Source organism: Ochlerotatus camptorhynchus, unplaced genomic scaffold (assembly GCF_037179485.1).
Source record: "Ochlerotatus camptorhynchus isolate MF236.1 unplaced genomic scaffold, CSIRO-AGI_Acam_v1.1 ptg000024l, whole genome shotgun sequence".
Lineage (NCBI taxonomy): Eukaryota > Metazoa > Arthropoda > Insecta > Diptera > Culicidae > Ochlerotatus > Ochlerotatus camptorhynchus.
This window is the reverse complement of record NW_027040516.1, coordinates 476,842-1,630,274: the sequence shown is the minus strand read 5'-3', so window position 1 is coordinate 1,630,274 and position 1,153,433 is coordinate 476,842. Positions and strand designations below refer to the sequence as shown.

Below are 1,153,433 nucleotides of genomic sequence, written 5' to 3'. Positions count from 1 at the left end.
AACAAAGAACAATGAATTATCGGCTCCGTAAAGCTAACGCGATTGAGCCTTACAAATAAACGAACTCGAAAAAAAAAATTAATGATTCAAGTCACTGATGTCTTATGATAATGCTCAATCAACTGTTCAGCAGGCAATATTGGTGGTTATGGCGCGTAGAATAGAGGACAAAAATCATGGCTACTATGTCACACTGCAGAATACAGTGTTGCCCACAATGCAGTTGCTTAAACTTGCCATAGGATTATCAATCTCTTAAACAATTAATAACTATTTAATTTGACGTTTGGCTGAAAAACAATTTTCTGCAAAGTTGTAGCTAATAAAAATTCGCATTAGAATAGCAACAGAACATGTTAACAGTACAATACGGAAAAAAGGCTAGAAGACAAAGAACAAAAAGTTTGGTTTTACCATAGTAATTTCCATATAAACTTCGAATGGTTTGTGCCAAGTCAGTTTCTTATCAAATGAGTTTAAACTTTTGGAGGCTAATCAGGGCCCGATTTTAAAGCGTGTGGAGCGAATATTTCAAATTTTGCATCAGTCTAATGTATATATGTATGTAAGTAAGTTTGTATGAGTGTGACTCACTCACTTTTCGCAGAGATGGCTGGACCAATTTGAGTGGAACAAGTTTCATAAGATGTTTTTAGATCCCCATAGATCGCTATTGAATTTTTCCCGATCGGAATTATGTTTCCACAGATATGAACAAATATGTGAATTCCAGATTTTACTGGGAAATTTTAAAAAAGATGGATTTTTAAAAACTCATAATGCGACACCTCAAATTACATTAGAATTTTACTATAAGATAAATTGTGGACATATTCAGACCCAATGATCACAATGGCCTCTTTCAGATGTACCGAGTACTCCCGGGAAATTGACAGATTCTGACATGCGCCGAAATGCATCGTGCTATATCTCAAATCACATTACTGCAGCATTCATGAAGTAGCAATTTCAGGTGAAATTGAGCACTGATTTCCGAGATTTGTGTAATTGAAAATTTGAAGTGGAAGTGCATGTATAGTAGACTGATGCAAAAATTGACTTTTTCGCTCCACAGTGCTTAAATGGTTTCAAATCGGGTCCTGATTAGCCTCCCAAAGTTACAACTCATTTGGTAAGAAACAGACTTCGCACAAGCTATTTGAAGTTTACATGTAAACTACTATGGGAAATCTCAACTTTTTGTTCATTGCCTTCTAGTCTTTTTCCATATTAAGCTGCGAAACAGTTTGTTAACCATTCTTATAGAAAATTTTCTCAGCTACAACTTTGCTGAAGATTGTTTCTATGTAAAACGAGACAGGAAAAAGTTATTAATTATTTAAGAGATTGGTAAACTTATGACATGATCAAGCAGCTGCTCTGTAGGCAACACTGTATTTTACAGTGTGACATAGAAGCCATGATTTTTGTGTCCTATTCAACGTCCCAGAAACACCAATGTTGCCTGCTGAGCAGTTGATTGAGCATGATCATAAGACATCAGCGCATTGAACCATTGATAACTTTCGATCCTTGCATTTAATCAAAAAGTGGTCTTGAGCAAAGTTGTAGCTGGAAAAATTTCCTACAAGAACAGTTGAAAGTTTTCGAAGCAAACCGATATGGTGAATTATTAGATAGACATGAACAAAAATCTTGGTTTTACCATAGCAATTCCCATACAAACTTCAAATAGTTTGTGCCATCTCAGTTACTCACCAAATGGTTTCAAATTTTGAGAGGTTAGTCAGGATCTGATTTGGAATCGTTTAAGTATTGTGGAGTGAAAATTTCAAATTTTGCATCACTCTAATGTATAGCCTACGTATCGGTCATTTGTGGACCCTGTAACCGTTCGTGAAATTTCGCTGAGGTTTTGATTTAACTCAGTGGCTTAAGCGCCACTCTCTATTAAGAGAGACCACTGGTCGTGTTAAAGCTTTGCCCGACAAATGAGACTTTTCTCTCAGAGGACCTCTTGAACGGTCGTTGGTTACTAACGGCAATGAAAAAAAAAACTATTAACTTTCTGGAAATGCCAAGTCCTTCAGTAATACAGGAATGGAGCGCATGGACCAAATAAATAAACCAAGGTATTACTCTGACTCACCCCCGAAACGAAACGGAAAGAGAACGAAGGAATGCTGACTCAACTGAGCGGAAACGAAAGAAAACAGAACGTAACGTAGTAAGTGTGTTTTATTCAGGGAGTAGCATTGAAAACGTTCGAAAAACTAATCTTCAACTTTTTCTTTAAACTATATTCTAGCATTCATTCGCATTGGATTTCTGAGAGGGGTTTACGGGAAAGAGCAAATCATGGCCATGAATTAAACATGCTCTCACATACCTGCGCAGGTTTTACTTGACGAAACGATGAATCGATGACTGCTGACCGATGAGGGCTCGATGACTCGATGATGGCGGTGTAGCGATGGCGGCGTAAACGTGATGGTGCCGCTCACGTGCTGCAGTATGGCGCGCAGCAACGGAAGGTGACTCGTACGCGGTATGGCCGAATTAGAGTTGCGGAGGGAGTGGCGGCTGGACGGAAGACTTCCGATTTGGCAATCGAGAGCTGAGCTACGACGAGAAGTCGTGCTGTCCCGGGAGATTCGCTCCGCAAAGAGAAGAGGCCAACTTACCTTCGGACGGCTTCGCGTACTTTGTTTCCGCTATGACCATCCGTGATGAAATGAACCCCCTCTCCCGTTGGATTGAATCCGGACCGCGGCACGCTTTTGGCGACGCACTCACACGGTCCGAGCTCTCGGAAATAATGGTCCACGGGGTTGCAGTGGAAGGGACCTCGTCAACGGATGATTGGCGACCGTCGGAAGATATTTCGCTTCGAAGATTAGCGAACTTCACCAACCTCCGTTTAGCTACCTTCGAAAAGGCGGGCCTTAGCAGGGCGCACGAGTCACGGGAAATGTCCGTCTCCCACGAACGATGATGGCGATGCCACAGATGGAACCCGATCCGGCGTTGACGATAGCCGAACGGAACGTATATCCAGCCCGTACAAAAAAAGCGCAACGCGCTGGAAATCCAACGCGAACTCACATTACTCATACAATTCTAAATTTTAACAAAATTCAATAAAATTACCTTTTTTGTACAATATCACAAATAAACGCACTGAACAGACTACGCGGAACTTAATACGGACTTATGTCCACTGTACAAAAAGAAAGAAAACGTTTAAAAAACCACTGGTTGATAAAAACTCACTCACTACTATTTAGTACCTTTAGAGAAACTTATCGCACAAAATCAATTTGATTTAATATAACTCGAGAACGTAAAGTAATTCGCGCACTTCTGTTATCCAGCCGATTCGAAAGCGAAATGGATGAGTCAGAATAATTTTGCGAGCAGGAAAATTCCTAACGACCTTTTCCTATTCAGATAGGTCATCTTTTAAAAACTCTCTCTTTATTCGAGAGTTGCGCCAAACCTTTCGAATGGCGACGGACTTCATGGCGCCTCCAGAAAGCATGTACAATATAATACAGCTCACTATAAGTTGAGCTTTTATGGCGAAGTTGTAGCCTAGACACAGTAAATATGGCAAAGTTGTTAAATCGACACAGTAATGGTCTGATTTTATTTACACGGTTGAAATATTTCATTTCTTAGCAAACTTGACATAAAAAGGATTTAATTGTTAATTAAATTAGATTTCAACGAAAAACTATTTACAAATAAACGTAAAACGTTACAACCCTAATAAATTTTGTATAATTATTTTGCTTAACAAAGTGTTCTGGGTATCATCCAAACCATTTGTGAAATAGTTCTATAATTTGGGTTCTCGTTCAGTTATGGTATTTTTTTATTAGGGGACTCAACAAGAAATCACCTTAAACCGTTCTTCCAAGAACGCTATTGAATTCTATCCAGATCGCACAGTGGGATTCGGAGAAATTGCCAAAAAAGTGAAATAATTCAGTAAAATTCATTCACTTTTCTCAACGTTGGCAGAACCGATTTGAGTAAAACCAATTCCATTTTGTTTAAACTGTTCTCCCATATGACACTATTGAAATTTATCCTGATCACACATTGGGCTCCGCACATTTGAGTTTTGCAGTGACAGTGACTATAGACAGTCAAGTTATAGACCGGCCAACGTGAGTTGATGTATCCAAACAAACCGTCAAATCGTATGGAAAATGTTCGTTTTAGATGCAACATGGCAGCACATTGACTGGTTTATAACAATGACAGCTCGTTCGTGTGGTGGATTTGAAAACGCGCGAATTTATAATGCGTGTTGCAAAATTCATCGCACATGTAGTTTGATTAAAGATGTAAAACAGTGTAGCGAAATAAATTTTAAAATTTTCCCTTGATTTCAAAAGTCTGAAAATACCTGTGAAAAACTAAAAAGTCTGTAAATGTCTGTAACGAAAAAAATGTCTGTTAAAAAAATAAATGTCTGTAAATTCACAGACATGTCTGCAAATCTGGCATCTCTGCTCTAGAATATACTTTTTACCTAACACGTCTCGTTTTTTAGGTACCGCTTTCCTTATGAGGCTACACTGTCCTACAGCCGTGTATGAGATCAGCGAGCTTGCAACACAGAGGTTCTTAACGATATCGCCTAAGTATTAGGAATATCATCGACATGAGGGGTTGAAACATCGTTTTCAAATTTTCTAAGCAAATGTTTATTAAGTTTTTTTTACAAATGTTCCTTGAACAACAATAATGTCACATTACTTACTTACTTACTTAAGGGTCCTGTGCACCACCAGCGGTGCAAAGGGCCAACGTGAAAGACTTCCATCCTGCAGATTTCGTTTCCGCCCCGTCGAAGTGGGTGGCCGACCCACCTCCACTTTCGCTCTCGAATTTCTGTTGCTATCGGCTTCTGATGACATCGACGATGGAGCTCGGCATTCGAGATCCAGTTGTGAGCCACCAGGCACAAATTATATACCGCAGGCATCGGTTGATGAAGACCTGCAGCTTTTGAGTGTTGTCCGCTGATACACACCACGTCTCGCTGGCGTATAACAACACAGATTTCACGTTCGAGTTGAAAATTCGGACTTTGGTGCGTTGACTTATCTGGTTGGATCTCCATACGTTTCGTAAACTCGCAAAGGCAGCCCTAGCCTTCTTGATTCGTGCATCTATGTCGGTCTTGGTCCCACCATCCGACGCTATTTGTCTGCCAAGATATTGGAAACTTTCGACCTTCTCCACTGCTTGCCCCGCTACAGTAAAGTTGGAAGGGTTGCCCGTGTTGATATCCAACGATTTGGTCTTGTTGACGTTGATGGTGAGACCCGCCGCAGAGGAGCGTTCGGCTAGGTCATTGAGCTTACTCTGCACATCAGAGCGCCGTTGTGCTAGTAGAGCAACATCATCAGCCAAATCAAAGTCGTTGAGATGCTCCATGGTTCTGTACACGGTCAATTGCACCTACCATGATCTCGTCGATTACGATGAGAAACAGTAGCGGTGATAGTATACATCCTTGTCTCACACCAGCGACTACCCGGATAGGGTCGGACAAGGCTCCGTTATGCAGAACTCTGCACGTGAAAGCCTCATACTGCGCTTCGATGAGGTTGACGATTTTATCCGGGACTCCCTAGCGTCTCAGGGCGCCCCACAGATTGTCGTGATTGAGACGGTCGAAAGCTTTTTCCTAGTCAATGAATACCAAATAAAGGGACTCTTGGAATTCATTGACCTGCTCCAGGATGATGCGGAGCGTGACAATATGGTCCACACAAGATCTTCCGGCACGGAATCCTGCCTGCTGCCGTCGGAGAGTCGCGTCGATCTTCTCCTGTATCCGATTCAGGATAACTTTGCACAGAACTTTGAGAACAATACACAGTAACATAACGCCTCGCCAATTGTCGCACACAGTCAGATCCCCCTTCTTTGGGACCTTCACTAAGATGCCCTGCATCCAGTCGGCCGGAAAAGTCGCGGTGTCCCAGATATTACAGAATAGTTGATGCAACATTTGTGCGGATAGCATGGGGTCAGCTTTGAGCATCTCTGCCATCTATGCGATCGACCCCTGGAGCCTTGTTGGATTTCATGCTTCGGATAGCTGCTTAAATCTCCTGAAGTGGAATTGACGCGAGTGATGCGCCGCACCCTAGGCGGATCATGTCGAGATGTTGATGGCTGGTTGGCCGTCGAAACTTGAAGAAGTTGTTCGAAGTGCTCAAACCAGCGTTTCAGCTGGTCAGTGGGGTCGGTAAGCAATTGTCCAGTCGTGTCCTTCACTGGCATCCTCGAGTTCATTCTTGCTCCACTCAGGCGTCGTGAGATATCGTAGAGGAGGCGTATATCGCCAATGTTTGCGGCTTTCTCCCCTTCGTCGGCCAGGGAGTTCACCCACGCTCGCTTGTCCCGTCTGCAAGAGCGCTTGACTTCCTTCTCTAGAGCCGAGTACCGTTGACGGGCTTCGTTCTGGGCTCCTCTTGTTCTCGTCCGCTCTATCGCGGCTTTTGCTTCTCTACGCTCCTCAATCTTCCGCCAGGTTTCATCTGTGATCCACTCTTTCCTCTGGGTGCGCAGCTCACCCAAGTTGTGTCACGTTCCTAGGCCGTAAATGGCCACCATTGCACAGTGGTCCAGAATGCAGATTTAGGTGGAATGATATGTTTGAAGTCTAAATTGAAACTTTAGACTAAGTATTTTCTGCAAAGTTGTTCCTTATAGTTGGCCCTCATTTTTATGACAATGAATTCTAGGGTGGTTCTTTTTACCATTGAAATTAAAAATCTAGCTTTTTTTTGTTTGAAGAAATTAAGGTATACATTTTGGACAAAGTTATAGCTAAGCTAATTTGAAGCAACTTTGTACAATAGAACTTTTTTGTATCTCTTAAATTGACCGATTTAGAGCTGTTTTCTTGAATTGAGTTAGGGTGTCTCTCAAAACAGTAGTTTTGCTCTAGTTTTCTTATGTCAAATTTCTCAGCAAAGATGTCAATAACTTTCTGATCTTTTAAAGTCGCAAATTTTTGCTCCACAGAGCTTGTCGATATCTTTCGCCGATCAAGAGTTATTGACGTTTTTCTACTGTAAATATGTCCTTTTCAAATGTTAAAATCTCTGGTTACGGCAAAAAAAAGTGTTGTTACGGCATTTGAAAGAGCGTATCTTATTCTCAATAATATTAAAAAATTAGAGGTAGGTTATTTTTAAAATTCGAATAAAATCGACGGTTTGCGAATCCGTGCTGTAGCGGTTCGATATTGGAACAAAATTTCTAGATTTAACAATACCAGTCGCACAAATTGACACATCAGTTTTCCTCCATCTTTGGATGTTATATCCAAAATGGATTTTTGAGCTTGTCCTCAACTGTGGTGAAAACTTTTTTTTCCTTTGGTTTGTTTTTTCCGTCGATCTTGTTTTCCGTGCTGAGCACCAATGCTACCGACGTGCCAGGAAGGCAGCTCCCACACCTGGACCCTACCTATCGACCCATCAACTCATGAACCGGGGACCAACGGTTTTACTTCCCATCCGAAGGAAGGCGTGATCAGAGATGTTATGCCTCAGAACATCCCGGCGGCGGATTGAACCCAGGCCTTTTGGGGTGAGAGGTAATCACGCTTACCACTACACCACCGGTGTCGTTGTGGTGAAAACTTAACGAAAAGCAAAATGGACAATACTGAAGGTTTTCGCGTGAAGGTGACCCACAAATGAAAAAAAAAAAAACAATTGCAAATCATCCTATTCCATCGCGCTGCTGGACTGGCACCTTAAAATTTGATCTCATTGCACTATTTATTACCATTACGGTATTCCGTTGCATATCGCTGACATAATGCAACTGTTCCTTTCTTCCGCATTCACATTCAATGCATTGATATCTTTATGAACCAGATGTGTATCAAATATCATAATTCACACATATGGAATGCTATGCAGAGCGCTACAAATTAATATATGTATATCATTGATAATAATAGACACCCTCGCCTCCACCTTGCTGCTTTAGTTCAATTTTCAACTTGTGATAGTGCATACAAATGATGGTAATTATGGGTGGGCGCCACACCACCATCGCCATTGCATCGCATTGGCATCGGGTTCACATTTCGTGCATTCATTTGACTCTGCGGCCTCTGGGGTCTGTTAGCAGCAGCAGCAGCATTCATCATTAATGAGCCGCCCGGTTGGGGTGTTGTTACACGACGGGCAGCAGAAAGCAAGTACCTCACCTTTGCAAATCATGTAACGTTTAGCGGAGGGCCCATAATTAGCCGCCTTTTTGCGCTTATCAATTACGCCCGACCAGGCGCGATGATAGTGGCAATCATACGGTGTGTATGGATGGGCACGAGCCAGGGCTCCTCGCGCATTGATTGATTGCACTGTTACTCTACTGGGTCTCACCTGTAACAATACCAAGGAGCTGTAGGCTGTACCACACCGTGTACCGGAATGCGCTGATTGATTCCCGCTGTCAAATTGCATACAGCTACCGTTTGCATCATTTTTCGAAAGTGAATTCTATTTTGTTTGGCTGGAGAGTAACAAACACCTGCGAAACAGATTTCAATTAGGTAGCATAATTACAAAATTATTGGTAAATATGCTGGGAATGTTTTTGTTTGGGTTTGTTGGAGCTTTGTGTCAGTCGATAATATAAATGATGATTAGTGTGGATATACGTTCTACTCCATTTTTTTGGTTCTCAAGATTGAAGAAGAGGGAATTTCTCCTGGAGTTTCAGGAGGATCTTATTTAGTAATTCCTGAAGATTTAATTCTGAAACTTCGATAAATCCAAATCTCTAGTGGATTCTAGTGTGATCATGTTATACTCCAGTGAATTAGTATAGTTTGTAGGGAACATCCATCTGGTTGCAGTCAACTGACTGTGCTTTTGTGGTAAAATTTGAGTTACCTTTCCTCTATTTTTTTTCATTTGGCGTCACTAAAACAAGATCAAAAAAGCGCTTACGTGATTAAAATCGATCATTTATTTACGATTACCAAAAGTATAAAGAGTGACTTACCTTAATAATTCATAATACTTCATAATCGTCAACTAGGTGATTTTTTTCTCTGTTCGGGATATAACACCACTGCGACCAGTAATTTGATCTAAATATTGTAGTATATCCCGTGTCCTTAGTTTAGTGCATGTCGCATAACTCCATCACCATTGAAACATGATGAAGTATTCGTTTTTTTACAGTTGCCACTCTTGCATTTATCGCAAGGATCCGACTCTAATTGAAAGGTCCCGCTATTTATACCCTTCGGAGTGTTGAAACACCCTCCAAAGGCGGTGCGCCCTTTGTCAGTCAAAATTGGATTCCTTAGCGACAAAATTAAGGAATGACACCGATAATGACCATGCATCAGAACCCTAGTCTTAACCCCTTCAAACTATGGAACAACGAATAGAAGATTAAGAATCACATAGATGAAGACTAAGTAACTCATTTTTTCCTTGTTTCAAGATCATACTCGGTCCAGGCAACCCGAGGACTTATCACTATCAACAAGGCATAAAAAGTAACAAGGACTAAGATGTGTTCCTTTGATTACTGAAAAATACTGTTCCCTTAATTTGAAGTAGTCAGGACTAGGAATCGGTGGTAGATCTTACATCCCGTAACGTACCACGGATCTTAGATGCTCAACCTGATGTTCGAACCTGACGATTGTTTTTTTTTCGTGGAGTTTTTTTGACGTAGGATTACGTCTGTGATTTCTATATGGGAGTACACTTAGTGAAAACCGAAAATGGAGCATGTAACAAAATTATGAAAGATTTTGAACGTTAATATCTCAGCTGCCCCTTGAGCAATTTCAATAATTTTATCACCAATCGATCAGAAATATTTATACGCATCTGTTAATTTTAAGACTTAATCATTTTTCAAAATTTCACTGTTGAAAATTCCACAAATGTGCATCTGTTGCTATGATAATTAAAATTACCAACTATTGCCTGTGAAAAGCGATTTCTCTAAGACAGATTTCAAAGATGAGTTCCATCTGGTCTCACCATACGGTATTTATTCAATAACCGCGTGGTGAGTGGTAGTGTTCTTCAGTATACAACAAAAGGCTCCCCACAAGCAGCTAGCTATCAAGGCTGGCCTCAACCGCTGATCGGATTCAGTTCCAATCACCGTGTGTGGTGGTGTCCGATCGTCCGCATCAGCAGCAGCAGCAGTGCTTTCGGCACATGGCGTTTGTTGTTCTCCAATACACAACGAAAGGCTGCCTGCCACATGAGCATCCATAGAAGGAGGAAGAAGCCACACCGCTATGGATCGGAATCAGCAGCTCTTCGTGAGTCGCTGTGGGCCATCCATGTCAAGCACGTCATACTAAAGAGTATAAAAAGAGAGAACCCCGCTCAAATCCCTATTCCCACACAAAACACAAGCTGTAGTTAACAAATAATATTTATTATATAAGACCACGTAGTCCTACGTCACCATTGCGTACAACCCCATAGGGTTGTCCCTAGTAGTTTTTTTTTTATATCTATAATCGGTTGCTGATGTGACCATAACCAGACCCAGGATACAACTTCTAGTTCCTCATTCTAGGTCCCTATTATTTGCCACTGAGAAGCTGTTCCGAAGCCAAGTAGAACCACCACGAGGCATCTCATCATTCGTCCCATCATTAGTTCCATCATTCGTCCCATCATTAGTTCCATCATTCGTTGAGTCGCAGCGTTGAACCTGACTATTGGCCACGAAAATGCTTGCCAATGCATATCAAAAATCGACTACATACATCCGAACATTTGTTTATTTGAAGAAATTCCGCGCAACTACCATAAACCGGACTAGTTCATGTTGATCTTTCTCAAGCTTCGTCTACAATTTGGACTTCTACATCAACATATGTCAGGCAGCCTTCAGGTTCAATTGGCTAAACTTGGTGAGTTCGTTCCACTTTGTAAACTTTTATCTTTTCAAACCAGTAACGTTGGGAGATCACCTTTTTGTGGTGCGTTACTGGTATAAGATCCATCACCGAACCTTAGTCGTGACAACTTCAAACTTGAGAATCACGATTTTCCAGTAATCAAAGGGTCACATTTTAGTTCTTGTTACTTATTATGACTTTATAATAGTGACAAGACTCGGGTAGTGACCAAATCAAAAATATTGTTTATGTTCATAGATTTCACATAATCCTTTTCCCTTTGTCCTTCTCTTTTGCCCAACCGTCAGAAGAAAATGGAGCATCGTTTAATCTTTCTAGCTTTGATGCTTCCAACGACTAACCAATCATATAATTATCAAAATCGGAACGTACGTACTTCAACTTAAACAGGCCCACTGTTTTCTGAATCATCTTGTCCCTTAAATGCTGCACAGTAGACCTGGCCGTTTTGATTTGCGCCGTGTGACGCATCTTCGATGTGAAACATATATCAAATAGACAAGAAAAAAGATGTATGTATATATATCATTTTCCAGAAAGCTTTCAAGAACTGGCTGTGTTGGAGTTAGATTAGATTAGATTAGATTTCTCAGAAGTTTTCATAAATTCTCTGGAGGTCTCTATTAGGGCGCTTAATTTTGAAAAAAAAGTGATTAATTTCTGATATACCACTCTACAATTCGTATCACTGCCCCAAAATATGCATGGGTTAAAAATGGTACATATTAATGGAGATTTAGAGGTCGCCCATATGATTTGAAGTTTTTATGGAAATTACTATGGAAGAAATTAGAAAATCACTCACATCGCTCTAACTTTGCTTAGTAAGTTGCAAGGGTTTCTTCAGTCGAGTATTGGTCCAAGGCACTGAAAAAGTCTGCCCATTGGAAACGGAATACGCGTATCTGTCAAGGATAAGAAAAAATCTGTCCAAGTTTTTCGTTCAGAGAGCCAAGGACCGGGATGGACTGCATACGTACAAAGTGCAGAAGGCTCCAAATCGTGACGAACGGCAAAATACGGTGGGAAAGTAACGGGCCCAGAAACTGTACACCCAGATGCTGACGTAGCCTCATTATCTTATCATGGAAGATGAGACTTACGTCAAGGTGGACTTCCGGCAGCTTCCGAGGCTGCTGTTCTTCACCGCCCAGCATTAGTTTGATGTTCCGTAGGAAGTGAAGAAGCAGAATCTTTCAAAGTTGGCCAAGAAATACATGATTTGACAAGTGATCTACTCATGTGGCAAACGGAGTGCGCCGTTCGTGACTACCGGGACTGTTAATGGGGAGAATTATCTCAAGGAGTGTCTACAGAAGCGTCTGCTTCCTCTGTTGAAGCAACACGAGTGCCCTACGATCTTTTGGCCGGATCTAGCTTCATGCCCCTATTCCAATGCTGTCCTGGAGTGGTACGAAGCCAACGGGGTCACTTTCGTACCCAAAGACATGAACCCCCCAACGCACCGGAACTAAGGCCCATCGAAAAATACTGAGCTATTATGAAGCAGGCACTACGGAAGCATCCCAAGGAGGTCAAATCTGAGGAAGACATGAAGAAAAAGTGGGTTTCCGTACAGAATAAGCTGCAGCCAGATGTTTTACAGAACCTAATGAGTGGAGTTTTATTTATTTATTTATATGACTGAAAATCAACAGGGGTTATTTGCCCCAATGATGTAACTTAAACTAAACATGAAAAGTACTAAAACAAAACATCATTAAGTACATAGATAGTCATCTCGTAAAAAAAAAGAACATTACTAAACAAACTAAACTGATCTAGAAAAAAACGAACTAAACCTCCGGCGAAGCAGCTGGCGAGTCAGGTCAAAATCAAACAGTGCGGAGACCCTATTGAAGAGTCTCTGTAAGCCACCGATTGCACCGAACATGCTATAACTAGTTCGCTGTATGGGCAGGCGCAGCATTGAATTATTCCGTAGGGCTCGGGGTTGAACATTGATGTCAAATTGCTCAAGGAGGACAGGGCAATCGGTGCGTCCTTGCAAAATATCCGCAATTAGCAATGCCCTTGCTCTCTTCGGACCGACAGGTGCTCCAGATGGATCAGTTGCAAACGACTTTCGTAGCTAGGCAATCGGAAGGGATCCGTCCACGGCAGTTTACGTAGCGCATATCTCAGGAACCGTCGCTGAACAGACTCAACTCTTTCGACACCGTTGTTGTAGTGAGGAGTCCAGACAACCGAGCAGTATTCTAATATGGAGCGAGACAAGGAGCAGTACAACGATTTAAGGCAGTAGATATCCGTGAAGTTTTTGGCAATCCTGATGATAAACCCTAGAATTCTGGAAGCTTTGTCGACGGCGTGCGAGATGTGCTGCTTGAAAGAGAGTTTTGTATCCAGAATCACGTTCAGGTCCTTAATTTGGCTGACGCACTCAATTTCAGTGCCTAACAAAACATACTTGAACATAATAGTCTGTTTCTTGCGCGAAAAAGAGATAACCGAGCATTTGGACGGGTTAACCTCCATACGATTCAGAATACACCAATCAGCAAAAGCATTCAGCTGATGTTGAAAGAAGCAACAGTCTTCAATTGAGTGAATTCGGAGGTAGAGTTTAAGGTCATCTGCGTAAGATAATCGTGGTCCCTCAATTACCAGATTCACGTCGTTGAAATAAATCAGGAAAATCAGCGGTCCTGAGGTATGCTGGATGTGGCAGCGAACGTACGGGACTGGTAATCACCAATGACAACAGTAAGATAGCGATCGGTGAGGTACGACTAAAACCATTGCAAAAGGCAGCTGTGGATACCAAGCCTGTCCAGTTAAGCGATTGATATGCGGTGATTCAATTTATCGAAGGCAGCAGATAAGTCAATATAAATGACATCCGTCTGAGCACGATCCGACATACTGTTAGAGATGTAGGAAGTAAGGCACAGCAAGTTAGTGGCAGTGGAGCGACCAGCCATGAAACCATGCTGGTCGATACTAATATACGGCTTACAGTGAGCGAGTAACGGTTCCATAACAACGAGTTCGAACAATTTAGCAACAGCGCTAAGCGAAGTAATGCCACGGTAGTTGCCAACGTCCTGTTTGTTGCCTTTTTTATGTACTTTAAATATGTGCGCTAGCTTCCAACAGGATGGAAAAACTCCGACGTCCACAGACCGTTGAAAAACGTGCAGCAGTGGAGACAACAAACTGTCCAAGTGCGTTTTGAGGAACGCCGATGGAATTCCGTCAGGACCCGGATTGTACGACGACTTGAGTTTCGAGGAAGCCCTGAGAAACATCTCGGGATTGATGTCAATTCTGCTCATGGTTTGGCCAGAGAGTGGTACGTAACTGGCATCCAGTCGGGCATGGTCGTCACTCAGTCTCTCGTCCGTGAAGACACTAGCAATTTTTTCAGAGAACAGCTGACAGATATCGTGCGAAGATGAGGCCACGTTACCATTATGTGTCGTAGACGACGGCAGACTAGCTTCATGGCGTTGTTCGTTGACAAACTTCCAAAACTGCTTGGGACGTGACTTAAGCTTTCTCTGCAATCCACGTCGATACTGAAGAAAGCACCGTTTCGCAACTCGTTTGTATGCGTGATTGATCCTGACATAGTCACATTGAAGGGATAATGTGCGGTGCTTGGTGAACTTCCTAAGAGCGACTCTCTTTCTGGATTTCAGTCGACGAAATTCGCTCGTATGCCATGGTGGATGGGTCGTATGATGATGAATCTTTTTCGGAACGTGTCTGTCAATGATATATGCCAAGACATTGGAAATAGTTTGAGCGGCGGACTCAATGTCAACGGTGTCCTACCATGGTCAGCGTTGCGAAAATCGTAGGAAACGGTGGCAGGTGAAACATTAAAATCATGCGTGAGACGATCCAGTCTCACCAGAGGAGTGGGCGCCTCGCATAAGTGGGCGCTTACAAAACAAAGATCCAAACTGCGGTTGTTCTGGTTAATAACATGGTTGGTTTGAGAAAGAGTGGCTGAGCTGTAATTGTCCAGAAGGAGCGAAGCGTAGGAATGGATGACAGAGTGATCCATGTCAGGATAGAGGAAGCCGTTGCGAGTTTTTTTTTTCCATGAAATCCCCGGGAGATTGAAGTCACCAAACACAATAACTTCATTGGTTGCTTTGGCGGTATCCAGAACAGAGAAAACCGATTGGCAATGGGTTTCGATGAGGTCACGCACCCGTATACGGTCGGGAGGAAAGTAAACCGCACAAAGAAACAAGGTACAGTTTAATCGACGTCCACACCTGCTCTAAGCATGCCCAAGCATTAAAAAGTTAAGTTAAGCAAAAAATGCGAGGAAACAAGGCTGCCATTTTTTTTTTTTTCGTTGCCATTTAAATGATCTTTATTTCTTGTGATTGTGTGGTTTACATGTATGAATTTTTTAAGTGACACAGATGCGTCTTTTCAACTTTAGTACATTTGAGATTTTAATTATTATTTACAGTTCCTAGTCCTATCAGGTCTATTTTAAAGTATGACCACCTTGGTGGGATTGGTTTGATTTGAATTGGAAAAGGAGACTACTTATAACTACTATTTACAACTACAACTAACCTACAACTACTATGTACACCTAACCTACTATATACAAATTGCTTATCAAAGCATGTTCTGATAAATTACATTTTTGTGCAAATTTAGTCTTAATTTCGTTAATTTTGGAATCTATTTTGGCAATGCCTGCCTCTTCATGTAAATTTGTTATTCTAGTGTCGAAAGGACGATCAAGAACCATCCTCATCACTCTATTCTGAGCGACCTGAATTTTGTTCCTGTGAGTCTGTGCACATGATTCCCACACCGGAGCTGCGTAGAGGATCGCAGGTGCTATGATTTGTTTGTAGACGGCCAGTTTGTTCACCCTTGAGAGGCGGGATCTGCGGCAAATCAGCGGATACAGACTCCTAACCAAGGCGGAACACTTGACTACGGTTTTCTCCACATGCGAGCAAAATAGGAGCTTTTCGTCAAACAACATCCCAAGATAGGTTACTTCGGCAGACCACTCAACCCTTGTGCCATCCATGATTACAGTACAAGAGGGAGCCGGTTTTAGTTTGGGTGATTGCCGATGGAGAAACATGATTGTTTGTGTGTTGGAAGCATTGATTTTGATTTTCCACGTGGTGGCATAATCAGCAAAGGCGTTAAGGCATCGTTGAAGTTTGTTCGTTATTTCGCGAGGCATCCTTCCTTTGACGGCTATTGCGGTATCATCTGCGAACAGGAAAAACACGCAACCGTCTCCAAGGGGAGGAATGTCGGAAGTGTAAATGCTGTAAAGCAAGGGGCCCAGCAGACTGCCTTGCGGGACTCCTGCTGGGATGGAAAATGTGTCTGAAAGACAACCATTCAACGATACCTTAAACGACCTTTGCTGGAGGTAGCTACGGGTGATTTTAACAAGATGCAAAGGAAAGTTGAAGTTACAAAGCTTGTATACAAGCCCATTGTGCCAGACATTATCAAACGCTTTCTCAACGTCTAATAATGCCATGGCGGTAGACTTGGATACAGCCTTGTTACTTCGGATGTTATTCATCACCCGTACTAGCTCATGATTTGTGGAGTGCCCCTTCCTGAACCTGAACTGTTCCGGTAGGAGAATGTTGTGTTCCTCGACAAGCTTGAGCAAACGATTGAGAATAAGTTTCTCGAACAATTTGCTCAGCGCTGAAAGGAGGCTGATTGGTCTGTAGCTTGAAGCTAGCGTTGGGTCCTTCCCGGGTTTGCGGATAGGTATGATTTTCGCTGTTTTCCAGATACTTGGAAAGTAGTGCAGTTCCAAGCATCTGTTGAAGACAGCAGCCAGCAGAGAGTGAACCTTCATGCTGAGATTTTTCAATACTAGGTTGAATATTCCGTCAAACCCGGGGGCCTTCATGTTTTTGGTGCATTTCAGCGTTGAGCAAATCTGTTCAACTGTGATTCTATCCTCCGGAGGGATGGCACAAGGGGAGGAATCAAGGTTGAGTACGCATTGCTCTACCTGAACTTCGAGCGGACTTTGGATGTTGAAGCCAAGCAAGTGCGATTTGGCAATATGCTCACCAATCGCATTTGCTTTCTCCTGAGGGGTGATTATGAGCCGATCGTCGTCATTTTCATCTTTGAGTGGAGGAATGGGTTTGGGGTGCGTCTTTAGGACCTTAGCTACCTTCCAGAATGGTCTGGAGCGGTCGTCCAGATTCTGGACAAGCCACCCGAAACTTTCGTTCTGGAGTGAGACCATTCTGGAAGCAATCTCCTTGTTCAGATCGGCCATTTCACGTCTCCTCGCTAGATCTCCGGTTCTCTGGAACTGGCGTCTACGCACATTTCTCAAGCGAATCAGTAATTGGGTGTGGGAATCAATGGCAATAAACTTACCCCTCACAGGAACTCGTCGGACGCACGCCTCGTCAGCCACGGTTATGGCTTGGTGGAGTCCCTCCAACGCTCGGTCGATGTCCTCCACGGTGTCAAGCGACGGGTTGTCGATGATGTGCCTGTCTACCACGCGTCCAAACTGGGCCCAGTTTACGCGATGGTAGTCCTTGCGCAGGCTTGAAGCAGGAGCCACGTTGCAACCCAGTTCAGCCACCACCGGTTGGTGGTCGGAGCTGAGTTCGTTCAATGCTACCGGCTTGGACAAGCCGATATTTGTCAGGAACAGGTCTAGCGTCGATGGGTTGCCAGCCGGTGAGATAAATGTTGGCTCATCCGAAAACCAAACGGAGTACAGCCCATGCTGTGAGTGGTCGAACAGCAGACGACCGTTTTGGTTCTGCTGGTAGTTCCGCCAGGCCTCATGGCGAGCATTCAGATCTCCTCCAACTACGAAGCGGGAACCGGTACGGGTGATAGTGGACAGGTCTTTTTTGAATTTAGCCGCTAGTCCACTGCTGGCGGAACACTGTCGAGGACAGTAGATGGCGATGAACTGGACGTATCCAGTCGACGACTCCACCTCCACACCAAGGGCCTCGATGATAGAGGTGCGGATATGAGACAGAGTGTGGTATTTTATTCCTTTCTTGACGACGACCGCAACACCACCCCCCCCCCCCCTGGAGCTGGTGCGATCAAGCCGAATAATGTTGTGGTCAGGCAACCAGAAGCTGTCGCCGGACTTTAGATGGGTCTCTGATAGGAGGCCCACGTCGATACTATGCTTGAGGAGGAAGTCAGCAAGCTCGAACTTTTTGGCTCGTACAGAGCAAGCGTTCGACGTGACTATAGTTAACGGTTTAGACGCCATACCGAATGATAAACTTACCGAGCACTTGGATCTGTTCGGGTTTGTTGCGGCACTGACGAAGAGCGCTGGTCATGTCGACGAAAATCTTCATCAGCTCATCCGCAGAGAAGAGATCGGGATTGGCGTTTTGTGCTTCTGGTTGTCTCCAGAATCCAGGGGGGGGGATGGAGAGCTTTGTCCAGCTGAGGCACCAGACGTTTCTTGACGGGGGCCGGATTGCACCCGTGGATTTGCTTGACCGTGTTGCGTACCACGAAGAGGTGGGAAGTCCTCCACCCTGAATGCCGGAGTGTTTTCCTTCTTCCGTCCTGGTTGGCTTCTTGTGGACGCTTGCTTTCGGATCCGCTTGAAATCCTCGCGTTTGGGACACTGTTTGTCGGACCCTTGATGAGCTCCACCACAGTTGGCGCATTTGCATGTTTCCGACTCGTCGACAACACACTCGGAGGAAACATGATTTTGGGCGCATTTGCCACAGCGCGGATTGATGTAGCAGTTTCGGGTGCCATGCCCGAAATTCAGGCAACGCTGACACTGGGTGACGTCGTGACGGCCGCCACGGTATGGCTCCCATTGAACAATGATGAAGTTGATGGAGCGGATGGCCTTCAACGCATTGGGCGTCACCGTTCCCTTCTGGAAATGAACCAGGAAAAGGCAATCCGGGTACGTTTTCACGTTTTCGTCTCTCCTCGTCATCCGGAAGACTGCGATTGGGGCTAGCTTGTAACGGTCCTTAAGTTCTTCTTCGATCGACTTGGGGTTGAAGTTCGGTAAGCCCCTGATGACTACCTTGAAGGGCTTCTCACCGGGGATGTCATGTGTGAAGTATTCCGCCCTGGAATCCTTCAGGTACTTCACGGTTGCTTCGTACTCCGCTTTGGTACGCAGCATCACCTTGGTGCCGATCCTGCTCAGCTTGAATTCAGCTGCAACGCCCAGCGATGTGAGCTCGCTAATGAGCGTGTTGAGTGGCACTTTCATCACCACCAGTGGAGGAAGCTTGACTTTTGCCGTACTCGGGACGGCAGAATTTTCATGCTCGACGGTACCGCCGAATTCACCGATGTCGCTGACGTTCGTCATGGTGTCACGGCCACTCGCACCATCGGACTGGCCCTGATTCTTCTTCCTTTTCTTCGTCCGCTTCACTTCCGCTGGTAGGGCATTCCCAACATCGGTGGGAAGAGTAGCGTACCTATTTGTGATAGGTACGCACGAGCTACCTTCACCACTATTCTCCACTTTCTCACGGAGCTTGCTCCGGGAGCGCTGCCTTCCCATCACACGATGCAACCGGCACTACGACACGAACAAACGCGCAACTCGAACAACTCGACTGAGCGAGCCAAAACCGGACTAAACTGCTTGACTACTACACTATTCGAGCCTCAGTTGGAACCATAAATGTACATCAACTGGACTGAATGAGTGAAGTGCAAACGATAATGAGGTCTGAGTACCATGGGTCGAGGAAACAAGGCACTCCCAGGGGAATTAAGAAGGGTTTTTGAAGAAGTCAGAAGAAACATCTGGGCGAACGAATGAGTTTTCCGGTGGAAGTCAGATGAAACTTCTGAGGAAAATAGGTAAACAAAATCCAGGGATGTCAGAAGGCGCTTTCCGAGGGCGGAAGATTCTTATCGGAAGGTTGGAAGAAATTGCCAAATAAAATTGAACGAAACTTCCTAGGAAAGTTGGAACCAACTTTCTTGCGAGGTTAGAAGAAGTTCCGATCGAACTCGAAAGAAATTTCCGGGGAAATCAACTGGAGGAAATTTCCGTGGCAAGGCGACAGAAATTTGAAGAGGAAGCTGGAAGAAACTTCCAGGTAAACTCGGAAGGAACTTCCGGGTGAACTCCTTAAAAAAATATCTCATGGACGTCGGAAGACACTTCCAAAGAAAGTCAAAAGGCAGTCCCCCGGAAGGCATAAGGATACTTCCGTGTGAAATAGGATGCAATTTCCCTTTTCCGAGAAAGCCAGTGGGACTTGGGTTAGTTGGAAGATGGAATAATTGTATTGTGATTGGAATGTAGGAAATCCCCAGAATATGTCGAAAGACGCTGTTGTGCAAAGTCTGATCGAGCTCCAATTTAAATGAGTAACTTTCAAATGAATAACTAAGTAAAAAATAAACATGTTTCCCGATTTCCGGGAATGCTTTAAAAATGGCCGGAAAATGTATACGTTGTAGGCCCCCGGACACATCGTATATTCATTGTATGTTAGGTAAAACACTACTTGGAAGAGACTTTCAGGAAAACCTGATAGGATTTTTTCGAAGTCAAAAAAACAACGCAAAGGCAGCTACAGGGACAGGGAAGCAAGATTAAACTTTCAGAAGAATGCAGAAGAGTCTTTTGTTAGAAGTCAGATGTAATTTCCGAGTGAATTAAGGAGGAATTCGTTCAAATCTTCCTGGAGAAAACAAATTATTAAAATTTATTTAAAACGTTTTATGTTTCATTAGAATATCACCTCGGGCAAATGTGATAATTATAATAAATAACTATCAAAAATTATATCAGGTCGCTTGATAAAAATCTTTTCGAACCCTGGCAAGAGCCATCCGCTGTTTCTCGATTCCCAGGTAGCCAGAAATGGCTGAGAAATGGAAAAACTAGTTTTAGTGCTAAGTAGTCAATGGCTACCCATGACCGCCCACAACCACAGCACTGGATTCTACCGAAGAGTTCCAGTCACGTTCAAAATTCTTAGAACATTAGTCATCGCACAACCACCATCATCACGGAGGCTGATTTGGCACATTCCTTCCGTCGGACTCCCTTCACCGAATCTTGGCGCCAGTAAATCAGCAAACCAAAAATGCAAGGCCTTTCGGTTTGGTTTAATGTAAATGATGCAAAAAGAGCCCAGTAACGAGTGCCCCGATATAGAAAATGCGGCTTGTGGCGTGATAGCATACGCTTCGACCTGATGCCTGATGGTGGTATGGTAAACCACATTTATATGGATATTAGCTGCCACAACGACGACGACGACGACGGCACGAGACAGCGAATGCAACATTATGTTCACGACTTTTGACAAGAGTGACAGCAACGGCAGCAGTCGGGGCACCACCAGAGGCCTTTTCTGTGGCTCCAACCAGCAGCGAGAGCATAAACACGCGCCCGCGCGCGACATTAAACACATTCCTCCGGAGGCACACGCCTTCCAGATTCGATTGGCTGTTTGCTAGCCTATAGCTTGATCACCTATAAGTGCGATGCGGGATTTTTGCGCTGAATTGGATAATCACACGTACAAACGCAGAAACTACGTACAGTGTATTGCTAAATTGAGCGTACACCTGAATGGACCAGCAAAATTTCAAAAAATCTGATTAATTGTATTTCAAGAAAAGGTGATTTTCCTAACATAGCTCTCACTTTTTACACGCTCAACCAAATACTATACCGATAACCGATAAATGTTTGATTGGCCAGCAGCCACAAATAAAGCAATACTATGCGAATTCCCACTGGGGACGTATTAAAACCAAAGAAGAAGTTGTACGCTCAATTTTGCGATACACTGTACCTACGACCAAATCAGTTGAGAACATTGCATCTGGGGGCACTCAAATCAAGCATAACATTATCGAGGCGACTGACGTTATTTCTATTTCTTCCTAATTTACCAACCACGAGGCATAATTTTAGTTGCATAGCTCATTTTTAATGCCAATGCTCGGCTACAGGGGTGAGTAACGAGACTCGCAAAATTGGAAAATCGAAAGTGTTTCGCCAGGTTGGGTGTACCCTGGGTAATGTGAGGCACACATCACAAGGTGATTAGTCGAATCAGGAGCAATGAGATGGTGATTTTTGTTTATTAAAATTCTTACGATTGTTAATTGAATTTTTTGTCATTAGAAAGGCAAGAGCTAAGTGGTGGTAGAGAAAATTGCTTGATTCATAAAATTATGTGTTGAAGCTGATAAACCGTGTGAAAGTAAACCATACCAATCTCACAAGAATTCGTATATATTTTACTGGGTTTACCCTTCAGAGTGACTTTGTATTTCACCCATTGATGGAAAAGTACGCAAATACTCACTATCAGCGAATCCAAACACATAAAGCAACCAACGATACAGACAATACGGTTGCTACGACTACCATGACAAACTCGCTCTGTAACATAGCTCGATCCGAGTGGTAGAAGGATAATGATATATTGCTTGCCTGCTTTGTTGCAATATACACGGATGAGGACATAGCTTGATATGAATCGAGAAAAGACATAACAAAAAAATTTCCATTAACACACGTGTATCATGTTCGGCTTTACTTCGTGAAGCAGCTTGCCAACAATTTGCTCGTTTTCTTCTACCGCCCCGAGTGAGTTGTGTCGCACGGGCTGCTTGTCATGAAAAAGAAGGAAGAAGATTATATCATTATTGCTTTGCACTTCTGACATAGCGTTATTATTCGGTTCGTTGATCGCTTGTCATTTTGTCATTTGATTTGCGAACTTTCCCAACGCTGATTTCACTTAGAACGATTATCTTGGAATGCTACTTCAAGTTATTGTGGAATTTACCTCAGAATTATCCTGAAAACATTGTCTTGCTCTGTAATAATTCTAATTAAATTTCCTGAATTCAGAATTTCAGGAAAACTTGAAGTGAAATCTGAGGGTGCCTTTCAAGGTAGTTCTGTTGAAATCCAAATCTCAGGTGAAACTTAAGGAGAATTTCAAGTTGATTCTGAGTAGAACCCTCAGAAAGTGTTAAGTATGATTCAAATATTTGCGATGAACTAGCCCTTTGATAAACATCACTTTAATAAAGTTGAAATCGAAAAGGAGGATTCCAATGAAATTTACGACATAATTCTGAGGAGGATTCCAAGGTACCGTAAAACGGGGTAACATTGATAGTTTTTTGAAGTATATTCTAAATATTTTTTACAGCAATAAATGTTTTTCAATTTTTTTTAAACAAGTACTGAGGATCCAATTTTTTTTAAACAAGTACTGAGGATGCGTTAGTTATATGTTTAACTGAAAGTTAAGTATTTGAATTTTATATTTTAGTTTTGTCATCAAACGTCAGTATTTTGATTTGGGGATACTTTGATAATGTTCAATTAATGTAGAAAAAATGCGTGAAACTCAAACAATTTAGTGCTTGAAATGTGAAATTTTGAACGAGTATATAATCAGAAAACATCATTAGCAATAAGAATACAACATTGAATTTGTGATAGCTAGGGGAATTTACGTATTCTCGTCAATCTAAGCAGTGTCCGCACTTCTATTAGCATTTTCTCAGCGTCACGCACATATATGACGTGTTTGTTGGTTTACATTCATCTGCTGCTTGCTTCTCTATCCATTCCAATCGACAGAATTCTTCAAAACTGTTTGAAAGCGTTTTTACAACGCTCCAAACTTCTCAAGTGAGTGTGACTATTGTCGGCAGCCTCTTTTTCTTCGGCAACCTTCCCATTAGAACTGCGTGTTAACAAGCTGTTCTATTATCGGCAACTTGAAATCAACCCCATTTTAGAGTACGTATGTTTCATTTGAATACAAATCTGGCATAACAGGACTGCTCAGACGTACAAATACAATCAGATTGAAGCTGAAAGACTAAAGAATCGTTTGGGTGCATTCAGGGACGTGAGTTTATGGGAAAACATAGTGAAATTAACGTTTAAATTTTGGTTGCCGAAAACAGTCAATGGGTGCCGAAGCCGACATTTACCCTATATCGGAAATACATTGGTTTGAGTGTTTTTTTCAAACAGGCGAAAAACAAAAAAAAATGTTTTTAAATATGTTTGTAAAATAGGGGAATTTACGTATTCTCGTCAATCTAAGCAGCTTCCGCATTTCTATTAGCATTTTCTCAGTGTCACGCACACATATGACGTGTCTGTTTGTTTACATTCATCTGCTGCTAGCTATTCTATCCATTCCAATCAACAAAACTGTCCAAAACGGTTTGAAAACGTTTTTAAGGCGCTACAAACTTCTCAGGTGAGTGTGACTATTGTCGGCAGCCTCTTTTACTTCGGCAACCTTTCCGTTTAAACTGCGTGTAAGCCAGCTGTTCTATTATCGGCAACTCGAAATCAGCCGTATTTTAATGTGCTTATGTTTCTTTTGCAGAAACACCTGGCATAACAGGTTTGCTCAGTCGTAAAAATGTATAAGGATTGAAGCTGAAAAACTAAGGAATCGTTTAAATACATTCAGCGAAGTGTTTTAGTGAGAAAATACATCGAAATTTACGTTTAAATTGTGGTTGCCGAAAACAGTCGATGGCTGCCGAAGCCATCATTTACCCTATGTAACGCATACTATATAAAAACTACATAGGGGAAATGACGGCTTCGGCATGACAGACTATTTTCGGCAACCCAAATTAAAACACTATTTTCACTGGATTTTCTTACGAAAACACTTCGCTGAATGCATGCAAACGATTATTTATGCTTTCAGCTTCAATTTGACTATATTTTTACCACTGAGAAAAAGCAATCTAGCAAGGTTTTCTCGAAATGCAACATACGCACTACAAATTGTAGCTGATTTCGAGTTGCCGATAATAGAACAGCAGATTTACATGCAGTTCAAATGGAACGGTTGCCGAAGAAAAACTGGTTGCCGACAATACTCGCTCTCACTAGAGAAGATTGGAGCTTTGTAAAAACGTTTCAAAACAGTTTTTGACAATCCTTTCGACTGAAATTGTTAGAGCAGCTGGCAGCAAAAGATTGTAAACAAACCAATACTGCATATGTGTGCGTTCCGTAGAGAAAAAGGCTATAGAAAGAAGGTCGCTGCTTAGGTTGCCGAGAATACGTAAATTCCCCTACGATATCAACGGAAATACCCTTAGCTACAATATGGGCCCAATGTTTCTAATTCTGCAAAATCGTAGAGAGTAAATTTAATCATTATATTATACTATCACAGTTATCCACATTTTCAAAGATACCCCTTTTTACGGTAATTCCAAAGATACTTTCAAGAGAGTTCTGAGGAAATCTCCAAGGTACTTATGAGTAAGGAATTCTGACACGGATTCAATGAAAAATCTGCGGTTGATATCAAATGAATGCTAAGGAGGATTCCAAAAGAAATTCAAAGCAATTTTCAACGGAGTTTAGAGGTAAATTTCAAAGGAATACTTAGGAGAGTTTCAAGGTTATTCCCGTTATCATCTTAGAGAACTCAAAGAAGAGTTCTCTCGGAAATCTGGAGAGTGTTTCCAAATATTTACGAGACATCTGAGGAATTTTGAAGGAATTCCAAAGATAATTCCATAAACGTTTTAGCAGAATAATTAGTGAACACTGAAGAGAGTTTATTTCAGGAAAATTCTTTGGGGAGTTTGTAGGTAATACAACGATCCTAATTAGGAACCTTAGGAGCACTTATTGCAAATAAATCAAAAAGCCTTCTATAGAAATATTTTTTTTTGTCTCAGGCTTCATTACATGAGCAGTTTATAAGCTATGAATTTTCGAAAAATACCGAACACAACATTTTGAAAAATGCGAGAGTCAAAATGGCCGAATGAGCAGTTTAAGGCAAAAAATAGAAAAACCTGATCTTTTCCGATTTGAAAGATATTATGCGTAATTGTTTGTTATAGGCTATCTTTCACATTTTTTGCTATAATTTTGCTATAATTTTGCCATTTTTGCCCCTGAAAAGATTGAATTGTGTTGCACTAGTAGTGTCTTTCTGGAAAAAAAAATATTCAGAAATGTACGGGAAGTGGCTCTAATGTTGGCCTATGGATCTAATATTGGGCCCATCGCTAAAAATCTGCTATTTATCAATTTTATCTAGATGAACGCGTCATTGGGGTTGTACTAATGGATATTTTTGGTCGCTATTGAAAATTTAGTGGATTGCTGAATATATGTATGGGCCCAAATTAGGGACATTTAGGCCGACAATACATTCATTTCCCCTATTTATTTGGTTTAAAAATTTTTTAAAACCCAAGTAATTCAAATTGTTCTTGAACGATTTTTGAAATACTGAAATGTTTAAAACCATGAACACATGAAAACCGACAAAAATCGTAGAACCAGAGCTTTTGGTAACATAGGGGAAATGGATGTAATGTCGGCCTAAATGATCTTAATTTGGGCCCATACACAAATTAAGCAATCTACTAATTTTTCAATAGCGACTACCGTCTTAATGACACGTTCATCTAGATAAAATTGATAAATAGCAGATTTTAACGATGGGCCCAATCTTAGACCCATTGGTCAATATTGGAGCCATTTCCCCTACTTGAACTTTTCGTTAGTACGCTTTTTTGTTTATTTTTTCACTAAAAACATTTAATATCACTCGAACTTTCTTGTCTGCGGTTTAATGACAAAAGACAACGTTCAATAAAATGATAAAAAATCCTTAAGTTCTTATTATTTGATCTTAGTATATTTTTAAGTATCAATGATTCTAAATATTTCAAAAAAATTGCATTTCTCATGAGCTTTTTATTGAAAAAAATCGGGCTAGGACATTTTTAGATATTAAGGTTTGATTTTTTTTTACTTGATTTGACTAAACATATTTTGTTTACATATTTTCCCAGAAAAAAACATAATTTTTCTGTACAACTTTGTCTCAGACGTCATCTTGATCAGAAGGGCCGTTTCTGCACTAAATATTTTTTTAAAGTTTCAAATACTTTATTTTGAAAATTTTACAAGATTCAAAATTGACGAAATATTGCAGAATGGGAATCTTTGCCCATTACAAACAATTATGCAAAGTTTCATGCAAATCGAAGAAGGTCGAGTTTTTCTGGTTTGTCATTTGACGTGGAACGTGGAACTATTTAGAGCAGCTCCCCACCAAATGACGTATCTGACTACCTCGACTTTTCTAATGTAGACGGCAGTTTTGCTAAAATTTGGCCATTTTGGAGCTTAAACTCGGCCATTTTGAAGCTGTTACCGAAATTTTGAAATAAAAAATGTGAATGCTTTCCCACAACAACAATTATGCAAAGTTTCATGCAAATCGGGGAATGTCGAGTCAAAAATTCATTTTTGGCCTGGACTATTCGAACTTTTGTCCATTCTACCATTTGTTCCTTAAAATTACATGCGACGTTTTGTCCATTCGTCACGATGTCTCTGAAAGAAAACCTTATTATAAAAAAATAGTATTGTAGAAACACCCACCAACCGAAAGCTTAGGCTCACCCCTTTCATATGAGGCTAGTATCGAAATGTTCAAACAATTAAAAAAAAAATCGTAATTTACTATGAAGTTCATTAAAACCCAACAAATTTGTGGCAAAATAACCCCCGATAAAACATTTTGAAACTAGCAGAGAAGCATCTAAGATTTCATTTGGTAGGTGTTTCAACCATTCTGATTTTTTATATTAACCACGATGTCATTCTTTGCTCCCTTTAAAATATAAATTTTCGACCTTTTGTCCATTCGGCTTTTTGTCCATTTAAAGCTTTAGACCATTTGATTTTCGAATTTTTGTCTTTCAACCTTTTGTCCATTCGACCTTTTTTCTTTTTAATTTTGTTCGACCTTTTGTCCATTCGACGTTTTGTCCAATTTCACCATGTGTCAATTCTAGCTTTTTACCTCCTAACTTTCATTGGACCTTTTATCCATTCGATCTTTTGTCTATTCCACCTGTTGCATTTCGAATTGTTGTCCTTCGAGATATTGTGCTTCGTCATTTTGCCTATTCCACCTGCTGTACTTCGCCCGTTTGCCCTTCGTCTTATGGAAACCCTTTTTAATACAATTTGTTTTATAATTTTCCTTGTTTCGGGTTCTCATCTGGTGATCTACTTATAGCGGTAAGCTCCATCGAGGATAATACGCCAATCTCGAATTATCTTCGATTTTAATCACGGATATAACTTTAATACTCCGAGTTTAGAATATTTGTGACTATGGCATGACCAGACACTCCCGGGTAACTAACTCAGTAGCATGAGACCCCTGAACTGTGTCGCAGGGCCGGCATGTTACTGGGTATTCGGAGGAGCTACGCGGACAAAGTATGAAACCAGGAACATTCACATTTTCTAAAACATTTATTGCCCTATTCTGTGGCGTGTGGGTGTGGGTGGGTTTTCACATATAGGGTTACGGTATGTAATGTGGGTCTAGTCCTTTCATTCGGCCTATCACGCAAATAAATAATTAATTAAGGAATATTACACAAAAAATAAGGAAAATATTGATCACTGATGATTGATAAATGTGTACCACACACAAATCAATTTATATCACAACATTTCAATACATTTTCAGCTCTCGTAAGTAATAAAACTGGTTGAGAATATCACTCTGTTCGGAGTTTTTAGCCGCCATGACTTCTAAGGTTAAGATGGGAAGGTTGCACTGACGATCATCAAATGGCCTGATTATGGCATTTATTGAATGGAATTACCTGATAATACACACTAGACGTAAAACTCACAGTTACTGTTTGAATATTTTATGTTTATTTTAATTGTTTAACAACGTTTTCACAAGTAAATCATGGACCCAACTTTAGGGACACATTTCTTTTCTATGTTCCTAACTTTGGCCCATGAAATTCATTTGACAGCATATAGCAATAAGAGTAACGTCAACAATGTGGTTTGCATTTGGATGATAAGGAACGAACAGGAAGGGAGATTTTTTCTGCCAAATCTGTATAATGAACATCACAATGTTTTGATTTAGATATTCTGCGGTCGAAAGACGATAAGCGAAATTTTTAATTTTTAATTTTTAACTTGAGTGATTTAATGTAGTTTTCGTAAAATTTTCTCTAAGAAATGTTTTGAGGAATGAAGAGTATTAAGTTAACAGTGATAGTGATAAAAAAAAATACATAAGAAAACGTTACCAAGAGCGTTTTTTTTGAGAATCAAACAGGATAGGACGAAGTTGCATCCATAAATAGACCCAATTTGGGGACAATAGACCGATATTACATACATTTCCCTGGTGAGTTTTTGTCTTAAAAAAAGTAAGTTTTTCAACTTTTTGCGGTTCCTGATAGCAAACGACATGATAAGCATACATCTAAGCATACCATTTAGCAGTAGAATATCGTTTGCAGGTAAATTAATTGATGAGTTATGATTAAAAACGTAATCTATGGCTGCATATTAGACCGAGGTTAGGGACGTATACCCTACCTATGTGGCGTGTATGCGAGAGTTTATGAACGGTACGGTACTCACTGTTGCAGCAGATTCTCCTTCGGCGTCGCGACGCTGGCGTTGGCCCACACGGCTGCTCCTGCACTACCGTGTGGCCGGAAACTTGCGGCGCGGGCTGCAGACAGTGTTGTTGCCGCTTTAGGAGAATGGCGGATCTGGTGGCGTTCATCAGCCGTCTTCAGTCGTTGACGGCATCGGCTGACCGTGGCATGGCCACCTTGGTCGAGCCGAGACGGGACCCTCCTTGGTAATTAAGGCCACTGGCCTGAGGGAATCGTCCCTAACGGACGATCGAGGATCATTTACTATTAGGCTCGGAAGCCATCTTGACTTCCGAGCCGAGCCGTGTAAGACCGTTTTATTTACGGTACGAGGTCCTATTGTAGGGTAATATTTCCGTCAGGTTGGCTGATAACAATAATTTAAGCCTATTTACCTGAACGGAGGCAGTCCAACATTCCAGAAATCCCACAAGGGGGGGGGGGGTACACTAATTGGCACCGCACTTAAAAATACTGGTCTTTTGCACACGGACGAAAGTTTGTTTGTTGTTAATCTTCCACTGAAAGATGGCCTCTCCAATATATCCAATAATAATCATTCTCCCTCTTTTCGCACAACCATTTTTGTATAATAGTTTTTCCCTTCAGTAACGTTCTTGTTCTTTGCAGCGGCACAAACCCTCTCGCTCTTGTGTGTGTCTACTGTTTTAGGTTTAACAAAACGTGAATTTTCCCAACCACCAATAGCTCATACAGAAGAAAATCCACGGATTGTAACCAACTGGTTACATATTAGAGAAAATCTCGGATTTTCAAAAGAACTCAAAAAAGCTGCTCTCACTGCTCTCTCACACACACACACATATGCACGAGCATCGAATGTAATTTGTCTGTTTATGTTTGAGGAATTCGATTCGCTGATCGCTACACAGCTGTTCCGAACGCAGCTACCAGATTGTTTGTTACGGATTACTCCCAATCGGGACGTTCTTCCGCGGGTTGCATAATTTTTCATCATCTTCATTATCTTCCTGGACAAGATCAGCTGCCGCAAATAAATTCAGAAAAGTTACACGCATCTTATTTGGGAGCAGCAAGTGATTGGAAGTATCGACAAGATATGAAATTCCACAACAGACTTTTCCACAATATCATATTTCATGTATGTCTGCTTAGAAACTTGTTGCATATTTGGGATGGATATTACTTCTGTTTATGCTGCTCTTCTGGATGAACTTCTCGTCGAAAGTACTGTGAATTTACATAAGAAGTTCTCGGAATTTGTCGTCAGTAGTTCTCTGAACTTCTCGTCGGAAATTTCACACCGGAAGTTTTCTGAACTCCTCCTTGGAAACTTTAAACTTCTCCTCGGAGGATCTTTGAACTTATCGCCGGAAGTTCTATGATTTTCTCCTCTGAAGTTATCTGAACCTCTCCTTGGCAGTTTTCTGAATTTATCATCGGAAGTCCTCTGTACTTATTGTTGGATGTTTTGTGAACTTCTCCTTGGAAGTTCTCTGAACGTACTATCATAGACAAACAGACGTAACTCTTTGAAAAAGTTTTTCTTGAAAACATAGTATCTCAAAACATAGGACCTCAGTAGCGACATCTTTCAGGCTTCTCGCGGAAAACAAGCTTGCTCGCTAACTCGCAAACAATATTGCATACAAGTTCTATAGAATGTATAGAAACGTCAAAGTGATCCGCTGACAGCGCTGCGGCGAGTAGTTCGCGGAACTAATAATATTCAAATCAACCGTTAAATGCGTGAACGAAGATACACAATGAAGAGTTACGTCTGTTTGTCTGTGGTACTATGAACATCTTGTCAGAAATACTAAGAGTTTCTTGTTGGAAATTCTCTGAATTCCGCGTCAGAAAATCTTAGAATTTTTCATCGGAAGTTAACTGGACTTCTTGTCGGAAGATTTCTGAGCTTCTCGTCGGAAGATTTCTAAGCATCTCGTCGGAAGATCTCCAAACTTATTGTCGGAATTTCTCAGAACCTCTTGTCAGCGATTCTTTGAACTTTTCAACGGTAGTCATCTGAATTTTTCGTTGAAACTTCAGGGAATTTTAATGAAGTTCTGTGAAATTTTCTATAAAAAGTTCTGTTTATTTCTTATCGAGAGAGTTCAGTGAACCTCCCGTTGGAACTTCAGGGAATATAAATGAAGTTCTGTGAACTTATGGGAACATCTCTTTCGAAGATCTCTGAACTTGTCGTCGAAAGTACTCTGAACCTCTCGTCGAAAGTTTTCTAAACTTTTCTGTGAACTTCTTTTCGGAAATTCTTTGAACTTCTTGGAACTTCTTGCCTGAAGTTCTCTGAACCTCTTTTTGGAGGTTCTCTAAATTTCTAGACGAAAGTTCACTGTACTTTCTAACTTCAGATGATGTTCTAGGGCAGTGTGATGAAGTTCTGTAAATTTTTCGTCGGAAATTCTGGGATCTTTTCGTCGGAAGTTCTGTGAATTTTTCGTCGGAAATTCTTGTCATCGGAAGATCTTTAAACGTCTCTCGACAGAAATACTCTGAATTTCTCGTGTGAACTTCAGGGAATTCTAGTGAAGTTCTGTGACATTTTCGTCAAAAGTTCTGTTTACTTCTTATCGAGAGTTCAGTGAACCTCCCATTGGAACTTCAAGGATTTTATCTTGAATATATCTTTAGACGATCTCTGAACTTGTCGTCGAAAGTACTCTGAACCACTTGTCTAAAGTTCTCTAAACTTTTTTGTGAAATTCTTTTCGGAAACCCTTTGAAATTCTTGTCGGAAGTTCTCAGAACATCTTGTCCGAAGTTCTCTAAATTTCTCCATGGAAATTGACTGTACTTTCTTACTTCAGATGATGTTCTATGCATTCTTAGGTTGTGTAATTAAGATCTGTGAACTTTTCGTCAAATGTTCTCTGAACTTCGCGTCGGAAGTTTGGTGAACTTTTCGTTGAAAGATCTTTTAACGTCTCGACGGAAATACTCTGAATTTCTCGTCGGAACTTCAGGGAACTTGAATGAAGTTCTATCACTAACAATCCGAACTTCCAACTTAAACTTCTTACAGAACTTCCTCCGACGAAAATTTTAGAGAACTTCCGACGAAAGGTTCAGAGAACTTCTCAGATCTTCCGACGAGCAGTTCAGAGTACTTCTGATGAGAAGTTCAGAGATCTTCCAACGAGAAGATCAGAGAATTTTCAACGAAAAGCTCAGAGAACTTTCGACAAGAGGTTCAGAGAACTTCCACCAATAATTTCACAGTACCTTGAATTTCCTGCGAAAAGTTTAGAGAACTTCAGACGAGAGGTTCAGAGAACTTATGATTAACAAAATTTCAGAATCAACCCTGAAGTTTCACCGAATTTTTTTTAATTCAGGAAAATTCTGTGAAACTTCAGGGTAGATTCAGAAATTTTGTTAATCATAAGTTCACTGAACCTCTCGGCTGAAGTTCTCTAAACTATTTGCATGAAATTCAAGGAAGTTCTGTGAAATTATTGGTGGAAGTTCTCTGAACCTCTCGTCGAAAGTTCTCTGAGCTTTTCGTTGAAAATTCTCTGATCTTCTCGTTGGAAGATCTCTGAACTTCTCATCAGACGTACTCTGAACTGCTCGTCGGTAGATCTCAGAAGTTCTCTGAACCTTTCATCGGAAGTTCTCTAAACTTTTCGTCGGAGCAAGTTTTGTGAACTTCTTGTTGGAAGTTCGGATTGTTAGTGATTGGCTTAGAGATGAGGACTTGTTAGTGACTTAAGGGTGAGTGTTTTGGACTGTTTGGCAAATCGCTGGGACTCGTTTGAGAGTACGTAAGAGAGGCATCTCCTAACAAATGTAAGTCTGTTCGAATAATGAGACGGAGGTGTTCTATAAATGACGGTAAATGAAGGGACTCTGATGGTCCGGGAGAGCTTGGATATCCTGGGATAATTGCTCCATCTAGGTCATTTATAGAACATCTCCCTCTTATTAATTAAACAGTCCTGTATTGACGAGACCCAGCTATGTGCTGAACAGTCCAAACTGCTTACCCTCAAAAGTCCATGGAGATCACGCTATGTTGTCGATGAGAAGCGTGATCATTGATCATCAACCCGCAGTACAGCATCTCCAAAATAATCTTCTTTCACGACGTTACAATATCCAGATGCCTCAGAAATTTATTGTTGCATACTTCACCCAGCAACCTAAAAAACACATCGGCATGATCAAAGTTAATCATGCTTGCCGGACCGTCACCAATCACTCCATAGTTTTATGTCTCCTGGTCCTGGATAGCATAATCGTTCTGAAATCTTCATTCCTTTATTTAACGTCGGTCTCTGTTCCGCAATCTAGTGCCAATCACCGAAGGACATCGATTGCCATCCATTGACGGCAATCGAATGTGCAGGAAGGCAGCGTAGGATATCGCACCCATTCAACACACATGGGCCGGGACCAACGGCTTTACTTCCCTTCCGAAGGAAAACGTGACCAGAGATTTTTATGCCTCAGAAAAATCCCACCGACCTCGGCTGGGATTGAACCCAGACCCATTGGGGTGTGAGAAAGCAGTCACGCTTACCACTACACCACCGGCGCCGGCAATCGTTCTGGAATGTATTGGGTGTTTTTTCAATTGAACTGGCTTCGTTGAACAAGATAGAAGTAGGTATTCGAAGACGGCTTCCAACGTCGATAGCAGATCCTACACTGAAGCAAATAGACTTAGGAATTTCATAAGGCTCGATTTATGAACGACACATATGAATTTCATAAGCACGACTTATCAAAGATTTTGTCTAACATCAGGTAAGTGTTCTACGCCATTATTCATTCCATTTTACCAAGCGTTGACAGACGAGTGGTCTGGACACAGGACCCGTAATCTCAACGTCCATGGTTCGCTTCCAGATTGCTCGGTTTTATTTTTTTTGTCGACATTATTTTTCATAAGGCCTTTGAAATGCATACCGATTTCTTGTCGCTTAAATTCATAATTGGTTCTTATGGAATTCTTACGTTTCTTGCCTCAGTGTAAAAGAATAATAGGCAGAATATTTAGACCAACAATTGAAATAGGCGGAACAACCAAACGTAAGAAATGGCTCTCACTCACACTTCTCGAGAATCAAAACACACCCATTTAATCTAACACAAGCATCGGAAAGAGCAAACTTCCTTAATCGAATGGCATTGTTAGTTTGCGTAGGTGTGTTTTGATTCTCTGGAAATTAGCGTTACGTTTGGTTGTTCCGCCTATTTGAATTGTTGGTCTAGTACTCTTCTTCCGCATGCATGACTGAATACACTTACATCTACTATGCGAGAGATAATGACTGCGTGCTTTCTAAGTTGTATCATAGAGGTAACTCTTAAACCAGAACGAGGACCAGAAGGTCCCGAAGAAACGTGCTCAACTTTTTAGCTTAGTTCTGGTACTGTCTTCGATCTCAAGCTAATCGATGCTTAGTGCCTCTGATAACGCAAAGTGAAATGATTTAGTCAATCTTGACCTTAAGTCTAGGATCTATATGTTCTGCATCTACATCTACCAAAACAGAGCAGCTACTCGTACACTTCCATCTCTTGTCTTACCACATCGTATCAGGTCGTGATCCTTACCCGACGACTTGAGATGATGAAATCTCGTTGACGAAAAAAAAAGTCCTGATGGAGCCATAGAGTTAGGGAAGATATCGAGTTACGAAGGTTAATTTTGAAAATTTGTATGGGAATGGTTGTCAAAGTAATCATGAGAGTTTTCATTGAATTAGCGAGCGTTGACTGTATTACGTCCCATGTCACCTATTGGTGGTTTCTGTTAGTTAAAATTAACATTCTTAATCGAACAAAAAATGCTTCATTTCAATAATCCAGATTTCGCATGTTTCACTGAACCCACCGCCCGAGGTCCCACGTTGAACATCCTACGCGGTAAATATGACCAAAAACCGCACTACATTACTCAATGCTACCAGCGCCCATCCAAACAAACAAGCAGGCAATCCTCAGCAGCAAAACCTCTTCGAAGGAAGAGGAAGAAATCGTTCAAATTCTGCCGATTCATTTGCCAATTAAATGTTCGCGTGGTCTCGTGGTGGATTTTGGTGTAATATATATGAAATTTCCGTTCGTGCAAAGCATAGGTACAATTTTAAACGGTCCCAATTTATCAACGATTACAACAATAGCTAACAGCAAAAAGGTGGTATTTGGCAAGGTTGTTCGATAGCTCGGTCGGATTAGTCGGAAAGCTGGGCTGATTGGAATAATTGAATCTAATTGTACCGTGGTTGCCATCGCCACGTCCGTGGCCTTTGTGATTTGGCTTGCAAAGCGAGCGATATGGCTGAGGCCGGCAATCCTCGAAGGGTTTTGAAATATCTGCTTGGGAATAGGGGGAAACAACTTGGGGCTCCTATCGGTCATAGTGATCATAAACGCTGTCTTCTGTAGCAACATCTAGATCGGGTGCCGATAAATGTGTGGTTTAGCAAACTGATGGAAGCAAGTTGTTGATACGGCACGAGTTCGAGAGAACGTTCGTGTGTTAGAAAATAGTTTGGCATGTGGGTAGGTTGCTTCAAATAGTGTAAGAAAACGTTCATTACCTGCCGGCTACTAAGCTAATAAAGGTGGTTTAACAAAATTCAACGAGGCACGAAATATACATCCATCGAATGGTCTGTAAATGGGCGGTAGGTGAGACCTATTGTATTGGCTCATAAAAAGACTACCAGCTAATAGATGTTCAATGGTATAGTTGCTTGGGAAAAATTAAGAGGCGTTTCTTGATTGGGATTGTAGATTTTTTCCCGCTACAATTTTACTAAATTTTTCAAATTTAAAGTGTTTTATCAATTGCACTCCATTTATTGCTTAATGTTCGATTGTGCTACAAATTATTCCTGAAGGCGATCAATCAGGCTACAATACAATAGATTTGGCTACACATCGATTGTACTGCACGCAAATGTCAAGCACAGTCAAAAATCAATTTACTCTTGATTCAAGGTGGATATGTCCAGTCAGACAGCTAAAACAATCAGGACAATTTTGGCTCCCATCCACCTTTAGCACGCGTAGTCAACAAACCTGACTATCCCTAGCGACTCATTCATCGAATACCATAAAAATGTGCACCAGCGTGATTTATGAATTGTTCCAGCCAGCAATCAATCGTTGCATATCATAGGTAAACACGGACCCACTGTCAATTCGTCAATACGTCTTGGTGGCACATTCCGTCTGGTTTCGAGACAAGCGAAACCTTCCGCTTGAAATTAATTCTCTTCAAACCGAAAAAAAAACAGAAAATCAATCCAAACGGCTCTCTAACCACCCAAAAACGGGCATGAAAAACGACAGCTCAATGATGCTGTTGAAACCAATTTCGAGCTGTTAATTTCGAGTCGCCTTCTGTTGACTCAGAGCCCTCGCCCCTCTCTCGACCATGCGCGAGTGCTCGTGCGCCCGTAGCTCATTGCGATCATTATTAATATTAGTCCAAGAGGCGCGCACGCTTGCACTCGTGTCGGCAACTCGGCGGAAACCTTCGATTTTGTTCATTATTATTTAGAATAGAGACAACAACAAAAAATATGGAGCTGGCTGACCACCGCCTTTCACGCGGTGGGTGACACTGACCAACAAACCAAAAAACGCGAAATCACTTCATTAGGACACATTACCTACAGTATTTAATTTCAATCGGCTGTGGTTGGTGTGGAGTTGGTTCTGAAAGGCCCTTCCGAAAGCATGAACTGAAATTTTCCGCTCATTAAAGAATACCGTTCACCTCGCTGCCAAGTTGAAATTAGGGAAACATTCTTGAAATAGCAAACAATGATCAACCGGAACATTCGCGGGTACCCTACAATGCGAGACCGCCCTTGGGTGTTGGCAAGTGGTAATGGTGGGTTTATCAAATGCTTTAATGTTTGATCGTATTAGCCAAACGAACGCTTGCGGTGCAATACTGCAACAATTTTAATGAAGTCACGCATGCTTGAAAAAAATGTGGTTGTACTTTCACCGTGTCAACTGAAACCTTACACTTGAACTAAACTTAGTGTATTTTAATGGGTGATCCATTTCTGGGCTCTTCAATCGAACGATTAGCATTTGTTTTACCAAAAAGGTATACACAACAAGAGCAGTAAATTTTCGTTTATTTCTGCTGATTATGATTGTACAATGATTTAAAAATTCAATTGATTATCCTACCTGGCTCATCATCTTTGTTTAATTGGATATTCTAATTTAATATTTGCGCGGAGGAGTGTTTAGGATCATCCTAAGGACCTTGTTCTGGATCCATTGGAGTTTAAGGTGATGGCATTTGGCGCAACTTTCCCAGATTGGCATACCATACTCGATTTCGGAAAGCATGATTTGCTTGTAGACTGCAAGCCTATTTTCCAGGGACAGGGTGGACTACCTGTTGATAAGTGGATAAAGACTGGAACGCGCAAAAAATGGTCGACAAAAAAATCGTTTCTTTCAGTCAAAATTCATATCACAAAAATCTTCTTATATTTCTTTTGGTAGTTCAATTCATATATTTAAAGGAATAAAAATGTTCGTTTATTCTTTTGGTTTGCCAAATACGAACTGCCGTGCGTTCCGCTTAACCCCTTCCATTAAATTTTGCACAGTGGTCTCATCAAACTTATTCGCCGCCGAACACCAGTTAGATTTAAACTGCTGCTCGTTTTCCATAGATTTATTAGTTTTTTTAGATTCCTTTTGATCAAGGCCCAATACCGTTCGATAGGGCGGAGTTCTGGGCTGTTGGGAGGGTTCTGGTCTATCGGTACCACAACCACGTTGTTGCCTTTTTCCCATAGTGGCCAAGTCCGGCCAGAACAGCACAGGTCTATTATGTTGCTTTAGGAATTGTAGCAGCAGCGTTGCCAGATATACCGATTCCGAACTAGATACCGATGTACAGATAAGGTTTCTCAGAATACCGATTTAAGAGGTTTTATACCGATTTATACCGATTTTTTTTTTGAATAATTAAAATGATTATTGCCTGCCCACGCTCAGAATTTTTGGAGAAAATTGTTTTGAGAGACTTGTATCTTTTTGAATATCTCAAATTTTTCTCAAATTCTAAAAAAAAATCATCCTCAAGAATGTCCTATGGATACTTTGTTGATTAATGCTTCAATTTTATCATCGTTTTTGGCAATCCATGAATCGATAAACAGTCGATGGCTATTTGTGGTAATTCTGGGGGAATCGGGAAATACCTTTTAAGCATTATTTAAGTTCCTGGATTTGCTTTTACCTTACATCGTTAATTATTTTACGATTCCTCTCGGAAACTTATTTCGACTTCCCTTGGAAGCTTCTTCATACTTCGCTCGAATGATTCTTCCATCTTCTCTCACCAGTTTTTTCAACTCTTCCGGAACTTCCGCGATGATTCCGGATTTCGATTGCGGATCCACACTAGCTGCAGGAACTTTTAAGAAGTTCTGAAACTTCAGAAAAGTCTAGACTTTCCAGTAAGTTTCGATAAATTAAAGAATGTTTCAATAAGCTCGAAGAACATCAGGACAGATTATTAAATTTCAAGGAAATCGTTGAAATTTTAAAGGAGTTCCGAGAAACTCAGGCTATTTCCGAAAACTTCAGCAATGTTCCGAGGGGTTCATGCAAATTTAAGAAACTTAAGGAAAGTTACATGAACATTAGCACATTGTTAAAACATTTTATGGGAAGTTCCGTGCTTATTAATGGCAATGTCGATAACTTTTAAAAATTAGAAAAATCGGGAAAATCAGAGAACTTCAATGCTGATGTTACAATAAATTCAAGAAAATTGCGAGAGCACATAAGAAATTTTTTAATCTTCAAGAAAGTCTAGAGACCTTCAAAGTTGACTGGAGATATTCCGGTAATCTCTTTAGAATTAGGAAAGTTCCAAGTATTTCAAAGATGATCAGAGTACGCCAAAACAACCCTATTAACTTAAGGAAAATTACAAGAACTTTTAAGAAAATCCGAGGAAATATGGAATATTCCTAAGTAAATTTCAGGAATGTTCCAAAAACTTCAGGGGCATTGCGGGGTCTCCAGAGATGTTTTATGACCATTTGAAAAAAAATTATGGATCATTAGAACATCCCCCAAGAACTCTTTTTTTCCGGAATTATCTCCTTGTTTCTTTCGACTGTTCCGTTAGCGCTCTGACTTCCTCCAGATTTTTTTTCCAATCTACCTTAGGATGTTTCTGCTAGCGTCTCCAGGAAGTTTCTTCCGTCTTCCCCAGGAAGTTCAATTAAACTTCTCGCAGAAATTTCTTTCGTCTAGTTCTGGAATTTTGTCCAGTTGTTTTTCTTGTTACTTCTATTGGAAGGTTTTTCCGAGCTTCTTCTGCCTTCCCCTGGAAATGACTTCTGCTTGATGTTATTTCCGATTTCCGAAACTTTTCTGCCTTTCTTTGAATGTGAAGTCCAATTTAAGCCTAAAATTTTCTTTAAATTTTCGCCAGAAGTTTCTCAATTTATGTATTGGAAGTTCCACATATGTTTTTCTGACTTTTCTCAGAACTTTCCTCTAATTTCCTCACGGTGAGCTTCTTTCTTCTTTTGCTTATGTTGTTTTCAGCTTCCTCCCGAAGCTCATTCAAACAGTTCCGGAGTTTTCTTCCGGAATTTTCCGATTATAGTCCAAAAGTTCCTTTTTCTGATGCGATATAAAACTCCTGTTTCGGAAGCTGCTTGAAATCCACCTTCACATAAGTTTCGTCGTCCATGACGACACAGTCGAACTTTGTGAGCAGATTCGTATACAGCTTTCGGGACCACTGCTTTGTCGACGTGTTTTGTTTGTAATCTTGGTTCGCCACCTTCACCTTCTTAAACGTCGACAACCCGGCTCGTTTCTTGGCCCGCTGCACAGTAGTATGGGAGACATTCAGCTTGCCAGCGACGTCCCGGATGGAGAGGTTAGGATTTCGCTTATATTTCATCGCCACCTTCTTCGTCGTCACTGCCACGTCCGGATTACAATTGCCGCCGCTTCCAGGCTTCCTGCTCCCCGAACACTTTTAAAACGTTTGTCATGGTCGATTTGGATACTTCCAGCAATTTTGCCAACTTGGCGTGGGAGAACGTCGGATGCTCTTGCTGCGCGGGCAAAATTTTGACACATTACTCCTCTTGCTTGGTCGTCATTTTGAAAACTGGAGAGCAAACGGTGAAAACTAATCATAGCAAGCATTGTATATACACTCATCTTCCAAATACAGCATTTCAGGTTTTTGTAGTTGTATGCATTTTTAACAGAACAATGATCTTATCAAGATGTTGCACTTGGTTTTCGTTTTGTCAACGTGCTCCCTGAAAAGCAGCCCACTGTCAAGAGTCAGTCCGAGGTAGGCTACCTCTTTGGACCATTCCACCACTGTGCCAGTTAGGCAGATATTGTTATTTTCCGACGGCCAAGTCTGGGGGATTTTGAGTGTTGAAAAATTATGGCCTGGGTCTTCGCCACATTGATACAGATCTTCCAGCTGTTGAAATACTCAGACAGGACATCCAAGCCTCTCTGGAGTTGGTAGTCAGAGCTCTGATGACCCTACCCTCGTAGACGACGGATGTGTTGTCTGCGAACCGAGACACCCATCCACCATCAAAAATAATCGGAATAATGGAGGTGAATAGATTGAACAGGATGGGCCCAAGGAGACCTAGAACGTCCTGATCGATAGATAATTTTGTATGACCTTCACGAGGAAGATCGGAAGACCGAATCGATGCAACTTGTACACCAGGCCATCATGCCAGACATTGTCAAATGCTTTTTCAACTTTTAACAATGCCATAGTAGATGTTTTTGGTCAGTTGGTGGACGGTCGATCAACCTTTTGCTCCTCGAGTAAGCTGTTGTTTTCTTCGGCAGATGTTAGAAGCTGGCTGTAAACTGCTCTTTCGGACAGCTTGGATAACCCTGAGAGAAGGCTGATGGGTTGGTAACATGAAGGAGAGGAAGGATCTTTCCCAGGTTTCCGGATGGGTATGACTTTAGCTGACTTCCATCCCGAGGGGAAGTAGCCAAGCCGGAGGAAAAAAATCTGTGCCAGATGGCGGAAGAATCTGGCACTCAAATGTTTGAGCTCCAGATTGAGGATGTTGTCGAAACCTGGGGCCTTCATATTTTTGGATGATTTGATATAGGCTAACAGTTCGTCAGCTGTGATCTTGGATTCCTCACGAAAGATGTTGGGAATCTGGTGGAGGTTGGCTGAGGTCTGTCCGAGATTGAGTGAGCTGAAGAAGTATAGGGTGGCCTATCACTGCAGCCTTCTCTTCAGGGGTTATCATTGGTGGAATGGACCTAGGCTTGTTTTTAAGAATTTTGATAAATTTCCAGAACGGCTTAGCAGAATCTGGGAGAGAGCTGATCTTACTAGCAAAGTCGTTATTTCTGAGATCCACCATCCTGGCTTGGATAATTTTGGTAAGGTGATTGTAATTGGTCTTATGGACAGGCAGATCAGAGCGTTGGTACTGCCTTCGAATCCCAGCGTTACGGAGTCTTATAAGGTCTTTGGTAGATCTGTCAAGGTTCAGAGTATTGCTCACCTGTCTGGATACTGGGACGTATTGTTCCCTGGCCAAGGATATTCCCCCCTCGATAGATTGCAGACACCGGTAAACGTATTCGGACGTCTCCGGCTGGACATCGTAGTCGATGGTTGTGTCCACGCAGTGTTGAAATTGATACCAGTCGACACGATGGTAGTTGCGCCGTGAAGCTTCGAATCGGTTCACCGAGGAACCAACTTCGGCCACCACCGGATAGTGGTCCGAGCTGAGTCCTGGTAGGTGATAGGTTGAGCGATGTTATTGCCCATGTTGCTAATGAAGATATCGATAGTAGCGTAAATTTCGGACCGAATCAACTGGGTGGGAGTGTCTGAACTCAAGATATTGTACTGCGCTTCCTGCAGGTCGTTGTTCATGACAGTGCCGTTTTGATTGCGCTGACTGTTGCCGCAAGGCGTTTAGGTCGCAGGCGATGATGGAGTTTTACCGTCATCGCACCACCGTGTGAACTTGACAATATCTCGTCGCAGGACTGCTGCCGACCCGTCCATGATGTTGACTTGTTTGGGGCAGTAAGCCACAACAATGGTGATGGGGCCGACAAGAGTAGAAATTCCCACCCCTATGGCATCGATAACCTTCAGCTGAAAGCTAGGCAGCAACCGACTGTTGATGTTCCTCCTTGGAGCGATGGCAACTCCTCCTCCCCCGAAGCTGGATCGATCCAGCCTCACAAGCTGAAAATTGGGAAGGAAGACGTTAATCTCGGGCTTCAGGTGCGTTTCGGTGATGATGGCGATATCGATGTTTCGTTCGTTGAGGAATTCAACGAGCTCGATGCTCTTGTTCCTGAGCGAGCAAGCGTTCCAATTGGTAATTTTGATTGCTTCACGGTCCATACTTATTGATAAGGGATACTGCAGCATGGAGCTGTTCTGTTCGGGTCCAGCAGGTGGGCTGAATCATGATTACTTCTGTCACGAGTGTAACAAGTTCCACCGATGTAAGCAGAGTGTCTGCATTCTTGATTGCTAGTGCAGGGAGAGCACCTAATGCTGCTACGATAGCCCCGGAGGTGGAGAGGTGCTCCGGTATGCAGCGAATGAGTTGAGTTTATCGAAGTGTTATGTACCCCCAGCAAAACGGTTATTGAGTGGAAGCACCGGAATTTGGCGCTGTTGCAGGATGGGTTATTTGCAGGCACTCTTCTGCGGACAGTTTGATTCTTTGTAGAGGCTTTATTGCACTTGCTTCGGGCATTTCTTGCTGGTCACTAGATGTGCTGCATTACAATTGGCACATTTGGGGTCTGCTTCCTCCAATAATTCGCAGGCATCATGTGCGTGTTGATTGCCACAATTGTTGCAACGGAAAGACATGTGGCAGTTTCTCGTTCTCATGCCCAAACAGCACGGTGGACTGGCTTGTATTGTTCCCAAATCACCACGATGTGGAAAAGGGCCCGAAGCCTCTGGAGGTCCTTCAAGCATGTTGCATTCCTTTCCAGGTGGACCAGATACAGCTGTTCACGGTACTTACGTGAAGCGTTATGACGATTCATTTTGAAGATTTGGATCGGCTTGAATCCATCATTTCATCCGACAGTGTGACTATTTACATGTCGGAAAGGCCGCGCAGGACCACTTTGACCAAGCGGGTCACCTCAATATCGTGGGACAAATACTCCACGTTTTTTTGTTTCAGCAAAGGCTTGACGGCCTTGTAGTGGTTCATCGCTGGAATCATCAGCTTGATGCCTTCAGTACACATGCGCATGGTGCACTTGAGACCTTTACCAATGTAAAAGTTGATTTTTTTTCCTCAAGCCTTCCGGGTTGGTTGGTTGGTTAGTTGCCTTTATTAAGGAGATTTTCAGCCAGACGCTGGTTCATCTTCAGAAGCCTTCCGGGAACTTTCTCCTTCTTTTCCACTTTCTCCTTCTTTTCCACTTTCAGTTCTTCGCCGTTTTCCAGGATGGCGTATCGATTGTTGGCAAATTGTGCCATTTGTGTGCTGACTGTGTCCGATCGGGATCATTTCCCGGCCGGAATAGCAGTCGCGTTATCACGCGGCGGTTTCCCCATGCTGGGGTCGGGCGATGCTTCACCAAACACCGCGAAAAAGGAGCACGAACAGTATGGAAACGAACGTAGCGAACAACTCGAGAGAGCGAGTAGAAACCGAACTGTACTGCTTGACGGTCAAGCAGAGACGGTCAAGAAGAGCAGAAATCAATGCAATGCAAATAATTCAGTTTTCCCGCCAGAATCTAGAAATAGAGGATGACACAACGATGGAATTTTCACATACACTCAAAAAATTTCACACGTCATCATCATGTGTCTCACACTTAATTTTGCGCTTATTGTGAAACACATCCATTTCATGTGTGAATCTTATGCTATGAACCATGCCTGAACACTATGGATTTGAATTGTGACATACTTGGATTCTATGTGCCTCATATGGTGATATCAATTGCTTTGCACATCATAGTTCAATATTCTACAATATTCTACTTTATCAACTTCTACTTTACCAACTCTAAAAATGAATCGAAAAATATATAAACAAAACTTCCAGAGGCCAGAGCTTTCACATATCTTTTTAATGGGTCTGATTTGGGATTCGATCATGGACTGTTGGGGGGTGTGCTGCTGCCGGAGTCTTCGTTCGATCTCACTGTGCCACGGTTGTTCTCATATATGAGGCGGGTTGATAGGATAAAGTCACAACTCTTGTTTTCGATGTTTACCTTTCTGAGCAAGAAATTCGCATTGTATTGAAATGCAAAGCACTTTAAATCCATCTGTTATGAACAGTAGTGTGATTCAATGTGCAATACACTTTAATAGATAGTGAAAGATTTTCAACATTTCAAAGTTTGAAACACTTTAAATTAACGTGTATAACACATTTAACCAAGGTGAAATACACTTAAAGTTAATGTGATTGTGCATTTAAAAAAAATCAAGTGTTTAAACACTTCGATCAAACGTGTGGAATTTTTTGAGTGTACAGTTTTATCCTATAGATAGGGTTAACTATCCCATTTCCGGCCTATTAAGCACAACCCGCACTTAGTCTTTCTTAATCTAGCGCAGTTTAGCACCAAACAGAATGTTATTATTACTGGGGGGTTCCAAATTTATTTACCTTCCCGGTACGTACGAAGATTTGATAAAGAGAAACCAATCGTTGAGATATTGTCAAAAGCCTAACACTGCTTCTTGACGCCATACTCGGCCTACGGATTCTAAACTCGACCTAACGCATTGAAACGCCAATGAATTCACTTCGGCCTATCGGATGAAGATAAAAATGGATTCGGTCAGAGCGCTTCTTTTGTTTTGGGAATAATGGGTGCAAACCTTCATATCACGCGTTCTCATTGACTTCGTTCTGTAGCTTATTAGCTAAAGTATCGTACCAAATGCATAATTGACTTGTTAACTCTTAAATCATGGATTTATATGAAGTTTTCTGCTCGATAGGCCCAAAATGGGCGATTAGGCCGAAGTAGTTCTCTACCCTACCATGTAGATAATGTTTTTGATTTTTATACGTCAGAATGTTCATTTAGTTATTTACTTCTACGGAATGATCCATGAAACGTTAAATAGTTTTCTTTTAACTTCATACAGACATTTTTTGACTTCCTCGGAAGATTCTTCCAATTTGCCATGATAGAGTTATCTGACTTCCCCTTTAAAATCCTTCTGATTTTCCATGAACGTGTCTTACTACTTTTCGGGAAGTTTCTTGCCACTTCTTCCGGGAGATTCTTCCAGTGTTCCCCTGAAATTTTATCCAGAAAGTTTATTTCGATTTTCGCTGGAAGATTCTACTGAGCAGTTCCACGACAAATGACGAATCGATCAGAATCGACCTTCACAAATGTTAAATTTTGCAATATTGAAAACCTTGGTCACTAAAAAATTTACAAAACTCGTACACACTTAGACAAATACATGTTAATTTGGGGTGCTCTGAGACTGGCATATACGAGCAACATAATTTTGATGTACAAATTCAGTCATAACAGACGCGAAATTCAGCTCTATCAAACGTACTTTTCGTCGAGTATTGAAGTTTTCAGTCTCGAAGCACTTAATTTCACATGATATGTGTGTTCACGTCTCATTCTTCAAGTCGACGAAGGATTTCATCAAGTATAAAATAAGTTATTTCATAGTGTGTATAGGTCAACAACTTTTGGGTCTAATTGGTCTCTGGTAGCCTTTCACTTGATCCAATTCTTATTCCAATCGGTTCGTTATCGAGAAATTTTTTCATCGGGCTGTCGTCAGTGTCGTCTGATATTCGAATACCGTGCCCAGCCCACCGTAGTCGCCCGATTTTTGCGGTGATGACGATGGGTGGTTCTACCAGCAGCTGGAACCATTCACCATTCATTCGCCGTTATCGATCTGAATTCCTCCGTAGATGGTACCCAACTCGTTTCGTTCGAAAACACCAGGCGCGTTGGTCCTCCTCGACCATAGTAGTCCAGGTCCCGTAGGCTTAGAGGTCTAATGGCCTAATCTGCGTTTCGTTAACCTTTGAACACTCGCGCTGTTGTACTTTGGACAACACTTGTGGATTTTCCGTTACCATTTTATTGCAAAATCTCCTATCGATGTCAAACCTCAAGAAACTTGTTTTGAACAAAATAGCATAATTTTTGGTGAAAACTAACGATTTAAAATTGGTTCACTACTTGACTAGCCTCTTGGTGCCAAGCAAATCGATTAACGTACCCCATTCTAGTCGAAATTCTAGTACTACACTATGTTTGTTTTGATTCGCTATAAAAGTTTGACAGATATAATGAGGGGTTCGTTCAGAATTTTTTCACCACGCGGTTCTACAAATAACTGTCACCGATTTCAAAAATATGCAATTCTCAATGGGTAAAATGGGTATACGTTCAAGTATTTTTGTTTTACAGTGTGTACAAATATCAACTTGTATTGTGCATATCATACATCTGTATAAATCCGTGTGTTATCTTTTAGAAACTGAAATCTCTTCGAAAGAATGAAACATTTATTTTTCGCATCATTATAGATGTAAAAAGGAACCATGCGTGTAAAATCCGTTCAATATCAGAGCTTAGACGTATCGACAGGACTCCAAAAGTGCTGGAACTAAAACTTGCGTGCCAGCTGCGGTTCATTTTTGTGATAAATGTGCTGGTAGCTAAAGGTAAAAGGAGAGATTTTTGAATTGAAGTATACTAAGTTGAAGGTTATACAGTGTATCGCAAAATTGAGCGTACACCCTAGTGGAACATTTTTTTAAACATTCTGAATAGATGTATATATATATTTTTTAAATCTTGACTAGTTGTAATTTATTGTTTTAGTTCGTTTTAGTTTCAGACTTATTTGGAATAAACTGTATGAAGTTAGATTTATTTTAGTAAAACACACGATTTGCAACTTTTTACCAAGTGGACGAATTTTAGAAGAATTAGTGGAATATGAATGATCTTTATTATGACTAAAAATGAGAAAATAAGTCCAACCCTGTACCAATAATTGATTAATTTTCGATGGTTCAGCAGCTAGAAATTCAGAAACGTATCTATTTAAATTGTGCTTTTAAAGCTGTTTTTTCTAAAATTTAAGCTAGCTGGTATAGCTGGAATAAACTGATATAAAAAAATTCATGCAACCGTTCAATCGCTATGACCATTTTAAAAAGTGACAGTTATTCTGAATCACCCTGTAATGTGCATGTGAAATTCCTGGTTTTGCTATATCTTGGGCTCCTGGCCATATAGAAGGTTTCTGTCTTGGGAAAAAGATTTCAATGGGTCAAGTTCTTTTCATTGATGGACATAAGTTCAGATTTTTTTCACTACGTGGCGCTAGTTTGCAAATATATTTCTTGAATATGCTATATCTTGGGATCCAGGTCATATAGATGGTTACAATCTTCGGCAAATTTGTTCAGTAGTTCAAGGACTATTGACTGATGGATAGAAGCTCATAATTTTCTTACTACCCAGTGCTAGTGTGCAACTGTATTTCCGAATATGCTATATCTTGGGCTCCTTGTGATATAGAAGAATTCTTTCTTCAAATTTGATCAATAGGTTAAGGAGTTTTGTGTTCAGTAGGTCAGATTTTTCTAACCACGCGGTGCTAATGTGCAATTGAATTTCTTGAATATGCTATATATTGGGATTCCGTCCACATTGAAGGTTTCTGTCTTCGGAAAAGTTGTTCAGTGGCTCATGGACTTTTGGTTGGTGGACAGTAGTTTATAATTTTCTCACTACGCGGTGCTAGTGTGCTAATTAATTGGAAAATTTGTTCAGTAGGTCAAAGACCTTTGAGAGGAGCCCAAGTAACATTGTAAGTTTTATTTAGGTTTTAAAGCACTCTATAAGTCTAAATCATGGTCTACAGTACCCTTATAAAACCCAAATTGTTACTTGGGAGGACAGAAGTTCTGAATTTTCTTACTACATGGCGCTAGTGTGCAAGTAATTTTCCTGAAGATGCTATATCTTGGGATCCTTGTCATATAGAAGGTCTACGGCATATGTGATTAGTAGGCTTTCTGTTTTTTGACAGAAGTTCAAAATTTTCTCTCTACGTTCCATGATCAGCTATTTCTAGGGAATTAATCATTTTGTCAAGCTTCTTCATTCATGTTCCATCAGATGTCACTGCTGTTGTTTGCGGTGACACCTATCGGAAACTAGACACAATCTGTTTTCCTATAATTGTTCACAGAGGACACTGCAGTGCAAAACATGTCTGGTACCTCTATATATGCATTTATATTAACATCCGAAGTCCATCCCTTTTTACACATCCTGCACACAAAATAGCTCACCCCTCACAGAATTTCCCGCCGGTTTTAATGTATGGGGCGGGGCATAAAGTATCTTTTGCGCAGAATATGTAAAAAAGGAGGGACTTCAAATGTTACAGTAAATGCATATATAGAGGTACCAGACATGTTTTGTAGTGACAGGTACTCTATTTTGTAATCTGTGAAAGGGAAATCACAAATCGAGTGTCAACAAAATACATGGCATGTCGAGAAATTGAGATCGTGAGGACAAATTTTCTATCTCAAATTTGAATTTTTTGGCTCTCTGGGGACTGATAGTAAAGCAGCAAAAACTGTATGAGGAAAAATCATTTTTATTTAATTGTAGCCTGTTTAACAATATTTTTTGGGAAAAAGCTGAACGACAACGTCCCTGATTAATTTCTTTAGGTTGTGGTTCACTTTTTTTGACCTGAATATGCACCGAAAGCGAATTATTCCCACTTTTCTCGATTTCTATATGGGGATTTTTATCACTTCCTACTAGCGGAACAGCGCCATCTCTGTGGAAAATGATCGAACAAAATGATTAATTTGGAAGGTTCTTGGCCTACTGATCAAAATTTGCCTACGACATAAACCTGGATTCCAAGATAAAACATATCCAGAAAAAATTCACATGCACACTTGCACACAATGTGCAAATTCTTAGCTAATTTTCACCAATCAAAAGGCCATGACCTACCTAACAATTTTGCCGAAGACTGTAACTTTCTACATGACCAGGCACCCAAGATATAGCATATTCAGCGCCAAATGCATCAAGTTCATTATTCATGGAACTGTGGCACTTTAAAGTTGAACAACATTTTGCTAGTTCCGATTATTTTGCCCAACCCCTTTATATCAAGCTTGGACCTGTATCAAATCAAGTATTTTGCTTTCATGATAAAAATTCACATTGAACTAACATTAGCTGATAATTGCAAACACATTTGATATGGAAACATGACACAGACCCAACAATTTTTCGTGGTCTATGGACACCTTATATATATTTAAACATCACTTTGCACTTTTGCAGCCCCCCAACTAACCATTTAGGAAGCACGGAATTGATTGTGATGAATGCGTGTTGATAGCATATGTTTAAAAATGGCATAACCACAAGTGGAATGTATATCAAATTAAAATTCCTCGAAAGTGTATTAACCGAGGAGGTGTTTATAGCGTTCGACGTTGGCCTGAGGTACTGCTGCCAATTCTTAATGGACCCGCTACATTGTTTCCCGAGTATCGCACGTGTGAAGTCCAGGGCAGTACAAACGGCCGTCACCCATCTGCTGTCCTAATCCAATCAGTTTCAGCTCCCAGCGTGTGGTGCTCTAAAATGCAACTTTTCCTGCTTGTGGTATCAAATTGACACATTGTTGCATCTTGCTGGTAGGTTGGTAGGTGGCTATTAAAACAACGGTGCAGCAACGGCACCCGAAACAGATTGATGTCAATTGACCGGTCGAATAGCCGGACTACTAAACCCAGAGCGCCTCGTTCGTGGCTTGGACCAACCAACCAACCAACCAACCAAAGACCGGAGTTTGTTATTTGATCTGATTGATGCATGAAATATGCATTGCTGTTTGTGAGCTGTTATTGTTGATGTTGATGTGGTTAGAGCAGTTTGGTGCTGTTTGTATATTTATGTTCGCAGCCAGCAGTCAGCTGTTGCAATTCGAAATGAGAGTTGTAAATTGAAATTAAAATTGGCAAATAGACGACGACGGCTGCTAGCTGCACTACACCACCGTTGTTGTTGTTGTTGTTGTTTTGGGCCACTGAATGTTCGATTGACTAGGGCCTGACGGCGGCACACAGCGTTGATGATGAAGGCGGAAGGCAAACTCTCATGCGGGGGCTAATCGGTGTGTCAGTAGAAACAGAAATTTACAGGTTGTTACCATTTAAGGTAGAACGAGAAATTTGACGAATGGAGTATAAATTAGACGTAAATGAATGGAATGTGGAAAACGGTGGATTCCGTAACAGGTTAAATAATGCATGATAGAAACAGTTGGATATGTTATAAATTCCTGAGATAGAAGTCTATGTTTGGTGAATTAAGAGCTGCAAGTGTATTTCCTAAATATGCTATATCTTGGTATCCAGGTCATATAGAAGAGTTCTGTATGCGGAATTTTTTTCGGTTTGATCACAATTTTCTCACTACGTGGCGCTAGTGTGCAAGTAAATTATCTGAATGTGCTATATCTTGGGATCTAGGCCATATAGAAGGTTTCTGTCTTGGACAAATTTGATCAACATGTTTTGTCATTACAACTATGATGATAATATGGGCCTTCACGACGAATTTGGATTCACAAATTTAGTCCAAACATCGCACACTATCTCGTTGAATCTGTAGAACGTCAAGATCTGAACACCAGGACACTTTGGAGAATGAAACATATTTTGTTAATACAACTTCTTATCTCACTTGATGTGATGAGGTCTCACGGTGCAGTGTGGATTCATATAATAAATCTGAAAATCAAAAAATACTTTCACATAGTTGAAGATGCTAAGTTTCAAATAACAGTCTTAAAGTGGCCATTTTATACGATAGATGCGGAGATGAAAGTATATAGTTGATAGTTCCGTTAGAGTACGGCAGTGTGAAAATTGTATATAGAGAGAAGAAAGCAAGCAAGGGCAACTTTGAGGAAGATACGAATCGGGTTGTTCATCTATCTTTACCAAACTCCCCATTTGTACGGAACTATCAACTCTATACTTTCATCTCCTCATCTATCGTATAAAATTATCACTTTAAGTCTGTTATTTGAAATTTTGCATCTTCAACTATGTAAAGTCGTTAACTTCACGCAGAAGTAATACAAACGAAATAGTTAAAGTATACAATGCTTTGTTAAGTCTGTAGATCATCAGGATTCAAACATAACTTGGAAACCTTAACATGTTTTGTCATTACAAATCCATCATGATATTATGAGGTTCCTCGAAGCTTTTTGGGTTTACAATTTTAGTCGAGACATCGTACAACATCTTGTTGAATCTTAAGAACTTCAATACCTGATCTCCTGGACAATTTGGAGAATGGAATATATCTAATTAGAACAACTTTTACGGAGCTGCATGGATTCATATATTTAATCTGGACATCTTGCAATACTTTGTTGAGCCTTTAGAGAGCCAATCCTCAGGGTAACTTGGAGACTACATATCCGTCATGATATTATGAGGTTCCACGTAGCTTTTCAGGTTTACAAATTTAGCCGAGTCAGCGGCGCCTGTGGTGTAGTGGTAAGCGTGATTACCTCTAACCCCAGCAGGCCTGGATTCAATCCCAGTCGGCGCCGCCGGGATGTTCTGAGGCATAACATCTCTGATCACGCCTTCCTTCGGAATGGAAGTAAAGCCGTTGGTCCCCGGTTCATGAGTTGATGGGTCGATAGGTAGGGTCCAGGTGTGGGAGCTGCCTTTCTGGCGTCGGTAGCATTGGTGCTCAGCACGCAAAAAAAATCCACGGGAAACAAATCAAGGAAAAAAAATTAGCCGAGAAATCGTACAATACCTCATCGAATCTGTAGAACGTCAAGATCTGAACTCCAGGTTAATTTGTAGAATGAAACATATCTCGTTAGAACAACTTTTATCACACTTGATGTTATGGGGTCCTGCGGAGCTGCTTGGATTCGCATAATAAATATGGATATCATGTTAAGCCTGTAGTTGGTGCCATCAATACCAAATCCTCAGGATACCTTAGAGAACCCAACATGTTTTGTCATTACAACTATCATGATAATATGGAGCTCAACGATGAATTTGGGTTCACAAATTTAGTCGAGATATCGTACAGTTGATATTATGAGGCTTCACGAAGTTTTTTTTGGTTCATAGGTTTAGTCGCAACGGCCTACAATACCTTGTAGAATCGGTAAAAAGGCAAGATCTGAACTCCAGGACAATTTGGCCAATGCATCATATTTTGCTAATACAACTTCTTATATCACTTGATGTGACAAGGTCACACGGAGCAGCATTGATTCACATAATAAATATGGGCATCATGCATGACTTTGTTAAGCATGTAGAACATAAGGATCCAACTCTCAGGATAACTAGTACGGACCAACTTGTTTTGTTTTTACAACTACAATTCCTACATGATATTGTTTGGCTCCACGTAGCTTTTCGAGTTCACAAACTTAGCTGAGACATCGTACAATACCTCGTTGAATCTGTAGAACATCAAGATCTGAATTCCAGAACTTTGGAGACTGGATCATATCTTGTTAGAACAAATTTTTATTGCACTTGGTGTGATGAGGTTCTGAGGATCAGCTGGATTCGTATAATAAATTTGGACATCATGTTGAGCCTGCAGAATGTCAATACCAAATCCTCAGGATACCTTGGAGAACCCAACGTGTGTTGTCATTACAACTATGATGATAATATCGCACATCGACATCGCACAATATCTCGTTGAATCTGTTGAACGTCAAGATCTGAACTTCAGGACAATTTGGAGAATGGATTATATTTTGGTAATACAGCTCTCACTTGATGTGATGAGGTCCCATGGAGCAACATGGATTCGCATAATACATCTGGACACCATACAATACTTTGTTAGGAATGCAGGACATCAGGATCCAATCCTCAGGATAACTTGGAGACAGTAACATGTTTTGTTTTTACAACTACATATCCTTCATGATATTATGAGGCTCCACGTAGCTTTTTGGGTTTTCAGATTATCCCGAAACATCGTACAATACCTCGTTGAATCTGTAGAACGTAATGATCTGAACTCCAGGTTAATTTGGAGAATGGAACATATCTTGTTAGAGCAACTTTTTATCACACTTGATATGATGAGATCCCACGGAGCAAGACATACAAGACATTGTTGAACCTGTAGAACATCAATACTAAATCCTCAGGATAACTTGGAGACCCCAACATGTTTTGTCATCCCTACTGTCATGATAATATGGGGCTCAACGATGTATTTGGGATCACAAATAAATATCTCGTTGAATCTGTAGAAAGTCTAGATCTGAATTTTAGGACAATTTGAAGAATGGAACATGTTTTGGTAATACAACTTCTTATATCACTTGATGTGATGAGGTCACACTGAGCAGCATGGATTCGCATAATAAATCTGGACACCATACAAGACTTTGTTAGCAATGTAGGACATCAGGATCCAATCTTCCAGATAACTTGAAGACTGCAACATGTTTTGTTTTTACAACTACATATTACACGTGATATTATGAGACTCCAAGTAGCTTCTTGGGTTAAAAAATTTAGCCGAGACATCGTACAATACCTCGTTGAATCTGTAGTACGTCAAGATCTGAACTCCAGGTTAATTTGAAGCATGGAACATATCTTGTTAGCTCAACTTTTTATCACCCTTGATGATGGGGTCCTGTGGAGCTGCTTGAATTCGTATAATAAATTTGCACATCATATAAGACTTTGTTGACCCTGTAGAACATCAATACTAAATCCTCAGGATATCTTGGAGACACCAACATGTTTTATCATTACAACTACATATCCGTCATTATATAATGAGGTTTCACGAAGCTATTTGGGCTTACCAATTTAGCCGAGACATCGTACAATACCTCGTTGAATGTTTAGAACTTCAAGACCTGATCTCCAGGACATTTTGAAGAATGGTACATACTTTGTTAACACCGTTATATACATACCTGATGCTATGGGGCTCTACGATGCGGGTTAGGTTATACAAATCTGTTGGTACATCATACAAGACACCGTTGAGCCTGTAGAACTTGAAGAGCTAAACTTCAGGACGATTTGTAGGACCAGCGATATTTTGTCAACATAACTTTGTATCCTATAGTATGCTATTGGGCCTAAACAAGCTCTTCAGGATCAGAAAATCAATCGGGACATTGTATGTTACTTTGGGACATCGTATTATACTTTGTTGAACCTGCAGAACTTCAAGATCGAATCTTCAAGATGATCTGGATAGCTTGTACTATCATGTTTGTCCTGTATACATGTGTATATATGTAGGTATGTGTCTTGTATTGAGATACGTCTTTATAATCATACTGTTACAGCATATAGGTTCGTTATTGGAAGAAAGCTCTTCAAATTTACGCATATTTATTATTTCATGAGGTTTAGGTCAAGATCATCAAAGTGTTCAGGGAAATCCCATTTTGTATTTTTTTTTAAATACTTGTTGAACAATAGTGCTCAACAAACTACATGACAGTGGTTTTTGAAAGCTTATTCCGCGTAAGGGTCATATTTGACCCCTTGGTATCAAAACGGTTAAAAAATCTGGAAATTCCATAGAAATTCAGGAAACTTTGTTTAACTTTAGGGAACTTTGTAGAAAATCTACGACATTTTGAAAAGTTCAAGGAGCTTTGCAGGAATTGTGATGACTTTGTAGAAGTCAATCGAATAACGCAGCAATTCCAGGAACTTCGTAAAACTTCGTAGAAGCGCTGGGATTTTTTAAGTTCAAAGAGTATGATTTCAGTAAAAATTCTAGAAGCTCAATGAATTCCGTAGAAGGTCAGGAAATTTCGCAGAAGCTCGGGGAGAATAGTAGAAGTTCAGCTTACTTTTTGTTGCTTTATTTTTGTTTGGAATTAAAAATTAGTTTCGCCCAGATGCTTTGTAAAATTCGTAGAAAAGGACGAAGGTCGTTCCTGATGTTTGGAGCAAGTCATGGATATTCTAAGATGTTGGTCGAAATGATAGAAATTTAAAAGATATCATTATGGAACTTGGAAGAAGTTGAGAAATTTTCAAGAAGTTATGATTAAGGATCTTTGTAGATGTTCAAGGATCATTATTTCATCAACATTTCAAAAGGTCGAAATTGCTATTGTAAGCAATGGCTTTAGCCGTCTATTTCTCGCGAATGTAAGCTCACACATGCAAAGTAACGACATCATCAGGTAGGTGAACGTTAGCGGCACCGGTGGTGTAGTGGTAAGCGTGATTGCCTCTCACCCCAGCAGGCCTGGGTTCAATCCCAGTCGGCGCCGCCGGGATGTTCTGAGGCATAACATCTCTGATCACGCCTTCCTTCGGAAGGGAAGTAAAGCCTTTGGTTCCCGGTTCATGAGTTGATGGGTCGATAGGTAGGGTCCAGGTGTGGGAGCTGCCTTCCTGGCGTCGGTAGCATTGGTGCTCAGCACGGAAAACAAGATCGACGGAAAACAAACCCAAGGAAAAAAAAAAGTTGGATGAACGTTGCCTCTACCAAGTGGCATCGTTAGTTTGAAGGAACGAGCTTTTAATTAAGAAAATTCGGCGGTTGAAGGCGTTGTTTACAAAAGACGTTTCGTCCAAATGAAATTAATTTAGAGCTGATTTTCAGCCCCTTCTTGCATGGCTTTTATTGCTTTTATTTATCTAGTTCTTTATTTTTGTAAGACTCAATCGCGTTAGCTTTGCGGAGCCGATAATTCGTTGTTCTTTGTAACAAAGTTTACTTGATTCTATGTCTAGTAGGAGTTGGGCCAAATACAAGCGGCTTGCCCGAGGTTAGAGGGGTACATTGTCGAAGGATAGGAAAAGGGGAGGAGCTTTGGGTAGGGTTTTGTTGTCTCATCAGAGCGATGTCACCAGTATGAACGGTAGTGTGGTTCTAGATTCATCTGTAGTTCGACCGGCTATGGTGACCAGTGGACGACGATGAGACTCAGTCCCCCAGACAAACGAAAACTAATAAAGAGATACAAAAGACAAACGAATTAAATTCTCATACTAGACATTTGCAGAAACACATTAATCGTTTTATTTTGTTCTGGACTGGACCTTTCGTCAGTTTAGTCGTGTTTTTTTTTATCGAAATAGAACAGTCCTGCAGTAATAAACCTATAGAACGTTTTTTTGGAAACGAACAAAGAATACTGTTTGATTCTCTGTCTATATAATGAAAGCTTAATCCTACCGCCTCTCTAAATCTCCACCTTCCATTGACCGTTGTTTCAACCTTGTTGGCACAGCCTAGATTTTCTCCCTACTGAGCCTTTTCCCATTCACCCAGCACAGTTTTGAAGTTCACATTACGTGATTACGAAGTTCTGCACAACAGCAACGGCCGGTGGATAAATGTCGACCCGGCTATCGTTTGCGGCAGCAGTCCCGATTCTACCACCTTCGGACAAAGGTAAAAGGGTACTTGTGCACTGACATGACGGGGGTACGTACACCTACCTTCCAATATTAAGCGAGCTTCGAAATCAGGTTCTCTATTCTCTGGGCAACCTTTACGATCGCGAACCGCGCCCAGCTAAATGCCTTTCGACAGCCCAAAGGAGCCAAACGCTGGATATTTGCTCCACATTGATAGTTGTTTATTGTTCTCCTCCGTTTCTGTGGCTCGTATTAAAAATTCAAACAACCAACGTAGCGACCTAGGTAAACAACCCAATCACCACAAGCCGACGGGGAAGGAACGAACATGCAGTGATACAGTTTTCGCTTTTTAATGTCATTTCGTCACTTGGCTTAAGGGCCTTCGAGGTTTAGCATTTTTCTCCTTATTTCGACGGGGTAGGGTAGCTCTAAACAAACGGTAACGGGCGGCCGGTTCAATCTTTAAGGTAAAGGTTTCGGCAGCTCATAAAAATGACCGCCATTAGTTGCCATGCCACCCGCCGCCGCCTGCTCACTTGGGTCTTGGCAGTGTGTCACTTAAACGGTGGCTCAGGGCTTAGCAATAATGCAATGAAACAAATGGGCTGGAAATTTATTTGTGGATTTGTTGCGCTTTGGGCCGATGACAAATGGTGACAAATAGTTGCGCCTTGTGTTTATATTTGTCAAAGCAGATAATGAGAAATTAAGGTTAACGGATGACGTTGAAGGCTTCGTTGAAGGCATGGTTTGAAAGGGGTGGCAGGCTGGCCAAAATTTTTACTTTGCTTAACGTAAGGGGGATGCTCCGGATAAATTCAAATTTGTCTTTGCAGATAAATTCGCTCGCAAATTGATGATTTGGCAAGGCATCTGCAGTTTCGGAAAGAAAATAAAGGTTTTTATCGCTGGAGCGACTATGAATGGACCTGATCTGACTTAGCCAGCTGCGAGGGGGGCGACTCTATCTAAAATGCAGAAATTTTTTTGCTTGGCTGTTGTGAGATGCACTCGCGCTTAATAGATAGAAACACGATTGATTATGATTTTGAAGATTTCCTGCAAAAAGGTGGAGATCGATGCGAGTAGATGGGTTTAGATGCAAGAGATGAAAAAAGATTTTTCGTAGATTGATTCGCTAGTGTGAGATTTAGATGTGTCGCACCCCTCAGCCAGCTGCCATAACAGCCGCGATGTCATAGAATGGTATAAGCAGAATAATGTCGATTTTAATTAGAAAAGTATGAATTCTTCAAATTGTCCAGATTTTCGTACCATTGAAAAATTTTGGGCAATTATCAATTTTTTTGCCACATTTATTTAAATTGAAGAAATGTGGCAAAAAATCAAAACACCATCTGATTTGAAGAAGTGGTGGAAAAGGAAGGTAGATGAGGTTGACAGTACTACTGTGCAAATAATGATGATAGGTATTCCACGAAAAGTTCGAAAATTCATCCGAAAATCTGACGAATAATTTTTGTTGTATTCTTCCCTTAAAGTTAAATAAAAATCCTACAAAATGATACCTTTAGCGTTTTTGTTATTTATTTCCCCTTGGAGAAATGACCTATTTTGTGCGGCCAAATTCTAAATGAAACAGACTTTAAAATGAGGTGTTCGTGGATTTTCCTATGTTTCGAGAGGTGCATCGATTAGCTTGGGACCGAAGAGAGTACCAGAACTGAGCCCGAAGAGAGTACCAGAACTGAGCCAAAAAGTTGAGCACGTTTCTTCGGGATCTTCTAGTCTTAGAGTTACCTCTATGCTATGGCTTATATCATGTAATATAGGCTGTCTTGCAATGAGCACTCATACATAGTATTTCCAGTGAAAACTAGATGTATAAGTGCTCATTGCAAGACAGCCTATATTACATGATATAAGCCATAGTCTGTACGGGGTAGTGGACCAGGATTGAAATCTAGCACTAAATAAATAATTACGCTCAGGCATTGCATTCAATTGAGTTGACGTTTTCAGCTTAGCTAGAGCTACAATTTGTAGAATGAAAATAGTCAATATTCTGGCCGCAAATAGGGTGCAGCAATACATTTTTTTTTGTATTTCGCTAGCTAGAGGTTTGCTGTCTTTGGTAAAGTTGTAGAATGTAACATTTTATGAAAGGTTGCCCAATACATAAAAGTTATACATTGTATTCTTCGCTGATTGATATTGATGAATTCAATCTTTTCAAAGCAATACTATTATTTTTAGAGGTAGATACGGTTTGTAAAATCGTGATGTCCTCCGTCGATAATTGGTGGTCCTCTGTGATGATGTGTTCTGCAACCTTTGATTTGAAATCATATGTTAGGCCTTTTTTCTCTTGCTTTTTGGCCTTATTAGCTTCCGCTATATCAAGCATAACTTTTCAAAAGGACGTATGTAACATTGGATAGGAAATTAGAAACATTGGATAGCAATGTCTATATGAGATTATTAAATGCTATTTATTAGTTAATGCTATTTCTTTAAATCTGTTTGTGCTATTAGTTGGATAAAGGGATTGCGTTTAAGAGAATTGTGAAAAATTTCGAGTTTTGCAAACACGGACAATACTTTTGATAAAACAAAATCATACACCTTTTACTTGTGTACTACTCACATACACCCTGATTGATTCGTCGGTATCACACCTTGATTGTTACATACACCCTGCATGATTCGTCTATTTGACAGAAGGGTTTTCACATACGTCAAATCAGATACACCGGTTTTTGTTTTGCAGTGAAGATACGTCGGCAGCTAGAAAAGCATTGAGGAATTGTCTTGGTTGATTTATTTACATAACTACCCAGAGTTGTAAAATAATCGATGTTAAAAGCGGAGATGAGAGGGTCACCTGTCTGTTGTCAGATGTTATACGTTTTGTGTTTTTCGTATTAAGAAAGCGCTGGTCAGATTGGTATGTGAAGTTCAATATTGAAGTCAAGATTAAAGTGCAATTTTATTAGAATACTTTTGAAATAATAAACATGTTGCTCCCGAAAATACAAAAACAAACATACAAACTTGACGCATTTGCTGATTGATAGTGGTTGCTTTGTTTTTTCCACATACGACGCTTCACTGTGAGCGTATCTGCAGTTTTTGTGTTATCATCAAATTTTAACAGTTAAGTCATGTTGACAATAATAGGGTGTATCAACACCATTTTAAAAACAATGAAAAAAGTCACATAGGGCGTTCATAAAATATATTTTCCATAATGTATTAGAATTTCAAACCTTGTTTTTCATTAACTCGTAGGAAAAGCATGTATTTTATATTCGGTTAGATGCAAAATATCGATTTGTTTATTTTTGCGACTTACGTCCTTTTGAAAAGTTATGCTTGATATGTCCTTTAAATCTAGTTGCTAAAGTTCTCTTGGTTTGTCCTACGTATACTTTGTTACAATGATTACAGCTTATTTTATATACACCTGGTTTACCTAAAACATTAACTGGGTCTTTAGTGGATCCTAACAATGATTTCAACTAATATTGCCTACTGGTGAAAACTAAATCTAATCCGAATTGTTTTAACTGTGGTCTTAGTTTACAAGTAATAAAGGGCGAACACGAAATTATTGCGACACATTCAACAGGGCATAACTTTTTTACCATTGGGTAAAAATCAACCAAATTTTGCACACTTTCTCATTGATGTGTATTGTGTACATGCTGTCAAACTCGAAGTCGTGTTTTTCGATTCAACGAAAATGGAGGTGAACCAACGCGAGTTGAGAGAACCAATTCTTTCCAAACACCTGGAATTTCCTGACCTGTCGCACCGGCAGTTGGGAAAAATGTTGAACATTCACCATTCAACCGTCTCCAGAGTGTTGAAGCGGTTCCAGGAGCGGTTGACGTTGGACCACGGCAAAGGAGCTGAAAGAAAACCGGGACCGGAGAACAAAAAGACGGAGGGAAAGGTGAAGCGGATGATTAAAGCGAATCCCAACGTCTCAAGCCGTGATTTGGCTAAAAAGATCGGCATGTCGCAGAGCTACGTCCAGAATGCAAAGAAGAGAGCTGGACTACATACATACAAGGTACAGAACTTCCCAAACCGCGATGAGCGGCAACAATCGACGGCTAAAGCTCGGGCACGGAAGCTCTACGAGAAGATGCTGACAAAATATGGCTGCAAAATAAGCCGATTTTAAGCAAATTCCGGGGTTGGAGTTTTTCACCGGCAAGAGCAAGTTCGATGTGGACGACAAATTTAAGAAGAAGAAAATGTCGAAGTTCGCCTCCAAATATCTCATTTGGCAGGCCATCTGCTCTTGCGGACTGAGGAGTGAGCCTTTCGGGACAAAGGGCACAGTAAATGGCGAGATCTACAAATCTGAGTGCCTCGAGAAGCACCTTTTGCCGTTCTTGCAGCAGCACGACGAAGCTCCGCTATTTTGGTCAGATTTGGCATCATGCCACTATTCTAAAAGTGTCCTGGAGTGGTATGTCGGTTTTTTGTTCCAAAGGACATGAATCCGCCAAACTGTCCGGAGCTGCGCCCGGTGGAGCAGTACTGGGCAATAATGAAGCGGGAACTTCGGAAGAGCAAGAAGACAGTCAAAGACGAGAAAGACATGTTAAGAAAATGGAAAAAACTGAGAAACTGGTACCGGATGACACTGTAAAGACTTTGATGGAGGGCATTAAGCGAAAATGCGTTCAATTTTACACTCAAGGCTCCATCGATTAACTTTTCTTTTGATTTTTGAAGTAAATATATGTATAAAACTACCCTAAAATTTTGGTTTGATTCTAAACATTATATGAAAATTGGCATGACATTTTCGGTGTAGCAATAATTTCGTGTTCGCCCTTTATTGTAGGATTTGCTAGTATTTTTTACTAAAACCGATGGCCACGAATTCCAATCTGGCGGTGGATATCGAGTTTTGACCTCTACACGTCGTTCTGAAAATACCTATATTGTTGGGTATTTGACAGTATCTATAAAAACAAAGACTCCCATCTTGGATTCTAAAATGGCATCCAACATCGATTTTCGGCCTCTACACGTAACCCCTGTTCAGAAAATACTCATCGTGCACAGTAACATAACAAATGAGGTAGGCTTTGAGACATAGCATATTCAGGAAGTTCTGAGCTAATATGAACACCATCCAAAAAGACTTGGTCAACTGAACAGCTTTGTTCAAGACGGCAACTTTCTATATGACCATGATCACGAGATATTCTATTTTAGCAGATTCGTAGAAAAATTTCGAACTGATTGGTTTATCTAGAATTACAATCCATCCGCTATTGACAGAGTTATAAGTGGTCAAAACTTGACCACTTTTTGCAACGCAGTCGATTTTGTATATTTGAAATTGCACCCCCAATATGTAGCCGAAAGACGTAATCCTACGTCAAAAAATCAGCCCTTTTCAAATGGTGGTCAAGATTTTATTTGTTGTATGCAAGTATGCAATGTTTCTTAATTAAAATATATCTCTTTACATCCACAAAAATTGCATGGAAGTCTGAGAGGGTGCTGCCAACCATTTGTCAAGTTGGCGTGAAGTTCGTCTGTATTTGAATGGAGTGTTCGTCTGTGCACATAATTAATTTTTGGATCTCGGCTTTGCAGTTCTATAATACTCAAATCAGAATGAAATTCTTGTGGTTCGTCGCTACGTTTCGACTCTGCTTAGGGCTGTCTTCAGGGGAAGCTGGGGGAAGTATGTATTGTTATAATCTTCGTTAGGTTTACATATTTTCTGTACTTACAATTTAGTAATTCCACAGCAAAAAATTAATTTTGATATCTCATCAAAGAGGATGCACACTTCAATATAAAATATGGTGTAATATTACTTAACAAAAAGGACAAAATGAACATGAACTGAAATTTCGATGCTTTAACTAGATTTGTTTAATTTTGTGGCCTTAAAAATTACATGAGATTTCGACATGATTGAAGTGCCTGCTCTTGGATGTAACACTAAAATTTATTTTTTGCTGTGTCGTTCTTTGTGGAACTATAACAATTTCGTTCCAATTTGAGGATTATAAGACTGCAAAGCCGAAACCCAAAACTAAAAATAATATGTTATATTCTAATCATGAGCTTTCTAGACCTACCAAAACAACCTTTGTACTTGAATGTGTTTATGATTTCTAAACACCATCGAACAATCTGGAAATCAATCCCGTATTAGCTCACGGCTATCGAGCTGCTTAGCCATAAATTGAGCACAGTTCCGTAGTAGTATGAAAGTTCAAGTACCTTTTGAATAACCAGATACCCTTGATTTAAAACCGAGGTCTTTAGTGAAATCACTATCGGAAGCGCTCTACGTTCTGCAAATAGTTCAAAGATAAGAACGAACTTGTCAGTGAATCTCGTCGGTATGATGGATTTAGTTAATCTACACTGATGGATTGATAAGAGATAATGGCTTTTTTTCAAATTCGAACAAAACTCGTGAATTGATCTCAGTTTGCTTCAAACCGTGACTGCAAATCGATCCCACCAGAAACATGCGGATTCCAGTCATTCTACTCTGTGTAGTTGCAAACCTCTATCTAACCGGAGCATTTGTCCTACCCGACGACCGCAGTCTGCACGTTGAAGATGTGGATGGCAAGCTGAGTACCATCGAACTGGCTACGAAATATGGCTATCGAATCGAAACGCACGAAGTGCAAACCGAAGATGGTTACCTATTGGAACTGCACCGCATAACCAGAAGTGGATCCACGATGTACGACCGGAAGCTTCCACCGGTGCTGCTGATGCACGGTGTGTTCGCATCGTCTGCAGATTGGGTGCTGCTCGGACCGGGAAATGCCCTGGCTTATCTGCTCAGCGACATGGGGTACGACGTGTGGCTTGGGAACGCTAGAGGAAATCGTTACTCCCGGAAGCATATCAGCTATACACCTGATATGAACCAGTTTTGGGATTTCTCATGGCATGAAATCGGAATCTATGACCTTCCGGCTATCGTGGACTATGCCCTGAATGTGACCGTGAAGGAGAAGCTGCACTACATCGGTCATTCCCAGGGGACGACGGTGTTCTTCGTTATGTGCTCGGAGCGACCGGAGTTTAATGAAAAGTTCGTGTTGGCCCAGGAATTAGCACCGGTGGCCTATATGGAACATATGAACAGCCCGTTGTTGAAGGTTGTGGTAAAGCACTTGGGTGTAATTTCTGTAAGTAAAATATGTGAGTGTTTTTGAAGACCCAGAAGATATGATCTATGTGAATGATTTTCAGACAATCGTAGACCTTTTCGGTTTGGGAGAATTCAAACCTATTCCGGCAGTGATTCTCGAAGTTGCTGAGCACCTATGTCCTGAATCACAAAGTAATAACCTCTGTGTGAACTTGCTTTTCCAGTTGACCGGTGCTAATCCGGATCAAGTTGAACCGGTAAGATTATGATAAATTTGATGTTTCGATCGCGATATCGATAATTATCTTTGCCAGAAAATGATTCCCATCCTACTGGGTCACATACCGGCGGGATCAGCCACCAAGCAGCTCATTCACTTCGGGCAAGAAGTGCAATCGGCACAGTTCCGTCAGTTTGACTACGGGAAGCTGAAGAACATCTTCGTGTACAATCAAACGGAACCACCGGCGTACAACCTTACCTATGTGACTGCACCGGTCATTCTACACTACGGTGCAAATGATTACCTCACCCATCAGAAGGATGTGCAGCGATTGGCTAAACAGTTGCCCAATCTGATCGAGAATCATCTGATAGAGATGAAACTGTTCAATCATTTAGATTTCTTAATAGCAAAAGATGCGAAGCAATTGTTGTATGAAACAATTATCGGCAATATCGAGAATTATAACAATGAGCTGTAATGTTATGAATCGGTTCAATGTTACTTGTGTGGTTAGTAAATGCGTTTCCTCATCCCACTTATTTTTTATGGGGTCGGTACAGATAAACAGAAAAGACCCTAATCAAACTCGCAGTACGTACAGTGCTTTCTATCAATCACAACCATACATTGCAGTCGCTTTTCATCAAACATCAAGCCACGCGAAGTGCTACTTGGACTCTGACCACACACTGCATACACTTTGTTACCATTTCTCCGCGTAACAGGAAGTCTGCCGAGATGAAAATGAGCGTTTTGGTATGGCCTTTTCCCGCCTGCGCACCCGACTTGATGCATTATAGAGGAGTGCAACCGGCTTTTGGCACACGGCAGTAGCATACACAAACCGCCGCGAAGCACGAGAAGAAAAATTATGCTGATATTAAAGCGACTAATTGCCATGCTCGGAAGGGCTGGGCCCCCACGTTTGCGGGTCGGTTTCGTTGGTTTGTACAAGTGAAAGAACTAAATTATATGCCAAGATCGTTCGGGTGAGATCAACGGGTATGTGTTCTCCGCCGATCGATAGCAATCTATTCAAACTTTGTTGCCCACTTGCTAATGGCAAGGAATGGAGGCATTTTTTTCCCCCTAATGATACCGACCTGGAATGGGGCTTCAAATTTCACATATAGGGCATATTATTAAATAATAGCACGAAGCGACGATTTCGCGGAAATTAGATCAATGTGTGGTCGACATTTCGAGGAGAAGTCTTAGCTTCTGCAACAAACTAAGCCCTCTGTTGGATGACCTCAATTGCTAAATGGATGGGAAGCTTTTACCGTTTCGCCCGGCGGAAAACGCAAAGTGAGGGACAGTAACAAAATGGTTCACACCTTCTCTCAATCGCGTCCAGCTCGTTGTGTGGCTGGAGAAGGTGACTGGTGCGGGTACTTGACAGATGTAATTCAGTAAGGGTCTGTTACAACAGCAAACTCAATGAGCGGGCGCACAGCTGACCTGCTTGACGAAACACAAAAGATTTAAGTAGGTACCACAGCGGCGAGGCACTCTTCTATTGACACCAACGTCGATGGAAATTAGCAAACTGGAGCCATCTGAGCCACCCGAGCGACCTGACGGTGGCCGTGTAATCGAGAACCCATTGAGTGCTGTTGAAAACTGAAAGTGAGCTACATAGATGTGCAATGTGAATGTGAAGGCTTGCTGGGGTGGGAATATAATGAAGTTAGTCAAGTGGGTGCACTATCCGTTTGCTTTTGCTGATTTACTAACATTAGAACAATGCAGTAGAAAGGTGCACTTGAAAGCTGTTTTGGTCAATGCGCCCATATATGTGGACATCATCGGTTCCAAGGCTCAGAGAAAATGTTGATTTAAATAGAATTGCATTTTGTCGTAAATCCAGTCAGGTTTTCGAAAATATCAACACACTTTTGGTCCACAAAATGATTAAAGAGTTATTTTGGATGGCTTTTCTTTGGTTCAATTTTTCAGTGATAATTGTCAGAAAATCAAGAATGCAAACTGTGTGCCGCTACTGTTACACAGCACGCCTGTCCCCTTGCCGAGAAGCGAGCTTGTTAACAGCATCGACTGTTAACTCTTCGATCATTATACATACATCAGTTTTGTATTGTTTTGGTTGGTTGGTTGGTTGTCTTTATTAAGGAGATTTTCAGTCAGACGCTGATTTATCTCCGATATGTATTGTTTTAGATGGATTGGGATTCCCATGGGATTTTTTTTTCAAAAATAAATCATTTTATGCAATATCTCGAACTGTCAAAACAAAAGCTCGCAGTGACAAAAGGTCAATTGGGCAAAAAGTCTAATGGACAAAAGGTTGATTTGAACTTAGAGGGACAAAACGTTGAATTGAACTTAGAGGGACAAATGACCGAAGGGACAAAGGCCTTCCATTAATTTTGTTAAAGAAATGTTTTTCAGTCCGCATCGTGCTCTCTTGCCGTGCGGATCTATTTGCTTTTTGTTGAAGGAAGTGTTACTACTACCTAAAGCTACAACAAATTTAAACAGCACTTTTCAGTGCTCAACCTGTAAAAAATTTCTACCTTGTTCAACTCTTATTCCTCTTCGATCCTTGTTTGGACCCTACCCGAGGTAATCCTTCTTGGATATCGATTTGGAAAATTCCTCTTCGATCCTTCAGATTCTTATAGTAATCTGCTTGGAAGTCGATTTGGATAAAAATATACTGCCGCCATGGCGCCTAAACGCAAAAGAAAGGGGCAAACTCTTGACCCCCCTTCTGATGAAATTAATTTGAGTAATCAATTTGATTTGCTCACGGATGATGAGAATGATCCATCATCCAAGAAAAATTCTAGTAAACTCTTAATGCCAAGAAGGAAAAGATTCCCTCTATTGTGATAACCACTTCCGATTTCCATGCTCTTCGCATGGAACTTATGAATTTCGTGAAACTTAAGTTTTCACTACAAATTGGACGTCGGGGTGAATGCCGTGTATTGGCTGAAACCTTGGACGGATTTAAATGTCTTCTCAAGTATCTTACTGAGAAGAAGCACAAATGTTTTACTTACGACAGCAAAACTGAACGTGTGTTCAAGGTTGTCATGAAAGGACTGCCCAGTGGTGAATCCCTGGATCAGATCAAAGATGAACTGGCAAAATTACTTGGAGTTGGAAAATGAAATCCCGTCCTGGCGATTCGCGCAACGGGATTTCTAATGATTTTTATTTAGTTCACTTCAAGTCTCGTGAACTAAACAACCTTAAGGCCTTAGAAAAAGCTAGCCTTATGCTCCATGTCCGAGTGAAGTGGAAACACTTCAGGAAGACTGGAGGAAATTTCCAAAACCTCACTCAGTGCCGTAAGTGCCAGGGATGGGGTCACGGAACTAAAAATTGATACATGCCAGCTAAATGCATGAATTGTGGTGATTCCTCTCACGCAAAGGACGACTGTCCTGTGAAGGAAGATCCTAAGAAATTTAAATGTTCAAATTGTGGTGAAAACAACAAATCCAATTTTTGGGAATGTAAGACTCGCAAAGCGATCCTACAATCTCGTTCTAACCGTCAGGTAGGAAACGCTCCACGTTTCCGACCAGGTACAAATTCCTCTGCTGTTAACAACGGTCAGCTAGGAACAAATTCTACATTCGTACCCGTAGTCACAAATATCACCCCTGCTTCAAATTTCTCATCTGTACCTACTCCCTTAGCTGCTAAAAATGTTCAGCAAGTTAATGGAGCTACCTATGCTGCTATTGCAGCTGGTAGAAATCAAAATGCTAACCAACGTAATTCTAACGGAAATTATGACAATTTTGACTTAGGAAGCATTACTGCCCCTAAAATGGAATTTTTACAGAAATCATTAATTGACATGATTTCTGATATGCTTGAATCTAACTCCATGTTTGATGCTATTCAAACTGGAATAAAATTTGCAAATAATATTGTCATGTCATGACTTGAAAATTCAGTAATGGATTTTAAAGCATTAAATATTTAAATTGGAATGCTCGATCTCTTAAAGATAATGAAGACGAGCTATTTCTCTTTTTGAGAGTTCATAACGTGCATATTGCCGTTATAACTGAAACGTTCCTTAAACCTGACCGTAAGATTAAGAAGGACGCAAATTATTTCATTTATAGAAATGATCGTCTTGATAAACCCTGTGGTGGCGTTGCCATCATTGTTCATAGACGAATAAAACATAAAATTCTTTCTCCATTTGAAACCAAAGTTTTTGAAACTTTGGGAGTTTCTGTTGAAGCAAAATTTGGACAACTTACGTTTATAGCTGCCTACTTGCCATTCCAATGCGTAGGCCAACAAAAGAATTTCCGCAAGGGTGACCTTCAGAAACTTACCCGTCATAGATCTAAATTCTTCATTATTGGTGATTTTAATGCAAAACACCGCTCATGGAATAATGCTCAAAGCAATTCCAATGGTAATATTTTGTTTGATGATTGTTCTGCAGGTTATTACACTATTCAATATCCAAACAGCCCAACATGCTTTTCTTCTGCAAGAAATCCCTCCACTATTGATTTGGTCTTAACTGATTCATGTCAACTTTGTAGCCAATTGGTTACCCATGCTGACTTCGGTTCTGATCACCTTCCATTAACTTTTGAAATATCCCAAGAAATAATTTCTAATCCCAACAGCTCTACTTTCAATTACCACAGAGCTGATTGGGACCAATATCGTACATTTATGGAATATAACTTCGATCCAAACATTCCTTTGCAAACCAAAGATGAAATTAATTATGCTCTTGAATCTCTGACTACGTCTATAGTTGAAGCAAGAGCTGCCTCGGTACCAAAATGCGAGGTTAAATTCGATTCAATTATAATAGACGACGATCTTCAGCTCTTGATCCGTCTTAAAAATGTCCGTAGGAGACAATATCAAAGAACACGCGACCCTGTCATGAAAGTTAACTGGCGGGATTTGCAAAAGCAAATTAAAAAGCGATTCTCTGCCCTGAGGAACAAAACTTTTGAAAATAATGTTTCTAAATTAGACCCAAGTTCCAAACCCTTTTGGAAACTCACAAAAATTTTGAAAAAAACTTCAAAAGCCAATTCCAGCGCTTAAAGAAGGTGGTAAAATTTTGATCACAAATTTGGAAAAAGCTCAGAAACTTGCTAAGCAATTCGAGAGTTCCCATAATTTCAGTTTGGGTCTTACTAGTCCTATTGAGAATCAGGTTGCTCGGCATTTTCTGAATATTTTCTCTCGGGAAAATATTTTTGATGATTCCTGGGGGACTGATTTGGACGAAGCAAGATCTATAACTAAAAAGTTTCAAAATATGAAAGCTCCAGGTGATGATGGAATTTTCTATATCCTCATCAAAAAACTCCCAGAGAGTCTGTCTTGGTAAAATTATTTAACAGATGTTTCCATTTGGCATACTTTCCTGATAAATGGAAAAATGCAAAAGTTGTTCCAATTTTGAAGCCGGATAAAAATCCAGTTGACGCTTCCGTCCAATAAGTTTGCTTTCTTCAATAAGTAAACTTTTTAAAATATAATTTTAAATAGAATGATGCTTCACATTAATACGAACTCAATTTTTACAGATGAGCAGTTTGGATTTCGCCATGGGCATTCAACTACTCATCAACTCTTAAGAGTTACCAATTTAATTCGTTCAAACAAATCGGAAGGCCACTCAACTGGAGTTGCTCTTCTAGACATAGAAAAAGTATTCGACAGTGTTAGGCATGAAGGTTTGATTGCTGAATTGAAAAAGTTTAATTTTCCAGTTTATGTTCTGAAATTAGTTAAAATTTATTTAACTGACAGAACTCTGCAGGTAAATTATAAAAATTCCAAATCTGAACGACTACCTGTTAGAGCAGGAGTTCTTCAGGGTAGCATTCTTGGGCCTATATTGTATAACATTTTCACTTCGGACCTCCCTGATTTGCCTCAGGGTTGCCACAAATCTTTCTTCGCTGATGACACAGGCATTTCCGCTAAAGGAAGAATTCTTCGTGTTATTTGCAGCAGACTGCAGAAAAGTTTAGATATTTTCTCTTCTTATTTACAAAAATGGAAGATTTCTCCCAACGCTTCCAAAAATCAACTGTAACAAATATATAATATGTTTGTATCCTCTTATAAACAGGAAATCCAAACTTTGCCTGACGAATAAACTTCTAATATTTAAACAAGTTTTTAGACCAGCCATGTTTTACGCTGTGCCAATATGGTCTTGTTGTTGCACTACCAGGAAAAAAGCACTTCAAAGGATTCAGAACAAAGTTCTGAAAATGATTTTGAAGTTGCCTCCCTGGTGCAGTACTACCGAAGTACATAGAATTTCGAATGTTGAGGCTTTAGAACAAATGTCCAACAAAATAATTAATAATTTCAGGCAAAAATCGTTGCAATCCTCAATTGCAACGATTAATTCCCTTTATACTTAGATAAGATTTAGTTTTAGTTTTTTGTTATACTGACATGAAGGTTTAAAAAAAAAACTTTTTTAAATACTGACTTGCCAAGATAGGAACAATGTAAAAACACTTTGCTATATACTTATGTATGATTTGTCATCGAAATCTTTTCAAAAATGGTTTCACTATGTCCTAAAGGACAGATTTATTCACTTTTTCTGTACATCAAATGTTTCATCACTTTTTCAATCTAACAAAAGATTTCATCACTGTTTCATTCTAGCAAAAAGGTTTCACAAACATACTAACGTTATCTCACTATGTCTTGCCACTGGCTCTAACTAAACTCAACTGACTACCAGTGTTGGAAAAGTTCGCGATATTTCACGAAGTTCACCAAGGGAAAAGTTCGCGAGTCATAGTGAGTTTTCACGAACTTTTTCATCACTGCTTACTACTCCTAATTGAATAATATTTCCTTCAACCTGTCGATGGCTTGCGATCTGCTGCGTCAGGAGTCCAAGTCCAATCCAGGTTGTCATCGTCAGCGATGTTCCGTCCGGCGTGTGTCGTGCTGAGTCAGGAGAACCGCATCCGTTCTGCTGTTGCTCAACGAGTGTCGGGTTGCAGCTGGTTGTCGTTGGAATTCGGTAGATAATGCTGGGGTTGCATCTATGCCATGATCGGCTGATCATAGGTAGAGCATGCGTGTGTCCATATCTTTATATCATAACAATTAAGGCTGGTAAGTTACTGTAGTAACTGGAGCACCTAGGTTAAAATGAAATGTAATTTATTTTAAATTTGGAACAAATAAAGAGTTAAAAAAAAGAAAAAAAGAAATGTTTTATTATATTATGGAATAATTAGATAGGGGAAATGGCTCTAATGTTGGCCTATGGATCTAAGATTGAGCTCATCGCTAAAAATCTGCTATTTATTATTTTATCTAGATAAACGCGTCATTGGGACGGTACTAATGGATATTTTTGGTCACTATTGAAAATTTAGTCGATTGCTGAATTTATGTATGGGCCCAAATTATTGGCATTTAGGCCGACATTACATCCATTTCCCCTATTATGATATTATTTTATTTGAGTAAGCAACAAGAAAAGATTGTAAAGTTTTTGTTTGACACATAAAACCTGCCAATTTGGTTAAGAGTCAAAATAAGGGATTTTGTCGCGAAGAGGCGATCAGAAAAGCGCTCATTGTGACTCTTTCAAAGCAAAATTTTCAGGTTTTATGTGTCAAACACAAACTTTACAATCTATTTTTTAACTTACACATACCAAATATCATCATAATATCTTATCATTCCATAATTTCATTAGACATTTTTTAGCCAAAATGAATGGAAGGCACCCTGGCCGAAGGGACAAATGGCCGAAGGGACAAATGGCCGAAGGGACAAAAGGTCGAATTGAACTTAGGGGGACTAACGGTCGATTGAATAAGAGGTTGATTTTAACATAGAGGACAAAAGGTCGAATGGACAAATGGTTTACATGGAAAAAAATTAGAAGTGGACATAAGTTCGAAAAACCAACATAAAAGTTTACAAAATATAGTTTAGAAAATTTTCGAGTTAAGTATGAAAATACAGAAGTGCTACGCAAATAATTCCAAAGAACTGTTCATGATTCAAACAATTAATCTATTCTAGAGATACGTAGTTAGTTATCTCTTAAATTGTAGTGACACGCACAGTAAAATTACAGTAATATTACATATTATGGGTCATAAACTTGATCCATTTCTGAAATTCTGATTTTACAATTGAAATTTGGCCTTCAAAAACCAAAATTCAGGTTTGAAATTTTCTCCATTTCTTTGGGCATGTGTTATTGTGCATGTCACATAATATACAAGTTCATGCATTGATTGGCATTGAAATCTTTCAATTAGTAACTTGTGGAAGTGTTTCAAAGAACACTACAAGTTGAGAGCACGCAAAACGCCAAACAGAAAATTAAGTGTCCTCAGTTTTTTAAAAGGAAAGTCGGACGTGATCTCTGATTTTATTTATCAAAACAGATTTTAGCCCAGAATGAATGAGATATAAAAAAATGCAGCATGAATCATGTTTATCGAACATCGAACAGCCATTTAAAAAAGCAAGTTTAGAAAAGTTGGGCAGGCCTGCTACAGAGCATTCACTATCAGATATCAGGCGGTCAAAAATCAAAAAATTGACTTTCACTAATCCTTATTTCGTTATTTTTGGTCGATAGTAAACATTTTAACTAAGAGAATCTGAAAGTTTCAAGCTTCTAGCAGTTTTAGTTTCTGAGATATCGGATGTCGAAGTCAAAAAAGAGTAAGAAAAGTACAAATTTTGCCGCAAAAATACACTACCACTCAAATAAAATTTCATCCACTATTTATCATATAACTACCACATAATTATACATCCTTGGAAAGGTAATTTAATAAGCTATCCAAAAATAAAAAACCAAAAAAATTAAAAATTAAAATAGAAAAAAAATAATTGAAAATTAATGAAAATTTAACTTTATTGATCACAAACTTTCGAGTCTCGCACATTCCCAGGCTAATTCTCAGCTCTGGATGAAGTTTCGCGTGTACCCTAACAATTACTGAAGAGTTTGCCTGCCCCAACCTGCCCCATTGGAAATATAAGCGATTTGAAAATTTTCGGTTATTATGGGAGATTTCAAATTGTACAAGAGCCGGCTTGGAAACAAACTTTTTCCACAATTATTTTGCAACTTTTGGAGTTATATTCGGTTGGTATAGTCGAAATATATTGTTAAAGAACATTTTCTAATATTTCATGACCAACTTTTAAAAAGGGCTTAAGCTTTTGTACAAAAAGAAGTCATCATTATCATAAAGTTCACTGTTGGATGAACGTAAAACTACATTCGTTTGTGCTTTATTCTAAAGTAAGTACCTGGGTTATGACGATTATAGAAGCATATGCGTAAGTATGTACCTACGCATATGCGCGGATGAGTTTAATTTATACCTTAGTCTGTACTTAACCTACTGTAGTGTCAATTTGAAGCCATAGTGTATTTTGTGTAGCTTTTATTTAAACTACTACAGTGTAATTCAAATTTACGATTGAGACCAAGTGTGAGCATGGATAATAGAACCATTATTAATCTATTAGACGCAAAATTAAGCCATAGTGACAATGTTCACAGAGCCATTGAATTCATTTGTGAAAATTATAACATCTCGCTGGAAAAACGTAAACGTCTCGATGAAAAGATCCATAAAATCGTTACTAAATACATCAACAAATGGCATGAAGCTATCGCACAAAAGAGCGATTTGAGTCGTATTTTCGGAATTGGCTTGATGCAGAATTTGGCATCGAGGAATTCATCGAACAGGAGCAATGTGTTGCCTCAACCTCGGCCTCGGGAACAAAACGTGGACGACCTTCAAAACCTTTCTTGGATTTGAGTGAAAGAGGAAAACGCCGCGTCATCTATAAAGAAGCAGTTGATCCAAAATTCGATACCATCGAGAAAGCTTTGTTATTTGCAAGACGGACCGCTTACAATCGAAAGGATTTTAATTTAGTTAAAGTTATTGGGCATATTTAAAAAAAAAACCAAAAAAGCTCTAAAACCATGCTGGCTCAACTAACTGATCAACGAGGAATGATGTCACCAGAAGAGGCTTTTAGTGTACTTATCGAGGCTGGATTAAGTAGATTTCAATACGAAGTAATACATAGTGAATAACCTTCAAGATTTCCACCTTACTATTTATGTGATCGGAGCAGTGAAAAAAATATGCGCCCCTCCTAGTGAATTCATCGAAGAAAGTGCATTGAAAATAAGAGTGAAACTCCAGGCACTGATGGAAAATACAGTGAAACGAATCGTCCAAATAATTGATGCAGAGCTCAACGAGTATATGGATACGAACGATCTAGTTTCTACGGAACTGGTTCTTCTATTTTGCTGGGGTATGGACGGATCAACTGGATATTCGCAATATCATCAAGTGCTACCAGAAGGATGTCAGGACGATTCAGATGTATTTTCGTCCACTTTAACACCAATTCAGTTGTTCGTGTACAATGATCGAAAGGAAATTATGTGGTTTAATCCCATGCCTCAAAGTATTCGATTTTGTAGGCCATTCATCCTTGAATTCATTAAAGAGAGTAAAGAAGTTATTCTGGCTACAAAACAGGATGTAGAAAAAGAAATGAGTGAACTAACGCCAGTGAAAATTGAACTCTCAAACGACAAGTTTATACTTGTTGATTTTGATTTTGTCCTCCGTATGAAAGACGGAAAAGTCTTAACTTATATCACTGGAAATTCGTCGATGCAGAATTGTCCAATATGTGGGGCAACACCAAATGTAATGAATGATGCAGAGAAATTCGAGGAAGGATTTATATCAAACGAAGAAGCCTTGCATTACGGCATATCTCCACTTCATGCTTGGATAAGATTTTTAGAATGCCTTTTGCATATTGCATACAGAATGAATATCAAAAAATGGAAGGTAACGAAACCGTTCAAAGAACTATATGAACAAAGAAAAAAACATGTGACGACACAGCTTTACGAAAAATTTGGAGTAAGAGTAGATCAACCACGATCGGGTGGAGCAGGTACCAGTACTGCAGGAAACGTTTGTCGAAGAGCATTTGGAAATCCCAAGCTTTTAAGCTCCGTGCTGAACATTGATAATGAGTTAATTTTCAGATTCCGGAATATATTAATTGCTATTAACTGCTAAGAGCCAATAAACCCGGAAAAATTTGATGCATATTGCAAGGAAACATATAGGCTCTATCTTAAATTGTATGATTGGTACAAAACTCCTGCAACCGTGCATAAAGTTTTCGCTCATGCCGGAGAAATAATCATACATTCACCAGCACCACTTGGTTCATTAGCGGAAGAGGCAGCAGAAAGTCAACATAAACAATTGAAAAAGTATCGAACCCATCATGCAAGAAAACGATCAAGAGTAGAAAATTTACATGATGTCTTTATTCGTGCCATTAATGAATCGGACCCACTGATCAATTCCATTTTGATGGCAAAAAGACGACAGAAAAAAAGTATCCATGGATTATCCCGACATCGTGAAAAGTTTCATGATATTTGAAAATTCTGTAAGTGATTCAGCAGTCGATACTAATAACTTCAATGCCTTGGAGGAACTTATGAAAGCAGTCGATGAAATTGAAGAAGAATTTGTTCATGATGATATTGTAACAGAGTAATAAAATGAAATTCGTTGAAACATATTTGATTTTGATTATTGTATCATGGCTTTTTGTATTTTTTTTACAGAAGATTTGTTGAAAAAAATAAACATATTAAAAAAAAGGGTTTTTTTTTTTATTTTTTACGGTGTTCCCCCCAATAAAACCATGGTAGGTTGTCTTTGTTCAATAGATTTTATTCTCAGAAAACAAGCTTGAAACTGTAACCGTTATAAAATCGTAAAAATTAAATTTTAATTATTCAAAAGTTAGGCCCTTTTCAAAAGTTGGTCGTGAAAATGTTGAAAAGTGATAACGCACACCTTATATTGATGAAACAAAGCAAGAATAATAGCAGAAATTGTGAAAAAATGCTAGAAATATTTTTGACCGCCTGGTTGTATGAAATACCCCATAGTGCATTGCCAGGCTAAATAGCAAATGAAAAAAATGATTTCAGACTTAACCTTCTCCGATTTGCATGAAATTTTGCATAATTGTTTGTTATGTTCAATAATTCAGCCATTTTGAATCTCTCATAAAACTTCCAAATGGCGTATTCTAAAGTTTTCAACAAATCATAACTCAAACGCGTCACTTTCAATCGAAATGACTGTTCACATATATTAAAATTTAAGTAACATAACGTAACATAAGTACAGATGCAAAGAATGCAAATTTGAAAGTTGGTCCAAGGCAGTGTCGGTATGAAATTTTCGTAACGGTGCTTCTATTGGTAATTCAATCACCAATCGTAGCCATTTCAATGCCGTTAAACGATTTCCATTTCCTGAGCGGCAACCAAAATATGGCCCATTCACTTCCAACGCAACTTGAATGGCAATTGGCAATTTTCAAGTGTCACACGAACCGCCCCCAAGAGTAAAGCCCACTACCACTCGCCACCAGCAGCAAGGTGGTCCCTTCAGAAAAGGTGACGCATTTAAATGCATCTCTCTTGGTCGTCGCCGTCGCCGTCGTCGTCGTCGTCGCCCTCGACGGTCGGTGTCGCCCTGGTGCTCCGATTTACTCAAGTACCAATCGCGAAAGGTTAAATTTAATAACACACATTTTGAAGTGGCGATATAGGTAGTTGGATTACCGCTGCGCGGTGTTCTGTTTCTGCATTATTTTCTACACCAATCTCCGCTCAAGTACAGAGTTGCATTCCACCGACCGCCAATAGGTTCAGATTCCGCATGACCAAATGACAGCGGCAGTCAAAGCATTAAGAAACGAGCTCGTGCGCACCCCCAGAGATCGTTCAGTTCAATGGCTGATCGTTCCAGGAGGGAGGCTTAATAACAATACCATACCGAGATGTAGGACTTTTCGGGCACGATATACTTTGAATTATGTATGCATAAATATCGCACAGTTCGTGAACGAAATTAAATGGACATTGGCTCAGTTTCACACTATCAGCGATTGTCTTGATTAAACACTCAGGCAAGGGATCGAAACCGTCAGATGGTTTGAGTTCTTCAAACTCGATCGACCTCCTAGGCCAGGTCCTTTCGAATCGTGAGTATCAATTTCGCTCGATCATTCAAGCTGTACATGCACAAAGCGTAACGAAAAAGGTTCGAATCTGAAACCGGCTTCACCCCGCCAGATAGCATAATGTGACAAAACATGGTGACACAGTAGTGTGAATTTGAACCGTACCAATATGGTCTAAGATTAGGTGAACGTGTGTTTATCATAGATTTCGGACAGTAGAAGTTGGCGAATGCGGGCGCGTGACATATACTGTTTAGGACTCTCCCCGAAATCGTATATCAGTGTTGCTTCTAATACAGCAGTCTTGGACATAACCGCTAACGGCATAACAAAGACTAATCTTGTCAGCGGAATCAAATTATGTATTTAAAAAGGGTGCGCGTGATCGATTTGATTGAACTGAGAGTCACTTTTGTTTTCCTTCTTTCTTGGAGCCTTTGAAAAACATATAAAAATGTATTTCTATCGTCACGTAAAATTTCATTCACGAAACTTAGAGCTTATCTTGGCGGAAAGAAGTTTGTATTCGAAATAGCCGATTCATGCGATATATCACATGAAGTATTGGGTAAATTTACTGCAAATCTAGGACTTATAACGTGTACAATGAAATTGGTAGAAATTGACATAAATGATTGCAACGCAACGGTGTAGTCGAAATTGGAGCAAAATGTGCTAAGTAACCTTTTTTGAAAAGGTTTAGGTGATACGATCCAGCGTTTACAAATCATAGACACTTGCACTTCGAGCTTTCTAGGGACTTAATCTCGGACATTATTGCGATTGCAGTGTCACAGCAAACATGGGGAAGCAGTTTTCCGGTAGCAGATAATTGTTGTGACCATGTTACAGTCGCTATAAATCGATGGAGACGAATGGTAATCTAGTCGCATAGGATTATTGAGTGAAAACCCAAAATTTGATAACTTCATAAAAATATAACTCACTGGTTTTTTTATTATGTTGTGTAAAAAAGCAAATTTTTAAGGAAAAATATAAAAACTTTTTGCGCCTTCTGCCTACAAATAATGAAAATCTTAAAAAATAAATACAATCAATTTTTTTCAATACAAAGTTTAAATTTTTAATATGTTTCCTAAACATTATTTTTAATTACCTTTTATTTGACATTTTGGTCTTTGAAATGGTTCAAAAGTTATGAATAAATAAAATGTGATTTTGAATAAAACAAAAACAAATTTTTTTGGACTACCCTAATGGTCACCCTAAAGGCAGAATAAAAAAAAATATGGGTCCTCAAAAATACGGGTAAAAATATATATATCCTCACACTACGAAAAATTAATGTCAATTTCCATGCCCTGAACTGACACATGCAAGCATCCCAAATGACATATGAATCAGTTGAATGAACCGAGAAAATTAATTGAATCAAGCGTACTCTTCGTTGAGTTGTGCATGTTTCGGTTTGGGAACACTTAATTTTACATGATATGTTTGTTTACGCTCCATAATTTACGTCAAAGATGAATTACGTCTCGTGTAAAAATCGTTATTTCTAAGTGTGCTTCTTTGTAATATGGGTAAAACATATTAAAATAGGGTGGAGGACTACTTCGGCATAAGCGCGCATTTGCGTCATATCAAGCTTGATACGATAGATTTGCTCAAAAGCTTCAAAACAAAGTCTATAAAAACGCATAATATCAATAATTACATCCAATCTTCTCAAAAACAAAAGAAGCGCTCCTAGTGAACGGATTTTTTTCAGCCTTCTTTCATATGCCGAAGTGATTCTAATGACGTTATAATGTGTTTGGATGGGATTGAAACGGAAATTTAGAAGTCATATTTGATAGACCCAATCCATTTTTTAATGCGTTGCGTTGCGCTACGTTGGAGTTATTCTTAGATTGCATACTGGCAACTTTAACGTCCTTATTCTGATAGCTTAAGGAAAACTATATGGGAGTGAATAGTTCTTCAATCAAAGTTCAGAACAGGAAAAGCATGACAATTACCATTGGCAGCCACGCCCATCTTCTCCGTTACGGGGAAATAAAAAAATTGTTGATGTAACATCTACTTAAAGGGAGGCCAGCGACTCACCGACGCCCCCATAGATGCTGCAAAGTTGGATAATTTGGTAGGAGATGGGTCAGGATTAGCTTAAGTAGGCGAGTCGAGCTCCTAAATTTAAATTCCAATCCTGTGTAAAATAAAATTAAACAAACAAAAAGGATCTATCTAGTTTTATCAAGCATCTCAAAACCACAACACTCCACGGCAAAATATGATTAAGTTTGCACTTGGTATGTAATGAACAACAGAGATACGCGATAATTCATATAGTATATGAATTAATAACGGCTGATGGTTAATTTTAAATATACTAACGGTATAGCCTAAGGTGACTACGACGACGATAACAGCGAACTTGTAACTTACCATTTGTCTAGGATATGACACCTTTGTCTGGCACCTCCACTTGAGCTTCATGTCTGCTATCTGTCACTGTAGTGCACTGTTTGCAAAAATATCGAATAGCAATTACCTTTGTTGTAACCTACTTCCTTCAACAAAAACAATTTTTCTTGCATTAAAATGGTCACCTGGGATGAGGTTCGCGTTTAGTGCTTTCCCCAGGAACCGTTCACGGCCACTAACTACCGCATGTCTAGTCTTGGGCGTATCCAGCGAGAAATCCTTCTGCTTGCTAAGATACCAGAACAATTCGACAGTCAGTCAATTTTCTCTTTTGTTAATAACTCGCTAGAATTAACGTTTCTCGGTGCGTTGGCTGTTTTGTTTTGATAGCCAATACAACCTGTTACAACCCTGCATTGAACAAATTCATTAAAATTGTTTCGCTTAGCTGTAGCAATGCAAAGAGAAAATCGATGAAGAGAATCGATCTTCGCGTATACGCCCTTATGCATGCTCACTCTCGAATTGTGATACATTATTTTAATGAGACTAAACATTGCATACATGTTATCCAATTTTCATCATATTGAACTTCTCATCTTTGGATACATATGGACAACAAATTTACTAAATTCTTCCGCTGTCTCGAAATTCAAGACCAACGATTGAAATGGCTTTAACTCCATTTTGTAAACAAACCTTGTAAGGCCATCTTCTCGCGAACCGAAACCTTCATTCGCAAACCTAAACCACAATCGGGTATAGGAGAATTTCCCCTACCTGTTCATTATGTTGATTTGCCTTTGCGGACTTCGGTTCCCGAGAAAATGGCCTTACAAGGTTTGTTTACAAAATCGAGCTAAGGCCATTTCAATTGTTGGTCTTGAATTATTCCCTCTTGGGTGCTTATCTAGTAAATTGAAACAATACCTGACTGCAATTAATTCAACATAACGTTCTAGATCTCGTAGAGTTCAAAATCAAACCACGCCATTTTAGCAGTTCACACTTTAATTTTGACGTTTCAGACGTTTCAAATAACATGGTGGCATATAACGCGCTCATATTTCCGATGGAGGCTATTTTCCTGTGTGCTTTGTTCATTGCATGCAGCTTGGTTGTTCGATGAAGCTAATTAAACTTGATGTCTGGAATTGAGGTCAAGAAAACCGTTCGTTTTGACTTCCAAAATGGAAGTGCAGGACCGTCAATGGGTAAAATTTCCAATTTCTTCAAGGTGCTGGATGCGAATGCTGCTGAGATGGAAGCAAGCTATCGGATATCGGAGGAGAAAGCCTTATTCGTCAAGTTTAATCGTTTCAGTTATTTTTTCTAAGGCATATTTTAAGAAACTTTTAACTTAATAACAGTACAAAAACAGATGAATGATTTGGTATGCTCTAGAACATCCAAATTATTCTGTAGTTAAGGCCTTCATATTTAAAAGATCAACAGAGGCTCGAAGGAGATGTTCTGCAAAGAGATGTTTTCGAAATTTCTCGAAAAGCCCAAACACATTGTATGAAACCAAGGCACAATAAGATCATGAAACCATCCTGAAGATTTGATCTTGAAATTCTTCATGCTTAATAAAGTTTTTCTCGATGTCCCGACAATATGTACGACTCCAGAGAGTTGTGTAAGGACTTATACATCAGGGGAGATTTAATTATTTATCTATTTAATTTCTGCATCAACAGGCCCCAATGCAATGATGGTTAGTTAACACTACTAACTGTCATGTACATAATAAAACATATAGGGGAAATGGCTGTAATGTTGGCCTATGGATCTAATATTGGGCCCATCGCTAAAAATATGCTATTTATCAATTTTATCTAGATGAACGCGTCATTGGGACGGTACTTATGGATATTGTTGGTCGCTATTAAAAATTTAATCGATTGCTGAATTTATGTATGGGTCCAAATTAGGGGAATTCAGGCTGACATTACATCCATTTCCGCTAGTAAAATCTAAAAACTACTCGTTACGATTTGTTCTCCAAGAAAATAGAGCGGTAAATTTTCGTCGCAGTAACTCACGTTACATGTGAAAGTCAAACACGGATGCAACTCAGTTGAATAATCTTTGAAGACCGATGATAGCGCTATGCAAGCCGTAGTTAGTTCTAATAAGTGGCAATCAAAGCATCTGGTTGTTCGTCAAGGACGAAGGCTGCATGTTGATGTTTATTTGTTCCAATAAAGCTGGGCAATTGACTCTATTCTGCAGAACATCAGTGACGAACATAGCTCTAAGGGCCCATGCATTAATTATGTCAATACCCCCCTCCCCCATATGGTGACGTCTTTCCTTTACCTAATGCATTGCTTGTCACAAAATCTTAGACCCCCCTCACTGCCTAGAGCGTGACATAATATATGCATCAACCCTTAGAGTGCCGCAACGCGTGTTAAGAGGTTATAGGAGTATTAATGAACAACGTTTCTCATAGGGAATCTGCGTTGAACTGACTCGATTCGCTCAACTCCATTATGATAAAAAGGGTTCCAAACAGCTGCACCCTATTCTAATGTAGATCATACTAGGGAACAGTATAACGATTTATGACAGTACACGTCAGTGAAATCTTTAGCTATCCTAAAAACAAACCCCAAAGATCTGTAGGCTTTGTCTACCGTAAATGAAATGTGCTGTTTGAACGTCAGTTGTGAGTCCAAGATAATACCTAGGTCCTTCACGTGACTTACTCGTTGAATTGAAATACCCAGGAGTGTATAATTGAACTATTAGGGCTCTTTTTTTGCGAGAGAAGGTGATTATCGAGCACTTGTTAGGGTTTACTGTCATGCGGTTCATGTCACACCAGTCACTGAATCTTTTTTTTTTTTTTTTCCTTTGGTTTGTTTTTTCCGTCGATCTTGTTTTCCGTGCTGAGCACCAATGCTACCGACGTGCCAGGAAGGCAGCTCCCACACCTGGACCCTACCTATCGACCCATCAACTCATGAACCGGGGACCAACGGCTTTACTTCCCATCCGAAGGAAGGCGTGATCAGAGATGTTATGCCTCAGAACATCCCGGCGGCGCCAACTGGGATTGAACCCAGGCCTGCTGGGGTGAGAGGTTATCACGCTTACCACTACACCACCGGCGCCGTTCAGTCACTGAATCTATCAATCTGATTTTGTAGAAACATAGCGTCAGCATGCGTTTCAATCTTGAGAAAAATCTTAGGATCATCAGCGAATATTTGTAGTAATAATATATCTAAGGTTCCCCAAATCATCCTGGAGTTCAGACTTAAAGAGATATTGTGCGATATTATGGATAAATTTTGATATTCAAAGAACCCCGTTGTAGGATATATAGTTGCAATGACAAAATGATGGTTCATTTTTATTGGTATTCTGTTCATCAACAGAGATTTATCATATCCAGAATTATCATGAAATTATCTTTAAGGTAAAAAGGGACGTCATTAATTTTCAAAAATTCAAACCAGAATTATGTTCATGAAAATGTGTTTATTGCATTCTACTTGCCTGCTTGAACACAGAAAACACATTCTCATTGACAGAATTTTGCTTTAAACGAAAAAACTGCTTTTAAATTTCCAAAAATTAATGGTATCCCCATTCCCCTTAAAGTAACAAGAAAATTTCTTAGCTACTCTCCTCATAATTACCTTGGAATTTTATTTGGAATTCCCTTGAATTTCTCCTAATAATAACCTTGGAAAACTTCTAAAATTCCATTTCAACTACATCTTTCAAAAATTTAAAACTAAAATCACTCCTCCGAAATTCTTTGGAATTTCTTTTTGAATTTTCCTGAAACATTCCTGAGAATTAAATTTAATTTGCGCTAAATTTTTTTTTGGAACCATCATAAGAATTCCCTCGAAAAACAGTAACGATGGTAGATCACCTTTTCGTGGGGCGTTACTGGTAGATCTACCTTCGAACCCTAGGCCTGACAGCATCAAACTAGGGGAACAGGAGTTTCAGTAATCAAAGGAACACATTTAGTCGTTGCTAACTTTTATGCTTTGTTGATAGTGATAAGACTTGGAGAAAATTGCACAATGCATGTTGAATTGTGTACTTTGTTTAAATCAAATTTAAAATAAAAATGAGGATTTCTTACAAATAGGGATACTTTTAAACACACAAAAAAAAAAATATATATACAACAACGAAATTTCAACGATTTTTACTGTTCAATAACGAGTTCATAGGAATTTACTGTTGAGCCGATGTACGGGAAAACGATAATTTCGATTTTAACGATACAATGCTCAAACAATGAAAATTAATAGGATGAGAGCAAATTTGTTCGTTTGTGGTTGTGTATGTTTTTTCCTGTCTTTTTATTTTCGAAATTTTACAAAATTTGTTTAAGGTTGTGTTGGTGCTGCCATGGTGATTGTATTTGATGAGCTTGTTAAAGTTAAAGATAACTCATTTGTCACTCCCAGGCATGGAAAATTTGCATTCATTTCGTGCATTCATTTACATTCATTTGCCCCTAACTTTTTTCATCAACAGAATTCCGCAATATGATGTATGAAATTTTTGTAGGTTTTGTTATTAGCTACAAGTTTTGTTAACATTTCAAGTCCGTATCTCTTATGCATGACGAACCAGAGCGAACAGAAGCCACTACTGTTTTTCAGTGCATGTATTTTACATTCACTGGAAAACAGTAACAAGTTCTGCCCGCTCTAATTCGTGATGCATAAGAGAAACAGATTTGAGTTATGAACAAAAGTTGTAGCTAATAATAAATCCTACTAAAGTTCTATACATCATTTTGCGAAATGCTGTTGATCAAAAAAGTTAGAAGCAAATGAATGTAAATGATTTTCCATGACTGGTCACTCCTGCCGGGATGACCTCGATCGCGCGTGGTCTATTTTGCAGTTTTGGTTGGAACACAGATAGCACACACGGCATTCATTTTTTCTTCATGTCATGAAAATTTTAACTATTGAAATCAAATCTAAATATGCGTAGCAATATTACCTGTTTTACTTTGAGCGTGTAGTGCTTGCTTGACGTTGTTCAGTGTGCAGTGAGAAAATGTACTTTGCTGTTTTGTATTTTATCATGCCACCGAGGATTTTGGCAAAACCTTGGTTAATGGTATCTTTCAATATGGATTTAAGTGTATATTCAGGTATATTCAATGGTGTCCCATTGAATAAGATAGCTAGAAACCACAATTTGTCAGAAATTACTTTTCGAAAGATTTCAATACCGCATTCTGTTTGGAGGCGAACCAGCCTAAGGCTGAAAGCTTCCCTAATAAAGATAAATAATAATAATACCGCATTCTGTATTCTTGTTCATTTGTAAGAAAAGCATCGTCAAACTGCTTGGCTCCCAATGGCAGTTGCTGATAGCTTGTGTCTGTTTCCTTTTGACGTTTATATGTTTCGAGTCTGGGTCTCCCTCCCAGGTTGGAACATAAGAGGGGTCATGCTGTCAGTAAGGTGTGAACCCAGAAAATTGTTGAGTCTTGTGCGCAAGAAGACATTACGATTTATCGCAGGCTTCTATTGTAGAAAATCGTAACTGATAGATCTTGGGCGGAACGGACCAATCTTACCGCACCGCAAATCGATCATAGTTTTACCGGTGATCATCGTTCATGTTGTCCGATTTCGGTGGGTTGTTAACAAAAGTTTGTTATTGTTTTAGTTCGAAATTTTCCAATTTTTTTTTAGGGTTGTGTTGGTGCTGCCATGGTGATTGTATTTGGTGAGTTCGTTCCAGTTAAAAACAATTCTTTTGTTTCCTGGCGGGATGACCTCGATCGCGCGTTATCTGTTTTGAAGTTTTAGAAAGAACATAAGAAAAGCGATACTGTCGATAAGGTATGCATCGGAGAGCTAGAACATAGTTAAGTTTTGTGGGAAAAATACATTAAGATTTATCCCAGGCCACTAGTAGAAAATTGTAACTGTTAGATCTTGGGCGGAACGCCTTGGAATGTTTAGGAAAAAAGAGTGCACGCTTGATCCAGTTTAGGATACTAGACTACTTTCGAGAACGTAATTTTATTTTACTATCTTGTTTAATAAGGGCCTTAACAATCGTTACGTCAGTCATCGCTTGTTATGATTTAAGAGGCACTTAACTGTGGCACTTAATGAAGGCCAAAGTGCTTTTTCGTAGCTTTTAGTTTTCGGATTAGAATGATCGTCCGTTGCAGTGGCTTGCTTACTGAGCAGAAAAACGCGGTCTTAGGTCCTTTCATGTTGAGGAGACTTATGGTCAAATCTTGTTTATCGTGTATTTTGCGAAATTTATCGTCACCGGTGCCGGGCTTGAATGGGTACAACAAATCGAGTAAAGGTATGATGTGATATGAGGGGATCGGTGTTCTTTGAGAAATCATGTTTGATTACTGAGCAGATCATCATGAGTCAAATCTCAGGCCCATCGACATTCATGATTCGTCAATCGCTTTATTTTTTAATAAGAAATATTTTTAAAAAGGAGCTTGTCTGCCTAGTGGCAAACGTTTTTGTTTACGGACCAGAAGATCGTGGGTTCAGACCCAAGCTTCTTCGCGTTATATGATCGTTTGGACACGATAAGCTGCGTTTACTAAAACGAATCATCAAAGCGAATGTCACGTCAACACATTCCTACCCATTCCTCTCTTGACCTGCGCTCGGGTGCGGCTGGCGCTGGTATTGCCTAGTTTGAGATCATCCGTTTTGCACATTGAGGACGATTGCTAGTCCAAAGCATCATATATTGGTTCTCTGTGTAATTACAGCTGATCTGGCAATAACAGAGTAGCAACCGTGGACGGTCAATAATGCTCATGCTCATGCTCATCGTTGTAATTCCCTTTAAGTTCTATTCTGAATTTTCTTCAGCAGTATATTCAGAAAAGTTCAAGTATCTCTCATGGTGCATTCAATTAGCTGAATGAAAATTTTTATAATATTCTGCTATTTTTGTTACAAATTTAAATAAATATATGCTCACTTTTGTGCTTGGACAAACTAAACCATACACTCCTAAGGTTTTATTTTTTAGCCATCGAATAAAAACAAAATCTGAAGATTTGGGATCACGGCGTAATATTTGACAGTTCTTGTTCCGGGAAGTGTGTGCATCGCACCGTTGTGTTTTGTTTGCGTCATTTAAAAAGTGAAAAATGTCGGGAAAGCAGATTTCGCTCGATGTTAGAAATTTGGTGATTCGCGATCGTGAAAAGGGAATTTATTTTTGGAAAATTGCCGAAAAGTTCTCGATCTCAGTTGGAGCTGTTCAGCACATATGGAAAAAGTACGAAACACGAGGAATTGTGAGGAATTTATCCGGACAAGGACGTCATCGTGCGACAAGTAATCGTGATGACATCAGAATTGTTCGAATGGCTAAGCAGAATCCGAAGTATTCGTCTAGGCATATTGTGAAATCGATGGATCTCAATGTAAGTCGACGTACTGTTCGCCGGCGACTTAATGAGAGCGGTTTGAAAAGCTGTTTGGCATCGAAACGTCCTTTTATCAACAAGCGGAACCAACGAAAGAGATGGAATTTGCTATAAAGTACGCCGGAATGACTGTGGACTTCTGGAAACGAGTTCTGTGGACGGATGAGAGCAAATTTTAGTTAGGCGATCAAGGGTTTGGCGAGGTTCCGGTGACGCTCTTAAGGAACCATACATTCAAAATACGGTTAAACACGGAGGCGGAAATATCATGGTATGGGGAGCATTTGCGTGGTCTGGTGTTGGAAGCTTGGCTCATCTAAAGGGAATAATGACTGCAGATGTGTACATTGACTTGTTAGGTGAAAATCAAGTCGCTACTGAAAACTGGCCTGGAATCAATTGCATTTTCCAACAAGATAATTACCCAAAGCACACAGCGAAGAAAACAACGGCATTTTTCAAATCAAATCGGATCAAAACGCTGGAATGGCCTCCCCAATCTCCCGATCTCAACCCAATTGAGAATTTGTGGCCTTACTTGGACAACAAAGTGAATAAAGCATCGGTTTCCAACAAAAACGTTTATTTTGAAGCACTTGAAGCAGCGTGGGAAAATATCGATTCAGGATATCTACAAAACCTCGTCGAAAGTATGCCAAGACGGTTGGAAGCAGTGTTGAAAGCAAAGGGTGGTCATACCAAATACTGAGAGTGTTAAAATGTAAGTTGAAAGTTGAATTAACGAATCAGGCGTATGATTTATTTTGTCCAATTCGAAATTCTCCTTTACAACTTATAAATGATGATTGAGAAAGTCATACAATATATTGAATATTCTATGCCTGCACAGTTTTAGCGAAAAACATACAGAAGTATTGCAGAACAAACCATTATTGTATGTTTGAATCTACCTGATATATCGAGCTCCAAAGAAACATTATATGGGTGTATGATTTATTTTGTCCAGTACTGTATCTGCAGGATGCATTAGAAATTATCCCCAGAATTTTCTTTGAATTCTCCCCAGTAATATTTTGGAACTGTCTTAAGAATTTAATATCCTTGAGGTTCTTCTCGAAATATGTTTGAATTTTTTTTCTCAGAACACCTGGGAGCTGAAATTCCCCTAAAGTTTTAGAAGAATTTCCTCTGTATTCTCCGGAAGTTCTTCCCAGAATGAGCTTGAAATTATCCTCAGAGCTCTCGTGAAAGTTTCCCCAACATTTATTTGAAATTTCATTCAAAATTTGATTCTCTCGGTATTTTTTTCGATATTATTTTTGAACTGTGTGCAGGATTCACAAGAAATTATTCGCAGAATTTTCATGAAATCATCCCAAATTTTTTTTTCTTTTGGAACTGTCCTCAGAATTCAATACCCTTGAGGTTCTTCTCGGAAGTAAAGTTTAAGTTGCCTGTTCATTCACAAAAACGTTGTAGTTTTTCTACCAGAAATGTTCAATAAAGCATGCCCATCCATTCACCAGAACTATGCAAATTTTCCACCGTTAATGTGCAATAAAAATTGCTTCTTCAATCTTTTGATTGGTGCCGATTTCCTTTTTCCATTTTCCATTTTCCACAAGACATTTTCAATATAGCTTGCTTCTCCTATCATCAGAATGTTGCAGGTTTTCCACCAAATAAAGCTTGCCCCTATTTTCAGATTTTTCATCATAAATTTTCAGCAAAACAACTTCCTTCCGATCATCAGAATGGAGCAAATTTTACACCAGAAATTTTTATTAAAGTTTGTTTCTCTATTCAGCAGAAGGATGCAAATTTAAGACCGCAAAAAGCTTGCCTATTCATACACCAGAACGGTGCAGATTTTCCACCAGAAATTTTCAATATAGCTTAATTTTAAATAAAGATTGTTCCTTGATTAACCATACCAGTGCAAGTTTTCCATCAGAAATATTCTGTTCATTTCATTTATTAGAGCGATGAAAATTTTGCACCTGAAATTTTCAATAAAGTATGCTCCTCCATTCACCAGAACGGTGCACCATAAATTGTCAGTGAAGTTTGTTTCACCATGCACCTTTGTGGTGCAATTTTCAGGCTTTGCCTCTTGATGCACCACAGTGTTGCGAATTTTCAGGTAAGTGAGCACCTCCAAATTTTAAGCGAAATTCAATTTTTCCACCAGAGTTATTCATTTTGATTAGTCCCTCTATGCACAACCTTAATGATATTTTTACGCCAGAAATATTCAATAAAAAGTTTTATCTTCGATTTACCACCACGAAGGTTAATTTTTTCAACCTTAAATTTACCCTCTTCTTTTAACCCTCCATAAACCACATTGAAAAAAAAAAAAATTACACCAGCATTTTTTTGTATGCACCACAGGCAAATATTGCCTTATACAGGCAAACATTAGCTACATAAGGCAATGTTTGCCTGTATAAGCTGATCTACTGCTAAAATTGTTTGTTGGGCACTTGACCAAAACATTTCATTGCAGTTTGTCCCTTCATGCCCCTTTATGGTGCAGGTACCATCTCAAAGGAATTAACGCAATAAAATGAAATTATGAAATGAAGTTAATTTACCTTCAAATCAAGTTATCAAGAAATCAAGTTATTTAATATCATAATTTTGTGAGTGTGGAAATAATAATCTTATTTATAAAAGGGGGGAAATTGCCCCACCTTGCCCCACCCTGTGCACGCGAGTGCTTGAAAGTATGTCCATGTTTAAGGTCTCCTAAATTTATTCAAGTGTAAATTCTGCTTCTCGTTAAAGAGTTCATATATTTTCCCAACATGATGATAATTGCTTTAAATCGTATATTTTTCGAATTTTTTCAAGCCACAAAACAAAATCACAAATATGGGATCTTCAAGATTTGCCCAGTTTCATTTTTTCTTTAAATTGACTCATGCTCGAAATTTTGCAATCGTTGCTATACCTGAGAAATTGATATTATTTCCATGTTCATGATTTTGAAAACTCGTCTAATAACAAGTATTTTGATTTCGGCGTTGCTGATTTTAAATCAGGAAAATTGAGGAGTCTACGAATCTTGAAAAATATTGACTCAGACTTCTACGCCCACTTAATTTTGATTAGAACAATTGAAAAGGCAGTTTTCGAAGTTGGTTACTCATGGAGGCTTGGTTGGTCTGAAGCATATGCTTTATAACTCAATGCACAGAAATCAACATGATTTGAGGTCTCTGGCAAAGTTGTTCTCCATATTTTGCCAAACAACTATTAAATATTTTTTATCCGTTTCCCAAACATTTTCTCTAACTAACTAAAGAATTCTCCTGAAAATCCGGATCAAATTCTGTAATTGTCAACCCTTCAATATATCTTGTCCACCTGAACAACATTGCCGAAGAAAGCAACCAAGATATGAAGAAAAATCAAACAATTATAAATGAAATTGCGCACTAGTCAATCATCGACTGCCAACCAACATTGTATGAGTCAACGGTTCTAACCTTGAGTGACCGTTACCAATCGATCACCATCCATCACCGTACGGGCAAATTCCAACTTTCAATCGACATTGTTTTCAGTACCCTGCTATTTTCTTCCCTGCAACAACGGGCAGCCAAGGTCCGAAGGGTCACCCCGCATATCTTGAACGTACGTATTCATCGATCTAGATCTTGGCCGGAGAGTATGGTATAACGCATTCCCGTTAGCACTATGAACCCCGCGCAACATGTCATGTCACGTATGAGTCAGCTCAGTCAAATCAACCCACCGAATGGTAATTATACGGTACTATTATGCACGGACCCCGCATGAATGCCTGTAAGTATAGCACTTCGCAGTAAGAATATTGATGTCCACATCATCGTTCGTTACCGAAAAACCAAGTGGCGTGTGCTCCAATTTTTTTTCACGCCCGCTTCATCGGACGACCAACGGACCAGACCGCACCCTCACACAAGATCTGATCTCATTTTTTGGCACTACCGCGCCCGTAGGAGGTCAGAGGCGCATAGACTACACCGGTAGGTAGAGGGAACGTGCTCGGTGCGACCATCAAATAATGATCTCTTGTGATCTAGACGAACGAGGCGGTGGCGCTAAATCAAGGCCATTCCAATCGACTATTTGTTTCAACCGACAACGGCATAGACAAAAAAAAAATAATGCCACAGTTCAATTGACTCCGCTGAAGAACACGCCTCAAAGTTGTGGAGACCTTGCACACCGGGCGGAGAGAACCTATCAAATAATACCGTTTCCATAGGCAATATAGCACGAAAGCAAGGAACATGATCTAATTTTGGATGCCATTCTTCGGCACTTCAACGGCTTGAGGCTTTGACAAGAGGTGAATGGATTGACAATGTCATGCATCGTATATGGAAATTTCCTAAGGCGTGAACTGATTGTCCAACAAATTAGGAAATGACGGAAGTTTGGTGGGTATCGCGGAGTTCATGAAAAATTTGATGGATTATGATTCATTTAGAACCACTCCACTCTGCCTTGAGATTGAGATTGGTGAAGTGACAAACTTATTGACTCACCGTTGTTGTAATTGAACGAGGAAATCCAAATCATAAAGAAGCCACAACATGCCCTTTTTCCCCACGGCAGCAGCGTAAAACAATCTTTTCGTCAAAGCCCACAAGGCGTGTAATTACGATTGTAGTTCCTCATCTCCGGCTATTGTTAGGATATTGTCTTGCCACTATGGTTGTTGTTGAGTTGTGGCTATTGAAGGTGCTAATCCAAAACCATCACGTCCTTTTCACAGTGACCGGTATGTGATTTGTTATGCTACGCTTTATTATACTGCAGTGATGGCGACCTCCACCCGCATGCGAAAACCGACGAGATTTACGAGCTGCGTTGTAGAGCAATTTATCTTTCACTTTCGCCTAGCCACGTTGGAAACCGGATAAGCTGCTCTGCTGGACGGAACATTTTAATAAAGACATACGATTAGCTTACAAAATAGGGCCGACCTTGCCGTGTTTGACGGTTTTAGGTTTCCCAATGCGTTTCAGAGCATTTTCCACAAGGAAAGTCACTCTGGCAATCGAAGTTGTGATTGGTGCACTGAAATCAGCTCCAAATCGCCTCAGCTGTGATTCTGAGCAGAGGTCGAATGGAAAATTTCGCGCCACGCTGGTTATTGAGTCGTTCGCGTTTTTCCTTTCCCTTAGAATTGCAATTATTAGCACGCCCCAGCAACAACAGCAGCAGCAGCAGCAGCAGCAGCAGTGGTGTCATGTTCTACTAGCCGTCCGTCTGTCGGTGCTGAGGGGAAACCGAAAGTCAGTTTCGCGGCGCATAATAAAATTGTTCTAAATTCGTGACATAAAGTTTCAGTGTTTTGAAAAGCGCTGCTGCCGCCCCTTTAACTACTGATTGGAAAACATGCCGAGACTGCGAGGTTGGTGCCGTTTTATTACTCATTTTAGCACGAATTTTGCGATCAGCTCTCGCGCTATGATGGGTGGTACAGCTTAGTCGATTATTAGCGGGGCGAATCGTCGGTTTTGAACTACATAGGTTTATTTTTTTTCTCGCGTGTCTGCCATCGAATTGGGTTTCATTTAGCCACAGCGCCTGACATCTCAGCATGACGTTTGGAAATTGGATTACAAAACTAAAGGTGGCCAAAGGTCGAAAATGGCCCTCGTTGATCTAGTTAGAGAAAAGCGATAGCCAATATCGAGTTATAGAACCATAATTAAGCCCGGTTTATACTATTCAATCAGGCGATCAACTCATTTGAATTGTGAATTGAACAACCAGAAAACTGGTCGATGGCCAAGATTTTCTGATCGCTTTCAAGTACAAGTCAATTGACCACCGACCACCAGATCAGAGGTGAATTGCATCACCTCAATTAGACCATGTGTTTTGGCATTTAAAGCAGACCGTTAGTGATTAATCATAAAATTAATCATGATTAACAATTCATTAATAAAATTGATGATTAATTATAATCACTAATCATGATTTTTGAAAGATTAATCATTAATAATTATTATTAATTTTAATTACGGTTAGCGACTTTGCAGTCAATATCAATTGCTTATAAGAAAGTTAGAAGATACTGAGAGGTAAGCACATATCATCGATGACCACGTTGGTCATGATGAGAGGAGTAACACAATAGTTGGGTAAAGAAGAATTGCATTATAACACACCATCGACTGGAAATGCTTCCGGCAACGTGGGGCTTTAGGTAGTGATGAAACGTCGCTAGAACTATTCCACAGCCGCAGACAGTAATGAACAAAGGCGGGCGCACATTTTTGGCCTGTAGATTTGAGGACATAGGGGAAATGCATGTAATGTCGGCCTAAAAGCCCCTAATTTGGGCCCATACATAAATTCAGCAATCGATTAAACTTTCAATAGCGACCAAAAATATCCATTAGTACCGTCCCAATGACACGTTCATCTAGATAAAATTGATAAATAGCAGATTTTTAGCGATGGGCCCAATCTTAGATCCATAGGCCAACATCGCCAAAATCCGCGTACATCGTACGGTTTAGGCAAAAGGACCCTTCGCTCATTTTCAACTTCTATCCAATTTTCATCCTGATGTACTCTAACGGAGCTATCTACCATCCCTCTTCTAAAGACCATTCTCTGGCTGGCTGTTTTTGACTGGACTGTTTTTTGAAGGACTGCGAGGAAAACGGAAAGAAAGTTACATAACAACAAACTGTGGTCACTATAATACGGTTTGAAATACACAACACAGCAGAAGGACGCAGCCGTTCTCAGAAGACCAATTAAAACTTCTGAACAAGGGATTAGGATATGCGATCTCCTCAAAACCTGACGTGGAAGAGACCATGGAGACTACAATCACTCACACACTTCCTATTCAATTTCACAAGACTATCAGGAATATCATTTCAGAGACAATATTTACAAAACGAAAAGACATTCACTTAGTAAAACCGAAAAAGAGGAAATTCGAATTCTCAAAGAATTAAAAACAAAGCCGGTATTTTATACAAAAGCGGACAACGGTAATGCAGCAGCTATTTTGGACAAAGAGGACTATGACAATCGGATGATGCCCTCCCATCCATTGGCGTTGACGGCACCGTCGAAAAATTTGCTCTTCCAGCTAAAATAGACAGTTTCTTATGGGAATTTTCGGTGGAGTGACAGGATAGTACAAAGTCCGCCATGTTACACGCACAGTCTGACGTTTGCTTATGGATTGTCTCATAGGATAAGAGTCGCCGTCAACGCCAATGGTTGAACATGTGGATAAAACGTTGAAAGACCTTGACCATCAAGCTGTGCAGTCCGATTTTCTTTTCGCTCGCCCTCTCGAGTCGTTCGGAGTTTTCGCTTTGGTTAGCAACTTGTCGTCAGTTCTCGCCTTTCTTGTGGTAGTCTTCAAATCGGCGGTAGTGGAGCAACAATTGAATGCCTCCACTCACCCGTTGAAAAAACAAAAGGTGATGGGTCGTCAATGTTTGGATGCAGCCGCATCTGTTCAAGATGCCCCGAAAAGGCCTCGCAAGAAAGCTGGTGCCAGCAACCACACGAAAAGATGCTTCAGAGTAATCCGTTCTCGGCACTTCCCCAAGAAGTAGATATAGATCCAGTTGAGAAACGAGAAAAAGTGCCCCCACTGTTCACCTTTTTGTTTTTGTTCGAAGGAACTCGCGTTTCTCAGGAATGAGCTGTTCGTCCAGTTTTGTGAAATCGCTGGTAGAAAGTCATGCCAAAACTGCTTGACAAAGTGGTCAGTCCGATAGGAACATTAAAATTGAGAATGAATGTCTGAACCGTGCATTAAAATCTTAGGGACCGTGGCGGGCAAGTAAAACAAATGGTATAGGGTTACTAACAACTGAGCTGTTTCGACACCTAAAATCTCTACAGAGCATTTCCAGCCCAAAACGCAAACCGGTTGGTCATGAGTGTTTCCGATTTGAATGAAACATTTCTCACGTGTTCGCTGCTACTAATGGTTGCATTTTTCATTTAAATATAATTTTTTCCTTCAGAGTAACTTTTGAAAAGGGCGTATAAAAAAATGGATTATTTTTTTTTCAAAACATCATAACTTGAAAACTATTGATCTGATCAAAATGGCATATGAGAAGAAGTTTTAGGTAGTTAAATTATCTTTGCGGAAAAAAATACACTGAAAGAAAAACTTAGTAAATTAGTATTTAAAAAAAGTAAAACGGTGATTATCTCAAAACACCCCCCCTTTGATCTTTATAATTTTTTTTTTTCAAGAAAACTGAATAAATGCCCTAATATTTAGTAAAGAGTGTATGCTGGTAACTTTCTTATATTTTTTTTAATAATTTTTGAAATTTTTGTTGGTTTTTACAAGTTGGTGAAATTGCATATTTTTTAGTAAAATAGTAATTTATTTGGATTCTACGCATAATTTTCAAAAACATTACATATAGAAACTTTTTTCCTAAGTCCAGCCGTTCTCAAGTTAATGCAATTTAAAAAAAAATTATAATAATTTTCTACATTTTGGGCCATTTTCAAATGTTAGTCGTGATGTCCAGCAACGAGATGTTTTTCCATGAATATATATTAAAAAACAGACAATTCATTCTCAAATATGGTAGCTGTCAGACTTACCCGTTTCTATTTAGACGCAGCGGAAAAGAAACACGTTTATAAGTAAATACTCTCAAATATACCCAAATAATCAACAAACCCAGTCATGTGCCTTTTTTCTGTCCTCTATTAGTTGTATACCTTTATAGAATTGTGTATGTCATAACAGAGGCTCAAAACATAAACAGGTAAACAAATATGTTATTAAACCTGTAATTGAGATAAATTCTCTAGGTACTTCTCTGACGTATACCATATTGTGCCTTAAGAGCTCATCCCGCGATATCATAACTACATAAAAAGGCACCCCGTGGAGGCTTCTTACACTCACACTTAAAAAAGTTTGCTATAATCAATTGTACCTAATGAAGATAGGTATAATGTCAACATTGTAATTATTCTGCTACATATATATATATATTGGGACGATCTTCACCTGTTCCATTCAGTTCATCTCTCTTAGCGTTTCAAGTTAAAAAGCAAGTAGTTTTTTACGATGGATAACAATTTCAAGTGTTGTAAACCTCTACCTAAATCAATTTCAAAGCATGACACAGTAACAGTAGTTCAGTTGTTTATCTCAAAATTATTAGAATTTTTAAAGTTGCAAATAACAGTCCAAAAGTGTATTTGTATTTTCACAATACAAAAACATAAAAAAATTGCTAGCCTCTGTGGATTTAAAGATAAGCATAATGTAGAAATTGAATGGCATTTTTTTGCAACTTCACACGGCAAAGGTCATTGTGATGCGATTGGCGGTACCCTTAAGAGAATGGCAACCAGAGCAAGTTTAGCTAAGCAACACGAGCACCCTATAACGAACCCTGAACAACTGTACGACTGGGCAAATAGTCGTAAAGAAGATCTTCAAACAAAAATGTCATTTTGTTATGTTTCTACGGAAGAATACAAAAAGGCTGACACGGAATTTGATCCAATTTTTAAGAAAGTGAAACCAATTCCTGGAACTCGAAAATATCATTGCTATATTCCAGTTTCAAACAACCAAATTGCAGTAAAAATATTCTCTAATTCAAACGATACACCCAAATTATTCAATGTACACTGGAGTCGCTTTTTACGCGGTTTTTTTGTACACGGTTTTTTTTTACGCGGTTTTTTTTTACGCGGATTTCGGAATTTACGCGGTTTTTTTTACGCGGATTCCGGAATTTACGCGGTTTTTTTTTACGCGGATTTTGGTTTTTTTTACGCGGATTTCAGAATTGACGCGGTATATCGCTTTTTACGCGGTTTTTTCTTACACGGTCTTTTTTTACGCGGTTTTTTTTACGCGAACTTCGGAATTTACGCGGTTTTTTTTACGCGGATTCCGGAATTTACGCGGTTTTTTTACGCGGTTTTTTTTACGCGGGACGTATCACCCGCGTAAAAAGCGACTCCAGTGTATTCAAATAATATGAGTTGTAAAATAAAATAATAAATATATACTGTTTTTTATCTCAACAAATCTTTCATTTGACCACATCAACGTGCTTCTCTTCCGCTGCCTCTAGATAGAAACGAGTAAGTCTGACAGCTACCATATCTGAGAATGAATTGTTTGTTTTTTAATATACAATCATGAAATAAAATCTCGTTGCTGGACATCTCGACGAACATTTGAAAATGGCCTAAAATGTTGAAAATTGTTATAATTATATTTTTTTAATTTGCATTAACTTGAGAACGGCTGGACTTAGGAAAAAAGTTTTTATATGCAAAGTTATCGAAAATTATGCGTAAAATCCAAATAAATTGTTATTTTTCAAAAAAATATGCATTTTCATCAACTTGTAAAAATCAACAAAAATTTAAAAAATTATAGATTTCTTTTGAAGGAAGTTACCAGCATACACTTTTCACAAAACTTAAGGGTATTCCATCAATTTTCTTGAAAAAAAAAATTATAAAGATCGAAGGGGGGGTGTTTTGAGATAATCATCGTTTTATGTTTTTTAAATACTAATTTACGAAGTTTTTTCTTTCAGTGTATTTTTTCCGCAAAGATAATTTAACTACCTAAAACTTCTTCTCATATGCCGTTTTGATCAGAGCAATAGTTTTCAAGTTATGATTTTTTGAAAAAAAAAATAATCAATTTTTTTATACGCCCTTTTCAAAAGTTACTCTGGAGGAAAAAATCATATTTAAATGAAAAATGCAACCATTAGTAGCAGCGAACACGTGAGCAATGTTTCATTCAAATCAGAAGGGGTCGAGACAAAATTGACATTTTTTTTAACGATTTGAGCTAGAAATGCTCTACAGGAACTGCTGCATTCTCAAAGAAACGTCGCGCAGTATTCCCATCGTTCGCTCTATTGCCGCGTGACATGTCAACAAGAAGTCCCAATTCTAGTTTGAAGCGTTGTTGGATAAGCTGCTTTCGGACTTTAACTTTTTCGGCATCAGGTCCAGTGCATCTCCATTTTTGGACTTTCATTTTGTAGCCCAGGTGTAGAAATTATTCGAAAAATCTGTAACAATTTGTCAAATTTTGAATGGATTGAACAACGTTATTTTACATTTTTCTTACCAGATGTTTGCATGGAGAACTGATAATCCAAACTGAAATACTTCTTCATCGATTGGTCGCAAAAGAACATTTTGAATATTATTCATTTGAGTGGGTGTAGTCTTGCAGATTTTACATAGCTGTGCTTATTTTGTGGTCGTAACAGCATTAACAACTTTGCCATCAATCATGGTTATATGTAGCCTATATTCGACTCGGATCCGATGACCATTGATTTCGAATTCCGTTGGCCGAAGATTTTGGATCGTATTATCCACATGCTCTTTTTCTCTGAGGGTAACTTCAGTCGTCTCACTAACCAACTGAATTCGCACGGGTCGGCAGTATCTTGCTGAGGATGGTATAGAGTTATACACCACCGTTTTAATTTCACGCTTTTCTAACCAAAATATATATTGACAACTGGAGTAAACTAAGCACACAAAGTGCTTGTCTTAGAAAATGTTTTGTTTAAATTAATCATTTTTTGTTAATGCATACATACAGAAAATTTTCTTGTTGTTCAAGGATGAGTTTGATAATATCTGTTTCTATAATCCGCAATTTACCGTTCATAAATGAGGAGACAGGGTTAGTTTTTATATAGAAAAAGGCCAAACACGTGAACATTCAACGTGACCCTATTCACTCACTTATGAATTGGCGCTAACCAAACCTTCACTACTTTGTAGTACAGAGTCTAAGCTTTAAAAAGAGCACTTGGTGCTGTGTCCCGGTTTGCTACCTTCTCCCCTATATGCAGCTGAAATTAAGGAAAAATAAATGTAAAAAGTACTATAAAGTTATAAGTTGAAAGGGATGATTTTAACCACATACTGTCTTTAGCAAAAACATGTATTTGTATGTTGTTTCTATAATTTTAGAACATTCTTTACTTAAAAAAAACAGTTATAAAAAAGTTAAACTCAAAAAACTGAATTTAAGGGGGTTTCCATCAAAAACGCTTCATATCTTATCATATCTACAAGTATTCGTCATACAAATTTGATGTTTGGAACAAAGTTTCATATTTTTGTAAGTACTACAACTTTGCTGAAAAAATACCCTTCTATCTCTTTTGCAAAAAAAGTAATTTTTTTTTATTTTTTCATAGTATACCATGACAAATATTGGTAATTGTCATAATATGCGCAATGTTTTTGTGAACAATTCTTCTCAATACAGTTTTTGGATTAAGTCAACGGTTTTACCACAAAACAGTTAAGTTCACCAAATTGGCATCTCCAACCACTGTGCAACGCTGTTGGCACATTTCTTCTGATGAACCGGTTTGAGTTCTACACTCACGACGTCTCTGGAAGCAAACCACTGAAAATGGTGATCCCTGGTCTTCCAAATCTCCCTGTTGCGGAGATTCAAGCGGAAGTGGAGCACCTTCATCTGAAACCAATCAACATTTTTTTCATTGCGAGACGTGATGAAGCCAGTGCATTCCGGGACCAGTTGTACCTGGAGCACTTCGATAAGGACTCCACCAGTGTCGCGCGCTGTTCAAAATCGTGATTCAGTGACAAAAAACACTAATTGTGGGCTCGTTGTGGCGAATGTGCTGGGGCTCACAATGTCCTAAGCGAGCGGCCTTCATCCAGATCCGACAACAGGCTTCCACGAGGAATCAACCTGGTCTCCACCGCAATAATCGTGCTCCTATTGTCAACATGGACACGTTTCCAGTACTTCAGGCTCGTCGTATGGTCCCAAACCTAGCACTGCTTCCACTAAACTAGCGCCCCCCCCCCCCGTTGCGAATCCACCATCAGATCAAGCCGATCCCAGCCACCGTTCAGTTTAGCATCGCCTCACTGCCGCTGCGGCCCAGCCGAGCCATGGCTCTATTGCCCGGGATTATCGTACGCCCGTGCTGTGTCAGGTGAGTCAGAAGATAATTCTCCTCTCACAAGCGATGAACTAGTGATCCTCGTGACTGAGGTGATCATAATCTTGCGCACCATCAAGACACTACCTGAGCAGTTTCGTGCAGTTATGTCCCTCATGCAAAAGTATGGACCGTGAAGCCATCAAAATATTCAACTGGAACGCTTGCTCGCTCAAGAGCAAAATCATTGAGTTCGTTGATTTTCTCAATGGACATAGCATTGACATCACCGTCATCACCGAAACACACCTGAAGCCGTAGATAAATGCTCACCTCCCCGATTTTCGGCTCGTAATGCTAGACCAACCCAGCTCCTGCGGAGGAGGAGTGGCTATCGCATTAAGGAGAAATATTGGCTGTCGACTGCTACCGAGTTTCCAGCTGAAGATGATCGAAGCGGTGGGTGCGGAAGTCTCCACTCCTGTCGGCCCTTGTACCATCATTGCGGCTTTCTGTCCCAAAAAAGTCACCATCAGGGACGGGTCGGTAGCAGACCTGTGGAGAGACATCATGAGACTAACTCGACGGTGTGAGAAGTACATCATCTCTGGCAACCTAAGAGCCAAACACCAGGCTTGGGGCAACAGTCGACGCAACCAAAACGGCACAATCCTGAACGACGACCTGCAAGAGGCTCACTACACCATAATAGCGCCGAACTCTCCCACCCATTTGAGCCGGTCTGGCGTTCACTACACCATCGACATCTTCTTCAGTAACATGGGAGACAACATCTCGCAACCTGTGACCCACCAGGAGCGGAATTCGGGCCACTATCCGGTGATGGCCGATGTGAGCTCATCCGTCAACCGATTCCTAGCTTCCCGACGCATCTACCATTGCGTCAGCTGGGATCAGTTTCAACACTGGGGGGCGACCCCGGCGCACTATCAGATATAAGGCGGTCAAAAATCAAAAAATCGACTTTCACTAATCCTTATTTCATTATTTTTGATCGATAGTAAACATTTCAACTAAGAGAATCTGAAAGTTTCAAGTTTCTAGCAGTTTTAGTTTCTGAGATATCGGATGTCAAAGTAAAAAAAGAGTAAGAAAAGTACAAATTTTGCCGCAAAAATACACTACCACTCAAATAAAATTTCATCCACTATTTATCATATAACTACCACATCATTATACATCGTTGGAAAGGTAATTTAATAAGCTTTTCGAAAATAAAATCTATTTGGAAATTTGATGGAGACAAAAAAATTTAAAAATAAAAATAGAAAAAAAAAATAATTGAAAATTTATGAAAATTTAACTTAATTGATCACAAACTTTCGAGTCTCGCACATTCCCAGGCTAATTCTCAGCTCTGGATGAAGTTTTGAGTGTACTCTAACAAGTACTGAAAAATTTGCCTGCCTCAACCTGCCCCATTGGAAATATAAGCGATTTGAAAATTTTCGGTTATTATGGGAGATTTCAAATTGTACAAGAGCCGGCTTGGAAACAAACTTTTTCAACAATTATTTTGCAACTTTTGGAGTTATATTCGGTTGGTATAGTCGAAATATATTGTTAAAGAACATTTTCTAATATTTCATGACCAACTTTTAAAAAGGGCTTAAGCTTTTGTACAAAAAGAAGTCATCATTATCATAAAGTTCACTGTTGGATGAACGTAAAACTACATTCGTTTATGCTTCATTCTAAAGTAAGTACCTGGGTTATGACGATTATAGAAGCATATGCGTAAGTATGTACCTATGCATATGCGCGGATGAGTTTAATTTATACCTAAGTCTGTACTTAACCTACTGTAGTGTCAATTTGAAGCCATAGTGTATTTTGTGTAGCTTTTATTTAAACTACTACAGTGTAATTCAAATTTACGGTTGAGACCAAGTGTGAGCATGCACAGATAAAAAATCTGAACTTTAATTGTGATGTAAACATTCATTCACGCAGACTTGTATTTCATTTCACGCAACCGAGCAACTTGCAAACAATGTTGTTTACAAAGATGGGGTTTTGTGTACAATATTTGCTACATTGCATGAAATGTGTCAGATTTTTACATGATATATAATGTAAACGTATATGATATGTGACGCTCCATTTATGTGCATCATATTGAACAGAAATTTACACTACTTTTTCGAACTGTGTGGATAATAGAACCATTATTAATCTATTAGACGCAAAATTAAGCCATAGTGACAATGTTCACAGAGCCATTGAATTCATTTGTGAAAATTATAACATCTCGGTGGAAAAACGTAAACGTCTCGATGAAAAGATCCATAAAATTGTTACTAAATACATCAACAAATGGCATGAAGCTAATCGCACGAAAGAGCGATTTGAGTCGTATTTTCTAAATTGGCTTGATGGAGAATTTGGCATCGAGGAATTCATCGAACAGGAGCCATGTGAATGCCAGCGAAAATTGAACTCTCAAACGACAAGTTTATACTTGTTGATTTTGATTTTGTCCTCAGTATGATAGACGGAAAAGTCTTAACTTATATCACTGGAAATTCGTCGATGCAGAATTGTCCAATATGTGGGGCAACACCAAATGTAATGAATGATGCAGAGAAATTCGAGGAAGGATTTATATCAAACGAAGAAGCCTTGCATTACGGCATATCTCCACTTCATGCTTGGATAAAATTTTTCGAATGCCTTTTGCATATTGCATACAGAATGGATATCAAAAAATGGAAGGTAACGAAACCGTTCAAAGAACTATATGAACAAAGAAAAAAAAAAACATGTGACGACACAGCTTTACGAAAAATTATATAAATATTTTATTATATTTATATATTTTTATTATATTTTTTCAAATATTATAAAAATAAAAAAACATATAGGAAGAGGCAGCAGAAAGTCAACATAAACAATTGAAAAAATATCGAACCCATCATGCAAGAAAACGATCAAGAGTAGAAAATTTACATGATGTCTTTATTCGTGCCATTAATGAATCGGACCCACTGATCAGTTCCATTTGGATGGCAAAAAGACGACAGAAAAAAGTATCCATGGATTATCCCGACATCGTGAAAAGTTTCATGATATTTGAAAATTCTGTAAGTGATTCAGTAGTCGATACTAATAACTTCAATGCCTTGGAGGAACTTATGAAAGCAGTCGATGAAATTGAAGAAGAATTTGTTCATGATGATATTGTAACAGAGGAACAAAAAGAAATTCGTTGAAACATATTTGATTTTGATTATTGTATCATGGCTTTTTTGTATTTTTTTTACAGAAGATTTGTTGAAAAAAATAAACATATTTCCAAAAAAAATGTTTATTTTTTATTTTTTACGGTGTTCCCCCAATAAAACCATGAAAGGTTGTCTTTGTTCAATAGATTTTATTCTCTGAAAACAAGCGTGAAACTGTAACCGTTATAAAATCGTAAAAATTAAATTTTAAATAATCAAAAGTTATGCCCTTTTCAAAAGTTGGTCGTGAAAATGTTGAAAAGTGATAACACACACCTTATATTGATGAAACAAAGCAAGAATAATAGCAGAAATTATGAAAAAATTATAGAAATATTTTCGACCGCCTGGTTGTATGAAAATGCCCCATAGTGCGGCGTAGTGGTTAATATCCAAACCTCTCACGCCAAAGTCACGAGTTCAAATCTCACCCCCGGACAAGTCTCGAATGACCCAAGAGTGTTAAAGTGACTAAAAAAAAAAAAAGTTTCAACACTGTGTCGACTCCACTGTCGAATACGGAATCCTTCCGGAAACGCCCGATAACGTTGACCGGTGTTTGCGTTCCATCGAGGAGGTGATATCCCGGGCCAGGGAAAATCACATGCCAGTATCCAGAAAGGGAGCAATACTCTGAACCTTAATAGAATTACCAAAAATCTCATCAGACTCTGTAACTCCGTTCGAAGGGTTGGAGGCGAACCAGCCTCAGGTTGAAACCCTCCTAAATAAAGATAAATCAATCAATCAATCCGTTCGAAGGCAATACCAGCGTTTTGGCTTGCCTGTCTTTAAGACCCACTGCAATCGCCTAACACAAACCATCCAAGCCAGGATGGTGGACCTCAGAAATCAGAACTTTGCTAACAGGATCCGCTCTCTCCAAGATACGACAAAACCCTTTTGGAAACTAACCAAAATCCTTAAAAATAAGCCAAGACCCATTCCACCACTGACCCCATTGGATACTGGTTTATCTGATAACTCCTGAAGAGAAGGCTGCCGCTACGCTTCGTCAGCTCCCATAATCTCGGTCAAAACATAGTCAGCCCTCGCGAAGCTGAGGTTGCTGTAAACGTAACCAACCTCCATCAGATTCCTAATATTTTCCCCGAGGAATCCGAGATTACGACTGACGAACTGTTGGCCTTTATCAAATCATCTAAAAACATGAAGGTCCCAGGTTTCGACAACATCCTGAATCTGGAACTCAAACACTTGAATTCCAGATTCTAGAACCATCTCGCACTGATTTTTAATATGCGCCTCCGACATAGCTACTTCCCCTCGTGTTGGAAGTCAGCTAAAGTCATACCCACCCGGAAACCTGGAAAGGATCCGTCCTCTTCTTTAAGTTATCGACCAATCAGCCTTCTCTCAGGGTTATCAAAACTCTTCGAAAGAGCAGTGTACCACCGGCTCCTAACATCTGCCGATGAACACAACTTGTTACTCGAGGAACAGTTTGGTTTTCGGAAAGGTCGTTCGACCGTCCACCAGCTGACTCGAGTAACAAACATTCTCAGCCGGAACAAGTCAGTCTATCAGACAGGACGTTCCGAGTCTCTCTGAATGGCATCACATCGGATGCTTTCAACATCGGTGCCGGGGTTCCACAAGGAAGCATCCTTGGCCCCATCCTATTCAACCTGTTCACCTCCGATATGCCGGCTCTCCCTGATGGTGGATCGTTGTCTCTGTTCGCAGATGACACATCCATCGTCTACAAGGGTAGGGTCATCGGAGCTCTGACTGCCAAACTTCAGAGAGGCCTGGACGTCCTGTCTGGATATTTCAACAGCTGGAAGATCCGTATCAACGCGGCAAACACCCAGGTCATTATCTTTCCACACTCTAAATCTCCTAGACTTGTTCCGTCGGAGAATAACAAGATCTGCCTGAATGGAACAGTGGTGGAATGGTCAAAAGAGGTAGTCTACCTTGGCTTAATACTAGACAGCAAGCTGATTTTCAGGGAGCACGTTGACAAAACCAAAACCAAGTGTAATATCTTGATAAGATCACTGTATCCACTCATCAACAGGAGGTCTACTCTATCCATGAAAAATTAGCTTGCTGTCTACAAACAAATCATCCTTCCTGCGCCAAATGCCATCACATTTAACTCCAAAGGATCCAGAACAAGATCCTTAGGATAGTCCTAAACGGTCCCCCACGGACTAGGAATTCTGAGATCCACCTCCTGACTGGAATTTAGACATTAGAAGAACGGAGAGTATTCATCCTGGAAAGGTTCAGAAACACCTGTCTGAGATCAAATCATCAGAACATACGTGATCTAGCATGTTAGGTTAAGTTATACTCGTAGTTAGGTAGGTTATCACTTTTTTTCAATTCAAATAAAACACCCCCCCAAAGGGGTATTCTATAAACTAGTTGAAAACGCAAATATTAAATTAGAATAGCAAATTAAACAAAGATGAAGAGTCACGTAGGCTAATCAATTAAAATGATAAATCAATGTACTACCATAATCAACAGAAATAAACATAATTTTACTACTAAATCAAGGTGATCATTCTCAAAACTGGCCTGATAGGACTAGGAACTGTTACTAATAATAATTGAAATTCAAATGAATTAAAGTTGAAAAGACGCATCTGTACCACACAAATACAAGAGATAAAGATCATTTAAAGTTAAAAAAAGAAAAAGAGCATAATTAATATAATTTTTTGTTTGCGAATAAACAATCTTGGAGGACCACCCAAGGCGAACCAGCCAATGGCTGAAAGCCTTGTAAATAAAAGGAAAAACAAAATTGGATCGAAGTTATATCCCATAAATGTTCGATATTGTTCCCAATCAGCTTTACGGTAATTGAAATAGAGCTGTGCAGATTTGATATTATTTATTTAAAACTAAGGCTTTAGGTTGTAATAACCGTCGCTAGAACTATTCCAAATCCGCAGACAGTATATGAGTAAGTCAAACGCGCACTCTTTTGCCTGTGGATTTGAGGACATACCTCGTATCCTCTGATGCATCATTGTATGAGTATTGTCGTTTTAATGGCCCTTCGCTCAATTTCAACTTATCGATGAACATCTGTTTCGTATGTTGTGTGCTCAGTTTAAACATTAGTATTCTAGTATAATTCTTTGCTCCACGGATAACCAACACAGCAATTCTCTCGATGTCATTCTGACACATTTTAATATCAGTCTCACAGCTTTATTTTTAAATAAGCCAACTATTTATGGCTTTACGTATAGTGTAACCCTACGAGTACGAATGTAAAATTTGTTTCACGGTGACAGTTGTTAAAAGTAGAAAATTAGTACCAAAACTAATGCATTTAGCTGACATATAGCAATTGTTTGTTCCGTGACCCCATCGCTAGCACTTACGGCACTGGGTGAGGTTTTGGAAATTTTCTCCAGTCTTCCTGAAGTGTTCCCACTTCACATGGACATGGAGCATAAAACTAGCTTTTTCTAGACTTGAAGTGAATTAAATAAAAATCATTAGAAATCCCGTAGTGCGAATCGCCAGGACGGGATTTCATTTTCATTTTAATTACTTGGACTTTTACAACTCCAAGTAATTTTGACAGTTCATATTTGATCTGATCACGTTCAGTTTTGGTATCGTAAGTAAAAAATTGATGCTGCTTCTCAGTAAGATACTTGAGAATCCGTTTGAATCCGTTCAAGGTTTCAGCCAAAAGACGGCATTCACCCCGACAGCCAGTTTGAAGTGAAAACACGAATTTAACGAAGTTCAAAAGTTCCGTGTAAATATCATGGAAATCGGAAGTGGTTACAACAATAGGAGGACTTTTTTCTTCTTGGCATTAAGCCGGGAAAATGAATTAGAATATTTCCTGGATGATGGATAAATCTCATCATCTGTGAGATGGGGGATCAAGAGATTGTCGTTTTATTTTGCTGTTAGTTGATATGGCGGCAGATCAAAATTTCTCCAGCTCGACTTCCAATTACTATATTTAAGAATCCGAAGGATCGAAGAAGAATTTTCCAAATCGACGTCGAAGCAGGATTACCTCGGCTAGGATCCAAATAAGGATCGAAGAGGAATAAGAGTAAAACAAGGTAGAAAATTCGCAGGTAATATTTAGCAATGAGCAAATAGCAATTAGATCTGCACGGCAAGAGAGCACGATGTGGCCTTGATAGTTAATTAGTTAGTTAGTTTTCTTTATTTAAGAGGCTTGCAGCCTGTGGCTGGTTCGCTTCTGATACGGGGGGCAAGACAGTGCATCTGAGTAGCTAAGTAGAAAAGAAGCATTTTTCCTGGGTTTAATCTTTCAAAAACATTTTTTTTCTTCTGATGCCGATTGCATTGGTGTGGTAGATGTTTTGGTAACTTCAAAGGGACCAGTGGTATTGTCCAGCTTGAGATCTGTTCACCAACTCAGTGCTCCATTGGTGCACCGCCTTCAACATATTTCTGTTATGTTTTGAATTATATTGCCTTATTGCTGATATTATGATTTTTTTTTTGTAAAATGCGTTTATTTTCCAGGCTCATTTCCTGTAGCTTTGCGGAGACGATATTCAGTGTTTGGATTACAAACTTACTTAAAATCAACGTTAGTAAAGCGGGGCCGATTACTCGCGGCTATCTCGAGGTTAGGGGTAACAAATTGTAACAATTGGATGGCAGGGTAGGGATTGTGAACACAAGGTTGGGAGAACAATGTGCTCTTCATCTCGAACTAAGTGATATACTGATGAAAAAGATGAACATGTGGGTACACCGATGAGCAACTAACAACTTGAGAGAATGCAAGATAAAACTAACTACTAAATCCTCAGATCGATCCGTTTCAAAAACACATAAATCAAATTTAAATATTCGAGATCTCGGCTCGCCAAGATGTCTCTAACGGGCCGCAAAGGTTGTTTTCCTCTGGCCCTGAAGGATGCGGATAACTCGGATCTAGCAACACAATGTAGGGTGCATGACCAAAGCACGTGGTCAATCTCGTGATAACCACTACCATAAGCGCATAAATTGCTGCCTGTGAACCCGATTCGGAAGAAATCCGAGTCTAACGAGTAGTGATTGGACATAAGCTTTGACATGACACGTAGAAAGTTACGGGTCATGTCCAATCCTTTGAACCACGGCTTGTTCGATACCTGTGGGAGAATAGAATGTAACTATCTTCCCAGATCACCCTCATTACATTTTTGTTGCCAGTTGGTGAGAACTCATGGAAGATCACCTTCCGTAGCGCCCACCTTAGCTAGTGAGTCCGCTTTCTCATTACCCGGATGGGACCCGAACTAAGGTGATAGTATAGGAGCGGTTAGATAAAGCACTTGGTCGTATTTCAGGCAGGAAATACGAGGAGTGCTTCATCGGCCTCATTGAACGAATAACCTCCAATGAGCTAAGGACTGTCCGTAAAAATTAAATGTTGTGTCCTGAACCTTCTCACCTTCGATATGTAGTGGATAAAATTCGATCAGAGCTCCAACACTGAGAAACGCAGCGGCAGGAACGGTAGCACCATCCTCCAACCAGCCTCGAATTTTACTGCCAGGGATCTTCATGCAGCGAGTGAATCAGGAGGATATTAATCCGTTTTTGCATCACAATAAAACTCTTCGTTTGATGGAAACACTTAGTCAAAACACTACATTTATTGCCTTATCAAATTAAACTACACGATTATACAAAAAGAACACGAATCTTCTGCGGTTACCGCAAACGTATGAAATGACCGGTGGTCTGTCCGATGACCTGTTCGTAACTAAAAACTTTCCCTTTCTATCCAGAGCAGCGCAATAGATCCAGAGAAGCTGATCTATTGCGAGAGAGGTGACGTCACGGATATTGCCGGTCGATGGTCTGGCAAGCTACCGAACACTCTCACCAACCCTGAAATTGTTGCAATTTCTGAAAGAAAAGAAAGAAATTTCCTCTACGAAGGGAAAGGATGGGATCAGGATTGGGGGGTGTTCGTCGGTTGAGCATCATGATTGATTGGCTGATGAGTGCCTTCTGTGTTGTCCAGGCAAGGAAGCAGACAGATCTTTTCTACTGGTCGCTTGAGGAACCCATCCTTCGTTTTTAACGTTACAACTCTTACGACTCCGTCTTCACCCGGATGGGTCTCCGTAATTCGCCCCATTTTCCACCGTATTGGGGGTAGGTTCTTGTCGCAAACTACCACCAACCTGCCAACCTCGATTGATTTCGCAGGACCTAAGCGTTTAGTGCGTCCTTGGAGTTGGCACAAATACTCCTTGCGCCATCTGTTCCAAAATCCTTGGAACTTCTGCTGCAGTTGTTGATAGTGGTTAAGTCGGTTTGTAGGAACATTCAACCAATCAGGTTCAGGTAGATCGTGGAGTGATGAACCTATCAAGAAATGACCTGGTGTCAATGGCTCTAGGTCATTCGGGTCATCGGAGATGGTCGTAATCGGTCGGGAATTAAGGCAAGCTTCGACTTGCACGAGCAGAGTAAGAAAATCTTCTGGCGAAATCGGTTCTTCTCAAACGACTCTAAGCAGATGATGTTTGGCTGATCTAACGGCCGCCTCCCACAGACCGCCGAAATGAGGAGCATTCGGGGGATTGAAGTGCCATTGGATGTCTTCGTTTGTGCAGTATTTGGTTACCGCTTCCTGGTGCTTACTGTATCGCAACATCGTGAACAGTTCCTGGAGTCGATTTCGTGCTCCGACGAAGTTTGTCCCGTTATCGCTATAAATATCGGTACATCTGCCTCTCCGTCCCACGAAACGGCGAAGTGCTTGTAGAATCGATCGGTGGATAAATCCAAGACGAGCTCCAGATGGACTGCTTTAGATGCCATGCAGATGAATACGGAAACGTAGGCCTTAACGGCGACACGACGTGGACCGGGACGAACAAAGACAGGTCCGAAGTAGTCCACACCAGTTTTAGCGAACGGTCGAGACACAGTGACTCTGGACGATGGCAGCTCACCCATGAACTGCTGTGTTGGCGGCGGATTTTCTCTGAAGCATTTCAAACAACGATGGACAACATGTCGAGCTACATTCCTTCCTCCTAATGGCCAAAACTTCAATCTGATAGTGCTTAATAGAAGCTGCGGTCCTGCATGTAACAGGAGGTGATGATAATGCTCCATGGTCCATGCTCAAATGGTCAGAGGGTAGTGAGGCAATTTGCTCTACTGCGTAAAGTATAGCTGGTAGTTCTGCAACATATACGGAGCATGGTTTGTGCAGTTTATAGGAGGCGCTATGAAATTCGTTGAACACTCCAAATCCAGTGGAAGCGTTTAAAGTTGACCTATATGTGAAAAAAAAAACTCCTATTGTTACTGACATGGTGGTACTTGTTTGCAAAAAATAAGGGAACAACTATCGACCGATGGTGATCTGGTATTCCATGGATTTATATTATGAATTTGATCTAATAATGCTTTTTATAATTAATCACGTTTTTGTTTGTCTTGTCCCCCCGTCTCGATGAGTCTCATCGTCGCCCACTGGTCACCCACCATAGCCGGTCGAACTCCGGACGAAGCTAGAACAGCACTACCGTTCATACTGGCGACAACGCTCTGATGAGACAACGAAACCCTACCCCAAGCTCCTCCCCTGATCCTATCCTTCGAAAATGTACCCTTCTAACCTCGAGTAAGCCGCGAGTAATCGGCCCAACTCCTACTAGACATAGAATTAAGTGAATTTTGTTACACACAGTGAACAATGAATTATCGGCTCCGTAAAGCTAACGCGATTGAGCCTTCCAAATAAACGAACTAGATAAAAAAAAAATAATTAATCACTATGGAGAAATATTTCTTAACTTCCATCTTTAAAATTGCAACTGTTAAAATTGCAAACAAGCGTATTTCCATTTAATTCCACTACCTATCCTTAATTGATCCATGGGTTTCACCAACAATGCATAGCCTTTTCCAATTTCTTGTAGTAAGAATAGTGAAAATCTGAAATTATCACATCTCTATATTTATGTAATACCTGTCAATTTCGCTTCCTGAGAGCCCGAAACATTCGAGGGTGTTCATTTAATAGCAGAAAACCCACCCTAAATCGATTTACCATCAACATCATCAGCAACACCCATGCATCTCGCAGAGCATGCAAACCAAATAAAAAATTCGCTACAGCTGCTCAATCAAAATTCAAGTTCGCCACACCAAATTAATTTTAACTGCAACATCACGCTTTCCGTTACACAATAAATTACACCACCGCTAATTTACCACCAACCACGTCCTTAGGAATGTTTTCTTCTCATCATCCCAACCCTCCGCATTCCATCGGTATTGACTCCTACGGCTGGAGCTGGAAAGATTCACCTCGAGCTGAATGAAAAAAAAAAAAATCAGCACGTTTCTCCTTCGCTTCTACCCGGCTTACAACGACACACACCGACTAAACGAATGGACAAATTGCCGTTGATGAGGTGTCCAATAAAAACACAATAAAAGAAGAAGTCAATTAATCACCAATTGGTTCGATTCTCAATGGCGTGTGGCTCTCGGTCGGTACCTTTATTTAGCCACCATGGATGACTTTGGGCAAGTGTCGGCTATTTCTGGGTCATCTAAAAATGTTCAACGAAAAGGGAAGCCCCGGAATGAGAAGCACCTTGGCAATTCCAACTCAATTTCACACCCGGTGACTTCGGCAATAAAATCAGCCACCCAGTTAGTCGGTCCGGCGATGAATGGTGGAATGTAAAAGATTAGCATTTGCATGAAACGTCCAGTCAATTGGATCAAAACGGTAAGTCAATGGGTGTGCAAATTGGTGCTCGCGTGCGACCTCCAGAGGAGGCTTATTAATTTTCTAATGTGGCACAGTTAAAAGCCCTCACATGTCCGACCACGATTAAGTCTGTCAATAAGAACGCCGTGTTCAGAGGCCCTCGAAAACTGAACACCACTTCAGAGGCGTCGCCGCGTGCTCGCTTGCAAATAATAACAACAATGCAATGGTAACAAACCAATCAGTGAATTACAAACCGCACCAGCCGGGGTGATTCGATTTCGATCGTCCAATTCGCATAATTATCTCATGACCGATGCTTGCCAAGCGAAGAGTGCTATTTTATTATTGACTGTGTGGCCCGTGGGCGGCGGAGGACACGTTGAGTCAGAGTCTCATACCTTCTTAAGAATCGAGTGCTCGATGTGTGAGGGCTTGGCACCACGGGGGCACTGACTGAGTTCAGTTCATGTGCTTGAGGAATGTGGGTATGTATAAATCCCATGCGGACGCTTGCGAGGAAAACAGAATCAGACGTGTTGCACGGAAAAACGAGCAATTTATTTCTTATTGCACTTATTAATAATAATAATGGTAACGATATTAGGACCATTGTTGTGGCATATGGGTGGACCGGCTTGGGTCGTTTCGAGTCCCATGGATTTCCCTTTCGTGAGAGCAGGGATGTAGTTCATGGAGGTCAGCAAGCAGTCCAATGGGAATCCGGTTAGGTATTTGGGTGAGTTCATTTGTTTGAATTTCGTTTGTGATTTTCCAGAATTATCACATGCACATTAGGGTGTCCCATAAATTTTTGTTTTTCGAAAGGTTAACAAGAATGATACAAGGGAAATGACTTTAATGTTTGCCTATGGATGTGAAATTGGGCCCATCGCTAAAAATCTGCTATTTATCAATTTTCCTAACAAGCTATAAGAAACAATAGCTACATCGATGAACATTATCTAAAAAATATATGGTTTGTGTCCAAAGCACGACCGCATTGTTCGCTGCTCCATCCAAATAGGGTAGCGCACTACTTCGGCCTAATCGCCCATTTTGGACCTATCGAGCAGAAATTATCAAATAAACCCTATTTTTCTGAGTTAACAAGTCAATGGTACAATTGGTACAATACTTTAGTTCAATAGCTAACGAACGAAGTCAATGAGAACGCGTGAAATGAATGTTACCCATTTTTCTCAAAAACAAAAGAAGCACTCCAACCGAATCAATTTTAATCTTCATCCAATAGGCCGAAGTGAATTCAACGGCGTTTGAATGGCGTTTCAATGCATTAGGCCTAATTTATAATCCGTAGGCCGAGTTGGGGTCAAGAAGGAGTGTTATATTTTTAACAATATCTCAACGATTTGTTTCTGCTTAGCAAATCTTACAGTACGTACGGAAAGGTAAATACAGTCAGGAATCCTTATTGCCGGGGTAACGGGGGCGTGAATAAGGAACCACGAATAAGGATACCCACAGCTGATGGGATTTTCACTAATGAGGGCTGTGGTGGATTCTCTCATTTGTTACAATATATAGAGCTATACTGTCTTGGACAAAGTTGTTGTACTGAGATAGACCAACAAACCTGTGTCATTGGATTTAGGTTTTATTGCGAACTACGCCGCTAGGGACGCTTCACTTTTATGTTACTTATGACAAGTGCTATAATATATGGATCTTACGTCCAACATACAATATTTCGTGATCCTGGCCATAAAGAAAGTTGCTGTTTTGAGAAAAGTTGATCAGGTGACCAATCCTTTCGGATGGTGGTCATATTATTTAAGAACTCTCTCACTACGCGGCGCTAGTGTGCATATGAAGTTCCTTAATATGTTATTTCTGGAAAGCTTGTCCATATAAGATGTTGCTGTGCAATGAGGACACGAAACGGAATAGGGATGACGTGTAGAGAGGCTGTAAATCGATTTCGGTCGCCATTTTTATATCCAAGATGGCAGCCATCGGTTCAAGAAAAACTGTCAAATACCTTACAATATGGGTATTTTCGGAAAGGGGATGACGTGTAGAGACCAAAAATCGATGCCAGATGGCATTTTAGAATCCAAGATGTCGACCACCAGTTCAAAAAAAAAAAAAAAAAAAACTGTCAAATACACACTAAAAAAATCTGAATTTTACTGGTGATGTAAACATCCATGCATGCAAACATTCATGCATGTAAACTTCCTTTTCACGTAAACTAGCAGCTTGCAAGAAATGTTGCAAACAAAGGTGGAAGGTTGCATACAACATATGGAATATTGCATGACATGTCTCATAAATTTACATGATTTATAATGTAAATTTGTATGATTTATGACGCTCCATTTATGTGCATCATAGTAACGGAAATTTACACTACTTTTTTTTAGCTGTGTACTCTACAATATGGGTATTTCTGGGATGACGTTTAGAGGCTGTAAATCGATGCTAGACGCCATTTTGTAATCCAAGATGGCAACAATCGGTTCGAGAAAAACTGTCAAATACTCTAAAATATGGGTATTTTCGGAAAGGGAATCACGTGTAGGGGGCCTCCCTTAGCTCAGTCGGTAAAGGAGCAGCTACAAAGCAAGACCATACTGGAGGTGGCTGGGTTCAATTCCCGATCCGGTCTAGGAATTTTTCGGGTTGGAAAATTTCTCGACTTCCCTGGGCATAGAAGTATGATTGGACTTGCCACACAATTATACCAATGCAAAAATGGTACAGGCATCGAAAGCTCTCAATTAATAACTGTGGAAGTGCATCTAGAACACTAAGTTTCGAGCACGCAATAAGCTAATATGCGATATGCAATAAGCTTGAAATGCGGAGAAGAAGAAGAAGTGTAGGGGACGACGGAGAAGTTTTGCGCAGCCAAGAACATTAGCCTCAAGGCTTTGCTGCTCCTTGATAACGCTCCGTTGCATCCGCCCGCCATAAGCAATTCCACCATAATGCTTCTATACATGCCACCAAAGATCACGTATTTGATTCAACCCCTTGATCAAGGCATCATCAAAAATTTCAAGCTGAAGTATGTCAAGAGAAGCTACACTTTTATTCTGGAAACAGCCGAGAATGAAGGCTTTTCGCTAGCGGATACACGAAAGTAGCTCAGCATCAAGAATTGTTTCGACTGCTTGGATGTGGTTTTAAAGGACATAAAACAAAGCACGTTGGTAAACTGCTTGAAGAAAATTCTTCCGTCGTATTTCGCGAATTCACAATGCAATGAAGACGACAACGAGAATTTGCAGATCATGTCCGAAATTCAACAAATTCACGAAAACTTTGGTGCGTCGGGAATAAGAAACACGGTGAAATCAACCAAATCATAAGAGATGTACCGGCTACAGCAGATGAAATTGTTAGGGAACTGGACCCATCTACAATGAATATGGATTATATTTTCATCCCACCACGGCAGAAATCGAACAGAGGGCAAAAATGCAAGATTTACTAAAGGATGTCGAAACGTTCTGATCTTACTCAATGATACGTTATACAGATACACATTATACAAATTATACGCAATATCCTTGGTAAACATTATTCAGAAAAAAAAAAATAATGCGAGGCAAGATTTTGAGCTCCAAAATACCCTAAAACATTAATTACATCAAATTCATCTTCCTAATAGATTATCCCCAAACCTACCCCGTAAACGGTCCACGTTAACTGTGCTGAACTGATACGAGGCTGTCCATAACCACTAAATGCCCCTTCGAAAGCCAATTGACATCGATTTTGGGCCTATACACGTCATCTCCATTAATAGTTTACGTTAAAGCAAAGGCCACCATCTCCAATTTCAAAATGGCGGGTGGCATCGATATCTGATTTCTACACGTCGTTCCCTATTCAAAAATACCCGTATTGTGGAATTTGACAGTTTTTATTCAACCGATGCCCGTCAGCTTTGATTCCAAAATTACGTCTGGCATCGATTTCCGGCCTCTACACGCCGTTCCCTTTCCGAAAATACCCATATTGTAGGGTATTTGACAGTTTTTCTTGTATCGATGATCGCCATCTTGGATTTTAAAATGGCGTCCGAAATCGATTTACAGCCTCTCTACACGTCATCCCTATTCCGTTTCGTGTCCTCGCATTGCACAGCAACATCTTATATGGACAAGCTTTCCAGAAATCACATATTAAGGAAGTTCATGTGCACACTAGCGCCGCGTAGTGAGAGAGTTCTGAACTAATATGGCCACTATTCGAAAGGACTTGCGGATAGCCCGGCAATAAGGATCCGGCAATAAGGGATACCGGCAATAAGGAATCCGGCAATAAGGATTCCTGACTGTAAATTTAAAAGTCATCTGCAGTGAAAATATTTCATTTTGTGAAAAAATCCACTCGAAAAATAGAGGCAAAGGGCGGGTTGTGCTTAGTAGGCCTAAAATTAGATCTAAGCCCTATATTATCAATTAATAACATAATAAATAAAATGGAAATTGAAGACAGACTCATAATTCCAGTTGGAACGTAAAAATAAAATTTGAAATTAGTTGTATTCATCTGAACAACTTTTCCAAAGACAGCAACATTTGAAATTTGATTCACGACAATTTCAGTTGCAGCATCTGCAAATGCTTCACAACCTCTCCATGAAATTCTGCAAATTTTGATGTGCTGAAAGACTTGATTCTATGGAAATTATAAATTGGTCCCTTTCCGGGGTTCCAGAACTTTTTCCAAAACAACAGATGGCCAATGTTGCCCCGGATATGTCGACAGGGCCGATGAATTATTCATACAATTCTGAAAAATCCAAGGTGCCACACGGCCACATTTACGGTGTCTCCGGAGCATATGGAATGTTGCTATCTTCAGAAATGTTTTCAGGTGATCAAGATGAGGACCAAGGTTTTCTGGATGTTGTATAGATTAGTTCTGAATTCTCTCACATGTGGCGCTAGTGTTCTTATGACCTTCCTGCATATGCTTTTATATCTTATCATCCTGTCTGTCTAAGAAGATGCTATCTTCGAGAGAATTGATGGCCCTCAGAATGCTCGACAATTTAGTTCCGGACTAGCTCACTATACAGCGCGTGTGTGCATACTAATGTACAGCTATTCCTCCATATTTGTGCATAATGCGGACCTCATATAAGGAAACCGCATATATGGAGCCACGAATCATATAGGGTTTGGCTTAATTGGTTCCTACATGGAATACAGAACAGAAGGTTTCAGTTTTGGGCAAAGTTGTTCAGTGAATTAATGCTTAGGGTTGGTGGACAGTAGTTCTGAACTAGTTCACTATGTAGCGGGTGTGTGCACTTAAACTTCTTGTGTAAGCTGTATCTCGAGATCCTTGCCACATAGAAAGTTTCTGTATTCAACAAAGTTGATCAGATGACCACGTCCCTGCGGACGGTGTTCATTTTATTGCAGCACTTTCTCACAAGGTGGCACTAGCGTGCACATTAACTTACTACTGTAAAAGCTGTATCTCGGGATCCTTGCCATATAGAAGGTAATTGTCTTCAGGAAAGTTGTTCAGGTGAACATTTTCTTTCGGATGAAGGTCATATTAGTTCAACTTTCTCACTACGTGGTACTAGTGAACACATGAGCTTCCTGTGAAAACTTTAAAGGCTGTAAAAGTGTAAAATATCCTTCAAAATGGATATTGTTGGAACGAGGACGACGGTTAAAGGCCGGAAATAGATGATTGCTGATATTTTGTAAATCAAGATGGCAATTTACAGTTTATTTTGATTTGTTATGTGGTTTACAATTGCTAATACAGGGCAAGAGGTTAGCCAAAAAAGCTCTTCAACTTTGGTGAACTTTTTGATTTTGTCTTGTACATCCCGAGTAGCACACTTTCAGCACAATAAGTTACAGCACCTTGTTTATGACTGAAATAAGTCGTATATAAGTTTCTACAATTGATTTGTGACAAGCGTGCTACTAGGGATGTTGTGTTTTACTGTGTAATATTTTTCAATTTTCTTCTTGTGAAGTATGTTGTTTGGATGTTTTAATTTGTTATTCTACCTACTTAGCCTAACGTGCCAGATTCCTGACGATCTGTTGATCGGGTCGCCTTCATCAATCTCTGAACCTTGCGATGGAGTCAGCTCTCCGTAACTCCAGTGTCTGAAGACCACCAAGGCGGTGGACCTCAGAATTTCTAGTCCACGGAGGACTGTTTAGGACGATCATAAGGATCTTGTTCTGGATCCTTTGGAGTTTAAGGTGATGGCATTTGGCGCAACTCTCCCAGATTGGCATCCCGTATTCTACTACGGGAAGCATGATTTGTTTGTAGACAGCAAGCTTATTTTCAGGGTAGGTAGACCTCCTGTTGATGAGTGGATACAGTGATCTTATCTAGATATTACACTTGGTGTTGGTTTCATCAACGTGCTCCCTGAAAATCAGCTTGCTGTCTAGTATTAAGCCGAGGTAGACTACCTCTTTTGACCATTCCACCACTGTGCCGTTCAGGCAGATCTTATTATTCACCGACGGAACAAGTCTGGGAGATTTAGAGTGTGGAAATATGATGACTGTGTTGATACGGATCTTCCAGCTGTTGAAATCAGTGTTGGAAAAGTTCGCGATATTTCTCGAAGTTCTCCAAGGGAAAAGTTTGCGAGTCATAGTGATTTTTTGCGAATTTTTCCATCACTGGTTGAAATATGCAGACAGGACGTCCAGGTCTCTCTAAAGTTTGGCAGTCAGAGCTCCGATGACCCTACCCTTGTAGACGATGGATGTGTCATCTGCGAACAGAGACAACAATCCACAATCAGGGAGAGCCGGCATATCGGAGGTGAACAGGTTGGATAGAATGGGGCCAAGGATGTTTCCTTGTGGAACCCCGGCACCGATGTTGAAAGCATCCGATGTGATGGTATTCAGAGAGACTCAGAACGTCCTGTCCGATAGATAGTTGTTTATTATCTTCACTAGGAAGATTGGAAGACTATACTGCTGCAATTTGAACACCAGGCCATCATGTCAGACATTGTCGAACGCTTTTTCAACGTCCAACAACGCCATGGCAGATGTTTTCGAAACAGACTTGTTCCGTTTGAGAATGTTTGTCACTCGAGTCAGCTGGTGGACGGTCGAACGACCTTTCCGAAAACCAAACTGTTCCTCGAGTAAGATGTTGTTTTATTCGGCAGATGTTAGGAGCCGGTGATAGACTGCTCTTTCGAACAATTTTGATAACCCTGAGAGAAGGCTGATTGGTCGATAACTTGAACGAGAGGACGGATCCTTCCCAGGTTTCCAGATGGGTATGACTTTAGCTGACTTCCAACACGAGGGGAAGTAGTCAAATCAGTGCCAGATGGTTGTAGAATTTGGAACTCAAGTGTTTGAGTTCCAGATTCAGGATGTTGTCGAAACCTGGGGCCTTCATGTTTCTAGATGATTTGATAAAGGCCAACAGTTCGTCAGCCGTAATCTCGGATTACTCTGGAAAAATGTTAGGAATCTGATGAAGATTGGTAGCATTTTCAGCAACCTCAGATTCATGAGGGCTGACGATGTTTTGTCCAAGATTATGGGAGCTGACGAAGTGTTGACCTATCGCGGCAGCCTTTTCTTCAGGAGTTATCAGATGAACCACTGGGTCGCCAGGACGATCCAGTGAGGTCCGTGGTGGGATGGATCTTGGTTTATTTTTAAGGATTTTCGTTAGTTTCCAGAAGGGCTTTGCACAATCTGGGAGAGAGCGGATCTTGTCAGCAAAATCTTGATTTCTGAGGTCTACCATCCTGGCTTGGATGGTTTTTGTAAGACGATTGCAATGGGTCTTCAAGACACGTATACCAGAACGCTGGTATTGCCTTCGGAGTCTGATGAGATCTTTGGTAATTCTATCAAGGTTCAGAGTATTACTCACCTGTCTGGATACTGGCACGTGGTGTTCCCTGGCCCGGGATATCGCCTCCTCGATGGAACGCAGACACCGGTCAACGTCTTCGGGCGTCTCCGGAAGGACACCGTAGTCGACAGTGGAGTCGACACAATGTTGGAACTGCTCCCAGCTGACACGATGGTAGTTGAGTCGGGAAGCTTGGATTCGGTTGACTGATGAGCCTACTTAGGCCACCACCGGATAGTGATCCAAACTCCCATGTTGCTGATGAAGATGTCTATCGTGGAGTGAACGCCAGACCGGCTCAACCGTGTGGGACAGTCCGGCGCTAATATGGTGTAGCGAGCCTCTTGCAGGTCGTCGTTCAGGACGGTGCCGTTTTGGTTGCGTCGACTGTTGCCCCAAGCCTGATGTTTGGCGTTCAGGTCGCCAGCGATGATGTACTTTTCGCACCGTCGAGTTAGTTTGATGATGTCCCTCCGCAAGTCTGCTGCCGACCCGTCCCTGATGGTGACTTGCTTGGGGCAGTAGGTCGCAATGATGGTGATAGGGCCGACAGGAGTGGAGACTTCTACCCCTAATGTTTCGATGATCTTCAGCTGGAAGCTCGGCAGAAGTCGACAGCAGATGTTTCTCCTTACAGCAATGGCCACTCCTCCTCCCCCGGAGCTGGTTCGATCAAGTTTTAGAAGCCAGAAGTCAGGATGGTAGACGTTTGCCTCCGGTTTCAGGTGGGTTTTTGGTGATAACGGAAATGTCGATGTTTTGTTTGTTGAGGAAGTCAACGAACTCGATGATCTTGCTCTTGAGCGAGCAAGCGTTCCAGTTGGCGATCTTGATGGTTTCACGGTCCATAATTGTCGATGAAACGTGATGCAGCAAGAATCTGCTCGGTTCTGGTTCTGCAGGAGCGCTTGATGATGATTGCTTCTGCCATCATGGTAATGGGTAGCTCTTCGTAGTCGAAATCGTTGCCGCATAGGACTGACGGCTCGGATTAGCCGGATGGTTTGGCACCTCAGCAGTTGGCGGGACCGATGTAGCAGCAGCAGCAGCTGCCAAACTGTTGTTGAGCGGTAGTGGCGGAAGAATCGGAATCGGACGCCGTTGGCTAATGGCGGGGAAATTCTGCTCTTTGCATGCCGGTACCTTTTTGTGACCCGGCTGGTTCTGCATGGAGGCCCTATTACGGATTTCCATGAATTCCGTACGCTTCGGACAAGACTTGCTGGTAGCTCGATGTGCTGTACCATAGTTGGCACATTGTGGATCGGCGTTCTCCATCCTCTCGCATTCTTCGGGTGCGTGTTGCTTGCCATATTCGTTGCAGTGATGAGCCATGGGGCAATTTTTGGTCCCATGCCCAAACATGAGGCAGTTTGAGCATTGGGTGACGTTACGGGGGCGAGGTTGGTAGCGTTCCCACTTAACCACGATGTGGAAAAGCGCCCGAATACACTGCAGGTCCTTCAAACACGTTGTGTTTCGCTCGAGGTGGACCAAATACAGTTGGTCACGGTGCTTACGAGAGGCGTCGTGCCGATTCATTTTGAAGACTTGCGTCGGCTCTAGGCCGTTCTTCTTCAGCTCTTCCGACAGTGCGGCGATTTCCGTGTCGGGCAGACCACGCAATACCACCTTGAGTGGCTTGTCCTCCTCGACGTCGTGAGAGAAATACTCCCATTTTTTTTAGCTCTGCGACGGACTTGTAGTAGTTTCTTGCTGGTATCATCAGCATGATGCCTTCACCGCACATGCGCATGGTGTACTTCAAAGCCTTGCATGATGAAGAATTCGATATTCTCTCGAAGTCCGGGTGGGAATCTCTTGACGAAGAAGGGTGGTAGTTTCTCCTTTTTCTTCATTTCCGGTTCATCACCATTTTCCATTTAACGTCGGTCTCTGTTCCGCAATATAGTGCCAATCACCGACAGACATCGATTGCCACCCATTGATGGCAATTGAATGTGCAGGAAGGCAGCTTCTACACCTGTGTAGGATATCGCACCCATGGGCCGGGACCAACGGCTTTACTTCCCTTCCGAAGGAAGACGTGACCTGAGATTTTTATGCCTCAGAAAAATCCCACCGACCTCGGCTGGGATTGAACCCACACCCATCGGGGTCTTAGAAAGCAGTCACATTTACCACTACACCGCCGGCGCCGGCTCAAGAAGGCTCTTAAAATGTTTGTTTTAATATTGTCGGTATCTGTTCCGCCACGTAAGTGCCAATCACCAACGCCAAAGAGCCGACTTCACCAAGACCCTCCATATCAACCTGATGGGCTGAAACCAACGGTTAGAAATTTTACGCCACAAAAATCCCAACGAACTCGGCTGGGATTGAACTGGGTGAGAAATCAGTCACGCTTACCACTCAAAACCCAACGCCATCGATGTCTAGAAAGTTTATAATCACATAAATTTCAAGGACATTTTTATCCTTAAAGTATTCATTCAAATTACTTGATTACAGTTCTATGTTCTGTATGTTCCAATATTGAACGAGGAAGCATTGCCGGAAGGTCAAGGCTACATTCAATATATATTGAGAATCCTTGTTTGACCTTACAATCGATTTTATGAGCGTTTCTCAAAGCTACCAATCAATGCGAGAATCAAAATTTCAACAGGAATTCTACTAATCAAAATTAAACCACCGCAATAGCGATACATTCATCACATTTATTAGCTCCTTAGCACACAGTTCTCTCAATCATATTTTCAACGCTTTGATTAATCCACTGCACGTCATTAAAATCTCAAACAAAAACTTTTTATTGACAGTACACATGTTAAACCGATTAACCGCCACCAGATGCCGGAGCTGCACGCAGGCCAAATTAGTCCATTCGCATGTAAACCACAACCAGCAGGAGTCGTCAGCGTCTACACCGCCCTCCAGTCGATTAGTCGAATCATGTTAGAGCAATTAAGAACCGACCTAGGAGCTCTACCGGCCACGGTCCAAAAAGGCCAAATTCCATCTAAAAGCCATCAACAGTGCAGGGCGCATAAACAACTCCGCGCCACCGCCCGTTTACGATATCTGCACAAATCGGGCGCAATTCTGTTCAACTAAATGTCAAATCATGACTCAGCCAGTGGTAACTCGCATGAGTTTATTCTTGTGAACATTTTTCACAAGCTCAACACCCAACTTCATCTGGTCCAGCCCAACCTTCCTTCAACCCTTCTCCCTAGGCTTGAGATAGTTTGAATTGGTCGTCGGGCAAACTGTCCAAGCAGCAGCAGCAGCAGCGGTAATAAATAATTCTCCAGCACGGCTCTCAAGGTTGAGTCCACCGACAGTGGCAAAGTGCATGCCAGTTTCGAGAGTCACCTTCCGCGTGGAGCACTCCCATAAGAGGCAAAGAGAGTCAGATAGACCCACCCCTCTTGGTTTTGTGTGAGGTTGAAGAGTTCCAAAACTCCCAGAACAATTGTCGATCGGAGGAAAGGAGTGTTCCCATAGTGATCTGGGAATCAATCAGTCCGGAGGACCAACCGACGACCGACCGAATGTGGTAATTAAAATGTTAAATCAACGGAAATCGCAAAAAACTACGCTTCGTTTCGCATAGGTATTTGGCGTGCTCCTTGTAACATCGAATGGGTTTTTGCAGCTTTAATTGACTCGTTATGGGCTTGGGCCAGGGCGATCATAAAATGGACAATCTATGATTTATGACCTAAGGTGATGTTTGCCTGGTCCATGCGTCCATGGGATTGAATCTGCAGGATGTGGCTAGAATAAGGCAGAATGATCAGAATGGCTTAATTGGCGAAACAGAAGTAAAGCTTTTTAGTTGTGGGACAAAAGTTGACGACAGTTTTGATTTAGTCCGAAGGAAGCTCGAGACAAGTTGCATAATAATGAGGTTTTCCGGGTGATGTTCTGATGAGTTGCGAATTGTTAATTCGCTCCACCAGATCATCAAGTTTGCGCTGACAGTGATGAATTGTTATCAACGATGATGAATGTCTTGTTTGAAAAAGAATAACATGCTTTAGTTTCTTCAGTCAGAACAGAAGACTACCATTGTGGAGAACTTTACGGATTGGCCTTGACCTGAGCCACGGAACAAAGGGGTCGTATCTCCTAGTTATGATTTTCTCTCAGTTTATGCAGTTGATTAGGCTGAAATATGTTTTATTTTTTAGTTGTGTAGAATCAGGGAATGTGGAATAAAATAGGAATTTCAAAAAATCTGTTTTTTGGCTATGAATAAAGCAACGTTATTTAAGATTGACAAAAGAAAAATAGGTGTGCAAGTAAGATAGAGATAGAGTTTAATACATTATTTTCCATTTCAGATCGGAAATCAATAATTTCTTCCGTTTCGTATCGTTTTGACAAAAAAAAACCCTAATTAAGGGAGGAGTACACTTTGATTTTTCAAAAAAAATGCATTTTTTTTTGGTTTAAAATGTTCTTTGGGATGTATACTTTAATTTAAAAAAGACTCCAAGTCCGCCAGAATATTCCTTACCGCTTTACGAAGCGATTTCCTAAAACATGTACCGGTGCGCTGAGAGAGCAATTTTATCTTTAAACGCGTTTATCTCGAAACGGGGTTTTTCAAACTGGCGTGGGAAATAACTCTAACAGTTATCATCAAATTTGAATATCGACTAAGTTTTCTTGTTCAGAATTAAATTCTGCTTAGAAATACGTATCCACATTTTCGATTTTGTCAAAAATGGATTTTTAATCCACGATTTTGTAAGCATTTTTAGGGTGAAAAAATGGACTTTTTTTTTCCTAAGGCCACAACTTTTGAAAAAATTAATTTAAAAAAAAATCGGAATGCGTATTTCTAACCCAAATTTCATTACTAATCAGGATTTTTGTTCGATTTATGTTCCAGGATCACATGGAAAGGAGTATTTTCCCACGCCGTTTTCCGACTTCCGCGCGAGGACGCCCACGCGACCTGGTGCACCGGCCACGGGGAGACGCCACTCGATTAAAAATTACAAATTGTAGTTCACCGCTGAGTTCCTGCACTCAAGCTTGCAAATGCTCATTACAGCTAAAATGGTATTTTTCGGATTTATGAAGCTATGAGATATTTCAATGATAATTCAAGATAGGTAAAGTGTGTGTATGGCACATAAAACCTGTCAATTTAGCTTTCAGAGGGTCACAATAGCGATTAGCTGTAACGATGAGCAACGCGATGAGCGAGCAATCAGCAATCATAAAATCGCTACTTGTGACCTTCTGAAAGCAAAATTGACAAACTTTATAAGTCATACGCAAACTTATGCTTATCACAAATAAAAATTATAATTTTATTTAATATTTGTATCTCGAGACTGAAACAACGAAAACTGCTGTAACAACTTTCATAGCAAAGCTTAATGTGTTATCTACCAACCAAGTGACCAAAGGTTGACTATTCAAAGTGATTTTATTGAAGTTTGACTTAGTTGCATGCTCGAAGATATTTAAAAAGTGGAGGATTTTAAAGTATTTGTTCTACGAATTTTCTACCCATATGATATAAAAATGGATATTGGATTTTGGTCCGCCATATTGGATTCAAAATTGTCGGCGGATGTCATTTTTCCACTTTTTCTCATCGAGCACATTCTGTAGATACCCATTTTGCATGAGTTTAGATGCGTATTCGCTGCTTAGAGGCCGCCATATTGGATTTTTATCCGCCATCTTGAATCCCAAAATGACGGTGAATTTTGATTTTCTGCTTCTACTCATCAAGACGATTCCGCATATTCACTGTTCGGAGGCCGTTATATTGGATTTTGGTCCACCATATTCTACTTGAAAATGGCGGCAGATGTTACCTTCTTACTTTGACTGTAATGCCAAGGTATTGATTTTCAGTTTGTTGATTTTGTTACCTTTAAAATCAGCTGAGGTTAAAATCAGCCTTGATTTTCTGCTTTGTGATTTTGCTACTCTCAAGATCAGCTAAGATAAAATCAGCCTTGATTTTCAGTTTGTGATAATTCTGATCTCAGGATCAGCATTGATTTTCAGCCGTCCTTGAATTTGGATTTTTTTGGATTTTCATTCGTTTTTAAATGGACACCTGTTACATGGCATATGGTTATCGCGCCATTACTCGCTTTCTGAAAAGAGAAAAATTGAGGAAACAGACTTAAAAGAGAAAGGAAAAGGAAGAAGGAACCCCATCCTATACATATACTTTGTATGAAATCTGAGAAAAAGCAAGTCTCCCAACAATCTACAGGAAACATTCACGTAAACTCACAATGATTCGCGAGTTTCATGAAATTTCGCTAAATTTTCCAACGTTGAACATCGGACTATCGAAGCTAGAGACGCACAACGATCTCAGCTCCAACCACCAACATATTACTGTAGACATCGAATCTCTAAAACCAGAAACAAAAGCACACTAGATATTCCTCAACAAATTAGAGCACGAAAGCGGCTTTCCGAAATGATTTCCAAGACAAAGTTGTAGAAAACTGATTAAAGGTACCGAAACAGGTGAATAAATAAACAGGAAAGAACTCACCAAACGAATGATGGTTTGCTCGTAAAGCAAAAACTTGAAAGGCTATTGCATCTGCGTCTCCTAATTCTAGCTCAACATTCCATCGGATCTCCAAAGAAACTCCTGCACAATCCACCTCCAATCAGGATCAGCCTGCCAATAGCCTAATAACAGTTCTGCCGAAAAGGATGCTGATAAAACAAATCACTTTGGAATGCATTTCACCCGATCACTTGCACTTGCTTTGCACTGCAGTTCTTATCCTGATCTGGAGTGGCACATTTTGTCGACCTGAACCACAACTTCAAGGCTGATCATTTTCCTCTGGGAAAATTAAGGGGTCTTTTAAAAAGTTCTGAGAAGTTCAGGGAACTTTAGAGAACTTTAGAGAACTTTATCGATTCATAGATTCATAGATCTTTACGGAAGTTCCAATAACATCGGAAACCTCAGAAAAGTCTATTGCGATAAGTTTAATTTATATCCTAACGATCATATAACGCGAAGGAGCTTGGGATTGAACCCACGGTCTTCTGCTCAGTAAGCAAAAACGTTTGCCACTAGGTAGACGAGCTCATCGAGTTGCTGTTTTTACCATGTAGTTATGTTAACAAATAAAACGATTAACGAATCTTGAATGTGGATGGGCTTGAGATTAGAATCATGATGTTCTGCTCAGTAAGCAAAAACTGTTGCTCTTAGGCCACCGAGCCCCTCATATTCAAACCCGGCACCGACGACAACGAAAAGTTTTACAAAATAAACAATAAACAAGCGATCTTACCATAAATTTTTAGTATGAATGGGCCTGGGACCGCATTTTTGTGCTTAGTAGGCAAGCCACTGCAACCGACGATCTTTCAAATCTGAAAACTAAAAGCTACGAAAGAGTACTTAGGCCTTCATTAAGTTCCACTTTCACTCGACGTTCAATGTTTCGATTTGCTCTTTACGCATTGTTCATGCAATTATAACAAGCTTTGACCGAGGTGACGATTGCTTAAGTCCTGGTTAAACAAGCTATTCAAATGAAATTACGTTCTTGAATATCACTTGGTATTGTAATGAACAACAGAAATACGTGATAATTCATATAGTTTCAGCGGCTGATGGTTAATTTTAAATATACTAACGGTACTGCCTACGGCGACTACGACTGCGATTACGGCAGCGACTATGATGGCGAATACGACGGCGCCTTTGACAGTGCCTACGACGACGACAAAAGCAAATTTATAACTTACCATTTGTCTAGGATATAACACCTTTGCAAAGCACCTCCACTTGAGCTTCATGTTTGCTATCTGTCACTGTTTGCAAAAATATCTAATAGCAATTACCTTTGTTGTAATTCTTCCTTCAACGAAAACAAAATTTCTTGCATTATCATGGTCACCTGGGAGGAGGTTCGCGTCTGGTGTGTTCTTCAGGAACCGGTCACGGCCACTAGCTACCGCCCGTCCAGTCTTGGGCGTATCCAGTGAGGCATCGTTCAGCTTGCTTTAAATCTCCGACACTGGTGAGAGACCAGCAGACGAGCACTTTTGCAAGCCGTAAACTCGCTGATTCAATTACGTAAGGTCGGCCACCAAATCACCACCAAAACTCGCGACGGACACATTATCAGCAATTTCCCCGGCTAATTTACCAACCAGACCGTGTTCAAACTCGCACACGGTGACCAGATTTTCGATAGAACTACACGCCGAAAGCGTGACATCCTAACACGGTGAACCAGCCTCCCGGGAGGCAATGAAAATCACAAGCACACTGCCGCTGGTTACAAAAAACACACCCGTGCAAAGAAACGGATCCAATAAACGTCACTCTCGCGAAAGCAAATCCGTTGTCTTCGAACGGCAAAAAAAAGGGAACTCGGTGAGCAATTTTGTAACACGGAATTTCCACAGAAAATCAACCGGAAATGCACGAATTTCACCACACCTAACTGCGAAACACGTTCAGAAGCACTTTTGGTATCAATTTCTGTCGAAAACACTTAATTTTTTGCAAAAATAGTTGCGATCGAACCAACATCAGCACCGACCGTGCCGAGCTCTTTCACGCACCTTTCAGCGCGTAAATAAACTGAAATTAAAAATTATCACTCGCGATGCCACAAATTTCTGGTCCAGGAGAAAAAAAATCAAACAACGCAGATAGCGACATCCAGGGCTGGCAAATGTCATTTTCAACGAAAGATCTCACGCGATATTTACAGAGATACTTCTGTTACTATCATTGGATGAGAAAACGATGATAGAGATTTTCTTCAAAATCTCATCGAATTTTTTGTCATGACAGAACGTGGCAGTGTTGTGATCATCGTAATTACTAGCTCATTTAATGCTATTAAAGTTCCTTGTACCAAGGAAAGCTTATAAATATATTCACTCTACCCATTAAATACGGTTGTTTGCTTAAATTCATCTAAATCAGTTCGAAATGTTGATGTCAAAATCGCATAAGAATTATTCTCATGAGTGCTTGAGCATTGAAAAATTACAAGAAAGCTAATGATAGGTAGTCTCGTCTCGTGATAGTGAGAGGACCTGTTTTCTCATCGTCACATGACGGCGGTGATATTTACCAGCTCTGGCGACATCTCATCTGATGCTTGCAAACATGATGAATCACGTTTTCTTTCTCGATTCTAATTCTTCCCGGAGAGTGAGAAAACCACCAAGCACACACGTTTAACCGTCCGGGAGGCAGAGTGCCAGTGCGAATCGGGCAAATGAAGGCGAAAACTATGAAAGCGAACGCACGTACAAAACAGAGAGCAAACTTAAAACACAAACCGTATCCAAAGGGGTTTAAAACTGCACTCCCGATCCGTAGAACAAACATTGTTCAGCACAAAAAACTCTATCTTTTAAATTTATGTTTTTTTTTTTGAAAATACTTCAATTATTTCGATTATGTTTAGAAATTTTTGATGATGAATGTATCGAAGTTGTCTTGCCCCTTGCATGAAACATAGTTACGTTTAGATCCACCAAAAAACTCAAAAGCCAATATCTGACCAATTTTATTTTTAATTATGGCGAGCTGATTGCAGACAAGCTTTAGCCGTACACTAGTTTAATTAGACGGAACTAGATTGTGTGTACTTTCCTATATAAAAATAAGTGGGGCTAGTTAAAAAGGGCGCATGAACTTGAGGTGAGCGAACACATGTAAAATCAGTGAGTGATCATGGCAGCACTGGCTTCAAACAGACCAGCCCCATCAGTTCATAGAGCCATTGTACGACTAGTTTTGGATGTAAAGAAGTTTACTCAAAATAATTCTATGAATTTGTGTTACTTGAGAGAGCTGTCCTGACAACGTCCTTGCAAACTGGTGACATTTTATATGCATTACAATGTAGCACCAACTAATTCGGTTTAAATCGAAGAAGTTCGAGCAGGAGGGAATTAGATTAATGGGAAAACAATGAATCCTTTCGGGGTGAAAATTCTTAATAATAAAAAAAAACATGAAGCCATTCATGACCGTGTGCTAGATAGAGAAAGGCAATTAATCGTCAAAAAGCTCTAAATTCGATGAAGAAAATCGATCAATGTATGTAAAGCTCTGTCCAGTTAGAATCCGGAATCACTTATTGTGTTGCAGCGGCACGGAAAGTGACCGCTGCAAGAATTATTTTACAGCACCCACTTTCTGTGGTATAAATTTCACGGTGTTTCGTGCAGTGAGTCAAAAATTATTCCAGATGGAAGCCGAGAGGAGAGAAAAAATTCTGCACACCCACGATGATAATCCAACGTGGTCCGCAATAAAAATCGCAAAAACGTTGAAAATCGCCAAATCAACCATGTATGATGTGCTCAAACGTTTCAGGGAGCGAAAGAGCGTGGATCGAGTGCCTCAAGGTAAGCGTCGTAGTGGAACATATGACCGCAAGCTGAACCAGAAGGTGTTGAGAACCCTCAGAGCAAACCCTGGACTATCAGATAATGAAATCGCACAAAAATACGCTGCTGCTCGCAGTACCGTTCGAAGAATTCGTTTGCGAGCAGGATATCGTTCTTATTAAGCCAGCAAGCAACCAAACAGAAGTTGAAGCAAAGTTTCGTCACCAAAACTCGAGCTCGGAAATTTTACCAGCTGGTTTTGACGAAATACCAAGGATGCCTGCTCATCGACGATGAAACCTACATCAAAATGGATTTCGGACAGCTTCTGGGCTAAAAATTCTACATGGCGACGGCACGAGGAGATGTTCCTGCGAAGTTTAAGTTTGCTTTTATGGACAAATTTGCCAAAAAACTGATGATTTGGCAAGGGATATGCAGCTGTGGAGCAAAGACCAAAGTGTTCGTGACGAATTAGACGATGGACTCGAAGCTGTACAAGGAAGAATGCCTCAAAAACCGCGTACTACCTTTCATTAAAGCCCATAAAGGTCCCGTGAAGTTTTGGCCAGATTTGGCGAGTTGCCACTACAGCCGGGAAGTCATCCAGTGGTACCGCGATAACAACGTAGATTTCATCGATAAAAACATTAATTCACCCAACTGCCCGCTGTTCCGGCCCAGCGAGAGATTTTGGGCAATAATGAAGCGGAAGCTTAAGAAAAGTGGAAAAACGGCTCGGGACGCGATTCAGATGACCAACATGTGGAACAAATGTGCTAAGGAAGTTGACTCCGGAGGTGTGCAGCGTTTGATGGGAGGAATCAATAAGAAAGTGCGAATTTTCATTAGAAACGAAGAGAAATTATTTGTGTTGATATTTTTTCCTAAAAGTACAGTGAACTACCTTTGTTTTGCTGTATTAACCTTATTTGTACGTCAAACGCAAACCTGTTATTCCAGAGCAAAACCTGTGTTGATTCTCAGTGATAATTCACGTCCTATGCCAAGGACAGGCTGGTGGGCTACCGGGTCTTATATTATTACAAGCTCAACAAGTATCCCGAATCATTCCAAGCATACCGACCACTTACATTTTCTTATTCCGAAAAATTATAAGGCGCGGCTCAAAAGCCAACCGTTAATGTCAAGGTACCCAATCCCTGTTAAAACCTCAATAATTTGCTCCCCTCAAAGCATTGGGTGGTAGGTTTCCAACAATACCACCGCAGCTCGCCATAATCAACAATGATCTAGAACCAACAATCCGTCGATCCGATTGATATGTATCTCACGCCCCGTTCACCCGGTTCAGCAGTATTTATTTCGCACAGTTTTCCCTTTCACATTCCCAAGTTGTTGGACCTCGCTTGGACTCACTTGACCGCTTTAGTCACACATCACGCCACACACCAGTTGCTCCATATAGCATACGGCACTGGTTATTATTTTTTATAAATATTTATTGGTGCACACGAACCAGATTCTACCGAAAGAATCTGTGTAGAGCTTATTTTTTTTTTATAACTCAATTGTTCCCACAGATAAACCACAGTGCAAGCCACTTGCAGTGGACTTTCGCTTTCGTCTCGCCTGACAACAACGGCGACGGACGGTCCCCTAACATATGCGAGGAGTAGGTAGTGTGGAAGTTCTACAATGCGGAGACCCACGCCCGAGCACGATTCCTTCGGTAATCGCAAGCCGCAGAATAGGTCCAACAAATTGCCGCGAATGGCGCGCGAGAACCGTTTACCATTCAAGACCCGATCGAGCAGCAGCACCGGCAACTGGCAGGAAAGGAAAACACACTATGTTACAAAATTGGATCAGAGGCAGCTTGATCGGGCGACGACGACGCGGCGGACGGTTGTTGGAAAGAATTGCAAATTATTAATGTCTTATATAAGTGGCAGTTGATTTGATTTTCATTCACATTCGTTCGTTTTGTGGCAAATCACAATAAGTCAACGATGGGGTCCGGTCACACAGTGCACAATTACCGGACCGCAGAGAGTGTTGGACTGTTGTTCCCTCTTCTTGGGCTGAGACTTGACGCTTATCCCGCGCACACTCACTGCAGGTTAAACGGTTGATCGTGCCACGCGGGTTCTATATAAACAAGGCTCACGATCAGTACCAGAAATACAAGTCCTAGTCCATTGCTGAGGTGAACTGAGGTGCTATAGGGGATTTCTTTAACTCGATTGCAGAGCACGATTTAGCCTAAGTGACGGATTGAATGGTTTTAATGTGGGCTGAGCAGGGTTGAACGTATAGGAAATATAAATGATTCACTACCTGTTGAGCTACTTACTGACTGCAAAACATTTTCAGTGAAATGATAATTCCTGCGATTTTATTTTATCTTTAAATTATGAGTGATTTGCTAGAAAATGCATGAAAATGCTGATACTAACTGAGTTGTAGATCATGGGTTCAATACCAGGTGCCTTCGCATAGCAAACATGATACGATCACATCGCTATCTATATAATTGATTCCTGCTCAACCATCTACTTTTACTGTGATGGAAATGAAGGAGCGTGAATCACATATGACAAAATTGCAGCAATCAATAAGACAATTGTTGGACGTGTTAAAGCAACCGCGCCGCTACTGTAATCAGGCAGCAGCTCAATTTCCACTATTGCGCATGGCAATACGCGTGACAGATATTCACCGCGATGACAGGTTTGATACTCAGGTATTGGTGAGTAGAATAGAGGAATGATTAGGAAGAAGAGATGATTAAGAATAGGATTGATAGGAGAATGGGTAAACAAATAATCTAGACAAAAAATGAAAGGGTTGTGTCCTAGACACGAGCGCAGTATGACGTAGAAATACGCAAATTGATGGATGTCATGCCATTTTTCACTGTTATGCTTTGTCTTAAATTTTCAAGTATTTCAATGTTTCGGTTATGGTTCAATGTTGGTTCAAGCATTTTTCCAAGAATGTAATAAATTATGAAAATTTAAATGTGCGTTAGTGTACTTGTCAACTAGCACATGCTGATAGACGCTAATGTCCTGCTTACATTATGCTGGCTGCTTTTTTATACTAGCGCTAGCAGATCCACATAGACGTGAACACCACATTAAGGGGAAGTTCACTGCTCCGAAAAAAATAATTACGTTTTGATTTTTCTAAAAATTTTGAAAAACGGTAGGGGAAAAGTTGGCTTTGGCAATACCTTAACCTATTATCGTCAGGGGGGTAAACAACGTCCTTGAGAACTCAATTTCGGCATGTGGATACATTGTGTTTCAGAACAACTATTGGCCAAATTTGAGTGCTCTAGGACTTTGTTTACCCCTCTGACGATAATAGGTTAAGGTATTGCCGAAGCCAACATTTCCCCTTTCGAAAATCTAAAAAAATCTCATTTTTTCAAATTAAAAAAAAAATTCACGTGCAAAAACATTTTTTATAAGTCATTATGACAGAAATTTGGACTCAACAGACCACAAAACATCGACTTTTTGGTTTTTCTGAGAGTCCTTTTTTATTTTTACATGTAATTTTTGACAAAAATGTAAGGAAGATACTGATTTTCTTGGATTTTTGATTATTTTTCCCAATATTTTTAGAAAAATAAAAACGTGCAGGAAATATTTTTTTTTATTTTCGGGCCGGTAAGCTTCCCCTTAACCGACGACTTGCTCCTGCTTGCTGCAGAACCCAGTGCCACGCCGTTCGAAGTGGTAGTGAGCAAAGGCACCACGTTAGCGTTGTTTTATATTTTTTTTTCAGGATCAAGCAGCACGATGTGCAATCAAGTGGTACTCGATTATGACGATTGAGTTTGGGAAAAATGTTTATTTCACGAAAACAGCGATAAAATTATCATTTGTTCTTTCTTCAAAAGTGTTTAGATGAAAAATTGGAAAAATATTTATTTCAGCAGATACGTAAAGTAATATTCTATCGATTGGCGTATGTGGATTTTCATTTCAACTATAAACTACAAAGTTGCAAGCGTTCAAAACCTAACACTATTTCACCACACATGTTTTTTGATTTGTACCCCAGTATAGTCGACAAAGACGTATTTCTACGTCAAACGTAGAAGGCAATAGAAAGAACGCAGTTTAAAAGACTTGCTAAAAGTAATTGCTAAATTTACATCCGAAATATTACCCTCAATATCTAAATTCCCTAGTGATTATTTCTTAAGGTGATACTCTAAGGAAGGCTTAGCGTGAAACTTTAAAGGCACAAATGTCAGCTTCCACAAAACAAACAAATTTGAAATTGCTACTCCTTGCTTGATGTGCTACTAAATCAAGTGAAATTTACTTAATCTAATAAGTTTTTGGACAGAAAAACATATGATTAATGGATTACATATTGAATTAGTAGGCAAAGAAGAAGCATAGACATACCGTCAGGCAAACGAAACACGTAGTACGGGACTAAACGTAAGTTCATGCCTGAAAACATGTTCAAAACAGCATATCACACAGAAACGAATGTAGGAGTTCTTGGTTTAACTGCTAGATAAAGGGTGTCCCACATCAAATTGCATCACGGAAAAAACGCTGTAGAAAATTGAATAGTTGACCGATCCTTTTCAAACATTCAGACAATAAACTATTACCCATAAGTAAGCTTTTGGCATATTTATTTCATTCAACTTCAAAACCATAACCGTACGTTCGCACCTTACGCTTAACTCCACGCATTAGGTTCTGTACAACATCTGGCTGCAGCTTCTTCTGTACGGAAACCCACTTTTTCTTCATGTCTTCCTCAGATGCTTCCGTAGTGTCTGCTTCATAATAGCCCAGTATTTTTCGATGGGCCTTAGTTACTCGAAGCTAGATCCGGCCATAAGATCGTAGGGCCCTCGTGTTGCTTCAACAGAGGAAACAGACGCTTCTGTAGACACTCCTTGAGGGAGATCTCCCCGTTTACAGTCCCGGTAGTCACGAACGGTGCACTCCGTTTGCCAAATCAGCAAATTGCTTTCCAAATCATGTATTTCTTGGCAAACTTTGAAAGTTTCTGCTTCCTCACTTCCTCCGGAACATCAAACTTGTGCTGGGCGGTGAAGAACAGTAGCCCCGAAAGCTGCCGGAAGTCCACCTTGACGTAAGTATCATCATCCATGATGAGATAATGAGGCTTCGTCTGCATCTGGGTGTACAGTTTCCGGGCCCGTGACTTTCCCACCGTATTTTGCCGTTCGTCACGATTTGGAGCCTTTTGCACTTTGAACGTATGCTGTTCCTCCCGGTCCTTGACTCTCTGAACGAAAGGCTTGGACAGACTCAACTTTTTGGCCACATCCCTGACCGAAGCATTGGGATTCCGTTTAAACGCTTTCACGACATGCTTGTGATCCTGATCACTAATAGAACATCCATTCTGACCGCATTTCTCATTTCGTTCGATGCTCAGAATTTCGTAGTAACGTTTAATCACACGACTCACCGTTGACTGCACGATTCCGAGTTGTTTTCCGAAGTCCCGATGAGAGAGTTGAGGGTTTTCCAGGTGCTTGCACGCAACGTTGCTTTTTGGGTGACGTCATTTTTTCCAACTTTCGAAAAACTGACAGCGATAAAAAATACAGTGTAAACAATAGCATGAGCATGATTGACCGCCCACGGTTGCTACTCTGTTATTGCCAGATCAGCTGTAATTACACAGAGAACTAATAGACGATGCTTGGGACTAGCAATCATCCTCAACGTGTAAAAACTGGTGATCTCAAACTATGCAATACGAGCGCCGGCCGCACCCGAACGCAGGTCAAGAATGGAATGGCTAGGAATGTGTTGACGTGACTCTCGCTTTGATATAAGCCGAGGAGTCCTCTGCACTTCCACGAGGAGTCACTGGGGTGTTGGGTAAGAGGGTAGGGTTTGCAGCAGGGTTCGTTTTGGTAAACGATAAGCTGAATTGATGTCCGAACGATAGGGAGGGGTTAATGTATAAATAAATAAAAAGGAATGATTTCAGCCAAATAACCAAGTGGAGCTGCACCAACAGCAACCGGCCTCCTCGTAGACTTTTTCGACCCATCGCAGGTATCTCCTTAAAACTCAGAAGTCAAAATTCCGGATCCATCTCGTCGACATATAATTAATAAAAAATAACAACCTCGAATTTACCCGCTCAATTTCTTTAAACTCAAGCTATATATGAATATATAATTGCATGGTATGATTGAACTCAACTTTACCTATTTACTGAATTCACAATTTCAGCAAATAATCAATTTGCTAAATAATCGAGGTTATATGAGCATAAAAGATTTATAAAAACAAGTGTCGATGAATAATTCTTAACATAGCAAAGGCAAAACCATTTTAAAACATTGACCTGATGTATGATGATATTCAATTTATTCTCTGGGTAATTCAAATTCTGAAAACTACAGATCATATTATATTATAATAAAGTAAGAGATAAATAACAATGATATGATATTTGATACACCTTCTGGTCCTTCAGGATCTGCAGGACAACTATTTTCTAAAAATGAAAATTATAGTCATAATGATATGATGAGATTTTAAATATGCGAAATAAAAGTATTTGACTAGTCATGCAATATATAGAAGAATATAAAATAAAAAAGTATTACAAAATACAAATAAGCTCGATTTTAGTTAACCTCAATACCTTCAACTGATTGCAACTTCTGATATTTTATTGAAACAAACACTTTATTATGCACCATGGAATTTCTTACCGCAATATGGAATGCTTTTAAACATATTGGTAAACTTTAATAAAGAATCAATAGTCAACAAAATCGAGGTTATTTGAACAGCTCACAGTTTTCATGCAGTTGTTATCATGCATTACAATGTTTTTGTATTTTGCTTAACGAAGGCTAAAAATAGTGAATCATTTTAATATTAATCTTAAAATGTTTCATCATCGAAAAGCTGAAAATAAACATAAAAATTTCAGTCCGCATCGTGCTCTCTTGCCGTGCGGATCTATTTGCTTTTTGCTGAAGGAAGTGTTATTACTACCTAAAGCTACAACAAATTTAAGCAGCACTTAGCTCAAGCTGTAAAAATTTTCTACCTTGTTCAACTCTTATTCCTCTTCGATCCTTGTTTGAAACCTTCCCGAGGTAATCCTTCCTTCAGATTCTTATAGTAATCTGCTTGGAAGTCGATTTGGATAAAAATTTACTGCCTCCGGTGCCTAAACGCAAAAGAAAAGGGCAAGCTCTTGATCCCCCTTCTGATGAAATTAATTTGAGAGTAATCAATTTGATTTGCTCACGGATGATGAGAATGATCCATCATCCAAGAAAAAATCTAGTAAACTTTCCCGGTTTAATGCCAAGAAGAAAAAGATTCCCCCTATTGTGATAAACACTTCCGATTTCCATCTCTTCGCATGGAACATTTGAATTTCGTGAAAGTTAAGTTTTCACTACAAATTGGACGTCGGGGTGAATGCCATGTATTGGTTGAAACCTTGGACGTATTTAAATGTCTTCTCAAGTATCTTACTGAGAAGAAGCACAAATTTTTTACTTACGACACCAAAACTGAACGTGTGTTCAAGGTTGTCATGAAAGGACTGCCCAGTGGTGAATCCCTGGATCAGATCAAAGATGAACTGGCAAAATTACTTGGAGTTGTGCCACTCCAAGTAATCAAAATGAAAATGAAATCCCGTCCTTGCGATTCGCGCAACGGTATTTCTAATGATTTTATTTAGTTCACTTCAAGTCTAGTGAACTAAATAACCTTAAGGCCTTAGAAAAAGCTAGCCTTATGCTCCATGTCCGAGCGAAGTGGGAACACTTCAGGAAAACTGGAGGAAATTTCTAAAACCTCACTCAGTGCCGTAAGTGTCAGGGATGGGGTCACAGAACTAAAAATTGCTACATGCCAGCTAAATGTATGAATTGTGGTGATTCCTCTCACGCAAAGGACGACTGTCCTGTGAAGGAAGATCCTAAGAAATTTAAATGTTCAAATTGTGGTGAAAACCACAAATCCAATTTTTGGGAATGTCAGACTCGCAAAGCGATCCTACAATCTCGTTCCAAGTGACAGGTAGGAAACGCTCCACGTTTCCGGCCAGGTACAAATTCCTCTGCTGTTAACAACGATCAGCGAGGGAAAAAATTCTACATTCGTACCCGTAGGTACAAATATCACCCCTGCTTCAAATTTTTCATCTGTACCTACTCTCCTCGCTGCTAACAATGTTCAGCAAGTTAATGGAGCTACCTATGCTGCTATTGCAGCGGGTAGAAATCAAAATACTAACCAACGTTATTCTAACGGAAATTTTGACAATTTTGACTTTGGAAGCATTACTGCCCCGAAAATGGAATTTTTACAGAATTCATTAATTGACATGATTTCTGATATGCTTAAATCTAACTCCATGTTTGATGCTATTCAAACTGGAGTAAAATTTGCAAATAATATTGTCATGACTTTAAAATCCAGTAATGGATTTTAAAGCATTAAATATTGTAAATTGGAATGCTCGATCTCTTAAAGATAATGAAGACGAGCTATTTAACTTTTTGCGAGGGTGACCTCCAGAAACTTACCCGTCATAGGTCTAAATTTTTTATTATTGGTGATTTTAATGCAAAACACCGCTCATGGAATAATGCTCAAAGCAATTCAAATGGTAATATTCTGTTTGATGATTGTTCTGCAGGTTATTACACTATTCAATATCCAAACAGCCCAACATGCTTTTCTTCTGCAAGAAATCCCTCCACTATTGATTTGGTTTAACTGATTCATGTCAACTTTGTAGCCAATTGGTTACCCATGCTAACTTCCGTTCTGATCACCTTCCAGTAACTTTTGAAATATCCCAAGAAATAATTTCTAATCCCAACAGCTCTACTTTCAATTCCATAGAGCTGATTGGGAGCAATATCGAACATTTATGGAATATAACTTCGATCCAAACATTCCTTTGCAAACCAAAGAAGAAATTAATTATGCTCTTGAATCTCTGACTACTTCTATAGTTGAAGCAAGAGCTGCCTCAGTACCAAAATGCGAGGTTAAATTCGATTCAATTATAATAGACGACGATCTTCAGCTCTTGATCCGTCTTAAAATGTCCGTAGGAGACAATATCGAAGAACACGCGATCCTGCCATGAAAGTTATCTGGCGGGATTTGCAAATACAAATTAAAAAACGATTATCTTCCCTGAGGAACAAAACTTGTGAAAATAATGTTTCGAAATTAGACCCGAGTTCCAAACCCTTTTGGAAACTCACAAAATTTTGAAAAAACCTCAAAAGCCTATTCCAGCGCTTAAAGAAGGTGGCAAAATTTTGATCACAAATTTGGGAAAAGCTCTGAAACTTGCTAAGCAATTTGAAAGTTCCCATAATTTCAGTTTGGGTCTTACTAGTCCTATTGAGAATCAGGTTGCTCGGGATTGTCTGAATATTTTTTCTCGGGAAAATATTTTTGATGATTCCTGGGGGACTGGTTTGGACGAAGTAAGATCTATAACTAAAAAGTTTCATAATATGAAAGCTCCAGGTGATGATGGAATTTTCTATATCCTCATCAAAAAACTCCCAGAGAGTACCTTGTCTTTCTTGGTAAAATTATTTAACAGATGTTTCCATTTGGCATACTTTCCTGATAAATGGAAAAATGCAAAAGTTGTTCCAATTTTGAAGCCGGATAAAAATCCAGCTGAAGCTTCTAGCTACCGCCCAATAAGTTTGCTTTCTTCAATAAGTAAACTTTTTGAAAAGATAATTTTGAATAGAATGATGCTTCACATCAATACGAACTCAATTTTTGCAGATGAGCAGTTTGGATTTCGCCATGGGCATTCAACTACTCATCAACTCTTAAGAGTTACCAATTTAATTCGTTCAAACAAATCGGAAGGCCACTCAACTGGAGTTGCTCTTCTAGACATAGAAAAAGCATTCGACAGTGTTTGGCATGAAGGTTTGATTGCTAAATTGAAAAAAAGTTTAATTTTCCACTTTATACTATAAAATTAGTTCAAAATTATTTAACTGACAGAACTCTGCAGGTAAATTATCAAAATTCCAAATCTAATCGACTACCTGTTAGAGCAGGAGTTCCTCAGGGTAGCATTCTTGGGCCTATATTGTATAACATTTTCACTTCGGACCTCCCTGATTTGCCTCAGGGTTGCCACAAATCTTTGTTCGCTGATGACACAGGCATTTCCGCTAAAGGAAGAAGTCTTCGTGTTATTTGCAGCAGACTGCAGAAAAGTTTAGATATTTTCTCTTCTTATTTACAAAAATGGAAGATTTCTCCCAACGCTTCCAAAACTCAACTTATAATATTTCCACATAAGCCTAGAGCTTCGTTTTTGAAACCTAGTAGTAGTCACATAGCCACTATGAACGGAGTTCCAATTTCCCAATTTCCCAAAAATTAACTTTTAAAGATCACATTGAGGGCATTCAAGCCAAATGTAACAAATATATTAAATGTTTGTATCCTCTTATAAACAGGAAATCCAAACTTTGCCTGACGAATAAACTTCTAATATCTAAACAAGTTTTTAGACCGGTCATGCTTTACGCTGTGCCAATATGGTCTAGTTTATTTGTTTCTTTTATTTATTTATTTATTTATTATTCCCTATCATCGGCCTTTTGTTGTCTAAATGAAGATTGATGGGGAAAAGCCTATTTGGCAAATATTTGCGCAAATAGGCGTAAAAACCTTATATCTTTTCAAAATACAAGGAACAATATAAAAAGGACAAAAAAACACATCAATTATAAAAATAAATAAATAAATAATAATAATACTATGGTCTTCATCATAAAAAAAAATAACCTCGTCCTATGGCATGGAGTTGTTCTTGGATCAGTCGAGGCCGTCATCGCAGAGTTGATCGGGAACAAAAAAGGAAACATGTAGCAAAATTCATCAGATGTACATTAATGGACAGCTACTCGCCGTCTATCAACAATTTGCTGATTGAAAGCAGTTGCATGTGTCGAACCGTATCGTCACCTATCCAGCAGACTACGTTGAATCCGTTGACGAAATGTTTCCACTGTGCAGTTGAAATAAAAAAAAACATAGAATTCATTGAAACGGGCAGACATGAACCGTATTGGATCATGTAATCCGTAATTAGCTGCACGGGGTCCGAGATGCAGGAAACTTCTCGATCGTAGAACTCGTTCAGGTGCATAGATTTCGAATTCAGCCAAAATCCCGGGAGAGTCGATTTCGCTTATCAGCACTTTTGCTGCAAAAACTGACTGGTTAATCTTCCGCCTACGTTCAAGAGTTTCAATACCCAGTAGTTGGCAACGATCTTCGTAGGGTGGAAGGTTCGTAGGATCGTACCAAGGAAGGTGGCGAAGAGCGTAACGAACGAATTTCCTCTGAACAGACTCGATCCTCGCTATCCAAACTGTTTCATACGGACACCATACTACTACACCAAATTCCAAGATCGATCGCACTAGAGAAAAATATAGGGCTGTCCGGCAGGTAGGATCCCGAAACTCATCAGAGATCTTAAAGATGAATCCGAGTTGCCTGTTAGCTTTGGCTATGATATCCGTGTAATGTAGCTTAAATATCAAAGTAGAATCAAGTGTAATTCCTAGATCACGAACGTTGTCCACACGCTGCAGAGGTTGGTTATCGATCGTATAATTGAATGCAATAGGTTTTAGCTTGCGATGGAAAGTGATGATATTGCATTTTTGAACACTCAACGTGAGAAAATTCCTAGAGCACCACTCTTCGAAACTATCGATCAGGTGCTGCTACCACAGGCAGTCAGTGAAGCATCGCACAACCACGTACATCTTGACATCGTCTGCGAGAATAGCAGCGATCCCAAATTGCTGCCTTGAGGAACGCCTGAGTTGTTTGAAAAATATTCCGATTGTTGAGCCCCGATGTTCACACAAAGCTCTCGATTAGTAACCAACGAGTGAGTCCATGAGAAACACCAAGCTTCTCGAGTTTGGCAATTAGAATGGCATGATCAACCCGGTCGAAAGTAGCCTTGAGATCCGTGTATACGACGTCCACCTGTGCCTCTGCCTCCATATTCCGTAGGCATAGGGAAATGAAAGGAGCGAGGTTTGTTGAGACCGAACGTTTGGGGTGGAAACCATGTTGGTCAGGAGAAATGTAGTTTTTACAGCTGGCAAATAAAGCGTCGTTGATGATTATCGGGAATACTTTCGAGCAGGCACAAAGTGAAGTAATTCCTCAGTAATTCTCCACATTTTGTTTGTCTCCTTTCTTGAAAATCGGGAACATGAACGAAGATTTCCAACGAGAGGGAAATACACCTTGTTGTAACGAAATATTGAACAGTTTTGAAAGCGGAGAAGAAAGCTCTGTTGAGCATCTTTTGAGTATGGACGATGGAATGCCGTCAGGCCCAACAGCGTTCGAGAATTTCAGCTTCTGGATGGCAGAGTCAACGATGTCCAATGTGACCGTGAAAATATCAAAGCTGAACGCGTCACTGGGAGTATCTCTAATCCCTTCAGCAACTTGGCTTAACGATGCCGCTGAATCGTTGAAAACACTCTTGAAATGCTCAGCCAGGAGGTTACATTTCTCTAAAGAAGTGTTGGCTCTTTTATCGCTTTAATGAACCTCAACCAGTAGCCCATCCTCTTTCCTTTTTGTCTTCACAAACGTCCAGAATAGCTTAGGATTACGCCGGAGATTGATCTGCATACGTCTTGAGTACTTCCTGTATAGAAAACGGTTGTACATTCGGTAGCAATTACTTGCTAACGAAAATAATCGCTTGGTGAATGGATTACGGGACTGGCTGTATTTTCGAAGAGCCTTCGATCTCACACGCTTCAAGTGTTGTAATAGAGCATTGGACCATGCAGGTTTTGGAGCAGGTCTCCTCAGAGGTACACAATCCATTATTAATCGGCTAACAACTTTGTCGAAGTAGTTAACGGCTTCATCAATGGACGAACACAAGTCAAGCGACTGCCAATCTACCTGGGCCAGTGAGTGATTCAATGCGACGTAGTCAGTTCTACGAAAGTCCAGGCTTTGTACATCAACGATGTTTTCATAAAGAACAAGAACTGATCGATTGATGAATGCTTCCAACGCTGGATGATCGGCGTCTAGATGTATCAGAGGCTTGGATGCCTCAGCGACACTGCACTCTAGTGCGGCGGCTTCGTTCACCAACACAAGATCAAGCAGCCGAGAGTTTCAGTTTGGTACAGAATTAATTTGCATTAAACCATGCAGGCTAAAACCATCCAAAAGAGCACAGCAGGAAGCAGACATGTACGACCGAAGAATGTCAATGGTTGGATGATCATTCGCGGAAATATTCCAAACAAGCCCAGACTGGTTATAGTCGCCAAATAGCAGAGCTAGATCGTTGTGATGTAATCGGGACAATACAGCACCAATGGAACTGATATGGTTCTCAACGCAGCTCAAATTAGATTTACGGTCAGGAGAAAGGTACATAACGCCGATGCTTATCATGTTGTGTGACTTTGTAATCTTCATCCATAACTGCTCAAGAGCAGTACTAACCGGAGCAGGACCGAGGCAACAGTTCAGTCGTTTGGAAATCGCAATCAAAACGCCACCACCGCGTGATTTGGCCCTGTTCATCCGGTTACGGTCATTACGAAAAACTAAGAACCTTCTGCCAAATAATTGTGCTGAGTGAATTCGATCATATAGCCAGGTCTCGGTAAGAACTATTGCATCGTAGTTGGACTCAACAGCAGTCAAGAGTAAGTCGTCAATTTTAGTTCGCAAGCCACGAACATTTTGATAATACACCACAAGTCCATCGGATAACATAGGTTGGCAATCGGAAAGGCAAGGTTCAGCCGGTGGTGAAGAAGACGTTGCGCTGAAACATGGAGGCTGATCAGGCGAGGAATTGGTTTCAATAAACGCATACTTGCCTGAAATCGAAGGTTCGAAGACACCTTCACCGTTCTCAACCACAGGGCCAGAACGACTACGATGGCAGGAATCAGTACACACGACTGCGTTGAGAGGCTCAGGGGCTTCCACGGGGCGGTAGGCAATGCGTTCTGGGCTGACAGTTTCTAGCATTATCCATGTGTTCATTTTTAGTCAACATGGCCCCGCTGTTGTGTCACTTTTTGTCGAGTGAGTGAACTCAAATCCATCCGTGCACTCGTCTATTGTAGATAACCAGTCATTAGATCTTTGTGTTGGGAACATTCAATTGTACACTCAAAAAATTTCACACGTCATCATCATGTGCCTCACAATTAATTTTGCACTTATTGTGAAACACATCCATTTCATGTGTGAATCGTATGCTTTGAACCATGCCTCAAAACTATTGGTTCGAATTGTGACGCACTTGGATTCTATGTGCCTCACATGATGATATCAATAGCTTTGCACATCATAGTTCAATGTTCTACAATATTCTACTTTATCGACTTCTACTTTACCGACTCAAAAATTTAAATCGACAAACATATAAACAAATGGGCCTCATAGCCTAGTCAGTAAAGGCACGGTATTACCGTGGCGGGTTCGATTCCCGGTCCGGTCGAGGGAATCTTTCGGGTTGGAAATTTTCTCGACTTCCCTGGGCATAGAGTATCATTGTGCTTGCCACACAATATACAAATTCATGCATTGGTAATTGGCATCGAAAGCTCTCAATTAATACCAGAGGAAGTGCATTTAGAACACTAAGTTGAGAGCACGCAATAAGCTAATATGCACTAAGCAATAAGCTTGAAATGCGAATAAGAAGAAGAAAGAATATAAACAAAGCTGGACTGTTGGGGTGTGCTGCTGCAGTTGTCTTCGTTCGATCTCACTGGCCCATGGTTGTTCTCATTGTTCTTATTTATGATTAGTATGAATCATAACTCATGTTTTCAATGTTTACCTTGCAGAACAAGCATTTCACATCGCATTGAAATGCAAAACACTTCAAATCCATCTGTTTTGAACGGTAGTGCGATTCAATGTGCAATACACTGTATTGATAGAGAAAGATTATCAACAATTCAAAGTTTGAAACACAAGAAATCAACGTGTAGAACACATTGAACCATGGTGAAATACACTTAAAATAAATGTGATTGTGCATATGAAATATCAAGTGTTCAAACACTTCGATCAGACGCGTGTAGTTTTTTGAGTGTACGCAATTGAGAAACAAAGAGAGGGTTGAAACCTTGGGTGTTACAGGTATCGATAAGCACTCGATTTCATTTGTCCTTCTTGCAAAATTCTTGCGAATGGAAAGATGCAAGGTCAGCTCATAACACAATGATTTATGTCAGTTCTACGAATTAATTTCAAGAAGAAGAAGTTCCATCACAGCTATTTAATGAAAAAAAAAATAAATATTGTGGATTAATTTGTTATCTAAGTTTATCATAGAGAAAAAAAATTACCCACTCAAATTTAAAGAAATAAACAAGTATTTGCTTGGTGTTTCTCCAGCTCTGGTCATAATTACAAAAAGCAATACGTATCACTTTCAAAACTGAATTGTAAACAGTTATGGCAGCTTCTTAATATTACATTTTTAAAGGGTGTCCACGATGAAATTGCCACACACAAAATTGATTCGCAAAATTCGAGTTTTCATCCGATTGCCATCAAATTTTCAGGGATTGAGAAATAACTATTAAACTTCATTTTACCATTTTACTCGTATTTTATTTACAGTCCATACGCAAATGCCCGCACCTTGGCCTTAACCCCGGCCATAAGATTCTGCACAACCTGTGAATCAACCGTTTTTTGCATGTAAACCCATACTTTCTTCAGTTCCTCGACTGTCTTCACTACCTTAGGTCGTTTAAGAAGGTGCTGCTTCATAATCGCCCAGTACTTCTCGATGGGGCGGAGCTCCGGAGTGTTGGGAGGGTTGAACATTTTCGGCACGAAATTGACCTTATTGTCCGCATACCACTTCAGCACGTCCTTGGAGTAGTGGCATGAGGCCAAATCCGGCCAGAAGATTGTTGGGACGTTGTGGGCCTTCAGGAGAGGAAGCAGCCGCTTCTGGAGGCACTCTTTTATGTACACCTGTCCGTTCATCGTGTCCTGGGTCACGAAAGGTGCACTCCGCTTCCCGCACGTGCAGATGGCTTGCCAAACCAGGAATTTCTTCGCAAACTTGGACATCTTCTGAGTGCGGACATGCTCCGGAACGCTGAACTTATACTTGGCCGTGAAAAACAGGTTGCCGGGGATCTGTTTGAAGTCGGCCTTCACATATGTTTCGTCGTCCATGATGCAGAATTCAACTTTCGTCAGCATGTTGAGGTACAACTTCCTGGCACGGGTTTTGGCGGACTTGTTCTGCTTCTTGTCGCGATTAGGGGCCTTTTGTACCTTGAACGTTCGAAGTCCAGCCTTAGTTTTGGCCTTCTGGACAAAACTTCGGCTTAGGTGCAGCTTCTTAGCCACATCCCTAACGGAGGCGTTCGGATTTCGGTTGAAGGCCCCAACTACGCGGTTGTGATTTTTGGTGTTGTACGGAATACTTTTTCCTTCACTACTGGGCTTCCGATCGGTGGTCAACCGTTCCTCGAACCGCTTAATCACTCGCGACACCGTGGAATTCGCGATTCCCAACGTTTTAGCGATGGAACGATGCGAGAGATCCTTGTTCTCGTGATGAATGCGCAATATTTTATCACGCACGAGCTGTTCTTTCGACTCCATTTCCGCGAGTTTTGATCACAGGACATTAATACTTGCAGGATGTAAATAATGCACTATGAACTAAATCCACCCAAATTTTCATTTAATTCTACCCAACGGTTAAAAAGTTAGAGCAATTTCATAGTGTGGCAATTTCATCGTGGACACCCTTTATGTGGCAGGCAAAACATGTTTACCTTTTATGCAAACTTTAATTTATGTTACGCTGTATGAAGCAAGATGATGCACCTGTTAAAGCTAGCTTTATAATTATAAATAAGAACGTAAATGATTAAGGCAAAACAAAGACATGAGTTCAAGAGAGCTAAGAATACATTGAATCATAAACCTAGTTAGAATTATTTTAATAGAATTGACAACCCCTTGATCTCCTTCCTCATTTTACAGCTAGTATAATCGATGTCCTACTATACCACTTGAAATCACTGAAATGGGATCGATATTTGATGATCGAGTTCCATATATGATATGTGACATTGTCCAGCCTGTAAGAGAATTCCTCACCTTTCGGGGATTGGCACGGCGCTGTAAAATAAATTAAGGTCAACCAATTTACCAATTGCAACAATTTGCGATTACATTCGTCGGCCTACTAAATCACTTACAGCATTGTTATAATGACACTCAATCATGCTATGGTACAAACATTTTGACTTGAACAAATAAATTCCGGCCAATCGACCAAATTCTCATCAGAAATCAGAAAAAAAAACAAACAAAGTAGAAATGACGAAAAAAAGCTTGATTAACTAATAATCGCTCCGCAAAACGACAACCATTTTCAACATGCTCATTGAAAGCTACTGGCCCAGCACAAACCACCCGCTTCGCGATCGTAAAATCTTACACAACAGTTCAATTTCCACGACATGATTGTAACCGTAATTGAATATCAAGTTGACACAATTACGTACCAACAATTCACACAGACTGTCGACGGTGGCGGTGGGTGGTTGCTGGCAGACCGAATAACGAAAGTAACTGGTCCAGTCCTGCTGGGGAACTTTTTTTTTCATCCCCCCAGAAATTCTTCCACAAGGTCACCATCATTATTGGCCGCACAATGTCTAACCGGTCTAACCTAATTTGCTCGATGAAAGAATTACGCAAATTTCCCGTACCCAACCCGTGGCGCAATGCCTAATCATCGTCAAACAGCGCTAGTAGAGTAAATGTATTAAACGACGGCGTTTGATCCAATTTCCATTTGACCCAGCGGGCAAGCGTTTATCGAAATTGCTGACCAACTTTCGAGAGTAAAAGTAACAGGACGCAAATTTGCGTGGTCCAGTCCAGTGGAATGTAAAACGAGATTTTGCCGTGAATTGTATGGCAGGTCCAGGCCGGAGCTGCCGGGGCAGGGTGTGGTTTTATCAGTAGAGCTGCTCACCCGGTGAGTGTTACGCAAATTCGGCGTAGGAATATGGTCAGCCGGTCAATTGGGAGGCGTTCGGCCGTGCGTGACGTGACGCTGGCATATAGGCGATAATGATTGATTGCCAGGGATGGGATGATTGATTTGCTGAATTTGGTAAATTAGGGTCGTTTGGTTATTAATATGCTTAGGGTCTGTGACAGTGACCTCTCAGTCAATGCAAGCAAACATATGATTTTGCGTTTCATTAGATGCATGTTTTTTTCCCCCTTTGAGCTTTGTTTGTTATGTTAAATGTCAACAACTCAAGGACAAATCCGTCCTATGTTCCAAAGAACAATCGCAAGGTTGCATGTAACTTGAAGTAGATCATAACAAGAATGTAAATTCTTTGGCAGTGGAAGAATCAAATCGAATTTTGAATTGTATAAATTGCTATTTTAGGTTTTATTAGGCATTGTCATGATATTGTATAAATACCTTTTAAACTTAAGCATAATAGTACAATTAAATGGAAAATTAAAACTATATTACAGATTTTCATGGAAAGTATGCAGAATTTGTAATGTTTCTCGACATGCACCGATTCCATTTTTTTATGTGGTTGCTGGACAGTTTTTAAAACAATTTTGTTATTGCAATGATAGCTTATTTTTCGTCCCCAAATGCAATTTCGTCAAGTTTTATTCAAAACATAGTTTTGGAAAAAAAAAGTTTCTTGTACGCTACACTCTATTGCAAGAATTGGCACTACATTTTTTATATGAAACATGCGTATACTATCGTTATCATTGAGCCTTAAAAAAACATGTCTTGTAAAATTAAGTGTTCCAAAACCGAAACAAACGCAACTCGACGCAAACCCGATCAGGAGAAAATAACAAATGTATACCTAATTCTGACCTGATTCTAAAATTTGGTGTTGATCAGTATGAGGTAAAATACCAAAAAATACGCGAAAAATACTTTGTAAATATCGAAAATTGATATTTGAATACCAAAAGAATACCTGTGTGATATTGTTTTGGTATTTCATTATCATTATTTGGTATTGGAATGGTATCGAGGGAACATTTTTATTTTTGTATTTTACCTATTATGTCAGGCTCAACCATACCAATTTAAGGTATCGAGATATTTGTTCATGCTCGGGAAGTGCGTTTGATGGAATTGGCTTCCTTGTTCCTTTCAACTGATTCTAATCACCGACATGAATGACCATACAAGTTACAATGTAATTTCTGATCAAAGCTCAAAGCTGAAATCTGCCATCGTGTTCGCGGGAAATGTTCACCCTAGCCACGAAAAAGCGTACAACATGTATGAGTTGGTTCGTGTCTAATCTATTCTGGACAAATTATTTTTATCTAGATAAAAAAAAATTCTATGGTTTTGACGGATAGGATCGCTGCATGCTGGAATCGGCCGTTATGGATTCTCGATCAAGAGTTAAGTTTAAGTTTCATGTCGGTTGGTCGGTGTTCTAATGTCATATGGGCCACTTGCATGTGCCGGTCTCAAGGCACCGAAAAATACATGACTTTTTCGTAGTGCATACATACGTATCGAACCTTCAGCCTAGGCTCTCAAAGAAAAACAACAGGGATGCCAGATTTGAAGATGGGTAATTTTGAATGTATTTGAAATTATGTGAAGACATTTTTTCCGGCGTTATTGTGAATTCAGACCGATAGCTCAATTTGATCTTGCTATTAAGTGGAGCCACATACAAGACAAGCTGTTCGGAGGGATGAAGGCTATCTTACATACATAGATACATAATTTAGCAACACAATTATAAAAATAAACTGCTAAATTATTGAAGAATGAACATTGCAATTGTACGAGTTACCTATACACATATTGCAATTATCCATATAACGTTCAACAATGAGTCAGAAACTAACAAAATTGATACTTAGAAAATCAAGTTTTCGCAATTAAAATATAAGGCAGTTTTGATCTGCGTAGCAACTCAGATTTACTGTCCTGTCCTTGTTTTTTTTTAGTCAAAGAAGGGGAGCGACGGGCAAGCATGATGAAGCTCTAAATGAAGTTTCCAAAAGAAGGTTCTAAAAGAGGCTTCCAAAAAAGCTTCCAAAAGAAGCTTCCAAAAGAAGCTCCCAAAGGAAGCTTCTAAATGAAGCTTCCAAAGGAAGCTTCTAAATGAAGCTTCCAAAGGAAGCTTTCAAATGAAGCATCTAAACAAAAAGTAATCAAATAAGCTTCCATAGAAAAAAAAAATGCTTCCATAAGAAGCTTCAACAAGAAGCTTAAATAAGCAGCTTCAAATAGAAGTTACCTAAAGAAGCTCCCTAAAGAAGCCAAAAGAAGCTTCCAAAAGGAACATATATGTAAAGCTTTCAAACGAAAGAAAAAAAAAGAAACTTCCATAGAAAATAATGACACTTTGATAAGGAGTTCCAAAACAAGCTTTAAAAAGAAGCTTCCAAATTATGCTTCCATAAAAGCTACCAAAAGACAAGAAAAGATAGCAGCTTTTATATAAAAACCAGCGTCCATAGGAAGCATCCTAAAGAAGCTTTCTAAAGAAGCTTCCAAAAGAGGATTCAAATAGAAGTTACCAAATGAAGCTTTCTAAGGAAGCTAACAAAATAAGCATTTTAAAGAAGCTTCCAAGAGAAGCTTTCAAAATAAACTTCCAAAACAAGCTTCCAAATCATGCATCCAACACAAGCTTCTAAAGGAAGCTTCCAAAGAAGCATTCAAACGAAGCTTCCAATAGAAGTTTCCAAATGAAGCTTCCAAAATAAGCTTTCATAAGAAGCTTCCAAAAGAAGCTCCCAAAAGAAGCTTTCATAAGAAGCTTCCAAATAATAATAAAAAATTAAAGTTTCCATAGAAAATAATGAAGCTTCTACAAGCATCTTCCAAAAAAAGCTTACACTATAAGTTTTTAAAAGAAACTTCCACAAAAAGCTTACAAATCAAGCTTTCATAAGAAGCTTCCAAAAGAAAAGAAAAGGAAGAAGCTCCCATAAAAAAGAAAGAAAGATCCATAAGAAATCCAAAAGAAGCTTCCAAACGAAGCTTTAAAAATATGCTTCCTAAAGAGGCTTCCCAAAGAAGCTCTAAAAAAAGATTCCAAAAGAAGCTTCAAAAGAAGCTTCCAAAAGAAGCTTCCAAAAGAAGCTTCCAAAAGTAGCTTCCAAAAGATGTTTAAAAAAAAAAAAAAACTTTCAATAGAAGCTTTGAAAAGAAGCTTCGAAAAGAAGTTTCCAAACCTCGATTTCCAAAGATGCTACCTAATGAAGATTAAAAAAGAAGCTTCTAAAACAAGCTTTCAAAAGTAGCTCCAAGACAAGCTTTCAAAAGAAGCTTCCAAAAGATGCTTCCTAAAGAAGCTTTCTAAATAAACTTCCAAGAGAAGCTTTCAAAAGAAGCATTCAAAAGGACCTTCCGAAAAATGCTTCCAAAAGAAGCTACAAAAAGAAGCTTCCTAAAGCAGCTACCAAAAGATGATACTAAAAGAAGTTTCCGAAGAAGGAGCCACTAGAAGCTTCTAAAAGAAGCTTCCAAATCAAATATCTAAAACAAGAATCCAAACGAAGCTTACAAAAGAAGCTTCCCCAAAATGCTTCCAATATGCTTTTAAACGAAGCTTCTTAAAGAAGCTTCCACAACAAGCTTCCACATGAAGATTCCAAAAAAAAAGCTTCCATTAGAAGCTTTCATAAGAAGCTTACAAAAGATGCTTCCTAAAGAAGCTTTCAAAATAACCTTCCAAAAGAAGCTTCCAAAAGAAGCATTCAAAAGGACCTTCCGAAAATAGCTTCCTATCAAAAGAAGCTTCCAAAAACAGCTACCAAAAGATGCTTCTAAAATAAGCTTCCAGGAGAAGGAGCCACTAGAAGCTTCTAAAAGAAGCTTCCAAATCAAATATCCAAAACAAGCATCCAAACGAAGCTTCCAAAAGAAGCTTCCCCAAAAAGCTTCCAAACATGCTTTCAAACAAAGCTTCTTAAAGAATCTTCCACAATAAGCTTCCACAAGAAGTTTGCAAAAGAAGCTTCCATAAGAAGCTTTCATAAGAAGCTTTCAAAAGATGCTTCCTAAAGAAGCTTTCAAAATAACCTTCCAAAAGAAGCTTTCAAAGAAGCATTCAAAAGGACCTTCCAAAAATAGCTTCCTAAAGAAGCTACCAAAAGAAGCTTCTAAAAGCAGCTATTAAAAGATGCTTCTTAAAGAAGCTTCCAGGAGAAGAAGCTACTAGAAGCTTCTAAAAGAAGCTTCCAAATCAAATATCTAAAACAAGCATCCAAACGAAGCTTCCAAAAGAGGCTTCCCCAAAAAGCTTTCAAACATGCTTTCAAACGAAGCTTCTTAAAGAAGCTTCCACAATAAGCCTCCACAAGAAGCTTCCAACAGAAGCTTCTCACAGAAGCTCTCACAAGAAGCTTTCATTAGAAGCTTTCATAAGAAGTTTCCAAAAGAAGCTTCCTAAAGAAGCTTTCAAAATAACCTTCCAAAAGAAGCTTTCAAAAGAAGCATTCAAAAGGACCTTCCAAAAATAGCGTCCTACCAAAAGAAGCTTCCAAAAGCAGCTACCAAAAGATGCTTCTAAAATAAGCTTCCAGGAGAAGGAGCCACTAGAAGCTTCTAAAAGAAGCTTCCAAATCAAATCTGTTTTTTTTTTTTTTTTTTTATAGTCACTTTAACGCTCTTGGGTCATTCGTGACTTGTACGGGGGTGAGATTTGAACTCGTGACTTTGGCGTGAGAGGTATGGATGCTAACCTCTACGCCGGGGTCGCCCCCAATCAAATATCTAAAACAAGCATCCAAACGAAGCTTCCAAAAGAAGCTTCCAAAAGAAGCTTCCCCAAAAAACTTCCAAACATGCTTTTAAACGAAGCTTCTTAAGTTTCCACAAGAAGCTTCCAAAAGAAGCTTCCATTAGAAAATTTCATAAGAAGCTTCCAAAAGATGCTTCCAAAAGAAGCTTTTAAAATAGCTTTCCAAAAGAAGCTTTCAAAAAAAGCATTCAAAAGGACCTTCCAAAAATAGCTTCCTAAAGAAGGTAACAAAAGAAGCTTCCAAAAGCAGTTTCCAAAAGATGCTTTTAAAAGAAGCTTCCAAATCAAATATCTAAAACAAGCATCCAAACGAAGCTTCCAAACATGCTTTCAAACGAAGCTTCTTAAAGAAGCTTCCACAAGAAGCTTCCAAAAGAAGCTTCCAAAAGAAGCTTCCACAAGAAGCTTCCATAAGAAGCTTCCAAAAGATGCTTCCTAAAGAAGCTTTCAAAATAACCTTCCAAAAGAAGCTTTCAAAAGAAGCATTCAAAAGGACCTTCCGAAAATAGCTTCCTACCAAAAGAAGCTTCCAAAAGCAGCTACCAAAAGATGCTTCTAAAATAAGCTTCCAGGAGAAGGAGCCACTAGGGTCCAAGGGTCCAAGTTAGGGTCCAAGTGTGGGAGCTTCCTCTCTGGCGTCTGTAGAATTTTTACGGAAAACAAGATTGACGAAAGAAAAATCATGGAAAAAAAAGCCTCCAAAAGAAGCTTTTAAAAGAAGCTTCCAAAAGAAGGTTCGAAAAGAAGTTTTCAAAAGAAGCATTCAAAAGTTCTTTGACTATATGTTTTTAGTATTACTTCTACGTGAAGTCAACGATTTACATAGTTGAAGATGCTAATTTCAAATAACAGACTGTAGTGGTAATTTTTATACGATAGATGGAGTAGATGAAAGCATAGAGTTGATAGTTCCGTTAGAGTACGGCAGTGTGAAGATTGTATATAGATATTAGACAAGCGAGCTAGGACAACTTTTAAGGAAGGTACAAATCGGTTTTTCATCTCTCTTTACCAAACTCCCCCTATGGAGAGGGATGGTGAGGGGTGTCCCCCCCAGGAGCACATATCGTGGTAGGGGTAAACAATAGTTGCAATTTCCAAACCTACGACTGGATGCTTTCCTTCAAATAACAACTGAAGTGCGGTAAAAAATCGGTAGAACTGTTTCAAACACACAGTTGGTACATGAGCGGGTCGGTTTTCATCTCTTTTTGCCAGTGGTGGCGGGGGGGGGGGGACACCCCTCACCATCCCTCTCCAAAGGGGGAGTTTGGTAAAGAGAGATGAAAAAACCGATTTGTACCTTCCTTAAAAGTTGTCCTAGTTCGCTATTCTAATATCTATATACAATCTTCACACTGCCGTACTCTAACGGAACTATCAACTCTATGCTTTCATCTACTCCATCTATCGTATAAAAATTACCACTACAGTCTGTTATTTGAAATTAGCATCTTCAACTATTCAAAAGTTGCTTTCAAAAGAAGCTTTCAAAAGAAACTTCCAAAAGAAGCTACCAAAAGAAGCTTAATAAAGAAGTTTTAAAATGAACCTCCCAAATGAAGCTACCAAAAGAATCTTCGAAAATAAACTAAGCAGCATTTATTGCTTCTTATAAAAGTTTGTCTGTCGCTTCGCTCATCTGGCGACTACAAAAATACGGGTTCTTGGAGCGGGGACCAATGGCTTTACTTCCCTCAGTGATCAGAAAAAAATATATATCTCAAAAAATCCCGACGGTGCTGACTGGGTTTGAACCCAGGCCCTTTGGAGCATGCTTGGCATGCACAGTTGTACACACCAACTGCTCATTTGTTAATAAATTTTAACTCAGTTGTTGAAATTTAGTTTCCTTTAAAGTAATTGATAGATTAGGATCATAGTTTACTGTAGACATGCAAAGAGCGGATAAATCTTATCATTTGAATCAACACCAATGATTTTTTACACTTAAAGTCCGAGATGTGCAGTGAGCATTTCTCACTTCATTATTGCAACGCAAAATCAAATTCCGTTTTATTACTAAAATTAAAATCTCCTTTTTACATATATATAAAAAAAAACTTACACTATTACATTCTATCGACTGCTTCAAACAGAGCTATGTTTCGTCAACTCTGTGCAAAGTTATTTTTTTTCCTCTGTTCGGGACCTAACACCACTGCGACCAGTAATTTGATCTATTGTAGTATATCCCGTGTCCTTAGTTTAGTGCATGTCGTATTACTCCATCACTATTGAGAAATGATGAAGTATTCGGTTTTGATACAGTTGTCATTCTCGCATTTATCGCAAGGATCCGACTCTAATTGAAAGGTCCCGCTATTTATACCCTTCGGAGTGTTGAAACACCCTCCAAAGACGCGCCCCTTTGTCTGTCAAAATTGGATTTCTTAGCAAAAAAATTAAGGAATGACACCGATAATGACCATGCATCAAAACCCTAGTTTTAACCACTTCAAACTAGAGAACAACGAATAGAAGATTAGGAATCACATAGATGAAGGCTAACTAACTCATTTTTTCCTTGTTTCAAGATCATCCTCGGTGGACAAAGCCGAGTCTTGTCACTATCAACAAGACATAAAAAATAACAAGGACTAAGATGTGTTCCTTGGATTACTGAAAAATTCTGTTCCCCTAGTTTGAAGTAGTCAGGAATAGGAATCGGTGGTAGATCTTACATCCCGTAACGTACCACGAAAAGGTGATCTACTCACGGTACGGGGCTGCAAAGTTATCAGCAAATGAGTAGTTCCTGAGCAAAACTGTGTATGCCAAGCATGCTTTGGAGTGAAAGGTAGTCATGCTTACCACTACACCACCGGCGCCACTCATTTGGGTTTTTTGTAAGGAGCTTTTTACCAATTTTGGATAATAGTTTTATCAATTCTTGTGGATAGTTGTAGGTGGATTAGTTGTAGGTGGATAGTTCCGTTGGAGTACGGCAGTATGAACATTGAATAGAAGTTGAAAATGAGCGAAGGGTCAATAATGCGAAAGTACAAAGTCAAACGCACACCTTTTCGCCTAACCCGTACGATGTACGCGGAGATTTGAAGTATGTCTTCAAATCTACAGGCAAAAAGATGTGCGTTCGCCTTTGCTCATTACTGACTGCGGCTGTGGAATAGTTCTAGTGACGTTTCATCACTACCTAAAGCCGCACGTTGTAAGAGAATTTCCAGTCGATGGTGTGTTTTAATGCAGTTCTTCTTTACCCAACTATTGTGTTGCTCCTCTCGTCATGACCAACGTGATCATCTCAGAGAGAAAGCAGTAGGGTGGTTGTTGCGTGCTGTACCATCATCAGCATTGTTGACGGCTACTCCCGCCTTGAGTTGTTACATTCAAAGTGTTGTTATGTTACTTCATACGCGATGTTTGCTATTTTCAGAGTTGGTTGGAAATGCTAACATGCAGCTTTAGTGTGATAATTTATTAGCTAGAGAATGATCTTTAGAAGAGGGTAGATGGATAGTTCCGTTAGAGTACGGCAGTATGAAAATTGAATAGAAGTTGAAAATGAGCGAAGGGCCATTAATGCGACAGTACAAAGTCAAACGCACACCTTTTTGCCTAGCCCGTACTCTAACGGAACTATTCACCTACCCTCTTCTAAAGATCATTCTCTAGCTAATAAATTATCCATCTAATCCATCATGCTTCATGTTAGCATTTCCAACCACCTCTGAAACAAAAGATGTTTTTATTAATTTAAGCAAAATAAATGATCCTATCCAATTTTTGATTTTTTACTGTTTTAAAACCATGGATCTTTGAATAACTAAAGCATTTTTTTCTGAGAATAGATGTATTGAAAATATGTATTAGCAAAAAGTTCAGACATTTGACCAATTTTTTTAGCTTTACGATTTTTGTCAATTTTCAAGTTTTCATAGTTTTAAACTTTCAAACATAATTTTTCGCTACAACTTTTCCTCAGACGTCATTTCTATCAGAAGTGCTATTTCCGTGCACTTTCCGTAAAAGTTTTTTAAAAATCTTAAAGGTGCCATTTTTGAAATTTTACAAAATTTAAAATAGCCGAATTTTAGTGAAAATTTGAACTTTTGCCCATAAAAAGCATTTATGCAAAGTTTCATGTAAATCGGAGATGGTCGAGTTTTTTCGATTGGTCATTTGATGTGGAACTGCTTAATTCTGAGTTTATCGATGATTTTCCGTGTAGTTGTACAAAGTTTCCTGAGCTTGTACGTAATTCGCTGCACTATTCCAAGTCCTTTATACTTCAGAGCAGTTCTAGCAGTTATATTAAAAGTTCCATGCCAAATGACTAATCGGAAAAAAAAAACTCCAATTTCTTTGATTTGCATGAAACATTGCATAATTGTGTGTTATGGGCAATCATTCACAGTTTTGCAAATTCGGCCAATTTGGATCGTGTATTTTTTTCAAAGTGAAGTCTTTGCCATTTTTCAATAAATTGTAGCATGCAAACGCTGCTTCTTATCGAAATGACGTTTGAGACAAAGCTAAAGGGAAAATTATATTTTTCTGGAAAAAGACACACAGAATATTCTTCATTTATTTTGAGTGAAAATGAAAAAAATGTTTAAAACTCAATTATCTCAAAAAGTATACCTTCAATTTTATTTTTATCGTTTTATAAAAGCTCATGAAAAATGCAAACCTTTGGAATATTTAATACTATGGGCTCTTGAAAATTGACAAAAATCGTGGAATAAAATCTTTAAGTAACAATTATAAACCTACACCAGAAACAATATTTGAGACCAAAACCCAAAAACTTTAACCAAAGTGTTTCCGGAAATTGAACAGAGATTCGAGTTTCTAACGCCTTTGGATACGGTTGTGTTTTAAGTTTTCGGTTGCATTTGCCGGATTAGCGCAGGCGCTCTGCCTCCCGGACGGTTATACGTGTGTGATTAGTAGTTTTCTCGCTTTCCGGGAAATTTTAGAATCGAGAAAGAAAACGTGATTCATCATGTTTGCAAGCATCAGAAGAGATGTCGCAATCTGCATTGTTTGATTTTTTCTCCCGGACCAGAAATTAGTGGCATCGCGAGTGATAATTTGTAATTTCAGTTCATATGCGCGCTGCATGGTGAATGACACAGTAGGCTGCGCTTGAAAGCTGACCTGTTTTTCTTTGGCTGTGTATTTTTCGACAGCGAATTAAATATTTTTTTGTTTTAAATTTGTTAATTTGTGTGCTGAAATTTAGTTTCAAGTGTTCATAAAGTTATCATTTCTGGATTAACAATAGAAACCGTTCCAAAGCCCTTTACTTACAAAGCGAAGGCCACCCATGGAAACCAACACCATCATCGGATAGGGGAAACTTCCACCTACACGATGATGGTATTGGTTTGTTTGGGCAGCCTTCGATTTGTGAAGAATTGGCTTTGGAACGGTTTGTTTACAAATGCTGATGGGCCCTTTTCTATTGTTGATCCAGATTTAGTGATGTATCGTGTTTTGCCTGTGATTGCCTTGAGTGACTCGGTTGACCTTGAATCTAACCTCCAGAATCTACGACGCAGCTTCAATTCTATTGTTCGGTGTAGGTTCTCATTGCCTCCCGAGAGCCCGATTCTTCGAGTTCGGATGGCACACTTTCGGCGTGTAGTTCTATTGAGAGATTCGTCACCTTGGGCGATTTTGAACCCGGTCCGGTTGGTGAATTAGCCCGGGAACGTGTTGATAATGTGTCCGTCGCGAGTTTTGGTTCAGCCGTGAATCAGCAAGTTTTCCACTTGCAAAGGTGCTCGGCTGCTGGTGCACAAAAAGATGCACAAGGGAAACACGTACTTCCACCCATTCACGCACCAAATGCAAAGAGCTGATCAATAAATTAATAAACAAACAGAAGCTTAGTTAGTAACTTGATTGAAACCATTATTATAAAATGTGGGTTTATTTATTAATAATGGCAGTTAATCTGACCTGGTGATTTGAATAAATTTAGTTTTGAAACAATAAAAATAACATTTCAATGCACCAAAAACGACAATTACTTTAAATAATGCTTGATTCAAGCAAACTATTTTTATAAATCAATAAAAGTCGATGTTCAATTCAATAAAGTTAGTATTATTATAGCAACTCAATTTTGTTGTTGAATTCATCTATCAATTTTATTGATATATATTCTATTCAAAATTTTGTTTAACATGAAACATATTTTTTTTTTGATAGCATTATGTTATTTTTCTGCGTGATATTTGTTCCTTAAATCCCACTGTTCAACATAGGGTCTGGTTAACCACTCTGACGAAATGTGAACGACAGCAAACAACGACAGCATTTGTTTCCTCTAAATCATTGAAGCTTAATTTTCGATGTTGGTGGAAGGAATTAACATCACGTAAAATTCATTTGAACATACAAGACGTTGGAAGCTCTGCACTCTGTGCAATAACACGTCGCTATCATTGTATTCAGAGGCCTTATCGGCTATCGAAATTCCCATGATCAAAAAGTCAGCAACTCCAACGCTCCAAAGAAAATCTCCAAATGGATCATAATTGCCCATCGCCTATTCCGCCTTCTTCAGTGGACAAATTGATTTTCACCTCTCTGATGTCGAGAGCCTTCACCAAGCTGCTCAATGAAGAAGAAACAAATGCGTGTACGCAAAACCCCACTACAAGTTCCAATGATGAATGAAAAAACTGAACTGATCTGAGCTGCAAATGGGCGAATAAATGAATGAAATAACTTCCGACGAATGGATGCGTGCAGCCGCAATTGCAGCATCCGCTAGTCATCGTCGTCGTTGTTATGTCGAGCATTTTTCATGCGAAATTTTTACCATCACCAATAATGGCGCCAAGCGTTCCGCGAACGGTTCGGCAGGAAGGAAGGAAGATCTATCTGTCTGTTTGTCTGATTGGTGATGACTCTTGACTGAGAGCGGGAAATGCCACCATTAGCGTGCTTTCAAATGTGAGTTGGTGTTTGCAAAATTGAAAATGAGGCAATTTTCGATTGATTTTTTTTTTGGAAAAGGTTCGAGCCTATCTTGGAATAATTTCCGAAAGGTCATGGTTGAGGGTATTGCTGATCGGTTGATCAGATATCAATCATCCTGTCCGATTAGACTCGAAATTTGTTAATTAGAGAACGCACAGGTGCACGCGTCCTTAGCAACTGCTCCGCACAAGCCGGATTTACCGAGCGATCGGACAGTTCAAGTACGACCGAACGATTAATCCCGTTTTTGACGGCAAAACTGTTGAGTTCAGATCACACACGCCCCTTTGGACACAGCAGATAATAAATAATACCGACAATCGAAAGTGACTTTGCACCCTGCTCACATGCTTGTTCCGAGCTCCTTGGTCTGCGAGAGCGTTATCGATTTTGAAGAAAAGCCACTTGAAAAGGCTGGCAGTGAATGCAACTGCTGTAACAACCTCGCAAACATTTACTCTCGGTTCAAAGTCGGTTGGCTTAGCTGAAAGGTATCAGTAGCACTCACTCTCAAAGGCACAAGCTCCACGCCGGCCCATAATTCATATTTCATAAAAGCTATTGAGCTTGTAACCCATCGACGGAGCAGTGGTCACGCTGATAACCACGAATGTGTCCCGGAGGGGTTTTCAGTTTTCAGTATGGGCATGTTTTGACCGGCCGGCGAGCCAAATGATTATAATATCCAATAAACCGAGGTGTTGCCGATCTGTCTCTTTCGGGGCGAAGAAAAAGGGAATAGCAGAAAAAGGAAAGGAGTTTGTATGCGCGACTTCTATATGTTGAATAAGTATGAAACTAGGAAACAGGTAACTGGAACAGAGTGTCTTTTGATTTAGTGCTCAGAAGGGGGCTACGCCCATATATACGTTTGTCAATGGTGGCACACTGGGTAGAAATGATGGAAAAATGAAAAATTTCTTTCCATGATATGTAATTTGCTATAATTTATAAAACTGTTTTAGTAGTAGTAACATTAATTTTATTATTTTTAATAAAGATCTCATATTTCAATTGATTTAGCCTGAGGAGCCTGCATCTTTGGATTTGGGTTTTATATTTTGTCTTTCTCGCCACATCACTTTTGAAAAACAACGGTCGGTCGATTGTCATATACAGTCACTCCAGTATTATGGGTCACCCACAGTTATGGGCCACTTCCATTTTATTAAAACGTAACTAGAACTGACTGACCCACTTTTCTCCAGACATGAGCAAAAGTTTTACGCCTATTGTGAAAGTGCATAATTCAACCTACAAAATGCATGGTACGCCAGGGAGACTGCTACCACACTTGGACCCAACCTATCGACCCATCAACTCATAGACCTGGGACCAATGGCTTTACTTCCCTTGGTGTGATCAGATATTTTATGCCTCAGAAAATCCCGATGGCACCGACTGGGATTGAACCCAGCCCCTTTGTAGTGAGAGGCAGTCACCCTTAATCTTGATGAGAAAAACATGATTGGAATGATAGACGATAGTGATTGTTTTTACTCAAAATCTGTCATAATACCTACCAATTTTCCACAAGCATGACAATAAAGGGTGTCATATTTTAATAACTAAACATTAAGAAATGTTTCCATTTAAATTTCTTATTAATGTATATGTATATATGTATAATGTATAATATGTATAATGTATATACATTTTCTTCGACCGCAAGGTGCTCACCTTTAATACAGCCATCAGAAAGTTGGTCCCTAAAAACACAAGCCGGAGCCGCATAATCATTTAGCGTTGCACGTTGGACGGGTTGACCTTGAACTTGTTCGCTGCAGCGTGGACATCGTAGCTTATTTTCTATTCATTCACTTACATCAGCTAAACATAGAAAAAAGGACGGGCTTAGAATAATAATCCATGCTTAAGTAAGCGAAACGTATAAAATTAGACTGTAGTCATCGGCTGGCTGCCGATTCTTTGCTCGACTGTCGAGCTGTTCAGTCCGTATTTTCGCTCGAGTTCTCGATTCGATTTTGTTTCGTTTTGTGCTGTCGCGTTGCGCCGTGGAAATGTCGCCACCTTCTCGCGTTCTGGCAAGTTTAATTGAACTTGCAAACACGAAACAAATGGTGCGTAAACGTGCCAATGAGCCAGCAGCAGGCCCTTCAAAGAAGGTGCTAATCAAGCCCAGCGCGTCGCAGGATGACGCCGGAAAACGAGTACCAGTATGCAGTACTCCCGGAAGAAAATGGCGATGGTGACGCCGTTGCCATTGCAAGACGAGAGCAGATTCCCCCGCTTTTCACGCCGGTGAAGGATGTTGCCAAGCTGGGTGCCGAACTGGCAAAACACAAGCTGCTGCCTCGCTTCAAGCTTTGCAGCATCGGTACCAAAATCATGTGTTCCAGCCTGGAGGAGTACAAACAAATAGGAAGTTTCCTGAAGAACAACAACGTGGACTTCTTCACGGCAGCCCTAGTTTTGCTCAATAAAACAGATGAAATTATCCTTAATAAGTAAAAAAAATCTCCTTAAAATAGATCGGGTTGCTCCTTAAATGATTGATCAAAATATGTTAAAAATCTTAAAATGTTCAGTAAATATTTAAAGTACGCTCCCTAAAAAAGAGAAAACTGTACATTAAGCATTTGAAAATGCTCCTTAGTATACACCGCTTTGCACCATTTTGAAGTGTAATTGTACCATATATCATCGGAAAAGCTGCTGTAGAAAGGTTAATAAGTACCATGAAATCAGCTGAAATGTACAGTAAAAATGCACAAATGCACACAATGATTTACTGAACATTTCAGCTGATTTCATGGTACATATTTACCTTTTTACAGCAGCTTTTCCGATGATATATGGTACAATTCCACTTCAAAATGGTGCAAAGCGGTGCATACTAAGGAGCATTTTCAAATGCTTAATGTACAGTTTTCTCTATTTTAGGGAGCGTACTTTAAATATTTACTGAGCCTTTTAAGATTTTTAACGTATTTTGATCAATCATTTAAGGAGCAATCCGATCTATTTTAAGGAAATTTTTTTTACTTATTAAGGAACATCGTCATTGTTTAATGATTCATTTACCTTTTTACCCTTCTTCACGCATGATCTGCCATCGAGCAAGCCACTGAAGGTGGTTTTGCGTGGATTACCGTCGTTCGAGGCTGCTGCGGTGAAATCCTAGCTGGAGCGGCTTGGGCTCAAGCCTGAGGCAGTGTACCCGAACCGGCGTCCAACCAAAACACCAGCTTCCGTGATCAGTTGTTCCTGGTGCATTTCACGAAGGGATCTACCAGTCTTGCGGCTCTGAGATCCAAAATTCGGGACCTGTTTCAGGTCATCATCAGATAGGAGCATTACAAACCCCAACATCGTGATGTTACGCAGTGTATGAACTGCCTCTCATATGGCCATGGCATCAAAAACTGCCACATGAAGACAAACTGCGGCAAGTGTGCTGGAACTCACTCAACTGCGTCCTGTGAGCAAGTCGATGACATCGAGCCAACGTGTTTCAACTGCGGTGGAAACCACCAAGCCTCCAATCGCGGATGTCCCAAGCGAGTGGAGTTCATTAATATCCGTCGGAAGGCCACAATCAACAACCAGCTCGGTCGCCTTCGTAATCATCGTTCGCCTCCTGTACTAACAGAAGTCCAGTACCCAGCTCTCCAGCCCCGTTGACATGTTCCGAACCTAGCCCCGCTTCCGCTCAACAACCAACAAGCCAATCCCGCGAGTATCCAAATGGTTCCCAACAGTCGGACAGTACAGCATCGTCTCGCTGTTGCTGCGGCCCAGCCAATTCCAGGTTCATCCACCGCCCCTGGTTTATCATACGCTGGTGCTGTCTCAGGTGAATCTGTCGACGATTCTCCGTTCACCTCGGAGGAACTTGTGACGCTCGTGGCCGAGGTCATCATCATCATGCGTACCTGCAAGACTCGATCTCAAAACCTTCATGCTGCCTTGTCACTCGTCACCAAGTATGGACCGTGAAGCTATAAAAATTGCAAATTGGAACGCTTGCTCACTGACGAACAAGCATAGAGAGCTACTCGATTTCCTCAACACCAAGGAGGTCGACATTGATATCATCACCGAGACGCATTTGAAGCTCGAAATGAACGTATTCCTTCCCGACTTTCGGTTCGTCAGACCTGATCGCACCTGCTCTGGAGGTGGAGGAGTGGCCATCGCTGCAAGACGGAACATCAGTAGACGGCTGCTACCAAACTTCCAGCTGAAAACAATTGAAGCCATCGGAGTGGAGGTGAGCACATCACTTGGCCCAATCACCATCATCGCGGCCTACTGCCCAAAGCAAGCCAACATCAGGGACGGGTCGTCAGTGGCCCTCCGGAAAGACTTCATCAAACTCACCCGGAAGAGCGGGAACTTTAACATCACTGGCGATCTGAACGCAAAACACCAAGCTTGGGGCAACGGTCGGAGCAATAGAAACGGCATCATCCTCAATCAAGACCTGCAAGAGGGCCACTATACCATCTTGGCGCTGGACTCTCCCACCCGGTTGAGTCGGTCTGGGGTCCATGCGACCATCGACATCTTCGTAAGCAACATGGGACACAACATCTCGCAACCTGTGGCATTCCAGGAGCTGAGCTCGGACCACTACCCTGTGGTGGCCGAAGTTGGATCCTCGGTAAACCGATTCGAAGCTTCCCGGCGCAACTACCATCGAGTCACAACTGGGCGCAATATGAACACTACGTCGACACAACCATCGACTACGATGTCCAACCGGGGACGTCCAAAGATGTTGACCGGTGTCTACAAACCATCGAGGAGGCGATTGCTCGGGCCAGGGAACAAGACGTGCCAGTATCCAGACAGGTGAGTAACACTCGGAACCTTGACAGCCCTACCAAAGATCTCATTAGACTCCATAACACCATTCGTAGGCAGTACCAGCGTACTGGCCTACCTTACTTGAAGACCAATTGTAATCGATTAACAAAGATCATTCAGGCCAGGATGGTGGATCTCAGAAATAACGATTTTGCTAGTAAGATCCGCTCTCTCCCAGATTGTGCTAAGCCCTTTTGGAAACTTACAAAAATTCTTAAAAACAACCCTAGGCCCATTCCACCACTGACCCCACTGGATCGTCCCGGCGACCCAGTGGTTCATCTGATAACTCCTGAAGAGAAGGCTGCCGCGATAGGTCAACACTTCGTGAGCTCCCATCATCTCGGACAAAACATCGTCAGCCCTCATGAATCTGAGATTGCTGAAAGGCAACCAATCTTCTTCAGATTCCTAACATTTTTCCAGAGGAATCCGAGATTACGGCTGACGAACTGTTGGCCTATATCAAATCATCTAAAAACATGAAGGCCCCAGGTTTTGACAACATCCTGAATCTGGAACTCAAACACTTGAGTTCCAGATTCTACAACAATCAGTGCCTCAGACTTGGCTACTTCCGTGTTGGAAGTCAGCTAAAGTCATACCCATCCAGAAACCTGGGAAGGATCCGTCCTCTCCTTCAAGTTATCGACCAATCAGCCTTCTCTCAGGGTTATCAAAACTGTTCGAAAGAGCAGTGTACCACCGGCTCCTAACATCTGCTGATGAAAACAACTTGTTACTCGAGGAACAGTTTGGTTTTCGGAAAGGTCGTTCGACTGTCCACCAGCTGACTCGAGTGACAAACATTCTCAGACGGAACAAGTCTGTTTCGAAAACATCTGCCATGGCGTTGTTGGACGTTGAAAAGGCGTTCGACAATGTCTGGCATGATGGCCTGGTGTTCAAATTGCAGCAGTACGGTCTTCCAATCTTCCAAGTGAAGATAAAAAACAACTATCTATCGGATAGGACGTTCCGAGTCTCTCTGAATACCCTCACATCGGATGCTTTCAACATCGGTGCCGCGGTTCCACAAGGAAGCATCCTTGGCCCCATTCTATTCAACCTGTTCATCTCCGATATGCCGGCTCTCCCTGATGGTGGATCGTTGTCTCTGTTCGCAGATGACACATCCATCGTCTACAAGGGTAGGGTGATCGGAGCTCTGACTGCCAAACTTCAGAGAGGCCTGGACGTCCTGTCTGTATATATCAACAGCTGGAAGATCCGTATCAACGCGGCAAAGACCCAGGTCATCATCTTTCCACACTCAAAATCTCCCAGACTTGTTCCGTCTGAAAATAATAAGATCTGCTTAAACACCTCAGTTGTCCAAAGAGGTCGTGTACCTCGGAATAACACTAGACAGCAAGCTTCTTTTCAGGGAGCACGTTGACAAAACCAAAACCAAGTGCAACATCTTGATAAGATCGTTGTATCCACTCATCAACAGGAGGTCTACCCTGTCCGTGAAAAATTAGCTTGCTGTCTACAAACAAATCATCCTTTCCGTAATAGAATACGGGATGCCAATCTGGGAGAGTTGCGCCAAATGACATCACCTCTAACTCCAAAGGATCCAGAACAAGATCGTTAGGATGATCCTTAACAGTTCCCCGTGGACTAGAAATTCTTAGGTCCACCGCCTGGCTGGTCTTCAGACACTGGAGTTACGGAGAGCTGACTCCATTGCAAGGTTCAGAGATTTCTGTAGGCGATCCGATCAACAGATCGTCAGGGATCTGGCACGTTAGGTTAAGTTGGGTTAAGTAGGTAGAATAACAAATTAATACATTCAAAAAACATACTTCACAAGAAGAAAATTGAAAAATATTACACAGTAAAACACAACATGTACAACACAAAATCAAAAAGTCCACCAAAGATGAAGAACCCTTTTGGCTAACCTCTTGCCCTGTATTAGCAATTGTAAAACACATAACAAATCAAAATAAAGATGAATTTTACTACTACTTGGCTGGCTGCCGAGTAATAAACAGGGGTGTTCGTTGCGTTGCACACTGAAAACAAAACTAACTCAGAGAGTGAATAACCTTTTCTCAGTTGTGAGTCACTTTTACTCATTCGTATGAACATTTTTCTTAAGGGGGTAGTCCACTCTGGCGGCATGAAAAATAGGTCATTTTCACGAATTTTTTTGAGTGTAAATAACGATCAACTAAAAAAAAAAGGAATGCATGGTTTTGTTAATTGAAATGTCCTCTTTAATTGAGATTTTTTTGGCGCGATTGGATGTCTCCTGTAGCCGCCGCACCAGGTTCCCCAGGAGACCTCCCGTCTGAGTCGTCGCGGGGCGGAACGTCTGGCGGTCACACCACTGGAGCTGGAACAACGCGCTTGGAGTGTCTGGACACGAGTCCACTAATCGGCCTATAACTTTGGAACGATGTCACTTGCGGACGTGCGGTCAAATCTATGTCAAAGTAGACATTCCAACGTATTTTTTAGGCCAAAAAAAAAAGATTTTTTGAAATGTCCAGAGCATAGGTTATTCAACGCATGAGTAACCTACGATTTAAAATAATTCTCGATACGAACTAGTAAAAGAGACTCATTCTCTGAGTAATATTCGTTTTCAATGTATTTAGCTTGCCATTTCGGGTAGAAATTGGATATGGGATAGTCAATCTCAGTGTTCAATTTGCATCAAATTCCTCGTTTTAACTTGGCAGCACGGCCAAAAAGCAGGTTTCTGTATTCAGTCAAATTATTCGGAAGGGTCGATGGGTCGATAGGTAGGGTCCAGATGTGGGAGCTGCCTCCCTGGCGTCGGTAGCATTGGTACTTTGTACGGAAAGCAAGATCGACGGAAAATAAATAAAAATAAATCAATAAAAAACTAACATTCCTTCTCATCCCCAGCAAGGACGTGGCCAGAACAGTTCTCTTCATTATTAGAGATAGTGATACTTCCATCTAAGAGGCCGAGATCAATCCCAAAAGGACTTGTACCACCTACAAATTTATGCAACTTGCTCAAATTTTTACTAGCTTTTGGGCTATGAGGCTGCTTCTGAAAGCCCAAAGTGGCGTAGCAGTTCAAGAAATGCTGAACATAGTCAATATTTATTTTCGCAATTAATGTTGGATTTGTTGGGCAACATAAAAGTCTTGGAACAAGTTCAGTCGACCGTCAGGCTGGGACTGTGTTCTGACGTAGAGCGGGGGAATGTTTTATTACAATGGCATTCTCGAGACAGTCGTTAACATGGTTTACAATATGTTTAAATGCTGGAGGAAGGTCAAGCTTCCGTGTGAACCAGTTCAAAACCCAACCCTTTGCCCACAAATCCTTGCATTGCTCTCTTTCGACACGGTGTGCAAGCCCTGAATTGAAAATCACCTTATAATATTTAAACATGTGTTAAAAAGAGCACCTTCCCAAACAAATCCGATTCCTTTCACCGTTGTCGTCGACAGCTAACAGCAGAAACAGCAGCAGCAGCAGCAGCAACAGCAATATCGTTCGTTACTGTTTAGTTACTATGGCAGGCAGTAGTGGCAGCTTTTTAATTGCGATTTTTTAACGTCAAGAAAGGAGACAAAAAATCAAGAAACGAGACCAGATTTTTCCACTGGGTTTCTGGTTATATTGATCCAAAGGCTTTTCCTTTAACTTCCCTAGACCTGACTCAAAAATGTCCCCAGCAACAAACAACGTGCTGAGACGATTGAGGTGTATGAAGTAATGGCTTTTCGAGTAAGTCAGCGCAATCGGGTGGCATATAGGTACACTGACTAACTGACTGTAGGCATAGGATAATGAAATATGGTCTCGCTTCGAAGGGGGACTACTTTCGATTGCCAGGGCTGTTTCATATCGGTGTCGCTGTCACACAGGCTGCGGACTCCCTACTCCTTCTCCTTCTCCACACATTCTCGACAATCCTTCGTTGATCGGACCATTAGGATTGAGAGCTGCGGGCAATTGTGTGCTGCGATACGGAAGTTTCGGGTCTGGTTGTTTGATTTTGTGCGAAACGATTTCCTAATGGTTCCAAAGCTACGCTGAGAACTTAACGGAGAATGCGGATTTGGTCGGTTGAGATTGTGTGGGACAGATAGTTGAGTTGTGGTCCCGGTAGGTTTTGAATAAATTAATATTCAATTCGAGGGATATCAACTTGAGTGGCGTGAATGTAATTGGACTGAGATTGATGGGCGCTAGTTGGACTGTGGAGAGTTTGAGTTTTTGCATTGCTCAGTCGAAGACTGGATAGTGGTTCGTAAGATTCAACTCCGAAGACCAAATGCCTTATGTGTTCAGTCTAGAGTCTTATAGGGGCCTCAAGGGTTCAAGGACAGTGTTATGGGTTACAGTATTCCAGAATAGGTCTTACGTATGTAATGTATAATAGTTTAATTTAATAATGGATCTTGAAAATTAGAGCTGAACCTCTTAATGAAGGACACGCAAATGGGACACGCATATTTACTCACCAAAATTGAACCGATTATCAGATTTTCTTGGAATTTTCAGGAATGAAAATCGACTAATGAGTTATAATTTACAAAATTTGTTTCTTTCAATTTTGTCTCTCATTCATTACCGTATGCGTGATAATGTTTGCACCATCGTACAAATAAGGTTCCCGTTTCACCTGTGCATACAATGCCTTGGTTTTCTTTGCACGCACGTAACCTATAGCTCATACCGTAGTAGGCTGTGTTTCCTTACTTAAATGATCTATATTTCTTGAATTTGTGTGGTTTACATGTATAACTTATCAAGTGACACAGATGCGTCTTTTCAACTTTAGTTCCTGTGAAATTTCAATTATTATTAATTACAGTTCCTAGTCCTATCAGGCCTGTTTTAGAGAATGACCACCTTGGTGGGATTGGTTTGTTTGAAAATTTGAAAAAGGAGACTACTTATAACTACTATTTACAACTACAACTAACCTACAACTACTATGTACACCTAACCAACTATATACAAATTGCTTATCAAAGCATGTTCTGATAAATTACATTTTTGTGCAAAATTAGTCTTAATTTCGTTAATTCTGGAATCTATTTTGGCAATGCCTGCCTCTTCGTGTAAATTTGTTATTCTAGTGTCAAAAGGACGATCAAGTACCATCCTCAGCACTCTATTCTGAGCGACCTGGATTTTGTTCCTGTGAGTCTGTGCACATGATTCCCACACCGGAGCTGCGTAGAGGATCTGGCGTCTACGAACATTTCTCAATCGAATCAATAATTGGGTGTGGGAATCAATAGCAACAAACTTACCCCTCACAGGAACTTGTCGAACGCATGTCTCGTCAGCCTCGGATATGGCCTGTTGGAGTCCTTCCAACGCCCGGTCGATGTCATCTACGGTGTCGAGCAGTGGATTTTCATCGATGTTGCTGTCTACCATTCGACCGTACTGCACCCAGTTGACATGGTGGTAGTCTTTACGCAGGCAGCCTCTAGCAGGAACCACGTTGACACCGACTTCAGTCACCACCGGTTGGTGGTCGGAGCTGAGATCGTTGTGCGCCTCCGGCTTGGATAGTCCGATGTTTGACAGGAAAAAGTCTAACGTGGAGGGATTTCCCGCCGGAGAGATGAAAGTTGGTTCGTCCGGAAATTGCACTGTGTACAGTCCATGTTGTGCGTGGTCGAACAATAGACATCCGTTTCGGTTCCTCTGGTAGTTCCTCCAAGCTTCATGGCGGGCGTTCAGGTCGCCCCCAACGATGAATCGGGAGCTAGTACGGGTGATGGCGGTCAGGTCCTTCTTAAATTGGATTCCTAATCCGTTGCTTGCGGTACACTGGCGTGGGCAGTAAACAGCGATGAACCGGACGTTTCCAGTTGGTGATTCCACCTCCACACTAATGGCCTCGATGATAGAAGTGCGGATGTGGGGCAGAGTGCAAAACTTGATTCCCTTTCTGACGATGACCGCTACACCACCCCCCCTGGAGCTGGTGCGATCAAGCCGGATAATGTTGTGGTCAGGCAACCAGAAGCTGTCACCGAACTTTAGGTGGGTTTCGGTTAGAAGACCCACGTCGATGCTATGCTTGCGGAGGAAGTCGGCAAGCTCAATCTGTTTAGCTCTTACAGAGCAAGCGTTCCAGGTAGCGATGGTTAGCGGTTTAGACACCATATTGGATGATGAACTTACCGAGCACTTGGATCTGTTCGGGCTTATTGCGGCACTTACGTAGAGCACCGGTCATGTTGATAAAAATCTCCATCAGTTCGTCTGCTGAGAACAGATCGGGATTGTTTGTTTGAGCTGTTGGTTGCCTCCAGAATCCAGGGGGGGATGGAGAGCTTTGTCCAGCAGAAGATCCAGACGTTTCTTGAGGGGGCGTGGATCGCACCCTGGGATTCGCTTGTCCACGAAGAGGTGGAAAGTCCTCTGTCCTGAAAGCCGGGGCCTTATCCTTCCTTCGTGCTGGTTGATTGTTGGTGGACGCTTGATTTCGGATGCGCTTGAAATCCTCGCGTTTAGGGCAAGATCCGCAATGAGCACATTAAGATAGGCATTTTTCACTACCAATGGAGGTAGCTTCACTTTTGCCGAGCTCATTTCGGCAGTATTCACGGTTTCGGCAGCGTCACCGAAATCTCCAACATCGCTGTTGTTCGTCGCAGTGACATCGGACTGGCCTCGATTCTTCTTCCTCTTCTTACTGCGTTTTTCCTACACAGCTGGATATTCCCATCCATGGGGAGAACAGCAAACCTGTTCGAGGTAGGCACACCGGAGCTTCCTTCTCCGGGGTTCTGGACCTTCGCCGGGCTTCGCGACCGATGCTTCCCCATTACGGGGCACACACACACACGCACGACAAACCGCGAAAGAGAGAGCGTGAACACTATCGCAATGAACTTTTCAAACAACTCGAGAGAGCGAGCTAACACCGAACTGAACTGCTTGACGATCAAGCAGTGAATGTAGGCTGTGTTTAAAAGAAAATGATTTACTTATAGCGAATTCGTTTATTATCGGGGTTGGAACCAGTTCCAACCCAGTGCGAAACCGAACTTTTTGTCAGTGCGAACCTCAACCTGAGCTGGGTTTTAAAAACAAACGATCGAACTGACGTTTGTCAGAAAACAAGCAGGCCCAATCTTGATACCCGATCCAGGTTGGAACTGAATAATAAACGAATTCGCTATTAGTTTGACAGTTGCACCATGACGAAGTGGCAGCGTATTCGTGATTTGTCCCACGCGCAAATGTCGCAAAAAGACATTTCAATCGCCGTGGAAGAGTCCCAGTGGACCGTCAAAAGGGTTTTAGACCGAGAAAAGAAAGGACAACTATCCGCGAAGGTCGTCCGAGGAAGGGCTCGGGTTACGTGCGTTCAATAAGGAAAATGGCAAAGGAACACGGGATCAGTGACTTTACGGTACGGAAGATCGTAAAGGAAGATTGTGGGGCGAAGTCGAGGGCACTGAAAAAAAAAAAACTCACATGATTACCAACCGCATCCAGGACCTACAAGTCGAACGATGCAAGAAAATCTTGAACTTTTTTAAGCGAAAAAATCCGGTAATCCTGTTCACCGACGAGAGCATGTTTACCGTCGATCCCATATCAAATTCCAGAACTGACCGGTATATTAGTTCTCTTCCGGTAAAAGACGTGGCCGACGAGCACAAGAACGTATATCTGACCAAGCATCCTGTTAGCGTTATGGTGTTTGGATTGGTGGCTTCCGATGGCAAAAAAATGGACCCGGTGTTCATTCCAGAAGGCGACAAGGTCAACAAGGAGGTCTACATCGGGATTTTAAATAAGTATGTTCTTCCGTGAACAGTACGGTCCGAGATGGGGCTCCGTTCCACACCTCGAACAGCACTCAGAAACATCTTCCGTTCTGGACGTAGGATATGTGGCCGCCATCCAGCCCCGATCTTAATCCACTGGATTACTCAATATGGCGCGTCATGAAGGCCAAGGTCTGTTCTAAACGCCAGCCGAGTACAGCAAGCCTCAGACAAACATTTACCCGTACCTGGAGAGAAATGGATCCAGACTACTTTATTAGAACCTGCCGTGCATTCCGGAAGCGTGTGGAGGCCGTAATTGCAGCAAGTGGAAACTCGATCAAAGATTAACATAGTTTAAGACTCTGAGAAACATCCCCCCTTTGAATAAATAAAAAAAAAACTCGAAAACGAAATTTTTGAGAATTTTACGGTATGTCCACTTCCTTTTAACTCCACCCATCAAATTTTGTACAACCGATTTTCCAAGTGTTTATGTTGATTTTACCCAAATTTTCTTCAACTTCAGCTCTGTTTTAATAGTTTTAGGATGTTTGCGAAGTTACGTCTTCATAATTGTCCAGAATTTTTCAATTGGGTGAATTTCCGGTGAATTTGGTGGGATCATATCTTTTGGCATAAAATTTACTCCGTTAGCTCGGTACCACTCCAACACGTTTCAAACGTAGCGGCAGGAGGCGAGATCAGGCCAAAACATAATTGATCCTTTGTGCTTGTTTATGAATGGCAAGATACGCTTCTTAAGGCACGCTTCCGTGTAAATTGCACCGGTGATTGTTCCGGAAGTGATGAAGAAATTCCTGCCATACCAAGTGTTAGATTTTGGCTTCTTTTAAGAAGGTTACTGGTGCTGCCAAGGCCGGAGTATCATTCCCGAGCAGATCACTGATGCTGAAAGTTAGGCAGAGTGACTCCCGAAGGTTTTGGAACTCCGGGCAGTTGCACAGGATGTGTTCGACGGTGTAGGGTACCCAACAGATGATGCAGCTTCTGTGGAAAGGCAGGCCACCACAGTTATAGTAGAGTTTGGTGTGTCCAGTTCGCTCCATGGTTCAGTTGACCCTTTGACTTTGCGGATGAAGGCAGTTCTGTTGCGGAACCACTCGGCCTCCCATGCCGCTCGAATGGTCGGTGAGTCTGGGACCCGATGTCCTGGCTCTGGCAAGGTGATCAGCAGACTCGTTACCTGGCACTCCGCAGTGTCTGGGAATCCATGTGTACACGGTGTTCGGTGGGGCGTACTTGATAATCGCCTGGATCCATGGGTGTTTTGGTGCTTCCGAGGTGATCGCTTGAGATAAGTATCGGTTAAGATAAGTATCGGTTTGTTGGTTGGCGTCGTAGTGGCACAGCTGATAGCTTCAGCCTCGGCCGAGAAAACCGAGCACTGTGGAGGAAGACTGCTGCTTTCAGCAATACCGTCTCCGAAAATCCCGATACCTACTCCGCCTATCGATCGGGAGCCGTCGGTGTACCGGTGTAAGTGGTCGGCATAGTTGTACCCAAGTAATTCAGCGACCGATCTGCGCAAAATCACGGATGCATCCCCTGCTTTGAAGCGGTTCTTGATCCGATTGTCCAATTGGATTCGTGAAAAGTGCCAACTTTTCTCTCCATGGCAATGGGCTTTGGCCCCTTGGGGGATGTCGATGTCGGCGGCCGTGCGGAGGACTCTGTTCCCAGTGGCAATATTTGCGTTTAGGCAGCACCGGAAAGGAAGAAGACCCGCTTCGATACATGCGGCATCTGCTGGAGTGTATGGCAGAAGACCAGATATGATGCGGATGTAGCTGTTGTAGATCGGTGCTAGGGTTCTAACCAGCTTCTCGGAAACGATACAAGTAATTTCCGTCCCGTAAAGCAACCTTCTGTCGATGATGGCTCGTGCCACCCGGAACCGAACATCGTGGTTGTTGGATCGGTGAGGCCGAGAGATCGTTTTAACGAGGTTGAGTCTACTGCGGAAGTCCTTTTTGACCTGTTGGAAATGCTAGTCGAAGGAGAGCGTTCGGTCGAGCAGTACGCCGAGGACGCGAACTGTTTTCCTGTTTGGAATGGCTTGGTCGTGGATTGTAATTGGGGTGCTATTGACTCGGTGATGAGACGGACATACGTGGCATCAGATGCTCTTCCTGGCGGACAGCTGGAAACCCATCGAGTCGGTCCATTTGACGACGGCAGAGACTGCCGCTTGCGCTTGCCGTAGGGTTCGGATCTGTGTAGGACCCGTGGCCACAATCAGCACATCGTCAGCGTAAACAAATATGTAAATTCGCCCAGGCAGCCTGGCGTTTACGTCCGGTTGAAGGCCTTGGAGATGTGCAAAGAGATGATTTCAACGTGGTAGGAACACCACGGAACGGTCGTAAGCTTCCTTGAGGACGTTCCCGCAGAGTGGCAAAGTGCGTGGACGTACCGAAACCTTGTCGAAAGTCAGTCGGTGGTCGAGCAAGCTGTTGGTCTCAAGGAACATCTTGAGTTGACGGTTCACCATCCGTTAGAATACCTTGGCCATGCAGGATGTGAGAGCGATCGGCCGGAACTTACATGTGCCCCTGTCTTTTTTATTTGCCTTCGGGATGGGCACGACAAGACTCTCCTTCCACAGCGTCGGGTAGGTATCCGAGACCCAGAGTTGGTTGAGCATCTCAAGCATGCAGCACTTGGCCTCAAGGGGCAGTTTTTTTAATAGTGGATACCTGAAATCGTCAGGTCCCGCAGATTTGCCGTTGCTAAGGCTTAGTGCGTGCTGGAGTTCCTCCCAGGAAAAAGGCTCGTTGATATCGAGGTTGTCCGTGTCAGGCGGGATGCTGAATTCAGCGACTGATGTACGGGTAGGCTTTGCCAACGTGGAGCTTCTTCCGATGTGTTTTAGCGCAACCCTTCCATACCGGAGACCCATACTCCAGCAAAGGTGCAACAATCTGCCTGTAGACAGCCAGCTTGTTGACGGTGGATGCTTTCGAGTGACGGTTGATGATCAGATACAGACGTTTCAGCATTATGGTGCCTTTTTTGACTCGGTCTTCCTCGAGCGACCGGAAGAGGAGCTTACTGTCGAGAATCAGGCCAAGGTAGTGTACCTCGAGTGACCACTCAGTTTCCGCACCGTTCAGAACCTTTATTTTTGATGACGGTTTGAGCTGGTCGGTGTTGCTATGCGGAAACACAATGGTTTGCGTTTTGGCCGCGTTCACACTTATCTTCCAGTCGGTGAGACGTGCCACACGTTATCGAATGCCTTTTCGATGTCCAGTTTCGCCATGACCGTTGTCTTCAAGAACGATTTCGCCTGATTGATGAGGTTTGAGACCCGCTTGAGTTGTTCCACGAGTGACGTCGTCGGAATCCAAATTGCTCGTCCAGTAGGATGCCGTTCGCCTCGGTGTGCTCGAGGAGTCTGGTGTAAATGAGTTTTTCAAACAACTTGCTAAGCGAGGAAAGCAAACTGATCGGACGGTAGCTTGACGGGTTGGTAGGATCCTTTCCTGGCTTCGGTATCGGTACCCCCTTGGACCGTTTCCAGGCAGCTGGGAAGTATCCGAGCTCCCGGCAGCGATTGAAGACGTTCACCAGAAGGGTATGCGCTTTCGGTCCCAAATTCTTCAGGATAATGTTGAAGAGTCCGTCGAAACCCGGTGCCTTCATGTTCCTCGTCAACTTGATGGTATTCACCAGGAAACTCACTAAGCTAGGCATCAGGCTGACAATATCTCGACCCAGATTATGCGAAGCCATAAAATGTTGAGAAATGGAGTTCGCCTTGACGACGGCTGTTATTATCAACTCTACGAGGCGGCATGGGCTTTGGTTTGTTTAAGGCACTTTTGTTAACCGCCAGAAGGGCCTAGAGTAATTTGGTAAACCCGGTAAACCCGGTCTTTTGCAAACTGCCTGTTCCTAAGTTTTTCCACCCTAATGGCAATAATTTTGCTTATTTTTTTATATATAAGTTTCCTTCTTTGAAACTGCCTCCTAACATAATCCCTAAAAGATATTATTTTTATTTTTTTTTACTTCACGTTTACGTTCCAAATTCAAAATAAATTGCATTTCATTTTAACCTAGGTGCTCCAGTTACTGTAGTAACGTACCAGCCTTAATTGTTATGATATATATCTAAGTGTTTTTACATTGTTCATGTCTTGGCAATTCAGTATTTTAAACAGGTTTTTTAACCTGCATGTCAGTATAACAATTGATATCTTAAAACTAAAAACTAAAACTAAATCTTATCTAAGTATAAAGGGAATTAATCGTTGCAATTGAGGATTGCAACGATTTTTGCCTGAAATTATTAATTATTTTGTTGGACATTTGTTCTAAAGTCTCAACATTCGAAATTCGATGTACCTCGGTAGTACTGATCCCTAAGAGATATTATACGCTTGGTCTCTTCATTAAGGTAAGGTCACCGGGGTTGTCGGGATAAACCGTTGTTCTGCTTCGCCTATGTCATCGGAGAGCGCTTGCATTGCAGCACGCCGTCGATCCTCCTCAAACCGCTGGAGTTGAGGCCAATTCGCTCGATGATCGTTTCGCCTACGATGCCGGTAGGTGGTCGGATGACAGCTCGGTAATCGCACGGGGTTCAGAGAAACAGTCCGCCATGTTGGTGAGAACGATGTTGAGGGTGGATCCGACACCGGCTGGTGAGTAGAAAGTAGGCGAGTCCAGATGGAGGACTACGTAGTGTCCCGCCTGCAGGTCCGTGGCCAGCACTGCTCCGTTCTAGTTACTTCTTGCATTGCCCACAGCGAGTGGCGTGCATTGAGATCACCGGTGAGGATAAACTTACCCTTTCGACGAGTCAACTTCTGGATGTCATTCTTGAGACGATCGATTGTTGCATTGTGCAGGACAGTAGATGACAGTGAGTGTGATGGGACCATCCGGCGATGCCACCTCGACTCCAATGGCTTCCACGAACGATGGACGAAAGTCAGGCAGCATCCTGTACTCCAGTTCTCTCCTGATGGCAATTGCAACACCACCGCCCCTCTGTGCTCGAGCTCGGTCCAGTCTAGCAATTGTGTGATTTGACAGGCTTAAGTTGACCTCCGGCTTGAGATACGTCTCGGTTAGAAACGCGACATCGATGTTATGTTGACGTAAGCAATGTACAATTTCCGGCTGTTTTCTCGCCACTGAATGGGCGTTCCAATTAAGGGCGTTGATGGTGAACGTGAAAGTTCGTCATGAAGTGCATCATTTGAACCATCATTTGTTACATTTCACTGACAAGCGTTGTCAGATGACTGATTACCTGTGTCAGACCACCAGTTGGAGGGACCAACGGTACAGCGTCAGGCTGGGTTCCCCAGAATCCTGGAGGAGTGTTGCTTGGTTCGGCTTGCGTCGAATTCCTATTACTGCCTTCTGGGCAGCTGAAGGGGAGGAAGGTTTGGTGCGCGTCCTTCGGTTGGAGGAAGCGGTGGAGAATCATTTTCCAGATCGATTCCGGGTAGTTGCTTCTTTTTCTGCTGTCTCGGCTGGCTTGCTTTCTTCCGCAGTGCGATGAATTCGGCGCGCTTGGGACACGATCGACTAGTCATCTTCAATTGTAACGATTAATTCCCTTTATACTTAGATAAGATTTAGTGTTAGTTTTTAGTTTTAAGATGTCAATTGTTATACTGACATGTAACCTGTTTAAAATACTGAATTGCCAAGGCAGAAACAATGTAAAAACACTTAGATATATATATCATAACAATTAAGGCTGGTAAGTTACTGTAGTAACTGGGACACCTAGGTTAAAATGAAATGTAATTTATTTTGAGGTTCTTGATTGTAATACAAACAATATAAATGGGTAGGTAGATATTTCAGCTATTACGCGTACGAACGGTATGCGACGAAAAGAACAAACTGATTTTTTTTAGAGAAGAGCGCTAGACCGGTAATCAGTTTTTCGATGATACTTCAATAATTTTCGCAGCTTTTCTATTGGATTTTCTTAGTTGCTGAAAACTTTCATGAGAAATTTGTTTCAAATAGTATTTTTTATGAATTGTTGACAAAATTTCATGTAATTTTTGAAGGTTGACTTTGACTGTGCAATGCTTGGTTGAAAAGTTATGATTCGTTTTAAATTGATGGTGTCCGAAAAAATCTGTAAATTTTAACTAAGGTTTTCCGGAAAAATTGGCAACTCTGATTTTTTTGAAATTTATATATCTATGAACTCTACCTATGGACGAAGTTTCATAGAAATCAAAGACTCTTCGGCCCAATTTGCCCGATAATTAAAAAATCTCCACTGTTTATTTAAATTTTATTTTACCGTACTCTACTATTTTATATTCAAAGACTTGCAGTCGAAGGGTCGTTGGATTTTATGCACAAATAATGAATGTTCAATTGCTCTATTAACCGAAATTCATCTGTCAGTTTTCATCTTCAAAACATCCCACCCACCATGCAATTCCCACCAAGCAACTCGCGTCACCCTAATATATATGGAAAATGGTCTATTATCAAAGCAACATAGCAGATTGAGAACACACCTCACATGCACGCAACTACACACGTGGATCACCTTTTCGTAACGCATAGTTTTTTTTTCGAACCAATTTGAAAGCATTACAACCATCGTTCGCCGTGCAAAAACAAGAAAAATAACCTTAATTGATTTTACAATCGAATTCGCCTTGCACTGGCTACGACAGCCACCAGAAATCGACGGATTTCGGGAGTCAAGCGAAAGCGTTACAGCATATCCGAAAACACTCCAACGACGACGATGACGACGACGATGGCTGCGAAGATTGATCCAATGGCAGATAATTGTTTCTCTTCGTTTGGGTAAGTATCTTTTTCGGAGGCAGTTCGCTCGCAGCTGGAATTGGGCGATCGTTTTGGGTAATTTTCGGGGCGTTTGTTGATTATGCTGATATTGTTTCGTTTCGATGCTTTTGTTATTGTTTTCCGATTGGGCGCTTACGTTGCTGGTCCCGGCCACGCGGAAAGTGGCATAATATTTATTTGGAAAATATATCCATCTTTTATCGAAAAAAAAATTAGTGGTCGCAATCAACTCCAAGCGATCGATGGCTAGATAGTTTACGAAATTTTAATTTTGCTGGGCAAAAATCGGTGGAATAGTAAATTGAGACACTTTTTGTAAGACATTCGAGAGTTGTGCTCTTGATCTTTGTAAAACAAACTTATCTCAATTCTCCCGCAGCGATACAACAACGTAAGCAGGCAGACATGCACACGGCTTAATGACCGCATTTTTGATACAGTTTTGCTCTCGCTTATTACTTCCTCGTATTGTATTAGTCGTGCAAACTGACTTGCACCGTTGAATGCCGACAGTAATTGGAGGCTGTAGCCACCAGATAGGGGGGAGTTTGCTGGTTATTCATAATCACGTCGAAAATAGTTGCTTTTTAACATTTTGATAGCATTTCACTTTCGTTGCTTCCTGCTTCTTATGTTCAAAATTAATTCCAAAGCGTTTCGTGTGGTCCAGGAGGAAGGCGTGTGTAAAGACTGGGAGATGCTGTTTCAAGTGGTAAGGGTTTCGTGTTGCCATCAAGCATAATCTTGATTGAATTGTCTGATAAAATCGCGTGTGGGTGGCTTGGAGGCACCATGGAGTGCGGTCTGGGAAGCATGTACAATGTGGATTGAGACTACTTTGTATAAGAGGAAGTGGATTGCATTTGTCTCGTTTGGGAACTTTTCAGTTCAGGTTGACGTCCAAACTTAAAATCAGTTATCCGTCACAAGATTGGATGAAACTTACCTTAACATTTCAATGATAGTACTGTGAAAACCCTTCTTAACTCAATAATGTTTACTCGTTTCTTTTAATACCGTAAAAACTCGAAATCCAGTCACTTAGTCCAAAAATCCGAACACTGTTAAAAGCTGCAAATAATTTTCAGCCTACATTTAAATTTTGTTGCAGGGTAGACGTAAATGACCGGACGTAAATGACCGGAATAATAAATTTTATAGTTTTAGGTGCATTACGGAATTTTTGATATGATACTACTTTTATTGCACTGCGTGGATTATTTTTACTATGGGAAATGGATGTAATGTCGGCCTAAATGCCCGTAATTTGGGCCCATACATAAATTCAGCAATCGAGTAAATATTCAAAAGCGGCCAAAAATATTGATTGGTACCGTCCCAATGACGCGTTCATCTAGATAAAATTGATAAATAGCAGATTTTTAGCGATGGGCCCAATCTTAGATACATAGGTCAACATTAGAGCCATTTCTCCTATGATAGAAATCTAATCATATTTGACTATACTGTGGTCCCTTGAGTTAATGTTTAGAACATACTTATTCCCTAACACGTCACATTTTAGAGATACCGGCCTTGAACCATGATTAGAAGCAAGTCCCTAAGCTGACGATGAGGAACATTGAAGGAAATTTTCTGTTGTTAGTTTGAACAATCAATTTTGCTGCTTAGGATATCTAAAACGAACAATCGCTGCATCTGAAGGCGTCTTGTTGACAGTAACTCAAGGTTGTGGAATAGGAGAGATGAATTTGAAGGTTCCTCAGAAAGTGACGAAGAGAGAAGCGCACAAATTAACCTTGCACACGTTCGTCATATATTTCATAATATCTTCGAGCAAATGTAATTATATTCAAAAAACTAACCATGAAAATAACAGTCCCTTTTGTGCTGAACAATGTTTGTTCTACGAAGATGTTCGATTTTGAAGCTATTTGTAAGCGCTGAAAATAATCAAAATGAGATTCTTCCTACTTGAATATTTTGAAGTGACATTTTTTAAAGCGACTTTAAAGGACTTTAGGAAGATTTTTTATCATTTGAAGGACTTTGAAAACATTCTTGGCCAATCTGACATCTTTAAAAAAAAATCAGACCTTAAATGGTTGGACTGTTGAAGAGCTTCAGAACAATATATGACCAATCTGAGGTCTTGAAAAAATATCCACAAGATTTTACGGAGATCTTTGATCAACCGAAAATCTTTGGAATAATTACTGGTCTACCTGATCTTTAAAAAATATCTGAGAGACGGGACTTGAATTGTTGGACAATATAAGATCTTCTGAATAATATTTGACCAGCTTGAAGTCTTGAATAAATATTTAAAAGGTTCTTAAAGAATACGTATATGAGTTGCATAAACTCCAGATCGCGTCTAGCCAAAATATCCCGAATTAGGTTTTCTACCTCTAGCCCGAAGGGAATCGTACAACTCGAATCTGACTCCACGCTGCTCAGCACATGACCAAATAATGTGATCTGCATCCTGGTAACCCTATCCATATTCACAGAGATTACTGTCCCCCAGCCCAACACGGAACAAGTGCGCTTTAGCGAATAGTGATTGGACATGAGGCGAGACATCACACACACTAATGAAGTCCCGACCCACCTCCAGCCCTTTAAACCAAAGGACACTTGGACACCTTAGGGATGATCGCATACAGCCATCGTCCCAAACTCCCTTCACTCCATTTATGTTGCCAGCTGGCAAATGAAGAAAAACTCGTCGTACTGATTAACTTGATATCTTTAAAAACATTTCTGAGAGACATGACTTGAATTCAGACAGTTGAAGATCTTCAGAACAATATCTGATCATCCTGAAGTCTTGCAAACATATACAATGGACTTTATGGAGACATTTGAATCTGGAGAGACTATCTGAGATCAAGACTTGAATTGTTGGTCATTTGAAGATCTTCAGAATAATACCTAATCAACCTGCAATCTTGAAAAAAAAAAACCAAAGAACTTTATGGAGATATTCGATCAACTGAAGGTCTTTGGAATATTTCTGTGTGACTTACCTTATGAAGAGCTGGTCTGAAAGTGAGTGGAGAGTTGCCCGTGTGTGTTTATGAAGCGTTGCTATAGAGACCTCTGTCTACCAGGCTGCACACACGGCTTGCTGACTCGTTAAGCGTCAAGTTAAGACCTGCTTACACTAGCGCTAATATATGCCACACATGTCCCTCTTTCCTCACAATAAAAAAAAGAATTTTACTCGGTTTTCCTTTTCAGCCGTGAGTGCACCATTGCTCTGACATCATCTTCATCATCATCATGAAGATCAATGGGAGTATGGAGGTATGGAGCTTAGGAATCTCTCGTTCGAAAATTGAAATGGATGATTTTTCAATTAATCTCATAGTTGCTCGGAAAAAATTGACCCGATTGCATCCTAGAACTCCTGGGGTGCAATGTGGGATGGTTGCCGTATAACAATATGTTGATAGACTGTGTACTGTGACTGGCGAGCTGAAGCCGTTGTGTCACGAGTGATTGGTGATGAAAGGTTGGAGCAGCTAGAGTGTGTTTCGTGGTTGATGGGGATTTACGCCGCTGTGAGAAACGAAAGGCGAGAGTGCTGTTTTTAACACCTGTTGAAGATATAGTGGCAGCATATCTATGGGATCTCTTAGAAATCTTCATGATCAACTTTGATGTCATGGATTTCTTTACAACATATCGGGTGAGATCATTCCTTTATTTTTTCTTAACTTTCATTCCATTATTATATGAAACATTAAATGTTGTGAACTGGACGGTCAACCAGGGTACCCGATTGACGTGAAATGGATGGGGAGAGTGGAAATGACAACTCTATGTCTTTAACATTTCGTGAAAAGAGGGTGGGCTCTTCTCTCCACTCATTGAGACATCCTCCTGTTGGATGGCCTGTTTTTTACCGGTTGTATGACTGTGTTGTTGAAAGGAGATTCCCATTTATTCCTTGGATGCAAGAGGGTGATGTTGCACACGGATTCACCCAAACCGTTTTTGGGCCCTTCATACAATGGCAGGTTGAATAAAATTAGAAGCTTCGGTTTTCCTCAGCTGCTAGATGGACGAAGACAGTGCAAAGCGGCTGCTTTTCAACTTCGCCAGCTGACCAGCTTCACGGGGGATCTTCTGCGAGGATCTTCCGGTGTGGAGAACATTACGTTGGCCAGATGGTCGTTCACCAGCATTTCGTCGTTGGATAGCGAATGGACCTTTTGGACACCCTTGGTGGGGGAGGTTGCCTTCCGTTTTTTCGGAGTGCTACCTTTCATGACGTCGATTTCCTATGTCAAACGGTCCTGTTGGTGCATTCGTACTGATATGCATTAGATAAAGGGTGATACGGTCAAAATTTGGTCAAGGGAAAACGCGTGTAAATCGGTGAATCGTTTATTTAAAAAATCAAATTAAATTTCTTTTTCAAGTTCAATTAGTATAAAATTCAGGAAAAATATTCAGTTAGGCTTCCGCTTTTCCAAATCCGAATTGCCGGGCCTTACGCTTGACCCCTGCCATCAGATTTTGTACAGCCACCTTGTCCACCTTCTTCGCCGCAGAAAGCCAGTTTGCCTTGAGCTGCTGCTCGCCCTTAGCAGTTTTTTTGGTCTTCTTTAGGTTCCGCTTGACAATAGCCCAGTATTTCTCAATTGGGCGGAGCTCTGGCGTGTTGGGAGGGTTCTTGTCCTTGGGAACCACCTGCACGTTGTTGGCGGCGTACCACTCCATGGCCTTTTTACCGTAATGGCAAGATGCCAAATCCGGCCAAAACAGTACGGAACAACCGTGTTTCTTCAGGAAAGGCAGCAGACGTTTATTCAAACACTCTTTCACGTAAATTTCTTGGTTGACAGTCCCGAAAGCTATGAAAATGCTGCTTTTCAAGCCACAGGTACAGATGGCTTGCCAAACCAGATATTTCTTTGCGAACTTTGACAGTTTCATGTGCTTGAAAACATCTGCTACCTTTCCCCTTCGTTTTGCCGTATAAAACTCCTGTCCCGGAAGCTGCTTGTAGTCGGCTTTGACGTAGGTTTCGTCGTCCATTTCCACGCAGTCAAACTTCGTCAGCATCGTCGTGTACAGCCTCCGAGATCGCGTTTTGGCCGTCGTATTTTGTTTATCATCGCAATTTGGAGTCACTACCTTCTTGTAAGTCGATAGTCCGGCTCGTTTTTTGGCTCGATTCACGGTTGTAGACGATACACCCAGCTTATTTGCGGCATCTCGGAGAGAGAGGTTAGGGTTTCGCTTGAAACTACCGGCAACTCTCTTTGTCGTCTCAGCGGCTTCCGGTTTTCGATTTCCCCCCGATCCAGACTTCCTGGCTGTCGACAAACGTTCCCCAAACACTTTAATTACATTTGTAACGGTTGATTTGGCAACTTTTAGCGATTTTGCTAACTTTGCGTGCGAGTAGCTCGGATTTTCGCGATGCGCGAGCAAAATTTTGATACGCTGCTCTTCTTGCTTGGACGGCATTTTGACAACTGAAGAGTGAATTCCAAAATCAAAATAGGAGCAACATTCTACACACACACACCTTCAAAATGAGGGGTGTTCAGGTTTTTTAAATGCAAAATTGAAAGAAATACGTCAAGTTGATATTGACCAAATTTTGACCGTATCACCCTTTAGTGCTGGTGAAATGTATAGTATGCCTTTTTTAATAGGGATCGTGGCGTCATTTTCAAGCAATTGAGGCCAATTGATTTTTTTTGCAACAGCGTCGCTTTGAAACCATTAAGGCTTTTTTATGGCGTCGTTTTGAAACGATTGAGGCAGATTTAGCAGTTTAATTATTTTATTTTTTGCGGTGCGTGAGGGCTACGGTTATTCTAAACCGATCGATATTAGCGTGGCTTCTTTAAGATTGGAAACCAAATGAGCTTATGGAAAATTCCGTATGGCTTAGTTAAATATGGCAGGATCGCCAATGTGCGACTTACCTTGTGAAAAACTGGTCCGAAAGTGAGTGGAGAGTTGCTCGTGTGTGTTTATGAAGCGTTGCCATAGAGATTGCTAAATTATGATTGTGTCACTGATTTGTTTTCATCAGGAAAATTTTCCGCCATGAAATTTTTTTCCCGATGAAAACAATTTGCGTTTACGTATACGTGACGTAGTGAGCGTAAGATATACGTCAGCAAAGACCTCTATTTATCAGGCTGCACACACGGCTTGCTGACTCTTTAAGCGTCAAGTTAAGACCTGCTTACACTAGCGCTAATATACACTCAAAGATAAAATAAATCAAAAAAGCTTAAAAAGTATGCAGTTTCCTGCTTCACCTTATTAAGTCCGAGCCATGATTACTTCGGCAGTGGTCATGCATGATTAAATTTGAAATAATCTTTCCAGTATTAAATTTTATTCTTTTTCAATACTAATATATAATCAAAAAAGATTAAAATTCAATAAAAAATTATTAAAATAGAATCAAAAATGATTAAAATTTATTCAAAAAGAGATAATCTACAATCTAAGCAACCATGATTATACTGGGATTAATATCAGATGCTTATTTTTTAGAAAAAGGGGATTAATTTTTAATTATTCGATATGATTAAACTGAATTTAATGTCAAATTGATTCAATTTCAAGCAAAATGGGAATAGTTCAATTTATCAGTGTATGCCACACCATTTCCTGTTCAACCTAACATATTGAGAGAATACCCAAGAGTCAAGATTTAAATGAAATACCTGATCAACCTGAAACCTTGAAACAATATTCAAAGAACTTAATGGCGATATTTGATCAACTGACGGCCTTTGAAATATTTCCTGATCAACCTGATATCTTGAGAGACAAATTTTGAAGCAAATTTTTAATAGCGACTATGAAGGATTTTATGGAGATTTTCGATCAACTGATGGTCTTTGGAAAAATTCACGGGTAACCTGATTCCTTACAAAAAATATTTGAGAGACGGGACATGAATTTTTGGACAGATGAAGATCTTCAGAAACATATCTGCCCAAACTTAAGTCATGAAAAAATATCCAATGGACTTTATGCAGACCTTTGATTAACTAAAGGTCTTTGAAATAATTCCTTGTCATTCAGACATCTCGAAAGAATATCTTAGAGACATGACTTGAATTGTTGGTCGGTTGAAGATCTTCAGAATAATACCTGATCAACCTGGAATCTTGAAAAAAAAATTAAAGTTCTTTCTGTAGATCTTTGATCAACTGAAGGTCTTTTGAATTATTGTGGTAGTGGTCGATTTAATATCTTGATAGAATATCTGAGAAACTTGACTTGAATTGTTCACTAGTTGAAGATCTTCAGAATATGGTCTGAATCCACATTAATCCAAACGCCTTCAAATCACTGTAACTTTTAAAATATTGCACGTAGGAGTGAAAAATTTCGCTGAGGTATAGCTGGGAGTCAATGATGAAAAAGACTATGATTGGTGTTTACATTCCATGTTTAGTGTTCATTATGGCGTGGCGAAGAATGAAAAACACGTGTGCGAGCGGATTTTGTACGGACGTTATGCAAATCCTGACTTGTCAATACGGGAACTACCTAATACGGGGATTTACCTAAATCCACTGTTCACGGTGTGCTCAAATCATTTTCGGAACGTTTGACGTTTGGTCAAGAGGAAACCGAGAAGTGATAAAAAAAAACATTTGACGTGCTGATCCTATCATGGTGGTGAAGAGGTTATTGAAGGAAACCCCGAATCTCTCTGTCACCTGGTTTTATCCAAAAATCAAAACAGTATTTGGGACTTAAGTCGTATAAAGTAAAAAAAGTTCCAAATCGCAGCGACAAACATAATTTGACAGCAAAATCACGGGCTTGACGTTTGTACTGCTAATATTTGACGAAAATTTCATGCGTTGTTATGGACGATGAAACTTATCTAGATAGAGCTGGAATTGTAACAATGGTTTCTCTCGATCATTTCTCGAAAGGCATAACTCTCCCTGGCAAATCGACATATCCATCGAGTAGGGGAAGACTCCCCCTATCCGATGGATATGTTGGTTTGTGTTAATCTAGCTCGGTAAAATCTCCTACTGCCGATTACCTCGGCATTTACTTTTGTTGATATATCTGCTATCTGATATCTGTTTGTTAGCTGATATCTCAGCAAAATGATATTTCTTAGCTGAGTCTCGGCTATTGTTTTACTGAACCTCAGCAAAATAAATTGCAGAACTACTCGGCTGTTGGAATCTCGGTGAAAAAATTTAAGTGTGTAGGCGTGCCTTGAGTTCCTAGAAATCAACGATAAAAGTCATTGTTTACAGAAGTTGTTACGCCCTGATTCCAGCTCTATCTAACTATATCCTTGAGAATTTCTAGTAGCTTCCAGGGCCGGCTTTCTATTCTGCTATGGCCAAAAAAGCTACAGCTGGGTATTTCAGGATGAAAAGGCATTGAAATTCCCCAAAAAACACCTATTTGGCAAGCAAGTCACTACAGGCACAACCAACAGGGATATTTACCAGAAAGAGTGCCTGCAGAAGTGATTGCTACCCTTCGTCAAAGGCCACAAAGAAAACCCCTTTTGTTCTGGCCCGATTTGGCATCATGCAATTATGCTAAAACTGTGATGGAGTGGTACGAAGCAAATCAAGTGAATATTGTACTAAACACTGAAAATCCGCCGAATTGTTCAGAGCTACGTCCAATCGAGAGATATTGGGCTCTGATGAAGCGGAAGCTTTCTGGAGAGAAACAAGGAATCTAAGATATCAAACACTTCCAACAAATTTGGACAAAGACGGCCACCACGGTATTTGAGGAGTCGATATAAACACTGATGGATGGAGTTAAGCGCGAAGTTTGAAATTTAAGGCAAATACCGAATAACTATGTTTAGACTTCGTGAATTTTTCCCATGAATCTGAATTAATCAACTACAATTGAAATATAATGCGAAATTTGTGTTTTACTTATTTTTTTATGTGTCCAGATTGTTGTGGATACAGACCTTAATACCTGATCAATTTCAAGTCTTGAAACATACCCAAAGGACGTTATTCTTAACGATCCTGCGCACCTCCAGAGGTGCAAAGGGCCTTTGTGAAAGATTTCCATCCTGGGCGATTACTAGCTTTGGCCTTGACCTGTGCCCAAAATCAACCTTCGGTCAACGTTCTTAATTTCACTGTTTAGGCTCCGCCGCCACGAGCCTCTGGATCTGCCTCTGCTTTGATGTCCTGCTGGATTCCAGTCCAGTGCTTGCTTGCAGATTTCGTTTCCGCTCCGTCGTAGTGTGTGGCCGACCCACCTCCACTTCCGTTCACGAATTTCTGTCTCTATCGGCTTCTGATGGCACAAACGATGAAGCTCGGAATTTGAGATCCGATTGTGGGGACACCAGGCACGAATTATGTACCGCATACATCGGTTGATAAACACCTGCAGCTTCTGAGTGTTCTACGCTGATACACACCATGTTTCACTGGCGTATAACAGCACAGACTTGACGTTCGAGTTAAATATTCGGATTATGGTGCATCGACTGATCTGATTTGCTCTCCATACATTTCGCAAACTGGCAAAAGCAGCCCTCGCCTTCTTAATCCGTGCACCTATGTCGCTCTTGGTGCCGCCGTCCGACGCTATCTGGCTGCCAAGATATTGGAAGCTTTCGACTTTCTCCACTGCCTGCCCAGCTACCGTGAAATTGGAACGGTTTTCCGTGTTGACATCCAACGATTTGACCTGCTTCAGAGGAGCGTTTCACAAGGTCGTCGAGCTTACTCTGCATGTTAGAGCGCCGTTGTGCTAATAACGCAACATCATCAGCTAAATAGAAGTCGTTGAGATGCTCCATAGTAATAGGCTGCCACAGCAACCCACGGTTCGGTACACGGTCAACGGCTCCAACCATGATCTCGTCGATTACGATGAGGAACAGTAGCGGTGATTATATACATTCTTGCCTCACACCCACGATTACCCGAATCGGGTCAGACAAAGCTTCGTTGTGCAACACTCTGCATGAGAAAGCCTCGTACTGCGCTTCGATGAGGTTGAAGATCTTATCAGGGACTCCCTTGCGTCTCAGAATGCCCCTCAAGTTTTCGTGGTTTAGTCGGTCGAAAGCTTTTTCGTAGTCAATGAATACCAAGTACAGGGACTCTTGGAACTCATTGACCTGCTCCAAGATGATGCGGAGCGTGACAATATGGTCCACACAGGATCTTCCAGCACGGAATCTTGCCTGTTGTCGTTGGATAGTCGCGTCAATCTTCTCCTGTATCCGATTGAGGATAACTTTACACAGAACTTTGAGAACAATACAAAGTAACATGATGCCTCGCCAGTTGTCGCATACAGTTGGATCCCCCTTCTTGGGGACTTTTACCAAGACGCCCTGCATCCAGTCGGCCGGAAAAGTTGTGGTGTCCCAGATATTGACGAATAGTTGATGCAACATTTGTGAGGATAGCATGGGGTTAGCTTTGAGCATCTCTGCTGATATGCGATCGACCCCCGGGGCTTTGTTGGACTTCATAATTCGGATGGCTGCTTCTATCTCCTGTAATGATGAAGCTTCAGTGTTGACGATCATGGCATCATTGGCAGATCATGCCGAGATGTTGATGGTTGGTTGACCGTTGAAACTTCAAGAAGTTGTTCAAAGTGCTCAAACCAACGTTTCAACTGGTCAGTGGCGTCGGTGAGCATCTGTCCAGTCGCGTCTTTCACATGCATCCTTGAGTTCATCCTTGCCCCACTCAGGCGTCGAGAAACATTATAGAGGAGGTGGACATCGCCAGTTGCTGCGGCTTTCTCCCTTCATCAGCCAGAGAGTCCACCTACGCTCGCTTGTCCAGCATACAGGAACGCTCGGGTCCTTGCTCGCTCTATCGCGGCTATTGCTTCTCTCCGCTCCTCGATCTTCTTCCAGGTTTCATCGGTGATCCACTCCTTTCTCTGAGTGCACAGCTCACCCAGATTGTTCTTGCTTGTTTCAATAAAGGCATTCTTGATGCTCGTTCACTGTTCTTCTACGCTGCCACCTTACGAAATATTAGCTGCGTGAGCCTCGAGCTCTTCGACGAACGATCTCTTCACTGCTGGGTCTTCCAGTCGGCGTGTGTTGAATCGACGCCCGAGTCTCTCCTCCCGCCGTTGAACCCGCGCAATGCGTAGGCGGATTTCACCGACCTGGAGATGATGGTCAGACGCGATGTCAACGCTGCGTTTATTCCGAACATCAAGAAGGCTCCGTCTCCATTTTCGGCTGATGCAGATGTGGTCGATTTCGTTCTCTGTATATCCATCACGGGAGACCCATGTGACTTTATGCACTGGGCGATGGGGGAAGAGCGAACCCCCGATCACCATGTCGTTTTTGTCACAAAACTCTGCAAGCAGCTCGCCGTTCTCGCTCATATCTCCGAGACCACGGCGTCCCAAAATGCACTCATAGTCCGAGTTGTCTGCGCCGATCTTCGCATTGAAGTCGCCTGTGTAGATACTGATATCACCTCTCGGAGTCTTATCCACGACAGGATTCAGTTGACTGTAAAAGTTCTCTTTGTCCTGCAATTCGGCAGCATCGGTTGGTGCATAACATTGGATTATGGAAAGGTTTCGGACCCGTGTTCTGAATCTAGCAACGATTATTCTCTCATTGATAGGTTCCCACTTGATGAGCGCAGCCTGTGCTTCGGCGCTAAGCAGAAAGCCAACTCCACGATGCCGCGGAGCGTTTTCACCTCGCATACCAGAATATAAAAGTACCTGTCCCGAAGGCAGCTTGTGTTCTTCAAAGTTCGGCCAGCGGACTTCACTAAGTCCAAGGATTTCTAGCTTCATACGGTGGGCCTCACTGGCGAGTTGTGCCAGTTTACCCTGTTGGGCTAGCGTCAGTACATTCCATGTTCCAATTCTTGTCCGTTGTTTAGCGCTAATAGGTTAGGTATAGGTTTCTGTAACAAATTAATGGTTTCGGAGACAATATGTGGTTGGCCTAAGGTCTCCTATCCGCCGTGATGGGACTGCCGGCTTGGGTATAGCTTTCGGGGAGAAGCATTTCATATTCAGCCGCTGGATGCCAGTCAGACGCTGTTTGAGCCGCCCCTAACATGGAGAACAGACGCTCGGGTTTTGTAAGCCACATTCTCCGAAAAGGATGCAGCTCCCCCTTCACTGTCAGCATACGACCAAAGTTCCCACCGGGATTGGCTACCCGATCTTCCCTAAGGTTACTCGTAAACCAGCCGGCGCCGCGGGGAGGTAGGGATAGGAGTTACTGGGAAAGAGGCTAAGGGCCACTTTCACTTGCGTGACGGGTCTATTTTATAACCTTCAAGTACGCGAAGTACCGGTGGTACGCATTGTCCCAGTCATTTGCCAGCCCAAAGGTATTCCAATAAGCTCATCAACAGATTCGAAAAGCGGCAACAAGTGGACGCTATTTATGTTGATTTCTCGAAAGCCTTCGACAAAGTGCCCCACAAAGTCACCATTTTAAAAATGAATCTCCTTGGTCTACCATCTTGGATCATAAATTGGCTGCAATCGTATCTATCGTCCCGTAAAGGTTTCGTTAAGGTTCATGTTGCTAAATCCGTTGAGTTTGCAATTCCATCGGGTGTGCCACAAGGAAGTCATTTAGGTCCTCTGATCTTTGTGTTATTCGTAAATGACCTTACCTATATTTTGTGCTCTGCAAGCTGATGATGTGCTCTGCAAGCTGACATTGAGTGGCTGTCAGTATGGTGCCAGGAAAATGGAATGAATACGAACGTTGATAAATGTAAAGTCATTGCATTTACGCGTACTCGGTCTCCAATTGTGAACGACTGCATGCTGCTGCTCTCACCCTTAGAAAGAGTTAATTTGACCAAGGATTTAGGAGTCATTCTTGACAGCAAGTTGCGGTTTCACGAACACATATCGTTAACATTTGCTAAAGCGTATGTGGTGCTTGGGTTCATACGCCGCAATACAGCTCACTTCGACGACCTTTATACTTTGAAGTCGTTGCATTGCTCATTAGTCCGAAGTGTCCTAAAATATACTGTACAGGTTTGGACTCCATATCATAATTTTCATCTCCAAAGAATCGAACGAGTTCAAAAACGCTTCGTCAGGTACGCTTTACGGGGTCTACTTTGGAATGATCCCTTCAACCTACCACCTTACGATCAACGGTGTGAACTTATTGGAATGCAAACTTTAGAGAGTAGACGGTTGATACTATAGAGGTTGTACATCTTCGACATTTTAAGCGTCAACATCAGCTGTAGCAGTTTACTTCAGAATGTGTGCTTACATGCACCTGCCCACCAGCTACGAAATCAGCAAACCCTGTGGATTCCTAGTCACCGAATCAATTAAGGCCAAGATAATCCATTAGACACATGCTGAAGAGCCTTCAATGAAGTCTGCCATGAATTTGATTTTAACATTAGTAAATTGGTCTATAAGAATATGATTAAGTCATTTAATGTAGTGTGTACGACCAGGTGGTCGAGATGGAAATTATAAATAATTTTATTTACTATTTCTAAAACATGAACTTTTTCAACTTGATACCAGCAGTCTAACATTACAATTATTACAAAAAAACAACCTTTAAAAATAAAAAAATAAAACACACACACAAAATACAAACGATACACAAGCTAATCAAACTTACAATCTAAGGTTAATAATCTTAAAGAAAACATATATGAGTTTCATGAACTTCAGATCGCGTCTAGCCAAAACATCCCGATCTAGAAAATTAGGTTGTCTACCTCAAGCCCGAAGGAAATCGTAAAGCTCACGTTTGAAAATATCTGCGGTTCCCAAATTGATCATTTTGCATACAAGCAACCGATTGGATTTTCTTCACTGTAATTTATCAACATTTGGAGATGTGTGCCACGAACCTGCACCCATTGCCAAATTGGATTCGCTTTGCATTGAACCGGCACCTTGATCCACACAACAATTGCTCGAATTAGGATAACAAGGGAAATTCGTGAATCAACCTGATCACGATCAAGCTCTTCAAAACGACCTGTTGTCCACTTCCCACTTGTCGTCGGTGGCATCCAGCTCCAAACTGGGCTTGCACTTAACAAGCATCGACAACGAGTCCAAAATGTCATCTTCATCACAACACACAGCCTCCACGGAGTTTGAAAGAATACCTGGATCAAAGCGATTCGATTTGCTTCGCTTCGGCTTGCAATTGTTGTCCAATCCGGGTGTCCGTCGTCGGCGTTCCATCAATGGTGGGCTGACTGCTCCCTATTTAGTAGAAACTTGACCGTCAAAGTGGCTAAACAATTCGATTGATCTTGACCAGGTTGATCATCCAACCGCAAGCGTGTGCCCCCCGGCTTTGCACTCAAATTGACAATCAATGTATGCCTTTTGTCCAGTGTTGTGCGGGGCTGTGAGATGGAGCCGAGGACGAAATTGCGGAAAACTCACGTCTCGCATTAAAATGCGCCTTTATTGAATCGGTGCGTGCGATGGAAAACGAGAACCGCATAAGGCCGGAACCACCACCGTCTCGGTTCGATTTGATTTTCGCATCCGGTGTTGTATGGGCATAAGCATATTAGTTGGCGGCTGGGGTGCAGATTCTAAATGCCCAATTCAAGCACTAATGTTTAACGGATGCGATCAATGCTGCTTGCGGGTGTCGTGGGGGCGCAAATGTAAATGAATAAACCAAGTTTTTCTCTTCCGTTCGACGGAGGTATTCAGCGCTTGGTTGTAACCTTAACCTTAACTTAACTGGTTTTTATAAATCGAATATTGGCGCGTTGTATGTCTTTTAGATATGTATTTTTGTCCAGTTCTTAGTCTCATTATATCAAGGCTCACCTGTCACGTGTTCGACACAAAAAATGCCCATCCCCTCCACCACAACCGTCGCCGTGTGATCCATAGTCAAGTCGAGTTACCAGGCTTCAAGAAGATCAACCTCGTTACTCCAGAGCGAAAAGTGGACAGCAGAAAAACTCAGCGAGCAAAAACAAAACGTTAAGACCTATTTGCGGAATAAGGAAAAGTTTAAGGTCAGCACGATGATGCTCTTCCAGTTTCAAAACCGTTGTCGATGAGCTTGTTTTACTTTTTTAATGTCGTTTTGTTTTCCCGCAGTTGGCAATCTCTCCGTATTTCCCCGCTGCCGCCGGATCGTGCGACGGGGCTTTGACGTAGCACAAGTGTATAAATGTCGGTTACTTGAGTAGTCACGTGAAGAAGCAGGCAACCAAAAGGGCAATGGAGGCAAGGTCTTTCGGATTGATAAGATTTATCCCTGGCGTCGAGATGCTCCTCTTCGCGGTTCGCTTGGATTGCAAGCAGTGATTTACTTTCACGGTGCGGTGCTACCGAACAACATTCATTGGCAAAGCTATTGAAAAGTCTAAGGTCAAGTTCGGATTGTAACAGTTGAGAGTTTCTTCCATACTCGCTCACATTAACCAGATGTGTAGCGCACACGACCGCAAGCGTGAGATTTGTTTGCTTAGTACTAATTGCGGAAACATCGTCATAAGAAACAGTCTGATCCTAGCTGCCAGGCTGAATGCTTACGATTTGACTGATTTATGTGTGGGTTGGCTGAGTGAATTGGCGCTTGAGACTAGTGTATGCCAAATTGTAATGAAAACAAATTTTACGCCCCATTCACCGAGCTCATTGTTTACTAAACTGTTGCTCCGGAAGAATTCTGCGAGCCGTGGAGTGCAGTTTGATATATTGAAGTAGTTGCCTTGTTGGTTTTTATTTGGAGATGGGAGCTCTTAATTCGGTGCATAATAGAGTCATTTGACGATTTGGCATTTGGATGTGACCTTAAGTTGGCGTCTCAATTTGATTTTCAAATTTACTGACATGGTGGTAATAAACAGACAACAATGCTAAGGATTCATTGAATAATTTACGAAAAGATAATAATAAAAGAATCATTTAGATGCAATTTCAGATCAGAATTATACATAATGCGGTTTCTTATTCTTCTGACAAGATGGGAATGCGGTATGCTTTAAAGCACTTCCACAGTTTTTATTTTGAGCTATGAACGCCTTTTCACTTTATGCGATTAATTTTGTAATTGAATAGATTCTCAACTGGTCCCGGAAGCAAACCCGCAGTCTTCGGGATGCTATTTTTTATAATTATAATCCTTTGCATCCGGGTATTTATGGCTATCAGCAGTGACTTCAGATTTCAATTTCACGAATCGTGAGCCATACTGTTAGAAGCTTGATTTGTGGCATGTGATTTAAATATCTGTGTCGTGCTTTGCACAAAATACCAATTTACAGAAGAATCAGTTATTTGTGAAACCTCCAGATGAAATTAATCATAATCCGCTACGCGAGAAATGCATCCGAGGAAAAGTTAAGGTCACTGGCGTAGACAGGGTGGGGCAAGGTGGGGTGATTGCCCCACCTTTTATAAATAAGATTTTTATTTCCACATTTACAAATTTATGATATAGAAAAACTTGATTTCTTGATAACTTGATTTGAAGGTTAGGTTAGGTTATCTTTATTAGCGAGACTTTCAGCCAGAGGCTGGTTCATCTCTTCTTGATTGGAAGGTAAAATAACTTCATTTCATAATATAAGGGCTCTGAAAACCTTTTATTGCGTCAATTCCTTTGAGATGGTGCCTGAAAATTGAACCTTCAAAGGTGCATGAAGGTGTAAATTTCAATGAAATGTTATGGTCAAAAAATTGCACCACAATGGTGCATACAAAAAAATTCTGGATTTTTTTTTTCAAGGTTGTTTGTTCATGGAGGGTTAAAAGAAGAGGGTAAATTTAAGAGTGAAAAATCCACCTTCGTGGTGGTAAATCGAAGAAAAAGCTTTTTTTGAATATTTCTGGTGAAAAAATATCATCAAGGTGGTGCATGGAGGAAATAATCAAAATGAATAACTCTGGTGGAAAAATTGAATTACGCCAAAAATTTGAGGTGGTCATTTAACTGAAAATTTTTGGGGAAATTTCGCAACACTGTGGTGAATGTAGAAGCAAGGTTTATTCATTTTTCTGGTGCATAATTTGCATCGTTCTGATGAATGCAAGCTTCATTGAAAATTTATGGTGGAAAATTTGCACCATTCTGCATGAAGAGGCAAAGCCTGAAAATTTCACCAAAAAGGTTCATGGTGAAACAAACTTCACTGACAATTTTTGGTGCACCGTTCTGATGCATGGAGGAACATGCTTTTTTGAAAAAATTTCGTTCAAAATTTGCATCGCTCTGATAAATAAAATGAACAGTGGATGGTGGGAAACTTGCACTGGTCTGGTAAATGAAGGCACAAGCTTTACTTAAAAATAAGCTATATTGAAAATTTCTGGTAGAAAATCTGCACCGTTTTGGTGAATGGGAAAGCTTTTCTTAATATTTTTGGTATTAAATTTGCATCCTCCTGCTGAATAGAGCAACAAATTTTAATAATAATTTCGGGTGTAAAAATTTGCACCATTCTGATGATTGGAGGGAAGCTGCTTTACTGAAAATTTATGATGAAAAATCTGAAAATACTGGCCTCTATTTAATATTTATTTGGTGAAAAACCTGCAACATTCTGATGATAAGAGAAGCAATGTATATTGAAAATGTCTTGTGGAAAATGGAAAAATGGATTGGAGAAGCAATTTTTATTTTAATGTTCAATGGTGGAAAATTTGCATCGTTCTGATCAATTGAAATTTTCTGGTGTCAAATTACCTGTGGCAAGTTTGTATTGAAAATTTCTGGTGTTAGATTTGCAACAATCTGCTGCATGGAGGGGCAAGCTGAATTCAAAATTCCTGATGTAAAAATTGCACAGTTCTGGTGAATGGAGAAGCAAGCTTTATTGCTTGTTTTTCTGGTAGAAAAACTACAACGTTTGGTGAATGGACGGACAACTTAAACTAGACATCCTAGAAGAGCCTCAAGGGCATTAAGTTCTGGGGACAGTTCCAAAAGAAAAGATTTATGGGGCTAATTTCATAAAATTCTACGAATTATTTATAGTGAATCCTGCAGATAGTTCCAAGATAATTTCGAAAAGAATACCGACTGAATCAAATTTTGAATGAAATTCCAAAGGGATGTTCAGGAAAATTTCAAGGGAATTCCGAGGATAATTTCAAGTTTATTATGGGAAGAATTTATGGAGAATACATAGGAAATTCTTCTGAAACTTTAGGGGAATTTCAGTTTCAAGGTGTTCAAAAAAAAAAGTTCAAAAATAGTCCGAGAAGAACCTGAAGGATATTGAATTTTTAGGACAGCTCCAAAATATTTCTAGGGGGAATTCAAAGAAAATTCTGCGGATAATTTCTAGTGCATCTTGCAGATAGTTTCAAAATAATTTCAAAAAGAATACCGAGAAAATGAAATTTTGAGTGAAATTCCTAAGGGATTAAAACCAAAATTTCAAGCGAATTCCGAGGATAATTTCTAGCTCATTCCGGAAAAAAATTCTGCAACTCTAAAGGAATTTCAGTTCCAAGGTGTTCTGAGAAAAAATCATGAAGAGTTTTAATACCCCGTACAGACTATGGCTTATATCATGTAATATAGACTGTCTTGCAGTGATGGAAAAGTTCATCAAAGTTCCCTATGACTCACGAACTTTTCCCTTGGTGAACTTCGTGAAATATCGCGAACTTTTCCAACACTGCTGTCTTGCAATGAGCACTCATACATAGGATTTCCAGTGAAAACTAGCTGTATGAGTGTTCATTGTAAGACAGCCTATATTACATTACACACTACGAAAAAGTCATGTAAATTTCAGTGCCCTGAGACCGACACATTTAAGCGGCCCTTTTTACATAAGAATCAGTTGAAAAGGACGAGAAAATAAATTCAATCAAACGCACTTTTCGTCGAGTTGCATATGTTTCAGTTTCAGGACACTTAATTTTACATGACATGTTTGCTTACGTGCCATGATTTACGTCAAAGCTGAATTACGTCTCGTGTAAAAATAGTAATTTCTAAGTGTGTATATAAGCCATAGTCTGTATAGGGTATAAGGGCTTACAAAACCTTGAAATAGTCAAAAATAAACTGAACGGTGCCTTGAAAATATACAAAAACGTACTGCACAAAATTTCAGAAAGGAAACTGAATGAAAGATTATACCAGTACCTTGAAGAATATATTTTCTTTGGTTTATAAAGGGTGTCCACGATGAAATTGCCACACACAAAATTGATTCGCAAAATTCGAGTTTTCATCCGATTGCCATCAAATTTTCAGGGATTGAGAAATAACTATTAAACTTCATTTTACCATTTTACTCGTATTTTATTTACAGTCCATACGCAAATGCCCGCACCTTGGCCTTAACCCCGGCCATAAGATTCTGCACAACCTGTGAATCAACCGTTTTTTGCATGTAAACCCATACTTTCTTCAGTTCCTCGACTGTCTTCACTACCTTAGGTCGTTTAAGAAGGTGCTGCTTCATAATCGCCCAGTACTTCTCGATGGGGCGGAGCTCCGGAGTGTTGGGAGGGTTGAACATTTTCGGCACGAAATTGACCTTATTGTCCGCATACCACTTCAGCACGTCCTTGGAGTAGTGGCATGAGGCCAAATCCGGCCAGAAGATTGTTGGGACGTTGTGGGCCTTCAGGAGAGGAAGCAGCCGCTTCTGGAGGCACTCTTTTATGTACACCTGTCCGTTCATCGTGTCCTGGGTCACGAAAGGTGCACTCCGCTTCCCGCACGTGCAGATGGCTTGCCAAACCAGGAATTTCTTCGCAAATTTGGACATCTTCTGAGTGCGGACATGCTCCGGAACGCTGAACTTATCCTTGGCCGTGAAAAACAGGTTGCCGGGGATCTGTTTGAAGCCGGCCTTCACATATGTTTCGTCGTCCATGATGCAGCATTCAGCTTTCGTCAGCATGTTGAGGTACAACTTCCTGGCACGGGTTTTGGCGGACTTGTTCTGCTTCTCGTCGCGAATAGGGGCCTTTTGTACCTTGAACGTTCGAAGCCCAGCCTTAGTTTTGGCCTTCTGGACAAAACTTCGGCTTAGGTGCAGCTTCTTAGCTACATCCCTAACGGAGGCGTTCGGATTTCGGTTGAAGGCCCCAACTACGCGGTTGTGGTTTTTGGTGTTGTACGGAATACTTTTTCCTTCACTTCTGGGCTTCCGATCGGTGGTCAACCGTTCCTCGAACCGCTTAATCACTCGCGACACCGTGGAATTCGCGATTCCCAACGTTTTAGCGATGGAACGATGCGAGAGATCCTTGTTCTCGTGATGAATGCGCAAGATTTTATCACGCACGAGCTGTTCTTTCGACTCCATTTCCGCGAGTTTTGATCACAGGACTTTAAAACTTGCAGGATGTAAATAATGCACTATGAACTAAATCCACCCAAATTTTCATTAAATTATACCCAACGGTTAAAAAGTTAGAGCAATTTCATAGTGTGGCAATTTCATCGTGGACGCCCTTTATGTTTAACCTGTAAAGAAAAGCATGTCACAAAACATTATTACAACGATTCCTACAGGGTTCAGAAATTGTAAAAAAGCGACCGAGTTGCTGGGCACAAAATCGCAGTGATACCCATGTTGGTAGAATGGAAGCGTGGAAGAATTTCAAAACTAGGAAGGGTATCGACGAAGAACTGGACCACCAAAAAACAGCTATGATTTCTGCTAGTGAGGCAAAGCGGCTACAAAATCGTTATATAACGGAACGTGCGCATAATTTGCTAAGGTGGCCGACCACTTCGTGAACATTCGGAAGGAGCGGAAAGTGTGCCACCCAGTTGATGGCTAACTACGATCCTGTGCTGGAAAAACACTTCGCGGAAGGTGCCAAAAATTGCCAGTACACAAATAACCGTATTCAAAATTATATGAAATGTTGCGGAACATTGCGAAAACCTTGTGAGGAAAACTAGTGGCAATCATTGCAGATGAGACGAGCGATTGTGGCCACCACGAGCAGTTGGCGATTGTCATCAGATATATTGATAATGATCGACCGATGGAAACATTCGTGGGTGTGAGACGGGTGTTGAAAACAGACGCGACGACAATCTTCAATACCATTGCTGAGGTCCTGACAGCGATGCAGATTTCTTGGGAGCAGTTGATGGCAGTATGTTTTGACAGTGCCAGCACAATGGCTGACAGTACTGCTGGAGTACACGCCAACTGCAACGACAAAAACAGCAATATGCTTTTATGAAGAGCATTGAGTATGTTGGTTTATTTCATTTTAATTCCGTTATAAAGGGTGATACGGTCAAAATTTGGTCGTAAATCGGTGTAAATCGGTGAAATCGTTTATTTAAAAAATCAAATTAAATTTCTTTTTCAAGTTCAATTAGTATTAAATTCAGGAAAAATATTCAGTTAGGCTTCCGCTTTTCCAAATCCAAATTGCCGGGCCTTACGCTTGACCCCTGCCATCCGATTTTGTACAGCCACCTTGTCCACCTTCTTCGCCGCAGAAAGCCAGTTTGCCTTGAACTGCTGCTCGCCCTTAGCAGTTTTTTTGGTCTTCTTTAGGTTCCGCTTGACAATAGCCCAGTATTTCTCAATTGGGCGGAGCTCTGGCGTGTTGGGAGGGTTCTTGTCCTTGGGAACCACCTGCACGTTGTTGGCGGCGTACCACTCCATGGCCTTTTTACCGTAATGGCAAGATGCCAAATCCGGCCAAAACAGTACGGAACAACCGTGTTTCTTCAGGAAAGGCAGCAGACGTTTATTCAAACACTCTTTCACGTAAATTTCTTGGTTGACAGTCCCGGAAGCTATGAAAATGCTGCTTTTCAAGCCACAGGTACAGATGGCTTGCCAAACCAGATATTTCTTTGCGAACTTTGACAGTTTCATGTGCTTGAAAACATCTGCTACCTTTCCCCTTCCTTTTGCCGTATAAAACTCCTGTCCCGGAAGCTGCTTGTAGTTGGCTTTGACGTAGGTTTCGTCGTCCATTACCACGCAGTCAAACTTCGTCAGCATCGTCGTGTACAGCCTCCGGGATCGCGCTTTGGCCGTCGTATTTTGTTTATCATCGCGATTTGGAGTCACTACCTTCTTGTAAGTCGATAGTCCGGCTCGTTTTTTGGCTCGATGCACGGTTGTAGACGATACACCCAGCTTATTTGCGGCATCTCGGAGAGAGAGGTTAGAGTTTCGCTTGAAACTACCGGCAACTCTCTTTGTCGTCTCAGCGGCTTCCGGTTTTCGATTTCCCCCCGATCCAGACTTCCTGGCTGTCGACAAACGTTCCCCAAACACTTTAATTACATTTGTAACGGTTGATTTGGCAACTTTTAGCGATTTTGCCAACTTTGCGTGCGAGTAGCTCGGATTTTCGCGATGCGCGAGCAAAATTTTGATACGCTGCTCTTCTTGCTTGGACGGCATTTTGACAACTGAAGAGTGAATTCCAAAATCAAAATAGGAGCAACATTCTACACACACACACACCTTCAAAATGAGGGGTGTTCAGGTTTTTTAAATGCAAAATTGAAAGAAATACGTCAAGTTGATATTGACCAAATTTTGACCGTATCACCCTTTAATTGCTTAAAATAAATAAAATTAGCTAAATTTAACAGTAGGGAAACTGTGGTGGGTGGACAGCATCATCCACCACGCACTGTGGAGTACTCCCCGTCCCCAGATCAAATGAACCATAGAAAAAAAAATGCCCCTCCTTAACAAGATTCCTGTGCACGCTAGTGGTTATGATTGTTTTTCTGAAAGCGGGCATTTCACTCCAAGGGTGCGTTTTGTCCGATCTTCCCCTACTGGGTAACATACGGAATTGCATGAGTACACCAAGCACCAATGCATCAACAACACGAGAACAACACATTTTGAAAAACTTATCCAATCCATTTTAATTATCGCTCTCGGGATATGAAACTAATAAAATGCGGATCACCGGTCCACAATAACACAGCCGAAAAACTCCACTTTTTTAGAACAAAACGTTAAATGCCATATCCTTAAACAGTCCACCGTGGACTCGAAATTTTGAGGTCAACCGCTTGGCTGAAATTCAGACACCAGAAGACCGGAGAATGTTCATCCTGTAAAAGTTCAGAGACACCTCTCTGAGGTCAGATCAGCAGATCATTAGGGATCTAACAAGTTATGCTTAGTTATTTGTTCATAGGTAGGTTATCGATTGTTATTAATTCAAGCAAAACATAGGCCATGGTGGAAGAATGTAACCGAAAGATTTATATAAATAATTAATCAATAATTCAAATCCAGACATAATGAGTCTTTCAGGCTAAATCAACTGAAATACGCGCTGTAGTTGAGGGTAGGCATACAGGTAGGCATCGACTAGACAAGAAAAAAAAAGATTGATAGCGCCAATTAATTTTGGAACGTCGCACACGGTGAAAAACGTGATCGCGTTGACTTACTCGAAAACCTTTTATTTTAGGTAGGTACCTATATAGTGCATTTGGAGAAATTTCTAGAAGTTTGCAAAGCCCTATCTTTTGACGATATCCGTTGTTTGATTAATCCCCTTTAATGTGAACATTAAGCTTTTTTTTTAAATGGGTTGGTGTCTTGGGCAAAGTTGTAGTAAATTACATTAATAACAACTCTTCTAATGGCACCAATCCTCCATTCACACAATAAAGCCATGGGGCATTTTTTTGGGACAATTTAGGGATAGTTCTGAAGAAATAGTAGCAGTCGAGTATTAGTACAAGACACTGAAGAAGTCTGCACATTGTAGACGAAAGACGCGTATCTGTCAAGGATAAGCCAATAAAGTAGTGGAATTAATTGGAAATTACGAATCCTTCTCTTTTTCTTTATAATTAAAAAAAAACATTCCTAAACTGAAGAAAAAAATAAATAAAATTTTTTATTTAATTTTCTCAAATGCATTTTTTAATCTGAAAAAATTGTAAAAAACAGACTTTTATTATTCAACAATATTTTTGTAATTGACGATTTTCACACCAACTCGAGTATGTTGTTGGCAGCACCCTCACAAATTTTAATGAAACTTTGTGGGTATAAATATTTTGCCTACTTAGACAGCCATTTGAAAAGGGCAAAACGTTTTTGCCATTTTTTTCTACAAAAAAAAATTAAATTTATAAATGATAAGATCTACAAACATTTTTCCCAAAAATTAATTTGGAAAATTATAAAAGATTTCAGAAAAAAAAAAATCCAAAATATTATTCCAACACTGAAAAAAAAAATATTCTTTATTGATTTTCCTAAAATACTCCAGTTTTTAAAATATGGTTTATTTTTTAACAGGAAGACTCGCTCGTTCATACATCTCAGGATGGGAACTTTTACAGGAAAATAATCAGCATATATCATGTTTAACTGGCATAACCCCAAGGCTGCGTGACATAACAGCGTGTCGATGCATGTGGACATGGTTGGTTCTCGGCAATGCGATGACCAATCGTTATGATTCAGCCACCGAATGGACTTGTGGTTGGCCAATCGAAACGGAAAAAAAACCGTGAAAAGTGGCACTGCTGTAGTTCAGATTCACTGAGAATAAGGTCTTAATTGCATGAAAATTCAGGAAATATGCCAACAATATATTAATTATGCTACCAAATGTCCAGAAAACGGTCCTTTGGATATCCGGAATCATCGAGAAAATGGTCAATTCCTAAAAGTAGACCTAGAGATCCACGATTTTTAAAATAATGTGAAGAACCCTTAATTGCAGATAATCATGACAATAGAGGAAATATGCCATAACCATATCGATTCTGCTACCGAATGGCTAGAAATAGGTCCGGAAGTACAGGGAAAATGATCAACTCCTGAAAATAGACCTAGCGAACCATAGTTGAGAAGATACATCTCCGTGCCTTATCGATTCGGTCTCCCGTGGCCATAAAACGTCCTTCTGGATATCCGGATTCACCAAGAAAATGGTCTATTCCTAAAAGTAGTCCTAGAGATTTGCAAAAAACTTTGAAAGGTCGTGAGGTCCATCAGAAGCAACCCAGGTATGTCCGATCGTGATTTAAGTAAAAAGTATGATGCCGCCCGCAGTACAGTACAGCGAAGGCTTACAGGCATACCAGTAGGCAACCAGATCGACCAATCAAGTAGAATACCGTAGATAGAACCAGTGCTCGAAAACTGTATGACAACCTGCTGACCAAGTCCGGTGGGTTCATACTTATGGATGATGAAACCTATGTAAAGGCCTACTTCGGACAGCTTCCAGGACCAACATTTTACAAGGCGCAGGCTCGGGAAGGTGTCCCTGGCAGATTACAATTAGTTTTTACGGATAAATTTGCACGCAAATATATGATCTGGCAGAAAATGTGCAGCTGTGGCCAGAAGACGAAGGTTTTCGTCATTGAGAAAATTTCGAACTCGGAGGTTTACAAAGCCGAATGAAAGCGAATTCTGTTCTTCATCCAGTCACATGATGGTCGTTTTACATTTTGGCCGGATCTTGCGAGTTGTCACTACAGCTAGGAAGCACAAAAAAACCCTCAATCCATCCAATTGTCTCCAGTTCAGGCCCATTGAAAACTATTGGGCAATTATGAAAAGGTAACTGAAGATAAATGGCACTTACTTACTTGATGGGCTACGAATTGCCTTTTTAATTATGTGCCGAATGCAGTAGTCTTCTCCATTGGACTCGGTCCTGCGCCAATCGCTTCCAGTCAGCACGAACGTTTAGCGACCTGATGTCCTCCTCAACTGCAAAAAGCCAACGTGTGCGAGATCTACCCCGGAGTCGACGACCTATACCGAGTTCTCTGCTGAATATAATCTTTGCTTGTCGTTCTCCCGGCATCCACACTACATGCCCAGCCCACCGTAGTCTGCCGTATTTTATAAGTTTCACCATATCCGTACCATTTGCATTAAATATCCATTGCTGAAACGAACTTCGTTTTGACGAACTTCGTTCGTTTTGAACACTCTTCCGAAAAAATCGTTCTAGCTACGAATGCACTGAAAACTCAACATAGTTATGTGAAAGAAAATTGTAAACCTAGAACAAGGAATCATGTGTTTGGAATTAGTTTGATTTCAAATGCTTGGAGTTCTAAGACATTTTAGATTTTGTTTTTGAAGAAGTGACGTGTTTTAATTTTGTTCCCGTGTTTAACAAATTGTGAAGTTTCTTGCGTACATGTGTTTTTGCGTTTTGGAATATTTGAATTTAAGAGTGGAACAGTTAGAGCTGATCGGAACGGGGATCGTGAGCCAACGTCTGGAGGTTCATCGGCAATGCTGCAATGACGGTGTGTTTATTCCGATGCCCTTCTTCCCGAGGACAGAGCAAGGGGAAACTGATTTTGTTATTATCAGGATCAAGGAGATGGAGTTCCATTTGCGAGAATCACGAAAAGGCGGGCTAATTACAGATCATTCGGGTGAGATCCTTCCTTTTTATTTCATTTGTTTGAATTCTATTAGTTTTCATAAAAACTTTAACAAATTATGTCCCAGAATTGAAAAGCTCGGCTAGCTTGGTGGCTGTCACTTTTGCTTACTGAGTAGAAGATCATGAGTTTACTCCGAAGCTCCTCTGAAATAAAACAATTCCTAAGGTCGCATCGCCTGCATACGCGAATCTTGACCCAACTCTGTAGCATATATGGAGGCGTCGGTGAGTCGCTGGCCTCTCGTTAAGTAGATGGTATACCAACAATATGCTTGCTTTTCCCGTAACGGAGAAGATGGGGATGGCTGACAATGGCTATTTTCATGCTTTTCTGTTCTGAATGGAAAGCAATTCACTCCCAAATAGTTTTCCTTAAGAAATAAGAATAAGAACGTTTAAGAAGATACATGACAGTTGCCAGTATGGAATCTACGAATTACTCCGTTGCAAACGCAACGCAACGATTTTTTTTAGAATGATTCTGAGGCTTAAACTCATTCGAGTTTCTGGATACAAAAAATACTAATAGGGCTACGGGATGTGAAGGAAGGCATTCCGCGCAACTACCATAAACCGGACTAGTTCATGTTGATCTTCGTCAAGCTTCGTCTACAATTTGGACTTCTACATCAACACATGTCAGTGAGTTCGCTCCATTTTGTATATTTATATCTTTTCAAACCAGTAACGTTGGGAGATCACCTTTTTGTGGTGCGTTACTGGTATAGGATCTTCCACTGAACCCTAGTACCCTAGTAGTGACAACTTCAAACTAGAGAATCAGGATTTTACAGTAATCAAAGGATCACATTTTAGTCCTTGTTACTTTTTATGACTTGATAATAGTGACAAGACTCGGGTAGTGACCACCGCGCCGTTATGCATTTCTATATTGTATATTTCAAATCAAAAATAATGTTTATGTTCATAGATTCCACATAATCCTTTTCCCAAATTGTCCTTCTCCTTTTCCTTTCCCTCTTCTCTTTTCAGAAAGCGAGTAATGGCGCTTTAGCCATAAGTCATAAAAGGCTAGGACAAGAGTTAGTGCTCATGCCCCAACCGTCAGAAGAAAATGGAGCATCACTTAACCTTTCTAGGTTTGATGCTTCCAACGACCAACCAATCACATAATTACCAAAATCGGAACGTACGGTACGAGATGTCCACGTTCCATCCATTTATTGGATTCTGAAGCATCGTGTTTAAATCTTCGATTTAAACAGGCCCGATGTTTTCTGAATCATCTTGACCCTTAAATGCTGCACAGTAGGCCTGGCCGTTTTGATATGTGTGACGCATCTTCGATGTGAAACATATAACAAATAGACAAGAAAAATGATTTAGGTATATATATATGTATCATTTTCCAGGATGCTTTCAAGAACTGGCTGTGTTGGTGTTAGATTAGATTAGATTAGATTAAAAATGCCTGGAGTTCTGAGAAATTTTAATTTGTTTTACTAACGCCAAACTTCACTCTACACATCTTTGTGGAACATGGTTTGTCAATATTTTCACTACACAAATAGTGGCGGTAGATCAGACAACATGCCTTATTAATTAGATGGAAATTGCAACAGAATTCAAAAGGTTTCATAATGATCATGTGTATCGACTTTATCTTGTGTGTTTTGCTGCACAATTAATATACACACTTAAAAATAACTAATTTTGTACGTGACGGAATCCATCTTTGACATAAAAGATGAGACGTAAGCAAACATCTAATGAAAAATTAAGTGCTCCGAGACTGGAAAGGTCGAAAGTACGTTTGATTGAGCTGAATTTCACGTCTATTATGACTCAATTTTATGTCAAAATTGACGTTCGTATATGTCAGTCTCAGAGCACCTAAATTTACATCAATTTTTCTAAGTGTGTATTCTATGAATCAAAAGTGTCGAAAATTTCATGTCAGTTGAAGATTTTGAAGTATTATGAAACATGAAGATATGACACTCATTATACTTTTGGTAATGGTTAAATGTACGAAAATCAAAGATCTAAAGTTTATTGACGCCACCATTTTGATCAAATTAGCGCCATTTTGATATTGTATACACTCCAGATCATAAGTTTAAGGACACCCCCAAAAAACATGACAAATTTGTTATGTTCATATCTTTGTCATGTTACGTCCAATTTTCGTTCTATTTAGATCATTTGAAAGGTTTTGAATGGAACTTTCCTCGTAGGCAAATTGTTCAATATAATTTTTAAGTTTTGTGTGCTAAAAGTTCACCCAAAGTTACAATATTTTTCAAAATTTACTCTGAAGAATCGTGACTGATTTTCTCAGAATTGGGTTGGCCAAATTTTGAAATAAAAGTAGTAGTAGAGCACTTATGCTATACCATTCATACCATTCAAATAACCTTTGGAGATCGAAAATTGGACGTAAAATGAGAGATAATTGAACAAAACATATTTGCATGGTTTTTTGGGGGTGTCCTTAAACTTATGATCGGTAGTGTATGTGGCGCCAAATGAAAAAAAAAAAAATGCGACTACTAAGCTCACAATTTACGGCAACAACATTGTTTAAAAAATTACACGTCAATCAATGACAAAAAAGAAGTTATTTTACTGCTAAGAACAAAGCGTTTGTGAAAACATATTGTGCTTCTCGAGAAAATATGTCGGTTCCCTTTTTCACGAATCTGACATTCACTTGTGCGCAAATGTTAACTTTAGTGTCATAGAGAGTAGGTCCGGCAATGTAACGACAACGACAAGTGTAAAGTCACACTTGTTGTTACATAAATCAATGGAAGAATAGAAGAGATGACTGATTTGCATTGCCGGACCTGTTTTATATGACATTGGGGTCAGCGTTTTCAACGGAAAAACGTAAATATTTATTTTTGTTTTCGTTAAATGTGAAGAAAAGCGTAAAAGAAGTGTGTTTGGTTGGTTTTTTTGAAGTGTTCTGTTCTGTTTTTCTGCTGTTTTGCTGATCAGGTATTTAAATTAACTTTTCATATTACGATTTAAAGCATGATAACATCACGTATGAAAATATTCAGCTCCCTACGATGGACGACGTGTAACCGTTAGGATCACCGAAGCTTGTTGGCCATCGATTATGATATGGATGAACTTGAGAACCACGATATCGCCGATGAGGAGGAGGAATTTCTCGATGTTTCCGAGGATGAGGTAAAGGAAGATAAAAAAAAAAACTGTTCCGTTTCACCGTTCAAATTTTGACAAGGAACTTCAAAGGGCACAAGAAAGGTCCATCGGTGGGCAGAATAAACTTTAACTGTGACTCAGTGCAATAAGTTATGGAGCTTCTATGGAACTCTCGCGAAGACCACATAAGCAGGGAAGTGATCTTTGATGCAGCTGCTGGGGTTGGTGATGACCAGTATTTGGCACGTTGGGCCGAGACAACTGCTCCAACTATCGAAGAAATCGACAAATTCGTCACATTTCAGGACAAAATTTCAAAGAGGACACATAAGCCGTCACAGTTTATCAAAAAGCCGGAAAAGATACAAAAGTTTTTGGACAAGGAGGTAAACGCGTTTGTTTATGGTTTCTCTGAGTCAGTTACTTCGGCAAATGAGTACGACACCCTCAGGAATCAACCCTTGAAGCCAGAGGAAAGGGACGGAGCTGGCGTTGCTTCAAATCAAGCAGTGTCTGTGCTGGTTGCAGAGCTGAAAAACTTGCACAAGGGATCCTATGTCTCTCAAGGCGTGAACTGGGCAGTGTGGGCTTCGTTCCTTTTTACCAAGGATGCACTGGAACGGGATGGATTGAAACTTCAAGGCCCTCCTCATCACTTGATCCATCTTTTCAAAACGGTACCTTCTGCAAGTCAGACATTAGGATCGCTCAAAACGTGAATACTGGATTTAAAGAGGAATTGGATAGGTTGTGGAAGGAGTTGGACCAGGTTTGCGTTCTTGTTAATGCAATGAAACTTCGCTTAACTGCACTGCGCACGATGCAAGCTACCAATGATTCCATTCTATTCGCTGTCTCTGGAAGCATGGAAACAAGCGAGGATGTCTTCGAAGAGGAACTGGCCAATCAAGTAACTGATTGCTTGGACGTGGACCACCTATAGGAAGCCTTCGTTCTTTTAACTGTAACCGTAACTGCAAATTTTCTTTTAACGAGTGAGTATATGTGCTGGATCAATTAAAACGGTATTAACTCTTGTTTTATAAGTTTGTTTTACATTTTATTCGGACGATCAAGCCCCTTGGACTGGTTCCTTTGATTCAAACAAAATATACAATCAAAATGACCGAAGGAATTCAATGTCGCGGAAATTGTGGTTAAGTTTTGACGACTGTTTTTTACGTAATTTCTCTGCAATTTCCTTTTGCAATAACCGAAAATAAACTCTATAGGGTTAAAGAATGGTGTGTACGGGAGGAGGAATACGACGTAAATGCCAAGTGATCGTAGATATTCGATTATGTGACGGTCGCAATGGATTCGTGAACCGCCTAGTATCCACACCGAGTTAACTCCTGGATTCCGAAAAACCAAGCCACTGTTTGCAAATTTTCTACAGCAATCAAAGAAACGCGCTCTCGTGAACGTTCCGTCAGTTTGGAACGTTATCCCAGTTTGCCCAAGAAAATACAGTAATTATACTCGTGCTTTGTGGTTAAATTCCCCCCGGAAGATCAATTTTTCTCCTACTTTGGCATATCCGCAATTCCTCAGCATACCCCGATTATCAATTGAAACTTCATCCAAAAATACCAAGTTTTGGAGGTTCCAATTGAATGAACACAATTCATTCACAAAAAAAAAGCATATTTAGGGTTCTTTCACTTGAATCGCTCTCCGTTCAATAACTTTCCATGTATAACTCTTGGCATGCAGAATTCTGGAAATGCTGGATATACTTATTGGGCACTGAAAAGTGTTCTCAAACTTGTTTTTCGCTTCGTCCAGTGTTGGTTCGTTTCGGAATAGCATGATGATCCAGTGGCGTTTCTCGTCATTAAACTGCAGGTAGACTTTTGTTCTCTCGTTTCGAGTCATTGGGCCGCAGTCCTGATACTGCCGGATCCAGTTGCCAATGGTAACTGGAGTCTTCCCATAAATTTTCGCTAGTTGAGGTTTGGATAAACCCAGAAAAAATAATCCGTACAGGGCGTGATATTTTGTGTTGGCAGAAGCATGCTGCTTAATCACTGCTTGCTGAATCTGGTCCATCTAAAAGCAGTGTATGTTTAACTCACTTTGATTATTTAGTAAAACAAAATGCAACTTACCGCTAATCAAACAAAAAAAAATGAAAAATTTGAGGAGGATTTATTTTTGCTGCTTCCAACCAGTACGATCAGCTGATGAATATTTTGACGTTGGTTTTCTTTTCTTATTGGCTGCGCACAACTGCCATGTAATCCGATGAAAGAAAATTTTTAGAAAATATTCGCAATAATTTAATTGCAGGCTCCACTCCAACGATGTTTTTGCGTTTCAATAGTCAAATGATTATGAACTTTCAAATCTTTCAAATGAAATCAGGAAATCGAAAGAAATCAACCACCAGTCCCGCAAGGGCCCACGATACGTTCGCTCCATATGCTTGTTCCCTGTGCTCTCGCTCTCGCGTCGCGAGCTCCGATCCCGCTGTGTTACATTTCAATTTAATTGCGTCAAACCAACGAACGGCAGGCACGACCCCACCAATACACTCCAACAACGCTCAAAGCGCGCGCGCGCGCTCGAAAGTGAAACAACCGGTGCAAGGTCTTTCCATACCAACGGCTCAACCTGGAACCTGGTCGGATCTCCCACCACCCACTTAGCTGAGTTCCGAAGCGAATGACGAAATAAATTCACCACCTTGTGGTTGGCTATTCCGCTTTGGGTTCGCAATTTGCTCAGCTGACTGACGCATGGGGAGCTTTTCTTAAGACGGGTGGTGAATTTCTGTTTCTTGAGCACGTGAGCTTTTTGAGCAAGACAAAGAGAGAGATAGAGAGAGAGAACTTGAGCGGAGTGAGAGCCTTCGGCCTGCTGGGGGAGGATTTGCGTCGGGTGGTGGAAAAGGCTCTTGCATTTTTCACTGCTGCCGGAGCATTCCTTTTCCTTTCAGATTTACTCACGCTACCTTCAACTCTGCACGTAAGCTTTCGGTTTCTTCGGCTGAAGTCAGCTGTCCGGCGGAGCTTGCAGTGCAAAGAAGTGAGCGAGCGGCGTGAGCGAGAGATTTTTGACGTCGTGTTTCCGATCGACTTTCGGTGGAGTCTAGCAGCCACTCTAGCCACCCAGCCACAACCAGCACCTCGGCAAATTACTTGCAATAATGAAATTAGTTTAAGAGAAGTGCTCGCATGAGAAGCACTTGGAGCGGGTTTTGTGTTTCCCCCTTTTCCAAAAGGCCGTTTCGAATTGCAATTTTTCTGCGCAAAGTTGGGAGTTTGAGTCCAAGTTTAAAGTTTATTCGAATCTGTCGACCACGATCCCAGCGGCTGAGTGTTCCGTTGAAATTTCGTCTAAAGTTCTGAAAAATTTCGTTCTTGAAAAATAAATAAGTAAAAGTTTAGTCTGTCGGCTATTTCCACAAATTTGAAAGGAAAGGGAAAATTTTCGAAATCCGCGTCGAGTCCCGAATTGAGAATTCAAGTGATGTGACAAGTTCCTGTGAGTTCAAAACGAGGATATTTCACCATACAGTAGATCCTGCTAAGCCAGACCCTTCAACTATGCTGCGCTGAGTGTGGAAAACACGATAGTTTGGGAAAGTTTGCCAAGTGCACCATTAGAGCGCGAGAGAAAATCGTCGAAAAATACTTCCCTCCGGTCCAGTGGAGTTGGGATTTGCGCCAAGAAAATCCGAGCAGCAGGAAGTTTTTCCTCCGGCAAATTGGCAAGCGAAGCGCGTCGAAAAATTTGAATAATCTGGATCAAAGCCCCCGTTCAAAGCAAACAGCGAGTGAATTGTGGGTGGTGGGTGCGTGCCAGAAGTGCGCCTCGGAGAGTGTGATATATATCGAATCGAAAATATTGATGGCTCGAGTGTGATGGCGGCAGGTGAAGAAGTGTTGTGAGGAAGAGCCCAATTAAACCGAGCAAAAGGAAAAGAAATTGTTGCACGCAGTGATTTTCTGGTTAACCCCGTCACAACAGTTGGCCCACGCCATTCGTCGAATAGTAGTAGGAAGTTTTCGTTGCATCCGACCGTGATAAGATTGATTAGTGCGTAGAGTTAAAGTACGTACACACATACACACATACACACACATAGAGTGCGGATCGGAAGAAAGTGGAACACACAGTGCGTGCAGCGGTGTGATTTGCAGTTGGCGTGTTGGGGAGAGTGACTGTCCACGGTGTACCCCCAGACAGAGCAGTCACAGGACATCCGGCCCTCCTCTCCATTTCCTGCCCAGATGTTGAAGATGGAGTCCAGAGTTGGAGTATTTTGGCTTTCGTGCCTGATCCTGCTGTTTAATCAAGGTAGGCTCCAGCTTCCAAGTTGGGTTGGAGGGGTTCGTCTCTTGCGGTTCGAAGTCTTTTGAAGGGGAATTGTTTTTCGGGGGGCGAGGATAATGGCTGTTAATATCTTGCAGGAATATTAGGTGCTCAAGAAATTTTGGCTTAATTTTTTTTTTTTTTTTCATAAATTGACGCATATTATTTTTTAGTAAATATGAATTAAATTTCGAACAAATATTTATATTTATGTGGCATTAAAATTTTTGAAATATTTTCCAAATACATTAGTATCAATTCTGTGAATATTATTTTTTATAGATTGCACAAATATTTCCTTCAAAATTTGTGTGAAAATTCAAAATTTGAATAAATTTTGAAAAAATTCACGATGAAGTAATGAAATTTAGATGTTAGTGGAATGCTTCAATAAAACAGCAAAAACCTTTTATTTAATTCCACTTAATTAGTTTTATTAATGTGTGGTTATCAACAATGTGACTCCTACTAAATCATTACTTCTTTTTGATGACTACCAAGCCTGTGAGGATTTTCCTTATAAGAAAGATGTATAGATTTTTCTCCTTTACTTAAATCTTTGGCTATTATTAGTAAGGTAGGGTTCGATTCTACACGTTGTTGTTTTATTTATATACCTGTGATCATGCCATTTTTACCTAGGGGATGAGTACTTAAGGGTGTTAGATTTTTGATAAGTCTTTAGTGGGAATGACACTGATGAGGACTGCACATTGTAGTCGACATACGTCATGGATCTGTCATGGATACCAACATTAATTAGGTGGAATTTAATGGAAGATAGCCTTTTTTGCTGTTAAAAAAAACTCGCAACATGCGGTGGTGTAATGTTTAATGAAGTAAATAGCTTTTAATTCATCAGCTTCACAGCGGGTATTGTTTGTTTTCTTATTATTTTTTTAGATATCATGTGACATATTTCGGTATCTTTTTAAGTACGATTTCGAACGAAATCTAAAGAATTATATAGTTAAATAACATTCTTAAAAAAAATAAATGTTTTGTTTAAATAAACGTACACACTTAGTTTTTTCTACCGAGCTCGGCTGTGCAAATCTCGGTAAAATAAGTTTCACTGAGATCTCAACAAAAGTGACATTTGATAGCTGAGTCCCGGATAGTGCTTAGCTGAATCTCAGTAAACAAATGAAATATTTGCTGAGATCTCAGTAAAACTTTTTTTGTCGAGATTTGCACAGCCGAGCTCGGTAGAAAAAACTTAGTGTGTAGCTTAAATAACGCGTAGTGTAAGCACTTTTATGGACATTCTATTTAAAAAAAAAGAAGAAATGTAAATATTGAATCAGTAATCAACCATCAACGCATAAAACCACTTCATGAAATTTTTCAACGATCTTTTTTGGAGCGGATCGAGTATTTCTGTTATTGAAAAGGCTGAACCTGCTGTATTTCGTCACCAGCGTCTAATTATTCGTAGTGTGAAATATTCAACATTAGTTACTCCTAATATTATATTGAAAGTTTAAAGTGAATCCAAATTTCGCAACAACTTTTTCCAAATAGCTTTTCGGATCTGAATTTTTAACGTCCCTGGTTCTCATTCAAACTCATGTAGGTTCCTTTCTGTTGCAAGTCTGGATGAATTTCTACACTGTTGTTGCAATGCATTTAACAAACACAGAAAACCAGTTGGTGAACCTTTTGAACCGTTTTAAATCCTTTGATTTTAGTGCAATCTATGCATCACGACCCATTCGGTGAGTCGTGGGATATTTTTAGATGATTTTATGTTGGATGATTTTCCACTTTGTATTTTTATGGATTATCAATCTGTATTTTAAATCATGTTGTGGTGACCCACATTTATTCAAAATAAGAACATTTTCGTTTGAAGTTTTGTGTTACAGTCAACTCTATTTTCAAGATTCCATTGACTTAAGAAGGTATCAAGCTACTCGACATTAGAAAAAAAAGCATAACTCTTAAATTCCTTAAAAAACCCTTGATTTTCATATGACATTGCAGAAACATATTTGACGTTCCATTCAAGTGGAATATTTTTTCAGATTTATTTTTTCTTTAAAAAGTACTTATGATTTTAATCTTCTTACTAGATTACAAATAAGCTCAACAATCAGTGTAACTGCTACGACTTTATGTAACAAAACAAACATATAAAATCAACTTTGGGAAATCAAAATACCTGCACAAATTATTCTACACACACCGAGTGAAGGAGGTTTCAATTTAAGAAGAGAGCATTGTTTGCAAAATTAAAGAGGCGTTGAACTTCATCGAGTTAGGAAAAAAATAGAGTTATAAATTAACAAATTGACTGCAGTATATTGGCTACTAATTTTTTTTTTTCAATTTAAAATGATGCTGAAATTTGAAATATATTTTCATCCAAATTGGTAGAAACAAACAACAACATGTCATGGTAAATTTAGAGTTGGTTACTCACTGGTTCTTTGTATGTGTGCCCCCACCCACCTAAAATCCATGTGTACTCTTTAAGAAGAGCCCATAGTTGTGTGTAATTTGAGAATGTACACTAATTTTAGTTCCCTCTTATTAAAACTAGGGTACGGGTAAGACTTGTCTGCAATGAGCTTGCCATAAAACTCAAAAATACTATTTTGGAATTGGATTTTCAGTGTAAGGGTTGATTAAAACTCTACGATGTTTTATATCAGACGTTTCTGTCTTTGGATTTGACCTTCTTCAGGGGACATAAAGTTGTACCATCTTTCGTTCAACGCAAAAAGCTTTACGCAACCCCTGGATCGAAACGTTATCTAGGATAAAACTATAGCCATATTTTTTTTTTCTTGAAGACTGGAAAACCAAAAAAAAAAAATCCTCAAGATCTTTAAACCGCAATTTCAACCGCACAAGTAACGACGATATGTCTTCCGCACGCAATCATCTCTTCGCAGAAACCCAAAGCGTTTCTGGTCGTTTGTAAACTCTAAAAAAAACGAAGTCGGTTTGCCATTGTCAGTTCATCTCGGTGAGCAAACCGCTTAATCTGCCGCCTTTTTGCTCAACATTTCATGAGTTCGTTCAATGAATCTTCGGCCTCACCAAATCAAGTCTCGATTGCTATAAGCGATTCTCCAACAGATGCATTTGAGCTCCGTCCGTTTCACATCAGTGAACATACCGTCAATCTAGATCTTCAAAGGTTGAAACTCTCGTTTGCTGCCGGGCCAGACGGCATTCCTGCGTCCGTTCTGAAGCTAAGTTCGGAGTCGTTGCTCACTCCCTTGGCGAAGTTATTTAATCTGTCACTATAGGAGAGTAAATTTTCTGAGGCGTGGAAGTTTTCGTATCTGTTCCCCGTCCGCAAGAAAGGTGATAAAAGGAATGTACACAATTACAGAGGAATCACATCACTATGGTGCTGCTCCAAAGTATTCGAGATTATCATCAATGAGGCGCTCTGCAGCTCTTGTAAAAATTACATCTCCACGGCTCGGCATGGATTCTTCTGACCGTATTGGGAGTATTGGTTACAACCAATTTGACCGAATTCGTGTAGCTCTGCATTCGGATAATGGACTCTGGCGAACAAATCGACGCGGTTTACACTGATCTCAAGGCTGCATTTGACCGAGTAGACCTTAACATTCTTTTGAGCCAGCTTGAGAAAGTCGGAGTGTCTGGATCCTTCATCTCGTGGATCATATCTTACCTTACGAACCGTTCGGTTTGCGTTAAGATTGGAGCTTCTCGTTCTGAAGTGTTCACGAACGTTTCCGGCGTTCCCCAGGGAAGTAATCTGGGACCCCTTCTGTTTTCCCTTTTCGTCAACGAGCTTTCGTGTCTACTGCCACCTGGATGCCGGCTATTCTACGCAGACGATGTCAAAATGTATGCGATTATCAATTGCATCGCTGATTGTGAGGAGTTGCAGCTGATTGTGGATCGTATGCAGAGTTGGTGCTCCCGTAATTTCTTGACGCTCAGCATCAACAAGTGCAGAACTTGGTAATATTTGATTATTCCATTTCCGGGCAACCATTAGAGAGGCTAACAGGCAGCTTGGTTTTATGTTCAAAATATCTGAAGACTTTCGCGATCCGCTTTGCCTGCGGGCGCTGTATTGTTCGTTAGTACGTTCAATCTTAGAGTATAGTGCTGTCGTCTGGTGCCCATACCAAACATGCTGGATAGCCAGATTTGAGAGTGTACAGAGAAAGTTTGTTCGCTACGCACTTCGTCATCTGCTTTGGCGTGACACGGCTAACTTGCCGTCTTACGTGGATCGCTTTCGTCTGCTTGGAAATGATACTTTGGAACAAAGAAGACGGAACGCTCAAGCTGTGTTTGCTGCTAAAATCATTACCAGCGAGATTGATTCCCCCGAATTACTCCGGCAGCTTTTCTTTTACGCACCTGAGAGAGTGATTAGACAGCGTAATTTTGTACATCTCGCAGATCGTAATCGGCAATATGGGTTGAATGAACTTATCCGACTTTAATGTGCCGTTAACCGTTTCTATTAGAAGACTGTCCTGAATTAGAATGTGTCCTGTTTTTGTTTTAATTATACTTTTTTAATTAATTAAGACAACCATATGTCAGATGAATCATTGGAACAATAAATAAATAAATAAATAAATAAATAAACTTCCCCCAAAAGTCTGAAGTTTATGGTGCTTCTCTAATTGGAACAGCCCTAAAGATCATTGAACTTTAATAAAGCTATCTAGATTTCCCTGAATTTTTCAGTTTCCACAACATTCGTGAAGCTTATTGAACTGCCATGAAGTTCTTCGATCTATCCTAAAGTTCCTGCCTTTTTCATTCAAATGTTTTGAAACTTCTTTGAAAGTTATGGGACTTTTTTTAATCTTCACTGAACTTCTCTGGACTTACCTGAAATTTTTCGTTCATCCAATCCTAATTGAAATTGAGGACCCTAAATTTTCGGAACGTTCCTGAAATTCTCAGAATTTCCCATAATTCCTCGGAACTCCTGCAAAGTTCTTGGAATTAGTCAATGGAACTGCTTTGAAGTTCCCTACACTTCCCTCAACTACTCGGAACATCCCGGAAAATAATGAAGGTGCATAAGAATCTCAAAACTGCTCTGAAGTTCTCTGAACTTCCCCGGAAAACTCAGAGTTTTGCTGAAGCTTTCGGAATTTCCCTGATGTTCTCAAACCATCTGTGGATTTCCTGAATTTTCTTGCAGTTAGTTGAACTGATATGAGATTCATTGATCATCTCTGATTTTTCCGAAGCCACCCTGAAGTTCTCGAAATTCTCCTTAAGTTGTTTGTAATACCCTGAGATTGCCTGAATTTCTGTAAAACTCAATAAAAAATCCTCAGGAATTTTGTGTGTAGAATTACAAGCAATGGAGGGAATTCCAATGGAAATGAATTCAATTTAAAATTCTGATTATGATTTCAAAGCGTTTCTTACTGAGAAGAACTTCTTTAACAAAATTGAATTCGGCGAATAGTTCCAACGTTTTGAGGAATATTTCAAAGGAATTCGAATAAATATTCCAAAGATATGTTGGTGATATTTTTAGAGAATTAGGAAAAGTGAATTCTTGGAAAAATTTCAGCAAATTTATAGAATTTCTTAAATAATTGAGAACTTAGGAAGAATATCCAGTTTTGAGAAGTATTTAAAGGGAATTCGGTGCTATTTTAAAAGAATTAGTGAATTTTTCAGAAAAGATGCTTTTCTTAAACATCGCAATGACTGCGAAAATTATCAAAATTATTACTGGATCTTTAGAATATGATCTAAGCAAAGCTAAACATATGAACGATGGTGTTTAAAAAAGCTTCTAATTGTTCAACTCTTATGAATAGCGGACGTCATTTATGTGTAGCAACAGTGATTTTCACTGATTCTCTGAAAAGGTTTGACTAACGTCACATCCCAAGTAACAATTTTGGTTTTATGAGGGTTACCTTGGTTCTTGATTTAGACTTATAGAATGCTATTCTTCTTCTTCTTTTCCGCATATCAAGCTTATTACTTATCGCATATTAGCTTATTGCGTGCTCTCAACTTAGTGTTCTAAATGCACTTCCACCGTTATTAATTGAGAACTTTCGATGCCAATACCAATACATGAATGTGTATATTGTGTGGCAAACACAATGATACTCAATGCCCAGTAGACTGAGGAAATCTCAACTTTTTGTTCATTGCCTTCTAGTCTTTTCCCATTTTAAGCTGCGAAACAGTTTGATAGCCTTTCTTATAGAAAATTTTCTTAGCTACAACTTTGCCCAAGATCATTTCTATGTAAAATGAGACAGAAAAAAGTTATTAATTATTTAAGAGATTGGTAAACTTATGACATGATCAAGCAGCTGCTCTGTAGGCAACACTGTATTTTGCAGTGTGACATAGTAGCCATGATTTTTGTGTCCTATTCAACGCCCTAGAAACACCAATGTTGCCTGCTGAGCAGTTGATTGAGCATGATCATAAGACGTCATTGATAACTTTCGATCCTTGCATTTAATCAAAAAGTGGTCTTGAGCAAAGTTGTAGCTGGGAAAATTTCCTACAAGTACAGTTGAAAGTTTTTGAAGCAGACCGATATGGTGAATTATTAGATAGACATGAACAAAAATCTTGGTTTTACCATAGTAATTCCCATACAAACTTCAAATGGTTTGTGCCATCTCAGTTTCTCACCAAATGGGTTCAAATTTTGAAAGGTTAGTCAGGATCCGATTTGGAATCGTTTAAGTATTGTGGAGCGAAAATTTCAAATTTTGCATCACTCTAATGCCCAGGGAAGTCGAGAAAATTTCCAACCCGAAAGATTCCCTCGACCAGAATAGAATGCCATATAACCTCTATAAAGCTTGCAATGTTTCTTGGGATTGTCACTTTGCCTCAAAATCAAACGTTGTGCATGTGTTTTTGGGTGTCATTAAGGATGCAGAACTCGAATATGTTGAAAATCTAAAATTGAACATGGTGGAGTGAACGTCACTTTTTTATCGGTCGGACGTTAAGTTTCCACAGTTTTTCTGGAATTCTTGATATTTTAACAATGCACTGAAATTTTCGAAACTTTTTTTAAAATTTATTATATTTCTCTGATGTTTATGGAACTGCCCTGCCCCTGTTATCTGTTCTTTCCTGAAATTCTAGAAACCTCTCTAATTTTTTTTGCAGTTCTCATGAAGCCTGTTCTACTGCCATGAGTTTAATTAAACTGTCCTAAAAATGTTTATGAATCTGTGAAATTCACCGGACTTATGCGAAAAACTCAACATTTTTCGTAACATCTCTGAAATTGTATGAAATTCTAGGAATTTCCCAGAAAATTTGGGAATTTCTCAAAATTTCTTGGTGTCCCAGAATTTTTGGAGCTTACGAAACTTTTTTGAAATGAACTCACATTTTTCTGATGTTCATGAAACATTCAAGACATTTTTGGATATTTCCTAAAGTTCCATGGACTTCTATGAAGCTCTTGCAGATTTTCTCAAGATCTCTGAACTTCTGTGACACTTTTTCTCAAATGTGAAATTTTTCTTTAATTTCTTTCCTTCCTTGGAATTTTTGAAATTTTCTGACAGTTTTTTTTTGTAATCAAAACGAAATGCTGAATATAGATATTAGATTTTCAACGAAGTTCTCTCATCAATCATCATGCTTCACTCGCCTTCTGGTCCGTGGCCTGTGCACTTGAAACTTGATCTTCACAAGACCCCCTACTGTCTCACAAAATAATATAAAAATCAACGATTTTCACAGAAGTTCTCGAGATTTTTCTGACGTTCATGGAACTGAACTTGAATTATCGACACTGAGTCATAACATTTACAATAGTCTAGACTTTTCTGATGTTATCAAACTGTTCTAAAGATTTCTAAACTTCCATGAGGTTCTCTAGACTGCCCAGAATTTCTCAACTATTTTATAAGTACCAGCAATTTTACCAAAGTTAATTTAATTGTCTTTAATTTTTCATAAATTCTTGTACATTGCATAAACGCTCACGGAACTTTGCCTTAAATCGATAATTTTCTCTGAACTTCTCTGGACATCCCTGAAGATTTCGATGCTTCTCCGAGGTTCCCTAAATATTCATAATTTCATGACGCTTATGAAGTTTTTCGGAGCCTCATAGCCTACACAGTTCGAAAAAGTGTAAACTCTATTACTGTATGTGCATCAATGGAACGTCATACGTGTCCACATTATAGATCGCGAAAATTTATGAGACATGTCATAAGATATTCCATAAATTCTATGCAACCGTCCATATGTTTAAGCAAAATTTCTTGCAAGTTGCTGGTTTATGAAAAGGAAGTTTACATGCATGAATGTTTGCATGCATCAATGTTAACATCACCAGTAAAATTCAGAATTTTTATGTGTGTAGTCAGTAAAGACACGTTATTTATTACTAAGCTGGAGACGGAGGGTTTGATTCCCAATCCGGTCGAAGGAATCTTTCGGGTTGTAAATTTTCTCGACTTCCCTATACAAAAAGTATCGCTACCACACAATACACAAATTCATGCATCAATATTGGCATCGTGAGGTCTCAATTAATAACTGTTGAAGCGCACTTAGAATACTAAGTTGAGAACACGAAATCAGCTAATATGCGATAAGAAATAAGCTTGAAATGCGAAAAGAAGAAGTTAATGAAGTCAAATTTCCACAGATTAATGGGATTTCCCTGAAGCTGAAGTTCTCGATGTGCTCAAGACTTTGCTGATCATCATCAAACCATGTAAAAGTATCTAAATTTATTTTAAGATCGCTGGAATTTCTTGAAAAAATCGCAATTTTTAAAATTAATGGATCTACCTAGAAGTTCTTTAATCAACTTAGTAAAATTTTCGTAAATTTTGGGAAGTTCTGGAAATTTTCGTGATCATAGGAATTCTAAAATACTCTCATATTTTCCTGATGTTTTTTTTTCCTTTGGTTTGTTTTTTCCGTCGATCTTGTTTTCCGTGCTGAGCACCAATGCTACCAACGCCAGGGAGGCAGCTCCCACACCTGGACCCTACCTATCGACCCATCAACTCATGAACCAGGGAAACAACAGCTTTACTTCCCTTCCGAAAGAAGGCGTGATCAGAGATGTTATATGCCTCAGAACATCCCGGCGGCGCCGACTGGGATTGAACCCAGGCCTACTGGGGTGAGAGGTGATAACGCTTACCACTACACCACCGGCGCCACTATTTTTTCCTGATGTTAATAAAACTTCCCTTACATTCGAGAAATTTTCACAGCAGTTTGCTGAGGATTCCAGCATTTCCCTGAATTTATCGAAACTTCTGTAAGCTTTACGCAATTTCCTGGATATTATTTGAACTGCTCTTTGGTTCTTTGGTCTGGTCTGATCTGATCGCTCAAAAACTTCTGGAAAGGTCCATAAATTTGGAGGAATTTATAGATCCTTAAGAATAAATTCTGAGAGCATCTATACAGATCCGTGAATTTAAAGATGAAGATGGTGATTAGAAAACTTCACGACAGTTACAATGTAACAAGACAATTTCAGTAGCTTCCCAAAGGACTTCAGGAAACATCAGAATAATTCACATAAGTTTAAAGAATTTAGAGGAAAGTTCAGCGAAGCTACTTGAATGTCCGGAAAATTGTGGACACTTGTGAAAACTTCAGTACAATTTTAAGAATGTTAAACGAAGTTACGAGTTCCATGGGGATCAGAACTTAAAGAAAATTTTGAAAAACTTTATTTCCATTATCGTTCCATGAACATCTGAAAAACTGCGGGAAATTTCAAGAAGCTTTGAGAAATTTATGAAAAGTCCGAGAATGTGAAGCAAGTTTCCAAAACTCCAGGGTTCTTGAACATCCAAGACAACATGGAAGATTAAAGATCTGTTATAGCTGTTTCGATAGCTTTCATTGGATTTCAGGAAAATTTCACGATCTTCAGTGATGATCAATGAGCTACAGCGCAGTTCCATTAACTTAATGAAAATGTCAAGAACTTGACTGAGGATGTAAAAACTTCAGTTGAGTTTAAAGATTTTAAGGGAAGTTACATAACTTCGGATAGTTCTTAGAACTCAGTGCAGGTCCATGATAAGGAACATTGCAGGAAATTTCGAGTAATTTAGGGTCGGTTCATCAAATTCAGAAAAATAGCAGATCCATCAAGAAGTTCCTAAATTTAAAAATAGTCTTGAGAACATTAGGAAATATTAGAGAACTTAAGAACAAAGTCTGAAACTTCACAGAGGTTCCAAGAAAATCACGAAACTCCTGAAAACGTGGGGAAGTTTAGAGATCTTGCAGAAATCTTTATGTCAGGGCAACTGTTCTAGGAACTTCAGAGATATCCAGAGGTCCGAAGAACATTAGCAAATTATGTATGCCTAAATATCTTCAGGCATTTCAGGGGGAGGGGGCCTCCCTTAGCTCAGTCCGCTAAGACGCAGCTACAAAACAAGACCATGCTGGAGGTGGCTGGGTTCGATTCCCGGTTCGGTCAAAGAATTTTTCGGATCGGAAAAATTCTCGACATTCCTGGGCATAGAGTATGATTTTACTTGCCACACAATTCTAGATAGAGCAAGAATTAGGGCGTAACAGCTTTTTTAAACAATGACTTCTCTCGAAGATTTATAGGAATTCAATGCACGCTTATGCAATCCAATACAACCATCGGGTAGAAGAAGTCTTTCTCTACCCGATGGTGATGATGATTTGCGTGGGTGAGCCTTGATTTTGTATAAATCATCGAGAGAAGTCATTGTTTACAAAATCTGATACGCTCTAATTCCAGCTCTATCTAGAATTAAACTAATACAAAAAAGGTACTGGCACCGAAAGCTCTCATTTAATAACTGTGGAAGAACATCTAGAACACTAAGTTGAGGGCACGCAATAAGCTAATATGCGAAAAAGAAGAATGCATTTCAGGGACGTCCAGGGACCTGCAGAAAGTTTTAGAAAACTAAAGAAGTAGCGGCACCGGTGGTGTAGTGGTAAGCGAGATTGCCTCTGACCCCAAAGGGCCTGCGTTCAATCCCAGTCGGTGCCGCCGGGATTTTATGAGGCATAAAATCTCTAATCACGCCTTCCTGCGGAAGGGAAGTAACGGTCCCTGGTCCATGAGTTGATGGGTCGATAGGTAGGGCCCTGGCGTCGGCCGAATTGGTACATTACAGATGTCGAGAGTTTTTTCTGGGATGATTAAAGATTTTCAAGACAGTTCCATTAAATAATTTCAGGACACTACCAATAATATCTGGAGAAATGTACGAACTACAGGGTAGCTACGAGAACATCAGGGAGGATCCTCAGGACAGACCATTTAACATCAAGGGAATTGCAGGAACTTTACAGATGTTCAAAGAAACTCAGGGAATAGTTAGAATCTGGTGAGAAGTCCACAGAACTTCCGATAGGTTTGAAGATTTTTAAGCAGTTTTATTATACACAGGGATGTTCCGAGTATTTTGAGGTAGATCTGAGAACTTCGTAGCAGATCCATTAGTTAACTTATAAAACATTCCATAATGAATTTTAGAAATACTCCAACACAATCGAAAAATTTGCAAGGTCATCAGGAATATTCCATGAATATCAGGAAATATTATGAAACGTAAGAGAAGTTCTGACAACTTTTTAGAAATTCAGGGAAGCTTAGGTAAATTTAGAGATTTCACAGGAAGTTCCGATGATTTCAAGGAAGTATCGAAAACTTCTGGAAAGTTGCGAGAAAATTAAGGTTCAGAGCTCTTTAGGGCAGTTCCAAGTACTTCAAGTCTTAGTTTTCGGGGAAGCTTAAGACTTGAAGAATTAGTCAATTTGTTTCGGCTTTTAAGTCTTCAAGAAAAATGATTGATTACAGTAGTATCATTGTAAACGTTTGGATCCAGGGGTTGGAATCTTCATCTGGGTTAGTTTTAGTGTAAGATCATAAAGGTTTCCCCTGATGTCCCCTGATTTCAGGTTTATATCCCCTGAAGGTGGCCAAGTCCAAAAACCTAAACGTCGGAAATTGGATCATACAGAATACATTGTTGATCCATCGTTAAACTGAATAGCAAATATACGAAACATTAATTATTTTCAAGTTTCATGGAAAGCTGAGAGTAGACATGATTGCCCGTACCCTTGTTTTAATTAGGGGCAACTTAATTGTACGTACATTCCAAAATTACAATTATAGGCGCTCCTTAAAAGGGGCGCACGTATGAAAAATCAGTGAGTAACCGGAGATGAACCAGCGTTTGGCTGAAAATCTACTTAATAAGGAAAAGCGAGTAACCAGCTCTTAATTTACCATGTTTGCACTGCTTGTTTCTAATCATATTACCTAATTTCAGAGGTTCCTGCAAGTTCAAACTATTCTTGTTTCAATACCCCCCGTGCAGCGTAAGACCTGTTGAAAAGTTTATCAAGCCTTGCTAAATTAATGGCCAAAATTTTCTCCGTAAACATTCCATTTTGCTCTCAGTAAAATATTTCACATTCATCAAAGCTTAAATTGAATTTGCGATCGGTCTTGTAGTTGTAAGGTTTACGTTCACGTGATGAAAGCAAATTTCCTAAATTATTCGACAAACTCCATTGTCTATTCCTGCACCACAATTTCCAAACTTTCGAACTCTTATTCGAATGAACTTAATTTCATCTGAAAGGCTCAACCAACTCGAAGCCATCCAATTCATCCAATTCGGAATCACTGTTCCATAACGTAACGCAAAACACACGAGTACCAAATTATACACCAGAGGCAAAAACCCCAAAACGCCTTGACTATCAAATCCTGCCCGGCTGCCTGGCTGGTGTTCGGTGAACGGTTAAAAATTCGTACCCGAAAAAAAAAACATTCATTGACTCATTGATTAGCTGTTCACGCAAGTGTGACAGACATGAAACCATTCGTCGTCACCGCACACATAGTCAGCCGTTCATCATCATTCGCAGTCAGGCGGCGGATCGCAGATATTTATGCTTATTAGATGTTTTGGACGCTTTTAGTTGCGATTATCGACGACGGTTTCGTTTTCGTAACACTGTTTTTCCACCCCTTTTCCTTTCGTTTGCGATTACGCTTTTTTTTTGCGGTGCTCTGGATCTACACTACTGGTAGACGATGCACCTACAGCTATGTTAAAGTAGCTGTTCGGGGAAACCGATGGCCAATGCAAATTGGTAGGCCATCGGGTAGCTTTTGGGTCATCAACAGCAGCAACCGGATTGTGCGACTTGCGTGCTCATGTTACAATAGTCTACAATGTCCATCGATGTGTGCTGGGTACGGTCGCATGAGTAGAATTGAATAAAATGGTGACACTGTAGTGAAGTGCGGCATTTTCGAATCAGGTTTCGAAGTAGGATCCGGTAATTGATGGCTACTCCCTGTTTTCTACACATGCACGGCGGCGCTAGCTTGTTTTGAATTCGTTTCTGGCTAAGCTGGAGCTGAGGTGAATGAATCATATCATCCAATCGATGATCTCAAGCTGCGTATTTGAGGATGACTTGTGTTTCAGTGACAAATAATGTTACTGCATTTCAACTGATTTCAAATTTCACTAGTCAAGCTTTTTGCTACGAAAACGTATTTCAATCTTCCAACAATTCCCATCTACAATCGATCAAGAACGATCCAACCGTCAATTCTACACCCATTATAAATCAGTCAATCGTCTAATGCACGTCTGAGATCGTATTCAAATCCCGCAGGGCTTCTACGATGGCCATCATCCCTTCCTCTCTTTCACCATTCACAGTGTCTAACAATGTCAGCACGGCATAAAGACACAAAACGATCATAGCGAGGGTCACCTCACCGCACCTCAACGGCAGCCTCTAGCTCTCGCCTAGCATCAATAGAAGGCGGAATAGATGAATTTCCAAACAGACCTCCGAGCGTGCGAGGGAGGACTTTAACCAATAATAAAAAAAAAACTTACCAGACAATCGCACACAAAACCACCACCATCACCAGCATCACTGGTAACTGTAGGAGTCGTTTCAATATCATTCGAACGAAGACAACAATTCATTCGCTAATATATTACCACATTGTTCTATTGAAAAGCGTGCTGGGCGAGAGGTTTTCCTGCGTTTGTTGCTTGTTTTTCTGCCACTCGCTGAAAAGTTCGACCTCGGCTCCCACAAGAAAATCGAAACGAAATTTGCACCAATTTACTACGCCTCTCTAAGCCAGCGTCATCTTCCCCGTCACTTTTACACTCTGAGAGCACCACTGTGCCACTCAGTTTACGAGTTTATAGTCTCAAAATCCAATTGACGAATTATTCCCATCATCACGTAAATGAACCCGGTAGCGAAATTAAATAACAAATAATTGCTGGGAGGCCGTTCAAACCTCTCACTCGGATTATTAATTTTTGTTTCATAAGTTTTCAAAATGCGATCATCCGAAAAACGCAAACCACCACTTCTCGGTTCAACAGTCGTAATAAATCTGTCCACTCAGGCATGACTTTAGAACAAAATTGGAGCCCCGTTCTTTTTGCCGGCCTAGCTTTTGCTGTCGTCACCGGTGGAATGGAGCAAATTGGCTGCCGCTACAAATACGTGATTCTCCGGTACATCCTTGAAGTCTCTCCGATTCACTTTTTGCACTTCCACCTGTCTTCGGTTTTGATCCGACTTGATTGAACGGACGAATGAACAAACGAACGGTGCTTCTGCGAAATTATCCGGTTCAACCTTCGTCGTGCAAATTAGATTCAACCTCACCGTCGAACTCGCAACCGTAAGCAGTTAGTGTCACGGTCTGTCCTGTACTTGACAGTCAGGTTTCAGCTCCAATCGATCAGGTGCATTTGCATGTTGGTACATTTTGATGGCAAATTAGCGTCGTGTTACGTGCAATGCAGATTTGATGCCTTCGTGATATTTTCGAATCCGATTGGCAATGCGATATGGGAGGCATTCTTCGATCAAATGATGAACACTTGGAAGAAGTGTTAGTTTTTTTTACTAAAATGAGCTAAGACGATTGTATTGCTATGATCAACATTCCTCGTGTTTATTCACGAAATTCACATCACTTGCGTAGGAAAACAATTTGGCAAGGCATTTCTGAATAGCATACACCTTTCGGTCGTATAAAACAGGTCCAAATCTCTCCAAATCCGTCCGTAAACTTTTTTGTTCTGGCTTTGTTTATGGCAAAATAATGGTGGCATTAATGGTGAGTTCCATCCGACCTGTGCCTTGGCTCAGGACACTGCAGTAGAGATTGGCAAAACGGATCGCTTAGGTTAACGGCCCATAAAACCGGTTCATTCATATAAGGAGGAGCTTTTGATCGTTTCTTCGTATCGGTCCCAGACATAGATCTATTTGGAATTTTTGGAAGATTCTCTTTAACGCTTATCAAATCCATAAACATTACATTTTAATCATTGACTGAATTAATGAAAGAGGCCTGACAATGTTAAACTATATGCCCTTTTTCTTCACTCGATTTCAAATGAAATAGCATGTTCTACGTCTTACTCATTGAATTGCATAAGAACTTAGAACAGTATTAGAATGAAAGAAACGGCTAATTCACAACTCCAGAACTTCTCTCAAGAGTCAAGAATAGTGTCTGTTTTTATCATTTACCATCACACGCAAAGACTAGTGTTTCGACCCTGTGTATAGATGAATTGCGTTCGTTTTGAAAATCTTCGTTGTCACGTACACTCAAACAATTCCACACGTCATCAACATGTGTCTCACACTTCATTTTGCACTTATTGTGAAACACATCCATTTCATGTGTGAATATTATGCTTTGAACCATGCATCAACGCTATTGGTTCGAATTGTGACACGCTTGTAGTTTATGTGTCTCGCATGGTGATATCAATAGCTTTGCACATCACAGTTCAATGTTCAACAATATTCTACTTTATCGACTTCTACTTTACCGACTCCAAAATTGAATCAATGAATATATAAACAAAGCTTCCGGAAAGAGGACAGAGCATACACATGCCTTTTTTAATTAGTCTGATTTGGAAATTGATCCTGCACTGTTGGGACATTGAAATGCAAAACACTTCAAATCCATCTGTTTTGAACAGTAGTGTGAGTGATGAAATACACTTAAAATAAATGTGATTGTGCATATGAAAAATCAAGTGTTTAAACAATGAAGAAATGGGTTTATTATCCATCGGCGAATACGCGTTTGTTGAAATCAACGCAAGCTGAACAATGCATTAGGTCCTAAGTAACATTGACAGATTCTCTTCGTCGAAATTCTCTTTTCATCCTCACGGCCATGATAAGACATTCCCAGTATGCAGATAATAGCTTCTAATACGACAACCACGACAAGAAACGGTTCTGTACCCAAGTCAAACGAGAGAAAGAAAAAGTCGACGAAGAGAATCTGTCAATGCTACTTAGGACCTAATACATTGTTCAGCTTGAACGCATGAGTTTCAATACCAAAATATTCAAAAAAAGAAGCGATCTTCAAAAGCAAAAAAAAAATCAAATTTATTTTGGCAAAATGATTATTTTGAATATTATTGACCCCAGCGCCTAAATCCTCGATATTATCATGATGAATCTGGGCGTCTTAGATATGACAATAAGACAGGTGATATTGAGCATCCATCCATCAATGAACAAAAACAATTGTAGATTATGTAACTCAACAGGAAGGGTGCTAGGTGTCTTGAACAAAAGTCTTCAACGAGATCGAAACAATATCGTCACATGGCTGCACTACTTCTTTTCAAGTTGTAGAGTGGGAAAAAGAGTGGGTTCCTAATTATAAAATCTTAAATGAGGGATACAGGGAGAATGCTTGCTCTTAATACAGTAACTTAAAACAATTTCAAAATTATGGAAATTTCGGAAGCTCAAGAATATTCCTTTTTTGGTTTTAAATAATCCAAGTAGTGAAAATGGATGTAATGTCGGCCTAAATACCCCTAATTTGAGCCCATACATAAATTCAGCAATGGACTAAATTTTCGATAGCGACCAAAAATATCCAAAATATCCATTAGTACTGTCCCAATTCATCGAGATAAAATAGATAAATAGCAGATTTTTAGCGATGGGCCCAATCTTAGATCCATAGGCCAATATTAGAGCCATTTACCCTATATACTTCAAATCTGCTCGTACCAGTGATGATAACAATCATTCCTTCTACACTCAACTGAGCTTAAAATGAAGACAACCTTAACAGTTAGACCAACTACCTGCATGAATTTGAATTTTGACATAAACACATTCTTTTGATCAAGGCAACCTCTGAGTATCAGAGTTATCATTTGTTTTTGTTCATTCGTGGGTGGATAGTTATTATCGCCTGTGTTGTTGTCAAAATCAATATTCGTCTTCACCTTGCTGGGGACGATTTTGAGGATCAAATGCAAAATAATTATTTTCATATTACACAAATATAACGCTGTAGAACGTGTTGTGTTGGTTTTTATACACAGTTCGATGGAAAATTATTGCTTCATACTAAGTTGATATGTGGTTTTAGGCTCTGGAATCGAAAATGTTCAAAATAATCGTATTGCCCAAAATGAATTTGATTATTTTGCTTTTGATTATCGCTTCTGATTTTGGCAATTTTGGGTTGGATAATCAAGCAGTGGTGAATATCAACAAACGCGTATTCATTGATGTTGCATGAAATTATTTGTTCGTTTCGCTCGTACTTCACAGCGAAGATATTCAAAACCAACGCAATTCATCTAAATATACTGGGTTGAAGCGCTACTCCGTTGCGTGTGATGGTAAATGATTAAAATAGACACTGGAGTTAATAATAATGTGCCATTAACACGAATTTCGTAAGGAGAAGGAATGCACTTTGAAACTGTCTTAGATACCTATTTTGAAATTGAATTAATTGAGATCCGATACAATTTTTTGAAATTCTGGTCCAAGAATAATCTTCAAGGCTGTGTGATTGAATGATAATTTCAAAATAATGATTCGTCAGATTCTAAAACACGAAAGCTTTATAGGGCTTTATTTTTTTTTTCAAAATCCAGGACCATATAAAAATAATAATGCAAGCTTGGAGAAATTTTCAAAATTCTTGAATGGTGGCTGACATCGGAGCCCTTTAATTTTTTGCTAGATTCCAGATTGGAAAACAAATTTCAAAACAATGGATCTTGGAAAACTTTCAAGGTTATTTGGCTTAAATAACATATTCATGATTCTAGCATTTGATCTTATTACTTCTAGAATGTCTAAACATAATTCCAAAGGGAGTTTGAGGAGTATTCTAAGAGAGTTCAGGCTGAAATTCCATTTTAGTTTTGAAGAGAACTTCATGCGAAATACGAGGACCTCCTAATTTCTGGTAAATGGTCAGGATATTTTCAAGGGAGTGCTGAGATGAATTGCGATATTATTCTGGAGAATTAAAAAAAGAAGAGATTTAACTTAATGCTTAGGAGAATTCAGCAGAAAATGCAAAAGATTATTTGAGCATAATTACTAAGCAAATGTGTGAATAATTCCATAGGATTTTGAAAGCATTTCAAGAAATTCAAACAGCTTCAACGGGTATTTAAGGAGAAAGGAATATTTGCCTCCCTGAGCTGGGATTAACCATCTTTCTTCTTCTTCCTCACATTTCAAGCTTATTGTTTATCGCTTATTGCGTTATCAACTTCACCTTACCTTACCAATTAGGCTATGCTGTCCAAAGAAGCCGTCTCCACTCTACTCGATCCGTGGCCACACGTCACCAACCTCGTAGTCTGCGAAGGTTTCGCAGGTCGCCTTCTACTTGGTCGATCCACCTTGCCCGCTGCACGCCTCTTCTTCTTGTTCCTGTTGGGTCGCTTTAGAGAACCATTTTCACTGGGTCGTCGACTGGTATTCTTATGACGTATGCAGTCCACCGTAGTCGACCAATTTTTACAGTGTGGACGATGGATAATCATCCCATCAGCTGGTGCAATTCGTGGTTCATTCGCTTCCTCCACGTTCCGTCATCCATCTGCACTCCACCGTAGATGGTACGCAACACCTTCCTTTCGAAAACACCAAGGGTGCGTTAGTTCGCCACGAGCCTAGTCCAGGTCTTGTGACCGTAGAGGACCATCGGTCTAATCAGCGTCTTGTAGATAGTCAAATTCATGCGGCGGTGAATTTTATTTGACCGGAGCGTCCTCCGGAGTCCAAAGTAGGCACGATTCCTTGCCATAATGCGTCGTTGAATTTCTCTGCTGGTATCATTTTCGGCGGTCACCAGTGAGCCCAAATACACGAACTCGTCAACCACCTCGATTTCGTCACCGTCAATCTGAACTCGGGGTGGGAGGCTAACATTGTCTTCCCTAGAACCTCTTCCTCCCATGTATTTCGTCTTCGATACGTTGATGGCAAGTTCAATCCGCCTAGCTTCAGCCTTCAGTCTGATGAACGTTTCCGCCATCGTCTCAAAGTTTCGTGCCATGATGTCAATGTCATCGGCGAAGCCAAGAAGCTGGATGGACTTCCTGAAGATCGTGCCACTCGTGTCTATCCCAGCTCTTCTGATCACACCTTCTAACGCGATGTTGAATAGCAGGCACGAAAGTCCATCACCTTGCCGTAACCCCCTTCGAGATTCAAAGGGACTCGAGAGTGTCCCCGATACTCGAACAACGCACATCACTCGATCCATCGTCGCCTTGACCAATCGCGTCAGTTTATCGCGAAATTCGTACTTGTGCATAATCTGCCATAGCTGATCTCGATCGATTGTGTCGTATGCGGATTTGAAATCGATGAACAAATGATGTGTGGGCACGTTGTATTCGTGGCATTTCTGCAGAACCTGCTGAATCGCGAAAATTTGGTCAGTGGTAGCGTGGTCACCCGTAAATCCCGCCTGGTATTACCCCACGAACTCTCTCGCAAATGGTTACTGGCGGCGGCATAGAATTTGGGAGAGTACCTTGTAGGCGGCGCTCAGCAGTGTGATCGCGCGGTAGTTGCAGCAATCCAACTTGTCGCTCTTTTTGTAGATTGGGTATACGACACCTTAAATCCAGTCCTCAGTTAATATCTCTTCCTCCCAAATCTTGGCAATTACCCAGTGAAGCGCTCTAGCCAGTGCTTCGCCACTGTATTTTAATAGCTCACTTGGTAGTTGATCTACACCAGTTGCTTTGTTGTTTTTCAGCCGACCGATCTTCTCCTAAACTTCTTGAAGATCAGGGGCCGGTAGCCTGTCGTTTTCTGCGCTCTGTTGCTGTGTCACCTTTGTATTCTGCTGCAACACCGTTGAGGTGCTCGTCATAGACACTGCTGTCACCTCTCAAACACCTCACGCTCGTTCGTGAAAAGGTAACCGTCCAAGTTCTTGCACATATCGGCTACGTGCCGCACCTTGCGTGAACTAACTTAGCTTCTCGTAGAACTTCCGTGTGTCGTTTACGCGGTACAGATTTTCCCTCGCACCGCGGTCTCGGTCTTCCTGCTGACGCTTCTTTCTTCGGAAAACCGAGTTTTGTCTGTTCCGCGCTTGTCTGTATCGCTCCACATTCAATCTCGTGCGGTGTTGTAGCATTCTCGCCCGTGCTGCATTCTTCTCCTCTACTAGCAGATTGCATTCGCCGTCAAACCAGTCATTTCTTCGGTCCGGGATTGCAGTACCTAGTGCCGCTGCAGCAGTAATACCTATGGCGGAACGAATGCCCGTCCAACCATCTTCAAGAGTAGCTGCACCAAGCTGCTCTTCCGTGGGTCGCGGCGTTCAACTTCAACAATGTTGGGTAGCGGCGTTCAACTTCCACGGGTGTTAAGCTGGGTTTAGACAGGGCAAGTCAATTGATCAAGTCAGTTGAATTAAACTGAGTTGAACGCGAATTGAACGTATAAACCATGCCATTCAAGTAATTTGATCAACTCACTTGAATTGAAAAAGTTGAACCAGGCTCAACTTTTCAAGCTAATTGAATTCAACTGAGTTGATCATTTGACTTGCCTAGTCTAAACCCAGCTTAATGCACAGTCGAGAGTAGTGCAACTAGGTAGTGGACCGAATCTATGATCGCACTGCGGTAGGTGCGGACGTTGATAATGTCGGAGAAGAATTTCCCGTCGATTAGAACGTGATCGATTTGGTTTTCTGTGTGTTGGTCAGGTGATCGCCAGGTGGCTTTGAGGATATCCTTGCGGGGGAAAAAGGTTCTTCGAACTACCATTCCTCGAGAGGCTGCAATGTTCACGCATCGTTGGCCGTTGTCGTTCGATACGGCATGCAGGCTGTTGGGCCCGATTGCCGGTCTATACATTACCTCCCGTCCTACCTGAGCGTTCATGTCGCCGATGACGATTTAGACGTCCCGTTGCGAACAGCCGTCGTACACCTGCTCGTCGTCGGGTCTCCCTTCGTGTGGGCAGTGCACGTTGATGATGCTGTAGTTGAAGAAACGGCCCTTAATCCTCAGCTTGCACATCCTTGCGTTGATCGGCTGCCACGAAATCACGCGTTGGCGCATCTTACCCAGCACTACAAAGCCGGTTCCAAATTCGTTGGTGGTGCCACAGCTCTGGTAGAAAGTAGCCGCTCGATGCCTGCTTTTCCATACCTTTTGTCCCACCCAGCAAAGTTCCTGCAGTGCAACGACTTCGAAGATCGTTCGTCATAGATTAACCTATCACAGACCGGAAAGCCGAGCGATTTGCAGTTCCGTGTTCCGAGTATCTAATCGCAGTCCTTATTTCGTCGCGTAGGTCTGTGCCGATTGTTCCGATCCGTATTTCTTTCTTAGGTATTTGCAACTTTATATTACATTGACTGTATGTTTAGTATTACTTCTGCGTGAAGTCAACGATTTACATAGTTGAAGATGCTAATTTCAAATAACAGCTATACGATAGATGAGAAGATGAAAGTATAGAATTTATAGTTCCGTTAGAGTACGGCAGTGTGAAAATTGCATATAGAGAGTAGAAAGCGAGCAAGGACAACTTTAGGAAGGTACAAATCGATTTGATCATCTCTCTTTACCAAACTCCCCCGTTGGAAAGGGATGGTGAGGAGTTTGGTAAAGAGACGGGGAGCTTGGTAAAGATAGATGATCAAACCGATTTGTACTTTCCTCAAGTTGTCCTTGTTCGCTTTCTACTCTCTATATACAATAATCACACTGCCGTACTCTAACGGAACTGTCAATTCTATACTTTCATCCAGGGTTGCTTCTACTCACTTGCTATAAAGGGATGTTGTACGGAATTGTGTAGTCACTGGATGTTGTAGTGATGGTCAGTAGATGTAAGTTGCAGGAAGAGATTGTAAAGTGTGTGTTTGATACATAGAATCTTTCAATATTGCTTTCAGAGCGCCACAATCGGCGATTTTACGATTGGTGAGCGCTCACTCTGAGTGAACGCTCATGAATCGTAAAATCGCTGATTGTGGCACTTTGAAAGTGAAGTTGACAAGTTTTGTGAGTCAGACACATATTTTACACCTTCTTCTTGTTACTTGCAAGTACAACAAATCATTATAACATTTGATGATTTCATAATCCCGAAAAGCAGTTTTTTATAGCAAGTGAGTGGAAGTAACCCTGCTTTCATCTTCTCATCTATCGTATAAAAACTACCACTTTAGTCTGTTATTTGAAATTATCATCTTCAACCAACTTTATATTAATTTCAGGGTGGCTTGTTGGGCTCAACCTAGTGTTCTAGATGCATTTCCACTGTTATGTATTGAGAGCTTTCGATGCTCAGGGAAGTCGAGAAATTTTTCAACCCGAATAATTCCTAGACCGGATCGGGAATCGATCACAGCTACCTCAGCATGATCTTGCTTTGTAGTGGTGCCTTTGCCGACTGAGCTAAGGGAGGCAACGCGATGGTCCGTCTAGTTTAGGAGTTTTTCGGTTGTACAAATTTCTCGAACTTCCTGAACATAGAATATACTTACCGTTAATGCAAAAATGGTACTGGCTTAGAAAGCTCTCAATTAATAACTGTTGAAGTGCTCAAAAAATACTCAGTTTAGGACAGGCGCAAAGTCTAAGTAGGGACGTGAAGAGATTTGCAGATGTATTTTGAAGAGAATTCTAAGGGAGTTCTTATTAAAATGTCAGGATAATTACGAGGATAGGTGCATGGAAATTCAGAGGATAATTACACGGCAGTTCAGAGCATAATACGACAATAACTCTAAGGTGTTTTCCAAAAAGAAATAATGAATCCCAGGGAGTATTATAATGCAATTCCTATGGGAAATTCATGGAAAGTCAATGTGGAATTCCATGAGAATTGTGAAGTATATTTTAAGTAAATTCTGACAAGAATTCAAAATTAATTTAAGGAATAATTCCATTAAAGCTTTGGAGAGGAATATCAAGAAAATGCTGAGGAGAAATTCAACATAAAAATTTAAGTGAAATTACTCTTATTGCGTGTTTTCCACATAACGACTATGTGGCTACTACTAGGTTTCAAAAAGGAAGCTCTAGGCTTATGTTAAAATATTATAAGTTGACCTTTGGAAGCGTTGGAAGAAATCTTCCATTTTTGTAAATAAGAAAAGAAAATATCTGCTGCAAATAACACGAAGACTTCTTCCTTTAGCGGAAATGCCTGTGTCATCGGCTAACAAAGATATGTGGCAACCCTGAGGCAATACAATATAGGCCCAAGAATGCTCGTTAAAACCGGAGTCGAAGTCCAAGTCGGTACTTTTTGTAGACTCCGACTGCTCATGTTCAAAAGAGCGCCAGACTCCCACTTTAGGCTCATTAGGTTGAATTTGGAAAAAAAATATAACTTTTAACTTTGTGAAAAATTATTGTTGGTCTTAGCCACAGACTATCAGTCAGTCAAACAGATTGGTATAGGAAAATAATGATCATTTTAAAATATAGAAAATATAATGGGATTACTTATTTTGTTTACGGTTGCCAGTGATGGACTAGTTTACGAAAACTTACTAAGACACGCGTAATTTTCACTTGGTGTAGCTGCTTGGCAATCACGAAAATAATAAGGCTTGAAAGAACTGCTCATGGTAAAAAGAAGGATTAATTCTCTCAAATGTTACTCCCATTTTGATTTGTAACCAAAATGTCAAAACTGATTCTTCGATTTGCAAAATTTCTTCAGTTCCGAAAAAAAAAACCTGAAGAACAAGTAGCTTTTTAAGGAAGCAAACCTAATTACCAACTTCTAAATGCGAATCATTTCACGGTTCAAATAACGCGTGAATTTAAAGTTCCAAAAACAACGTATTTTAGAAAGGGAACCACACATCACGTCACCACCGCCGGCCTGTTGTTATCGTCGTGAAACGATCACAAATCGATCGAGTAATATTAATGACGATCAATTTCGAAAATTTTATTATTACCGCTGGGCTTTTCGATCATAATACTTTCCCTTTCGTCCGATCGCTGTCCGTTGCCCATTGCCCGCAGACGATACATTTAGGTTTAGGGCCCGTCGTACGCCGACCGTCTGGCCTCGCGATGGGTTGGTGATTTTTATTTATAAGGTGCGCACAGGTTGTTGTTTTGTTTGAAATTTAAATGCGCATGCGGGGAGCTTCTTCGGCACCTTCACGGATTGGAAGCGATTTTCGAATGCGTTACGTATTGAGCATTGAGCCACTGAACGGTACTTATGGATTTCGATGAATTCAATCAACGCATTAATTGGTTATGGATCGTTTTTTTTAATCGATTTTGAACGATTTCATAATGCTTTGAATTGTGCGGAAGTTTTATTTTTCGAGCGGAATTGGCACTCGCTGCAATGGGAATGACGTTTTCGTTGTTCCAAATTGCATAACCCGTAATCGCCTACAACAACTCCTGGCCTACATTTCCAGACAAACCTCAAAACTGATCCAGTTTGCTATTACAGCACCCGTCCCGAGATAACACCGGTCCGACCAACCCTTGCCTCGTGGCTAAGCCGTAACTTGATCAAAAACCTACGACCACATTCAGGTCCCTCAAATCATCAACCGCCACACTGCTCCGTCAAAACATGCTTTTAATCGTGTCACTTTTTACCCGTTTCGTTCATATGGATATGCTACATTTAATTTTTTTTTCGCATTCACTTCACGCCACAACCTTGGCGAGCACTAAAAAAACGGTACACATACACACACTCACGAGTAAAGTAAAAGTTGAAATTCCAACAAAAACCACATGACGTCGTCGACCTGCAGCAGCCAGTCCAGCCTAGCCGGAAGATCGATCATTCGATCCGCAATAATACTCGGGGCTCGATTTCATTTCACTTTCGGGCGTTGCTGTCGGTTTTTTGAGCCATTCTTGATTTTCTTCTTTCGGAGTTGTTTTGTTTTTGGTTCAAGGTCTCCGTCTCCTTCGCAAGACCATAAGAGAGTTCAATCGAACCCATGCGGTAGCTGGGGCACTTTCGAAGAACCTCTAGATTCTCTTCAACACATCGACCGCAAGACCTCGGCTGCATCCGCCGGGTCACTGGTTATTATTTTATGCTGCATTACAGATAGTAATTAAACAGCACGAACGGTGTTCGGGGGCAAACCAAAAAAAAAAAAAGTGCACGCTGTAAAACATTTAGGAAAGTCCTTGGCGAAATGCGATTCGATTCCGGTTTTTCAATTCACGCACCGCGTTTCGCAGCAGTTCCGTGCGGAAAGGCTTAATTGTTGTAGGTGGCACACGAACACGCCATCGACACGGGTACAGGCCGGGCACAATCGGATTAGTGCGTTGCTACGTGTTACATTTTTGTGGTGGCCGTTCTCGGTTGTACATAGATCACGCCTTTCAAGAGAGGTAAACGACAATGGAATATCAATAGACTCAAATGATGTTGGGATCGATGAAAGTGAATTTCGTGGCAGAAAGTGAAATTTTATAGATGCTTAACGTGGGAAATGACGCTGGTTAGTGATGCTGAAAGATACTGGTATGCAAGCTAAAAACCTGAATTTATCCACCTATGGGGAGATCTTTCTAAATCAAATTTTGAGTCACTTCCCAGGTGGTATTCGGAACATGTGTTATTTCTTTTTCCTCTTAGTCGGGTTTTTATTTGGTTTTTGGACGTAGTGACTTCAATTTCTTCGCAATTTATGTTATGCCGGCGCATCATTTGATTGATGGGACAATTTTTTGCGTAATTTGTTCTGCATGTGTTTCATAGAATAATTGTCGAGTTCTAGTTGGTCTAAAGGGCACCTAAAATTTAGTTGAGAGAATATTGCTGCAGATTCTGTGCGGTGTATTTAGTAGTACAATTTACGTTAATTTTCTGTTTTTTATGTTTTAACATTTATTTTTCCATTTCAATTGGTTAGCATTTGGCTCTTCAACTTTGTTCTAGTTAATTGGTTGTTCTAATGTGATGATTGCGTTTAGCGGTAATTTACAGGATTCCCTTTTAAGGGCTTGTTTTCATTTGAATTTATAAATTTAATAACCTAACTACTTGAACTAATGAAGTAATGAAATTGGGTTGTTAGCGGAATGCTTAAAAAAAATATCTTCCATTTAATTCCACTTAATTAATTTTGGTATCCATGACAGATACGTACCTTTTTGTACTACCTTTTTTGCTGTTTTATTTAAGCATTCCGCTAACAACCCAATTTCATTACTTCATTAAATCTTTGGTTTTTATTAAAGGGTGATACGGTCAAAATTTGGTCAATATCAACTTGACGTATTTCTTTCAATTTTGCATTTAAAAAACCTGAACACCCCTCATTTTGAAGGTGTGTGTGTGTAGAATGTTGCTCCTATTTTGATTTTGGAATTCACTCTTCAGTTGTCAAAATGCCGTCCAAGCAAGAAGAGCAGCGTATCAAAATTTTGCTCGCGCATCGCGAAAATCCGAGCTACTCGCACGCAAAGTTGGCAAAATCGCTAAAAGTTGCCAAATCAACCGTTACAAATGTAATTAAAGTGTTTGGGGAACGTTTGTCGACAGCCAGGAAGTCTGGATCGGGGGGAAATCGAAAACCGGAAGCCGCTGAGACGACAAAGAGAGTTGCTGGTAGTTTCAAGCGAAACCCCAACCTCTCTCTCCGAGATGCCGCAAATAAGCTGGGTGTATCGTCTACAACCATGCATCGAGCCAAAAAACGAGCCGGACTATCGACTTACAAGAAGGTAGTGACTCCAAATCGCGATGATAAACAAAATACGACGGCCAAAGCGCGATCCCGGAGGCTGTACACGACGATGTTGACGAAGTTTGACTGCGTGGTAATGGACGACGAAACCTACGTCAAAGCCGACTACAAGCAGCTTCCGGGACAGGAGTTTTATACGGCAAAAGGAAGGGGAAAGGTAGCAGATGTTTTCAAGCACATGAAACTGTCAAAGTTCGCAAAGAAATATCTGGTTTGGCAAGCCATCTGTACCTGTGGCTTGAAAAGCAGCATTTTCATAGCTTCCGGGACTGTCAAGCAAGAAATTTACGTGAAAGTGTGTTTGAATAAACGTCTGCTGCCTTTCCTGAAGAAACACGGTTGTTCCGTACTGTTTTGGCAAGATTTGGCATCTTGCCATTACGGTAAAAAGGCCATGGAGTGGTACGCCGCCAACAACGTGCAGGTGGTTCCTAAGGACAAGAACCCTCCCAACACGCCAGAGCTCCGCCCAATTGAGAAATACTGGGCTATTGTCAAGCGGAACCTAAAGAAGACCAAAAAAACTGCTAAGGGCGAGCAGCAGTTCAAGGCAAACTGGCTTTCTGCGGCGAAGAAGGTGGACAAGGTGGCTGTACAAAATCTGATGGCAGGGGTCAAGCGTTAGGCCCGGAAATTTGGATTTGGAAAAGCGGAAGCCTAACTGAATATTTTTCCTGAATTTTATACTAATTGAACTTGAAAAAGAAATTTAATTTGATTTTTTAAATAAACGATTTCACCGATTTACACGCGTTTTCCCTTGACCAAATTTTGACCGTATCACCCTTTAGTTAGGTAGGTTCCGATTCAACACATTGTAGTTTAATTTTTTTACCTTTGATCTTGACTTTTGTTTACCTAGGAGATGAGCACTTAAGAGGGTTAGATTTTGATAAGTTCTTTAGTGATACTGATGAAGACTGCACATTATAGTCGAAATACGTATCTGTCATGGATACCAAAATTAATTAAGTGAAATTAAATGGAAGATAACCTTTTTTGCTGTTTTACTTGAACTAGGTTGCCAAATCACGAATGATCAGGTGGTTTCATCGCAGACAGGCGACTTTGAATCTTTCCAGCGTGAACGTCTTTCGCTCCTCGAGTGTTTGAAGACCAGCCGGGTGGTGAATCTCAGAATTACGAGTAATTTTCACCATTTAAAAAAACACTTCAACAAAAAAAAATATGAGCTCTTACACATAATATGCACCTACCTTGCCCACTGCGCGCCTCTTCTTCTTGTTCCTGTTGAGCCGCTTTCGAGAACCATTTTCACTGGGTCATCGTGCGGCATTCGCCTCCTCCACGTTCACTCATCCATCTGCACTCTGGTCCGCAACAGCCTCCGTCCGAAAACACCAAGGGCACGTAGGACCTCTACGACCATAGTCCACTGCTCGTGGCCGTAGAGGACTACCGATCTAATCAGTGTCTTGTAGATAGTCAACTTCGAGCGGTGGCGAATTTTATTCGACCGGAGCGTCCTCCGGAGTCCAAAGTAGGCACGATTTCCTGCCATAATGCGTCTTTGAATTTCTCTGCTGGTATCATTCTCGGCGGTCACCAGTGAGCCCAAATACACGAACTCATCGACCACCTCGATTTCGTCACCGTCAATCTGAACTCGAGGTGAGAGGCTAACACTGTCTTCCCTAGAACCTCTTCCTTTCATGTATTTTGTCTTTGATGCGTTGATGGCAAGTCCAATCTGCCTAGCTTCAGCCTTCAGCCTGATGAACGTTTCCGCCACCGTCTCAAAGTTTCGTGCCATGATGTCAATGTCATCGGCGAAGCCAAGAAGCTGGATGGACTTCCTGAAGATCGTGCCACTCGTGTCTATCCCAGCTCTTCTGATCACACCTTTTAACGCGATGTTGAATAGCAGACACGAAAGTCCATCACCCTGCCGTAACCCCCATCGAGATTCAAAGGGACTCGAGGGTGTCCCCGTTACTCGAACAACGCGGATCCTACCAAATCCCACCGGTACCCTTAGATTTTTTCGCAAATTTTCTCACACACACCGATGATATGTGCTTAGTATCTTCTATCTTTCGTATAAGTAATAGTTTAATCCGAATACCCAAGTTACCATATTGTGTCTCAGTGACATTGTCTCACTCTGAACCCACATTCAAAGCTACTTTGTGACTATTTGGTTAATTGGATACTCATATGAAATGTTGTGCAAGTAGCACAAGTTCAACAACGCCCAACTTTGGACAGCTCAATGTTTATCCCATCCATTCTTTGAATCACCTAACATCAACTTGATTATCCGCTAGGAAACACCATAGAATATTTAGAAATAAATCTCAAAAACACAGTTTTAACTGATAGTACTGTATAAACCTCCGCGCTCTGCTTCTGTTAACCCAAAACCCTATAACTGATTCAAGGATAATAATATAGAGAGTATAACATAAAATGTCCACCTGCATTGTATCGTCCATTCAGAAATCATTAGACCCTAACCCACTTACTTGGCCAGACTTCAGCATCAACCGGTGGGCAGTGCACTGTACACTTCAAGTTCCCTTTGTTTCAAATTCATCTCAAATTTTATACTTTACCCATTGAGTGTTGATTATTATTAAATAATCATTACATCAGGATTACATTTATACAATAAAATCAAATTTTGGCCAATGCCCACCGAAAATAAATAAAACTACTTTATGACTTAAAGTGCAATGAATGAGCGTTAGTTTCGGGATCATTTTAGTGTTAGCGTTATGTTAGTTTTGATCCGTAATCAGCCATGCCTGCCCCTCCAGCATTATTTGCAGGCAGTGGTTGTTATATCATGCGACACTATATTTACTACTATTTTTCAATTGAGGTAAACTATTTATCTTATAATTACAAAAGCAAAATAAAAATTACAATTATATGCAAATGCAAAATAAAATTTGACAATACATCGTCAATCCCCTTATTCTTGTGCAGGACCTGATGATGTGAATCTGATTTTGATCAGTTAGCGGGCCCATATGGTACATTCTCTCACTATGAACCTGTCATTTTTAGCCTATCAGACCTATTTAATAAATGGAAACCATAACATGGGCTACGCTCCACAGTGGGGAATGACTGGCCATTAGACAAAATTGAAAAATTTGCATTTCCTCCTCCATTCTATTTTTTCTATCATTCTATACTATTGACCCGTTCAAATCCAAAATATGAACGCAATACAAGAAAATTTGAATTATTTATGCCTTTTTGAAGTTGGTCACCTTGAACTTTTTTCGCATTTTTTCGAAAAAACGGCATTATTACTCAATCAACTGGAGGTTTAACGGTAGCTTGGATTATGGTGACGTCTGAGAGAAAGTTGTTTTAAAAACAATGCATAACAAATTTGTTTCATTAAATTTTGTAGAAAATTATTAAAGTAGGCCTAAATCTTTATTTGATTAAAAAATAGGGATTTTTCCATATAAATGAAGCTTCAAAGTTATGAAGCCAGGGTTTGCCATGGTTGACACCAGTTGTAAAAGGTAGTTTAAAATGTAAGGTTTCTAATGAGCATAACTTTATCTTGCGCAGACTTGCGCAGGATGCTGATAGTGCGAAATGAAAAAAAAAAAAAAAGTGTTTGTACTCAGGTGGCATTCTACTATTTTAAATTAGAATCACGATCAGCACATTGGTTGATTGCGCATTTTTAGTGCATAAAAACAGCAAATTTTGCTTTATCTATACATCATTCATGAACCATTTTCTGTTATTACGGCTCATACACTAATTACGTAATGGTTTATGCAAGCACAGAGAGTTCTAAGATTTTCTTACGTGCCATATTTTTTTTTTGGGGTTTGTTACAAAAAATTTAAGGACGGGGTTTGAAAATCATAGAAAATGTGTAACGCATTTTGTGTACGACTCTTAGGCTAAATTTATCTCCTCCTAAGAAGTTGAACACAGCATCGAAAAATAGAAATTATTCAATTTGGACCAGCACTAATCTGCAAAGGCCCGTTTTCAATCTGCATTATTCTTTGTGTCTTTCAACAAGCAGTGATAAGGCAGAGAGTCTTTTGTAAAAGGAATGATAAAAAGTGCTCGACACTCTTTATCATACCACTTCATCTCTCTCCCAAACGTAGTAGCGCAGCAGTAAAAAGATACCGTAAAACGGGGTGTCTTTGATAATGTGGGTAACTTTGATGGAATAATATTATGATTAAATTTACTCGCTGCACTTTTTCTGAATTGAAAACATTGGTTCCATATTGTACCTTAGGGTATTACCTTTGATATTGTAAGAGTTTTTATAAAGTATGTGTTACATATTTTCCAAACATATTAAAAAACAATTTTCTTGCTTTTCGCCTGTTTGAAAAAGCACTCAAACCATCACTTATGAAATGTTTTTTTTTCCAATAAGGCCATCACAAATTCAATGTTGTCTTCTTATTGCTTATAATTTTTCTGATTATATACTCATTCAAAGTTTCATACTTCTTGAACTAACTTGTTTGACATTCACGTATGTTTTTTTATATTCATCGAGCATTATCAAAGTAACCCCAAATCAAAATATCGATGTTCGGTCAAAAGACTAAAAAAATAGTGCAAATACAATAATTTTCGTTAAACATATTACTAACGAATGGACTCAAGGAACCTCAGTACTTGTTTAAAAAAAGTAAAATTTGAAAACCATTCATTGCAGTAAAAATATTTAGAAAATACTTAAAAAAAACTATCAATGTTACCCCGTTTACGGTATCAGTTTATCCATATATTTCACAAATACTTTTATCGGTTTGAAGTTATTATTATTATACGTTATCATCGAAATTAATTATGGAATCCAAATCAGCGATGGATACATATAATGTAAATACAAGTAAGTTGCATTTGGAGAACAAATTAATTGCGATGAATCCTGAATAACCACTGTCTATACGAGAGCGATCGCCCGTACCGTAACAATAAGTTTTTTTTTTTAGTATGGTGAATTTCTTTGCGTTTTATGTCGTGAAATAGTGATCTAACATTTCGTTTTATTTCATATATTTTCAATACCGTTATAAAAATCATTTTGTTTTCATTTAATCTAAAGGAAACGGACTAAAAAGAAAACAGATTTACGAAACGATGAAACATCAAAAATCGCTAGAAAAGATGAAAGCAGCCGCGGAAAAATGCTTTCCTTCGAATGCGAAAAAAGAGTTTGAGATTTTTTGGAAAGCATTCAACAGGACATTTCTACAATCCCAACGGAAGCGCGACCACTTTGAGAAGGACCATTCAGATTGGTTAGAGAAATATTTGAAGAATGCAGTGATCGATCGAAGCGGCGCCGTACTGAGGAAATTAGAGCAAAATATTCGTCAAATCAGCAAATAGACTCAGCTAAATTCAAAATTTACTGTATTGATACCGCAAAGCGCTACGTAGAGTTGTACGCGTGGTTTTACATGCCGTCGTCGATGCACAGAATTTTGATTCATGGGCATAGCATTGTTCAGGCGGTGATATTGCCGATTGGAAGAATGACGGAGGAGGCTCATGAAAAATGTAACAAAGTCATTAAAAACACTAGAGAGCATTTCACTCGGAAGGATAAGCGTGAAAACACAAATCGAGATATTATTAATCGCCTTCTTATCACCACCGATACAATGGTTAATTCTTATTATGAGAAGGAAAAACATAATTTTAAAAGTCTACCAGAGGAAGTTAAATTTCTGATGAAGACAAAAACTGACTTAAGCGAAATGGTACCAGAAGATGATGATGATGATGATGATGACGATGATGATGAAGAAGAAGAAGAAGAAGAAGGAGGAGAAGAAGAAGAAGAAGAAGAATATGATGATGCTGATGATGAGGAAGAAGTTTAAGTAGAAGGAAAATACAAATTTGACCAATTGTGATTTTTAATTTGTGCTGTTTTTTATAATAACTTTATTGTTAAGGATATTTTAAGCAAATAATAAAGAAATATGTTTTATAAGCATTGTTTAAAAATAAAAATCTTAATTGTATGACTTGTTTCATGACCATCATTCACAGTTACAACGTATAAAAAATTTAACAAAAAAAACATACAAAATCGTTTATAACGTAAAAAATACCAGTTATAATGCAAAACTTATTACATATTTGGATTCAGCGCCCCAAAATTACCCATGAATCATGATTTTTTTTTCATAATTTGGAGAATTTTTTGCTTGGCCAGACTTTGTATGGAGTCGCCCCACTGTGCGCTCCCCCTAAACGGGCCCTCCGCATTCTATCTCATCCTCACTTGGCCAGGCTTCAGAATCGTCCAGTGAGCAAGGCACTTTACATTCCAACTTCCCTTTCTTTCAAATTCACCCCAAATTTGATATTTTACCCCTTTGAGTGTTCATTAATCACAATGAATCACTGTGACAGAGCACGTACTTGAGGTTACTTGAGTATTACATAATCTAGGTCCTATTTGGGATTATATCTGAAAAATACAAATCTGTACAACGCCCACCTTCAATTTACCATTGTATGAAGTTCCAAAACGGAGGGTGAACCCGTTAGCAGAGACACTTACCCGTGATTCATGGGAGCAAGAAAAATCTCCTTCCAATGATAAAAATGTTCCAACCCGATAAAGAACAAGCCATCATACGATAGGATGTCCCGATGAGAGGGGATAAGAGCTCACCTTCAATTCAGGGAATTGGCAATTCCACTCTCCCCATCGAAATCGCTTCAACCATCCATACCCAATGAATTTATATGTTTTTTTTTTATGAAAATATGTAGAATATAAGAACATAATACTATCCATGATTTTCTGCTCAGTAAGCAAAAAAGATTCAACAAATGTAATTGAGCATCTCAGAATCACAACACTCCACGACAAAATATGATTGATTTTCCCTTTGGCATGTAATGAACAAGAGAGATACGTGATAATTCATATATTTTCTGCTGCTGATAGTTAATTTAAAACAATATACGAATGGAACTGCCAACGGGGATTGCGAGAACGACAACAGCGAACTTGGAACTTACCATTTGTCCAGGATATAACACCTTTGCCCGGCACCTCCACTGGATCTTCATGTCCACCATCTGTCACTGTCTGCAGAAATATTTGATAGCAATTACCTGTGTTGTGATACTTCCTTCAACGAAAACAAATTTTCTTGCATTTTCATGGTCATCTGGCATTATCATGGTCAGTCGCTGGTCCACCGAGCACTCCGAATTAGTGGTCCGTACATCATTGAATCGATGAAGAGATCAGTATGAGATGGTGTGCAAAGTGCGAAAAGAGAATGAAAGAAATACGAAAGGGATTAGTTTCAAGAAGTGACAGTTTCATCGGATTCCCCAACTAGCCATACTTAAGCAAATACATACAATCTATATTGGGACTATATGGTTACTTGAGTACTCATATGGCCGTCAGAATGGTTCAACGTCTGCGAAGTAAAGTATTTCTGAAGGTAATGCGTTATATTTCTCAATGTTTTGATTTTATCCCATCGTTACCTCAATATTATAACCTGAGTACTGCGAACTAACTCAAAATGCTTGTCATCTGGGAGCCGAGTCGAACTGTCAAACGGGAGCCAAACATTCAAAAGAGCTCAGAAGTCATGTGGGTAGTTACTGTTTGAACCACAAGTAAAGGTATTGCCACCTACTGGAATCAAATTAAGAATTATAATAATGAAACTGTCGAAACATCAACCTTAGTAGGCGGATAATGTACATCATTGAACGTGATCCTCGAATAAGTGTTTTTATTTGATATTAATAATAATGCAAAAAACTGGGTTACGAGCTGCTGCAACAAGAATTTAAATAAACTTTAAAAGAGTCATGTGAGCTTTGTGGGCAGGTGCACTCCCAACACCATGTATACGTTATTTGTGGAGCAGAGAAGAAGGAGCCAAGAGTTCCTTTGACAGCATGTATATATGATTTCGTGAGCTGTTTCAGCAAAACAATTTAAAGCTTCGAAAGATTTTCAAGATGTTTTCTTGCTCACTTGAAAAATTAAACCGACAGAGTTCGCAATACCCACATAACACAGACACACCGACACAACGCATTGAACATTTCTCATTGTTGCGTTTGCAACCACTCGACGAGCCCCTTGAAGAAATGTGTGATATTGTTGTGCGTTTGTAATAACTACCGCCATCTGTCGTATACGCTGTGATTGGCAATACCCTCAACAAATGGCTGTAGTGTGTAAACGTCAAACGCAAGGGAATTGATTATGCACGCCACAAGTGGCAGTACTAGTTTGACAGATAAAATGAGGGGTTCATGGATTTTCCTATGTTTCGAGGGGTGCATCGATTAGCTTGAGACCGAAGATAGTACCAGAGCTGAGCCAAAAATTTGAGCACGTTTCTTTGGGACCTTCTGCTCTTAAAGTTACCTCTATGGTACTACGATATAAGGACATTTAAATTCACCATTAAAAGCGATTTCGATAAACATTTTGAGAGTGTTATGTCTGCTTGCCTGTGATTATATCTTCACTATCGCAACTTCGGGTAATGCTTCCTTATTTCTCAGGCACTTTTGATCTAACTGACATCACTCTCTCATACTAGAAATGTGCCATGACCAAATTGGCACAACGACGCCCTATACGCTCTTTGACCAAATCTTATGTAGACCCAAGGGCCAAAAACTGGAGCACTAGTGCCATAGCTGGCACACTTACCCTGTGAGACTTATTTTCCTATTCAAAACTAATATATTATATTTCTCTCTTTTCATTTCAGGTAAATATCATCTGTGAACATTCATTCAAAACATTCATTAAATATGTTGATAGGGTAGAGCACTACTTTGTCGTAATCGTCCATTCCCGTTCTATCCAGCCGAATTCATCAATAATGTCGTTTATTTCGATGTGTTAACGCGTAAGCTACAAAACAAAGTCTATACGAGCGCGTTGTTTGAATATTTACACCTATTTTTCTTAAAACAATAGAAGGACTCCTAGCAAGTCAATTTTTTGTTGCCATCATTCGATGTTTTTGGTGGTATCATTCTTCATCAAGGTTGTAGATTTTTTTTAAATTATTTGTCGTTAAACCATTACCAATTGCCGTTGAACTGAGTAATCGCACACTGTACTTATGTGCGGTGTACATTGCTCCTGACCGTGTTCGTGACAACGAACTTATCGAAACCCATTGTCGGGCCGTTTTCGCCGTAATGGAAACTGCAACTCCAGTTGATGAGATAATTGTTCTGGGTGACTTCAATCTAGCTGGTGTTTCGTGGAAACCATCTCACAGTGGCTTTCTCTATCCTGACCCTGTACGCTCTGTATTTCATACAGGATCAGTTAGCCTTCTCGATAGCTATAGTGCAGCAACGCTATCTCAAATCAATGACGTAGTTAACGAGTACAATCGAAGCTTAGATCTCTGTTTCGTTAGCGCTCAGGACACTGCTCCAGTTATCTCCACGGCACCTTCTCCACTAGTAAAGTAAATTCCTCATCATCCTCCTTTGATTGTCACTGTCCAACATAGTCACGTTCGGGATTTTGAAGACATTTCCACAAACGTATCATACGATGTTCGGAAAGCTGATCATTAGAGTGATGCAAAATTTGAAATTTGTGCTCCACAATACTTAAACGATTCCAAATCGGATCCTGACTAACCTCTCAAAATTTGAACCCATTTGGTAAGAAACTGAGATGGCACAAACCATTTGAAGTTTGTATGGGAATTACTATGGTAAAACAAAGATTTTTGTTCATGTCTATCTTATAATTCACCATATCGGTCTGCTTCAAAAACTTTCAACTGTACTTGTAGGAAATTTTCCCAGCTACAACTTTGCTGAAGACCACTTTTCGATTAAATGCAAAAGATTGAAAGTTATCAATGGTTCAATGGACTGATGTCTTATGATCATGCTCAATAAACTGCTCAGCAGGCAACATTGGTGTTTCTGGGGCGTTGAATAGGACACAAATATCATAGCTACTATGTCATACTGCAAAATACAGTGTTGCCTACAGATCAGCTGCTTGATCATGTCATAAGTTTATCAATCTCTTAAATAATTAATAACTTTTTGCTGTCTCGTTTTACATAGAAACAATCTTCAGCAAAGTTGTAGCTGAGAAAATTTTCTATAAAAATGGTTATCAAACTGTTTCGCAGCTCAATATGGAAAAAGACTAGAAGGCAATGAACAAAAAGTTGAGATTTCCCATAGTAATTTACATGTAAACTTCAAATGGCTTGTGCGAAGTCTGTTTCTAACCAAATGAGTTGTAACTTTGGGAGGCTAATCAGGACCCGATTTGAAACCATTTAAGCACTGTGGAGCGAAAAAGTCAAATTTTGCATCAGTCTACTGATCATAGTAGTATCATCGACGTGCTGTCAAGCATAGACTGGGAAAGCGTCCTGGATCCTGATAACGTTGAAACCGCTGCGCAAACTTTTTCACATGTCTTGACGTATGTCATTGACAGACACGTTCCAAAGAGAGTTCACCGAAAAGAATCACACCTTCCTTGGCAGACGAGCCAATTGCGAAAGTTGAAATCGACCAAGCGAGCGGTACTAAGGAAATTCACCAAGTCGCTGAAACATCATTACGTTAGGCTCAATCATGAGTTCAAGCGAGTTAGCCATCGATGCTATTCGCGATATCAACGTGGGATTCAGAGTAAACTCAAGTCTGACCCGAAGTCCTTCTGGAATTACGTTAACGAGCAGCGCAAAGAGTCTGGCCTACCATCGTCAATGATGTTCAACGGAGAAGTTGCTTCCACCTCTCAGGAGATCTGTCGCTTGTTTTCAGCGTATTCTTTGATGAGATATTAACCGACGACCACGTTACCCTAGCAGCTAGTAATGTACCACTCTCCGGTCAAGCGTTGGGTGCAATTGACATCGACGTCGAGATGATTTCCACTGCCGCACAACAACTTAAGTCGTCCTTCAACCCAGGAACCGATGGTGTCCCATTCAGTATTTCTGAAGCAGCATATCGCCAGCTTGCTGACACCGTTGCAGCATCTATTCCGCATGTCCATCTCGAGTGGTATATTTCCATCTTGTTGGAAATTTGCACATGTGTTTCCTGTTCACAAAAAGGGAAACAAACTGGACGTGGATAATTACCGTGGAATCACATCGTTGAGCTCAGTTTCGAAGTTATTCGAGTTAGTCATTATGGAGCCCCTACTCTCTCATTGTAAGCAGTATCTAAGTAGTGATCAATACGGCTTCGTTTCCGGTCGTTCTACTACCACTAATCTACTTTGTCTGACATCGTATGTCACGGAAAGCATGACAGAACGGGCTCAAACGTAATTTACACCGACTTGTCGGCTGCATTCGATAAACTGATAGTTAGATAGACTCGTGGTAAATGGCAACCTCCTGCGATGGTTTCGCTCTTATCTCAGTGATCGCCAGCTGATGGTAACCGTTGGTGAATGTCAGTCTGCTACTTACCCAGTCACGTCAGGGATACCTCGAAGAAGTCACCTAGGTCCGTTGATTTTCCTGTGGTACTTTAACGACGTGAATCTGGTCCTCAAAGGCCCTCATCTATCGTATGCAGCTCGAAGGGTTTGCTAACTGGTGCAACTTGAACCGAATTGAAATCAACCCCACGAAGTGTTCAGTTATCACCTTCTGTCGCAAGAAAAACCGATCATGTTCAACTATGTACTTCAGGAAACAACTATCAGCCGTGTCAACCACGTAAAAGACCTGGGAGTTATTCTGGATTCCCAGTTAACGTATAAGCAACACATCTCGTTCATTGTCGACAAGGCGTCAAGATCTTTGGGATTCATTTTCAGGATTGCAAAGAATTTTTCCGATATATATTGTCTCAAATCGCTATACTGTTCCCTGGTGTGGTCCACCCTGGAATATTGCAGTATGGAACCCAAGCTATAACAATGGTGCTGAAAGAGTTGAGTCCGTTCAGGGTCGATTTCTTCGATTTGATCTGAGGAAGCTGCCTTGGAGAAACCCTTTTCGTCTACCCAGTTATGAAAGTCGATGTCAGCTGATTGATCTGGAGCTTCTACGTACTCGGAGAGGCACTTCGCGGGCCCTGCTCATCGCGGATAGCTTACAGGGTAGAATTGATTGTTCTACAATCCTGGAGCAGATCAACGTGAACGTTCAACATCGTCTCAGCATCGCACTAACTATAGCATGAACGGTGCTATAGACGGCCTTCATCGTTTGTTCAATCGAGTTTCTTCAGTGTTCGATTTCAACCTGATACGAGAGATGCTACGCCAGTGCTTTTACCGTATTTTTTTTCTGACGCTGTAAACCGTTGAATGACCATGTATTTTATTGCATTGTGTATTTTAGTAAGCTGGACTATGTATTTTAATGTTATTCACTTAAACATCATTGGGGCTACACTCAGCCTGTTGATGTAAACTAATAACCTAATAAATAACCAAGTTCCAGCAGATTTACTGAAGGCGTAATTTGCCTAGCCATCATTTGATCATGCTCGAGCAGTTTTCATTAACCCTTTTGTGCGTAAGGAATTGTTTGCGCGAGGATAAATCAAATCGAGATTCTGTTGCTAGGTGGCACTAGTGAGCAAGGAAATAATCTGTAGGTACTGCTGTATCTCAAGCGTCTGATTACTTAGAAGGGTGATGTCTTCAGCACAGTTGTTGAGGAGTTCAAGGACTGCTGGGAGGTGAACAGATCAATTCTAAATTATTCTAGTAGACGGCGCTAGTGACCAAGCAAGTCAATGGTATGTGGGCGAATGGAATCTTCTTATTTCTGTGCCAGTTTTGCCGTAGGACTTTGTCTGTGATTTCTATATGCTGGTACACTTTGTGAAAACGAAACGAAATTATGAAAGATTTTGAACGTTCATAACTCAGCTGCCCCTAGACCAATTTGAATAACTTTATCACCAACCGATCAAAAATATTCCCACGCATTGATAAGATTGCTTTTGACTTTTTATTTTCAACAAGAAACTCACGAAAAGCTGGTAAATGTCAAGCATTGTCCAAAAGCGTCTAAATAGCTAACAAATCCACCAATTACGTACAAGCATATACTGCTTCCCCAACACAGTCATCAAATAAACTTTTCTAGACGAAACATATCGATGTAGCATTGCTGCTTCCCCAACACTGTCATCAGAGAATCGTTAGTGAACCAAACAAGTTCAAGTAGCATTCGCCTCCGATATTCGGGCGTGTGCAAATGGCGAAAAATGTTGCACCCTCATCGCCATATTCACAAACCACACGTCCCAACGACCACACAAAATTCTCTCCAGAGTTGTAATCTTGTAACCAAACTTGGAAGCATGTGCACTCTACGAAGCACCCGTGTCCAGCAGCAGCCAGGCCCAGACTCTTCCAAGTGCCCATTTGTCGTGACACCTTCACAACCAACAATCATAATTTAATCATCAAGTAACCATAGGAAAACATTAAATCTCAATTACATTTTGGAAAATCTCTGATGTATTTTTCATTTTCACTCATCTACTCACATAACCAACAAAGCAACTACCTCTGTGTGGAAGTAGAACCATCTCTACGATCAGCAAAGGGCATAAGCAAAACTGTAGCAACCAAGCTTCTAATCCTGAAGCAACCAGGCCGAGACTCTTCTGAGTGCCCATTTCTCGTAGCAAAGTTGAGGTATGCTTCGCTGCGCTTTTCCAACCACCGGGTTAACCCGTGTCCAGCAGTAGCCGGGTCGAGACTCTTCCAAGTGCACATTGGTCCTTGAGGTATCCTTCACTGAGTCCTTCCAACCCGTCGCAGCCACCTAGACAACCCCTGTCCAGCAGCAGCAGCGCCGAGACTCTTCCGAGTGCCCAATCCTTGAACCGAAGAATATGGGATTGTCCGGTCCGATTTGCTGATCCAGCTGCCTACACGTTATCATCATCTTCCAAAGGCTTTAAGCCTGTACTACCATCGGCCCTTTTCGGGGCCACCAAGATTTTCCAAAAGAGTTAAATTTCTGAACGTGTCCCAACTAAAATTCATATCAAAATGTTCTTTTCAGGGCAATCATAGTCATACTAAAGAGTATGAACAGAAAGAATCCCGCTCAAATCCTACACGAAACACAAGCTCCTGCTGCAGTTAACAAATAACATTTATTATATAAGACCACGTAGTCCTACGTTACCATTGCGTACAACCTCATCAAGACATCAAACCAAAACCAAAATTTGAACTATTTTTATCCTCCAAAAGGTAGTCCTTAGTTATCCAAGAAACTTCACTGAAGACGTCAACTTAATTGGATGAAATCCCAGAGCGTTATTATTTTTTGACGTAGGACTACGTCTGTGATTTCTATATGGCGGTACACTTTGTGAAAACCAAGAATGGAACATGTAACAAAATCTAACTGAATCAATTTCAATGATTTTATCACCAATCGATCAGAAATATTTCTACGCATCTGTTAAATTTAGGACTTTATCATCTCTCAAAATGTCACTATTGAAAATTGCACGAATGTGCAACTGTTGCTATGATAGTTAAAATCATCACCGATTGCCTGCGAAAAGCGATTTTCCTAACACAGATTTCAAAGATGAATTCCATCCGGTCTCACCAAACGGTGTTTATTCAATCACCGAGTGGTGAGTGGTGGTGTTCTCCAGTACACAACGAAAGGCTGCTTGCAAGCAGCAAGCTGCAGCCCACATGAGCATCCATAGAAGGAGGAAGAAGCCGCACCGCTATTGATCGGAATCAGTAGCTCTTCGTGAGTCGGTGTGGGATATCTATGTCAAGCGCGTCATACTAGAGAGTATAAACAGAGAGAACCCCGCTCAAATTCCTACTCCTACACAAAACATAAGCTCCTGCTTAGTTAACAAATAAGATTTATTTTATAAGACCACGTAGTCCTATGTCATCATTACGTACAACCCCATAGGGCTGGCCCTTGTAGTTTTCTTTCCTGCTAGATTTAAATCCTGGAAAACTATGCAATGAATCTTGAAACTCGAATAAACCCACTAACGAGAACATAACTCTTGAAATGCAATTATTGGAAAATAACAACACATGCTTCAACTGAATCAACTTATCCATTCCCGATGCTTTTGCCAAAGTTTCCATCACCCAAAGATCATCCAGATAGTTCATCTCAAAATTGATCAAATTCCATCAAAAAACCGAATTGCATAACGTTAAATACCCTTAAACACGAAAGCCACATCGAAGCGCAAAAGCCCACCCTCTATGGGGGGAAACCACCAATTTCCAATCATTTCAATCGATTTTCCGATCCCTTCCCCATTCAGTTAAACTAGTTGTTGTTGTTGTTGCATCCGAGCCATGTTTACATAAGCAACATGACTAGCACCAATTTTCCGTCGATTCCATCGTCAAAATCCCGACATTGCACTGGCCGTACAGTGACCCCTAAAAACATTAAACAGCCGTTTTTTTTTCGAATCTTTGCTACGCAAACAACAGCAAAACAAAAAATGCATTTTGTAAATCCACCTTCCCGTATATAACAATAAATAGCAGCCCATCATCATCGCATTGGTAAGACCTTAAACCACCAGCGTTTGCTCACTGCCCAGAGTCAAACCTCCGACGAAGCTCGGACCGCCGCTCAGAGAAAAGCACTAAAAAGCAAAACGAACAAAACATGCACACCAACGGTAAAACGAATCTCTCAAACCTTCATTTCCTCATACTGTACCTTAGCGATCCTCACCAGCTCGGCAGTTTCGTTTTGCTGAACAGTTAACAACAACTCAGTGAAACCGAATGAAAGTGAACCTGAAAATCAAGTTCAATTATGAACAATATGTTAAAAATCGAAACTCCAACTGCAAACTTGTTTTCCGACCGAAGACGACTCCGGGGTGGAAAGTTTCACACCTGGCTCCCAAGGTATTTACCAAAACGAGCGTTCAAGTTGTGCGTCGTAAAATTGTCCCATCCCCGGAAGTTCCCATGTCGGCCGTTTTAGTCTATTATCCGAAATTGGTGCCAATTTTCCACTGTAAAGTGTCGCAACTTTCTCGCGTCAACAACATTGGCAAATGCAAACACCGTGACTTGTTGGACTTCAAACCGTGCCGTGCCGAAATGTTCACATGTCGCGGCGATGATCAGCTTTCGTAAGGGGGAGGGGGGGGGCAAACCCGGACGGGAGTTCTTCCTGGCGAACAATGGATGATGAGACATAGCGACGCAGTGTCGGGTTGATCAATAATGGGGAGTAAATTGGAAAATGAGCCGGAACGGGTTTTCGTCGCTGGGTTCCTTATTTCGATATATTGATCAAGAGAAATTTGGTCGTAAAAGAGAATTATCTCCAATCTGTCGACTGGATTGAGATGATAAACGCTCGCGCACAGGATGAAATTGATGGCAGGCGACTTTGAATGCTGGGTAGAGGATTTCTCTTTGATGAGTAAGTTTTGAAACCTAAGCGACCATGCCGAAAGTTTAGATTATATGATAAATATGAATATGGAACACTTGGACAATGTGTTGTAAGTTTACATTATCATACTGAACGTTACAATTTAAGCGTTCAATCATGGCCACATCAACTAACTGATTTTGGAAAGCATGTCCTAACATTTGATATCTCACATATGTACGATGGACTGAATCCGACCATGCTCAGATGGTCAATTAGGGTGCGTCAAGTCACAACCCCCTGTTCCCCAATGCTCTTCGGATGTGTATTGAGGTCCCCATCAACGGTTTCAAAGGGTTATGAACAAATTTGGTAATGATCTGGATTTGCGGGAGAATTTTAAATTTTGTAGGGGAAAAGTTGGCTTCGGCAATACCTTAACCCATTATCGGCACCTCCCGTAAACTACGTCCTTGAGAGCTCAATTTTGGCATTTGGATACATTGTGTTTCAGAGCAACTATTGGCCAAATTTGAGTGCTCTAGGACGTTGTTTACCCCCCTGAATATAATAGGTTAAGGTATTGCCGAAGCCAACTTTTTCCCTATGTGAAATGCACCGAACCTTTTCCTTTTATTGCCAAGAATTCAATTATTGCTCAAATTTCACCAAATCTCGAACGTAGATTGAGAATACTATGCAGAACAACATTGTCGGAGACTGCAAACTTCTGAGAAAAAAAGCTATTAATTTATTAATTTAGACATAGGGTAGTGAACCACTTCGGCCTAATCGCCCATTTTGGGCCTATCGAGCAGAAAACTTCAAATAAATCCATGATTTCAGAGTTAAAAAGTCAATTAAGCGTTTGGTACGATATTTTAGTTAATAAGCTACCGAATGATGTCAATGAGAACGCGTGATATCAATGTTTGCACCCATTATTCAAAAAACAAAAAAAGCGCTCCCACCGAATCATGTTTTATTGGCCGAAGTGAATTCATTGACGTTGCAATGGCGTTTCAATGCGTTAGGCCGAGTTTAGAATCCGTAGGCCGAGTTTGGCGTCAAAAGCAGTGGTAGACTTTTGACTATATCTCAACGATTGGTTTCTCTTTATCAAATTTTACGGTACGTACGGAAAGGTAAATAAACTTGAAAGCTATTAGTAAAAATAACATTCCGTTTGATGCTAAACTGCCCTAGATTAAGAAAGACTAAGTGCGGGTTGTGCTTAATAGGCCGGAAATGGGGTAGTTAACCTTATGTTGATCCGCTCATACCTACACTGACCATAAAAGCATATCAGTCCCATCTGAAAAATCAGCAACCGAGAAAAATGCTGTTGAAAATTGATTTTGTCTTATGGATAAGACAATCTAATTTTGGTATTTTCACAATATTTTCTGAAAAAAATGTAACTTTTAGTGCAGACTGTAAAATGCCGGTAGTTTATAATGAATTCTAATGTATAACTCAGTTCTGACAAATATATATATATGGGACTGTTATGGTTTTTCTAGCAGTATATGACGCATTTCGTGCCAAATCGTATTCGGCGCTGGCAGCACCCTCTCAGATTTCAATGAAACTTTCTGGACGTGTCAAGGGGTGGTCACTCTACACACTTGCTTTGCGCCAATTTTTTTTTTCTCAGTGTATCTCAGTGTGCCGCAGCTGGCACCGCAGTGCCGAAAAGTAATTGAACTGACTTTTGTTTGCTTGTGAAAAATGAACTGTTTGGCAACCCGGTATTTTGACAACTCTTGATTTTGTTTTGTTTTTCAAAACCTGAGAACTCAATTGACGACGACGATTTTCGGCGCCCGGAGTCGGAAAGCGACAGCGTTCTAGAAAATTGTAGACGCTTTGTGATAGTCACGACTGTCGGATATTTAACGGCGCCGGTGGTGTAGTGGTAAGCGTGATTACCTCTCACCACAGCAGGCCTGGGTTCAATCCCAGTCGGCGCCGCCGGGATGTTCTGAGGCATAACATCTCTGATAACGCCTTCCTTCGGATGGGAAGTAAAGCCCCGGTTCATGAGTTGATGGGTTGATAGGTAGGGTCCAGGTGTGGGAGCTGCCTTCCTGGCACGTCGGTAGCATTGGTGCTCAGCACAGAAAACAAGATCGACGGAAAAAACAAACCAAAGGAAAAAAAAAGGACTGTCGGATCTTCGGAATTGAAAGGCGCTAAGCGCAAAGCTATTCCAAGCGACGAACAGACCAAGAAACCCAACGAAAGATCAAAGCTATGAAGCAGCTGTATACAAAGAGGAAATCAATCGGTTGAAGGAAACGGAATATTTCTACCACTCGGATCTGTTCCGGTTGCAGGTGTAAGAGATGCTAAGCGAGGTGAAGGTGAAATTCAAGGTGTTAAATTATATTAAGCGTTGTTTTGGGCGATGTCCGGAAGTTTTTTAGGACGGTAAAAGATGCGAACAATGAACGATCTCTGGATTATAAAGAGGTTGATTTTCCGCTGGCATTTCCCAACGGCTCGCATGTTCTCGGCAAGGAACGCTTCAAATTCGTTCAGCAACGGATCATGTACTATATTTGATCCAGTCATTTGAGAAAATCTTATGGCAAGCCACTGAAAGTAGATTTACTGCTGGAGATTCCGCACAAGTGTTTCCGGAAGCCAATTCAACTTAATTACCTTAACTCACATGAAGAGGGCACATTTCCTGTGCCATCTGGTGGGCGGAAGCATTGGACAAACAGTCCAAGTATTCTTTGACCAGTGGGATGCGCTTCATTCCGCTAAAAGGGGAAATTCGATGAAAAATTTGCCAATCGCGTTCAGTTTGTGGTGCACGCTGCTGCAATTTATTTGTAACATAATTAATTTAACAGTGTTAATTTTTAATATAACCAGATTTTGCACAGCAAAAAAATAATTTTGATATCACGTCAAAGTGAATGCACTACAATCATGTCGAAAATATGGTGTAATATTACTTGCTAAAAAGGACAAAATTATCATTAATACAATGCATGAACTGACATTACGCTGCTTTTACTGCATTTGTTTATTTATGTGGTCATAAAAATTACATGAAATTTTCGACATGATTGTAGCAACAATCAATACGAAACTAACGATTTTAAATTGGCTCACCACTTTAGTAGCCTATTGGTCCCAAGCAAACGATTAACGTACCCTATTCTAGTTGAAATTCTATTACTACACTATGTTTGTTTTGATTCGCTATGAAAGTTTGACAGATAACATCAGGGGTGTGTGGATTCATGCAGAACATGCAGGGGTGAGTGAAATAGCTTGGGACTGCTTGGGACCGTTGTTCTGGTACTGAGTGAGCCAAAAATAATAATGATTTTCTTCGGGACCCAGTGGTCTTAGAGTTACCTCTATGATTGTAGTGCATCCACTTTGATGTGATAAAGGGTGTCCACGATGAAATTGCCACACACAAAATTGATTCGCAAAATTCGAGTTTTCATCCGATTGCCATCAAATTTTCAGGGATTGAGAAATAACTATTAAACTTCATTTTACCATTTTACTCGTATTTTATTTACAGTCCATACGCAAATGCCCGCACCTTGGCCTTAACCCCGGCCATAAGATTCTGCACAACCTGTGAATCAACCGTTTTTGGTTTACATGCCATACTTTCTTCAGTTCCTCGACTGTCTTCACTACCTTAGGTCGTTTAAGAAGGTGCTGCTTCATAATCGCCCAGTACTTCTCGATGGGGCGGAGCTCCGGAGTGTTGGGAGGGTTGAACATTTTCGGCACGAAATTGACCTTATTGTCCGCATACCACTTCAGCACGTCCTTGGAGTAGTGGCATGAGGCCAAATCCGGCCAGAATATTGTTGGGACGTTGTGGGCCTTCAGGAGAGGAAGCAGCCGCTTCTGGAGGCACTCTTTTATGTACACCTGTCCGTTCATCGTGTCCTGGGTCACGAAAGGTGCACTCTGCTTCCCGCACGTGCAGATGGCTTGCCAAACCAGGAATTTCTTCGCAAATTTCGACATCTTCTGAGTGCGGACATGCTCCGGAACGCTGAACTTATCCTTGGCCGTGAAAAACAAGTTGCTGGGGATCTGTTTGAAGTCGGCCTTCACATATGTTTCGTCGTCCATGATGCAGCATTCAACTTTCGTCAGCATGTTGAGGTACAACTTCCTTCCGGGTTTTGGCGGACTTGTTCTGCTTCTCGTCGCGATTAGGGGCCTTTTGTACCTTGAACGTTCGAAGCCCAGTTTTAGTTTTGGCCTTCTGGACAAAACTTCGGCTTAGGTGCAGCTTCTTAGCCACATCCCTAACGGAGGCGTTCGGATTTCGGTTGAAGGCCCCAACTACGCGGTTGTGATTTTTGGTGGTGTACGGAATACTTTTTCCTTCACTTCTGGGCTTCCGATCGGTGGTCAACCGTTCCTCGAACCGCTTAATCACTCGCGACACCGTCGAATTCGCAATTCCCAACGTTTTAGCGATGGAACGATGCGAGAGATCCTTGTTCTCGTGATGAATGCGCAAGATTTTATCACGCACGAGCTGTTCTTTCGACTCCATTTCCGCGAGTTTTGATCACAGGACTTTAAAACTTGCAGGATGGAAATAATGCACTATGAACTAAATCCACCCAAATTTTCATTAAATTCTACCCAACGGTTAAAAAGTTAGAGCAATTTCATAGTGTGGCAATTTCATCGTGGACACCCTTTATCAAAATTATTTTTTTGCTGTGTGGTAGATTATGGTAGCATAATGAAAACGACCATTTTAACCATGTGTATCTATTATCACTCGTCGGCATCTTCCACTTCTTCGTCGAACTCTCCTTCCATCGAGATCAGTAGCGTACCCATGCCTGTGAAGGGAAGGTATTTTTGCTACTGAATTACGCCAACGTTACAAAAGATTTAAAATTTACCTGAGCCAGTTCCACCAACGATTTTAAATTAGCTCACTACTTGACTAGCCTATTGGTCCCAAGCAAATCGATTAACGTACTCCATTCTAGCCGAAATTCTAGTACTACACTATGTTTGTTTTAATTCGCTATGAAACTTTGACAAATAAAATGAGGGGTTCGTGGGTTTTCCTATGAATCGATTAACTTGGGACCGAAAATAGTACAAGAGCTGAGCCGAAAATTTGAGCACGTTTCTTTGGGACCTTCTGGTCATAACGGTTATTGTACCTTGACGGTCATCCTCACATAACCGTCACATCTCAGAAATGACGGTCAACTAGTATATCCCTTGGAAACACCTCTACCTCAGTAGACCGTCTTCATAAAAGCTATCCTTGACAGTTAGATTAAACGACAAAGAGAGCGTAGCAAAATCATTCACTCACTGATCATCTCTGTTGGGCATTTATAAGTGGGAAGTGAACATAATGCTCCCTCATTTTCCTGTTCTTGTTAAAAGTTGTTGTGTTCCGATCATACGAAACATTTTGAAGAAAACGTTGGATTTTCATTTTCCTTGTAACAAATAAATATTTGGGTGCTATTCCGTTACATGTCGATAAATATCCGTTTATCTTCAAAAATTCAATTTCTTAACATGTTAATTAAAGCCACTTCCCCTTTTTTTATGATCCATCGGCAGTATCAATTCTCTTTTACGTACGCGTCATTGTTTACGATGCTTAATAAATCTCAAAACTGGCACAACTCAAAATTGACAAGCTCACGAGAATTTTACTGACAAAACAAATATATTTTCAACGTTATTGCGTTTCATGCGAAAAGTGAAGCGAAAAATCTTAAATTTTTGAATTGCTCCGAAAAATTGCAAGCACCATCATGGAACCAACAGGTGGAACTTCGACAAATCAGTGCGAAACCGAACTTTTTGTAAGTGTAAACATCAACCTGCGCTGGGTTTTTAAAGAAAACGATCAAACTGACGTTTGTCCAAAAACAAGCAGATCCAATCTTGATACCCGATCCAGGTTGGAACTGAATAATAAACGAATTTGCTATTGATTTTAGCAAAGATATATTGAAATACATTGCGTTTCCTTACGGACTTCAAAGTAACGATTTGAAGTTTTCTTTGTTGATGGATACCAATGGTTGCTTTGATTGCTAACCACAATTCCAATATTTAGAGGGGAATTCCTATTTACGCAAGGATTTTTTATTGGTTTTGCTTTTTACGGATCCCTTGATACTTGGGCTTATGTAATGTGTATCTGATATGCGGTTAGCATCGTTATTCTTGGAGCTCAAGTGTCACGGTATCCGAAAAAAAATGAATAGCTGCAAAATCTCTATCCATGAATAAGCATTCGTGACTGCAGGTAGTACGTGTTTATGCAGATATGAATTCTCATAATAATAATTACTGGTTATGATACGATTGTAAAACGCAGGATAACACTTTTTCCTTGATACATCACAGCTATCGTCTCATCCGTGATTTTGGAGGGGAATGACCGTCATAACCATATTTAGGCTCGAAATGAGATGACGGTCAATTTATAGGTCTGTTTATTTTTCCTCTGTGATATGATGGTAACGCATGGCAGATGTTAATGATGTTGCGAAAGAGTGAGAAAGGCAAAACAACGATATCTCACGGTTGTTGTGTCATACTGGTAAGAAGTTTTACACAGAGAGTGTTCTCAGTTGCTTTGATTGTTAACCGTAGGAATATCTTTTGTCAATCTAAGGGCTGTCAGTACCGTGATGCAACTCAGCACTGGTTACCTCTATGGTTCCACCACCGAGCGAATGCGTAAGCTGAAAACCCTGCAGGCAATCGCAACCCTTGGATTCCGTACGGACAACATTCAGCACAGAATCCACCAGTTCGGCACCCTTTGTGTAGTGTGGTTTGACCCAGTTGTTACCCGCACCGGACTGTCCCAAAACGAAGTTATTCGGTCGGAACAGCTGTCCAAATGGTCCCGCTCGAACCGAATCCATAGTTCCCGGCTCAAGGTTGATCAGAACCGCTCTGAGAGGGTGCTGCCAGCTCCGATACGATTTGGTGCGAAATGCGTCTTATGACCGTGGTCTTGGTCTAAATTTGGTGATTGACAAGAACCAGTAAAATTTCACATAGATTCAAACGAATGGGGCCTGGGATGAGCTAACCATTCTCTTTGTATACGTTTCGAAGGTTCATTATGTTATATGATCAATAACGGCGCCGGCCACGCCCGGTCATAGTTAGTTAGTTTGACATCCGTAGCTACTAGAGACCAAATACACCTCTGCATCTCTACGGTTGCCACAGGAGGGATATTTTGTTAATAGGGCTCATTGGACCAGGATTCACCATGATAAGTGATGCAATCGTAGTTTCGATAAAATGTATTGATTTCTGAAATTGACGCGAATAAGACTTGCGAATGGCTGGAAGGCAAATTAGTCGTCCTATCAATTCAGTAATTTAAAGGGGCATGGAATATAACTCACGGGCTTCTGCTCAGTAAGCAAAAACGGTTGGACCAGACAACCGAGCCCCTTGTATAACATAACATCACATAACCAACAATGATTGTTGATGTCTGGCGGTTTAAAGCTATTCAATGGAAATGATATCCCGTATCAAGCTAATGTTATATTTTAACGAGAAAACATTATTTTTGCTGTTTCAACCGAGTTCTATCTCACTAAGGATTGTCTACGTACTGGTGACGACGGTCGCAAAATTAGCATGAGCATATGTGCATTAAAAACCATCTAATGACCAGACCTAGCGAAATTCACACAAAGAACCATGTAAATTAGATCTGGATTCACATTGGAATGTGATGCAATCTTCCAAAGCATGGTTTAAGCAAACGACGTGACCCTATCAACTCAGTCATGTAAAGGGGCTTGGGTTTTAATCCACGGTCTTCTGCTTAGTAAGCAAAAATGGCCACTCTACACAGAAAAAAATTCTGAATTTTAACTATCGCGTAAAATCTCCCTTCGTTTAATTTTGAGCTATACTTGGCATAAACAGCGGAATCGTTTACAAGCTTGCATACAATATTGCTAATTTATGCGATACTGCGCTTAAACTTACACGAAATATCGCGTAAATATAAGCCAAATCTAGGGTTAATTTTATGTGCGCAATATCTCGCAGAAATTTACATGAATTTTTCAAACGGTGTGAGGCTACCGTGCTCCTGACAACAATAAGCTACGACCGACGATCTTTCAAGTCCGGATGACAGGAGTTATACAAATGAAATTACGTCCCCAAAAACAGTTAACAATGTTATTCCGTTTCCCATACATCTTCCCGTACAAAATAAAAAATTCTCCCGCAAATCGAGATTATAATTTGTAAAACTTTTGCACAGTGTTTAGCAACTTCAATGCGCATCGAAAGAGCAGTGGGGATCAGGGGGTTGTAAAGTTGAACCACCCTAGCGTTCATATTGAAAATAGGATACAGATAACGATTTAAGCAGGGAAGAAACCCTATTCCAAACAGCCCCCACTTGTTTGGCACCCAAGTTCCATTGCCGCTTGAAATCCTTCAGGTCAATTGCAGTTCCACCCTTTTTATTCAGATTCACAATTCACAGTATTCCTCAATTGGAATTAGTTCCAGAGTATTGGCCGGATTGTGACGCCATTTTCGCTGTACCACTGTTTGGTGGAATTTGAGTAGTGGCAGCCAAGTTTGGCCAGAATAGGCAATCCAACTCCTGCTGCTCCAGAAAAGGCAGTAGTCTTTTCCGTAGGCACTCCTTCTGCTGAATTAGCTGGTTCATGCTTCCCGAAGTAACGAAAGTTTCGGTTTTCAGCCCACAACTGCAGATTGCTTGCCAGACAAGGAACTTTTTGAGGAATTTCGACTTCTTTTTGAGTTTACATTCTTCCGGGGCACTCTTCCGGTCAACCGAGGTATACAATTTCTGCCCAAGAATTTGATCGAAAACTGCGGGAGTGGATAGACCGGGTATTTTAGTTTCGTGCGTGTAGGATTGAATCGCGACGTTCTTGCTCCGGTGAAGCCATGATGTAAACAAATGAACTTATCCTGACAACTCTGACAACTAATGCCTACTGTGATTTAATACACTGTTAGCTTGATTTAGTTAAATTTAGAAAGATTTTACCAAAAAAAGGCCTTAATGGCAGCGATTCAAATGTGTTGGGATTTTTTCGTGTTCAACCTTTAAGTACTCGAGGTTTTACTGAAGTTAATTGAATTGTTTTAAATTTTCCTTAACTTTCTTGAAGTTTTGCAAACTTCATAAACGCTCACAGAACTTTGCTTAAGATCACTTATTTTCCCAGAACTTCTTTGGACATCCCTGAAGTTTTCTATGTTTCTCTGAGGTTCCCCAAATAATTATAATTCCCTGACGCTAAGGAAGTTTTCGGATCATTCATACAATTCAAAAAATATTCCATAATCTCACGGAAAATTTTCTGCAAATTTCCTTAATTTTGTGAGATTTCTCTGAAGATATCTGGGCGTTCACGATGTACTCGAGACTTCACGAAATATCATGAAACTATCAAAAAGTTACTAAATTTCATAGAAGATCTATGGAATTCCTACAATATATCGCATTGTTTTGAACTATCGGAACTGTGCCTTGAAGTTTTCTAATCGACTTTGATAAATGTTCACCAGTATTTCAACTTCTTTAAATTCCCATGATAAACATATCAAATTCTTAAAATACTCTCACAATTTCCGGATTTTGATTTAACTTCCCTTACGTTCTAGAAATCCTCTCAGAACTTTGCTGAAGATTCCGAACTTTCCTGAATTTTTAGAAACTTCTGTTTTCAGAAATTTCAATGAAATTATTTGAACTGCCCTGCAGATCAGAGATGCTCCCCTGACGCTCACAATTCTACAATATCTTGGTGCTGTTCGGAAATTAAAATCTCCTGGGCTTCTATGATGGTTTTAAAATATTTATGAAGTTTTGATAATTTCTCTGAAGTTTTCATAAGTTGTCTGGAGGTATCTTTACTTCCATTATATTCCTTGCACATCTTAAGGGTTCTTGTATTTTGTTTTGGAAGAACATGGAGCTGTCCTGAATTTATCTAATCTCACGATTATATATTCTTAAACTCCTCCAAAAGTCTGGAATTTCTTGCGGATACGGGAACTATCCTTAGGATATCTGAAACCCACCAAAGATATCTAGATCTAGTTTTTCTGAGGTACTTGGAACTACTTAAAATTTTCCACAGTTTTATCAAATTCTCTCCACACCTCTGAATTTTTTTTTTGACTTGCTTAAATTTCTCTGAATATTCCTGAAATTCCAAGGTTTTCTTAAAAGTTCCTACAGTTTTTTTAAGCTAATGGGATTCAGTTCTGATGAATGTGGGCGTCTTAGTGGAATACCTGTATTAAGAGACAGAGAGAGAAGGATTAGTAATTTTCATTTCATTTCACTGTACTTTATCTTTGATAAATACGTGTATTTCGTCTACAATGTGCAGACTGTTTTCAGTGGCTTGTACTATTACTCGACTCCGAGTCTGTCAAGGATAAGCAAATAAGGTAGTAGAATTAAATGGAAATTACTAATCCTTCTCTAACTGGTACATCCAAAGTGCTGGAACTTTGGATCAGCAGCTGAACTGGAAGGTGTTGAGGTCGATCAAGAGAAACCCAGGACTCTGGTGCCTCCAAGCACCGGAAAAAAACGATGAAGCATAATCTAGTCGCCAGAACACGTGCCCAGAAGTTGTACGACCGGGTTCTGACGAAGTACCGAGAATGCTTTCTCCTGGACGACGAAATCTATGTCAAGATCTATTTCAGGCATGTTCTCGGACAAAAGTTTTTCATAGCCACAGCACAGGGTGATGTCTCCAGCAAATTAAAGTTTGCTTTCGCCGATAAATTCGCCCGATGGTCTGTTGCAGCTGTGGACTCAAAACCAAGCTAATCATCACCAACAAAACGGGGTGCAGGATCAATTTTCTTTTCTCGTCTATCATCTAGTACAATTTTTCGAAACATCGACCACTGACACACGTGTACTTTCAAAACAAATCGCTGTCAAAATTCGCATTCCAAATTCGACCACTAGTGGTGCTGCTATAGAATAAATAAAGTGTCTAGATTATTAGTGGACCAGACTTTATAATGATTTTGTGTACTTGTAAGATGCAAGAAAAGGTTGTGAAGTGCGTGTTTGACACATAAAACCTGCTCATTTCACTTTCAGAGAGCCTCAACGATTTTACGATTCGTCAGCGTTCACTCAGAGTGAGCGCTTACGAATCAGAAAAACGTTCATTATGACTCTCTCTCTCTGGTATCGAAATTGACAGTCGATTTATGTGTCACTCACATACTTCACAACCTCTTCTTATAGCTTATAAGAACGAAAATATAATTTTAACATCGAAATGACTTCATAATTCAGAAAACATTTTTTACAGCGATGCGCGTGGATCAACCAAATGCGTTCCATCTGCATCGCTCTTGCCCCCTCTTCACCGCGAGAATATTCACAGTTCGTTTCCTATGCGAAAGGAAAAGGAAAGGAAAGTTTTCCCTCACTATCAAGCAACAGTTACCAAGCATCAGATCCACCCTGCGAAGGAAAACAAAGTCCAAAAATCACTGACTCAAATCGTCTCAACATGTGTTATTACCATTTTCGAACATTTGCGCAGTGTTTTTCCTTCATTATCGATGCATCCATTTCTCCATAAACAACAATCTCAATGGCAGCAACTGGCTGGCGGATAAGTTGTTTGTACTCCGGATGATGACGCTGGGGCTGGTGGGTGGGGGTCTTAGCATCTTCTTTCTCTGCTGTGGGCCACGCGCCAGGCCGGAGGGACCTTCCGACGAATGATTTTCCCGTTTCTCTTTGCCTTGCAGCTATGGTTTGTGTTGATGAGCTGCTAGTTTGTTGATTTCTGTTTTTACGTTCCGGGGACCGACCAACCGAGCGAACCGGTATCGCGCATCTTCCAAGCCGTCTCTTCGAGTTTTTTTTTCTTCTCGTTTCGTTACGGCTTATTTTGCTTACCTACACTCTTTCCCTTTATCTTTGGCGCGCTCGCGCGGGCACACTTTCTTGTGGTGCGAGAATCTCATGATGGGAGCCAATCGGGCGGTGGCGGGTGCAGTGTGGAAAATAAACACACAAATAAACAACAACCAATAGTAACAGCAACAACAACAACAACAACAACGACAACCGGTGAAAGAAAGACGCAGCGGAATGGAGGCTCGTCTTCCATATAGACGAAACGATATCGTCGTCGTCGTCGAAAGTTGTTGGGCAAGTTTTAGCTGCTGGGAGGGAACCCCGTCGAAACCTGACTCGAAAGGCGAGCCGAGTGGTTTCGAAGATGTTTATCCCCCGTAAACGTGAGCTCACAGGAATACCTGACCCGTAGAAAAGTGGTGAGTCAGCGTGCCTTTGGCTGAGTTTCGTGACATTGACCTTGGTGGGTGGCGATAGTGAAAAGAAAAAATTGCCGGTGCTTGATGTGGCAATATTTCGTTGGATTTAGGTGAAAAACTTGATTTTGCATAGCTATGTTACACGCTAAGTGCGAAATCTTGAATGATTCACATTTTCTAGCATCATTGCTTCTTGGAGCTTCAAGGTATAATATGAAATCATTTCTAGAACATATCAATGTGGGCCAGAAGCTGAAGTTAGACGAAAAGACCAATAACTCTTAAAAGAAGCATTTTTGGGGTTTGGTGCCTTCGAGTTAATTTCTCATTATTGCAAAACCATCTATTGGCATAAACAGATAGTCCGAAATTCATCCACATGGATGGCACCAAAACCTATCTTTTTAATATGACATCGTGGAGACTTGATGGATTACGCAAAATTGCTTCTCTTAAAAAAGTGAAGTTTTCTGTCCAAAGCACGACCGCATTGTTGACGTAGGACTGCCACATTATTTTTGCTGCTCCATATATTAATTAAAAAATAAATGGGTTAGAAATCTAACTCAAACGGCGCCGGTGGTGTAGTGGTAAGCGTGATTACCTCTCACCCCAGCAGGCGTGGGTTCAATCCCAGTCGGCGCCGCCGGGATTTTCTGAGGCATAACATCTCTGATCACGCCTTCCTTCGGAAGGGAAGTAAAGCCGTTGGTCCCCGGTTCATGAGTTGATGGGTCGATAGGTAGGGTCCAGGTTTGGGAGCTGCCTTCCTGGCACGTCGGTAGCATTGGTGCTCAGCACGGAAAACAAGATCGACGGAAAAAAACAAACCAAAGGAAAAAAAAAAGAAATCTAACTCTATTTTTTTTTTGAAATTTGGTAGTTATTGAATAAATCCTAAGATTAAGATTCAATCTTGAAATTAGAAGATCAGTTAATTTATTATTCATAATAAGGTTTCAAACATGTTTACCCAACTTTCGGAACCTGTTGTTCTGCTGATCGGATCGCCTACAGCAATCCCTGAACCTTTTGATGGTAACAGTTCACCGTAGCTCCAGCGTCTGAAGACCAGCCAGGCGATGGACCTCAGAGTTTCGAGTGTGCGGAGGACAGTTGAGGATCATCCTCAGGATTTTGTTTTGGACCCTTTGTAGTTTGGTGTGATGGCATTCCACGCTACTCTCCCAGATTGGGACCCCATATTCTATCACGGGAAGATTTATTTGCTTATCGACAGCAAGCTTGTTTTTCAGGGACAGAGTGTTGCATTTGGTTTTCGTTTTGTCCGAGGTTCCCTGAAAAGCAGCTTGCTGTCGAGTGTAAGGTCGAGTAAGACTATCTCTTTGGTCCATTCCGCCACTGTGCCATTCAAGTTGATGTTATTATTCTCTGACGGAACAAATCGGTGAGACTTGGAATGAGGAAAGATGCTTTACCACGTTTATACGGATCTTCCAGTTCTTGAAATAATCAGACAAGACATCGAGTCCTCTTTGAAATTTGGTACCCTTATAGATGATGGATATGTGAATAGGTTGAACAAGATGAGTCCAAGGATGCTTCCTTGTGGAACACCCGCACCGAGCACAAGGGGAAGTAGCCAAGTCTAAGACACTGGTTAGGAACACTAGATTTAAAGATATGACAGAAATTTAAAATTATGTAAAGGATTTTTTTTCATGCATACATTTTGTCGACTCTTCATGTTTTGTGAAATTGTTTGAAGACATGCTGAATCTGAAGAAGACTTCCCATTGTATTTTTTTTAAATGAATTTGCAAATGAGGATTTTTGATTTATAAATTAAGAATTACACTTCATATTTTAAGCTCCTTCCGGAAAATGCCTAGTATGAATACTATGGAATATATGAATATGGACTTCACTGAAATCTTTGATTAGCTGGAGATCTTTTGAATACTTCTTGACCAACGTGCCATTTTTGGAAGAATATCTTCACAATAATGCTTACATTACGTTTCGTCGCCCGTCACAATGCTGTACAAGAAGTTTTTGTCTTTTCTTGCCTTCTTAATGATGTCTTTCGAATGTTGAATTCTCAGCAATTTTTGGTCATCGTTCAACTTGTGCGGAACAAATCGCGCTTACACCTTTCGGAGGCCCTAATGTTCAGTCAAAATACGATAAATTGTTGATTTGGCGATACTTAATTCCATTTCCATAAATCTAACTGGTGATATTTGATGAAATCACGCACAGTTTTGATGACTTCGTAGGTAATTACGAATTTCAGCTGGCCAACATGTTCGTCATCGTTTAAGTCTTCATGACCATTCATGAAGCGCGTATACCACTCGTGGACTCTGATACGGAATAAACAATCATCACCATAAACTTGTTTCACCATTGGAAACGTTTCGGTAAAGTTTAAAACAAAATTTAATATTGGCTCTTTGTTCGATCGACTTTATTGTACCGACACTGTAAACAGACTGTAATTTGAGGCGCAATAACTTGAATAACTCTATTCAACCGACTGTCATGCAATTTTGACAGGATGTCAATGTCTTTCCAACGTCTATCCTCGCCATTAGATGGCGCAACCAGGAGCTGATATATTTAAAATATCCTGTTTACTTTGGGACACACCTTGTATATATCATAGAACGTGATATTCCAAGACAAAAATAAAGGAGTAAAAGCAAAGAAGAATACTAAGATGAAACAATCACACCAAAATCCGAGCCAAAATCAGGGTTGTCCCATTTTTTTGATTACTCGATCAAAAATTAATCGATTATTTTTTGATCGCTATACTTTAATTTTTCCACCAATGAGAGTGCAGAACATGTTTGAAATGGTGGATGATGATCATCTGGAAAAGTTTATAACCGATTACACATATTTTACTTTTCGGTTCGTTTATCGATTAATGGATTATTCAAATGAAAATTGGACATCACTAGATGAATGTGAAACGGCATTTCAAATATAAGGCCCATGGTAAATGAAATAAACACGAGTGCTGACGGGTTGGTCAAAGTGTACCAGATTTAAAAATCCTGGTATGCACGGGATCCAGGGATTTATGAATTTATATACCCAAGATTCGGGAATCCCGGCAAATATCAAAATCCCGGGATATTCCATCCCAAGACTTCTCAGAGTGGAAGCTCTAACCTCCATACTTCAAAACTCTATAACTAGGGGGCTCCTATCAGGTGCTCCCACCTGTTTTTCCCAAAGAGACGAAAGTGCCACTGAAAGTCTCTGTATAATAAATTTAAACTAACTGCGCTCCTTTGCCTAACTCACGCTTTGAAGACTGAAGAGATTTGAGGTATTTTCTAAAATCCACAGGCAAAAGAGTGCGCGTTTGACTTACTCATATAGGGTTAACTACCCCATTTCCGGCCTATTAAGCACAACCCGCACTTAGTATTTCTTAATCTAGCGCATTTTAGCACCAAACGGAATGTTATTATTACTAATGGCTTCTAAATTTATTTACCTTTCCGTACGTACCGTAAGATTTTATAAAGAGAAACCAATCGTTGAGATATTCTCAAAAGTCTAACACTGCTTCTTAACGCCAAACTCGGCCTACGGATTCTAAACTCGGCCTAACGCATTGAAACGCCATTGAAACGCCAATGAATTCACTTCGGCCTATCTGATGAAGATAAAAATTGATTCGGTCGGAGCGGTTCTTTTGTTTTTGAGAATAATGGTTGCAAACCTTCATATCACGCGTTCTCATTGACTTCGTTCGGTAGCTTATTAACTAAACTATCGTACCAAACGCATAATTGACTTGTTAACTCTGAAATCATGAATTTTTTTAATTTTTCTGCTAGATAGACCCAAAATTGGCGGTTAGGCCGAAGCAGTTCTCTACCCTACGTTCTGCGGCTGTGGAATAACTCTTGCAATGTTTCTCACTATCCATTTGCCTGTGAATTTGAGGAAATACCTTTAATCCCTTTACCCAACAAGTGTGAGTTAGGTAAAGGATTGTCGCATTACTGGTCTTTCGCTCATTTTCAACTTGGGTTTAATTCTCACACTGCTGTACTCTAGCGGAAATATCAATCTATTCTTTTTAGAACTTTCTCTAGCTAATAAATTATCGCACTAAAGCTTCATGTTTATATTATAACAGCATTTCCTTCTAACTCTGGCTATAATAATGTTAAAAGGTAGATCCAAAACACATAATTATATACCCCACTTGAAGCACAACCCTCAACATTACCAATTGTTCATGCATGGTTTCCTGTCCAAAATTATCACACTTCATACCCAGAAATAACAAACCCTCAAACGACCACTTGCCGCATCTATGATCATAAACAACCCGAAAACCAAAAAGCCCCCCAAGATGCCACCTCATTCAACACCTCCTCTGCCCATTGCTGCCGGAGCTAGTCATAAATTTACGAGCTTCTTGAATCTCAAGTAGCGGTTCGGTCCATCTCGGTAGCGATCGTAGGTGCCTCACGATTTTACCACCGGAAGTCGTCTGTTCCATGCGTCCGCCGCCGTCGTCGTCGTCGTCGTCGTCGTTGCCTTCGTCGCGAAGGTTGCAACCAAAGGGAAAACCATTGCTAATGCAGTTCGGGGTCCATTCAGGCATGAAAAACCTCAGCTCTCTGTCAGGCAATGGAGCGGTAGCTCTTGTTTTACGTAACATTGCTGCAGCAGGTAACATGTTCTACGACGGGGGCAGCCTATTGTCGAAGGGAGCCACGAACTGCAACCAACGCCGTTGAAGCTTGGCTTGGTGGCGGCTGTTTCCCAACCGACTGCCGTTACTAAATGAAGTGGTAATAGGCCTCCTCCGCCGCCGTCGTTCTTCGCGTCGGGTGCAGAAGGGGTACACGCGTCACAATCTGGTGCAGTTTCATGCAGCGTGGAGGTTGCAAAATCTGCACGAAGAGTCGGTGTATTTTTTTTTTTTCTATTTCAACTCCCGCCCCTAACATGGGAGGATTGTATGTAAACACACACTCGTGTCGAGTTCGGCAATAGAAGAACGCGTTGTTGTTGTTGTTGTCGTGGCCGCCAAAGCCACCACCACGCGTTGGCTGTGCGGTGAATCGCCAGTAAACAAAGGAACGAAAGTGTGGTAAATGTATAACAAGAGATTTAAGTTCTCAGGGAACGAAATGAAACGGTTTGCCGCTGCTGACGGCGACGACGACGATGACAAAGTCATTCGTCTATGTGCACTGCCCCTGCATATGAGTGGGAGTGGGTGGTGTGTGACGGTTGGCAGGCGGTGCGGTTCATAAGAGATCTCACTGTGGGAAAAGCTGCAAACAGGTATCAACAAAGTTGTGTGAAATTAGTAGTTAACAACAATCTTGAAACTGGATGGATCTTATTTGATGGAAACCTGGTGTTTATATGTTTGAAAAGGGGGGATAGTTTTACAGATTAGAAAACTAATGTTTACGGCAGACGGTGACGGTGATTCAATAAATTACAATATCATTTTATGTAAAATCATTTTGATGAGGCTAAAATTGTAATATCATTTATTTTAAATTGAATACAATATCATGAAGATTGACGTCCAAGATAGTTCTGATACGTTTTTGACAATATGGAAATGAGATCCATGATTTACCTAGACATTTATTTAGGAATCAGAGATGCCCGGTTATGTTTTAAAACATATCTAGGAAACACTTCTACGTATCTGTGCAAAGTAATATGTACCTAATGGACCCATGTTACCAAAAGGTCTTCGGCTTCTTATACTTTTTCTTTTTATTCTTCCAAGCTTTGAAGATCTTGCACCAGTTTATGCCTTCTCTCAACTTTTTTTTTCCTTTATTCGGGACCTATCAGTACTGCGACCAGTAAATTGATCTATTGTAGTATATCATGTGTCCTTAGTTTAGTGCATGTCGTATTACTCCATCACTATTGAGAAATGACGAAGTAATCGATTTTTTTTTACAGTTGCCACTCTTGCATTTATAGCAAGGATCCGACTCTAATTGAAAGGTTCCGCTATTTATACCCTTCGGAGTGTTGAAACACCCTCCAAAGGCGCGCCCTTTTGTCAGTCAAAATTGGATTCCTTAACAACAAAATTAAGGAATGACACCGATAGTGACATGCATCAGAATCCTAGTCTTAACCACTTCAAACTAGAATACAACTAATAGAAGATTAGGAATCATATCGATAAAGACAACTAACTCATTTTTTTTACTTGTTTCAAGATCATCCTCGGTAGACAAAGCCGAGTCTTTTTACTATCAACAAGGCATAAAAAGTAACAAGGACTAAGATGTGTTCCTTGGATTACTGAAAAATCCTGTTCCCCTAGTTTGAAGTAGTCAGGACTAGGAATCGGTGGTAGATCTTACATCCCGTAACGTACCACGAAAAGGTGATCTACCTACGTTACGGGGCATTGCTCTCTCAACTTATTATTCCGAGGAGCACTTTCACAGTTATTGATTAAGAGCTTGAAATGCCAACCAATAGGGGAAATGGCTCTAATGTTGGCCTACGAATCTAAGATTGGGCCGATTGCTAAAAATCTGTTATTTATCAATTTTATCTAGATGAACGTGACGGTACTAATGGATATTTTTGGTTGCTATTGAAAATCTAGTCGATTACGGAATCTATGTATGGGCCCAAATTAGGAGCCTTTAAGCCAACATTACATCCATTTCCCCTACATTAGTTTATATATTGTGAGTCAAACACAATTCAAGACCAACATGTGGAAAGGGCATACTAGCTTTTTGTAAACAAACCTTCTTATGCCCTTTTCCCACCACACATATAACACCAACCCAAACCATCAACATCACCGGGTAGGCTTCTCGATGATGTTGTTGGTTTCCGTGGGCGACCCTTGGTTAGCGAGAAAGGGGCCTACAAAGGTGTTTACGCCAACTTAGGAAAGTCCCACTATCAGGATAATGAATCGAGCAGTTTTAAAGTGCTAAAGAACAACCGAGCTATCCTTTATGTTGTAAATTAAATAAGAGCCATTTTCAAGATGCTCGAACCCGAATCAGCTCCCGTTTCAATATGTAAAGTCTATGAAGACTATAATAGAGCATACAAATAAGCAATGGCGTTGCGTAACCTCACTTTTTACCTGTGCACCAACTTTCAAAACCAGATTTAATGCCATATTTATACTCAAATCGGTTGAAAAGTACATTTAATCTTCTAGTTTACTCAATATCTATCCATTGCAAGCAATATTTTGATAATTATTAACGTTTTGAGAGTTGGTACACAGGTAGATTGAGGTTAAGGAAACGCCGCTGCAAATAAGCTTTTAATCTCTAGGCCATTATGTCTTAAGTTATCCGTGCTGTAATCATCCTAATTATAAGTAAGCGTACCTGAAAACCGACCAAAGCTAAGTGCTCTGCACCTCGTGTTGCATCGAATAAAACCTTGTTCAATAGTTTAACTAAGGGGGCTTCAATAAAAATGAGACTTTCATATAGTCATATAGTCACAAAAATTTTCAATGAATTCAGTATTTTTTTTTTATTAAAACATAATATTTATTCTTCAAAAAATCGTCAATGAATATGGTTAAGTTCGACGCAACTAAGTCGTGATGCTCTCAAAAGAGCGCTGGACGGCACTGAAATCATTCTCATTTTTTATTGAACACGTCCGTGTTTTCTGTTACTGTACCCGAGCAACAAAACACTGGAAGAGTCCGCTTTGTTTGTATCCGTGTTGTATCGTCCTCACCTGACCAGCTTCACGGCACCGGTTCAACAAACGTTTGAATGTGCGTTTTTTTCGTGTCGTGGACATTTACCACTGCGACCAGTGTTTTGATCTGATGTGAATATGCGTTAACAAAAGGTTTGTTTACAAAGAGCATATATGCCCTTTTCACATGTGGTTCTTGAATAATACTCTATGCTCAGCTTAGGTTACCAAGGCAGGTTAGGTACTGTATTGAATTTTCTGCATTAAGCTGATCATTTACTTTTCGATCGAGATCCAATTCACGCTAGTTATTTCCTTACTTATACAAACTATTATTAATGATTTAGTGATAATATCGATTATTGTTTCATTCAAGCGTTCATACAAAATACTCTTAGTTTCAACTTCCCCAATGAAGCCCCTGCGTTCGTCATGTACTTGAGTTAAAATTGATCTTCAAGGGAAATCATATCAATTGTCAGTGACAATGTAGTCTGTGACGAAACACGAAATCACGCAGATTTTGACGAAGTGTAACATTTTGTGATTTTTTGTAAATAGTTTTGTTTAAATTATATTAAATAAAGAATTTGTTTAACTTTTACATTTTTTTTTGGAAATGAAATATTTCAACCGTGCATATAAGATCAGATTATTCCTGAGTCGAGGTTACAACTTTGCTATAAAAGCTCGAGCATACAGTGAACCGCTGTAAATTTACATACTTTCTGGAGGCGCCATGAAATGGGTCGCCATTCAAATGGTTTGGCACAATTTTTAAATTAAAGAAAGTGGATTTTTAAAGATGACCTATTTTAAAAGGGAAAGGTCATAAATAAATTTCTTGCTCACAGAATTAATCTGACTCGTGCATTTCGTTTACGAATCGGCTGGAGAACAGAAGTGCGCGAGTGTTCTTACGTTTTCAAGTTTGAGATAAGTTAGTTTAATACGTTAAAGTTTTCCTAGATGCTAGAGGTGGACATAAGTCCGTAAAAATACCAGTTCAGTTTTATTAAAATAGTGAATTAGTACAAAAAAGCACTAGGCACTTTTTTTGTACGGCCTGGATCAACGTTTTCTCCGTTCGGCAATCGTCAACAAGATCTCCTAGTATCACTCACAGCAATAATTAAACATCAGGTTTCCATTTTCTGCTTTGTCGTCGAATAATTTCATGAAACTTAATACTATTAGGCTTAGTTGAAAAGATCATGGCCTTTGAGATGCAGTCGAAACTGTTGCAGTCAACGCCGATTGGCACCAATTTATTCGTCCTCTTACATTCGGCATCGAGATACCATTAGCTTAATGTCTTTCTCCCGTACACATTGAAATTAGTAACAACGGAAAATTTGGTTCCCAGACTCATTCTCCGTTTGATCTAAGCGATCTGCTACACATGAAGAATCGTAGTGCGTATTGCTTTCACTTGACAGTTCAAGCGCAGAGTGATGAATAGCAGTAGCAGATGAGTTTGAGCTCCGAGTGGTCGACGAGAGTGTGACATGCAGTGTTGGAAAAATATCAAAAAATCAAATCTCACCAAAGCCCAAGATCACGCTTGATTTTCGTAATCAAGAATCAACAAGCACACAATGCGGTTGATATTGCAAGCTGTAGTGTCGCAGTTAGGAATATCAAGCTAACAAAACTCACAAGCTGTAAATCTTTTCAACCTGTGGTAAGATTGAGTTTCTTGATTTTTGCTTTACACCCGAACGCAACCGAAACGTCCATAACGGCTAGCAGCAGTCGCTTCGTGTCTGCCATCGGTGAAGATAAAAAAAAGATAGCATTTCTTTCTAAAAAAAACGAGGTACAACGGAATCGTTTTTGCGTCGATTCAACTCTCAGCTTCAATCGAGGCTTCAAATTAACACGTTGTGAATAGTCTCGCAATATCAAAGGAGCTTGTAAAATAAATATTAAGCATTATATTTTGCTCCAATATCACGCGTGATATTGAGAACGTATGAGAATGCGAAAATATTAATTTGCTAATGATCATGCCATCACTGGTGACATGTCGATTTTAGTTTTCAGTTGAAAATTTTACAATTTCCAAAATGGCAAAGTTTTAGCAAAAATGTGCACCATTTTCAAAGAAATTATTTGTTTGTGTGTCACACATATGGTTGGCAACATATTCAGGTATATCGGTAAAAAGTGATCAACTTTCCCCATGTTTTACGGTATTTGATATTTTTAAATAAATCGTAGTACTGAAACGTCAAATCAAATCGAAATGACGTCTCAGCAAAGTTGTGGGTTTTTTGGAAAAATAAACACGTAAAATTTTGTACAGAAATTTTGAGAAAAAAAAAATTCGAAAAAAGAGATTAATTCTAACGTTATTTTTTTTTAACAAAATGAAAGACTGATGAAGATTGCACATTGTAGTTGAAATACGTATATGTCGTGGATACCAAAATTAATTAAGTTGAATTAAATGGAAGATAACCTTTTTTGCTGTTTTATTTAAAGCATTTCACTATAAGAACCCAATTTCATTGCTTCTTTACCTAAGTTGTTGTTCTTTGATTTTTAATCAAAAATATTGAAAATATTATCCCCCCCCCCCTCGACTGGTGCGAGCATTGAGTGACAAAAACTTGTGATTTGTTCCGGGCTAATTGGATATTATTCTATTTATTAAAATAAATCATAATTGATAACAGATAAGGAAACCAGCGCCAGACGGATGCAAACCTGTGAATCATGTGCATATACATCCTCCATTTCTTCGCAAAATAGAAAAGATTCGGATTCGTCATTTTTTTTTTTTCGAATTGCTTCACCTCCTCCTTCAGCATAACTCGGAAGCAAACCTTACAAACAATCCTGAAAATAATCAGCCTGAAACACAGGTAGTGCCAAATATATGTAACCAAAATGTCCAAAACCCGTTCTAGCTGGTGTCAGACGTTCCACCCTTCTGACTTATATCCAGGACTATACGATCCAGGACAACGAATGCAGGTGGTGTCCGCAAGGCACTTTTGATGGTTACTTCTTCGATCTTCGCGAGGACATAGCAGCAACTCGGAAATGACGATGTCCAAAGAAGGTTTGGAGCTGTAATCATACAGAATGAACGTGAAGTCAAACGGAGTATACCCAATAGCTGTAAAACTTACGTACGCATCACGGAACACTACTTCAAGCACTACTTACAAATTTCTGTGAGATACAACAACAAACAACTGCACTAGCAACTGGTCGCAATGATGAAAATAAAGCAAGATTTAAAATATTTAAAAATATTAAAGGTGATTCCCTGTAGCGTTCTATTTCATGTTACACTTCGCAATTTTACATATATAAATAATACGGTTTCTGTGAATGTACGTAGCTGAAACTACTACTTATTGTTTGCTGTGGAGAAGCAAGAAATGTCTGAAATTTGCAGATGTATAAACCTCGTAGATCTTGAGTTGTTTGCTCTTGAAATTACGAGGTGTGATGGAAAATTGCATTCTACTAGGAAACACCTTAAGGTGTTTTGCTGTAAGATCCTTATTGTAGTTATCACTTTGAAACTTCAAGTTCACAAATATCAGCTTCCAGGACACGTACCATAATGAAACTGTTACTGCACGTTCGTTGCACTGCAGCTTACATAAAGTCCCAATTTAAGGTGAATTGAGGCACTAATTTATGATATTTGTGTAATTGAAAATTCGAAGTGGCAGTGCATGTTTAGCCTTCGTGGTGGACATTTGTGGACTTTACAAGGTATCACCTTAAGATCACCTATGAGAGATTGGAAAATATGTAATGTCTCTAAGACATAAAGTTTAAGGTGAGATACCCCTGGACCTAAGTGGTAAAGTGGCTATAATATATAAAAAAATACCCACGCTTTTTGACACAGAACTAATCAATTTACAGCTCGTTCCATACTAAAGAACTACCAACTGAAGTCACTTCTACTCAGTTGCATGGAAATTTAAAAAAAAAACTGCAGTTACACAGCGCTGAGTAACTGCAGTTGTTATAAATTTATCATACAACTGAGTAGAAGTAACTGCCTCTATATTTCTCGCTCTTAGAGTTATGCTCATTGACCGTGTAGATGTCGATTTTTGCCAATGATACAATCGCTTATTTTCAAAATTATTCGAGCGGCTTAAAATTGATGCATGATTGTTGTACTTCGGCTCCTTTCAATGAAATTGAACTTCAATCAAAAAAATGCATCACAGAGACCCCTGTTTTGGAACAGAAATTTCCTCCAAATCCATCCAACCGGCCGCTTTGTTCACCTTACTTACTTGCAAGCTCGTCAACCGCATTGCAGGTCACACTCAAAAACCACGCGAACCATGGATTACGTCGTCTACTGAGGCTGCTGTTTCTGAATACAGCAGCAGCAGCAGCCGCAGCAGATGCTGTTACCGTTTTCTTGCATCCAACGTGTTGCACCCGCTTTTGCTCAATTTCGTTTAATAGATCTACCGGGGTCTGGCATCCACCAACCAACGAATGTGTGACGCAACCGCACAACTTTGCTCTGCATTTTCCTCCCGTGCAACTGTGAGCACTGGCTGGCGTTGAACAACGGCAAAGACAACAAAAACAAAGAAACAGTGATTTTCCTCGTCCCCAAACCAAGTGTCACCGTGGTCGTTGCCGGACAGCGGTGCTCTCCTTTAAGGTGCCTCTTACATGAAACCATGCCGTTGCAAGTACTTGATGGGGAACCAGTGCGAAGGCATCGGACGAGTTGTAACTAGCTTTTAAAAACTTGTCGTTTGTCGTTCGCTGACCAGCGACGACAACGACGATGACGCCGACCAACGTGCACATAAGCCTCACACTTAGAGAAACAGCAACCGATCAACGTTCGAGAAATGCTACCACCATACGACATACCGGACTGATCTTTGTTTTTCGTTTTTTTCCCCTCTATTTCAGGTACGGTACCAACTACCAATACTTGACGGTTGATCGAGCGGCTTGCATTACTTTAGGACTGACCCGGTCAGCGACCGGTTTGTTAAGGGAAGAGTGTCACGTGTGGTGTCTGCCACCAACCAGCAGCACCGGTCTGACCCACTGAACCGAACTGCTGAACTGTTTCGATCGGGTTCGTCTCTTTCTCCGGTGTGCGGCGTTTAGATCTTTCCGAGTGCGGTTGTGGAATTCGAAACACGGTAGTATTCGAGCTTGTCGATGATGGTGCTTGCGGGAGGATGGGGAAAACGATAACACAGAAGTCTGTAGCAATTGCTGTTAAATGGTTGCATTTTAGGAACAAGCTAAACAACAAACGTGAGTTGTGAAAATTGGTTGCCGCTTGGCACACAGAGCTCAGGCTGGTCAAAGGGCAGGTTGGTTTGTGCTGCGTCAGGCTGAAAAAAAGTAGTAGCAATAGCAGTAGTCGCAGTAGTTGAAGTAGCAGCTGGTCGTTGAAGAGCATGGTGTTTGGGCTATTGTTGAGAAATGGATTATATCTAGGTGGCCCCTGACCTATTACTAATGTGTATTGCGTCCATTAGATGTCTATAATGCTATTTTAATTTTAAATTTGGACAGAAGATTTGTAATTGATTGATGATAATTGTCATTCGGTGTATTTCATGCAGTATTTACTTAGCTTCTAACGTCAGTGGGTACAAAGTCTGTATTTCAAATTATAATTAGTCAAGCTTTATTTGAAATCCCCACTTGGTCTTGCCAGTTCCAGGGATGGCATCTGGTTCTACGTATCGATGGACATGTACACAGCTGCATTTTTTTAATTCCTCTTTCATTTTGGGCTAAAATTCCTTTTCGGAGATGAACCAGCCTGTGGCTGAAAATCTCCTGAATAGAGATAATAATAATAATAATAATAATAATAATAATAATAATAAAATTCCTAATAATGAATACAATTAGGCTAGAATAATATAATTGCTGAGAAATACACATTTAGAACAAATAATGTAAATTAGGTGCTCTGAGACTGACATATACGAGTGTCAATTTTGTTATAAAATTGAGTCATAATAGACGTGAAATTCAGCTCAATCAAACGTAATTTTGAACTTTTCATTCTCTCAGCACTTAATTTTACATGACATGTTGGTTTACGTTTCATCCTATATGTCAAAAATAGATTCCGTCACGTGTAAAATAATGTATTTCTGGGCAGCGCTGACCTAAATCATCAAAATAACATCCCGTTTTTCATAAATGATTTTTAAATTTCTTGAAACCTCAAAGTTCTTCGAATCATCCTATATATGGCCATGATGCTCTGTGGTCTACCTAATAAATTAAAAACTCCTTAGTCTTCCAGCTAGCCAAACATTGCCCAGTGGTTTTCTAACCATCCTTATATCTCGAAGAAATTCTTCTAAATGTTGCTGGTGCTCCCTTTCCTTGGATTCTTTTCGGAGGTGTGTGTATGTGTGTGTGTATTCCCTCTAACCCCCACTGGCCTGCAGTGTTATTATGGAAAAACTCTCTCTACAATGTCACATATATGGTCATTGTAGACAGCTTTAGTCCGGGAGTTAGGAGGTGATAGCTCTATTGCAGATCCAACAACCCATTTCAGAATGTCTGGAGAGTCATGCCCATTCCGAGGTTACTTTCACTAACAATAAGCCCCGCATGTATGTATTACCTCTATCAATTGGATATTAGTATTACACACACACTTCCAGTTCCAAAATATTCTTTTGAATCCTGGCACGTATTTAGTTTGTTTTTTTTTTTAATTGTAAAAAATATTTGGACTGGTCTTACCATGTTAATTTAATCCTGCAAATCCATGGGTTCCGTAGTTTTGTTTTACTCTACGCTTTGCATCTCATTTCGTGATTCACCTTTGTCGTAAGTACTTCGTAAGTAAGCTATCCCCAGGAACCTTTCACGGTCACCAGCTACCACCCGTCCAGTCTTGGGCGTATCCAGGGAAGCATTTTTCATATTGCTCACAATCTCCGACACCGACAGCGGAAAACTTGCTTATTCACGGCAAAGTGTGCCACCAAATCATCACCAAAACTCGCGATGGACACATTATCAGCACGTTCCCAGGCTAATTCACCAACCGGACCGGGTTCAAACACGCCCACGGTGATTAATCTCTCTATAGAACAGAACTACACGTTGAAAATGTGGCATCCCAACACGGAAAACCGGGCTCCTGGAGGCAATTTTCGACACCGAACAACGAAACTGAAGCTGCGTCGTAGATTTTGGAGATTAGATTCAAGGTCAACCGAGTCACTCAAGGCAAACACAGACAAAGCACTAAATGATAACTTTATGAACACATGAAACTAAATTTCAGCACACAAATTAACAAATTTAAAGCAAAAAATATTTAATTCGCTGACGAAAAATACACAGCAAAAGAAAAACACGTCAGGTTTCAAGCGCGGCCTCCTGCGATTCTCCCTTGGAATCTTTTCGGAGGTAACCCGAAAATCATAATTCATCTTACTGGTAACGGATGTGGAATTTCATTTAAATTTATACAGACTACGCTTCACGGCACTCAATTTAGTTCTCAAAATAATATCAGCAGATGGAAAAATTCTAACTCACAGCAAAAATGAATACCTTTCAGTGTCTGCACCCAAACTGGTATGAGCCAGTTTATGTGCTTTCTATTGAAAGGTTGTTACTTTCGGCAACAACTGCAATGCCTTCAAAACAGCCAAAAGGACTTGCTGCAGCCAAATACTACTATTGCCAATCATGAACGAAGTCAGAGCATGCCAAAAGAAAATTGTAAATCACTTTAAATGCCACACACCACCATGGGTCGCACAAAGCTCTCCGTACATCAAAAGCAAAACAAAGCTTGCTCCAGAAACATCACTCTCCCAGTCTTCATCCATTCACCTTCGTCCTGCTTACCCGGATCCGCACCTACATCCACCGTGCTTTTAATTGCCCCTGCAATGGAAATCAAAAGTTGTTTTTCTGCTGCTTGCGTGTTTTCCACCTATTTTCGCCGCTGAAACCGGTCATTATCCGAATTAGGTCAGACACTTACCTTGCCCACTTGCCGAGTTGAAGTCGGCTTTCGGAGTCGGAGAGTGCTCCTTGGGCCGAGTTCGCGAGAGGAGATGCAACTTTTTGTTTCGCTTTCAAATAGCTTCACTTTTCGACGGGGAATGTAACGGATTCTGGGGATGGTTTTTCCCCCGTAGACAGCTGTTTCCCAGAGAGCGTGGAGAGGTGAAGTGATGCTCGTTGGCGATGGAAATTAACTCATGAACTGTTGATGGAGTTAACTTTTATTTTCTTCTTCTTTCAAGACGATGAAAATAAGGTTTTGCGATAGCGAGAAAAAAAAGACCGTTCCGTTTTATGGGATCAATGTTAATTAATCGTCAGATGGCGAAAGGAGATTGATCGATTGATCGATCGTTTCACCAAATTGGCACCACATTTGGATATCTCAAAAGATGGCAAAGTATATTAAGTATTATTTTATGGCTCCACATTGACGGTCGGTTGGACTCCCAATTAAATGATTGGATTTCTTTGTGCACCATCCGATGAGCGGTCAATGGGGATGAACATCATTAGCGAAAGAGCAGAGGAAATGGTTTCTCTTTGAGGTCCCCAAAAAGGGTGATGCAGAAATTTGTCCGTTGGTTCAGGGAAGGTCAGAAATGGTATCAAAATGATTGGCTTTACATAGTTAAATTTTGCGTTGATATCGATATCCAAAATGTTGGATAGCCGGCTTACCTCCTTCGATGTGTGGTGAGAGTGGAGCATCCGTGCCGACTCCAACACTGCTTGGGGACTCTGTTGTTGTTGGTATTTTTTTTTTGTGAAACGGGGTGCGGAATTCCAGGGAGTATTCTTCTTCTCCAGAGAGACAAAAAGGACACTCGTGCATTGGCCAAACACTAGTCTACATAAACTACATTTATTCACAATTACTACACAATTTACTTTTCACAAACAAACTTAATGCTATTTTTCGTCCCCGATGGGAGCATCAACCTTTTCCAACGGCTACAGAAACCAACTTATCTCCCGTCTCCCGATCTGGTGGACATATGGTTGCCGATCCTAGATGATGACGGTCGCCGCAATCCCTTACCTCGTATAGCATCTAATCTGGCGCTCTACCGACCGAGCGTAGGTAATGGTGATGCTGTAAAATAGCCGTGGTTTGTTTCCTCGTTCTCGGTATTGTTTCCATCAGCCATGCAGCAGAGTAGATAACGATCCAGGGTTGTAGTTTCTGGTTGGTTCAGTCCCAAACATCCTCACCCACCAAGAAATTCGGAAAAATTTCTGAAAAGAAAATTAGAAATCCTCTTCGACGGGATGGGGGCTTGGAAAAGGTATAGGATCTGGTGTTACGGCAACATTGCATCGGATTGATTTTCATCCTGGCTGTTTAGAAGTGGCAGAATGAAAATTTTCTCCAGCGACGACTCTTCCCATTTTCCAACGCATAGGCGAAAGGTTATCATCCTTAATGACGACGAGCTTGCCTATCTCCACATGAACTGCGGGTTTCCATCGCATGGTCCTAGCTTGCAGTTGACCCAGGTATTCGCGGCGCCACCTGATCCAAAAGTGCTGCAATGTTTGTTGCATCAACTGGTAATGGTTCAGTCAATTCGGTGCGATTAACGTGAATTCAGGATCGAGTAGGGTCTGCAGTGAAGAACCGACCATAAAATGTGCTGGTGTCAAAGATTCCAAATCGTTTGGATCATCCGACATAGATGTCAACGGACGGGAATTCAGACAAGCCTCAACCTGTGTAAGTAGTGTGGAGAAATCCTTCGATGACGCTGGGGTTTCTCCCAGAGATGGTTCTTAGATGACCGGACTGCTGCCTCCGAGAGTCCTCCGAAATGTGGTGCGCTAGGTGGGTTAAAATGCCACTGAATTCCGGCCTCAGCCACACACTTAGAAATAACTACTTTTACACGAGACGTAATCCGTATTGGACGTAGATCATGGAACGTAAACAAGTACTTCATGTAAAATTAAGTGTTCTCAAACCGAAACATAAGTAAATCGACAAAAAGAACGTTTGGTTGAATTGATTTTCTCGTTTCTTTCAACTGATTCTTATGTCAAAAGGACCGCTTACATGTGTCGGTCTCAGGGAACCGAAATTTACACGACTTTTTCGTAGTGTGCAGTTCACTAGTGACTCGGTCAAGATGGGTACGATCGCACAGCAAACTGTATAGTTCTGCTAGCTTGTTCCGTGCACCGACGAAGTTCGTACCGTTGTCGGAATAGATGTCCGAACACCTTCCTCTCCGTGAAACGAACCGTAGCAAGGCTTGCAAAAAACGATCCGTCGAAAGATCGGAGACCAGTTCCAGGTGTACTGCTTTGGTACAGAGGCAAATGAACACCGATACGTAAGCCTTCACTGCAGCTCGTCTGGGGGCTGATCGGATGTAGACAGGGCCTAAGTAATCTACTCCTGTTTTCGTGGACGGACGTGAAACAGTGACGAGAGATGACGGCAATTCACCCATGAATTGCTGCATTGTGGACGGTTTCGTTCGGAAGCATTTCACGCAACGGTGAACTATCTCCCTTGCTACGCACTGCTCCCAGTAGCAGTTGTGGACCAGCATGTAGTAATCGCTCGTGAAAGCAACGGAGAATCAACCGGATTAACTGGTGCCGTGCTGGTAGAACTGAAGGATGCTTGGTGCTCTCCAGTTCCTCGGAATTCTTCAGTCGACCTCCTACTCTGATTAGTTCATCCTTGCAGACGAACGGGTGAAACCACCTCAACGGGGACTTCCTCGATACAAACTCGATAAAGTCTTCCATTCCTCTGAGAAGACCACTCGTTGCACGTTCTGGAGCACTGCGTTTTCAATAGCTTTGAGTTCTGCAGCGTTGTGATTCATTTGCGGGACGACTTGCTGTTGGTATTCGTAGGAGTTTCATGAGTCGAAGCCAGTATGCTGTTCGTCGAACCAAGTCAGAATACGATCCGAATTTGCTGAGATACACTTCGTTGAATTCTACTACGGGTGATACAGTACTCTCTCATACTTTCTCTCCTGCTTCTGGAATTTCTTCGACAGCACCAAGCCATGCTTCTGGAGCTTCCTTCAGCCAATTCGGACCTTCCAACCAAAGTTCATTGTCGGCGATATCTTCGGGTGACACTCCACGCGATATTAAGTCCGCTGGGTTGTCTGTACCAGGCACGTGTCTCCATTGCCATCCCTCCGTTAGCGTTTGAATTTTTGCCACCCTGATGGCAACGAACGTAGTCCATGTTGCTGGTGTAGATTCGATCCAACGCAGCACACATGTTGAATCTGCCCAGAAGAAAGTCTGAACCGCGCACCACAGAGCTCTAATCGTGGGATAGACTGGCCACCTTGGATCGGGATGATAAGAGTCGAACCTTGATTGTTCCGCTGGAATCCTGACTTCTTATGTAGACGCAACCACCATACGCCTTATTTGAAGCTTCTGAAAAGCAGTGTATTTCCACTAGGACTGCCTTGGGAACGATGAAACAGCGATCGACTCGAATTTCATTCAACAATGGGAGTTTTTCGTGAAACTTTCGTCAATTCTCACCCACCATCAAAGGTACTGTTCCCAGTCCAACTGATTGCCGTTCTCGTCTTGCAACGTCCAAAGCTGCAACGTCCAAAGCGTTGCGATTAGTGGCAGTATTCGACGTTTCGTCAACGGGACACCAGGAGGAACTGTGAACTGGAATCGAAGGGTATTGGTAATAGGCATCCGCGCGTGATGATTGATGACTAGTGAATCAAATCTAAGGTACACATTTGATCGATTGTGGTTCAATAATTGGCAATAATGTTCTTTTACCTATGCTTTTAAATGATGTATGTTTGGTATAAAATTTAATGACACATTCAACCAGGATGTATCCACGTTTTTGCCTGATTGTTTGACAGTTTTTGTACTGTAAGTGGAAACTAAAGAAAGGGTCAAAATATTGGATTGATTCTAGTAGGACTACTAGAATCAATCCAACCTTCTGACCCTTTGGCCTTTTGACCGTCGATCTTTTTTTTTACGACCAGATAGGGAAACCGCGGAAAAACTGACTCCAGGGTATTAAAAACACTATGCATCATGTTTTTTAATTGGTCTCGATCATACTTAATAGATTCAGTAATAAGATTGGTTGATTGTTTTAGGCTTTCAAGATAAAACAAAACAAAAAACTGTTTTCTGACCCCTTTACTTAATGGAATTACGCCACTATATCATCTTACGGTACCTAATGGATGTGCAAGAAACTTCTGACAAGGTCGTGAAATTTTTGACAGGTTCAAACGACTTGAGGAGTTTTGGTAGCTTTTTGATATGCTGTGAATGCTTAAAAGCAACCTTCTTCAATCTCGAGCGATTTCATCAAGATTCACTTTAACAATAAACAGTGTTCAGGGTAAATAGCGGCAGTGACTCAAGTCTGCTTTAGTTAGAATCTGGCAGCACAGATTATTTTATAGCAGCACCCCTAGTGGTCGGATCTAGACTTTGTAGGCAGCAGTTTGTTTGGAAAGTGCTCCTCTTGCAATGCAGGATGTTGTCATGATTCGTAAACTTTTCAAAAAGTTGGGCCTAATGGAAGCCAAGAGAAGAAATTTGATCAAAAACCCGACGTCTTTCGCTTCACAAATACCAAAAATTTGCAAAACCAAAAAAAAAAGTGAAAAATTGCCATGGCACGAGGAAATGTGCCCAGCAAATTTAAGTTCGTTTTTCCGGCAAATTCAACCCCCCCGCTCTAGCTTCACACTTGTCGCAAAACGCAATCAAGTTGCCGCAACTTTTCGAGACGAAAATCTGTTACTTGGGCCGGAAGCTGATGATTTGGTAGGGTACACTGAACCAAAACATCCGCAATAGATCGAATGATTATTGCATTGCTCGAGCCACGTAACAATATGCATTCGAATTTCGGATGATTTTCTTATGGTTGAATTCGTCGTCAGATGATGAACATCTAGATGATTGTCATCCAAATACAGGATGATTTTCGTTTTAAAATTGGCTATTAAACATACGGCACTCAGAGGACAAACATTTAAGAATAGTGTGACATGCAAGAGCTTTTAACTAGATTTTTTAATTTGATTATCTAAATTTCCATATAGATTAGCCATAATCAGCCGTTCCAATTATGGATACGAAAATTCTTCGATAGTAGTGGAAACTTCACGCTTTACATTTGTTTGTAACAGCTCTGATAACGATGACTATGCTTCCACCTCGTTCGTCAGCTCAGATCAGCAAATGATGTTCGATAGGATTATTTACATCATCGTTTTGAATGATTTGCGTCATGGGGCTGAACCAAAACCAAATGCATTTCCATTTAGTATGACAATCATTCTGCAGAGAACGTTACCCATTTCAACTGAAGGCCCTATCCCTTCTCATAACAATTTTTATCCTGTTCTCGACAGAAAATCATCTGATTTCCAAACTCTCGTCATCCGGTTGCAACTATCATTCGAAAAAGCGATTTCGATGCTTCGTTTTGAATAGTCTGAGATTTCATTCGATCAGAGGATGGTGTTTGTGTACAGTGTAGCTAAAGCTATGGCCGTAACCAACCTAGATTTTAGTCACAAACAAGATTGTGGACTCGAATGAACAAGTATGAGTACCTGGAAAAAATGCATTCGACTGTGTATTACACTAAGGACCTGGTTAGCTATGGCCGGATTTGGCAAGCACCACATAAAAAAATAGTGTCATTTTGTCAAGCTTCTGCATTCATTTTCCATCATATGTCACTGCAGTTGTTTACGATGACATCTGTCGGAAACAACTACATAATTTATTTCCGTTAATTAATCATTTTGTTCGACCATTTTCCACAGAGATGGCGCTGTTCCGCTGGTAGGAATTGTTAAAAATCCCCATATAGAAATTGAGAGAAGTGGGAATAATTCACTTTCGGTGCATATTCAGGTGAAAAAAAAGTAAACGACAACCTAAAGAAATTAATCAGGGAGTTTGTAGTTCAGTTTTTTTCCCAGAAATTATTGTTAAACAAGCTACAATTAATTAAAAATGATTTTTTCCCATACAGTTTTACCTGCTTTACTACCAGTTCTCAGAGAGCCAAAAAAATCAAATTTGAGAAATAGAGAATTTGCTCTCACGACCCCAATCTCACATCATGCCATGTATTTTTTTGACACTCGATTTGTGATTTCCCTTTCACAGATTACAAAATAGAGTACTTGTCACTACAAAACATGTCTGGTACCTCTATACATATGCATTTACTTTAACATTTGAAATCCCTCCTTTTTAAATATTCTGCCCCGCCCCATACATAAAAATCAGTGGGAAATTCTGTGAGGGGTGAGCTATTTTGTGTGCAGAATGTGTAAAAAAGGAGGGACTTCGAAGAATAATCTAAATGCATATCTAGAGGTACCAGACATGGTTTGCACTGCAGTGTCCTCTGTGAACAATTAAAGGAAAACAGATTGTGTGTAGTTTCCGATAGATGTCACCGCAAACAACAGCAGTGACATCTGATGGAACATGAATGCAGAAGCTTGATAAAATGGTTAATTGTTCACAGAAGACAGTGCTGTGCAAAACATGTCTTATACCTCAATATATGTATTTAGATTAACACAGGATGCCAAATCCAGCCAAAACAGCACGGAACAATCGTGTTGCTTCAGGAAAGGCAGGAGACAATTTTCCAGACACTCGTTCACGTTAATATTCTGGTTGATGGTCCCAATTGCAATGAAAACGTCACTTTTCAAGCCACAGGTACAGATAGCCTGCCAAATCAGATATTTCTTAGCGAACTTCGACAGTTTCATATGCTTGAAAATGTCTACCTGCTCTCCCCTTCTCGTTGCCGTAAAATTCCTGCCCGGGAAGCTGTTTGAAATCTGCCTTGACGGTAGGTTTCGTCGTCCATTACCACGCAATCGAACTTCGTCAGCATCGTCGTGTACAGCTTCCGGGATCGTGTTTTGGCCGCCTTGATTTGTTTATCGTCGTTATTTGGAGTCACTACCTTCTTCAAAGTCGACAGTCCGGCTCATTTTTTAAGCTAGATGCACGGTTGTAGACGACACTCCCAGCTTGTTTGCGACATCTCGGACGGAAGGGTTGGAGTTCCGCTTGAAAACACTGGCCACTCTTTTTGTCGTCACTCCGGCTTCCGGTTTTCGATTTCCCTCCGATCCAGGCTTTGACAAACGTTCTCCAAACACATTTATTACGTTGGTGGCAATTGATTTCGCCACTTTTAACGATTTCGCTAACACGGGGTGCAAGTAGTTGCAAAGTTTTGATGCGTTGCGCCTCTTGCTTGGACGCCATTTTAATAACTGCAAAGAGCAAATGTCAAAACCAAAATAGAGGCATCGTTCTAAGCGTTGCCAGATATACCGATTCATCGGATTTCCGAACTAGATACCGATACACAGATAAGATTCCTCCGAATACCGACTTTTGAAATTGCATACCGATTTATACCGATTTTTTTAAATGATCAAAATCATTATTGCCTACCCGCGCTCGAGTTTCGGAGAAAATTACTGTGAGAGACTTGTAACCTTTTGAATAACTCAAATTATTGAGCCCTCAAAATCTTTTAAAAAAAATCATCTTTGAAAATGTCATAAGGTTCTTCCGTCTTTCCCACCACTTTTTTCAACTTCCCCTAAACTTCAGGGATGTTTCCAGATTGTTATTGCGTATTCACACTAGCTGCAGGAACTTTTAAGAAAATCTGAAACTTCAGATCTGTCTAGACTTTCGAGTAAGTTCAGAAAAATTAAAGATAGTTTAATTAATTTCTGTTCCAATTCCAAAGCTCGAAAATTTCAGGAAAGTTCAGTGAACTCCAGTGAACTTACGAAAACATCAGAAATATTTTGGAAACTTCACAAGTTCAAAGAACTTCAAGAAAATTTAATGGTTTTCAGAACAGTTCCATTTGTTCCGGAGAATTGAGAGAACTTTAAGGAAGCTCCGTGAACATCAGGACAGATCAATTAATTTCAAGGAAATGCTGATATTTTAAAGGAATTCCGACAAACTCAGTCAATGTTCCACAAATTTAGAAAACGTAAGGGAAGTTACGTGAACATAAGAACATTGTGAAAAAAAATTATGAGAAATCTCGTGCTTTTTAATGGCAGTGCCAAGAATAACAATTTTAATAACCGGGAAGATCAGAGATCTTCAATGCTAATGATACAACAAATTCAAGAAAATAGTGAGAGAACTTAAAAAATTTCGTAATCTTCAAGAAAGTCCAGATACCTTCAAAGATGGTTATAGATGTTCAGGTAGCCTCATTATAATCGGGGAAGTTCCAAGTACTTGGAGGATGATCAGAGATCTCTGAAACAGCCCCATTAACTTCAAGAAAATTACAAGAACTTTTAAGAAATTCCGTGGAATTATGGAATATTCCTAAGTGCATTTCAGGCATTGCGGGGTCTTCAGGGATGTTTTATGAATATCAGGAAAACTTGCTGGATCATTAAAACATCCTCCAGAAATCTATTTCTTTCGGAATTATGTCCTTGTTTCTTTCGACTGTTCCAAATTTCTCCAGAAGTTTCTTGCAATCTACCTTAGGAAGTGTCTGCCAGCGTCTCCAGGACGTTTCTTCCGTCTTCTTCTGGAAGTGTGTCCATAAGCCATAGGTTTTAGACTTTTACTGGAAGGTTTTCCGAACTGCTTCTGGCTTCCTTTTGATGTGACATCTGATTTTTTTCCGATAGTTTCTTTGAATATTCACTAGAAGTTTCTCAATTCTTGTCTTGGTAGTTAACGGATGTTTCTCTGACTTTTCTTAGAACTTTCCTCAAATTTCTTCCAGAAGAGCTTCTTTCTTCTTTCTCTGGATGTTCTTTCATAAGCTAATTCAAGCATTCGCCGAAGTTTTCCTTCGAAATTTTCCGATCATAGTTATAAAACTAAGAATTTCTGATTTCAAAAACAGCTAAAATATAAAACAAATTAAAATAATAAATATCGATATATACCGATTTTTAAAAACCTTATTGGTATAACTTTAAAACAATCTGGCAACGCTGATCGTTCTGCACGCATACACCTACATAATTAGGGGTATTCATGTTTTTCAAATGCTCGATTAAAAGAAATGCGTCAAGTTTATTTCGACCAAATTTTGATCGTAGCACCTTTTAATGCAAAAAGTCAATACCATGTATCAGCAATACAATACAATAAGTCACTTTGACCATTTTCCATTCATCAGTGTCCCGTATAACATCAGAATTTGGAAATGTCAAGGCTCCTGAAATAGTGCTTTTAATCCGGGACGGGACTCGACAATCCAGCTTAATGTTTTTTATGGATGCCCTTCGAAAATTAGTGCACAGTGTTTGACGGATTTGACCAATAATGCCAGAATTAATTTGGATTTGATTCGGAACTTTTACCACCGACAAACCGACATGAATGACCATAGCAAAAACAATAACATTTCTGACCAATCTGGATCCGGGTTCGCGGGAAATATTTAGCTAAGCCATGAATCCGCATGCAAAAGTTATGAATTGGTTCGGGTCTGATCTATTCTGGACAAATTATTTCTATCTAGATCAAACAATCCTATAGTTCGGATCACTGCACATTTAAATTGACCGTTTACGATTTTCGGACATAATTCAGAATCAAGTGTTATGTCGGTTTGACGGTGCTTATACCGCAGTTAAGCACATTGTACATCCTGTTTGCTTAACACAATAAAAACAACCATAAACAAACAACAATATTCATCGCTTAAAACACGCCATTGACGTCAAAATTGATTCCGGCATCACTGCCAGTCAGATTGATGTGATCCTTCTGTCCTTTTTATTTCACGATTGCTACTGTCAAATCGACCAATCAGCAACTGGCTCGGATTTGACAGCAAATTGGCTCTAAAACGCTGCCCGTTTGTCAAGTCCCGCCCAGCGTTTAATTGCCTTAATTGTCCCGCATCGTAAATAACGCTAAGGTTGGCATTTGGAGTCATAAAATGTCTCCATTTTTCAATTTAATATTTCAAATCGAGAAAATGTTCAAAAATTTATGAATCCTTCTTAAAATCGGTATGCTTCTTTTTGTCCAGTACAGCGCTCCTAGTGGTCGGTTCTGGAATCTTTTGACAGCAATATGTTTCTCTTGAAATCCTGGGCAAACATTTTGAAAAAAGTAGGGGAAATGCAGGCCCATATATAAATTCAGCAATCAACTAAATTTTCAATAGCAACCAAAAATATCCATTAGTAACGTCCCAATAACGCGTTCATCTAGATAAAATTGATGAATAACAGACTTTTAGCGATGGGCCCAAATTAGGGACATGTAGGCCGACATTACCTACATTTCCCCTATATGTTTTCTTGAATTGACATGCGGTTGAAGAAAAAATAAGCAAATGAATTCTGCACACAAGATATGAAAACCCGACCCGAGGATCGCAAAGGAGTTGAAAATGACCAAAACCACCGTCTGTGCAGTGCTGAAACGATTCAAGGAACGTTTGACTGTTTTTCGGAAGTTGCAATCAAGACGTCGAAGCGGTACAATGGACCGGAAACTGCGTTAGATAGTCATGAAGACTTTCAAAGCGATTCCAGGACTTTCGGACGTTGATGTGACCAACAATTTCGGGTGCTGTTCGCAGTACAGTTCGGAGTAAAGGGTGATACGGTCAAAATTTGGTCAATATCAACTTGACGTATTTCTTTCAATTTTGCATTTAAAAAATCTGAACACCCCTCATTTTGAAGGTGTGTGTGTGTAGAGTGTTGCTCTTATTTTGATTTTGGAATTCACTCTTCAGTTGTCAAAATGCCGTCCAAGCAAGAAGAGCAGCGTATCAAAATTTTGCTCGCGCATCGCGAAAATCCGAGCTACTCGCACGCAAAGTTGGCAAAATCGCTAAAAGTTGCCAAATCAACCGTTACAAATGTAATTAAAGTGTTTGGGCAACGTTTGTCGACAGCCAGGAAGTCTGGATCGGGGGGAAATCGAAAACCGGAAGCCGCTGAGATGACAAAGAGAGTTGCCGGTAGTTTCAAGCGAAACCCTAACCTCTCTCTCCGAGATGCCGCAAATAAGCTGGGTGTATCGTCTACAACCGTGCATCGAGCCAAAAAACGAGCCGGACTATCGACTTACAAGAAGGTAGTGACTCCAAATCGCGATGATAAACAAAATACGACGGCCAAAGCGCGATCCCGGAGGCTGTACACGACGATGCTGACGAAGTTTGACTGCGTGGTAATGGACGACGAAACCTACGTCAAAGCCGACTACAAGCAGCTTCCGGGACAGGAGTTTTATACGGCAAAAGGAAGGGGAAAGGTAGCAGATGTTTTCAAGCACATGAAACTGTCAAAGTTCGCAAAGAAATATCTGGTTTGGCAAGCCATCTGTACCTGTGGCTTGAAAAGCAGCATTTTCATAGCTTCCGGGACTGTCAACCAAGAAATTTACGTGAAAGAGTGTTTGAATAAACGTCTGCTGCCTTTCCTGAAGAAACACGGTTGTTCCGTACTGTTTTGGCCGGATTTGGCATCTTGCCATTACGGTAAAAAGGCCATGGAGTGGTACGCCGCCAACAACGTGCAGGTGGTTCCCAAGGACAAGAACCCTCTCAACACGCCAGAGCTCCGCCCAATTGAGAAATACTGGGCTATTGTCAAGCGGAACCTAAAGAAGACCAAAAAAACTGCTAAGGGCGAGCAGCAGTTCAAGGCAAACTGGCTTTCTGCGGCGAAGAAGGTGGACAAGGTGGCTCTACAAAATCTGATGGCAGGGGTCAAGCGTAAGGCCCGGCAATTCGGATTTGGAAAAGCGGAAGCCTAACTGAATATTTTTCCTGAATTTTATACTAATTGAACTTGAAAAAGAAATTTAATTTGATTTTTTAAATAAACGATTTCACCGATTTACACGCGTTTTCCCTTAACCAAATTTTGACCGTATCACCCTTTATACGCATTCGGGGAGGTTTCTTCAAGTATCGGGCTATTAATCAACCGAACTGGACCGTAAAGCAAAACATTACGGCCAAAACGCGGGCCCGAAAGTTGCCTGATCAGGTGCTGACCGAATTCAACGGATGCATCCTTATGGAGGATGAAACGTATATCAAATCGGATTTCAAACAGCTTGCGGGACAGAAGTTTTATGTTGCCAGGGGTTGCTGAGATATTCCCAAGAAATATAAATTTGTTCTTGCGGACAAGTTTGCCGGTAAGCGGATTACCTGGCAGAGAACCCAGAAAATCGTATATTGCCGTTTATTGGGTCCCACCGGGGCCCCGTCAATTTTGGCCAGATTTGGTGAGTTGCCACTACAGTAAGAATGCGCATCAGTCAGTACTCTTGCGGTAATGGAATCGACGAGTAGACAAAAGGGATGAACCCCCCAAACTGCCTGGATCTCCGCCCAATCGAAATGTATTGGGGTATCATCAAAGCTTAACTGAAGAAGAGTGGAAAAATGGCTAAGGATGCTATTCCAATGGTCAGAGACTGTAAAAAGGCAGCCGGTGAGGTTGACCAGCAGCTTGTGCAGAAGTTTATGGAACGTATCAATCTCAGAGTTCAAATTTTCATTCTAGAGGAACATGTATCGCAAAACCCATATTGCATCTTTACACTAAATACAATAAATTTTCTTCTAATAACGTTTAATTCTAAACCAAACATTCTGAGGTACATACATCCGATTGAAAGCGTACCGATTTTAAATTGGTAAGGCTGTATTTGGCCAAATGGCATTTGACCGGACACCGAATTCCATGCAGTGTTGTAATGCTCTAAAATGCTTGGTGTTGCTTGGTTTCTTGCACCTTTAAAATAATTTAATTTTTAACAAATCTATCGCAAAGTCAGTGAAATGTAACCAAGCGGGTAAGATTGACCCAGCGACTATGCAAGAATCGCACCTCCATGTCGTATTCCATTTTCTAAGCCGTTTCAATACCGGCTCATGACCAATCCCTATTCCAAACAGGTTTGATGACTTGCATTCCATTGTGCAAATCTATGTACTTTAAATGTACCGTACCTACGTTGAAAAGTGAAACAGAATTCCACTACGATCACCGCTGCACGTCCAATGAGTGCTTGCTCTCAAACTCAAACAAGCTCACATTGAAAGCGCAAAACGGAATCAGACCGCCGCATGTGGAGTTACCTTGGAGCACCCTCCGAGAAGGATCATCGGTCGATCGATCGAACAGATACATCTTTGAAGATGCTAGCGACGATGTCGGCCGGTTTTCCCTCTCATTTTCCTTCGCACCCGCCAACCGGTATTTACCTAGTTGTTGGTAGAAACGGATTCCATTATAAATGGGAGGTAAAAAGTCACTCAACTGAGCTGCGGTGCTGAGCCATGGCCTATCGATTTCACGATGTTTGAGTTACAGCCTCCGCTCCGCCCCGCACAGGTCGCCGACGGTCGGTGAAAGGAGCCAAAGTTGGATTGATTAGATTGGCTTTTTTGCGCGCTCGCGCACACACTTGCGACCACCACCATCATCGCTGTAAGTCATCATGGCATGGCATAGGAGTGCAAGGTGTCAATCGATCAAATTTCACCTGCTCCTTGGAATGGAACAGTTGCAAGTGCAAAGCCCAATGAAAGACCAAATGGATGCTGCACGGTTTGATGGCCATTTGTTACCGGAGAATCAATGATGCAGTCGCAGTTGTTTTACAACAATTGCAGGTCCGGATTTGGTTTCAATGCGAAAGTGAGAAGCTGGGGGGTGGGTGGTGATCGGACACACGACCGGTGCAAGGTTGCGAAAATTCAAGTTGGGTTCAAGTTATTCACGTTGTTGGTGCCTCTGATGGGGCAATCGAGTTGTCGTTGCATTAGTAGTGGTGCTAGTAGCTGTCAGAAAGAGGGACAACGAACTTTGGTATATCGAGATGCATTAAACGAGACAGGTTCAGTGGACCGTTTGATGGATTGCAGCGAGCAGTTTTTCCACTCATGCTTTTGAGGAGATCATGGGTCTGCAGGATCCGATAAAGTAACATAAAGATCACTGTGCATTAATGGTGTCGGATTCAATTTCTTGAGTGGTGGGAAATATTTTCTTGTCGACGCTCTTGATTGGTTGGCTTCACAAAATTCAATGAAATAAATCATTTCAAAAAATGCCGAATCAGCAGACATAAGACAATCATTGCAATTGGGTCAACCAAAGAAATTTATCAAAAAGAAAAGAAGCACAACAGCAGTATTTCGCCTGCCATTATGATGTCACTCGTTACAGCAAGATCCATAACCGAAAACCATTCGACGGCTTGTCGTTTTCGAAAAAATTTCACACATTTCCCCATTTTGCTTTTTCCGTAACAAACTTCCACCTGATGTATAATCAGCAAATGATCAAACACGAACGCGGACACTGTTACGCGTACATGATTGCGATTTGCCGCACCCGCCGCATGTCGGCAAAGCCACGACGAATTGAATCATCAATCTCACCCAATTAGATAAAAAGCACTTTCCCAGCGGCACGCGCTCTCATATCATCGTGAGCTTCTTCAGGCGCCGCATTACGTATGCATATGGCCAATTTTCGTTCATATTTATTGCTTACACGAATCCAACCGAAAAACTGCACCCACCGCCGCCCGAACAACCAGTTAGCATTTAAATCTGCATTACATATTCTTCTATCAGTGCAATCAAAACGGTTACGCAGGCCCATGCACCTCATCCCAACCAGCCAGGGGGTGGAAAAACGTATCTACGTGCACTCTTACTCGATCACTAGAGATCTTACTCATGCTTGATGTGACGACAACGACCGGCGACCGTGTCTAGTAGCTGATCATTCGATCATTTTCCCACTACCACCATCATCTGTGGTCGTAGTGCGATAATAGATGAAAACTCAAGTCAATTTTGAAATTGTTGCTCGCATCGCATAACATGCAACTACTACATACGTTGCCCGGTGGTGGATGCTGCGACTAAAATTCAAATACACCTGCTAGCTGCACCCGGGAGCTCATCTCGCGCGAGTTATTACTTGGAAGCTATCGCATCATCATCAATTACGATCATCGGTAGTAGTGCTTCCAAGTTGTTTGTATATGGATTAGAAATTGAAGAGCCGGTTTTCTCGATGGCGAAAAGTGTATGCGGGCTAGAGAGAGACGGATTACGAGCTGCGGTAAACGAACTGTGGAAAATTAACTGCGCTGGGCGTATCTGCTTTGGATGGTGATTTCGCTCTCGGTACCAGGATCTATCAGCTCGATGTGGGGAAAACTTGAAGATGATACAGATGTGTTATCGAGCAGCTGCTACCGTTGAATTGGTATGGCATCATTGCCAAACAGGTTTCAAAGAATGTGTTCCAAAAACTGGTCATTTAGAATTAAATATGTTTGCAAGCCAGAGGGCTTCAGTTAGCTTAGTAAAGGCATGGTATTACCAAGCCCAAGATGGCAAGTTCTATTTCTTGGGCAGAAAATCATTGTGCTTGCCACACAATAGACAGATTAATAAATTCTCAACTAAAGGCTGACTGACAGTAAATTGGTACGCCAATTGCACGCCGCTAGCACGCCTCTAGTCTTGGAAATCGGAAATCTTTGACAACGGTTTGTTTACACTTCTATAGAAAACAAATCCGAAAGACTTCTAGATTAGAACGTAATTGCTTTTGTAAACAAACACGTCTTCTTCTTCCTCCTCGCATTTCAAGCTTATTGCGTATGGCATATTAGCTTATTGCGTGCTCTCAACTTAGTGTTCTAGATGCACTTCCACAGTTATTAATTGAAAGCTTTCGATGCCTGTACCATTTTTGCATTAGTATAATTGTCTGGCAAGTACAATCGTACTCTTTGCCCAGGGAAGTCGAGAAATTTTCCAACTCGAAAAATTCCTAGACCGGACCGGGAATCGAACCCAGCCACCTCCAGCATGGTCTTGTTTTGTAGCTGTGCCTTTACCGACTGAGCTAAGGGAGGTCCCAAGGTAAACAAACACGTCAATCACCGATTGCTTGCGAATTAAATCTCAATATCGTCCAAATTTCAAAGTTCTCCGGAAATGGTGCAAGTTTGATCAAAGTAGTCGATCGCATTCATAAATAAATGGAACTTGAAACAAGAAAAAATATTGAGCACAACACCTGGAAAATCTGGAGAAGAAGATGCCGAAAACAACAGTTTGTCGAGTGCTCAAAAACTACAAGGAAACCATTAGTGTGGAAAGGAATCAGCGGACCTACGAAAAAAAGGAACCATCCGCATAAAAAATACCATTTAAAGAACAGTTCAAACTTTACTTCCACCCTACTAGCTATGTTAACCGTATGTTAAATATTTATGTTATAGTTTATTAAATGTAATGAACATTTATATAACATTATTTTCTACTGTTATAATTTATGGTATGTCCCAGATGCATTATGTTACAGTTAATGAACTTTATTGAACTATTACAAAACATTACGTGTAAACGTTATAAACAACCTGTACGTCGTCTACTTATTGCGTATATGGTTGCTTTATGTTTTGACAATTGGCAAAGACAAAAGAAAAACGTTTCTGTCCGAGCTTTCGCCTTGAACACGGTGGCCATTATTTCAACATTTCGAGCAGCAAAGAATAATATTCGGGGTTAATATATATTTTAAAAAAAATGTCTGTAGATTTGAAGACATACTTCGAATCTCCGCGTACATCGTACGGGTTAGGCAAAAGGTGTGCGTTTGACTTTGTACAGTCGCATTAATGGCCCATCGCTTTCAACTTCTATTCAATTTTCATACTACCGTACTGTAACGAAACTATCTACCTACCCTCTTCTTAAGACCATTCTCTAGCTAATAAATTATCACACTAAAGCTTCATGCATTTCCAACCAACTCCATAAATTTGTGTTTTCAATTAAGGAATAAGCATTCCGGGAGCAGTTTAGCAAGTCAGGTTATGTAAGCATTGATGTAGATCCGACATCAATCCAAAGATCAGATCAGGATCATCGCAAGATTCTTCAGCACCTCAATTAAGACTTCAGTTATTCGTATTGTTTCAGGATGAACCTAAGGAAGAGCAGATGTCAGGACTCCGGCTCGGTGGAACCTACGACAGTAGAACTGAAAACGTCACCGGGTCACATTGACTCTTATGGCTTGAATCAACTAAAAGTGATCGGAAAAAGTTCATTCTGTCGATCAAAATCAACCAGAAATTATGACAGTTGAAATTGTATAAATCGATTCATTACCAAGACTTTCCAACCTGTCTCAACCAGATTTTGTTTTAATCGCATTAAATATACGAATAAACCCATATGTACTACATTTCACCTAAGGTACAATAGTATTAGAACCTTAATAAGTATGGTAATAACAAACAGTTAATAGTATATCATGAAGTTAATAGCAATGGTTGGTTCTATGCAATAATACCTTAATAGAACGTTAATGGAAATAGGTTTCGCAAATTCAACTTGAACCTTTTTTGTTGTGGTCAGGCAATAGTCGCGTTAGCGTTAGCGTTGTTATGATATACTTCGTAGATTGGATACTAGCGACACTCACGTTTCTTCTGAAATTCTCAGTTAGACTACCTTCATCATGCATCAGGTCTTCGAAAACCTTTATCAATATGGTCAAAATTTTAGCCATCTGTGGTTCGATTAAGGTCGACCAAACCTTGCCCATTATGGGTTTCAGTGGAAGATAAACCTTTTTTACGTGTTGTCATCGTGTGGTTGTGATTTATGTGGGCAGGGATCGTCAGCTGTGCAGCAAGGTTTTGAGGTGCGTTAAATCCAACCCCGGTCTTTCGATCCAAGATGTGGCCCGAAGGTACAATGCCAACTTTCAAATGGTGCGGAACATCCTTGCCAGGGAAGGATACAAGTCGTACAAAGCCAACAAACATCCGAACCGGCACATGAAGCAGAATTCCGTGACAAGGTTCTTGTACGAACGTGTTTTGACGAAACATTTTACATCACAGCTGGACGTGGGGATGTGCCGGGAAGATTCAAGTTCGTGTTTGCCGACAAGTTCGCGAAGAAGGCCATGATTTGGCAAGTGATTTGTAGTTATGGCCTGAAAACGGAACCATTCGTCACATCCTCGACGATGACATCCCAAGTTTACATCGAAGTATGCCTGAAAAAGCGTGTATTACCGTTCATCCGCAAGCATAGGGGAAAAGTCATCTTTTGGCCCGATTTGGCCAGCTGCCACTACTCCAAGGTGGTTCTGGAGTGGTATGCTGCCAACAAGATCGATTTTGTCCCCAAGCTAATGAATCCACCGAATTGCCCGGAATTTCGACCAATCGAAAAATACTGGGCAATTTCAAAGCAGCGACTGACTTCGACGAAGCGGCGGAGCAGTCAAGGACATCCAGCAAATGCGGACAAAATGTAAGAAATGCGCTGATTCCGCGTCCGTTTCCACTGTGCGGGCGCTTATGGGTTCCATCGAGGTTCGAGATTTCGTTCGAACTGGAGAAATGTAACCGTCTGATGCAGTAACTTTGAAGTTTTAATAAAAGTACTGTAAAGCGACCATTAAGGGGAAGATTACCACCCCGAAAATAAAAAAAATATTTTCGGCACGTTTTTATTTCTCTAAAAACTTTGGACAAAATTATCAAAAATCCAAGAAAATCAGTTTCTTCCTTAGATTCTTGAGAATATTTACAAGAAAACATGGTTTCTCTATCTTATTGGACTCTCAGCTAAACCAAAAAGTTGATGTTTTGTGGTTTTTTGAATCCAACTTTATGCCATGATAAAATTCAAAAAAAAATCTATAAAAAATATGAAAAAATGTGATATTTTTTGATTTTTGATATCTTTTCCCAATAATTTTAGAAAAATGGAAACACAATTTTTTTTCGGTGCAGTATGCTTCCCGTTAATGGACTTTTTAAGCTTATTGAATCACAAATTATAGGTATTTTTGTGCATACCAATCTACTTTTAGTCAGCCTCTTAGTTGAGAACCGGCAAAACTCTCGCAAAAGAATCGTAAAGAAGCCTAGATGAAGAATATTTGCAAGCTTCATTTCATTGTAGAGTGATATTACAGGATAGCACTAGCTTGATAACTGAATTTTCCTAGGTCGGAATAGATTAATAATTTTACTTTTGTCAACCCTTGAACCTTATTATCATGACATCCACTTCATACTTCTCATCCAATTTTAAAATATGTTTATAACTTGATAGATTTCAAAATGTTGCACTCCAACAACTGGATGATTGGATCATCCTAAATATTTCAATTACTTTTAAAAGCTCAGGGTTTAAACAATATTCTGTGGAGCTGGAGCCTCTTCCTGTCCATACGTAGACAATCATCCAAAAATATTTATTTTTAAGTTTTAAAAACCGTAAACGCTACCTTTCGTCTCAGCCCCCCCCCCCACTCCCCCTACTTAACATATGCACATAATTCTGGCAATCAGCAGTGTTGAAGAATCAAAATTTACTAAATACCACCGATCAAAAGCATTCGGCCTGTTTGCAAATTTAATTGAAATATGGGAGGTAACATGTTATACTTTGCAGCCTAAGCACGGAGTACTTTAGCATGAGTATGAGCATGAGCATGAGCATGAGCATGAGCATGAGCATGAGCATGACCGCCCGTGGATGCAGCTCCGTTATTGCCAGATCAGCTGTAATTACTCAGAGAACCAGAGAACTCAGTAAGCAAAATTGGTTACCACTAGGCCACCGAGCTCCTTATATCACAAAACAATTACGATCAAGCTTTCGTGCAACTTTTTGTTACCAGGTTTCGGTCTTGGAGGCAACCTCACCGATGACGACAAAAACTGCTCTTGAAAAATATTTGTTATGGATTTTGATTTTAAGAAATGGGAGGAAAGGCACCGGTGGAGACTTACGATTTTAAATTGGCTCACTACTTGACTAGCCTATTGGTCCCAAGCAAACGTTTAACGTACCCCATTCTAGTCGAAATTCTACTACTACACAATGTTTGTTTTGATTCGCTATGAAAGTTTGACAGATAAAATGAGGGGTTAGTGGATTTTGCTATGTTTCGAGGGGTGAATCGATTAGCTTGGGACCGAAGAGAGTACACTGAACCAAAACATCCGCAATGCTTCGAATGATTATTGCATTGCTCGCGCCCTTTAACAATATGCATTCGATTTTCGAATGATTTTCTTATGGTTGAATTCGTCGTCAGATGATGAACATCCACATGACTGTAATCCAAATACAGGATGATTTTCGTTTGAAAATTAGCTATAAACCATGCGGCACTCAGAGGACAAACATTTAAGAACAGTGTGACATGCAAGTGCTTTTAATTAGATTTATAATTTGATTATGTACAATTCCATACTGAATAGCCATAATAAGCCATTCCATCATGGATACAAAAAAATTCCGTGGTTGAGAAAGAAAACCTCCTCCACGACGAATTAGCCAAACATTGGTTTTAATCCTTTACCTTTGTTCGTAACAGCTCTGATAGCGATGCATATGCTTCCACCTCGTTTGTCAGCTCAGATCAGCAAATGACGTTCGATAGAATTATTTACATCATCGTTTTGAATGATTTGCGTTATGGGGCTGAACCAATACCATATGCATTTCCATTTAGTATGACAGTCATTCTGCAGAGAGCATTACATATTTCAACTGAAGGCCCTATCCCTTCTCATAACAAGTTTCATCCAGTATTCGAGAGGAAATTCATCTGATTTCAAAACAACCGCCATCCGGTTGCAGCTATCATTCGAAAAAGCGATTTCGGTCTTTTGTTTTGAATGGTCTGAGGTTTCATTCGATCAGAGGATGATGTTTGTGTACAGTGTACCAGAGCTGAGCCAAAAAGTTGAGCACGTTTCTTTGGGACCTTCTGGTCTTAGAGTTCCCTCTATGGCTGTACTAATAACAGCATGAAGCTCTTGTGCGATAATTAGCTTGAGAAAGTTCTGAAAATGATAGACTGATAGTTCCGCTAGAGTACGGCAGTGTTAAAATTGAAAAGAAATTGAAATTGAGTTAAGGGCCATTAATACGACAATACTAATGAAATGCGCATTCCTTTATCTAACTAACGCTTTGATGGACGAGGGGAATTGGTGGGGAAAATTTTCCTCAAATCAACAGGAAAAACCCGAATTTATCCACCTATGGTGTGATCAGACCCTTCTTACTTATTCAAGTTTATTTATTTTATTGTCATTATCAGTGACCAAGCCCCCCACCCCCGTGTCATCCAGTGACGCTACGCCACTGCCTGGGGGTACCCGGAATATATCCGGGTGTAGCCTATTTGGTGAGGCTACCAATCACCTTATCATCGTATTTTAATGTGATTTAATGGGTTTTAATTCAATTTATATTCAAGCAAAGAGTGCGCTTTTAACTTGCTTACATCTTACCGAAATGACGCCTGAGACAAAGTTGTAGGAAACTGGATTACCTTTCAGAAAAAAATGCATGCTGAAAAAAAATCATAAATGTCCGTTTTAGAAGAATTGAAAACATATGTTTATGCAAACTTTTCTGAAAACCACAATGGACACTTCAAAATAAAGGGTGATACGGTCAAAATTTGGTCAAGGGAAAACGCGTGTAAATCGGTGAAATCGTTTATTTAAAAAATCAAATTAAATTTCTTTTTCAAGTTCAATTAGTATAAAATTCAGGAAAAATATTCAGTTAGGCTTCCGCTTTTCCAAATCCGAATTGCCGGGCCTTACGCTTGACCCCTGCCATCAGATTTTGTACAGCCACCTTGTCCACCTTCTTCGCCGCAGAAAGCCAGTTTGCCTTGAACTGCTGCTCGCCCTTAGCAGTTTTTTTGGTCTTCTTTAGGTTCCGCTTGACAATAGCCCAGTATTTCTCAATTGGGCGGAGCTCTGGCGTGTTGGGAGGGTTCTTGTCCTTGGGAACCACCTGCACGTTGTTGGCGGCGTACCACTCCATGGCCTTTTTACCGTAATGGCAAGATGCCAAATCCGGCCAAAACAGTACGGAACAACCGTGTTTCTTCAGGAAAGGCAGCAGACGTTTATTCAAACACTCTTTCACGTAAATTTCTTGGTTGACAGTCCCGGAAGCTATGAAAATGCTGCTTTTCAAGCCACAGGTACAGATGGCTTGCCAAACCAGATATTTCTTTGCGAACTTTGACAGTTTCATGTGCTTGAAAACATCTGCTACCTTTCCCCTTCCTTTTGCCGTATAAAACTCCTGTCCCGGAAGCTGCTTGTAGTCGGCTTTGACGTAGGTTTCGTCGTCCATTACCACGCAGTCAAACTTCGTCAGCATCGTCGTGTACAGCCTCCGGGATCGCGCTTTGGCCGTCGTATTTTGTTTATCATCGCGATTTGGAGTCACTACCTTCTTGTAAGTCGATAGTCCGGCTCGTTTTTTGGCTCGATGCACGGTTGTAGACGATACACCCAGCTTATTTGCGGCATCTCGGAGAGAGAGGTTAGGGTTTCGCTTGAAACTACCGGCAACTCTCTTTGTCATCTCAGCGGCTTCCGGTTTTCGATTTCCCCCCGATCCAGACTTCCTGGCTGTCGACAAACGTTCCCCAAACACTTTAATTACATTTGTAACGGTTGATTTGGCAACTTTTAGCGACTTTGCCAACTTTGCGTGCGAGTAGCTCGGATTTTCGCGATGCGCGAGCAAAATTTTGATACGCTGCTCTTCTTGCTTGGACGGCATTTTGACAACTGAAGAGTGAATTCCAAAATCAAAATAGGAGCAACATTCTACACACACACACCTTCAAAATGAGGGGTGCTCAGGTTTTTTATATGCAAAATTGAAAGAAATACGTCAAGTTGATATTGACCAAATTTTGACCGTATCACCCTTTAAACCAAAATCGTACATTATCGACTATTAGTACAAACTATGAACCTGTATTATGAATATTTTTTTAGTTCAGAAAATCGTTACCTATGCACAAATAACATAAATAATGCTAGAATGACATTCAAAGAACATTTGCGAACGTATTCTGAGGAGAACTCCAACCGAATTCATAGGAGAATTCTGAAGAAAATGTACTTTAACTATTTGTTTGTATTACTTCGATTTAGATAGTTGCATATGCTTATTTTAAATAACAGACTTAGAAAGGTAATTTTTATACGATAGATGAGGAGATGAAAGTATAGAGTTGATACTTCCATTAGAGTAGGGCAGTGTGAAAATTGTATACAGAGAGTAGAAAGCGAGCAAGGACAATTTGAGGAAGGTACAAATCGGGTTGATCATCTCTTTCTACCAAACTCTCCCGTTGGAAAGAGGTGGTGAGGGGTATACCCCTCCCACCACCACTGGCTGTGTTTATTAAGCCACACTGAAGGATGAGAAAATTTATGTAAAAAGTTTATGCGAAAATGATTAAAAAGTCCTGAATTTATCCACAGTGCAGTGGTTGCAAATTTCATTTTCGTGCGCTCAATAGCTAGTTCCATAACAAGACATTTAAAGGTATTAAGTGCTAGGAGAAGTGTTTTTTGCATGCTAATGCGCTTCTTTTGAAGTTTTCATACCGATCATTAATACTCTTGCACCATACTCATACAAGACACCCAGTTCATATCTTGTTTACTTTTGAAGATATTTGACGTTTGTTGTGGACAGTATTTAGCGCATGCTCGCTGATTTCATATCCGCCTGTATGTATACGTGGGTTGCTCAATTATATATATTAAAATGAATTTATGTCTGTCTGTCTGACCCTTATAGACTCGGAAACGACTGAACCGATCGGCATGAAAATTTGTATACAGGTTTTTATGATGGTTCGAGACCCCTCCCCCCTCTGTTAGGGGGCTCCCATACAAATGAAACAGAAAAATATAGCATGCTTTTTTAATCAGCGCATAAACTCAACCCAAGTAACAATTCAGTAACCATTTGGCATCCACTCTGATTTATGATGGTTTTATAACGGCAATGAACAATGCATTGAGTTTAAATGCAGCATTTGAAAGTGTAAAACATTCCTGCTTTGTAATTCAGATTTTTGTGGTTTTAAAAACCTTTTAAAGTCTGACAAGAAATTCAAAAACTGTCTTGTTTTAAAAATAAATTTAAAACAGTGTTCAATCCCTCCTTAAAACTGTTCTGTAATTCAAGCTTAAACATCATTAGCAATTGATTATTAATATCTTGATAAAATACTTTATAAACGTGTTCTATCATTATAAAAGCAACCATAAAACTATTAGGTTTTTCATTAGAGCAAAAAGCATTTATTGTTGCTTTTTAGGGTTTTTAAAGTGCATCATAAACTCCCCACTTACTCTGTTTACAAATTGGGCTTAAAAGATGGTTCCTCATAGTTAATAAAAGCCAAATTTATGACATGGAAATCTCGAAGGATTCGTCTAGGATGTAAAATTCAAGTCGATTGCAGATAAGTTTACTTCTTTAGAAGAACCAGCACACCATCAACGACTGACCATCTGCCGGAGAAGATTAAAGTGAGCGTGGCCCTCGAATTCATAAAACATTGTCAAAAGTTGAAAAACATACCAGCCTTCTCCAGATCTTACGAATAGATGGCAACCGACAGCAAACTACTGAAACTGTTAGTTAGCGGAGATTAGCTGGTTTCCGATCCATAGCAGCGATTTTATTCGGCGAAAGAATCAACTCATCGAATATTTCTTTCAAGCGTACATCCCTGCATCGTTGGATGGTGCACTTCTGTAACCATCCGGAAGAAGGGGATCTGCGAAATGTTGTGAAACAGTATCGCAAACTATCCGAGTAACAGTTCCCAATCCATCGGGAGAAAACCACCTGGAAGAATCCTGGATCTCGAAACAAAGATCAAAGATCTCGAAAGATAAACAAACTTTGACGTTTAACTTTTTGCAGGCTACTTTGCCTCCATAAATGCTGCCATAAATCTAAACGGGTTAGGATCAAGTAAAATGGCTGTTGATAAATGCAATTCAGCCTGCAATCTTTCTTTATAAGAGCCATTTTAAAACCTTATGAATTTGTTCAGGATCTTGAAGGCAAAACAACTTTTTCACAAATGACCCATTCTACAATTAGTTTGCTTGTTTTTTACAATCTTCTATTTCCAATCTATATTTCCTTGGATATAACTATATTTTGGTAAATTTAGCAATGAGCAAACATTTAAATGCGAAAATCATAAAAAATAATCTCGGCCTAGCTCGATCTGAGGAAAAATTTTGTTTTTCAACTTAAAATAATTACTCAAATCGACATTTTACGAGGACGGACTTATTTCTCGATGTTGTCACGTACATTTCACATAACATTTAATAAGGCACTTAAAAATAGGCCACTGAATGCCTAGAGATCAACCAGCCGATGGCAGAAAGTCTCTTTAATAAAGAAAGATAAGATAAGATAGGCCACTCAATGGGAACTATTGTAACAAATTTGGATATTCAACAAGATTGCTTTCCTAGTGGATTTAGCAAGCGGCTAGGGGAAATGGCTCGGAAAGGGTTTCTATTGTTGCTAAATAGCTTTTGTTGTAGCTTTCAAATGGTTCTTAATGCGTTCGTCATACAACTTTTTGCAGTAAATCAATCTTGAAGAGCTTCGAGAATTCACCCTTCAGAACCTTCTCCAGGGTGGGCCAACTAGACATATTCTAGTCTTAATGAGGTTTTGGTGGATGCATTAATGACAAAATAGCCTTGATCAGGGTTTTATGAATGTTGTTTTATAGTTGCTTTGTAGTATTTTATAAAACTTAAAATGTTACTTGGGCAAGCTAATATTGAATCCCGAGCAAGGCCGGGCACACTCAGCTAGTATTATATAATTCTCATACTAGCCTAACAAGTCTCCCGTGCATTCAGATTGCATCCAAATCCGTTTAAATTTGGCAACATTTGGCATGGAAAATCATTTACTTTAATTTCGTGCATTCATTTACTCATTTACATTCAATTGCCTCTAACCTTCTTCATTGAAAGAATTCTGCCACCGTTCCGTGTAAATAGCATGGATATCGGAAGTGGTTTTCACAATTACCTTTTCCTTTTTGGCATTCAGCCGGGAATGTTCAATGAAATTTTGCATGGATGATGGATCATTCTCATCATCCGTGAGCATATCAAATTGATTGCTCAAATAAATTTCATCAACAGGGGGATCAAGAGATTGCCCTTTTCTTTTGCGTTTAGGCGCCATGGTGGCATCCGGAGCTGCTTGGATGACAATAATGTGGCTCAAAATGCACGAAATTAGGCCTTCTGTTACCAGGTGACTCTTTGTAATTGACGATAAAACTAATGTTGTTTTGACAATGGTTTTTTTGAGGATCAAGTCCATCACTGACAATGTGAAAAACAGTTTTTTTTTGTCAATTTCGCGTGAAAGTCCGTCAATGACAACGACAAATTTCCACCCTGCCCTCAACAACAATAACACAAATTTAAAGAATTTGACAAGTTTTTACTGATAACCACCACACACAGCTTCTGTTTCAGAAACTCTATCGCTCCAGAGTTTTGTGCCGATGAACGTCTGTAAAATATGAAATTCAAAGCATTTTGGAGATTTACTTAGAAGGGACATGACATGACAGACTAGGGACAGTAGGGCATGACAGACTATTTTTGGCAACCCAAATGGAAACGCTAATTTCACTCGATTCTCTTACGAAAACACTTCGCTGAATGTATTCAAACGATTCTTTAGGCTTTCAGCTTCAATTGGATTATATTTTTACAAGCAATCCAGCAGGGTTTTCTTTAAATAAAACACACGCACTACAAAATGCTGCTGATTTTGAGTTATATGTATGTGTGTAAGGTAGCCACCATCCCTTCAAAGATCTTGTCTTATATGCAGCTCCACTTAATAGCAAGATCAATTTGAGCTACCGATCTGAATTCACAATATCGCTGTATGAAGGGCAAAAAACGGAGGGGCGGACCCGCAAGCAGAGACACTTACACGAAATCCACGGGAATTTAAGAATCTCCTTCCAACGATACGATCCAACAAATCGAATAACACAATTCGCAATACTTATTAAGCTTCATACAGGATGGTTTGTAAAGAAGGGCGCGTCAATCTCACTGAAACTGTTGAAGTAGAATTCATGCCACCACAATCGAGTCGGTAGGATAAAGAAAATGATAGTGTTTATTCCCTCGTAGACTCCGGTTGTCATACCACTCCATCGTCCAGTCTCAGATCAAATGATACCCTGATGCTCCCTCCCAACCCAGTTTTTATATATATAATGAAAATATATGTAGTGGAGAAATGAAATATATAAAAATATTAAATATTAAATAATGAATATAAATTTATATAGATAAAAAATGCTGTTGATTTCGAGTTGCCAATGAAAGCACAGCTGTTTAACACGCAGCTCAAATAGAAAGGTTGCCGAATAAAAAGATGTTGCCCACAATAGTCGCTCTCACTTGAGAAGATTGGAGCTTTGTAAAAGCGTTTCAAAACAGTTTTTTGACAATTCTTCCGATGGAAATTGTTAGAGCAGCTTGCAGTAACAGATTGCCAACAAACCAATACTGAATATGTGTGCGTTTCTTAGAGAAAAAGGCAATAGAAAGATGGTCGCTGCTTAGGTTGCCGAGAATACATAAGTTCCCCTATCATATTTTCAACACGTAAAAGTTTCTTATCCAAATTTAAATCCGATGAAGATGCGCTATCTACAACAGTTTTATCCACCATCGTCAATGTACACTGGAGTCGCTTTTTACGCGGTTTTTTTTTACACGGTTTTTTTTACGCGGTTTTTTTTTACGCGGATTTCGGAATTTACGCGGTTTTTTTTAACGCGGATTCCGGAATTTACGCGGTTTTTTTTTACGCGGATTTTGGTTTTTTTTACGCGGATTTCAGAATTTACGCGGTATATCGCTTTTTACGCGTTTTTTTCTTACACGGTCTTTTTTTACTCGGTTTTTTTTTACGCGGATTTCGGAATTTACGCGGTTTTTTTTTACGCGGATTCCGGAATTTACGCGGTTTTTTTTTACGCGGGACGTATCACCCGCGTAAAAAGCGACTCCAGTGTAATAACAATGCAATTACCAATCCACCGAACCAATTTACATACAGAGAGAAGAAACAGCGGTGATTGCGAACGGCACAAAATCGTGCAACTTTTCCTTTCAGTTGACCAATCTTCGGCAGCTTGCGGGCGCGCGTAAAATTGATTTCTGCACCCAATTTCCATCGAATTGTTATGATGAGCGCGTGAAAAATTAAGTCAGTTTCATTCACGCTGCTGATGCTCCTGCTTTTGCTTGCCGGTGGTCATGCAAGAACGAAAGTGAAAACCTTTCCAAGTGCTGGGGGGACTTAATTACGACTAGATCCGCATATGGGGATTTAATTGATCGTAAATCTTTCTATCCAGCTCTCGGTTGCCAGTTGCCACAAGACCAGCAGCAGCAGTGCAGCCACTTAATGTGCATCCATTAACCGAAAGGGGAACTAAAATGTTACGTTTATTACTCAACTTCGAACTGCTGCTGCTGCTGCTGTTGCTCAGTGCAGCACCATTACCTCGATCAGCAGCGTCAATGACGGCGATGAAAGGAAAGGCGAAAGGCTAATCGCATTACCGGACAATTAAAAGAAAGCGATGATTGATAATTGTTTCAACATGGTGCAATTTTGTTTTTTTTGCAAGAAGTTTCATAGTCATGAAAGTTTATTTGGAGATTGCACTGGTTCGATAGCTGTGGGGTTATGGGCTCGTTTGGGGTACATTGTTTTTTTTTTTTTTCTTCTGGCAATCCTCACTAAAGATTTGTTTTAATTCGTTTCTCTTTCTTTGCAGGTACGTTCACCGTGGGGTGTCTTTTAATTGTTTCCATAAATGTGGAACCATTGTGTGGTGAGTTGATTTAATTTGAATATAATTAATTGAAAAGCAAGTTTTGCTAAATTAATACAATTAATTCTTTTAAAATTTCTTTTTTGATTACATTGAGTTTCGGTCTTAAAATTGAATCAGCGCTCATTCCAATCCAAATTTTCATCCTTGCTTGTGAATTGAGATGATCTGAATAACCCTGACAGTCCAGAAGCTAATTGTTAAATAATTGTTGAAAACGTTATTTCCAACCTACTTGGTGATTAAAGACAGGCTATATTTCCCAATAGACTAGCAACTGATGACTTCCTTCGAACCTTCCACTTGTTCCGCCCAAGTTTCTCAGTTATCCTTGGCAGTTTCCACGTTTCTTCCATTTCCCACAACCAAGAACGGTCGTGCCACGAGTGCTGCTCCATTTACAACTGCAACTTGACATTAACCTCGAACACGGATAGAATTCCACTTCGCACTTCAACGGCATTAGTGCCATGGAGAGCCAAGATTTTCCCACCAAAGCAAAGCAGCTCTACACTTATCTAAGACTGAAAACCTTCTGTGCAGTCGACAATTATCTCTTTCTCTATGCTCTCTGCCTATGGACATATCCGTGTGGTCAAGCAGCAGCAGCAGCAGCAACAACAAAGCAAATCTCGAGCACCACCATCAATATCAAATCCAAGCGCACGACTCGAGCAATCCGGAGCAAGCAGCACGGCTAGCAGTGACAACGGTGCTGCTTGTCACCGCGCTGATGAAGGTCAAACCCCCAAGCCCGTCCGGTCCATTATTCGTCCGTCGATGACGCCTGTAGAGCTGTGAATTGTACACTTCTAAGCAGCCACCAGAGACAAAGATTGTCGAACATTGTCTTCGGAGATCTGGGTCAGCCACTGCCACTGCCACTGATTATGATTAAAGGCAGGCAGTCAGTCAGTCAGTCTGCCCAGCAATGCAAGATAAATATAAATTGTAATTATAACTATTACGATTCAGTCGGTTGGTGAAGTGCGACATTCCACCGTCAAATAAATTGCGGTTTGGGTAATGTTGGTTAAATAGTTGATCGCCGAGTGACAGATCGACAAGGTTGAGAAGTTGCGGCCGGTTGATGAATTTGATTATGGTAACGAGCAATTTGAAAAGGGGTGGAGCATTTGAGCGATTGCAAGACCCAGCAGTTGACAACTCGATTACCCATTTCGACATCAACGCACTAGAGGGTGCTATAAGGTCTATTTGAATTTCTTTTGTCTTGGGTGAATAAATCTCCCGTCGATTGGTAGCAACGCCGAGAGGGTGAGGTCATTTTAAAAGAACCTCTCTCAATTGGACTTCTTGACCGATGCGTTGAAGTTGCAATCCGCTGTCAGTTTATAGATTTCGGTTTAGCACGCGTCGCGGCCATAAATTGGATAAAGCACGATCGGAGTACTGACGGTGTGTGATCGAGAGCTGCGGAGGAACGTGCCTTACGGACTGCAGTGTCTGCGCTAATTGAATTGGACCGTTTGATTGATGTCGATTCGAGGTTGGGTTGTATATTTGTTCTGCATTGATTGAAATCACGCCTCCTAACAATGGCAGTCCTTGGAGGATTTCCAGATTAATTCATCAGCATCTCGACATTCCGAGCTGTGTTACGGTGTGTCCAGCAGTTGAGTGGAGGCTTGTATCTTAATAAGATTTAAAGTCAATTAATGACGCAATGTGGGGAATTTTCCGGAATTTTTTGTGAGCTTAGATCGATTCAATGCCAGATTCCGGGTGTATGTTTTCAGTCACAGCCACATCGGTTTTAGACGGGAGCCCAAAAACAAAGCAATTTAAGCTGCAGATCAGCTTATACGGGGAAAAAAATGCCTTGTGCATCTAAAACAGACTGTTGGTTCTGGTGGAACTGAAGTTCTTATCCTCAACGTTTTAGACTTGTTTTTTTAGTCCTTCTGGCAACATTAGAGTTACCATATGGTATCATACAGGAGGACACTCTTTTTTCAATAATTTTTCTACATCCTCATTTTGCCCGAAAATGTCCTCCTTTTTAAACCTTGCTCTTTCTTCAGTAATCAATTCATAAAATTGTTTTCAAAGAGCGTTGTTTACACAGCTTATTTGTTTAATTATGTCGCAACCTCATCTTATCTAGCAAATGCCATTCGATGGTGGGACTACGAGTATACTACAGCTGTCAACCCTCTACATTTCGGCTGCGGCTTTCATTTGGTAAATTTTAATGTTATAATGTTCGAAAATCTTCCTGTTGTTGATCGTGTGATTTTCGAAAAGGTGTTGATTCCTGGTCTGCCAGAAATAAGTCTGGTACAATAGCAGGTTTATTTGAAAATTTTCTTTCTGTCAAATTGAAGTTAAAATTCACCAAATAGAACACAGCCACACATATTGAATCTAACATGTGTTCGATTTTGACGTTTTGGTTCGATGGGATTTTAGGTATTTCAAGCATAACTATTAAAATCGACATATCTGATTTTGTAAGCAATCACTTCAATCGACGATTTGTGACAACTGCAAGCTTACTCACAGAAATTAATAACACCAGCTAGTAGGGAAAAGATTCCCCATCGTGACGATGGTGTTTGTTTGCGTGGGTGAGTTAGCAGTTAAGACAAATCGTCGATTGAAAAGATTGTTTACAAAAGTAAGTATGTAGATTTGAATAGTTACGCTTGATTTTTTTTTAGTCCACTGCCTTACTGAGAGCAAAGAGGCACGCTAAGCGTGAAATCGAATGTAAGAAATCATATCCCTCATAGGAATTCTTTTGTGTAGAACGCTAAGCGCGCCTCTTCACTCCAACTATGGCAGCAGCCCTAAAGTCCTATGCTGAATCAATGCACAGTGGTCCAGAATGCAGATTTAGGTGGAATGATATGTTTTGAGCCTGAAATTGAAACTTTAGACTAAAAGTCTCTTCTACAAAGTTGTTCCTTATAGTTAGGCCCTCATTTTTGTGACAATGAATTCTAGGGTGGTTCTTATTATCATTAAAATCAAAAATCTAACTTTTTTGTTTGAATAAATTAAGGTATACATTCTTCTTGGCCGATTTAGAGCTGTTTTCTTGAATTGAGTTAGGGTGGCGCTAAAAAAAAAGTTATTTTGCTCTAGTTTTCTTATTTAGCACTAATATTTTCATTTAAAATTTATCATGAAAGTCATCCTCTAAAAACTTTTAAAACTCTTTAAGACGAATGTTTTGAAAGGAAATTTGTTGTCTGTATCGCTTCAAATAAAAAAAGATATACCCAAATATAGTAAAAAAAATGAATAAATTCGAACTGATTTCATACGAGTTTAAAAAATAACATACCTCAATTTTTTTTCATATTAATCAGAATAACATACGCCCTTTCAAATGATGTATAAAAACTTTTTTTTTGTTCGCCCCAACCAGAGATATTACCATTTGAAAAATGCATATTTTTAGTACAAAAACGTCAATAACTCTTGATCGGCGAAAGGTATTGACAAGTTTTCTGCAGCAAAAATTTGCACTTCTAAAGATCTAAAAGTCATTTGAAGACACCTTTGCTGAGAAATTTGAAATAAGAAAACTAGAGCAAAATAACTGTTTTTTGTTTAGCGCCACCCTAACTCAATTCAAGAAAATAGCTCTAAATCGGCCAATTTGAGAGATACAAAAAAGTTGTACTGAACAAAGTTGCTTAAAATTAGCTCAGCTATAACTTTGCCGAAAAATGTATACCTTAATTTATTCAAACAAAAAAGGTTAGATTTTTGATTTTAATAACAATAGGAAACACCCTAGAATTCATTGTCATAAAAATGAGGGCCTAACTATAAGGAACAACTTTGTAGAAGAGACTTTTAGTCTAAAGTTTCAATTTCAGGCTCAAAACATATCATTTCACCTAAATCTGCATTCTGGACCACTGTGCAATGGTAAAATTAACAGGTTGCTTAAATGTTCCGTGTTGGTTTCAATCAGCGATGACATGTATCCTGATTTTGTACATGATAAAATTTGTTATGGTAATGCTGTAAATCTGTAGTTTTCATGCAAATCAGCTGGACTAGATCATTTCCAAGTATCAAACATGAATTATGAAGGCTAGTTTGATGCTTTTTCAGAAGTATAACGAGATGAAATGAATTGGTAACGACTACAAGTTATGAACAATCTCAACCCAAGTAACATTGCAAGTTTTATGGAGGTTTTAAAGCATGCTACAAGTCTAAATCATGGTCAACAGAACCCTTATAAAACCGAAATTGTTGCTTGGGAATTGAACCTTTATAAATCACGAATTTTGTGATAAAAACTCATTGTCCCCATTTAATGTTAAGAAAAGGAATCATTGTTCTCCTTAATATCCAAACCTCAAATGAAATGTCCTCCTTTTTTAAGTTATTGATATGGTAACCCTAGGCAACATTATAATCGCGCATGTCACATTGTGATTTTAACATAATTAATTAAAGACGATGGGTTTGGTCAGGGCTGTGGAGTCGGCTTTAAATAGATTGACTCCGACTCTGGCTCCAACTCTGACTCTGACTCCAATTCAAACAAATTACAGCAAAAATTAACTTCGATGAATTGTGATTGATTAAGTGGGAGAAATGGATGTAATGTCGGCCTAAATGCCCCTAATTTGGGCCCATACATAAATTCATCAATCGACTAAATGTTCGATAGCGACCAAAAATATTCATTTGTACCGTCTCAATGACGCGTTCATCTAGATACAATTAATAAATAGCAGATGATGGGCCCACTATTAGATCCATAGGCCAACATAAGAGCCATTTCTCCTACTTAAGAAAATATTTGTTTAGTACATTTAAGGAAAAAGTATTCCGTCGGGGAAATTGTTTAATTTTTTTGGAGAATTTTCAGTTATTTCTTTCAATCAAAATTGATCGAAATTAAAAAAATAAATTGGCCACAATTTCGATTGAAATTAATCACAATATATGATGAAATTAACCATATCCATTGGAAGATCTGTATGATGATAATAATGATGATGATAATGACTACGACCTATTGCAGCAAGGCGCTTGCTCATAGCAATGCATAATTCTTACCTCCTGACTTGGTCGAGATTTGTTTTCTGGTCGTACTCATCATACTCCTGTGTGAAGGGCCAAAAACGGTGGGCGGACTCGTTAGCAGAAACATGTACAAGAAATACACTTGAGTGATTGAGAATCTCATTCCAGAAGTAAGTTCATACATCCAGAACCCAAATAAAGCCACCGTGTAGAAGAATATCCCGATAGGCGGGGAGAAGAGCCACCCCTTAATCCACGAAATGTTTACAACAGGGAGTTGGCAATCCCTCTCTCATCCAAATAGAGTAAATCGGGTGCCATGATGGTCCCTCTTCCCGATCAAAAAGGCATAACAAAATTATAACAACTGGAGTTATTTATTTAAAAAAAATGATGCAGAACGTGTTATAAACATTGGCTGGATAGTTGTTAAAATAACAAACATCATAACAAAAATTTGTCTAGTGGTAACACAATAATAACAGATGATATGATTATATCAAAATTATTACAAAATTAGATATAACTTATCGCATTCAAAAATAAACATCTATAACAACCGTTTTTTTTTTTAAATTAGATATAAAATTCGCCATATTTCTGACAATGGTTATGCCATTTCTTTTTCACATTTTTAGAATATATGTAAAATAATTAATTGCAAATAAAGTTTATTATTTTCGGAATTCATCAACTGTAGGTAGTTTTAATTAATTAGGAGTCATTTTCCTGGCTTCTTTTTCCATAATATGCCAGAATTCGCTTCATAATGTGTGGTGCTTCATCAGCCAAATGTTTTGCAGCAGCTGGTTTGTCTCCCCGATAAATACGGAATTCCAACAACCGATATGAGATAAAAACTGGTTGTTTTAGTAATTCTGAATGAATGAATGAATGAAAAATTAATGTTACCTCGCACATATTTCACTTTTTCCGGCTCAAGTGGAACGCGTTTAACTGTATTATGTTGCAGTTGAGCCCGATGCTTGGCTGCCGTCGTTCGTGGTCTTCCACATGGAATGTTAGAGAATCTTCCATCAAATCATGAGATTCTTCCTTCTTCTTCGTCTTCTTCTTCTTCTTCTTCTTCTTCTTCTTCTTCTTCTTCTTCGCATTTCAAGTTTATTGCATATCGCATATAAGCTTATAGCGTGCTCTCAACTTAGTGTCCTAGATGCACTTCAACAGTTATTAATTGAGAGCTTTCGATGGCTGTACCATTTTTGCATTGGTATAATTGTGTGGCAAGTCCAATCATACTTCTATGCCCAGGGAAGTCGAGAAATTTTCCAACCCAAAAAATTTCTAGACCGAACCAGGAATTGAACCCAGCCAGCATGGTCTTGCTTTGTAGCTGCGCCTTTACCGACTGAGCTAAGGGAGGCCCCTGAGATTCTTATGGTGATGGAATTGGTGGAGCATTTGGTGGAGCACGATGAACGATGTTCCGGATCGATATTTATTATCTTATTTATTCAAAGTAGACAAGACTGAGAACATCTTATCTTTTTCCAGGAGCCTACGAGTTACGATCAATCGTCAAAAATTCATGACAACATTCGTGTCAAAGACATAATGTTTTTTTTTTGCACTGAATTTTTACTTAAGGCACAAGCACAGACAAACAGACATAACTCATTGAATATTTCTCGCTGTAAAACATCGTCGCTAAAACATTACCGCCATCTGTTGAGTACACTGTGGTGGGCACTACGCTGAACAGATGGTGGTAGTGTGTAAACGTCAAACGCAAGGGAAATGACTATGCGCGCCACTGGTGGCGGTACTACCAACTACGATACTTTTAAATTGTCCGTTAAATGCTTGTTCGATAAACAATTTGCTAGTGTTATGTCTGTTTGTCTGTGGCACAAGCTTACCCAAGGAGGTTTGGAAGACTTTATGAAAATGTTGAATGTTTTCACCATAGGTAAAACATTTCCCGAAAGCTTTACCACTTTTGCAAATGCTTTCCCAGCTCCGAAAGGGTTTATTTTTGTGTGAATTGGGTTGTTTAAGGGTATTGAGGTAAATGCATATTCGTAATCTGCATTAAAAATGGAACTCAAACCCAAAAATTCATCAATTTTGGTACACTGGAACTATTTTAAATAAGTACGATTACATTTGCAAAAATCACCTTATTAGCGCCCCTCGGTGTCACTTTGTATGGGAGCGAGCTGTCAGTTTGTTAGTTTAGTGTCAAACAGTGAAGTTATTATTTTGCTTTAAATCTTGATTTAAAAATCGAGATGAAAGTGTGTGGGTTCGAAAAAAATATCGCTGTGCTCCGAAAACGAAGCTCTTTCAGATGATGTATAAAAAACGATACATTTTTCAAAATTAAAGAATCCAATTGTCAGTACAGGTATTTCGTCCTCTTGTTCAATAATGACAGCACACTAACAACCTATTTTATTTTAAGATATGAAGCTGCTCCACAACCTGAACCTCTATGTCCTGTGGAAAACTGTGGATCAATTAAAACGGACTTTTTTGTTACTTTTTCCATAGAGCAGTAGATCAGATAATCTCTTTTGAAATACTCCAAAGAGACAGCTGAATACGAGACACCGGTTATTACTGAAGAAATTCGCGATATAAGCCGATCATGATTTAAACAATCTTTGACATTCATTCGAAAATCTTATCATTTCTTACTATTTATACGCAGATGCCACTTATGATCGTCACTTAGAAACAGAAAATAGTGGATAAACTTTTATTTTTGAATCATTAATACATATTGTATGCATTGATAGTAATTATAACTGACTTTGTTATAATTCTGATATGATGAGAAACTTCGCACCGACCACTTTTCACTTATGTATCAAAATATAACCCGCGTTGATATAAATATCAACCATTGATATAATTGTGTTATAATTTTGTTGTGCCCTTCTGATCGGGTTGGTCCCCGAAAATTGGAAAATTTGGTTGAACAAGAAGCACTCAGCTGTAGTTTTGGAAGTATTTATTAAAATTGCAAAATTATTTTAAATTCAAAAACTTCCCAAACTGCGCATCTGAATCTTGTTTTTATTTTTATTTGGAAACTGTTTAGTCGATGGGCATCCTAAAAAAATTCGTCGAAACAGTTTTAAAAAATTAAAAAAAAAGTAAAAGAACTATTTTAAATAATGCTTACTGCTGAGTACTTTTTGTATTAAATCAATGCTGAAACAACCTTACCTTACCAACCACTCACCTATGTTGTCATTGACATTTTTCTTTGGACGGATAACTACTTCGTTTATGTAAGTAAATTATCTTTGTATGCTGACAATAGACAGTGCCTATCTCCGGGTATTTTCGCAACGAGCATCACTCCATTGTCGTATCTCATGTGCTCCATTTTGCTATTCTCCTTTTACCTTTAATTTGTTGACTGTATGGTACCGGAAAAGATCTATACATTATTAGCAATGTTGTGACTTAACCACAACAGGATGGCCGTTCAGAATGGTTAAACACATATTTCAATATGATATCCTACCTAAATTCTGGAAGCATTTACTTGCGTCATTTCTTCAAGTGATCTTCGCAAGCGCCACATTTCATTCAGGCTCTTTGGAACTGCAAGTGGTGAAACATGAAACGCGACCAACCTGGCAGAACGCGCCCTCAGTGAACCAAAGGGCAGGGTTGAATTATCGGACTGTATGAAGGATCAAAAACGGTGCACGGTCAATGAGAACGACCTGGATTTGAGCTTAGTTTACTCATAAATCGCATAAAGTGCAGGAACTCAGCGATGCGTAAATTTGCCTAATGTTTTTCCAGGTTTGTCCAGGAAAAATATCACGACTATGAGAAAAGTAAAGATTCGATGTTCGATAAATTTCCGGCATATTTTTGAGGTTTTATTTATTTACTCATCGCTGAGTTCCTGCACTTTTTTGCGATTATCAGTAAACTGAATTCAAATTTGGGTTGTTCTCTCTAATAAGGAAAAAATCCCCAAAGGATTGGTGGCCATCATTATGAAGTAAAGTTCTTTAGTGAGAATGACACTGATGAAGACTGCACATTGTAGTCAAAATACGTATCTGTTATGGGTATTAAAATTAATTGAGAAGAATTAAATGGAAGATAACCTTTTTTGCTGTTTTCTTGGAGAAATAGGGTTTACTTTAAACAAAAATCATAACTTGAAATGGGTTGACTTGATCAAAAATGTTCACTGAGCGAAAAATCAATTAAAACTCATGTTTGAAAGTTAAATAAAGGGTGTATTCGATAAAAATGGCACACCGAAAATCTTCTGTAACTTTTGAACCGTATGTGTAAAAACCTGAAAATTTGAGTAAATCTTATTCAAAGTGTGTTGTTTACATTTGTTAAGTTTCATAAATATTCATACAGTAATTCCAGTCAAGTCGTCAAAACAAGAAATCGTCTGTGCACTTACAATCTCGAGAAAATCCAGATGCGTCCCATCAAAGGATCGCTAAAAAGCTTGGAATTGCAAATACAACTCCGTCTCGCGTGATAAGAACCTTCAAAGAGCGTCTGTCAGAAGAAACGAAGGAAGTGATCGTAAAAGTGGGCCAAATGGACAGTAGAATGGCCAGGAAAGTGGTGCAACAGTTCAAGAACCGTCCAAACATGTCGAATTGGAATATCGCTAAAAAGTCCAAGGTATCGTGATGGATGACGAAATTTACGTCAAGGCCGACTTTCGTCAACTTCCTGGGCAAGAATATTTCATTGCCAAGTCTAAGTTCGATGGTCCGGAGGATGCTCGAAAGAATAAATTTCAGAAATTTGCACAGAAGTTCCTGATCTGACAGGCGATAAGCGAATGTGGTGATAGGGAGTGCTTACCCTTCATTACTTCCGGAACAATCAACGGTGCGATTAACACGGAAGAGTGCCTTAAGAAGCAAATCTTGCCATTCATAAGGAAGCACAAAGGATCAACTCTGTTTTGGCCTGATCTAGCACCATGCTCGAAACGTGTTGGAGTGGTACCGGGCAAACGGAGTCAATTTTGTGCCAAAAGATATGAACCTACCAAATTCCCCGAAACTTCGTCCAATTGAAAAACTTTGGGTAATTATGAAGACAGAACTTCGCAAACATTCCAAAACTATTAGAACAGAGCTGGAGTTGAATTTTTTTTTTGGGTAAAAATAACAAAAACACTGGGAAAATCAATTGTACTTAATTTGATGGGTAGAGTCAAAAGGAAGGTGTGGGCATTCAGGATGGGAGACGAAATTGAATTAAACAAATTTTGTAAATCATAACTCATTCGTTGTTTTTCATTCTCTGAAAATTTCAAGAAAATCAGATATTCGATTTAATTTTGGTGAGTAAATATGTGTGTGTCATTTTTATCGAATACACCCTTTAATTAATTTTCACAAAATATGCCACCTTCCATTTCTTTTAATTTTGTGTGAAGAATGCTAAAGGTATACCCTCATATATGGTGCAGTGTTGGATGATAAAATCCTTGAAAGTATTTTTTTTTTAACCTTTAACATTCAAAATTAGCATTTATAAGAAAAATATGGAGTAGCACTACTTCGTCGTGTTTCTTATCGCCCAATATTATACCTGAATTTTTATTTTGTCGTTGATTTTTTTTTCAAAAATGACTGTTTTTAAAAATGGCTTTTTTCAGCCGCATGGTAGTCTAGTGGTAAAGGAGTATTGACGACTTCGAAAAAATATAACTCAAAAACGAATATGTTGTGTAAAATGAAACGGACTTTCGGTCCAAGTTATAAATAATTCCAGCTTAAAACTCATAAAATCCGCTCAAACGTCAATTGATAGCATGCGTAGGCGTGTTTTGTTAGTTTTCCATTAACTGACACAAAAACAACACTGATATCGATGAGCAACTCCAACATATATAGCAATGAATATTTGAACATGAGCATTGACGGCCATACATTTCAGTAGTTGCTACTCTGTGATTGACCAGATTTAGCGAAATTTGCATAAAGAACCATTTGAATGGGGCTTGGGATTTGCAATCAATTCTCAGTGTGCAAACTCCGGTGAATCCTTATTTTTTGAGATCAATAACGGCGCCGGCCACGTCCTTACGGTCGTCGGGGAGGGAAAGAATTGTTATTTCGACACATTCGAGAATACTTCTATATCTCCACGCGTGACAACATGGACATTTTTGTTATTGGGAAGGGCGAATTAAATCTGGATTTACATTGGAAAGTGATGCGATCTTTTAATACTTGGTAAGAAAATGACGCGACCCTATCAACTAAGCAATGTAAAGGGGCATGGGTTCTAACCCACCATCCCCTGCTCAGCTATTAAAATGAAATGACATCCCCGAAAGCAGTTAACAATGTCTTCCGAACCGGATCAAGCGTACGTCACTGTTGTATGAACATAGAGGAAATGTATTTAATATCGGCCTAAGTGTCCCTAATTTGGGCCCATACATAAATTCAGCAATCGACTGAATTTTCAAAAATATCCATTAGTACCGTCCCAATGACGCGTTCATCTAGATACAATTGATAAATAGCAAATTTTTAGCGATGAGCCCAATCTTAGATCCATAGGCCAATATTAGAGCCATATCCCCTACTTTTCCGAATCGTTCCGTTGAGTTCTATTGATACAAAATTCGAGATGATGTCGACAAAATGCGCTAGAAATTTTCTCTACGTGTATCCCGTTAATCGCTACCAATAATCCAAGGCAACATACATGATCATCCTCTCGCACGGCCAGATCGAGTGGATCGATAGAAAATAGATCAATCTCTTTCTCGCACAGCAATACCGGAGAACAAATGCCCGTAGTGGACAATAGTATAACTATTGTGATATTGGAAGAACCAGCGTGTGGACGGCCCAGGAAGTTCTCGTCGTCGATGAAGGAAGTTGGTGGCTCAGCGTGGTTGGCTCTGGCTTGGCGGGTCCATCAGCCCACTATCGCCGTGGAGCGGATCAATTGAGGGACCAGAACTGCGAATAAAAGGCCCTCTGACGAGGTAAGGCCACGTTAGTTGGTCAGTTATCCAGCTTTGAGTTGGTAGGGGCGTGTTACCTGATGAAGGCCTTATGTTACTTTATAGCTCTACTGGTTCTCGCCCTCCCGCTACAAGTTACTCCGTGTTGATATCGAAGCCACGTTCTTTTGTCGTCCTATGGCGGTAATGGCCTCGTTCGTGCAGTCTAAGTACATGCAAAACAAAAGTTGTGGAATAAATCACATTGATTCCCGAATTGTTTCTACTCGTAGTACCACGCACCTCATTACAATTAATTTTCACCACGAGCACTTTCTGGGCCGTCCACACGCTGGCTCTTCCAATATCACAATAGTTATACCATTGTCCACTGCGGGCATTTGTTCTCCGGTATTGCTGTGCGAGAAAGAGATCGATCTATTTTCTATCAATCCACTCGATCTGGCCGTGCGAGAGGATGATCATGTATGTTGCCTTGGATTATTGGTAGCGATTAACGGGATACACGTAGAGAAAATTTCTGGCTTATTTTGTCGACATCATCTCGAATTTTGTAACACTATTATGCACGATTTTTTACAATGGGAGCCTGGGATAGATCAACTCCGTAATTGGCTTGGGTTCTAACCCATGATTTTCTGCTCAATAAGTAAAAACAGTTGTTCTACAGCCATGCCCTTTACATTACCGCAATCTACGACGACAAAAAGCTATTCAAATGAAGTGACGTCCCCGGAAACAGGTAACAAAATTTTTCAAACTGGATCACGCATAAACCCTTTCCGATATTTCAAAATCAACATTAGCATCTAATTGCATCAAACGGCGCCGGTGGTGTAGTGGTAAGCGTGATTACCTCTCACCCCAGAAGGCCTGGGTTCAATCCCAGTCGGCGCCGCCGGGATGTTCTGAGGCATAACATCTCTGATCACGCCTTCCTTCGGATGGGAAGTAAAGCCGTTAGTCCCCGGTTCATGAGTTGATGGGTCGATAGGTAGGGTCCAGGTGTGGGAGCTGCCTTCCTGGCACGTCGGTAGCATTGGTGCTCAGCACGGAAAACAAGATCGACGGAAAAAACAAACCAAAGGAAATCTAATTGCATCAACCGAACTACACACAACGCGCAAAAATCAAGATCAGTGATAAGAAATTTATAAGCATGTCTCCCAACTGGAACAAACTCACCAAACCCAGCCATAATCAATGTCCGATGGGCTCTGCACTCACTTGATCATGACTAACGTAATCATCTCAACAATGAATATTTGAACGTGATAACTCATCGGTGATCAGAACTAAATAAATTGAGTTGTGTGGAGCTAAATCGATAATTTGAGCCACCCTAATGGATATATTTGAAGAAATCTGCCATTTATCACACCTTGCTTCATATCAGATTTAAATTGGTTCAAAATTACCTTAAACTTAGGTATTGACGCAAGACCACCCACGGGAGTAGTGCTCAAAATCCTGCTGCAGTAGACTTTGATTAGATCAGTTTCGGTGCCATTCGTACAAAGTCAACGGACTTTTAACCTTCCCATAAATACCGCAAAGAATTAGCAAAGCAATTCCCCCATGGTCGATCAATCAAATTCCATTTCGCAGCTCGTAAGGAAACAAGTCGACTTCCTTGTTACCACTACCAACTGACCGATCCTAAATGAATCAAACTTATTCCACCGAGATACTGACAAAGCGATTTATTTAAAAAAAACTAATCAAAATCCTGTTCCGGCCAGTTCTCCGGCTTTTTAAATATCACTTGGAGCAGCATATCGCAAAACACTCCGCCCCTTGGCCGTCCGTCCTTGCCGTTTTTGACGTCCTCCGATACGCTAATTCGTGCTAAATGGCACAATGTACAAAAATCTAGACCACATTGAGCAGCACATTTCAACCTCAAGTCTCTCCTTCGGAGCAGGAAATTCAGACAGGTCTCGGGTAATAATTATAACTACATGCCATTTTTCCTTTCCAAGGAGGTACCCCAAGCTACTAGTGTTCAATAACGATACGAAAAAAAAAATAAAATAAAATGTAATCTTAGGCTCACTGCTAAACCTGACTGCCGCTGTCCAGATTAGAACGGCTTGGGGCGGCGGTCGGGTTTGGGCGCGCATGGATCGTGCGCGTGAATTTTTCCATTTGCTTCAAAGGTTAGACCTCGCCGCGATTGATATTATAAAACAAGGTACGCGGGTTGGTATAAATAAGTATAACAATCAGTTCTCCACGTTTGAGTAGTGTAAAGTGAAGGTGGTTCGATCTCGAGAGATTGTGTGGATATTCGAAGGATCACGAGTGAGCGGCGCAGGTTGGGCTGGGGGTCGAGCGGCACCACACCCAATTCTTTGTCCGCGGCCGGAGTAGCACAGCACCCAGCTTCATGGATGGAGGTAAATGAGGCAGACTCTTGTTGTGCTCCGGTTGTAAATATGCATATATCAATTCTGTTGAATCAAGTTTTATGTCCCAGCACGGCCGGCGGTTGCGCTCTAGGTAAAGTGTGCTGCTCGAGTTTTGCTATATTTGCTGCACTGACTCTGACTGACTGAGGAGACACGGCTCATTGAGGCAGTGGGTAGCAATCGAGATTGGGGTGGTGTCGGAGGTCGGAGCAGAGCGTGAGGAAAAACTTGATCAGTCCGTGGCGGGGTTCGGTACTTTGAACAAGCTACATGGCTTAAAAAGGTTCCAGTTTACCTTGCCATTAAGCGAGAACAGTTGACTACCACGTGCTCCGGTCTCGATATTACAGTTTTTTTTATCGCTGTAGCAGTTGTTTGTAATCGTTGAATCATAAGTGAAGGGCATTTTTTTCAATTAAAATGGTGTCATGATGCAGCATTTGGTAATCGACCTTATGCGTGGGCCTAGCCAACCGGTGCCGTTATGCGCTGCTTCCAGACTCAGTTCAACATAATTGTTATGCAAACATAGCCAGCCATAAATCGATTAAAGTCAATCATATCTACATAACATCCAACCGATCATCCAATTAATCTACCATCAAATCTCCATATTTGACTCTGCCCACATTTTAAAACAACACCGAAAACCAATAAAAAATCACTCACCATAATTTGTCACCCATCAGCTTTCGTCGACCCGTTCCTCACGGCAGCTTGGCAGTCTCATCATCAACCGGCGAAAACACCGGAAGCATGCGCGGCGACCCTTCTTAATCGCGACGACACTCACCTCATCATCTCTCCCCCCTTTTTGACCACGGCTTTGTTTATCGAATAAAGTCATTAAATTTTTATCACCAACCATCTTTGGCATCTGATGGCTTCGGACCACACCAATAGTGTTCCGTTTCGTTCGACATCTTCTGTTTGCTGTGGCGGCAATTATGCTGGACTCTGTTTTGCATTAATGAACCACGAGGATGATCAATGATAATAGCTTCTTGAAATGATTTGCCATGTGGCGCTTCGGTCGACTCTCAGGTCGAAGGCGTGCGCCACCGTTTCCGAGGAATTTGGATGTCGAGAAGGGGTTGAGTGCTAATCGGTGTACGATGGCTAAGGCGCGCGCCTAACGATGGTTCTTCCTCATCTCTTGTTTGACAAGGGGCTACCGAGAGAAGAGGCTTCCCCCTATAGGCTGTAACAAGGGGGCGAAGCTTGAAAATTGATTGATGATGGTTTGACTGTTGGTGATAGTCGTGACTAAGTGGCGGCTGATGGTTGCTTGTTTTGAGGAGATTAGAGATGGAGGTTGAAATGTCAATCTCATTAGTATACATTCTTGGCTGCCATTGAAAATTGTGAGAAGTGGGGGCAAGTTGAATGTTTGATATGCCGCTGAAAAACTGCTGGTTGGTAATATTGACTACAGTTGATCCTGATGTAATCTTGTTTGAGAATATAATCCTCTACAGCTGAATGGTTCGGAGCCACTCGAATGGTTTTCAGAACAAAAATCACAGGACAAACACCAAGTCTTACTTCCCTTAAACAGATTCGTTCGAAAGATTAAGTATTAGGATCAACACTCAAAATTCTAACCTTGAATTCAATTGTTAAGTGTATTTAGCCTAGGGGAAATTTATTCATACTTTTGAAATGTGCGATTAATTCAATACAATAAATCACTAATGACTGTAAACAGCATCAACAAAGAAAACATAAACATCAAAATAAATGTGTCTGAGGAAAAAACAGCAAAAGCATATTTGACTGTTTGATTTGATAATCATCAATTTCTTACTTTTTTTATCTAGTTCGTTTATTTGTAAGGCTCAATCGCGTTAGCTTTACAGAGCCGATAGTTCATTGTTCTTTGTTTGTAACAAAATTCACATAATTCTATGTCTAGTAGGAGTTGGGCCGAATACTCGCGGCTTACTCGAGGTTAGAGGGGTACATTGTCGAAGGATAGGAAAAGGGGAGGAGCTTGGGGTAGGGTTTCGTTGCCTCATCAGAGCGATGTCGCCTGTATGAACGGTAGTGTGGTTCTAGATTCGTCTGGAGTTCGACCAGCTATGGTGACCAGTGGGCGACGATGAGACTCATCGAGACGGGGGACAAGACAAACAAAAACTAATAAAGAGATACAAAAGACAAACGAATTAAATTCTTATACTAGACATTTGCAGAAACACATAAATCGACTGCATATAGCAGAGATCAATTTCTTAGTTGACAAGCATTTTAAAGCTTATTCCGAATCTTACAACAAATTGACAGCAATTGTAACCGAATAATAAGAAAGTCACGAACGAGTTTTCATATTTGTCGGCCCAAATGCCCCTTATTTGGGACCATACATAAATTCAGCAATCACCTAAATTTTCAATAGCGACCAGACATATCCATTAGTACCATCCTAAGACGCGTTTGTCTTGATAAAATTGATAAATAGCAGATTTTTAGCGAAGAGCCCAATCTTAGATCCATAGGCCAACATTAGAAGCTTTTCTCCTATGCAAAATCAGTCCAAAATCAACCTTGAATGTGCTTAAAGGTCTGATTACACTGAAAGAGCTATCGAGTCACATGAGCTCATTCGTAATGAATTCTGCGAAGAAATAAAGAGACATTTTGAAAACAATTTAAAGAGTGTTCTGAGAATAAATTCATAGAAGTTCTGAAGGAGAATTTCAAGGAATTGAAATTGGAGAACTTGAAGCAAATACCAATAGGAATCTCAATTTTATTTCTAGTGCAGTGGTTTATGTTCTAACCTAACCGAGGTTTCTAGCCTCACCCATTTGTTTCCCTTTTCATCATTTCACGTTTTGTCCCTTCGATCTTTTGTCCATTCGACCTTTTGTTCATTCGACCTTTTGTCCATTCGATTTTTTTTCCATTCTACCTTTCTTACCTTATACCTATTTTCATTGGAAGTTTTGTCCATTCGATGTTTTTATTTTGCCTTTATTTTGTCCCTCTTTGAAAAATTCGACCTTTTGTTCCCCTTTTGGACATTCAACCTTTCGTCCATTTAACTTTTTTTCCTTTCAATTTTTTGTCCATTTGACTTTTAGTTCCCCTTTTCGTCATTCGACCTTTTGTACATTCAACTTTTTGTACCCCTCGACCTGTTGTACATTCGACCTTTTTTCTCCTTTCTAATAATTCGACCTTTTGTCCCTCTTTGAATAATTTGACCTTTTGTACCATATACCCTTTGTCATGTGACGTTTTGTCCATTTGACGTTTTCATTTAGTCCCTCTTTGAATCGTTCAACATTTTGGAGACTAAATATGGCAGAAGGTCGACGGGACAATTGATCAAAATAATATATTGTTGAAACGACAAAAGGTCGAAAAGGACAAAAGCTCCGAAGGAAAAAGGGTCAAATTCCAAAAAAAAATTTATTTTTTATTTTTTTAAAGAGTAAGTTCATTTTTATAGCAGAGTTAATTGTAATGATATTTTTTCATCAAACCACACTGCCCTTAAAAGCAAAACAGTCCCATTGGATTTTTGTCAGAAATAAATTATCCATTGGAATTATCACTTAAAGTTACATGCTTGGTTCAGAAAATATCGCAAAAATACTAAAAATAGGTTTTCCCATCCATAAGAACTTATGGAAAAATAATGTTTTTGTCAGCTTGCTGTTTTTCCAGATGCAATTATTTTAAATACTGTGATTGAAATTTGCACTTTAGCCTTTGAGATTTAAAAATGTATGCTCCGAACTTTAACAAACTTGTGAGTTCTAGAATTTGCGAAAAATATGAGAAATCAAAACTAGGTTTTTCCTTGATCAGATGAGACATTTCGAGAAACTAAGATGAGATATTAGAATTTCACATTTTTCAGACATTTTCCTTCTATTATACGTGAGCTGTACTGCAATCACAGTATTTAAAATAATTTGCTTAATAGAAGCGAAAATAACCAATAAATGATGTTTATCCTTTCCATTGAACTTGAGCTGATCGTGTTGATAGTTTGGTATAGTATAATAGTACAGATATGAAAAACAATTCATGTTTTAAAAAAACAAAATTTAATCATTCATTGGATGACGAGCAGCATACTAAACAAAAATTAGAAAATAGTAGGGGAAATGTTGGCTTCGGCAATACCTTTACCTATTATCGTCAGGGGGTAAAAAAATCCTAGATCACTCAAATTGATGCTCAATGTATCCACATTCCAAAATTGAGCTCTCAGGACATTGTACACCCCCTGACTATAATAGAATAAGCCAAAGAGCCGAAGTCGGCATTTACCCTGTCAAATTATATTTTAGTATTGAGAATTTGTTTGACAATCAGTTTCAGAATATTTACATCAGCTTTTGTCGTTTCGACTTTTTGTTCTTTTTAACCATTTGTACTTTTTGACCTTTTGTTGCTTTCAACCTTTTGTCCCTTTCAACCTTTTGTCCCTTTCAACCTTTTAACCCATTCGACCATTTACCTTTCGATCATTCGTCTTTCAACCTTTTGTCTTTTCGACCATCTTTCTTTCAACCTTTTGTACCTAAAGCAACGTTTTGTCCCTCTTTGAATAATTTGACCCTAAACCAGCTTTTTGTCCTTCCATAATTTGACCTTTTGCTCCTTCGCTTCATTCGATCTTTTGCCCTCCTTTTCATCATTCGACCTTTTGTTCATTTGACTCTTATAATTCGACCATTTGCCCCATTCTCAACAATCGTCTTTTGTCATATAATCACCCTAGAATATTGAGGAATATCGAAGTCCAGAATGTTGAAAAAAAAAGGTGTAGTCCGGAAATCCTTTTGAATGTTCCAGATTAATTTGTAAAGGTATTTCAGCCTATTTAATAAAAAATTGTTATAGAATTCATCCTTAAAATTATTAAAAATGCCAGAGCATGTTTTACATTTGATCAAGTGTGGGATCTCAAATCACACATCATAGCCTCAAATATCACAAATTTGTCTATTTTGCAAAATATTGCAAAGTTATATGCATTTAGAAATATTCTCGAGTTACAAAGACTGTTCACTTTATAAAACGGATACACACTTAAGGTCACAACTTTTTTATTTGTCTACTTAGCTCGATGCTTTCGTGGACAAGTGTGAAGGTCTATTGATAAGCAATATAACAAAATGTATGAACAATTCATTTGAAGTAGCACGAATTTTTTTCCAATATTTCCGTTAATTTGCGTCAAGCCAAATTCCAATGGGAAAAATCAACAAAATACAACATCAGAAACGGTCGAAAATCACTGCTGATCTTCAGATCAGCAAAATCACAAACAGAAAATCACGGCTGATTTTAATCTTAGCTGATAATGAGATAACGAAATCACCATACGGAAATCAATACCTTGGTATTACAGTCAAAGTAAGAAACCGAGAGCCACCGCCATTTTGAAATCTAAGATGGCGGTCCGAAATCCAATATTGTGAATATGCATCTAAACCCATGCAAAATAGTTATCTATGGATTGGGCTCGAGGAGTAGAAGTGAAAAATCGACATCCACCGCCATTTTGGAAACCAATATGGTGGACCAAAACCCAATATGGCAGCCTCCGGACAGCGTATATGCATCTACACTCATGCAATATGGGCATCTATGGAATGGGCTCAAGGAGTAGAAGAGGAAAATCGACATCCGCCGCCATTTTTGAATCCAATATGGTGGACCAAAATACAATATGGCGGCCTCCGGACAGCGTGTATGCATCTAAACCCATGCACTATGGGTATCTATTAGACCTGTTCATTTTAACAGAAATGTTTAGAATGCACTGGGTCAACCGTGATTACTGTTCGTCATGTTAATTTGAACTTCTGTGCAAATTTTTAGCAAAATCGGCGATGATTTAGAGGTGCTTGAAGCAATGTTCGTTATTTTATAAATTACTGTTATGGCTCGAGTGACACATGCCTTTGATAAAAAAACGTCTACTGAGGATTCATATTTCTAAAAAAATCATCTATCAATGAAACAGTCATCGGTCGTCACTGAAAAGCAATGCAACTATGTTCTGTCAATCTAATTGAAACTTTTATTGGTTCTGTTGTCTTGTGAATTATACGCCTCTTTTCTGATTTTTATCTCTCAATCTATGGAATCTACACGAAAACTATGTTTGAACAACATTTTAAGAACAGTATGAGAAACATTATGCCGTAGGCTACACATTTTTATGTCATATGGGTGGAAAGTTCGTGGAACAAATAATTTAAAATTATTCACTTTTTAAGATATCTTCGAGCATGAAACTAAGTCAAACTTCAATAAAATCACTTTGAATATTCAACCTTTGGTGACAAAGTTGGTGGCTATGAAAGCTGTTGCAGCAGTTTTCGTTGTTTTAGTCTCGAGATACAAATATGATAAACCGTAAATTACCTTAATGAAATATCATTAACTTAAAGCACCTCTAAATCATCACCGATTTTGCTGAAAATTTGCACAGAAGTTCAAATTAACATGACGAACAGTATTTACGGTTGACCCGGTGCTTCCCAAACATTTCTGCTAAAATTAACAGGTTTAGTATCTATGGAATGGTTTCGATGAGTATATTCAAAAATCACAGCTGATAATTGTCGAAAATCATGAGTGATTTTCATGGTGATGATGGCTTGTGATATTGGTGCCTGTTATTGTAGGTGATATTGTTCTTGAAAAATAGCTGATTTTGATTTTCTTATCTTAATTGTAGCCAACACTGGCCAAGCCGAATAATTTTTATATTATTTCTTATTCGCAATATGATACAAACCAACTAAAAAATATTAAAATTTTGTAGAACAAAGTACACATACGATTTTCAACATTTTTTTATTTATAACAGTTAAGTTATTTTTTAATTTAGTTAAGTTAGCAGTTTTCATTCAATTTGAGTTGAGCGTGCAAATTGGTAACACTTAAGACAAAGTTCGATATGACTCGTTTTTTGACTCACAACATTTTTTTCTACTTTAGTGTTCTGGCAAGTTGAGGCTTAAGCCTAAAGACGAAACATAGAATATGTTCATTAAATAGTTATGGGTTTGACAATCAATAATTTAAGCATTCCATAATGTTGATGGGATCAAAATACTTGCATAGCCACGGGATTTTTTCGGTGTCAGTTTTATAAAGTAAACAGCCTTTAGAGCAACAATCCCAAATAAAATCACCATGGCAGTATCCATGAAGCTCATTTTTATTATGGTTATATAACTTGATATCGAGTTAGTGGACATCGAATTGTGGAGAGTTGACTGTATTACAAAATTTTGACCCATTGATATAAGTATGGAAATGTTCGCCAATAATTAATAAATTACAAAGTGCTCAAATAATGAGAATGGATAAAAATCCCTTTTTTTTTTTTTTAGCTCTTCATTTGTTCCAAATTCAAAATAAATTACATTTCATTTTTAACCTAGGTGCTCCAGTTACTACAGTAACTTACCAGCCTTAATTGTTATGATATATATCTAAGTGTTTTTACATTGCTCCTGTCTTGGCAATTCAGTATTTTAAACAGGTTTTTTAAACCTGCATGTCAGTATAACAATTGATAGCTTAAAACTAAATAACTAAAACTAAATCTTATCTAAGTATAAAGGGAATTAATCGTTGCAATTGAGGATTGTAACGATTTTTGCCGGAAATTATTAATTATTTTGTTGGACATTTGTGCTAAAGTCTCAACATTCGTAATTCTATGTACTTCGGTAGTACTGTACCAGGGAGGCAACTTCAAAATCATCTTCAGAATTTTGTTCTGAATCCTTTGAAGTGCTTTTTTTCCTGGTAGTGCAACAACTAGACCATATTGGCACAGCGTAAAGCATGGCCGGTCTAAAAACTTGTTTAAATATTAGAAGTTTATTCGTCAGGCAAAGTTTGGATTTCCTGTTTATAAGAGGATACAAACATTTTATATATTTGTTACATTTAGCTTGAATACCCTCAATGTGATCTTTAAAAGTTAATTTTTGGTCAAGTATCAATCCAAGATATTTCACTTGGTTTGACCAGGAAATTGGAACTCCGTTCATAGTGACTATGTGACTACTACTAGGTTTCAAAAAGGAAGCTCTGGGCTTATGTGGAAATATTATAAGTTGAGTATTGGAAGCGTTGGGAGAAATCTTTCATTTTTGTAAATAAGAAGAGAAAATATCTAAACTTTTCTGAAGTCTGCTGCAAATAACACGAAGACTTCTTCCTTTAGCGGAAATGCCTGTGTCATCAGCGAACAAAGATTTGTGGCAACCCTGAGGCAAATCAGGGAGGTCCGAGGTGAAAATGTTATACAATATAGGCCCAAGAATGCTACCCTGAGGAACTCCTGCTCTAACAGGTAGTCGATTAGATTTGGAATTTTGATAATTTACCTGCAGAGTTCTGTCAGTTAAATAATTTTGAACTAATTTCATAATGTAAAGTGGAAAATTAAACTTTTTCAATTTAGCAATCAAACCTTCATGCCAAACACTGTCGAATGCTTTTTCTATGTCTAGAAGAGCAACTCCAGTTGAGTGGCCTTCAGATTTGTTTGAACGAATTAAATTGGTAACTCTCAAGAGTTGATGAGTAGTTGAATGCCCATGGCGAAATCCAAACTGCTCATCTGCAAAAATTGAGTTCGTATTGATGTGAAGCATCATTCTATTCAAAATTATTTTTTCAAAAAGTTTACTTATTGAAGAAAGCAAACTTATTGGACGGTAGCTAGAAGCTTCAGCTGGATTTTTATCCGGCTTCAAAATTGGAACAACTTTTGCATTTTTCCATTTATCAGGAAAGTATGCCAAATGGAAACATCTGTTAAATAATTTTACCAGGAAAGACAAGGTACTCTCTGGGAGTTTTTTGATGAGGATATAGAAAATTCCATCATCACCTGGAGCTTTCATATTTTGAAATTTTTTAGTTATAGACCTTACTTCGTCCAAATCAGTCCCCCAGGAATCATCAAAAATATTTTCCCGAGAGAAAATATTCCGAAAATCCCGAGCAACCTGATTCTCAATAGGACTAGTAAGACCCAAACTGAAATTATGGGAACTCTCGAATTGCTTAGCAAGTTTCTGAGCTTTTTCCAAATTTGTGATCAAAATTTTACCACCTTCTTTAAGCGCTGGAATTGGCTTTTGAGGTTTTTTCAAAATTTTTGTGAGTTTCCAAAAGGGTTTGGAACTCGGGTTTAATTTAGAAACATTATTTTCAAAAGTTTTGTTCCTCAGGGCAGAGAATCGCTTTTTAATTTGTTTTTGCAAATCCCGCCAGATAACTTTCATGGCAGGATCGCGTGTTCTTTGAAATTGTCTCCTACGGACATTTTTAAGACGGATCAAGAGCTGAAGATCATCGTCTATTATAATTGAATCGAATTTAACCTCGCATTTTGGTACTGAGGCAGCTCTTGCTTCAACTATAGAAGTAGTCAGAGATTCAAGAGCATAATTAATTTCATCTTTGGTTTGCAAAGGAATGTTTGGATCGAAGTTATATTCCATAAATGTTCGATATTGCTCCCAAGCCCTATGGTAATTGAAAGTAGAGCTGTTGGGATTAGAAATTATTTCTTGGGATATTTCAAAAGTTACTGGAAGGTGATCAGAACCGAAGTCAGCATGGGTAACCAATTGGCTACAAAGATGACATGAATCAGTTAAGACCAAATCAATAGTTGAGGGATTTCTTGCAGAAGAAAAGAAGAAGAAGAAGAAGAAGAAGAAGAAGAAGAAGGATAAAAATCCCTATTTTCCCGGAATGAAGTTCCTTGACTTCTTCGAAATTTCAATTTTTTTCGTTAAAAAAAATCCATGGAATATGACAACTTTACAATAAATAAAGAAAGTTGATTTTGATTTTTGATTTCATGAGACAGAAGGGGGTCCTATCAAGGCCAAATCTCAAGTTTCAAGGCCACATCCCAGAACGTGAGTGGTTCATGGTGATCACGTCAAACTATAATGTCTTAAATAAACAACATGCTCCAAACAACCCCTAAAACGGCTCTCCGTACTAAATCGTGAGTCCCCCCTTTTCCCATAGCATTGCAAGCAAAATAATAACCCAATGCAGGTCAATTTAATATGCCTAAATGAATTAGTGGCAATGATAATGACAGTATAATATACTAATTAAATAAAATGAATATCTACCTCTTAATAATGATCGAGATTGGTGAAAAGTGAAGGAATTTGTTAGTTGATTTTACCATCACAGAGTTTGACAATAGCGCGATGGTATATTATTATGATACTAATTAGACAAATTTAAAAAAAAAACATCATCCTCGTCGTTAGAGAAACCTCTGGAACTTGAATCACTGAGGCTAGGCATTAACATTTACTTGACTTTTAACTCCTAGAGTTATTTCGGCAAGGGTGTCTCTGTGAGGGCACTGGTTAACTTGAATCACTGAGAGTATCTTCCGAGTCTTCGTATTCTGATTCCACCATTTCAGTGAACAATCTTGTCGTGGCTATTTTAAGCTCGCTTCAGTTATTAGCCACCTCTTGCCAATAATCTGGCGATCAACCGCTTCCTTCTACATCGTGCCTTGCGCTGGTTTTAAATGTGAAGCATGGTCTTCCAATTTTCTTCTTCTCCGGGATCCCATACTTAAGGGTTTTCCTGATAATCTTTTATGATGGTTTTGTTTTTATGAAATAAAATGATGTTCAATCCCACTATCATGGCTATATGTTGATCCAGCTTTCATCGTTTTGATCTAAAGAAAAGAAAATCGCCACTCGATCAAGCCAAATTCAAAGGTAGTACCTGCCGCATGCCGCATTCCAAAAGTTTTGAACCAAATGATTTCAGTAAATAAATTTTGCAGCCATTAGACTCAATTATTAAGAAACATAATTCATAGTTAAAATCATAATTCTTAATGACACAATTATTTAACTATGGCAAGTAGTTAAATTCCAACAAACTTTTGGTCCATTACATCACAACTGGCATCACTAGTGTGCATCTTTCAAAATGTAAAGATACAGACAAACCCTGGGACCTGCTTGCAGTTAAGCAATCCTCAAGGTTATGCCAATGCCCAGGGACTATACCATAAATAAAGAAAGTTGTGCCCAAAAATAAAACATTATGCACCCATACATAGACGGATTTGTACTCATAAATAAAGAAATTGGTATCCATAATCCAATAATCCACTTGTCAGTCAAAATTGGATTCCTTAGCATCAAAATTAAGGAATGACACCGATAATGACCATGCATCAGAACCCTAGTCCTTAACCACTTCAAACTAGAGAACAACGAATAGAAGATTAGGAATCACATAGATGAAGACTGACTAACTCATTTTTTTTCCTTCAAGATCATCCTCGGTAGAAAAAAGCCATAAACAGTCACTATCAACAAGGCGTAAAAAGTAACAAGGACTATGATGTGTTCGTTTAATAACTGAAAAATCTTGTTCCCCTAATTTGAAGTAGTCAAGACTAGAAATCGGTGATCGAGATCTTACATCCCGTAACGTACCACAAAAAGGTGATCTACCCACGTTACGGGACATCTAGGACCGTTAGTTTATAATTACTTCTGGAGCACCTCCTGGATGGTGGCTACTGTCCTCAGATTTATGTTTTGTTTGCATTATAATATTCACCTCAGTTGAACATGCATGATGTTACGTACTACGCGCTTTAGTAGTTTCGAATATATCATTCCTAGTCATAATCCAGAATTTATGGAACCAGATACTGGAGGCATTGGAACAGATGCCAATGTGTCTACATGACAATGAAATTATCTAAAATAATCTTTCATGGCCATATCCTATGATTTGATATGCAGTATGATTCATTTGCCTCAAATAAGACTATGGACTAAAGAACTGTGTTCAGGATCACAGGAACCGATATCAATGTGACCATGTGTCACAGGATTCATCTCAAACTGTTTTCATTAGGCATATCTACTTTTTTGTCGTGATTGGAACCACCACATGATATGGTTCTCATGAATTTGATTATACCTTACCGTATCGGAATTTCGGAATCCCTGAACCGATACCAATGTGACCATATGCCAAAGGAATCACCACAAATAATCTTTATTGACCTTATCTTATCATGCTAACATGATTCGATATGCAACATGATTATTATACCGCGAATAAATAATAAAACCGATATAAAACCGAGTTCCACGGATTTCCCGGAACCGATGCCAATGTGCCCATCTGTCATCAGATAAACTACAACGTGATTTCATTGATCAAAGCTTGTCATTTTGGCATAATATGATATCATAACCTCATTGTAATTATATTCCAACAAACCGTTCGCCGGAATTCACTGATTCGCGTACCGGAACCGATGCCAAACTGGCCAAAATCATCTCAAATCATCTTCATTCACTTGATTCTACATATTTGACATGATTTGACATGTCACAAGATACTTTTGCCTGTGATATGTATATTTCCATAGAACCGATTTCCGTGACTCCCAGAACCGATAATATCGTAGCATACGTTATGGAAATATTTAAATTCAGTCTTACTAATCATTTGCTGCATCTGACAACCGATTCGCGTGAAAATTTAAAACATTTGGTCAAACTGGTTAAAAAAGTACAAAAAAAAAAAAAGAACACAGGCATATTTACATCTCTCAAGAACGAGGAGGGTTCTAAGAGGGTGGTATCTACGGTAAAAGTTAGTTCAACTATGCCCCTTGAATAAAAATCCAAGTTTATGAAAATTTGATGAGGCATTGCTGAGAACAAGTTTGTTGAAAAAAACGACGAACGGTCCTGGTACTTCAAAGTTAACTTAGTGATTTTTTTTGGCTTAATCGCATTCGGTTTTATATTTAATTTAAACACAGATAGCATACATCCAAGTCAAACTCTTAAAATGTGTAAGAGATTTAGCTGCTATTTTGAATAGACATTTGAAACTAGCAATCTCGTGGAGGCACAAGTGTCGGTGCCCATCGTCGTCGACCACCGGCAAGCGTCATCGTGACATAAATGTCAAAATTTTTGTGACCAAAACATTGTTTGTTTAAAACCGATCGCCCGAACTACAGGAGAATTTCTTCTCACGTGAAGTCCAAGCGCTTGCAACGAAAACGTTATGTTTCAACCACTTCCCCCCGGAGGCATTTCAAATTCCTGCAAGAACGGATGCAGGGTAATCAGTGTTCAAATCTTACCACATTTTTCTGAATTTAAATGAGGGTTAGTTGCGGAGATCAATCTGTATTCTAATAGGCTTCTACCTACTTGTGTTCCCTATGAAAACAGCGGCAAGCAAAACAACAACTCTTTGGAAACACATCTTGATGCCAAGCACAATTCGGATAGTGCTCTTTCGAACGAAATGGAATTCATCGAAAATGACACGGATTTCTGGGAATGGACTAATTATGCTCACACGAGTTTTTTATTCGAAAATAATGGTTCCGCAGAGACTCTATTGATTTACGTTGTTTTGTCTTGTTTGCTTTGATCTTATTTGACAGTTCGTTTGAATACACGGTCAATAAGATCAACGCAAATTTTAGTTCAGTTTACTCATTAATCGCAAAAACTGATAACTCGAGTCGCACCATTCCGTATGGCGGCGCTAACGTATTTTAATTTGAATTCTTACAAATAATTTTTCGAAAAATTTGTTTAAGCTTGGATGACTGTTCTCTGGGATTAAAATAAAAATCGCACAACCTGACGAATTTCCAAATACTTATGCAGTTTGACAGAAATGTCAATCGCAGTAAAATAACTCATTTGACCCAGTGATCCCTTCGGCCTAATCACATTCGACATAATGGCGTTCAGCATGTCAACAGCTGGCCTATCTCCATCTTAAAAAAATAAATAAATTAGTTTTGTTCCTCTGGGGACGCAATAAAGCCAAAGAAGTAAAAGATAAGATAACATTATTTATGAATATAATCATTGACCAATTGACCTAAATTCATACAATTAACCAATTAACCAACTGTACCATCATTACCTTAAGCGCAGAAGACACCCTGGGAAAATGATCCATTTTCCACAGCTACCTCTTCAACGACGACGGTGCCGACGGAGACGACCAACGACCACTTAGCACCATCAGACACGGATGATCTAATGCAACAGACTTGGGAAAATCCCACAATCCACCCCCTACCCGAGCGAAGAAGCGACATTTCGCCAAATGTCCCCTGCTAAATGCAACCCGATTATCGTATTTGTCACCGACCGATCCGATCCTCACCGGCACCGTGTCATGCCTGTTGATCGCACTTTTTTTCCAAGCAAGTGTTTTTGCTCCGCTTCACGCGCAGTGCAAGTCCATTGTTGTACCTTGAACTTTATGTAAGACTAAGACCCCTGCCGTCGAACCATACCCCGCAAGCAAGATACTTAAAGGTTAGTGCTACTGTTGCAGAGTTGCTGCTACCAGCGACGCTCAAGAGTCAAGTGTTGCAAAATGTGATTCGATTTAGATAGACAAAAACAAAACGCAGTGAAACAACAACAATGTTATTAAATCGACCCGGACCAGCAGCAACCGTTTGAACCTTGCTGAAGAGCGTATCGACAACAATCACGACCTGCAAGCGCGCGAAATTGCCAAATATATCGACGATTTATGAGACGAGAGAACTTGAAAATTGAAACTTCACGAAGGTGCTCTTTGGAGCGATCCCCGACTCGCGCAGGCATTTACTCTGAACCATCCTTAGCTGAACAGCCTGGAGGAGATAACTATGCAAAAAACAACAACCACTTAACCGGATTGGATGGGTTGTTTATAAATCGAATCGAACGACGACGGCGGATGGCAAATCGTGACAATTTGCTGGGAGAGTGCACATGGCGCGCTCGTGCGCCACTGAACGCAAACCGTGGAGTCATGTAGGCATCTATCTGTTCGAGATGATCTCCGAGAAATCAGGTGAACTGAAGAAGCTCGCCGGCTGAGAGCGGTGAAATAAAATTGCAATAAAAATCAAGCGCATGGTTGAACTATTGAGCAAGTCGACGATCGAGATTTTGATGTACAGCCACTTGACTATGATAATGTAACAGATCATTTTATTGCCATTGTTTAACGATAATGGGTCAAGTTTCAATGAGGTTTCAATTGAACGATAATTTACGTCGCTGTTAAGACAATATCAATTGCCGCAAATTTATTGATTTTCAAATTACTTACATACCTACTTAAGCGAAGGAGTGGTCTTCAGGCAAAGAATCCGCACACCTGGTGCAAAGATGGAGATAAATCTCAGGTAGTTTCGATCGCAAGCGTTTCGCTTCTCATCTTCACGCCTCGATCGATCACGATCGAACTTTACCGATGAAGTAATAAATAGCAATCCTGAACCGTTACTTCCCTCGCACATCCCCCCGGGTAGTGCCGTTTCTAATTACAGCTTTAATTTATTGTTATTCACTGGGGAAAATTATAATATTTATTGAAATTGAACGCGATCCCATCAGTGTGCATGAACGTGAACCCCGAGGATCTTTAGAACTCGAGCACGGCAAGTTAACAGTCGCAAATTGAAGCATGATGTCGTGCTCTAGTGAGTTGGTCGAAGGTAGGTTAGTTGGTAGCAGTAGTGTGTGGTGAAAATGGCGCAAACGTTTGATTCAATCGGACTGACGACCTTCGGAGGTTAGGAAGTTTGAAATTCGAAGATCACGCTTCTGTGGCTGTTTGTTTCCAGAAGTGGGACAGCAGATGGCGCCATTATTGGGATTCATCAATAGCTTCGTTAACCTGGGAAAATTTTCTTGGACTTAGTATAAGGACAATGTTTATGGTTTAAGAAAAGATGGTTTGGATTGTAACCAGTAGCGGTAGAATACGTGTTCGTAGTGCGATGCTGAGAAGTGCAAAGTAATGGACTCAAAGATGCGACCCCTATGGATTGTTTATCAGAATTCAGTCATAAATGGGGACGATATTAACATGATTTTCAAGAACGGTGACGATTTTCGGTAGGATATGCTCACATTGCAGATGCTGCGAATCATGGATCGAATCTGGAAAAGTCATGGATACGATTTTCAAATGAATCCGTACAGCTGTATCAGTACCGATCGCCGGTTGGGGATCATTGAGGTAGTGCTTATTGCCGAAACTATAGCTAACATGCAGAAGGCGAAGGGAATGTTCTCCATTCAAGAAGAGTCCCCTGTTAACGTGGCTCAAAGAGCACAACACAACGGACGCAATGCTGGCAAAAGTAATACAGGAATCCACGCTATATTATACAGGCTATTGTGTCGCAACGTACGTCTTAAGAGTAGCCGATCGGCATTCCGATAACATTATGGTGAAAAAGACTGGTCAGCTGTTCCATATCGATTTCGGCCACATCCTCGGCCATTTCAAGGAAAAGTTCGGTTTCCGTCGAGAACGGGTACCGTTCGTGCTGACACATGATTTCGTTTATGTGATCAATAAGGGTCGAACGGACCGAGAAGCTCACGAGTTTCGACAGTTTCAGTATCTTTGCGAAGAGGTGTTTTTAATTATAAGAAAGCACGGTTGTCTAATCGTATCACTGTTTGCCATAATAATCTCGACTGGTCTACCCGAGCTGTCTTCGGAGACGGATGCGCGCGAACATTTCAAGTCAAAGTTCAGTGAAGCCTTGACCAACTCGTGGAAAACGTCGCTCAACTGGGCTTCGCACAACTTCTCCAAGAACAACAAACAGTGACAGTTGCGTTACAATCTCACCATGTAAGCCCATCAAGGGACGAAACAGTGATTTCATCGACCGTTTCCCGTTACTGCTGGAAAGAAATTGGTAGAATATTGCTTTCAAAATCGTGGATAACAATTAATGATTGCAAGTCGAATTGTGGAACGGCGATGTACCGCCAGTGCAAAACACTTTACGTAGTCAATATATTGCGCATTTCGTGATTCATTTCTCTTTAGTATCTTCATCTAAATTGCGAATTTTCATAGCGCTAGTAAACAAATTGCGTGTACACATGTAGATGTCCTTTTGTGGCGTTGTACAGTTTTAAGAGTTATTTTTAGTTAATACAAGAAATCAAAGTGCATGATAGTTCAGTGATAATGAATAATATAGGCATAAATAGTCACGTTTTTAGTATACAGTTGAAACAAATTGTGTAATTTGCGTCTTCAGTAGAAAATTAGTTAGATTAGTTAAAAACAGGGAGCATGAATGGAGAGATTTTGTGAACTTTGTAATAAATTTGCGCAAAACAATTTGCTGGCCTCATTGGACCGGCCGATCCCATCGCACTAGCCTAGAGATATACCCCAAATAAACTGCAGATAGTTGCAAACGACTGATAGATCAAAACGTTTTATTAAAATTAACCTAAATGTAAATTATGGAAAACAAAACATTAATTATTTAAACTAAACTGTAACGAAGCAGCTTTTCAAGGCGTTCTAGTTTACTAATTTAAAATGTGGTTTAAAAGATTGTATAGAATAAGTTAATCAATTTTATGGCATAGCTTAACCGTAATCCTAACATCTAGTACGATTAGAAAAGGCGGAGTCGTCTTACAAACTTTAATGGATAAGCAACAGTAAAATTATTAACTGAAAATATAAACCACAGAACTCGAGTCCTGAAAACTTTTATCTTGGGGATCAGGATTTTTTCAGTAATCAAAGGAACACATTTTAGTCCTTAATATTTTTTTTTTTTTTTATAAAAAGAGACTTGGGTATGAAATGTTTGATTTCATATTTCAAATCAAAAATATTGTTTATGTTCATAGCTTCATAGAATAAACATAATCCTTTTCTCTTTGTTCTTCTCCTTTTCCTTTGCCCCTTCTTTTTCCAGAAAGTGATTAATGGCGCTATAGCCATAAGCCATAAAAGGCTAGGACAAGAGTTGGTGCTCATGTTCCAACCGTCAGAGGAAAATAAAGCATCACTTAACCTTGCCTAGCCTAGTTGCTTGCAATGCCAAACCAATCATATAGTTACCAAAAGCGGAACGTATGGTACGAGATGTCCACGTTTCATCCATTTATTAGGTCTGAAGCATCATGTTTTAATCACATTAAACAGGCATGATGTTTTCTGAATCATCTTGCCCCTTAAATGCTACACAGTGTGTCTGGTCGTTTTGGTATGTGTGATGCCTTTCGATGTGAAACATATATCAAATCAGTGTTGGGAAAATATCAAAAAATCAAATCTCACGACATCCCAAGATCAAGCATGATTTTCGTAGACAAAAAGCAACAAGCAAACAACTGCGGTTGATATTGCAAGCTGTGATGTCGCAGCTCGGAATATCAAGCTAACAAAACTGCACCAGCTGCAAATCTTACCAATCTGTGGTGAGATTGAGTTTCATGATTTTTGCTTTACATCCGAACGCAACCGAAGCTTCCATAACGGCTAGCAGCAGTCGCTTTGTGTCTACCATCGGTGAAGATAAAAAAAGAGATAGCATTATTATACCTTCTCTTTCTAAGAAAACGAGGTGCAATGGAATCATTTTTCCGTCGATTCAACTCTCAGCTTCAATCTAGGCTTCAACTTTAAACGTTGTGAATAGTCTCGCAATATCAAAGGAGCTTGTAAAATCATTATCAAGCCTTATATTTTGCTCGCGTGATATTGAGAGCGTATGAGAGCGTAAAAAAATCAATTTGCTAATGATCATGCCATCACTGTATCAAATAGACAAGACAAATAATGGAGGTTGTCACCATTGCCATAAAGACGAAAGCCATAATGTATGGTAGCCAGAACAGAAGTTAGCCATAATTTTGATGTATTGGATTCTTTTAATCCAATTGCAATGCAGTACTCGTTATATGTATTTTGTCAACAAGCCCAAAAAGTAGTGTTGCCAAAACCGAACGGTTTTATTTTGAAATGTATTTTATGATTCCGATGATTTTTAAACACCGAGAAGTAGAGAGGAATGATCTCCATGACTAAGACTTTCATAATGTTAATTTTAATAAAAATTATGATAGCATGGAGCGAAAATACATAATCTTCAAAATTCGTTAAATCGAACCCCGTCCAAAAATGGAACGGCTTTATGGTTTTGTTGCGAAACTTGAACCATGCCAAAGTTAAACGGGTACTCACAAATAATTTCCCTCCTTAGAAAAAATGCAATGGAAATGCTCAAATCATTTCTTGCTTTCAGTTGATTCCCTCTTTCTACTATAAGTTGTTCTTTAATGGATAAGTGTTTTTTTTAAATGCTATCATAAAATACTCATCAACTATGTTACTCTTGAAGTTGATTCCTTCTTTGCATTCTGAGCTATTCTTTGACTGATAAAAGCTTTTGAAAATTGCTTCCGAAAATTTTCAAAAGTAACATCTTTCTTGGAGTTGATTCTTTCTTTTTAGCATGACGTGTTATTTCAAATTTTTCTTTTTAGGAAAATTCAATTGAAATATTCACAAATTATTTTTTTCTCTTGAAGTTGACTCGTTCTTTACATCAAGAGTTGTTATTTGATAGAAAAAAAAAGTAGAAGGTTCTGTGCCGAGGGGCACGAACGGAAGCTTGACGTAAGACTGCTAGTGGACGGAATGAATGTGAAGAGCATTTAGTTCTTTTAATTGATTGATCATCTTTTATCTTAACTCTTTCCGTTTTTGAATTGTAGAAGTACCAAATTTGTAGTAATTTTTTTTCAAAGAGAAAGTTGATGAAGATCAAAATCACTTGCATTCCTGCTGCTTCCAAGTTTGGTTACAAGATTACAACTCTCGAGAGCATTTTTTGTGGTCGTTGGGGGTGTGTGGTTCTGAATATGGACAAACAGGCACAGATAAATTCTATTCCAGCTCTTTACTGTAATAAGCTTGTTGGCCCTGAAAAGGCCCGTTTTGTTGCCAAACTTGGTGATGATTTAACCTCCGATACCGTTCAGAGTGCGTCTGTCGCTTCAAAGCGTAGACGACATCCATGGCCGCTTACGCTTGGCGTGTTCAGAGTAGGTGACAGTATCACGGATCACATTTTCCAGGAACACCTTCAGCACACCTCGTAGTTCAGACCGGAGATACGTTTGACACCGCCACGGCGAACCAGACGACGGATGGCGGTTATCACGAAGAACCTTGCGATGACGCTTGGCGCCTTCTTTACCAAGACCGTTTCCTCCTTTGCCACGACCTGTCATTGTTGCTTGTGAGGTACACTTATAAAATTCCACACATTTACGAATTTCCATGTGAAATTCCACATGATTTTCATGTGACCACACATTAACATAATCCACCCAGAAGCACACATGAAATTTATGAGTCAAATGAATAGTATGTGTGGTTACACATGGCTTTTATGTGTACACATTTTAAGTATGTGTCCGATACATTGATATCGTTTGTTGATCACATTGCAAAAGATCATATGTGGAAAACATAAAAACAATCTTTGGAATTTTATCAGTGTAGAAGAGTGAACTACCTAGCCCGAAACCACCTTCCTACTGCTGCTATTGCTGCTTCTGCTGCCTGCTCACCACGCCGTCCGAAGCGTTCAGTTGAGGCTAGACTGCAGCGCAATCAATGATGATGTGCAACCAAGTGGTACTCGGGCTTGGGAAAAACGTTTATTTCATGAAAATAGTGATTAAATTATCACTTTTTATTTGAATATTGGGCAATACTTGACATTACCACTTTTTCAATAGTTTCTTGTTGAAAGCATTGCTATTGATGCGTAGAAATGTTGCTGATCGATTGGTGATAAAATTATTGAAATTGGTCTAGGGAGAGCTGAGTTATTAATTTCAAAATCTTTCATAATTTTGTTACATTTTCCATTTTCGGTTTTCACAAAATGTACCCATATAGAAATCACAGACGAAGTCCTACGTCAAAATAGTTTGAAAACTCCAATTGAAAATTCTCAAAAGTAACAGCTCTCTTGGCGTTGACCGCTTCTTTATAGCATAAGCTGTTCTTTGATTATTTTATGATACATTCAATTGAAATATTCACGTACATCTGTCAGCAAAGATGTATTTGAAAAATGTAAGATAATTTTATTATAAGAATTATAGCAAATATCCAACGATAGCCACATTATGGCTAACGCAAACATACGAAAATAACAGCATGGCCAACGTTCATTCTGGCACTCGTCCTAATGGCAAACGTCCGTATGGTTAACGTATTTATGGTTAATGGGGTGTCATCATATCAATCATTTTCCAGGATGCTTTCAAGAGCTGGCTGTGTTGGTGTTACATTATATTAGATTAGGAAATGATTATTTGGATTGTTACAAAATGTATAGCATACACTACAAAAAAAAAGTCAGGTAAATTTCGGTTCCCTGAGACCGAAACATGTAAGCAATCCTTTTGACATAAGAATCAGTTGAAAGAAACGAGAAAATCAATTCAATCAAACGTTCTCTTTGTCGACTTGCTTACGGTGTTTGTGAACACTTAATTTTACATGAAATGTTTGTTTACGTTGTATGATTTACGTCCAATATGGATTACGTCTCGTGTAAAAGTAGTTATTTCTAAGTGCGCAAGTGTATAAATTCCTTCAAATCATAATTCTCAAAATATGTCTAAACTTTGCTTATATTTTCCATTTTCAGGTAATTTTCCATAAACTGATCAAAAGCGTTCACAAAGAAGACAACATTGAACACCGGATTGAACTTTAGGTTGGGTAAGCATGTTGAGAATTATGCCAGCTTATAGAACCAAATATGGATAGATTGCAAATAATTTATTACGTAAATTGATACGATGAATGGGAAGAGAACTACAAGAATTATTTTATCGGAGAAACCTCCTTCAAAACCATGACTTAATTTTTACTTGGGTGTAGCTCTGGTAGTTCCAGATATGTTCATGTTAGTTCTAGACCAACAATTGAAATAGGCGGAACAACCAAACGTAAACAATGGCTTTAAACGCAATCGCAAACGCACATCGAAGCAATCTAACACCACCATCTGATAGAGCAAACTTTCCTTTTCGTGAGAGTGGTTTGATTCTCGAGGAATTTGCGTTTAAAGCCATTGTTTACGTTTGGTTGTTCCGCCTATTTCAATTGTTGGTCTAGAGTTATTTTTCAGTTTATTGGTCAGTGTTCACGCCGACGTGCCCATAGTTCAGAAAACATTCTCGTTCTTACTCTCCAATTCGGCTATATGCAGCACACAGCTGATCGACGTCCATATGATGAGAAACAATAGTTTCATCGTCTGGGACATTTCCACGCTTCTCACAAGCAGATCACAGCGATCGTGTAGGCACATACAGGGTAGAACGTACTGAGCTTTCTATAGCCTGAAAATATATGTACACGGCAAATGAGGACAACCCAAATTTGAGTTTAGTTCACTCATAATCGCCAAAAGTGCAGGAACTTAGCGATGAGTAAAATTTGTCTCATGGTTTCCTGTGGAAAACCTAAAACATCTGCCGGAAAATGAGGAAATTGACGAAAATTTTAATCAGTCTCGGAGTGGTACCAGTAGACTAAATGAATCCAATCTTTATTTTTCTCAAACTCGGGCATTTTTCCCTGGACAATCCTGGAAAAACCTGGAAAAACATGAGGCAAATTTACTCATCGCTGAGTTCCTGCACTTTTGGCGATTATGAGAAAACTTAACTCAAATTTGGGTCGTTCTCATTCGCCGTGTGCCTCTTACATGCCTACCCCACTTCCTCCACAACAGCAGCAGCAATAGAACAGTTCGAGAGTTGACCGCCAAACCAAACGGTTCATCGTCTGCACAGACGAACTCTGTGTAGACCGTGCGTGCTCGCTCGCGTCGTTGGCCCCCCATAGATCGGGAATGGGTGTAGTTATTTGTAACTATTTTGTAATGTAAAATTAGTTGTGTGTTTTAGTATTGATGATTAAGTGCACCAGTTTTGGCATAGTTTTAAAACAAATTTAATCAGCTCATTATGAAATGACATAACATGAGACAATTTAGGAAGATTTAGAGGTCACACAAATATGAATTCCAAAATGGTAGGCTCGTTTTGCAGCAGCTTGAAGATGTAATAGGTTTTATTATAAGCATTAAGATTGGTTTAGACTTTATATTAGTTTAATAAAACCTATTTCAGCTTCAAGCTGTCCAAAACGAGACTGCTCTGAGGAAGTTGCTTTCATTAATCCGAACATTCTTGAAGAACAACATCGGATATAACCTCAAAATGTCAGAGGAATCAACACCACCGTTGAGTGAAGAATACAACAGCGATCGAAACTGTACGCTTTGTGAAGGCTATGACCACGTAGATGATATGGTCCAGTGTAATGTCTGCGATTTCTGGACCCATTATAGTTGTGCTGGTAAAACAGCAGCTGTAAAGGAGGTTCCGTAGACGTGCTCGTCATTAATCCGAACATGGCTATATTTTTAAGTGCGCAAACTTGATTTCATATGGATCACTTTCTTTAGTTTAAGGTTCACTACTGAATGTGTTATGGATCAATTGCAATATGTTTATGGGTAATTCATACAATTTCAATGCTCATTCTTTAGAAATTTAGCGGTACATTTTTACAATTGCGTCGCTAAATTTATAATAAAATATTGATAATATTGATATTTTTTATGGATCATCCATACTTTTTCATGGATTTTCTCCGATGTTTTATTGATCATTTGGATGTTTTTTATGAAACGTTTACCAATATTTTATGGATCATTTAAAGGTTTTTATATTCAAAAGTATGTTTGCCACGTTGTTTTCAAAATGGCGCGAACATCGATTCTCGGCCTCTACGCGTCGTCCCCGGTCCGAAAACACCCATATTGCACGGGAAAAAAAGAGTTCCCATATTCGTGAACCACAGCCGTGAACCATAGTTCACGGTGTATATTTGAGAAAATTTTGTTCTGGATAGCTGGCCGTGATTTTTAGTTCACGGTCCGTTCCCGTTTTCGGGAACGGTTTTTTTTCCGAGTGTAGGGTATTTGAAACTTTTTTTAACCCCGATATTTGATTCCAAAATAGCGTCGGTCATTGATTAAAGACATGTACACGTCGTCCGAAAATACCAGTATTGCAGGGTATTTGGCAGTTTTTCTGAAGCCGCAAGCAACCATCTTTGATTTAGAGATGACATCTGACCAGGGCTGGCAAATGTCATATTCAATGAAAGATCTCACGCGATATTTACAGAGATACTTCTGTCACTATCATGAGAAAACGATGACAGAGATTTTCTTCAAAATCTCATCGTTTTTCTTATCATGATAGAACGTGACAGTGCTGTAATCATCGTGATTACTAGCTCATGTATTGCTATTAAAGTTACTTGTACCAAGGAAATCTTAAAATTATATTCACTCTACCGATTACATATGGTTACTTGCTTAAATTCATCTAAATCAGTTAGACATTTTGATGTCAAAACTGCATAAGAATTACTCTCATGAGTGCTTGATCATTGGAAAATGACAAGAAAACTAATGATCGGTCGTTTCGTCTCGTGATAGTGAGAGGACCTGTTTTCTCATTATCACATGACGGCCGTGATATTTACCAACTCTGCATCTGACATCGATGTCTGGTGCCTAGGCATCACCCGACTCCGAAAATACCCATATTGATAGGTATTTGACAGTTTTTCCCACTTTTTCTGACACCGGAATCCACCATTTTGGTTTTCAAGATGGCGTCGGATATCAATTTCCGGTTTCTAGACGGCATTTAGATTCCGAAAATATTCATATTGCAGGGTATTTGACAGTACTTCCCAGCTTTCTGAAACCGGGAGACGCCATCTTGGACTTCAAGATTGCGTCGAACATCGACTTTCGGTATCTAGACGTCACCCCGATTCCGAAAATACCCATATTGTTGAGTAGAGTACCCGTTTGGTTTTGGCACCGTGAAAATAATGTATTTTCTGCACCTTGTGATTACAATTTTTAATAACGTCTATGTCATAATGATGACTCACCAAAATTTACGAAATCATAAGTTAAAAAAAAAAACCGTTTGATTTTGGCACGCAACCCTAAATGTTGAGGCTTGTTGCCCAAACCGAATGAGCACTGTTTTTGAAACTTTTTCTGAGCCCTATGGCCGCCACTTTGGATTTCAAAATATCGTCGGCCTTCGGTTTTTGGCGTCTACAGGTCGTGCCCGGGGCTCTGTCGGAAAAAGCGCAGCTACAAATCAAGACCATGCTGGAGGTAGCTGGATTCGATTCCCGGCCAGGGCGAGGAATTTTTCGGGGTGGTAAATTTCACGACTTCACTGAACGTTGAGTATGATTATGCTTGCCACACAATTATACGAATGCAAAAATGGTACAGGCATCGAAAGCTCCCAATTAATAAATGTGGAAGTGTATTTAGAACACTTTGTTGAGAGCACGAAATAGGCTAATATGCGGTAAACAATAAGCTAGAAGTGTGAGGAAGAAGAAGAAGGCGTTGTGCCCGTTCCAAAATTACCAATATTGTCGGGTATTTGACCGTTTTTCTGAAACCGAAAATCGCCAAATTGCATTTAAAGATGGCGTCGGACATTGATTTCCGGTCTCTAAACGTTACAGCGATTCCGAAAATACCCATATTGAAGGGTATTAGACCATTTTTTGAATCAGAGGGCATCTTGGATTTCAATTAAGCGTCGTAATTTTAATTTCCATTTGATATCAAACAGCAATTTATTACTGAAATGCGGATTCCACCCCTATCGCCAGCTAGTTCTGTACAAATACTGTCCGGAGACTATCCAGATTGAAAATTGCTGGATATTATCCCAATCATTTTTTTTTTCTATCTAAATAATTATAAAACGGATACTATCCAGATAACTTTAACTTGGATAGAATCCGTTTTAAAATAGGAATAGGGACAATATTCAATAATAAGTTGGAAAATGACAATGAATAAGCATAATTGTGATGCCTGTTGATGATTTAATTTTTCAATTGAATTGAAATCAATTATTCAAGATTTTAAGTTACCTTTCAAGGCTTTCATGCTCTTACTAGAACTTTTATCTCTTATCAACTAAGTGTTATTTAGTGCACTTCCACAGTTATTTAATGAGAGCTTGCTTTGCCTATGCCAATGCCAATGCCAATGCATGAATTTGTTTATTATGGAATGATACTCTATAGTCCTAGGGAAGTCAATAACATTTCCAACCCGAAAGATATTCTAGATCGAACTGGGAACTGAACCCAGCTGCCTCTATCTTAGCTGACTAGGCTTTCTGAAGCCCGACCGGAAGCATTATATAAGATGGATCTAAATTATTCAAACATCAGCTCCACCAAAACCAGTAATGGCATAATCATTAGCAAATTACTTAGCTCTCAATATCACGATATTGATTTTACAAGCTGCTTTAATATTGCGAGACTATTCACTACGTTATCGCCGCAAAAATGATGCCATTGCTCCTCGTCTTCTTAGAAAGAGAAGGTATAATAATGCTGTCTCTTTTTTATATTCATCGATGGCAGACACGAAGCGACTGTTTCCAGTCGTTATGGATGTTTCGGTTGCGTTCGGGTGTAAAACAAAAATCATGAAACTCAATCTCAGTACAGTTTAGTAAGATCTGCAGCTGGTTAGTTTTGTTAGCTCGATATAGTAGAATCCAAGTGAACTAGTGGTGGGAAATAGTACTAGTCGATGGTGATAAATTTATGACAGCCGGTTCAAATTCCAGAGTTTGAATGATAAATTATTGAAAAAAAAAGTTCAAAATAGTAAGATACGATCATTATTTTGGATGATAAATGCAGAAAATTTGTCGAATTATGTAATGTTATGTTAATTTCCATTGCAATGTAATTGAAAGATAATGAAAATGCGTTTTTTATGCATCGATATTATTTAGGTTATGTTTTGTATGATTGCATTATATTCCCATCCCGAAAACGACGCCCAAGCAGTCTGCTAGATATAATGGATTATGTTGGGGACGCCGTGCTAGCGGATTTAGACACCCAGCATATTGTGTGCCTGGTCCCAAGGGGTAAGCACATTGTACCGAAATTAGATTCGGCACAGCTTGGGCACATCCATCGGCACATGTTCGGCAAACCTTCGTACTCATTGGATTATTGTAAATAAAATTGGAGCACTGCTGTACAACTGTCATTGATGTTGTTTACATTGTATGCTGTTTGACTGTATATTCAGGAACATCCTCTAATTGGATATACCAGAAGAACTCAGACCAGTTGAACTACTGATCTAAATACGAAATATAGGTTCTAGAGTAAGCTCAAGAGGATAGGCAGTTAATCAGACACCTTTTTTCCTCTATTCGGGACCTAACACCACTGCGACCAGTAGTTTGCTCTTTTGTAGTATATCCCGTGTCAGACCCCATTAGTACCTTTAATTCAAATAATGCTGCAACTCACACAAAACAACATAATTTCACACACCCGCTACTTCCCACGGCATCCTCAATCCGATTTATCATTGCGATTTCAAACTAAAACATTCAAGGTGTCAGAAATACCGGGTTGCCGGGATGATTATTTTACAAACAAACGCAGCTTTCTCTATGGCCGGCACAATCGGCATACCTGCGGCACACTGATTAAAAAGATGACCCAAGATTGGAGTGCGGAGTGACCTACCCCTTGGCTACACCAGTATATCAGCAGCAGAGCAAAAATTGAGGGGAATGGCTTTATGCCCATCCCGAGGAGCGGCCACATGAAATTAATCTCAAATTACCCCACGACAACAAACTTTGGGACTGATACTCTAAAAAATCTGCTCAACAAAATGATGGGAGCATATTTGCTCTGCCCCTGTTCCGTAAACAGTGGCAACCTTTCTCCATTACGCTAAATTGTTGCTTCCCGAGTTCAAAACGCGAAAAAGTGGAAATTTGTCCTCGTTGCAACCCGGGATAATGCAACGATCCTGCAACGTTTACGTAGTTTAATAATCAACTTTTTCCTGATTGCAAGCAAATATGTTATTGAAGCCACTTACCATTTTGAAGAAGACCACTTTTCCTATAATGTGATAAGTTTTTTGAATCAGGAAGGATTCATATTAAAAACTGGTCGATGAGGAGAAGTTTTTTAATCAAAAGCTGCTACTCTGAACTTAGGAAGCTGATTAGCAGCTTATTCAACTTAAAAAGGATAATTCTGCTTAAAAGCTAATTGAGCTTATATTCTGATTTAATGTGTTTTCATCTAACCGAACAATGTAAGATGCTATTCCATATTTGCATGAAAAGTATGTAAAATTTGCAATTTTCGACCGCATGAAAAGATTCTACTATATGGTCGCTAGATGTTTTGCTTTATTCTTTATGTCAGCTTAATTTTCAAACAAATTTTGTTTTCCGAATGCGTCGCGTCTAGAAAATCATATCATGAATGTTTTATGCGGCAATATGCATTCTGACAAAACATGCATGTTCGCTGCAGTCTATTATAAGAACTGCCATTTCATTTGTTGTATGGAACACATGCAGTTGTAATAATATGTTATTACATCATTACATCCAACCTTACATTGTAAGATTAATGTAAGATAAATTTGTATTGCGTGTAGGAATTTGAACAGAATAGAACCGTAACTATTCTATTGTTAGATTCATTAGTTCTTGTAAGTGAAATTAGATAATAGCCATGACGTGAAAGCGAAAAAGAGATTCGATTTTGACGACTCAAATTTTGTTCATTTTTGAATTAGGAATTTAAATCCAGATGAGTGAAAATCAAGTCAGTTTTACTTAGCCAATTTACTATTTTTTGATAATAACCTAGAAAAGTTGTAGTGTCTGCAGGAAGGAATATAATAATTCTGCATGGTTTTACTCTGAACCAAACAAACACGAGAAATCGAAATAAAGTTCCAATTTGTTGCATCATTGTTTGCCAAGCACCGAAAAGTCTATTTTTGTTGAAATTTGGTCATTCTAGCTCAGACTCGATCCCATTTGGATATGATGGATAAATGTTCACTCCAAAACAAACGAACAAACCGAAAAACCATCTGCAGGTTCTCAACAACCACTCACTGGCAAGTCCATTTCTGTCACCTGTCAATTCCCAAAGCCGCCAAAAGTATCCATCGATTGACCCCCATCTATCAGACCAGCAACCTCCTCTCATTCATCAGCCAGAGCTGAATGACTTTTCCTTCATTAACGAAAACCGCCCGCTGCTGGCCACTCGATTCACCACCAAATTTGGCATGTAAATTGCCCATTATTATCTCTGTTAAAACCATAACATTCGGCAGCACCAACGGCTTTTTGCCTGGAGTACCGCGCTTCTCAATTACCATACTGAGCAGAGCCGTCAGTCTCGTCTTCAGACTTGCCTTCAATCAGGGTTCACAAGGTGGCATCCGTCAATAAACCCCCCGCGCCGTCCAACCAACACCGTCGTGGATCAAGTGCACAACCGACCGTCGTCGCCGTCGAAACCGGTAAAAGAAAAAGCGTGAAAGGGAACAGCATCTTCAAGGTCGGCGGCAGCAGTCGTCTGGGCACGGTCTGCACACGGCGGCGGGTCTCTCATAAATCTTCTTCAGAGCAGTCACCGGGCGTGTTCAAATTACTTTCCTTGATACTCATCATCAAGCCAGTGGTGCCGGTGGCAGTGCTACCGATACATCATCATCTCACTTGACGAAATTGTGAACAGCTCTCTTCAATCAATTCGACAAGTGGCCGTGGCCCATCGGCGGCCACTCAGGTGTCAGAGTGTGGTTGGTCATAGGGAGTTCTTCCTAATTGCACGCCGTCAGTCGAAGTTGTTTGCGGTAGTGCAGCGTTGATTACTTTCAAGTACTGTTGCAATTTGATTTAATTATGGGTCAAATTGAAGGCAAGGTCGATTCCAGCTGAAGGATGCAATTAGATTGCTTTCGACATATCTCATTAAATCTTCATAATGTTCCTCAAACTGTGAGGAACTCATTAACCGACCGGATATACTCACGAAGCCATTAACAGTTGGACTGGTTTTCATAAAACGTTCTGCTGCAAAATTTCACAATTCTAATAACCAATCTGCAAATCGGCATAATTTCCTCCTTCACCCTCGAGAGCCACGTTCCAAACGCCTAAAAGGTAAATGATCCCTTAATAACTGTTTTTTTTTTTTTTTTTTTTCCTTTGATTTGTTTTCCGTCGATCTTGTTTTCCGTGCTGAGCACCAATGCTACCGACGCCAGAGAAGCAGCTCCCACACCTGGACCCTACCTATCGACCCATCAACTCATGAACCGGGGACCAACGGCTTTACTTCCCTTCCGAAGGAAGGCGTGATCAGAGATGTTATGCCTCAGAACATCCCGGCGGCGCCGACTGGGATTGAACCCAGGCCTGCTGGGGTGAGAGGTAATCACGCTTACCACTACACCACCGGCGCCGCTGTTAATAACTGTTCGCGTTGCAGCGTTTTCCAAACAGCTACACTATCATTTGTTGGTAATATTTCAATTAAAAAAGTGAGAAAATCACCTCTCGAACGTTTGCAGTCGCAAATACGACCGATCCATACGGTGCTCTCCCTCTCAGCAATGTTTTGCTATAATTAATGTAATTGAAGCCGTGTGTACGTTTGCCACGACTGTCTGTCTATAGGTGGGTTCTCATCAAGGTGTGAACCTTTGAAGCGTTGCGGTAACTCTCGCTCGTAGAAACTGACTCGTTATTGACTGTGAGAATTTTTTCACACCATTCGGAGCAGATGGTCACCGAACTCACCTCGCCTCGTTCGCACTGCTAGCTTTTTCTCCAAGATGTCTGATTGACTCGTTTCTCGGTCTGTTTGAAATTCGAACTCAAACCACTTTGGCTTACATTGTAGTTGCAGCTAATTTCCAAGGGTCCTGCCGTAAGTGACTGCACGGCGGTGACAAATGAAATTGGATACCTAAATGGGCCCCGGTAATAACCGAGAATATATGAACTGTGTCACCGGGAAAGGGAGAGGAATGTGTAACCACATCAAAGGAATGCGTTTTCCGAGTGAGCATTAGGTGAGGTGGCAAGTCTTCTGTGGCAATCATAAACCGTTGGATACATATTAACTTAATGATGCATGTATTTGGCCCGGAGCTGAATGTAACCGAATCGGGAGATCCTAGGGCTTCAGCGCGGGCCGAATAAATTTCAACCACAGCTGTGCTAAGGAATTGGCATCATAATAACAGGCCTACCGAATTTGTTTGAAAGTCCAGTGCATGTAGATCAGGAAATTTGGCCCGCAGGACCTCAAAAAAAAATCCTGGGAATTTGATAAACAATGACAGGAATTCGAGAATTGGTCATTGGAATTTTAAAAACATGTCTGAAACTTTGACGAGTCTGAAATCTAATGGCTTAAATAGTCTTCAAAGTTCAAAACACATCGGTGACTTAAAAGAGCTTGCATCATCCAACAAATCTGAGTGATCACGGAGGTGTGCATGAATATTCTGAATAGGGAAGAATGGTACATACCGCACCCTCGGGGTATAACGCATCTTTTAATTGAATGTTGTGTTTTTCTTGGCACGTTCAATCCAATTCTAGGCTTTATTATCCAGCATTTCGAGAACAGATGCTATGCTATACGTGCTGCTTGATAAACCATCAAAAAAGCTACGAAAAACCTATGAAAAACATAAATGAAAGTCAGCTGGTGCACTCTGCCCAGGGGGTGCGTTTTGTACCATTGTTAGTAGGTTCTTTCAACGATCACAAAGGAATAAGGACGTGAGTCAAGTGGTCTTTCCGTAACTATTTATAGGATTATGTATCGCTCAGAATTGTTAGAAATTTAATGTTATGTTTTGTTCAGAAACGTACCACCGAGCTTCAATCTTAATCCATTACATTATTCAACATTGCACATGACCTCAGACGAAGTTGAACCGGACAATAAGTAGTAAGCTGATCAATATTTATTTTAGCTTAAAACGACTCTGCAAATCAACCGTTGATGCTCTTCAAGTGAAGATTAATTTAAGCTGTTTATTAATTTAATTTAAACTTACCCATAAGCCTTTTAGATTCAGTGTTCTCAAGGCCATCATGTCATCGATGCTTTGAAACAGTGGTTTCCATCTGTTTTTGTAAATACAGTGTATCGCAAAATTGAGCGTCTGGAATGTGATTACGTTTATTTCTGTTAATTTTGATTTTACATTGACTCAACATATCAATTGATAAGCCTATTAGACTCTTCACCCGTGTTTAATTTGTTATTCTAATTTTCGAATTCACGTTTTTCATTTAGTTTTTCACGAGGGGTGCGACACATCTAAATCTAGATTTTAAATGGTCGAAAAATCTCACACCTAGCGAATCAATCTACGAAAAATCTTTTTTCATCTTTCGCATCTAAACCCATCTACTCGCATCTATACCCATCTACTCGCATCGCTCTACACCTCATTGCAGGAAATTTTCAAAATCACAATCAATCGTGTTTCTATCTATTAAACGCGAGTGCATCTCACAGCAGCAAAGCAATAAATTTCCTGCATCTTAGATAGAGTCGCCCCCATCGAGTTTACAGAATAAAGGGTGTTCCACATCAAATTGCATCACGGAAAAATCGCTGTAGAAAATTATCACACCTTATGCTTAACTCCACTCATTAAATTCTGTACAACATCTGGCTTCTTCTGTACGGAAACCCACTTTTTTCATGTCTTCCTTGACCTCCTTGGGATGCTTTCATAGTGCCTGCTTCATAATAGCCTAGTATTTTTCGATGGGCCTTAGTTCCGGTGCGTTGGAGGTTCATGTACTTGGGTACGAAAGTGACCCCGTTGGCATTTGAATAGTGGCAATAAGCTAGATCCAGCCAGAAGATCGTAGGGCCCTCGTGTTGCTTCAACCGAGAAAGTAGACGCTCTGTAGACACTCCTTGAGGTAGATCTCCCCGTTTACAGTCCCGGTAGTCACGAACGGCACACTCCGTTTGCCACATGAGCAGATCGCTTGCCAAATCATGTATTTCTGGGCAAACTTTGAAAGTTTCTGCTTCCTTACTTCCTCCGGAACATCAAACTTGTGCTGGGTGGTGAAGAACAACAGACTTCTGGCAGTCCGCCTTGACGTAAGTCTCATCATCCATGATGAGACAATGAGGCTTCGTCAGCATCTGGGTGTTTCCGGAATTCCGCTTAAACACTTTCACGACACGCTTTTGATCCTGATCACTAATAGAACATCCATTCTGACCGCATTTCTCCTTCGGTTTGATGCTCAGAGTTTCGTAGTAACGTTTAATCACACGACTCACCGTTGACTGCACGATTCCGAGTGGTTTTCTGATGTCCCGATGAGAGAGTTGAGGATTTTCCAGGTGCTTGCACAAAATCAATTTACGACGTTGCTTTTCGGGTGACACCATTTTTTCCAACTTTCGAAAAACTGACAGCGATAAAAATACAGTGTAAACAATACACTCTAAACTACTTTTACCGAAATTTTCAAGAGAAAATACCCAATGGGCAATTTTAAACAGCGTTTTTTCCGTGATGCAATTTGATGTGGGACACCCTTTACCCCTTGGAGTTCATTTAAGTTGAATTGAAAGAAAATTTGATAACCTACCAAACTACGAATAATTTAACCTAATTAGCAAGATCGCGATTCGATTTCAGGCAGGCGTCTCTGAACATTTCGAGGCTGAGCGTACTCCGCTTCTCTAGTGTCTGAATACCAGCCATGCTGTGGATCTCAGAATTTGGAGTCCGTGGGGGACTGTTGAGGATTATCTTAAAGATCTTGCTCTGGATCCTTTGGAGTTTGAGGTGATGTCACTAAGCATAGATTGGCGATCAGTACTGAACGACGGGGAGAATGATTTGCTTGTGGACGGCAAGCTAGTTTTTAAGGGAAAGGGTCGACTTTCTGTTTATAAGTGGATAGAGCGACCCAATCAAGATGTTGCATCTGGTGGATGTTTTGTCAACATGAGAACGGAATAGCAACTTTTTGGGGGAATTTCGGGTTACACTTATGCAGGAATTGTACGCCTCAACTGGTGGCTTATTTATAACTCGCCATATGTACAATATATACAATAGTATCCCAGAGGTTTCACAATAGAGTGGTGCTGGTGATTGTGTTTTGAGATTCGATCGAGTGATCACTTATAGTATGAGGGTTCCGAGATCAGGTGTTTATAAATCGAGAGAGTTGGTTACCTGGGTGGTGATGATGACTCCCCCCTTAATTGTTCCACTACCGGCTAAGAATTCTTACGTGGCGGCCGGATCGGGTTCGGTATGGCGGGGATCCGTCATCTTGGGTCTACATCGGTGGTGGTTCGTCGGTTTCGATGAATGGTTGTTTTAGTGGTGGTTTAACGGCACCGATGCGCACAAATACGTGGCTGCAGATGTTTAATTCTTTTTGGACGAATGTGGTTGGCTTGGAATGGTTGCGTGTGTTAATTTCGGTAAAGAATTCTCCGGGTGGTCGTAGTGATGTTCCGTAGGTTGCTTCTGCGACTGATGCTTGCAGGTCTTCCTTGAGGGCGGTTCTCGTTCGGAGGAGTACGATAGGCAACGCTTATGTCCACTTTGGATTCTGGTGGCACATGATCGCAGCTTTAAGTTGTCGGTCGGTCCTTTCAATTTGTCCGTTGGCTTGGGGGTGATACGGTGTCGTCTTCAGATGTGCGATACCCAAGATTCTTGTCAGTTCTCGGAAAAATTCGCAACGGTGGCTGCTGTCATGTTTGGGATCGGGATCACTTCAGGCCAACGCGTAAACTTGTCGATCATTGTCAGACAATACGCGTTTCCGTCGAATGGTGGTAATGGTCCGATCAAGTTCATGTGGATGTGTGCGAACCTTTCATCGGGTGTAGCGATCTGAATAATTGGCGCTTTATTGTGTCGATGGACTTTCGATTTCTGGCAGGCGATGCAACGAGTGACGAAGTTCTTGCAATCACGCCGCACTGAGACGTAACGGTTCGTAACGAGACGAGTGGTCGCACGAACACCAGGATGAGATACGCATGTGTACCCTCTGAATAATTTGCCTCCGAAAATACTTCGGAACAAATGGTCTAATCGCAGAAGTAGGGATGTCGCAAAACATCTACGTCTTTGATAACGGAGATTGGATTGCCTTCAGTGCCAACGTAGTATTGGTGGGTTGATGGGTGAGGAAATAGTTGAGCTCGGGATCATCTCCCAGCTGCTTTGCCATGAGCTCGAAGTCGATGGTTTCGTCTGTGGTAGAGATAGCTTCGATACGACTCAGCATGTCGGCGACTTTGCTAAAGCTAAAGCTAAGACACCGTTGTTGTGTTGGACTGGCTCATTCTGGACGCTGTCGGAACGCTGTGGTGAGAGGATTGTGGTCCGTATGGATGCAAAACTCACGAGCAGTAAGGGTGTCCTCGAAATACTTCACCGCATCGTGCATCGCATGCATGTCGTATGATAGCCTCACCATGGGCTGTCGTTTATAGCTCAATCTCAAGGCTGTCGTAGGAAAAAGAAAACGACAGCCGTTGGAATACTGTCATGAGGCGGTACTTTTGGTATGCCTGGTTCCGAATCAAGATGCGCTTCTTGCAGATCATTGTATAGGATGGGGCCATTTTGATTGCACTGACTGTTTCCCCAAGCTTGATATTTGGCGTCCAGGTCGCCAGCGATGATGAAATTTTCCCGCCGTTGTGTTAGCTTGACAATATCTCTTCTTACGTCTGCTGCCGACCCGTTCCGGATGTTGACTTGTTTGGGGCAGTAAGTCGCAACGATGGTGATGAAGCCGAAAAGAGTAGAAAGTTCCACCCCTACGAATTTCTTGAAACTCAGACTATCCCCAGGAGTCCTGCTGACTTTCCCTGAAAGTGAATTCAGTCTTCTTTAGGCATTTTCTCCAAACTTTCGCTGAAAAATTATTTCGATTAGCTTCAAAACCACTTTCACTTTTCATGGCTGTTTACCTCCCGATAGATTCTGACAGCCTCTTCGGGAAGTTGCCTCCAACTTCAACCGGAAGTTTCTTCCGATTTCTCTGGAAGGTCTTTCCAACCTCTCAAAAAGTTTCCATCGGCCTTCACTGAAAATTTCTTTTGATTTATTGCTTATTCTACATAGGACTGCAATACCTCAAACATCCCAGAACTGTGTACAATTGAATGATATTGGACAGCCATGAAGAAAATCCTGTGAAAAAATAGGAAAGGCAAATGGGCACTGTGTAAATTCTTATGGGTGGAATAAAACGTTAAGTTCGAGAATATGATGTCAACTTATACTTTGTTTTGATGAATTATTCATGGTTCAAAAATAAATTGAAAATTATTTTTACTGTGAGTTTTTCTTTGGCTAGATTTTGCTTTGCACACATATTATATCAAAAATTATCTAAATTTCGTTGATTCACTTTATTGAGTGTACTTTGCTGCATCGTCACAGTAATTTGAAACTAACTATTGCATTTGCACCACTATGAAACTGTTATTTAGTTGAACAACAATGCAGAAAACGGTAATCTTCCATTTCAATTTCATAACATAAGTAAAAGATGCATTTCCCATCACACAAGTCCCACTTGCAGTTAAATCTTAACACCTATATTGAATACAATTAAAATCAAGACAATATGGTTAAGGGATAGCCTTTCAAGTCATTTCTCTCTATTAATTCACGGAAATGCAATGAGAAGGCCTTTATGCATGATAACCTTTTTCATCAAGTGATGCGATAATTATATTTTGACAGCCATTTCATAACTCTTGAATCCGAAAGCTCTAAAACAATTCTGCATGGAGATTTAAGTAGTAAATAATGCAATTAGGATTATACATTTACCTGTTTCAAGTGCTGTTATCAAACCTTAATAATTTTTCCATTAAAAATGCATAAACGATTTCAACTTGATTTATTCGTGCCTTAATTCGGATTTCTCCACTCAAAACACACAAATAAGTAGTCGGCTTTCGGCTCACAGCTCATACCGCACAGGTGATTGTTTCTCAATTACCCGTTGTGTGCGTGTGTCAAGCTGTTTGTATTATTATAGCAATCCCGAATCATTTCACTACAGCCAACGCAACGGCGGCCGGTGGTCTTCGAGCCCAGCAAAAGAGCTTTCACTTCATTCATCATTTATAAGAAAACAATTTCCGACGGTGGCGCCCTTGAAACGACAATCGCCATAAAAAAAAATTGAGCAATTTTCCCACGCCTCTTGGACACCCGTTTCCCACCCGGCCACTCCGTATCACTTGCAGACCCCATAAAATTATAAATAAGCAGAAACAATTTAAACAATCAAAACTGCGGCATAGGTATCGTCTAACGCTCATACAGCACCCGATGTCGGCATGCAATTTTTACTTTCCGACTTTTTAGAGACCCCCGTCAGACCGAAATGCGTCGTCGCGGGTAATTACGATAACCGAGCGGCCGTTTGCTGCTTCATCAAAGCCGCAGCTCTAACAATGGGCGACCAAACAGATTTTCGGCTACCGGCAATAGAGGTCATCTCTCCAGAGACCACAATCTGCGCAAAATTCGTCGAGTTTGTTGATTTTCACAGCACGATAGCACCGAAATGAGCCGGCAAATAATGGACGATTAGTAAAGACGCGTCGCGTCGTTGCTTGGTCAAATCGAATGTCTGTCTTGGTACGCCAAGTGGGAAGGAGCGAGGGGAAAGGGAGGTTGTTAGCCGATGCTAATCGGTGAAGATCCGCTGCCGCCGCGGTTCAGGTAGTTCAGCTAGGTACGTGCCACTTTGTATCTTTGGCAGCTGCTGTCGATGGAGTGCTCTCGAGATGCTCGGTTGATTGTACATTCATTGACTACCTCCCCTGGAGAGGAGACGATCATTGACTGCCGCATAGAGGTGGAAGTTGTTGTGCAGTGGAAGAGGATGACGATGATGATGATGGTACGCTTCTAATTAAGCTTGAGATTTTTTAATTAAATTGTATGTGTAATTATGTACCTGTCAGCCGAATTGGCTGGAGTGCATAGGGTAAAGTTGAGAGGATTTTGAGTGGTTGAGTTGATGTTGGTTAATTGTGAAGATTGGATAAATGGAAGCTTCAAATAGTTTGTTTAATCATTTGGACGTGATTGGAGAAGTATTGTCAAATCGTTCGATGCTGACGGTTTCACAATTGAATTCATTTTGTCGGAGGTGATGTCCTTTTCGAAGAAATTTACCCCGTTGTCTCAATACCACTTCTCCGCTATAGTGGTAGCTTGCCATACCAGGCCAAAAATTTACAGGTTCATTGTGACTCTTGATTTATACGTTTGTCCAGGCACTCCTGCTTGTACACTTTGGTATCCATAGTCTTGTCTGTCGTGAGAACCTGGGTTTTTTTGTTCATTGCTGCAAATACCTTGCCAGATCATAAGCTTTTTTGTAAATTTATCGACATTAACGAAGATGCTAGGGACGTCACCTCGACCAGTGGCCTTATAGAACATTCAAGTCAGTTTTGCTCCAGGCGTCGGTAGCATTGGCACTCAGTACGGAAAACAAGATCGATGGACAAAAAAAATCATCTCCTAAATCATTAGTCCAGTAACATTAATTGTAATACTTAGATAATTATGAGTTGCAGTCCAGAGAACAATATGGATAAACTCAGGGTTGAAGTTCCTGTGGCGAATAGCGTTGGTAACGTTATTTTCGAATTATTTTTAGGTATATTTAATGCTAATTTACTCCATTTTAGAAAAAGACATTCTCACAGCTTGAAATTTATACATTGCGTTTGTGTAGCCTATCAGATGCCGGATCAAGAATAAAATAATCTTTTCAGCTACTTGAGATATTATTATTTGAAAACAACATGTTTTTGGGTTCAAACTACCCATAACTTTTGATGTTTAGTTATTCCCAAATGATTTTGTGCAGCAACAATGTGCACCATAGCTTTCCCTACAACTCTTCTAATCAAAGTTTATTTGAAACATTTGAAACAGAAAAGCATTTTCTAAGGGCAACATAATTTAAAGCAATTAGTTAAATAAAAAGCTGGTATCTTAAGGTGACAAAATAAAATTAATTCAAGTGTAAGTATGCGTAAGCTAATTCAAAGATACTCTGTAAAAGTTTCTGATATATCTTGATATTTTTAAAGATAATTAGATAAATTGAACTATTTCAGAAATCATCCACCTTTACCATTACTAAAGGAAATATTTTTTTTATCCATTTCATTCTCAATTTTCACAAGTTGTTTCACAAGTGCTTGAGGATATTTTGTAAAAGTTTCAGCCTATTTGATGAAGGTATTCTTACATATCATGGTATTTTCAAAGATAATTAGATAAATTGAAGAATGTCTTCAACTATTTTAGAAATAACCCACATTTGATATTGTTAAATAACATATTGATTAAATTAAATTCATCCACGATTTTCAAAAATATTTGAAGATATTCTGTGAAAATTTCATCATTTTTTAAAACGTTATTCTGATAAATCTTGATAATTCCCTGAAATTCAGTAGACAATCCCTGAACTTCAGCAGAACTTCTCTGAACTTTGGTAAAACTTCCCTGAACTTCGGTAAAACTTCCCTGGACTTCGGCAGGGCTGAACTATGACAGGACTTCCCTAAACTTCAGCAAGACTTTCCCGAAGTTCAGCAGGCCTTTTCTGAACATTGGCAGGACTTCCCTGAAGTTCAACAAAACTTCCCTGAGCTAGCAGAACTTCCCTCAACTTCAGCAGGACTTCCTTGATTTCCAAGAATGAAAATGGTAGGACTTTGCAGAACTTCGGCAGAACTTCCCTGAACTTTGGCAAGACTTTCCCGAAGTTCAACAGGCCTTTCCTGAACATTGGTAGGACTTCCCTGAAGTTCAACAATACTTCTCTGAACTTCAGCAGGACTTCCTAAATTTCCAAGAAGGGAAATGGCAGCACTTTCCAGAACTTCGGTAGAACTTCCCTGAACTTCGGCAGGACGTACCTGAACTTCGGCAGGACTTCACTGAGCTTCAGAAGGACTTCCTTGAACTTTGGCAGGACGCCCTGAACTTCAGCAAGACTTTCCTGAAGTTCAGCAGGCCTTTTATGAACATTAGAAGGACTTCCCTGAAGTTCAACAAAACTTCCCTGAGCTAGCAGAACTTCCCTGAACTTCAGCAGGACTTTTTTGATTTCCAAGAATGGAAATGGCAGGACTTTGCAGAACTTCGGCAGAACTTCCCTGAACTTTGGCAGGCCGAACTTCAGCAAAACTTCCCAGGACTTAGGCAGTTCTTCCCTGAGCTATATCAGGACTTCCCTGAACTTCGGCAAGACTTTCCCGAAGTTCAGCAGGCCTTTCCTGAACATTGGTAGGACTTCCCTGAAGTTCAACAATACTTCTCTGAACTTCAACAGGACTTCCCTGAACTTCAGCAGGACTTCCTAGATTTCCAAGAAGGGAAATGGCAGGCCGTACCTGAACTTCGGCAGGACTTCGCTGAGCTTCAGAAGGACTTCCTTGAACTTTGGCAGGACGCCCTGAACTTCGACAGGTCTTCCCTGAACTTCGGCAGGATTTCCCTGAGCTGTAGTAGGACTTTTCTGTCCTTTGGCAGGCCTTCCCTGAACTTGGAATATTAGAATTGAAGTAGTAATTTTGGTAGTAGGATTATTGTAATTATTCAACAATATTTGATTTACGAATATGGTCAAAATGTTAATACTTCCCATTTTGCAAATTTGCAATGCTTGTTGGTATTGGTACATTTTAAATTTGGGTGTGGTTCGAAAGGGTGTGGAGTCAATATCAACGGAAAAGCAGTAACTTTCACCTTAAGCAAACAGCGGCGCCGGTGGTGTAGTGGTAAGCGTGATTACCTCTCACCCCAGCAGGCCTGGGTTCAATCCCAGTCGGCGCCGCCGGGATGTTCTGAGGCATAACATCTCTGATCACGCCTTCCTTCGGATGGGAAGTAAAGCCGTTGGTCCCCGGTTCATGAGTTGATGGGTCGATAGGTAGGGTCCAGGTGTGGGAGCTGCCTCTCTGGCGTCGGTAGCATTGGTGCTCAGCACGGAAAACAAGATCGACGGAAAACAAATCAAAGGAAAAAAAAAAAAAAAACCTTAAGCAAAGTTGTTTAAATTTTTTTTCTACAACTTTGCTTAAGAATGTAGCTACTTGTAACTTAAAACATAAAAGTTAGCTTTTTTATTTATGTCCACCCAACAATTCTGTTTTATGCGGGTTCTATAGAGCATGATTAAGGCTTTAATAATGCATGCAATGTTACATGGGAAGTCATATTTTTTTTAATAAAAAGACGTCCCAATCAATTATAAACAACTTCTGAGATGGAACTTACCCCTTAAAATGAATAAAGCGGATTAGATATTTGTTTCCTACAAAATGCCGTTTTGGACCACGGTCCATTTTTTCAAAGCTTCTTGGTAACTCTTTTCATTGCAGTACTTTATAACACGTTGTTGTTTCTGGGATTCATCCTTGATCGTTTTGTCCTCACTGTATTCTTTAGGCTCTAGGGACGCCACATCTTCAATTAATCATTTTGTTCGACCATTTTTCACAAAGATGGCGCTGTTCCGCTGGTAGGAAGTGATAAAAATCCCCACATAGAAATTGAGAGAAGTGGGAATAATTCGCTTTCGGTGTATATTCAGGTGAAAAAAAGTGAACGACAACCTAAAGAAATTTATTAGGGACTTTGTCGTTCAGTTTTTCCCGGAAATAATAGTTTTTTATTTTTATAATCAAGCTACAATTAATTAAAAATGATTTTTCCCCATACAATTTAACCGGCTTTACTAACAGCCCCCAGAGAGCCAACAAATTCAAATTTGAGAGAGAAATTCTCTCTCACGAGCTCAATCTCTCAACATGCCATGTATTTTGTTGGCACTCGATTTGTGATTTCCCTTTCACAGATTACAAAATAGAGTACCTGACACTACAAAACATGTCTGGTACCTCTATATATGCATTTGCTTTAACATTTGAAGTCCCTTCTTTTTACCATATTCTGCGCAAAAGATACTTTATGCCCCGCCCCATACATAAAATTCAGCGGGAAACTCTGTGAGGGGTGAGCTATTTTGTGTGCAGAATGTGTAAAAAAGGAGGGACTTCGAATAATAATCTAAATGCATATATAGAGGTACCAGACATGTTTTGCACTGCAGTGTCCTCTGTGAACAATGATAGGAAAACAGATTGTGTGTAGTTTCCGATAGGTGTCACCGCAAACAACAGCAGTGACATCTGACGGAACATGAATGCAGAAGTTTGACAAAATGATTAATTTCCATCATGTCTTCTTCAAGCACCTCAACCACTTCTTCTGCCCCATTGTTGTTGCTATCCAAGGGTACATCTCCTGTCACCACACCTGCGTATGTGGTACTGCTCTGTTCTTCGTCCTGTTGTTGTTGAGTATCATCCTGTTTTTGCTTTTCGTCTTGCTGTCAGTTTTCAGAGGTCCATATCCTATCCCCGTACACCGATGTGCATGTAGAGACTCAGATCCGCAGGGAGTTTCTCCCGGACGACACGCTTGACTTTTCCATTCTTTTCCAGCACCATCTGATAAAAATATCTGAACTTGCGATCAAGCTGAAGGAAAGCCTGTGCAGTGCATGAAAAAGAGTTTGAGCAAGCTTTGCCAGAATGGAAAGTTAACGCTGGATCATATAATATGCCCTTTATAAACCAATGTGTTGCTATGGCTCGTTTCGCTGTTGTTATTTTTTTTTCGATACTGCTCCCAATCTCTTTCGACTGGTGTTTGTGTTCGTGACCCAGTCAGCCAATGAAGTAGCTTGGTTGTTTTCTGCTGAATTTTTTTCTGATAATGTGTTCATTGATGATGCCTCCACTGCTGATGCTGGTGTATGGTTCCTGAATTAAAATTCTCCATTTTGTTGGTTTTTAAATTTAGTGAATACTCTCGCCATGCTAGAAGCACCAACGAGCTGCAGTCGCTCGTTACTTGATTTCAGTTGGGAACATAACGTATTAATATGCTCCGAACTGCCACATTCTGGCTAGGAGTGATGTGGAGTTTTCAGCATCATGTTTAACCTCAATACACAATCCTCCGTATGACCTTATGGATCTCCTGATCGTCAAGCTCTAGTGGAAGGTTGAACAGACGAATATATCGAGTGATAGTATTTGTCACACTGCTTGAAGAGAGAGGGAAGGAGTGTAACATTATGTGAAAAGGAATGCTTAAGGAGTAGGAAAAACGTGTTGAAGGGGTTCATTTCTCATCAACTTCGCGTGACCCCTCGACAGCAAATTGCCATTTTTCCCTTCCCAATAAAACAAGATTCCTTATAAGATGCCTTTGAATCGCCTCACATGAATCTCAGCCTTTGTGAATTAGTTCTGAGTTTCATATCCATCGTTACTCAAACCACTTCGCATATAAAGCCTACCGATCGCTTTTAAGAACAAACAAAGTAACTACTTTTTTGCCCTCTATACATGTCTTTACCAGGCAAAAGTGGAATATGAACTGCTTTTATTGATCTAAATTTAAAGTTGCCTCAGATTGTAACAGTTCGAATAAACCCAAGACAAAATTGTTATCTGCATTATCCAACAATGTAGGCTATTCTTGAGTGCCATTCAACTTAACTTTTATGGGAGAACATCAAGTTCATGATCAGTGCGAAATTTTTGAGCGGGGATGATATATTGCTATAACCTGGGTCATTTTGACGTAGAACTACGTCTGTGATTTCTATATGGGAGTACACTTTGTGAAAACCCAAAATGGAACATGTAACGACTTTATGAAAGATTTTGAACGCTAATAACTCAGCTGCTCCTGGACCAATTTCAATAATTTTATCACCAATCGATCAGAAATATTCCTACGCATCGATAGAAATGCCTGTTGACTGTTGATTTTCAACAAGAAACTATTGAAAAAGTGGTAAATGTCAAGTATTGTCCAGAAGCGTCGAAATATCTAACAAATCCACCAATTACGTACATCCATATGATGCTTCGCCAACACAGTCATCAGAAAATCGTTTCTAGACGAAACATGTCGATGTAGCATTGTAGTAATTCTGCTGTTCGACATTTTCGAAGAACCACCAAAAACATGAAATTACACTATTTTCTAGGGATGTCTAAAAATCCAATTATTCGAGTAACGATTAATCGTTATGATTTTTCCAGCTATTCGATTAAATATTTATCAAATTTTCAATTATTCGAGCGCGTAACCGACATCCCTTCTTACTTCTATTCGTTTGATATAGCGCAGAAGAGAAAATAGATAAAAGTACAAATTTATCTGAACAGAAGAGCCATGACGGGCAAAAGAATCACCGAAAAAAGTGTTAACCGTCTTTTTGCTAAACGCTAAGATTTAACAATTTGTTGAGAGAAGGAATTTAACGAGAAAAACTAAAAAGGGGATTAGCTATAACTGGGTGAGCACTGATATTCTGCGGCCTTCGAAACTGTCGCAGACACCAGTTCAACCCCTGTCCAGCAGCAGACGGGCCGAGACTCTTGCGAGTGCCCAATCATTGAACCGAAGAATATGGGATTGTCCGGTCCGATTTGCTGATCCCGCTGTCTACACGTCATCTTTATTTTCCAAAGGCTTTAAGCCTGTACTACAATCGGCCTGTACTTTCAGGGCCACCAAGATTTTCCAAAGGAGTTAAATTTCTGAACATGTCCCAACTAAAATTCGTATCAAAAGGTTCTTTTCAGTGCAATCATAGTCATACTAAAGAGTATAAACAGAGAGAACCTCGCTCAAATTCCTATTCCTACACAAAACACAAACTCCTGCTGTAGTTAACAAATAACATTTCTTAAATAAGACCTATAAGTCCTACGTCACCATTGCGTACAACCCGATAGGGCTGTCCCTTGTAGTTTTTTTTATATTGATCAGCTTGCACTTCGCTCCCGTGCTGTTCAATATTCAACACTGCCGTCATCGGTAGATCACGATCCGGGAGTTCAAGTTGCAAATCGCATACTCACATGTATTGTATGTTACCTCCCGCAGGTGAGAGGAGAACCTTCACTGGCTTTCCTTCCGCATAAACGAAAATTAATTCGTCCCTGTTGTTCCGTGAAGCAAATGGCATAGAATCCTCCGACGTGAACAAAATGAAAGCCACTTTCTTCTCCGATATTCGATATGTTGCTTCCATCTCAGAAGCATTCACATCATGTGTCTTGACGAAATTAGCAACTCGGTCCAGGTGGGCCTTGCATCTTCATTTCCCCGGGAAGATTGGTAGGATAAATGGCTCTAATATTGTCCTATAAATATGTGGCCCATCGTGTGAAATCTCCTGTTCTTCAATGTGTTGTACACACGCAGAAATACCTAATCTTACACGTGACGGAATCCATTTTTGACATAAATGATGACACGCAAACAAACATGTCATGTAAAATTAAGTGCTCCAAGACTGAAAACTTCAAAAGTACGTTTGATTCACAGAGAAAAAAAATACCCTAAATTTAAGTTCTTTTTACTTAATTTTGGGTAATTTTGAGTTTTGCATCCCACTCTCACTTTTTGTTGTTGTCAAAAACGGAACGAGAGATTCGACTTTCTCACGACTATCGTTCAATAAGCTACTAAATAGTGAGTTTAAGGGATATTCTCAAATTTGAGTCAATTGAACATAATTTTGGGTAGAAAATACTCACGAGTAAGTAATTATTTTTGCCGTAGTCAAATGTAAACTACTTTAAGCGGTTTACTGAAAATTAGCTTATTGATCGGAACATGGGAGATGAGTGAAAAGAACTTGAAAGTAATTTTTCGTTTTCATGTTGAACTGAATTTCACGTCTACTATGACTAAGTTTTATATAAAAATTGACGCTCGTATATGTCAGTCTCAGAGCACCTAAATTCACATCAATTTTTCGAAGGGGCTGTTCATAAACTACGTAGACAGTTTTAGGGGGGGGTGGCAATTATACACGACCCATACAAATAAAAAAACCTCGTATGAACAATTGTATACGCAGGGGGAGGGGAGGGAGGGGTCAAGAATGCCAAAAGACTGTCTACGTAGTTAATGGACAGCCCCTAAGCGTGAAAAAATGCGACATTTGAACAATACAAATTGATTTTTTTTTATCTAGTTCATTTGAATGTAAAGCTCAATCGCGTTAGGTTTACGGAGCCGATAGTTCATTGTTCTTTGTTTGTAACAAAATTCACTTAATTCTATGTCTATTTAGTAGGACTTGGGGCGAATACTTGCGACTTACCCGAGGTAAGAGGGGACATTGTCGAAGAATAGAACAAGGGGAGGAGCTTGGGGGCAGGGTTTCGTTGTCTCATCAGAGTGATGTCGCCAGTATGAACGGTAGTGTGGTTCTAGATTCGTCTGGAGTTCAAACGGCTATGGTTACCAGTGGGCGACGATGAGACTCATCAAGACAAACAAAAACTTATTAAGAGATACAAAAGTCAAACGAACTAAATGCTTATACCAGACATTTACAGAAACACATAAATTGAAATACAAATTGATATTTTGGGTTGCTTTTGAAACATTGGTAAAGAATTGCTTTCCTTTGTAATTTATGTATGGGGACAATATTAGGGAAATTAAAACCGGCATTAGGGACGGACATTGACCCCATCCTGTATTTTTTTTATGAAGATTTGGTTTTGCAAAAGTTTATGTTGAATCCTCCTAGCAGTTTCATTCAACGCTTTCTGGAAATATCGTCCCACTTCCCGAGCAATTTTGCTTTCGATTTCTGAAGCACGAATCAACCGAGCACTTCTTTTGCCCCCCTTCCCTTCCAAACTAGGAGGTTTGGCTAAAGAAGTACTCACATGATTCGTACTGTCATTCAAATGACCCTTGCTCAATTTCAACTTCTATTAAATTGTCATACTGCCGTATCTAATGGGACTATCAATTCTACCCTCTGCATAACTTCTTCTAGCTAATAACTATCGCACTAAGTCTCACGTCGATATTAGAAAAACATTTCCATTCAACAATGAAATTCCATCCACAGTTGGATAAAGCTTGTTCGAAATGATTGTACAGACATATCAAATAGATAATATACTTTTTTCACATTCACGTCAAACTTTCCAGCGAATCACATTAACTGACTATGATTCACTTAAACAATCAAATTAGTTTCCGAATTGCTTAATAGTCGTTTTTAAAAAGTCTCACCATCAACTGCACATTTCCCACAACATTCATCAATTCTTCGCCATAGAGTTGGCATTATCATCATCATCATAATCATCACCATAATCACGTCCACTCACTTCACTTCTCATCCTAGAAATCGCATCTTCGAGAAGACGCATCTAATTTTGTAATTATTTGCTCGGCCAGTCATAATATGGCCCCACAGACAGTCAGTCAGGCAGGCAGCCAGGCAGCCAGGTGGCTCACGGAGTCAATTAAAACAAAACAATAACTTTTTCGAAGCTTACCACCCCGGGACGGACGGGTTGTCTCATCTGTTCGAGACACGAAATTGGAAATAATTATCTGTCATCATTCGTCACGTGATTCCTCCGCATCGCATCATCGGGGGGATCTTAAGAGGAAAATTGCAACCATCACCGACGTCGTTCGCTTTCCTCGTTGACCATTTTCGGATGCTGCGATTTAGCTAAAAATATAAATTTGGAAATGCGTTCACATAAAAATAATCACGTTTCCCAGTGCTGGCAGATCCAGATTCGGTTACGACAAGGCCATCCCCCAATAAAGGCAGCATCGGTGATTATTCTCATGAGCCTCTGCTGAATCCCCCATCGGTAATTATGCTGTCATCTTCAATCTGCATTTGCGGACCCCAATCGAAGCAGGAGGTCACACTGGGACCTTGGCAGATCGCGTACACAATGGAAAAGGTCTGACATTCCTTTAATGCTTCAATTCACTGTCGCGACCTTGCCAGGAATACACAACAAATGATGGAGATGTACCTACCGCCAGGGCAGTCAGTGGAAATGCGGAGTGGTCTTGATCCAATTGCGACGCTCTCTTCGTGTGGGGTAGGCTTTTCAGTTTCAAGACATCCGACAAAAATGCCAAACTTGATACTTTTTAGTGGAAACGATATGATGCTTATCGGGAGGCAAAACCTCGACCCAGGAAAGTCAAGTTTACTTGCGCAGTTCGCTCTCGGTTTAAGCTGGAGACGACACTGTTGAAAAATTGGCTGAACCCACTTCAATGCATATTTGAATAGCTACCGACAGCGAAGGTGCCAGTGCGGACAGGTGCTGTCCGGTGCGTTTTTAAGTGAGCCCCATCACACTGTCTTTCGGAGGACAACAAATCGGTGGTCGTGTCAAATCAGCGACGTCGACCAAGATCTTAATGGTGGGTTACAAAGTGCCAACATATGTAAAATGCAATCCGCGTGGACAATTAAATGTGACATTTAAGCGTGGAGGATGGAACTCCACGACGCAATCAACGACGGTATGGGAAGGAAGCTACCTGAATGCCGCGTGTTGAAAACATATTTGTTGCCTAAATGAGCTTGAATCGGTTTGTGTACATTTTAATGATGGATATTTTTTCTCTCTCTCTCGTTTCAGGTGAGCGTTGATTTATGATGGAGATGAGTCGATTTACGGTCGCTTGCCAATTGAAACGAATTGAGACGGATTGCGATGAGAAGATGGCTTTGCGATGGGATGGTAACACAGTAGTACAATGTTATTTAGGATTGAGCTAGGTTTATAGCCGAAGCTAGCAATTTGATTAGTATAAACGCATTTTTGCAGAATCAAATGGAGATTGGCGCTGAATTGTCTGTGAATTGATTTACGATAAAATTAGTGCTTCATCCTTGACAATATCAGAGCAATGAGATTTTTAAATATTTCGAAACACGGTTGCTTCGTCGAACGTACAATTCGTAGTTGCTACTACGAGATTGTCCAGATTTAGCTAGATTTCCGCATAGAACCAAATGAAGGAAGCTTTGGGATTGATAACCGCCTCTGAGTGTGCAAAGTCCAGTGAATAAGTATTTTGAAGATCACTTGCAGCCACCACGGATGGGAAGGGCAGTTAGTACCAAGGTTGCAAAGACTCATTTCAGCTAAAATAATATTTTTCGGAATAATAAAACCAAAAGATGGTATGATGGCATGTTTTACTTGTAACTTACAAGAAGAGGTTACAAAGTATGCGTTGGAAACATAAAACCTGTAAATTTTGCTTTCTATGAGTCACAATCAGCGATTTGCTGATCGCTGAGTGAGTGAGTGAGTGAGTGAGTGAGTTTGTGAAAAATCGCTGATTGTGACTCTCATGAAGTGAAATAAACAGGTTTAATATGTCAAACACATTCTTTGCAACCTCTTCTTGTATCTTACCAATTCAAAATTTGATCATGGCATCTAATTATTTCATAATTTAGAAAAACATTGTTTTAGCTGAAATGAGTCTTTGCAACCTTGGTTAGTACATGATATCCCCATATCATGGCATAAGCACCAATGTTAGTGTAGCTTCAGTTACAAACAGGGTTACTTTCACTCACTTGCTATAAAAAAATGTTTTTCCTAATTAGATGTTATAATGATAATAAGAACTTGTATGTTAGAAGAAGAGGTCCTGAAGTATGTGTTTGACACATGAAACCTGTCAATATTGCTTTCAGTGCGTCACAATCATTGATTTAACGATTCGTGAGCGCTCACTCTGAGTGAACGCTCGCGAATCATAAGATCGCTGATTGTGATACTCTGAACGCGAAATTGACAGGTTTTATGAGTCAAACACACCATCTTCTTGTTACTTACAAGTACAACATATCATTACATCATCTAATGATTTCATCATTCCTGAAAACACTGTTTTATAGCCAGTGAGTGGAAGCAACCCTGGCTACATCACATGGTATATGATGTGATCTTTTGTTTGCATTGCGCAAAATGGCAAAAATGGTCGCCACTAGGGCACCAAGCCTTTTATTGTGTAAACAAAACAATAACAATCGAACGATGAAGGACATGCCTTTCATGTGAAATAAATCGTCAACAAGACAACAACAAGAAAATAGCCATTCCGAATGAATGACCTCCCTGGAGGGATCTAATCATGATTTCAAACTAACGCATTTCCCATTATAGTGTGAATAACACTTATTTTACACACATGTGCATGCAAAATAAGCCGCCAATGGGCCACCAAGCCTATTATATCACACAAACGATGACGATCAGCTATATACACAGAAAATATTATCATGTTTCGTAAATTATGTTTTCCAAAATCTCAACAGCAGAACGTATGGAAAAATATTGACTGAATAAAATACAAAACACGTTCATGATGAGATGAATGCCGCGGCTTGTTTAACAATAATTTCCGGCAAATAAGTGAACGATAAAGTCCTTTATAATGATTTCTTTACGCTGTTTTTAATTTTGTTTTGACCTGAACTTGCATCGAAAGCGAATTATTCCCACTTATCTCAATTTCTGTACGGAGATTTTTGTTACTTCCTACTAGCGGAACAGTGCCATCTCTGTGGAAAATGGCCTGACGATATGATTCATTGACAATTCGCCTTGTCGGCCACTCTGTAACTCTTAACTCCTATGGTAAAATCCCAGTCTGTGCGTGAAACATTCATTCACTTAGCACTTCACAGAGCACTTCAGTGAAGTAGAAGAGTCGGTGCCTAATTAATTGAATAAAACCTATAAACTTAAAACTTTTCAAACATTTCAAATGGTGGCAGGTTGTGTGAAAAGAGCCGAATAAATAAACGGAATGGAATAGTTACCAACAGTAAGAGCAAAACCGTTAAGGCAGGCTACCGTCAATCTGACTGAAACTAATGATTATTAGAACCTGTAATTTGTAAGTGCCATCATATTTTTCATGATATTATTATAATTGTTTTTAAAAATCTATAATGCTCTTAAATCGGTAATTTACCATAATCTTTCATCTAGATTGATGGTAAACTTAAAGTTACATTTCTATCATTTGTTTGACAGCAGTTTGTATGTTTTCACTACCTTGAATTTTATTTTAATCAGCAGGAAATTATTTAACAACTGTTTGTGTGTAGAACCAAATCATAACCAAAATTTCCACAGCACAAAGCCTTGGATAAGTGGGATTAAATATAATTATTGAATTGGTGCTGTTGGCCCATTTCATAAAATTCTTTGTTGTTTTTAAATCACGCTATCACGTCACGAAGTATTTTACTTATAGGCATTTTTTTTTTCAAAATGCAATTTTTGACATCTTTTATTTTTTTTTAAGGTTTGTGTAATCTCGTTAAATCAGGTTAAATGAGTCATTCCTAAGGCAACAGGATTTTTTTTGATCTTGAATGTGGTTCAGCTTTCAAAGTCTTCAAAATTTGATTTGAAAGAGTTCTCAGATTGAAAGATTGTTCTCAAACATTTCCTATAGAATCATTTCCTTTTACAGAGTTCTTTTCAGAACTCTTCTAAAAATATTTGCGATTCTTTCTGGGAGTCCCTTGAACATTTATTTTAAACAGTCCAGAAATTCTTTGCAGAGCATTTAAAAAAAATATTGATATTCATCCAAAGATTCTCATCAAATTTAAAACTTTTTGAAAAAATACACTGAAGCATCCTTGCAACATCTTCATAGTTTCTCAATTAAAATGTAGGATAAATGTCGTCTGTCGAATGTTTTCGGTAACCAAATTTTCAACGGTAATTTCACTGTCACTTCGCTAAATGTATTCAAACGATTATTTAATCTTTCAGCTTCAATCAGATCAAAGTTTTACAACTGAGCAATCCTGTTATGCCAGATTTTTCTTGAAATGAAATATTGGCACTACAAAATGCGGCTGATTTAGAGTTGCCGATAATAGAACAGCTGGTAAACACGCAGTTCAAATGTAAAGGTTGTCGAAGAATAATGGGCTGCCAACAATAGTCACACACTCCTGAATAGTTTGGAGCGTTGTTAAAATGCTTTCAAGCAGTTTTGAACAATTCTGTCGATTGGAATGGATAGAGAGCTAGCAGCAGCTAAACTTATACAAACAAACACGTCATACAGAATTGCCGAGAGTACGTGAATTCCCCTAAGTCAGTTCAGAACTGTCTTAAAATATTACTCAAAATAATCATAGAGTTTTACTCGAAATTCCTCTGAAAATTCATTTGGAACTCCTCTTAAATAATCTGGAAATTCTTTTCGAGTACTCTTGAAACTATCCTAGGAATTTCATTAAAACTCTTCGCATAATTCCTTTGGAATTGTACTATCACAATTAGTTTCCTTTGATATTTTTCACGGATCCGCGTATCCTCTTCGCGATCGCCACGCATTTTTCCAGATCTACTCTAAAAAAACCCTCTTAAATCACATAACTGACTTGGAACTTTAGTCAACACTCGCTTAGAGTTCATCTCTAGAATTCATTCGAAAATCTGCTGAAAGTTGCTTTGGGATTGTTTTTTTTTGTAATAGTTCTTCAGCGACTGTATCCCTAAAATCTAGTTTAGTCCAAAGGTCTTGACATTTATTAAAGGTCCAAAATCTTGAGGAAAAGACGAAGTACATTTTTTCAGATTTATCATCGAAATTCATGGGTTTTTCCCGGTGACTTCGAATTTCCGGCCGCTCAACAGCAATGTATTGATACATTTCAAACCAATTGAAAATGAATAAATTTTTTGAAGTCTGTAGTTTAAATGGTGCCAATAGATTTTACATTCGGCAATAAATGCAAGTTTTCCATTATACACGGAGGCACCGTGTTCGGAGTGTTAAGTATTATCACCGAGCTCCAACTTGATCCACTGTCGGGCAGGGACTGATATTGGATGCGATTTGGCAGAAGTATTTTAGTACGGCAAAGAGCTCTTCTCACCACACCGTGCGATGTCCGGGCAGGATGGTATTTGTGGTGGTATGAAAGAGTAAACTAGCTATAGTTGCCTCTGTCATACCAACGCAAATCCCACCCGGCCCGGACACTGCACGATGTAGTGTGCAGATCTCTTTCCTGCTGCTCCTCCTCCTCCTACTCTGACGGTATCAGCTAGCTCCATCCAGCTCGACTATCTGGCAGCACCGGATGGTGGAAGCAATGTGGTAGACCCTTTTGTGGACAAACATTTCGGCTGCTCTTCCTGCGGAAACGCAAATTTGCGCATGAGCTGAAAAGTGATGTCCATGCGAGAGAATATAGATTCATCACAGCTCTTCTGATTAGTTCACGAAATATTCCTATTTCGTTCGTTGAATTTCTTAATTGATGAACTGTTTTCACTACTTGTACCATACACCAAGAAATTGCTGGATAAATTCACCGTTGAATGACATATGGCATGACATCTTTCATATACATGGTTTTGAGAAATATGCGTTTGAAAACTTCCCCCATTTTCATTACATGTCTCATTTTTGATTTCGTAATGTGACACCCAGTAAAGTAAAGAATGACGTAGTCCTACATCAAAATCCCATAAGATACTGTCAATCTTTGCGTGAAGAGAAGTCGGCTCACTGGCGCCATGGTGTAGTGAAGAGATAAGACAAAGCCCGCTAGATTTCATGCACAGATTGACAGATGCTTATGCGATTTAAACATTTGAGTAAAGCGTTACAGAAACGCCGTCAACTGATGTTGCTTACTAGGCAACATACATACAAACATCTGCTTTTCTTTCAAAAGAGCCAATGTCACAAACGGAAACATTAATTTGTTTACCGTGGATTTCTCGAGATGGAAAATTCGCCGAAGTAAGTCACTACGATGTTTGTACATAGGGGAAGTTTCCCTACCCGATACAATTGCTGGATTACATGGATTGACTTTGAATTGCCCGAAATTTACGCAATCATCCATTGTTTACGTTTATGACATTTGTCCATTCAATTTCGTTAGCATGAAAATTTAATTTTGACATCCGCAATAGGGTAGAGAACTACTTCGGCCTAATCGCCCATTTTGGGCCTATCGAGCAGAAAACTTTAAATAAATCTATGATTTCAGAGTTAACAAGTCAATTATGCGTTTGGTTGCTTACATTTCCATATTGAATAGCCATGAACAGTCATTTTATCATGGATACAAAAATAGTTTGTTGGTAGAGGAAACTTCCGCCACCACGAAATAGAAAATTTTCGGTTTCCACCTCGTTTGTCTGATCAGATTAGCAAATGACGTTCGATAGAATTATTTACATCATCGTTTTGAATGATTTGCGTTATGGGGGCGAACCAATGCCATATGCATTTCAACTTAAGATGACAATCATTCTGCAGAGAGCATTACGCCTTCCAACTGAAGGCCCTATCCCTTCACATAACAATGTTCAAATTGTATTCGAGAGGAAAATTATCTGATTTCAAAGAAGTGAATTCGATGTTTCGACATGAATGATCTGAGATTTCATTCGAACAGAGGACGCTGTTTTGGTACAGTGTATGCTAGTACCGAACCACCGTCCTCTGTTCGAACAAAACCCGAAGAGATGTTTTCAGAGCCTTAACCGTCACCAAGGAAGAATCGACTGCGAAGCAATTCTGCAACAAGTGAACATTAATGTTCAACGCAAAAGTCTTCCACTTTTCGAACTAATTATAGCTTAGGTAGCGCTATTTACGGCTTGCAGTGAGTGTTCAACCGAGTAGCGTCGATATTCGATTTCCACTTGACACGAAATATGCTTCGCCGAAGATTCTCTGCCTTTTTGCTGACCGAAGGCGCTTGACGCCCAACAGCTAAGTGTAAAATTTAAGCCTTATACATTTTTAGTAACTTAACAATGCTTTCTTTTTTATTTTCGCTTGTAACTGTAGTATATGTAGGCTGTATAATCTGTACTTTTTTTACAACACATCATTGGGACTATTTCTAGTCTGTTGATGCAAAGATAACAAATAAACAAATAAACCTCAGACCATTCAATTCGAAAAATCGGAATCGCCTTTTCGCATGATAGCTGCAACCGGATGACGGTTGTTTTGAAATCCGATGATTTTCTTCTCGAAAATAGGATGAACATTGTTATGAGAATGGATAGAACCTTCTGTTGGAATGCGTAATATTCTCTGCAGAATGATAATCATCTTAAATTGAAATGCTTTTGGTATTGGTTCAGCCCCTTAACGCAAACCATTCAAAACGATGATGTAAACAATACTATCGAACGTCATTTGCTGCTTTGAGCAGACAAACGAGGTGGAAGCATAGCCATCGCTATCAGAAGTGGTCCGAATATTGGTAAAGCGTGGAAACCGTAGATTTTCTATTTAGTGGTGGAGGAAGTTTCCTCCACCAACTATTAATTTTTGTATCCATGATGAATGGCTGTTCATGACTATTGAATATGGAAACGAAAAAAATCGAATAAATAATCTAATGTAATACATTTGCAAGTCATCCTTTCCTTGAATAATTGTCAACCATAAGGAAATCAATTGAAATTCGACAGCATATTGTTAAAGGGTTCGAGCAATACAGTAATCAGTCGAAGTATTGCGGATGGTTTTGTTCTGTGCAGTCGTCGTCTCTCAACCGTTTCGCACTACTCCAAACACTTTTTCCGACTCCTGGACATTTTAAGAACACAATCTGCATTTTGTATTTGTATTTGGACGATTGACACAAAGTACATGTTTCGCATATTACAAATTAAGCTGGTTTCATCAAAATAACCTAAGTCTACTTCGAATCACTTCTGGCGTCTTGTAGTCTGTTGAATTCGTTCATAAATATGCTTGTAGTTTCTTGACCTCAATGGAGGATCGAACACCCTTCAACGACGAAGAGAAACCGGGCTGGTATTGAAGCTAAGCCCAAGCTGGTAGAGGAACATACTCCTTTTCCGTCCGCTCAGTATGCTGTAGAAGAATATTATGTCGGTGATCTTGTGTCTCGTACCGCATCTCTTGAGGTCCACCAGACAGCAGAAAAACCTCAATAACTCTTGATCATCGAAAGATATCGACAAGCTCTGTGCAGCAAAAATGTGCGCCTTTAAAAGATCTTAAAGTTATATGCAGACATCTTTGCTGATAAATATGAAATAAGAAAACCAGAGCAAAATAATTGTTTTTTTTAGAGATACCCTAACTCAATTCGAGAAAATAGTTCTAAATCGGTCAATACAAAAAAGTTCTTTTTACAAAGTTGCTTGAAGTTAGCTCATCTATAACTTCGCCAAAGAATGTATCAATTGATCCCTTTAAACAAAAAGTTATATTGTTGATTTAGATGATAATAAGAACCACCCTAGAATTCATTGTCATTAAAATGAGGGCAACTTTGTAGAATACACTTTTAGCCTAAAGTTTCACTTTCAGGCTCAAAACGTATCCTTCCACCTTAATCTGCACTTGTGCACTGTGCTACGGCCGGATTGTTTTTGTTTCGCTTATAAATTCGCACTTTCTTGAAACTCACTATCGAGCATTTCCATGGCAAATAGCAAAAAAATCAATTTCAGGCTCGACCTTACCCGATTTGCATGAAACTTTGCGTAATTTTTTTGTCATTTGAGTTAAAACTCGCCCATTTTGAATCTCGCAAACATCTTAAAAAAGGCCTAATCCATATACTTTAACAAATCACAATTTGAAAAGCCATTTTCAATCATAATGACGTCAGAGACAAAGTTCATAGAAAAAATAATTGCTTCTTAGGAAAAATATACACGGCACTAAATATTAATTAATTTTTTATATAAAATTTAATGACAAAATAGTTTAAAACTTAAATTTAAAAAATACCCTCCGTAATATTGTTTGAATATTTTTCATTAATCAGCTCATACAAAGTGCTATCTTCTGTGAAAATATCAAGTTGGACTGGGCAGGATTGTGAATTCACAGGAATGTACTGATTGGGATCAAATCCATGAACAATGTGCCTGCTATAATTGGCCTGTCCATTTAACTTACGCAACACCCGCATTGAATTGAGACTTCAATTCACCTTCGACACCGGTAATTCACCAACTCCCCAAGTAGTATCCTTACGTTCTCCGCCTTCGGTTGACCCAGATCGAATCAAGTGACGTGCGAAACAATACCCAAGACCGAGACCTGAATCTCCCGCTCAACCGGGTGGGAGGTCTCTTTTGACAAGCAAGGAAGATTGACCTTTGGAGGCGAAGAAAAATGGCCGAAATCAGTCCCTTTTGTAGCTCTCTTTATGGGCTCGATGATTGAGCCAATTATCAAGACGCGATGAGTTCGATCGGACCGGACGACGACGACGACGACGTCTTTCGAAAGAAATGCTCCCCCACAGAGTGTACAGGGTGATTCAGAATAACTGTCACCGATTTAACAAATATGCAATTCTCAATGGGTAAAATGGGTATATGTTCAAGTATTTTTGTTTTAAGTGTGTACAAATATCGGCTTGTATTGATAGTAGGATTTGAAATTTAATTCGTTTGTGATTTCAAGTAGCCATTGACGTCAAAATGGAGCATGACATAAATCTGTAAAAAAAATCGTGTGTTATCTTTTAGAAACTGAAATCTTTTCGAAAGAATGTAACATTTATTTTTGCATCATTATAGATGTACATAGGAACCATGCCTGGAAAATCCGTTCAATATCAGAGCTTAAACGCATCACCAGGACTCAAAAAGTGCTGGAACTAAAGCGTGCGTGCCAGCTGTGGTTAATTTTCATGACAAATGTAGCTGATAATTAAGGAAAAGGGAGAGAGATTTGAAATAAACTATGCTTAGTTGAAGGTTATATATGTAGAATATTTGGAATATAATGATATCAGAAATTCACGCAAGCGTTCAATCGTTATGACCATTTTTAAAAGGGACAGTTATTCCGAATCACCCTGTACGTGTGTCATGCAAGGGCAGCTTACTGATCGTTTATGTTTGTATAATCCTGTCCGATCAGATGATGGAGAGGTGTGTTGAATGCAGTTCGGATGAATTGTTATGCGCTGAGCAATTGCCGGATCAATAAGGATCATATTTTGTGCAATCAATTTATATGGCTGTTGCGATCATTAGCTTTGGTATCGATTTCATCGAAATACAATTTAATGTTCAAGTCGCAACAAACTAGCTTTGGTTCGGTTGGCAATCAACTCTAAATGACACCAAGTGGCAGCGTCTCATCATACCAATCAATGCTGACATTAATGGGTATGCTTTATCATCTCACATGACACATGACACGACCTCCGCTCTCGTCCAACGACGACACCAGCTCGTGTCTCCGTTTTCAGAAGCGAACACAGCTTCTGACTAATCAAACCGATCGTTGTCCTGATGATTAATGATCCGCGATCGCCGCTCGGACTGGAAGGAGGAATTCGGTCGCGTGGATTGTGCTCGGTCATTATTCGCTGCTTCGGGAGCAAGAACCAGAACCACCGATCACTCAAATATGGAAACGCCCGCTTTATTTCCACAAGTCATGGCCATTCCAACCTAGTTAATTAAAGCTTATGACCGGATCGATCCGCAAGGAACTGACTGCTAACTATCTATATTTATTAATGCACGTAAATGTATTTCCTCGATTTGGAATATGATCACAGTTTGCGGTTGACTACAGTGTTTTACGACACCGCAAGAAACTATCACGCGATCGACGGTGGTCGGTGCTCGCAGGGGGACGACCTTCACGCCATGTTAAAACTAGGTTTAAAGGACGATCACTTTTACTTCCTCCATACGGCGACTCGCGGCAACTTTGGAACCGTGTGAGACTTGCCCACGAATGAATGCCTAGAAGCACTGGAAGCGATATTCCCAGTAGTAGTAGCCAGCCGTACCTACAGCGGCGTAAGGGTAACTGACTCAGTGAAGGGTGTGGACGTTCACCTGAACCTGATGGGGATCAAAAGCGAAACAAAATAAAACAAACAGTCGTAATAAATTTGTAGCCATTCCCATGTTTGGTCACCGAGTGGAAAACTCGGTTCTTGGACGATCAGATTGTGGGTGACCTTACCAATTAGTGGTTAATTACCTGGCGTGAAGGAATGCTTTTTTGTTGCGTGCGAGGAGAAGCTGTTGACGGAGTTGGTATATCGATAAGGCTGAGAATTGTCTTTTGTGACCGAATGTCAGCTGAATTGCACTCCGATGTTCGGTTCACATCGGTTGGCTGAAGTCCTTTTATGGAGCAGTAAGTTGGTAGGTTAGCCAAATAAGGGGCAGCAGTACAGGTCAACAGCGTTAAAAAAAAAGATAGTGCGTGAACGATTTCACAAAATGGGGTGTGACATTGCTGAACAATATGAGCATGGATTCAAAGGTGCAACTATATGTCATTCTGCGGTAGGCTAAGTCTATCAGTCGGAGTCACTGCTATGACGCTTAGATATGTCTGATATTCTAAATTACTACTAGACCATTAGAAGATGGAATTGGCATCCCAGAATATCAGAAGTCGCCTAACATAAATCCATTGACAGAATCTTACAGAAGCACTGTAGATTTTCTCAATTTATTTTATAAGGATGACATTGATCGCATGGTTTATAATTTTAATGCGTGAGCAATTCTCGCTGAAGGTAACCACTTATGTGTCGAAATTCTAGTTTAAATACTGAACTATCAACGCTGCATGTTAAACTCATGAATTGATAATGGGAATGCTATGAAAAACCACGTGGGCCTGTCCTACCCTGCTACAAGTGACATGTAACTGAATTGGAAGACCGCTTTTCCCAGACACAGGGCCGACTGGTGATCGCTGGCAGAAATTTCAAGACTGCAGTGGATCTTTCAACTTACAGGGCTGGTAGCAGGTCCCTTTTTAGTGACTAGCGTGCCTAGGAATCTTGTTAAGGAGGGGCAATTTTTTATGGTGCATTTAATCTGGGTATGGGGAGTACTCCAAAGTGCGTGGGAGATGGTGCTGTCCACCCACCACTGTTTCCTTACTGTTTAATTTAGCTAATTTTATTTATTTTTTGCTCCTGTGGTGGTTCATCTTCTTCAATGCAAACTGCTTTCAGACAGCCTTGGAAATTGGCAATTTAATCGACGATGATGAACCGTCCCAAAATACCTTCAGTCGGGGTATCAGAAAATGATGTCGAACATTCAACTTGTGATGATATAAAGGGCAAACCCGAATTTATTGCAACAGCTGTAACTTTTTAACCACGGTAACAAATGACTTGAAATTTTCAGAGAAGATTAGACGAATTTTTAGCAAGACAACAATAGACCAAGGTTCAATGGCAAACTAATACCCATTTTTCAATTAAAGTATCCAAAAGCTGTCTTTAAACTACAGTTGCGAAAAACTCCATCCTCAGAATTCCTTGAGGTTCTTTTCGAAATTTTTAGAACTCTATGAGCTCTTTTGAAATTCTTCTCAGAAGTCCTCTGGAATTCATTTCAGAACTCTTCTTGACTTTTACTCAGAACACCTTGGAACTGAAATTCTCTTAGAAGAATTTCCTCAAAAAAATTATTCTAGTATGAGCAAGAATTTATCGGTACTCGAAATTTTCCTCCAAATCCCTTTGGAATTTCACTCAAAATTTAATTTTCTCGGTATTCTTTTCGGAATGATCTTGGAACTATCTGCAGGATTCACTAGAAATCACACGCAAAATTTTTTTGGCATGCTCCCCAGAAATCCTTTGGAACTCTTTTCTTCTCAGAAGTCCAGTGGAATTATATTTAGAACTCTTCATGATTTTTTCTCAGTACACATTGGAACTGAATGAGTCACCAATCATGTTCGGAATTTTCTTGAAATTAATATTAAAATCCATTAAGAATTTCACTCAAATTAGATTTTCTTGGTATTCTTTTCGAAATGGTCTTGGAACTATTTGCAAGTTGCATTAAAAATTATCTGCAGAATTTTCTTTGAATTCTCCCCAGAAATATTTTGGAACTGTCATAAGAATTCAATATACTTGAGGTTCTTCTCGGAATATTTTAGAATTTTTTTTCTCAGGACACCTTGGAACTGAAACTATCCTAATGTTTCAGCAGAAATTACTCTGCATTCTCCAGAAATTCTTCCCAGAATGAGCTTGAAATTATCCTCGGAACTCCCTTGAAATTTTTCTCAACATCCCTTTGGAATTTCATTCAGAATTTGATTATCTCGGAAAATCTTGGAACTATCTATACTAGAAATTATTCGCAGAGTTTTCATGGAATCATCCCTAGAAATCTTTTCTTTTAGAACTGTCCTCAGAATTCAATGTCCTTGAGGTTCTTCTCGGAAATCAAGTTCAAGTTGTCCGCCCATTCAACAAAACGTTGTAGTTTTTCTACCATAAATGTTCAATAAAGCTTGCCCCTCAATTCACCAGAACTGTGCAATTTTTACATCAGGAATTTTAAATGCAGCTAGCCTTTCCATGCTGCAGATTGTTGCAACACTTACACCAGAAATTTGTCTGTCTGTCTGTCTGTCTGTCTGTCTGTCTGTCTGTCTGTCTGTCTGTCTGTCTGTCTGTCTGTCTGTCTGTCTGTCTGTCTGTCTGTCTGTCTGTCTGTCTGTCTGTCTGTCTGTCTGTCTGTCTGTCTGTCTGTCTGTCTGTCTGTCTGTCTGTCTGTCTGTCTGTCTGTCTGTCTGTCTGTCTGTCTGTCTGTCTGTCTGTCTGTCTGTCTGTCTGTCTGTCTGTCTGTCTGTCTGTCTGTCTGTCTGTCTGTCTGTCTGTCTGTCTGTCTGTCTGTCTGTCTGTCTGTCTGTCTGTCTGTCTGTCTGTCTGTCTGTCTGTCTGTCTGTCTGTCTGTCTGTCTGTCTGTCTGTCTGTCTGTCTGTCTGTCTGTCTGTCTGTCTGTCTGTCTGTCTGTCTGTCTGTCTGTCTGTCTGTCTGTCTGTCTGTCTGTCTGTCTGTCTGTCTGTCTGTCTGTCTGTCTGTCTGTCTGTCTGTCTGTCTGTCTGTCTGTCTGTCTGTCTGTCTGTCTGTCTGTCTGTCTGTCTGTCTGTCTGTCTGTCTGTCTGTCTGTCTGTCTGTCTGTCTGTCTGTCTGTCTGTCTGTCTGTCTGTCTGTCTGTCTGTCTGTCTGTCTGTCTGTCTGTCTGTCTGTCTGTCTGTCTGTCTGTCTGTCTGTCTGTCTGTCTGTCTGTCTGTCTGACCCTCATAGACTCGGAAACTACTGAACCGATTGGCGTGAAAATTTGTATACAGGGGTTTTTGGGGCCGTGGAAGGTTCTTTTGATGGTTCGAGACTCCTCCCCCTTCTGTAAGGGGGGGGCTCCCATACAAATGAAACAGAAATTTCTTCATAACTCGAGAACTAATCAAGCAAATGGAACCAAATTAGGCATGTGGGGGCGAGTGTGGGGGTATAAGGAGATAATCATAGGGGGTAGCCCCTTAGATAATAGGGGGGGGGGCTACGAACAATATAGCATGCTTTTTTTTTAAATCGGCGCATAAACTCAAGCTAATATTGAATCCCGAGCAAGACCGGGCACACTCAGCTAGTGTTCAATAAAAATTGCTTCTCCAATCTTCTGATTGGTGCAGATTTCCTTTTTCTATTTTCCACCAGGCATTTTCAATATAGTTTGCTTCTCCTATCATCAGAATGTTGTAGGTTTTCCACCAAATAAAGCTTGCCCCTATTTTTAGATTTTTCATCATAAATTTTCAGTAAAGCAGCTTCCCTCCAATCATCAGAATGGTGCAAATTTTACACCAGAAATTATTATTAAAGTTTGTTTCTCTATTCAGCAGAAGGATGCAAATTTAAGACCAAAAATTTTCCAAAAAAGCTTGTCCATCCGTTCACCAGAACGGTGCAGATTTTCCACCAGAATTTTTCAATATAGCTTAATTTTAAATAAAGCTTGTGCCTTCATTTACCAAACCAGTGCAAGTTTTCCACCAGAAATTTTCCGTTCATTTCATTTATCAGAGGCATGCAAATTAAGCACCAGAAATTTTCAATAAAGCATGCCCCTCCATTCACCAGAACGGTGCACCAAAAATTGTCAGTGAAGTTTGTTTCACCATGCACCTTTACTCGCTGATTTTCAATGAATATTTTTAACATTCATTGAAAATCAGCGTGGCTTCTTTACTTCGTGATCTTGGAAGTTTACCAAATCTTAGATATTTCAAAAAACGGTCTAGAAAAATTCACATGCGCTAAACATTTTTTCAAAGACTATAGTTTTGAAAAATCTTTGAAGCTTTGTAGCTTCAATATTCGTCCAAAAATTTCCAAGACTAGATTTTAGAAAAAAAAAATATATGCTCAAGATCATATAATGTTATTTACGTTTCAGAAGTATTTAAATTGTTCAAGGACTGTGAGCTTACATTCCATATATTCAAAATATGGGCCGTTTCTTAACTTGTTTGTTTAAAAGATTTCGAATGCTTAAGTCCCAGCGTTGATCCATAATCTCTAAAACTTATCCCGGAATCTTTCTTTTTTTTCGATTTCCAGCTGTTAAGTCCACACGGCAAATAAATCTGGCTCATATGTGAGTCCTGTTCACTGAAATTCGCATTTGAGTAAATTTTTATTCAAATATGAGCAAATATCATTCATATTTGAATAACATTTATTCATATATGAGTGACATTTTCGCATCTTGGAGTAAAAATTTACTCATTCTTCTGACCTACGTTTTTGTGAATTAAGGTGAACTTGACTCAAATATGAGTCAGATTAATTTACCGTGTGCATTCACGATCTTTCTATCTTGGAAAATTTTCTTCGTTCCAGAATAATGAGATTTCTTCTTGGACCGCTATCTAGAAAAATTGTGTTGGTCCTTGAGCTATAAAAATTTGAGGTGTTTCAAAAGTTTCTATATCCGAGATCTTTAAAATTGATTGTCTAAAAATTGTCAACATTTGTCTTGTTATTATTATTTGATTACCTAATAAGGCATAAGGATGATGCAAACAATATTTTCATTTTATATCCGACATTACTCAAATAGGTCGAGGAGGGGCAAATATTAAATAACAAAAAAGAAATAAATTAAGGTATAAGCAAATCGAGGAGGGGCAAATATTAAATAATAAAAAAGAAATAAATTTACGTATAAAGCAAATCATTGACTGCTTAATTCATAAATTAATAATAAAAAAATATGTGTTATGTACTTTAAGGATAAAGCGTAGAGTGGAAAACGATTTTAAAAAGAGCTAAATTTCAAATTTTGTGTAACATAAAACAAGAATCAAATTTGCATTAGTCATTATCATGGTGACGAGCAAATCCGAATGTGTTATTTCCCGGGTTTTCACCGGAATTTTATTGATTTTCCCGGTTGTTTTGAGCCAGGAAAATTTTTACTTTCTAAATTATAACCCTTTTAGCCGAGTGATCTCTTCGGCTCAATCGCATCCGCTTGTTTGCTGAATTTGAATGTATTTTTCTCAAATACCTTTATTTTATGAAAAAAAAAATCGTTTGTTCTTATCAAAAAATCATTAAGATTTTTCGATGTTTTCACTTTATTGAAAAAAGTTCGAGAGAATTAATCTCAATTTCATTTAGAATCATTTCCTACCACAGAGTTTCGCTAAAATTAATTTGAGATTCTCTCCGAAAGACCCTTGAAAATGTCCATACAACATTTCAGAACACTAAAAAAATCGAAGAATTTATCATAAGACTAAACAAATTGCCTTTGCGGAATTTTTCTCAACTACCCGTCAGCAAGTCCTCACCTACTGGCAACAAAAATGCAATGAGAGTGATCTGGGAAGATGGTTACATTATCATCCGAGTTATCCGCATCCCTCAGGGCAGGGTTGGAAATATCATGGCTAGACGAGATCTATTTAAATTTAATTTATGTGTTTTTAAAACGGATCGATCCAAGCATTTAGTAGTTAGTGTCATCTTGTGTTCTCCCAAGTTGTTAGCTGCCCATCGGTGTACCCCCATGTTTGTTTTTTCATCAGTTGGTCGCTTAGTTCGAGATCAAGAGCACATTGCTCTCCAAACCTTGTGTTCTCAATCCCTACCCTGTCATCCATTTGTTACAATTTGTTACCCCTAACCTCGAGAAAGCCGCGAGTAATCGGCCCCGCTTTACTAGCGTTAGTTTTAAGTAATTTTGTAGCCCAAACGATAAATATCGGCTCCGCAAAGCTACGTCAAATGAGCCTGGAAAAATAAACGCATTATAAATAAAATCATAAGATTCGTTTTGAAAAAACTTACTGAAACTTCCTTACATACTCCTTGCATTCTATTTTGCATTAGTCTGAATATTCCTTATAATTTTCATGCAATTGTCCTTAGAATTGTCATACAATTCTGCTCATAATTATCTTGGAACTCTCCACTAAATTCTTTTCGAGATGCTCTTGGAATTAAACTCGCAAATTTCATAAAACACATCTCAGAATTCCTTTGGAATTGTTCCCTCAAAATTCGATTCCCTTGGTATTTATCATGAAACTCTCTTTAGAGTTCACTTGATATTATCTTAAATTTTCTATGAATTTCCTTCGAATTGTCATCACAATTCTTCTAAGAACTTATTTTGAATACTCATTTGAAATGGACCTGGAACCCGCTTCACAATCGTCATGAATTTTCCAAATGAACTACCTAAAGATTCTACTCTGAACGTCTGAAGTCCGACGACTGGGAGTTCTAGTGAAATCTCTCTTAGAGTTCTTAAAAAAAGATCGATTGATATTTTTTCTCTAAAAAAAATATTGTTGTTATCTGCAGAATTCATCCTAAAATCTTTTCAAAATTCTCATAATATTTAGTTCTCTAAAGTGACTATATCCTGAAAACATTTTCCAGTCCAGGGGTCTTGCAATTGTTTATCTTATCATAATCTTATTTTTCCCGGTTTGCCATCGAAATTCATGGGCTTTTCACGATTTTTTCCCGGTTTTCCTGAATTCCTGGTTCACTGTAAAATAAATGTTTATTAATTTTTCGAGAAAAATTTAGGGGATCGTTAACCCCTATTTTTTTTTTTAACTTTAAAGGATCATGAAAAATGCTCAGAATGAGTTGTGATTTCGAGTTTATAAAATTTCTTGAAGTAGGTCGCAGTCACCGAAATATTGTAACCATTTTTTTCGAACAATAAATGTCACTATTAGTCACTTTTTATTGCTTAAAGTCACTATTTTCTCACTGTTTTCGTTATTTTAGTCACTAGAGTCACTACTATTATAATACATATCCATTACCAGCCCTGAACTTACGTGAGCTGGTGCATCCCGGGTTGCATGCGATTGAGGAAGCTGCTTGCGGGGGTTAAAACGGTATTATTGGTATCATGATCTACAGTATAACTCGACATTTTTGAGACCATATTCTTCAATCTACCGGAACAACACACCCTGGTTCCAGAGCTTAAGGTTTCAGAGCCGGATCAAGACCAATTTTGAAGGACACAAATGACAATTTGTTGGCGCCATTCTCCATTGGCGCTAGCTTTATTATAAAAGGTTTGTTTCCAGTCCCAACGGTTGCTGCAAATTAGTACCAAAGCTCATATTAGAAGCATTAAAATTTATACTCCGAACATTTTAACGATCAGCTCTAATACCCATTCAAATTGAGATTATTAATTTATTGGGGAAGGTAACCCAAGTAACCAAAAGGTTCGCATTCAACGATAAAACTCACTTCCAAGTTTTATAAAGTTCAAACAAAGTTCCGACAGAACCTTCAAGTGCCATTAAGTCCGAATAAAGTTCTAACAGAACTTTCAAGTTCCATAAAGTTCCGACAGAACTTTCAAGTACTGTAGAGTGCAAATAAAGTTACGACAACTTTCTTCCCAAGCAATCTAAAGTGCCGTATTCAACTATAACACCCCTCTTTCAAGTTCCATAAAGTTCCGATGCGTACTCCACTTGAAGTTCAAAAAGAGTTTCAAAAAGCATCCCTCCCAAGTAACAATTCTGCAATCATTTGGCATCCACTCTGATTTATGATGGTTTTATAATGGCAATGAATAATCCATTTAGTTTAAATACGTTCCTGCTTAGTAGCTTAGCTTTTCGCTGTTTTAAAAACCTTTTACAGTCTGGCAGGAAGTCAAAAACTGTCTTGTTTTAAAATGAAATTAAAAGTAGTTCTCAATCCCACCATAAAACTGTTCTAAAAATCAATCATAAACTTCATTAGCAATATTTTATTAATGGCTTGGTAAACCACTCTATAAACCTGTTCTATCATTATAAAAGCAATCATAAAACCATTCGGTTTTAAATGAGAGTAAAATGCATATATTGTTGCTTTTTAGGCTTTTAAAAGCGTATTATAAAATCTCCTCCGTTTACAAATTGAACTTTAAGGATGGATCCTCATAGTGAATAAAAACTAAATTTCTTGATAGAGTTGGAATTAGGGCGTAACAGCTTTTGTAAACAATGACTTCTATCGATGATTTCTAGGAATTCAAGGCACGCCCACGCAGACCAACATTACCATCGCATAAGGAAAGCCTTTCTCTACCCGATGAAGATGTTGGTTTGCGTGGGCGAGCCTTGAATTTCAAGAAATCATCAAGAGAAGCCATTGTTTACAAAAGCTGTAATTCCAGCTCTATCTAGATTTATGACAAGGATATCTCGAAGGATAAACGAAGTTGGAGGAAAAATTCAAGCGATGCTGACGACCGAAGGGAAGTCGATTTCAGTAAAATTTAGTTTTTAAGAAGAACCAGCACGTCCGGTGGAACGGGTACCATCAACGACTGAGCATCTGGTGGAGAAGAGTGAAGTGAACGTGGTCCTCAAATTCATAAAACATTGTCAAAACAGTCTGAAAACAGACCAGCCTTTTCCAGACCTTGCGAATAGATGAAGATCGGAATAACTTGCATCAGTACCGACAGCAAACCACTGAAACTGTCAGTTAGCGGACACTTGTTGGTTTCCGATCCATAGCTGCGATTTTATTCGGTGGAAGGGTCATCACTTGGAAAAAAAATCATTCAACCGTACATTCCTGCATCGTTTGATGGTGCACTGCCAGAACCATCCGGAAGAAAGGGATCTTTTTGGGAATGATCGAGGCTACAGCTGTGCGAAATGCAAAATGTTGTGAACACTTTCTGAGTAACTGCTTCCAAGTCATCGCACTATGGGAAAAAAATGGGTCCAAAATAACCCAAAATTCAATATCTCAACAGCACGCTGAATTCCGGCCATGAAAAACAACTTTTCCGAAGAGAAATAGTCCGGGAACCAATTGCACGTGGTCTCATAGACCGGAGAGCCTTGTAGGTATGTGTTTTGGACCATTTTACCCCATTTTCCCCTACTTTGTGGAGGAAATGTTTTTTCACAGCTCTATTTTTCGTAAAACATAAGCACTTTATGCATGGTTTTAGAATAATATGTCTTTAAACAACAGTTCATGAGATATTAGGGGAATACGGGGTACACTTTATAGGGGACTAAGGGGTAAAAGTGAACCCTCGCTAAATTTATTTTAATTCATAAAAATGTTGAACGTTGAAATTGTTTGAATTACCCCAAAGGTTGCCTGAAATAATAAGATTTTTTCTGAAAAATACTTTAATTAACTTTCATTAGGTATTTTAAGTTCCGTCATCGGCCAAATAGTTCAAAAGTTATAAATTTTTGAAAAAAATCGAAAAACATTTTTTTTTGTCCGCCCTAATATATAAATAGTCACTCTAATGACAAAATAAAAAATACCGGTCTAATAAATTGCGATGAGGAACAAAACTACCAATTTTTACAAAATTCTGAGAACCACTATATCGTTTTGCTGTATACAGACAAAAAAGTGATAACTCTTTTAAAACAGATAGCAGTACATTAAAACTTATTTAACCCCAATTAACCTTAAAATTTCGAAAAAAAAATCTTATTATTGCAGGCAACCTTTGGGGTCATTCAAACAATCGCATCGTTCCACATTTTTATGAATTAAAATAAATTTAGCGAGCGTTCACCTTTACCCCTTACTCCCCTATAAAGTGTACCCCGTATTTCCATAATATGTCATGAACTGTTGTTTAAAGACATATTATTCTAAAACCATGCATAAAGTGCTTATTTTTTACGAAAAATACAGCTGTGAAAAAACATTTCCTCCAAAAAGTAGGGGAAAATGGGGTAAAATGGTCCAAAACACATACCTACAAGGCTCTCCGGTTCTATGAGACCACGTGCAATTGATTCCCGGGACGATTTCTCTTCGGAAAAGTCGTTTTTCATGGCCGGAATTCAGCGTGCTGTTGAGATATTGAATTTTGAACCCATTTTTGCCCATAGTGCATCGGAAGAGAATCGCCTGGAAGAACGCTGAATCGCAGAGCGCAACTATCGAAAGATAAACAAACTTTGACGTTTAATATTTTGTAGGCAACATTGCTGCCATAAATGCTGTCATAAACCTGAACGGGTTAAGATCAAGCAAAATGGCTTTTGATAAATACAATTCAGCCTACAAGTTTTCTTCATAAAAGCCATTTCAAAACCTTATGAATTTGTTAAGGATGTATTGAAAGCAAAATAACTTTTGCACAAATGGCCCATGAAAATCAACTTTTATGCCTCCGCCATATTACAATTATTTTATTTGGTTTTTTACAATCTTCGATTTTCAATCTTTATTTCCTTGGATTTAACTTTATTTAAGTTCATTTAGTAATGAGAAAATATTTAGAATGCAAAAATCATGAGAAATAAAAATCTCGGTTTAGCTTAATGATCTATCTGAAGAATATATTTATATTTTTTTATTAATGTTAAATAATTAGTAAAATCGATGTTTTCCGTGCGCGGACTCAAGTTTTTCGATGTTTTCACTTTTATATGGCACCTAAAACTATTTTTTTTATAAAATCGGATGGTAGTTATGAATCCTTTATTATCTTGATTGTTGTTTTTTCTAGTGAACTCAGCAAGCAGCTAGGGTAAGTGGCTCGGATAATGGTTTTAATTGTTGCCAAATAGCTTTTATTGTAGCTTAAATGCGGTTTTGAAATGCGTTAATCCTACAACCATTTTGCAGTAAATCAATCCTGCTGAGCTTCGAAAATATACCCTGCAGAACCTTTTCCAGAGTGGGCCAACTCGACAGATTCTAGCATCAATGAGGCTTCCATGGATGCATCAATGGCATAGCAGTCTTCACAACGTTTTTTGAATGTTGTTTTATAGTAGCTTTGTAGTATTTCATAACACTTAACATGTTACTTGGGCTTCTTATGAACTTCAGGCAAGACTGAAAACATGGCCACAAAAAGTTCCGAACAAGTTCGCAGCGGAACTTCTCCGCAACTAGAAAATTTCAAAAAAGGTCAGTCATAGCACGCATGAAGCAATCCCCAGAAGTCTTTATTAGTAACAAAATTTAATGTACCTAAATATGAAATGATCAGTGGCTCAAATAAATCATTATTCTTATATTTATGCAGTGCATCAATATTCTATCCAAACATAAAAAAATAATTAAAGAGCAATTTCCTGGACTCGAACCCGTGTATCCGGCATGCGATCAACGAACGCTAACCACTGCGCCACAAGTGAGTTGGAATACCAGGCAGGCAAACGGGTTGTGTTTTGTATTCAAGTCAGTCAGCTGGCACTTAGAACTCCAACAGCTCACTTAAATATATCTCAGATAACGTAGCGGTTCGTGCTGGGGCTGTCACGCAAAAGGACTGGGTTTAATTCTTCAAACAGCTTCGATACTAATACAAATGCTGATAAATCAATACACGGTCATACCTGCTTTTAGAAAAAAAACATTCATAAAAGTGCGAACAATACAAAATTGGTGTACTTAGAGGACAAAAACCTGTTTTAACTAAAAGTTCCGTTCAAGTTCCGCCAGAAGCTGCTTAGAATGCTCTTCAATTATGGCATCGGAACTTTCAAGTTCTTTTAACGACTTAAAAATGAGGCTGCTTAGAATACTATAGACCACCTTCAACCAAGCTGCTTAAGCCACAAATAGCCTTTTTTTTAGAACTTTTGGTTAAATGAGAACCCAGCAGTGCCTGAGAAATTTGCATGCTTTGTGCTGCTGTGACATTGATCATGAAGCCTTTAATTTTGAAATGTTATAATTACAATGCATTAGGTTCGTTGCATCCGGTCCTTAACTTGACGAAGGTCTCCTCCAAAGCTGCCATAAATTTCCTCAACATACAGTCTCCACTATTCAATGAAAACTGTCCGCAACTCAGCACATAAAGTTCATACTTCCTCCGACTGCAGCGAATTGTGGGAGGAAGACATTAGTGAATCATAATGGAACATTGAATTAATTTTATAATTTATTATACTCCTACGATGCTTTGCCGCGATATGTTATGCTAAGATGCTGCCGGTTAATTTGTCTCCGAGTCCAACGAAATTGCATGCCAACCAACCTATCTCTCTGAATGTTACGAATACTTCATCTAACATCCCAAAACGTGAATTTGTAACCCAAGCCCAGCCATCGCCATCAATCATCGCGTAAATCTACCGATTTTTTTTTTGTTTTTCGATTACAATTGCAACACATCACCCCATCGTCGTCGGCCAAAATCCAGGGCTGCCGAGCCAATTACTCATTCACTTCGCTCATTTAATCCGTTCAAAATCTTGCATAAGACCTCCTCTCTCTCTATCTCTCTCTCTCGAAGCCACCCGCCACCAAAGCGAAAACCATCGAAAGCCAGGGGGGAAAGCTCGACTTCGATTGTCTCAAATTGAACATTATCGGCTAGCAGCCACCACACCGGCAGCACTTTCTTTCATGACACAATTTAACCCATCGCTAATGCTTTCATTAAAATCACCGAACATGTCGATTTTGGTTGCTCCGGCTAAAAGCACGTGCCCTCGAGTCAGTCATTCATTCATGCAGTTCGTTCACAGAGAACCAGTGATTGTCGTGCGGGGGAGGATGCCGTGTGTTACATCGAAAATTGATAGATTCATTGAGCAAAGTGTGACTCGATGGATGGGGGAAGCGGAGCGGTGGTGGTTCCGTTTGACAACCTCCCATGTGCCGTTACAGTAGTTGTTGCAAAAAATTTGAAAAACGTGGGTTGCGTCATCTCCGATGACGACGACGACGACGACGACGACTACGGTGGTTATCTAATTAAGCCTCATAATCGACGGTTGTTGCTGCCCCGTTTGCTGGATGAATGGTTTTTAATACCACCGTTTAAAGTAGATTTTTCAGAGCAACGATAGAACCTTTACGTCACTGATGATGGCTGTCGCCCTGAGGTTGAATCGTGTCAATTTTTTTCTCTTATAAAAGTGGGCGGTGGTGCATGCAGTTTTCTACGAAGAAAGAACTTACTGGACTGAAAACCAGGAGAACAGGGGGTTGCCATCAACCATTAGCTAATTGAATTTGGATGCAATTTTGCTGGTGGCCGCCTCGCGTTGGGCATAATTTGCGATAGACAAGCGGTGCATAATGGTGCACACTCAAGATTGACCCGATTGATGCCCCAAATATGGGGGAGGTTCTTGGGTGGATGATTGATTCACTGTGTTGGATCGGTGCTGTGGGATGAGTGAGGGACCTAAACGGTATAGAATGGGGGACTTTTATGCGTCGATTGTGAATGTTGCAATGTAATTTGTATGCACTTCTCGCTGTATGCAAACAATCGGAACCTGATGCAGCTTGAGTTGTTTGATATGGTATCCACCCATATTACTATTATCGTTAAGGTTCGAAACGATTTTTGATCTGCATAGAAAAGGAGTGATACATTTATTTTGTCACGCTCTAAACGGAGAGGGAAATTGAATTAATATAAGATTATGTGTCAAGCGATGCATTGGTAGTGTGTAGCTTTTTTAAGTGATAGACTCTCACAAAAATATAAATAGTAAATAAACACGTCATTCAAAAATCGTTGAATGCAGCAGGCAGCAACAGTGATGTTTTTTCTACTCAATCCTACTTTAATCAAAATAACAATAGACAATTTAGGATATTTTCATGATCGGTATAATATGATTCAATTTCTTTTTTTTATTAGTAAGCACAACATCTAATACCGACTTTTCTTCTCTATTTTCAGGTAATTGGACAGTCCGAGACAAATCTCCGTGCTGAACCAATGTTGTGATCCATCATCGTTGGCTATCCATAATACGGCTGCAATGAGCTGATTTATTTGATAATCGGGAATTGTTGACAGTTAACCGTAGAAGTGACCGATCTTTCTCTTTGAATTCAATTATTTGTATGCTTGCATTCTGCGTTGTAATTATCTAATCACACACACACAAACATTCACAGTTTATTATCGCTGACGGTTGTACTGAGAAAAATCAACAAGGATCATCTGATCGAACTTTTTTACGAATTATTGCACGCACACGACACAGCGCCATTTGAACGAACGAACGCAAGCAGGGTGGATACAAATTATATGGTGATCTTGAAATTTCGAGGTGATAGTAAGATCAATCAGAAATAAGGTTTCCACAGCAATTCACCTTACCTTCCACATTCAAAATTGTGGGCTAGATAGAGAAAGCCTTTTTAACGCAGTTTTTTTTTTTCGTGGTCCCTGTATTTGGTCCCATTAATCCACGCACCCCTATGCCCCGTGTGTGCTTTTTAAGCTTATGTTGCCCCCTTGGTAGAGTTGACGTTGTGCGTTTTTTGACGTAGACTACGTCTTACGGGAAGGTACTGGGGGTAATTCGAAAATTTAAAATTGCGACCGCCACGAAAAGATGTAAGGCTTTGATCGCTTCTAGCTTTGTCATTTATAGATGAAAGTAAAATCCAAATACACCAATCGATAGGAAACAACTCTCATAATCTAATTACAATCAATGCTTTTCCATATCTAAAAATAAACTGTTAGGAAATGCACAAATAAAAACTGATAATTTTATCACTGTTTTCATGAAATAAACGTTCTCCCCAAACCAAAACGTCATAATTGAGTACCATTTGATTGTGAATCGTTTTGCTTGAACCTGAAAAACTATATAAGAGCTCTGCTGTCGTTCCTCCGTTAATGGTTATTGGTTGCTAGACCGTCTAGCAGTATAGTTTCTTCTAATTAATTTTATTGTTACGTTCACGTCGTGCAAGTGCCGTCATCGACAGGTGCATTGGCAAGTCTAATTGCACTTGCCACTAAACAAAGCAAGGTACGCAAGCGTTCTACGACTCCTGCATCGGATGGCGCTAGTAAGAAGGCCCAAACGGACGCCAGTGCTGCTCCGGATGACGCAGCAAATCGGCTGCTATAGAGCAACCAATTCTCGGTGCTCGGAGCTGAAAAAGGAGCAGATTCCCCCGCTGTTTACCCCGATGAAGGACGTCGCCAAACTTAGGGATGAGCTGGTAAAACTCAAATTGTTCCCGCGATTCAAGATCTGTAGCGTAGGAACTAAGATCATGTGCTCCAGCCTACAGCAGTATAAGTCGGTCGGTGATCTACTGAAGAACAGTACGGTGGTGTTTTACACGCACGATTTGCCTTCGGTGAAACCATTGAGGACTGCCGTCGTACGAAGCGGCTGCCGTAAAAGTTGAACTGGTGCCCAATACTAACTATCGTGACCAACTGTTTCTGGTCTACTTCACAAAGGGCTCCACCACCATTGCTGCGCTGTTTCAGGTCATTATCTACTAGGAATCCTACAAACCACAACACCGTGATGTGACCCAATGCACAAGTTGCCTCTCCTTCGGCCATGGTACGAAGAACTGTCATAAGAACAGCGACAAGTGTGCTATGGCGCACTCGACGACGACCTGTGCTCAAGCTGATAACACCGATCCGAAGTGCGTGAATTGCGGCGGTACTCACCGTGCCACTACTCGGGACTGCCCCAAGCGAACGGAATACATCAACATCAGGAAGAAGGTGGTCACTAGCAACCTGCCAGGCTGGCATTGAAACAAATGTACACTACCAGCCATCACGGATGAACAATACCCGGCAATTCAGCCTCGTCGCCTGGTCCCAAACCTTCCACCGCTACCCATCAACAATCAACGAGCTGCACCCTTAGCTCAGCATCGCCTCACTTCTGCAGCGGCCCTGCCAAAACAAGTTTCTGCCTCGGCGCCTGGACTATCGTATGCCCGTGTTGCCTCAGGCGATTCAGTTGACCTGTCATCCAACGCACCTGCAAGACTCTATCTAAACAGCTTCATGCTTCCCTATCTACCGTCACCAAGTATGGACTGTGAAGCTATAAAAATAGCAAATGGGAACGCTTGCTCGCTGACGAACAAGCATAGAGAGCTATTCGATTACCTCAACACCAAGGAGATCGACATTGCCGATCATCACCGAGGCGCACTTGAAGTCCGAACTGAACGTATTCCTTTCCGACTTCCGGCTCGTCAGACATGACCGCACCTGGTTCGGGGTGAGAAAGTGGCCATCGCTGCAAGACGGAACATCAGTTGTCGGTTGCTACCAAACTTCCAACTGAAAACAATCGAAACCATCGGAGTGCAGGCGAACACATCACTTGGCCCAATTACCATCATCGCGGCCTACTGCCCTAAGCAAACCAACAACAGGGACGGGTCGTCAGTGGCCCTCCGGAAAGATATAAAAAAAATCTCACTTCATCATCGCTGGCGACCTGAACGCGAAATACCAAGCTTGGGGCAACGGTCGGAGCAATCGAAATGGCACCATCCTGAATGAAGACCTGCAAGAGGGCCACTATACCCATCTTGACCCCTGACACTCCCCACCGATGGAGTCGGTCCGGGGTCCATCGACATCTTCGTCGGCAACATGTGGCCTTCCAGGAGCTGAGCTCGGACCACTACCCGGTGGTGGCCGTTTGGGTTTTATTAGGGTACTGTAGACCATGATTTAGATTTGTAGAGTTCTTTAAAACCTCAATTAAACTTTCAATGTTACTTGGGCTGAATATCAAATAATTTGAGTACCACGGGTTCGAATCCAGGAATTTACCTTTTAATATTTTTTTTTATGTTTGGATAGAATGTTGATGCACTGCATAAATATAAGAATTATGATTTATTCGGGCCACTGATCATTTCATATTTACGAACATGAAATTTTGTTACTAATAAAGACTTGTGCGAATTGCTTCATGTGGCTTGAAAGTTCTGTCGGAACTTTATTTGAACTTTACGGAACTTGGAAGTGATTTTAATCGTTGAATGCGGAGCTTTTGGTTACTTGGGTCAGCAAAATAATTTTGAGTTTCTAAAGGCACAACAACTTCTTATTCAAACTTATGCTGGGCCTTTAAAGGGTCAACAACTTTGAATCAAAATGATGTTGATCTCGTACAGTATGCAAAAAAAGTTTATCCACCCCCCTACCAATTTACATTTTTTGTTTGTTTTTCTGATGAAAATCAGTTTAATTTTATGAGTGTTCTTCCATGATTTATCAATTTATGTTTATTTATCACATTGCCATTGAAAATACGGCGTTTATATCTTTTCTTGAGATTTCATAAAATGTGGTCCTGGGCCACTTCAATCTTTTTTTTTTAAATATATTGAGGACAACCATGGCTTCTTAAGAGCTACTCTGCCCTTAAGACTTTTCTTATGAATACGATTTCGTACGGATTGTGATGTCAGTTGAATGGAAAACTCGTTTTCAATATGTTTCGCAATTTTCGGAGCTGATATTCCTCGGTTCAGCACCTCCTTCTTCACGATACCTCTGTCAATTCGGCCAGTTGTCTTTGAAGGACGCCCCGATCGCTTAGCTGGTGAGATAGAACCACGCTTTTTGTACATCTGCACAATTCTAGCGACCGTATCTTTGTGAAGCTGGACAATATCGGCAATATCACGGTAGCTTTTGCCAGTTTTGTGATGTTCAATAATCAAATTTCGGATACTGATCGTAATTTGATCTTTTTTGGGCATTTTGAAACAAATAACTTCCAATTTTGAACACAAAACTGAAATTTTAAGCACGAAAACTTCAAGAGTACTAAATGGCAGATAGACACAATGTTTACATTCGAAAAAGTTGCAGAATACACACTAAAACTCTGTAAAACACACTTAAATCATAGTATCCGTTTGGGGGTGGATAAACTTTTTTTGCGTAATTTTTTACAATTTTTCATAATTTATCACATGAAATCTCAAGAAAGATATAAACGCCGTATTTTCAATGGCAATGTGATAAATAAACATAAATTGATAAATCATGGAAGAACACTCATAAAATTAAACTGATTTTCATCAGAAAAACAAACAAAAAATGTAAATTGGTAGGGGGGTGGATAAACTTTTTTTGCATACTGTAAAGGTTAAACAGCTGCCTAATCAAAATGGTTTTGAGCTTCTAAAAGCTCATCAGCTTCTAGATCAAAATGGTTTAAAGCCCTTAAGTTGCAACAGCATTTTAATCCAAATGATTTTGAACTTCTTAAGCCACAACAGTTTGTTAATCAAGCTGAGCTTATAAAGACGCAACCGCTTCTATTTCAAAATTATAGTGAACTTCTAAGGGTGCAACAGTTTGAACAGCTTCCTAATCAATAATTTTGAGCTTCTAAAGGCGCAACAGGTTTGTAATAAAAATAATTTAGAGTTCGTAAAGGCGCAATAGAAATATCATTCCGTTCAAAGTAATAAGCTCTGAAATGGTGGTTACCTAAGGTTACGCATTCACGTAATCATATATTTTCAGAAATTATCCTGAGCTTCTAACGGCGCAACAAGTTCTTAATCAAAATGATTATGAGCTCCTAAAGACACAATAGCTTCATTATCAAAATTATGTTGAACTTTTGAAGGCATCAGCTCCTAATTCAAAATTATTTAAAACTTCTAAAGGCACAACAGCTTTGTAAATCAAATGGTTTTGAGCTTCTAAAAGTGAACCAACTTCTGATTCAAAATGATGTTGGGCTTCCAAAAGCGCATCAGCTTCGTTATCAAAATGATGTTGAGCTTTTAAAGGCGTAACCGTTCTTAATCAAAATAATTTTATGCTCTTGAAGGTTCAACAGGTTCTTAATCAAAATAATTTTAAGCTGCTAAAAAACGCAATAGCTTTGTATGTAAAATGATTTGTGCTTATAAGGCAGCAACAGCATCGTAATATAATTGATTTTGAGTTTCTAAAGGCGCAAATGGTTCTTATTCAAAATGAATATGAGCTCCTAAAGGCAAAATAGCTTCATAATCAAAATTATGTTGAGCTTCTGAAGGCACAACAGCTTCTCAATAAAAAATAGTTTGAGCCTTTAAAGGCACAACAGCTTCTTAATCAAAATGATATTGAACTTCTGAAGTCGCATCAGCTTCTAATATGAAACTTTTTTGAACTTCTAAAGGCGCAACAGCTTCGTAAACAAAATGATTTTGAGCTTCTAAAAGGGCATCAACTTCAAATTCAAAATGATTTTTTTTTCCTTGATTTGTTTTCCGTCGATCTTGTTTTCCGTCCTGAGCACCGATGCTATCGACGCCAGGGAGACAGCTACCATACCTAGACCCTACCTATCGACCCATCAATTCATGAACCGGAGACCAATGGGGCTTTACTTCCTCTCCGAAGGAAGGCGTGATCAGAGATGTGATGCCTCAGAACATCCCGGCGGCGCCGACTAGGATTGAACCCAGGCCTGCTGGGGTGAGAGGTAATCACGCTTACCACTACACAACCGGCACCGCTGAATTCAAAATGATGCTGGGCTTCTAAAAGCGCAACAGCTTCGTAATCAAAATGATGTTGAGCTTTTAAAGTCGTAACTGCTTCACAATCAAAATAATTTTGAGCTTCTGAAGGCGCAACAGCTTCTTATTCAAAATAACTTTAAGCTTCTAAAGATACAATAGCTTTGTAATAAAATGATTTTGAGCTTATAAGGCAGCTACAGCTTCTTAAACTAATTGATTTTGAGCTTCTAAAGGCGCAACAGCTTCGTAATAAAAATGATTTTGAGTTTTTAAAGGCACAAAAGGTTTTTATTCAAAATCATTATGAGTTCGTAATTGCAAAATAGCTTCATAATCAAGATTATGTTGAGGCACAACTGCTTCTCATTAAAAAATAGTTTGAGCCTTTAAAGGCGCAACAGCTGCTTCATCAAAATGGTATTGAACTTCTAAAGTCGTATCAGGTTCTAATTTGAAACTTTTTTGAACTTCTAAAGGCGCAACAGCTTTGTAATCAAAATGATTTTGAGTTTCTAAAGGCGCAAAAGGTTCTTATTCAAAATGATTATGAGCTCCTAAAGACAAAATAACTCCATAATCAAAATTATGTTGAGCTTCTGAAGGCGCAACAGCTTGTCGATAAAATTTAATTTTAGCCTTTAAAGGTGCAACAGCTTCTTAATCAAAATGATATGAAACTTCTAAAGTCGCATCGGCTTCCAATTTAAAGCTATTTTGAACTTCTAAAGGCACAACAGCTTTATAAACAACATGGTTTTGAGCTTCTAAAAGTGCATCAACTTCAAATTAAAAAGCAGTTGAGCTTGCTTAAGCGCAACAGCTTTGTAATCAAAATGATGTTGAGCTTTTAAAAGGGAAATCGCTTCTTAATCAAAATAAGTTTGAGCTTCTGAAGGCACAGCAGCGTCTTAATCAAATGATTTTGAACTTTTAAAAGGCGCAACAGTTTCTTATCACAAATAATTTTAAGCTGCTAAAGACACAAAAGCTTCGTAATTAAAATGATCTTGAACTTCGAAGGCCGCTACAGCTACTTTATCAAATTGATTTTCAGCTTCTAAAGGTGCAACAGCTTCTTATTAAAAACGGCTTTAAGAGTGTACAGGTGCAAAAACTTCGTTAAAAAAATATATTGAGCCACTAAAGGTGCAACAGTGTCTTGATCATCTGAGCTCCTAGAGGTGCAACATGATCATATTCTAAATTATTTTGCAATGCTAAAGACGCTACATTGCATAGCATAGCATAAACCTGGTTGCACAATGTCGTAGGTGGTACGAGCTCCCAACTGTTGTTAAGAAGAAGACCCACCTTCTTCCGTTACTGTTAGATAGTAATTTGTGATTAATTACTTCCTCTTAGATAAAGGATGTGTCTTCCTTAATGCCATGCTCATTACTTCTCTACACTGGTGGGGAAAGGGGAGGAATGTAAGTCCAACACTTACTTAAGAGAGATGCAGAGAACTCTACGACCCCTAATGAATGTCACGAGAAAGGTTGATTTTTGTTAGTAGGGAGGGTAAAGGCCCAAGCGCAATGACAGCGGAAGCGGAACGGCAGCGGCAGCGGAAAAGCCCGATCTGAGTAAGCGTACTTGTCGGATTGAAAACTAGTTAGAAGCAAATCGACATAGGTTAGGCTTCTTGATGTCATTTGTGACAACTGTCAAACTTTCCGTTTCCGTTCCGCTTCCGTCCACATTGCGTTTGGGCCTTAAGCCATAGGATACGCCCAGCCGGCGTTGCTTGCAATCGTTATATCAAGCATTTAATAAATACAAGCTGTAAGTAGTTTATCTGTCCGTTGTTGCTGCCCATTGCCTAAACATATTATTCAAAACAGTCTTCAGATTTTGGAATTAAGAAACGTTATCAGCTCGATCCTGTTGCTCCTTTGCGGCTGAAAATGTTTGTTGATCCTGAACATATGCACAATTCAGTTTGATCGATAGGAGGTTTTCATGTGTAAAAGGTTATTAATAGTATGTGGAATTGTAGATTAGAATGAAGATTCGCCCTTGGCCTAACTCCCACTGTCTGGCAGTGGCATTATGGATACAATCTGCCTGCCATCATTTCTTATGAATGCAAGAAGCTTGAACCCAGGAATTAGAAGGTGACAGCCCTACCGCAGCAACAATAGCCCATTTCAAGAACGCAAGCATTCCGAAGCTATTTTCACACATAATAAGCCCCGCTCCAATGCATTATCGATGCAAATATACACCATTGATAATGTACTGTAACTTTCAATCAAGCAGTAGTGCAACACATGATTGACGCGTATTTAGTAAGTTTTGAAATGATGGTCTTGAATTCGATGGATATTTCCTATTGAGTACAGAGGAACGAAAAGATAAATAAACTTAGCTGAGCATAACTACGCGTAGGTTAGAACAGTCGGCACCACATGCAACGGATAAGAATTTGAAAATTTCCACTTAATGCACTTTTCAACATCACTTCTGTACTTTCAAATTAACACTTTTTAAAAATGAAATTGTAAATTTTTATATCATTTTCACTAGAACGAAAACGACGCAGCAAAACAAAAACACGTCATTTTCGCAGCGCGGCCTACTTCGATCTCCTTTGCAATTCTAAAGACGCTTCAGCTTCGTAATTAAAATTATGTTAAGCTTCTTAAGGCACAACACGTTCTTAAACTCCGAACACGATGTTTCCGGTAAAATGTGTAACGGCAAACTTGCAATTTTTGAAAAATCATAGCTCAGCCATTTATTAACGAATTTCAAATCTATTGACGCCACTTGAAACATTTGCTATCAATAGGTTTAAATTCAATTTATAAATTGCTGAGTAATGATTTTTCAAACATTGCCAATTTGCCATTACACATTTTACTGGAGGCATCGTCTTCGGGGTGTTAATCAAAATTATGTTGAGCTTCTAACGGCGCAACAGCTTCAAATTCAAAATGATTTTGAGCTCCTAAAGGCGCAACAGCTTCGTAATCAAAATGATTTTAAACCAGTGTGGTCAGTTCGACGAGTATATCTGAAGATCTTCGGATTTGTTAATTCACTACAGATCTACGGATCGCCTATAACATTTTATGGATGTTCCGAATTTTTTCATGATTTGATTTTCCAGTTTCTAAAAATTTTGGCTCATCACTTCAAAACTTTTTAACTTTTGTTTTGGTTTTGGAAAATGGTCATTAAATTTAGCAATAATTTAAATTAACAACACTGTTTTGAGCTGTTGTAGCTTCCATTGTAAGCATAAGTAAAAAACTTGAATTTAGAACGCAATTGATGGAAACTTATTATGAAAATAAATATTTTTCGTTGATGGACCGACAAATTCCTAAAACCTACCTATTTAAATAGCAAACCATTAACAGTTATCAACAAGCCATCTTTCACCATTCGCTCTCCACGCATAGTCATCATATTGCGTCGTACAATAAATCCCGCAGCCCATTCGAACAACAACCATAATGACAGGTGCGTGCAAGCTACTAGTGTTCCTGCTAATTCCACTCATTTTCGGAGCCGATCAAAATTGGACCAGATTTTTGGTAATTATTTCCTTTCCTACGAACACAACATCACTCAGTGTTTAATTTACAGCGCAGATCCATCGAAAAGCATGGCTATCCGGCAGAACTGCACTCGGTGATCACTGAAGACGGCTACACCCTAACCTTGTCTCGCATTCCATCTCCTCGGAAAACGCCCATCCTGCTGCTGCATCAGGTGTATGGCTGTTCCATAGAATTCACCATGTTGGGACCTGGGAAAGCCCTCGCACTCTTAGCGCACGACGATGGCTACGACGTGTGGATGGGCAATGTCCGGGGTAACATGTTCTCAAGAGGTCACTTATCGTTGGATCCGAACCGAAATGCCTATTGGGACTACAGCTATCATGAAATTGGTGCTTACGATCTCCCGGCAATGGTGGATTACATACTGTTCCTCACCGGAAAGCAGAAGTTGCACTACGTCGGGCACTCGCAGGGTGCGGCTGTATTCCTGGTGATGGCATCGATGCAACCAAAGTATAATGCGAAAGTGATCAGTGCCCATCTTTCTGCACCACCAGCGTTCCTATCCAAGGCGACATCACCGGCAGGAAGGGTGAGCGGAGAGCTCCTGTCTTCACTGCAGTTGATGGAGAGTTTGGGAATTCGCAGCGTCGGTGATAGGTTCAACAGTGAGCCGATGATGTACTTGAAGCAAGCCATCGATGTCAACGTTGTTAGCGAAGAGTGGATCATGGAAACGGTTTACTTTCTAACCGGCGAGGATCGTGATGGCTTCAACATGTCGATCATGTCGGATCTTACGGCGGCTTTTCCGGCCGGAGGATCGATTCGACAGTTTATGCACTTTATGCAGTGTTACCGGTCCGGAAGGTTTGCTCAGTTTGATCACGGGAAGGCTGGGAACACTAAGCGGTACGGTCATTCGACGCCGCCGGCTTACGCACTGGATCTGGTGACGGCACCGGTGGCCATTTACTACGGAAGCAATGACCGGTTTGTGTCGGCGGAAGATGTGAAACTGCTGGCGAAAAAGCTACCCAATGTTGTGCTGCGGTATTTGCACCCGAATCCAAAGTGGAACCATATTGATTTTCTGTACAGTGTTGAGGCGCCCCAGGTCTATCGGCACATTTTGAACTTGATTCGCTCGTTTGAGCGTAGATAAATACAGGGAACAGGTTAAAGGTATTTGTTTTGGAATTAAAATCTTCGAAATGGCCAAAATTTTAAATTAGGATTGTACTAGAATTAACCCTAGTGCTTTGTTTTGCAAATATGTTGCATGAATTAAACAAAAAACACGCCGATATTTCAATTGTTTGATCGTAGCAGATTGTTATAAATTAAAGCCAAATCCATGACGTATGTATTCACCGTTAATCGATCGGTAGATTTTCTTTAAAAATGATGCCATCATCGCCTAACGGATCGACCTAGGTGCTGAAATTTTCATTCGACACCTGACGATCATCATCATCATCATAATCCAACAACACACTGCTAATTGAGGCCAGCTCACATATTAACACCAAATGGCAACGCCGCCATCAATAAGCGGATCACTATCCAATTAAACTAATCCTCCAATGGACCTAAGAAACGCTGTATTCACACAAAAAAAAAACCGATACCTAACCTCTAGCCTCAATTAACACCTCCAAACGGTGCAATTTTCCTGCATCTATTTTCCTTCCTCAAGAACCATTTCGCACGCAGGCAGCTCCACAAAATTAGCTCCGTCTTCTCCTCCTCCCCAAGAGCGCTCTCTGTCTTTGCTAAACCGAGCGAAGAAAATCGGAACAATTATCCATGCCACATTTGGCGGTCACCGTCGAGTGATGAGAGCAACTTGGAGATCACTTTTTTCCCCCCGCGCTGCTCTACAATGCGTCCTCAGACTGGGGCGGGGTAGCCTTGTAGTCACCAACGGAGCCAAGATCAACCCCTCTCACACAATGCCCACTGGCCGCAGTTAGACCCAGTTTCTGCTGATGGCCATTGTGACTCCGGGTCGGGTGGAGTCTGCACATTGCCGCCGGCTGGTTGAAGATCAAGTGGCATCAAGATCTCCATCCGACAACCATGGCAGCGAGAGAGGTGTCGGTTTTCTAGTTCACTGTTGAGGTCTTTCCCGCGGAGTGCTCTCAGTTTCACTTCAAACAAACGGATGGCAAGAAAAAGTCATTGAACATAACTTTGTTGCTAGCGGTACATTTTTGTTCTGAGAGGGAAAATGTCAAATCGCGCATACGCGCAACGAGCGAACGGTGGTTGCGGTTTTATGCCCTTTTCGGGGGCGGCCCAACCCACCTCCAACTAAGAAGCTCCGATCCCACAAATCATCTGTACAGTGGTTTCCATTTTTGAAGGGTAGTTATAACGAAGAAGCACTCGCAGGTGCTCCCATTCTATGCTTAGAGCTGCAGGGTGACTCAACCTTGACATTTCGCTGTTGGAAATGACGACGTCGTCGCCGGAATAGGGTTTGTCTCTTGCACAAGCTATGTAAGAGTAAGAATGAGTTGTTCCATCGATGCAGTGCACATGAGATTTGCATTGACGGTAATAAATAGTAGGCATCTCGTTATATTAGGGACTTCCCAGTCTGCGGATGAGCTTGTTGGAAGAAAGACAGAAGACCCTCTTTTCATGGCACTAAAAGAAGTTAGAACAACAGGTGACTCCGCCAACGACAAAGCGCAGAATTCAAAGAATGCTCATTCAGAATTTTATATTTTACGATATTTTTGCTGCGAATGCGCTTTGGCAAATATGGCTCTAATGTTGGCCTATGGATCCAAGATGGGGCCCATCGTTAAAAACCTGCTATTTATCAATTTTATCTAGATGAACGCTTCATTGGGACGGTACTAATGGATATTTTTGGTCGCTATTGACAATTTAGTATAAAAAGTAAAGCATGGCCCACTTAGTAATGGAAAAAAATCATTTGGATCTGTTTCGGATTTGAATTAACGGATTTGAACACGGTTTTCACTCAAGTGCATACTATTCCTTATATTCTAAGAAAAAAAAATACGAAACTAATTATTCGTCGCGGTTTCGAAGGACTTCTCGAACTTTTCCTTCAATACGACCCATCATGCAGCGCACAACGGTCTCGTCCACTGTTTTGGTAATTTCACTCATCAATTTTTCATCTGAGCTGTCGTTTTGATGACTGTACCTTTTAACTTCAGTTTCCTCTTCATAACTGGACTCCGTTGTCATTGTACCATTGTTAGTACTTCCCGGCTGTAGTGACAACTCGCAAGCTTCGGCCAAAATGTCACCAGACCATCATGTGACTGGATTAAGGGCAAAGTTCGCTTCTGGAGACATTCTCTTTTGTAAACCTCCGAGTTCATCATTTTCTCAGTGACGAAAACCTTTGTCTTCTAGCCGCAGCTGCCAATTCCGTGCCAAATCATATATTTACGTGCGAATTTATCCGTAAAAACAAATATTAATCTGCCAGGGGCACCGCCTCGAGCCTTCGCTTTTTAAATGTTGGCCCTGGAAGCTGTCCGAAGTCGGCCTTTACATTGGTTTCATCATCCATAAGTATGCACCCACCGGACTTGGTTCGCAGGTTGTCATACTGCTTTCAAGCACGGGATCTACTTACGGTATTCGATTTGGATGCTTACTGGCACGGTATGCCTGTAAGCCTTCGCGGTAACGAATTCACTGCACTGTACTACGGGCGTCATCATACTTTTGACTAAAATCACGATCGGACATACCTGGGTTGCTTCTGATGGAACTCACAACCTTTCTATGGAGCTGACGGTTGGCAGTTCCACTCCAGCTTTTACTTTGAGGTTTCCGATTTGTCGTCAAGATTTCCTTGCACGTTTTAAGAAAGCACCATATGGTGTTCTAGGAAAATTCAACACTTTAGTCAGCATGGACGCGGACCACGTTGGATTTTCCAAGTAACTGTGCATGATTTTTTTTTCTACGCTGAATGGTGACTGTCTCCAAAAGAAGAGCGTTTTATGAACTGAAAAAAATACACGTTTATTGTTATTGTTGCTGTCAACAAATAAACGTCAACAGCTTTCGAATACGTCCACTAGGAGCACTGTAATAAGCAAAAGAGTTTGTTCCATTACTAAGTGGGTCAGGATCATGGTTTTTGGCAATAAATTAAATTTTAATTCATTGAGGAGATTTGTCCTGGAGTTTTACTGTTTTGACGTAGACTACGTCCGACGGGAAGGTACTGGGGGTAAATCGAAAATCTAAAATTGCGACCGTCACGAAAAGGTGTAAGGTTTTGAACGCTTATAGCTTTGTAATTTATAGATGAAATTAAAATCCTAATACATCAATCGATAGGAAATAGCTCTCACAATTTGCAGCAATAAATGCTTTCACAATTTTGTCAAAAAAATCGTTGAAAAATTTATAAATTAAAAGTGATAACTTTATCACTGTTTCAGTGAAATAAACGTTCTCCCCAAAACCAAGTCGTTATAATCAAGTGCCATTGCGCATCATCCTGCTGGAACTTGTAAAACTATATATGAGCTCTGCTGTCGTTCAGAGGCAGGAGCAAATCAGGAATAGGTGAAATTTTTCCCTCTGCCACTGCTGAACATTGCGGCAGTCAGGCTAGAGCGGTGCTGTTGTTAATCCGTTCATCTTCGCATCGGACGGACGGTGTGGTAAAATAGCAGCACACAGTTCGAAAAGTAGTGTAAACAGTGCACACAAATGGAGCATCATATATCATTTAAGTTTACATTATATAGCTTGAGCTTGAGCTTGATTGACCGCCCACGGTTGCTACTCTGTTACTGCCAGATCAGCTGTAATTACACAGAGAACCAATAGACGATGCTTGGGACTAGCAATCATCCTCAATGTGTAAAAACTGGTGATCTTAAATTAGGCAATACCAGCGCCGGCCGCGCCCGAACACAGGTCAAGAAAGGAATGGGAAGGATTGTGTTGACATGACACTCGCTTTGATGGAAGCCGAGAACACCTCTGCACTTCCACGAGGAATCACTGGGATGTTGGATAAGAGGGTTGGGTTTGCAGCAGGGTTCGTTTTGGTAAACGATAAGCTGAATTGATGTCCTAACGATCATATAACGCGAAGGAGCTTGGGACTAAACCCACGGTCTTCTGCTCAGTAAGCAAAAACGTTTGCCACTAGGCAGACGAGCACCTTTTTAATCACCGAGTTGCTGTTATTACCATGTAGTCATATTAACAAATAAAACGATTGCCGAATCTTGAATGTGGATGGGCCTGAGATTAGACTCATGATATTCTGCTCAGTAAGCAAAAACGGTTGCTCTAAGGCCACCGAGCCCCTCATATCACATAATACCGTTGCTCAAATTTGTGTATCGATTCAAACCCGGAACCAACGACAACAACGAGTTTCGCAAAATACACGATACACAAGCGATTTTACTATAAATCTCTTTGATATGTAAGGACCTGGGACCGCGTTTTTCTGCTCAGTAAGCAGGCCACTGTAACCGACGATCTTTAAAATCCGAAAACTAAAAACTACGAAAAAGTACTTAGGCCTTCATTAAGTTCCACTTTCACGCGACGTTCAATGACAGGGTCCTATCCAGGATTACATCTGAAAAATCCAAATCTGGCCAACGCCCACCCTAAACCTAAACCTGTTCTAATCCACCTGAAATGACTAACGAATGGAAGACTTTGACTACCCAGCCATGCAATAGACTCATTCCGTGCCTTATGGCAACTTGATGATTCTATTGCGCTCATCTTTTGGCACCACCCAGGGAAGACTTGGTCCTGTACCCAATGCTTAACTTATCTCCATTCCACTCAGCTACTCGCAATTTCTTGTGATATAGTGGACGGAATATTATTATATGAGACAATTCAATGCAGACGTCTTTCCAAATTTGGCAGATCGACAGGTAATCGGTGAGTTACCACGATAGTTGCTATTCAACAACTCGACAACGTCCCATCGTCAACGCCTGCTATGAGAATTTCCCATTGCAGACGCCAACGAAATGACGTCATCGAGCTATCGATCAACTACCCTGGTTATCGCCTGGTACCTTATAGCACGATGCTAGGAGGCGAACCGGAAGAATCGATGAGCTACCTCTCCCCCTATATCATTTAAGTTTACATTATATATCATGTAAAGTTCTAGCACAATTCATGCAATGTAGCAAATATTGTATACAAAAGCCCATCTTTGTAAACAACATTGTTTACAAGTTGCTCGGTTGTGTGAAATTAAATTTAAGTTTACGTGAATGAATGTTTACATCACAATTAAAATTCAGAATTTTTATCTGTGCAGTCAGCGTGTTCACCTTGATAACAACCAATGATGGGGTGGAAAGGATGAGGAATTTGTGGAGATCGAACAATTGGTCCTTTTCAGGACCACACATATTTTACAGAAGGAGTTATTGAGACTGTTTTCGGTCCCGTTCAAATAAATGTTAATTGTTATTGTTGTAAAACAACCCCCCTCATCCTCCTATAACGACAACCTAAAAAGAATTGACGTTAATTTTTTCACCCACCCAAAGGGGCCAAAAATTCAAGTTGAGTGAAAATTTGCTGTATGCTGTACCTTTGACAGCTACAAAATAGTGCAAAACATGGCTGATACCTCTTTATAAGCAATTATATTAACATCTGAAGTCCATCACATATTCTGCACAAAAGATACTTTCTGTCAAGCTCCATTCATAAAAATCGGCAAAAAATCCTGTCAGGGGCGGGGCTTAGAAAGTAGTTTTTTTTTTGCAGAATATGTAAAAAAAGGACTTTGGATGTTATTTACAAATTACAGATGCATTACTGTAAGAACTGTCAAAATCCTATGAATTTTTTCGCTAGTGTTCGAGAGATTCTGCTTGGCGAACTGAATTTTGATGATTTTGGGCCGTCCCTGTGTTGAAGTAGGATCCAGAGGGACTGTAAACATTCATTTACATCGTTAAGTAGAGCTTTACATTGTTGTTTGTTACAAAATTATTACTCCAAGTGGATTAGTGAGTTTCTGGGTGGTGTTTACAAAAATTAAACCTCTGAAAATGAGTTGTGTAAATGCAAGAATGGCAAAAAGTTAAAGATATATTTCTGAATACTTGTAGTTTGAGTTCCTCATCATGTGCGAATTTTTGATTGCTTGAAGTAGCAAATTCTGATTAAATATTGAACATGGACCAAACTTTCTAATTTTCGATTATGCTGATGGAAAGAAAGTGAGGGAGCAATCCCAAGTAACCAGCAAGTCTACTTAGTAACAATCCGACTAATAATGCGCCAAAGTCCTGTATCAGTCGTATGTTAGCTTTATATTACAAAATAAATCCAAATTAGCGGACTTATTGGTTACATTGGGATGTGCAGAGGTATCCCACTGCGATCAAGCGTTCGGTTAAAGGTGTTATCCATAACAAATGTTCAACGGAGATGGGATGGGCATTGAAGTGGGCATGGGGAATATATTTTATAACAGAGGATTAAAGACAAGTGTTTCATATGCGGAAATATTCCTAACGAAAAGTCCAGAAACAGTCAGAAAAATAACTAAAAAGGGTGAGGAAATTGACATATCAATAGAAGGAAATGGAATAAATTGAGGAAATAAATCAATTCTTCTGTATTTTAAATCAATATCAAGAAAAATGCCCGAGTATACAGGAAACCAGCATGCATCATAGATCAACTTTGCATACTTCACGGCGTAAAGCGAGCAATTGATCATTTTGTCAAGCTTCTGCATTCATGTTCCATCAGATGTCACAGCTGTTGTTTGCGGTGACATCTATCGGAAACTAGACACAATCTGTTTTCCTATAATTGTTCACAGAAGACACTGCAGTGCAAAACATGTCTGGTACCTCTAGATATGCATTTAGATTATTCTTCGAAGTCCCTCCTTTTTTACACATTCTGCACACAAAATAGCTCACTCCTCACAGAATTTCCCACCGAATAATATGTATGGGGCGGGGCATAAAGTATCTTTTGCGCAGAATATGTAAAAAAGGAGGGACTTCAAATGTTAAAGCAAATGCATATATAGAGGTACCATACATGTTTTGTAGTTTCAGTTACTCTATTTTGTAATCAGTGAAAGGGAAATCACAAATCGAGTGTCAACAAAATACATGGCATTTTAAGAAATTGAGGTCGTGAGAGAGAATTTCTCTCTCAAATTTGAATTTTTTTGGCTCTCTGGGGACTGATTCATTTCTTTAGGTTGTCGTTCACTTTTTTTATCTGAATATGCACCGAAGTATTCCCACTTCTCTCAATTTTTATATGGGGATTTTTATCACTTCCTACCAGCGGAACAGCGCCATCTCTGTGGATAATGGTCGTACAAAATGATTAATTGTGCTAAATAAACTTGCAAATTAAAACACACAACCATTATTTTTTTAATGCGTTTATTTTTCCAGGCTCATTTGCCGTAGCTTTGCGGAGCCGATATTCTTTCTAAATTATCTGATTGATTTTTTTTTTCTTAAGAGAGGGGTTTTTCAAAGAGATTTTAATATTCTTTTTTTCAAATATTTGCTGAATGGGAATACTGAGACAAATATAATTAGAGTGATGAATCCAGAGTAATCAGTAGAAGACATTTGCATACTTAAACGTGACCTGGTGAATATTGGTTACATTTTCAGCAACCTCAGCTTCATGAGGGAGCTGACGAAATGTTGACCTATCGTGGCAGCCTTCTCTTTTCAGGTGAACCACTGAACCGTCGGGACAATTCAGTTGAACCAGCGGTTGAACAGGCCTCGGTTTAGTTTTGAGGACTTAGTTAGTTTCCAAAAAGATTTTGCACAATCTGGGAGGGAACAGATGTTATTGACAAAATTCTCATTTCTGAGTTATACCATTTGGGCTTTGATAAGTTTGGTTAGACGGTTGGAATGGATCTTCAAGGAAGGCAGTCCAGTTCTCTGGTACTGCTTACGCATGGCGTTACAGAGTCTGATTAGGCTTTTAGTATTCTGATCAAGGTTCAGAGAATAATTCACCCGCCTGGAAGCTGACACGTTTTGTTCACGGGCTCGAGATACCACCTCCTCGACGGCGCACAGAGATCTATCGATGTCATCTGTCGTCTCCAGTAGGGCGCCAAAATTGATGGTTTCGTCGACGACTTGTTGGCACCGATCCCAAATTACCCGATGGTAATTCCAACGGGAAACATGAAATCGATTAACGGAGGAGCCCACCGCGGCCCCCACCAGAAATTGGTCCGAGCTTAACTCTTGGTGGGCGACCGGCTGGGAGATGTTCTCCATGTTGCTGACGAAGATGTCGATGATGGAGTGCACGCTGAACCGGCTCAACCGGGTGGGAGCGTTCGGCACCAGGATGGTGCACTGGGTCTCTTGCAGGTCGTCGTTTAGGATGATGCCGTTCTGATTCCGCCTTTGGTTGCCCCAAGCTTGATGCTTGGCGTTCAGGTCACCAGCGATGATGAACTTTCCACGGCGTCGTGTTATCTTGATAATATCCCTGGCGTTGGCTTGTTTCGGGCAATAAGCTGCAATGATGGGGACGGGGCCGACGGGTGTGGATACTTCCACTCAAAATGCTTCAATCATTTTCAGCTGAAAACTGGGTAGCAGCCGGCAGCAGATGTTTTTCCTGGTAGCGAAGTCGATGCTATGTTCGTTGAGGAAGTCACCGAACTCGATAATTTTGCTCTTGAGTGAGCAAGCGTTCCAGTTTGCGATTTTGATGAGCTCACGGTCCATAACTGAGCATTAAGGTAGTCACAGCTTGGAGCTGGTCGGATTTGTTCTTGATGGTGTTGGCAATGTCGAGCATCTCGAGGAAGATTATCATTAGTTCCGCTGCGGTGAACCAAGAACCATCGTTGATTTCGGGCTGCGGTAGGAAGGGTCCATCTTGACGCCAGTTTAGCCCATGAGGCTGTGGAGCAGCAGTCGTCTGTTAACCTGAATTTGCAGGGGCTCCGGTAGTTTGACCTTGAGCAGCAGTAGCAGCGGTATGAGCAGCAGCCAATCGTTGATTGAGTGACGGCGGTGGCAGCACTGGAATCGGTCGTCGTGGAACCGGTGGAAAGTTCTGATCATTCATTTCTGACACCTTCTTGTGGCCGGGCTGGTTTCTTGTCGATGCTTTCTTCCGGATATCGATGTACTCGGCGCGCTTCGGGCAGGTCTTGATCGTAGCTTTAAGAGCAGCATCGCAGTTGGCGCAAATGGGATCGGTTTTATCGAGTCTGTCGCAGGCGTAGGTTTTGTGTTGTTTGCCACACTTGATGCAGCGGCTGATATGGCAATTCTTCGTTCCATGCCCGAACAGCAGGTAGTTTGAGCATTGGGTGACTCCACGACTGACCACCGCTGCCACTTCACCACTATGTTAAACAGGACGTGGATGCCCTGGAGTCCAACAAAGTTGTTGAGTTCTTCTCAAGGTGAACCAAGTATAGCTGGTCGCGGTACTTGACGACCTTGTTGTGGCGGGCCATCTTGCGAATTTGGGCCGGCTTCAGTCCATTAGCCACCAGCTCTTCGAAGAATCCTCGCATAATCCTCGCAGGACCACCTTGAACGGCTTAACAGCCTAGATGTCATGGGAGAAGTACTCCACCTGTGCTTGGTGCAGTATGGTCTGTTCCGCCTTGTAATATTTCAACGCCGGAGCCATCAGTTTGTATCCTTCCGTGCACAGCTGGAGATAGTGCACCGGATACCCTGCGGGATATAGAGGTTTATTTTTCCCGCAGTCCGAGAGGGAAGCCCTTTACGTAGGAGGACGGCATTCTGTCCTTCTTCGGCGGTCCTGTTGTTTCCGTCACCGGCTCTGCACCGTCCTTCAGAACGGAGAACCGATTTTTGTCCAGCAGCTTCTTCACAGCTGTCGCACTGTCACTGTTGTCTTAAGGCCTAGACCGTTTCCCGGGATTGCCGGCACTCGCGCCACCACGCCGTTTTTTTACCAATGGCTGGGTCAGCGAGTGCGTCTCTATTCAACGCGAGGAAAAACGGAACAACGCAATCGAACGAACAAAGAGAGCGAGAGAAAAAAGGTCGACTGTACTGCTCAAGTTGAGGCAACGGGACACATTCTGCTCTTGGTAAAGTATAGCATGCTGCAATGTTTCCCCGCACATAGCAATTTTATCTAAAGAAATTATTTTCAATAACCGCAAAGTGAAGTATAAACTCTTCTCAGCAATACATTTCTGTGGGACAACAAGATTTTTTTTTCGATGCGCATGGTTGCCAGCATTCTTGTTGGAGTTTGGAAGTTATTCTTTCCTTCACTAAAACGGTATGATAGTAGTACCGAACATATGAGATGTTAAATTTAACGCGATGCACCTACATTATTTAAGTAAAAATATAACTAGCTTCGCATAACAATAATTGTAGTTACAGTTTTATAGTAATTGGTCCCACTTCGTGATATTTGTTACAAACTGTAAATTGTATTATGCTGTCATTTATATCATGCGTATTGTAATATACATAGTACAATTGACTGCGCAATTTAAATTATGTTTGTTGTGTTGTTCATCCCAGATATGCCATGACAAATTCAATGCGACAGATATACCATGGCAATTTGACTGATGTGCCACTGTGCGTAGTTGGCACAACCATGAAAACTGTAACTTTCAGTCAAATGCATTACCGTTGAATTACTAACAATAAATTCTGCCATTACTAATGGTTGACGTTATTTTTACTGTTTATGACAATGAACATAGATTTCTTGTCAGACCTACTGGCTATTTATTTTCAGTGTTTGCACCGTCTACTTGGATAATTCTATAATAGTTAAGTGCATATAGGTTTATACCATTTCAAATTTCCACTTGATTTATATAGGTTTTTTTTTAATTTGAGAGGGGGATCAGGAAAAATAGACCATTTCCTGAAGTCTGACCAAGAAGGGACCATCACCATTCGATCCTCTGGACATTTTTACATAAGTACAGTGCAAGTGCGTGTCATATTAATGAAGCCATGTGTTTGATTATGCATGAGAGGAGTATAGGGAGAAATGGGGTTTTACAGGGGTCGCCACATGGCAAACTTTGCACCATTTGATTCTTTGGATAATTGTACAATAGTTAAGTGCATAAAGTTTAATATTTTGTCCGTCAAATTCTGCTTTCCGTGTATTTGATCTTGTTTTTATAGGCCAAGGGTACATCGGGTAAAATTGGCCACTTATTGACGTCTGATCAAAATAAAACTAGCTCCATTCAACTCCTTAGCTCTTTTTACAATGTCTAAGTTCACATTGGCTCCATTTAAGCGCAGCAAATTCAGTCTCTGGATTATAATAATGATGATGATTTTTCTTCCAACATTAGGGGTAAATCGGGCAAAACGGATCATTTCTCAAAGTTAACCTTAAACGGGACGATCACCAATTGTATCCCTCATTTATTTTTCACATAAGATAGGCTATTTCGCAGGGCACTTACCGTGCGCCGTCTAATTAAGTGGGATTTAGCCCCCACTGTGCACTGGTTTAAATTATCATTTTTGAAGTCTCAATTACGCGATCCCAACAGAAGCTTTTGACTGACTTACTTTAAATTTGTATTCGGAATAAGCATGCAAAAAACCATTACGATTAAAAAGATCCCACTGAAACTCCCATTCATCAAGAACCTCTCCAATCGGCCTAGTTCACCCCAACGTCAAAGAATGAAAAGTCATACGTGGGCAGACACACACCGGTAATAGATTTGCATTACAAATGGATTTCTCTTTATTACTACTAATAACCGTCGTCGTCATCATCAATGTCGTCGGAGGTGTGTTTTCCACCCACCGGGACCCGGTTGACATAGCGACCTTCCTCGTTAGCACCTTAGCGATGCTCGAAGTAGTGAATCAAATCCAGCACCCGACGGTACACCCGGTGGGCGTAAATGCTGTAGATAAAGTCAATGTGATTCCACTTGGCATTCGGATGCAAATGCTTCAGCACCACATTCGGAAGACTATCAGCCAAGCGATTTGCATCTTTCAGCGTCAAAAACAGATCGTTTGCACCGAAGTACAGTGCTACGGGAGCTGTTATCCGGTCCAGAGCGTAGGAAGGGGGGGTGGACGATCCATAACGCTTCAGATTTTCAGCTCTCCCGTAATCGTATTGCGCAAATCGTCCCGAATGAAATGCTTGGATGAAATGGGTAAACTGTCTGATGGATCCTCCCGCTGGAAAGGATTCCGTGATGGATGCCATGTAGGAAATGTTGAAGCTTTCTCTGTCTTCACCCATGAAGTAGAAAAAAATCGATATTACGATATCTTCGGGAACTATGTTGGAGCTGATAGCTTGTCGGAGGTATTCAATCACAAGGTTGTCGACACGTCCACCGACATCGTAGATGCCAAAAGCTTCCATCAACAGCACTGAAGTCGTAACCTGTTCGCTGAATCCTCGAATGGGTATAGCCGTATTGGATACGAAGGCAACCGGTGCCGAAAGATGAACGCTGGTCACTTTGAGATTGTATACCGGAAGCATCGAAGCCATCACCAGGAACACCACCGAACCTTGCGAATGGCCAACGTAATGAAGCTTCTGTTTTCCGGTTACAAACAGAATGTGGTCGATCATGGCCGGCAGATCGTAGATCCCGATTTCGTGATAGCTGTACTTCCAGTAGGTGCTTTGCTTTGTGTCGAGGGTCATGTGGGCTCGTGAGAACATGTTCCCCCGGACATTACCCATCCATACGTCATATCCACTGTCGTGCGCAAGAAAGGCTAGGGATTTCTCCGGACCTAGCACGGTGTAATCTACGGAACAGCCGAACAGCTGATGCACCATGAGGATGGGTGTTTTCCGGGGCGATGGAATGCGAGACATGGTCAGAATGTATCCATCTTTGGTGACCACCGTGTGCAGTTCCACCGGGTAGCCATGGCTTTCGATCGAATTTCGCTGAAAATTGTGATTCAGTGAGGAGCTTCTGAACAAGAAAGATTGAAAATTTACCAGATATTTAGTCCAATTTTGACCTGCCACTGGAGCAATTAAAACCAACAAGGTTAGTACTCTGCTTGCAAGTCTCATTACTGCTAACGACGGAATGATTGGCAGCTGGCATGCGACTTCCAAAACGAGAACACCAATCCGGTTCAGTGCATTCATAATTGCACCCGAAATCCGAACGCTCTGTTTCTCAATTCCCTCATTTATTGCTCTTATCTTTGATCACAAATCAGTTGCAATTGCAATTTGAACTTCATTCGACGGTAAACTTCCACTCGACTCCCAACAGTTGTCGACCTTCGCTGATGTAAGCAACTCGCAACAAGTAATCACCTCGCCCCATCGGTAGCGCTTCCGGAATCCTGGCTTCATAGTTGTCAATTGTGTACTTCCCCTTCGGAAAGGGACAATCGCCGGCTTCTGGGAGATTGGAAGCTTTCCTTATGGCTGGCATTATCATCGTGTCCATGTTGACGAAATCGCAGAAAACCTGTTGTTGCCCCATCCTTTTGCGATAATCTCCCGTCAGAGGGCTCTTGATCAGCAGGGTCCAGCTGAAGAGTACATCGGAACCGATGTTCCGAAACAGCTCCCACGATCCGGAGACGACCAACAGATTGCGGGATTTCTTCCTTATCCTCATCGTACCCATGTCAACGAATGTCGGATCACCGGAAGGATCTATATCGAAGGACTGGAGCGTGATGTCCTTGGCCTGTGAGTTGGGACAGGGTTAAAGTGTGAATTCGGTTTAAGTTGGACATTACCATTGAGAGGGGAACAGCCAGAAATAGGAAGAACAATTCAAACATCAACATGTTGACCTCGTTGTTTACAGTGAACTGGAAACACCGCTTTAAGACTACTGCGTGTGTTCTTTTTGTGGACATCAGTTTGCGTGTAATTTGCATAATCAAGTGGTCAATCGAATGAAGCTAAGTTAATTAAAGAGGGTAATTATATTTCTATTGATACATGCAGGGGTTACTGGGAAAACGGAGGCAATAACTGTTTACGAGAGCAGGAAATTCATCCCATTTAACCCTGGTAGCCCCTACCGGAAGAATTATCAATTACTGTCGTTAGTGCACGTTTCATTTGATATAACGATAGGGGAACACATAACACGAAAAAAAATTGGCTTATGATGGTTATGCTTGAATCTGTATCTAACATTGTTTGCTAGGTAGATATCCTAGTCACTTGAGTTACGGTTTAACTAAGCTGAAGGCGGTGAATTCACTTCATCCTTCGGGTTGGAATTTTTCTCGACTTCTGCTGAACCGTTCCATTGCAAAATCCGATCCTATTCGTTGCACAAATTAAGACTTAACTTGATAAAATTTGTACAAAAACAAATTTGACGCATGCTCCGGATCTTTCGGCGGCCATATGATGACCACTTAGATCCAATTACCAGCTAATATATTAAAATTCACCATTAAATGTAGCAATTTAATATAGTTTACGATAAAAATCATAGTCTACTTTGATGAAAATTACGAAGCAACATATTTTGCGGATGTTCCGGATGTTCCGGTGGACCATCTGGTGACTATTCGGAGTCAATCACCAGCTGACACCACTTTTCTGAGGCATAAACATCTCTGGTAACGAATTTAGAATCAAGAAACAGTATTAGATTTTAAACAAGATCTCAACAATTGTGACTGTTTATCAAATCCAACGGTACGTATGAAAAGGTGAATAAATTTAGAAGTAATCTTTGACAGAAATATGCCATTTTTTATTCAAACCCGTTCAAAAAAGAGGGGTAAAGTGAGGGTTGTGTTTAGTAGGACGGAAATTAGATCAAAAACCCTCTGGGATTTGATCTAATAGAGACCAACATGGAATATCTCGCGGACGTTCTCACTACACGGCGCTAATGTGCATTAGAGTGATGCAAAATTTGAAATTTTCGCTCCACAATACTTAAACGATTCCAAATCGGATCCTGACTAGCCTCTCAAAATTTGAACCCATTTGGTGAGAAACTGAGATGGCACAAACCATTTGAAGTTTGTATGGGAATTACTATGGTAAAACCAATATTTTTGTTCATGTCTATCTAATTATTCATCTTCAAAAACTTTCAACTGTACTTATAGGAAATTTTCCCAGCTACAACTTTGCCCAAGACTACTTTTTGATTAAATGCAAGGATCGAAAGTTATCAATGGTTTAATGCGCTGAAGCCTTATGATATGCTCAATCAACTGCTCAGCAGGCAACATTGGTGTTTCTCGGGCGTTGATAGGACACAAAAATCATGGCTACTATGTCACACTGCAAAATACAGTGTTGCCTACAGAGCAGCTGCTTGATCATGTCATAAGTTTACCAATCTCTTAAATAATTAATAATTTTCTCCTGTCTCGTTTTACATAGAAACGATCTTCAGCAAAGTTGTAGCTGAGAATTTTTTTTATAAGAATGGCTATCAAACTGTTTCGTAGCTCAATATGGAAAAAAGACTAGAAGGCAATGAACAGAAAGTTGAGATTTCCCATAGTAATTTACATGTAAACTTCAAATGGCACAAGTGCGAAATCTGTTTCTAACCAAATGAGTTGTAACTTTGGGAGGCTAATGAGGACCCAATTTGAAACCATTTAAGCACTGTGGAGCGAAAAAGTCAAATTTTGCATCAGTCTAGTGTGCATGTATTAGTGATTTCCTTGTTTATGCCATATCTTGAAACCCTTGCCATCTAGGAAGTTGCTGTCTTAGGAAAAGTTGTTTAATAGATGTTTAGTGGACATAAGTTCAGAATTTTCTCACTACGCGGCGCTAGTGTGCTTGAATTTGTGATTCCCTAGTTTACGTTATAATTTGAAATCCTTGCCATCTAGAATGTTGCTGTCTTGGGTGAAGTTGTTCAATGGATCAATACCTAATGGTTGGTGGACAGAAGTTTGGAAGTTTTTGACGGGCTACACAACCGTGTGGCACCGTTGTCAATTTGAACCACACAAATTCTTTGAATGCAACATTTATATTTTATTTCATTTATCCCAGTAATCCTATCACTATCACTCTGCTACGAATCTAAAACTAAATAAAGAACATTCCATAGTTGTCACCAGTAATGGAAAAAATCAAGAAAATCCAAAATCAGGCGCGGTCGAAAATCACTGCTGATCTTGAGATCAGCAAAAGCACAAACAGAAAATCACGGTGGATTTTATCTTAGCTGATCTTGTGAGTAGCAAAATTACACAGCAAAAAATCAAGGCTGATTTTAACCTTAACTGATTTTGCGGTCACAGAAACCAAACGGAAAATCAATAGATTTGAATAACAGTCAAAGTAAAAATACTACATCCACCGCCATTTTCGAATTCAAGATGGCGAAGCAAAATCCAATATGGCCGCCCCGGACAGGGAATATTCATCTAAACCCATGCAATATGGGTATCTACGGAATGGGCTCGATGAGTGGAAGTGGAAAATTGACATCCGCCGCCATTTTGGAATCCAAGATGGAGGACCAAAATCCAATATGGCGGCCTCTGGATAGGGAATATGCATCTAAACCCAGGCAATATGGGTATCTACGGAATGCGCGGTGAAGGTTGCTGCGTCGTCGAGTGCGCCGACGAGCATGGGCATCGTCGTGAAATGGACATCAGCTTTGCGTTCTACGCCCCCACCCTCTCGATGAACCTGCTTTCCGTCCCGGCTCTCGTTCAAAACTCAAAAGCAAGCTACAGTTGTCTTCGACGCGACCAGCTGCCGGATTTTTCGTAGAGACGCCACCATCGCCGTGACGCGTTTGAAGCAGGGGCTATACCAAATAAAGCAACCGGAAGACGTCGTAATGGTGACAAGCGGCCACCATAACAAGGACTGCCAGCATGTTTGGCATCGCCGGTTTGGCTACCGGGATCCGCAAGCAATCGACCTCCGCCGGTGCAGCATCGAAGAAAAGTATGAATGCTGCTTGCAGGTTAAGACGCCACGCACCCCTTTTCCAAGTGAATCTCATTCCAGATCGAAAGCACCTAGGGACCTGGTGCACACGGACGTCTTCGGCTCGGTTGAGATGCCATCGGTCGGCGGTTACAGGTACTTTATGACCATGATCGACGACCACAGCCAATTTTGCGTCCTCTACCTATTGAAAGAGAAGTCCGAAGTCGCCACAAAAATCGAGGAGTACGTTGCCTACACCAAGACATTGTTTTGGTCAAAAGCCGATCAGGGCGGCGAGTACAGCAGTAAGTGGATACGTGCGTTCTACCAGCGTACCTCAAGCAAAAGGAGGAGACCGAACTACCTACAAACGCTTCGTTCCACAGTTTGGTAGGAAGTTTGCTCTATGTCGTGGTGAAGACACGCCCGGATATCTGCGTGGCCGTATCCCTGCTTGGAAGAAAACCGAGATTGGACCGAAGCAAAGAGGGTTCTCCGCTACCTCAAGGCCACGAAGAATCATCGTTTGCACCTGGGTTCCGGATCTGGTGACGAAGGTGATAGGAAATCACATTCCGGGTTCCTCCTGAAGTTCGGCGGTGGTCTCGTCGACTGGGGAACACGAAAGCAGTCGTGTGTCGCCCTGTCCTCGACGGAGGCAGAATTCGTCACGCTGGCGGATGGTTGTCAGCAGCTCATGTGGTTGCCGGAAGTTGCTCAACGACATAAAGCAAGCCCCTCTAAATATTGGAATTGTGGTTAGAGGTGTTATTGCTGAGTAATCAAACGTTGAACTGTTCAACAAGTGATTATATATCTCTAGGGTAAACACAATACAATATTTACTTGCTTTACCACAGTTCAAGATTATTTCAGAAAAAAAGATGACAAGCATCAAATTCAAGAGTCATACAATAACATTAACAGTTTTTCGGGATTTTTCAACTCGCCCTCTCCCAATGTAAAACTTTATAAAATCAAACCAATTGCTCCTCCACCCTTATTAATATCCTACAACATTCTACATTTGATTTCTTCATTCTTACATAAGATATTTCCCTTCCTAGTAAAGATATCGTTAGAAAATTACAAGCACCCCATCCCTCTTTAATGCTTACTAGAATGGGTCATCGTTGTATGGAAAAACGCAAACTTTACCTCACCAATCGAGAACAACCCTTTTTTGGTTACATTTGGAATTCCAAACAACTGTGCAAAATTTGGAGACGATTGGTTGTAACTCGGCTTTCCGCATTGCGTTTGAAATTTTATGGAAATTAGTATGGGAAAACCAACTTTTTTGCATTTGTATCCTTAGAGATTACAATTTTGCATGAGCCGTACAACTAAGTATGTCAAATATATAGTCCAGGAAGTGGCTAACAACTTTGCCAAAGGAAGTACGGTTCTAGAATGTATATAAAAAAAATTATAACTATTCAAATATTTATGGTTTGAATTAAACACTAAAAATCCCTTTTGCTGCCAACACTGCCGTAGTACCGATGGGAGTCAGATTCCAAACTGAAATAATATCGGAGTTTCTTATCTTACCGATTTAGTAGGCCTATGTTCAGATGAATTATTCAAAAACAATTGCTCTATCTTATATGTGTAGTTGGAGAGGGGGGGTGGGGTTTAATAATATACCCCGTCCCCCTCACTCATATCAATAGTTTCAAACTGAAATAACTTCGGAGTTTCTTATCTTATCGATTTGGTATGTTCAGTATGAATTATTCAAAAACATTTGCTCAATCTCATAAGCGTTGTTAGAGAGCGAGGGAGGGGGGGAAGGGCTTACTGTATGCAGTTTTTAAAACGAAAATTGTTGTAGCGTAAATATTTAATATTCACTTGTCCGTTCATTTGTTAGTGAGGAGCTGTTGTTTGAATTATCAGCAGCTGGAAAATTTAACATTTCCATTCAAAGCTTTTATTTGAAATATTAAACTGCCATTTGGGCCACCCGCATATAGAAAACACAGAAGTAGTTGTACGTCAAGATCCAAAAACAAGAGAAAACGAAAACTGTCTTCACCAGTTTCGTCCCAGACACAGGTACAGTCGGACTTCGCTTGTTGGGTTAACTTTAAGTGAGCTATGTTTCAGTTGGGCTCCCAAGCCAAACGTCACTTCTAACAGTGCTGATTCCTTTTCGAAATTTCGACTGGCTTGATGCAAAAACCGGCAAACGAGTGGAGTAATGATACAGATAATTTCAGTGCGATACAACGAGTTGCTTCCTTGATGGTTGTCAACGATATGGCTGAATGAGGGGGGAAGCTAATTTCTGACTTATCAAGAAATCCACCCGAGACCTAGTTCAACAGCAATATTTGCTTAAAAGGATAGAACAGCATCGAAAAGAGTACCCTGAGAAATCGTAGAATATATTAAAATGAAATATAATCATTACAATCCAATAACATTTTTGAATATATCTGAAATTGTATATTGCACCAAAATAGTAGGGAAGATAATGAAAGTGAGGGGCGGGGTATAGTTAGCCCCCCTTCATCTCTGAATATGCCTATGAGATTGAAAAATTGTTTTTGAATAATTCATCTGAACGTACCAAATGGATAAGATAAGAAACTCCGAAGTTATTTCAGTTTGAAACATTACTTCTATTGATATGAATGACCCCCCCCCCCCACCAATCTCCCATCCGACTACGCATATGAGATAGATCTAATGTTTTTGAATATTTCATCTGAACATACCAAACCGATAAAATAATTAACTTCATAATTATTTCAGTTTGGATTCTGACTTTAATTGGCAGAAAGGGATTTTTGGCATTTAATTCGAAACATTAATCTTTGAACAGCTATAACTTTGTTTAGGGGCATTCTAGCACAATACATCCTTGAGCAAAATTTTGTTCCCTAGTAATAAAAATGCAAAAAAGTAGGTTTTCCTATACTAATTTCCATATAAATTTCAAAGGCAATGCGGAAAAACAGGTAACAACCAATCATCCCCAAATTTTGCACAGTTGTTTGGGACCCCAAATGGAACCAAAAAAAACATTGTTCTGAAAAAAATGATCATGATGACCCATCCTAATGCTTACACAATATAGCACGGTCCATTATAAATACACATTTTCTTCGCTTGCGGTTTCAACAATCAAAGCAACCATTGGTATCCATCAAGCCTGAACATACTCATTACAGCTAAAATACTACTTTTCGAAATTATGAAACTATGATATATAATAACAATAATTTTTATATGTACGATGCAAGAAGAGGAGGGTAAGTTTGTGTATGATACATAAAATCAGTCAATTTATTTATCAATACTCAATACTATTCGTTAATCGCTAATTGTGACACTCTGGACGCAAAATTGGCAGATTTCATGTGTCAGACACTAACTTTATCTCCTCTACTTGCATCTTACATATACATATTATTATAATAATTCCTCATAGTTTCATAATTTCGAAAAGTAGTATTTTAGCTGTAATGAGTATGTTCAGGCCTGGTATCCATCAACAAAGAAAACTTTAAATCGTTACTAACGGACTTCAAAGGAAACGCAGTGAATTAAAAAAAATCTTCGCTAAAATTCGTTTATTATTCAGTTCTAACCTGGATCGGGTTTCAAGATTGGATCTGGTTGTTTTCTGACAAACGTCAGTTTGCTCATTTGGTTTTTAATCTCAGCTCAGGTTGAGGTTCGCACTGACAAAAAATTCAGTTTCGCACTGATTTTGTTGAAGGTCCAGCTGTTGGACACATGATGGTCCTTGAAATTACTCTGAGCAATACACAGAGTCATACAATGGCCTACTACGTTCCCTTCAACGCTGTTCACTAGTTCATACAAAAATTACATCAGTTCTGAAATGAACTTGAATTTCACAAAACTGTCACGGATCAAAAGCTCCAAGGACCTAAAATTTCTTCTACACACATTCAACATAGAAAGCCTTCAGCCCTGAAAATTCATGGGGGCGCTGTAATGTGACATCCCAAGTAACAATTTTTGTTTTATGAAGGTTCTGTAGACCATGATTTAGACTTGTAGCATTCTTTAAACCACTATAAAACTTGAAATGCTACTTGGGATCGTGGATATGATTTTTATAAGAGTGTATTGATTCTCGTTCAATGTATTTAAAATTAAACGTCAAAACAGGCTGGTATCTTCGGCAAAGATTCAAGTTTTTTTCGAAGTAGCTATTTTGCAAAAAATATAAAAACTACTACATTTCATGTAAGAGAACAAAGTATGGTGTAAATAACCGATATATTTACCTTTCGAACTAAAAATATCAATATCTTGAAATCCAAGGCCGCTGTAATTTTGACGTCTTCGAAAGAGTTTTTTTTTCGCTAACAAACCACTTTGTGGAAGAGACCAACCCTCCAGAGTGAATTATTAAAATGATCCATTTTGAATAAAACCTTAGTACCGGCACTAAAATAACTCGATTAGGAGAAATCGCTAGATTACATTCCTGGACCATTGTGACATTCGTGAGACACAGCAACCTTTCAGATTATTGCAAGATAGGTACAAAGTCGATTGTGTAGCTGCTCAATAAAGTGATCATAACTGAACTGTTCGGAGTAGCTCTTCTCTTGTCCAATGCAAAAATCGAAAATAAACTTCAAAAAATCAACAATAGTGTAACCGTGCGTGCAAGTAATTAACCACTAAGCAGGGTTAATCATTCTAGCTGTGATTAGATTCCACATCAGATCGTAATTAACGCTTGAATCCACCGAAGCAGAAATCATTTACCCTATTTAACCTATCGAGCATCATGCAGTCGGTTAAAATTCTCGTCAGCAGCATGTCCAACTGGTTGTGCCGCTTCCTTCTGGTGTTGTTAGGAGAGTATCTCGTCCACGCATTGGATCCCAATGACTTTCTTGTAAGTTCAATATTCACCCCACACACCAAACCCGTTATCAGAAAACGCCAACCTCAATTCCAGAAATCAACCATCGCCAAACACAACTACCCGGTGGAGCTGCATCCGGTCAGCTCCGATGGTTACCATCTTACCATGGCCCGAGTACCCAAGCCGGGAAAGCCGATCCTCTTTTTGATGCACTCCTTCCTGAGTTCATCCACCGATTTCACCGTATTGGGACCAAAGAATTCGCTTGCCTTCGAAGCCTTCGACAGCGGTTTCGACGTATGGTTAGCAAATGGCCGAGGAAACACCTTTTCCCGATCGCATCGATCCCTGCACCCATCGGAGATGGAGTTTTGGGACTTTAGCTTCCACGAAGTGGCAACCCAGGACATTCCTACCATGATTGACTACGTGCTGAACGTCACCGGAAGAAGCAAGGTTCACTACGTTGGACACTCGCAGGGAGGGACTAACTTTCTGGTTATGGCATCGATGCGTCCGGAGTACAACCGAAAGATCGGCAGTGCGCACTTGTCTTCACCGGTTGCGTTTTGGTCCCGGAATACGACACCGTTGAGCTATTTTTACGACGAAGTTCTAATGCTGACTCAGTTTATGAAACAGATTCGGATGTACGAAATTGGCAGCAGAACCAACAGAAATCTGATGGAGTACGTTCAGATGGCCATCGATGGGGGTTGCATCACGCATGACATGCTGATGCTGGCAATGGGCCTGTTAGTGGGGGATCATCGGGAAACATTCAATGGAACCAGTTTGGAGGCGGTCTTGACAGTATTTCCTGCGGGAGGATCGCTTCGGCAGGGATTGCACTTTCTGCAGACGATGAAATCGGAACGGTTCTGTCAGTATGACTACGGAGAGCAGGAGAATCTGAAACGGTACGGAGAGGTTGGGCCACCGGATTATGCACTGGAAAAAATCACGGCACCGGTGGCTCTGTACTATGGGATGAATGATCCGTTTTTGGCGATCAGCGATTTGGATCTGCTCGCAGGGAAGCTACCGAACCTGGTGCTGAAGCACAGGCTTGCGGATTTGAAGTGGAATCATATAGATTTCATTTTCGGGTCCCATGGGAGCGAGGCACATCAAGTGGTTCTGAAGCTGGCCACGGAATATGAGTGAATCTGGAGAGGATGTTATCTGTATCACCTAGGGTGCATTCTTAACAAATCGGTGCGCCATATTTAATCGTTCTATTTCTTGAAAAAGTAAATGAAAATAAAACAGAGTTTAGGTGAAGCTTCGCATAGTTCACAAATGGTCGTCTGGGCAGACTTGCACTATCACTTCTAATTTTTAAGGGCACAAATATTCGACTGAATTGTACACGGCGAATGAGATCGACCAAAATTTGAGTTTAATTTACTTATAATCGCCAAAAGTGCAGGCAGGCTTGCAATTGCTCATTACAGCTAAAATTCTAGTTTTCGTAATTATGAAACTATGGGATACTAAAATGATAATTTTTGTTTGTAAGAAGCAAGAAGAGGTGGTAAAGTTTGTATATGACATATAAAGTTTGTCAATATTGCTTTCAGAAGGTCACAAGTAGCGATTTTATGATCGCTGATTGCTCGCACATCGCGTTGCTCATCGTTACAGCTAATCGCTATTGTGACCCTCTGAAAGCTAAATTGACAGGTTTTATGTGCCATATACACACTTTACCTATCTTGAATTATCATTGAAATATCTCATAGCTTCATAAATCCGAAAAATACCATTTTAGCTGTCATGAGCATTTGCAAGCTTGAGTGTAGGAACTCAGCGGTGAGTAAATTTGCCTCATATTTTCCAGGTTTTTCCAGGTTCACTCAGTCTATTGTTACTGCTCCTAGACTTTCGTCAATTTCTACATTTTCCGGCAGATTTTTTAGGTTCTCCACTATCCATCTCTCAATTTACTCATCGCTGAATTCCTGCTGTTTTGGCGATTATGAGTAAACTAGACTCAAATTTGAGTCGTTCTCATTAACCGTGTGTTTGGTCCAGAAGTTTCGACATGATAATAAATGCTATCAACAACAAGACTTAAATCGGACTTAAATAAAACGGAAAACAGGGTTGTTAAGCTATGATTGAAACTGCAACTGCAACTACACAAGTTAGCATTATTTTCCTATAAATACTGTGAAAATTTTATAGATTTTAGAGGTTCTTTTCTGAAGCATCTTTTAAGAGTTTATTTTGGAGGCTTCTTCTTGTGACTTTTTTAGGCTGCTTTTTGAGGTTTATTTTAGGAGTTTTACTCAGATTTTTTTTCAGTTTGCTTAAGGCTTATTTGTCTTAATCAGATTTTAAGGGAGTCTTAAGTCTACAATAATAATTAGGTACAAAACATGCTATCAAAAAAAAATATTTCATAGCAGTCTCGTAAAGGGCCGTGATGAGTTCTTCTGATGTTTCCTGATTTGTGAGTGATCCTGTGCTTTATATACGTATATCTGTTCTCGTGAACTTCTTCAATTCAATCTTTCTTTGTTTATACAGACGGAGGCAGTCATAGTAAATTTCCAATGTTTCTCTTTCAAGCACCTCGACCTTCTCCTCCGTTACATTATCGCTGTTGTTCAACGGTACATCACACCGGCGTACGAACTGCTTGCCCTTTCCGGTTGCTTCCTGACGTTCCACTGGGGGCAGAAATTCTCTTCGTAGAAAATTTTCCCTTTCCGATTCAGGAAATGAAGAGTCAATGGAATTTCCTTCTTCATGTGTGCATGTCAAGGCCCATCTCTGCAAGAAACCTCTCCCTGATGATAAACTTAACCTTTCCGTATTTACCCAGCACCAACGCTAGATCGCGATCTGGAACTCTCTACCCAAACGTATTGAAGTTGCCCCCTATAGGCAACACCCAGACAACCAGAAGTCGTATAACAATGTACAGACAGTATCGTAAATTGCTACAGTTTAAGTCAAAATCGCATATAAGAATGGCATACCTCGCATTATGTTTATGTTAAATCGTATAGAATGCAAATTTTCGACTTATATGCGATGACTCATTTTTCCGTCGTACTGTATCACAAATTAAATCTTATTACATCGTAACACTTTTCAAAATGAATTTGTTATTGCAGATTAAATCGTATATCGTAATCGATTTAACATCAATTCGTTTAAAATTAAACGAAAATATGCACTTTTATGGCCTCAACTTTTGTACGTATAAACCATTTCTTTGCATTCTATACGACTTATTTGTTTGTATATATGTTTGTATATCACGAAAACGACTTTGAATGTACGTGCATTCTGGTTATCTGGGCATGCTTACCTGCACTGCCTTTAAATTAGTATAACGGAAATTAATTGCTCCGGGTTAGGCAGCAAAGCATACTGCCTTGATTTTTCCGTTTTGAACTTGATGAAGGTTGCTTTCACCCACGCAATCTGGAAAGATGCTTCCATTTTAACGAGATTCGCATCCAGTGTCTTCATAAAGCTAGCCATGTTTTCGAGGGTTGGCTTCACACTTCCATTATAAAAGTCAACTCCAATCGTGATCGCCATTTCAACAGCAGCGGCTATCTACTGTATGGATGATTGCGTGATAAGCACTGAGAGACACAGCCGGTTTCGACCACAGTTACACGAAAACTGGAAAAATTTCAATTGGAAACTTCTGTGCAGGTTTCTTTTAGAGTTCATTGATTGGAATTCTTATTTATTTATTGAATTAAATATACACACTTAGATTTTTTACAGGAGTCAGTATTTTTTACTGAATTTTAGAATTACTGAAAAACTCGGTTAAAATTCAAATGACTGTTATTCGTAAAGATTGGATAAAATCGACAACTTTTATTTTTCATCATTACACGGGGTTAACAGAAGTAGGTCTGTCAATTTTCGTAACACATTTTCTCAATTTTGAATTTTTCACAGATTTTATAAATTTTAACCGAAGAGTTCCGCAATTCAAAAACACGGTAAAAATTACTGACTGGATAAGTGTGTATGCAGGGATCGTTAACGTTGTTTAAAAGTGTTTGTAGAAATATTAAAAATCAAAAACATGATACCCTTCCTAAAACCATCTGCTTATAGAGTTCACCGAATCATTGAAGCCATATAAAGTATTCCTCGGAGTTGGTTGAATTATTTGCCGTGACCGCAACACTCGCTCTGGGGCATAAATCCTCATACGATCCAGTATGGCTGAAATATCTCTGCGCGAAATATTTTAGCTCCAAATACAGCTTGATCCATCTTACGACAATTTGCCAGCGGTTCGATACTCAGCAATGCACAACGATGCTCATAAGGCGGTAGGTTGTGTCACGCCAATGTAGACTTCGTAGCGCAGCCCGGGCAAATTTACGTTACACAGATTCGACAGCATAACCTTCGCATCACCTGTGGTTGACCCAATGACATCTGCGCTGGTCAAATCGAATTCTGCCAATTTCTCCTGAATCAAATCAACCATATGTTCAGCAGTACAAGGACCCTCTATTCGAGCCAATCCAAGATTGAATGTCGTTCCATCTGCACAATGTAAGTTAAAATTCAGACATCTCCTGTTTTTGACGTAGGACTACGTCTGTGATTTCTATATGGGGGTACACTTTGAGAATACCGAAAATGGAACATGTAACAAAATTATGGGAGATTTTGAACGTTAATAACACAGCTGCCCCTGGATCAATTCCAATAATTTTATCACCAATCGATCAGAAATATTTCTACGTATCTGCTAAAGTTAAGACTTTATCATTTTTCAAAATGCCACTATTGAAAATTGCACGAATGTGAAACTGTTGCTACGATACTTAAAATTATCACTCATTGCCTGCGAAAAGCGATTTCCCCAAAACAGATTTCTAAATTGAATTCTATCCGGTCTCACCAAACGGCGTTTATTCATTCTCCGCGTGGTAGGTGGTGGTGTTCTCCAGTACACAACAAAAGGCTCCCCGAAGGCAAGTAGCTATCAAGGCTGCCCTCAATCGCTGATCGGATTCAGTTCAAATCACCGTGCGGCAGTGCTTTCGGCGCGTGGCGTTGAACATTGTTCTCCAGTACACAACGAACTGCAGCCCGCATGAGCATCCATAGAAGGAGGAAGAAGCCGCACCACTATTGATCGGTATCAGTAGATCTTCGTGAGTCGCTGTGGGCCATCTATGTCAAGCGCGTCATACTAAAAAGTATAAACAGAGATAACCTCGCTCAAATTGTAGTGGTAAGCGTCATTACCTCTCACCCTAGCAGGCCTGGGATCAATCCCAGTTGGCGCCGTACCCCCGATGTGGTGTACGGTGTACTTCTAGTGGGCAAAGATAATCCTATGTTCTGAAGCGATTGGCGGATGAAAGTACTTTTCTCGATTCCAGCGATCGAGAATTCATCAAGAGCAGCGAGCTTCGCAACTATCTCAGGTTATTCTTTGCGTTTCAAGCAGCCTGAAAAATTTGATTGTTTTGCTGTTTTCAATCCTTTTGAAGAGCACTGCTGATTCTGATGGTCGTTTCAAGCTCGTTTTATGAGCTGATTCGAGATTTCGAGTCAGTCCGGATGTACTGAAACCCTTGTATTCCAGCACTTTCGAACAACGAGAACACAATGCCTTGTCTGCCAAATGTTTGGTAAAATGCTTCCAAACTTTTGACATTTTAACCTGATACAAACAACGAATGAAAATCTTTTCTCTTACTAGATGAAATCTGCAAAACTTACCATTTTGTCGATCCTCTTTTCGAAAATTTGCTTTGTTATAGCAGCAAGTTGGAGAATTGATTAGGTATTGAAGTGAAATATTCCCAGCGACAATGAATACATCAACAATCGATTATGACATAGCAGACAGTAGAGCCTCTCTAAATTGAATCAATATTTAAAGCAGAGTCTGTTTAATGTGCTAAATTATAGCAATCATCAAACATAAGAATAGTGGCACGAGACTAGATCCGGCCAGAAGATCGTAGGGCCCTCGTGTTGCTTCAACAGAGGAAGCAGACGCTTCTGTAGACACTCCTTGATATAGATCTCCCCGTTTACATTCCCGGTAGTCACGAACGGCGCACTCCGTTTGTCACATGAGCAGATCGCTTGCCAAATCATGTATTTCTTGGAAAACTTTGAAGTTTCTGTTTCCTTACTTCCTCGGGAACATTAAACTTGTGCTGGGCGGTGAAGAATAGTAGCCCCGGAAGCTGCCGGAAGTCCGCCTTGACGTAAGTCTCATCATCCATGATGAAACAATGAAGCTTCGATAGCATCTGGGTGTACAGTTTCCGGGCCCGTGACTTTGCCACCGTATTTCGCCGTTCGTCACGATTTGGAGCCTTCTGCACTTTGTACGTATGCAGTTCCTCCCGGTCCTTGGCTCTCTGAACGAAAGACTTGGACAGATTCAACTTTTTGGCCACACCGAACCATTGGGATTCCGCTTAAACGCTTTCACAAGACGCTTGAAATCCTGATCACTAGTGGAACATCCATTTAGTCAGAGTTTCGTAGTAACGTTTAATCTCACGACTCACCGTTGACTGCACGATTCCGAGTTGTTTTCCAATGTCCTGATGAGAGAGTTGAGGATTTTCCAGGTGCTTGCTCAAAATGAATTCGCGACGTTGCTTTTTGGGTAACGCCATTTTTTTCAACTTTCGAAAAACTGACAGTGATAAAAAAAAGTGTAAACAATACACTCTAAAGCACTTCTACCCAAATTTTCAAGAGAAAATACGCAATGAGTAATTTTCTACAGCGTTTTTTCCGTGATGCAATTTGATGTGGGACACCCTTTAAACACCAGCAGACGGCTGAGTTTCAACTTTTCGAATAGCTTCGACATGGAGGACAAGAGGCTGATTGGGAGATAGTTTCTGGCATTGGTAGGGTCTTTGCCAGGCTTGTGGATTAGAATGACTTTGGCTAACTTCTGCCGAAACTTTTGCTACATAATTTTCAAATTTTATTTAACTGATGTTCAATAGCATAAAATATAATTATTCAAATAAACCTTCGTAGAGTTGCAGTGGTTGTTATCATAAGCTTGCAAGTGGATTTTTTTAATAAAATAAGTGCCGTTGAATCCAGATATATAAATAACGGTAAAATGCGTCGAGTATCATGAATTCAATGTTGTTTTTTTTCAAAAATAATTTAAGGCATTTTTGCTGCAAATACACTTTGCACAAGGATTTAAGCATCTGTTTCTGATTCAGAAAGGCCAAATTTATAGAGATGATTTGTTATAAATGCATTTGAATTTTACCCCATATTAACATTTTTAATTAAGAATTACAAAAAGTGTCCTAACAATAAACTAAACATACAAATACGATTAGTTATCATGTAAAAAGAATGTCCTCCTATCTACTGATTGTCATACCATTTGTTCGTCAATGTCCTCTTTCGTAGAATTTTTTTCGATATTTACGTGATAAATTTTCCTGCGGTTTACGGTACATTGACTACAGATGAACGAATGACAGCTACTCAAAGCTTTTTTACTGAAAATTAATTTCTCACATTCAACTTCAAGGTTGGGTACCTGATGGTAGTGTTATCAAGCGTTGGATAGCTAACAGTTTCGACAATTTAATATTTGAAGTAATGTTGCTCAAAAGCAGTTACGACTTTGACATTTTGTTCATGAACAAATCTTCCCATAAAAGTATAACTGTCCCAAATACTAATCCAGCTTTTAGTTGCTCAGTTATTTTTAAATTGCTGAATGGTTCGGTAAGATGTTAAAAAATCTACGGAAAGTTAGATATACAAAATTAGAAAATTTGTTCAAAACTTTTGCAAACTTTGATCTGTTAACTTCCTTTAATATCAAAAAATAAGCCAACTTTCTTTTCTCTTGATTTGTTTTCCGTTGATCTTGTTGTCCGTGCTGAGCACCAATGCTACCGACCTATCGACCCATTACTCATGAACCGGGGACCAAGGCGTGATCAGAACATCCCGGCGGCGCCGACTGGGGTTCGATCCCAGGCCTGCTGGGGTCATCACTCATACCACTAAACCACCGGCACCGCTAAATAAGTCAACTTGTAAACTAATTTTCCTGCTTATACATTCCCTTTCATGCGGAAATGCTTTTGGGTACCCCTGGGGAACTGATATCAAGAGTATAACATTAACAAAATTCACGAATTTTCCGGATGCCCCTGTGATGGGAACCAAAATGAAATGAACCTATTTACTGCCTTGTTCTGTGTTATAATAATTATAGACAGCTTCAGCAGATAGTTACCATTCTGAACATAGAGAGCACAAGCAAGGCACTTGCCACCAATAGGTGGATTAATAAGGGTTTTGGTTTAGTCATTTGCTTTGTTCGAGCCCTACTTAAAACAAGAAATTTGAAAGCAGTTAAAATCTGATCTCTGATAATATATGCGAACTGACCCAGAGTGCTATGGCAACTAGCTACAGAAGCACAAATTTCCCCCAGTACTGAACAAAAACAAATAAAAGACATCGGTCCGTTGCCATTTCCGTTTATTTTGGTGAATAATAATTTTCCCAGCTCAAGTCCATCCTCACCACGTAAATCACTCGTTAACGCAGTTGTTTACATTTTTCGCTTAACTTACACGGGTCTCGTCCACTCGGTGCAAAATCTGTCCAATAAACCTTCTTCTTCTTGCGAAGACGCCACAAACAAGTACCCCTTTTACCATCATCATAAACCGCGCAAAGATTACCGGTCTCCCCCCTCAGTAATGGCAAACTCTCTTCCAACCGCATGCCTGTTTATGGCCAATTCCAAAACAGATACACCGCGTGCACGTGCCCACCGCTTCATCAGGTGTCATATTTGCCAGAAGCAAGAGAAAAACCAACAAACTGTGTTGTTATAACAGCCTGTGAAGAGCCGCTGTTATTGCTACAACCCCAATCCCGCGACAAAAGAAATGAAAAAGAAAACAAATTTGTGACAGGTCGTAAAGTGGTGATCACGGCTTCGCCAGAGTGGACAAAATCATCTGATACAGGCGGTGCGCACTGGATCCGTAGAGGAAATCCAGATGATTCCACCGACGGACCGGAATTTTGTACTTGAGCTGCAGGTTGGGTAGTCGCTCGGCCAGGGCGTCGACGTCTCCCGGTTCATTGATGCTGTCATGTTCGCTGTAGTAGAGATAGGTCGGGGTTGTGACCTTGTACAGCGGATAGGTCGGAGGACGGGCGTTTCCGTAGCGTTGGAGGTTCTCTTTCGTCCCGAAGTCGTACTGTTGGAAGTTCTTCGCGTTAAACAGCTGACAGAAGTGCAGCATTTGGTAGATGGAGCCACCGGCAGGGCTGTACTTGAGCAGATCGACCAGCATGGTGCGGTTGATGGAGTCGTGGTAACCCAAGAGATACCAAACGTTGACAAGAAGCAGATCCGGTGGTATGAATCCGGCTCGAGTCGCAGCTACGATGGCGTCTATGTAGGAATTGTTTCCTCTTCCGTTGACCTCGTATATTCCGGTAAGTCGAGCGGCACCTTCCAACTCATCGACGCGGCTTGCCAAAATTGATGTCGGAGATGTTGCATGGTGTATGAAGGCAACGGGAGCCGACAGGTGAGCGCTGATGAATACGTTGTTGTACTCGGGACGAAGGCTGTTCAGCACGAACAACTGGGTCGCACCCTGCGAGTGACCTATGTATTGCAACTTCCTTCGAAGGGTGGTCTTTAAGATGTAGTCCACCATTGCGGATAGGTCGTACAAGCCTAGTTCGTGGAAACTAAATCGCCAGTAGGCACGGGACTTCAAATCTAGTGATTCGTGTTTTTTGGAGTAGGTTGTGCCGCGGCTGTTGCCCATCCAGACATCGAATCCTGCGCTGTGCGCCAAAAGGGCAAGAGATTTTTCCGGACCTTGACAGGTGAAGTCTACCGAGCATCCAAACATACCGTGCATGATTAGGAGCGGTGTCTTACCGTGGTTGGGAATACGAGCAACCGTTACTATGTAACCATCTTCGGTGGTCACTTTGTGCAGCTCTACAGGGAATCCGTGCTTCGTAATGGAGGATTTCTGGGGGAAGAAGTCTGGCGTCACTGGCGAAGGAAATGGGCACGGGTGTGGAATGAGTCTTACCAGCAATTCATCCGGATTGAAAGCGAGCGTGTGTTTTAGTACCGTATACAGGAACCACAAAAGCAGACCACGTTCCGTCATTTTCAGAGTCGAACTGATGAGAATAATGACATCAATTATAGCCGGTCAGCCCGGGAAGTAGCGCACTTGATGGTAGCTTGTTAATTGTAGTTTAATCCATGCATGATGGCTCAAAATGGGCCTAGTAGTTGCAATCACGCAATGGTCGATCAGCACGATTATTCTTTCGGTTACACGAGTAGAGTTGGCTGATGCGATTCTATTGTGGTGGTAAAGACTGGAACGCGGAAAAATTGGTCGACAAAAAAATGGTTTCTTTTAGTCAAAATTCGTATCACAAAAATCTTCTTATTTTTCTTTTGGTAGTTCAATTCCTATATTTAAAGGAAAAAAATGTTCGTTTATTCTTTTGGTTTGCCAAATCCGAACTGCCGTGCCTTCCGCTTAAACCCTTCCATTAAATTTTGCACAGCGGTCTCATCGACCTTATTCGCCGCCGAATTTTGGGAGGGTTGTGGTATTTGGGTACCACAACCACGTTTGTTCGCATCGTACCACTCGATTGCCCTTTTCCCATAGTAACAGCTCGCCAAGACCGGCCAGAACAGCACAGGTCTATTATGTTGCTTTAGGAATGGTAGCAGCCGCTTTTCCAGGCACTCCTGGACGTAGATCTTTTGATTGATGGTTCCCGTAGTAATGAAAATGCTTGCCAGACGAGATATTTTTTCGGGAACTTCGATGGTTTGATGGTTTTGAAAAATTCAACCACCTTCCCTTTTCCTGATGTGGTATAAAACATAAATTTCCTCGTCCATGACGACACATTCGAGCAGATTCGTATTCAGCATTCGGGACCGCTGCTTTGCCGACGTGTTTTGTTTGTAATCTCGGTTCGCCACCTTCACCTTCTTAAACATCGACAACCCGGCTCGTTTCTTGGCCCACTGCACAGTAGTATGGGAAACATTGAGCTTGCCAGCGACGTCCCGGATGGAGAGGTTATGATTCCGCTTATATTTCACCGCCACTTTCTTCTTCGTCGCTGCCACGTCCGGATTACGATTGCCGCCGCTTCCAGGCTTCCTGGCGGTCGACCAACGTTCCCCGAACACTTTTAAAACCTTTGTCACGGTCGATTTGGCCACATCCAGCAATTTTGCCAACTTGGCCCGTCAGAACGTCGGATTCTCTTGCTGCGCGAGCAAAATTTTGACACGCTGCTCCTCTTGCTTTGAGGTCATTTTGAAAACTGGAGAGCAAACGGTGAAAACTCATCAAAGCAACCATTGTATATACACTCAATTTCCAAATGCAGCATTTCAGGTTTTTTTTTTAGGCATTTTTAACAGAAATACACCAATTTGAAATTGACCAATTTTTGCGTGCTCCAGACTTTATACGACATTCAGGAAATGCGGCACATATATGCAAAGAGGCTGTATTTAAAAACAGATGCCATGTCAAAATTGAAACAATCGATTATCTGTCAAAGTCAAAGGAAAAGTTATTCCAATCGAGCAGAAGACCGGCCAAATGGATAAGATGTTTGAACGCAGATCAAAACAAATCTGCAAATAAGGCTACCAGAAACTCGCTTCTCTGCCAGTGTAGAGGTACTTGAAGTTCAAATTAAAAATAAACCCCGTTATTATGCAAGAAGTGTCGTTCAGATTTACGAGGGTCCACGGTATGGGCTATTTTAAATTATCATCATAGACAATGTTATTGTAAATTTCGGGTTGACTTGTATTACGATTTTATCAGACGACAAAGCCATCCTGAAGTTCTTGCAACTCTCCGGAAGTTCTTGGTACTGCACTAAAATAAAAACAACGGTTCTTAAAATCTTTAAACTTCCCTGAAAATCTCTGTACGTCTTTGAAATTCATAAACTATATCTAGAGTTTTCTAAAACTGATCAGGACTTCTGTGGACTTCCCTGAAATTTCGTGAACTTATTAAAGTTTCTCCAAAGTTTGCTGACGTGCATGGTGCTGTCTTGAAATCATCGAAACTAACGGTCAAAGTTTTTAGACTTGCCCGAAAGTCTGAACGTAAGTTATTGTGACAGCCTTAAGCTCATTGAGCTACCCTAATAACCTCCACAATTTTCCTAATGTTTTCTGAACTTCTTCGAAGTTTTCTTGAGTTTCCTGAAGCTCTGTGAAGTTACAATAACTTCTTAAAAGTGCCTACAACTTACCTGAAGCTGATGTAACTAATTTGATGTTTTCGATGCTTCCTTGAAATGCCCGAAATGTTACAGAAGTTTCCTTACTATCCCACAGTCTGTGAAACTTCTTCAAAATCCTCGGTATTACTTTTCATTCCTTAGAACTTCATCAAAGTACCTGCAATCTTTGTTGACCGCACTGAAGTTCTCTTATCTATTCTGAAGTTATCACTACTCTTCTGATGATGTTTTTGGATTTGCCCTGAAATTAAAAAAAAATGCTCTTAAGAGCTTTGAGCTTCGCAGCTTTGCAGTCGTATCGTGATTGTTTTTTTCCTGTGAAGTTTCCAACATTTTCTTGTTCTCTAAATGTCCTCTCTAAACTGTTATTAATTTTAGGATCTTCTTGAAGGATCTCGCTGTTTTCCTGAGTTGAATGGGACTGCCCTGTTATTTTTCAATAAAAGTTTTCCAATTTTTCATAATACCAACACTCCAAATAAAACAACTAGATTTCGACTCCAAGTGCAATGCACCTCGGGTTACCTTCGATTTTGAAATCAGCTTATGAAGCCCATCCATACCATTAACTACCTCATGTACAAACAAGTAGCACCTCCTCGATCGATGTTTGATTTGATGTTATGCTCATAACTCTACAATCACCGCTGATATCTCGGAATCCACCCTGAGCTCAGTTTCCCAAGCTATGTATTTTGCTTAATGTTAGTATGTGACGACCATTCCGGAGCTCAAGAAGAAAAGAAAAGTACCGCTTACGTTTGGCGATAATTGCATATCTGCAGCTGGTGGTGCAGTAAACTTTCCAACTCCGCAACTACGATGTGTTTATGTGTGTGTGTGCGCCGTCACTAGGAAGGATGATGATTGCAACGAGGAACAGAGATCATTTCCAGCCGCAGCCGGAGGATCACTCTGCGCCACATCTATCATGCAATCGTTTATGGGCTATAATCAGTGCAGCAGCAGCAAAATCAAAGTGCGGACGATAAAAATCGATAATCGATCAAAAAAGCGACTGACTCGTGCGCGTATGTCTAGTTGCGTAACCGCAACCGCCGGGCAATTGATGGGGAAAAATTGCACGGCATCGATTCAATTCAAGAATTAACCTACCATTACTTACTATTTACCTGTCAAGCCTCCGTGCTGGATCGGAGTGACAGGTCTTTCGCAGTAGACACAATAGAATTTTGATATCTTTTGTGCACTGTGGAAGGTAGTGCAGTAATTGCCAAAAAACACACACGCACAGAATGTTGGACTGACAGGTGAAGTTTGATCTAAATTTGAAAATCGAGTGCAAATGGTTTGACTCGCACTGAAACGTGGGTCGTGACTGCGTGTGGTACCTCAACTCAAATCATTTCGGCACTGTGGTAGGTCATCTTGTGAAGGCAGGTGAATCACGACGTGTAGGTACTGTTGGTGTGCGCGGTTCGAATGATTGGTCACGCCGAACAGATGGTGTGAATAATGGTAATAGGCTAAAATTGCTTGGAAGCTTTCACAATGAAAAATATTGCAAAATGGTGCTATTTTGGGTTGGGAAGGTTAGTGAAAACACACTTCAAGATTAGGACTTTGATTGATTTAATTGCGAAAAATGCAAGTTTCTTTCTCTCGATGCATGACGGGATTCATCATACAAAGTTCTAGGTCGGTTTTCCCAAAATGGTCACTTGGGAATGCATGGGAAAATTTATTCACTCGCGCGAGCACCACAGAAATAAAATATGCATCCTCACCTACAAACAGATTGCTGAACGAGGGTAAATTATTCCAACCAAGTGACTGCGCTGGTAGACCCGGAACTGCCGGCAGTAGAAGGAACGAAGGATAAACTAAAAGGCAGCTGACAGATTTTCTCTATCGAGGGAAAACCCGATTGAATGCCAGCGATTTTAATAGCAGAGAGCGATGATTTTTGGCTCAGTGATTTAAATCAGTAGAGTTGGCTACAGCAACCTTGCAGTGTTTCCGATCCGAAATCTACATCGATCAAGTAGCTTTCGGTTTGATTTGGGACAGAACCTTTTTCACGGATTGAATGAGCCGCTTCCAACAGCCACCCATATGCGGCGATGCAGGAGGCTTGAAGCGCCACGTTGTTCTTGGTGTGACAAATTCCTCCATAAGCCTGTTCTGATCCACCGCCGCTACTGCCTCTTTAAGTTCCTTACCCACGATGTTCACACTATCGCTTATGATGTCCACAGCAATTCCTCAGAGTCAGAATACACGTGCTCGTGTTTAACGAAGCAGCCAGCTCGAGGAGTATCGCTTGGGTGGTGAGCAGAGATGCCAGATTTTTTTCAGATGTCTGCGGAAAAAGCCTGTGAATTTCAGAAATGTCTGTAATTGTACTACATTAAATTAGCAGAGGTTTTGCGTGTGATGGTGGGGGTGGTCATGAAATAGAAGTGAAGTCATGTTTGAGCAACAAAAACGAATTGAACCTAATTGGAGTTGGGAATGCCATGACGGTCTGCGCACCAAACAAAAGAAAGAGCTGCCAGCAATGGTTCCACATGTTGATTAGGATTTATGACATTGTCTTCAAAGTTCGATGGTATTTCTTCAATAGAAATAGTACAGGAGCTGAAGATTTCCTTGAGGTGAGCGGCGTTTCTTTCTAGAACACTGCCCGATGCAGGATCTTGAAGCTTCACTCGGTTTCCATTCCTTTCTTCCAAAAGTTGGAGTAAATTTTCCGGCTGAGACGAGATTTTGCAACAATACACGGTCTCCTTTTTGAATATTTGAAAACGTGCGCTTTTCGTCTGTATTTTAGAATAGTGTCTCTATATTGAACACCGGAAATCACTGGCGGTGCTGTTGCTATGTCACTTATTAACGGAATCTTGCAACAGATTAACCTGTTTTGCATTAACACGGAGGGGGCTTTAACTGTGACACTATGTGGGGCTAGGGGGGGGGGGTGGTGGGGGGTTTGTAGTCATGAAATATATGCGAAGTCATGTTTGAGTAAGAAATACCTGCTTGTAACGAACCTAATAGGAGTTGGGAATGCATCTATTTACGCGGTGCACTCAGTGTCCTCCACCAAGGTGATGCCGATAGGGATCATTCCGGCGATAACGCATACTGCTTCCGACGAAATGGTTTTGTACGCACTCACGACTCGCATGGCATGGCGAGCCGGAACCTACGTAGTTTCCTTTGGTTCTGCCTCGTTTCCAGTGCAGCAACCCAGGTTGGACCTCCATACCTCAGTATCGACGACGACACACTGGCCAGAAGACGCCTCTTGCTACTGCTGGGACCAGCGTTGTTCGGAATGATTCTAGCTATCGCGTTGATGGCCTTCGAAGCCTTCTCACAGGCATGTTAAAGTTTAGTCGGTCATCGATCATCACTCCCAGGTATTTCAACATACGCTGCGAGGCTATGGCGTGCTCCCTGACGGTTATTTCTGCCCGCTGTACCGCTTCACAGTTACTTACCAATAGCTCTTCCGCTCCTTGCCTTCGCTCCTTGCATCCAGTTACCAATCATGTCGATCGCCTCGGTCGTCAACACTTCCACCTCTTCCAGTGTCTCGCCTGTTTTCCTTCAAGACGACGTCGTCCGCAATGTCAACGATCTCTATTCCTTTGGGCAGTTTCAGCGTTAGCACGCCGTTGTATATCCCGTTCCAGAGCGTTGGACCAAGGATGGATCCTTGTGGAACTCCCTCTGTGATCCTAATCGATCTCTGTCTCATGTCTGTCTCGTAGATCAGACCCCGGTTCTAGACATAACTCCTCAGGATCCTGCACAGGTTGTCAGAGACCCTCATTCTATGCAGTGCTTCGGCGATGGCCTCCCAGCTGGCGCTGTTGAACGCATTCTTGACGTCGATCATTATCACGGCGCAGTGGAAAGAGTTCCAGAATATGTGTTTCAGATGAATTGCTTTTGATTTTTTTTTTCCCCGATCGGAATTATGGTTCCGAAGATATGAACAAAATTGTGAATTCCAGATTCCACTGGGGAATTCGTAAAAGATTGATTTATCAAAAACTCATCATGCGACACCCCAAATCACATTATAATTTTACTTTAAGATCCATGGTTGGTCTTAGCAATGATCACAATGGCCTCTTTCAGATGTACCGGGTTCCTCCGAGACTACTAAACCTAAACTAAACAATGACTACTGCCCTATCTATATGCGAGCGGAAAAGGAACTTCTCGCCAAATAACATAGCAAGATATGTTACTTCGGTGGACCACTCAGCCCTTGTGCCATCCATTATTACAGTACAAGAGGGAGCCGGTTTCAGTTTGGGAGATTAACGATGCAGGAACATTATTGATTGGGTTTTGGAGGCATTGATTTTGATTTTCCACGTGTTGGTATAATCAGCAAAGGCGTCAAGGCATCGTTGAAGCTTGTTTGTTATTTCACGAGGCATCCTTCCCTTGACGGTTATGGCGCAACCGTTGCCCAAGGGAGTAATGTCAGAAGTGTAAATGCTGTATAGCAAAAGGCCCAACAGACACCTCCTGAGAGAGACAACACAAGGGGAGGCATCCAAGTTTTGTACACATTCTGCAACCCGATTTTCAAGCGGACTTTGGATGATGGAGCCAAGCAGATGCGACGAAGCAATGTTGTTGCCAATCGCATTTGCTTTCTCCTGAGGGGTGATTATGAGCCGATCGTCATTATTTTTGACTCTGAGAGGTGGAACGGGTTTAGGATGAGTCTTCAAGACCTTGGCTACCTTCCAGAATGGACGGGAGTGGTCATCCCGATTCTGAACAACACGCCCGAAGACTGTCACGAATGTATGTATTTTAGTTTTTCTCATAATAAGAGCTGCTGATGGTGGGCTTGAGTGAATTCTGAAAGTATCAAGCAACGATGTCCTAGTAATAACATTTTTGATCAGAAATGGTTTAATTTACACCTAATTGAGGAATTAGAACGAAATCACACATTGTCATATGATAGTAATTTGAAAATTTTCTTTTTGCTCGAATGTTGTTCTACCGTTTGTGTTGTGTAAGAGAGACGACGGTAGAGCATAAGAATAAAAACAGACTGTCGCGCATGACAACGAAGCGAGTGACATAAAAAACGTCAACAGTTTCAACCCCTGGTAGTGTGTGATGGAACCGGCTTTTGCGAATTGCGTTGGTTCCCGACAATGGCTGGCCCAGCCGGTGGGGACCATAGTGTTCCTAGTTGGTAAGTTTTCGATTTTGCGGATTTTTTGTTTTCCTTGCTCTCGGAAAGTGAAAGATCGGAAGTGACGTGGATTACATGCGCAGTCTCTACCACGATAAAAATAGAAGATGTTTTGCTCCTTTTCTTCTGACATGTAGTATTGATAGCCTAAATGTAATATTTAATCATTTTTTGTCGATGAACGTGTGTCGGTTATTCAATATGATAATATTGTGAAATTTAGGAAATTTAACTTTCTTGCTATGTCAGCAATGTGTATTCAAGGGGCAAGACAATATCAATATATTTCGATATATTCCTGAGATCGGTGTTCCGATGGTAGTTATTTCCACCACGGAAACAGCTGGTGTTTTATGCGTAGTTTTTGCTGCTTCATGGGTAGGCTGATGTTCTTGTGCTACAACCACGAAGGAAAGGGAATATTTTGGAATTTGAGTAAAAATTTACTCAACGAAAGGATGTTTGATGATTTGTTAATATGGGCGGAGAGTAAAGAGCTTCCGGTGTAAGAATGAAAAGCTATTCTACTCCCGACGTATGGGCGGAAAGTAAAGAGCTTCCCTCGGTAGGATGGAAAGTTATGCTACTACTGTCATTGCTCAGTTGAATGATTTCAATTTTGCTGACCAGGTAATTTTGGATTTCGAGTAGAAAGTTGCTAAACTGATGGATGTTTTGTTGATTTTATCAAATGGGTTTGACGACTTGTGTTTACTCTTGAATCTTCACTCTGAACTGATAATCTTGTAAGCTCATATAATTAGTTGCTGATTAAGGGTTGATAATTGTTTAAATGAATCAAATCTATGAGGAGTTGCGAGCTAGTGTTTGCTTAGTTAAATTATTTAGATTTTGCTCATGAGATAATTTGGAATTTGGGGTAGGAACTTGTTTAACTGAAGAATATTTTGATGATTTTATCGACTGAATTGACTGAAGACTAGTGTTTACTCTTGAATCTTCACTCTCAACTGAGAGGCTCATATTGGTCTCATAGGTTTGAGAATTGTCTAAATGAATCAAATCTATGAGGAGTTGCGAGCTTATGTTTGCTTAGTTTAATGATTATATGTTTGAGGTGGTATTATTGAAATTTGATTATTGGATTTGTATATTTGTAGATATGAGCATGGATGGATTTGATGACTTGTGTTTCTTTCTCTTAAATCTTCACTCTGAAGTGAGAGCCTTGCAAGCTCATATAATTAGTTGTGGAGTAAGGATTGAGAATTTTCAAAATTATAGAAATCTATGAGGAGTTGCGAGCTTGTGTTTGCTCTGTTGAATGATTGCATGTTGAAGTAGTATCATTGGAATTTGATAAATTAGTGGATTTGTATATTTGTTGATAAGAGTATATGAAAAGAGTACTGTGGTAGATATGGTTAGTTTGAATCAATAATAATAATAATAATTATAATAATAATAATAATAATAATTGTAATACAATATAAGCATTTCCATTATAATGATAACAGTATTTATTTCAAAATATAATAAAAACTTGAAACCTAATTTGAACTACTCGATCTGCTCTAAACTTGAGTGAAATCAAGTCAGCGTGTAGTATGATGTAAATAAACGCGCTCTCACGCTCAGACACACATGCTTGCTTGGACGAGAGAGGCTCTGTTTTGAGTGCTTCTCCTTGTACATGGTTCGGTTGATTCAGTCTTGTAAAAGATGTTGTAGGTGACGCTGCATGTTGTGTGGCTTGTGTATTGTCTATGTAGTTACTACTACTACTACTACTACTACTACTACTACTACTACTACTACTACTACTACTACTACTACTACTACTATCAATATTCAATATTCCTCCCTTGGCTTAGTCGGTAAAGGCACAGCTTCCATGCTTAAGGTGGCTGGGATCGATTCCCGGTGCGATATAGGAATTTTTCGGGTTGGAAAATTTCTCGGCTTCTCTGGGCATATAGAGGAGAACTTGCCACACAAGTATACTAATGCAAAAACGGTACAGGAATCGAAAGCTCTCAATTAATAACTGTAGAAGTGCATCTAGAACACTAAGTTGAGAGCACGTTATAAGCTTATATTCGATAAGCAATAAGCTTGAAATGCGAAGAATAAGAAGAAGGAGAAGAAAAAGGAAAAGATTTATTTGCTACTGCATTAGAGGGGAAGAATGCGACTTCCTCGAATGAAGAAGTCACAACTCACGTTTTCGATGTTTACCTTGTAGAACAAACAATTCACCTCGCACAGTTTTAAACACTAGAAATCTACGTGTAGAACACAGTGAACCATGGTGAAATACACTTAAAAGGTATTTGATTGTGCATATGGAAAATCAAGTGTTTAAACACGTCGATCAGACGTGCTAACTTTTTTAAGTGTAGACGAAAAATGAACCCTCGACTAGAGGTACTTTAAAAGTCATTTTGATGTTTGTTTGTCATTTTTTGTGTCGATTAATAGGTATCTTTTGCGTGGAGGGTGTTAAGTATTATAACTGTTTTTAAGCTATTTCATTGTTTTAAGATAACTTTTTCTGGTTTCAAGCCATCACGTGAGTTGTTGCCGTTATTGGATAAGTAAGAGTTTTATCATTTTTGGTGGGTGTTTGTGTAGTTTCAAACTGTAGCCTCCCTGAAATCTCCTTACGATTCACAATCCTACACGGGAACAAATCCGATTACATTTTCATGAGTAAAAAGTCATGAAATGAAAAACTTGCCATCCCATGGTGGAAATTCATGATTTCATAATGCAGCGGAATCATGACCACTACAAAGCGAAACACGTACCTGCCTAACCGTGTTCATAAAACGCACTACATAGGTATCTCTTATATGCCTTCTGTCTTCGATCTTATACAAGCACCGATATTCTAGTGGTAGCAGTAAGCGTTTGATGATCACAAGATTTTTGGTTCGAATCCAGTCTGATCATGAATTTAGCTCATGATTTCAACTCGGATGATTCATGATTTCTAGAATCTTGACTGCGCTACGCAAAAATAGCTCATTGCTGTTTATTGATTTATGTGATAAGGCTCAAACGAATTAACTTTACAGAGCCGAGGATTCTTGGTCATTGCATAATACATCTTAAAACTATAGTCAAAAGGTACAAAACAATAAACAGTTTATCTTCCGCATTCCAAAAAGCCTTCTCCATCAGAACTGGAGCCGCTTTCAGTGGTTTCCTTGTATGGCAATTACGCCATCGGGGGCAGAGCGCTTCCATTGCAGCAATGGAGGCAAAATGGGGTCAGCACTCACACACTCATCACGAGACGGTTGCTTTCCAAAGTCGACGACGCATCGACCGAAAGAACTGCTGATGAAGAACAATGAAGAGAACCACACAATGGTTGCTGCCGAGGAAACAGACGATCGTGTATCACACATCGAGAGCGGCCTGCTGAGTGAACACTGACAAAAATAGCTCATGATATCATGAATATTATTCATGGTGCATTTTCAAAACATGAAAATACGCTATGTTTATGGAATAATTAGTCATTTTTCTCATTTCGAAGATTGGATTTGTTCCCGTGCACGATCGCCACTAATTATTAACATTAGTAATGATTATGTATTTCCCAACAACCAATCTTCAAAACCTGAACTTTTCATCCAACCCTCAATTATCTAATTACCGTTAACCAATCAATATTCAGAGTTGATTGGAAATGCTATCTAACATGAAGCTTCAGTGTGATCATTTATTAGCTAGAGAATGATCTTAGAAAAGAGTAGATAGATAGTGAGTAGAAGTTGAAAAGTCGACTGGAAATGCTTTCGGCAACGTGGGGCTTTAGGTAGTGAAGAAACGTCGCTAGAACTATTCCACAGCCGCAGACAGTAATGAGCAAAGGCGGGCGCACACTTTTTACCTGTAGATTTGAAGACATACTTCAAATCTCCGCGTACATCGTACGGATTAGGCAAAAGGTGTGCGTTTGACTTTGTACTGTCGCATTAATGACCCTTCGCTCATTTTCAACTTCTATTCAATTTTCATACTGCCGTATTCGAACGGAACTATCTACCTACTCTCTTATAATATCATTCCCCAGCTAATAAATTATCACACTAAAGCTTCATGTTAGATAGCATTTCCAACCAACTCTGAAAATCGAAAACTTCGCGTATGAAGTAACACAAAAACACTTTGAATGCAACCGATATTTTTATTACTGCTAATTAATCTGAAATGGCTTCAGCCGGCACGTGTTTACAAAAATACCAAAACCCCCCCTGAGGATAAAATGAACATGTCTTTAACGAGCACCTGATTATTGAACTTTAACTCTCACCCAACCACGCGCCGGATTTTACATCAGCTGCTCTCAGATAGAAAACCGTAGAGCCACCACTTGATTTCAAATGGTTAGGCTGATAATCGCCCAGTCCCAGCCCCGCGGACAGCCATGCAAGTGCACCAGGTGGTCAAGAACGCGATCTCGTTTTTAAAGCTGCGAATTGACACCGGTATTAATGCCTTTTTGCAAAAAGCAAACGCTGGCAGCGCTCAATTTAGTGTTGAAATCGCACCCGTCAGTCGGGCTCTCTAGCTGACCACCACTCAGTGACCGTGTAGAATAAGTGTATCCCGCTTAGGTGAGTGCTGTATCATTTGCCGATGAATGGCAATGCAGTCAGTCGAACCAATGTTTATGCGAATGTCGGTTAGTCGTTCGTTCTGAACGGGAAATCCGGTATGTGATTTTTAATCTATAGGTTCGCTGCTCAGTGAACCGATTATTTCAAGGACAGTGAATGGGAGCTGTTGACAGGCCGTGCGGTGGTACGATTAATGCATTGTAATCATTTATTAGAAAACTACGCATCGAAACAACTTCTCTGTAAAACAGCTCATTTGGGAACGTCAAACTATGATCAATGATCACATCAATCCATTCTGTGCATATGCTTCCAGGAAATCGATCTCAAAACCAATATCGAACCTAATTACGTCAATTAATATTTACATAAATAACACTGACAGCAAACGGTTTTTCAAGCATTGCCCTTCTCTTTCTCCTCCATTTCCAGGTAAGCACATTGGCAACTCTCGAGCAACCTTCAACCGCGGAGTCACAGATCGTAGAGCAATCAACCACCAGCGACGTACTTCTTGACCAACAGCGTTCCGTGTTTACAAGAGTTTAATGGTCCACATCACCGACGTTACCCCTACGAACAAACGGCGGCGGTCGATTGCAGAAAATTAAATCAACTGTATATATTTTTTGCATCATACAAAACTCCGTACGTTTGAGCGAACATTCCAAACGAGGAACAGTTCCTTAAATCCTAAAAATGTCGGAAACCGTTTCGAATTAGTATCTGCCATAGGGAATCAACCGAGGGGAAATGCATGTGATTGAAGTGTGTAGTGAAATATTTTGATCGGTTGGGGTAGGTAGGTAGGGGGTAGTCAGACTTGCGGGTAGATTTCCATGTAAAAACCCTAAACGATTCGTGTCGGAATCGAAATCGAATAACGCTTGGCTCGTTCGGCTTTTGCGCCTGCCTTCGTGGAAGTGGCAAGTCGGTATGAGGAAAGCAGTCGGCTGAATGTCCAATGTGTATGATTTATGAAATTGTGCGTGAAATGGCAATTAGATTATTACAAAACAGCGGTGGGCTTCGAGTGTGCGCTTTTTTTTTAACGTTCGTTCGTTTAGTGAAACGGACCTCGGTATGTTGCGCCTTTTTATTTGCGTTGCTTTTGCTGATTTTCAAACTTCAAGTTGATCCGATGAGCGATGGTCAATGGCGGTGGATTAGGTGAAAACTGTTGAATATCCAACAGGTGCCTTGTTTGATTGATGAGAGGAATAAATAACTTACGGGAAAAGAAACCGTGGATCGAATCAGTCGTAAGTTCTTTTACGGTTAGGTACGATTTGATAGAACTTCATTAGCAAAATCTTATTCTGCCTCCAATTTTGAAACTATTCGCTGTCAATAAACAAAAGTGCCTAAGGCGATCTTGAAGACCTTCAAATTTGGCAGTAGCCTGATTTTCCATCAAAAAAGACTATTAGGATCCACAGCCACTGTTCCAATTTTGAACGAATACGGTTACGATCTGGATTTGCGGGAGAGCTTTAAAATATGTACGGGAAACGGTCCTAAACTGTTTAAATGCTTTTCAAACGATCATAGATTTTTTACCAAACCCTTAGATTGAAAAAATCAATAAAGAAGAACTTCGCTGAAGATCGCAAATCGATTCGGCTGCTGTGCAAAAAGTTATTTTTGATTTACTGTCGCCCTGGTGCACCGCGTATACCTACAAACTTATATGCACCTCAGTAGGTATGAGCGGAACACAAGGCCATAAATGAAAAATAATAACATTTTGTACAGAAGTCAAATCGATGTGTGGTTTTCAACGAATAGCTTCGAACCGTTTCCCATACATTTTTCCATACAAATTACAGTCAAGATTCCTGTAGTACGATTAAAAGGGACCGCACAATAGGAACCGGCATTAACGAATACACGTACCATATGGGATTAGAGCTAATTGGGGACAAACATTGATTGTAGGGTAATTTGAAGAGATAACTTCCTGGTGTCTTCTGAAAAGTTATTAACCTCCTTTTGGAATAATTTTGCATCCGGAAAGTCAGAAGTCTGGTCCTCCGGAAGAACCGGAACATCCGTAAAAGTGGTCAATTCATGAAACTGATCCTAGAGCTACGTGTTTTTTTTTCAAAACCGCTCATAGACGTCTTATCAGAATTAATTCGGAGTTGTGACCAGAAAATGAACCTTGAGGACCACGGGATGGTTGACTGGAAGATCCGGGAAATCCGTTAAAGTAATCAATTCATGATACTTTTTTTTTATTTATCACTTAAACGCTCTTGGGTCATTCGTGACTTGTCCGGGGGTGAGATTTGAACTCGTGACTTTGGCGTGAGAGGTATGGATGCTAACCACTACGCCGGGGTCGCCCCCTAATTCATGATACTGATCCTAGAGCTCGGTGTTTTCCTCGAAACCGCTCATAGACGTTTTATTACAATGAATTCGGAGTTTTGACTGGAATTTGGACTCTGGGGACTACAGGATGGCCCACCGAAAGATCCGGGACATCCGTAAAAGTAGTCAATTGATTAAACTGATCCTAGAGCTCCGACAATTTTTAGGAACCACACCTAGACAACTTATTTCAATTAATTCGTAGTTATGACTGGAATTTGTACTCTGGGGACTACAGAAGATCCGAAACATCCGTAAAAGAGGCAAATTAATGAAACTGTTTGTGAAGCTCCGTAGTTTTTTTTTCGAAGCCTCTTATAGACGTCTTATCAGAATTAATTCGGAGTTGTGACCCGATTATGGACGCTTGCGACTACAGGATGGTCCACTAGAAGATCCGGAACATCCATAAAAGTGGCAAATTCATGAAACTGAACCTGTAGCTCCATGGTTTTTATTTTTTTTTTTCTAAACCATTCATAGACGTTTTATCAGATGCATTCGGAGTTGTGACTGGAATATAAACCCTGGGGACTACGGGATGGTTCACTGGAAGATCCGGGAAATCCGTAAAAGTGGTCAATTCATGATACTGATCCTAGAGCCCCATTTTTTTTTTTTTTTTTTTGAAACCGCTCATAGACCTCTTATTACAATTTATTCGGAGTGATGACTGGAATTTGGACTCTGGGGACTACAGGATGGTCCACCGGAAGATCTGGAACATCCCTAAAAGTGATGAAACTGTTTATGTTTTCCGTGTTTTTTTTTTTAATCTCTCATAGCCGTCTTATCAGAATAAATTCGGAGTTGTGACCGGAATATGGACGCTTGAAACTACGGGATGGTCCACTAGAAGATCCGAAATATCCGTAAAAGTGTCAAATTCATGAAACTGTACCTGTATTTCCGTGGTTTTTGTTTTTCTAAACCACTCATAGACGTCTTATCAGAATACATTCGGAGCTGTGACTGTGACTGGAATATACCCTGGGGTCCACGGGATGGTTCAGCGGTAGATAAGGAACATCCGTAAAAGTGGTAGTTTCATGAAACTGATCCTAGAGCTCCGTGTTTTTTCGTCTTACCATAATGAATCCGAGGTTGTGATCGGGATATGGACGCTGTGGACTATGGGATAGTCCACCAAAAGATTTGGAAGATCCATAAAAGTAGTCAATTGATTATGCTGATCATAAAGCTCCGGGTATTTTTCAAAACCATTCCGAATCTATTGATATATTTGTCAGCTTAACAACTTCTCCAAAGACATCAGGAAGTTATCTCTTCGAATTGCCGTACAATCAGTGTTCGGTCCCAATTAGCTCAAATCCCATATGGTACGTGTATTCGTTAATGCCGGATCGATCGTACTATAGGAATCCAGGGGCATCAGTACTATAGGAATCTGGCAAGAACGAATCCGTACTATAGGAATCTTGACAGTATAAAGCTTTCCCTCAAAATTCAGATCGTAACCAAATTCGTTCAAAATTGGCACAGTTAGTGAGGACCTCAATACGAATCGAAATTGCTGTGGGGAGTAGGTGATTGTTAAGGTTGACCCACCCTAGTGTACACTCTACCCTACGTTTAAGAAGTATAATTCGAGGTAACAATGCACAGTGGTCTAAAAATGCCAAAACGTGCGTTTTTAGTTTATGCAAAAATTGTCCATTTAAACCGCATGTTAAATCGAAGTAGGCATGCAAAAAAAGGTATGCGTTGCAAAGCCGCGTGCGGTAAAAGCGAGGGTACAAGTTTTGATTCCAAATTCTAATTTGTACTGACCGGTTGACTGGACAAGAAGGTGATTTGTAGCGTCTTTTGTAGTGAACGGTTGACTGAATGAACAGTGATTCTTGTTTCTCGTGGCAGGTGAGTCCCGGTGTCTATTGTAGTGACCAAAAACTGACTGAACTATGATTGGTCTCTGTTCCCCCCCGGCAGGTGATTCACAGTGTCGGTAGTAGTGACCGATTGATTGAACGAACAGTGGTCCTTGTTCTTCCCGGAATGTGAGTCTCGGTGTCTGTTGTAGTAACCGGTTGACCGAACGAACAGAATACCCGTGGTTTTATTTACCTGTAACGGTGCATAAAATACTTATCCATGGCTCGACAATCATACAGTCTTTTCTTGTGCCAATTGGGTAGTTATCTGAGGAGGCCCAGGAGTCAAGGAATAAAGACATAAGGTGCTTTCGGGTGGGCCATACACTAAAAATCTCCCGAACAGCAACAAACATCGACTTTCTGAATCGTCTGCTTGAATCATCTGACCCGTTAATTTCAACTTCCACAACAAGCAAAACTGCCTTTGTCTGAAGATGCTCAATTTTTTCTAGTCCATCTAACAATGCATCGATAGTAGAGTGAAGTAAGCGACATTTCTGAAAGTGACGAGGAAATGGGTAGCGATGAATTATTTTTTTTCTTAGATATTGTATGAAATGGTTGATGAAATATAAACATATTGAGATATAGGTAGTCATCATTTGAAGTAGTAATATTTTTTTTTTCAATTTTCATCATGTGTATTTCCGTTATATATAAAAAAAAGAACGAGTGACATAATTATACGGGAAGTCATGACCCTATAGTTTGGTAATAAGCAGATCGACAGAGAATGCTAAAGAAGACTAATGATTTGGTATGCATTGGGCAGCATTTTAAGTAAACTTTCAAATGTAATTAGTCTGGTTTGCCCAATTTTTCCCAAGTTCGAACTGTTGGCGTTGAAAATAGTGCTAATTTTTGGGTCAAAACCTTGAATATCTTAATAAATATTGAAGATAGGGACATGCGTCCCAAAACAATATAGCGTATTTTAAAAAATATTAACGTCAAAAATTGCTTACTGAAAAGTTATTACAAAACATTGATTTTCTGAAGGGTCTTACCAAAAAAATTACATATCCCTGTAAACGTAAGAGATAGTGGGTTGACGTCTTGAGCAAAAATGTTTGTTTTAATACTGTCTAAATATTTGCTGCAGACACCATTTTGCTACCTCGACAAACAAAAAAAGTAGATTTTTTATCTCTCTGCTAGGTGGATTAATCATAAATTGGCTAAGCCCAAAAGAAGGGACTTTTTAAGTAAACAAACTTCTCACAAACTTCTCAGACACTATATGGCTTGAATGGACCGTTTTTGCATAAACTAAAAAACGCACGTTGGCACTTTTAGACCACTATGCAATGTGGAAGTGCTGGTTATAAATCATGATTGAAGCCTTCCATGGAGGTCATTCATCCGGAATGGAAAGGCTTCTATGCTGTCGTTTTAATGCTGATGTTTAATTTCACGTGACAGTCATTGTCATCGTCGTCGTTGAAGCCACCATAATTGTTTCACATGTATATTTTACGAGAAGCTCGGTGGCCTAGTAACAACCGTTTTTGCTTACTGAGCAGACGATTATAGTTTCAATATTCAGCTCTGTTTGAGAGTTTGCATTTATTATTCTAGTAGGAGCATTTGTTATTCTAGTAAGATTCAGAAATAAATTTCCAACATCACGATAGATAGCAAATTTTTATTAAAATGATAAGGCATTTTAAAATCTCTGACATGCAGAAAAGCACAGGTTTGACCTAAAAATATGTTTTAACTTTTATTGAATTTTAATTCGTTCTAAAAACCAGGTCAATCAAAGTATTTAAGATTTGTTTTGTTGGAATACTTGTCTTGAAGTGAAACAAAAATCAGAGATCTTGCATTTCCCGGATGGGTGTGGTAAAAACTCGTTTCCTATCTTTAAAGTTGAATAAAACAAACTGTGTTTGAGATATTGACAAGATTTATTTTCGGTTGAAAGACCAATCAACACCAATATGTATGGAATATGACATCGTTCAAATAACCGCCTCGGCTTCGCTTTGTTTCGTTCATCCGAGAGGCCCAATTTTCCATTACTCTGGCCCACAAATCGGGCTGAATCTCGTTGATGGCTTGAAAAATGTTGGCTTTGCGGCTTATTGGCATAGACCTGCGTCTTAACACAACCCCACAAAAAAAAAGCCTAGCGGGGCTAAATGGTGGCAAGTTGACATCGCCTCCGCGCGAAATAACCATGCCCGGTAATCGCTCATGCAGAATATAGATTGTTTCGTGTCCTATGTGGCGCATTCCATTGTCCTGTTGGAACCACATATCATCCACTTTAGGTCAGAAGAAGTCGGTAATCATCGACCTGTAGCGCTCTCCGTTGACGGTGATGGCCTCGCCAGCGTCGTTTTCGAAGAAGTACGGATCAATGACGCGTCTGGCTCAAAATGCACACCAAACAGTGACTTTCTGGGGATGCATTGTCACTTGGTGGACCTTGTGTAGATTTTTCTGGACAATTCTGCTTGTTCACATACCCGTTCATCCAGAAATGGGCCTCGTCGCCGAAGAAGATGTTTCGGGCGAAATCAGGGTCTGTTTGCAACTGCTCCAAAATCCTATCAGCGAACACATGGTGTTGTCTATGATCGTAAAACTTGAGCTCCTGGGTCAATTGAATCTTGTATGGGTTCAGATCCAAGTCTAGACGAAGAATTCGCCAAGTTGGAGCCTGCAAGAGGTCCAGTTCTTGTGTGCGGCGCGGAATCGACTGCCGCGTACAGCGGCGATATTCTCGACAGACCTTGCGTTCCGTTCACGTTCGGGTGGTGGTTGAGCGTTCACCGAACCAGTTTCCTCGAATTTGTTCACCACATTGCGAATATTCCTCTCGGCAGGACGATTATTGCGACCGTAATTAGGCGAAGCGCTCGGAACGCTACTCGCAAAAAACATTTACTTTGATAAAACAATTGTATCATTTGTACGTACTGTTGGACGCTATAACTCTCTATGGTACTTTGACTATATGTTTAGTATTACTTCTGCGTGATGTGAAGGGTTTTCTAATAGGGATTTCCTAACTTTGACAGTTCATTGCGGCCATATTTTTGAAGCTACAAGTGTCAAATCAGCTGTCATTTATTCAGTGTGTCTTGCCAAATTACCAAAGAGACATAGTTGAAGATGATGCTAATTTCAAACAACAGACTTGGTAATTTTTATACGATAGATGAGGAGATGAAAGAATACACTTTTATCTCCTCATCTATCGCATAAAAATTACCACCAAAAATATGACCGCAATGAACTGTCAAAGTTAGGAAATCCCTATTAGAAAACCCTTTATGATCCAAGGAATGATTAACGGCCATTCGTGCTGGACAGTGCAATTAAATTGACAACCAGCATCTCAACCAATAACGTGCTTGACTAGGGTTGTTATGCATAAAACACATTTTTCTCTAATCTATATGATTTTTATTTTGTTCTGATAATACTTCACACTAGACTAGACGGTTCTTGATTGAATTCTTCAGTACCCTGATATACCAACAATCAATACGAAACTAACGATTTTAAATTGGCTCACTATTTGACTAGCCTATTGGTCCCAAGCAAACGATTAACGTACCCCATTCTAGTCGAAATTCTAGTACTACACAATGTTTGTTTTGATTCGCTATGAATGTTTGACAGATAAAATGAGGGATTAGTGGATTTTCCTATGTTTCGAGGGGTGAATCGATTAGCTTGGGACCGAAGATAGTACCAGAGCTGAGCCAAAAAGTTGAGCACGTTTCTTCGGAACCTTCTAGTCTTAGAGTTATCTCTATGGATGTACTCTTCTCTATTCTCATCTTGTCTTCTCAATTCTTCTTGAGTTTGCTTTTCATTTCTATACTCTAGTCTGTTCTGATTGACGCTAAACTCACTCTCTTATCAACCTTCTCATCTCCATTCTCCTCTCTTTTTATCCTATGACTGTTCTTCTCGTCTCTAATGTATTCTATCTCATTCTACTCTACTGTAATGATGTCTAGTCTACATTAATCACTATTCTACTCCTCTTGACTATTCTCTCTTTAACTATATTCTGATCTCTTTGACTACTCTCTGTTTACAACACTTTTCTCTTGATTGATATTTTATATATTTGTACTATGTACTTTACTAATCTATATTTCTCAAATGCGTTTGTTCTTCTTAAGTTGACTGAACTCTACCGTTTCCAATTGAACAGAAAATGTAGTAGGGTAAATTTTGGCTTCGGTGATACCTTAACCTATTATCGTCGGGGGGTGGGGGTTTAAAAACGTCTTTGAGAGCTCAATTTTGGCATGTGGATACACTGTGTTTCAGAGCTTCTATTGGCCAAATTTGAGTGCTCTAGGACTTTGTCTACCGATGATAGGTTAAGGTATGCCGAAGCCAACATTTTCCCTACTTCCTTACATTCTCTCTACATGTTGCAGAACCTATGATAAAATATCGATGGACAAGAGGTCGAAAGACAAAAACTCAAAAGACAAAAATTCGAAGGACAAAAGGTCGTAGGACAAAAGGTCGAAGGGACAAAAGGTCGAAGGGACAAAAGATCGAAAGGACAAAAGTTCGAAGGGACAAATTTTGAACAGACAGGAGGTCGAAGGGACAAACGATTGAAGGGACAAATGGCCGAAAAGACAAATGATCGAAGGGACAAAAGTTCGAAGGGACAAAAGTTCGAAGGGACAATAGGTCGAAGGGAAAAAAGGTCGAAGGGACAAAAGTTCGAACGGACAAAAGGTCGAAGGGACAGAAGGTCGTAGGACAATAGGTAAATGGTACAAAAGTCCAAGGGACAAAAGGTTGAATCATGAAATAACTAATAGGAAAACAAGTTGAAAAGACAAAAGTTCGAAGGTACGAAAGGTCGAAGTTACAAAAAGGTCGAAGGGACAAAAGCTCGAAGGAACGAAAGGTCGAAGGGAGAAAAGGTCGAAGGGACTAAAGGTCGAAGGGACAAAAGGTTGAAGGGAAAAAAGGTCGAAGGCACAAAAGGTCGAAGGGACAAAAGATCTAAGGGACAAAAGATCGAAGGGACAAAAAGTCGAAGCTACAAAAGGTAGGAACGGACAAAAGGTCGAAGGGACAAAAGGTTGAATGCACAAAAGGTCGAAGGAACAAAAAAGTCGAAGGGACAAAATGACAGAAGGTCGAAGGGACACAAGATCGAAAGGACAAAAGGTCAAAGGGACAAAAGGTTGAAGGGACAAAAGGTTGAAGGGACAACAGTTCGAAGGGACAACAGTTCGAAGGAACCAAAAAGTCGAAGGGACAAAATGACAAAGGAACAAAAGTTCAAAGGGACAGAAGGTCGAAGGGACAAAAGGTCGAAGGGGCAAAAGGTCGAAGGGGCAAAAGGTCAAATAAAAAACCTATAAGAGGTCGAACTATAAAAAAATAGTACAAAAGGTCGAATCGACAAATTATCTACTAATGTTGGAAAGAATCAGTCAGCTCCAAGAGAGGGAGAGAAAGAAAGAGAAAGAAACATATAGTTTAACTGTTTAAACTATTAAATAACTGCTCATGTTTGAATAAAGGAGGCAACTCCTTGAAGTCCCAATGGATTTTGAGCAATATCAGTTAACCTATTCATTTGATGTTATCTATCAAAGAACTGCTCATGTTTGAAACAAGGAGTGAACTTTAAGAGAGAGAAACATATTTTAACGGATCAGATTGATTGCTAAATTTGCACGAATCGATTTCCTTTCAATGTTTTACAGTTCCTATCTTTTCTCCCTTCGACACTTTTTACTTTCGACCTTTTTTCCCATCGACCTTTTGTCCTATTGTTTTTTTTTATGGTTCGACCTTTTATAATTTCGACCTTTTGTCATTCGACCTTTTTCTCCTTAGACCTTTTGTCCTACAACCATGTTACATACTAGTAATGTAATGGTAGTACTTACAAAGGACTGTGGCTTACAAGTTGTTTTTTCCAGAATTAATATTTCGAATAAAGCCTTCACAACACAATTTTTTAGACCCAGTGCATTGAGGGAAACATACTTTTACAATTTTGTTATAGAATCTAACATCTAAGAGGATGTACTGTAGGCTATTCTCATCTCCATTATACTGATCTATTATGATAAATGTAGTCACCCAAATTAGAAATTATTCACATTCACAGTATGCTCAAAAAGCGTTGACCATCATACATCCTAGTGAACCTGGTAAACCTATTCTAAGGACTTACCGATAGACTTCTGAACAAAATTTGAGAGTCTGTAAGCCACAACATTTACATTCATTTAGTTAGATCTTTGAGCATTCTGTCAGATATTCATATAAATCTAAATATGAACCCATGACAGTGGTCTGCTTTATCATAGCTACCAGCGATAGACAAGGGGACATGTAATACTTAACACTACACGGAACGAAAATGACACGTAAAAACTCATGATTTTCACCTAAAGTTGCGCAATTGGAAAATCCTATAAAAAGTATCTGTTTTTTTTTCAGGTGGCTACTGTTCTCCCAAATGTGTGTCTGAAATGAAGGTCGAAGGTCTTATAAAAATCAACTTTCATCAACACATAACTTTCATTGGATTTTTCATTGGACATCCACTGAAATTTAAAGGATTTCACCAATGGCAATTACGTGAAGATTTGCTTTAGTGTAGGTTCAAGGAAGCCATTTCTTAAGAAAAACATACCTCCAGAAAAAAAGGGTAGGTGTACCAGTTATGGCTATACGTTGTGGTGTGTTCCAACTTTGGCATATGGGAATTCAATAGGCCATAATTGGAACACATTATAATAGGAACGTATAGCCATAACTGGTACATCTACCCTAGTTACATTTTGATTTTTCTAATATAGGGCGAAAATCTACTTCGGCCTAATCGCCCATTCCGCGCCTATCGAGCACAATACATCAAATATATCTATCATTTCGGGGTGAACGTGTCAAACAAACGTTTGGTACGATGATTCTAATCAATAGCTGCAAAACGAAGTGTTAAAAAACGCAAAATAAAATTTCGAAAGCAAAAGGCACTCTTGAAGTGTACAAAAGGCACACGTAAATTTACTTTTCTTTCCGATCAATAGGCCAAAGAGAATCCCAATGGTGTTTCATTGGCTAATAGACCCAAGAAAACCCGTAGGCCAAGCTGAGCCGCTAGAAGCAGTTTTGCCTTTTCAACAATAAACGAATCTTTCGCGAACCCTTATCAGAACTAACGGTACATATGGAAAGGTTAATTAATTTGAAAGCCATCTGTCATAATAACATTCCATTTTGTGCTAAACTACACTAGATTAAGAAAGACTAAGTGCGGGTTGTGCGTAATAGCCGGGAATCGGGTAGTATATTGGAAAAATAAATCTAAAATCTAAAAACCAGTATGTTATCAATTTTTCTAAAGAAAATTTACGTGATAACATTTTTTGTACGTCATCTTGGCTTCAATTTGGACTAAAAAATCCGTATTATGAGATAGATATTTTTTTCAGAAGCCAAGGAAAAAACTATTTTTCTTTGATTTTTAATACAGCTTCCCAATTTTTTTTATAAAAATAAGATTTTTTTTGGCTCACAACTGACAATCTACTTAATGAACGAAACTAAAAGTACTTCTCAAGGTTCACTAGAAAGATACAACTATCCAGTATGTTTTCAGATTCAGATTTGAGCCCCTAAGCTAAACTATGTTTATCCCCCCCAACACAGTATTGGCCATAGAGGTGTCGATCACCAGGGATTTCATAGCTCAAACGTTCAAAAAACATTTTCGAAATCGGTAATGATCCTGCCCATCGATCGAGTTACTCACGCCACCAACCTTCCAGATCCTTCCTTCCCTTACATGAGGACAGATTTGGGTCAGTCCGAGAGATCGGATCGATTTACAAAGCATGCTCAACTGAACTCACTGGGGTCCTAATGCAACCACCGTTCAAATTAAGCAACCCTCGTCAGTAGAGCCACCACACAAACAACAACGGGAAAATATGACCAAGTCATGAAACGGCCATTAGCGAGCCTGCGAACCGACGACGGTGCAACGCCAGCATCGGCTTTGTGCTAGACCTTTCGCGCGGGTGGACCTAATCCGTTCGCGCGCCAATTCGCCCCCGAAAGAATGTCATGAATGGAAAAATAAATATTTAAATTTCTCGTGCACAATAATCAGGTTAGGCTTGGCCCAGTCAGTACCAGGCACGATTCTCCGATGAGTCATAACTCGTGGGGCGTAATTATGCTCTCCCTAGCTTCGAACAAAGTTACGGATTAGCGCTCCGATGCAGATCAACAACGTGCAACAAAGTGACCATTTGTGAACCGTTTACATAAGCGGGTTTGCTATTTTATTGAACTTCGATTGAAGCTTGATCAGCATTCTTGGTCGGATCAAGTGATTCAATCAACATTCATGTGTGTGCCCAAGCGATTCGATCGATAGATCCGTGAATCCGATGCTTTGTCGGCGCTGATGTTGCTTAATCCTGATCCGAAATCGGCTTGCCCAGCCAGCCTTCGGGCGATCAGCTCTGCGCATAACTTCTGCCGTCGTCTGCATATATGGCGTGCAGTGAGTGGATTTGGTTTCACATCATAAACAAAATATCGATTTCCACTAATTAAACCTAAGCAAATTGCTGGAAAATGGCACATTTGTCAACCAAATTGGTAGACAAACGGAAATTTGTACGATGGCGGTGGCTGCCCCCGTTAGGTTGATGCATGTGCCAAATGTGGGAATGTGGGCTGTTAATCTGAATTGATGGTGGCATATTGGTACGAGCAGTAATATGCTGATCGATCGACTCTAATTGACGAATGGATGAATGGGTTTTACATTGGGTTGCGTAAGCTGCGGGGTCTGAGCTGAGAGATTTTGGTGCATATTTTATCCTCGTTTTATTTCCAGCAGGCAGCACTGTTTACAGTAGTGAGGGCCTAGGATATTGCAGAAGCGGATTCAAAGCAAACTGTCTTGGAAACCTTTGCACTAAGGAGATTAAGGTGGCCAATAAAATAAATGATGGCTTTCTCCGATTCGTGATTCGCGTTTGACCATCGCAAGCAGCGCTGAGCATACTCATTTCAGCTAAAATACTACTTTTCGAAATTATGAAACTATGAGATATGATAGTAAAAATTTGTATATGTAAAATGCAAGAAGAGGAGGTAAAATTTGTGTATGACACATAAATCCAGTCAATGTTGGTCTCAGAGGGTCACAATCAGCTATTTTAGCTCTAATGAGTAATCGTCATTTGTGAGTACTATTCATTATAGCTTATCGCTAATTGTGACACTCTGAAAGCGAAATTGACTGGTTTTATGTGTTATACACAAACTTTACCTCTTCTTCTTGCATCTTTTATATTCAAATTATTATTATTATTATTATTATATCTCATAGTTTCATAACTTCGAAAAGTAGTATTTTAGCTGTAATGAGTATGTTCAGGCGGGATCGCAAGAAAACTATTTAACGGAGAAAACTCCATATACAAGTTATAGAGTCGGACCAGTTGCCAATTTTTGTAAAAACCTGTAATAAACTCAATCTCACTTTTCTCTAAATTGAATCGATATTTTTGAATGTTTAGTATGTGTTTAGTGAAAGTTTGTAGTATAAGCTTCCAAACGACGTATACATTGGTTATTGTCGATCTTAATATAGTGAATAAAACAGTATCTTTAAGTTTACATTCGGAACAACCTACACGATTATCCTTAGAATTTCTAGAAAGGGTTGCAATCAACAGAACTTACGATTACTTGAAATACATAGAAGGGAGTCATATTTATCAGTGATACGTTGAATATTCGACCCCTTTTGTACTGGGCCGAATATGTTTGTCTGAAATCCAGAATGGCAAGGAAAGTAGTCCTAGAACTTTTGCTTTAATATTTAGACATTTAGCGTTTTGGTGAAGGTTTATATTGCTTTAAAAGTCCCTTATTTTGATCTTTTTTAGGCATAAGAGAGATCCTAAAATTAATTGATGAATAAAATCTAGCTTTAAAAACAGGCCATTTTATCTTGTTGTAGCTGACAACATTGGGGCAAAACATCGTTTCTATCTCTTAAAGTTCTCATTGTAGAGTATTTTTTCAGATTTGGATTATGTTGTAGTTGCATGTTGTCAATAGGCTCTCTTAAATTTCTTGGACTCTAACAAATTATCTGTACATTGATCATAACCTGTCAAGAAGCTCTCTTGAGCAGGGGTTGAAACAGTTGAAGTTTTTTACTACACTCGCTTCGTTGTCGTGTGCGACAGTCTGCTTGTATTCGTACACTCATGCTCTACCGTCATCTTTCTTACACAACACAAACGATAGAACAACATTCGAGCAAAACATATATTATCAAATGTTAATGGTCACTAGCATATGACAATGTGTTATTTCGTTCTAATTCTTGATTTTTGTGTAAAATAAACCATTTCTGATCAGAAATGTCATTACAAGAACATCACTGCTTGCCATTTTCAGAATTCAAACAAGTACAACATTAGCAGCTCTTATTATGAGAAAAACTAAAATACATAAATACGTGACGTTCTTCGACGACAATGACATATGACAGAGACTGTCATAGGACATTTTAGTTTGGTACTGTACTTTGATAGCTTTGTTTTGCAAGTGTCGGAAGCAAAAGTAGCCGATTATCACAGAAAATGTGTCGACTGCGGTGACCGCTTACACCACTGCTATTGAGCTTCACGGACTCATAAAGATTTTTAGTACATTGTTCGAGACTACATTGCGCCTTTTTCTCTTCAAGATCATTGCTCCAAAATAGATTTTTTTTTTACAGTATTAAAATCTTATTGATACCATTCCATGGTGCATTTGTTGTCAAGAGGCTCTCTTGAGCATGCTTGGCATACACAGTTTTGGTCACAAACTGCTCATTTGCTAATAACTTTTCACATAGTTGACAAAACGTAGTTCTGTTTGAAGCAGTAGATAGAAAAAAGTTTAATCTTGTAGTAGGTACGTAAGGAGAGGTAGATTTTCTAGTATAGAATTCTAGTAATAAACTGTATTTATTTATGCGTTGTAAAAATGAAGTGAGAAATACTCGCTGCACATCTCGAAATTTAAGTGTAAAAATTAATTGGTGATGATTCAAATGTTACGATTTACCTACTCTTTGCATATCTACAGTTAGCTATGGTCCTAATCTACCAATTAGTTTAAAGAAAATCAATTTTCAATAACTGAGTGAAAAGTTATTTACAAATGAGCAGTTGGTGTGTAAAACTGTGCATGCCAAGCATGCTCTTGAGCTTCATGGATTCACAAAAATTATCAGGATATTGTTCAATACTATATTGAGCCTGTAGATCTCAACTACAGAATAGTTTGGACAGCATTAAATATTTTATCGTTTCCATCATATTAAATGCATGCTCAGATGATGTGTTGGAACTCAAGATCATGCGTATCAAACCACCTTGAGTGTAAAGAACATAAAGATATTATCTCCAGGACATTTGACGATCTTATAAGATAGGACTATAGGAGACTTTAAGATTTAAAAATGATGATTAATAACTAATGTCGGCACACAATAATACAAAACTTGTCAGATAATGCAGATATTCATAAGTATAACTGATTGTTGGTATGGGTAGAGTAAGGTGGAACAAGAAGGATCCTGGGAAAGATGGGTCAGCTAGTACGAAAATTGCCTAAAACCCCAAATCTCACTATACTGCGCAATATGAAAATAGTTCCATTCGATTTCTGAGATGTTTTCCTGTAAGAAGGAATAATTTTATCAAGTTTCTCCAGCGAGAACTGCGATTGTTGAATTTTGAGACATTTTTGCAATGTTATCTCCAGTGTGCAATGTTTTGACTATAAGTGATAAAATGTTTAGCTGAGTATGTTCATTTGCAGATCGGAATCCATTATCTGGAGGCTTGAAAAAAATTTCACTCCGGATATTCGAATCACTCGGATAAGCGACAGTTTAATAGATTATGAAAATTAATAGCACTGGGCTTATGTACCCAAATTGAACTTTATAAAATTATTTTAATCCTTTTTCTCGGGGATGGGATGGATATAGAAATTACTGGAAAACAACATCTCACTTTCTTTACGAATAGCTGAAGCCACCCACAATTTTGAGTAGATCTATGAAAACTCTATGCGAGCATCTATTGCTTTGAAGCAGGCTTGCTGAAACTCCTCAAACTCACTGGAGGTTCTAAAACACTCTTGTCCTGCGAGTTTATCCAGCCCTCACCTCGAGTGAGTGGCGGCAGAAATATGGAAGAAGTAAACAAAAACTCCTCGAGAGAGGGAGAGTGAACTTCAGCGAGGGGATGATTTGACGTGAGGTGCGCTTTCCGAGACACCGGATGACTTTTTTGTTCGACGCAAGAAGCTGAGAGTTCACCCAGAGTGAGAGTAAGAGCGTATAATAGAAAACATGAACATGAATGGCAGCAAACCTCACTCTCATTTAATCCCTCTTTGCTCACAAATTCTGAAGCATAGTGGAATGATTTGGAAGTAGGCATCCTACTCCTCAGAAAAATGCTACGCTAGGCTCATTTCAAACTCGCGAGCGAGGCTCCATCAAGCCTGCTTTGAAGCCACCCACATTGTTAAGTAGATCGATGAGCACTAGAGTAGGTCGACATATCAACCTCTTGCCCACAGCTGTGCAAAATTTGATTAAGATCTGAATTTGCAGTAGAGCTCTAAAGTTTGTATTGGAAATAGAACAACAATGTTAAGATAGCTGTCACTAATTGAAAAATAGCTAAATTTTGACCAAACCTCGGGTATAGATGGAGTATAAGGGTTGATGCATATATTATGCCACGCTCTAGGGAGGGGGGGAGGTTTGTCTAAGATTTTGTGACAAGCAATGCATTAGGTATAGGAAAAACGTCACGATAGAGGGGGTGGGTAAATTTATTCAAGATTTAGCGTGACATAATAAATGCATGGGCCATAATAAGCGGAACAACTTTGTCGAAAACTGTAAATCGGTTCACTCATATATACTCCTGTTGATATGCGTCCGGCCATTTTCCACAGAGATGGCGCTGTTCCACTGGTAGGAAGTGATAAAAATCCCCATATAGAATTGAAAAATGTGGGAATGGTTTGCTTTCGGTGCATAGTCAGGTAAAAAGTGAACGACAACCTAAATAAATTAGTCACGAAAAACGATCAGTTTTGTCCGGAAAAAAGTTTAACAAGCTACAATTAGAGAAACATGATTTTTCCCATACAGTTTTACCTGCTTTACAACCAGTCCCCAAAGAGCTAAAAAACCAAAATTTGAGAGAGAAAATTTGCTCTCACTAGTCAATTTTTCAACATGCCATGTATTTTGATGACACTCTATTTAGGATTTCCCTCTCACAGACTACAAAATAGAGTACCTGGCACTGCAAAACATGTCTAGTACCTCTATATATGCATTTGATTAAAATCCGAAGTTCCTCCTTTTTTACATATTCTGCACAAAAGATACTTTCTGCCCCACCCCATACATAGAATTTGGCAGAATATCCTGTAAAATGTGAGCTATTTTGTGTGCAGAATGTGTAATAAAGGAGGGACTTCGAATGTTAATCTAATTGCATATATAGAGGTACCAGACATGTTTTGCACTGCACTGTCCTCTGTGAACAATTAAAAGAAAACAGATTATGTGTAGTTTCCAACAGATATCACCGCCATCAACAGCAGTGACATCTGATGAAAAATGAAAGCAGAAGCTTGACAAAATGAATAATTGTGTGTAGATTTGCGGGGAACACTTGACCTAAATTTCTTAAATTATTTTCCGTCGACCTTGTTTTCCGTACTGAGTACCAATGCTACCGACGCCAGGGAGGCATCTCCCACACCTGGAACCTACCTATCGACCCATCAACTCGTGGACTGGGAACCAACATCTTTACTTCCTTTGCGAAGGGAGGCGTGATCAGAGATTTTATGCCTCAGAACATCCCGACTGGGCCGACTAGGATTGAACCCAGCCCCTTACCACTTCACCACCAGCGCCGCTCAAAATAATAAATTTTTACCCAGAAGTCAAATCGATTTGCGATCTTAGACAAAGTTTTTCTGCATACTATTACCAACCGGTGGAAACTAACGATTTTAAATTGGCTCACTACTTGACTAGCCTATTGGTCCCAAGTACATCTATAAGCGCACTCCATTCTAGTCAAAATTCCAATACTACACTATGTGTTTTTTATTCACTATGAAAGTTTGACAGATAAAATGAGGGGTTCGTGGATTTTCCTATGTTTCGAGGGGTGCATCGATTAGCTTGAGACCAAAGATAGTACCAGAGCTGAGCCAAAAAGTTGAGCACGTTTCTTCGGGACCTTCTTGTCTTAGAGTTACCTCTATGGTATAACCACTATAGTATTGGTTAAATAAGAGTCACTTTTGAACTTTTAGCTAGCATATGAATAGTTTTGTTCCGTTTCCCATATAATTTTCCATATATTATTTAAAATTATCCAGCAAATCTAGATCATCCAAATTCGTTAAAATTTTGGCAGTTGTTGGGGCCTCAAAACACATATAAAGAGCAGTGGGAAGCATGGGAGGTTGTCTTATGTTCTAGGCGTTATCGGTGAGTGAAGTTATGGACTTCGTGAATTTTGAACAAGATAATATTTACCAGAAATGGATGCTGATATTGTGGGAAATACAGCTAACACCATGAAACTGTTCACTGTTAAATGCCGATGATCATGAGATCTTGAAAAAACCACCAGAGGATTTTAATGAAATTTTTAAGCACCTTAAGATTTCTGAAATAATTTCTGAGCAACATTATATAATGAAAGAATAAACTAAGGGCACGCAATAACTCCAATGCAGGTAACGGCTGTAATTAAATTAATTCCATTAACTATTGCTTTAATTACATTAATTACACAATATAGAACATTAACTTCTTTGTAACTCTATTAATTACAGATGAAATTTCGTAATTAAAGTACATTAACTACATTAATTACTGATAGATAATTTTAATTAGCGTCATTACTACTTCAAAACGCATTAATTACTTTAAGTACTTTTGATTGCATTTTAACTTCAACGCACCGGTTCTTTGTATTGCGTGCCCCTCGAGAATATATGACAGATGATATAAGGATAGTTGGGCAGATGGAGAGCTTCAGAATAGTAATGAATTCCACTTGGTTTTCAGTTAATTGATGTTTTTGACGAAACTGCCATTCACCTTTAGTTTCCTCTTCATAATAGCAAATAAAATCTCTCTAACGGTCTGAACTGGGGACAAATAGTTGGGTTCAGACTTGCCTAAACTCCTCGAACTCAGATTATGCCGTATCGATTATCATTAATCGTGAGCTAGTTCATCCCTCACATATAAAGAACAAGGATGTCAAATGGTGATGTTTTTGTATTCTCCTATTGCCTTTTAACATGTTCATTCATTCAGTTCGTTATCCTCGCTGCACACACGGTAGCTAGGAAATCTTTCTGGACCAACAATTGAAATAGGCGGAACAACCCAACGTTAGCAATGGCTTTGAACACAAAATTCTCGATAATTAAAACACTACCACGTAAACTAAAATTGCCATTCAATAAAGGAAGCTTGCTCTATCAGATGATGGTGTGAGATTGTTTGCCTATTTCACTTGTTGGTCTAGCATTGTTTAAATCAGTTGGAGTCTGAATCGATTAATTCATAACCTTCAGTTGGTTGCAACATGTTTTTTTTTTGCATTTCTTAGTTGTGCACTTCTTTCTCGAATAAAATAAAAAATCACTCATTCATGCGCACTGGGAGAAGCCATCAACCCAACAAACATTGGAAGCGGAATAAGAGCTTATTCAGGCAAAAATATGCTTTTTCAGCAAAAAAAAAAGTTTATTCAGCCTTTAATCAGCACACATTGTTTGTTGGGAAGAGCCAAGCTCTCTACGAACACATCACGAAGCTCCATCACCGATTTGGCGAGGTATGACTTGAAGCCTTCCCAGACACGAAACCAGAGTACTGCGTGCGGCACCAAAACGTTTGGGTTGACTTAATTGACAAATCCAACTTAAACTAATGCGCGTCTGGTGACAGGAATAAGCACTATCCGAAGGTGATCAGATAGTGACAGCCCTTGGAAATTTCATTATTTTTATGGAAATTTGTTGTATTACAGTGCTTGATCGTGTGAATATGCTTTTAAAATGAATGAATCTTGTACAAAACCTAAAAAACTATGTGTCTATCCTAAAATAAAAATTACTAGTTTTCAAATAAAATTGAAAAAAAAAACATGCTAAGGTTACGAACATGGTTATGTTAACAGCCATACCACATCGAGTAATGTTTATATGGAGACGCCCTAATAAAAATTTATGGTTAATTTGCTTAAGGACGTGTTCAAGGTATCAGCCAAACCATTTGTGGAATAGTTCAATGATTTGAGTTATCGTTAGTTTTTGGTAATTTTTTATTAGGGCGTGACCAACCAAATTAAATCAAAATAGAAGAGCCCCTTTGTAAAATGTATTCCAATGCAGGTACCCGTTGCTGGTTGTTGGTTTAATACGGTAGGATTGTATTCGGATACGATTTGCAACCATCGATCGAAGCATGCAGGGATTTAGTTGGTTTTATCATGTTTGTTCTATGATTTTTTTTATTTCAATGCTATTTCAATAACTTAGCACTTAAATATCTAATTTTACTTACCAGAGAGATTCTATTTATGCCAGAGAAGAAAGGGTTTCCGTTTAGCTATATTCCTTAAGCATTAGGAAAGATTCAGGTTCAGCTATAGGAAAGATGATGTTTGTGCGGATGTAACAATATATTGTTTTGATTGCTTCAATATGTAAAATTGTTCTAACAACTCACCTCAAACAGCAAAACTAATTGATTTAATTCAATCTCCGATGGGATGATCCTGTAGGCAGTCTTGTAAGCGGTCACGGTAGTCGACACATTTTCTGTGATAATTGACTGCCTTTGTCACCGACACTTGCAAAACAAGCTATCATAGTACAGTACCAAACTAAAATGTCGTATGACAGGCTCTGTCATACAACACCGTCGCCGAAGACCGTCACGAATGTATGTATTTTAGTTTTTCTCATAATAAGAACTGCTGATGGTGTGCTTGGGTGAATTCTGAACATAGCAAGCAATGGTGTCCTAGTAATAATATTTCTGATCAAAAATGGTCTGATTTACACCAAATTGAGGAATTACAACGAAATCACACATGTCATATGATAGCTATTTTGATAATTTTCTTTAAGCTCGAATGTTATTCTACCGCTCGTGTTGTGTGAGAGAGACGACGGTAGAGCATGAGTGTTCGAATACAAACAGACTGTCGCGCACGACAACGAAGCGAGTGTAGTAAAAAACGTCAACTGTTTCAACCCCTGCCTGTAGGATTGCATTCTCAGTTTGAATACTGTGAAAATGTTGTTAACATTATTTCGAGCATTATTTGTTGATGTTTTGCTGGGAGCAACATATTTTTCATTTTGAAGAAATCTCAATAATTTTACTTTTAAAAATTAGGATTTACTTACCATTCTTACCAGCGCTACTTTTCTGCTCATATTTGCTTTCTGTTATTGAATAAAGCAATTGCAATAACACGTAAAATATAGTTTTCTTATCACAAACTTGAAAATATATGCAGTTTGACAGATGATCTCATGTTCATCACCGCTACGATTACAGTACCCGCCCGACGCTTGCTCTGTGGCTTGCGATCCGTTGAAATGGTTTCTATGTACGTTTTCAGTACCCGCCATACGGTATTTCTGGGCAAACCTAACACTTTTGCAAGCTTAGGTCCAGACTACGAAGGGTTTTCCAACTGCAATGGTTTGATTGTGCCCAATTATTTTCCTTCTGTCTTCTTGTATGTTGAATTTCTGCGAACTGCGCTGCGAACAAAATCTTCTTATGTCGTTATTGTTATAGGGAAATCCAAACAGCCACCGGCCACCTGTGAACTTGAACCGGCTGTCATAAATTTATCACCATCGACTAGTACTATTTTCCGCCACTGGAGACGCAAAAATTTCATTGGAATTCTTCTAAAGGGAACACATAGATGTCAAAAATTTCCTAATTTGACCACTGGGGTCGCTGTAAGAATCAAAAATGTTTGTTCTAATACTAAGTGGGCACGCACACCTTAGATCTTTGTGCTTCAAGAAATAGCCATTTGAAAAATGGAAGTCAATTAAGAAACATTCTACTAAATTTGCTCAAACTTCGTAAAAACTCAGCCAATCATGCTCAATTTTTTCCAATAAACCTTGAATAGTTGATCCATCACTTGCCAATACTTCAGAAATTACAGCACTGTAAAGTTTTTTTAGTTGGATTAAAAAAAAGAAGAACACCACGTAAAATTTAGATATTATAATAAGTGAAGAGAGCTTGAAAAATGCAACTGGGTGAAATTCAGGCTAAAAGTAAAACTTAAAAAGTTTACGATTCCAACAAAAATTAAAATGATCTTCAATGATGTAAGTCAATGAAATCGAAAACAAGGGAATGTTCTGTTCACCTGATTTTCAAAACGTTCACCCTTTAACACAAAGGCAGTGGACAACCTGTCTTCATCATCATCTTTTCTCTTCCAACTGAGCTTCCGGGTTTCCATACACCTCATCGGTATCTAAATTAATGTTATAATCAATAAATTGCTCTCCCAATCGTGCCTATTTACCCCTCGACAGTGTAGTGCTCCAACAACAGACATGTTACAAAGTGCTACAAAAGACTTGTTTTCCTTTGCGCCGATGCTTTTCCAAATCCGATAAAACACCACCGACCAACCGGACCAACCCAGACCCAGACTGAGACCCAGACGGGAGCTCTTCACGATTCGAATAGACTCAATTTCTCCACTTGAACTTTATTGTGTTAGGCGCAGACGGAGAGCTCTGCTGAGGTCGTTCAATAAACATGTTTATTAAGTTGTTGTATGATAAATTGGTGATTAAATTTCCAGCAGATGACGATGGAAACGATGGGGCTGGAAATCGGAAAAGAATCGAGAAAGAAAGAAACGGTAAGAGCGTGGGGGTGTGATTTGTTGGACAGTTCATGCCTAATGAAGACATAAATATCCAAAGCACGCTTTGAATTGCTGAATGCCATTAGTGGTAGGAAAGAATTTTATTGGCATTTAAGATGATTATTATGATGATGCGATTTTGGCGATGGGAACAAAATAAAAACCGTGAGCTCGACGGTAGCGGATGATGACTTGGGTCACGCGAGGTTGCTGGCAATGGGTTTACCGTTGCTTGCAGTTTGTGAGAACGAATTACAATCAGGTCAGCTGAGTTTCAATTTCATTTGCATGATCAATAAATGAATGTTGAATTTGTGGAAATTTAGATTAATTATATCAACAACTTTTTTACAATTTACGGTTTGGGGAACGTTGCTCGGACCCCCGGACAACGCCGATCGAAAGTGAAACTTCAGTTCGTGACATTCAACCATGGGAACCGCCCCGAAGAAAGTGTTTAAGTAATTACAACCATTCCGTGCAGTTCCAAGACCGGATAAAAAACGCACCGACGACGGCGACGAGACGACCTGACAATTACTGCCCAAAAGCGATCGGCTGGCTTCTAGTTGGTTTACCGCTCTAATGAGACTCCCAGACGGGCCGGAAAATCCGCCCCTTGGGGCGCCCCTTCGTTCAGTGCCCTTGACGGTGGCGGCCCGATGCAAACATCATATTTTCCCTTTCAATTGCCTCCAAACAGAATAATAAACGAACTTGAAATACCTGGCCATGTTTGTTTGGATTCATTTTCCATTCGTCACAAAACGACTGCAATGGTTCGTGATGACCCAGAAAAATATTCGAAACCCACCGAAATTCAACGGCTAGTTGTGACATTAAACGCACGCCTCTAATGCCAACGAACAACCGCGTGAGAGAGCGGATCCATTCTGGTCGTGTGGATTGCGATTTATACTTTGTCGAAATAGATCCACTAGCACGACCAACGACGCCAACGACGCTGTGGTAGGTAAATTACCCGTTTATAACCGAAGCTCGGTCCTTCCCAAAATAGTTCACTATAGAAGATTGTATTTCGCGCGTCGACTCAATTGTAGAGTGTGAAACGATCGGTCTCTTGTGACATGTTGGTTGGCTCCATCCATTCACATGCATATGGGAAGGGTGATTTGCTAATATTGCCTATTACAATAACATACAAAAAAAGCGTTTCAGACGAAGGAAAATGGCCGGGTGAAAAGATACCGCACGGACGGTAATTGTCATGTGGAATGTTGGAATGGCAGCTTCGGTTGCAAAACTGTTTTGTCGCACAAAAAAAGAGCGTGAATTACAATTAGAATTGAAATGATACAGTGCCAGGCAGCGTCGGGGTTTGTGAAAACGGTGGAAAATTTTAGAAAGTGACGGCGACGAAAAGTGCTTTTTTTACGTCAAAATTATGAAGCTTTTTGCTAATGATAGCAATTTTCAACGATTCCGTTTTTTGTCACTTTATTTTAACGGTTCACGGTAGGCGTAATGGGAATGGCGCTGGTCGTTGTGTAACAGCATATGAATGGGCATGAAGTTTAGTGAAAAATGCTCACGATTTCTTTGAAAGGAGCCAGTTTTGACTAAATTTAATAATTCAGGCCTGTCATGGGGCCTCCCTTAGCTCAGTCGGTGAAGGTGCAGTTAAAAAGCAAGACCATGCTGGAGGTGAGTGGGTTTGATTCCCGGTACGGTCTAGGCATTTTTTTGGGTTGGAAAATTTCTCGACTTTCCTGGGCATTCAGTATGATTGTACTTGCCACACAATTATACTTATTCAAAAATGGGACAGACATCGAAAGGTCTCAATTTAAAACTGTGGAAGTGCATCTGGAGTTGAGAGCACGCAATAAGCTAACGTGCGATCAGCAATAAGCTTGAAATGCGAAGAAGAAGATGATGATGATTATGAAGAAGAAGAAGAAGAATTGTGCTTAGTTATGTGCTCTATAAGCAAACAGCTCCAAAGAATGATGTTTTGGGGCGCAGACGTTTCAATCGGGGAGTCGTGGTGCTAATATTGGTGAAATAAGCAAATGAGACTCAGATTTTAAATCTCATAAAAAGAAATATAAACATTCTGATTTTTCAAATAATTTCCCTGAAATATCAAAAAAATGGGATTGCTGCATAATTTATTGCGAAAACGATTTATTTTCCAGTCAAGCAGTGTTTTGAAAAATTAAAGCTATAATACAAAACAATTAAAAATTTAAAGCAGTCACTTCTCCCTAACTCAATATGTAAGGCACCGTCAAGTTAAGAAGGATATCGAGCTACGGAGGTAAATTTTGAAAATTTGTATGGAAAAAGAGGCCATAGTAGCATAAACTTCCATTGAGTTAGGGAGAGATCGAGTAAGAGAGAGTTGGCTGCAAAACTTTCAAAATTATTCAAACGCACTTTGAGAACGAGTCCGTAAAAGAAATAATACTCGCGTTTTAGGAAAGACATATTTATCGCGAATTTATAACAAATCCTTCTCAAGAGTAATTGTTATCGTCGTCGGTGAGATCGCTGCCGGGATCAAAATCTCTAGTAGCAAACAAGTTGAACAGGAGTTTGATTGTAATTGTTTTTTTTTTATATAAATAGCTCAGTAGCCTTATGGCGACCGAGTTTGCTTACTGAGCAGAAAATCGTGGGTTTAATCCCAAGCTGCATCACATTATAGAGCTATACATTAAATCTGCTTTCGTTCCTGATATAATATAAAGTACATTGAAATTCAATTGGAGAGATGGGTACATTAAAGAAATAACATTCGAATGTTAGGAAATCCATATCAAATACTTCTCAAGAGCAGTTCTTGTTGTCATCGTCGGTGAGGTCCCCACCGGGATCGAAACCTAGTAGCAATAAGTTGAAAGGAAAAATGATCGAAAATGTATTGTGATACAAGGAGCTCGGTGGCCTAGTGAGGACCGATTTTGCTTTCTCAGCAAAAGACCGTGGGTTCAAACCCAAGCTTATTCGCACTATTGAATCGTTAGGGCATCAATTTAGCATATTGTTTAGCATAACGAATTCTCACGTCACTTTTTAAGTAGACCAATGTAACATATCAATCATTTTGAGAAAATCGAAGTTGAAGTTCAACAGATTATTATTTTAACTGTTTAGAGACAATACATTTTGCAATATTATTTTTTACGTAGTCAGTGAATAATAACACTGGAAATTCAGTAGAAAAGGTAAAATCACAATTGTACTTTGAATTTCATGCTACAATATAGAAACAATCATAAAGGACGTTTTGACTAGTCAAGTTGTACATCGGACATGTTACATTGGACGATTTTTCTCAATGGCATAATCAATGAGCGTTACATTGGACGTTTTCTTCAACATGATACTAGATTCCCTTTCACAGGTTTCAGAGTACAGTACCTATCTTTAAATTGGCCCCGCCTTTAGAAAATGAGCACCAATCATGTTAGGTAGTCCGAATGACCGAAGTAATAAGCATGTACCCATCATTTCAAACTGCACATTGTATAATTTTTGACCAATGATTATCTTAAATAAATGAAAGTAAATTTGGATGGGTGTTTTTGAATCACATACAATGATAGAAGAGCAATAGTTTGTATCGCTTAACTCGATTTGTTTATATTTGTTATTCAGGACCTTTTCAAAAGTGACGCGATAATTCTACTGCAAACCCAACCCTTTTATCCCAGTGATTCCTCGTGGAAGTGCAGAGGTGTTTCCGGCTTTCATTAAAGCGAGTTGACGTTATAACATATTCTTACGCATTCCTTTCCTGATCAGCATTCAAACGAATCCAGCGCTGGAATTGCTAAGCTTTAGATCACCAGTATTTACACATTGAGGATGATTCCAAGTCCCAAGCAACGTCTTTTGGTTCTCTGCGTAATTTCAGCTGATCTGGCAATAACCGAGCTGTACCTTTGAGCAATCAATCATGCTCATGCGCATGCAGGAAAGTATTCAAACCTACTTTAGTAATCCATGCAATATGAAAAAAAATGCGAATATTTTTCAAAGTTCTGATCGGTTTTGAAAGAAAAAAAATGCTTGGTTGAGATCAATTATGTTTTCACTCGACAATTGTGAAAATTAGCTCCTTATAAAATGTATGTTTATTTTTGTTAATCATGGTTTGAAAAAATTGCCTCGAATTATGTTGGAAGATGATTTCGTTGAACATTGTGATCAATTTCATTCAAAATTGCGACCCATTTCTTTTGCAATTGTGACCAATATTTGAAAAGTTCGGCATTCAAATGCAAACTGTTTGCAATTTTAGTATTTTCAGTCAATATCATTGGCAGTAATGGCAAATTTCTTGGTAAAAAATATGATCAATTTATTTGGACATAGCATTTTGTTGAAATTGAAGAAAAATTATCATCAATTTAGTAAAAAGTTGTTAAATGTTTCTCTTGAAATCTTGTTAATTTATTTTAAAAAAATATGAATATTTTACTGTAACATGGAGCAAACTTTGTTCAAACGTTTTACCATTGGATTGGAAAATATGATTTGTAAGCTGAAACTGATTTCGTTATAAGTTGTGATAAATGCCAATACACATGTTTTGTATGAAATTTCTCCATTTTTCTATTTATGAGTGCCCATTTTCATTGCAAAAGTTTGAAAAACTATTTGTAGTTTCGAAAAGTTCAGCGAAGCTCAAATAAGTCCTTCCTCAGTAGTTCCGTTTCCCCAATAAAAAAGAGATCTTGAATGTAACTTCATAAATTTCAGGGCATTTCAAAAAACATGATATTAGTGACGCCGGTAGTGTAGTGGTAAAGCCTCTAATTACATCTCACCCCCCCCCCCCCCCCAAAGGGCTGGGTTCAATGCCAGTCGGTGCAGCCGGGATTTTCTGAGGCATAAAATCTCTGATCACCGCAGGGAAATAAAGCCGTTCGTCCCCGGTCCCATGTGTTGATGGGTTGATAGGTAGGTTGCCTCCCTGGCGTCGGTAGCATTGGTATTCAGTACGGAAAACAAGATCGACGGAAATCGAACCAAAGGAAAAAAAAAATAGAACATGATCAGGACAATGAGCCGATGGAAATAGTTTCATCACTTATTTTCCATCAGATGTCACTACTGTTATTTGTGGCTTATTGAAATCTTATTCACATACTACAAAATAGAGTACCTTAAACTCCTATTTATACATTTAGATGTTGGAGGCTATGTGGCTTTCAGTCTTTTGATGCTCGTTTTAAGTTTTGATGACGGGGTTTTATGTTTTCATCTGACGTTTCCGTCACATGTATTGTGCCTTTTTCAAAGAATTATCTAAATTCCGTTTTAGTGTTATGAGCCCATAGCATAGGCACAATTGTCTCGATGTAGACCACTCCAGCTTTGCGGTAGTGGCGGGAAATTCAAAATGAACATGCTAGCAGGACTTGGGTGCAGTTTCTCGTTTTGGCGCCACTTTAAAGTTAAAGTTATTTGACGTTTTGAACGCTAGATAAGAACCGTCTTTATCAAACTATGTGGTCAAAGGAGCGCAAAAACTGTTTACATAGTAGTGGTTATCAAAAGAGAAGGTCGATGAAGAGAATCTATTAAATCAGGCAGGACCTTATGAAATGTTCATTGAGAAGTAGTCGCCCAGGATGGAAGTCTTTTACGTTGGACCTTTGCACCACTGAAGATGCCCGTGATACTTAAGTAAGTAAGTATGTAAACTGGTTCTTCTGGTTGTAAAAATCGTGTGCTAATTTATGTTTATCATAATTTATCATCGTTCCACTACTTGCTGCAATATTGCTGCAACACTATTTACGGTGATCATGGCATTATTTTGATAGAGTTTATCTATAGAGATAGAGATCACCTCGTAAAATTTATAACGGCAAACTTTCAATGTTGGATAAATCATAGCTCAGTCATTTATTAACGATTTCAAATCTATTGGCACCACTTGAAAAAACAGACTTTAAAGATTTATTCGGCATCAATAAATTTAAAATCTATCGATAACCTGCAGAGCAATATTTTTCAAATATTGCCAATTTGCCGATACAAATTTTACCGGAGGCAACACTCCGAACATTAAACAACTCACCGATAAATTCAGAGATATATTCTGGTATTCACCGATCATGCTATGCTCCAGTTTAAAAAAATGTTCCACATTTCCCGAGCCGATTGAACATGTGGTTCGAATTTATGAAAGCGATTTTTAATTTGGACGATTATTACGAAATCGATCGGAAATAAATCAATCTCAACCCAAACTTTTGAAGGCTTGTATACCTGTAGCCCAATGAAAGGCAACAACAACAACAACCTCAACAGTAACGTAGGAGTTGGCTAGTAATTACTATTTCTTGGAAGTTGTCCATTCACATTCGCAGTCGTATTCAATTCGTTGTGATAGGGATCATGATTTATGGACTGGGTTTTTAATTTAATCGATCAAGGCAGGTATCGGGCGATTTATGGGACGAAAGTAAATATTCTCTTACCTTGACATGATTAGAGCTCACAACGACTTTTGAAGGACTACAACTATTACTACTGGGAAGTCTCACCGAGGCAGGATGAAAATCGACCAACTGTAAATCCGATTAATCTTACCTTCCTCTTCTTGTTATGTGAAATTGATCGCCCTTGCGGGTAAATTAAGCAACGATTCAGTAAATTTCACTTTACCACCAGCCCAACCAGCTGGGGCCACGCAGATTCGATTCGGCCACCACCAGTCGAAAACTATTAGCGGAAATTACCGGCTCCATACGGTACTAAATATCGTCATTTTGCACCCCGCTCTGAAACACGAAAATAAAACACACACACACGCACACGAATAGAGTTTAATTGCCGACAATTAACGACCTCGTAAATGTGGCTCGCTAATAAAATTTATATGCAGTAGTTGGGCTGCACGGGCACATGTTTTTCTCTTCCAATTACAAAATATTTACCCGGACCGAAGCCGCGTCGTACAAGGCAATTTACCACGGAATTCTAGCCGAACACCAACCCAACAAATACAATTCGTGTGGCCTTGGTTTTCAAAGCTCCCTTGAGCGTATTACTGGGTGGCGCGAAAAATGATGATGGAAATATTTCAATTATTGATAGAATTCATTAGGGCCCTTTGCCGGTCCATGCAAGTCGTCGGTGGATCGTGATCTGTTTAAAATGGTGCAAGATTTCTCGTTCTCTCCGTCTGTCTCCCGCGAGGTGCCGGTATCTTAATCGACACTAATTTACTCGCCTTCGAACAGAACAGATTTTTGTCCTCTCGGCTGAAAAGTACCAAGTCGTGTAAATTCATAAACGCAAACCGCACGAGCGTCGCACTCTCGGGTACAGCATATCTGCATAACATAACAGCCATAAATTCAACACGAGCCCGCGCTCGGGTTGGGCCTGGTTAAGGTCACATATTTCATATATTCTGCGCATATACCTTTCGAATTACAATTGTTAATGTCCTACGAACTTATCGGAACATAAATCACACCATCATCAATCTTAATTTGCCAGAACCCTCTTCAGATTCTAGTCGCAAAGAGGAAATCTACAAGCTCCGATGATACCAGCGACCAGGACCAGCTGAGGAGGTGTGAAAATCGTGATATCTCACCCCCGGCGCATTTGTCAAACTGACACCAAAACAAGTCGGGGCGGGGCGGCGGCGTGCCATTGACCACCCACCGAGAAAGTAGAGTTCGTTGTGTAGCATCATCTTCCCGGCGACGGCCGCAGAAATCGTGCCCCAGCTTAGTCAATAGCCCCAGTATGATTTGAATAATGATCATCGATCGTCGGAGATAAATGAAGCACTATAATTTATTCCAGCGAGATCATCCCCGCTTTATGGCGAAGACCGTCTCGGAGGCGAGAGGACGATGCTTTTCGGACGGAGTTGTTGTTGGGGCAGATGATGAAGAGATATGTACCGGCTATTAGAGCCGATTGGGCGTGAAGCGAGCAGGATAAGGCGATGATTGGATCGATGTTGAGGCGTTTCATCTGGTTGGCGCTGGCTGATTTTGGTGGATGATTGATAAGATTGACTTGGGTGGTTTGCAGTACGAGATGAGTGGGTTTTTGAAAAATTCCCAAAGATCTTTGAATTGTTTGATCAAACAGAGGCCACTAATTTAACCGAGAATATGAATCCCCAGCAGATATCGGCAGAAAGTTTCAGTAGGTACATATACTCATATATAATAATAATTGTATAATTACAAAGGTGATATAATAGCGACACCAGTGATGTAGTGGTGAGCGTGATTATCTCTCACCCCAGCAGGCCTGGGTTTAATCCTAGTCGGCGCCGCCGGGATTTTCTGAGTCATAACATCTCTGTTAAGCCGGTCCCCGGTTCATGAGTGATGGGTCGATAGGTAGGGTCCAGGTGTGGGAGCTGCCCCCTGGCATTGGTAGCATTGGTGCTCAACACGGAAAACAAATCAAGGAAAAAAAATATAATAATTTAGTTTGTAGGACAAAAGGTTGAACAACAAAGGATCACATGGACAAAAGATCGAATGGGCAAAAGTTCGAATGGAGGAAAGGTTGCGTAGACAAGACAAAAGGTCGAATGGAAAAAGGATTGAAAGAACAACACTGAATATAAAAGCATATCAGTCCCATCTGGAAAAAAACAGCAAGCAGAGAAAAATGCCGTTGAAAATGTATTTCTCCTAATGCTCGTAGTGCACAATGTAAAATGCCGGTAGTTTACAATCGATTTAATGGCTAACTCATTTCTGACAAAAATCCATACGGGACTGTTATGCTTTTATGGGAAGAAAAGGTCAAATTGTATTCAAAGTGAACAAATGTCGAAATGCATAAACTAGTCAAATTGGGCGAGGATAAAATGGGTGGCTAAGTCTACAATATGTTTCATCCTTTAAATCACGAGCAGTTCCTTGGAAAATTAAGATGAAAAATAGTTACGGTGCGTGTCATGGCAGTTTAAGAGACAATTAACTGCCTATCTCTAGAAAATATTCCATCTTTAAATCATGAGCAATTAATTGAAAGTATATGCAAAGTATTTGTATGTAAGTGCTTTTCAACTCTAATATGTTGTCCTTCTAAATCCACTTGGACATTTTGTCCGTTCAACCTTTTGTTCCTTTGAAATTTTGTCCCTCTAAGTTCAATGTGTCTTTTTGTCCACTCATCCTTTTGTTCATTCGACCATTTGCCCATTCGCCATTATGATTGATTAATTTCCTTTATTTAGGAGATTTTCAGCCGCAGGCTGGTTCATCTCCGATTTGCCATTTTTTCCATTCGACCTATTGTTCATTTGACCTTTCATCCATTGGACTTTTTGTCCATTCGACCGTTTGTCCATTCGACCGTTTGTCCATTCGACCTTTTGTCCATTGGTCTTTTTGTTCATTTGAACATTTGTATTTTCGAACTTTTGTACTTTCGATCTTTTTAACATTCGACCTTTTGTCCATTCGGCCTTTTGTTCATTCGAACTTTTGTCTATACGACCTTTTGTCCATTCGACCTTCTGTCCTTCTAAGTTCAATATGATTTTTTGCCTTTCGACCTTTTGTCCTTCGGCCTTTTATCTTTCGACCTTTTGTCATATATTTGGCAAATTTATAAAAAACTGGCAATTCTAATTGAATTTTTGTGAGAAATCTTATTAATATCACCGAAGTTTTAAAATTAATTCCAAGAGGTTTCAATAGCAAAAAGTTCCTTTAAAGTTTGAGCCAAACTTAGAGCCAATAACAAAGAGAATCCTAATATTTTTTTTCTAGGGCAGTGCTTAACAGACAGTGCTTAGCGGAGCTCTTAGTGCTCAGACAAGCCTCTAATAGTTCATTGTGGTACTCCTCTTAGACTTGATATGTGATCATATGAATTTGTAATTACAACCGGTAGCAGATTCAATTTATCAAGCCCTTCAATTGAAATTTTACTGAATTCCATTGCATAGTAAACATTGTTTTATTTCTAGAATTATTTATTTAAACAAATATTAGGTGATGTAAAAAATCCTTAGCTGAATTTATTTTAACCTAGGATCTTCACAAAAATTCAAAGTCTTTACGTCTTTTTAGTTTAGCCACCGCTGATGGTGTAGTGGTAAGCGTGACTGTTTTTTGACCCCAATAGGTCTGGGTTTAATCCCAGCCGAGGTCAGTGGGATTTTTCTGAGGCATAAAAATCTCGGGTCGGGTCTTCTTTCGGAAGGAAGTAAAGCCGTTGGTCACGGCCCATGTGTGTTGATGAATGGGTGCAGGTGTGGAAGCTGCCTTCCTGCACATTCGATTGCCGTCAATGGATGGCAATCGATATCCATCGGTGATTGGCTTTAGATTACGGAACAGAGATCGATGTTAAATAAAGGAATGAAATGAAGTCTTTTAAGTTTGGAATCTAGAAAATTCTTAAAAATGGGTTTCTGTACGAGATTCAGTTAATATTTATAAGTTATATGTAAATTATTTTTGATGCTTATTGTTTATCGCATATAAGTTTATTGCATGCTCTCAACTTAGTGTTCTAAATGAACTTCCACAGTTATTAATTGTGAGTTTTCGATGCCTGTGCCATTTTTGAATTAGTATAATTGTGTGCAAAGTACAATCATACTCGATATGCCCAGAGAAGTCGAGACATTTTCCAACCTGAAAAATTCCTAGACTGAATCGGGAATCGAACCCATCAACCACTAGCATGGTCTTGCTTTGTACCTGCGCCTTAACTTCGGCATATGGGACCCATTTCCACCATACACGTCAAACACAATGAAGACAAACTGCTTTATTCTGCATTCATGCAACAAACTCTTTTCACATGAGTTAAATAACGAATGCTAAGAAAAAAAATTCCTTGAGACTGTTGAAAAACAGATTTAAGGGGGATGTGTCGAAGTGAAGTGAAGTACGCTGAAATGGTGCCACACTGCTGCATTTAGTTAGAATTTCAGGCAGACCAGTGAACTGAGAAACTTAACCCTAAGCATTGGCATTCTGGAAAAGTTGATTAAGCACCCTTGAATCCTAAAGCACAGAATAAAGGCCGTTTGGAAGCATAATATAATCAAGGATAGGAGCTTAATCAACCCAAAGAAAAAACAAAATAGGATGAATAACTTAGTCCGACACTTTGATGTAAAAACATGCTACCGGAAGACGAGGTGACATTGGGCCAAAACTGAAAAATGTTTATTGATGAAAATATCTTGAATATACAGAAAATGATGACTAGAATACGCTTCTTGGAAGCCTACACGCAATCTTCAGCAATTAACAAGTGTCCACAATAGCTGCAATAGATTTGCAATATTTTATGATATTTTAGCCAAATTTATGCTTTGGCCCTATTTCACCCCACAAAAAGTTTCACATTGGTCTATTTGCATTTTTTTTTTTTTTTTTTTTTTGTTAAATGAGATATCAATTTCATTCAACCATTTTCACACGACAGTAGTAAATAAATAAATAAATTGATAGATTTATTCAGATGCTTAAAATTCTTTTTCTTGTTAAAATGTGAAAGGTCGGGCACTAACTTGTTTGTATAAAGAAAGAAGGATTAGTAATTTCGAATTTAATTCCACTATCTTAACTCTTTTGGTGCTGATGACGATAACCTGATGATTAGAAAATCGAAAAATGCGATTTTCCCGTCTTTTGCTACATCGTGAGTGAATTTGATATCATTGTGAATTCTGTTGATCTCATCTAAAATATGTGGAAGGGCTTTCCGTTTGTCTACGCTGAAGATATCGTCAACAAACCAACGGTTTGGTTATAGTCCTTTTTCCTTCAGGAAATTGGCCATGAAAAGTTCACACATGAAGGGGGATAGGGGGTTTCCCATTTGGGGCTCCTTTCTTCTGCTTGTACAAGTTACCTCGGAAAGAGAAGTAGTTCCTCGCTTCTCCATGCTGCAACCTCGCTTCTCCATGCTGCATCCTCTCGTTGTGTTAATAGCCAATCCTCCAAATAGTTGATCGCTTCCGTGACCGGTACGCTGGGAAAAAGAGCTTTGACGTCGAAAGATACCATAATCTCGTCCTCGTTGATGTCTCCTGAAGATTTTAGTTGCTGGGCGATCTCCTGGGTGTTACTAACTGCTTTACTCTGGAACACATTCGGCATACTCTGGAACTCTGAGACTAACCACTTCACTAGTTTGTGGGTTGGGGAACCAACTGCAGACACGATCTCTCGCATTCCATTTCCCGGTTTGTGGACGTTGGAGAGACCTTTGATCCTGATTATAATGGGATTGGATTCCCGTAAACGACCTGCTCCATCTCCTAATATTGATTTGCGCTCCTTCAGTGCTTTCTTCACGCGTTCCACTATGTTCTGTAAGGGGTCTACTCGAAGCTGTCTAAACGTTTCTTTGTTAATCTTCGTTGTCATCATGTCCTAGACAGAAAATCCTGAAATTTAATTGGACTTTTTTGATTTGTTTGGCCCACTGTCACTCCCAATTACAGTAACTTCAATGTTGAACAGAATGATTTTTTTGTTCCGGTTAAACCACTTTATCTTATTTTAGGTCATTCGTGACTCTGCGGATAAGATTTGAACTAGTGACAACTAGTGCGAGAGGCATGGATACTAACCACTACGCCGGTCTCGTCCCAATTATGTAGTTGAGTAGATCTGTGTCAGCAAAGCTTGTATAGAAGTATTTTGGTCATGCTGCTACTTTGGTCATGTATTGACGAAAATTCACGTTTTTCACAAGTTTGAGACATTGAGTTGTATAAAGATCATCAATTCAAATCATATTCATCGTTTTTCTTCTGAATGGTTTTAGGAAAATAAATAAGGCTTAAATTAGAGCACTTACCCTACAGTTCCAGTTCGAAAACTTAAACCAAAGTCTGAGCGATACAAATGAAATTTAAAATGCATTCATAGAGATTCCCATAAAACTTCAAACCATTCGCAGGACCACTAAACCTTCATCAATAGTTACATTTTTTGCATAGACTGCATATATTTTTTACCTATATTTCAGTTCCATGTTTTAATTATGTTTTTATTTTTATTTTTCCAGGTAAACAAGTTATGATACATATGAATATATTTCGTCGCATGTAAGTGAATTATCTGTATAAATAACTCGTCTTAAAAGTATTTCATGTTTACAACTGTTCAATATATGCGAAAGTATGTCAGTGTCACCTAACTGGGGAACATCTGCTCGTTTTCTGCCCAGTCTACGAAAACTGTCGGAAAACCGTTGACTTACCTGGATCCATACGAAAAATCCTATGCAATGATCCCAACGCTGAAGAAAAATTGTTGTTATTCCTAAGAGAAAGTCAACTAGTTGATAAAATATGACCACTTTGTAATTTATAATATTCGAACTTGAACTGAACGTAGCACCTTTTATATTTCCTATCAATTAGAGGCGAATGAATTTGTTAAAATTTAAAACCTCTTAAATAAAATAATAATAATAATAGTAATAATGTTTAAGATATACATTAAATTCTGTTTACACGTGTTTTTGACTGTTTTTTCGTCTACATAATTTCCTGACCGATTTTGATGAAACTGCTTCAAATTTTATAAATAATTTCGTAAAAGTTGTCCATTATTTCAGATAAATTTTAAAATAATTTAAAAATTTGATGACTTTGATGACCTCTGACCAACTGACTTTGATGATCAATTTGCAACTGATCAGTAATTTCATATACACACTTAGAAAAAATCATGTAAATTTAGGAACTCTGAGACTGACATGTACGAGCGTCAATTTTGACATAAATATGAGTAATAAAAGATGTGAAATATAGCTTAATCAAATGAACTTTTCGTTGAGTAACGAACTTTTCAGTCTTGGAGCACTTAATTTAACATGACATGTTTGTTTACGTCTCATCCTATATATCAAAGGTGGATTCAGTCTCGTGAAAAATTAGGTATTTATAAGTGTGTAGTTTTTTTATTTTACAATGGTTGGGAATATTGTTTTCAAGCTTTATAAACGATCAAATCAGGCTCAAAATCTGAACTATATTGGAGCTCATCACAGGATTTCTCTTCGAATTGATGAGAACTCTCTTAATTTATTAAAAACTCTGAACGCAAACCAAAAATGTATTACATTGACTGTTAGTTGCATTTCCTATCATCCTCCGCAGATAATGGTATAAGTTGCAGACGATGCAATGATTTTTCATCTTTTTTTGTTTCATGTTCTGTCAACACTTTCAAGTATTTAAGCAAGCATTTACCACACGTTTTATTTATAACATTGTAAAATGCCACGATTATCTCAGATTCCCGTTCAGCAGAAAAATCATACGAAATCGAGTATGATAGGTCATTAGTGCTTCTAGTTCACTTTTAGCCTATCTATGTTCCGAAGCATGGACAAAGTAGTGGAGAAAGCAACGTTCATGGTTCGAGTGCAGTCCGGCAACCATCTTCCTATTTTTTAGAATTTGTTTTTGAATCGTCCTAAGAGTTTCCATCGAATTATTCTTAGATTTCTCCTGATGTTCTACATACGTTGGAAATCTCCTTAGAATTCTACTGAATGTATTTTTAGATCTCCCTTTTTTCTGCAGAAATATATTAAGTTTCATTTGATTAACCCGGAATTCTTATCACAATTCATATCTAATTTTCCTCAACATTCCAGAAATTTCTAAGGAATCTTGATATAGAATACAGTTGCATTTTATCCACGAGTTCCTTTGGAATATTTCCAAAATTTGCTTGAAATTTCCTTGAAACTATGTACAGAAGTTCTTAGAAATTATGCTCCAAAAATCCCTTGAATTCTCTCAAGAACTTCAACTGTATTATTATCGAGATTCTCTTGGAACTCTTCTTAGGACTAACTCTGGGTTCTCCTCAGACAATCTCCTTTTAATTTGCTTAGAATTCTCCTCAGAACTTCCTAGGAATTCTTCACAAAACTCCCTTGAAACAATTATTAATTATGACCGGGCATCATGAGGTTTTCTAAATAACATGGCTACATGAATACTGCCTAGGCTATCTGAGGCCCCGGCCTGCACCGGTAGAGTAGTGGTAAGCGTGACTGCTTTCTCACCCTAATGGGTCTGGGACTGGCTTCAATCCCAGCCGAGGTCGGTGGGATTTTTCTGAGGCATAAAACTCTCTGGTCAAGTATTCCTTAGGAAGGAAAGTAAAGCTGTTGATCCCGGCCCATGTGCGTTGATGAATGGGTGCAATATCCTACGCAGGTGTGAAAGCTGCCTTCCTGCACATTCGATTGCCGTTAGTGGATGGAAATCGATGTCCGTCGGTGATTGACACTACCCAAGTAAATTTTTTTGTAGATCATGATTTAGACTTGTAGAATACTATAAAACCTCGATAAAACTTTCAATGTTACTTTGGTAGATTGCGGAACAAAGACCGACGTTAAATAAAGGAATGAAGAAGACGACGAGGCCCCAACCCACAATCACATGCACCTACTAATTTGATTGAAAATACTGAAAATTATCACACATCATCCAAAACGCCACCACACCCCGATCCCGTTTGGCTTGACAAATGGCTCCCATAGCCAAATTACAACCCGCTAATACGGTCAATTAATTAAATAAGAACCCCGCTGCCATCACTTGACACGCAATCGTGCCTTACGCAACCATCACCATCATGTTTCAGCGATATGACTGTTGTAGGGTTGGGGAAAACAGTCCATAATGCACCCCGGGAGTTAAATGACCCAACTCGTTTTTTTGTTACTTTCCCATTACTAATCCTATAATTTGATGCGCCAAAATGCTAGTTTAAATATTGAACTACAAAACGAATAGATCATGGGAAAGCTATGAAAAAACACACGGGGGATGCGTTTTACCCTGTCCTACCCTTTTAGGTACTCATCGACTGCTCTCGCTCCATTCAGCCGGAGACGACGAAGAATTGCTCCAGTTTACATCACACAACAGCATCAAGATCAGCGACACTTGGTACAATTTCGTGAACGCCGTGGGCCACCACTTCTGGTCGCCGGTCGTTCGTCCGGCCCACATGGGTAACCAATTTACCAAAAGACCGAAAACAACACACATCAAAGATCAACTTTCGCCGCGCCGCGGACCGCGGTGTGGCCATCAAAAGGTGCAGCGGCAGTGGCAAGCTGCAAAGGGCTCGGCCACGACCGCCGTGTAGTCCCGGTGGGAAGTCCGCACGACGCGGCGACTGCCCGTTTGCCATAGGTATAACTCCAAATGTCCATGCATCAGTGCAGAGCGCCGCCAATCGGTTGCTGCCCGTCGTCGTCACAAGGTCAGGTGCTCAGTGGCACGCATTTCTTGCGTCTACTAGAGCCAACGGGCCAAGAGGTCTCTGTTTGTTTTTATACTATGTTTTTTTTTTTTATGTAACTGTGAACCAACTCACACCGACTGAGGGTTGGTCAGCAGGCGTAAAACATAAAGTGTTTAGGAGTGTTTTTATTTGCTCGTGTTGGGATAGCGCAAAAACGCAGTAAAAAGCCTTTCACATTGAACTTGCTACTAACTATTGCGCTTGGTCCCCGGGGCGAATCAAAGTTAAGTTGCTCCAATTTTGATGGGTTTTCATGCTTTACATAACGACAAGTGCTTCGAGAATTGTGCAGACTTACGGGTCAAATTAGGTTCAAATTCGGTAGCCGCCGACTGGCTGGTTGATTGATGACTTCAATCTCATCTCGGTTTAAAGTTTATTACTCGGTCCAACCCCTTCGAAGCGCAGCCAGCAAACCATTGCACTTGTAGCAGCAGTGTCGTCGTTTTAGGTTGAAAGGTGAGAAAACAAGGTGCAATTGTTTTATCTTTTATGCAAAACGCAGTGGCAAAATGTGTGTATGGGTGTGTAGACTTAATTGCACGTTTGGCCTGCATTACTTTTAGCAGTGATTCTTTGACTTGAGTTTAAGACGGCTGCTGCCACGGCTTCTTGTAATCATTGAAAGGCGAAGGAAAAATCTGTTCCCCTGACGGTGGAACAATACCGTAATTTGTTTATTGTTTTGTAGCTTCTTGGTCGTGAGTTGATAGCACGTTGTTATCTAAGTGTTACAATCGCAATCGCAGAAGCTTGATTGTAGCGCTGATGCTGTTTGGATTTCATTAATTTCCATTTTAAACGAACGAGTTGGTCGCATGAAACATGCATATATCTACACGATGTCGTAATTACTGGAATTATGAAAGCAAATGAACGTTAGGAGAAGAAACTTAAATACTTCAGAAGTTCACAGATGACTGTCTTTGTATTTTGGGATCTGCCACTGTACCCATCATTTAACAGAATGTACTCACGAGACACCAGAAATCACAGTATAAGGTATACCGGGGCAAGTTGAAGCGCGCGGGGAAGTTTAAACGGAAAAACGATGTAGATTATTACCGATTGGGTATTATTGAGGAAGTGGCCAAAAAGTTGAACTTGCCCAAGTCTTTCATTCAGAGAGCCAAGGACCGGGAGGGACTGCATACGTATAAAGTGCATAAGGCTTCAAATCGCGACTAACGGCAAAATACAGTGAGAAAGTCACGGGCACAGAAACTGTACACCCAGATGCTGACGAAGCCTCATTGTCTCATCATGGATGATGAGACTTACGTCAAGCGGACTTCCGGCAGCTTCCGGGGCTACTGTTTTTCACCGCCCAACATAAGTTTGATGTTCCGAAGGAAGTAAGGAAGCAGAAACTTTCCACGTTTGCCAAGAAATACATGATTTGGTAAGCGATCTGCTCATTTGGCAAACAAAGTGCGCCGTTCGTGACTACCGGGACTGTAAACAGGTAGATGTACCTCAAAAAGTTGGAAGGGTTGTATACTAGATACGACCGCAGGGTTGGCGTTGGATAACGTCTGTTATGTGTTGTATTTAATTGTGTATATTAGATTTTAGGAATATTCCTTAATAAATCTTTTGCGAAAGTTTGGTGGCTGAAAAGGGCCGTTTTGTTGGGCTGATGTTGTTGGGTTTGCTCTACTCTGTCGCCCTGGAGGAGCTTTGGAATGATGTTGGTAGTTCGAAGACAGACAGCATCTCCCCTTCCAGCGTTCCCACACCCCAGTATAGTCCCCAAATTTAAGTGTAACTGTGATATTCTGGATAGAAATTGTCTTCAAAACTAACTCTTTGTCGAATTATTGGTGGCCCTGAAAAGGGCCGTTTTGGTTGTGGTTTTGTAATGATTGACTGAATAAATGATTATGTTTGAAAAAATTCAGTTTTTGCTCCGATCAACAACCATACGGGGCAATATGAGCACCCTAGTAAAAGTTAAGGTTTTGACAGGTTTTCACTAGAAAATAACATGCAGGAATCAAGTGAAATAGAAACATAAGTTCTTTTAGCAACAGTTACGTGTATTGCTCGCTGTAGAACCAGCGGATCAGTAAAATGTAATATAGTTAATGCGATGCTTGTTTTCTTGACTGCATATCTTATAATATTCTAGAGATTTTGAGCTAATGTTACATTTCCATTATTATCTTAGACATGTAATTGAATTTTGATACGGTTTTCATGGAGATGCATATTAGAAGCATTTTCAACAAGTTTGTAAAAAAAATAGATTGAGTTAATAGGTATTATGCCCAAACGAACGGTGGCCCATCTCGCCCCGTATGGTCTTCTTGCCCCCATCGCCTCTATTGGACTGAATTCGGAAACGCTCATGTCCAACCGGTTTTCGTTTTGGGCTGGACATTCTCTAAAGCAACATATTTAAAAAATCTGGGAAAATCTGGAACATAATTAAAAATTCTTGAAATAAACGTATTAACATATAAGTGATATCTGGGTAAGTATCTGGCAAGACGATTGAAAATCTGAAAAATCAAATAAATCAGGAATACTGGCAACGCTGTCTCGTTTCATGCCCGTAGAGACAACCGACACTCATCCCATTTTTAGTATTTTGCTACCCACAGTGTTTATTGTACCGTCCCTGTATTCATAATATGCTACTCGACGCAGGTATAAAACCACCGTCGACGGTCGAAATGTCATCATTACAGTTTCAGCATCGAACTGTTCGTGTCGTTCGCATTATGGCTGGACGTGGAAAAGGAGGCAAAGTCAAGGGAAAGGCAAAGTCCCGTTCGAGCCGCGCTGGATTGCAGTTTCCAGTCGGTCGTATTCACCGTCTACTCCGAAAGGGCAACTATGCCGAGCGTGTTTGAGCCGGTGCTCCCGTCTACCTGGCTGCCGTGATGGAGTATCTGGCCGCTGAAGTCCTCGAGTTGGCAGGAAATGCCGCTCGTGACAACAAGAAAACCCGAATTATCCCACGTCACCTGCAGTTGGCCATCCGCAACGACGAAGAGCTGAACAAACTTCTTTCCGGAGTGACCATCGCTCAGGGTGGTGTCCTGCCAAACATCCAGGCCGTCCTGTTGCCCAAGAAGACCGAAAAGAAGGCCTAAATTCGATCGAAGTTCCCACCCTTTAACAAAATCCGTCCTTTTCAGGACGACCAATTTGATGGTAAAGAGTTTCGTTTTCAAAACAGTTTCCTTCGTGGTGCGCAAGGAATGATAAAATGAATCCATTAAAAACATGGTTGAATCCTTCTGTCATGCTCTCCCTAGTTAATTGATATCCTCATCGAGTAAGTTCGATGATGGTTGATTAGTGTAGGCGTGTCTTGAATTCCAAGAAATTAACCAGTGCAGTGTTATCATTCCATCCATATCTAAAATTAAACCACGAATCCTTGGGAATGATCGTGGATGACGAATCGTCCTCATCTCATCCTCAGAAAATGGTACCCATTATTTTAATCGGCATCCTTTTGAAAAATTCCCCTCACAAAAAGGCTTTTCATGTACTGCCAGAGGGTAGGGGGAGAGGGGCAATTTAATTATTACTAAAATTAACGATGTGCGCTTCCATCGTGCAAACTTTATTTTGATTGCCGAAGCACTCAAAAAATTTACCACATAGGTATCTAATGGATGAAAACCATGTGAATTTCACATAGCTAAAAATCCCACCACAAAATCACATGAATATCAGGAGGCCGATGAAAGTCATGAAAAAAGTGTCGGAAAGGCATTAGAAAATTAATCGTTAAACTCTTTCTTGATAATGTTGTGGCCCTGAAAAGGGCCATTTTTCCAACGCGCTCGGCGTAGTTGCCCGGTGAATACGACCGACTGAGAACTGCAGCAGCTGGGCATTCCATGACGGCGGCCCAGTATACCGGAGCACTGGCACCAACGCACTAGGCGTAGTTGCCCTTTCGCCCCCAGGCTCTGCTGCCGTTGCTCTACTTCCGCTGCTCTGGTACTGCTGCTCTGCTGCTCTGCTGCTGGGTCGACGATCGGATACACAATGATGGAACGGGCGACTGACTTAAATGATCTATATTTCTTGAATTTGTGTGGTTTACATGTATAACTTATCAAGTGACACAGATGCGTCTTTTCAACTTTAGTTCCTGTAAAATTTCAATTATTATTAATTACAGTTCCTAGTCCTATCAGGCCTGTTTTAGAGAATGACCACCTTGGTGGGATTGGTTTGTTTGAAAATTTGAAAAAAGAGACTACTTATAACTACTATTTACAACTACAACTAACCTACAACTACTATGTACACCTAACCAACTATATACAAATTGCTTATCAAAGCATGTTCTGATAAATTACATTTTTGTGCAAATTTAGTCTTAATTTCGTTAATTTTGGAATCTATTTTGGCAATGCCTGCCTCTTCATGTAAATTTGTTATTCTAGTGTCGAAAGGACGATCAAGAACCATCCTCAGCACTCTATTCTGAGCGACCTGAATTTTGTTCCTGTGAGTCTGTGCACATGATTCCCACACCGGAGCTGCGTAGAGGATCGCAGGTGCTACGATTTGTTTGTAGACGGCCAGTTTGTTCACCCTTGAGAGGCGGGATCTGCGGCAAATCAGCGGATACAGACTCCTAACCAAGGCGGAACACTTGACTACGGTTTTCTCCACATGCGAGCGGAATAGGAGCTTTTCGTCAAACAACATCCCGAGATAGGTTACTTCGGCGGACCACTCAACCCTTGTGCCATCCATGATTACAGTACAAGAGGGAGCCGGTTTTAGTTTGGGTGATTGTCGATGGAGGAACATGATTGTTTGTGTTTTGGAAGCATTGATTTTGATTTTCCACGTGGTGGCATAATCAGCAAAGGCGTTAAGGCATCGTTGAAGTTTGTTCGTTATTTCGCGAGGCATCCTTCCTTTGACGGCTATTGCGGTATCATCTGCGAACAGGAAAAACACGCAACCGTCTCCAAGGGGAGGAATGTCGGAAGTGTAAATGCTGTAAAGCAAGGGGCCCAGCAGACTACCTTGCGGGACTCCTGCTGGGATCGAAAACGTGTCTGAGAGACAACCATTCAACGATACCTTAAACGACCTTTGCTGGAGGTAGTTACGGGTGATTTTAATAAGATGTAAAGGAAAGTTGAAGTTACAAAGCTTGTACACAAGTCCATCATGCCAAACATTGTCAAACGCCTTTTCAACGTCTAACAAGGCCATGGCTGTGGACTTGGATACAGCTTTGTTACTTCGGATGTTATTCATCACCCGCACTAGCTGGTGATTGGTGGAGTGCCCCTTTCTGAACCCAAACTGTTCCGGAAGGAGAATGTTGCTTTCCTCGACAAACTTGAGCAAACGATTGAGAATGAGTTTCTCGAACAATTTGCTCAGCGCTGAAAGGAGGCTGATGGGTCTGTAGCTTGAAGACAATGTTGGATCCTTACCGGGTTTGCGGATCGGTATGATTTTTGCTACTTTCCAGATGCTTGGAAAGTAGTGCAGTTCCAAACATCTGTTGAAGATAGCGGTTAGAAGAGACTGCACTTTCATGCTGAGTCTCTTCAAGATCAAGTTGAATATACCGTCAAACCCGGGAGCCTTCATGTTCTTGGTGCATTTCAGCGCTGAACAAATTTGTTGTACTGTAATCATATCCGCCGGAGGCACGACACAAGGGGAGGTATCTAGGTTTTGAACGCATTGCGCAACCTGATCATCGAGCGGACTTTGGATAGTCGAGCCAAGCAAATGCGATGAAGCGACATGCTTGCCGATCGCATTTGCTTTCTCCTGTGGGGTAATTAAAAGCCGATCGTCATCATTTTCGACTTTGAGAGGTGGAACGGGTTTGGGATGATTTTTCATGACCTTGGCTACCTTCCAGAATGGTCTGGAGCGGTCATCCAGATTCTGGACAACACGCCCGAAACTTTCATTTCGGAGTGAGTCCAGTCTGGAAGCAATCTGCCTATTCAGATCGGCCATTTCACGTTTTTTGCCCAGATCTCCAGTCCTCTGAAACTGGCGTCTACGAACATTTCTCAACCGAATCAGTAATTGGGTGTGGGAATCAATAGCAACAAACTTACCCCTCACAGGAACTTGTCGAACGTATGCCTCGTCAGCCATGGATATGGCCTGTTGGAGCCCTTCCAACGTCCGGTCGATGTCATCTACGGTGTTGAGTAGTGGATTTTCATCGATGTTGCTGTCCACCATTCGTCCGTACTGCACCCAGTTGACATGGTGGTAGTCTTTACGCAGGCAGCTTCTAGCAGGAACCACATTGACACCGACTTCAGTCACCACCGGTTGGTGGTCGGAGCTGAGATCGTTGTGCGCCTCCGGCTTGGATAGTCCGATGTTTGACAGGAAAAAGTCCAGCGTGGAGGGATTTCCCGCCGGAGAGATGAAAGTTGGTTCGTCCGGAAATTGCACAGTGTACAGACCATGTTGTGCGTGGTCGAACAATAGACATCCGTTCCGGTTCCTCTGATAGTTCCTCCAAGCTTCATGGCGGGCGTTCAGGTCGCCCCCAACGATGAATCGGGAGCTAGTACGGGTGATGGCGGTCAGGTCCTTCTTGAATTGGATTCCTAATCCGTTGCTTGCGGTACACTGGCGTGGGCAGTAAACAGCGATGAACCGGATGTTTCCAGTTGGTGATTCCACCTCCACACTAATGGCCTCGATGATAGAAGTGCGGATGTGGGGCAGAGTGCAAAACTTGATTCCCTTTCTGACGATGACCGCTACACCACCCCCCCTGGAGCTGGTGCGATCAAGCCGGATAATATTGTGGTCAGGCAACCAGAAGCTGTCACCGGACTTTAGGTGGGTCTCGGTTAGAAGAACCACGTCGATGCTATGCTTGCGGAGGAAGTCGGCAAGCTCAATCTGTTTTGCTCTTACAGAGCAAGCGTTCCAAGTAGCGATGGTTAGCGATTTAGACGCCATACTGGATGATGAACTTACCGAGCACTTGGATCTGTTCGGGCTTATTGCGGCACTTACGTAGAGCACCGGTCATGTTGACGAAAATTTCCACCAGTTCATCCGCTGAAAACAGATCGGGGTTGTTGTTTTGCGCTGGTGGTTGTCTCCAGAATCCAGGGGGGGATGGAGAGCTTTGGCCAGCAGAATCACCAGAAGTTGCTTGAGCGGAATGCACCCGCGAATTTGCTTGCCTTTGCTGAGGAGCATGAAGAGGCGGGAAATCCTCCGTCCGAAATGCCGGGACTTTGTCCTTCTTGCGTCCTGGTTGGTTGTTAACTGCCGCCTGTTTTCGGATGCGTTTGAAGTCCTCGCGTTTGGAGCACTGTCTGTCGGAACCTTGGTGAGCACCACCACAGTTGGCGCATTTTAACGCCACGGCTTCATCCGCAGGGCAGTCGGAAGTGGCGTGGTCTTGAGCGCAATTGCCGCAGCGTGGCTTAATGTTACAGTTGCGGGTGCCGTGTCCAAAGTTCAGACACCGTTGGCACTGAGTCACATCGCGATGGCCGCCACGGTATGGCTCCCAGCGGACGATGATGCAATTAATGGAGCGGATGGCTTTCAGCGCGTTGAGCGTCACCGTTCCCTTCTGGAAGTGTACCAGGAAAAGGCAATCCGGATACGCCTTCACATTCTCGTCTCTTCTTGTCATCCGATAGACGGCACTTGGGGCCAGCTTGTACCGGTCCCTGATTTCAGCTTCGATAAACTTCGGGTCGAAGTTTGGTAGGCCCCTGATGACGACCTTGAATGGTTTCTCACCGGGAATGTCGTGGGTGAAGAATTCCACCTTGGAAGTCCTCAGGTGGGCGACGACCAAGTCATACTCCGCTTTGGTACGGAGCACCACCTTGGTGCCGACTCTGCCCAACTTGTATTCGGCTTTAACGCCCAGCGTCGCTAGATCCGCGATGAGCTCATTAAGATGAGCATTTTTTACCACCAATGGAGGTAGCTTCACTTTTGCCGCACTCGGGCCGGCAGAATTTTCGTTGTCGATGGTGTCGCCGAAATCACCGATGTCGCTGGCGTTCGTTGCTGCTACGTCATCACGTCCACTCGCACCATCGGACTGGCCTTGGTTTTTCTTCCTCTTCTTGGATCGCTTCACCGTGGCGGAGGTGGTATTTCCAACATCGGTGGGAAGAGTAGCGTACCTATTTGAAATAGGTACACTCGTGCTACACTCGCCACTGTTCTTTTCCGCTTTCTCACGGAGCCTGCTCCGGGAGCGCTGTCTTCCCATCACACGATGCGACCGACACTACTGACGACGCGAATAAACGTTTGGAATAACTATCGAACAACTCGACAGAGCGAGCAAATACCGGACTGTACTGCTTGACGAACAAGCAGAGAATGATGGAACGGGCGACCTTGTTGGACGCTTATATAGTAGAACAGAAAATATCAGAGGTGTCAGATACTCGCATCTGATGTCTCAGTTGGAGAAAGTATAAAAATATAAAAAAAAATCAATCGATTTTCACCATCTTTAGACAATGGTTTACTTTTAACCATTTTTCAATAGTTTACAGAATGAAATCAATAGTTTTGAAACATTCAGTAAATTGCTAGAAATATTTCCAATCGATTGATGCCATTATCTCGTAAATCTATCGAGAGATGGTTGAGTTATTATCGTTCAAAATCTTTTAATTTTTCGTAACTCATCCAAAATGACTGTTTTCAATTTTGTACCCCCGTATGTTGCCGAAAGACGTTATCCAACGTCAAAAGTGTCTACAGAAGCGTCTGCTTCCTCTGTTGAAGCAACACGAGGGCCCTACGATGTTCTGGCCGGATATAGCTTCGTGCCACTATTCAAATGTTGTCCTGGAGTGGTACGAAGCCAACGGGTCACTTTTGAACCTTAGGACATGAACCCCCTCCCCCCCGCGACGCAACGGAACTAAGGCCCATCGAAAAATACTGGGCTATTATGAAGCAGGCACTACGGAAGCATCCCAGGGAGGTCAAACCTGAGGAAGACGACGAGTGCCTTGTACAAATCACACGTCCTCAGAGTGCCATCGCCATCCAAGACTTACGATTTGGGTATTTGTGCACAAGTGTTTTCCCCGTTACATGCAAAGATCCGCACTATGGAGGTACTTCTCAACGTGTCATACAAGATGTCCTTCGAAAAACCGACCTGGCGCGTAAGTAGAGGAAATCTGATCGTGAGAGATCGCCAAGAAACGATCCGCCTAGGTCTACGACAGGAAGTGGTGCTTCACATAAGCGAACCGTGGCCGTCAGCAAGCATGGGAAAAATCGATTCATTTTGCATTTACTACTCACTCACAAGCATACAACATCAGAAACGAACAGCAGCTTGTGCGAGCCGCACTGATTTCGTTCGTGTTCGCATTGCTTCTATTTTCTTCGATGAACGCGGAATTGAGCAAAGCAGACAGCTGAGCGTAACATGAATGATTCTGAGTGTAGTAGTGTGGATGATTCCTCTCTTATTATTTTTTCCCTGCTGAGCCTTTTACGATTGCATTCTGCTGAGTGAGCTGAATGAGAATTTAGCAGAAAGAATCACTTTTTATTTTCTAGCTTAAAACATACATTGACACATTTAAATTGCTGTTAATATGGAGAAAATGGTTATACTGTGACACATAAACATAAGCGTCAAGCAAATACCGTAAAACTGCTGTGGCCAATTCAACTGATTTAAATCAATGAGCCAAAAACTATCTGACTCGGCTATTTAAATCGTTAGCATTCGGATCTTAAGCATTCAATCTGGTTCTTCCTCGGTAGAGAAAATTTTTCGGTTGTCTTTCAGTTTATCCTTCTTTCCTTCTACTGCTGTTAGTTCTGAGTCGACCTGTAGAGTCACTTGGTTGGAAGAATTTACACTCGTTCGGCAATCGGTTTGTAGGTGAGGATAGCTATTTTGATTCTGTGGCACTCACGCGAGTGAATGAATTTTCCCATGCTTGGCCGTCAGGAGGTAACACAATTCATTTGACACATTTTTTGAAAATGTCGAAGGCGTTGCACGAATCACAGGTTTGGACCGAAACCTTCTGGAAAGGTTTCATGTACTACTGGTGGTTCTAAATAACAAGGAGGAGATCGACCACGAAGCATATCAGGTGTATGCTGAGGAAACGCGCCTACTATATGTAGAACTATATGGTTGGTATCCCTTGTCACCAACTGTGCATAACATGCTAGTACATGAGGCAAGCATAATCAAGAACTTGTTGATACCAGTCGGTATGCTGAGCAAGGAAGCACAGGAGACAAGGAATAAGTCTATTAGGAACTTCCGTGAACACCACGCTCGGAAGATCGATCGAACTGTTAATCTGGAAGATGTCTTCAAGCGATTAATGTTCACATCGGATCCAAAAATTTCTCTCCTAAACAGGAATGAGAAAATTCGAGCCCCTTTGAAACTGCCGGACACCGCCAAGCGCCTTGTGATCGATCGGTAGATTTCAATTGTTTTTTAAGCATATTATTATTATTATTAAATTATTATTATTATTTTTCATTTCCAGCTTCCATCAAAATAGGAAGAATTATGCCGAACCCGTTGATTGTTGTTGCTGTTATGTTGTTCAATTTTGTTTTAGTTCATTTTATTGATATCCTTGATCGTTATTAAAAAATCACAGCAACTAATTCCCTTTAATTTGTTTGTATCCAAAATTTCAGCTCAGAACGAGTTGTCAAAACATTTTTTTTTTGTGAGCAAACAGCTTAGATTAGTTGTAACTATTATTTTACATAAGCTTTTAGCTGGTTTTAGGAGAAATGACCAGTTATTGCCACTTTTATTCATGTTCTATGGCTTTTTTTTTCCTTAAAACTGACAATTTTCTAATTCAATTATCTCGAGTTTAAAAAATGCTACTCCTGCCATTAACCAAATTTCTTCTTTCCATTACTTTCCATGGATTTAAAATTGGCTTGCGGGTTTAAAAGTTATATCAGTTTGAAAAATACTTGTTTCTTACCTTAAAATGACTGTATATTTTCATTCAGTGATCCAAACGTCATAATTAGGTAATCGAAATGTGTGTTTTTTAAAGCTCGAAAGGTGTTCTCAACAAAAGTTTTCTCTAAATACAAAGCAAAAAGGTTATCTAATCTAATCTAATCTAAAACAAACGCAGCCAGTACGAGAAAGCATCCTGGAAAATGATTTGGTTAGATGAAGTCTAATCAGTTTTCTTGTCTAATTGATGTTTACAGCATATCTGAGATATAATATAAACATCAATACGGCCAGGCCTACTGCGTTGTATTTGCCGCAAAGATGATTCTTGGAAATGAATGGGAACATTTCTTGAATCTACAGGATGGAAGGATGCGTGGAAATACCATACCAAACGCTCCGAGTTAATCTGTGTAGTCAGGCATGGAAAATCATTTACAGTCATTTCATGCATTCACTTACATTCATTTGCCTCTAACTTTTTTCATCAACAGCATTCCGCAAAATGGTGTATACAGCTTTAGTAGGTTTTATTATTAGCTACAAGTTTTGCCCACAACTCAAATCTGTATCTCTTATTCACCACGAATTAGAGCAGGCAGAACTTGTTACTGTTTTTCAGTGAATGTAAAATACTGTTCGCTCTGGTTCGTCATGCATAAGAGTTACGGATTTGAACTGTTAACAAAAGTTTAAGCTAATAATAAAACCTACAAAAATTCCGTACATTATTTTGCGGAATGCTGTTGATGAAAAAAGTTAGGGGCAAATGAATGTAAATGAATGTACTAAATGATTGCAAATGATTTTCCATGCCTGTGTGTAGTTGTGTGTAATGTGTAAATATTTGTACAATATTGAAGAATGATAAAATAATACAATGGAAGGATCTTACTGAATTCTTCCTATGTTGGTGATGATTCTTTTGCGCTTAAAAGTTTCGTTGGATGCATCCGCTCCTTGTTTATCATGGGGTTTGGGATGCAGTTCCTCGTCATTGCTCGTGGATATGTTTAGTGATGTGATGGAGATCATTTCTTTCACTAGAAACTACTACTCCTGGCTGATCCACCAGCCTTGCATCGAGCTGGAACTGCAAGCAAGCAAGCAAATCAATTGCCTCCTCGCTCGAATCCTTCGTTGTGAGTGGTTCCGAAAGATACGCGCCCATTTTGGCTTGCAGGCAGCAGCAGGAGAAAATTTGCACGTTCAATTTTAACCTACTTCCACTGGATATCACCGTTACCTCCTGGACCTATTTTGTAACTTCCGGCTTCCGGATCGTTATGCACTTGTAACTAAACCCAAACGGACACGATTCAACAGTGTACATTAAAAAATTCAGCGGAGATCTGCTTTTTCGCAACGTTTCACGGCGGCGGCGAAGGAAGAAAAAACCCGGTTTGTTCACTCGCGGTAATCTTAAAAACTCTTTCAATCCTATTTTTTTTAAATAACCAAACACAGCACTAATAAACACACGCGAAATTATTGAACAAGTTTTCAAATGTCCAAAATGCACCCGCTAAAGGACTTATTGCACTAAATTTCCAATAATCATCTCGGAAAATAAAGCAGCAGCAAATTCAAAACACGTCAGTTTCAATGCATGGCCTACCTCGATCGCATCAAATACAAAGCGAAAAAGGTTATGGTCAAAAAACTGTTTTTTCATGAATCACTATAACCTTCTAGTTGTTTCAGTTCGTAGAATGCGTAGATGATGAGATAAAAATTTGACGTCTTGAACAAAGTTGCTTGGTTTTGCATCTTCTACAACTTTGAAGAAGTAAAAACATTCCCAATTCCCTGAAGAGTTAGATGTTTGAAGTCACCCTAAAACTGAACCACTCTAATGACTGATCCAATGAAAAGATGCGTTTTTTGATTACCAACAACTCTTTCGAAAACATCAAAATACAAAGACCAGTAGATTTTGCGGAAAACCCAATTTCCATGTATTTTTTCGCTCTGGACCACTATGCAGTGGAATTTGCGGCGTAACCCCCGACATTTTTGGAGCTTTGTCAACAGCAAAAGGAAAGATTCGAGTGTACCGTCCAACATGCTACTCGATGGAAAAGAGTCCACTTCTCTTAGCGAAGCGTGTGAGATGTTTGCTAAACACTTTGCATCTGTCTTCGATACAAATATGACAAGTGACGTTGAAGCTGAATCTGCTGCCTCTGATACGCTTAGTGACTTAGTGAAACTGAGCATATTCGAAGTAACTCGGGATATGGAACTTTCAGCAGCAAGGAGACTGAAAAGCTCACTCTCTCCTGGTCCAGATGGAATTCCGACAGTGGTGTTCTACTGTTGCTCATCTGCCTTAGCAGAACCTTTAGCAGCCATATTTAATGCATCCTTTGACCAAGGAAAATTCCCAACATTGTGGAAGCAGTCGTATATGTTTCCTGTTTTCAAAGCTGGCAATAAACGGGATATTAAGAACTATCGAGGAATCATCAGTCTTTCGGCAGCGTCCAAACTGTTTGAGATCATCTTGGGTAAATTTGTCCTGAATCGCTCGAAGAACTACATTTCAACTGACCAGCATAGATTTATTCCCGGTAGATCGGTAGCTACTAACTTTTTGGATTTCACCGGTACATGCATGGTACCGCGATGGAGGAAAAGGCACAAGCCGACGTCATATATGCTGATCTGAAAACCGCATTCGACAAAATCGACCAGAAGGTTTTGTTATTAACGCTTTTTCGACTAGGAGCGCCTGAGCAACTTAGGTCGTGGTTACATTCCTACTTGACTGGACGAACTCTTCTAGTACGACTAGGATCTTGTGTCTCTTCTACGTTTACCAGCACCTCTGGAGTACCTCAGGGAAGTAACCTGGGCTATACGTCATAGTTCACTCGATTGAGGATTGTCATCGTCTTCAAGCTCTGCTAGGTTTGTTTGTGGATTGGTGCCGTCATAATAAGCTCATCATCAGCGTTCCAAAGTGTGCAGTGATGACGTTTCACCGCTCTAAGAGTTCAATCCTTTACGACTACTGCATTGACAATCTAACGCTTCGCAGAGTAGAACGTATGACTGAACTTGGTGTTCTTTTGGACCCAAAGTTGACCTTCAATCTTCATTATTCCTCGATCATCTCTAAAGCTGGGTTAAGACAGGGCAAGTCAAATGATCAACTCAGTTGAATTCAGCTGACTTGAATGCGAATCGGACGTCTAAACCATACCATTCAACTGACTTGATCAACTCATTTGAAAAAAGTTGGACCAAGCTCAACTTTTCAAGCCAATTGAATTCAAGTGAGTTGATCAATCGTCTAAACCCAGCTTAAGGCAAATCGTCAACTGGGATTTATTTCGAAATTGCACGAGATTTCAAAGACCGTCACTGCTTGAGGGCACTATATTGCTCTTTAGTTCGGCCCATACTTGAGAATGCATCTGTGGTCTGGTCTCCATATGAGCTAGTGTGGAATCTCCGAATAGAACGTGTTCAGAAAAGATGTTTGAGGTTGGCTTTGCGCAGCCTGCCATGGCGCGATTTACCACCTTATGCAGACCGATGCATGCTATTGGACCTGGACACATTGGAACACAGAAGAAAAATGCAACAAACCTTATTTGTAGCGAAACTGCTTTCACAATTAAACTTCCGTGTTCCTCACAGGATGTTTCGGCAATCATTCCTACTACAACCAAGATTTCATCGGACTGCATATGGATACCATGAGCCAATGTCTGCAATGATTCGAGCATTCTCCAATGTGGAAGAAGAATTTGAATTCGGAGAAACATCGAACCAATTTCGAAACCGAATGAGAAGATTGTGATTATTTTGGTAATATGTTTATCTGTTGCTTTTTTGAGTATTTAAGTTTTATTCATTAAGACTACTACTGTCAGATAAATTATAATAAATAAATAAATAAAGTCATGAAGAAAAAGCCCCGGTGTACCATACTCAAAAAATCTTCAAATAAAGGGTTATTTCTTAGACTTACTTTAACTCGCAGAAATTCAGCAGTTAAAACAAAATCTTAAAACAACGAAAAGTTATCATTTAAAGGGCGTTTCAATCAAAATTTGGTCGACTTAAGCTTGACGCATTTTTTTAAACTAGCATTTAAAAGAAAAACAGCATACCCCTCATTTTTTAGATGCAGAATGCTGCCTCTATTTTGGTTTTAACAGCTCCTCTTCAGTCATCAAAATGGCGTCCAAGCAAGAGGAGCTCACTCTCAACAGCTTCCTGGGCAGGAGTTTTATACGGCAACCGGAAGGTGGCAGACTTTTTCAAGCATATTAATCTGTCTAATATCGCAATATCTGGTTTGGCAGGCTATCTGTAAGACCTGGGGCTGGCAAAGTGACATTTTCATTGCATCCGGGACCGTCAGCCAGGAAATTTACGAGAACGAGTGTCTAGGAAAGCGACTGCTGCCTTTCCTGAAGCAACGCGATTGTTCCATGCTGTTTTGATCGGATTTAACAATACTTGAAACTATGGCAGGAAACCAGGGCCAAGGATCAGAATGTTTTATTAGGGAGTCTGGTTTGGAGAAATCAAATGACTGTAAAAATTGACTTTGGTGCGCTGCCCCGGGCCAAATCCATAAACGTAAATCCAGGCCCGTTTGTATATATTACTATACTGATTCCGACGTCGCACTGTTACGCAGGAAAGTACAAACTCGGTCCTTCCCTACATTCACACCCCGAAGAAACACCGACCGGATCTCGAACGAAATCCACAGGCCGGCACAGGAAGAAAGGTATCAATTATCACATTCACCTGATGAGATAATTACAGATTTTCGATCAGGAAATCAGGGGAAAGGTTACGCCACGACGCTACCATCTTGACTCGCTTTGCGCGTATGTATACTAGCTGCAAACCGGTTCCAACATGACATGAACGATTCCGGTCAATAGGCAGCGCCGAAAAATCACCTGCTGTCGTCGTCGCCGTTGTAATTTGATTGATCTCATCTCGCCTTTTTCCCGAGGACTTGAACGCCCATCCAAGCGGCGAACCGTCGTCGATCCTATTCATGTATGTACAACTTTCTTCTGATGAGTTGATTAATGGGCTTGGTGATTGGAATCTTTTGATTGTACGTTTGCTTTAAATTAGATCACCCAATGACGCCCTCGGAGCCAGATTAGCGTGCCGTGAATCAGATTGTGAACCAATTGGTAGTAACACCTTTGGGCGAGAATCGCCATTCCGACAATCGAATTCCAATTCCAATCGAATCGAACTGTGTTTGAAGAAGACAAACAATGGATGCTTTATTGGAAGTTAACTAGAAGTTTGCGTAATATCACCAAGACAAGAGGGCTTTGAATTCCAACTCAGCACCTCTCCCAATCGCCATGCTTGTGTTTCATCTTCCATCAACGTGGTTTTTAATTATACCCTTTGGATAAATAATGTATTAGTTGAATAGAAGACTCAGCTCACGTTCCACTGCCGTTGCAGCAGCAGCAGCAGCAGCAATTTTCCCATTAAAGGAAAACGATTCTTTAGTCACCATCGCATCATGCTGGCGATGGTGTCTTACAAAATATTCTTCTCCAACCCGCGCACGTCGTTTCAGTAGCAGGCAGCTCCATCACGAGATGATGAATGAATGAGCTAGAGATAACGATATTTTTTCCCCTCAGGTTTTTGTTTATCCACTCATCTCGGTATTTTGCAGCTATGCTGCTACATCAACTGATAGCGCCGATAGGTGCTACTGCATTAGGCAGAAGATGATTCGTAGGTTGTGCAGACAATTTTGCAAACCCCTTCAAGACGGAACTGGCACGGCGCATATTTCTTGGATGATGCAAATGAGGCGCAGTGAAATTCTTCCAATCAACGCCGTTTCGTAATCGCTAAAAATTCGCATTAACTACTCCAAAGTTAGGAGAGATAGCGTTGGTGGTGGTGATGATGATGATGAATGCGGTAGGTTTGCAGTTTGATTCGATAACACCGGGCACGCATACCTGAGATAATACAGTGAAGTGAATTTGCTGCAGTCTGCAGCCTACCAATCATGTTAGATACAAATTGGACGGAAACGAGCGGCGGCGTCGGTGGCGGTGGTTGTGGTGATGGTACCATCTTCACTTAAAGACTGCAAATTGATTTCCTCTGTAATGTTTCCGCTCTGATGAGGTGACGTCAGAGCTTTTGAAAGAGCTTTGGATTTCGGAGCAGTTGTCATCACTGAGTGACGCACTATGAGCTCAATTCAACCTTATTAACACACTGTCCTCACAGTAAAAACCACATTCAAATTACCTATTTGTACCGCACCAATTGCATAAGAGCCACGCGTGATCCTCCTATCTACTCGCGATCATCTCGCCCGCCCTGTCTCATAAACATTCGGTTAATAGCAGCTTGTTTCGCGATTTAATTGATACGGCATCGTCACGGAGCCAACCCTGGCTGGCCCAACTAATTGGCAACAGGCACCTCAAGATGCGCAAACCGATTCCAGTTCAGTGGATCAACACATTCACATTTCTCCTCCGGTGGACGCTTTCCTGCGAGCGAATTTCATCAGCTGAGGTGGATTCGATTACATCGAATGATCCTCCGAAAGAGCCTAACCACGAATTAAGTCTAATTAATACACCACCGCATCATCGTTGCTGATTTGAATCACAGATCACCGGGCAACGACTGAGCGGCACGGGCGAACAGCTCTCGTCTCGGGGGACATTAGGTCATGCAGCAGCACCCTCCTGGCAGGTGGAGGTCGACGAGATTAATTGATAGCTGTGCAAGAGCCATGATGGATAGCATGATGATGTGTTCGAGATGGTTTTTTGTGTGTCCGCACCAAAGACGAAAATTATGATAATTTAATTTTCATCACATTTTAGCTGGTCGAAATGAGTGGGCAGACGCTTTGCCAAAGTAATGGAATCGTTAGGAAATCTTTTGTGTGGAAAGTCAATTTCTCGACTTGTGCCGACTACCTAGCGACCCCCATGGATCCGGGACCAACGGCTTTACTTCCCTTTCGAAGGAAGGCGTGATCAGAAGTTTCCAAAATTTTCTCATCCCCTAAACTTTTAGAGTGTTTTCTAAGCTGTCATAAATTATTAGGTAATTCTTGAAGGATCTCGCTAATTTCCTAAATTTAATGGAACTGCCCTAAAATACTTCAAATTCCCCTGAAATTCCCATGATTTTCCTGATAATCATGAAATTTACCTGACTTCTCAGAACTGCCCGAAGCTACGAAGCTTTCCTTAAGATCTTTAAACTCAACTAATTTTTTTGCAGTGGATGCTTCTGAAGGTCCTACATTTTTTTTTTAATTTAATGAAACTGCTCTGAAGCTCTTGGATCTTCGCTGAAGGGGTCGAAACGTTTCTGAACTGTATGAAACTGCCCTGAAGTTATCAGAGCCAACGCTAAAGATTTTAAAATGTTCATGTTATTCTGAAATTTCTGGATGTTCTTGACGAATTTCCAGGAAAATCTGGTCCTTAAAGGTCTCGCAATTTTACTGGTGTTAATGGAACTAACATAAAGTTTTAATAATTTTCCAAAAGCTCGTGGTACTTCATTTAAGTTCCCGCAATATTTCTGACGACCATTGGACTCTTCATTTCCTTAAAGTTTTCTGTTAATTTAATGAACCTGAATTTCTCAACATTTTCCTGAAGTATTTGGAACTTCCCCACAGTATCCACCATTTTCCAGATGACTGTCTTGAAATTCTCAGAACTCTCTGAACTTTCTTCAACCTCAATGAACTAACCTGAAATTTTCTGAAGTTTTCTTAAGGTCTTATAAAGTTCCCGGAATTTTCTTAAACTAAATGGAACTGTCGTGAAGTTCTCAAGACTTCATCTAAACTCACGAAAGTTTCTTGTAGTTCTGAACCTTTAAAGATGTATTATCTTCCCCAATGTTCTGGAATTCATACTAATTCTTGGAATTTTCCTGAAATTTTTGAAAGTTGTTCATAGAACTTCGGTAATTCCGTAAAGTTCTTGGAGCATCATCGAAGTATACGAAATCAATCTAAAGAACACAAGCTGAACATTGCATTAGGTCCTAAGTAACATTGACAGATTCTCTTCGTCGACTTTCTTTTTGTATCCCCTCGGCCATGTAAAGACATTCCCAGGTATTTTCAGCACACATATCGATAAAAGAAGCTTTTATCTAACATCTAAAACAACAAACTCTAGAAGATACGGTTATGTGTTCAAGTTATTACCGAAAGAGAAAGTCGACGAAGATAATTGAAGAATGTTACTTAGGACCTAATGCAATGTTCAGCTTGAACTTGGAGCATTCTTGAGGTCCGGCCTGTCTTTGTGCTGGCGTGGAGTTTTTCGGTGCTCGCATATTGTTGGTTTTGTATCCCGGGAGCGATGATTTGATTTCGAAAGATTTGTGCAGCTGTTTTCCCTCAGTTGCTTGGCTTCTTGGTGTGCTCTCGCTTCCTTTTGTTGCCGGTGTGACTCAACCACGCTGATCTATTGTTGGGTTTTGACGATGAGCATTATTTTTGTGCAGTGGAGTGGTTTCAAGGGGAAATGGAATAGAATGCCCTTGTTTGAGCTTGAGATGCGAAATTTGAAATGTCAGTAAAAGACCTGTTTTTAACGAAGTGAACTTAATTGGAGTTGGGAAGGCATCAACTTTCGACGTAATTAATCAAAAGATAAATTTCGATTGTACAACAAATAAGGTCGACTCAAAGTTGAGATAAGTTCACTCATATCTTGAAAAGGTAGTTAACGCCTAGACTGATTAAAAGTTTCCAAGCATTTTCAGGAATTTTTTTTCTAGAATAAGCAACATCTCCATGTACATAAGAAATTAGTACACGGAAAAAAGTTTTAATGTAGTTTCCATTGGGAATGCACATAATATTTTTCCATTAACAAAACCAATGATATCCATCTGAATTCCATATAACATTCATCACATGAGTTCTATATGATAAATCACTTAAATTTCATTTGACCTATAAGCATAGATGCCAGATTTTTTTTATCAGAAGCCTGCGAAAAATGTCTGTGAATTTCAGAAATGTCTGTATTTGGGCTGCATAAATTTAGCAGAAAATTTGCGTGTGACGAAACGGGGGGGATCATACAATGGATGCGAAATTTGAAATGTCTGTGAAAGTCATGTTCGAGCAAAAATGACCGGCTTTTATCTAATTGAATCTCATTGGAGTTGGGAATGCATCCATTTACGTCGTATACATTAAAAGCAATTAATAAAAAGATAAATTACGATTACAAAACAAATGAGGTTGACTCAAAGATGAGATTAGTTCAATCATATTCTTGAAAACGTAGGTTAACTCATAGACTGAGTAAAACTTCCCGAGCTTTGACAGGAATTTGTTTTCTAATATGAGCAACATCTCGATGTATATATGAAATTAGTACACGGAAAAAAGTTTTCATGTAGCTTCTATTGGGAATGCACATTATATTTTTCCATTAACAAAACCAATAATATCTATCTGAGTCTCACGTAACATTCATGTGAGTTCTATATGATAAATCACTTATCTTTTATTTGACACATAAGGTTCATGTGATTTTGTGATGCAATTCCCCATTATGATATCACTTGAAAGTTATGTTAAATTCTAATGAATATTTTCCATTGGAGATGTGATTTATTCTTTGAATGTATACTTTTAAAATCAATAAATTTTTCGTCGATTCGTGTTATATTCAAAAAGAACTATGAGACTCGGAAAATTATAAAACTACGTTTCCTAGAGTCTAGATAAAACTAAACTTAAATTTGAGTCGACCTTATATGCCATGTAGTGTGGAAATCAGTTAGTTATTTAGTACTTAGTAGAAATACACTGTCCGTTTCATTCAAGGGAGACGACAGTAATCTGCTTCACATTTCATATAACGAATTTCTATAAAATATGCTTAACAATTGCGATTTTTTAAGATAAACTCGAGTCGTAATGAATAATAACAAGTACCTGTTGAGATTTTCCGATTTCATTCACTATTCATCGATAATCTTGGATGTGGTAGAATTATCGAGCATTATGCTGATGTTGTTTTTAGTGTGTGATGTGAACTGTCACTTTCTTGAGCACCTGCTTGTGTGATTGTTGCATGTTCAAACACTGGAAGCAACGATATTTGCCCGGAGATTTGGCAACAGAATTGATGGCCAAACGAGACCAAACCTCGACTCGACCAAACCCAAGGCCAAACGATAGGTGCCATCGATGCTGATCTTCACCGGAAGCCTGATATTGGGGATGTCTGTTGAGGTAGCGATGGAAATCAGTAATTACTATGGAGATATCGGACAGTTCCCATTCGTGACATATGCGTTTCCGCACTTCCTATAATGTGTGTAATGCGCTATACTATCACATACAAATTTCAAGAGCACAGTTGCCACAAAACATACAACAATGAATCTGGAACTTCATATTTGATTCAGCAAACAAAGAATTCCAATTTTATGAGTGATGTCACAACTGTGTCCGAAAATTGTGCTCTAGAACACTTACCATCATCAGGCAATTGTGGACTCATCATAAATGATTTTTGAACATACGATTTTCGATTTTCGATCGATCAACCAACAATACTAAAGAGTGGATCAGCAAACTTGTAATGACCTTATCTTGCAAACTGAAGCACGCTTACGCAAACCAATTCCACCATCGGATAGGAGAGAATTTTCCTTAGCCGACGATGTTGTTGATGTGGCAAGGCGAGCTTCGATTTGCGAAAAAAGATCATTACAAGATTTGATTACAAAAGCTGATCCGCCTTTTTGAATTGTCGGTTGAGATTTCACGACGTTCCTTTATTATAAACAAACGAATTTCATCGTTACCTGTCATGATACTTATAGAGATGCGACCCGATATAAGAGATGTGACCGATAAAACTCGATATTATTTGTTTTTAGAGATTTAAGCAAGATTACATTGGATGAATCCGATAAAAAGGATTTCTCCGACTATAAATCAATAAAGCAAACTTTAGAGTAATTTTTGGCAAATTTTGATTAAATCTGGGACTTTATTCCTCCTCGGTTTCATTCATTTTTTCAGTGACAGTGACTACAGACAGTCAAATTATAGACCGGCCAACGTGGAAAATGTTTGTTTAGGATACAACATGGCAGCACATAAACATGTCTATAACTATGATCGTCTATAACAGTGACAGCTCGTTCTTGTGGTGGATTTGAAAACGCAAGAATTTCTAATGCGTGTTGTAAAACGCATCGCACGTGTAATTTGATTGAAGATGTAAAACAGTGTAACCAAATAAATTTTAAAATTTTCCCTTTTTTATAAAAGTCTGTAAATATCTTTGAAAAAACCAAAATGTCTGTTAATGTCTGTAACGAAAAAAATCACGAAAAAATAAATAAAAGTCTGTAAATTCACAGACATGTCTGTAAATCTGCCATCTCTGCCTATAAAGTTCATGTGATTTTGTGGTGCAATTCCCAATTATTATATCACATGAAAGTTATGTGAAATTCTAATGAATATTTTCCATTGGATATGTGATTTATTTTTTGACTGTATATTTCTAGAGTGAGTAAAATTTTCGTCAATTTTTGTCATATTCGAAAAGATTTATGAGGCTTGGAAAATTTTTCTACGTTTTCTAGAGTTTGAGTAATTAAAACTTAAATTTGAGTCGATCTTATATGCCATGTAGTGTGGAATTCCGTTAGTTACTCAATACTGATCCTTTTGCACGCCAGCAGAACGAGCACATAATTGTCGATTTAATCAAAAGAGCAATTTATATGCTTATTAATACGATTCTAAACACTTCGTGCTCAAAAAGTATTGATGAATCAGGATCAGGGTTGCTGAAACGATCCAGATAGGAAGGATCATCGAAATAAAGATCATCGAGAATTTTAGAGTACTGTACAACAAAGCCAAGTACGATGAATTGGCGCTAAACACTAACACTGTTGTAACGATTTTACAAATCCAGTTTTAAATAAGATACATATATCAAGCAACATACACACCTGGTTGAGAAAAACTTGGCTGGATATAACAAAATTTGCCGATACCAACCTTTTTGCCTTTCTCGTACACCAAGTTGTACCGAAAGGCTTGATATCACTTGAAAACACAATTTCGTTCCAAGACCCGGAGAGATGAATGGCATATACTAATAGACTCATCTTAACGGGATTGGAAAATGTTTCTGTATGAGTGTATAAATGTATGTATGTATGAATGTAAGTTCGTATGAGTGTACTCATACTCAATTTTCGCAGAGATGGCTGGACCAATTTGAGTGGAACAAGTTCCAGAAGATATGTTTCAGAACTCCATAGATCGCTATTGATTTTTCTCCCGATCGAAGCTATGGTTCCAAAGATATAAATAAAAATGTGAATTCCAGATTCCAGACTCATCATGCGACATCTCAAATCACACTAGAATTTTACTATGAGATGAATGGTGGACATATTCAGACCTAATGATCACAATTAGAGTTGGTAACGGTCAGTTTGGTCAGTGACTTGTGAGGAAAACCAAAAATAAATTGTCGCGGTACAAAACCATCATTTCCATACACCCTTCGTTATTGACCAAGCGAATCCGACAGTAATCCCATTGAACAAATCCAATCGCATCTTTTACCTTCACTTCTCTTTTTTCTACCATGCATGGACAAAAAAAAGCAAATACCGTCGAACGTGCATGTGAGCAGACTACACTGAACCTAAACGTCGTCCTTAGTTTGAATGAATATTCGCTTACCACTTATCAGATGATATTGGGATGATCGTCATTCGATTCATAGCAAACCAATTCGGATGCTTGTCATCTTAATATTGGAAGATTTTATTTCAAGTTTTGAAAGCCTATGTAGACGTAAATCAAACGAATAATAATTTAATAGTAAAATACTGTTCATATGCCTCTTGAATGATTATTGATCTCAAATGGCACGATTCATTTCAAATATTTATATTCATATTTAATTGCAAATAAAAAACAAATGGACTTTCTAGGCAGGAAGACATTAAAGCAGGGGTGGCATGGCTTAATCTCGTGCTGAATGATGGTCATCGTTATTTTATTATTCCAGAGAATGTTGATTACTCTGGAATTCACGGATTTCGCTTCTGTGGAGATGCGTTCATTACATGCGATTGATCAAAAAAGCAAAATTGAAATACTTCAGAGAATAAATGTTTACACCATGATTTTTGATTTTGGGTGTAACTTATCATCGGAATTCTCTGCTTGAACAAAACTAATGTTGTTATTGTTTCTGCCCGAAATCCTTATCTGAAATACAACACACATGAGTTAGCAAAATGTTGACACAGCAAATTAGTATTTTTGCCTACCAACACGCCTACAATTGAACACTTTATTGAATTTCCTCTTTACTATGCGACTTCCACGAAAGTTTAACGTACCGCGTGTTTAACCATGTTTCTTTCGAATGTTAGAAAGTTAGAATGCGAGTGATTATATGACAAATATCGATATATTGTAGTAATGGAGCATTCGCAAAAAAAATTATTTCTATTTTGTGCTGAAAACTATCCACTATACCCAGCATATACTCTGTAAATGGTTCACATACGAAACAAATGTTAATATTCATTCGTCAGTCAAAAATAATACACTCGTTCTTGTGCAGAAATTCATCTAAATGTTCAATCATTCAAAATTTGGAAACATAGAAACTGTAGTCAACTGAATGCAAATTCATTCTACAACAGGAGGATGATTTCGTTCAGTGTAGCTACACTGACACTATGAGCGCTTCTAGTTTTCCTTTAGCCTTGCCATTTTCCTAAGCGTCTATCAGGTCAGTTTTGAAGACACAAGTCTGATAATCACAACGTTGGTGGTTTGAATCCGTTTTGTACCCTGACTAAAACGTACAGTTTTTAATCCTCTCCGAGTAACCGACAGATCTAAGAGAGAGAGAGAGAGAGAGAAGAACGTACTGAGATAGTTTTTTTTTTGGTTCACTACGTAACCATTCAAGTACAAATCGGTGAAAATGGCTGCTTGGTTAAGCACTAATCCTGCATCCGGGGATGGGTTTTCTTGCCATCTTGAATAAAAAGATGGAATAAGATGGAAACACACTGTCCGTTTCATTTAATTTTTCAGTGACTGTGACTATAGACAGTCGAGTTATAGACCGGCCAACGTGAGTTGACGTATCCAAACAAACCGTCAAATCGTATGGAAAATGTTCGTTTTGGATACAACATGGCAGACACATTGATAAATATATGTTTTGATTTGGTGAGTGTGTTCCAGTTGAGGTTTGTATGATGATTTTCGTTTGCTTCCCGGCGCGTTTGATCGGTTTGTAAGGTAACACACATGTGTGTGATGTCGTGATCGCCGTCATCGAACATGCAGGTTTGACACTCGGTCGATTAGATTTCGATGCGTTGTATGTGTTTGCTAGTTATATTTTTTGTATAATTTTCAGTCACGTGTGATCCGTGTGCTACGCTTTAATTGTATTTAGGTTTAGTTTGAAATTTTATTAATAATGTATTATTGTACTAATGAGGTACGATATTGCTTTTGAACGTGCGGGCAAACTGTTGGAATAATGTGGAGTACAAAGGCATTATTTTCGGTAGAATATGACTTTTGCTCGACTCAGGTTCATACACGTGTTTGAGTCTTGTTTGGAAATGATGTGTAGATCTATCCTAGGCCACTATTGTAAAAGATCGTATCAGATAGAACTCGGTCGAAACGGTTCAAAAAAAGTAATAACACAGCAAAAAAATAATTTTGATATCACATCAAAGTGGATGCACTACAATCATGTTGAAAATTTCATGTAATTTTTATGACCACATAAATAAACAAATGCAGTAAAAGCAGCGTAATGTCAGTTCATGCATTGTATTAATGATAATTTTGTCCTTTTTAGCAAGTAATATTACACCATATTTTCGACATGACATCCACTTTGACGTGATATCAAAATTATTTTTTTGCTGTGAAGAATATTAAAATTGCTTGATCCTTGGTTTGAAAAACATTGTTAACTGCTTGGGGGCGTCATTTTATTTGAATTGATGTTTACCCGGGCTTGATATATCGTCGGTATTAGCTTTGCGTGATGTAAATGACACGGTGGCTTTAGAGCAACCGTTTTTACTTACTGAGCAGCAGATCATGGGTTAGCACCCAAGCCTGAATTGGTCTATCCCGGGCCTCTATTGTAGAAAACCATAACTGATATTATTCGGGCTTACATTTATTTAGATAATATATGACGTTCGTTAGATATTTGTCAATATTTTGATTTGTTAATATGCCTACATGGAAATAACAGCAACTCGATGCTCCGAAAACGGAGCTCGTTTGCCTACACACTTAGAAAAAATCATGTAAATTTAGGTGCTCTGAGAGTGACATATACGAGCGTCAATTTTGACATAAATTTGAGTCATAACCGACGTGAAATATAGCTCAATTAAACGTACTTTTTGTCTAGCAACAAACTTTTCAGTCTCGGAGCACTTAATATTACATTACATGTTTGTTTACGTCTCATCTTTTATGTCAAAGATGGATTCCGTTACGTGTAAAATTAGTTATTTCTAAGTGTGTAGTATCAAACGTTTTGCTTACTGAGCAGAAGACCGTGGGTTCAATCCCAAACTCCTTCGCGTTATATGATCGTTAGGACATCAATTCAGCTTATCGTTTACCAAAACGAACCCTGCTGCAAACCCAACTCTCTTATCCAACATCCCAGTGATTCCTCGTGTAAGTGCAAAGGTGTTCTCGGCTTCCATCAAAGCGAGTGCCACGTCAACACATTCCTAACCATTCCTTTCTTTACCTGGTATTGCCTAGTTTGAGATCACCAGTTTTTACACATTGAGGATGATTGCTTGTCCCAAGCTTCGTCTATTGGTTCTTTGTGTAATTACAGCTGATTTGGCAATAACAGAGTAGCAACCGTGGGTGCTCAATCATGCTAATGCTCATGCACATGCTTTAGCTGGACCAGATGTTCCTGAAAATTACTTGACAATGTTGTCTACAAGAGACACGTTCACAGCAGCCTGCTTAAGTGAGCCGCATCCGTCAATTCGAACGGGAACACTTTGTAATGAGGATTTCACTGCTCCGCTCCGGAATTGACTGGTAGCGGGACTGCGATCACAGCGGTAAATGTTGTTATTCGAAGCCAATTCAGAATTGCTTACGTCAGTTGTGAAGTCAGGTTTCCGTTAGCACAATCATTCGTAGCTGCAGCCAAGCAAAAGTAATTTATCATAGTATGCAAATCGCCCATTTCAATAGCTTTGACAATCTCAAGCACATGTAGTACATTTCCGTCGCAAAGGCAGCCTGATTGAACGCATCTAAGAATTCAATAATGATTATTGATTCTTACCTGAGATTATATGAGACCTGACAATTTAAAGCTTCTAGCGTATTCATAAGCTATTTATTAAACGAAAAAAAAATGCCACCTAGGTTCTTCCTTCATTAATCGTCGGAAATCAACCAAACAACCGTATGAACCAAATCCCTTATCGAATCCAGCGTTGCAACACGGGATTCCAAAAACTCGTACACACCGCGCTCTGGAATGTTGATGGATTTATTGAATCCGCCTCGAGTTGAGCCGTTGTAACCACATTGCACAATTTCGAGGGGGGGGGGGGGCAAAATTTAATCGGTTACCCAATAGATGTTGTAGACAACCAATCTTTCACCGCTCCATTTCGGTGCCCAGGCGAAAGCCTCCGCGAATCTTCAGTGTGCCGCCACCCGCCATGGATGAAGACGTCAACTTGTTTTAATGCAACCTGGGTCTTCTTCTTCTTGCTAAGAAAAAAATAAATAAATAAACGAATCGCGCAACAACACCCTTAAACGAATTTGCTTCACGCTGGGCCCGTCGAGGCTACTTATGCGTGAGATTAATGACCAACCGGAGCAACCGCCAAGTCGCTCGCTGTTCGTGTTCGTGGGAATCACCAGCCAACGATGCGACGAGCCAAAAGTGGTTCAAGTTGAATCACTTGCTTGTGCGATCGAGTTTTTATGCAAAGTAAATGCAAGACGACCTTCGCAATTATGCTGCGGCTGGTGATGTTACTGCAGTAGAAGTTGAAATTTCTTCATGCTTGATTGAGCTTATCGCAAGTGTAACGATCGCGTAATTAGTGCAGGTAATTTGTATGATCGGGACATTTTCATTGATGAGGGGATGTTCGCAAAGAATATTGAAATAACCGGCAGCGTTTTGGCACGGTAGTTGAAGATCTACTACTGCGGTAGTCGTGCGATTTTATGATGGGCACATGGGCAGTTTCAACGATACCAATTAAATCGCTTAATGGTCACTTTCGTCGGAATTCGTCTATTAAGGTTCAGTTAAAAAATAGTCAAAGGCAGTGATTTTGAGTGAGATGGTGTTGCTAGATTTTAGAGGTATGTGAAAATTAGTGGCTATAAAGGAGCATTTGAAAAAGTAAACCAGTAATTATGCTCAGTAAACAGGCACATTAGAGATAAAGCCATGCGAAAGTGCTAATGACATTAAACGCTTGCCTTTAACTATGCTGAAATGGGTGTCCTGGAATCATCAAATTTTTATGGCTAACTACTTTGCAGTTAGCTGACTAGCTGTCCAAATGTGAATGCTTGAGGGGATGTACGATATTCAGTTGCAGGGATAGTGATGCCAACTTTGATGCATTGAGGAATTATGTTAACGATCTCGTTGCCAAAATTATTATCATTCCGAGACAATTTCTCAAACATCGAACCCATTTATGTGAGATCAATTGCTCCGCTACCAATAATGTTCCCAATTGAGATATAACCGGTAACTGCTCGGGACAGAATCACCAACAAAAAATTAAAACAGAAGGGATCGTTAGGAAACGCTGCAGTGGTGCAAAAAATTCCGATTGCCTTTGGCACATTTAAGACCAAAGGGGTGCACAGAGAGCTCCGTCGTCGTCGTCAGCAGCATTCATAACGTTAAATGCCAACCAGGGTGTGGTTGGCAATCGAGCGATCGAACGCGAAGGTGGGTTCGTTCGATGCAAGGTTCTTTGTGTTTACAACGAAACCGAAAAGAGAACGAATGCAGTGCAGTTAGATCTAGGTACCTACAATTGGCAGGCTCGTGGGGGTTTGACGCAAACCTTCGCTAAATGCTCACGATTTGTGTTGGGTATTTCAGTGTTTTGCTTCTAACAAGCTTGTTAGGCTATGGTGGAAAAGACACAAGATGAATGCTGTTCTGCACGGTCCGGGAGATAAGGGCGATCGATGTTTTCTCAGCGTGAATTGGGTTCGGTTTCTAATTAGTGGGAAAAATGATCGATCTCATGAAACAAGAATTCCTAGTGTGATATCGATCCTCAGTGAAAACCTGATTGCAGATAAAACTAGTTCGTAGCAAGCTGCAGTTATCACATTTAACCAGCACAGCAATTACTATGATCCAACTAGTACAAACATGTATAAACAACATGATACGAGTTAATCAGCTCAAGCAATTCGACTCGATAAACATTGATTATTGATCGATGACTTGGCCTGCAGACACAAGTCAATTAAATAGGCTGTGATACTGGATTGAAGGCAATCCTGAATCCGATGATCGAAGGAGAAGCGGGTGAGAAAAAGGGGAAAGACCTTCGGTTGCGATGGACCTTCATTATCGCTCCTCATTAGTGCGTAGCTTGTACGATCTTTCCAATGCGTTCACAGGCGGTTTGTCTTTGAACTCAAATAACACTATTGTGGTATCAAATGGTACCTGCATCAGTTGCAATCCAGCTCTTCCAGAGGTGCATGGAGCAACCATCGAACATTAGACCTATTAACCATTCGGTCTAAAAGACCTTGGGCATCCCTTTGCTCAGTCGGTAAGGCGCATAAAGCAAAACCATGCTGGAAGTAGCTGGGTTCGATTCCCGGTCCGGTCCAGGAATTTTTCGGGATGATACATTTTTCGACTTCCCCGATCAAAGTGTATGATTGTACTGGCCACAAATTCATGCTCGCAATAAGAGTTGGCAAAACCAACAATCAAATTATATTTTTCCGCTCTCATACGCTCTCAATATCACGCGTGATATTGAAACAAAATATCATGCTTGATATTGATTTTACCAGCTCTTTTGATATTTCGAGACTATTCACAAGGTGCAAAATCGAGCTGAGAGTTGACTCGACACAAAAATGATTTCATTGCACATCTTTCTCTTAGAAAGAGAAAGTGTAGCTTGCTATCTATTTTTACTCTTCACCGATGGCAGACAAGAAGTGACTGCTGCCAGCCGGTATGGAAGTTTCGGTTGCGTTCGGGTGTAAAGCAAAAATCATCAACCTCCATCTCACCACAGTTTGTTGAGATTTGCAGCTGCTGAGTTTTGTTAGCTTGATATTCTGAGCTGCGATATCACAGCTTGCAAAATCAACCGCAGTTGTTTGCTTGTTGATTTTTGTCGGCGAAAATCAAGCGTGATCTTGAGCATTGGTGAGATTGGATTTTTTTGGTATTTTCCCAACACTGCTCTCAATTAATAACTGTGGAAGTGCTCAAAGATCACTAAGTTAAGAGCCGGCGTAAAGTCCCAGTAGGGATGTCATAAAGCCAAAGAAGAAGCCCTCGGTCTAATAGGCTGCAGTAGGAAGACCCAGCTTTAGAGTAAACTATGTACTTTTACCTTCACCTTTTGTAACAGTACTGTCCGGTCGTTTGACCGTTCGCCATTTTTCTTTACTTGAGAAGAATTCATCAATTTTAAAACAATACTAGATCTCAAACTGTTTCAAAGCCCTCGTTTTGAATCAAAAATTTAAGCCCAGATGAGAAGCTTTGTTTGAATTACAATCCAGGGGAAAAAACAACGGTGCCGGTGGTGTAGCGGTAAGCGTGACTACCTCTCTTTCCAATGGGCCTGGATTGAATCTCAGTCGGCACCGTTGAGATTTTCTGAGGCTAAAATCACTGACCACGCCTTCCTTCAGAAAGGAAGTAAAACCGTTGGTCCCCGGTCAATGAGTTCGATTTTTAGAATCCAGGTGCAGGGCTGGAAAGCACTTCAGAGCGTTGGCGAAGCAACTTTGTGCATGCATCTCACAACACTCGACAAAGAGTGTGTGGTTCTCTCACTTACTTCCCACACGCTCTTCCAACTAATCTGTGAGAAAGCGTTCCACACAATGAGCGGTACACTCCGTGCAGCGCAGGGAGCGAATATAATACAACAAGCGCTAATGTCTTCTTTGAGTCCATTGCAGACTTTGCTTACTGAAAATCTGGATTAAGACTAGGCAAGTCAAATGATCAACTCAGTTGAATTTAATTCGCTTGAAAATTTGAGCCTGGTTCAACTTTTTTCAATTCAAGTGAGTTGATCAAGTCAGTTGAATGGCATGGTTTACACGTTCAATTTGCGTTCATGTCAGTTGAATTTAACTGACTTGATCAATTGACTTGCCCTGTCTGATCCTAGCTTAAGTATGTATTTTAGCTGGGTTTCCCATTTGCAGCCCTACACTGAGTGGTGCTCTTTGCGTCGGAGCCGTCGAAACGATGGCTACACATTGAGCTTTCGTTATTTCTGGGTGTGTGTCTTTCTTTTTTTTTCTCCGCTGCTTTACACTTGCGCAGGGTGAAAGACAAGTAAACTTTGTGTTTACTTGATTATCACTTTGTTTATTTCAGAAAATCAGTACATTGCGCGCATTGAGTGATCAGATGACAACCCTGATGGAAAGCATTGCACAAGCACGTAGGAAGCATTGGTACTCAGTATGGAAAACAAGATCGACGGAACAAATCAAGCAAAACAATCCAGATTCTCAAGTTCCTTGGCTTTTCGAAATTTATAAATGTGGTGAGATTTAAAATATGGCTAAATTTAGGAAATTTTAATAGTGTGAATGTTAACATTCAATACATTTGATTGATTATTTATTCTATTTAACGTAAGGATTTTTTTTAATTCTGTATATTTTTGATACTTTGGAAAATATTTGCGATGATAATTGAAATTCAGCTAAATTTCTTTTCCGGTTACCAAAACCTGTAGATTTCTGTTGAGCAGTTTCATTTTGCAATACATATAATAAAACAGATTTAAGTCACGAAACTGGGAGACATTTTTTGGGAGCTTGGAACATTTTCAGCTAAGGAATTACCAGCATAAAATTGATCATGGAAGATTCATCTTTCTTTGAAACATGAAGAGATCTTTCGAGATCCTAGTATAAGAACAATTTTAAGGTTCTGCTCTTAGATAAGCTGCCTTTGGAAAATTATTGTACCTTATCAAACTTTATTCTAATTCTTATTTTTTGAAACATGAGCGGTTCTTTCGTTGCATATTTAAGCAATGTTATTTGATCACTATTGCCCTTTCTTCCAGGGATATCGTCGAAAGAATTCTGGACGAATCGAAGAAGTAGAATTTCAAAATAAATTCTTCCCGGAGATGAACCAGCGTCTGGCTGAAACTCTCCTTAATAAAGACAAGCAACCAACCAACCAACGAACAAAAATAAATAAATGAAGAAATTCATTGCTTCAGAGGTTATTTAGGGGTTAGATCCTAGTTTCGGTCTACTAAGCACAGCCCGCACTTGTGTTGAGTGATTTTTAACAAATTGTAACGTAAAAGCAGTACAGACGATTTTTAAATGTCATTACTTTTCCATATGTTCCGTTGGATGTGATAAAGAGTCACAAATTGTTTATATTTTGTTAAAAATACATCACTATTTCTTGATTCCCAATTTGGCCTATGGGTTTCAACTTCGTACAAACACATAGAGAGCACTTCTCTGTGAAATAAACAAACGACTTTAGACGAGCCCCTCCGGATTTGATGAAACTTTCAACATGCTTCTGTATGGGATATTATGATTTTTCCACAGACAAAAGTTCTCCAAGTAGTCGAGCAGCTATTGAGCTTTCTTCTAGCGGAGGTTTTCAAATAATGAGGGAATAAAATTCACATATATAAATAAGAACAAACAAATCACATAACAATGCATCGTCGTCGTCAAGTTCAAATGGTCGTGAATGTAATTTTAAGCTGGTAGAATAATATGATCCATTATTAAATAAATGTGTGTTGTGTATCTGGCTGAATTCAGATCCATCCCTGCATTTTAAAATAACTCCTGGATTTTTTCCTTGAATTGTTTCCCGTCGATCTTGTTTTCCGTGCTGAGCACCAATCCCGAGCAAAGGATTTTACCAGATTGATAACAAAAAAATACCCCGTGGATACCAAAACATAACTAATTTAGTTATCATTGAAAACATCTTGATAACAAATCCTGTGATCCATGCAAATATTTTCAACAAATTTTAAATTATTTTATCGATTTGGTATTAATTCCTAACGCAGATAACTGAAACATGATTGGCAGTGTGTTTTATGCTTACCGTGCGGATAATATTTGAAGTTTTAAAGTAACCTTGCTTCATTTCATATTCTTTTACGATAACAGCTGATAGCAAAATTAGTCGATGTTGATAACTTAATTAGTTATGCGATAACAACTCAAAACAAAAAGATATCTGGAATAACAAGACTTGTTTTCAAGGTGATAGCAGGTTGTTATTTTACTTTGCTTGGGATGCTACCGACGCCAGGAAGTCAGTTCTCACACCTGGACCCTACCTATCGACCCATCAACTCATGAACCAAGGACCAACGGCTTTACTTCCCTTCCGAAGAAAGGCGTGATCAGAGATGTTATGCCTCAGAACATCCCGGTGGCGCCGACTGGGATTGAACCTAGGCCTGCTGGGGTGAGAGGTATTCATGCTTTCCACTACACCACCGGATTACCAAGATTTAAATTCTGATCGTAAGCATCTATACTGAATTTTGATTAATTTGAGAGCGACATGATGGAAAAAAAAATAAAATCACATAAAATCCTAATTCAGACTTTACCTAACCGGCGATTCATTAGCCATAATACGTGAAATCTCCTTTCGTTACGTGTTTGCTACACCTATTATAGAGTTTTTCATACAATTCTATGCACAACCCCCTCCCTTCCAGCGTAACTTTATACATAGATTGTCCCTAACTGCTAAGGAGGTTAATGTCAAGATTCTTGTACATTTGGTCATACCGGACTCCTACAGCTGTCCGAAAGATCACATTTACTGTTGTTCCGGATCTCCCAGAAGCCCTCTCTGTGGTCTCAGGGTCCATATTCCGGTCATAAGTTCAAATTTGGACTGATAACACATCTACAAACATTTCCCAAAAAAAGTGTGGCGCATTAGGATAAGTATCAAGATTAGATCACTTTAAAAATTGTTCCGGATCTTTAAGAGGACCTGTGGTTCCCAGGGTTCATATTTCAGTAACAAGTTCATATTTGGTCTGATAATACATCTACAAGCACTTTGCTAAAAACCGCAGCGCTCTAGGTTGAGTATCAAGATTTGACCACTTTTACGGTTGTTCCGGATCTGCCAGAGAACCATTCTGTGGTTCTCAGGGTTCATTTTCCGATCTCAAGCCTAAATTTAGTCTGATAACACATCTATAAGCATTATCGTAAAAACAGCAGCGCTCTAGGTTGAGTATCATGAATTGAACAGTTTTACGGTTGTTCCAAATCTGCCATAGGACCGTTATGTGGCATCCATGTTCCATATTCCGATCAAAATTCCAAAATTGGTCTGACAACACGTCTACAATCATTTTTTTTTTAAATAAGCGCTAAGCTCTAGGATGAGTATCAAGAATTGACCATGTTTACGGTAGTTCCGGATTTTCCACTCTGTGACCCTCAGGACCTGAGGCTCAGGGTCTGTATTCCGATCATAAGTACAAATTTAGTCTGATAACACATCTACAAGCATTTACAAGCATTTTCCAAAAAAAAACCGCAAGGTTCTAAGATGAGTATCAAGAATTTACGATTTTTACGTTAGTTCCGGATCTTCCACTTTGTGACCAGCAGAGTCCATATTTCGGTCACAAGCCTAAATTTAATCTGATAATCTACAAGCATTTTCCTAAAAATCACAGCGCTCTAGGATGAGTATCATGAATTGACCACTTTTATGGATGTTTCGGATCTGCCAGAGGACCGCTTTGCGGCCTCCAGGATCTATATTCCAGTCAAAATTCCTAATTTAGTCTGATAACGAATCTACAAGCATTTTGCTAAAAACTGCAGGGCTCTAGGATGAGTATCAAGATTTAACTTTGTTTACGGTAGTTCCACTTTGTGACCCCCATTGTCCGTATTCCGGTCACAAGTACAAATTTAGTCTGATAACACATCTACAACAATTTTGCTAAAAACTGCAGCGCTCTAGGATGAGTATCATGAATTGACCACTTCTACGGTTGTTCCGGATCTGCCAGAGGACCGCTTTGTGGCCTCAAGGGTCCATATTTCGATCAAAAGACCAATTTGGGCCTGGTAGCACATCTTCAAGCAATTAAAAAAACCGCAGGGCTCTAGGATGAGTATCAAGAATTTACAATGTTTACGGTAGTTCCGGATCTTCCACTCAGTGACCCCCAAGGTCTATATTCCGGTCACAAGTCCAAATTTAGTCTGATAACACATCTACAAGCATTTTCATAAAACCGCAGCGCTCTACGATGAGTATCAGTTTTACGGTAAATCCAGATCTGCCAGAGAACCGCTTTGTGGCCTCCAGGGTCCATATTCCGGTCAAAAGTCCAAATGTGGTCTGGTAACACATTTTCAAGCATTTCTTCAATAAAAAAACGCAGGGCTCTAGGATGAGTATCAAGAATTTACAATGTTTACCGTAGTCGGATCGTCCACTTAGTGACCCCCAGGGTCCGTATTCCGGTTACAAGTCTAAATTTGGTCTGATAATCTAAAAGCATTTTCCTAAAAATCACAGCGCTCTAGGATGAGTACCATGAATTGACCACTTTTATGGATGTTTCGGATTTGCCAGAGGATCACTTTGTGGGATCTATATTTCAGTCAAAATTCCTAATTTGGCCTGATAACGCATCTACAGGCATTTTCCAAAAAATACAGGGCTCTACCCAAGTAAGATTGCAGGTTTTATCGTGGTTTTATAGCATTCTACAAGTCTAAATCATGGTCTACAGAATCCCCATAAAACCAAAATTGCTACTTGGGTAGGGTGAGTATCAAGATTTAATTTTTTACGGTAGTTCCGGATCATCAACTCTATGATCCCCAGGGTCTGTATTCCGGTCACAAGTACAAATTTAGTCTGATAACACATCTACAAGCATTTACAAGCATTTACAAGCATTTTCCAAAAAAAAACCGCAAGGTTCTAAGATGAGTATCAAGAATTTACGATTTTTACGTTAGTTCCGGATCTTCCACTTTGTGACCAGCAGAGTCCGTATTCCGGTCACAAGCCTAAATTTGCTCTGATAATCTACAAGCATTTTCCTAAAAATCACAGCGCTCTAGGATGAGAATCATGAATTGACCACTTTTATGGATGTTTCGGATTTGCCAGAGGACCGCTTTGTAGCCTCCAGGATCTATATTCCAGTCAAAATTCCTAATTTGGTCTGATAACGCATCTACAAGCATTTTGCTAAAAAACTGCAGCGCTCTAGGATGAGTATCAAGATTTAACTTTGTTTACGGTAGTTCCACTCTGTGACCCCCATTGTCCGTATTCCGGTCACAAGTACAAATTTAGTCTGATAACACATCTACAATAATTTTGCTAAAAACTGCAGCGCTCTAGGATGAGTATCATGAATTGACCACTTCTACGGTTGTTCCGGATCTGCCAGAGGACCGCTTTGTGGCCTCGAGGGTCCATATTTCGATCAAAAGACCAATTTGGGTCTGGTAACACATCTACTAGCATTCAAAACTCAGGACTCTAGGATGAGTATCAAGAATTGACAATTTTTACGATAGTCTGGATCTTCCACTCTGTGACCCCAAGGTCCGTATTCCGGTCACAAATCCAAATTTAGTCTGATAACACATCTACAAGCATTTTGCTAAAAACTGCAGCGCTCTAGGATGAGTATCATGAATTGACCACTTCTACGGTTGTTCGGGATCTGCCAGAGGACCGTTTTGTGGCCTCCAGGGTCTATATTTCGGTCAAAAGACCAATTTGGGACTGGTAACACATCTTCAAGCAATATAAAAAAAAACCGCAGGGCTCTACACACTTAATCTAGCTCGGTAAAATCTCCAACAGCCGATTACCTCAGCATTTGCTTTTGCTGATATCTCTCCAAAATATCTGTTTGTTAGCCGATATCTCAGCAAAATGTTATTTGTTAGCTGAGTCTCGGCAATTGTTTTACTGAATCTCAGCAAAATAAATTGCAGAATCACTCGCCTGTTGGAATCTCGGCGAAAAAAATTAAGTGTGTAGGATGAAAATCAAGAATTGACAAGTTTTGCGGTAGTTCTGGATCTTCCACTCTATGACCAGCAGGGTCCTAATTCCGGTCACAAGTCTAAATTTGGTCTGATAATCTACCAGCACTTTCAAAAAAAATTCACAGGGCTCTAGGATAAGTATCATGAATTTACAATGTTTACGGTAGTTCCGGATCTTCCACTCTGTGACCCCCAAGGTCCATATTCCGGTCACAAGTCCAAATATAGTCTGATAACACATCTACAAGCATTTTCATAAAACCGCAGCGCTCTACGATGAGTATCAGTTTTACGGTAAATTCGGATTTGCCAGAGGACCACTTCGTGGCCTCCAGGGTCCTTATTCCGGTCAAAAGTCCAAATTTAGTCTGATAACGCATCTACTAGCATTTTCAAAATAACACAGGGCTCTAGGATGAGTATCAAGAATTGACAATTTTTACGATAGTCTGGATCTTCTACTCCAGGATCCGTATTCCGGTCACAAGTCCAAATTTGGCCTGATAACACAAAAACAAGCATTTCCCAAAAAAAAAGCGTTGCGTTCTAGGGTGAGTTTTAAGAATTGACCACTTTTACCGATGTTCCGGATGTTCCAGATCTTCTGGAGAGCTGAAGGAATCCAGCATAACCAAATCTATACTACAGGAATCTTGAACTAAGTTTTATGTAGCCGGAAAAACAAGTTTTCCTAAAAATCCTGCATTCGGTCAGGTTGAGTCCGGCCTGGTGGCCAGAAACAACTTGACTAAATTTTTCCCAGTGTATAACTTGAGTGAGTAAATGTTCAAAATTTCATAAAAAATTTTATAGAAAATGAGCTACAGGATATATTTGAATTTGAAAATTTTACCTGTATTATACGGGTTAAGGTACGTATTAGTAATCCCGGAGCGACTAAAGGTTTGAGCGAAATTTATTTTGTCAACAAACACGTCCATCGCTGATTTCTACACGCTATTTCAAAACTACCCAAATTAGGGTAGAACCCACCCAGATCGGTCAAAATTGAACCTCCCCAAAAAGGGGTAAACTATGTTGGGAGTGACAAGATGAAAAATCTCACGTCACTTTTCAAAACGTCCTAAGTAACAAATTTAAACAAATCAAGTTAAGCGATACAAACTATTGCTCTTCTAGCATTGTATGTAATACAAAAACATCCATCCACCGTGGACCGTCAAAAGGGTTTTAGACCGAGAAAAGAAAGGACAACTATCCGCGAAGGTGGCCACAAGTCGTCCGAGGTCAGCTCGGGTTCCGAGGGTTATTGCTGCTATCAAAAGGAAGCTACGAGTCGAACGATGCAAGAAAATCTTGAACTTCCTTAAGCGAAAAAATCCGGTAATCCTGTTCACCGACGAGAGCACATTTACCGTCGATCCCGTATCAAATTCCAAAACCGACCGGTATATTAGTTCTCTTTCGGTAAAAGACGTGGCCAACGAGCACAAGAACGTGTATCTGACCAAACATCCTGCTAGCGTTATGGTGGACGACAAGGTCAACACGGAGGTCTATATCGGGATTTTAAGTAAGTATATTCTTCCGTGGATCAAAGAACAGTACGGTCCGAAGCCAAAAGTTGTATGTCAACAAGATGGAGCTCCGTCCCACACCTCGAACCGCACTCAGAAGTGGTTGCAGGAACATCTTCCGTTCTGGGCGAAGGATATGTGGCCGCCATCCAGCCCCGATCTTAATTCGCGGGATTACTCAATATGACGCGTCATGAAGGGCAAGGCCTGTTCTAAACGCCACCCGAGTACAGCAAGCCTCAGACAAACATTGACCTGGACCTGCAGAGAAATGGATCCAGACTACATTATTAGAACCTGCCGTGCATTCCGGAAGCGTGTGGAGGCCGTAATTGCAGCAAGTGGAAACTTGATCGATGATTAACATAGTTTAAGACTCTGAGAAACATCCCCCCTTTGAATAAATAAAAAAAAACTCCAAAACGAAATTTTTTAGATTTTTTTTTTAATTTTGACATTGCTTAATGGTGCAAACATTATCACGCATACGGTACATTAAAATATTATTGCAAAATGTATTGTTTCTAAACAGTTGAAATAATAATCTGTCGAACTTAAACATCGAAACTCAAAATGGTGGATATGTTACATTGGTCAATTTGGAAAGTGACGCGAGAACTGATAAAAGTCGATCGGATTAATATCGATGTTGTCCATTTGTCTACTTGTCACTCATAAAAATAGTTTACTAATTTTTGGGTAGGTTCAGTTTTGACCGATCTGAGTGGATTCTACCCAAATAATAAAATAAAATAAAATACATCGATTCTCAACCAGGGGTTCCGCGAACCCCTACTGAACGAAAACCACATAAAAAGAAGCGATGTAGAGCGAGCTTGATCGCACGGTGCGACAGCGTTGATCGATGAGATTGAGTTAGAGGAATGATTCCTCTATCGTTTGGTACCTATAATTTGTCGAGATTGAGCCTTTATTCGTAAGAAATCGGTGATTGTCGTGTTTGTTTACAAAAGCAATTACACCTAAATATCGAATCACTCCGGAATTGGTAGTGTATTGTACAGTGCCTTATGTTGAATGAATTGATGGTTACTAATTATTATCTGAGAAAATTGCATATTTGAGCACTGCTCTATATCCATTAAGAGTCTTCCGAGAGTTAATTGGAACATGGAATTGTCCGTAATTAAGCAATGTTCAATAAATGGAGCAAGCGGTACGTTCCAACTCGCACTTAACACCTGCCTCAATAAAATTTCAAATTAAGCACTAACCAGCACTGCTTGGTAATTAAGAATTTTCCAAAGCTACTATTGCTTAATTCCATAGCTAACGAACCACTAATGTAAATTTCATTACTCTTACGTAACTAGCCCTTCCAATAGCAGCTAATCCCTCCCCGTCAATTCCTTCCATGTTTGGCAATTTAAATCATCTACATAATCCAACTACGTCGACTTTCAACAGCTACTTAGCGCATCGATTCATGTCACCCGATAGCCCACCATTTCACAAGCCCTTAATCAATTTCACAATCCGCTCAAATCACCCCAACCGAAAAAGTCCTCCAATTTAAACACCTTTCAATCTTTCTCTCTATCTCTTTACAGGTTAGTCCGTCCGATCATCATCAGAGCATGCGCCCTCGTCCGTAAAGACCCCCATATATGCATGTAAGTGTCAATCGTGCCGCACGGCCGACCGCGCACCGGTGGACTAATTACAATCTTGATAAAGCGACGGTGAACCGCAGGTTGGAGAAAACAGATCCCAATCCTTCATCAAAGCCGATCCGATACGATCCAAAACTGAACACGCACCGTCAAACTCACAAATTACCTGTTGTGACCGATGAGCGGTGTTTGACCAATGCCGTCTTGGTGCCGTTTGACGTTTTGGCTGTGTTTCGGAAGCGAAGATTTACATTTCTTGTCGATTGATTTAGACCGTAGAAAATCTAGAAATAAGTTGGGTGATTTTCTTCTAAATTGCAATAATTCCGACCGATTTTTTTAAACTTGATTGCCATTTATTTACGAGGCTTCAAACCTTCTACTGAACCGAAAACACCTTGCATCATTTTTTTACCCAAATCCACCTCATTTCTTTCGCTTACTTGACGACTACCTACACCACATATGACACAAATCAGCGATAATTATTCACCCAAGGACAACCGGCAACGGTTCCTTATGCAATGTAAAGACGAAACGGTTGTCATTTCGGTAGAAGGCGGTCCTCAGTAAATACACACACCGAATGAATCCGAAGAAGAAGAAAAAAAGGTGGTTCGAAGCACATTTGGCGTCACCTTTAAATCACTTTCATCGCACCTCCGATGACAGCGAGAAGTGCAAAATGAGTTGGTACCTGCCTACCCTGCCTGCCTAGCTAACCTTAGGTACGGGAGAATGGGCACGACGGGCGCCGCCACCGCGGTCAAATGCAAACACAAAAAAAAAATGGTTTGACCTGGGAGGAACGAAATAAAAAATTGGCAGGTCGTAAATTTCGTGAAATTACCGACCCACCGACCGAACCGCCGCGGAACAGGTGTCATGGAACAGCTGACATGGATTCGGTCCGATGACGGAGATAATTGGCTCGGAGCGATTAGGGGGTTGGGCGTTTAGGAACCGTTTTAAACTTTTGACCTAAAAATGTGAGTTCTGATCGCTGGCGGCTAGCAATTTCAAGCTTAAAACGAGTGTGAGTGTGTGTGTATAAATTTGACAAGATGCCGTATCATTAAATTTCCGAACTGAAACGAATATCTCGATACCTAAAATAGTATGGATTAGCCTGACATAAACAGGGAAAATACCAAACAAAATTGTCCCACAATACCATTCCACTGTAAAATAATGAAAATGCAATACCAAAACAAAACCACACAGGAATCTACATATAATTTTTTGTTAATTACAAAGATTTTTGCATGAAATTTTTTGAAATTATTCTTTAGTATTTTACTTCTGATCAACATCAAATTTTGGTATCAGGAACAGAATTAGGTATTCAAAATGTTTCAACTGTAAGAAAAAACGTAGTAGGCTCTGCCCGCGAACGGTTGGTTTTGTTTTCGCTGGCGCTGATTTCATCTGTTCTTCGCATATTTTTAATTGAACCAAGTAAACAAATATTAGTTTTCGCGTGTGAATAAGTGTAAATTAAGATCTATCACGTTTTAAGAAGTTTTTTAGCGATATTGTAATTAACGTGAAAGATCTGGGTCAAGAATTTGTTTCAAGTAGCTGTGTTGCTGTGGTGTCGCGTTGGTCGGTTTTTCTTTTCGCTTGTTTTTGATGCTTTGCCTGCTGGCGTTCTGCCTTCCGGAGGATGCACGCGAATGAGGTGTCAGGCAAAATTCGGTGCAAATGAAAAACTTCGCTTGTGATTCAAGATGTTGTGTTCGGTTGTAAAAACAACGCGGATGATTTTTTCGATTACCGCGAGTGAACAAACCGGTGGTTTTTCAGAGGCAAAATTTGGTGAGATCCAAATACATATTTCCATATATTACTAAATAAGCGCCAGATTTCGAAACATCACATTTCGAAATCTGGAAGTGTGTTTGCAGTACCATTATTCATATGATAACGGTAGTGTTTACATGCTGGGCTTATTGTATGTGAAAGTAACCTTGGAATGGTCATGAATTATCAGGCATTCTGAAATGGGTTGCTGAATCTGCAGTAGAGCTATCGCTTTCTAACTCCCGGACTAAACTTGCTTTGAATTATTACATTAAGGATTGTTGTAAGCAAATTTCTTCCATAATACCACAGCCAGCCAGCGGGGATTAGATTAAATACACACACAGGAACATAATTAGGTATTCATTCGTTATTTTCTCCTGCTCGAGTTTGGGTGCATTCAAATTTGGCAAAATGGTATTCCATTTATAGAGTGTCCCAGAAAGTATAACCACAATTTATTATTAAAAAAAAACAACGTTATATCAATGAACTCACATTTTTATTTCATATATATGTCCTCTACAGTATTCTCTTTCAATTTGATGAAAATAATCCGTAGTTCCTTCAACCATAAGCCAAGGAGCGAACTTTTGATCTGGCGCTACACATGAGCTTCAGCACAGAATCTTTGGCGATAATTTTGGTCACTTTTGTTCAGTCTTTTTCAAATTCTTCAATTGAATTCGCTGCCTTAAAATGTTTCCGTAGATATCCCTTGGAAAGGGCCCAAAAAGTTTCGATTGACCGGGCCTCCGGACAATTCGGAGGATTCATCTCGTTTGGCATGTATTACACATTGTTTGCTTTGTACCAAGCTACCGTGTCTTCCCAGTAGTGCATTGCCAACCAAAATAGTACTGGGTGATCATGTTGACGGATTATTTGCCACAGACGCCGATTCAAACACTCCCGAACGTAAATTTCAGTGTTCATCGCCTCCTTCGTCACAAATGGCTTTGACAACCACGGTTGCTTCCACTCACTTGCTATAGAAAACGGTTTTTTGGAATTAGTAAATCATTAGACGTTATAATGATAATTAGTAATTGTAAGTTACATAAAGAGGTTGGAAAGTATGTGTTTGACACATAAAACCTGTCAATATTGCTTTCAGAGCATCACAATAAGCGATTTTACGATTCATGAGCGCTCACTCTGCACAGAAAAAAATCTGAATTTGAACTATCGCGTAAAATCTCCCCTCGTTTAATTTTGAGCTACAGTTGGCATAAACAACGAAATCAAGCTTACTTACCTTGCCAATCAGGCTAAGGCCTTGTTGTCCTCTGCTGTCACCGAAGCCGTCTCCACTCTAATCGATCCATGGCCACAGTTCGTCAGCCTCGTAGTCTGCGAAGTGTCCGCAGGTCGCCTTCTACTTGGTCGATCCACCTTGCCCGCTGCGCGCCTCTTCTTCTTGTTCCTGTTGGGTCGCTTTCTAGAACCATTTTCACTGGGTCGTCGTGCGGTATTCTTAAGACGTGCCCAGCCCACCGTAGTCGCCCAATTTTTGCAATGTGGACGATGGATGGTTCTCCCAGCAGCTGGTGCAATTCGTGGTTCATTCGCCTCCTCCACGATCCGTCATCTATCTGCACTCCACAGTAGATGGTACGCAACACCTTCCGTTCGAAAACACCAAGGGCGCGTTGGTCCTCCACGAGCATAGTCAAGGTCTCGTGGCCGTAGAGTATCACCGGTCTAATCAGCGTCTTGTAGACAGTCAACTTCGTGCGGCGGTGAATTTTATTCGACCGGAGCGTCCTCCGGAGTCCAAAGTAGGCACGATTCCCTGCCATAATGCGTCTTTGAATTTCTCTACTGGTATCATTTTCGGCGGTCACCAGTGAGCCCAAATACACGAACTCATTGACCACCTCGATTTCGTCACCGTCAATCTGAACTTGGGGTGGGAGGCTAACATTGTCTTCCCTAGAACGTCTTCCTGTAATGTATTTTGTCTTTGATGCGTTGATGGCAACTCCAATCCGTCTAGCTTCAGCCTTCAGTCTGATCTACGTTTCCGCCATCATCTCAAAGTTCCGTGCCATAATGTCAATGTCATCGGCGAAGCCAAGGAGCTGGATGGACTTCCTGAATATCGTGTCTATCCCAGCTCTTCTGATCACACCTTCTAACGCGATGTTGAACAGCAGACACCTTGCCGTAACCCCCTTCGAGATTCAAAGGGACTCGACAGTGTCCCCGATACTCGAACAACGCACATCACTCGATCCATAGTCGCCTTGACCAATCGCGTCAGTTGTCCGGAAATCCGTACTCGTGCATAATCTGCCATAGCTGATCTAGATCGATTGTGTCGTATGGGGATTTAAAATCGATGAACAAATGATGTGTGGGCACGTTGTACTCGCGGCATTTCTGCAGAACCTGCCGAATCGCAAAAATTTGGTCCGTGGTAGCGCGGGCACCCATGAATCTCGGCTGGTATTGTCCCACGAACTCTCTTGCAAATAGTAACAGGCTGCGGCATAGAATTTGGGAGAGTACCTTGTAGGCGGCGCTCAGCAGTGTGATCACGTTGTAGTTGCAGCAACCCAACTTGTCGCCCTTTTTGTAGATTGGGCATTCGACACCTTCCATCCACTCCTCCGGTAACATCTCCTCCTCCCAAATCTTGGCAATTACCCAGTGCAGTGCTCTAGTCAGTGCTTCCCCACCGTATTTTAATAGCTCACTTGGTAGTTGATCTACACCAGTTGCTTTGTTGTTCTTCAGCTGACCGATCTCCTCCTCAACTTCTTGAAGATCAGGGGCCGGTAGCCTGTCGTCTTCTGCGCGTGCTCCAAAGTCTGTTGTCGTGCCACCTTCGTTTTCTGCTGCTTCACCGTTGAGGTGCTCGTCATAGTACTGCTTCCACCTCTCAATCACCTCACACTCGTTCGTGAGAAGGTTACCGACCAAGTCCTTGCAATCAAGTTTGCATACAATATTTCTAATTTAAGTGATATTGCGCTTAAATTTACACGAAATATCGTGTAAATTTATGCCAAATCTAGCGTTTATTTTATGTGCGCTATATCTCGCAGAAATTTACATGAATTGTTTAAACGGTGTGAGTGAACGCTAACGAATCATAGCTTACAAGTACTAACTTTATTTAAACTAATTTTTAATGGTTTCATAATTCCGAAAAGCAATTTTTTATAGCAAGTGAGTGGAAGTAACCCTGTTGAAAACTTGCCACACGTCCATACCGCTTGCCAAACCATGGCCTTCTTTCCAAATTTTTCGGTAAAAATTGACTTTTCGGCATCTTCAACTTCCTGACCATCACGGACTGTGTAGTATTGGCAAGGGGTAGGTCACTCCACTCACCAATCTTGGGTCCTCTTTTTTTTCAGTGTTCCGCAAGTGTGCCGTAGGTGTGCCACAGGTGTGCTGATTGTGCCGGTCATAGAGCAAACTGCGATTGTTTGTAAAATACCCAACCCAGCAAACCGGTATTTCGGACACCTTGAATGTTTTGGTTTGAAATCGCACTGATAAATCGGATTGAGGATGACGCGGGAAGTGGCGGGTGTGCGAAATTTTGGTGTTTTGTATTCATAATAGCACGCGACTGTAACCTATTTGAAAATATTAAGAAGCAAATAATTGAGCAAGTTTGAATGGATGGATTTTTAAAGAATAATGAGTTTGTAACTAATTTTTGACTTAGTATTTTCTATTTCATGCATACTAGTACCATATTATGCCTCAAATATTTGATTAGTTCTTAATAATAATAACAGTTTCACCAGATCCTTAACCAGAGATTACGGAGACTGACAATTTAACACGCAATTTTATTTTTATTAAAAACTCATCATGCATAAGTGGAAATCAAATCCTTGCTTCGTGGCACGCACACAGTTTACCTAAACTATCGGTAACTTCACTAACAGCATGACCACTACGTCAACATAATAATCATTAATCCATGATGCCAAAGAATAAATTTACTATATAACTCAAATGGAAGTCAGACAGCGTCATATTTTTTTTAAGTCTCATGATCTTGTAATAATTCTAAATTCTTGAATTTATATTTTACCTACGTCCCAGATCATGAAATTTTTTGCTATTTAGTCTGATTTCATAGGAACTCGTAGGACCTCGTGAAGCCAGGATATCTACGACCTTTTTTCAAGCGTTCCCTTTGAATCATTCTATAATTTTATCATACTTCTTTTCTGATTTCCCCAACAATAATCATGATAATCTTCAAACTTTCTAAATAACATTCTAGGCGTTCTGTACAGGCCACTCGTAGTACACATTATATATAGAAATCTCCTAGAAATCACTCTACAATTCCACAATTTCTTCAAAGTGGTAATAATTTCCAAGATTCGCTAAATTTTGTCTCCATTATTATCTATCAAATTCCCTTGGAATATTCTTCATAATTTCCTAGGTGCACCCTTCGCACAGAATACATTTTAAATTCGTCAATATTTCATTATAGTTCATCGCGGAATTCCATAGAAAAATTCGTCCATTGAAATTATCCTAATGATTCCCTTATGGATTCTCTTAAGTATACTCATTATATTTTTTTCAAATTTCCTTTCAAGTGTTCCCAGCAATTCATTCAACGTTCCTTAAAAGTCATTTTAGGAATGTTCTATTATTTCTCTTTCTAATTCAATATGCTTTCTCCGCACAATCTCCATGCAATTATCTGAGTTACGATTGAGCCCTACTCCGAATTTATTGAAATGCTCCTTTGAATTCACAAGAAATTCGCCTCACACTTCCCTATCAACTCATTTCAAAATAACCATAAAATTCAGAAAATCTAAGGCAATTCATAATTCTAAAGTAATTGAGAATTCTAAGATAACTCATAATTCTAAGATACTTAAAAATGCTAGGAATGATCAAATGTCGTTTAAATTCTCCTTAAAAAATCTTATAAATTATCCTCAAAAATCTCACGATTGTACTTCAAAGTGCCAGGCTCGTGCCAGGATTCCGAAAATTTGTCTAGATTCTAAAGCCTTGCTTATTTTCCAAGGCTCAATTTTTTTGTGATAATTTGTATACAAATATTTGGTTTCTATAATTTCGCCATTTTGTATTTTTTTTTTAAATAAATTATAAATGAATCAAAATTATAAAAAATAATTCAAGCTTGAAGATTATTCGAAGTCCTTACTATTAAAAAAATGTTTAAATTTTCATGATTGTGCAACCCAGTAAATGATTTTAAATGGGTAAATCAATATCAGTGGTATTGTTAAAGGAACATGTTTTTTTTTTTTATTATAGTCCCTTTAACACTCTTGGGTCATTCATGACTTGTCCGGGGTGAGATTTGAACTCGTGACTTTGGCGTGAGAGGTATGGATGTTAACCACTACGCCGGGGTCGCCCCCTGGAACATGTTTAAAAAATCTGGAAATAAACGTGATACGTCTGTGTATCTGGCAAGACGACTGGAAATCTGGAATATCCAGATAAATCTGAAATACTGGCAACGCTGTCCCTAACCTCGAGATAGCCGCGAGTAATCGGCCCCCGCTTTACTAACGTTAGTTTTAAGTAATTTTGTAACCCAAATGATGAATATCGGCTCCACAAATCTACGGCAAATGAGCCTGAAAAAAATAAAGGCATTATAAAAAAAAAGTTACTTTAATTTGATTCAAAGCAGAGCAGAACTCTCAGTATTGAATTCTAAATAACTTATTCAAATTTGAAATTCTATCCGGCTATCACATTCCATATCATTTTGTAGCATGGTGGACAACTCAATCCAAAAAACATCCAAACACCTACCTCAATCTAATCATTATCCCTTCCCATGGTAATCATGTAGTCTGTATGTGGCGAGTCAGCCATTACCCTTCCTTTACTATCGGTCTTGGATTGGCTTGCGCTCTTACTGACCCACCATGCGCTGCAAAATGAAAATGAAATTTACTTGAAGTTGATGGAACAGTCGTGAAGCTCTCTGGTCTTCATCTAGGTTCATGATATTTTCCTGAAATTCATGAAACTGCCCTGATGTTCTCTGAACGCACCCTTAAAGATCTTTGAACTTTCCAAAAGTTCTGAACAATCTTGTAGCTCTCGAAACTTTCCTGAAGTTTTTGAAATATTCAATAAAGATCTTGGAACATCTCTAAAGTTTTTGAAATTGATCTAAATAACTCTGAACTTCCCTGATTTTGTTTTTGGAGTTCCTTGAAATTTTCTATGTACTCTATACTCTCTAGGAGGAGTAAAGAAATTCTATACTAACATCAACATGAAGCTTACGTGCGATAATTTGAAGTTGAAATTGAGCAAAGGGTCATTATCGCGACAATACTAATCAAACGTACACTCCTTTACCAAGTTCATAGTTACATTGATGGATGAGGGGATTTAAGGTATGTCCTCAAATCCACAGGCCTAAATATTTGAAAAGATATTTAAAAATTGCATTACAAATTTAAATGTACACATAGTTCATGCATCTAAACAAATATGGACTCTATGGAGTAAGCTACTTGAAATACTAAAATGCCGAAAACACAAGTTCACATGTCAGCTTTCTCAGAAGCAAGCGACGAACCTGTTCAATTCAAAAAAGCCAACTAATTCTACAACTCCGCCAAACCGCATCGCACTAATCGCCATAATTAGTTGACACAGCCGGACTGCTCCCGGGACCACTTGACGTTTAATGTAGCGTAAAGTGTGAACAAATTTAAATAACCCCTCGCTCAACCGAGTCAGCATACAACAGGAAACCCGATAATGTTAAACAAATAACGACTACGACGACGACGATGGGCATGACAATACGACACTCATATTAATATTGTGTGAACGTCTGAAGAAGCCACTCTACGGCCTCTGGCTGACTTTACACATTGTACCGTTATGCCCCATAGGGGGGAGTATAGTTGTTCAACTCTCGATTTCATTCAGTCCTCGCTCTCGCTCGTTTGGCTAGCGGGTTTGTACGGTTATTCTTCTTCATTGACGATCTTTATCGGTCCTGGTCCACATGGTGCTGACTCTGCGGCTCGTGACTGAAATGGCTTTGTTCTGCCCCAAGTGGCCTCTCTCTCTCTCTCGCTCGTAGCGTTAGATGCTTCTTGGTGGGTCATGAATGGCGCTACTGTGCTAAAGTCGTTTGTGTGATTTTCCCAACATTTTAGATGAATGGAAATTGGGATGGTATTTAGGTTGAAGAATGGCAGCAGCAGCAGCATGGTGCGGCCGATAGAGATCAGTGCGAAACCAATTTGCATAAGTGACCATAGGATTGCTCGTACAAACAGGGGAGGTCTTGAAATTAGATTGAAGTATGAGAATTTTTCGAATTGTGAGAAGATACCACTGTGCCACCGTTGACTATGAGAAGTAGTCGTTTTGAATGGTTATTATCTTGAGGATGGTAAGTTAGCAAGGGTCATTAGATAGCCATGAGTAAGGGACTTAGCATAGTTCGTCATTGCAATATAAGTTTGCTCAAGAAAAACGGTTCCGTACTTTTTACCGTCGCCTTCAATTTGCTGAAAACGGGGGTATTAAGACATATTCACAGTTTCTCCTCGATGAGAAAGGTGATAGGCTGAACGCTATTACGCCAAATGGGTGGCTATGTCAAATTTTCACTAGTCATCCATATTACATCATATCCCAAGCAACAATTCTGGTTTTATAACGCTCTTGGAGACCATGGTTTAGGCTTGAAGAGTTCTTTAAAACCTCGATAAAACTTGCAATGTTACTTGGGATGGCATCTGCATTGATCTAGATCTTTTTTTTTCAGCAACATATTGGGTGTGCAATTAAAAAAAACAAAATCTACTCCGTTACAAAAAGTGGTCAGGTTTTGATCACTTATAACTCTGTCAATAGCGGAGGGATTTTAATTCTAAACAAGTCAATCGAATGGAAATTTTTCTACAAAACTAATAAAATAAAAACTTTATCAATTTTCAATAGGTCACTATTGAAAATTACAAAAATGTCCAACAATTGCAATGGTGATTAAAATTGTCATCGATTGCCTGCAAAAAGCGCTTTCCCTAAAACAGATTTCAAAATCTAATTTCATCCGGTTTCGTCGAACGGTGCTTATTCAATCACCGTATGTGATGGTATCCGGTTAGTCACCATCAGCAGCAGCAGCAGCAGCAGTAGTGCTTTCGACGCGTGGCGTTGAACATTGTTCTCACAACGACAGCCGTAATTTTGTCATCAGAAAACAACGCGTTTCTGTGATGGGAAAAGTGGTTTCCCTAACACAGTCGCCAAATATTGATACCGAGCACGTAATCCTATTTAAAATCTATGGTCAAGTCTTGGATACAACCTCTTGCTTTTTATAGTAATGAGTAGCAGAGCAATGCTGCTATATTATTAATACACAATGCCAAAGGCATTAATATAATATAACTCAAACGAACTGCCCAGTGATGCCACATATACAGATTTATATTGAATCATACAATTTTTCTCAATATTTTTTACAGATATCGGTATGGGGGCTGTTCATAAACTACGTAGACAGTTTAGAGGGGCCCAAAAATTATCCACGGCCCAAACAAATTTTCAATTTTTTCTATGTGCTATTACTCATTTTGTAAAGCTTCTGCATTCATGTTCTATCAGATGTCACTGCTGTTGTTGGTGGTGACATCTATCGGAAACTACATATAATATGTGTTTCGTTAATTGTTCATAGAGGACACTGCAGTGTAAAACATGTCTGGTACCTCTATATATGCATTTCGATTAATAATCGAAGTCCCTCCTTTTTACACATTCCGCACACAAAATAGCTCACCCCTCACCGAATTTTCCGTCGATTTTTATGAATGGGGCGGATCAGAAAGTATCTTTTGTGCAGAATATGTAAAAAGGAAGAACTTCGAATCATAATCTAAATGCATATATGTATATAGAGGTACCAGACATATTTTGTAGTGTCAGGTACTCTTGTAATCCGTGAAAGGGAAATGACAAATCGAGTATCATCAAAATACATGGCATGTTGAGAGATTGAGCTTGTGAGAAAGAATTTTCTCTCTCACTTTTTTCACTTTTTTTGACATGAATATGCACCGAAAGTGAATTATTCCCCTTTATGGAGATCGTAGCAGGCCGCGCTTGAAAGCTGACGTGTTTTTCTTTTGTTGCGTATTTTTCGTCAGCGACTTAAACTTTTTTTGCTTTGAATTTGTTAATTTTCGTGCTGAAATTAAGTTTCAAGTGTTCATAAAGTTATCATTTAGTGATATATCGTGTTTTTCCTGTGTTGAGGCGTTCAGTTTTGAAACCAAATTTGATTTAAAAAAGAGAAGAATATAGCAAGGGAAAAATATAAACATGCAGTGACAAAAGAAAGAAGCAAATTTGAATTTAACCTTTAAAATCTACGTCGCAGCTTCAGTTGCATTGTTTGGTGCCGGTTTTATTGCCTCCCGGGAGCCCGGTTCTCCGAGTTCGGATGCCACACTTTCGGTGTGTACACAGTTCGTAAAAGTAGTGTAAATTTCTGTAACTATGATGAACATAAATGGAGCGTCACATATCATACAAACTCACATTACAGATCGTGTAAATTTATCAGTCATTTAATGAAATATTCTAAATATTACATGCAACCATCCATCTTTGTAAGCAATATTTCTTGCAAGTTGCTAGTTTACGTTAAAAGGAAGTTTACATGTTTCAATTTTAGTATGCATGGATATTTACATCACCATTAAAATCATAATTTTTTTCGTGTGTAGTTCTATTGTGAGATTCGTCACCGTGGACGAGTTTTAGCCCGGTAGCCCTTGAAAGTGCTGATAATGTGTCCGTCGCGACCTTTGGGTGTGATTCGGTGGCAGACGTTGCCGTTAATCAGCAAGTTTTCCGCTTGCAAAAGTGTTCGGCTGTTGGCCTCTTACCGGTGTCGGAGATTGCGACTAATTTGAAAAAATGTCTCGCTGGATACGCCCAAGACTGGACGGGGTGTAAATGGTGGCCGCGAACGGTTCCTGGGGAAAGTACTAGACGCAAACATCCTCCCAAGCATGGTAGTGCAAGACAATTTGTGTTCGGAACTACGGAACCCATGGTTTGTAGCATCAAATAAACATGGTGAGACCAGTCCAAATACTTTTTACAATTAAAAAAAAAAAACAAACTAAATACGTGCCAAGATTCAAAAGAACATTAACAAGAACAATTTTTGAAGCTGGAAGTGTGTATGTGTGTGTGTGTGTGTGTGCGCGCAATACTAATATCCAATTAATAGAGGTAATACATACATGCGGGGCTTATTGTAAGTGAAAGTATCCTCGGAATGAGCGTGACTCTCCAGACATTCTAACTCCCGGACTAAAGCTGTCTATAATGACCATTAATGCGATATTGTAGAGAGAGTTCTTCCATAATAACACTGCCGGCCAGTGGATGTAAGAGGGAATACACACATACACACACACACACAAAGTGAATTTTTCCCACTTCTCTTAAATTATATATGGGGATTTTTATCACTTCCTACCGGCAGAAAAGCGCCATCTCTGTGCAAACTGGCCGGACAATATGATTAATTGTCTACGCAGGGCGAGGGGTTATGCCTCAAAACATTCCGGCGGCGCCGACTAACTTGAAATCCTTGCCATCTAGAAAACTGCAGTCTTGGGTGAAGTTGTTCATTGGATCAAGACCTAATGATTAGTGGACAGAAGTTCGGAATTTTCTCACTACGCGGCGCTAGTGTGCATGAATTAATGATACCCTTGTTTTTGTGATATCTTGAAATCCTTGTCATCTACCCAAGTAACACATAAAACATCTTTTGAAAAAGAATTAGAACGGATTGTTGTATAAATGTATTATAAGAGATGCAGAAAACATCCTACGTTATATATGAGGTTTAAAGATGTTTTCTTCATACTTCTTCGATTCAACATTTTCCAAAATAGTTTTCTTTTGCTTTTATCTTAAAATGTTATTTGAACGTGCATCTTACTGTTTTAATACCACTATAAAACTTGTCGTATACAAAATCAATCCAGATTGACGTAAACATTGACGGTGCCATTGAGCCGTGATTGACAGTTTCTTATGAGGTATTCGGAGGTTTGTTATAAAGAAAGTTGAAAATACTTTTTTATGACATCTCATAAATTAATACAACTGAAAATGTGCAGGTTGTCTTATAAGGAGTTGAAAATACGTTTTAATAACATTCTGGCTATTAGATGTACGCTTTGCTACTAACAAAACGTCTTCATGACGGATCGAAGGCGTGTTGAACGAGAAAATAATTTTCATGCCATTGGCAAGAACATGATAGATACTTATGACAAACCTTTCATCAAGCGGTGTTCGTCTAGTTAGGTAGAAACAAGTCTACCACGCCAAGAACCAGTGATCGAATCCCATGCTCAAGATTTTTTTATTGTTTTTTTTTTCGCTGGTTTTTATGATGTTTCCAAAATACATGTTATAAGACCAGTATTTAGTTGTATAAGCTCCGCGTCTTGCGCTTTTTAGGTTGTATAAATGTATTAAATGATGTATATTAAAGTATTAGTGATTCTTTGCGTTAGTCATTACAAAGTATTTTCAACTTCTTTATGACAAGCCGTGTTGCTTGGGTAGGAAGTTGCTTTCTTCGGCGAAGTTGTTCAGTGGATCAAACCCTTATCGTTGGTGGACAGAAATTTGGAATTTTCTCACTACATGGTGCTAGTATGCATGTATTTGTGATTTCCTTGTTAATGTGATATCTTGAAATCTTTACTATCTAGGCTGTCTTTGGCAAAGTTGTTCAGTGGATCAAGACCTTACGGGACGAGCAAGGAAATCACAAACTCAAGCACACTAGTGCCGCGTAGTGAGAGAATTCCGAACTTCTGTCAACTAATCATTAGGTCTTGATTCAATGAACAACTTCACCCAAGACAGCAGGTTTCTAGATGGCAAGGATTTCAAGTTATAACGTAAACTAGGAAATCACAAATTCAAGCACACTAACGCCGCGTAGTGAGAAAATTTTGAACTTCTGTCCACCAACCATTAGGTATTGATCTACTGAACAACTTTGCGCAAGACAGTAATCTTCGATCACAGCAAAAAATAAATTTTAATATTACATCCAAGAGGATGCACTTCAATCATGTCGAAAATCTCCTGTAATTTTTATGGCCAAAAAAATAAACAAATACAGTAAAAGCAGCGTAATGTCAGTTCATGCACTGTATTGATGATAATTTTGTCCTTTTTGGCAAGTAATATTACGCCATAATTTTGACACGATTGAAGTGCATCCACTTTGATGTGATATCAAAATTAATTTTTTGCTGTGTATATGTCCATGATCGCGAAATATTCCATGTTGGTCCCTATTAGGTCAAATCCCATATGCTACGTGTATGTACTCCATTTACGCGATTCCCTCGCGTAAACGGAATCATTCGAGACCAACGTAAATGGAATTCGTGTAGACCGAGTTCACGTTCTTCGGGGGGAGAGTGTAATCATGAACGCTAATGGCGGCAAGCTCCACCTTGGATTAACTTTTAAATCCAACCATGTTTGGATAATCTGCCATATATTTGCTTAGGGTCGTATTGATTAGCTCTGATGTAGACGTCAAAGCAACTGGATATTCTTGATCGAGATTTAATCAAAGGATAATACTAGTTGGAGCTTACCACCATAAATGTTCATTATTCAGCTCCAACCGGTATGATCTTCGGATTAAATCCTGATCATGAATGATAGGCTGTTTTGCTGTCGACGTCGATTTTAATAGATATTTACTATCCTTACCGCTTCATAATCAGTAAACATTGCCCGCAGCTTGTGCCACTTTTTCTCGAGTAAGTGAACTCAAATCTATTGTTTTACTGATATGCTGGCAGCTGACAGTGCGACAAGCGGCGTACGTAGGCTGTGCGATGACTTGACGGTGTAGCGACGGTTTCATTCGTAACGAAAGGGATTCCCTCGCAGCAAGGATGTAGCACCGATGGTGGATGCTCACGGAAACAACGGCCGAACTAAAGGTGCGGGAGAGGTTGTCTGTGGATGTTGGTACTCTACCAGATCCTCCGTTCAAGCTAGCCACCGTGTTCCTAGTGGCCTTCACGTACGTTACGCAACCACTATGGAACGGAATGAAACCACCCCGTCAGGAATCGCAAGGCTAGCCAACGATGAATTTAATGTATGCTTCAGTCTAATTTTAATCAAACCTTTAATTTGAAAACAAAAACGAATATCACTAAATTAATTTCGGCTCTATATTCGACAATTATTGAAAAATTAATTTTAAAGAATTCGCAGAATCATCATTTTTGACACCTACCAATATTCATTGAATCATTTTGGACCAAGGAGGTGGCACCCCCATCTCTACTAATAACAAGTAGTCGTAGCGAGCATAGGCACGGACCCACGCTCTGGGTCCGCTTAGATTGATATGTGCTCACGTTGTTATGCTGGCTACGAAAGAAGGCGGTGTGTCAGGCCGTTGTTTTGGACAAGTTCACCTATTGGCCATCTATTGATTCAAGCATTGCAATCATTTGTTTATTAATTTTGAATATAAGAATTCTACATTTATAGGCGCTGATTAAATTTATGTTATGTCAGGACTGTTTGCACTGGAATTTCGATCATATGAGCGTTCAGTAACGAATGAGTGTCCATAAATTTGATTATGAATTTTGGTACACAGCTTTTATAAGAGAAGTGCATGTAGATCGATATTTCAGCACTAAGTTAGTTTTGAATTATCGTTCTTCGTTTCGTTTATTCCTTTTGTAAAGTCTGAAACGCGTAAAAATTGGTCAACTTCAAAAATCTGAAATGCTACATTTGAAAGTTGAGTATACAATGGTTGCTATGATGAGTTTTCACCGTTTGCTCTCCAGTTTTCAAAATGACGTCCAAGCGAGAGGAGCAGCGTGTCAAAAATTTTGCTCACGCAGCAAGAGAATCCGACGATCTCACACGCCAAGTTGGCAAAATTGCTGGATGTGGCCAAATCGACCGTGACAAACGTTTCAAAAGTGTTCTGGAGCGTCTGTCGATCGCCAGGAAGCCTGGAAGCGGCGGCAATCGTAATCCGAACGTGGCAGCAACGACGAAGAAGGTGGCGGTGAAATATGAACGGAATCCTAACCTCTCCATCCGGGACGTCGCTGGCAAGCTCAATGTCTCCAAGCTGTCGACGTTTAAGAAGGGGAAGGTGGCAAACCGAAATTAAAAACAAAACACGTCGGCAAAGCAGCGGTCCCGAAAGCTGTATATGAATCTCCAGTGTCATCATGGACGACAAAACTTATGTGAAGGCGGATTTTAAGCAGATTCCGGGACAGGAGTTTTATACCGAATCAGGAAAAGCGAAGGTGGCTGAAGTTTTCAAAACCATCAAACTATCGGAGTTCCCGAAAAAATATCTCGTCTGGCAGGCCATATGTACATGTGGTCTAAAAAGCGGCATTTTCATTACTACGGGAACCATCAATCTCGTCTACGTCCAGGAGTTCCTGGAAAAGCGGCTGCTACCATTCCTACAGCAACATAATAGACCTGTGTTGTTCTGGCCGGACTTAGCGAGCTGCCACTATAGGAAAAAGGCAATCGAGTGGTACAATGTGAACAACGTGGTTGTGGTACCCAAAGACCACAACCCTCCCAAAAGCCCAGAACTCCGCCCTCTCGAACGGTATTGGGCCTTGGTCAAACGGAATCTAAAAAAGCTAATAAATCCATGGAAAACGAGCAGCAGTTTAAATCTAACTAGCGTTTGGCGGCGAATAAAGTCGATTAGACCACTGTGCAAAATTTAATGGAAGGATTTAAGCGTAAGGCACGAAGGTTCGGATTTGGCAAACCAAAAGAATAAACGAACATTTTTTCCTTTAAACATATGAATTGAACTATCAAAAGAAAAATAAGAAGATTTTTGTGATATGAATTTTGAATGAAAGAAACGGTTATTTGTCGACCAATTTTTGCGCGTTCCAGTCTTTACTGCATAGCAGAATACTATTATTTGATGAAGGTATCTGACACTTCACTCATTTGTGAATATCAATTCATGAACAGTTACTAACCTGGCACACGGTACTTCAATGATATGTTGGCAGATTCCTTAACACTGGTTCTGATTAATAAAAACAAATCGGTTTTTGGAGCTGGTTACTCATGGAGTAACGATGAGTAACCACCATGACAAGCCTGGTCCAACTTTGTGCCATGATGACATAACAAAAAAAATACACGTAAATTTTCTTTAGAAATTAAAAAAAACACTATTTTTTTATTTAGATTTTCGATATCTTTATCCAATATTTTTAGAAAAGTCATAACATATTTTTTTGTTCGTGGCGGTAAGCTTTCCGTTTAAAACAAGTTTGCTATCCAAAAGCAAATCATCCTTCCTGCAATTGAGTACAGTATGCCAATCTGGGAGAGCTGTGCAAAGTGCCATCACCTTAAACTATAAAGGATCCAGAACAAGGCCCTTTGGATGATCCTGAACAGTCCCCCAAGGACTCGAAATACTGAGTTCCATCGACTGGCCGATCGTCAGACACTGGAGGACCGGAGAACTTTCATCCTGGGAAGGTTCAGAGTCTCGTGTCTGAAGTCAAATCATCAGATCATTAACTTTGCTCAAGTTATTTGAAGTTAGGTTGGTTATCAAATTTTTCAATTCAATCAAAATACGCCTCCAAAGGCAATTACTGTAAACTAAACGACAACTTAAATCAAAATACTAAGCCAATGATGTAGATTCCTTCTGGTTGAATAAATTGAAATGTATCAACAAATGTAACACGTTAATTGATTGAAATAAAAGTTATTTTACTAAAAATCCTCAATGGAAAGCAAACATGTTAATTTTCAAAGACATGTCCCACAGTTCTGATAAGCACCGTAGAGACTTTCAGATTTGTTTTTTCCATTAAATAAAAACACCTGCTCCGTCCAAACCATACTTATTTGACCCCGCCAGACACGGTGCAACTCACTTATCACAGCTCACGCAAAAGTAATTCCTAAACGCAACGGCCCACTCACACCCGACTGACACCTGCTGCTACAAGCTTTCGACCAGGCCAGACAGTGTCAAGCCTAATCTGCTCTTATTCCATTTTATTTACCCGTTAACCCACAGACAGCCGACCGTAGCAAGCCACATGCGCAGCATGATTTGCATATAGATAGATTGATAGTAACCTCTCAGTGAGCATTGCCAACCATCCGTCCCCCGCCACCACTGACCTCTGCTTGGTTAGGTAGGTAAGCTGAATGAATGAAAGCGCAAACATACTCATTCCCCCTGCCTTGGCTGAAACACTGGCGGTGAATGGCGTTGTTGGGTTGCGCAAAACCATCAAGTCTCTGCACTTGTCACGATCCGATTGGACCGTGTCAAAATTGACAACTTTTAACCCCTTTCTGATGCTTAATCACTGTGGTCACACTCTTGATGTTTGATTTCCTTACTTTTACCCATGTTCGTTCACTTTAACTCAAAACTGTATCCAGCGGTAACGGAAATGATGGTTTGGGATGTGATTCCAAAAATTTTCGACTAAACACATGTCACGTAATCCACCCGATTTGCGTCACGTGAAATAGAAAACGCTGCACTGTGGTGGGGTGATATACAAATATAACCAAAATCCAACAAACGGTTAGCACTATAATTTTCCTCATGCTCTGCAAAGTAAAAACAAACCCGAAACGATTTGTGTGACAACATACAGTCGCCTCCTGGCAGCAGAAATATGTGTGTAATACAATGCGTTCGAATGTCTCTAAACACACAAAAGCGTCAAGCACGCCCGACCAGCCCGGTAATGACATTTTTATGAGCTTATAATCCATTTTAATGATTGGTTTCGTTGGCTTCGTCTCTTCGCCGCCACACTACGCACCGGTTCACACAGTCCTCTCGCGATGCTTTCGAGAAGGTTTTTGTTTTTCGGTGGTTACATGTCAAACAAAGCGCTGATTCGTTAGAGGAGTTGGAAGCATGCAAACCCGACAATTATGAACGCTTTGTTTAACTGGAGCATGCCTGACCTGCGCATGATGACGGTACACATTAAATTCCGTCTCGTCTGCCTTGGGCAAAAATTAAAACGATCGTTTTGCAATCCCCACATGACAATTTTGTACGCTCAACAGTTAGAATTTCAAAATTTACGACCCAATTCCAAGTTCCCCCCTTTCAACATAACTGCGCGAATTCCTGCATATCCATGAACAGAAAACTGGCTCACCTTTCCCTAGTTTTCCATCGTCATCATCGTCGTCGTCGTTGTCGTCGATCTAAATCAGGGTACCTTGCACGGTCTTGCTCTTACTTTTCTCCTTCGCCTGGTAGGTTGGTACCCCTACACACTACAGCGTGCAGCCGCAGCATTCGCGGGTAATTTATTTGCAGCATAAAAGCACACATTCATCTCGTGCGCGCTTGGGCTGGTTTGATGGCAGTTGTGGTGGTGGCAGCGAGCAGGAGCATATTGCATAATTGTGCTAGTCTCAAACTCAACCGAGCCAGACGGAGTCAGCCCTCGGCGTACAGCAGGGTCTCTCGGAAGCGATCTGTGAGCTTTCTTTATCGACTTTAGCAGAACACGGGAAGAAGGGAAGGAGGGTACACGATCAATGAATTTATAACTGGAGCATGGTAATCGTGGTCAGACACCACCGGCACCCCCTCCCCCCTCCCCCGCTTGGTGCTACACGGATGATGAAACTGACTCAAAAGTGAGTTGAATTCGACTCATTTTGCGAAAAGTGGATTTACTCAAAGTGAGTTTAATTTTCCAAGATTTTCCAGCAAAAACTTTCAGAATATGAGGAAAATCGAGAGCTGTACTCCTAGACAGAGTAAAGTGTTCATCAATTTTCATCATAATCGAGTGAAGTAAATCAACTCTTTTTCAAGTTGGTTTCATCGTCCGTGTACGGTTGGAGGAGAAAGATTTCAACGGCCGATGACGACGTCGGCGACGAACCCGAGATGAAGCGGGGACATTTTTCTGTCAATGTTTTGCATGTATGCATCTGATTGTGCCGTGCAATTGCACAGCGGAGACGGTTGCAGTTGTGGAAAAAAATGGGGCCTGATGGTTATCGCAGGTTGCTGCTTTTTGCCTAGCTTGACGTAGTGTCCTTTGGAAGGTGCTCCGGTTGATGGAAATTGTATCAACGTGTGACAGTGAGCAGAGGCGTGCATAGGACTTGTTGATGCCGAAATTTACCATTTTGAAACAAATTAATTGGTCCACTCTATCCAAGTTTGTTTGGCAACTATGCGAGCAAGTTTAAAATTCACGACTTTGATGCTACATACTTAGAAAAATTAATGTAAATTTAGGTGCTCTGAGACTGACATATACGAGCGTCAATTTTCACATAAAATTGAGTCATAATAGACGCGAAATTCAGCTCAATCAAACGTACTTTCGAACTTTCCACTCCCAGAGCACTTTATTTTACATGACATGTTGGTTTACGTCTCATCTTTTACTTCAAAAATGGATTCCGTCATATGTAAGATTAGGTTATTTCTAAGTGTGTACTAATCGTCCTGTGACGTAAAATTTATTGGTATGGTATTTTTAAAACTTAAGCGCTTTGAAGGGCACCGAAATAGATATAAATAGATTTTAAATCCAGCAAAACAGTGCTGATTCACGGCTAACAATATTTTGTTATCGGTTCAACAATATTTGATCCATTTGGATTATGTTCGAATATAAAATAACAAATTAAGGGATTCGTGGTCATGCGGCTAGCGGCATCACCCGTCGTTCAGGCGTATTTTCAGTGTCACGCAGTGAGGGTTCGATTTCCGCTCCAGCCGGTGGAACTTTTCGAAATCCGAAAATTACCCTTCTAGTCTACGGGATGTTGTGTGTTGCCCGTTGTCTAGTGTTAAGTATTCAGTCTGTGCAAGCTCTGGTTGCAAGACGGTGTCAATTGTCTTATTGGCCTAGTGGAAAGGCAACAAAATGTTTGTAGGATTTTCCCGGCGTCGTAGAAATTGATCGCCCTTCTACTAAGATTCATTCATTGCTCGAGAAGTCCACAGACCCATCAGGCATGACTATATTATTGCTTTGTACAAAATAAGATCTCATGGATTTCATGAAACGTATAGTTGAAGTTCTGCTACACTCTTCTGCCTTTCTTGCACTCTTATGCCTGTTGATGATAGAAAAAAACTCTGGATATCCAGATATCTGATAACCCAATGGATTATTCATAAGTCACATCAATATATACACACTAAGAAATAACTAATTTTACACGTGACGGAATCCATCTTTGACATAAAGGATGAGACGTTAACAAACATGTCATGTAAAATTAAGTGCTCCGAGCCTGAAAAGTTTGTGACTCGACGAAAAGTACGTTTGATTGAGCTGAACTTTGCGTCTATTATGACTCAATTTTATGTCAAAATTGACGCTCCTATATGTCAGTCTCAGAGCACCTAAATTTACATGAATTTTTTTCTAAGTGTGTACCATATTTCCTGTATGTTTAAGACTCTTAGAACTTGCAAAATCAATTATATTTAAGGGTCATTTAAAAAAAAGGGGTATTTTTTCTGGTGAATCTGGATATCCAAAGCCTGACCAATATTTAGTCAGTCAATGGTAGATTTGATATGGTGCTGGGATTTCATATATTTTGGAAATACTATGAGTCTCCAATGTGACTTCTAGAAAACGACCCGACGGTTCTAAAAACCCGAAAGAATCCGATTTCAAGTGTATTATAAAAAATTGAAAATATAAAATGTTGTTGTGCCAAGGTTGATAATTAATAATTAGCTTTAAGTGGGCTGCCATATGCGCATATATGCGCTCTTGAAGGTGAACACATATTGCTCCGCCAATTGTGATAGAAAAATCGTTCAAAAACAAAATAGCCTAAAATAAAAAAAAGTTCTTCGCTCATCTGGAACAGACAGTTTGCTTTTATTTTGGGCACCTCATGAATAATTATGAGCCCAAGTAGCAATTTTTGTTTTATTAGGGTTCTGTAGACCATGATTTAGACTTGTAGAATGCTTTAAAACCTCTCCACTTACTTATCCTGGTCCGACATCCCTCAGGATTGCACCTGCATCACAATGTTACGCCAATTCACTCGGTTCGTGGCTGCTTGGCTCCAATTTATTTCCCTGTAAATTGAGAGACTTGCAGTTCCATGTTCGGAGCTTCCAATCGTTAGTCCGTTTCCGTTGCTTGGATCTATGCCGATTGTTCCGGTCCGTATTTACATTGCTTGCTTCCTGTACTTTTATTTTTACGACTGGCTTGTAGGGCCTGCACCAACCCCCATTGTCTCGCCGGGGACCATCGTGCACAGCACTGTTTAGAGTCCCACGCTGGCACCAGGGCGTTGATCAGCCACTCCTAACATGGAGAACAGACACCGTTTTGAGCCGCACGTCCATGGTGAACAGACGCTCGAAGACTGCACTCTCCGGAGAGAGGAGTCCCCCCCTTCCCTGTCAGTATACGACCAAGTTCCCACCGGGGTTGGTTACCCGATCTTCCCTATGGTTACTCGTACCCCAGCCAGCACCGCGGGGAGGTAGGGATAGGAGTTACTGGACAAATGGCTAAGGACCGCTAGTGGGGTCTATTTTATACCTGCAGATCAATTGTATGTCCAGCCGTTTACCAGCTAAAACCTCAATAAAACTTGCAATGTTACTTGGGAGTGCATATGGAGATAGGCCATCTACAAATTCGTTATGGAATTTTTGGATGCAAATTGACAATAGGCACTCTTAAATATATATTAATATATTTAAAAAAGTGCTTTTTTTAAATATTCTGTTAAATTTAGATAAATGTAAATTTTTAAGATCGTTTATGTATCAATCTCGGTTCGAATGTTTTTATACGGTAGCTCTATTAACAACAGAAAACTTGCGGAAACCTTTAAAAAGTTTTGAACTTCTAGAAGTTTGGGGCAGTTTGAAGATTTGTAAGGACGACAACTACAGCACAGACTCATAGATTTCAGGGAAAAGAGACGAATCAGCCTTAGGCTTAAAGTCTGTTAAATAAATAAAAAAAAACCAGAAAAATTCAACTCAGTGAATATCAAAGAGCTTCAGGGCAGTTCCATTAACTGAAAAAAAAACAAATTATCATTTCAAAAGAAGCCAAAGCTTCAACTAAGTTTAAGGATCTATAGGGAATCAACGTGAACAACGGGAAATTCTGATTATTTCAGGGCAGTTCCATGAATATCACACAATTGTGGGAACTTTAGGTTAGTTTGGAGAAATGTATGTTATTTCTATTAATTTCAGGAAGATAGCGAAAACCTTCACGAAGATCCTAAAATTTAAAGATATTTAGTCCAAAAAAAAATAGAAAAATTTAGGAATCTACACGGAAGCTCCAAGAAGTAAATAGAAGTCCAAAGATTTTAAGGTGAGTTTGAAGATCTTTTGGACAATTCCATTAATTTGAAGCAATGTTCCGCTAATTCTAGGATATATTAAAGATTTTTACGGCATCCCCATTAACCTCAAAACATTTTTAGAAACTTTAAAAATAGTTCTGAAGATTGAAAAAAAAATGCCGAGAATTTCAAGAACACTGCTGGAACAAAAGGGCAGCTCCAGAAACTTCTGGATCATTGAACTTATGGAATCTAGAAAATATCCATGACTTTCTTAGAGGGAACCTTAGAGAAGTAGGGATAACATAAGAAAAAATGTGGAAACTTTAAATTTATGGAGAGCTTTAAAGAATTTCAGAGATCTTAATAAAAATTCCAATATTCTCCAATATTTTCCAATATATATTAACAAATTCAACCTCAAAATTCCTCAAAGTCCAGAGAGCTTAGCTTTCAGAAATATTTCGGTAAATTCCCAGAAGTCCAAGCTAGACGTAGTGAGAGAAGAGAGAACAGAGAATTTCAGTGATTTTAGGGATCCTACCAAGAACTACAATAGTATTGAGAAAACTTTAGGGAAGCTTCGAGGACGTAAGGACATATCAGTGAATTTAAAGGTGCTTCAAATGATTTCAAGAAAAGTGAAGGTCTGTTTAAGAAATTCCGAAAAAAAAAAGTCATGGAATTTCTCAAAGGCCAGCATCGTTTCAGGAGCATGATTTAAATTTAAGAGACGTAAGGAAGATTACAAGAGCTTTAGGGAAATGCAAGATCATTTTAAGGGACCTCTATGATTTCCATGGCAGTTTCAAGAACTTCAGCGAATATCAGATAACGTCAAAGCAGTTCAATAAATTTCAAGAAATTGTTTTTTTTTTAGAAGTTATGTTAGGTTAGGTTTCTTTTATTAGGGAGGTTTTCAGCGTAGGGCTAGTACGCCTCCGAATATTTAGATGTTCATAAATCTCCAAGGAAGTTCAGAGAACTTCATTATACATTATTGATTGTAAGGAAATTGCAAAAATTTCTAGTTGCACGAAATTATGGGATATTTCGAGAGATTTGAAATAATTCCGATGCTTCAGAAACATTGCGGGGTCTTCATGGCTGTTATGTTGGGTTATGGATTTAAAGATTGGGTTCATCGATAAAAATCTCCTCTTCTTCAGTTTTTTCCTAGAAAAATGCGTCATCTGTAAAACAGAAATGTATATTTTATGTTGCTAATGTAAAATTGGCAAAAAAATGCATTCCTTTGAAATGTGTTTATAAGCTCAATATTAAGAACACTTTGGGCCGAAAATAGGGACAGTATCCCTTCGAATTGTTGTAACATGAGAGAATATAGAGATCATCAGAAAGATTCGAAACCTAAAAAAATTCCAGAGACGTCGAGGCAAAATTTAAAAACTAGAAGGGACAGCCCTATGGGGTTGTACGCAATGGTAACGTAGGACTACGTGGTCTAATATAATATGTGTTAACTGCAGCAGGAGCTTGTGTTTTGTGTAGGAATAGGAATTTGGGCGGGCTTCTCTCTGTTTATACTCTTTAGTATGACTATGATTGCCCTGAAAAGAACCTTTTGTTATGAATTTTAGTTGGGACATGTTCCGGAATTTAACACTTTTAGCAAATCTTGGTGACCCTGAAAAGGGCCGATAGTAGTACAGACTTAAAGCCTTTGGAAGATGATGATGACGTGTAGGCAGTCGGATCAGCAAATCGGACCGGACAATCCCTTATTCTTCGGTTCAATGATTGGGCACTTGCAAGAGTCTCGGCCCGTCTGCTGCTGGACAGGGGTTGAACTGGTGTCTACGATGGGTTGAAAGGCCGCAAAATATCAGTGTCCACCCTCGACTTCCCTGGGCATAGAGTATCATTGTGCTTGCCACACAATATACAAATTCATGCATAGGTATTGGCATCGAAAGCTCTCAATTAATAACTGTGGAAGTGCATTTAGAACACTAAGTTGAGAGCACGCAATAAGCTAATATGCGCTAAACAATAAGCTTGAAATGCGAATAAGAAGAAGAAGTAAAAAAAATCAACACTTGGAAGCATTGCCATCGATGCGCAGAAATATTTCTGATCGATAAATTTATTAAATTGGTCCAGGGGCAGCTGCGTTATTAACGTTCAAAATCTTTCATAATTTCGTTACACACAGCAAAAAATAAATTTTAATATTGCATCCAAGACGATGCACTTCAATCATACCGAAAATCTAATGTAATTTTTATGGCTACAATAAATAAACAAATGCAGTAAAAGCAGCGTGATGTCAGTTCATACTCTGTATTACTGAAAATGTTGCCCTTTTTGGCAAGTAATATTACACCATATTTTCGACACGAATGAAGTGCCTCCACTTTGATGTGAAATTAAAATTAATTTTTGCTGTACTGTTCCATTTTCGGTTTTCACAAAGTGTACCCCATTATATATAAATCACAGACGTAGTCCTGTCAAAAAATTCAGGGAATTCTAGAGCACTTAAGGAAAGTGCAGAGATCTTTCGAGTTATTCCAATATTATCAGGAAAGCACCTTAAACATCAGGAATATCTAAAGTTTCGGGGAAGTTCTAAGATAATGAAGAATTAGTTTCGATAATGTAAGTGCAGGTCCAGGAAGTTCAAAAAAGTATTAAGTACTTCAGGGAAAAACAAAGATCTATATTAATTATTAGGTTTGAATTCCAGAAACCAATTCGGGAGCCTAAAAGAAGATTTAACATTTCAGGAAAATCCAAAAAACTCCAGGAAAGTAAAGGGGTTTCCAGAAATCTTGGCGACCTTCAGAGAAGTCCAGATAACTTCAGGAAGACTTTGGAAACTGCACAGAAGTCCAGAAAACGTCTGGGAAGATCCGGGAAATACTGAGAACTTCAGGAAAGCTTCATGAACATCAGAAAAATGTGGGAATCAAGAGTCAGGGGAACTTAAGGGAGAACCATTGCAGCTCCATCAGAAAACTTGCAGAAATTTTGTAAAAGTTTCTAGGTTTTCTAGGCATCTATAGATATTTCGAGATGTTCAGAAATCTTCTTAATTTTTTGCAGAGTTCAGATAATATTACAGAAGTTTATGGATTTTTAGGATCGTACAATTAAGTTCAGAGCAGCAAAGCAACATGAAAGAACATTAGAGATGTTCCGAGAACTTCAACATAGCTGCTTAATAGCAAGAAGTTCCTAAAATTTCATGCAAATTGCGATCACTTTAGGGAAGTCCAAAAAAGATCAGGATAAAAGATTTCAAGTGAAGTACCGTGAGCATCAGGGTAGTTCCGAAAAAAAATTAAGGCAGTTCCATTAACTTCAGGAACATTGGAGGAACTTTTAAGAAGCCCACTGATCTTCAATGAAGTTCGGATAGTTTCAGGAAAGTCCAGATAATTTCAGGGTAGTTCCGCAAGCTGCAGAAAAATTCCGGGATCTTCAGGGCTGTTTAAATAACATCTGGAAAATTGCAGGAATTCAATTAGAAAGTTCAGTCTTGACTTTGACTATATGCTTAGAATTACTTCTGCGTGAAGTCAACGATTTACATAGCTAAAGAGCTAATTTCAGATAACAGACTAAAGTGGTAATTTTTATACGATTGATGGAGGAGATGAGAGTATAGAGTTGATAGTTCCGTTAGAGTACGGCAGTGTGAAAATTGCATATAGATAGTAGATAGCAAGCTAGGAAAACTTTTAAGGAAGGTACAAATCGGTTTTTTCATCTCTCTTTACCAAACTCCCCCTTTGGAGAGGGATGGTGAGGGGTGTCACTGGCAGTCAGTCTTGAGCCAAAATGGTCTCTTGACCAGTAAAAAAATTATTTCACATTTGAAAATTTTCATCAAAATCGGAAAAGACTGGCCTTCCGGATGGTGGACAAATTAGCTCTCAATACGCAGCGCTAGTGTGCATGTGATTTTTTGTAAGTGTTATATTCCAAGATCCTGGCCATCTAGGAAGCTACTATCTTCGACAAACTTGTTCAGGTGACCAAGGCCTCTTAAAATATGAACATAGGAGAAATGGCTCTAATATTGGCATTTAGATCTAAGATTGGGCCCATCGCTAAAAATCTGATATTCATCAATTTTATCTACCTGAACGCGTCATTGGGACGGTACCAACGGATATGTTTGGTCGCTATTGAAAATTTAGTCGATTGCTGAATTTATGTATGTGCCTAAATAAGGGGCATTTAGGCCGACATTACATCCATTTCCCCCATAAATGTTCAGATTTCTTTCACTACGTGGCAATACAATGCATGTGAACTTTATGTACGTCTTCGGAATATCATTAGATCCTATTGGTCGACGTGGTTTTCATATCGTGCTCCTTGGAGCACTTAGTGCTCCATTATGCTTGTAAAGAGATCGAAATTTGATCAAGTGAAACAAAGAATTTAACCGACGATGGATTGACGAGTTTAGATAGAATATTGTTTAATGATTAAACAGATTCGAATAAATTTTGCTCCAATGCAGTTCGTTATGATGAAAAACGATTGTCATAAATCTTAGTAAGAATGCATATTTTACATAAATGCAATCCTGAAGTCAAATAGGTAGTTGAGATAGTAATCTTTCAATTTAAGTGGTGGGTGGAACCGTCCTCCCACCTCTGTTTCTTGGTTGCCCTTCAACCAATTTCGCTGATTTTTTAATGTGATTAGTGTCAGCCATAAACTAGTTTTCTACAGAAATTCAGCCCAATCAGAATCCATGAATCCATGAGTCCACGAATGATGACTTTTTTTTAACCTGAATTTGCATCAAAACCGAATCATTCCTACTTCTCTCAATTTTTTTATGGAGATATATATTATATATGATTAATTACAAAAGACTCTATTGTTCTAATGGAATCTATTGGCAATTTATTGGAACCTATTAGCTTTTTGAAAAGTGTAATATTACAATAAATGCACAATATGTTCTAACATACATACATACCATACGCTTTATGGTAGATTTTTATTCTTGCAGCGACTTCCCAGATAGACTTAGACAAGGCTAATGGAGGAATTTGTACGTGACAGCCTCGTACTGCGCTTTGATGAGGTCGCTTGCATGATTTTTTGCAAACCAAAATATCCATAGATCAGACTAGAAATCAAACCCAGCCGCTAGGCTAAACGTCAATCTAAACAGTTATTAATTGTTTAAGAGATTGAAAATCTTATTGCAAGATCAAGCAGCTGTCCTGTGGACAACACTCCAAAGTAACAATTTAGCAGCCTTTTGGCTTTCACACTGATTTATTGTTGTTTTATAATGGCAATAAGAAATCTTTTTAGTTTAAATACAGAATTTAAAAGTGCAACACATTCTCGGTCAGTAGTTCAGCATTTTGCTGTTTTAAACAGGGATAGAGTGCTGCATTAATTTAAATTTTAAAACCAGACCCATTTTGACATTATCGTCAGACTTTAAAAGGTTTTATCAAAGTCTGACAATAATGTCAAAACGGGTCGGGTTTTAAAATTTAAATTAATGCAGCACTCTATCCCTGTTTAAAACTGTTCAAATAGTCAATCATAAACCTGCTCGGTATTTTTTATTGATGCCACGACAAAATACTCCATAAAGGTGTTTTATCATTATAAAAGCAATTTTAAAACCGTTCGGTTTCAAACGGGAACATAAAGCACATATTGCTGCTTTTTGGTGTCAATGAAGTGTATCACAAAACTCCCTAATGTTTACAAATTAAACTAGAAATATTGATCCTAATATTGAGACAGAGAAAAAATAAATCGATTGGAGCTTTGAAGAATCACAAGGAAATGCCAAATGATAGTCAAATAATAAAACTAACGATGCTGTCGACGGAGAGGAAAAGAAATCCAATTCCATAACTTCCTAGGAGGCCCAGCAACTCCGACTGAACCGGTAAACAATGACAGAACAACCGACTGAGAATAGTGAGTGAATGTGGTTAATGCAGCAATGTAAGTCCTCAAATTAGACGCCTAAAATTGATGGAAATACCCAAAATATTGTCAATGGCGTTTGCGTTACGATCTGAATAAACACAGACCAACCTTCTCCAGAAATCGCGTTTCGATGATGATTCGAATAACATGCATCACTGCCAAACTGGGACTGCGGAAAATTGCCGACAGGTAACTTCAGAAGCTATCAGTCAGCTGGAAACTGAATGCCTACCGAACCATTGCAGTGGCTTCATTCGGCGAAAGGGTCAACTGTTCCAAAAAATCCAAGCAGGCGCACATTAACTTTCTCGCATCATCCGGGAGAAGGAAAACTTATTGGCAACGATTGAGCTTCTATCTTCTAACTGCTTCCAATGTATAAAGAGCGAGAAGTATTCCACTAAGACGCCAACATTCATCAGGATGCTTCCAATGGCTGATAGTCGCCCTTATCGGGGATGCCACGCAACTTGTTGATCCAACGCAGGAGTAGAAGCTCGGTGCAATGATCGTGCAACAAAACTATCGAAATATAAACAAATTTTGACGTTTAACTTTTCCCAGGCACCATTAATGCCGTCATAAAACTAAACGCAATGGGATCAAGCAAAATGGCCTTAGATAAATACAATTCAGTCTGCAAATTATCTTCATTAAAGTCAAATTGAATCGGTTTTTATCTGTAAGCAATTTTATGAAAGCAAAATAGCTTTTTCACAATTAGCCAATTTTACAATCTTCGTATTTAAAGATGTTTTTCCATGAAAATAACTTCAATAATGAGAAGTAATACCTTACGAAAATCATTAAATTATCTCGGCTGGCAGCGGCGATTTCCGAAGGCGGACCTTTTTTTGCGATCTGTCGAAGCACATTTGTTTATTAATTTATTTAATAAGGCTCAACCGAATTAACTTTACAGAGCCGAGGATTCTTGGTCACTATACAATACATCTTAAAACTATAGTCAATAGGTACAACACAATAAACACTTTATCTTCCGCTATCCAAAAAGCCTCCTCCATCAGAACTGAAGCCGCTTCCAGTAGTTTCATTGTATGGCAAATTGTTGTACGCCAACGAGGGTCAGAGCGCGTCCATTGCAGCAATGGACGCAAAACGTGGTCAGCACTCACACACTCATCACGAAACGGTTGCTTTCCAAAGTCGACGACGCATCGACCGAAAGAACTGCTGATGAAGAACAATGAGGAGGACCACACAATGGTTGCTGCCGAGAAAACAGACGATCGCGTAGCACACATCGAGAGTGGCCTGCTTTTATCGACAGTCGAGTGAACACTGTGTCGAAGCACATTTCACATTAGATTTAATCTGTCATCTAAAAAGAGGCCACAGAATGAGAACTGCTTTGATAATTTTGGTAATTCTTTCACATTAGATCAGGAAATTTAAGAAGATTCATTTTTGAACAATGAATTTGGCAAGATCTGATGATATTTATGTATCCCCTCTTACATTGATTAATGCTTTATTTTCAGTGCGGTTAGCAAGCGTCAAATGCAAATGGCCCAAGTGTTGATGCCAAATGGCTTTTATTGTAGTTTTAATAAGGATTTCAATGCTTTCGCCACATAACTTTTTGCAGTAAATCAATCTTGAAGTGCCTCGAAAATATGTTCTTCAAAACCTTCTTCGGCATGGGCCAAATAGACAGATTCTAGTCTTAATGAGGTTTTGGTGGATGTAATAAAGGCAAAGCTGTCTTGACCATGGTTTTATGAATGTTGTTTTATAGTAGCCTCGTAGTATTTCATAAAACGTTAAATGTTACTTGGGCTGTATTCTGCAGTGTGACATAGTAGCCGTGATTTTTGTGCTGTATTCTACGCGCCAGACTCAACAATATGTTGCCTGCTGAACAGTTGATTGAGCATAATCATAAGACATCAGTGGCTTGAATCAGTATTAACTTTTGTTCCTTACATTTTATCGAAATGTGTTGTTGAACTAACTTATGGCTGTGAAAATTTCCCAGATGTCATTTTTTATGCAAAGTGATGTGGTGAATTTTTAGATAGATATTCATATAAACAAATTGATTTTCTTATAGCTTGAGTCGTTTAATATCTGGACTCACTGTTTATATAACTGCAGTGCTCTTAGCGGCGGATCTGGAATGTTTTGACAGCTGTTTGTTTTGAAATGTTTCTTCTTTCAGTGCTGAAAAGTTTGTCACGATTCATTTGGATTAAAAGAAGTTATACTTGATCTAAGCCGTGAACTGAAAACTAATTTTGGGCACCCACTTGGAAAATCCGACGTGGTCAGGTTCAAAAATCGCGAAGTCGATGAAATTGGCCTAACCGACCGTGTGCAGTGTTCTCAAACGTTTCTGTAAGTGGAATACTATCGATCGTCATGATCATAGCAAGCGTCGTAGTGGAACAAAGGATCGGCATGTGAAGATGTTGTGAACGGTTAGGGCAAACCTAGGGCTGTCAGATTATGATATCGCCGAGAAATTCAATGCCAGCCAAAGCACCGTCAGAAGGATTCGTCTGCGAGAAGGATTTCGACCTTTTTGAGCCAGAAAGCAGGACACTGAAGCAGAATCTAGTGGTTAAAAGACGTGCCCGGAAGTTGTACAATGAGGTTCTTACAAAGTACGAAGGATGCATTCTCATGGACGACGAGACGTGCGTGAAGATAGATTATGGGAAGCTTCCCGGACAAAAGTTGTATAAAGCAAGTGGTCGAGGTGATGTCCCTAGCAAGTTCATACTCGTTTTAGCCGATAAATTTGTAAGAAAGCTAGTAGGCAAGGTATTTACAGCTGCGGACAAAAAAATGGCACAGTGATATCGAGACAACGGGGTAGATTTCTTCAAAAGGAACCAACTGCCCTCGATTCAGCCCAATTCAGAAATAGTGGTCAATTGTCAAACAGAAGTTGAAGAAGAGTGGCAAGGTGACTCGGGATGCGACAGAGATGAAGCGATGGTGGAACAACACGGCCGCTCAGGTTAACCAACAGAGTGTCCAAAATATGATGAGTGGTATTCAAAGAAAAGTTCGAGATTTTAACAAAACCAAAACAGAATTTTCTTTTTTTTTTCGCTATTTTTCCTTTAAATTACAATAAATGACCTTCATTTTGAGTACTCAACATTTTTATTTCATTAAGATTGTTCCGAGATACACGCGTTTTTTATTTGTGTCCAGCTATTAAATGACTCAAGCTTTAATTCCCATATAACTTCAAATGGTTTGTGCCCAGTCAGTTTCTTACTAAATGAGTTCAAATTTTGGGAGCCTAATTTGGACCCGATTTGAAACCTTTTAAGCACTGTAGAGTGAAAATTTCAAATTTTGCATTAACCTAATGTACATGGTCTTGCTATATACAGTGACCTCTTTCCTACTCGTTCTCTCTCAAAGTCGATATTATCCCAAACTCGGTGGAAATCCAGGCTACTTTGATCACTTTTTGCACACAAATTTCCATAAATTTACCTCCGTAGCTCGTTATCCTCCCTAACTCGATGATCCCTTCAATATCGAGTTAGGGAGAGTTGACTGTAGTTGCACCTTTGCCAACTGAACTAAGGGAAGCTCCAGTACGCAAATACAGAAACGCTCAAAGAACAATGTTTAAAAATTGCTCCCTTTCATCGTAACCTCCTCACGCCAGTGAGCCTCCAACGACAACCGCGACGACCATGCATCGACTTCAGCTCGGTAATTATTGCTCTGATTATTCAATTTGATTGGGGTGACACTGTTTGCCGTGAGTCGGTAATTACCATTACCTCGCTTGAACTGCAGCAGCCAGCCGTCAGCTGATCGTCATCATGAGTATGTGTCAATGTATATGTGTGTATATCTGACTGCGAAGGGAGGTTATACCTTCATTTCTTTTTACCTCCACTGAAATGACCGTTTGTTTTTTACGACACGAGACGATTGAATGTCAAACCGATTTCCGGCGTTTTTCTGACGATGGATATTTTATTTGCCCCTTGCCGATTGAGGATTGAGGAAGCAATATCCAACTTTAATTGTGATGCAGATACGTAAGGCCGTTTTTTGCTGAACACGTAAATTACAAGGGTACCTGTTTCAATCTCAAACCAAGCGATTCGAAGCCGTGTAAACAACGGAATTTTCGTTTGAGCAAAACAAATTGAATTTTCCGCCCAAATATTTGTTTATTGATTCACTCTCACTTTCGAGATACGATCGAAAACGACAACAAAATCGAACGCCGAATCACCGTAGGTGCCAAACCAAAATCACCCCAGATCGGTGGGATCCAATCTGCTCCGTGCGAGTAAGCAAACAGCAGACGAGAGTGTTTACATAAGAGCATTATTAAAACCAGAGTAAAACAAACAAAAGCGCTGCAAATTGGTCGATTGGCGACCGTCGATGCGAAGCCTAAGCCCAAGAGAAGGAGAGAAAAGCCCACCCATCGCATCACAGCGCATTTGCCAAGGGAGCTAGCTGATGGATTTTTGATGATGATGATCATTCTTCAAAATAATGCCCACAAGCAAAGCGCGAAGAGAAAAACAAAGCGAAGAGGAGAAAAGCTAACCGAAAATCAATTTCCACTTCACCGCGCGCTGCAGACAAATTGGTTCGCGCGTCGAGGAGTTTTTGGGCTGCATCACAGGGGACACCGGTAGGGGTTGGTGGTCCGAAGAAGAGCACACGGATGGACCCGGTCGACACGGACGCGGATGGCGATCGATGGTGTGAGGCGAAGGTCACGTTCCTGAGCTAGGGCACGTTACGGGGGGTTTGTGTGCGCTATGGAGGTTGAGCGTATTGTGACATGACAAGTCGAAGTGGTTTGATGGATTGTTGAGATGAAAGGTAAACAAGGGCAGTGCGATATTAGACCATTTGTTTTAATGTAGCATCCAAATGTGTGGAAGTCAGTTAGATTTCTTCATGAAGTATACCATCAGCAGTGTGTTATAAGAGGTAATCTCGGTCATCATAAGGACGTTCAAGAATAGGAGAAAATCTAGCTTGTTCTTTCTCGATGGTTAAACATTAATGTATAGATAAGTGTGGCAAAATGTAACCCTTTTTCCTCATCCTAGGTTCTCATCCTGATCCTGAACCTAATCCGTCATTAGACTAAATCAAATCATCAAACTACCACAACCCCTTGTAACCTTCAGTTGCAATATGCAAACACAAGAAATTGCATAAGATCCGAGAATTGTTCGTCACAATCGTAGCGGATATCACTCGAGCAAGAAAATTGCTATGTCATGTCGATAAAACCTATCAGAGACCAAACCATTAAGCAGTCGAAGCTAGCTTTATAGGGATGGAGACAGGAAAACAAATCGACAACTAATTTCCGCTTTGACGCTCATCACTACAAATCTGCGGAGCCGGGAAACCTATTTTTGCAAATCTATTTTCCTTGCACTTGCACTTGGACTTGGCTGGGGGAGGGGAGGTGATGCAAGCATGCAAATCTCGGAGAGGAAAATCGCTTCGAACCAATTTTCGGCCATTGGTTCCACTTATCCGAAGCAATTCCAGTACCTTTTGCAGTGACGGAAGGAAACCCGGCCAAGTCACCCAAACCGAAAACGGCGCAAAATTAGCCACATTACGTAAAGTCAGTTTTGCTATTACGTCGCTTGTGTGTGTGTGTGGTGTCTGAGAATTGTGCTCACGTGGTTCACATGCCTGTTCGGGGCGACCGACCCTGGCAGCGCGAGCGAAGGTTGGAGCTCCAAGCGTCAGTCAGTCAGTCAGTCCCCGTTGCTCTGGTTTTGTTTCGACCCGGGCGAAAGGGAAATTTTCGCAAAAACTTTCCCTTTTGTTTTTCCCTTGGTGTTTTACCGGGGTGACTGTTAGTCGGTTCGGTGGGTGCAAAGATTAGAGCATACACACGATTTAGCAGCCGGGGCTTGGCGCTGTTGTCGTCGGTCGATCGGTCGGTCGGTCGGTTGTTGAGAAGTAATCCGTCATCTACTTCCGCTTTTCTTGTGGCGGTTGTTGTGTTATCTTGGCCGGTTTTTTTGGTCTCAACGTTTCACTAACTGATTTGCTATCGCTAGCAATAAAATGTTGACGTTTCCTGCGGGGCTGTATGTGGCTTTCAGTGTTTGTACGGTGTTGACTATTAAAGGTAAAGACTTGAGTGTGCTTACAGGGTGGAAGTAGAATTTCGTCTTATTCGTTGGAAAAATTGAGAACTAGTGGGGAACTAGTGTTTAAGATAATCAACAAGTACGGTCTACAAACATAATTGACGACAAATAAATAAAAAGTAGATTGATTTAGAAAATAATCTAAAGGAGCCCACCTGAATGTTTTGTGTATTCATTATTGAAGAGGTCCAGCTGTAAAATTATAATTCGCATTTCAAGCTTATTGCTTGTAGCTTATAAGATTCTTACGTGCACTCAACTTTTTGTTCTAGATGCACTTCCTCAGTTATTAATTGAGAGCTTTCGATGCCTGACCATTTTTGCATTAGTATAAATGTGTGGCAAGCACAATCATACTCTATGCCCAGGGAAGGTGAGAAATTCTTAGACCGAACTGAGAATCGAACCCAGCCATCTTCAGCATGGTCTGGTTTTGTAGCTGCACCTTTACCGAATGAGCTAAGGAAGGTCCTTTAATAATAATAATTAACTAATGTGAAATGTAATTGCACAAGACTGTTTTTAATGGGTGTAGAATTGTTTTAAATATTTTCAGCTCCTGAATGATTTTATTAAGACCGTCTTAAAAAATAAAATAAGCAAATTGTTAATGCTAGCAAACAGACGTTTTTACTAACGCAATTGTTTTTGTTTTTATTTTCAGGTATGTCTTCAAAATGCGCGTTACAAAAATGGACGTCTTCAATGATGCTCTCATGTTGGTAAGAAGTTATTTCATTGCACATGCAGCCAACCATCTGAACATTCTTTCACTCGCGTGAGCACCACAGATACACAATAGCCATCCTTGATGGCTAAAAGATTGCAGAACGAATGCAAACTTGCTTGATGGAGAGAAAAAAGTTACTCTACAGGTAGACTCGGACGTGACCAGTGTTGTAAGCGGTCATCGTAGTTGACGCATTTTCTGTGATAATCGGCTGCATTTACATCCGACACTTGCAAAACAAGCTATCAAAATACAGTTTCAAACTAAAATGTCATTTGACAGTCTCTGTCATACAATAGTTTTACCGAATTTATGTATTTTTTTTTCCCTAACAAGAGATGCTAATGTTGTTCTTGTGTGAATTCTGAAAATAGCAAGTAACTAGTAATAACATATCTGATCAGAATTTGCTTAATTTACACAAAATTGAGGAATTAGAACGAAATCACACATTGCTATATGATAGTTATTTTATATTTGTCTGTTTTCTCGAATGTTGTTCTACCGTTTTTTTTTTGCGTGAGAGACAACGCACAGTGGTCTAGAACTATGAAAAGACGGTCAAAATTATCTCATGAATCTTGCAATTTAGACTAATGGTGTCTTAAGGAAAGTTTCTGGATATTAAAAGGTTCAAAAGTGAGATTCAAAAAAAATTCCAAAATCTCCATATTCAGGATCGGTGTTTTCGGCAAAGTTTTAGAAAATATCAAAGCAAATATCGGCAAAGTTTTACAAAATATGAGGTAGTAGAGGTTCAAAAAATATTTAATGTAGGAAATCACTTTCACTTTTAAAGTGATTCGCTGTGACATCCTTATTCTCGTAATCACTTCGAAACTTTAAGTGCGCAAATATCAGCTTCTACGACACATGCAACATTTAAATTGTTACTCCACGTTTGCTGCACTGCAGCATACATAAAGTAGCAATTTCAAATGAAATGGGGCACTGATTCCCGAGATTTGTGTAATAGAAAATTCGAAGTGGAAGTGCATGTATAGCCTACGTGGCGGCCATTTGTGGACTCTACAAGGAACCACCTTAAGGGGTTGCTATAAAAACATCCCATATCATGCAGTATTTCACATATAATTCATTTTCTGCATGTTTCTGCAAGAAATTTTGGTTTTTTTTTAAGAAAACACATTTAAATACTTCTATTCTTATTAGTTTTGTCGTGAGATGTGGTAGGAAATGGTAGTAAATCGTAATTAGTTGACTAAAAATATATTTTTGGAACAAAATCAATAATAACTTAACTATATAGCGATCTTCTGTGCTATGATTTCATTCAATCATATGTGTATTAATATTTTGAACAATTTTGTTGAACATTTCAAACCAGTAGAAGTTTAAAGAAATTAATTATTAAGTAGAAACTTTTATTAATAGGTTTTCCACCAAAAAACGTTCCATATTTCAATGAGATGAAGAAATAGCCACCAAGTGTATTCAGCAAACTTTTTGTTTTGATATTTTCTAGAACTTTGCCGAAGACACCAATCCTGAATACGGAGTTTTTGGAAAAATAAATTTTGAATCTCACTTCTAGGAGGATTAATCATTGATTTGTCATTGTTAAAAGAAGGGCTTTTTAATATCCAGAAACTTTCCTGAAGACACCATGAGATAGTGCCTTTTGACCGTCTTTTCACAGTTCTAGACCACTGTGCGACGGTAGAGCATGAGTGTACGAATACAAACAGACTGTCGGGCATGGCAGCGAAGCGAGTGTGCGTGTGTGTATTCCCTCCAACCTCCTCTGACCGGCAGTGTTATTATGGAAGAGCTCTCTCTACAATGTCGCATTTATGGTCATTGTAGAGAGCTTTAGTCCGGGAGTTAGAAGGTGATAGCTCTATTGCAAATCCAGCAACCCATTTCAGAATGTCTGGAGAGTCACGCCCATTCCGTGGTTACTTTTATTCACAATAAGCCCCGCATGTATGCATCACCGTTATCAAATTGATATTGGTTATATATACACACTTCCAGGTTTGAACATATTTTTTATTTTCAAACATGGCAATTTTGATATTTTTTTTTTTTTTTTATTGGAAAGAAAGCTATCACCATATTCTGCTCTTCCACCGTCGTTAATTGCTTTCTTTGGAATCCCTTGGACTTTTTCTCTAATACCTCGTATTTCATTCCGTGCTTCACCGGCAATTTCCTTGCGTAGATCGTCCTTGGGTGGTTCTAATATGATTCCGCCTTTTTTGGTCTGTTTCATGTCCACCTTCACAAACGCAACTTCGGGTAATCTGCGAAGGTAGTTGCATTTTTCTCAGGCACTTTTGATCTAACTGCAATTATTCTCTCATACTCGAAATGAGTCACGACCAAATTGGCACAACGACGCCCTATACGCTCTCTGGCCGAAGCGCAGGGGGCGTGACAGCAGTACATAAAACGAAACAAGCGAGAAACTGATGAAATGTGAAAAAGGCTCTCATTCGAGTGCAAGCTCCAGTGATGGAATCAGTTGGATTGGAAAGAAGAATCACTGAAGAATCATCCAGTAGTTATCGGCTTATTTTTCGAATGTTCATGAAACCTAACATTCGTTGGTAATTCTGGTTCAAAATGGTTTGAGAATGAAGCAAAAAATATTTAGATTTAGAGGTGGCACAATCGTCTTGAAGATGGATCAGTTTTCAACCCATTTTGGAACCTTTTACACTATTTATTCTCTTCATAACTAAATTTCTAAAATGTTTAAAAATATAGTACCTGTCTTATTTTGCACCAAGAAGAAGTTTGACGTGCAATTCATACAATTTTTCTATATTTAAAGTGTTACCATCCTAAATGGTAACATTTTGCATTCTTATTTTGTGCGGGAACGTAGGGCACCATTTGTTCAGGAAACTTCCAATTTGAATTGCAAGCGGTAGCACCGATAACGATTGTGGGTGGCGAGTGAAATCGGCTGCAATAATTGCAACAGAAATGTGGTGGCGAACGTGAGAGCTGATTGGTGTGAGTGTGACTATGGGTGGACGGTCAAGAGAATCGATAAATCAAGACAGTCGGTGTGTAGTGATGAAGTGGTTCTCACTGTAAAGTGTAGCCGTTATTCAGCCGGCAGTATATGGAGAGATAGTGGTATGCGAAGAACGAGGTGCACGTTACCGCACCACATCAGGCCACCACTATCTGGTCATCGTCCTCATGCCACTGACATCAAGCCACCGCCATCAGGCCACCGACATCAGGTCACCGCCACTATTAGGCCATCGCCATCCGGTTGTCACCATCAAGACATTGCCAAGCCCATCAGATAGGGTAAATTATTCTACAGCTTTCCTCGAAGAACGCGTTACCCACTGAGTTCTACCCACCGCTTTGTCTCGGTGGGGTTTCAACCAAGCGCTCTGATTTTCTGCGAGTATCTAGTTCTCCATTGACACTACTCATATGCAAAAAAATCAGACCGACTGGTTGAAACCCCACCGAGAAAAAGCGATGGGTGCAACTCAGTGGGTAACGCGTTCTTCGGGGGATAGCTGTATTCTATTTGATTAGGACTTCCTCGCAATCCGAAAGTTTCCCCACGCAAAAAACACCCTGGGACCCGGAACCAAAAGAGGCCTTGAGTGCCCTACCCGGGAGCTGCTGTTGGCTTAAGACCAGCAGCTCGGGGCTTAGGCTGGTACCCCTCAGGGACCAAGCGGTTCTGGGGTCATACTTAAGGGGAAAGTTAATGCTTTTCCGCTGATACTGACTCCGCACCCGTCCGAACCACACCCAGATTCAAAATGCATCAATACCAACAAGCATTGCAAATTCTCAAAATGGGAAGTATTGAAATTTTGACGAATACAATATTATTGTATAGTTAATGCTATACAGCTACTAAAATGACAACTTCAATTCCAAGATTCCAGGGACAGGAAAGTCCTACTGAAGTTCAAGGAGGTCTTGGCGTAGCTCAGGGACGGCCAAAGTCCTGTCAATCCAAAGTACAGGAAAGTCCTGCCAAAGTTCTGCGAAGTCTTGCCGTAGTTCAGCGAAGTACTGCTGAAGTTCAGGGAAGTATTGCTGAAGTTCAGAGAAATTTTGCTAAAGTTCATGGAAGTCCTGCCGAAGTTCAGAGAAGTTTTGATGAAGTTCAGGGAAATTCTGCCAAAGTTCAGGGAAGTCCTGTCGAAGTTCAGGGAAGTCCTGCCAATGTTCAGGGAAAGCCTGCCGAACTTCAAGAAAGTCCTGCCGTAGTTCAGCGAATTCCATCCAAACGGTGTGTATTCAATCACCGCGTGGTGAGTGGTGGTGTTCTCCAGTACACAACGAAAGGCTGCCTGCAAGCAGCGAGCTGCAGCCTTCATAAGCATCCATAAAAGGAGGAAGAAGCCGTACCGCTATTGATCGGAATCTTCGTGAGTAGCTGTGAGCCATCTATGTCAAGCGCGTCATACTAAAGAGTGTAAACAGAGCGTTAAAAATTGGTTGAAAAATGATAGAGTTACGATGATTTTAGTAAATTCCGACGTGAGCGACTCTATCTAAAATGCAGTAAATTATTTGCTTTACTGAATGTGAGATGCATGCACGCTTAACCTTTTGTATATACCCTGGGGTCAACTTGACACCACTTTTAAAAGCTGTAAGTTTTTTATTTGTCGATGAATTTAACTAATTCTTTCATGAGTAGATGCATCCACCAGACCTCTGTAATATAAGATAAAATCTGCTCGAAAAACATTGAAAACAAAAGTATTGGAATTTTTTTATTAAAATACTTACGCTGTCTGTACTGTACTGTACTGTACTACAAGGATATTCAAGAATTAAAGGTCTTCAAAACTTTGGATATTTAGTACATGATATAATTTACTCACTAGATGGCAGTAACACGAAAAGGATCAAGTTGCGCCATCGTAAATACACATTATATAACGCTATTTACAGATCCTGCTCATATGGATGGTTCCCGTCTTGAGCAAAGTTGTTCAGATGGACAGGACCTATCTTAAGGAACATAATTTAGTTCCAAATTCACTCACCAGGCAGCGCTAGTGTGATATTAAATTTTAATTGTTTGCCCTAACTTAACACATGGACTAGATTGAAGGTTCCCGTCTTGGGTAAAGTTATTCAGATGGACAAGACCTATCCGAAGGTAAAGAGTTCAGCTCAGAATTAACTCACAAGATGGCGCTAGTGTGACATTTATTTTGAATTGTTTGAGTTGTTTTAGGTGTTCAGATGGACAAAACCTAAATTAAGCTTAATAATTTAGTTCATAGAGCAGTCACCAAGTGGCACTAAAGTTCCATTAATTTTGAATTATTTGCTCTAACTTAGCATCTTGACTAGAAAGAAGGTTTACGTCTTGGGAAAAGTTGTTCATATGAACACGATCTAATTAAAATAAAAGAGTTCAGCTCAGAATCAACTCACCAGGTGGAGCTAGTGTGACACTATTTTTTCATTATTTGCCATTACTTAACATATGGACTAGATAGATGGTTTCCGTCTTCGGCAGAGTTGTTAAGCTTTTGAAGCTCCAAACGTTCTTACAGTTTTGTAGTCTTAGAGTACCATAATTTCTTACAGCTCGGAGTGCTAAGATAATCAAAAACGTTCTCGAGTTCTAAGATGTTACGAATGAAAGTTCACGCAGTTTTTAATATCCCGCGAGTCCTACAATTCTTGTGGTCGTGGAAGTTTGGAAAGCTTTCAGAATACTGGATTTTCATGAAGTTTCCAGATGTGCTAAAGATTACAAGAGTTCCAGAAGATCCAGTGATGCTGAAAGTTCTTGCGGAATTCAAAGGACTAGAGATCCTAAGAGCTTTTGTAGTTTTAGAGTGCCATCAATCTTCGGAGTTTCTCAGAGCGCTAAGGAGACCAAGAAGTTTTTCGAGTTCTGAGAATCTCTGAATGGTGTGAATGCTCTCAGAGTTCTCCATCCCTAGTAGCACGCTTGTCACAAATCAATTGTAGAAACTTATATACGACTTGTTGCAGTCATAAACAAATTGCTGTAACTTATTGTGATGAAAGTGTGCTACTCGGGATCACAAACGAAGTGACAGACGGAGCGGCTCGAAAGCTTTGGTGACTAACCTGCTATTTAAAATTTTCAGTGTACCACATGGCAACACCACTACTACTGGATTGTACCACATGGCAACACTACTACTGGATTGTACTAGCATTTTCACCAAATGTATTAGAATGTTTTGGTTCTATCTCTTTCACTCTACTCAAAACTGAAATGCATAAAAAAAATGACAAAATGATACACTCTTTGCACACTGTCAAAGAATCATTGTACACAAAATCAACTTTGTTCAAATCAAAACGAAAAAAAACAAACCCATCTGGTGGATGATGGCACAAGCTTTCAAGAAAATTCCATTACAGTGAACCACATTATTTTAATGGATTTCTTCGCCAGTTAGTCGTCTGTCACTTCGTTTGTGCTCGGGATGGTTCTAATGGTTACAGGAGTTACAGAAGTTTGAAGAGTAATTCCTCGGAGCGCTAAGATAATCAAGAAGATATCTCAGAGCTCTCCAAAGTCACAATGGTTGCTGGAGTTTCAGAAGTTTAAAGCAATCAGAAAGTTTGTGCAGCTTTAAACATCCCAGGAGTCTTACAATTGTTCTGGTCGTGGAAGTTTGAAAAGATTGCAAAATACAGGTTGGACTCGAATAGTGGAAAATGACTTTTGTCTCTTCCATCGCCGATTTCTAGCAAACGTCTATTCAATACCGCAATGATTTGTATGATTGAGTTGAAATTTGTGAGAAATCGACGATAAAAGTGCATTTCAAGGCCATATATATAAACAAAATAAAATTTTCGTCTCGACTTTCTCAGATTTCCATGAAACTTCGCATAATTGTTAGTTATGATCAATCCACACATTTCAGCTAAACATTCACCATTTAAAGTCTCGGGAAAAAATCCAAGATGGCATATTTGATATTTTTTAACAAATCATTTCTTGAAATAACCAGAAATTCCTTGGAGTTGGCTTAAGTTCCAGTAGATCTGAGTATTTATGTGAGGCTTGATGTTGTCGGGGAGATTTAGAGATTGTATAGAGTACTAAAATTTCTTGAAGCTCCTGGAGCTCTAAAGCTACTTGAGATTCAACAATTCCAGATGTTTCCGCCTTTCCAGAAGCTATTCGGAAAGTCTAAATACTCCCTAAGCACCAGAATTTTCAAATAACCTTAAGATCCGGAGCTGCAATAGTTTATAGAGTGCCATCAATCCTATGAGTTTCTAAAAGCGCTAAGGAGACCAATAAGTTTCTCGAGTTCTGAGAGTCTCTGAATGGTGTGAATGCTCGCAATGAAAATGAAATGCAATTGTTTATAGGAATCCCACCGTTAAGACAGTTATGGGATACCTTAAAGCTCTCTGAATGCTAGAAATCCGTGTGTCATTAGTTTTCGGTGGATTCATGAAGTTGTTAGAGTTATAGATATTCTTGGGAACTCTGGGAGCTCACGAAGCTTCCAAATGCTCAAGCAGAACCGGAAGCATTGAGTTAAAGCAAGTTCAAAAATAGCAGCTATGGAAACGTAATATTAAAAATATGAAATGCTCCTTAAAGCTTGTTAAATTGCTCTTTTGCTGCGCAGCTACTCAGATTTAATATCCTACCCGTGATTTTTTTAAAAGAATTTTTTTAAATCTTCTTAAGAAGCTTCTTTCAGAGGAGAAAGTTTTAGAATCTTATTTTAGAAGCTTATTTGAGAAACTTATTTGGGAAACTTATTTTAGCAGCTTATTTTAGAAGTTTATTTAAGAAGCTTGGCTTAGAACAAAGACATCATATCAAGAAGACTGACTACTTTGCCAGAATCCAAGCGACAGATACAGTACCGCTGCACTTGAGCGAAGGTGGAAGCAACACATAGAAAAATGACCGAATACACAAACCTTTTTTTTTCACTTTTAGAAGCCCAATTCAGAAGCTTATTTTAGAAGCTTATTTTAGAAGCTTATTTTAGAAGCTTATTTTAGAAGCTTATTTTAGAAGCATATTTAAGAAGCATATTTAAGAAGCTTATTTTGGAAGTTGATTTAAGAAGCTTATTCATGAAGCTTATTTTAGAAGCTAATTAAAGAAGCTTATTTAAGAAGCTTATTTTAGACTCTTGCCTGTCGCTCCGCTCCTATGCTTAAAATATACACGGACAGAACAATAAATCTGAGTAATTCGTTCAAAAATCTCCCGATATTACCAGATCTACGAGCAATAAGTACCGAAGCTAATGAAGTATAGTGAGCTATTGTGGTCTCAGATAGCCTAGTTAGCTGGGTTCGTTTTTACCATGCCGGAGGAAGAGGGCTCGATACCCGCTATGGTATGGAAAATCTTTCGGGATGTACATTTTCTCGACTTTCCTGGGCATACAATATCATTGTACTTGGCACACAATATAAAAAATCGTGCATGGGTCAAATCCAGGAATAAGAAGAAGCTTTTGAAACTTACATAACTCCATATTTTTCAGGAATAGTTCCGAAGCTTCATGAAGGAATTCTGAGGGTCTATGAAACCAAATTTCTAGTAATTTAGATGAGTTTCCCTAAATAACAGAACATTCTGAAACTTTCGTAAAGTCTCAAAACTTCTTTGACAAACATTTGCATCGTCTTAAATTTCCAGAAGTGTCTTAGAGTTACAGAAAATTAATGAATATCTAGAAGGTCCGGAACTTCATGCAACTCTGGAAGTAGCCTAAGTATCAAGATTTCTAGAAGGCACAAGGGGTTTCAAAAGCTCCTGAAGTGCCGAAGTTTCCGAAGTTCTTGGAATTTCGAGAGTTTCTGCATTTTGGGGCGTTCCAATAATCAAAACTGTCGGAATAAAAACTTTCGCTACATATGTCCCTACATAGGACGAACAGTGACGAATGACTGAATGTTAAAATAAGCTGCACTACCGTTCAACAACACACTTTAGTGGACCAACGACGCGGAACAAAAGATCGGAAAACATTGTAAACAGCTCCTAGGAAAACAACACTTTACTCACAATAACCTCAAATAACACAGCCGGCATCATCTGAAAGATTGCATTATCGATATATGTGTATGAACTAATTACAGTTTTTTCGCTCCCCGGAAAAAGGGCTTTCACTTTCACTGGCAAAAAGAAGCGAAAAAAAAAATATCAGCGAATCAAAAGATTGCGTCAACTCAGCCGGGTTGGGGTTGTATCATTGTAAGGTAACGCTCAGCCAGCCCAGGCATGTGCCCTCTGCCACTCGAACTAAACACCCCGCGTGAATGCTCATGGTTTTGTTTCTCTTTTTCTCCGCCCCGCCAGCCTGGCCCTCCATTCGCGCTTGCCTCATATAAATATATGAGACAACCGTTTGTTACCCTGGATGCAATTACCTGCCGTAACCGACCGCGACCTCGATGACGAGCGATCCAGCGATCGCATTTTGATGACGAGTTGCGGCCGCGCAATTGCAATATCTAACATAATAATGCTCCCCCTCAGCCCGCACCGCTTTTCAGATTGCAACACACCCCGCAGCTGAATGGGGTTTTGTTTTTAGCGTCTCCGTTAAACGTCGTAAATTGTAGCATAGAACACTAAGAAATAGTCTTTCTGTGGTTCCCGGCTGAGGCTATAACGTATTATATCATAATGACGAAAATTGTATCGAAAGCTCTTTCCCGAGTCAATATGACTGGACCCTTTTCCTATATTTGGTTCACCGGGGCACACGATCTGTTGGTGTTTTTAGCCTGTGGCCTCAATTCTGTGTGAGGCTCGTGCCTTCGAAAGGAAAGCTGGGCCTTCCGCGCTGGAAGGAACTGCGGGTGGCGCTGGTTTGCGGGTGTTATGAAAGAATTCGGATCAATCCACCGGGGGCGACAGCTTGGGCTCATACAAGCTCGACGAGGCTGGTGAGTGAGGGGCGCAAAAAGAAATTCGATTTGTTGAAAACAAGAATTCCATTGTTTCGTACTGCTCGCATCGGTCGACGCTTGCTGAAATGGGGGATCGCCACCGAGCTCATTCTTTTCTGTGTTGGATATGTATGTTAGATTGGGGTACTCCCCCTCCTTCATTTCGGTGCCTGTGGGGATTTTTTTTCCGTTCGCATTTCAACGGGTTGGCACGGATTTGAAGTTAAACGATGTTGAAGTAAATGTTAGATTGCGTAACTATTGCTTGGCATGGGTTAAGGATTGGGCTTTGTTCGGAGCTGCTGGTTTGATGTGCAAGGGACGATGTTGATGGAATTAGAACTACCTTGGTAAATGTTGTCCGTTACTCATGTACAGAAAAGTTCAAACGATTTCAAGGGACTCAATGTCAAGTGACCGACTTAGAGCTAGGACATTTTGAATACTATTTCTAATTCGTTTATTTCACAGGCTCAATCGTATGAGGGTAATAGATCTGCTAATTATGTAGCATTACAAACTTCACTTATCGGTTTCAGTCCAAATTTGTTCTAGGACTTATTTTAAGAAACTTGTTACATCTTTTGATAGAGTTTATATAATATAATATACCCAAGCAACCATAGGATTCCTAATCTTGACTACTTCAAACTAGGGGAACAGAATTTTTCAGTAATCAATGGGACACATCTTGGTCCTTGTTACTTTTTATGCCTTATTGATAGTTACAATACTCGGCATTGTCCACCGAGGATGATCTTGAAACAAGGAAAAAATGAGTTAGTTAGTCTTCATCTATGTGATTCCTAATCTTCTATTCGTTGTTCCCTAGGTTGAAGTGATTAAGACTAAGGTTCTGATGCATGGTCATTATCGGTGTCATTCCTTAATTTTGTTGCTAAGGAATCCAATTTTGACTGACAAAGAGGTGCGCCTTTGGAGGGTGTTTCAACACTCCGAAGGGTATAAATAGCGGGACCTTTCAATTAGAGTCGGACCCTTGCGATAAAAAAATCGAATACTTCATCATTTCTGAATAGTGATGGAGTAATACGACATGCACTAAACTAAGGACACGGGATATACTACAATAGATCAAATTACTGGTCGCAGTGGTGTTAGGTCCCGAACAGAGGAAAAAACACAGATTATGATGAGTATCAACACGCAGTAGCGGTGACGGAAGCTCCATAAAGTGGTGTTTACATCTGTGCGGATTTGCTAGCGCTAGTGTACTGGCATTGTACAAAAATGTATCTAGCATAATGTAAACAAGGAATCTCCTTACTATCGCTTGACCATCAGAAATAATTCTGAGGACCTTCATACTATGAAATTCGTTGATTAGGAATTAGACCTTCATATTTTCAAGATATTTTCTCATTATCTTCGGTTGCTTATGAACCTTCAGATGTTCTTATTATATTAAAATTATGATAGTTTAATTAAGAGGCCAAGTGACATTTTCTCATCATATAACATTGATCGGGAAGACCAAAAATGTACACGAAGTCCTTCAGATACTAACTTATCATACAGAAATTATTTTGGAGATTTTTTGGCCTTCAAATATTCGCTCGTCAGAGTACGTTGGGAAGGAATTCTTTTGAAGATCTTCAGATCTTCGGATATTTCCTCAACCTGTTAGATTTATTATGATTAATGATTATGATTGGTTCAAAACAAAATATTTCTAATGCATCTAAATTCAGTGAAAACCAACCATTTTATATTTTTTACGCATTTTTCGGGTCCCTAAGATATGAGAAAAATTGTCTCTGCCTGATAGATGCTCTATTTTTTCATGAATGTTTAAACAATTCTCTGGAACCATCATTTTTTCGGTGTATAATGACATTCAATCATAAAAAGATGGTTTCAACATAAAACCTCTAGTTAATTTAACACGCTGATGGTAAATTTTATTACAAACAACTTTGCCCGCAAAAGTATATGTCTATTTTTGATCGTTATTTAGTTATTCATAGTTTTCTGGAGAAAGGATAAAAATATTTTTGCAAATTTCATAAAAAATCCTTATATATTTTCAATGCGCTTAAAAATAAGATGTATTTCGAAAAGATAACAAGTAAACATTTAAAAAATAGCATTTCTAAGTTGTTCTTCCTTAAAGGTTCTCATAAACCTAATTTTTTGTTTTATTATTAAGGTGATTTATTGCCACTTTTGAGCTAGTTCATCACCCATAAATATCAGTGTTAAGATCAAACAAGTTCAAGATTCTAGCTAATCCAAATCATGTTAAGGTGATACTCTAAGTAAGCCCTAGCGTGAAACTTTAAAGGCACAAATGTCAGTTTCCACATAACATACAAATTTGAAATTGCTACTCCTTGTTTGCTGTGCTACTACAAACAGAGAGTAGCTATTTCAAATTTGTATGTTTTGTGGAAGGTGAAATTTGTGCTTTTGAAGTTTCACGCTAAGGCTTCCTTAGAGTATCACCTTAAACAAAAAATGTCCCCCCAACAAGTTTTATTCAGAGCTTAACAGAATGCAAAAATTGTAAACGTTATTTTCAAAATACCACCATCTCATTAACATTAGATCATATATTTATGATTTGGTGGTAGATTTGAAAATTATTTGTTTTGAATTATAATTTGCGAAACATTTTGATAATTTTGAGCCTTCTGTGCAACTCATGAACTTTCCATAATGTATTCATTTTTTTTAGTGATATCCAACGCTCTTAAATACTGAATAAAACAAATGGGTGGTGAACACGATTATTTTTTCCCAGAAATTAAACATCCATATGCACTTTGGATTAGTTGGTCTCTTGAACGAGTTTGATCTATATAATGATATTATAGGTTCCAAAAATCATAATAACTCCCCGGAAAGTTCTTTTCTGCTTTATTTACTCGATTATTTTTTCCAAATAAATCATATTTAGAGAGCATTTTTGTACGACATTGCAAATATAAAGGGTGATACGGTCAAAATTTGGTCAAGGGAAAACGCGTGTAAATCGGTGAAATCGTTTATTTAAAAAATCAAATTAAATTTCTTTTTCAAGTTCAATTAGTATAAAATTCAGGAAAAATATTCAGTTAGGCTTCCGCTTTTCCAAATCCGAATTGCCGGGCCTTACGCTTGACCCCTGCCATCAGATTTTGTACAGCCACCTTGTCCACCTTCTTCGCCGCAGAAAGCCAGTTTGCCTTGAACTGCTGCTCGCCCTAAGCAGTTTTTTTGGTCTTCTTTAGGTTCCGTATTTCTCAATTGGGCGGAGCTCTGGCGTGTTGGGAGGGTTCTTGTCCTTGGGAACCACCTGCACGTTGTTGGCGGCGTACCACTCCATGGCCTTTTTATCGTAATGGCAAGATGCCAAATCCGGCCAAAACAGTACGGAACAACCGTGTTTCTTCAGGAAAGGCAGCAGACGTTTATTCAAACACTCTTTCACGTAAATTTCTTGGTTGACAGTCCCGGAAGCTATGAAAATGCTGCTTTTCAAGCCACAGGTACAGATGGCTTGCCAAACCAGATATTTCTTTGCGAACTTTGACAGTTTCATGTGCTTGAAAACATCTGCTACCTTTCCCCTTCCTTTTGCCGTATAAAACTCCTGTCCCGGAAGCTGCTTGTAGTCGGCTTTGACGTAGGTTTCGTCGTCCATTACCACGCAGTCAAACTTCGTCAGCATCGTCGTGTACAGCCTCCGGGATCGCGCTTTGGCCGTCGTATTTTGTTTATCATCGTGATTTGGAGTCACTACCTTCTTGTAAGTCGATAGTCCGGCTCGTTTTTTGGCTCGATGCACGGTTGTAGACGATACACCCAGCTTATTTCCGGCATCTCGGAGAGAGAGGTTAGGGTTTCGCTTGAAACTACCGGCAACTCTCTTTGTCGTCTCAGCGGCTTCCGGTTTTCGATTTCCCCCCGATCCAGACTTCCTGGCTGTCGACAAACGTTCCCCAAACACTTTAATTACATTTGTAACGGTTGATTTGGCAACTTTTAGCGATTTTGCCAACTTTGCGTGCGAGTAGCTCGGATTTTCGCGATGCGCGAGCAAAATTTTGATACGCTGCTCTTCTTGCTTGGACGGCATTTTGACAACTGAAGAGTGAATTCCAAAATCAAAATAGGAGCAACATTCTACACACACACACCTTCAAAATGAGGGGTGTTCAGGTTTTTCAAATGCAAAATTGAAAGAAATACGTCAAGTTGATATTGACCAAATTTTGACCGTATCACCCTTTATAAAGACTTTAAATCAAATATGCCAAAATACGACTTTCCATACTCTAAAAAATCATGAATAACTAGACAACGATCAACAATAGGCTGATACTGTGTTGCGCAAAGTTGTTTGTCATAAAATGTTATGCTTTTTAGTTGTATTAAATCGACTATAGGTATCAAAAACCCACTTTTGATTATTGAATACATCCATGCTCCGAAAAAACGTGATTTCTGAGAATTGATGAATGTCATGAACACATCGTAAGGACCTAAAGAAGGGTTGAAAATTTATAAGGGATGTATTTGTTCAGATATGACTATGAGAAATGTTTTTTTTAATCATCGGGGCTGCCTCTAAATACCGTTTTTCAGAGTTGCCACCATACAAAGATTTTTTTTTAACATCCATGGCTCTCATTTGGAGAGTGAGCCCCCATGTTTCCAAAAAAAGTGTTATGTTCCACTCTATTGTATATGATTGATGAGGAACTATTCCAAATCCTTCAACTGATCTGAAATTCACTCGAAGTCCTTCTGATATTCTCTTAGGATTTTTATGAATTATTCTGAAGACCTTCTGTCCTTCGTATGTTCTCTTATTATATGAGGTTGACCAGGAATTAGTCTGAAGAAATTATGCAAACTTCAAAAACCAAACGAAATTGACTATCGAGAGAACAGAGAGAGGCCAGCCGATTGTAAATCATAAAATAGCATACCTGCATGTTTTGTTTAAGATCGTCTGTGGAAATAGCAGTTGTCGCGTCTTAAATATCGTAGAACCCAAAGGGTATTCAACCCTGCACACCTTAATCTGTGCCAAGAGTTTTGGCAGTGTCGAAAACTGTGCCAAGCGCTGTGCCAATCATTCCGAAGTAGGCCGAAGTGTATCAATCAAGGTGTCAATATCCCATGAGTTTGGCAACCCTGAAGTTAGACTTTTGTGATTGTGTTTACATTTTCAATATAGCTAATACATGACCATGGTTCATGGCAAATATTAAGCTTCATTCTCATTATAATGAGAGCGGATTGGCCAGTGGAAGAGGAACTGGAAGTGACCCGTCCACAAGAAACGGACGGTGGACGAAATTTTCACCAGCTGCCAGTAAAATGCTACCCCGACAAAATCAAACCCAGATCTTGAACGGAAGAAAGTTCACTCCCACCCTAGAAACAACATCCTTGCAACAGTTCTGATGGACTCAGAACTACGCAGCCTTGAAGACATCACGCAAGCCTATCGTATTGCATATTGTGACGTCTTCTACCATCACCGAATTACACACGTTAAGCCTATCAAGTTTACGATCCTTTGCAGATGTGATACCTTCCACAAGGTACCACCAATCAAAACCAATGGCCAATGTACTAACAGTGAAAACCATCTAATGTCCCCCCTCTTCATATCGGTCATATCTCGGAAATGGTGCACGATCCAGATAAACTTCGCAGTTGTACCCTGCGGTTGTTGTTGTTGCCCATAGGATCTTGCCGAACAGCAACTTACTTAGTGCCGTCATGCGTCATGCAATTTCGAGAAGAGTACAGATTGGATCGTTGATTATGGGGTGTACTCACGGAATATAAATACTACACTGTTTCGCTAAGGCAATCGTCCAGACCTGATGGCATATTTGGAGTTAATACGTATCGACATCCCCCAATTAGTACTGGGACTTGTATAGACATCCCTATAAAGTCATGTGGATTTCCCATCGAAGTCCATACAAATTTAAACCAATAATTGGCATAAGGAAAAACGTAGGAGAAAACGATACAATTTTCATCCCGGAAGACCCTTGGCAAGACCGAGATTCAAACCTGGCCGAAATACAAAATCCATCACGCACACCCCCTGTAGGTTTTTTTTTCTTTATCGTTCGTTCTGCATAACATCCTTGTAAAACAAAACAAAAATCCTCCGCGGCTGGCACAATATTGACGTCGTTCGGAGGATTTTTGTCCATTCAGTTCGCCGATCGCATTCCGCACCGTACCATCGAATTGGACGATCTTACAATCAATCATTTGACCAACCGTTGCTGAAGGGAACCCATTTTGGCCATATTTACTGTCGTATCGACCGCTCTCGACCGCTGTTGGCGTGAAGCTATTCTGGGCTAAACCTCGAGCCGCTGGGATTTTCGCTGCGAATCGGATGAGATAAACTTAGTTTCATGGTGCAGACAGGTGCAGGCAATACTCATAGCATTTTTCCTTGGAACCCGAACCCAATGTGAAGCCCAATGGAGTAAACAAAGAAGTCAACCTGAGCAACGATTGGCAAAACGTCAACTCTCGACAGTGATGCCGTTTTATATTATGTCGATTGTATCCTACTTGTCAACGTTGTTCCTAAAGAGCCGAACAGTGTGCCATGCTGTGTTTCGGCACAGTAGGCAGAGTTGATTACCCCTTGGTACCCCCGTTTAGTTTGAATAGCTAAAATTGTATTTATTTGCCACTCATTTGTTTTGTTTAACGGGTACCTCTACAGTGCCCAATAGCGCTATGCAATGAAATGCTATTTTGAGTTCAATTCGACAGGTTCTAAGTTACTTTTATCGGTCATGTAATTAGCATAAATTTACACGATATTTCTTGTAGATTTAAGCGAAATATCGCATGAATTAGAAATATTGTATGCAAGCTTTTAAACGATTTCACTGTTTATGCCAAGTATAGCTCAAAATTAAACAAAGGGAGTGGAGGGGGAGGGGATTAGTTAACAGAATTTTTCTGTGTGGTAGTAAGAACGAGAGTAACCAATTATTTAAAATAAATATTATTTATCTTTACTTACTACAAAGGCGCCAGATAGAATGTTGCTTTCAACACGACCTATTGTTTAGTGATCAGCTCAGTTCTGAGTTCTCACACCAGGTGATTTTCCTTATAATTACTTCGCAGAAAAAAAAAAATGAATTTTAACTATCGCGTAACTCCCTTCGTTTAATTTTGAGCTATACTTGGCATAACAGCACAATCGTTTACAAGCTTGCAAACAATATTGCTAGTTTATGCAATATTGTGCTTAAATTTACACGAAATATCGCGTAAATTTATGCCAAATCTAGCGTTAATTTTATGTGCGCTAGATCTCGCAGAAATTTCCAGGAATTTTTCGAACGGTGTTGCTTCAATGTGGAAGCTCAACTACTATAAGACCTACTGCATGGTGACAAGTTTAGTTGAAAATTTCTGCACCAGGCGGCACTAGTGACGAAGTGACTTGCTGCCTTTGGCCGAGATATTCAGCTGCGCAAGACCTATTGGATGGTGCACAATTTAGTTCTGAATTTTGTCACCAAGGAAGTAATCCCAAGTAACAATTTTGGTTTTATGAAGGTTTTGTAGACCATGGTTTAGGTTTAAGTTTGTAATAATGATTATTTTAATCAAAATTTTAATAAAAAAATATAATGATAAATTATTATTCATACTTTGACTATATGTTTAGTATTACTTCTGCGTGAAGTCAACGGTTCACAAAGTTGAAGATGCTAATTTCAAATAACAGACTAAAGTGGTAATTTTTATACGATAGATGAGGAGGTGAAAGTATAAATTTGATTGTTCCGTTAGAGTATGGCAGTGTGAAAATTGCATATAGAGAGTAGAAAGCGAGCTAGGACAACTTTAGGAAGGTACAAATCGGTTTAATCATTCTTTTTATCAAATGGAAATTGAGGCCTTTGCGTCCTCTCATACTTAACCCGCTTGAGAATAATATCGAAGAGATTCTTCTCAAGAATATGCGCTGGCAACTAATCTATATTTTCAAATTAATTTACTTGATCTGGCTATTATGGTTCAAAATCCTACTGACCTGAAAGGCCTTTCCCATCCCAACAAACATTGGATGCAGAATAAGAGCTTATTCAGACAAAAATATGTTTCTTCAGCTAAAAACAGCTTATTCAGCCTTTAATCAGCTGATTTGTACTTTCCTAAAAGTTGTCTAGCTCGCTTTCAACTTCTATATTCAATTTTCACACTGCCATACTCTAAACGGAACTATCAATTCTATACTTTCATCTCCTCATCGATCGTATAAAAATTACCACTTTAGTCTGTTATTTTAAATTAGCATCTTCAACTACAGCTCAATTTGTTTGTTGGGACGGCCCTACTGTTAATAAACTTAATCAGTCAATCATACTTAAATTAAATGTTGTCACCTGGCCTAATCGTCTGCGTTGGCTAGTTTTATCATGCAGATGAATTCGCGATACATATACAGTTAAGTTTTGAAATATAATTGTTGCCTCTGAGTAGACGAGCCCCCAATAAACACATTATGCATAGTCTGTTTGCTTGATTCGAAAGAACGCGTTTTGCTGATATGAACATTTGATTAACTGACCTACGTTAATTATGTGTTTAGTTAAGCAACATAATTCTTGTTCCAATTGAAATTATATTGAAACCATTACGGCTAATGCCCTATATCTAGGAGATTGATGGTAGGCTGCCCAAGTAACATTGCAAGTTTTATCGTGGTTTTATAGTAGTCTACAAGTCTAAATCGTGGTCTGCAGAACCCTCCTAAAACCCAAATTGTTACTAGGGTGGTATACTGTCGATCATATTCCAAATATAAGAGACACTCTCCCGTATCTGAGACAAGCACAAGTATTTCTTTGATTGTATGCGAAGTCATAATTCCATGAGGTTTTGGATATCTAGGTCTTCAAAATGTTCATGAAAATCCAATTTCATATTTTTTCTGTACAGTAGAGTAGACGTATTGTAGAACAATGCTGCTGAATAAATCAAATTGCTGCTGGCACCGACTATTGCTCGAGGTTATGGGTTTACATTTTTCAATGACAGATCAGGGAATGTTTTGAATCCCAGTTACATCATCATGTTGCACCATGTTTGGCATTCCCTCACGAAGAAGAAACTATGCCCCGCATTCTTCGCCCTAGCCGTGTTACAAAACCGTCGGTTCGAGGTCCCAAAAAAGGCATTCAAAATAAATCTCCGCTCAATTACACACTGACAGGCGGTAGCTCGAGCATGTCACACTCGTACCTATCTACATAGCTCTGCAATGCTAAAGAAAAAAAGCGAAATTCAGGTGAAATGCAAAACCCACCAATCTCGCGCACGAAAATCCAACCCCCTCATCGTCATATATGGAGCAAAGCGGCAAAAACATCTTGTCGCAGAATCTTCATCCATCCTTTGAAGGGAATAAAAAAAAATCCGAGCTAACTAAATTTTCCGATCATTTCATGCCCAATGTTGCAGACTGTACTAGCTTTATTTCGTGCATCACCATAAGAGTGAGCAGCTGTGAGAAGCTTTCCAAATGAAAGAAAGCTACTGACTGCAAGAAGAAGAAAAAAAAGCGACCTAACAAGTGAATCGAAATTGGAGTAACGAGCAGACTCGGTGTCTAGCAGGAGGCTGCTTGCTTCTGGTTGCCGCTCGCTGGTTCAAAGGAAGGCATTTTTTTATTACGATCATCAGCTTGGTTTATTTTTTGCTCCTCAAAGTACACGTCTTCACTGCTAGTTTGTGGTTTGCAAATAGACGGGTACCTAACTACAACAGCCGAGCTCGAGCGATAGTGCGAAATTGTACAGGAAGTTGCGTTGCTGCTGTTGTAGCTGCAAGTGTGCAGAATTTTATGTGTGCACCCACGACGGACGACGGATGCTGCTGGGGCCGTCGCTTTAGCGACTTCTGATGACGGTGATCATCTCGGGCCCCAGCTGAGCTTACAGAAAAACGGTTTGTTGTAAAAGGAAGCGCTCTGTGCACGTAATAAATTTTGCATGGGAAAATGTAACAGTTACGCAAAGAGGCCCCATGGTCGTTCATCACCCGTGTTGTTGATGGTCGCAGGTCGTTTAGTGATACAGACTGGTGCTCATTGTGTGTTGTTGGTTTCATCGGTGATTGTAACCAACAATTGACGCATCGAATATCATGTAAAAATTGATAATTTATTACAGTTTAAGCTAGATCAGATGCATTTTTCATCGGCACACCTTTCAGCCATTTCCCATGTTGAGATACAAAATAGTTCTCACGATTCACTTTCATTTGAAAGTAGAGCAAACCACTTCCGTTGGTTGGTATTATTAAACTCTAAATAGATGATGATAACACAAATTTCCAAAGCTGCATGGACGAAAACGTATGGCGTGTGCCTTTGCGTGTTTGGAACATCGCAAAATCTAGTGACTTACCCAAGAAGCGACGAACCTCTCTCTCACTGTTTATGTTCGTGTATGTGTGTGTGTGTGTTTATGTGCAACAAGCTGTATTTTTCGCTATTGCTTGCTGATTTTGCCTTTGTTGTTACGTGACTTGTGTTGGCTCTAATTAAATTCACTTTTTTCAAAACCGACCTAGATTGAACCGTTTTGCCTTAGCTAGCAGCATATCGTTTGCACACTGATATGAACCCGCGTACTGATTTTGTTAGTAGCAAACGGAGCACCCACAACAGCCACAACAGCAACAACAACACCCTTGTGAACTAAATACTAATGAATGTTTCTATTTTTTTTCTGTTTGTTTTATTTGCAGGTATGTGAGAATCTACCGAACCGATGGTATCCGCACGAGGATGAAAAGGGCAAGAGAAAGGTTGGATTTTTGCTAATCATGCTGTGCGTGATAAGAAGTTGCTACAATTTGTGGCAACGCATTTGAATGACAAGGCTTGTTTGTTCACCACTCACAGACTATCCAAAACCTGGGAAATTATTCAACTTTTCGGCTCATGACATTTTGATATTAAAACGATTTGATACTCAGTTTATTGTTGATTTTTTTTATTCCATCGTTATTTGCTTCGAAATTTGCGGTTTATTGGCTCTACTGAACCCTCCATCACTTTCTTGCAACCTAATTTAATTTTAATTTTGATTATTACAATGATCTGTTCTATTAACTCTTTCTTGAACAGACTTCCTTAGAACTCAAATCTCGACTGAGCCCGCCGCTTTATCATACCAGTTGGCACTATTGGAGCGTTCATCCCGATTCCCTTCATCAGATTTCAAGTGGAGAATCTAAATCTGGTTTAACGTGAGAGGAGTGATAGATAAAGTAGCTTAAAGAACCACCAAGCCCGTTAATGACCCTCCAATTTTAAATTAAACTACGAAAAGTTGCCAAAATATCGGATGGAACCCTAATCTCGATCTGCTCTTTGGGATCTCTTCGTTTTGCTAGCCTAGCGGTCATCCCGATCTGTCTTTCAGATATTACTGAGTGGACATCCCTTGGCATTCTGATCCTATATTTAAAATATCTTTGATTGGACGTCTTAATGCACTCATCCACTATCATTTTCGAGCTACTCTGACCGAATATACCTACTGCCTGTAAATTTTCTCAGACCATAAGCTCTAAAAAACGGGCTGGAACAAATTCCAAATGCCTAAATTCAGAAATAATTTCAAAAACTAGAAGGGTCTGTGCCTAGGGGCATGAACGGAAGCCTGACGTATGGCCGCTAGTGGACGGAACAAATGTGAAGAGCATTTAGTTCTTTTAACTGATCGATCATCTATTATCTTAACTCTTTCCGTTTTTGAATTGTAGGCGTACCAAATTTATAAAAAATGTTTTTTCATCAACAGAAAGTTGATGAAGAGAATCGATCAAAATCACTTGCACCCCTGCTTCCAAGTTTGGTTACAAGATTACAACTCTGGAGAGCATTTTGTGTGGTTGTGGGGGAGTGATAAACACACACAGATAATACAGATAAATTATATTCCAACTCTTTACTGTAATAAGATTGTTGGCCGTTTTGGTGCCAAAGTTGGTGATGATTTAACCTCCGAAACCGTACAGAGTGCGTCTGTCGGTTCAAAGGACATCCATGGCCGCTTACGCTTGGCGTGTTCAGAGTAGGTGACAGCATCACAGGAACACCTTCAGCACACCTGCACACGTGTTTTGTTGTAGATCAAACCGAGGATACGTTTGACACCGCCACGACGAATCAGACGACGGATGGCGGTTATCACGAAGAACCTTGCGATGACGCTTGGTGCCTTCTTTACCAAGACCTTTTCCTCCTTTGCCACGATCAGTCATTGTTGCTTGTTAGGTAGAAGAGTGGACTACCTAACTTGCCACCACCTTCCTACTACTGCTATTTGTTGATTCTGCTGCCTACTCACCACGCCGCACAGTGGCACGAATCTGAATAAAAACGGTCAAAAATATTTTCTTTCCTTTTTGATATCCCGCATCTTTTGAAACACACTTCTGAACAATCTTTAAGCTCGTATTACACATCCAAATTGTAACTTTTTCCATTTACGAGATAATGATTCCATGTCTGGGACAAAGTTGCAGACAGTTGATTTTATGAACATTTGCTAAAGACACTAAATTTCTACATCTTAACTCTGTAGAGCTACAATTGATTTTCTTTTAAGACTACCTTAATATTGTTTTTTTTTTAGTTAATAAGTGCTTTTTCAAATTTGATCAATTTATCATATTCTATGAAATTGTTGGCATCATTAAGAGTCTATAGAGTACTATTTAATAATCTAATCTTTCAAATACAATCGGTTTTAATCCCTGTCAGGGGCCGCCTACCATCTTTTCGGGCCGTTCAATATGACGTCACAAAACCGTCCGATGGGCTGTATATAATATTGACATTTTCGAATCGAGATTTGGTTAGGTACCCCTCGGTACCCAACGCTGAAATTTTCAGAAGTACTATTTTATAAGGTTATCTTCAAAATACAACCAGTTTTAAACCCCACCAGGGCCTGTCCACCCTCTTTTAGAGCCGTTGAATATGACGTCACAAAAACACTTGATGGGCTGTACATCACAGTGATGTCAATAAAAGTATTGGTGCATTTAGGAAAGTTGTGTATTTTAATGATGGCATCAATTTCATAGAACATGATAAATTGATTAAATTTAAAAAAAAACACATATTAACTCAAAAAACTAATAGGGGAATTTACGTATTCTCGGCAACCTAAGCAGCGACCATCTTTCTATAGCCTTTTTCTCTAAGGAACGCACACATATGCAGTATTGGTTTGTTTACAATCTTTTGCTGCCAGCTGCTCTAACAATTTCAGTCGAAAGAATTATCAAAAACTGTTTTGAAACGCTTTTACAAAGCTCCAATCTTCTCTAGTGAGAGCGAGTATTGTCGGCAACCAGTTTTTCGTCGGCAACCGTTCCATTTGAACTGCGTGTAAATCTGCTGTTCTATTATCGGCAACTCGAAATCAGCTACAATTTGTAGTGCGGGTGTTGCATTTCAAGAAAACCTTGCTAGATTGCTTTTTCTAAGTGGTAAAAATATAGTCAAATTGAAGCTGAAAGCATAAAGAATCGTTTGCATGCATTCATCGAAGTGTTTTCGTAAGAAAATCCAGTGAAAATAGTGTTTCAATTTGTGTTGCCGAAAATAGTCTGTCATGCCGAAGCCGTCATTTCCCCTATGTATTAAGGTAGTCTTAAAATAAAATCAATTGTAGCTCTATAGAGTTACGATGTAAAAATTTGGTATCTTTAGCAAATGTTCATAAAATAAATTGTTCTGCAACATTGTCCAATACATGGAACCATTATCTCATAACTGGAAAACGTTAGAATTTGGATGTGTAATACTAGCATAAAAATTATTCAGGTGTGTATTTCAAAAGATGCAGGATATCATTTTGAGCAACTTCTCCCAAGACACCTGGTCTCTAAAACGTCGAAAAAGGATAATATTGTCTATATTTGACCGTATTCATTCAGATTGGTGCCACTGTGCGCCGTACGAAGCGAAACTGAGTTGAGGCTAGACAGCAGCGCTGTTTTATATCTTTTCAGGTTAAAATAGAATGATGTGCAACGAAGTGGTACTCGATTATGATGACTGGGTTTGGGAAGAACGTTAAAATTATCACTTTTTATTTGTACATTGGACAATGCTTGACATTACCACTTTTTCAATAGTTTCTGGTTCATCCGTCGGAGGCATTTTTGTTGATGCGTAGAAACATTTCTGATCGATTGATGATAAAATTATTGAAATTGGTCCAGGGGTAGCTGAATTATTAATGTTCAAAATGTTTCATAATTTTGTTTCATGTTCCATTTCCACAAAGTGTACCCCCAGTATAGAAATTAAAGACATAGTCCTACGTCAACAAAAAGCATTAATCTTCACATCTTTGCGGATCCAAGTTAAACAATTGTTCCCATCAACCGACTCCTGAGACCAGGTCTATCATGGAGGTTACTCCAGAAATCAATTTGGAAATTTGTATTTTTTAAAACCAAATATAGAAATATCGATTTACATGCGATTCTCAAATAAAATCAATCAGCGCCCTTAAATGTTGAATTGATATTACAAATTCAAGAGCAAACGCATGAAAAATATTCCACCTACAAACAGTGCCGGATACGATAAAAGCCTCATAGTCTATTGATTTAATACCATAATTTTACGTTTTATGTGATCAGTTTGCCTTCGGATATGGGTTTGCAATTGAGAGTTGCGTTTATTCTCTTTGTGGTTTGGTTTTCTTTAGAAGGGGACTCCCCAAGATGCAGAGTTTTATTAAGCAGTTTTGGAGCTCGGAATAGACTTCCCCTGTGATATGGGGAGTCCAGAAGGTTTGTGTGACCCTCCAGAAGGGAGTGCCCTAAACTGTCTTTGCTGTCTATGCTGTCTACAGTCGTTTGATATTCGTCGATATTGCCGGGCAGAGTTGAAAAAATCTTGAAAATATCACTAGTATTCACTATGAAATGAATTTTTCATCCATAGTGAACTTTGATGAATTTCAGTGATTTTTTCAGCCCTGTTGCCGGGTCGTTTACCTTGGGATGGTCGTTTCGTTGCGTTTTTCGGTTGAATGAGTTCTTGTCTAGTCGTGGTGTATTTAAAAGTTTGCTTCGTAATCCTTGTTGGGTGGCAGTGGTCGTGGTACGTGGTTCTTTGTAGATTTTACATTGAAATCACCGACAGCAGGCTTCGTAGTGGGGTCCACCCAACCCAAGTAGTAATATAAATGCTTGGAAGATTTATTCTTATTTTATTATTGTTTTATCATAGCATCGTTGGCATCCTATGGTTGTATTATAGTTTTACGTGGCGGTTATAAAATTAGACCTTTAAGTAGTCTTTAAAGCTACCAAATTAAAACTCAGCTTTTATAGTTTTAACTATGGATTTAAGGTGGTTCTGTATTCCTCTTTAAAACTGAAGAATGAAACTTTGATTAGCGATAGTTCAAAAAGTTTCAGGGCCAGTTTATAGGTTGCAGGAAAATTTCTTAAACTTCAGGAAGATCAAAGAGCTTCCGGACCGGTTCATTAACAACCAAAAAATTGCAGGTTACTGAAGTTGCTAAAACTTCAGCTGACTATAACGATCTTTGGGAAGCCACTTAACTTTGGGCAGTTCTGAGAACTTCAAGTAGTTTCTTAAATTAAAGATAGCCTAGAGAAGATCAAAGAAGATCAGTGAGCTTGACAAAAATGCATTACACACGAACCGAGAAATTCACGGAACTGTAGAATGTAACGGGAGTAGGAGAAAGAAAGGGTGGGTGCCGAATACAACCTTCACTTAAGCGCCAGGCAAGTGTCTTTTCCTTGCCGTGAAGGAGCGTGTATAGAATCTCTCTTTGAATCCCATGCCCAGCTGGGAGACCTCAAGGCGAGTCCAAATCCTCAACCGTCGACCCACGACCGAAACTTTCCACACCAAACTCACGGAAGGAGTTACCGAAACAAAGCGGAACTTACAACAACTTAAGGGTAGACCCGGTTTCCTTTGAAGGTTTTCCAAGTATAGAGCCTATACTAAGATAGCGAAACAAAAACCGTATCTGCATAAACCGATCTCATACATTTAAGCTAGGGAGTTGCCTTGCGATCAAGAAAAACTATCATAATCTGATTTTCTACTTCATAGCGCTATTTGGTTTATTCTGCCCATGGACGGCATTTACGGAAAGTTAGAACAGTGTATACAGGCAATTAATGCATTTTCTTACATGTTTTGTGCTTAACATTAGGGTTAGTTTTGTACACATGGTTCGATTGTTTTTTCAATTGTTACTACTTGCTCTACTCAACTCGTCGGTGGCGGCGTCCCTCGTAATCCCTCGTAGTCCAACGATGCGTCGACGCAAGTGCATTTGCTTGTGGGGGTGGCATGCGCGATGATTCACCTAACACGTGTTTGCTTCGCTAGTGGTGGCCCTCTAGAGCCGAGCGAGGGTCCTACTATGGATAAATCGAACAGTCAGCTAGTCCGCTGGGTGGTTCGTCACTTGGCTACCGGAATTGATCGTTTCCACCAGTTGGCGCACACGTGTCACACAACTCATGCTGACGTCGCACACGTGTCGCCCCGTTTCGTCGGATGTTGCACACGGCCAAAACGGTATGTCTCGGGAATGTATCCTGCTGTCGCACGTGGGTGTCACTTCGACGTGTCCCGTGTAAGGTTTAACCTAGGGGTGGCACCTTCGTTCGAAGGAGTTCTTCGAACGAATTTCAAACGAAATTAGGTTCTGCTATATATATTTATATATATATGTTGTCACCGACCAGTTATAATTACCTCTGCTTACAACGGTGTAGCTTTACAATTTTTATTATTCTTCACAATGCCAACGGTATCACCTTCTTCACAATGCCAACGGTATCACCTTCTGTCTACACTGACCTACTCCACCTACTAGTACTTTTTTATACCACTAACTTTAACTGCTGACTATTTATTACTCACTTTAAAATAGCGTATGACCTGTTTACTGATCAAACTAATAAAGAACGGCTCATGCAGATGAGGGTATACTTTAACCCCAAGAACGAACCCGACGACCACTCATTCGGTAGTTTTCGTGTTTTAAATTGCGAGAAGAGTCATTTATGGACGACCCCTCCTTTTATCGAAAATCGAAAATCGCTGATAGAATCCCTTTGGCGTTTCCCAGCTTGGGTGGATTAGAGACTAAGAATGCGGACTCTTGCATGCAAGAGAAGGTTCTTTTCCAAGTAGATATTTTGAAAGGGTAATATCGGAAATCTGTAACCACGTTACAAGAAAACGTCGGGAAGCTAAAAGATCTTTTCGACAGGTTTATAAATTTCTGGGAAATTTCTGGAACATCATCAGGAAAGCAGCAATAACTTCAGGAAAGGTTACTTCAGTATGGTCTTTAATAGGAACTATAATGATGATACTGGAATTCCACGTGTGCTACACTGCAGCAAACAGGGAGTTCCAATTTCATGAGCAATGTCACAACAGAGTCCGAGATTTGTGCTCTGCAAAATTTGAAGTGATAGGGCAAATCAGTCATCATGACGCCCATTTTTGGATTCTCCAAGGAAGCACCTTAAAGTAGTTCCGAGGAATGAAAAAGTCTATGAGAGTTTTAAAGGAAAACAAAAAGTGGAAGGTTTGTGCTTTAGTTCATTTCTTCCCGGGAGGCAACAGCTTTCTGCTTACTTTCTGCCACGTCCACCGTTTTTTCATCTTTCATTCGTCTCGTTTTTCGGTAATCGTAGAACGAACGATGGTCCTGGTTGCAACTTACTTGTTCCCCATTCCTGATCTCCTCGGCCTTCGGGATCATCTCGTCGATTTTTCATCGAGCACCTACACGAGAACAAATCCAATCTCCGAAATGAGAAAATTATTCATGGTTTCATGAACATAGCGCGGTTTCATGTTAAGAAAATACACCATGAATAATATTTTTGATATCCAGAGCTATAATGTGTAACGCAGCCACTATTCCCGAAATCATGAATCAACCGTGTTGAAAGCATGAACCATGAATTTAGCTTTTGACTTTTAAACCAAAACACGTAAAATGCATAAACTCAGACTGGATTCGAACCAAGAACCTTGCGATCATTTTATTTATTTATTTGTCGTCAATCAGTGTAGACCGTTTTACAATTGTTGTCTTAAGTGCTATTTTTACAATTTTGTCTTTGTTTATATTTTTTATAATATGTCTTAAGAACAAGTTAAAACATTACTTCTAGTTGACGTTATGCGACGAATTAAAATATTGCTTTAATTTGGTTTTTGTCATTGTAAAGTCAATGTTATCGCAGTGCTTATTATATGTATCCATCATTTGGTTCAAGGGTCCAAATTTGGCATAATTCGTACGATGACGATTTGTAGCAAATATATTTCTATTTCGTAAATGCCTAGATGGTGTATATAAATTTAAGGATGACAATAGTTCTATTGAATCAATTCGGTGTGATACGATATCGTTTACGAAAGAAATCATAGCAAATTCACGACGCTTTTTTAATGTTTGGATATTTATGAGCATACACCGAGCTGTGTACGATGGCAGAGGAAATACAGTCCAACCTAACTTGCGGAGTGCATACAATAGAAACTGCTTTTGAACGGACTCTATTCTTTCTTCGTGTGTGATTGAAAAAGGTGACCAAACTATGCTGCAATATTCTAATATCGATCTCACATAAGCAATGTACAATGTTTTTATCGTATACGGATCGTGAAAGTTATAGCAGAAACGTTTTATGAAACCAAGCATGTTGTTAGCTCTGTTAATAATTGTGTTATAATGATCGGTGAAAGTAAGTTTTGAGTCCAAAATAACACCTAGATCCCTGACTCTATCACACTTTTCTACGATCTGGTTTCCTAAAGTGACTGTTATATCGGGTAGCTTTTGTTTTCTACTAATGGTAATGGAGTTACATTTTTTTTTATATTTAATTGTAGCAGGCTTTTTTGACACCAAGTATGGAATATTTGAATTTCTTCTTTGAATGTGATGATGTCTTTGGCATCTTTTATTTCTAAAAAAAGTTTAATGTCGTCAGCATATATTAAAACTTTCAGTTTCTTAATAATGAAAGATATGTCATTGACGAAGAGAATAAATAAAAGTGGTCCTAAATGGGAGCCTTGAGGAACTCCTGAAGTGATATCAACGGGATTTGATATCTTTCCTTTGTATTTTACTATTTGATGACGGTCAGTTAAATATGATTCAAGCCACTTGAGGAGTGCGTAATGAATTCCCATTTTTTGAAGTTTAAAAAGAAGCATGGGTATGTCAATTCGAACAAACGCTTTGCTGAAATCTGTATACAACACTTCTACATGGTTTCCGTTATCCATTGCATTCAAGGAATAATTAATTAATTCGAGCAAATTCGATTAAACCCATACTTTACATACATACCCATTAGACTATTAGAACTTGTATAAGACAGAGGGCAAAAGGCGTATAAGAGCTGCCTATGTAGTGAGTTTTATGAGCCTGGTTTGCCAGGTACGTGTAACGGTTGTAGCGGTCATGATTTCGCTGTGCTATGGAATCATGAATTTCTATCATGAAATCATAAATCATCCTCATGATTTCATGGGATTGCAAGTTTATTTAGTTCATGATTTTTCAAATTATAAAAATAGAAACGGATTTCTTCCCTTGAAGATGGCTTAAACCACAACCTCCAGTTACCACACCTGCATACGAACTACTATTTAAACTGCTACTGAATTGCTTGTGTTGTTTGTCCTGTTGTAGCTTCTCTGGGTACTTCCAAGCTAGGCGTTCGTTTGATGCCCATCCAGCTTACACAAAAAAAAAAAAAAAAAAAAAAAAAAAAACATATGTTGTGTGCATACTCCTTACATCACTACAATCCATTATGAATGACGATCGTTCAAGCCCGTCAACATGAAGCTATGCATTAGAAATCAATGTAGTCGTGATTGGCACCAGAAGAAGAAGCAACTTTTTGATGTGAAGGATCCTGAGACTGAACCCACGATAGTCTGATCAGTAAGCAAAAATGGTCACCACTAAGTCATCGTGCTCCTCATACCACTACGAACAAATGCGAGAGCAAATTATCTAAATACAATTAGTTATAAGTTTTCACACAACCTCAGAGCAGACAAAATGCCTTTTGGAGGCAATAAATGGAATGAAGTGTTCAAAAACTACAATGTAAAATTTGGAATAAAATATCGTCTGCCACCGACCGTTTGGCTTGCTCTCTAACATAAAGCTTACAGAGGGTAATGCTTATATCTAATTCATCAGTAGAAGAATCCACAATTTCTGTACCTTAAACAACTCAACTCCAAATCAGCAATCGTGAAAGCCGGAAGCATTCCAACGCGTATCACCCAAATCGGCAATCAACACGTTTCGATTGTATTACACCAATCATCCCGAGTCGTCACTCGTTTCCGCTAGATTCCTCTCCAACCATATCAGAGTTCCCTTTTAGCAGCCAGGGATCAAATCCATCAAATCATTTCCATCATCCCTATCATCATTTCCCTCCATCAATCGGCAGTGGACGTGCCTGGTCAATCCGAGCGAAGTGGACAGTGCCGTACACTTCCACTCTTCCCAGTAGTTCAGCTTACCGATAATCATCGTGATTATTTACGTTCCATCAGCAAAGCAGCAGCAGTGCAGTAGCGGAGGCTGCAGCCAGAGTGAAAGAATCAAATCGGATCAATATTGGTAATTTGGACTGGCTCCATTGCTGTGGGCAGGCGCGGAATCAGTAGCCTTTCATGGCTGTGCAGATCAGCAAAGTCTGTAATTAATTATCGCGCACTCTGACAGCGTTACGAGCAGCCGATGATTGTTACGATTTGCCCTTCCAACGCGTAGCCTGGCATGGTAGGCATTTCATCTGATAATAATGATACGATTTGTGCTTAATGAGGGTGAGTGAAGGTACTGTGATACTGCACACACTACACAGGCTATTTTGCTATGATTTATGGACTTTGGTGATAGTCGAGTGAAAGGTGGAGTGAGAGATATTCAACGAGCTAATTGAAATGACGTGAATGGTACTCAATCGCGCTGTAATTATGGCAGTAGGATCAACGAGAATTTATGTTTGTATTGATGAATAGTATAATCCTAGACACGGCTTGGCTTGACATTGAGTGAAATTTACAGCGTGAGGCATTCCACAGCTATTTTTATTTAAAAAGTATGTCTAAGCTGATTTTTGAAATCCAAGAAGAGGAAATCCAATCAAAACCCATTAAATCTAATCGAACAACCTCCGCCACTCCATCGAAAGCCATTAATTTCGAAGTTCAATTCAAGATTTTGTCAGTAGACCACCACCACCGCCGCCGACGCCATCTTTCGTCGCCAAGGTCCTTTCGGAATGACAATTTAAATGCCGGAGACAACATCAAAATCATAAAGCAGTAGCCATTAGCTCATTTCTGCTGCTGCTGCTGTTGCTGGCTGCCCCGTTATGTCAATCACAGAACCGGTGATTAGTGGGTAGATTGCAATTTTTTGTGCGACCGTCCATGCGGTCATATTTGAATAAAGTTGTCCCGTGCGGGCAAGTGATGGCGATGGTGCAACTCCGAAAGTATTGATTGGCACCGTATGGATAAAATAGTTCGTTTGTGTGTGTGTGATTGAAAGGCAAAAACCATGCGAGGAAAAGAAAATCAATTCGAACTTAGGCAATCGTGAGGTCATGGAGTTGATTGCGAGTTATGCAAATGCCCACACCCGCTAGTTGATTTGTTAATTTTCGATTTAAATCTCAGGAGTATTGCACAATGAATCGAGGGTTTTCTAAATCAGAGAAATTAAATTCAATAACTGTAACTGTTACAGCGACATGATCTCTCACGCGTCGCAGATATGCGGAAGTATACCATAAACCACAAAGCAACATGATCATTCAATGGACATCGCTTTAGCACCTCTGGCTTGGTTTCTCGCTGGAAACTATCTCGGAGCGGACAAGCCAGTCTTAATAGCTTCATGGAAAACAGTTAAACATTTTTCTGCTCACTTTCCTCCAGTTTACTTATTGAAGATTGAGATTGGTAGCAAGTGTGCAATGCCCGGATAGGTACATAAACAAGGAAATTGTTTTGAGCAGCGCAACATGCATCGTTTTATGTTTAAAACAAAGCAATATGCTGCTCACTACTCAACGACTAGCGGTGAAGTATTTTGAACAACTTAAAATATCTTGCTTTCATCCGTTTCGGATGCTTTTGCAGAATTTCATGTTGAATTGCCATTTTGATTCTCGACAAGGACGCTAGATGTGGGTGGGACAGGTATGATATGTTTTACCTACAAAAAATATCCAGGTAGGACAGTCAACGCAATCATGGGTAGGGGATTTAATAGAGATTCTAGCCAAAAAAAATAAATGGATCGTTATTGAATATTGTTATAAGGTCGTATTCATGGTTTCAGAATAGTTCAGTTCAAATACCATGAGAACTCATCAGGAATAACTCCAAAAGTTTTGGTTCAAAGCACGATTTGTTCAAATCCTGCGAAGCATTGCTATTTGGAAAAATTATATTTGGAATAGCTGTAAAGCTTACGAGACTCAAAAAATATTTTATCGGAAGCAGTGCTGTCATGGTAAATTAAAAGCTAGTTACTCGCTGATTTTTCTGGCCATCTGAAATTCATGCGCCTCCTTAAAAAGCTACCATAATTGAAATTTGGGAAATTACACATAATTCAGTTAACCATAAAAATACTAATCCAAACGCTATGCCTAAGTAACATTGCAAGTTTTATCAAGCTTTTAAACCATTCTTCAAGACGGATTCACGACGTTAGGCATACGCACGTTAGGCATACGGACGTTAGGCATACGGACGTTAGACATAATGGACGTTGGGTATAAAGGACGTTAGGCATAATGGACGTTAGGTATAATCTACCCGATGAATTCCAGAAGGATGATAATGGGGACCGTCTATTGATTGCTGACTTCGGTGACAATAACGAAAGAGTCTTAATTTTTGGAACTCATGAAAACTTGTGACGTTTGCCACAGTTGCTTGTTTGTTTCGGCAACTCGTCACTGTTCATGGAAGTATCGCTCCCTCACATCAGCAGACGGTTCCGCTAGTTTTCATTCTGATGACAACAAAAACAAAATCGTTGTATCGAAAAGCATGGCAGGAAATCCTGGAAGCAGCAGGTATGTTTTTTAACGTAGGACTACGTCTTTCGGGAAGATGGGGGTACACTTTATGAAAACCGAAAAATGATATTATGAAAGATTTTGAACGTTAATAACTGAGCTGCCCCTGGACTAATTTCAATAACTTTATCACCAATCGATCAGAAACTTTTTTACGCTTCGATAACAATGCTTTTGATTGTTGATTTTTTAATTGAAACTATTGAAAAAGTGGTAAATGTAAAGCATTGTCCAAAAACTTCGAAATACCTAATAAATCCACCAATTACGTACATGCATGCGCTGCTTCCCCTACCCAAGCAACACGGCTTGTCATAAAGAAGTTGAAAATACTTTGTAATGACTAACGCAAAGAATCACTAATACTTTAAAATACATCATTTAATACATTTAGATAACCTAAAAAGCGCAAGACGCAGAGCTTATACAACTAAATACTGGTCTTATAACATGTTTTGGAAACATCATAAAAACCAGCGACAAAAAAAAAACAATAAAAAAAAAACTTGAGCATGGGATTCGATCACTGGTCCTTGGCGGGGTAGACTTGTTACTACCTAACTAGACCAACACCGCTTGATGAAAGGTTTGTTATAAGTATCTATCATGTTCTTGCCAATGGCATGAAAATTGTTTTCTCGTTCAACACACGCCTTCGATCCATCATGAAGACGTTTTGTTAATAGCAAAGCGTACATCTAATTGCCAGAATGTTATTTAAACGTATTTTCAACTCCTTATAAGACAACCTGCACATTTTCAGTTGTATTAATTTATGAGATGTTATAAAAAAGTATTTTCAACTTTCTTTATAACAAACTTCCGAATACCTCATAAGAAACTGTCAATCAATGCATGTGCATGACAGTCCGGTTCAATGGCACCGTCAATGGTTACGTCAATCTGGATTGATTTTGCATACGACAAGTTTTATAGTGGTATTAAAACAGTAAGATGCACGTTCAAGTAACATTTAAAGATAAAAGCAAAAGAAAACTATTTTGGAAAATGTTGAATCAAAGAAGTATGAATAAAACATCTTTAAACCTCATTTATAACGTGGGATGTTTTCTGAATCTCTTATAATACATTTATACAACAAGCCGTTCTAATTCTTTTTCAAAAAGATGTTTTATGTGTTACTTGGGTACACAGTCATCAGAGAATGGTTCCTAGATGAAACAAGTTGAAGTGACATTCGCCTCCGATCTTCGGGCGTGTACGAATAGGGAGGATGCAATTGCGGAACATTTTGTTGCCAATTCAGAACCACACGCCCCCAACGAACACTCGGTTTTTTTTTTTCCTTGGACCCTACCTATCGACCTATCAACTCATGAACCGGGAACCAACGGCTTTACTTCCCTTCCCCAGGAAGGCGTGATCAGAGATGTTATGCTTCAGAACTTCTTCTTTTCTGAAATGAACTTGGTGGGCCTGAAAAGGGCCGTTTTGCTACGTTGGTAAAAAGTTCTAACCTCCGAAACCGTACAGAATACGTCCCTGTCGCTTCAGAGCGTAGACGACATCCATGGCCGTGACGGTTCTGCGCTTGTCACTAAATACTTCAAATGATACAAAAATCAAATAATTTGTTAGGGAAATAAATTATGTTCTATTTGTAGTCTTATCGGTGGGTTAAATTTATTCCGTTTAACTTTCATAAACTGGGAAACCCTCATTGTATGCATTCTCCTGCTGCGTGACATCTTCAAAAACGTCCGAACCGTTACAGACTAGAAAATCGAACAAAAATTTCGTAGTCCTACGTCAACAATGCGGTCGTGTCTTGTACACCACCCTTCAACTTTTTTTATATTGAATGAAAAACCACAGAATTCACCCTTCTTTATTTCATGAGCTGTTCTTTGATGAAAACCTTTTCTTCTTTGACAATTGCAATATGTGTGTATAAGAATATAATACAACATTTTTTTTTTATTTCTAGATGCGATTGATTTCAAGATATAGTTCAAAACTATGCTGAGATTTCATTGCCAGATTACTTAACCGCTATCGCTACTAATCTTGGCTCTAAGTAAATATGTAGCTACGTCACTTATGATATGATAAATAATGGATTCCAAACTGTGATTATTAAATAAACTATGTTTGTTTAACTTGTATCGTTTTCTATTCAACGCTTAGCCTAATTTAAGCATTGTTTACCATGCTCGAAACAGGTTTCTAGAGTTGCACAGCAGCAAGGTAGTTTATGCTTAGCGTCCATTATGCCTAACGTATATTATGCCTAACGTCCATTATGCCTAATGACTTTATACAGTACCTAATGACTTTATACGTATGTCCATTATGCCTAACGTCCGTATGCCTAACGTCCGTATGCCTAACGTCCGTATGCCTAACGCATTGATGCCTAATGGGGTACATTCCTTCAAGACCAAATCATGGTCTCCAAGACTATAATAAAACCAAAACAGTTTCATACGCGATGTTTTATGTCTGACGTTTATGCCTTTGGACTTGGCTTTTCTCGGGGGACATAAAGTTAGACCGTCTTTCGATCAGAGAAAAAAGTTGTATGATCTTAATCTTAAACAAGCCCTGATAAATGAAACATTGACGATCATAAAACTGTAATTCAACACAAAGTTCGTAGGTTTAGACTCTGCTCAAAGTTTCCGATGCTTCTCTGAAGTTAATGGAACTGTTCTAAAGATCTCTTACCCTCAATAAAGTTCTCCAGGCTTCCCTGACTTTCTCAGAACTTTTTAAAAGTTTCCGTAATTTTTCTGAATTTGATTAAACTTTCATGAAGTTCTTTGGTGTGTGCTGAAGCTCCCGTAATTTTTCTGAAGATTCTTATACATTGGGAGTGTATGTAATCATAAGTTTGGGGTCATCCTTTAAAAAACATGCAAATATTGTTTGCTCGTATCTATGCCAGTTTACGACCGATTTTCGATTATCGGTAAAGATATTGACTGAATTTTAGTTTAGTTCACTATTTTTGTATTCTAAAACTTCTCTTAAAGTTACAAAAATCCTCGGCATTTTCTTTCATTCTTCGGAACTTCTCCCTACAATTTATGTGAACCCTTTTGAAGATCTCAAATTTTTCACTGCTCTTCTGATGATGTTCCTGAAAAGAATAAAACTGCCCTAAAGATCTCAAAGCTTCCCGACGTTTTCTGATTCTTCCGTGAACAGTGAAGTTTCCGAAATGTTTTTTTAAGTTCTTTGAACTTCCTAGATCTTCTTTTTCTTCTTCGCATTTCAAGCTTATTGCTTATCGCATATTAGCTTATTGCGATCTCTCAACTCAGTTTTCTAGGTGCACCAGGGCTGATAGCACCAAATATATCCAAAAATAGTGATTTTAGTGACTAAAATGAGTAAAAAAGGGACCATTAAGTGACTAAAATGAGTAAAAAAGTGACCATTAAGTGACTTTTAAGGCACAAAAAGTGACCAAAAAAGGAGACCCAAGTAGAACTTATTGAGCTCAAATTTAAAAATGTATAAGAAGATTTTAAGCTGTCAATATTAGTAGTATTTGTTCTTGTATGATCGGTATCTGTTGTAAACAGACATGAGTGATTGATTTTTACACTAGCCTGCTGCTGGCTACTCTTTCATTTTGTTCAATTTTCAAGATAAATCCTTTTTTCAGTAAACCTGTTCCAATTCATAATTGTTGCCCAAAATGTGTGTTACATTTTAAACATTATGCTATGAAAATTCATTATAATTATCGTTAATAAAAACAATCGCTATTGTATGGTTTTTTGCGTGTTTTATAATACAACAACCTATATAATCCGTCTTTATCTGCAGGAAAACACATCTAAATTTCAGCTGTTCGATGGAACACAACGTACCAAGAAGACTGGCAATTCTACTAGCTTTAATGCGCATCCATATAGTATATCATTTGAACAAATACCCTCAAGCTTTGAGCGTTGAATGGCGAGACTGTGACCCTGGGTTGGTATTGTATACAAGCACTTATATGTTGTCAGTTTTCTTACAGGCAGGGCTGCACATCAGTCCCATATGAGTTTTTGTCAGCTTTGAGTTCGCAATACTATTCGTTATCTAATGGCATCTTCTAATGCATTACGCCTCTTATTGAATTTGACCGCTTCGTTTAGTGCACTATTGGTATTATTGTAATTGGTCAGAAAACCTGGAGCGATTATCAGGTAAAATCCATTTCCTTTCACAACTCTTCAGTATCTATTTTATGAAAAATACTGATTAAATCAAACGGAAAATTACCAATTACGGACGCACAGCAAAATCTAACATATAGTCAGATGTTCCAAATTAAAACCCAAAAGCTTTCAGCATCTCATAGTGAACCACTTGTTTTAATTAACATTTTTTGCAAAAAAAAATGTAAAATGAATGTCTATTTCTGGGTTTAATTTAATGTGATTCAACCTTATCTTATGCTTCTCGCTGAATAATTGAAGTTTTTTGTTCGGAACTATTCCAGAGGACCCCGCTTCTTGCTCTACGGTTAGATGCATTTGGTTAGCACCGTGTTGAGCGATCCATGCATCTCTATGTTTTGCGGACCTCGCATGTTGATCGATGGCCTGGAATCCTTTCGTAATCGAAAATGATTTTCTACAGATTTTGCAGAACACTTCCGTTTCTGAATGTTTCTTGGCCCAATCCGATACCGTGCATCCACTGGAATCCACTTGCTTTAACCAAACAACACGGAAACAACATTTTCCCATCTTTAAGCACAGGGAAACGCGACAGTTGATACTCGAACTGTTAAAAAACAAAACAAAATTAATTCAATTCGTTTAGAATCTTAGCTTATTAATTGAATATGACCAGAAATTATATATATTTTTTAATACAATTTACGAGAACATCCAGTCTTTGAAAGAAAGATGATTCTGGTTCCCAAAGAAAATTCAGCAAATTAAATATTGCGCATTGCCCACCCTACTGAACAATCTCGCTGACTTTCAAAAGAGCGGAAATAGCCATAAAACTGCGCTTTTGCGTTGCATCGTCTCGATGTCTTTGGCTTACTTATAGGGAAGGGGCACTATCAGTTAACGGGTCGAGGACGATTAGAAAAACGTAAACAAAAGTGGTATGTTTTTGTCAACATTTTGACAAGCATTTTCACGCGTATTTTATTAAAGTAATGTTTATATGATGATACGGGGTGAAAGTGTGAAGTTCGTAGAGTCAGATTTTCATGTCATAATAATTTTCTACTAAGCGAAACATTGAGTTTTCTCGAATGAAAATGTGTTTGCGAAAAAAGCTCGTAAAAATGCACTTGAAATCGAAGTGAAATGTGAATGAAAATTTTGATGTTAAAACATTGTTTGTTAGATGTTCTTCAGGTGTACATTGAAAACCAACCGAATTAGTGCTTTTGAAAAGCGTTTTTGATGAAAAGAAAACGCACAAATTTTTGCACTTATAGAAGCATCAATTTATGTTCAAAAAATGTTTCCTTTTCAATGTTTTTTGCCCGATAGTTACTATTCCATGTGAATACAAAACACAACAGCCATTTTTTCACAGTTAATCTGACATCGGACCTCGAAAGTGTTGATTAGCGAAGAGATTCCCCCAAGCAATGTATCGAAATGAGTGGACGACTTTCTTCGCCCTGTAGAATCATGGAAGAGGCTTGATTAGTTTATGGCAGCTACATATCAATGATATTAATTGGTTTCCATTGTTTAGGGTTTATTTCGTACACCAAAAAGGCATAATTTACCTGCCGACGGTAGCAAATATCATCCTGTTCAAAAAATGCCTAATTTTTCAATTCTTTTAAAGCTTGGATGAAAATTTGTATAATTTTCTAGAAATTGAAGTTTGGACACACAATTAAACACACAAAAATCATCGATTCACAAATCGCCTCGTTATTCAACAATGCTCCATGGAATCATCGATTTTATACATGAAAAAGGTTGAACATAGCCACTTCACCTAAAAAACACATAAAAACTATTGATATGGACTCAAACTATTGAAACGAAAACAGGTCTTTTCGTGCAACTCACTTTTTTTACATATTTCTGATTCTTCTCTTAACTCAAGTAGGTGTCGCTACCGTACAACAACATCCCCGTATTCTAAAGATATTTTATTTTGGTGCAATAATTAAATTTTCTCAAAAAAACAAAACAGTTTAGTTATACTTAACCAATTATAGTACTATATAAACTCACTTATATTTTTCTCACTGAGAAGATGAATAATCCTTCATTATGTGAAATTAATTTATTAAAATTATTTAATAGCTTTATAAATGTTCTTATTTCTCAGACTTCAGTAATTCACTTCAACGAAACATGGAGTACACGACAATTTTAGAGGGAAGCCCTCAGAACATTATAGAAGTACTCATCACTTCACGAAGTTCCATAGATATTAATGAAGTTCAGAGAAGATCATTGGGAGAACTTCAAAATTATTTAAGAATCTTGCGTCAGTTTATTTCAACGATATATAGTTTAAAAAAAAATCTCAAAAGTTAAGAGCAATTTGAAAGGTTTATTGAGAATCCTCCAGCATGTTACAGGGTGTCTACTAAGATCACCAAGATTCTCCAAAGCTGCTAAAAATCAAAAGAAGCTCCCAGAATTGTAGAGAATACGAAAAATCTCACAAGAATATCCCAGCATTTTAGAGAAGTTCTCAAAACGTCATAGTACCTTCAAGTACTTCAAAGGATTTTCCAGCATATACCAGGTTCAAAATAATGCACAATATATCTAGCATAAACCAAAATTTACAACACCGGTGTTGTGGTTTTTTTTTATAGTTCTAAATAAACCGAAACCAGGATTTAGGACTACGTTGAAGAAGCCCGTAGAAATGATGGAATCGAAAACAACCAAAAATACATTAACGAAAAACCAAAAGCAACATTTCGAACGCTAGGCAATTTCCGGGACACTTGATAATGTGGGACGTTTTGCAGGACATTTGGTAATGCGGGACAGGAAGGCGAATCCGGGACGTCTTGTCACTTTAGCGTATTCCTTACGAGGCAAGGAAAAAGTGCGCCGAACACCTCAAGCCGATGCAATGCAAAAGCGCTGTTTTACGACCATTTCCGCCATTTGGAAAGCTACCGAAAAAGCAGTTTAGTTGGGTGAGAAATGCACAATAAAAAAACGCACTAGGTGGGGTTATGTTTTATGAAATTTCTCTTGTCGTTGTTTTCACTGCGGAATTTTATTTTATTAACTTACCTCCACTCACTAATGGCATACAATAATTACAACATCATTTATTCAATCACAAATCACAAATTTTAGCACTTGAACTCACAAATTACAGCATAAAAAATGCCAACCTGAGATCTGCCAACTTGCGAATAAAAGAAAGCGGACACCTCATTGTTCGGCGGTATGTCTGGGCGAATTTTTCGCCAGAAAGAGTAAGAATAACATTAATCTCACTCATCTTCATATGCTAGAACTCTTTACTCCTTGTGTGAATCATTCGTATTCATTCACTCCACAGAAAATCCCCATAAGGATCTATCAACCTGTGCGCCATATTTCGTAGACCCGAATAGAAGTGAACTTCAGTCAACATTTAACCTGTCAAAGCGAAAAAGAATTGACCGATATTCCTAAACAGAGCTGAATTCTATACATAGGTGCACTGAAAATGATTTTATGGTTGAAAAAACATTTTTTTGTTTTTTTTTCAAGAAAAATATTTTGCGTTCTTTATTGAGCGCCTCCTTTGCTTTAAAAAAAGTGACTTTAGTGACTTTTTAACGAAAATAGAGACTTTGAAGTGACCACCTTAAAAAAAGTGACAAAGTCACTAAAAAGTGACCCGCTATCAGCCCTGAGGTGCACGTCCACAGTTATGAAATGAGAGCTTGCAATGCGTGTACCATTTTTGCATTAGTATAATTGTGTGGCAAGTACAATCATACTCGATGCCCAGGGAAGTTGAGAAATGTTCCAACCCGAAAAATACCTAGGCCGGACCAGGAATCGAACCCAACCACCTCCAGCATGGTCTTACTTTGTAGCTGTGCCTTTTTGCCGACTGAGCTAAGGAAGGCACCAGTAATTTATAAAACTTCTAGGATCTCACCAGTTTCCTGGATTCAACTGGACTGCTCGAAGCTACTTACCTTCCCTTAAGATCTTATAATGTTTTAATAACGTCGGTTAAGTGTCTCCTGAAGTTAATGGGACTGCCCTGAAGCACTGTGATCTTTACTGATTGTCTATACATTTTCCTGAAATCTGTCGAACTGCAATCAGAACTTATCTGAAAGAAAACTTGCTCGTAGTTCAGGACGTTCTTGAAGTTTTCGGACCTAGCCTCAACTTTAATTGAACGATCCTTAAGCGGCGCCGGTGGAGTAGTGTTAAGCGTGATTATCTCTCACCCCAGCAGGCCTCGGTTCAATCCCAGTCGGTGCCATCGGGATGTTCTGAGGCACAACATCTCTGATCACGCCTTCCTTCCGAAGGGAAGGAAAACCGTTGGTCCCCGGTCCATGAGTTGATGTGTCGATAGGTAGGGTCCCAGGTGTATGGGAGCTGCCTCCCTGGCATCGGTAGCATTGGTATGCAGTACGGAAAACAAGATCGACAGAACACAAATCAAGGAAAAAAAACTGAACTAAAGTGTTGGTCGAGGGGGACGACTCTATCTACGATGCAGAAAAGATTGTGGTTTGCTGTGGCTAGCTGCGCGCACGCTGGGTAGATAGAAAGAAGATTGATGACGATTCTGAAGATTTCCTACAAAAAAGATGATGCACGATGCAAGTAGATGCGACAAATGAAAGAAGATTTTTCGAAGATTGATTCGCTAGTGTGAGATTTGTTGAGCATATAAACTTGAGATTTAGATGTGTCGCCTCCCTCGGTGTTGGTTACTTCTGTTAAGTTTCTAACATTTTCCTAAAGTTAATGGGACTGCCCTGAAGCAGTTTGACCTTCACTGAATTTCTATAAAATTGATCTGAAAGTAAACTTGCGCGTAGTTCTGGACAGGGGTTGAAACAGTTGACGTTTTTTACTACACTCGCTTCGTTGTCGTGCGCAACAGTCTGTTTGTATTCGAACACTCATGCTCTACCGTCATCTCTCTCACGGAACACGAGCGGTAGAATATCATTCAAGCTAAAAGAAAATTATCAAAATAGCTATCATATGACATGTGTGATTTCGTTGTAATTTCTTAATTTGGTGTAAATCAAACCATTTCTGATCAGAAATATTATTGCTAGGACATCATTACTTGCTATTTTCAGAATGCACACAAGTACAACATCAGTAGCTCTTAATATGAGAAAAACTAAAATGCGACAGTGTCGTATGACAGAGCCTGTCATATGACATTTTAGTTTGGTACTGTACTATGATAGCTTGTTTTGCAAGTGTCGGAGGCAAAGGCAGTCAATTATCACAGAAAATGTGTCGACTACCGTGACCGCTTACAAGACTGGTTCTGGACGCTCTTCATGTTTTCGGAACTAGCGTAAGTTTGCCATTTATTGGTCCTAGTGGTCCCCAAATGGCGTTATCTAAAAATTTTAAGTTTTTCATTCTTGTCAAAATTGATTCGATACAATATTAGAACATATATTTTGCCATTCCAAATAAAAATTAGGTGCTTGGGCCTAAAACTGGAACGCAAGTGCCATAACTGGCACACTTAACTTTCCCTTAAGTTAAAGAAACTTCCTTTAAATTCTTAGAAAGCCCAATAAATTCTCATTCGTGAAGGTTCCCGCATTTTCTTTTTGACGTTCATAGGACTCGCAACTTCCTTTGAAGTTATCTGGACTTTGTTCTTGAAAAATCTGTAAAGTTCCAAAGAACCGAAATAAAATCATCGATATGCTCGAGATCATTAAAATACTTTCTGATCATCCTGCCTTCTAAGGAGAATATATGAGAGACGTGAATTTTTTTAAGAGTTGACGTTATTTAAATGATTTAACAGTTGAAGATCTTAATCTTAATTAATCTGAAGTTGAGAAAAATAATCAAAAAATTTTAATAAAATGTTTGATCAGCTGGAGATCTTTCGAATAATTCAAAATACATTCATCAATATTGAACGAATATCTGCCACAATTTATTTATTATTTAACAGTTGATGATCTTCAGAAAAAAATTTGATCCGTGTATATCAACGAAGCTCTCTAAAATTGTACAAAGTTTCCAAAATTTCTACGATTGGCAATTCTCGCTGACACATACCACTTTCTGTAGTTCTAGTAATGAAACTATAATAAACGGTAAATAAAGGTCAAATTGATAGACCCCTTTGTAACTAGTGGCTCAAGCAGTTTTCAACACTGCACAATTTTTGAGTGTTCTTGATTCATTCAAATCATTACATCTATAAAAATTGTCAAGAAAATCCCTAATGTTTGCATATCGTTGCATAGAGAAAAATTTGGGCTTTCATTTGGCATGTTCAAAAATATGGATTGTTCATTTTTTCAGTATTTGTACAAATAGAACTAAAGTTAGAGGGATATAAGTGAAATTTAAAATTCCATAGTAATTCCCATACGAATTTCAAACCATTTATGCGACCTCGAAACCTTCATCAATCTTCACAATTTTTTGCACAGACTCATATTTTGGGCTTATGAAGAAAACTGAAGGGTGGCCTATTAGAAATCTAACACAGAATCCGACTCAATTTTGAGTTATTATCATCGATCGTGTATACTAAAAATCGAACTCACCGCCCCGGCATGATACGCAGTGCCTTTACTGACTAGGCTCCTGGGAAGCCTAAAGTCAACAGACACCAGTCCTTCAAACAGCGTCTGAGAATCGTTAAATTTCAAAACCATAATTGAAACACATTCACCCGTGGCATCTACAGTCAACCACCCGTCGTCGTTCTATCAAAAGGGCTTTGCTGTCCTCTTCTCGTGCGCAATCTTCACCATTTAATTACCTTCTTGAGTAGCTTGACCAGTCTGATATGGACCCAGGCTGAAATAATCCATAAAACCAGCTTTACATTTTTTGCACCCTGACAAATGACGACGACCACCTTTTTATGGTGGCGCATCGGAAGCTTTTCTCAATGCATTCATCGCCGTTGTGGTGAGCTCCAAACAAAAAAGAAACAAGCAATCATTACAAGCCGCCACTCACTGCTAGCTTTGGTCCGCACCGCTTTCAACGACGACGACTACGACGACGACGACGATGCTGGAAGATTAAAGATGACACTTGAATTTCACCCCTCGCCGTGGTCAGTTTGCTTGTCCACCTACATTGGACCGCCAAAAAAGCGACGAGTTAATTGAAGCGCACGTTCCATTCCGTCGTCGTCGTCGTCGTCTTCGGTGGGGGAAAGGTGATGATGTGATTAAAATGAAAGGAATAAATAAACGCATCATCGCACTCCCCGCTGACTGAGCTGGCATTGACACTCCTGCTCCCCTCCGTGCGCGCGAACGTCGCGCGGAGGTTAATAAACATGTCAGTATGTTGGTTTTTTGGGGGAAGGGTGCTGCTGGACGGGGCCCAGTGTGGAGAATGCGTGATGTCCCGATTTGTTTGTGCGTGAGACGTTTGTACGAAGGGACGGAACAATCGACGATGTCAGCTTAATAAGAGGTTTTGCATGCTAATCGTGACCGAATAACTTAATTGAATTAATTTGGGATTCATGAGACGGTTGTTAAAGAGATTAGAGGCGAATAAGGAAATATCACGTGGATTTTGGACACACATAACCAAATCCTGTATTCATAAATGAAGATGATAAAACTTCTTTCCTTGTGGTTGGATTAGCTCATTTACAGGGTGATTCAGAATAACTGTCACCGATTTCAGAAATATGCAATTCTCAATGGATAAAATGGGTATATGTTCAAGTATTTTTGTTTTAAAGTGTGTGCCACTATCAGCTTGTATTGATAGTAGGATTTGAAATTTCTTTCGTTTTCGATTTCAAGCAGTCTTGGACGTGAAAATGGAGCATGTCATAAATTTGTATAAAATCGTGTATTATCTTTTAGACACTGAAATCTCTTCGAAAGAATGAAACATTTATTTTTCGCATCATTATAGAGGTAAAAAGGAACCATGCGTGGAAAATCTGTTCAATATCTGTGCTTAGACGCATCGCCAGGACTCCAAAAGTGCTAGAACTAAAACTTGCGTACCAGCTGTGGTTCGTTTTCGTGACAAATGTGGTTGGTAATTAAAGGTAAAGGGAGAGAGATTTGAATATAAGTATGCTAAGTTGAAGGTTATATATGTAGTATATCTGGAATATACTGATATCAAAAAATAATGCAAGTTATTACGAATCACCCTGTATACTTTGGCCGTTTTGTGCGTATAGAATGTGGTGGATTATTGGTTTGTTTGCTTGATTTATCTCTGACTGAACTCCTACTTGGGAACTCTTGAAATTTACTCTCCAAATTTAAAAGATCTACGTAGGACCGATAATAGACGATTTTTGTGTATAAGAGAGCACTTTCGCAAAAAGACAAGGGAGAGAAACGGATTCGAAACTCAAATGTTAGTAACCAAATGCATCTCACATACTCAACTCTTGCCGATAATATGTGCTTACCGCTCAGTATCTTCTATCTTTCTCACACACAAAATTACCTAGGAAGATTGTGACATTCTATGCAAAGATGTCAGAACGTTTTGCGAAACTCATGAAAATAATTTCGAGGATATGTTCGAAATCATTCTGCTTTTACATAAGTTCAGATCGAACAACCGATTTATTTCTCTCAAGTGCACCCTGTTGAAATCCAAATTTATACCCACACATCTCTTAGGCTGAAACTTCACTGTTCGGCTAGATATAAGATCTTTTGAGAAGTACAGCAAGCTTCGTAGGTGTTCTGTGAACTTTCTAGAAGTCAATCGAATTAAGTAGCAGTTCGAGAAACTTTGCAAAACTTCATGGAAGTGCTGGGATGCTTTTTCTTAAGTTCAAGGAACTTCATAGGAGTCAGCAAAATTGTAGAAGCTCAATGAGCTTCAGAAAAATTTCACCGAACTTCGCAGAAGCTCAGAGATTACTATAGAAATTCAGCTTACTTCTTAGAACATCAGGATTTGATTTGTTACTTTTAGTAAATTAGTTTCACACAGATGTTTAGGAAAATTTTTAGAAAAGGATCAAGGTTTTCCCTGATGCTTTGGACAAGGGCATGGATGTTATGAGATCTTGGTCGAAATGAAGGACCTTGGAAAAAAAACAATATGGAACTTGGAAGAAGTATATGAAACTTCGTACACGGATAGATATCCCCTTACACTTGTTGGCAAATTTATATTGATGATTATTCATAACATGTATTAATCAACTTATAAGCAGACGCCTTTCAAAAAAGATAATAAAGATCATGTGTCAAATGAAATGTATAAATGGCCACACTTACTGTTTATGCATTTTTAAAGGACCTATGTGGTTTGTCTTGTGGAATGGCTGATGGGCTGATGTTTCGGCAAAAATGTATAAGTGAAGCACATGAATAAAATAATTAAATTTATGTTCGTGTCGAAGTTGATAAAACTTCTAAGAAGTTGATGAACCTTCGTAAGAGTTGATTCAACTTCCAGTTTCATCCAGATGTTTAGGAAAATTCTTAGAAAAGCTTCAAGGTCTTTCCTGAAGTTTGGACAAGGTAATGGATGTTGTGAGATCTTGGTTAAATTGAAAGAACTTGGAAAAAACATTATGGAACTTGGAAGAAGTTGATGAAACTTCGTAGAAATTTATGAAACGTCGTAGAATTTGTCAAAACTTCATAGAAGTTGATGAAACTTCGTAGAAGTTGATAAAACTTCTTAGAAGTTGATGAAACTTCATAGAAGTTGATGAAACTTCGTAGAAGTTGATTTAACTTCCAGTCTCATCCACATATTTTGGAAAATTCATAGAAAAGTTTCTTTCCTGTTGTTTATGCAAGGTAAAGAATGATATGAAATATTGGTCGAATTGAAAGAACTTGAAAAAAAAATCATGCAACTTGGAAGAAGTTGATTAAACCTCGTAGAAGTTGATGAAATTGCGTAGAAGTTTATGAAACTTTGTAGAAGTTTATTGAACTGCGTAGAAGTTGATGAAACTTCGTTGAAATTGATGAAACTTAGAAGAAGTTGATGAAAATTCGTAGAGGTTGATGAACTTTTGTAGAAGTTGATTGAGCCTCCAGTTTCATCCAGATGTTTAGGAAAATTCTTAGAAAAGGTTCAAGATCTTTCCTGAAGTTTGGACAAGGTAATGGATGTTGTGAGATCTTGGTTGAATTGAAAAAACTTGGAAAAAAAACATTATGGAACTTGAAAGAAGTTGATGAAACTTCGTAGAAGTTGATGAATCTTCGTTGAAGTTGATAAAACTTCGTAGAATTTGATGAAACTTCATAGAAGTTGATGAAACTTCGTAGAAGTTGATAAAACTTCTTAGAAGTTGATGAAACTTCATAGAAGTTGTAGTAAAAGTTGATTTAACTTCCAGTCTCATCCACATATTTTGGAAAATTCATAGAAAAGTTTCTTTCCTGTTGTTTATGCAAGGTAAAGAATGATATGAAATATTGGTCGAATTGAAAGAACTTGAAAAAAAAATCATGCAACTTGGAAGAAGTTGATTAAACCTCGTAAAAGTTGATGAAATTGCGTAGAAGTTTATGAAACTTTGTAGAAGTTTATTGAACTGCGTAGAAGTTGATGAAACTTCGTTGAAATTGATGAAACTTAGAAGAAGTTGATGAAAATTCGTAGAGGTTGATGAACCTTTGTAGAAGTTGATTGAGCCTCCAGTTTCATCCAGATGTTTAGGAAAATTCTTAGAAAAGGTTCAAGATCTTTCCTGAAGTTTGGACAAGGTAATGGATGTTGTGAGATCTTGGTTGAATTGAAAAAACTTGGAAAAAAAACATTATGGAACTTGAAAGAAGTTGATGAAACTTCGTAGAAGTTGATAAAACTTTGTAGAATTTTATGAATCATTGTAGAAGTTGATGAAACTTCGTAGAAGTTGATGAACCTTCGTAGAAGTTGATGAACCTTTGTAAAAGTTGATGAAACTTCGTAGATATTGATTTAACCTCCAGTTTCATCCAGATAGAAAATTCATAGAACAGGTTCAAGGTCATTCTTGTTGCTTCTACCAGTTAATGGATGATATGAGATATTGGTCGAATTGAAAGAACTTGAAAAAAAACGTTATGGAACTTAGAAGAAGTTGATGAAATTACGTAGAAGTTGATGAAACTTTGTAGATGTTGATGAAACTGCGTAAAAGTTGATGAAACTTCGTTGAAATTGATGAAACTTAATACAAGTTGATGAAAATTCGTAGAGGTTTGATGAACCTTTGTAGAAGTTCATGGAACCTCCAGTTTCATCCAGATGTTTAGGAAAATTCTTAGAAAAGGTTCAAGGTCTTTCCTGAAGTTTGGACAAGGTACTGGATGTTGTGAGATCTTGGTCGAATTGAAAGAACTTGAAAAAACATTATGGAACTTGGAAGAAGTTGATGAAGCTTTGTAGAAGTTGATGAAAATTTGTAGAAGTTTATTAAACTGCGTAGAAGTTGATGAAACTTCGTAGAAATTGATGAAACGTCGTAGAATTTTATGAAACTTCATAGAAGTTGATGAAACTTCGTAGAAGTTGATAAAACTTCGTAGAAGTTGATGAATCTTCGTAGAAGTTGATGAAACTTCGTAAAAGTTGATGAAACTTCGTAGAAGTTGATGAAACTTCGTAGAAGTTAATGAAACTTCGTAGAAGTTGATTTAACCTCCAGTTTCATGCACATAAAGCTTGCTTCATTTAGAATTGGAACAAACTTTTGCTCATATTGTGGTGCTCCTGGTGGACGGATTTGGAAGTTCTTGGCGCCCACGTATCGGGAATTTTGTCAGCTTCACGTATGTATTTTTGACATTCCGCAAATCGACTGTACTTTGTAAACAATCAACATGAAAGCCGAAAGAAGGGAAAAAATTGTGCACAGTTATTTGGAAAATCCATTGTGGTCTGCATCTAGGCTAGCTAAACAGCTGAAATTGCCCAGAAATACCGTATGGCGCGTTATCAAACGGTATAAGGAAACATTGACGACGATTCGGAAGCCTCAAGCCAATCGTCGGAGTGGAACTGTCGACCGGAAACTGCGTGGTAAGATTTTGAAGACGATTAAGAGGAATCCCAATCTGTCGGACCGTGATTTGGCCAGAAATTTCGGTGCTGCCCATAGTACCGTAAGGAGAACTCGACTCCGGGAAGGAATCAAGTCGTATCGAGCTAGCAAACAGCCAAATTGGACCATAAAACAGAATAGTGTGGCCAAAATACGTGCGCGGGAGCTATACGACCAGGTGCTGACCAAGTTCGACGGGTGTCTTCTGATGGACGATGAAACCTATGTCAAGGCTGACTTCGGGCAAATCCCAGGTCAAAAATTTTACTTGGCAACGGCTTGGGGGGATTTTCCAGCCAAATATAAATTTGTTTTTGCCGACAAATTTGCACGAAAATTTATGATTTGGCAGGGCATTTGCAGCTGTGGCAAAAAAACGAAAGTTTTCGTTGCAAATAAGACAATGACGTCGGAACTATACCAAAAAGAGTGTCTCCAAAAACGAATTTTGCCGTTCATTCGATCCCACGACCATCCCGTAATGTTTTGGTCAGATTTGGCAAGCTGTCATTACAGCAAAGTCGTTCAAGAATGGTATGCAGAGAAAGGGGTCCAGTTTGTTCCGAAAAACCTTAACCCACCCAACTGCCCCCAGTTCCGCCCTATTGAGAAATGCTGGGCAATCATGAAGAGGAGACTCAAGGCAAAGGGAAAGGTTGTCAAAGGCATCAATCAGATGAAGACCTGGTGGAATAAGATAGCTAAAACGATGGACGAAGAAGGAATCTTTGAAGAGATCTTTGAAACTTCCTATAAGTTGATGAAATGCGTAAAAGTTTATGAAACTTCGTAAAAGTTGATGAAACTTCGTTGAACAACTCTCATATAGGGGAAATGGATGTAATGTCGGCCTAAATGCCCCTAATTTGGGCCCATACATAAATTCAACAATTGACTAAATTATACATAGCGACCAAAATATCTATTAGTACCGTTCATCTAGATAAAATTGATAAATAGCAGACTTTTAGCGATGGGCCAAATCTTAGATCCGTAGGTCAATATTAAAGCCATTTCCCCTATATACGACAACTGGATAAAAAAAACCTGTCATGGGACGAGGGAGAGCTGTTAATTTCCTTAAATCAGCATCAAAGTAGCAAAAACTATTTCCTAACTGATGAAACTCAGAGTCTAATTTATTTGTAGTATATCTCAGAAATGGTTTTGGTGTTCCAAAGATTATTTTTTTTTTTTCAATGCTTTATTGTTAGTGAATGGTTTTCTAACTCATTTCATCCTAATGATAAGACAGGAAAGTTCTAAGAAACTTCGAGAGGAAGTCACAAAAAAACGGCCAGGAAGGGTTGGACGAATTTGGCGATTGAGCAAGATTTTTACCTTATTGGCTAGTTCATCTCGTGGAATACGGAGGTGTATATCGGCATTCTTCGTAAGTATGTCCTTCCGTGGATTACTGAGCAGTATGGACCGGAGCCGAATGTCATCTTATAGAAAGACGGAGCACCATGCCACACCTCAAACCGCACGCTGGCCGAAAGATATCAAGCTGAACATTGCATTAGGTCCTAGGACAGATTCTCTTCATCGACTTTCTCTTTGTATTCCCACGCCAATTCTCGGCTTTACTTCCCTTCCGAATGAAGGCGTGATCAGAGATGTTATGCCTCAGAACATCCCGGTGACGCCGACTGGGATTGAACCCAGGCCTGCTGGGGTGAGAGGCAATCACGCTTACCACTACACCACCACCGCCGCTTTTATGAATACTTGAATATTTAAGAATATACGGGGGCGACCCCGGCGTAGTGGTTAGCATCCATACCTCTGACGCCAAAGTCACGAGTTCAAATCTCACCCCCGGACAAGTCACGAATGACCCAAGAGCGTTAAAGTAACTATAACAAAAAAAAAAATTAAAAATATTGTAGAACATCACCTTTTGGTCAAAAAATCGGTCCAGTTTTTTTTTTTTTTTTTTGTATTATAGTCACTTTAACGCTCTTGGGTCATTCGTGACTTGTCTGGGGGTGAGATTTGAACTCGTGACTTTGGCGTGAGAGGTATGGATTCTAACCACTACGCCGGGGTCGCCCCCGAAAAATCAGTCCAGTGATTTTTCAGAGCACCCTAGCTCGGAAAGAGCCACCCCAATTACGATATAAAAAAAGGGTCTAATATTATTTGATAAGGAACAAAATTTCAAATTCTTTCGAAATTCTTAGATCCACTCTATCTTTTCTATGGAATAGCTGTATTACGAAGTATTCTGTAATATTTTTTTTGTTTTCAAATTGTACTCGATTAAATGGCATTTGGCCAACATCATTCAACCAAATGACCAAACACCGTGTTTTTCTAAATTCTTTACTCTAAATTCATATTAAATTACATTTCATTCGTCGTCTACGAAACGCGAAAAATCGAAAAATAATTCGCAAAACCTCACAAAACGGCAGCTCACACAACAGGATCTCTCCGTAAGAGATCACTTGACCAAACAACCTCAGAGCAACACACGTACTCCATTATGTCCCAAAGATCACAACATTAAGCCAATGATTGAAATGCTCATTATTAGTCACATTTCCTCGTTTAACCAGCTGGCACATTACCTCGGCACAAGTGGGCAATAGGGCGCATTTTATGGTGCAATACTTCAACATCAACATCAGGGTGAGTGGGCGGCGTAGAATTGACTGCAAGACATGACTGATTCCTTTCCAGTGCATTGCATTGACCAAGCCTAGTTACAAAAGTCGAGCATATGCGTTGGTGGCTGTTCGTTGCCACCAGGGAAAGCCCATTTCTGCTACCAACAATCAGGAAGTGCCCATTAACATTTCACTCTATAAATCTTTTAATAAGAAAAATCACCATCCACCATGGGGCTCGTCATAACCGAAGCAGCACATGCCAACCGGCCGAGGTTTGAATCGTGCAAAAACTCATTAAAATCGTTAAAAGGACTTCATCAACAAACTTGACGGACGAGAGGCGAGTGTCTGCCTGCGGGGTGTGAAAATTAATAAAACCTATAAGGTGTCACAAGACTAAATGCGCTGCTGTAATTAAAGGAATTGCATCGAGCAAAGGCGACTCATGTGAGGACAAGGGAATTTGCATACCACGCAGACGGTTGGTGACGTGCTTATAATAGCTAATAGAGCCCAGCAGTCTGGCGAAGAGCTCCGAGACTACTACCCAGAGTCAAGAGTCTGTTCGGTAATAATACTAATAACATATTAATGAGCGCATTTGAAAGTGAAAAAGTGCACCTTTCTCCGACTGTGCAAACTGATTGACTGACTGACTGTTCGGATGAAGCGGAAAGTGCAATGACAGTGTAATGCTGCTGGGAGGTGTCAGTCGGAGGCTTGGTACACCGGGTTCAAAATGCAAGGTGATCTGTTTCGCTCCGTTTCGAAAGGCTTCTGTCGTCGTTGTCGGTAGAGGGTGGATGAGGTTCATAATGTTCAATGTTTGGCACGTGAGCGCGATGATGGGTTCAAATCAATCACACTTTCGGACGATTTCCTGAAAGCGGGAGGTCCGTTAAGATTTATGGGGCGTTTCTGAGGGTGATGAAGGATGAAGTTGCTCACTGGAATGAAAATAGATAGTTTGTTTACCTACTTTGTAGCGATACAGGTCAACATTGTTTCTTTTGTATGCTGATTTGAATTCCAAATAATGATTACTACATAGTCGATGAAGGAGAAAAACAGAATTCAATCTTGCAAGGACTTCAATGCGCGTCATGCAACGAACCTCGATCCAAGTGAAAGGAGTTTCGCAAATTCCGTTTCGCAAGCCTTGCGCAATCCTGCCCACCACTTCGACATAGGTTCCGTTCAAGATAATTGTCCCTTGTAGTACTCTTCACCACCAACCGTCATCACGGATCGTACAGACATCAGAAGAAAAAAAAAACGATATGTCCCACGGGGGCAGGATCTTTGTTACGCCACCGAATGATACCCGACAATGATGGGTCTGCAAAAGCCTTTCACTTTTACGGTTCAACCTTAACGGAATGGATTGTCTGGACCTGTCGGTCCACAACAAGTTTCACCTGCTTGTTGGGTCCGTTGGGCGGTGGTAAACCTTGAAAAATAAAAGCAAACTTCACAGAAATTGAATAACTGCTCGGAAACTGACCTGACAAAAGAGCTGCTTGTATGGACTTGACTTCGAACTCAGGAAGAAAGTGACTCTGAAATCTCATCCCCAGAAGAATCGTGTTAAAACGAGAAGAAATCGGTCGTGTTAACACCGGAGGGGTCAGCAAGCTTGCGAATATGAAAAAGGAAAAAGAACCTTTTCGGTGGAGCTTGGAAGAGAAAGGACCGAGTGAAAGGCCCGCACGGTGTCAAGGCATAAAGAAAGGATCAGGTTTACGGACAGCTAGTCATCCGAGATTGGCGAGGACATTAACTAAACTGCATATGCAAATCAAACAAATAAACCAAAATAAATGGTCGATTTCATGGTATTTGCGTCCTATCAGCAACGGACTCCGATGGTTTTCTTGGAAGTCACACCGACGAAAAAAAATGGTCAATTACAGCCTACAATATATTCGATTACAAGATACTTGGCGTTAACATTGCGTTGACCGTATGATCATTCAGGAATCGGACTGAACATTGAAGTGGCATAATTATGATCGTTTATTAGTTGTTGATTGGATTTAATTTCTTCGAGTAATAGCAAACATTTTAATTTCCGGTACCTATTTAACACCCTACTCTGCAAATGCCTTTGAGAAAAAAATCAGTTTCTTTTCGTGAGTCCTCGTAAACGCATAATCGATTATTTTGATCTCGATTAATACAGCTTATCATAAGCAGTTGATGTTAAGACCAATGTTTTAAAAAAATCTCTTAAACATTTGAATAATTTCACGATTTTCACCTATGTTTGGCCAGTTCAACAGTAGATTAAAAAAATTCCTTACCAGTCATGATAAGCCCTGGTTGTCCTTTGCCATACACAAAAGTTGTCATCTCGATCCATAGCTGCATGTTACCAGCCTCGGAATCTGCGAAGACATCACAGAATTTTTAAAGATATAATTATTTGAATGACACAAGAATACACAAAAATTGAGCACTTTTGAAAACTTCCCTAGTTACCAAGAGGTCCATCAATATGATCTGTGCCGATCGATTTGTCTAGTTTCATAAGTTCTGAATGAGTACAAAAAAAACAGGTTTTTGAGATCCTCGTACAATAAGTGGACTTGTATTAGTGATTGTTTTAAATATCAAAATACTAAAATAACAAAATAACAAAATAACAAAATAACAAAATAACAGAATGGCAAAATTGCGAAATAACAAAATAACAAAATAACAAAATAACAAAATAACAAAATAACAAAATAACAAAATAACAAAATAACAAAATAACAAAATAACAAAATAACAAAATAACAAAATAACAAAATAACAAAATAACAAAATAACAAAATAACAAAATAACAAAATAACAAAATGACAAAATAACAAAATAACAAGAAAACAAGATAACAAAATACCAAAATACCAAAATATTTAAGTATCAACATAACATAATAACAAATTGAAATATCCGAATTATAAAATAGCTAATTTAAAAAAAATAAAGAAATCATCAAATACAAAAATACCTAAGTAACCAAATACCAAAATAACAAACAAAAAGTTACTAATTCTTCAAAATCCTGTAACCAAACAAGTGATCTAGGGAAAGGAGAGCGCATTTGATTAGTATTTTCGCATTAATGGCCCTTCGCTCAATTCCAATTTCTGTTCAATTTCCATACTGCTGTACGTTACCGGTAATACCAACTTATACTCTTCAGTATTTTTTTTTTTGTTAATAAATTATCGCACTTAATCTTCATGTTTATGTTAGTTAAGCATTTTCTACCAATTCAAAATAAAAAAATCCCAAAATAATCAATCAAAAATCATCAATCAACAATCAATAATGTATTAATTACAATTGAAAACAAACTATATCACTGGTTAAGGAACCGTCATCCTACATTATGGTGTTGTTAATATGCAAAGGTGAGATTATATTCTCAAATAACCGGAAGGCATTTTCACAGTTTACATAGCTTTCTAAGCCTGAATCAAGGGCCTAGCCTGTAGCAACATCGGTGGTGTAGTTGTAAGCGTGATTGCCCCTCACCCCAGTAGCCCTGGGTTCAATCCCAGTCGGCGCCAGCGGGATGTTCTGAGTAATAACATCTCTGATCACGCCTTCCTGGGAAGTAAAGCCGTTGGTCCCCGGTTCATGAGTTGATGGGTCGATACGTAGGGTCCAGGTGTGGGAGCTGCCTCCTTGGCGTCGGTAGCATTGGTGCTCAGTACGGAAAACAAGATCGACGGAAAGCAAATCAAGGCAAAAAAGGGCTTAGCCAGGTTTCAAAATAGAGAGGGAACACATTTTATTTTAGTATGGAGGATTTGGCCGAATGCCATTAGGCCGAACACTTTAATGTTGCTGAGTTAATGTGGGGACAGTCTCCTGTATCACCCTCTCGTCACATCTATGAACTGTACCATGTTTGCATTAGTTTTACTGTGTGGCAAGTACAATCATACTCTATGCCCTGGGAAGTCGAGACAATTTTCAAGTCAAAAAATTTCTAAACCGAACCGAGAATCGAACTCCCGTCTCCAGCACGGTCTTGATTTATAGCTGCGCTTTTACCGCCTGAGCTAAGGGAGGTCCCACAATGAAATTTGATGCCAAATCAGCTATCGAAAATCGAACCAAAAATCAAAAAATCAACAATCGAGCATTCACCTAAAGAACAATCAATCAATCAACAGTCAAACAACCAACATCCGAGCATTCAACCTTCGAAAAATCATCATTCCAATAATCAACAGCAGCACAATAAACAGTCAAACAATCAATAAAATAAGAAACGAAAAATCAATAATAGAAGCATCAGCAATCGAATAATAAACACAATCGAAAAAATCATTCAACTATCGATAAACCAGCAATTAAACAATTGAAAAATCAACAATTGAAAAATCAACAATTCAACAATCATTATTCGAAAAATAAGTAATTGATAAATCCTCAACCGTTGTAACACTATCCCAAGTAACATTTTAAGTTTTAAAGTGGTTTTAAAGCATGCCCCAAGTCTAAATCATGGTCTACAGAACCCTCATAAAAACAAAAATTTTACTTGGGTGATTTACAAATAAAAGTAAAAAAAATGAACTTGAATCTTTGACCAATGATTCTCTTGTAAGATCGTGCGGTGAATCCAAAAATGTAGTCAAAAAAATCTCAATAAGATAGTTTTCGAGATACAGGAAAAGATTAATTTACTTTAAAAAAGTTTGTTTATCAAAATACAAATATCTCCGGTTCTAATAAGATCATATCAAATATTTTAACACCAAATTAAAGGTAAGAAACTTTTCTATAGATCAATTTGTAAGCAGTTGTCAGTGAGACTAGTAATATTGTTGTTAAATAATATGTTTTTGTACTTTTTTTTATATTTTGCATTTTTCCCAGAAAAATTGAACTTTTGTTACGTTTTTTGCTAAGCAGTGTAAACAAAAATGTTTGTAGTGATTGTACACTAATCTCACTTAAAAATCGATTTCAAACAATCAAAAGAAAATTATATCACCTTTTATTTGATGTTAAAATAATTAATAGAACTAAATTACAATCGGAAATATTTGCATTTTAGTAACCACATTTTTTTTTTAATTGAAGTTTCATTTTTTAGCATATCTCAAAAACTATCCTACTGAGATTTTTTTGGACTACAATTTTGGATTCAACGCATGATTTAACATGGGAAATGATCATCAGTGTACAAAGTTCAAATATACTGTAAATTATAGTGTAATCGTATATCAAACAATCCACAATCAACTATCGAACAATCACTAATCTAATAATTCAAATTCAAACAATCATTATTCGAAAACTCAGTTACCGAACAATTAACAATCAAATAATCAACAATCAATAAATCGACAATCAAACAATCAAAATTAGAACAATCATGAATCGAACATTCAACAATCGAAAAATCATCAATCGAAAAAGCAACAATCGAACATTCCAAATTCAATAATTGAACAATCGAACTTCAAACAACAGCCTAACAATGCAAAATCGATCATTCAACAATCAACAGTCTAAACCTAAACAATCATCAATCAAACATTCTGGCATACACATTTTAACAGAGCAAAGTGATTTTGTAAACAGTAGTCGTTTCAACCTCTCAAACTACGAACAGCCTCGCAAACAAACTATACCAACTGGTTAAGGAAACATTGTCCTATTGATGATGATGTTAATTTGCAAGTGTGAGAATTTATTGCAAGGAATCGGAGTTCATTGTCGTTGCTTAAGAAGATAGCTTCAGCTTTTTCAAATGCTGACACCTAATCAATAATCGATCAACAATGAATCGTACAATCGAAACATTAACTATCTAATTTTCAACAATCAGGTAATCAACAATTGAGACATCAAATATCGAACAATCAACATTATTACAATCAAAAATCCAAATATCATCAATTAACATTCGAATAACAATCAATCGGTCAATCGATCGGACAATCATCAATCGAAAAATCAACAATCGAACAATCAATACTGAACAATCAATAATTGAGCAATCAACAATCGAAAATCATCAATCGAATGATCAACAATTAATCAAGCAACATTTAACAACCAATCAATTAACAATCAAATGATCAAATATAGAACAATCAACAATCGAACAGTCAACAATTTAAGTATCAACAATCAGAAAATCAACAGACGAATAATCAAACTTCAATCCATCAACAATCGATAATTTATTCGCGAGGAATCGTGGCTCATTGTTATTGATTGCTACAGTAGTTTCAGCTTATCAGCTTTTCGAATAATCAACAATCGAGAAATCTACAATTGAAAAATCATTAGAGTGTTCACTCGGCTGTCGACAAAAGCAGTCCACTCTCGATGTGTGCTACGCGATCGTCTGTTTACTCGGCAGCAACCATTGTGTGGTCCTCCTCATTGTTCTTCATCAGCAGTTCTTTCGGTCGATGCGTCGTCAACTTTGGAAAGCAACCGTTTCGTGATGAGTGTGTGAGTGCTGACCACATTTTGCGTCCATTGCTGCAATGGACGCGCTCTGACCCTCGTTGGCGTACAACAATTTGCCATACAATGAAACTACTGGAAGCGGCTTCAGTTCTGATGGAGCAGGCTTTTTGGATAGCGGAAGATAAAGTGTTTATTGTGTTGTACCTTTTGACTATAGCTTTAAGATGTATTGTATAGTGACCAAGAATCCTCGGCTCTGTTAAGTTAATTCGGTTGAGCCTTATCAAATAAATTAATATACAAAAAAAAAAAAAGAAAAATCATTAATAGAACAATCACCAATCGAGCAATCAAAACTAAACAATCAATCATTGACAATCGAAAAATCATCGATCTACGAACAATCATCGATCGAAAAATCAATAATCGAGCAGTCAACTATCTAAGTACCAACAATCTGGAAATCTAACAATCAACAACCGAACAATCAACAATCGAACAATTAATAATTGTACCACAGACAAACAAACGTAACACTTTAAATAAATCTTCCTTCAAAATATCTTCACGGACCTCACTAACGACACCTCGCTAGCTATTCGCGGAAAAAACTTGCTTGCCAAGTCCATTGCATACAAGCTCGATAGAGTGTATACACTCAAAGAATTCCACACGGCATCATCATGTGTCTCACACTTAATTTTGCGCTTATTGTGAAACACATACATTTCATGAGTGAATCTTATGTTATGAATCCTGAACACTACGGATTTGAATTGTGATACACTTGGATTCTACGTGCCTCGTTTGGGGCACATAGAGCTTTCACATATCTTTTTAATGGTTCTGATTTGGGTTTCGATCATGGACTGTTGGGGTGTGCTGCTACCGGAGTCTTCGTTCGATCTCACTGTGCCACGGTTGTTCTCATATATGAGGCGGGTTGATAGGATAAAGTCACAAGTCTTGTTTTCGATGTTTACCTTTTTGAGCAAGCAAAATTTGAAACACTATAAATTAACGTGTATAATACATTGAACCAAGGTGAAATACACTTACAGTAAATGTGATTGTGCATTTAAAAATCAAGTGATTTAACACTTCGATCAAACGCGTGGAATTTTTTGAGTGTAAAACCGTCAAAGTGGTTCGATACCAGGATGCTGTGGAGGGAGATTCGAGAAACTAATAAAATTTAAATTGAACGTAAAATGCGTGTGCGACGATTGAGCAGAAAGATTTACGTCTGTTTGTCTGTCATCGAACAACAAACGGGCTCAACTTGCAGATGAACAATCAAAAATATAAATCAACAATCGAATTATCAGCAGTTGAACAATCAACATTCGAGCAGTGATTGCTGAACAATAACCAATCCATAATCTAACAATATAGGGGAAATGGCTCTAATGTTGGCCTATGGATCTAAGATTGGGCCCATCGCTAAAAATCTGCTATTTATCAATTTTATCTAAATGAACGCGTCATTGGGACAGTACTAATGGATATTTCTGGTCGCTATTGAAAATTTAATCGATTGCTGAATTTATGTATGGGCCCAAATTAGGGGCATTTAGGCCGACATTACATCCATTTCCCCTACGTTGCATCATTTATCAATCAAATAATCTATAATCTAACAATGATATGGTCTGAAATACATGGAAAATCATGTAAAATCAGAGAATTTGAGGAAATTTTCTTTAATTTCAAAGAAATATTTCTCAATCATTATTCATAACTGCATTACAACTATAATCATTTCACCAATCATGAAGGAAAGTGAAACAATTATTTTTTTATGACGGCCTAAATTTTAATTATTTTAATCCAGCGAAAATGTGTTGGACAAAAAACATTTTTGAAATGCCAAGGACAAAGACCATTTCTTCAAGGTTCTTGGATGGATTTCAGTTTCGAGCTTTCGTTCTTAGCATTTCGAAGCATTTCATTGAAATACAAGATACTGTATCATTTGGGTTTCGATAAATTCTGGACTTATAAAAATTTTGAATGCAGATTCTAAACCAGAAAGATTTGCAACAAATTTCGAGCTCATGAAATATTAATAATTAAAATAATAATTAAAATAAACTAGTTTTGTTTGAAGGATGCGGGTCTTTAGAAAATTATCGGATCTCGGACTTGGAAAAAGCTTAATTAAGATATTGGCATACGGAAAAAAAATCTTAGACCAGAGCAAAACAAACTCTCAAATCAAAACCCTGAATTTAAAAAAAATACAATATCAAGAGCATTGAAATTTTAAAAAAAGATTCCAGGCATAGGAACACCTGAAGCTTGGAGCAATTTTAATGATTTTTGAACATGAGACAAATTTCAATATCCCAATATTCTTAATTTTCCAATATTAAGAATTAGGCATAGTAAATCCATGGAGCTATCAAAGTGATCAAGCATCTACTAGCACCCACTAGCATCCACTAGCATCATCTAGACTACATCCTTAACTGCTTGGATAACAATCATGTGAAAATTAATGCACAATATTGCCATTGACGGAAAAATTAATGAGATTTTGGAGAGCAAATCCACGTCAAACAGCGAAAAACTAAACGAATCTCAGATGTAACCTGTTAGATTTCCGTGGAACTTCGAACAATTGTTCACTAGCGGCAATTCACCAAGTTTGTGCTGGAATTCGATTATTTTTTTTTTTTTTTTGTTCATTAATTTATTTGGTAAGGCTCAACCGAATTAACTTTACAGAGCCGAGGATTCTTGGTATACTATACAATACATCTTAAAAATATAGTCAAAAGGTACAACACAATAAACACTTTATCTTCCGCTATCCAAAAAGCCTCCTCCATCAGAACTGGAGCCGCTTCCAGTAGTTTCATTGTATGGCAAATTGTTGTACGCCAACGAGGGTCAGAGCGCGTCCATTGCAGCAATGGACGCAAAACGTGGTCAGCACTCACACACTCATCACGAAACGGTTGCTTTCCAAAGTCGACGACGCATCGACCGAGAGAACTGCTGATGAAGAACAATGTGGAGGACCACACAATGGTTGCTGCCGATCGCGTAGCACACATCAAGAGTGGTCTGCTTTTGTCGACAGCCGAGTGAACACTGGAATTCGATTATATTGAAAATGGCGTATTCAATTAAATAAATATACATTTATGTATTACCGTCAATCCGATATAGACCACTTTGTTATAATTTGTCACAATTTGTGTATTTTTAATAAATATGTATGATGTTCAATCATACATATCACGGTCACGGTCTTCTATTGAACTATCCTTGTAATTCATTAGACGACTGCCCGAACATTGTCGGTTTATAAGGTATTATGCCCGTCCTCACACATGTCAAAATGTCTCACACGCCAAACACTCTTTAATAGATTTCGGTCGATACTGCCACAAACAACTTCATCCGGAAATTCTCCCGATTTAATTTACCGTTTCCTGATTCGATCGCAACAATTTACGCAGTCAACCACACCGTACGTACCCAAGCCAACGTCGAAGTCGATCGTTTTAAAAGCCTTAATTTTAGTAACCTTTCTGCAAACGACTGGGACTACGACGACGGCTTGGCCAATAAATAATACAGCATAAAAGCATACTTCACACATCAATTTACTTCAAAGAGCAAGCGACGCTGGAAATTTGTGCGCAGAGAAATATCGATATGGACGGATCAACGAAGCGTAAACATTTTTTAAGCGTTTCCTCATGCTAGGGTAAGAAAGCAAATCACGGCGCCATAGAAAAAAAAAATCAAACAACCTCGGCGAACAAAACCCAACGCAAGTAGCTTTTTACACGCAGATTTTTCAAATGTTATGGCTTCCTTCTACCTACTAATAACTATACTACAGGACAGGAGGCAGTCATAGACGACGTGCATACGAGAAGCATATGGAAACGGCAGAAGTTCGGACCCCAGACAGACATGCCTTCTGATTAATAGTGACTATATGCCAGGTTATTGCCGATCGATTATTGTTGCTTGCTGCGGCTGAGGGGACTGTAGGAGATTCGGTGCACCGACTAAAAGGTTTGAGCCCATAAAATGCTTTCGCGAGTGCGTCGAAGAAATAAATATCAATTTTCTAATAAATAATAATTAAATGTTCAAACGAAAATGGGTTTCCTGTGGCCGTTGGATGTGCGTTAGAACCGAGTTGTTTAGCACACTGCCTCCCGTGAAGATCGCCATCATCTCTCCTTCGCATGATATTAGAGCGGAGATATATTTCTTCAGGTTCGTACGTAAGGGAGGAATATGATTTACGATATTTACTGTTCATGTGTGGCAGTATCAATTGCCCATACGTAGTGCAACAGGTGGGTCTACACCGTCCTCATCGCCATCGTAGAGGCCACCAAGGGTGCATGGCAGCTGAAGGTACCTGAATACCCGGTGAGGTATGATACAAAGTGCTTGCAAATAACTTTGGTGACTTTGCGGGGTGTGTGTGGGTGTGTGTGTGTGCCAGCTCACGTATGTTACCGGGTGCAGTTGATGCAGTCCATGGTAATTAAAAGTGATGTATGAAAATAATGTATGCGCGGAATCGATCGATCGGAATAATTGTGATTTATCGTTCGGTCTTCCGTGGTGGTAGATGAAAAATGAATGTTTTTTTTTTCTTCTACGCAATACCTGCAAGATGGAAGTGAACGGACCGTGACTGATGGAATTTTTCTGCGACGAAGCGGTTTCCTGATGGTGAAATTTGGGTCATGGTAGGAATTTAATTTATTGTAGTCGATCAGGATGCGAATTGAAGAAGCATAATGACTTATAAAAATTTTCAAGATTTTTGGGCAATCATGTTTATGACCTACGGTTTGAATTCGTGGAAATTCTTCAACAAAATCTTAACATGCTTTAAAAGTCCACGGATTAACTTACATCATGTAATACGACGATTATTTCACATTTATTTTAAGTGTATTTCGCCTTGGTACACGTTAATTTCTAGTATTTCAAACTTTGAAATGTTTAAAATCTTTCACTATCTATTCAAGTGTATTGTACATTGAATCACACTACTGTTCAAAACAGATGGATTTAAAATGTTCTACATTTCAATGCGATGTGAATTGCTTGCTCAAAAAGGTAAAAATATATGTGTAAGTTCTTTTTTGATACAGTGTATCTGAAAATTGAGCGTACAGATATCTTTAAATTAAAAAAAAACAGCTTTAAAAGCACAATTTAAAGAGATACGTTTCTGAATTTATGGCTGCTGAATCATCATAAATTTATCAATTATTGGTACAGTGTTGGGCTCCAAAAGGAAGGGGTGGTTCATGATTTTGTGACAAGCAATGCATTAGGTATACGAAAAACGTCACCAAGGGGAGGAGAGGAGTTGTTGATTTTTCCTCAATTTAGCTTGGCATAATAAATGTATCGCCTTTTATTTAGTTGCGTTTATTAAAAGCAAGAGCTATTTGAGAAAAACGCATTTTCCTTGGAAAACCTTAATTTCTTGAAATATAATGAACTAAACTTGTTGAAATTTTGCTCATTTTAAGTCATTTTATTTTTATTTTACTAAAATTCGTCTACTAAGTAAAAAATTGAAAATTATGAGTTTTACTAAAATAAATCTATCTTCATACAGGTTATTCCAGTAAAGTTTAAAACTAAAACGATACATCAATAAACATCTGTTTAACCACCAGCCTTTTTTTAAAGTAGGGGAAATGGCTCTAATGTTGGCCTATAGATCTAAGCTTGGCCCCATCGCTAAAAATTTGCTATTTATCAATTTTATCTAAATGGGGCGGTACTTATGGATATTTTTGGTCGCTATTGAAAATTTAGTCGATTGCTGAATTTATGTATGGGCCCAAATTAGGGGTATTTAGGCTAACATTACATCCATTTCCCCTATATCTATTCAGAATATTAAAAAAAAAATCCACTAGGGTGTACGCTCAATTTTGCGATACACTGTATCTTTGTCGATTCATTTTTAGGATCGGTAAATAAGAAGTCGATAAAGTAGAATATTGTAGAACATTGAACTACACCGAGGCAAAAGAACGTAAGAATGCCATAAGAACCAGTTAAGAATTTTAGCCACAAGAAATCGATATAAATTTCATAGATTTCCCTTATGATTAATTTTCACACGACAAAAAAATTATTAACGGGTCCTGTTCCTGGACTACTCGTCTGTCAATGCTTGGGAAAATTGAATGGCTAATGGCGTAGAAGAGGTACCACATGTTAGACGAAAATCTTTCATAAGTCTTGCTTACGAAATGCATATGTGTCGTTCATAAGTCGAGTCTTATGAAATTCTTAAGTCTATTTGCCTCAGTGTATGATGCGCAAAGCTATTGATATCACCATATGAGTCACATAGAATCCAAGTGTATCACAATACAAATCCATAGTGTTCAGGCATGGTTCACAGCATAAGATTCACTCATGAAATGGATGTGTTTCACAATAAGTGCAAAATTAAGTGCGAGACACATGATGATGACGGTTGGAATTTTTTGAGTGTAACTAAACAACAACTCATTCGTGTATGTGAATAAATATCTTAAGCGTTTCAAGTAGCTCCGCTTATATAAAATTTTTAGCACGTTTAATTGTATATTACTTACTTGCTCGTGTGTGCATTCGTCGTTATCGCGTGTATTATTGTAAAGTTGAAAAAAATTTATTCCCACGTCGTTATTTGCTGTGTTTTTCAGTGATAAAGTTGTGAAAATTATTCCCCAAGCGCAGATAGCCTCTGTTTACATCTGCATCAATTGAAGAATCAAAGTGACGATTGACTCACAAATGGCGAGTGGGTGAAAATTGTAATGAAGTTGTGATATCTGTCAAATTGCATGATTTTTTATTAGTACTTCATCATTTTTGTAATTGTGGATCTAAAAACTAGGTGCCGCACGATCAGTTTTGGCTTTGCTTTGATTCATCAATAGTAGTTCAGCATACAAAGCAATCACACAAGTTTCTTGATCGCAGTGCCATCTACCCTTCATTGTTGTCAACTCTCCAGTGGAAGTACAGTCAATTCCAGATTAACCAGCTAAGATGGAACGGGTTTGTGGTAAATGCTGCAAATAAGTTCGTGACATCAAATCCACGCAGTGTGCTTTTTTCACAGCATTTTTTTCATGTCAAGCCTGAATGCTCGGACGTTAGTCGCAGTCATATGCAGCAGCTTTTCAGTAGCGGAAAAGCTCTCTGGCTGTGTACATCATGCAGAGATTTCCTAGGAAATCGCTCTCTACGCGATTTGCTTTTGACCTCCCAACGTGATCAGTCGAAGGAAATAGTAAAACTCCGTGAGCAAGAAGAGCTGCTATCTAATTTGGTTCACGATTGGCAAGGCACTATCACCTCGGCTATTGCTATTTTCGAAGATGCTATCGTATTCGAGATACGAGAAGGGACGTCAAAATGCGAAAAATCAATACAGAATTCTGTTAATACCTGGCCTGCGCTGACTACGGACACCAACAGAAACAACATCAACATCCCAGTCAAAGAGCAACGAGTGGATCAAATCGGTGAAACCACTTATTGGAGGTACAAGATCTCTGGAAGACAAGCTGACACCGTTTCCAAGCTCGCAAATGAAGCTTTGGATTGTAATGATGCTGTGAAAGTGGTTCCATTGGTGAAAAATGGCGCAGACCTAAACTCATTCAACTACATTTCATTCAAAGTTGGCATCAATGTTGAAAATCGAGAAGCCGTCTTTAATACTGACTCGTGGCCGGAAGGAATCCTGTTGATGGAGTTCATAGAAAATCGTGCGAAAATCGTGCATCTCCAGAGACATCGGATGGATCGAATCCAGATACTCCTTAAGATCACTGTTTCTTCGCTTCCAGGATGCATCGTAGACGGTAATATGGAAGACCCTGATCCGTACCTGATGTGAACGCTATCGGTGCTATTGTTTCCAATTTGGAATTCAATGACTATGCTCTGTAGCTCGGAGATTATAACCAGCCTTTGCTCCGGTGGAGTAAGGCAGATGATGGGTCTTTCCTGGTCGAGCCTCAGTCGGTTCTATCGGCTGCTAGTTCAACGCTTATCGACGGTTTCGCTTTACATGGCCTCGTGCAGAGCAATGGTGTATCGAATAGGAACGCTCACTTTGTTGACCTTGTTCGGTCTAACGAAGCTGTAACTCTGGCATGCACCGTTTCGGAAGCCACAGAACCTCTGATCTTTCTAGAGGCAGACCACCCTGTTTTATAAGTCCTGACGAACCTCCTAGCGCCAACCGTTTTTGAGGATTGTTCCGAAAATAATCATACACTGGCTTTCCGTCGAGCCGACTATGCTGCGATTAGTGCTGTTTTTTTTCCGGCATCGACTGGTGACCATTCGAATCAGCTGAGTGTGTTGACGATGCCGTTGAATATTTCAATCAAATGATTTGGGACATCATGGCATCAAAGCCCCCGTGGTCTAACGGTCACTTGCGTCGACTGGAACGGTATAGGGCAAAATCGCTACGAAAATACTGCCAAAATCGTTCGTACATTACGAAGCAGGAGTTCAACCGTACAAGTAACGACTATAGGAAATGCAACAGATGCCTGTATCGACGATATGTCTTCCGAACGCAATCATCTCTTTGCATAAATCCAAAGCGTTTCTGATCGTTTGTAAACTCAAAAAAGAACGAAGTCACTTTGCCATTGTCAGTGCATCTCGGTGAGCAAACCGCTATCTCCAAAACAGAGAAATGTCACCATTTCGCTCAACATTTCTCGATGAACATTTCAACTGGTCCTATCTGCTTTGATTGATTATCTCCATCGACTTTCTCTTTTTATAAACACTGCTATGCAAATAGATGTTGTGTTATTCTTACCACATAGTTTGATAAAGGAGGTTCTTGTCTACCGTCCAAAACGTCTAATACAACAGGCAAAATTTTTGCAGCTGACTTGTTAACGAAAGAGAAAGTCGATGAAGATAATCGATGAATGCTTATATGACCTTTGAAATGTTTATCTTGATTTCATGAGTTCGTTCAATGAATCTTCGGCGTCAACAAATCATGTCACGATTGCTATAAGTGATCCTCCAAGAGATGCATTTGAGCTCAGTCCGTTTCACATCAGTGTACATGTCGTCAATCTTGCTCTTCAAAGGTTGAAATTCTCGTTTGCTGCCGGCCCAGACTGTAATCATGCGTCCGTTCTAAAGCTGTGTTCGGAGTCGTTGCTCACTCCCTTGGTGAAGCTATTTAATCTGTCACTACAGGAGAGTAAATTTCCTGAAGCGTGAAAATTTTCGTCCACAAGAAAGGTGATAAAAGCATTGCCTCCACATCACTATGTTGCTGCTTCAAAGTATTCGAGGTCATCATCAATCTTGTAAAAACTACATCTCCGCGGCTCAGCATGGATTCAACCCAAAACGGTCAGTTATAGCCAATTTGACCGAACTCGTGTCGCTCTGCGTTCGGACCATGGACTCTGGTGGACCAATCGACGCTGTTTACACTGATCTCATGGCTGCATTTGACCAAGTAGACCTCAACATTCAAGCTTGAGAAACTCGGAGTGTCTGGATCCTTCATCTCGTGGTTTAAATTTTACCTTACGAACCGTTCGATTTGCGTTAAGATTGGAGCTTCTCGTTCTCGTTTCTGACGTTCCCCAAGGAAGTAATCTGGGACCCCCTCTGTTTTCGCTTTTCGTCAACGAGCTTTCGTGTCTACTGCCACCTGGATGCCGGCTATTCTACGCTGACGATGTCAAAATGTATATGGTCATCAATTGCATCGCTGATTGTGGATCGTATGCAGAGTTGGTGCTCCCATAACTTCTTGACGCTCAGCATCAACAAGTGCAGTGTGTAATCATTTCACCGCAAACAAAACTTGGTAATATTTGATTATTCCATTTCCGGGCAAACGTTAGAGAGGATTAGCCAGATCAAAGATTTGGGAGTAACACTCGACTGTGCAATGACATCCTGACTAAAGCTAATAGGCAGCTTGGCTTTATGACTTTGAAGACTTTCGCGATCCAGATTTGGGAGTGTACAGAGAAAGTTTGTTCACTACGCGCTTCGTCATCTGCCCTGGCGTGACACGGCTAACTTGCCGTCTTACGTGGATCGCTATCGCCTGCTTGAAACTGACACCTTGTAACGAAGAAGACGAAACGCGTAAGCTGTGTTTGCTGCTAAGATCATTACCAGCGAGATTGATTATCCCGAACTGGAAATGTTTTGACCTTATACGACTTCAGCCCCAAACGCTGTTTTGATTTTTGGACAAAACCAGGTGACATTCCTATTTTACGAGCCACCGTTCGAACCGCACGTCCAATGTTTTTATCACTTCTCGGTTTCCTCTCGACCGTCTTCCTTTCCAAAAATGATTTGAGCACACCGTGAATAGTGGATTTAGGTAGAACAATTTTTTTGCAAGTTCTTGTATTGACAAGTCAGGATTTGCATTACGTCCGTACAAAATCCGCTTGAGCACGTGTTTTTCATTCGACACCATCTTGAGCACTAAACCTGAAACGTAAACACCAATGAAAGTCATTTTCATCAATGACTCCCAGCTACACCTCAGCGAAATTGTTCACTTTTACGTGCAATATTTCAAAAGTTACAGTTATTTGAAGGTAACCGGATTAATGTGGAAACAGACCTTAAATTCTTAAGATTGAATTATGTTTTTTAAGGTTCTGGGACATGACTAATTTCTAAAAATTTGAATCGACTATTTTTTTTTCAATTTTGGACTCAATTAAATCAAACTGGAACGAAAATAAATATTCAAAACTAAGGATATAGATCAAAGAACTCAGATTTTAAATAAATTAAGGGCCTTGCAAAAGTTCAAAATCTTACGTTAATGTTCATAAATTTGATGAGAATTTCCAAGGATCTCTAGAAATAATTTCAAAGGAATTCAGAGGGAAATATCAAATCAGTTCTGATGAACTCCAGGCTCCTGGTGAAACGTAAGGATAATTCTGTCGACGCATAAGGTGCGGTGTTCCAGAAACACACACACACGAACATTTTCTCTGCTTTGAAAGTTGAGACATATTTCTTTATCTTAAAATTGATTCAATAATGCTAATTATTTGATGGTTTAGAAGAGTTTAAAAAAATAATTGTCAAAGTTAGGGTAAAGTGGGGTAAAACGCGTCCTGAGGTAAAATGGCCAACAGCGTTTTTCTCGTACTATTCAAAGACTAATTGATGTAAACTGTTTCCCAGATGATAGTTCAGCAGCTCTTCTAAATAGTGATTCTGGGTGAAAACCCATTAAATTTGTTTTGAAAACCACGTAAATATGGGTTGTTGGTCAAACTACCTCATGGCGCGTATTATCTCACCGCACTCTATAGCAATTTCATTATTCTGTAATAATTTTGTTCGAAAAAAAAACTAGGAAAAAATTTCCTGATTTTCGCAGTTTCCCGTTATTGTCAACCTGAAATTTGAGAAGGGGCTGACAAAATCGGGAAAGCACTGTATTACTTATTAATCCTCATCATTTTGTTTTGAGCAAACTATCCTCAATAATTTGATTTCAGTAATGTGTTCTCAGTAATATTTTCTCATTTAGTTCAGGCCATGGAACAAACTCTTTTGCTTATTACAGCGCTCCTAGTGGTCGTTTTCGGAAGCTCTTGACGTCTATTTATTGACAACAACAATAATAATAACAGTGTATTTTTTCAGTTCATAAAACGCTCTTGTTTTGGAGACAGTGCAAGAGGAGCGTAGAAAAAAGTAGAAGGGTCTGTGCCTATGGGCACGAACGGAAGCTTGGAGTAGGACCGCTAGTGGACGTAACAAATTTAAAGAGCATTTAGTTTTTTTAATTGATCGATCATCTATTATCTTAACTCTTTCTGTTTTTGAATGGAAGGCGTACCAAATTTGTAGTAATTTTTTTCAAATAGAAAGTTGAAAGTTGATGCTTCCAAGTTGGGTACAAGATTACATCTCTGGAGAGCATTTTGTGAGCAATCTTTTATATCTTTTCAGGTTAAAGCAGAATGATGTGCAACTAAGAGGTACTCGATTATGACGACTCGGTTTGGGAAGAACGTTTATTTCATGAAAATAGTGATAAAATTATCACTTTTTATTTGTACATTGGACAATGCTTGACATTACCACCTTTTCAATAGTTTCTTGTTGAAAATCATCAGTTGGAAAATCATCAGTATTGCTTTTGATGCATAGAAACATTTCTGATCGATTGGTGATAATGTTATTGAAATTGGTCCAGGGGCAGCTGAGTAGAACAGTGCAGTGAATTCGCTACCGCAAGGGCTAACCGGCATACTGAAGCCAGTAGGCATCCAAATCAATCACTCAAGCAGAATACCGTAGCTAGAACCCGTACTCGAAAGCTGTATGACAACCTGCTGACCAAGTCCGGTGGACGCATACTTATGGATGATGAAACCTATGTAAAGCCCGACTTCGGACAGCTTCCAGGACCAACATTTTACAAGGCGAAGGCTCAAGGAGGGGTCCTTGGCAGAATCAAAATTTGCAGCTGCGGCCAGAAGGCAATGTTTTCGTCCCTAAGAAAATGATGAACTCGGAGGTTTTCAAAACCGAATGTCTCCAGAAGCAAATTCTGCCCTTCATGCAGTCACATGATGGTCCGGTGACATTTTGGCCGGATTTTGCAAGTTGTTACTACAACCGGGAAGTACAACAATGGTACAATGACCAGTTTGTTCCGAAAACCCTCAATCCACCCAATCGTGCCCAGTTAAAGGCCCATTGAAAACTACTGGGCAATTGCGAAGAGGAAACTGAAGGTAAAAGGTGCAGTCGTCAAAACGGCAGCTCAAATGAAAAATTGGTCTGATAAAATCGCTAAAACAGCGAACGAAATCGTTGTGCGTCGCTTGATGGGTCTTATTAAGGGAAAAGTTCGAGAATTCCTTCAAAACCGCGATGAATAATTCGTTTCGTATGTTTTTTCCTTAAGTGAAACCCGTTTTCAAATCCGATTATTCAAATCCAAAATATACTCAAATGATGTTGTCAGTCATTTGTCTTCAGTAATTTGTGTACAGCTATTTTTGTCTAGTTATTTGTGGTTGGTTATCAGTGTTCAGCTGTTTGTTCTCAGTAATGTTGCCTTTTGTAATTTGTCTTTTCCAATATGTGTTCTCTGTCATTTAGCTTTGTAGTCTCTCTTATTTGATCTAAATTATTCGTTCGAAATTCTCTTCCCTTTTTAAATGTTTATATAATTTCAATCTAATCGCATTTCTATTTTCTTGTTTCATTTCAGGTAAACTAATTCCCACAAACCATTCTCGCGAGACTGCATCGGGTCCGCACCGGGTAAATAAACTAATTGCAAATCGATTGCCCTCATTTATACAAATCAATGCTCGTTCAACCTTCCTGAGGCAGCAAATATCTTCTCCCTCAATAACTCACCCACCGTAGACCCATTCCCATCACCACCAAAGGAGACACCGCCGCTCCAAGCATACACCAACCGCGTGATTGACGCTTGAAAAGCAGAAGACCCTACTCAAATTGTCACTTCTTCTTCTTCTGGGGTCCTATAGAAAACCGCCCGCGGGCCCATGGGACTTCCATCTTGTTAACCGTTTGGCGTCAAAGGAAAAATCAATAAACGGTTCGGCGCAAAAAAAAATATAGCAAAACTGACGCATCCTCAGAGAAAAGCCGCCACCGGCAACGTCAGGACGAGCATAATCGAACATGACCCGTATAATTAGCCGACCGTGTTTATGTCATGATGCACATGGTGCGTGTGGGAATTCTGCGTGTCTTCTATTTTTTTCGGATCCATTGGCTTTCCATTAGTGCACGCACCGTTGGTAGTGATCTCGGCTTCTTCCCATTTTTCCCCCGTCAGCTTGAGCTGACTGCTGGAAAGGCGCGGCTCGTCATTGACTCATTATTTTTAATGGCTCGTTAAGCATTTAGAATAATTGCATAAAATTAAGTGCAATTCTGGTTGTTTTAAGCATGCTTTAAAGTCCGAAATTGCTGTGGGATCATACCCAATGGATGCCGACGGGGGAGAGAAAAAGGTCACATTGAAACCCGAACCATCCGATCTGATGATGAAGGTGGATAATGTGAATGAACCGAACGCAGTCGTCGAGATCGTCAGACCGACCGACAGGCGCAGAGCAATCAATTTGAGTGGAAATTTATCTTTATCGACAACCTCATAGACTGCCCTCCATGGGGTGGGTCTCTGGGCCTGGGTCGCGTGAGCGTAAGATATTCGGAAGGATTGCTATTAAATTGCCGTTTTATCGAATGGACTCGTAAATTTGAATGGATATTAATGCCACTACCAACGAATGGGCACAAGTGCAAGTAGGTCGTTTTGAATGGAAGTGATCGCTGGGTGTGGTGGACCAGAGCGGACGAGAGACCTTGAACCGGTGGCGATGGATTAAGAATGGGAAAGGCTAAAGTGAGGCCTACAAATCTTACCGACATTCTAAACTATTAATGCTTGTTTTTCTAAATTTTGAAACATATTCAACAGCTATACAAATTTCCAACCTTTCCTTTCACTTGCGTTTGCACATAATTAACCAATTAAAATACTTTAACTCAATTAGCCCAAAGCCACATTTTCCGTTTGGCTACATTCCTTCAATCGATTAAGGCGATCAGGTTTGGCAAATGGTTGCACTGACCAAAATTGTCACTCATTCAGCCCACTCGCAAGACATTCGTCAATCATTCCGACTAGTTTGGTAGGTAATGTAAGCGTTGCCTTCGGTTGGCTATGCATCACGAAATTCTCCATTTAGTTCAATATAATATAAACTTCCCAGCCCGTCAGTAGATCTCCAATCACTGATTCCTCGTTCAAAGCAATTGAACTTTGAAACGGTTTCCCTTTATCACGCCATGTCACAATCAATGGGCCCCGTCCTATTGAAAAGAAGCAAAATGCAATGATGCTCCTATTCAGTCTTGGCAGCACCAACAAGCCAAACAAGGTGCAAGGTCTATTTGCATGTGTCGTTTTTCGCTCGTCTGATAAAATTCAAATTAGTCATGTTGTTGCTGTTGCGGTGCTGGTGCTGGCGACACGGGAGATTCAGCAGCATGAAAACGGCTTGAAGGAGGCTTCTGTGCGAAACAACGACCGACGACGACAACGAGTGATTTAGGGCAGCGTGTTGTTTTGCATGCCAAGGTGCCTAATAAAAAGCACCTTCGTCCCGCGTATCTTAATGGTTTCTTGTAATTGAGATCAGGTGCGCAATGCAACAAAAACGTACCAGGAATCAACAGAAAGGCAAATTGGCGTAGTTATTGTCCAGGAAATGCTTTCTTGCCGAGGGCAATTGGAATGGCTATTTGTTGGAATAAGATTTACATCCATTGCGCGATGACCTATTGGTTTGGTTGGACAATGTTTGGCTTCTAGCCGGTTATTCATGCCCGTTTGGGCAACGTTTATGAAATAGCAATTAAAAACACTTGTAACGGATGATGTGGAAAACCCACCGGCTAGATTAGTCCACCTTGATGAAGCCATTTAACTTATGGTCAAAATTAGTCCTCTGGTACGACCACATGGTCGCCGGGCATAAATAGCTAAAATCCAATAAACGGCTTTTTTTATGAAGTCACCATCTCGGGGAGCATGCCCTAACGGTGGTGAAAGAAAAAGTGCATCGTGCTGAGCCCCCCGTTAGAACCTGTTCGCATTAGCCGTCAACGGACAAGTACATACCTACGACGAGAGTGTGATACACTTTTCCTTTCTGTTACAGTTTATTGGTAGAAAGAAGCGAAAAAAAATGGCAGTCACGCCGAGGCGCGTTATGGCGTGCACAGTTTGTTTTAACACCATCCAAAAACATGCTGGCCACTGACTGGTCTGCTGGTGGCTGCTGGCGCTGGCAACAAGGGGAAAAACTGAATTCATGCTGCCGACGACGACGACGACGACTCCAACGAGTGAGGGGGTGTCACACGTGAAAAGAGGGTAACACTATGCGCGGTTAATGGCTGTAATGAAGTTTAACGAACTAATGCATGTTTACATAATAAATGGTTCGTGTCATAGCGGTATTGGAGAAATGGCGTTGGAACAAATTTTTAGGGAACGTTTCTTGAGCGGACGTACTGGTATTTTTGAACAAAACATTTATGTACTGTTGAGCCAATTTCAATTAATTACAGAAGTAAAGGAGTTATTATCTTTTCCAAAAGCAGTAGGCTTGATAACTAAGACAAAATCGTCGTTTTCCTTACCATTATAAGTGATTGATGGTGCATCAACATTAATTTGGTCAAATATAGCGTACAGCAATCAATTTATATCAGTGCTGGGGTTGTGGGTGGTCTTCTTTTTCTTCTTCTTCGCATTTCACGCATATTAGCTTATTGCGTGCTCTCAACTTAGTGTTCTAGATGCACTTGCACAGTTATTAATTGAGAGCTTTCGATGCCTTACCATTTTTGCAATAGTATAATTGTGTGGCAAGCCCAAACATACTTCTATTATGCCCAGGGAAATCAAGACATTTTCCAACCCGAAAAGTTCCTAGATCGGACCGGGAATCGAACCCAACCACCTCCAGCATGGCCTTGCTTTGTAGCTGCGCCTTTACCGACTGAGCTAAGGGAGGCCCCACGAATTATGCGTAATGTTGGCATTTTATACGACGACATGCAATACGAATTTTTTGCACAAATATCGAAACAATAATTATATCTACGAAAATCATTTTTACGAAATGAGCGTTAAGGAAATAACAAAAATATTATTCAGTCCGCATCGTGTTCTCTTGCCGTGCGGATCTATTTGCATTTTGCTGAAGGAAGTGTTGCTGCTACCTAAAGCCACAACAAATTTAAACAGCACTTTTCAGTGCTCAATATATGTGTAAATTTTCTACCTTGTTCGACTCTTATTCCTCTTCGATCCTTGTTTGGACCCCACCCGAGGTAATCCTGTTTGGATATCAATTTGGAAAATTCCTCTTCGATCCTTCAGATTCTTAATATTAATCTGCTTGGAAGTCGACTTTAATAAACGTTTTACTGCCGCCAAGGCGCCTAAACGCAAAAAGGGCAAACTCTTAATCCCCCCTCTGATGAAATTATTTTGAGCAATCAATTTTAATTGCTCACGGATGATATGAATGATTCATCATCCAGCAAAGATTCTAGTAAACTTTCCCGGCTTAATGCCAAGAAGGAAAAGATTCCCCCTATTGTGATAACCACTATCGATTTCCATGCTCTTCGCACGGAACTTTTGAACTTCGTGAAATTCAAGTTTTCACTGCAAATTGGCCATCGAGGTGAATGCCGTGTATTGGCTGAAACCCTGGACGGATTCAAACGTCGTCAGCATCATTTTTTTTACTTACGACACCAAAACTGAACGTGTGTCCAAGGACTGCCCAGTGGTGAATCTCTGAATCAGATCAAAGATGAACTGGCAAAATTACTTGTGCCACTCCAAGTAATCAAAATGAAAATGAAATCCCGTCCTGGCGATTCGCGCAATGGGATTTCTAATGATTTTTATTTAGTTCACTTCAAGTCTAGTGAACTAAACAACCTTAAGGGTTTAGGGAAAGCTAGCCTTATGCTCCATGTCCAAGTGAAGTGGGAACACTTCAGGAATACTGGAGGAAATTTCCAAAACCTCACCCAGTGCCGTAAGTGCCAGGGATGGGGTCATGGAACGAAAAAATGCTACATGCCAACTATATGCATGAATTGTGGTGATTTCTCTCACGTAAAGGACGACTGTCCTGTGAAGGAAGATCCTAAGAAATTCAAATGTTCAAATTGTGGTGAAAACCACAAATCCAATTTTTGGGAATGTAAGACTCGCAAATCGATTCAACAGTCTCGCTTCACGTTCCCGCCCAGGTCCAAATTCCTCTGCGTACCCGTAGGCCCAAATATCACCCCTGCTTTAAATTCTTCATCTATACCTGCTCCCCTCGATGCTATCAATGTTCAGCGAGTAAATGGAGCTACCTGCTACCTTCCTGCTTTTGCACGGGTAGAAATCAAAATACAAGCCAACATAATTCTAACGGATTTGATAATTTTGAATTAGCAAGCATTACTGCTCCTAAAATGGTTTTTTTTTACAGAAATCATTAATTGACATGATTAGTGATATGCTTAAAACTAACTCCATGTCTGATGCTATTCAAATTGGAGTTCAATTTGAAAACAATATAGTCATGACTTTGAAATTCAGTAATGGATTTTAAAGCATTAAATATTTTAAATTGGATTGCTCGATCTCTTAAGATAATGAAGGCGAGCTATTTAACTTTTTAAAAATTCATAACGTGTGGATTGCCGTTATAACTGAAACGTTCCTTAAACCTGAACGTAAGGTTAAGATGTACGCAAATTATTTCATTTATCAAAATGATCGTCTTGATGAACCTTGTGGTTGCGTTGTCATCATTGGTCATAAACAAATCAAACACAAAATTCTTTTTTTCATTTGAAACTAAGTTTTTGAAACTTTGGGAGTTTCTGTTGAAACAAAATTTCTGCCTTACCTTTATAGCTGCCTATCTTCCATTCCAATGCGTAGGCCAGCAAAAGAATTTTCTGACCTTCAGACCGAAAGACTAAAATTTAGTGCAGTCTAGAGAACTTTAAGGGAATCCAGAAATCTTATGGACAGCTTTAATAACATCAGGAAAGTTTTCACTATTGGAAAGAATTAGTTTCGATAATTTAAGGACAGGTCCATAAACTACACGGAAATCAGTAATAATCTTTGATTTTTATTTTTTTTTTTTTGCGAGACACAAGGGGCTCTTATAAAGGCCAAGTCTCAAGTGCACAGACCATACTCCAGAAAGCGAGTGGAACATGGTGATAGATATGAGAACTTCGTTGAAAATCTGAATTCTATTTTTAATTTTGTTCCGATTCCAGAAAAAATGAGGGAATTTAAAAGAGTTTCTGAAATTTCAGGGAATTAAAGAAAAGGTGATTCAGAAAAACTTCAAAAGCATCACATAAGTCCAGAAATCTTAAAAAAAAACTTCGATAACTTCGTAGAAGTCCATGGAACTTAAGGAAAGATCCGAGAACTCCACGAATGTTTCAAGAACCTTAGTAAAACGTGGGAACATTTCAAAGAAGTTTCAAACATTCTGGAACTCCAGGAATTTTCAATAGATTTAGAGAGAAATTTTGAGAAGCACCCAAATTTTCATGGAATTTCCCACTCTTTAATAGAACTTCAGAGATGCTTGGAAAATGTTTGAGTTCTTCACATAAGTTCAATGAATCTCATGGAAGCATAGACATTTTAAGGACAGTTTAATTAAATTCATGGTAAAACAACAAACGCTCACTTAAGTTAAACTGAAATCACTATTACAAGTGAAACGTATTGTAAATCCGCATAAAAACGAAACGCTTGCATACAAGCGCCTTCCAAAATTTATTTTTACTGCCACTGGAAACGTTCACTGGTTTTTAAGACTCGTTGTTAAGTCCAAACTTCGAATCCGAACCATTCTCTCTCGTAAAAAAAAATCAATCGAACCATAAATAGATTGAAGCGAGACAGATTAACCAAACGGTATGAGCGAGAAATAGATAGAGTTTCAATCTGCTCAAGATCGTAGTTGATGAGATTTGTCGTTTGAAAAGGTCGTTAATTACTTCGGTAATTGACGTACTTCCGGCCGCGAAGACTATGATCACGATTTGATCTGAGGGTTTTTGGAACGTCGACTCGTCCATTTTGACCTGGACCGGATAGGATTCGCTTCTAGCGATATACGGCTGAAGCTAGGCACACCGCATCTTTAGTTAGACGCTTCTCTCGACCCCACGCTTCTGCGTCAAGAGTCCCGGTTTGAGGGGAAAGCCGGAAGAGACAAACCGTTCTGACAGAGCGGCCATTTCGCCATTCACGCCACACGTGTAAAATACTGTTCCCCAACGTCGTCTGCAGCGCCGATCCATTTCGACGCGAGTTCAGTACCAGTTTCAAGACCAACAATCGACTGGGAATCTCCGCAGCATCGTCGATCGCCGCATTTCGGGCGATAGCCACAATACCGCCGCAAACCAGCCGGTATCTGCTTTGCCGACCAATTCATCGGGCAGCTGTTTCGGGACCGTGAGTAAAACAAACAATTAATCACATTTCGCGTCGTTCTACATTGTTGTTGTTGTGTTCTTCTACGCTAGGTTAGACTGCCTGGGAAATCAGTATCTCCACTCACGTGCCTCGATCGGCGGGTGGGTGGCGTTTTTCGTGAGTAGGTAGAACGACCGGTAGCATCAACCATTCTCTTGTCGCGATTGAGGCGACCTCTACTTGTGGAGGATGTTGATCCATCATACCATTTGAGTCTGCTGTTTCGTTCTCAATTTAAATTTTTGGTTCTGATTGAAACAAACCCGCCCTGAGGTCGGGTTTCAAGCTGGGCAAACAAGACTCGACGGACGGTCCTCCCCGGAGGTGGCGCTTAAGCCGTCCGTTTATCAAGAAATACCATAAATTTTCTAAAATTCTCGTCAAAATTATCTTCAAACACACTAATTCAGGCATCTGCCGTTCGGTAAATTGTGAACATGTTCGGTAAAAGTTTGAAAATCCGTGAAAAATCCAGTAATTTGATAATTTATTCCGCACTTGAACAAATTTGATCATTTTGAGATATCGTGTAAGGTTCATATGAGAATTTTACCGCCTTGTTTTAGTGTTCAAAAACTCAAATTCTACCGACTATGGTGATCTGAATTCAGTGTGAAAGCTTCATTGAATTCTCTCAAACTATCACCGCAAATACCATTTGAACACTTCTCCGAATTGGTTGGTTGGTTGGTTGGTTCTCTTTATTAAGAACATGTTCAACCAGACGCTGGTTCATCTCCGGTACTCCGAATTTCCTTTAAATATTTCTCAAAAAGTTGGTAGCCCTTTGGAATAATTATCATAATTTAATTGAATTAACTTCAGAATTCCATTTGAAATTAACTCCTTCCTTGAAAATCTACTCACATTGAGGAATTCTGAAGAATACATTTGCAGTTCTCCTCACAAATTCCTTAGATTTTTCCTTGACAAACACTCCTGGAATTATTTTCCTTATTTTTTTTTTAGAAGTTCTTCTGGAGCTATTCTCAGAATTGATTTGTAATCCAAAGGCTAAGTATTATTCTAAAATTTCAAAGGAATCATGCTTCAGATTAATTTTCCCCACAATGAAATTATCCACAGATTGTTCATGGATTTTTCCTTTATGGCTCCCAGGAGTTTTGCTCATGGAATAAACCTCAAAAATTTAATTTGGAATAATACTCATAAATTTCAATGAGCTTTCATTAAAATAAACTTTGAATCCAATTCAGGATTTTTTTTTTAAAAGCTACTCAAAATTATCTTAGGTTTTACATGAAATCTGTAATTCCTCATAATTATATTTAAAGCAGATTGCACTTAGTGTTTTCTCAAAGTTTTTTTTTCCAACTCCCATGATCATTAGAAATTATAATCAAATTCCAAGCTCTTTTTTTTGTGCTTGAGATTTTACTCCAGGATCTTGAAAATTTATTTAAGTATAATGTATTTATTTATTTGTCGTCAGTCAGTGTAGACTGTTTTACAATTGTTGTCTAAAGTGCCACTTTATGTTTAGCCCAGGATTTCAAAACCTTCTTCAATTTTAAAAATTGTGTTTTAAAATTCCAGAACCAAAAAAAAAAAAACCTGTCAAGTCACCGATTTTTAAAATGTCATTTGTTACTGACGAGTGTTTCGCTGCGGATCTATTAAATATTAAATGCTGAACGAAAATGATAAGGAAAATTGAATGTTTGAATTAGTAAATGCATTACATTCTTTAAAATATCCTTAGTAAGATAATTTGAAATTTCTCTGTGCAACCAGATTCCTTGAACATTCCAGGTATTTTAAGGAAACATTACATTCCCTGTGAATTTCCTGGTTTCCAGGCTTCTTCATGTAGAAGACACCCGGTCATTGTAACAGTTGACAAATATGAAGTATTATGAACTATAAAGATATGTCACTCATTATACTTTTGGTTATGTTAAAGTGTACGAATATAAATCTCGATTACTTTTTCAAAGGGACGTATCAGCTTTTGTAAACAATGCATTGTTTACAAAAGCTGATACGTCCCTTTGAAAAAGTAATCGAGAAATGATCAAATCTCGCGCAACACAAGAAAGGGGCCTATCATTGATGATCGATTCTCTTCATCGATTTTCTGTTTCGCGAATAACCCGACCGCAAATGAATTTCCCATTCAGTGTATTGTTTCAGGCGGAAGCTAATATCATCTTCTGTCGAACTGTGCTGTGACCTTAGCGAGAAATTCGTTTATGTTGCCGTGGTAAATCAAAGAGAAAGTCGATGAAGATAATCGACCAACGATGATAGGCCATTTTCAAATGTTACGCGAGAAATGTTTCTTGACGCCACCATTTTCTTTAGTTAGTGCCATTTTGATCTTGTATAACACAAAAAAATATATATAATTTTTAAAATTCAATCAAAGTTTTATGATATCTCATACGTGGAGTTTGCTTTAGTGGGATAATTATTAGCTAGAGAAAGGTCTGAAGAGATTGATAGTTCCGCTGATGAGAGTCTGATAGATTGAGTAGGCAGTATAAAAATTGAACAAAAGTTTAAATTGAGCGACGAGCCATTAATGCGACAATACTAATCAAATGCGCACTCCTTTACCTAACTCATACTTTGATAAATGAGGGGAATCGAAGTATTTCCCAAAATTCACAGGCAAAAGAGTGCGCGTTTGACTTGCTCATATACTGCCTACGGCTGTGAAATAGTTCTAGTGACGTTTATCACTACCTAAAGTCGTAAGCCCTCTAAAGCCGAAAGCAACGGCGGGAGTAACCGTCAACAATGCTGATAATGGTACAGCATGCAACACCACCCTACTGGTTGGTCATGACGAGAGAAGCAAAACAATAGTTGGGTAAAGAAGAATTTCATTATAATTCACCACCTCCTGGAAATGATTTCGGGACCGTGGGGCTTTAGGTAGTGATGAAACGTCGCTATAACTATTCAACAGCCGCAAACTCTGTAAATTTTAAAACCTTTAAGCATACACCAAAAACTTATTGATTAAAAGAGTGTACACTCCAACAATATTTAAATCTAAATAGATTAAAAGTAACGTCCGACTCATAACTCCCAACCCCCCCATCATACCAACTTAAAGAATTTCTATAATGCATGGCATAGTATAAAGAGTGAGAATGTGAATGATGTATTATAGGGAATTAATAGTCACATGTATTTCAATTGAAATGGTTCTAATGTTGGCTTATGGATATGTCAATTGGGTCCACCGAAAAAATTCTCCAAGCTGCAATTTCTCTTAGTACAATGCGTGATCTAGAGAATACCAATGGATATTTTTTGATGCTAGTGAAAAATTGTCACAGAATTCTTTGCTTCGACATTTATGCAAGTGCCCAATATTAGGGACATTAGACATATGTACTGTTTTTTAGTCCACCATTATGAAAAATATTCAACGCCTGAAATTGAAACTAACACCCATAGGGTTTTTGATCTAATTTCCGTCCTATTAAGCACAACCTGCGCTTTACCTCTCTTTTTTGAACGGGTTTGAACAAAAAATTGAAATTTCTGTCAAAGATGACTTCAAAATTTATTCACCTTTCCATACGTACCGTTGGATTTGACAAAGAGTCGCAAATTGTTGAGATATTGTTTTAAATCTAATACTGCTTCTTGATTCTAAATTCGTCCTATGAGTTTCAATTCCGTTCTAATGCATTAAAACGCCATTAGATTTTCTTTGTCCTACGGATAATCGTAGAAAAAGAGGATTTGCTAGGAGCGCTTCTTGTTTTTTGAGAACAGTGAGCGTAAATATTCATACAATGCGCTTTAATAGGAGTTATGTTGCAGCTAACACCTATTATTGATTTGTGCACGGTGAAATCAATGTTATTATTGATCTTTTCTGATCGATAGAACGGAAATGGGCGATTACGACGAAGTAGCGCTCTACCCTAATGCTCAATATTTAATTAGAAAAATCTTGAAATTTTGGTTTCACAATTCACAATTTTTCAATAACAATTCATCAAATCTTTTACTTGACAAATAACAAATTGGCACATTCAGTTGAACCTTTACATCACAACTGATGACACACCTCACTGGAAGAAAAAAAAACCGCCTTCAAATTGTCAATTTGTCCAGGTCACTGCACGCTGCCGAGCTAGTAGTGCCATTATAGTTCGATTTTATGGTCAGCAACAGAGCACCACCGACCGTTCCACACTCCGAGAACCGATGGAAAATAATTGTCATTTTTCCTCGCTCGCGACCATTTAGCCACTTTATGACGGTTGGCAGAAATCTACAGACAGAAAGAAGCAAAAAATGCTCTCCTTCTTGGAATGGAATCTGGTGCTGCCCATCGACCAACAGAGCCGTGGTCTCTAGATCGAATAGATGGCCGTCGAAATGGAGCTAATTAGATATATAAACAAATTTAATTAAAAGCGATAGATTTGTCCGTCTAGCGTAATATGATGGAGAAGGTGATACACCCCGTCCACCCGTCCCAAGACCGGCAAGGAAACCTGTTTTCGGTACGTGGTGAAAAAATGAGTGGATTGGTTGAAATTTTATCTCCCGTGCTCTAATTGCACCTTTTTCTTACAGCAGCCCGATCAAACTGGCCTCGGCGAGACACTACACTGTCACCCGGAGAACGCCAAATATCTCACTTGCTTCGCAAGGCAAGTGTTCGGTGTGTAACTTGTAGCTGTTTTATAAGATTTTTATTCGTCGTTGTTGCCGCCACTATCGACCTGAACGATCGACGAGCGCCAACTGTCGGACGGAGAGTGCAGTCTGTTGCGAAGGAGAGTTGTCATTCAGGTTTCAGACAGCCGTCACTCGGTCAATTTATTTAGGTTTTGCAATCCATTGCAACGAGATAAAGAACCAACCAATTAGAAGGCCTATCTCACTCTCGGTGCTCACTGCCTTTCGGGTTGTTGATCGACTCAATTACAGGAATTATAATTGGTTCAATTAATAATTCTTATTAAATTCATGTGCTGGAGAAATTCGTGTCCGCCACATGCTCATGATCCGATTTTGGAGCCCTGAATTCGATCGAACTCGAATAAACCTGCTGAATATCGTTCAAAATCGTGACTCATTAATTTACGCCTCGGCCACGATTTTCGGCCTCGTTCATCCTGAGACCGCCATCCCAAGAGAGTCAACCAATTACGTAAAATTCGATTGAGATTGTGTACTCCATTCATAGTCAACCAGCCACCCACGCACACACACACATACACACCTCTCCCGTTTACTTAATTGATTCTCCGCCTTTCTCCGGCCCTCTGTTGTACATTTGTAACATCTCATCTTACGTACAAGCGTCAAGCGTTCCCCATCATTCGGTATGCGTTGGTGTGTTAATGATCACTTAGGGACCCATTAGTGGACCATCACGACCTGCGATGGACCATAAAGTGCGCGTCGTTCGTCGGCTACCGACAACGACGACGACCGCCGGAGATCAGAGAGACGGCTCAATTTTCAATCGATGATCCGCGCATCGGTGGATGTTACTCTGTTGTTTAGAGGTCCCCACCGTAGTAACATGACAGAATACATAAACTTTTGACTAATTCGTGATCATGTTTTGGCGAGTAAGCATTGGGTGTCTCCTACAACGTTTTGGGCGGCTGATTTAACTGCACGTGATAGGACATAATTGGGAGATTTCTGTTGTAGGTTGGGTGGAATTTGAAAAAGTAGGTCTCCGTAGTTTGTTGGTTGGTTGATTGATCGGTGAGTTTTGAAGGCAGGTGACTTTCGGACTAATTCGTTGAAGCTTTGACCTCGAGGAATGGGGTCGGTCGTGCAGATTCTCTCAATGAAATTTGGTATTTGAATATCCCCAAGCATCATTCCAAGTTTTATGGAGGCTTATAAAGCTTTCTTTAAGTTCAAATCATGGTCTACAAAAGTGTCATTAAACTAAAACTAGCATTGAGATGATGTGTACTCGATTTCACTGACAATTAGTCATGTTTTCAGTTAGTTTTAAGGACATTACTAACCCTAACCCTTACTAATCCATTAATAAGGCTAAACTGTCTTTGCAAACTGTATAGAGCCGAGGGTTTTGAAACTAAATGAGTTCATCTTCCTAAAAACCGAATTTCGGTTGCTGCTACTTGTTTTGGCCGTAATTTCAATATTTCCTCCATTCGTTCTCTTACTCCGTATAGTCCTCTATTCCAAAATGGTAGCTAAGCTCTATCTCGGGATTAACTTAACATATGATAAATGTACTTCGTGATGGAATGGCAGCAGCAATCATAAGGCTAATTCCACACTATTATCAAGGACCTTGAACTAAAGAGATGCTAGCAAAGCTGCGGGACTCAAGTCTTCCATAGATTAACGGGGTTTTTAGATTTACTACGGATCTACCGAGAAAATACTACGGATTTTTCAGAATTTTAGGGATTTTTAGCAATCAGTGGAATCAAATTTGCCTGTTTACGGATCACACTCCATGAAGAGTTTTTTTCCTTGATTGGTTTTCCGTCGATCTTGTTTCCCGTGCTGAGCAACAATGCTACCAATGCCAGGGAGGCAGCCCCCACACCTGGACCTTACATATCGACCCATCAACTCATGAACCGGAGACCAACGGCTTTACTTCCCCGTGATCAAAGATGTTATGCCTCAGAACATCCCGGCGGCGCCGACTGGGTTTGAACCCAGGCCTGCTGGGGTAAGAGGTAATCACGCTTACCACTACACCACCGGCGCCGCTGCCATGAAGAGTTAACAACTCTGACAGGAATATTTTGATTTGCTGTCGTGAGATACTTGTAGGTAGAAAGAAGACTTTTGTTCTTAATAAAGAGGCTTTCAGCTGGTTCAGCTGGTGGAAGAAAGAAGATTGATGAAGATTTTGAAGATTTCCTGCAAAAGCATGGAGCACGATGAGAGTAGATGGATTTAGATGTGGCAAATATATTTCGTAGATTGATTCTCAAGTGTGACATTTTGAGAGCACCTAGATTGCAACAATTTGGTCAACAGTTCCTATTTAAAACATAAAGTATGATGTTATATTTTCTTATGCACAATGCACATTCCATTTCCATTCCATTTCCATTCCATTTCCTTTCCATTTCCATTCCATTTCCATTCCATTTCCATTCCATTTCCATTCCATTTCCATTCCATTTCCATTCCATTTCCATTCCATTTCCATTCCATTTCCATTCCATTTCCATTCCATTTCCATTCCATTTCCATTCCATTTCCATTCCATTTCCATTCCATTTCCATTCCATTTCCATTCCATTTCCATTCCATTTCCATTCCATTTCCATTCCATTTCCATTCCATTTCCATTCCATTTCCATTCCATTTCCATTCCATTTCCATTCCATTTCCATTCCATTTCCATTCCATTTCCATTCCATTTCCATTCCATTTCCATTCCATTTCCATTCCATTTCCATTCCATTTCCATTCCATTTCCATTCCATTTCCATTCCATTTCCATTCCATATCCATTCCATTTCCATTCCATTTCCATTCCATTTCCATTCCATTTCCATTCCATTTCCATTCCATTTCCATTCCATTTCCATTCCATTTCCATTCCATTTCCATTCCATTTCCATTCCATTTCCATTCCATTTCCATTCCATTTCCATTCCATTTCCATTCCATTTCCATTCCATTTCCATTCCATTTCCATTCCATTTCCATTCCATTTCCATTTCCATTCCATTTCCATTCCATTTCCAGAGAAGTTTTGAAAAATTCAACGCCGGTTTCATTAACTTCAGATAAAGTGCAGGAACTTTTAAGAAGTTCTAATAATTTCAGGGATATCTAGATAATTTAAAGAAAGTTCAGACAACTTCACAGAAGTTCAGAGAACTTGAGAAAAATTGTGGCAACATTAAAAAAAAGTCCCAAGAGCTTCAGGAAGCTCTCAGATCTTTACGGCAGTTCCGATAACTGAAAGGAAGTTCCGAGAACTTAGGAAAGATCAGACTTTTGAGGTGGTTAAAAGACCTGTAAGGGTGAGTTGAAAATTTAAAAAAGTGCCAGAAATATATCAGGAATTTAACAGAAGACCAGGGAACTAAAGGGTAGTTTGATGATTTTCAAAGCAGTTTCATTAATTTATGGGTAGGCGAATTGCGAGAACTTCAGGAAAGCTCCAAGTAAATTGCAGAAATTTTAAAATAGTTCCGTTAGCTTCAGAGCAATTTCGAAAACTAAAGAAAAACCCGAATTTATCCACCTATGGTGTGATCAGACCCTTCTTACTTATTCAAGTTTATTTATTTTATTGTCATTATCAGTGACCAAGCCCCCCACCCCCGTGTCATCCAGTGACGCTACGCCACTGCCTGGGGGTACCCGGAATATATCCGGGTGTAGTCTATTTGGTAAGGCTACCAATCACCTTATCATCGTATTTTAATGTGATTTAATGGGTTTTAATTCAATTCATATTCAAGCAACTTCCCCGGGGTACCCGGAACATGTCCAAGTGTGTCCAATGTGGTCTGGAACACTTAACACGACTTGCATTGATCTTATTTTTGAATTCTGTAGTAATTTGATGTGTCGCAGGATGGTTTTGATACGTTTTCCGTTAAATCCAGCGTGAAGGCCCATATTCACCGGATCTTATTCCGGCCATATCTCCGGAACCGGTTCACCGATTCCAAAGCGTTCAATGGGACCCCAAGACCTATCATTTGGCGCCGAGTTTGCCCAAATCGGTTGAGCGGTTGCTGAGAAACGTGAGCGCATTCATTTCGTTACATACACACACACATACACACATACACACGTACACACACACACACACACAGACATGTTCCGATCTCGTCGAGCTGAGTCGAATGGTATATGACACACGGCCCTCCGGGCCTCGGATCGATAGTCGGTTTTTCAAGTGATATCTATACCCTTCTTTGTAAGAAGGGTAAAAACAAGACATCAGCAAAGATCAGAGAACTGCATGGTTTCTCTCCACTCCATTAGTTTCAGATAACTGCAAAAACTTTTAAGAGTTCCGAGAACTTCAGGCTAGGTCAGACAACTCCTGAGAAGTTCAGAGGAATTGAGGGCAATTTTATATATTTTAGAGAAGTTTAGAGTACTTTTCAAGCAGCTACATTAGTTTCAAGAAGTTGCAGGAGCTTGCAAGGAGTTATGAGGAACTACGAGAAATCCCGATAATTTCAGAGATGTTCCGAAAACTTGAAAATTTCATGGGGAGTGTCACTTCTAGGGATGCCACTTGGCAACGCTGCGATGGCATGCTAGCGGGATGAAAATAATAGATTGGAATCAGGCATGGAAAATCATTTACATTCATTTGCCCCTAACTTTTTTCATCAATAGAATTCCGCAAAATGGTGTATGGAGCTTTTGTAGGTTTTGTTATTAACTACAACTTTTGTCAAAATGTCAAATCCGTATCTCTTATGCATGACAAACCAGAGCAAACAGAATCCACTACTGTTTTTCAGTGAATGTATTTTACATTCACTGAAAAATAGTAACAAGTTATGCCCGCTCTAGTTCGTGATGCATAAGAGATAAAGATTTGAATTATGAGCAAAAGTTGTAGCTAACAACAAAACCTCTAAAAGCTCTGTACATTATTTTGCGGAATTATGTTGATGAAAAACGTTAGAGGCAAATGAATGTAAATGAATGCATGAAATGAATGTAAATGATTTTCCATGCCTGATTGGAATAAACAGAAAGATAAACAGGGATGACCAGGATATGAATAGAATAAAAATAAAATTTCCTGGAAATTTGTAGATAAATTGGATAGGGATGAAGATGTGTCGTCATCCTGGAAAATTGTATGATCTTCAGGAAAGATTCATAAATTCCAGGATGATTGCCGAGACATAAGGCACGTTCCAATAACATAAGGGAAGCCTAAAAAAGTTCTGAGAAGTTTCGAGATTTTGTAAAGAAAAAACTCCAAGGGACAGCCCTATGGGGTTGTACGCAATGGTGACGTAGGACTACGAGGTCTTATATAATAAATGTTATAAATGTTAACTGCAGCAGGAGCTTGTGTTTTGTGTAGGAATAGGAATTTTAGCGGGGTTCTTTCTGTTTATACTCTTTAGTATGACGCGCTTGACATAGATGGCCCACAATTACTGATTCCGAAGAGCTACTGATTCCGAAGAGCTACTGATTCCGATTAATAGCGGTGCGGCTTCTTTCTTCTTCTATGGATGCTCATGTGGGCTGCAGCTCGCTTCTTGCAGACAGCCTTTCGTTGTGTAGAGGAGAACACTACACTCATCATCATGAGACCGGATGGAATTCAACTTTGTAATCTGTGTTAGGGAAATCGCTTTTCGTAGGCAATCGGTGATAATTTTAATTATCATAGCAAATTCATATTCAAAGGTGGCATTTTAAATAATGATAATTTCTTAAATTTAACAGATGCGTCGAAATATTTCTGATCGATTGGTGATAAAATTATTGAAATTAGTCCATTGGCAGCTGAGTTATTAGCGTTCATTTACGTTATTACGTTACATTATGTTCCATTTACGGTTTTCACAAAGTGTACCCCCATATAGAAATCACAGACGTAGTCTTACATCAACAAAAAAGATAAATGGAAATCTCAGATCTTAAAGGGTAATTTCACTAACTTATGGGAAGCTCTGATTTGTTTGGACAGTTTATTTTCCAGGGCAGTTTAACAATCTTGAAGAATTAGTTCATATAAATCCAATACAGCTCCATGAATTTCAATAAAATTTATAGAACATCAATGACTATCTTGGATACACGCAAATTATTTGGGTTTATAATTTCAGGAAAATTAATCTTAGAGAATTCCTGATAATTTCAGGGAAGTCCAAAGAACTTCAATGAAGTTAAAAAAAACTTCAGGGAATATTAGGGAACTTTACAGAAGTCCACAAAACTTCAAAGAAGTACCGCGATTTCCAGTAAATTTATGAGAACTACCAGTGAAGTTCTCAGAGTTCCAGAAAAAATAACTGGAACTTCAGAGAAGATTAAAAAATATTAGGAAAATCTCAACAACTTAAGAGAAATTCCGTAAATTTTTGGAACATCAGAAAAATCAAGAAATTTGGAGATGAAGAAATTTCGTTAGCATGCTTCAGAGGAGATCAAAGAACTTCTAGACAGTTCCAGTAACCTCAGGAAAAGTACTGAAAAATTCAGAGAAGTCCAGAGAACACCACAAAAGCTTAAAAAGAGTTATAGAAGTTTCGTGAAGTTCAAGGAAGTTTCGAGAATTTCAGGAAAATTACGCGAACTTTCAGGTCAATCAATGCACATCTGGAAGATTTTGGGAACTCTAGGGAAGTTCCGACATCTTTTGTAAAATGCTCACCAATTGGCATTTGATTTGATGTGTTGCATAAGGGTTTTGGTTTAAGAAGAATGTGGCCACGTAAAACAACCATGTCGGGATAAAAACAGGCTTGCTGAAACTCCTCAAACTCACTGGAGGTTTTAAAACACTCTTGTCCTGCGAGTTTAGCCAGTTCTTCACCTCGAGTGAGTGGCGGCAGGAATATGGAAGAAGTAAACAAAAACTCATCGAGAGAGAGAGAGGGAGAGTGAACTTCAGCGAGAGGATCATTTGACGTGAGGTGCGCTTTTTGAGATTCATGATCACTTTTTTTGTCTTACGCAAGAAGCTCAGAGTTCACCCAGAGTGAGAGTAAGAGCGTATGATGGAAAACATGAACATGAATGGCAGCAAACCTCACTTTCATTTTATCCCTTTTCACTCATAAGTTGTGAAGCTCAGTGGAAGGATTTGGTAGTAAGCATTCTACTTCTCATAAAAATGCTACGCTCGGCTCATTTCAAACTCGCGAACGAGGCTAAATCAAGCCTGGATAAAATAGAGGTTGAGAGTTTAGCTTATCAAGGTTAGGATCGAGCCTACGAAAGTTTCTAACGTCTCAAAAATCGATAGCTAGTATTATGTGAGTATTTTTAATATATTTTGGCGAGTTGATTACAACACCGCACTATCTATTAGAGGGAACTACATTATTCTTACATTGTGCATTGAGCGTGAGAAAGCATGCATATCAAAAATTAATCATTTTGTTCGACCATTTTCCACAGAGATGGCGCTGTTCCGCTGGTATGAAGTGATAAAAATCCCCGTATAGAAATTGAGAGAAGTGGGAATAATTCGCTTTGGGTGCATATTCCTGTCAAAAAAAGTGAACGACAACCTTAAGAAATTAAGAAATAAGTCAGGGACTTTGTCGTTCAGTTTTTTCCCGGAAATTAATGTTAAACAAGCTACAATTAAATAAAAATGATTTTTCCCCATACAGTTTTACCTGCTTTACTACCAGTCCCAAGAGAGCCAAAAAAATGCAAATTTGAGAGAGAAATTCTCTCTCACGAGCTCAATCTCTTAACATGCCATGTATTTTGTTGGCACTCGATTTGTGATTTCCCTTTCACAGATTACAAAATAGAGTACCTGACACTACAAAACATGTCTGGTACCTCTATATATGCATTTGCTTTAACATTTGAAGTCCCTCCTTTTTTACATATTCTGCGCAAAAGATACTTTATGCCCCGCCCCATACATAAAATTTGGTGGGAAATTCTGTGTGGGGTGAGCTATTTTGTGTGCAGAATGTGTAAAAAAGGAGGGACTTCGAATAAAAATAATCTAAATGCATATATAGAGGTACCAGACATTTTTTGCACTGCAGTGTCCCCTGTGAACAATTATAGCAAAATAGGTTGTTTTTAGTTTCCGATAGATGTCACCGCAAACAACAGCTGTGACATCTGATGGAACATGAATGCAGAAGCTTGACAAAATCATCAATTGATATTCGGATACCATGGCGTTTGTTTTCGGTCACAGGAGTTGTCGGTTCTGATTTCGGCGTTGTTCGCGAGTTGATTCAGCCGATGAGGAGCTGGCGCTGCGTCTTCCAGACTGTGAGCTGGTCAACTGAAGCCGTTGTGTCGCGAATGATTGGTGGTGTAAAGTGGCCGCAGTCCTTATTTCTCTGCTGAGATCCCTCTAGTCGGACCAGCTAGAGTGTGTTTAGTGGTTGTCGAAGGTTTCCACTGCTGTGTGACGAAGGAAAGGCGAGAGTGGAAGCTATGGAAGCTTTTCGAAATCATAGTGATGTCATGGATCCTTTGCAACATATCGGGTGAGATCTTTCCATTATTTTTCACTTAACTTACATTCCATTGTCTTAACATTAAATGCTGGGTACGAGAGGGTCCACCACGGCTGATTGAAGCAAAATTGATGGGGAGAGTGGAAATGCCAACTACCTGCCTTTAACATTTCGTGAATAGAGGGCGGGCTCTTCTCGCCACTCATTGGGACATTCTCCTGTTGGATGGCTTTTATGTTTACCGGATGTATGATCCTGTTATTGGAAGTATGTTTTCCCTTCATACAATGAAAGGTTGAGTACAATTAGAGGGTATTAAACTTGATCAAGTCGAACAGCGGCGATAGTTCACTGTCTACTGACAGTTGTCTTGCCACAGTGAGTGGTAGTTTCATATCATCATCATCATCATTTGCTTAATTTGGTATTGGAAAGATAGTGTGGGAACATTATTCTTTGGTATTTTACGTCTTATGTCAGGCTAATCCATACCAAGTTAAGAGATCGAAATATTCGTTCCTGCTCGGGATTGCATTGTTTTCAAAAATATTTACATCGGTTTGATTATAAGCACGAGGTAACACGTGGCATGGGACAATCTTCAACATACGCATACAATTATAAATACAATGCTATGAACATCTTCTGAACTACTACTGAAGAAATTCACACAGAACCCTCAAAATATTCGTGACAGAGTGTTGAAGCAACGCATCATTTCTAGGAGTCTTCCAAATACTCTAATAATAAATTTTGAATATTTGCTCATCTACTGAACATGCATTAAGTTTTTCAAAGAAGGTCTCAAATTTTAACAAAATACCATCGGAAACTGCACTTAATAGGGGAAATGGCTCTAATGTTGGCCTATACATCTAAAATTGGGCCCATCGCTAAAAAACCTGCTATTTATCAATTTTATCTAGATTAACGCGTCATTGGGACGGTACTAAAGGATATTTTTTGGTCGCTATTCAAAATTCAGTCGATTGCTGAAATTATGTATGGGCTCAAATTAGGGGCATTTAGGCTGACATGACATTCATTTCCCCTATATCTTGAAAAAGTTTTCAGAGCATTGCCTATACATTTATTGAACATCCTTTTGTAAGGAAAGCTTCCCTAGTGGGTCATTATGAACAAGTTATACATAGATGAGAGTTATAGCCATAGAGGTTTTTTTTGTTTTTTTCCTCTGTTCGGGACCTAACACTACTGCGACCAGTAAATTGATCTATTGTAGTATATCCCGTGTCCTTAGTTTAGTGCATGTCGTATTACTCCATCACTATTGAGAAATGATGAAGTATTCGATTTTTTACAGTTGCCACTCTTGCATTTATCGCAAGGATCCGACTCTAATTGAAAGGTCCCGCTATTTATACCCTTCGGAGTGTTGAAACACCCTCCAATGGCGCGCCCCTTTGTCAGTCAAAATTGGATTCCTTAGCAACAAAATTAAAGAATGACACCGATAATGACCATGCATCAGAACCCTAGTCTTAACCACTTCAAACTAGGGAACAACGAAGAGAAGATTAGGAATCACATAGATGAAGACAACTAACTCGTTTTTTTGCCTTGTTTCAAGATCATCCTCGGTAGGCAAAACCGAGTCTTGTCACTATCAACAAGGCATAAAAAGTAACAAGGACTAAGATGTGTTCCTTGGATTACTGAAAAATCCTGTTCCCCTAGTTTGAAGTAGTCAGAACTAGGAGCCATAGAGGTTAGATCCATGTAATAAATTGAGCAGATAACTTTTTGGGCCAGTCTAACGGACCCTAATAAGTTTAGTTGAGCTCAATCGTCTTGCAAGATACTTGGAGTGGTATCCTTCGTACAAACATAAAAACAGACCTTCCCCGTAACGTGGTAGATCACCTTTTCGTGGTACGTTACGGGTTGGCAGATCTGCCTCCAATTCCTTGTCCTGACTACTTCAAACTAGGGGAACAGGATTTTTCAGTATGTATGTATGTATGTATGTAAGGTAGCCACCATCCCTTCAAAGATCTTGTCTTGTATGCAGCTCCACTTAATAGCAAGATCAATTTGAGCTACCGATCTTAATTCACAATATCGCTGTATGAAGGGCCAAAAAGGGTGGACCCGTAAGTAGAGACACTTACGCGAAATCCACGGGAATTTAAGAATCTCCTTCCAACGATACGATCCAACAAATCAGGGGAACAGGATTTTTCAGTATTCAAAAAAGGAACACATCTTACACCTTGTTACTTTTTATGCCTTGATGATAGTGACAAGACTCGGTTTCGTCCACCGAGGATGATATTGAAACAAGAAAAAAATAGTTAGTCTTCATCTATGTGATTCCTAATCTTGTTCCCTAGTTTGAAGTGGTTAAGACTAGGGTTCTGATGCATGGTCATTATCTGTGTCATTGCTTAATTTTGTTGCTAAGGAATCCAATTTTGACTGACAAGGAGGGTGCTCTCACTCTTCGAAGGGTATAAATAGTGGGACCTTTCAATTAGAATCGATTCCTTGCGATGAAGGCAAGAACGACAACGGTATCAAAACCGAATACTTCATCATTTTTCAATAGTGATGGAGTAATTCGACATGCACTAAACTAAGGAAACGGGATATACTACAATAGATCAAATTACTGGTCGCAGTGGATTTATGTCCCGAACAGAGGAAAACAAAAAAGGAGCAGACCTAGGGACCAATGATTAATTCAGCGGACTCCAACTACAAAAGTTTACGATTTGACAATATTTCGGATATCCTTATTAATTTGAATTCCATTTATTTAAAACCTAAAAATTGCAATTGCACATGGTCAACATGTAATGAAAATGTAAGTGAAATGGCAGCGTTTTCTACCGTTGCTTGATCTGGATAAGCTCCGATACACCCAAAACTATCTTCAAAATACCTTCGAACTTTGGTGAATCATAGAATACCAGCATTGGCACTACCAGTAAAGTTTCTCTTGCTATCCCAATTCAATACCGGTTCCACGACACAGAAATAGATTTAGGCAATCAACACACTTAGAAATAACTAGTTTTACACGAAACGTTATCCATATTGGACGTAAATCATAGAACGTAAACAAACATTACATGTAAAATTAAGTGTTCTCAAACCGAAACATCAGCTAGTAGACGAAGACAACGTTTGATTGAATTTATTTTCACGTTTCTTTCAGCTTACTCTTATGTCAAAAGGCCTGCTTACATGTGTCGGTTTCAGGGAACCGAAATTTACATGACTTTTTAGTAGTGTGCATAACGTAGAATTTTGAAGATTCTCTATCATTTAAGCTTCTAAACAAAATAACTAACCATTTTCTATTCGTTTTATTACAGGTGAGTCAACTGATCCCATTCAATTGTTAATGAACAATTGTGAGGTAATCGTAAGTACAACCACTTAGAAACTTGAACTCAATAACGTACAACGTAGAGCAAAATACTTTCGCTTTCCGCAAGCGACGAACCCCATTTTCAGTCCATAACCTAGCCCTATAGAGCGTAGCGCGTAGCAATGACCATGATTTGAATACCAATTGCACTCTGATCAGAATCCCCCCCTTGACAAGTAGATTCGTTTCTTCGTTTCACAACCTTTCCAAGGCAGCATACGGTAACCAATCAAGCGTTGTCCTTAACACCACCCGCACCACAATCACACACACATACTCGCATTCACGCCATCTGTTCTTGATATTGAAAGCAACAACGGCGTGACAAAAGTGTTGCTGCTACTGCACACCTTGAGCTTCTACGACTGGCGATGTCAATCAAGCATGAACTGTTACGAAATTAGCATATAATGCACTTTTCGCACAAACCCACCAAGTGTGAAGTCCATCAATCTTGTCTGCGGTGGCGGACGGCGATTTCCATAGTCACTGGGACCTTCAGTAGAACTGCCACCGCAACATGAAAAATTGCTGCAATTTGTCGCCAAAAGTCCGGAAACTGCTCCAAAAAATTGATGCTACACGATCAAACCAAAGCAAAGTTCCGCTTTCTGAAGGTTGGATCACCCCGCCGATCCGGTGGTGGTGATGTTGGTAGCGTCTAAGGAAGCAACGCATAATGTTGGAACGTAATATGCTATTTTCCAGCGCCGGTCGTCGTTGTTTGCTCGCATGCGAAGGTGGATAAAACTAACGAAATTACTGCACGCAAGCAAATTACAGCTCGAGGAGATGAGTATAATGCCATGGAATTCGCCAATTTACGTGCCTATCAAATACGCGATTACGATGCTTATTTTAAAATAAATTGCTGCAGTCAAAAATAGCAACAACCGATTCGCGGAGATGATCGTTGAGTGGTTCGGAGATGGTTTCTCCGGTTTCTCTAAATTTTCCACGTCTAGTCCAATCACCCCAAAGAAGCAAACCGCCATTTAACGACAGCCTCTAACTGTTTGCACTTTGATTTATGGTCGATTCGAAACCAATCCCGATCAACTCTCGTTGCTTTACATAACAACACAATGGTAATTAAACTTTACGAGCTTTTCCCAACCATCTTAACACTTTCACGCTCATCTGACCTGCCACGATCGGGGACGGTGCAGCAGCAATCGTTGCATACGAAAAATGCACTCACTTGTACACACATACTGCACTCATACTACATCGACTATCAATTTCAGTCATGCGGATGACGAAAGCTCATAATTTATAAAATCACTTTTACTTGATCGAATATTCATGGCTGTTCGAAAAACAAAAGTGCAGCAGCGTTGGAGCTCCACCCCGACCACCACCACCGCACTGCTGGGATGCGATGCTTTTGTGTAAACAAGAAGTGTTCCACCGGTAAACTACGCGCGATGCATACCTAATTTTTCCTTTACCCCGCGGGCTTCTGTTTTCGGGGAGATTGAGTTCACGCGTGACTGCCCGCGATGTACTAGCTCTACAATGTGTCAGACTGCATTGTGGGGGCTGATCACTTCCAGCACCACCACCGGCCGGCCAAACCCCCTTCGGAGGTCGTTCGTTTTCCCCCCCAACGAAGTACACAGGACGTGCCGTAAATTGTATTATTTTTCCGATTTGTTGGTCCGTGGTCAGCTTCAAGTGGTGAAGGGAATTTCGTGATTAAATATCACTTTCGTTTTCGATGGCATGAACCGAGTGGTTCTGGTAGTAAATTTGTTTGCTCAGGAGTGAGGGTGAACTTTTCTGAGTTATGGTGAAATGAAATTTACGTCACGCAGTTTCGTAGTCCTATAGGTTATGTTTAAATGGACTAAATATGGGAATTAATTAAGGCATATGCTACTATTTTAGGCCATTACACATTTTATTGTTTTGTTCAAGTCCCTACCATCAAAGATTAACCTTTGCGTAGCCTTGCTTTTCGGCCTAACAATATATAGCTCCAGTTTCGTCATTGCTTGCCAATTTGATTGATTTTGATTATTAACTATTATCTACACACTAATAAATAACTAATTTTACACGAGACGGAATCCGTCTTTGACATAAAAAATGAGACGTAAACAAACATGTCATGTAATATTAAGTGCTGCGAGACTGAAAAGTTCGTTGCTCGACGAAAAGTACGTTTGATTGAGCTTTATTTTGCGTCTGTTATGACTTTATCTCAAAATTGACGCTCATATATGTCAAGTGTGTATGTTCGGAATTTTCAAAATTTGTCTATGGCCGAAATTCATTGAATTTTTTTTTTCACACTCTTTACAGGATTTCTATGGAGTGAAGCCCATTAGATTTCTAGTTATTTCGTCATCCAGAGTTCTTAATAGAAATCCTCAAAAATAACCATGGGATTCTGATACTCCTTATCTCTCAAAGAAACCTCCCCAAAGAAACTCTAGGAAATCACTAGAATTCTAATAAATTTCTCTCCAAAATTCTCCCAAACTTTCTACGAATATTTCTCTGAATTTCCATAGAATATTCCTCAGATATACACTGAATACCAGACGGCTCACTAATCCAGTCATTTTTACTTTATACAATATTTCGTATACTTTTCAACATAATAAATATGTGTGATATTCTGAACGATTTTAAGATAAGATGTTATTTCAAGTTGGCATTTAACTTTATGAAATACTATAAATGTTCAGTGAAGTCCCATTAACTTCACATCAATTTTAGGAACATTACAGAAGATCTGAAGAATGAAAGAAAATGCTAAGAATTTCAGTCAAGCTTAATAAACAAGCAGCGGGAATATAAGGGAAGCTCTTAAAACTTCTTGAAAACATGGAACTTCATGGAAGCCATAAGAACATCAAAGCGGTTCCAAAAGCTTTGAAAACTGCAAGAACTTTTAGGAAGTTCTTGGAATTTCCGAAATATTCCGAGAACTTAAAAATCAGAGATGAGAGGAGAATTTGAGAAAAACCGTGGAAACTTTTAAGACGTATCAAGTACTTCAGAAAAGCTAGATCTGATCTTTGGTGAATTTCAGAAATCTTAAGGTCAGTTCCCGTAGCTGCAGGAAAGTCCAGACTTTTGGAGGAGTTATAAAATTTCTGAGCGTGAGATTTGATAAATTCAGGACAGCTCCATGTCATTCACGAAAAAAAAAATACGAAAACCCTTAAGATGTGCCAAGAATTCCAGAGAAGTACAGAGCTCTTCAGAGAATGTATGAAAACTTCAAAGAAATTATTAAAATTTTAGAAATATTTCAGGACTTCCACAGAGGTCCAGAAAACACCACGGAAGTTTAAAAGTGTTTACTAGAGTTCCATTTATTTTAGAGCAGAATCAAGATATTGTAGATTTGTGAGCTTCAGGGCAGCATCAAAGGGTAATTAAATAATTTCATGTAAATGACAGGAAGCTTACAGAAGTTTACAGAAATTCTGGGAATCTACAGAATCTTCAGCAAAGACTTCAGCCTCTCTTTGGATTCTGGGATCTTTCCCGACTGCTGGAAGGATTCTTTTGTTTTCCCTGTCTTCAAAAAAGGCAATAAGCAGTCGGTGTCCAACTACCGTGGTATCGCTGCTTTATGCTCAGTCTCATAACTTTTTGAGCTATTGGTGCAAGATTATTTAAAACACACATGCTCTAATTACATCGCGACTGAACAACACGGTTTATGCCGAAGAGGTCGACCTCTACAAATCTCGTTCAATACACATCATCAATCATACGCGAGATGGAAAGAGGTCATCAAGTGGATGCTATCTACACCGATCTTTCTGCTGCTTTTGATAAAATCAATCACGAGATTGCAGTGGCCAAACTAGAGCGACTTGGTTTTCACGGTTCCCTTCTTGATTGGCTTCGCTCATACCTCATCAGTGAAGATTGGAGATCATTTTTCTCAACCGTTCGCTGTTTCTTCTGGTGTACCTCAAGGCAGTCATCTGGGACCGTTCATATTTTTATTGTATCTGAATGACGTTCACTTTTCCATCCGTTGCCTGAAGCTGTCTTATGCTGACGACTTCAAACTATACTTTGTCATCAAAGATCGAATTGATGCATTGTTTCTTTAGCAGCAGCTGGACGTTTTTGATGTTTGGTGTGACAAGAACAGGATGGTATTAAATGCTTCTAAATGTGCCATTATAACGTTTTCATGGAAAAAATCACCTATCTGTTATGCTTACAGTCTGCAGGAGCAAATATTAAGCCGTGAATCTACCATTAAACACTTAGGCGTCCTACTTGATTCACAACTCACCTTCAAGGACCATGTGGCTTTTTTTCCGCTAAGGCATCTTCTCAACTTGGTTCCATTTTTCGTTTCGCCAAAGACTTTAGGGACATTTTTTGTTTAAAAACACTCTATTGTTCGCTAGTCCGCTCCCCATTAGAGTACTGTTCCGTAGTATGGGATCCTTTTTACAGCAACGGGGTGAATCGTATTGAGGCCATTCAGCGAAGATTTGTACGTTTCGCCCTTCACTGGCTTCCTTGGAGTGATCCTTTCAATCTCCCTAGTTATGGAAGTCGTTGTAATTTGATGTCCCTACAATTACTTAGTGTTCGCCGAGGCGTCTCTAAGGCTACCTTTATCGCTGATCTCCTGCGATCGGTTGCGGTTCACTTCTCCAGCAGTTGAATGTCAATATCAGACGCGTAAATTTACGTTCCTATTATTTTTTCAATATCCCGGCTTCTCGCACAAACTACGGCGCTAATGAGCCGTTAACTAACTTGTGCAAGATTTTCAACAAATGTTATAACTGCTTTGATTTTAATATCTTCCATGTTAGGCTTAAGAATCTGTTTTATAATGTACTTTTAACTTCCGGACGGTTTCTGTTTTCTGTATTTACATTAAGTTAATTATGTTATCATTAATATCTCTTTATATGGTTAGGACTTAGTTCAAGCAAATGTATCTGTAGGATTCCATGTTATCTGTTGGTACTGAAATGATAAGGTTTTGTGCCCACTAGTGTGGGCTTTTCCCTCCAAATAAATAAATAAATAAATAAATAAATAAAAGCACCGAGAGAATTTCTAGAACGTAAGGGAAGTTATACCAACCGGTGAACACTCGTATTTATTTCAGTTACCGTGGGGACGTTATTTGTGATTAGCCCCGGTCCCTTTCAAATTGTATCATTATTTATGTACGGTCCTTATATTTGAAATGACGTTTCACATTCATCTAGTGATGGCCGATTTTCATTCGAATAATCGTTTAATCGATTAACGAACCGAAAAGTAAACTATTTGTAATCGATTAGATCATGCTGATATAAGCATTAACATCGCCACAGGATCATCACTGATCGTTTCAAATGTGTGCTGCACTCTCTCTCTCATTGGTGAAAAAATGGCAGCACAGCGAACAAAAAATAATCGATTAGTTGTTAATCGAGTTATTAAAAAATGGGACATCTCTGATTTTGGTGTGATTGTTTTGATAAAAATGAGCGCAAAATTTCATCTCTTCCGAGGGGGCAGCAAAACCACAAAGTTACCTTAAATACGGGGGGTATTCATTGGATGAAAGGGACCGTGAAAGTGGACACTAAAATAGGAAGTTTTTCTTCCGACAGTTTCGTCTTAGTATTCATCTTTGGTTATACGAACATAAAGAAAATGTGGGAGTATTTTCTTATATGATTACCATCGAAAGTTGGCAAACATTTAAATAAGTTGATTAAAGAACTTCAAGACATTAATTTAAAAAAATGCTAAGAAATTTCAGAAATCTTTTAGAAAGTTCAAATAACATCAGGAAAGTCTAGAATATTGGAAAAGTCATGATTTAGAATTGCTTGGTTCAACGGCTTTCTCAGTCTTAAACACTCTAACGACTACGATGTAATCTGCCCGACGGTTTGGCCATGAGTTATACCCTTTTTCAAGGGAAAATATTGTCCGTCGTTATTGTCAACAGTTTAGTCGTTAATGTGGTCAATTTTATATATTTTGGTTTCATTTAATTATATTTAAGGGAAGAAACTACTCGGTCACAATTTTGATCACCACTGAACACAACGATATTTTAAAAAATGTGGCATTAAATTAAACCAAAAAATGTTAAATCGACCACATCAACGACTAAACTATAGACAATGACGACAGACAACTCAAGTATCATTGAAAGTTTTATTGAAGTTTTATAGCATTCTACAAGTCTAAATCAGGATCTACAGAACCCTTATAAAACCCAAATTTTTACTTGGGAATAGTTTCCATTGAAAAGGCCACAACCCATGGCCGAAACATCGAGCAGATTACATTGTAGTCGTTAGAGTGTTTAAGACTGAGAAAGCCGTTAAACCTAGCAACCATCAAGTCCCAGTCTTCACCATCGTTACGAATTAGTGTCGATAATTTAAGGGCAGTTTCATGAATTCTCGATATCTTCTGTGAAAATCTTTGATTATTCTTCTTTTGCGAGGCAAAAGGGGATCTTCTGACGTCCAAGTCACAGGCCACAATGCAGAAGGCGAGTGATCGATAATAGAAGTTCGTTGGAAATCTTAGATATATATAGAGAGTTTCAGCCTTTAGCTGGTTCTTCTCTTAATTCAATGTTTTTTTTTATTACTTATGATGTTCTCTGTCTATATACTCATTCAAAATTTCAACTTTCAATAACTAAATTGTCTGAGTTTCACGCATTTTTTATTCTACATTCATCGAGCATTATCAAAGTAACCCCAAATCAAAATCTGTCGTTTGGTCACAAAACTAAAAAATATAATGCAAATACTTTTATTTCCGTTAAACATATTACTAACAAATTAACTCTAGGATCATCAGTACTTGTTTTAGAGTATACTTTTAATAAGTATCAATGTTGCCCCGTTTTACAGTATTTTGTTTCAATTCCAGGAAAATTGAGGGAACCTAAAAAAGTTTCAGAAATTTCAGGAGAGTAAAGACATTTCAGAAAAAAAAACTTCACAAGCTTCACAGAAGTCCAGAGATCTTCTTAAAAACTTCGATAACTTCATAGAACTCCATGGAACTTTAAAGAAGATCCGAGCAATCATGCTTCATGAACATTAAGAAAATGTGGGAACATTTCAAAGAAGTTCCAAAAATTCTGGAACTTTAGGAAAATTCAATGACTGTCAGCGGAAAATTTTGAAAAAATCTCAAAACTTCAGAGAAATTCCCAGAATTTCAGAGATGTTAAGAAATTGTTTGAGTTCTTCACATAAGTTCAGTGAAATTCACGGAAGCTTAGACAATGTTAGAACATTAAATTCATGCATGTACAAAAAGCATGAAGAAGTTCGAAGTCAAAAGAAGCTACGCGCAAGCCAGAAGGACTTGTGGAAGAATCTTCCAATGAAATCAGGTGGAAAATTCGAGGAATTTCGTCAAAACTTCTGGGTATAAAAAGCTCCCGAGGGTCTTTAGGAGCCGTAAAAAAAATTCTAGAAGAAGTCGGAAGAAAACTCTTTAGCTTCTCGAGAAAATTTTCCGGTGGAAGTACACATTTTAAAATTATGTAGTTAAACTATTCTCTATACTACAGGGTGCGTGACGAATTTTTGCAGTAAATTTCAAATAGTAATTTCTCATACTTGTGCATCATGATTTAGATATATTTGGCAGCACCGGATAGCTTATATTGTTAGGAGTAAGATTTAAACAAACAATGTTGAGTAAACGTAAAAATGTCGAAACAAGAGAGCAATCTGTCAGCCGTTGTCGCTTTGTTGCGCGCCGGAGTATGCATGAAAGAAATAATTCGGTCGGTAAATGTGTCTGAAAGAACAGTGTACATATAATATTAAAAAAGGCTTGGGAAAGTGATAAGACGGAGCACCTGCTCATACTGCTAATAAAGCACAGAAATCGTTTACGGAAAATATTTTGTAAATTTGGGAGGAAGAAATTTGGCCCCCAAGCAGTCCCGATATCAATCCGTTGGATTATTTTGTATAGGGCGTCGTCCAACGGGATACCAATAGAACCCCTCACACCACACTTAAGTCGCTAAAAGCTAAAATCAAGGCAGTGATGACATCTATGGATCGAAACATTTTAAAACGTGCATACTGCAGTTTCCGGAAGCGTCTAACTACAGTCGTCGAAAGGGAAGGCAATTTTTTTGAATAAATTTACTTACAACTTCCATATGTTGCGAAAGAAAATAAATCGCACAAAATTCATTGCTAGAATAACTAACTGGTGTATTTTTTCTCAAATATGCCATTTACTGCAAAAATTCGTCACGCACCCTGTATAGCTCGCTATACAGCAGTTAATAAATATACTATACTTTCTGATGAATAAATAGCATAAATTCAACTTATCATCTTTCTGGACAACAATATTTCTCGTTTCCCGGTAATTCCTGGGAAGAGCCATCAGCTGTTTTCCGTTTCCCGGGAAGCCAGAAATTGGAAACACCAACTCTGACTTCCACCACCAGTAAGAGATTGATATCTCACCAAAAACAGATCAACTTAATGACCCGCTCAATCGACAATCGTGCGTCGTGTAATGATACCCAAATTAAGTCAAATGCCGCCTGTCCCGAAACCGAACAGTAGCTTTCACCGCTCGCTGCCATCGTCAGCGCCAGCATTGAACAATCAAAACAAAACAAACCTATGAACGCGGTCGCCCATTAAATCCGACGGCCAACTAGCTCTCGGAAACGAGGACCAATGTCGATAATAAGATTACGCCTGGCTGCAGGTTGAACGGTGGTGTGTCTAACCATAACCTCGAAAAGAAAGTGAAACCACCATCGATCGGTAATCGCCGATCGGATTGCCAAAGTCGTTGAAATTGATACCCCGCTCACGAGGTCGCTGCCAACGGTAGACTAATTGGACCCCTTAGCTATGTATTTGGTGCGCCGCACCGGCCATTGCATTACATTGTTACCTGGCTCGTGCCAAATTTGAGTGACAATGATCGAACTTTGCAGCCAGCCAGCCAGCCGGTCAGTCTCAGTCAGTCAGCCATTGAATAAGTCGGAACTACCAAGCCGGGCTACTCCATACAGACAATGCGGTAATAAGGCCTAACGAAATGGGAAGCGATGGAGCGGCAAATTTTCCAAAAACGCAATATTGGAACGCTTAGGTCTTGGTCACACGTGCGCGCTGAGGAAGTTTGTTATGCAATGGAAATTGGGACATTGTTGGCCTAGGCTCAGAAAGTTTGAGTTGTTCGTATAAGGGGAACTGATTGATATTAATATCAGATTTTGGTTATGAAGCGACTAAAATGTTGTTAAGGTCTGTATCCACAATAATCTGGACACATTCAAACTTTCAGATTCATTGGATTTGATTTAAAAATTAACGAAGTCAAAACATAGTTATTCGGTATTTGCATAAAATTTTCGAACTTTTCGATTAACTCCATCCATTAGGGTTTGTACAGACTCCACAGATACCGTGGTGGCGTCTATATCGTGGTCAATATCTCACGATTGGACGTAACTCTGGACAATTTTTGGTGGATTTGCGGTTTTTGGTACAATATTCACTTTGCTTCGTACCACTCCATCACAGTTTTAGTATAATGGCATGATGCCAAACCGGGCCAGATCAAAGGGTTTTCTTTGTGGATTTTGATGAAGGGTAGCAGGCACTCTTTTTGGTAAATCTCCCTGTAGATTTTGCCTGTAGTGACGAAAGATTTACTATTTAGGTCACATGTGCAAATTGCTTGCCAAATAAGGTATATTTTGGGGAATTTCGATGCCTTCTTCGTACTGAAATACTCAGCTGTAGCATTTTTGGCCATAGCAGAATAGAAAGCCAGCCCTAGAAGCTGCTTGAAATTCTTTTTTTCTTTTTTTTTATAATGCGTTTATTTTTCCAGGCTCATTTGCTGTAGCTTTGCGGAGCCGATATTCATAGATTAGAAAATTACTTAAAACTAACGTAAGTAAAGCGGGGGCCGATTAAGCTTGAAATTCTTAATGACATAAGTTTGATCGTCCATGACAACGCACAGTGGGGATTTTGGTAGCAAAAAGGCTTGAAATTGTCTGCCGCTCAAACCACACATTGTAACATATGCCTTTCTTCGGGAAAAATGTCAAGAATTTTATTTTGCATATCCCGTATTTTCTGTAGTTCTGTCCCATTATGATACTTCACTGATTCAAATAGTCAGTACCTTTTATCAGAAATAGCCTATTTGTCTTCTAGTAGTCAGCTTGTGCCTTTTAAAGACTATTGATAACACTTATAGGAGAGCATAGGGTCAAATAAGCCAGATTTTGTAGTAAAATATAAAAGCCCCGGTATCTCATATCAAAAAAATTAACATTTTTGGAAAAGATTTCTGTTGACTAAACAGATTTTGCCGCTGAGATGCTAACACGAGATTTAGGTTTTCTTGCGGTAAAAAGGAATCTAAGCATCAAATTTACTTGTTTTCATACTGTGTACGGACAAAAAAAAACATATTTAGCGCCTGATTTACCCCAAAATCCTCTATAAATTTAAAGCATTTAAACTGGTTTCTGGGCTTAAATAGACAATAACTTTCTTTGGAAATTTCCAAATATACCATTTAGAAGCCAGTAAGTGAGCTTTGATTAACAATTGGAAACATTCATAGGAGAATGTGGGGTCAAATAAGCCATGTGTCAAATATACAAGTTTGCTCATGTTGAATGGCATATTAAAAGATAAATGTGATCGCGGTACAAAATGCTCAGTAAATTGTTTGCAACAGTCTATCAAATTGGCAATATGTTTAGACTATGTTGTCACTGAGCAATGCTAACCATCTTTGATTGGCAGAGCATATACATCACTTCATGATTATTCGAGATGAACCAGCCAAAGGCTAGAAATCTCGCTAATACATCATTAACATGGAGAAGAAGTTTATAAATTTTCAGCGGCATCGTGAAATTCGTCAAAAAATGGCTGAGCTATGTATGATTTTTAAAACATTTCAAGTTTGCCGTTCCACCTTTTTTAGAGGCTTTGTTGGAGGAGTGTTAAAAAAACCTTCATGCTTTATATTAATGGAAACATAGGTTTTTGGGAATTGTTGGGAAAATCTTATGGTAAGTTGAAAGTTCATTTAAAACCATTTGATCTGATGCGATTGTTTTTCGTCTACTTCAAACTAATCCCGACATGAACTGTTTTCTAAGTGCGGATTAAAACTGAAGCAGACTGTATTTGGTGAACATAGTGCAATTTAAAACAATTTCTCTTGACCCACTACAAGCCAATTTGTGATATTATCAATAAAATAATTATTTAATACTTTGCTGTACTCTGTTACTCTGGATCATCGTCATCATTGCTGTCACTGATCCAATCGGAATGCTCATCATCATCACCATAGTTTTCTGCGTAGGCCACCCGCAACGCATGAAAACTTCTTCAAATATTCGCAGTACAAACGTCGAGCCCGTGATTTTGCTGTCAAATTCTGTTTGTCGTTGTGATTTGGAACTATTTTTACTTTATACGACTTCAGCCCCAAACGTTGTGTTGTTTGCTGACATTCCTATTTTACGAGCCACCGTTCGAACAGAGAGATTCGGGGTTTCCTTCAATATCCTCTTCACCTTTCGGTCCAGGATCAGCACGTCCAATGTTTTTATCACTCCTCGGTTTCCTCTCGACCGTCTAACGTTCCGAAAATGAATTGAGCACACCGTGAACAGTGAATTTAGGAAAATCAATTTTTTTTTTTGCAAGTTCCCGTATTGACAAGTCAGGATTTGTATTACGTCCGTACACCTGTTTTTAATTCGTCGCCATCTTGAACACTAAACATGGAATGTAAATACCAAACATAGTCGTTTTCATCAATGACTCCCAGCTATACCTCAGTGAAGTTTGTCACTCCTACGTGCAATATTTCAAAAGTTGCTTTGCTTTGAAGGTGTCCACATTAATGTGGATACAGTGGATACAGACCTTACTTTCAATTTGATTCCAGTCGAATATAAGTACAATACACTGAAGAAGTCTGCACATAGACGAGGCTCGGTAGCTTAGTGATTACCAATTCTTCTTACTGAGCAGAAGATCGGGAGTTCAATCCCAGTCCCGTCCCTTTCCTTGTATTTGTCACTATGCCCTAATTCGTTATCCCCATTAGCTTTAAATAAACAAATCTACTTTACCGATCACATCACTTACCACAGTGAATCCAGATCAAAAATAACCTGACCCACACTAAACACAGCTTTCCATCCTATGACAACCGTAGAGACGCAGAGGTAAACACGGTCTCTATAACAATGGTAGTCATACTAACCATCCTTCCCCTTCTTAAAAGACCGTGTGGACGTGGCCGGCGCCGGCACCGGTGTTTATTTATTTATTTATTTATTTAATTTGTTTTTCTTCATCTTCACTTAACGTGTCTAAATGAATCCTGATGGGGAAAAGCCTAGAAAAGGCGTAAAAACCCCATATCTTTTCGAAAAACATGAATCACAATAATACAATACAATTACAACGAACATTAATCAAGTCTATAGCATAAAAAAGCTATCCTCCTATGGCATAGAGTTGTCCGTGAATCAGGTAGAAGTCCTCGTCATGCAGTTGAACCGGAAACAAAAATAAACAGGTAGCACAATCCTTCACGTGTACGTTAAATGGACAGCTACTCACCTTCTCAGGAGCCTGCGTGAATACGGTAACGAAAGGTTTCCGCTGCACAGTTAAAGTCGAAAAACTCGTAAAACTCGTTGAAACGCCTAGACATGAACCGTATTGGGTCATGCAAGCTGTATTTCACAGCACGAGGTCCAAGATGCAGGAAACTCCTCGACCGAAGAACTCGTTCGGGTGCGTAGATTTCGAATTCAGCCAAGATTCCTGGAGAGTCGATATCACCAATAAGTACTTTCGCTACGAACACGGCCTGACTAATCGTCCGCCTATGTTCTAGTGTTTCAAGACCCAGGAGTTGACAACGATCTTCGTACGGCGGAAGGTTCACAGGGTCATTCCAAGGAAGGTGACGAAAGGCATACCGAACAAATTTCCTTTGAACAGTTTCAATCCTCGCTATCCAAACTGCTTGATACGGGCACCATACTACCGAGCTGAATTCCAAGATCGATCGCACTAGAGAGCAGTATAGAGCTTTTAGACAGGCAGGATCGCGAAACTCGTCAGCGATCTTGAAAATGAACCGGAATTGCCTGTTAGCTTTCGCAACGATGCCCTAATAATGAAGCTTGAATGTTAAGGCGCAGTCCAGCGTGATTCCTAGGTCACGAACCACACGTTGCAGAAGTTGGTGATTTATCGTATAGTTGAATGCCACTGGTTTTAGCTTGCGACGAAATGAGATAATATTACATTTTTGTACATTCAACGCGAGATAGTTTCTTGAGCACCACTCTTCGAAAATATCGATTAGGTGCTGAAGCCGCAAGCAATCGGCGAAGCTACGAACAATCACATAAATCTTCACATCATCCGCGTAGAACGACCGGCAACCTGTTGGGAGGATCTGTCCGGTCTCATTCACAAAAATCGAGAATAGCAATGGTCCCAAGTTGCTACCTTGAGGAACACCGGAGCTGTTTGTAAAATAGTCCGATTGCTCTGATCCGATTCTAACACAAAGTTCCCGATTGGTCAGATAGGACTTGAACCAACGAGTTAAACCCACGGATAAACCGAGTTTTTCAAGTTTAGCTAGCAGTATGGAGTGGTCAACCCGGTCGAATGCAGCCTTAAAATCTGTATATACAACGTCCACCTGCGCTCCAGCTTCCAAACTCCGAAGCTGGAGCGATCAACGAAGCTAGATTGGTTGATACTGATCTCTTGGGATAAAAACCGTGTTGGTCAGGAGAAATAATGCGTCGTTGATGATGATTTCGAAAACTTTAGAGCAGACATTGAGTAATGTGATCCCTCGGTAATTTTCGACGTTTCTCTTGTCTCCTTTCTTGTAGATCGGGAACATGAATGACGATTTCCAACGCGTAGGGAACTCCCCCTGCTGTAATGAAATATTGAACAGCTTCGAAAGCGGTGTTGTAAGCTCTGAACAGCATCGCTTCAGGATGCTTGAGGGGATCCCGTCAGGGCCAGCAGCATTAGAAAATTTCAGCTTCTTGATGGCGGATTCGACGAGGTCTACTGTAACCGAGGTAATCGAAAAATTGAAAGCATCACTGGGAGTGTCATTGAACATGCTTTTGAAATGGTCTGCCAGAAGATTACATTTCTCAAGGGAATTGCTGGCGATTCTATCACCCAGGTGAATTTCGACTGGTAGCCCCTTCTCGATTCGTTTGGTATTCACGAATGACCAGAACTGTTTTGGATTAAGCCGCAAATTAGCCTGCACACGCCTTGTGTAGCTCTTGTAAAGAATGCGGTTATATGTGCGATATTCGTTGCTTTTTAAAAACCATTCTAGCGTTCTGAAGCCACTTTTGCGATGTTATGCCATTTTAAGATAAGAAATGCTCTATAAAATGATTTTCCAAAAAATCTGCCCAACTATTTTTTAAAACTACATTCCCTCTTATCGCACATGATCTCAGACGAGATTCCATACAATGTTAGTTTGCACAAATTACAAAGCAAACCATATCGCTTCCATTGTTCCCTCGTCGATTCCAAACAACAATGAATGGCATACTGAAACTCCTGTCCCGAAACACACGAATTAATTAATCATTCCACGGATTAATTACACAACAGCGCAGTTCCATACTTCTTTCAACACCTCATTCAACCGACAGGCTGATTAGCGACGCATAATTAACGATCCGCAAGTGCCAATCTTTTACCCCGGAGGGACTTTCATGGCAGTCGTCGTCGTCGTCGGTCACTCAAAGTGTGATTAGGTCGCCCGGTCACGTGCCGTCGGATCGTCCAGTTGCCGTGTACATGCGTACATGAAGTGAACAGTCTGAATGAATCGAGTCGAACTAAGTTTCATTAATCCACTGTTGGATACTTGAAGGGACGGATCCGCGATGATGTTTCCAATGCGGCGAAGCTAATTAAGTTTGATGCATCTCTAGTGTCGGCAAAGATTCGCCCGGGGTGATGATGGCTTTGGTAAGCAGCTCGTACGCGGAGAAATGTTCAAATGGCCTTATCGGGTAAGATCGTCCTGGGTCTTGTCAGCGGTACGTTGAAAGTGCTGGTTGAATATAGAAGCTAAACCATTAGCTAACATCATTAATCAGCTGCAAACTTATTTGGGTTGAACTTAGGTCAATTTAAGGAATCCAGTAAATTGGTTATTAGGCAGCATCAGGTGGTTTGGAGTCAACCTGTTGTTCATTAATATGCCGATTTACGAAAAGTGTGGCTGGGTTCTTTTTGGCAGGACCCCATAGAATTTCGCGAGTTGCTTTGGAAGATGCTGCGGGTGCTTTGACTTTGAAGACAAGTTCAGTGCTCTTCTATTATGGATCTGGGAAAATTCTGGTAATGTTCCGCTGAAAATGATTCCGCATGCATTGGACAAATAAATAACTAGATAAATAGTGACTTCTGCAAAGTTGTTTGAAATAGTTTTTACTGCAAATTTGCTGTAGCGTGTAACTATCTATAACTTAAAACAGGTTAGTTAGGTAGGTTTCGATTCTACACGTTGTAGTTTCATTGTTATACCTGTGATCTTTTAAAGCATGGGTTAAGCAAATGACGTGACCCTATCAGCTCATCAATGTAAAGGTGCTTTAGTTCTAACCCACGGTCTTCTACTCAGTAAGTAAAAGCGGCAGCCACCAAGCTAGCCGAGCTCTTCAATTTGAGCTTCAATCCTGTTTGAAATAAAATTAAACAAACAAAAAGGAAGGGTCTCACCAAATGACTTAATTTACTCCAGACATGAGTGATAAAAACACTTTAAAGGATATGCGCTTTCGCGACACTTTGGACTTGAACACGATTTAGGAAAACACCAACACACTACAGGGCAATTATTGACTGCATGCAGTTTTTTTGATGATCGCGAACACCGCGCGATCTCGTGACAGGCAACACTCGTCTAACTTCTTCTCACCGGGACCGATAATTGCACACGCACACGACATCGTTGTTTTGTTGTTGTTATTGTTGTTGTTGGTGTTTTTGTGGTCTAAAAGTGCCAAAACGTGCGTTTTTAAGTATATACGCTAACGGTCCATTTGAGCCATATAGTGTCTTCGAAGAATTGTGTGCACTTTAAAAGCCCCTTCCTATGAGCTTAGTCATTTTATGATTGATCACCTATGAAGGAGATCAAAAATATGTTTTGTTAGTCGAGATATCAAAATGGTGTCTTGAGCAAAGTTTTAGACAATATTAGAACAAACATTTTTGCTGACGTAAATCCTCTATCTCTTATGTTTACAGAGATATGTCATTTTTTTAGTAAAAGCCTTCAGAATTTTTTGCAAATAACTTTTCAGGAAGCAATTTTTTGAGATTAGTATGTTCTACGCAAATGTTTGTTTTTTAAAAAATAAGCCATTTTTTCTTGGGAAGCAAGTCCATATCTTCAATATTTCTTAAGATATTCAAGGTTTTAATCCAAAATTAGCACTATTTCCAAGGTCAATAGCTCGAAGTTGGGCAAAATTGGGCAAACCAGGTTGATTACATTTGAAAGTATACTTAAAATGCTACCCATTGCATACCAAATCATTAGTCTTCTTTTGTATTCTCTGCTGATCTGCTTATTACCAAACTATAGTAAACCGTGTACAGATAATCGTTTTCTTGCATTTGTACATAGAGGCTTCTTCATACATCACTTACTTACATGGGAATATCTATTATTGAAATGCTTTTCAAATTCATTTCAATTGTATATTGATTCATGATAACAATTTGGCGAAATGACCCATTCGGCGAAATGTCCTTCGGCGTAATTACACAGCCCCTTTTATTGCAATTGAATTGAAAACGCGACCAACACATGGAAGTGCTGCCAAGACTCCTCCAACAGCCGATTGGTATATGTATGATATGTACTTAATTCAAGAATGTGTTCTATCCAGAACATCCTGATTCTTGAGGGATTTCGCTTTCAGAAAAACTTTCCTGGGGAAATAAGAAGAATTTTAGGAAAAAAAATCTGAGGGCAATTGAAAAATCTTCTGCATTATTCACCAGTCAAAAGCAATCTACGAAGGACGTAGGAAGAAATGTTTCCGGCGAAAATAGGAGAAACTTAACGGTGACGACTTTCAGCGGATGGCCTAAGGTGCCTAAGGTGTATGGGTGAGCAATTCGGACGATTTAAAAACTTCCTTTCGTGTCATTTTGTGTCATTTAAGTATCATCACACCTCCCTTTACCCTTTCCAAACAGACCCAAAGCCGCCGATGTGCTTAAAGTATGACTTCATTGCACATCGATCACCGAAACGCGTTGAAACGACAGCACAGTGCATCAAGGCTGATTATGACGTCAGTTGCTTCTCGCTTTCTTTCACGGTTGTCCCATTCACGGTCCGCTGTACGGTGCGCGTTATGTCATACCTTATTATGAGCATTCCGGAGCAGCACCGCCCCCACCGTCGTCGTCCTCATCAACGTTATTGTTCAGTCACCATGCGTACTAAATTAATCTGATTCACTTCCACACCACGCATCCATACACGACCAGTCAGATATGCCATATTTGCATCTTTGAGAACGTGGGGGCTGACGCAATGTACGCAATATGTCATCGTGGCAATCCGCATTGGGGTAGGTTAGCCCTAGTGCGGTGGGACCATTTCATAAATATCGCTGAAATATGTCCTCTCCACTGCGTTACACTTTGGTCTCCACTGCGATCGTACTTTCTAGTTCCGCGTGCTTGGTTGCGATCGGCTATGTGATACCTAGTTAAAAAATGTTACGATCAATCATCAAATCCCTCATTTTAATGACCCCCAAATTCCTGCGCATATTCGTGACCACTTGTCGTCTCCAGGCCGGCTGATCCAAATCTTAAAGGCATCAGTTTGTGCCTAACTAAATGCCCATTTAGTGTTAAACTTTCCACTCGGTTGCTGCTGCTGATGGAATGGCATCCGGTGACAAAATGATGCACGAGATTACGGTCGTAAAAGTCAGGTAGCTGCACCGTTGTTGGTTTTATGACCTATGCGTGCCGGTGCAGTTCCGTCTAGTAGTGGCAGCTTCTATACCGAGCGACAAGGTGTCTAGTAATTTCACCCAGCGGGTGGTTGTCGTCGTTTGTCAGGTGGGCCAAGAGATACACCCAAGTTGATTACGATGCAACAGAGTCGGGAATGCAGGGATCGAGAAGGTCACGCGTGGCGTCTGTCACCTTAATGGGCCGTTCGTAATTGGTAGTATTCCGCAGCAGTGCGAAGAAATCTGATATCGGATGGGGTAAAGTCTTGAACTGTTAGGTGGTTGTAGGAGTTACGAAATTTACGATGAGGTCGCAGTTTTACGTTGAAATGTATCCCAGTTGAGTAATGTTGAGTAATGGGTTACAAGTTGATAGTTTGCCAACATAATTACCTGTCGGTCCTTTGTAGTTTCGTGGGTGCATCTCTCATGGCTTTGCGAGACCAATATTAAATCGGGTTTCTTAAGCATTTTCATATTTGTAAACCTTAATCCACTATAGATGTTGTCCACATTCTTCTTTTTTTTTTCGCATTTCAAGCTTATTGCTTATTGCGTGCTCTCAACTTAGTGTTTTAGATGCACTTCCACAGTTATAAATTGAGAGTTTTCGATACCTGTACCATTTTTGCATTAGTATAATTGTGTGGCAAGTACAATCATGCTCTATGCCCAGGAAAGTCGAGAAATTTTTCAACCCGTAAAATTCCTAGACCGGACCGGGAATCAAACCCAGCCACCTCCAGCATGGTCTTGCTTTACTGAGCTTAGGGAGGCCTGAATTCAACTGAAGACCTTTACTTCAAGTCTCCAGCGGTCCTTTAATCTAGTTAGAGTTCTAGTTCTACATTCCTAGATTGGGGAAAATCACATTAGCCAGTTGTAACAGATTACACGATTTATCTCTTTATAGAATGTATGAGGTCCCTTTTAATCTGCTTCAGCAAAATTATCTATATACATCTATCGAACAATGCAGTTGTAATGAATTTTATGATCCGAACTATTTTTATATCTTCTATAGATCCAAACAATCCTCGAAAATTTTCCCAAATGCCCCTCTCCACCATCATAAATGTTGCAAGTGAAATAAACCAACAATCCATTCATGGAACCTTCAATTTGCTTCCACATTAGTAAACACACCATGAACTCCAATCCACGACAAACCTATTACTCAAGGAGCGTAAAATTACTGCATCCATTTCTAAATACGGCCGTTTGTCATTGTCACACAAACCCCGTCCCGTGTGCCGTAGATTTAGACGTCTCTCGAGAGACGCCTGGCAGACCGGCAAGACCTGATGCATACAAACTTCCCCCCGTGCGCTCACTGCTCAACGTAGATGCACTTTTTCATCAGTCCCTGCTGCACCAGCCCCGAAGAAATTAAAAGTGACAAATGCAGCGAAATGTAAGGCACACACACACACACACACCCGACGACGTGATCAGGCAGACGATACGCGTGTCTGTTTTTTCGCACCGATACCTACCTACTCCGGTAGGGATGTGAAACGATTAGATAATAATTTCTGTGCCTTCCGAGAGAGAGAGACACTTGAATGGATAAAGGTAGCTACTTGGATAAGACGGTTGACGACGATGGCAATCTGTAGCACCGTTGTCATCGCCGTCATCGTGTGGGCCGTTTCAAAGGAATTATACCTTCCCTCCCCCTGGGCATGAGGACTGGAGGAATTTTTTGCTATCGCTGCCGAACAGACAAGGAACGAAATTCCCATCGTATCGCACTATTTCGCAGATATCTGCGACTGTTCATGGGATCAGGAGTGCAACCGCGCTCTGCGTGAGAAGATTAATGTATTAAATACGTGGTTGTGGGACATTTCTTCCGCAGTTTTCTGTCTTAGTGATACGCTTTTCTAAACGAGATCATGGGTTTTGTGCTACCAGCAGTGGCGAAAGCTGCGCTGATTGAGTAATTATAAAGTATGTGAGCACATTTCTTTGGAAGGTTTTTTTTTGTTGGATTCCATTTACGTCATCAGTTACTTGTTTTACATTAAATGCACTTCATGACAATGCGCAGTGGCCCAGGAACCGTACTTAGGTGGAATAAATTGCTTGTTAGTTTTAGGTAAGTTGTTAGGCAATCTTTTGATGTTTAAGACATTAGAGTGACCTTCACGGTTGATGAGATCTAAAGAGGTCTGAGTTTAGTTGGTAAAAGGCGAAACTACAAAGCAAGACCATGCTAGAGGTGACTGAGTTCGATTCCCGATCCGGTCTTGGAATTTTCCGGGTTGGAAAATTTATCGACTTCCCTGGGCATAGAATATGATTGTGTTTGCCACACAATTATACTAATGCAAAAATGGTACAAGGCATCGAAATCTCTCAATTATAAATGTGGATGTGCATCTAGAATACTAAGTTGAGAGCACTCTATAAGCAATAGGCTTCAAATGCGAAGATGAAAGAAGAAGAGAGTTCTAAATACAGTATCCCCCCACTAGTCCGACAAATTTGTGGCCGGACAAGCGGGGTTGATCCGATAATCCGACTGTTAAATCTGTTCAAATCAATGTTACCAACCTAACAATTTAAAAAAGCTCCATAAGAGACCGCGAAGTTGGGTTTTCGAGTTGTTGGATTAGCGATAGCCGGATAAGCGGGGGATACTGTATCATTTAATAGATAGACCGGAATAATGTTCGAAAAAAGTGTAGTATCAGTAAATTAACACAACTTTTCTAAAAAAATCACTTTGCTATTTCTAATGGTTTACGATTTTTTTCTTTTGCAAATTCATTTATTTATCAAGGCTCAAATGCGGTCGCTTTACGGAGCCAACATTAATTTTACTTTTAACAATGTTTCTTTAGAGATAGTACAAGAGGTGTCTGAATACTCGCGGCTTACTCGAGGTTATGGGCTACAATCTATTAACAGGGAAGGGATCAAGAAAAAGGTGCACAAGGATGCGATTGATATATTTATCACCGCCTGGCTGTTTTTCGACGATTGACCATGGGAAATGCAGTGCGATGACGGGAAAGTGCTCTTGATATCTCTCAAAATGACTGATGGATGTGTACAACGAAACATAAAAAGAAAGGCTTGGGGAAGGGACAACGATGAGAGAACAATTACTAAAGTTGATACACGAACAGACAAAACTCTACCACACTCTCAAACGTTAGTTTTTCAAACGTCAAAGTTGATGATCGACGAAAGCAATGGCCATTTAGAAGCTAGTTGCTTCAAAAATGTTTTCAACATTAGAATCATCAAAGCAATAATGTTCCTAATGGAGTCAGACACATTCAATATTTCGAGAAAGCCATCCACAATTCCAGAAAATGTGAACATTGCTGCATGTTGTCCTGGCTGTGGAACTGAAACATCTGGAGCCTTGGAAGTCGCGGAAAGTCCCTATCAAAATCAAATGATTTAAAACCTGGTGGAGGGGCTTTCGAAACATCACCGCTACATGGAAATGGTCACCCTAATGACAAAATAAAAAAAATACGCGTCTAATTTTATGCGATAAGGAACAAAACTACCAATTTTTACGAAATTCTGAGAACTACTTTATCGTTTTGCTGATCTCAAATCACTAAAAACTTGAAATTTTGAATTTAACCTCATCAGCTGAAATGACCACCCTAATGTCTTTAACATCAAAAGATTGGCTAAAATAAATAAAAAACAAATAGCTAAAACTAACGGTTTAGACACAAACACGATTAATTCCACCTAAATATGGTTTCTGGACCATAGTATACTGGAGCATGCTTGGCATACACAGTTTTGGTCACGAACTGCTCATTTGCTAATAACTTTGCACACAGTTGACGGAACACAGTTCTTTTTGAAGCAGTAGATAGAATAGAGTGTAAGCTTGTTATAGATATGTAAAAAAAAGTAGATTTTAATGCTAGTAGTAAACTGTATTTGAATTTGCGTTGTAAAAATGAGGTGAGAAATGCTCACTACACATCTCGGAATTTAAGTGTTAAATTGATTAGTGTTGATTCAAATGATAAGATTGACCTACTCTTTGCATGTCTACAGTTAACTATGATCCTAATCTATCAATTACATTAAAGAAAACAAAATTTCAACAACTGAGTGAAAAGTTATTCACAAATGAGCAGTTGGTGTGTACAACTGTGCATGCCAAGCATGCTGGAGTGAATTGTGGAGTCAATTTTAGGTCTATTGTTGGCTATTTGCGTTAACCAATAGGATTTTGGTTTTGTTAATTACTGTATTTAATCAGGCTCAATCGAATAAACTTTAGGGAGCCGAAGTTTTTTGTTCATTATACAATACAATAAATTCAATAAATCTTAAAACAACAGAGACGTACAATACAAAAAACGGTGATGGAGCATTCGGCTGAAATTCATGAGGCTGAATGGATCATTCGACCGCAATTTTTATAGATTTTCACTTTTCGTCGTACGACATCTGCGTTGTTCCAATTTTAATAAATACATGACCAAATATAGCCGACATGATGACGGACTTGTACTATTACTATTTGTATTGTTGGAGCTGTTATTTGTTACTTTTCTATACGAAGATGGGGCTTATCAAAAATAAAACCTTAACAGTTCTTCACCTTAACAAAAAATCTGCAGCCAATGAAGAAAGCGACGTTACGTTTATGCTTTGTTCATCCAAGATGTCAAATAGTCACATGTGAACTGCTTATGTTTCAAAGAAGGATAAATTTGCTATGAAAAATCTAAGGTTAAAGCTCGGACGAACTACTCACGTTTCAAAGCAGGAAAAATCCACTATGAAAAATTAAAGACTTAAAATTCTTTAAAATAAAGATCCTATTTACGAGATCTCTCAAATATATTCCTTATTTATAAAACCTTGTCCACGCCTATGATCTTGTTTAAAGGTTGAGAATCTTGGATTCCAAATTGACAATCTTCAAATGAGGAAAAAGTTTGGTTACCTTAGGATGAGATTGTTAAAATTATTTATACACACACAATTATGAAATCTGTTTTCCAAAGATTTAATTATTCAAATGTGTGATTTTGATATATTTTTAAAGATCCTGAATCTTTACATTTTTATTTAAATACAAGATTTTAAGCGGCATTTCTTGAATAGCTCATAGTTCAAGTTGAATTAATGTTTAAATGTACCTTCTCAGGCAGAGGTCTTGGAGCCATTACCCATTCGGTCAAATTGCGTCTGGCATAATGGCCCCGCTATCCAAAAAGCTTCCTACATCAGAACGGGATTCCCTTCAAATGGTGAAATCAACAAAGGAGGACATAGCATACACAAATCGTGGTCGTCACTTATACACGCATCACGAAATGTCTGCCTCCAAGATCGACAACAAAAGGATCGACAGAGCAAACTGCAGAAGATGAACAATGAACACCGCACAATAGCTGCTATCAGTGTTCACTCGGCTGTCGACAGAAGCAGGCCACTCTCGATGTGTGTTACGCGATCGTCTGTTTACTCGGCTGCAACCTTTGTGTGGTCCTCCTCCCAGGCGAGTAAGAGAGGTGCCACAGTCGGAAGAAGTGTTAGTTTGTTTACTAAAATGAATCGCCCATTTTGTTATGGCAAGTTTTGCTATAAGAAATGCTCCTCGTGTTTATTAGCGAAATTCACATCAAAGATTGATTAATTGCGTAGGAAATCAGTTTGGCACAGCATTTGTAACCAGCATACACCTTCCGGTCGTATGAAACAGGTCAAAAACTGTCGAAATCTGCAGATAAAAATTTTTGTTTTGAATTTCTGTATGGCAAAATAGTGAACTTTTCGTGAACATTAACGGCAAAGAACTCACCAACACTGGGAGACCATGAGTTCCTGCCCACCTGTCTTAAAAACATCTCGGTCCTCCTCATTGTTGTTCATCAGCAGCTCTTTCGATCGATGCGTCGTCGACTTTGGAAAGCAACCGTTTCGTAATGAGTGTGTGAGTGCTGACCACGTTTTGCGTCTATTTCTGTAATGGAAGCGCTCTGACCCCCGTTGGCAAATCTGCCATACAATGAAACCACCAAGGGGTGAGACAGGTTTATTCTGAGTTGTTTTTTTTGCAGCGAGTAACTCGCGAGTAACTCGCGAGTAACTCAATGTACCTCAATATTTTCTCTGCCTACTCCGTTTACTCTTACAAAGCAAATACGTCTGATATTAGACGTCAGTTTTGTTAGTAAATAAAGTAATCCCAAGTGTATTCTGAACCTTTCGAACCTGATTATTATGGAAGAACCTGCCGGTGCCTGCTTACTACCAATAACAACCTACACTTCCAACCAGATTTAAGGGTTGTTCTTCCTTCTCAGCAACCAGTCGTCACTCCGAAAGTATCATCTCTGATCAAAAAAGCTCTCCAATATTCTTCTAAACATCTGAAATTCCACCTATAATGCAGCGATCCCATCATCTTATATTTCTCCAGTCGTAACAGCAGTCCTATTGGAAAAAGCATCACCAGTCAATGTGGTAATAACTAACTCCGTCCCCACCACATTGACTGGTGATGCTTTTTCCAATAGGACTGCTGTTACGACTGGAGAAATATAAGATGATGGGATCGCTGCATTATAGGTGGAATTTCAGATGTTTAGAAGAATATTGGAGAGCTTTTTTGATCAGAGATGATACCCACTGGAAGCGGCTCCAGTTCTGATGTAGGAGGCTTTTTGGATAGCGGAAGATAAAGTGTTTATCCTGTTGTACCTTTTGACTATAGTTTTAAGATGTATTGTATAGTGAACAAAAATCCTCGGTTCAGTAAAGTTAATTCAGGTGAGCCTTATCAAATAAATTAATAAACAATAGCTGCTATGGAGTATACAGACGATCGCGTGATACACATCGAGAGGTACTGCTGGCTGCTGCCGACAAAAAAAAACAATCGATAAGAGAACACTGTGAACACGGTACTTGTGAGGTTCTAAAAAGCAACTGTTATTGGCAATGCTTTATTCTCGACTGTACCAATTACGTAAAATGATTAGAAAAAAATTATCTGCCCATCTGGCAACTTGTGACCATAATGGAAAATAAATACCACAATGAACCATGTGAAAGCCCCAAATTTGGAATACCAAATCCTAAATTCAATTCAACTTTGACACATATAATATGAGTCTTATCCGAGAGATCGCAGTAGGCCGCACTTGAAAGCAGACGTATTTTTCTTTTGTTGTGTGTTTTTTCATCAGCATATTTGACAGTTTTGGCTTTAAATTAACTAATTCTCGTGCTGAAATTTTATTTCAAGTATTCATAAAGTTATCATTTCGTGATATATCGTGTTTCGACTTTGTTGGGGCGTCCAGTTCGTTAATCCAGTAGTAAAGATTCGGAATGCAAGACAAGATTTTCAAGAAAAGAAGTATACAAACCGACAGGAGCAGGTGGCAGAAGAGAGCATGACAACAAACTACAAGCAGGCTTGCTTGCTATAAAAAATGGTTTTCGGAATTTTGAAACCATTACATGTTATAATGGTATTTTCTACATGTAAGATACAGGAAGAGGTTGAAAGGCAAGTATTTGACACATGAAACCTGTCAAATTCGCTTGCAGATAGTCACAATCAGCGATTTTACGACTAGCGAGTCCTCACTCTTAGTGAACGCTCATGAATCATAAAATTGCTGATTGTGACACTCTGAAAGCGAAATTGACAAGTTTTGTGTTTCAAACACTTGCCAATCTCTTCTTGAATCTAACAAGTACTCAATATCATTAAATCATCTGATGATTTCAAAATTCCGAAAACCATTTTTTATAGCAAGTGACTACAAGCAACAATTATAAATCGCTACAATCAACATTAGAGGACTTCTCGGTATCCTTCACAGCGAATATCACGTCAACACATTGCTTCCCGTTCCCTGTTTGACCAGCATTCGGACACGGCCGGCGCTGGTATTGCTAAATATTAGATTAATCATTGAGAAGGAATGTTAGTCCTAAACATCATCTGTTGGTTCTCTGTGTAATTGCAGCTGAGCTATCAATAACAGAGCAGCAACCATGGGCGTTCAATAATGCATCTCTTCCTCATGCTTAAAAATAATATGAGTCTTAGGGTTTTTGATCTCATTTCTGTCCTACTAAGCACAACCCGTGCTTTACCTCTCTTTGTTGAACGGGTTTGAACAAAAAGTTAAATATCAGGCATAACATTTGATAACGGCACAAAAGCATTTGTAAACAAACTTTCTAAGGCCACTTACACGTGAACCAAAGTACGCTCACGCAAACCAACAACATCATCGGATAGGAGCAACTATCAACTTTCCGAAAGTGGTATTGGTTTGCGTGGGCGTACTTTGGTTCACGTGTAAAGGGCCTTAGAAAGTTTGTTTACAAATGCTTTTGTGCCGTTATCAAATGTTATGCCTGATATTAAATAAAATTTTCTGTCAAAGATGACTTCTAAAGTCTAACGTCCTAACTCATTGAAACGCCATTTCTTCGTCCTACGGATAAACGTAGAAAAGGTGGACTCGCTAGGAGTGCTTCTTTTGTTTTGAGAACAATGAGCGTAAATATTCAAACAATGCGCTCTAATAGGATTTATGTTGTAGCTAATGAACAAACGCATCTGAGCAAACCTATTATTGAATTGTGCATGGAGAAATCATTGATATTATTGATATTTTCTGATCGATAGAACGGAAATGAGCAATTGCGAAGAAGTAGCGTTCTACCCTATCCGTAATCAAACTAAAATAAATCATTAGTTGTACCTTCTGTCAACAGCTAAGCCGCTGGAAATTGGCAAATGTCAGTGCTCAAGAAAATAACATACGAGGTCAGCTAGGGCGGCCTCTAAATCCAATAAAAGAGAACGATTTATTTATTGCGTCCACCATATTTTTACTTTTTTTTCTGAAATCTGAAGTCGCACTCTTGTATTTCAAAATAGTGTCGAACATCGATTTCCGGCCTCTAGACATCACCCAATTCGATATCAAACATTCCTATTATATGCATAAACTGTTCGTAGTCTATCCGGATAGTATCCGGAATAATGGATATTTTTTTTAACTAGTTCGTTTATTTGGAAGGCTCAATCGCGTTAGCTTTACGGAGCCGATAGTTCATTGTTCTTTGTTTGTAACAAAATTCACTTAATTCTATGTCTAGTAGGAGTTGGGCCGAATACAAATCAGGGGAGGAGCTTGGGGGTAAGGATTCGTTGTCTCATCAGAGCGTTGTCGCCAGTATGAACGGTAGTGCGGTTCTAGTTTCATCTGGAGTTCGACCGGCTATGGTGACCAGTGGGCGACGATGAGACTCATCGAGACGGTGGGACAAGACAAACAAAAACTATTAAAGAGTGACAAAAGACAAAGGAATTTAATTCTTATACTAGACATTTGAAGAAGCACATAAACCGACTGCATATAGCAGGTATCGCGAGTTCCCAAAACGTCTCTGATAGGAACATAGGGTTGTCTTCCTTGGGCCTCGAGAGTATTTAAAAGTCACTCTCTGGTGGCGTCATTATACGTACATTGCTAAACTGCGTGATCGATGTCATCGTAACCGTTTCCACACCGTCAAATGTTGCTGTCCACGAGGTTTGTACTATTGAGATGAGCATCTAGCGAGTAGTGGTTGGACATAAGTCTACTCATCACACGAATGAAGTCATGACTTAAGTCCAAGCCTTTAAACCACGCTCTCAAAGAAACATTAGGAATAATTTAATGTAACCACCGTCCAAGATTTCCATTGTCCCAATCGGTTTGCTAACTCGAAAGGTAACTGTGACGCACTAAATGGTAAAATTCATCGTGTGAAATTTGCCTGTCATAAATCTCGCCTTGTTGTGCGCCCACCTTTGCGAGAGAGTCCGCCTTCTCATTGCCTAGAATTGAGCAATTTGAGGGGACCCATTTCGACCAGCACACTCATCTGCTCCCTTACCTTTGAAAGGAAATAAGATGAGTGCCTACCTTGTTTCATCGACCGAATAGCCTCGATTGAACTGAGATTATCCGAGAAGATGAAGTAATAGTCTGCGGGCATGTTGGAAATCATCCCCAATGCGAAGTTGATTGCTGCCAGCTCAACAACAAATACGGAACAAGGCTCCTGGAGTTTACGGAAGGCGCTAGAGTTTTCATTGAAGACACCGAAGCCAGTGAATCCACTGAGACGAGACCCGTCTGTAAAATATCTGTTCACGCAATTGACGTGTTGGTACTTTTCAGTAAAAATACGCGGAATAATAACAGGTCGAAGTTGATCGGGAATCCCATGAGTTGCTTGTTCCATGGTCAGATCATATTCAATTGAGGAACTGCGATTGGTGAAGTCAGCACGGTCTGGAGTGTAACAAGGAAGACACATATCTGACGATAATGTAGTGCTGGTAGATTCTCATTCTTTTGCAGTGCTACCACGTAGTCACGTCACAATTCAATTCATCTGCGATGCACCGTTATTTTTTATTCAAATGTACAATCAAAATCTTAAAACAACTGATCACTAATACTCCAAGAGTTCGTGAAATTTTGTGTAGAAATAATTTTGAAGCCTTTATCCCACGTTTGAGACCTACATACATGCTGTATTGCCTCATGACACTAATCTTCAAATCACAGCCATACTTCCGTCTCGAGCAGCATTTATGTCTGCTTGTTGATGAAAAATGTATGTCTTGTTTTGCCAGCCCCACCGTTACACAACACTTGGGTGCGCATATTCGCGCACATGCGCACAACAGAATCGATTTCGTTCATAATAGCTCAAACCCCCTATAAAGACCCATTCCGTTCAATATCTAGTTTAATCAATCGGAAAGTCATAAACAATGGGGCTCTTTCTGTGTTCAGCTTTCCTCGAAATCTCGACCTCCCTTCTAAACGAAACATATGCAATGGACTAACTCTTTTTCTTCTCCTTCTTTTCTTACAGGTACCTACATAACATCTCAGACGGACCGAAAGATCACAAACCCACAAACCACCATCAGTCAGTAAGTTTCCTGGGCTGTGATGGCGCTATTACCACCGGCACCAGCGGACCACCATTAAAGGGCACACAATGCTCCGGTCGACTTCTAACCCTCGCCCGAAGTTAGGATCAAACTTTGCCCCGGCTGCCATTCTGGTCCATTCTGCAATCAAATGGAGAAACCCAGATTTGATCGTGCTGAATAGAACAATAATAATGGTGGCACACGATTGCTGCCATTCTGGTGCCCGCCGATTGAGAGACCGTAGTAGAATTTTCTCGTTGGCCAATGGTAGACGTGATAATCCTATCAATTTTTAAACTGCATCCACTCACGACAACGACAATGACGACGACTGGTTCTGGAGCAATTCTAGGAGATAAATAGACCCGTTAGCTAAACTGGATCTTAAATGCGATCTCTCAAGGTGGACCAGTTTTGCTCCGTGCTCGTGTGTTACACATGGAGTAGCACTCTCGATTTCACTTTACTGCCGAACCGTTTAAAAACTGGACAATTTACGCACACTCCACGGGGAGTCGAACGGTTTGCCAGCCCAGCCCCGTCCGTCCGTGTGAGAAAGCAAAGAAAAATCACTTATTATTTATCGCCTGTCGCGAACATACTGCAAGAGCCATAAGTGTCGTACTCGATTCAGGGGCATTTTTTTCATCACTCAGGCAAGGCGGATTAAGGCAGATTATGATCGCCCGGGGAGGTGCGAGAAAAAAGTGGAACAAGATCGGAATATTTATATGTGTCACTTTCATCGGTGTTACTTCACTTTCAATTTTTGGTCATATTCCATTATTATTATTGATAGCGAAGGTCGATAAAGGGGAGGCATGCATGAGTTGAGCGTTTTATGCTTGATTCAATAAAAAAGCGAAACTTATTAATGGCTTAATAAAGAGGGCTTTACGCGCGGAAAGGAAATTGCCTGGCTCAGGCAGAAATCAGATGAGAATTACGTAAACAGTCAAATTAAGTGTAAATGGATGAATTTTCTCATGCGTGGCTGCCGGTGTTGGAAGGTGAATTGCGAAATTATGGCTCATAAATTCGGGTTATCTGCGAAACCATGTATAGCATGTTGACACATTTGTATTAACTGTTCTTTAAATGGGTCTGCTTTAGTAATGAAATAAGTCGTTACAATCTCAAAAAGGAAATTTTCAATAGGAAATCAGAGGCTTCTTTCTCTTCTCCCTGCCTTTGACGCTCTTACACGAACTTACGCCAACTCTCGCTTAACTACGAGTTCTTTTGAAGCACTTCCACAGTTATTGATTGCGAACTTGTTATGCCAACCAATGCGTAAAACGGTAAAAAACATAGTTTTGATCATACAATTGCAATCACTAATGCTCATTTACTTCAGATTTTCTTAGCTCAAAATTCTCCAGAAAATTTTCTTTGAATTCTTCTCAGTAATCTCCAAAAAACAACATGGAATTATTGTAAGAAATCTATCTAGGAATTTACGTAACATTTTCCTCAGGACACTCTTAGAATTCTCTTCGGAATTCGTTGAGAAATATCCTCTACACCAAACGGCCCGCAGGCCACTTGTCATGGTAAATTTAGCACTGGTTACTCACTGATTTTTCATATGTCATTTCACTCCAAATTTATGTGGCCCTTTAAAGAGTACCCACAATTGTCATATTGGAATGTACACACAATCTAATACTCCAATTAAAATTGGGGTACGGGCAAAACTTGTCAACAATCTGCTTGCAATAAAATCTTACGATCTAAAGCTATCAAAAACTATACTTTATGAAACTCCCAATCCCTAAATCGTTCTATAAATTCTATTGAACTTGTATGCAACAATGTTTGAGAAATGGCAAGCAAGCTATTTTCCGTCATTAGTGAGTTACGTATGTTTGTCTGTGATAAGACTGTTATCAACACTTTTCTACCCTGAAAATAATTGTCACGTCAAAGTTACGTGAAAAATCACGTAGATCTAAAAAAGTATTAATGGCTGTGAGGCTACCTGACACAAGTAGAATTTAGTTGTTACACCCAACCGGTGGATGTAAGATTCGCTTACAATTATGTGGTATTCATCATCAGAGGATGTAAGTGGAGACCGCATGAACCGAGGATGCGATATACCTAGCTGCGGTTCAATGCAAGAAAATTGGAGACCGAAAAATGAAGAGTGTATTAGTGAGGTAAATTAATTATGTTGAAAAAAATAGGAAAAAGGTTGCCGACTGGACTCGAACAACGAACGTTGCGATTATCAGACCTGTGCTTTCTCCACTGCTCTCTCCATGCTTCTGAATAAGAATAGCCTAAAAGCGAACAAGAAGCGCTCATTTCCTCTCACACTCGATTTCGTATGCTTTTTCTGCTGGAGAGATTCGAGGCAAGTGTGTGCGTCGTGCTACCATGTTATACATAAAAATCAAGGCAAATGCTTGCTTGTGCAGGTGAAAGCACAGACAGAACACGAAATAAAAAAGGCAAAAAACCATTACATCTTCTGCAAGGTCAACTTCTAACATTCGCTGCGATGTTCATGAACAGAGGATGATAGGAAATGGAACTAACATTCATTGTAATAAATTTTTGGTTTGCGTGTAGCATCTGATTTTTATCAGAAACACATTTCACATCCACCTTGTTAACCAATAACACTTACGTGAAAATCACGTACCTTGGGAACATCATCCTGCCAATACTGACAGTTCTATTTTCACGTACTTTCTACGTGTTTCACACGTATGAAAAAACAATCAACATGGTCACCGTACAAAACGCACTGCCAGAGCTGTTTAGTGATTTAGAGATCGCCGGTCATTAGTTACAGATTTTGGACGGTACATTACTTCTTCCGTGTCAAAAATAGGTTTAATACAGATAAATCTAAACCACTGTGACATGGTCAATAAGTATTCATTGTCATTATAATAATAAACATTGGACAAAATAACGGCTTTTTTTTCTAATCCTGACAACGTTTCAATAATTGCGTAATATTCATAGAACATTTAATGCTATGTAAAAATCAATGCAATTATTGCCTCGATTATTGCAACATTCACTTGATATTAAATCCCAGTAATTCTTATAAAGAAGATTAAATTCATCAAAAATGTTATTACTTTTGATAAGATTTTATGATGATGATGGTCCCACCTCTTACCCCTACAAAGGTTTGAGCTGGACGATTTATCTTTAAGATAATTAAATATAAACATTTTAACCAGGTTAGCAAACAAAAACGAGCTGGTTACAGTTACAGATATAAATTCCTTCTAGACTTTACAGTTGCTTCACAGCAATATACATAAATGTGAAAAAGCTTAGGCGTCCACCTCTTAGTTCGCCTTTTTGTCCACCTAGAATATTCATAAGTATTACAAGCAATCAAGAGTTAATGAACAATCAACAAAGCATCCTATACACTAGCAACCCCGCAATCTGACGCTCTCATAATTTTCAGCAATGTCAGGAATGCTCACGAACCCCCAACATTTGCCAGAAAACTTACTACTAAATCAAAGTATCTTCCAAATAAGCTTCAAAATTGCATTTTTTTTTTATCAAATGTTAAATTCAGTCCTCTATATCCGTAATACGCGCGCGAGGCTCAAACCTTTGTAGACTACTACTTTTTTTTTTTAACTACTACTTTAATTCAAATATAAAAAATCCATCATCACCATCGTAACGAACAAAATAGTTTTTGCAGTGCTACAATAATTATTAAAAAGTCGTTATGACAGCTATCCATACAAAATAATCCGTTATAAATAACTTCGTCAAGATACATACTTCGTCCATTCATAAAAAAAAAAAAAAAAAAATCACTGGATAACTGTTCAAAAGACAGTTTTAACGTGTGAAATACAATGTCTCTTGAATTCTGCTAATGTTGTTGCACGTTTAATATGTCTAGGCATCGAATTGAAAACATTTACTCCTTTAAAATACAATGAATTCTGTGAAGCGCAAGTCAAGAAATGTGGTGTTCTTATTTCATCCGCGTTTCTAGTATTATATCTATGAAAATCACTTCCTCTTTCAATTCGATCACACAAATATCGAGGCAGCAAACCATTTACTACTTTAAAAATGAACACCATAGTCAAATAAACTATTCTTTGCTTCACTGACAGCCATTTTAAAGCGTCCAGCATCAAAGTTGAGGAAGTGAATCTATTACATCGCAAAATCAAACGCATTATTTTATTCTGCAAACGCTGTAATCTCGATATTTGTGTTTCATTGGCTAGAAATAAAATGGATGGGCAAAAGTCTAGATGAGGAGAGATGATTGATTTGTATAGCTGTATTTTACTGGCAATAGTTAAATCGTTTTTCAGTCGACATAGAATTCCATACTTCTTGGCAATTTTCTTGATGACATTGTCAATGTGAGAGTTGAACTTAAGTTTGTCATCAATAATCACGCCAAGATATTTAATCTCCCGAACGCGATCAATAGCCTCATCATCAATTACCACGGAGACATTATCATTTACTCGGTTCCGCGAAATTACCATGAATTTAGTTTTACTTGTATTTAATTTCAACTGCTTACACTTCAACCATCTACTTAGAGAACGCAAATCTTCATTCAAATGTGAGACGGCAACTTCTAAATCCTTAGCTGCAATGAATAACACAGTATCATCTGCAAAAAGATTAATGTCGCAAAATCGTAAAACGCGTCGCAAATCATTAATATACATAATAAATAAAAGAGGCCCTAATACACTTCCCTGGGGCACTCCAAGGTTATTCCCCACGGGACTGGAAACAGAATCATTAAAAACAGTCCGTTGAGTTCTGTCAGATAAATAGCTTTCAAACCATTTATAAGCAGTACTCGTAATTCCAAAGCGCTTGATTGTACTTAACAGTAAGGGCCTAGAAATTGTTTCAAAAGCGCGTTTCAGATCCAAAAAAACAGCAACAGTCGTATCTTTACGCTCCAAGTTGTCTTTCCACTTTGCTAACACCAAATTCAACGCAGTTTCACAGGAATGACCTTCCCGATATCCTGATTGTTCTGGTATCAACAAAGAGTTGCTATTCAAATACTCCAACAGCTGGCCTTTAACAACAAGTTCTAAAATTTTCTCTAATGTGTGCAACATGTTGATGGGACGAAACTCTTCGGCTTTAATCGTTCCAGCAACTTTTTGAATAGGAACCACTAAGGATTCCTTCCAAATTTGTGGCACATGTCCAGTCTGCAAAGATTCATTAATAAGGTCCAGCAAGATGTGGCCAATGACATGAAAGCAATCTTGAATAACTCTAGAATTAACATTATCTACTCCAGCCGATTTTCCTAATGAAAAGCAAATAACTCTAAGTTCATCTAAAGTAATTTGGTGAAAACCTTCAAATCTACAACTACTATTAACTGGCTGTTTTATTTCGTCAGGTTCATCGACCAATTCAATGGATTGATTAATCAATGAAACACTTTCGACAAAATAATCATTAAACATAGATGCAATTACTGGTTCTGACTGTTCTAATGTGCCATTAAAAGTTATGGACCGCGGTTTGCAATTACTAGGTTTTAATAAAGATTTCAAAATTTTCCATAACTCTTTGCTGTTGTTTTGATGCTGATCAATCTTCCTCTGGACATATTCACAACGAGTTTGTTTTATCGATTGTGAATATTTATTACGCGCGATTGTGTACCTATTCCAATGATTATCATTATTTGATCTGCAAAACTTTTTGTACCATTTGTCCCTCTTACGTTTAAGACGCAAAAGTTCCAAATTGTACCAGCTGTTCGAGTTTTTCAAAGAAACAAACTTTTGCTCAACTAATTGATTGGTACACGTTTTCAAAGTGTTAGTTAGAACAGCTGCAGATTCATCTAAATTACCGGCCGCGAATGGAAAATCCACGCTTCTCTCAACAAGATTTGAAACAGCCTGTTTCGAATATTTCCTCCAGCACTTCAATTTGACTAAGTCATCGTTATTATTGATATTATCTAATACATTAATCACTAAGGTCTCATGATCGGTTATTTTCAAATCAGCATCCGGAACTGAACAAATGGAATCAAAATTGGAATAAACGTGGTCAATTAAAGTTCTACTGTGCCTGGAAATACGCGTATACTCATCTACCGTTTGTTTTAAATTGAAAAAATCAGCTAAACGCTTCAAATGATTCGAATTATGGTTGTCACGCCAATTAATATTAAAATCACCAGCTAATATATTTAATTTACTTGAATCAAGGAATGTCTCTAGCCAGTTCTCTAAAACATCAACAAAACGCTGGTCACTAGAACTGGGAGAATGATACAAAACACCATAATTACCCATCTTCATGCCACGCACAACTGTAATGCCCAAGAACCAGTTACCATCGATAACTTCGTTGATTCGAAGGTCGAATTGAATTGATTCTTTGACATAAATAGCAACACCGCCAGTGTGTCTAGAATGTGATAAACAAGCAGCAACAATATATCCCGGAATACTATACTGATCAAAAGCTTCAGTTTCTACAATATGAGTTTCAGATAATAAAACTAAAAGAGGACGTTTTTCCTCAACAATCTGACGTAATGCTACGTAGTTTGTTGACAACCCCGCAATATTCAAATATAAAAAATCAAATTGATTCACATTCCTGGAACTTGGCTGCTATTTATTGAAACGCAAGCTGCTTTTCTTCTGTTCAAAAAGTCTTTTATAGAGCAAACATTCAGGACTAAATGCGGCATGGTTGACGTCCAAGTTCATTTTACGTTCTTTATTCATTTTCAAACAATTAACACATTTCAATACAGTTGACGTACACTCCGATGTTTTGTGTTGTTGGCTGCACCTAGAGCATCTCTCACAATTTTTGCAATCCATGCTCTTGTGCCCAAATTCTCCACATTTGAAACACCTCAATACATTAATCGCGGGAACTATAGAGCACCGATCAAACCCTACATTTACTTTTTTCGCGCATAACAAACATTTATACGTATCGAAATCGACTTCAATCACAACACTGAACTTGTTGTACGTGAAGCGTGGATTTTCAAACATGTTAACTACTTTTACATCATTTATAGCGATGTCTTCATTTTGACTTTTTAAATAGTCAATGAAGACATCGGAGGAATACTGATCGCTCATGCCCACTATTTTCAATCTCGGCACCGAAGTGGGAACAACAGCACTATAGTTTTCACCCAGATTGCTTTCAATACCATTTTTGACATCACTTACATTTGCTCCTGTTGCACACTCAACAATAATGGAGCCATGTTTACCATTTCTAAAATTACTGATTTTGTGTGTTTTTGGATCCAACTGAGTTTTCAAAAACTTACGAGTGTCTTCGCAAGCTTGTTTGGACTCTTTCGGTTTAATCACAATGACCGGACGAGTCTTACGATTATCTTGTTTGTTACTGTTACTGTTATTTTTACTGTTACTGTTACTAACATGTTTACTTTTACTAGCACGACTGTCTCTTTTTACAACATCCGCAAAACTCGCATTTTCTTGAAAAACATCATCATTATCACTATTACTGATTACTAATTTACGTTTTTTGCGTCTGGTATTTTGGTCCGATTCCGACTGAATCGTCCTAGATACACTGCACTGATCATTCATTACCGCTAATTTGTTTTCCGCGTCAATTTTAAAAAATGAACTTTTCATATTATCCAATTTCTCACAAATTAAATTTTCAAAACCATTTACATTTCGGCTTATATCTGCCATCCCGCTTTTAACCGCGATGTCTATCTGAGCAGCAATGTGATCTCGTATGCCAGTGATAGAGTCCGAGAGTTGAAAAACTTTCTTCATCTCTTCTTCTATCCTATTGACGCGCGAGATCAGATCATTCTGCTCGCCACAACACTGACCTGATAGACAGTTACCACATTTGAAAACAACATTTGCATTATCTGCTATTAGGCGCGCCGCAGTCTTAGTGAGTGCCGCACAATTGAAGTGGAACATTCCATTGCACGGACCTACACATGTGACTGGGAGCCCACTAATAGTAATAGACTCCTTGCAGACATTACACACATCCATATTACCACGCCAAATTAAACGCGCACACTGTTAGCAGTAGACATATACAGGGGAAGAGAACACAAAATAAAATTTTACCGCCGCAGCTCACTATACAAAATCAATAGCGCGCTGGGGGAAAAATCAAAATTAAATCCAAAACGAGTTGCTAGGCAACCGTTCTCTACTTATCCTGTTAAAAACAACACAACGGGCACGCGTTGGGATGATCCTTTCGCGGCACACGGCACTATTTCACACGAAATTATGTATTTATTTCCACAGCACAACTCAACAAAAACACTACTTTGTTCGCCATATCACTGTATTTATCATAAATTGTTTCATAATTTAATTTTAAATTTACTGAAAAATTTCGTAGATAATACTAAAAAATAACGTAATATTTACGCGAAACTCCAGTGGAAAGGGTGAGAATGGATGCGTTCCTCGCTACATGAAAATCACGTAAGTGTTACGTGAAAAGTGCGATGGAAAAAAACCACATATGTTTTCACGTAGCTTTGACGTGACAATTATTTTGAGTGTAGAGCCGAATAAAAATAACTAATTGTTTAAGATCTTTAAACTTCCTCGAAAGTCAAGACTTTTCTGGAGTGTTCGGTTCTTCCTTGAACTCATTGGAACTGCCGTAAAGATTTATGAACTTCAACAACATTCTCTAATAGTCCCTGAGCTTCTCAGATCTTGATAAAAGTTCCCTCAATTTTCCTAAAGTTAATCAAATTTCCTTGAAGTTCTGTGATCTATCTTGAAATTCGCAATTTTATCCTGAAGTTTTCGAAATTTCTTCGAAGCTCATAGAATTTCCCTTAAAATTATTAACTTCCTTGAAGACCTCTGGATGCGTCTGAAGTTTTTGTTGCATACAACTGAAAACGACATTTCTCGCTGGCATCACTGGACGTTCCAATTTGGTGGGCGTGGGACAATATTGACTGTAATCTTTGGAACATATATGATAATTTCTCGCAGCTTCTTATAAGTCCCTAAAATTATTTGATTAAATTGCCTTCAAATATCTAAACTTCTATCATCTCATCATAGAAGTAAAGATATTTTAAGGCAGTTTCATTATTTTCTCTGCTCATGACATGAATTGTCATACGATGTGGACTACTCTGAAGATCTTTTGTTTTTCTTAGATTTGTTTTTTGGCAATCTTGCTTTCCGTGCTGAGTACCTACCAATACTACTGACGCCAGGCCAGGGGGGCAGCTCCCACACCTGGACCCTACCTATCGACCCATCAACTCATGGACCGAGGACCAACGGCTTTACTTCCCTTCCGAAGGAAGGCGTGGTCAGAGATGTTATGCCTCAGAAAATCCCGGTGGTGCCGACTGGGATTGAACCCAGGCCTTTTGGGGTGATAGGCAATCACGCTTACCACTACACCACCAGTACCGATAACTCTGAAGATCTTAGAACTTCACTGTGGTTTTCTCAGTGCTTCTCGGAACTTGAATGTTCTCAAAGTTAGCCTGAAGTTCTCGCAACTCTTCTGAAGTTCTGGGTATTGCCCTTAAATGGAACTGTCCTAAAAATCTACGGATTTTCACAAAGTTCCCAAAATACGTCTAAGCTTTCTAAGCTTCTCAGGAGTTTTCTGGACTTTCTTGAAATTTCAGGAACTTCTTGAAATTTTCCTGGAGTTCATGAAGCTGCCCTGAGTTTCCGTATTCCGAGCTATCCGTATTGAACTGAAATTCTGGACTTTTCTGAATGTATTGAAATCATACAACCTCTGAACAACCCTGAAGTTCTTGAAACTTTAAATTTTCTCCGATTCTCCTTAAGCTCTCTGAATTTCTCTTGACATTCCAGATGATTTCTGTATATTTTTCAAGTTCTTAGAATATCTGAAATATTCATGCAGTTTCCTTTTTCCAGTCTTGAAGTTCTCGAAGCGCCCGAAATTTTACAAAAGTTGTCGAAACTTTCCTTATATCTGCTTATCCTTCAGCCTGTTCATGAAACTTCGCCGGTATTTCCCTTAATTCCTCAGAACTTCTTCTGATGATGTTCCTTCAATACTTTATCAATTTTCAATAGGTCATTATTGGAAATTACACAAATGTCCAACCGTTGCAATAGTGATCAAAATTATAACCGATTGCCTGCTAAAAGCGCTTTCCCGTAGCTAGATTTCAAAATGTGATTCCATCCGGTCTCACCGAACGGTGCTTATTCAATAATCGTGTGTGGTGGTGTCCAGTCGGTCGTCATCATCATCAGCAGCAGCAGCAGTGCTTTCGGCGCGTAGCATTGAACGTTGTTCTCCAGTGCACAACGAAAGGTTGCCCGAAAGCAGCGAGCTGCAGCCCACGTGGCCGTCCATTCACCGAAAAAGGAGGAAAAGCCACACCGCTACTGATCGGATTCAGTAGCTCTTCGTGAGTCGCGCGCCAAGCGCGTCACCCTCGCTCACCAGACTTAGTTGTGTTGAACACCCTAATAGCTCAGCATTACTCAACCATCACGGCAAAACGGTCCTTTCCAGGACCACCATAAATTTGTTAAAGAGTATTTTCTAGGCATCATCAATCTGATGTCAGTTCCCATGATTTTAAATCTAACATACCATGTATTATTAAGCAACAAGTCGGTCGCAGCATTCAAGAGGACTGATTTTCATCCAGAGATGACGGAAGGTCACTATAGAAAATTGTACGAATGTGCAACTGATGCTATGATAAATAATTGCCCGATTGCCTGCAAAAAACACTTTCCCTAACACAGATTTGAAAAACAAATTCCATCCGGTCTCATATTTCATATTGGAGTGGCTTGGACTGTATTTTTTTTAGCTTGAAAAATATTAGAGTCATACTCCTATTTAAGATCAACCTTTCCAGGAAAGTCGGAATAACTTTCCGGGGAATTAGCTTTTAAAGGTAGCCGAAAAAACTTCCAGAGAAAGAGGAAAGAAGCTCTTCTGAATAAATTTTGAGGAAAGTTCTAAGAAAAGTCGGTAAAATATCTGGGGAACTTCCTACACAAAAAATAAGAAACTTCTAGGGAAAATTCAAAGAAACATTCAGAAAAAATCGGATGACAAATCCAGAGGAAGAAGCAAAGGTTTCGGAAATCGGAAGAAAATTCCATGAGTGGCCATTTCCAGGGAAAGCTAGAAGAAGCTTGAAAAAACCTTCCAATAGAAGTCTTTAAAAAAAAAACCTCCGTAAGATGTTTATGGAGAAACCGAAGACAAAATAAACTTCTGGGAGAATTCGATGATACTTCCGGTAGAAGAAACTTCTGAAGAAAGTAAGAATCTACTTCCGTGGAAAGCTAGAATAGCTTTGGAACAGACTTCTAAGAGAAATAATGAACATTTTGAGCGAAGCCACATGAAGCTCCCGGGAAAATCGAAATAACTTACCGGGAGGAATTGGAAAATAACTTACGGACTAAGGTGGAAGAACAGGGAAAAGATTTAAAAACCTTCAGAAAGTTACAAAAAAATACATTCTGATGAGCTTTCTTAGTGACATAAAAGATAAAAGTACTTCCCGATTCCCAGGAATTATCGAAATGATCCATATTAGCTGTTTCAAGAATTCTGGGTAGCAAAACACGGCGAGGAAATGGAAACACTAATCGAAAGAGTATCAAGTATAAGCGAGCATGCATTAAGTACGTCACGTCATTTTAGGAAAACTCAACCCCTTCCCCTCCCTCCTTTTGTCACGTTTATCCTATACCTAATACATTCCCAACAAACAATTTGAGCTGAGTAAAAGCTCAATAAGCTATTTTTTAACTGAAGCAGCATATTTTTGCCTGAATAAGTCCTTATTCAGCTTTCAATGTTAGTTGGGTTGCTTAAAAGATACTCTTTAATACATTTTTTAGATGAATTATTTTTTAAGCATATTCAGAACGATTAAATTCTCTCACAATAGTTTTCGCTGACATTTGAGCGCAGGCAGGCATTAATAATTTTGTTTATTGGATTACGGTTAACTACTGTAGTCAAATTTATTTGTTTATACGAAAGTTAGAAGATACTGAGAGGTAAGCACATATCATCGGTAAGAGACGTGTGTGTGAGAAAATTTGCGAAAAAATCTAAGGGCACCGGTGGGATTCGAACTCACAATTCCCATTCAGTACACGGGTGCATTGCCAATTATACAACGGTGGACCTATGGTCTACGGATGTATTTGGCTAATGACATTTGAGTTTCGAATCCGTTTCCCTCCCTAGTTCTTTTTTCGCAAGCGTTCTCTAATACACACCAATCGTCTATTACCGACGATATTATGTGTTTATCAAAAAATCGGTATAAAATCTAAAAAAACTGCATCCTGAGGAGCCTTATTTGTTTATCGGTATCAAGTTCGGAAATCGGTTCAAATACCGATAAATCGGTATATCTGGCAACGCTGACTATCAGGTCGTTACCAGCAATCCGATTCTCTTCCATTATCGTTCTTGCTACAAAAATGTGATCATCAGTAGATCTTTTCGTTGTAGAGGCAGCATGATGCAGTCCTGGCTCCCTGCATTTTTTTAAAGTTAGCATAAATTTAATATACTGCAATAAAACACAAAGATATTCTTCTGAAATGATGTGCCAGAGTTGGTCCTGCTTTCTTTGGATTGACTTATACCATTCTTGAGGCATTTCATTTTCTCTGTAGATCTTTTGCATTAACTTCACAATTGTTTCTAATGGGCAGTGTTGGAAAAGTTCGCGATATTTCACGAAGCTCACCAAGGGCGAGTCATAGTTAATTTTTGCGAACTTTTCCATCACTGCTAATGGGAAAATAAAAACTATCTGATCCTGCTGATTTTCCGTTACATGAAAAATGAATTATACTTCTTATTTCATCAATGGTCGGTGGATTTGGAAGTGGTACTTGATTATGCTCCTTGCACAGTTCTATCTCTGGACCTTCGCTTTCCTTCAATACATGTTCCCAAATCTTTGCGGTGACCTTTAAAACCTTCTCTTTCAAATAATTATATGTTCAGAGTTCGTTGAAAAATTCCATACTAATATCAACATGAATCTTTAGTGTGATAATTCATTAACTAGAGAAAGTTCTGAAGAGGATAGGTTGATAGTTCCGCTAGAGTACGACAGAATAGAAGTTAAAATTAAGCAAAGGGCCATTAATGTGGCAGTACTAGTCAAACGTACACTCCTTTTCCTAACCCATACCAGTGTTGGGAAAATATAAAAAAAAAATCAAATCGCATCAAATATCAAGATCACGCTTGATTTTCGTAGACAAAAATCAACAAGCAAACAACTGCGGTTGATATTGCAAGCTGTGATATCGCAGCTAGGAATATCGAGGTAACAAAATTCACCAGCTGTAAATCTCACCAAACCGTGGTGAGATTGAGTTTCATGATTTTTACTTTACACCCGAACACAACCGAAACTTCCATAACGACTGGCAGCGGTCGCTTCGTGTCTGCCATCGATGAAGAGAAAAGTAGATAGCATTATTGTACCTTCTCTTTCTAAGAAAACGATGCGCAACGGAATGATTTTTGCGTCGATTTAACTCTCAGCTTCAACTTAACACGTTTTGAATAGTCTTGCTCTATCAAAGAAGCTTATAAAATCAATATCAAGTATGATATTTTGCTCCAATATCACGCGTGATATTGAGAGCGTATGAGAGCGGAAAAATATCAAATTGCTAATGATTAATGCTGACCAATACATTGATATTAAAAGGACTTAAAGATTTTCTTCAAATCCACAGGCCTATCAGGAACAGGAACTATCAACCTATCCTCTTCAGAACTTTCTCTAGTTGATGAATTATCACACTTACAAGACGCGACGCGAGACAAGACGCAACACTTATCGTTCTGGTGTCCACGATGAAATTGCCACACACAAAATTGATTCGCAAAATTTGAGTTTTCATCCGATTGCCATCAAATTTTCAGGGATTGAGAAATAATTATTAAACTTCATTTTACCATTTTACTCGTATTTAATTTACAGTACATACGCAAATGCCCGCACCTTGGCCTTAAACCCGGCCATAAGATTCTGCACAACCTGTGAATCAACCGTTTTTTGCATGTAAACCCATACTTTCTTCAGTTCTTCGACTGTCTTCACTACCTTAGGTCGTTTAAGAAGGTGCTGCTTCATAATCGCCCAGTACTTCTCGCGGAGCTCCGGAGTGTTGGGAGGGTTGAACATTTTCGGCACGAAATTGACCTTATTGTCCGCATACCACTTCAGCACGTCCTTGGAGTAGTGGCATGAGGCCAAATCCGGCCAGAAGATTGTTGGGACGTTGTGGGCCTTCAGGAGAGGAAGCAGCCGCTTCTGGAGGCACTCTTTTATGTACACCTGTCCGTTCATCGTGTCCTGGGTCACGAAAGGTGCACTCCGCTTCCCGCACGTGCAGATGGCTTGCCAAACCAGGAATTTCTTCGCAAATTTGGACATCTTCTGAGTGCGGACATGCTCCGGAACGCTGAACTTATCCTTGGCCGTAAAAAACAGGTTGCCGGGGATCTGTTTGAAGTCGGCCTTCACATATGTTTCGTCGTCCATGATGCAGCATTCAACTTTCGTCAGCATGTTGAGGTACAACTTCCTGGCACTGGTTTTGGCGGACTTGTTCTGCTTCTCGTCGCGATTAGGGGCCTTTTGTACCTTGAACGTTCGAAGCCCAGCCTTAGTTTTGGCCTTCTGGACAAAACTTCGGCTTAGGTGCAGCTTCTTAGCCACATCCCTAACGGAGGTGTTCGGATTTCGGTTGAAGGCCCCAACTACGCGGTTGTGATTTTTGGTGTTGTACGGAATACTTTTTCCTTCACTTCTGGGCTTCCAATCGGTCGTCAACCGTTCCTCGAACCGCTTAATCACTCGCGACACCGTGGAATTCGCGATTCCCAACGTTTTAGCGATGAAACGATGCGAGAGATCCTTGTTCTCGTGATGAATGCGCAAGATTTTATCACGCACGAGCTGTTCTTTCGACTCAATTTCCGCGAGTTTTGATCACAGGACTTTAAAACTTGCAGGATGTAAATAATGCACTATGAACTAAATCCACCCAAATTTTCATTAAATTCTACCCAACGGTTAAAAAGTTAGAGCAATTTCATGGTGTGGCAATTTCATCGTGGACACCCTTTACAACTTTAAAATAAATTAAAATTTACCTTTCTGTCGACCAGTTTGATGTTGCCCATCTACTGGACAATGTCCGACTGATTACTCAGGATGTTCATACTTTGTTCCGTACACGTCCAATAAGAAGAGAAGAGAAGTTACTGGATTCTCGAGCTTGAAAAGGCAGGATATAATGGGGGGGGGGGGGTCATCTTCATTCATTAATGGTTCAGCAGTATTGGTGATAAATGATGATGCCCATGCGTTTAGATGTGAAGCTTTTCTGACGGTTTTGATGATTTTTGCATCTTTCCAGTCAATGTTATGGTCTAAGCTAATTGTGTGTACCGCAACGGCTAATTCATTGGGGTTTTTTGTGGTCTACAGCATGTTTATGTTCTTTTAGACGAACTTTTACTTTGCGGCGCGTTTGCCGAAGGACAGTCCTTGCAGGGAATTTGATAATTTCCAGACTGTTCATCCGGCGGAACCTTATCCTTCAGGTTACACAACAAGTCACGCAAAGTGTTGTCGCTCTTGTGTACTACCTGAAGTCCTTGTCAAGCAATTTATTTTGCGAACGGTCAGCAAACAAAACCAAACAGAACGCCCCAATTTCGATACTTGGTGTACGATCCGGCTATTGAAAACCCGTGACGTGATCTACTCTCGAGTTGTTAAGGGAAACGCCGTGGTGATCATGGACAGAGAGCACTATGAATCACGTATCTGTGATATGATTAGCTCCGGCCCGTACGAAGAATGCAAATTCAAGAATGGCAAGTATAAAGATCATCTCAATGCAATGATCGAGGAAGCAAATTTTGCACGGCACAATGTAGCGCGTCTGACGGGACAAGATAAGTTTGTCAGAAAGTTCAACGTCCACAATCCGATGGTGGCATCGCTATACAGCCTACCGAAGATCCACAAATATCCGGCTGGAATGAGTCCCATTTCGTCAAATATCCGCACACCCACCGAGAAAATGGACGAAATGAAGAACTAACCCATAACGCATAGAAAAAGCGTAATAAATTCGGTAGATCTGGTTGAGCAGCTAGAAGCGTTCAAGTTGAAATGAGGTGAGATATTGGTATCATTTGATGTTGCAGCACTATTCCCAAACGTACCAATCACCGATGCTTTAAGTAGCCTGCGTCGGCATCTGGAACGTCGTCGAGCGCCACACAATCACATTGAGGCTTATCTGCTTGTGGCTGAGGTATGCATGAACCAGAATTTTTTCACTTTTAGAGGGAAATTTTATAAGCAAACGTTCAAACTTTCACCTCTCCTGGCGAACGAGCAGTTTAAAAAAAAAAGTAATGCCAGATGAAAGACGAATGCCGAAAACTGATATTGCACACCCACGTCGAAAATCCGAGAAGATGTCCCCGGCTAACTTAAGTTCGTTTTCACTTATAAATTTGCACGGAAAGTCATGATGTGGCAAGGGATTTGCAACTGTGGACGAAAAACGCAGGTTCTCACCACGAAAAAGACGATGGACTTAGAAGCAGGAGAGCCTGAAAAAATATTATTCTACCGTTCAATAAAGCATAAAAAGGACTTGTGAAGCTTTAGTCAAGTTTGGCAATCTGCCACCATAACGAGAAGCTACTTTAGTGGAACCCTGGTAACGGGGTGGATTTCATCCATAAAGGACATTAGTCCACCTCATTGCTCCCAATTCCACGCAATTGAGAAATATTGGGCGATTATTATTCAACGGAAGCTGAGGCAGACTCTCAAGGTGACTCGAGATACTACGAAGGTGGTCAGAACAAACTGACCACTGAGGTTGACTAGCAGCGCGTGCAACAGATGATGGTGGGAATTTCAAAGACAATTCACAATTCCAACAGGTTTCGGAATAATTTTATGATTTTTTGACAACTCTAGGTCTAGGTCTACACATACACAGCCAGTACTTGAAAGAATCCTGGAAAATGATACATCTATCATTTTTCTTGTCATTATTAATGCCTGCTGCACATCAAGGATGTGAAACAAACAATAAAGCGGCCAGGCCTACTGTGTAGCGTTTAGTTAATTTTTGTGGAAGTGAATGTTTACCATGTCTACTTAATAAGTATAGACAGTGGTTAACATTTAATCCACAGGTAATCAAAGAGCGGGGACATACCGTACCAACCGCTCCGTATGCAGGATTTGAAAATAGGCTATATAAATCGTTGGGAGTGACAGAGCTAAGAAAGTTAATGTACACTCCTTGATTGTCCGATCTCCTGGGATGGAACACAGGTATTTACCCCTTGTGTTCGAGCGTACAGTCCTCCCTCCGTACAAGCGTGGACGGCACCGCCAACCCACTGCCATCCCTCAATCGATCCAGCCGACCTCAGTCGAAGGACAACAGAGAGCGGTGTGCGGACGTAACCTATACGGAGGGAATGCTGTATTCGCCTAGGTTATAGCGCCCTTGCTCGCTACCATTTTCTTCTAGCGGTTGGGACCTGAGCACTAACTCTTGTCCTAGCCCTATATGGCATATGGTTATAGCGCCATTACTCGCTTTCTGAAAAGAGAAGAAGGGAAGGGAAGGAGAGGAAAAGGACTTGGGAAAAGGAAATGCGGAATTCCTTTCCACATTAGTATTTGTATCGTCAACTTTTATGAAAACTATATAAATCATTTTTCCTTGGTCAGAGGTATTATTACGACATTTGAATAAGATTGTCTTATCATTTGTTATTCAAAATTTAATGTTATAATGATCAACATAGCTTTGGATTATCCAATATAAATCGGTAACGCTGTCCTGCAACCGATGATTTTTCTAATCCGAAAACTAAAAGTTACGAAAAAGCACTGATGCCTTCACTAAGTTCCACTTTCACGCGACGTTCAATAGTTAAACAAGTAAACAAGTTATTAAAATGAAATCACGTTCCCGAAAGCAGTCAACAATGTATCTTAAACCGGATCAAGCGTGCGCCCTATTTTTCTAAACATTCCGACGCGTTCCGCCCAATATCTATCAATTACGTTTTTCTACAATAGTAGCCTGGGATAAATCCTAATTCGACCGACACGTGTTTGTTGAAAAATTATATTCTGCCTAATATCAGTAGTCAGTAGTCATTAGGAAACCTGTTACTATATTACCACATATGTATCCTTCTTTCATGAATTTGTTTTACGAACATGATCTAACACAACCGTTTTCTATGACAAAACTATATTCTGATAAAATTGGATCATTGCCTAGACCAACTATTGAAACTAAAGAACAAAACAATTGGCCACGTGTCTGGAATAATATTAACTTAAAGAACCTGAACTCAAATGAAAAATCTATTCTCTATTTACTTTATAATAGGAAAATAGATCACAGAGCTCATTTGTATCGCATAGGAATTGCTGACAACCCTAATTGCTTATCATGCGGATTCCTCGAAGATCTTGAACATATATTTTGTAAACGTTTTTCGGTCAATCAGTCATGGAACTATTTTATTAGACATTTACTAAACAGATTTGATCCTCGTTTAATGCGCTTCTTAACCTTTTCCAGTTTGATAGCTCCAACCTTAGAAGAGTTTAGCAGGGATGACAAAATTATGATTCTAAGAAAATTTGTTCAGTTTAGTCATGTATTTTGGAAACAGAACGACATATGACCTCCTTGCCTAGCTTCAAATTCTTCTTAGAAATAAATGCCTGTAATTAGTTTAGAATAGCTTAGCTTGTAAGACATGTTTATATGTTAGGAAGACGGAATAAAGATTTTATAAAAAAACAAAAAAATAAAACAGACTAATTTTGACACATTTGACTGATGCAATTTTTCATTCGTTCATTTATTGTATGTACTGTATGTATCTACAATCACACTCCTGTCTTGCAGTGGTCTGGCAGTGGTATTATGTATAAAATCTACCTGTAACCATTTTTTTATTACTGCAAAAAGTTTAAACTCTGGAGTTCGAAGGTGATAGCTTTACCGTATACCCATTAGTCCATTTCAAGATCGCATGCTTCCGAAGATTTTGCTTACAATAATCCCCGCTCCGGTACAGTATCGATGCTGATAATGTACTGAAACTTTCTATAAAACAGTAGTGCAAAATTTGATTGACGCGTATTTAATGATTTAAAAAAATATTTACGATAGACTTACCACAAAAATTAAGGAACGAGCTCACCAAATTAGTATCCAGAAAAGAACGGCAGGGTTTAACCAATGGGAATATTTTCTTTCCATGCTGATTTCACGGTCTAAATCACTAACACTGGCACAACACGGTTACTGAATACGTAAAAACTGAACTGGACTATACATTTGGAAATAATTCAAACGAAAATTCTTCCGGATGGCGTAGCGCCACCAGCCAAAACGCTGACAGAAGATTATCGCAAAAAATCCCGACTATAGAAAACAAACACGTTTAATCGCGGCCAAGGCACACTTCGATCTAATTTTATGATTTTTTGACAACTATAAATTTTCCTTAAGTCAAAGTAAAATACATAGCAGATTTCTTGTTTCTGGATTGTCGCTGTTCAACTAAAAATCTTGGCCCACCTTCAAGGATTTCGATTAACCATCCTTCGAGTAAGTTGAGTGCGGCAGACCAAAGCCATCCATTATGGGAAAATATTTAACGGTTGCACCTCTCAAAACCCCAACTAATGCAACCAATCACTCACTAGACTAGAGCTTTGAGCTGAATTCGGTTGCATTTAATTGCTCTGCACAAAATTCCTGCCGAGTCCACTTTGTTGCAGCTCAGGTGCCCACGGAACGGGTGGGCCTTGCAAATACGTGAGTTGTTCGCTGGCGTGAAGCTATGCCACGGTTAACGACTGAAAAACGGTCCAACCGGTAATTATACACAAAACTAGCCAGGGCTACCCGCCGCGGTGCGGTGGTGACATACAGCAGGACAATTTATTCAGCCCGTCATCATCGGCCCGATATGAGAGCGCGTTAGAGAAATCATTTCAGCAATGGGTAGAATTTTGTTCCTCAGACACACATGGCGACAGGCATTTAGTCTATCACTCTCAGGACAAAGTGTGCTTCAATAAGTTAGCAGCTAACGGAGGTCGTTAGGTGGTCCAAATGGTGACCATATATGGACTATCCTCTGGCGGTGGCCGTTGACGATGGCGGTGGCGACGGGATTAATAAAAATCATAACATATTATATGATTTATCATTCGTTGGCTGCGTTGGAAAGCGTTTTGACAAACTGCCCAAGACCTGTCCCATGCTTCTGGGTTGTAAATCTAGATCAATCATCGTGCTGGTGCATACAGGTGTTCCGTGCAGGATTGTTGATGAAACGGTCGGTACCGTACGATCAGGTGCAGGAATACCGATCGATCGTGGGAATTGCTAATTCGCTTTTATTTACCCCGCGGGTATCAATTTTCCGAATCTTGGCTCCAAGCGATCAATCACAGTTACGTGACAAAGTAACTCATTTTTTCCACCGATGCTTCCTAGACAAAAAAAACATGCGAAAATGTCAAGTACAGCCAGCGGAAAAATATCGTAGGCACGCACCAGCGATAACTGCTCAAAATTAAGTACTGCAAACAGTCATCATTTCTGCGACGGTGAAACATTTGGCCAAATCGCACTCAGGTGAAGGAATTGCCTTTTCGGGGGGAATTAAGGTGCAGCGGCGCTAAATGTCACTTTGATGGTACTACACGACGATGCAGATAAGCCAGCGAGGAGTATGGGCATAAAAAGTGAAACAAAATTGCCAACGAACGAGAATCTGGCCTAGGTCAAGTTTACGGCGGCACGTTCAGCACGCAAAGTGAAGTGAAGATGAACTTGTTTGACGGTTATGCCTTGACATTCGGGGATTGTTTCGTAACGTGTATAATTTGATAACCATGAGGATAAAATTAACGTTCAAATTCTGTAAGGGTTCGTTGCTTGAGTCAAGCGTTGAAGTCCCTCGCATTTCAGCCACTCATTCGGACGGATACCCTTTATTTTATAGTTTAGCACGGTTGGGTCTAATCTACGAATTCTATCATGCTTCGAACCATAAACCAGATGCAATCTTGGAGAACAGAAAAAAGACGTGTGGGTTTCCATCGTCTACTTCTTGGCAATGGGTAAGGTAAGACATTTGCACGTCGCTTTAAAATACGGTGTGCCGCTCGTGGTGCGATAGTGGTGTAAAACTATTTCCAATGGAGTTGTTCTCGATCGAGGTAACAGCAACGAGGAGCCCACGCACGCATTATTTCCACCGATCGGCATGTACGCGGTTTGTTCTATGGACACGATCAACTGCTGGCGTCACTGGGGCGGGAAAGATCTATGACGTTCGATAGCTGAGTTAGAGCAGTGTCGTTGTTGGGTTGTTTGAAACATAAGAAGGGTGTTGCTGGTGAGTGATATTTAAATAAGTTTTATGTGTAGTTCGAAACCGATTGATCTGGGGATTGATTCATGGGAGTGCATTGTCAGAACCTACGTTGAGTTAAGAGGCAAAAAAACAATTCAAGTTGCTACCTCATGGGTTAGGTATTTTGTCGAAAACAAAAGGGGTCATAGATTACACGCTACGAAAAACTCTTGTGGATTTCGGTTCTCTAATTCGATGATGTTTTTGAGCTTGTTGAACGCAAATTTACGTCACATTTTGGTTTACATGTTTCAACGTTTAATTCAAAGCTCGATTCGAGCTAGTAAATAAACTATTCGAGTTGGATTTTTCTCGATTTTCTAGGAAATCGAACTAAGATTAAAAATGATCTTGAGACAAGGAAAAAATGAGTTAGTTAGTCTTCATCTTATGTGATTCTTAATCTTCTATTCATTATTCCCTAGTTTGAAGTGGTTAAGACTAGGGTTCTGATGCATGCTCATTATCGGTGTCATTCCTTAATTTTGTTGCTAGGAATCAATTTTAAACTGATAAAGGGGCACGCCTTTGGAGGGTGTTTCAACACTCCGCAGGGTTTGAATAGCCGGACCTTTCAATTAGAGTCGGATCCTTGCGATAAATGCAAGACTGACAACTGTAAAAAATCGAATACTTCATCCTTTCTCAATAGTGATGGAGTAATATGACATGCACTAAACTAAGGACACGGGATATACTACAATAGATCAAATTACTGGTTGCAGTGGTGTTAGGTCCCGAAAAGAAGACAAAAAGAAGATTAAAAATCATAAAATTGTACTTATTTTGCTATTGAAGCTCTTAACAGATTTTGGCATTTTTTGACATAAATTTGCGATTTTTTTTTCTGAAAAGGCAATTCAGTTTCTTACCATTTTTCTCACACATCATTACGATTAGATGTGCCGTTTTGGGGCTATTTTTTTTGAAAAATATCGAATATGCCAATTTGAAAAATTAGTCGAGAGTCAAAATGGTCGAATTCCAGCACAAACTTGTTTCATTTCCCCAAGCGAACAATTATGTGGAATTTTTTATGGAATTCGGAGAGGGTAAAGTAAAATCGATTTGTCATTTAGCGTTGATTATAGGATTTTTTTACATCCTATGATGAACCGAAAATAAAATCTCATTTAACAAAAGAATTCATTCAAAGTGTTTTTATATTACTTCATACGAAGTTAGCGATTTTCAGAGTTGGTTGGAAATGCTAACATGAAGCTTTAGTGTGATAATTTATTAGCTAGAGAATGATCTTTTAGAAGAGGGTAGGTGGATAGTTCCGTTAGAGTACGGCAGTATGAAAATTGAATAGAAGTTGAAAATGAGCGAAGGGTCATTAATGCGACAGTTTTTAAAGTCAGACGCACGTCTTTTGCCTAACCCGTACGATGTACGCGAAGACTTGAAGTATGGCTCATTTTCAACTTCTATTCAATTTTCATACTGCCGTACTCTAACGGAACTATCCACCTACGCTCTTCTAAAAGATCATTCTCTAGCTAATAAATTATCACACTAAAGCTTCATGTTATCATTTCCAACCAACTCTGAAAAGAATTCAGTTTTATTAACAAGGTAGAATCAATACAGGGTGAGGTTTCAAACGGTTGTAGTTTCGGATGGGTTTATCACATACATGTATGCATATTTTTCATTTAGAGTGTATTAAAATGTCAACAGGGCTTGCAATTTCGTTTTGAAATTTCATTCGTTTGAGACTCGTGGTAATCATGGGCGCGAAAAGGGAACTCGTGATAAGGTGCTCAAGCGGCACGGTGATTGTGAAATACTGTTTTCGGATGAGAAAATGTTCCTGCTACAGGATCACCACAACAAGCTAAATGATCGGGTAAATGCAACATATCTTTTTGATACTGCTCTTGACAAACTGGCTGTTCAAAGGTTCCAGAATGTTTTCAGGGTGATGATTTGGAGATGTTTTTTTCCAAAACTTTCAAGGTTCCATTGCATTTCTTGGAACCTAGTGCTAAGATCAACAGTAAATATTACATCGATAATGTTTTGAAGAACCGTTTGTTTCTCTTTGTCAACACTACAATAATGCACCATACTGCTTCCAATAAGACTCTGCACTGTCCCACCAGGCAAAAACTACACAGGCTTGGTGTGAGGTCAATTTTCCGGATTTTATTTCGTCGAAAGAGTAGCCTGCCTCTTCACCCGATTTGAATCCTCTCGACATCTATGCATGGGCTACATACTAGTCAAATTATGGAATACCAAGGGACTAACCGTGGAAAGTTTTTTGGCATCGTTTAGTGAAAATATGGGACGGAATTCCTCAAAATATCGTGCGTGCCAGCTGTAACATTTTTTTCAAAGATGCATGCGGCTGGTAATTAAGGCAAAGGGAGAAATATTTGAACTGGACTAAGTCAAGACAAATGTTGTAGATATACCAAACAGGAAAAACACTGAAAATATAAATTCATACCAACTTCATTTTAATGACCCTTTACTTTTACTGACAGGGAGTACCACTCACTCTGTATAAGGTTGAATTACATTTAATTCAATTTGAAAAGTAATGCTGGTATAATAAGTAAACTAGAATGATGATGTAATCCGATTTAAAATAATAGGCTTATGATGAATTTGCAGCTATTGTTACCTCTACCACAGTATGTGCTCCTGTCATCGTTGACTTATATAATCAAAGTACATAACTCTCGATGGGAGCTTACCATCAAACAATTTTCACACTGCCGTACTCTAACGGAACTATCAAAACTATACTTCCATCTCCTCATCTATCGTATAAATATTACCACTTTAGTCTATTATTTGAAATTAGCATCTTCAACTATGTAAATCATTGATTACACGCAGATGTAATACTAAACATATAGTCAAAGTTATCATGAAAGATAAATAAAATTGTCCACATTCAACGGTTCTTTGTCAGCAGCTCGTAGCCTATATTGAACTCTCTCAACAAGCATTCGTTGGGTGTTGGTTCCGGATGTTTCACGGATTCCAATAGCAACAATTTAGCAAATTTCGCTAGAATCCACAATCTATGGCAAAGGTCGAAAGGATAAAACATCGAACGGACAAACAGTCTAAGGGACAAAAGGTTTTGCAAATTTCATCCAGTCTTCCTGAAGTGTCCCGACTTCACTCGAACATGGAGCATAAGCCTAGTTTTTTCTATGGCCTTCATGTCGTTTAGTTCACTCGTTCAGTATTGGCGTCGTAAGTAAAAGATTTGTGTTGTTCTCAGTATGGTACTGGAGAAAACATTTGAATCCGTCCAAGGTTTCAGCCAATACACGGCATTAACTCTGGAAATCGGAAGTGGTTACCACAATAAAGGGGACCTTTTCTTTTTTGGCATTAAGCCGGGAAAGTTTATTAGATTTTTTCCTGAATGATGAATCACTCTCATCATCCGTGAGCATACCAAATTGATTGCTCAATTGAATTTCATCAGAAAAGGGATCAAGAGATTGCCCTTTTTTGTGTTTAGGTGGCATGGTGGCAGAACAAAGTTTCTCCAAATCGACTTCTAAGCAGATTACTATAAGAATCCGAAGTATTGAAGAGGAATTTTCCAAGTCGATGTCCAAGCAGGATTATCTCGGGGTAGGGCCCAACAAAGCATCGAAGAGGAATAAAAGTCAAACAAGGTAGAAATTTTACAATTTATATATAGCACTGAAAAGTGCTGTTTAATTCTGTTCTTCCTTCAGTGTCTATGCTCATAAGCATCACAAGTCTTACATATTTCAAAGGGAGATGTTCAAGATCACTAAAAAACGTTTTACATTATTTTTGTGGGCTCGTGGTCGTGCGTTGAATTATCCATCGTACAGGAGTGAGGATTCAATAACTATCACAGTCGGTCAAACTTGTCATAAATGTGAAATGATCTACTGGTGTATTGTCTAGTGTTACGTGTTCATACTGCATAACCCATCTAAATCAGACTTAAAGGGGTCATTTTTTACGATAGATGAGGATAAGGATCTAAATCGCCTGATAACCATTGGTTGAATACGGTGGTAATTGTCCATTTGTTATGAAATTGTATCGACTAAATAGGGATACAAGGGTAAAGTGAGCCAAATGTGAAAAACGTGGATTTCTCACGCATTAAGATTCATCTATAAAAACCAACAGCAACCTCTGTTAGTATATACAGCTTACTCTATTAAGTTGTATAGATAATTTCCGTGCGTGCGTTATAACTGTGAGAAACCGTCGTTCAAAGTCATTGTTTACATTAGGCACATTGGCCCTTTTCACATGATTGTCCATATAAAATATATAATTAAAAAACAAAGTTCAGCTGATAGCTTTTGTCTGTCAAAGAACTGCTCATGCAGGTGTCAGCTCCAAAAAAAGAAACACTGTGACAGTATGTACAGTTGGAAGGGTAAATAGATGGCTTTAGATACATTATCATTTTTTCAGCGTTTCAAGATTTTATCTGGGAAATGGTCTATTCTAGGAGCTGGTTTTATGGGAAACAGTTCATTCTGGGAAAAGGTTTTCTGGTGAATGGTTCATTGCGGCAAATTGATTCTGGCAAATGGCTTTCAGGCTAATGGCATACAACCCTTTTAATACGAGCAGAACACGGGTGCATTCAAAGGGCGAGGGAGGTTTCGGGTTTTTCAATACTTCCAGAGCCCATCTGTGAAATTTAGAATATTGAGGCAGAATGTGTTAAAAGGAGAAGATCTATCGTTAATTTTCAGCACTCTAGCATACTCTGAAAAAGCGTTAAAAATGAAAATCGGCTGTGTCACTGGGGCAGGATCAAAATAGATCTAAGAGCCATTAACATTAAGGTTGCACATAAAATATTCTGAAATCTTGTTCAAGTATTCAAAATTGATAGATATAATTTTGATCGTAAATTGGTTGAATCTGTAAGAAGTTTGAGCAATTTTAGAAAAATGCTTCTTTTTGGAATAGTCTATTTATGGTGATCCATTTCACGGTCAACCATTTTGCGGTGAGCTAAATCGCGGTATACAATTTCACGGTTTATAAAATTTTGCGGTGTACCGTTTCGTGGCATTAAAATACTCAATTTGATTAATAATTGATGATATCACTCTTCAATCACACGGGTTACCATAATCCAGGTTTCTACGCTAGGAAATATCGGCTAGCAAGGGTTTTAAAATACAACATTCGTTGTTAACTTTGACACAACCTGTTTTTTCTCTTTGATTTGTTTTCCGTTGATCTTGTTTTCCGTACTAAGAACCAATGTTACCGACACCAACGAGGCAGTTCCCACTCTTGGACCCTACTTATCAACCCATCAACTCATGGACCGGAGACCAACGGCTTTGCTTCCATGTTGATCAGATTGATTATGCCTCAGAAAATCCCGAAGGCGCCAACTTGTATTGAACCAAGGCCCTTTGGAATGATAGGCAATCACGCTTACCACTACACCACCGGCGCCGCTGTCACTACCTGTTTAGCACATGTCGTTTCATTTTCATCTGTTCCAGGGGGGAGAGGGAGGGAGATGTGAACCATCAAACCTCCAGTAAGTGTCAAAAACTACTGTAAACGTTGCATTTTAAAACCCGCGTAGGCCACCATTACCGAACTTGGATAGCTGGATAGGTAAATACAGGGGAAATGCCGTTTGGTATTATTTAAATAACCTAGCATAGTGGTCGTTTGGCATAATGGACGTAAGAAATACACAATTGCGCATTCTCAAATTTTAGAAATAGATAGATGCAGAGCAACAATGCTACCGAAGCCAGGGGGGCAGCTCTCACACCTGGACACTACGTATCGATCCATCAACTCATGAACCGGGGAGATGTTATGCCCCAGAACATCCCGGGGCGCTGACTGGGATTGAACCCAGGCCTGCTGGGGTGAGAGGTAATCATGCTTACCACTACACCACCGGCGCCGCTAGCTAGGTCCTTAATTGTATGCTAAATTTCTAGGAATTACAGTATACATGACTAGTGGCATATAGTTAAGTCTAATGGGGATCATAGAAACCCGATTTAAAAAATAAGGAGATTTCAATGACTGATGATTTACTGTTACTGAAGAGAGATTATCCTTTCTTTTAAATATAAGCTGTTCTTTCGAGTTTTATTGTTGTAGTGATTATATCGGTGTTTTAACAGTATAAGTCATAAATGCCCGATCGTAGGGGCTATGCATTTATTATGTCAAAAGGAATAAATTAAAGATCTCACCCCCCATGCATGTTTGAAGGTGTAAATATTTTGATAGATACCTACCTGAATATAGAAGGAAACATCCCAAGTAGCATTGCAAGTTTTATCGAGGTTTTAAAGCATTCTACAAGTCTAAATCATTTTAAACAGAACCCTCATAAAACCAACATTGTTACTTAGGATTCGTTCTTTGGATATTTTAATATAATTCCTTCAATATTTTAGCTTTTGTCTATGAATATTTCACTAAAGCTTGCGTTATTACACAGCACCAAAAATTTTAACTTTTCCATGGTTTTATTTATACTAAACGTCAATTATGTCAAATGGCACTTATGCAAGTATGCTCAATAGTCCAATCGAACAAAGCAATCCATTTTGACAGTTGGACGATTAGAACAGCTTTTGGCAGGTTTATAACACTAAAGCAACAATCATTAAAGCCTTTTAGTAAAAGTTATACCATCGGTCTAACCTTCTAACCAATGATATATTTAATTTTTAATGACAAAATAACATAGCCCAAAAAATTAAACTACAACCCCAAAAATTGGCATCCTATTAAGCATGAGCATGATTGACCGCTCACGGTTGCTACTCTTTTATTGCCAGACCAGCTGTAATTACACAGAGAACCAATAGACGATGCTTGGGACTAGCAATCATCGTCAATGTGTAAAAACTAGTGATCTTAAACTAGGTAATACCAGCGCCGGCCGCGCCCGAACACAGGTCACGAAAAGAAGGGGTAGGAATATGTTGACGTGACACTCGCTTTGATGGAAACCGAGAACACCTCTGCACTTCCACGAGGAATCACTGTGATATTGGGAAATAGGATTCGGTTTGCAGAAGGGTTCGTTTTGGTAAACGATAAGCTGAATTGATGTCCTAACGATTATATAACACAAAGGAGCTTGGGATTGAACTCACGGTCTTCTGCTCAGTAAGCAAAAACGTTTGCCACTAGACAGACGAGCTCCTTTTTACTCATCGAGTTGCTGTTATTACCATGTAGTCATGTTAACAAATAAAACGATTGACGAATCTTGAATGTGCTTTTGGCTTGATTGGCTGGATTGGCTTGAGATTAGACTCATGATGTTCTGTTCAGTAAGCAAAAACGGTTGCTCTAAGGCCACCGAGCCTCTCATATCACATTATATCGTTACTCAAGTTGTTATAGCTATTCAGACCCGGCACCGACGAAAACGAAAAGTTTTACATAATACACGATAAACAAACGATCTTACCATACATTTTCAATATGAAAGGAGGACCTGATACCGCGTTTTTCTGCTCAGTAAGCAAGCCACTGCAACCGACGATCTTTCAAACCCTAAAACTAAAAGCTACGAAAGAGTACTTAGGCCTTCATTAAGTTCCACTTTCACGCGATGTTTCAATTTGCTCTTTACGCATGGTTCAGGCAATCATAACAAGCTATGACCGACGTGACGATGGCTTAAGCCCTGGTCAAACAAGCTATTCAAATGAAATTACGTCTCGAATTGCACTTGGTATGTAATGAACAACAGAAATACGCGATAATTCATATAGTTTCAGCGGTTGATGGTTAATTTGAAATATACTAACGGTACTGCCTACGGCAGCGATTACGACAGCGACTACAATGGCGAATATGACGGCGCCTACGACAACGACAACAGCGAATTTGTAACTTACCATTTGTCTAGGATATAACACCTATGCCCGGCACCTCCACTTGAGCATCATATCAGCTATCTGTCACTGTTTGCAAAAATATCTAATAACAATTACCTTTGTTGTAATACTTCCTGCATTGCCATGGCCATCTAGGAGGAGGTTCGCGTCTAGTGCATTCCCCAGGAACCATTCACGGCCACCAGCTGACGCCCGTCCAGTCCTGGGCATATCCAGCGAGGCATTTTTCAGCTTGCTCACAATCTCCGACACTGGCGAGAGACCAGCAGACGAGCACTTTTGCACTCGCTGATTCACGGCAACGTCGGCCACCGAATCACCACCAAAACTTGCGGCGGACACATTATCAGCACTTTCCCCAGCTAATTTACCAACCAAACTTGCACACGGTGACGAGACTCTCGATAGAACCACACGCCGAAAGCGTAACATCCGAACACGGTGAACCGGTCTCCCGGTACCCGAGCAAAGTTAGAGATCAATTTGAAATCAGAATTTGCTGTTATGATGTAAGTTATTTTGAATACTCTATTTGATCTCATTTTGGTTGACTTAACGGTTAACACATCAAAAATAAGACACCAAATTTTACACTGTTGAATCAAACGGAAAACTAATCCTGCTTTCAATGAAATCAATTTGATTACTGATTTTGCATTCATAATGTTTGACTAGATACGGGCCTGGCGTAAATGGTTAGCATCCAAGCTTCTCACGCTGAAAGACTTGAACTCAAATATCACCTCGGGCTGGCTACGAATGACCTAAAATGTGTTAAACAAAACAAATAAACAATAATCGTTAGTTCAACGACAGATGAGCTTAATTTAAATTTTAAACAAGACGTTAACAGCAGAGCTTCAAGTTAAGTTGCTGTAAAATTCGTTCCTCGACGAAAAGTACGTTTGATTGAGCTGAATTTCGCGTCTATTATGACTCAATTTTATGTTAAAATTGACGCTCGTATATGTCAGTCTCAGAGCACCTAAATTAACATCGATTTTTCTAAGTGTGTACATTCGTGATGTGTAGAAAAAAGGTTGTATGATAAACACAACGGAAGAAAATTTCCAACCCTTAATATTAGTTACAAAGTTTGAAATAGTACACAGAAAAAAATTCTGAATTTTAACTATCGCGTAAAACTTCCCTTCGTTTAATTTTGAGCTATACTTGGCATAAACAGCGAAATTGTTTACAAGCTTGCATACAATGTTGCTAATTTATGCGATATTGCGCTTAAATTTACACAAAATTTACGCCAAATCTAGCGTTAATTTTATGTGCGCTATATCTCGCAGAAATTTACATGAATTTTTCAAACGGTGTAGTGTAAATTTCTGTTATAATGATGCACATAAATGGAGCGTCATATATCATACAAGTTTACATTATGGATCGCGTAAATTTATGACACATGTCATGAGACATTCGTTCAATTGTATGCAACCTACTTTTTAAGAAATACATCACTTAAATTTGTCTTGACTGCCAATTCCACCACATAGTCACCAAGCACCCAATGTGATTTTCTATCCATTTCAGCATTAGCTTTACCCAGATCAAATAAAGCTTATCTTAATAAGTAAAACAACCCATAAATCCAACACCGTTATCATCAACTTTGCTCCCACTACTGTCAGCAGCCCTTTCGCAACCATTGTTTCAGCACCCTTGTCCATGTTCCCATCGTAAAATTTATCGCATCTGTACCTCCTCCAAAAGAGGGTGGCAATGAGTAAAGTCGTCATTTTCGGATACTTTGTTAATAGGGTCCATTAAGTTTAACGACAGCAATTCATGCCTCCCCCTTGAACGAGGCAAAGCGGTGACCTTGGTTGGGCTGGGTCGGATCGGGTCTATGGCTACGGCACCGACTGACCGAATTTCGATTTTCTCCCATAACAATGCAGCCTGAAGGAGAATGTGCAATAAATTGTCCACGTTCCACCAGGATCGCTTGCATAACCCAACTCGGAACATGAGTCCTAATTAAAAAGTTTAATTTAAATTTCAAAAACCACCCCCTTCATTCCCTCGTTTGCTGTCGATCGGTTCGAATTCGTTGTCCCCGGTGACCACTTATGCAGCACGCCGACCATCGAACGATTTCAGCGGTCACGCGGTGCAATATTGATCACCTTTAGGGTCTTTCGCTCTCAATTGCCGCACCATTCGACGATGCACGGATTTACATAACAAGTAAGCGAGCATGCTTTTGCTCTCGAGGGACACCGTCAGAAAGAACATTGCATCCCTCTTGCCATCAGGTCGATGCAAATTGTAACATTTGGCCACTCGGTGGTGGGACAAAGGAACGAACACACCCTGCCGTGTTCCGAAGGGTCGCGATCTGGGGGACGGCACCGGGTTTTAATTGAACAACGACTGCAGCACAGGATCATTGTTGCAATTTTTATGTTTTTGCCCAACTGAACTACTTTCGATGGGGATCGATCGGGTGGCGTGGTAGCAGCAATTGCAGTCGAGTTGCAAAGTAGTGTAGCCTTGTCGGAGCGGGAGCGTGAGTTCGATTGATTTCAGATTCAGAGTATTGCACGATCGGCATTGGGCACTAATTGTAAAATATGATCGATTCGATGGCGGTACTAGATTTCCAGTTCGGTTAGTGGGTCATTGAAGAATTCATACTTCTCTCGAAATTTTCAAAACGTTTTCTCAAAATATCCCCGAACTGTCTCCAAATTTCGCAAGCAGATTTTAACCAAACTGCACGAAGGATTAATGCTGCCTGCCACCATGTCGACTATTCTGGTTCTGAACCAAAGTCCGTTGTCTCAGCTCGAATTGACGCATCTCAAGATTCCTTCACGTGAGATAGCATAAATCCTCCCTATTTATATTCCACACGGTTCAATACACCAAGCAGTGAAAAATGTACAACTGCCCCTCTGTCAGTTCTCGATTAACAAGCCCTGATTCCGACGTTATTTCCTCGTTCCAATCTTTCTCTAGGACCTTTATTAATGATACCTAGTGGCATCCTTCACGACCGCGGTACCAATTTATTAACCTCTGAGGGAAGGCAACAACACATACCTATGCTGCGAGAAGACATGACACTACAATCGCACTTTGTTTTAACGCAACCGCACAAATCTCCAATTGAACGTGAAAAATTGATACTCGGACATCGGAGCGTGTGCTTCCTATTACGGTCTGGGTACGTGAGCGCCCCCGCCCAGCAAGGGACAAATTGATGGCACCGCGGTCGTCGTCTTGTACAAATAAGCTGCCGGTATAGCCCACGCAACCACACGCAAGCCGTCACCACCACCACCGCCATTGCTGCCACCACAGGCCATTGCAGTTGATTTTAGCCTGCAGCTCAGGACGCTCGGACACTGACCGCTAATAATGGTGGGCAAGAATGAGCTGAAACGAAACGAGAAAGAAGACCTGTGAGATGTCTTTGAACTTGAACTTCACAACTGGTTGGCCGGTTGAACTTGCACCCAACGCAAGGGTTGTGATCTCACTATTGGAGGCAGGCAACATCCGTGGTTATCAAATTCGAGAAAATTTATGTTCGATTCCCATTTCTCTATGACACCGGCAACCACATTCCAAGTGCCTGTGTAAACAAATCACTTCAATTAAGTTGTAAACCGAGCAACCTGGCTTCCAATGAATCACGAAGATATTGGCTTCTTCCCCAAAGGAACAGAATGATCATTATACCGGTAGAATCCATTCCAAACGCGGATAGACTTCACGTGCTGCTAGAGGACTCCGGAGGATTTCAATAGTCATTCTTCTGCCGCCCCTTCGGGTGACATCGGTTGCCAATCAATTTTAAATTACAGTGTCGGTATTTAATGGCCAAGCTCGGGCATTGAGGCTTGGGTTTTGTTCTGCTGCTGCGAAGTCCGTCCGGATGATGCTTGTTAGTGCAGCCGAGGTGCAGTTTTGCACGTTGAACTAAGGTTTATGGCAGGTATAAATCCATCGGAGAGACAAAGGCATTGGGTGCTTTATTAACTGCAGTAGAGTAGAAGCTTAATATCCGGTTGAATAGTATTCTCGTTTTTTGCCCGATGTCAATCATGTTGATTTTGACGGATGTTGTGTTCGCTTGAATAAGAAGCTTATTGATTATGGAGCGGGAATGCATCATTGAGGAAGACTATTTATGGTCTTTCGGGTTCAGCTGAGGTTACGGAGTTAATATTTTGCGGTGCTAATTGATGCGTACCTTGATCTTGAAGAATAATAAATTTCTGGATCATTGAATAAATTTTAGATCGCTTTTCTGGGGGGCCAAGGTCGTTAGAATAATGTTCTAATAAGCCATTTTTCAGTGGTGATAAATCTAATTAATTACGTAATCGAAGTCATCTACAGCAACAACATAACAAAGTCAATCTAGTATTGGGTGCTTCGGGGATTTTCAATCCATTTTGTTTTTTAATTCTCCAAGTTGCTTCAGAAACTAACCAATGTTTTATAGGAAGAGGCTTATCGTGATGAGAGGGGCTTGAGATGACCTAGTTTAGTTCCTTCCTAAAGCATGGCCCACTTAGTAATGGAACAACATCATTTGGGTCTATTTCGGATTTTGATTATCGGATTTGAAAACGGTTTTCTCTCAAGTGCTATTCTTATATTTTAAGAAAAAAATACGAAACGAATTATTCGTTGCGGTTTTGAAGGAATTCTCAAACTTTTCCCTTAATACCCATCAAGCGGCGCACAACGGACTCGTCCACTGATTTCGTGATTTTATCCCACCAATTTTTCATCTGAGCTGCCGTACCTTTAACCTTTAGTTTCCTCTTCATAATTACCCAGTAGTTTTCAATGAGCCTGAACTGGGGACAATAGTGCGGATTAAGGGTTTTCGGAACAAACTGGGCTCCGTTGTCATTGTACCATTGCAATGCATTGTTGTACTTCCCGACTGTAGTGACAACTCACAAGATCCGGCCAAATTTTCACCGGACTATCATGGCATCAAGGGCAGAATTCGCTTCTGGAGGCATTCGGTTTTGTAAACCTCCGAGTTCGTCATTTTCTCAGTGACGACATCCTTTGTCTTCAGGCCGCAGCTTCAAATTCCCTGCCAGGGACAGCTCCTCGAGCCTTCGCCTTGTAAAATTTTGGTCCTGGAAGACGTCAGAAGTCGACCTTTACATAGGTTTCTTCATCCATAAGTATGCACCCCCCGGACTCGGTCAGCAGGTTGTCATACAGCTTTCGAGCACGGGTTCTAGCTACGGTATTCTGCTTGAGTGATCGATTTGGTTGCCTACTGGCACGCCTGTAAGCCCTCGCGGTAGCGAATTCACTGCACTGTACTACGGGCGGCATCATACTGTTGACTCAAATCACGATCGGACATACCTGGGTTGCCTCTGATGGACCTCACGGCCTTTCCATGGAGCTGACGGTTGGCGTTTACTTAGAGGCTTCCGATTCGTCGATTTTTTCTATGCTCCTCTTGCATGGTGACTGTCTCCAAAACAAGACCTCCTTGGTGTATCCCCAAACTGGCGCGTTTTTAACGCGGCGGCAGCGAATAATTCAAGTTGACGCTCTTCGCGCGTTTTGGCAGCGTTTTTTTTGCGTTCGCTTTCAATTCGCTGTCTGCAGCGTTTTTGCCGCCGAAGAAGCACGGTTTTTGTATTGAAAATGATTTTCAGGTGATAAAAAATGGCAAAAACGGAAACCTTAATAGAATTGATTCGAAACAATGTTTTTCAAAGATGTCTGAACTTGCAAATTTAATTTACTGCTCCCTGAAATTTGATCAAGATCTCAGACTAGAGGAATTTCTACAATATTTCCATCTACAAAACTTCCTGAATCCCCCCGAAATTTTCCAAATTCTAGCAGAGCTTCTATGTAGTTCAAAGTTCCTTGCTCTACTTGGAATTCTCTCAACTTGTACAGAGATCGGTAAAGTGCTATAAACTCACTACCCTTGAAAGAAGCTTCCGGAGGAGAAATCTAAGGTATTTGTGAAGATAGTTGACCCACGATTTGTACAATTGCATATGCTATGCTAAATCTAAGGAATATGTTTGTAGAACTACAATAATTTATAAGGAGAATTAAGAAACTGTAAGTTGAATTCCAAGGGAAGGAGAAAATCTAAAGCGATTTTAGAAATAAATTCAGTTCTGAGAATAACTCCATTGAACTTTTTAGGAGTATGACAAATGAATTCAAAGGTGAGTTCCGGAGAAGCATTTAGCTGAACTGAAAAAAATTTCCTGAGATAATTCATCTGAAATATCGGGAGAATACTAAGAGCGAACTCAATACTGTCCGAGAGTTCAAAGTTCTTAGAAAAAATCTAAAAAATACAAGCATTTTCAGAAACTATCGTAAACACCCCAGACTTCAGTATGATCATTCTTCTGGAAATATTCAACAGCTCAAATAGGTATGAAATTCTTCACCTTTCCCTGAAATTCCACAAAATTCCTTGATAAAGGGTGATACGGTCAAAATTTGGTCAATATCAACTTGACGTATTTCTTTCAATTTTGCATTTAAAAAACCTGAACACACCTCATTTTGAAGGTGTGTGTGTGTAGAATGTTGCTCCTATTTTGATTTTGGAATTCACTCTTCAGTTGTCAAAATGCCGTCCAAGCAAGAAGAGCAGCGTATCAAAATTTTGCTCGCGCATCGCGAAAATCCGAGCTACTCGCACGCAAAGTTGGCAAAATCGCTAAAAGTTGCCAAATCAACCGTTACAAATGTAATTAAAGTGTTTGGGGAACGTTTGTCGACAGCCAGGAAGTCTGGATCGGGGGGAAATCGAAAACCGGAAGCCGCTGAGACGACAAAGAGAGTTGCCGGTAGTTTCAAGCGAAACCCTAACCTCTCTCTCCGAGATGCCGCAAATCAAGAGCCACATGTGAAAAGGGCATACAAGCTTTTTGTAAACAAAGCTTTGTAGACCCTTTTCTCGCCAACCGAGGGTCACCCACGCAAACCAACAACATCACCAGGAAGGAGAAACCTTCCCCTTGCCGGTGATGTTGATGGTTTGCGTGGGTGACCCTCGGTTGGCGAGAAAAGGGCCTACACAAGTTTGTTTACAAAAAGCTTGTATGCCCTTTTCACATGTTGTTCTTGAAATAAGCTGGGTGTATCGTCTACAACCGTGCATCGAGCCAAAAATCGAGCCGAACTATCGACTTACAAGAAGGTAGTGACTCCAAATCGCGATGATAAACAAAATACGACGGCCAAGGCGCGATCCCGGAGGCTGTACACGACGATGCTGACGAAGTTTGACTGCGTGGTAATGGACGACGAAACCTACGTCAAAGCCGACTACAAGCAGCTTCCGGGACAGGAAGGCAAAAGGAAGGGGAAAGGTAGCAGATGTTTTCAAGCACATGAAACTGTCAAAGTTCGCAAAGAAATATCTGGTTTGGCAATTCATCTGTACCTGTGGCTTGAAAAGCAGCATTTTCATAGCTTCCGGGACTGTCAACCAAGAAATTTACGTGAAAGAGTGTTTGAATAAACGTCTGCTGCCTTTCCTGAAGAAACACGGTTGTTCCGTACTGTTTTGGCCGGATTTGGCATCTTGCCATTACGGTAAAAAGGCCATGGAGTGGTACGCCTCCAACAACGTGTAGGTGGTTCCCAAGGACAAGAACCCTCCCAACACGCCAGAGCTCCGCCCAATTGAGAAATACTGGGCTATTGTCAAGCGGAACCTAAAGAAGACCAAAAAAACTGCTAAGGGCGAGCAGCAGTTCAAGGCAAACTGGCTTTCTGCGGCGAAGAAGGTGGACAAGGTGGCTGTACAAAATCTGATGGCAGGGGTCAAGCGTAAGGCCCGGCAATTCGGATTTGGAAAAGCGGAAGCCTAACTGAATATTTTTTCCTGAATTTTATACTAATTGAACTTGAAAAAGAAATTTAATTTGATTTTTTAAATAAACGATTTCACCGATTTACACGCGTTTTCCCTTGACCAAATTTTGACCGTATCACCCTTTATTCTATGAACTTCCCTGAACTTTCACAAATTTCTCGGAAGATATGTTTTTCAATCTTCAACTTGAATTACTTTGATGAGCTACAAACTTTCCTGAAGTTCTGTGAGCTTCCCTTATGTTATGCAAATTTATCTGATGATCTATCAACATTTCTGAAGTTCTGTGAACCTCTTTGAAATTCTGCAAAGTTTTGATGATCTACGAATTTTCCTGAAGTTCTGCAAATTTATCTGAAGATATACAAACTTTCTTTGAAGAATTTTAAATTCTTCTGAAGTTATGCGAACATCCCTGATGTTCTGTCTATGAAATTTCCCGAAAATCCGCAAATTTTTCTGATGATATGCATTCTAGGGGATGTTAAGTTTTGTATTTTTTTTTTCTAAAGATTGACAAACTTCATTTAAAATTCCATGAACTTCCGTCAAAATCTTCAGAAAATGTCCACTACGAGCGCTGCAATAAGCAAAAGAGTTTGTTCCATTACTAAGTGAGCCATGGTTTATAATAGAAGTCTTAGCATCTCGTCACTTCTTTTTCATTATTTTTCAACCATACGTTTTTTTATGGTTGGTTTACTATTTTTTTGCCTAAAACCAGAGTGATCTCTTTGTCCTAAAAGAGTCAAAAGCATAATTACAACATAGATCAACATTTGAATCCCATTTGAAAAGTTGGCATGTGGCAAACATACTTTTACATGTATAAATTAGTAAATGATCCATAAAAATGATAAACGCTCCTTAAAAAACACCCAAATGACCCATAAAACTCCGATGAAAATCGCTAAAAAATGTGTGAATGATCCATAAAAAAATTCACTATGATCCATATTTTATGTAAAATTTAGCAACACAATTGTAAAAATGTATGTATGTATGTATTTATGTATATACAATCCAACTTCCACTATCCGGCAGTGTTTCTATGGAAGAAAAATGTTTGCAAAATAATCTATTATTATCTTATACTGATCCCATTGCAAACAATTTTAGCCCGGAAGTTGAAAGGTGATAGCTCTGTTGAGATTCAGTAACCCATTTCAGAATGCCTGGTCACTCATGTCCATTCCGAGGTTACTTTCACTTAAAACAAGCCCCGCATACACGTAGTACCGATATAAAATGTATATTGCTACTGCGCGTACACTTCCATCATCAAAGCAATTCCTGCTTTGTAGATGGTACGTATTTAGTAGGATGCATTTCATATTTTTATATCTAGTTGTAATCAGATCTCACCGCTTATGTGTTGTGTCTTTGCTGCTGAATCTTTGTCATCTCGATTCTCGTTGAGTCCTGTTGAATTATCGGCATCTGTAGTGGAATACTCTTCTCTCTCTTTCTCTATCACTTTTCGATGTTTTTCGAATCTCTTCTTGACTATTGTAACCTAATTCCACCAGTTGCTCAATATTATCCAAAGCCATTACAAAACTTCCTTCTCTCATTCTTTGCGAGTATGCGCTATTTTCACTCTTCTTCTTAAATTTCTTAAGGCACTTCACCCGGGTTTTTCAAGCACTCTAGAGGTACCCGTTTAGCCCACGAATCGGTTCCGGAAGATCCCCTCAGAGAAATAACGTTTTCTACTCGACAAACACAAACAGCGTGATTTAAAAATTAATTTTTCGGAACGGGTTCCCCTCGGCAAGGACACATTTCTATAGATTTTTGTCTGAATCACGAACACTTAAAAACACTTTTGAAATCATCAATCGCGTTTGAAAATTGCATAAAACAGTACAGCTGCAAAAACAAAACACGTCAACTTTTCACCGCGGCCTACCACGATTTTTCAGCAACACAATAGTAAAAATGTACCCCTAAATTTCTAAAGATTGAGCATTAAAATCGTATGCCCGTAGTAAAGATCCATAGAACATTCAACAATGAACCATAAACTAATTAAATTGATCGATAGAAAATAAAGGTTGCGCACTAAAATATATTGGAATCATCCGCAAAATTGGATTGAATTCACAATGTTATGCTCAGTAAGCAAAATCGGTCGCTGTTAAACAGCAAAATTTGATAAAGCATGGTTGATTTCAACAATAGATGTCGCCGAGGGGGGCGACTTTATCTACGATGCAGGAACAATTCTGTTTTGCTGTGGATAGCTGCGCGCACGCTGGATAGATAGAAAGAAGATTGATGGCGATTCTGAAGATTTCCTGCAAAAAGATGATGCGCGATGCAAGTAGATGCGCGAAATGAAAGAAGATTCTGCGAAGATTGATTCGCTAGTGTGCGATTTGTTGAGCATCTAGAATTGAAATTTAGATGTGTCGCTCCCCTCGGATGTCGCTGAGAAAAAAGTATTGTCATTTTTTAAAGGTAGCAAACCGGAAAACACCTCAATTGAAAAAAAAATAATCAGAAAGTGGAAAATGGTTTAAGCTCCACGATCACATTACAATGTCAAATAATATTCCATAATTTAGATAAATTATTGAAGTCCGAAACTTTAAATGTTTTTACTGACACAGAATTTCGAATTTTGATCACTAAAGGACGCGTGGGTAATTGGACCGAATGTTATACAGTGATAGAATAAACTCAGAAATTCTTATAATTAGAAAAAAAAAATAGAACTCTTCTGAAATCCTATTCCGTATAGGACTGTTGAGATCCCGAACAAAGATTTTTTTTTAAATCACAAGAGACCATTTTTAAGATGTTGAGACAAGCCCATTTTTTAACAATCACTAAACTTTTCAAAATTTCAGACTTTAAAAATTTTCAAATCAGTGTTCACTCGGCTGTACACAAAAGCAGACCACTCTCAATGTGTGTCACGTGATCGTCTGTCTACTCGGCAGCAACCATTGTGTTGTCTTCCTCATTGTTCTTCATCAGCAGTTCTTTCGGTCGATGCGTCATTGACTTTGGAAAGCAACCGTTTAGTGACGAGTTTGTGAGTGCTGACCACGTTTTGCGTCCATTGCTGCAATGGAAGCGCTCTGCCCCCCCGTTAGCGATACTGCCATACAGCTGTTCGTGACCAAAACTGTGTATGCCAAGCATGCAGACGAGATTTTTGTTTTCAGAGATTATGAGCAGAATTCCAGAGAATCCTGAAACAATTCTGAATTATTTTCAGGTAGCATTCTAAAGGAATTCGGGAGGAGAGTTCAAAGGCAATTCTGATACTACTCTTAACGATCACTTAGGGGCTAGAAAATCTGTGAAATGTTCATCAATCATTCAATTAATAAAAAAAAATGATCCTAAGGCGAATATCGAGAATAATTCCAAGATAACCTAATGCTTAATATAACTGAAATTCAAACTGAAGCTTTAAGAAAATTTCTAAAATAATTCATAAACATTTTAAAAGAATTTAAAGAGATTTCCAAAAGGTTTTCAAAGAGGAGATTTCACAGTGGATTTCGATTATTAATTCCTAAACATTCTGGGTAGCGTTCCAGAAGATTCTGACAACGTTTGGAGATTGCAAAAGTTGGCAAAGAATTACGTGTTCAAGGCTTATATATTACTTAAGATTCTCACTCGAATAATTTGAAAACATTATCACCATCTTGGGTTTGAAAACTTATCAAAACTCAAGGGCATTACTATTTTTTAGATCTAACTCTTAAGTTTTGGTATCCCGAACTGAGGAAAAGTTAAGAATTTCGAGTTTGATGAATTATTCAAGATTCTAAGTGAAATATTCGAGATAACGGACTTAAAATATTCTTTAATAATTAAAAAAAATATCATATAGGGTTGATACATATATTATGTCACGCTCTAGGAAAAACGTCACGATAGGCGGGGGGGGTTAATTTCTCCTCGATTTAGCGTGACATAATTAATGCATGGGCCCATATTAAATTTTAAATACCTAAGTACATGTAAAAAATGTATTTTAGGTTCAAATTAAATTCCCGGTTTTCCCCGTTCAGTGGCCACCCTGTATTGAGTGTAAGGTAGCCACCATCCTTTCGAAGATCTTGTCTTGTATGCAGCTCCACTTAATAGCAAGATAAATTTGAACTACCGATCTGAATTCACAATATCGGAAGGGTGGACCCATAAGCAGAGACACTTACGCGAAGTCCACGGGAATGTAAGAATCTCCTTCCAACGATACGATCCAATAACGCAATCGAATAACGCAATTCGCAATACTTCTTAAGCTTCCTACAGGATGGTTTATGTTAGGAAGGGCGCGTCAATCTCACTGAAACTGTTGAAGTAGAATTCACACCACCACAATCGAATCGAAACTTGCTACATCTAAAACTATTCCCAGAGCCTACGAGTTCTAACAGGACGTTACAAGGAATCAGTTCAACAGAAAATCTGAAGTGAATTCCTAGGTGATTCAAAAGAGATTTTAAGAGAATCGTGCGAAGAATGAATAGCAGGTGAGTTTTAAGGAGGATTTAAAGAGAATTCTAATGAAAATTCAAAAAAACATTAGGGTTAATGACGACTTCGGCACCCATTGACTGTTTTCGGCAACCAAAATTTTCCCATCAAAACATTTCGTAGAATGTATTCTACCGGTTACTTACGCAAGTAACAATTTTGGTTCTATGAGAATTTTGTAGACCGTGGTTTAGACTTGTAGAATGCTTTAAAACCTCGATAAAACTTGCAATGTAACTTGAGTAGTCTTTGTGTTTCAATCTGATAAAAAATTTACGACTGAGCAATCTTGCTGAGCCAGAATTTTCTTATCATGAATATACGCTCTACAAAATACGGATGATTTCGAGTTGCCGATAATAGAACAGCTTGTTAACACCAGGTTCAAATGGAAAGGTGGCCGAAGAAAAAGAGGCTGCCGACAACATTCGCTCTCACATGAGAAGTTTGAAAAAAAAAATTTCTTTTTTTTATTTAACGTCGGTCTCTGTTCCGCAATCTATGTGCCAATCACCGACGGACATCGATTGCCATCCATTGACGGCATCCGAATGTGCAGGAAGGCAGCTTCCACACCTGCGTAGGATATCGCACCCATTCAAACACACATGGGCCGGGACCAACGGCTTTACTTCCCTTCCGAAGGAAGACGTGACCAGAGATTGTTATGCCTCAGAAAAATCCCACCGACCTCGGCTGGGATTGAACCCAGACCCATTGGGGTGTTAGAAAGCAGTCACACTTACCACTACACCACCGGCGCCGGCATTGGAATGTTGTAAAAACGTTTTCAAACAGTTTTTGACAATTCAGTCGATTTGAATGGATAGAGAATCAAGCAGCAGATAAATGTAAACAAACAAACACGTCATATGTATGCGTGACGCTGAGAAAATGCTAATAGAAGCACGAGAATGCGTAAATTCCCCTATAAGCAGAATTTAACATGTGTTTTCTGCGGATAGTTTCAAAGGAATACGGAGGAAGATTTAAAAAATAACTTCAATAGGAATTCCGATAAAAAATATCAAAGCAATCCTATTCTGGTTATAATGAAAACAAAATTGAGGAGAAGAAGAGAGAAAAAACAATCAGAAGAGAATTCTTAGGATTTCTGAGGAGAGCGTTGAGTTCAATGAAAATTTTGAACAGAATTTCAAAGGAATCTAACTGTCAAAAAAGTTGTAAAGAAATTTTAGGAAGGATTCCGGCAAACATACGTTTGCATACAGAAACATCTATTATAACTCTCATTAGAAGCTAATTATAGACTCTTTGCCATCGTTCCACCCCTCTGTCTAAAAAATAACACGGGCAGGACAGTTAGTCATGGAAAAAATCTGTCTAATTTATGGATAATTCCTATATTTTTTAGCGCGCAAACTTGATTTTCTATCGATCAATTTCGTTAGTTTAGCAGCTTTGCTCAAGATACCATTTCTCATGTTCTCATTGACCATGTTAAAACCATTTTTCTGCTTTAAATTAGGGGACCCTAAAAATATTGAAGCATCACCAACTATGTAATTTGATTGGTTTATCCTATGCTGGATCATCGAATATGACGATATTTCTGGTAACTTGCAAAGCTCTGCATTGTATTGGCAAAAGCTAAGCATGTACCGCTTTGAATATGTCTCATTGTATAATGTCCAATCCCGCTAACTACCTACTATAATGTATTTTCACCTACGTGACCAAACGGAACAACTTAATGCCACATCAAAACATTACACGTCCAAATAAATCAATTCCACTCAAGTTCTGATCGAGAGAAATTAATCCACCGGTACAATGCGTCACAAGAATCAAATCACAACAACACTCATTGTAGTGGCACAGTGAAAGGCGCCCGACCTGCCGGCGACGTTCATTTCCAACCAACATCCGTAACTTAATCTCCTCCCGTTCCATTTTAATCACATAACCAACCGACCGATGTGGGTGTCCGTTCTTCATGTAGCAGCCGGCAATTAAAACCCATAAAGCAATTCCATATTCCAATCGAACTTGGCCGGACATTGGTCTGTTCGTTCGTGTAACAAAGGGTCCACATGGTGGCTGGTGAGTCAGATCGCTGCCAGCACTCGCACGCTTCTCAAAAATACATAACAAGATTTGCGCTGCTTCCTCCTCCACAAGCGTCGTTCTTTGTGCCAATAACCTTTCGATGATCCCCAACCCATCAACAGCAGCGGTTTTGACGTATAAGGACACCTCCTACTACCACCGTGGTCCGCCGATGGGGATCATTCTTTTTTGTCATGTTCTAGAATTACCCAATGCGGGCGTGGGTCTGACGAAAATAATACTTTAATTGCACGGCCCGATTTGGTCTCACACCCATCAACTTGCGGGAGATGTTGAATGTCAAGCACATTGCTCTGCGCTGCACTTCGGATGTTGTACCCTCGTCATTGACATGAATTCTGCCCGGTTGATAAGCTCGCCGCATTAAAACCAGTCACTTTAATGACTCCAAATTTTCTAATTACTAATTCAACGCTTTTGCCTACCTAAGATCTAAGACCCGGTACGAAAGAGAGATGGCAATCTCCCTTTGCGAGCAAACATCAGCCGGCGACGCAAGTCTCGTTAATTCAAAACTCATTGCTTGGGCTCACACCGCGTGGTGCGAGCCCGAGCTACGTTTCTAATGAATTAACGTTGCCAATCACGAAGGCTATCTCGTCGCCGTCGTCAGCTGATAGTCATCGTTGGATGCTCCATTCAGCTTTATTCACAATCTTCTCACCGATCGAAGTGGTATAGCCCCCCCGCAGTGAGTGTCACTGTGATGTCGTTTTTGCGGATGGACTAAGAGGAGATGCGTGAAAAATGATCCGTTAGGTAGTTGGCAGAAGTCAGAAGTCCCGCAGAGAAGACCCATCATCACACTTGGCTTCCAAGTTGAGGACTTGAGCTATGGTGATGATGGGAAATGATATAGATTTCCTTACGTAGCACTCAGCAGCACAAGTGAGCGGTTCATTAGCCCACGGAGTTGGTTTGTGACACTGCAATACTTAAGCTGTCGTGCGTCGACCAATTAAGTGCATATGTTGCCATACATCATCACCCACTGTCAGAAGGAACATGGCGACTAATCAGCGATTGTTTTGTCTTTATTTCAGAAAATGTACTTGCACAAACAAGACGCAGCTTCCGCACGGGAGCCGCTCAGCCACGTGCCCTGGGATCTAATCCCAGGTCCAGTCACTCGTCATCCGTAAACTTCAACTGCCCGGAAGAGTTCGGCTACTATCCACATCCCACAGATTGCTCGCAGTACTATGTATGCGTGTTTGGTGGGGCTCTCCAGGAAAGTTGTACCGGTGGGCTGATGTACAGCCACGAGTTGCAAACTTGCGACTGGCCACGAAATGTAGGCTGTGACACTCCGGCGCTAAGCGCTCCTTCCGCACCGGCACGATCTGCCGTGACTCCACGTGTACCACAAGTCCTTTCTCGGATTCGATTCTCGAGTGCTCCTTCGGCACCTTCAGCACCATCGGCACCTTCCGGGCCATCCGGACCCAGCGGACCTTCCGGTCCAACCGGTCCCGAGCCATCAGCTCCAGCACGAATTCAACAGGTCCATTCACTTCCACCACCGCCACCACCAGCGAATATTAACCCTGTGATCACCACTCGTGGACAGCCCAAGAACTCGCCACAGGAAGATATTGCCAAGGTAAGTTTCCCTTTCCGGTTCACAATCGGACGCAAAATCTACACTACCTATCATCCCCCAGCTCTACGAGGAAGCTCACGATACACTCCCACCGGTTGAAGAGGAAGAGTATAGCCGTCCACAGCGTATCTACCGTGGTCAGCCCAGCACCGTCACCCAGGTTCAGCGGGATCGGGACGGAATCCTGCAGCAGCCCAGTGTCAACGCCATTCCAACCCAGGCTAAAGTAGGTTCCTTTGCGTACAGTGCCCAGCCGCAACCATTCAGGTAAGTGAAATGGTTTCTTAGCCCCCCTCCCACTCTCTCTCTCCCTCTCTCTCTGACCCGTGCACACTAACTATTTTAACTGGACTTCACATCTCGATTTGTGCAAATCTCATAAATTTACTGTACTGTATTTTCAAATTGCTCAACTTCAAACTTCCATTTCATACTTGCGCACAGTGACGAAGACAAACTGCAAGACCTAGACCACGATGCGAACGCAACGGACAGCCAAGCACACGATCGTAGGAAACGTGACGTTGCCTCAGACGAACCGGCCAACAACAATCAGGCCAGAACAATCAATCCGGTCGAGACCAAAGAAAGCACAAACGAAAACCGACAAGTCAAACGTTCCAATTCGGAAGAATCCTCCGTCCCCGGAGAGCTTTCGGATCTAGCTGACCTGGAGGAAGCAGCTGACGGTGCAGAGAGCGCACGCAGTGCTCGACAGCTAAGGCCATTGGGAAACTGGCAGTACAGATCGTTGGACACTGCCCTCTCCCGTCAGAATGCCTACCCCCAGAGTAGCTACGATCCATTCTCCTACACTGTTGGACCAACTCCAGCGGCCATCCACATCAAATCCGGAGCGCGCTACTACCAACCGCAACAGTACAGCAAGAAAGAAATAACCAACAACTACAACGACTACCTCGAAGCATACGTTAAAGCCAAACAAGGATCGCAATACCTTCGCCCAGTAGAAGTCAACCGCCATAAGACCGCCGGTCTGCAAAGTTACAAAACACTTACCAAAATAACCCCTCAGGACAGTTTGATTCCACTACTGATCTCCAACCAATCTCCAAGACCACAACAGTATCAAACCGCATTTACAGCTGCCGCTTTCGTGAACAACCACGGCGGTAGTAGCAAGAAATACACCACTCCAATCCCAGATATTGACGACGAAACCATCCCAGACAACTTTGCGTTCTTCCACTTTGGCAACACCTACTCGTCTACACCCATCTCGGTCAACAACCATGCTAAGCAAATAGCATCCCAGAACAATGCACCTCCACCACCACCACCGCAGCAGACATCCCCACAATCCTCCCAACCTCAGAAGATCTCTCAATCCACTCACCGAAGCCCCTACATCGCCTTCAGCTCCGTCGGAGGATTCTTCAACAACCAACCTACTTCCAGTCCCATCAAGGAAACCTTTATCGGTATACCGAAACAATCCAGCATCTCCCAATCTCTGATCCCTCAGATCAAGCAAAAGATCCTCGCTGGCCCGAGCACCCCAGCTCCGGTATACGAAAGCATTGGCAACTCGATTACTCCAAGCAAAGTCCGGTACACGGCCACTACCCCGAAATCTGCCATCTCCCCCCTCGAATACTACCCCCAAAACATCTACCTCAGCAAAGATAAGGCTCCGCCGAAGAACTCTCCCACCTTGGTCACGTTCGCCAGCTTCAACGACAAACCATTTTCGATCTATGAATCGTCTACGTCGAAACCATCGGGGTACTTTTCCACCAAATCGACCAATGGATTCCAACCGATCATCATAGCGACCACTCCTCGCTACTACCAGCAACAATCTGTCAGCCCGCCCAAAACGGAGTACAATCGGTTCTTCGAGAGCATCAAGAACACGCACATGCAGCACGTCGGCGGCAGTGGTAAGTTTACTGATGGTTTGCAGGAAATTGGTGTGCACTATGTGAAGAATGGAACGACGAATTTGAGACCGGTTCCACCGGTGCAGCAGTACCAGAAGCCATACTATGGATCGTCAACGGCGAGACCGGTTAAGGACGAGACGGAGTATTATTATGAAGACGAAGAGATTGTGGACGATCGAGGACATAAGTATGTGAAGAATACGTTGAGTGGCAGTAAGAGGCCGAGTTATCCCAGTAGACGTCCAGCCGAGGATGATGAGGATGAGTACTATGACGACGAGGATGACGATGACTACGAATATCGGTATCCAGTGAACAAGTCCAAGTATACTCCGATGACGGAGACTATGGCTCCAAGGCCGTTGGGAAATTTGACTACTCCCAGACCTGCCGGTGGTGTGTCCGGACATGTTATGTACAGCAATCATAGATACGAGACAACGACGTGGAAGCCGAGTACGGTGACTACGCATACGCCGACGACGAGTGACATTCCTTCAATCATCAAGTTCCCGGAAGATGTTTTCCAGGGAATTAAGCCGTTCAGTGATATTCCACGGTATTTCAACAAATCTAGCTCGAGACCGTACGCAGTACGAACGCGCGTCCGGCCAACCGCCATTCCCAATGCAAACCTCATTGACGAGACTACATCCAAGGAACTGCTTCGAACGACTGCCAAATCACTCAGCTCAAAGAGCAGTCTGTTCAAGACAACCACTACAGCGACTCCTAGAACAACGACGTCGACCTCCACGACAACGACAACGACGACGACAACGACGACAACGCCGGCTCCTCCGGTGACCCGATTGCGAACCACCACTTCACCGACTGTCACTTCGACCAGTGATACGACTTCGCGCAAACGGTACACCGTCCGACCGAACCGCGGCCAGCAACGCTGGCGCACTACCGAGACTCCCGAACAGCAACAAGAACCTCTTCCTACGATTAGCACCCGACCGAACAAGAACCAGAACCGTAACAATCGATTGGAACTCGATGAACGGCTACCGAACAGGTACGAGTATTGTTTTCCTTTCTTGATGCACCCTTTGTGTACATTTTTGTTTGTGTGTGGGAGTGTTTTTGAACGACCCCTACTTCTTCTTTCCGGTGGACAAGGACGTTTGTAAATATGGTCTCACTAACTGTGTAATGATGAGTTTTTTTTTTGTTTTACGTGAGCAGCCTTCGCTGACTGTGAGTCTGCTTTCGACCTGGTGTAAATACATGTGTACTCTAATTGCCATGCAGTTTTGTCGAACGGCTTATGTCGTAGAGCTGAAATACTGAGACGGTTTTTGTTGGTTTCCCACAGAGTTGAAACGTCCTCGCCGGCCCCGAGCAGATACGTACCCGAGCAACCGCAGAAGAGCGTATTGTCTCAGAGCAACAAGAACTACTACAACACCAGCAACTACGATCCATCCGGCTACGATTCCTACTACGCTGTCTACGACGATGATGTAGAGCTGTACCGGGATGTTGGTGAGTAGACGACTCAGGACGGCTAGGTAGATGCCAGAATTGGCGAGTTTAACGAGGTTTCCTTGATTTTGTAGAATATCAACCACAATATAACCAGAACAATCAGCAGTCGTCTCAGCAGCCACAGAGGCCAGTCGTATCGTCCACCTACCGGCCAACCGTGGTCACAACCGTCGCTCCAACTTCTCAGCGAGAACAGTCTTCGTACGTCACTTCTCCAAGAACTACCTACCAACAGCGTCCAACCTATCAGGATTATGATGATGCCCTTGTTTCACAGGTGAGTATCGACAACTTCAAGTCCCTCGCTGGCCTCCGATACTAATCCAACTTCTTTATCCCTCGAACAGCTCGAAGATGATCGTTATAATCAGAAGCAAACACACACGCAACTCAGGTATTTCCATTCAGTTTTTCTATTCCTAGTTCTTAACCTTATCGATACAATATTGCTTCCCTTATGATCGTCTGTACCGAATCGAAATCTAACCAAAATATTTACGCTATTTCCTTCCTTCAACAACAAAATTTTTGATACCAATTCCATGCGGCTGTTCACAAAAACAGAAACGAATTGAACTCAATATCTGATCGTCCAATTTTGGTATCGTCAACGATTCGTACCTTTAACAGTCCAAAATACCAGACAGCCTTCGTAACATCACCCGAACCGTTCTCACTTCCATCAACAACCACAACCAGAACCACTACAACCACCAGATTCACCACTACAACAACAACACCCGCTCCGCCACAGTATTATACCACAAGGTACAACCTCCAAAGGCCACAGCAACGAGTTCCGTTCCACCGCGAAACGTTCGGCCATTTTGTTTTTCCAATGCTGTCAAAAAAAAAATCACCACGCCAAACTCAAAACAAAAACAAATCATCATCGCTGCTTCCAGCTCGTTCCTAAACCCATGCCTTTCTTGTGTCAACTGGAGTAGTTGTAGTGGGATCATTTAGTTTCTAAACACATCTCAGGCCGGATGAAAGGAATCTGTACTCTGTAGTGCTTCTCGCGTCATTGTTGTTTGTTGTACACTACCTACACTAGCCCACCACCGCACTGCTCGGGTGTGCGTGTGTGGATCCGTAAATGTTGATGCTTCATCCTCTGTCAAAGAAAAAATCTTTCAACCTCCTTCTCAGCAGTTTGTGTTCGCTTCGATCTTTCTTCTATGATCTATTTTTTGTAAAATAATTAATTCAAAAGTATCAAAGACTGTAAAAGTCTGCTTTCGCTTTTTATCATCATCATCCCATTTCGCCGCTGTCATCCACAGAGAGCAGAACATCAATCACATTTAAATGTTTGAAAGACCAACACACACTCAACTCAGAAAGAAATCGGAATTCAGTGTACTACGTGTCATACGGTCCTCTCCTCGCCCAAAACGCCCATTTGTGTCTAAAACCAACTTCTAAAACCCCGTCTCCATACAAGCATGCCACTAATGAAGAATACTGTGGTTTCCTATCCCCAACTTTGATAGCTCAATTTCCTTAATATCTAACACTGCAGGGGCCATTTGGAGTACCTAACCTTACTAGTAGGTCACGATCTCGAGGGAGCTTTGGTAGATCCGGAAGAGTTTGCAAATAGCTACCAAAACTACCTCGCGTGACTGGTCACGCCCTCTAGCTGTCGCCTTGTTGCTAACTCCTAATTGTATGTTCTCCAAAAACGAATTTTCAAATGTCATCATTTCTAAAATTCCAACCAATGCTATCTATTCCAACAGATCATCACAATTGGATGAAAAAAGCCATAAATCAACCCCAAAATCAATTATATTAACACTCGCAGCACGCGTGGGTCCCTCTACCACCACGGAAAGTCCCATCCTAGTGTCCTTCTCCCCATTTTCCTACACATCGGCCCGATCGGCCAGTACAGCCAAATCAAACATTTACAGACCTACCAAGAGCACAACCACCACCACCGCCAAGACCACCACAACCGAACCCACTCCCAATCCCTCCGACAGTGACGCCAGCGATAGCCAATCCCTCCGAATCCCTCCCGAGATCAAATTCCATCCCATTCCCGAAGACAGCTACTACGACGACGAAGAGTATCCACTCAGTAAGACAAGGTACGAATACGGCGACGGCCAAGAAGACGATAGCAGCAATGATCCGTCAGACAAAAAGTACATCACTCAAAAATTGCTCCCCGTCAATCCGCCATCCTCTAGCTTCAGTTCGTCCGATATTCGCGGAGATTCCCCCTTCTCGTACGATCAGCCTCGAAACTACTTCTCCTATACCTTCAACAAACCCCCAGCTACAACTTCCACAACCACAACCTCGACAACCACACCAAAACCGACCACAACAACCACAACTACCACTACAACCACCACAACCACTCCGAGCCCGGTAACACAGCGTCAACGAATCCAAAGCTACGTGTACTCCGATATACAACCGGAAAGTTTCAAACCCCATCGAATCACCCCCACGTCTAAAGCTCCGGCCATTCCGGACTACGACAGTTATCTAAGTCCCGTCGCCGGTCGAACTCGTGGTCAAAACACATTCCTCAAAGCTCTCGGCACAACGCTTTCTGCTACACAACAATCCACTATCGCCACGTCCTCTACTTCTGCACCTGCTTATGCTTATTCCTCAACAGCACCCGTTCAAGTCAGACCATCCTCACATCCAGACCAGGACAAACCGATTCACTTCACGCTGAGCTCCGGTCTTGGTAGCTATTCAAGCTCCACCCAATCGCCACGGTACGTCGTCAAACCCGAGCAGTTCGAATCGAACAATACGGTTCGCTTGACGCTAAGCACCTCATTGGGTCACAGTTCAACCACGTCTCGCCTTCCATTCTCACCGTCTTCTCCACGCTACGAAACGCGACCGGAGCAAATTCGCTACTCCACTGGAAGCACAAGGCCTGAAGAACTTGTCATGACCACTCAATCCCCACGGTACGAAATTCGACCCGAGCAGTTCGACAGCAACAAGTCCATCAGATTGACGCTTAGCGCAGGAATCGGTGGTCGTCCAGCGGTATCGAAAGGAACCGTCGAGATGGTAGAAACCTCCTCTGTGAAACCCAAGTATTCACAGTTTACCATTTCCGATGCGGTTACAACGACCACTCCTGAACCTACGACTTCTTCCACCAGCAAGGTTCTACGGCTATCTCCAAGCTCTACCCTATCTCCAACACGCACTCGGTTCTATCAAAACCCTTCTTTGAAACCCAGCTCTCGACCAACCAAAGACAGCTTCCAAGACACGGATCCAACCTCCTCCAGCGAATGGGTTCCCACTTATCCGGAAAGCGTCTATTCAAGCCCTCAAACGAACACCCTTCAAGAGCTCGATGCACAGGAACCAGTCGATTCATTGGTTTCATCCAAATCAGAGTTGACCTATCTGGACCAATTTAAGCCCAAGACACTACCCCCAACGCGATTCCCACCACGAACCACACCCCCTCCAAATGCAGCCAACGACAGTAAACAACTCGCTGCAGTAGTGCAAAGTTCCACCGCCCGGAGTCTCTTATTCAGGGAATCACTGAACAAAACCCTCGAGCCTACCACATCCTCCCGCCCGGTAGTGTCCCCATTCAGAAGTCTCGAAGTGCAACGGCAAACCCCTTCGTCCGATAAAGCATTCGCTTATTCCACCTCAAGGGTTATCGCTAACATCTACCGAACCACTACAGAAACTCCACGGGAATCTCCTCTGAGAAGTTACTTCCTGATTACTAGTCCTCCCAAACTGTACACTACCGGAAGGACGTTCACTAGTACTACACCCAAAGGCACGACCTCTACCACAACTACTGAACCACCTACGACTACTACCAGCACAACTCCGTATACTACAACTACTACCACTGAGCCCACCACCACTAGTACAACTCCACTAACAACCACTACTACACCGGTCTATACTACCTATTCTACCTACAGCACCGAGGACAGTACCTCGACTTCGGTACCTAGAACCACCGAAGTCTACCGCGGACGATACCGGCCGGTCTTCAACCTGGCTCGATCGTCCGAAACTTCCGAGGAAGTAACCACTCCTCGATATCGTCTTCGTAATCGTGGCCCCTCGAGACGTACGTACACCCGGCTACGGCCTACCTCCCTGAATGCCACCTATCGTAGTAATAATACTCACGTACCTTTTACTAACACCGAAAGCACCGTGCTTTCGATATCCACCGAATACTCTGATCGACGGTTAACTCCGACCGCGTTGCCTTCGATCGCTTCTTCGACTAGTTCATATTTGAACCAAATTCGTACCACCGATCGGTCCGGCCACAATAGTGTTGACACACCGGTCAAATCGTCCCATTATAAGTCGCGTTTTAGTGACGATAGCGTCGAAGTGTTAAAAAAGACTACAGTCCCTTCGGAGAACATAACCCTTACGGCGGACTCCGAACCCGTCAAAGTGGTTGAAATTACCGACAAACCCGTGTACTATACTAGCTACCATATGACCTCGACTGAACTGAACTCTTTTGGACCTTCCAGCAAGACTGAGTCTACGACGAAGAAATTCCGTGCGACAGTAGAGATGCCCGAAATGAACATTCCCACCGAAAAGGAACTGTTGTCCTACCAACAGGATGACAGTGCCAGTCGCGAAGAAGAAGACGAAGAGGACGAAGAAGAAGAGGATGGGGAAACTCCCGAGGAGGAGTTGACAGACTATCATGAGACAACCAGCGCTGCTACGACCACGACAACCTCCTCGACCACGGTTCGGACTGTCAACCCCTACAAACCACTGTATCGGTCAACTAAACGATACACCACGACCACTACTACCAGCACAGAACCATCTACTGCACGATATACTCCCAGCACCGTAACGACGCAAAGACTCAATCTGACCACCTCGACGGTGGCGGATATACCGAGTACCTCACAGGCAACCACCACTACCGAAGACCTACCCTCGACGACCACCGAAGACTTCGAACCTCGGACAAGCTCTACCTCCAGTTCCACCAGCTCCAGCACGACCATCACGTCCACCACCTCCACTACCACCACAACTACCACCCCTCGCTTACCCACAACACACTCCATAAACAAGCTCCCACCGCGCGCATCCAGGGTCAATAATGCCATAAAGACCACGATTGCGGCCGCACAGCTGCCACGCCGATATAGCAAACCGTCGTCAGCCGGGAAAAGCATACAATGTACAGAAAACTCGCTTTCCGCCAAGTGCAACGAAATCCCGTCGAGGTACAGAAACAAAGCAAATATATCAAACATTTGCCCATTCTCTTCTTCTTTACTCTTCTATTGCGCATAACAAAAACCAAAAAAAAAAACAAATGCAATTGTATGCCAAGCAAGCATTTATTAGATCAGAACCAATTTGCTAAAACCAAACCCAACATACTCACGTTTGCAAGTTGCCTAGTTGATTGTTTTCATTTTAGTGTGTACTACTACTGCTACTTCAAAATACCACCACCAGCCAAATTCACCACAAGCTCTGCCAGAAAAAAAAAACAAATCCACCACTACCATAATCACCACCTTCACTATATAACTACTTTCACCACTTACTGATCTTCTGGAACTTTCGTTCTAAAGTAGAACTTTTCCTAATACGGTTATCGTCAGATGAAGCTCAGTAGTTAGCTTTTGAAGTATTTTTTTTTTGTTTTTCCGATTTTTTTGTTGGTATCAGTTTAAGTAGAGTTAGATATATTATTACGAAAAAAAAAACAAACATTGTAGCTCCTATTTCTGTACACACCACGTTAGGGAAGTAGCAGCTTGTCAGGGCTTATGGACATTGCCGGAGCGTATCTAGTCCGGCGTTAACCAATTTTTTTTTTCTGTAATCGTAGAATCGGTAGGGTTTTACCCTGTGGAAGCCATTAACTAGGTTGCGTTGTTCTAAGATAGATTACCGGCTAAACGGATCAGGACTGGAACTGAATGGACTGATTTTTATTTTTCCTCAAACATCATGAAAGACGGCAGATGATTCTGGGCCCTGCTTCACCGCTGCTTATCGCTCGCTGCCCATTTGGTGGTTGTGTTCAGTATCATTTCTATTGGAATGGGGTGTGGCTAAAGGGGATTTCATACGGCATATTCATGGTATCATTGCATCCAGGGCTAAAACTTTGCTAAACGCATGAATTTTCGGAACCAATATCGAACACTTTGGAGGAATGCTAAAGGAAATTATGGATTTCTAAAAACACGATGGGTAAGTTGTACCATCAACTGGCCAAACTTTTAAGGGGTTTTTTTTCGTTTTTTCGCAACGTTCTCAAATGGATTCTTCTTGTCCGAAATTCACTTACTGTAAACTTCGAGTAAAAAATATCAGCTGGATTGGTTGGATCAAGATCTGTCCCAACGACTTACACCGTAGACACCCCACGAACGACAATGTTCAATTATAATTGTTTTACCTCTACTATAAACATCAGAATAGTAAGTTTCTGGTTACTTTATTACTTATGTTTTGATTTGATTAAGCGTATCCTTTCACTGTGTCCCTTTTTGCTTCACACGATTCCCAATGCTAAGTGACGATTGAACCATTTCTAGTTTTAAAGGCGTGCGGTACTTTCAAGTTAACGTGTAGCGAACTGTGGTAGAATCATTCTACTAAAGCTGTGCGTCATCAAGAAAATGGAGGGGAGTTTCTTGATAAATGAAATTCTGAGCCAAACAAGTGAACGCCCTTATCTTGGTCATCCATTAGGGTGGTCCAAAATAGATAAAAAAGTTAATAATGTTCAACGAACTTATTTCAGATTCGTACTTACTAATCATTAAACAGCTCTCTACAGGTTTTAGAACATTAGTACATTCGCTTGTAGACAAGGGTTTTCTTCATTAAAAGAAAAAAATTAACACTTTTTTTACTTTTCCAACGCATAATGCGAGGGGGGCGACACATCTAAATCTCAATTCTAGATGCTCAACAAATCTCACACTCACGAATCAATCTTCAAAAAACCTTCTTTCATTTATCGCATCTACTTGCATCGCGCATAATATTTTTGCAGGAAATCTTTAGAATCGTCATCAATCTTCTTTCTATCTACTCAGCGTGTGTGCAGCAAAGCACAACAAAACACAATTTTCCCTGCATCGTAGATAGAGTCGCCCCCCTCGGCATAATGGGCGGCAGCGGAACGGAAACGGAAAGTTTGACAGTTGTCACAAATGACATCAAGATGCCTAACCGAAGTCGATTTGGTTCTAACTAGTTTTCAATCCGACAAGTAGGCTTACTCAGATCGGGCTTTTCCGCTGCCACTGCCGTTCCGCTTCCGCTGTCATTGCGCTTGAGCCTTAAGAGTTTCAATGCCACAGAAGATTGTGGCAGCTTCCACATTTCGTTGAGAAAATCTAAATATTCACAGAAACCGCAATACAAGCTACGAATATCAAGCTAAAAAAAACACCATCTACAATTCTAACCAAACTGTGGTGAGTTTGAGTTTCATGATTGTTGCGTTAAACTGGGTTTAGACAGGGCAAGTCAATTGATCAAGTCAGTTGAATTCAACTAACTTGAACGTGTAAACCATGCCATTCAACTGACTTGATCAACACACTTGGATTGAAATAAGTTGAACCAGGCTCAACTTTTCAAGCCAATTGAATTCAACTGAGTTGATCAAATGACCTGCCTAGTGTAAACCCAGCTTTACAGCTGAACGCGACCCAAAACTACCGTCACTGCTGGCATCAGTGGCTTCGTGTCTGCCATCGGTGAAGAGTAAAGAGATATTATGCATGACATTTTGTTCCAATATCATCCGTGATATTGAAAACGTATGCAAGCGGTAAAAATATCACTTGATTGATGATATTGCCAACACTGATAGGAATTTATGTATTTCTTCAGATACATATATTTCAGTTCCTTCCGACTGTCTTTGATATGAGTAAAGCTTGTCTGCATTCAGCTCGCCATAAGATTATCTGAGAAATAGTTCTGAAATTAGCGTAGCTGCCCTAAAGAGTTGTAAACTTTTATAAAATTCTCTACGCATCCTCGAAGTGCTAACGATTACCTTCAAGTTTACTGGAAGTCTTTAGAACTTAACTGTTTCCATAAAATTTTCTAAACTTCATTAAATTTATTTATTTAATTGCCTGAAATGAATGGAACTGCCCTAAGATTTTTTAGCCAGTTGTTTTTCGTGTTTGGACAAATTCCTTGGGCGTCCTCGATAGGCAATATAGAATCCCCAAAAAAGCCATATGAACTTGCCCGAGAAGTCCTATGAACGTCCACAAGAAGTCCTTTGGGAGACTTATGGACCTCTAAGAGAATTTCTATGAAAGTACCCCACAAGTCCTATGTAAATCCCCGAGAAATCCTATGAACTCTCCCTTGAAATCCAATGGGCATTCACAAAAAAGTTCTGAACTCCTCTAAGAAGTCTATAAACATCCCAAAAAAATCCTATTGAAATCCCCGAAAACAGCTCTTAACTCTCCAAGGCAGTCGTATGAACTGCCCTAAGATTATCCAATGTTCTGGAAATTCTCGTTCTTCTTAATTCTCTGAACTTCTATGATCTTTAATTTTTTAAACATCTTTGAAGTTCTTGAAAATCAGGGAACTTCTTCAAATGTGCTGCTATTTTCCTTTTTCAATTAATAGATTTGCAATGATTTTCCGTGACGTTCCCTCCATTCTCGAAACAGCACTGAAGCTTACGAAATTTCTTTTAAAATGGTTTTGCATTTTCCTCATATTCTCAGAATGTCCCTGAAGTTTTCTGATCTTTACTGACGTTCTCTGGAATATTATCATGTTCCCGCAGTTTTCCTGAAATGTCTTATCTTCATTTGAGTTTTTTGACGTAGGACTACGTCTGTGATTTCTATATGAGAGTACACTTTGTGAAAACCGAAAATGGACCATGTAACGAAATTATGAAAGATTTTGAACGTTAATAACTCAGCTGTCCCTGGACCAATTTCAATAATTTTATCACCAATCGATCAAAAATATTTTCACACATCAATAACATGTAGTAAATGTCAAGCATTCTTCAGCAGACGGGCCAAGACTCTTGCGAGTGCCCAATCATTGATCAGAAGAATATGGAATTGTCCGGTCCGATTTGCTGATTTAGCTGTCTACACGTCATCATCATCTTTCAAAGGCTTTAAGCAACAATCAATACGAAACTAACGATTTTAAATTGGCTCACTACTTGACTAGCCTATTGGTCCCAAGCAAACGATTAACGTACCCCATTGTAGTCGAAATTCTACTACTGCACAATGTTTGTTTTGATTCGCTTTGAAAGTTTGACAGATAAAATGAGGGGTTAGTGGATTTTCGAGGGGTGAATCGATTAGCTTGGGACCGAAGAGAGTACCAGAGCTGAGCCAACAAGTTCAGCACGTTATTTCGGGACATTCTAGTCTTAGAGTTACCTCTATGCTTAAGTCTGCACAGCAAAAATTTAATTTTGATATCACAGCACAGTGGATGCACCTCAATCGTGTCAAAAATATGGTGTAATATTACTTGCCAAAAAGCACAAAATCTGTGCATGAAGTGACATTAAGCTGCTTTTACTGCATTTGTTTATTTTTGTGGCCATTGATAGAAACGCATCCTCTTGGATGTAATATTAAATTTATTTTTTGCTGTGTGTACTACCATCGGCCCTTTTCTGGATCACCAAGATTTTCCAAAAGAGTTAAATTTCTTAACATGTACCAACTAAAATTCATATCGAAAGGATCTTTTCAGGGTAATCATAATCATAGTAAAGAGTATAAACAGAGAGAACGCCGCTCAAATTACTATTCCTACACAAAAGACAAGCTCTTGCTGCAGTTAACAAATAACATTTATTATGTAAGACCACGTAGTCCTACGTCACCATCTATACAACCCCATAGGACTATCCTTTGTAGTTTTTAATTTCCTGAAATGTTTGTAACTTCTCTAAGTTTCCGCAATTTACCTACCTGGAATTAAAACGAAATGATAAATGTCGTTCAAAGATTTTTAATTAAGGTCTCAATATTTCCCTGAACCTTATGAAAACACCATAAAATTATTATGGATACCAATTCATCGTAATTTTAAGATTGCCCCAATAGTGACATTCCTGATGTTTAATGTGCTTTCCTTATGTTATTGGGACCACCAGAAGGATCTCTGAACTTCCCTTAAGTTCTCTAGACTTCACATAATTTATCAATATATATAAAAATCCCCCGTAATTTTACGGTATTGCCTTGCAGTACCTTAACATTCCTCAATATACCCAATTTTTCCTGGACTTCTCTGGACATCCAAAAAATTTCCTTCTCGGAATATCTCATAATTCCTTGGAACTGCATGATACTTCCTGCAATTTTCCTTAAATTAATGGGACTGCTCTGAAGATCTCTTATCGTCCTTGAAGTACTTAAATGAAACATCCAAAACTCTCCAAATGTTTTATAAGTTCACTAATCTTTGCTGACCTTCCTGCATTTTTTTAAGTTCTCGAAACTACCATGAAAATCACGCATTTTCTCTTTAAATCTGCTCACAATTTCTTGATGTTCGTGCTTCTTTCCAAAAAATTAATGAAGCTCTCAGAACTTCATAAATTCCCTGAAATTCCCGGAACGTCTATGCAGTTCCTTCAATTTAATTTGAAATTTATTGACCTATCCTGACAGGTTCTTTGATTTGTTTTAATAATCTCGAAGCATCGCTTAAGATCAATTCTCCTGAAGTTCTTGGGACTCCACTTAGAATTCCAATAGACATAACAAAGGAGTCCTATCAACTCCCGTGAAAAGTCCTACACACTTAGATATATATATTTTTTTTTTCGAGATGGGCACCATCGAGCAGCTTGGCATTTTATTTTGCTGGATCTCAGTGAAAAACTTGCCGATATTCAGCTAACAAACATAAATTTTGCTGAATCTCATCATGTTTTTCACAGAGATCAAGCAAAATAAAATGCCGTGCTGCTCGGTGGTGCCCATCTCGGGAACAAAAAATCTATGTGTGAATGGACATTCTCGAAAAGTCTTATAACCTTCCCTAAGAGGACATATGAACTCTACCGAGAATTTCTATGGACAACCCAGAAAAGTCCTATGAACTTCCTCGAGAAATCTTTTGAACTCCTCCGAAAAGTCCTATGCACATCCACAAGATGCAGTACGGCCTCTCCTGAGAAGTTCTATGGACTTCTCCAAGAATTCCTTTGAATGATCCTCCGGAAGGCCTACGGACAATGCCAAGAAGTACTTTAAACTTTAAATAAATCCCTATATAAGCCCTAGAACTCCCTGGATAAATCCTATGGACTCTCCGAAAGGTCATATGAACTTCCTCGAGAAGTCATATGGACTTCCCCAAAAAAAAAAAGCCCTATGAAATTCCTCGTGATGTCCTATGAACTTCCCCGAGAACTCTTTTGAGCTCCTCTAAGAAGTTCTATGTACTTCACCAAGAAGTCCTATGAGCTTCCCCGAGAAGCTATAATAGCTATAAACTCGTCCGAGAAGAATTATGAACTCTCCGGATAAGTCCTATGGACATCTCCGAAAGGTCATATGAACTTCCTCGAGAAGTGATGGACTTCCCTAAAAAATTCCTATGGAATTTCTCGTGATGTCCTATGAACTTCCCCGAGAACTCTTTTGAGCTCCCCTGAGAAGTTCTGAGAAGAAGAATGTCTATAAATGATCCTCGGGAAGGCCTATGAAGTCTCCCAAAAAGTCCTATGGACAATGCCAAACAATACTTTAAACTCTTCCGAGAAGTCCCCGGATAAGCCCTAGAACTCCCTGGATAAGTTCTATGGACATCTCCGTAAAGTCATATGAACTTTCTCGAGAAGTCATATGGACTTCCCCAAAAAAAAAGCCTTATGAAATTCCTCGTGATGTTCTATGAACTTCCCCGAGAACTATTTTGAGTTCCTCTGAGAAGTCCTATGAACATCCGCAAGAAATACTACGGCCTCCCCTGAAAAGTTCTATGGACTTCTCCAAGAAGGCCTATGAATTCCCCCGAGGAGTCCTATGGACATTCTCGAAAAGGACTGCGATCTTCCTCGAGAAGTCTTATGGACTTCCCTAAAAAAGCCCTATGAAATTCCTCGAGAAGTCCTATAAACTTCTCCGAGAACTCTTTTGAGCTCCCCTGAGAAGTCCTATGTAGTTCTCCAAGAAGTCATATGAGCTTCTGCGAGAAGCTATAATAGCTATAAACTCGCCCGAGAAGTATTATGAACTCTCCGGATAAGTCCTATGGACATCTCCGAAAGGTCGTATGAACTTCCTCGAGAAGTCATGGACTTCCCTAAAAAATCCCTATGGAATTCCTCCGCGTTCCTATAAATTTCTCCGAGAACTCTTTTGAGTTCCCCTGAGAAGTCCTATGGACATCCACAAGAAGTACTACGGCCTCCCCTGAGAAGTTCTATGGACTTCTCCAAGAAGTTTTATAGACTTCTCCAAGAAGTCCTATGAATTTCCCCGAGAAGCCCTATGAAGTTCCCTGAAAAGTCGTACGGACAACGCCAAAAAGTGTTATAAACTCTTCAGAAAGGTACTATGAACTCTCTGGATAAGTCCTATGGACATCTCCGTAAAGTCATATGAACTTCCTCGGGAAGACAAATGAACTTCCCAAAAAAGCCATATGAAATTCCTAGTGGAGTTCTATGAACTTCCCCGACAACTCTTTTGAGCTCCCCAAAGAAGTTCTATGGACTTTTACAAGAAGTACTATGGAATTCTCCAAGAATTCCTGTGAACTCTCTCGAGAAGGCCTATGAAGTCCCCCAAAAAGCACTACGGACAATGCCACAAAGTGCTTTAAACTCTTCCGAGAAGTCCTATGAACTCCCTGGATAAATCCTAGAACTCTCCAAAGAAGTCCCACGGACATCTCCGTAAATTCATATGAACTTCCTCGGGAAGTCATATGGACTTCTCCAACAAAGCCCTATGAAATACCTCGTGACGTCCTATGAGCTTCCCCGAGAACTCTTTTGAGCTCCCCCGACTTCCCCGACAACTCTTTTGAGCTCTCCCGAGAAGTCCTATGGACATCCACAAGAAGTACTACGGCCTCCCTGAGAAGCTCTATGGCCCTCTCCAGGAAGGCCTATGAACTCCCCCAAGAATTCCTATGGACATTCTCGAAAAGTACTGTGAACTCCCTTGAGAAGTTTTATGGATTCCCTAATAGAAAAATACTACAAAAAGTTTTACGGGGTAACTTTTTCATTTATTTATTTATTTATTTATTTATTTTTATTTATTTTATTTGTCGTCAATCAGTGTAGACCGGTATGATTCCCGTTTATTACGGCTCGAAACGAGAAGTCCTATGGGCATTCCATAAAAGATATTTGAACTTAGTCAAATAAGCAATACATAATACAATCCATATGAGCATAGGACAAGACCTCTCCGCCCAAGTAACATTTCTAGTTTTATGAAGGTTCTGTAGACCATGATTTAGACTTGTAGAATGCTATAAAACCTTGATAAAACTTGCAATGTTGCTTGGGCGGGAAGTCCTATGAAATTTTCCGATAAATCATACGAACTCACTCAAGAATTCTTATGGACATTCCAGATTAGTCTTAAGGGCCATTAGACATTAGCTCCGTTTGCGATGCTTTCAAGTAAATTTGACAGTTTGTCAAAATATTTAGCTGTCACTATGCCGCAACGCATCAGATCCTGATCTAATGTGGGTGGCCCTTTATGGAAACCCCGAAAAGTTCCATGTCCCCGTGAAGTCCTGAATAGTCCCCAGATATCTCCAAAAGGTAATATGCACTTGATGGATTAGTTCTATGGACAGCCCCGAGAAGTTTTATAAACGCTCCCGAGAAGTCCTAATGACATTCCAAAACAGTCCTATAAACTCCCGCAAGTAGTCTTCTGAGCTCTCCCGAGAAGTCCTACACCCAACCGGAGAATGAAAGATTCTCTTTCAGTTTTGTATGAAAATTGAACTGAAACTCTAAAAAATCACGACATGAATAGATTCTGTAATGTGATCATCAGAAGACGCTTCAAACTATTGTGAAAAGTAAATCCTAGCGTATTTTATGAACTGAATAATTTTCCATCAATTCTTTAATGCTAGAAAATTTGCTTATAGACGTTTTGTATGAATTACTTTACTCTGAAAAAAAGTCTGTAGTGAGTATAAAAACAATCGTTACAGTTTTTGTAAGAACTATCTGTAGTTGTGATAAATGAATTGTTTTTTTTTTACAAGCCAGTTGTTTTTCGTGTATGGACAAATTCCTTGGGCGTCCTTAAGAGGTTATATAGAATCCCCCGAAAAGCCATATGAACTTGCCCGAGAAGTCCTATGAACGTCCACTAGAAGTCCTTTGGGAGACTTATAGACCTCTCCGAGAATTTCTATGAAAGTACACAAAAAAGTTCTATCAACTTCCCCGAAAACAGCTATGAACTCCTCTAAGAAGTCTATGGATATACCTAAAAAATCCTATTTAAATCCCCGAAAACAGCTCTTAACTCTCCAAGGCAGTCGTATGAACCGTCATACCGTATATACGTATAACGGTAATAACGAGACGTCATACCGACAGCCCTAAGAATTCATACAAACTACCTCGAGAAGTCTTATGAACTCGTACCGATCGTATGAACTGTCTCGAGATATCCTATGAACTATTTTGAGAAATTCTGATAACTCTTCGGAGAAATCCTATGGACATCCTCAAAAAGTCCTATGCACTCCACAGAGTAATTAAATGAACTCCTTCGAGAAGCCCTATCGACATCCCCGAAAAATCCTATCAACATCCCTCGAGAAGTTATATGAGCTTTCTTGAGAAATCCTATGAACTCTCCGAAAAGTCCATCCCCAATAAATCCTATTGACATCTCCAAGAAAGTCGTTTGAACTCCCCAGAAAATATGGACATTCCCAAGAAGACCTAACAACTTCCCCGATGAGTCCTTTGAACTACCCCAAGAAATCCTATAAACTTTTTCGGAGTAGTCCTATGGACATATTTAACAGTCCTATGAACTCTCCGAAAAGTCTTGTGGGCGTCGCTGAGAAATCCTATTAATATCTCCAATATGTCCTATAAACTCCCCCGAGAAATCGTATAAACTCCTTGGAGAACTTCTATGGACTTTTCCAAACATTCCTATGAACTCATCTAAGTATACCTACGAATTCGTCCGAGAAGTTCCATCGACATCCCCGAGAAGTCCTACAAACTTGTCCAAAAATTCCTTTGAACTTTTCCGAGAAATCTATTGAACGCGCTCGAGAAATCCTATGAACTTTTCAGAAAAGTTCTATGACCTTCTCCAAACAGTCCTATCAACTCGTCAGAGAAGTCCTAAGAACACCTCGGAGAGCTCCTATCGAAACCCCCGAGACGTCATAAGAACTTTCCATAGAAGTTCTATGAACTCCTCCGAGAAGTTCTATCATCATCCTCCTAGAAATCCTATGAACTTTCCGATAAGTCCTATGGACATCTCTTTATGGATTCCTCGAGAAGTCCTATGAACTTATTTGAGATGTCCTTCCGATTGAGATTAACCATCGAGAAATTAAAACAACTACCTTATGGGATAGAATTGAAAAAGGAAAGTGACCCCATATTAAAAGCTGACCAATAGTTCGTAAAATGAACCACATGTTGAATATGAAATAGAAACTCAGGTCAATGCGAAAAAAAAACCGTCGTCAGTTCCAGTTCCGTTGCTTTAAAATTAGTAAAACACGTTCCGTAGACATCTAACCCAATCGAAAACCATCCAGTAGAATCGTGCTAGCGCCATCTTAGACAACCCTCAGCAACTGAGGAAACTCATCTGTAGATTGAAAACCTTCAATGTATCACTTGCACTGGAAGACACGTCGTACAATCTTCACATGGCAGCTCAGCCGTCAATCTGTGCCGGAAGCTACAGAGAGCCTAGAGAGTACCACCACCGACTAAACCTAAACGCTTTCTCAGATCAAGCGATTTTCCTCACTGCTAGTGCCTCTCGTTCTACTTCCGTTTCTCATCTAGTGTGTGCGGCTGAAATCACCTTCAATCTCCACCCTCGTCGCTTCCTTCTCTGACACTGTATCCTTCTACAGCTCCAATCCACAAAAAACAACACTACTCCACACCACACCGAAAAACTTAACCCCCACATCTCATCGATCCTATCAAGAAGTCCCGCCGAGACCTGTTTCCTGCTCTGGCTCACCTATCCTCACTTCCGCGTGCAATCCTATTCTCTTCCCCCAATCGTGCACTGTGTAAACCAGTAATTCGTCTAACCCGCTGTGTATCGCTCGTTAATTCTCTCGTAACTCAATTCAAGTAACCTTAGGAACATAGACAGCAACAACTACAACTACAACAACGGCATTAGCAACGACACCCGACTGGATCAACCACATCAAGCATCGGCTTCGCTCCATCACTACTGACTCATTCACTGATCACCAACAGCGCCTCTAATCCTACTTATGCTAGCTTCGCCCTAACTTACAAGCTCACGCACCAGCTATCTCCGCTATATTGGTTGCCTATTTTCTAGCCGTAGCAGTAGCTGATCCGCAGTGGTCCAATGTTTAATCTCATTCCTAAGACATGAGCTTCGTACTAATTTGCAGTAGTTGTTGATCGCTTCGGAATCGAACGGAATGGTTTTTTGGAGGTTTACTAATACGTTGTTCTCGTTCTCTATTCCCCGCTGCGTTCGTGCGATTGTTTGGTTTGCCAACAATCGCAGAGGAAGCAGTAACAGCAACAGCAACAGCAATAGTAACAGCAACCGTAATCGCGGTAACCAGCAGTACATCACCGATACGCAGTCGACTGTATCCGCCAACCGAGGAACCCATCCACCGTAAGTTCAATGACCTCTTCTGGAGGAACAGGAATTTATTTTTGCATTCATTGTAGACGTGCTCGCCCGACGCTGAAGCCCGCACAGAACATTGTTTCGAAGGCGCAGGAGTTCGTCGACATCTACCGCTATCCACCGAGCCGTCCGGAACCTCTGTACCCACAGCCGACCCCGGATAAGACTGCTGCCAAGTGCCGCAAGGACGTTTGCCTGCTGCCTGATTGCTATTGCGGTGCAAAGGACATTCCCGGAGAACTGCCCGTTGAGCAGGTACCTCAGATTGTGCTACTGACCTTCGACGATTCCGTCAACGATCTGAACAAGCAGCTGTACCAGGATCTGTTCGAACGTGGACGTATCAATCCCAATGGTTGCCCGATCTCCGCTACTTTCTACGTGTCGCACGAGTGGACCGATTACAGCCAGGTCCAGAACCTGTACGCTGACGGACACGAGATGGCATCCCACACGGTTTCGTAAGTTAGCGAGCAGTCGCATTTTCTGACTGATTCTGATTTCAAGTTTTACTCCCTTACAGTCACAGCTTCGGTGAAGCATTCTCGCCGAAGAAGTGGGCCCGTGAAATCGCTGGCCAACGAGAGATTCTGTCCGCGTACGGTGGTGTCAAGCTGGAGGATGTCCGTGGAATGCGTGCTCCGTTCTTGTCTATTGGTGGTAACAAGATGTTCAAGATGCTGCACGACTTCAACTTCACGTACGACTCTTCGATGCCGGTCTACGAAAATCGTCCACCGAGCTGGCCGTACACGCTGGATTACAAGATCTTCCATGACTGTATGATTCCGCCCTGCCCTACCAAGAGCTATCCAGGTAAGAGATATGGTTGACATCACCACAACCACCACCAATCTTATCATTCGTCTCTTTCCGCAGGTGTTTGGGAAGTTCCTATGGTGATGTGGCAGGACCTGAACGGCGGCCGCTGCTCGATGGGTGACGCGTGCTCCAACCCAGGAGATGCCGAAAACGTGAACAAGATGATCATGAAGAACTTCGAACGGCACTACACTACCAATCGGGCACCATTCGGACTGTACTATCACGCAGCCTGGTTCACGCAGCCGCACCATAAGGAAGGCTTCATACAGTTCCTGGACACGATCAACGCGATGAAGGACGTGTGGATCATCACCAACTGGCAGGCCCTGCAGTGGGTACGCGACCCTACGCCCCTGTCCCGCGTCAACTCGTTCCAACCATTCCAGTGTAACTATTCGGTAAGTAGTCCGCTGTTCTACGATTCCGAAACTTGAGCGTTTCGCATGACTGACGTATCCTTGATCAACAGGACCGCCCAAAACGGTGCAACAACCCGAAGGTATGCAACCTGTGGCACAAATCTGGCGTCCGCTACATGCGCACGTGTCAACCCTGCCCCGAAATCTACCCGTGGACCGGTAAGACCGGTATCCGCTCGTCGCGGATCGACAACGACATCGAGGTGGCCGACACGAACTAAGTCAAGCTGATGGCAGTGCACTGAAACAGATGAAACTTTATTTTGTTTGTGTATAAGAGAAACTTTATATGGATTTGTTAGCGAGAAGAAGAAAATGAGTCAAGAAAATCGGTCATCCGGGAGATTCCTGGAAAGACAGCCAGGGGGACCACCGACGAACGGCAGGATATTAGGGGATATCGAACGTCTAGCTGGTTCTTTCCTTTTCTCCGGTTGTAGGTCAAAAGAAAAGCAATCCAACTATGATCTTTTCGTTTGAATTTATTTACCTGCAAACTAGGCGGTGCAATTTCCCGACTGCTCATTTCGAGTGATGACGATGAAAAAACTGTTCACGAAAAAATTAGAATTAGTACCTAGCCGTAAGTAACGAGTAAAAACAATGCTTCGCACTCACTTTTTCACCTCTACAAGATTGGTAATTTATTGAGTAAAAAAGTACCATCTTCATTCTTGGTCACCCGCGATCTGAATGAAGTTCTTCTGATATTATAATTTGTAAGATTTGATTTATAATTTTTTTTTACTCTAGCGTTGTTTTCCTGTAAATACGTTTTCTACTGAAAAAGATTTATCGCAATCCAGAGGAGAGTTCCGTGAAACGAAAACATGACAAATACTCACTCAATAGCATATAAAAGAAATCTTCATCGAAAGAGAAAAAAATACGATGTACCCTATAAGACTATATTCGACAAACAAATCAGACCCAGAACGAGAAGCAAACAAACAAAAATGGTGAAATGTAGCGCATTGCCATAAACAAGTCAAAGGGTTTGCCCTCCCAAGAACCCAAAAGCTGCACTAGCCTATAATTTCGTAGCAAAAAAGAAAAAGCAAATCCTTAAGTCAAACAAGGTTAGCTAGGTGTCCAGATCCATCGTCGCCGGATAAATTCCCTTTGGAATCGCTTCATGTAAAAAAAAAACAAATCATAAAAGAAAACTTATTTTTAGTGTAAATTTTAACCCCTTTCGGCACACCCGAATCGACGACCGATGATGGATTGCATACCTGGCTAACAACTATTTACTGTAAATCGAAATCCGAATTCAAGAGAGGGTAATATGAAACTGAAAATCCAATTTGGGCAGACTTGATTGACACGCTTGTTGAAACGAGAATCGGAAAATTAACTAAATATGAAAAGAATGACACTAAAATTGAATAGTGATATATTTATAGCTAGTTAGACAATAAATTATAACATTGCTGCTAGGAAAAATCTCTAATCGTAAGACTAAAGAAGAAAAGCAATCTATTGTACATAGGTAAGGTTTATTCACTCGATTCTATATATTTTTTACTTTCCTAAAACTACATAAATTTTCATATTTTTTTTTTGTTTTATTCACTTAAGAATATGAGTACAGAGATCGACTTCTTGAGTTATTCGTCTTTTATTGAAACACACTCGACAAAGTTCTACACAACCATTTATTTTGTCACAAATGCAATAAACTGCCTCTGCTTTCTAAGAGATCCATGCATATTTTATCGATACTTTTATAAGACGTTATTCCGTAACAATACGTGTATAATAGTGATATGTAGCGAGTGAAGGCAAAAGAGTTTATAAAGAGATACTATTTTCACAAAACAAAAACAAAGAAGATGTCATAAATCGATAGAAAAAAAATAGCAGGAAAGAGCTCGAATCTTTACCGCCAATGTATTTTGTTCGTAAGAGTTATACTCTCTAGGGGAAAGGTACGAACATCGGTAACGTGATAAGCAATAAAATTGGACAAATATTGAAACGAAAAAAAAGGTGAGTGTTACGGAAGTGAATCAATAAAATATGACAAATTTTTAATGACTTGTTGATTTTTTTTATTGCTTTTATGAGAAATTAAGTCCTTGTTCACGTGGAAGCTAGTATTAAACAACTTCTAGCTCTTCATCTTCTTTCATTTGTCCAACATATACTAATATATAAATTCTGCAAAAGACAGACGAACTTTGAATCACTATCCACGAAAACCACCGACAAACCGACATGAATCACCATCATCCCACGCATATTTTTCTCCAGTCGGTAGTTCCCAAGAAACATTTCTGGTTTTACGAGGAGAATACTAGATAAAACTTGCAATATTGCAGCATCCGAACAATAGATGATCGCGGTCGACGTCACGCTGGGCAAAAAAGGGAAATGCGGCAGCACACCAAGCACCATGGCAACAAATTTCCCAAGGATTACCTTAGGATCATTCCAAAAAGTCTTCACTGTTCTTTTCAGGATTTTCCTGAATAATCTTATGATTCTGTCCGAAAATTTCTCCATAGCAGTCTTGGAGTCACAATTCTTGTGCAGAACACTTTGGGGATTCCCTCCAGAAAACTCTTGAAAGTCAATCTTCCTTCATCTTCGAATTTGTAATATTTCTTGTGAGAATTTGCCTCAAACTTTGTTTAGAATTCGCTTGAAATATTTCTCGGAAATCTCTTGGTAGGTCGATTAAAATTAAGAAATGTATTCTCTCAAAATTTCCATGGATTTCACCTCAGATTTCCGTGGAAGTTTTCTTCAAATTCATCGCAAAATGCCCTTCAAAGGAGAGCGGGAAATTTCGCCGAATTATTAAATACAATATTTCACCACCCAAAATCCGCATTATCAAGCTGATTTCTTCCAAGGTTCACATTATACAATCTTTGCCAAGCCATTCCATGACATTAATTTTTCCTTCCTTGTGACTATAACACTCAGTAGCATGAGACCCCTGAACTGTGTCGCAGGGCCTGCATGTTACTGGGTATTCGGAGGGGCTACGCGGACAAAGTATGAAACCAGGAACATTCACATTTTCTAACACATTTATTTGTCTGGATCTGGTGACGTTCATCAGCCACATACGGCTCAGCAGGCGTTGCTGGCTCGTTTGGCTGGCAGGCGTCTTCCGTCGTTGACGGCATCGGCTGACCGTGGCATGGCCACCTTGGTCGAGCCGAGACGGGACCCTCCTTGGTAATTAAGGCCACCGGCCTGAGGGAATCGTCCCTGACGGACGATCGAGGATCATTTACTATTAGGCTCGGAAGGCATCTTGACTTCCGAGCCGAGCCGTGTAGGACCGTTTTATTTACGGTACGAGGTGTACAAAATGTACAAAAGCACAAGAGGTCCTGAGAATTATCAAATTCAGTCAGGGAAATTTCCGTCAGGATAATAAAAATCAATTACCTCAACGGAGGTAGGCTTTCCAGTCCAAACCCCACAGGGGGGGGGGGGTATGAAATGTGTAGTGCATATTTCACGATACCGATCTACACGGACGCCTGATTACTTCTGCCTAATCTTTCAAATCTAAGATGGCTAGCTATTCATCATCCAATTTGCGCATCCATTATTTTAATGCCAAGATTTTACTCCCTTCAGTAACGTTACGTTGTTGTTTGCAGCGGCACAAACCCTCTCGCTCTTGTGTGTGTCTACTGTTTTAGGTTTAACAAAACGTGAATTTTGTATATATTGCTCCTAGAGTCTCTGTTAATCGCAAACAACTTTTCGACATATGTGCGGTACTTCCCGCTCCATGGTTGATCATGGGAGATTTTAACTCCCACGGTACAGGCTGGGGGGAGCTGTACGATGATAACCGTTCTACTTTGATTTATGATCTCTGCGACAACTTCAACATGACAATACTTAACAATGGAGAAGTAACACGTTTGGCTGGTCCATCCTCGAATGGTAGCAGATTAGACCTCACCTTTTGCTCCAATTCACTATCGTTGGATTGCACTTGGCATGTAATCCAGGATCCGCACGGTAGTGATCATCTGCCGATCAAAATTTCGATTGCCAGTGGGTTCAACTCGTCAGAATCCGTTAACGTCGCGTATGATCTAACCCGTAACATCGATTGGACTAAGTTCCAATTAACGATAGACGATACAGTATCGTCAGTGGAAGAGCTTCCGCCGTTGGAGGAATATAATTTCCTCTTCAATCTCATCATCGACAGCGCACTTCAAGCTCAAACACGACCGGTGCCGCGATCGTCTATTCGTAAGAAAACACCATCGTTCTGGTGGGATCAACAATGCACGGAGGTTTACCGTAAAAAGTCCGACGCGTTTAAACTTTTTCGGAAACGCGGAACACGCGAGCATTTCGACGCATACACATCTCTTGAACGCGAACTCAAGAGCCTCATCAAGGCCAAAAAACGGGGTTACTGGCGGCAGTTTGTAGACGGATTGTCGCGCGAAACGTCTATGAATACGCTTTGGAGTACGGCGCGAAGAATGCGTAACCGGTCTACTAACAACGAAAGCGAGGAATGCTCGGATCAATGGATTCTTAAATTCGCGCGAAAAGTGTGTCCGGATTCCGTGCCGTCGCAGTTGATTCCTCGCGAAACCGCGAATTCGGTAGACGAAATCAGTCAGCCTTTTTCAATGGTCGAACTTTCACTCGCTCTCCTTTCGTGTGGCAATTCTGCCCCGGGATCTGATAGAATCAAGTTCAACTTGCTGAAAAACCTCCCAGACGTCGCTAAGAGGCGCATGTTGAACTTGTACAATCAGTTCTTGGAGCTCAATATTGTTCCCGACGATTGGAGACGAGTGAGGGTGATAGCCATTAAAAAGCCTGATAAACCCGCGTCGGATCACAATTCGTATCGGCCCATCGCGATGCTGTCGTGTATTCGGAAATTGATGGAGAAAATGATCCTTTTTCGCCTCGACAAATGGGTTGAGACGAACCACCTTCTTTCAGATACTCAATTTGGTTTCCGTAGGGGTAAGGGAACGAACGACTGTCTCGCGTTGCTTTCCTCGGAAATTCAGTTAGCATTTGCTAAGAAAGAGCAAATGGCTTCTGTGTTCTTGGATATCAAGGGGGCTTTTGATTCAGTATCCGTTGAAGTTCTTTCAGAGAAACTCCACGCTTGTGGATTGTCTCCATTAATGAATAATTTTTTGTACAATTTGCTGTCAGAAAAACATATGAGCTTTTCTCATGGAAACTCTACAGCTTTTCGATTTAGCTACATGGGTCTCCCCCAAGGCTCATGTTTAAGCCCCCTTTTGTACAATTTCTACGTTAGAGAAATTGACAATTGTCTTAGTGACAATTGCACGTTGAGACAACTTGCAGATGATGGCGTAGTGTCTATCACAGGGCCAAAAGAGGTTGACCTGCAAGGACCCTTACAGGATACCTTGGACAATTTGTCTACTTGGGCTATTCAGCTAGGTATCGAATTCTCCACGGAGAAAACTGAGTTGGTCGTTTTTTCTAGGAAGCATAGCCCAGCACAACCGAAGCTTCAACTTTTGGGTAAGCCGATCACTCATTCCATGTCTTTCAAATATCTTGGGGTCTGGTTCGATTCCAAATGCACCTGGAGATCCCACATTGAGTATCTGAGACGAAAATGCCAACAAAGGATCAATTTTCTCCGAACAATTACCGGAACGTGGTGGGGAGCTCATCCGCAAGATCTTCTAACGTTGTACCGGACAACGATTTTATCGGTTTTAGAGTACGGTAGTTTTTGCTTCCAGTCGGCAGCTAAAACGCACATCATCAAGCTGGAACGGATCCAGTATCGTTGTCTTAGTATCGCGTTAGGATGCATGCACTCGACTCATACTATGAGTCTCGAAGTGCTGGCGGGCATGTTGCCACTATCCGTCCGTTTTTCAGAGTTATCTCTGAGGCTCCTCACCCGTTGCGAAGTAATGAACCCACTGGTGATCGAAAACTTTGAGAAGCTTCTGGAGCTAAATCCTCAAACATGTTTTATGACTTTGTACTACCTATATTTAACACAGGATGTCAGCCCTTCAAGAAATATTCCCAATCGTGTAGTCTTCTCCGATTTCGGCAATTCAGTGAATTTTGATTTATCAATGACGCAGGAAATCCGCGGAATTCCAGAGCATCATCGTCCTATGATTGCTCCGTCATTATACGCTGCAAAGTTTGGCCATGTTGATTCTGCAAGAACGTTTTTCACAGATGGATCTCTAATAGAGGAGTCCGCTGGTTTTGGTGTATTTAATGAATTTCATAGCGCCTCTCGAAAACTTGAAGCTCCTTGTTCTGTGTATGTGGCTGAACTGGCAGCAATTCACTACACTTTGGAAACTATTGCTTCACTTCTTCCAGACCACTACTTTATTTTTACGGATAGTCTCAGTTCTGTCGAGGCTATCCGTTCCATTAGGCCGGTAAAGCACTTCTCGTATTTTCTCTTGAAAATACGAGAACTGCTTAGTGCTTTATCCGTGCGCTCTTTCATCATCACCTTCGCGTGGGTCCCTTCGCATTGCTCAATTTTGGGCAATGAGAAGGCGGATTCACTTGCGAAGGTGGGTGCTATGGAAGGCGACATTTATGATCGACAGATCGCCTATAGTGAATTTTTCTCTATTTATCGTCAGCAGTCGCTCGTTAGCTGGCAACATCAATGGAGTGAAGGGAGCTTGGGACGATGGCTGCATTCAATTATCCCTAAGGTGTCGAAGTTTGCATGGTTCAAAGGGTTGGACTTGAGTCGAGACTTCATACGCGTGATGTCTCGTCTCATGTCCAATCACTATTGTCTAAACGCTCACTTGTTCCGTGTGGGGTTGGGAGACAGCAATCTCTGTGAATGTGGACAAGGTTACCAGGACGCTGATCACATCCTTTGGTCTTGTGCGGAGTATCGTGGAGTCAGATCACATTTTTATGATTCCCTTCGGGCTCGAGGTAGACAACCTAATGTTCCAGTTCGGGATATTTTGGCTAGACGCGATCTGGAGTTTATGAAACTCATATATGTTTACTTTAAGGATATTAACCTTAGATTGTAAGTTTGATTAACCTTGTGTTTAGTTTGTATTTTGTACGTGTGGGTTTTTTTTTCAATGTTTGTTTTCAAGATGAATAGAAATAATTTCATGCTTTAGGATTAATTAAATAATTATATCGTAAACCACATTTCAAACCTCCTTCTTCCCTTTTCCCATCCAAAAAATTGTAAATCTCCACTAACCTCGAGACAACCGCGAGTACTCGGTCCAGTTCCTTTAACTTTAAATTTAAGACAGTAATAATGTATAACGCAAATGATAATTCGGCTCTGTAAAGTTTATTCGATTGAGCCTGTACAAATAAAGTAATTATAAAAAAAAAAAAAAAAACGTGAATTTTCCAAACAACAACAACAACTCATACAAACGAAAATCCACGGATTGTAACCAACTGGTTAAATCCTTTGAAAGTTGCACTGGTTTCTTAAAACATTATTGCGTAAAAAATAAATAACTTTAGGACGTTTTTCCTTCTTTGAAATAAGAGCAGTTCTTCCTGAATTTACTATTCTTGTAATTACTTTTAAAACCCAGCATTTGACATAAATGATTCATTTATTTCATCAGTAATATCCTTACTCATTTATTTATTTTGTCAGATAATGTAGACTACATTTACAAACATATACTAGCACATACTTTTCTTAAGCTCTACGATATAAAACTCTAGCAGTTAATGTTTTTCTTAATGTAGCTTTAGGCATAGTTACATCAATAATTTCACAGTATTTATTAAAGACATTCATCATTCTATTGATTGATCAATTTTTCCACAAGTTATTCTATGAGGTGATAGTTGGAATAAATGTCGAATTCTCTAAATGCGTGATGGTGCATAATAATTTGAACTTGCTTATACATTTTCTGAATTTCTGTGCTGTTGTTAGTTGTAACATCATTAACAAAAGAGATCATGGCAAGCGTTTCTATGTTGATCAACATGCAACAGGATTCATAAAAAGGAAGGGGAAAAGAAATCCAGCCTATTTTCCTAAAAGCGAATAACAAAAATTGTGTTTGAACTGATTCTATACGACTTATATAAGTTTCTTGGTATGGAGCCCAAACTTCACTACAATGTTCGAGAAGTGATCTAACGTAAACTACACAAAGTGTTTTAATGGTATATAAGTCCTTAAAATGATAACTAAATCCTGTCATTCAATGCTTGAACGTCAAGCAGTACAGTTCGGTCTTTGGCTTTGCTCGCTACGTCAAATAGCTACGCTACTCTTCCCACCGATGTTGGGAATACCAACCCAGTCCAGAGTAGGACAGCCTGATGGTACAAGCGGACGCAACGATGTTACCGCGACGAACGCCAGTGACATCCGTGATTTCGGCGACGCCGTCGACAACGAAACTGCTGCCAACCCGAGTGCAGCAAAAATGAAACTTCCTCCACTGGTGGTGAAGCAAGTCCCACTCAACACGCTGATTGGCGATCTCTCACCGCTGGGCAGGATCGGCACCAAGGTGATGCTCCGAACGAAAGCGGAGTACAAAGTGGCCGTGAAATATCTGAAGGATTCCAAAGCGGAATTCTTCACGCCGATTCCCCGGTGAGAAGCCCTTCGAGGTAGTCATCAGGGGTCTACCAAACTTCGACCCCAAGATGGTCTAAGCTGAAATCAACCGGTACAAGCTAGCCCCAATCGCTGTGTTCCGAATGACAAGGAGAGACGAAAACGTGAAGACGTACCCGGATTGCCTCTTCCTGGTGCACTTCCAGAAAGGGACGGTGACTCTCAATGCGCTGCAAACCATCTGATCGATCTACTCCATCATCGTACGATGGGAGCCATACCGTGGCAGCCATCGTGACGTAACGCAGTGCCAGCGGTGCCTCAATTTTGGACACGGTACCCGCAACTGCAACATCAAGCCACGCTGCAGCAACTGCGCTCAAGAACACGTCACTTCCAACTGCCCTTAAAACTGGCGTTAAAATGCGCCAACTGTGGTGGTGCACATCAAGGTTCCGACAGACAGTGCTCCAAACGCGAGGACTTCAAACGCATCCGAAAACAGGTGGCAACTAACAACCAACCAGGACGCAAGAAGGACAAAACTAGAGCTTCCATCCCGGGATGTCCAGGGATGGAAATCCCGGGATTGTGACATTTTCCGGGATTACCGAATCCTGGGAAATAAATTTATAAATCCCGGGATTGCGTGAATCCCGGGAAGTTTTTTATCACTCTTTTACCCCATTAAATCTATCTTGGAATATCTGTAGCAGAATCCAACTTTCACATCTTATGAAATATATATATATATCTCTTCCCTTCGTTTGTCATTCATTGTGATTTATCGAAAGTATAGCACACAGATATCACTTTTTGTATATGATCGTTGTACAAGAAGCGCTCGTGAAAAATACGATCTAGCAGTGAAACAAACCGTGAACATTTTCATTAAACTTTATAATCGCGTATCTAGATGGTACATAGATGAAAATCAGGTTGAGCGTTGTGAGATGTCCATCATTCATAGTTGATCGAAAAACCATTGAAATGCATTGTTAAGATGGTTGGAAGTACGTAGTACTAGTCTCAACTGATGAAAAGACTCAGTACTTGCAGTTGTTAGAGTTCTTCCTTAGATTAGCGAGCAGAACCTTGTAAAATGCTTACTCCTTCTGGAAGAACTTCTATATGTCACCGTTTTCTATCCTGGCTTCCATAGCTCTGCATCGCTGTCATTTGTTACGCACAAAGGTATGCATTACCTTTACCCGTAAGTATATAATCTATATGTAATCCTAAAGCACGGCAAAATAGTTTTTACAAATACATTCATGAGAAAAATCATCCACCATAATCCTCATGATCTGTACGGACATCGAAATTTGACTCACATTTGATTTCAGAGAACTTCATAGAAGTTCGTGAAACTTCAGGGACCATTATAGATCTTCAGGATACTTCGTAGAATGTTAAACAACTTCGTGGACGATGATTACGGAACATCGCATGAATTATTTGAAAGTTCAGCAAGCAGGGCAGAAATTAAATTGTACCTATCGAAACTGCTATGGAAAAATCTTTGAAATACTGGGAACTTCGAAGAAGTTGATGGAATATCCCAGGATTTCATCGAATATTCTACATATTCAGAGAACTTTATGTAGGCTTTGAGTTCATGGAACTGAGTTTAAGTTCAAGAAACTTATTGAAAGTACAGGAATCTTCGTATAACTGATATTCACGGATTTGCGATGATATCTCTCGATATTATTCAAGATTTTTCAACTTAATCAAGTAATCAATCTGCAATTGTTCAAAAATTCAAACGACATCTTTTAAACATCCTTCCTAGATGGAAGTTTGATTAGATAGTATTTTAAGGATATGAAAATGGTCCGAGATTTAAAGACCTCTGGATATTTTTCAAGAATTCAGGTTGATCAATTATTAATCTTAAGATATTCAACTGTTCATAAAATTCAAATAACGCCTCTAGATAGTCTCTCAAGATTGCTGGTTGGCCAGATATCAGTGAATTCAGGTTGATCAGGAAATCTGAAGATCTTAAACTAGTAAAACATTCAATTGTCTCTCTCAAGATGGCAGACCGGTTAGGAAGTACTCAAAGATCTCCAGCTGATCGAAGGTCACAATAAAGTCCTCTGGATATTTTTCAAGGCTTCAGGTTGATCAAGTATTATTGTGAAGATATTCTCCCAAAACTGTTCGTTGATCAGGAAGTATTCACAAGATCTCCAGCTAATCGAATATTCCAGTGAAGTCCTGTGAATATTCAATTGGATCAAGTTTTATTCTGAAATATCCGATTTTGGTTACATTATTCATATTCAACATATTCAGGAAGAAGGTTAAAATATGAAGTCAAAAACTTCATTTATTTAACAAAAATCTTCATATGCCAGCTTAAAATTTAAAAAAATCCATCGCAAGCCTGCTCCAGCTTCCGCATGTCTTGAAACAACTTCACAAATCATGAGATGTCTTCAAAATGTTTGCATGAAAAAAATACCGCAAATTTTCGCAAATTTTCTCACACACACGTCTCTTACCGATGATATGTGCTTACCTCTCAGTATGTTCAAACTCTCTCATAAACAAAAAATACTTTCACAGAATTTTAAATGTCTTCAAAATGAAGATATGACTTTAAATCTGGTGTCCCTAGTATTGAAGGAATCTCCAATTTTTATCCTTCTTCGAAGGAGATAAAACATACGAATATTAAAACAATTTACTATCTTTGTTCACTTCCCGGGATCCCGGGATTTCCCGGGATATCATATAAATATATATTTCCCGAATCCCGGGTTGGTGGAAACCACCGGGAAATGGAAGCTCTAGACAAAACCCCAGCATTCAGGACGGAGGATTTCCCGCCTCTTCGTGCTCCCCAGCAAAGGCAAGCGAATTCGCAATTCGCGGGTGCAACCCCCCCCCCCCCTCAAGAAGCTTCCGGTGATTCTGCTGGCCAAAGTTCTCCATCCCCTCCCTGGAGACAACCAACAGCGCAAAACAACAACCCCGATCTGTTCTCAGCGGACGAACTGATGGAAATTTTCGTCAACATGATCCAAGTGATCGGTAAGTTCATCATCCAGTATGGCGTCTAAACCGCTAACTATCGTCACCTGGAATGCTTGCTCTGTAAGAGCAAAAAAGATTGAGCTTGCCGACACAAGCACAGCATCGACGTGGGCCTTCTAACCGAGACCCATCTATAGTCCGGCGACAGCTTCTGGTTGCCTGACCATAACATTATTCGGCTTCATTCAAAGTGTGTTTATGTTACTTCATACGCGAAGTTAGCGATTTTCAGAGTTGGTTGGAAATGCTAACATGAAGCTTTAGTGTGACAATTTATTACCTAGAGAATGATCTTTAGAAGAGAGTAGGTGGATAGTTCCGTTAGAGTACGGCCATTAATGCGACAGTTTTTTAAAGCTAGACGCACATCTTTTGCCTAACCCGTACGATATACGCGGAGACTTGAAGTATGTCTCCAAGTCTACAGGCAAAAGATTTGCGTCCGCCTTCTGCTCATAACTGACTGCGGCTGTGGAATAGTTCTAGCGATGTTTCATCACTACCTAAAGCCCCACGTTTACGAGGGGTGTACTCCGTTTGCTGTTTCTAATGAGCCAAAATTCATCTCACCGGTGGGCTACCCATCGACACTAGACCTGTTCCTGACAAATACCGGCTTGTCCAAGCTGATAGCCTCAGCCCCGACCACCAGCCGGTGGTTGCTGAACTGGGCTACAACGTGGCCCCTACTCCAAGTCTGCACAAGGACTACCACCGCGTAAACTGGGCACATTATCGACAACCCGCCGCTTGACACCGTGGAGGACATCGACCGAGCGTTGGAGGGACTCCACCAAGCCATAACCGTGGCTGACGAGGCGTGCGTCCGACGAGTTCCTGTGAGGGGTAAGTTTATTGCCATTGATTCCCACACCCAACTCTTGATTTGCCTGAGAAATGTTCCTAGACGCCAGTTTCAGAGGACTGGAGATCTAGGCAAAAAACGTGAAATGGACGATCTGAACAGGCAGATTGCTTCCAGAATGGACTCACTCCGAAAAGAAAGTTTCGGGCGTGTTGTCCAGAATCTGGACGACCGCTCCAGACCATTCTGGAAGGTAGCCAAGGTCCTGAAAACTCATCCCACATCCGTTCCACCTCTCAGAGTCGACTATGATGACTATCGGCTTCTAATCACCCCACAGGAGAAAGCAAATGCGATCGGCGAGCATGTCGCTTCATCACATTTGCTTGGCTCGAATATCCAAAGTCCGCTCAAAGATCAGGTTTCGCAATGCGTTCAAAACCTAGATGCCTCCCCATGTGTCGTGCCTCGGATATGATTACAGTACAACAAATTTGCTCAGCGCTGAAATGCACCAAGAACATGAAGGCTCCCGGGTTCGACGGTATATTCAACATGATCTTGAAGAGACTCAGCATGAAAGTGCAGTCTCTTCTAACCGCTATCTTCAACAGATGCTTAAAACTGCACTATTTTCCAAGCATCTGGAAAGTAGCAAAAATCATACCAATCCGCAAGCCCGGTAAGGATCCAACATTGCCTTCAAGTTACAGACCAATCAGCCTCCTTTCAGTGCTGAGCAAATTGTTCGAGAAACTCATTTTCAATCGTTTGCTCAAGTTTGTCGAAGAAAGCAACATTCTCCTTCCGGAACAGTTTGGATTCAGAAAGGGGCACTCCACAAATCACCAGCTAGTACGGGTTATGAATAACATCCGAAGTAACAAAGCTGTATCCAAGTCCACAGCCATGGCCTTGTTAGACGTTGAAAAGGCGTTTGAAAATGTTTGGCATGACGGACTTGTGTACAAGCTTTGTAACTTCAACTTTCCTTTACATCTGGTTAAAATCACCCTTAACTACCTCCAGCAAAGGTTGTTTAAGGTATCGTTGAATGGTTGTCTTTCAGACACGTTTTCCATCCCAGCAGGAGTCCCGCAGTCTGCTGGGCATTTACACTTCCGACATTCCTCCCCTCGGAGACGGTTGCGTGTTTTTCCTGTTCGCAGATGATACCGCAATAGCCGTCAAAGGAAGGATGCCTCGCGAAATAACGAACAAACTTCAACGATGCCTTAACGCCCTTGCTGATTATGCCACCACGTGGAAAATTAAAATCAATCCCTCCAAAACACAAGCGATCATGTTCCTCCATCGGCAATCGCCCAAGTTGAGTGGTCCTCCCCGTTTACAGTCCCGGTAGTCACGAACGGCGCAAACTTTGAAAGTTTCTACTTCCTCACTTCCTCCGGAACATCAAACTTGTGCTGGGTGGTGAAGAACAGTAGCCCCGAAAGCTGCCGGAAGTCCGCCTTAATTGAAGTCTCATCATCCATGATGAGACAATGCAATGTGGCTTCGTCAGCATCTGGGTGTACGGTTTCAGCGCCCGTGACTTTTCCACCGTATTTTGCCGTTCGTCGCGATTTGGAGCCTTCTGCACTTTGTACGTATGCAGTGCCTCCCGGTCCTTGGCTCTCTGAACGAAAGACATGGACAGATTCAACTTTTTGGCCACATCCCTGACCGAAGTATTGGGATTCCGCTTAAACGCTTTCACGACACGCTTGTGACCCTGATCACTAATAGAACATCCATTCTGACCGTATTTCTCTTTCCGTTCAATGCTCAGAGTTTCGTAGTAACGTTTAATCACACGTCTCACCGTTGACTGCACGATTCCGAGTTGTTTTCCAATGTCCCAATTAAAGAGTTGATAATTTTCCAGGTGCTTGCGCAAAATCAATTCGCGACGTTGCTTTTCGGGTGACGCCATTTTTTCCAACTTTCGAAAATCTGACAGCGATAAAAATACAGTGTAAACAACACACTCTAAACTACTTCTACCCAAATATTCAAGAGAAAATACCTAATGGGTAATTTTTTACAGTGTTTTTTTTTCCGTGATGCAATATGATGTGGGACACCCTTTATGTGCTTTGTGGATAGTAGTATTCAAATGATCTACAAAAGTCAACTTTTAGTCAAGAATTACTCCTAAGTTCTTAATTGTACTACATCTTTCAACTAACTGATTCCTTAGAGAACAGATCAAATCATGAATGATATATTTTTGGGTATAAGATATGATACTGTCCCTTTTGACATTAATAAGCACACTTAGCACACCAATTGTAGGAGACATCAATTTTATCCTGAAAATGTTGCAGATCTGACCTATTACAGATTTCCGTGTATAGTTTCATATCAAGTAGAAATACTCAGAGGGAGAGATAGGCGGAGAAAACAAAATACAATTCGGCAGCAGGGATTTGTTCCTAAATTATCTTGCAACCCTTGCTAGAAGCTAGCATTTCAAATGACTTGTATCTTTGATTCTATTTACGTGCAAAATAATAATTGATTGCATCGCAGTATTTTGCACATTTCTTGGTGCCATTCATTAACCAACGAAGATCAATTAATCAATAGAGTTAGAATATTGTTTTGATTACAAAAACTAGTTCAATTTGAGAAGCACACAAAACATAAAGGAGATTGAATTTCTGTTCGATTGCAAAACTCTCAAATTTATTCTAGTAAGAATAAGAAATCCTCGGAAAAAATCTAATTGGAATGTTCGATTGGCTCAGATTTTGACAGTTCATTTGGCTCAAAACATTCTCTCCGCCCATCTCTCCCTCTGAGTATTTCTAATATCAAGCATATATAAGCACATTGAGGCGGTTTAACACAAGCTTAACATCGTCTACGAATAGAATAAATAATAAAGGTCCTAACTGAGAACCCTGTGGAACTCCCGAGGTGACATTAACACCGACAAACCGACATGAATGATCATACAAATTACAAATAAATTTCTGATCAAAGCACAAAACTGACACCTGCCGCCGTGTTCGCGGAAAATATGTATCCTAGCCACGAACACGCGTACAAAATTTATGAGTTGGTTTGCGTCTAATCTATTTCGGACAAATTATTTTTATCTAGATAAAACATGTCTATGGTTTTGACAGATGGGATCGCGGCACATTTGAATCGGCCGTTAGGGATTCTCGATCAAGAGCTAAGTTTAAGATTCATGTCGGTTTGTCGGTGACATTAACTGGTGCAGAGGAATTTCCTTTAAATCGGACCACCAGTGTTCTATCCGTCAGGTATGATCCAATCCATTTTAAAAGTGTTCTTGCCAATCATATACGTTTTAGCTTGAAAAGTAGCAAGGGAATGTTTACTCTGTCAAAGTAGTAGTAAAGTAAAGTTAGTGTATAATGTTTCAATAGCATTACCTCTATCCATTGCTCCTGTTTCTGTAAATTTACAAATTCCAAAAAATTAGTATATGTGGACCGACTTTTGAAAAAAAAACATGTTGATTATTTGAAATGCGATGTTTTGCATGGTTGAATATAGCAGCACCGGTAGTGTAGTGGTAAGCGTGATTGACTCTCACTCCGAAAAGCCTGGATTCAATCCCAGTCGGTGCCACCGGGATTTTCTGAGACATACAATCTCTAATCACGCCTTCCTTCGGAAGGGAAGTAAAGCCGTTGGTCCCCGGTTCATGAGTTGTGATGGGTCGATAGGTATGGTCCAGGTGTGGGAACTGCCTCCCTGGTGTCGGTAGCATTGGTACTCAGCACGGAAAACAATATCGTCGGTAAACAAATCAAAGAAAAAAAATTGTTGAATATTTTCTGATTAACAATTGCTTCAAACGTTTTAGGCATACATGATATAATTGCAATTATTCGGCTAACCGTTGTTCATTAATTATATATTTATATTCTTTACATAGAGGAGATCACTATTTGAATGTGGTGAAATGTTTTCTTCGGTGAAATTATCTATTCGACGAAATGACACAGCCCCTTCTGAAATACTACTTCAAGAATTGTTTGAGCTATATTAAGTATTAGATTCCATAGGGATTATTATCCACATTTACTGGCAGTTCTCCTCAGAATTTCTCTTTGATCGATTGATTGATAAACATTTAAGTCATTAGTATCATTGAAGATTCAGGATTGTAGTCAATGATGATGTTTGTTGTAGTGTTAATTCACTTTGATGGAAAGGAGGATCCAATTTTCCCTATAATGCTCCGTGAAATTTCCTTCTATTTAGTTCACAGTTCCCTGGAATTCAACTCATAATACCTATAATAGTCTCTTCAGAATTGCATTGCAATTCACCGTTAGTTGTCCTTAAAAATTTCATTAAATAATTCTCCATTGAAATACTCCCTACAATTCCCTTTAGAATTATACTTAGGATACCGCTACAATTCTGCTCGAAGCCCAATTGTCATTCTTAGCATAATTCTTTAGCCAATGTGTCGCAGTGTCAGAATTCTAACGGCCAATTTCAAAAGCCATGATGTTTTATATTACATCTGAGATCTTTAAAACTCACAATATTTGAAGTCAGAAATCTTGCAAAGTTCAGGAATGTCAAAATCTTGAAAAATTAATTCTAAGTTCAATTTATCAATGGCCTAATGTGTTATCTGACTCTTGGCGAATTTACGTTGAATCCACGGGATCGTATACTTTGTCTAATTTAACATAGCATGATGAACGAGGTTTTGGCCACGATACCGGCTTGACCGCCTCAGTATGCGCAGCCTGACGTATCACTATCACAAGTTTCCGACTTTTTACAAGGCTTGTTGCCGAAAACTGATAAGCGCCGGAGGTTGTCATTACCTCTATACTGCCAGTTTACCAAGTAGATAGGTATAAAAGGAACATATATCACCAAGTGCAACATACCGATTTATTCAAATACCAAAATGGTGTGCTCAAGAGCTTTCGTATTGCTGTGCAGTGCAGTTTTAATGCAGCAGGCTTCCTGCATGTACGAGCCACATCCAGCAGTTGGTGAGTGTACATGTTGTCTGAAATCCCGTTCAATACGAATTCAAAATATATGCCAATCTTACTCAGGAGAGAAACTTGCTCGTGAGTATCATGCTGGTAGCACTCGCGGCGCTACCTATCCGATGGAGTACGGTTTAGGGCACTACTTTGAAGGGGACATCATTCTGAAGCGTGGCCGTGCTGGACTCATATACAACGAGATGAGATGGCCGAAAGGAGTGGTACCGTATAAGGTTGCTGGTAGTTTCGGTAATGTCTTGGCCTACCCATAGGTGGTTGTTGTTTCATGGACCTGTTTTCAATTTTAATTCCATCAGCTACTAGAGACTGGGCAGTGGTTCAACGGGCGATAGACCAATACACGCTTATGACCTGCATCCAATTCGTCAAGCAAACCAGGGAACCATACTACGTCACCTTCTGGAATAACGCAACTGGATGCCACTCAAATGTTGGTTTCTACGCGGACAACACCTACCACCAGATCAATCTTCAGACTCCGGGCTGTACGACTTACCCCGGAACTCCGGTGCACGAAATGATGCACGCTTTGGGGGCCTTCCATGAGTTCACAAGAACCGATCGCGACAATTACATCACCATCAATCGGCAGGCTCTGCTCCCCGAGTATCAAACTGATGCGTTCTACAACGCTAACTTCGGCATCACACCGGCTCAGTATGTTTCGACCTATAACACCAGCTACAACTACGGTTCGGTAATGCACTATTCTCGGTATGCCGGTGCTGCAAGTGCCCTTACCCCGGTCATGTCACCGAAGAAGGTGTGGTTTTCCGATTTTGGCAACAATAACGGATTAACTGACACCGACATCCAATTGATCAATGCTATGTATTGCAAAAATCCAAGTGTTATGGGTTGAAGTAGACAATTTACGGTTATCTATATTTTTGAAATTTTATAGCGAACGATCAAAGAATAATATAAATTAAAGAAATATGCGATATTGTTGTTATTCGTGTTCTACCTGTCACTAGACAAACATTTCGGATTTTTTTTTTCATTCTATTAAAATTACATTATTGTTATATTTTAACAACGTTAAAATGAATTGGAGTCCACATGAGGTATATTTTATATTTGCGTTTAAAAACTTACAATGCAATTTTCTCAGCATGTATGTTTAGATTTTCTATCTGACATTCCCCATCCTTTTTTATATCAAAAACACTTATCGACCAAAAGTAATTTGCGTTTTTCCATTTTCTTTTCACTCGCTCTTTTAACTCCTTTTTCTCGCCTACTGTTTCAAATGATTTTTGAAGCAAAAAAACATTAAATCACGCTTAAAATTGTTTACAGTGTTGCTAAATTTAAATTTGATTTTCCAACTAAAAACATTGATGGAATGTTATGTGGATATAGTTGATTTGAATGTACCAGACTTAAGCGGCGCCGGTAGTGTAGTGGTAAGCGTGATTGGCTCTCACCCCAAAAGGCCTGGATTAATTCCCCTCGGCGCCGCCGAGATGTTCTGAGACATAACATCTTTGATCACGCCTTCTTTCGGAAGGGAAGTAAAGCCGTTGGTCCCCGGTTCATGAGTTGTGATGGGTCGATAGGTAGGGTCCAGGTGTGGGAGCTGCCTCCCTGGCGTCGGTAGGATTGGTGCTCAGCACGGAAAACAAGATCGACGGAAAACAAATCAAGGAAAAAAATAAGAGAACTCAGTGGATGCTTTTATGTATCGGATCAAGATAAGTAGGTACATATGCAAATTTCCTCAATTTTCTCCCATATAGGGGAAATGGATGTAATGTCGGCGTAAATGCCCCTAATTTGGGCCCATACAGCAATCGACTAAATTTTCAATACCGACCAAAAATATTCATTAGTACCGTCCCAATGACGCGTTCCTCTAGATAAAATTGAGAAATAGCAGATTTTAGCGATGGGCCCAATCTTAGATCCATAAGCAAACATTAGAGCCATTTCCCTATATAAAAAATCTACATTTGCCAGCAACACTGACTGGCTGTATCACATGGCTTACTTTCCCTACTAGCATAATTCCTAAATTCCCGAGACATTTAAGAGGGGTCGTAGAGTTCTCTGCATCTAGAGAGGTATGTCTATCTGGGAGATAGTAATTATTTCCTATTTACCATCTGTACAGTGATAGATATCCGTCTTGCTCTTAATAGTTTTGAATTCGTACCACCTACGTTACTGTGAAACTTGATCGATGCTATTGCTAATGCTAAGAAGTTACATTAGCGTTTATTGGTTGCTGTTATTCAGTGAGACTGACAAATTGAATAATGGTTGTGAAAAAGTTGAGTAAACGCTCTCCAAAACTATTTTGCAAGCTTCTGCTTGTAGCTGTACCTGCAGTTTTTTGACGCAAGACTATGTATTTGATTTCTATATGGGGGTACACTTTGCGAAAACCGAAAATGGAACATGTAACAAATTAAGAAAGATTTTGAACGTTAATAGCTCAGCTGCCCCTGGTCCAATTTCAATAATTTTATCACCAATCGATCAGAAATATGGCTACGCACAATGCATTCCGAATGTTGATTTTCAACAATAAACTATTGAAAAACTGGTAAATGTCCAGCCTTGTCCAAAAGCGTCGAATTAACTAACAAATCCACCAATTACCTACATGCATATGCTGCTTCCCCAGCACAGTCGTCACCATCATCACCAACTTTGGCAACAAAACGACTCTTTTCAGGGCCACCAAGCTTATTACAGTAAAGAGTAGGTATAGAATTCATCTGCCTGTCACAACCAACGATCACACAAAATGCTCATGTAGTCAAACTGGAAGCAAGGGTACAAATTATTTTGATCAACCTTGATCAACTTTGAATCGCCACGGCCGGATATTTTCGATGGAAGAAGCAACAATCTAGCATCTAATTCGACGAAGACGGCAGGAAACATTTGTGAAGCCGAGTTATTTACGAAAGATAGTGTCGATGAAGAGAATCGATCAATGTAGATAGGACCGATTGAAAAGTGACGCGAGATTTGTTTTCCGTACTGAGCTCCAATGCTACCGACGCCAGGGAGGCAGCTCCCACACCTGGACCCTACCAATCGACCCATCAACTCAACCGGGCACCAACGGCTTTACTTCCCGAAGGAAGGCGTGATCAGAGATGATATGCCTAAGAACGGGTAATCACGCTAACCACCGGCGCCGATATCTTTCAAGGTGATATCACGGCAAATGAGATCGACCCAAATTTGAGTTTAGTTATCTCGGAAATAAGAAAAAAAAAAGTGCAGGATCTCAGCGATGAGTAAATTTGCCTAATCTTTTCCTAGGTTTTTCCAGGATTTTCCAGGGAAAAAATCCCGAATTTGAGAAAAGTAAAAATTGGATTCACTCAGTCTATTGGTACTACTCCGAGACTGAATAAATTTTTCATCAATTTCCTCATTTTCTGGCAGATTTTTTAGGTTTTCCACAGGAAACCATGAGACAAATTTACTCATCGCTGAATTCCTGCACTTTTGGCGATTATGAGTGAACTAAACTCAAATTTGGGTCGTCCTCATTCGCCGTGTACGCAAAAGGAAAAGAGCCAGTGGGAGGAGTCTTTGTAGCTTTTACACCACTTGGTTGCACATCATTCTGCTTTAACCTGAAAATATATAAAAGAGCGCTGCTGTATGGCATTAGCTCATTTTCGCTTCGGACGGTGTGGTGCACAGCAATAGCAGCAGTAGGAAGGTGGTGGCTAGTCCACTTCTTCACACCTAACAAGCAACAATTTACTGGTCGTGGCAAAGGAGGAAAAGGTCTGGTAAAGGAGGCACCAAGCGTCATCGCAAAGTTCTTCGAGATAACCGCCTGGCTCGCCGTGGCGGTGTCAAACGTATCTCCGGTCTGATCTACGAGGTGTGCTGAAGGTGTTCCTGGAAAATGAGGTCCGTGATGCTGTCACCTACACTAAACACGCCAAGCGTAAGTGGCCATGGATGTCCTCTTCAATAAAACGGCCCTTTTCAGGGCCATCAAGCTTACATTAGTAAAGAGTTGGAATGGAATTTATCTGTGCTTGTTTGTCCATATTCAGAACCAGAAGCCCCCAACGACCACACAAAATGCTCTCCAGAGTTGTAATCTTGTAACCAAACTTGGAAGCAGGGGTGCAAGCTCAGATTTTCAAAACTTATCAAACAATGAGTAATAACTTTGCTAAAGATTGTGCATCATTAATCCAAATACAGTCAACTTTCGCTCGTTGGGCTAAACCCATAGCCCACTTAGTGAAAGGCTTTCGTTAGTTGGGCTGAGCTGTCAAGCTGAAAATTGGTTGAGGGATACACCGATTGTTTATCATCATCACAATCCTTTAGCAACTATCCAAATTGTTCCTACATGAGCCCCTCGAAAATGAATCAGCACTGTTAGAAATGACGTTTGACTTCGATTTAGGTTGGCGACAGCCCAACTAACGGGAGCCCAACTAAATCGCAGCCCACTTAAACATAGCCCAACAAGCGAAATTTGACTGTAGTGTTATAAATATATTCGCTTTTGAATGTATATGAGCATTTTGTACATCAAACATTCAGTCAAATACCCTAGTTAAATATTAAACTAAAAGTGCCAGCCCATGTTACATCAAAAACAGCTGAAATATTCAGAGTTTGCTTATCTTGCCTAGAAACACGAGTCTGGAGTTTACGACGGATCATTTCAAATCAGAGAATGGAGTCACGGAGCGGAGAGTAGGCTGTGCGTGTGTTCGAACCTGACGTTTGTTTTTTTCCGTGGAGTTTTTTTCGGTTGCTGATCTGGCCATAACCAGGCCCAGGAGACAGTTTCTCGTTCCTCATTCTAGGTCCGTATTATTTGCCGCTGAGAAGCTGTTCCGAAGCCAAGTAGAACCTCCACGAGACGTCCAATCATTCGTCCCATCATTTGTTGAGTCGCTGCGTTGAACCTGACTATTGACCACGAAAAGGCTTGCCAATGCACATCAGAAATCGTCTACATACATCCGAACATTTGTTTATCTCAAATCGAAGGAAGACATTCCGCACAACTACCATAAACCGGACTAGTTCATGTTGATCATCGTCAAGCTTCGTCTACAATTTGAACTTCTACATCAACACATGTTAGGCAGCCTTCAGGTTCAATTGGCTAAACTTGGTGAGTTCGTTCCATTTTGTAAATTTTTATCTTTTCAACCCAGTAACGTTGGGAGATCACCTTTTTGTGGTGCGCTTCTGGTATAAGATCTACCACTTACCACTGAACCCTAGTCGTGACAACTTCAAACTAGGGATCCAGGATTTTCCAATAATCAAAGGATCACATTTTAGTCCTTGTTACTTTTATCCAGAAATTCAAATAAGTTTAAGTCACAGAATCGTTCTAAAAGCTAAAAAATTCGTTGCGTTGCGTTTGCAACTGAGTGATTCGTAGATTGCATACTGGCAACTGTCATGTATCTACTTGAACGTTCTTATTCTAATTTCTTAAGGAAATCTATTTGGGAGTGAATAGCTTTCCATTCACAATTCAGAACAGGAAAAGAATGGCAATAGCCATTGCCGGCCAGCCCCACCTTGTCCGTTACAGGGAAAGCAAGGATATTGTTGGTGTTCCATCTACTTAACGAGAGGCCAGCGACTCACCGACGCCTCCATATATGCTACAGAGTTGGGTCAAGATTCGCTTAAGCAGGCGATGCGACCTTAGGAATTGTTTTATTTTGGAGGAGCTTGGGAGTAAACCCACGATCTACTACTCAGTAAGCAAAAGCGGCAGCCACCAAGCTAGCCGAGCTCCTCAATTTAAGCCCTGGGTCAAAATTTGGTAAAGTTTCTATAAATACTAATAGAATTATAATGCAAACAAATGAAATAAAAAGGAAGGATCTCACCTGAATGATCTGTAATTAGCCCGCCTCTTCGTAATTCTTAAGATCAATTGCTCTCGCAAATGGAGCTCCATCTACTTGACCCTGATAATAACAAAATCAGTTTCCCCTTGCCGTGGCCTCGGGAAGAAGTGCATCGGAATAAACGCACCGTCATTGCAGCATTCTCGATGAACCTCCAGATGTTGGATCACGATCCCCGTTCAAATCAGGTCTAACTGTTCCACTCTCAGATTCAAACATTCCAATACGCAAAACCACATGTTCGCAAAAAACTTCACAATTTGTTAAACACGGGAGCAAAATACAAGCACGTCACTTCTTCACCGCGACATACTTCGATCTCCGTGGAAAACAAGCCAAAATAATGAACAAAAAAGAACTTCGATCGCTACACAATACGTTCAACAACAAATATTCGATCAGTCAGCGGGACACCGCGAAAAAGTTCAAGTGCACGCAACCTCACACCTGTAAAACGTTGAAAAGGATAGGAATAGTTTGTCGAAAGAAATCAAGAGCTCTAGAATACACCGATCAACAATTTTCGAACGTGAAAACCCAATACCGTTGGATGACAAAAAGTTACTCAGGAAAATGTCTCGTTTTGGATGATGAAAGTTACTTTCCTCTTTCAAAACCTCACATTCCTGGATATGCTCGATATTATTCAGATAATAGTTGTACAAGATCTCCAAATGTAAGTGGTAAGAGATGCTGTATATCGCCATATCGGAGAGAGGAATTTCCAAGCCATGGTTCAAGCCTAGCGGTTTGGCTATCAACCAAGAAGTGTACCAAAATCAATTTTTGAAGAAAATGTTGATTCCATTTCTTCAAAAATGTGACGCAGACAGGAACTTCGTGATTTTGCCGCATAAAGCATCATCGCATTATGATAAGAAAACACTAACCTTCTTGGAAAATCAAAATAGCCCGTATGTACCAAAAAACCGCAACCCAACAAACTTGCCTCAGTGTCGCCCAATTGAAGATTTTGTGTAGTAATATGAGTTCGTTGGCGTACAAAAACAATTGGGAGGGCCAAGAATTGTAATCAGCTGATAAACTGAATCAAAAGTTGCATTCGTAAAATCGATTTAAATGCTGTACAACGCTCATGGTCTCACATCATGACAAAGCTACAAGTGTTTTTCATGAGCCCAAATGAAAATTCTCACTTTTTAGTTATCACCCGTTAGATCCATAAGAAATAAAGCTTCGACAGAGTTTCACCTTAATGCAATAGCTTTTCTCCGAAAGGAGCCTCCAAACTGCCGGCTCGAACAGGTTTCGACCAGGATCCCTTATCATCAGGCTGGTTGACTTCAGCTGTCACTTCAATCGATTGCTTCTTAGGATGATGGTGATGATGGTGACGATAGCTCTCCGAATGTTCACTCAGATCCTCTTGAGTAGACTTATGATCATCCAGGTATTTGAAAAGCCGAGACACCTCGTGCTCAACAACCGAGCTTAAGCTGGAGTGATGTTTGTTCTTCTTTTCACTGGCTACGTACCGACGTGCATCCTCTTCGGACATCATCTTCCCATCCACATAGACGATGGTGGAATGTCTACGGCTCGGGCCATCATACAAGTCCTGTAGCGTGCTGGAACTAACGTTATGGATACTATCGGATAAACTTCTCTTCTGATTTGAACCTGCACTTCCGTCCGATCCAGTACTGCCAATATCAGGGTCGTGAGGAGTCAACGCATTCGTAGAACTGCTTTCAGCCGTATCCATCAGGCTGTATTCCTTTCCCGAGGGTCTACGTTTTTTTCTAAGGGAATTCTGATTCGCCGAGGAAGCATTCGACTGAGGAACCGAGCTGCCCGGACTTAAGAAACGATCTTTTCTGGCTTTTATAATCTCTCGGCACTTGTTCGTGCAGCCTCCGACCCATTCGGAGATGAGAACTGCCACTCCCACGAGATAGCCTACGCCCATCAACAAGAACATACCTTCCGTATCACCTAAGGTTAATCCCTTCTCACCTCCCGTGGGAACTCGTAAAGTCATCCCGACGGAAGCCTGCCGATAGCGACCATGTTTTGTTTTCTGCATGTCCCAGGAGACATCTTTGCCCAGCTTGGTTAGGATTCCTGCTTCCTGCATGTACAAGATCGCGTTGTTGAACTTATCCCGATACACTGCATTCAATTGAAACACGTACGATACACCAAATAGCGAGAAACATTGCTTACTAACGTGTAAAGTGTAGCGTCGATTGGGAGCCCTAAAAAACAAAAAAATAACAAATATTTAGAATTAGAACTCCGGCAAACCCGGAAAGGGGACATACTCTTTAGAGAAGTTCGACTGAACTAAGTACTCCAGCTCCGCTTTCGATCCAATGAACGCGTACGATATCAGGAAAGCTTGCGTTACATTCCTTATGCCTTCGTCGATGCTGGAAGCAAATTTCAACCGGCTGATCATCTTTTCCGTCCGACTATCGCTTGAGTTCGAAAACCACCGTTCCCATCCTCCCCGATCTAAGGTAACAAAGCGGAAGAATCCACTCTGCAGTTGGGAAACCGTATCGATCGTATTCGGAACCACGGGCATCGTCACGAAGGCAATGATCGATCCCGTGTAGCACGATGTGATAATGATCGTGAAGACCCAGTAGATACCTAGAATTGATAGGGACAATTACAACCACGAATCACTCGGCTAGCCGGCAAAAATCTTACCGATCAACATCCTGGTTGACGTTTTCTTCGTATTGCTCCAGGAGTTCTCCCCGCTGAAGGTCAAGCTGTTGGTGAAAGTTCCGAAAACGTACCAGAACATGTTCTCGATTTCGCTCCAATTTCCGATGAGATGTCTCAGGCTCAGTTTGTCCGAGAAAGCCAGCGGGAAAATGGCCAGCAGATAGACGAGAGTCAGGGCCACCCACACGGGCCACTGGAACGGACCCAGGATGGCACGGTATCTGAAAAGATGGGACAATTTTGGGACGTTTAGGTATTTGCGGCCAATGAGCTGGATTACCGAGGTGAAGCAATCGGTTAAGTTGTGTGAGTAAAACCCCTGTACGATACAAGCAATTAGTGACGTCACTACTTGCGTTTACGTTGATTTTTTGGTTTACTAATACAACAATATTTCACGATCTACTTCACCTCTCTCTCTGTACCACATTGATTTGCGGCTTCCTTAGGTTCAAAATAGTAGCTCTTTTTTATTAAAAACATTTTGCCACTTTTTAGGTTATTCGTGACTTGACCGTGGATTAGAAGTACAAGAAGTTTATATGCACAGTAGCGTCAGATAGGGAGTAATGGTGATGATGGATCTGTCTCGACGATTTACTTAAAAGTAAATTTCATCCCAAAACGTTTGTGGGACACGCCGTGACCGAAGTGACGGATTATTCAACTTTTATGTACCTCGGGTCTTTCTCAAAAGTTAGTTTGAATGACTAGAGGGTGATACGGTCAAAATTTGGTCAAGGGAAAACGCGTGTAAATCGGTGAAATCGTTTATTTAAAAAATCAAATTAAATTTCTTTTTCAAGTTCAATTAGTATAAAATTCAGGAAAAATATTCAGTTAGGCTTCCGCTTTTCCAAATCCGAATTGCCGGGCCTTACGCTTGACCCCTGCCATCAGATTTTGTACAGCCACCTTGTCCACCTTCTTCGCCGCAGAAAGCCAGTTTGCCTTGAACTGCTGCTCGCCCTTAGCAGTTTTTTTGGTCTTCTTTAGGTTCCGCTTGACAATAGCCCAGTATTTCTCAATTGGGCGGAGCTCTGGCGTGTTGGGAGGGTTCTTGTCCTTGGGAACCACCTGCACGTTGTTGGCGGCGTACCACTCCATGGCCTTTTTACCGTAATGGCAAGATGCCAAATCCGGCCAAAACAGTACGGAACAACCGTGTTTCTTCAGGAAAGGCAGCAGACGTTTATTCAAACACTCTTTCACGTAAATTTCTTGGTTGACAGTCCCGGAAGCTATGAAAATGCTGCTTTTCAAGCCACAGGTACAGATGGCTTGCCAAACCAGATATTTCTTTGCGAACTTTGACAGTTTCATGTGCTTGAAAACATCTGCTACCTTTCCCCTTCCTTTTGCCGTATAAAACTCCTGTCCCGGAAGCTGCTTGTAGTCGGCTTTGACGTAGGTTTCGTCGTCCATTACCACGCAGTCAAACTTCGTCAGCATCGTCGTGTACAGCCTCCGGGATCGCGCTTTGGCCGTCGTATTTTGTTTATCATCGCGATTTGGAGTCACTACCTTCTTGTAAGTCGATAGTCCGGCTCGTTTTTTGGCTCGATGCACGGTTGTAGACGATACACCCAGCTTATTTGCGGCATCTCGGAGAGAGAGGTTAGGGTTTCGCTTGAAACTACCGGCAACTCTCTTTGTCGTCTCAGCGGCTTCCGGTTTTCGATTTCCCCCCGATCCAGACTTCCTGGCTGTCGAAAAACGTTCCCCAAACACTTTAATTACATTTGTAACGGCTGATTTGGCAACTTTTAGCGATTTTGCCAACTTTGCGTGCGAGTAGCTCGGATTTTCGCGATGCGCGAGCAAAATTTTGATACGCTGCTCTTCTTGCTTGGACGGCATTTTGACAACTGAAGAGTGAATTCCAAAATCAAAATAGGAGCAACATTCTACACACACACACCTTCAAAATGAGGGGTGTTCAGGTTTTTTAAATGCAAAATTGAAAGAAATACGTCAAGTTGATATTGACCAAATTTTGACCGTATCACCCTTTATATTACTAAATCGGATGTTTTAAAATATTCTATCGGAAGAAATTTGAATTATTCAATTTTATCATGATTTTCCATACAAATTTTACGAGACAGTTCTGAGGAGACAAAACCTCCCCATATAGAAATACACCAACATTTTTCCCCGAAAGAATATTTTAAAATCAACCGATTTCGGGCAAATTCACCATTGCAGACGCTAACTTTGATGTTATCGAAGGTTAACGATTAACAACCCTGATCTTGTCCCATAAATGCCGAACAGTAGGCCTGACCATTTTGGAATGCGTGACGCATCTTCGATGTGAAATATATAGAGGTAAGCCTCAAATTTTGGCCTATGGATCAAGAGATTAGGACCATCGATTAAACTGTTCTTCCTTTTTTCTTAGAACAATGCATCATCTACACTATAAAAATTGATATTTTTGTTTGATTAAAAAAATACATTCCTTAGAAATGTACTAATTAGTTTAAGGCACTTCCTTAGAAATGTATGTATGGGCGAATAGAGATGAAAATGATGGAGGTATATCCATAATTTTCCTGGATGGTTCCAAGGACTGACTGTGTTGGTGCTGGATCAGGTTAGATTAGATCACCCAGAATATTTTTGACGATGTTTTGAATACAAACGGCAGACTCCTCGATCTTCTATTTGTAAATCTACCGGAGCACTTTGACCTCATTGTACCCTCCACTCCTCTTGTACCAATTGACGACTATCACGCACCAATTATATTGCTTCTTGACGAAAGCTGTAATGGCGAAATCACAACGGACAATACGCCTTTTTAATAGAAACATTTCTTACACGCGCGCTACCTGGTGCATTTTCAAGGAACTAACAAAAAGTGTCATTAGCTTGTTTTTTGCTTGCTGGTGATTATGGCCGTGTACTTTTTTTTCTGATTTCTATGTGTTTTCCGACTGATAGTCTTAATTAAAATGATACCAGTGAAAAGTTAACAAAATTCCCTTTCTTCTGGTAAGTATTTCTCGCATTGAAGGGTATTGCATTTATAAAATAATCCATCTGAAAAACTGAAGCTTGAGGCAACGAAAAGAAACGCAAATTTCATTGGGAGCCATTCTGGATTACATAGGAGATTCCATCTGTCCACTTTGTGAAGGACAATCTGTTTTCGAATCAGGACAATCAGAAAGTGATTCGATGTTGGATATTTCAAGCTGAACATTGCATTAGGTCCTAAGTAGCATTGTTCGATTCTCTTCGTCGACTTTCTCTTTCGTTAATAACTTGAGTACATAACCGTTTCTTGTTGTGTTTGTTGTAATAGATGCTAGATAAAAGCTTCTTTTATCGATATGTGTGCTGAAAATACCTGAGAATGTCTTTACATGGCCATGGGGATACAACAAGAAAGTCGACGAAGAGAATCTGTCAATGTTACTTAAGACCTAATGCAATGTTCAGCTTGATTTGTGGTTTTGTGCTCCAAAGCTCCCACCCGGGAGACGTTCCTCGCGAGGTGAAACTCCGTATTGGCACCGATTATCATCACTGGGTACTTCGATGTTCATGTAAAGCGGGCACTATTAGATGTAAACATATCATCGCGTGTTTGCTTCAACTTGCTAAGTGAGTAAATTTTTGAAATAAACAGCAAAAATATGTGTTGTTTCATACTGATCTAAATCATAATTTTTAGAGCTGGATTTGTGGAATATTTAACGTGTACCAGCTCTCGTCAATCGTGAGGAATAAGTAAAGCTGAGAAAATCAGCTTGTGGAAAGCGAAAGGACCGCTGCGAATTAATTATTTAGATATGTTTATCGCTGACTACGAACTCCGTGATTTAATTCATGTTTCAGATCCACATCCAACGCATTTGGCAGGAGTAAAATTACTAGTAGTAGTAAAATTATGTTTATTTCTGTTTATTATGATAGTTGCCGGTGCCGGTGGTGTAGTGGTAAGCGTGACTGCTTTCTCACACCCCAATGGGTCTGGGTTCAATCCCAGCCGAGGTCGGTGGGATTTTTCTGAGGCATAAAAATCTCTGGTCACGTCTTCCTTCGGAAGGGAAGTAAAGCCGTTGGTCCCGGTCCATGTGTGTTGATGAATGGGTGCGATATCCTACGCAGGTGTGGAAGCTGCCTTCCTGCACATTCGATTGCCGTCAATGGATTGCAATTGATGTCCGTCGGTGATTGGCACTAGATTGCGGAACAGAGACCGACGTTAAATAAAGGAATGAAGAAGAAGATTATGATAGTACATTGTTTTAAAATATTAATTGATTAGCCTACCTGGCTCTTCATCTTTTGTTTAATTTGTTATCCTAATTTAATATTTTTGTTTTGCCACTAGTTTACAGCATAAGGCTTGTACTCGAAAAAAATGCACCATTTTTATCCGTGTGTAACTTTTTTATCCATGGGTAAAAATTGATGAAAATCTGGATATAACTAGTTTGGAGTGAATTGTTTACATGTGCAAAATTTCATAACAATCGGTTCAGTGGTTATTGAGATGTAATCGAAACAAGAAGAAAACCACCGGAGAATTTTGCGCGCCGTCATGGAAAATCCGACTGCGACCATGAGATGGATCGGAAGACAACTGGGAATCACCCATACAACTGTGTCTCGCGTGGTAAAATCGTTTAAGGAGTCCCAGACGACCGAGCGGTGGGCTGGAAGTGGAAGAAAATCGAAGACAGCTGACCCTGTGAAAGCCCGGAAGGTGTTGGATTATTTCAAGCGTAATCCGAACCTTTCGATTCGCGACGCGGCTCTTAAGGCAAAGTGTTCCGCCTGGTTCGTTCAGCAAACCATGAAACGAGCTGGACTTCGTGTATTCAAGGTCCGGAAGGCACCGAACCGGCGTGATCAACAAAACACGGCGGCCAAATCCCGCACAAGGAAGCTGTATCGAGAGTGGTTAACGAAACCGATGTGTGTGGTTATGGATGACGAAACCTACATCAAGGCAGACGCAAAGCAGATACCGGGGCTGGAGTTCTACGTTGCTAAATCATGGTTTGATGTTCCGGAAGACATAAGGAAGAAGAAAGTGGACAAATTCGCCAAAAAATACTTGCTCTGGCAGGCCACATGCCAAACTGAGTAAACCGTACATCACAATGGGTACCATCAACAGTGAAATTTACCGCACCGAGTGCCTCCAGAAGCGTCTGTTGCCCTTCCTGCGGTTCATTATTTTGGCCGGACCTGGCATCATGCCATTACGCGCGATCGACGTTGGATTGGTACAGAGACAATAACGTTGTTTTTGTACCAAAAACCGCCAACCCCCCAAATTCACCAGAGATTCGTCCGGTGGAAAGATTATGGGCCATAATGAAGGCCAAAGTTCGAAAATCGTTCAAGGTGTTTAAGAACGAGCTGGAGTTGAAGAAAGAATGGATGAAAGTGACCAAAAAGGTCGGCTCCACCATTGCACAAAATGTAATGAAGGGTTCTTAAGGGAAAGGTGTGGGCTTTCTGCGATGGAAAGGAAATTGAATAAAATAATTATGCCGAAACATAATCCATATGTATAAATTCATTCCCTGAAAGTTTCAAGAAAATCCGACTTAAAATAAATTTTTGGCGAACACTTTTGTCTGGTGCATTATTTTTTTTTCCTTTGGGCTGTGTTTTGTTTTAATTGAAAAAAGTGATAACATACCTAACTACGAGTATAACTTAACCTAACGTGCTAGATCACGTATGATCTGATGATTTGATCTCAGACAGGTGTCTCTGAACCTTTCCAGGATGAATTCTCTCCGTTCTTCTGTCTGAATTCCAGTCAGGAGGTGGATCTCAGAATTTCTAGTCCGCGGGGGACTGTTTAGGACCATCCTAAGGATCTTGTTCTGGATCCTTTGGAGTTTAAGGTGATGGCATTTTGAGCAACTCTCCCAGATAGGCATACCGTACTCGATTACAGGAAGGATGATTTGTTTGTAGACAGCAAGCTTATTTTTCAGGGACAGGGTTGACTTCCTGTTGATAAGTGGATACAACGATCTTATCAAGATGTTACACTTGGTTTTGGTTTTGTCAACGTGCTCCATGAAAATCAGCTTGCTGTCTAGTGTTAAGCCGAGGTAGACTACCTCTTTTGACCATTCCACCACTGTGCCGTTCAGGCAGATCTTATTATTCACCGACGGAACAAGTCTGGGAGATTTTGAGTGTGGAAATATGATGACCTGGGTCTTAGCCGCGTTGATACGGTCCAAATCTTCCAGCTGTTGAAATATCCAGACAGGACGTCCAGGCCTCTCTGACGTTTGGCAGTCAGAGCTCCGATTACCCTACCCTTGTAGACGATGGATGTGTTATCTGTGAACAGAGACAACGATCCACCATCAGAGAGAGCCGGCATATCGGAGGTGAACAAGTTGAATAAAATGGGGCCAAGGATGCTTCCTTGAGGAACCCCGGCACCGATGTTGAAAGCATCCGATGTGATGCCATTCAGAGAGACTCGGAACGTCCTGTTCGATAGATAGTTGTTAATTATCTTCACCACAACAATAATCGTCTTTCATCTATACGCTCGACTTGTTTCGCGCTCCGTTGTTTTGGAAGTTTTCTCGGTATTCGCTTGATATAAATTATCAGTTTTTTTCTCACTAAGTGACTCCTGGCATAGTTCCCGGTAAATTGATCGAAAAGTGAGTTTTTTTGTAGTAGAAAGTGTCATTTTCGGAACGATTAATCCGTGCTATTGGTAATTCGCAAAACAATTTGGGCATCATCGTTGCGTGGTCACGCATACGCGCTCACGCATACCCGCTTACGTATCATCATCATCGAGTGTGAGCACCCGTTTCTACATCTACATCGTTCATCAATCATCGTGCGTCTGTGTGCGCTGAGTACCGCGCCTCGATCAAGTGCACCACAGCGAAGGTCATCCACGCAGCGCGTCTCTTCCAGCCATCTGTGTAAACGCCTACACATATAACGCTCGGTGGTAGAAGTATAGAATTATCAGATAAGTTTTTGTTTTTTTTTGTTTCTTTTCCTCCTCCATTAGTTAAATTTTCATTTTGTATTTCTGTGTTTGTAGTGTTTTCTGTGTATTGTGTCTGTGCGTTCAGTGGGAGAGCGTTTTGCGCTCCCACTAGTTGAACAAAATGGATGTTTTGTCAGAAGACGACATGGATGACCATTCATCTCAGAATAATGATGATGTCATCCCTGGTTCGTCGTCTCAGTCTGTCAATGGGCAGGCTGAGAAAAGCTCCAGATTGCGGGCCTACCCGAATGACTCGACTGGCCCATGGGTTGTCTATTTTCAGCCCAAAAACAAACCCTTGAATGTTGTTCAGATATCTGATGATCTGACAAAGCGATTCTCTGCCGTGACCGAAATAACGAAGGTTAGGCACAACAAACTTCGTGTGACCGTCGCTAACCTGAAACAGGCTAATGAAATTGCTGTTTCCCAGTTTTTCACACTGGAATATAGGGTGTACATTCCAGCCTCTGATGTGGAGATCGAAGGCGTGGTCACTGAGGCGAGCCTGAACCCCGAGATACTGGAGAAGCAAGCGGTTGGCCGATTCAAGAACCCCTTGCTTCCTCCGGTAAAGATACTGGCCGTTCATAGAATGAAGTCAGTATCGCTCAGCGAGGGTAAAAAGAGTTTTACCCCCACAGACTCGTTTCGGGTGACCTTTTCTGGATCTGCCCTTCCTCAATACATCGAGCTGGGAAAACTTCGTCTTCCTGTGCGGTTGTTTGTACCTCGGGTCATGAACTGCCAGAATTGTAAGCGGTTGGGACATACGGCCTCCCACTGCGGCAACAAGGCACGCTGCTCCACATGCGGGGAGAAGCACGAGGATGGCGCCTGCGCAGCTACTGCACCAAAATGCGTGTACTGCAATGGAACTCCTCCTCATGCTCTCTCGTCGTGCCCGGCGTACAAACAGCTCGGGGACAAAATGAAACGCTCCCTTAAGGAACGTTCCAGGCGGTCTTTTGCAGAAATGCTTAAGACAGCCAAGCCATCGACCAACGAAACAAATCCCTTCGCTCTTTTGTCAGATGACGAGTCTGGCTCTGACTTGGCTGAGGAGGGAGTTTCTTTCAGTTTTCCGGAAGGTTCTGCCCGGAAACGAAAACGCATCCGTTCACGGAAAGTTGCAGATCAAGAACCCCAAATCAGCTTGCCCAAATCAAGGAGTGGTGGAAAAAAGGAGACTTCTACTCCTCCTGGATTCCGCAGAACTGATTATACCCAGGATTTTCCACCTCTTCCGGGGACATCCAAAACCCCTGATGCCCCAATTTTAAGAACAGAAACCCCTTCTTCATCTGGGCTGTTCTCATTTGATGACATTGTGGACGGTATTCTCAAATACCTCAACATTTCTGATCCTCTGAAAAGCATTGTCCTCACATTGCTTCCGACTGTGAAATCCTTCTTGAAGCAATTGACTTCAAAATGGCCCCTTCTTGCAGCTATCATCTCCTTCGATGGATAATTTTCCAAACGAGGTCGGGGATTTGATCACTGTTCTACAGTGGAATTGTCGAAGTCTTATTCCGAAATTAGATTCGTTCAAGTATTTAGTCCATAACAATAATTGCGATGCATTTGCCCTCTGTGAAACATGGCTCTCTTCAGAAATTGATATCCCTTTTTACGATTTTAACATTATTCGATTGGATCGTGAGGATTCACGTGGAGGAGGGGTACTTTTGGGGATCAAAAAGTGCCATTCCTTCTATAGAGTGAATCTTCCCGAATTCCCCGGTATTGAAGTTGTCGCATGGCAGGCTACCATTAAAGGTAAGAGCCTTTGTATTGCTTCTGTATATATTGCTCCTAGAGTCTCTGTTAATCGCAAACAACTTTTCGACATATGTGCGGTACTTCCCGCTCCATGGTTGATCATGGGAGATTTTAACTCCCACGGTACAGGCTGGGGGGAGCTGTACGATGATAACCGTTCTACTTTGATTTATGATCTCTGCGACAACTTCAACATGACAATACTTAACAATGGAGAAGTAACACGTTTGGCTGGTCCATCCTCGAATGGTAGCAGATTAGACCTCACCTTTTGCTCCAATTCACTATCGTTGGATTGCACTTGGCATGTAATCCAGGATCCGCACGGTAGTGATCATCTGCCGATCAAAATTTCGATTGCCAGTGGGTTCAACTCGTCAGAATCCGTTAACGTCGCGTATGATCTAACCCGTAACATCGATTGGACTAAGTTCCAATTAACGATAGACGATACAGTATCGTCAGTGGAAGAGCTTCCGCCGTTGGAGGAATATAATTTCCTCTTCAATCTCATCATCGACAGCGCACTTCAAGCTCAAACACGACCGGTGCCGCGATCGTCTATTCGTAAGAAAACACCATCGTTCTGGTGGGATCAACAATGCACGGAGGTTTACCGTAAAAAGTCCGACGCGTTTAAACTTTTTCGGAAACGCGGAACACGCGAGCATTTCGACGCATACACATCTCTTGAACGCGAACTCAAGAGCCTCATCAAGGCCCAAAAACGGGGTTACTGGCGGCAGTTTGTAGACGGATTGTCGCGCGAAACGTCTATGAATACGCTTTGGAGTACGGCGCGAAGAATGCGTAACCGGTCTACTAACAACGAAAGCGAGGAATGCTCGGATCAATGGATTCTTAAATTCGCGCGAAAAGTGTGTCCGGATTCCGTGCCGTCGCAGTTGATTCCTCGCGAAAACGCGAATTCGGTAGACGAAATCAGTCAGCCTTTTTCAATGGTCGAACTTTCACTCGCTCTCCTTTCGTGTGGCAATTCTGCCCCGGGATCTGATAGAATCAAGTTCAACTTGCTGAAAAACCTCCCAGACGTCGCTAAGAGGCGCATGTTGAACTTGTACAATCAGTTCTTGGAGCTCAATATTGTTCCCGACGATTGGAGACGAGTGAGGGTGATAGCCATTAAAAAGCCTGATAAACCCGCGTCGGATCACAATTCGTATCGGCCCATCGCGATGCTGTCGTGTATTCGGAAATTGATGGAGAAAATGATCCTTTTTCGCCTCGACAAATGGGTTGAGACGAACCACCTTCTTTCAGATACTCAATTTGGTTTCCGTAGGGGTAAGGGAACGAACGACTGTCTCGCGTTGCTTTCCTCGGAAATTCAGTTAGCTTTTGCTAAGAAAGAGCAAATGGCTTCTGTGTTCTTGGATATCAAGGGGGCTTTTGATTCAGTATCCGTTGAAGTTCTTTCAGAGAAACTCCACGTTTGTGGATTGTCTCCATTAATTAATAATTTTTTGTACAATTTGCTGTCAGAAAAACATATGAGCTTTTCTCATGGAAACTCTACAGCTTTTCGATTTAGCTACATGGGTCTCCCCCAAGGCTCATGTTTAAGCCCCCTTTTGTACAATTTCTACGTTAGAGAAATTGATGTCTGTCTTAGTGACAATTGCACGTTGAGACAACTTGCAGATGACGGCGTAGTGTCTATCACAGGGCCAAAAGAGGTTGACCTGCAAGGACCCTTACAGGATACCTTGGACAATTTGTCTACTTGGGCTATTCAGCTAGGTATCGAATTCTCCACGGAGAAAACTGAGTTGGTCGTTTTTTCTAGGAAGCATAGCCCAGCACAACCGAAGCTTCAACTTTTGGGTAAACCGATCACTCATTCCATGTCTTTTAAATATCTCGGGGTCTGGTTCGATTCCAAATGCACCTGGAGATCCCACATTGAGTATCTGAGACGAAAATGCCAACTAAGGATCAATTTCCTTCGATCAATTACCGGAACGTGGTGGGGAGCCCATCCACAAGATCTTCTGACGTTGTACCGGACAACGATTTTATCGGTTTTAGAGTACGGTAGTTTTTGCTTCCAGTCGGCAGCTAAAACGCACATCATCAAGCTGGAACGGATCCAGTATCGTTGTCTTCGTATCGCGTTAGGATGCATGCACTCGACTCATACTATGAGTCTCGAAGTGCTGGCGGGCATGTTGCCACTATCCGTCCGTTTTTCAGAGTTATCTCTGAGGCTCCTCACCCGTTGCGAAGTAATGAACCCACTGGTGATCGAAAATTTTGAGAAGCTTCTGGAGCTAAATCCTCAAACATGTTTTATGACTTTGTACTACCTATATTTAACACAGGATGTCAGCCCTTCAAGAAATATTCCCAATCGTGTAATCTTCTCCGATTTCGGCAATTCAGTGAATTTTGATTTATCTATGACGCAGGAAATCCGCGGAATTCCAGAGCATCATCGTCCTATGATTGCTCCGTCATTATACGCTGCAAAGTTTGGCCATGTTGATTCTGCAGGAACGTTTTTCACAGATGGATCTCTAATAGAGGAGTCCGCTGGTTTTGGTGTATTTAATGAATTTCATAGCGCCTCTCGAAAACTTGAAGCTCCTTGTTCTGTGTATGTGGCTGAACTGGCAGCAATTCACTACACCTTGGAAACTATTGCTTCACTTCTTCCAGACCACTACTTTATTTTTACGGATAGTCTCAGTTCTGTCGAGGCTATCCGTTCCATTAGGCCGGTAAAGCACTTCTCGTATTTTCTCTTGAAAATACGAGAACTGCTTAGTACTTTATCCGTGCGCTCTTTCATCATCACCTTCGCGTGGGTCCCTTCGCATTGCTCAATTTTGGGCAATGAGAAGGCGGATTCACTTGCGAAGGTGGGCGCTATGGAAGGCGACATTTATGATCGACAGATCGCCTATAGTGAATTTTTCTCTATTTATCGTCAGCAGTCGCTCGTTAGCTGGCAACATCAATGGAGTGAAGGGAGCTTGGGACGATGGCTACATTCAATTATCCCTAAGGTGTCGAAGTTTGCATGGTTCAAAGGGTTGGACTTGAGTCGAGACTTCATACGCGTGATGTCTCGTCTCATGTCCAATCACTATTGTCTAAACGCTCACTTGTTCCGTGTGGGGTTGGGAGACAGCAATCTCTGTGAATGTGGACAAGGTTACCAGGACGCTGATCACATCCTTTGGTCTTGTGCGGAGTATCGTGGAGTCAGATCACATTTTTATGATTCCCTTCGGGCTCGAGGTAGACAACCTAATGTTCCAGTTCGGGATATTTTGGCTAGACGCGATCTGGAGTTTATGAAACTCATATATGTTTACTTTAAGGATATTAACCTTAGATTGTAAGTTTGATTAACCTTGTGCTTAGTTTGTATTTTGTACGTGTGGGTTTTTTTTTTTCAATGTTTGTTTTCAAGATGAATAGAAATAATTTCATGCTTTAGGATTAATTAAATAGTTGTATCGTAAACCACATTTCAAACCTCCTTCTACCCTTTTCCCATCCAAAAAATTGTAAATCTCCACTAACCTCGAGACAACCGCGAGTACTCGGTCCAGTTCCTTTAACTTTAAATTTAAGACAGTAATAATGTATAACGCAAAGGATAACTCGGCTCTGTAAAGTTTATTCGATTGAGCCTGTACAAATAAAGTAATTATATAAAAAAAAAATCCCGCACAAGGAAGCTGTATCGAGAGTGGTTAACGAAACCGATGTGTGTGGTTATGGATAACGAAACCTACATCAAGGCAGACGCAAAGCAGATACCGGGGCTGGAGTTCTACGTTGCTAAATCATGGTTTGATGTTCCGGAAGACATAAGGAAGAAGAAAGTGGACAAATTCGCCAAAAAATACTTGCTCTGGCAGGCCACATGCCAAAATGAGTAAACCGTACATCACAATGGGTACCATGAACAGCGAAATTTACCGCACCGAGTGCCTCCAGAAGCGTCTGTTGCCCTTCCTGCGGTTCATTATTTTGGCCGGACCTGGCATCATGCCATTACGCGCGATCGACGTTGGATTGGTACAGAGACAATAACGTTGTTTTTGTACCAAAAACCGCCAACCCCCCAAATTTACCAGAGATTCGTCCGGTGGAAAGATTATGGGCCATAATGATTTTTTTTTTTTTTTTCCCTTTATTATAGAGATTTTTAGCCTGAGGCTAGTTCATCTCTTGGGCCATAATGAAGGCCAAAGTTCGAAAATCGTTCAAGGTGTTTAAGAACGAGCTGGAGTTGAAGAAAGAATGGATGAAAGTGACCAAAAAGGTCGGCTCCACCATTGCACAAAATGTAATGAAGGGTTCTTAAGGGAAAGGTGTGGGCTTTCTGCGATGGAAAGGAAATTGAATAAAGTAATTATGCCGAAACATAATCCATATGACGGATTTCACGCCAACTCGTCTTCGGAGTTGGCAGCACCCTCTCAGAACCTTATGAAACTTTGTGGGTGTGGAGACTTAGCAATTTTAAGCAACTTTGAGTACTTATTTTTTTCAAAATTTATCTCGCCTAACATTTGATAAGGGTCAAAGTTTTTTGTCGATTTTTTTTTCAAATCGATATAGCTTAAAAATGACAAGCCCTACAAAATAGTGATGTATGGCGAACTTTTAGCAAGTAATCTGAAATTTTATAAAAAATTTAAATAAATTAAAAAATTGGTTTCTACACTCTAAAAAAATATATTTAAAAATTAAAAGTAATTTTCCCAAAAATGTTACCCCTCAGATTTGCTTGATATTTTTTCTCATGAAAGGCAATATAATTACCTAACTTTTCTTCATACATCGCAAAGTGGGCGCTTTTAAGGAAAAAAAGTTGTTCGAACAACAACTTTTTCATGTTAATTTTTTTTTAGCGTGTTTCACTCAAAGTCGAATAGTAATACGCGCACAACCTTATTAAAATCCGTTGAAACTTTATGGGTATACTTTTCGATAATCTGGGCGAAATCTAGCCTAACATTTGAAAAGGGTACAGAGAAGTTACCTGCAAATCGTCCAATAAGAGTTCAGAACAAAACGTTCTAATGAGGAACAGCCATCTCAGCATGGTTTGCACTTTCCTGTGATGGATTGTATTATAATATATGCATACACTCTATCCAACTTCTATAAAACCACCCTCAAATTGTTCCAAATCAACAGGTAAACTAAGTAAAAATCACTTAGTATGTTTTATTCATGAAAAGATTTCAATTCATGTATTTGTGATTAATTTAATTAGAAAAATAATCATTCATTTATTTTTATGTATTAGGTGTGTCCATTAGTAAGCAATATGCATATATGTTTATACCTCATCTCTCAAGTGAATACATATAATAGCGCAGGTAACTTAACGATTATTTAAGGCATGCCTAAAATAATCGTTAAGTTACCTGCTATATAGCAGTTATATAACAACGCAGGTAGTCACATGAGAGATATAAGGTATAAACTTAAAGCACCGCAGTCTGTTTCTACCGACATAATCTAATATTTAAGTTTGGTGATATCACAACAATGCTCATAGTTGCTGTAGTGCATAGTTGTTGAAAGTGTAGTGCTGCATAGTTGTTGAAACGAAAAAGTGTTTATATATACAACAATGGAAAAATCTGCTGAATTGATTATTAAAAGGGTGCAATGTAGTGCCAACATAAACAATCCCAATTGCAGCCGCAATAATTTACGTAATTTATCATCAAGTCTCATAGAGAAAATACATTCATGGGGCTTTGATCATCAATTGGATGTAACAATGCGTCTCTCTTCAGGAGTTATCAGATGAACCACTCAGTCACCGGGACTATCCAGTGGGGTCAGTGGTGGAATGGGTCTTGGCTTATTTTGAAGAATTTTGGTTAGTTTCCAAAAGGGCTTTGCACAATCTGGGAGAGAGCGGATCCTGTTAGCAAAGTCCTGATTTCTTAGGTCCTGACTTGGATGGTTTTTTCTTAGTCGATTACAGTGGGTCTTAAGGACAGGCAGACCAGAGCGTTGGTATTGCCTTCGGATGGTGTTACGGAGTCTTATAAGGTCTTTGGTAGATCAGTCAAGGTTCAGAGTATTGCTTTCCTGTCTGGATACTGGCACGTGTTGTTCCCTGGCCCGGGATATCGCCTCCTCGATGGAATGCAGACACCGGTCAACGTCTTCGGACGTCTCCGGAAGGACACCGTAGTCTACAGGGGAGTCGAAACAGTGTTGGAACTGATCCCAGCTGACGCGTCGGGAGCTTGGAATCGGTTGACGGATGAGCCCACATCGGCCACCACCAGATAGTGGTCCGAACTCAGTTCCTGGTGGGTCACAGGTTGCGAGATGTTGTCTCTCATGTTGCTGACGAAGATGTCGATGGTGGAGTGTACGCCAAACCGGCTCAAGCGGGTGGGAGAGTCCGGCGCTAATATGGTGTAGTGAGCCTCTTGCAGGTCGTCGTTCAGGATTGTGCTGTTTTGGTTGCGTCGACTTTTGCCCCAAGCCTGGTATTTGACGTTCAGGTCGCCAGCGATGATGTACTTCTCACGGCGTCGAGTTAGTCTGATGATGTCTCTCCGCAGGTCTGCTGCCGACCCGTCCCTGATGGTGGCTTGTTTGGGACAGCAGGCCGCAATGATGGTAATAGGGCCGACAGGAGTGGAGACTTTCACACCAACCGCTTCGATCATCTTCAGCTGGAAACTCGGTAGCAGTCGACAGCCAATATTTCTCCTTAATGCGATAGCCACTCCTCCTCCACAGGAGCTGGTCCGGTCTAGCCTTACGAGCCGAAAATCGGGGAGGTGAACATTTATCTCCGGCTTCAGGTGTGTTTCGGTGATGACAGCGATGTCTATGCTATGTTCATTGAGGAAATCAACGAACTCAATGATTTTGCTCTTGAGCGAGCAAGCGTTCAAGTTGGCTATTTTGATGGCTTCACGGTCCATTCTTTTGCACGAGGGTCATAACTGCACGAAGCTGTTCAGGTAGTGTCTTGGTGGTGCGTAAGATTATGATCACCTCAGTCACGAGGATCACTAGTTCGTCGCTTGTGAGTGGAGAATTTTCTTCTGACTCACCTGACACAGCACGGGCGTACGATAATCCCGGGGCAGTAGAGTTATGGCTCGGCTGGGCCGCAGCATCAGTGAGGCGATGCTGAACTGAACGTTGGCTGGGACCCGCTTGCTCTGATGTTGGATTCGCAACGGGGGGCGCTGGTTTAATGGAAGCGGTGCTAGGTTCGGGACCATACGACGAGCCGGAAGTACAGAAAACGTGTCCTTGTTGACGGTGGCGACCAGGTTGGTTCCTCGTGGAAGCCTGTTGCCGGATATGGATGAAGGCCGCTTGCGCCCAGATGGTTGGAATCACAGTTCACGCACTTAGGTTCAGTTTCTTCTTCCTTCTTACAGGCGGTAGTAGTGTGAGCCCCAGTACATTTGCCACAACGAGCCTTTATGTGACAATTCTTCGTACCGTGCCGAAATTCCAGACAATTACCCAACAAACAATTCACAGTCACAAATAAGCATACACATTGAATAAATGCTGTATAACAGTGTACATTGCTGAATAAAACAGGATGTCGAATAATGTGCTGAAAAAAGCTCATTGAGATCGATAGATGCGCCTTTATTCCGCCGTTTGCTCTAATATGACTAATTTACTTATTAAAAGCTTTATAAACGTTGACTGTCTGCCTGATTCAACACCAGAAGGTTAATCTAATAACAAACTGAATAAGTGTAATTTGCACATACATTGTCGCTTTAATTCGACTGTTTTCAATTGCTTTAATAAAATGCTTTATTAGACGACTTATAAATGTTTTCTAGCTTTATTATTGGATCCCATTGCATTGCTTAACAATATTGCTTAATAATGGTGAATACAGTCAGAAAAATAGCTCTTATACCACTATGCGTCCATGTCTTAATTTCATGCTTTGTAAATGCTTTACAAACGGCGTATTCATTCATTATTCCACAACACTGCTTCAGGCTAACAACAAAACGAAATTGGTAGCATAGTGGTTACCGTTTCCGCTTTCCAAGTAGAAGGTCGTGAGTTCAATCCCAGCCTCAACCTTTTTTTTTTATTTATTTTCTACAACTAATCATAGATCGTATCACTCACGACAACCAATTCATAGATCTATCGAAAAGAATAGCATCCTTTCCATCGAAATTAGAGAGATGGAGAGGTAACGTTGGTCTCATGTTAAACAACTATGAATGAATTAATCATTCTCACATCTCCTTGAACTAGCCACACTAAAAAAATCCCACACGTTTGATCGAAGTGTTTAAACACTTGATGCCCAATCACATTTACTTTAAGTGTATTTCACCTTGGTTCAATGTGTTGTACACGTTAATTTCTAGTGTTTCAAACTTTGAAATGTTGAAAATCTTTCACTTTCTATTCAAGCGTATTCCACATTGAATCACACTACTGTTCAAAACGGATGGATTTAAAGTGTTTTGCATTTCAATACGGTGTGAATTACTTGCTCAGAAAGGTAAATATCGAAAACAAGAGCTGTGACTTTGTCCTATCAACCCGCTTCATATATGAGAACAACCGTGGCACAGTGGGATCGAACGAAGACTCCGGCAGCAGCACACCCCAACAAGCCATGATCGAATCTCAAATCAGATCCATTAAAAAGATATGTGAAAGCTCTGGCCTCTGGCAGTTTTGTTTATCAATTTGTCGATTCATTTTTAGAGTCGGCAAAGAAGAAGTCGATAAAGTAGAATATTGAACTATGATGTGCAAAGCTATTAATATCACCATATGAGGCACATAGAATCCAAGTGTGTCACAATTCAAATCCAGGCATGTTCAGGCATGATTCATAGCATAAGATTCACACAAGAAATGGATGTGTTTCACAATAAGCGCAAAATTAAGTGTGAGACACATGATGATGACGTGTGGAATTTTTTGAGTGTATGCCAACGGACATGTGTTGTTGTTGTTGTGTATGTATGTTTGTAATAAATTTTCTAGTATCTGTATGGTGGGTGTGTTGTGCTTCGACAAAAATAAATGACACAACAATCACTAAAGAGAACAACCCTGCTCTCTGTGCCCGTTCGTATTTTCGGATTAATTATCCTGTAGTTGAATAATCGTTTAATAAATGTATAATAGTGTCTAATTAAACATTATTTCACATGAGAGAATCAAGCGTCTTTATACACCTTTATACCATCCCTGTTTAAGGAAGTAATAATGTCTAATAGACGCTGAATAATCAAAAATTTGATCGAATAAAGCTCTGTTACAACTTTTGTAAGTCGAATAAAAGCTTCTCGACATACCATATTCAACACCAAATATTTCGATATTGTGGTTGAACAAATTCTCCAGATTTGTGTGAACAAAGCCTTAACAGAAGTTATTATTAAAAATTGTACAAGTATTATTAAGCATGAAATGGAATAAAATAGTCAAGAAGCCGTTTCTTCAATAGGCAATTGTTTGTTGGGTCTTTTGTTAATAACTTGAGCACATAACCGTTTCTTGTTGTGTTTGTCGTATTAGGTGCTAGATAAAAGCTTCTTTTATCGATCTGTGTGCTGAAAATACCTGGGAATGTCTTTATATGGCTGTGGAAATACAAAGAGAAAGACGATGAAGAGAATATGTCAATGTTACTTAGGACATAATGCAATGTTCAGCTTGATATGTGCAGTTAAAAGTTGTATACAATCATTGAACGCGTCATTCGGAGAACTGTTTTGATCATTTTTTTGGTATTCAACCATCGTTCTTCGTTTCGTTGATTCATTTGGTGCTACAAAACTGAATACTCTTATTCGGCAAAGGTGTCTGACTCTTCACTCATTTGTGAATATCTATTCATGAACAGTTACGAACCTGACACACGGTAGTTCAATGGCATGTTAACAGATTTCCAGACACTGATACCAAAATAAGGTATCATACCTCATTAAGATATTCGTATGTTATTGATTAGTTATCGGTTCTTACTCGAGTAAAAGCGTTGATGATCCTACAGTTATTATAATAACTAAATTATTTCTTCGTTCGTTATTCGCAGATTTTTTTTTTTTTTTTAGGTATTATTTTTGGTATTTTTTCGCTTATGCCAGCCTATTAAATATCATAGTTAGCTATCCAGTTATGCTGAATTCATTCCTGAATTTGTTATTCATCAGTCATTTTCTTCCACTCGGGTAACGTTGCTATTTTCGTTGAAAATTATTGACAAAACTGTGAGTTTAGGTTTAAAACATCCAAGCTTTTTAGAAAACAAATTTCCATAATATGTTGTAGCTGTAGATCGCCATTCTTGCTATAAACCTGTCATTTCAAATTATTTTTCTTAATACTCTAGTAACAACGGATGTCGAACCAAAAATCCTTCCCCTCCCAGATGTTCGATATTGATCGTACTAATTCGCCGGAGTTTGCACTCTGAGCATGGATTGCTAATCTCCCACCCCATTAATTTAATTCTTCGTGCAAATTTTTGGCTGCAACTGCAAACTAGAAACTTTATTTAAACCAATTCCATTTACCTGGGTAGCGACGATGACATAATGGTCACAAAAGCAGCACAATCCGTCGAATGAGACACTGACATTTCTGACTTTATATTCCGTTCCATGGTAACGTATGCGCCACCCAGACCGATATCGGCTTGCCTACGTTCCACCTCATCCGTGATCGCATCCCCTGAACTAGTAAATACACCAACACTAAGAATTGTCATCTAAATTTCACAATCTAATAACAATTACCCAAGATACGCTTTCGATGGTTCCTTAATATCGAACGTGAAGTTCAAGTAAGTTCCCAACGTCTTTAGCAATCGCAATTCCAGCCCATCCCATCTAATGGCAATATTACCGACCCCATCGGTAGACATGATCTTGAACACAAACGGTGGCTGGTGAGACGCAGAGATTGTAAACCGATGGCCAGAGAAACCTTTCCGAATTTTTGGCGGAAATAGATCCACGCTCGGACGGGAAAACTTCCCGTTGAACCACGAAGTTAGAACAATGGGTCTGTTCGATCCCAACCCGTCAATGTACAGCTCATGTGTGTACAGGACGTACGGAGCCTCGCTGTTGATCGTTTTCTCGGATGAGTACGATTCACCAATGACCAACAGATTCAAAATATCACGGGACTCCTTGGAGGACAGGAAATCCTGAAGCTTCCACTGGCTAGACCGGGGAACGACGATAACGTGATTCGTTAGCTGTGGTCCAATCACCTTTCGGGTCATCATGACGTCGGATAAGAACAAAACGTAGCTGCGACACTGCGAAGCCGATGGTACTAGAAGCTCCGGATTGTTCAAGGTATAGTTTGGCCCAATCCTTCCACAGATGTATGTCGTCGGGAAGTCGCTAAACAGTGCTTCCATTACAAAACGTTCAGACTGCTCCATGTGCTCATCAAACAAAATGATCGGAATGCACCCGCTTAGATATTTTTTGATAATTCGAATCAGGAGTTTCACCAACGATACCGACTGCAAATCGTTGCTGACAAGGTGAGCGAAGTTTTTACTCCAAATCTGCTCCCGAGTCTTGGGATTTCCGCGAAACGTAGGATCATTGTAGCGCTTTATTCTCGCAAGTTTGCCGTCGTTAGAAGCGCCGGTTTCATTCAACGAGTCGAAACTACCCGAGACATACTGCTCACTGGAGAGTTCATAGAACTGATTCCGACGCCGCTCCACATCAGAGGACCTGTAGGCAATCAGGGCATCATGAATGTTGTCCTTTTTCAGAGCATTCTCCTGCCAAGCCTGCAACAGCTCCAACCACAGAAAGCACAAAACACTAATCAGGAGAATACTTTTCATTTTTCCAGTCCAGGCCGACCGCGAGAGACTGACCACTGACGAACTGTGGGCCACCGTAAGGACGAACCCTTCCTTTTATAAGCTCAGGTGTGCTTCGGCGAGCGGTGTTAGAAATTTATGAAACGCAATCACCTTTTGAACCCCCGCCGCACGTTTCCACGTCCAGAAAAAAAAGGACGGTTATGATTCCTGGGAAGCATTCTGGGCCATGTTGGGTACCTATCAGGCGTGTGTGTTTGGATTGTTAGAAGAAGGTTATTTTTAAAGGCAATTGATTTTCCTCCGTCGCGATTGGTATTAAAGCAGATATGAGGGAAGGTGAACTGGTAGAAGCTAGATAACAAGTTCTTTCAAATCGTACCAACCACATTCATCAAATAAGAACCAAGATGCTTCGCATGTGGATATAAATTAAAGCAAATAAAACAGAGTTTTATGTTTTGTTTTGTATGGTAACTTGAATCTCGAATAAGTGTGATCTCGTTACCTGCTTTGGATTTAACTGGTTTGGTGTTCAGCAATGTTACTTCACACGCATTTCGCGCCAAATCGTATTCGAAGATGGCAGCACCCTCTCAGATTTCAATGAAACTTTCTGGATGTGTAGACTTTGACTAAATAAGCCACTTTGCATATACTTAGTTTTTCTTACCTAGACTAACCTTTGAGAATGGCCAAACTTTCTTTACCGATTTTTTTCAAAAAAATATTAAGGAAAAATTACAACTCCTACAAAAAGTTGGAAGGGTTGTATACTAGATACGACCACAGGATTGGCGTTGGATAACGTCTGTTATGTGTTGTACTTAATTGTGTATATTATATTTTAGGAATATTCCTTAATAACTCTTTTGCGAAAGTTTGGTGGCCCTGAAAAGGGCCGTTTTGTTGGACTGATGTTGTTGACGATGATGGAACGGGCGACCTTGTTGGACGCTTATATAGTAGAACAGAAAATATCAGAGGTATCAGATACTCGCATCTGATGTCTCGGTTGGAGAAAGTATAAGAATATAAAAAAATCAATCGATTTTCACCATCTTTAGACAATGGTTTACTTTTAACCATTTTTCAATAGTTTACAGAATGAAATCAATAGTTTTGAAACATTCAGCAAATTGCTAGAAATATTTCCAATCGATTGATGCCATTATCTCGTAAATCTATCGAGAGACGGTTGAGTTATTATCGTTCAAAATCTTTTAATTTTTCGTAACGCATCCAAAATGACTGTTCAATTTTTTACCCCCGTATGTTGCCGAAAGACGTTATCCAACGTCAACAAAAATGTGTTGTATGGATGACTTTTAGGAAATTGTCCAAATTATCGAAAAAAAAATACTGAAAAAAATTGCATTAAAGACCTACATTGAAAAAAATCGATTTTTAAAATTTAAAATCGATTAAAAAATGGCCATGTTTGATTTGGATGAAACTTTGCCTCAAGATAGGTAGTTGGTACCTTTAAGGAAAATAAGTTTTTCTTTCAAAAACTTTTTCATGCCTGAACTTTTTTTTTTAAACGTATCATTTTCACACAAAACTAAACCAGTGAAGCTCAAAATCATCTCAGAATCCAATGAAGCTCAATTTGTGATTAATTTTTTTCTAATCAGCAACTAATCACTTGGATTTATCGATAATTCCAGATGAAAAGGGCTTATATCATTAGAAAATAATATAATTGATTATATTGTCTACCACTGAGGCATAATCCGTTACTTCTATAGCAACATAGCATTCTTCGCTAAAATTATCCATGAAGAATTAGGTATGAATGAAATTTATATTGAGATCTTCTTTTGTTTCAGCAACGATTTTCCCTTCTGTTATTTATACCTAAGCCATTAACATTATATTCCTAACACTTCATTCTACCTATGAGCACTATGAAACTAGGGTTGATTTCGTACAAGCAGCAGTCAATCTGATAACAAAAGTTGTGAAGAAAAGTTTTAGTAAAATTATTATCATGGACCAAAGTAGTAAATTAGAGCTGAAAGGATTGAAATGTTGTGCAAATATAAATAATCCGAGAAGCAACCGAAATAAGTTACGGGCCATATGATGATGACGATGGTCCCACCTCCAACCCCTACAAAGGTTTGAGCTGAACGATTTATCTTTAAAATAATTTAATGTAGATATTTTAACCAGGTTAGCAAAAAACGATCTGGTTACATTTACAGATATAAATTCCCTCTAGAGTTTACAGTTGCTTCACAGCGATATAAATGTGAATAAGCTTAGGCGTCCACGTCTTAGTTCGCCTTTTTGTCCACCTAAAATATTCATAAGTATTACAATCGATCAAGAGTTAATGAACAATCAACAAAGCATCCTATTACACTATTATTACTATATCCTATTACTATTACTATTGCACCATATCGTCAACGATGGTAGAAAAAATACATTCTATGGGATATAACCACAAAATTGATGAAACGATGAGCATTTGTGAGTCATGCCGTAGCGTGATATCTCATAATAGAAGCACCGACAAACCGACATGACACTTAATCCTGACTTATGCCCGAAAATCGTAAAGGGCTGCATTAAATGTGCAGTGATCAGAACTGTCAAAACCATATAATGTTTTGATCTAGATAAAAATAATTTGTCCATGATAGAACAGAAACGACACTACAAAATGGTGAGTTGACAACCTGGAAGGAGCGGAATACCTAGCCCTGGTCCTCACAAGTTCCTACTTCACGCCTCCTCGAGTCATATGATAACAAAAGACTACCAGCTGAAACATGGACACAGCTGGTTGGCGTAGCCTGGGCAATGTTGCCAGTCCGGCAATAGCAAAGTGAAGAGGTGCGACGCGAACACTGGCGCGGTAACCATAGTACGGTGATAGAGGAAATACTTCACCAAACCTGAGCGTCTGCTCACCATGGAGGTGCGGCTCAAAATGGCGTCTGTTCTCCATGTTAGGAGCGGCTGATCACCGTCCTAGTGCCAGCGTGGGACTCTAAACAGAGCTGTGCACGATGGTCCCCCGGCGAGACAGGGGGTTGGGGCAGGCCCAACAAGCCGCCCTGGAAAAAAAACAAAGTTGCAAATACCGAAGAAAGAAATACGGATCGGAACAATCGGCACAGACCTACGCGACGATATAAGGACTACGATTGGAAACTCGGAACATGGAACTGCAAATTGCTCGGCTTCCCGGGTTGCGATAGGTTAATCTATGACGAACTTCAACCACGCAACTTCGAAGTCGTAGCACTGCAGGAACTTTGCTGGACGGGACAAAAGGTATGGAAAAGCGGGCATCGAGCGGCTACTTTCTACCAGAGCTGTGGCACCACCAACGAGCTGGGAACCGGCTTTGTAGTGCTGGGTAAGATGCGCCAACGCGTGATTGGTTGGCAGCCGATCAACGCGAGGATGTGCAAGTTGAGGATTAAGGGCCGTTTCTTCAACTACAGCATCATCAACGTGCACTGCCCACACGAAGGGAGACCCGACGACGAGAAAGAAGCGTTCTATGGGCAGCTGGAGCAGGTGTACGACGGCTGTTCGCAACGGAACGTCAAAGTCGTCATCGGCGACATAAACGCTCAGGTAGGACGGGAGGCAATGTATAGACCGGCAATCGGGCCAAACAGCCTGCATGCCGTATCGAACGACAACGGCCAACGATGCGTGAACTTTGCAGCCTCCCGGGGTATGGTAGTTCGAAGTACCTTTTTCCCCCGCAAGGATATCCACAAAGCCACCTGGAGACCTTTGACCTGACCAACACACAGAAAACCAAATCGATCACGTTCTAATCGACGGGAAATCCCAAGTAACAAATCTAGAGCTGCTTGGCTATATTCAAAATTTATAAAGGTTTTATTGCAGCTGCAACCATTACCTACAGCTTTATCACGGTCATATACAATGCAAGTCATGAAACATTCTTATAGCTATCTACAAAACCCCTATAAAGCTAATTAAAAAACCAACTGATGCTTATGCTATTTTCACTTATGAAAGGTTTTATGCTTGCTTTGAAGTATAAAAAAAAGTTATATGAATTGCCCTTATAAAACCAAAAAATATATCCTTTCGTTGCTTTATAAGTTAGCGCAATAAAACTAGTTGGCCATGAAACAGTTATTTTAAAACAATTATAAGCATTCAGTTGCAACTTGTCAGAAATGTAAATAGGTGGTTTATTTTTACAACATAGAAAAGAATCAAAACTTTCCGGTACTTCCAAGCGGAGCGCAAAGAAAATCAACAAAATTGTTAGCATGAGCATGAAAACATTTCGTGTATACGTAACGCGACGTAGTGTGCGTAAGAAAAACGTCAGCAATCTCCATGATTCTTCCGTTCTCGCTCGCATGCATGGAATGGTAACAGTCCTAGGGCAAAAAGGTTGAAATCAAGCATAACTTTTCATAAAGGTTAATGTACCATTCAAAACTTTTCTAAATGTTTGTAAAATTCATCGGTTGCACCCGTAGAATAGGAATATACATTTGCCCTCAAATAAAAAAAAATGAATTCAAGCTGAACATTGCATTAGGTCCTAAGTAATATTGACAGATTCGCTTCGTCAACTTTCTCTTTGCATCCTCACGGTCATGTAAAGACATTCCCAGGTATTTTCAGCACATAAATCGATAAAAGAAGCTTTTATCTAGCATCCAATACGACATCAAGAAACGGTTCTGTGAATAAGTTATTAACGGCTGTAGGCTGTGAAGTTTTAACGTATTAAGAAAAGTTGTTTATTTTATCAAGATAACCAACTTTGAAAAAGTCTTGAAGTCTTCGAAACACAAATTCAATGCATTAAAAAAAGTTATAGAAAAAAATCATGTTCCACTAAAATGAAGAAATCTAAAAAAATCACCAAAATATACCTCTCTCAAATTTTGATATTTTGTTAATCGAGTGTTGCTTAATTTTTGCTGAAAATGTCAGGTTGCGATTTTTTGCGCTTTGGGAGATATTAATGTTCAAAAATTGTATTTTTTTTTTCTCGTTTTTTCAACAATATCTTTGAAATTTGAAGCTTAATCCAGTATGTTTCTTCACAAGAGCTATTTATTTAATGTATTTGCATAAGAGAAAAATATAACATTATAAAGCTGTAAGCAAAAAAACAGAAACAGAAAAAACCATATTTTCGACATTTTTTCTTTAACTCCATATAACTTGGAACCAGTAGACAGTGGAAATTTAACGTCTTTGAAAGAGCTGTTCATTTTGTCAAGATAAACAACTTTGCCTAAGACATAAAGTCTCCAAAACGACAGAGAAAGAAGTAAGATTGTGGCACTATCTTTGCGGAAGAGTTTTGAACTATTTGTTTATGTCAATAGATGGTCCTTATTATGACGAGAAATTTTGCCGAAGACACCAAGTCGCGGAAATGCTCCGTTTCGGAGTTATTAATTTTGCTCCGCTAGGTTGCATTCCTGACCCAGTGTGCAATGTAAGCATTAGACATTTTAAGAAATTGCGCTTGATGTTTTTCTTGCCTGCTGTCCTTTGTCGCCATATTGTCATTATGAAAATGCCATTAGCCTTGGAATAAAATCCAAGAAATTTCAATAAAATAATGGCTAGATAAGAGATCCGAAATGATTTCCAGTGTGCATTGGTATGAATTTGTGTATTGAGATCTATTTTCTGTAAAATTAAGGTGATTCCATCAAATTCATTTGATTTCTGAAACAATCTTTTTTGTTAACTTGAATTATTTTGGAGGCGCATTTATTTAACGCTCATATTATCTCAATATACACGATGACATTTCAAGCGCATATGTTTTGGAACTTCTAAAAAGTAATATATTTTCTTTAAGATTTTCACTAATGTCGCCATGAAACAAAATTGATTGCATGGTGATCTTGACACCAACACTCAAACCTATTTTTTCCGCTAAAGATTTCCATTTGGAAAAAAAAGTTTCAGCAGAACAGAACAACAACAAGCTAATTTATGGCGGTTGCTTTGATGCAATAAAAATTAAATTGGCTTTATAACTGATTTTCACCAAAGCGTCATAAAACTGCTTGGATACCATATTACTCTTATAGAGGCTATGAGAACCTTTTATAGAGTATGAGGCTTCCTGACAAAAGGTTTTAAGACAGCTTTATTGTAATTCTCAAACATGCTTTATAAACCTTATCGAGGGTGGTCCACTAAGCTGTATGACGATCTTATAGCGGTTATCAAAAGGTTGTGCTGGAGCTATTAATTTTATTGGCGGTTTTATGAAATTGATCTCAATAACCACTAATAGAGTGCAATAAAACAAGAAATGCTACTTGGGATTCTTCTCCGACATTATCAACGTCCGCACATACCGCAGTGCGAACATAGAATCGGACCACTACCTAGTTGCAGTATGCATGCGCTCAAAACTCTCGACGGTTCATAACACACGTCGAAGTCGAACGCCACGACCCAACATTGAGCAACTACGGGACACCGGAGTTGCCCAGGACTACGCGCAGCAGCTGGAAGTTGCACTATCCACGGAAGAGCAGCTTGGCGCAGCTTCTCTTGAAGATGGCTGGAGGGACATCCGTTCAGCCATAGATAGTACTGCTGCAGCGGCACTAGGTACTGCAATCCCGGACCGAAGAAATGACTGGTTTGACGGCGAATGCAAACTGTTAGTAGAGGAGAAGAATGCAGCACGGGCGAGAATGCTGCAACACCGCACGAGATTGAATGTGGAGCGATACAGACAAGCGCGGAACAGACAAAACTCGGTTTTCCGAAGGAAGAAGCGTCAGCAGGAAGACCGAGATCGCGAGGCGATGGAAAATCTGTACCGCGTAAACGACACACGGAAGTTCTACGAGAAGCTAAATAGTTCGCGCAAAGGCTACGTGCCGCAAGCCGATATGTGCAAGGACTTGGACGGTAACCTTCTCACGAACGAGTGTGAGGTGATTGAGAGGTGGAAGCAGTACTATGACGAGCACCTCAACGGTGAAGCAGCAGAAAACGAAGGTGGCACGGCAACAGACCTTGGAGCACGCGCAGAAGACGACAGGCTACCGGTCCCTGATCTTCAAGAAGTTGAGGAGGAGATCGGTCGGCTGAAGAACAACAAAGCAACTGGTGTAGATCAACTACCAAGTGAGCTATTGAAATACGGTGGTGAAGCACTGGCTAGAGCGCTGCACTGGGTAATTGCCAAGATTTGGGAGGAGGAGATATTACCGGAGGAGTTGATGGAAGGTGTCGTATGCCTAATCTACAAAAAGGGTGACAAGTTGGATTGCTGCAACTACCGCGCGATCACACTGCTGAGCGCCGCCTACAAGGTACTCTCCCAAATTCTATGCCGCCGTCTGTCACCATATGCAAGAGAGTTCGTGGGGCAATACCAGGTGGGATTCATGGGTGCCCGCGCTACCACGGACCAAATTTTCGCGATTCGGCAGGTTCTGCAGAAATGCCGCGAATACAACGTGCCCACACATCATTTGTTCATCGATTTCAAATCCGCATACGACACAATCGATCGAGATCAGCTATGGCAGATTATGCACGAGTACGGACTTCCGGATAAACTGACGCGATTGGTCAAGGCGACGATGGATCGAGTGATGTGCGTTGTTCGAGTATCGGGGACACTCTCGAGTCCCTTTGAATCTCGAAGGGGGTTACGGCATGGTGATGGACTTTCGTGTCTGCTGTTCAACATCGCGTTAGAAGGTGTGACCAGAAGAGCTGGGATAGACACGAGTGGCACGATATTCAGGAAGTCCATCCAGCTCCTTGGTTTCGCCGATGACATTGACATTATGGCACGGAACTTTGAGATGATGGCGGAAACGTACATCAGACTGAAGGCTGAAGCTAGACGGATTGGACTTGCCATCAACGCATCAAAGACAAAATACATGAAAGCAAGAGGTTCTAGGGAAGACAATGTTAGCCTCCCACCCCGAGTTCAGATTGACGGTGACGAAATCGAGGTGGTCGATGAGTTCGTGTATTTGGGCTCACTGGTGACCGCCGAAAATAATACCAGCAGAGAAATTCAAAGACGCATTATGGCAGGGAATCGTGCCTACTTTGGACTCCGGAGGACGCTCCGGTCGAATAAAATTCGCCGCCGCACGAAGTTGACTGTCTACACGACGCTGATTAGACCGGTGGTCCTTTACGGCCACGAGACCTGGACTATGCTCGTGGAGGACCAACGCGCCCTTGGTGTTTTCGAACGGAAGGTGTTGCGTACCATCTACGGTGCAGTGCAGATGGATGACGGAACGTGGAGGAGGCGACCACGAATTGCACCAGCTGCTGGGAGAACCATCCATCGTCCACATTGCAAAAATTGGGCGACTACGGTGGGCTGGGCACGTCGTAAGAATGTCGCACGACGACCCAGTGAAAATGGTTCTAGAAAGCGACCCAACAGGAACAAGAAGAAGAGGCGCGCAGCGGGCAAGGTGGATCGACCAAGTAGAAGGTGACCTGCGGACCCTTCGCAGACTACGAGGCTGGTGAACTGTGGCCATGGATCGAGTAGAGTGGAGACGACTTCTTCGGACAGCAGAGGACAACAAGGCCTTAGCCTGATTGGTAAGGTAAGTAAAAACAGAAACGAACCCATTCATAACTTTTACATGCAGGTTCATGACTTAGCTAAATATTTCCCGCGAACACGGAGCCAGATGTCAGTAGTGTGCTTTGGTCAGAAATTTTATTGTTTTTGTTGTGATCATTCATGTCGGTTTGTCGGTGATAGAAGTCCAGTTATGAAAATAGTAGAAGGGTCTGTGTCTAGGGCCACGAACGGAAGCTTGACGTAGGACCATTAGTGGACGGAACAAATATGGTGAGCCTTTAGTTCTTTTAATTGATCGATAATCTGTTATCTTAATTCCTTCCGTTTTTGAATTGGTGGCCCTGAAAAGGGCCGGTTGTTTTTCGAATGGTGGCTCTGAGAAGGGCTGTTATTTGTTTTTTTTTGTCCTTGTGATCGTTTAGGACGGCAACCGTGTAGCTGATGAAAAAATAGTGTTTTTGATACCTGTAATTTTAAAAGTTTGTGGTGAACATCTCCGTCGCAAATGAAACTGCCATTTTGGATCGAAGTGGACAAACTGGAGTACTTGGAGTTGGGTATCTCCAGAGACAGCGTGCTCAGTTGGCTTTCCTGGCAGCAGCATTACGCAGGTGATCATTGTAATCAAACTCAGCTGTGTAACGTGCGAAGGATGTCGTTGCCGTTGGTAATGCTTCTAATTCCGATGTCCGCGTCTACTTTCTGGGTCTTTCAAATTAGTTATGACGACTGTCTCCACAGGTAATGGAATTGCAACTGATCACGTTCATACTATGCTACTAAAATGTTTGTTTTTTACATATTGTCTTGTGGTTTACAATTATTGTACATTTTAATTGATTTAGCCCGAAAGCTCTTCATCTTTAGTGATTATGTCTGTAACAACTCACTGTTTGCTTTTAGTTTTACATTGTAATAGTTTACATTTTGCTTTTAAGGAAAGCATATTTGTTGATTTTAATTAGTAATTTTGATATTCTACCCACTTAACCTAGTTGCCTAACCTAACGTGCCAGATCCCTAATGATCTGTTGATCGGATCGCATACAGCAATCTCTGAACCTTTTGATGGTAGCAGTTCTCCGTAACGTCAAGGTCTGAAGACCAGCCAGGCGGTGGACCTCAGAATTTCTAGTACGCGCTGGACTGTTGAGGATCATCCGCAGGATCTTGTTCTGGATCCTTTGTAGTTTGAGGTGATGAGAATGTGTGCAACTCTCCCAGATTGGCAACCCTTACTCTATGGCGGGAAGGATTATTTGCTTGTAGACAGCAAACATGTTTTTCAGGGATAGGGTGGATCTCATATTGATTAGCGGGTACAACGACCTTATCAAGATGATGCATTTTGTTTTTGTTTTTTCAACATGCTCCCTGAAAATCAGTTTGCTGTCGAGTGTTAATCCGAGGAAGACTTCCTCTTCGGACAACTTCACCACTGTGCCGTTTAGGCAGATTTTGTTATTCTCAGACGGAAGAAGTCTGGAGTTTGGTAGTCAGAGCTTCGATGACCCTACCCTTGTGGACGATGGATGTGTCGTCTGCGAACAAAGACATCGATCCACCATCAGGGAGACCCGGAATATCGGAGGTGAATAGATTGAACAGCATGGGCCCAATGATACTTTCTTGGGGCATACCTGCACCGATGTTAAAGGCATCCGAAGTGATGCCATTCAGAGAGACCTGGAAAGACCTGGCCGATAGATAATTTTGTATGATCTTCATGAGGAAGATCGGAAGACCGTATCGCTGCAGCTTGTACACCATGTAGGCCATCATGCCAGACATTTTCAAACGCTTTTTCAACGTCTAACAATGCCATAGCAGATGTTTTTGGGACAGCCTTGTTCCGTCTAAGAATGTTTGTTACTCGGGTCAGTTGGTGGACGGTTGATCGACCTTTTCGAAAACCAAACTGCTCCTCGAGTAAGATGTTGTTTTCTTCGGCAGATGTTAGAAGCCGGCTGTAAACTACCCACGGCAGCCTTCTCTTATCAGGTGTTATCAGGTGAACCACTGAACCGTCGGGACAATCCAGTGGAACCAGTGGTGGAATAGGCCTCGGTTTAGTTTTGAGGACTTTTGTTAGTTTCCAAAAGGGTTTTGCACAATCTGGGAGGGAACGGATGTTATTGGCAAAATTCTTATTTCTCAGTTCAACCAATTTGGCTTTGATAAGCTTGGTTAGACGGTTGGAATGGGTCTTCAAGGTAGGCAGTCCAGTTCTCTGGTACTGCCTACGCATGGCATTACAGAGTCTGATTAGGCTTTTAGTATTCTGATCAAGGTTCAGAGAATTACTCACCCATCTGGAAGCTGGCACGTGATCACGTTCATTGACTTTGACTTAAATGATCTATATTTCTTAAATTTGTGTGGTTTACATGTATAACTTATCAAGTGACACAGATGCGTCTTTTCAACTTTAGTTCCTGTGAAATTTCAATTATTATTAATTACAGTTCCTAGTCCTATCAGGCCTGTTTTAGAGAATGACCACCTTGGTGGGATTGGTTTGTTTGAAAATTTGAAAAAGGAGACTACTTATAACTACTATTTACAACTACAACTAACCTACAACTACTATGTACACCTAACCAACTATATACAAATTGCTTATCAAAGCATGTTCTGATAAATTACATTTTTGTGCAAATTTGGTCTTAATTTCGTTAATTCTGGAATCTATTTTGGCAATGCCTGCCTCTTCGTGTAAATTTGTTATTCTAGTGTCAAAAGGACGATCAAGTACCATCCTCAGCACTCTATTCTGAGCGACCTGGATTTTGTTCCTGTGAGTCTGTGCACATGATTCCCACACCGGAGCTGCGTAGAGGATCGCAGGTGCTATGATTTGTTTGTAGACGGCCAGTTTGTTCACCCTTGAGAGGCGGGATCTGCGGCAAATCAGCGGAAACAGACACCTAACCAAGGTAGAACACTTGACTACAGTTTTCTCTACATGCGAACGGAAGAGGAGCTTTTCATCGAACAACATCCCGAGATAGGTAACTTCGGTAGACCACTCAACCCTTGTGCCATCCATGATTACAGTACAAGATGGAGCCGGTTTCAGTTTGGGCGATTGCCGATGGAGGAACATGATCGCTTGTGTTTTGGTGGCATTGATTTTGATTTTCCACGTGGTGGCATAATCAGCAAAGGCGTTAAGGCATCGTTGAAGTTTGTTCGTTATTTCGCGAGGCATCCTTCCTTTGACGGCTATTGCGGTATCATCTGCGAACAGGAAAAACACGCAACCGTCACCGAGGGGAGGAATGTCGGAAGTGTAAATGCTGTAAAGCAAGGGGCCCAGCAGACTACCTTGCGGGACTCCTGCTGGGATGGAAAACGTGTCTGAAAGACAACCATTCAACGATACCTTAAACGACCTTTGCTGGAGGTAGTTACGGGTGATTTTAATAAGATGTAAAGGAAAGTTGAAGTTACAAAGCTTGTACACAAGTCCATCATGCCAAACATTGTCAAACGCCTTTTCAACGTCTAACAAGGCCATGGCTGTGGACTTGGATACAGCTTTGTTACTTCGGATGTTATTCATCACCCGTACTAGCTGATGATTGGTGGAGTGCCCCTTTCTGAATCCAAACTGTTCCGGAAGGAGAATGTTGCTTTCCTCGACAAACTTGAGCAAACGATTGAGAATGAGTTTCTCGAACAATTTGCTCAGCGCTGAAAGGAGGCTGATAGGTCTGTAGCTTGAAGACAATGTTGGATCCTTACCGGGTTTGCGGATCGGTATGATTTTTGCTACTTTCCAGATGCTTGGAAAGTAGTGCAGTTCCAAACATCTGTTGAAGATAGCGGTTAGAAGAGACTGCACTTTCATGCTGAGTCTCTTCAAGATCAAGTTAAATATACCGTCAAACCCGGGAGCCTTCATGTTCTTGGTGCATTTCAGCGCTGAGCAAATCTGTTGTACTGTAATCATATCCGCCGGAGGCACGACACAAGGGGAGGATCTAGGTTTTGAACGCATTGCGCAACCTGATCATCGAGCGGACTTTGGATAGTCGAGCCAAGCAAATGCGATGAAGCTACATGCTCGCCGATCGCATTTACTTTCTCCTGTGGGGTGATTAAAAGCCGATCGTCATCATTTTCGACTTTGAGAGGTGGAACGGGTTTGGGATGATTTTTCAGGACCTTGGCTACCTTCCAGAATGGTCTGGAGCGGTCATCCAGATTCTGGACAACACGCCCGAAACTTTCATTTCGGAGTGAGTCCATTCTGGAAGCAATCTGCCTATTCAGATCGGCCATTTCACGTTTTTTGCCCAGATCTCCAGTCCTCTGAAACTGGCGTCTACGAACATTTCTCAACCGAATCAGTAATTGGGTGTGGGAATCAATAGCAGATCACGTTCATTTTTTTTTTTTAGTTTAAATGATCTTTATTTTAGTTTAACTTGGACGATTACCATATAAATTTTTACTAAGTGATTTAATTGCTTTCTTCATCTTTAGGTATGGGCAAAATTAAAAATTTGTTTTACAGAATTAGGCCTAGACTTAGTACACGGTCGACCACCTTGGTGGGATTGGTTTGTTTTGTTTTTAGAATTTGAAGAGAAACTACTTAATACTACTATTTACAGCTTAAAACTAACCTACTCTACTATATACACTTAACCTACTATGTACAAATTGCTTATTAAAGCATGTTCAGAAAGATTGCATTTTTGAATAAATTTAGTTGTCATATCATCAATTTTGGAATCTACTTTGGGAATTTCTGCCTCTTGATGGAGGTCTGCTATTCTTGTGTCGAATGGACGATCTAGGATCATCCTCAACACTCTATTCTGTGCAACCTGGATTTTGTTCCTGTGGGTCTGAGCGCACGATTCCCACACCTGGGCGGCATAGAAGATCGCGGGGGCTATGATCTGTTTGTAGACAGCCAGTTTGTTTTGCCTTGAGAGGCGGGATCTGCGGCAAATGAGCGGATACAAACACCTAACCAAGGCGGAGCACTTAACTAGGGTTTTCTCTATGTGCGAGCGGAACAGGAGCTTCTCATCGAACAACATCCCGAGATAAGTAACATCAGTGGACCACTCGACCCTTGTACCATCCATTATTACGGTACAGGAGGGAGACGGTTTAAGTTTTGGTGATTGTCTGTGAAGGAACATGATCGCTTGGGTTTTCGAGGCGTTGATTTTGATTTTCCACGAGGTGGCATAATCAGTAAAGGTGTCAAGGCATCTTTGGAGCTTGTTCGTAATTTCACGAGGCATCCTACCCTTGACGGCTATCGCGGTGTCATCTGCAAACAGAAAGAACACGCAACCGTCTCCTAGAGGAGGGATGTCCGACGTGTAGATGCTGTAAAGCAGTGGTCCCAGCAGACTCCCTTGCGGAACACCTGCTGGGATCGGAAATTGTCCCGAAAGGGAACTATTCAACGACACCCTGAACGACCTTTGCTGGAGATAGTTACGGGTGATTTTCACAAGGTATGGTGGAAAGTTGGAGTTACAAAGCTTGTATATAAGTCCGTCGTGCCAGACATTGTCAAACGCCTTTTCGACGTCTAACAAGGCCATGGCTGTGGACTTGGATACAGCTTTGTTACTTCGGATGTTATTCATCACCCGCACTAGCTGATGATTGGTGGAATGCCCCTTGCGGAACCCGAACTGTTCCGGAAGAAGAATGTCATGTTCCTCCACAAACTTGTTTAGTCGGCTGAGGATCAATTTTTCGAACAGCTTGCTCAGCGCTGAGAGCAGGCTAATCGGTCTGTAGCTTGACGGTAGTGAAGGGTCTTTCCCAGGTTTGCGGATCGGGATGATTTTTGCCACCTTCCAGATGCTTGGAAAGTAGTGCAGCTCCAAGCATCTGTTGAGGATGGCAGCCAGCAGCGAGTGCACCCTCGCGCTGAGATTTTTCAACTCTAGGTTGAATATTCCGTCAAACCCGGGAGCCTTCATGTTCGTACTGTGTTTCAGTGCTGAGCAAATTTGTTCCTCTGTAATCCGTTCTTCTGGAGGGACGGCACAAGGGGAGGCATCTAACGTCTGGACGCACTGCACAACCTGGTTCTCGAGTGGACTTGGGATTGTAGAGCCAAGCAAATGCGACTGGGCAATGTGCTCCCCAATTGCATTGGCCTTCTCTTCGTTGGTGATAAGCCGTTCGTCATTGACTCTAAGTGGTGGAATGGGCTTGGAGTGAGACTTCAGCACCTTGGCAACCTTCCAGAATGGTCTGGAACGGTCGTCCAGGTTCTGAACGAGCCACCCGAAACTCTCGTTCCGGATTGAGACCATTCTGGAAGCGATCTGCCGATTCAGATCGACCATTTCGTATTTACGCTGCAGATCCCCAGTCCGCTGAAACTGGCGTCTACGAACATTTCTGAGAACATTTCTGAGTTTGGTGTGGGAATCAATTGCTTGAAACTTACCCCTCACAGGAACTCGTCGAACGCACTCTTCGTCAGCCACGGATATGGCTTGATGGAGACCCTCCAGGGCCCGGTCGATGTCATCCACTGTGTCGAGCGGTGGGTTGTCGTCGATGTGGCGGTCGACCACGCGTCGAAACTGGACCCAGTTGACTCGATGGTAGTCCTTCCGCTGGCACGGTGCAGGGGCCACGTTGTAGCCCAGCTCGGTCAGCACCGGTTGATGGTCCGAACTCAGGTCGTTGACGGCAACCGGCTTGGCTAATCTGGTGTTTGCCAAGAACAGGTCCAGCGTCGATGGGTTGCCCGTCGGTGATGTGAAGGTTGGTTCGTCCGGAAACCAGACGGAATAGAGACCATGCTGGGAATGGTCGAATAGCAGGCGGCCGTTCTGGTTCTGCTGGTAGTTCCGCCAGGCCTCGTGCCGGGCGTTCAGGTCCCCTCCGATTACAAAGCGGGCATTGGTGTGGGTTATGATGGCAAGGTCGTTCTTGAACTGCTGTGCTGTACCATTGCTAACGGTACATTGCCGGGGGCAGTAGGCGGCGATGAACCGGACGTTTCCGGTCGATGTTTCCACCTCTACGCCAACGGCCTCGATGATGGAAGTGCGGTAGTGGGGTAGGGTGCAGTACTTGATGCCTTTCTTGATGATGACCGCGACACCGCCCCCCCCCTGGAGCTGGTGCGATCAAGCCGGACAATGCTGTGGTCGGGCAGCCAGAAGCTGTCACCGGTCTTGAGGTGGGTCTCGGTGAGAAGGCCCACGTCGATGTCGTGCTTGCGGAGGAAGTCTGCAAGCTCAATGTTTTTCGCCCCTACGGAGCGAGCGTTCCAGTTGGCGATCTTTATGGGTTCACGGTCCATAATTAGCGACGAAGGAGATGATAGCTTGGAGCTGTTGTGTTCTTGTTGCGCAGGTGCGCTTGATGATGATGGCCTGGGCCAACAGTGTGACGATCTCATCCGTTGACAGCGGAGAATCGTCTGTAGCTTCACCGGTTGTACCGGCCAATCCCGGAGCAGGGGGATCCGTCGATGGCCCGGAGGCTTGACCGGGTACTGCAGCGGCAGCCAACTGTTGGTTGAGCGGGAGCGGCGGCAACACTGGAATTGGCCGTGATTGGACCGGTGATAACGGAGGAAAGTTCTGCGCGTTGTTTTCTGGAACCTTCTTACGACCGGGCTGGCTGTTGGACGAGGCCTTCTTCCGGATCTCGGCGTATTCGGCCCGCTTCGGACAGGCCTTACTCGTGGCCTTGTGGGCGGCACCGCAGTTGGCGCATGTGGGAGTGGCTTCCTCGATGCTGTCGCAGTTGTCGATCTTGTGGTTTTTGCCGCATTTGATGCAGCGGCTGGCCATGCGGCAATTCCTGGTGCCGTGCCCGAACAATAAGCAGTTCGAGCACTGAGTGACGCCACGGTGGGTGGGTTTATACCGCTCCCACTTCACTACGATGTGGAACAGTGTGCGTGTCGACTGGAGATCCTTCACGGTTGTGGTGTTCTTCTCCAGATGGACCAGGTAGAGCTGGTCACGATACTTGATGGCCTTGCTGCGGGTCATCTTGTGGACTTCGACCGGCTTGAGGCCGTTCGCCTTAATCTCGTCCAATAAGGTGGTGGTGTCCATGTCGTGGAGCCCGCGCAGCACCACTTTCAGCGGCTTGGTGGCCTCGATGTCGTGGGAGAAGTACTCCAGCTTCATTCTGTCCAAGAGGGCCTGAACTGCGTTGAAGTGTTTTTCGGCCGGGACCATCAGTTTGTAGCCTTCCGTGCACCGTTGAATGGTGCAGCGAAGGCCCTGCTTAATGTAGAAATCCAGCTGCTCCCATAGCCCGGGAGGGAAGCCCTTCACATAGAAGGGTGGCAACTTAACTTTTTTCGGCACCGTCTCAGGGTCCGACTGCGGCTGCGCTCCGTTCTGCAGGGCGGAGAACGGATTGTTGCTCAGCAGCTTTTTTGCTGCTGATACGGTGGCGCTGCTGTCTTCAGGTCTGGGTCGTTTAGTTCCGGGAGGCCCCGGCTGCGGGTCCGCAACGCCTGTCGGGATGGGCAATGGGGTTTTCTTCTGCTTCTTCTGGGCTGGCTCGGTGGTCGCGCCGTCTCCTGGGAGAGTCTGTTTTCCCGGTAAACCGGCACTCGCGTTACCGCGCGATTTCTTACCCATGGCTGGGTCAGCGAGAGCGTCACTACACAACGCGGAGCTAATTCGACTTGCGAACGAACGAACGAAACTAGAGAGAATTCAAATCGACTGAACTGCTCAACAGTCTGGCAGCGAATATCTGACGATTTAGATTATTATTCGAAGTTCCTTCTTTTTTACACATTCTGCACACAAAATAGCTCACCCCTCACAGAATTTCCCGCCGATTTTTATGAATGGGGCGGAGCATAAAGTATCTTTTGCGCAGAATATGTAAAAAAGGAGGGACTTCCAATGATAAAGTAAATGCATATATAGATGTACCAGACATGTTTTGTAGTGTCAGGTACTCTATTTTGTAATCTGTGCAAGGGAAATCACAAATCGAGTTGAGGGATTGAGATCGTGAGAGCAAATTTTCTCTCTCAAATTTGATTTTTTTTTTGCTCTCTGAGGACTGGTAGTAAAGCAGGTAAAACTGTATGGGGAAAAATCATTTTTATTTAATTGTAGCTTGTTAAACAATAATTTCCGGGAAAAAAAACTGAACGACAAAGTCCCTGACTAATTTCTTTAGGTTGTAGTTCACTTTTTTTGACCTGAATATGCACCGAAAGCGAATTATTCCCACTTCTCTCAAATAATATATAGGGATTTTAATCACTTCCTACCAGCGGAACAGCGCCATGTCTGTCGAAAATGGCCGGACGATATGATTAATTAGGTCAAACGTTATAAAAACAGAAAAAAAACCAGACCGTCTCCACAACTCGATGTCCACTAACTCGATACCAAGCTATAGAACCATAGTAAAAATTAATGTCATGGCTGCTGTGATAGTGATTTTGTATGGGTTTGTTATTCTATAACTCGATAATTCTATAACTCGATGGTCCCTTGAATATCGAGTTGTAGAGAAATTTGCTACATCAAAACATAACACTTGGATTATTGCAATACATAGCATTGATCAATTGGATGTCGGTGTCAGTTAATCCGTTATTGTTGCCAAAATCGGTACACCACATCTTCTTCGGTGACATGACCGGGGTCAGGGCACTTGCAGCACCGGCATACCGAGAATAGTGCATTACCGAACCGTAGTTGTAGCTGGTATTATAGTTCGAAACATACTGAGCCGGTGTGATGCCAAAGTTAGCGTTGTAGAACGCATCAGTTTGATACTCGGGGAGCAGAGCCTGCCGATTGATAGTGATGTAATCGTCGCGATCGTTTCTTGTGAACTCATGGAAGGCCCCCAAAGCGTGCATCATTTCGTGCACTGGAGTTCCGGAGTAAGTCGTACAGCCCGGAGTCTGAAGATTGATCTGATGGTAGTTGTTGTCCGCGTAGAAACCGACGTGTGAGTGGCATCCAGTTGCGTTATTCCAGAAGGTAACGTAGTATGGTTCCTTGGTTTGCTTAACAAATCGGATGCAGGTCATAAGCGTGTATTGGTCTATCGCCCGTTGAACCACTGCCCAGTCTTTAGTAGCTGATGGAATTAAAATTGAAAACAGGTCCATGAAACAACAGCCACCGATGGGTAGGCCAAGACATTACCGAAACTACCAGCAACCTTATACGGTACCACTCCTTTCGGCCATCTCATCTCGTTGTATATGAGTCCAGCACGGCCACGCTTCAGAATGATGTCTCCTTCAAAGTAATGCCCTAAACCGTACTCCATCGGATAGGTAGCGCCGCGAGTGCTACCAGCATGATACTCACGAGCAAGTTTCTCTCCTAAATAAGATTGACATATATTTTGAATTAGTATTTAACGGGATTTCAGACAATATGTATACTCACCAACTTCTGGATGTGGATCGAAAAAACATAAAGCCTGCTGCATTAAAACTGCACTGCACAGCAATACGAAAGCTCTTGAGCACACCATGTTGGCATTTGAATAAATCGGTATGTTGCACTTGGTAATATATATTCCTTTTATACCTATCTACTTGGTAAACTGGCAGTAAAAAGGTAATGACAACATCCGGCGCTTATCAGTTTTCGGCAAAATTTGTTAGCCTGGTAAAAAGTCGGAAACTTGTGATAGTGAAAAGTCAGGCTACGCACACTGAGGCAATGAAGCCGGTATTTGTGGCCAAAACCTAGAGTGTCGATTTGCTATCTTTAACAGAGTTACAAAGTATACAAAGATCCAGCTTCAGACGATTTCAGATTACAGCATTTCCAGGCTAAATAGCAAAAAAAAAGGAATTTTAAACTCAATCTTTTCCAATTTGCATGAAACTTTTCATATTTGGTCATATTTTTGCTTAAATTAGGCCATTTTGAATATCGAAAAAAAAAATTCAAAATGTCGTATTTGAATTCTTCAACAAATCATAACTCGAAAATGTCACTTCCAGTTGAAATGACGTCTGAGACAATTTTATAGCAAAAAATAATTCCTTTTCAGGAAAAACATACACGATAGTAAAATCAAGAAATTTTTCGTAAAATATTCAAAATGTGTTTAAATCTTTAATAACAAAAAATAATCTACTTAAATAGTTTTTGATATTTTTTACATATCAAATGCTAACTACTGCGATATTATCAAGTTGCGTTTATTTTTCCAGGCTCATTTGCTGTACCTTTGCGAAGCCGATATTCATTGTTTAGATTACAAAATTACTTAAACTAACGTTAGTAAAGCGGGCCGATAACTCGCGGCTATCTCGAGGTTAGGGGTAACAAATTGTAACAAATGGATGACAGGGTATTAGGGATTGTGAACACATGGTTTGGAGAGCAATGTGCTATTGATCTCGAACTAAGCGACACATTCTGATGAAAAAGACAAACATGGGGGTACTCCGATGGGCAGCTAACAACTTGGAGAACACAAGATAACACTAGCTACCAAATCCAAATTGGAGTTTTAGTTTGTACAATATTATTTTAGTGTATCAAAATCATTGTGTAAGCAAAATTTTACAGAAATCAAAAAAAGTACAAAAAATTGTTAATCCATGATTTCGAAAAATTTCACAGAAGTTGAGCATTTTAATAAAAAATATTTAAGAGGGACATTTTTGTAATTCATGTTAATTTTAAACACTTTCAGGGATAAGTTTACCAAAATTATCTGTATATTTTTCCTGATATGTGCTGCAAAAACGTTGTCTCAGCCGTTATTTCGATTGCAATTAACGTTTTCGAATTATGATTTGTTGAAAAATATCGAATACACTATTTTGAACTTTATTGCCCGCTTCAAAATAACCGATTCTTTGCAAAAATGTGAATGACTGCCATAACATAAAATGGTGTTAAATTTAATGCAAACTGGAAAAGGTCGCGTCTGATCGATTGGTCATTTAGCGTTGAAGTACTCAATAGTTCATAAACAGCCAAACAGACATAACTCATTGAATATTTCACACTGTAAATCATCGTCGCTAAAACATTACCGCCATCTGTTGAGTACACTGTGGTGGGTAGTGCGCTGAACAGAAGGCGGTAGTGTGTAAACGTCAAACGCAAGGGAATTGACTATGCGCGCCACAGGTGATGGTACTACCACAGACAAACAGACGTAACTCTTCATTGTGTATCTTCGTTCATGCATTTAACGGTTGATTTGAATAATATCAGTTCCGCGAACTACTCGCCACAGCGCTGGCATCGGATCACTTTGACGTTTCTATATATTCTATAGAAATTTTATGCAATATTGTTTACGAGTTAGCGAGCAAGCTTGTTTTCCGCGAGAAGCCAGATAGATGTCGTTACTGAGGTTATATGTTTTGAGATACTATGTTTTCAAGAACAAGTTTTTCAAAGAGTTACGTCTGTTTGTCTGTGGTACTACCAACTACGATACTTTTAAATTGACCGTTAAATGCTTGTTCGATGAACAACTTGCGAGAGCTATGTCTGTTTGTCTGTGGTTCATATTTTCGCCGTTATAGAAAGATGGTTTCTTCGGCAAAGTTACCATAATAAAATTTATATGGTGATTATGCTTAACGACGTGTTCATTGTATCATCCAAACCATTTGCGGAATAGTTGTATCATTTCGATTTTCGTTTGGGTATGGTATTTTTATTAGGGTAAATTTTGCATTTTATAGTGCTGAGAAATGTAATCGAATCCATCGAAAACCTATGATTCATTGAAAGTGAGCTATCGCCCTACCAAGGAAAATAATAACTTTTTGTACAAAGTTTCGACATAGTTGTTTTGTATAGTATTCTCAATCTAAAGCTAGTAATTTGAGCAATGGTAATGGTAAGCAAATTAGTAGGATCGTTCGTTTCACGTTCATTTTCCCATACGAAATTATAACCTAATTCGTTCAAATTTTGCACACTTGCTGGGAACCTCAATACGCATTAAAAGAGTACACTGAAACAAATCGACATGTACCTTTTAATTGATCCATCTTATAACATAGCAATGTCAGCAGATTTATTCATTCTATGTGATGATTGATAGATTCCATTGGATTATCACTTAAAAACTATGACTGCGATATGGAATGATTTCTATCGTAATTTCACATACTTAGTACTTGATAATACTTTGCTTCGAGCGTGGTTAGCGATAAATAAAATGTATATGAATATTGTCTGATATATTTCATGGTGAAAAACTGGTGATAAGTAATGGGTGGGAGCAAACATCTAGAAACTAATGGAAAATCATATAAGTTTGAACTATGAAAAAATTCAGTAAAATTTACCTGTTTTCATGATGAATATTGCTCACTAAAAGATATATCTTATAAGATAATCATGTATATTTTATTGGAGTTGCTTTTATCGATTTTTAACGTTTATTGATATGTCGTGTGTAAACAGACATGTAGAAACTATTGGACTGTGATTTAACTTTGCAGTATAGGAAAACATGTATATCTCATTGGAATAGCTTCCTTTGATTTTTGAGGTTTAAAGATTGTAAACAGATCTATCCCAATCATTATATAGCCATATAGATTTTCCTTTTAAGAAATCCAACAGCAAACATTTGTTTTGGCATGGTTTTCCGGGATGAATATCGCTCCCAATAAAAAAACATCTTACATGATTGTTCTTTATAAATTATTGAAACAATTTTCAACGATGGTATCGTACACGTATCGTTAAAATGATTAGTCGTACTAAATATTGCTAACAACAATGATACTGTATTGAATAATTTTTGTTTGTTATTGTTCCATAAGATAAGGGGTTCCGGAAAAGAATGTATTGAGGTTGAAAAAAAAAATGATTCTACTGCAATATTTACTTTGCTAAGATTCTAATAACACGGCTAATTCAGATTCCAGCACTAGTACTCGAACTTCATGAACCAGTTCCATGAACTTATATAATGTAGTCGTTGTTTTATTGCACACAGGAGCATTGAGAAAGATTTGAATACACGACACCACCCAAACGGAACATAAATTTGTCAGTGTTATTTTTCTTCACTCTAGCAAAACGAGCATAACGTTGCACTACATTCCATGTCGGGAGAGCTGTTCTTACTTCATGCTAATTGAACGAGCTCAATATTGAAGTCAGCATTGGCCCAGTGGAATCGAGCGCAGACACCGAAAGCATCCACACCTCAACAGTTCTGGATCGAATCCCAAATCAGCTACAATAAAAAAAAGACACAACTGTGAAAGCTCTCTGCCTGATGTTTATTTTTCGATTTATTTTTAGAAATCGATTAAATATATGTGTCAAAAGAAGAAGTAAATTTCATGTGATTTTCACATAAACTTTACTTCGATTGATTTATGACACATATATTATATTGTGGTGAAAAGTTAAGCATATGCTTATGGGTTTCAAATCCATTTCAGTTATTTATTATAATTTGACCGATTTTCATATTCATTTATCATATAACGAACATATAAAAGTTACCAAATTATCAGCATCGTAAATGTATCAGATATTCATATAGAATTTACCTGACACATTTTCAATCATATCATTTTCAATGGATTATCTTATAGCGCAAATTTATTAGACTTCCACATAACAGGAATATGTCATATTGGTTCAGTGTAGTGGGGAAGACGGGGTTGTAAAGTTGAATCAAAATTACCCGCTTTTCAGTTATTGAAAATACCCTTTTTGTGACAGCTTAGAATTGTGGCATACGGGCGCATTTAATACAGCGTCCAGCTGTCAAGCAACGGTGAGATGTTTTGTTTACGCCTAACTGGGAGCATAAAAAGATACGCCGAATATACAGAAGGGTCATCAACACTCTCACATTATCTGCTTGACCCTCAAGCTGTTCAGTTCAGTTCGGATTCCCGCTCACCTTCTCGAGTTATTCGGTTTTAGTTTGTATCGTTATTGTTTTTTTTTTCGAGGCCGTGGAAGTGCCGTCATCGTCACACGCTCTGTCAAGTTTGGTCCAACTCGTCAAAAACCAAATGGTACGTCAGCGTACTAGCGCATCAGCAGCAGGGGGCCCTACGAAAAAGGCCCGTACGCAGACCGGAGCATCAATGAACGACGCTGAAACCAACAATCAATACGAAACTAACGATTTTAAATTGGCTCACTACTTGACTAGCCTATTGGTCCCAAGCAAACGATTAACGTACCCCATTCTAGACGAAATTCTAGTACTACGCAATGTTTGTTTTGATTCGCTATGAAAGTTTGACAGATAAAATGAGGGTTAGTGGTCTTTCCTATGTTTCGAGGGGTGAATCGATTAGCTTGGGACCGAAGAGAGTACCAGAGCTAAGCCAAAAAGTTGAGCACGTTTCTTCGGGACCTTCCAGTCTTAGAGTTACCTCTATGGTACCAGAGCTGAGCCAAAAAGTTGAGCACGTTATTTCGGGACCTTCTAGTCTTAAAGTTACCTCTATGCTGAAAACGGTGTGCTACAAATCAACCAGTTCTCAGTTGCCGAGGAAGACAATGGAGGTGGTGGTGACGCCGTTGCCATCACAAAAAAGGAGCGGATTCCCCCACTCTTCACTTCGATGAAGGATGTCGACCAACTTAGGACTGTGCTGATAGATCACAACCTACAGCCTCGGTTCAAGCTCTGCAGCGTCGGAACAAAAATTATGTGCTCCAGCCTGGAGGAGTACAAGGCGATCGAAAGTTTCCTGAAGGACAACGAGGTGGATTTTTACACGCATGATTTGCCATCGCTGAAGCCACTGAAGGTAGTTTTGCGAGGTTTGCCGTCATTCGAGGCGGCCATTGTGAAGGCTGAGCTGAAGCGGCTTGGTCTACAACCAGAGGCAGTGTACCCGATGAATCGACGACCCTTGCCGAACACCAGCTACCAGGACCAGTTATTGCTGGTCCACTTTATGAAGGGCTCCACCACACTTGCTGGACTTAAGGACAACATCCGGGACCTATTCCAGGTCAACTATTGGCAGTCGTACAGACCTCAACACCGTTATGTAACTCAGTGTATGAACTGCCTCTCTTACGGCCATGGTACGAAAAATTGCCATATGAAGCCATGCTGTGACAAGTGTGGAGGTACCTACGCGACAGCGTCCTGTGGTCAAACTGATGACAACGAGCCAGTGTGCCAACTGCGGTAAAAACCACCGTGCGTCGACTCATGACTGCCCCAAGCGAGCGGAATTCATTGATATTCGCCAAAAGGTGGCAACAGGCAACCAGAACCCGTCGACTGGTCCTGAACCTAGCACCGCTTCCTCTCAACAATCAACGTGGGGGTATTCCCAGCATTACCTCGCTGCCAGTTATGGAAAAGTTCGCAAAAACTCACTATGGCTCGCGAACTTTTCCCTTGGTGAACTTCGTGAAATATCGCGAACTTTTCCAACACTGCTCTCTGCATCAGCGGCCTAACCAAACAAAGGTCCCTCCACTGCCCCTGGTTTATCGAATGCCGGTGCTGTCAGGTGAGTCCGTCGACGATTCCCCATTTACCTCGGAGGAACTTGTGACACTCGTGGCAAAGGCATCATCATCATTCTGCGCACCTGTAAACCTCGATATGAACAGTTTCATGCTGCCCTGTCATTTGTCACTAAGTATGGACCGTGAAGTTATAAAGATTGGAAATTGGAACGCTTGTTCGCTGAAGAAGTTCGATAGGTAGATGTTGACTTCCGGCTTTAGATGGGTTTCGGTAATGATAACTGACTTGAGACTTGACAGAACCAGTGCAAGAGGAAGGGGAGTAGCCGTTGTTGTGAGGCGTAACATCAACTGCCACCTGTTACTGAACTTCCAACTCGAAATTATCGAAGCCATCGGGGTTGAAGTCGGCTCATCGCTTGGCCCCATCATCATCATTGCGGCTTACTGCCCAAGAAAAGTTAACAACAGGGATGGGTCGGCAGCGGACCTTCGACGAGATATCCACCCCTATTCTGTATTTCGTTTCGAACGAAATTCTCATACAAAAAATTATTTTTTTGTATGAGAATTTCTTCCGAAACGAAATACAGAATAGGGGTGATCATCAAGCTGACTCGGCGGCGGCAAAAATACATCATACCTGGCGACCTGAACGCTACCATCCTCAACTACGATCTGCAGGAAGCGCAGTACAACGTACAACCAGTGAGCCAATTTAAAATCGTTAGTTTCGTATTGATTGTTGATAATACTCCCATTGAATGGTCAAGTGAAGTCATCTGCCTTGGTCTCACCCTTGATAGCAAGTTGCTGTTCCGCTCGTTTCTTCGGGACCTTCTGGTCTTAGAGTTACCTCTATGATACAACTCCACCAGAAGCACTTGACATACTTTTCTAAACGAATTCCGCATGTACGGCCAATGACAACAACTAAAAATTGAGTAAGAGTTACTCATATTTGAGTTCAGCAGGTTACTCAAATTCGCTAAAACGTAGGTCACTCATAGAATGAGTAAATTTTCCGACACTTTCCCGGGGAAAACTTCTCGAATATGGGAAAACTTGATTGTGGTTTTAATCTGTCTACTAGTACGCTTCTAACCTGTGTACAATTTTCTAAATTTTTCCCCATATTCGAGAAGTTTTCCCCGGGAAAGCGTCGGAAAATTTACTCAAACTATGAGTGACCTACGTTTTAGCGATTTTGGGTAATCTGAACTCAAATAAGCGTAGCATTTTTTGTCCATGTGCGATTAGTTTAAAAAAAGTTTTTTTTTAATCATTAAAAATAAACTCATGACGACCACGCCGCCGCCGAAACCAAACGGCGTAACGCCGCCACGCCGACGCCGCCGCCGAAAATATGTTGATAGACGCACAGGTCTAAATGCAGGGAATTTCTTTTCTCACGAAATCGAACTTCAACTGGATTTTAATGATTCATCATTCTTACTACAATATAATGTATTGCCGATTCAAGTTACGAAACAAAACCGTCTGTACATTCGTTTCCGATGTTGCTCGCTTCGCCTTAGTGTTTACAAATTACATCTGTTTTCACATTTTTGTTTTCTTCTTATTTGTGTGTGTATATTGAATGCAAACAAATTGTTTTAATACAATTAATAATATGCTCCCTTGCAATGCCCAGTGCGAATGAAATTATCATTCACACTTCACACACACAATTTGTCCCGCTGTTTTTTTTTTGATGATAAATAATATTTCAATTAAATAAGATTACTTTCGCTCTCTCTCTCTCTCTCTGTTATCTACCACTTAAACGCTACACTAAAAACTGTCGTGTGATTGATTACTAAAATAATCAATGCAATGTTGTAAACTTTTTTTTTGCTTTGCTTTGTTTTTTTTTTTGTTCTTGTTTTCTTCTTCTTAATTTACTTGATGTTATTGTGTTCTTCTGCTTTGTTCCATATTTACATAGACGTAATTTTTTGTTTTCTTTCTTTGAGGTAAGTTTTTCCTTATTTTTTTCTGTGTTCTCTTGTAGAAACATTCGAAATTGTTTCCTTTATTTACAACCGAAAACGAACGTCGTTACAAACAGCAAACACACCGAAAACAAAAGGCGCCTGCAGCGCGGAGTTTTTCTGTTTGTTTCTGTGGTCTAGTACTACCTCTTTCAAGACGTTTCAAGATGGCGCTGGCGCGGTTGTGATTAAGTGTGTGTGTGTATGTGTGGGGAAAATGGGAAAGGAGTTTTTTTTTCTTTCGGTGTGAGCTGTCGAAAAAAAAACGATGGATTTGGAAAGCTGTGATCTGCTGTGGGTGGGTGTGATTGAATGAGTGCAAAAATCCTGCAGTATTTCCCTTATAATGTTACGCTGAAAGACATGTTTTTTCTTCTGTTTCGTGTCGACAAATTCCTGGTTTATTTTTTGTTTTGTTCCTCCGCGGCTTGGTACCAAGCGCAGCTGTTGATTTCAATCTTGTTTTCTCATTTTTGTTTAGATTTTCCATTCTTGTTATTACGTTTCTTACAAGCGAAAAATGTCGATTAAGATTAGATTTTCCAATTGTTTGATAATTGTTTAATGATAAGAATTAAGTGGGTTAATAATCAACTTTTTACACACGAGTTGCGAATTTCAACTGTACACGCGCTCCTATTCCAATAAGAATTGGCATCTTTTTTTTTTTTTGTTAGCTCATTCTCTCTCGTTCATTCTGACATCTCTCTTTCTATGGTTTTCGCTTCATTCTCTGTGAGTACGAATTAATTCCGCATTTTCATAACGGATCCGTATCGCATCGCTATGCAGGAATTAATTCAGTTTATATTGGCAGTGATATACTGGTCATTCCTTATTAGCGATTAGTATTATAACCTCAAACATGCTTTATACACAATTTGCTCCGAGAGAAAATGCTCGTTCCTCTGGCGATTGGTTGGCTCCCTTTGACGGGATATCAACCCTGTTTGTTAAGTTGATTTTGTTTTTGTTTTTTTATTGTTTGAAAACAACCTATAGAAATTTTGAGGAGCAACCTTCCAGTTGCAATTTTGGTTCGAAGGGTTACGAAAAAATTTTGTTCCAAGAAAAAAACATGGCTTTGCGCGGGATCGCTCGTCGCTTCGTTCGGGTACTTCACATCCACAAGTGACGGGTGAAATTGATGATCGTGTTCGAAATGGGCGTACGCAGGGTGGTGAAGATGAATGAGAAAATCCTCTACATAAAACCATGCTCTATCCGTGTGAATCCTTGTCTACCTTCTTTCCTCTGCTAAACTAAACCTAGAACCGGGACACGATGGTACACTTAACCTAAGCTTTTCTATTTAGACTTCCCTCCGGGAGTTTTACCTTTGCTAAAACAAATATTATTTTCCTAACCGATTCTAAATCGAGCTAAGTCACCTCGGTAAATCTTACCGAAGCACTTCACCTTCCCTAATGCTAATATAGCTTCCTATATTCGACACACCTATCCACATTTCCTGGTTATACTTCACTACATACGGTACACACACTGACATACGAATATACATGCGCGCTAAGAATCTTAGCCCGAAACTAAAGCACCTTATGGATTATCATCGAATTACTTCCCTGCTACAAGCTTCACCCTCCTTCTATCTACTACATCCGCGCGCACACATACACACACACACACACATACACTAACGCGAAACTCCATTGATTTACACACACACACATACACACACAAGTCCGTATAACTCAGTGGTCACGTCAACACGTAGGTAATAGACGAATTGAATTATGCTAACTAAACCAAAAATGTAAATTTATCCGTAGAAATTTCGATTACTCTGTAACCAAAAGGGAGTCTGTCCGAAAAATTGACAAAATTTTACGCATCGTTTCCCGACTTGTTACTTCATTATATCCGTGTTAGAATTCAATGTTGACAAACGAAAAATCAAATGAGATCAATGTACCAGAGTGTGCACGTGTGTTGTTTGTCTGTCTCGTCTCTATCCCGAATGAATTCATTATTCTCGCTTGTTACGACCCGTTGCAGTACTGGATTGGATTGTGGTTCATGGTAGATTATCGGAACGATCTAGGGAGGCACATTCGAAAACTTGCTTCAAAGGGAGTGGAGAAACTCCGTCTATTGGACCTCAACGGAGGACTTCAAGTACCTACTTCTGATATTTTGCATTTTGGAGCTCACTCCAGGTATTGATTTACCAATCGTGAACGAACGCTGTAAAATCATTTTAAGCCCTTACAAACGGTTCTTAGAAGATTCCGTCTATTGGACCTTAGCAAGAGTCCCTGTACAGGTAATGAGGGTAATAGAACTTCAAATACGTGTGTAGGCTCATTCCAGATTCTACCAAAGACGGCATACCAAGAAGATTGGCCACTCACACGCTTTCTTATGCAAACGCGGCAGAGGCAGCTCCGAGTTGTTTCTATGCAGTAGTCAAGGAACAGAAATGAACTGAAGCTCTTTAACTGATGGACACTAGCGCACCTAGCGGTGAAATTATCAAATTTCTGTAAATCCTAACGATTGATGGGTTAGGAGAGGCATCGATTGGAAGGCCTGTATGCTGGCACTTCAAAACGTCATGAATTCGATTTACACTCACTTTCCCCTGTCCGGCAGAAAAACCTTGCCATTTAGCGACTATCCATAAATGACGTAACATATGGTTGACCAATTGTAGACCCCACCCTCCTCGTAGCGTATTTTGCTATACCAAATACAGGGCCAGTTACCACTTCTGAAAACCTCCCCGTCTCCCTTCAAATGCTACGTCATTTATGCATGTTCCCTAATGATTTAATGAGCTGACAGTTTAATAGTTTCAAAACCGTCCCAACCGTCGAATGACATTGGGCTAATATGGGATGTGGTTGTGTCCTAATCAGCGATTGATGGCTAGCATGGTGATTAGAGTGATGCAAAATTTGAAATTTTCGCTCCACAATACCTTAAACGATTCCAAATCGGATCCTGACTAAGCTCTCAAAATTTGAACCCATTTGGTGAGAAACTGAGATGGCACAAACCATTTGAAGTTTGTATGGGAATTACTATGGTAAAACCAAGATTCACCATATCGGTCTGCTTCAAAAGCTTTCAACTGTACTTGTAGGAAATTTTTCCAGCTACAACATTGCTGAAGACCACTTTTTGTAAGATGCTCTTCGGGATTTATTATGATTCTTCCAAAAATTCGCTGAATTATACTTCCATAATTATGTTTAAAATACGCATGCATTCTCCTTAGAATCAATCAGAAGGGTCTTGAAGTTTTGCTCAGAATTATGTTTGAGTTCTCCTCTGAATTCTGCTGAAAATTGAGGCCTATTCTGCACCGCGAGTGAGGTGAGGTGACTCGCTGTCACTAGTGAGGTGACAAAAGTCACCACGAGTGAGGTGACTCTTCGTGCAAATCAAATGGAAAGTCACCTTACTCGCGGTGACTATTGTCACCTCACTAGTGACAGCGAGTCACCTCACCTCACTCGCGGCGCAGAATAAGGGGGATTTACTTGATTTGATTTGCATGAACGTGACTTAAGTGCCTCTTTAGAGACAGTGGGGGTTATTCCGAGAGTCGAAGTGACCTTTGTCACTAGTGAAGTGAGAAAGATCACGTCGTGGTGACGTGACTCTCTGTGCAAATCAAATGGAGAGTCACGTCACCACGACGTGACTTTTCTCACTTCAATAGTGACAAAAGTCACTTCGACTATCGGAATATGCCACAGACTCTCAGATAAAAGGGAGTTTAATTTCCTCAGAGTTCTCCAAAAATTCCTTTCGGAATTCCTTTGGCCTGATCCTCGAAATTCTTTCAAAACTCTTCTCAGAATCCAATTGGCATTGTACCCTGAAAATTCGATACCTCGGTATACTTCTCGGGATTCCATTTGAACTCTTCTTGAGATTCATTTGGAATCATCCTCTACATTTTCATGCATTTCACTCCACACTTTTTTGGAACTATCCTTAACTCTCTTGAATTTTTTTTTCAAAAATTATTTGGAATACTAATTAGTTGGTCTATTCTGCGCCGAGAGAAAGGTGAGGTGCCTCGGTTATTGTCACCTCATGTAAGGTGACTCTTCGTGCCAGGCTGTCTACTCGCTTAATCAAATTCCCAGTTTTCCAGGTTTTTTCATGACTTCAAGGAAAATTTCCAGATTATCAATGAAAACTTCATTTACAATACGTTATAAAATATGCTATTCGAATATTTCTCTTAGTTATGAATATCGAAAGCTTCTCATGGTCCTGACTTAAGTAACAATTTTAGTTTTATCATGGTATCATTGACCAGTGCTGAGATTTGTTATTGTCATTGACAGACTTTTGCGCGATATTGACAAAATTGTTTTTCACATAGTCAATGATAGACTTGATCCTCAAAAAAATCTTTGTCAAAATCTCATTCATTTTTTCGTCAATGACAAAGATTCACCTGGTAACAGAAAGTGTAATTTCTTGCATTCTGAGACACATTATTGTTATCCAAGCGGTTCAGGACGTAGATGCTTATTCACTTTAATGGCTCCATGTAATTGTTTTGCTCAAGCCATTTAATTTCATTTCAAATTTAGCTAATAAACAAATCAGCACATGTTCGTCACTGACAAAAATGCTACTGACAATTAACATGGTTTGCCTTGACGATGACTGTTAGCTCAAACGAGTGACCAAAGCAGAATTTTGAGTATCACCGTGTATTGTCGAAATTTTGCAGCACTGTCATTGACCATGATGACCATGATACAGACTTGAAGAATGTTTTAAAACCTCGATAAAACTTGCAATGTGTCTTCAATCCCAGAATATTGGTCTGAGGACATTTGATAAGTCCTGAATGTTAAAAAAAAAGCTAACCTAATAATGAAGATTGGATTTTTCTCAATCCAGAATCAAGGAAACTTTTCTAAGCTGAGATACCTGTAAAATTAAAATTTTCGAAGCCTCAGGTTTTTGATTTTTTTAAACCATTATCTTGCAGTGTTCACTCGGCTGTCGATAGAGGCAGACCACTCTCAATGTGTGTCACCCGATCGTCTGTTCACTCGGCAGCAACCATTGTGTGGTCCTCCTCATTGTTCTTCATCAGCAGTTTTTTCAGTCGATGCGTCGTCGACTTTGGAAAGCAACCGTTTCGTGATGAGTGTGATGACCACGTTTTGCATCCATTGATCACTGGAAGCGGCTTATTGGATAGCGGAAGATAAAATGTTTATTGTGTTTTACCTTTTGACTATAGTTTTAAGATGTATTGCATAGAGAACAAGAAACTTCGACTCTGTAAAGTTAATTCGGTTGAGCCAAATGAATGAAAATACAAAAAGGCATTATCTTGATACTCTTGGAATTCTTCATAGTTTTCCATGGTGTTTACAAGAATTTTCTTCGAATCATCTCTAAATTTCTTCAGAGTTTGTCGCCTTAGAACTCTCTCTGGTATTCCCTTACAATTTGCTCCATAGTACTCTTGAAATTATCTCCAGAAGGCTGGTTTTAATTAGGTTCTCGCTGTATCACCATTTGAATTGTCTAGTCCAAACATGCTTGGCATTCTTCCCATAACTCCCTTGGAACTCTTCTCTGAAATAACTCGGTGGTATCTCCAGAATTCATCCTCAAAATTCTCATTACATTTCTTCAGTGACAGTATCCTGAAAAATGCAATCCAAATCAAAGTCTTGTACATTTATTCCAAGGTCCAGAAGAAATCATCGTGTCATCGAAATTGATGACATTTCGTTTTTTTTTCTATTCGCAATCACCCAGGAACATGTAGGTAGGGGAATTTACGTATTCTCGTCAATCTAAGCAGCGTCTGCACTTCTACTAGCATTTTCTCAGCGTCACGCACATTTATGATGTGTCTGTTTGTTTACATTCATCTGCTGCTTTACTTCTCTATCCATTCCAATCGACAGAATTTTTCAAAACGTTTTGAAAGCGTTTTTACAACGCTCCAAACTTCTCAGGTGAGTGTGACTATTGTCGGCAGCCTCTTTTTCTTCGGCAACCTTCCCATTAGAACTGCGTGTTAACCAGCTGTTCTATTATCGGCAACTCGAAATCAACCCCATTTTGTAGTGCGTATGCTTTATTTGAAGAAAAATGTAGCATTACTGGATTGCTCGATCGTTCAAATATAATCAGATTGAAGCTGAAAGGCTAAACAATCGTTTGGACACATTCAGGGAAGTGCGTTGATGGGAAAACATAGTGAAATTAACTTTTAAATTTAGGTTGCCGAAAACAGTCAATGGGTGCCGAAGTGAAAGTCTAATGTAGAACTTCTGGATGAACGCATAAGGAAGGTACTATGCGATTATAGGCAGTAGACTTCTTGATAACTACGCCAACTAGAAGCAGATAGCCTCTACAATTCTTCCTGAGCATTTACCAAAACACTTATTGAATGTTTCTAGAGGCTCGTAAAACTCCTCATCGAACAAGCCCTAAAAAGAAGTACCTAGTGCCTAACATTCTACGAAAGCATTCGAAGAGACCTCTCATAATGCCGTTAGGCCATCTTTAGAGAACCTCAACAAATCTATCAAGACCTTCCAACGACCCATGACAGATCCAACTGCAACCGAGAGAGCGTAGCAAGAAGCAACGAAATGTCAAACCCGAAATAAATCCTGTCTAACCTAACCGGTGGTACCAACCGTGCAACGCACCCTCATCAGACAAACTGGCTACAAGAACCATCCCTATCACACAACAACTACCACAACAGTAGTAGCGAGTTCCCAGCTCTTCTGGATGTCCGGGATATATCCGCTACCAAAACTGACGTTATTTACTAACACGTATCCTAAACTCCGTTTTGTTTCGCAACCTTGGTACTTCCTAACTTCCCAAGATCTGACTCCAAACGTCGAAAAAAAAAATGAAACGGTACATGGGTGTTAGTGAGCGATGGTGGGTGAGCGAATGATTGTGATCGTCTTGTTCTGTGTTGATGATCGCGCGACGAACTATGTGAATGTTGCTTCTTATCGTTCTGTTAAATGTGTTTTGCATTTCGATGACTCATTGTTTTTATTAGAAATATATATTTGTGCCTTCTTCTGCTGCTGGCTGGTGTGTGGTGTGGTGAGATAAATTTATCGTGTCTTTGCTTCAAAATGTTAACTTACTTATTACCGTTTCCGCTACACCACACTTCTTTTTCCGGTTGTTAAGACTATTTAATTTTTGTTTTGTTATATTTCCTGAGGACTGTTTTGTATTCATTTTTTTCCCGTTTTCGTCAAATAAACCAAAAACTATATCGTTCACTTTTGCGGGTCATTTTTGTTTGAGTGTAGGAAAATATTTCTTTGTGAGTGTGAATAAAAAGCCAATCACTTGCGCTGCTTTAAGCTCGAACGGACCCAATTCAACACAAAACACTCCACCGAATGAAATCTAGGCATTCTCCTCTTTTGCGGCTAAAATAAATTAAGCTACTTATTAGGTTAAACGGGAGGATTCCTGCGGCTTACGAACCATTCCTTTTCGCTTCCATTTTACTATTTGGACCTTACCATAAAATATATATATTAAGAGCATATAGAATTCAGTAGAGCAGTGATTGGTTGCATATAAATAATTACGAGTGTACTTTTTTTTTTCTTGGCTCAGCTTATCCTTTTCTAGAGCAAGGATTCTTATTTTTCGCAATATTCCATAGAGTAGAATACACAATTTAGATATGTACAGAAAAGCAAATAGAAGTCATTCATTTACAAATTACACATATCGACTTTGTTCCTCTGCTTCATCGTCGTCGTCGCCGTGGTCTCTTCCGGGAGGGATCAGTAGTTAAGTCTTTTGAGTTTTGGTGAAATTGAACTAAACCTTAGTTGGTAGTAGTCGGTGCAGAAGACAGAAGCAGTTGTGTTACCTTACGAAACCTGCATGGGCGTTGCGGCCGCCGCGGTTGGTTGTTGACTACTACTGCTGGCGGGCGTACCCCCGATCGACGAGCTGGACGAAGACGAACTGATGGTGATGGATGACGAGGATGCTGCAAGCTGTTGCGATACCGTAGACGACGATGATGACGGTTGCTGCTGCTGCTGCTGCTGTTGCTGTTGGATCGATGGCGAAGCCGACAGTGGCGGCTGTATTGGAAGCGGAGGAGGGATGTGCAGGGCAAAGGCATCGTACACCTGCATCAGTTCGGCCATCTTGTACTCCTCGAGGCAGACGAAACCCTGCAGGTTGGGAGCATGCTTCCGCGCGCAGCCCATGCAGTGCACCACGTGCCGCTTTTCCTGCTCCCGGATGAAGAGGACGTTGAACACTTCCACCTATAATGTGGGGGAAACGAAAGGAAGAATAGGCATTCGTTAATGAAAGGTTAAATGGGGATAGCAATGTACTGTAGTATAGAAAGCAAATGTCTGAATTTCACGCACCCCAGCCAAGCCAGAAGCGGCAAGACTGAGAACGCCTCGGAACCCAGATTGTTCTAGCATCATTTGAAAAATAAATTTTGCCATAGCGGTAATCAGTAAGGGAGTTTCCTGAATACCAAATGACAGAATGATGCCGATCGAAGTTCATTTGATTCTTGATTCAATAAGGTTTATTCTTAGACTAAAAGCTATAGGTCACTCATATCAATAGAAGTAAAGATTCAAACTGAAATTTTAAATATATTCGTTAACACAATATTATTGTATGATTATAATAATTCTACTACTTAAATGACAGGCTAGTACATCACGTTATACAGCAGATGATCAAGCTAGATCCTGCCTAAAGGCCATAGTTCAGGGAAGGCCTGCCAAACTTCAGCGAAGTCCTGCCGAAGTTTAGGAAAGTCCTGCCGAAGTTCAGGAAAGTACTTCCGAAGTTCAGGGAAGCCTTGCCGAAGTTCAGGGAAGCCTTGCCGAAGTTCAGTGAAGTCTTGCTGAAGTTCAGGGAAGTTCAGCGGAAATTCAGAGAAGTTCTGTTGAAGTTTAGGGAAGTTTTTCCGAACCATAGAAAGTCCTACCAATGTTCAGAGAACTCCTGCCGAAGTTTAGAGAAGTTCTACTTAAGTGCAGGGAAGTCCTGCCGAAATTCAGGAAAAGCCTGCCGAAGTTCAGAGAATTTCTGCCGAAGTTCCGGGAAGGGCTGCTGAAGTCCTTTCATTTCAATTCTTGGAAATCAGGGAAGTACTGATGAAGTTCAGGCAACTCATGCCGAAGCTCAGGGAAGGCCTGCCGTAGTTCAAGGAAGACCAGTCAAAGTTCAGGGAAGGCCTGTCAAAGTTCAGGGAACTCCTGCTGAATTTCAGGGAAGTCCTGATGAAGTTCAGGAAACTCATGCCGAAGTTCAGGAAAGACCTGCCGAAGTTCAGAGAAGTTCTGCCGAAGTTCAGGGAAGGGCTGCTGAAGTTCATTTATTTCAATTCTTGGAAATCAGGGAAGTACTGATTAAGTTCAGGCAACTCATGCCTAAGTTCAGGGAAGTCCTGCCGTAGTTCAGAGAAGGCCTGTCAAAGTTCAGGGAACTCGTGCTGAATTTCAGGGAAGTCCTGATGAAGTTCAGGAAACTCATGCCGAAGTTCAGGAAAGGCCTGCCGAAGTTCAGAGAAGTTCTGCCGAAGTTCAGGGAAGGGCTGCTGAAGTCCTTTCATTTCAATTCTTGGAAATCAGGGAAGTACTGATGAAATTCAGGCAACTCATGCCGAAGCTCAGGGAAGGCCTGCCGAACCTCAGGGAAGTCCTGCCGTAGTTCAGGGAACTCCTGCTGAAGTTCAGGGAAGTCCTGATGAAGTTCAGGAAACTCATGCCGAAGTTCAGGGAAGGCCTGCCGAACCTCAGGGAAGTCCTGCCGTAGTTCAGGGAAGGCCTGTCAAAGTTCAAGGAACTCCTGCTGAAGTTCAATGAAGTCCTGCCGAAGTTCAGAGAAGTCCTGATGAAGTTTAGGAAACTCATGCCGAAGTTCAGGGAAGGCCTGCCGAACCTCAGGGAAGTTCTGCCGAAGTTCAGGGAAGTTCTGCCGCAGTTCAGGAAAGTTATGCCGAAGTTCGTGGAATTTTCTTTAAAAATACCAAGATATATCAGAATATCTTCATCAAAAGACTGAAATTTTAAAAAATATACTCAAATACTTGTGATACAACTTGATAAATATGAAGATGGGTTAAAAAATATTTGATTGATCAATGGCAAAGGTGGATTTTTTTTTTTTTTTTTTTTTGGGACTTTAACCGCTATTACGGTCATTCATCCCATAAAGCAAAGGTGGATGATTTCTACAATATTTGAAGATATAGGGGAAATGACGGCTTCGGCATGACAGACTATTTTCGGCAACCCAAATTGAAACACTATTTTCACTGGATTTTCTTACGAAAACACTTCGCTGAATGCATGCAAACGATTCTTTATGCTTTCAGCTTCAATTTGACTATATTTTTACCACTGAGAAAAAGCAATCTAGCAAGGTTTTCCTGAAATGAAACACACGCACTACAAATTGTAGCTGATTTCGAGTTGCCGATAATAGAACAGCAGATTTACATGCAGTTCAAATGGAAAGGTTGCCGAAGAAAAACTGGTTGCCGACAATACTCGCTCTCACTAGAGAAGATTGGAGCTTTGTAAAAGCGTTTCAAAACAGTTTTTGACAATTCTTTCGACTGAAATTGTTAGAGCAGCTGGCAGCAAAAGATTGTAAACAAACCACTATTGCATATGTGTGCGTTCCTTAGAGAAAAAGGCTATAGAAAGAAGGTCGCTGCTTAGGTTGCCGAGAATACGTAAATTCCCCTAGTTCAATTTATCTAATTATCTTTAAAAATACCAAGATAAAACAGAATACCTTCATCAAATAGGCTGAAATTTTCGCAGAACAACATGTGAAAATTGAGGAACCTTTTGATTTGAAAATATTTCATTTAGCGATGGCAAAGGTGGGTGATTTCTAAAATAGTTCCATTTATCTTTAAAAATATCCAGATATATCAGAAAACCTCCATCAAATAGGCTGAAGCATTCACAGAGTATCCTTCAATTGGCTTACACATACTCACACTTGAATTGTTTTTATTATTTCACAAATGCACGCATTTCCAACACGACTTAGAAATACTCTCAATTTAGAAATATTTTTACTATTTATTTTCAATCACTTTCATAATGGAGTTCTTGCGATAACGCATAGATGACATTGCCGAATAGCATCCGTTTTCAATTATCGATAATTTTCTCAAAATATTACGAATTGAAATACCAAAAGAAAAACGTCACGCGCGAGCTTGATCCTGCTGACGGTGCTGATGGTTTGTCTTGCTAATTCATTCATGGATCGCCCCGTCGTGGCTTTTTTTCGCTTCTCTGTTTCGTGCGAGGGTTCCAAATCATATTGTTAGGTAATTTTAGAAGATTTAAAAAAGAGTTGTGGAAAACAAAACATTGAGGAAAATTCCTACGTGATTCTGAGGAGATTGGTATGGGGATCGTGAGGAAAATGACAGATGAATTTTAAAAAGAATGCCAAGAGAATTATGATCAGAATTCAACAAGAAACAGAGTTCTTAGCATGTTCTGGCAATAATTCCAACCCTAGTGCGAAAGATTCATCATAGAACTCCAACAAAATTGATTGCAAAAAAAAGGCTGATAATTAGAAAGGAATTCTTTAAAATACTCCCAGGGGTTTCTAAATAAAATTTCGAAAGATTTGTGCTGTTTTGAAGAGTTAAAATAAATAAAACAGCAAAAGGGGGTTTATCTTCCATTTAATTCCACTTAATTAATTTTGGTATCCATGACAGATACGTATTTCGACTACAATGTGCAGTCTTCATCAGTGTCATTCCCACTAAAGAACTTATCAAAATCTAACCCCCTTAAGTACTCATCCCCTAGGTAAAAAAGTCAAGATCATAGGTATAAAAATGAAACTACAATGTGTTGAATCGGAACCTACCTAACTAATAAAAACCAAAGATTTAAGCAAGCTAAAGGAGAAAAATCTATACAAATCTCTAATAAGGAAAATCCCAAAGGCTTGGTAGCCATCATAATGAAGTAATGAAATTGGGTTGTTAGCGGAATGCTAAATAAAACAGCAAAAGGGGGTTTATCTTCCATTTAATTCCACTTAATTAATTTTGGTATCCATGACAGATACGTATTTCGACTACAATGTGCAGTCTTCATCAGTGTCATTCCCACTAAAGAACTTATCAAAATCTAACCCCCTTAAGTACTCATCCCCTAGGTAAAAAAGTCAAGATCATAGGTATAAAAATGAAACTACAATGTGTTGAATCGGAACCTACCTAACTAATAAAAACCAAAGATTTAAGCAAGCTAAAGGAGAAAAATCTATACAAATCTCTAATAAGGAAAATCCCAAAGGCTTGGTAGCCATCATAATGAAGTAATGAAATTGGGTTGTTAGCGGAATGCTAAATAAAACAGCAAAAGGGGGTTTATCTTCCATTTAATTCCACTTAATTAATTTTGGTATCCATGACAGATACGTATTTCGACTACAATGTGCAGTCTTCATCAGTGTCATTCCCACTAAAGAACTTATCAAAATCTAACCCCCTTAAGTACTCATCCCCTAGGTAAAAAAGTCAAGATCATAGGTATAAAAATGAAACTACAATGTGTTGAATCGGAACCTACCTAACTAATAAAAACCAAAGATTTAAGCAAGCTAAAGGAGAAAAATCTATACAAATCTCTAATAAGGAAAATCCCAAAGGCTTGGTAGCCATCATAATGAAGTAATGAAATTGGGTTGTTAGCGGAATGCTAAATAAAACAGCAAAAGGGGGTTTATCTTCCATTTAATTCCACTTAATTAATTTTGGTATCCATGACAGATACGTATTTCGACTACAATGTGCAGTCTTCATCAGTGTCATTCCCACTAAAGAACTTATCAAAATCTAACCCCCTTAAGTACTCATCCCCTAGGTAAAAAAGTCAAGATCATAGGTATAAAAATGAAACTACAATGTGTTGAATCGGAACCTACCTAACTAATAAAAACCAAAGATTTAAGCAAGCTAAAGGAGAAAAATCTATACAAATCTCTAATAAGGAAAATCCCAAAGGCTTGGTAGCCATCATAATGAAGTAATGAAATTGGGTTGTTAGCGGAATGCTAAATAAAACAGCAAAAGGGGGTTTATCTTCCATTTAATTCCGCACATACCTATGATCTTGACTTTTTTACCTAGGGGATGAGTACTTAAGGGGGTTAGGGATGCCTACCAAGGTTCCGATTCAACACATTGTAGTTTCATTTTTATACCTATGATCTTGACTTTTTTACCTAGGGGATGAGTACTTAAGGGGGTTAGATTTTGATAAGTTCTTTAGTGGGAATGACACTGATGAAGACTGCACATTGTAGTCGAAATACGTATCTGTCATGGATACCAAAATTAATTAAGTGGAATTAAATGGAAGATAAACCCCCTTTTGCTGTTTTATTTAGCATTCCGCTAACAACCCAATTTCATTACTTCAGTTAAAATAAAGTTTTGAAGAGATTTTCAAAGGAATCAAAGTCTCCGGATAGGCTCAAGGGCATTCTAAGAATTAAATTCTTAGAAAGGGATGCAAGGAAATCCAAAAAGAATTCAACGGTTATTATTACGTGTAGTGTTTCCTGGTTTATCTCAGAACAATTTCAAGATAATTCAGAGCAGAATTCCAAGTTAATTCTGGAATTCATGTCATGAGAATTTTGAACAACGAAAAATTAAACCCCCGGAAGAAGAAAATTCAGTTTCGGTTTTAACAAATATTTGTTTCCAAAGTCCAGCATCTTCAATATTTTCTTTTAAGGACCATGCACTTTACATCTGAAATTGAGAAGACAAAAATCAATTTGCAATATTGCTGAGTGATTAAATTCTCAAAACAATAAGACGGGAAACTGAAGAAAATTATGCAGCCAATAGAGCAAGACATTCATTTGGTAAAGGATCACTCTGTTTTAATGGTTTATTCTAAAATTCTGGTATAAAAATTTGTTCCTATGGTATGGTTAATTTATTTTCCCTGTTCTCTCGCCGAAATCCCGGGTTTTTCTCGGTTTTCCCGGTTACTTTTCAAATTCCCGGATATTTCCCGGTTTGCTGGCCATCCTGCTAGGGTATCTAGAACATGTCCAGATGTGGCCAATATAGTTCTTACGATACTCAGTTTGACCGCCAATGGATATGGCTTTGAATTCTCATGTAATTTGATGTATCGCTTGATTGATTTCGATTTAGACAGGATTTACCACTTCCCCGGGAATACCCGGAACATGTCCGGGTGTGGCCAACATGGTGCTGGTCACTCATCATGACTCTGATTGATATTATTTTTGAATTCTCATGTGAATTGATTTATCGCATGGTGGGTTTGGCACGTTTGGCTCTGATCTGATGAAGACCCATCTCACCGGAATATGTTCCGGCCATTGCTCTGGAACCAGCGGAACAAATCCAGAAACATACAATAACATTCTATGTGACCATAGTATCTTTCTACTGTTCTATACTGTGCTAAACTTATGCAGCATCGTCATGGAATTGTGTCTGACTTGCGGTTATTCTTCTCATTGGCTTTAAATAATGTAATCGCAAGTCAGTCCCACTCAGATTTTGGCCATAAAATAAAAATGTCACGAGATTTTATCGAATATTTTTTTGGTAAGTGTAGATGCATTCTATCACATTTTACGTTTCTTTTTAAATTTGTCCCTCTAAAATAAGTGTCAAATCAGAAAACTTGAAAAACTGTTGAACGCTGTTTTCTCATTTCCAGGTTTTTACAGATGGGACTGACTTGCGATTATGGGCAGGGCAGTTAACCAAAAGCCACTTGGATGAGGTAAATGCATATTCGTAATCTGCATCAAAACCCAAACCCAAAATTTCATCAATTTTGGTACACTGGAACTATTTTAAATAAGTACGATTACATTTGCAAAAATCACCTTACTAGCGCCCCTCGGTGTCACTTTGTATGGGATCGAGCTGTCAGTTTGTCAGTTTAGTGTCAAACAGTGAAGTTTTATTTTACTTTAAAACTTGATTTAAAAATCGAGATGAAATTGTAGGGGTTCGAAAAAAAAATATCGCTGTGTTAAAAAAACGAAGCTTTTCCAGATGATTCGAAGCTCTTTCAGATATTTTTCAAAATTAAAGAACCCAATTCGCGGGCGGATTCCTCCGGTGTGAAATCGTAAAAACAGCGCTTTCACTGAGGGGGGCGACTCTATCTACGATGCAGAAAAGATTGTGTTTTACCGAAGACAACAAATCAAGAAGACTGGCAACTCTTCCATTTTCTCATATGAACGCTATGAGACAGATACAATCGCGTCATCTGCCGCTAAAAGGTAAATGCTTCGAACGAATTTGATAGCAAAGATTACATCCTCAGAAGAAGGGTTTGTGTATTTGCTCATTTTTCTATGCGTTGCTCCCACCTTCACTCAAGCACAGCGCCATTGTATCTGTCGCTTGGATTCTGGCAAAGTTGCCAGTCTTCTTGATTTGTTGTCTTCGGTTTTACTGTGGCTAGCTGCACGCACGCTGAGTAGATAGAAGGAAGATTTATGTCGATTTTGAAGATTTCCTGCAAAAACATGAAGCACGATGCAAGTAGATGCGAGAAATGAAAGATGATTTTTCGAAGATTGATCGCTAGTGTGAGATTTTTTGAGCATCTAGACTTGAGATTTAGATGTGTCGCCCTCTTCTGCTTTCACCTCCAAAATTTGTAAGTAATTCCACCTGAATTGGAATAGCACATCATCTCACTACTAAAACTTCACTAAGAAGTGATTTTACGAGCTAACCACATAAAGGTAACTCTAAGACCAGAAGGTCCTGAAGAAACGTGCTCAACTTTTTGGCTAAGCTCGGGTACTATCCGGTCCCATGCTAATCGATGCACCCCTCGAAACATAGGAAAATCCGCGAACCCCTCGTTTTATCTGTCAAACTTTCATAGCGAATCAAAACATAGTGTAGTAATAGAATTTCGACTAGAATGGGGTACGTTAATCGATTTGCTTGGGACCAATATGCTGAATAGGCTAGTCAAGCAGTGAGCCAATTTAAAATCGTAAGTTTCCACCGGTTGCTAACCAGGTTTACAATGATGAGCTAGAATACTCAATATAGGCAATTTATGTAAAGGAAATGGATGTCGACGTATCTATGAATCACTACTCAAATTGCTTCTCCATAGATAAAAAAAAAACATCAAGAGCAACAAAAGTAAGACTAGGGTTGAGCGCTAAAGAAAAAATGTACAGGGGACATTGCCTTTTCTTGTCCCTTCTGTATATACCACTGATTTATGGGGGTTATTCCCAGAGTTGAAGTGACTGTTGTCACTAGTGAAGTGAGAAAAGTCACGTCGTGATGACGTGACTCTCCATTTGACATGCACAGAGAGTCACGTCACCACGAAGTAACAAAAGTTACTTCACTAATGACAAAAGTCACTTCGACTCTCGGAAAAACACCCCCTCTGATTTTAGATTGAAAGTGACAGGCACAAAACTGAGATTCATTAATTCGTTGCTAAATAACAAATTACGGTTCAAATTCAAGACATTTCTAAGCAACGAGAAGAACTAGCCATCGTGCAAATCTTGCTAAAGCAAAAAAATCCTAGGAATCATAACTGAATGCCATGAAATTTGATTTCGATATTTTCACTGCCGATAAGACTTGCAGAAGAATCAGAAGTATCAGATTTAGAATCAGGCAGTCCAAATTTCATAACTAGGGTTACGGTATGTAATGTGGGTCTAGTCCTTTCATTCGGCCTATCACGCAAATAAATAATTAATTAAGGAATATTACACAAAAAATAAGGAAAATATTGATCACTGATGGTTGATAAATGTGTACCACACACAAATCAATTTATATCACAACATTTCAATACATTTTCAGCTCTCGTAAGTAATAAAACTGGTTGAGAATATCACAATGTTCGGAGTTTTTAGCCGCCATGACTTATAAGGTTAAGATGGGAAGGTTGACTGACGATCATCAAATGGCCTGATTATGGCATTTATTGATTGGAATTACCTGATAATACACACTAGACGTAAAACTTACAGTTGCTGTTTGAATATTTTATGTTTATTTTAATTGTTTAACAACGTTTTCACAAGTAAAACATGGACCCAACTTTAGGGACACATTTCTTTTCTATGTTCCTAACTATGGCCCATGAAATTCATTTGACAGCATATAGCAATAAGAGTAACGTCAACAATGTTGTTTTGCATTTGGATGATAAGGAACGAACAGGAAGGGAGATTTTTTCTGCCAAACCTGTATAATGAACATCACAATGTTCTGATTTAGATATTCTGCGGTCAAAAGACGATAAGCGAAATTTTTAATTTTTAATTTTTAAATTGAGTGATTTAATGTAGTTTTCGTAAAATTTTCTCTAAGAAATGTTTTGAGGAATGAAGAGCATTAAGTTAACAGTGATAGTGATAAAAAAAATACATCAGAAAACGTTACCAAGAGCGTTTTTTTGAGGATCAAACAAGATAGGACGAAGTTGCATCCATAAATAGACCCAATTTGGGGACAATAGACCCATATTACATACATTTCCCTCGTGAGTTATTGTCTTAAAAAAAGTAAGTTTTTCAACTTTTCGTGGTTTCTGATAGCAAACGACATGATAAGCATATCTAAGCATACCATTTAGCAGTAGAATATCGTTTGCAGGTAAATTCATTGATGAGTTATGATTAAAAACGTAATCGATGGCTGCATATTAGACCGAGGTTAGGGACGTATACCCTATTTTGTTTTTAATGGATTGGGAAGTTATTTGAGTGATTGCTATGGAATTTTCTGAATCCTGACAGTTATGCAACAACTATTATAGATGTTCTCCTCTAGTTTCGTGATTATCCACCCGCCGTGTATCAATTTGTTCAACGATCATACCATGTGGAAAACACCACGTTTTGTCATATTTTCCAGTTCGTTCAGTAGGTAAAACATTCATACTCACTTCACACTGACCGCAGTAGTGGGACGCTTCATTCTTCCCGCGCCCATGAAACCGAACTTCGACGCCCTTCGACTTGACGAACTCCAGCACTTGCATACAGTGCCGCATCGTTTGCATCAGACAGGTTCTGTTAGGAGAAAAATACTTTGTATTAGAATTTGCTTCAATACAATCTTCTAGGGGTATCATATTTCAAGTCAAGAATCAGTAAAATATGTTTCTACACGGGAATTTCGGTAGAACGAAAGTTAATAATATATGGGTTGTTCATCATTCGAATGGTAAAAAACCATGGTAACGAGAAACTAGGTACTGAAATGAAACTCACCTGACCGTTTCAAACAGCTTGGGGTCGGAAACCTTGATGTTCCTGGCCAGATTCCAGCTCAGATGCACCATCGGAACGATGCTCTTGTAACTTTCCAGCTTGTTCCACTCGTACCGTTGGATCGCCAGCTCGTACTGCCGCGCCGTCAGCGGACCAACATTCCATGCAATATTGTTGCACCATCCGATGGCCTGCACCCAGTGCACACAACTGTTGATAAACAAAAAAACGGTGGGGGAAATTTAGCAAATTATTCCACAAAAGTGGCCATTTTAGCACTTACCCTGCATTCACCCACACCAGGTCACCCGGCCGCTGGGTAAACCGATACACCGGAATGTTCTCCGCGTACAGGTCCTCCAGCGCGGGCCACCACGAACCGTGCAGGTAGTTGATGTTGTTCTTCTCGCACAGCGCCTGGATTCCACCCCAGTACGAATCCGGCGTGGCGAACCACTCGCAATCCCCGGGACCGATGTTGATGTTAATAGAACAGAAGTTGTTGTTTTCCTGATGGCCGGGCGTTCTACTTCCCGGCACCTTCATATACAACTGCACCGTATTCATGCCGAGGATCATATGACCCACATGCGACAGCATGTTGGCAGCGGATACGACCCGGGCAAACGGAGGTAACTTTTGCAGCTCCTGCAGTTGCGTTTTCCACTTCCGTTCGTCCGAGAGATCGACGTTCGTTCCGAAACGTAGCATTTTGTTGCTATTTTTGCACTTCTTCCGCTTGCCATTGCCCGACCCGGCACCGTTGCTATTGGTGAGGGAATCTTTGGAATCCGAATCGGAGTTGGTGCTCACGATACCGGCCAGCTTGTCCCGTTCCTCCTGTAAAAGAATTGGCAGAAATTTTTCGCTTAGAAAATGCTGGGAAATTTGGAATGAAGATGGAAAGCGCGAAAAATCATCAGAGCTAAAAGAAAAGCTTCTTCAGGCTGAAAGTTCAGTAGAACGAAAGTTATAAGCTGGACATCATTTGAAAATAAAAGTTAAGCCGATTGTTAAGAAATGTCTACCCCGAAATCTTACCTTGATCTTGTCCGAAAAGCTGGAAGCCTGGTACTGGGCATACTTCGCGATGGTCGTGTGCGATCGGTGCGAAATACACGCCCACACCTTCGACTTCATCGATTGATCCCAATTCTCGTCCGACGACTGATGGACTTGCGTCCGCACCTCGATGCTATGGTCCGGGTTGGCCTCCACCAAGGTCTTGGTCGAAAACAGTCCCAGGTCGAGCTTGAGGGCAGCGCCCAGTTGCCGAACGACAGCGATCGGATGCTTTAGGCAGAATTCCTGCAGCTGTGGACTGTAGGCATGTTTCTTGTTCTCGAGGAACACGGATGGAGTCGGCGGTTGCAACTGTTCGCGGGTCAATCGCTGCGGGGGACACTCTGGAGGGGCGGGAGGTGCCGCGTCCAGGGCCAACGTCGAACAGATGGCCGGAACGTCCTTCAGATCGGATTTCTTGGCCGCTTGCAGCAATTCCTTCGCCGTCATATCGATCGAGAAACCGGGTTTGGTGCTTGGCTCGGTTAGTTTTTCTATCTTTATGACCGGTTCCAGCTTGATGTCGTGCTTGGCCAGCAGGTGACGTTTCGCCGCGGCAGCCACCGCCGAACTGGAACTACTGCTAGTGGAACCGGCTCCGGTAGATGAGGTTGCTTCGGCTTTAATTGTCGGTGACTTTTCCCCATCCGGTCGGGACGAGGTGGAATCGGCGGGCAGGGCAGTGCCATTCTGCTGCGGATCCAGGGGTTTGATGTCCTTGATGTCCAAATCGTCGGAGCCGAACTGCTTCAGCAGTGTTTCGGCGAAATTGGCCGTGTCGTCCTTGGATGATAGGAGGGCTTGCAGTTCTTGGTCTGTGAGGGGGAGGGGAGAATTGTTTTGATGAATATGTTAGGTATAAGAAGTATGGTTGATAGGGTTGTAATTGGATGTTGAAAAATGTCGGAATCGTTCTGGGAAAAATCCAAGCTGTGAAAGAATCCTTTTGAATGATCCAACGTCCATCCGGACGCATTCGTTGATGTCCCAATGTTTGATGGAGTGAAAAGCTCACGTCCAATGGAAAGAGCAGTTCACAACGAGAACATTGGTTTAGAAGTGAGCGAAACATTGCTGTCTCGTAGAGCAATTTGCCAATGGATAATATTGAAAGCATTTCGGAATTAGTCTTTCAACCGTCTGATCCAACATTTGTGACGGCTTTACATGTATTAAATGGTTCTTCCTCAACATGGGTGAGAATTTCATGTCGCTTTTAATTCTTGAAAAACTAGTAAATTCTGCTCCAACAAGATAAATCAGTATGCAATTATTGGCAAATTACCCTACTTATATCTCGCCCAGTGTATTAATAGGCAGTAAAAAAAAAGTCATCCACTCACCCAAATCCGACTGATTGGTCGACGAGATCTGCGTGAAGGCAGCACCGCTGGTCTGACTTTGGAAACCGCCGCCGTACGTTCCCGACGCGGTCTTGAACATCTGATTACTGATCGCGGCAAAGTTGCCATTGCCGGTTAGGATCTGCTGTTGTTGCTGTTGCTGCTGCAGTTGGGCTAGCTGTGGGGGATAACCACCACCTCCACCGGCCAGGGGTGCCGGCTGTTGTTGACCTTGACCTTGGAATGTCGCGGGCGATCCCGGTACAAGCTGATTCCGCTGCTGCTGTTGCTGGGCCTGCTGCAGACGAAGCTGGTGCTGTTGCATCAAACGATACTGATGGGCATATTGCTGCAGAAGACTCTGCTGCTGGGTATTAAGATTGGTCTGATTCTGCTGCAGATACCGAAGCATCTCCAACTGCTGCTGGTTGAGATAGAAGTTCGGAAGCTGTGCCGGTCGGCCATCTTCCTGTTTGAACCGTTTGTTCGTTGCTGCATTATTGTTGCCAGGGAATGGTGCTTGATTACCCTACAAGTGGAACGATAAACATCTTGTTAGTACCGATTCGGATTCAGGAAAATCTAAGATAATGACGCACTTATAATTAAATAATCGATCTGTAGAGGCAGCTACTATCTAGCCCCACCGTATGAGTTGTAGGTGGTGTTAGCGAAAACTGCCCTTCCACATGGATTACTCTAGCATCACGGATTGAACCTCCCATCAAACGAAAAATCAATGGGAGGCATTTGATTTACCGGATGCCACACCAGTTAGTATGACGACGACCAAATTACTCCCCAGTCATCGTTCACTCAAGAGAAAAGTATAGGTACATAACGCCGAAGCCAGGCTGAGAGCACGACGACCACATAAAACGGGTAGTTCAGCGACCACATAAGCGGCCGAAAAAATTGGGAGCACGTGCGCTCTGTCGTCACTCTCCACCAGGCAACAGCAGCAGCAGAGGGCTTTGACCTTCAGAGCAGGCAGCAGACACACATGCTGGTAGCATAACCTCAATCTTTGATTCGCTACTCCTCATGGTCTCGAATAAGTGGCTTCTGCCGAAATCTCTACTTACGTAATTCCCCCGGATGTGAAGCTGGTCACTATTTCCAGAATTATTTACACAAATTATAAATTCGATCAACTATTGAATGATTTTGACTACTTCTAAGAAGCTACTTAATATCTAATAGCACCGGCGTGAATATGCACACACCACGTCCGTCCGGAGTGGCGGTTGAAATGAAATGAATGAGAGATTAAAATACCGGCATCGGCTTCGGCACACGGGCGCGGCGCAGGCGGTGCTAACGGTAGCGCTCGGCTGCCACCCGAAAGAAACGGGAGAAAATGAACCATTAATGAACTCGGAGACAGTGGGAGCTAGGAAGTGTTGCCGATATTCTCTCAAAATCACATCATCATATTTGCAGAGTTTATACATTTTTCTACATTTTGGTTATTTTGGAACTTGGAAAAATTAAGTATTCGAAATTCTTTGCTAAAAAGCACCACCAGCCAGAAGTTGGTAGAGTCTTCCCGGATGAAGGCAAAATACATTTCTGAAGAAAGTCTGAAGACATTTCTGTGGTATGTCGAAAGAAACATCCAGGATAACTCATGTTGCAAGTTAGTTCAGACAGTCGACTTAATGAAAAAAAAACATAATTCCATGATATTCCTTGATTTTTTAGTAATTTTCAACAAAATTCCAGGTGCAGTGCCTACCCGGCTTTTCGCAACACAATTCCATCAGCTATTACTTTCCTCCGATAGGTGTATATTAATGCTCTCTGGACATTTTTACATGAACTAACACATGGACCTTTACCCCCATCAAATGCAATCTGAGGAATTTTAGATTTCATGTGAAGCCTGATGGTTTTGAGTAGAATTTCAAGAAGCTCTGAATTGAATTAAAAGTAAATTTTTAATTAAAACTCTTAGGAATTTCTGAGGAGCACAACTCCTGTGAACTTCAGAGGAAAATTTCAAGGGCATTCTGAGGATAATTTCATAAAGTTTGGGAGAAAACTAATCCGGAGCATAAGTCCTTGGTTTTTTTTTAAATACATTAATTACAAAAAATGAGAAGAAATCTAAGGAACTGCAATGAATCTAAGGAGACATGCAAACGAATTCTTAGGACACTTTCAATGAGTAGAATTCCAAGGGAAGAAGTGAGCTGAATTCAATGAATATTCGAAGAATTTTTCCAAAGGGTTTCTTATTCTGGAGAATTCAAGGTAATTCCAAGGAAAACTAAAAGAAAATTGAATTCGGAGGATAGCTTCATCGAAATTTTGAGCAATATTTCAATGGAAATCTCCGTTGAACTGGACTATTCTGAGGTTTTCAAAACTAGTTGAAAGTTCCCAAATGTTTCCTGAAGTTAATGAAATCGCCTTGAAGTTCTTTTGTAGTTTGAGAAACTAGCCTGATGCTCACAATACTTCTCATCTAATTCCTAGACTTCCCTGAATTTTAAAGCATATAAAATTTTCCTCAATTTCACAAAACGAACATGGATCTCCTCTAAAGGTTCAACAATTCGCTGAAGTTCTCTAAACTTCTTTAAAATTTATGTGACTTGTCTGATGTTAACGGAACTACTTTAGGGTTCTTTTCTGAAATTCTCAAAACTTCTCTAAAGAAGCTTGTTGTACTGCGCTGAATTTAATTGAAATTGAAGTAAACTTCTGAACTTATGTGTAGACCTCAATTAACGTTTTAACGACTCTGAAGTTATCGGAAAATCTGGGAACTGCTTTAAATTTCCCACTAATTTTCTGAAACTAATGGAACTGAACGCCCCCTGAAATTTATCCAATTTTCGAAACTAAACTTCTTTCAAAAGCTGCCGCATTTTGCAAATGTACATAGCAAATCCTGAACTTCGCAGATCTCCTCTCAAGCTCCATAGATTACTCGAAATGTTTATGAAGATCACTGTCCTTCTGTGAAGTTTTCGAAGTTTTTCTAAATTTCTGGAACTTTTGTGCTTCCGCAGATTTCATGGAATTAGAACGTTATAATTAATATAGTTCTATGATTTTCACTGAAGTTCTCAAGATTGTTCTGAAGTTCTTGAAACTTCCCTTAAAATATCGACACATATTAAAAACTTCTTAAATAGTCTCGACTTTCCTGGTGTTATTCAAACTGCCTTAATGGTTACTGAATTTCTTTAAAGCTCTCTAGACTGTTCTGAATTTATCAGTATTTTAAAGAGCCCGCAATTGTGATTGATTTGCCTTGAAGCTTCAACAAATTTTCTCAAGTATTTTAACCATTAAAAACGCTCACTAATTTTCCCTGAACTTTTTATGCTTACCTGAAGTTCATTAAATTTGTTTAATAATCCGCAAAATTTTCTGATATATATATTCATAATTCCCTGACGCTTCAGACGTTTTCTGATCAATCATAGAATTCTTGAAATACCCCATAACTCCACAGAACTCCTTGTAAGTCACTGCAAATTTGCTTAAAATAATGGGATACTCTGAAGCTATCGGATCGTCCTCGAAGTAGTCGGAGCTTTGCTCAAGTTCTCTGGAATTTCTTGAATATATCGCCGCTTGCTAAAAATTCTCGCATTTTTTTAATTAATGGAACTTTGTTGATGTGCTCTAATCAACTAAGCTAAATTTTCGCATTTTTTAAGTTCTTGAAATCTCCATGATATAACACCCTTAATATACTCTCACGTCTTCCGGATGTTCATATAATTTTTATCACGTTGCACAAATTCTCTCGGCGATTTCTGAAGTTTCCGGAAATTCCCTAAGTTTCTCGAAACTTCCTTAAGGTTTCGACAATTTTCTTGAAATTATTTGAACTGCCCTTTGATCTGTCTTGATGTTCTCGAAGCTTCCCTGAAGCTCTCCTTTGAAGATCTCGGTTCTGCTCGAAAAAAAAAGAATTCCAGTAAACACCTCACATTCTCTGAACTTCTGTGAAGTTGCTGAAATATTTAGGAAGTTTTCATAAATTCACTAAACTACCCATAATCGCATAACAGTCCCATATGGATAGGAAATCAAGCAACAAGGTCTCTGTACTGCCCTGAAATTCTCTCAACAGAGGTTCTCGTTTTTTTCAGCGCATTATGGAACAATCCTGAATTTTTTCTAAATTTACGATTATAGATCTTTAAACTTCTCCAAAAGTCTGTACCAATAGAATAGATAAATTATACTATTTATGAAATCACCCACCTTTGCCATTGCTAAATAAAATATTGTTTAAATCAAATTGATCCTGAGTGGCGCCGGTTGTGTAGTGGTAAGCGTGATTACCTCTCACCCCAGCAGGCCTGGGTTCAATGCCAAAAACATCTCTGACAATGATTTAATAACAATTAATTACAAAGTGTACGTACGGTAGTAGGATCGATCATTTGTGTAATGGTTCGTGTGTGGTATTTTTTTATTAAGGGGAACACTGAACGAAGTGTGTATCGGAATATAATAATAATCTCTCATATAATGTAATACATACCAAAACGTCACATTGCAGCAGTATTGCTGTGTGCCCTACTGGTTAGATAATTTGATATTTCAATAAACAGTATACCTTACAATACACTCTCAATAACATTCCTTTTGTGTTATTTTTTTAAGGAAAACGGGATGAAAAATTAAGAATTCATAATTTCAAATTTAAAGCAAAAAATTCTCTTCGCAAATTGTCAACTCGAAAGTTTTCTCAGTCAAAGAATTGTGTTTTATCAATAAAAGTAAAATGTGTTCTTTTCTAACCCTTATGTGCGTGAGGAATTGTTATGCTTTTATTCAACACCGTGCTGTTCACGCACGTAACGGCTACATGAATAATTATATTTTTCTTCAGTAAGTTTTGTTGCTGTATTGTTTTAACTTTAGCGGTAAATAATAGAAAATGCTGTATTTTAGGTCTATTAAGTTTAAGCAAAATTATGCAGAAGGTAACTAAACATCTCGTCGAAATGAAATATTTATGAATGTAACACCAAGTTAAAATCGATCTACAATTGTAATTATACATACTGACAATGGGTAAAGCAGACTTATTTAATTTAATTTGAGACATAAGAAGCGCATTGATGGATAAACTCAGTATTTGATTATTTATAAACACGAACAAAACTAACCGCAGTTGAATCAACCATACTAATTTTCAAATACCAATCAACAAAAATTGTTTGTCTATTGGAGAGCCTAGTTTAAACTTAAAACGTTTATTTTTGTAACCTTCCAGTAGTCACGCTAATTCACTGAAGAAAAAAACGATGATTTTACATGCGAAAAAGACTAATGGAAACTTCAATCTATTTCAATCAGGCAAGGCAAATCATTTACATTCATTTTCATTCATTTGTCTCTAATTTTTTTCGTCAAATTTCCGTGAAATGACGCATAACATTTTTGTAGGTTTTAATAACTTTTGTAAATAACTAAAATCTGTATCTCTTATGCATGATGAACCAGAGTGAACAGAACCTACCATTGTTTTCAGTGAATGTAACTTATATTCACTGAAAAGTAGTAACAAGTTCTGCCCGCTCTAGTTCGTCATGCATAAGAGGTACAGATTTGAGTTATTCACAAAAGTTTTAGCTAATATTAAAATCTACAAAAGCTTCTTAAATCATTTTACGGAATTCTGTTGATGGAAAAAGTAAGAAGAAAATGAATGCACGAAATGAATGTAAATGATTTGCCGTGCATGATTTCAATAGTGTTTTTTATGTAGCGCGTGCCTGCAGCATACAAGTATGAGCACTGGAGGGTTATGAAATTAACAATAAAGTTTACTGCAGGTTTTCTAGAAAATTTAAATCCTAGTTTGTTTTTGTTTTAAGAGACATTATCCTCACGGGACATTCGTCTCTGCAAATTTAAATTTAATATTCATATTATATATTAGTTATAAGCATTCGGGCAAAAGTTCGCAAACTTAATGGAAGTTTTTGCCCCTTGGTGTGAAGAACAAAAAGAAACAACGTGCCTGTGCTCAGATCTCAGCCCAGGTATTGTAATAACTTGGCGAACAACGAAAACCACCCGAAAATAATGGTTTTCCACAATTAATGGAATAGAGCAGTTCCTTGGCAAATGACGAATTGATCAGACTTTACCTTCTTCGATTTGCATGAAACTTTGCATAGTTGTTTGTTATGGGCAAATCATTCACCTTTTTACATTCGGACATTTTGACGTTTTTGACATTTTTCAATAAATTGTAGCACGAAAACGTCGCTTCTGATTGAAATGACGCCTGAGAAAAAGTTGAACACGGTTATTTTTTAATAAAGTAATTTCACGTAAAAAAAATAAAGTTGAAACCTTAACTATCTCAAAATGTAACTGTTCAATATTAATAATTAAAAAAAAAACTCATGAAAAATGCAATGTTTTGGAATATTGAAAACATTGGACACTTGAACATTGAGAAAAATAGTAAAACAAAAACATTTGGTCAATTTTTTTTATCATCCGAAAAGCGGCCAAATTGCACGGAGTTCCAAATTCAACACTGCGTTAAAGAGTCCTGGAAAAAAAAATTCCATAGCTAGCTCAGGAAAAGCTGTTGAGGAAAAACGAGTTGCTAACTGGTTGCTAGACAGTGCAAAAAGGGGTTTTCCGGTAAACACAAATAGACTGAAGGCATATGCATGTCACATTACATCGACTGGTCGATCCAACCCGTTCAAAAACGGAGTTCCTGGTCGGAAATGGATTAATTCTTTTCTTAATCGTCACCCGGAGATTTCACAAAGGGTACCGAGCCCCTTAGCATCGGACTGCCGTTTCAGAACCGCAAATAAGTTTATGGTTCACCGAAATTCATGAATATTTTAAGGATGAAGGGTTTTTCGATTTTCTATAGAACCCTAGACAAATATTCATCCTGGACGAGACAGCAGTCCGAACAATTCCCGCCAAGGAAATTGTTTTATAGATATAGAGAATCTTACACTGCATTGTTTTGTGGAAACGCTGCTTGTCAGTTAGCCACAACGCTGTATCAGTATAAATTCCTAATGTCAAGAGAGATTTGGCGGGCCGCTGGAAAAACGGAATCGGGCTGGATGAACAGAGATGTTTTTTACCATTGGCTCGTCCAGCAGAAAACATCCTCTCCTGTAATAGGTATTCTCGATGGACATAAGTCCCACGTCTCCCTCAAAACGACAGAATTTTGCACGGAAAAGAACATAATTCTTATATGTTTTCCACCAAATTCCACCCAAGTTACGCAACCACTGGACGTCAGCTTTTTTCGGCCGCTCAAAAACTATTGGAATCAAGTTTTTGTTTAATGGATGATCGATAGCAATGGCGAAATGCTTCCACAGAAAGAAATAGCACCGCTTTTGAAACGAGCTGTAGATTGCATGACGAGCTTGCAAACCACATTGACAAACGGCGTTGTGGCCTATACCCGTATGAGCCCAATGCCGTCAATTATTCAGCTCTTATCGGGTGACGCAGTGAAGAACCGACAACGCAAGCTACGGCACCTACTACGGAATCATCGGTACCACCTACGAAATCAGCGGAAGTTGATTTGACTGATGAATACGTCACGAATCGCCTTGAATCTTTTCTAACGCCTTATCAATTGAGCGTATTCTAAAGCTGTTATTCCATTGGAGAATGGCATGGAGCAGTCATTGATACGAACCTCTATCAAGTGTGGGCAAAGGCTAGGGCAACGCTGAATGCATCACCTAATGACTTGATTGAGTCAGTATTTCACGGATTCGAACAAATGACATCCGAAGGTATGTTAAAAGCTTGGATGTTGTTGCAATTTGCCTATGTTTTATTGATTTGTAGAAACAACCATTCATTTGGCTTTGCCAACCTTGGAAACTTTGATGGAATGTGATTCGCAACAAGAAAATCGAGAACCACATGATGCATTTGATGAATCATTTTGTATGCCATCTGCGTCAAAGAAAGCCCCAACTAAACGGCGCCTGGAGAAGCTTTCACCACCTTCTGTGACCACCAGTCAAGCTTATCGTTTGTACGTGGAAAAACTCGAGAACGCCAACGAAAGAAGTGGAAATGGAAAAAAAAAAGAAAAAAAAAACGAAAGGCAGAGAAATAAACCACTGAAGCTTAAAGTCCTGACAAAAAAGCAACTTAAAAAACAGAAGAACTATTGATCCATTCTATATGATTTACCATTTAAACATGAATTTAAATGTATTTTTATATATTATAATTAATAAAACACTACTAACTTGCCCACTAGACTGATGAAAAATTTGACTTTTTCGCTCCACAGTGCTTAAATGGTTTCAAATCGGGTCCCGATTAGCCTCCCAAAGTTACAACTAATTTGGTTAGAAACAGACTTCGCACAAGCCATTTGAAGTTTACATGTAAATTACTATGGGAAATCTCAACTTTTTGTTCATTGCCTTCTAGTCTTGTTCCATATTGAGCTGCGAAACAGTTCGATAGCCATTCTTTTAGGAAATTTTCTCAGCTGCAACTTTGATGAAGATTGTTTCTATGTAAAATGAGACAGGAAAAAGTTATTAATTATTTAAGAGATTGGTAAACTTATGACATGATCAAGCAGCTGCTCTGTAGGCAACACTGTATTTTGCAGTGTGACATAGTAGCCATGATTAGGTCAGGCACACAAATTAACGGAATAAGAAACAAGGCCATTTTTGCTGATTGGAATTAGGATTAAAAACGGATTTAGCTTGCATGCATTATCAAAGCAGAAGTGCAGTGATATACTTAACCATATTTTTTTTTACTATTGAATAAACAGAATGAAACAAAATATAGCGAAAGTGTGGCTTTCAAATACGAAAAGACTTTTGTTTTAGAGCACTTAAACATAGTTCACTGCTTTAGGAGAACGGAATTAGGACACAGCACGGTAATATCGAAGACATTTTAAATAGTTTTTTGAGCAAAAACGTGCACAAACCAGTTACAAAAGTGAGCTAACAAAAAGTTCAACAATTTGACCAAAAGTTGTTGTTTTAGGATTTTTTTTTACAATTTGCCAAGGTTTTCAATACTTCAAAAGATTGCATCTTTAATCAACTTTTTTTTAAAGAAATTATGAATATTTAACAATGAGAAATATTTTTCCAAAACATACTTCATTTTTCGCTAAAATTATGTCTCAGACGTCATTTCGATCAGAAGTGACGTTTTCGTGCTGCAATTTATTGAAAAATGACGCCATTGTAAAAAAATTGCAAGATCCAAAATGGCCAGCTTTAGCAGAAATGTGATTTATAACAAACAATCATTATGCAAAGTTTCAAGTTAATCGGAAAAGCTCGAGCCAAGAATTCATTTGCTCAATAGGGTCACAATTTTGTCACAGAGAAAATAAATGGCTATTACACATTTGTGAATGATTCTATGGGATTGGGACATGACTCGAACTTTTGCCCCACTATAAGCAATTTCGGCTTTCTGATTACATAAAAGTCAGATACTACTAAATGCATCTTAAAATTATCACTATTGAGTTGTCTTGCTCTACGTCCTCAAAGATGGTACAATTTTTATGATCTATCATCTCGAAACAAATGTTACCTGCAACTCTTCGAAAACCTAACCAATTTTTGTGATTTTTTTCTTGAGGATTGTCTGGCTCTAAAAGTGTCAAAACATTGAGTTTTATTTTGCACCGGCTTCAAAATCCTCAGAACGAACTTTTGCCTACCCTTACTATAATTGGATGTGAGATTTTATAAAATCCAGATGTTATTTAGTTGAGCCGCAGGCAAAACTTTCAATATTCAGAACTGTATAAGCGCTTCAAGAAGACTAAGGTTAAGGACTGCGCGAAGTCAAGCGTTTCAATGGTACTGGTGCCTTTGAGTGGTTTAATGCTCGTCGGCACATATTGTTTTTGCCACTATATAGGGAAATTTACGTATTCTCGTCAATCTAAGCATCGTCCGCGCTTCTATTAGACTTTCCTCAGCGTCACTCACATGACATGTTCGTTTGTTTAAATTTATTTGCTGCTTACTAATCTATCCATTCCAATCGACAGAATTGTCCAAAACTGTTTGAAAACGTTTTTAGAATGCTTCAAACTTCTCAGGTGAGTATGACTATTGTTGGCAGCCTTTCCATTTGAACTGCGTGTTAATCAGCTGTTCTATTACCAGGCAACTCGAAATCAATCGCATTTTATAGTGCACTGATTGCATTTAAAGAAAAATATGGCATAACGGGATTGCTCAGTCGTAAAACTGAAATCAGACTGTAGCTGAAAGACTAAAGAATCGTGTTAAAACTTTCAGCGAAGTGGTTCGATGGGAAAATACATTGAAATTAATAGGTGCCAATGCCGACAGAAGAAAAAAAACAACGTTTTCATGAGTAAATGTGCCCTCAAGTCAAATTGTTGGAAATTATACGACACTTGGGCGTTTATATTTCTTATCACTACAAATATTCAGCTCCACTTCCAGCAACAACAACAAAGCGTTTAAAATTTCGGACCCAACATTTTGAGACCCCTCCGTTTGTTTCATTTCAACGTGTTTTGATTGTTTCATTTAGACGTGTTTTGTACATTTCAAGCTAATATTCATGAAAAAACAACACAATTATAAGGGAGATGAACCAGCCTGCGGCGGAAAATCTCGACAATAAAGAAATAAAAAAAACACAATTATGTCAGAATTATAATTCTGTATCTCGTTCTTTCCCCACGTTGACTCCCTCAGTACTGGCAACCCTGTACTGATCTGCCGTGAACTAAGAGATTTTCGCTTGCACAGGGCCTCTCCGCTCTCTCAAGAGAGTCGGTACACGACGGTATAGATATTCACTTCACCGGAAATGAACAGTTGGCGCGTGAATTCCACATTCGTTTCATGTGGACTAGTCATCACCAGTACAGTTCGTGTCATTTGTACCGTTCGCTACGAATGCATATTTTAAATAGGAAATGGCATAGCGACAGCATCAACGTGAGCGCGGAGCTCGCCGTATGAAACGTGACAGCTGAGTTCGATGAAATTAAACTTGGTAAACTCAGCCGTGTTGGAATGGTAAACTACAGACTGGATTCATGGCTGAACAGCAGGAATCTATTTTGAAGAGCATGTCTACTGCTTCTACTTGCCGAAGCAGAGGATTCAAATTTGCTACCTAGTTTGTTTCATCGTTTGTCAGTATGTATCAGAGTTTTATCATTCTTACTAAATAGTACCTTATTACCTAGAACTATCACTAAATACTAACCTGTCCATATCCTTTCTGGAACTGTCGTTGCTGGGCCTGGGCCGCCTGCTGCTGCTGACGAGAGCTCATTTCGTTCGAAATTGGCAGATTCCACGCTTCCTCGATCGACGGTAGCTGCCGCCGTTTGGAAGTGATACTCGGCATAGGTGCGTGTGCCAAGTGCTGTTGGAGAAATTTGATCCTCTGGGCGAGGCTTTGCGGTTTGACACCACCGCTGGCGGTCACCGCCGAGTCTGTAAGGCTAGTTCCGGTACGTCCAACTGCAACCGCTGATGACGACAGGGAGGATGATGCTGTTACTGTTGTTGGTGTGGTTGCGGCTGAACCGGAACCTATGGAAGCTGTAGGGGTGGTAGCGTTCACTCCCGTTGTTGTCGTAGTTGTAGTTGTTGTTGCACCGGCGTTGGCACTACTGGCAGTGGATAAGGCTGACACTACGGTCGATTGCTGTCCGTCCGGATTTTTGGTGGCGTTCAGATAGCACGCATAGGCGTCTCGTGGTTGGTTACAACTTTCGTACAAAATGCCGAGATTGGTCCAGGCAGCTGAATGGGATTTATCTAATTGCACGGCACATATATAGGCCTGCAATGCATCCATAGGCTGGTTCTGCTGCTGGTAGAGCACTCTGCAACGTGAGAAATAGCAAGAACTTTAAATTAATAAGTAAAATACTCTACCGTGTTGGGGAACTCACCCAATGGAGCACCATGTGTCCGCGTTGCCTTCGCTCTTCTCGACCGAGTTACGATAGGCGATGAATGCGTCGTGTACTTTGTTGATTCCGGCAAAGCACCGTCCGAGTAGATACAGGGTCTGACCGGACTTGGGTTCGGCTTCGATGGATTTCTGCAAACAGTGGATGGCGGAACGTTCACGCTGGGCCTTCTCCCCGAGCGGTTCAACGCTGTGGTACATCCATCCTAGCTGGCGGCAGATGTCGGCCTTCAGTGCTGGTGTCAGCTGTTTGTCACCGAGTAGCTGTTCGTAGGCTTCCCTTGCAGCTTTAAACTTGTGCTGGACTTCATAAAGATGCGCAATGTGAAATCGAACTGCAATTGGAGAGAACGATTATGGAATCAGTACGTTTCTTTATCATATTTGATTATTGGCAATTTAAGTAAATGGAGCCATCGACACCGGATGGAGTTGCAAAATGCACTCAATCCCAACCCTCACCCATAAGCGAGAGTAAATCCGAGAACGCGTTGCAATTTGAGACGCATGAATGATGAGCCTTAATGGTCAGTTCGCTTTTTTTTACGACTTCTTGCCCGAAAAAAAAAGTCTTCTCGACTGACTGGCTGATGGCATCTTTGTTTTTCTTTATTTTGACGATATTCTCCCGCACACAAAGAACCTCCCTCTCCGCTCAACGATGGTGGGTAACTCGAAGCCGTTAACCTCCTTAGAAGACAGAAAGCAGCAGTACAGCAAGCAGACGAAAGGAATTAACATCATCGAGCTTTGATTTAAGATGTGTCTGCTGCTCTTGGCGAGTGGAGGCATTTCGGGGAAGGTGTACCGAAACCGCAATAACAAAACAACAACGACCGCTCCTTCGGAGTATGTAGGTTGGTAGCAGTTGGTATAGTCATCGTACAAAATCAAAATAAAAAAAAAAGAAAGGCCAGAGCAGACAAAGATCGTGATGCCGAGACGGAATTAACTGTTAATTTCTCTTTTTTTTATTATTATTGGCACTACGTGTTAGTGAATGACGAAGTCGCGTGTGCAAATCAAGATAGGTACCTATCTCTTTGGGATAGAGTAAGAAGCGATGGCCACTAACGAGAAGGTGGCCAATCAAAATTGGTTTAGAACTGATGCAGAAATGGTGACTGTAGAGAGTCGATCGGTCGATATGGTTTGATTAATTGTGATGTATGAGTATGATGGTGAACGATACGACTGGAATTCAGCGCAAAGGCATGTTGTACATTTTCTCAATTTGAAATTTGAAAAATCATTATGATTGATTGCTATTGCGTTGCACTTCTAAGCTAGTTTAATGAATCGATCTTATGACGCGCCATGAGAAAGTTATTCAACGATCTCACTTTATGAACTTACTCACTGAGATAAGAGATGGCCCCTTCAATCAATTTTAAAAGGGTACAAATTCTGTATGGAACTATTCACATAGACACTTTAAGGAGTTTGTCTAAAACCTCTCAAAAACGTTTTGGGGGAAGTATGACAATTTCGCCAATGGGGCAATGCTTGAAGCCTACTTGAACTACCTATTTAATTTCAGTCTAAAAAAATTAATTTTCCCAAGTGCGAATATTCGAACAAAGTTGCTCAAAATATCAGAAATGTTATAAGATGTCTGAATAAGAAAATAAGGTCTAACAGTAGTTTCTTATGACTTATCGTTAATATTCCTTCAGCAGGTATGTGAAAGAACATTGATTTCTTATATGACACAATGGTTTTCTAGTTTTCAATAAGCATTAGTGATGATTTTCTTAAAGTGACCAAACTGCCCCACTTTTCATTAAGTAGTTTATCAACAGCCCCTAATGACATCGTGATGGATTGAAAATTATCGAGAGGTGCTAAAGATGGCGAGCTTGACCATTGTAAGTATCAGAAATTCCATGTGTGTTTAGAAAAAAATCTTCAACGATAACGCCGAAATTTATTCACATACCCTCACACCGCACCGTATTCAATATTTCATATTTATAAAACTGAGTCTTTGCAGAAGTTCAGGAACCTTCTTAGAAGTCGAGAGCAATTTGTGGAAGCTTTTGATTTCAGAAAACTTCGTAAAAGTTTAGGGAGCGTTGTAGAATTTCAAGGAACTTAATAGATCTTCAAGAAACTTCGTAGAACTTTAGAAAACTTCGTAGAAATTCAGGGAGCTGCGTAGAAGTTCTGGAAAATTACTAGAACTGCAGCAAATTTGATATGAGTTCAGCAAACTTTTCAAACGCTGCTCAACGAACTTTGTAGGAACTCAGCGAACTTCAGTGAACTTCAAACAGAAATGCAGAGAATTGTGTAGAACTTCAGAAAATTTTGCTGAAGTTCCGAAGTAGAATTTTTAAGAAATTCGGGGAACTTGGCTGAAGATCAGAGATTTTTCCTGAACTTCATTGGACTTCTTAAAATGTCAGGGACTTTGTAGATGCTTAGTGGACATCGTAGCAATTAAGGAAATTTAATACCAATTCAGGTAGTTTCGAAGAGCTTCAGAGAATGTCATAGAACTTAAGGGAGCTTTGTAAAAAACTACAAGGGACAACCCTAAGGGGTTGTACGCAATGGTGACGTACGACTACGTGGTTTTATATAATAAATCGTATTTTTTAACTGCAGCAGGAGCTTGTGTTTTGTGTTGGAATAGGAATTTGAGCGGGGTTCTCTCTGTTTATACTCTTTAGTATGACGCGATTGACATAGATGGCCCACAGCGACTCACGAAGAGCTACTGATTCCGATCAATAGCTGTGTGGCTCCTTCCTCCTTCTATGGATGTTCATTAGACTGAAGCTAAATTTGACTTTTTCGCTCCACAGTGCTTAAATGGTTTCAAATCGGATCCTGATTAGCCTCCCAAAGTTACAACTCATTTGGTTAGAAACAGACTTCGCACAAGCCATTTGAAGTTTACATGTAAATTACTATGGGAAATCTAAAGTTTTTGTTCATTGCCTTCTAGTCTTTTTCCATATAGAGCTGCGAAACAGTTCGATAGCCATTCTTATAGAAAATTTTCTCAACTACACCTTTGCTCCAGATCGTTTCTATGTAAAACGAGAGAGGAAAAAGTTATTAATTATTTAAGAGATTGGTAAACTTATGACATGATCAAGCAGCTGCTCTGTAGGCAACACTGTATTTTGCAGTGTGACATAGTAGCCATGATTTTTGTGTCCTATTCAACGCCCCAGAAACACCAATGTTGCCTGCTGAGCAGTTGATTGAGCATGATCATAAGACATCAGCGCATTGAACCATTGATAACTTTCGATCCTTGCATTTATTGAATAAGTGGTCTTGAGCAAAGTTGTAGCTGGGAAAATTTTCTACAAGTACAGTTGAAAGTTTTTGAAGCAGACCGATATGGTGAATTATTAGATAGACATGAACAAAAATCTTGGTTTTACCATAGTAATTCCCATTCAAACTTCAAATGGTTTGTGCCATCTCAGTTTCTCACCAAATGAGTTCAAATTTTGAGAGGTTAGTCAGGATCCGATTTGGAATCGTTTAAGTATTGTGGAGCAAAAATTTCAAATTTTGCATCACTCTAATGCTCATGTGGACTGCAGCTCGTTGCTTGCAGGCAGCCTTTCGTTGTTTATTGGAGAACACCACCACTAATCACGCGGTGATTTAATAAACACAATTTGGTGACACCGGATGGAATTCAACTTTGAAATCTGTGTTAGGGAAATCGCTTTTCTCAGGCAATCGGTGATAATGTTAATTATCATAGCAACAATTGCACATTCGAGCAATTTTCAATAGTGACATTTTGAAAAATGATAAAGCCTTAACTTTAACAGATTCGTAGAAAAAATTCCTATCGATTGGCGTATTAAGAATTCAAATCCATCATCTCTGGATCAAAATCGGACCACTTTCATGCCTCGACCGACTTTGGTTATATGAAATTGCACCCCCAATGTTGCCTTCAAGAACATGGTATGTTAGATTTAAACATTTCTAGATAGAGCTGGAATTAGGCGTGACTGTTTTTGTAAACAATCACTTCTCTCGAGGATGCTTAGGAATTTATGTCACGCCCACGCAAACCAACAATACCGTCGGGTAGGGGAAGTCTTACCCTACCTGATGGTGATGTTGATTTGCGTGGGAGAGCCTTGACTTTCCGGACATCACCGAAAGAAGTCATTATTTACAAAAGCTGTTACGCCCCAATTCCAGGTCTATCTTGATATGGGAGCTGACATCCGATTGATGACCTTGACAAATATCCAAAAAATACTCTTTTACAAAGTTAAGGTGGTCCTGAAAACGACCGTTTTGTCGTGATGGTTGAGTAATGCTGAGCTATTAGGGTGTTAAACACAGAGCTGGTGAGCTGAATGTTGTTTTGGAATGAGGGTGACGCGCTTGGCATAGATGGCCCACAGTGACTCACGAAGAGCTACTGATTCCGATCAATAGCAGTGCGGCTTCTTCCTCTTTCTATGGATGCTCATGTGAGCTGAAGCTCGCTGCTTGAAGGCAGCCTTTCGTTGTCTCGTTCGTTGTGTACTGGAGAACAATGTTTAACGCTGTGCGCCGAAAGCACTGCTGCTGCTGATGCCGACGACCGGACACCACCACACACGGTGATTGGAACTGAATCCAATCAGCGGTTGAGGCCAGCCTTGATAGCTAGCTGCTAGCGGTGACCCTTCGGTGTGTACTGGAGAATACCATCACTCACCACGCGGTGATTGAATTAACAACGTTTGGTGAGACCGTATGGAATTCAACTTTGAAATCTGTGTTAGGGAAATCACTTTTCGCAGGCAATCGGTTATAATTTTAATTATCACAGCAACAGTTGCACATTCGTGCAATTTTCAATAGTAACATTTTGAAAAAATGACAAAGTCTTAACTTTGATGCGTAGAAATATTTCTGATCGATTGGTGATAAAATTATTGGAATTGGTCCAGGGGCAGCTGTGTTATTAACGTTCAAAATCTTTCATAATTTTGTTCCATGTTCCATTTTCACAATGTGTACCCCCATGTAGAAATCACAGACGTAGTCCTACGTCAAAATTGGGAAAACTTCGTTGGCATTTTAAGAAACTTCGTAAAGTTAAGGAAACATTGTTTAATTCAGGAAACTTCATTTAACGCCCGGGACCTTCTTTTAATTTTACGGCCCATCGTTAAAGTTTAACGCACTTCAAATAGTTCCTGGAATTCGTTAGAAGTTAAGAAAACGTCTTAGAACTTCAGGAAACTTGGCAGAAAATCAAGGAAAATCTTAAAAGTTCAAGAAATTTCGTAGTAGTGCAGCGAACTTTCTAAAACTTAGAAACTTAGTTTATTTCAGGGGGTGCGACACATCTAAATCTTAATCCTAGATGTTCGAGAAATCTCAAGCTAGCAAACCAATCTTCGAAAAATCTAGTTTCATTTCTAGCATCTATTTGTATCGCGCTTCATCTCCTTCAGGAAATCTTAAAAATCCCTTCGTTAAAGTTTTTCAACTAGTTCCTGGAATACTGTAGAAGTTCAGGAAACATCAGTGAACTTCAGGGAACATGACAGAAAATCAAAGAAAATCTCAAAAGATCACGAAACTTTGTAGAAGTGCAGCGAATCTTCATAGAAGTGTAGCGACATTTGTAGAACTTCGTTGAAGTTAAGAAACTTCATGAAAGTTCCAAGAATTCTTTTAATTTATGGAACTTTCGTTAAAGTTTAATGGACTTGAAATAGTTTCTGGAATTCAGTAGAAGTTCATGAAACGTCAGAGAACTTCAAGAAATTTTGGCAGACAATCAAGGAAAATCGTAAAAGTTCAGAAAACTTCGTAGAAATGCAGTGAACGTTGTAGAACTTCGAGAAACTACGTGGAAGTTAAGAAAAATTTGTTTAATTTCCCGGGACCTTCATTCAATTTCTAGGCCCTTCGTTAAAGTTTAATAGGCTTGAAATAGTTCGGTAGAAGTTCCGGAAACGTCGTAGACCTCAGAAAACTTGTCAGAAAATCAAGGAAAATCTTAAAAGTTCAGAAATTGCAGTGAACTTTGTAGAAATGCAGCGAACTTTATAAAACTTTGGTAAACATCGTGGAAGTTAAGGAAACTTAGTTTAATTTTAGGAATTTCATTTAAGTTCCAGGACCTTCTGTTATTTTCAGGGCCCTTCGTTAAAGTTTAACGGACTTGAAATAGTTCCTGGAATTCGGTAAAAGTTCTGGAAACGTCCAAGAACTTCAGGAACCTTGGCAGAAAATCATAGAAAATCTTAAAAGTTCAGGAAACCTTGCAAAAGTACAGCGAACTTTTTAGAACTTTGGGAAACTGCTTTAAATGCAAGGAAATGTCGTTTTATTTCAGGACCCTTCATTAAAGTTTAACGGACTTGAAATAGGTCCTGGAATTCAGTACAAGTTCAGAAAACGTCGGAAAACTTCAGGAAACTTGACAGAAAATCAAGGAAAATCATAAATGTTCAGGAGTAGAAGTGCAGCGAACTTCTTAGAAGTGCATCGAGCTTCATACTAGTTCAGCAAACTTGAAATCGAAAAAAAAATCTATATTTGAATCATCTTGGTACTCTTAGAGTTATTCACAGGATTTTTTAACGATTTCCTCTGAGTTTGTCTTAGAACTCCCTATGGTATTCCCATAAAATTTCCTCTATAATACTATACAGATTATCTCCAGAAGGCTCTTTGATTCACTATACACTTCCCTTAAAATGCTTAATTAGGTACACTGTACTGCCCATAAAAGCATAACAGAAGTTATCTATTGAAACCGATTGCAAATTACCAGCATTTTATACTATGCACTCAAAATAACATATTTGGTTCAGAAAATTTCGTGAAAATTATCAAAACTTTGTTGTCTCACCCATAATAGCTTACGGAGAAATAAATTCTCTACAGCGTTTTTCTTGGCTTGCTGTTTTTCCAGATGGGACTGATATGCTTTCATGGGCATCGTATCACCTAGGAAATCCCAAATAATTCCCCTGAAATAAACTCTCCTCAGTATTCACCAAGTATCTCCTGAAATTTCCATGGAGTTAGCATCAGAATTTCCTCTAACTTCAACCCAGAATTCTTTAAAAGCAGTCCGGTAAATTCCTTGAAATGCTTCTCAGAATTCCCTAGGAACTCTTCTTTGATTTCTCTTAAAATGATAATAGAAATAACCATAAAACTCTTCTAAGTGATTTTTTCAAATTTTACCACAAAGCTTTGTTGGAAATGTCAATTAAACTTTCATTAGGATTCCTTGGGAATACGATCATGAAATTGTCATTCAATTCTTTCCAAAATTCCCTTTGGATTCTCATTCTTCTCTTGGAATTCTACTCACCTTGGAGTTCTACTTACAAATCCCTTAGGCTCTCTTGGAATTATCTTTGGAATTACCTTGAAATACCCCTCAGAATGATGTTGGAAATTTCCTGTGAAATCTACTCAGGATTCCCTTGGGATTATATTTAGAACTACACCCTCCCCCCGAAGAGCGCGAGTAATACGTACCGCGTAAATCGAATTCACGCATGAAATATCTCACGATCCTAGACATATGGAAGGTTGCTGTCTTGGGCAAAGTTATTCAGTGGTTCAAGACCTAAAGGTTGGCGAACAGAAGTTTGGAATTTTAACACTACGCGGTGCTAGAATTAATGATGCCCTTGTTTTTATGATATCTTGAAATCCTTGCCATCTAGAAAGTTGCTTTTATCGGCGAAGTTGTTCAGTGGATCAAAACCTTATCGTTGGTGGACAGAAGTTCGGAATTTTCTCACTACGCGGCGCTAGTTTGTATGAATTAGTGATTTCCTTGTTTTTGTGATATCTTGAAACCCTTGCCATCTAGGAAGTTGCAGTCTTCCGCGAAGTTGTTCAGTAGATCAAGACCTAAAGTTTGGTGAACAAAAGTTCGGAATTTTCTCACTACGCGGTGCTAGTATGCATGTATTTGTGATTTCCTTGTTAATGTGATATCTTGAAATCTTTGTTATTTAGGAAGTTGCTGGAGGATTTCAAGATATAACATAAACTAGGGAATCACAAATTCAAGCAAACTAGCGCCTCGTAGTGAGAGAATTCCGAACTTCTGTCCACCAATCATTAGGTCTTGATCCAATGAACAACTTCACCAAAAGCAGCAACTTTCTAGATGGCAAGAATTTCAAGTTATAACATAAACTAGGGAATTACAAATTCAAGCACACTAGCACCGCGTAGTGAGAAAATTCCAAACTTCTGTCCACCAATCATTAGGTATTGATCCACTGAACAACTTCGCCGAAGAAAGCAACTTTCAGATGGCAAGGATTTCAAGATATAACATAAACTAGGGAATCACAAATTCAAGCGCAAATTTGGTCCAATATATACTCCGTCATTTACGGATGGTCCCTAAATAGAGCGTTACATAATACAAATTTACATTAATGATCATGTAATGTTATGAGACATTTAATGAAAAAAATCCATTGTCCATTGTATGCAACTGTCCATTTTTGAATACCACATTTCTTGCAAGATGCTATTTTGCGTGAAAAGAAATACAAGTTTGCACGCATGGATATTTACATCATCAGTAATATTTAGATTTTTAAACAGTGTATTTCAAGAACTTTTCCCGGGATTAAAATAGATCTAGTCTATGCCTTCTAAATAATTATTGTTTTCACTTTCCTACATGATTAGTGATATCATTATAGTTTTTAATGCAGTTATGAATAAGGATTAAGAAATATTTACCTGAATTCAAAGAAAATTTCCTGAGATTCCCTGATATTCCAGATTTTTCCAGGTGGTCGACACTCTGTTCTATTCATGAAATGTCAGCAGTAGGAAGCTGTAATTTCCATACTTCCCCGAAGTCCATCCAATAGCAACCAAAACCAATGACCATCACGCACATTGCACTTCTTGAAGAACTACAAGAATAGTTCACATTCCTACCATATTCATGTAACTTGATCCTTCGACCGTTTGCCCAAATTGTACCCTCTCGAGGATACTCACATTACTTCCGCATAGTTTCCATGATTTAGCAAATCAAAACGAACCATTCAAAACAGCACTTGAGATCCTTAACAAAAATTAACTCAAACTCTCCGGTCCTACGTTCACAGATCCACTGGCCAGACTAGCGTCTCATACCCACTGCAAGGAAGCACATTTCCTCCCGATGTATCCTTGCGGTCCTCATAAAGCATTCCGAGAAGAAACAACGAGCAAGAAGAAGCCCGCCGTACAAATGAAGACAGATTTTATTGTTAAGAAGGAAAAAAAAATCTCTCCTTCGATTCCCATTCCTCTTTACACGGATCCTTCTCTTACCGTCGTTCGTCCCTTCCCAGCCGAAGAATCCACCACCATCACACATCATCGTCACTCGGAAACTATTAAACACGTCCGGGAGGTTCACTAGTCAAAAATCAACTGGCTCGGCAGAACAATTTTCTTCTAGCATCAATCACATTTGTACCCGTCGTCGTTCCTTTCCGAGCTACAGGCGCAGCCAGGTAAGATATGCGCCTGATTGACTCTCAATTCGGGCGGGTGATCCCGAATTGCAGCAATAATCCTAGAGGGATCCTTTTTCGTTCTCAGACCTTCGTCAACAATTTTGCATTTTATAATCGAAATTTCAGGCAGGTAGATTTCTAGGGAAAAACTTCGAAGCATTTGCGATGGGAATCGCCCGCTAGATTGTAATATAAGTCTAGATCAGGTCAGAGGGCATCGCAATGCACTGGTAATTCATTAATCTTCCTGGGAGCACCTGTCTGTTGGGCACAGTTGATCGGTCGGCGAGAGGTCGGAGGGTAATTTATCGACGAAATCGAATAGAACCGGCTAGATGTGAACCCAGCAGCATGAGGTATGATAATTTCTTACGGTGAGAAATTATGGGGATATCGGCAGCTGTTATTAACAAGTGAGACCGGGCCACAGTCGTCTGTTTTCCAGTTTTACCGTATGTCGAAACAAGATGGTGATGATGATAATGATGCTGACCGCATCTTTTCCGATTCGAACATTGCGTCTATAAGTTGGTCCTGAATGTTGCCTGCTAGCGGTTAATTTGCGACAGATGACTTCTTTCTCTCGATCCGGTTTGAAAAGCATATTTTCATCGATATGGAATTGAATGGTCGACGCATTCAGGACACCAGCTGATGGTTTTGTTCTGTTAATTGAGAGGTTAATACATTGAACAGCTACCCCAACTGGGGCACTTGAAATAGTATGAATGGAAGATTTCCAGCATTTGGGTGTCAACCAAATGCTGCATTCCCGTTTTACGATGTGCTAATTTATGCAGCTGTTATTTAATGAAAATAATAGGTTTCGTGAAGGTCGTAATGTAACAGTTATATATTGAAGACTTGAAGTTAAATCGAAGACAACATATCAAAAAGACAGCTGTTAAATTTTCTCATACCAACATCACTCAATGGTTAAAACTTCAAATGGATGTGTTGGCAATGACGTCAGGTGGCTGCATCTTTGCTAAAGCGTAATAATGTACCAGAATGCCGGATGGTTCTATAAACATTTATTTTTTTGCTATTTGAGCTTTGTAGGCGTTAGTTTGTAGCTGACGGAATTGTGAACTAAATGTTCGTGTGCTTTGATACCTTTGATGTCGTTTAGCTAAAAATAATCAATCAAAGTGTTTTGTTACTTCTTACGTAAAGTTTACGATTTTCAGAGTTGGGAGGATGCTATGCTAATATCAACATGAAGCTTTAAAACGTTAATTTATTAGCTAGAGAAAGTTCTGAGGAGCATATATTGATAGTTCCGTTAGAGTACGGCAGTGTGAAAATTTAACAGAAGTTGAAATTGAGCGAAGGGCCATTAATGAGACAATACCAATCAAACACGCACTTCTTTACCTAGCTCATACATTGATGGATGAGGAGATTTGAGGTATGTCCTCAAATCCACAGATAAAATAGTGCGTGATTGACTTGTGTTGAATTTGGTATTAGCGAAGTGGAAAAATAACTTGGAGTGCAAAGATACGATTGTTGCTGTTTTTAGATGTAAAACGCGCTTTTGAAACAATTTCTAGCACTAGCGTGCACAGCAATCTTCTTAAGGAGGGGCAATTTTTTTTTCTATGGTGCATTTAATCTGGGGATAGGGAGTACTCCAAAGTGCGTGGTGTATAGTGCTGTCCACCTCCCACCATTTCCCTACTGTTCAATCTAGCTAATTTTATTTATTTTTTGCTCCGGTGGTGGTTCATCTTCTTCAATGCAAACTACTTTCAGACAGCCAATGGAAATTGGCAATTTAATCCCATTGACGATGTTGATGACGATCGGTTCGTCAAATGGTTGCGATAGTAGGACTTTAACTGAAATGATACATTTGCTGCAATGTTGTTGCCTTGGTGGTTGGATTCAGCTGAAGTCACGTCATATGGTGGTAATAGCACCTACAAACCGACATAAATGTCCAATAAGAATCGCATTCTCCTTTCGCATGCACACTGCGTCGACAAGTGCAAGGTTCAAACAGTGCGCATAGCAGTGAACAAACAGTATATTGCTCTTGATCAATCCAATCTTGATCAGTGATGTTTAGTACTTGGCACTGATGAAGTCTGCAAGTAGTAGACGAAATACGCACATCTGTCACATGATAAACAATTATAACGGAATTAAATGGAAATAAGTCAACACACTCAAAGCTCTTCATAAAAGTATATTGCTGTTTTTGTCCTTGCACTTGGCTTGTACTCCAGCAGTGCTGCCAGCCATCAACCCTGTAACTAAGCACCGCCAGTAATGGTGACAGAAAATGATGCCGAACATTCAATATGTTTTAGAGATGATATAAAGGACAAACCCGAATTTATTGCAACACACATAAACAGCTGTAACTTTTTAACCACGGTAACAAATGACTTGAAATTTTCAGAGAAGATTCTTAGAGGAATTTTTAGTGAGACGACAATCGACCAAGGTTCTATGGCAAACTAATACCCACTTTTCAATTAGGGAATCCAAAAGCTGTCGTTAAACTTTGTACTGTTGCAAAAAAGTCCATCATCAGAATTCCTTGAGGTTCTTTTCAAAGTTGTTAGAACTCTATGAACTCTTTTGAAATTCTTCTCAGAAGTTCACTGGAATTATATTTAGAACTCCTCATGATTTTTTCTCAGAACATCTTATAACTGAAAATTCTTCAAAAATTCTTACCCGTTTCTAGAAATTATCCTCGAAATTCGCTTGAAATTTTGCTTAAATCCCTTTGGAATTTCACTTAAAATTTGATTTTCTCGGAATTCTTCTCGAAATTATCTTGAAACTATCTGCAGGATGCACTAGAAATTATCCGCAGAATTTTATTTGAATTCTCCCCAGAAATATTTTGGGACTGTCCTAGGAATTCAATATCCTTGAGGTTCTTCTCGGAATATTTAAGAACTTGTTTTTTTTTTCTCATAATACCTTGGAACTGAAATCCCCTTACAGTTTCAGAAGAATTTCCTCTGTATTTTCAAGAAATTTTTCCCAAAATGAGCTTGAAATTATCCTCGGAATTTCCTTGAAATTTTCCCCAACATCCCTTTGGAAATTAATGCAAAATTTGATTCTTTCGGTATTCTTTTCGAAATTATCTTAGAACTATCTGCAGGATTCACTAGAAATTATTCGCTGAATTTTCATGGAATCATCCCCAGAAATCTTTTCTTTTGGAACTGTCCTCAGAAATCAATAACCTTGAGGTTCTTCTCGGAAGTCAAGTTTAAGTTGTTCATCCATTCACCAAAACGTTGTAGTTCTTCTACCAGAAATGTTCAATAAAGATTGCCCCTCCATTCACCAGAACTGTGCAATTTTTACGTCAGAAATTTTCATTTCAGCTTGCCCCTCTAGCAGATTGTTGCAAATCTAACACCAAAAATTTTCAATACAAACTTGCCCCCAGAAAATTTTACACCAGAAAATTTCAATTGACCAGAACGATGCAAATTTTCCGCCGTTAATGTTCAATAAAAATTGCTTCGCCAATCTTCTGATTCGTGAAGATTTCCTTTTTCCATTTTCCACCAAATATTTTCAATATAGCTTGCTTCTCCTATCATCAGAATGTTGCAGGCTGTTCATCAAATAAAGCTTGCCCCTATTTTCAGATTTTTCATCATAAATGTTCAGTAAAGTATATTCCCTCCAATCATCAGAATGGTGCAAATTTTACACCAAAAATTATTATTAAAGTTTGTTTCTCTATTCAGCAGAAGAATGCAAATTTAAACCAAAAATTTTCCGAAAAGCTTGCCCATCCGTTTACCAGAACGGTGCAGATTTTCCACCAGAAATTTTAAAATAGCTTCATTATAAATAAACCTTATGCTTTCATTTACCAGTGCAAGTTTTCCACCATAATTTTGTTATTCATTTCATTTATCAGAGCGATGCAAATTTTGCACCAGAAATTTTCAATAAAACATGCTCCTCAATTCACCAGAATGGTGCACCAAAAATTGTCAGTGAAGTTTGTTTCACCATGCACCTTGTGGTGAAATTTTCAGGTTTTGCCTCTTCAATTTTCCACCATAAATTTTCGATGAATCTTGCATTCATCAGAACGATGCAAATTGCACTAGAAAAATTAATAAACCTTGCTTCTACATTCACCACAGTGTTGCGAACTTTCCACCAGAAATTTTCAGTTAAATTTGCACCTCCAAATTTTTAGCGTGATTCAATTTTTCCACCAGTGCTATTCATTATCCCACTATATCCCACCTTGATGATATATTTACACCACAAATATTCAATAGAAAGTTTTTTCTTGAAATTTTATTGAATTTTATCAATCTTAAATTTACGCTCTTATTTTAGCCCTCCATGAAACACCTTGAACAAATTTTTACACCATAAATGTTTTGTATGCACCAAAAAATGTTTTTGGCCAAAAAATTTCATTGAAGTTTGCACCTTTGTGAAGCAATTTTCAGACACCATCTCAAAGGAATTGATGCAATAAAAGGTTTTCAGTGCCCTTATATTATGAAATGAAGTTATTTTTTACCCCGTACAGACTATGCCTTATATCATGTAATATAGGCTGTATTGCAATGAGCACTCATACATAGGATTTCCAGTGAAAACTAGATGTATGAGTGCTCATTGCAAGACAGCCTATATTACATGATATATGCCATAGTCTGTACGGGGTATAACCATAGAGGTAACTCTAGGACTGGTAGGTCCCGAAGAAACTTGCTCAACTTTTTGGCTCAACTCTGGTACTCTTTTCGGTCCCAAGCTAATCGATGCACCCCTCGAAACATTGTAAAATCCACGAACCCCTCATTTTATCAGTCAAACTTTGATAGATAATCAAAACAAACATATTGTAGGACTAGAATTTCAACTAGAATGGGATACGTTAATCGATTTGCTTGGGACCAATAGGCTAGTCAAGTAGTGAGCCAACTTCATATCGATAGTTTCATATTGATTGTTGGTATTACCTTCAAATCAAGTTATCAAGAAATCAAGCTATTTTATATCATAATTTTGTAAATGTGGAAATAAAAATCTTATATATAAAAGGAAGGGCAATTGACCCACATTGCCCCACCATGTGCACGCGAGTGATTTCTAGGCTCTTATTGTTAAGATCAATCAAGCGCTTTGGAATTACGAGTACTGCATATAAATGGTTTGAAAGCTATTTGTCTGACAGAACTCAACGGACTGTTTTTAATGATTATGTTTCCAGTCCCGTTGGGAATAACCTTGGAGTGCTCCAGGGAAGTGTATTAGGGCCCATGTTATTTATTATGTATATTAATTACTTGCGACGTGTTTTACCGTTTTGCGAAATTAATCTTTTTGCAGATGATACTGTGCTATTCATTGCAGCTAAGGATTTAAATAATGCCGCTTTACACTTGAATGAAGATTTGCGTTCTCTAAGTAGATGGTTGAAGTATAAGCAGTTGAAATTGAATACAAGTAAAACTAAATTTATGGTAATTTCACGGAATCGAGTAAATGAGAACGTCTCTGTTGTAATTAATCATTTTGTTCGATCATTTTCCACAGAGATGGCGCTGTTCCGCTGGTAGGAAGTGATAAAAATCCCCATATAGAAATTGAGAGAAGTGCGAATAATTCGCTTCCGGTGCATATTCAGGTCAAAAAAAGTTAACGACAACCTAAAGAAATTAGTCAGGGGCTTTGTCGTTCAGTTTTTTCCCGGAAATTAATACTAATCAAGCTACAATTAATTAGAAATGATTGTTCCCCATACAATTTTACCTGCTTTACTACCAGTCCCCAGAGAGCCAAAAAAATTCAAATTTGAGAGAGAAATTCTCTCTCACGAGCTAAATCTCTCAACATGACATGTATTTAGTTGACAATCGATTTGTGATTTCCCTTTCACAGATTACAAAATAGAGTACCTGACACTACAAAACATGTCTGGTACCTCTATAAATGCATTTGCTTTAACATTTGAAGTCCCTCCTTTTTTACATATTCTGCGCAAAAGATACTTTATGCCCCGCCCCATACATAAAATTCGGCGGGAAATTTTGTGAGGGGTGAGCTATTTTGTGTGCAGAATGTGTAAAAAAAGGAGGGACTTCGAATAATAATCTAAATGGATATATAGAGGTGCCAGATATGTTTTGTACTGCAGTGTCCTCTGTGAACAATTATAGGAAAACAGATTGTGTGTAGTTTCCGGTAGATGTCACCGCAAACAACAGCTGTGACATCTGATGGAACATGAATGCAGAAGCTTGACAAAATGATCAATTGATGACGAGACTATTGATCGCATTCGGGAGATTAAATATCTTGGCGTGATTATTGATGACACACTTAAGTTCAACTCTCACATTGACAATGTCATCAAGAAAATTGCCAAGAAGTATGGGATTCTATGTCGACTGAAAAACGATTTAACTATTGCCAGTAAAATACAGCTATACAAATCAATCATCTCTCCTCATCTAGACTTTTGCCCTTCCATTTTATTTCTGGCCAATGCAACACAAATATCGAGATTACAGCGCTTGCAGAATAAAATAATGCGTTTGATTTTGAGATGTAACAGATTCACTTCCTCAACTTTGATGCTAGACGCCTTACAATGGTTGTCGGTGAAGCAAAGAATAGTATATTTGACGATGGTGTTCATTTTTAGGGTAGTAAACGGTTTGCTGCATCGATATTTGTGTGATCGAATTGAAAAAGGAAGTGATTTTCATATTATATACTAGAAACGCGGTTGAAACCACATTTTTTGACTTGTGCTTCACAAAATTCATTATATTTTAAAGGAATAAATGTTTTCAATTCGATGCCTAGACATTTCAAACGTTCAGCAACACTTACAGAATTTAAAAGACACTGCATTTCACACGTTAAAACTGTCTTTTGAACAGTTATCTACTTGACGAAGTTATCTCTAAAGGATTATTTTACATGGATAGCTGTCATAACGACTTTTTAATAATAATTGTAGCATAGCAAAAATTATTTCTGTTCGCCACGATGGTGATGATGGAGTTTTAATATTTGATTTAATAGTAGATTAATTAAAAAAAAAGAAGTCTACAAAGGTTTGAGCCTCGCGCGCCGTATTACGGATATAGAGGACTGAATTTAACATTTAATAAAAAAAAATTAATTTTGAAGCTTATTTGGAAGATGCCTTGAGTTAGTAGTAAGTTTTCTGGCAAAGGTTGGGGGTTCGTGAGCATTCCTGACATTGCTGAAAATTATGATAGCATCAGATTGCGGGGTTACTAGTGTAATAGGATGCTTTGTTGATTGTTCATTAACTCTTGATCACTTGTAATACTTAGGAATATTTTAGGTAGACAAAAAGGCGAACTAAGAGGTGGACGCCTGAGCTTTTCAACATTTATATCGCAGTGAAGCAACTGTAAACTCTAGATGGAATTTATATCTGTAACTGAAACCAGTTCGATTTTGTTTGCTAACTTGGTTAAAATTTAATATTTAATTATCTTAAATATGACATTTTAACTTTTTGCTTTATTATAGAGACGAACCAGCTAAAAGCTGAAAGTCTCTATAGTATAGCAAAAAAAATATCTTAAAGATAAATCGTCCAGCTCTAACCTTTGTAGGAGTAAGAGGTGGGACCATCATCATCATCATCAGCAGCTCAAAAATCTTTGTTGTTGGTTTGACATTACAGCAACTTATTTTGCTATTATTCATAGCTTTTCAGTTATTATTTTTGATATTTTAACTCTTATTCCGATCAAACCAATAACGAATTGAACATCTGATATTCTTTTTTTAATAGTAAAACTTGCTATTGGTTTGATATTCTCTTCTACTCGGGAAGTCAAAAGTGACTTGCTACCAACGCTGAAAGCTAAACAAATTTTCGAAGTTCAAGATTGTCTGGTATCGGGATTCAGAATCTTTGGTCAGTCGGGGGTTTTTGAAAATGACATTTAACTCACTTAATCCTGCCTTCAAGGATGAATAAAAATTCTGAATAAAAGCTGAAGATCGGGAAAAACTTTCTGAATTTCCTAGGTAGGATAAAACATTATTTATCTATGATTTCGGCGTTTACGATTCAGTTTTATATATTTTAGGTCAAAAACTACACCACAAAGCCATTAAGAGCGCAGAATATGAATATTTACAGTCTTGGTTCTCAAAACCAGCATAAGCACTCCAAGCGAATCTATTTCTCCATTCCATTTTTGCCTTCATCCGTATGACGAAGTAAATCCAATGACGTTCCAATGTGTTTGTACGAAATTGAAATCCGTAGGTCGAATTTGAAATCAATAAGCAGTGTTGTATTTTAAACAAAATGTAAACATTAAATGTTTATAAAATGATTAAAAAACAATCTTAATAAAATTTATATGGAAAGGTAGAAACATAGAAACATTCCATTTGTCAAAAATCCACACGGAAAATAGAGGTAAAAAGTGGGTTGGTTACTTTTAAAACTAAGATTTAGAAAAACTATACCCAGAGAGCACATTTTTTATATTTAGACTAAATAACAGAGGTTTTTAAGATAAAAATCATTTAAAACCCTAACTTGAACTAATCTGCACATGATGAAACCGATTCTATTGGATTCTTGAGCTATTTTTCTGCAAATATAACTAACTATATTGAACCCACTTTACCCACAAAAGAGCTACAGAATTTGAATGCACTTATGCGTCCTTTTCCCCAGTGTAGATTGCTTTGACTATTTTCCTCACGGTTTCGACAATGGCTGCTAACTTTTCCAAGGGAGTTCAACCGTCATAATCCATCATTTTCTCAAGAAACCTTTTCATCTCCATTAATAAAACTGGTATCTCCTTGGATTCAGATTGCGTGTAAAAACTACAAACCCTCCCTATCCCCACCGCGGATACTCACTTTCAAGTTTGCCGAATGTACACGGTGACGAGTCGGAATAGGCAAGCTGCAGGTGCTTCAGCGATTGCTCGTAATCTCCATTCACTTTGAGCATAAGCCCAAGACGCAGGTGAACCTCATTGGCACGCGTAAAGTCCGGACAGACGTACAGCAATTGTTGGAATGATTTTATCGACCTGAAACAAAAAAACGGAAAAGTGCATAAGAAGGACGATCGTGTAAATTGAGTTTGAAACAAATGGGTGCGCGTCGCCGTGGTCGTCGCGGAGGAGAAAGTGCAGCGGCTGCCAACAGCAGCAGCAGCAGCAGCAGATAGCTGACAGGCTGCACCCGGTGCAAGTTTCATGTCTTGTGTGTTTTTCGTTTTCTCCTGAGCACGAGCCTGCCCTCTATCAGCTGGACCTGCCTGTCAGCGTGGTCAAATTCGGGGCTCCTGCTGCGGTCACTGAGCAGTGAGCACTGCAAGGCAAAGCAAGCGAGCGTCCTCAACCCCAATCATTTATCATCATTTCCAGTGGGTTGCAGTTGCAATCGTGCATTGTGGTCGGTCATTGTGCGCCCGTTTGCTACCGTTTACAACTCCGACAAAAACACCAAAAAGGAAATTCGCAACCTAATATTTTTTGCAAGCATGACAGTCCCGTAAGCGTAATTGAAATTGATCATTTTTCATACCACCACAACTGTAATGCTATAACAGCAGATCGCAATCATCGAGAATTATTATCATTTTGCCACACCTAAAGGGCAATTTCGTTCGATTTGCATATGTTTGTTTTTTTTTTATTTGAAGTTTTACGCACCCGATTTTTATTTCAAAACTATACGATGAGATCTCCAACCGAGTTCAAATCGGTTGCTTGCTTGTATTCCTTCCACACAGTAATCCTCGAAACCTGCTGCTTCATATGGTGCTTTGCCTCCCAAACAGACCATCTGTCGACTCGACTGCACCCTTGTTTCTTTTTCTGCTTCTTCTTCGGACAGGAGGAGAGGTTTTTTACGGAGGATGCATATTGTTCCCTGCTGGCACACAAATACAGCTTTGAGCAACGGCGATGACGACGACGCACAGATAAAGGATGTATCTCGCGAGCGAGTATCTCCCTTGTTAAATCCCTTTCGTCGTGCGAAGGATCAAAGCGGAAAACGAGGACAATCTTCACCTGCTCTAATGGAACAAGGGTTTCTCTGTTTGTCATGCCCATCAATTGTTTCGCTAGCTTGGAGTAAATGGTTCGTGAAAGATTGAAGCTACACCAGCAGGCACCGCAAAGGAAGGGTTCAGCGCTTAGCTAATCAAGATTACTAAATAGTAAATTTTGTAACCTGCCCTCAGCTTGGCACTTGGCTACGCGCATATACGGTCGTTGACAACAAGCTAGTCAGTTTTCGCGATCCCCATGGAAAAGGGGAATCCATGGAAATTGTTATGATATATATCTAAGTGTTTTCACATTGTTCCTGCATTGGCAATTCAGTATTTTAAACAGGTTTGCTATACCTACATGCATGTCAGTATAACAATTGACATCTTAAAACTAAAAACTAAAACTAAATCTTATCTAAGTATAAAGGGAATTAATCGTTGCAATTGAGGATTGCAACGATTTTTGCCTGATATTATTAATTATTTTGTTGGACATTTGATCTAAAGCCTCAACATTCGAAATTCTATGCACTTCGGTAGTACTGTATCAGGGAGGCAACTTCAAAACCATCTTCAGAACTTTGTTCTGAATCCTTTGAAGTGCTTTTTTCCTGGTAGTGCAACAACTAGACCATATTGGAACAGCGTAAAGCATGGCCGGTCTACAAAATTTGTTTAAATATTAGAAATTCGTCGGGCAAAGCTTGGATTTCCTGTTTATAAGAGGATACAAACATTTTACATATTTGTTACATTTGGCTTGAATGACCTCAATTTGATCTTTAAAAATTATTGTTGGTCAAGTACTAATTCAACATATTTCACTTGACTTGACCAAGAAATTGGAACTCCGTTCATAGTGACTATGTTTAGAAAAGGAATCTCTAGGCTTATATGGAAATATTATAAGTTTTGTTTTGGAAGCGTTGGGAGAAATCTTCCATTTTTGTAAATAAGAAGAGAAAATGTCTAAACTTTTCTGCAGTCTGCTGTAAATAACACGAGGACTTCTTCCTTTAGCGGAAATGCCTGTGCCATCAACGAACAAAGATTTGTGGCAACCCTGAGGCAAATCAGGGAGGTCCGAAGTGAAAATGTTATGCAATATAGGCCCAAGAATGTTACTCTGAGGAACTCCAGCTCTGACAGGTAGTTGTTCAGGTTTGTAATTTTGGTAATTAACCTGCAGAGCTCTGTCAGTTAAATAATTTTGCACCAATTTTATAATATAGAGTGGAAAATTAAACTTTTTTCAATTTTCATGCCAAACACTGTCGAATGCTTGTTCTATGTCTATAAGAGCAACTCCAGTTGAACAGCCTTCTCTTAAGAGTTGATGAGTAGTTGAATGCCCATGGCGAAATCCAAACTGTTCATCAGCAAAAATTGAGTTTGTATTGATGTGAAGCATCATTCTATTGAAAATTATCTTTTCAAAAAGTTTACTTATTGAAGAAAGCAAACTTATTAGACGGTAGCTAGAAGCTGAATTTTTATCCGGCTTTAAAATTGGAACAACTTTTGAATTTTTACATTTAAGTATGCCAAATGGAAACATCTGTTAAATAATTTTACCAAGAAAGACAGGGAGTGTTTTAATGAGGATATAAAAAATTCCATCATCACCTGGAGGTTTCATATTTTGAATTTTGTTTTAGTTATAGATCGTAATTCGTCCTAATCATCAACAATATTTTCCCGAGAGAAAATATTCAGATAATCCCGAGCAACCTGATTCTCAATAGAACTAGTAAAACCCAAACTGGGAACTCTCGAATTGCTTAGCAAAGTTTCTGAGCTTTTTCCAAATTTGTAATCAAAATTTTACCACTTTCTTTAAGCGCTGGAATAGGCTTTTGAAGTTTTTTTTTTTTAAATTGTGTAAGTTTACAAAAGGGGTTTGACCTCGGGTCTAATTTCGAAACATTATTTTCAAAACTTTTGTCCCTCAGGGCAGAGAATCCCATTTTAATTTGTTTTTGCAAATCTCGCCAGATAACTTTCATGGCAGGATCGCGTGTTCTTTGATATTGCCTCCTACGGACATTTTTCAGACGGATCAAGAGCTGAAGGTCATCGTCTATTATAATTGAATCGAATTTAACCTCGCAATTTGGTACTGAGGCAGCTCTTGCTTCATCTATAGAAGTAGTCAGAGATTCAAGAGCATAATTAATTCCATCTTTGGTTTTCAAAGGAATGTTTGGATCAAAGCTATGTTCCATAAATGTTCGATATTGCTCCCAATCAGCTCTATGGTAATTGAAAGTAGAACTGTTGGCATAAGAAATTATTTCTTGGGATATTTCAAAAATTACTGGAAGGTGCACCAGGTGATCAGAACCGAAGTCAACATGGGTAACCAATTGGCTACAAAGTTGACATGAATCAGTTATCACCAAATCAATAGTTGAGGGATTTCTTGCTGAAAAAAGCACGTTGGGCTGTTTGGATATTGAAGAGTGTAATAACCTGCAGAACAATCATCAAACAGAATATTACCATTGGAATAGCTTTGAGCATGATTCCATGAGCGGTGTTTTGCATTTAAATCACCAATAATGAAGAATTTAGACCAATGTCGGGTAAGTTTCTGAATGTCACCATTGAGAAAAAAATCTTTTGCTGGCCTACGCATTGGAATGGCAATTAGGCAGCTATAAACGTAAGTTGTCCAAATTTTGTTTCGACAGAAACTCCCAAAGTTTCAAAAACTTTGGTTTCTAATGAAAAAAGAATCTTATGTTTGATACGTCTATGAACAATGATGGCAACACCACCACAGACTCTATGAAGACGATCATTTCGATAAATGAAATAATTTGCGTCCCTTGTATCCTTATGGTCAGGTTTAATGAACGTTTCAGTTATGAACTCTCAAAAAGTTAAATAGCTCGTCCTCATTCTCTTTAAGAAATCGAGCATTCCAATTCAAAATATTTAATGCTGTAAAATCCATTACTGAATTTTAAAGTCATGACAATATTGTTTGCAAATTTTACTCCAGTTTGAATAGCATTAAACGTGGAGTTAGATTTATGCATATCAGAAATCATATCAATTAATGATTTCTGTAAAAATTCCATTTTGCTTCCTAAGTCAAAATTTTCAAAATTTCCGTTAGAATTACGTTGGTTAGTATTTTGATTTCTACCCGGTGCAATATCAGCATAGGTAGCTCCATTTACTCGTTGAACATTGTTAGCAGCGAGGGGAGTAGGTATAGATAAAATAAAATTGAAGTAGGGGTGCTATTTGTACCTACGGGTACGAATGTAGAATTTGTTTCTCGCTAACCGTTGTTCACAGCAGAGTAATTTATACCTGGTCGGAAACGTGGAGCGTTTCCTACCTATTGCTTAGAACGAGATTGTAGGATCGCATTGCGAGTCTTACATTCCCAAAAATTGGATTTGCGGTTTTCACCACAATTTGAACATTTAATTTTTTTTAGGATCCTCCTTCACAGGACAGTCGTCTTTTGCTTGAGAGGAATCACCACAATTCATGAATTTAGCTGGCATGTAGCAATTTTTAGTTCCGTGCTGCCATCCCTGACACTTACGGCACTGGGTGAGGTTTTGGCTTTTCTAATGCCTTAAGGTTGTTTAGTTCACTAGACTTGAAGTGAAGTAAATAAAAATCATTGGAAATCCCGTTGCGTGAATCGCCAGGACGGGATTTCATTTTCATTTTGATTACTTGGACAGGCTCAACTGCAAGTAATTTCGCCAGTTCATCTTTGATCTGATCTAGGGATTCAGCACTGGGCAGACCTTTCGAGACAACCTTGAACAGACGTTCAGTTTTGGTGTCGTAAGTGAAAAATGTGTGTTGCTTCTCAGTAAGGTACTTGAGAAGACGTTTGAATCCGTCCAAGGTTTCAGCCAATACACCGAAAACTTCAATTTAACAAAGTTCAAAAGTTCCCTGCGAAGAGCATGGAAATCGGAAGTGGTTATTACAATAGGGAGACCTTTACCTTTGTGGCAGTTTACTGAAATTTTTCCTGGATGATGGATCAGTTTCATCATCCGTAAGCGTATCAAATTGATTGCTCAATTAAATTTCATCATAAGGGGGATCAAGCGATTGCCCTTTTCTTTTGTGCTTAGGCGCCATGGCGGCACATCCAAGTTCCTCCAAATCGACTTCCGCGGAGAGTACTATACACTCAGGCAACTAGACTAGCAAAATTCTTAAGTTCCGTCTTATGAAGCTGCACACAACATTCAAAATCTAGAATTCATAACGCAACTATGCTTTCCACATATTATCTATGATTATCTTTACAACAACTTAAGATTTGCTTACGTCATACATTGGATTTTCATTGACGCGCCTTATGAAATGCAATGCTGTCATTTGTGCGAAAAAGTCATAAGACAAACATATGCAAAGGCAAAAATGGCGCCTATCGTAGTAGACGAACTAAAGCTCATCACAGATTTTCTGAACGGATCACCCGGAGTCAACTTGGAAGTATTCCGACGTAAGTTAAAATAATTGTTTTCAATTTATTTAATAAATAATCATTGTACCTTCCTTTCAGGAGCGAAAATCACGACCATCGACGACCATGTCGCATTAGGAGCAGTTCAACCGGAGGTTGACACTAAGCAGTTGTGGTCCTGGATAGTAAGTTGGCGTAGAAGAAACGTAAGTATTTGTTTGAAAATCTTGATGTTGAAGAAAACTACATATTCGCATTCTAAACAGTGTCTAGATAACGTGACACTAGCCACGAAAAAACGGGTAGTGGAACCGTTCATGTTTCTCGTTCATTTATATTCTATAGGTATGTTTATTGAACATAACTTTTGGTTCTGCTTTATTTCTTCTTTAGGATACAGCCACGGAAGACGGTCCAGGTATAAGATCCAAATATCCAAAGATCCAATCTGTTGGCATAACCGAGACTCTCAACCCATCGAAGCTGGTTTGGCATGTTCAATCAATTCATAATCAATTGTATCATGATCTTTTCAACGATACTCTTAAGCCGGCGCCGGTGGTATAGTGGTAAGCGTGACTGCTTTCTAACACCCCAATGGGTCTGGGTTCAATCCCCAGCCGAGGTCGGTGGGATTTTTCTGAGGCATAAAAATCTCTGGTCACGTCTTCCTTCGGAAGGAAAGTAAAGCCGTTGGTACCGGCCCATGTGTGTTAAATGGGTGCGATATCCTACGCAGGTGTGGAAGCTGCCTTCTTGCACATTCGGTTGCCGTCAATGGATGGCAATCGATGTCCGTCGGTGATTGGCAGTAGATTGCGGAACAGAGACCGACGTTAAATAAAGGAAAAAAAAAGACTTAAGCCAAAGCAGCATTTTCTCACCCACTATCCAAAAGTTATAAGGGAAAGTGGCCCTGTTGATCTTATAATGTGTTTTAGGAATGAGGCGAGGCATCAAAGCTTCAAGGAGTATGCACATGTGATATCATCCCTCACCAACATAGCGTACACGTTATGTACTAAAGCATGTCTGCAATTCATGGAAAAGTTCGCAAAAAATCACTATGACTCGCGAACTTTTCCCTTGGAGAACCTCGTGAAATATCGCGAACTTTTCCAACACTGAATTGAATTCAGTTATAACGTTTACCATAAGATTTTTGTTGATTCTAGCGTTGAAGGAGGCTTTCATGAGCAAGCTTTGAAATCAGTAATTCAAAAATTATTTCAGACTGTCTGTTCAAAGATGACGAAAAAATTCATTTTGTACATTCGATAGCAGGGCACTTTTTGACAAAAACTGATAATTCAATCATTAGACTGTTAGAGATAGATGATTTTGCAAACTACCATAACCAAATGTATGCAATTTGTAGAAACTGGAAGATTGGAAATTTTGAAGAGCACCTATTAGCATATGACGCAGAAGCAGCAAAATTTAAGCATAACTTTGGTATCAGATTTAAAAACAAAAAATGTCTGCATGGTCATTTAGTCCAGGTATTAGGCTACAAAAAATCAGTCCACATTGTGCTCTCTTGCCCTGCGGATCTATTTTCTTTTTGTCTGAAGGTAGTATTACTGCTACCTAAAGCTACAACAAATTTAAACAGCATTTTCAGTGCTCAACTTGTGAAATTTCTACCTTGTTCGACTCTTATTCCTCTTCGATCCGTGTTTGGACCCTACGAGAGGTGATCCTGCTTGACCAACGATTTGGAAAATTCCTCTTGGATCCTTCGGATTCTTACACTGAGGCAACTGGATTAGCGAAATTCATTAAAATGCCTTATGTTTTTTTAGCCACAAGAAAGATTGCCTTATGAAACGAGCTAAAATCAATCAACTGAATGCACTATGTCTTTCATACGGCAGCCTTATGAAACTTGAAATTTTAACCTTTCAAAATATACATATTCAGCTATATGAATTTCAAAATGACTTATTATAAAATTCAACATTTTTAATGTCGATCTCAATTTGAATAAACTCTATACAAATTTGAATCCCCAAATAATTGGGGACTATATTTTTTTTAAATTCATTACATACACCCAAATCTGGATTACACCCATGTCTTGCATAAACTGAGGTTGTTATGAGGAGGCGATATACAATATCTTATCATTTGAAACTATACAATTATATTTATGAATAAACAATATTCGATTGAACTTTTTATTTGTTTGAAATACATTTATTTACATTTCACAGTTTACTTAAAAATATAAAAATCAGAAACCTTTATTATTTCTGAAATAATATCTATTATTCACTTCATGAATGCTAAATGGTGATCCATCGATTATTTCATTTCAATTCATTCCCTGCTTCTGCCTCATATGCTACCCGTAAACCCGTAACCCGAATTAGGAGGAACTACAAAAAACTGCATATTTTTAAGAAAAAGTGTTTATTGGTAAATGATTCAGTTAGAAATGCGCTTTTCAAAACTAGGTTTGTTCGTTAAAGTAAAATTTAAGATCGCGAAGAGCGTTTATCTTATTATCTACCAACCGAAAGAGGATCTTAGTGACAAAGCTTCCTGAGACCGAAAATGCTATTTCGGAGTCCACTGATGTAGGATGTACAGTACAAGGGGCATCGTAAGTCATCTTCATATATTTGCCCTTAGTATCGTAGAATGCAAACTCTTGTTTAATAACTTTTGTCAAACTGTTTGCTGACGTTGACGCAGAGCTAGTTCTGGGAGCTGCACACTTTCACTGCTGCAACCGTCTTTCAATTGTTTCCTTCACGGTCAAACCATCGTTCTCTACATCAGCTGTATCATCATCCAGTCGATTCAGTTCCTCTCTTCGCTCGGCTTCTACATTTATTCCGTTGTCTTCCAAATCAAAACAGAAAACAATAAAACTTAAAAAAAAATCCAACAAAAATACCGAAAATACTGGTTTTTTATGGTACAAAAACCGGTATTTCGGTATTATAAAATAGCACGGTAATACCGGTAAAATCGGTTCATGAACCCTAGTAGTGCTGATGCGATACAATAGTAGTGACTTTAGTGTCTAAAATTATAGAAATGGTGACCAAATAGTGACATTTATATGGTGACTTACTTAGGTATTTTTGTATTTTGTTTTTTTTTCGCCCATCTCTCCCTCTGAATGTTTCTACTCTGTACATCATAGGGTAGAGAACTACTTCGGCCTAATCCCCCATTTTGGGCCTATCGAGCAGAAAACATCAAATAAATCCATGATTTCAGAGTTAACAAGTCAATTATGCGTTTGGTATGATTCTTTAGTTAATAAGCTACCGAATGAAGTCAATGAGAACGCGTGGTATTAAAGTTTGCTCCCATTATTCCCAAAAACAAAAGAAGCGCTCCGACCGAATCAATTTTTATCTTCATCCGATAGGCCGAAGTGAATTCATTGGTGTTTCAATGGCGTTTCAATGCGTTAGGCCGAGTTTAGAATCCGTAGGCCGAGTTTGGCGTCAAGAAGCAGTGTTAGACTTTTGACGATATCTCAACGATTGGTTTCTCTTTATCAAATCTTACGGTACGTACGGAAAGGTAAATAAATTTGGAAGCCATCAGTGATAATAACATTCCGTTTGGTGCTAAACTGCGCTAGATTAAGAAAGACTATGTGCGGGTTGTGCTTAATAGGCCGGAAATGGGGTAGTTAACCCTAATACACGATAAAAAGGAAATCATAAAAATTAAAATGTATTCCGCATTTTTTTTGATAGCACATATGTCCCTTTGCGATTTTCGCGACTAAAAGTTCAAAACCACGACAAATCCGCGAAAATCGCGAAATCCACGCCTGTTGTAACAGCCCTGCTAATCTCAAACCCCTTTAACAGTTTCCTTTTCTTGCCAACCTGAGATTTTTTTTCCATTATGCATTTTATTCATCGCAAACTTGCACTCTCCGTCATCAGCACTTTGTTTGCACTCGGCTCGACTGCATTAATTACCATTTTATAGCCATCCGACGACCAGCAGAGTGTAGATCACTCCTAGCAACAACAGCTGAGCTACATACAACTCGACCACATGGTCGCCAAGTGGAAACGTCATGGTTTAAAGTGAGATTTTCCGTCCTAGTTAAGCTAGTTAGAACGCTGCTCCACGACTAAAGCTGCTGATTCCGTAACATCGAAGATGAAACACGAGACGACTCACATTGTTGTGCACCAACAATCGTTCACTTTAATAGTCATCTAGGGGCTAGTTAGGCTGTGTGCTGTGGCGGTTGAATGTAAAAATGCAATTGCATTTGCTTGTTGATGCAGCAGCAACAGCACTGTTGCCGTCGCAACTGAATGAAATGACCGTGACATACATGAAAGGCCTTCCGCTCGTTCAACGAGCGACTATCTATTCGAACTGAGCTTTGAGCCATAACAGTCACAAAAATACTCAGAAACTGATTAGACTTTCTGGGTTGGTCCTCTTATCGAATGCATGCGCCAAAACTTTATCATCAGCCTCTGGGAAATAAATTTCGATTATATCACCATCCATGTCGTTCAATGTTAAAGAGTTTTATTCCAGGAAAAAAAAGTGAATGACCATATAGCAATTGATACCATCTGTGGCATCGAATTCGCCTGAAGCTGACAATGAAAATTCAACGGAAAGCCACTCGCTACAAAAAGTGCTCAATTGCAAACGAGAAGAGCCTAACCACCCACTCCTCCCCTTTCTTTACTCTGTGAAAGAGGGGGGGGGGGGTGTCCAAGGGATTCATTCCCCATCACTCTCGCTTTCGCAGTATCCTTCGATTCGATCGACCGACCGCGGCTTATGTATCAGTGAAATCCTGTGGTTGGGTGCGGATCAAACAAACGAACAGCAGGAAAAACAGAGCACAAACATCAGCAGTGGGAAAATCGATATTGTCCCGAATAATGATGTTGTGGGCCTACCCACAGCCAGCGAGCACTGTGGAATATGTACGCATGTTAAGCGAAACGGAAATGTGGGAACGGTCGTTGGTTTGAGGGAGCGCTGCTCCACCAACACAGACAATGCGAAGGGAGAATCGGGGAACTGCGATGGAGCAATGTGTTTGTCACATAAAGGGCGCTGAACTATCCCGGAAGAGGTCGACTGGTTGCCTCTCGCTCCACCGCCCCCAACCCACACGGATCGAGAAGATGAGAACACCTTACATAGGATGCTTTACTCCCCCGTTCCACGCTGGGGCCTCTGCCAGAACGGAATGTGTACATAAAGCTTTCCATCCCTACGACTGACTTGGGATATACTTTTATTGCTTCTACTCCTATAGGCATCTGTGTAGTGGTAAGGGCTCGACCTCATGTAAACAAATCTTGCATGTATTGGAATGTTTAGCTTTTTTTTCCTAGCTTTCACAGTAAATATGGGAGGCTTGGCTGAGCTTTCCTCCTAGCTATGATTCCACCGTTGCCAAACTGTGACCTAAAAGGGATTCGCAAGCTGGAGCACGGTGTTTAAGCAAGGTTAATTGCCGTTTTCTGTGGATGATGTAATTTAGTGAACACTTTCCACTTGCACCCAACATTACATATGCTACATTATATCCCTTATTTCCTTCTCGATCCCGAGTCCAACATGTGAAATTGAAGAATTTAATTGCATTTGCTTCCCGGGGATCGTTGCTGATGCTCTCAACTTTCGAAAACGAGAGTTAGCCTTTATCGAGAGAAAAACGAAAGTCATCACACATCAACACGGGTGGCGAACAAGGTGTTCCGGCGTTCTTCAAGGTTTCCTGGAAACAAAATTCTCAAGCGAAACGAGAAAACACAACTAAAAGGCATAATTATAGGGGTCCAGTGGATGATTTTACTTTTTTAGAAATGTTTCGTCGTCAAACAAGTGAGAGTGTAATTGCAGTTCTTGGTGTTTCCTGTCTCAAGTTTGGCAGAAACTACCCACTTTTCGGTGGGTTGCGCCGACCAGATGTTGAGATGAAAGAAAGTGAAATTTCTGGACAGAAGGTAGCGTTCACGAGAACTCAACAAGGGCGTTGACCTGATCTGTTTGAGTCATTGGAGGCGATGTGGTTGGTGAACTGTTTTATCTCTAGAATAATAGGATTGCTGTTGCATGTTTTCCGCTGGTCTTGGGTACTTTCAAGTAGTACGATCGTACACTCATACAATAAATCATGTGATCCCATAATTAGAAATTACACTACAAAATCACATGAACATTATGTGTGCAATGAAATCTATATAATTACTCACATAGAATGTGTTATGTTATGAGATATTCAGATAAAAATCAATAATTCTGCTATTGGAAAAAATATTATGTGCGTTCCCATTAGAAACGGTATGTCGTCTGCTCGAATCCCATTTGACCGAATGTCGTTTGAGATGAATAGATTTGAAGATTCCAAATGTAGATTTTTGAAACGACCATGGACATTAACAGGGAGTCAGTGAATTTTCATACTCAAATTCCCGGTTTTCCTGGTTCAAATCTAAAAAATCCCGTCTGTTGATATTTAGTAAAAAGCGTCGGTAGGCCAGGGAGGCAGTTCTCACACCTGGACCCTACCTATCGACCCATCAACTCATGAACCGGGGTCCAACGGCTTTACTTCCTATCCAAAGGAAGGCGTGATCAGAGATGCTATGCCTCAGAACATCCCGGCGGCGTCGACTGGGATTGAACCCAGGCTTGCTGGGGTGAAAGGTTATCACGCTTATCACTACACCACCGGCACCGCTAAGATTCAATATTTTGCCCTGAACAATTTTCAAAGGTAGAATTTGTATTGTTTTTAATGATTTTAGAGAATTTTTGGGCAAATTTAAAAGGAATTGCAGTGTTCATTCAAAATATATACTGAGGAGGATTCTTAAAAATAGCTTTTGTAGAAAATCTAACACAGTTAAGAGCAGAACTCTACGAATATTTTGAGATTATGTTTTAAGAAATGCTAAGATTTCTGGGAAGAAGAAAGGAAGTAAAGGTGTTAACTCAATGAAGAAAACCAAATTCCCTGATATTCCCTGATTTTCCAGTTATTTTCAATAAAAGAAACCAGGTACAGTTCCTACCCGTTTTTGGCCACACGGTCTTATCAGCTTTTACATACTTTCCTCAGATATTTACTAGTTCTTTCTGGACATTTTTGCTTAAAATACCACATTGACTTTAAATGATCTTTATTTCTTGTATTTGTTTGGCTTACATGTATGGATTTTCAAGTGACACAGATGCGTCTTTTCAACTTTAGTAGATTTAAAACTTTAATTATTATTTACAGTTCTTAGTCATATCAGGCCTGTTATTAGAGTAGGAATACCTTGGTGGGATTGGTTTTTTTTTTAATTTGAAAAAGGAGATTACTTATAACTACTATTTACAACTACAATTAACCTTTAACTACTATATACACCTAACCTACTATATACAAATTGCTTATACCACATGGACAACAAACCCATTAATAGTGGTCCAGTACAATCTCAAATTTACTAAAGTGTTGCATACATTTCATAGAATGCAAAAAAGACACATTTTTCTGAATTCACTAGTTTTAAACTTGGTAAGTGCCAGCTAATCAGTATCAGCAGTAACCGGGATGTTACTATATAATGGATAGCAATGGATAAAGTTTTCAGCGAGTTCATGATCAGTATCTTACCTTAATTTACTCCATGATACGAGAAGAGTCAGTCTATCCCTAGCGTTATACATATGAAACACTTATCTTTAATTCCATTGCATTATTCCGGATAGTACGCTTAGCCAAACCCAAATCCGCGGTGGGAAATCGTAAAAAAAACCGCTTTCATCTCGAAAATTCATCTCAATAACAAGATCAGCAATATAACAATACAAAAACTTCACTAAGAACCTGATTTTACGATCTAACCAGGTTTACAATGAAGACCTATAATATTCAATAAAACCACTCTATGCTGTCAAGGCAATGCTTTTCTACGTATCACTGAATCATTATTCAATCATAAAAGTTCTACTCGCAGTAATCGAAAGAAAAATCCAGCCAAGCAAGACCATTATCCCACATTATCATTTAGTTGATTCTCTGAGCTAATCAGGCTGTCAAGATAACAATATAACACAATAAGCAACAAGAACTACAATTATTCTGAGAAAAATCATCATCTTTTCTTAGCTCATTACCATCTTTGCATTTAATCGAAGGCGCTCCAATGCGCTCAAAGACTTAATTTTATTAGACACAGCTGGATCGAGCAGACGCGCCAATCAGGTTAAATGATGTTCGAGTAGACGCAATTAGGTGTAACTTCTATTAAGAGCTACCCATTTGTAGGTTAAATTTTGCAACAACTATAAACGTTCAGCGTCTATGGAAATGGATTTTATCTACCCTCAGGATCTCAGTTCAACTCAGGAATGTGCCAACACCAGGGGGAGCTGAATCTATATTAGGCCCAACATTATCAACATACCCTTTTAAAGGAGTAATTTTTGCCCAATATGCAACTCAAGCATCAGCAATCATAAATTCGCAACTTTATTTAAAATTTGAAATGAACCGAGTAAATCAGTTGTTTGAAACTAGCATTGTCAGACATTCGGTGATTGAGAATTATTTCCCTGAATTTGAATGAAATTCCCTGAGATTTCCTGATTTTCCAGGACCAAAAATGAATTCCACGATATTCCCTGATTTTTCAGGTTTTTCCAGCTAGTCGACATCCTGAAAGTGAACCCCGCGCTTCGGTCAGAGAGCGTATAGGGCGTCGTCGTTGTGCCAATTTGGTCGTGGCACATTTCGAGTATGAGAGAGTGATTGCATTTAGATCAAAAATGCCTGAGAAAAATGTAAGCACTTTCGAAGATTACCGATAGTTGATAGTTGCGATAGTGAAGGTATGATCACATGCAAGCAGACATAACACTGTTAAAATGTTCATCGAAATCGCTTTTAACAGTCAATTTAAATGTTTCTTAGTTGGTAGTAACCCCACTTGTGGCGCACACAATCAATTCCCTTGCGTTTGACGTTTACACGCTACAGCCAGATGGCGGTATGGTTTACAATGAGAAATGTTTAATGTGTTGTGTCTGATTGTCAGTGATATAACATTGAGGTTACTTTGACTATATGTTTAGTATTACTTCTGCGTGAAGTCAACGATTTACATAGCTGAAGATGCTAATTTCAAATAACAGACTAAAGTGGTAATTTTTCTACGATAGATCAGGAGGAGATGAAAGTATAGAATTGATAGTTCCGTTAGAGTACGGCAATGTGAAAATTGCATATAGAGAGTAGATAGCGAGCTAGGACAACTTTTAGGAAGGTACAAATCGGTTTTATCATCTCTGTTTACCAAACTCCCCCTTTGGAGAGGAATGGTGAGGGGTGTACTCCATAATTCATTGTTCATTCATCAAAATTCACTTAATTCTATGTCTAGGAGTTGGGCCGAATACTCGCGGCTTTCTAGGCTATCATTTTAATTGCCAAATAATAATCGAATGCAAAAATTGTAAAAAAATATGCTTAGACAGCTCTAAATTAACGCCTATGGAAGTGCTTAAAGAACAAAACATTGAGGGCAGCCATAAAATTCCAGTTTGGATATAATATCCAAAAACGAAGAAGAAGAATACCATGTTTACATTCGCCTTAAAATTCCCAATCAACATTCTGTATAATCCATTCAGCCCAATCCGAATGCCATGCGAAGAGTTTTCATGATTCTGATATTTCGAACTTCAAAAAATATCATAATTCGAAGCTTTAAAATTGTGCAAAAAATAGATTGAACTTCATTTGTAAATAAGAGCGAGAAGCTCTCTTTACGATCAGCTATGGCAGATTATGCACGAGTACGAATCTCGAAGGGGGTTACGGCAAGGTGATGGACTTTCGTGTCTGCTATTCAACATCGCGTTAGAAGGTGTGATCAGAAGAGCTGTGATAGACACGAGTGGCACGATTTTCAGGAAGTCCATCCAGCATCATGGCTTCGCCGATGACATCGACATCATGGCACGGAACTTTGAGACGATGACGGAAACGTACGACTGAAGGCTGAAGCTAGACGGATTGGACTTGCCATCAACGCATTAAAGACAAAATACATGAAAGGAAGAGGTTCTAGGGAAGACAATGTTAGCCTCCCACCCCGAGTTCAGATTGACGGTGACGAAATCGAGGTGATCGATGAGTTCGTGTATTTGGGCTCTCTGGTGACCGCCGAAAATGATACCAGCAGAGAAATTCATAGACGCATTATGGCAGGGAATCGTGCCTACTTTGGACTCCGGAGGACGCTCCGGTCGAATAAAATTCGCCGCCGCACGAAGTTGACTGTCTACAAGACGCTGATTAGACCGGTGGTCCTCTACGGCCACTAGACCTGGAATATGCTCGTGGAGGACCAATGCGCCCTTGGTGTCTTCGAACGGAAGGTGTTGCGTACCATCTACTGTGAAGTGCAGATGGATGACGGAACGTGGAGGAGGCGAATGAACCACGAACTGCACCAGCTGCTGGGATAACCATCCATCATCCACATTGCAAAAATTGGACGACTACGGTGAGCTGGGCACGTCGTAAGAATGCCGTACGACGACCCAGTGAAAATGGTTCTAGAAAGCGACCCAACAGGAACAAGAAGAAGAGGCGCGCAGCGGGCAAGGTGGATCGACCAAGTAGAAGGCGACCTGCGGACCCTTCGTAGACTACTAAAATCATGAATTCTCGAACAGTTGGTGGTCCACTACAGTATCATTTATCGTGAGAGAATGTAAGAATGCGTTCATTTCAAAATTTGTGCTACATGGTAAAATCCAATGAAAAGCAAATATGTTTATATTGCGAAGAACTTCTATAAAATTTTCGAGTTCAAGCTGTGGCAACATTTCCCAGAAAACTTTTGTTTGACTTCAACTTAATCCAATTTGTAGGAATTTCCGTTTTTCCGTTCAACATTGTCTTGCCTGAGTCGCTAACTTGACAACCATCACCATACATGAATGATCACTTGCGATAAGCATTTATTTTGTCGGAATTTAGGTTATGTGTATCATTATTCTTTATTCTATCCAGCTAGTTTCACAAATCATCACGTGCTTGGCTATGTTGGTGAAATATATTGATATATTTCAACAACTTAGCAAGTGACGTGAGACAGTAATATTAGTTCTCAGTTTTGTAGTACCATTTTCCATATAACCCAAGCTAATTGAGCTTGAACATGCAACACTCATTACCAGGCGATTGTTACCAACCGAACTGACGTGAATTCAATGTCCCTTCTTCTGAATGTGTGCCTTCCTTCGTACCTAACAGTTGGTGGGCAACTCTTTCTTATTACACAACTTTTATTTGCTATATGCACCAGAAGTGCACCACCAAAGTGCACGACGGAGGAAACCCATTAATTTCAGCTATTATTACACAAGTCACACACACACACACGCACACGACAGCCGACTTATCTGGATCACGGCTGTATCAGGCTACTATGCAGGTAGCTTTCGGGTGGCCTCGAAAGTGTTAACAAGGTAAAACAGTTCTTAAACGGTACAAATTTACGCGCATTTAATTAAATGATGGTCGCCTCCTTTGGTTGGCCATAATTGAATTTCCGTCTTGGAAAAGTTCCGTGTTGGATGTTTGAAATATAAAGGGTGAATTTTTAAGTTACTGTCGTGTATGGCTGTTCCAGTTTTTTTTTTGTGCGTGTGCTGCTGCAACAACTTCTCTGTGCATGGGTCGGCGGTGGGAAGCTTGGCATATATAATTAAATAGAATTGCTCACCCTCTTTTGCGATTCTGATTCCACCGTATGGGGGAAGACCCGCATATTTTTATCGATTGCATAATGTGTGACAGACAGGAAAAAGGATAGCCAGACTACCACCATCACCACCACCACCACCACCACCAACAAGTGACTGACTGAATTGTGCATGGCAGCAAGGCAAGAATCGTTGGACGAAGCAGGAAGAGGGGGGATATCCTCTGTTTACAACAATTCGGATTCACTTTCCGTGTGATATGTTAATGTTGTGTGTTTATTTATGGTCATTGCATCCGCACTCGCGGATCATACCCATCCCTGGTTCTCTGGTTTGTTGGTTGGTGTGTGGATACGTGCAGGGTTCGTTTCTTTGTTAGAACGCCACACACCAATACGTTTGCACGCATCCACGATGCTCATGTGCACGTGCACCGTGCCAAAGTTATGACGGTGTGGTAGATTGTGGCATGGGAAATTGCATGCTCCGGCGGTCCGCTGACTGGACGACAATCGATAAATGAATTATGGACGCAGCAGTACTTGTCCAAACTGTCTGCTAGCATCTCTTCCCGTTCCCTATTTTGGCACCCGCAGTACAGTTGATTGACCGCACAGTGGCGAACTGACGATGACTGCGACGACGACGACGACGACGACGACGTTGACGGAAGTGCTTTAAATTGTAGCGGTACTTACACGGAGTTTTACAATTCAGTAACGATGCCACCACCCGCAAGCAGTAGGTATTTCTGTTATCAACGTGAAGGGCCATTGCACGGAAACAACAGTTAGGTTGATGAAACGCGTGACGATTCGCGTGAAAGAATATGCATTTACAAGCGCAGTTGTCTGCCTTGAACAATGGAACGGGAACTGAATGGTTTGTCAAACACACACATCCATCTTGACATAGTTTTTCATCGTCAACGTTTTTTTTTTACGGAAGGTGTGCAGGCAAGTGCCTCGTCCAAAGACGGCATGGAGATAGATAACATATCAATGACAATGGATTACTGGGAAGAGGTGTGTTCAGTAGATAAGGAAAATTTGAAGCGCCTACGAATGTTATCTAATTTCATGAACATCAAATTACTTTCTAGTCTTATTTTCGGTATGTAAGTAACTCAATAGGAATAGGAGTCACAGTCACAAACGAGACATTTTCGTTTAAAGCCATTGTTTACGTTTGGTTGTTCCGTCTATTTCAATTCTTGGTCTAGACTTTTTCGAAGGGACGTATCTTCTTTTGTAAACAATTCAATTGATCGTCAATTAGGCGTAACTGGTAGCTCACCCACGCATGCTAACACTACCATCAGATACAGGAATTTTTCCAAATAACGCCAAATCGACGATCAAATGCATTGTTTACAAAAGCAGATACGTCCCTTGGAAAAAGTTATCGAAATTTTTAATTCCCGGCTTTTCTCGGTTTTTCTTGGTTGTCCATGATAGTTTTTCCGGTTTGTTAAAAACATCTAGATGTGATGAACAATAATTAGACTTAATTTTTAAAATCTTACTCCTACAGAGATACCCATAAAAATTTCTGAAGATTTTGTGTTTTAACGATTAGGAAAAATTTAGAACTATTATTTTTTAACTCTCCTAGACATACAAAATATCAAGATTTCACGGCAACAGAATATTGTTCAGATCTAGAGGATGGAAAATCAGACTTCCAAATATGTTTAAGATTCTAGAATTTGTAAAATGAAATGTTTAAGATTTTATACTAAACATTTTCAAAATGTTTGGACTAAGGATTTCTTTTTCAAGATCACGGATATCATTGGATAAGATCCTCAATACTCATGACTTGTATTGCACATCCTGGATTTAGAAACAAACGCAAGAACCCAGAAGAATAAAAAATACCTCAAAATTTACAAACCACGAATCATCGGCGTTTAAAGTCATTGTTCACATTTGGTTCATTGGATCTTTTCTCATGTTGTGCCAGAATTCACCTGCACCAAATTGCGGATTTGGTTAAATCTGTAATGTAAATCCCTTTTCATACAGCAATTCGACGCAACATTCCGAAGGCAGCTGAAATAAAAATTATAATTTTAAATGTCAACAAACTTGAACGAGTAAAATTACAATTTTACTTCATTGTAAAATACTAACGAATTGTAAGTCATTCGAGTCGCTTACATGTGTCGGTCTTAGGACATTTAAAATTACATGATGTTTTCGTATTGTGTAGCATTTAACCACCACTTGGCGTTTATTTCGTTACGTGATTATTTCCTAGGGTGGTTCAGTTATTTAATAATTAATTTATTGCATTATTTAAAAAAAAAAGTAGCTAGACTCATAAGTTTGCGCCAAATGCACTTAAAATCACAATATATATAGAAAAAGGATGTAATGTTGGCCTAAATGCCCCTAATTTGGGTCCATACATAAGTTCAACAATCGACTAAATTTTCAATAGCGACTAAAAATATCCATTAGTACCGTCCCAATGACGCGTTAATCTAGATACAATTGATAAATAGCAGATGTTTAGCGATGGGTCCAATCTTAGATCCATAGGCCAACATTAGAGCCATTTCCCCTATCACAAAATCAGTGATGTGTTATTTTTTTCGTTTTTGAGTTTTATTTTTGACGTAGGACTACGTCTGTGATTTTTATATGGGGGTACACTTTGTGAAAACCGAAAATGGAACAAGTAACAAATTTATGAAAGATTTCAAACGTTAATAACTCAGCTACCCCTGGACCAATTTCAATAATTTTATCACCAATCGATTAGAAATCTGTTGAATTTAAGACTTTATGTTTTTATTTTTTCAAAATGTCACTATTGAAAATTGCACGATTGTGCAACTGTTGCTATGTTAATTAAAATGATCACCGATTGCCTGCGAAAAGCGATTTCTCTAACACAGATTTCAAAGTTGAATTCCATCCTGTATCACCAAACGTTGTTTATTCAATCACTGTGTGATGAGTGAAGGTGTTTTCCAGTACATAACGAAAGGCTCCCCGCCAGCAGCTAGCTATCAAGGCTGGTCTCAACCGCTGATCGGAATCAGTTCCAATCACCGTGTGTGGTGGTGTCCGGGCGTCGGTATTAGCCGCAGTGCTTTCGGCGCGTGGCGTTGAACATTGTTCTGCAGTATACAACGAAAGCTGCAGCCCACATGAGCATCCATAGAAGGAAGAAGAAGCCATACCGCTATTGATCGGAATCAGTAGCTCTTCGTGAGTCGCTGTGGGCCATCTATGCCAAGCGCGTCACCCTCATTTCAAACAGCCTACAGCTCACCAGCCTCATCTATGTTTAACACCCTAATAGCTTAGCATTACTCAACCAACACGATAAAACGGTCTTTTTCAGGACCACCATAAATTTATAAAAGAGTAATTTTTGTACATTTGTCTAGGTCATCAATCGGATGTCAGTTTCCATATCAAGATAGAGCTGGAATTAGGGCGAGGCAGCTTTTGTAAACAATGACTTCTTTCGATGATGTCTTGAAAGACGACGGTGATGTTGGTTTGCGTGCTTTAAATTCCTAAAAAACATCGAGAGAAATCATTGTTTACAAAAGCTGTTGCGCCTAATTCCAGCTCTATTTATATATGTTTAAATCTAACATACCATTTACTTTAAGGCAACATTGGGGGTGCAATTTCAAAAACCAAAGTCAGTCGCGGCATGAAATGAGTCTTTGATTCAGAGATGAGATGTTGCTATGATAATTAAAATTATCACCGATTGCCAGCGAAAGGCGATTTCCCTAACACAAATTTCAAAGTTGAATTCCATGCAGTCTCACCAAACAGTGTTTATTCAGTCACCACGTGTGTGGTGGTGTTCTCCAGTACACAACGAAAGGCTGCCTGCGAGCAGCGAGCTTCAGTCCACATGAGCATCCATAGAAGGAGGAAGAAACCGCACCGCTATTGATCGGAATCAGTAGCTCTTCGTGAGTCGCTGTGGGCCATCTATGCCAAGCGCGTCATACTAAAGAGTATAAACAGTGAGGACCCCGCTCAAATTCCTATTCCTACAATAAACACAAGCTCCTGCTGCAGTTAACAAATAACATTTATTATATAAGACTATGTAGTCCTACGTCACCATTGCGTACAACCCCATAGGGCTGTCTCCCTTGTAGATTTTTTTTTTAAGTTATCAAGTTTTGGGTTTTCGCTCAATACTCCTGTGCGACTAGACTGCATTCATGCTGGAGGCGGCTGGGTTCGATTCCCAGTCTAGTCTAGGAATTTTTCAGGTTGGAACATTTCTCGACTTACTATTTTGAGAAATTAAATTCGAGATCTCGGCACAAGAAAGTTTTGAAAATGTTGGAAATTTTCTGAGATATTAATACAAATACAAAATCATAGGACATACAATCAACCAACGTAGAATTCAGTAACTCGTTTGAACAAAGCATTTGAAATTTCTCTCAATGTTGGCAAAATTCCCTGATAATCCCAGATTTTTTGCAGGTAGGTATTTCAAAATTCCTTGCTAATTTTAGGTTTTCTAGATTCGTCCAGGTAGCTGCCACCGTCTCTTTGATTTTTCCTCCAAATTAATTTGAAGTTCTCCTGGAATTCTACTCACAAATTAATCGTAAACCTCCTTAGCATACCCTGAGTATCCTTAGAAAATCCAATGGATGCTCTGTATTATTTTTCTATGCTCCCATTAATTTCTTTAAATTCTCCTCAGAATTGTCTAGGAACTTTCCTCAAAGTTTCCAATTAATTTTTATTAAAACTTTCTTTGAATCCTATCCTATCCAGTTGAATTGTCCGGATGGAATTCAACTTTGAAATCTGTGTTAGGGAAATCGCTTTTCGCAGGCAATCGATGAAATTTTTAATTATCATAGCAACAGTTGCACATTCGTTCAACTTGACGTTTTGAAAAATGATAAAGCCCTAATTTCAACAGATGCGTAGAAATATTTCTAATCGATAGGTGATAAAATTATTGAAACTGGTCCAGGGACAGCTGAGTTATTAACGTTCAAAATCTTTCATAATTTTGTTACATGTTCCATTTTCGGTTTTTCACAAAGTGTACCCTCATTTAGAAATCACAGACGTATTCCTACGTCAAAAAAAAACGCTTGATAAAGCCTGATTAAAAGCAAATTTGGACGAAGATTTATATTAACTTTTGACAACGTTCAGTGCACATTTAAGATGTTTTATTGTTGTTATTTTTCTGTTGAACTTTTTTCATTTATTTTGCTTTTTTTGCGGTTTACCAGAGACAAATATATTTTCTGTTACATCTTTTAAATTTTCAATTGCTACTCTCCACTAGTCTATTGCTCATTTTTAATAGTTTTTGCTCCTGGGCAAGCAGATTTATTGACAACTATGATCATGTTAAGTGGAAGGCGTGGTGCATCAAAATGAATGACGTAAGGTACACAGATGATTTATGCCTAAAATTGAAGGGTTTTTATTCAGCTTTTGCTGCTTTAAAATGGCATAAATTAATAAGTTGAACAAATTGGCTATAACAGACCATCAATTAACAAGCTAAAACACAGAGGCAGATTCAGTAACTCGATTGAACTTACACACTGAATTTAGATCAAATCAAGGTAAAATCTTTAAAGACAGCTGAAAAATTCAGTCAAATTTCAAATGACCATTATACGCAGTTTCCTTATCATCAATCTATCTGTGCACCAACTCTCAAAACCTAAACAATTATCAAAATATCGCGTGCAATACATAGATATCGAGTAAACTAGAAGATTAAGTATATTTTTCAACCGATTCGAGTATCAATATCGCATTAAATCTGGTTTTGAAAGTTGGCGCACAGGTGAAAAGTGAGGTTACGGGACGCCACTGGTTATACGTAAGCAATCAATATATTTTTTTTATCATTAAATGGGGATAAATACAAATACTGGATAAATTTTCTTATTATAGATTTTTTCACTGATTTTTAAACTTTCACCGAACAAATTCCGTAGTTAAAATTTAACCGAACAGCGGAGGCTTGGATTAGTGTGTAGTGTTTCAAAATTACCTGATTGGTGGCAAAACGCCCTGGTAGTTCAATTATTTACCAGGTATTTTGACATTCACTGATAATTTTAGGTTTTTTTCATGTAATTGCCACCCTATCTTAATACCAATTTACATCATCCCATGGCACATCTTATGACACATCCCATGTCCCATCCTGCGCGGATGACACTTTCATCACTACTCCCGGTCATTCAGATAAATTTATATTATTTTTGAAATTGCACCTTACTCGCGTGAATAAAAGCCTGAACGAACCACGTATTAAATAGCCATTTCTGGAGCCACCGAACAATAAATCGTACACGATCGAGGTCAAGCCAGACACAAAAAAAATATGACTATCAGAGAAAGCATCATTTTTGTTATTAAGCTATGCCTTGCACTAACAATTTCATTAATTGACCTCAGAACACTTTCGGAAGACTGTACAGTGGCCCTCATAGTCTACATTCAAATTACAATCCCGAATTAATGATTATATCACAAGTACAAGTCCTTTCGAACAAATATCGGAGCTCAAGGATTATCTTCATAAATTGGACAATTTCACGGTTGATCAGGATTCTCCCGAGGACCAGCTTCTGCAGGAAATCAAGACACTTTTGAAACTTCTGGTAGCTACAGAAACATTATAAAAGTTTAAATTTGGATATGTAACTTTTTAAAATACCATTTTGGAATTCAATTGATGAGACTGCATTGGACAACCTTTAAGATATGTTGTTGCTTTGTCCTAAGATTGGATTAAAAAACCTATGCTCAGAATATTCAGCATTTGCTGCGCAATTGCCATTCTTCGAATGGAAACAGCTGTCGCACCACCGGCCCGACGATCCACCACCCCTTTAAGTCATAACCCTTGTGACGCATGGGCACCCTCGCAGAATTAGTCTCTCTGTAGCATCAAGTTGAAAGACCCTCCGTGAGCCACCGTCGTACTATAAGCTAATCCCTGGTGCATCGTCCGCCACCCTCCGCCGTCGTCAGTAGCAATTCTAGTTTTTCAAACACGTGTGAAATTTTTCTGTCCGTTGAACTCCCCTCCCAACATTTTCTTTCGTTCTTTGATATCAAAACTGCGTGTGAATCAATCGAACAGATGACTTCATCCCATTCATTTCGTAACGATTACTTCTTTCTATCATAAGAACCAAACACCGTTGAAAGCCACATATACCTACATACACACACCGGTTCTAGCGGAAGTGAAAACGCTGCCTCTGCTGTGGATTAGATTTCTAATTCAAATCAATTGGTGGTGGTGCGACGGTGGCGGCGATCGGAAACCGTCGAAGGGCTGGGAGGATGTGGGAAAACCTTGAACTAAGCCGAATAAATTCGTAAACCTTCCTCCCTACGTGTCTGTACGATATGAGTGCGTGTTGTATGTGCATTGATGGTGAAAAAAAAAGTGTAACTAAAAAGAGGTATGAGAGACGAAAAATTGAAATCAAAAGAAATGATGAAGGGCTTCCTCATCCGAGTCGGGTCACATTCACACACTGACGGATGTTGAACTGAACGCACATTATTGTCCACAATAGTGGTGAGTGTCAAAACTAAAATTCAAGGCGCAAAAAAAATGCCATTCTCTACTTCGAATTGGTTCTACTTTCAAGTAGCAATTCTACATCGAAGTTTTTTCTCCGTCTTTTATTTCGATTTACAGGTAAGTTTACGCAACGCAACTTCCCACATTTGCGGACAGGGGTTTCAACGTCCCACACGCATATCTAATCGTAGAATCGTTCTTATATTAATGCTTTTGAGAGATGGAGGACTACCGCTCACAACGACCTACACTCGCACACGTTTAATGGCAACAAGTGACCTGCTCAGAACTAGAAGCTACTGCCAGTCTGTAGAAAAGAAATACTCAAACGAGAAGTTTCAAATTAACGTAACAGAGCACTTCCAGGCCGGAAAGCGTAAAAATAAGCAAATTTTAGATTTCACCCCTCATAATTCATGAAACTTCACATAATTGTTTGCAAGATGCAATGAACAAAGTTTGTGCGGGAATTCGATCATTTTGACTCATGCCTAATTTTTCACAATGACTAATTTGACATTCAATAAATCATAGCACGAAAACGGCTAATCGAAATGACGTTTGATACGAAGTTGTAGGAAACTGAATTGCCTTTTTAGAAAAAAAAAAAACTAATTTTCGTGCAAAAAAAAAAAAAAAAAAATGAAAATAAACTTCAATAACAAAAAAAAAATACATTTTTAAGATTGTTAAACTTATGTTTATTTGAAATCTTATTAAAAATGTCTAAGTCTTCTGAAATGGACACAATGGACACAATGGATAGAAATCGAAAACATGTTTTTCTTTTATATAAATTTTGAATTTTTTTTTTTCACGGAATATTTATGTACTAAAAGAGTTTAAAATGTGTACTGATGGTCTACGATTTTGGTCATTTTTGAAGTGCCCAACATATGTTTAAAATCTTAAAAATGAGCTTTTTTCGTTATTGAAGATTCAAACAGGTTATTGAAAATAGAAGCTTCGAAGATACGGGCACGGATTCTTCTAGCGGGACAAACAATAAAACGCATAGTTTCCTACTGTTGCCCAACGCTGTAAAGCTGTAAAATTTATTAAGGTCTTATAAATAATAGGTTAGATAATTATAATTTAAAGAACTCACATCTTCAGTGATTATTCATAGCGAATAAGTAACGCAATTAGTTACTTATTTACTACGCCCGTACTTTCGCTTCTAATTACCATATCACTTCTATTTAGGTTGCCATCATAGCGAAAGCACGGTATCTCCTTACCTATAAACAAAAAGCACTCACTATAGACTATAGTGCACTTAGACTCATGCGATGTTCTTGGTGAGGGGTGAGCCGATGCGTTTTCACGCAACACAGGTTTTAATTTTTCGACAAATTGTTATGTTTAGTGTGTATTTTTTTCTGAAAAGACAATCTAGTTTCCAACAACTTTGTCTCAGACGTCATTTCAATTAGATGAGCCGTTTTCATGCTATGATTTATTTAAAAAATATCGAACACGCCATTTTGAAAAATTTGGCGAGAGTCAAAATGACCGAATTTCATGGCACAAACTCGGTTCATTGTCCCTAGTGAAAAATTATGCAAAGTTTCATGGAATTCCGAGAGGGAAAAATAAAATCGATTCATCAGTTGACGTGGAACAGCTCAACAGCAAAACTAGTCGTACAGATGTTCATTGCCAGGCCAACATCAGCAGTAGAAGTTCGACGGCGGCGACAGCTGTTCTACACGCACGTTGCTCAACACTCGCTCCTTACGGAGTCGGAGAGAACGAGCTGGTGTTGTTGTTATAATGGCCATGCTTTAAAACAGCAGTCTTTCAAGATGGGGCGGGAAGCACGTGAATTAGCATGCGGCCGATACATTTTCGGTGCGTTTGTGTTTAATTATAGATAAGACGCTATTTTCGGAATCGGTGTAGCACTTTTGAAGGGATTTCTTAGAGGTGCGCGCGGTTGCGATTTCGGGAGAAGGCACGTTGGATGGGAGAGGAAACTCGTGAGGAAAATTTGACCGTGATGGGTAAAAAACGTTTACTTAAAGCAGTTCCACACCAAATGGCGAATAGATCTGATGCGACCGTCTCCAATTTACATTAAACTTTGCATTACTGTTTGTTATGGTCAATCATTCACATTTGAGCTAAAATTCGGCCAATTTGAAACTCGCAAAAAAAGTAGCGGCACCGGTGGTGTGATTGTATCTCACCTCAAAACGCCTGGGTTCAATCCCAGTCGGCGCCGCCGGGATTTTCTGAGGCATACAATATTTGATCACGCCTTCCTTTGGAAGGGAAGTAAAGCCGTTGGTCCCCTGTCTATGAGTTGATGGGTCGATAGGTAGGGTCCAGATGTGGGAGCTGCCTCCCTGGCGTCGGTAGCATTGGTGCTCAGCACGGAAAACAAGATCGACGGAAAATAAATCAAGAAAGGAAAAAAAATTAAACTTAAATAACAAAAAAATACCTTCTTTTAACTTTTAAAAGATTATTCATTAAAAAGTTCTAAGAAAGATATCTTCTGTGAAAAATTTCAAGTTAGACAGAACTCATAGAACAACAACTTTTGAACATATTTTAAATACAAGGGATAACAACTTGTTGCTTCAGCAAAAACATGCGTCATAAAAGTATCTAGAACAAAGTTTTAGACCACTGCATTGGTCTATCTCAAATAATAAAAAAAAATTGTTTTATCAAGTCAACAATTTTATGGACCACCCTAATTTCACTAGCATAAAAAGATCGACGTTGTTCTAGACACTTTTAGAACTTTTAATGGCGCATATTTTTGCTGAAGATGTCATATTTCTATTTCTTATGGTTCATGAGTTATGATTATTTCAAACAAGCAGGTTAGGGTGGCCCCTAATTTGAGTTTCGTTCACTCAAATTCGCAAAAACGTAGGTTACGCTTAGGATTTTTCAGGAAAAACTATTCTAATATGAAGGAAATCGAGAGAGGTTTCACTGATAGTCAGGGTTGGTAGTGGGTATGTGATATAATAGTAGTGACTTTAGTGACTAAAATAATGAAAATAGTCAATGAAACTATAAAAAAGTGACCAAAATGTATTGATCGAAAAGATATGGTTCTAATCTTTTGTTGCTTGCGACCCACTTCAAGATATTTTACAAACTCACAAACAATCATAAGCAGTTTTAATGCTTCTTTAAAATCAATATTAATTAAATAAGCAAGAACACGGATTAATTCTTACCTCCATTTCCACAACCTGCACTCATAGAAATTTTTGTAACTTAGACAAACTTTTATAACTCTGGGACCTGAACAGTCTAAGAAAAACTCTCATCATTCTATAACGAGGAAAAATTTTCAAGATGGAAAGATCAGGAGGAATGTGGCAGCATCTAGGACTTCAAATCTGGTTTTCGTAAAACAAAAAAAAAAACTACAAGGGAGACAGCCCTATGGGGTTGTACGCAATGGTGACATAGGACTACGTAGTCTTATATAATAAATGTTATTTGTTAACTGCAGCAGGAGCTTGCGTTTATTGTAGGAATTGGAAATTGAGCGGGGTTTAAGCTATGTTTATACCCTTTAGTATGACGCGCTTGCCATAGATGATCCACACCGACTCACATAGAGCTACTGATTCCGATCAATAGCGGTGCGGCTTCTTCCTCATGTGAGCTCATGTGAGCTGCAGCTTTCGTTGTGTACTGGAGAACAATGTTCAAAGCCACGCGCCGAAAGCACTGCTGATAGCTAGCTGTTGGCGGGGAGCCTTTCGTTGGGTACTGGAGAACACCACCACTCACCACGCGGTGATTGAATAAACAACGTTTGGTGAGACCGGATGGAATTCAACTTTGACATCTGTGTTAGGGAAATCGCTTTTCCCAGGCAATCGGTTATAATTTTAACTATCAAAGCAACAGTTGCACATTCGTACAATTTTCAATCGTGACGTTTTGAAAAATCATAAAGTCTTAAATTTAACAGATGCGTAGAAATATTTATGATCGATTGGTGCTAAAATTATTGAAATTGGTCCAGGGGCAACTGACTTGTTAACGTTCAAAAGCTTTCATAATTTTGTTACATGTTCCATTTTCGGTTTTCACAAAGTGTACCCCCATATAGAAATCACAGACGTAGTCCTACGTCAAGAATAAGATTCCAAGATAAATTTTAGAGACTTTACATCATTTTTTTAAAGTAGTGGCTTATGTTCGCTCTGGTTCGTCATGCAAAAGAGATACGGATTTGAGTTGTTAACAAAAGTTGTAGTTAATAACAAAGCCTACAAAAACTGCATGCATTATTTAGCTGAATTCTGTTGATGAAAAAAGTTTGGGAAAAATGAATGTAAATGAATGCAAATGATTTTCCTTGCCTGATCTTGATACCTTAAATTGGTATGGTTGAGCCTGACATAAGAGGTAAAATACAAACAAAATGTTCCCACAATACTACTTCTCCAAATTAAGCAAGTTCAATACCAAAACAATACCAGAGAGGTATTCTTTTGGTATGCAAATATCAACTAATGTATTGGTATTATTCCTTGGTATTTTACCTCTTATGTCATGGTATCAGTTCAGAATTAGGTATTCATTAGTTATAGTTTCTTCTGCTCGGGAATGTAATTCAAAGGGAATTTTGAAAATATTTCGTAAACATTCTGAGTACCGTTCCAAGAAGATTCGAAAAAAAGTTCCAATCGATTATTAAGGAGAGTTTCAAAAGAATTCCGAAGATAATTCCAAGGAAATTTCAACTCTCGAGGGTACTTAAAGAAAAATTTCAAGAGAATTCTGAGTAACAGTTCCATGAAATCCTAGTGTAAATTCCAAGGTAATTTAAGGACAATACTATGGGAAACCTGGGGTGAATTCCAACTGAAAGGAAATCCTAAACATCATTCCTAGATAATTCTGATTAGAATTTCAAGAAAATTCTGAAGTAAACTTTAAGGAAATTCTGAGGAGAAATTTTCTACAGTCTGTGAAAAAAAAATCTGTCACTTCAGCTGAATCGAAGGTAAGTTATGAACATAGGGGAAATGCAGGTAATGTCGGCCTAAGTGTCCCTAATTTGGGCCTATACATAAATTCAGCAATCGACTAAATTTACAATAGCAACCAAAAATATCCATTAGTGCCGTCCCAATGACGTGTTCATCTAGATAAAATTGATTAATAGCAGATTTTTAGCGATGGGCCCAATCTTAGATCCATAGGCCAACATTAGAGACATTTCCCCTATATAAAAAAAATCCCGGGAAATTTGGGAATCCCGGGAATCTAAAATTTTGTTCCCTGGAATTGGGAATCCCGGGAAATTGTTCCCGATAATGAAAACCCTAAATACAATACAATTAAATGGACTTAGACAAGAACTCGAGATGCTGCGACATGAATTTCAGCACCATGTTTGGACAAATACTAGGGCAACCGGGCTACAAAGATTTTTCAAAATTCTAATCTTTGAAAAGAAGTGTAGAGCTTAACAATTTTGCTAGACAATTTTTCAACATCTTAAGCATTGGAATCATTTCTTCTTTCGAACCCTCAGAAAATGTGTGATAAGTCTATGACTATTTCAAGAACACAGGCAAGATCACCAAGTTGAAAACAATCTAAATATTAGTAAGCTTGATTTTCGCAAAAGATATCGCTAGTAAAAAAAAGATTATGGCTTTTTATTTCGTTTCCAGAAAACCGGAACCTACTTAATATTTTTTCTAGAATTTCACTATCAAAATCGACATATTTTTTTAAAAACGTTTAAATCTTCATATAGGGTAAATGTCGGCTTCGGCACCCATTGACTGTTTTCGGCAATCAAAATTTAAACGTTAATTTCACTATGTTTTACCATCAACACACTTCCCTGAATGTATCCAAATGATTCTTTAGTCTTTCAGCTTCAATCTGATTATATTTGTAGGACCGAGCAATCCTTTTATGCCAGATTTTTCTTCAAATGAAGCATACGTAATACAAAATGGGGCTGATTTCGAGTTGCCGATAATAGAACAGCTGGTTAACACGCAGTTCTAATGGGAAGGTTGCCGAAGAAAAAGAGGCTGCCGACAATAGTCACACTCACCTGAGAAGTTTAGAGCGTTGTAAAAACGCTTTCAAACAGTTTTGAAGAATTCTGTCGATTGGAATGAATAGAGAAGCAAGCAGCAGATGAATTGAAACAAACAGACACGTCATATATGTGCATGACGCTGTGAAAATGCTAATAGAAGTGCGGACGCTGCTTAGATTGACGAGAATACGTAAATTCCCCTATTATTTTTTCTGGATAAGTTTTTGCCCATAGAAATGTGGCTCCATGCTGTCAGTAGTGATAAGATTACAATTGACAGCTTACATTTACCAATGGATTATCGTAAGCTGTCAGTTTTAATCTAACAACAACTGAAATAAGAACGTTTTTCGAAGAAAAAAATTTAATACAAGTGGTAGCATTTATTTTAACCGAATTGTCCAACCAAATATGATTTCGGTTTACGTCCCTAAAATCGATATTCTTGGAAAAAGGTTGAAATCTCAATACATATGGGAAATGGATCTAATGTTGGCCTATGGATCTACGATTGGGCCCATCGCTAAAAATCTGCAATTTATCAATTTTAACTAGATGAACGCGTCATTAGGACGGTAGTAATGGATATTTTTGGTCGCTATTGAAAATTTAGTCGATTGCTGGATTTATGTATTGGCCCAAATTGAGGACATTTAGGCCGACATTACATCCATTTCCCCTATATATATTTTTTATTAACTTCCTATGTAGCCATGCTGTCGTAGTTGTGAGATTGAAACTCACAGCTTACGACAATCCATTACACAATGGTCCCAAAGCCGTATTTAGGAAGACAAAAATATTTGCGCCCAAACCATCACTTTTAGGTATATGGTGACTTCGGGAAAGTTTCTTCATATTTTTTGGCGGATCTTTTTATGTTAGTGAAATTAGGGTGGTCCATAAAATTGGTGAATTGAAGAAAAAAAAAACTTTTTTATTATTTGAAATAGACTGATGCAATGTTTAAAAAATGTAGAAAAATCAATTCGAAGCAACTTTGCTGAGGACACCCAATTTCTATCTCTTATGGTTCATGATTTATGATTTTTTTAAACAAGCACTTTAGGGTGGCCCATAAAAAAACAGTTTTCTTTTAATATCTTTTCAAGAGTTCATTTCTTGTAAAAACGTTTTTCAAGACACTTTTAGACCACTTTTGTTGACGCATATTTTTGCTGAAGCAATCAGGTTGCTATCTTTTTTGATTAGAAAGTTAAAGGAGATTTTCTTCGAACAAATGACTCTTTTCAATGAAGCAAACCGATTTTCTCACTTCTAATTCCATTTGAAAGATTTGTTTTTTCTTCATTTTTGGTGGAAAAACTGCGAGAGGGTTTTTTGTTTAAAGTATTTACTTTAATTTAAAAAAAAAATCATATTTTCAGTAATGGCTAGTTAGTTCTAAAAGTGTTTAGAACTAAGTTTTTTGAGAAATAACATATAAAAATATATTTAAAGAAAGTCGATTTTCTAAGGGCCACCCTAACCTGCTTGTTTTAAATAATCATAACTCATGAACCATAAGATATAGAAAGTTGTGATTTTGATTTGATGTAATTTTATAAAAGCTAAACTCTAATTATTGGTCGTGAAAAGTGACTTTAGTGACTACATTTGAAGAAATAGTAACTTTAGAGAATTTCTAGTGACTGACTTGAAAATAGTGACCTAGCCATTAAAAAGTGACCTGCTACCAGCTCTGCACTATGTCTAGTAATATCAGATCTGGTAGTGCTGATGCGATATAATATAAGTGACTTTAGTGACTAAAATTACGGGAATAGTAACCAAATAGTGACTTGTAAATACTAAATAAGTAATCATTTATATGGTAACTTAGAAATTCAAATACGGTTTGATATTGACATAAACTTTTTATGTCATGGAACTTAAAATCAAATTTCATAAATTCCTCTAATTTAATCAAATCTCACAACGGAATCTCCTGTAAAGAGCATTTGAAGTGATTTGAATAATTTACTTTTGCTTACGTTATATATGATGACTAGCAAATAGTAATTCCCATTTTTTTATGATCTTGCATTTGATTCTGCGTTCGAGATCTTTTAAATTTTGATATATCTATGTAGATAACATTGATAATTCGCTAAGAACTTTTCTCAGAATTTCTTCAGAATGATCTCAAGAACTCTTTTATAATAATTCCCCTTCTCTTAAATTTAATAGGCAAATAAGCTTTTACAAAAATAATACTGCATTCTTGAATTTTTTGCAGAACAATCAACAAAATTCTTGGAAATAGATTATTTTCGTAGTTGGAAATGCTTTACATCAAATATCAGAATTAAAATTGACATTTTAGACGATGGATGAGGAGATGAAAGTAAAGAGTTGATAGTTCCGTTATAGTACGGCAGTGTGAAAATTGTATATAGAAAGTAGAAAATTAGCAAAGGACAATTTTGAGGAAGGTACGAATAGGGTAGAGCATCTCCTTTACCAAGCTCATCCGTTGATGAGGAATGGTGAGGGGATGATCGCCGATTTGCTCATGTACCTCCGATGTGCGGAAACAGTTATATCGATTGTTTCACACTCAATTCTCCTTCTGACGTAAACAACTACCCGATTCATACCTTCCGCAAAATTGTCCTTTACTCGCTCGCTTTCTACTTTGTATATACAATTTTCACACTGCCGTACTATAACGGAACTATCAACTCTTTACTTTCATCTCCTCATCTATCGTATAAAATCAATATTTGACATTAAGCATCTCCAATTCTGTATATCGTTAAATTCACGCATGAAGTAATAGCACATGATTAGTTAAAGTAGAACATTTTAAATTTTGTATTGATTCTTCTAGGAACTCCCTGAAGGCCCCTTCCATAAATACATTTTAAATTTATGTGAATTCTCCTTAGAATTTCCATGCAATTAACCTCAGAAATTTCATAGATTTCTGCTTAGAATAATCTTGGACTTCTTCCTTGCATTCAATTGTAAATTCAATTCGTATTTTCCTTAGAATTCCCATAGTATTTCCTCAGAATTCTCAAAGCAAAAATCCGTCACAGAATAACTTTGAAACGCTTCTTTGAGATTGAACCTTCAAAATTCGATTCCATTGGAAATATAGGAATTTATTTCTTACTCTTTAGAATTTTCTTGGAATTTCAGAATTAACTTTGAATTGAGGGGGTTAAAGGGAAAGGGGTGTTAGTGACTTTGATCGATTCTCTTCATCGCCTTTCTCATTCGTTAATAATTCAACTGTAAACACATTCCTTGATTCGTGTGCCATTCTGGATGCTAGATGAGAACCTCCTTTGTTGAACTCTGTGGCAGAAATAGCGCAAAATCTGTTTATAAAGCTGTGACTATCAAAAGAGAAAGTCGATAAAGAGAATAGATCAAAGTCACGTACGCTCCTCTCATTCTAACCTCATCAATTATTATTAGAATTGGACCTAGAATCCTCATCAAATCATCATAGAATTCTTCTCAGAACTCTCGTTAAATGCACTCTCAATTCTATTGAAATTATTTCCAAAATTGTTTCGGAGCTGAATTTTGCGTCTCAAATAATTTAAACAATAATCAAAAGCGACGCTCGTATGTGTTAAGCCAAGTGTAACTATACATATAGGTAAACCTGGCTTAAGACTTAAGCGGAGATGAAGAAATCAGTCCTTAGAGCACCTGTCTGTACTTTGGTATTCTCCTGGTGTCATCCCTAGAATCGTTTAAAATTCTCTTAAAATTTACTTTGGATTCTTTAAAGTTCTTAATCACCAATTGAAAGTCTATCACATACCTTTGGAAAGTTTTCAAGGTTTACAATTTATTTTCTGGGAAAAGAGGTATCGAAATTGAAGGCATTTCCCAATAGTTTTCCTGGTGTTCTAAAGATTTGCGGTTCACTGGTCACTCTGGTTAAAATTTACAGATATGTATATTTTGTTAAAACTATTGTAGACTGTCTCAGTGACCTGCTACCAGCCATGTAGTATCCTCCTAGACTGAGTAAAACTTTCGTCGATTTTTCTCATATTCGAGCAGATTTTTGAAGAAAAGCGAAGAAATGTTGCTTAGTCTATGAGTAACCTTCGTTTTTTGCTATTTTGATTGAAAAACCACTCAATTTTAGGTGGATCTTATCGACCGTATGGAAGAAGCATTGACGAAATTCAACTTTTAATTTTCTATGGATAGCTTATAAAATTGGTATGAAATGTATTTACAGTGTTAAATGTGTTAATGAATTTCATGAATTGCTTTTGGGGAAAAACAAATCTTTTCACGCTCATTTCAGAAAAAGACATTGCTATGGAAAAAGCTGAGCTTTAACATCTTGAAAATATCTTGCTTAATCAAATAATCCGATAAATGACACCCCTATTCAGACAGGGAGCATTTTTCCATCGATCAATCACCACCGCTCAAGAGGCCATCATCCTAGCCTGAAAAACTCTGTTTCAAGTTCTGCATGAATCCAGCCGTTTTTGTTCTCTTTAATAGTTTTCCTCTTCGCCCCCCATCTCCACCCTCTTCTCTCGTGGACCATTCCCAGCCATCGAAAATATTTTCCAGCTTCCGTATCCGGCACTATTGCCTCCTCCCCGCTTCCCTTATCCTCGCGCACCTTTTCCGCGCCGTACGTACGTATGTATAGTACCACACCATACCGGACCGTGCCCTAAGTTTGATAAATGATTTGGTTTTATTGCTTCCTCTCCCTCCATAGCACAATTGCCTTCCTTATTTGCAGGCAGATTTCCCGAAACTCCCGCGCACCATTTTCCACCCTGCGCCGCGCAACACCCTCAACGTAGCTTTGTCGTACTCGACCATCGACGTCCTCCATCTGTAGGTATCTATACACAGTATAGAGATCGACGAGACGTTCCCGGCCGTCACCTCTACCGCTCCGTTATACAGGCTGACTGTGACTGCCTCTGCCTTCTGCTCATACTTCCCAGCAGAACACGGGTATTAAATAACAACATTAGGCACGTGAGGAAGGGAACGAGCGACCGTCCGCACACATACCCAACATCATCGACAACTGCGGGAGGAGTAGTCGGTGTCTACGTGCATCCACGGAACGTCTCAATGGCCTCGCAGTGATACGAGACTTGGTACCTTGTGTAGGTTCGCGGAACTGGTGCTACTCTGGGTACTAATACTGACGATATTATGACCGATATGGCAGGCAAGGGCACTCGCATGTGTTGGTAGGAAAAGCTATGCTGAAGCTCTGTTTGTTGGGGGCACGTTCACCGTACTCCGCTAACCCATACACCGACGGGAAATTTATGCTTTCGCTACAAAGTCGGGTTTGTTGTTGTGGCACGTGACTTGGTATTGGTGGGTCCCTTTTAATCATGCTGCTGCTGTGCTACTGCTATCACTAGATAGTGTGCATGTACATACGGGAAATGGATAGGTATGAAGCTGATAGAAGTGGTACAGCAGAGGAAGGGTGGTGGAAGTGCAAAAAATTTACGGCCGAAAGTTTTCGGTAAAAATAGTTTCCCATTGCCCGCGGCCTTCGGCCCGGTGTGGTCTCTTTTGTAGTTTTATTTTCAGTTGGTACGGTTTCAGATTATATGGCGACAGCCAGCCAGCCTGCTAGCTGCGATAGGTCATTGAAAATAAACACATACATACTGCCAGGGGGAAAAACTGTTCAGCCAAAACTGCTACAGTCGTTTCACTCGAAAGGGGATTAAAAGTAGATGGTTCGCGGAAATGGTGAATTACAATCGAATTTTGTTTTTCGCAAACAATCATCCGTAGTCAGAAGACGTGCGTGAAACTTGTTGCTTGTTAACTTAAATTTTTTCGACCATTTATCGACTTTTTACGAAGACTTCATCTTGGCACCATCGAAGAAGAGCACCACACCCACCTAGGACGCTTCACGTACCCTTCACTCAAGAGTGAAAAAAAAGAGAAAAATACAGTCGGGTTTGCCCTACTTTCCACACTCTATAGCTAGGGCGTGAGTATTAGCATTTTATACTGAAGAAGTGCAATCTAAGCACAAAAGAAACCCCTCTCATCATTCTTGCCATACATATCCATCGTGGCCGTCGTCACCACCTACGCGCGACGGCACCTTCACTCGACGATTGCTACCGACAGTATAATAAGAAAGTAATAAAAATACAAATCTCCTTCCCTCTGCGGATCATTCGGTGAATGGTGCACCTCCAAACGATGTTATTATTTTGCATGTAAATAACGGTGGCCCAGTTTCGCCGCTGATTGGCTTCTCTGTTTCTTTTTTTTTTTGCTTTAGCAGAAATGTTTTTCCACAGTTGTTTGAATGCCAGCGCCGAATAACATTTGGCTTGTTTTGGATACGATGCGTGTAAATGTTCCCAACCGAGCCAGTATTTCTCTAAAACACAATTAATACTGTCCACCAGGAAGTTATTCCGGAAATCCATCCCGGACCGGTGGTAATTGGCTGTTGCATAAACATTGGATATTTTAAGAATTTTTCTTATTTTGTTTTCCTCCATGTCGAATTAATGTCACAGGTACATGCTGTGCACTTGTCTGGATATTGTGGAATTGAGGTAATTGGAAATTGTTTTAGCTCGGAGCATTCCAGAACAAAAACAACTAAATTGGGAATGGTTTGCAAAACAAGTCGGCAATTAATTTGCTCCCATTATTTCATTGAATTTTACGTAAATTTTCACAGAGCCTTCGCAATTTGGCTAAATAAACAAGCCAGGTTTAAATATGACGTAACTCAATTTTTACAACCTCCTGGCCATAAGCCAAAATTTAACTTATGAAATGCATTCAACTAGTTCGTTTTTTTTTTTTTTTGGAAGGCTCAATCGCGTTAGCTTTACGGAGCCGATAGTTCATTGTTCTTCGTTTGTAACAAAATTCACTTTATTCTATGTCTAGTAGGTGTTGGGCCGAGAGAGGTACATTGTCGAAGGATAGGATCAGGGGAGGAGCTTGGGGGTAAAGTCATAAAATGCATAACTTTCATTAAATATTTCTTCAAATTTGATATTGATCAACTGATGTGCGTTGGAGGAGATTTTTCAATCTTGAAAAAATAAAAAATAAACGCTGCTTCTACAATTCGAACTATTTTGGACATTCTTTAGGGGCTGTAGAAATATTTATTTACTTGTTATTTATCCGTTTAAAAAACTTTCTCCGGAATACGAGCCGCTTGCCTTTGCACGGAAATCGGAAACCAGTGCTGAGAATTGTCATTGCCATTGAAAGCTTTCACGCGATATTGAGAGAATTATGTTTGACATTGTCACTGGAAGAAGTGACTTTCACATAAACCTTCGTCAAAATCGCAGTCGTTATTTCGGCAGTGACAACGATTCAGCTGACAACAGAAAGTGTAATTTCATGCATTTTTTTTACACATTATTGCTATCCAGGCTGTTACGGACGTAGATGCTTGTACACTTTGACGGCTACATGGATTTATTTTGAATAATTAATTTAATTTCAATACAAATGTAGGTAATAAGAAAAATTCCGCATGGTCGTCACTGACTGTATTATCACTGACAGTTGATATGTTTTACCTTGATGATGATTGTCAGCTCGAGTGAGTGATGCAAGCTGTTTTGTCAATAATGGTTCAGCACTGGAGGTGGTAAATGTCATGAAAATGTCATAGAGAAAATGTTGTGACATTATGTGACATCTCTGCAGAAAAAATGTACGTGGTGAATGGCTGGAGGAAACACAATCTAATGAAGTAGCATATTTTTGACCAACTAAAATGCTACAATATTCATGCATGAAGCTAACTTCAAGTTCTTGAAACATAAACTGGGCAAAAAACTGTAAGTATGTGCAGTTCCAGGAAAAATAGCGGGAAAATAAAGATATTTTAGATTTTACCTATCATAATTCCATGAAACATCGCATTTTTCTTCACTGGAGTTTGTTCTGGAATTCGATCATTTTAACTCTTACTTTAATTTTCAAAATGACGTATTTTAAATTTTTCTATAAATCATAGATGGAATAGAATTTTCAATAAATCATAGCATAAAAAGAACTCATCTAATCGAAATGACGTCTGAGATAAAGTCATAGGAAACTAATTTTCCTTTTCAGAAATAAATACACACAGGAGAAATGTCACATTTTCTCGCCAAAACATGGAGAAAAATAAACTGTGTAAAAATGTGTCATTGAAGTAATGTTAAACATGTTATTTTTCAAACGTCAAGTTCCACCAAATAGGATAAAAAATAAGACTTGACCTTCTCCGATTTGCATGAACCTTTGCATAATTCTATATAGAGCTGGAATTATGGCATAACAACTTTTGTAAACAATGACTTCTAGGAATTCAAGGCACGGTCACGCAATCCAACATAACCATTAGACTGATGTTAAATTTGACATTTTTGCTCCACAATGCTCGAACGGTTCCGAATCGGGTCCTGATTAGTCTTCGAAAATTTGAAATCATTTGGTAAGAAACTAACTTGGCACAAACCATTTGAAGTTTATATGGACGATACTATGGGAAATCCAAAGTTTTTGTTCATTGTCATCTAGCCTTTTTCCATATTGCACTGTTCAAAAGATCTATAGCTATTCTTATGGAAAATTTTCTCATCTACAACTTTGCAGAATATAGTTTTTAGGCCAAACGTCATTTAAAATAGTTATTAATTGTTTAAGAGATTGATAAACTTATCCCATGATTAAGCAGCTGTTTTGTGGGCAACACTGTATTCTGCAGTGCGACATAGTAGTCATGATTCTTTAGCTCTATTCTTCGCACCAGAAACACCAATGTTGCCTGCTGAATTGAAAAATATTCAGTAAATTTGGGATTTTAGAAATTTGCTCCAAGATTGACGTCGACACATGTTTGGAGTCTTAGACTATGACATATTTCCGAGATTTGTGCATTATAATGATCCTAGATTAAGAAAAAGTCTTTTTTTTTTCCTTTGGTTTGTTTTCCCGTCGATCTTGTTTTCCGTGCTGAGCACCAATGCTACCGACGTGCCAGGAAGGCAGCTCCCACACCTGGACCCTACCTATCGACCCATCAACTCATGAACCGGGGACCAACGGCTTTACTTCCCATCCGAAGGAAGGCGTGATCAGAGATGTTATGCCTTAGAACATCCCGGCGGCGCCGACTGGGATTGAACCCAGGCCTGTTGGGGTGAGAGGTAATCACGCTTACCACTACACCACCGGCGCCGTTAAAAAGTCAATCTTGGACTGATAAAATATTTTTTCCCACGTTTTAACGTGGGATCTTGAAAGATCAAGATCCCTGATTTCACCCTGAAAAATTGTCCAAGGCTTTAAAACTTGAAAGAACTTTCATGGATCTAAAAAATTAAAGATTTTCTATAGAATTCTGCTGAGAATCCCGAGTAAATTTAAAAGGAATGAAAGTGTTAATTCAAAGAACCGCTGAGGAGAATTCACAAAAAAAAACTGAAAAAAATTAAAAATGAGCTCTGTGCATAATTTTGAAAGTCCTACAAGATAATTTTGAGTCCTATGAAATTCTGAGGCGAATTCCAATGTATATCTGGGGGAAGAAAAGAAGTGCTGAATTGAATTCCTGGGTAATTCTGAAGAGACTTCACACATAGAAATTATTATCCACTTTGGTAATTTTTACCGAACTTTCAACAACTGAACTGTTCGGTAAAAATCAGGCTATTTAATTAATTAGTTTTAAAGCTTAAAAAATGAAAACTTCACAACAATGACAATTCTCGATTATTTAAACCAGGTTAGGTTTTGAAAAAAAGGGTCATTTCTAAGTGTGTTGAATTTTATTCGTGAGGAGAACTCTAAGACGAACTCAACAAGATTTATAAAGAGAATTTAAATGATGTTCTGAGAACAATTTCTAAGGAATACTCGAAAAGATTCAGAAAAGAACTTCAAGGGAATTCCGAAACAAATATAAGAAGGATCATATTCTGAGGATGATTCCAAAAAAAATGTAGCAAAATTAACTTGAAATCCTTAGGAATGTTTCAGGAAAATTCAGACGGAAATTCCAAGGGATTTCTGATGAGAATTCCAGAGCATTTCTGAGGAGCGTTTTGAGTTAACCTTCCTAGTGCATTGGGTCAACATAATGTCACACGAAGGTCCCGTAAAGTTCTGGCCTAACTTCTGGCACAGTTGTTGGGGACCACAGTACAGATCGAAAGAGCAGTGGGGAGCAGGAAGTTGTGATCCACTTGACCAACCCTAATGCACATATTAGGTTAATCAATTTGATTACATTTATTTTCATTTATTTATTGAAATTCATCAAGACACAATGTTAGGATGGAATATCTGATAATGCCAGGGCATTTTTTTATATTCAAAGTACATTAAGCTCTATTGAAGCAAATTCAATTTACGATCATTGTGAATATCCTCTCGAACCCTGTAGAGATAGCACTGCAATCCTTATACCGAATTCGGAAAACCTTTGAAAATTCTCGACACACACACACAAACACACAGGAAACGGAAGCACATGCCTGAAAAGCATACACGAGCTAGCTACTCTTCTGGTTGCGGAAATAACCTCGGGCAACATTGTTGTTGTTTCGCTTACGTTCCAAAGACCTTGGTTCATTCCAGCAGTCCAAACTTTCACGAGTTTATCGAATGATACCAGACCAAAAGTACTCACACCACCCATACCCGGGTCGGTATACATCCTTCCGTACTTTCCTTTGTACAATATGCAAGATTTATGTTTTCCCCGTTTGTTGCAACCTGCACCCGCATAGCCAATTTTATGTCGTTTCGTAAGCTCCTTCCCCGTTTGCTGTTCGCTGTTTTAGAACCATCGTTCACTGGCAAAAAAGCAACCTTGCATATCCTTGTCGGTCGTCTGCTGTCTGTTGCTGGGCTTGCTTATAGACGTGGTGTGAGTTCTTCGCTCATTCCACAGTTTCTACCTGGTCGTCTGCTCGAGTGGTACGAAACTGCATCCGATAGCATGTTCGAAATTAGTTAATGTGTGCAAATTAAGCTTCGTGTGCAAAGAGGAGCTCGCGACTGGTGCATCTGTCGTAGAGGTCGCCTTCATCATTTTTGCTGCCCCCTTTGTTCCAACCAGAATTGTGAGCAAATTAAGAAATTTCCAAGGATTTCTTGGAATGAGTCAAGATTGATCTCGCATCGATAAAACCGTAACAATCGTACCCTTTCAGACATTTTGATCCATTCGGAAATTGGTAACGACATCCTTTCCGCCAGCAATAAACAAATCTCAACGACTTTCAACTGTTGCTGACGCGTTCTAACGCCGCTTCTGGAACCCCTTTTAATTCGACTGCTAGCCGTTTTTTTTTCTACATAAAAAACATCCCGTCAGGACACACACGGGTGTACACATTCGTCTAATGTGCGTATACCTTTTGCGTATAGATGACATTCGGAGATCCTTTTAAATTTTAAAGCCGAAATTCAAAACCCCTTTTCAGTTAGTACATTAAATATTTACCGGTAACCGTCTAGCAGCACATTAGACAGGAAAGCAAGAAGAGAAAGGATTCCCGCTGCCTTCATTCGAAAGTTTCTCCCTTTCATATAACAGTCTTGTTTGCTCGCTCCTGGCAGTTACCGTTCTGCCAAAAAAAAATGGTCCTATCGATAAACAAATACCTACGGACGGTATGTTGGTTTGAATTGCACACACCACTGAAACTGATCGACACACAACAAAGCCAAGAAACTATCCGAGGCCTATATCGACAATTGCGCGGTTATTTTTCCTCCCCTTGCTATGAATAGAGCACAACATACTTCAGTCAAATTTCGTAATTTATGACGAATTTCAATAATTTATGATTCTGCGGTTTTTGACGCCAATTCACTGCCTGCCACTGCGATACGGGTTGACGAAGATTGCTTTCAGTAGCCTGGGCTCTGCTGGTCGGTCGTTGGTTGTTTGGTGAATTGTTGCGGTTTGATTGAATTTGATGGCCGGCGAGGTAATTTTCTGTTGTATTTTTGTGGTTTTTACGGGAACCATCTGATTACACAGCACCCAGGTGGATAGGGCAAACATTCAGCTGCACAATTGTCATTGAAGGGATAAGTGCAGTTCCATGGTGCGATTCGATGATTCAGAAGCATTTTATTGGGTGTTGATTTTTTACGGATGTACAAACTAGTTCTCAGGTGAATCAGTTGGACGATATCTTCTAATTTTTAGAAGGTTTTTAACTTTGTCTATGTCATTATTTTTGGCTTGAAGCTTGCTTTATAATCTTCATAAAACTAAAGATGGTGCTTGGGTAGTCACGCAAATCTGCAACACCATTTGATACTGTCAATCTTCCTCTAGCTCTAGAATCTAGAGTAAAATTGTTATTTCGTAGGAAATTTTTGTAAGAGAAAATGTTTCAGATATTAATTGCGTCCTCTTCAAATGACATTCTAGATTTATGAATTAAAAAATTGTGCAAGGGATTGCATTTTAACTTTCAGCACGGGACTCCGCTCGAATTTGTCGTTAGTGCTATATCGACACCAGAAGCCACCTCCAGTCAGACTAACACATTTCGATTTGATGCTAGCGTTGCGCTTCTACATAGAAATTGAGGCTTACCTGAAATGGGAAAGAGAAAAACGAAAATGCCATCAGTTATGAGTTATTTATTCATGAGTGAAAATATAAATAAATGATTATTTGGCGAAAAAGTTAAGGCAGATATGCCACCTGCAAAAGCGTAATGTTGAATGCAACAGCGCCACGCCATTGAATTCGTTTCCCTATCCTCACGATTTGATGTCTGAGAAATGAATAGTTCTTATCGTAAAATCACTTGCCAGCTTTTCATTCATTAAGGTCATTTAATTAACAACTGCCTGGGGGACTCCCCTAACTCAGGTGCAGCTATAAAGCAAGACCATGCTGGAGGCAGCTGAGGGTTCGATTCCCGGTCCGGTCTGGGATTTTTTCGGGAACAAAAACTTCCCGACTTTCCTGGGCATGCAGTATTGACTATTAACCACACAATAATACTAATTCAAAAATGGTACAGGCTTAGAAAGCTCTCAACTAACAACTGTGGAAGTGCTCAAAGAACACTAAGTTGGATACCAACGTAAATTCCCAGTAGCGACGTACTAAAATCAAAGAAGAAGAATAACTAACCCTTCATCTGTGCCAAAAAAAACTTACCTTGGGCTCAATTTAACCCCAAATTAAAATTGTCATATTTCAACGAAGGTTCAATAGATTTTAGAAAATTTCAATTGTTTTGTAAAGTAGCTTAGATTAAATTATCAAAGTTTATTTCAGGGGTGGATATCTCACAGGGAATGAATGCCATGAAGTGGCATAACCACACTACCGTTCATACTTACGACAACGCTCTCATGAGACAACGAAACCTTACCCCCAAGCTCTTCCCCTGATCCTATCCTTCGACATCTCTTTAACCTCGGGTAAGCCTCGAGTATTTGACCCAACTCATACTAGACATAGAATTTAGTGAATTTTGTTACAAACAAAGAACAATGAACTATCGGCTCCGTAAAGCAAACGCGATTAAGCCTTCCAAATAAACGAACTAGTTAAAAAAAAATGAAGAGGCAAATTTTGATGTTAGATGTTTATATCACGATATCCTTGCCAAATAGGATCTTGCCTTCTCCTGCAAAGATATTCAGGAATACAAGATTTTCAAAACTATAGAACATAATTTACTCACTAGATGGTGCTAAACTGAAAATGATCAAGTTACGCCACTTTAAATACACATTTAATGTATAATATATAACGATATCTACAGAACCTGCTCATATGGTTGGTTCCCGTGTTTAGCAAAGTCGTTGAGATGGACAAGACATATCTTAAAGAAAAAGTTCAGTTCAGAATTCACTCACCAGGCGGCGCTGTTTACCCTAACTTAACAAATGGACTAGATAGAAGGTTTCCGTCTTGGGAAAAGTTGCTCAGATGGACAAGACCTATCTTAGACTATTGATGGTCAAAAGTGACTGATATGAACCTTATCTTATGTTTAAGAAAACATTTTTATGTAAACAAAAGCTTAATTTAAATTGCGTATTTATTTCTAAATGTGAATGACAGGAATCATGTAAACAGAGTTAGCAACTAATGAATTATTTTTGTATGAGCAAGATAGCTGTAAGAGAGCGATATTCTAATTAGTTGAAATGTCAAATAGAGCCAAACAATATAAACAAAGCTAAACTCAAGCGATCTCTGGTGAGTGAATTCTAAAATACGATGATTACCATATAATTGTTTAAGTTCATCTTAAAATCTTTGTCAAAAATAGAAACCTTCTATCTAGGCAAGCTGTCGATATGAAGCAACATTGCAAACTGATGAGTAAATTCTGAGCTAAACTTTTTGCCATTGAATAGGTCTAGTCCATCTGAACAATTTAGCCCAAGACGGGAACCTTCTATCTAGTCAAAATGTTAAGTTAGGACAAACAATTCAAAATGAATGTTACACGAGCGCCACCTGGTGAGTGAATTGAGTGCCGAAATTTTTATCACAAGATAGGTCATGTCCATCTGTACAACTTAGCTGAAAACGGAAACCTTCTATCTAGTCCATCTGAGGGCAAACAATTCAAAATGAATGTCACATTAGAACTGCCTGATGAGCGACTTCTGAGCAGAACTTTTTACCACAAAATAGGTCTTGTCCATATGAAAATTACTAATTTTTAAAGATCTTTATTTTCTGATGTGTTTGGAGTTTCCCTGAAGTTATTCGAACTGAACTTCATTAAACTTCTCTAGACTTCCCTGAACATCTCTGAAGTTTCCTAAAATCCTTTAAACTTATGGAACTACCATGAAAATCTCTTCTTTGAACTTCACTGGACGTGCCTGAAGTTTTCGTTCCTTAATATTCAAGAAATTCTCACAAGTTCTCTGACGATCCAGAAATTTTCTAAATATTTATAAAACTTTCCTGAGGACCTGGAAATTTTCCTGAAATTCATGGAATATTCCACAAAAAGTTTCTCGGAGTTTCTTGAAAGTTCCTGCAATTATTTAATGGAACTGCTCTGACGTTTTTCAATCTTCCTCGAAGTATTCATAACATCCATAACAAATGTACTAAATGATAGAGCAGCACCGAATAGTGCTATTTGGCCTGGTATGCGGTGTTTACATGTGAAATTTTGCTGATATTCGGTCATTTTCTTACAGGTGAGTGACCGACAAAACGATTGGGTGAAATTTTGTTAGTTCAAAGCCTGATATCCGGTCAAAGCATTCGGCCAAATAATATGGTGGTCGAATATTCGGTGCAGCACTACTAAATGAAACAGCCTATAAATCCCTAAATTACTTTATAGCTCTTTGGACTTCCCCAATGGTCTCGGAACATTCCTTAAATTTTTTTGTAAATTCACTGAGTTTCTCAGAGCTTCTGTAAAGTTAATTGAACTGCCATAAGGTTCTTTGGTCTTTTCTGATGTTCTTGAAGCTACCCTGAAGTTTTCGTAGTTCTTCTTACTGCCCTTAAATAAATGAAACTGTCCTAAAAATCTTTAAACATTCCAGAAAATATTTAAACTTCTATGAATTTTCCAAAATATTTCTAAAGTTTTCTAAACATTGGAACTCCTGCTCCTGGGCTTCCCTGAAATTCCCGGCACTACTATCGAAAAGTTCCCGAAATTTTCCTAAAGTTTATGAAGCTGTCCTAAATGTTTCGAAACTAGGCTTTAAAGATCTTTAAACTTCTCAGAAATTCTGATCTTCCCAGAATTAAATGAGACTGCTCATAAGATCTGTGAGCTTTCTTGAAGTTCTCTAGACCTTGCTGAGGTTCTTGGAACTTCTTTAAAGTTTTTACGATTTTCCTCAAATTGTCTGGATTTCTCTGAAGCTACATTGACTTCCTAGAACTTCGTAAAAGTTTCTGCAGCGTCCCTGAAGCTGATGGAACTGCCTCTCAGCTTCTCTGAAGTTCCCGGATTTTTTTCAGAATTTGTCCTATTTTTTCCTTGATTTGTTTTCCGTCGATCTTGATTTCCGTAATGCTACCGACGCCAGGGAGGCAGCTCCCACACCTGGACCCTACCTATTGACCCATGAACTCATGGACTGGGGACCAACGGCTTTACTTCCCTTCCGAAGGATGGCGTGATCAGAGATTTTATGCCTCAGAAAATCCCGGTGGCGCCGACTGGGATTGAACCCAGGCCTTTGGGGTGAGAGCGAGAGGCAATCCATAATTTCTCTGAATTTCTTTTATTATGCCACATCCAATTCATGAAACTTCCACAAAATCCTTGGTATTTCCTTACGCTCCTCGGAACTTTTTTAAAGTTCCTAGAAATTTTGTGGACCACCCTGAAGTTTTCGTTACTCTTCTGATGATGTTCCTGGAATTGCCCTGAAGTTTATTTTTTATTATTATTATTATTATAAAGACTTCCAGTCCATGACTGGTTTGTTTCTTTACCCTGAAATTAATGACCTGAAAATAATGAAACTGTCCTAAAGATCTTAGCGACGTTTTCGACATTTCCGCTAACATTTAGGAACTCCTGTGAGATTTCCGATTTTTTTTTTCTTTAATTCTCTTAACTTCTCTGAATTTCTCTGGACCATCTTTAGTTTTTGGAACTTCTTGAGTGTTTTCGCTATTTTCCTAAATTTAATGTAACTGACCTAAAGTTCTCGAAATGAACCAGTTATTCTCTGAACTTTCCTAAAGTTCTCGCAATCATCCTGATATTCATGAAATTGCCTTTAAGTTCTCAAAACCACCCCGAAGTTGACGAACCACCACTTAAGGACTTTAAATTCAACCAACGTTTTGGAAAGTTCTGTAATGTGACTCCCCTGACGCTCTTTGATCTTCACTGAAGTTCTCGAAATTTTTCAGAAATCTTTGAAACTTCCCCAAAGCCTTCGCAACCAGCTTGAGCTTGAGCTTTGAACTTGATTGACCGCCCACGGTTGCTACTCTGTTACTGCCAGATCAGCTGTAATAACACAGAGAACCAATAGACGATGCTTGGGACTAGCAATCATCCTCAATGTGTAAAAACTGGTGATCTTAAATTAGAGTCAGTGATGGAATTCTCACCAAAATATCATTTTCGCTTGCGATACATTTTCTCTTGGGAACTTTCCCTCACTAGTTTCACACTCCAATATTTCCTGAGCGAACTTTCTGGGATGAGAGAATGAGATATCGCGAACTTTTTTAACTCGAATCACCAACGTGAGGATACGAAAAATATCAGATCATTTTTTCTCTCTATCTCTTTACACCACATTCGTTCTTGAAAATTGCACTGCACATTTCACAAGGGAAAGATTATAGACAGAAAGCTATCCCGAGTAAATCAATACAATCTCTAAAGACTGATAAGTCTGGTACCTGGCTGTCTACTGGCGCCTGTTGTTTAAAGTAGCCGTTATCAGGATGATGTGAACAGTTTTGTGCAACTGATTGATTGGTGCATTGGTTTCTGGCAAAAAAAAATGAATGAATCAGCACAAGTGTCAACGCGACATTAACGAGGAACGGGGAGGGTAGTGTAAGATTTTGTGACTAGCAATTTTTATATTAAAACCGTTCCTCAGGATAGGGGGTTGCGGAAGGAGGAGCGCCTAATGTATCCTCATTTTCACGAAATACAGTTAATGCATGGCTCCTCTCATCACTAGTGTTCGTAATATCGTTCCTGTAAGCTCTTATGCAATAATTATATGCAGGGGGATGGTTGGGAATATAGGTGGTGGTGAACTTTTTCACTGTGCTATTACCAGTGCTGTAAATTCTCAAAATCATTTGAACATTTTTGATTTTTTTTTTTTTTTTTTTTTAATAATTCGTTTATTTTTCCAGGCTCATTTGCTGTAGCTTTGCGGAGCCGATATTCATTGTTTCGATAACAAAATTACTTAAAACTAACGTTAGTAAAGCGGGGGCCGATTACTCGCGGCTATCTCGAGGTTAGGGGTAACAAATTGTAACAAATGGATGGCAGGGTAGGGATTGTGAACACAAGGTTTGGAGAGCAATGTGCTCTTGATCTCGAACTAGGCGACACTCTGATGAAAAAGACAAACATGGGGGTACACCGATGGGTAGCTAACAACTTGGGAGAACACAAGATGACACTAACTTCTAAATCCTCAAATCTATCCGTTTTAAAAACACATAAATTAAATTCAAATAGTCAAGGTCTCGGCTCGCCAAGACATCTCTAACGGGTATCGCGGGTTGTTTTCCTCGGGCCCTGAGGGATGTGGATAACTCAGATCTGGCAACACGGTGTAAGGTACACGACCAAACAACATGCTCGATATCGTGATAACCACTGCCACACGCACATAAATTGCTGCCTGAGAGCCCAATTCGATAGAAGTGCGAGTCTAACGAGCAGTGATTGGACATAAGCCTTGAAATAACGCGTATAAAGTCGCGGCTCATGTCCAACCCTTTGAACCATGGTTTGTTCGACACCTGTGGGAGAATAGAATGTAACCATCTTCCCAATTCACCATCATTCCATTTTTGTTGCCAACTGATGAGGACTTGCTGGCGAGCAATGGAGAAAAATTCGTTGAAGGCGATTTGTCGCTCAAAAATATCGCCTTCCATAGCGCCCACCTTAGCCAATGAGTCCGCTTTCTCATTACCCGGAATTGAGCAATGAGATGGGACCCAAGCTAAGGTGATAGTATAGGAGCAGTTAGATAAAGCACTCAGTTTAGATCGTATTTCAGGCAGGAAATACGAGGAGTGCTTCATCGGCCTCATTGAACGAATAGCCTCCAATGAGCTAAGACTATCCGTAAAAATGAAATAATGGTCAGAAGGTAGTGAGGCAATTCGCTCTACTGCGTAAAATATAGCTGCGAGTTCCGCAACGTATACGGAGCATGGTTTCTGCAGTTTATAGGAGGCGCTATGAAATTGATTAAATACACCAAATCCAGTGGAAGCATTTATGGTTGACCCATCTGTGAAAAATCTTTTATCGTTACTTACATGGTGGTACTTGATTGCAAAAATTGAGGGAACAACCATCGACCGATGGTGATCTGGTATTCCATGGATTTCTTGCATCATGGTCAGATCAAAATTTACAGAGGAACTATAGAAGGCTTGGAAGCAATCACGATTGGAGATTAATGAAGAAGGACCAACCTCCAGCGTCATGTACTCATAGTACAAACTCATGAATCTTGTTTGAGGATTTTGGTCGAGCAGCTTCTCAAAGTGTTCTATTACCAAAGGATTCAATACTTCACAACGGATGAGGAACCGGAAAGACAGCTCAGCGAAACGATCTGTCAGTGGGAGAACACCCGCGAGTACTTCGAGGCTCATCGTATGCGTCGAGAGCATACAGCCAAGCGCGATTCGGAGGCAACGGTATTGAACTCGTTGCAGCTTCAAGATATGTGTTTTCGCCGCGGATTGAAAGCAGAAGCTACCGTACTCTAAAACCGAAAGGATGGTTGTTCGGTACAACCTGATCAGATCTTCCGGGTGTGCTCCCCACCAAGTTCCGGTAATTGTACGAAGAAAATTGATTCTTTGTTGGCATTTTTGTTTCAGATACGCAATATGTTTTCCCCATGTGCATTTGGAATCGAACCAGACACCTAAATACTTGAAAGATATACTTTGAGTGATTGTTCTACCCTTTAGTTGAAGCTGTAACTGTGCAGGATGATGCTTCCTAGAAAAAACAACCAACTCAGTTTTCTCCGGAGAGAATTCGATACCCAGCTTCATAGCCCAAGTAGACAAATTGTCTAAGGTATCTTGCAATGGTCCTTGCAGGTCCGGTGCACTTGGCCCTATAACGGACACAACGCCGTCATCTGCAAGCTGCCTTAGCGAGCAATTTTCATCAAGACAACCATCAATGTCTTTAACGTAAAAATTATAAAGAAGGGGGCTTAAACATGAGCCCTGGGGGAGACCCATGTAACTAATTCGTGAAGTTGTCGAGTTTCCATGAGAAAAGCTCATATATTTCTCAGACAACAAGTTGCTCAAATAGTTGTTCATAATTGGTGAAAGCCCACTATCGTGGAGTTTATCCGAAAGGACATCGATACAAACAGAATCAAAAGCCCCCTTAATATCCAAGAAAACTGAACCCATTTGCTGTTTTTGCGCATAGGCCAGTTGAATTTCAGTTGAAAGCAACGCAAGACAGTCGCTCGTTCCTTTGCCTCTCCGAAATCCAAATTGCGTATCTGAAAGTAAACCATTCGACTCGACCCATTTGTCTAGACGAAAAAGAATCATTTTCTCCAACAATTTCCGTATACAGGACAGCATCGCGATGGGACGGTACGAGTTATAATCCGACGCGGGTTTACCGGGTTTTCGAATGGCGATAACTCTTACTTGCCTCCAATCATCCGGAACAATGTTGTGCTCCAGAAATTGATTGAATAAGTTCAACAAGCGTCTCTTCGCGACGTCTGGGAGATTTTTGAGCAAGTTGAACTTGATTCTATCCATTCCTGGAGCTGAGTTGTTACATGAGAGGAGAGCAAGTGAGAATTCCACCATCGAAAACGGAGAATCTATTTCGTTACTACCCGACGGACTATCACGAACGTTGGTTTGAACCGTCACCGAATCCGGGCAAACTTTCTGCGCGAAGCTGAATATCCAACTGTCTGAGTACTCCTTGTCTTCGTTGACCGGTGATGACGCGTTGCGCATTCTCCTGCCGACATTCCAGAGTGTTCTCATCGAAGTCTCTCTCGACAAACCATCGACGAACCGACGCCAGTAACCGCGTTTTTTGGCTTTAATCAAGCTCTTAAAAGTTTTCTCGAGGTCGGTGTACCGCTCGAAATCCTCGACCTTACCGTGTTTGCGGAAGCGTTTAAACGCGGCGGACTTCTCGCTGTTCGCGTCGGTGCAATCCTTATCCCACCACGGAGTGAGAGGTCGTTTGCGAACGAAAACACCCGGAACGCGTTTCGTCTGTGCTTGAAGAGCGCAGTCAACGATAAGTCGCGATAAAAAGGAGTACTCATCCAGCGGAGGGAGTATGTCAACCGAATCAGTACCACCGAGAACCGCGGACGCAAATTTTTGCCAGTCGATGTTTTTCGTGAGGTCGTACGCGATGTCAACCGAGCGAGTGGAAGATGAACCATTGGTAATAGAAATTTTGATTGGCAAGTGGTCACTACCGTAGGGATCTTGAATTACTTTCCACGAGCAATCCAACGATAGTGAACTCGAACTGAGGGAGAGGTCTAATCTACTTTCTCTTGCTGGTGGTTTGGCCACTCGTGTTACTTCCCCAGTGTTTAGAATTGTCATATTGAAGTTATCGCAAAGGTCGTATATCAGGGTTGAGCGGTTGTCATCGTACAGTTCCCCCCAGCCTGTACCGTGGGAGTTAAAATCTCCTAATATCAACCGAGGCTCAGATAAAGCTGAGCAGATATCTGAGAGACCTTGGCGAGAAATCGCAGTTCTTGGAGGAAGATATACTGAGGCAATACTGAGGCTTTTACCTCGAATATTTACCTGACATGCGACAACTTCAATGCCTGTCACGGAAGGCAGATCGATTCTATGAAAGGAATGGAGCTTATGAATCCCGAGAAGCACCCCTCCATACGAATCTGCTCGATCAAGGCGAATAATGTTAAAATCGTGGAAAGGGAGATCGGTGTCTGAAGAAAGCCATGTTTCACAAAGAGCAAATGCATCACAAAGTGAGTTGTGAACTAAAAATTTGAATGTGTCAAGTTTCGGTATAAGACTTCTACAGTTCCACTGAAGAACAGAGATCATATCCCCGACCTCATTCGGAAAATTATCCATCAAAGGATATGATCGATGCAAGGAAGGACCACCTAGAAGCTAGTTGCTTCAAAAGAGTTTTCACGAATGGAAGCACTAAATTAATAATGTTCCGAGTTGAGTCAGAGACGTTGAATATATTGAAGATGCTCTCCACAATTTCAGAAAACGTGAACATGGCATCATGTTCTTGCTGATTATTCAGCTGTTTTTCTGGCTGAAAAACTGGGATATCTGGGGTTTTAGATGATCCCGGAAGTGGCGGAAAGTCCTTGTTAAAATTACAAGATTTAAAACCCGGTGGTGGGGGTTTCGGTACATTTCCGCTACCTCTTAAATTTGTCAAGGTAGGTTGGTAGTCCATACGAGAGGCCTTACGAGGTTTTTGGGTGACGTTTATTTTGGACCGCTTCCTCGTGTTGCCATTAAAGACAAAAGGACTACTCTCACCCACCTCTGAGTCAGAGCCCTGATCATCATCTGGCAGGAGGTGGAATGTGTTGTTGCTTTTTGGGGTGGTTTGGGAAGATGAAGCGGTCGTTTTTAAAATTTCTGCTAACGAGCGCTTAGAGCGAGCTTGCAAAGACGCTTTAGTTTTTCTCCCTGCTGTTTGTACTTCGGGCAATCACTCAGAGCATGCGGAGCATCCTTACAGTAAACGCATTTTGGGGTAGCATGACAAGGACCCTCCGTATGCTCCTCCCCACATTGATCGCACCGCGGTTTGTTGGAACAAAAGTCCGCGGTGTGACCTAGTTGTTTGCATTTCAAGCAATTCATTACCCTCGGTACAAACAAGCGTACAGGTAGTCGAACCTTCCAATTGTGACGTAGTCAGGTAATGCCGATCCTGAAAAGGTCACACGAAACGAATCTGAGAGGGTATACTTTTTTTTTGTGCCTATGTGCGACACTGACTGCAGTTGAATGCAGTCCAGTATCTTGACTTTTCGGGAGGGCACGGTTTTGAAAATGCCGAAAGATTCGACTTGCAGGAAATCCTCACAAGTCAGACTCGATTCGGTGACCACTCCTTCAATTTCTACGTCACAACTGGGGACGTAGACTCGATATTCGATCGAAAAAAGCTCACAGGCAACAATCCGGTTTGCCTGTTTCAGGTCATCAACGGTAACGCGCAGTTTGTTTGACGTTACCTTAAAGATATCGGTTACGGCCGAAAAATGTTTTGTCAGATCCTTCGAAATCCGAGAAATATTCAAAGGTTTTTTGTTTGGGCCGGAAAAAAAACAACCCACGGACCTTTTGAGTCGCTTGGGTAAGCTTTATGGCGGGGGGTCGCAGAAATTTTTAAGGGAACGGTTGGAGTAGGGGGAACAGGTGGACGAGGGGGCGATGGTGGAGAAGGGGGGGCAGGGGGTGAAGGAGGTTGTTGTTTAGACATCACCTTTGGGTAAGCTCCAGTGCTCGTTTTGGGGTCCGAAGTAGAATCCCCTGAGGTATCCATTTCCTCTTCAGTCAGAAGCAGATTTTCGAATGATGGAGATTTAACAGACTCATCATCGGAGATATCTGCTAGCGAAATACCCCCGCCATCATTGGTTTCATCCATTGCGGGGTCTTAAGTACCTCCGCAACAGATTTCGACATAAAAAAGGAAATATATATATATATATTTATATATATATATATATATATATATATATATATATATATATATATATATATATATAGCGTTGAGAAAAAAAAATAATAAATAAAAAAAAAATAAGAAAAAAAATAAACTTATCCAAAAAATATAACGGTAAAAATAATACTTAATCCAACAAAGCAAAAAAAAAAAAAAAAAACTTTAAAATGGAAAAAAATAATGCCAGGAAAGTTAATCAACACTATAGGGAGATTAATCAACTTGCAAAAAAAAAACAGTGAATGAAAAAAAAGAGAAAAAAAAAAAAAAATGAAAATTTTTTCAGGAAAAAACAAAAAGGTGTCAGAAAAGTTAATCAACACTGTATGGAGATTAATCAGGTTGCGGAGAACGGAAGATAACCGTTTGTTACTTAACTCTCCACACAAGCGCACGGAGTGTGGCTGATGACGATGATCTATCCTGATGTGAGAATGATGGTGATGATCGTTCTATTGTTGCCCTCGAGTGTTTGCAACAAAGCACCGGCTGGCTCGCCGGCTGGTGAACTCGATGACCTTGAGTTTGCCGTTTCGTGATGCGATGAAACTTGTTGGTTAGAGATGTACAGCTCATCTGCCGGACTCGGCCGGAAATGACTGCTTCCTTTCTCGAACGATTGAGCGGCAATTACAATTCCGCGATGCTCACTGCACTGTTGTATACTACAACACCACTCAGTATGAAAGCGGATTGAAAAAAAAACCTCAATAGGGGAAAAAAACTAGTACCGATTACGGAGTGCAAGCAATACTTGACCGAAACAGTCGAGCGTTCGATGTGGAATGACATAAAACTGATTGTCATGTCTTAAAAACGTTTGGGTAAATTGCTGTTGTTTTTGATCTACAAAAAAAAGAATATTTTTAACGCATTTAAAAATTTAGCGTTACCTGGAATTTATCCGTTAAAATACTGGAAAAAAACCTGGAAAAGTCAGATAATTTTATTTAGAAAAATGAATAGACACCCTGCAGATGAAGAAAGACGATTAAACGCCCAAAGCAAAGAATGATCAATCTTGAAATAAATTCACGCTAAAAAAGTTGAAAATAGTGACTGATTACAAGAAATAGTGACTTTAGTGACTTGACCTTTAAAAAATAGACTTTTTTGTGACTGGCTTGAAAAAAATGACTAAGTCACTAAAAAGTGACTCGCTACCAGCCCTGCAAAAGGCCTGGGTTCAATCCTAGTCGCCGCCGCCAGGATGTTCTGAGGCATAACATCTCTGATCACGCCGCCTTCCTTCGGAAGGGAAGTAAAGCCGTTGGTCCCCGGTTCATGATTTGATGGATCGATAAGTAGGGTCCAGGTGTAGCAGTAGCCTCCCTGGCGTCAGTAGCATTGGTGCTCAGCACGGAAAACAAGATCGACAAAAAACAAACCAAAAGAAAAAAAAAACTCAACTAATATTGAATCCCGAGCAAGACCGGACACACTCAGCAAGTGATAAATATGTTGGTAACACATATTTCTATTCCACAAAATGTTATTTGGCTTATGGAGCTTCAAGATCTAAACTCCAGGAAGATTTGAAGAACATTTCTCCTGCTCAGGTCTCTTGTATTGATATATGCTTTTTTCGACTTATCAAAACAAGATTTAGTCTTAGTTTTCGCAGTGAAACGCTTGGATTTTATACGAGTCCATGATTCCATGAGATTTTGGACATCTAGATCATCAATATTTCAATACAAATCTAATCTCATATTTTATTCTACAAAGTAGACGTATTGTAGAGCAGTGCTGATAATGTGTCCGTCGCTAGATTTGGTGGTGATTCGGTGGCCGATGTTGCCGTGAATCAACGAGTTTACGGCTTGCAAAAGTGCTCGTCTGCTGGTCTCTCGACAGTGTCGAAGATTGTGAGCAAGCTGAAGGATGCCTCGCTGGATACGCTCAAGACTGGACGGGCGGGCGGTAGCTGGTGACCGAGAACGATTCCTGGGGTAAGCACTAGACGCAAACCTCCTCCCAGATGACCATGGCAATGCAGGAAGTATTACAACAAAGGTAATTGCTATTAGATATTTTTGCAAACAGTGACAGATAGCAGACATAAAGCTTAAGTGCCGGGCAAAGGTGTTATATTCTAGACAAATGGAAAGTTACAAATTCGCTGTTGTCGTCGTCGTAGGCACCATCGTAATCGCTGTCGTAGTCGCTTTATGCAGTACCGTTAGTATATTTAAAATTAAGGGGGTATTCCCAATCTTTTGCCTTTTTTCGGCCTGTTTTTCAATTAATTTTTTTCAAGGAAAATGAATAGTAATGCGCCTAACTCTTTGGGATTCTTGTTTAGTGAACATTAAAGTTTACGAATAAAAATTTTTCGACATAAAAAAAGACATTATTGACGTCACAAAATGGCGGCAAACAGACCCCTGTTCGCCGCAAACGCCTGGACGGGCGAAGACTTTTCTCAGAACGGCTTCATCTGAAACAGATTTCGTGATGAAATTAATAATCTGCATAAGATTCTCTGGAGCTTCTCCCGTTGGCAGCAAAAATTTTTGCAAATTAACAAAATGGCGGCCAGATGAAAAAACAGGCGATTTTTAGCCCGCTTTTTTGCAGCTTTAAGGTGCTTCAAACAATGTTAAATGTTAATATTTTTGGCTGAAAGTGGGAGAAGCTCCAAAGAATTTAATAAGGAACAAAATGCGCAAAGATTCAAGTCAATATCTCTTATAGTTTCTGAGAAAAATCTTCGCCCGATAAAAAAAATGTGGTTTCGAGAAAAACGCGTTTAAAGTTTTGACTTTAGTTAAAACCATTTGGGGGTTCTTACCATTAGTCAGCTATGCCTGGACACCGAATTCGCTGATCGGAAAACGGCTTGGGGGGATGAAAGTATATAGTCTAAAGTACAAAAAAACGTGAAAAAAAAAAATTTGATTTTTTGAAAAAAAAAGATCGGGAATACCCCCTTAACCATCAACCGCTGAAACTATATGAATTATCGCCTATTTCTGTTGTTCATTATATGACAAGTGAAAAGTTAATCATATTTTGCCGTGGAGTGTTGTGGTTTTGTGATGGTCGATAACCCTAGTGGAATCGGTTATGCTTAATGAGCAGAATATCCTGGGTTTAATCCCACGCTCACCCACAACAGAATAAACCGCCATCGTTGGCTTCCGAGACCTTCGGAAGGGTGTATGCGTGAGCTAGGTTGGAATACATTATTGGCTGCTTTCAGAGACGATAATTTTTGTTTAACTGCACTGCACTGCCGTTATACGCATAACTGTCCAATGTTCTATACAATCCTTATGCACCGTGGGAATCTTATGCGTATAGCGGCAGTGCAGAAGGATATATATCGTCGCGAGTGCGAATTAATCTCCCCGACTATCAAGCGTCGTTGGAGTAGTCCTCAGAACTGGCCACGTGCCCCCCAAATGCATCAGTGTTTTTATCACATAGGGGGAGGAGGGGCATAGTGAGCATCCCGCAGTTTGGCTCTGCATTTCCAGCTGCATGAAACAAATCAACTGGTAGTAGGTTCAATATCATTATGATATTGATCCTACCACCAACCAATTTGTTCCGAACGACCGGAAGTCCAAGCTGGTGCACGGGATGCTCACTATGCCCCTCTTACCCCTATGGCTGGAGTAAATTAGATCATTCGTGTGAGACGGTTCCTTTTTGTTTGTTTAATTTTATTTTAAACATGATTGGATTTTAAATTTAGGAGCTCGGCTAGCTTGGCAGCTGCCGCTTTTGCTTACTGAGTAGAAGATCGTGGGTTTACTCCCATGATCATCGAGAAAAAAAACAATTACTATGGTCGCATCACCTGCTTAAGCGAATCCTGACCTATCTCCTACCAAACTATACAACTCCGTAGCATCTATGGGGGCGTCGGTGAGTCGCTTGCCTCCCGTTAAGTAGATGTTACATCAACGATATCCTTCCTTTCCCCGTAACGGAGAAGATGGGCGTGGCCGGCAATGGTAATTGTCACGCGTTTCCTGTTCTGAACTTTGATTGGAGAACTATTCACTCCCAAATAGGTTTCCAGAAGGAATAAGAACGTTAAAATTGATACATGACAGTTGCCAGTATGCAATCTACGATTTACTCCGTTGCACACGCAACGCAACGCAAAGTAGACGTATTGTAGAGCAATTCTGCTCAAAAAACGATTATTCATTTCTTTTATTTAACGTCGGTCTCTGTTCCGCAATCTAGTGCCAATCACCGACGGACATCGATTGCCATCCATTGATGGCAATCGAATGTGCAGGAAGGCAGCTTCCACACCTGCGTAGGATATCGCACCCATTCAACACACATGGGCCGGGACCAACGGCTTTACTTCCCTTCCGAAGGAAGACGTGACCAGAGATTTTTATGCCTCAGAAAAATCCCACCGACCTCGGTTGGGATTGAACCCAGACCCATTGGGGTGTTAGAAAGCAGTCACGCTTACCACTACACCACCGGCGCCGGCTAAAAAAAAAAAAAACGGTTATTGTTGAACGCCTTTTTTGTTTAAAGCATGGGTGACGTTTGAGTTGGGTTTATTATTGAACAACCGGGAAAAATGGATTTGAATAGACACTTTGAAATATACTACTTCATTTATGGATGGTCCCTCACAGATGGTGCCCTATTTTTGAACTCTTTTCAAGATGTCCCTGGAGTTTTTGTCATGATTTCCTTGTAATTATCATCCGAACTTTTTCTTTTCCATTCTCATAATTATTTTCTGAGGTCCCTTTTCGAAATCTCTCCCGAATTTTCCGTAAAATTTCGTTATATGAATCTAAGATTGGGCCCATCGCTAAAAATCTGCTTTTCCCGATTACTTTTTCGAAGCTTTTGTAACCAATGCATTTGATCGTCAATTTGGCGTAACTGGTAGCTCGCACACGCATACTAATACCACTATCAGGCAGGGGAAAACTTGCCACCTACGCCAAATCAACGATAAAATGCGGCCCTTTGAAAAAGTAATCGAGATTTATCAATTTTATCTAGATGAACGCGTCATTGGAACGGTACTAATGTATATTTTTGGTCGCTATTGAAAATTTAGTCGATTGCTGAATGGGCTGTATGGGCCCAAATTTAGCTGTGCCGGTGGTGTAGTCGTAAGCGTGATTGCCTCTCACCCCAGCAGGCCTGGGTTCAATCTTAGTCGGCGCCGCCGGGATGTTCTGAGGCATAGGGAAGTAAAGCCGTTGGTCCCCGGTTCATGAGTTGATGGTTCGATAGGTAGGGTCCAGGTGTGGGAGCTGCCTCCCTGGCGTCGGTAGTATTGGTGCTCAGCACGGAAAACAAGATCGACGGAAAACAAAAAATCAAGGGAAAAAAGTATGGGCAAAAATTAGGGGCATTTAGGTCGACATTACATCCATTTCCCCTACCTAATTTGTTTAAAAATTCCGTTATAGATATTTTTCAATACTGTTCAATTTTCACCTCAAAATTCCCATGACACTACCCAGCAGTTAATAATTAAGTGGTGTGCTTATAACTAATTTCGTTGAATTTGATCCGCCGCAATATAAAACCAATAAATCACTTAACCGATTTGCAGACAATATTTAACTCGGCTTTACAATAAATCTGTGTTCTTGATTATTGAATAATAGAGAACAGGTTGAATAAGCGCTTTTCACGTTCACTCACAACTAAACAGCAGAATAACAGATTTGAAAAAAACTTCCATCGATATGCAATAAGGGCAATCCCAACAGCCAAAAGTAGCTGACTAAGTTTACCAGATTTGCTTGTACACTCAAATCATTTTTTACACGGTTTTTTTACGACGATTTTCGAAATAACGCGGTTTTTTCACGACGATTTTTGAAATAATGTTTTCTGAGGAATGGACTTAGGGATGGTCCATTAATTATGTCACGCAAATTAGGCCCATTTTCAACACCCCCTCTCTCCTTTGTCACATTTTTTGTATGAACCTTATTTTTTTTATATAGCTCGTCACAGTTTTCAAAAACCCCCCTCCCCCCTAAATGTGTGACATAATTAATGGACGACCCCTTAGCCAAAAAATTAATTTTGATGTGTACTTCGAGTGGGTTCACCGGAGGTACATATTTTCGGAACGGGAACGACGTGTGGAGGCCGGAAATCTATGATTCACGCAATTTAGGAATCCGAGATGGCGACTTCCGGTTTGTGAAAAATTAGGACGACGTGTAGAGCCCGGAAATCGATCAAGGACGTCATTTTGGAATCCAAGATTGTGACTTCCGGTTCGTGAAAAACTGTCAAATACCCTACAATATGGGTATTTTTGAACGTGTAGAGGAAGGAAATCGATATTGACACCATTGTGGAATCCAAGACAGTGACTTCCGATTTGTGGAAAACTGCCAAATATCAAATCCAAATTCATTGCACGTTATTCCTTAATGATATCTAAAGGTTAATTTTATTCACGTATCAGACCGCCACTCCATGCGGCGATCAAGTGTGCTGTGCGCGCTGCATACGACGTCAACAGTAACACATAGTGGGTGGAATTCGTGTTTTATGCAACCGTCAATTAACGACCCAACATGATGTGTTTAGAACAAAATTTCAGCAAAACTAAACGAGATAGGAAGTTGGTACCAAAAATAAAGTTGTAGAGTACTTTGAGAGGCGCTGACATACGGTTTCGAAAACGAAGAGGAACCTTTATTGGAACCAAGATATTCCATTGTTCGTCGTATTCGCGTCAAGGAATTGCAAGTTGCTGGACCTGATACTTAGCTACCTACACTCGGATCCAGCAATCGACTACAGTCGATTATCTTTTATCCCAAGCAGGAGTATCACTACATTTGGACACTCCAAACTGGTTCTACATAGGACGGGACTAGTTTATGTTGATCCCCATCAAGCGAACCATCTTGGATTGGAACTACAATGCAACAATAGCACGGATGCTTCCTGTGGATTCATTTGGACTACCCGAGGGACTAACATGGTGAGATCGTATCTGATTTTATCTATTTAAATTAAATTTACATGATTCTCTTAAATTTGACAAATTCTCAATGGATTTTTCTCCACGCATCCTATTTTTTGGGTCTTTGAAATCATCATTGAATGGTTTGTCTGCACATTTTTCAGCATGTGGTGGAACATTACTGTAAATCATATATGTTAAAACATTATATTATTTACTGGGTTGAGGGAAGGGAATCAAAGGTTTTTTTGACTGGACGAGGGTTCGTGGATTTGCCAGTCCCTCGTCACGTGATTAAAGATGGCCATCTGGTCGTTTTGTCTTCCAAAGGTATTCAATGAAGCTGATTCACCCTGCTGCAACAAACCATCACGCAGAACTTTACAACCGGTAAAGTATCTACAGACATCGGTAATCGTTGCACTGATGATGGTTCCATTCACATCACATCACAATTTACGACGGATGTCGTCACAAACAATAGAAGTGACTTCTGATGGCCAAAAAGTGCCGAATCCATTTCCTTCGCGATCTGAATCTAAAATCATCTTAGTGAATTGTTTGTTTTCATTAATCGAATCAGAAAAATGAGTAAAGAGTGAGGAAATGGACAATGCACTTGCTTATTGAATTAATAAAATTATTATTTGATTACCTTAATGAAATGATTCAACAAATAATAATGTTTCGAGATCAAAGTTTTTTTTTATTATAGTCACTTTAACGCTCTTGGGTCATTCGTGACTTGTCTGGGGGTGAGATTTGAACTCGTGACTTTGGCGTGAGAGGTATGGATTTAAACCACTACGCCGGAGTCGCCCCCACACCGAGATCAAAGTTATGGGATCCTTAAACCATTATGTGATTTATTTTAAAGGAGCATGAAAAATGCTCATGATGGGTTGTAATCAGTCTAAGCGATCACGGTAGTCGACACAATTTTTGTGATAATCGACTGCTTTTGCCTCCGCATAGTTTTCGGCTGCAATTGTCGGATTAGCGCTGACACTCTGCCTCCCGGGCGGTTATACGTGTGTGATTGGTGGTTTTCTCGCTTTCTGGGAAGTTTTAGAATCGAGAAAGAAAACGTGATTCATCATGTTTGCAAGCGTCAGAAGATTTGGCGCTTTCTGAGTTGTTTGATTTTTTTTAATCCCCGACCAGATATTTGTGGCATCGCGAGTGATAATTTGTAATTTCATTTCATATACGCGCTGCAAGGTGCGTGAAAGAGCTTGGCACGATCGGTGTTGATGTTGGTTCACTTGCAACAATTTTTGCAAAAAAAAAAATTAGGTTTTTTCGAAAGAAATTGATATCGAAAGTGTACCAAAAGTGCTTCTGAACGTGTTTCGCAGTTAGCTGGTGAAATTCGCGGTTGTTTTCAGTGAAAATTCCGTATCACAAATGTTCTCACCGAGTTCCCTTCTTTTGCCGTTTGACGACATCAGGAATGCGCTCCCGGATATATTGATTTGGTGAGTACGTTCCAGTTGAGGATTGTTCTTGTACATTCCTCGATTGCATTTTCGAGGGGACGTGTCTGCTTTTGTGGGCAGTGCGTTTGATGGTCGGTTTGGTAGTATCCTTTTAAATATAATGTCTCATGTCCAAATAACCTCGATTTTCGGTCTATTGATTCAATACTGTAGTATTATATTTTCAAAACATACAATGATGCATTATGTCATTTCATGGCACATAAAACAAAAAGTGTGTGTATATGACCCAATAATCTAGGTTATTTGTATTTTGTTATACATCTTTATTTTTTATTATATTTTTCATTTTACTACATATTTTATATACATTATATATTACATGATTATATATAAATTCATAATGTAAATTACAATAAATACTGGGACGGGAGGGAGCATCAGGGCATCATTGAAGTTGTAACTGGACAATGGAGTGGAGTGCCAACCGGAGTCTAGGAGGGAATGTATACTGTCATTTTAGATAGTTACATTTCACTCCAACAGTTGCAATGAATTTGACGCGCTCTTCTTTAACAAACCATCCCGTGGAAAGCTTCACATGTATTGCGAATTTCGTTATTCATTTTGTTGGATCATATTGTTGGAAGGAGATTCTCTTATTCCCGCGGGTTTCGCGTAAGTGCCTCTGCTTACGGGCCCGTCCAACCCTTTTTGGCCCAAGCTAGGATGGTGGCTACTTACATACATACATACATACAATCGACTGCTTTTGCCTCCGACATTTGCAAAACGATATATGATAGTTACATTACCAAACTAATCAAAGGGATTTCCGCAGTATATGGATGTACATTCTCTTTGGATTTTAACTCTTCTACGAATTATCTCGGAATTTTCTTTAAAATCCACTTGGAATTATCCTCATAATTTCCATGGAATTTATATCAAAAATTTTTAGGAACTATCCACAACATTCAATAGCATCAAAGTTCTTCTTGAAATTTACTTAGAACCTTCATCAGAACACTTTTGAAATTCTGCTCAGAACTTAGTTGAAATACACTTTAGAACTGTTCCTGGAATATTCTTTAATCAAACCACCTAAAAATCTTCTTTAATGAACCACCTAAAATTCTACATAGAATTTTCCTTAATTTTCACCAGGAGCTCTTCTCACAATCATCTTGGAATTCTTTCCAAAAATAACCTTAGAGTTCTAGTCAAAATTCCCATGTCGCAAAACCCTGAAATACTTTTGGCTTATCCCTAGAATTCATTCTAAATGCTCCTTATTCTTCAAAGTGCAAAATCCTGGAATTCCGAAATCCCACAAAGTGTCGACTCTATGAAGAAAACTAAATTCCCTGATTTTTCAGCCACTTTTCAGAAAAAATCCAGGTACAAAAAAACCAAATAACATTTTTTTTTATTCACAGGTTTAAGGCATGATAGGATCCAATCCGTTAACGAAGTAGCTAGGATGTTACTGCAGGCATTTTTTTTTATATTATTCAGCTTGCTATCTTTTAATCTACAAGAACTTAAAGATAAGGTTATCATAAACGATCAGTTGAATCCCCACAACATGCATTTATTCAGATCTATCCCCGCAGCATCAGACAAGATGAACCATGCTTTTGCGATTGCTAAACTCGGCAGGCTCGGTGTATGCGGTAATCATCTGAGTTGGTGTCGATCGTATCTTACCGGTCTCCAACTAAAGGTTGCCAAAGGAGATTGCAGATCAGCCAGCTTTTTCGTCACATCAGGTATACCTCAGGGAAGTCACCTGGGACCGTTGACCCTCACCCCCTCTCCAAAGGGGGAGTTTGGTAAAGAGAGATGATAAAACTGATTTGTACCTTCCTAAAAGTTGTCTAGCTCGCTTTCTACTCTCTATATGCACTGCCGTATACTCTAAACAGAACTAGCAATTGTATACTTTCATCTCCTCATCTATCGTATAAAAATTACCACTTCAGTCTGTTATTTGAAATTAGCATCTTCAATTATGTAAATTGTTGACTTCACGCAGAAGTAATACTAAAAAAAATATAGTCAAAGTACTCCTTTTACTGTCACTTTCTTCAACGTCAGCTGAATGTATTTGCTAGTTGGTGCAGTTTAAACGGAATGCTGGTGAACCCAGCCAAATGCTCCGCTGTTACGTTTTCACAAAAACAACAACCGCTAATATTTAGCGATGACCTACTTGGCTCGAACATCGAACGCGTGAATCAGGTGAAAAACTTGGGTGGGTCTTGGATTCACAGCTATCATTCAAGCAACACATTGCATATGTTGTCGATAAGGCGTCAAGAACTTTAGGGCTCACTTAAGGATAGCTCAAAACTTCACCGGCATCCACTCCCTAAAAGCTTTCTATTGTTCGATCGACTTGCGCACGCACCTAACACTTACAACTCCACCTAAAACTCATAGAAGCCGTTCAAACGTCAATTGATAGCATGCTTATGCATGTTGTATTAGTTTTCCATCCACTCATGCAAAAATAACAATGAATAGCGGCAAAATATGAATCAATGAATTTTTGAACCTGAAAACTCATCGGATCGGATTTTTGCGCAGTTGAACTTTACAAGACAAAACTCATAGGCGAACAAACTCACGCATGAGATTTGAGTTTTTGAGTTCTTCCGATCACTGCCTCTCAAATCTCATCCCCGGACCGGACAAGTCACGAATGACCCGAGAGTGTTGATGACTAAAAAAAGAACATATTAATTGTCAGGGGCTTTCTTTTGTCAGCTAAACGAAATGTTTTGTTCTGCTTAAAAATGCAATGATATTGAGGTGTCTCTTTTGTCATCGGATATGCTGGACGAACAATCCTATATACGATCTCGTGTTAAAACTTATAAAAAGGCTAATAACTTACCGTCAACCCAGCGCTTTCACTGCCATCTTGGCCGCCTGGTCCAGATCGTGAGCAGATTCGATCTTCAGTCCAGACTCGTTCAGTATCTTCTTGGCGGCATCCACGTTGGTTCCCTCCAACCGCACCACCAGCGGTACCTTCAGTCCCATGATTTTTGAGGCACTCACGATTCCGTTGGCAATGGTGGCACAATTGACTATTCCGCCGAACACGTTCACCAGGATGGCTTTCACATTCGGGTCGGAAGTCAGAATTTGGAATGCTTTCAGCACCTGGTCCTCCTTAACGCTACCACCGACGTCCAGGAAGTTTGCTGGACTGCCACCGTTCAGCTTGATGATGTCCATTGTGGCCATGGCCAAACCAGCTCCATTTACCAAGCAACCGATATTGCCTTCCATTGCGATGTAGTTCAGGTGATATTTGTGAGCCTCTACCTCCTTTGGATCGATATCCTCGTGAACTTCCATCGCGAAGATATCCTTCTGCCGGAACTGAGCATTATCGTCAAAGTTCAGTTTGGCATCAACTGAAATCACACGCCCATCGTCGGTTTCCGCCAGTGGATTGATTTCAATTTGCGTTGCGTCTACCTTGACAAACAGTTGGTACAATTTTTCGATTTCTGCGGCTGCCCGCTCCACCAGGGGTCCCTTGAATTCGAGAAAACGAGCCACTTCTTCCGCTTGGGCATGGGTGATTCCGGTCGACACTGAAATCGGAATGGTATGGATTTTCTCCGGGGTTTCCGCGGCTACCGCTTCGATGTCCATTCCACCGGCAGGCGACGCAATTAGCACTGGTCCATTGTGTTCGCGATCCATCACAATTGAGAGGTACGTTTCGCGGGCGATGTTGATACTGTCTGCCACCATCACTTGCTTGACCATAATACCATCCTTGGGCGTTTGCTTGGTTATCAACCTGTGGCCGACCATTTGTTCGACAAGGGGAATCACCTGTGAGCGGCTGAGAACAGAAGTAGAAAATATACGATCATCCGGATGTCATTTGGACTTAAACTATGTCATAATAATATTGCATTGTAGTTCAATCCCTCTCTACTTACTCCTTAGTGAAATGGACGCCTCCCTTGAAGCCGTTATCAAAGTGACCTTTACCCCGGCCGCCGGCGAGAATCTGTGCTTTGACGACATACTCATTGACGTCTGCAAAAGAGAGATGATCGATCACGGTTGATGTTTCGCGTAAGACAAGATGGGAAATACTAATTATACTCACTGAAATCCTTCAAAACATTTTCGTCCTTCTTTCCCTCTAGCACCCGGAAAGCTTGGATTGCAACTCCGCTCTCCGCTAGAAGCTTTTTGCTTTGATACTCCAATAGGTTGAGATTGCGGGCGGATATTTTAAATGTCTAATGAGAAACAAACAAGGGATTTGTTTTATTACTTTTCAAACAGTCATAAACATTGATTGTTTTTAGCAGTTAGTACTTACACTGTGGAAAGGCTTCCTGGCAAGCAACTTGGCCGATAATCTGGATAATGCTAATGCTGTCATTTCTCTCTGTCTGTGTGGTTTGAATCTACAGGTGATTGCTAGGTGACGATGTGAACTAACTGAGCTGCTGGAACGAATGAAATGAATGAAGTAAAATTGTAGAATTGTTATTGGGCATTATCTATCTTTAATGTGCTACAGCAAATGAACATTGACCAACATTTGATAACTACTGATAATGTGCTACGAGATTATGATGTGTACGTTTTGCCTACTGAGCTAGTCTAGCAGAGTTCCAAATGTGCACATGCAAATATGTAATCACGACCGCTGGATGACTATCATCAATTAACGACTTCGTTCGAGCAGTTTGAAATGGCATTGACTACACGCAGAGACATTATTTTTAAATTCAAAAGGAAACATTTTTGACTCAGGGCCTAATAGGTTTTGGGTAGAAAGGGTCTAGTAGAAGAGATGAGCGGACTGCCTGGTATTGAGCCAATCGAACTGTCAAAACCAGAGCCAATTGATCATTTTAGATGGTCAAGTTTTGAACCCACCACAACATGCTTTTGGCGCTACTGTATATGGACGATCAAATGTAAAATACTGTGGTAGCCACAGCACAGTTCTGTCAAAAACTCTGCTTTTTCATTGATCCATTGAGCAGCGCCTATCTTGATTGCATTGGCAGTGGCTCTCTAGTTTTGGGTATTGATTCAAATATATTATACGATTAATTCAACGAAAAATATGTTTGAATCATCAAAACGGTTGTAATGTCAATAATTCTTTTGTTGGTTTTGAAACCAATAACAAAATAGATTACGCCCTGAAATAAAAATCAATTCAAGTTGAACATTGCATTAGGTCCTAAGTAACATTGACAGATTCTCGTTCCCAGCTATTTTCAGCACACAGATCGATGAAAGAAGCTATTATCTCTAGACTAACATTTGAAAAGGGCGGTACTCCAAAATTACCATATCGAGAAAATCGCTTCCGAATTTTGATGACCTAAAAATTAATCCTATTTCACGACTTTCCATTTTCTGGACATATAGTTAATAGTGTAATCTATCATCATGCATCACTAAAAACTCAAAAAAAGGTTTCTTTGTCGTGAAATTGAGAAGAAAACATCATACGCCCTGATAATTTCTTACATGTTGTTACCCCCCAGATCTACCATCCTTTGAACTGCCAACACTGGTGATACGCCGTGGAAGTACACCATCGGGATTTTTTGTTTGTTGTTCCGCCTTGGTTCTTCGTTCGCAAATTTTGTGAGAGTGGAATTACGCCCGGAGATTTTTTGGTCTTCTTTTTGTTCGTTGTTTACACGTGAAATATCAATCGGATGCGTTTCAAATGAATCGGGCGTGACTAGATACTACAGAATCAATACGTTTCGCATATTAAAACAATATAATTCGTTGTTCTGGTGCAAGGCGTAACAACCAGTTGCATCATCGAGTTGAAAGTTGGAAATACGCCATGTAAGAAGAAACGTTTTTGATGATATGAAGTGATATTTTCTTCTACTTTTTCGTGTTTATCGAGTAGTTTGTGAACTGTTCTCTCTATATGTGCCAAAATATGGTTTGTTTACATTTTGGCTCTTCCGCCCCTTTCAAATGTTAGTCTAGATCTATCTTTTAATATGACAAACATCTAGTTGTTGCTGGGAAATACCCAAAAAAATCCGAAGAAAACTTCAGACGGCAACAAGTGCTGTTGCCAAATGGGCCGAAAATGCTGGGTTCCAACTCTCCGTCAATAAGAGTGCAATAATCCACCTCTGCATGAGTAACCACCATCCCTGGAAGTGGCCCATTTCGATTGACGGGGAGGAAATACCCTATAAAAAGCAATGTCGAGTCCTCGGTGTTCTCCTCGATCGCCGGCTCAGTTTTAAGCCACATTTCGCAGCAGGTAGCGAGAACTGCCAGTCCCGGATTCGGCTCCTGCGGGTTATCGCCAGTCGCCATCAATGTAATAACCGAGACATTGCACTTCGAATCTCCAACGCCGTAGTAACAAGCAGGCTTCTCTACGGGATCGAAATCACATGCCGTGCGGCCGACTTGATCGTCGCAATGCTGGAACCGATCTACAACCGGTGTATCAGGACTGTATTAGGGCTACTCCAATCCACTCCAGAAAAAGCTGCTTGCATCGAAACCGGTGTACTTCCCTTTAGGCATCTGATGACCATCGCTACCTGTTCCAAAGCAGTTAGCTTTCTTGAACGCACCATCGGTGAGAATGAGGGAGTGTTCCTCCTCACGGAGGCGAACAAACTCCTTCAATATTTGACCAATCAAGAGCTCCCTCCAGTTTCTGAGGCTCACTGGGTAGGAGACAGAGGTTGGAACTCTCCTCAATTGAATATCGACTGGACAATAAAAAGGAACTTCAGAGTTGGAGAAAACTCTATACATCTTCACAAAGCATACCTACAATTCATTTCTACCAAACTTGCCAACCACCAACTCATATTCACCGACAGCTCCAAAGCACTGGGTCACGTGGGAATTGGGGTAACCGGTCCCAATATAACCTACTTTCAACGCCTACCTGATACATGTTCCGTGTTCACAGCCGAAGCTGTCGCCATAGTTTTTTAGCTTCATCGTGTCCTACGACAATCCTCACTGACTCAGTAAGTGTACTTTCGGCGCTCGAGTCTTACAAGAATCGCCACCCGTGGATCCAAGCTATACACAATGCGGCTAATAGCAACCTTCGATTTGCCTGGATACCCGGACACGTCGAAATAGCTGGAAACGAAACCGCTGACCATCTGGCGTCTGTCGGTCGGGAGTCAAATTTGTATACCAATGAAACGCCAGCTGACGACGTCAAAACATGGGTTAAAGCGATCATCCAAGATGCTAGGGCCCAAAGCTGGCAACAAGAAAGATGGCTATTTTTGCGAAAGGTGAATGGTGACATCAAGAAATGGACTGATCAGCCCCGCTGGAAAGACCAACGAACCCTATCGCGTCTATGAACGGGTCACACTCGAGTCACCCACGATTATTCCACAGTACCAGACAGGCACAAACGGTGCGATATATGCCAGACAGAACAATCAGCAGAACACATACTTGTGAATTGTCCCAAGTATGAGGATCATCGACGTCTGTATGGTATCCACGCTGGAGTGCGAGACCTACTCCTATGGAGAAAAGAAGCCACACAAAATCGTAATGTGCAGTAGCGTTTCCTTAACCTCAATCTACCTGTGCACCAACTCAAAACAAAACAATTATCAAAATAAACAATTATCAAAATATTGCTTGCCATGGATAGATATCGAGTAAACTAGAAGATTAAGGGTATTTTTCAACCGATTCGAGTATGAATATTGCATTAAATCTGGTTTTGAAAGTATGTGCACAGATAAAAAGTGAGGTTACGGGACGCCACTGGTAATGTGTGTAGGCCTATTTGATTGAATTGCTCGTAGAAGGTCGCGTTGAGTTCTCTAGGACTTTGTTTACCCCCTGACGATAATAGGCTACGGTATTGTAGAAGCCAACATTTCCCCTATGATAACATTGAAGTATTTTAGGCATTTATATTTTTCACAATAACAATAGTAACTGTACACAAGATCCAAAATATGCGAAAAGTTTTCAAAAATACATGAAAATCGATAACAATTTAATTACATAAGTCATAAGCATTTTTGTAAATCTTTCAATGACAAGGCCCTTTTTGCTAAGCCGTTGTGCTTGTCATCAGAAATGGTAGGCCCTTTGCTAATCCTTTTCATATCGCCAATAAATACAAACCCAATAATTGGCCCTTCCTCAACCTTCTACGAAAGAATTTCTTCAATTTTTTACTAAGTACTTTTAAGTAGTTGTTTTGTAACGATGTCCTTACACACTTAAATTTTTTCGCCAAGATTCCAACAGCCGAGTAGTTCTGCAATTTAATTTGCTGAGATTCAGTAAAACAATTGCCGAGACTCAGCTAACAAATAACTATTTGCTGAGATATCAAGATTTTGCTGATTGCATCTGAAACTGGACTGTCCCAAAAATGCAAAAAGTGTGCTTACATCATAAGGAATAAGTGCACAGAAGACACCAAGACCACAGACAAACAGACATAACACATTGAATATTTCTCACTTTAAAACATCGTCGCTAAAACATTACCGCCATCTGTTGAATACGGTTCTGTGACACTACCCCGAATGTCACTACCCCGAATGTCACTACCCCGAATGTCACTACCCCGAACGCCGTTACCCCGAACGGTACACTACCCCGAACGCCGTTACCCCGAATAGTACACAACCCCGAATGCCCATTACCCCGAATGACCATTACCCCGAATCCATTTCCAAAAGCTGTAAGCTGTATTTTTGTTTATTATAGTCACTCCTGGAATCTTCCTTCGCATTTATAAAAAGAAGAGAAAAACTTCTTAATGGGTCAAGGGGTTTTAGGAGACCTTAATGGATCAAAGGGTTTTCCCTTGTTTGAAAATATAAGAAAAGGAAATAATTAATTCTTTGGATATACGATAAAGAAGGGAATATTTCCTTCTTTGCATATGTATAAAAGAGAACATCATTAATTCGTTAAATATATGATAAAGAAGGGAATATTCCCTTCTTTGAAAATATAACAAAAGGAAATAATTAATTCTTTGGATATACGATAAAGAAGGAAATATTCCCTTCTTTGAATATATAACAATATAAAATGACAAAAAAAAAAGTGATAAATTACTAATTTCATCATCTTTTCTGGGGAAAGGTACATTCTGGGGAATGGTTTTCTGGGGAATGTTATAGAATCGGTGTAACTGGTATTATTAGCAGTAAAAACAAGCAGATTTTTTTTCCAAAGGCATTATAATCCTTCACGCAGCGATCTGGGTGTATGAGATTCACATGTTCTGCATTGAAGTTTCCCTCTTTAGTGACACTTCAACAAATGGATTGAAAATATAATAATATTCCTTCATAATCGAATATTCTAAGATGAGAATATTTCCATTTTCCTTCTGAAAGAACTGCTCATATTCAAAAGAAGGAGAAATATCCAATAAAGATTTCTTTTCCCTTAATTTCTTCATGAGCTGTTCTTTCGTATTAAATTGAACCATAGTTCATGAAAAGAAGAAAAAATATCCATTTATTTTCTAAAATTACTTATTATTATTTTTAATCATGTTCTGGTCCAATTAAGTTTGAAAGAATAGCTCATGATCAAAAGAAGGAACAAATTCCAATTACTGTTTATTAAATTACTTTTTCTCCCCGCATAGAAAAATACCATTTCTAGAACAGTTCAAACTTCACTGACACCTTACTAGCTATGTTAACTTTTCACAAAATAGTTTTGTTATGGTTTATGGAATGTAATAAACATTAAAGAAACACTACTTTCAACTGTTACAGTTTCTGGTATGTTTCAGCTAAATTTTGTTACGGTTGATCAACTATACTGAACTGTTACAAAACATTACGAATAAAAGTTGTAAACAACTTGTACAACGCTTACGTGTTTCGAATATGGTTGCTTTATGTTTTTACAATTTGTACAATGTACAGAAGAAAACGCTTTTGATTGAAACGGTGCTCGTGAGTTCATTGTGTTGTTTTGTTCGTTATTTTATTTTTAAAACCCTTGGTAATATTAGCTTAAAGCATAAAATATTTCTTAAAAGCGCATGCATTTTCTACACAAATATTCAGGGCTAACAGCGGTTTACATGTGAAGGAGATTTCGATGTTGGTGGCTCACATCATCCAAAAAGGAAATCGAAGCAGGTACGTTATGCCGGGGCCTTTTTATCTTCCAGAAATGGAATGGAGTTTGTTTTGCAGGGCAAATTCATTTATCTATTCATTTTATATTAGATCAATAAACATGTTACCAAGAGCAAGGGAGGTGTCCACAAAAAGAAATCTTGTAAATCACATTAAAATTAAAGAACAACCCATGATGGCTGTATTCCGGATAAGCTACGACAGTATTTATTATAACGTCAATAAGTATAGTAATTTATACCATTTCATAGTATATCATGAAGTTAACAACAATGGTTGGTTCTAAACCGTACTACCTTATTCGAAAGTTAATGGAAATAGTTTCACATATCCAACTAGAACCTTTTCTGATGTGGTAAGGCTATAGTTGTTTTGCTAAAAATGTATAAGAAAAAGCGAGATTTCGTATGGTGAACGTTCTTAACCACCCATTGTTCATATGGTTGGGTCTTCGAAAACCTTAATCAATATGGTCAAAACTTTATCTAGGTATGGTTTGATTAAAGTTGACTGAACCTTTCTCATTATGGTTTTCAGAGGAAGATAAACCATTTTTAATGTGGTAATCGTATGGTTGTGATTTATGCGGGTCCTTCTATAATTATATTCCAGTGTTTAAAAGTATGAAAACCTCAAAACTCCAAATAACTGCTCATGTCTAAAAAAAGGAAGAATTTCTCAACGGTGTTCCAAGAAACAAATCAAATAATGATGAATAATAAATGAACTGAAAATAAGCATAGTGGTTTTGGATTATTATTCTATATATAAAAATGAAAATGCTTTAAACGGCTCAATACATTAATATAGGGAAAAGAGGGGCATAGTGAGCATCCTGTGCTTTGGGAATGGGTTTCTAGCTACTCGAAGCAAATTAATTGGTAGTTGGGTTAATCTCATATTAAATCTTCCATTTGCATGGTTTGAAATTTAAGGTGGGTTGCAATCTGCTCACTATGTTCAATATATAGGGGAATTTACGTATTCTCGGCAACCTAAGCAGCAACCTTCTTTCTATAGCCTTTTTCTCTAAGGAACGCACACATATGCAGTATTGGTTTGTTTACAATCTTTTGCTGCCAGCTGCTCTAAAAATTCCAGTCGAAAGAATTGTCAACAACTGTTTTGAAACGCTTTTACAAAGCTCCAATCTTCTCTAGTGAGAGCGAGTATTGTCGGCAACCAGTTTTTCTTCGGCAACCGTTCCATTTGAACTGCATGTAAATCTGCTGTTCTATTATCGGCAACTCGAAATCAGCTACAATTTGTAGTGCGTGTGTTGCATTTCAAGAAAACCTTACTAGATTGCATTTTCTCAGTGGTAAAAATATAGTCAAATTGAAGCTGAAAGCATAAAGAATCGTTTGCATGCATTCAGCGAAGTGTTTTCGTAAGAAAATCCAGTGAAAATAGTGTTTCAATTTGTGTTGCCGAAAATAGTCTGTCATGCCGAAGCCGTCATTTCCCCTAGTAAGAAAATTGCCAAGGTTGAAAAATTCCTAACTTTTTTTTTTCGTGAATATGGCATTCGGGGAAATGTAGCACAATCCTTATCCTTTTAATCGCATGCTGTTCTTCCGTTTGTCTTAATTTCGGGGTTATGGTCATTCGGGGTAGTAGGGTATTCGGGGTAATGGCCATTCGGGGTAGTAGGACATTCGGGGTAGTAGCTTTCGGGGTAACGGCGTTCGGGGTAGTGACATTCGGGGTAGTGTCACAGAATCGTTGAATACACAGTTGTAGGTAGTACGCTGAACAGATGGCGGTAGTGTGTAAACGTCAAACGCAAGGGAATTGACTATGCTCGCCACAGGTGGCGGTACTACCAACTACCATACTTTTAAATCGACCGTTAAATGCTTGTTCGATGAACAACTTGCGAGTGTTATGTCTGTTTGTCTGTGCCAAGACGATTAGACGTAAACTTGCAGCTTTATCACAGAGAACAGACATTGAGGCTCGAACAAAATTTCTCTAAAAACTTGTGTAAAGATTCCTATTTGACTTAAGCGCCACTAACGGCGACTTCCCCACTTAAAAACCCTCTTTGACAACATGATGGCGCTGGCGTTGCAAAACTTACACTAGACACTAAGTGCTGGTAGCGCCAAGTGGCAATATTCAACAGAAAATTTTTTGATACTAGCGCCAAATTGGTCGAAAGTGGAAAATTTATAGAGAAAATCAGATTTTTTTTTTTTTTTTTTTTTTTTTTTTTATTATAGTCACTTTAACGCTCTTGGGTCATTCGGGACTTGTCCGGGTGAGATTTGAACTCGTGACTTTGGCGTAGGAGGTATGGATGTTAACCACTACGCCGGAGTCGCCCCCCAAAAATCAGAAGATGCTAACCACGAACGGCGACTTTCCCACTTATTTTACACGAGTTTCTGACCGAACTTGAACGTCTGTTCTCTGTGATACTTGTGCGTTTTCCTTACTGTATTATTTAACATCGGTTGTTGAATCTATATTTACGTTAACAGTTAACGAAGAAATATTCATATTATGATCGAGATTATAAGTTGTTGAGGAACAGTCAGCAGGCATATTGTATCACTTTCACAGAATTGTTTACATTAGGAGTGCCGGTAAAATGCATAGTTTGCTACACACTTTTAATCTAGCTCGGTAAAATCTCCAACAGCCGATTACCTCGGCATTTACTTTTGTTGATATCTCTGCAAAATATCTGTTTGTTATTGCGCGTTTCACACCAAATTGGACTAATGAGCGCGTTTTCACTTATTAAAAAGTGTGATAAAGCCACCCAGTATTGACCATGTTCCATGTTTACAATTTTGAGATGTTCAGTTAGTTGGTATTCATCGGTGTACATAAACATTTCGGCCACAAAATGTACGAATATTGTAATTTAATCGGTTTTCTGAGGTGGGGCCAAAATAGGAACCAATGGCCAATACTGGTGCACTTCCCCTATATAACACTAACCAGGTACTCCGGTTTCGAAAGGGGGAATAATGTTACGAAACCAGTGGTACTGCGTGAGCCGGGTTTCGTTGATTCGACTGAATTGCTAGATAATTATCTCTGATAGCTCTACAAAATGGTCATTGTGTAGCAGAAATTTCAAGCTTTTGTGGGCAATTATTTGAATTTTTCGAGAAAAATACTCACTAGGTCCTAAATTCGCACGAAAAAACACGACACGACACTAGAACACGGTGTTTTGTTATGATTTAGGATTTAGGTTTTGTGCGGTCTCCGTCACTCACTTGTCACTCGTAAGTGTCGCGTTTTTCGGGTAACGAGCTGATAAACATTTTCTAGACCAACAATTTAAATAGGCGAAACAACTAAACGTAACCAATGGCTTTAAATGCTAATTTCTCGAGAATCATAAAATACTTACTCAATCCTCGACGCAATCTAACAATGCCGTTCAATTAAAAAAGTTTTCTCTTTAATATGTTGGTGTTAGATTGCAGAATTCTCGAGAAATTTGCGTATAAAGCCATTGTTGTTTGATTGGTTGTTCCGCCTATTTCAATTGTTGGTCTAGTTTTTACTTGTGCGAGGATAAACGGCAAACGTCTGAATCTTGGTTGCCAGATCTCTTGAAAATTTCACCAAACATTTTTTCCCGAGGGGGAAGATATTGTCACCATATTGTAATTTGTAATCACCGTTGTAATCTCTGCTTGATATATCTAAAAGATTAGAAAATATTAGGCAGGATTAAAATCGAAATTAAAATATTAACGAAATTTATTATGTCGTCTGTCAGAAAGCACGTTGAGTGACTTTTAAAAAAATCACGCTGATACAAAACGGTACATAACGAAAACTTCCCTGAAAAATACTTCAGGTATATCTTGACTTCCATCGTCAATTTTCCGCAAATTATCATTCAAACAAGCAAAGCAATATATTTACCTATAATCCCCCATTTAGGGAAGGTCCATTAATTATGTCACGCATTTGGCCCATTTTGAACCCCTTCCCCATTTTTTGTATGAACCTTATTTTTTTTTTGTATGGCTCGTCACAGTTTCCAATACCCCCTCCCCCCCCCCCCCCCTTAAAGTGTGACATAATTATTCGACGATCTTTTATTGGTAATATAAATTTGTATGTATCTATTGTTATAAGCGAGATATTGACAATGGAAGTCAAAAGTGACAGTTACATTATATCGAGGTATACCTGTATAAAGATACAATAAAATTTAATATAACAATACAACAGAAAACAATTTAGTAACCATATAACGATTTGGAATTTTTACATACTCTGAGTGACTACCGACCGAGTCGGACGTGCTGTGTGATGCTGTGTAGTTTTAGTGCTGATCAGAAGAAAGTGTTCTGCGGAAGATTGGTCAGGTGATAGCAATTGGAACCCCATAGTGGTCATTGGAGTGTGGTGAAGGTCTGGTGAAGGCAGGATCATTGGGTGCGAAGAGGATGCTGTGCGCAGGTGGATTGTTGGGGGAGTTTTAGTGCGAAATTTAATTGCGAACCGAGCGGCTTATGGCAGTACAGGGCAAAATTTTAGAAGAAGAGAAGAAGAAAAGAAAAATTCTGCTGAGTGTCTCGAAAAAGTAGAAAAGTGGTTTCCGAAATCGAGAGAGCGAGTGATATAAGTCAGAATAGTGGCAGGCTCATCCTCTCTTGCCTTAGGCTTGCGCTTGCAAGGAAATACGAAGAAAAACAAGAGCCCTGAAATTTGTTTCGAACGGTGATAGAAAAAAAAAAGAAAACGGTGCGAGAGCGATCAGTGTTGGTGGAAGAGGAGAAAGGGATGTCAGAGAATGGGAGAGTGAGTGCCACAAGGGAAAAGGCTATAGGCAGTGGCTTAACCTCTCGGTATTAGATTTTGGGAAGAGTAGGAAGGGAAGAAGGAAGCAGTGAAGTAAATGGGCAATTATGGTAATATACCCGCTCTACAGTTTCGTAGTGTTAAATGAACGTTTCTATACCTACGTGCATCCTACAACATACTATATGAGTGATGGTTGTTTGTGCAAGCGTATGGGTGTGAGGTTGCTAGGTTGAAATCAGGTATAAGAGACTTCTTGTGAACTGGTCTGCGAGATGAAATGGTTCAATAACATTTTCATATGTAACCGTAAGTACTTAATTTTAAGTTGTTATAGAGGCATGGTTGATGCCTAAATCCCTCAGTGAACACACACACACTAGAATATTGCTACAGTGCAGGCAGAAAGTATTGATAATACTGTCCTTTAACAACGTAGTATATAGTATTCTATGCAAGAGTGCTTTCAACGGAATAACGGACAATCACTATTATTTTATGCTTTTCCTTTCATCAGAAACTTGCTATAATCATTATTTTATTTTATATTTATATTCTTAATTACGGTTATTAATACTTCTATTACTATCAGTACATTTATTAGTTATTAGGAGTTAATTATCAAATCATTTTGTATTGGTATTATCACTGTAATCAACACAAGATTATCAAGCCTGTGTATTTAATTGTTGGCTCGAGAGATGTTTAACAAAGATATATATGATATTAATCATATTACATAATATTTGTATTATAATTATCATTATTTTATTTGTATTGATTGATGATCAACATGTTTTTGCCTAAAAATATCCTTATTGGAACCAAGTCAGTGGTGGTTCAACAATTAAAACAGAATTCAATGGTAGAGGCATTGATAAATCAACTTAATATGAAACTGGAGGTATTTAAAGTACATGATCTGAAGGATACTGAATTTTGTTGTTTAATTGGAGACTTTATTGAAAATAACAGAGATTTTTTCCATCAGTACTGGGGAACAAATGTGAAAGATGTTTTGGAAAATATCTATGCAAACTCTCTAGGAGTTCAGATGGAAATGGCTCAAGTAACTGCAGAGATGTTTAACACTAACATAAATATTTTTCAAAAAAACGACGGTATTGACAGCATCAAGCCTTTGGGGGACGACGACATTAAAAAAGCATGGAATGTGAATATTTTTTATGAGGTTTTAGATGGGGTTGATAAGTTCTACAGTATCATAAACAATAAAAATAATAAAAGCAATTAAAAATTGCACAGTGCTAATCATTAAAAGTGAAAATAAATAGATGTATAAACACTAGATAAAGGAATTGTCAATGTTTTTAATAATAAATTTTAATAAAAATTAAAAGACAGTAATGAGTATATTTCAAACAACAACATAATTTTTCACAATTAAAATCAAGTAGTTGAAACTTAAAAAAAAAATTATAATAATAATAAAATTCAATTAAAATGAAATGATAGTAACGAATAAATTCCAAACAATAACAGAATTTTTATAATAAATATCAAGTAGTTGGAACGCATAAAAAAAAAAATAATAAATAAATATATATAAATCAGAAAACTTCATTGCAGTGAGGGTAGATGGGAGGACGTTACTATCATTTCAATGCAGTAATGCAATTCAATACCCCAGAGAAGTGTAAATTAAAATAAATTCAAAGTTTTTTTTTTTTTTTTTTTTTTTTTTTTTTTTTTTTTTTTTTTTTTTTTTTTTTTTTTTTTTTATGTTACTTCATACGCGAAGTTAATAATAAATTGTTAAAAACGATTAACAATAGTTAGAAATGTGTATGTATATATATATGTGTTTATGTATATATATGTGTGTTTATGTATGTATGTAATATATATATATATATATATATATATATATATTCATATTTATTATGTTTAAAATAAATTAATAAAGAAATAAATAAATAAATAAAAATGTATGGCTAATAAATTGTGATATGACGAAATTTATTATTTTTAGCTTCTGATTATATTGTTTATTGTATTGCATTCATGCTGTGCCTTTTGGAGTACTAAGGATTAAGCTTAACTACAACTGCACAAGTGGGGCTACAAGTGCTGATGTAAAGAGGGCCGTTTTTGAGTGTTTTTGCATTGCTTAATTATATTGTATGTAAATGTTTATTTCATTATTTTCAGGTTTATGAATTTGTTATCATTTTGTTGTTTCCAATGGCAGAAAATATTATATTTATGTTTGTTGAAATTGGTTATTGAAATAATATCATGGTGTATGCAAGATAACATCTTAATTTAACTTGTTATAACATTATAACATTATTTTCAGGAATTGCAACACCCTAGAGTGAATCATCTTTTTTTTTATATTTATTAACAAGATTTTTACCCATACGCCAATGCAACGGGGTCAAGTGAAGGAAAGGCACTAGAAGAGGTCTCTGGAACATCGAGGAAATGTATGCAGTCTTCGTGTAGAGAAATTATTTTTTGATGTAGGGTATACGTCCCTAACCTCGGTCTAATATGCAGCCATCGATTACGTTTTTAATCATAACTCATCAATGAATTTACCTGCAAACGATATTCTACTGCTAAATGGTATGCTTAGATATGCTTATCATGTCGTTTGCTATCAGAAACCACGAAAAGTTGAAAAACTTACTTTTTTTAAGACAATAACTCACGAGGGAAATGTATGTAATATGGGTCTATTGTCCCCAAATTGGGTCTATTTATGGATGCAACTTCGTCCTATCTTGTTTGATCCTCAAAAAAACGCTCTTGGTAACGTTTTCTGATGTATTTTTTTTTATCACTATCACTGTTAACTTAATGCTCTTCATTCCTCAAAACATTTCTTAGAGAAAATTTTACGAAAACTACATTAAATCACTCAATTTAAAAATTAAAAATTAAAAATTTCGCTTATCGTCTTTTGACCGCAGAATATCTAAATCAGAACATTGTGATGTTCATTATACAGGTTTGGCAGAAAAAATCTCCCTTCCTGTTCGTTCCTTATCATCCAAATGCAAAACAACATTGTTGACGTTACTCTTATTGCTATATGCTGTCAAATGAATTTCATGGGCCATAGTTAGGAACATAGAAAAGAAATGTGTCCCTAAAGTTGGGTCCATGTTTTACTTGTGAAAACGTTGTTAAACAATTAAAATAAACATAAAATATTCAAACAGCAAGTGTAAGTTTTACGTCTAGTGTGTATTATCAGGTAATTCCAATCAATAAATGCCATAATCAGGCCATTTGATGATCGTCAGTCAACCTTCCCATCTTAACCTTATAAGTCATGGCGGCTAAAAACTCCGAACATTGTGATATTCTCAACCAGTTTTATTACTTACGAGAGCTGAAAATGTATTGAAATGTTGTGATATAAATTGATTTGTGTGTGGTACACATTTATCAACCATCAGTGATCAATATTTTCCTTATTTTTTGTGTAATATTCCTTAATTAATTATTTATTTGCGTGATAGGCCGAATGAAAGGACTAGACCCACATTACATACCGTAACCCTATATTGTATTGTTACAAAATGAAATCTAATTTGCAGTTAATAATAAGAAATTATTATCTATTTTATATTTAGCATGATGAAAACATACGAAACACATGAGCGTCAATCGAAGAACATCCATGCAACTTTTAACATAAATTGTATAATCCCATTTTTTAAATTGTTTTAGTACCATAGAACCTGTCTTAAAAGCCAACTCATAAAAGTATCGATATTGGTATAATGCGAAAACGAATACATTACATGAAATTATAATTATTTTGTTCAAAATAATTAATTAATTGTTCAAATATTTACAAACAGGATATAAATACGTCTGGAAGTAAACAGCATAGCATCATTGGAGATAATTTCAAATTGCCTTAATATAACCTTACATTACAGTGTAATAACCAAATAATTTTACTCTTACAGGGCTTCCACTATATACAATCATTGTTGATTTATTCATTAGTATTTTTGCAAAAGTATTGTTTCATGTCCAAATAACCTAGATTTTTCGGTCTATTGATTTATTGCTAAAAATAGTATCGATATTTTCAAAATATTCCATGATGCGTTAGGTCATTCTATGGCTAAATGTTTAAAGCCTACTAAAATATTAAGGGGTAATAATAATTATATATATATAAAAAAAAGGGCAATTGTTAAAAATTAAAATCTACGTTATTTGAACATTTTCATGCTTATTTTCTCTTATATTTTGCAATTCACTATTATTTAATAAACTTCAAATAAAGCATGTTATATATTTAAAATTATATTGTATACTCATAAAATGCGGGGACGGGAGGGAGCATCAGAGTATCATTGAAGTTGTAACTGGACAATGGAGTGGAGTGCCAGCCGGAGTCTAGGAGGAAATGTTCTGTCATTTTAGATAGTTGCATTTTACTCCAACAGTTGCAATGAATTTGACGCGCTCTTCTCAAACAAACCATCCCGTGGAAAACTTATCATGTATTGCGAATTTCGTGGTTCGTTTTGTTGGATCATATTGCTGGAAGGAGATTCTTTTATTCCCGCGAGTGTCGCGTAAGTGTATCTGCTTACGGGCCCGCCCAATCCTTTTTGGCCCTTCATACAGCAATATGTTGAATTCAGAATGATTACGAAATTTGATCTTGCTGTTAAGTGGAGCCGCATGCAGGGCAAGACCCAAGCTAGGATGGTGGCTTCTTACATACATATAACGATTTGGAATTTTTACAATACAATTACAACGAAACTTATGGTAAATGGACATTTTACATTAGAAGAGGACGGTTATGTGTCTTATAGTACGTTCAGACTACAGAGTTATAACATGTTATAGCGCTATCTTGATGGTGGTTTCTGTGTTGCAATTTTTTGACAACCGTTATAACATGTTATAACTCTCCAGTCTGGACAGCGTTTTAACCATTCATTTCTTATAGTTTTTGTGTTGTAGGATTTTTTACACTGGATTTTCCATATTGCATGCAAGATCGATAAAACAGAACCGATCTGAAATAAAAACATGCACCCCCTTCACCATGGCATTAGATTTGTTTTAGTTTATGTTTGGATTTCTTTTTTATTACTCGAAGTCGATTCGATTCTGCATGATTTAATCATTTCATTCCACAAGTGAATCTGTGCTAAGGTGAGATAAGGCTAATATCGAGGCTAATATATAGTCTAAAAAAACAACTTAACAGGTGCTGCTTGAAAAGTCTTTTAATGGCTGTCTGAGGTTCGGTAGAAGCATAGAGGAAACTCTAAGACCACTGGGTCCCGAAGAAAATCATTATTATTTTTGGCTCACTCAGTACCAGAACAACGGTCCCAAGCAGTCCCAAGCTATTTCACTCACCTCTGCATGTTCTGCATGAATCCACACACCCCTGATGTTATCTGTCAAACTTTCATAGCGAATCAAAACAAACATAGTGTAGTAATAGAATTTCAACTAGAATAGGGTACGTTAATCGTTTGCTTGGGACCAATAAGCTACTAAAGTGGTGAGCCAATTTGAAATCGTTAGTTTCGTATTGATTGTTGGTAGAAGCTTGCAATAAACTTACGGGCAGAAATCACCATCGCAGCAATTGGGTTCTTTAAGGGTATTAAGTTAAATGCATATTCGTAATCTGCATTAAAAATGGAACCCAAACCCAAAATTTCATCCATTTTGGTACACTGGAACTATTTTAAATTAGTATGATTACATTTGCAAAAATCACCTTATTACCGCCCCTCGGTGTCACTTTGTATGGGAGCGAGCTGTCAGTTTGTCAGTTTAGTGTCAAACAGTGAAGTTATTATTTTGCTTCAAATCTTGATTTAAAAATCTTGATTTAAGAAACGGCGAAATTATTGTATAACACCGGCCGAAATGTATTAAGGTAAGTAGGAATCTCGGTAGGAATTGCATGGGACCTCCCTTAGCTCAGTCGGTAAAGGCGCAGCTACAAAGCAAGACCATGCTGGAGGTTGCTGGGTTCGATTCCCGGTCCGGTCTATTAAACACACACATTAAGCACACAATTAAAATACAAAAATGGTACAGGCATCGAAAGTGATCAAATAATAACTGTGGAAGGGCATCTAGAACACTAAGTTGAGAGCACGCAATAAGCTAATATGCGATATGCAATAAGCTTGAAATGCGAAGAAGAAAGAAAGAAATTGCATGCGGAGACAGTTTTCAGTCGTCTTCAGCTCCAGTTAAATTAATATGGAGCAGATAATTTCCATTTTTATCAAAACAAACTTCCCGACAGAAAATATCACAGAGTGGTTTTAACACACTCTGCATGAGAACGTCGTTTACTCAAAAGTTAGTAAAAGTGCGCCTATTCACTTTTGAGCTCGCTTTTGAGTAGCCATGCTTCCCAATTAAATGAGTTTGTTCGACTCAATTTTGAGTGTTGTGAGTAACCGTGTAGGGAAAGCCCCACATGTGACATTGGATTTTACTCTCGTTCTGAATACGTTAAGCCTCGCGTTAAACATAACGTTGGACATAGTGCGCTTTATACCCCGGACAGACTATGACTTATATCATGTAATATAGGCTACCTTGCAATGAACACTCATACATCTAGTTTTCACCGAGGTTTTCACTGGAAATCCAATGTATGAGTGCTCATTGCAAGACAGCCTATATTACGTGATAAAAGCCATAGTCTGTCCAGGGTATTATAGTGCATCAATATTGTCAGTCAAGTTGGACACCAGAAAACCCCACACGTGACATTCGATTTTACTCTCGTTCTGTACTTTAAGCAGAAGTTCACCACTCCGGAAAAAATAACGTTTCGATTTTTTTTATATATTGGGAAAAGATATGAAAAATCTAAAAAAAAAACACATTTTTTCTTATTTTCTATATAAAATTCATGTCATATAATCATGGTAATTTTTGACAAGAATCTAAGTAAGAAACTGATTTTCTTGGATTTTGATAATTTTTCCCAATACTTTTAGAAAAATAAAAACGTGCTGATTTTTTTTTTTTTTCGGGCCGGTAAACTTCCCCTTGAAAATAAAGTCGGACATAGTCGCATACAGTGCATGTCTGACACTAGGTTTATCGTAATAACAAGAGTAAAATTAATTGTCGCATGTGTACTGATAAAATTTCAATGAATTTTTGCAATGTGATCAACAAATGATATATTTGTGTCGGACACATACACTCAAAGAATAAATCACATATCCAATGGAAAATATTCATTAGAATTTCACATAACTTTCATGTGATATCATAATTGGGAATTGCACCACAAAATCACATGAACCTTATGTGTCAAATGAAATTTAAGTGATTTATCATATAGAACTCATGTGATCACATGAATGTAATGTGAAATTCAGATAAATATCATTGGTTTTGTTAATGGAAAAATATTATGTGCATTCCCAATAGAAACTATATGAAACCTTTTATCCGTGTACGTAATATGTGCCATGTGTGCCACTGGGTGGATTCTGTTTATGTGTGGTCACATGAAAATCATGTGGAATTTCACATGGAAATTCGTCAATAAAAATGTGTGGAATTTTATTAGTGTGGGGTTATCCGGTTTTCAACTGTAATATTATTATTATCGGTAATGGCAACTCTGCTGACGACCGATATTAAATTCACATTTGTAATGTTTCTGACTATGGCTCGAAAATCCCCTCATACAGCCGCTACCGCCACCATTCGCCGCTGGTGCCAATTACGAGAACTGCACTTCGGCCGCGGCGATCAACGTTCAAAAAGCGCAGAGAGAGACAGAAGCCAGCCGAAAAACAAACGAACAAACACAGCAGCAAAAAGTTCGTCCGTAACAGAAAAACCGAAGGTCGTCGCGTTTAAGAGGGAAATTTTTTGCTAATTTTCACCGTTTTTCCGATAATTAAACGTGAATAGTAGTGAACGGTGCATTTTTCCATCCGTGATAAACACAATAGTGGTAACAGTGAGCAGTTTAGTGTGGTATTTACCGGTTAATTTTGGATTTTATTTTTCTCTGTTCGCACCATCAGCATGAATCGTGGAGGTAAGCGACGCAATTTTTGCGGCTATTATTGATAAAAATTGGACGCTTTGGATCCTGTCCGGGAGTGTGCCCAGGTGTAATCGATATTTTTTTTTGTTTTTTTTTTTCCTTTCTTTCCTTTTTTGCGGAATGTAAAATGGTGCAATACTGATTTCAGGAGCGGTTGGAGCAACACCAGGAAAGACTCCGTTGAAAGATGGCGGAAACCCGGTGGAGATTGGTAGAGCGACTAAATCCGGCCGGAAAGTCAAGCGTCCAGCGCATTTCGATGACTCTCCGGATACGAAGAAAACCGGCTCCTGTTTGGAGGATGTTTCACCGAAACGGAAGGAAGTTCCGGAAGCTGTGAAGAAATCTGCTCGGAAGACAATCCTCAAGAGTGTGGAAGATTCTCCGAAGAAGAATGGGGAGACTGAGGTGGAAGTGCCGAAGAAGTCCGCCAGGAAGACGCTCATGAAACAAGATTCGCGAGAGGAGGAACCGGAGAAGGCTCAGAAAACGATCTCCCGTAGGACAATGACTGTTGCTAGCAACAAGGAAGATTCTCCCGAACCGGAAACGATGAAGAAATCCGCTCGCAAGACGTTGCTTAAGTCGGCTGTGAAGAATTCGCCGTTGGAACAGGATACACCAAAGAAGGACAAACCGGAGACGGAACCACCGCAAAAGTCAGTTAAAAAGGTCGAACCGGCTGAAGACGAGACGCCGGCTGGTCCAGGAGTTTCTCGCACCGGTCGTAAAATCAAGGTTCCAGCGCATTTGAAGGAATTTGAAGACGTGGTAGTTGCAAGCCCGAAGAAGGAAGTACCGGATAAATCTGCATCGCGTAAATCGCTTGCGCCGGTTGTGAAAAAGCAGGAACCAGAGGAAAAACTTGCTCCTAAAACACCCGGAAGAGGAAGATCACTGGCTGTGTCACGAAAAGCGGCTGAACCGGATCTGGAGGAAACAAAAGGGTTGGCAAAAACTCCTCGACGAGGCAAATCACTGGCAGTTAAAATGGATGAAGATGATGATCCTTTGGCTATTCCACCAAGTTCCGAGGTCGCATCTCCGAAGAAGGTAAAGCAACCATCTCCCGTGACAGCAGCCGTAGAACCTGTAAAAGTGGCAGATCTTGCCCCGAAGACACCAAAACGAGGCAAATCCCTGGCTCCGGAAGCTACCAAGTCCCCGGTTATGGAAGATAAACTTCCGGCTAAAACTCCCTCCAAGCGAGGGAAGTCGATGGCAGCTCCAGTTCTGATTGCATCACCGGAGAAAGCTCCAAAAACTCCTAAAGCTATCCGACTGGTAGAGGACACCGCGGAACCAGTGTCTCGTTCTGGAAGGAAAATTAAGCCGAAGAAATATTTTGGAGAGTTCGAAGAAGACGAAGCCGGCCCGGTCGTTGCCAAAGTTGCTTCCCCCATTAAAACGGTTGCTAAGAGCTCGCCTGTGGTAAAGAAAGAATCCCCACCGAAGAAAGCATCTCCGGTAAAGAGGCATCAAGTTGCGGAAAAGGCGGATGAATCACCGAAGAAGAAACCTAAACTGGAACCTAAAATTACTACTGATGAGGCGAAGAAACTGGACGAGATATCGCCCAACACAGAAGAACGTCAGATTACCAAACGGGGAGTGAATGACCATCACCATCAGCTCGTGAAGGAAGAAACGCTTCCAAAAGAGGAACCCGCTGAGCAAACTTCCGAGAAAATGGACAGTGATCCGGTTGAGGAAAAGCAAGCCGACGAAGAGAAGCCTAAACGCAGCCGCAAGACGCTTCCGGCTGTCTTGATCGAAACGCTGCCAGAGCCAGAAAAGCCCGTCGAGCTACAGGAGAAGCCGAAACGTGATCGCAAAACGTTGCCAGCGCCATCCCACGATGAGGAAGAGGAACTGCCGAAAGCATCGAAAACGCCAGTCGCTCGTCGAATGACAACCGCCTTGATCGCTACGGAGGACGCCGGCAGTAGCCGTTCCGGTAGAAAAATCAAACCGAAGAAGTTTTTCGGCGAAGAAGAAGAGGAGACCAAAGCTGCCAAGCCTAAAGCTACTGCATCCAGTCCAGTAAACGGAGGAGGTCGGGGAAAAAGGAAGACTCAGGCTGCTGAGCTGGACAAAGAGAGCGTCGAGACGAAGGAGACTCCAGTCCAAGCAGTAAAGGAAGCACCCAAAGCAGAAGTGGAACAGTGTCCTTCGCGGGAGGAAATACTGGCAGTCGTGGGAGCTGTTGATCCAGTGAAAGAGTCAGATCAAAACGTGGAGCAGATGATGGAGGAACTGCACACGGAGACCCAAGTGGAAACGAAGCGTGACGATGGTGGTGATCAACCCACCCCAATGGAAGTGGACGATCAACCGGAAGTGGCCGTCGTCGGGTAAGTTCCCCCCCTTGCTATTGAATAAGCCAGTTGCATACTTACTTCCAGTTGGTACACGGTGTCTTCCACGATGATGTGTGTGTGAAATCGTTTGCGTGTGCATGTGACAATGCCTCCTCTATCCTATAGCAATCCTGCGCTGCAATATGAGACCAAAACATTTGATTGATTGATTTTAAGATACGCGTGTGTGTTTAGTATAGGACTAAAGTTGAACGCGGCGATGTGGGGCGCACTGAGCTTCAATTTGACCTTCCGGAAAAGGGACTGAATTTTATTTTTGTTTTTCTTCTTCTTAACTCTTTCATTTATACTTACTTTTTATACATTCTTTGAAATATGTATGTGTTGAAACATTTTCGAATTAAAATCAATTGCTGAAACGATATATTTTGCGTTTTTTTTATTTCGGATTGGCAATTCCCTTGTTCGGTTGGAGTCCCTGGCTCGACGGTTCGACTTTAGTTCGTTTTTCGATTTTATTTTACTTCTGACGACTGCAGCGATGTCCTTTGGCACGACACGACTTATGTTACTGTTTTGTAAGGGGTTGTTCCAAATGGTTTCAGAGGAAGTTCAGGAGACTTTTATGTTAAATTCGTAAAACTTTTCGGAGATGTTCAGACGGCGGGCGTATTATTTGGTTAGAGCTCCGGCTACCGAATGCGCATCTGAAATTACCATGGAATCTAATAACAAATTTGTTTTTGATCCAGTGCGAACCTCAACCTGAGGTAGGTTAAAACCATTAAAACAAACGATCAAACTGACATTTTGTCAGAATACAAGCAGACCCAACTTAGTGTTATCAGTAGTCCTCGTCGGAGTCGCGTTTTTCTTTCTTTCGCAACAGATTAATTTGAAGATGCTAATTTCAAATAACAGACTAAAGTGGTAATTTTTATACGATAGATGAGGAGGAGATGAAAGTATAGAATTAATAGTTCCGTTTAGAGTACGGCAGTGTGAAAATTGCATATAGAGAGTAGACAGCGAGCTAGGACAACTTTTACGAAGGTACAAATCAGTTTTATCATCTCTCTTTACCAAACTCCCCCTTTGGAGAGGGATGGTGAGAGGTGTCCCCCAGCCCGCCACCACTGGTAAAAAGAGATGATCACCGACCCGCTCATGTACCGACGATGTGTTTGAAACAGTTCTACCGATTTTTACCGCACTCCAGTTGTTGTTTGAAGAAAGGCATCCAGTCGTAGGTTTGGAAATTGCAGCTATTGTTTACCCCTACCACGGTATGTGCTCCTGTCATCGTCGGCTTGACGATCTCGAGGGGACACGGGTGGGGTAGGTGCTGCTACTGTACCTTTCGACCAATGACAGTAATGGTATGCTCCCATCCAGAGTTATGTACTTTGACTATATGTTTTAGTATTACTTCTGCGTGAAGTCAACGATTTACATGGTTGAAGATGCTAATTTCAAGTAACAGACTAAAGTCTACTCTCTATATGCAATTTTTACACTGCCGTACTCTAAACGGAACTATCAATTCTATACTTTCATCTCCTCCTCATCTATCAGTATACAAATTACCACTTTAGTCTGTTGTTTGAAATTAGCATCTTCAACTATGTAAATCGTTGATTTCACACAGAAGTAATACTAAAACATATAGTCAAAGAACAGATTAAAGTTGACTTTGTAGACCTTCCACAAGGTGTAACGATTTCATTACAGCTGCGATTCCTCTGGCTAGTGGGGAACGTATCCATAGGATGCTACGGGGTCTTACTTACTTACTTACTTACTTACTTACTTACTTACTTACTCACTTACTTACTTACTTACTTACTTACTTACTTACTTACTTACTTACTTACTTACTTACTTACTTACTTACTTACTTACTTACTTACTTACTTACTTACTTACTTACTTACTTAAAGGTCCTGTGCACCACCAGCGGTGCAAAGGGCCAACGTGAAAGACTTCCATCCTGCGTGGCTGCTCGCTTTTGCCTTGACCTGGGCCCAGGTCAGATTACTATCGACTTGCTTAATTTCCTTATTGAAGCTCCGCCGCCATGAGCCCCTGGGTCTGCCTCTGCTGCGATGTCCTGCCGGATTCCAATCCAGCGCTTGCTTGCAGATTTCGTTTCCACCCTGTCGAAGTGTGTGGCCGACCCACCTCCACTTTCGCTCTCGAATTTCTGTTGCTATCGGCTTCTGATGACATCGACGATGGAGCTCGGCATTCGAGATCCAGTTGTGAGGCCACCAGGCACGAATTATATACCGCAGGTTGATGAAGACCTGCAGCTTTTGAGTGTTCTCCGCTGATACACACCACGTCTCGCTGGCGTATAACAACACAGATTTCACGTTCGAGTTGAAAATTCTGATTTTTGTGCGTTGACTTACCTGCTTGGATCTCCATACGTTTCGTAAACTCGCAAAGGCAACCCTAGCCTTCTTGATTCGTGCACCTATGTCGCTCTTGGTCCCGCCGTCCGACGCTATTTGGCTGCCAAGATATTGGAAACTTTCGACCTTCTCCACTGGTTGCCCCGCTACCATAAAGTTGGAAGGGTTGCCCGTGTTGATATCCAACGATTTGGTCTTGTTGACGTTGATGGTGAGACCCGCCGCAGAGGAGCGTTCGGCTAGGTCATTGAGCTTACTATGCATATCAGAGCGCCGTTGTGCTAGTAGAGCAACATCATCAGCCAAATTGAAGTCCAGTCCAGAGATGCTCCATGGTGATAGGCTGCCAAAGCAGCCCACGGTTCGGTATCGGTCAATTGCACCTACCATGATCTTGTCGATTACGATGAGAAACAGTAGCGGTGATAGTATACATCCTTGTCTCACACCAGCGACTACCCGGATAGGGTCGGACAAGGCTCCGTTATGCAGAACTCTGCACGTGAAAGCCTCATACTGCGCTTCGGTGAGGTTGACGATTTTATCCGGGACTCCCTTGCGTCTCAGGGCGCCCTACAGATTCTCGTGATTGAGACGGTCGAAAGCTTTTTCGTAGTCAATGAATACCAAATAAAGAGACTTTTGGAATTCATTGACCTGCTCCAGGATGATGCGGTGCCTGACAATATGGTCCACACAAGATCTTCCGGCACGTAATCCAGCCTGCTGCCGTCGGAGAGTCGCGTCGATCTTCTCCTTTATCCGATTCAGGATAACTTTGCACAGAACTTTGAGAACAATGCACAGTAACATGATGCCTCGCCAATTGTCGCACACAGTCAGATCCCCCTTCGACCTTCGGCCGGAAAAGTCGCGGTGTCCCAGATATTACAGAATAGTTGATGCAACATTGGTGCGGATAGCATGGGTTCAGCTTTGAGCATTTCTGCTGATATGCGATCGACCCCTGGAGCCTTGTTGGATTTCATGCTTCGGATAGCTGCTTCAATCTCCTGCAGTGATGGGGCCTCGGAATTGACGCGAGTGATGCGCCGCACCCTAGGCGGATCATGCCGAGATGTTGATGGCTGGTTGGCCGTCGAAACTTGAAGATGTTGTTTGAAGTGCTCAAACCAGCGTTTCAGCTGGTCATTGGGGTCGGTAAGCAATTGTCCAGTCGTTTCCTTCACTGGCATCCTCGGGATCATCCTTGCTCCACTCAGGCGTCGTGAGATATCGTAGAGGAGGCGTATATCGCCAGTGTTTGCGGCTTTCTCCCCTTCGTCGGCCAGAGAGTTCACCCACGCTCGCTTGTCCCGTCTGCAAGAACACTTGACTTCCTTCTCTAGAGCCGAGGACCGTTGACGGGCTTCGTTCTTGGCTCCTCTGGTTCTCGCCCGCCCTATCGCAGCTTTTGCTTCTCTACGCTCCTCAATCTTCCGCCAGGTTTCATCTGTGATCCACTCTTTCCTCTGGGTGCGCAGCTCACCCAAGTTGTTCTCGCTTGTTTCTATAAAGGCATTCTTGATGGCCGTCCATTGTTCTTCTACGCTGCCACCTTCTGGAACGTCCGCAGCTCGAGTCTCAAGTTCTTCAACAAAAGACCTTTTTACCGCTGGATCTTCAAGTCGGCGTGTGTTGAACCGCCGCCCGAGTCTCTCCTCCCGTCGCTGGATCCGTGCCATGCGTAGGCGGATTTCGCCGATTAGAAGGTGATGGTCAGACGCGATGTCGGCGCTGCGTTTATTCCGGACATCAAGAAGGCTCCGTCTCCATTTTCGGCTTATGCAGATGTGGTCAATCTGATTTTCAGTATGTCCATCACGGGAAACCCACGTGACTTTGTGCACTGGCCGATGGGGGAAGAGCGAGCCGCCGATCATCATGTCGTTATTGCCACAAAATACTGCAAACAGCTCACCGTTCTCGCTCATTTCGCCGAGACCATGGCGTCCCATGTCGGAGCCGATCTTCGCATTGAAGTCGCTAGTGTAGATCTTGATGTCACCCTTTGGAACCTTATCCACGACGGCATTCAGTTGACTGTAAAAATTCTCCTTGTCCTGTAGCTCGGCAGCATCGGTTGGTGCATAACATTGGATTATGGTAAGGTTACGAACCCGTGTTCTAAATCTGGCAACGATTATCCTCTCATTAACAGGCTCCCACTTGATGAGCGCAGCACTTGCCTGGACGCTAAGTAGGAGACCAACGATGGCGGGGAGCGTTTTCACCTCGAATACCAGAATATAGTAATACCTGTCCCGACGGCAGTTTGTGTTCTCCAAAGTTTGGCCAACGAACTTCACTCACTCCAAGGATTTCTTGCTGGGCTAACGTCAATACATTCCATGATCCAATTCGTGTCCGTTGTTTTGCGCTAAAAGTCGTTGCCGTTAAATCAGTTCGATGTCTTTCTCTGTTGCTTTCTGTAACAATTGTAAAGATTTCAGAGACAGTAGGTGGTTGGCCTAATGTCTCCTATCCGCCGTGATGGGGCTGCCATCTTAGGTGTAGCTTCAGGGGAAGAGCATTTCTTATTCAGCCGCTGGATGCCAGTCAGACGCTGTTTGAGCCGCACCTCCATGGTGAACAGACGCTCGGGTTGGCGAAGCATTTCCTCTATCACCTCACGGCTGTTGGTTACCGCGCCAGTGTTCGCGTCGCACCTCCTCACTCTGCTATTGTCGGATACGGGGTCTGGAAAACTTTAATCGTCTCTTACATTTGTGCAATGCTAAAACTTTGATTAGAAAGTGCATTTGAGTTAGCAAAATACAGTCATCTGCATAACATAATAGAACTTTCGACGCACTGGACCACACTCCATGAAATATGCACTTGAAAACGTAGGTAGCTTTCGTCCATACTACTTTTCACGTAACATTTACGTTAATGTCATGTAGCCAAAAAGCATTCCCATTCTGTTAAGTTGGAATGAATTTTCACGTAATGCATGGATAGCCTAGCAATCTGTCCTTCCTCTGTCAAGATATCGGCTACGGTTAGGGCTCTGCTTATGTCCCTTCTAGTCCGGATCGGTCGACGGATTTCGGACGGATTTCGATCAACGGATTTCGTAACTGGGTAATCGAAACGGATCATTCCAAAGCAATCTACGTAGCGCAAAACGAAGCAAGCGATGTTGGTACAGATTCGATTCTCTCGGCACCGTTGTTGTAGTTTGGGTTCCGAACCGCTGAACAATACTCACGCGTCGATCGAACAATAGAGAGATTTTAGACAGTAGATGTCGGTGAAGTTTTTAGCTATCCTGAACATGAACCCTAAAGTTCTATATGCCTCATCGACAACATATGCAATGTGTTGCTTGAATGATAGCTGCAAATCCAAGATCACACCCAAGTAGCCGTAGAAATCCTCATCGCTGGAATCACCGTCTTGGCCGGCGCCGGTGGTGTAGTGGTAAGCGTGACTGCTTTCTAACACCCCAATGGGTCTGGGTTCAATCCCAGCCAAGGTCGGTGGGATTTTTCTGAGGCATAAAAATCTCTGGTCACGTCTTCCTTCGGAAGGGAAGTAAAGCCGTTGGTCCCGGCCCATGTGTGTTGTGAATGGGAGCGATATCCTCGCAGGTGTGGAAGCTACCTTCCTGCACATTCGGTTGCCGTCAATGCATGGCAATCGATGTCCGTCGGTGATTGGCACTAGATTGCGGAACAGAGACCGACGTTAAAAAAAATAAAGGAAAGGAACTTTGTGCCGCCGCATTTCAGGTGAATCATCCTGTCGCAAAAAGCCATGCACGGATTCTTCATCGTCTTTAACTGGTTTAGCGCATTGGTCACAGGCGCTCAAGGTCATAGCTGACTCAGTTTACAAAACTAATTTAGAAACAGCGGTGGAGATGCTCTAATACGCGAGGAGGAGTTGCAGAGCGTCTGATATCGACAATACCACTACAAGATGTCCGATTAGATGGCTTTTTCACTGTTTTCACAACACGAAATATGCTCCAAATAGAAGATTATCGCAACGAACTGCACTTTCCACTAACAACCAGTACAATTTTGCAAGTCTACAGAACGGGAAAAACGAAGAACGATAGCCCGTGTGATAAAAAATCATCAAATTTAACAGCGCGAAATCAAGACAATGTGAATAACAACAATTCTTCTCGTTCTCCACTCGTTCAGCAAAATAAGTGCAAGTGTGAGACACATCTTGATAGAGCTAAAATTAGGGCGTAACAGCTTTTGTAAACAATGACTTCTCTCGATGATTTATAGGAATTCAAGGCACACCCACGCAAATTGAGCGTTGCGAGTCATTCTGAACCGATCCACTTTCACCTAAATGCCTAATGTTCTGTTCTGCCTTATGTAAGATGATTGATGTGGTCTGCCTTTGGTGTTTCCACCTTTTGAAAGGGTCCCGCCAAACGTCCGTTATTGCAAATGCCCAAATGCAAATGCCTCAACCTCTCTTATTCCTTTGTTGAAGATCCGCCCTTGGGTCTGCCCCTGTAACGATGTCCTACCGGATTCCAATCCAGTGCTTCCTTGCAGATTACATTTCCGTTTTTTCGTAGTGTTTGGCCGATTCACCTTTCTGGCCGATATCTTCTGATGACATCGACACCATTCGAGATCCAGTTGTGAGGCCACCAAGCACGATAATAGATCCACTCGAACGCTAGAGCACCAATTCCATGTTTTTGTTTGTTACAGCAATGTGCAGGAAACAACAGGTGACAACCACCCACAAGAAGAGTTGGATGCTGCAGCACCGGTCGTCGAGAGCGTTCCAATATCAACGGACGATGATGTACCCGCTGAGCAGCCTAAACCAGAAGATGAAATTCAACCGGTCGAACCGGTAGCCGAAGATTCCAATCAGGAACCTGATGCTGCCGAAGATGAGGAGAGCACCCGTCCGGAGCCGGAAACACTGGAATCTGCATTGGAGGAAAATTTTCAAGAAACCTCCGTTCCCCAGACATCTCCGGCTCCTTGTCCCCCGACGGAGGAAGTCCCAAACGATCCTGCACCGTTACCTGAAGATCCACCATTGGTGGAGCAATCCGCACCGGAAGAATTGCAAACAACTACGGCGCCTGCTGAAGAACTCCAAAGCATGCCGGAGCCTGACCCAGAGCCCGAGTCAAAGCAGATTGCTGAGGATCCGGAACCCTTCGATGGTGTTCCAGAGCAGCTCATGGCTAACGACGAAGCTGTGCAAGAACAGGCAGATCCAATTCCGGCTGCAGAGTCAACCAATCAAGCAGCAGAGTTATCTGCTAGTAGCAGCTTTTCCGAGGTGCTGATGGTAGAGGATGATCCCGTTGAGCAACCCTCAGCTGTGGCTGATGACAGCAAAGGGCAACAGTACGAGTCGGTAGAGTTCCTTGAATTGTCCGGAGTAAGCACAGCTGCCAATGAACATCCAATCGATGAAGTACCGATCGAAAGCACGAATGGTCAAGAGCAGCAACAACAGCAAGCAAAAGAGCAGCTGCAAAATCGAATCACAACTCCAGAACTTGAAGATGATCTTGACAATACCGAAGTACCACCCATGGACGACATTGACGATGAAAAAGAAGAGGAACTGCTCGAGGACGTCCCGGAACCAACCGACGAATCTTTTTTGGAACGAGACCGTGACAATGAATCTATTATAGTGATACCGGATACTCCTAAACCACCGAAATCGGAAATCACTGAGGACTTTGAATTAGGCGACAAGACACCAACCCCACAAACCTCGCAGGTTACGGTCGCTAGAGTAGAATTGCCACCTTCCCCAATCATTATGAAGGAACTGGTGCCTTCAACTCCCAAAACGCCAGAGTCGACAGCTAGCAAGACAGCCACTTGCAGTCCGGACAAGCCGGAAGATCAGGAACAAGCTAATGTTCCCCTGGACGAGGTTATTGAAATCCCCGACAGTCCTATCGTTATGTTGAAGCCGGAGCTTACGGATTGCAAACCCGGCAGTGCAACAAGTACTCCCTTGAGGATGGGTTCCAAAAAGTCGGCGAAGGACCGTCTGATTGAGAACAACCGCAAACGGTCTCTTTCGGTCAGTGATGCGGAAATGGTCAAGAAAAATGTTACATTCCACAGTCCTGCCAACAGTACCATACTGGTGGATACGCTCGATGAGCGATTGAAGAAGAAAAACGAAAGCGCCAGCAGTAAGTATCTGTTTTAATAATCCAACATTTCACACGTTTAACATATTTATTTAAATCCATGCATAGAACCATCACAAGGTCACAGGAAACGCTCGTTCTCAGAACACAAGGATCCACGACAAGTCACCAGCGATGGTGCTAAGCCAGCCAAAATCAGTAAACTGCCCAACTTTAAGAACATCCATCAGCAGCAATTCAACAGAATGGAATCGATCGAAGAGTTCCACAACCGCAAGATTCAACGTGCAAGGGAGATCCTAGCCAATAGTGCCGTTAAAAGCCCGGCCGCTACATCGCTGGTCAGAAGTGGTAAGAATTGAACGATGGTGTTGTTTTGTTGCCAAAAAAAAAAAAATCCCATAATTCCCATACAGATCGCCCTCCTCTTCAAAAGTCCAGCAGCGTCCCGCCCAAGTCTCCGCATAGAAGCGGAAACGGTACCACCAGCTCATCGGCATCGAAATCCGGCATCGCTCGACCACACAAGATCCCGAAGCCAACGGAGCTACACAAACCCCTTTCCGATGCGGAACGGCAGGAGAAACGGCAGAAACAGTTCCAGGCGGCGTTTAAGCCGAAAACTGATAGCGGTACCGCCGCGGCTGGCTCAGATAAGGACACTCCGGATGCCGCCCGCCGGGTGATTGAACAAAGTCGACACAAGCAAAATCAGATCCTCAAGGGCGTGCGAACGAACAAACGGTTCGAACTGTTGATGAAATTCCGCGATGCGCAAGAATAGGTAAATGCGACACACGTGGCTCTTGGTTTAGCTACATTTCAAATTGTTCTTGGGGGCTGATTGGCTCGTCTAGGGTCCCAGTATGGTATATTTTTGCTAGCCTGGGATAATTAGTGACTGCTCTTTATTCTAGTTCGTAGCTTTAGATTACTTGTGTTTAAACCAATTCTGTTGAAATTGATATTTTCCCACACATTTTATTGCATTCAATCTTAACGAACACGATTCGCGAAATATTTGTTTTCCTTGAAATAAGAACACTACTTCGATCAGAGTGAAGCTTTTCGTTTTATTTGATTAAATCTTAACCAACATACTTTACCTGTAAGAAACTAACTCTAAACGTACAATACCGTTTTGTGAAGAAAAGAAAAATGGCAAATGGATTGACAGCAAAAAAAACCTGTTGTTAGCGTGTAAGAAGTAACTTTATGCTCTAGTAGACCTATTTATCTAGGGTCGCAAACATGTAAAGATTGAACTAACGCAAGACATCAACAACTAATAAAATAAGGACAATGGATAGTAAGTGTAGCTTCAGCGTGTTATAAATTGGTCCGAAATGCCCTGCTACAATCAATCGATATTCTAAAAATAAATCAACCAACAGATAGTGATCGTTTTATGCCGTATAAATCAACCATAAAAATTAACTAGGGGGAAATGGTGTAAAACGCGCCACCTTGATATTCGGTACAAAAAGACATTTCTGATCAACTTTTTACTGTTTAAGCTTTTGATGCGTTTCTAAGGTAAAAATGTACCAGTTTTGCTCTAAAAAAAAGTAGAATTGTCTGTACCTAGGGGCACGAATGGAAACTTTAAGTAGGACCGTGATTGGTCGGGGCATTTGTTTTTGGGTTTGATTCTTTTAATTGTTCAAAAATCTGTAGTTTTAACTCTATAATGTTTTAAATGGTGACCCTAAAAAGGGTCGTTTGTTGATTTATCTGGTGTATGTATGTAATGTATGTAAGGTAGCCACCATCCCTTCAATACTTGTCTTGTATGCAGCTCCACTTAATAGCAAGATCAATTTGAGCTACCGATCTGAATTCACAATATCGCTGTATGAAGGGCCAAAAACGGAAGGGCGGACTCGTAAGCAGAGAGACACTTACGCAAAATCCACGGGAATTTAAGAATCTCCTTCCAACGATACGCTCCAGTAAATCGAATAACACAATTTGCAATACTTATTAAGCTTCCTACTGGATGGTTTGTTAAGAAGGGCGCGTCAATCGCCCTGAAACTGTTGGAGTAGAATTCACACCACCACAATCGAATCGGTAGGATAAAGAAAATGATAGTGTTTATTCCCTCCTAGACTCCGGCTGTCAATCATACCATCGTCCAGTTTCAGTTTGAATGATACCCTGATGCTCCCTCCCAACCCAGTATTTATTTATATAATGAAAATCTCGATGAAAATATATGCAATGGAGAAGGCCGTTTGTTGTTTTATTTGGTATCCCTTAAATGGATTATTGCAGTGTTAGAAAGAATGATTGGGCACTAATGCTCAATGTACATTTCAAAAGATTCTATCTGTTTTGAACGATTCCCTTCATCGATTTTCTCATTTGATAACCAATGCTATGCAAACAAATTTCGCGCTATTTTTACCACACAGTTTGATAAAGGAGCTTCTAATCAGTGTTGGGAACATATCATGAAATCAAATCTCACCAATGCCCAAGATCACGCTTGATTTTCGTAGACAAAAATCAACAAGTAAAAAACTGCGGTTGATTTTGCAAGCTGTGATATCATAGAGGTAATATCGCAGCTCGGAATATCAAGCTAACAAAACTCACCAGCTGCAAATCTCAACAAACTTTGGTGAGATTGAGTTTCATGATTTTTGCTTCACACCCGAACGCAACCGAAACTTCCACAGCGGCTGGCAGCAGTCACTTCGTGTCTGTCATCAATGATGAGTAAAAAGAGACAGCAAACTATACTTTCTCTTTCTAAGAAAACGATGTGCAACGGAATCATTTTTGTGACGAGTCAACTCTCAGCTTGATTTTTGCACTTTATGAATTCACGAGAGTGGGGAAAAAACATTTGATTGATGATTTTGCCAACACTGGTTCTAATGGTTTTAAGGTTTTAATCTAGCGTCCAAAGCATCAAATATAACAGGGAAAGGTTTTGCAGCTGAGTTATTAACGAAAGAGAAAGTCGAGGAAAATAATCGAAATAATAGGACCCTTTTAAATGTTTATATAGAACGATTCCCAGATTTGTTATATCCGGAAGCCGCCATCTTGGGTTTCCAAATGGCCGGTCTCTAGACGTCACCACGGTTCCAAAAATGTCCATATTGAAGGTAATTTGATAATGTTTCCAATTTTTTATTATAATCAGAAGCCACCATCTTGGATTACAAAATGGCGTTGGACATCGATTTCCGGTCTCTAGACGTCAACACGATTCCACAAATACCCATATTGAAGGGTATTTGATAATGTTTCCCAGATTTTATAATAACCGGAAGCCACCATCTTGGATTTCAAAATTGCATCTCTGTTCTCCAGTTATCAACACGAGTATCAACACGATTCTAAAAATACCCATATTATACCCATTGAAAATAATGTTTACATTCGATTGTTATTTTGTTTTGAATAAAAAAACGAACAAAAAACCGTCGTACCATAGAGGTAATTCAAGTAGTGAGCCAATTTAAAATCGTTAGTTTCCAAACATTCTGGATCTGGATTGAAAAACTCCAATCCGAAGGCAAGGAAATACGAAACCGGTTGGGATCCACGAAAGCAGCAGCATTAGGAGAAGCCGATGCTAAAAAAGGTAAATAAGTCTTGTAAGAAAACCAAGACCAACGCAACGGAGTTTCTGATTGTAAATCCTAGTTTCTCACCAGCAGTAGCCCAATCATGACCCTACCAATTAATTGCAAATTGCTCCCATTTGAACACAAATAACACACTCAAAAAATTCTACACGTTAATGCTACGTGAAAACATATGTGGATTTTTTCCATCGCACTTTTCACATAATACTTACGTGACTTCCATGTAGTGAAGAAAGCTTCCATTCTAAATTTTAACATTGGAGTTTCACGTACAAGCTACGTGAAATTTCAGTATTAACAACGACATATTTCAGTAGATTTTAAATGGAATCATGGTATAATTTAAATTAAAACCAAATGAAGAATATATTATTTTTGGATGAATTGTACAAACTTTTCTATAGAATTTCATTGATTTATGTAAAGTAAATACTTCAATACTTGCGTTAATTATCTCATTATTATTTATTGCATTCATTAAACTAACACAATAGCGATGAACCTTTTTTTCACCTTGGATAACATTATTTTGTGATTCTGCATTCTGCCTATTTCTGGCCGCTTCGGAAGATGGAACAGTTCCATGAACATGAACAGCAAGTCGCCCGGATCCTTGAGGGAGATTTTCGAACGCAGGATGATCACGGCGAAGGCGATGAAACGCTGATGCTGGGGCAGGTGATGCCGGTGGAGTTTCAACTTAATTGTTTTGGTTGTGGAATTGCTTTGGGGACAGCTGATGGAGTGGAAGGTTTCACCGGAAATTTCATTGCAGGAATAATCTATATGTTTGGAGTAAGTTCTCGTGGACTCGCGGGAACACTGTTTTCCTTCTGTTTATGTTACTGGCTGAGGTGGCGAGTGAGGTGGCGTGTTCGTCTGGAGTAAATTAACTCAGAGTACAAAGTACTTCCAAATTGTTTTAGTTGGAAGTTTGGAAGAACTTTGGAGTCAATTCCACACTCTGTAAAACAAATAATACAAATTAAACCACATTATTTATACAATAAAATAACTTTTACCGTTCAAAATCTGTAAATCAGCTTACACCTCTTGCAGTATGTACTGCAGAGTAGCCATGTTTCTTATTTTTTCATACATGTAAAACACGTAGAATGTACGTGAAGGTCAAGCTGTCAAAAGAGTGCCTTCAACGTATGTGATTTTCACGTAAATGTAATAAGATAAAAAGTGGATATGAAATGTGTTCCTTATGAACATCAAATATTGATAACTAAATTCTACTTGCGTCAGGTAAAGTCACAAAAAAATATACGTATTGAGATCTACGTGATTTTTCACGTAGCATCAACGTGTAGAATTTTTTGAGTGCAGCACAGGAGTCGCAGAGTGATTTGCCATTTTCAGCGTTGCCAGTAATAGAATTTTCTTAGAAGCTTGTACCAACACTTGTACCATCAGCTACCAGATGGGCTAGTATTTTGGTTTTGATTTGAACAAAGTTGATTTTGTGTGCAATGATCTTTGACAGTGAGCAAAGAGTGTATAATTTTGCCATTTTTTATGCATTTCAGTCTTTGAGTAGAGTGAAAGAGATAGAACCAAAACATTCTAGTACAATCCAGTAGTAGCATTGATATTAACTCTAAGACCAGAAGGTCCCGAAGGAACGTGCTGATCTTTTTGGCTCAGCTCTGGTACTAGCTTCGGTCCCAAGCTAATCGATGCACCCCTCGAAACATAGGAAAATCCACGAAAATTCTATTACAGCGAACCACATTATTTTAATTGATTTCTTCGCCAGTTAGTCATCTGTCACTTAATTTGTGCTACTACTTTTGTGGGTGTATTCTTTAAAAACGTATCGGTACAGCGGATGATGATGCCTGATGCTGAAGATGGACAGCTTCGACGACGTTGGGCGAGCACTCGCTGCTGTACGATGGACTCACTGCGCTACGACTTCTGCCAGATTCGGTGCGGTGATCGTGGTCAAAGTTGGCTGAGTGGCGGTGTGAGGAAGCGGTTTCGTTGGCGCGTGAAACCATTATGATTCCTCCCAGGCGTCTTCCATCATAGACTTATATCGGCAGAGCCCAGGCAAGGCCGAAGTGACTACCGAGAGGGGAACGTCTCCTTGGCGGTTAGGGAGGGTTCCCGAGATAAATTCCTTCCAGCCGATTATTTTTGGTCTGGCTTGGAGAAGGCTAGTTCCTTTACTTTTAGACCTAGCGGCCCCTATACACTTATCCAGTCAGTAATTTTTACCGAGTTTTTGAATTGCGGAACTGTTCGGTAAAATTTTAAAAATCTGTGAAAAATTCAATGTTGAGAAAATGTGTTACGAAAATTTACAGACTTGAAAAATAAAATTTGTCGATTTTATCGAATCTTTGCGAATAACGGTCTTTTGATTTTTTACCGACTTTTTCAGCAGTTCAAAAACCCAGTAAAAAATACTCACTACTGTAAAATAATTTATGTGTGTAGGGACTGCTAAGCCGGATCAACAATCAATTCGAAACTAACGATTTTAAATTGGCTCACTACTTGACTAGCCTATTGGTCTCAAGCAAACCATTAACGTACTCCATTCTAGTCGAAATTCTAGTACTACACTATGTTTGTTTTGATTCGCTATGCAAGTTTGACAGATAAAATGAGGGGTTCGTGGATATTTTCCAATGTTTCGAGGGGTGCATCGATTAGCTTGGGACCGAAGAGAGTACCAGAGCTGAGCCAAAAAGTTGAGCACGTTTCTTCGGGACCTTCTGGTCTTAGAGTTACCTCTATGGCCGGATCACGTGGGAGTCGGTTGATCTTGTCAACGGACAAAATGGTGATGTTTACCAAAACAATTATGTGCAAATTAAAAATCTTGCAAATCTTGTAACAAACGGTTACACTTCTTATTATATATTAGCATTGTGAGTGGCAGGATAATTCAGGCATAACATTTGATAACGGCACGCGTGTGGGTGTGTAAAGGGCCTTAGAAAGTTTGTTCACAAATGCTTTTGTGCCGTTATCAAATGTTATGCCTGAATTTCTCAAAATGGGATTATACCAACAATCAATACGAAACTAACGATTTAAAATTGGCTCACTGCTTGACTAGCCTATTGGTCCCAAGCAAATCGATTAACGTACCCTATTCTAGTCGAAATTCTAGTACTACGCAATGTTTGTTTTGATTCGCTATGAAAGTTGGACAGATAAAATGAGGGGTTATTGGTTTTTCCTATGTTTCGAGGGGTGAATCGATTAGTTTGGGACCGAAGAGAGTACCAGAGCTGAGCCAAAAAGTCGAGCACATTATTTCGGGACCTTCTAGTCTTAGAGTTGTCTGTTTGTCTGTGGTTCAAGTATCATGTTTTACTAAAATAAGTGTCAATGAATCCGAATTATTTAATAAATTGCTTTAGAATGTTTCAAATCAGTGCCAACATTTCAAAGGGGCGTAATTGCATTTGTAAACAATGGCTTTATACGTCGATTTCTCGCGAATGAAAGCACACTCATGAAAATGAATGACACCAGCACGCAGAGGAATGTTTCCTGTATCAGCTAGCATTTGTAATTTGGAGGAGTGGGTTTTAATTTGCGAGAAATCGACGTCTAAAGCCATTGTTTACAAAAGCAATTATGCCCTTTAAAATGTTGGCACTGAAATATCAAGAAATCCATGGTTTTTCGCAAAATTACCAGTGAATCTGAATGAAATTGCCTAGATTTAGGCGCAACTGTGCATTTAAGACATATTTTTTGGCGTTTCTGATGAAAACACTTTTTTATATATATAATGCGTTTATTTTTCCAGGCTCATTTGTCGTAGCTTTGCGGAGCCGATATTCATTGTTTAGATTACAAAATTACTTTAAACTAATGTTACTAAAGCGGGGGCCGATTACTCGCGGCTTTCTCGAGGTTAGGGGTAACATATTGTAACAAATGGATGGCAGGGTAGGGATTGAGAACACAAGGTTTGGAGAGCAATGTGCTTTTGATCTCGAACTAAGCGACAAACTGATAAAAAGACAAATATGGGGGTACACCGATGGGCAGCTAACAACTTGGAAGAACACAAGATGACACTAACTACTAAATCTTCAGATATATCCGTTTAAAAACACATAAATTAAATTGCAATAGTCGAGATCTCGGCTCGCCAAGATGTCTCTAACGGGCCACATAGGTTGTTTTTCTCGGGCCCTGAGGGATGCGGATAACTCGGATCTAGCAACAGAATGGAGGCTGCATGACCAAAGCACGATATCGTGATTGCCACTACCACAAGCGCACAAATTGCTGCCTGCGAGCCCGATTCGGAAGAAATGCGAGTCTAACGAGTAGTGATTGGACATGAGCCTTGACATGACACGTATAAAGTCACGGCTCATGTCCAACCCTTTGAACCACGGCTTGATCGACACCTGTGGACATGCTTGGCATACACAGTTGTACCAACAATCAATACGAAACTAACGATTTTAAATTGGCTCACCACTTTAGTAGCCTATTGGTCCCAAGCAAACGACTAACGTACCCTATTCTAGTTGAAATTCTATTACTACACTATGTTTGTTTTGATTCGCTATGAAAGTTTGACAGATAACATCAGGGGTGTGTGGATTCATGCAGAACATGCAGGGGTGAGTGAAATAGCTTGGGACTGCTTATGACCATTGTTCTGGTACTGAGTGAGCCAAAAATAATAATGATTTTCTTCGGGACCCAGTGGTCTTAGAGTTACCTCTATGGTTGTAAAAAAATCAAAGAAAATCATTATTATTTTTGGCTCACTCAGTACCAGAACAACGGTCCCAAGCATTCCCAAGCTATTTCACTCACCCCTGCATGTTCTGCATGAATCCACACACCCCTGATGTTATCTGTCAAACTTTCATAGCGAATCAAAACAAACATAGTGTAGTAATAGAATTTCAACTAGAATAGGGTACGTTAATCGTTTGCTTGGGACCAATAGGCTACTAAAGTGGTGAGCCAATTTAAAATCGTTAGTTTCGTATTGATTGTTGCTTAAACTCTATTCTATTTACTGCTTCAAAAAGAACTATGTTACGTCAACTGTGTGCGAAGTTATTAGCAAATGAGCAGTTCGTGACCAAAATTGTGAATGCCAAGCATCCTTGTGGGAGAATAGAATGTAACCATGTTCCCAGATCACTCTCATTCCATTTTTGTTGCCAGTTGGTGAGGACGTGCTGACGGGTAATTGAGAAAAATTCCGCAAAGGCGATTTGTCGATCAAAAATATCGCCTTCCATAGCGCCCACCTTAGCTACCGAGTCCGCTTTCACATTACCCGGAATTGAGCAATGAGATGGGACCCAAACTAAGGTGATAGTAGCAGTTAGATAAAGTACTCAATTTTGCTCGGATTTCGGTCAGGAAATACGAGGAGTGCTTCATCGGCCTCATTGATCGAATAGCCTCCAACGAGCTAAGGCTATCTGTAATAATAAAATAGTGATCAGATGGTAGTTAGGCAATTTACTCTACTGCGTAGAATATGGTTGCTAGTTCCGCAACATATACGGAACAGGTGTTTCACAGTTGACATGAGGCGCCATGAAATTCTTTGAATACTCCAAATCCAGTGGAAGCGTTTATAGTTGACCCATCTGTGAAAAAACTCCTATTGTTACTGACATGGTGGTACTTGTTTGCAAAAATTAAGGGAACATGCATCGACCGATGGTGATCTGGTATTCCACGGATTTCTTGCAACATGGTCAGATCAAAATTTACAGAGGAACTATAAAAGTCTTGGAGGCAAACACGAGTGGAATTGAATGAAGAAGGGCCAATCTCCAGCGTCATGTACTCGTGATAGAGACTCATGAATCTTGTTTGAGGATTTCTGTCGAGTAGCTTCTCAAAGTTTTCTATTACCAATGGGTTCATTACTTCACAACGGATAAAAAACCGGAAGAACAGTTCCGCGAAACGATCTGTCAGTGGGAGAACACTTCGAGGCTCATCGTATGCGTCGAGTGCATACAGCCAAGCGTGATTCGGAGGCAACGGTATTGAACCCGTTGCAGCTTAAGGATGTGTGTTTTTGCCGTGGATTGAAAGCAGAAGCTACCGTACTCTAGAACCGACAAGATGGTTGTTCGGTACAACCTGATCAGATCTTCCGGGTGTGCTCCCCACCAAGTTCCGGTAATTGTACGAAGAAAATTTATTCTTTGTTGGCATTTTTGTTTCACATACACATTATGTTTTCCCCACGTGCTTTTGAAAAAAAAGCTCGTGTAAATAATGAATTGGTTCCAAATGGGCATAACCAAAAATCCCAATGCTTTTGTAAAAATAGTAAGTTAAATCTTGATTTACTCCGAATGTTGGTTAGTCCGATGCATCGAATAAAAAGCTGTTCTGAATAATTGGATTATTACTTTCATTTCTCTTCAAATATCAGAATCATGACAAATTATAACCAGACTAGTCAATATATATTTTTTGTTTAAATCTTAAACTTGAACATGTTTAAGTCCTAAATGTATGAAATGTATTCTGTTTGCACTTTACCATGTTTCAAATTCAAACTCCTAGAATTTAGTTTTTTAGTCTGAGATTTAACTGATGATGAATATTCAGAATCTAAAAAAAATAGTTACAAAATTCATGGAATTACCTAACTCTGAGTATTTTCTTCAGTTTGAGATGCTTAAATTTATGACATCCGGACGCTATGTGATTTCATTACAAAAAAACATGAACAAAGAATCATCGCTTGTTGAAAATCAGTAAGCTTTTAAGGCTCCCCCAATCGAGGTCCCAATCGTTACCATAAAATAAATATAATCAAATTTATTGTTTCACCATTAAAATAAAAGTAAGCCTTAATGTCATATTATTAGTCACAGAAAAAAAATACCCAAAAATAAGCATCTTTGCGAGTTTTTATTTAACCGTAGCTTAGCAAAATAAAATAAATCAACAGGCCTCCCTGGGCCCTCTCCAGATAAATTTTCTAGCTACACCAATGCAAATTACTTATAAAAACGTGACAGTGCATTAAACAATTATGCACAAATTGAAAATCTTATAAATATTGTAACAAAAGGTTACACTTCTTATTATATATTAGTATAACATTTCACTTCTCCGACTAGAGCGGTCTTGGACAAAGTTGTTCTAGTGGATCTTAAGCAAACCCCACACGCATCAATATATTGACGCGAAGGGAAATTATTGACAATAATATTGATGATGTGAATTCAGAAATATTGTCAATTTCGATATATTGACGTCAATATAGCATGTATTGACAATACGATTATTGTCAATAAAAGCAATCGTGTAGGGTTCACTTTACACGATTGCTTTTATTGACAATAATTGTATTGTCAATACATTCTATATTGACGTCATCGGTATTGACAATATTTCTGAGTTCACATCATCAATATTATTGTCAATAATTCCCCTTCGCGTCAATATATTGATACGTGTGGGGTTCGCTTCTAATGAATAAGACCTATTGGATGATGGACAGTAGACTGATGCAAAATTTGACTTTTTCGCTCCACAGTGCTTAAATGGTTTCAAATCGGGTCCTGATTAGCCTCCCAAAGTAACAACTCATTTGGTTAGAAACAGACTTCGCACAAGCCATTTGAAGTTTATATGTAAATTACTATGGGAAATCTCAACTTTTTGTACATTGCCTTCTAGTTTTTTTTCCATATTAAGCTGGGAAACAGATCGATAGCTATTCTATAGAAAATTTTCTCAGCTACAACTTTGCTGAAGATCGTTTGTTTCTATGTAAAACGAGACTGGAAAAAGTTATTAATTATTTAAGAGATTGGTAAACTTATGACATGATCAAGCAGCTAGAGCGTAGGCAGCACTGTATTTTGCAGTGTGACATAGTAGCCATGATTTTTGTGTCCTATTCAACGCCCCAGAAACACCAATGTTGCCTGCTGAACAGTTGATTGAGCATGATCATAAGACATCAGCGCATTGAACCATTGATAACTTTCGATTTTAGTATTTAATCAAAAAGTGATCTTCAGCAAAGTTGTAGCTGGGAAAATTTTCTACAAGTACAATTGAAAATTTTTTAAGCAGACCGATATGGTGAATTATTAGATAGACATGAACAAAAATCTTGGTTTTACGATACTAATTCCCATACAAACTTCAAATGGTTGGTACCAGCATAGAGGTAACTCTAAGACCAGAAGGTCCCGAAGAAACGTGCTCAACTTATTGGCTCAGCTCTGGTACTATCTTCGGTCCCAAGCTAATCGATTCACCCCTCGAAACATAGGAAAATTCACGAACCCCTCATGCTATCTGTCAAACTTTCATAGCGAATCAAAACATACACTGTGTAGTACTAGAATTTTGACTAGAATGGGGTTCGTTAATGGATTTGCTTGGGACCAATAGACTAGTCAAGTAGTGAGCCAATTTGAAATCGATAGTTTCGTATTGATTGTTGGTACCAGAGCTGAACCAAAAAGTTGAGCACATATCTTCGGGACCTTCAGGTCTAAGAGTTACCTCTATGGCAGTACCATAGAGGTAAATCTAAGACTAGTAGGTCCAGAAGAAACGAGCTCTACTTTTTGGCTCAGCTCTGGTACCATAGAGGTAACTCTAAGACCAGAAGGTCCCGAAGAAACGAGCTCAACTTTTTGGCTCAGCTCTGGTACTATCTTCGGTCCCAAGCTAATCGATTCACCCCTCGAAACTTAGGAAAATCCACTAACCCCTCATTTTATCTGTCAAACTTTCATAGCGAATCAAAACAAACATAGTGTAGTACTGGAATTTATACTAGAATGGGATACGTTAGTCGATTTGCTTGGGACCAATAGGCTAGTCAAGTAGTGAGCCAATTTGAAATCGTTAGTTTCGTATTGATTGTTGGTATTAAGATCATTAACAGAACAATTATGGTTTCACCTCGGGTTTCACCTGAAATCAAATGTACAATGCCAGCAATATTTAAAACAAGTTTAATCACACTATTTCTAATACTGATTATCAAAAGAACAATTTTCATCAATCAGCAATTGATCAATGATCAACATGTCACCATGATTGGTAAACGTCATGGCCATGGATAAATGCTGCATAGTAAACCATGTGAAGTGTGCAACAATTGGCTTACCCTATGTATCCCGAAGAAAAATAGGTTCCCATTCTTCCTTGAATCCTAAAAAAACACGAAAGCAAGAATATGCTGAACCTGCCGGAATGGTTGAATTTCGAGACTCATAATGACTCACTTTGCTGGACTAATTGACCTATACTGCCTATAATCACAAACGAAGTTACAGACGACTTTCTCCGAAGAAATGAATTAAAATAATGTGGTTCTCTGTAATAGAATTTTAGTCCACCTTCCGCCCCTCACCGCCAGGTTCGCTAGTATTTTTGTTTTGAATTAATTCAAGTTGGTTTTGTGTGCAATGATCTGGCAACTCGTGTCCTTGCTCGTGTTGACGGGGTGCTGTTTTCTCACTCATCGAAGGAAATTTTGATTAGAGTGAGAAAGTAAGGAACAGTCAGCGCGGGAGCCGTGTGCGTTACTATAGGTGCGGCAGAAGGAATGTAGTCGACTCTGTCGTTCTCACGATGTTCTTACGCATGATCCAACGTTTCGTCACACTAGATTATGCATAAGAACGTCGTGATAATGCAAGTGCTGGCTTGTTTCCTTCTGCCTCACCAATCACATTGATCACAGCACATACGATTCTCCGTCGGTTCGTGGTGCATTGTGCATTCTTTGTGCCATACCACCAGTCCAAACACTAGAAGTTTTGGAAGGTTCTCCCTCAGTACCTGTAAGCAGTGTGATACCAGCTGACATTCGCATGGGTAGAGAAATCCGGAACATTTTCTCGCTTTTGAGCATCAACGTCAACCCGGTCTCGAATCGCATTTCCGCTTGAGGTGGCACCGTTGGCAGTAATCTATTGCGCCGTGGGAAAGACCTGCTTAGTGCACTAGTGCTGGAAAATTCTGCAAGTTCGTCATTAAAATTAAATCAACTTTTCTTCGCTGTAACGTACTCCGGATCAGACTCGCTGGTGGAACGTTTTCGTGGGACGGTTTTTGGCCCAAAAAGCTTCAGTTTGAACTGCTTTCCAAAAGATTTCTGGGCAGGCGTCTTGGGACGCACGATCTCCACCGAGGCATCCGTTAGCGTGTTCGTGTCGGAGCGGATGACCTGTTTGATCGGCTGCAATTCTACCATCGATTTTCGGCCCTGCTTTTTGTTTAATTTCACACGATAGTTGAAATCGAACACGGTCGACGATCCTGCGGAGGATGCTTCGTCTTCATTCTCCGAAGAAGTCAACGATTTGATCTTTTCCGAGCTGAGCTTCTCGAGCCTTACGACCGGTTTGACTCGAAGTAATTTTTCGACGGAAGTTCCTCGTGGCAGTGGAATCTTCTTGACCAGTTCCTCCAGACTGATTTCTTCGCTTCGAAGAAACGAACGAGGAAGAACTAGATGAAGACGTGGACAGCCGTCATTTCGACGTTGGTTTCTTTCGTGTAGAAACCAGATCGGAATCGCTGTCGTCACTGTCTATTGCGGTTCGTCTTTTCTGAGATTTGCGTTTGGTCGTCAATGCAACTGACTCTTCAGAATCTGAATCATCCGATTCAATCTGACGTCTGCCACTAGATCGGCCCCTAGAACTCCCCTCTCTGCTATCGTTACCGGCTTCCCCCATCTTGCTGCTTCCACTCTTCGGGAAGCCTCGGCTAGCTTCAAAACCGCTTCCGGCGTCTTTCGAACAATCGGACGACAAAAGGTGAAAACATAGTTCTTCGAGGGAACCTCCATGCACTGATCTTGGCGACAAGTCGAACCGCACGTTGCACAAAGGATCAGATCCCAACGCTTGCAATCGTCGTAATCTCGCCCATACCGACAACGACACTCTTCAGCGTCACACTCCGAAGGACGTTCCAACTGATCGTTGAATACATTCGGTTCCAGCTCCCACGAGGCATCCCTCGAACAATTAAAATAAAATATTCAGTATTCAAATACCGATTCACCCACCTCCGCAGCTTCGCTTAATTTTCCGGAATATAAATGCCACGCTGATGGATCTGCTGACTAAAGTCGTCCTTGTTGCACAAAGGGCAATTGAAAAAGTACCTCGCCGATTGGGCAAACTGTGCCACGTAGCTCCGATGGAACCAGCCATTCTGACAGCACGGGTCACGAATCGATTCCAGCTTCCTGTACGGTCCCATATCATCGTAGCAAATCCCACAGGCTTCGGTCTCGGAGTGTTTCACCTTATCCACCAGCGCTACGTGCTTATCGCACCACGACTGGAACGTTTCCACGTAATGCGACAGGCACTCATTCTGCATCCCACAAAGCGTATGGAATGAACGGAAGCACTTCTTCGCGCAACACCAAACGTTTGCATACCGTTCCTTGCAGATGTAACACTTTTGTCCTCGGATACGAGCTTCCTCATTTCTGATGTCCTCCTCCATGAATCCGAAGATTCCCTCCTCGTCTTCAGGTAACAAGGTACACGTAGCAGGTATAATGACTAGTTTTGCCACGTCTATTAGCCCGGTCCAGAATAGAGCATCGCACCATCGTACCGCAATCATGCTCAAACGCGTGACATACAGCATCTTTAGCCGAAATAAATAATAAATTGAACATAATTGGTTTCATCCGATCCTCCTTCATTCTCACCATCTCACCTTCAGCACGTCGATCGATTCGATGGATTTCGGCATGATTTTGGAGTAAATTTTCCTTCTTCAGATCGCCCTCGTCGAGAGCTTTCAGTTCCTCTACGGAGGAGCAAATGCATACCGAGTATGGCCACCCGAAAAAAAATAATTATAATAAAATAACGAAATTACAATGATTTTTACGGTTGAATTTCGGGCACATTATAAATTTATTGTTAAATTATTGGACGGGTGAAAAAATAAATTTCGTTTTAAAAGATACAATTCTCAATGAAAATTAATTTGATGAGATCAAATTTGTTCGAGAAAAATCAGTTTTTTTATTGTTAAGATGCTTAACAACCCCCCTTTTTTACTGTACATTTCTCATATACCATGATTTTCGTTTTGATTTTATGATAATCAACAAAAATCTCCATTCAAAATCATTGTATTTTTATTGGATTTTTTTACGGGCGGGTCCTGTTTGGCGTCCAACAACGATATCTTCTCGGTCGCGAATGACCATGGCTTTGGTTAGGAGCACCGACTGATGAAATCTTTAGCAACAATTGCCGCCAAAAAGCGCGAGTCATTGACAGCTCAACATCGTTTATTTGTAAGCAAATGTTAACCCGATGTGTTTACTCCTAATCATTTTGGCCTAAGGTCTTTCATTATACAAAAGAAGTGCAGATAACAATGAACACAACATAGTGACATGCAGTTTGACAACAGGCTCTCCCTTTCAATTTTCGTTAGAGAAAAAGAGATAACAGGCGGTGCCCCAATAGCATCAACTACTTTAAGCTAGTACATATGAGTAGATAGTGTTGCCGTGAGGTACACTCGAAAATTTCAAATGTAAGTGCGTCAAACCAAATTTCGAGCCGCTCCGTCTGTCACTTCGTTTGTGCTATAATCGCATATCAGTCCCATATGGTTTTTCATCAATTTTAAGAAATCCACGTTATCCACTATAAATTGGTATCTACTTACATATTACGTGATAAAACCAACAATCAATAAGAAACTAACGATTTTAAATTGGCTCACTACTTGACTAGCCTATTGGTTCCAAGCAAACGATTAACGTACCCCATTCTTGTCGAAATTCTAGTACTACACAATGTTTGTTTTGATTCGCTATGAAAGTTTTACAGATAAAATGAGGGGTTAGTGGATTTTCCTATGTTTCGAGGCTTGGGACCGAAGAGAGTACCAGCAGCCGGTGGAAACTAATGATTTTAAATTGGCTCACTGCTTGATTAGCCTATTGGTCCCAAGCAAACGATTAACGTACCCCATTGTAGTCGAAATTCTAGTACTACACTATGTTTGTTTTGATTCGCTATGAAAGTTTGACAGATAAAATGAGGGGTTTGTGGATTTTCCTATGTTTCGAGGGGTGCATCGATTAGCGTGGGACCGAAGATAGCACCAGAGCTGAGCCAAAAAGTTGAACACGTTTGTTCGGTACCTTCTGGTCTTCGAGTTACCTCTATGGTACCAGAGCTGAGCCAAAAAGTTGAACACGTTTCTTCGGGCCTACTAGTCTTAGAGTTACCTCTATGATAAAACCAACAATCAATACGAAACTAACGATTTTAAATTGGCTCACCACTTTAGTAGCCTATTGGTCCCAAGCAAACGATTAACGTACCCTATTCTAGTTGAAATTCTATTACTACACTATGTTTGTTTTGATTCGCTATGAAAGTTTGACAGATAACATCAGGGGTGTGTGGATTCATGCAGAACATGCAGGGGTGAGTGAAATAGCTTGGGACTGCTTGGGACCGTTGTTCTGGTACTGAGTGAGCCAAAAATAATAATGATTTTCTTCCGGACCCAGTGGTCTTAGAGTTACCTCTATGATAAAACTACGGACTTTGGTCATGAAAAATGAGAATACAACATCAAGTCAGTTGGTCCCATTAAAGCAAAGTAAACGCATATCAATCCCATTCAAGCATCATTATAACTGATTTCAACTTGAAAAAAATATCAATTATTGTACTATGATTTTTCAAATATTTACATGGGAATTGCACTTCGTTACTTTAACTGCTATTTTCTCAATGCCTAATTTTTTAACATGGGACTGATATGAGATGATAGGCAGTATGGGCAAATGGACAATTTGATTTTAACCTCACCTCATTTGTCATATTATGTTAGCTTATTTTTCCCCCCCCTCTTTGGATTTGCTTGTCAACGAAAAAGTATTGTATTGTTGTTGTATTGTTTAGAAAAAAAAAATACTTTTAAAACTACCACCCAGAAGTTAAAGAAACACTTTCAAACCAACAAAATCACATCCATGTTGAATGTCGGCCGAAACTAAACTAAACTAGATACTAAATTTGGGAAACTTTTAATTCGAAACTGCATAGTTTGTATAGATACAATTTTTGTTTGTAAGTATCTAAATAGTGGTAAACCATTACAACAATTTATTGTTGTTTGATTCGCATTTCGTTTCAATTTTCATGAATAGATCTTTATTTATAGTCATTTTAATAGACAATTAAAAACATTCAACAACAACTAAACACAAAAGCTTAACGTGTAATTCTATTCACACATCGAATTGAACAGGTACTCAATCATACAAATTTAAATCACCCATGCAGAGCATTGTCTACGAAGAGAAACCAGAATCAACAAAAGCAAAGAAAGAGCGAAGGAAAGAGAATCCTCAGCTCGAGTTAATTTCCTTCCGTTCCGGCTACCCGCCCGAACCTGCGTGCACTTCCTCATTTTTTCCCACACATGTATCATTTTATTCAAAACGACCGAAATTATTGATGGGAGCAAAAAAAAATGAGACAGGAAATGCAACGTCATAAAAAAATGCTTCGATCATACGCATTTCCAACAACAACAGCGACCGCGGTAGCGCAGTTGCATAGAAGAGAGGAGTTGCAATGCAAACGTCAACAGTATCATCAGCATATTATGCTCCACCACGCCTATCTCTACATATGCTTCCATACATGCACACACCACCACATGCACACATGGGTAGTAACAACGCGCCGCGCGTGGTCCCGTCGGTGTGTTGTGTTGTCATCGTCAACGGTCTTTTTCCCTCTGGGTTGCGCACCGCACCGCACTCACTGACGGATGAAGGCGACGACGACGACCGTTGGTAGTGGTGCATGCATCCAGACGGGTTCTGCGTGCAGGAAAGCCTTGATCCGCAATACATACCAACAAGCTTTTATGATCGCCAACATCGAACGGCCGCTTGTGTATGTTCTATACGATGGGAAAAGAGAGTTGACCGTGGGAGAAAAGCAGGATCATCCTTTCTACTGTGGGAAATGGGAACAAGCGGAACAGACATGTTCACTATCCTTGTGGAATAACAATAACAACAAGAACATCATAATCGCCTTGCAGTGTTAATATAATTTCGCAGGAATCCTTTTCTGGAATGCACCATGAGAAAATTCCTGACTGTGACACAGGCGTCGGGGTTATGAGAGTAATTTGTTCTGTGTTCACATACCGTCCGCCATCATGGGAGCGAGCGAGGTGAGCACACAGCACAACAGACGGATAGAAAGGATATTCTGGTCTGATTCTGATTTGGATGTGCGCAGAGCAATGGAAAATGCCTATTTCGCATGAAGAAAACCCAAAACATCCACAGGCAGACAAGACAAGGAAAAGGAAAGAACCAACGAAGGACAAGGTAGAGGGAATGCATGAATAGCATTTTCATAAAATTATCGCTAACCGAAAACGAGTGTCGGTTAGAAAATAATTCTCATCAGAATTTCATTTTTCCCACGCTCAACAGCGATCGTTGGCAATTAGTTTCCCACGCCGATGGGAATTTTCCCAGCATCGGGCAAGAGCGGCTTCGTAAGTCAAAAGGGAAATTCATCGGCGGGCGAATGACGGAAAGTGGAACGGATGAACGCCGGGTGGGAGTTCGGTGAATTCGCCTCACGATGGGTGAATTGGTAGGGCGAGTTTTGCGCTCCGTGGTGTTTGACAGTTGTGTTGTGACATGCATGTTTTCTGGTATTTCAGGTTTTATACATGGAAACCATGGGTATTTTATTAATGGAAATCAACATAAATATTGCAGACATGATAACTTAATTCATTGTAACAATTTCCTGCGGAAAACCATAATCAATCAGCACATCGAAATTGATTTGGTTTATCTGCAAGCTTGTTTCGCTTCGGATGAAATAGAGGAAGTATTGAAATCGTAATAAAATAAAGCTTGCAAAAGCTATTTCAGCAAGATATACTATTTTTCGAAATTATAAAACCATCATTTATAATGATAATTTATATTTATAATATTCAAGAAGAGGATGTAAAGTTTGTGTCATACACATTTACAACATTTGCAAGCTTGAATAAAATACATTATTATTTATTGGAATTGAAACATGACTTCCATCGTCATGTCGGTGCGAGACCATACGATCAAAAAATTATCCAGATTTCAACTTCAGCGTCACGGAAGACGATTGGTTTGACTGATAATTGCACAGGTTCCACGAGGTTCCTCTATTTTGCATGTATTACACACTCAGAAATTATTACCGTACTCGGTAATTTTTTACCGAACATTCAACAGCTGAACGTTCGGTAAACGAAATGCCTACCAAACCTTCGATAAACCAATTTTTTTAAGAGCTGTCAAAATTACCGAACGATTCGGTACTTTTTTGCGGAGCGATTCGGTAATTTTTACCAAACTGTTCTGTAAAACTGATTTTCCCACTATTTTTTAAATTTTACTACCGTTTTCAGTTAATTTGAATTAAAAAGTCTTGAAATAATATTTATCAGTTTTTAATGAATTTTAAAATTGTCACTGCACTTGTGATACGTGCAATAAAAATGTATTTGACACCAAAATGTATTAGAACCCGATGTTATGCGATGCAGTCCAGATAAATAACCTGCAATCAAATCATGCTATCGCTGACAATGCCTGGAAAATAATTGGATTTGCTAAATAAACAATTACTCATGAAATATGTCGGTGATCCATTGATCGTGGTCAAGAATTTTTAACCTTACCTGCTCAATCGTAATTTTTGTAAACTTTATTTGCACTTGATTGCGGATGCACTATTTACCATTCACTAGTAAATAAAGCCTCTCCAGATTTGACAGTTTAATAGTACAAAATTTCGGTAAAATTACTTGTGATTTACGGTTTGTTCGGTAATTTTTTACCGAATTCGGCGTTTTGGCTTATTTTACAGATCGTTCGGTATTTTTTTACAGAGTTTATCAAATTTATAATCAAACTACCGAAACTTCGGTAAAATTTTACCGAATATTGGTGAAATTATTTTTGTTTACCGAAAAATCTTTTTTTTTAAGGCTTTATTAAAGAGATTTTTAGCCTTAGGCTATTCATCTTTAACCGAAAAATCTGTAATATACTAAATTTACCGATTATTTCCGGTAAAAAAAATACCGAACAAGCAAAACATAGCTGAGTGTGTGCCTCAGAAAATGACGCCTTTTCAGAAGATGTATAAAAACCGACAAAATTAAAGAACCCAATTAAATGAATTGTGGCAATTAAAAGAAATATTAAGTTATTTTAATTGATCAAGCCAAGTTATTTATCATGGATGATTGTTGATTAAAGTATATTGTTGATTACAGCAGATTACTGATCAAGGCTAATTGATGATCAAGGTAGAATTTTGACCATGGCATTGGAAATGCTTGGTTGGAAGATCTGTTAATTTGCTTCAATGGCACTCCGTTGCTTTGATTATATCTGAACGTATATTTTTTAATTGAGTTCTGTTGCAGCTTTTGAACATCGCAAGCAGTTTTTGTTTTATTGAGCATAGAGTTCATCTGATGGAAGCCTTTTAACGATTTGTTATTAAATATTATTAGCAATAGCATGATAATGTAATGCCAGATTTTGATATTTTTGCGTTCAAATAGTCTTTTTAAAGTAGAGGAGGGGAAGAATGTGGAAGATATAATAAGGTATTGTAGAACAATTATAATATTATTTGATATATATTGATTTAATTTTACACATAAAATTTACAATTTGCTAAGAGTTAACTTTTAATTTTAAGTGATTTATGATTATCGTGTTGAGATGATTAATTACTCTAGAGTAGGGTAAACGGGTTTCTATCAAATTTGTAAGGTGATTGGTGATCAAAAATTACCACAAGTGAATTTTGAATTACTCAGTTATTTCACGGAACCAAATTTTGTTCATTTAAGTTAAAAATATATATGTTTATTAAATAAAAATATGAATAGTTCAAAGTAAATTACAAACATGTTCTCAACAAAAATATGTATGTTTAGAATAAATTCAAAAGCATGTTTATTTCAACAATACATAACCTGGGTAATCAATTTTTAGCGTGTCCTTTTTTCCTTCTTGTTTACATTCGGCAAACTTAACCGAAAACGGCCTGCAAGCGGCGAAACCGAAGTAGAGGGTCCGGAAACCCACGCAATGTTCCAAGCTCGACAAAACCGGTGGAACATCACAATATTAACGGCAATCCGTCGTTTCGGATACCGATCCCCATATCATCCTCACCCCCCACCCGACGTCGAAAGAAAAACAGATCATCCCCGAACACTAAACGTAGAAAGAGGCCGGTATGAGGACCAGCGTCATAAACGACAAAATGACGCTAATATCACAAAGTTTCACCAGTTTTACTGAACTGGATCGGATCGGACACCCACCCCGACGGCCCCCCGGATCCAAACATCCACAGACTTTCCATAATCGCAGGAATTTCCATTAATTTGCTATCCATTTTATTTTGATTTATTCAGCATTCAAATGCTAAAATAATTTCAAAATATGTTTGTTTCTTTTAAACATGAAAAGCATGTTTAAAATAAACATATTAATTTTTGATTGCATATAGTTTTCAAATAAATCAAAAATATTCACGTTTATTTTCAACACGAATATTTTTAAAATAAACGCAACATTATTTTTGTTTTAAACATTATTATCAATGGATTCAAACGTAGAATACGTTTGAAATCAACCTAGTTTATGTTTGTGGCCAGAACAAACTGAATTTACGTTTAAATTTACCTCAAATATTTTTGTTTCGACGGTAATTTTTTCTGCGTGTTTAATGTAATAAAAATAATTCTGGGTAATTTATTAATTAATTTCAGTAATTCTTTCTGCTTGGAAAATAATTAGGTCATTAAAAAAAAATAGTATTTTAGTTGCTTGAGGTAAACTTTATTATTAAATTAGTGAAAATCGAATTAAGATATTAAAAAAAAAAAAAAAAATCTTAAAAAATTAGGGGCCACATTATTTAACCCTCGATGCAACCAAATAAAAGCGACTTTTTTCATATTATGGGCGATCCATTTATTATGTCACGCTAAATTGAGGAAATATTAACCCCCTTCTACCACCGACAAACAGGCATGAATGACCATAATAAGGGAAAAAGGCAGAATTAAGTGTGCTTCTACACCGACAAACCGATATGACACTTAATTCTGACTTATGTCCGAAAATCGTAAACGGCCGACTTAAATGTGCATTGATCCGCACTGTCAAAACCATAGGATTTTTTGATCTAGCTAAAAATAATTTGTCCAGAATAGATCAGACACGAACCAATTTATAACTTTTGCATGCGGGTTCAAGGCTTAGTTAAAAATTTCCCGCGAACATGGAGCCAGATGTCAACAGTGTGCTCTGGTCAGAAATTTTATTGTTTTTGCGATGGTCATTCATGTCGGTTTATCAGTGCTTCTACCATAGAGGTAACTCTAAGACAAGTAGGTCCCGAAGAAACGTGCTCAACTTTTTGGCTCACCTCTGGTACTATCTTCGGTCCCAAGCTTGTCGAATCACCCCTCGAAACATAGGAAAAACCAATAACCCCTCATTTTATCTGTCAAACTTTCATAGCGAATCAAAACAAACATAGTGTGGTACTAGAATTTTGACTGGAATGGGGTACGTTAATCGATTTGCTTGGGACCAATAGGCTAGTCAAGTAGTGAGCCAATTTAAAATCGTTAGTTTCGTATTGATTGTTGCTTATACATTCCATAAGACAAACCACATAGGTCCTATAAGAATGCATAAAAGGTATGTGTGACCGCTTTTACATTTCATTTGACACATGATCTTCATTAACTTTTTGCAAGGCGTCTACTTATAACTTATACACAGGGCCTTGAAGGAGCTAGAGCTGCGATTGGGAGTGCTGATAGGTATTTACTTTCAAGCAAGCGTTTATTGATTATTGAGTTGCCCATATGATGAATTCTAGGATAGCTCAGATGACAAGGCAAGCGGCTGGTGATCGGAAGGTACATGATTCGAATCCCATGCAACGACATGTATAAGTATTTAATGCATTTTCTAATATATGTGTGGTGCGAGCCACGTCAGAAATAAAGAAAACAATCAATTAAGAAACACACCCTTCTCCCTGTCCCCATCCCTCTTATTCTCGGGTTAACTTTCCCACAGTTGAAAAATCGTTTAATAAATGTATAATAATGTCTAATTAAACGTTACTTCACATGAGAATCAAGCGTATGTAAAGCATCACTGTTTTAAGGAAGCAGTGATGTCTAATAAACGCTGAATAATAAAAAAACGTATAAACTCTGTTACAACTCATATAAGTCGAATAAAAGCTTCTCAACATACCTTATACAAAACCAAGTAGTTCTATATTTTGATTGAATAAATTCTCCAGATTTGTGTGAACAAAGCCTGAACAGAAGTTATTATTAAAAATAGTACTATTAATACTATAATAATAATACTATTAAGCATGCAGTTGAATAAAATGGCCAAGAAGTCGTTTCTTCAATAGACAATTGTTTGTTGGGATAGGTCTCTTTTCTTCATTCAAATTGTTTTCAATATTCAAACGTCATGATTACCTGGATTTTGTCAAATAAGGTTAATATTTCCATTGCTTGATTATCTTTAAAATCACCAAATAATTTTCCAAGCAATAGGAATTACTGAAATTACCCATAAATTACCCACTATTATTTTTATTACATTAAAGTTACTGAGTAATTCAAAACTCACTTATTATTTTAATTATATGTGGTGATTTTTGATTGCCAATCACCTTACAAGCTTGGTAGAAACCCTTCGAGCAGCAACAACACACGAACGGTAGCAGCAGAAATACAAAACCAATGCCGAAAACGATGCGGATTGGACAGTGTTTTTTCACCGAAATATGTATGCAATGCAATTAATTATATTTAGGTAAAGTCACTTTACTCACAATGTGAGTGATCTACTGATTTTTAACAGTATCATTCACCCATATTATAGGTATTGTATGAAAAACCCAAATATGGGTGAATCAACTAAAAAATAATCGTTAATAAAATTAAAAAAACCATTGGTAGAATTAAAAGTTTGCGTTGGTTCTTTTTGGTAGAAAGTCTTTAGAATTTAAAATAAAATTTCGCCTACTATCAATTCAAAAGTTAACCGCTCCCTACTTTTAAAAGTTCAAACTTTCAAAACGAATTGTACTTCTGTCAAAACAAAAGCATGGCAGTGTTGGAATAAAAAGTGGATTATTTTAAATTCAAAACAAATTTTTATCATGAAAGTGTGGTCTAATTGAAATGATCTTTTTCACTTTGAATTGAACAATTAAAATATTTTCATTTTAAATACCAGCATTGTCAGTATGACATGTAGAGTTTTTTTTTATTATTCAATTTTATATTTATTATTTTTATTATGATATCAAATCATGGCTCGTGATGAACTGATGAACTCAGACAGTATGTATCAACGGTTTTGGATCGTTAGATATCATGCATTTGGCACACTGTAAGCATTGCTTTTATCTCTGCCAGTAGTCTCCAGGCCAGCTCCCAGGTTTCCTTGAAGATTGATAATCCTTGTAACCTGTGAACATGTTGAAGGGTCTATAATTCAAAATCATTGAGAAAATAGATTACACCTACAGTAAATATGATGCACATTGTACAGTCCGAGGAACAGTTAAATCTGGGAAACGAATCCGGCAAAGGCCTCGGGCTTCGCATTTATTTTGGCAGTAATTGATTGCTAAAGTTCAATCGGTGCGGCACTCGTTCGTGGTATCTTGGGATAATATGAACGGTTCCAGGCCAAGTTTGGCCAGCAGATGGTGCGAACCAAGAAACGTTCATTTTGGGTCGTTTTGAGGTAATACTGTAAACAGCGAAAGTAGTAAGCATTTATAAAGGTTGTTTAAAAATATAAAAAAAACACTTACTGGATCGTCGAGTAGGGCCTATTTGATTTGATCCAACATTTCAAAACCATTCACGGAAATCTAAAACCGGAAGCCAATTTTAGGGACGGGCAGAATCTATGTTTGGGAAGTGGATTGATATGACACTACTGCTGCTGCTTCTGTTTTGTTTTGCATGTTTTATCTTAAAATTTAGCGGCAAAATTTCAGTGCTGCCAAAAGTGTTGGTGTTTAGAGTTATTTTTGACAGTAAACCAATTTTCATTTTAAAAAAATGCACTTTTAAAATTACGAGTCATAAATGAACTAAAAACTTTCAAACCAAAAAAATAGCTTTCGTTTTGAAAATATTCGTTGTTGAAACTATGAAGTTTGAGGAATTTTCAATTTTAAAGTGAATTATTTTTATTACAACAATTTTTGTTCTTTGTGTGTACCTATTTATACCCCGTTCACATTACAGCGTATATCACGTGATATACGCTGTCTTGCAATGAGCACTCATACATCTAGTTTTCACTGGAAATCCTATGTATGAGTGCTCATTGCAAGACAGCCTATATTACGTGATATAGGCTGTAATGTGAACGGGGTATTATGGGTGAACTGAACTAAGGCCAAAGACATTCTATTAAATAAATTGTTTTTTTTTGAAATATTGCTCCAATTGGGTTCTTTAAGGGTATTGAGGTTTATATAATAGAGCTAATATACTATAGAGGAAGAATAGCACTGATGTTCCCTTTGTTCATCGCTTTGTTCCGATGTTGAATAATACCGGGTGTGTGTTGTCATTCTTGAGGAATGGACAAAAACAAAAGTCACGCACAAGCACCAGCCCCGATTCAGAACAACCGCGGAAAAGTCATAACAAAAAAACGCAACCATCAAAATGGCAGCCGAAGAGTCGCTCTCTCGCCCGCGCACTTTTCTCGCTTCATTCAAGAGCGGGCGAAAAATGTGTGGGGTGTGAATGAACCTATCCGACCAGTGCCATCCCGCTCTGGCCACCGGTGGGCTCCATCTGTCATCTCATTTTTTCCCACGCCAAGCGTTGTTCGTGTTGGTGACTGAACTGGAGGAACCGCGATTGCAGGCTCTCTGTGCTCTGCTGCTGCGGTTGTTGGGCACTTTTGCTGTGTTGTGTGTCGACAGAGCACACAGATAGAGAGGCACAGGAGCAGGCGAATGAAACATTCAACGACGGCGACGACGACGGAGAAGAAGAAAAGCTGGCTCACAGCTCGCTCAACATCCATCCATAGCTCTGAGGGGCAGAAAGGAAAAAAAGACATTTTTCGGTTCGAATGAGTGTAGTTTAGTGGATTTTCCAGTGCACAGAGTGTAGATAAAGTGCAGTTCCGGTTGAAAGTGATAAATTTGTGTTCGATTGAGTTCGGACTTCGATAATCCTGCGGTAGAAAACCGATCCCGGAGTGCAACACAGAAGTAGGAGGCTCCGGAGCGAAATAAAGAAGAAGAAGGTGAAAATATTGCCAGCGGAGGAAGAAGAGTGTGGATTTTTTTTTGGTTCGGGGAGGAGATTCATCAAAGCTCGGTTTCAAGAACAGGCAGAAATATTTTTCAGTTTTCTGCTGGAAGAAAAATGTTTGATTGCCACCGCGCGTGATGACGACGGTGGCCCTCCCGGGAGTTGCGGGATACACGGGAGTCGGAGTGTGTGTTGAATATTTTTGGTGTGATTTTCTGCTGATGATGGCGGCTTGAGTGTAATGGACGCAGCCGGACTAGCCTGTGCCGGACGACGGAAGACCGTGTAGAGAAACTGGAGCAACTGTTATCAGCAGGTGATTTTTTCCGCTGGAATCCGAGCGGTTTCTAGCCTTCTGGAGTCGCTAGCCGTATGTGCCAATCCGTTAGTGGGTGCAAATCTTCCACATGTGCGGCCAATCCGGGTGTAATCCGACCAAAAAGAATACAAATATGATCGGAGCCGAGTTGCTGTGATTCAGCAAAGTAGGATTTATTGGGGAAGTGGAAGTGACAAATATTTTGAAAGTGCTTATTGCCTATCATTCGATGATATGTAACAGTAAGGAAAGAAGTTCTCTAATTTTTATAAAAATAGTTACGGCTGTGAAGCGAATAAAGCGAGATAGAGGAAAATATAACAGAATCAATCTCAGGGCATAATATATTTTTCGAATGATTTCATAGTGATCTAAAGGAGTAGAGTTGAATGGGGGAGCGAAATACGGAGTACTAAGCATATTTTGATAGTGTGTTGCATTGACAAGAAGAAAATGGTGACGAAGCTCTGAAAAACTCCGAGTGTGAAAACCATTCAAACACACGAAGGGAAGTCCAACCAAACACAAAAAGGCTACAACACGGAGCTAGAGCGAAGAAAAGTTGACAGATTGCGAGTGTGAACGGGCACGTCGGTGTTGGTGAGTCGGTGTATGTGTGTATCGGTGACAGAGGGCTTTGTACACAGCAGTGCTGGGGAGAATCGATTTTTCCCTCGACGTGACGACGACGACGACGTTGGAGTAGGCCTCCTATAATCTATCTCTCTGTGTCCCCTTCGTATGTATGGCTTGGATTGAGTCTCCCTATAGATGGGGGAAATTCACTGCTGGATGATCCGACCGAGCTGCAGTGGAGGTAGAAGGTGGCAGGAAGTGTGAAACGGAAATACACCACCACCGGGAGTCGGTGGTAGGCTGGAAAATATACACAACAATTCGTCAATCGAACACGTACGCACACCCACAACAGGCAGCAGGAGCGCAGGCAGATGTGAAACCATCCTCTCGGCGACATCAACCAACATCATGCAGATTAATGGAAGATAGCTCACGCATTCGCACTTTTCCACACCAGCCACGACCGCTTCAAGCAATGGGAATCTGTGTAGTCAAATTACCCACTTAGAAACACCCCATATTATGCCTATGTTGCATTTGCCGACATCAGCAATATTTTCGGTTTCCTTTTGCGACTCGCTGCAGCACAAACTGCTGTGTGGAATCAAGTAGCAGCAGTCAAAATAATCAATTAATTGATAATGTCCTCTTCCAGTGAAAATTAAAGCCGCACAACAAGGCGCTCGCCACACGGCCTGAGAGCGAGAGCAAACGAACAGAAAATATATATCAAAAAAGTAATAACAATAAGACAAGCAAGACTCTTGAATCGGACATTCCTCGGCGGCGGCGGCGGAAAAGAGGAAAAAAGGCGACCGACACTCTCGCACACATACTCAGAAACGACAAGAAAAAAAAAAGAAGACACACACGGTTGTGTGATCTCGCACTGGAGCACAACAAATTAAAGGTATTATAAAAAAAAAATCCAAAAGAACAAGACCCAGAAAGAGAGAGAAGGAGAGAATACGGTTGGAATCCCACACACATTCTCAGTCCCGCTTTAGCTGTTGCTCCACCGCATATCTTGCGTGAATCGGGCAACCGGATCGACGACGATACACTGGGTCTGATCGAACGATCGCCGAAAGATTCGGTCGGATCCTGCTTCATCCTACGGGATCATGTATGTAATCAATACAAGCAGCGGCAAGGAAATCCCAAACAGCTACCCAACCAGCTCCAGCACCGGAAGCAATTCCAGCAGTAGCAGTGGCAGCAGCACCGTTACACCCCATCACCAACAGCACCAGGAGATAATCAGTAAAATCCTGACAAAATGTGCCACGATGACCGATGAACCTGCCGCCACTACTGCCACCAGCACCACCACCACTGTCAATGGCACAGCAACCATACTGCTGTCCCCTTCGGCACGCCAGCATCATCCGGGGGTTGGGGTAGTTGGTGTATCGCCCCAGTCGTCCCCGGCATCGTCGTCATCGTCCGCTTCGTCACCGACTGCCGATGGACCGCAGCTGCACAGTAGTTTCGGAGCGCCTGCAACGGGAAGGGATAAATCGAAAACTTCGACTGCCGTGTCGGGTAACTCCGGCGGAACGAATGGAACGGCTCTGAACTCTGGCCACGTCGGTGGTATCAAGCATGGCGCACACGGTAGCCTCAGTGCCGGAAATGTTGGAAAAGTCAACGGCAATGGGACACTTTCGGGGCCCATCAGTGCTACCAATGCGCCCGGTGGCAGGTTGCAGTTCTTCAAAGGTAAGTCGAGTTGCATTTTATTACATCATTTCTATGCGTTGAACATTTTCTAAATACGGGGAAATCGGAACATTTAACCGGGACATGATGCATCTCTAGGGATTTGGGCTACCAAACGAACGCAACCCTAATAAAAAAACACCATAAGCGAACGACAACCCAAATGATAGAACTAATTCATCAATGGTTTGGTGGATACCCTGAACACGATGTTACGCAAAATAAAATGGCGAAAAACAGTAAACAATTTCGACTGATACCCTTAGGCAATCCCCTCCACAATCCAAAGAAGGAGGAAGAAGCTACTGATCGGGATCCATCTTCGTGAGTCGCTGTCGGCCATCTATGCCAAGCGCGTCACCCTCGTTCCAAACAACATACAGCTCGCCAGCCTCATCCGTGTTGAACACCCTAATAGCTAAGCATTGCTCAACCATCACGAAACCACTATAAATTTGATAGAGTATGTTTTGGACATTTTTCAAGGTTGAATGTCAGTTCTCATATGTTTAAATTTAGCATACACACTCAGAAATTTTTACCGTATTCGGTAATTTTTTACCGAACTTTCAACAGCTGAACGTTCGGTAATCAGTTCGGTAAACGAAATGCCTACCGAACGTTCGGTAAACCAATTTTTTGATGAGCTGTCAAAATTACCGAACGATTCGGTACTTTTTTGCGAAGCGATTCGGTAATTTTTTACCGAACTGTTCTGTTAAACTGATTTTCCCACTATTTTTTAAATTTTACTACCGTTTTCAGTTAATTTGAATTAAAAAGCCTTGAAATAATATTTATCAGTTTTTATTTAATTTTAAAACCGTCACGGCACTTGTGATACGTGCAATAAAAAATGTATTTGACGCCGAAATGTGTTATACCCCGTTCACATTACAGCCTATATCACGTAATATAGGCGGTCTTGCAATGAGCACTCATTCAAAGGATTTTCAGTGAAAACTAGATGTATGAGTGCTCATTGCAAGACAGCGTATATCACGTGATATACGCTGTAATGTGAACGGGTTATTAGAGCCCGATGTTATGCGATGCAGTCCAGATAAATAACCTGCAATCAAATCATGCTATCGCTGAAAATGCCTGGAAAATAATTGGATTTGCTAAATAAACAGTTACTCACGAAATATGTCGGTGATCCATTGATTGTGGTCAAGAATTTTTATCCTTACCTGCTCAATCGTAATTTTTGTAAACTTTATTTGCACTTGATTCCGGATGCACTATTTACCATTCACTAGTAAATAAAGCCTCTCCAGATTTGACAGTTTGATAGTACAAAATTTCGGTAAAATTGCTTGTGATTTACGGTTTGTTCGGTAATTTTTTACCGAATTCGGCGTTTTGGCTTATTTTACAGATCGTTCGGTATTTTTTTACAGAGTTCATCAAATTTATAATCAAACTACCGAAACTTCGTTAAAATTTTACCGAATATTGGTGATATTATTTTTGTTTACCGAAAAATCTGTAATATACTAAATTTACCGATTATTTCCGGTAAAAAATTACCGAACAAGCAAAACGTAGCTGAGTGTGTACCATATATTTTTAAGGCAACATTAGCAGTGCAATTTTTAGAATCCAAAGTCGGTCGCGGCATGAAAGTGGTCTGATTTTGGTCCCGAGATGATGGATTTTTATTCACTAGCGTCGCTTTTCAAAAGGTAATAAATGTAAACAAATCGAGTTAAGCGATACAAACTATTGCTCTTCTATCATTGTATGTGATACAAAACGACCCATCCAAATTTACTTTCATTTATTTAAGATAATCATAGGTCAAAAATTGTCCAATGTACAGTTTGAAATGATGTATACATGATTGTTACTTCGGTCATTTGGGCTGCCTAACATGATTGGTGTTCATTTTCTAAAGGTGGGGCCAATCTAAAGTTAAGTACTCTACGCTGAAATCTGTGAAAGGGAATCTAGTATCATGTAGAACAAAATGTTTAATGCAACACTCATTGATTATGTCATTGAGAAAAATCGTCCAACATGTCCGATCTAAAACTTGACTAGTCAAAACGTTCTATGAGGGTTTTTTTTTCTATATTATAGCATGACATTCAAAGTAAAATTGTGATTTTACTGTTACATTAAAAATAGTATTGCAAAACGTATTGTTTCTAAACAGTTAAAATAATAATCTGTCGAGTCTCAACTTCGATTTTCTAAAAATGGCGGATATGTTACATTGGTCTATTCGAAAAGTGACGCGAGAATAGGCAAATTGATAAGAAATTTTTCTATGAATCTGTTAAAATTAAGTATTTATCATTTTTCAAAAAGTCACTATTGAAAATGCAGGAACGTGCAACTCTTGCTATAATTAAAATTACCACCGATTGCCTGCGAAAAGTGCTGTCCCTAACACAGATTTCAAAATTGAATTCCATCCGGTCTCGCCGAACGCTGCTCATTCAATTACCGCGTGTGATGTCACTGAACATTCGCTCGCCTTTCTTCCAGCCACATCACCCCCAAAGCTCTTTGATAATGTACCCAGCAAGCAAAAGTTTGCGTCAAGTATTGAAGTGGTTCATAAAAATTCTCGCGATGCACAAATACTACATGACCATGTCAAATAACCAGGAACACTTCGTAGGGGTTTCTCCAGGACGCTAGAAAAAGAAAAAAAATCTCAAATTTATATGATTGATCGCGAGTATCTCGCGATTGGAAAATTTTTAGCAAGAAATTCCTCCAATCAATTTTTGCTTTTTTCATTATCTATTGAATAATTCAAAAGTTTCGTGCGTTTTGTGCGTAACTTTACACCAGAAAACGAGGCATTTTCGTGATGGGAAAAGTGGTTTCCCTAACACAGTCGCCGAATATTGATACCAAGCACTGAGCATGCCATATCGTACCTATGTTTATACCTTTTGATGCAAATTTTAAGCCCCTCCTATCTAGAGAATCTTGCCCAATTCTCTTAATAGAAAGGGCTTAAAATTTGCATCAAAAAGCATAAACGTAGGTACCGTCCGGTAGGCCCAGTTTCTGTGATCGATGTGTTTTCCTTAATACATTCCTTTCCACACACCGCTATCATCTCCAAGAACGTCGAGGACAAATTTCCACAGCATTGTTCAAACTGGCTTCCAACCCATCGGTCCTTTTCAGGACCACAAATTACTGATAAAAGAGTTAACTAAAGAGTGAGCACCTCACAAACAGAACTCTTAAATTGCTTCCGAATTTCAACCTATCGAACTTTTTCACTGATAACGAGTTAAGAAATCAATTTAATATTTACTATACTTTTGCTGTGACATCAAAACTATTCTTCGTAATCCTACGTCAAATGAACGGTCGTGTCTTCGATACAACCTCTTTCTTTTTAAGTAGGACTACGTCTTTGTCGACTATACTGGGGGTGCAAATCAAAAAATTGCGTGACGAAATAGTGTCAGGTTTTAAACGCTTATAATCTACTTAAATTTAATTTTCTGTTTGTTGATCTCGAGGCTCTCTGCAACGTCCAGTTTCCATGGTGTATACGGATTGTAAAGGAGCTGAAAAGTAAAGCAGTATACTATGTGAAAGCAGACAAGGGCAATGCGGTCGTTATCATGGACAAAGGCGATTACGACAATCAAATGACAACGAAGATTAACAACGGACCGTATTGGCACCTTCGAGTAGACCCCTTACAGAACATAGTGAAACGCGTGGAGAAAGCACTGAAGGAGTGCAAATCAATATTGGGAGATGGAGCAGGCCGTTTACGGGAATCCAATCCCATTCTACCCAGGATCAAAGGTCTCCCCAAAGTACACAAACCGGGAAATGAAATGCGAGAGATCGTGTCTGCAGTTGGTTCCCCCACCCACAAACTCGCGAAGTGGATAGTCACCAAGTTCCAGAGTATGCCGAATCAGTTCCAGAGTAAAGCAGTTAGTAACTGCTGACCCGCCTTTGTATGGAAGAGAACCAACAATCAATACGAAACTAACGATTTTAAATTGGCTCACTACTTGACTAGCCTATTGGTCCCAAGCAAACGATTAACGGACCCCATTCTAGTAGAAATTCTAGTACTACGCAATGTTTGTTTAGATTCGCTATGAAAGTTCGACAGATAAAATGAGGGGTTAGTGGATTTTCCTATGTTTCTAGGGGTGAATCGATTAGCTTGGGACCGAAGAGAGTACCAGAGTTGAGCCAAAAAGTTGAGCACGTTATTTCGAGACCTTCTAGTCTTAGAGTTACCTCTATGAGAGAACTACTTCTCTTTCCGAGGTAACTTCTACAAGCAGACGAAAGGAGCCCCAATGGGAAACCCCCTATCCCCCTTCCTGTGTGAACATTTCTTTTATTTATTTATTTATGTATTTAATCTTCGATATATAAAAACATCGTACAGACAAAAATAACTTATCTACTAATTCTAAGCTTAAACACAGTTTTAGTCATACCAAAATCAAACATATTGGAAACCTCGTTGAAACGATTACAGCAGACATCCAGAGGGTTGTTCATTCCATAGTCAGTACGGTGATTCGATCGGCGGAAGAACTCCGGTTGCCGCGTCACCCGAAACGGTGTGTTAAAGCGGAGTTTCTCAAGTATGTCTGCACAGTCGATATGGTCTGTCAGGACATCAAAGATGAGCATGCGTTGAAGGAATACTCGTCTGCTTGATAGTGTTGGTAGATCAATCAACATGCAACGGCTTTCATATGATGGCAGGTTCGTTCTATCTCTCCAGTGAAGGCCTCGAAGAGCATATCGAACAAAGTTCTTTTGAATTCGTTCAATCCGATTGATGTGAACTGCATGGTACGGGGCCCAGACTTGCACCCCATATTCTAAAACACTGCGTACAAGTGAGCAATACAGCGTCTTTAGACTGTACACATCTTCAAAGAATTTCGTGTTACGCTTCAAAAATCCCAGCAGAGAATACGCTTTGGCTGTTACTGAAGCGATGTGTTCGACAAACCTTAGTTTGCTGTCAACGAGAATCCCCAAATCCTTAACGGTGCTCGTACGTTTCAAGCAACAAGTTTCCATTCTGTACTCGAAAGCAATCGGTGTACGTGAACGACTGAATGTAATCACGCAACATTTCTTGATATTGGCTTCCATTCCATTCAAACTGCACCATTCCAGAAGTCCGTCGATATCCGTTTGAAGCGCACAGCAGTCTACCAGCGACGTGATTACTCGGTAAAACTTGAGGTCGTCAGCATACAAGGATTTTGGAGATTTTATCTTCATGCAGAGGTCGTTAATGAACAAAACAAACAGCAAAGGTCCCAAGATACTGCCTTGAGGCACTCCGGAATGAACCTGGAATGGAACAGAGTAGGACTCACCGACTTTCACCGAAGAACTGCGCCCTGTGAGATAAGACAGAATCCATTGTGTCAGCCACTCAGGAAGTCCTATCCTTTTGAACTTTTCAACTGCAAGGATGTGTGGCACCTTATCAAAAGCTTTGGCAAAGTCCACGTATACAGCGTCGACTTGCTGTCGTTTTTCCATCCTATTCACAAGAGTCCATACATAGCTTAGCAGGTTCGTTGTGGTCGAGCGCTTTTTCATGAAACCGTGTTGTTCAGTAGAGATTATACATTTGGTAGACTGGTACAGCACATCATGCACCAAGCTTTCGAAGATCTCCGGCAGACAGCTGAGAATGGAGATCCCACGATAATTCTCTACATCGTTGAGCGAACCAGATTTATGAATTGGTGTGATTGAAGCAGATTTCCAAATCGTAGGAAAGCACTTCTCGTTAAGTGAACGGTTGAACAAAATGCTTGCAGGTAACGCTAGAGAATTCGCACAATGTTTAACGACAAATGGAGGCAATTGGTCAGGCCCAGCGCCTTTTGAACCGTCGATTGATTGCAACTTGAGCAGTACATCGTTTGGTGAAAAATTCATCCGTGGCACGTTTACATCATACTGCGGAATACTGTCCAGGTACGTTACAGACAAAGGTGGTGAGTTATTACTTGACACACTTTGAAAGTAAGACGAGAACATATTCGCTGATTCCTACTGCGTAGTGGTAGTCATTCCTTGGTAGCGCATGTTCTGAGGAATCCCTTTCGTCGATTTTCGGTCGTTAACGTAATTCCAGAATGATTTCGGGTCCGCTTTCACGTTGTCCTCGATGCGATGAATGTAGTCGCGAAAACATCTTGCGTTTAAAGAGTTGTATTGAGCCTCTGTATCACGCATTTCAGTTTTTCGTGACTCACTTCTGCGTTTAAAGTATCGTTTCCTAGATTTACGAAGACGATTCCGAAGGTGCCGAAGGTCCGCGTTCCACCATGGCTGGTTTTTGTGAAGTTTCCGTCTGCGTTTTCTCATCGGTACACTAGTTCGGATGATTCCAAAAAGCTCACCGTAAAAACGAACAGCTGCTTCGTCCACTGAATCTGTTCTTAATAATTGTTCCCAGTCAACTTGCTGAATTTTCCCATTCAACACAGTGAAGTCAAAGCGATGAAAATCAAAGCATTCAGAATTCATGGCCAACTTGGAGACAATTCTTAAAGAGAAAGGGCTATTACCAAACCGTTGACGATATCTTCAGCGTAGTTAAAAGGGAAGCCCTTCCACAAATTTTAAATGAGATCAACACACAAGGATATCAAATTCACTCACGAGGTAGAAAAAGACGGGAAACTCGCATTTCTCGATATTCTAGTGATCAGGGAATCGTCATCATCATCTTCGCTTAAATACGAAATTTACCTGAACTCTTGAAATGAGTGAAATGATTTGATCAAGATATTACTTGTAAGCTAAGACCACAGTTAAAACAATTCGGATTAGATGTAGTTTTCACCAGTAGACATAACCAGTTGAAATCATTGTTAGGATCCACTAAAGACCCAGTTAATATTTTAGGTAAAGCAGGTGTATATAAAATAAGCTGTAATCATTGTAACAAAGTATACGTAGGACAAACCAAGAGAACTTTAGCAACTAGATTTAAATAACATATAGCGAAGGTTAATAAGGCCAAAAAACAAGAGGAAAAAGGCCTAACATATGATTTCAAATCAAAGGGTGCAGAACACATCTTCACAGAGGATCACCAACTATCGACGGAAGACATCACGATATTACGAACCGTATCTACACCATGGAAACTGGATGTTGCAAAGAGCCTCGAGATCAACAAACAACGGAATTCAACTTCACTCAACAGGGATCAAGGAAACGGACACACATGGCTTTTCAAGTTACTACCTAGCGGAGTACCTGCTCCTACAGGAAATTAAATTTAAGTTTAGCTAGCTTTTAAGTGAAAATGTACCTGTGTTAATATATATTCGTAAAATGCGATGTTTTTCTTCAGTCGAGTATTAGTACAAGACACTGAAGAAGTCTGCACATTGTAGACGAAATACGCGTATCTGTCAAGGATAAGCAAATAAGGTAGTGGAATTAAATGGAAATTACTCATCTTTCTCTATCACAGTTATTGAAAATAAACATTATTCAGCAGAAACAAGTCCCAACCATTTGATTAATTTCAAGTTCTCAACCTTGAATTTCAAGGTTTGGTATTTCAAATGTTTTTGCTAGTTTTGGATCTCACGTTCCCTAATCTTCTTCTTAATCTCCCATCATCCCATCTTCCATCCATCCCATCTTCCGTCTATCCCTAAACCTTAAATAATGATCTAAATCCAGGATATAAGTATCTGAGCATGAAATCATAAAAAAATCTCTGCTCCAGAATTTAATTTTTTTTTTTCCCAAACCTTGAATTTTGATCCTTTTTCTGTGCCTTGATTTTTTTTTATGGGAACATTGAATCCTCTTATAATTTCCTCCACAATACTCTTGAAAATCTTCTGCATAACACTCTCTGCAATGCTCTTCTTAATATTAATAATACTAGCAATTCCCCAAAAAATACTCATGAGAAAATTACTTCGATATTCTCCTGAAATTCCCGTCGAATTACCATAGCAATTCCGCAGTTACAAAGCAAGACCATGCTGGGGGTGGCTGGGTTCGATTCCCGGTCCAGTCTGGGAATTTTCCGGGTTGAAACATTTCTCGACTTCCCTGGGCATAGAGTATGATTGTACTTAAGGCCTGTACTCGAAAAAATGCACCAGACAAAAGTGTTCGCCAAAAAATTATTTTAAGTCGGATTTTCTTGAAACTTTCAGGAAATGAACTAATACATATGGATTATGTTTCGGCATAATTACTTTATTCAATTTCCTTTCCATCGCTGAATGCCCGTACCTTTCCCTTAAGACCCCTCATTACATTTTGTGCAATTGTGGAGCCAACCTTTTTGGTCACTTTCATCCATTCTTTCTTCAACTCCAGCTCGTTCTTAAACACCTTGGACGATTTTCGAACTTTGGCCTTCATTATGGCCCAAAATCTTTCCACCGGATGAATCTCTGGAGAATTTGGGGGGTTGACGGTTTTTGGTACAAAAATAACGTTATTGTCTCTGTACCAATCCAACGTCGATCGCGCGTAATGGCATGATGCCAGGTCCGGCCAAAATAATTTCTCGCCTCCGTGGGACCGCATGAAGGGCAACAGACGCTTCTTGGGGCACTCGGTGCGGTTAATTTCACTGTTGATGGTACCCATTGTGATGTACGGTTTACTCAGTTTACCGCATTGGCATATGCAGGGCTGTTACAACAGGCGCGGATTTCGCGATTTTCGCGGATTTGCATTTTCAGTCGCGAAAATCGCGAAGGGACTGATGTGCTGTCACAAAAATTGTGGAATTCATTGTAATCTTTCCGTCCCGGATTATTTTGCTGTCATCAATTTTATTGTTCATTTGGCTCTCAATTTTTAACCGGTTCAAACCAAACACCCTGCAAATAATCGAGAAATGATCTCAATTCCATAAGTCACATCGGATTTACCCGGAAATTCCCTGAGGTCTGTCCAATGTGAGACATTTTCCTTTTTTCCAATATGAACATAGCATTTTTCGTTGTCAAATCATAAACGAATCGTATATATGCGAGCAATTGCCATGTATACCGGATATTCTAGGTTCTCCAATTCTTCTGGAGTTCAGTTGATTTGTTCTGCTGAATCCAAGACTCCTAGGATTATATATATAGATATAATATATATATAGCTATAATGTCTGTAGTATCGAAATATGTCCAAACAGATTCAAAGTGTCTATGTGGATTGTACCCGACCTATTGCTACGTATACAAGATGTTATAAGTTCTGAAATCATTCTGGAGATTAGATTATTTTTCTACTAGATCACCCAAGACTAATTCAATAGCTGTAGTATCGAAATATGCCCAAACAAATTTGCAGTGTCTATGTGGATCATGCCAACTTATTTCCGTGTATGCCAAATGTTCTAGGATTTCCAAATCGATATTTCGATACTATAGATATTATCCTAGTCTTTGATGATCTAGTTAAACAAATCATCTGAACTGCAGGACGATTTGGAGAACCTAGATCATCTGGTATACGTGGAAATAATTGAACATTATCCATATAGATACTATGAATCTGTTTGGATATATTTCGATACTACAGATTTTATCCCAGTCATGGTAGATCTAATAGAATAAATCATCTGAACTTCAGAACGATTTGGAGAACCTAAAACATCTGGTATACATGACAATAGTTCATGCATGATCCACATATACACTATGCATATGTCTGGAAATATTTCGATAGTAAATACATTGTCCCAATCTCGGTTGATCTAGTAGATCAAATTATCTGAACTCCAGGACGATTTGAAGAACCTTGAAAATCTGGATTACTCGGAAATAGATCATGCATGATCCACATAGACACTTTGAATCTGATTGGACATTTTTTGATACTACAGACATTATTGCAGTCTTGGTTGATCTAGTAGAATAAATCAACTGATGTCCTGGACGATTTGGAAAACCTTTAATTTCCGGTATACATAGTAATAAGTCGTGCATGATCCATAAAGTCACATATATACGATTCGGTTATTATTTGACAACGAAAAGTGCTAGGTTCACATTAGAAATAAAAAAATCATGAAAATGTCTCACCATTGGACAGAACCCAAGGAATATCCGTGATTTGGCAACGTAGAACTCCAGCCCCGGTATCTGCTTTGCGTCTGCCTTGATGTAGGTTTCGTCATCCATAACCACACACATCGGTTTCGTTAACCACTCTCGATACAGCTTCCTTGCGCGGGATTTGGCCGCCGTGTTTTGTTGATCACGCCGGTTCGATTCCTTCCGGACCTTGAATACACGAAGCCCAGCTCGTTTCATGGTCAGGGAATCAAGAAAATCCTATCTTCCTATGCTTACCGATGATATAAACACTAGTAAACGGAATCATGATTAGTGTACATCTGAGATCATGGGTTATCATTTGTTTTACACATCATGATCAGCAACTAAAACGATAATGCACTGATATGATAACAATCACATCTCGAAATCTTGGAACTTACCTTCCTTCCTTGCCTTCGTTCTGGTTGTTCTGGAGGCCAAATACCCTACAATATGGATAGTATTGGAGCCGGGATGACACGTAGATGTCGAAAATAAATATCCACAACCTGTCAAACGCTCTACAATATGGGTATTTTTAGAACTGGGATGAACATGTACAATGTTGGAAATTGATGTCCGCTGCCATTTTGGAAACCAAGATGACGGCCATTGATTTCATGAAAACTGTCAAACACCCTACAATATGAGTATTTTTGGAACCGGAATAACGAGTAGATGTCGAAAATCGATATCTGCCACCATTTCAGAATGCAATATGGCCATTGATTTAAGAAAAACTATCAAAGACCCTACAATGCGGGTATTTTGGAACCAGAATGACGTGTAGATGTAGAAAATCGATGTCTACCGCCATTTTGGAATTGAAGATGGTGGCCAATTGCTTAAGAGAAAACTATCAATAAACTAGTCAACTAGTGGACATCGATTGACGACATCTACACGTCATTCCGGTTCCAAAAATACCCTATTTTGGGAACAGTTTGTTTCTTAAACCAATGGCAATCATCTCGGATTCTACATCTGCATGTCATCCCTGTTCTGAAAATAACCGGCTGCAGGGTATTTAACAGTTTTTTCTGCAATTGATGACCGCCACCTTGGATTTCAAAATGGCGGCGGACATCGATTTTCAATCCCTTTACGTCATCCCCGTTCCGAAAATACCTACATTATAGGGTTTTTAAAATTATTTTTCCTTCCTTATATGGGGAATTATCGGTGACAACAGCTGATGATCATGATCGGAGATTATCGCTATTTTATATGATCGTGATCTGTAACACAAATGATAATCGCATTATCGTTTCCAGAACTTTGCGTTGTGATTTTTGAGTTTGTACTGATCATCAGTGTAACCAAAATGAGAATAACATTATCTTTATCTAAATCGCAGATTTTGATTCTCTGTTCATGGTTTGCTGAACGAACCAGGCGGAGCACGGGCCCGGAAACTGTACACCCAGATGCTGACGAAGCCTCATTGTCTCATCATAGATGATGAGACTTACGTCAAGGCGGACTTCCGGCAGCTTTCGGGGCTACTGATCTTCACCGCCCAGCACAAGTTTGATGTCCCGGAGGAAGTAAGGAAGCAGAAACTGTCAAAGTTTGCCAAGAAAACATGATTTGGCAAGCGATCTGCTCATGTGGCAAACGGAGTGCGCCGTTCGTGACTACCGGGACTGTAAACGGGGAGATCTACCTCATGAAGTGTCTACAGAACCGTCTGCTTCCTCTGTTGAAGCGACACGAGGACCTTATGATCGTCTGGCCGGATCTAGTTTTGTGCCACTATGTTGTCCTGGCGTGGTACGAAGCCAACGGGGTCACTTTCGTACCCCCAACGCACCGAAACTAAGGCCCATCGAAAAATACTGGGCTATTATGAAGCAGGCACTATGGAAGCATCCCAAGGATGTTACATCTAGGTCAACTAGGTAATTTTCTACAGCGTTTTTTTCCGTGATGCAATTTGATGTGGGACACCCTTTAAAAATTGATGATACCAGCGCTTCGTGCTGTCAACAATGTCAATTGACGTAAGATATTGGTCTAGCACTGAATTGCACTTCCGACACTGATATTCGTAGTAAGCATGATATCAGGCAATACGGTTTTGACATTACTATCCATATGAATATCACAAAAAAAAGGTGAAAATCTTACTTTTATCTCAATACATAAACTATGTTGTATATCCGTTGCATTGTTTTAATATTACTGATGAGTTTTCTTAAGATCGGTACTCGATTAGCTGGCGTATATAATACAAATTTGCGGCAGAACTTTAATTATCAGTGGTTCCTTTACGATGTCAAATTCACTTCCGCGATGACATTGAGGCGAATGACATTGATATTTTAAATGTGTGAAATTCAACATTTTGTAGGTTATTGATATTGATTTTTTCTAAGTGTGTACTTTGTAAACCTCGGGCCTCATTGCGGAAGTCGAAACGAAGCATTGTTTGTATAAACGCTTGCATGAATAAGTCTGTCGTTTCGACCTCCAAAATAAGGCCCTAAATCTACTAATGTCTATCAATTTCGTGCAATTTTGAGAATCTTTTTCGTTTTTTAAAAGTTGGTTCACATATTCTGGGTAAGCTGACGCCACAAACAGAGGCTTTTCAACTTTGATATGAACCCCACGGAAATGCAACATCGAAAACTTTGCAGCCTTTAAAACAAATTGGACAACACCGATTGAACCTATTATGTGAGTCATCAATGTTCCCTTGCTAAAAGTGGTGACCTAAAAGTTAACCAAATTTGAAATTCAATTCAAAATTAGCCAATTGCCAGTGCCTTCTTTTTCCGATGAGTAGCCATACACACCCAAACACCGGTACTCGAACCGAAGCGCAGATCCGCGCTAATGATAAGCGTGGTTGTGTTCGCCGCCGTCAGCGGCATTGATAAGCAACTCAGTTGCATTTACTACAATCATATACACGACCGATGAGATCGGCTCAAAATTGTGTGGGGTTTTTACTCAAAACCGCAAAAACCCAATCAAAATCGCAGTATGAGGAAAATCGAGGAAAATTTTACTCAGTCTACGTTTTTGCGAATTTGAGTGAACGAAACACAAATTTGAGTTGGTTTATTCGGCCGTGTAGCTTCCGGGACCCAAGTCGCGAGACTTGGCGGGCGATAATGGAAATTGAACCGCCCGGCCCCGAGGAGGTGACGCAAAAGACGACCACCACGGTAGGCGCACCGGGCTGACGGATTCGAATTTGGCTTAGCAATAGAAGACGCGATGATGGCGACCGCGGAGCCGGGGATAAGCTATAATAGAAACATTTCACTTCGAACGTGCCACGATGGGAAATTGAAGAAAAAATGATTTTTTTTTTTAAATTGGAGCTTGTTATTGCTACTGCTACTCCAGTGATTGTGGGGATCTTTTCCTCTTTCACTTCGCCGCTGTTGTGCGGCGGTTGCTGATAAACAAATGAAAGTGATTAACGTTATCATCATCCGACGAGGAACTGGGTGATTCAGTGCGACAAAGTGGTGTGCAGGCAGATAGGTAAATGAACAATCAACCAGCCAATCATGCAGCGATGATCTTGATGGCAGAGTACGGCTAGCCCAATAAAGCTGCGAAGTGGAAAATTTTGTGGAAATGTTTAGGTCGGTTATCATATGAGTGCTTTCTAGAACACCGCTACGGATTTGTTGAAGCAGGGATCATTCTTGCATTGCATTGCAATTAGTCACATTTTACTTTCTCAAACGGGCAACATGAACTGGTTATAGTTCCGTTTTCAGTGTCCAGTCGTGTGGTCAACCAGTCAGCCATTATTGTCGCACGCGTCACCATCAGCTAATCCTTGAGTCAAACCGGGTTGGTGATGCGTTCGAGACTTTATCAAATAAAATAAAATAAAAACGGGATCCAGAACGCGTGTCGTGGCAAGCTTGCGGCAGCAGCGATTCCTCCAATCTGCCGCTGCGTCTACTACATAGAGTGTGGAGTGGAGTCAGTTTGGATTGGTCGGTCGGTCTTAATAAGACGTGGGAGGATTAACAATTTTCACTCATTTAGAGCAATCTCGCGAGCGATTTTGGAGGCTGTAGAGAATGGTGATGATGATGATGATGCCGCTCGTTGTTGGGGCTCTGCAGCAGCAACGTATTTCTTTTTCTGTGCTCTCCGCGGGTCCGTGGAGAGAAAGATACCGCTATCACATTATACTAATAGTATCCAATCCACTGCGCGCGCTATCCATCGTCGGCCCCCGAACCGAGAGAAGAACCGGAGACCGCAGCTGGTCCGTCGGTCGGTCGGTCGAAGCGCGAGGTAATGATGTGAAATTGAAGCAGAGTGGCTAGCGTGGGTCGTATTTAGTTGCCGGTGATTACCGGAATGGGTCGTGTGCGTTTTTATTACCATTGTAGCTAACTGACTGACTGGAGACTGGGTTGGTCGGTGTCGGCTGGTTAGCTGTCAGCGAACGAATCGCCGTGAAGATTGCAGCCATTCACTATTACGGACGTAATCTTGGCCGTAAAAAGTCGTTATCTGGTTGCACACCTCTTCGAGGGAAGATGTAACGTGACGATTTGGAGCAGTACTAGTACTAGAAATATAACTGATTTGATTTCCGTGATTGATGCGAGGAAATGCTGATCCCCTTCGTAGTGGCTCATTTTAGTTAGAATTTACGACATAACCAACGCACTTCTTCACCAGGAAATCAAACGTTCAAACTGAATCTTATGACCAGGGACGCCAGATTTCAAGATATGTCTTCATTTTGAAGACATTTGAAGTTATGTGAAGACATTTTAAAGATAGTTCATGTTTTGTGAAGATGTTTGTTGAAGACATGCTGAGTTTCTAAGGATTTTTGAGTTTTAAGTCACTCAATAAATCCCCGGTTTTTTCCCGGTTGCCCAAAATATTTTTTTCCCGGTTTCATATGGTAAAAAAGCAATGTCGGCATGATTGCTTCAGCCATTGATCTTCTTCTTCTTCGCATTTCAAGCTTATTGCTTATCGCATATTAGGTTATTGCGTGTGCTCAAATTAGTGTTCTATGATTCACTTTCACAGTTATTAATTGAGAGCATTCGATGCCTGTACCATTTTTGCATTATAGGGTGTCCCACATCAAATTGCATCACGTAAAAAAACGCTGTAGAAAATTACCTAGTTTACCGATCCTTTTCAAACTTTCAGACAATAAAATTTAACCCATTAGTAAGCTTTTGGCAGAACCAGCTTCTTCTTTACGACAACCCACTTTTTCTTAATGGCTTCCTCAGATTTGACGTCCTTGCTTGGGATGCTTCCGTAGTGCCTGCTTCATAATAGCCCAGTATTTTTCGATGGGCCTTAGCTCCTGTGCGTTGGTTTCGTACCACTCCACGACAACATTTGAATAGTGGCACGAAGCTAGATCCAGCCAGAAGATCGTATGGCCCTCGTTTTGCTTCAACAGAGAAAGCAGACGCTTCTGTAGACACTCCTTGAGGTAGATCTCCCCGTTTACACTCCCGGTAGTCACGGTAGCGCACTCCGTTTGCCACATGAGCAGATCGCTTGCCAAATCATGTATTTCTTGTCAAACTTTGAAAGTTTCTGCTTCCTTACTTCCTCCGGAACATCAAACTTATGCTGGGCGGTGAAGAACAGTAGCCCCGGAAGCTGCCGGAAGTCCGCCTTGACGTAAGTCTCATCATCCATGATGAGACAATGAGGCTTCGTCAGCATCTGGGTGTATAGTTTCCGAGCCCGTGACTTTCCTACCGTATTTTGCCGTTCGTCACGATTTGAAGCCTTCTGCACTTGGTACGTATGCAGTCCCTCCCGGTCCTCGGCTCTCTGAATGAAATACTTGGAAAGATTCAACTTTTTGGCCACATCCCTAACCGAAGTGTTGTGGGGGAGGTAGCTCATCGATTCTTCCGGTTCGCCTCCTAGCATCGTGCTATAAGGTACCAGGCGATAACCAGGGTAGTTGATCGATAGCTCGATGACGTCATTTCGTTGACGTATGCAATGGGAAATTCTCATAGCAGGCGTTGACGATGGGACGTTGTCGAGTTGTTGAATAGCAACTATCGCGGTAACTCACCGATTACCTGTCGATCTGCCAAATTTGGAAAGACGTCTGCATTGAATTGTCTCATATAATAATATTCCGCCCACTATATCACGAGAAATTGCGAGTAGCTGAGTGGAAAGGAGATAAGTTAAGCATTGGGTACAGGACCAAGTCTCCCCTGGGTGGTGCAAGAAGATGAGCGCAATAGAATCATCAAGTTGCCATAAGACACGGAATGAGACTATTGCATGGCTGGGTAGTCAAAGTCCATTCGTTAGTCATTTCAGGTGGATTAGAACAGGTTTAGGTTTAGGGTGGGCGTTGGCCAGATTTGGATTTTTCAGATATAATCCTAAATAGGACCTAGATTATTTAATACACTAGTAACCTCAACTTCTGTCACAATGTTTCATTGTGACTAATCAACACTCAATGGGTAAAATATCAAATTTGCGGTAAATTTGAAAAAAAGGTAACTTGGAGTGTAGAGCGCACTGCCCACTGGACGATTCTAAAGCCTGACCAATATATATAGATACATTCATACCATTGGCATTTTGTATTTGAGATAAGACAGAGACAGGATGCGGAGGGCCCGCTTAGGGGGAGCGTAACCCATGTTATGGCTTCCATTTATTAAATAGTTCAGATAGGCTGGAAATGATAGGTTCATGTTGAGAAAATGTACCATATGGTGCCCGTTCACTGATCAAAATTAAATTAGATTCAAATCGTCAGGCCCTGCCCTGTAATAAGGGGATTGACGATGATTTGTCAGTTTCATTTTGCATTTGCATATATTTGTAAGTTTCGGTTTGCTTTTGTAATTGTAAGATAGATAGTTTGGCTCAATTGAAACATTGAGTTGTATAAACTTGACGAATCATACCTCTAAAATAGTAGTAGTTACAGTGCCGCATTATCTAACAACCACTGCCTGCAACTAATGTTGGAGGGGTCAGCAGGGCTGATTACGGATCAAAACTAACATAACTCTAACACTGAAATAATCCCGAAACTAACGCTCATTCATTGCACTTTGAGTCATAAAGTAGTTTTATTTATTTTCCTACTAATCTATCTACACACTTAGTTTTTTCTACCGAGCTCGGCTGTGCGGGTCTCGGCGGGGATGGTTTCGCTGAGATCTCGGCGGGAGTGACATTTGATTGAGGTCTCGGATAATGCCTTTTCTAATAATCTGCCTACGTTTCTTTCCATTGTTATCTACTTTATCCCCTTTTTATTTTTCTGCTCTTCTTTCCTCTTCTCTTCTTTTGTTTTGTTTGTTTACATATAACAAATACTAATACCAACAATCAATACGAAACTAACGATTTTAAATTGGCTCACCACTTTAGTAGCCTATTGGTCCCAAGCAAACGATTAACGTACCCTATTCTAGTTGAAATTCTATTACTACACTATGTTTGTTTTGATTCGCTATGAAAGTTTGACAGATAACATCAGGGGTGTGTGGATTCATGCAGAACATGCAGGGGTGAGTGAAATAGCTTGGGACTGCTTGGGACCGTTGTTCTGGTACTGAGTGAGCCAAAAATAATAATGATTTTCTTCGGGACCCAGTGGTCTTAGAGTTACCTCTATGCTAATACCTCCTTGTTTTCTCTCTAATTTGTCTACTATGTCCCACCATCACGATGAGAGATGAGCTACCGTACATGGTAAAGGGTGATACGGTCAAAATTTGGTCAAGGGAAAACGCGTGTAAATCGGTGAAATCGTTTATTTAAAAAATCAAATTAAATTTCTTTTTCAAGTTCCATTAGTATAAAATTCAGGAAAAATATTCAGTTAGGCTTCCGCTTTTCCAAATCCGAATTGCCGGGCCTTACGCTTGACCCCTGCCATCAGATTTTGTACAGCCACCTTGTCCACCTTCTTCGCCGCAGAAAGCCAGTTTGCCTTGAACTGCTGCTCGCCCTTAGCAGTTTTTTTGGTCTTCTTTAGGTTCCGCTTGACAATAGCCCAGTATTTCTCAATTGGGCGGAGCTCTGGCGTGTTGGGAGGGTTCTTGTCCTTGGGAACCACCTGCACGTTGTTGGCGGCGTACCACTCCATGGCCTTTTTACCGTAATGGCAAGATGCCAAATCCGGCCAAAACAGTACGGAACAACCGTGTTTCTTCAGGAAAGGCAGCAGACGTTTATTCAAACACTCTTTCACGTAAATTTCTTGGTTGACAGTCCCGGAAGCTATGAAAATGCTGCTTTTCAAGCCACAGGTACAGATGGCTTGCCAAACCAGATATTTCTTTGCGAACTTTGACAGTTTCATGTGCTTGAAAACATCTGTTACCTTTCCCCTTCCTTTTGCCGTATAAAACTCCTGTCCCGGAAGCTGCTTGTAGTCGGCTTTGACGTAGGTTTCGTCGTCCATTACCACACAGTCAAACTTCGTCAGCATTGTCGTGTATAGCCTCCGGGATCGCGCTTTGGCCGTCGTATTTTGTTTATCATCGCCATTTGGAGTCACTACCTTCTTGTAAGTCGATAGTCCGGCTCGTTTTTTGGCTCGATGCACGGTTGTAGACGATACACCCAGCTTATTTGCGGCATCTTGGAGAGAGAGGTTAGGGTTTCGCTTGAAACTACCGGCAACTCTCTTTGTCGTCTCAGCGGCTTCCGGTTTTCGATTTCCCCCCGATCCAGACTTCCTGGCTGTCGACAAACGTTCCCCAAACACTTTAATTACATTTGTAACGGTTGATTTGGCAACTTTTAGCGATTTTGCCAACTTTGCGTGCGAGTAGCTCGGATTTTCGCGATGCGCGAGCAAAATTTTGATACGCTGCTCTTCTTGCTTGGACGGCATTTTGACAACTGAAGAGTGAATTCCAAAATCAAAATAGGAGCAACATTCTACACACACACACCTTCAAAATGAGGGGTGTTCAGGTTTTTTAAATGCAAAATTGAAAGAAATACGTCAAGTTGATATTGACCAAATTTTGACCGTATCACCCTTTACACGCTCATATACACTCCCAAAATAGTATGCCGCAAGTAAGTATATCACAGAGGCAACTAAAGATCCAGAAACGAAAACCGATAACGCTGAAGATAATGAGCTGTGGTGATTTATATGACTAAATAGTATTATTTATTTATACTAACCTAAACACAACGTGGGGTGACCCAAATCCAAACGATCACTAACCAAAATAATAGACTTATCTTTTTTCAGCAGCACTACACCAGCCAGCAAAGTTCAACAATCCATCGTTGCTTATGCCTTTGTTGTCGTTTGGAACCAGTTTTGCGAGGTAGGCGACGATTGTGCGTATTTCTCGCGTAACTTTTGAAAAGAGCCTATTTATAGCCTGAACAATACGTAAAGAGCAGATTGAAACATTGAACGTCGCGTGAAAGTGGAACTTAATGAAGGCCTAAGTACTTTTTCGTAGTTTTTAGTTTTCGGATTTGAAAGATCGTCGGTTACAATGGCCTGCTTACTGAGCAGAAAAACGCGGTCCCAGGTCCTTACATATCAAAGAGATTTATAGTAGAATCGCTTGTGTATCGTGTATTTTGCGAAACTCGTTGTTGTCGTTGGTTCCGGGTTTGAATGGATACAAAAATTAGAGCAACGGTATTATGTGATATGAGGGGCTCGGTGGCCTTAGAGCAACCGTTTTTGCTTACTGAGCAGAACATCATCTCAGGCCCATCCACATTCAAGATTCGTCAATCGTTTTATTTGTTAATATGACTACATGGTAATAACAACAACTCGGTGATTAAAAAGGTGCTCGTCTGCCTAGTGGCAAACGTTTTTGCTTACTGAGCAGAAGACCGTGGGTTTAGTCCCAAGCTCCTTCGCGTTATATGATCGTTAGGACATCAATTCAGCTTATCGTTTACCAAAACGAACCCTGCTGCAAACCCAACCCTCTTATCAAACATCCCAGTGATTCCTCGTGGAAGTGCAGAGGTGTTCTCGGCTTCCATCAAAGCGAGTGTCATGTCAACACAATCCTTCCCATTCCTTTATTGACCAGTGTTCGGACGCGGCCGGCGCTGGTATTGCCTAATTTAAGATCACCAGTTTTTACACATTGAGGATGATTGCTAGTCCCAAGCATCGTCTATTGGTTCTCTGTGTAATTACAGCTGATCTGGCAATAGCAGAGTAGCAACCGTGGGCGGTCAATCAAGCTCAAGCTCAAGCTCAAGCTCATCCCTAACCGAAGTGTTGGGACTCCGCTTAAACGCTTGTGATATTTAAAATTTATCGGATTATAGCACTTGGAAAATACGTTTCAAGATCTTTGATTTAGAAAAAAAGAAAACAAGATCCCAGACCTTTTAATATGATCCCTGATTTATCTTTTTTTCAAGATACAGGTCGGACTCGATTACCCGCAGCTGTTTACTGTCACTTCCATCGTCGATTTCTTGCAAACGACCATTCAATCACACAAAGTAGCACCACCATCGAACAGACAGGACAATCCCCAATCTATTGATAATACTTATGACAGACGATTGTGGTACTGGGATAAAGGAGTACGACGGTACTACAATCATGTCTGTCGGTGATATAATGTTGATTTAAATAATTAAGTTGTTGTGCGTTATAAATCGACGATGGAAGTGATGTAGGTCGACTGCGGATAATCGAGTCCGACCTATATTGGATTAGGGAAAAAAATCAGACTCCGGAAAATTTGCATAATCTCGCACTAGAAATAATTTATATTTTGAAATAGAATTTTGGAAGGTTGGTAATTTTTCTAGAATCTGAAAAAAAATTATTTAAGAATTGGACAGATTTTACAGATTCCGGACCATAGGTGCCAGATCTACAGAATCCGTAGTTCTACGAAATTAATCGATTTCGTAGACGACATCTATGGAATTTAGATATAATATATTGATTTTTTTTCCTTGGTTTGTTTTCCGTCGATCTTGTATTCCGTGCTGAAAACCAATGCTACCGCCGACGCCAGGGAGGCAGCTCCCACACCTGGACCCTACCTATCGACCCATTAACTCATGAACCGGGGACCAACGGCTTTACTTCCCTTCCGAAGGAAGGCGTGATCAGAGATGTTATGCCTCAGAACATCCCGGCGGCGCCGACTGGGATTGAACCCAGGCCTGCTGGGGTGAGAGGTAATCACGCTTACCACTACCCCACCGGTGTGGCTTTAATATATTGAATTATACCGATTTTCGTCCTCAAATATTAATCTCAATCAAAAATTTGATTTCGGTTTGATGTTCGACCATTTTCAAATCCTACTGTGTAGTTTTAAATAAGTGTAGGATTGATTTCAAACATTGTTTGTGCTACTGTCCACTAAGTGTGTACCTACCCTACCAGCCGTACTGATGTACACTACACAAACAGGTGCCGCTGGTAGTGGAATAAATGTATCTCTTCAGTGTATCAATAAATTATTAATAAAAGCAATAGTTCGTATGCCTCCGCCATGGCAGGACGGCCAAATAATCGGTCGGAAATTTTATTTTCATAACACAACGTAGGAAAATGTCCTGCCAGTGCGCGATCAAACATTGATTTTCGCAGGGTGTATCAAACGTGATAACTCTCTTTTTCAGGACCGTTGGTATTAGAGACATTTGAGTTTTTAAAAGCCGGTTCCGAATGTCTAATGTTCCAGAACCCCCAGAAAATGTTTCTAAATCAGGTCCTAAAATGGAAATCGATGGCGTTGGATATTCTTGTTACGGAATTCATAAACCTTTCCCAAACAACTGGAACAGATTACCATTGACCCAAATACCTTCAATATATATTGCAATGGTCCTGAAATACATGATGTTTGATACTCATATTTTGGAGGTATTCAAAACCCATTGATTGCAATGCCCTTGAGATAATCTCTTAGAATTTCCTTGGAACTCGTTTGGGAACACTGTTTTATTATTCCCCTGGAACTACTCTGAAAATTATATTCTCTCGGATTTTTTCTTGGATCTCTCTAGGAATGTTCTTCCGAATCTCTCTGGATGTCTGCTCAAAATTCTCTGGAAATATGGTCAAATTTATCTTTTAATTCTCCTCTTTGGATTACTCCCAAAAAATCCTTGAAATTCCATCAACATTCTTAAGAATTTCCTTGTAATCAGTATTGTTACGACTCACTTAGCTATAAAAATGTTTTCTTTTTTAATTTCGAAACCAGTATATGTTGAAAATTGTAAAGTACATGTATGCTTGGCACATAAACCCTGCCAAATTCGCTTTCAGAATGTTGGTTGCTACCCAAGATAACATTTTCCATTAAAAATTGCAGCTATGGAATTGCAATATTAAAACGGTGCAATGCTAAGCGGCGCTGGTTGTGTAGTGGTAAACGTAACTGCCTCTCACTCCAAAAGGCTTGGGTTCACTCGAGAGCTCAATTTTGGCATGTGGATACATTGTGTTTCAGAGCATCTATTGGACAAATTTGAGTGCTCTAGGACATTTTTTACCCCCTGACGATAATAGGTTAAGCGTTAAGGTATTGCTGAAGCCGATTTTTCTCCTATTAGTTTTTGTTTTTTTTTTCAATGCTCCATGAATTCGAGGGACATATTCTCAATTACTATATTAATCACTACCTAACGTAACATTTGAAGGGCCTATCATCTTGTGTAAAAAAAACTTGTATGGTCCTTTTCGCGTTAACCGAAGTTGTAGGAATTTCAAAACTTAACTAATTCTCACAAGGCTAACTCTTTCGACTGAAGTGTAATAAAGAATATCCGTCAAACACTTCCAAAAACATTTTTTGATACAAAACAGTGTCAAAATCTAGAGAAAATTCATTAAGTCCCCTGGGTAGCAAACTTGAATTAATCAACTCTTTATTCATCAGAACAACACTATCAGAATGAACCAGGGTAAGCTCATAAGTTTTGACTGTTATGACAGGCGCACCGGCGCAACCATCGGTAATTAATCATATTGTCAAGCTTCTGCATTCATGTTCCATCAGACGTCACTGCTGTTGTTTGCGGTACCATCTATCGAAAACTACTCATAATCTGTTTTCCGATAATTGTTCATAGAGGACAGTGCAGTGCAAAACATTTCTGGTACCTCTATATATGCATTTAGATTAATATTCGAAGTCCCTCCTTTTTTACACATTCTGCACACAGAATAGCTCACCCCTCACAGAATTTCCCGCAGATTTTTATGTATGGGGCGGGGCGGAAAGTATCTTTTGTGTAGAATTTGTATAAAAGAAGGGACTACAAATGTTAAACTAAATGCATATATAGAGGTACCAGACATGTTTTGTAGTGACAGGTACTCTATTTTGTAATCTGTGAAAGGGAAATCACAAATCGAGTGTCATCAAAATACATGACATGTTGGGAGATTGAGGTCGTGAGAGAGAATTTTCTCTCTCAAATTTGATTTTTTTGGCTCTCTGGGGACTGGTAGTGAAGCAGGTAAAACTGTATGGGGAAAAATCATTTTTATTTAATTGTAGCTTGTTTAACAGTAATTTCCGGGAAAAAAAACTGAACGACAAAGTCCTTGACTAATTTCTTCAGGTCGTCGTTCACTTTTTTGACCTGAATATGCACCGAAAGCGAATTTTTCCCACTTCTCTCAATTTCTATATGGAGATTTTTATCACTTCCTACAAGCGGAACAGCGCCATCTCTGTGGAATTGAAAGATTTACAACTGACAAGAGAGTGAGAGTGAGTTTTGGTGTTCTCTTTCTCTATTACTCTCTTTGCCTGCAGTCAGACATGTAAGTGCACAGCGAGAAATGCACGCTTTAGGCACCCATACATCACAAATGTTCTTCTAATTTAAACTCACACATTCATACCAGTCTGCAAGTCACGTCCAAAGCGTACCAAACTGCGGTTTCCGTGTTGCTCCCATTTGACGCGTGACTGCTGAAAGTTTCAATTTACAACTATTGGTGCAAACTGCCATGTACTGTGGAAAATTTGTGGTATGTTTCAAGAGGTGATAGTGCTTGGCTTACATCAGGCATTTGACCATTCACAAACTTGCCATCCACCACCCAAAAAAGCTCGCTTTTAGGTGCACTATTTAATGAGTTTTGTCATGGTAGTGATAACGACATGCTTAGAAATCAATGCATTAGGGATTAGGCAGACCATCCGAACTGAATTTAATCCTTTTTGAAGCAAACCAAGGTCGAAGGTTTAATTGAGCTACACTATAAAATAGTGTATTCATGGTCACTTGTGGTCTGAAGTAAAGAAGTACAGTTATAATGTGACTATGAAATCTATAAAAATCTAAACGCATTTTTTTTATTATTTACACCTTGTGTCGTGCACAGGTTGCACATGTGGACGCGACGCCACTGGTAGGGTCTAGATATGGAAGCTGTCTCTCCGACGTTGGCATTGGTACTCAGTAATTTAGACAGAAAACAAATCAAGGAAAAAAAAAGTTTGCTCCATAAACCTTTGAAAAATGCAGAGCCTCTGGGCAAGCGTCTTCTTTTAGAAGCATTTTCTTTAAAATCTTCGTTTAGAAGCTTATCCTAGATGCTTTCTCGTCGCTCTGCTCCTCTAACTATAAAGAAACATGGGCAGAAACTGTAAATCTGAGTAGCTACGCAGTAAAGGAGCATTTTTCCATGTTTTATGCAGCTAAAAAAACCGTTTTTCATTTTAATGTTACAAAAACCATTTTCTCATAAAAATTGATAATTTTTCCGGACTAGTTTTTTTTTAAAGTAAATGGGTTTTATTTTTTTCAAAAAATCATAACTTGAAAACATGATCAAATTTACTTCTGCGAAGAAGTTGCAGGCAATAGTAGGATCTAGAAAGGGTCTAGTATAAGAGAGGAGCGGATTCATAACAAACTGCCTTGGCAACCTATGCCTGGATGGTTTTTAGCAACACTGCCAATACAATCAAGATATGCGCTGCTCGATTGGCTCTGGCTTTGATAGTTCGTTTGGCTCAGAACCAGCCAGTCCGCTCTTTTATTTTACTAGGGGTCGAGAACTACTTCGACCTAATCATCCATTTTGGGCCTATCGAGCAGAAAACTTCAAATAAATCCATAATTTCAGAGTTAACAAGTCAATTATGCGTTTGGTACGATACTTTAGTTAATAAGCTACGGAACGAAGACAATGAGAACGCGTGATATGAAGGTTTGCACCCATTATTCGCAAAAACAAAAGAAGCGCTCAGACCGAATCAATTTTTATCTTCATCCGATAGGCCGAAGTGAATTCATTGGCTTTTCAATGCTTTGGGCCGAGTTTAGAATCCGTAGGCCGAGTTTGGCGTCAAGAGGCAGTGTTATACTTTTGACAATACCTCAACGATTGGTTTCTCTTTATCAAATATTACGGTACATACGGAAAGGTAAATAAATTTGGAAGCCATCAGAATTAATAACATTTCGTTTGGTGCTAAACTGCGCTAGATTAAGAAAGAATAAGTGCGGGTTTAGCTTAGTAGGCCGGAAATGGGTTAGTTAACCCTATGATCTATCCGAAAAAAATTATATACACTGACACAAAAAATCACTGTAAAATTGTGTTTAAAAGTTAAATTGTACGTTTATCACAAGACTCTCCCTTTGATTTTTTAAATTTAATTTGTGAGGAAAGCTGAAGAAATGCTCTCAAATATGGTGCAAAGAGTTAGGTGTTAAAATGCTTTAAGTTTTTTTTTTATCAAATTTTTAAACATATTCCAATTTTGTATTTTTAAGAAAATTAATGCCAAAAATGGATTATGCGCATCAATTTAATTAAATAGTTCATATGGAAATTTTTTCAAGTTCATTTCGAATTTTAAAAATTGGAAATTATATATTACAGTTATACCTCGATATAACGTAACTGTCACTTTTGGCCTCCGTTGTCGATATTTCGAAATTAACAATTCAATAATACAAATCACTATTACCAATAGATGAGGGATTGTTTCATCTGTCCGATCTTGTTATTATTTCGCTTGATTTAATGATCGTTTGCGAGAAATCGGCGATAGAAGTCAAAAGTGACAGTATGTTATATCGAGCTATCCCTGTACTACCAATATTTTAGATCTTTTTCGAATGTTAGTCACGATGTCCTGCTATAAAATGTAGATATTATGATCGCATGTTATGCAACAATAAAATCATCCTCAAACACGGAGACTGTAAAAATCTTCAGTTCTGTTTTAAAGTGGTGATGAGGGTATTTAAAATTATTTTTCCGTACTTGATGTCCTTGAAAAAACACATGATGTAATTAATAGCACTGTACATGTAATTAATGAACTTTAATGACAAAGTTTTAATTGACTTTAAACGTAATCATTGTACTGTAGTGCGTAACTCAAGAACTTTATGTATGAAGAGCTTTTTGAGTGTGTTGATTTATTTCCTTTTAATTCCGTTATAATTGCTTATCTTTTGACAGATACGCTTATTTCATCTACTACTTGCAGACTTCATCAGTATCCAGTACTCATCATCAGTGGTGTTGAGTACTTGGCACTGATGAAGTCTGCAAGTAGTAAACAAAATACGTCTATCTGTCAAAATATAAGCAATTATAGAAAGAAAATAAATCAACACCAGTCAAAAAGATCTTCATAAAGGGAATTCCGTTAAGAGGTTCGACAAAATTTATAGATTAACATTGAACTTTATATAGTTTTTTTTAAATTAAGTTTTCCAGCCTAGTGATTAACGTTCTTATAGCAGTAGTTCACGGAATGAATTTAATTACGGTGCATGACTGCCTTAGAGTTAAAGGTCATTTCGTGCCCTAGGTCTGCATTACGCTCTACTTAACTTCCTTAATTAGGCAAAGCCTTCACACCCACAAAGTTTTATTGGAATCTGAGAGTGTACTGCCAGCCCCAAAGACGCTTTTGGATGTCACATGCGATGATGTTTTACTCAATGCAAAGAGCATGAGCATTGAAGTAATGTTTTTTTTCTTTTTTTTCTTATTCGTATTTCAAGCTTATTGCTTATCGCATATTAGCTTATTGCCTGCTCTCAACTTAGTGTTCTAGATGCACTTCCACAGTTATTAATGTGCTTTCGATGCCTGTACCATTTTTGCATTAGGATAATTCAATGACAATATCAGCTTCAATTGACAAAATCAATACGACGAAGAGACTCCTAGCTTTCTTTTTCTGTTGAAGTCGAACAGCTTCGCAGTATTCTAGAACCTCAGTCGGCGTCTGCAAACATGATTTCATGAGAGACAAGCGATTGTCTCTCTTTCTCTCGTCGCTTCATTGGTCTATATTTCAAGTTTCGGTGAAGCGGATGGGTAAAGGAGCGCTTGACTTTGATACAGGGTGGCCAGCAAACCGGAAAATAACCGGGAAAATCGGAAATTTTACGGAAGAACCGGGAAAAACCAATAAACCTTAACATATTGCAGCAAAAATAAAAAGTTGAATAGCAGCTTGAGCTTAACCAAGTAAACATATGTTTCTTCAGCTCAAAAACGGTTTATTCAGCTCTTAATCATCTTAAACCTTTGGAATTATTTGACCCTTCGAAAAACTCTCCTCAGAAATGCTTTGGAATGCTCCTCAGAATACCTTGGAATTCGGTGCTGAATTTTTTTGAAACTTTCTTACGAATGTAATTTAAATTCTTCAGCATTTTTCTCGGATCTTGCTTAAATTTCTGTTGAAAATCTTCCTCGGTATTCATTTGAAATTATTATCAGAAAACCCTTTAAATCTGTTTATGTTCTAAAGCTTGCTTCAGATAGAATTGGAACAAAAGCAATTGCCTGTATTTCAGTTAATTATTATTGAATTCAAGATCTTTTTTTATACAAATGTAGCGTTTTCTTCATACTTTTAAGAAAAAATACGGATAAAATTATTCGTCACGGTTTCGAAGGAATTCTCAAATTTTGCCTGTAACACGGCTCATTAGGCGGCGCACACCTTCTTCGTCCATCGTTTTAGCTATCTTATTCCACCAGGTCTTCATGATTGCCCAGTATTTCTCAATAGGGCGGAACTGGGGGCAGTTGGGTGGGTTAAGGTTTTTCGGAACAAACTGGACCCCTTTCTCTGCATACCATTCTTGAACGACTTTGCTGCAATGACAGCTTGCCAAATCTGGCCAAAACATTACGGGATGGTCGTGGGATCGAATGAACGGCAAAATTCGTTTTTGGAGACACTCTTTTTGGTATAGTTCCGACGTCATTGTCTTATTTGTAACGAAAACTTTCGTTTTTTTGCCACAGCTGCAAATGCCCTGCCAAATCATAAATTTTCGTGCAAATTTGTCGGCAAAAACAAATTTAAATTTGGCTGGAACATCCCCCCGCGCCGTTGCCAAGTAAAATTTTTGACCTGGGATTTGCCCGAAGTCAGCCTTGACAAAGGTTTCATCGTCCATCAGAAGACACCCGTCGAACTTGGTCAGCACCTGGTCGTATAGCTTCCGCGCACGGATTTTGGCCACACTATTCTGTTTTCTGGTCCGATTTGGCTGTTTGCTAGCTCGATACGACTTGATTCCTTCCCGGAGTCGAGTTCTCCTCACGGTACTATGGGCAGCACCGAAATTTCTGGCCAAATCACGGTCCGACAGATTGGGATTCCTCTTAATCGTCTTCAAAATCTTACCACGCAGTTTCCGGTCGACAGTTCCACTCCGACGATTGTCGTGAGGCTTCCGAATCGTCGTCAATGTTTCCTTATACCGTTTGATAACGCGCCATACGGTATTTCTGGGCAATTTCAGCTGTTTAGCTAGCCTAGATGCAGACCACAATGGATTTTCCAAATAACCGTGCACAATTTTTTCCCTTCTTTCGGCTTCCATGTTGATTGTTTACAAGGTACACTCGATTTGCGGAATGTCAAAAATACATACGTAAAGCTGACAAAATTCCCGACACGTGGGCGCCAAGAACTTCCAAATCCGTCCACCAGGAGCACCACAATATGAGCAAAAGTTTGTTCCAATTCTAAATGAAGCAAGCTTTATATTGTTAATTCTCCTCAAAATCTGCATACAATTCTCTGCAGAATCAACAAGGAATTCTCCTTGAAGTAATTTTTCTAAGAGTTCGTCAGTAGTTAATCCTAGAATTAGTTTGGGATTCTTTTCAAAATTCTATAAAAAATTCTTCAATTTATTAGAACCCTGAACATTTTTTCAAGCGAACAAAATTTTCCAGGGACGGTAAATCCAACTCTGTTTTACTTTAAATCTAGGATAGATTTTCATAAGTCACACATTTCTAAAAAATGGCATATTCTAAGACTCTAAACCTCAGAATCTTAGAAATTAAAATTGTCCTTAAGATTACATTTGTTTTTAAGATTTATATTTGTACAGATCACGATACTTAAAAAAAAAAATCTTGCGCCGTATCAAGTTCAAGATTTGTTAAAACAATTTCTTAATTTTATCTCTCCCTCTAAGCTTCGGTGACCCATTCGGCTATGCAACCTAAAAAAATCCATAATTCTTGTGCTTTGTGAATTCTGGCGCTTAACAATCATAAGAGGACTCGAGTCTGAAAAAAGTTATTCAAATTGATTCTAAGTACCTCAAAAATAATGTGATATTGGAATCATTATTTTTTACTTAATATTAAAAGCCGGGAATATTCTAAGATTTTAACCGGGAAAACCGGGAATTTTAAAATGAAAATTCACTGATAGTTTCGTCTTTCATGAAACACATCTACAGAGGTTTCATGACGTTAATGCGGAAAATGAAAATATATATATGTATTCTCACGTGAAAGCACTTGAAGATTTCACGTTATATGTTTAATTTATCTTCCATCCACATATTTGTCTGAAATGAGTATCGAAAACGGGACGTAACGCATGTTAAATAAATTGAAAGAGCGGTGATAAAGCGTCGGTGAAAGGGAATGAAAGCCATAAGAAGGTTTCGTTTCATCTCGATGATCGACGATACTTTCATTGAAAGCGGTGAGCAAAGCAAAGGCAAGAAAATGCACAGCCAGTCTTTCGTTCTAAGTGTGCTTGTTTTTCATTTTTGTTTCGTGCTGATAGCTAGGCGTTATAGAAATGATGCGTTTAGCAAAAGTTTGTTTCGGGATTATAAATTGTAACATTTGTACCAACTTTGGGGGTGTACATCAAGAAAAATTCAATAGTGAAGGGTTAATTTTATTTCGGGCATGATTGAGTTTCTTTGAAAGATGATTTTAGCATTACCAGACTTTTTATAAGTCACCACGAAGCTTGAATTGCCTACAGTGGGGGAAAAGTTCGAGCCCCAAACACACACACACATTTATTTACTCTAAACAATCGTAAATGGAGCAGAATGTGACAAACACCTAGAACAAATTGCGACCCTATTGCATTTATTGTGGAAAACCACTATGTTAGAGTCTATTTCGTTGTTCGCCAAGCCGAGAGCGATATAAATGGAGTGTGAAAAAATTAACCATGATAAAATCAAAACTCCACTGTATTGGAAAAATGTCTCACTGCCAAAAATTGAACTGCACGCTTACGACGTTCCTGGCTCCCATAATTGTCGTTGCCTTTGGTCCAAACCATAAAATTGAAATGTTTCTTCTACAATAATACAATCATTCCTTCCAAATGCTAAAAAATTAGAATTTTACAATAGAAAAAAAAAACACCTCAGCCGCCACGGATGGTGATCTTTTCCAGTGAGTGCTCTCTGATGAGCTAAACTTATGTAGCTCCGGTTCACCTGAGCGTTGCCCTTGTGTTGTATTTGGACTGGGCAGAACGTAAACAACCACCGCCATAAGTGAAGAATGAGGAGCGAACCAGTATTGTTCGGAGCCAACCCTCTCCTTACTCATCAACACCCATCAGGTTGGGCAGCCAGAGCAGAGGTGCGACGCTGCGAGGGATCATTAATATGTGAGAATTGGCGCACGAGAGTGCCACCGCGCGGCCATAGGGAATAGGTACATAAGAACAATACACACTTTTCCAGCTGGCTGCTTTTCTCCGTCTCTTTGTTGGGTGGTACGTGAACAATACCGTAGCACAGGACTCTGCTTAGAGAGATGGGCCCCATTACACATGCAGCGCACATGGATACGCAGTTGCCACATTAAGATGATACGGCTGAGGGAAACAATGGAATCGTTGGCGTGTGTAGGATCCATCCATTGCTGCTGCCTCTTGGGTTGCGCACTACTATGACGATGAAGACTTACAGTCTTACCAACTTCCTTAGCTGTTTCGTCGACTCTCTGACTCGACTATAACTACCTACCTGCAAACACATGGTGGAGGAGCAGCAGCCCAATTTTAAACATCACGCATCGTTGATCGCGGTGATGTTTGTGTGAAGAGTGAGGGCACACGCTCGCTGCTATAGAGTGGAGATTTGTGGCACACGATGCGATGGATGTAATGACCGACCGTGCCATCATAGAGATATGGGAGCACGAGCGTGGCGAACCGACTAAACAACAAGCAAGGTGTGATCCGCTGCGAGGAAATTTGAAGCTGCTGTTATGCTTTGCCATGCCATCAAGTTCTTTCGTTGGCTCTGTCGAGGGCAAATAACACTCGGCACTCTCTGGTCGCTGCGGCTGACACGACGTCGACTACGACCGGGACGGGGATAACCGTGAAGTAAAGAAGATGATATGATTATGTTTGCTGTATGTATGTGCTATTATTGTTATTATTCGCTATTATGAGGTATTATAGGAAAAAAACGAGGCGAAATTGTGCTGAGTTAGACCAAGATGGTGCAAAGAAAGGCACAGGAGGAAAGTTTTTTTTTTGCTTTGAAAAGATGCACGGGGACGGAAGGAGAGTAATATACTCTTTGCGGTCATAGTTACCAGGCTCAACAACCTCAACGCGGCAGCGCATGTAAGCAACTAGATTTACCAACCAACCGCAGGTCCAAGTGCCTACCGAGTTGAAGACAGCAGCAAATAATAGTGAACGTAATGAGTAAACTACTTTGGTGAAAAAAAAGATACCTAGCACGGATATATATATGGTGTATTTTTTTAGTGTGGCTTGTACTGATCAGCTGTCGAATAAGCTGTTTTAGATTTTTATTGTTCATTTGCTTATGATATAAGTTGTTGATCTCTTTAACTAACTATCGTACGATTTGTTCCAAAAAAGAAAACTTCACCACCTTTTTTGACAATTAATTTTGGAAGCAATTAGTACAGAGTTAGTCGGGGAAAAGTTCGCACATAGTTGAACAAAAAAATCTCAAAAGTATTTTGAGTAAAACAAATTCCTTACACAGGATCCTTAATTCAAGGTGCACAGCTTTCTCTTAACAGCCTGCAGGGTGTCCATCCAACCGGGAAATCCGGGAAAAAACCGGGAATTCGGACACTCGCAATCGCGCCCGGATCAATTTTGTCGTTGTTCCTACTAAGATAGCTAAATTTGTAGAATTTCATATGGTGCCATTGGAATGCATATGGTGTCATTGCTTGAATTTACAGTGTTCCGAGTGAAGTAGCTCTAGGCTCAGCGAGATATATCATGTTACGAAACTACTTCAAGCTAGAGAAGCAGATTCATGCCGTCTCAAACTCCTTGCAAACTCCGATCATGCTTGGCATGCAAATGTTCGATACCGGACATAGAGATAAATTAAACATTAATTTCTGCCCTTTGTGCTAACCAGATACCAAGATTAGGACATCTTTGAATACCGAGTTTAGTCTGTAAAACATAAAGATCTGATCTGATCTCTCACTCCAAAATCATGAGTTCAAATCTCACCCAGATAAAGCACGAATGATCCGAGAGTGTAAAAATTACTATAAATAAAAAAATACTTTCCTTGAAATTTTGCTAAGTATTCTCAAATCAAATCAGGATTCCATGTAAAGATTCTTTTAAGATTATTTCAAAAATCATCACTGGAATTTCCTTGCATTTCTCTTCTCAATTTCAATCACCAATTGAAAATAACATATTTTGACCTTACCTTACACTACTTACTATTTTTTAGGGTCAACAGTTAAGCGAAAAAATAAAATATGCTTCAAGTAAGGATTTGGGTTTTATCATGCGATAAACTTGTGATGGTACTTGGGGTATTGTACCATATTTAACTGGGAAAACTAGGTTAGACAACTGGAAAAAAAAACCGAAAAAACAGGTTTTGAAATTTTTTCCATTGTCTATGATCTCGAGATATCACAAATTTTCTGAGGTTTCGAAAAAAATAAACTCTGGTTCCGATACAAGTCCGAAATCAACAAATTTCCAATCTAAGATTTTAGATAAATTATATGTTTAAAGTCATGAAATCTTTTCTATATTTTGGAAACATTAAATTTTTTCGGACTGTGAACTTACATTCTAACATATCGTGAATTATTCTGCGCTTTCTTAATTTGTTTGAATTAAAGATCGCGAATTACTAAGTATCAGCATTAAACAAAAAAAAAATGCCCAATATCTCTAAAATGTATATCAGAATCTTACAACTTTTTTGAGATCGAGATTTTTCGAAAAAAATTTTCGTCGTTCCAGAATATATTATTTATACGATCCAGAACACTTGTCTAGATTCTAGAGATATGAACATTTGGCTATGTTTGAAGTTTAACAGAACTTTCTATATACGAGATCTTTTAAATTGCTCGTCTTAAAATTGACAAATTTGTCCAAGACGTTAAACAATTTTCTCTGCGCATCATTTTTTTTTTTAATTTCAAGATTTCCTAATAAATTTCTATGTTCAATCTTTCACATCCCGAAATTCAACCAATTCGCGATCTGAATCTAAATTCAACTTATTCAACGGTTGGTTTCCAACTGTGTAAGAAAATTGAGGTTACAAATTAACCTATTGATTATCCAATTAATACTGATTTTACGAAAACAAATTTATAAGATGCTTCAACCATTTGTTTTATTAAAAAAAAAAAGCTTGTGAAATGCTCATGGTGGTTTGGGAATTTATAATATTGGTCACTTTTTTATTGTTTTAAAATCACTATTTGGTCACCTTTTTTCGTTATTTTAGTCAATACTATTGTATAAAATACCCACTACCAGCCCTGCATGTTGCAGTGGAATTCTGCTGACAAAATTTTATCATTATCTCTATAGGGTTATTTTTGAACGCCTTTTTTATTTAAGGTAGAGTTTTTTTAACCGGGAAAAAACCGGGAATTGAAAAATGGAATTTATATGGACATCCTGTAACAGTCACCCACATTAGCTCTGGATATGACGCGTTGCTTCAAAGTTACAGCTAAATCTATTGTCTAACTGTCAAACTTATGTCAAATCACTTCCTTTTCTTTGCATCAGGTGTCGTTATGTTACAACTAACACAACAACGCTCAGTTAATTCATTTGTCGTTTTGTTCCTCTATAGGTTTTATCCATCTGAATTAGGGCAATCATTTTGAAACTTACGAAATACGCGCTAATCAAGTATTGCACTAGAGCTTGATTGAAAGATTCAGTACATTATCAATGGTGTATATTTGGAGCGGGGCTTATCATAGCTTCGTGTGTGATCATAGACTTCTCTGATTGACACAAGTATATAAGTATTAGTGCAAGAAAACCTTTGAATTTACCCAAAGTTGTGCACTAATACATGTGCAATTCACAAACGTCAGAGAAGTCTATAGCTTCGGAATGCTTGCGTTCTTGAAATGGGTTATTGGAGCTACGCTGCCTATAATCGCATATTGGTCAATTTTGAGATAACAACGCTATCTACTATCAATTGCCATCTACTTTCATATTATGTGATAAAACTACGGACTTTGATCATGAAAAATGAAAAAAAAAAACAACATCAAGTCAGTTTGTCTCATCAAGCAAAGTAATCGCATATCAGCCCATTTTTTAAATTCAATCGTCCAGAGGTGAAGTTACAGTGTTGCTTTTTGAGTTGCCATATTTTTCGCTGATGCAAGCTTCAATGCAACTGATTTTTACTTGAAATAAATAATAATAAATTTACTATGATTTTTGAAATATTTACTGGGGAATCGCACTTAGTAACTTCCACTGCCATTTTCTCAATGACTACTTTTTCCATATGGGACTTATATGGCATTAAAGGCAGTATGGTAGAGCTGTCACCTTCTAACTCCCGGGTTCAAGCTTCTTGAATTCATAAGAAATGATTGCAGGCAGATTTTATCCATAATGCCACTGCCAGACAGTGGGAATTAGAATATGAACAAACACACTCATCAGCGGCAATGTCCTTTATATAATGTCCGTACCAACATGCTAAGTAGTGTTAGTGAAATGTGCAAATGTGGTGTTCGTATTTCATTACAATGTTTATCTTTTTGCACGAAACAGCTGTTGACAGTGACGTTATTCTCACTGTTCACAATAAGAAATGTTGTGGTAGAGTGACGTATTCACTTTAGGGCTCAGGAATATTTACAATATTTTCGCTTCTAACACCAGCCTACTGCTTGTTTGTTGGACCTTGACCTTAGAAAAACGTCATTGCACCAGCGGGGCACCGCAATGTTAGTACAAAACTAGTAGTTTTTCACCTCTCAGAATAAACTTTACTCTGGAACTTTTCGAAAACATTACCAATTGTAAAAAAAAATCATTATTGGTAAAAGCTTGTTTCTAAAAGACCTTTAAAATAATTGTTGAAACATTAAGTTTGAGATTACACAGTCTTCAAAAATCTCAACAAGCATTTTTGCCCACTCGTTTAATACATCAAGAAGTGTTAGCCCCAAGGATCATCTGTTGGTTCTCTGTGTAACGACAGGTGACCTGGCAATGATGATCATACTCTTCAAAACCTTCAAAACGAATATTTTGACCCTCCTTACTCAGGGCTGGTAGCAGGTCACTTTTTACCCCAAAAAGTCACTAAAGTCACTTTTTCATTACTAAAATAAAGTGAAATTTGAAAATATCAACAAAATGTTGAAATTGAGTACTTGGCACTAAGAAAGTCTACAGTAGTTTTTAAAAAAATATACATATCTGTTAAAAAATTTAAAATTTTAACCAGGGTGATCAGTGAACCGCAAAACTTTAGAACACCAGGAAAACTATTGGGAAATGCCTTCAATTTCGATTAAAAATTGGGAAAAATATACCATCTCTCCCAGAAAATTCAATTTTGATTAAAAATCGGGAAAAATATACCTTCTTTTCAAGAAAATAAATTGTAAACCTTGGAAGCTTTCCAAAGGCATTTATCTGTGATAGATTTCCATAAGTCTTTCAAGGATGATTAAGCATTTAAAAAAAAAATCCAAAGTAAATTTTAAGAGAAACTTAAAAGATTTAAGAGAAATTTTAAGGAAATTTAAAGGGATGACACCAAGATATATCAGAGAAGAATACCAAAGTACAGACTACGAAAGCCTAATGTAAAATTAAGTACTCTGAGAACCGATTTTTTTCATTTCCGCTTAAATCTAGGCAGGTTTACCTATGTAGTTAAACTTGGCTTAAGGGGGTATTCCCGATCTTTTTTTTCAAAAAATCAAATTTTTTTTTTCACGTTTTTTTGTACTTTAGACTATATACTTTCATCCCCCCAAGCCGTTTTCCGATCAGCGAATTCGGTGTCCAGGCATAGCTGACTAATGGTAAGAACCCCCAAATGGTTTTAACTAAAGTCAAAACTTTAAACTCGTTTTTCTCGAAACCACATTTTTTTTATCGGGCGAAGATTTTTCTCAGAAACTATAAGAGATATTGACTTGAATCTTTGCGCATTTTGTTCCTTATTAAATTCTTTGGAGCTTCTCCCACTTTCAGCCAAAAATATTAACATTTAACATTGTTTGAAGCACCTTAAAGCTGAAAAAAAGCAGGCTAAAAATCGCCTGTTTTTTCATCTGGCCGCCATTTTGTTAATTTGCAAGATTTTTTGCTGCCAACGGGAGAAGCTCCAGAGAATCTTATGCAGATTATTAATTTCATCACGAAATCTGTTTCAGATGAAGCCGTTCCGAGAAAAGTCTTCGCCCGTCCAGGCGTTTGCGGCGAACAGGGGTCTGTTTGCCGCCATTTTGTGACGTCAATAATGTCTTTTTTTATGTCGAAAAAAATTTATTTGTAAACTTTAATGTTCAATAAACAAGAATCCCAAAGAGTTAGGCGCATTACTATTCATTTTCCTTGAAAAAAAATTAATTGAAAAACAGGCCGAAAAAAGGCAAAAGATTGGGAATACCCCTTAACACATACAAGCGTCGCTTTTGATTATTGGTTAAATTATTAGAGACGCAAAATTCAGCTCCGAAACAATTTTGGAAATAATTCCAATATAATTGAGAGTGCATTTTAACGAGAGTTCTGGGAAGAATTCTATGATGATTGGATGAGGATTCTAATATGAATTTAAATAGGAATCCAAAATTATTTTCGAAATTTTGTTTGGAGCTTTGATGAAAATTCCATGAAAATCCCGTGAATTCCATGCAGATAGTTCTAAAAGAATTTTGGGGTGATCTAAAGATCTAAAGAGTTCGAAATAAATTCCGAGAACAATTCCAATGGAATCGAATTATGAGGGTTCAATCTCAAAGGAATTCTGAGAAGTGTTTCAAAGTTATTCTGTGATGGATTTTTGTTTTGAGAATTCTGAGGAAATACTATGGGAATTCTAAGGAGAATGAATGCCGGGGAGAAGTCCAAGGTTATTATAAGAAGAAATTTATTAAATTTCTGAGGTTAATTGCATGGAAATTCTAAGGAGCATTCAAATAAATTTAAAATACATTTATGGAAGGAGCCCTTCAGTGAGTTCCGAGAAGAATCAATAAAAATCGAAAATAATCTACTTTAACTAATCATGTGTTATCACTTCATGTGTGAATTTAACGATTTACATAGTCGGAGATGCTTAACTTCAAATATCAGACTTGAAGTGCAGATTTTATACGATAGATGAGGACATTAAATTATAGAGTTGATAGCTCCGTTATAGTACGGCAGTGTGAACATTGTATATACAAAGTAGAAAGCGAGCAAGGGCAATTTTGAGGAAGGTGCGAAACGGGTAGTTGTTTACGTGTTGAGTGTGAAACAATCGATAGAACTGTTTCCGCAAATCGGAGGTACATGAGCAAATCAGCGATCATCCCTTTTGTCAGTGGTGGCAGAGGGAAACACCCCTCACCACCTCATTAACGGATGAGCTTGGTAAAGGAGATGCTCTACTCTATTCGAACCTTCCTCAAAATTGTCCTTTATCGCTTTCTACTTGCAATATACAAATTTCACACTGCCTTAATATAACGGAACTATCAACTCTTTACTTTCATCTCCTCATCTGTCGTATAAAATGTCCACTATAATTCTGATATTTGATGTTAAGCATTTCCAACTACGAAAATAATCTATGTCCAAGAATTTTGTTGATTGTTCTGCACTGAATTTGCAATATTATTATTGTAAAAGCTTATTTGTCTTTAAGTTTAAGAGAAGGGAAATTATTCTAAAAAAGTTCTTGAGATCATTCTGACGAAATTCTGTGAAAATTTCTTAGCGAATTATCAAAGTTATCTACCTAGATATATCAAAATTTTAAACATTTCGAACGCAAAATCAAATTCAAGCTCATAAAAAAATGGGAATTACTATTGGCTAGGCATCATGTATAACGTAACCAAAAGTAAATTATTCAAATCACTTCAAAAGCAGTTCACAGAAGATTCGAATAAATTAGAGGAATTTATGAAATTTGATTTTATGTTCCAAGACATAAAAAGTTTATTTCAATATCAAACCGTGAACGGCGCCGGTGGTGTAGTGGTAAGCGTGATTGCCTCTCACCCCAGCAGGCCTGGGTTCAATCCCAGTCGGCGCCGCCGGGATGTTCTGAGGCATAACATCTCTGATCACGCCTTCCTTCGGATGGGAAGTAAAGCCGTTGGTCCCCGGTTCATGAGTTGATGGGTCGATAGATAGGGTCCAGGTGTGGGAGCTGCCTTCCTGGCACGTCGGTAGCATTGGTGCTCAGCACAGAAAACAAGATCGACGGAAAAAACAAACCAAAGGAAAAAAAAAAAATATATCAAACCGTATTTGAATTTCTAAGTTACCATATAAATGGTTACTTATTAAGTATTTACAAGTCACTATTTCCGTAATATTAGTCACTAAAGTCACTACTATTATAATGCATCAGTACTACCATATCCATATCCATTAGTACCGTCCCAATGACGCGTTCATCTAAATAAAATTGATAAATAGCAGATTGGGCCCATTAGAGCCATTTCCCCTATAACAACAGCGAATTTATTCAGAAAACCGACATTCTAAAAATCGATTGAAATCAATCAACCGAAATCGTTCATCTATTACCGAACAAATTATTGTTTTGTTCTACTTGAATCATGTATTGAACTAAGTCTTCTAAAAAATCACCAACAGTGTAAGTCGATTAATTAAGGGGGTATTCCCAATCTTTTGCCTTTTTTCGGCCTGTTTTTCAATTAATTTTTTTTCAAGGAAAATGAATAGTAATGTGCCTAACTCTTTGGGATTCTTGTTTATTGAACATTAAAGTTTACAAATAAATTTTTTTCGACATAAAAAAAGACATTATTGACGTCACAAAATGGCGGCAAACAGACCCCTGTTCGCCGCAAACGCCTGGACGAGCGAAGACTTTTCTCTGGAACGGCTTTATCTGAAACAGATTTCGTGATGAAATTATAATCTGCATAAGATTCTCTGGAGCTTCTCCCGTTGGCAGCAAAAAATCTTGCAAATTAACAAAATGGCGGCCATATGAAAAAACAGACGATTTTTAGCCCGCTTTTTTGCAGCTTTAAGGTGCTTCAAACAATGTTAAATGTTAATATTTTTGGCTGAAAGTGGGAGAAGCTCCAAAGAATTTAATAAGGAACAAAATGCGCAAAGATTCAAGTCAATATCTCTTATAGTTTCTGAGAAAAATCTTCGCCCGATAAAAAAAATGTGGTTTCGAGAAAAACGCGTTTAAAGTTTTGACTTTAGTTAAAACCATTTGGGGGTTCTTACCATTAGTCAGCTATGCCTGGACACCGAATTCGCTGATCGGAAAACGGCTTGGGGGGATGAAAGTATATAGTCTAAAGTACAAAAAAACGTGAAAAAAAAAATTTGATTTTTTGAAAAAAAAGATCGGGAATACCCCCTTAAGAACATACGCTTGATACACAGAACTTAGGTTGATGATCGTTTAAGGATATCGCGTTTACCCTACACATAACTTAATAAATCATTATTTATAATACTAATTCATTTCTTCTCATTTTCGTTTTGTTCCAGGTACGTATTTATCAACATGATCTAAAATCCGTTTGTCAGCAGCATTGTGTATTGTTCTGTAAGTTAATTCAATCGTTACGCAATGGGATTCATCATTATTGCTCCTCACAACGTTCATGAACCAAAGCAGCCCACGATTCGGTACACGGTCAATTGCACCTACCATGATCTCGTCGATTACAATGAGGAACCTAGGAGCAAGCCAACTGTACTCAGAGTTAATATTTTTGCACCGAGTAAATTTGAGCAACTCATAATTACCTAAGAGCAAGAGGAGACAATACGGGGGCGAAAACGAAACACTTTTCTGTCAAACGCGAACCAGCTTGTGATTGGCCGGTTTGAAGTGCGTAAGATAGAGATAGAGACAGATATGGATAGAGACAGATATGGATAGAGATAGATATGAATAGAGATAGATATAAAATAGTAAGAAGCCAGTTGTCTCCTCTTCCTCTTAGATAATTACTAAACAATTATCAAAGTAGTCTTAGGACCTTACTTTCTTCAACAAATACAAAATAAATACAGGGCTGTTGCAGCAGGCGCGTATTTCACGATTTTCACGGATTTAAACTTTCAGTCGCAAAAATCGCGGAAACATTAAATAATGTCGCGAAAATCGCGAAAGAACTGATGTGCTGTCACAAAAATTGTGGAATTCATTGTAACCTTTCCGTCCCGGACTATTTTACTGTCACCAATTATGTTGTACATTTGGCTCTCAATTTTTTACCGGTTCAAACCAAACACCCTGCAAATAATCGAGAAATGATCCAATTACATAAGTCACACCAGATTTACCCGGAAATTCCCTGAGGTCTGTCCAATGTGAGACATTTTCCTTTTTTTCCAATGTGAACATAGCATTTTTCGTTGTCAAATCATAAACAAATCGTATATATGCGAGTAATTGCCATGTATACCGGATATTCTAGGTTTTCCAAATCGTACTGGAGTTCAGTTGATTTGTTCTACTATATCAACCAAGACTGCAATAATGTCTGTAGTATCGAAATATGTCCAAACAGATTAAAAGTGTCTATGTGGATTGTACCCGACCTATTGCTACGTATACAAGATGTTATAAGTTCTGAAATCATTCTGGAGATTAGATTATTTTTCTACTAGATCACCCAAGACTAATTCAATATCTGTAGTATCGAAATATGCCCAAACAAATTTGCAGTGTCTATGTGCATCATGTCAACCTATTTCCATGTATGCCAAATGTTCTAGGATTTTCAAATTGATATTTAGATACTACAGATCTAAAACAAATCATCTGAACTGCAGGACGATTTCGAGAACCTAGATCATCTGGTATACGTGGAAATAATTAAACATTATCCATATAGACACTATGAATCTGTTTGGACATATTTAGATACTACAGACTTTATTCCAGTCATGGTTAGAATAAATCATCTGAACTCCAGAACGATTTGGAGAACTTAAAACATGTGGTATACATGACAATAGTTCATGCATGATCCACATAGACACTGTGCATCTGTCTGGAAATATTTAGATACTAAAGACATTGTCCCAATCTCGGTTGATGTAGTAGATCAAATTATCTGAACTCCAGGACGATTTGAAGAACCTTAAACATCTGGATTACTCGGAAATAGATCATGCATGATCCACATAGACACTTTGAATCTGATTGGACATTTTCCGATACTGCATACATTATTGCAGTCTTGGTTGATTTAGTAGAACAAATCAACTGATGTCCTGGACGATTTGGCAAACCTATAATTTTAGGTATACATTAACCAAACCACATATATACAATTCGGTTATGATTTGACAACGAAAAGTGCTAGGTTCATATTAGAAAAAAAAATAATGAAAATTTCTCACCATTGGACAGACCCCAAGGAATATCAGTGTAAATACAGAACCGCGACGTGACCAACAAGTGTGACGTATGAAACTCTGGTAATTTCTCGATTATGTGCAGGGTGTTTAGGCGACCAATAATTTAGGACACAAAAATACGTCAGAGACGCAAAGGTTAATTTTCAAGAAAATTTGCATTTCAAATGAAAATGCATTAATTTTTTTAAATAATGATTCATCAAATCTAGGCCGGTATTACTCAATAGAATCTCATAATGTAAGGGTGTTTTATTATGTTCACTTATTTCTCAGAATTTATTCTACACTTAAATAACTAAATATGATACAATGTTATTTAAAAAAATCAAATATTACAAACGATACTCCTTTAGCTCAGTCGGTAAAGGCGCAGCTACAAAGCAAGTCCATGCTGAAGGCGACTAAGTTCGATTCCCGTCCCGTCTATTAATGTTTCGGGTTGGAAAATTTCTCTATTTTCTTGGGCATAGGATGGTGCAGGCATAGAAAGCTCTCAATTAAAATGTGAAAGTACTTCAAAGAACACTAGGTTGAGAGCAGGCAAAAGTCTAATATGCTATAATAAATTAGTTTGAAATGCAATGTAGTAGTATACAAATGCTATTTTTAGGCAATGAAAACAGTTTTCTTTCGAGAAATCGTGGATTTCGCAAATCTAATTTAGAAAATATTGTAACAGCCCTGTAAATGTGTCAAGAAATATGGTAGAAAATGCCATACCCAGAGAACGTGAAAAACGGATCTGTAACACCAAGCAAGACGTGCATTATCAGAGTATGCCAAACGTGTTCGGCAAATCAATCAAACTTTTGCGTGGATTAGTGTTTTGAAAAAAAATCTTCTTGAACATCGAGAAAATAGGGTCTTATTTATGGCTGTAAGAGGTCAGTAAAAGTGGACCAAAGAGTCCGATCCAACTGTTGAAGTGAGTGGACGAAATTAACTGATGGACACAATAAAGATGCCAAACTGTTAGAATTTGTACCTATATGGAGCGTATGACATAAACAGCCGATTGAAGGTTATACTCGACACCGACATGTACTAGTGTTTATATTTCTGCTATAAGATAAGTGCTCCTAAGTAAAATGCCATGCTAGATTCGTAATGTATTGCTTCATTTTCTTAAAATCGCTAGTAGAAGGTTGTCTTAAAACTGCTCGACAATATGCATCGCAAAAAAATAAGAATGAGTTAGGAATTCCAAATAGATGGAAGTGTTATTTGGTTTGATCTAGAAATAATATTTTAAATACGGATAAGCGATGACAAGGTTTTGCTTTTTTATTTAATACCGCGACAAAATTAGTGGCAAATGGGATTACTTATAGTTATTTTTTCTGAAAATCCAGCAACCTAAATGAATACAGTGACTTTGATGCCTCACGAAGTTTTAAACTGCGAGTAATTGAACCAAATGTACTTCAGCAAATACCACAGAAGACGGTTAGAATGACTCATATATTGAATCTGCAAATGCTATGGCCAACTTCCACCGATAACAGGTTGTATTGGATAAAAAGGCCTACAAAGGATTGGCACGAAGAAGTATGATGGTCATTGGATTGAAGGATGGTGGATAATGGAAAGCAGCGGAATTTTGAAATATTTATCACCGTTGAACGTTTTTGTTTTACACTAGGCGAATAAACACAAAAACAGCTTGCTCTGTTACCGTGCATTGCATATTGAGCAACTAGGGTTACTCAGACCTACTCAAAATTAACTCAAACATTACTCATAATGAAAAACTGTCTTGCCCCCAGTGAGGAACAGTAGCGGTGCTAGAATATTGCACACCTGCGACTACCCGTATAGGGTCGGACAAGGCTCCGTTATGCAGGACTCTACAGGTGAAAGCCTCGTACTGCACTTCGATGAGATTGATGATTTTATCTGGGACTCCTTTGGCGTCTCAGGGGGTCCCACTGATTTTCGTGATTGAGTCGGTCGAAAGCTTTTTCGTAGTCAATGAACGAACACCAAATAGAGGGACTGTTGGAATTGGACCTGCTCTAGGATAATGTGACAATACTGACTATATGGTCCACATAGGATCTTCCGGCACGGAATCCTGCCTGCTGCCGCCGGAGAGTCGCGTCGTATCAGATTCAGGATAACTTTGCCCAGAACTTTGAGGACAACACACAGTAGCATGATGCCTTGCAAGTTGTCGCACACAGTCCCCTTCTTAGGCCGACAACATAGTAGAAGCGATTCAAAGCGATTCGATGCGATAGCAATTGGCAAAGCGAAATGAAGCGGCGAGCAAAGCAACCTATGACATAGTGAAAGCGTTTTTGAAAACATTACAGTCGCGCGCGCAGTGTAAAATGTTTGTTCAAATTTGTTTCAATTCAGCATGGATTCATACGATCAGGAATATTTCGCTTCCTCAAGCACGATTAATTTCGTAATGAACAACGAAAGAGAGTTTGCAAGTTCACCCGATCAATCGAAGGTGAGATGGGGAGTTCTTCAGATTGTACGAAGATCCAGAGAAGTTTCGGTCTTACACAAGAATGGATATGGACACATTCGATCTGAGCAATCAGATCTTCCGAGTCGATATCGGTGTCCATTTTTCCTCAATCGAATCAGTCCACTTGCGTTCGCAGGCGAATAGCTTTGTCGCTTTGCTGAACACTGCACACCTCTTCGCATCGCTTTCACTATGCCAGGTTTGGGCGATTCCCTTAGAACGCTCATAGAGGGAGCTTTCACGCAAGCGCTTCGTTTATTGCCAACGCATCGAATCGCTTCTACTATGTTGTCGGCCTTAGGAACCTTCACTAAAACACCCTGCATCCAGTCGGCCGGAAAAGTCGTGGTTTCCCAGATATTACAGAATGCAATATTTGTGCGGATATTTGGGTCAGCTTTGAGCATCTCTCCTGATATGTGATCGATTCCGGGAGCCTTGTTGGATTTCATTGAGGCGCCGTACCCTTGGTGGATCATGCCGAGGTGTTGATGGTTGGTTGGATGTCGAAACTTGAAGAAGTTGTTCGAAGCGCTCAAAGCAACGTTTCAGCTGCTTAGTGGGGTCGGTAAGTAACTGTCCAGTCGCGTCTTTCACTTCGGATTCATCCTTGCTCAGGCGTCGTAAGATATCGTAGAGGAGGCGGATATCGCCAGTTGTTGCGGCTTTCTCTCCTTCGTCAACCATGGAGTCTACACACGCTCGCTTGTCTCGCCTGCAAGAGCGTTTGAATTCCAGCTCTATAGCCGAATACCGTTGACGGGCTTCATTCTTGGCTCCTCTGGTTCTCGCCCGCTCTATCGCGGCGTTTGCTTCTCTATGCTCCTCAATCTAACGGGAAACGACGGGGACTTCCTTAAAAATCACGTGTTTGTTGCGATGAAGCTGCCAGTCAATCTGCAACCGATCGTTGTGAGCAGATTAGTGGCGAGTTTATTCGATCCGGTTGAACGTGTGGTGCATAGGTTATGAGTAGGATGAAGTGATCGATCATGGGGACTTCTAAGGGTGGATAAGATGGACAACGCTGTTAATCCTTTCGCGCCCAGAAGGGTGTTCATTGTCTCGAAGTACTGAAATTCGTTTTTAAAGAGTATTAAGTTGCACATTACGGGAATACGTAGGTGGCAAGATAGCTCTGCTGAGATAATAGCTTGGAGATAATGACACCACAGTTTTGGTGCACGAAAGCTTTGTTCTGAATAGCCGAATCTCCAGTGAGAAAAGCTATTTCTATGGGAAAATGAATGAGTGGATGCATAAACAAATCGCGGTTGATGGAGATTGTGCAGAATAGGTTTAAACATCTAGGAAACCATTTGGTTGGTTTCAGTTGTATGCAGAATGAACTGATGAACATTTTTCAGGTTGCAGCTCAAGTAAAACGAATTCAAAGTGATTGAAGCATCAAAATTCGAAAAGGTTACATTTTAGTTTAAGACCCCAAACAGATTTCAGATCATTTTTCTGCGATTTTTCACTCCGAATTAGCGAATTATATCAATAGGTTTTTGTCAGATGACGATCGTGTTGATTTGATGAAGGAGATAACGGAAGAGGAATTAAGATCTGCTCTTGTCTGTTGTAATAAAAAAGATCTCTTGGGCCCGATGGGCTTACACATGAGGTTTACTAGAATAACTTTGATAGTTGTAAAGATGATTTACACACTTAGAAAAATTGATGTAAATTTAGATTCTCTGAGACTGACATATACGAGCGTCAATTTTGGCATAAAATTGAGTCGCGACGCGAAATTCAGCTCAATCAAACGTACTTTCAAATTTTTCAGTCTCAAAGCACTTAATTTTACATGACATGTTTGTATACGTCTCATCCTTTATGTCAAAGTTGGATTCCGTCACGTGTAAGATAAGGTATTTCTAAGTGTTTAGTTTATATTTTTAATTCATATTTAGCTGTAACAATTTCTCCTCCAAAGTCTTTCTCAGAAGGTTTTATTACGTTGATTCCCAAGAATAACAGTAGCAGATCCTCTTTCGATGACTATAGTCCCATTAGTTTGCTAAATTGTGACTACAAACTTGAAGCTTATTGCTGGAAGAATTATGAATTTTCTTGGTAAGTTGCTAGAATCTAGGCAAACTGCGTATGTTTCGAAAATGTCACGTGTGAATAACTTGTAAGACGTGAGATGATTGGTCAGGATGTTGTGTGAAGCAAAAAAGTTTAAAGAATGCTTAGTCAAGGCTTTTGACAGAGTACATCACGATTACTTGTGAAAGGATTTAGGGAAATTTGGGCTCCCGCAAACTTTTGTTGATTGTTTGAAAAACATTTACAAGCATGCTTCCTCTCGATTTTTGATTAATGGGTTTCTTTCTCAAAAAAATTTAATTAAAAGTTCTGTTCGTCAGGGATGCATGGTGCTCTTTGTTCTTTACATTGAGCCCTTGTTAAGACAAATTGCAGACAGCATTCGTGGTGCGCTTGTCTATGACAAGTTCATCAGTGTGATTGCTTATGTTGATAATATAGTTGTTTTTTTATTTAGAATGTTTTGGAATTTGCTCGTCTGTTTTCAATTGTTGATTCTTATAGATGGTTATGGATGGATGGATGGCTCATTCGACTCCATTTGCAGAAGTCAGAATTTCTTCGATTGAGGATTGGTCCTCAAAAAATACGGGAAGCTGATAGTCTCAAAATTTTAGGAGTTTGTATTGAAAGGAGCTGGAGTTCTATGGTGGATTCAAACTATGGGAGGTTGGTTTCGAGTATTAAAGCAATTCTACAAATCCACAATGTTCGTCTATTGAATATTTTTGAGCGTAGTATAGTTTTAAGTGTCTTTGTGTTATCAAAACTATGGTATGTCGCGCAGATTATTCCGCCTTCAAATTGACACCTAGGCCAGATAACGTCCGTCTGCGGGAAGTTTATTTGGAACAGCTTCATTTTTAAACTGAACAGGAATCAATTGTGCATGGATTATTTAAAAGGAGGACTCCGCCTTGTGGATCCAGAAGCTAAATAAAGAACAATTATAATCTTGATACAACAAAGTTATTGATAGGAATAATAATGTAGAAAACAAAATCCAACTTAATTGGGTATCCGTATGGGAGAACTTAAGTTTTAACTTTCTGCCTCTTCAAGACCGTCCGAAATTGTTCGTTTTTGTAAACGATCTTGTTCCAAATAAGGAAAAGCTCAAGCTTTACAATATTGACCATATTGGATCAACTAATTGTGAAAAATGTGGTTTGTCTGATACTAATGAACATCGGATCAAGCAATGCACGAAGTCAAACATAATCTGGGATTGGTGCAGCCAAATCAATATAGAGCGGATGAAGGTTAAGGTAGAGGATATCGAAGATACTCTTCAATTGAAGATTCAAAACTCTTCAAAGCAGCTAAAAGCTGCTTTGTGGCTGATGATAAGAGCAGTTTCTTTCAACTTGAGGTTTCACGAGCCTTCTTTGTTTATTTTCAAGAAAGAGTTAAGAGAGATGAGATGGAACAGACGAGTAATGTTTCACGCTGCATTCGGGAAATTTTTGGACATTTGTTGATTGTTGCTTGAGGAATGTAGATAGGTAGCTACTAGCATACTTAAGAATTGTGAACTCGAACTGAATGTAACTTTTCATTCATCACCGGAATTAAAATTGGTGAAATATGTGTTTACAAAGGAAAATCCATTGAAATAACACAGCTCAGCCACACAGATGACCTGACAATGTGAACTACCGAGTTATAGTATTGTGTTTCTTCTTTCATGAGTGAGCATTATGATGCCTAACCTAAAATTCGTTCGTTTTTCTGATTCAAAATGGCTTGGAAAGATATGTTTGCGAGAATGAAGCAACAATATTTAGATTTAGAGGTGGCGCAAACGTTAGTTATGAATAGTATGAGTATGAATTATGATACTCAAGCCGACTGGAACAAGAAGAAGTAGCATGCAGCGGGCAAGGGGATCGACCAGGTGGAAGGCGACATGCGAACCCTCCGCAGACCGCGTGACTGACGACTTGCAGCTATGGACCGAGTGGAATGGAGACGACTTCTTCGTACAGCACAGGACGCCTCGTCCTTAGTCTGAATGTAGTAGTAGTAGTAGTAGCAATATCAGCAACTTTTCCATCTTCAAAATAGCTGAACTAGGTGTGCCGACGTTAGTTTACGAGTTATTTGGAGATCCAATTATATTAGTAAATTCCAATTTGAAATCTGTGCTGTTCAACATTAATATTGAATGTTACGCTCCATGGTTGATGTAATCAGAAAGTCGGCAGAAATTCGAGAGTGTAAGTGGTGTTAGGTATATCGACAACACACTACGAATGGTAGAAGATGAAATCTGCAAGCAATGCTTGGCCGATGAGAGTAACTCAGAATTGAGTTGAATTCAACTCAAAAATGCAAAAAGTATACTCATAACTGAGTAAAATAGTCATCGATTTTCCTAACCTTAGTAGTAATGGATCCTCAGAAGAAGAAAAAACAGTCTAAAAAAATCCTAGTTCAAGATTAAAATTAGGAATCATACTCAGTGAAAGTCTTTTAAAAGGGCTCAATAGGACGGATGATTAGAAGTCTTCAAAAAGCAGCGTCAAAAAGCTGGGGTTGACAAAGTTTCGAGAAGGCGTTTGAAGGTTGTCTGAAGACTGAGGATCTTGCTAAATACACTTCTCAGTTTTCTTTTATACCTAGTGCTCAAGAAGCTTAATAAGGGGTGATTCATTAAGTACGTCATGCTCTAAGGGGGGATTAAAAAATCTGTGACACACAATGTATAAGGTATAGGAAAAACGGAGCGCAAGATGGGAGGGGTGGTGGATTTTTTCCAGAATCTCACGTGGCGTGAACACTCCCTAAACAAATTTGCCAACTTAGCAGTGTTGTGCTTAGTTGATCGTGATTGTCTGTTCAAAAAGTTGATCGATTTCTATAAGTGTGAATATTTGTTACCGGGCATCTCGTGCTATGCAAATATATTTGCATATCTAGAGCGAATGAGGTAGCTGATTTGTGCATACCGTGACAATTATCAGTTTTCTGTATGGTACAGAAAAGAGAAAAAAAAAACAAACCAAGATAGATAGCCACCATTCTCGATGATGCCACAACAGCAGGCCCCGAGTAAAACATGTTTTGATTCGTAGAACAAGGTCGGAGCGATGCAACTTCGTCCTGAGTTCCTACGGTGCATGGCTTGCGCCTTCACGATATTCAGGCTTGGTAGACTTGTTTGTTCCTATATATATATAAACAGATATAAGGTATTTTGCAATCCAAAGTACCAGTAGCAGCTAGCAGCAAGCCTCTTCGGAAGCGCGACGACGAGCGCCTAGTAGTACACCAGCGAAAGTCCGTTGTCTTTTTATTCAGTCATGCTCTAAATAAATAATTATTTTCTTCCATTATTGCTACACTTGTTTTGCCCTCGCGCGAGTTCTTTTTTCCTCTTCTCTTTTTTCCGTACTTACTGCCACCACCACCGTACTGTTGCTTCATGCCACCACCACCACCACCGCCGCAACTTCGCCCACCAACTTCCATTCGTCTTGATGATTTTCTTCTGACGTTTTTTTTCGCTTTGTACTACTCCGCTGGGTGTACATTTTTTACTTTTATATACTCTTACGAAAAGTGGGAAGGGTATCGTGATTGGAACCATGGTAGTAATAATTTAGTAATTCTCACTGAAAACGGTGGAGGAAGGTCTGGTTTAGTGGTAAGGAACCATGTCATGAGTTAATGTCTCATCTTCGAACTAATCACGTAATACCTGAAAAGATTTTTTAACTATATTATTGAGATTTGAGCTCATCTCATATTACCTGAAAAGTTTTAATGTGACTAATAATAAAAAATGCAATCAAACTGAAAATGGTTCATAAAATTAATTTTACTCCGGATTGGCAGCTAGATTTATTGTAGTTGCGACACGGAGCATTGTATCTTGGCATTCATGCAAGTATATGGAGTATCTAAGCAAAAATTATCATTTGATAGCAATAACAATCTTGGGTAAAAAAAAGATTGCGACTTTTTTTAGGAGACACTTAACATGCACCTTAAATCCTGGAACTTTACCAGAAGGTTCAACTCCAAATGTTGGGAAAAGTCACCAAATTTCAAGATCATTGAGCTTAGGGTTCCTGAGATACTGCCAATTGAATAGTGCGTTTGGGTCGAAAAAGACCCAAATGCCGTCGCAAGCATAACAGATAGGTACTTTAAACGCCAAAAAGTCATTTTGCCCCTGGGTTGGATTGGTTATCCGGACGCTGAAAAAAAAATTCACTCTGGATAATCTAGCCATTCTAAAAGCTAATCGCTCTAATCGAGCCATCACTAAAGTCACTTTTTTACGATTAAATAATATGCCTTTAAATGGAGGCGAACCAGCCTCAGGCTGAAAGCCTCCTAAATAAAGATAAATCAATCAACCAATATACCTTTAAAAAATCACATCAAGCAACAGCTTGATTTAGTAACAAATTTGTGTTAAAAAGATTCATTAAAAATCAGCGTGTTAAGTCCGACAAAGAAGAGTTGCGAGCAAACCAGCACTGTTCAATTGGTGCTGATGGAATCATTAATATTTTTATTTTTTTCATCTTCGTGATTTAGACATTCAGGTCCATTATGTTCGATTTTTTCCAGACCAGATTATAAACTTTCTAGGTTTTTCCTTTGCCTTGTGATCTCGGATTCTTTACTTCGTGATATTGGAAGTTTTCCAAGTCTTAGATATTTCGAAGAATGGTCTAGAAAAATTCACTTGCGCTAAACAATTTTTCAAAGAAAAAATTTTTTGAAGCTCGGTAGCTTTAATATGCGATTTAAGATTTTAGAAAAAAATCTATGTCCAAGATCATAAAATGTTGTTTACGTTTCAGATGTATTTAAATTTTTCAAGGGCTGTGAACTTACATTCCATTATTCAAAATATGAAAATTATTCCGGGCCGTTTCTTTTTCTTGTTTGTTTTAGAGATTTCGAATGCTTAAATCCCAGAATTGAAAAATTGGTCCAAAATCTCTCAAATTTATCCCGGAATCTTTCAACTTTTTCTATAAAAAATTGAGGAGTTTCAAAAGTTTCTATATCCGAAGTCTGTCTGAAAATTTATTATTATTTGATTACCTAATAAGGCATAAGGTCGAGGAGGGGCAAATATTAAATAACAAAAAAGAAATAAATTTACGTATAAGCAACTCATTTAATGATAAATTCATAAATTTTAAAAAAATATATGTTGTGGTCTTTTAGGATAAAGCGTAGAGTGGCAAACGATTTTTGTGATTTTCCCGGTTGTTTTGATCCAGGGAAATTTCTGCTTTCTAAACTATAACCCATTTAGCCGAGTGATCTTTTCGGCTAAATCGCATCCGGTTGTATGTTTTATTGGAATGTATATTTCAAAAATATCATTTTTTTTTGGAAAAAAAACTCGTTAGTTTCTTATCAAGAAGTTTTCAAGATTTTTCGATGTTTTAACTTTATTGAAAAAAGTTCGCTCAAAACTCTTTACAGGATTTTTATGAAATCTTCTCAAATTTCCCTTAGAATCATTTCCTATCATAGAGTAATTTTCAGAGTTTCTCCAAAATTAATTTGAGATTCTCTCCGAGAGACCCTTGAAAATGTCCATACAACATTTCAGAACACTAAAAAAATCGAAGGATTCATCCTAAGATTCGTTTCGTAAAAACTTACTGAAACTTCTTTACATACTCCTTGCATTCTATTTAGCATTAGTCTGAATATTCCTTATAATTTTCATAGAATTGTCCTCAGAATTGTCATACAATTCTGCTCATAATTATCTTGGAGCTCTCGACTAAATTCTTCTCGAGATGCTCTTGGAATTAAACTCGGAATTCTCATAAAATTGTTCCCTCAAAATTCGATTCCCTTGGTATTTATCGTGAGATCCTTGAAACTCTCTCTACAGTTCACTTGATATTATCTTGAATTTACTAAGAATTTCCTTCGAATTGTCATCACAATACTTCTAAGAACTTATTTTGAAGATTTATTTGAAATGGAACCTGGAACCCGCTTCACATTCGTCATTAATTCTCCAAAAGAACTACCTAAAGATTCTACTCTGAACCAGGGCTGGCAAATGTCATTTTCAATGAAAGATCTCACGCGATATTTACAGAGATACTTCTGTCACTATCGTTAGATGAGAAAAAGATGAAAGAGATTTTCTTCAAAATCTCATCGAATTTTTTGTCATGATAGAACGTGACAGTGTTGTAATCATCGTAATTACTAGCTCTGTTAATGCTATTAAAGTTACTTGTACTGAGGAAATCTTAATAATATATACACTCTACCGATTACATACGGCTTCTTAAATTCATCTAAATCAGTTAGAAATGTTGATGTCAAAAGAGCATAAGAATTATTCTTATGAGTGCTTGATCATTGAAAAATGACAAGAAAACTAATGATAGGTAGTTTCGTCTCGTGATAGTGAGAGGACCTGTTTTCTCATCGTCACATGACGGCCGTGATATTTACCAGCTCTGCTCTGAACGTCTGAAGTTCCACAAATGGCTGGGAGTTCTAGTGAAATCTCTCTTAGAGTTCTTAAAAAAGATCTATTGGTATTTTTCTCTATTAAAAGCATTGTTGTTATCTGCAGAATGCATCCTAACATCTTTTCAAAATTCTACTAATATTTAGTTCATTAAAGTCACTGTATCCTGAAAACATTTTCCAGTCCAGGGGTCTTACAATTGTTAATCTTATCAGAATCTTATTTTTTTTTTCGTTTTGTCATCGAAATTCACGGGCTTTTCCCGAGTTTTTCCCGGTTTTCCTGAGACAAATTTAAGGGATCGGTAAACCATTATTTGTTTTATTTTAAAGGAGCATGAAAAATGCTCAGGATGAGTTGTGATTTTGAGTTTATAAAAATTTTTGGAAGTGGGTCGCAGTCAACGAAATATTGTAACCATTTTTTTAGATCAATAAATGTCACTATTAGTCACTTTGTATTGCTTTAAAGTCACTATTTGGTCATTATTTTCGTTATTTTAGTCACTACTATTATATTACATATCCAGTACCAGCCCTGTGTACAAGTAAAAAGGGAGGCTACGGGACGCCACTGATATTATGAGAGAATATATGACAGATGAGATTAGGGTTGCTGGGCCGATTAAGAACTTCAGAATAGTACCTGATGATCCCGAAGTCTTGAACAAACTACCAGAAGACTTCACGGAGATCCTTGACTACCTGAAGATCTTTTAAAAATTAAAGGGCATTATGAGTGAATATTTAACAAATGTTATTTGAATTGATGATCGATTGGAGCTCTTATGAAACACATCGGACGGATTTTATTTGAATTCCTGAGCAGATAGCAATATTCATAAAAAAATACCTGGTGATCCAGAATTCTTGAACAAACATCTAGAGGGAAATCTTATTCAATGATTGCAAAGTCACTTCTTCTTAATTTGATACGGCAGGGACCACGGAGTTTTGTCGCTATTTTCAGTAAATATCTACAATAGAAAATTAGTGCCTGCGTTTCGAATGGGCTTTTTATTGATAATCCAGGATCAATTAGTGATGTGTGGATGGAAGATTGTGAATAGTAGCTGCTGTAGAAGAAGCATCTATGAGCAAGAGGCGGAAGACGATGGCGACTTAAATGCCTTGAGACAGAATCCATCGAAGCAGAATTTGGTGGGACCTGTCCATATTATTTTACTCTGATTATTTCATAATTCATTATATATTACAAGTTGAGGATTGGGAGGGACCATCCTCCCATTTCCCATTGAAGGGATTTGGATGGGGAGAGCGCAATTGTCAACTCCCTGTTGTTAACATTTCGTGAATAAAGGGCGGGTTCTTCTCCACACTCATTGGGGCATCCTTCTGGTTGACGGCTTGTTTTTTGGCCAACTGTATGATCATGCTGCTGGAAGGAGATTCTTTGCCCATTGATCCACCCAACCCGTTTTTTGAACTTCATACAGTGATATGTTGAGGACAATCAGAGGCTATTAAACTTGATCAAATCAAATAGTGAGGAGAGCCCACTGCTTTCGGACTTAGTTTCCGTGATACAATGAGTGGTAGATAATTATCATCATAAATTTGGGAAATTTGTATGGGGAGAGTGGTCCAAGTAGCATGAATTTCTATCGAGTTGAGGGGAATATCGAGTTAGGGAGACACTTGTAAGTGACAAGAGTAGCTTGTAAAGTATGTGGTTGACTCATAAAACCAGTCAATTTCGGTTTCAGAGAGTCTCAATCAGTGGCGTCACGTAACCTCACATTTTACCTGTTCAACAACTTTGAAAAATGCCGGCGCCGGTGGTGTAGTGGTAAGCGTGACTGCTTTCTAACACCCCAATGGGTCTGGATTCAATCCCAGCCGAGGTCGGTGGGATTTATCTAAGGCATAAACATCTCTGGTCACGTCTTCCTTCGGAAGGGAAGTAAAGCCGTTGGTCCCGGCCCATGTGTGGTTGTGAATGGGTGCGATATCCTACGCAGGTGTGGAAGCTACCTTCCTGCACATTCGGTTGCCGTCAATGGATGGCAATCGATGTCCGTCGGTGATTGGCACTAGATTGCGGAACAGAGACCGACGTTAAATAAAGGAAAAGAAAAAAAACAACTTTGAAAACGTTATTTAGGGTCATGTTTACATTCAAATCAGTTCAAATCAGTATCCATTGAAACCAATATTGTTTTGTTTGTTTACATTTTGAGAGTTGTTGAACAGGTATGTAGATTGAGGTTAAGGCGAAGCCACTGGTCTCAATAAGGGATTTTACGATTCGTGAGCGCTCACTCAGAGTGAACGCTCACGAACCATAAAATCGCTGATTGTGACTCTCTGAAACCGAAATTAACTGGTTTTATGAGTCAACCACATACTTTACAACCTTTTCTAGTAACTTACATGTACCAAATATAACTATAACCTCCAATAGATTTATAATTCCGAAATTCAATTTATTATAGCAAGTGAGTGAAAGCAATCCTGGTTCACTGTATATTAGACTGATGCAAAATTTGAAATTTTCGCTCCACAGTGCTGAAACGGTTCCAAATTGGGCCCTGATTAGCCTCCCAAAATTTGAACTCATTTAGTGAGAAACTGACTTGGCACAAACCATTTGAAGTTTATATGGGAATTACTATGGAGAAACCATAATTTAGGTTCATATCTATCTCAAAATTCACCAGTTCACTCTACTTTAAAAAATGATAACTGAGCTTGTTGAAAATTTTCTCAGCTACAACTTTGTGAAAGACCGCTTTTCGATCAAATATAAGGAATAAAAGTTATTAATGATTCAAGTCACTGATGTCTTATGATTATGCTAAATCAACTGTTCAGCAGGCAACATTGGTGTTTATGGCGCGTAGAATAGAGGACAAAAATCATGACTACTATGTCACACTGCAGAATACAGTGTTGCCCACAATACAGTTGCTTAATCTTGCCATAAGATTATCAATCTCTTAAACAATTAATAACTATTTAACTTGACGTTTGGCTGAAAAACGATTTTCTGCAAAGTTGTAGCTGATAAAAATTCCCATAAGAATAGCAATAGAACTTGTTAAAAGTACAATATGTAAAAAGGCTAGAAGACAATGAACAAAAAGTTTCGTTTTCCCATAGTAGTTTCCATATAAACTTCAAATGGTTTGTGCCAAGTCAGTTGCTCACTAAATGAGTTCAAGTTTTGGGAGGCTAATCAGGACCCAATTTGGAACAGTTTGAGCACTGTGGAGCGAAAATTTCAAATTTTGCATCAGTCTACTGTATATCCAGAGGATTTTATGGAGATGTCTGAAGACTGGTTTTGACTTGTTGGACAATTTAAAATGCTCAGAATAAAACCTGATGGACCAGAAATCTTCAATATAATAATGAAATTTTCAGAGGATATTATGAAGATCATTGATTACATGGAAAATTTTATGAGAACACATTCCCCTCTGTTCGGGACCTAACACCACTACGACCAGTAATTAGATCTATTTTAGTATATCCCGTGTTCTTAGTTTAGTTCATGTTGTATTACTCCATCACTATTGAGAAATGATGAAGTATTCGATTTTTTTACAGTTGTCATTCTTGCATTTATCGCAAGGATCCGACTCTAATTGAAAGGTCCCGCTATTTATACCCATCGGAGTGTTAAAACACCCTCCAAAGGCGCCCCTTTGTCAGTCAAAATTGGATACCTCAGCAAAAAAAAAAATAAGGAATGACACCGATAATGACCATACATCAGAACCCTAGTCTCAATCACTTCAAACTAGAGAACAACGAATAGAAGACTAGGAATCACATAGATAAAGACTAACTAACTCATTTTATCCTTGTTTCAAGATCATCCTCGGTGTACAAAGCCGAGTCTTGTCACTATCAACAAGGCATAAAAAGTAACAAGGACTAAGATGTGTTCCTTGGATTACTGAAAAATCCTGTTCCCCTAGTTTGAAGTAGTCAGGACTAGGAATCGGTGGTAGATCTTACATCCCGTAACGGACCACGAAAAGGTGATCTACCCACATTACGGGGCTCAATGACAAGATACTAGACTGTCAACGTAAAGGGGGTAACTGTGACTAACTTGGTAGCCGGCGGGGACTGCCCAGTGGGGTTCGCCAATACTCCCACCCGTGTAGTTCCGGTTCGCTCGAACAATCCTCTTCCGGTTCTCCAGATGTTCCTTTTCTGACATTACATCCAGAATCCGACCTCGTAGCCTTCCGTCGCGCTTGCCTTCGTCAACCACTACTACCAAGTCACCGGGTTTCAACGGTTTTACCAGCTGGAACCATTTGGCGCGTCGTGTTAACGTAGGCAGGTATTCGTCTAATCAGCGGCTCCAGAACGTATCAACCAGGTACTGCGAAAGTTTTCAGTTGTCCCTCAAAGTTGCATACTCGTGTTGCAGGTACCAGGTACTAGGTTGGTTGATGTCTTGTGTTCCGTAGAGCAAGAAGTGGTTCGGCGTGAGGACCTCTTGATCCGCATGATCCAAAAGGATGTAGGTTAATGGTCTCGAGTTGACTATCGACTCAGCTTCAAGCGCAACAGTCTCCAAAACCTCTCGTCACTGGGATGGTATGGATGATCTGCGATCGCCGCTATTGCCACCTTCACCGACCTAACCATGCGCTCCCATGGTCATCCTAGGTGTTGTGCTAAGGGTGGATTGAATAGCCATCTCGTGCTCACATTCGTAAAGGTTACAGCGCGATGTTCGGCGATGGCCTTGAGCTGCTCCTTCAGTAGGTTGCTCGCCCCTACAAAGTTGGTTCCGTTGTCCGAACAGAACGTTGATGGTGAACCCCTGCGTGCCACGAACCTTCTGGTGGCCATCAAGCACGACTGGGTGGACAGGCTGAAGATGATCTCGAGATGCACTTCTCTAATTGGCAGGCACGTGAAGAGCGCTACCCAACGCTTGAACCGCGTATCCCGGACTCACTTGGTAGCCGGAGGGGCTGCCCAGTGGGTTCGTCAACAATATACTTTAAAAAAAACTATCAAATTATTCAAAAGACCTTCAGGTGATCATACGTCGATACATCTCCAATAACTCATCTGGGTATTTTTTTTCAGCTTGATCATGTATTATTTTAAAGATCTACATCTGAGCATCAATTCAAACCACATCTTTCTGATATTGTCTCAAATAGTAGGTTGCTCAGAAATTATTTCAAAGACCTCCAGGTGATCGAAAATCTCCTAAAAGTCCTCAAAATAGTTGTTCAAGACTTCAGTTTGATCAGGTATCATTCTGAAGCTGTTCGAATGCACGACAATTCAAATCATATCTCCCAGATATCCTTTCAAGCTACCAGGTTGATCAAAAATCATTCAAAATGCCTCCAGGTGATCATAGATCTCCAAAAAATCCTCAAGATATCCATTTTAGTATTTAGATTTTAGAAGCTTATTAAGAAACATATTCTGATAGGTAGCACCGCAGTAATTGATCGTTTTTCAAAGGTTTATGGAACATTTCGTCGTTTCCCGTCTACGATTTCCTTATTCAAGTCATTAGGTCTGTTCCCGTACTTGCTTTTTTGCTTTTGCTGTAAGTTGCTGTAAGAAAATAATATGGTGCAGCAAGTAAGGGATCATGCTTTTGCTTTTTGCTATTATATATAAACCTATTACGTGAATGTCGGTACCCACATTCCCCTATCAGAAAATTCGAATTTTTATTCAGCCCGCTCTGCTAGGTGAACCAAGTTGGAGTTTTTTTTTTATTATCAGCTCTCCGTGTCGGTTCCAGAGAGCTCCCCCCACAAGAAACCGTGCGCTGGCTTCGGCCAAGGGGCCCCGTCCCGTTTCTTAAAAAAAGAAAAGAAAAGAAACACGTTCGCGCATTGCTCGTCGCCGTTGTAGTAGTCGTCGTCTTCGTCGTTGTACCACCATCGCCACCAGCACCAACAGCAGCAGCAGCAATGGATTAGTTGCTGTTGCTGCGCACACGTCAAACAATTTTCTTCGGTTTCGACGAGTGCAGCGCACCACACAACACCCCGTCATGCACGCTCTGCGGAGTTCCGACCGTGGTGGATTCCTGTCCGCACGGGCACTGGTGATGCCGCTACTGCAGCACGAAGACCCGGAGAGAAATGGTGCAAATTTGGTGCTCGATGATGATGGAATCCGTGCGCGCTCCACTATCAGCAAACCAAACGACTCAGCTGCCGCACTTCCTACCTACCTAGCCACTAGAAGACATTGGCTGCCATGGATTGGCTCGAGCCAAACTCTGCTGATGCGCTGCAGTTTAGAGTAGCGGTGGTAGCGGGAGGTGATGCTGACGGAAACGAAGAAGAGCCCTCTGCCGCCGCACATATGGTGGTCGCGTTTTATGGGTCGTTTCCAAGATTGGGTAAATCTTTCGAGGCAATATATCCAATCACTGTTCCGTTGGGTGGTACATGTGGCCAGAGGGCCGCTCACTTATGGTTTGTGTTTTATGATCTAATACAATTAGATCTGTGTGACCTTCGAGGTCGCGGCAGTTGTATCCGACCGGGATCCGAAGGGGAATGAAAGTTTATGTACGAAGGTACATTTTATTGCAAATCAAGTTAAATTGATTTTTTTTCAAGTATGTACTTTAAATTGAAGTCATTTGTTTTATGAACGAGGCTGTCTTAAATCAAATAAATTGGAAATGAAAATCATTGGTTGAAAATTTTGTTTTTCAGCGTTCTTCTTAAGCACTAGGGAATTTCGAGCTATTTTAAAGTTTTATTTTACAAGATGCATTTGGAGTTGACCAATAAGGACTTTGACGGTATTTTCACAAGGTCTGTAAATGCATCCCATCAAGTCTCCGCAAAACGTCTAAAGCAAACACAAAAAGCCTTTAAATATTTGGAGACGATCCATAAGGCCTCTGGATATCTAAGCCAAGCTTTATGTTTGCTTAATCCATACGATGTCTGCAGCTGATACAATAAACGTCTGGAAATGCAGGGCCGATAAAACGACTTCTAAGATTTACCACTGAATTTAGATCAACAAAGTTGGTGAAGAGCTGAAAAAGTCGTTAAAATCTCAAATAACCGTTGCATGTACGAAATTAATAACAAATAATACATGTTACAACAAAGTCTGTACGAATTCGGAATGCATTTTCTAGATTAGGAATTTTTCACTGATTTTTAAACTTTTTCCGAGCAATTCCGTAGTATAAAAAACTGAGGAGCGGAGGCCTGGATTTATGTGTATCATGTAAAACCTGAGCTTATCCCTTAATGCCCTTCGTAGTTTAAAAATAAGATAGCTGAATTTAACCCATAAGGCTTCTGAAGTTGATCCAAGGGATATTTGAGTTCAACTAGAAGTTCTCTAAGCTTGACCCATTCATAACTAGATGTTTTTTTTTTCTGAAGAATGCTCAAAACGATTTTAGTCAACTTTTGGTGGGGCAAAAGTTTGATTCCACAGTATCTCAAAATGTTGGGTAAATGTTCCCTATCCTACACACTTAGAAATACCTAATTTTAAAAGTGACGGAATCCATCTTTGACATAAAGGATGAGACGTAAACAAACATGTCATGTAAAATTAAGTGCTCCGAGACTGAAAAGTTTGTTACTCGACGAAAAGTAAGTTCGATTGAGCTGAATTTCGCGTCTATTATTACTCAATTTTATGTCAGAATTGACGCTCGTATATGTCAGTCTCAGAGCACCTAAATTTACATGAATTTTTCTAAGTGTGTATGAATAAACCAGAAATTTTTGGTGCGATATTGCCAAAACATAACGATCGACAAAATCTGATTTCTACAATTAATTAGATTAATCTGAAATTTGTTTGACGGTTTGTGTGCACAGGTCACAGATAAGTCAACGTGTCAAAATTCTAATTTTCAATTCAAACGTGAAATCTTTGTTGTTATACGTCAGCGATAGCGGCGCCGGTGGTGTAGTGGTAAGCGTGATTAACTCTCACCCCAGCAGGCCTGGGTTTAATCCCAGTCGGCGCCGCCGGATGTTCTGAGGCATAACATCTCTGATCACGCCTTCCTTCGGATGGGAAGTAAAGCCGTTGGTCCCCGGTTCATGAGTTGATGGGTTGATAGGTAGGGTCCAAGTGTGGGAGCTGCCTCCCTGGCGTCGGTAGCATTGGTGCTCAGCATGGAAAACAAGATCGACGGAAAACAAATCAAGGAAAAAAAATACGCCAGCGAGCCGTGGCGCAGCGTTGCCAGATTGTTTTCATAATTATCGGTATCAAACGATTAAAAAATCGGTATTCATCGGTATTCACTACTTTAATTAATTTTCATTTTTTTGACTAAAATCGAAAGATGTACCATTTAAGTCGGAAGAAATTTATGGGAAATATTTGAATTAGTCTCTTAATGGTACTGACAAAACTTCCAGAGGAAGAATAAAGCATATCTTGTGGTGGAAGTTTTAAGGAAGATCTAAAAAATGTCTAAAAGCATCCAATGGGGATCTTGCAAGATAAATATTGAGAAACTTCTGGCAAAAATTTTAAAATCCAGAAGCCGGAAAAGTTTGAAAATTAGTAGCCAATCCCGGAGGAGCCATTTCCAGGGGAAGTTAAGAGAAGCTCGGAAAAACCTTCCAATAAGTCGGAAAAAAACCTACGGAGAGTGACTTATGGAGAAACTTCCAGAAGAAGACGAAAGAAACTTCTTGGAGAACTCGATATATACATCCGATAGATCTTAATGCAACTTCTTCCAGGAGACACTGGAAGAAACTTCCTAAGGTAGATTGGAAGAAACTTCTGGAAAAAGTCGGACGCCAGAGGGCTTACGGAACAGTCGAAAGATACTTCAAGGAGAAGATGGGAAAATATCTGGAAAAAATAGATGTCTGCACAATATTCTCTGAAAATCCTCACATGCTCTATTGATCCAGCAATTTTCCTGATATTCATAAAACATCCCTGAAAATCCCACAATGTTCCTGAAGTTTTCGGAACATTCCTGAATTGCACTTCGGAATATCCCATAATTCCTTGAAAGTTCTTGCAATTTTCTTAAAGTTAATGGGGCTGTTTTGAAGTACTCGTAACTTCCCTGATTATTATGGAACTACCGGAAAATCTCTTAACTTCTTTAAAAAGTCCCTGGATCTTCTTTAGCGCTTTTTTTTTTTTTTTTTTATTAATGAATATCAGCATTAAAGTTCTCTGATCTCCCCGATTTTTTTTTATTTATTTAAAGTTCTCTAACTTCCGATAAAAAAACACAGAACTTCTCTTAAAATGTTGTCACAATTTTCTAATGTTCATGTAACTTCCCTAACGTTTCCAAAATATTTATGATCTTAACTGAAGTTTTCGGAAATTTCCTGAGTTTCTCGGAACTCATTTAAAGGTTCAGAAATTTTCTTGAATTTATATGTCCTAATGCTTCCCTAAAGTTATCTCAATTCTCCAGAAACAAATGGAACTATCCTGAAAACCATTAAATTTCTTTAGGCTCACAAATTTTAATTTTCAAAAAGATAAAAGTCTCTCACAATAGTTTCCTAGATCGGTACAAATACCGATAAATCGGTATATCTGGCAACGCTGACGTGGCTTGTATCAGCGGAGAACACTCAAAAGCCTGATGACCTACCAACTGGATCTTCATCGTCGATGTAATCAGAAACCAGTATTAACAGAAATTCGATAACGTAAGTGGAGATGGGTTGGTCACACACTACGAAGGGGCGGAAATGAAATCTGCAAGCAAGCGCTTGATTGGAACCCAGTAAGACATCGCAGCAAAGGCAGACCCAGGGGCTCATGGCGGTGGAGCCGCAACAAGGAAATTAAGGAAGTCGACGGGATTCCGACCTGGGCCCAGGTCAAGGCAAAAGCGAGCAGCCGACCGGGATGGAAATCTTTCAAATTTCTTATCTCTCAGAGTACCACCAAGCCTACAAACTGCGTGTCGAAATCAATCCCTTGAGCGCATTGGAGCGCCTTTGAGTAAATGCAAGAATAGCAAAGAGTTAAGCTGGGGTTAGACAAGACAAGTAATTGATCAACTCAGTTTTTTTTCAGCTTGCTTAGTCAGAAAACTAACTAACTGAAACTTTAAGACAATGGTCTTGTTTGGGAGAAATTTCGTTTGATTGCTTGGAATAGCACTTTAATGATTGAGTAATGATTCAAATATACGTAGAAAAGCATCGCCTTGACAGCATAGAGTGGCTTTATTGAGCATTCTTGGTCTTTATTGGAAACCCGGTTAGCTCGTAAAATTAGCTTCTCAGCGAAGTTTTAGTATTTATAATGTTGCTACTATTGCAATTTAGATGGAATACAAATACACAATTTTGGAGGTGAAAGCGCTGTTTTTACGATTTCCCACTGGAGGAATCCCCCCCCCCCCCTCTAATCAGATTTTGGTTAGGCGTACTATCCGGAATAATTCTCTTGAAGAACTGGGTCTCAAAATGTGCTCAAGGCAATTACATATAATGGGATTAAAAACAAGTGTTTCATATGTAAAATGCAGAGTGATCAGTGAACCATGAAACCGGAAAAAGCTGGGAATTAGAAGTCACAGGGAAAGATGACAAATCTGGAAAATATATACCTCGTCCTCTCTTCGAAAACAGTAAGATTTCAAGACTCTTGTACTGGACTAAATTTTCAGGATGCTGTCACTTTTAGATTTGTTTTTTTTTTCCAAAACAAATTTGAGCAGATTTTAGAATTCTAGAGATAACACCAAGGTATTTTAGATTTTCCAGGGAGCTTTAGGAAAATCACTATGAGAGTTTTTTTTCTAGAACTCCCAAGAGTGAAGAGGATTCTAGGATTCGTGAAAAATACCAAGGTAAGCGAATTTTTGAGGATACAATTCCAAAATAATTCTGCGAAGATCCATAAGAATATTCACAGGATAATTCTAAGCGCATTTCGAATGGAATTTCTAGAAAATTTTAAATGAGAATTCCATGAAATTTTCAGAAGGATTTAAAGGAGAACTCCAAGATAATTCGGAGCAAAATTGGAAGACAATTCACGGCGGTAGAATTTCCCCTGTCCGATGGTGTTGGCAGGGAAGCGGGATTACAAGTTTTACTCAGAAAAAGCTAATAGACCCTTTTCAATTGTTGCTCGAAAATCTGAGGTGTGTCGAAGAGAATCTAAGGACGAATTTTAAGAATTTTTTGGAGTGTTCTACAGAGAATTTCTAGACTGCTATAAATACATTTCCAAGGGACTTCCAGAGAGAATTTCATATTTATTTTTTAAGAATACTGAAAAGAACTCTCAATTTAAAAAAAAAATCCTGTTAAGTTTTGGGCGAAGACTACGAACGTGTAGTGGAGAATCAGTGAGTTTTGTTCTCTTCATTATCTGTATTTGTTTAACGATGGGTTAACTAAAAATTCAACTGGATTTTACGATAGGATTCTATAATAAAAAGTAATGAACTCAGTTTTTTTTTCAGCTTGCTTAGTCAGAAAACTAACAAAATGAAACTTTAAAACAATGGTCTTGTTTGGGAGGAATTTTGTTTGATTGCTTGTAGTAGCACTTTAATGATTGAATAATGATTCAAATATACGTAGAAAAGCATTTCCTTGACAGCATAGAGTGGCTTTATTGAGCATTCTAGGTCTTCATTGGAAACCCGGTTAGCTCGTAAAATTAGCTTCTCAGCGAAGTTTTAGTATTTATAATGTTGCTGCTATTGCAATTTAGATGGAATACAAATACAGAATTTTGGAGGTGAAAGCGCGGTTTTTACGATTTCCCACTGGAGGAATCCGCTTGCGAATCAGCTTTTGATTAAGCGTACTATCCGGAATAATTCTCGTGCTGGGTCTCAAAATGTTCTCAAGGCAATTAATTATTAAAATTAAACATTTACGGGATTAAAAACAAGTGTTTCATATGTAAAATGCAGAGTGGTCAGTGAAGTCAGAAGTCACCGGGGGAAAAACCGAAAGATGACAAATCTGGAAAATATATACCTCGTCCTCTCTTCGAAACCAGTAAGATTTCAAGACCCTTGCACTGGACTAAATTTTCAGGATGCTGTCACTTTGAAGAACTATTAAGAGAATTTTAGATTTGTTTTTTTCCAAAAAAAAAAATTTTTTTAAGCAGATTTTAGAATTCTAGAGGTAACACTAAGGCAAGGTTGCAAATACTCATTTCAGCTAAAACAATGTTTTTTTTTTAATTATGAAATATTTAGATGCTATGATCATATTTTGAATTGGTAAGATACAAACAGAGATTGCAAAGAATGTGTTTGACATATTAAACCTGTTTATTTCACCTCATGAAGTGATAACAGTCACAATCAGCGATTTTTCACACACTCACTCACTCACTCAGCAATCAGCAAATCGCTGATTGTGACTCATAGAAAGCAAAATTTACAGGTTTTATGTTTCAAACGCATACTTTGTAATCTCTTCTTGTAAGTTAAAACAAGTCATCATACCATCTTTTGGTTTTATTATTCCAAAAAACATTATTTTAGCTGAAATGAGTATTTGCAACCTTGCACCAAGGTATTTCAGAGAATATTTTCCAGGGAGCTTTTGGAAAATCACTATGAGAGTTTATTCTAGAACTCCCAAGAGTGAAGAGGGTTCCAGGATTCATGAAAAATACCAAGGTAAGCGAATTTTTGAGGATACAATTCCAAAATAATTCTGCGAAGATCCATAAGGATATTTCCAGGATAATTCTAAGCGCATTTCGAATGGAATTTCTAGAGAATTTAAATGAGATTTCCATGAAATTTTCAGAAGGATTTAAAGGAGAACTCCAAGATAATTCTGAGCAAAATTGGAAGACAACTCACGGCGGTAGAATTTCCTCTGTCCGTTGGTGTTGGCAGGGAAGCAGGATTACAAGTTTTGCTCAGAAAACCTAATAGACCCTTTTCAATTGATGCTCGAAAATCTGAGGTGTGTCAAAGAGAATCTAAGGACGAATTTTAAGAATTTTTTGGAGTGTTCTACAGAGAATTTCTAGACTGCTATAAAGACATTTTCAAGGGACTTCCAGAGAGAATTTCATATTTATTTTTTAAGAATACTGAAAAGAACTCTCAATTTGAAAAAAAATTCTGTTAAGTTTTGAACGAAGACTACGAACGTGTAGTGGAGAATCAGGGAGTTTTGTTCTCTTCATTATCTATATTTGTTTAACGATGGGTTAACTAAAAATTCCACTGGATTTTACGATAGGATTCTATAATAAAAAAGTAATGAAAAAGCATTAAAAGAACGATCCATCACTGATCACTATGATAGTCACTTTAACACTCTTGGGTCATTTGTGAATCGTCCGGGGATGAGTTTCAAACTTGTGACCAGCGTTGCCAGATTGATTTCAAGCTTATCGATATCAAATGTTAAAAAAGTCGATGTTCATCGGTATGTACTGTTTTAATTAATTTTATGTTTCTGCCGCCTTTGAAGGCGAAAATTCAAACCTTTGGACTAAGAGCAAAAAATGTGTTTTCCAGGAGAAGTCAGACGATATTCCCTGGGAATATTTTAATTAGCTTCTGAAGGGAGCCGAAAAAACGTCACTATACAATACATCTTAAAACTAAAGTCAAAAGGTACAACACAATAAACACTTTATCTTCCGCTATCCAAAAAGCCTCCTTCATCAGAACTGGAGCCGCTTCCAGTGGTTTCATTGTATGACAGTTACGCCAACGGGGGTCAGAGCGCTTCCATTGCAACAATGGACGCGAAATGTGGTTAGCACTCACAAACTCATCATTTCCAAAGTCGACGACGCATCGACCGAAAGAATTGCTGATGAAAAACAATAAGGAGGACCACACAATGCACACTGGGCCAGAAATGCAATCTAGCGGAGCAAAATTAATAATTCCGAAACGAAGCATTTCCGTGACTTAGTGTCTTGGGTAAAGTTTCTCATCATAATAAGTACCATCTATTGACATAAACAAACAGTAGAAATCAAAACAATTATTTTCACATTTTTCTGTAATTCATTTTAACTCGAAAACAGTAGGCTGCGGAGTTTTGACTTCTTCAGAAGAGTTGTTTATTTTATCAAGATTAACAACTTTTCATAAGTCGTCAACTTCAAAACGCCATTTAAATGCATTAAAAAAAGTAATAGAAAAATTTAAAATGAAGAAATCTCAGAAACACCAAAAAATATCTCTCTCAAATTTTGATATTTTGTTTATCGAGTATTGCTTAATTTTTGCTGAAAATATCAGGTTGCGATTTTTTGCGCTTTGGGAGATATTAAAGATAAAAAATTATTGTTTTTTTTTCGGTTTTTCAACAATATCTTTAAAATTTGAAGCTTAAACCAGTATGTTTCTTCACAAAAGTTATTTATTTAATGCATTTGCATTAGAGAAAAATATAACATTATATGGTTGTCAGCAAAAAAAAATCGAATTAGAAGGAAAACCATATTTTTGACATTTTTTTCTTTAACTCCATATAACTCGGAACCAGTAGGCTGTGGAAATTTTACGTCTTCAAAAGAGTTGTTTATTTTGTCAAGGTAAACAACTTTGCCCAATTCATCAAGTCTCCAAAATGTCAGAGAAAGAAGTAAGATTGTGGTGCCATCTTTGCGGAAGAGTTTTGAACTATTTGTTTATGTCAATAGATGGTACTTATTATGATGAGAAACTTTACCGAAGACACCAAGTCACGGAAATGCTTCGTTTCGGTGTTATTAATTTTGCTCCGCTAGATTGCATTTCTGTCCCAGTGTGCAATAGTGGCTGCCGAGAAAACAGACGATCGCGTGGCACACATCGATAGTGGCCTGCTTTTGTCGAAAGCCGAGTGAACACTGTCATCCATAAATGAAGTAGCAAAATTTTTTAACAATGTTAGACCCCTCTCCCCCGTCGTAGCGTATTTTGCTATACCTTATACATGGACGGTCACAACTTCTGAAAGTCGGAAGCCAGAGCGCCAATATTTTCAACAAACTCCAGAGAACTTGTAAAAATTTTAGATATTTTAAATAGTTTCATGATATTCGGTGAAGTTCCGAGTACTTTCTGGGCGATCAGATAACTTCAGAGCAATCCCATTGACTTAAGGACATTCGCAGTTGCTTACAATGAGTTTCATGATCCGAAAACTTCAGAAGCGCCAAGGATATGTCAGAAAATTTGCCGGAACATTAAGCAAATTTAGAAAACTTCAGGAATGTTCACAGATAAGTTCAGGGAAAATTAGTGATTTAAGGCAAAGTTCCGTGAGCGCTTATAAAGTTTATGAAACTTAAGGATTTGTGGAAGCAAGGCCGGTATTGTAGTGGTAAGCGTGATTTCCTCAAACCCCAAAGGGCCTGGGTTCAATCCCAGTCGGCACCGCCGGGATTTTCTGAGGCATAAAATCTCTGATCACGCCTTCCTTCGGGAAGTAAAGCCGTTGGTTCCCGGTCCATGAGTTGATGGGTCGATAGGTAGGGTCCTGGTATGGGAGATGGGAGGGAAAAAGATCGAAGGTAAACAAATCAATAGAAATTGTGGAAAAATTTAGGCAGTTATTTTCAGTAAAATTGTGGGTTCGTATAAAAAATACTTAAAAACTCAAGGCAGCCTTTAAGGAAATTCAGAAGTCTTTTGGGCAGTTTTTATAACGTCAGTGAAGTCTAGACAATTGATGAAGTTATCAATTAGTGTCGATTGCAGGAGCTCAAAGAAGTACCAGAAGTGTAGAGATCTTGAGAAACATTCCGAGAACTTTATAAAAGTCTATGGAACTTGAGGGAAGATCCGAGAACTTCTGGAACTTCTGAAAATGGGGGAGTATTTCAAAGAAGTTTTGTTAGCTCTTTTGGGAGGAGTTCAATTCTATTAGTTTCAGAAAATAAGCGGGAAATGTTTAAGAAGTTCAGGACTTCAGAGATGTTAGGAAAATTATTAAGGTCTTCACATAAGTTCAGAAGTTCACGGAAGCTTAAACATTTAAATTCAGAGCAGTACAACAAGCTTCAGGAGAACTGCAAAAAATTTAGAAAGATTTTGATAACTTCTTGATAGAGCAGAGAACCTCAGAGCAGTTCCGTTAACATTAGAAAAATAACATAAACAGTCAAAATTCCTATAGTACGGTTAATGGGGACCGCACAATAGGAACCGACATTAACGAATACACGTACCATATGGGATTAGAGCTAATTGGGGACAAACACTTATTGTAGGGTAATTTAAAGAGATAACTTCCTGGTGTCTTCTGAAAAATATTAACAAGATAGATGACGTTCTTTTGGGAGAATTTTGTGTTCGGAAAGTCAGTATACATTTTCTGGTCACAACTCCGAATTTATTGTGATAAGACGTCTATGAGTGGTTTTCAAAAAACCGTGAAGCTCTAGGATCAGTTACATTAACTGACCACTTTTACGGATATTTCGGATCTATAAGTGGACCATCCCGTGGTCCCCAGCATCCAAATTTGTTGTTATAAGACGTCTATGAGTGGTTTTGAAAAAAACAAACAACGGAGCTCTAGAATCAGTTTCATTAATTGACCACTGTTGTGGATGTTCCGGATCTTTTAGTAGACCATCCCGTGGTCCACAGCGTCCATTTGCTGGTCATTCATCTGAATTTATTGTGATAAGACGTCTATGAGTGGTTTCGAAAAAACCGCGGAGCTCTAGGACCAGTTTCATGAATTGACCACTTTACGGATGGAGACTTGTGTCCTACCGGAAACTGACTCTTCCCAAAAGGTGGCCAACAACTTCTCCAAAGACATCAGGAAGTTATCTTCGTTCGACCGTACTATAGGAATCCAGTGGCATCAGTACTATAGGAATCCGGCAAGAACGAATCCGCACTATAGGAATATTGTCTGTATTTTAAAGAAGTTGCGAGAACCTCAGCGAATTGTTAAAACTTAAATGAAGATCCATGATCGTTAGGAATATTAGAGAAACCCAGGGAAGTCCGATAAAGTGCAGGGAAGTTTTTAAATATGATAAGAAGTATTGTGAGTATCAGGCTAGTTTTAAAACTACAAAAGAACTTTACGCTAGTTTTTGGAAAAAAATTGGCAAATTTCAAGTAGTGTTGAAGACCTGTAGAAAGGACTGATATTCCCTGTTCATCAAAGATTTCTTATGAAAATTCTCTTGGAGTTCTCCTTAGCATTTCGATGAAACTATCTTCCGAATTCAATTTTATTTTAATTTTCCTTGAAGTTCTCTTCAGTAAGAAACTGAGATTATCTGAATTTTCATTGAATTCAGGTTCTTCCATGTGGTAGACAACCTTGGCTAATACCGTGGATTTGATCATAAGCTTTCTAGTCAATCTTTCGCTTTAAAGTTTCATATCGTACATAAGTGTTTATGAGATACTAATTGAATAAGTCTATAACATCAGGCTCGTCTTCTGTTAGGCCTCCTTTTAGTCACTTTTTTTACAACTATAAGCCACAATTTGGTCACTTATTTCTTCAACATGGCCACTAAAATCACTATTTTTGATAGCATTGACCGCTGCCAGCCCTGTAATTTTGATTATTAAATAAAATCGGTATAAATCGGTATTCTGACAAACCTTATCTGTATATCGGTGTAACGTTCGAAAGTCGTTATAAATACCGATAAATCGGTATATCTGGCAACACTAGTCGTGACTTTGGCGTGAGAGGTATGGATGTTAAACACAACGCCGGGGCCGTCCTCACCGTAACTTCGCCGAATATTGGTAAAAAAAAATTACCGAAAAATCTGTAATATTCTTCGTTTACTGAACGTGAAACATGAAAATTTCAATCATAAATGAACAAAAACAGTAGTGTTTTAAAAGTATGCTTTTCAATTTAGCTGCACTACCTGGTCAAATATTCACAGCATTGGACCTCGCAGGCCGAACCGAATGTGCTTCTCCTCCGAATCTCCAAGAATTTCGCCCAATTCCCAAACCAACCCCGGTGCGGTCTATTAAAACCACAGCAGCGCGAGCGATAATAACTATACCGCACTGTTTGGAATCGAATTAGCATACAATGGGAAGTTTGGTCCGCGGAACGCGTCGCCCACATAAGCCAACAACATACTCCCGTTCGTCTGCTGTGTTCCTCTTCGTCGGTTCATCCTTTCTAACCAAACTAGATGTAGGGTGGTGGTGGTAGTCCACCTACCGACGATAGGTGGCGGTCGATCTATCGTCCGACCTTATTGCTCCGGCCTAGGCTGACTGGTAGAAACAACACTACATTAGTTGTACACAGCAGCGGCAGCGGCGACGGTGGCAATTGCGGTACCCTCCCCCACACCCCTCCGACGAAAACCGAAAGGGATTGATAGGGCACGCGGTGTAGATTATGGTTGTTATTGCCTATTTGGTGGTAGCGTTTTTTTTTCTGCTTCCTCTCTCCGTCATAAAACTTCACGGAATCAGAAGAGAACGGGTGGCGACGGCCGAGGCAACGAACGACTATTACCCATTGCGCGCTACACTCTCTTTTTATTGACCGCGCGCACGTTCCAACATTATTGCTGGTGTTGGTTTGGCACGGTTCGGTTTAGTTTTTTTTTTGTTTTGTTGTCCGAAGAGAAAGAGGTAAGAGGAGGAGGATGATGGTTCCCTCTCCGTTCCGTGCGCGACCCACGGCCAGCGACGATGTATTGGTGTTGCGTCTGAGGTTCCGCGCAGCGCGGAGTGGACATGTACGCGATTGAGGTAGGTGCACCACACGGTCAATAATAACAACAACAAAACAACAAGAGTCAGTCGGTGATAAAAAAAAAAGTTAAGCGAAAACACAAGAAAACACAAGAAAACGAGGAGGGCAAGAAAACACTATATGTTCAAATATGGTGATTGAAGAGCTTATGATAAAAAATGGTAGAAGAGCGGAGAGACAGACAAAAAAACATACAGAAAGAGATAATAAAAGAAATTAATGTCAGCAAATGTTTGAGGAGGAAAATGTAGATTTTTACCTCGGTATGGGAACTGTTCGAAATTCGCGTGGTTCGCTCACGGTTGCGGAAGCTTGCCGCTTGAAGCCTAATTACAATCGCTCGTTAGATATGCAGAGAGAGAGAGGCGCAGAGTAACTGTCACAGCTAGTTAAAGACAACGGCGTTTTGCCTGTGAAAATACGAGTCATTCCCATTAGCTTCGTCACAAAGTGACAGAGCACGGCGTTGAACAATGTGCAACCGGGGCTGGGACCTGTTGCAGAAGACAATGAGCTAATTCTTTGCGCTATGTAGACAATTGTCTAGACAAAGAATTTCCAACGCTGGAATGTGCAACAGCTAGAGCTAGCCAGCGCCGTTATGGGAGAGATCGAGGATTTGCATTGAATAACACTGCGCCCGGATCCTTGTGAGGTGAGATCAGTATGAGAAAAAATCCGCCGATATTCCCACATCATCAATTACAATACTCCCACCCTACCAGACGCAGAAAAGTTGTTCTTCTTTGCTTCCAACTCCGAGTGCAGCCGGCCAGGTTGGCGCGCGCATGCTCTCAATCCTTCCTACTATAACACGCCTTTGAACAGCGCTCTCTAACTCTTTCTCCTCGTCGTCGTCGTCGTCGTCGTCGTCGTCGTCGTCGTCGTAGCCACAATGTTAAGTTCAGTCCCCCTTGAAACCGCACCATCGCGACCTGGACAGCCCGCGCCCGGACTCCACCCAACCATACCGCAACCAGCTTATGCCAATAGCTTAAGACTTGCCGCGCTCCTCCAGTTCACCCTCCTGTCTCTTCACCATCCACCCGACAAAGTCACTTGGCTGTCAATCCCTTAAGCGGTGCGCTCGCGCCAACATTACTACACATAGAGCAGTTCCAGGCTAAATAGCAAAAAAAAAAAAGATTTTCGACTTAACCTTCTCCGATTTGCATAAAACTTACATGCATAATTCTCGCATAACTTTTCAAAAGGTCCTACGAAGCAAATGTAAACAAATTGAGTTAATCGATACAAACTATTGCTCTTCTATCGTTTTTATTTGATACAAAAACATCCATCCAAATTTACTTTCATTTATTTAAGATAATCATTGGTCAAAAATTGTCTAATTTACAGTTTGAAATGATGGGTACGTGATTGTTTCTTCGGGCATTTGGACTGCCTAACATGATTGGTGCTCATTTTCTAAAGGCGGACCAATCTAAGGATAAGTACTCTATTTTGAAATCTGTGAAAGAAAATCTAGTATCATGTAGAACAAAACGTCCAATGTACTACTTAACTAGTTAAAACGTCCTATGTGATTTACTCTATATTGTAGCATGAAATTCAAAGTAAAATTGTGATTTTACCGTTTGTACCGAATTTTTAACGTTATTATTCGCTGACTAAGGTAAAATTAGTATTGCAAAATGTATTGTTAATAATCTGTCCAACTTAAACTTTGATTTTCTCAAAATTGTGTATATGTTACATTGGTCCTTTTGAAAAGTTACGTGAGAATTGTTTGTTATAAGCAATCATTCACATTTGTGCTAAAATTCGGTCATTTTGGATCTTGTTTTTTTTTTTGCGTTTTTGACATTTTTTCAATAAATTGTAGAACGTTAACGTCTGAGACAAAGTTGTAGAAAATATAAAGTATGTCTAGTCTGAGAAAAAAAAAATCAAAACAGTGGTAAAAACTAAAATGAATCAAAATGTGAATTTCACATGATGATTTTTCCCATACGTACATAAGAGCTCTCTTTTAAGTTGGCAAAACGATTGGACAAGTAATTATCTTGGGCGGTGTTTACATTCCATTATTCCAAATGTTTCTTCGAGAGCGTGGTTCAAAGGTCTGGATGTAAGTCGGGGCTTCATTCGCGTGATGTCAAGACTTATGTCCAACCACTACTCGCTAGACGCACATCTCTACAGAATAAACCTTGTTGATAGCAATATATGTAGGTGCAGAACCAGTTATGATGACATCGGTCACGCAGTTTGGCATTACCCGGGTGATGTTAGAGTTTGTTGCGACCATCCCCTCCTTTCCACACATTTTCCAGCCATTGTGTCCCAGTTTCATTATCCTCCTGTTTCTGTGCTACTTGCCTCTGCCCAGCCAGGATTTGGTCAACCGTCCAAGAGTAGTATCTGAAGGAGGCTTCCGAAACCAGTTTCCTACCTAGATCCTTCCAATCGAAATTGTTACCCATTAACCTCGAGCCCGCCACGAGTAATTGGTACCCAATTCTAACCTAGAACTACTGCTGTTTAAAATATAAATTCAAACAGTACTCATTTTTGGCTCCGCAAAGTGTCACACAACTGAGCTTAGTAAATATACAAACTAGTTAAAAAAATGTTCTTGCTCAATTTAATTTTTTTTATTTAAAAAAAAAGCTCTTGAAAAAAGCAAACATTTGAAATATTGAAATATTTATATATATTATATATATAGTGAAATTGACAAAAACCGTAGAACAACAACGTTTGGTAAAATTTTGCACAAATTTTTCATGGTTTGAAAAATGTCTCAAATATTGTTCAATATTTCAAAAGTATATAAGCCATTTTTAAGTTTTTATTACTTTTCTGGAATTTTTATTCAAAACATACTGTGTATGTGTATGATTCCCTATCGCAAACAATTATGCAAAATTTCATCCTAAGCGAATACGGTCGAGTCTAATCGATTCGTCATTTGGCGTGGAACTGCTCCATATCACCACACAGCGCACTCATTGTATAGTCAGCCCCTTGTCCCTCCAGTTCTGCCGACCTCACCGATTCTTCAAATCGTCCAAAACCAGCAACCAAATCGCTTCGGCTCTGTTGCTGCTGCTGCTGCTATTACTGGGTACATATTAAAGCCAGCCTCAACGAGCAAATAGCACGCGCCGAGGGTAATGAAAACATCAACAATTTTACTTTTCACTCACCTCAACCTTCCCCGCACCCGAACGTGCACCCACTTCATCACATCCATATAGCCTCTCCTCTATCCAGCTCAGCAACGCGCGGAGCGAGCGCTCTCTAGCCAGAGCCACCTTATACCTTACATATCTTTCCACAGGGGCAAGCGGCCGGACGCGGGGGAAACCCTCTCGTCGTCAACCGTTTCTGTTTGTTGCTAGTCGAGCACGCGCTCTCTGTCCCTCTCGCTTCACTCTGGGCTGGGGCTCTCTTCGCTCTAGGCAGGGAGGTAGCCAGGTTTTTCGCACCCCTGGCTTGGCTGATGGGGAATGCCGCCGAGAAGATGAATATTGAGTCTGCTACTGGCAGGTGGGACTGTCTCAATATGTTAATAATTGTCAATTAATTTTTCAGTTGATTAGAAAACATATAATAGTACATCAATAGAACACAAGATTTTAGGGGAATTTTAAATTAAATTTCGTTCACTGACATTGTATCTTCCGGACCCGCATAAAGAAGTACGTTAGAACTCTGTTTTAGAGATTCTCCAGACTGGACGCCCAGAATCCTCTACCAGTGGCCAGGAGTGTTGAAAATGTTCACCGAAACTCATAGCAACTCGCGTACTTTTCCCTTACTTACAATTTCCTGCTGAACTTCCCTACACTTATTTTTTATAAAATTGAAAATCTGAACATTGAAATGTTTTGATTTGTTTCAGATTTGAAAAAAAAAAAATCAAGGACCTTACAAAATTTGAAATGACTTTTTAAGGAACTCATTCATAAGAGTTCTGGGAAGAATTGTAAGAAAAATCTGCTCTCAAGGTAGTTCTAAAAAACTTCAGATTCCATGTGAAACCTACACACTAAGATTTTTTTGCCGAGATGGGCACCACCGAGCAGCTCGGCATTTTATTTTGCTGGAAATTCAGCAAAAAATATGTTTGTTAGCTGAGATCTCAGCAAAATTCCCGTTTGTTAGCTGAATCTCGGCAAGTTTTTTACTGAGATCCAGCAAAATAAAATGCCGAGCTGCTCGGTGGTGCCCATCTCGGCGAAAAAATCTAAGTGTGTAAGGAGAATACCAAGGTAGTTCTGAGTAAAATTCCAATGAAACCCTTTTTAGAATTTAACGTAGTTTTGAATGAAAATTCATAGGAATAGCTAAGGTTGACTCCTAAAGAATTCAGAGAAAATTTGGAAGAGATTATATCATAATAATTATGTGGAGCATTCCAAGGCAATTCAAAGAAGAAATACAAAGGAATTTTGAGGATAAATTAAAAAAGTGCCTAATAGAAAAATAATCCGGAGCATATTTTCGAAGAATACAACATAGGGGGTGTCCCTTAGCTCAGTCGGCAAAGGCGCAGTAATAAAGCAAGGCCATGCTGGAGGCTGGATATTTTTCACAACTTCCCTGGGAATTTGCCACACAATTATACTAATGCAAAAATGGTACAGGCTTAGCTTACCTTACCACTTACCAATCAGGCTAAGGCCTTGTTGTCCCCTGCTGTCCGAAGAAGTCGTCTCCACTCTACTCGATCCATGGCCACAGTTCGCCAGCCTCGTAGTCTGCGAAGGGTCCGCAGGTCACCTTCTACTTGGTCGATCCACCTTGCCCGCTGCGCGCCTCTTCTTCTTGTTCCTGTTGGGTCGCTTTCTAGAACCATTTTCACTGGGTCGTCGTGCGGCATTCTTACGACGTGCCCAGCCCACCGTAGTCGCCCAATTTTTGCAATGTGGACGATGGATGGTTCTCCCAGCAGCTGGTGCAATTCGTGGTTCATTCGCCTCCTCCACGTTCCGTCATCCATCTGCACTCCACCGTAGATGGTACGCAACACCTTCCGTTCGAAAACACCAAGGGCGCGTTGGTCCTCCACGAGCATAGTCCAGGTCTCGTGGCCGTAAAGGACCACCGGTCTAATCAGCGTCTTGTAGACAGTCAACTTCGTGCGGCGGCGAATTTTATTCGACCGGAGCGTCCTCCGGAGTCCAAAGTAGGCACGATTCCCTGCCATAATGCGTCTTTGAATTTCTCTGCTGGTATAATTTTCGGCGGTCACCAGTGAGCCCAAATACACGAACTCATCGACCACCTCGATTTCGTCACCGTCAATCTGAACTCGGGGTGGGAGGCTAACATTGTCTTCCCTAGAATCTCTTGCTTTCATATATTTTGTCTTTGATGCGTTGATGGCAAGTCCAATCCGTCTAGCTTCAGCCTTCAGTCTGATGTACGTTTCCGCCATCATCTCAAAGTTCCGTGCCATAATGTCAATGTCATCGGCGAAACCAAGGAGCTGGATGGACTTCCTGAATATCGTGCCACTCGTGTCTATCCCAGCTCTTCTGATCACACCTTCTAACGCGATGTTGAACAGCGGACACGAAAGTCCATCACCCTGCCGTAACCCCCTTCGAGATTCAAAGGGACTCGAGAGTGTCCCCGATACTCGAACAACGCACGTCACTCGATCCATCGTCGCCTTGACCAATCGCGTCAGTTTATCCGGAAATCCGTACTCGTGCATAATCTGCCATAGCTGATCTCGATCGATTGTGTCGTATGCGGATTTGAAATCGATGAACAAATGATGTATGGGCACGTTGTATTCGCGGCATTTCTGCAGAACCTGCCGAATCGCGAAAATTTGGTCCGTGGTAGCGCGGGCACCCATGAACAGAGCTGGCAAATATCACGGCCGTCATGTGACGATGAGAAAATAGGTCCTCTCACTATCACGAGACGAAACTACCTATCATTAGCTTTCTTGTCATTTTTCGACGATCAAGCACTCATGACAATAATTCTTATGCGGTTTTGACATCCACATTTCTAACTTAATAAGATGAATTTAAGCAAACAACCGTATATAATCGGTAGAGTGAATATACTTTTAAGCTTTCCTCGGTACAAGTAACTTTAATAGCATTAAATTAGCTAGTAATTACGATGATCACAATATTGTCACGTTCTGTCATGACAAAAAAATCGATGAGATTTTGAAGAAAATCTCTATCATCGTTTTCTCATCCAATGATAGTGACAGAAGTATCTCTGTAAATATCGCGTGAGATCTTTCATTGAAAATGACATTTGCCAGCCCTGCCCATGAATCCCGCCTGGTATTGCCCCACGAACTCTCTTGCATATGGTGACAGACGGCGGCATAGAATTTGGGAGAGTACCTTGTAGGCGGCGCTCAGCAGTGTGATCGCGCGGTAGTTGCAGCAATCCAACTTGTCGCCCTTTTTGTAGATTGGGCATACGACACCTTCCATCCACTCCTCCGGTAATATCTCCTCCTCCCAAATCTTGGCAATTACCCAGTGCAGCGCTCTAGCCAGTGCTTCACCACCGTATTTCAATAGCTCACTTGGTAGTTGATCTACACCAGTTGCTTTGTTGTTCTTCAGCCGACCGATCTCCTCCTCAACTTCTTGAAGATCAGGGGCCGGTAGCCTGTCGTCTTCTGCGCGTGCTCCAAGGTCTGTTGCCGTGCCACCTTCGTTTTCTGCTGCTTCACCGTTGAGGTGCTCGTCATAGTACTGCTTCCACCTCTCAATCACCTCACACTCGTTCGTGAGAAGGTTACCGTCCAAGTCCTTGCACATATCGGCTTGCGGCACGTAGCCTTTGCGCGAACTATTTAGCTTCTCGTAGAACTTCCGTGTGTCGTTTACGCGGTACAGATTTTCCATCGCCTCGCGATCTCGATCTTCCTGCTGACGCTTCTTCCTTCGGAAAACCGAGTTTTGTCTGTTCCGCGCTTGTCTGTATCGCTCCACATTCAATCTCGTGCGGTGTTGCAGCATTCTCGCCCGTGCTGCATTCTTCTCCTCTACTAACAGTTTGCATTCGCCGTCAAACCAGTCATTTCTTCGGTCCGGGATTGCAGTACCTAGTGCCGCTACAGCAGTACTACCTATGGCTGAACGGATGTCCCTCCAGCCATCTTCAAGAGAAGCTGCGCCAAGCTGCTCTTCCGTGGGTAGTGCAACTTCCAGCTGCTGCGCGTAGTCCTGGGCAACTCCGGCGTCCCGTAATTGCTCAATGTTGGGTCGCGGCGTTCGACTTCGACGTGTTCGACTTCGCACTGCGGTACGTGCGGACGTTGATAATGTCGGAGAAGAATTTCCCGTCGATTAGAACGTGATCGATTTGGTTTTCTGTGTGTTGGTCAGGTGATCTCCAGGTGGCTTTGTGGATATCCTTGCGGGGGAAAAAGGTACTTCGAACTACCATACCCCAGGTACAGGCTTAGACAGCTCTCAATTAAAAGCTGTGGAAGTGCTCAAAGAACACTAAGTTGAGGGCCGGCGTAAAGTCCCAGTAGGGACGTAATAAAGCCAAAGAAGAGGAACTTAGGGGTTATGCTAAGGAGGGTTACAATTAAATCTGCGAATAATTCGGAGAAGTAGTCCAAGAGAGTTCTGACTTAAATACCTAACTAATTTTGATGAGAATAATAGGGGATTTGTGAGGAGAACTTAGCAGAATCCCAAGGAAAGGAGCAAAATGCATAAAGAAATCTGAAATGAATTCAATAAACATTCTAAGAATATCTCCACAAGAATTCTGAAGAGATAACGATATTTTGAGAAAAATTTCAAGGGAATACTAAGAAGAGTTTTTAAGGAATTCCGAGGTGTATTCCTAGGGTTTTGTTTTTATTATACAGGCAAGCAGTCAATGGTGCCTCTTAAATATTCCAAGCAAGGTTAATCCGGCGATATTCAAAGGAGTGCTCCAATGAAATTCTAATAAGAAGTTCAAAGAATGTATGGAGCCAGTCCACTAAAATTCCAAGCAGAACTAAAATGTAACTCCTAGGATAATACTAACTGAATGTTGAGGAGAGCAGGGGTGGAGCAAAATCGAATTTTTGAACCGCCCTAATACTACATGCATGACCGTTTCACATTCAATCTATTTTGTCAAATTGAAAAGATATGAAATCACGGCACTCTAATCAGTTTTACGAGTCTGTCATCTTTACAGATGATACGTTGAACGCTATTGTGTGTGTATTCCCTCTAACCCCCACTAGCCAGCAGTGTTATTATGGAAGAACTCTCTATATAATGTCGCATTTATGGTCATTGTAGACAGCTTTAGTCTGGGAGTTAAAAGGTGATAGCTCTATTGCATTTCAGAATGTGTGGGGAGTCACGCCCATTCCGAGGTTACTTTCACTCACAATACACACTTCCTGGTTCGAAAATATTTTTTTTTAAACCTGGCATGTGTTGTTTTAATTTTGATGTTTAATTTGTAAAAAATAATTTGACAGCTCTCACCATATTCTGCCGCCGTTCTTTTGGAATCCCTTGGACTTTTTCTCTAACGCTTCGTATTTCATTCCGTGCTTCACCGGCAATTTCCTTCCGTAGATCGTCCTTGGTTGGTTCTTAAATGATTCCGCCTTTTCCGGGTTTTTCTTGTTTTCCGAGGGAGATAAATCCGCACTAATTTCCGTTCTTGGTTTGATGTTGATTCCTTCCTCGCTGGTTGGTGTGGTCGGTTTCATATCCACCATCTGTCACTGAATTGCCATAGTGATCTTGGACGATGCTCACGTCCAAAGTCGCTGGTCCACCGAGCGCTTCGTGTGCGAAAAGAGAATGAAAGAAATACGAAAGGGATCAGTTTCAAGAAGTGACAGTAAGCTGTAGGTGATGTAGTGGTAAGCAGGCCTGGGTTCAATCCCAGTCGGCGCCGCCAGTTTGTTCTGAGCCATGATTCGGTAAATTTGCCGCCTTACGAAGAACGGTGCAGGCTGATTGACCTGGACACGTTGGCAGCAAGGAGAAAACTACTTCAGCGACTCTTCGTGTTTGGATTGCTTAACGGTAACGTGGATTGCAACTCTCTTGTGTGCCAAATCTACATCAATGCTCCTCAAAGAGTTCTACGTAGTTACACGCTTCTGTGGCAACCTACCCATCGGACCAACTATGGATTCAACGAACCGTGGACTTTGTGCTGTCGTGTGTTTAATGAAACGTTTGATGTATATTATTTTAACATTAGTAAGTCTACTTACAGACATAGAATTCGACACCTAGCCTAGAAAATATCTGTACATTATATTGAAGATTTAATTAAATAAATAAATAACATCTCTGTTCACGCCTTTCTTCGGAAGGGAAGTAAAGCCGTTGGTCCCCGGTTCATGAGTTGCTGGGTCCGTAGGTAGGGTTCAGGTGTGGGAGCTGCCTCCCTGGCGTCGGTAGCATTGGTGCTCAGCACGGAAAACAAGATCGACGGAAAACAAATCAAGGAAAAACGGAAGTTACAGTTTCATCAGATTCCCCCACTAACCATACTCAAGCAAAGTAAGAATATACAAGCTATATTGCGACTATATGGTTACTTGGGTACCCATATGGCCGTCAGAATGGTTCATCGGTTGCGAAGTGAAGTATTTCTGAAAGTGATGCGTTATATTTCTCAATGTTTTCATTTTATCCTAACGTTTCCTGAATGTTATATCAAAGACAAACAGACACAACTCATTGAACATTTATCATTGTAAACCCTACCGCCATCTATCGTATACACTATGATGGGCAATACACTCAACAGATGGCTGTAGGTTGTAAACGTCAAACGCTAGGGAATTGATTATGTGAACCACAAGTGGTGGTACTACCAACTAAGAAACATTTAAATTGACCGTTAAAAGCGATTTCGATGAACGTTTCAAGAGTGATATGTCTGCTTGGGGACGACCCCGGTGTAGAGGTTAGCATCCATACCTCTCACGCCAAAGTCACGAATTCAAATCCCACTCCCGAACAAGTCACAAATGACCCAAGAGCGTTAAAGTGACTATAATACAAAAAAAAATATGTCTGCTTGCCTATGATCATACCTTTACTTCCCAAGTAACAATTCTGGTTTTATTAGGGTCCTGAAGACACTGATTTAGACTTGTAGAATGCTATAAAACCTCAATAGAACTTGAATTGTTGCTTGGGTATCGCAACTTCGGGTAATCTGCGAAAGTACTTGCATTTTTCTCTGGCACTTTTGATCTAACTGTGATTACTCTCTCATACTCGAAATGTGCCACGACCAAATTGGCACCACGAAGCCCTGACCGAAGCACGGGGACAGATAATAGGTTGAACGCTATTAGATCGAAATTCATTAAGCTGAATTTTAAAAGTGCATCAAAGAAATCGATCGAGAAATCTCAGGCGTGAAAAAAATTAGATTTCGAAAACAACAAAATCTTGGACAATAAATTTAAAAAAATAAATAGGGAAAATTGATGTAATGTCGACCTAAATGCCCCTAATTTGGACTTATACATAAATTCAGCAATCGATAAATTTTTAATTGCGACCAAAATATCCATTAGTACCGTCCCAATGATGGGTTCATCTAGATAAAATTGATAAATAACAGATTTTTAGCGATGGGCCCAAACTTAAATCCATAGGCCAACATTAGAGCCATTTCCCCTTTATAGAGCCTGGAAAAGATTTTGAGATCTACACAAAAAATCTAGGATTTGTAAAAGTATTCCTGATGGCAAAATTCCTAATTAACTAAAGAGCTGTTCCGCGATTTTTTGCTTTTTCCTCTCCAAACTACATGAAACTTGGCATAGTTTTTTGCTAGGGGGAAATGAGGCAATTTTGTGATTCCGGTTCATAAATAAATTAAAAATCCGGCTCTCAAATAAATTAAATGATCTTATGCGTAGGTAAATTTAACGGATCCTGAACATGAAAAGAATTGAAAAATTATCGCCTGAGATACGATTATTTTCTTAAAATTTTCGAATCATCATATTCTTGAAAATAAAGCCAGTTCCTTAATCTTGAATTGACGGTGTTTATTTACCAAAATGATTAAAATTTATCGTTGTCTGGAATTTTTAACCTGAAAATATCAAAGGAGAGATGTGGCTGTCAAATACTAACAAACGATGCCTAACTTGTTTATAGATTTTTGCGCTTTGAAAATTTTGAAAAATCAGAAGGTATTTCTTTCCAAAGACTGGGACCTCATTTTTTATTTAGTTAAAGATTTTGAACATTTTTATAGTCCCAGAATGTTAGAACTGAGTATTATATTATTTTATTATGAATCTTGACTGTCTACATCGATCTACTAAATCATCTTATACATGCTTCTCATTTTGACTAGACTAGACTAGACGGATATACAGTGTTTCGCAAAATTGAGCATACACACTAGTGGACAATTTTTTGAACCATGGTGAATAGATATTAGGCTGGGACACGGATATATGAAAAAAATTAATTCCCGTTGCACTATGATTTCCGGGTGCCTTATGGGTTCTAGAATAACTGTGTAAAATTTCAGGTCGGTCGGTGGAACTATATTTTAGCGAAAGGGGTTTTAATTTTAAATAGGATTTTCTATGGGAAAACTTACTTTTTCAAATAAAAAACTGATGAGGTCACCCATTGTCCTCTAAAAATAAATCAAGCCAACTATTTCCTAGGAAATTTCACAAGGAATGCTTCCAAAGAGACTGATCATCGAAGTTTTCGCTGCACATCCACGATTTCAAAATGTATATTTCGCGACCCATCCACCTCGCACGGCTGAGGCTACCAGCCTTGTGGAATCTTAATCCTTTTGGAGGAACTCCACCCAAAAACATTGCGACCAATTCGAGGAGCTCTTCGTAATCTGATCGTTGTTGTTTAATCAACAGCTGGTCGTTACAAAACGCGATGATTCCGTCTCTCCATGGTTCAGTTAAGGTCCTCAGCTCCGGATCACCCATAACGGTCCGGAATTTTCGGTTGCTCCGATTTTGGTTGAATTTTTTTTTTGAATTCATTGAAAGAATCAAGATTGTTTCCGACCTCAACAACTCGGAAACCAAAAATCCCGAACAACATGAATACCTACTGCATGTTGTGGAGTACCACCAAAAAATGAAGCCGATGAAATATTTAAGTCTGAGCAGCAGCACATCGACTGATAAGGTTTGAATAAATTGTGCGCCAAAGCAAATACACCCTTGTGAAAAATCACGCTTGTTTCCAAATGACCCCCGCGAAACATAATTGTTGCACTATACCCAAAACCTGTGCAAAATTTCACCCAAATCGAAGATTCTTTGCGCATGAAATCGGCTTTCCTCCAGTGCACAGTGGTCCAGAATGCAGATTTAGCTGGAATGATATGTTTTGAGCCTGAAATTGAAACTTTAGACTAAAATTCTCTTCTACAAAGTTGTTCCTTATAGTTAGGCCCTCATTTTTATGACAATGAATTCTAGGGTGGTTCCTATTATCATTAAAATCAAAAATCTAACTTTTTTGTTTGAATAAATTAAGGTATACATTCTTTGGCAAAGTTATAGCTGAGCTAATTTCAAGCAACTTTGTTGAAAATAACTTTTTTGTATCTCTTAAATTGGCAGATATAGAGCTATTTTCTTGAATTAAGTTAGGGTGACTCTTAAAAAACAGTTTTTTGCTCTATTTTTCTTATTTCGAATTTCTCAGCAAAGGTGTCTTCAGATAACTTTTAGATATTAAAAAGGCGCAAATTTTTGCTGCACAAAGCTTGTCAATATCTTTCGTCGATCAAGAGTTATTGACGTTTTTATACTAAAAATATGCACTTTTCAAATGTTAATATCTCTGGTTGGGGCAAACAAAAAAAAAGTTTATTGGCAGCATTTGAAAGAGCGTATGTTATTCTCAATAATATGAAAAAATTGGAGGTATGTTATTTTTTAAACTCGTATAAAATCAATTTGAATTAATTCATATTTTTTACTATATTTGAGTATATCTTTTTTATTAGAAGAGATACAGGCAACAAATTCAGCAATAAAACATTCGTCTTAAAGAGTTTTAAAAGTCTCTAGAAGATGACTTTCATGATAAATTTCAAATAAAAAAGTTATTGGCAAAAGATGGATTTCATAGGACCACTCTAATGACAAATTTATATAAAATGAGATAGTACATTTGTTTCAATATTTGGACATTTAGTGTCTTCGAAGAAGTTTTTGTTCTTAAAAATTCCCTTCTTTTGGTGTTTGCAGACGTCAGGGTGGTCCTCAAATTAGGGAATTTTTAAAACTAACTTTTTTGTTTTACAAAATATAAACATGTGTTGTTGAAAAAAGTTGTAGTTAAGTTACTTGCAAGCAACTTTGTCGAAGAAAATTTTTTTCTATCTCTTAACGTTCTCATTTTAGAGTAATTTTTCGGAGTTGACTTATGGTGTTCCTGGAAAAATAGTTTTTTAGCAATAACTTTTTTATTTGAAAATTCTCATGAAAGTTATCTTCTAGAGCATTTTTAAACTCTTAAAGACGAATGTTTTATTGCTGAATTTGTTGCCTGTATCTCTTCTAATAAAAAAAATATACTCAAATAAAGTAAAAAATATGAATTAATTCAAATTAATTTTATACGAGTTTAAAAAATAACATACCTCCAATTTTTTCATATTATTGAGAATAACATACGCCCTTTCAAATGCTGCAAAAAAACTTTTTTTTTTGTTTGCCCCAACCAGAGATATTACCATTTGAAAAATGCATATTTTTAGTATACAAACGTCAATAACTCTTGATCGGCGAAAGGTATTGACAAGCTTTGTGCAGCAAAAATTTGCGCCTTTTTAATATCTAATAGTTATCTGAAGACACCTTTGCTGAGAAATTCGAAATAAGAAAAATAGAGCAAAAAAACTGTTTTTTTAAGAGCCACCCTAACTAAATTCAAGAAAATAGCTCTATATCGGCCAATTTAAGAGATACAAAAAAGTTATTTTCAACAAAGTTGCTTGAAATTAGCTCAGCTATAACTTTGCTGAAGAATGTATACCTTAATTTATTCAAACAAAAAAGTTAGATTTTTGATTTTAATGATAATAGGAACCACCCTAGAATTCATTGTCATAAAAATGAGGGCCTAACTATAAGGAACAACTTTGTAGAAGAGAATTTTAGTCTAAAGTTTCAATTTCAGGCTCAAAACATATCATTCCAGCTAAATCTGCATTCTGTACCACTGTGCAGTGATGCAAAATACCATGACACTCACGTGACACTCGTCTACACGTTTACCGACTTTCGCTACCAGATTGTTTTGTTACGCAGTGAGCGTTAGAGCCATGGCAAACAACAATCACCAGTAATGGTCGCTGCTCACAAGCAAAACGTTACACTCGCTGCTGATGATGAAAAGCACAACGAAAACAGTGAAGACTTCTGCAGTACGATCATGAGAAAAAGCGAAACGACAGAAGAAAATGAAAACAATGCCAACGCATTTCAAGTTCGTCTCGGCAGGCGCGACTGTGTGAGTTACAAACAAAGCAGGCAACATGAAACGGAAGCTGTTGGGCTCACTCACCAACACACTCACAATAGCAAGCAAAGCAGCAACTGCTTCAAAACGAGCACAGATGAGTGTCGTGATTGTCAGAAATGACCAGATCGGTGATAGATCACCACCGAAGACGACATTCACCAGTTGCTTTTTACTCTTTCGTCAACTTGATGGATGGTCATGGAGAGAGCTTCGAGGAGCACATTGATAGGAATGTACAAAGCGTTACTACCATCAGCTGTTTGGTGATCGTGATTGTGATAGGTCGCAATTCTGCTTTCCTCTATGCTGAGTGAAGCCCCACACCACGTGACTGTCTCGCGCAGACAGTAGCAGGCGGCAGCTGGCAGTGCTGCTAGAAAAAAATAATAATAAGCAGTTCGTTTGGTTAGCAATCAGCAATGGCTAAATAACTTTTTCAACAAGCGTCGGATCGTTTTGCGGTGTTCGAAGAAAAGTTTCCTTGTAAAAATTCCTAGGAAATAGTTGGCTTGATTTATTTTTAGAGGACAATGGGTGACCTCACCAGATTTTTATTTGAAAAAGTATGTTTTCCCATAGAAAATCCTATGTAAAATTAAAACCGCTGGCGCTAAAATATAGTTCCACCGACCGACCTGAAATTTTACACAGTTATTTTAGGACCCAGAAGGCCCCCGGATATCATACTGGAACTGGAATTTGAATTTTGTCCAACCCTAATAGATATATTTTTTAGATCTCAGCTGGTAGTTGAACAGATGTTTATTGATTTATCGCTATAGTTTTGGACTTTATTGGAAGAGCCGGTATGAAGTTAGATTTTTTTCAGTAAAATGCCTGATTTTCAACTATTTACCTGGTGGACTAATTTTAGTATAATTTAGTGGCATATGAATGATCTTTAATAGAACTAAAAAAGAGTAAAATTTCTTAATTTAAAGAAAATAAGGATTTTCAAGAAAAAAGCGTTTTTCTAAAATAGTTCTAACTTTTTATAAACTCAAACGAAAATGACCAATACACTTTACCAATAATTGATAAATGTATGATGACTAAGCAGCCAAAAATTTAGAGATGTATCTTTATACCTTGTGGTTTTAGAGCTGTTTTTTTTTAATTGAAGGACAGCTGCACGCTTAATTTTGAGTTACACTGTAGCTGTTCGAAACCAAGCTTACAAATGCTCATTACAGCTTAAATGCTATTTTTGGAAATTTTGAAAGCATGAGATATTATAATTATAATTTTTATATGTAAAATGCAAGAAGAGGAGGCAAACTTTGTATATGACACATAAAACTTGTCAATTTTGCTTTCAGAGAGTAACAATTCGCGATTTTAGCTGTAGTTAGCAATTGCGATGAGTGAGGAATCAGCGATTATAAAATCGCCAGTTATGACCATATGAAAGCGAATCTTCCTGCATTTTACAATTAAAAAATATCTTTATAATATCTCATAGTTTCATAATTCCGATTTATAAATAGCATTTAAGCTGTAATGAGCAATTGCGGATCGTCAAAACTTGTGGAGCATATTCTGGTTTTGGTTTCCATTCCGAAAGCCTGAAATAATCAGCTTATAGTAACAGGTTATCAGTAACTACAGTTTTTATTCTCAAACTTGCCGAATGTTATTAGAATTTGTGTTTAATTATATGTTTTTCTACTTTTTTGAACTGTATAGTGCGTACGTTCCATTTCGAGAAAAAAAATCTGGTCAAATGCATTTGCTCAATCGTAAAAATCTAATCAGATTTAAGCTGATAGAGACCAGGGAATCGTTTGAATACATTCAGCAAAGTGTTTTGACGTGAACATCCAGTGAGATTAGCTTTTCAAAATTTGTTTGCTGGAAACAGTCACTGCCTGTCGTTGCCGTCATTTATCCTTACCTTTAAAAAAAAACTATTTTCTTTGGCACTCTTACGTATTGAAAATTGAGATTTCTGTCCTCACCAGCCCCTGCAGAAAGTCTCGTTTATTCTCTAGCTACGACTCTGCTTCCTATCTATGGCATGACACCGCTACTTCCTTCGGTCCCTGTTTCGGTGGCAGTGGCAGCAGCTCTACTAAGGTCTCTCACCACTAAATTATCAAGGGACCCTCCCTAGATGACGCTCGTTTTAATTCGTTCATTCTTCGTTAACGTTGAATAGTTTTGCCGTAATACCTCATCGGTAATGCATTTCCCCTGAGGTCACGTATCTTCCGGACAACCCTCTGTTCTTCACGCTTTTACAACACTCATTCAACACCGAACACATTACCACACACCATCCCGCTCTGGCATAATGTCTCCGACCAACCGACCGACCGAACCGTTCCTTGCTTCCCCTTCTTCTATGTAGATCTACCGTACCTTTGCCGCCTCGCACCTTCTTGCTCAATCCACAAATCTACGACATTAGTGCAAACCCACCACAACACAGCAGCATATCTGGCAGGCAGTCGCTGCGGACGTCGTCGGTGGAATAGCTGGTTGGCGCGTGAGCGAGTGTGATCTAAAAAACAGCATAGATATGCATTCGTTCTTTCCCCTCGCTCCCACACCCTTCCCATTCCATTTCATCAAGGCAAACACCCGTAGTCGTAGCACACCCTCGGAATAGTCTCACTTTACATTATTATTTCCTATACAATAACTACTATACGCTGCCTTTTGCCTGCTTCTCTTTCCCCCCCACCAAATCTGTGTAATCACATTTAGAGTGTACTTAATAATTTTCAGTCTTATTTTCTTCCTCGCTCGTTCACTATATTTTTTCCGCGCTGTTTTCCCTTGGTTCATTATTTTTTATCATTACTTTCCACACTGCTACTACACAACTACTACCAACTGCAAATCAATCAGTTTCACCTGAAAACCTTTTTCGTTCCTCTCGATTGCTGGACTGCCCTACCCACCTAACTTACTCGCTACTCGCCCCGTGGTTCGTTTCGGTTTCGTTGGCCCCGTGAACGAGGGATGTGGGGAAAAAGCAAGCCGCGCAAACAATAAACAAAAATATGATTTACTTTAAATCGATGAGGTTTAAAGGTTTTTTTCTTCATCTCTCCCAACACACAGTTGCTAGGCTTTCGATAAGCCGTTCCAAATATCAAGGCTATAGGGAAAAAGGTGGCCGGAACGAATCGAACGACGCTAGGTTTGAATCGATTGGTGTGAATCAATCGAGTTTGGAAATCGGTTTTGCACATCATAATTGCACGTGGGATATCTCTCGGCAATGCGATCGTTACTTTCGAGTTTGACAATGTTAATCGGCAATATTATTTAATTGGATTGATGGTCTTTGTTGTGAGCTATGATTTTGACGCGAGCGAACCGGGCACAATCGAACGGGTAATTGCGGTTTTCAGTGTATCGGATTTATTGAATTGTATCCGAAGTGTTTGGAAAGTTTAGCCAGTTGATGGGGGAACGTTCAATCGGTGCGAAGGCACGATTCCCTGCCATAATGCGTCTTTGAATTTCTCTGCTGGTATCATTTTTGACGGTCACCAGTGAGCCCAAATACACGAACTCATCGACCACCTCGATTTCATCACTGTCAATCTGAACTCGGGGTGGAAGGCTAACATTGTCTTCCCTAGAACCTCTTCCTTTCATGTATTTTGTGTTTAATGCGTTGATGGCAAGTCCAATCCACCAATTCAGCCTTCAGTCTGATGTACGTTTCCGCCTTCGTCTCAAAGTTCCGTGCCATGTTGTCGATGTCATCGGTGAAGCCAAGAAGCTGTCTTGATACGCGTGTTTATCCCAACTCTTCTGATCACACCTTCTAACGCGATGTTGAATAGCAGACACGAAAGTCCATCACCTTGCCGTAACCCCCTTCGAGATTCAAAGAGACTCGAGAGTGTCCCCGATACTCGAACAACGCACATCACTCGATCCATCGTCGCCTTGACCAATCGCGTCAGTTTATCTGGAAATCCGTACTCGTGCATAATCTGCCATAGCTGATCACGATCGATTGTGTCGTATGCGGATTTGAACTCGATGAACAAATGATGTGTAAGCAAGTTGTATTTGTAGCATTTCTGCAGAAACTGCCAAATCGCGAATTTGAACCCATGAATTCCTGCTGGTATTGCCTAAGAAATCTCTTGCATATGGTGACAGGCGGCGGCGTATAATTTGGGAGAGTACCTTGTAAGCGGTGCTCAGCAGTGTGATCGCGCGGTAGTTGCAGCAATCCAACTTGTCGTCCTTTTTGTAGATTGGGCATACAACACCTTGCTTCACTCCTCCGGTAATATCCCCTCCTCCCAAATCTTGGCAATTACCCAGTGCAGCGCTCTAGCCAGTGCTTCACCACCGTATTTTAATAGCTCACTTGGTTGTTGATCTACACCAGTTGCTTTGTTGTTCTTCAGTCGACCGATCTCCTCCTCAACTTCCTGAAGATCAGGGGCCAGTAGCCTGTCGTCTTCTGCACGTGCTCCAAGGTCTGTTGACGTGCCACCTTCGTTTTCTGCTACATCAACTATGAGGTGCTCGTCATAGTAATGCTTCCACCTATCAATTTTATGGAGTGACCATTTTACGGATGTTGTTGATCTTCCGGACGACGGTTCCATGGCTATCTAGGTACATGTTTAAGTCACGATCACAAATTCATTATTATATCACAGTTCCTAATGTTTTTGGAAAAAACTGCGGAGCTCTACGATCAGTTTCATTGATTAACTTCTTTTACGGATGTTCTGGACTTACCAGAGGATGGCCCCATGGCCATTTGGATCCATGTTTATGTCATGACCCCAAAATATTTCTTATAAGCAGTCCCACATGCTTTCGAAAAAACCGTAGAATTCTAGGATCAGTTTCGAGGGTTGACCATTTTTAAAGATGTTCTAGATCTTGCGGAGGACGGTCCCATGGCCTTCTGGGAACATGTTTATGTCACGACTGCAAATTAATTTATATATGACAGTTCCAAGTGTTTTCGAAAAAACCGTGGAGCTCTAGGATCAGTTCCATACATTGACCACTTTTACGGATTTTTCGGATCTTCCGGAGGACGTTCCGATGGCCATCTGGGTCCATGTTTATGTCACGATCCCAGAATCATTCTAATATCACAGTTCCTAACGTTTTCAAGAAAACCACGGAGCTCTAGGATCAGTTTCGTTAATTTTCCACTTTCACGAATGTTCCGGATCTTTCGGAGACGGTCCCATGGACATCCAGGTTCATGTTTATGTCACGACCCAAAATATTTGTTTATATCACAGTTCCTAATGTTTTCAAAAAAACCGCAGAGCTCTAGGATCAGGATCATGGATTGACCATTTTTACGGATGTTCCGGATTTTTCGAGGACCGTTCCGTTGTCTCCAGGATCCATATATAGGAACCATGACTGTATTGTGAACATTTGTGCCCATTAATCTAAATTACAGATCTTGCGCCACTTGCAAAACCCTACAAACACACCTTTCAAAAAAACGTGTAACAACTCTTTTCGCTTTTTAAAAATGTAGACGACTCTATTTTCAAGTTCATCTAGAAACCCTAGGAATTCTAAAGGTACCACAATTTTTGAAATTCATTAAGAAATGGCTAAGTTGTGCCATTGTAAACATGCCATTACACGTTTTTCGTAGGCATCGTGTTCGGAGTGTTAAGATGTTCCGCAAATTTCAGTGACAGAGACCTTCAGAGAATTTATGAAAATTTCCGATATATTTCAGAAACTTCACAGAAGTTCAAAGAGTTTCAGGGAAATTTAAAGGTGTTTACGGGAATTTTATTTAATTCCGAGCAGTATCGAGATCTTCAATAGAGTTAGGGAACATGCATAAATGACGTAGCATTTGAGGGGGGAGGTGGGGGTTTCAGAATTTGTGACCGGTAATGTATTGGATATAGCCAAATACGCTACGAGGGGGGGGAGGAGGGGTCTAAAATTGATCAAAAATATGCTACGTCATTTATGGTTGCTCCCTTAGGAAAGCTTCGAGAAAATCAAGACAGGTCAGAGAATCAAAGGGCAGTGCAAATAATTTCAAGGAAGTTGTAGAAACCTTAAAGAAGTTTCGAGAAAAACAGTGAATTTCCGGATCAGTCCGCATCGTGCTCTCTTGCCGTGCGGATCTATTTGCTTTTTGCTGAAGGAAGTGTTACTACTACCTAAAGCTACAACAAATTTAAACAGCACTTTTCAGTGCTCAACCTGTAAAAAATTTCTACCTTGTTCAACTCTTATTCCTCTTCGATCCTTGTTTGGACCCTACCCGAGGTAATCCTTCTTGGATATCGATTTGGAAAATTCCTCTTCGATCCTTCAGATTCTTATAGTAATCTGCTTGGAAGTCGATTTGGATAAAAATTTACTGCCGCCATGGCGCCTAAACGCAAAAGAAAGGGGCAAACTCTTGACCCCCCTTCTGATGAAATTAATTTGAGTAATCAATTTGATTTGCTCACGGATGATGAGAATGATCCATCATCCAAGAAAAATTCTAGTAAACTTTCCCGGCTTAATGCCAAGAAGGAAAAGATTCCCCCTATTGTGATAACCACTACCGATTTCCATGCTCTTCGCATGGAACTTTTGAATTTCGTGAAAGTTAAGTTTTCACTACAAATTGGACGTCGGGGTGAATGCCGTGTATTAGCTGAAACCTTGGACGGATTTAAATGTCTTCTCAAGTATCTTACTGAGAAGAAGCACAAATTTTTTACTTACGACACCAAAACTGAACGTGTGTTCAAGGTTGTCATGAAAGGACTGCCCAGTGGTGAATCCCTGGATCAGATCAAAGATGAACTGGCAAAATTACTTGGAGTTGTGCCACTCCAAGTAATCAAAATGAAAATGAAATCCCGTCCTGGCGATTCGCGCAACGGGATTTCTAATGATTTTTATTTAGTTCACTTCAAGTCTAGTGAACTAAACAACCTTAAGGCCTTAGAAAAAGCTAGCCTTATGCTCCATGTCCGAGTGAAGTGGGAACACTTCAGGAAGACTGGAGGAAATTTCCAAAACCTCACCCAGTGCCGTAAGTGCCAGGGATGGGGTCACGGAACTAAAAATTGCTACATGCCAGCTAAATGCATGAATTGTGGTGATTCCTCTCACGCAAAGGACGACTGTCCTGTGAAGGAAGATCCTAAGAAATTTAAATGTTCAAATTGTGGTGAAAACCACAAATCCAATTTTTGGGAATGTAAGACTCGCAAAGCGATCCTACAATCTCGTTCTAACCGTCAGGTAGGAAACGCTCCACGTTTCCGACCAGGTACAAATTCCTCTGCTGTTAACAACGGTCAGCGAGGAACAAATTCTACATTCGTACCCGTAGGTACAAATATCTCCCCTGCTTCAAATGTTTCATCTGTACCTACTCCCCTCGCTGCTAACAATGTTCAGCGAGTTAATGGAGCTACCTATGCTGCTATTGCACCGGGTAGAAATCAAAATACTAACCAACGTTCTAATGGAAATTTTGACAATTTTGACTTAGGAAGCATTACTGCCCCCAAAATGGAATTTTTACAGAATTCATTAATTGACATGATTTCTGATATGCTTAAATCTAACTCCATGTTTGATGCTATTCAAACTGGAGTAAAATTTGCAAATAATATTGTCATGACTTTAAAATTCAGTAATGGATTTTAAAGCATTAAATATTGTAAATTGGAATGCTCGATCTCTTAAAGATAATGAAGACGAGCTATTTAACTTTTTAAGAGTTCATAACGTGCATATTGCCGTTATAACTGAAACGTTCCTTAAACCTGCCCATAAGGTTAAGAAGGACGCAAATTACTTGATTTATAGAAATGATCGTCTTGATAGACCCTGTGGTGGCGTTGCCATCATTATTCATAGACGAATCAAACATAAAATTCTTTCTTCATTTGAAACCAAAGTTTTTGAAACTTTGGGGGTTTCTGTTGAAACAAAATTTGGACAACTTACGTTTATAGCTGCCTATTTGCCATTCCAATGCGTAGGCCAGCAAAAGAATTTTCTCAAGGGTGACCTCCAGAAACTTACCCGTCATAGGTCTAAATTCTTCATTATTGGTGATTTTAATGCAAAACACCGCTCATGGAATAATGCTCAAAGCAATTCCAATGGTAATATTCTGTTTGATGATTGTTCTGCAGGTTATTACACTATTCAATATCCAAACAGCCCAACATGCTTTTCTTCTGCAAGAAATCCCTCCACTATTGATTTGGTCTTAACCGATTCATGTCAACTTTGTAGCCAATTGGTTACCCATGCTGACTTCGGTTCTGATCACCTTCCAGTAACTTTTGAAATATCCCAAGAAATAATTTGTAATCCCAACAGCTCTACTTTCAATTACCATAGAGCTGATTGGGAGCAGTATCGAACATTTATGGAATATAACTTCGATCCAAACATTCCTTTGCAAACCAAAGATGAAATTAATTATGCTCTTGAATCTCTGACTACTTCTATAGTTGAAGCAAGAGCTGCCTCAGTACCAAAATGCGAGGTTAAATTCGATTCAATTATAATAGACGATGATCTTCAGCTCTTGATCCGTCTTAAAAATGTCCGTAGGAGACAATATCAAAGAACACGCGATCCTGCCATGAAAGTTATCTGGCGGGATTTGCAAAAACAAATTAAAAAGCGATTCTCTGCCCTGAGGAACAAAACTTTTGAAAATAATATTTCTAAATTAGACCCGAGTTCCAAACCCTTTTGGAAACTCACAAAAATTTTGAAAAAACCTCAAAAGCCTATTCCAGCGCTTAAAGAAGGTGGTAAAATTTTGATCACAAATTTGGAAAAAGCTCAGAAACTTGCTAAGCAATTCGAGAGTTCCCATAATTTCAGTTTGGGTCTTACTAGTCCTATTGAGAATCAGGTTGCTCGGGATTTTCTGAATATTTTCTCTCGGGAAAATATTTTTGATGATTCCTGGGGGACTGATTTGGACGAAGTAAGGTCTATAACTAAAAAGTTTCAAAATATGAAAGCTCCAGGTGATGATGGAATTTTATATATCCTCATAAAAAACTCCCAGAGAGTACCTTGTCTTTCTTGGTAAAATTATTTAACAGATGTTTCCATTTGGCATACTTTCCTGATAAATGGAAAAATGCAAAAGTTGTTCCAATTTTGAAGCCGGATAAAAATCCAGCTGAAGCTTCTAGCTACCGCCCAATAAGTTTGCTTTCTTCAATAAGTAAACTTTTTGAAAAGATAATTTTGAATAGAATGATGCTTCACATCAATACGAACTCAATTTTTGCAGATGAGCAGTTTGGATTTTGCCATGGGCATTCAACTACTCATCAACTCTTAAGAGTTAACAATTTAATTCGTTCAAACAAATCTGAAGGCCACTCAACTGGAGTTGCTCTTCTAGACATAGAAAAAGCATTCGACAGTGTTTGGCATGAAGGTTTGATTGCTAAATTGAAAAAGTTTAATTTTCCACTTTATATTATGAAATTAGTTCAAAATTATTTAACTGACAGAACTCTGCAGGTAAATTATCAAAATTCCAAATCTAATCGATTACCTGTTAGAGCAGGAGTTCCTCAGGGTAGCATTCTTGGGCCTATATTGTATAACATTTTCACTTCGGACCTCCCTGATTTGCCTCAGGGTTGCCACAAATCTTTGTTCGCTGATGACACAGGCATTTCCGCTAAAGGAAGAAGTCTTCGTGTTATTTGCAACAGACTGCAGAAAAGTTTAGATATTTTCTCTTCTTATTTACAAAAATGGAAGATTTCTCCCAACGCTTCCAAAACTCAACTTATAATATTTCCACATAAGCCTAGAGCTTCGTTTTTGAAACCTAGTAGTAGTCACATAGTCACTATGAACGGAGTTCCAATTTCCTGGTGAAACCAAGTGAAATATCTTGGATTAATACTTGACCAAAAATTAACTTTTAAAGATCACATTGAGGGCATTCAAGCCAAATGTAACAAATATATTAAATGTTTGTATCCTCTTATAAACAGGAAATCCAAACTTTGCCTGACGAATAAACTTCTAATATTTAAACAAGTTTTTAGACCGGCCATGCTTTACGCTGTGCCAATATGGTCTAGTTGCTGCACTACCAGGAAAAAAGCACTTCAAAGGATTCAGAACAAAATTCTGAAAATGATTTTGAAGTTGCCTCCCTGGTACAGTACAACCGAAGTACATAGAATTTCGAATGTTGAGACTTTAGCACAAATGTCCAACAAAATAATTAATAATTTCAGGCAAAAATCGTTGCAATCCTCAATTGCAACGATTAATTCCCTTTATACTTAGATAAGATTTAGTTTTAGTTTTTAGTTTTAAGATATCAATTGTTATACTGACATGCAGGTTAAAAAAACCTGTTTAAAATACTGAATTGCCAAGACATGAACAATGTAAAAACACTTAGATATATATCATAACAATTAAGGCTGGTACGTTACTGCAGTAACTGGAGCACCTAGGTTAAAATGAAATGTAATTTATTTTGAATTTGGAACAAATAAAGAGTTAAAAAAAAAAAAAAAAAAAAGTGAATTTCCGGAAACTTCAGCAAAGCTCCGGGAGAATTTCTGGAACGTGATACAAATTATATTAACATCCGTAAAACGCGAGAGTATTTTAAGGGTGTTATATCATGGAGATTTCAAGAAATTGCATAAAAAAAATGCGAGAACTTTTAGCAAGCAGTGATATTTTCCTGAAATTCCAGAGAACTTCTTATAAATTTAGATATTTTTAGATAATTTCATAATATTCAGCGAAGTTCTGAATACTTCGAGGACGATCAGATAGTTTCAGAATAATGCCATTAACTTAAGCAAATTTGCAGCGACTTACAAGTAGTTCCATGGAATTATGGGGTATTCCAAGAATTCTATGATTGCTCCGAAAACGTCAGAAGTATCAGGGAATTATGAATATATATAAGAAAATTTACTGGATTATTAAACAAATATTCTTCAGGTAAGCATAGATAAGTTCAGAGAAAACTAGTGAGTGTTTATAATGGTTATAATACTTAAGGAAAATTGTCGAAACAAAATTAATTAATCAATTTCAGTCAAATTGCGGGTTCTTAACAATTACTGATAAATTCAGGGCAGTCTAGGGAACTTAAAGAAATTCAGTAATCGTTGAGGCAGTTTCAATAACACCAGGAAAGTATAGAGTTTGGAGAAGTTTAAAATTAGTGTCGATAATGTAAGGGAAGTTTTATGAACTTCAGAAAAATCTTGAGAACTTCAGTGAAAAGCATAGAACTATATTAATTATTTCGTTCTAATTCCATGAAAATTATGGGAGCATAAAAGTTCCAGAAATTTAGAAAACTTCGGAATCTTCACAAAAGGACAGTGGTCTTCAGAAACATTACTTCTATGGAGCTTAAGATGAGATACGCGAACTTCAGGAAATTTTATGAACATTAGCAAAATGCGGGAGCATTTGAAAGAAGTTTAGTAAGCTCCGAATATTGGAGGAATTTCAGGGGTGTTCAGTTCTATTAGTTTCAGAAAATTAGTTGGGACTTTAAAGCAGTTACTTCAGATACGTTAAAAAGTTATTTGAGGTCTTCGCATGAGTTCAGAAGTTCACTGAAGTTTAAACATTTTTAGGACGATTAAATTAAATTCAGCGCCGTACAACAAGCTTCATGAGAACTGGAAAAACTTTAGAGAAGTTTTGAGAATTTCTGAAAAGAACAGAGTTTAGAGAACTCCAGTGTATTGTTAAACCTCGTTAGTTAGATCGTTAGATTAACGTTTCATTGACTTCAGGAAAGTTTGTGAACTTCCAAGTGGTTCTGAAGATCTCAAAATAGTCCATTCCATATTCAACGGAGATTTCCATTGAAATATTCCTCAAAATCTCGATGAAGCTATCCTCAGAATTAAATTTTCTTTTAGTTTTCCTCGGAATTACCTTGAAATTCTACACAATTAGAAACCATTTGGAAAGCTTCTCCGAGTATTCATTGAATTCATTTCAGATTTCCTTTTGATCTCACTCCTTCCCTTGGAATTCTACTCACATTGAAAGTCTCCTAACAATGCATTGGCATTTCTCCTTACACATTCCTTCGATTTCTTCTCATAATTTGTTTGGCAAACTTTCGCAATTTATTTTCCGAATTCCTTTGAAGATGTCCTGGAGTTATTTTCAGATTTGATTGTAATCCTCCTTTTAGTATTATCAAAAAATGTGCAAGGACTTGTGCTCCGGATTCGTTTTTTTCCCACAAACTTTATGAAATTATCCTAAGAATGCCCTTGGAATTTTCCGGTGAAGTTCACAAGAGTTGTGCTCCTCAGAAATTCCTAAGATTTTTCGTAAAATTTACTTCTAATTGAATTCAGGGTTTCTTGAAATTCTACTCAAAACTAAGGCTTCACATGAAATCTAAAGCTCCTCAGAACTACTATGAAAACAGATTGCATTTGATGTTTTTCTGAAGGTTTTTTTTTCCAGAGCTCCCTTGGAATGATGTCCTTATAAATTATATTAAAATTCCTCGAGTCTTTAAAACTGTGTATGGAATTTGACTCCAAATTCTTAAAAATTTCTTGAAGTATAATAACTTTTTAAGGGTCTAGTCCAGAACTAGTCCAAAATTTTTTTTTTTCGGAACACATACATGTTCCAAAGCAAAAAAAAAAAAACATTTCAAAACTCTGTATTTTTTTAAATTTATTTGTTTTTGAAGATTAATCCACTGTGAATCTATAAAGTTCAAAGTGTGAATAGAAATAATGAGAAAAAATATATGCTTGTATTTTAAAAATCATTATTTTCTTTAAAATTTTCATTGTAAGAAAATTTTGAAAATTTTCTGAGACTTTTAGGTATTTTAAGGAAACAAAAAAAATCCTGAGGATTCCCTGTTTTTGAAGTGAGTAGACACCCTGACTTATACCGTCGGTTTGTTTATAAACTTTCTATTGAATCTTTCACTTTAAAGGCTCATGTCGTACATAAGTGTTGACGAGATACTAATTGAATAAGACTAAAACACCAATAAATTTATTTGGTGTGCCATCATAACGACTCCTTTTCTTCTATTAGGTCACTTTTTAGTCACTATTTTTACAACTATAAGTCACTATTTGGTCACTTATTTCTGACAGCAGTGATCGCTACCAGCCCTGTACTCTTCTATTCGTTGTGCCCTAGTTTGAAGTGGTTAAGACGTGGTTAAGTTCTGATGCATGGTCGTTATAGGTGTCTTTGCTTAATATTGTTGCTAAGGAATCTAATTTTGACTAACAAAGGGCCGCGCCTTTGGAGAGTGCTCTAACTCTTCGAAGGGTATACATAGCAGGACCTTTCAATTGACAACTGTATCAAAACCGAAGACTTCATTATTTCTCAATAGTGATGGGATAATACGACATGCACTAAACTAAGGGCACTAAGGATATACTACAATAGACCAGATTACTGGTCGCAGTGGTTTTATCTACAGAACAAAGGAAAACAAAACTTGTGCGATTCTAGAATCTCATTTGTTAATATCGTCCCATAATCAACTTACAGAATTTAACTTTTCATTTTAAACATAAAATTTAACTTAAAAAATGTCTATCAGTTTGAGTCCTGATATGCGTAATTTGTGTACCGATGAAACTAGACCTAATTACACTAAGTGGTGATAACTTCACAGCTATAGGCTGGCAATTTTTATGGTGCACCAATGCAGCCATGAGTTGAACAGTAAACATAAACGTACCTCCGAGTGGTTGACTCGGGTCTGCTGCAAAACATTCATGCTTCCGTATCACCATCAGATCGACTTTCCTCCATGGAGTAGTGCTTCACTACTCTCTGCACAACACCATTACGCGCTGGTTTTACTGTGCTTTTTCCTCTGGGCTATTGTTTTGCGGCTATTTACGATAGGAAATGAAACAAAACAAAACCCAGCGTGGCATGTGTCTTTGCGGCACTACCGAAAGGTAAGCTACGAAGCCCATTATTGTGTTCCCCATATTCACTGTACAACTTCCAACGAACAATCGTCCCCTTTCACCACCGTCTCCCTTCGGCGGCAGGCATCCAACAGCAGCGGGAACCCGCTCTAGTGGAAAACTATTCCTCCTGTTGTGTCCCTTCTCTGCCCCAGCAGCTGCGATGCGCAAAGTAACGACGACGACGTCGACGTCGTCGTCGCCGTCGCCATCATCCATCCGCGTCCGTACATATTCGTTTTCATTCATTTCTGTTTTCTTTCAATGGTCCAACCAGAAGGGGGCACTCGAGCGGAAATCACTGAATTGTGGGTATTATGTTATGCTCTCCGACGCAGGCGAAAGGTTGTGTATGGCTAGGTAGGTCGGTATAGTAAAACCATATGCACACCGGTGAGCGAGCGATGCGCAGTTGAAGGAAAACCGAAGAGCCAGGGGGAAAACGACCCATGAAGGCACACACTATGGCGGAATTAACATATTAAAACGGTGACACGTGCCACCACCACCATTGCCACCCGCACCCTTATCGTCGTTTGGCTGTACATAGTTTTGTTGTTAGTCGTTGACTGAGTTTTTTTTTTGTGTGTTGATGTTATAGGTACCGCTAGGTGGATGATGGGAAAAGTTTGATTCCGGTGAGAATTTTACGTTTTCCTTGGACTATGGTGCTTATGTATTGATTTTTATCGTTGATTTGATAACCTATGGGCGAATGGGGCAATTGTGCAATCTTATTTTTCATGATCTAATAGCTTGCATCGCAATCGCAGTCGTTGGTTAAGACAATTGAGCAAAGAAATACCGAAATTAGAAATGCAAGTGGAGTTGAAATGCGATACGATCTGCTGTGGCGTTCAGGGAACAATCAAGCCATATAGTCATCATGGCATCGTAAAGAAAAGAGTCATGGGTGAAAGACTCGCTTGGCTTGGTAAAAATGCGCAACTGAGCGTAGCCAGGCAACATGTACACCAACGTTGATTTTGAAACCAAATGTACAGAAAAAGCTAATCGTGCCATTTTTCTTTGTTTGTTCTCTTTCAGATGGAAAATTTATCCTGGAACTGGCACGTGCCCGCGAAGGTGAAAAAACCAGCTGGATCTCGGTTCCTCGCAAAACCTTTTGGCCACCGACGGTTAGCTCCACCAATGCCAACTTCCACAAGCACGAATGTTCCACTTCGCTCAGCTGTAAGTTTCCTTGTTTTCCCCCAAATGAATATCCTAAACCTGCGTTTCTTTCCACTTTCAGTTTCCGACGATAACAGTTCGGTACAGTCCTCCCCATGGCAGCGGGATCACTGCTGGAAGCAGACCAATCCCAGGTCGAACATCTCCAAGGAGATGTCACTGTACTACCACCGGCCGAGCTGTGTTCGGTTTAAGCTGTCCCGGGACGTGTGGAAGCGGTTACGATTGAAACGGAGGCGACCGTACGAGCAATCAGCCGCCAACGACGTTGCACTGGACTATGAGATTATTAGGGATAAGGACGTGCCTCCGGATGCTACGGAGGCCGATGCAATGGAGGTCAATGGGAAATCACCGGAGACTGGCAGCGATGAGGATGAGGAAAAGGGGATGCAACAGGCCAACGGAGGGGGAGGAGGGGTTGTGGAAAATGGAACGATAGATTTCAAAATTCGCAAACGAAGAGGGATGTTGAAACGGAGCAAGGAACTGGGGGTGATAGTACAGCAGCTGACTGTACGGGTAGCAAATAGTACGAATAGTGCACCTCGGATGCCACCTGCTGGCATGAGGAGTATGCTAAGTTCGTCTCATCAGCAGCACGTATCACCTCGGAAAAGAATACTCAGAGAGCTGGAGAAAGTCTCGCTTGAAGATAGCAGTACTATGAAAAGATCTCGTTCGAAACCTGGCAGTAGTAGTACTGTGATCACGGCGACGACTGCGACGCCCCTTGCGTCGGTTAGTAGCAATGGAACTGGCAGTAGCAATCCCAGTGGTAGCAGTAGTAATAGCAACGGTAAGCTGACCAACGGGGCGTCAGCTGTAGAATCACGCACACCATCGATCCCAACGACGCCGGTTTCTCGGCCCATCAGTAGCTACAGTATAACCTCGTTACTAGGGCACAATTCGTCTAGCGAAAGCAGCAACAACAGTAGTAGACCCAAGCAGGAAACAAACACTACAACTAGTCATCATCCGTACCAACAACTTCAACCTTCTTCGCACTATCAGTATCTCGGAAAGGACGTCATAACGTCACCGAAATCTCCCTCCGATGCGCATCTAAGTCAGAGGTACTACGGTAAGAAGAAATCTCCCAGCTATGGTTCACAGAATGCAGCTTCCCCAAATTCTGCTACCGAATACGGTGCTGGATACGGCATGGTTCGGTCACCGGATCTTAGTCCCAGTCCAGAACATCAAGGCCATAGTTTCACACGCTACCGACAGCACCCGTACAGTATCCACCCGACAGTATCTTCCCCAAGCAGCTATTCCAGTGTGTCACGATGTTCGCCATCTCCCAATACCAATGATTCTGCTAGTTCGCCATACAGTGGAAATGCAAAGTATCGAACAGCCTACCTGGCTTCCGGTGGTTCACCTCCATCGTCTGCCAATCCGGCTACGGCAAACTCTCCTCAACACTACTCCCGGCAATCTCCGCTAAACTTTGCCCGATCTCCACCTCCTTCGCACCAAGCGAGCTACCCACCGAGCAATAGTCTTCGAAACAATGGAAAAGATTCCTCATCGTCACCTCGGGCGTCGCCCAATGTAGAACCCATCCGGGTACCAGCAACAACTCCCACTTCATCTAGTTCCACCACTCCTAGCATCCGGACTGTCCCAAAGAAAACGGCTGCCCTAAGGCAACAATTCGGGTCACCATCGTCCTCTCCGTCTACCACTGTCGATGCCACAAGACGTGAACGTTCCAACTCCAATGCCTCATCGACGTCTTCGGAAATTGCTCGTACGGCTCACTTCAAAAAAGAACTGGACTATGCCGAACGGTCCTCCGCTTCCGATGTAGTCGATGGACCACATCCCGCCCTCTCCACTTCTCAGCCCAATCCAGTGATACGCCCGAGTACGGTGATCGCATCTCCAACTCCTCACCATCCGGTACCGAATCCGTTCTATATGTACCCACCGCAGATAGCCGCATCGTTACTAGCTGCCCAGCAGTCCAGTGCTGTTCCCTTCCTGCCGGCATCGCCGCTCACATCGTACTATCAGCATATGTACAACCAGGCAGCCGTGGCCGCGGCGTATCGAAATCCCCTCTGGATGCACTACCAAGGTATATCGCCGCATGCGGCTGCAGCTGCTGCCGCTGCGGCGGCCGTATCTCCACCCAGCGCACCCCAACTTCCGCCTAGTAGTCACTCCAGCAGCAGCAGTTCCCGAGACGCACAACAACAACGAGATTCCAATCGAATACATTCCGCAGCTGCTGCTACTGCAGCCATGACTGGTCACAATAACGGCATCAGCAGCAGCAGCAGCAGCAACACCAACAACAGCAACAACAACGGTAGTAGTTCTTCCCCATCGCCGGCCGCTGTTGCGCTGAACTACAGTGCAGCGGCACTTGCAGCCTCCTCCCATCATCCGCACCATCCAATGGCGCACCATAGCCTGGCGACAGGACCGTGGAGTGTGCCGCAGCATGACGCATCGGTGTCATCTGCGGCGTCGATGGCGTCAGCCGCCAAGGATGACCTTGGAGCAGGTAGGTGTCATGTTTTTGTTGCTATGTTCAGACTGGACGGTCGCAATATTTTATAAGACTCTCTTGACGACAATTTTCCTGTCGGTAATTATTGCAACATGTTATAACTCCGTATTTATAGCATAAGCATATTTGTTTACAAACAAATTGTTAATAATTAAAAAATGGCTTATAACTACAAAAATAAGGGTCATGTGGCAGTGAGCCAGTTTTTTGGCTCTAGTGGTCCTCTAATTGGTGTTCAATTTTATTAATTCTTTACCAAATGTATTTCGATGCAAGGTTAGAGCATAGATTTTGTCGTAGGTCTACGCAAATAAAACCATGAGCATTTATTTTAAATTTGAGTTAGGCCCTTGGCGAAAAAACTAGAGCACTAGTGCCATAACTGGAACACTTATCTTATACGATTTAATCCGTAATAACAAATCCACACTCATGAAATAAATCACATCACCAACGGAATGTGATCTCATAATTGGAAAATGCACCACTAAATTACCTGAGCCTAATGTGTTCCAATTAAATCTATATGATTACTCAATTAGAGTTTATTAGGTTATGTGTCTTCCTAATAGAAACTATGTCAAAACTTTGTTCAGTGCAGTTTGACAAGTCGTACGAATACCTATATTAATTTGTGGTGTGGATTGTGGTTATACTAACTTAAACTCTCACTACGCGGCGCTAATGTGGATATGAACTGGACATATAAAAGGTTACTGTATTTAGAAAAGTTGTTTAGATGACCAAGACTTTTCGGATGGTGATCATAATAGATCAGAACTCTCTGGCGCTAGCGTGCATGCGAACTTCCTGAATATGCTATGCTTCGAAGCTTACCCCATATAGTAAGTTGCTACTCAATGTGAGTATTTTCGGAACAGGGGGTACGTTTTTTTTTTTTTTTTTATAATTACTTTATTTGTACAGGCTCAATCGAATAAACTTTACAGAGCCGATTTATCCTTTGCGTTATTCATTATTACTGTCTTAAATTTAAAGTTAAAGGAACTGGACCGAGTACTCGCGGTTGTCTCGAGGTTAGTGGAGATTTACAATTTTTTGGATGGGAAAAGGGAAGAAGGAGGTTTGAAATGTGGTTTACGATACAACTATTTAATTAATCCTAAAGCACGAAATTATTTCAATTCATCTTGAAAACAAACATTGAAAAAAAAAACCCCACACGTACAAAATACAAACTAAACACAAGGTAGGGGGTACGTGTAGAGGCCGAAAATCGCTGCTGGACGCCATTTTGGAAACAGATGTCCGCCATATATGTTTAAAAATACTGTCAAATACCCTTCAATATGGGTGTTTCCGGAACAAGGACGACGTGTAGAAATCGAAAATCGATATTGGATACTATTTTGGAATCCAAGACGGCAGGCATTGGTTTAGAAATACTGAAAAATAGCCAACAATATGGGTATTTTCAGAACGTGAACGAAGTGTTCATGTTAAAATTCGATGTCCACCACCATTTTGGAATCCAAGATTGTGGCCACCTTTTTTTTGGAGAAAAAAAAACTTTAAAATCCTACAATATGGGTATGTTCAGAACGGGGACGACGTGTAGAGGTAGAAGATATTGCTGATTGCATCTGAAATTAGACTTCTCCAAAAATGCAAACAGTCATGGTCAAATCGTTTTGGTGTCTTTGGAGTACTTATTGCTTGCATTATAAGAAATAAGTGCACCGATGACGCCAAGATGATTAGACAGAAACTCGAAATTTTATCACACTTTTTATTGTGCCAGTTTGGTGTGAAATGCGCAATAAAATGTCCGCTGCGAATGGAACCCAAGATGGCAGCCATCATTTTAAGCATAAAAAACAACAATACTCTACAATATGGGTTTATACCCTGTCCACGAGACAGTTGCGATCAGCTGACTTTTTTCTAAGAGGAAGAGGAGACAATACGGGGGCGAAAACGAACCACTTTTCTGTCAAGCGCAAACCAGCTCATGATTAGCCAATTTGAAGTGCGAAAGATAGAGATAGATAAAGATAGAGATAGAGATTAAAGAGTAAGAAGCCAGTTGTCTCCTCTTCTTCATAGACATTTTTGTTTACCAACACGGAGATGAAAAACTACCCAAAATTAAGTACTTTTTCCCTCAATTCCGGGGAAGAGCCCAATAACCCAAAATTTGAGTAAATCGCATATAGTAGTTTCCATTTAAACCTCCGTCACTCGCGCTGTTGTACTTTGTACAACACACATGAGTTTTCCATTGTCATTTTGTTGCTGAGTTACCAATCGATTTGAAACCAACGAGTATTCCTCAAAAAACTTGTTATGATCGAAACAAGCTAAAATTTGATAACAGTAAACACCTAAAAAGGCGGATAATAGGGAAAATGTAAACGGAAACCGCGTAAACTGTGACGTGGGATTTGACTTAATACGTGGGATTTGACTTAATTGATTACAACATGGAATATATCGAAATCCTTAGCAGATAGCGGACAGTAGTTCAAAATTTTCTCACTACGTAGCACTAGTATACATGTGAAATTCTCGCATGTGATACATCTCGAGATCCTGACCAGATAGAAAGTTACTGTTTTTCACAAAATTTTTCAGGAGGTCAAAGCCTATTGCTTGGTGCTAATTAGTTCACAATTTGCTCACTACGCGACGCTAGTATATACGTGAAATTCTCATATAAAATATCTTGAGTTCCCAACCAGATAGAAAGGTACTGTGTTCGGCATAGTTGTCCAGGAGGTCAAGGCTTTTTTGCAGGTGGACAGTAGTTCAAAGTTTTCTTACTTTGCGGCGCTACTATACATGTGAAACTCTTGCATATAAAATATCTCTAGATCCTGACCAGATAGAAAGTAAATGCATAAAACAAAGGTTTTCAGGAAGTCAAGATCTTTTTGTTCGTTGACAATAGTTCAGAATTTTCTCACTATGCGGCGCTAGTATACGTGCCTTTCTCGCATATTCAATAGCTCGAAATCTTGATTGACTAGAAAGTTGCTGTCTTCGGCAAAGTTGTTTAGGGGGTCAAGACTTTTCGGCTGGTAAACAGTAGTTAAGAATTTTCTTACCACGTGGCGTTAGTATACATGTACACTTCTTGCATATGCTATATCTCGATTTCCTGATCATATAGAAAGTTACTCTCTGCGACAAAGTTGTTCAGGAGGTCAAGGTCTTTTGGCTGGTGGACAGTTGTTCAGAATTTTCTCACTTCATGGTGCTAGTATACATGTGAAATTCTCGCATATAAAATATCTCAAGTTCTTGACCAGATAAAAAATTACTGTCGTCGGCAAAATTGTTCAGGATATCACAAAATTTTTGCTCGTGGCCAGTTGTTCAAAATTTTCGCCAGTGAAATGTGAAATTCACACCTGTGATATATCTCGAGATCCTGACCAGATAAAAAATTACTATCTTGAGCAAAGTTGTTCAGGAGGTTAAAACCTATTTTTGGTACACAATGTTTAAGAATTTTCTCACTACGCGGCGCTAGTATACACGTGAAATTTTCACGTATAATATATATATTTGTAATATGCTATAGCTTAAGGTCAGGAAGTAACTGTCATCGTCAAAGTTGTACATGCGGCAAAGTTCTTCCGGATGGTGAACATGCAAATGTGTTTTGTTCAAAACTCTCTCATTTTACGTTCAAGTTTTGATCTCCTTAAGTTATTTGAATGGTATGAATGGTATAACATAAGGGTTCTACTACTACTTTTAATTTCAATTTTTTTTTTCAAGTCAATTCTGAGAAAATCAATTATGATTTTTCAGAGTAAATTTTGAAAAATAGTGTAACTTTCGGTGAACTTTTGGTATACAACATTTTAAAATGATATTGTGCAATTTGCCTCTTCGTATTTCCATTCAAAATCTTTAAAATGTTCTAAAAATAATGAAAATTGGACGTTTTTAGGGCGTGCCCTTAAATTTATAATCGGAAGTGTACGGTTTTATAAATTTCTCCATTCAACTTAGCAAAAGTGCCTTACTCTCTGAGTAAGTCTCGTTGTCCGTGCAAACGTAAATACAAGGATTTTTGTGTTCTAGACCCCTCGATAAGACATTTTGAAATTAGCTTTAAATGAAAGGGAGACTCTTAACATTCATTTGATGGAAGTTTCAGCGATATTGATCCTTTAAGATAATGTTTTGCATCTGAGATGCGTGTTACCACTAATTTATCAAAGGTATACAAGTAGAACGACTTACCCCAATTTATGGTATCCTCAAATCTGCATGAAAATCTTCATCAGTAAATGAAATCCAGAATATATTTGTCTTATCCCACTTAGGCTGATGTAAATTGTTTATTTTTTTTTATTTTATAATATTTGATATGCGAGAACTGCCCGCCAATTTTTTAAAAATTTCTGAATTACTGTTCATCAGCCAAAAGATCTTTATCTGCTTAACAGCTTTGTCAAATACAGTAAATTTCTAGCTGTTTCACCTATATCCTAGCACCGCGTAGTGATAAAATTTTGTACTGTCGACCAACGAAAAAGTTTTGATCTCCTGGACAACTTTGCCGATGACAGTTTAGCAGGTCTCGAAATATATCTAATGCGAGAATTGCATGCGGAATGATGTGAAAAAAAAAATTGAATTTCTGTCCACCAGCCAAAAGGCCTTGGCTCCCTGAACAACTTTGCCCAAGACAGTAACATTCTATTTGGTCAGGATCTCGTGATATTTTCTTCTTCTTTCCATTATTTAACGTCGGTCTCTGTTCCGCAATCTAGTGCCAATCACCGACGGACATCGATTGCCATCCATTGACGGCAATCGAATGGGCAGGAAGGCAGCTTCCACACCTGCGTAGGATATCGCACCCATTCAAACACACATGGGCCGGGACCAACGGCTTTACTTTCCTTCCGAAGGAAGACGTGACCCGAGATTTTTATGCCTCAGAAAAATCCCACCGACCTCGACTGGGATTGAACCCAGACACATTGGGGTAAGAAAGCAGTCACGCTTACCACTACACCACCGGCTCCGGCTCTCGTGATATTTTATATGTGAAAATTTCACGTGTATACTAGCGCCGCTTAGGGAATTCCCAATTATTGTACACCAACGAAAAGATCTTGACTTCCTGAACAACTTTGTCGACAACTTTCTATCTGGTCAGGATCTCGAAACAAACCACATGCGAGAATTTCACATGTATTCTAGCACTACGTAGTGATAAAATTTTGAACTGCTGTCCACTAGCAAAATCTATCTGATCAGAATCTCGAGATATTTTACATGCGAGAATTTCGAGTGTATACTAACGCCACGTAGTGTGAAAATTCTGATCTTTTGTGTACCAAGCAATAGTAATTTCTTACCTGTTCAGAATCTCGAGCTATAGCATGCGCGAGAATTGTACACGTTTACTAGCGCCAAGTGGTGAGAAAATTCTGGGCTACTGTCCACCAGCCAAAAATACTTGACCCCCTGAACAAGCTTGCCGAAGACAGTAACTTTCTATCTGCTCAGGATTTCGAGATATTGTAAATGCGAAAATTGCACGTATGTACTAGTGCCACGTAGTGAGAATTTTCTGAACTACTCCACCAACGAAAAGATCTTGACTTCCTGGAAAACTTTGCCGAACACAGTAACTGTCTGTCTGGTCATGATCTCGAGATATATCATATGCGATAATTTAACATGTATTGTAGCGCTACGTAGTGAGAAAATTCTGAACTTCTCTCCACCAGCGAAAAGGTTATGATCTCTAGAAAAACATTGCCCAAGACAATAGCTTTCTATCTGGTCAGGATCTCGAGATTTTCCATGTTGTAACCAATTAAGTAAGTCAAATCCCACGCAGTACGGACACCGCTTACGCGGTTTCTTTTAAAATTTTCTCTATTATCCGCATTTTTTTTTCTGATAAAAGTTTAGCTTGTTTAGTGAAAAAAAAGTTTTTTTTAAGGAATACCCGTTGGTTTCATATCGATTGGTAACTCGGTTGCAAAATGGCAATGGAAAACTCACACTGTTGTACAAAGTACAACGCGCGAGTACTCGAGTTTCAAAAGTTGGCGCGAGTAACGGAGGGTTAACACCAGCAAAAAAAAACTGCTCTTAAGTATATTCTACCCAAAATTAAGTTTAATTCACGTAAATTTGAGAATATGCAATTTACTCAAAAGTAACTTATTGGGCTGAACTATATCGTTGGGTCGAATCTCTCGTTATTTTTTTGCCAACAATAAAAAGTGCAAGTGAGAGGCTGAACTCAATATTAAGTAAAAAGAACTCAAATTTTGGGTGGTATTTGTTCTCTGTGAAGAACTTTTGACAGATCACAGTAGAACTGGCAGTTTATTCTCATATGAATTTCTGCTTTGTTTATGTTTATATTCAGCACCATTAACACCAGATCACTCACACACTCTAGATTTCTTGCTGTCAGTTCCACTGACAAACGTCTCTTGGATCACTTTATTATCCAAACGGGCACAACCTAAGAGGAAGATGAGACAACTGACTTCTTACTCTTTTATCTCTATCTCTATCTTACTCCTATCAGCCAATCACGAGCTTGTTCGCGTTTGATAGAAAAGTGGTTCGTTTTCACCCCCGTATTGTCTCCTCTTCTCGTAGGGTACAACGTGTAGAAGTCAACTCTCGCGTAACATTCTAAAGGGCCTATCCTCGTTGATCGATTCTCTTCATCGACTTTCTCTTTGGTTTACCACGGCAACATAAACGAATTTCTCTCTAAGCTCGCAGCACAGGTCGACAGAAGATGATGTTAGCTTGCGCCTGAAACAACATACTCAATGGGAAATTCATTTGCAGTCGGTTTATTCTCAAAAGAGAAAATCGGTGAAGAGAATCGATCAACACTGATAGGCCCTTTTCTCGTGTTGCGCGAGAACTATCAATCAGCGTTGCCAGATATACCGATTTCCAAACTAGATACCGATATACAGATAAGGTTCCTCAGATTACCGTTTTTTAAGATTTTAGACCGATTTATACCGTTTTTTTTTCAAATAATCAAAATTTCTATTGCCTGCCCGCGCTCGAATTTCGGAGAAAAATTTTGTGAGAGTTTTTGTATATTTTTGAATACCTCATATTCAAAATTCTAAACAATCACCTCTAAAAATGCCTTATGTTTGATACTCTTTCGACTAATGTTTGCGTTTCCTCACCGTTTTTGGCTACCCATCAATCGAGAAATAGTCGATGGCTCTTTCCGGTAATTCCTAGGGAATCGATAAATATGTTTTAAACATTATATAACTTCTGAAAGTTTTTATTCATTTTTAAAGTTCCTGAAGTTTCATCCAACTTTTCCTGGAATTTTCTTCTACCTTACCTTGAAAGCTTCTTCAGCCTTCGTTCGAATAATTCTTTCATCTTCTCCCGCCAGTTTTTTCAACTTTCCCGGAACTTCAAGGATGCTATCAGATTTTTATTACGGATCCACGCTAGCTGCAGGCACATTTAACTAGTTCTGAAACTTCAGAAAAGTCCAGACTTTTGCGTAAGTTTCGATTAATTAAAGACAATTTCATTAACTTCTGTTGAAATTCGAAAGACCGGAAATTTCAGAAAAGTCCAGCGAACTCCAGTGAACTTAAGGAAACATCATAAATATTTTGGAAACTTCACAAGTCCAAAGAACTTTAGGGAAATTTAATGGTTTTCAGGAACTTTAGTGAAGCGCAGAGAACATCAGGACAGATCAATTAATTTCAATGAAATCAGGCAATTTCCGAAAACTTCAGCAATTTCCATGCAAATTTAGGAAACGTAAGGGAAGTTACATGAACATAAGATCATTGTGAGAACATTTGATGCTTTTTAATGGCAGTGTTGATATCTTTTAAAAATTAAAAAAAAATCGGGAGGATCAGAGAACTACAATGCTCATGTTACAATAAATTTAAGAAAATTTTGAGAGCACTTATGAGATTTCGTAATCTACGAGAAAGTCCAGAGACCTTCTAAGATAATTAGATATATTCCGGTGCTCTTATTGTAATCAGGGAAGTTCCGAGCACTTCAAAGATGACCAGAGAACTCCAAAACAGTCCCTAATTTCAGGAAAATTACAAGAACTTTTAAGGAATTTCGAGGAATTATGGAATATTTCATTCCTGCATTTTAGGAATGTTCCGAAAACTTCAGGAAAATTTCGGAGTCTTCAGGGATGCTTTTTGAATATCAGGAAAATTTTCTGGATCATTGAACATCCCCAGGCATCTCTTTCATTCGGAATTATGTTCTTGTTTCTTTCGACTGTTCCGTAAGCGCTCTGGCGCTTGGTTCTTCCAGATTGGTTCCGTAGGAAGTTTCTGCCAGCGTCTCCAGGAAGTTTCTATCGTCTTCTCCAGGAAGTTCAATTAATTCTCCCAGAAATTTCTTTCGTCTTCTTCTGGAAGTTTGACCATAAGCCAAAGGTTTTTTGTTTGACTTCTATTGGAAGGTTTTTTTCCGAGCTTCTACTGGCTTTCCCTGGAAATGGCTACTTCTGGAAATTTACTTCCGGTTTCCGAAACTTTTTCTTTGGAAGTGACATCTGATTTTTTTCCGATAGTTTATTTAAATTTTCGCCACAAATTTCCAGCTTTTCTCGAACTTCATCCAGGAGAGCTTATTTCGTCTTTCTCTGAATGTTTTTTTCAGCTCCATTCAGAAGCTAATTCAAACATTCCCCGGAGTTTTCTTCCGGAATTTACGATCATAGTTCAAAGCTAAAATTTTGCTTTGATTAACGGCTTTCTCAGTCCTAAAACACTGCAACGACTACGATGTAATCTGCCCGACATTTTGGCCATAGGTTGTGGCTTTTTTCGAGGAAAAATATTGTTTGTCGTTATTGTCAATAGTTTAGTCGTTGTTGTGGCTGATTTTCCATATTTTGGTCTAACAAAAAAAAACACTACTTGGTCACAATTTTGATCACCACTTAAGGACAACGATAATTTTAAAAATTAAATAAAAAAATAAAGAGTGTTTTAAGACTGAGAAAGCCGTCGAACAAAGCAATTCCCCTCAAATCCCAGTCGTCACCATCGTTAAAATTTTCGCTTTCAAAAACGGCAATAATATAAAATTAAATATCTAGGTAGTAAATACCGATAAATACCGATGGAACCCAAGGTGGAGGCCATCGATTAGGGAAAATTTAAAAAATACCACCATATACACGTCACCCCTGTTTCTAAAATACTCACAAACTTAGCACTAGTATGACCACCATCCGAAAGGACTTGGTCACCTAAAAACTTTAGCTGAAGACAGTAACCTTCTATAATATGGTCAGGATTTTGAGATACAGCCTATTTAGGAAGTTCATGTGCACACTAGCTCCGCGTAGTGAGAGAGTTCCGAAAGGACTAGGTCGCCTGAACAACTTTGCTCAAGGCGGCAATTTTCCATATGGCCTGGCCATGATCACGAGATTTATATAAGTAATATAAAATTGAAGCGCCTCTTGCGGCGTAGTTCCTAAATAAAATTGGTACTTCAGCTTGTATTTTTTTTTTTCATATTTGCAGCACTATTTATTGAATCTAGTATTGTATATTTCCTCATCTTTTCCAGAGCATCTGTTAAGCTTTCGGCGGTATTGTACATACTTCTTATTCTATGAGCGGAAATATGATCACCAACATTTTTCATCTCACTTCTAGGGGATTAATCAAAGTATAGAAATCGTCAAAAGTAGCATTCAAAATATAAAAAAAAGCTTTGCGGAGGACACTAAAATCAAGAGGGCGTTTGGAAATATTGCATCAGATTACGCAGTTAACTTCTGATTTGTTGGGTTCAGTAAAAACATTACCGACATTTAGCTAACAAATTTTGCTGAGATCTCAACCACACCTTTCGCTGTGGTCTCAGCAATAATACCGAGCTAATCAGCTATGCGATTTTTTTTCAGTGTTTAAAAGCGTTCTTCCCATGTGACTAAATTACGTTCAACCATGGATGCCAATCTAATCTATACTAATCAATACCGTTTATTTTTTTCAGATGTTCCTCTCAACTTGTCGAAGCACTAGAACCAGGCGTCGATGCTCGAGCAGTGATGTGAAAGGCTTCGGGGGGAAAAGTAGAAACGGTTCAGTAACTGCATCAGTTACCTCAGAGGCGATGCGATCTAAGTTGCAACAGGAAACTACGCCTAGCGTACCTTACGAAACAAACGAAACAAAACTCAGTCATTGCATGATCGTCGTCACCGTGTCCAGTATGTTCATGTAAGTGTGATTTGTGGCTTTTGGAAATCGCCTTATCAGAAAAGAAAAAAAAAATCTAAAACAAAGAAAACGAAAATAGAATGCAACATTTTGTGTATATTTATCGGAGAACGTGAACAAAAAATCGAACTAGCTGTATGCTTTTTAGTGTTGGTGTGATTCCGCATTGAATACATATGTACATCGTTTTTAAGAGCCTATATATATATTTGAAGTGAAGAGAACAAGAGACATTTTGGAGAAGGGTCCAGACTACAAAAAATTAACAAAAAACCCAAGGTTTACACTATTTTCCGCAGATAAGGAAGACAAACAAGAAGAAAACTATTTTTGCTAAAAGTTGTAATAAATTATTGAAAAAAAAAAAGAAATATGGAGAAACTATATACATGTAACATATATACACGCATCTACATATACACGTACAGAAATATTATATATACAAAAAAGGAAAAAAATTAAAACACAAAAAAGAATGGTTTTTATTCGGTACATTTTAGTACTGAAACTATTTCACTTTTCGAAAGTGCTTGGAGAACGTATTTTATGACGTCCTAAGAGAAGCGAGTCAATTCTCAGCAAAAAGGAAAATGGTAACGAAAACCATTTTTAATTTACTACTCTGAGAATAATAAAAAAAAGTGGTGTCATCTTTTGGCGAACACTGCGTTTCGCCCGAGGTTCGAACCACTTTCTGAACTGTTCCTTTTCCAAAAAAAAAAAAACAAACGCAATGCTAACCAGAACCATAACTAAAAACTATCATTATGCTGATACCAATACTAATCCCATAACTCAATGTGTAGTAGTAACGAATCGCTTTTTCCCAATTTTCCGCAAACTCCTCCAATAACCGTGTCTATCCCGTTTATGGTGTGTGTAATGTTCATTGAAACCTTCCATCTCCCCCGAAGCTATCGCTCCTCCCCTTTCTCCGCAGGAAGAGATACGTAGAAGAATCTCATTCTCTCACCGCCTACCTACATAATGTAATATTATAAACTTTGTGTTTTAAGAATTGTCGCTTAACGGACATGGTAATGTGTATATTTCTATCCATAGACTGAAACAAAAAGAACTATTACTTTTAGCGAGGTCGTCGTGTGTGTTGTGTACCAATCTATCTAATATATGGAAGAATGCACGAGGACGAGTGAGTGAGCGACTGTCTCTTTGAAAGGCCATTTATGATGAAACTTAATGAGATGAAATCAAATTATCCAAAACAGAAAATTACACATTCTCAAGAGAGAAAGAAAAACAGCCAATCAAATTCGCTAAAAAAAACAAGTGCAACGGTTTAATCTAAATCAATAGACTAGGAAACAGAAAGAAAGAGAGAGAGAAAACAAAATTAAATAGAAAGTTAGAAAGAGAGAGGAGATATTTTTGTGCTATTTTTTATACATCTGTAGATCAGAGATAAACGACAAGTAACGTTTCGGCCAATTCCAGTTTTTAAAAACCAGATAAAATCAGATCAAAACTTATATACAGCGTAGCAAGAGGTAAAACAGAGCGTGCATATTAGGAACCAAATGTAACAAAACAACAACTATGAAAAAGGAAACAAAAGAAACAAAAAGAAAAACAAGTGTGCCTTTCAAAACAACAACAAAAACAAAACAAAATATAAACCAAAAAAAGTCAACCCTAACCTACATTTACAACCAGAGATGGATTTTATCACACATACAGCAGAAAGAACAAACTGAAAAGACATCAATTCAAAACATAAACACACAAACATACATAGAGATATAGCTGCTTACACAGAAGTCAAACCGAACTAAAACAGTGAGATGAAGAGATTTTCTATTTTTTTCCTTTTTTTTTTTTGCTGCGGTGGATGTTATTGTGGAATATTTTTCGATAAATATTAAAACGTACGAGCTGTGTAGTGAAACTGAAAAAAAAAATGGTGTAAAAAGATGCAAACGATTATGAAATTAACTGGGTAACAAACAAATCTTATGAGAACAAAAAAATGGAAGAGAAACGCGGGAGATTAGGGCATCGTGACCGTCAATTTAACATTCCAACAACAACTACAAGGTGTATTCTATTTGTGTAGAGAGTGAACAGATGTGTACAAAATTTATCGTTACGACGCATCCAGTTAAGAACGGTTTCTGCCACGAGGAGTTTAAAGGAGATATTTACTATTAGCTGAGTGATAGTCACATTAATTAGGAAGTTCGTCGTAGATATGTTATTGCTGGATTGAAATGGAACGGTTTCTAAGGAATGGCTATAAATACAGTTAAGGTCGGGCGCTTTTTCAAATGCATGCTTGTAGGTTGATCTCATAACCTTAATACGAGACAATTTTGAGTCGATCTAGTTGGCGGTGAATTAAGGGAGTGAGTAATCCCAAGATTTCTCTTCTACTGTAGTCACGCGTCGGCTGTCACTTGTAGCACGGTTGAGTATGGTTTCTCGGAACCAAAAGCGTTCAAAATTGTCTCCGATCAAGAAACATGCGCTGATTCTACTGAACTCTACTCTCCTTGTTTAAAACCGAAATAAACCGTCATTTCAGTGCCAACATTGTTGCGAAATTGCTTTTGTAAACAATGGCTTTAGTCGTCGATTTCCCGCGGATCAAAGCTCACACATGCAAATTATCGACTCCATATCAGCTAAAGGAATGTTTCCTCTACCAGCTGGAACCGTTAATTGGCAGGAGTGAGCTTTTATTTGCGAGAAATCGGCGGTTGAAGTCATTGTTCACAAAAGCAGTTTCACCCCAATGAAATGAACTGCGCTCGAACAGCTATGTTGACGCATAATTGCGCGTTCTTTGCACCGGGAGAAGCTTTTGAGATCTAAATCTATACAGAAACCAAGACAAACATGAACGATATTGTTTTTTTCCTTTTTTGCTATCTGCCATCTGTGATTTGTGCCCAGTGCTCTGAATGTAAACGTGAAGAAATGCATGGAAGTAACTATGACTCTCTTAAGGTAGCCGAATGCCTCGTCATCTAATTAGTGACGCGCATGAATGGATTAACGAGATTCCCTCTGTCCCTATCTACTATCTAGCGAAACCACAGCCAAGGGAACTGGCTTGGAAACACTAGCGGGGAAAAAAGACCCTGTTGAGCTTGACTCTAGTCTGGCATTGTAAGGCGATATAAGAGGTGCAGAATAGGTGGGAGCCGGGGTAACATATTATAAGACCACCGGTTCCAGAAATATGAGGCATGAGGCTAATTGCGACATTAGAATTCAAAAACTAGTGCAATGGTAGTCATTTGGGCGGCCCAGTGCCAGATTGGCAACACCAGGTCATGATTCGATCCCCTGGAGAAGTGGCCAGTTTCTGAATATGGTTCACAAACCATTGAATCACATTAAAATTCAACAACCAGTTCAATGGCAGTTAAAAGGAACAGCCAGGATCACGCTGGCTACATCCAGTCAATTTCCGGAAACTCCTAGGGAAGTAGCCAGTTTTAGTTTTGTTTTTTTTCAGGATCAAAATCCATTATGCGATGCCTCAAATCACATGAGAATAAATTCATCTACTTCCTCTATGCTCTGTTTAAGAAAGTTGTGACTAGGAAAGTAAACAGAAAAGTGCCAAAGAAATTCTACGGATTCCAAAAATGTTGGCTCGCAAAACAACAACAACACAACACCATCAAGTACGGGAATGTTTACCCTACCAGTGGGTATGACTAGTTTGCAGGAGTTGGCTTTTATTTGCAATAAATTGGCAGTTAAAGTCATTGTTTACATCCGCAGTTTCACCCTTTCACCTTAATGAAATGTTGGCATCGAGTTGTCAAATTTGTCCTTTAGGGCAGAATCAATCCTGTTATTAATTGCGTGAATATTCTAAAAACATATTTGTAACTTCGATTTATACCAGGATTGAATGACATTTCGAATATAAAGGAATGCTATAAAAACTTCTTTACATATGTTAGTGAACCTTCTTACTTTGAGAACGAAAGCGTACGCATGTAAATGACTTTTTTGTGTGCACATTATCTTATTTTAAATATACGCGGTTAGGTGAAACCTAACAAGTATTGAAAGCTGATTAGAAGCTTATTCAGACATAAAAGGCTTGATCAGCTAAGAATCAGCATAAAATTTTGTTAGAGATTTTCACTAGCGCGGATAATATGAAGGGAGTTATTTGCAGTCATTAAATAACTTTGATACACATGAAATTGGTGTAAAAAATTACGGTTTACGTTTACGACTTAGACCATTTATAAAAAAAGAAAACAGAATCCAATTTGCCTCACTCGATTGACAGAATAATTTCTAACCGTATTTTGTTGTAATTATTTAATCTGCGATACTGCTACTGTCGATTCCGTTGAAATGTAGACTATGCTAAACTGCCGCTATTCGCATGTCCGTCCCATAGCGAAAATCACTAAGCCGAGAAAATCGCGTTTTAAGTTTGCTTCGTACCATTGCTTCTTATGTGATGGGACAACTAATTTGACTGTATTTCCAAACTTTTTCAGTACAAAGTTGTTGAGCTCATCCAGTATTCTGAAAATATGTGTGATTTCTACCATTTGCATTGAAAAACTCAGTTTTGACAAAAACAACTATGGGACCGACATGCGAAGAGCGGCAGTAAATGTCTCATGCTATTGAATGTCACGATTTATCCAAAATAGATCGAAATCATCTGCGAATCAATAAAACCAGTATCGTTGTGGCGTTCTCTTCAGCTCAGTTTTGGAGCTTCATATTCTGTTAGTCGAGTGACGCTAAATTGATCTCGCTGTAAGGAGGAAAAACTACCCTAATGATGAGGCCTTTCTTTTTTACGGAGTTGAGATTAAAGACACTAATGTGATAGACCTGCAGTAGAGTAATTTCTGGCATACCCCTGCGTACTGCGGACTCACTCAATGTGCTAATCACTTGTGAACTGTCAAATGAGAGAGCCAAACACGCAGAAGCATCAAATGTAGTTACTGTTCTTCAATCTATCGTCAAGCATAGTCCATACTTTTCATAAGACAATCTTAATTTTAAGAACAAATTAAGCTGAACATTGCATTAGGTCCTAAGTAACATTTATCGATTCTCTTCGTCGACTTTTTCTTTCGTTAATAACTCGAGCACATAACCGTTTCTTGTTGTGTGTGTCGTATTAGATGCTTGATAAAAGCTTGCTTTATCGATCTGTATGCTGAAAATACCTGGGAATGTCTTTACATTGCCGTGAGGCTACAAAGAGAAAGTCAACGAAGAGAATCTGTCAATGTTACTTAGGACCTAATGCAATGATCAGCTTGAAATCTCGATGAACATTTCAAATGGTCCTATCTGCTTTGATCGATTCTGTTCATCGACTTTCTCTTTAGATAGCCAGGGCTATGCAAGCAGATTTCGCGGTAATTTTAGAACATAGTTTGATAAAGGGGATTCTTGTCTTGCGTCCAAAACGTCAAATACAACAGGGAAAAGTTTTGTAGCAGAGTTATTAACGAAAGAGAAAGTCGATGAAAAGAATGGATCAATGCAGATTGGATCTTTTGAAATATTTATCTAGAAATAAACATCAGACTCATGGATGAAAGCATCAAACCCAGCATAGTTTTTATGACTCAGCTGAGTTTTCAATTGCAATAAAACAAACTTTTGCAAAACATATGTGTAACCCAATTTTGTTGAAGTCATGGGGGCTCGAGCACTCCTGGCTCTGAGCTTTTGGCGGGAATCATCCGCGAATCAGAGCAACACAATTCTTGAGAACATCTTCAAGCAGTTTTCAACTGGCTTGTAAACTAAAAACGAAGGAATCCGCAGTACCCAGGAACACGCTATATAGGTCAGATCAGACTTTCATACCGATCGTCTATAGAATATAATAGAGGAGCGAGTGGTAAATGTCCCCGATAAGAAAAAAAGGAGAAGAGTGAGTTACTAGCTGATTTTGAGCCAAACGAACTGTCCTAGCCCCAAAGCCAGTTGAGCAGCGCCCATCTTGTTTCCATTGGCAGTGTTGCCAGAAACTACCGAGCCATAAGTTGCCTAGATAGCTTGTTTTGAATTACTATCTTAGACCCTCATTAGTTCAGAAGCTGATGTAGTGTGGGTCCGATTTTTAAAACATGCCTTCAATATATTTAATTAGCTTGGGCTTTGCACTTATAACCTCAAACCCTATTTCTAATATGAATTTGTCAAATAGCCATATATGAGTTTATAAACAAGGATTGAAATGAAAATTGGTCTAAACTAGTAGCTCGTTCACGCAAACTAACGCTTAACATTTGTGCAACGTGATGTCTAAAAATAATGTTCCTGAATTTCAAATACCCAAAAAACTTTCATAAATGTCAGAAGTCTATTTTTTTACGTAGGACTACGTCTGTGATTTCTATATGGGGGTACACTTTGGGAAAACCGAAAATGGAACATGTAACAAAATTATGAAAGATTTTGAGCATGAAGCTGCCCCTGGACCAATTTCAATAATTTTATCACCAATCGATCAGAGATATGTCTACGCATCAATAGCAATGCTTTCGATTGATGATTTTCAAAAAGAAACTATTGAAAATGTGGTAATGTGGTCACTGTTTTCATGAAATAAACGTTCTTCCCAAACCCAGTCGTCATAATCGAGTACCACTTGGTTGCACATCATTCTGCTTTAACCTGAAAAGATGTAAGAGAGCGCTGCTTTCTAGTCGTTTTCGCTTGGGACGGCGTGGTGAGCAGGCAGCAGAAGCAGCAGGAAGGTGGAGGCAGGTTAGGTAGTTCATTCTTCTACCTAACAAGCAACAATCACCCATATTCTTGTTTTCGTTCGAACCGTATTTTCCATACAAAAAAACTTTTTTTTTTGTATGGAAAATACGGTTCAAACGAAAACGAGAATATGGGTAAATGGCTAGTGCAAAGGAGGAAAAGGTCTTGGTAAAGAAGGCGCCAAGCGTCATCGCAATGTTCTTCGTGATAACCGCCATCCGTCGCCTGGTTCGCCGTGGCGGTGTCAAACGTATCTCCGGTCTGATCTACGAAAAAAACACAAGGTGTGCTGAAGGAAAACGTGATCCGTGATGCTGTCACTTACTCTGAACACGCCAAGCGTAAGCGGCCATGGATGTCGTCTACGCTTTGAAGCGACAGACGCACTCTGTACGTTTTTGGAGGCTAAATCATCATCAACCTTGGCCAACAAGTTTATTACAGTAAAGAGTTGATCCACACGCCCCCAACGACCACACAAACTGCTCTCCAGAGTTGTAATCTTGTAACCAAACTTGGAAGCAAGGGTGCAAGTGATTTTGATCGATTCTCTTCATCTTTCGTTAATAACTCGTTAATTGCCCTTTGCTGTGAAAGATTGACATTGGCAAACTACGCAAAGGGAGAGTGTCGCTACTCGATAGCAAACTACTCATGATGGGAAGAGTCCGTGTAGCTTACCGGCGTGTGCTAAAAGAAATGCAATCAAAGTTTCATTTTGTGATTGTATCCCAAACACAGACATCATATTGAAACACCATCGTGATTATGCATTGTAGTATTCTCTGATGTATATTCCAATTGGTACAGTAAGTGCTGCAGTGTTTACACTTCACGTTGGAGAGAGTCAATATTCGAAGTGAAACCTTCAGAATGTCTCAACACATGGTTGCAAAATATCTCCGCGATTATCGGAAGCGCATGAGAGACCAGGAGACAGGGAAACCCGAGGGGGACGACTCTATCTACGATGCAGAAAAGATTGTGTTTTGCTGTGGCTAGCTGCACGCACGCTGAGTAGATAGATGGAAGATTTATATCGATTTTGAAGATTTCCTGCAAAAAGATGAAGCACGATGCAAGTTGATGCGAGAAATGGAAGATGATTTTTCGAAGATTGATTCGCTAGTGTGAGATTTTTTGAGCATCTAGAATTGAGATTTAGATGTGTTGTGTTAAGGTAATCCGCATTTTAGGATTTATTATTTATTCAATAACCACCCAATTTAAAAAACAAAATTAATAATTAATTGCTCATTTTGAAGCTAAGTTTCTAAACCATTTATTTTGTTATTAATATATTAGTGAATGAAGCATCAAAAACAATCTCGTAATTCTACGTCAATAACGCAGTCGTGCTTTGGACACAACCTTTAATTTTTTTTTCTTAAGTCCAGTATTTGATTATTTTCAAGGTCGAAAACTGATTTTTTTCCAAAATCCTTTCTCAGTTTGACACTTTAAAACCGAAAATTTGCCTGAAATTTTTAAAGTATTTTAGTGGTTTGCGAATCTGCAGGATTATGGTAGGAAGGATTTGGAAGCGTTGGATGTGTATGCAATGGAGAAATTTGGTTGATAATTTACCTTTACTGCGCCTGAAGGTATGCAGTTTTGCGAATAGAAAGATCTTTTTCAGTTCCTCATCCTATATTATCTAGGATTTAGTCAGATTTGAAAGCACCGTTCCGATAATCCTGGAAACTGAAGTGCAGGTGCATGGTATTCTAGAACACAAATAGGATAATTTTTGTCACTTCAATTAATCACATAGTCGAGCAGTGTTGGAGGGAGTATTGAAGCTTAGTATTCTAGCTTAGCATAAATAAGCCTCTATTTTCAAGAGGTTCTAGAGGTTTTTTTTCAAATCATTGGCCACGAACTTTGTGCTAGAAAACGTCATTTTAATCTGCTCGAAAAATATGATCCATTAATCACATAGTCGAATAGTATTAGGACGACCTTCTACCACCGGCGAACCGACATGCCACTGAAGCATTAAGTTTGTCCACAATTCGATTTGTCAAATGAGCGATTCGATTTGTCAAACGGGCGATCAGATCTGTCAAACGAGGCGAGACGCAAACCAAGTCAATATAAATTTTACGTGTGTTCGTGTCCTTTCTCACGATATGACGCGATCAGATGAGTAGATGGCGGTAGTGTTTAACGTTTTATATATGTTGTCTTGGGAAAGAATTTGAATGTAGCTTCTATGAGCTGGCACGTCGGTTCATCGGTGCTTCTACCATCGATTTTGAGAAAATGAAGTCGATTTTTTTAAGGGAGAGCACAAACAAGATTATTTTTTCGAAGCAAAAGTTAATATTGACCATGGTAATGCTCGAATGGTAGCAAATGTTATTTTAAACTGCTTGAATTGTGGGATCCACTCTTCAAATGGGCCTGAAACCTAATATCAAAAATATTATATGAACAGCTTGGTCCTCCATTTTTTTGTTTATTCAAAAACACGGCTTTCGGACGACACGAGCGCCCTTGTGTCAAAAAAGGTAGCTAATATATTTTAACAACATTAATAAGAATGCTTCATAGCTTCAACAATGGAGTGAAAGCAAACATCATTACAAAATTGTTATCATGTTTCAGATATTCGAAGGCAGATTTAGCTTCAAACCTTGAAAAATCAAACGGCAAAATATTCTGGAGGGCTTACAGGGACTTCCATCAAATCCAAAATGCAGTGAATCCCGAAAATCTTCCAAAAAAGCTTGCTTCAAAACCAGATGGCTAAAACCAAGAGTAACTCTGATTTGCTCTGATCCAGGCTTGCTTGATGGAGCTTCGAGTTTGAAATGAGCTGAGCGTAGCATTTTTCTGAGGAGTAGAATTCCTACTGCCAAATCATTCCACTGAGCTTCAGGGCTTGTGAGCAAAGGGAGATAAAATGAGAGTGAGGTTTGCTGTCATTCATGTTCATGTTTTCTATTGGGAGGTTGCCGTCAAAGCTCGACGCAGATGTCGCCACTACATGATGATGATAATGTTGACAGACTGCATATAAAATTCGTGAAAATTAGCATTAACTCATAATTTTCATCAAGTCTGCGTAAAATCCTTCCAATATAACATTCGAATTGAAGAAGAAAATGTTTTCACGATGCATCTTTGACTTTTCCAGATGAACTTTCATAAGATATATTCATTTCATTTCACAGCTCCATCAATGCTGTATCGTACATATGATGTAAACAGAAGTAAATTGCTCAATTACTCAAAATAAAGATGATTTGTCATCTTGTTATCACTTTATAAACCATCGAGCACCATTTTATAGTATGGTGCGTGTTGAGTAAATCAGGTTCCGTTGCGTTTTCCGTCGAAAATTATGAGTATCAATATGTTTACTTAAAAAAGGCCAAAATGAACATTTATTGAATATTGACGTCCTATACAACCATTTCTCCATTATCACCAGCATGATACAATCTTTCCTAAGTAAATTCACTTAATTTCCACTTTCATCCTAGTGGAAATCGAACATATTCACCATTTTCCGAAAAATGCAGCTGCGCAGGAGGTAACCTCTACCTGTGGGTGCAAACTTGTTATGCATAATTTTCCATGAAAACATCTCCGATCCATACCGAAATAATAACAGTTAGTTTGCAAACACGTTTTCTTACACGATTCAAGCAAAAGTTTCCACCGGAAATTATTAGTTTTTCTTCATGTACCGATTTGCCCCAAAAATCGTCTGTTTTACTTGAAGAATTTGGAAACTATCCTCCTTCTAGTAGTTCTCACTTCGAAATGTAGGTGGCGAAAGCTTGGAATAGTTTCACTGCAAGACGCCAACTCTCACTCTGGGTGAACTCTGAGCTACTTGAGTCGAACAAAAAAGTCATCCGGAGTCTCGGAAAGCGCACCTCACGTCAAATCATCCTCTCGCTGAAGTTCACTATCCCTCTCTCTCTCGAGCTGGGACGGGACTTGACAATCGGGTAGCGATTTCGAGCCAATTTTCTGTCAAATCCGAGCCAGTTTCTGATTGGTCGATTTGACAGTAGCAATCGTGGAATAAAAAGGATAGAGGGATCGCATCAATCTGGCTGGCAGTGATGCCGGAATCAATGTTGACGTCAATGGCGTTGTTATTTGTTTATATTTGCGAAAGGAGAGTTGAAAAATTGAGTGCACTGCGTGTTTTAAGCGATGGATATTGTTGTTTGTTTATGGTTATTTTTATTGTGTTGAGTAAAAATGATGTTCAAGCTGCTAGACTGCGGTAGAAATTCCGGATAAAATCCAAATTTAAAATAGAAAAATATTTTACATTCCTGGCATCATTGGTCTACTTCCTTCAAACACAAAACTTGTTAAGCCTTTTTCACGCGAACCGAATACGCCCACGCAAACTAACAACACCATCGGGTAAGGGAAATTCTCCGCTTCCCGATAGTGCTCTTGGTTTGCGTGAGCGTACTTCGGTTCTCGCGAAAAGGACCTAGCAAATTATTTACAAAAGTTGATAGGTCCTTTTCAAATGTTACACGAGCATTATTCATGTGTTCATTTTTAGTAAACAGGGTTGTGTCAAATTTTTTTCAGTAGATGAACAAAAGTTCACCCGTGCACTCGTCTGTGAGTCACGCCAAGAGTGAAGCCAAGTCTACCTATCGAACTGTCAAACCAGCTACCTATCGTGCAAAGTAAACAAACATTACGATGCCATAAAAGGTCCACGAAAGGAATTGCAATAAAATATAAAATATAATCGAAGAAATGATAATAAACACGCAGTGAGCTTTCAATTGTCATGGGATACGTTTGGTAATGATCAGTAATGAGAATTTCTACTATTTTTTGTTAAGATAATTTGACAAAATCACTGATATAATGATTTACTACAGCCACTATTATTTTTTCTCGCTAGAAGTCATTTGAAGTTGATGTAGAAGTCCTCTGTTGCCAAGTTAAAAGAAAGGGAATCTTTCGAAAACCGTGATGCGAGTTCTACTGTTTTTCTCTTGGCGTGACTCATTATACACCGACTCTAACTTCTTCCATGTTCCTGCCGCCACTCACTTGAGGTAAGGGCTGGCTAAACTCACAGGACAAGAGTGTTTTAAAACCTCCAGTGAGTTTGAGCAGTTTCAGCAAGTCTGCTCTGATCGGCATTGGAAAGAAATAATGAATAAGGCATATATCGCGTAACATTTAAAAAGTCCTATAATCGAAATGTAAACAAATCGGTTTTTGGGGGTTATTCCGAAAATCGAAGTAACTTTTGTCACTAGTGAAGTGAGAAAAGTCACGTCGTGGTGACGTGACTCTCTGTACAAATAACAAAAGTCACTTCGACTCTCGGAATAACCCCCTTTGATACCATTCCATAGCACTGCTTGACAGCTACCAATCGTGTAGGAATGTTCCGCATAGCCGGTAAAAATCATTATAAATAACTCGATTTTTAAAACGGCCCTTCAAAAAAGTTTTTCGAATCATTTATTGGCTCGCACGCTTAAACGGCCAACCATGTTTTATTTGGGTGTTGTGTACTGAACTGTAGAAATGCTAACACAAAAAACTTAAATTTTCTTGTATAGGAATAGAAGTAGGCAGATTATTTACAATCCATTTTCTGTTTTGTTTATATTTTGGTTGGCCCTTTTAAAATATTACGCAAGATAGGAATGAAATTTATTAAAAAGGCCGAGAAAAAGGCAGATTATTTACAATCCATTTTCTGGTTTGTTTTATAATAAAAACTTACTGTTCGCTTTCCGGCATGCTTGGAGCTACAACCTGAGTGTGACTCCGATGATTAGGAAACAGTATTCTGTATCCCGATGTTTGATTCGGATTTTAGTATTCAAGACATTTAAAATCAACAACAGTGAAATCACTTTCAAAACAAACGAGGTTAAATATCCAGCTGAAGATTTCAAAAAACCTTAAACGAACCTTAAACTCGAATTGTTGTCAAGAAATAAATAAGATCTTTTGCAAAAATCCACTAGCAATGAGAGAAAGATTCGCTCAGAGAGCAAAAGAGTTTCTCAGAGTAACTCTAGATTGCTCTAAAATTTTCACTGTCCCCCCATATTTTACTTTTTGGCATTTGGCTCTCCTTTAGTTTTTCAACTGGTGGCAGTTTTACCAACAATCAATACGAAACTAACGATTTTAAATTGGCTCACTACTTGACTAGCCTATTGGTCCCAAACAAATCGATTAACGTATCCCATTCTAGTCAAACTTCTAGTACTACATAATTTTTGTTTTGATTCGCTATGAAAGTTTGACAGATAAAATGAGGGGTTAATGGATTTTCCTATGTTTCGAGGGGTGAATCGATTAGTTTGGGACCGAAGATAGTACCAGAGCTGAGCCAAAAAGTTGAGCTCGTTTGTTCCGGACTTACTAGTCTTAGAGTTACCTCTATGGTTTTACCAAACGGTCAGCCCTCGTGTTTATTTTCAGTTACCATGCGGACGTCATTTATGATTAGCCCCGGTCCCTTTTAAATTCTTTCATTATTTATGAATGGCCCTTATTTTCACATTGACGGTGGATGTCAAAATGACGTTTCACATTCTTCTTGCACACTTGCGTAATCCCATTTTCAAGTGCGAGGTTTGTTATCCTCACTTTCGCTCCAGCCAAAAATGTTGGTTTGTTATTGTTATCAGTCTTTTGAGCGGTCACGGTAGTCGACACATTTTCTGTGATAATTGACTGCCTTTGCCTCCGACACTTGCAAAACAAGCTATCATAGTACAGTACCAAACTAAAATGTCGTATGACAGGCTCTGTCATACGACACTGTCGCCGAAGACCGTCACGAATGTATGTATTTTAGTTTTTCTCATAATAAGAGCTGCTGATGGTGTGCTTGTGTGAATTCTGAAAATAGCAAGCAATGATGTCCTAGTAATAATATTTCTGATCAGAAATGGTTTGATTTACACCAAATTGAGGAATTACAACGAAATCACACATGTCATATGATAGCTATTTTGATCATTTTCTTTTAGCTCGAATGTTATTCTACCGCTCGTGTTGTGTGAGAGAGACGACGGTAGAGCATGAGTGTTCGAATACAAACAGACTGTCGTGCACGACAACGAAGCGAGTGTAGTAAAAAACGTCAACTGTTTCAACCCCTGATTGTTATCCTCACTTTCGGACCATCAATACTCGCGCACATACGCGTGTATGGCAAAAGAACGGTAGAATTCTATAAGAAACACTTTTGAATTTTAGCCACAAGAAATCAGTATGAATTTCATTGATTTGCCTTATGAAAAATAATGTTGATAAAAAAAATAATAAATTGGAGCAGACTGAAAGCGAACCATGGACGATGAGACCACTCGTCTTTCAACGCTTAAGAAAATGGAATGGCGAAAGGCGTAAAAGAGCTATGTTAGACGAAAATCTTTCATAAGTCGCGCTTTTGAAATTCATTTTTGTCGTTCATAAGTCGAGTCTTATGAAATTTTTAAGTCTATTTGCCTCAGTGTAGAACGGACTATTGGTGACCGATTTTTATTCGAATAATCGATTAATCGATCAACGATCCGAAAAAAAAAAAATTATTTTTCATCGTTTATATCATGCTAATTGGTTGCTCATTGGTGGAAAAATGACAGCAAGATAATCGATTAGAATAATCGAGTAAATGAAAAATGGGACATCTCTGATTTTTGGTGTGATTGTTTTGATAAAAAAAGAACAAATTTTCAACTCTACCGAGGGGGCAGCATAAGCCCAAAAACACCTTGCATACGGGGGGGGGGGGGTATTCATTGGATGAAAGGGACCGTGAAAAAGGACACTAAAATAGAAAGTTTTTTCTTCGGATTGTGCTATCTTAGCATTCTTCTTTGATTTTACCTATGAATTAAATGCGAAAGCCCTGTCTATTGAGGTTATGTCGATTTTTTCCTTTAAGTATTATTCTTCAAAAAAAGCTATATCAGATGATTTATATTCACATGCAAATCGTTCCGGAAAATCCAACAATAACATATCTTAACATCGTGCTGCCAGAAGAAGAATATGCCCTCTAATCAGAGCCACAGATTTCATGTAAAAATAACGTAACAAAGATGTAGTTTTCCAAAACCCCTTATTTTTCGAAACATTTTACGCACACAGATACATTCCAAGGCAAGTTTTTCTTTTCTTTTTTTTTAATGCTGAACCGAGACATGTACTCATAACAAGCATTTATTTTGAAAACATATACAAACAACTGAAAGAAGGTATTCGTGCATCAAAGTTCGTCAAAATATATATTTTGATTGAATGAGTACTTCCCTCAGCATGGTGATACAAATTTCGTATTACCGCAAGTCAGGTACACACGTTTAGGTTCTAAAACGAGCACACACACACACACTCACACACATTGTAGTTAGAATTACGAAAAATATACACAAGTATAGTTTTTTTTCTATACCTCTCGGCCAACATCAAAATTTGTACAAAACCGTAGATTTCGTGTTAATATGACGTGGTAATTTATTTAATTTATTTTCGCTGCTAAATCAGGTACGACCAATTTCCAAAAGGAAACTCGATTCCTTTCCAAAATTCTAGAATGTTGCAAATATTTCGTTTATATATGATTTTGGAGAATGTAAATTATTTCACCCAATTTTCTTTTCCTGGAACATTGATGGCTGAGTAGAAAGAACGCAAAAAAAGGCACTGTTAAATTTTTAAGAGTGTAAACAACTATACAAACACAAATGGAACAAACTGAAAGATTTCTTTGTATAAAGTATGCTATAATATATATCATTCGGAATGCTTCACACACCCACGCGTATATATGTTTGATTGATAGAGACAGAGAGACTCGTATGCATATAGTTATTATTACCTATGATTATTATCGCCGCCTGTGAATTGTTTCATGAGAAACGAAGCATTGTCTGCGTTCAAAGCAGCGGTAACAGTTTGCTTACCTTCCGAATTCATAACCTCAACCAAACAACAAACTATCAGCTAGTAACCCTGTATTAATGCATTGTATACGTAAAACAATAGACAACACTACACTTATCACACACACACACAGAAACATAGCTGCTGTTTTATTCTACCTTCAAACACAAACACCAGCACACAGTCCAATTTTCGAATTAAAAATTTACAGTCTGAAAATAGCATGCTGCTTGGTCTGCACGCACACACAAACACACATCAATCCGAACGAAAAGACATGAATCGAATAAAGCGCAAGGAAACTGCAATGAGAATGGAAGCAGACTTTTTTTCTGTTTTGTATCTTATATAGTTGTACGATATGGAAGATTTTATTTTCTCGCTTGTGTATATTTATTGAACAAAAAAAAAAGGGAAACAAATTGAAGCAGGAGATAAACATATAAATCGTTTTTATACTATAAACAAAATTTATACCGTGGTTGAAAGTGAACCCACAAATTACAACGGAACAACAGAACAAAAACCGCAAGACATGAGTTGAAAACTGTAGGATTTCATTAGGTTTTCTATTTCGAGTTTTAAGTTATTGTATTATTAGTTTTTTAATCGATATCTTTCCATTTAGGAACCAGTACTGCAGAGAGGAAGCATATTTTATATGTATAATGGACTTATACTAAAGAAAAACGAAACGATTAAAGCAAGAAAAAAAAAACGGTGAAATGGGTTCGGTTTAGTGCTGGTTTTGTGGGAGAAAATTTGTAATTTTCCTTGCGAAATCAATCAACTAAAGAAAACAAAAAAAAAATGGTTTGCCCTCGATTTCGAGAAAGAGAGAGAGAGAGAGTTGCAATGCCTGTCGTTGGAATAGATTTAAATCGAAGAAAAAACACAAGATGTGGGACGAAAGAAAAACAATTCTCTATGAAATAGTAGCTGTACAGTATTTTTTTTTTCATATAAATATATTTTATTATTCGTATCAATTAATTACTATTATTATTAAAGAAGTATGATATAACAACACAAATAAAATGGAAGAAATAAAAACGATTCAAATTTATAAAGCGTACCTAGTGGTGATGTAGAATGAAAGAAAATTCTTTAATACAACTTTCGGCAAATGACTTTACAACTAAACATTATTTATTACAATTTTGTAATTTGATTCAGTTTAGCCTGCGAGTGAAAACCGTAGGCAAGTGCATGATCCGAACCAGTTTTCAAAATCCAAGCCCTTTTTGATATATTGTTTGCATTTAAAAAATTACCCTAAAATACCGGTGGAAACTATAGTTGCTATATTCATAGTCTGGCGAATAGAATTTCGAACTATCAAAAAACGGAACCAATTCAATATATTGTAGACCAACAATTGAAAAGGTATCATCAACTTTTATAAACAAAACTTTGATAACTCTTTCCTAGCCTATCGAAGGTAAATTTCCAGCATTATCGCATAGGGGAAACTTTCCACAACTATAGATGGTGTTAGTTTATGTAGGCGAGCCTTGAGTCACGAGAAAACTGTTTCCGAAATTTGGTTCGTAATAGCTGATGTGCTCTTTTCTGTTGTTGGTCGTGATTTGCTCGATTGGTTACGCTATTTGACAGCTCAATTGGTTCCCGAGATTCTATCCGCCAGACTATGAATATAGCGACTATAGTGGAAACGACCCCGGCGTAGTGGTTCACATCCATACTGCCGGTGGAAGCATAACTGTATCAGTCTTATTGTTTTATTGTTGTTTTACATCAACAGGCTGAATGAAGCCCCAATGATGTTAACCTTATCAACTATAGTAAAAATAATGGTGGGGTTGTGTACAAGACACGACCGTATGGTTGACGTAGACTACGTTAAGCTGTGTAGTGAAATTATCGTGCATTTTTTCTAGATATTGATTTAAAATACAGTAGAAGTAACCTTGATTTTGGTCCTATGCACATATTTTGGATTTCCTACTAAGTAAAACTTGGTTAAATTCAGGATCTCATTAATCAGATATGAGTAAGGCTTTCTTCAGGTGATTCATTGAAGCGTCCAACGTCCAACAATGACCGTCATGATGGCTGATATTCCCTATCACTTCAAGATTTCTAGGACACAAATCTTGGACGACTAGAGGCATCACTCATCTAATTGAAACTCTTTGTGTACTCGACTGCACCAAACGTGAAGTTCCAGTTTCTTTGTTATAAGTTTTGTGAGAGCTGATATCTGTAGTCTTGAAATTTTTATGTGGTAATGAGATTGATCTTCAGCGATTCAACTTCAAAACGCTAAAAATAAATGTACACACAAAAACGGAGTGCACAATTTTGCATCAATGCTATGCAACATTTCATAGTTGATCGAGATGATATCAATTAGCCATGAATCCCTCCAATAAGTTCTCGGTACGTCTTTTATCTACCGATTGAACAAATAAAAAAAATTCTAAGGCTGTGTTCCATTTTTAAAATTTTCACTTAGATTTGACACTTCGAAAATAAATTAAGATGTTCGAAAATCCCTCTGTTGTAGATCGGCCGATTTTTGAGAAAGCGTCTGTCAAATTGATTACTTGTCTGTCAGAAATAAGTCTTCTGGAATAGCAGGTTCATTTGAAAATTTTCCATCTGTCAAATTTAAGTAAAAATTCACCAAATGGAACACAGCCTTAATCTCGCCCTTAATATCTTGAGCACAGAATGGTTTCTTGTTGTGTTTGTCGTATTAGATGCTAGATAAAACTTCTTTTATCGATATTGTGTGCTGAAAATACCTGGGCCGAGTGGAGTCAAGGATAAAGTCGACGAAGAGAACTTTTTTTTTTTTTTCTTTTTTTTTTTCCGTCGATCTTGTTTTCCGTGCTGAGCACCAATGCTACCGACACCAGGGAGGCAGCTCCCACACCTGGACCCTACCTATCGACCCATCAACTCATGAACCGGGGACCAACGGCTTTATCAGAGATGTTATGCCTCAGAACATCCCGGCGGCGCCGACTGGGATTGAACCCAGCCCAACAAACATTGAATGTTTAATAAGAGCTTATTCAGGAAAAAATAAGCTTCTTCAGATAAAAAATTGCTGACATCAAGAGCAAATTTTCATTACGTCGAATGTAACAAAGGTAAACAAAGTCGAGCTATCAGTGTCAATCGATTCTCCTGCTATTACACTATATACTGTCGGAATATAGGATCAAATCCCATTTTTAAATTTATTTACCAGTCAAATTGCTTTTTAACGTAATCACCTTCCGATCAAAATAGTTTTCGATGTTACTTAAGTCACCCAATTTCTATGGAGATGCCGTTTGACTTAAGTAACAGCGCTGAGAAACCCGTGAAAAGTGTACGTCCGTCGTTTCGCTTTCTCATTATTAAAGTGAATAAATCGAACTGTTTGTTGCTAAGATGATTTCGGTGGTCCTAAAATGATGAATGGGCTGCACGTAAGGAGACGTAATTAATAATTCTCCCGAATATCCTGGTAAATACACTTTGACTTAAGTAACAATAGGGGCCACCAAACGACGTATAATAACTTTTGACTCAAAAACCAGTATTTTTTAGCATGAAAGCTAGCGATTTGCATTTGTATGATTAAAACCCTGCTAAATATGTTAAACATTGCTATCACTATGAGATTATATGTGTTTACTTGGAAATAGGAATAACTTTTCGGTCATCAAAACAAAACTTTATTTTTCTCGGATTGGTGCGAATGTTACTTACGACATAATGAAAATTTGCTCTTGACATAGCTGTTAATCAACTCAAATTGTTTGTTGGGAGTCCTGCTGGGGTGAGAGGTAATCACGCTTACCACTACACCACCGGCGCCGCTCAAAGAGAACCTTGTCAGTGTTACTTAGGACCTAATGCAATGTTCAGCTTGAATTGTTTCGCTTAGCTGTAGCAATTGTGGTAGATAAGGTTGATGCGGAATAAAAATATTAATAAAATAAATAAATAAAATACTTGAGAGTTGTGTCAAGTAATGCAACACTCCATTTGAGTTGAGCTAAATTAGCGTGAAGCATGACAGATGTGAAAGGAAATCCTGACACAGCAAGCAGTGCTGGATAAATGAGGAAAAAAAAACGGATGGTATAAATATGAGCTACCTAAACTTGTTGAAGACATTCTTGTAACGAACTTTGGAAGCGACGGATAGCAGCAGCAGCAGCAGTAACAACAACAGCAGCAGCAGCAGTAACAACAGCAGCAGCAGTAGCAACAATAGTAGCAGCAGCAGTAATGGAAGCGGAGCGGCCGTAGCAGCCGAGATTCGTGTAGCCGTGACCGAGGCTGGAAACCTCGGTCCGGTCACGACAGCAATGTAAACAGAAAATCGATGAAGAGAATCGAACATTACAAGTAGGCCCTTTTGAACGCTCACTGTCGAATTTCAGAACCTACATTCATAAAATAAATCACATAACCAGTGGAAAATATCCATGTGAATTTCACATAACTTTCATGTGATCCCATAATTGGAAATTGCACCACTAAATCACATGAACGTTATGTGTCCAATGAAATCTATATGATTTCTCATATAGAATTTCTAATGCTATGTGATATTCAGGTAAACATCATTGTTTTTGTTTTTGGAAAAATACTATGTGCGTTCCTAAGAGAAACTAAGTGAAAACTTTTTTCATTGATAGCACTGAAAAAAAACTCGACGGTACCTCTATTTATGCTAAGACATAAGCATTGCAAGTCCCTCCTGCTTGAATAATTATGCAATTGAACGGCTTTCTATGCCTCACCCCGAGCAGCAAAAAAACTGTGGTTGTATAAACCGTTCTATAGCATCTTATCTTTCTTTATTAAAGAGACTTTCAGCCATCGGCTGGTTCATCTCTGTTCTATAGCATAATTTTCCAAGTAGGAGGGACTATCATCACAGAACAGATAGGTAACTCATAGCAAATGGTTTCATCTGAAACTGAGTTCATGCTTTTCATGTTATTTTTGCTATTCCTTTCCATTTTCATTTCGCAGTGCACATGATGATTTTAAATCTTGTATAAATTGGTATAATTACCGTTACAACATCATTCTTACAGTACGCTCCTAATTGTCTGAACATGCAAAAATTAAATTTTCTTTTTTTTTTCAATGCTAGGCCAAAACAATCATTATTGACGTAATTCTAGCGGTTTTGTTTGAATACGCGAATAGGGTATTACCATAGAGGTAACTCTAAGACCACTGGGTCCCGAAGAAAATCATTATTATTTTTGGCTCACTCAGTACCAGAACAACGGTCCCAAGCAGTCCCAAGCTATTTCACTCACCCCTGCATGTTCTGCATGAATCCACACACCCCTGATGTTATCTGTCAAACTTTCATAGCGAATCAAAACAAACATAGTGTAGTAATAGAATTTCAACTAGAATAGGGTACGTTAATCGTTTGCTTGGGACCAATAGGCTACTAAAGTGGTGAGCCAATTTAAAATCGTTAGTTTCGTATTGATTGTTGGTATTACCGTATTACTTTGCATAAAATCACTAGTAGTATCATAATTTGTTTGAACCAATTATACACATATTTGATGGGATGTTGGTGAAATGTCTCGTTTTTAAATATAGTGATTGCAAATGTGTTTGTGTAACAACTATGTATGTATGTACAACTATGCCACTTGCTGTTCTGACTCTGTATGATAATAATAAGGTTCGATGCCTCCGCCATTTTACCATTCATGGTCAAGAAAATGGTGTATTTTTTTGTTCAAGTCAACTACACAACAACGAAAATGCAACGTAAAAGTTTAAAGTCCATGCGCGGACAAAATGATATAGTTCAAAAGATCTGTCTGCAGGTTTGTGCCAAAGAGGAGTCTCAGAACTTTTGACAAGTAAACATGTAATTAAACATGTTTAGTTTTGAAAATATCTGGAATATATAGAAAATGATGACTTAATCATGTTGCTTGCACTCCTGAGGTAAAGCGTATATAAAATCATGTTGTTTTGTTTAAATAGTGTTCAAAAGTTAAGTGCCATAAATACCTTTAAAAAGCGTTGTTTAAAATTTTCCATTGGTTATCACATATTTGAACACACTATTATGTGGACAGACATGGATTAAACGTGATCCTTATTCATATATTCGATTGACATTATGATCATTTCCAAATGAACTCCTCATAGTTACATTGCATTTACTTATTTTGAGATTTGTGGTCAAATGTATTGCTTTGGCCCAAAGTCACCCCTCATAAGGAATTTCAATGGTCCAGTTTTTATAGATTTTTAGTAAAATGAAATTTTGATTTAAATCAACCATCTCTTCAACAGTCGTAAATATATTATTTATGAATAATTATTCGCATGCTTAAAACTAATTTCCTCGCTAAAATGTGAATTTGATAAGGAACGGAACTAAAAATTGTGTGTTTTTGGCACAATTTACCCCCCAAATTACGGTACTATCTTCTTTTTTGCACGTTCATCAAGTGCACCAGCGCGACTGTTGGAAGTTTAATAATTTTCGAGTCACGACTGCGTGTATTATTTGTAATTTACGTCACGTTAAATAGCCCAAAAATATTAATTATCAAAACAAAACTAAAATCTGACTTCATTGACACCCTCTTGTGTGCAATATATAATTTCAAATACTTTTTGATGAATTTCTACTGATGTTTATTCCTTAAATTCATAAATCCACTAATAAGCTAAGCCTATACAAATATGCTAATAAAGATCATGTGTCAAATAAGCTGTGCATGCATAACATAATTATAATCCGTTGCGTTTGGCTTTTCAATGCTAAGTAGGAATCTTTGTTAAAAAAAAAACTAAATTAACGTTCTTTAATAAAACGGTAAAGTTTTCATTTGATTCACATGATTAAAATATTAGGATAGTACTGTACGATTCTTGTTTTCAATTATAAGAGAACATACCAGTACCAGCAATGCCAGATTGAAAGAAAAATATTAAATCCTAGTACACAACTAACCTTGGATTAAGCCACTATGTACTGATGAGCATACAAATGTTACATGTAAAAGTAACATGACAACATTTATTTAATTATTTCATTGAATTATTCGATCAATAAATCAAAGGCATTAATCAAAGGAATGCAACAAATATTATCACACACTCAATGAATCGAAAAGTCTGGGAAAACTGGCAACAAGTTGCCACATATGAGATTTCTCTATAGGAGTAAAGAGTTAAGGAGCTCTCGTCGGCAATTCCTATGTCGAGTGTGGTGTCCCACTAACTGCTACCAGGAGGACTGAAAGAACAAAAGAGATGGCAAGTTACTATATGCTACATTACAGATAAGCTCGTATTCGCTTTCCCTTTCATAAATCGTAAACAATGGGGTCATCCGTCGTGAATGGAACGATTTTTTTCTACGACCAAATGCATTATCATTTCGCTATTTCTGGACGACGGTTTTTACCAAAAAAAGTGAAAGAAGGAAGATGTTTTGCTTTTCAACACAAACGCACACGGCCATGAGAAATGCCATTGGAGTAAAGAGAGTTTCCCTTATTTCCTTCCATTTCTTCGACCATATCCTCTGACAACCCAAGATATTTTCACATCCTACAGGTAGAGCGATCTGCATCGATGTGCGGTATAAGAGGTGAGGAGAAAGGAAACTAGTGGACTCTTTCGTTCTCGCGTCTTCTTACGCAGCAACAGACGTGACGTCACGTCTGCTGTTGCATAAGAACTTCGTCAGAATGAAAGAGTCCACTAGTTTCCTTTCTCCTCACCTTTGTTACCGCACATCGGATCTGCATGTGTATTGAATATAGTTTTGAGAATTCAGGATGAATGAAACATTGGATATTTTTTTAATTAGGGGGAATGTCGGCTTCGGCACTTCTTTCCCTTTTATCGCCAGGGGAGTAAATGAAGTCTTAGAGTGTTAATTTTTTGCAGAACAATGCATTGGAACGTAATATTTCGGGTGGCTTGGCTTGAAAAGTAAAATATTTTGCGTAGAGTGATTCGCTAGCGTTAGATTTTTCCAGCATCTAGGATTGAGATTAAGATGTGCCGCCCCTCGATAATGTCACTATTACTAAACAAAAAAAATGCTCATACCAAGAAGCAATGTTTGAAAAGAAATTGCCGATTTTTCTAAAATCTCCATACTGCAAAACAGCTTTATCCACCGCAGTTTGTTTTGGTTGCGTTTGTTTTGGTAATAGAGCAAACTATAGAGGCAGAATAAACGCAGCGCTACAGTATCTTTTCTGGATTCTGGCAAAGTTGCCAGTCTTCTTGATATGATGTCTTCGGTAGAATTGTACTTGCCACACAATTATGCTAATGTAAAATGATACCGGCTTTGAAAGCTCTCAATAAATAACTGTGGAAGTGCATCTAGAACACTAAACTTAGAGCACGCAATAAGCTTATATACGATAAGCAATAAGTTTAAATGCGAAGTAGAAGAAGAAGAAGAAGAATTCAAAACAAGCATATAATCTTAAAAATTAATAAGATGTTCTCATCTTTCCTACAGACACTCTATACATAAGCACCAACAGAAGTGTACACACCTTTCAATATATGAATCTTGGGTATGTTTGAATTTTATATACAAGTAAAGCTGGTATAAATGGTAAAAGGTGGTATAAGTGTAAATAAATTTTGAGTGTAAAAAGCGTTCTCTCCACCGCTAGGTTTCACTACCAATTGAAATTTAAATGCCTCCGTTTCTGATTCCCTTGTTACCTATCTGTTCTGTGCCTCACCTCACTCGCGGCGCAGAATAGACCTCGGTAACTCAAGAGTGAATTTGACAGCCTTATCTGCTTACTGCTTTTGTAAACAAAGATTCAAACATCAATTTGACGAAACTCTTCACGGAGATGAAAAACTACCCAAAATTAAGTACTTTTCCCTCATTTTTACAGTCCAATAACCCAAATTTGAGTAAATTGCATATAGTAGTTTCCAGTTAACACCAGCAAAAAAAAACTTATTCTTAAGTATATTCTAACCAAAATTTAGTTTAATTCACGTAAATTTGAGAATATGCAATTTACTCAAAAGCCTCGTCAAAAGCTGAACTATATCGTTGGGTCGAAACTCTCGTTCCTTTTTTGACAACAATAAAAAGTGCAAGTGAGAGGCTGAACTCAATATTAAGTAAAAAGAACTAAAATCTTGGATAGTATTTTTTCTCCGTGTAGTGTGAAATGCTTTATTTTTAGTGACGGGTTCATCAAAGGATGGGTTTTCAAAAGAACGTATCTGCCTTTGTAATCAAAGATTCAAGCGTCAATTTAACGAAACTCTTCTTAAAACGCTGTCCAGACTGGAGAGTTATAACATGTTATAACGGTTGTCAAATAATTCCAACACAGAAACCACCATCAAGATAGCGCTATAACATGTTATAACTCTGTAGTCTGAACGTACTATAACCCACGCAAACTAATAGTACGTTCAGACTACAAAGTTATAACATGTTATAGCGCTTTCTTGATGGTGGTTTCTGGTTTGCAATTATTTGAAAACCGTTATAACATGTTATAACTGCTCAGTCTGGTCAGCGCTTAAGGCTATGTTAAGAGCTATTTTCAGACTGGCGAGTTATAACATGTTATAACTCAATTCTAGATGCTCTAAAATTTTCACACTAGGAACTCAATGTTCAAAAATCTTCTTCCTTTTCTTGCATCTACTTGCATAGTGCATCATCTGTTTGCAGGAAATCTTCAGAATGAATCGTCATTAATCTTCTTTCTATCTACTCAGCGTGCACGCAGCTATAGCAATCTTTCTTGTTTCGTAGATACAGTCGCCCTCCTCGTCCACCACATGGTCTTGCCCGAGGTCTTGCCTTCTGGTATCGTGTTCAAAAAATTGGAAAATAGTCTTAGCCAAAAATAGTTATTTACCTTAAAATCACATTATTAATGGTAAGATAAACGGCAGAAGCCAGTTGACTTAGGAAAGAAAGCTTTGTAACCAGCACAGTGTAGGTGACTCAGCTGGGTTAAATTACCAATAAAACACACACTGGACAAAACAAGAATATAAACAAACTTGATTTCCGTCATTTGGGCTCGACCACTTCTGGCTCAGAGTTTGTGGCAGGATTCGACTGAAGAATATCAAAACAATTTGATGCTTGAGGAAATTTTCAAGCAGTTTTTCATTTGCTTGCAAAATAGAATCGATGGAGTCCGCCGTTCCCAGGTTTCAACCCGAGTTTCCATCATCAAATCCGTCTGATGACGATAAACCAGTTTTGTGGTGT

At 39.8% G+C, this 1,153,433-nt stretch overlaps 16 protein-coding genes and 2 pseudogenes across 17 annotated transcripts; 9 read left to right on the top strand and 9 right to left on the bottom strand.

Annotated features, from left to right (window-relative positions):
• Positions 1-11,464: 11,464 nt before the first annotated feature.
• On the bottom strand, positions 11,465-42,326 carry LOC135707283 (uncharacterized). Its single transcript, XM_065229087.1, has 3 exons — positions 42,148-42,326; positions 18,707-19,371; positions 11,465-11,475 (listed from the first exon to the last, which is right to left on the bottom strand). The coding sequence occupies exons 1-3, from the start codon at positions 42,324-42,326 to the stop codon at positions 11,465-11,467; spliced, it is 855 nt and encodes a 284-aa protein (XP_065085159.1).
• Positions 42,327-63,365: 21,039 nt separating this feature from the next.
• LOC135707276 (lipase 3-like) lies at positions 63,366-100,376 on the top strand. The gene is made up of 5 exons (XM_065229075.1): positions 63,366-64,043; positions 64,108-64,263; positions 64,321-64,706; positions 92,289-92,399; positions 100,196-100,376. Exons 1-5 carry the CDS (start codon positions 63,366-63,368, stop codon positions 100,374-100,376), a joined length of 1,512 nt encoding a protein of 503 aa, XP_065085147.1.
• Positions 100,377-120,824: 20,448 nt separating this feature from the next.
• LOC135707266 (uncharacterized) lies at positions 120,825-121,777 on the bottom strand. The gene is made up of 2 exons (XM_065229063.1): positions 121,643-121,777; positions 120,825-121,541 (listed from the first exon to the last, which is right to left on the bottom strand). Exons 1-2 carry the CDS (start codon positions 121,775-121,777, stop codon positions 120,825-120,827), a joined length of 852 nt encoding a protein of 283 aa, XP_065085135.1.
• An 87,137-nt stretch (positions 121,778-208,914) lies between these two features.
• LOC135707147 (uncharacterized) lies at positions 208,915-209,906 on the top strand (annotated as a pseudogene).
• Positions 209,907-212,106: 2,200 nt separating this feature from the next.
• On the top strand, positions 212,107-764,222 carry Cda5 (Chitin deacetylase-like 5). Of its 2 annotated transcripts, none has more exons than XM_065229174.1 (13): positions 212,107-213,264; positions 740,068-740,627; positions 740,689-740,894; positions 741,072-743,558; positions 743,859-744,028; positions 744,103-744,308; positions 744,379-744,425; positions 748,555-749,277; positions 760,810-760,926; positions 760,983-761,402; positions 761,465-761,757; positions 761,821-762,164; positions 762,236-764,222. In XM_065229174.1, exons 1-13 carry the CDS (start codon positions 213,198-213,200, stop codon positions 762,404-762,406), a joined length of 5,811 nt encoding a protein of 1,936 aa, XP_065085246.1. In that variant the 5' UTR covers positions 212,107-213,197; the 3' UTR covers positions 762,407-764,222. The 2 variants fall into 2 exon arrangements, with proteins under 2 accessions (XP_065085246.1, XP_065085238.1); XM_065229166.1 differs by having other exon boundaries at positions 745,777-749,277.
• LOC135707226 (phosphatidylinositol 4,5-bisphosphate 3-kinase catalytic subunit beta isoform-like) lies at positions 343,914-344,845 on the top strand. Its single transcript, XM_065228994.1, is given in 2 exon segments — positions 343,914-344,176; positions 344,178-344,845. Coding segments are annotated over 2 exon segments (813 nt in total). The 3' UTR covers positions 344,728-344,845.
• LOC135707220 (lipase 3-like) lies at positions 402,017-411,169 on the top strand. The gene is made up of 2 exons (XM_065228981.1): positions 402,017-402,346; positions 410,087-411,169. Exons 1-2 carry the CDS (start codon positions 402,017-402,019, stop codon positions 411,167-411,169), a joined length of 1,413 nt encoding a protein of 470 aa, XP_065085053.1.
• Positions 422,869-424,117, bottom strand: LOC135707208 (lipase 3-like). The gene is made up of 2 exons (XM_065228971.1): positions 424,055-424,117; positions 422,869-423,951 (listed from the first exon to the last, which is right to left on the bottom strand). The coding sequence occupies exons 1-2, from the start codon at positions 424,115-424,117 to the stop codon at positions 422,869-422,871; spliced, it is 1,146 nt and encodes a 381-aa protein (XP_065085043.1).
• LOC135707198 (lipase 3-like) lies at positions 432,704-433,951 on the top strand. The gene is made up of 2 exons (XM_065228961.1): positions 432,704-432,814; positions 432,878-433,951. Exons 1-2 carry the CDS (start codon positions 432,704-432,706, stop codon positions 433,949-433,951), a joined length of 1,185 nt encoding a protein of 394 aa, XP_065085033.1.
• LOC135707116 (lipase 3-like) lies at positions 441,751-490,576 on the bottom strand. Its single transcript, XM_065228850.1, has 3 exons — positions 490,059-490,576; positions 451,896-452,104; positions 441,751-442,844 (listed from the first exon to the last, which is right to left on the bottom strand). Exons 1-3 carry the CDS (start codon positions 490,574-490,576, stop codon positions 441,751-441,753), a joined length of 1,821 nt encoding a protein of 606 aa, XP_065084922.1.
• A 15,295-nt stretch (positions 764,223-779,517) lies between the features above and the next one.
• LOC135707256 (astacin-like) lies at positions 779,518-780,487 on the top strand. The gene is made up of 3 exons (XM_065229053.1): positions 779,518-779,604; positions 779,671-779,853; positions 779,922-780,487. The coding sequence occupies exons 1-3, from the start codon at positions 779,562-779,564 to the stop codon at positions 780,485-780,487; spliced, it is 792 nt and encodes a 263-aa protein (XP_065085125.1). The 5' UTR covers positions 779,518-779,561.
• Positions 780,488-786,717: 6,230 nt separating this feature from the next.
• On the bottom strand, positions 786,718-808,861 carry Ir21a (Ionotropic receptor 21a). The gene is made up of 5 exons (XM_065229223.1): positions 807,783-808,861; positions 807,561-807,722; positions 788,184-788,425; positions 787,790-788,123; positions 786,718-787,723 (listed from the first exon to the last, which is right to left on the bottom strand). The coding sequence occupies exons 1-5, from the start codon at positions 808,859-808,861 to the stop codon at positions 786,718-786,720; spliced, it is 2,823 nt and encodes a 940-aa protein (XP_065085295.1).
• An 18,074-nt stretch (positions 808,862-826,935) lies between these two features.
• Positions 826,936-827,639, bottom strand: LOC135707250 (astacin-like). Its single transcript, XM_065229042.1, has 2 exons — positions 827,570-827,639; positions 826,936-827,501 (listed from the first exon to the last, which is right to left on the bottom strand). Exons 1-2 carry the CDS (start codon positions 827,616-827,618, stop codon positions 826,936-826,938), a joined length of 615 nt encoding a protein of 204 aa, XP_065085114.1. The 5' UTR covers positions 827,619-827,639.
• A 14,281-nt stretch (positions 827,640-841,920) lies between these two features.
• On the bottom strand, positions 841,921-887,087 carry LOC135707378 (lysine-specific demethylase 6A-like). Its single transcript, XM_065229191.1, has 9 exons — positions 886,916-887,087; positions 868,510-868,864; positions 867,813-868,440; positions 856,566-857,094; positions 855,202-856,037; positions 854,444-855,000; positions 854,161-854,370; positions 853,833-853,959; positions 841,921-844,124 (listed from the first exon to the last, which is right to left on the bottom strand). The coding sequence occupies exons 1-9, from the start codon at positions 887,007-887,009 to the stop codon at positions 843,717-843,719; spliced, it is 3,744 nt and encodes a 1,247-aa protein (XP_065085263.1). The 5' UTR covers positions 887,010-887,087; the 3' UTR covers positions 841,921-843,716.
• Positions 887,088-952,581: 65,494 nt separating this feature from the next.
• On the bottom strand, positions 952,582-954,175 carry LOC135707142 (succinate--CoA ligase [GDP-forming] subunit beta, mitochondrial-like). The gene is made up of 4 exons (XM_065228865.1): positions 954,068-954,175; positions 953,849-953,984; positions 953,676-953,775; positions 952,582-953,575 (listed from the first exon to the last, which is right to left on the bottom strand). The coding sequence occupies exons 1-4, from the start codon at positions 954,128-954,130 to the stop codon at positions 952,609-952,611; spliced, it is 1,266 nt and encodes a 421-aa protein (XP_065084937.1). The 5' UTR covers positions 954,131-954,175; the 3' UTR covers positions 952,582-952,608.
• Positions 954,176-972,449: 18,274 nt separating this feature from the next.
• Positions 972,450-984,891, top strand: LOC135707365 (nascent polypeptide-associated complex subunit alpha, muscle-specific form-like). Its single transcript, XM_065229184.1, has 5 exons — positions 972,450-972,708; positions 972,866-975,071; positions 982,147-983,615; positions 983,682-983,924; positions 983,990-984,891. Exons 1-5 carry the CDS (start codon positions 972,696-972,698, stop codon positions 984,355-984,357), a joined length of 4,299 nt encoding a protein of 1,432 aa, XP_065085256.1. The 5' UTR covers positions 972,450-972,695; the 3' UTR covers positions 984,358-984,891.
• Positions 984,892-996,515: 11,624 nt separating this feature from the next.
• Positions 996,516-998,725, bottom strand: LOC135707132 (pineapple eye protein-like; annotated as a pseudogene).
• Positions 998,726-1,011,700: 12,975 nt separating this feature from the next.
• LOC135707386 (protein hairless-like) lies at positions 1,011,701-1,127,593 on the top strand. Its single transcript, XM_065229204.1, has 4 exons — positions 1,011,701-1,013,222; positions 1,114,607-1,114,753; positions 1,114,815-1,117,277; positions 1,127,286-1,127,593. Exons 1-4 carry the CDS (start codon positions 1,012,625-1,012,627, stop codon positions 1,127,312-1,127,314), a joined length of 3,237 nt encoding a protein of 1,078 aa, XP_065085276.1. The 5' UTR covers positions 1,011,701-1,012,624; the 3' UTR covers positions 1,127,315-1,127,593.
• Positions 1,127,594-1,153,433: the final 25,840 nt, after the last annotated feature.

What these genes read in the sequence shown, in the direction of transcription:
- LOC135707276 (XM_065229075.1), top strand. Translation starts at nt 63,366, where the DNA reads ATGCGGATTCCAGTCATTCTACTCTGTGTAGTTGCAAACCTCTATCTA. An exon ending in ATCCGGATCAAGTTGAACCG is followed by an intron (nt 64,264 to 64,320) that starts GTAAGATTATGA and finishes TATCTTTGCCAG; the next exon opens with AAAATGATTCCCATCCTACT. An exon ending in GTGCTGAGGGGAAACCGAAA is followed by an intron (nt 92,400 to 100,195) that starts GTCAGTTTCGCG and finishes CGCACCATCAAG; the next exon opens with ACACTACCTGAGCAGTTTCG.
- Cda5 (XM_065229166.1), top strand. Translation starts at nt 213,198, where the DNA reads ATGTTGAAGATGGAGTCCAGAGTTGGAGTATTTTGGCTTTCGTGCCTG. An exon ending in CACAGGAAGATATTGCCAAG is followed by an intron (nt 740,628 to 740,688) that starts GTAAGTTTCCCT and finishes ATCATCCCCCAG; the next exon opens with CTCTACGAGGAAGCTCACGA. An exon ending in TGCAACGAAATCCCGTCGAG is followed by an intron (nt 749,278 to 760,809) that starts GTACAGAAACAA and finishes CAACAATCGCAG; the next exon opens with AGGAAGCAGTAACAGCAACA.
- LOC135707256 (XM_065229053.1), top strand. Translation starts at nt 779,562, where the DNA reads ATGCAGCAGGCTTCCTGCATGTACGAGCCACATCCAGCAGTTG. An exon ending in CGAGCCACATCCAGCAGTTG is followed by an intron (nt 779,605 to 779,670) that starts GTGAGTGTACAT and finishes AATCTTACTCAG; the next exon opens with GAGAGAAACTTGCTCGTGAG. An exon ending in TAAGGTTGCTGGTAGTTTCG is followed by an intron (nt 779,854 to 779,921) that starts GTAATGTCTTGG and finishes TAATTCCATCAG; the next exon opens with CTACTAGAGACTGGGCAGTG.
- LOC135707266 (XM_065229063.1), bottom strand. Translation starts at nt 121,777, where the DNA reads ATGGAAAATGGTGATGAACCGGAAATGAAGAAAAAGGAGAAACTACCA. An exon ending in TTGAAGTACACCATGCGCAT is followed by an intron (nt 121,542 to 121,642) that starts GTGCGGTGAAGG and finishes GACGTCGAGGAG; the next exon opens with GACAAGCCACTCAAGGTGGT.
- LOC135707283 (XM_065229087.1), bottom strand. Translation starts at nt 42,326, where the DNA reads ATGAACAACGACCTGCAGGAAGCGCAGTACAATATCTTGAGTTCAGAC. An exon ending in ACTATCCGGTGGTGGCCGAA is followed by an intron (nt 19,372 to 42,147) that starts GTTGGTTCCTCG and finishes TATCACAAATAG; the next exon opens with GTACGCTACTCTTCCCACCG.
- LOC135707142 (XM_065228865.1), bottom strand. Translation starts at nt 954,130, where the DNA reads ATGACAGCATTAGCATTATCCAGATTATCGGCCAAGTTGCTTGCCAGG. An exon ending in AAATGTTTTGAAGGATTTCA is followed by an intron (nt 953,776 to 953,848) that starts GTGAGTATAATT and finishes TCTCTTTTGCAG; the next exon opens with ACGTCAATGAGTATGTCGTC. An exon ending in GGCGTCCATTTCACTAAGGA is followed by an intron (nt 953,576 to 953,675) that starts GTAAGTAGAGAG and finishes TTCTGTTCTCAG; the next exon opens with CCGCTCACAGGTGATTCCCC.
- LOC135707365 (XM_065229184.1), top strand. An exon ending in CCGGAAGTGGCCGTCGTCGG is followed by an intron (nt 975,072 to 982,146) that starts GTAAGTTCCCCC and finishes TGTTTGTTACAG; the next exon opens with CAATGTGCAGGAAACAACAG. An exon ending in GAAAAACGAAAGCGCCAGCA is followed by an intron (nt 983,616 to 983,681) that starts GTAAGTATCTGT and finishes ATCCATGCATAG; the next exon opens with AACCATCACAAGGTCACAGG.
- LOC135707208 (XM_065228971.1), bottom strand. Translation starts at nt 424,117, where the DNA reads ATGCCAGCTGCCAATCATTCCGTCGTTAGCAGTAATGAGACTTGCAAG. An exon ending in GCAAGCAGAGTACTAACCTT is followed by an intron (nt 423,952 to 424,054) that starts GTTGGTTTTAAT and finishes CACAATTTTCAG; the next exon opens with CGAAATTCGATCGAAAGCCA.
- Ir21a (XM_065229223.1), bottom strand. Translation starts at nt 808,861, where the DNA reads ATGAAAAGTATTCTCCTGATTAGTGTTTTGTGCTTTCTGTGGTTGGAG. An exon ending in ATGTCATCGTCGCTACCCAG is followed by an intron (nt 788,426 to 807,560) that starts GTAAATGGAATT and finishes CCATCTTTTCAG; the next exon opens with ATACCGTGCCATCCTGGGTC. An exon ending in CAGTCGAACTTCTCTAAAGA is followed by an intron (nt 787,724 to 787,789) that starts GTATGTCCCCTT and finishes TTTGTTTTTTAG; the next exon opens with GGCTCCCAATCGACGCTACA.
- LOC135707220 (XM_065228981.1), top strand. Translation starts at nt 402,017, where the DNA reads ATGGCGCTAGTAAGAAGGCCCAAACGGACGCCAGTGCTGCTCCGGATG. An exon ending in AACCATTGAGGACTGCCGTC is followed by an intron (nt 402,347 to 410,086) that starts GTACGAAGCGGC and finishes TTTAATTTACAG; the next exon opens with CGCAGATCCATCGAAAAGCA.
- LOC135707250 (XM_065229042.1), bottom strand. Translation starts at nt 827,618, where the DNA reads ATGAGATGGCCGAAAGGAGTGGTACCGTATAAGGTTGCTGGTAGTTTC. An exon ending in TAAGGTTGCTGGTAGTTTCG is followed by an intron (nt 827,502 to 827,569) that starts GTAATGTCTTGG and finishes TAATTCCATCAG; the next exon opens with CTACTAAAGACTGGGCAGTG.
- LOC135707198 (XM_065228961.1), top strand. Translation starts at nt 432,704, where the DNA reads ATGCAGTCGGTTAAAATTCTCGTCAGCAGCATGTCCAACTGGTTGTGC. An exon ending in TGGATCCCAATGACTTTCTT is followed by an intron (nt 432,815 to 432,877) that starts GTAAGTTCAATA and finishes CCTCAATTCCAG; the next exon opens with AAATCAACCATCGCCAAACA.
- LOC135707378 (XM_065229191.1), bottom strand. Translation starts at nt 887,009, where the DNA reads ATGCTCAAAGTGAATGGAGATTACGAGCAATCGCTGAAGCACCTGCAG. An exon ending in CTGGTGTGGGTGAATGCAGG is followed by an intron (nt 854,371 to 854,443) that starts GTAAGTGCTAAA and finishes GTTTATCAACAG; the next exon opens with TTGTGTGCACTGGGTGCAGG. An exon ending in AAGCTGTTTGAAACGGTCAG is followed by an intron (nt 853,960 to 854,160) that starts GTGAGTTTCATT and finishes TTCTCCTAACAG; the next exon opens with AACCTGTCTGATGCAAACGA.
- LOC135707386 (XM_065229204.1), top strand. Translation starts at nt 1,012,625, where the DNA reads ATGTATGTAATCAATACAAGCAGCGGCAAGGAAATCCCAAACAGCTAC. An exon ending in ATGTTCCACTTCGCTCAGCT is followed by an intron (nt 1,114,754 to 1,114,814) that starts GTAAGTTTCCTT and finishes TTCCACTTTCAG; the next exon opens with TTTCCGACGATAACAGTTCG. An exon ending in CAAGGATGACCTTGGAGCAG is followed by an intron (nt 1,117,278 to 1,127,285) that starts GTAGGTGTCATG and finishes TATTTTTTTCAG; the next exon opens with ATGTTCCTCTCAACTTGTCG.
- LOC135707116 (XM_065228850.1), bottom strand. Translation starts at nt 490,576, where the DNA reads ATGACAACGAAGATTAACAAAGAAACGTTTAGACAGCTTCGAGTAGAC. An exon ending in GAACTACTTCTCTTTCCGAG is followed by an intron (nt 452,105 to 490,058) that starts GTAACTTGTACA and finishes GAATATTGATAG; the next exon opens with TAGTAGTAGTAGTAGTAGTA. An exon ending in GCAAGCATGTGTGTCTGAGC is followed by an intron (nt 442,845 to 451,895) that starts GTGAGAGCGCGT and finishes TTCCTTCGCCAG; the next exon opens with TGACGCCAGACTTCTTCCCC.